Source organism: Natator depressus, chromosome 1, assembly GCF_965152275.1.
Source record: "Natator depressus isolate rNatDep1 chromosome 1, rNatDep2.hap1, whole genome shotgun sequence".
NCBI classification, from domain to species: Eukaryota; Metazoa; Chordata; order Testudines; family Cheloniidae; genus Natator; species Natator depressus.
In genome coordinates this window covers 67,171,779-68,325,211 of record NC_134234.1, presented here as the reverse complement: position 1 = coordinate 68,325,211, position 1,153,433 = coordinate 67,171,779, and the positions used below count along the sequence as shown (strand labels likewise).

Below are 1,153,433 nucleotides of genomic sequence, written 5' to 3'. Positions count from 1 at the left end.
TGACCATTCCACTATGAAATAGGTACTGACAACTAAAGTCAAATTGAAGTATTTTTTCATTTGTAGAAGATCACACACCTAATATAGGTAAATGTTCCACATACTGAAGACTAACTACCTAGTGTATTTCAATAAAGTGTCATAGCTGATTCTCAGTCTGTTTACTAAACAATAATTTGTGTTTGGACTTCGAATGTAAGCGCTATTATATTTATATTTTTCACTAAAACGATATTAACTTGGACATAAATGAATCACAGCAAACTACAGATTCCTTATTTGATACATTTAATTAGAAATTATTCCAAGGTCTATAGATTGTATAATCTCCTATCCCTCCTATGATTGCCATTGGCAGTCTGCAGCTACAATAGGGAATCAGATCATACAAGAATGCATACTAATGAAGTGTCTGATGCAGCATTCTCTGCCAACACAGGAGACAATCAAAATGTTTCATTCCTTAATTGTACAGGTCATTGGAAACTGTGTAGGATTTTTTTCTGTACTATTAATATGTGCTCTAACGTTCAGTAGCATAGTGTGGCATGTCAATGCTTTAATCTCTTGAGGTTACCCGTCGTGCATGTTTAATCAGTTTGCATTGACAGAAAGCCAATGACTTCTAAGATGTTTACATTACTGTGTGATTGATTTATTTTACTTCCCTTTTCCTCCTGTCTTCTCTTTTCAGAGCACAGCTTAGCATATACTCTAAGCCCCTGCCAGAGAGCAGGAATTAAAGATACTGGTTTGAAGAGTAAGAGTCATCTTGAACCATCACAGAAAAAATAGAGAAACATAGCTAGACGTGAAGAACTTCCTCTAAAGAGGTCTGGAAAAGAATTTACTGGCTGACAAAGAGATGATTCATTTACTGTACCTCTCACTATTTCTTACTACTCTATGTGCACTCTTCTGACAGTTTTATATTATGAGGTGGCATCTTGTTATATATTATGTATAAGTACCACAAAAATCCCCCAAAGCCTATCAACAGATGCTTCAGCTGAATGACTTTCTTCAGATTTCCAGCTGTGGGATATTCTCAGATACTGGATATAAAATAATTTGAGAAAATGGAATTTAAATTCACCAAAAACAAAGTTCTGAAAAAAAGGATACCCTTGCACTCTATTTTTTCACTGACTTCTTGGCAACATATTTCAAGTTCTATGTTGCTATTCGAAGTCTAAAGACATGATTCTGATCTCTGTTTAAATCTGATGAAATTCATTTGACTTTCTCCTGCTTTAAACTGGAGTACCTGAGAGCAGAACTGCTTCTATAATAATAGTTTGATTTTCAAGGTGCTGAGCACCCACAGTTCCGAATGAAGTCAATATGTTGATAACTACAGTCCCCATTTACTTTTAGCCAAGGCATTAAGTATGTAACAGTTTCCATTGTGTGGGGAATCAAGCTATAGAAGCCTTTCAGGGAGAATCAATGCACACCAAATATAGCACTGCTCATAAAAGTGAATTTTGCATAATTGGATTCACAAGGGTTCTAACAGAGGTCAGAATACCAGGTTCAATGCAACTGGAGCCGAGAAACAGGCAACTTGTATAGATGTGGGGTGATGGTGTTGGGACATTTAGGAGTACCTTTGTAGTATTTGATTAATCTGGTGGAGCAGTCTGGAAATGGCCATAGTACTGGGGTATTATGCTGGAGCAGATTGAAGTGCTTATTAGCACTGTTGACTGATGCTGGAGCATTCTGATATGTTTGCAAACTCTGGTGTAGAAATTCTGCAGTAGTATGGAATGCTTGATGGCACTAGCATATTTATGACTGAAAAGTGAAGAGTGCCAGATAGCACTATTGCAGTGATGGCAAGGTAGTCCAGAATACTTGGTAGCACAGGTCTGACAATGTGACATGGTCCGGGTTGCTTGGTAACAGAGAAATAGTAATTCTAAAACAGTTTGGGTTGCGGCTCACAGCTTTTTAACTATATCTTTGATCCAGTAAGTTTTGTATAAACAAGAAAGGGTGTTCATATATTCGAAGGCCAGAAGGGACCATTGTGATAATCTAGAGTCTGATCTCCTGCATAACAGAACATAGAACTTTCCCGAAATAATTCCTTTTTGAACTACAGAATATCTTTTAGTATCCAATCTCAATTCAGAAGTTACCAGTGACGGAAAATCCACCATAACCCTTGGTAAATTGTTCCAACAATTAATTACCCTCACTGTTAAAAATTTGCACCTTATTTCTAGTCTGAATTTGTCTAGCTTCAACTTCCAATCAACTTTAATCTGATAGATTGAAGAACGCTTCATCATCACATACTTGTTCTCTAGGTAAGTACTTGTAAACTGTGATCAATTCATCTCTTAACCTTCTGCTTGAAACACTAAATAGACTGAGCTCCTTGAGTCTCTCTTTATAAGTCATGTTTTCCAATCCTTTAATCAACCTTATTGCTCTCCTGTAAACCATCTCCTATTTATCAACATCCTTCTTGAACTGTGAACACCATATCTGGATGCAGTATTCCAGCAGCAGTTGCATTAATGCTAAAGGCAGATGGAATATAACCTTTCTACTCCTACTTGAGATTTCCCTGTTTATGCATCCCAGCATCTCATTAGCCCATGTTGGGAACTCATGTGTAGCTGATTATCTACCATGACCCCAAAGTCTTTTTCAGAGTCACTGCATCCCAGAATACAACCTATGGTCCTCAGTATATAACTTTACATAGGAATGGTAATAAAGGTCTACTGCTACTCTTCCTGGTTCCAACTCTAATATCTTGAGATGTAAGGTTCAACAGGACATGCATAGAATCAAAGACTTGAAGAACTGGAAGGGACCTCAAGAGGTTATCTAGTCCAGTCCCCTGCACTCATGGCAGAACTAAGTATTGTCTAAACCATTTCTGACAGGTGTTTGTCTAACCTTCTCTTAAAAATTTCCAATGATGGAGATTCCACAACCTCCCGAGACAATTTATTCCAGTGCTTAACCACCCTGACAGTTAGAAAGTTTTTCCTAATGTCCAACCTAAACCATCCTTGCTGGAATTTAAGCCCATTGCTTCTTGTCCTAGCCTCAGTGGTTAAGAAAATCAATTTTTCTCCTCCTCGTAACAACCTTTTATGTACTTGAAAACTGTTATGTCCCCTATCAATCTTCTCTTCTCCAGACTAAACAAATCCAGTTTTTTCCATCTTCCCTCATTGATCATGTTTTCTAGACCTTTAAACATTTTTGTTGCTCTTCTCTGGACTTTTTCCAAATTGTCTACTTCTTTCCTGAAATGTGGCACCCAGCACTGGACACAGTACTCCAGTTGAGGCCTAATCAGCACAGAGTAGAGTGGGAGAATTACTTCTTTTGTCTTGCTTACAACATTCCTGCTAATACATCCCAGAATGATGTTTGCTTTTTTTTTTTTTTTTTTTTGCAACAGTGTTACACTTTTGACTCATATTTAGCTTGTAATCCACTATGACCACCAGATACCTTGCTGCAGTAACTCCTTCCTACGCAGCCATATCCCATTTTGTATGTGTGCAACTGATTGTTCCTTTCTAAGTGGAGTACTTTGCATTTGTCCTTATTCCATTTCATCCTCCAGTTTGTCCAGATCACTTTGAATTTTAATCCTATCTTCCAAAGCACTTGCAATCCCTCCCAATTTGGTATCATCCACAAACATTATAAGTGTAATCTCTGTGACATTACCTAAATCATTGATTAAGATACCGAACAGAACCAAATCCCAATCTTTGTGGGACCCCTCCCCTTGATATGCCCTTCCAGCTTGACTGAATCACTGATAACTACTCTCTGGGAATGGTTTTCCAACCAGTTTTGCACCCACCTTATAATAGCTCCATCTAGATTGTATTTGCCTAGTTTGTTTATGAGAAGGTCATGCAAGACAGTATCAAAAGCTTTACTAAAGTCAAGATGTACCACATCTAATGCTTCCCCCATCCACAAGGCTTGTTACCCTGTCAAAGAAAGCTATTAGGTTGGTTTGACATGATTTGTTCTTAACAAATCCATGCTGCCTGTTACTTATAACCTTATTATCTTCCAGATGTTTGCACATTGGTTGCTTAATTATTTGCTTCATTATCTTTCCAGGTACTGAAGTCAAGCTAACTGGTCTGTAATTTCCCGGGGTTTCCCTTATTTTATGGACATATATACACTACATGACTTCTATATATTTACAATAAATCACTCTTGAAGGAGTAATATATCGGGAGGAGCATATATCTCCTCACTCTCACTGCACCAGATCACAGAAGAATTACCTACCATCTGCCCCTTTGGAATGTGAAAGCCCCATTCTAAAGATTTAAGTCTCTGGCTCTGCTTAGCCTACCCTAATTTTTAACAAAACAGTGAGATTTTTCTACCATCCACTCTATCTTTGATTTTTGAAAAAACACCTAAAAAGAGAATGCTCTGCTAGGGCAGATTTAAGCAAGATGCTTGGCTCCATCCTGGAGGTCTGAGAAGACCTGGCTTGCAGTGAGAAACCAAGATTTATGGGTAGACTAGATCAAGAAGCCCACTGGAGAGTTAAGGGAGGATTACAAGTGTGACGGGGCAAAGCCAGCTGGCTATGGAAAAGTAGTGGGAGATAGATATATTAGCTCCAGGATAAACAAATCCCTGGTACCAGATTGAGTGAAATGGAAGCTGCTCCAGGTCAATTAAGACACCTGGGGCCAATTAAGAACTTTCCAGAAGGCAGGGAGAATGCTAGGTTGATTGGGACACCTGAAGCCAATCAGGGGCTGTCTGAAACTAGTTAAAAGCCTCCCAGCCAGTCGGGTGGGTGTGCATGTCAGGAGCTGTGGAAGGAAGTTGTGCTGTTGGAGAGACTGAGTAGTACGCACCATATCAGGCACAAGGAAGGAGGCCCTGAGGTAAGGGTGAAGTGGAGCTTGAGGAAGTGAGGCCTGCTGTGGGGGAAGTAGCCCAGGGAATTGTACATGTTATGTTCCTAAAAGGTCAGCTACCATAGCTGATACTATTAGGGTCCCTGGGCTGGAGCCTGGAATAGAGGGTGGGCCCGGCTTCCCTTCCCGCCCCCCCCCACCTTTGCCCCCTGATTAAGCACTGAGACTGGGAGACAACAGAGACTGTGCAAGGAAGGATAACTTCTCCTCACCTCCCTTGCTGGCTTATGATGAAAACAGCTCAGTAGACTGTGACCCTTGTCTCTAGAGAAAGAAGGGTTCCGTGGAGGGTCACAGTGAACCTCTGAGGCTAGCGAAATCCGCCAGGAAATGCGGGACCCACGGAGGCAAAGACAGAGCTTTGTCACACAAGAAATAATCTTTCTGGGGGATGATGAAGTTTGACTATCAGAGTTCAAAAGAGACCCTTTGATGTTCAAGGAGCCCTAAAGTTTTTGGTGGATCTGGGCCCATTTAGTGTTAATCCAGCCCTGGCTGAACAATTTGACCCCAGTGTTGATTGCTGCCACCTAATTGATGATCTCAACATAAAAGCCAGTGGTCTTCTTCCCTCTGTTTTGCATAAAATGAAATAAAAGAACCAAATAGTAAAAATGTGGCAACAAGAATAGCATATCTGCAAGCTGCAGCATTGCACAGCAAAACTAGTTTATAGCATGGTGCTGAAAGTCAGGGAAGGGTTCAACTACACGTGCCTAAACTTTTTCTGCTGTGTGGATTAATGGTGAACAATAAATCCACTGTGTTACTCTTTCATTAGCCTTAATATACACTCACTGGATAATAATTAAACTTTAAATTTCTAAGGCTGTAATTGTGATATGACATCACTCATTTTTCCTAGTACCATCTATAAATTACAACCAACTATATTATTAAAAAGCATAATACAGGGAATGGTAAAATCAGAATATCAAAGTAAGGTAGTAGAAAGTAGGGCTCTGATTTTAAAGAGAGTATTTTACTTGTGCAGCAGAAAGAGGCATGTGACATTTTGTTGGAAGGGGAAGGAGACTGAACATGACACAAGTGTTCAGCTAGTAAGTGTTCAATGTAAGATAGTGTGACAGCTTCCATCTCGACCAACATACCAGGGATTGAACCAAGAACCTTCAGAAGTAAAAGCATGAGTCACTACAGTTTGAGCTAAAAAGCCAACCTCTGTAGTTGAGACTGCAACAGACTCTCATCCTCTGGGCATCAAAGACGGAAACCTGTAACATAAACTGACCAGTGAGTTACACTAGCATCTCTTTTTCCATCATTGTTGGTGCTCCCATCACCATCCTCTGTCACCCAGGCTCATAAATTTAAACTCCACCCCTTCATTCTCCCTTCTCATCCAGGCCATGCCCAAATATTGCCATTTCTTCCTGCACAACATGTCAAAGATCTTATCCTTTTTCTCCACCCTAGTAGCCAGCCAGAACTCTCAACCATTCCCCACCCCCCTGCCTGCTCAGCTTGAATTCTAAATAGCCTCCCTTCCTGTCCATCGAAATTGCAGACACTCAGTTTATCTTCCTGCCTGTCAATCTGACCATCTCATCCCCTTCTTTGATTCCCCCACTATAAACATTTAAATGTGATGTCCCTGCCATTGAAAACCAACACGATCCTTTCCACTTGGTCTTTGCACCTCATCTCATACCACTCGTACGTAGGAAGTACTCTGTCTGCCAAGCCACCTTCCTTCCCTCATTTAAATCCCTCCTGTAAACAGACTTCTTCAGCAATGCCCACAGCAAATGAGCCAATAATATTCATTCCCTTATCATATAATCAGAGAATCGTAGAAGATTAGGGTTGGAAGACATCTCAGGAGGTCATCTAGTCCAACTTCCCCCGGCCTCCCTCAAAGCAGGACCAACCCCAACTAAAATCATCCCAGCCAGGGTTTTGTCAAGCCCTACCTTAAAAACCTCTAAGGAAGGAGATTCCACCACCTCCTAGGTAACCCACTCCAGTGCTTCACCACCCTCCTACTAAAATAGTTTTCCTAATATCCAACCTAGACCTCCCGCACTGCAACTTGAGACCACTGCTCCTTGTTCTGCCATCTGCCACCACTGAGAACAGCTGAGCTCCATCCCCTTTGGACCCCCCCTTCAGGAGTTGAAGGCTACTATCAAATCCCCCCTCGCTCTTCTCTTCTGCAGACTAAATAATCCCAATTCCCTCATCATCTCCTCATAAATCATGTCCCCAGTCCCCTAATCATTTTCGTTGCCTTCCGCTGGACTCTCTCCAATTTTTCCACATCCTTTCGGGGGGGACGGGGGGGCAAAACTGGATGCAGTATCACTTTCTTGTTCTTTTTATTTAAAATCATCTTAACAGAAACAAGATGTGGACAGGCCTAAACTAACTTACTGCATGATCATATTGTTGTGACCCCCATTCTATTTCTGTAACTCTTGCCCTGCCTCACTTCATCACTTCCCCCACTATTTGTTATCCTCATTAATTTTGTCTTGTCTAAAATTCAGTCCCTGATCCTACCATGAGTCACGTTTGGGAAGCTCCCCTGCACCAACGTGGACCCACTTTGACTTCTGTAGGGCTCTCTGGAGGCACAGCAATCAGACCACCTGCAGCCAATTGCAGGATCAAGACCTTAGATTCTCAGCTCAGCTGGGCAGAGACCAGATCTTTCTGTTTTCTGTGAAATACTTAGGACAGTTTGGAGCATTATAAAATTAATATGGGAGAAAATCATACTTTGTCCATAAGCTTGTGGGTGAATTTATTGGAGAAAGAAGTTAATCCACCACCATGGGCCAGCCATACAGCAATAATGTGTAACACAAACTTCCCCAAACAATGCATCTCTTTCATTATCCCCAACCTCCCTACTTATTCCAACAGCCAGGCATGCCAATACTGCATGCAGGATTTCTAATGTGACCAGATGGTGACTAGGCTGTATCAGACTATTTTTAGCCCAATGTATTCACCACTGGAGCTGAGCAGGAAATGGTTTTGTCCTTTTTTATGTGAAAAAATAACTAAATGGAGACCAACCCCAGAATACTCCACCTGTGAGGGCACTCACCTGCGATGTGGGAAACCTAGGTTTAAATCCCTACTCTGCCCTATTTAAACCATTAGGCCAGAGAGACTGACCCTATAGCCTGGGTTCAAGTCCCTGTGTTTCCCATATCCCAGGTGATCCCTAACAACCAGGCTAGAGTCAGCATTTCCCTCTGGAACAATAAATATTTGGACCAGCTCTATTCACCTCTACATGTTCCTGCTGGTAACCTATTTTTTGTAAATCAAATAGAACCTATTTTCAGAGACTCTAACCATGGTCAATACCCCATCCTTGCACTGGAAAGAAACTAATGCACTTTAAAATAACAGCAAAATAAAAGAACACCCTGGAATCTCACAGTGCTGGGCCAGCAGCTGGCTTATTTCTCCTTCAATTTCTCAAGAGCATTGATCAGGCAGCTGAGAGACTGTCTGCCAAACTGGCAGGACTGGACTTGGAGAATCATATCTAAATGAAATCACCAAATTGTCATATTTTCTGAGAGAATGGACAAGTTTTGTGTGTGAATGGCTGGAGGCAGATTCCAGTGAAGGAGCAAACAGTCAATATTGATCCAAAAGCTGCCTCAAGGTGATACCAGAATATTTGGTAGCAAAGTGGAGGACTTGTTTATATAGGAGGTATAATGATGAACCACCTTACTGAACCTTTTAGTATGCCCCAATGCACTATGCATCAAAGCAGGGGGCATTTATCCCCTGGCTACAGGAGCAGGTCCTGCCATTTTTCCATAGGGTGGTAATTACCAGGAGAAACCTCTGGCACTAAGGTAATCTTCCCCATGCACTGCACTTCACTCACTCAGTGGGAAAGCAAGTGACCTTTAATTGTTAATGCTAGGGCTGCTCAACTACTGCAATCACTCACACTAAGCTAGGAGAGTCCCCAGCCTTCCCAAATGAAGTTCCATGTCAACCCTCTCCCTCCCAACAAAGGCCAAGCTGGGGGGAAAGGGAGAAAACTCCCAGGGAAAAAAAATCCTTAAAGTCTCTCTCAGAAAGTAGAAGAAAAAATATCAGTTCTCCTCCAGAAATGCAGAGAAACTGGGGGAATTGTGGTCAATTCAGCAAACAAGCCAGCAGGAAGAGCTTTCAATTTAAAATAAAAAACAAAACACACACAAATTCTACCTCCAAAGGAACACCAATAGACTTGTCACGGAAGGTAGTGCTCCTGTGACTGTGGGCCTTTGATTGTTCATGTGATTACCTTTCTGGAAACTACAGGAAATTCTGTGAACGTTTCATCTGGTGGTTTGTTCAACACTGATGCTCAATTCAGGAAAGAACTTGTCTAGCCTAACTTTCAGCACATCCTCAGTTTGATACTTAATACTTAGTCTTGCCATGAGTGCAGGGGACTGGACAAGATGATCTCAAGGTTCCTTCCAACCCTACGATTCCATGATTCTATGATTTGAGCAGGATATCGTAGTTCTTGGACTTTTTCCTTAAGTCCATAGTAAATGCATTTGGGAACAGAAGGTAGCATTAAGGTAGCAAGAGCTGGATATGCTATTAAATACAGTACAATAATTCGGTGGTTTTCAACTTGTGGTCTGCAGACCCCTAGGGATCCACAGACTATGTCTAAGGGGTCCATGAATTGTTGTTGTTACCATAGAACAGTGGTTTTCAACCTGTGGTCCATGGACACCTGGGGGTCTGCAAACTATGTCTAAGATTTCCAAAGGGGTCCGCACCTCCATTCAACATTTTTAGGGGTCTGCAAATGAAAAAAGGTTGAAAATCGCTGCAATAGTTGAAAGGATATTGGGTCTGTCTACACGAGAGCACTGAGTTATGCACCAGTTGAAGCACTGATGAATGAATGCATTCACACTACCCACCCTCAGTTAGTTTAAGTTTGCCCTTGCATCCATACTAAGGCAGCCCTAAATCAATTAAGTGTATGTATGTATATATTTGTGTGTGCACGCATACACACAAACAAATCCTACCTTCCTTATTTCCCAGTACCGCGAAACATTTAAGCACATCTTTAAATCCATTCCTATTCAGCAAGCTCTTAACCACTTTAATAACTTTAAGCACATACTTAAGTGCTTTGCTAAATAGGGATAGAGTGCTGAATCAAGGTCTTAGGCACAAGTCCAAATCAATGGAGGTTTTACACAGACTCATAGAAGTAGGAGTAGAAGGGATCTCAATAGGTCATCTAGTTCAGTTCCCTGCACAGAAGCAGGACTAAGTATGATGTAGACCATCCCTGACAGGTATTTGTCTAACCCAGGGACCGGCAACCTTTGGCACGCGGACCATCAAGGAAGTCCGCTGGTGGGCCGGGATGGTTTGTTTACCTGCAGCATCCGTAGGTTCGGCCAATCGCAGCTCCCACTGGCCGCGGTTTGCCGTTCCAGGCCAATGGGGACCGTGGGAAGCGGCGGCCAGCACACCCCTCGGCCCATGCCACTTCCCACAGCCCCCATTGGCCTGGAACTGCAAACTGCAGCTAGTGGGACCTGCAATTGGCAGGTAAACAAACCGTCTTGCCCCGCCAGCAGATTTCCCTGATGGGCTGCATGCCAAAGGTTGCCGATCCCTGGTCTAACCTGTTCTTAAAAACTGCCAGTGGTGGAGATTCCTCAACCTCCCTAGGTAATTTGTTCCAGTACTTAACCACCTTGACAGCTAGGAAGTTTTTCCTAATGTCTAATCTAAATCTCCTTTGCTGCAATTTAAGCCCATTGCTTCTTATCCTGTCCTCAGTCTTTATAATGAGTATGAACTGCAGCCTTTGGCCCTAATTAGTCAGAAAATAAGCTAAAAGGCAATGAGACCAAGAGTGTAAAACTCTTCAAAGCTATTTGGAGAAAATACTTCCCAGAGACATAGAGAACATTAACATTTTCCAACCACAGGAGAGTCTGGAAGACTTTAGAAACCAAAACTAACTAACTATGGAGACAATTCACTCTTATGTCTTCAATGAGCTAGAAAGTATTGAAGTATGCTAACTATGCTAGACCTAGATATTTCAGTTTAAATTATGACACTACATCAGAAATGCTAGATTCCTTCCAAAGGCAACCAAAATCCCCAAAGCAGATGGCTATTTTGAATAATGCATAGAGAACCAGGTTATTTAAACTCCTTAAAAATCAAGTAAAATTATGTCTGTTAAAATTCTAAACTTTACAGAATCAATCCATAGGAGCACAAGTGCCTTAAAAGGCATAGAATATTCTTAGACTAAAGTAATGTAGGTTTATTTAAAATAATGCATTATAGAGTTTTATTCACTGCTCATTGGTGCACCATTAGGGCATCAAATAAAAGTGAAAGGTGTCGTAAACCTAGTGTGTGTAGTGAGGTCAAAGAAATAATCCAAAGGGCCTCAGACATTTGAAATAAAATGAAATTCAACTTGGACAAATATAATCCTTGCCTGACCACTCCCAGTCATCTCCATCTCCCAGTCACTGTTCCCCCTTCCAGTTCCAGAATCACCAGTCTACTCCTTTCCCTCCTCATCAGTCCAGCTTTACTCCTCCAGCTGCATAAAGTAGCATTACGCACTCCATGCCATTTCTTTATTGAGCTATCTGCCTGAGATATCTTGGACCTGTGCAGTTTTCTGTCTGCAGAAAAGACTCCAAGCATGTCTCATGACAGAGTCAGACTTCACTGACTAATGCCATAATTAAATAATTAATTGTAATTGCTTAGATTAAACATAACTTAATTAATTAAAAGCTCTGTGAGCTTAAGTGTTTCAAATTAGCAACTTTTAAAAATTCATAAATTGATTTTCGGTGTTTTTGTTTTTGTTTCAAGTCTCTCCCTCTACCTAGCAAGCCAGTCTGCCAGAAGCTAATAGCCAATGCCTGCATGTTGTTCTCTCTCTCCAAGGACTCTGAGCAGGGTATTGCCAGCAGTTACCACACAGCTCTTTCTAAGCAAGCACATTTATTCTTAAGAGAAGAGCATGCCTTAAAGAGAAAACATAATAAAAACAATAAACAGATTTAAATACACACTAACAATACAGGGAGTCACTCATCAGTCTTATGGAGCACTAGTAAGACAAATCTTTCCAACCCTTCTGCAAGGATTGGGCCCCCCTTGGACAGAAGATCCTGTCGGTTTTTCATGGATCAGAAAGAAGGTTCTGTGTCAGTTCAAGCTCATCCCTTTTACACAAAGCTCTTTCTTTGTCTCCCAGTCTCTGGAAAACGCAGTTTGAACTGGTATATGCGAACAACCCCAATGGCTGGAACTTCTCTGGAGCTGTTTTACAATCCCAGAGCTAACCATCCCCGACTGTCCTAGTTCCTATAGGAGCTTTATTAACCTTAACACACACACACACACCCCGGAGTAGAACACAGTGACACATAAACCATTCATACATGTAATACAACAGTGGCAAAGCTACTGCCTGGGGATACAATAGCACTTCACAGAAGTTAGTTCATTAGATGGAAGAAATAGTATTTACCTTAGTCATAAACAGACTTGAATTTACATGTCCGTGACATATGATAGGTGAGGCTGCCCAGCATGTCCCCTTATAAAACCCTGTTTTCAGTAGCTCGTAACTTTGCCAAACTACAACCATTTGGGCTGAAATTTTCCATCCTGGGTGTCTGCCTGAGACCCTGTCTTGTCAATGCTCTAGTGCCCCTTTTCTTTGGAAAGGGTGTCTTGAAATTTGGCAGGGGGTGGCCTTTTGTCATCCCTGTGAAAATCTGCCCAAGTTATGAGCCTCTGAAAAAAAAATCATAGTTTGCACATACTCAGACACTTGAGCTTAACAATTAAAATCTCAGGTTTCATACTCACTAAAAGGGCTATCCTAACCCATATGCAAAGTGTGCAGCTGCGTAAGGCACCAGGAAATTTGGGGCATCAAATTTCCTGGTGCTCTATACAGCTGCATGCTGCTACAGCCCCTGCTCCGCCTCTTCCCCATGGCCCCTGCCCCGTCCCGCCTCTTCCTGCCCCTGCGTTCTGCCCCATCCCCACTCCACCCCTTCAGGCAGAGGGAAGTGAAGCAGCCCAGCCCTAGCCTGCTCCACGCCACCAGTGAGTGCTGGGGGGTGGGTTCTCCCCTGCCCCCCAAGGCTGGGAGCCAGTGGGGCAGAGCAGAGCAGGCTGGGGCTGGGTCACTGCACTTCCCACCACCCCGTGAGTGCAGGGTCAGGCCCACCCTACAATCACTGGGTGGCAGGAAGTGGAGCAACCCAGCCCAAAGCCACTCCGCTCCACCGGTGGGTGCTGGGGGGGTCATTTCCCTCCTGCCCCCCAAGCCTGGTCCTGCCCCCTGCAGAGACCTGGGGCCACACACATGCCACGGTGGGGGGGAGGGGTGCTGCATAGGGCACCAAAATGGCTAGGGACGGCCCTTCTCACTAAACACGTTTGAGCCTCCAATGCTCCTAGTGCTGACGAAACTGCGTGCATCATCCCCAGAAAGCAACTGAGCATGTACCATCTCGTCACATATTCTCCCTGCGACCATGCTGCATGTGTGCTATCCCCACAGAGTGACTGAGCATGTTCTTTCCATCCCAGGGCTATGGCAATACAGAAGGACTTTTCTTGTAATGGTTACCCACAGCTGCTCTGAGTCAGGGTGGGGCTGGGCACTGGAACTGAGACTGTGGAGCCTCTCTCTCTCTTTTGCTCTGAATGACTTCCTTGCTGTCAGAGGGAGAAAAGCTGGATGGGGAGTGGGGGGGGAAGGAGTAGACTGGTGTCACTGGGAATGGAGAAGTAGAGGGAAACTGCAAATGGGAGTTGGAGACTGTGGCTGGTTGGGCAAGGAGACCAGAACTGGGAGCCAGTGAGGGAAATGGATGGGGATTGGAAGCCAGCTGGGAGATGGGGACACTATCACTTTATAACTATTTTGTCTTTTGCCCTGAGAAACAAATGTATGAAATAAATAATCCAGCCCCTATGACTAAGTACTGGAAAACATATACCAAAAAAAGTGATTTTTCCAACTACAGTACTAACTTGAAATAGTAAAGCACTCATTGTTATAACACCACATTTCAAAGAATGAGACTTGGGTTTTCTCTGTTGTTCAAACAAGACACAGTTTAATAAAGAAATGAATGTTCCTAGTCTCTACAATTTACTACTCGTGATTCTTCTGCTTGCTATTTCATCTTGGAGCCTTTTATTCTACGGAAATATTTTGTGACACAAGGTTAAGAAACTACAAGCTCGAAAGATTACAGAAAAACAATCGATTTATGAATGAACCACCCTCTTTATAGCAGGAGGTTTAAAACCGCGTGGAGTCAATGGCTGTGTATCTCCAGAAACATACTGGTTTCTTTATTAAAAAAACAAAACAAAATAGTTCTCCTTGTTCAAATTGGAGTTGTCCTGGGTGGATTATGGAAAGGAAATACTTATTTTGTCAGCAGACATTATGAAATCTTGCTAAAAAATCTCTGAGGCTGACAGGTCTTTCTTTTCTTTAACATGCATAGTTATTTATATGTAATCAGTTTTGAGCAATAGTTGCTGCACAATAGCTAAGAGGTGGTCAAATAAATTTAAGGAAAAAAGTCTTATTTCCCCTCAAAGGCTGACATACAATAAAAAAAAATGAAAAATAAATCTGCAGCCTACTACTAACAATGCCAAACACTGCAGACAAATCTGATATCGATTTCATTGTCCCGAAATCATTAATTGTACTAGAATCAGTAATTCCCTATTACACTATATTATTAGGCCAAGGGCAGCAATGAAAAGCATGCTGTGAAATACTAATATAAGTATCTGATACAAAACGTGATAGAAAGGTTAAATATTGGGAGCATCACTCAGGACCACGCTATGCAGCAACCTCACCAAAATGATCAGTAGGGATTAAGCTCTCATTTTATATGCCTGGAGATTAGCAGAGACCTGTCCACACTGGACACTGCTTATAGTCAGACCTGTCTGGGAACAGCTGGAGAAACATCTGGCACACACCAGTGAAGGAGGGTGTCCACCATTAATCAGACAAGTGCACAATTTAGGGGTGCTGATAGATCTTGGGCTGCTCCTGATATCCAAGGTAGCTGAGGCCAAGAGCAATTTTTTCTTCTGGCAAGAACAGTACAATATTTTCTCTCTGATCTGGGCCCTCCCACAATACATTGTACACAAGGCTACACCTGGGGACTATGTGGAAGCTGAAGCTAGTGCAGAATGCTGAGGTCTACATTTTAAGCAGGGTCGCTGGCTGGGAGCTCTGTGATGTCCACTGGTTCCCAATTAGCTCATGGCTGAAATTCAAGGTGCTGGTTTCAACATATAAATCCCTAAGTGGTTTGGAACCTGGTTTCCTGAAAGATTGCCTCTCTTTCCTTTCAACATATGGCCACAGCTAAGATCAGTAGAGGAATCTGAGCTGGCACCCCTCACCGCTGATGGAGCATTCTCTGGGAGGGGACTTTAGTTTTCAAACCAGTTCCCCCCACTTTGTCAGCCAGAGCACAGATTTGTTACCCTTTCACACATGCTACATAACCCATCTTTTCTGAGACTACTGAGGAGGAGGAATGGACTGAGTTGTGATATTGCTAGACCACTCTTTTGTATTATTTTGTTTGTTTTAACCTGTAAGATGGGCATCTATAACTTCAAAGAAATACCTGTAAAACAAATTTGAAGTTCCTCTGAGTTTCAGAGCAGCTGGACAAGGGGAGAGTTGGTAGCCATGTCCACTTGAAACATCCAGTCTCAGTATTTAGGCAAATGAAGGCCATTTGACTTTGGGTTGATGGATTTCCTTGGCCAAAGAGATAGGCTGGATGGGAAGAGAGACGTGCCAAAAGAGAGAGGGAGACCAATAGTCAGAGCTGCTTTCCTGGCTAGCAGGCTTTGTACCACTCTGCTGTTTTTTCTCTATGCTGAAAGCAAATAGGACTTGTATACATTTTGTAAATAAATATGTTACACTAGAAAATACCCTGAGTCAATGTTACCGAGTTTCTCTGCTGACAGGTAACTGACCAATGGGAAAACCCTAAAAATGAGACCTTTTGTCAAAAGAACAATATTTACTTGGGGCCTGATTCTACCACTCTTACCTGGGCTGAGTAGTGTGTGGCAAAATCTGGCCCCTGGTATTTCTGTTGTGGGGGAAAAAAAAGGTAACTTACAATGCGAAACACACACACAAGAGGTCATCAGTAAGGAGTACATTATAAAAAAGGAATTTTAGGGCCCGATGCTTCAAGCAACTCTACATAGCCTGTTATTCCCATAAAGAATCCCAATGAAGTCAATGGGATTCTGTGTGGAAGTCAGGGTCGAGATGTGCAGGATCAGGCCTTTAATTTGCTATTGACAGTTCAATAATACTGAAGTAGGGGCATGCCCAAGGGGAATCAAGCAGGGGCACAGCCCCCTTCCCACCCCAGTAATCAGTACGGGCACAAAACTCCTGCAGCTCCAGGATTGGGGTGAAGAGAGTGAGCTCCTCCGGCCCTGGGTCTGCGGCTGGGGCACAGGACGTGCCCCTCCAAAAGGGGTCACATTTTTATTCCTGCACACACCCCTGTGCAGAAGGATGAATTGTGTCATGTCCACCTGTTAAAAAAGAGTGGATTATTGGTCTTGAAACATTCACATTTATAACAGCTGTTTTGGGAGCTTTAGGCACCCAAGGAGTGCAGGCTAGGTCCCAAAAAAAGGCACATGTTGGGACAATACAGAATAGACCTCGAGATGCTATCCAAACACAAAATTTCAGAGAATAACTTAGCTGGAATTTTCAAAAACGTATATTAAAGCATAATGTCATAATACTTTACATATAGTTTTTAAGCACAAGCCTATCAAATAAGTTATTCTATATTTAAAGCAAAACTTAAGTATATGCATACTGCATGTGTTCAACTGATTAATTTCATGTCTCATTACCTGAAGTTTGTTACAAGCAACATTTTCAGGATACTAATTAATTTTTCCATATTAAACTTTTTATAGATTTAATTTCAAAATATTTAATTTTATCTTATTCAAAGATTTGTATATTAAAACATTCAAAACAATATTATATAGGATGTGCAAAAGTGTCTTCCAAATATTTATGCAGTGAATTCTATAAATCATAACATTTATAATGTCGTTTTCCTCTGAGGAAAAAAATCCATCATGGGTTTCATGAATAATATCTGAATCATGAGTCATTTAATGCAAACACACTGTACACTATTTATACAGCCATTATCAACAATTACATCAAACATTTTCTTCCAAGTAGTGTATCTGACGAAGCTTTGTTTGCTTTAATTGTTTTATTAAGGGCATTTCTTAAAATCCACACTGTGCAAAAAAAAGAAAAGAAAGAAAAGAGAGTGTGCATCTTTGGAAAATTAATGTTCACCCTTACATGAATAATTGTTAGGACACATGGCGGTTAGCTTCTAGTAATGTATATCCTGCATCTTTAATATCAGTAAGTAATGCATAAGGGAAGATAGAACTCATACTTTGGCCCAGTGATTCTCTAAACTATTCATTTTGCAGACCACTTTCTAAGATAAATAGTCTATCATGGACTTCTCTCCTAGGCCTCTCAATCACCTCCCTAATACGGTTTTGTTCCTAAGATATTGTACTCTTGGAACAACAAAAAGGGCTCCATGGATCATAATTTAAGAATCACGGCTTTTAGCTACATTTCTTCCCCTGTATCTGTGGAAGGCCGTATTGTCTAATGGTAAGAGGACAACCCTGCAGACAGGTGTTGTGACCTTGAAGAGAAGAGATGAACAGTGAGGTGGAAGTGTGGAGTAAGAGGTGAAGGAAGAGACAGAATGATTAGGGGATATAAAAGAGAATGGATTAGAAGGTTGGTAGAGAAGGAAAATGGAGGCGAGAATGAGAGGGAAAGAAACAGGGTGGGTAGACAAAGGAAGAACAAAAATATGGACAAATGTCAGTTTTTTAAAATTGTTTTGTAGATAATACATTGTTAAAAATACAATAATAAATTACATATTCTCTGATTTAGTTGGCAGAGGACATTATTGTGTAAGGATGAAGAAGCTTAAAAGGTCTGGTTGTGGATGGGAAAGAGACAGTATTTTTCCCCAGAGACAAATTTTGCTGTCCTTACCCAGTCAAAACTCACATCAGCTGCTTTTTATTATGATTCTCAAGACAAAGAAAAGTTAAAACAAGAGCAAAACAAGAGAATACAAAATACACAGAATACACTAGAATACAAAAACAATCTAAGACTATCAAAAAGTTAGACCTCCCTGAACCCTGCAAATGTTTATGCACTTTGGACTAGGTTTACAAAGGAAGGGGCAGGGCTTAGCCCCGGATCCTCAAAAGCACTTAGGTGCCTAGCTCCTATTGTTCTCTGCCAGGCCAGAAGGAGGCACCTCCCTCCTCCCAGGATTCTCATTTGTGAATCCTCTCCTGGAGGGGTGCAAAAAAACAAAAGAGTGAGACACACACACACACACACACACACTAATAGCCCAGTGGTTTGAGCACTCACCTGGGATGTGGGAGTCACACACACACCCCTCCTTGCCCCAGCTATCTTTTGTGTGAGTTAGAGAAGCTTTCAGCACGCCTACCAGATCATGTCTCACAGGCAAGATAGACAGGGGAATGCCTGGTTTGAGTATCCCGCTGGGGCTTAGGCGTAAGCAAGGGCTCCAAGCAACTCATGAGCTTTGAGGCAGCATCAGAACTTAAGTGGTGTTGCACATGCCCACCAGTGGGAATTTAGGCACCTACAGCATTAGGCAGCAGCCGAACAGTAGTTTTGTGAATGTGAGTGGTACCTAGAGAGACAAAGTGGGTGGTGAGAGACAAGCTGTCGAGCTACACAGAGCTCTTCTTCAGGATGCTCTATGTGAGTTTGAAAGCTTGTCTCTCTCACCAGCAGGGTCCAATAAAAGATATTACCTTGCCCACTTTGTCTCTCTAATATCCTGGGACCAACATGGCTACAACAACACTGCATACCACATGGTACTTAAAAAGGCAGTTAGGCCCTAAGTCCCTTTGTGAATCTAGCCCTGTGTCACTTTCCCGTGTGAATAGTCCCACTGAGTTCCCTGGCACTGTACACATGCACACACTTGCAGGATTAGGACTGTAGTGTAGAGAAAAGCTGACCATATTCTTGGAATTGCTAGTGGCACCTCCATAGTTAATTAAAGATGTCAGGAGATTATATATGGTCTCCATAAATTGTAAGTATGCACAGTACAAGATTGTAAATATGAACAATACAGGAAAGCACTTTACTGTATTTATCATATTCTTATATTTATGTACACTGATCCTTTCATATGATTTCAATTATACCTGTCTGCATTAAATAAAGTTTCTCTGTGTGTCTCAGCACATTTCATCTTCTCAATTAACCTTAAGTAGCCACCCAGGAAAAGAACCCATTATCCTTGACAAGTGTAAGTTGCAGCCCAATACATAATCATATAAATGAAATAATTGTTCCGGTTACACAGTGTTTTTTCCTCAAGCTTGATTATCCTTAAGGACCCTCTTTTGTCCCCAACTCTAGCTCTAGATCACTCAGAGAGATATTTCCAAGCCTCCTGGTTGGAGCTAACAAGATCCATCTGCCAGCAGGAGTGGATTCGGGTTTTGTGGGGCCCCGGGTCCAAAGCAAATGGGGGCCCCTCTGCACCCTCTCTGCTTGCAGTTGCACCTGCCCCGCCCCCAGCACTCCTGCCAGGAAAATGGGGTTAGGTCACAGGGGGCTTGCCCTGCCAGCCCAGACTCCTGCTGGGGAGCAGGGTCTGGGTCTTGCCCCACTCCACCCGCCCAGCGCTCCTGCAGGGGAGCCCCTGAGCCCCAACCCCGTTCCCCGGCTGGAGCACCAGGCGGGCAGAGCGAGGCAAGCCCCGGCATCCTGACACCACTCCCCAGCAGGATCACTGGGCAGGCAGATCGTGTTGGGGCACGGGGTCACCCATTTTTCTGGGGACTCCCAATTGTCTGGGGCCCCTGGGCATGGCTCTGTTGGCCCAGTGCCTGCCAGCGTGAGTCATCAGTAATTACTCTGGAGATTTATGCAGGGTACTAGCAATGAGTTTAGGGTGGGTCAAAAAAGGAGTTCTGCTGTCCTATGCACTAGGATCTGCCACCCCACTACACAGCACCATTGATTTTAGTAGGATTACACATCTGAGTAAGGCGAGCAGGATCAGAATTTGGTATGGAGGTGAGGAGTTACCAGTTATTTTCCTATATGCAAACTATACAATAAATTTTTCTTGCTTAGTTTGAGGACAAGCTCCTTTCAGATTATTTCTCTGTGCATCTCTCTTCGTCTGCTTCATACTGCGTTCCATCAATACACAGTGCCACATCTCCACATGATGACAAGACCCAATATCACAGCATCCACCACCACTGGAGAACTTCCCTACCTATTTAGATTTAATTTTACCACAATCTGTCCCACCGCCACATCCTGTAACCAGCGCGCTTTCACTACCTTCTGTGTAGTAATTACAGAGATCTGTAAAGAGTGGGCAGTCTTATGAATCATGCTAATACCTAGGCACAGCAGCAGGAGACTATGGGTACGTCTACACTGCAAAATAAATCTGCAGCAGAGTGTCTCAGAGTTAGGGTCAACTGACTCAGGCTCTGAAGGCTCCAGCTATGGGGCTAAAAATAGCAGCATACACATTCTAGCTTCAGCTGGAGCCTGGGTTCTGAGACCCACCCTTTTGGCGAGGTTTCAGAGCCTGGACTCCAGCCTGAGTTGGACCATCTATACACTGCTATTTTTAGCCCAAGCAGTTGACCTGGGCTCTGAGACTCTTTGTCATAAGTCTTTTTTTGCAGTATAAATATACCCAGCATTTCAACCTCAGCTATTACTTGCTGGCTTTTATGTGTACCACTGGGGTCCCTGCAATTACTTTTAAATGTTTGCTGGTGGATCTTTTAAAATACATTTATAGAATCAACAATTCTCACAGCAGAAGAATCATCAACTGCACTGTATGGTCATTATTGTTTAGTTCCTTATACTTCACTGACACTAGGGATCCTGATACCTTTTTTACCTTGTGAATTTTTTGTGAAGGCTTTCAGCCCACACAGGTGCTATTCATCAACTCTACAAAGGGACAAGATGCGCTGAGGCATTTCTAGCAGGCTGTCAAGAAGAAACAGAAATAATTAAGTGCATGTGGGTATATAAATCAAAACAAATACCCTAACAACTCAATATCATACATAAGGCACTGCAACCTGTGTCAAACAAGTCACATTATTAGATTTCTTTCAATTTAATAGGCAATACTAATATCCCCATTCTCGGAGTAATCAGGAAATGTAATCACTGATTCATTGTAAAAGTATCCCTTTCTAAGCAAAGAACACTGAACATTTTAACAACTCTACTACCCCTGAAGTCATTGTGAAGAAATGGGGTCATTAGGGACAAAAGGAAAAGAGATGAAAAATAGAATAAGTAGAGCATGTAGACCTCTTAGGAGGGTGATCAAAATGAAATCCCAGAATATCCGGAGGCTACAGGCTTGGCTACATGGAAAAGTTTTACCAGTTACACCAATATAGTGATGATGGTATAACTCCAGTGTAGGCACACTTACTCTGGAATAAGAGTGGCTTTTTTGGTATAGCTTAAATCCCTTCCCAAGTGACAAACAAATCTGGAAAAGACACTCTTATACTAGAATAGTGTACCTTCAGGGCATCATGCCAGGATAATTTTATCAGTTTAAATTCTCACCTTATTTATACCCCCCAGAAATTGTTGACTTGTAAACCTCTGTAGATGAGGCCTAAGTAGAATGGTCATAAAGCAGCAGTGAAACCTGATTGGCCAATCTGCCAAGCATTCACTGGAGTAACCACACACAGAGATGGGGAGAAAGGGGTGAAAATATGATAGGAGGAGTGAGACTTGCTTAGTTCTGCAACTGCATTGAGGAAGTCATCAAAAGAATAGTAAAAGTGTCTGGGCTCTAAGGGATTAATAGAGCCCTAGGGAGGCTGCGCAGGAGGCAGCCAATCAGAGAAGGGCTGAAGGGAGCAGCCGATCAGGGCCAAGCAGCCCCATATAAAAAGGGAGCTGCAGTGCAAAGGAGGGCAATTCTCTGCTGGGAGCCCAGGAAGGAAGGACTGTGACTCGGGAGGGCTGAGAGAACTGCCAGCACTCTGGACAGAGCAGTGCTGCTAGCAGAGACCAGGGGAGTGGGAGACAGCTTCTGACTGACTGCTGGCATTTGCAGGCTGAGTCCCTGAAGCAAGGGCAAAGGGGGTGCTGGAGCATAGGAAGCAGCAATGGACAATGGACTGCAGTTGCCACTGAAATAAGTGGCTAGACAGAAATTGCAGGTCCCCCAGAAGTGGGGAACACAGAGCGTGGCACAGCCAGAGAGCTGTGTCACTGAAGAGGACGCTGCGGTCCTTGGAGAGACATGGGTCCTGGAGCAGGAGTGATGGCTGTGAGGCATCACCAGAGGAGGACACACTGGCGAACCTAGCTAATTCCCAAGACAGCCAGCAGGAGGTGCCACAGTGGTGAGTGAACCCCATTACAATCCCCTTTATTTCTCCTCAGGGCATATTCCATTTCCTTGTAATGCCTGGAACAGTCAAATCATGTGCATGTGTAACCCATGCCTGCTTGGTGTGGCACTCTGTCCTGCTCCAGTGGCAGCTAGACCAGCAATAGATAGATGAGTCTGCTACACACTTGGCTAAAAGACATGTAGCCATTAGCTCATGCAGTAGAGGCTCACGTGTTAAGCTCCAGAGGTCTCAGATTTGATCCTGGTTGACAACGACCAGGGTCCATTGGCTTTACAAGAGGGGGCACATCCAGGATATCAACTGGAAAGTCTCTGAAGCTCAAGACGTACTTCCTCAGCTAAGGGAAGTATGTAACCCCTGCCTTCTTGGTGTGGCAGTCTGTCCCCATCTAGGGGCAGCTAGAGCTTGATGAGCCTGCTACAGCCTTGGCTAAAAGACACGTGTCTTTTAGCTCATGCATTAAGTGCCCAAGGTGCCAGTTTTGATCCCAGACACCAACAACCAGGGTCCATTGGTGTTACACATGCAACAAAAGAATCAGAAAAAAGGCATCCCCCTTTCCCACCAGAACTTCGCAAAGGGATTGGGTAAAGGTGTGATCCACCAACATCAAGCCTCATTTTCTTTTTCCCTACCTCACTTTTCTAGTGCCTTGCATCGGGGCAATCTTTCTCCCAGTCAAAACCATTCAGATGCAACTTCCTCTTGAGATTATCCAAATCAGCCCAACTGTCAGCCCTTCCCCTCCTAGGGAAGTGTGCTGATTCAAGAATACACCCAGCCCTTGAACTGTGAAGAATGCAAATATGTAGCACTGCAGCCCAATATTGCCACTAAACTAGCATCTAGCACACTAGAGCTGTGGTTGTCAACCTGGGGTCCACAGACTATGTCTAAAGGCTCTACCAAAGACTGTCGTTACCATAGAATAGTGGTTTTTAACCTGTGGTCTGCAGACCCCTGAGGGTCTGCAGATTATGTCTAAGATTTCCAAAGGGGTCTGCACCTCCATTCAACATTTTTTAGGGGTCTGCAAATGAAAAAAGGTTAAAACCACTGTACTAGAGGCTTGAAACCTTATCCATTCAATTTAATGGAAACACTTGCCCTAAGTTCAAGGGTACAGGACCAAGCCCTATGCAAATGCCTAGTGCAATGTCGGTGCTATGAAAATAATTAATTAGTAATACTTAATACTTAATTAGTAATAACTTAAAAAGAGGCTGTTGGTATGATTCAAGAAGATGTTTTAAAGGTTTATTTCTGGAGATCGTTATGTAGCTCATAATAGTAACTGCATTTCTGCAGGAAATAAAGACCACTGGGGGTTAATGAATCCAGGAGAACGTCCCTTTCAGCTGGCCAATAATCAGTGAGAAATACGTTGATCTGAAATAATTGCAGCAGTTTAAAATAAAAGACCAAAGCCAAGTTAACAATAGTAGCTAAGAGCCTCTTCTGGAAAAGGTTGGTATTTACAGCCAAGTTTACATGCTAGACTCTTGAATTTTGTACAAATGAGACAGAATAGATATACCAAAGGGTTAAAGAAATAAAAATACATATTAAACAATTTTGTGGTAAAGTAAATATTGGAAGGTAAAAATTGTATAAACATAGAAAATGGTAAAAATAACCAAGATTTAACCTTTCTGACAGCCGCTCAAAAGTTACAACATTCACAAAAGTTCAGTTACAATCACTGGAGCTTTACAATATGTCATGCAACATCTAACACATTTCAAATGGAATGGAGCAATAGGGGAAACTATTCCTCTGCCACACACAACACAGATCACTAACTTGCCTTCACACAATTTTCTGCATAATCACTTTAACTCTCAACTCAGTGTGTCCTTCTAAAATACTTGACTCGCCAAGATTCAACAACTAGCTGAAGTCTAAACAGGAATTTGAACTTTTTATTAACCACATTTAACAACTATTCTGTTTGAATACTGGATATGATTCAAGTCGACAAGACGGAAAGAAAGATATTAGCAGAATTTGGGCTGTAATACATCTAAGTCAATTTAACTTTAGGGAAGTAGACTACAGTACTTGTAAGCAGTTTGGCTATACCGAGTGCATCCACTAATAACTGAAGTACAATAAAGGAAACAATTTCAGAATAATTATGATTACATTTTAAAGTTGTGACCAGCTAAGAAATAATAAAGGTGTTTGGTCAGAATCACGTAAAGACTAGCACAAAATTCAAAATACAACAAGTGAGGCACTGGCTATGCACTGTATTTTGCATACAACTGACTCAACAACAATAATTGGGCAGAGATTATCCTTTCTAGAGATTCAACTACTATGTACAGATGTACAGACCAGTCCTGAATTTATACATCCAGGCCTAAATTTTATGCTGGAGTGTAGCTACACTGTGCTACACAGGTAGATTACCTCATTGCAGGGTAGCCTTCCAGTGACATAGCACTGATGCAGCAATTTCTACACTATCTCTGACTCTCACTGACAGCCCTGAAAATTGATGCTTGCCATATGGACTCCTAAAGGAGCTGGTATCATTTGGAGCAGCAGTCAGGATGCTCTAAGTCACAGTGAGACACTGGTCCAGTACACAGATGTTCCAAGATCAGGTGACTACTAAGGCACCAGTTTATATTTAAGTTGTGAGGTTGCCCACATGTTTCTGATTTATACAAGGAAGGATAGTCCAGTGTTTAGGATACTAGTCTTGGAGAGACAGGCTCAATTCCCTGCTCCACCATAGATTTCCTATGTGACTTGGGTAACTCTCTTAGCTCTCTATGCCTCAGTTCCCCATCTGTAGAATGGGGATAATCCCTATTTCACGGGGATGTTCTGAAGACAAATACTTTCAAGACTGTGAGATGCTCAGATACTATGGTAAGATAAGCGGAGTCATATAAGTACCATAACATGGATAGAGAGACTGCCCCAATCTGTTCCCCAGCCACCTCTCTCTCACTGGGACACACCAACTAATCTCTCAGCTACTCCAGCTGCGTTTCTCAGAATGGCACATCACTGAAACAACAGAGATCCATCTCTATGATGTAACAATATCCCAGAAGATTTTACAGATTTAAAATTGAGCGCTGTGAAATAGTGTCAGCATTAAAAGTATAAATATTTATCTGTGGCTCATCTCTGTGGCATCTAGGTGCCTCACAAGGCTCATGTTGGGATACCCAAGATCTCAATGACAGAGGACAAGTATCACATTCCCCTGCTGCCAGAAGCTTTACCAGTCAGCTAGAATGATCAGATACACATCCTGTTTTCATAACCCACAAGAAGACAAGGCATAGTTACTCCTGCACAATCCAAATTTCATAATGGTGGCCATTCAATCTAAAAGGCTTGGATTTGCTCTCAAATTATGTTCAGATTACATGTATGCCTCATATAATACCACTAGCATTAGTCGGACCCTCTAAGTTTATCCAGTCACTTCAGAATATGAAGGCTGGTTCCATCACATAGGTCTGATCTTTCAGTAAAACACGAAACTCCCGGAAAGTATATGTCTATGCAATAACAACAGGAATGAACCTATGTAGATATATTGAAATTGTAGAGCTTACAAAACAGAGAAACATTTAATATTATTCTTCAATACCTGCAAAATACACAAATAATGAAGATTTCTGCCACTGATACAGTCAATTGCAAATTTGTTGAAATATTTGTACAGCATTTCAGGAAAATATTTTCAAATTCTAAGTGTGATTAATGGTTCTTTTAAAAATCAGATTTTTAAATTTAAATTAAATATAGGTTTATTTTTAAAGTATAAACCTGAAGTTAAATTTGAAACTGACAGCCTCTGTTAAGATCTAAATGTATTATAATCTATTATAATCATTTACATTAAAACCAATAAATAATATTAAGCAGAACACATTTGCTGCCAAGTTTTAAAGAAAGTCAATCCACTTAGGTAAGCACCTGGAACCAGAGTCTGTTGAAGCACTAAACTGACTTTTGACAACAGTAGCCACTTCTGCTTGTGCAGAGAGAATATTTTCTTCATTTCAGTTTATTCAGCTAACTCAGTTCAATAACTGGCTCATTTACAGTTGAGAAACTGGCTGGGAGTTGAAAAAACAGGAAAGCTTGTTTTCCTCTTCCAATCTATAAATACTAACTAAGCATAAGAAAATGAGATCTACTAGTTCTAAAATCTTAAAGGACATGGCGACCAGAAACAATCAGCTCAATTCACTATGTGCAGAGAATACTTCCTTTGTGTAATAAATCAGTTAGTTTTAAATACAAATATGTTTTGATAAACTTTTTTCTTATTTGTCCAGCATAAAGTACTTTTATATAATAACAAAAATTAAATGCTGTTTTTGTGCATTGTAATTGAATTTGAATTTCATTCAACAGTGCTTGTCACACATCACAAGTAAAAGAGTAATCATCTCATAAATAAGAAACACAGCATTCACCATTTTCTGATATAATAAAATATGTAACAATTAAGAATCTGAAAATATATAAGTTAAGCTATACAGTTGCTTAAATAAAAGCGTACCAACATAGCGTATCCTCCTGGTTAGCCCAAAAAAGCACCAAATATAGTGCAAATGCTATATTTAATTGCAAATCAAAGAGTTTTAGTGGTTACGAATCACCATGAAATCAACCTTTCTTTAGGAAAATAACTGAAAAGTACAAACGCAAAACACAATTAAAATTGATTATTTAAATCAAGGTTTCCTGTGTGCTGATTTAAATCAGGATTAAAATCAGTTATTTAAATTGCTTTGATTTAAATCAATCCACCCTGCTGCTGTGGCATAGACCTCATTAAACAGAGATGACTGAAACCAACTACTTAGAAATTTCAAAAGAAAAATGCAATTTTATTCAACACCTTCATTTTCTTCCATTGAATTAGAACTAGAGCTGAATATATCAAAATATTTCATTAGGCTGTGGGGTTGTTTCTTTTAAAAAAAAAAGTCAAAACAAGCAATTCGCTGTTTACTCATTCACTATAGAGACAATATAAACCTTAACTACAATTATACTAATTACAGAACAGAAAAATAGGCTTTTGTTTGGTAAATGGCTAGTAAAACCTAGCTCTTATGCATTCTGACTGGCTGAATCATCTCTTGCTTTAGCACTGTGTGTCAATTTATTAATATTGGATTAGAATAGACCAGAGGTTCTCAAACTGTGGGCCATGGAATGTATTCTAGGGGGCGTGAGAAAATTTAGCTGGGGGGGGGCGGGGAACTTACTACACACAGTGCGATCTGGGCAGCCAGAGAACAGTGGCTGCTGGCTGGGCACCCAGCTCTGAAGGCAGAGCAGCCACCAGCAGCAGCACAGAAGTAAAGGTGTCAATACCATACCATGCCACTTTTACTTCCCCTGCTGCTGGTGGCAGTGCTGCCTTCAGAGTCAGATGACCGGCCAGCAGCCACGGCTCTCTGCTCTGCCTTCAGAGCTGGCCAGCCAGAAAGCAGCTGCTGGCCAAGCGACCAGGGTTAGGGTGGGACGTAAATGACTACAAATACAAAGAAGGGGGCCTGATCAAGTAAGCTTGAGAACCAATGGAATAGACAAACATTCCCATTTAGGTGATTTTATCCTTACCAAATCTAAATAAATTCCCAAAATTACAAACTTCATTTACAGGAAAAAGTTAGAGAGTCACCGTTCACTGTAATATATTTCCTTGACAATTCAGAGCATATTCTCACTGCATATTTCAAGAGCAACCTGCCTGTGGTTTCAGTTTCCAGGACAATTAATAGTCATTAACTGATTGGTATGCTATATAGTTTCCCATTATTACTGTAACAAGAGAGAGATTATGTACAGTGGAAATAGGTACATGCACAATGGACTCATTTGTTCAATCCACATAGCTTGGAAACTAACTAAATTAATATCACAATGGAGAAGGGTCTGGTCACTATCCTTCTGGCTGCAAGCAGAGAGTACTCTCCATGCACTAGCGAACCTTAGGTGCAGTGTAATTCTAGAGTAGGCTCATTTGGAGAGAGAATACAGACTGCAAAGAAGAAAGTTGTGGGCCCACATGATGCCATGCTTAGGATATAACTCATAAGGAAATACTTTGATATCAGTTGATCTCTAATCTTGTTTTATCCAGGACGTGCTCTGACCCCCAGTTTCATCCGTAACGTGCTCTGACCCCCAACAGAACAATTTAGTCAAAAAGTTCATTCACAAGCCTCTCAATATAAAAAAACAGCAAAATGAAGAAAAAATACATAAACCTTAGGGACAGATTGTCAGCTCACCCCATTCACTTCTACAGAGCTATGCTGATTTACACCAGCTGAGGATCTACCCCTCCTAATTTGTTTCATTTACTCTTGCCACCCTTTAAATATCTCATCAAGTTTGTCTGTTAATATTCCCATAATTTTCAAGTCAAGCAATCCAGCTATTTCTGGACCAAATGGTATATGTAGAATCAGAAAAGGGACCTTGCAACTTCCCTACATGAAAGCAGCACAGTGTAACTGTAACATAGCAAAATTATTCCAAAAAATCAAACTGTTCCAATCGCCTTCTTAGATATTTTATATGAAGATATCAAAACAAAGTAACAAATTCTCAGTACGTCTAATAGAATACGGAAGAAGCCTGCACAACAAGCCTTCAAATCAAAATAAAGGTCACAAAACTCCACCATGTCTCAGAAGTCTTAAAGATCTTACTCAACAGTTAAAAAGACAGTGGACAACACACAAACCCCTGTTATTCAAACATTTATATGATTATGGAAAACTGGCTTAAAATCAATAATAAGTATTTCTATTGGTATCTCCTCAGAAAGGATATTTTCTCAATGAAGGGCAAAAATGTAATAAGAATAAAACATAATAATAAAAATAGCTACAAGATTAAAAAGCTGTATAAGCCCAGATTCAACCAGCTGACAAATAGCTCACCTCGACTCTCATTAACAGCTGAAATCTATTTGTGAGTCACTTAAGATTTGTATACAAAAATGGGAAATTACCTTAGACCTGCAATGGGGAGATAATAACTGATTCAGATATAGGAACAAATTAAAGCACTCTCTGCTAAAGTTAAATACAAACTAATATTTTACATTATCAGCCATGAAAAAAATCACCTCCTATAAAAAAAAATCTATTGTCATTAGATCAAAGTTGGATCCCACTTTGTGCAAATGTTCTGGAACTATTGTAAAATGAAAAATGTTCTGGACAAAGGCAATTAAATGCTAAGTGCCTGAGACTCCACTCCATGTACTGATGTAGCACCACCAAAATAAATGGACTGGAATGGAGAATCAGGAGTTTGTGTGATATAATTAACATTTGGCTCTGGATTTCAAAACATGCGCAAGCCTGAGAATGTTCAGCTCCATAGTTATGGTTCATCTCATTATAAAGATAAGGCCCATTTTAAACAAATGGGGTGACATCCTGAGCCCATTGAAGACAATGGCAGAACTCCCACTGATTTCATTGAGACCAGGATTTCACTCTTTGGCCTTTTATACAAATATGGGATGATCAGAAGTGGCTTCAGAACTTTGAGCTGTGGAAGGCCACCTTCCTGGAGTTGTGTACCAAGCTCACCCCAACCCTTCAGCGCCAACACACCGAAAGGAGAACTGCTTTGACAGTGGGGAAATGGATGGCTGTCATGAGTGGAAGCGTGCAACCGGATTGCTATCAGTCAGTGGACAACCAGTTTGGGATTGGAAAAAAAATCTGTGGTAGGGACTTGTCATCACCCAGGTGTGCAAGGCCAGTAAGTGTGTCCTGCTGCACAGGATGGTGATGCTGGGCAATGCACAGGAAATAACAGATTCAGTGTAATGGGCTTCCCTAACTGTAGTGGTGCAATAGATGGGGACATATCCCAATTCTGCCCTCTCAGCTTGTTTTGCCGACAAGACATGCAATGCTCCAAGTTGCCTAGGCAACATGACTGCAGGCAGCTGGCATCCTGACCACCTGTGTATTGGAAAATGTAACGAAGGCATGCAAATGTAGAACTGAATCGTCCGCTGGGTTATGGAGTGGTGCTCAGAGCCTGATGGCTGGATAGGGAGCAGCAGAGCTTGCTGAGCACCCACGGGCAGCTGCAGCTCAGCATCTGTTCCCAGCTGGCAGAAGCCAGGAGCCCAGGTAGAAGGTGCCACAGCAGGAGGGGACTTGTCCATGGGACCTGAAGCCCAGCAGTGGCAGGTGGAGTGGAGAGCAGGAGCCACTTCCCGCAGGTTCTGGAGAAGGCCTAAATGGAGTGAGGCATCGCGGCCACCCACTGAGTCTCCAGGGATGGTGCAAAGGTTGGGGTGCCCTCTGCAGGGCCAGAGAGACACAGCAACCGCTGCCATCCCCTGTGAAGTTATGTGTACTGCGTGGAGACTGACCAGCTCGGGGCCATGCCTGAACTCCTGCCCACAGCATGCCGGCCCAAGCCAAAGACCCCTTGTCCTCAGCAAGCAACATTGAGGTTGACTTCTATCTGCTGTCCGTGCCTTCTCTGACCTGACAGCAGGCGACTTCAGGCCCCTGCTGGTACTGAGCTGCCAGCTGTATGTATCTGGAGGAAAAGACCATCAAGCCCCTCTCTTACTGAAAGAAGACAGTATGCAGTTAGCACCTGAAGCAGCACCTGAGCTTCCAGGTACATGTCCCTGCACCTGCTCTGTTCCATGATATTAAAAATGTCATGACACTCCATTGGTTAAATCATAGCCGTTCACGTTTTATACTGGGATTGAGTGGAAGGGGTACTGTGGCTGGCTATGCTGTTGTCTTGCTAGGGGTGGTGTGTATGGCATATGGCCCAAGAACATAGAATTGTTCAAACCTTGCTACTGGGGTAGAAGTCTGTGTGTGTTTTGCTTCATTATGTTTTGAAGCATCTGAGTTTGCTGTCTGAGGAGCGGCATGGTTCCTTAATGCACTTCTTGATACATTGTTCGATTCTTCTATCTTTCCTCTTGGTCCTTCTGTTTTTCTTTTACCATGTGCTTCCTCCAATCCGTGACTTCTTGTGAACCAGCCCCAGAGCACAGCCCATGAATGATTCATTTGGGACATAGGTTCTTGGACTGGAGAACCAAAGCACTGCCCCATGCATGTTTACATTACATGTTCAGTTTTCAAGTTTATTCATAAAAATCAGGTAGTCTGAAAGACCACTTACTAGATTGCTTACAGAGGCTATTTGAAATTTTCTATGGATTTTATTTGAATCCTCACGAATCAGTTTCAGTACATTTCTTTTCATATTTGTAATCAATGAACTGATTTATATTAGTAGAAATTTGACCTGGCTGCCCTAACAAAATCTTGAAATGGTCACAATCTTTAAATTCTTACAGTTTTCTCTAATTTTATTGCCAAGGCATGTTTTTGAAATAAAAATTGGCTACTTTACAAGGCAATTCCTATATTCTCTGCCCGTGCACTTTCTGTTTTGGAAGCTGAGGAGTGAGAAGCCGGGGGGTGGGTAGGGAGGTGTTTCAGGGAACATGAAGAGAGAGAAAAGAAAAAGGAAATGTGTATTAATACACCTACCTGAACTCCCTTCCCCTCTGGATTCTGTCTCTGGACTCATCTGGTTCAGCTCTGGCTGCATCTCAAAAAAAGCTCCTGGCTTTTATCCCCCTCCTCTATGAGCTCATCATCATTAGGCACTACTGAGGTTCCTTCCTCCAGGTCTCATGAGGTGCCCACTGCCACTCATGGGTAATGGTAGAGTCCCTCCATTTATGGCATCCGGCTCCAGATAGAAGCAGCAGGCATGGGGGATAGCAGATTTTCTATTGCCCTCCCTCACTTTCTGGTAGGACTGTCACAGTTCATTCCCCTTTGCCTTGCATTGCTGCTCATTCCCGTGGCACCCCAGCTGCTGCATGCCCTCTGCAATGTCCAAATAGACATCTTTATTTCTATGGCTATTCTGCAGCTGGGCTTGTGCTGCTCAATCTTCCCACAGGCTGAGAAAAATCCAAGACTGCTTTCCTGGACCAGGCAGCAGTGTAAAGTAACGTTAAGTGGAGCCATACCTAGGTGCTCACTAAGCAGGAAGAGAGTCATTTCAAAACCATCCTGGGGATTTTAAAGAGGAAGGGAGGCTTCCAGTCTGGGCAGCAGACTTCAAAATGGTGACATACCTAAGATAGCTTTCAGCTAGCTTTAATCTAACTAGTGTGAGTACCGCTCATAATGAATGTACAGCAGCATGGAATTGAGCATGGGCTAGGCACCCAACAAAGTACCAGGGGTCCTTGGTGGGCCTGTACAGCTTAAGTCCATACTCCGGTGGCTTCCCTGCTATTTGTACTCACATTAGCTAGCTCAAAGCTAGTATGTCTACACCGGCTACCATCACATATCTAATGCAATGTAGGCATACCCCAAGTCTCTGTCTCTGAGATTTTACACAGGTCGGCCCACATCTTTTGTGAAGCCCCTCTCGTCTTCCGATCCTGAAGTCCAGCTAACCATGTGTATGAGAGTTTTAACAGTACTTTTTGATAGACTGGTGTCTGTATATTTTACACCTACATCTTTTGCTGTAAACATGTATGCAGTGTTCAAAGTGAGCAGACGTTCACAAGGACTTGAGCCTCTGCAGTTTTCCTCCAGCAGGAGCTCCATAGCAGCACTTGTCCTGAAAAAAATCAAAAATTTTCTTGAACAAAAAGGAAATGCTAATGATGAAGAGTTTGAGAGAAAGAAATAGTATAGAAGGTTAAAAACCCATCTTGATATTGGAAGGAGAGCAAACAGCTCAGTTAAGGGGTGGACTAGAACTGTTCTGCAGTATGTAACTTATCCTCCACCTGTACTTTGTTCCCTTTGAGCTGAAGCACCCACACAAGTCCACCTACACTTTTTCTTCTCACAGTGTATATGGAATGGGAACATTCATACACAGATACAGATGTTACTTACTGATTTCATTTGATTCATATGTGGTTTACACTTTGCCTTTTCCAAATCAATATACAATCACTGTTCCCTCTGAAAATGATGGGGAGTTAATTACTTTAAAAGCCTTTAGGGAAGCAGATAAGCTTTTTGTCAATAATCTGAGTGTCAAAGTTGTACATTCTCCAATCCTTACATGATGTAAATACTGCTTTGTAGCTTACAAATGCAAAGCAAAATGACAGTATTAGAAAGAACAACTTTTTTTTCCATTTCACATGGTTTCTGTTTCTTAAAAATTATTTTTGTCACCCTGTGGAGACTTAAGATTATAGGTACAAACATACCAGTTACAAACTCAAACTCTTCTTTATGGATTGGACATGTTTGTGTTACTCTTTGTGGATCTGAGCTGTTGAGACTCACAAAGCCTGGGTTCTGATCCAGGTTGTGAGGGGAATTTTAAGTATTTTTTGTTATGCTTATTGCCACTGGGTGGCCAACGTAAGAATAACTATTTATTGGTAGAAGCCCCAAGACTGTACTGAGCATGTACCGGGGGCTCAGGCAGGAGGTGAGGAAGTTTTTCCAAGATAGAGGCAGTACTAGGATAAAAGATCTTCTTTTTCAATTGTAATCTGTTCTAGGTCTCCATATACTACACTGGTGACAAGGAGAAACGGAAAACAACTACCAGCAAGTTCTACACACTGTGTGAGTAAGTGACAACCTTTTTTTATTGCAGAGAAAAATGGCTGAATATGGAAAAATCGAAGAGTATGATGCAGGGAGAGTCAGTACCCAGAGAGATTCTTGCAGAACTTCATTGCAAGTGATATGGAGGATGATAATAAGAAACACGCCATTTTACTGAGCATTTGTGGAGGAAAAACTTAGAGTTTAATTTGAAGTTTAGTGGCACAAGAAAAGCCCAGTGCCAAATCCTTTGATAAACTGGTTAAAGTTGTAATGCACCATCATAACCCCATTCATTCAGAGATGGTGCAGCATTTAAAATTTAACAGTTGGGTACCCGTAAGGAAGATGACTGCCTAGTCTTGGACCTCCTCACTCCCCACTTATCAGTTTGTCTCTAGCAATTATTTTCCTAGCAAATTGGCAATAAGTTTGTGACATAAATGCTTAAATTCATCCCCTCGATAAACTTCAACACAGGATAACCTGGCACAGAATATCACAGCACTGAAAGAATGCCTCACAGACTGACTGGATTCAATCTCAAGTTATCTCTGGCATTTCCAAAGATATATATGACATAAAATCCTAAGTGGCTCACTTGGAACATGAGCTACAAAAGACTGTCATTGAAACCAGTGAAATTAAAGAAGAAACTGCCTCCTTAAAGCTTAGACTAGACAAATTGGAAGGAAAACAGGATAATTTAGAAAACAAATCTCAAAGGAACAACCTTCACCTCTTGGGAATTGCTGAGGGTCTAGAGGAGAAAGATATTATTAGCTTTCTTCACAGAAGCTGCTTCCTGACATACTTAAATTGGACACCCAGTTGCCCCCATTAGATATTGAAAGGGCTCATCAAATGCCTCATACTAGAAGGCAGGAATCTTTTAAGACCAGACCCATTATCTTCAAACTCCTGAAGTTCAATGATAAAGTAATGGCAACAAATGCTGCCAGAAAAGCTGAAACCCTTATGTACAAAGGCCACAAAATTTCTGTTTTTCCAGACTTCTCAACTGATCTTAACAAAAAGAGGGCTGCATTCAATGGCATGAAGCAAATCCTGAGGGGGACCAAACTCAGATACAGCATCAAGTACCCATCCACTTACATTATGGATTTAGCAGACTCCCCTCCAGTAGCTCTGCATACGTACTACCCTGGTTTGAGATAGAAAAAAGCTTAGCTATTCCATTGGGTTCCCTCTCCTTTTTTTAATATACCTTAAGAAAAAAAATCTGATCTTTGCATCTATATAGGCCATCCTGCAATACGTTAAGCGGATTACAGCATCCAGTTTTACTCATTCTCTTCTTGTACCACTATGGGATAACCCATGCCTCAGGATCAAAGCCAATTCCATGCTTAAGACTTTTGGATAGAACAAGGATTAACAAAAATTAAAGATCTAAAACAACCTGATAAACTGGCCTACTTTGATGACAAGTGTAAAAAATATCAACTACTGCTGTCTCCCAGTTCCTTCTTTCAGCAGCTATGCTCAATGATTCACGAAAGGACACAGACAATTGGTCTGTTTTGACTCTCTCATCTCTAGAACGACACGTTAAGAAATACGGAAACAAAAGTCATAGAATATCAGGGTTGGAAGGGACCTCAGGAGGTCATCTAGTCCAACCCCCTGCTCAAAGCAGGACCGATCCCCAATTAAATTGCCTACTTTTACAGTCACTTTGTAGGAATTACTTCTAGGTGGCTTAATGCTCCGCATTACCCTCTCAGTCTCAAAGAAAAATGGGGAAAAGAACTTTGCCTTACTATCACAACAGAAACCGAGGACGCTGTCTGAATTAATGTGAAAGATATGTCAAGTTCCTTATTCTTGCAATTCTTCTAGAACAAGCTATTAAAGGGATCCTGTGGGACTCCAGAATATCTCCACACAGCAAATGTTAGAGATGTGAACAGCTACATGCCAACCTTTCCCACATTCTCTAAACCTGGCAAAAAAAAATGCATGTGTTCTGGAACACCACATTCAGCGATCTCTCAAAAATGTTGTGTCGCCATCTTTCCTTCTCCAAGATTGTGTGTTTCAGGGGCGCTGGATGAGTTGGTGTTACCAGATAACATTAAGACATGGATTACAGGAACTATTTTAGTGGCCAAAAGAGTTACTTTGAGAAAACAGAAATCTGCACTTCCTCCCTCAGCCCTGGTCTACACTAGGACTTTAAGTCAAATTTAGCAGCGTTAAATCAATGTAAACCTGCACCCGTCCACATGATGAAGCCCTTTATTTCAACTTAAAGGGCTCTTAAAATCGATTTCCTTACTCCACCCCTGACAAGTGGATTAGCGCTTAAATTGGCCTTGCCGAGTCGAATTTGGGGTACTGTGGACACAATTCGACGGTATTGGCCTCTGGGAGCTATCCCAGAGTGCTCCATTGTGACTGCTCTGGACAGCACTCTCAACTCAGATGCACAATTGTTTGCTGTTGCTCTGATGCAGGGAGGGGCGACTGACGACACGGCTTACAGGGTTGGCTTACAGGGAGTTAAAATCAACAAAGGGGGTGGCTTTACATCAAGGAGTATTTCAGGCAGGACTTCACGGAGGGTTCCAATAAGAAATGGTGCACCTAAGTTATTGTTCTTATTGGAACAAAGAGGTTAGTCTGGCCTCTGATTGATACATGGCTAGATTTACCTCGCTGCACCTTCTCTGTGAGTGACTGCAGTGTGACCTAGAGGAATGAGTCCCCTAGACGGGGGTGGAGGGTTTTGCAAATGAGTACAAAACAAATCTGGTCTATTTCTTGTTTTGATACACTCCATCTATCTTTTACATCTTTGGCTGGCAGCAGACGGTGCAGAAGGACTGCATGCCATCCACATCTCATGGCTGCTTGGCAGAAGATGGTACAATAGGACTGCTAGCCATCCTCATCTCTTGCCTGCCCGGCAGAAGATGATGCAATAGGACTGCTAGCAATCCGTATCACCTGCCTGCTCACCATAAGATGGTTCAATAGGACTGACTGCAGGACTAAAGAGAATGACCTGATCAAGTCACTCCAAATTTAGTCCCTGCACCCATCTCTGCCCAGGCGCTCCTGATCGACCTCACAGAGGCGACCAGGAGCACCTCGGACATGACGATGACGGCTACCAGTCCTATTGCACCGTCTGCTGTCACAAGGCAATGGGTTGCTGCTGCTGTGTAGCAATGCAGTACCGCGTCTGCCAGCACCCAGGAGACATACGGTGACAGTGAGCTGAGCGGGCTCCATGCTTGCGGTGGTATGGTGTCTGCACAAGTAACTCAGGAAAAAAGGCGCGAAACGATTGTCTGCCCTTGCTTTCACGGAGGGAGGAAGGGAACGGGGGCCTGACGATATGTACCCAGAACCACCCGCGACAATGTTTTAGCCCCATCAGGCATTGGGATCTCAACCCAGAATTCCAATGGGCAGCGGAGACTGTGGGAACTGTGGGATAGCTACCCACAGTGCAACGCTCTGGAAGTCGACTCTAGCCTCGGTACTGTGGAAGCACTCCACCGAGTTAATGCACTTAATGCACTTAGAGCATTTTCTGTGGGGACACACACACTCGAATATATAAAACCGATTTCTAAAAAACGACTTCTATAAATTCGACCTAATTTCGTAGTGTAGACATACCCTCAGATTGGTTTAGTGAGCTCTCTACTACTGCATTAATGGAAAAAACGACTCTGTGTAATAGAAACACTTGGAAAAACTATGAGGATGTCTGGTCACACATTAAACTATTGCCTACTTTTACAGTTTAGTACATATTCATTCCCAATCCTCATAGGTTACGTTCTTACTCATTTATCTATTTAGTCACTTTAATAATTGATGACCTGCATGACCTCTACGGGTTCAGGGGTTTTTTGTTTGGGTTGGTTTTGTTTTTTCCAAGTTTTGCAAATAATGAACGTTGAATTTTATTATCTTGTGCATGTATTTATAGATGTTTTGTTAAGTGTTTATGGAGGTTAAGTGGGAATGGAGGTTTTTCGTAACTCTGAAATGTTCATAACTCTGAACAAAACATTATGGTTGTTCTTTCAAAAGTTTACAACTAAATATTGACTTAATACAGCTTTGAAATTTTACTAGGCAGAAGAAAAATGCTGCTTTTAACCATCTTAATTTAAATGAAACAAGCACAGAAACAGTTTCCTTACCTTGTCAAATCTTTTTTTAAAACTTTCCCTTTATTTTTTTAGTTGTTTACATTTAACACACTACTGTACTGATTTTGCTTTTTCTTTCTTTCTTTGTCTCTGCTGCTCCCTGATTGCGTACTTCCAGTTCCAAATGACGTGTGTGCTTGACTGGTCAGTTTGTACCTCTGGTGTTTGTAACTTTGAGGTTCTCCTGTATGTTTTATGTTACCAGCAAAAGCTAAAAAGAGAAGCTACTGCAAGTGGATGTTACAATTAATGGACAAAGAATAACCATGGAGACTGATACAGGAGTTTCTCTGTCTATAATCAGTGAAGATGCTTATCACCAGTTGTGGCCAAAGGACAACACACCACAGTTGGGAGCGGTAATGGTGGTATTATGTACATACACAGGAGAGCAAGTTCCAATAAGAGGTACAAGTTGGCACTGAGATGGAGTAGCAGAACCAGAAACTATGCTTACCTTTTGTAGTAGTGAAAGGGTAAGGCCCCAGCCTCATTAGACTGATTAAAGCTATAAAAACTTAACTGGGCTGACATCAAACATGTCCTTACGCTAAGCATAGAAGCACTTCTTGAAAAACACTCAAAGCTCTTCAGGGACGGTCTTGGTACTCTGAAAGGGGTCACTGGCAGCATTTACATAGATCCAAATGCTAAACCATGTTTCTTTAAGCCAGGGCCAGTACTCTATGCCATGTGCTACAAGGTAGACCAAGAAGTGGATCAGTTACAAGCAGCTGGTATTATTGAGTCTGTACAGTTCTTAAACTGGTCTCCTCCTATTGTCCCATTATTGAAATCAGATGATGGAGTGAGGATATGCGGTGACTAAAAGATCACAGTCAACGATGTGGCCAAGTTAGATGTGTATCCACTCTCCACAATTGAAGAGCGGTACACTACCTTATCTGGGGGGAGAAACGTTCACAAAAATCAGTGTAAATAATGCATACCTCCAAAATCCCTCCACACCAGGGGTTCTCAACCTTTTCTTTCTGCCCCCCCCCCCCCCCGCAACATGCGATAAAAACTCTCGGGCCCAGAGTGCAGGGGAGGGCTTGGGGCTTCAGCTGCTGGGAGGGTCTTCGGCCCTGTAGTTCTGGGGACTCAGAGCTTCTGCCCCGTTGAGTGCCAGGGTTTGGGGCTTCTGCGCCATGGGGCACTGGGCTTTAGCCCTGTCATAAATATAAAGGGAAGGGTAACAACCTTCCTGTATACAGTACTATAAAATTCCTCCTGGCCAAAGGCACAATATCCTTTTACCTGTAAAGGGTTAAGAAGCTCAGGTAACCTGGCTGGCACCTGACCAAAAGGACCAATAAGGGGACAAGATACTTTCAAATCTGGTGGGGGGGAGGGGGAAGGTTTTTGTCTGTCTGTTTTGTGTGCTTGCCGGAGAGAGATCAAGAATGCAAGCAATCCAATTCCATTAGAATTAGTAAGTACTAGCAAGGAAATGCATTAGTTTACTTTTGTTTTGGCTTGTGATTTTCTCTGTGCTGAGAGGACGGTGTATTCCTGGTTTTTCTTTTTGTAACTTTAAAGTTTGGCTCAGAGGGAAATCCTCTGTGTTTTAAATCTGATTGCCCTGTGAGATTAGCTTCCCTTCTAATTTTACAGAGGTGCTTCTTTTACCATTTTTCTTTCTTATAAAGTTCTGTTTCTTTTAAGAGCCTGACTGATTTGTCTATGATCCTAAGACCCAGGTGTTTAGGTCTGTGATCACTTTGTAACCAGTTGGTTAGGATATTATTCTCAAGCCTCCCCAGGAAAGGGGATGTAAGAGCTTGGGGGATATTTTGGGGGAATAGGAACTCCAAGTGGTCCTTTCCCTGATTCTTTGTTAAATCACTTGGTGGTGGCAGCGTACCCTCCAAGGGCAAAGAGTTTGTGCCTTGGGGAAGTTTTACCCTAAGCTGGTAGAAATAAGTTTAGGGGGTCTTTCATGCGGGTCCCCACATCTGTACCCTAGAGTTCAGAGTGGGGAAGGAACCCTGACAAGCCCCACTTAGGGTTACCATGTTTCAGGCTCCCCAAAAGAGGACATTGCCAGAGAAGGGAGAGGGAGCTCAAGTGGGATCCCCTAACACTTCCTACACCCCCAGTCCACTAATCCCTCCTGTAACCCCTTCTCCCCTAACCCCTGCACTTCCTCATGACCCTACCCCCCTGCACTCCCTCCCCCCCCCAAACCCCAGGCACTCGGTGCAGCCTGTCTCTTACCTCCTGGGTAGCTCCTCCCCAGGAAACAGCTGCACTGCCCATCGCCTTTCTGCCCTTCCCACCAGCTCCACCACAAAGCTCAGCCCCAGCCAGAGCCACTCCCCAGAGAAGGAGTTCAGGGTCTGGCAGTGTGAGCCTGACATAGAATCATAGAAGATTAGGGTTGGAAGAGACCTCAGGAGGTCATTGAGTCCAACCCCCTGCTCAAGGCAGGACCAATGCCAACTAAATCATCCCAGCCAGGGCTTTGTCAAGCTGGGCCTTAAAAATCTCTCAGGATGGAGAGATTACCTCCCTAGATAACCCATTCCAGTGCTTCACCACCCTCCTAGTGAAATGGTGTTTCCTGATATACAATCTAGACCTCCTCCACTGCAGCTTGAGACCATTGCTTCTTGTTCTGCCATCTGTCACCACTGAGAACAGCCAAGCTCCATCCTCTTTGGAAACGCCCCCCCCCACCCCCTCAGGTAGTTGAAGGCTGCTATCAAATCCCCCCTCACTCTTCTCTTCTGCAATCTAAACAAGCCCAGTTCCCTCAGCCTCTCCTCATAAGTCATGTGCCCCAGCCCCCTTGTAATAGAGCCGGACTCACCTGGCGGCACCTCCTGCTGGTTGTCCTTGGGAATTAGCTCATCAGCTTCCAGAGCACCCTCTGCCATCTGGTGATCCGCCTGTCACTGGCCCCCGTGTCCCTCCCGGACCCAGTGCCCTTTTGTCTGGGGTGCTGCCCCTCTGGCAGCAACCCCTCAGTCTCGGGGTCTCCCCACCCAGGGGAACCCCCCACCCACTATCCCCACTTCACCTCAGTCTTGGCTACTCACTTAGCCCCGCTCCCTGGGGCAGACTACAGTGTATCAGCCACTCATCACAGGCGAAGGGGTTTGGACCTGATGCCTCTGCCTACCCATGTCTGCCCCCTTGCATCCCCAGTACCTAATAGGCCCTAATCTAGGCCTCGCAGCCTAGGGGTTTCCAGGCTGGAGCTACCCTGGCCTTTCCCCCTCAGCCCTGCCCCAATCTAGGTATTCCCTCAGGTCCCAGCAGCCAGGCCCTTCCCTCTCTGAATGTAGAAAGAGGGACTCTGGCTAAGCTTCAGCCTAGCAGCCCCTTTGTAGGCCCAGCTGCGGCCTGACTGGGGCATGGCCCAGCTGCGGCCATTTCCCCAATCAGCCTAGCCTTTCTCCCAGGGCTGGCTTTTAAGCCCCACAGGGCAGGAACGGGTAACCACCCCACTACATCCCTAATCATTTTCATTGCCCTCTGCAGGACTCTCTCCAATTTGTCCACATCCTTTCTGTAGTGGACAGCCCAAAACTGGACACAATACTCCAGGTGTGGCCTCACCAGTGCCAAATAGAGGGAAATAATCACTTCCTCGACCTGCTGGCAGTACTCCTACTAATGCAACCCAATATGCCATTAGCCTTCTTGGCAACAAGGGCACACTGCTGACTCATATTCAGCTTCTCATCCACTGTAATCCCCAGGTCCTTTTCTGCAGAACTGCTGCTAAGCCAGTCGGTCCCCAGGTAATGTATGGGATTCTTCCTTCCTAAGTGCAAAACTCTGCACTTGTCCTTGTTGAACCGCATCAGACTTCTTTTGGCCCAATCCTCTAATTTGTCTAGGTCACTCTGGACCCTATCCCTACCCTCCAGCATATCTACCTCTCCCCGCAGCTTAGTATCATCTGCGAACTTGCTGAGGGTGCAATCTATCCCATTGTCCAGATCGTTAATAAAGATGTTGAAAAAAACTTGCCCCAGGAATGACCCTTGGGGCACTCCGCTTGATACCGGCTGCCAACTAAACATCAAGCTGTTGATCACTACCCCTTGAGCCCGACAATCTAGCCAGCTTTCTATCCATCTTTCTTTCATCCAATCCATACTTTTTTAACTTGCAAGAATACTGTGGGAGACCATATCAAAAGCTTTGCTAAAGTCAAGATATATCATGTCCACTGCTTTCCCCATATCCGCAGAGTCAGCTATCTCATCATAGAAGGCAATCAGGTTGGTCAGGCATGACTTACCCTTGGTGAATCCATGTTGACTGTTCCTTATCACCTTTCTCTCCTCCAAGTGCTTCAAAATAGTTTCCATGCTGCATTGTGGAGCTGTTTGGTGGGATCTGGCAGCTGCATGTGATCAAGAAGCTGCAGCTGCAAGGGAAGGAACTCTGGGCTCAGGCAGCTCAGACAAAGTACTTTCTGAGCTGCCTCTGCTCTTAACATAAGAATATAAGAATGGCCATACTGGGTCAGACCAAAGGTCCATCCAGCCCAGTATCCTGTCTACCAACTGTGGCCAATGCCAGGTGCCCCAGAGGGACTGAACCTAACAAGCAATGATCTAGTGATCTCTCTCCTGCCATCCATCTCCACCCTCTGAAAAACAGAGGGTAGGGACGCCATTCCTGGGGACACCCATCTTGGCTAATACCCATTAATGGACTTAACTTCCATGAATTTATCCAGTTCTCTTTTAAACCCTGTTATAGTCCTAGCCTTCACAACCTCCTCAGGCGAGGAGATCCACAGGTTGACTGTGCGCTGAGTGAAGAACTTCTTCCTTTTATTTGTTTTAAACCTGCTGCCCTTTAATTTCATTTGGTGGTCCCTAGTTCTTATATTATGGGAACAAGTAAATAACTTTTCCTTATTCACTTTCTCCACACCACTCATGATTGTATATACCTCTATCATATCCCCCCCTTAGTCTCCTCTTTTCCAAGCTGAAAAGTCCTAGCCTCTTTAATCTTTCCTCATATGGGACCCGTTCCAAACCCCTAATAATTTCAGTTGCCCTTTTCTGAACCTTTTCTAATGCCAGTATATCTTTTTTTAGATGAGGGGACCACATCTGTACACAGTATTCAAGATGTGGGCGTACCATGGATTTATACAAGGGCAATAAGATATTCTCCCTCTTATTCTCTTCAAAAATCCAGGCATAGCTTCCGATTTGAAAAACCCTCTGGGACAGATGGTGGAGGATCAAAAGAGAGACGATGTCTGGGAAAACATGGACATATAGTAACCCAAGGGCTCAGGGCTCCAGGCTTCTTCCCTGCAGGGTACCAAGGCTCAGGGCTTTGGTCCTGCAGGCTCTGGGCTCCTGGCTTTAGTTCTGTGGGGTAGGGGGGCTCAGGACTCGCAGACCCACTGAAACCAGCTCACAGACCCCCAGCTGAGAATCTCTGCTCTAGAAAATAGATCTAAACCCTATGTACTCCCTAAGAGTTGTTTCATTACATTCGCCTCCCATTTGAACTGTCAGCAGCTCCAGGTATTTTTCAAAGCATGCACCATGTCTGTTTATACCTCGATGATATCCTGATTACAGGAGATGCTGTGTCAGAACACTTGCAAAACTTGGACCATCTGCTACAAAACTTGGCTGACACAAGTATGACTCTTAAGAGGGAGAAGTGTATTTTTCAGGCTGCTGAAGACATTTACCTTGGGCAGAAAATTGATGCAACTGATTTACATCCAGTTAGAGGAGAAAGTATGGGCCATTACCAAGGCACCACTACCAAAGTCAGCATCCAAATTGAAACCCTTTCTAGGTCTACTAAATTATTATGGTAATTTTTTACCCAACTTGATATCCATATTCACTCAATTATACAAACGGTTACAGAAAGGGATAACATTCCAGTGGATTCAAAAACAAAAACTAGCTTTTGCAGAAACAAAGAAATTGCTAAAGTCATCAAACCTTTCAGTTCATTAAGATAGCTGGAAAGAACTAGTATTGTCTTGTGATGCCTCACCATGTGGGGTGGGAGCAGTACTAGCTCATCGAACATCAGATGGATCTGAGCATCCTATCAGTTATGCATCAAGGTCACTAGTTCCAGCAGAAAAAAAATTATTCCCAACTGGAATCAGAAGGGCTAGCAGTAGTGTTTGGGGTAAAGAAATTCCACTCTTTGCAATATGGCAGGTATTTTATTATATATTCAGACCATAAATCTCTGAAAAGCCTGGTTGGTGAAAGCAAACCTGTACCCTATATGGTATCTGCCAGAATTCAGAGATGGACTCTGACCATATCAGCTTATGACTTCTGGTTTGATTATAAACCTGGAAAAGCTGGGTAATGGGGATTCTTTGAGTCACCTTCCTTTATCAGCTAGCTCACCAAATGTATCTCAGCCTACAGAAATCATCTTCCTTACTGAACTGCCATCCACATCTCTGATCAATGCAGCACAGATGAAAAGAGACAGAGAGAAACCCATTATTGTCTTGAGTGCAGGGAATGGTTACAAATGAGTAAGAGAGGGTAAGCACAGGACTCCAACCTTATTACTATCAAAAGGAGCCTTAAAGGTCCAGAATGGGTCTGAATGATCATACCCAGTAAGTAGAGCAATGGTGAAGGTGTTACATGAAGCACATCCTGGCATTTTATGGATGAAGGGGCTCTCATGTAATTTTGTGTGGTGGCCGGGAATGGATCAGGAAAGTGAGACTGTTGTGCAACAATATGTGATTTGCCATGCTCCTGTGGAAATTCCTTTGCACCCGTGGGAGTGCCCTCAGCGAGCCTGGATGAGGCTTCATGTAGACTATGCTGGTCCATTTATGGGTACAGCATTTTTAATAATAATTGATCCTTATTCAAAATGGACTGAGGCACATGTGATGCCCTCCTCTGCAGCCAAGGCTACAACTGATAACTTGTGACTTACATTTTCCATTTTTGGACTGCCTGACACAGTGGTGAGTGACAATGGTACTCAGGTCACTGATGTTGTAGTTCAGGAATTTATAGAGAAAAAACTCTGCATCAAACACATTAGAACTTCACCATACCACCCTTCTCCAAATGGCCTAGCGGAGCAGGCTGTGCAAATCATAAACGAGGGAATGAAGATGTCATGTGGTAATGTAGAAGCCAAGATGGCCGGTCTCCTTTTCCAGTATCATGTGATATTATAAACCAGAATAGGAAATTCACATGCAGAACTCTAAATCAAAAGGAAATAAAGAACTCATCTGGACTCTCTACACCCTGATGAAACTGCAGGCAGCACAGGTTTGTTATGAAGTACAAATATCACCAAGAACATTAGGTGTAGGTAATACAGTATATACTCTTAATTTTCACCATGTCCCTCACCGTTATCAGGTCGCATCATGGCACAGGTGGGACCACTTTCTTGGGTGATTGAGTTACCAGATGGGAGGCACATTCATAGACATCATAAATGGATTCATCTGCAGTACCTCGAGGAGTTACCTGTATAACATTCTCATTCTGATGGTGAAGTACTACATTTTACAGAGTCATTAGACTACCTAACTGCTAATCCAGAAATAGCAAAATTGCTGGGGACCCCATACCAACCACTACAGCAGACTTGGAAGTTGAACCTGCAGATAGACCTGTATCATCAGAAAGCCCTTCTGCATCTGCTAATAGTCCAGGTGTTTCCACTATGCCATTCAAGAAGTTCTCCCAAACCTAGAGACAGTCTGGACTTGTAGTAGTAAGACAGTGATGCTGGAGATTGCAAAATAATCCCTTGTAATTGCTTGGGGATTAGGTTCATCTGCCCCAACCTCTTAATTAGGATGTTCTGTTTGTTGTTATAATGTTAATGTTTTAAGTTTATTATTACTAATAATGTAAAGGGGGAGGAGTTTAACATTGCAGGTATTTTGATGTTTATTTCCACCTGGTGGCCAATGAGAGAACAGCTATTTACTGTTAGAAGATCTACTGAGCATCCTCCAGAGAGTTGGGGTGTGGGGGAGGAAGATTTTCCAAAATGGAAGCTGATTAGTTTTGTATGTAAACCTGTACTGGACTAAAAGATCTCATATTCCAGTTCTGATCTGTTTTGGGTCTCTATATACTACACGAATGTACTCTAGCAGTTACAGATACTTATGCCCTGTCCTCTCCGAGCCTAATCCCGTTTTACCTGGCCCGAATCCTCCCTCAATTTGTCATCTCAGTTTCAGTCTTCCTCTCCCCCCACAGTTCTTCATCACAGTCTCCAGCCACACCCTGGCTCCTTGTCCCAGTCTCCACACATCCCAGCTACCTATCCCAGTCCCTCCATGCTACCCTCAAGGCTACTTGTCCCAGGCTCCCTACTTCCCCAACCCTCTGTGTTCTGTCATCTTTAAGTATAAGGCAGGGTCTGAATGAGCTTTCCCCTGCCATCTATTGAGGAACCGGGAGAAAAGACTCACCGACTTTGCCTTTGGTGATCAGCAGACAGACCTGCTTTGCTAAAGTGATCAATTTTGGGTTAAAATTCACTTTAGTGTTGAATACAGGAGGAATTAAATGTTATCCTTATTGTCTGACTAAATGGCAGCAGAACTGTATTTAACATGCCTTCTTGAGGATGGTCACCATTTAACCTCACTTGCTAAGCAGGGGGTAGTGATGCCAAATCCAAGTGAAAGTCAGGGGTGAGGAGGAGACAGGTGTTCTTACCTGGGGGTGTGGACTCTGTTTAAAGAGTCAGAGCTACCATTTGGCCTTCCCCCTCCAGTGTTCAAGACTGGCTGATCAGACTCAATTTGGAGTCCTTGTTTTCTGGTCAGTGATCACTGCCACTGAAATACTTATGAGTAGGGCTAGGGGACTGAACCTTAGACCTGGTTTGGGGATGGTGTTGCAATGAAAGACAACACAGAGGCTACAGTAGCAGTGAGGTTCCCCTCTACCTGGTGAAACCACTAAGTGCTGAAATCACTAAGAACTGAGTTAAGTTGTGAAACCTCAGAACATGGCATCGCAGCTAGAGGCAAAGATGGCAGTATGTGGCAAGTAACAGCAGAGACAGCAGCAGAGCCATTGATTGACCCCTCCCCTTCAGGGGTGGGAAGTGAAACCACGTGAACATTCCCCCCAAGTTCAGGGACTTGGCTGGTTTCACACAACCAACTGTGAGTGGAGTGCAGCAGAGGGAAAGGGGAGTGGTATGTGAAAGGGACATTCATCCATTGGACTTTCATACTGCAAGGTGGAAAACTGAGGCAAAGGAAAACAGCCCAAGATACTGTGGGGCAGGCTTTTACTTATAGCTGGCATCATTTTGAATCATTGTTGTCCTGTTTTCCCAAATTAATGCTGGATTCCCTTTCCCTTTTAATAAAAGTTTTCTTCTGTTATATGCAGACTCAGTGCTTACGAGTGGGGAAGTGTTACTTCTTAGAGGCACCCAGGGGTGGAGTTCAGGTTTCCCAGATTTCTGGGTGGGAGCTTGCACCAGTTCTGTTTTGTAATATACAAAGGAACCCCTCAATATTGAATCCAACCTTGTTGCTGCCAACGCCACTGGTAGGAGTGTTACATAAGGTCTCGTGGTGTTTGGAGTCCATGCACATTTATTCGTTACTGTCTAGACCCCGTTGTACTACATAATCAAAATCACCTCCCCACACAAAGAATCCTGGCCGATGCTTGGGACCCCATAAAGGGCTGCTGTGCAGGCTGGGAAAGCTTGGAATGCTACTTCAGGCTGCGCCTCGTTGAAACACAGTGAAGCGAATGAAAGAAGGGCTGCTGAGCCTCCTCCCAACCCTATAGCAAGGAGCATCTCCAGCTTCACCCGGCCAGTCCAGAAGCCCCCTCAGTTCTTTCTGAGTCCAACACAAGTAAGGGGAATTGGGGTGGGGGGAGAATCACGAGGTGAGAAAAATGATGCTGGGGCTGATGGAGGGTGGGAAAGAGATACAATATGTGGGGAGGGTAGAGAACACATGAACCTGGGGGTAGCTGGAATTGAAGTTACTGGCGAACTGAATGGGCGGGAGCCCGGATAGCTGAACTTGTTGGTGGCAGTACTGGATGATTGGTGGGGTGCGTTCTGACACATAGAACTGAATATGGGGATGCAGTAAAATTGGAGAACACCCAAAGGGAAAAAATGGACGTGGGGAGGGAGCTCTCGAGGCAGATACAGTTGCAAAGAGTGAGAGCCCAGAAGCCCCATCCCAAATGTAATAAACTGCAGCTATGAGGATTGGAGGGCGAAGGGAGCAGGTGAACTGCTGAGCCCTGCCCCCACTGAATGAGCAGCAACCATGGCGGTGGGGAAGTTAGGAAGCAAATAATCCATTCAAGAGATCCCAGCTCCCACAGCAGAAGGAGAAGATGGATGAAGGGGGGAACAGCAGGTGAACCCTAGTTCTAGTCCCAGTGGTAGGATCAATAACCATGAGGAATGGGGGAACCTTTGAGATGAGCCCATCCCATAAAAGGGCCAGCAGCTGTAGGGGGACATGGAGGTGGTACCACGTAATTAGTCCACTCAAAGAGCCCTCACTGGAAAAGCAGCCAAAGTGAGGGAGAGAATCTGCTTGCTCTAGGGAGATTTTTGTGTGGGCATATTCTTAGTTGAGCTAAAGAAAACACCCTCCCATTCATATTAACATTCCATATCCTCTGGGTCTTTTAAATGTGTCCATTGAAGAAGTACCACAAACAGCTTAGTTTATTTAAAGAAGAAAACATTTGTTTTCCTCTTGGTTGGGTTGTTTAATCCATTAACAGTTAGTGCAACTAGATTCAGCTTTCCCTTTTTCTCCCCACTTAAACTCTTTCTTCAGCTTCAAACCAAATTCTTGGACCTGAAAGATTACAGCTAGAAGAGATCCCTAAACTGTGTCACATATCCAAAGTTAAAACCACCTCATATTGAGGCCACAACCATTGTAACAGCCAGCATGATTTTTACACTTAAAACTAGTACACTTGTGATATTGGAATCTGTATTAATACAGGTTTCAGAGTAACAGCCGTGTTAGTCTGTATTCACAAAAAGAAAAGGAGTACTTGTGGCACCTTAGAGACTAACAAATTTATTTGAGCATGAGCTTTTGTGAGCTACAAAAAATACTAAGCTGTTTGTGGTACTTCTTCAGTGGACACATTTAAAAGACCCAGAGAATATGGAATGTTAATATGAATGGGAGGGTATTTTCTTTAGCTCACGAAAGCTTATGCTCAAATAAATTTGTTAGTCTCTAAGGTGCCACAAGTCCTCCTTTTCTTTTTGTATTAATACAATTGACTTTAATTCCAGTTTTAGAATTCCTCAAAAAACGTTAATAGACCTGTAATCTCTACAGCTCCACCCCCTCCAAACTGAGTACAGATAATAACAAAACAAAGAAATAGTGTGTGTTTTTCCCCTAATAGGAAAACAGTTGGAACAGAGAAACAAATCTAAACTGAAAATAACAAGGATGATAGCAAAAAAGCCAATCACCCTCTATTGAATGCCACTGTATCTTGTAATTTTAAAAAACAATAAAACCTGCAGATTAAGAGGTTCCCATGTGCAATAAAAATGGAAAGAAGACAGATATGCTTCCTCCTGGTGACCCCTTTGACCAGAAACTTCTGTAAACTAACAAAACTACCTTCCCTTTGAGGACAGGAAGGAAAGGAACTCTGAAGGAACATTTTCTTTAATAGCAAATTTGGAGAATATCCAAACAACACATGGTATCATGGAACTAATAATACACAAAGATATAAGTGTCCTTTATCCAAGAACTGAATGCTTCAATTAGATTGAAAGACAGTGAATTTGAATACAGGATTAATAAGGCAACCAGCAGGTATATTGGATTGTGTTTTATTTACAACACTGCATAAACAGAATCACTCCTTAAAAACAGATGGGAAGTAGAATGCCCTATGGAAAGCCTGGGCCCAGAGACACCAATCTAATCCATACAGAAGCTAAAGAGTAGCAGGACCCCACATGCAAGCTGTTTATTTAGGATTCTCTCCCAAGGCATCCATTACTACAATCTTGCCTTATATAATAAGTCATATCTCTTAAACAGCACTTAACATCACTAAAAAGACTATTAACATTCAGTACTTTCCTCTCACCTCCAGAATGACATTGACCCAGCTCACACACTCCTCAATGTGAGAGAGATAAAAGGAAGGAACAAGGCTATGTCTACACTACCGCAGTAAGTCGACCTACACTATGCAACTCCAACTACTCCAGTCAACACACTTTAGGCCATCAACTCCAGTCAACATACCTTAGGTCGAGTTACCATGGGGTCTACACCGCAGGGAGTCGATGGGAGAAAATCTCAGGTCAACTTACCTTACTCTTCTCGTTGGGGGTAGAATACAGGGGTCGACTGGAGAGTGATCTGCTGTCAATTTGGCGGGTCTTTACTAGACCCACTAAATTGACCGCCGGTAGATCTATCTCAGAGCACTGGCTGTAGTGTAGACCTGCCCTGAAACTCTTCAAGGTTTCCCCCAGGGAATTTGTCAGATTCTTCCATTAGTATCCAATGGTTTACCCCACAAGAGAAGAAGCAGGAGGAAATCTGAAGTCACAGGTCTATCCACATAGACCTCCTGTGCTTTGGCACTGACTCCAGGGCCACTGGCAGTGTAGCTCCATTTGTGCTTCCTCCAACTCTGGCAATTCACAGGACCCTGTTTTAAGAGGGATCCCTTGAAAGGAAGCAGCTCTCTAGAATGGATGATACAGTGTGAGTCTGCATCAACGTGTCTTGTGCAATTCCTGCAAGTTGCCTGTGTCTACTCCACACCCTCTAATGCTCACAACCAACCCCTTCCCTAGATCTGTTGAAGATGGTGACATGGTTGCAGCTCAATTCCCTTCCGTGCAACCAAGGACAGATCTACACACTTTATTACAAGACACTGCTGCCTTGGCTTCCTCATCCCTTGTGGCAGCATGTCATTCAGGGGAGCCATGTTGTTGATGTCTTTCAACCCAGCTAGCTCCAGCTTACCCAATCTAAAGGGACTGGAAAGTACACTTGGGCCACCCACAAGAATTAATGCTAAACTTATTTATTAAATGCAGGTTAGCTAACCAGCGACAAGCTGCTAATTAATGACAACAGACGATACAGAAGGAAAAACTCAAAATTAAAACCTAATGGAAATGAAAGGTACTATATTTTAACTGATGTGGTCTAACTGCAATGGGTGGAATAAAAATATTGAAATAAATATTTGCAGGAGAAAATATAGGTAGAAGGAGAGGGGGGAACTTTGCAAGACACAGTAACAAACACAAATGTATCAACCCTCGTCTCCCAGGCCTGACACATTTTTATATATTGGCAAGCAGAGTAACCTTTGCCAGCCCGAGAAGAGAGATTATATCACAGCTACTAAAGAAGACAGAGATGACTTAAAACAAATAAAGAGCAATACACCTGACTTCTTCCAAGTTACTGAAGGCAACTTCCAATTCAACTTCAAAGAAAGTTTGCATGTTAGGGAGATTCTACTGAGAAAGTCATTATAGAAAGGTAGGATCCAAGACTAAATGGAAATGTCAGTTATCAGATGATTTCATCTCAATAGCAGTAAGTGGCATCTGCTTGAAAATTAGCCCTAATACACAAACTGGATTCCTAAGCTACTTCGCAATTTGGCAAACTTTTATTTAGACATTTTCATTCAGAATTGGAGGGATGCAGCAAGTAAAATGGGTGAAAGTTTGTCAAAGTAATTACCAGAGAATCACAAAATTGTGTCAAGAGACACTAAAAATCCAAGTAATCAACATGAGCACTTCAAAGAAAACAGTCAGAAAGACCCTTATCACGCTTATGCATTTGCCATACACATATCACTAAAGTATCTAGCACCCATTCATAACCAACTGAAAATAGTCCATTAGCTCTGTTTTTTCTCAGTGTTGGGTGAGGAAAGCATGTGCTGTGGTGAGTAGTATTTAGATTTTGGGATGGATCTGTTTGTTCCGTGGATGTAGACTCCTCTATTGGGAGGAAAGTTTTTCACAAATAAATGCAATTTGCATTTTGTTCCAAAACTCATGGACTACTCCTAATCTCCAGCATTAGGATGTTCCACCTGTCAGACCCAAAAATAATTGTCCTTGGCACATGAGAGATACACCTAAATTTTCATGAGTGTCTCTATGAATCATGGTGTGTTGTGTGGAGGAAGTCCCTGAAGTAGCTAGGTCCTACCCTATGTAACGCTTTTAGATCAGGCCTAGGACCTTACAGTGAATCCAGAATTCTATTTAACAGTGAAGTCTTCTCATGTAATATGTAATGATCTCACATTTAAAAAGCACTCTTCTCCAGCATGTTCCAAAGCATGATACTCCAACCCAATGATGAAAAATACAATACTAGGGCCTTGTGGCACCAGGAAAAAAAACTTTGTAGGTCTCACTGAGCCATTTAGCTCAAACATTTAAATGGGCATTTACAGGAATTGGCAAGATACCTTACAAGTCCCACATGTAGAGTGACCAGATGTCCCGATTTTATAGGGACAGTCCCAATATTTGAGGCTCTGTCTTATTTAGGATCCTATTACCTCCTATTACCCCCATCCCGATTTTTCACACTTGCTGTCTGGTCACCTTACCCACATGTATGATGTCCCTGATTCTTTCTGGCAATAAACACTGCGTATACAAATGTATCTGCTTGCACTGTTCAGTAAAATACTGTTAAGAATAATACTTTATAATGGTTCTGTTCTCCGTAGGTGTTGACAGATTAAGGTTATTACAAATAAGATGATCAGATAATAATTTAGCAAGAGCTGAATTTTTCTCAGTTTTACAGAAAGCATGCATCTTACAGAAATAAGGAATTCTGTACATCTAGATGAAGCCTTTCCTAATTAAAACTATTTAAAAAGTTTAAGGAGACAACTACTAGCAAAGTAATGCCTAAAATTACTGTAACTAAAATATTAGCAAAAACAATATGTCTGTATTTCATCAGTTTGTTTACTTGCTGCATTAAATTGGTCAGCATTTTGTGTACAGTCAGTTTTACTGTTTCCCCTGAATAGTCAGTGTCCTCTGTTTGTGAGGATCTTTCATATAGCAACAAAGGGGAAAATTTTTTTTTTAAATAGAAACATATAACTGTAAAGCTACAAAGATTGGCAGGAAAATTCAGACAGGTGCAGTACAGGAAATCTCTCTGAACTCAGTTTAAAAAAAAAAAACTATCTAGCTATCGACTTAATGGTGTCCCTTGGGATTCTGAACTTTTACCCAATTCAAAACAACAAAAATTCATCCAGGCTCCTGATCATATGAGCTGATCTCATTTTGGCTATGATACACATAGATTTCTTCTATAGAACGGGGCCATTACTTTGTTGACCATATGAAAAGAAAATGTTTTCTGTCCTGCACAGTCACAGAATCCTGCTACATTCAACAGACTTACAAGAAGAATTGTCAAAGCTTGAAACATATTGTTACCAACATACAATGAAATCACATTCCCTAGAAGAAAGGAGTCTCATCAAAACACAGTGAATGTTTGAATTACTATAGCAGAAATGAAGAAGCCAATTTAATTCTAAAACAGTGTCAAATCAGAGCAAAACATATCCGACACACAATTAAATCGATCGTGTTAAAAAATACTGACCCAAAAAAGAGAAAATTGACATTTAGTCCTGAAACAAAGCAAAAGTTGTAACTTTTTGATGTGTGAACAACAATTCAAACCATAATGTTCTAGTTTTCTTTTTTTAAAAACTGCTGGTTTTGAAGGTGCTGCTTATGTAAAAATGCAACATTCCTTTTTCTAATTTTCTGTATCATTCAATAAAAGTCCACTGTGTCCCCTTGCAAGTCACCTACAGCAATGGCTAGGCTACAGAAAAAGATTTCTTTGATGCCTTGACACTATGGGCTGGGTATTAAAAATTCTTCCAGCTCCCATGAAAAGGACTACAGTCCCATATAACATTCAAAGAAGGCACACATACATTCATACAGATTTAGCAAAAATGACCAAAAAAGTGGGCAAAACTACTATAGAAAGGCCAGTGATCAAATCAAAATATTCAGAGAAAATACAAAGGTAAGCACAATTCTGATCTGACAAGTCTAAACAACCGAAAACTACCACAGCATGACAAAGAAGAAGAAGAAGAGGAAGAAGAAAATATAGCTAGAATGACATGATTCATCCACATTACTTCCCTGGATAATAAATACTTAGCAGTTACATTAGAGCTTTACAGTTTCAAAGTGCTGTGTAAGCATTACTAATTAATCTGCCTTTACAGGTTTGGATTAGCAGAAGAGACACCCTTAAAAAAAATCAAGCAGCAAGAGCCCATGGAGCCAGATTAATTCAGAGCAATACAGCTCTTTTACAAGTTTTTAGACCTTGCAGAGGAATAAGTGTACAGACACATATTTCACAAGGAACATCTTGCATCTTGGTAATGAGTTTGGCAGATTATACACACAGTACCCATGCTTTATATGTAATGGAAAAAATAGATATGAACTACTAGGTATAAGGTTTATTGAACACAGTGGGTTCAACTGGGAGTTAGACTGTGTGCCTACGTAGAGTAATAAAATTGTATAAGGGGTCCCCTTGCATCCTATGTGGGCTACTCACATTCAGGCTGAGGGGGGAGGGGTAAAGGGAACTCAGCTGCCACCAGGATACAACTCCCCTTCCCACTCAGGTGGGTGGGGATTAGGTGGTGTCAAGATTCTTTCCTCACTCTGAACTCTAGGGTACAGATGTGGGGACCTGCATGAAAGACCCCCTAAGCTTTTTCTTACCATCTTAGGTTAAAAACTTCCCCAAGGTACAAACTTTGCTTTGTCCTTGGACCCTATGCTGCCACCACCAAGCGTGTTAAACAAAGAACAGGGAAAGAGACCACTTGGAGATGTCTTCCCCCCAAAATATCCCCCAAGCCCTACACCCCTTTTCCTGGGGAAGGGTTGATAAAAATCCTCACCAATTTGTACAGGTGAACACAGACCCAAAGCCTTGGATCTTAAGAACAATGAAAAAACAATCAGGTTCTTAAAAGAAGAATTTTAATTAAAGAAAAGGTAAAAGAATCACCTCTGTAAAATCAGGATGGTAAATACCTTACAGGGTAAGCAGATTCAAAACATAGAGAATCCCTGTAGGCAAAACCTTAAGTTACAAAAAGACCCAAAAACAGGAATATACATTCCATTCAGTACAGCCTATTTTACCAGCCATTTAACAAAAGGAAATCTAATGCATTTCTAGCTAGATTACTTACTAACAAGTTCTGAGCTGCATTCCTGATCTGTTCCTGGCAAAAGCATCACACAGACAGACAGACCTTTTGTTCCCCACCCTCCAGCTTTGAAAGTATCTTGTCTCCTCATTTGTCATTTTGGTCAGGTGCCAGCAAGGTTACCTTAGCTTCTTAACTCTTTACAGGTGAAAGGGTTTTGCCTCTGGCCAGGAGGGATTTAAAGGTGGTTACCCTTCCCTTTATATTTATGACAGGTGGACAGGGGTGAGGAATGGGCAGAACTTTGGCAGGAATCAGTATGGAGGGGGAAGTAAGCTACACCGGGAAAGGGGCTGGTAAAGCTTACTTCCCTCATAGAAAGGGTAAGCAGGGGCCAAATCATGATTCTTCATCACAGTCCCTGCCTTGTAAGAGCTGCCCATTACCCATTGCAAAATGCCCATCCAATATGAGTTTACAAGAACAGTTCCAAAGAGCACATGTTAACAGATGTAAGCAGTCAGGATGAGCTCCACCCTGACATCTGGTGGTGAGTTGTGGCAAGTTGTGGAAAAGAACTTCAGGGGTTGATCTCATTTGCATAGGCACACCCACCCCGCCTCACATGAGCCCATAGCTGGCCAAATGGTCACTTTGGCTGCTGTGGGATCCCCAGTTTCTCTGTTATTAGGGCAGGAAGAATAAATTGTTATCATGATTATGTGAATCAAGGACAGTGGAACTGTACTTAGCCTTTTGTTTGATGGAGGGACTTGCCATCAACTGAGTAGCACTCGCTAGGCAAGGGACATGGGTTCCAAAACTCAGTGAATTGAGATAGGCTGGGGACAGGTATTAATACTTGGTGGTGTGGGCCCCTGGTGAGGGCCCTACATGCCAATTGCACCTCCTCCTCTCTCCGCTGTGGAATATCAAAGGTAATTTTGATTCTATTAGGAGTCTAGTTACAGGCTGCTGAGCTCAATTCACTTTCGGCCAATGGTGCACCAGCACTGAAGCTGAAACTACTACCAGCTGAAATCATGAAAGAGCTAAAATCACTGAGAGCTGAAATCACTGAGTGTTGTATTAAGAAGTGGGGGGGAGGGCTAAAGATATATTGTGGAGCAGTTCACGGGACGGCTGGAGCAGCTCATGGTGGGGGCGGGGCTGGCAGAGCACAGCAATTTGTGGGACAGCTGGTAGAGTGGAGTGGAGCCCCATGGAGAGGTGGGGCAACCAGCTTCAGACCACGTAAGGTGCCCCTTAAACCCCCCACACACCCCCTTTCTACCCAGGTTGGGAGGTAAAACTCTGCAGATAAACTTTCACACTCTTGGGCTGCACTGACCAGGGACAGAGACTTTTGGGTTGCTGGACTTAAGAACCAAAGGGAAAGGAAATGGCCCAATTTGCTTGGGATGGGTTTTGCTCATGGGTTGTGTTATGAATCCTGTTGGTGGTGTTTCCCTAACATAATGCCACAATGTTTCTCTCTGTTATTAAAAGGCTTTTGTTACACTCAGACTCTGTGCTTGCTAGAGGGGAAATACTGCCTCTTAGAGGTGCCCAGTGGGGGTGGTATATATTTGTCCCAGGACACTGAGTGGGGGCTTGAGCCGGTTTTCAATTGTGTTATTGGAATGGAACCCCTAGATACTGAACCCGGCTCTTGTTGCTGCCAACTCTGACGGGCAGAAGGGTTACACATACAAGATTTTCCTGTTCCTTTACAGCTGCACTTGGGAGTCCTACAGTACCTTTATGTTAGCTACTTATGCTAAAAACTCTGTTCTGCCTTTAGCTGTGACATAGTGAGTAACTTTCACAGGTATGAGGAAGAGCTCTGTGTAGCTTGAAAGCTTGTCTTTTTCACCAACAGAAGTTGATCCAATAAAAAATATTACTTGACCCACCTTGTCTCGCTAATATACTGGGACCAACTTGGCTAAACACTGCAAGCAACAATGGAAGATATCGAATTTTGCCATCCGAAAAGGAAACTCCACAATATAAAGAAAAAGAAGCAGAAGCTAACAGCAATATCTACTTCCTGAGCAAATGCAAGAAATAAAACATCGTCCCTGGAGGACTCACCATCTGTAACACTCTGACCACTGCATACAATTCCAAATATGTTGAATAGCTCTGCAGAAGGACTTCAGAAAAACTGAGGAATCATCTCCTGCACCTCACATACTCCAGAAGTGACCATCCCAGACAAGAAATCTTCACTTACTCACACACACACTGGAAAGAAAAAATCAGGAAACCTACCTGGAGATCATGCAAGAACTCCAAAACAACTATAAAAACTCATCAAAGAGCTGACAACAGCCGTCCAACACAAAAACAAAAAGTGGAACCAACTACAACAACTGCACAAACCACAGTCCACCACCTCTGGGAGAAACCATGATACCAAGACCCACCATATGGACACTACATGACTCCCCAACATCATTCATTTATCATCACCCCAACATCATCCATTTATCAATCAGAGCTGAATTATCTGTACTTTCCAAGGGACTGAACTTCTGGCCCAACATTAACAACCTCCCTCGGAACACCATCCTTGGCACCATGATGTCACCTCCCTACACATCAACATTCCTCACAATGATGCCATCTCTGCCTGCCTCAAATAGCTACAAGACAATGAACAACACTCAGATATCCACCCCCAAACTCATCCTATTTCATCATTACCCATAACAATTTTACATTCAACAACAAACACTTTGTACAAACTATGGAAACAACCATGGGTACTAGGATAGCTCCCCAATATGCCAACCTCTTCAAGGGCCATCTTGACAAAGCCTGGACAAATGCATAAAGAAACCAATGATGTGCCCGAGATACATCAATGATATTTTCATCCTCTGGACCGACAACCTAAGTTACCTCATAAATTTCCACCACAACTTCAGCAACCACCATCCATCCATCAAACCCCGTCTAGAATATTCCCTTACCAACATCATCTTCCTGGGCACCATGATCAGCTTCAACAATGGAATGCTACAGACAATTATACACAACAAACTCAAGGATCACCCCACTTATCTTCACAGATCCAGTAACCACCCCAAACACACCAAGAAATCTGTGATCTAAAGCCAGGCACTCAGATAACCACAGAACATGCACCAAGGAGAAAGTCTGAGATACACATTTTAATGCACTTAAAACGATCTTCACCAAACAAGGACACCCCAGCAGAGGAATAGATTGCATCATGGAATGGGCCACCCAAATACCCTGCGAGAACCTGCATCAATACAGGTGGGAAAAAAACCCTCCGACTGCACAGCCTTAGTTGTCACCTTCCATCTTACACTGGAACCCATATGGGGTATCTTTAAACAACTATAATCCATACTCAATAAGGACCACATCTTAAAATAAATATCTCCCAAACTCCCGCTTCTGGCCTTCAAACAACCCTCCAACCTTGTCTAAGCTCATCATCAGAGGCAAGGTTCCCACAGACCAGGACTCACCAACTCAAAACAGAACCAGACTCTGCCATAACAACAGATGCAAACCCTGCAGACATATCTCCACTGCTACAATGATCAACACCCCCCACAACAAACCTTTCAATATCATTTGGTCCTACATATGCCTCTTAAAACATTTGGTTTACCTCATCCAGTGCACTAACTGCCCCAATAAACAACTGGGTAAAACCAGGCAATCACTACGCTCTCAAATGAACTCTCACAGAAAAATTATAGAAAACAAAACCACCACATCACCCATGGGCAAACACTTTTCACAAAGCCATTGCTCCACATCTGTCCTCTCAGTCCTCATCCACAAAGCAAACCTACACACTTTCAAAAGATGAGCCTGGGAGGTTAAATTCATCACTCTGTGTAACCGGGTGCAGACTCATCGGGTGCGCCTCCTGCTGGTCGTCTCAGGGAATTAGCATTTCAGCCTCCGGAGCACCCTCTTCAGGCCAGTGTCTCACCTTGCTGCTGCTGGCCCCTGTATCCCTCCCAGGACCCCAGTGCCCCTTTCACTGGGTGCTGCCCCCTGGCAGTACCCCACAGTTCTGAGTCTCCCCCTCCCAGGGGAACCCCCCCACCCACTATCCCTACCCCGCCTCAGTCGTAGGCTCCTGCCAGTCACCAGCTAGCCCCCGCACCCTGGGGCAGACTGCAATATGAGCCACGCATCACAGGCAAGTTTGGGTTTGGACCTGCTGCCTCTGCCTACCCGTGGCTGCCCCTGCAACCCCCGTACCTAATAGGCCTTACCGAGGCCATAGCCTGGGGCTTTCCTAGGCCAAAGCTCCCCGGCTCCCTTGGCCTATCCCTAGTCCTGCTCCCCTCCAGATACTTAGTTAAGCTCCTGCAGCCAGGTCTCTCTCTCTCTCAAGGCAGAGAGAGACACTCTCTGGGCTTCTGGCTCACAGACTTTATAGAGCCAGCTGGGCCCTGATTGGGAATGGCCCCCAGCTGAGGCTGCTTCCCCAATCAGCCTCGCTGCCTTTCTTCTGCAACAGCCCTCTCTCAGGGATGTTTTAAACCCTTCTGGGCCCAAGCAGGTGTCCACCCTGCTACACTCTGCTAGACACTAAAAATCAGGGACAGAACAGACGCACTGGATTTATTGCTTATTACACCAATCTGTAATCCACTAACCTCCCTTTTTTGTCCTAGGACAGCAGAGGTGTTAACTGGCCACTTCACCTTGAATGGTCTCTTACAATATGTGTTAATTGCTTATGCTAAACCATCTGTCCCCGCCTTGTATTTTGCTGTGACACTCTGAGTACCTTCCCCAGACCTGAAGAAGAACTTTGGGTAGTTTGAAAGCTTGTCTTTTTCACCAACCGAAATTAATGCAATACAAGAGTGATGTAGTGGTGGGAGTCTGCTATAGACCACCGGACCAGGGGGATGAGGTGGATGAGGCTTTCTTCTGGCAACTCACAGAAGCTACTAGATCACACGCCCTGGTTCTCATGGGTGACTTTAATCATCCTGATATCTGCTGGGAGAGCACTACAGCGGTGCACAGACAATCCAGGAAGTTTTTGGAAAATGTAGGGGACAATTTCCTGGTGCAAGTGCTGAAGGAGCCAACTAGGGGGAGAACTTTTCTTGACCTGCTGCTCACAAACCGGGAAGAATTAGTAGGGGAAGCAAAAGTGGATGGGACTCTGGGAGGCAGTGACCATGAGTTGGTCGAGTTCAGGATCCTGACACAGGGAAGAAAGGGAAGCAGCAGAATACGGACCCTGGACTTCAGGAAAGCAGACTTCGACTCCCTCAGGGAACTGATGGGTAGGATCCCATGGGGGAATGACATGAGGGGGAAAGGAGTCCAGGAGAGCTGGCTGTATTTCAAAGAATCCCTATTGAGGTTACAGGGACAAACCATCCCGATGTGTCGAAAGAATAGTAAATATGGCAGATGACCAGCTTGGCTTAACAGTGAAATCCTTGCGGATCTTAAACATAAAAAAGAAGCTTACAAGATGTGGAAGATTGGACAAATGACCAGGGAAGAAAAATGTTGCTCGGGCATGTAGGAATGAAATCAGGAGGGCCAAATCGCACCTGGAGCTGCAGCTACCAAGAGATGTTAAGAGTAACAAGAAGGGTTTCTTCAGGTATGTTGGCAACAAGAAGAAAGCCAAGGAAAGTGTGGGCCCCTTACTGAATGAGGGAGGCAACCTAGTGACAGAGGATGTAGAAAAAGCTAATGTACTCAATGCTTTTTTTGCCTCTGTCTTCACGAACAAGGTCAGCTCCCAGACTGCTGCGCTGGGCAACACAGCATGGGGAGTAGGTGGCCAGCCCTCTGTGGAGAAAGAGGTGGTTAGGGACTATTTAGAAAAGCTGGACGTGCACAAGTCCATGGGGCCAGATGCATTGCATCCGAGAGTGCTAAAGGAGTTGGCAGCTGTGATTGCAGAGCCATTGGCCATTATCTTTGAAAACTCATGGCGATCGGGGGAAGTCCCGGACAACTGGAAAAACGCTAATGTAAAGCCCATCTTTAAAAAAGGGAAGAAGGAGGATCCTGGGAACTACAGGCCAGTCAGCCTCACCTCAGTCCCCGGAAAAATCATGGAGCAGGTCCTCAAGGAATCAATCCTGAAGCACTTACACAAGAGGAAAGTGATCAGGAACAGTCAGCATGGATTCACCAAGAGAAGGTCATGCCTGACTAATCTAATCGCCTTTTATGATGAGATTACTGGTTCTGTGGATGAAGGGAAAGCAGTGGATGTATTGTTTCTTGACTTTAGCAAAGCTTTTGAAGCGGTCTCCCACAGTATTCTTGTCAGCAAGTTAAAGAAGTATGGGCTGGATGAATGCACTATAAGGTGGGTAGAAAGTTGGCTAGATTGTCGGGCTCAACGGGTAGTGATCAATGGCTCCATGTCTAGATGGCAGCCGGTATCAAGTGGAGTGCCCCAAGGGTCGGTCCTGGGGCTGGTTTTGTTCAATATCTTCATAAATGATCTGGAGGATGGTGTGGATGGCACTCTCAGCAAATTTGCGGATGATACTAAACTAGGAGGAGTGGTAGATACGGTGGCAGGTAGGGATAGGATACAGAGGGACCTAGACAAATTGGAGGATTGGGCCAAAAGAAATCTGATGAGGTTCAACAAGGATAAGTGCAGGGTCCTGCACTTAGGACGGAAGAATCCAATGCACCGCTACAGACTAGGGACCGAATGGCTAGGCAGCAGTTCTGCGGAAAAGCACCTAGGGGTGACAGTGGAAGCTGGATATGAGCCAACAGTGTGCCCTTGTTGCCAAGAAGGCCAATGGCATTTTGGGATATATAAGTAGGGGCATAGCCAGCAGATCAAGGGACGTGATCGTTCCCCTCTATTCGACATTGGTGAGGCTTCATCTGGAGTACTGTGTCCAGTTTTGGGGCCCACACTACAAGGAGGATGTGGAAAAATTGGAGAGAGTCCAGCGAAGGGCAACAAAGATGATTAGGGGTCTGGAACACATGACTTATGAGGAGAGGCTGAGGGAACTGGGATTGTTTAGTCTGCAGAAGAGAAGAATGAGGGGGGATTTGATAGCTGCTTTCAACTACCTGAGAGGTGGTTCCAAAGAGGATGGTTCTAGACTATTCTCAGTGGTAGAAGAGGACAGGACAAGGAGTAATGGTCTCAAGTTGCAGTGGGGGAGGTTTAGGTTGGATATTAGGAATAACTTTTTCACTAGGAGGGTGGTGAAACACTGGAATGTGTTACCTAGGGAGGTGGTAGAATCTCCTTCCTTAGAAGTTTTTAAGGTTAGGCTTGACAAAGCCCTGGCTGGGATGATTTAATTGGGGATTGGTCCTGCTTTGAGCAGGGGGTTGGACTAGATGACCTCCTGAGGTCCCTTCCAACCCTGATATTCTATGATTCTAAGATATTACCTGACCCTCTCTAATATCCTAGGACCAACCCAGTTCCAACAATACTGCAAACAGTACCTTCATGTGACATAATAAGTCTATCTATACTAGGAGCTTTAGAGTGAATCATATACCGTAGACAATTGGCTATTTTTCATAAAGATAAACATTATGATGCTATGAGAATCATGATTTTCACTAACAATGAAATTATGTTATGATTTTAAATTATCTGTCTTGAGATTATAAACACTAATGTCATTATCAATCACTCTCAATGAACCATAATTTGATCCTACATACTATATAGGAGCTATTTAGAACTAGACAAACTGGAAGCACTGTTCAAATGTGCCAAAGCAGCCTCTCCTCCATGATTCTCTCAATCATGCATATATGTTGACTTTAATCCATATTTTGGGTTACTTATTTTACAATGTACCACTGCTCAGAACAATGACCACACTTTAAAACAGGATACATAGGAAGATGCTAATGACTTCCATGTGTGGTACACACAACTAAAAGCTAGAGGAAAAGGGACAGAAATGGCTCACTATAATATCTGAAGACTCTCTTCAAAATAGCTATGCATAAAATGCCTGAGCAATGCTCTGTCTATACAGAGTTCCACAGGCAGATACAGAAGCTGGAGCTGGATTTCCAATGTGCCATGGGATTTTTATGAAAAGAAAATAGGATCTTATCACAAGATGTGAGCATATCCTGCAATATCTGGAGAAACCTATGGAATGAAGTTAAACCTTGTTGATATGAGGTTAGGTGCTTAGGAACTTGTATTAAAAATACAAATGTTTATGTGTTATTGCAGGATTGTATGTGTGAGGTGGATTTCCAAAGAAACACTTGGGGTGAGAGAAATGCAAATGACCCACCTCAAGGTCCATCCTTTTGAAGCTGTACCTTGAGCAGGAAACCATTGTCTGGCCAATAACCCTACATTGGACTTGGAGAAGGGTTGGGGGCGGGGGGAATATGGATGATAGGAAGTGACCCAGGGAGGCTACTCTAAGGGTGATGGACACTGTTGGCTCTCATAGGTCCCTGGGTCAGAGCATGGTGGAATGGGAGGGCCCAGGCTCCACTATCACCTGCCTCATTTCCATTCCACTCCCACTCTGGTAAGGAAAGAGCAAGGATGTAGTAAATCCTGAGGTGAAGCTCAGCCACACACAGGAGTTAGGAACTGGACTGAAAGCCCTCCCCACTGGGAGTTGAGACTGGGAACTGGGTGCACTACCCACTAGGCAACCTGGCCCTCCGAGGACTCATTACACTTCCCTTTACATACCTTTGACCTTTCTGGTTTCAGCCAAAATGCCAGAAAATGATCTAGCTTTTCTAACCTAGCTAGAAATGGAAAGTGCTGGAACTCTCAAGGAAGAGTATCTTCCTCCATGATTTCCAGCCTGATTTCTTCCTGCATTTGTCCAGCAGCAGCATCAGGCCGCAAAGTCAGATTACTCACCATTCCAACATTTCTCTGCAGCATGTAAGTTTTCATGAAAAATAAAAAAGGGGAAAAATGAGCGAGAGTAAGTGTGCAGCCAGTTTGGTTACAAAGAGAACCTTTCTAATATGAACTAACACACTTACATACTGCACTTACTGAGAGCGCAGACAAGTTTGAAACAACACATTCCAACAGAGGTGTGGATTGCTGCAAAATCTGGTTAAATGCTATTTTCCAATTTGGTTTGATATCATAGAGATTAGAGATGTAAAAGACTAATTGATGTTCTCTTATCCAGCAAGAGGGCCAAATGATGGCTAGCCAGGGTTTTGTCCTGATCAGTTTACACTTTGCCCAGCTGGGAAGTATCCCTTTACTTTTCTATGACATATATAAAACCTCACTATTTTATCTCCAATGCGGGTTGGACATGGTTCCCTCAGGAAACTTTTTTCTAGTTGTTGTTCCAAGTGCCTGTCCCAGAAGAAGGTTTCTTGACAGTCTCATCATCCTCTCTTTATTATGGAGGTGCCCGAGGCAAGTCTCATTTAGGGAGATTTCATGCTCAAACCACTTATGGACAAATAATTCAAACTGATGGGTGAAACGTGTAACTGCAGCGCCTGTCCAGCAGAATGTATTTTCTGCAAAGAAAAAAAATCTGCAGGGGACATGAATTCTGTGCATGCACAGTGGTGCAGAATTCCCCTGGGAGTACCCTTTTGAAAGCTGCGTCTCAAAACAGAAATTCACAAACCTTTTCCAAATTGAACTTGAAAGAGTTCACCACAGCTTCAGTGGTGACAATACCTTGTTCTCCTCTGAATCTGAACAGAAGAAGACACCAAGGCTGGGCATCTTTCTAAAATATATGGTCTAAGCTCAGCCAGAACTTATGGGTTGGATGGAAAATTACTGAGTGAAATTCTATGGCCTGTGCAGGAGGTCAGATTAGGTGTTCTTAATCGCCTTAATATCTGTGAATAAACATCAACAAGTAAAACTAACACTAGGGAAAAATGGTCTGTAATGAAAGTAACTGGCACAAAAGTATATGCTCTAACCAGCACCAAATAATAGCACAAGTTTTGCCATCTGCTATAGCATTGAAAAAAATCCAGAAAAAATGGCTGTGTTATGAATCACAATGCAAATTATATTGGCTATGAATGTGATCCTGTGCATGCTGAGACATAAAAGGGAGCATTAGTATTACTAATTGTCAAGTTGGTGGCACGTGTTATTCCAGGTATTTGCAACATAAACATAAGCACCACTGTGTAATGTAAAGGAGACACTAACACGGTCATCATTTCTGACCTCAAATCAAAAGGAAAGACAGCCTTGAGTTAGTAACAGGTCATTCTTCTTAGTCCCACAGGAACAGAAGCTGCACATCATCTTCCCTCAGGTACACACTATTCATTTAAGGAGAGCTCAGTAGTAAGGAGTCATGCAGCATGGAGTGTCTTTGATGTGATGAACCCGGTAAAGATGTTTATATTCATTGCAAGACAAAGAGAAAATAAAAGGGAAACATTTGTAATCTGGGTGGTCCATACAGGAGGAGATATCTTAAACATCATCATCCCTCTGGATCATAAAATACTTGGCACTTTGGATCTGTAGGTACTGCATTTCAGGACCCCATATACTGTGCAGAAACAACCCCTAAATTCTGTAGCAAAATTAATTTATTCTGTTGCCACAAAATACCTTCTCTCTCCTGCACAACAAAGTTTAATAGTCAAACATACTTGCCAACATAACATTTATCAGAGCTTATTTTCAACAATTATTTTTTGTCCAGTGATTATTTTTGAGGATGAGAGCGTATGCTCTCCAGGTGGTCCCAGGCTTCAGCTCCTGCCATGTTTTCCAAGCACCCTGGACAACAACAGGCTTCTTGCCACGTGAGTTAGGATAGAAAAAGTTTGTAAACTGATTTTGCCATCTAATATGCCTGGCTACTGCACTGTTCTTCAGTTAGTGCTGTGTACCAGCCTATATTTCTGGCTCCTCCACCCCCTGGTTGCAAATTGGACCCAAGCTCTGATTCCTAACCCCCTGCTCCCTGGCAGACTGAAGACACAGGTTGGCACCACAGCATCAGTTCACATGTTGTACAGTCAGCTGCACAAGTATAAGAATTTGATTTTTTTAAAACGAAAGCAAACATTCTGGAGCACAATTCTGTGTCAAGGGTTGTATTCTGCAGTTGTGGAATACATGGACCCCAGCTATATGTCTTAATTCTACTGTTACTGTCAGTATGACACGAACAGCCAAATCCTGAGGTCCTTAATTCAGTTTTTATGCAGTTTCATTCTGTGGGACTTTGATTGAGAAATGACCAAGTGAACCCTGAGTAAGGAACACAGTATTTAAGATCAGTCAACACTGTTAGCAGTACTTTAACCATCAAAATGAACCCAAACAAAAAACAAAAATTAAAAAAAACACCACATCATCATCAACATCCCATAACAGTCAAGCTTGGATATAATTACCTGAGAAAGAGATTGAATAAAATATTTTTTAAGAAAGAAAGAAAATCTGTTTTATTTTGGAAGAAGATTATTTTACTGCTTTGGCTGGTTTCAGAAAATCGCTACAGTAATCTTGCTCTTTTATTCTCTCAGTTAGAGAGCTGACTGCTATTTCATTTGTGCCAGGTCAATACTATCACAGTGTATCATATTGGTTATGCTTTTTCTGTTATCTAAAGACCCACATTCCTTTTCATTAAGAGGTTATGATTTGTTTCTTATTATCATGCTCAGCCACAGTAATGCAACTCTTAAATCATTCCCTTGCTGACTAGCACAAAGAGAAGAATCAACATGAGACAGATAATTAATGTGGATTTTAAATTGGAGCACAATGACATACGATTAAAGCAGCCTTAGCAAAACATTAGTTATCCCCTCTAATAGTTGGAGTGCTAAGTTTGGGGGTTAAGAATAATATTTTTATTGTAAAGCAGTTTTAAAATGTTACCTACCTATTTCATACTGAGTTGTTTTTTCTCTTTGTAACAGTTACGTAGAATATTGTCAGAAATATTTTCCTTAGTGAAAATTTTTACAAATGCCTTATTGTTATTATCTACAATGCTTGACTGGTGTTCTGTGTCTGATTATCTTCCTTTCTAGGGTTTCTAGCTATTTGAATGTAAGGATTAATGTCCCCTTTTTTATGGATAGCATTTTCAGGCTTCCTTTTCTGGAATATTCTGTACTTTCAAAAGGCTTGATTCTGAATGCAGTCATGGTTACATCCAAAATGTAACTATATCTCTTCACAGAGCATGTGGATCAGTGAGCATTCCTGATTATCCAAATGCATGCTTCTTTCTGTGGTCTGTAAAACTTCTTAGATAAATGAAGTTATGCTGTGGCAGTAACTTAATGTCTAAGGTATTCAGAATCAAAGGACTCTCATGGTGCCTAAGAAAATGTAACGGAAAGCAAAATTTATAATCAAAGCCAGAATGGTCCAGTAAACAAATATCAGATCAGGAGTAAAACAATGAATCCATATAATCCAATAAGAAATGAGCACTGGAAAAACCCAGCAAACTGAAAAAGGACACCATTGCCTTTCAAGGAGAGAGAGCAAGAGAGAGAGGGAGCATATGCCCATTCTGTAAAGTCCCAACATGGTTTTCTACTCTGCTGGGAAAAGATGCTTCTGGAAATTTGTCAAAGTGAAAGGGTGTCTATATAGAATTTTTTGCCATGCCTATCACTGTGGTCAACTGTATAGTCCCATACTGTGGTGTGAGCCTCAGAGCCCCCCAGTGCCAACTGGCAAAGGTGTCCTATCAGGCCTGACAAACTCACTACATCAAACACATTGCTGTCATATTTATCTATAAAGAATGTCACAAAAGGTATCTAATAAAAGCTTCTATCATACTGGTCATCATAAGCATGGTGAGATGTATGTACAGGTGTCATGCAAGAAGTTGTTTGTAGGTACCAAAAATATGTTTAAACTAAGTAACCAGGAAGGGTTGAGTAACAAGTTTTCCATAGACAAAGGAACACTGATTTACCTGTCTGCCTAGGTCTCTGATGTAAAGGAATCAGGATAAGCCAAACACAAAGTATGCTCCATTTGCATCTAGGCAATCAGAACAAACAAGTTAACAGGAGTATGAGAAAGCAGCATGGTGTGAGCACACCAGGGAATCTCATCTACTGGGTACAGTTCCAAAGGGTACATTTCAGAGGATTACTGGACTATGAAGAGGGGGAAAGAACCACTTTTGTGGTTCATCACTGAGGGAGCAAAAAGGACAGTACTTTTTGTATCTGTGAAAGCTGGATCCTGGCTTTAGGGCCTGGTAACATTGAGAGGTTGCTGTAGGCAAGATGCTTATGTTTATTGCAGTATTGTTGTAGCTGTATTTGTCCCAGGATATTAGAGAGATAAGGGGGTGAGGTAATATCTTATATTGGACCAACTTCTGCTGATGAGAGAGACAAGCTTTCAAGCTACACAGCGCTCTTCTTCTTCAGGTCAAAGTCATGTTTAGCTCTTAGACGTATGTTATTTGTAACCATTTCTGTTTCCATTATTCTCACTTTGCATCACTTAAATCTCTCTCTTTAGTAATAAGCTTCCCTGCGTTCTCATAAGTAGATCTCAGTGATCAGTGGAGTAAGCAAAGTGTGAATTCTTAGTTGAATCAAACAAGCTGGTGAGAACACTCTCTTTTTGGAGATAGCAAATTTGGTAATTTCTGAGGATTTAGTGGCAGGGGCTGGATACTCCAGGGAAACACTTTCCCAGGGGGCTCGGGAACTGGGGTGCACAAAGTGTTATCTGCAAAGCGAAGTGAGGGCTGGCAGAGTCATGAGAAGTTTGTCAACATGGCTAACACAGAGGGGTGACAGCTGTCATGCAGTTTAGCACCGGCAAATCTCTCTCTTGATAAGTAATGGCGGCGGGGGGGGGGGGGGGGGGGGGTTTACACGATGACCTGCAGATTTGGGTGCATTGAAAAAGCATCACACCTGGGTTTGCTGGATCCTTGAATCTTTGGATCTTATCCAGCTCTCACTGAGTCAAAGCAGTATTTTATGAGAGTTGGATCAGGCCCTTTGACATGGAGTTAGTTGAACTGGGATTCAACGAGGAAGAAAGGTAGGAGTTGAGTTGAAGAGGAGGAGAAAGCCAACAATAAACCTGGCATAACAAATATTGCACTTAACCACATGGATTCCCCTTATCTAAAAGCACACCCCAATCCAATAGATCAGACTCCATTCTGCATTAAAAGACCTAGCTAAGGAATGAAATGGTATAAAACAAGAACTTTCCGGAATTGGAACGAATACTGTCTGGTTGAGTGGGTTAACACTCTAGAGGGCTGTGTAGATACTGGTGAATATGGGCTCAGCTAGCTGATTGAAAACATTGCGGGCTCGTGAGCTGAAACATTCCTTAGCTCTTCGCTGAAAAAATTATTTAAAAATATAAAAACCTGTCTTACCACCTACTTTGTGAAAAAGCTGGTGCAGAGCTCACCATTCGTGTAAGTGTGGCTTGTTCGAGTGAGTGAACGTCCTTGCCTTTTGTAGGGCGAGATCCTAGCTATATTATAATTTAGATAAGGCATTACATTCCTGATAAATGTTTAAAGAATACAAAGCATGATCTCTGTTTAAGACCAGCTTCCATCTTGAGCCATCCTTTTCCAATTTATCGATCTACGAGACAAGGATTCTAAGAATACAGACAAACTATTGTATCACAGAGAAAAGAACTTGTTTCACACAGCTGGTGGACTGGGGAAACAACCAAAGAAGGGGAGGAGATATCATCTCCTTTGACTGGAGTAATAATTACCTTTTCTTGATATCAGTAGTATATATTTACAGTATGGTAGCACCTAAAAGTCTCAGTTGTGATTGAGGCCCCACTGTGCGAGGCTTTGTATAAACAGAGACAATCCCTGGCCTGGAGGACTTACGTTTGTGACTAAATATGCAGTCTAAGGGTCCAACTGTAACTTTGGCTGCTTCTGTATGTCCAGAAAACAGGTTTGGCTGAGTGTTTTTCTGTGCATGTGAGGTTACAAATTATTACAATGGATGCAGACTGTGTCATAATATTCATGCCTTTTATCCTTAAAGATCATTCTAACTTCAGATAGTGCAGACTATAGCTGCTTGTTTACTTGGAGCAATTTCATGCATGGGGGTTATTTAATCAGCATTCCATAGACTCCATTGGCTTCCAGATTGTTTCAGTAAATGCCAGATGTCTGCATAATCTATCCAGTCTTACATGATTTAGGGGCTGTCTCTCTCAGGAACCAACCCTCTGATAATGCTCTAATCTGACAGTTAAGATCAGTGGAAGAATTTGATGGGCCCTAAAATTAGAGCTGGTTAAAAATTTTCCAATGGATGATTCCTCCACTAGAAAATGCCAGTTTTTCCTAATAGACACATTCCATGGGAAAATTTCAATTTCAGCAAAATTTCATTTAGAAAAAAATAATCAAAACAAAGCATTTTGATAAGATGTTTCATTTTGAAATATTAGGGCTGTCAAGCGATTAAAAAATTAATTGTGATTAATCACACTGTTAAACAAGAATAGAATACCATTTATTTAAATATTTTTGGATATTTTGTACATTTTCAAACAATTGATTTCAATTACAACACAGAATACAAAGTGTACAGTGCTCACTTTATATTATTTTTATTACAAATATTTGCACTGTAAAAAACAGAAATTTTATTTTTCAATTCACCTAATACAAGTACTGTAGTGCAATATCTTTATCATGAAAGTTGAACTTACAAATGTACAATTATGTACAAAAAAACTGCACTCAAAAATAAAACAATGTAAAACTTTAGAGCCTACAAGTCCACTCAGCCCTACTTCTTGTTCAGCCAATCGGTAAGGCAGACAAGTTGGTTTACATTTGCGGAAGATAATGCTACTTGCTTGAAGGGCCGAAATCCATATGCTATTTATGTAACAACCTGATATATAGACTGTGTCAGCTCTTTTTACAGGCCCAAAGTCCAGAGTTTGGTCAAGAGGCCAGAGCCTAAGGCAAATAGTGAACAATATTAGCTAAGAAGCAGAACAAACAAAAGACAACCTTGCTTATTGCTGAGATAAGCTTGGTCAGCATGCTGCCAGATGGAGAAATATAACTGGTGGCTATATCTAAAAGTTTCAAACAGACCTAAGGAATGAAAGGGGCCCTGTTTCTTCCGTAGAAGAGGTGCCTTCCTACACACCAACCTTGAGTTTATGGAAGAGGTTCAAACTTGTCAGTATGAGATATGACATCCTCCCTCTCACAGATGTACACCCCTCCTCCAAGCCATTACCAGTGCCTGTCTTAGAAACACAAATGAGCAACTAAAAAGCAATCTTTATTGCCATGTACTTTTCATTTGTCTCTTTGCTTTAACCCCTAGGTATGTACTTGTGGACAATCAGAGGAGCTACTTCGTTCCTATGGATCCCAAATCAGAATTCAACATATATATTTTATAACAACACAGTTTATACATTGTTTAAAGGAAAACACCTGAGTACTAATTGTATGTTACTTGTTAACCTGAAACCATGGGCAGAGACATTATGTAATCGTTGACAATTGGTTACTGTGCTTATTTTGTCTTGCCGCTAGACCTATCCAGGGGTTTGGGACTGCCTACCCTGTCATTTCCCTCCGCCCATGGAAAATCCATATAATCCATTGTAATCAATTGTTTGGCAGTGTCTCTGAGCCTAATAAGCAAGGTGACACTCCGCCAGCGCTGTGCATAATAAACCCACGTGGTTGATTCTACGCGGTGTCCATACTTTGTTCCTTCACTGCTTGTTTACAATGTCACCTGAAAGTAAGAACAGGCATTAACAGGTTACTGTTGTAGCCGGCATCACAAGATATTTACGTGCCATTTGCACTAAAGATTCATATGTCCCTTCATTCTTCAACCACGACTCCAGAGGCCATACGTTCATGCTGATGATGGATTCTACTGGATAACAATCCAAAGCAATGAAGACCAATGCACATTCATTTCCATTAACTGAGTCAGATGTCACCAGAAGGTTGATTTTCTTTTTTGGTGGTTTGGGTTCTGTAGTTTCCGCAGCAGCATATTGCTTTTTTAACTCTTCTGAAAGCATGTTCCACACCTCCTCCCTCTCAGATTTGGGAAGGCACTTCAGATTCTTAAAACTTGAGTCAAGTGCTGTAGCTATCTTTAGAAATCTAACATCTTTGTGTTTTGTCAAATCTGCAGTGAAAGTGTTCTTAAAATGAACAACATGTGCTAGGTCATCATATGAGACTGCTATGACATGAAATATATGGCAGAATGAAGGTAAAAGAGCACAGGAGACATGCAATTCTTCCCCAAGGAGTTCAGTCACAAATTTAATTAATGCTTTTTTTAATGAGTATCATCAGCATGGAAGCATGTCCTCTGGAATGGTGGCCAAATCATGAAGGGGATACGAATGTTTAGCATATCTGGCACGTAAATATCTCGCAACACCAGCTACAAAAGTGCCATGAGAATACCTGTTCTCACTTTCAGGTGACATTGTAAATAAGAAGTGGGCAGCATTATCTTCCATAAATGTAAACAAACTTGTTTGTCTGAGCGATTGGCTGAACAATAAGTAGGACTGAGTGGACCTGTAGGCTCTAAAGTTTTACATTGTTTTGTTTTTTTGAGTGCAGTTATGTAACAAAAGAATTTACATTTGTAAGTTGTACTTTCACAATAAAGAGATTGCACTACAGCACTTGTATGATGTGTATTGAAAAATACTATTTCTTTTGTTTATGATTTTTACAGTGCAAATATTTATAATAAAAAATAATACAATGTGAGCACTGTACACTTCTGTGTTGTAATTGAAATAAATATATTTGAAAATGTAGAAAAATATTCAAAATATTTAATACATTTCAATTGGTATTCTATTGTTTAACAGTGTGATTAAAAGTGTGATTAATAGCAATTAATATTTTTAATCACAATTTTTGAATTAATCGCGTGAGTTAACAGATTAATTGACAGCTCTACAAAATAGATTTCATTTCATTTTTGTTTCAAGCACTATATATGCATTGTTGATATAAAGTCAAAATTAAAAGAAAACATTTTGATTTTATCAATACAAATTGACTGGACACCGGGGGTGGGGGGGGAGGGGGGTATTTTGGTTCTTGGGAATTGATTTTTTGTTCCAATTCAGTGTCTGAATGTCACTCAAAGCAGAGAATCCAAGTTTCAACCAGCTCTACCTAAAAGTACATGTCAGAAGACCAATAGCAGAATGCTCAGTGCAGAACCTTAGAATCAGGAATTTACTACCCTTGTTAGCCCAACCAAACTAAGGTTTGTTAACTCTTGGGGCATACCTGAAAGCCTGCCTCACTAAGGCTTTTTCTGAAATAGAAGGCTTACTGAAGAGTTTTTGTTTCGTTTTTCTCTTGCACGAGTGATCTATTATATTTTTATAGACAAATTATTTAGACTGATATTAATATGCTTGAGTTTATGTTGTTCGTGTGCTTAGAGGTGTTTTGTGTTTGATAGATCAGTTTGGAAATCAAGAAAATAAGACATAAGGAGACCCATATTATCATCATCTTTTTTCCATATGTTGGATCAATGATCAAGGTTAAATGCCGTGACAATATTTCATTTAAAAAATAAAAAGCCCTTCCCCTGAGAAACAGGTTGATGCAAACATTCTCTATCCAATCAAATCAATCATACTCAAGCGCCTAAAGAATCAGAGCAATGCAGCAACTTTTAAACAGAGTTAACTCAAACACAGGAAGGATAACTACTCCAGTATAGGACAGGGACTATAAAGATATGGAAAATAAGTTCCCTTCTTACACTATGAGAATCCCATGGTGGCCACTTACACAAGCTTTCTAGTTACTGTGTACCACCAAGCAATATACGTAGCTAGAGGGAGAAATGGGACATGGATGTTGACCTCAGTGTTTCATAAATAAAAATAGTTATGTACACATTTCATTTGTATCTGGACCAGTCCATTTACATTTGATAATTTCAGAATCACGTGAGTGTGCCATAGAGGAAAGGCACATCATATTTTGTACAGATTCTTTGAATTTTCATGGATAAATTAAATTGACTTTGTATTGTTTTGCATTTCACTAAACCAGACTGCTCTTTTCCTGGTTTTTATGGATTTAGTTCAAGGAAGCAAGAGATTTCAGAGTAATATAAAAAATGATTTCAAGTTCACAGACTGCTTTGGTACGTTGATTGTAGGGCTCTGTCCTTAATAATACTTGTCCAAGCACACAGTCTACTAGCACTGAAAAGACAAAACTACTTTTAAGTAGTACTATAACCTGTATAGCTTTGTGAAGTTGAATAGCTGCTGTAAGTGGTCTCATTGATAATGCTGGAAGGGAAACGTCAAACAGCAATCAGTATGTTAGACCTATAATTTCGGTATTCAGTCATTTTAGTTGCAGGTACAATTTAGTTGCACTGATCAGATCGACTCATGGTCTCTGGGTAAGGAGTTGGAAAGTAAACCAGGAAACTTCACAAAACTAGAGAATTATGTGTTAATTAGCAGTGAATAGCTTCTACATTGTACTGCTCATTTGTGGATAATAATTTTGCATTTTTGTTTTAATTTTACTTCTGAATTTTATAACAATTCTAAGGCCATTGTTTAGGATCTACCAGGATGGCAAAACTTCCTGTTCCTTATTTAGTTGACTAGAAAAGAAACAGACACTTACTCTAAGATAGTTATTTCATTTATACATAATACAGGTAAGGCAACGATCCTGCCAAAATGTATGCATGTGCTAATTTTAAACTTTGACTGCAGTATGACTATTCAAATACTTAAGAGTGAAGCATGTGCCTAAGTGTTTGTAGATTTGAGACCACAGTATGTGCCTTATATATTATATAAATTTATTTAATTACATCAGTATAAACCCTCTTTTTGTTGTAGTCGTTCTGGTATTCCTGGCGTATTTTGTATTAGCACTTAGTAGAGAGAAATTCAACTTCCACTCAGGAATGGATACTTTCAAACATGTTATTAACACTTCCTGTGATGGGGTTTACAAACCCCATACAAAGGCTGAGGCAGGGGAAGGGCTAGGCCCAGAAGGCCCTGTCCCTCAGGATCTGTCGAGCATGCTCCTGGGAAGAAGACCAATATAAAGGGAGCTCCTGCAGCCCCAGTTAAGGGAAGAAAGAGAGGGCATTTCAAGGAGTGCCACCACTTTGCAGCAGCAGAAGCTGCTGCTACTGATGGGATGTGGCTGAGTCTCTTCCCTCCCCACCCCAGCCAAGAACCATGGGCAAGGGGGACAAGAGGGCCACAGGCATTGGCCCTAGACTGCAGGGATTTTGAAGTAAAGACTAAATAAACTACAGCCACATGCCAAACTGAGACACAAGGTCTGGTAGGAAGTGGCCCAGGGGGGAAGGTGAGCAAAGGGCTGGCCAAACCTAGGCCATCTCACACCACTGAACTTTCAGAGCCCTGGGTGGGGGCCAGGTGGAGAGGGAGGGTCCGAGTCCCCCTACCCACTGCAGAGATACAACTCCTGGCCCCAAGGAGGGTAGACCTAGGGGTTACCAGTCAAGAAGCAAATCCAGCTGGGCCAGTCCATCCAGAGGACCAGAACACCCCGAACTGATAAAAAGACTGGAATCATAGGCCCAGACCACAAGGCCTACTGACTGACGAAATCACCCTGCTAAACTTACCTGTGTGAAACTCACCTTTGTGCAGAGGACCATCACAATCATAGGACTGGAAGGGACCTCGAGAGGAAACAGTGCAGGAACACCTCATATATGACCTAGAAACCAGGGGGACTCCCTACAGGTTTCAGAAGTGCTACTGGACTGGTGGTGGGCTCCAAAGACTCCCTAGTCACATAGAATCATAGGCCTGGAAGGGACCTTGAGAGTTTTATAGTCCAGTCCCCTGCACTCAAGGCAGGATTAAATATTATCTAGACTATCCCTGACAGGTGTTTGTCTAACCTGGTCTTAAAAATCTCCAATGATGGAGTTTCCAGAACCTCCCTAGGTAATTTATTCCAGTGCTTAACCACCCTGACAGTTAGGAAGTTTTACCTAATAACAAACCGAATCCGCCTTTGCTGCAATTTAAGACCACTGCTTCTTGTCCTATCCTCAGAGGTTAACAACAACACTTTTTCTCCCTCCTCCTTGTAATAACATTTTGTGTACTAGAAAACTGTTATCAGATCCCCTCTCAGTCTTCTCTTCTCCAGGCTAAAGAAATCTTCCCTCATAGGTCATGTTTTCTAGACCTTTAATCATTTTTGTTGCTCTTCTCTGGATTTTCTCCAATTTGTCCACATCTTTCCTGAAATGTGGCACCCAGAACTGGACACCATCAGTTGAGGCCTAATCAGCATGGAATAGAGTAAAATTTTTACTTATTGTGTCTTGCTTACAACACTCCTGCTAATACATCCCAGAATGATGTTTGCTTTTTTTTGCAACAATGTTACACTGTTGACTTATATTTAGCTCATGATCCACTATGACCCCCAGATCCCTTTCCTAGGCAGTCATTTCCCATTTTCTATCTGTGCAACTGATTGTTCCTTCCTAAATGGAGTACTTTGCTTTTTGTCCTTATTGAATTGCACCCTATTTACTTCAGACTGTTTCTCCAGTTTGTCCAGATCATTTTGAATTTTAATCTTATCCTCCAAAGCACTTGCAACCTTCCCCAGCTTCATATCATCTGCAAACTTTGTAAGTGTACTCTGTATGCCATTATCTAAATCACTGATGAAGATATAGAACAGTCTCGGACCCAGAACTGATCTCTGTGGGACCCCAGTTGACATGCCCTTCCAGCTTGACTGTGAACCACTGATGATTATGCTCTGGGAACAGTTTTCCAACCAGTTATACACCTACCCTGTAGTAATTCCATCTACGTTGTTTTTCCCAAGTTTGTTTATGAGAAGGTCATGCGAGACAGTATCAAAAGCCTCACTAAAGTCAGGATATACCACATTTAATGCTTCCCACTTATCCACAAGGCTTGTTACCCTGTCAAATAAAGCTATCAGGTTGGCTTGACACAATTTGTTCTTGATAAATCCATGCTGTTACTTATCACCTTATTATCTTCTAGGTGTTTTCAAATTGATTGCTTAATGATTTGCTCCATTATCTTTCCGGATACAGAAGTTAAGCTGACTGGTTTGGAATTCCCCGGGTTGTCCTTATTTCCCTTTTTACAGATTGGCAATATATTTCCCCTTCTCCAGGCCTCTGGAATCTCTCCCATCTCCTATGACTTTTAGAAGATAATTGCTAATGGCTCATATATCTCCTCAATCAGCTCCTTCAGTATTCTAGGATGTATTTCATCAGGCCCTGGTGACTTGTACACATCTACCTTGTCTAAATAATTTTTAACTTATTCTTTCCCTTATACACCATTTCAGTCCCATTTCAGCCATCAATATAAGGCTTACATGGGACGTGGGTGGTGCACAGGTCTGTACTGCCTCTCCACACAGGGATAAAATTTTACCTTCTGCAATAAGGATTAAAATGAAATGTAGCCTTCCCCACCTGGGGCCCCTTTTTCAAGCTTCAAAGAAGATTAATTAAAACATTTCCAACAGTAACTGAAGCAATAAAAGCAAAATGTGAAACTATAAGAAAAAGTGAGAATTTAATATTCAACCGTTCAAGTGTAATCTATGTTCTCCTGTGCCTTTGAGTCTGCCTTTGGTGCTGTAAGCCCAGTTAAAAGTACCTTGATGCAAAACCATACCTTACTGTGCCACGTTCAGACAATATCTGTTTCCACAGCAAAGTACAATCAATTTTTTAAAAGGAAATATTTAGCTAAAATTATTTAGGATATTACTGTTGAAATACTGACCAATTATCCTTCATTAGCCTTTTAAGCACATTTTGTGAATAGCATAGCATAGCATGCATGCAGAGTCATAACTTTGGCCTCAGGTAATTTTGGAAAAGAACCATATGAAGCTGTGTGGGAGTCAGTCCATGATTCCACTCTACAGTAATTACTGGAGATGTTCTAACAAGTTTTAGAATGGTTATTCTATAAAAATAAAATAATATTAAGGGCCCAATTCTGCTTCCATTTAATGTAGTAGGAGTTTTGCTATTTTCTTTAATGGAAGCAGGAATGGATACAAAGTCCACTCCAAACGAAATAAAAGGATAATACTGAAATTTAAGTAATACCGACGGATGAGTAAAATATAAGGCAAAGAACAGAATAGTGCACCGTGGGTTTATTGATGGCAGCAATAACAATTTGCTTTTTTCATATGTAAAAAGTATTTTGCTTCATACAACTAAGAACGTTAAAAAAAGTCTTGTGTGCTGATCAGCTCTGGATTCCTCCTGATCACACCAGCCGTCTTTCTTGTATTCTGTTCCTCAGGAAAAACCAGAAGTTCTTCTAGAAGTCTCGAGCACTGGGGGGTTGTCGATGACTTTTTCCCCCCCAAGAACTTTGCTAAATGAAAAAAATAACATACATAAGCTACAAAGCTCTCTATTTTCTGTACAAATTCTATTTTTCATCCAAAAGAGTACGTATCTATTCTATTGTACTTACGAGAAATAAGCCTTTAGAAGAGTAAACTGGAAGGTTATACTTCAATGCAATAGACATGACTAATACTATACTACCAAAAAAACAAAACAACCCTCCCCTGCCCCACACATACACTTCTAAGCAATGACAGTCTATGAAAATGACATTTTTTTTCTTTGGTGAGAACTTCAAGGGACTTTGACAAAGAGGTTTAGAGTAACTGTGACGGAGCAAAGGGAAGTCTAAAAAATAAATAAATGACCAAGGCTTTTAGGATCTCCTCAGCCCCTCTCCAAGACCCACAATCCACAAAAGCAGAGATTTTTTCTCTTTTAGTTATCCTCCTCCCCCTACATTACGCGATATTATCTCTAGCAAAGGTGGGCTAGACAGTATTTTAATTGAAGTTAGGAGCCAGATTCTGATACCTTTACTTGCTTTGAGTAGTACATTACTCCACAAGTAGCACTGTTGAAATCATACCTTATGTGATCTAATTACTACTGGCGTTGAAGGGACAGTTCCAGCGGGTCTTTTATTGATTCTTCAATAAATGTTTGAACTAGAATCTCCCTAGCCCTTTTCCTAGATAGCAGTAAAGTATCCTTTCTAGTGTGTATGTGCCCAGCCTGAGTTAGGTTGCCAACTTTCTAACTGCACAAAACCAAACACCCTTGTCCCGCCCCGTCCCTGAGGCCCAGCCCCCACTCACTCCATTCCCCCTCCTTCCGTCACTCGCTCTCCTCCACCCTCACTCACTTTCATCAGGTTGGGGCAGGGATTTGGGGTGCGGTGGAGGGTGAGGGCTCTGGCTGGGGGTGTGGACTCTGGGGTGGGGCCGGGGATAAGGGCTTTAGGGTGCAGCTCCTGTCGGCTGGTGCTTACTTCAGGTGGCTCCCGAAAGGGACTGGAATGTCCAGCTCCTAGGTGGAGGGGCCGGGGGCTCTGCACACTGCCCATGCTCACAGGTGCTGCTCCCACAGCTCCCATTGGCTGCAGTTCCTGGCCAATGGGAGCTGCAGAGCTGGCACTTGGGGTGGGGCAGTGTGCAGAGGCCCCGTGGCTGCCCCTGTGCCTAGGAGCCGGACATACTGGCCACTTCCGGGAGCCGTGCAGAGCCAGGGCAGGCAGGGAGCTTGCCTTAGTCCCACTGTGCTGCTCACCGGACTTTTAATGCCCCTTCAGCAGTGCTGACTGGAGCTGTCAGGTTCCCTTTTCGACCTGGTGTTCCGGTTGAAAACTGGATGCCTGGCAACCCAAAGTCTGAGCTTCCTGCCTCCCCTACTTGTAATATTTCTTCTTGACAGAATCATTCTGTTACTGTATCTTCTCAGTGAAAGCTGAATGAAAATTTTTAAATTGTTGTGGGGCCATAACAATTGCTTGGAATAATCAAGATCATAAAATAATTTGTGGGTAAATTTTTCCAAACCACCTAAGGGATTTACAAGTCTAGGTCCCATTTTCATAAGTGACTAAGGCACTTATGAAGTTATGAGGCTAAGTCAGTGGAAGGCTCGTTCACCTGCGCATCTACCAATGTGATATATGCCATCATGTGCCAGCAATGCCCCTCTGCCATGTACACTGGCCAAACTGGACAGTCTCTACATAAAAGAATAAATGGACACAAATCAGACGACAAGAATTATAACATTCAAAAACCAGTCGGAGAAGACTTCAATCTCTTTGGTCACTCGATTACAGACCGAAAAGTGGCAATTCTTCAACAAAAAAACTTCAAAAACAGACTCCAACAAGAGACTGCTGAATTGGAATTAATTTGCAAACTGGATACAATTAACTTAGGCTTGAATAGAGACTGGGAGTGGATGTGCCATAACACAAAGTAAAACTATTTCCCCTTGTTTATTCTCCCTCCCCTCCCGTTCTTGTCAACTGCTGGAAATGGCCCACCTTGATTATCACGACAAAAGGTCCCCCCCACCTCCACCCCGCTCTCCTGCTGGTAATAGCTCACCTTTCCTGATCACTCTTGTTACAGTCTGTATGGTAACACCCACTGTTTCATGTTCTCTGTGTATATAAAATCTCCCCACTGTATTTTCCAATGTATGCATCTGATAAAGTGAGCTGTAGCTCACGAAAGCTTATGGTCAAATACATTTGTTAGTCTCTAACGTGCCACAATTACTTCTTTTCTTTTTGCGGACACAGACTAACACGGCTGCTACTCTGAAACCTGTCAGTGGAACCTAAGTCTCTTTTGAAAATGGGACTCAGGCAGTTTTGAAAAATGTACCCACCATCTGTTCAAACTGCATAGAATTCAGCAATTTTTAATGCCATTCATGCTTATGTCTCTGTGCAGGGAAGATTATCAGTTGCATTAGATAGGACAAAAATGAATAAGAGATATAAAACCTTCAGGATATAATGCAACCATGAACCAAGCTGGCAAGTTATACCTTGGCTGCCCATCACCAAGTTTCTTGCATCTTCTAGGTCTTTAAGTAATGGCATAGGAACGACTTCACTTCCTGCCTGAACAGTACCAAATTACTCTTTAAAGAGGAAATGACACCCTCTCAAAAGTTCTCAGAAATAGATATGAGGAAGGGGTCAGCATTTGGAGCCTTTCCCCAATTACCTAAGATCTCATTCCTACAGCCCTGAAAACTCTTGTGAGCTAAAGAAGATAAAGGGGAAGGGTCCATTTTGACTTTATTACCTATATTTAAAATTGGGGAGGAATAGATTATAATGCTACTCCTTCCTCCCAAAGTTGGTTTAAAACAAAAAAACAAACAAATTCTGACATAGGGAAGTGCAAAGGAAAACATTTAGGATGAATTTTCAGCATTGGTCTAGCTCTGTTCCACTGATTTCAATGACAAGAGAGTGAGATTAATTCTAAATCCTGCAAATCTCACCCAAAATGTAATGAACAGAGAGCAGCATAGTGATCTACCTGAAAAAGATACTAAGAGGGACTGTCTGATGGATGTCTTAGCTATATTTGAAAACCCATCCACTGCAATGTAAAGCTGATCTTTTCTTCACCTGCCTACACCTCAGACAGACCAATTTCCTCTATAGATTCTGTTGGACTCATCACAAACTCCACAAAGCAAACCTAGTAAGCTCAGTAAAATAAAGAGAATTTTGAGATATACTTCAGTATCCAAATGGATTAGTGAAACACACAGTTTTAAAATTAAGCACAAATGCTTACTACTGAGATGGTTAAAAGTCTAACCCATTTCTGGAAAAGTAAACAGCCATGCCACTTTTCTAAAGATTCAACAGCAAACACTGACGTGGTGTGGGAGGGAACTAACTTGTATTACAAATTCCAGAAGGAATAAAGTCAAAAGACACTTTTACTTGGAACCGTTACATTATCTAGCCTAAATGTGAACCTTCATTAAGCTCAGATACACACATAATCCTGTTGCTTCTCCTGTTACCTTGCTATCACTTCACTTCTTGTCCTAATTACAGAATTTACTTAGAGAACAAAAAGCTGTAAATATAATTTTGCCTTAAAATATTAATGCTTTCTTTTGGTGTAAAAATGGAATAAACTTTTAACATGAAGTATAATAAAGATTTTCTCTTTGTAATTATTTCCTATGTTTGGTATTGGAAGTTTTCCAAATGCAATCTTAAAGTTAATAATAAAAATAAAAGTTGATCATCATCAGATTTAAACATTTTTATTAATATAAAATATGCACACAAATACACAAACACAAATGTGTAATTTTCACATTTTTAAATAGTTTATATTTAGTCATAGTTACTGAGATTTTACATTATAATAGGCAAGGAGAGCAACTCATTTAATTTTTTGATCTAGTCCAACTGAAGATTCATATTAGTCAATGTGCAAATGATATAGTTTTATAGTGAGTTGTAATGACAATGAATATTGGATATGCATAACCCCACTACATTTTATATTTGAACTGCATATATACAAGTACGTTAAGACTGAACTGCACTGGGACTGATAACATTAGCCAAGGTGTAACAGTCTAAGCTGCCATTGGCCATTTATTACATTTGGCCAATAACCCCAAGTTTTGGGTAAGAAATAGCTATTGGATGTATCTTTTTGAGCAAATTTTGAAATAAGCAGCTTCTGTGCAGACTTGGAGGACAGGAAATATCTAATTTCTTCAGCTAAGGAATAATGTTTTAAATTGTGAGGAAGAAGTATAGTGATATTTTAAAACATATTATTTGGACTGTCTCTTAAAAGATGATAAAACATGCTAAGAAACTGTATTCAGCTTCATGAGACACCTGTTTTTTTTTAAAAAAAATCCTCTATTTTCTTTTAAAATAAATTATATATCAATTTTCTCTGCAGAATTTAATTACTAACTACAGATAGAGCGTGTTTAAGTTTGTTTTGTTGTGCAGATATTTTTCCACCTAAATATAGCCACTTAATTTAGAGAGGTTTCAGAGTAGCAGCCGTGTTAGTCTGTATTCGCAAAAAGAAAAGGAGTACTTGTGGCACCTTAGAGACTAACAAAGTTATTTGAGCATAAGCTTTCGTGATGCTCAAATAAATTTATTAGTCTCTAAGGTGCCACAAGTACTCCTTTTCTTAATTTAGAGAGTTTTTGCAAAAAACCAATCATGACTGACATTTTAGAAAAATGTTAGAAAGATTGTATTTGCCACCCAGGATCAGACCAGCAGGTCCAGCTAATCCTGTATCCTGTCACTGTCGTTGGTCTGTACTTGACGCTTCAAAGGAAGGTGTGAGGAGCCCTGTAGTAAACAATTACAGAATAATCTACTCATTGAGGAAGTTTCTTCCGAACTCCCATCAGTTAGTGGTTTGCTTATGTTGTGAAATATGAGGGTTACTACCGCCTCCCATCCTATATTTTCACCTATTATGCAACTGAGGATGTTCCCATTATCCATACACACGACTAATCCTTTTTTGAATCCTATTAAACTATAGGGATTAGATCTTAACCCCACTGAAGTCAACGGGAAACTCCAGGATTTCACTCTTGGCCTCAATTTATCTCACAGTAAAGAGTTCTTTTTAGTAGATCAAAATTTGTTGACTTTCCTTTTAATTAAATATCCTTTTGTTCTTGCAATATGAGGAAGGGTAAGAAGGAGCAACCAAATATAACTCTCTCTTAAATCCCTTCTTTTCCATCTCACTAAATTAAACAATCCCAAAACGTTTCAATCATTCTCTTATGGAAGACTTTCCATGCCTCTAACCATTATCATCATCCATCTGTGGACTTCTATTACTCTTTCTATATCTCTTATGCAATAAGAGTGACCACAGCTGAATATGGTATTCCAAGACAGCTTGTACCATCAATTCATATAATGAAAATACAATATTTTCATTATAATTTGCTATTTTGTTAGCTTTATTGACAGCCACTGAACTTTGAAAGGGGTTTTAATTAAGTTCACCATGACACGCAAGTCTTTTTTTTTCCTCAGCAGATACAGTTACTTTAGAATCCACATTTGTATATACCCCACAAGATTTGTAAATACATAAAGGTTTGTTTGTATTTTTAATTATCTGTGAAATTTCTGGTGTCGGTGACTCACTCACCTTTTCTCAGCAAATTTCTCAGTAAATGTACTGGGTTTTAAAAATTGAATCTCTAAAGAACACTAAACAGGGTGTCCATAATTAGCTCAATTATTACTTTGATACAAGTCAGGAATAAATCTTGTATGCCCAATCGCCAAAACTAAATGAATAATCCCCAAGAAAGCAGGATATTTTAGCATATGATCAGAAAAGGAAAGTATTTGTCCTTTCGCCTCAGAAACAATTGTTGTGTTCATTGCAGAGTATGGGTGGAACATCCCCACTGCAAAACCCTACCCATGCCAGACCCACATGACTGTGTCCACAATGGTGCTGTATCAGCCTGTGCCCTGGGCTGGATTTCTAGCAGGATATCCCACGCAGCGCATTCAATTGTGCCACTCTATAAACTCATGCACAATTTGATATGGGAGACCTAGTCCCTGCACTGAGATTCCACCTGCTCAATTACGTCTGCTGCCAGCTTCTCAGAGTTATCATCACAGAACTCTTGATTATGGGTACATTGCCTGAATTATGGGTCTTACTGATATCACACACACAGCTTTACCAGAAGCCTGGTGTCAGCTTCTGACCAACTGGCAGCAAGGAGGAAAGATTTCTTGGATGGCATATCTGTTCAAATGGCGTGGAAATGCAGCAGAAATGGAGCAGGCAAACATGGGGTTAAAATGCAGTGCAGAAGAAGGGAGTGGTTAGACAAGTAGAAGAGCCCAGATGGAATTGTGGGATTTGATTGGAGGACTAACCGCGCTCAGGTTTGATTATCCTGCATTCTCACTGCAAAGTAGGCAGATTGCCAGGCTGAAGCGAAACCCAAGCTAAAGCCATGCCAGCTAATCTGTCTTAAAGCACTGTCAAAACTGGGTTAGAGGTTTTTCTGTGTGGACAGAAGAGGGTTTGGGTCAACACCCAAGTTATAGGTAGGGCCCTACCAAATTCACAGTTCAATTTCACAGTCATAGGATTTTAAAAATCATAAATTTCATGATTTCAGCTATTTCATGAAATCTGAAATTTCACAGTGTTGTAATTGTAGGGGTCCTGACCCAAAAAGGAGTTGTGTGGGGGAGCAAGATTATTATAGGAGGGGTGTGTTACTGCTACCCTTACTTCTGCAAATGCTTCTGCAGCAGCGCTGCCTTCAGAGCTGGGCAGCTGGAAAGCCATGGACGCTGGCCAGGAGCCCAGCTCTGAAGGCAGAGCCACAGCCACCAACAGTGCAGAAGTAAGGATGGCATAATATAGTATGGCCACCCTTACTTCTGCACTGCTGCCTGCAGAGCTGGGCCCTCAGTCAGCAGCCACTGCTCTCTGGCTGCCTAGCTCTGCAGGCAGTGCAGAAGTAAAGGGGGCAATACTGCAACCCCCCTAAAATAGCCTTGTGACCCCCCTGCAACTCCTTTTTGGGTCAGGACCCACAACTTGAGAAACACTGGTCTCCCCTATGAAATCTGTATCGTATAGGGTAAAAACACACAAAAGACCAGATTTGACAGGGGGAGACCAGATTTCATGGTCCGTGACGTGTTTTTCATGGCTATGAATTTGGTAGGGCCCTAGTTATAGTCTAGACTAACTCCGCAGTGAAAACATACTCTAGCAGATAGACCTTGCAAAGGAATTTAGAGCAATATACTCCGAGCCATGTGAAGGAGGAAGAGACAGCAGAAGCCAATCACAAATTTAAGTACTGCTTAATAAAAACAAACATATAAGAAAATAAGAGGCAACTGAAAAAGATTAACTGGTTAATGCTCACCAAATATGATGCGACTTAAGACATCACTTCACTCATTACCGACCTTTGATCAACAGTTAAAGATTAAAGGATTCATTAGATTCACACGAAAGAAAAAGGCTAACAAGCGGGGCATGCTTGATAACTCAGCTGTTAATAGCCACTGCATTTTTGTTTTAATTTAGTAACATCATGCTTTTTGGGGGTCTAGAGATTATATGGTTTGTCTTTTACATTTGTTAGCATAGATGCCAGTTACATTTTCTGAGGATGAATCATCTCAATTTTAAAATAATAAATTATTAATAAATTAATAACTATAGCTGCAAAGATAATCTTCACTACAGATTCAGACCACAGTGAAGATTTTTATGTGCTATTTTTTGTGCTGAAGTCAGGTATCTTTTCACCTGACCATTTCATGATAGGCTCACTGGGGCCTAGACTCTAATGCAAGAGCTGTAGACTCTTTTTGCTGGGCTCAGTGAGTCAATAAAAAAGGGAAATTACTTGGCTGTGTACATTGCTCATAAAAGGGCTGAAGTGCGGGAGTCTTGGACAAAGGAAGACAACACTGATTTCAGTAGGAATTTCACCTATGTATCTGAGAGGAGACTTTGGGTAACTGGACATGGAACAGAAGGAATAGGCATCTGAATAGGAAAAAACAGGAGCAGTCCACTGGCAACAAATTCCACAGATTAACTGTATCTTGTGTAAAGAAGTATTTCCTTATGTTAGTTTTAAACCTGCTGCCTACTAATTTCATTGGGTGACCTCTAGGTCATGTGTTACATGAGGGGGTAAATAACACTTCCTTATTCACTTTCTCTATACCATTCATGTCATATGCCCCCTCAGTTGTTGCTTTTCTCAGATGAACAGTCCCAGTCTTTTTAATTTCTCCCCATAGGGAAGCTGTTCCATACCCCTAATTATTTTTGTTGCCTTTCTCTGTACTTTTTCAAATTCTAATACATCTTTTCTGAGATGGGACGACCAAACTGGACACAGTATACAAGGTGGGGACGTACGATGTACTTAGATAGTGACATAATGGTATTTTCTGTCTTATTATCTATCCTTTCCTAATGGTTCCTAACATACTGTTAGCTTTTTTGGCTGCTGCTACACATTGAGTGGATGTTTTCAGAGAACTATCTACAAGGACTCCAAGGTCTCTTTCTTGAGTAGTAACAGCTAAGTTGGATCATATGGTGTCACTTCCCCTCCAGCGTGATCTATGCTGGTATTCCTATATATTTTGTACTCTGGTATTACTGTGTCCAATTTATTACCATGATTCCGCCAAGTTTCTGAGATGCCCATTATATCAATGTCCTAATTCAATACCAGGCACTCAAGTTCACCCATCTTAGACTTCTTGCATTTGTATTCAAGCACTTGTGAAATTTGTCAATATTTAGCTGTCTGCCTTCATGTGATGTAATTGAATGGGACTCTCATTTGTTTGTCTGTTTCTCTTCAATTCCTACATGTACTTTATCAACTTCTATCCTCTCCTCTTTAATAGGATATAGAGTATCCCCATTAATAAATCCTCCCCTAAGGGATGTGTCTGTTCGAACTATATGCTCCTCCACACCTGTCAGCTTTCTCCCTGCCCTTAGTGTAAAAACTCCTCTATGGCCTTTTTAATTTTGCATGCCAATGGTCTAGCTCCATTTTGGTTTAGGTGGAGCCCATACTTCCTGTACAGATTCCTCCTTTCCCAAATTGTTCCCTGGCTCGTAATAAACCTAAATCCCTTCTCCGAACACCATTATCTCATCCACTCATGGAGACTCTGAAGTTCTGCCTGTCTAATTGGCCATGTGTGTGGAGCTGGAAGCATTTCAGAGAATACTACCTTGGAGGTCCTGGATTTTAATCTTTCTTAGAAGCCTAATTTGGCCTCCAGGACCTCTCTTCCACCTCTCTCTAAGTCACTGGTACTTAGATGTGCCACAACCATAAGCTCCTCCTGAATACTGTGCATAAGTCTATCTAGATATTTTGAGAGGTCAGCAATGTTTGCACTCATCAGGCAATTCACCATGCAATTCTCCCAGTCATCACAAACACAATTATCTGTATTTCTAATCACTGAATCCCCATTACTATTATCTGCCTTTTCCTAATAACTGAGATTCCCTCCTAGGGGGGCACTGTCAGTGTGAGAGAATACCATGACATCATCTGGAAGTACAGACTAACACGGCTACCACTCTGAAACCTGCAACTATGAGATTGTTTCCCTCTGCTCCAGCTTGATGTTCTCCTTCCCCAAGATTTTCATCCTTCTCAACAGCACAGAGGCTGGCAAACTGGGCGTGGGACTGCTCTACTGTGTCCCAGAACATTGTCTCTATGTACCTCTGTCTCTCTTATCTCCTCCAGTTCAGTCACTCTGGTCTCAAGAGTCTGCACTCAGTCTCTGACGGCCATGAGCTCCTTGCACCAAATGCACATACAGTGGTGGATCAGCCACTGGGCCACTGGGATCCGTGCCAGGAGCCTGGGCCAATTAGGGTACCTCTGTGCCCTAACCCACTCTTCCCACCGGGCGCTCCTGCTGGGGAGCAGGATCGGGGTGCAGTGACTTGCCCCGCTCTGCCCGCCTGGGGCTCCTGCTGGGGAGCACGGGAAGGCCCCGCGCTGCAACAGTGCTCCAGGGCAGAACTGGCAGGAGCGGGGACAGGGTGGGACAAGCCCCCGCACCCCAACCCCATTTCCCTGGCAGGAGCGCCGGGGAGAGAGAAGGACTTCAGGTTGCAAGGGTTGGGGAGGGCCCCCCACTTGCTCTGGCCCAGGGTTCCACAAACCCCTAATCTGCCTCTGTGCACACATATGCCACCTGCCCACAAGGCAGGCAAACATACATGCTGCATTCAGTGCAATAAACTGGACAGCCCCCACTTTGCTGTCAGTATTCAGGCATACCTCATCAAAACATTCAGGGACAAAACCGCCAAATATATTTTTCATCTGTCTATGTTCTGTCTACAGAATTGTACCCTATGTATGCACAATTTACTACGAAAAAGATATTAAGTCTTTATAGTTAAGGAGGAAAAGAACTAAATCAAAGCAAAATAGTATAAAATTTGTTGTGTAAAAGCTTTTACTTCTGACTGCAAAGGGTTGATTCTGAAAAAAATATATTAATAGTAAATTAGTGATAGTAAAATAGTAAATAGTACAATTTGTAATTAATAGTAAATCTTTATTTTAAAGATTACATATTAGGTTGTTTTATTATCAACTTGATATAATATTTTGAAAGGAAAACATGAAACTTTTAAATTTAGTGTAATTGTTAAAACAAGCATTTTATAAAGACACAAACACTCTAGTACATACATAAAGCTGTAATAACAGTCATTTCTAGGTGTGGATTTTTGGCTTATGCCGCATTATACTTCTGAAAAATGCCATTATTACAATATAAAGCAGGCCATGTCATGTGTTACTGCTTACTTATTTTAATAAGACTTTTTATAAGAAACACCCATTTTCCCCCGTAGGAACTTTACACTGTAAATTTGGTCTTAGTATCTTATAATAGAAATTACTATAATTTATTGTACTTTTTCAACCTGCTCACCACTGGCAACTCAACACCAGAGACCTCAAGGCAACCTTGTCATTAACAAAGCTTCAGAAAATAACCCCACAAAGTTCTTTTTCTTTTTAATTATGGTAACTTTGAACAGGTCATATTATAACACTGAGGTACATACCTTTTGCCACAATGGATGCACTTTTGTTGAAACTGAAATCCACAAATAAAATGTCACTACTACATATTTACCTTTTATTTTTCCTATCAGTTTCTAGCCCTTGGGGGTTGATAAAACTGTTGGGTTGGTCGTGTGGACCGCCTTGGCTGACCATCACCTCCTCTGCGGAACTCTAGAGTTTGTTCATAACCATCTTCCTCCTCCTCCTGCAGGTAAACAGCATTGTTTTAAACGTAGAAAGTAAATGAATGCATTATATACAAATAGAAACTGCTGCTTCTATGCAGATAATCACTCAGGAAACTACCATGACATGGAAACTGCCATAATGGATGACTATTTCAATTCTTTCAAATTTTTTCAAAACTGGGAAATCAAATAGTAAAAAATTGAAAAGTTTCAAAACTAGATCTCAGAAACAGCAGGAAAAGGTTTAAGGGACTTGCAGCAGAGACATACATGTATAAAAGTACAATTATTTACCAAAAGTCATACAAGCAACATAATCAAAGCAGCAAGATATTTTTGCCAAAACCAGTGAAAGCTGGAGAAACTGGCCCTGGAGAGATTAGAAACATGGGGGGAATGCAACAAAGAGAAATTCAACATGGAAAAATGCAAACGAAGAAATCTGGGGAGAAATGTTCAGAAATACAGATCTGAAACAAGAGGTATAAATCCATAAAGGAGTAATGCTGAAAAGGCCAACAAGCAACAGCGACCAGCAAATTAGATATGAATTTGCAATGTGCAGTGGTAATAAAAATAGCCTCTGTATATTTAGAGGCACCAGGTAATGGTGTAGAGAAGTAATTACACATCTAGTATATTGCATTCTGTCCTGGGCACCTCAAAACAAGAGAGATATTGACAAATTACAGCGAGTTCACAGAAAAGCAACAAAAATAATTAGGGGGCTGGAAAGATTGATTTATGAAAGAAGATGAAATGAGCTAAATATATAGCTTCTCTAAAATGTTTTGAGGTGCAAAATATTAGCTGTCTACAAAACTTAAAGGGTGTACACATTAAGAATGGGGAAGAATTATTTTGAGTGGCACAAGAGGATATAAAAACAGTTACCTACATTTTCATGACTGTTGTTTTTCGAGATGTGTTGCTCATGTCCATTCCATTCTAGGTGCGTGTGCGCCCATGTACACAGTTGTCGGAGATTTTTGCCTTAGCGGTATCCATAGGGTGAGCTGTTGTGCCCTATTGAGTGCCACACTCATGTGTTGGTATATTAGGCACTGCTGACCCTACGACCTCTTAGTTCCTTCTTGCCGGCAACTCCGACAGAGGGGTAGGAGGGCAGGTAATGGTCGAAGAACAACAGTTAAACGAAAAGGCAGGTAATCATTTTATCTTCTTCGTGTGCTTGCTCATGTCGATTCCATTCTAGGTGACTCACAAGCAGTATCCTCACAGGGGGGCTCAGAGTTCACAGTCTAGCGGCTTGCAGTACTGCTCTACCGAAGCCAGCATCATCCTGGGCCTGCTGGGTAAGTGCATAATGGGAGGTGAATATGTGGACGGACATGGTAGGTGGCTCTGGTAGAAGGTTTTCTGAGTAGAGTCGAGGACTGCTCCAACGAAATCTGTGTGTTGTAGAGGCATTATGGTGTATTTTTTCTCGTTTATCAATAGCCCCAGATCACGACAGGTGGAGCAAACAAGATCGAGATGCCGCTGCACCTGATCCCGGGACCAGCCCTTTATTAGCCAGTCATCAAGGTATGGATACATTTGCACCACCTGGTGCCTCAGGTAAGTGGCCACTGGTGCTATGCACTTTGTAAACACTTTTGGGGCTGACGAGAGACTGAAGTGCAGCGCCCTGATTTGAAAATGGCAGTGGCCCAACACAAAATGGAGGAAACGCGTGTGCCCCTGGAAAATAGAAATAAGTGTCATTCAAGTCAAGGGCAGCATACAAGTCTCCTGGATCCAGGGAGCGAATAATGGAGGCCAGAGAGACCATGCAAAACTTGAGAGACTTGTTGAGGTGGCCCAGGTCGAGAATGGGTCTGAGGCTCCCTTTTGCTTTTGGGATTAGGAAATAACGGAGCATAACCCTTTTCTCCTCAAGTGTGAAAAGACCTCCCTCTACCTGCCCTAGGCATAGGAGGCTCTCCACTTCCTGAACAGGAGTTGCTCGTGAGAAGGGTCCCTGAAGAGGGACGGAAGGGAGGTGGGAGGGAGGGTTGGTCACAAATTGCAGGGTGTAGCCTGAAGATATTATGTTGAGCGTCCAACTGTTCGAGGTCAACCGCAATCAGGCTGACCGGAAGGGCAGCAGTGGTTGAGGAAAGAACAGGGAGGTGGATCCTGGGAAGTGACTGGGGCGCCGTCCGAGTGCACATCCTCAAAACACCTGCTTTTGGCTTCCTTGGCCTGTGAAAGAACAAGGTTGGAAGGAGGAACAGGAAGACAAATGGTCACGCCATTTAAATCCTTTGTCTCTGACCTTCTTTCTGTAGGATTTGGACCGGGGGACACCCCGGGGCCTCGATGGAGGTGAAGGCGGCAGTGGTTAGAATGGCTTTCTAGCCTGCTGGGGGGTTTCAAGGCCCAAGGAACGAAGGGTTGCACAGGACTCTTTAAGGCCATGGAGCCATGCATCAGTCAGCTCCCAAAAGAGCCCTGCTCCCTCAAGCGGAAGAATCGTCTGCATCTCCTGGGAGCCCAGAGGATTGTACCCAGGAGCTGCACCTCATGATCACCATGAAGGGGACTATTCTGGCAGCTGAGTCCGTAACATCCCAGACCATCTGGAGGACGTCTTGCCACCACTTTGCCCTCGTCCACCAACGTGGCGAACTCCTGGGCACGGTCTTCTGGGAAAGCCCTCCTTGAACTTGCTGATGGAGTCCTACAGGTTGAAGTTGTACCTGTCTAGCAGGGCCTGATGGTTAGACACCCCAAACTGCAGGCTGGCTGTCGAATAAGTTTTCCTGCCAAACAAGTCCAGCCTGTTGGCGTCCATTTTTTGGTTTGCCACTCGCCTGGGCCTTTCATTGATGGTGGAAACGACCAGGGATCCCACTGGATGGTGGGTGACAGGTACTCAAATCCCTTTGTGGGGACAAAGTACTTCTTTTCCACCTTCTTGGAGGTAGGCGGAATGGAAGAGGGGGTCTGCTACACAGACTTGGAAATTTTAAGGACCCCTGGGTGAATGGGCAACACGACTTCCCCGCTAGCTCCTCTGCCTCTAAGTTAAGGTTGGCAGCCACCCTTTTGAGCAGGGTGCTCCTTGAAGTCATTGGGGGGAGGGGACTGCTTGTTTGTGAGGGGCTCACCACTGCTTTGTCCGGAGACGACAAAGATGAATGCACAGCAGGGGGAGGGGCTGCTCCTTGGGTGTTGGGGCCTGCTATGTCGCCCTGGTGTCAGATTCAGTACCATGCTTTGACTTAGGTGCTCGCTGTGCCAGAGGCAACTTGTCTGATGCAGCCTGGGAGAAACCGTGGGAGTACGGGACCGACATAATAGGTACGCGCCATGGGTGCCAGGACTGCCACTGAGCAGGCCATTGCCCTACCTCCACCACTGCAGGAGTCATGCCAGTCTCGCAGGCTGGTAGCGACTCACCTTTTACAGGCGAGGGGTCGGACGCAGGTCTCTAGCTGGACTAGGGATCCGACTGCAGCAGTACCCACACAGGTCCTTTGCCTGAAGCCCCGTTTTTCTGTCATGCCAGAGGGCCCAGGAACTCCAACTGCTTCTTGGGCACCGGGAAGGGGGAATGATGCCGGGTGGGTTCTGGTGCTGGTGATGTGGTGCATGCTGATGCCGAGGTGCCGGGCATGGAGTCCGATCGAGAGGGTGCCGAGGTACGACGAAGCACAGCCTCCATGAGAAGGACCCTCAAGCAAATATCCCGCTCCTTCTGAGTTTGAGGGCGAAAGTTTTTGCAGATCCTGCACTTATCCTTTCTGTGGGACTCCCCCAAACACTTTAAACAGCTCTCGTGGGGGTTACTAATGGGCATCAGCTTAAATGAACATGGCTTAAACCCTGGGGAATGGAGCATGCCCTGTTCTGAGGTGAAGTCCCAGCTGACACTAACTCCTAAGCTACTACTTTAACACTTAATTTAAAGATCTAACTAAGTACCTATCAACTAACAACAAAGGAGACAGAACAATGGACTGTAAGAACTGTTAACACTCTTGCGATGCATGACAAGGCGCTCTGACCAACCGTCATGGGCGGTAAGAAGGAACTGAGAGGGCATAGGGTCAGCAACGCCTATTATACCAACGCTTTAGTGTGGAAGTCAAGAGGACATAACAGCCAACCCTACAGATACTGCTAAGGTAAAAAAACTCTGACAACTTTTCACGTGGGCATGCACACATCTAGAATGGAATCGACATGAGCAGCAACAAAGGGAAAATTAAGGTTTATCAGGGGAAAAAATCCTGACCACGGTGAATAATGAAGAAGACCGGTCACTGATTCAGAATGATCTGAATTGCTTGGTAAACTGGGTGCAAGCAAACAATATGTGCTTTAATACAACTAAATGTATACATTTAGGAACAAAGCATGTAAAGCCACACTTGCAGGATGGGGAACTCTCTATCCTGGGAAGCAGTGACTCTGAAAAAGATTTGGGGGTCATCATGGATAATCAGCTGAACATGAGCTCTCAGTGTGATGCTGTGGCCAAAAGAGCTAATGTGATCATGAGATGCATAAATAAGGGAATCTTGAGTAGGAGTTGAGAGATTATTTTACCTCTGTATTTGGCACTAGTGTGACCCCTGCAGGAATAGTGTGTCCAGTTCTGGTATCCACAATAAAATTGGAAAGGATTCAGAGAACAGCCATGCGCATCATTAAAGGATTAGAAAACAAGTTTTATAGTGATGGACTCAAAGAGCTTAATCTATTTAGTTTAACAAAGAGAAGTTTAAGAGATGACTTGATTACAATCTGTAGGTAACTACACGGGGAACAAATATTTAACAATGGTCTCTTTAATCTAGCAGAGGAAGGTATAACGTGATCCAATGTCTGGAAGTTGAAGCTAGACAAATTAAGACTAAAAATTAGTATATTTTAACCGTCAAGGTAATATAATCATTGGAATGATTCACGAAGGGTTGTGGTGGATTCTCCATCACTGACAATTTTTAAATCAGGACTTCTTCTAAAAGATTTGCTCCAGGCATTATTTGGGGGAAGTTCTAAGGCCTATCTTATACAGGAGGTCACATACTAGATTATCACAATGATCCCTTTCAGGCCTTGAAATCTATGAATCTATGACTGTTAAATAATCTCTCATAGGAGATGGTGGAAGTTCAATTTCTTGAGGTATTAAAACTAGCCTGGATGAAGCACTAATAAGCATACTGTAGAAAACAATCTTGCTCTGGGGATTGGCAAGATGACCAACCCAGGTTGCTTTCATTTCTGATTTGATTCCTCAAAGAGGAATCCCCTGCCCAAGCACAGCACATTCAGTTCAAGAAAACAGTTATTTTTGTACTGAGGAGTTTTTCAGACAAAGAGGATAGTGGGATTGTGAAAAGTTGAAAAAGGGGACATTATTGGTTGATCCCAACCCTTAATCCTATGTTACACATCACTGAACACAAACTAGAGGAGAATAGTTCATAACTTTATAGGGCAAAAAGCTAATAAAGGGGTACAGGGAAATGTTAGCTCAAGAGGGGGAATGGGTGTATTAAGAAAGCCACATGGGAAACAGAGTCCTGCATGGTGAGTAAATTACTTTTGGTTCCCCCTTGCTAGTTGTTTTCTTCATAATTAATAGGAATATAAATCAATACTAAAAAGAGGACAAGAAAGAACTAGGATAAAAAAGACTAAGAGGAAGAAAAAGCATCTTTAATTCCGTCAAATACTATAACTAAGGAGGCAGACTTATTGGTTTCTTAAAAGTTCAGTAAGAAGCCACAAGTCTTTAGAACTGACATATCTTGCTATTCCTCTCCTATAATGCAGTGTGAAGTTAATAAAGAGTTAAGTGAAACACAGCAAAGTCTTCTATTACAAATGTGATTGAACGAGAGACATGTCTTATTTTCTAAAAGGGCAAATCTATTCTATTTATCCAGGGAATTAATCTGCAATCTGTTTCCTAAACAGACTGAATGATTTGGAGGTTATTTCAGAAATGCATATTATTTTCAAAGATTTTTCCTTTTTTAGTTGTCCAGCTGTTCAAATGAAGGTCCCCTTTATATAAACTAGGTTCTTGGACACAGCTAAGTTTCCTAGGGCACAAATGGATCTGATTGCCCTATGAAGGGAGAGGCAATCTATACAAGAGAAGAAAACAGAATTTCCTGTATGGACATAGAAGGGATATATAGGTGGGGTTTTTTTGGGTTTTTTTTTTTTTTTTTTTTTTTTTACATTTTATGGATTCACTATATCCAAAAGCAAAGAACAAATGGGTTCTGGTATAAAAGCTCATTCAAATCAATATACAGCATATTGCACTTAATACTAAAACATTCTTCATAAAATGAAATAACATTACCAACATCAATTTCTCACAAACTAATAATGAGAAAAGTAGTAAAAAGAATGTAAAGAAGAAGGGGAAAGAAGGGTGATTATTTTAATCTGTCTTGCATACAAAGTATCTCAAAATGTTGTGCAATGACGTATTAGTAATGTACAACTTTTCACATTAACTGTAGTCAGAGCTGAAGGACAAATGTAAGAACATGGAGCAGCAGGCAAAAGGGTGGTTATTTTTATCATTTGAATGTCTGCTCCTATTTAATCTCAAGGATAAACAAATTACTTGAGTTAACAAAAACACTGTCTTGACTAAAAGCTTAAACACAAAAGGAGTGAAAGCTAGCATTATAGCACAACCCTTTTTGTGCCTTAGTCAAAAATTTTCAGAGATTGTAGGTTGGAAACTGTGGATTTAGATATCTCGCCTTCTGTTATCTGTAAAGGTTTTACTTTCTTTGAAGTTGTATCTATTTTTCAATAGTTCATCTCTGAAAGGGTCTGGCAATTGTTTAGTCCCTCAAATAATCCCCTGCAATAGAACAAATATGGTTGATAGCTCTCAGTACATGAGGCAGAGCTGAAATATTAGTTTCACTTGCACAGAAGTTGATCATGTGAAGGTACAGCTATAGCTTTATATTCCCAATTCTGTGAAGGTAATCATGTTTTGAAATTTTTTAGTTCGTTAACAGATGCTTTATATTGGTCTTGTGGTTAAGTCTGAGGATCAGGAGTCAGAAGACTGGGGTTCTATTCCTGGTTCTGACACCAACTTCCTTTTTGACTTCTGACCAGTCACTTAAATCTCTTTGTGCCTCAATTTCCCTATTAGCAAAATGGGATAAAATACTTGCCTACTTCCAAGGGGTGCTGCAATGCTCAGTTAACTTTAATTAGTAAAAAAAACTTTGAATATGGATGGAAGATGCTATAGAAAAGCAAAGTATTGTCTCTGAAGTACCTCCCTTTAGGTCGCGCTCATTCATGCTAAGGCAAGTGCAACAAAGAAAGGGCTAGATCATGGCTTTTCAGACACTCTTGAATTGGGGTCGGAGAAGAGGAAGCTCTTAGTATCATCCTGGAGCAGAATACCTCCTGGAGCATAAGGTCAGCATGTACTGAGGCATCAGATTGTAGAAGGCATTTGACCCACCTGGGCCAACTCTGAAGTAGTTTAAGGACTATTGCCCTGAACCTGCCCGAGAACTACTGGCAGCATTATACCCTCTTGTCCCTTGCAGTTCCTGAGTTTAAAGAATGTGACTGTGCCTATTCCAAAGCCCCTGTACAATCCATGTTGCATCTCCTTCCTCTACCCTCTAAAAACTTTCTATGTTAAAACAGTTCAAATAAATATGACCTCTGAACAATACACCACTCTAAATCCTCGTGACAGACTAATATAATTAATACCAAGAGTTTCTTTTCATGCCAAGATTCTCTGACTGATTGCACCCTTTCTTTCTTTATTTTTTGTTAGTGACAAATTAAAACTTCCATAGTAGATATTAAGTGGACAGCAGTTGAGTGGGATCAGGGAAAACAACGTAATGGATGAAGAGAATCTTCCAAAAATACAGTTTGCTCAACAACTGTTACCAAATATGTTTGACAAAACAAATGTGTTTAATGGCCTATGCAATGAAATCCTTTTCAGCTATCCACCTACAAAGTTGCCCCCTGGCAATCATTCTGTGTAATTGTATTGTATTATGAAAAGCTTACCAAAAAAATTGAGTGTTCTAGAAAGGGAGAAACACCTTTCACAAATCACAGAACTCTCCATTATTTACCAAAGTATGTATTATTGTCATTAGATTCATGTTCTTGAAAACAAACTTAATATGTATCAATGTTGGTTATTCTAAAATTGCAGATAAAGCAAACACAGTTAACAATGACATTTCAGCACCTAATTAACCCACTTTCATTTCTGCAACACTGAGCTGTATGAAATACAGAAGGTTTTTCACCCTCCACAGAAAAGAAAATAAGATCTACAATATAACAAACTAAAGTAAAGTAAGTCTTAGGACCTAAATCAGGAAACCCTATTTTATACCATAATCAGACTTTTAGTACGGTCAGTGTAAAATTATTTAAACTTTGAGATGCTGAAAACTTTAATAGGAAAGTTTCCTGATTTTTTCATCACCGTCAGTATGTCTATCTTTCTAAATAGGGAATCAGCAGAACTGAAAGCAAAAAGTTTTTTATACATTTATTTACTTGCCAAGAGAATGAAGACAGATACAATCTGAGATTTCCTACAATTCCCTGCCAAAGTCTTCAACCCTAAAATAAAAAGATTACCCTTCTTAAGAGTGAAGAATTAACCTGGTCTGTCTGTTAAATGTAGGTTTGTCTGGAACAGACAGACTATTCTGCACAGAATTGTGGCTGAAGGTTTAGCAATGTATTCTAGTATTTTTCAAACGAGTGTACTCAATCAGCCATTTCATTTTCTTTTTAACAGCCTAAGCCAGGCTTGAAGCTATTCAGTAGTTGCGTATACCATGAAAAACTCTACACATTATTCACAGGAGTGATAGTCTTTCCTCAAGAGAGACCCAGAAACTAAATTAAAGAATGAATTACCTTTCACCTGTAATGAATGGGGTCTCGTTGTAAGGATGACAAGCACTTCAGAGTAAAGGTCATTGATAAGGTACAACAAGAGAGTTTCCACAATATCTGGCTTATACAAAACCTCTGGTCCTAATGCTGTTGGTCCTGGGAACCCCAGAAACACAACTGATCAGTCGAAATTAAAACTAAAAATTGAGTAAGACAAATTTTATTGTACTGTCATTCCATTATAAATATAGTGAAGAGCTGAAGGTGCACACATTTCAATTCAGTTAGCTTTGCTACAATAGTCTGTAGTGAAACCTAAAAAAAACCAACCGACAAAAAACATTTTCCCCTCTTCTTTGAAGCCTTGGGTGAAACAAAAGGAGGTTTTGTAACAAGTGAGAATGAGAGAGAGATAGTTTAGTAAACAACACTCCGTCTGACTCTTTCCTCTTCTTTCCTTGCATCCCCTCCCGATCTCTTTGCTCTGTCCAATACTTGGCTCTCCCTCCTCTGCTCACAATCTCCCACCCTCATCTGTTGATGTCTTGTCCCTTGTTAGCTGCCTGCCTTCTGACCTTCACCTTGTTTGATCTCAAATGCTAAATCAACTGTCTCACTCACCAAAATGGCCACTTGCTTGACCTTATCTTCACTATGTATACCTCCTTCTCTGATTTCTACATTCCCTCTCTGCCACCAGCACTTCACCTCCTTGACCACCGCCCACCCATTTATTCTTCAATCGTTAGCTACCTATCCATTTATGTCCAGGACTTCTCTGCCTCTCTAACTCATCTCCCTCTGTGGAACCTGCTGTCAAATCCTTCTACTCCTCTTTGTCCTCCCTCTTGCAGCACAAAGTCCATCCTTTGGGTCATGAATGCTAGCTCATTTCCAAGATCCACTTCCTTGTTGCTGCTCCTGAACACCTCTAGAGAAGGTCCTATGACCAAATAAATTACTTATATTACAAATTTGCTGTCCTCCTTCAGTTATGCCACATGCCTTGACTAACAACACTGTTTCTCCAGCCTCACTGAGTCATGTTCACAACTGATTATGTACTGGCTTTTATAACTGTTGTTCTTCGAGATGTGTTGCACACGTCCATTCCAATGTACATGAGTGAGTGCCCTGAGCATAGTTGCTGGAATTTTTTCCCTTAGTAGTATCCATCTACAGGTTAGCCGTAGCACCCCCTGGTGCCACACACTCATAGCGCCGGAATAAAATGCCCTGCCAAGCCCGCACCCTGCAGTTTCTTCTTACCAAACACTCCGAGAGAGGGGCTGGTGGGTGGGTCTTGGACAGGTATGTAAATATCATTGTAAAAGATAACCATTTAAATGATTAAAATTATATCATTTAGCCGGTTAACCGATTAAAGGGAGAGGGGCTGTGGCTGCTTCAGCCGGGCAGGCTGGGGCTATGGCTGCTCCAGCCGGCCAGCGCGGCTGGGACAGCACCAGCCGGTGCGCAGGGGGTTAACGGTTAGAGTGGGCTAATGGTCAGACTAATACTTATCAGTTAACTGTTTAATATTTTACATCCCTGGCCTCGAAATGGACATGTACGACACATCTCAAACAACAAGTTACAGAAGGTCAGTAATCAGTTTTCTTCTTCAAGTGCTTGCACATGTCCATTCCAATGTAGGTGACTCACAGGCAGCTGCACCAGGGGTGGCCTCGGAGTTCAAGGAGAAGCTGCAACATAGCATGGCCAAAGTGGGCATCATCTCTAGATGCTGAGTGATGGCACAGTGCGCTGCGAACATGTGCACCCAGGAACAGGTTGCAGCCCTGCAGATATCTTGGATAGGGATTTGAGCTAGAAAAGCTGCCAAAGAAGCCTGAGCCCTTATCGAAGGAGCACTCAGGTAGTGGTGGTAGTGGTGTGTGGGGGGGGTAGGGGGGGGAAGGGGGCTGAGAGGTCATACCATGCCTGGATACATGATGTGATCCAAAACTAAATTATCTAAGCGGAGATGGGGAGCCCCTTCATCCTTTCAGCTATTGCTATGAAAAGCTGTGGTGATTTACAGAATGGTTTGGTCCTCTAATAACAGAATGCCAGGGCCCGTCTGACATCCAGGGAGTACAAATATTGTTCTTCCCTATCTGTGTGTGGCTTAGGATAGAAAACTGGCAGAAAAAATTGATTGGTTGCAGTAGAATTGAGAAACCACTTTTGGGAGGAACTTTGGACATGGGCAGCACTTTATTTTTGAAGAAGTTTGGATATGGGGGCTGTGAGGTGAGGGCTCAGATCTCTGACACTCTCCTGGCTGACATAATGACCACCAAAAAGGCCACCTTCCAACAGTGAGCATGTCATTAGCGGCTCAAAGGGCAGGTCTGTTAGTTTTGACAGAACAAGGGTTAGGTCCCAGGGGGGAATTGTTTCCTTTATCTGAGGAAATATCCTCACCAGGTCTTTGAGAAAATGAATTACCATTTTGTGTGAGAAAACTGACCTACTGTGATGAAAGGCTGAAATGGCTGCCAGCTGAACCTTGACTGAAGAAAAAGCCAGTCCTTACTGCTTCAAAACCAGAAGATATTCCAGAACAAGCTGCAATGAGAACTGCATGGGAAGAACTCCATGATGGAAAAACCAGATGACGAATCCTTTCCACTTTGCCAGGTACGTTGCCCTAGTGGAGGGTTTTCTACTGCCCAGAAGGATGCTACGAACCTGCTATGAGCAAGCCTGCTCTTCAAGGTTCACTGATGAAAGTTCCAGGCCAACAGATGAAGCGAGCTGAGGTTTAGGTGGAGGAGCTGGAGATGGTCCTGTGTGATCAAGTCTGGGTGCAGCGGAAGCTGGATTGGGGCCTCCACTGAAAGGGTACAAGTATAGTGAATGAGTACTGCCTGGGCCACGCTGGAACTATCAGGAAGACCCGTGCTCGGTCCTGCTTGATCCTCATCAGAACCTTGTGAATCAACAGAATGGGGGGAAGGTGTAGAACAGGAAAGGTGTCTATAAGAGACCTGGGGCTGTGACCCCTAGGGAGCAGAACTGCTGGCATTTCCTGTTGTAATGGGTGGCAAATAGGTCTACATGGGGAGTCCCCCACTTTTGAAAGATGTCTCTTGCAATATCTGGGTGAAGGGACCACTCGTGGTGACTGGAAAAGGACCTGCTGAGGCAGTCTGCAAGCTGGTTCTGTGCACCAGGTAGGTAAGATGTGTCTAGGCTGACTGAATGTGAAATGCAGAATTTCCAGATAGACTGCCTCCTGACATGGGGGGTGGGGTGAAGAGAGTGAGCTGCGCCCTGCCTGTTGATGTAATACATGGCTGTTGCATTGTGAGAACTAAGACTGTCTTGTTTGTGATGTGGGCCAAAAACGCCTGACAGGCCAAGCAGTCTGCCCTGAGTTCTCTGATATTGATGTGGAGTGAAAGTTCCTCTCGACACCACAGGCCTTGGGTCTTGAGATGCCCCAGGTGGGCTCCCCAACCAGCACCAAGGCATCAGAGACCAGATATGGGGATGGCCGGCACCTCACAAAGGGTACTCCCACATAGACTGTGTGGCAATCCAACCACCATGTCACTGAGTCGAGGACTCAAGATAGAACGGTGAGCATCATGTCCAGATGATGTCTGGAAGGAAAGTATACCGTGGCCAACCACGCATGGTGAGGTCTGAGATGCAGCCCCGCATATGATACCACATATGTGCATGATACCATGTGACTGAGGAGGCTCATGCAAACCTGCAACTGTCATGATTAGATGTGCCTGAAGGGAGCTTAACAAAGATGAAATTGCATGGAAGCAGTCCTCCAGAAGCAGGACCATTGACTGCACAGATTCGAGCACTGCCCCGATGAATTCTATTCTCTGCACAGAAATAAGAGTAGACTTCTGGTCATTTATAATAGCCCCAAAGCTCAGAAGATTGATTGCATGAGATTGATGTTGGACTCCACCTGCGCTCTGAACGAACCTTTGATCAGCCAATTGTTGAGATATAGGAAAACATGAACTCCCCTTTTTAGAAAGACCAGTACCACTGCCAAACACTTGGTGAAGACCTGCATGGCAGCTGATAGACCAGAGGTGGGCAAACATTTTCACTAGGAGGGTGGTAAAACACTGGAATGCGTTACCTAGGGGAGGTGGTGGAATCTCCTTCCTTACAAGTTTTTAAGATCAGGCTTGACAAAGCCCTGGGTGGGATGATTTAGTTGGGGATTGGTCCTGCTTTGAGCAGGGGGTTGGACTAGATGACCTCCTGAGGTCCCTTCCAACCCTGATATTCTATGATTCTATGAAACAATGCCCGGTGGGCCCATCCTACCCGGCCCCTGAGCTCCTGGCCCAGGAGGCTGTCCCTCCTCCCCCGCAGCCACGCCACTGCACGGCGCTATGCTCTGAGCAGCAGGGCTGCAGAGCCCGGCCTGATCCAGGGCTCTGTGCTGCACGGCATGGCTGCTTGTCCTGGTGCAGCCGTACTGCCAGCCACCGGTGAGCCAGGCAGTGTGGTAAGGGGGCAGGGAGCGGGGGGTGGGTGGGTGGGGGGGCTTGGATAGACGGCAGGGGAGTTCAGGGGGTGGTCAGGGGCGTGGATAGGGGTCGCGGTGGTCACAAGGTGGGGAATGGCGGTTGAAGGGGAGCAGGGGTCCCAGGGAAGGCAGTCAGGAAGGAGAGGAGGGGTTGGATGGGGCAGTCAAGGGACGGGGGGGGGCAGTCAGGAAGGAGAGGGGGAGTTGAATGGGGTGGTGGTGGGCAGTTAGGGGCGAGGGGTCTGGGGCAGTCAGGGACAAGGGGTAGTTGGATGGGGCAGAGGTCTTGGGGGGCAGTCAGGAAGGAGGGGAGGGTTGGATGGGATGGCGGGGGGCAATTAGGGGTGGGGAGTCTGGGGGAGGTCAGGGGACCGAGAGCGGGAGGGGGGGTGGATGGGGCAGGTGGAGTCCAACATCAGGGGGGCTGTCAGGGGGTAAGAAGCGGGGGGGGGTCGGGGTTGGATAGGGGGCACAGCCTCCCCTAACCGGGCCTCCACACAATTTCAGAAACCTGATGCGGCCCTCAGGCCAAAAAGTTTGCCCGCCCCTGTGATAGACCAAATGGTCATTGGTAATGGGTCTGGTTTACCAAAAATCTTAGAAACCGTTTGTGGCCTTGGAAAATCGATATGTGGAAGTTTGTGTCTTCCAAGTCGAGGGCAACATACCAATCCCCTGGATCCAGTGACAGGATGATGGAGGCCAAGGAGACTATGTGAAACTTCAACTTCTTGATAAAGCAGTTGAGCCGACGCAGGTCTAGGATTGGTCTGAAACTCCTCTTGATATTTGGGACCAGGAAGTAGCGGGAATAGACGCCCTTTCCTCTCAGTTGGTGCAGAACCTCTTCCACAGCCCCGCTCCAAAGGAGGGATTAGACTTCTTGCTCCAATAGTTGCTTGTGAGAAGGATCTCTGAAGAGGGATGGGGAAAGTTGGTGGGAAGGTGGAGCTGACGAAAATTGGAGGGTATGCCCAAATTCCACTGTGTTTAGTGGTCTGAGGTAATGTGGTTCCAGGCACTAAGGAAATGGGACAGACAGTTGGAACATACAGGGGTAACTGGATCCTGAAGTGAAGGGACTGGTAAATCGACCTCAAACACCTCATCAAAACGAGTGCTTCGGGGTGCCTGAATAATGAGGGGTAGACTGTGATGGTCCTGTGGAGGAAGACGGCAGAGGGACCTATGCCCAAACCCCTTGTTCTTTCTCCTCTGCTGGTTGTGGTTGGGTGGTTGAGAATAATAGCACCCAGATTGTTGGGGGCTATCATGCCTTCTAAATGCTGCAGGCGAATATAGGCCCAGGGATTTCAGAGTTGCCTTAGTCTTTAAGGCCATACAGCTTAGCATTTATTTGCTCCGAAAAGAGCGAGGACCTTTAGAATGGAAGTTCCTGGATCATCTGCTGCACCTCCTGAAGAAACCCCGAGGCTTGTAATCACGACTTTCTGTGCATGATGACAGCTGTGACCATTGATCTGGCCATGGAACTGGTGGTGTCCAAGGCTGCCTGCAGGATGGCCTGGGCCACTGTCTTCTCCTCCTCCACCAGGGAAAAGAACTGTTGCCTGGCATCCTGGGGAAGCCTGTCTTTAAATTTTCTGCCTTGCTTCTCACACGTTAAAGTCATAGTGACTTAGCAAGGCTTGCTGGTTCATTATGCGGAACTCCAATCCCCCTGTGGAGTAGGCTTTCCTGCCAAACAAGCCCAGCTTTTTGGGGTCCTTTATCTTAGATCATCAAGAAGCTTACAAGAAGTGGAAGATTGGACAAATGACCAGGGAGGAGTATAAAAATATTGCTCAGGCATGCAAGAGTGAAATCAGGAAGGCCAAATCACACCTGGAGTTGCAGCTAGCAAGAGATGTTAAGAGTAACAAGAAGGGTTTCTTCAGGTATGTTAGCAACAAGAAGAGAGTCAAGGAAAGTGTGGGTTCTTACTCAGTGAGGGAGGCAACCTAGTGACAGAGGATGTGGAAAAAGCTAATGTACTCAATGATTTTTTTGCCTCTGTCTTCACGAACAAGGTCAGCTCACAGACTGCTGCACTGGGCAGCACAGCATGGGGAGGAGGTGACCAGCCCTCTGTGGAGAAAGAAGTGGTTCGGGACTATTTAGAAAAGCTGGACGTGCACAAGTCCATGGGGCTGGATGCGTTGCATATGAGGGTGCTAAAGGAGTTGGTGGATGTGATTGCAGAGCCATTGGCCATTATCTTTGAAAACTCATGGTGATTGGAAAACGTCCCGGATGACTGGAAAAAGGCTAATGTAGTGCCCATCTTTAAAAAAGGGAAGGAGGAGGATCCGGGGAACTACAGGCCAGTCAGCCTCACCTCAGTCCCTGGAAAAATCATGGAGCACGTCCTCAAGGAATCAATTCTGAAGCATTTAGAGGAGAGGAAAGTGATCAGGAACAGTCAGCATGGATTCACCAAGGGCAAGTCATGCCTGACTAATCTAATTGCCTTCTATGACGAGATAACTGGCTCTGTGGATGAGGGGAAAGCAGTGGACGTCTTATTCCTTGACTTTAGCAAAGCTTTTGAAACGGTCTCCCACAGTATTCTTGCCAGCAAGTTAAAGAAGTATGGGCTGGATGAATGGACTATAAGGTGGAGAGAAAGCTGGCTAGATTGTCGGGTAGTGATCAATGGCTCCACATCTAGTTGGCAGCTGGTATCAAGCAGAGTGCCCCAAGGGTCGGTCCTCGGGCCGGTTTTGTTCAATATCTTCATTAATGATTTGGAGGATGGCGTGGATTGCACCCTCAGCAAGTTTGCAGATGACACAAAACTGGGAGGAGAGATAGATACACTGGAGGGTAGGGATAGGATACAGTGGGACCTAGACAAATTGGAGGATTGGGCCAAAAGAAATCTGATGAGGTTCAAGAAGGACAAGTGCAGAGTCCTGCACTTAGGACGGAAGAATCCCATGCACCGCTACAGGATAAGGACTGAATGGCTAGGCAGCAGTTCTGCAGAAAAGGACCGAGGAGTTACAGTGGATGAGAAGCTGGATATGAGTCAACAGTGTGCCGTTGTTGCCAAGAAGGCCTATGGAATTTTGGGATGTATAAGTAGGGGCATTGCCAGCAGATCGAGGGACATGATCGTTCCCCTCTATTCGTCATTGGTGAGGCTTCATCTGGAGTACTGTGTCCAGTTTTGGGCTCCACACTACAGGAAGGATGTGGAAAAATTGGAAAATGTCCAGGGGACGGCAACAAAATTGATTAGGGGACTGGAACACATGACTTATGAGGAGAGGCTGAGGGAACTGGGATTGTTTAGTCTGCAGAAGAGAATGAGGGGGGATTTGATAGCTGCTTTCAGCTACCGGAAAGGGGGTTCCAAAGAGGATCGGTCTAGACTGTTCTTAGTGGTAGCAGATGACAGAACGAGGAGTAATAGTCTCAAGTTGCAGTTGGGGAGGTTTAGGTTGGATATTAGGAAAAAAATTTTCACTAGGAGGGTGGTGAAGCACTGGAATGGGTTACCTAGGGAGGTGGTGGAATCTCCTTCCTTTGAAGTTTTTAAGGTCTGGCTTGACAAAGCTCTGGCTGGGATGATTTAGTTGGGGATTGGTCCAGCTTTGAGCAGGGGGTTGGACTAGATGACCTCCTGAGGTCCCTTCCAACCCTGATATTCTATGATTCTAGATGTGGGACCTGCTTGACCTTGGCGGTCCCTATCCTTGGTGGCTTCCACCACCAGGGATCCTGGGGGAGGGTGCGAGAATAGGAATTCGCAGCCCTCAGCAGGCACAAAATATTTTTGCTTCGTCCATTTAGCTGTCAATGGGAAGGAAGGAGGATTCTGCCAAAGAGCCTTAACAGGCTCCATAATAACCTCATTCAGGGGGAGATCCACTCAAGGGGCCTACCACTGCCAAGGTGTCCAGGAGGCCATGAGTTCTCTTTCACCACCTCTGCCTAGATGCCCAAATTCGAGACCAAGTCCTGACAAGAGGAGGTAATGGGTGAGGCTGGTAAGACCTCTAATCTCTCCTCTGTGTCAGCCAAGACTTGACGGATGTGCTCTTGTGGCTCAGTACTGGAGCCCAGGTCTGGTGTCTTGTGGCACAGAACCGGAGGTGCCCTACTCTTTGAGGCCTCGAGTCAGTGCCTTGGCCTGGGGGAAATTCCCAGAGATTCCAAAAACACCACTGCATGGGTGCCGACCCTCATTATCGCATTGGCCAAGTGTTCAGAGTTACCACTAAACTAGATGTCCTTGTAGTGTAGGACGGGCATGGTGAGTGGCGTGGATGGCCCTGATGGTGGGAAGAGTAGGACTCCACCTCTGTCCCTGATGAGGAAGACGAGCTGCAAGGAGACCATGGTGGTGCCGACCCTCCCGGTGCTGGTGAGTGGTGTCGTGGGGATAAGGTGATCAAAGTGGGTTTACTGAGGAAGAGTGGTCTCGGTGCCATTCGGAGGCCAGTGGAGGGCTCTTTGCCCCTTGACAGCGCTGGCATTGTCAAGAACTGGATATTAGGGGACCCTGGTACTGGCAGTGTGAGCAAGTCCCTAGCTACTGCACATGCCTCTGGGGTAGTTGGTACCACGAACTGCCTAGTACACTGTCTGCTGGAGGATGGTGCATTCCTTGCTGAGGGATGCAGGATCGGCATGTGTGCCAGGGCCACTGGTGGGGTCTGTAGTGGTACTGGGGAGGGAGAGCAACCCGACATGGGTCTCCTTGCTTGCTCCCTTTTGGTACCAGGGAATGATTTTTGTCTCGGTACTTGCAATGCCTCCCTAGGCACTGGCAAGAAGGAATGGTGCTGAGAGTCCCTACTGGCGGGATGCATGCTCTGTACTGAAGTGGAGATGCTCTGTGCCAAGTCCGATTGCAACTCTGATGCTGGTCTCAGTGATGCCTCCATCAGGGCCTTCAGCTTCACTACCTGGTCTTTCTGGGTGCAGAGCTTGAACTCACTGCAGATCTGACAGCGAGCCTTCCTGTGAGCCCTGTAAGCCGTTGAGGCAACTAGCGTGCTGATCGCTCAATGGCATCGACTTGCCACAGGAAAAGCAGGGCTTAAAGTCTGGTGACCGAGGCATACCCCAGTAGCGGGGAGTAGATAAGCCTCTCCAACAAGTGTAGAGGTGTCCAAGAACTCTACCTACTTAACTTACTAAAACTACTTTCAAACTAACTACTAAAAACTATATACAGAACAAACGAGAGGAAACCACCGGAAAAGATTGCTGAAACAATGAGGGATGGTCCAGCAACTGTCATGGGCGGTAAGAAGGAACTGAGGGGCGCAGGCTCAGCAGGACACTTTATTCCAGTGCTATGAGTGTGCGGCACCAGGAGGCACTAGAACCGACCCGACAGATACCACTAAAGGAAAAAATTCTGCCAACTGTGCATGAGGCGTGCACATACTTACATTGGAATGAACATGTGGAAGCACTCCAAGAACAACTACTATAATAACTATTTGGGATCAGTGTAGGAGAGGGAGGGGGGAGCATATTAGCATTCTTTAGCTATTTGCAATAGTTCATTTCTTTGAAAAAATGTCAAAATTAATCATACAGTATTTGCACTAGCATTATGTGAATTTCCTACAGTACATCAATACTTAGCTCCTTAGCAAAGTGCTCTCCATCTCTAAATGCCTATCTTAAGGGCTTGAAGTGTTGCATGGAGTATCATGCGTGAAGTACTACCATCTAAATCATATCCTGAAAGGAGGCAGTTTTTTGCCAAGGAGAAAGAATGCCACAAACTCATAGGGTAGAGGAAGGGAAGAAACTAAATTAAACCTCAATCCTTGAAAGGTCTTGAATAAAAGGCAAAAGGCTTATAAAAATTAAACAAGGTAGTGTTTAACAGCCTTAAGTGGTATTGCAATTTCAAGTAGCCTTAAACCAGAAGGTAAATCGAAATTTCACATGAAGGAATATATTAACAAAACACTCACTTGTATCCATTAATCTAAGAGGAGAGGTTAAACCTATCTGGCCACCTCAGCGCTGTAATAGTCTTCAAAATACAAATAATATTATAAAGGAAAAGATAGCACAGGAGTGTATGTCTATGCTACATAGTTGCTAATCTGGATCATTACGATTAAGTTGTAGATGTATGGAAATATATTTGATTTTTAAAAATAACTAAAAAGACACCTATCCAAGGCTATAGGCACCGTAACACAATTAAAAACACAATTTAAATTTCAGCAGGATTAAAATCATCAGTTCTGCAGATCAACTAGACTGTCACCTACCATACATTTTTTCTCTCTCTATAATCTAAGAGACATACCTTCAGTCTTCTTCTAAAGCCCTATCAATCAGATGTTTTTTGCAGAGCACTGAAAGATGATGATATATCATTTCATTTTACTCAAAAGCTTAGTTTAGAAGATCATTTAATTAAGAATTATGGGATTGTACAATAGTCACTTTGGGAAAAACATTATATTACACAGTGATGAGAATGTAATTTGAGTTTGGGATTAGAAAGAATATAAAACCATAACCAAAATAACTGTATTCCTATATGTTTGTTTTTCTTGCAAGACAAATTAAAAGGATAGGACGGGGAAAGGGAGGGCAATAGTGAAAACTAACGCTATTATAACTGTACATTGCAAAACATTTGTAATTCATTTCAAATTAGAAGATTAATTTGCATAAAAGACAAATTATGCAGAAAGTAAAATATCTGTAATTATACTAAAAAATTCAGCCTGATTTGTAGGATTAACCCGAGTTTGAATATCCTTCCCATAAATCACATAAATTGCCTTTCAAAATTTAACAAACTTCACACAAAGAAATCAATGAAAGACCACATGAAAAGTCAAGTGTAACAGCATGTTAATGAAATAACTTCATGGTAGTCTTAATTCCTGACTAGCACATGACTTGTATCTTCATGAATGGGATGGCATCAGTCTGATGTGCTGATGAGGTTTTGGAGCAGTGCAAATGCCATGGATTATGCACATAAGCCTTGACCATAGCATGGCTTGCACGTGTGGAAATGACACATGGAAACACTGCACGATTAAGTCCATAAAAAGGAAGATGTTCATGTCTCTGCCCTGGCACACATCTATACCTCTGATTGACAGACTGACAGAGCCAGTAGAGTACCCAGAAGTCACCTACTACAGGACAGGCCCAACAAAGAAAATAACAGAATGCCACTAGCCGTCACCTTCAGCCCCCAACTAAAACCTCTCCAACGCATCATCAAGGATCTACAACCTATCCTGAAGGACGACCCATCACTCTCACAGATCTTGGGAGACAGGCCACTCCTTGCTTACAGACAGCCCCCCAATCTGAAGCAAATACTCACCAGCAACCACACACCTCACAACAGAGCCACTAACCCAGGAACCTATCCTTGCAACAAAGCCCATTGCCAACTGTGCCCACATATCTATTCAGGGGACACCATCACAGGGCCTAATCACATCAGCCACAATATCAGAGGCTCGTTCACCTGCACATCCACCAATGTGATATATGCCATCATGTGCCAGCAATGCCCCTCTGCCATGTACACTGGTCAAACTGGACAGTCTCTACGTAAAAGAATAAATGGACACAAATCAGATGTCAAGAATTATAACATTCAAAAACCAGTTGGAGAACACTTTAATCTCTCTGGTCACTCGATTACAGACCTAAAAGTCACAATATTACAACAAAAAAACTTCAAAAACAGACTCCAACGAGAGACTGCTGAATTGGAATTAATTTGCAAACTGGATACAATTAACTTAGGCTTGAATATGGACTGGGAGTGGATGAGTCATTACACAAAGTAAAACTATTTCCCCAGGTTTATCCCCTCCGCCCCCCACTGTTCCTCAGATGTTCTTGTCAACTGCTGGAAATGGCCCACCTTATCACTACAAATGTCCCGTCCCCCCCACCTCCGCTCTCCTGCTGGTAATAGCTCACCTTAAGTGATCACTCTGGTTACGGTGTGTATGGTAACACCCATTGTTTCATGTTCTCTATGTTTATAAATCTCCCCACTGTATTTTCCACTGAATGCATCCGATGAAGTGAGCTGTAGCTCACGAAAGCTTATGCTCAAATAAATTTGTTACTCTCTAAGGTGCCATAAGTCCTCCTTTTCTTTTTATCTATACCTCTGTGTTACCTTATATTACCCTGCCTGTTTCACATAGCCCATTACATTTGCAATGTATCCAGTGAAACAGTAAGAATTTCTTTATTGTGCAGAACATTGTAAACCTTCTCCTGTAATTATTTCAGTATAGTGGCTTCAGTCATTAAACTCTGGATTCTTGTTCTCATAAACAAAACCAGTATACACTTATATAATTAGACACTTCAGTTCCCTAAGACAATGTTTAGTTAGAAAGTCAAAGAGGATCCTAAAAGGTTTTACCTACCTGTTTACTTTGGGTACAATATCTGTAGCACATTTATTTCTGCCTTTGTATTTAGAGTACTGAAGTTTGACTTGGAAATCCTAGACAAATTAAGGGCTTGACTACACTTATGAGTTACAGTGCAATAAAGGAGCCCCAGGCACATTAGCTCACTACCCGTCCACACTGGCAAGGCACATAGAACACTCTGACTCTATGGCTACAGTGCTGCTGGTACTCCACCTCGGCAAGTGGAATAATGTTTGCGGCGCCAGTGTGAACGAGGTGTTGCTTTACTGCACTCTGATCAGCCTCTGGAAATGTCCCTTAATTCCCTTAAGTCAAGTGGCCACTCTTGTCATTGTTTGGAATCGGCTGAAGGAATGCGGAAATGCCCTTTGAAAGGTCTGTTTCTGACAGCCGGCTGCTTATCTGCTCCGAGACAAAGCACCCATTAGTGTGGAATGCTGTGTGTGAGAGACAGAGGTGCGGGGGAGGTCTGCTGCTGTCTGAACTTACAAGACAGCATGCTGACAAGCTCTCAGCCCCCCAAAACTCCACTCTCTCCCCCCACACATACACACAACACACTCCCTGTCACACTCCACCCCACCCCTCCATTTGGGAAGCATGTTGCAGCCACTTGCATGCTGGGATAGCTGCCCATAATGCACCACTCCCAATGCCGCTGCAAGTGCCACAAGTGTGGCCACGCCAGTGCGCTTGAAGCTGTCAGTGTGGACAGACTGGAGCACTTTCCCTACTGTGCTCTCCGAAGACTGGTTTAACTCAAAGCGCTCTACATCTGCAAGTGTAGCCATGCCCTGAGATTGATCAGGTGAATCCCCCTCTACCCTTCCTGGCCAAATACATTATGAAAACAAGGAATTGGGAAACCTTCTCTTTGGGGAGACCACACAGATTCCTTCCAACTCCGTTTTAAAGGACTCTGCGCTGCTTAAAATTCCTTCAAGGCCAAGACCAAGTGTTTCCAATGGGTCCAGGCTTTCCTTCTCTTCCTGACATCTTTTGTACAAAATGGCAGCTTCCATGCATTAATAGGATAGATTCTAATCAGCTCACTGGATACAAATCCTGTAATCCACCCATCATCACCAGGCCACTTATCTAAGAGGTCAGTATTGAAAGACTAGGAAAGGTTTAGCTGAGAAAGAAAGGAAGAAAGAAAGAAAGAAAGAAAATTTTAAGATCCTTTGTAAGGTTTTACATTATGCTTTAGGGTTTGTTATGTTTTAAGAAGTTTAAAGAAATTTTCTGGGTATTCTACAGACATGTTTTCCTGCCACTCTTTATGTGGGTTCTTCCCATGATGTATTGAAGCTTACTTAGCTTTAGCTCTTTGAGATACTTTTTTCCAAAGCTAAGTGATGAAATGAGGACTTGATTTCACCCCTTTGAGCTGCCTTAGGAAGGAACAGGAGTTCTTCAGATTCTGCCTGAAATCCTCAAGGGTCCTTTTCCTGCCCGCATAAAACATAACATAGCCAGCCACTAGTATTCCTTCTATGATCTATTTGGTTATATAGTTAGGTAATCTTCATATTTTATATGGAGAGATAGATTGAAAATCTAGTTTGCCTAAAGTGGACATATTAATAAATATAAATAATATACAGGAACTTGATTTATTTAGGTGCACTGAATGGCATCAAGATGCTTGGCTTTATGCATATACATTTCTTTGCATCCCAGAAAGGTTGCGATTCATTTTTCCAGTTATGATTTTAAAAACATAGTAGTCTTGCACTTGGCCTGGGAGATGTGATTGCTTTTATACATGGAAGCAGACTTGATTAAAGAGCCTTTTCATGGGAAGGTCCTATATTAAAGTCACTAGGTATACAGGCATGTGGAAACTGCAGTAAGGAGTTTTAAGGTGACTATACTCAACTGGAGTGAAATACTGGCCCCAGTGGCAAAACAACCATTGAATCAAGGCTGTCGATTAATTGCAGTTAACTCAGGTGATTAACGAAAAAAAATGAATTGCGATTACTCACAGTTTTAATCACACAGTTAAACAAAATTTATTAAATATTTTGGTTGTTTTTCTACATTTTCAAATATATCTATTTAAATTACAACACAGAATACGAAGTGTACAGTGCTCACTTTATATTATTTTTATTACAAATATTTGCACTGTAAAAATGTTAAACAAAAGAAATCATATTTTTCAATTCACCTAATACAAGGAACCGAAATGCAATTTCTTTATTGTGAAAGTGCAACTTACAAATATAGATTTTTTTTTGTTACATAACTGCCCTCAAAAACAAAACCATGTAAAATTTTGGAGCCTACAAGTCCACTCAGTCCTACTTCTTATTCAACCAATCACTAAGGCAAACACGTTTGTTTACATTTACGGGACATAATGCTGCCCGCTTCTTATTTACAATGTCACCTGAAAGCGAGAACAGGCATTCGCATGGCACTTTTATAGCCGGCATTAGAAGGTATTTACGTGTCAGACATGCTAAACATTCATATGCCCCTTCATGCTTTGGCTACCATTCCAGAAGACATGCTTTCATGCTGATGATGCTCGTTAAAAAAATAATGCATGAATTACATTTTGACTGAGCTCCTTGGGGAGAGAATAGTATGTCTCCTGCTCTGTTTTACCTGCATTCTGCCACGTATTTCATATTATAGCAGTCTCATATGTTGACCCAGCACATGTTGTTCATTTAAGAACACTTTCACTGCAGATTTGACAAAACACAAAGATGTTAGATTTCTAAAGACAGCTACAGCACTTGACTCAAGGTTTAAGAATCTGAAGTGCCTTCAAAAATCTGAGAGGGATGAGGTGTGGAGCATGCTTTCAGAAGTCTTAAAAGAGCAACACTCTGATGCGGAAACTATAGAACCTGAACTACCACAAAAGGAAATCAACCTTCTGCTAGTGGTATCTGACTCAGATGGTGAAAGTGAGCATGCGTCGGTCTGCACTGTTTTGAATAGTTATCGAGCAGAACCAGTCATCAGCATGGATGCATGTCCTCTGGAATGGTGGTTTAAAATGAAGGGAGATATGAATCTTTATTGTATCTGGAACGTAAATATCTTGCGACGCCAGCTAAAACAGTGCCATGAGAACGTCTACTCTCACATTCAGGTGACATTGAAACAAGAAGCGGGCAGCATTATTTCCTGCAAATGTAAACAAACTTGTTCAAGTGATTGGCTGCACAAGAAGTAGGACTGAGTGGACTTGTAGGCTCAAGTTTTAGATTGTTTTATTTTTGAATGCAGGTTTTTTTTGGTATAGAATTCTACATTTTTAAGTTCAACTTTCAGGATAAAGAGATTGTATTACAATACTTGTGTAAGGTGAACTGAAAAATATGATTTCTTTTGTTTTTTTACCACACAAATATTTGTAACAAACAATAAATATAAAGTGAGCACTGTACACTTTGTGTTCTGTGTTGTAATTGAAATCAATATATTTTAAAATGTAGAAAACACCCAAAAAATTTTAAATGGTATTCTACTATTTTTTAATTGCACAATCAATCACAACTAATTTTTTAATTGCTTGACAGCCCTAATTATTACATATCAGTATTCACAGATTCTGACACATTATCATCATCTGCAAGTATCTAAAAAGTGTGAACCCCAAAGAAGGTGATAACTTGTTTTGGCTGATTTATAGGAAAATGTCATGGTAGTAGTGGCCTAAAGTGATCAAAGGAAAATATAGGCTGGATATAATGAAATACTTTCTAATAGTGACATCTATCCAAGACTGTAAAATGGCCTTCCAGTGATAGCACTGGGAAAACTGTAGCACTCAAGATTTAGCACTTATCATCATAATGTAGGAAAAATTCTGCTTTGATAAGGACATGGATTACTAGACTCCCTTTAAATTCCAGTCTCTCATTCTAAAAAACAACAACAAAAACAATAAATAAGACATCTTCCTTTTCCATGGATTTAAACTTGTACTTCTATTAGTGATTTAGGGATTTTTACAAAAATATATATTGCAACAGAAGAGTATTCCACCTCAATGAATAATAAGCCATTTTCCTCTTTTTTCTGGTGGTCCAAATCTGTCAGCTTTAAACTTGCTGAGTAACATTTGAATGTGTGAACACTCCCACTGTTTTCTACGTGATTACTCACAGAGTAAGCTACTACTACTCAGCATAAGTAAATGTGAGAATTAGATTTTAAATAAGTAAGTACCTTAAACAGATTATTTCATTTATGTATTCTTTCAGGACCTCGTTACTATCAGATGTACTCATAATTATTTTTTCTAAGATATATAATACATACACACACAGAATATATCTGTAGCTAGACTTACACAGTGTATAAATCTATCTATAGCTAGACAGCAAAATTGGCAAATCTGATTAATCTCACTCCAATTTTGAATCTTGAATCGTATGCTGAACCTTTTCAGCTTTAGCATCATCCTAACTGTAATAAAATCATTTGATTTACACAGTATTCTAAATGTAGTCTTACTAATAATATGGGATAATGGTGACAAACGGCACAGTTACAGGTATTATGAGAATTACAGTGAAATTTACTGCAAAATATTTTATTTAGTGGGATAAAATAGAATTAGCATATGATATTATAAGATTTACTGAGAAATCTCTTGAGACGTTGAATAGTAACTATGTAATTATTGTGTCAGCACAGTATATACAGCCAGAATAATTCCTGTCCATTTATGCTCCATATCCTGAAACAATCTTTATCTCTTATGCTGCTGCTCAACATTATGTAAATATTTTAATGTACTATCTAGCTAACACCCTATCTCCAATATCCATTCTCTGCAGTGTACCATGTCTTTTACATAGGCTAGGAGTTTGGTTCCCTGCTTCGCTGCTGTCTGAATATGGAAATTCATGAGCTACTGCAAGTCCATAAAACCACACTCCAAATTCATTTAATCCTTTACAAATCTTTATTCCTTTTTTAATCCACTGCTTTTGTGTTGTGTTTCAGCAACAAATGTTTACATTTTCATAAAGAATGCCTTAACAGAATTTCTGTCCAAAAGTAAGTAAGTGATTCTAATACAGAAACTTCAGTAGGGCACTGCAATGTACCTTAAGCAGTTTTATTTTCCCCTGAAACTTTCCTATTTCCTTCCCTAAGCAAATTTCAACTTTTTGATTTCAATATTCCATTTTTTTGACCAAACTGTATCTCACTCATTACAAAGTATTAAATGCTTAGAAGAAATCGACATATTATGCCTCCTATTTCTCCTTTCAGTAATGATTTCAGACACTTTTTTACAAACGAAATTATAAGTCTACACTTCCTTGAACAATCCTTTGTTCCTTCCTTAAATATAGCAACTAAATTATTCGTACAAGACCTTTTCTACTACTTGCATCCCTAGTAAGCTGTCAGAAGTTGTCAAATTATTTTACATTTTCCTTGCTGGATCCTATGAAAGTCTATGATGTATTTCCATTGGGCATGGCATGCTGTCAAGTTTTTAACAGTCCTCATTGCTTTATTAGTCCCAGTATTTCCCAATAACCAAAATAAATGCTCTTTACATACTAAATTGGAATTCTAAATTGACAATGATTTATTTAGTAATACTGAAAATACTGGAAACACAGACGTCTACAGATTTGAAAGCATTTACAGAGCAAGTAGAGCACCAATTGGGAAAATGATTACACTGTGTCACAGATATCAAAAGTCTTAAAGACAGCTCCCCTTTTAAAAACATTCTGTTAGATTAGTATTAGTATTTGTCCTAGCCCTTTTCTGGGAAAAATAGCTATCTAATATCCAAATGACAGGAAATTAATAATTCCTTATGAAAATCAAGGAATGAAAGATCAGGGCACGGACGAGAGGACAGATGACCCGTAGCAGACTTGAATTTAATAGAAGGTACACAACAACAACAGATGTAGCATCGAGTATCAGCATTTCTTGACATTTCACTGGTTTGCTCCAGTTTTGAAGACAGGTCATTCATTTATTTCCTGAATACCAGACATCCCAACAGATCTTACAATTAAGTTCCTTTAAAATTAGGATCACATAAACCTGGGGTCCAATTCTTCCAGAGTAACTCCACTAGAATTGCTATTCTCCTGCGGTGGGAGATAGGTCCACAGGATGACAACAGAGGCCTTTCACATTTGAAACTATAATTATTGCCAGTGGCACATAAAAGACAGTAAAAATCTTATTGTGATCTATGCAAACATTTCCAGATGCAAGGTGTCATAATATTCTCAAAGATAGAAAATCATTATTTTTGAGAGTCCTTCTGAGATACTATTTTAGCTCCCTCGTAACACATTATGAAACCACTGGGTTACCTTGACATCTTGGTTAGCAGAATTGCTAATCAAGCATCTTGGTTTTGCTATCACAAAAATGAAGAGGTTCTTTATACTAAGCATTAAGAACGTGATCCAGTGGTAAATACCAGGCTGTAAATATTAGTTAGCAGTTAAAGACAAACTGATGTACTAAGGTATCTTACAGAAAAAACCTTTCATTAATTAAGGCAGGACAGTAGAAATTTTAACAAACCACCAGGAAAAGAATCACTGATTAGAAACTGAGAATGCATATTGTATGTGTGTCAAAATATATACAACCCTTTATTTCCTGTGGAAAAATCCCAGAGAATTCTGTTTGGGTTCTTAAATCACATGTGAAAAGACAAGCAATCCAGCAAGTGGAAATAAAGATGAGTTACAGAAGAGTATCCCAATAATTGGCTCAGTATTTGAAAAAATAAGTCTAAATTTTTAAATGATTGAGGTAAAAAAAAAGATTTAAAAAAATTAAAACCTCTACAAAGATAATAAAGAATGATGATGTGTTAATTTGGTGCCATGTGGAATATATGCTGTAGGCAATTTCAGGGCTCTGCTTTTTTGAACTGAGTACACACTTAACAGAGATAATATGCTTTGCTTTTAGAGTAAGAAAAACATTTGCTATACTGCTGGACAACTGATAAAACAAACAATCTAGTGAGAATGACATCATGCATCCTGGCTTTTGGCAGTGGACAGAACATTCAAAGGATTAGAAGGAAGCCTCCAAAAGATAAAGTGAGACAAACCACTTGGCTGCCAGGGTAAAAAACCACCATAAAAAATGATCATATATTTTTGAAAGTTACAATTTTTAAGTTAGAAAGAATTATATACGCACATGCATGATCCCAAATTTGGTAAGGAAATCCCTCAATGTGAGTTGCAGGCTGGAGTTTGGGCACATAGTATATGGCTAGTGAATAAACAAGCTCCAACTCTCATATGATTTGGGGTATTTGCATAATTTGAAATATGTGCACGATACTGAAGATTTAAGACAGAGTGAAGGAAAGAATGTGACAAAGCTAGTTAATATCTAGCTCTTAAAATGATAAACGAGGGAATTATTGCAAAAACAATTAAATGTTACAAATGCATACCACTGTTTGTATGGGGGTCCAAGAAATTTAAAAACTGAGAAAAAAGTTCAACTGTCCATACAATAACTGAAAATTGAAGATTTTGTGAATAATTGTATGTGTTGGCTTGCAAGGCAGTATCTCAACATTATGTGCAGACTTCAAAATTATAAATACATTTACATTTTAAAAGAAAATACATGCAAAAATTCCACCTTTACTTATGTGCTAAAATCAGAGTTCAGGATTCTGGGTCCACCTGCAAGAGCTGATGGTATCACGTGCACCTAAGGAGTGCAAGGATGTTCTCCTTTCACGTGTTAGCAATGTCATCAGCTGCTGCAGGAAGAACAGAACAATGAGTCGGATTGTGGCAATTTTTAAGTCAACACGTAATCTGACATACAGCTAACTAAAAGCTTTTCAGTTCACATAAGAAGCAAAACACTGCACAATAAAACCCAAATAAACAAGATTTACTCACGTTTGCAGTACTTCCTTTCCCTCCTTGATGAAGCTCGCCCAATGACATGGCATTAGATAGTCCTTTTCAGGTCAAGACATCAAGCTTTGGTCCGCAGTTCCCTCCTTTAATTGGGCTGAAACTTATGCTATAAGGCCAGAGGGATTCTCTCACTGAGGGCTCAACTTCACTCATCTCCTAGAACAGTGATGATGAACCTCTATGGCATTTGATGCCATTTCTGTTGGCTGTGCCACAAATGGAGTTTTGAGCCTTGGTAGAAGTGATGATCAGCAATGGAGATCGCTGACGTAATCCAGTTGATCTCAGATGTCAAGAGAGGCAGGGCCAGAATGAGACAGATGACAGTAGACTGAAAGGAAAGGAAGGGAAAGACCAGGAAGAAATAACTGAAAGGGGAAAAATTTCAAGGAGAGAAACAGATTAGGTGAGAAAGGTAGAATCGGGAAGAAGAGTGAAAGCTAGAAAGGGGAAAGCTTTAACACAACTGAAGCCTCTCTAAAGTCTGCATCCAATAACTAGCAAAATTTCACTTGTGGCCCTCTGATTCAAGAAGGTTCACCATCACTGTCAGAGAGAAAAAGGAAAGGAGGTGTGCACTGAGGGAGCTCCATCAACAAAGGAACAGACACTGCTGCAACAGCTACACACATGTTTTTGTTTCCTCCTCAGTTTCATTTTGCCCACAATGGAAGATCTTTAAGAACAGAAATAAGGTGAAAAAGGGTAGGATAAGAAAAGAACAGAACTACCAGGACATCAGAGAAAAAAAAGATGAGCTCAGGTAGACTATGTTGTAAGTACAGCAGGATGCCCATGAAATAACTTCACAAACTTTTCTGATTAACCTGTTCCAGTACAAGAATTATTAATTATTATTATTATTACTATCTCTAGCGAAATAAGTTAATAGTATATGATATCAAAGGCTTACAATAAGTTGACAGGAAAATTACTTCCAATAATTAACAGGCCAGATTCTAGAATATGATTCAACCCTGTTGTTCTGCTCAGAACCACTTGGAATTCCATGGCAGATGGTATCTTACTGCTGGCATAAAGCCTGCTCCAGTCACTCCTATCCCAGTATAAAGGACATAATAGAACAAAAGTCTGTGATTGCTAGATCTAGCTTCATGGGTGTAAGGTTCAGTAGGGCCAGCATAGACTGGCCCACAGGGTCAGGGAGCTGTAACTGGCTCCATGATGCTCCTATGCAGGGGAGAATCCGTTAGAATATTGCTGGCTACTGTACTGTCAAAGCAATGCCTGGCATTTTGCTGAATGATAATATGCCTCAGTTTACAAGAATTTACCCACAGTGTTATTTAGAATGTAATCTATATCACTTCTTAAAACATTTTACAACCAAAAGAGAAATGTATTGCTCTCTTGATAACCAGTTGCTGTTGTTTAACTGGATTCTTATTTATGGTACTTGAGTAGAGCTCATAAACACATTTTGAAAATGATACTCAAATCCATAGTTTTAGAAGTGAAGGAGCTGTTAGTCTCAAAAGTCCTTTGACATCCCCCCCACAAAAAGATTGAAGTATTCACTCTAACTCAATTCTGGCAGATTCAGCAATTATAAATACTGTAATTATATGCATGAGTTTTTAGAGCCCAAGAGTTTAATTTGAATACTGCATTAAGATTTCAGAAAGATGCAAGTTTAGTTTTTCTGCATATGTGTTTAAAAAATAGTGTAGCTGTGTGACTAATACCTTTGTTTTTTCAATGGCTGTGCATTTAAATTATGTTAAAGCCCTGATTTCTTGGTTAAGAGTTTTTTTTTTTATGTAAACCAAAAGAAATAAAATGAACACTAATTCTGAAAACCCTAATGGAGTTGCTGTCAGGTGTACCTTTGACAGGATGTAATTTCTGTGAAAAGAGATACTCCAGACAGTTACAGTTGTGGATTACGTGTTACAGATACAGTTACAGATACAGTTGTGGATTACGTGCAGCTATACTGGTTAAAACACTTTTCTAACCTACGAGGTAAATCATCTCTATGAAACTTTTATCTCCTTTCTTACAGACTATGCAATTTGAAAAAAGAAGAGATGTAGAATTTTTTTCCACATTATTTCTTTCATATACTGGTGGCTATGATCCTGAAATTTGGAGAAAGGGGAAGCATATTCATATTTTTCATCTATCCATATTCTGAGAGCACGGGGTTGTCATTTTTACTAGTATGTACCAAGCATACTTTCACAGGGCCCAAAACAAGATGCTGATTTCCATGAGAGTTAAGATAGCTCAGTACACCTCACAAGAGAGATTTAGTACTTTACAGGATTGGACCCCTAGTCAGAAGACCACCAATAAATTATTTCCAATTAGACTTCAATTAGTCTGTGCCTAAATCTGGTTTTCAAGATTGTAGGTCACATTACTTCAAAGATAGCCAACATGTCGTCATGGCATACATGTCATGGTTTCCAAGAAGCTGATTCTTGAGACAAGGTGTTTGCAGCAAGTTGTAAATGGATCCAATACCACTGAGTACTTCACATCCAGAAGACATTTCTTGCAGTTTGTGTTCTGTAACTTCGACTTAGAAATTAAAATACCCATACTCTGAATGTGTTTGAAACTACTCTTGAAGTATGGGCACTAGGACTGCTGGCAGCTACATATGTAAATAATCACTATATCCAGACCTGAGGAACACAAGAATTAAGTTTCCCACTGTCTGTTCATATGGTAAGCTACTGGTATGCTGTTCACTCCTATTTTGACTCTGTGCTATTCTGAATATTAAAAATAGCATTTTAGTATACTTTGCTATTACTTTTAGTGCATATACATGAAAAAGATGGAGATACTAGAACCAGATGTTGTCATCAGTCTTTAAAGTAGATATCAGAGGCCATTAATGACATAATGGCACAGGGAAATTTAGTATGAACTGTGAACTAACTTCTAATAACTTGGATATAATAATACCTAGCTCTTCTATAGCACTTTTCTCATCAATAGATCTCAAGGGTTTTACAAAGAGATGGTGAAACTGAAACACAGGGAGAAGTGATTTGTCCAAGGCTACCCAGCAAACCAGTGGCTTAGCCAGGAATAGAACCCTGATCTCTTGAGTCCCAGTGCATGCTCTATCCACTATACTACATTGCCAAGTTTTACTTACTTTCCATATCTCCCAGGTGGAATGTAAATATCCAATATCCCACTGAGTAAGATATGGATTCTCAAAGAGGACTCAAAGATATGGCTCCAGGGTAAGTATTATATCCTGTTACTCATTAAAGTTGGGATATGTGTAAAATTAAAGAAAACTTCAGTTTCTGCAAAGGTTTACATATTATAGTAGTTGGTTATATTGAGAAGACATTTGCATGAAGTACTCCAATCACCAAATTACTCAGGTCCTCTATGACAAAAATGGTTGTATATCTAGGGCCTTGTCTACACAACTGCTTAAGTCGACGTCAGTTACGTCGCTCAGGGGTGTAAAACAATCAATTAGCTGAGCAACGAAACTTCACTGATTTAATGCGGTGTCTACACCGTGCTACGTTGGTGGGAGATGCTCTCCCGTTGACATAGCTTCTGCCTCTCGTTGAGGTGGATTAAATATGTCAATGGGAAAGTGCTCTTTCAATAGATTTATCACGTCTTCACCAAACCCGCTAAATCGATGTCGCTGCATCAATTGCAGTGGTGCCGATTTAGCACAGTAGTGAAGACAAACCCTTAGATGTGCCATAACAGTAGTGAGGTATTTTAACCAGAAGGGTAATATTTTGACTTTTACAGTCTGATCAGGATTGCATTTAACTCAGTGGTTCTTCTTAAAATTTATTTTGTCTGAATTACCTATGCAAATTCCCCAAAGAGATAAGGAAATAAATATCTGTCAAACTGCAAATTGGCTTAAATCAATTTGTTCAACAATGAACAGAGTTATTTTTTCTATTTCATTTCTTAGTTGTCTTAGATCTAGCTGTATTTGTACAGCAACTAGCACAATGGTGTACTGGTCCATGACCAGGGAAACAGGCTCTCTGGTAATACATAATAATAATAGTACATACAATATAAAATGCATCAATGGAGATTATCTAAGAACTGAGGTACAAGACTTCAGTCTACAGAAGTGTCAATCTGGCTCTTTTTAAGACCTACCGTTTCACTTATAGAGTTTGCCATTAAAAAAGCCAACATTTGCCAACAGTAACTCCACAAGTGTATCTGAGATACCACAAGCTAAATCTTATTTCTGAATATTAGGAAATACTGTGATATCTCCAATGCCAAAATGTGATAACTACTGTCAATGGTTAACTTTTTGGTAAAAAAAAAAGAAAGAAAGAAAATTAGATTATAACACTATTCAAATAAAACCCAGTATAAAGACAAAGGAAGATTTCCCCCCTAATTCCAGTTATTGAAATGCTTCAGAACTTTTCATATGAAACTATGTTTTGATTAACTTTATTAACTTTAGTGCTGGCTACAAGGGAAAAGACACTAAGTTAGTTTGTGTAAGACCTAATTGGGTCTCAAAACTATGACACGAAAATATAGTTGTGCTAAATATTTTGGCAACTGAAATGCCAAAACCATTTTTTGGTTGTTTGTTCCACAGGGGATAACTAATGACATAATCTGACCTGAATTTTACAATTCTGTCCGCATTGGCTCACTGGTGCCTCGAAGCTTGAGGCTAAAAATGAAAACTGGCCTCTCCCACCTCAGCTCCCTTGTAAATGTCACTTGTCTCTCACCAACAGAAATCAGTCCAATAAAAGATATTACCTCACCCACCGTGTCTCTCTAATATCCTGGGACTGATAACAACACTGCATACGTGGGAAGAACACACATGCAAAATTAGCCATACGTATTCATCTCATTATGCGACAAACAGATCAAAGCTAGAAGAGGAATTTAATGAAGTTATTAGCTGTTCCCTAAATTTGCCTAACAGCCAAGCTTAAATATGGCAATTTTTATAGTGTAGACATTATTTTTATATAAGCCTCAAACAGATAAATACCTCTCCAATTCAAGTTTTACATCTTCACAAGACATAAAAGCAGATTAATTTGTAGGAAATGTTATAGATCTCATGAGTTTCCTGAGCAGCACTGATTGTTAAACTATCACTATTCTCCTATAGTTGTAAACAGAAATGTCCAAACTCAGAAGCCTACCACCAGTTAACTCTCTAAACTGTAAAAGCCTTTCTTGGGACATGAAATAAACTATCAATTGAATTGGCATTGTGAACATACAGGGAGACCCTCAGTACCATTCTTGCCAGTATTAAAGCAACTGTCTGATAACTCAACCTAAGAACAAAAAATGGTTTGCTTGAACAACAGAAGCAGGAAACACAGTACTCTTAGCAAGTTTTTACTAATTGTCTTCGTATTTCTGCTATATTTTGCAAGTCTCAATGGGGAAAAAAAATATTCCCTATGACTTACCACTTCCAAGGCAGGGAGCCAGATTGCTTTTCTGCCACCAATCCATTTCACAGTCAATTGAAATTAATTTTTTAAGAAGTATTTCCTCAAGTGGAGAACATTTCTTGGCAGAGGGAATCTGATAATGCCTACAGAATGCCTACTAATGAAGAAAACCCAAATTATCAGGGCATTCGGTGTGACCGTCCAAGGATGAGACACTAAACCTTCACCATGAGTTCTGTATCTACTGAATATATACTGTGTGTAGTAGAAAAGAATAGAAAATGGAATACAATTATTTACTAATTATTTACTAAGAATACGGTTTGTCATAATTTCTTCTCTACCACCCAACATGTACATCTCCTCTTACCAGAGAGCAAAAAACCGTCAATCAAGGCAGGGATAATTCTTCGAGTCCTCTCACTTCCTTCTTAGTTCATAAAATTCCTGAGCTAATCCTTTAAGGGCAGCCAGTCAGACTCCCAAAATTAATGGGGGAAAAGAGGTTGGGAAGCAAAATAGAGAAAAGAGATTGCTTCAACAATTACCAGTCAGTAATTTTTTGTCAACCATTGTCTCTTCCCCCATCATATGCTTCCAGATAGAGAGCAGATGTAGTGAAATAGTACCTACCCAAGAGGTTTGTCTATCTCTTTCTGTAACCGGCATATGTACTGACCAAATTAACTTCTGCACAGAGAATGCTTTCTCTATAAGAAATTAGATATTTCAACATCTTATTGGACTAAGGGAGCTAAACACGAGAGTTTATAAAGTCCCATAAAAAGAGAAACTAAAGGTGTCCTTTCAGATGACAAAAGGATTGTAAGACAGAAGTCAGAACAGCTTAGTCACATTATGCTCTGAGAGGCCTGGAAGCCACATTTTTTGAGGAAATGGGAGGGGGGAAAACAGTCCCTTTTAAAATTAAAGAACTTAAGGACTGTACCAAGAAAAATTACTTTGTCCCCAACATGAGAAAATCATCATACTGGATACCTAAACCGTTGACTTTGATTAGGTTCAGTTAAAGACTTTCGGAAAGGTTAAAAGAGTGGGATGGTAAGTTTATCCTTTAGATGGTAAAGGTGTTTAACACTTCTGAGCAACCACAAAATGGGGAAAGGGATGTAATCTGTAGTAACAAGTAGTGATATTACACAGGCTGGATGAATGAGAAATGCCTGAATGTAAGATTGGAAAATGGCCTACAATGATCTGCTTGACGAGCATTTGCCAACCTAGAGTCAGAGAGAAACATGTGGAATTGTACAGCCTACACGTACCAAGATGAGAAATCTTCACAGACTCCTAATCCAGGTGAACCTCAAGAGCTGCTTTCCATACCGCTTGCATCTGTACAGGTATGTCTGCACTGCAGTTGAGAGTGTGCTTCCCAGCATGAGTAGACAAACACAGACTAGTTCTTTTTAAGCTAGCACACTAAAAATAGCAGTGTAGCCGGGGTAGCCACCTGCATACAAACCTAGTCCAAGCCATCTCTTGGCTACATTGCTATTTTTAAAGCATGCTAACGAAAGCAGAGCTAGCACATATGTCTACCTGAGCTGGAAAGCATGCTCCCAGCTTTCGTGTAGATGTACCCTAGGTTATGTCTGTTAGAAGATAATGGAGGAAAGGAAAACACACACTCAGAAGTATAGGAAACTACTCAAAGGAGAGTACTGTGTCCAGTTTGGGCCCCCACACTACAAGAAGGATGTGGAAAAACTGGAAAGAGTCCAGTGGAGGGCAACAAAAATGATTAGGGGACTGGAGCACATGACTTATGAGGAGAGGCTGAGGGAACTGGGATTGTTTTGTCTGCAGAAGAGAAGAATGAGGGGGGATTTGATAGCTGCTTTCAACTACCTGAAAAGAGGTTCCAAAGAGGATGGATCTAGACTGTTCTCAGTGATAGCAGATGACAGCATAAGGAGTAATGGTCTCAAGTTACATTGGGGGAGGTTTAGGTTGGATGTTAGGAAAAACTTTTTCACTAGGAGGGTGGTGAAGCACTGGAATGGGTTACCTAGGGAGGTGGTGGAATCTCCTTCCTTAGCGGTTTTCAAGGTCAGGCTTGAAAGAGCCTTGGCTGGGATGATTTAGTTGGGGATTGGTCCTGCTTTGAGCAGGGGGGTTGGACTAGATGACCTCCTGAGGTCCCTTCCAACCCTGATATTCTATGAGTCTATGACTTCCTATGTAAAAGGAAAAGATGACCAACACATGAATGACACCCTTTGGAAGAAGTAACAGGAATCTAAGACTCCTTGCTGTTTCCTTTCTGTCAAAGTGTTCCCTCACAAGAATGGGGAAAGACTCAAGAAACTCAGAGACCCACAGCAAAGTCTTGTTTTAGTTTAACTGAGAAGAGATAGTATCAGAAGGGTAGCCGTGTTAGTTAGTTAGTAAAAGCACCAAAGAGTCCTGTGGCACCTTATAGACTAACAGACGTATTGGAGCATAAGCTTTTGAGGGTGAATACTTCACCCATGAAAGCTTATGCTCCAATACGTCTGTTAGTCTATAAGGTGCCACAGGACTCTTTGCTACTGAGAAGAGGTTGGAAACTAAACCATCATAATGGGAAAATTGGATTTTGAAGGCACATATCCACAAAAACCCAAACCTAGAGTTTTCATGGGAGTAGAGAAATCAGACCATGAGACCCTTTATGGGAGACAGAGCCTGCAATGATAGCCTTCCAGATGAAAACTATGTGAGTGTGTGGGTGGGGGGGGGGGTGGAGAGGAGGTAGTAGGAAATCCTGCATAAGGGAATCCTCAATCATTCATTCAACACATTGTGAATCCAACTATCAACCTGGAGGTTTTCCTAATGGTGAAAGAGCCAAAGAGCCAAAGTTCTTGAAGCTTATCTGAAGGTTCTATAAAAAGAAGAATGTTGTGTTTCTAATGGATGCAGCTAGACATGGGTAGTTCTCCTAAGGCAATCTTTGAATTATTATATTAGATTGTTAGGGGTCCTCAAACTTTTTTTGCTGGGACCCTCTTTGAAAATATTTCAGACTGTGAAGACCCACCTCCATACCATACCTTACTTCTGCGCTGCTGCTGGCGGCAGCACTGCCTTCAGAGCTAGGTGCCTAGCCAGCAGCCACTGCACTCATGACCCCCCTATAACAGTCTTACGACTCCCTTTTGGGTTGGGGCCCTCAGTTTGAGAAACACTATGTTAGAAGAACCTTACTTGGCTGCCTCATTTTTAGGAGGCTAGACAAACAAGGTGATAAGCAAGAAGCCATCAGTAGTTAGATTAGAGAATAACAATAAAGTTGTCTCAGTCATATTCATTCCGTCTGCCTAAATATTAACAACAGGGAGGCTTGCTGCCTAAATGTAAGCTGTGAAAGCAGTGTGGTGTGATGCTAGGGCAGGGGCGGGCAAACTTTTTGGCCTGAGGGCCACACTGGGTTTCTGAAATTGCATGGAGGGCTGGTTAAGGGAGGTTGTGCCTCCCCAAACATCCAGGCGTGGCCCGGCCCCCGCCCCCTATCCGACCCCCGCTGCTTCTCACCTCCTAATAGCCCCCCCGGGACTCCTGCCCCATCCAACCCCGCCTGTTCCCTGTCCCCTGACAGTCCCCCTGGGACCCCTGTCCCCGACTGCCCCCCACCACCCCATCCAACCCCTCCTCTCATTCCTGACTGCCCCCTCAGGACCCCTGCCCCATCCAACCACCCCTTCTCCCTGACTGCCCCCGGGGATCACTGCCCCCATTCGACGCTCCCTGTTCCCTGCCCTCTGACCGCCTATCCACACCCCTGCCCCCTGACCACCACCCCAAACTCCACTGCCTTCTATCCAACCCGCCCTGCTCCCTGCCCTCTTACCGCGCCGCCCAGAGCACCAGGACAGGCAGCCGTGCCGCCTGGCTGGAGCCAGCCACACTACCACGCAGCACAGAGCCAGCGGCGCAGTGAGCTGAGGCTGCAGGGGAAGGGGGACAACAGGGGCGGGACTGGGGGCTAGCCTCCCGGGCCGGGAGCTCAGTGGATGGGCAGGATGGTCCCGCAGGCTGTATGTGGCCCACAGGCTGTAGTTTGCCCACCTCTGTGCTAGGGCATTAAATATGTTAGTGCACAAAGAGAAAATCAGATCTTTCAAGTAATCCATAGTTGCTATAAATCAAGAGTCGTGGGGGGGGGGTTTGGAAGAGTTACCCTGAGCCCCAGAAAGACTAATTTTCAGACCCTGCAGCAAAAGTTTTCTCCAGCCAAGACACAACTGCATGATTGAGTGTAGGTAGAAGAGGCAGCTGAAAGCCCTGCCCGGTGCATTACTCCAACGAAGGAACGTTGCTGGAGAAGGGCCCTAAATGTTTTTTTTACTTACCCGGCACTAGAAACTGTTGTGGGAGAGGGCCAAAGATACAGTCTGCTTTAAGAAAGGGTCAGAACTTTTAAAGTGCCTACAAGTCTGTGAGGAAGGAGACAGAAAGCTGGAAGCAAGACCACCTGGAATTAAGATTGCTCCAAAAGAAGTACTTATACTAGCAAGAATAATGCAGCTGGAGCCTTAGACTCCTCTCTCTTTCCCTTCTGCAACCTCCCCATACTGGATAGTCCAAAACAAGGAATTACCTGATGAATGGATTCCATGCCTCACAAAGCCACAGAGTGTGGAGAAAGCATCATTATACTTATCTTGATTGACAGTTCTTTACACCTCCTTGCCTCATGGTTAGGAGACACATACTGCTCTCTATGCAGAATTGTACGGTGGGATTCAGGAAGAAGAGACTAACAACAAACAAACTATAGACTTTATTTTATAATCACTATTATTGAAGTAAAGAGGCACTGAGAAAAGCTCCTATGAACCTAATCCTAGTTGGACTGTAGAAACACCAGAATGAGATTACCATGTGTGGAGGTGGGGGAAGACATAGTGTTGCTTTTCTTTACATTACAGGAAAAAAGGAGATATAACCACAAACTAAAACTCTATCTGTAGATCCAGGAGCAAACCCTACCAGATTATTACCTAAGGATGACAGGAAGGAAAAGGAGAAAATAAATAAATCATCTTCATAGTGAAGTGACCGAGTAAACACTTATGCTAGAAAGAAAACCAGTAGTAATTAATAAGAAAAAATAAACCTAAAACTTTGAGGAAAAAATTAACACTTTAGGTTTAAAGTATTATCTTCACTTTATTTTATTTTTCCACACAACAGACTATTAATTTAGTCATGAAGCCCTTTAACATTTCATGCTTTTCAGTTTGCTAGTATAACTTTACATCTTATAATAGAAAAACAAGCAATTGTTATTTCTACAAAGGCTTTTTTGGTGTGTTTTTTGTCAGGAATACAACATTTTCATTAAGTGATCACTGCTACATTTAGGGAAACAAGGGGGTACATTTTCAAAACCTTGTGTAGGAGATGACCACTAAAAGAATTCTTAAATAATGTAAAGTAAAAAAAAAATTTTTTAATTAAAAACAGTCAGATTGCAGGGCTTTTATACATATATTACAAGAACTAAGCAAAACTATAAAGATTTATTATTTTTGCATGACAAGTACAATGATAGTTGTTAATGGGGTCTTTAAAAAAACCAATACTCAGTAGCCCTTTTATTTACCTTGTGTAACCTATCAGAGTTAGATTTGTAACATTTCGTATACTAATGCCAATGGTTTGGTTTTCTATATTTCTAGCAATCAGTATGTTAGCTGTCAGAGAGGTTTTTTAAAAGAAACATACCAGGATCCAAAGAAAATGAGATAATGGAAGAACGCTACAGCAGGACTATCACTCTGCAGCAATAGATTTCCACATGTAATGTATAGCTCTAGGAACCTTCAGATCATCTTGCATTAACTTCTTCAGATGAGGTGGAAATTAAAAGGGGATCCCAGAAATATCAGGCAGATGGGATCTACATCCCAGCAAAGAGAGAAGATTCTTTCACTAAAGCAGTCCAGTCCTATATCTATATTGACAATGAAAAATCTTTTTCTTATTGATAACACCAAGAATCACTACACTTCTACAGTAAGCAGTTTGATAGTTATGCTAATGGGGAAAGCAGTATCTCAGCATCATTTGGGTGGTCATAGAGGACGTCAGCCAAAAGAAACAGAACAACACATTGGTTAAACTGGATTTTCATATGCCTTCAGTTCAGTGTTTCTTACTTTGCTGCTGACTGACATAACATTTTTGCATCCTCCTCCTGCAGAGAAGTACTTTCTCTATTTTGATGTATGTTGAGAAATTTTAGGTGTGATTCAGTTTCTAAGCACCAAAAAAGTGTTTTGGAGAAAACAGTCACAAGGAATCTGAAAAATAGATTGAATATGCTTCGTGGTTTTACTGGAGCATAGACTATAGAGTTAAATCATTAAAGCTCCTCCTATCAGCACTGACACTTGCTTCAAAGGATGCTTTTAAATACAATGTGGGGAACCAAGCAGTATTATAGAACCAGAGCTGAAGTATGGGACAAAGAAGATGCCTGTATGTAGGTAACAGCACATCTTCAATACAGATTATCAAGGACCAGTATTACGTGGAAAGACTAGGGTCAAACATAGAGAATCCCGCTAAAGGATGGAACATAGCCACTCTTGTTGACAATAGAAAATGACTGAATGAAAGGAATCCCTGCAGTCAATTTGGAGACGGCTATAAACTGGATCATACTGATCAAGCCCCAGAAAGTCTCAAATCTTATGGTGAACCACAAGGCTTTAGAACTTCACTTTGAACTGTTGTATATGTTGCCTAAGTCACTCTTACATTGGTTAATGTATGAATACTGAGAGAGAGAAACCACAAAATAACTTAAAATATATCTACTAGCATTAGAACAAGATTCCAATAAGTGTTGAGAAGTTGAAGAGGAATGTATTTAAAATGAGAATTAGATCTAGCATCAGGACACAAAAGTAAAGCACAAAGTGCAAATAGCTTTCTCGTGCAAGAAACTCAGAGATGCAAGGATATCCAAGCAGCAAAACAGCGAAATCTCAGGGTTTCTCCATAAGCACTTTGAGACCAACTATCAGCCTGTGGTGAAACTCAAAGAGAGAAGATGGGAGAAAGGAATGAGGTGCCTTACAAGTGGAAGATTTTGAAATATCAAGAGTTGGGAAACAACTGTGTCCCAAAAGGTGGTAAGTAGCAGTTCGACCAGTGGAAATAAGATATTGAGACTTCATAGGAAAATTAATGCAGAAACTAGAAAACATTTCAGATTCCTGTAGAGTTGCCAAACAAAACAAAAACAAAAAATCCATAAGGGAGGTCCACAGAATGAGAGGTAACAACTCAAGATGAAAGACAGCTGGCAGTGAACACTGGGTGACTGCTTATTTCCAAAGCCTTTTAAAAATTAGATGCTATAAGGCCAATATGTTCTAAGCGAATCTCTGTAATCACACAGTTTTGGCATGATATTGGCAAAGAAGAAAAAAGTGAAACAAAAAACAAAAAAAGAAAAATCATGATACAAACAAATCTGTATTTTTTTACCTATACATATACACATAATAAAAATGTTTGGAATATATTTGTATATCTGAAAGGCTCTTTTCCTAATCTTTACATGTAAAAAAAAAACAATAGCCATGTCAGTGAATCAGAAATCTTATTTTGACAATCACTTGGTATTCCATATATAGAGTAAACACAAACTTGCGAGAGAATAAAATATGCATAAAATGCCCATTTTGCATATACAAATCACTGTTTCTCTAACAAGTAAATAATGGTATTCATTTTCAAAACAATACAATTTAATTTTATTATACATGAAAAATAATACCACAGGATTCTTTTCTATTATCTAAGGGTGTTTATTTAAATAACTAAGGCAGATCTATTCAGTTTTAAAGTATTTTTCCACACAGTGCTTTTACATTTATACCCTTTGCAGGACTCATCTGTTTAAAGCTACATATTTTATACAAATAATGTAGTTTATATCTTTGTATACAATTTGTTATCACATACCCATGCCTCTGCGTGAATGGGCCTGATGTTGCTTAGTAGCACCTCTTCATAGTTTCCATAATCACAGAATTTAACAACTGCAGTTGTTCCAGAAGAATGAAGAGCTTCAATTTCTGCCCTATAAAACTTAAAGAGAAATTTCTAAAGGTCATAAAACATTGGATTAAATATTACAAGAAAAATCAATAACATTTTAAAAGATTATATTTTAAACAATTTATTATAAAAGTTACTAAATTTTCAAAAATTGTTTGTATCAAATATGCATATTCTAGAAACTCATGTCAGTTTCAAACCAATGCAAATGTACATGTCCCTCATTACCTGGACATTTTTACACAATGGAAAAAAGATAGACAGTGGACAGAGCTAAGAATTAGCAATTCATTTGGACTTTTTATTCAGAACACATTCAGATTATTACAAAAAATGTGTGAGCATTCCTAGACCAACAGAATGCCTAAGTGATTTAGGGTTTAAAATGCAGGGAAGTCCTGGTGGCATTATCAGAGACAGAAAAGTGGTATCAAGATGACAACTATTTTATCTTTCTAGGAGGATTTATAGAAGGAGAGTAGGGATTCACTTTTCTAATTCTAACAAAACAAGAAGTTTGAACAAGTACACTTCTAATTAATTTCTGCAAGGATCTTAAAGGGGATTTAGAGCAGCCATGAGCCGAACTAACCTCAGCCTTTTCCCAAACAGAACTAAGCTGAAATATGTTCAAATCAGTTCACATAAATTAATCCTCCCTATCAAGCATCTATGTTCAGATAATCTCCAGACTGAAACAAATCTTTGGAGACTATCCTATCACTCTTTATAGAGTTGAACAGGAAGAAATCATTATTTCCTACAGTAATTACAACCACCACTGCACTTGACTACCTGGCTACAGGATCTTTCCAAACAACCACTGGAGACAGCACAGGCACACACCAGTCCACGACTATCTGCTGCATCAATACATTTCTTGTCGCTAATTTTCACCAAGATACACTACATCAGTAACAAGCAATGAATTATGTTCTTGCTTAGCACATTTTGTGAGTTCCTGACTATCCACAACCCAGCAATTCAAGCATCACACAATGATTAAATTATTTTTCTCAAAAAATTCCATCCATAATTCATGTACATGATGCAAATGAACCAGTTCCAAATATGCACACATATTTGAAACATGCAACCCCCTATATTAACCTGTCCTCATGATGGCAAACATTTGTGTATGAACATCTGACCATTTATTTTGAGTCATATAAGCCAAAGAGGCAGATTAAAAATAAAAAACCTTAATTGCTTCTTTATTTAAAAGAAAAAATTAATTATTGTAAAAGTTTCCAAAACTGCCCTGGCCAGTTCCCACTCTGAACATTTATACACCAGAATGACTGCTTAAAATATTAAAATAATACAAATCATACCTGATAAAAAAAACAGACATATGAAATCATTAGAAATATTAGCTGTTAGACCAACCATGAAAAAATCCACAAAAACCCACAAAAACCATAAACAATGAAAAAATCCAAAAAAGACCAACAATGAAAAAATCCATAAAAACCCACAAAAAATTAATGTAATTTTTCTTTTCAGATTGTCAAAAAACTCAGGGTTGGGGGGCAGAGATTAAAAAAACAAAAAAGATGGATGGCAATAGCAATTGAGAATAACAATTGGGAAAAAATAATGTAAACTGGCCATAACAATGAGAAAAAAAAAGAAAATTTCTTCTCATAATCAAAAGTAGCAGGAATTGGAAACATTAAAAAGTTCAAATGAAATAAGGGAATATTTATACTTTTAAAGTCAAGACAACAAAATTGTTGGCTTTTTAACAGACACAAATAATTAACCCATTCTAGAAATATTTCAGCTAATAAACAATGTCCTGGTGACGTATAAAAACAAACAGCAGGGAGGTGCCCATTTCCTCTGATCAATGTGATCTTCACCTATATTAAGAAGGGCTGTAGGCTGCTGCTGCTAGCACCAAAAATGTCACCTGTTCATAAAGATCACTCTGGACAGCAAGGAATTCCATTTCCCTTCCCCAAGACTTAGTACGCCATGTACCTCATGTATGCGGCCCTAGGTAACAAGTTACTAGCTCAAGTAAGAAATTACACACACATGCTCTCTCTCTCTCTCCCTCCCCTCCCCCTTTGTGGCAGAACATTGAAGCCACCATCCCTTTTGTTTTTAAAGATACAATTTACAGTATTTCCTACTTGATTGGGGCATACCTTGTTGTCTTCCCAATAAAGAGCAAAACATTCATCCCTGGGCCTCCAGCTTTTACCATACTCCACAGGAATAGATGGTTCCAATATTTTTTCTGGTTTGATGGGCCCAGATCTCCTTTTCGGACCAGCGTTATAATATAACATTTTGTCTTCAAAAGGTGGAGCAACATTGGGTCCTGGTGATTTAATAGGTCCTACTCGTCTTCCTTTCTGTGGATATTCAGTGTCTCCATTTGGTAAAGTATTAAAACTATCAGTTCTAATAGGATTCTTGTAGTCACTATTCATACCAAAATGTTGCTCATTTTTTAAACTGAAAGTTTCATTACTTATTGTTCGTGTTTTCCTGTCATAAAAATTGTCAGGATTATGTATTTGGTTTTCCTTTTTTCCTCGTTTCTGATTATCATCATCAATGGTATCTTGAACACTGGAATTCTCTCTCAATTCCATGAATGCAGCCCCTTTTCCTAGTCTGTTTTGCATAGCATTATCCCTCTTTCTAAAAGAAACATCACTCTGGTGAATGGCTGAGGGATGACCAATATCCTTTAGCCTATCATTCCTTGGATAAAGTCTATCACACTTATTTTTATCCTCAGTCCATTGCTCCGGTCCTAAAGAGCTGTGTTTTTCAGGACCTCTGTTTCTTGGTAAGCCACTACTTTCCAAAACCTGTCTTGAATTCTGAATGTCCCTTTGAAAACGAGGAGGTTTCTCATTTCTTGGCTGTCTAGTATCATTTCGAGGAAGATGTCTTGGATGGGTGTAGTCTTTTATGCCATTCTGCTCTATATTGAGCACTCTGTGTTGCACTTGATGTGGTGGATGAGACTGTGATTTTGGTTCTACAAAGAAAAAGAACACAGTGTTTCAATTACTGGCACCATTAATTTGTGGCATTAACAATTTACTTCACATACAAAGAATCAGTTTTAAGAAATAACACGTCAGACACTGAGATACAGAGGTTCTATGATTAGTTTAGAAAAACAAGTGGCGTTCACCCACGTGGTGTGGCAATGGAATAGTACACCATGTTTAACAGGGACAGAACTAGGTTTGAACTTGAGATTATCATTCCCAAATCCAGTGGGAAATATGTACCATACTCTGTGGTACTTCGATCAAAACACGTACTCACATGAAAGTGTGGGTGAGAGATCTGCAGGAAGCCACTCATTTTTCCCCAAAGGCAACTTGCTTGAACAGCTGCCATTTTAAGGAGGGGGGAGAAAACAAAGATTCCAGTGTGGAGAAAAGGAAGGGGAGAACACAAAGGAAAAAAAGAAGATTTCTAATTTAAATTATGGCTTCCAAATTCAGAGCAAGATGTAGATGAACTCAGACATACTCAAGATACAACAAGGTGTGTTTAAGAACCTAAGAACATAAGAATGGCCTTAATGGGTCAGACCAAAGGTCCATCTAGCCCAGTAGCCTGTCTTCCGACAGTGGCCAATGCCAGGTGCCCCAGAGGGAATGAACAGAACAGGTAATCATCAAGTGATCCATTCCCTGTCACTCATTCCCAGCTTCTGGTAAACAGAGACTAGGGACAGCATCTTCTCTTAATCTCTTCTCTTTGGCAGCAAACGGGGACAGGTACAGTATCTGAAAAATGGATAGTCGCTAAACCTTTAAATGGAATGTAACAGGGAGACCTTCTTATGAAAAAGTCAGTGAGCTAACTAGAAAATTTACAAGCCTCAGAGACTACAAAGTAATACTAAAGCTTTTATCTGCTTATGCCATCTTTTCAATCTTTAATCTTGTCTGTTCCCAAACCCCCAATTCACAAACATGGCAGGAAGAATCCAACAAGACAGCAATACCATTCCTGGGTTGCTTTTGCTGGAAAACACTTGAAAATAAGGTGCATTTCATTCTTTCAGTATGTTTTTAATAGAGATCTTTCACGTTGGTTTTACATTTGCAAAAATATTCTTAAATGTTATTCCAAAATTACATAGAACAGAATAAATTGGGAAATAGCAATGAAATTATGTGAGAAAACAGAAAAAATATTTATAAACAGATATGTACAAATCTAGGAAAGAGCCATACAATTAAAAAAAGAAAAAAAAACAACCCGGCATTACCAGAGAAGTGCCAAAATAGACCTTGAGTCAGCAAGGAAAGTAAGCATATCAATGGCCCCACTGACTTCAGTGGGATTACTCATGTGTTTAAAGTTAATGCTTATTACCTTGCTGAATCAAATCCATACCAAGTACTAGCAACTAATAGTTGAGAATTATAATTGTAAGTCAAATTACACAGGACATTACAAAAACACATTGTGTAAGTAAATGTATTATCCTTCAGGGTAACCTGTTTTTTTTCTGGCCAATTATTTAGTGAAATTAATCACAATTCATTGCACATGCCCCTGCGGAAAATGATCAAAAGGAACAAACTGAATATAAAAATTTGGAACCACTGCTTATGTTACTTTATAGTCAGATGTACGTCACTTAGTCCAATAAAACTATTTACCAAAAAAAAAAAAAAAAGGACTTTCACTGGGAATTGGGTCCTTGAAACTCTCTGTCAATTTTTGTATTTAGTCTTATGAAAAGGGTACAAAGCATTTTTATTAGCAGCACTTTTTAGCAAATTTTAAGACCATTCTCCCTTCTCAAGTAGTCTTTTCAAGTTCAATAGAGCTATTCACACTATTTAGTTTGCGATACAGCAATACAGAATAATTGTAAAAAGTAAAGCCAAATTCTGTCCTCAATATACTCATTTGCAACGCTCCCAAAGTTAATGGGAGTTGCAGCTGTGTAGCTCAAGTCAGAATTTGGCCTCATGTTAACACACTGTACCATGTAGGTGTCAGTGGAACCTGATGCCTATGCCGAGCTCTGAGACCCTCCCACCTTGCAAGGTCCTAGAGCCGAGGATGCCCCCCAAGCCTGGATGTCTACAGTGGAGTTAACAGCCCTGCAGTCTGACCCCTGTGAGCCTGAGTCAGCAGACACACGCCAGTCGTGAGTGTCTAACTGCAGTGTAGACATACCCAAGGGGTCCAGAATGCCTGCAATTCCTTTAGGGGTTATCAAGGGATTAATGTAGGGTACATTGATTTAAATCAAGGCTATTTAAATCAGTGATTTAATTAATTATTTAAATCACCAAGTGGAAAGCCTCAATTTAAATAATTAATCGTAATCAACTTTTCCATTTGTACTTTAGTTATTCTCTAAAGAAAGGTGCATTCTCACTGGCTGATATAATCATTAAATATGTTGATTTGTAACTAAATAGAGCATTTACACTAGATTTAGTGCATCTTTTTGCTACCTAAGAGAGTACACTATAAAGATATACATTTATTTAAGCAATCATATAGCTTAATATTTTCAGATTCTTATTAACTGTTTATTTTTAGTATGAACTTCTGTTGGTGAAAGAGACAAGCTTTTGAACTACACAGAGTTCTTCTTCAGCTCTGTGCAGCTCGAAAGCTTGTCTCTTTAGCGAAGAGATGTTGGTCCAATAAAATATATCATCTCACCCACCTTGTCTCTCTTATTTCCTTGGACTAATACAGCTACAGTAACACTGCAAACATTTTTAGTATGTTAGAAAATGCTGAATGATATATTGCTTATTTACTAGATAATTAAGTTTTTGCACATGATTTGTATTAAGTTTCATTAGAATGGTAACTGGAATTTAAACAAACACACAAAGCAGTGTATAAGATTTATTTGTATTAAACAAAAAACCTTAAAAGGCTTTGGATACAAAAACTTCTCTTATCAAAACATGTTTCACAATTACAACTAAATGATTTATTAAATGAGGGATTAACTATAGTCAGCTAATTAAACTGATTATTTCATGTCAGCCTGGGAAAATTTTCAAATATGCTGAACTGAAAGTGACTGGAGCTTAAATTTCTAGTCACACTTCAGTCTCTTGAAAATAAGACGGCCTCCTAAATTACTTAGGCTGACCTACTGTGCCATATTTATAAAACTTGACCTCAAAAGTCAGATGTTTCCCCCTGATTCTTTATTTATATAGAAAAGCAGCCTTTAACTCAAAGTTTTTGATAGAGGCTTACGGAGTCAGCATACTTTTTTTATTTACGTATTTTAAGAGATAATAAGTAGTTTAGGCCTTAACATATTGTGACGTGGTCTAATTAAAAAATAACCACGCAAATCAATGTTGCTACCACTGTTATATAATTGCAAAGAATCTTATACAAAGTGTGACACATGGCCAGAAAGGGTTAAGCATACTGCAGGCTAAATGACCCAAAGCCAACCATGAAAGACATATTAGAACGTATGTGAATGGTAATTAGGGCCTGATCCTACCACCAGGAGAGGAAAGTAATCAGGAACAGTCAGCATGGATTCACCAAGGGCAAGTCATGCCTGACTAATCAAATTGCCTTCTATGACGAGATAAGTGGCTCTGTGGATGAGGGGAAAGCAGTGGACGTATTGTTCCTTGATTTTAGCAAAGCTTTTGACACGGTCTCCCACAGTATTTTCGCCAGTAAGTGAAAGAAGTATGGGCTGGATGAATGGACTATAAGGTGGAGAGAAAGCTGGCTAGATTGTCGGGCTCAACAGGTAGTGATCAATGGCTCCATGTCTAGTTGGCAGCCGGTATCAAGTGGAGTGCCCCAAGGGTCGGTCCTCAGGCCGGTTTTGTTCAATATCTTCATTAATGATCTGGAGGATGGTGTGGATTGCACCCTCAGCAAGTCTGCAGATGACACGAAACTGGGAGGAGAGGTAGATACGCTGGAGGGTAGGGATAGGATACAGAGGGACCTAGACAAATTGGAGGATTGGGCCAAAAGAAATCTGATGAGGTTCAACAAGGACAAGTGCAGAGTCCTGCACTTAGCACGGAAGAATCCCATGCACCGCTACAGACTAGGGACCGAATGGCTAGGCAGCAGTTCTCCAGAAAAAGACCTAGGGGTTACAGTGGACAAGAAGCTGGATATGAGTCAACAGTGTGCCCTTGTTGCCAAGAAGGCCAATGGCATTTTGGGATGTATAAGTAGGGGAATTGCCAGCAGATCGAGGGACGTGATCGTTCCTTTCTATTCGACATTGGTGAGGCCTCATCTGGAGTACTGTGTCCAGTTTTGGGCCCCACATTACAAGAAGGATGTGGAAAAATTGGAAAATGTCCAGCAGAGGGCAACAAAAATGATTAGGGGACTGGAACACATGACTTACGAGGAGAGGCTGAGGGAACTGGGATTGTTTAGTCAGCGGAAGAGAAGAATGAGGGGGGATTTGATAGCTGCTTTCAACTACCTGAAAGGGGGTTCCAAAGAGGATGGATCTAGACTGTTCTCAGTGGTAGTAGATGACAGAACGAGGAGTAATGGTCTCAAGTTGCAGTGGGGGAGGTTTAGGTTGGATATTAGGAAAAACTTTTTCACTAGGAGGGTGTTGAAACACTGGAATGCGTTACCTAGGGAGGTGGTGGTATCTCCTTCCTTAGAAGTTTTTAAAGTCAGGCTTGACAAAGCCCTGGCTGGGGTGATTTAGTTGGGGATTGGTCCTGCTTTGAGCGGGGGGGTTGGACTAGATGACCTCCTGAGATCCCTTGCAACCCTGATATTCTATGATCTCAGATCTACTTGATGCTTCAATGCAGGGGAAGCTTATGCCACAAGATTGAGATCCCAGATCTGACTGGACCACCCTGAATATAATTTGGACTATAACCTATGGACCAATTCTGAAAGAACTCTTTGCAACCACAAAGCTCACCATCTCTGCTATGAATCTAAACCTCAAGACTGTACTCATATCTGTATTATACTGATCTTTTAATCAACACTCTCTTTTCTTTTTTTAATACATTTTAGTTTAGTTAATGAGAACTGGCTTGTAAGCATGTATTTGGGTAAAATCTGGAATATTCATTAACCTGGGAGGTAATGTGTCAGATCCTTTGGGATTAGAACTTTCTTATATGATGAATAAGATTTTCAGTAATCCTCATCATATTTGACTTGGGTGTCTGGGTGGAGGCCTGAGGCTGGGTTACTCTAAGGGAACTGTGCTGTTGGCTTCTGGGTAACCAGCGAGGTATTACAGAAGCTGTTTTGTGCTGGTTTGGTAAATCTACGTATTGGAATAGCCACCAGCTTTGGGGTGCCCCATTCTTTGCATTTCACCCTAATTGAGTGACCTCGGTTGGCTCCTCTGCGACTCTGGTCACACATATTTTATATTAAATTGAGATTTCATTTTAAAAAGTTTTATTTTTAAAAACAAAAACTCCTATTATAATTTAAACAATAAAATAAAAAATCCAATTAAAATGAAAAAATCCTTTTTTTTTTTTTTTTTTTGGTTTTTAAAAACAATCATTGATTTTTCTCCACCCTGGTATAATGACAGTCATTTTTCATATTCCATAAATGAAAATATATTTACAATTTATTTTGACGTGAAAAGTAATATTACTTAGTGTATAAACTGTCACTCAAAGAATGTGATAGATTAAACTAAATCTGGATATAATAAGTTTTTGAAGAGCTTTTGGAGTGCATATTGGTAACACAATTTCCCATGGTCTGAGGACACGTTCTAGTTAAACTGATGACAGTCAGCTATTAAACAGACCGGTTTGCCTTGAGGGACATCAGAGGCATATATTTATCTCTGCAGAAAAACTTGGAAGAGATTTTTATATTCAACTCCCGTGTCTGTTTTAGGGATGGGCAGAAATTCTATAATGGTGAATTTTCAAAATAATTTTTATGGTGGTCATTCTGAAAAAGAAGATGGTTAATTTATTGTATAGTCTGTTCATATCTTACATAACAGTATCTGATGTAATTACTATAAATGTAATGTTTTAACAGGTGGGGTTTTTTTCGTTTTCTTGCTGTGGGTTTAAATTTTTAGGTATCTGGAAATACTGTTTTGCCATTTTCTGAAATCTTTCTACGAATTATGTAATTATTTTGGTGGGGGTTGCAGTTTAAGGCCACAAGCAAGCAAGGCACTTAAGTATATACTTACAAATATAGAAGGTTTATTACCAAAAGTAAGAAATGTACAGTAAAGAATCAGTAGCATGCCATATGCTAGATTCGAATAATGCAATTCACTACGAAGCCACAATATAACTTCATATAATTAACAATCCCTGAACAGCAAAGTAACCAGCAACAAAACAGCTCGGATGTTGCAGGGCATGGTGTAAGTATCTCACACACTGATCCGCCCTACAGTAGTGTACAGTACAGTAGTGTACAGTGTAATTTCCTACACTACATTTGGATCTTGGCAGCCCCTTGCATCCATTTGAAGGGATTCATATTTTTAAGAGAGCCAAATATTTGAGAGCAAGCCAAAAAAACGCCAAACAAGTCCATTTAATAGATGACTGAGATGCATAATAATGCATCAGGTATAACATATACACGTGGACATAATCACACAAATGTAATCACAAAAACTATTTCAGGATAATATTATAAAACTCCAAAAATATTAAGCACACAGTTCTGGATGTCATGTAATAAAAAAATTACACTTTGGGCCTATATTTAAAAGGAGTGTAATCTATGTCTTTTTCCAGCCATCTGATTATGTCCCACATCTAAACATATTGTGTAATGAACTCCAAATTGTTTAAAGTTTAGAGAATGTTCATGGCTACAAAATGAAAGGGCTCAATCTTGAATCACCTCTAACACCCATGGAGAGGAGTAACGGGGCATCAGGCACCCCATTATTTCCTTCAGATGGCAACCCATACCACTAGTCTGTGCAAGTTGGGAAGAGCAGCTGCTGTGGGGCTCACCGTGCTCTCTACCACACAACTGAGCGGGGAATGGGAAGGCGGGGAGAAAGAGAAGGCAGTCTTGACTCTGCCCTCTCAACATGGATGAGTTGGTGTGCAGGTATAAATGACGTGTTATCATTACAAGGCTGATAAAGCTTACTTCCAGTAGGGGAATAGGAGAGAGCAGGAACTGTGACACTGCGGACCTTCATTTAATCCTGGGGAACACTATTATATATAATTCCACAAACTAGCTTCAAATGTTTTTTTTCCGGCTTATTGATTTCAATTTCAAGGAATAGTTACAGAACATTACTAATTCAGATAATGCTTCTGTTCACTTTTTTAAAATCAAGATTGATTTTAAGGTCAAGAGAAGGAATTTTTAATGATTTAGAATTCAAATTATTTGTAAAGACTATTGCCTGTCTGGAAGATAATGTTCATTTAAGAGACAGACAGTTCATTTCTGAGGTGTGCAATTACCCTCCATCACACAGAGGAGCAAAAAGATTCAGAATAGCATAACAGTGATGCAGAAAATAGAAGCGTTTAGCAGAATGGTTTTGGCAGCGGGCTTAGAACTTGACACAGCTAAATATGTCCAAAATTAAGTTCTTGGAGGAACTCATGTAACAACTTTTTTCCCACATGTCAACAATTTTAGCAGCAAGGTAACAAAGTTGGCAAAACATTGGCCTAACATATTGGAGAATAATGTGTTTCTAACGTAAGTGCTATTGAGTAGCAGCACAGGCGGTGGTGAAAACGGATAAAAACTTTATTGTTTTTATCACGGAATCCAAGAAATAAGCATCATTTAAAAAGATTCCATTTTGCCTAGGGAATAATTAGCTCCTTTAACAGTACATGAAGATTCCCATGCTACTAAAAGAGGAGGTTACTCACCTGTGCAGTAACTGATGTTCGTCGAGATGAGCATCCCTGCGGGTGCTCCACTGTCGGTGTAGGTGCGCCCCTGCGCTGCTGTTCGGAGATTTTTACAGCAGTTCCCGTATCAGTCACGCATGCACGAGCCTGCCTCACATACCAGTCTTGTCTTAATAGTGCGCATGTGCGGCCGAACTCCTCAGTTCCTTCTCTACAACGGAGGCTGCCCTAGCTCCGAAATAGAGGGGAGGAGGGTGGGGAGTGGAGCACCCACAGGGACACTTATCTCGAAGAACGTCCGTTACTGCACAGGTGAGTAACCTCCTCCTCTTCTTCGAGAGGTGTTCCTGTGAGTGCTCCACTGTAGGTGACTGAAAAGCAGTACCTCTCAAGGAGGTAGGGACTTCGGCTCTGGAAGGAAAGCAGTAGATAGAACAGCTCTGCCCATACATGTATCGGTGATGGGTCCCTGTGTAAGAGCATAATGTTTTGCAAACGTATTTTCAGAAGCCCAAATGGCAGCTCTGAAAATGTCCTTAAGGGGGACATTATGCAGAAAGGCCACTGATGCTGCTATGGATCTGGTGGAGTGAGTCCTGATAAAAGTAGGGGGAGTCACATTCTGTAATTGATAGCAGAGACAAATGCAACTCGAGATCCAGTTAGAAAGTCTGTGGTTAGGGACAGATGAGCCCTTAGAGCGTTCTGCAGCGGGGACGAATAGCTTTTCAGAACGCCTAAAGGTTTTAGTCCTGTCCAAGTAGAAGGACAAAGCCCGGCACATGTCTAAAGCGTGCATTGTAGATTCAAAGGAATTTGCATGTGGTTATGGAAAAAGGCAGGGAGAGGGACAGGCTCACTGACGTGGAAAGATGAGTGCACCTTCGGTAGAATTCTGGGGAGTAAGCGTAGGGTGACTTTGTGCTTAAAAAATATGGTGTATGGTGGATCTGCCATGAGTGCTTCAATTTCTCCTGCACATCTCGAAGAAGTAATTGCTACTAGAAATGCAGTTTTCATAGAGAGATGTAGGAGGGAACATGTGGCTAATGGTTCAAATGGTTTTTGGGTTAGACAAATTAAGACTAGGAGAAGGTTCCAAGGTGGATTAGGCAGTTTGATGTCTGGGTATAGGGTTTGGGGTCCCTTAAAGAATCGCTTAGTAATGGGGTGAGCAAAGATAGGCCTATCGTCGGTGGCATCATGGAACATTGTAATTGTGGCCAAGTGGACTTTGATGGAACTCAGGGAGAGTCCAGAGAGTTTAATCTCTAACAGATAGTCAAGGATTAGCAGGAGAGGCACGGAAAAAAGGAGCGGTTTCTGTGGCAGCACACCAGTGTGTAAATCTTGTCCAGTTATGAAGGTACGTGTGCATGTAGAATTCGTTGTGCTATGAAGGAGTACATTTCGAACCTGCTCCAAGCAAGTTCACTTGGCATGAGAGAACCATGAAGGAGCCAAACCTTGAGGTGTAACATGGTTTAATTGGCGTGGAATAGTAGACCATGTTGTTGGGACAAGAGATTCGGGTGGAGGGGTAGTGGGATGGGTGCGGAAGCGCCATCTTGGCAAGGAAAGGGTACCATGCCTGTCTGGGTGATCATTATGACCTTGGCTTGGTCTGTTCGTATTTTTATCAGTACTTTGTGTATGAGTGGTATTGGGGAAATGCATACGTTAGGTCGGCGTTCCATGGAAACATGAACGCATCCCCCGAGGAGCGTTTGCCTAGTTCTACTCTGGAACAAAATCTTGGGCATTTCTTGTTTGCTGCATTTCCAAAAGGTCTGTGGTTGGGTATTCCCATGTGTGAAATATGTCTAGTACTATATCCTCGTTTAGTTCCCATTCATGGTCTATGGGAAATCTTCTGCTGAGGTAGTCTGCGGTGGTATTGAGAGAGACAGGTAAGTATGCAGCTGATATTCAGACATTGTGTCTGAGACACCAGTTCCATCATTTCATCGCTTCTGTAGAAAGGGAGTGGGATTCCCTCCCCCTTGCCTGTTTACATAGAACATGCAGACAATGTTGTCAGTCATTATCCTGACATGTTGGTTTTGTATGAAGGGGAGAAAATGGAGGCAGGCATTGTGTATCGTTCAGAGTTCTAGACGTGAAGGGACGTCTCGGCAGGAGACGAAAGCTCCTGGGCAGTGTATTGGGGCATGTGTGCTCCCTATCCCATAAGGGATGCATCCATAGTTATGATAACCAGCAGGACATCCTGTAGAAAGGGGACCCCGGCGCAAACGTTGTGAGGCAATGTCCACCAGTGGAGAGAATCCTTGACTCTGGGAAGTATGTATAAAAGGTTGTTCAGACCATAGACATTCGGTCTGTAGGCAGTGGTCATCCAACTTTGTAAACACCTCATGAATAGGCGAGCGTTCCTGACTAGAAAAGTGCAAGAGGCCATGTGGCCTAGGAGTTGTAGGCAATCTCGTGCCACCACCTGTGGACTGTTGTACAGCTTGGCAACCAAAAGGTTGATGGTGTTGAAAAGGTGGAGTGGGAGAGATGCTATTCTTTTGTATGAGTCAAAATGTGTTCCTATGAACTCCAGTTGTGGGGTGGGAGTGAGTGTAGATTTTCTTTGTTCATTCACAGGCCAAGAGCATGGAAACATTGGACTGTCCGTTGTGTGGACTGAATGGCTTCTTGGAGGGTCCAGTCTTTGAAAAGGCAGTTGTCGAGGTAAGTAAAAATTATGATTCCCTGCCTTCTGAGATGAACTGTTACAACTGCGAGGAGTTTGGAAAAAGACACGAGGCGCAGTTGAGAGGCTGAAAGGTAGGACCCTGTACTGGTAGTGTTGTGAGCCCAGAACGAAGCGAATAAAACATCTATGGGCAGGATGTATGGTCACATGAACATAAGCGTCCTGCAGGTGGAGGGCTGAAAACCAATCTCCCTGCTTCAGTGCTGGGATTATGGTTACAAGAGTCACCATTTTGAATTTTTTTTTTTAATAATGAATTTGTTGAGGCATCTGAGGTCAAGAATGGGTCGCCACCACCCAGTTTTCTTTTCTGTTAAAAGTAATGGGAGCAGAACCCGTTTCCTCTGTGTTGGTTGGGCACTGGTTCTACTGCTCCTAATTGGAGGAGGTGATGCACCTCTTAGTGGAGCAGTTGTTCGTGAGAGGGGTCCCGGAAAAGGGACGGGGTGGGGGGCAAAGATAGGAAGGGAATGGGCACTGAAGTAGGGATGATGTTTTCTATACCCTCGACCACATCTTCAGATTTGCTTATTAGTGGCAGGGGGTTGACATGGAGTCGATGAATTGGTACAGCAACGTTGGTATCTTGGTTGCTGCTGATGTTGTTCATATGGTCTATGACTTTGTTGACATACGTCGGGTAGCGTAGATGTTGATAAGGTTGGTATCTATATTGTCTCCTCCTATTTGCAGGGGTTTGGATACAGAGACCGTTATGTCGCTTTCGAGTCCTTCATGGAGTGAAGCACATCGTTGGTGTTACTGGCAAATAGTTTTCCACCATCAAAAGGGAGATCTTCGTTGGTATTCTGAACCGTGCAAAGAAAAGACAACGATGAAAGCCATGAGGCTGAATGCATCACGACTGCTGTAGCAGTGGACCTTGCAGCTGTATTAGCAACATCAAGCGCAGCTTGTAGTGCGGTACTGGAGACGATTTGTCCCTCAGAGACTATGGCTTTAAACTAATGGTTTTTTTGCTCTCTGGAATGTCATCAATAAAGTCCATGAGTTTCTCATAGTTTTTGTGGTCATATTTTGTCAGAACGGCCGAATAAATATCCAGAATTATAATGTGGACGAAGCATACACTTTACGATGAAGCAGGTCGGGCCTTTTACTGTCTTTAACAGTTGGGGTAGATCTTGGAAACTGGTGTTTGTTCTTTTGGTTAGCTGCCTCTACTACCAATGAGTCTGGCGCTGGGTGAGTAAAAAGGAATTCAGACCCTTTGGAAGGAATAAAATATTTCAGGTCAGCTCGCTTACAGGTAAGTGTGCAAGTAGCCGGTGTCTGCCATGTGGTTTTGGCAGGAGCCATAATGGCTGAATTTATAGGTAAGGCAATCTTGGATATGGAGGGAGGTTGCAGGATGTCAGTCAACTCATGTTGGTTTTCAGAAACTTCCTCTAGATTGATCCTCAATTCTTTGGCGACTCTTTTGATAAGGTCTTGAAATTTTAAGAAATCATCAGACAGCGTTGGTGGGGCAGTACAGCCTCATCCTGTGTGGATACGGGCTCCAGAAGGGTTGGGGAAGCAGGTGTAGCATATTTATCGAAGTGTGAAGTAACAACTTGTTGTTGTGTCTCATTCGTAGCTGTATGCACTGGTGGTGGCGAGGTGGCATTGCTCCTATTTCTGGCACCTTGGCTATCATATTGGAATTGATTATATGGTGCCCATTGACCTCAGTATTGCCACTGACCGGGGAAGGGTATAGGTGGTGCCATCCACGGGTCTGTATACCAGGGAGGGAGGTCTTTGATGAACGAAGACCTAGATTTTGTGTGACCAGTGCAGATTTGGGTCTGTGACTGGGAGAACTGGTATGATGAAAAGTCTCCCTGCACTATGGCTTCCTCATCACTAGAAAAGTGAGGTATAGCAGGAGACAGCTGTCTGGACCGCATGTGAATGTCCAGAAAAAAAAAAACAGGTGTCAAGTAGATGTGACTGTAGGTTAGGTGACACCTGTAGGTTTGGTGAATGAATGAACTGCGGTGCCAGAGAGCCTGAGTGAGAGAAACCCTCTGCTGGAGCGCCTGTGGCACTGGAGGGTCGTTTGGCACCGACTTTCTCTACACCGTAGCGATCAATGCATGCACTGAGGTAATTGGTGCCGGGGAGATAAGCGCAGCCCACGTCTGTTCCGGCAAGGTCCTCTGTGCTGGCACCGTGTCCATTGCGGTGCCGAACGGTACCATGAGAAAGGCAGGCAACTGGAAGCCTGAACTCTCAGCACCGGGAGCTTGCGCTGTCGCTGCAGCCAGAGGCGGGATTAGTGTGATGCTGGAGGAACCCAGTGCATCAAAGGTGCGGAGCCGAGAGAAGGTCTGCATAGAAGAAATAGATCTGCTCAGCGACCTTTTTGCTTGCGATGTTTCCCTTCTGGGTGAGTGAGGTTGGCGTTTTCTCTTTTGTCCTTTCAGGAGGCAGGAGGGCTGCGGTTCACTGAGGAGCCCGTACCTGGGTCAGAAGCAGGTCCGGGTGATTCCTGCCCAAGAATCATTTTCAGGCAGAGTTCTCTGTCTTTACATGCCCTGAATTTTAATTTGGAACAATGGGCACATTGTTGAAGAATGAGGGACTCCCGCAGGCATTTTATACACTGGGAGTGATCATCCGAGATAGGGATGACATCCCTGCATGTAGTGCACTGCTTAAATCCTGGGGAGCCAGGCATATTAGCGTCGGCTGGAGGCTGAGGGGAAGAAGCGAGAACAATTTTTTTTTTTTTAAAGGAATGAACTTATCTTGTAACTAGAGTGCTAAACTAAGGGAAAAAAGGATGTAGAATGGGTAACAGAAAAAGTTTTAACAAGTCTGCTGTAGGTCCGACTCCAGCCAGGGATGGTAGAGAAGGAACTGAGGAGTTCGGCTGCCCATGCGCACTATTAAGACAAGACTGGTATGTGAGGCAGCCTCTGCGCATGTGAGGCCAATACGGGTACTGCTATAAAAATCTCCGAACAACGGTGCAGGGGCACACCAACATCTACTGTGGAGCACCCACAGGTACATCTTTCAAAGAAGAACTTGACAGTCTGGATCTGTTAGAATTAGGGTTCAGTTCAATACAGAAAATTCAAACTGGCTCTTCTTTTCTATGCATATTTACTGTGACACGCAAGGGGCCCTTATAAAAATGCCTTATACCTTTACATTGAGAGAATCAAAATCTAACAAACTATAAGTCTTACAACCACATTTAATTACAGGAGACAAAAATATATTAGCCAAGTAATACCTATTGGACTAGATCTACTTCATAGCCTGGATCTAGCTGGAGGGTACTAATGAGTTTATTGTGCAGTGTTTGACATCATCAGTTGTATATGGAAAAAATACAGAATGATAAGTGAAGCCTACCTGCCTTGCCATTCAGTGTTGAAAAATTTAGAGATAGGGCTAAATTTGCATAAAGGTTATAGTGTCTCAATAAACTTGGGCTATGTAAATTGGTCGCTAAATAGGTGCAAGTATTCTGTGCATCCCTTAACAGAAAAAGTTAACACTAATGGATGCTGGTCAAAGGTTTTCTTTTTATGCAGAGGTGGCAGACAGGGATGTCCCTTGTTTCCACTACTTTTTGCCCTCTCCAGTGAACCACTAACTAAAGCTCTCAGGAAAGCAACATATTTCCATAGGGTAGCAAATACACAAAACTAAATTTGGCACTTTATAGAGGTGACATGCTGTTTTGTCACACAAACAGACACATCAGCCCAATTATTATTATTATTATAACTGGAAGTTTGGGGAAATGGTTTGGAAAAATTTCCATTTCTAAATTAATTACATGCCAGAAGGCTTTTGTCTTCTGCCAAGTAGTTTTAAGGAAGCCAACTGGCATTTCCCTTTTAAACAGTCAGTCAATTATTTTACTTCTTTAGGCCTCCTTACATCTGTGACCTTAAGAAGATTACATGGAAAAAACCTTACTCCCTTTTTTAAAGGAATCAGTAGGAACTTGCTGAGCAGGAAATACCAGCCAGTGCTGTTTAATAAAATCAATTTTATTAAGGGAATGGTGTTTTGCAATATATAAAGATGTTATTTCTAATTTTCTGAACATAAGTTAAGCAATTGGAAATGTGTTTCTGTATTTCATTTGGCACGAAAAAGTAAAGGGAAGTTGCTATTTTGTAATTGGAGACTAAGATTTACAAAAGATTAATTGACCTCATAGAACCTTAAAGTAACATGCAACTAGAGGAACTAGAGGAAAAATATATATCTTTTTATTCGACGTTTTGGTTAAGTCTAACAGATGAAAGTAAGTATAGTAAAGTAAATAATTAGAGACACATTAACAAAACACCAAAAAAATCAAATTTCCTTGCCGATCCTACCAATGTCAAACTACAGTGTTAAAGATTTGAATATATCTAGTTTAATTTTCACCAATAATGTTGAATTACCTTTACCATCAATTTCACTTTTGTTTGTAGGCAGTTTCACTTTTTGGTTCTCATGTATTAGCACCATGCCGCAGTGCTTTTGATGCAAATACTGCACTGGAGTATTTAAGTCCAAATAAGAAAAGAATATTTTTTGATTCATAGAAATGATGCAATGAGGAAGTTTGGCTGTTGTTATGGGGGAAAGGGTGGTATTCTTTGTACCTCCCCCCACTCCAAATCATAAATTTTGTCAGATAATACAAAAACCTACTTTTATGTGTTAATTGGATTGAATTGATGCAGGGAGACAATTTTTTTAAATTACATTTTTCTATTCTGCCCTGACAAACGAAATGCACAAATTCATTTATAAAATTTTACCTTATTTTGAAAATGTATTAGGAACAACAACAACGACACATTTTACCTTTGTCTAGAATAGGAAATGAGGCTGTTGAGGATGTGGCAATTATGTTATAAAAAAATTATTAATATAATTTCTGTATCAGTATTGAGGTCTCTTACCTAAAACAATTGTGGTGATCCAGTCTGACTTCCTACATAATACGGACCAAAGAACCTCACCCAGTACTTCTGTATCAATCTCATAATTTAAATTTGAGCTGTAGCATATCATTTAGAAACATATCCAGTGTTGAGCTAAAGACTTGAAGTAATGGAAAATCCTCCATGTCCCAAGAGAAATTGTTCCAGTTGTTAATTACAGTAAAATTTGGACCTGTATTTCTAGTCTAAATTTGTCTAGCTTAAGCTTCCAAGCACTGGATCTTGTTATGTCTTTTTCTGCAAGAATGAAGAGCTATCTCTTGTCACAAATCAATTTCCCTTGTTAGGTACCTGTCAACTATGATCAAGTCTCCTTTTAGAATTCTCTTAGACAAGCTAAATAGATTGAGCTTCTTTACTCTCCCACCATAAGGTATGTTTTCCAGACCTCAGATTATTCTTTTTGGTCTTTTTGGAATCTTTTCCAATTTGTCATCCTCCTCTTTGAAGTGTGGATGCCAATTTATGGTATTCCAATTTATAGTCTGACCTCTACTATACACAAAGGCAATACCACCTCCTTACTTCTACTTGATATTCTACTTTTTATACATCCAAGAATTGTGTCAACCCTCTTAACTACAGCATTGCAGGGGGAGCTCATATTCAATTGGTTATCTAGCATGGCTCCTAAGTCCTTTTCAGAATCATTGCTTTCCTGGATGCAGTTTCCTATCTTATAAATGTGGCCTGCATTCTTTGCTCCTGAATATATATGACTTCGCATTTGGCTGTGATAAAAATGCATGTTGATCAAATAAGCCCATCATAACAGTGATTCAGGTTGGTCTGTATTACTGATATATCAACATCAGTATTTAATACTCTACCAATTTTTGAGTCATCTGCAAATTTTAACTATGTATTTTATATTTTCTTCAAGGTAATTGATAAAGATATTGAATAACATTGGGCTGAGTCCTTTGTCTTCGTCTTTTATCTTAAGTATCTTGTAACTACATCTTTCCTTTAGTAAATGGGAATTTAGAAGCATTATGTATCCCATATTTTGGCAGGAGCTCAAGGGCTATAAGCATTGGATTCTATGGACCGGGGAATGGATTATGATAGCAGTGAGATGTAACAGAAAGCATTACCAGTAATTATGAACTGGAACAGGAGTACTTGTAATTGGGTCTAAAAGGGATAATTATTGATATGAAAATACAGACCACCAATAAAAAAACATAGTGATAATGGTAAATTATAGTGTGTCCTTAATTCTCTTACCAGCAATCTTTTTTTTTTTTTTTTTTAAGGGATTGTCAGTCCACTAAATTATTATCTAGGAGTACATTTTCTTTCTGGGCTGATCTTCACTTTCCTTTTCCTTACATAGTAACTTGATATGCCTGTGGACAGAAAAATTGGTACAAGAGGGCTTTCCTACCCTATCTTCCTAAGCAGAAATTAGTGTCCATTAACAGTCATAAAAATATTTGATGACTAATGTGACTGATATGGCAATTTCCTGTAATGTGTGTGCGGGAGATCTTAACTGTGTTAAGTTTATGTATCATTGTGTGCCAGGGATTGTCTGGAAATTCCATGGGGGAGGGTAATCACAGCTCCTCCAGGAATTAAGAACAGTGGGGGATGATTAGGCAAATTTACTCCGGTTGTAACACCTCAGAGAGGTACCACCACCTGAAGACATTTGCATGTAATGGTTCAGACTGGATTCTCCAGAGGCCAACAGACAAAGAAAGGACTTCTGGATAAATAGTCTGAGTTTAAACTGACTCCTGAAGAATAGGGCTCATTTATCATTACTTTTATACATATGGTGCTTTGGAAAAGGTATCTCAGATATATTTGTTTTTGTTTACTTAGTTATATGAACTAGGGGCTGTCAATTAATCACAGTTAACTCAAACGATTACCACAAAACAAATTAACTAGATAAAAAATAGTTGTGATTAATCGCAGTTTTAATCACACTTAAAACTTAATCAAATACCAATTTAAATTTACTGTAAATATTTATGGATTTTTTCTATATTTTCAAATATACTGATTTCAATTACAGCACAGAATACAAAGTGTATAGCGCTTACTTTATATTATTTTTTTATTACAAAACTACCACACCCAATTCCAGAAGTTTCTGGAATTGGGTGTGGCAGTTTTGGGTATGCTCAATAGGTTCCTGGTAGCTGGACTCAGACTCCACTAAGGGCAAGTAGTTGGGGCAACTGCTTTGCAAAAGGCCACGTCATCTGTGTGTGCTGGGAGTAGCTGGGCCACAGGAGCAGAGAGAAGGCTGTCTTCCCCTAACTCTGAAAAATTTTGCAGCAGGTTAGTGATACTGTTAACACTCCTGAGTGACGCAGTTATATTGATATAGGTCTGTAGTGTAGATCACACCTAAGTATTTCTCAGAAAGTCACAATTTATTAAAGAGTGAGACAACACGTCATTAATTCTCTCCATAGGCAATACAGCAATGTCCAGACTTTGTGTAAAATCAAAGCCTGAGAGAAAAGACAATTACCTGTTCTGTAACTGGTGTTTTTCGAGATGTGTTCCTCGTGTCCATTCCATATTAGGTGTATGTGCTCGCCACATGCACCAGTGCTGGAAGTTTTTCCCTCAGTGGTATCCAGAGGGGACTGGCTCTGGTGCCCTCTGGACTGGGATGCACATGCCGTGGTATAAGGGGCGCCACCGGCTACCCCACCCTCAGTTCCTTCTTGCTGGAAACTCTGACAGTGCGGAAGGAGGGCGGGTCATGGAATGGACATGAGCAATACAACTCAAAGAACACCAGTTACGGAACAGGTAACTGTCTTTTCTTCTTCGAGTGCTTGCTCATGTCCATTCCATTATAGGTGACTCCCAAGTAGTACCAATGGAGGTGGGTAAGAGTTCATGGATGTGTAGATTGCAACACAGCTCTGCCAAACCTAGCGTCATCTCTGGCCTGCTGTGATGGCGTAATGCACCGTGAATGCGTGAACCGAAGACCATGTTGCAGCTCTGCAAATGTCGTGGATGGGAATGTGCGCCAGGAAGGCCGCTGAGGACACCTTGGCTCTGGTCGAACGGGCCCCCATGATCAGCAGTGGTGGGACCTGGGCCAGCTTGAAACAGGTCCGGATGCCAGAGGTGATCCAGTTGGAAATCCTCTACGAGGACACTGGAGGCCCTTCATCTTGTCTGTTGTCATGATGAAGAGCTGGGTTGACCTGCACAAGGGCTTGGTATGCTCCAGGTAAAATACCAGGGCACATCTGATGTCCAGGACGTGCAGCTGCCTTTCCTCACTAATGGTGTGAGGCTTGTAACAAAACACTGGGAGGAAGATGTCCTGGTTGACATGGAAGGAAGACATGATTTTTGGCAGAAAGGCCGGATCGGGTCGCAGTTGAACTTTGTCCTTCTAGAACACCATGTGTGGCAGCTCTGATGTCAAGGCTTTAATCTCCGACACTCATCTCACCAATGTTATTGCCACAAGGAAAGCGACCTTCCAAGACAGGTGGGAAAGGGAGCAGGAAACCATAAGCTCAAAGGGCAGGTCCATGAGCCTAAAAAGAACCAAGTTAAGGTCCCACAGGAGGACAGGGGCCCGAACCAGCGGGAAGAGCCTCTTGAGGCCTCTCAGGAATCCGATCGACATGTTGTGCGAGAACACCTTCTGACCTTGGATCGGTAGGTGGAAAGCGGAGATGGCTGCAAGGTCCAGCCTGATGGAAGAGAAGGCCAGCCCCTCGCTCTTAAGATGAAGCACATAATCTAAAATAAATTGTAAATGGAGTTCGATGGAGAGATGCTACATTCAGACGCCCAGTGGGAAAACCTCATCCACTTTGCCAGGTAGGTTGCTGTAGAAGAAGACTTCCTGCTTTCCAGGAGGACTTGCTGGACTTGTTAGAGCAGGCCCGCTCCTCCGGGTTCAACCACGCAGCATCCAAGCTGTGAGGTGGAGGGAGGTGAGGCTGGAGTGTAGGAGGCGCCCATGATTTTGTGAAATCAGATCTGGTTGGTCGGAAAGGGACCATGGAGGGTCGCCGCCATGTCCATGAGCGTGCAGAACCAATGTTGGTGCAGCCACATCAGGGCGATCATGATGACTTTGGCCTTTTCTCCATCTTTGACAGGACTCTGCTGATGAGTGGGATCGGCAGGAACGCATACATCAGACCCCCGGACCATGATAGGAGGAAGGCGTCAGAGAGAGAGTCCTTGCTCAGACCCTACAGGGAACAGAACCGATGACATTTCCTGTTCTGTCTGGTGGTGAACAGGTCCACCTGGGGAGTTCAACACCTCTGGAAGAGTGATCAGGCTACCTCTGGATGAAGTGACCACTTGCGGTGAGAAAAAAAAGGACCTGCTGAGGCAATCTGCCAGCGTGTTCCTGAACCCAGGGAGGTGACAGGCCTCCAGGTGGATCATGTGCTTGATGCAGAAATCCCATAAATGGAAAGCCTCTTGACAGAGAGTCAACGAGCGTGCTCCCCCTTGCCTGTTGATGTAGAACATCAAGGCTGTATTATCCGTCAACACTCTCAACACCTTGCATCCGAACAAATCCAGCCTCTTTGAGTCCTTATTTTTAGGTATAGCTCCCGGTTGGCCTTGCCTCTCCCGCTCATTAACGGCTGCTACTACCAGGGAGTTTGGGGATGGGTGGGTATAGAGGTACTCATGACCCTTAGCCGGAACAAAGTATTTTCTTTCTGGCCTCTTGGAGAGGGGGAGCATGGATGAGGGGGTCTGCCACAGGGCATTTGTGATCTTTGACACCCCCTCATGCAGGGGCAGTGCCACCCTGGCCAGTGCTGTAGAGCAGAGAACATCGAATAGGGAGTCCAATGGTTCCTCTAGCTCCTCCGCATGGAGCCCCAAGTTAGAGGCAACTCTTTTCAACAGCTCCTGATGGGACTTAGCATCATCCTGAGGAACTGGGTGAGGGGGACCCGCAATCGCTACACAAGGTTTCAAGAAGAACACCTCTTTCTTCTGTGGTAAGTTGGAAGCCCAAAAGCATCCATTAAGCACAGTTTCAACACGAGAAACAGAGGAGAAACTGTATGAATAAATCACTCTTAGTGAGAACGTTCCATGGAAAGTGAAGTGGGCGCCCTGACCCAAAAGATATACCACAATGCATATCACATTGAGTGTTACACCAAGAATGTATGTAATGTGTTGTGTCAAAAGGTAAAAGCAAGAGAAACAAATACTGATTTTATTCCTACAAGCTGCAATACTTAGCTGGAGTACAGAAATTGAATCACAGTGGCTCTAATGGATACGAAAGTAATGGTGATGGCCAATGCAGAGGCTAAATACGGAGAAATATATGCTTTGAATGGGATTGAAGAGGAGCAAATACTTAGCACAAGGCTCTTATTGAAGATGAACTGTGGGATATGATCATAGTTCTTAGCAATCCCATCCACAGAAATTAATCACAGTGCATATTCTTAAAGGCTACAAAAGATGTGGTACCATCAAAAGCGGAAGAAAGCACTGATGTCAACAGTAATATGAAGAGACTGTTTGCAGCTGCTACAGGGATCCATAGCAGATGCCAAACCTGAAAAAATATTACTGCCTAACCTGTACTACTACTTTAAGTGATGTATCAGTGGTTGAAGTGACTTTAGCACCAGCATGACAACAAGCAAATGGAGCAGAAGGCTGCCATTTATCACAAAGACTCATGTACAAGTGCTTGAGTAAAAGGCAGGTTTTCAACACATACACAACAACTGTGCGGCATACAGATAACCTACCATAACAAGCAGCTGTTGGTTTACCAAAAGATTCCAAAACTTGTGGCAAATTTCTCGTGTATCTTGCGCAGCATTGGCTCCTCCATTGATTACAACAAAGTACTCCATTTGGAAAATGCAATTGCAAACAAGATTCTTTGCCACATGGAACTGAATGAAGAATTGTATGTTCTCCCAGACCTCATCAAGGGCAGGTTTAGATTTTGTGCTCCTGATAAGATATTCCTGGAAGATCCAGCAGGTGGCAACGGTACTATTGTGGTCTGCTATCAGGAGTGTATTAACGGGGCAAGTCCCAGTCTCAAGTGTTGTCTAGACAGTAAAGAACCGCTCCTTGAAGGAGCTTCCTGACTTCATGACTCACTCATTTTCCTACCAAGGTACAAAAATTCCAAAGCCAAGAAGTCCAGTTTTCAATGAAGCAGCTGTTGAATCGACTACAGGAGAACCTTTTACATTCACTAATCTTGACATCATTTGGTTATTGAGAAAGAGTGGAATGCATTCCAGAGGTGAAAAATCACTGAATACAACTTCAACTGAAGAGATGAAAGAGGTAGCCTCAAATGAGCTGTACACCCAGGACACACCATATCATAGCATTTCAGGAGACAGATACATTCCAACATGGTCTGCCTTTAATTTGGCACTACAGACAGCACTAGAGTGAATGACCCATGTATGCTTCCTGCCAGTCAGACTTGCCTATCCCCACTGATAGTTCAGTTAACATTCCTTACCCAGCTGGAACTGTCTAGGGGACTTCCTGATTGTTTTTGTTCTCTGAAGGTAAAAGGCTAACGCTCATTGGACATTGAGGGAGATTCTTCTGCAGATGCATGCTATTTCGGGAAGAAAATCAGTCAGTGAATGGATTGGTTAATATGAAACTGGGAGATTACCTTTGGTAAAAATTTCAGGTGTTGATGTAAGACCACCTTATCTGAGTGGAATACTGTAAATGATGGGTCCGCCATCATAGCTCCAAGTTTCCCAACCCTTCTCACCGAAGTGATAGCAACAAGGAGGGTGACCTTCATGGAGAGAAGAGACATGGAGCAAGATGCCATTGGTTCAAAGGATGTTAATACTGAGAGTACCAGATTCAGACACCATTGAAGTGCTATCACTTGGAGAAGTGGGAAGGTTCTTAGGAGGCCTTTCCAAAATCTAGCAGTTAGCAGGTTTGTAAAACCAAAGTAACACTACATAGAAGGATGGAGTGTGCTGATCGCTGCTAGGTGGACTCTCAAAGGGCTGAGGGCAAGATCCAACATCTTTAATGATAGAACATAGTCCAGGATTAGCAGAATCTCTTCTGCTTTTGGTAAAATCTATGTTGTGGCCAAGACGAAAAGCATCTCCAATTGGCCTGATAACATTATCTAATGGAATCTTTCCGACTACTAAAGAGAATGTCTTATACAGCAGAGGAACATGCCCGTTTGATAGTTGATGAGAATCTAAATACCACACTCTGAGATGGAGCAGACATGGATCGACTGGGCTGCTTGATTTTGCCCTTGTACTGGGTCAGAAGATCGGGACGGTCGGGATGGTAATCGGTGGGCAGGATGATATGTGCAGGAGATTGGGGAAGTGGTGTTACTAAATAGGTGTAGAGAGGCACTTACATCAGTGGGAGCCAAATTTAAGTGAAAATACTTCCACAGCTAGGTGGACACAAGCATCTTATATTCATCTAAATGTGGCTGAAGAGGAAGGAACTGAAACCCTATGAACCCAGAAGAAAAGGAAACTAGCCCTCTCATGAGAAAATAGTACTGTTTTCTTTGGGATAGTCAGGTCCCCTTTCTTTTAAGCATCTTTATTTCCTTTTACCTTCTGTCCCCCGCACTCTTAAGTGGTTTGGATATGCAGACCCACCTTGAGACAACCCAAGGCCTCGTTACTTCCAATCTGCTTCATATACACTCACCCATAGTTCAGCAAAACCACACACTATTACCTCCACATCAGCCTTTTATCTGAGCAGTGTATTAAAAGAACTCACAGAAAATGATAATTTAACATTTTCATGGCTGTAGTGAGGCGGAGTGGCCTCCCCCTGAGCCAGAGGGGGAGGGACGACCATGAACACACTACAATGGCAAACAGATAATGTAATATTTTCCATTAGATCCATGATGACGATGAAGTAATTAAGTCTTTTCCTATTAATAAACTTGTAACATCTCTTTATAACCAAGTGATAGTGAGAAAAGATGAATATACATTGTTAATTGAACACCATACATATATGAAACATGAACAACCTGGATTTTCAGATGTTCTGACCTGACACAAATCTCAGTAACATCTATAGAGAAGAAGGTGCTTAGCAACTTAGAAAAATTAGACCAGCGGTGTCTGATCTTGCTTCCATAGATCATTTTAATTTCAACAACCTACCTTCTACTGTCAGAGTACCCATTTTGGACTCTAAGAAGTCAAACAGTGTGCTGGGTGCAGAAGGTCTGGCATTTCCTAGTTCCTCTTCATCTTCAGGTCTTAGTCGGCCTCTGCCCTTTCCTTTCCCTGTGGATATTACAAACAAATGACTTAGATCCAGACAAATCTACAGAAACTCTACATTTCTTTTTATTATAATTGTTTTTATAAAACAGCTGAAGCCGTTAAACAGGAAAATATAATCAGATCCACAAATTACATGGATTATGTTCAATTAAGAACACTTAAGTGTGTGATTTTTAACTAGGAAACAATTATAGCTATAATATACAGAGGTACTTTTCCAATATTCACTGTCAGGTCTTGAATTCATTACAACTCAGAGGAAAACATACATGCAGTTCTGCCCCTGCATAACTCCAAATACACTAACAAAGGCCACTATTATCTTTTTGTGCTAGTGGCACAAGATCCCCTATTATCTAGACACTTTAGTCTAAAACAAAACAGCTTTACAAGTTATACCTCTAGGTGGTGGTCCCTGGATAGGTTTCTGTTTACTGCTGTTCAGAAGAAAATTTAATGCTGCTTCTAGGCTGTTGCTATTATCCATAAGCGCCTGCCTTGCTGCTTCTTTACTGAAACCCATTTCTGTTATGTGCTTTAGAGCCTTTTCATCAACCTGTAATAAAAGATATACACAAAAGTAATCACAGGCTACAACACAGATTCCATAAAATACTAGGTTTGCTTGTAAATTGCATATTAATATTTAATTAAAACATTAATTTATTTTTCATGTATGATGATAAATACTTAGACAGGGCTATTTATAAAAATACTAACAAATAAGCTTTCATGGCTTCATGTAACTGACTAGAGTACAATGAGGAGACAGGAACAGATGGTAATTTTAAGAGATGGATTTTATGTGCTTTGGGAGGTTTCCTTTGATTTTTGGGTTTCGTTTTTTGGAGGAATTTTTGTTGTGTTTTTCTTTTTTGCTTTGATTTAATTTCAAATAGAAAACCAAAGAAATAATATTACATGATGTCAAACTCTGATTCCCATAGTTTAACTCTCACTCCATCAAACAAAGGAGTATCCTGATAGACAGCAGTATCTCTCCTCTTAGCGGGAAGAAAGAAGGCAAAAATATATCAAGCATAGTAATGGGCCAGCCTTTTGTGCTTGGTACAAACATTTCCAAAGCTATGACTGACAATGGCTGTGCAAAATCAGATTATACATTCTGCAAAATAGGGAGGTTAGATATATAACGAATAAAGGTCCTGCAGAATAAAACTGAAAGAAATACAAGTAATTTTCCTTCTTCAGAAATACATGACTTCTCATTCCCAATGATATGAAACATTCTGACAGAGAGCAAATATAGCTATCAGTGTACACATAGTAAAGGTGAAGGCCTTACATAATATTGCTGTTTGAAGTACCAAGCTGAAAACTGAATCCTCCAGTCCTCCATTTTGTTACGTCTAATAAATGTGTAGTATGAGGAAAAGGTTCTAGCCTCACACACCTCCCTGTAAAAATGTCACACTTCTCTGCCTAAAAAAGGGGAAAGGGACAACCCTGTATTGGAACAAACATACCAGATAAACTGGACCATATCACTCAGTAGGTTGACAGTGCAGTGGATGTTTTAGAAATATTTTGGTATATGTGTCAAACATGAAAACTGAGTAATTCCTTAATGCAAAACTAAATAAAACCCAATTAAAAGAACACAATTAGTTTTGCTGAGAGATTAGTACAAGTTGTGCAACAACAAATGTAACCATGTGATCTTTTCATTATTACTCATTTTCTCCTATAGTTTGTTACTTTCACAAGTCTTGCTTCCAATTAGATGGATCCCAATTACGGCATATGGGTGCTACTACAACACAAGTAGTAAATAACAGTATTTAAACATCAGCCATCTAGTTTGCAGATACAAATATCCAAATTCATTTCCAAAACCAAACTGGAGCATGCAAGAATAACTTCTAAAAAAGAATAAAGTATAGTTGACTGGGGATAAACTAAAACTCCTACACTTCTGGCTAAACTGATTCCACTTCCTTCATAATTCCTTCCGCATCCCCAAATAAACAAGTCCACCCAACAATATTCTTAGACTGAATGTCCACAAACTGAAGCACAGGACGATCACTAAATAAAAACATTTACAATTACTCATGTCCTCTGCAATGTCGTAGGAAGGATGGTCTATGTTACTAACACTAAAGTGACATACGTACAATGCCCAGCTCAGCAACAGACTTCCCATGTGAGGCTGAACAAGTTAATCTAACTTGGGACTCAGTCTCTCATCTGTAAAATAGGCATAGTGCCTCCCTATCTTACAGGGGTGTGATGAGGATAAAATCCATTAACGACTAAAAGGCACACAGATAGTACAGTGACACGGGCCATGTAGGTGAGCATATCAGTAAAAAAACAGGTAGATTAGAATGCAGCTCTCCTGGAAAAAAAAACGACAGTGTTGGTTTAGAATCCACTCCTTTAGTGCCAGCTGGAGCCTGCCCAGTATATGTGTTCTACTGTTCTGTCTCCCTTGCAGATAGACAAGGCGAATGAGGTAATATCTTTTACATAGTTGTCAGAGAAGAAAGGATATTCTACCATGTACCAGTGGTGCAGCACCTCCTTTCGGAGTTGGAAATACTCAGTGTTCGTGTCTGCTGATGTATATGACAGCTACTGTTTCCACCAGGAGCTAAGCAGCAGCCACAGGCTGAACTGTTGAGAGCTAATCTTGGACAGGACCATAATCTGAGACATGAGGGAAAGGCAATTTCCCAGAGACCCTCTTTGTCACATAGTCCTTATAACATTCAAAGTATCTATGGACTCCTCAGGATAATCAGTCTCTTTCTTCTCTTATATATATATTGTACCAAAAGCTTCTCTCTCTTCCTCATTCTTACATATAAAGACCGGAATGAAAAATAAAAAAGTAAGATTAGAACAGGAGGGTCTGTGTTTTAAAGCTGAAGAAGGCAGAATGATTAACCTGAAAGTAAGTCGTCTGGTACCGGTATAATAGCTATGACAGAAACTAGTTCATTGCTTCATAGTACACGAGGCAAAGATGCTGTGGTATCAGATTCCTTTATAGGACGTGGGAGAAGGTAACATAATGAAAGAAACCATCTTTGTTAAAGATTTCATTTCAAATAAACAACCATGCCTAATATTAGGGCTACAAAGGATAAAAGGAGCTGATTCTTCACTGTCTTGGGACCTTGAATAAACATTTACATTATCACACCACCACCAAATCAGAACATTGTTATATGCAGTGTTGTTGTAGCTGTGTTGGTCCCAGGATATTAGAGACAAAAGGCAGATGACATAATACCTTTTATTGGACCAACGTCTGTTGATGAGAGACAAGCTTTCGAGCTTACACAGATCTCTTCTTCAGGTCTGGTCCACACTACAGTTGATCTAAGTTACACAGACGTACCGCAGTCACAGCAATTAAATCACTTTTACATGTCCACACTACGTTCGTTGTGTCAGTGGTGCATGTCCTCACTAGCGGCGTTTGCATAGATGCAGAGAGCAGTGCACCCTGGGTAAGCAGCCCACTGTGCAACTCGCCACCATCTAGCGCAGGGTGTTTTGTAAAGGGTTTGCAATGCCTCCTGGGGGCAAATGAGACATGCAGGGGTGACTGGGAACATGATTTCAAGATCCCATGATGGTGTGTTCTCCATCCCATAATTTTATCTACATCCTATAACATTTCGCACCTCTTTTCAAAAGCCCCACAAATCTGCGCATCCACCATCTCTGTGAGAAGCCTGGTTCCTGCGTAGCTCTGCACTATTGTGATGAGTATTGCGAACACACCGTGCCTGATCCTGCAGTATTTCCAGAGTCAGGAGAGGAGCCACATGGAAAACGCGCCATGGAAAGAAACACTTCCAGGCTGTTGTTGGAAGTCGCAAAGCAGCTGCAGAAAGTGGAGTGTTGGTTCTGGGCCCGAGTAACAAGTACTGACTGGTGGGATCATACAGTTATGCAGGTATGGGATGACAAGCAGTGGCTGCAGAACCTTCGGATGCACAAGGCCACATTCCTGGAACTGTGTGCAGAGCTCGCCCCAGCCCTCCGCTGAAGTAACAGCAAAATGAGAGTTGCACTGACGCTGAGGAAGCAAATGGCAATCACGGCATCGAAGCCTGAAGCAATGCCAGATTGCTACTGGTCAGTCGGGAATCAATTTGGAGTTTGGAAAGTGTTCAGGGCCATTAATCACATCCTGCTACGAAGGACTGTGACTCTGGGGTATGTGCAGGACATACTGGATGGTTTGCTGCACTGGGGGTCTCAAACTGCACTGGGGCGATAAATGGCATGCATATCACTATTCTGGCATCAGACCACCTTGCCACAGAGTATATCAACAGAAAGGGCTACTTTTCTATAGTATTGCAAGCACTGGAGGATCACCGAGGACATTTTACTGACATCAGTGCAGGATAGTCAGGGAAAGTGCATGACGCATGCATCTTTAAGAACAAAGGCCAGTACAAAAAGCTGCAAGCAGGGACTTTTTTTTCCAGACCAGAGGATTACTATTGGGGATGTTGAAATGCCAATAGTGAATGTGGGAAACCCAGCCTACCCCCTTACTCCTGTGGCTCATGAAGCTGTTCACTGGCCACCCTGACAGCAGCAAGGAATGCTTCAACCACAGACTCAGCAGGTGCACAATGACAGCTGAAAGTGCCTTTGGCTGCTTGAAAGGCCGCTGTCACTGTCTACTCATAATATTAGACCTCAGTGAAAAAAATCCCCATGGTTATAACTGCCAGCTGTGCATTTCAGAATCTCTCTGAAGCAAGGGGGGAGAACTTTCCAAGAGGGTGAAGGTGGAATGGCTGTCTGCTGATTTTGAGCAGCCAGACACCAGATATGGTGTCTGGCTGCTCAAAATAGCTATAAAAAGAGCTATTGGGATCAGGGAGTAAAGATCATTTTAATAAGGAGCCACAGTAATGTGTGTTACTGTTGTGTAGTGTGCCTGTTTTTTTTGTTTTTTGGGGTTTTTTTTGCACCCCAGTATGAATCTTGTACGGAGTGCTGTGCAAGTGGTAATATAACATTGCAAATGCCCCTATCACTATTAACTGTGAATGATGTCAGCCCCGGCCACCATATGTTGTGAACTAATAAATATGAATTAAGTTTCCATAAATAGAGTTTTATTCCAAACACATGCAAACAGACATTTATAACTGAATGAAACTTTATGAATACAGGGAAAAGAACTTTTGAAGAGGAAAGAACATTTCCATTTTGCAAACACATACACCAACTGTCTCTCTCAAAGGTTGGTGTATATGCGGCTGTGATGGTCCGTACTCTCCGTGGGGGTGGAGTGGTAGGGATAGTGCAACAGCCACAGATGCCACGTGGAATGTGGGGGGAGGAAGTGTACGGAAGTCCCAGAGTGCAGTTCTCTATGGGCTGCAGAGGGAGGCAATCATGGATTATTTTGAGCCTGAAGGTCAACAAGTCTCTCTGGCATGTCTGACTGATGCTTCAGAAGTGCTATCATCTCCTGCGTCACATCACTCTCCTTTTTCCATGCTTTTTTCCTGTCCGCACTATCCCTGTCCATTCTGTCCGCGAGCTTGATCCTCCAAGCCCTGTGCTCAGTACCCGCAGCACTAAAGGCTTGCAGGATCTCTTCGAACACATCATCCTGCGCCCTCTTCCTTATCTGGCTGAGTTACTCCACTGCTGTGGTTGGAAAGACCCTCAAGGCCACATTTCCAGCTGCAAAAAAATACAATGCACAGAGGTACTATTGTGAGTGTATTCACAAGATAAACTTGGTATACTGAACTCACTCCCCTTGATCCACACAAGCTATAAGCATGACATTCTCACGTCTGCTTGGAATTTATAGAGCACGGTGGTAGTCCCAGACACGGCAAATATGGTGCGGAGAGGGAGGGGGCGAGCTGGCATAGTAACGGGGAGGGGAGCTCACAGGCATGAGTATATGCAGGTAGGGTAACTAAACTGAATACTGGCACCATTTTCCACAGGCAGTGGTGACTTCAGCTGATATCTCATTCCTGAGAGTAACGGAGGCTGAAAGGGAGCTGCTCCTGCACATGTCTAGCTGCAGACCGGGTCCATAGGCTACTAGCCTGTGCGCTGCAATGATGCCTGCTGAGTGGTGTGGAAAAGTGTGGAAGAAATAAGGCAGCCATTCCCGGTAGTCTTCAATAGAGGATTGCAGAGTACCTCCAGGAAAGTTTCCTCGAGATCTCCATGGAGGATTCACAGGACATCTTCATACACATAACAAACTGTTCTGCAGGGTCCCCTCTGCCTAACTGTACAGGGGAATGAGAAGCAGATAGCAACTCTACCTCTATTGGTTATTTCACTACGTCTTGTAGCAAGATAACAATGAGTAAATGAACAGATGTGTCCCTGCAATATCAAATCAAACTGCAAAAAGAAAAGGAGTACTTGTGGCACCTTAGAGACTAACCAATTTATTTGAGCATAAGCTTTCGTGAGCTACAGCTCACTTCATCGGATGCATACTGTGGAAAGTGTAGAAGATCTTTTATACACACAAAGCATGAAAAAATACCTCCCCCACCCCACTCTCCTGCTGGCAAGAGCTTATCTAAAGTGATCACTCTCCTTACAATGTGTATGATAATCAAGTTGGGCCATTGATATGTGGACACAGTTGGCAACGGGCTTTGTTGCAAGGATAGGTTCCTGGGTTAGTGGTTCTGTTGTGTGGTATGTGGTTGCTGGTGAGTATTTGCTTCAGGTTGGGGGGCTGTCTGTAGGCAAGGACTGGCCTGTCTCCCAGGATTGGTGAGAGTGTTGGGTCATCCTTCAGGATAGGTTGTAGATCCTTAATAATGCGTTGGAGGGGTTTTAGTTGGGGGCTGAAGGTGACGGCTAGTGGCGTTCTGTTATTTTCTTTGTTAGGCCTGTCCTGTAGTAGGTGACTTCTGGGAACTCTTATGGCTCTATCAATCTGTTTCTTCACTTCCGCAGGTGGGTATTGTAGTTGTAAGAATGCTTGATAGAGATCTTGAAGGTGTTTGTCTCTGTCTGAGGGGTTGGAGCAAATGCGGTTGTATCGCAGAGCTTGGCTGTAGACGATGGATCGTGTGGTGTGGTCAGGGTGAAAGCTGGAGGCATGTAGGTAGGTCAGTAGGTTTCCGGTATAGAGTGGTGTTTATGTGACCATCGTTTATTAGCACTGTAGTGTCCAGGAAGTGGATCTCTTGTGTGGACTGGACCAGGCTGAGGTTGATGGTGGGATGGAAATTGTTGAAATCATGGTGGAATTCCTCAAGGGCTTCTTTTCCATGGGTCCAGATGATGAAGATGTCATCAATATAGCGCAAGTAAAGTAGGGGCGTTAGGGGACGAGAGCTGAGGAAGCGTTGTTCTAAGTCAGCCATAAAAATGTTGGAATACTGTGGGGCCATGCGGATACCCATAGCAGTGCCGCTGATTTGAAGGTATACATTGTCCCCAAATGTAAAATAGTTATGGGTAAGGACAAAGTCACAAAGTTCAGCCACCAGGTTAGCCGTAACATTATCAGGGATAGCTTGTTCCTCCCCCTTCATCAGGCTCTCCCATACTGTACTGTATGGACTTGTTCGACTGCTCTGGAGTCAAAAAGAGGTCCTGGCTCACTGAGTCATTGGATCCCGGGTTGCCTGTCCCCCATTCTCCTCCTCCTCTTCCTTGTCCAACACCTCGTCCTCAGGATTCACTCTGGTAGCCTGTGATTGTGACTCCTCCCAAGTACACATGGGGCCCTTGTAGATGGTGATGGGGTCACTGCCAAGGATGGTATGAAACTCTTTGTCAAAGTGGCATGTCTGTAGTTCCACATCAGAGCAACTTGACTTCTAGTACACCTGCCACAGAGTCCTTGACTTTCACATGGCACTGCTGCATGTCCCTGTTGTAGATCTTCGCTCCCATGCCCCAAGCGATTTGCTCATAGATATTGACATTTCTATGGTTGGATCAGAGCTATGTCTGCACAGCCTCTTTTCCCTATAGACCCAGGAGATCCATCACCTCTGGTGTACTCCAGGCAGGAACATGTCTGCAGTGTAGAGCCAGCATGGTCAGCCATGCAGTTGATATGTGAGCTCTCCATGCTGAGCAAACAGGAAACGGAATTTCAAAAATTCATGGGGCTTTAAAAGGAGAAGGGCATGTACCTGTATATCTGGCAGTGGAGCTCAAAATAGTGACCAGACCATGGAGTGGGGGGGCATTGTGGGACACTTCCTGGAAATCACTGAAGTTGATGTAATTGTGTGTCTAGACTGACACTGCATCACCCTATGTCAACCTAAGCACTACACCCCTCATGCAGTTGGAGTTGGTCATGTGAGGAAGGCAGAATATTATAACAACTTATGAAAAATTCCATTTTTTCAACTCCATATAAACAGCACCCTGTACGGTATCTGTGACATGTATCTCAGAAACACATAGGATATAAATGTAAGAAACACTTACCACATTAATGATCTCTGACTTTTTTTTTTTTAAGTCTTTAATTACATTTAGCATTTTTAAATCTAGTGCTGGAGGCAGCCATCTTGCTGAAAACAGATGGCATTTATGACCCACACAGTATAAAAATCCTATTAAACAGTTACTTTAAACCAGTCTCTAACCTGCTTTATCAATGGTTTTAACAGTTGGAAGAAAAACTAGACATACACAATATTTTTATATTATTAAGCAATTATTAAAGCAGGTGAAACTAGTTTACTGTCTCTTCTATTGTCACAAATGCTACCCCATTGTCACAAATGACACCGCTTTCCAGCAAGACGTCTGCCTCCAGCACTAAAACACAAAATGTCAATTGCAATTACATACTTAAAAATATCTTTCATGGTTTGTTGATAGCGAAAAACATTTCTAACCTTATGAACTTATAGACCATCGGACTGAGCAAAATAGATGCAGGTTTTTTTAAGGACTGTTTGTATATACTATCAATTTTTCTCAGTGAAGTGTTCTGAAAGTTCACATAACTAATAACACTTCTGTCATAAATATAAAGGGAAGGGTAAACACCTTTAAAATCCCTCCTGGCCAGAGGAAAAACCCTTTCACCTGTAAAGGGTTAACAAGCTAGGATAACCTCACTGGCACCTGACCAAAATGACCAATGAGGAGACAAGATACTTTCAAACTTGGAGGGGGGGAGATGTCTGTGTGATGTTTTTGCCGGGAACAGAAAAGGAATGGAGCCTTAGAACTTAAGTAAGTAATCTAGCTAGATATGTGTTAGATTCTGTTTTGTTTAAATGGCTGATAAAATAAACTGTGCTGAATGGAATGTATATTCCTGTTTTTGTGTCTTTTTGTAACTTAAGGTTTTGCCTAGAGGGATTCTCTATGTTTTGAGTCTGATTACCCCGTAAGGTATTTACCATCCTGATTTTACAGAGGTGATTCTTTTACTTTTTCTTCAATTAAAATTATTCTTTTAAGAACCTGATTGCTTTTTCATTATTCTTGAGATCCAGTGGTTTGGGTCTGTGTTCCCCTATGCAAATTGGTGAGGATTTTTATCAAGCCTTCCCCAGGAAAGGGGGTGTAGGGTTAGGGGAGGGCAAAAGGGCAAAAGATAAAATAGTTTGTACCTTGGGGAAGTTTTAACCTAAGCTGGTAAAAATAAGCTTAGGGGGTTTTCATGCAGGTCCCCACATCTGTACCCTAGAGTTCAGAGTGGGGAAGGAATCTTGACAACTTCTCACCAAGTAACTGTGATATAGATTTGAAAATATTGTTTTGAATTTAAATGGATAGTTCTGAGCCTCCTGCCAGCGGCCCCCATCTTACAAAACAAGAGACATTATTTGTGACCCAGACAGCATGGGGTTCCAGGATGAGAATTAACAGGAGTTTCCCTCTTTTATTACCAGTTAAAATAGCAGAAGCAGTACTTCACTGCATGGTTTAAACACGAAACAGTAAGCATATTCTTTTGATGATAAACTAATATTAATCCAGAAGGAAAATAGTCTTAAAATGTCTTGCTTTGAGCTCTTAAAATGTGGTATAAAATTGCCGTTGATTATAACAGTTAAGTTACTTCAACTTGCAAACTGCTGCATTTATTTTAAAATTCAAGAGAGAAAAATATTACTGTAATGAGCCTACCACACAAATGTTACAATTTTTTGTTTTGTAAGAGTTTCTACTCAGTTGCAATATACAGCCTGATTAATTGTATCCTCCATGAGTTAGGTATTCCATGAAAATAAACCAATCTCAACAGAGAGTAAAATACAGAAATCTATACAACCTTTTATAGAAACTGAAGGAAAATTCACTATCTCATAGTTTTTAGTCTACATGTCAAATACTGATATTTAAGGTTCCATTTAGATCCTCAGCCTTACCAGTTCACGATAGACACCTTCATTTTTCCCCTCAGGTTTTGTTATCTTTTCTTTCTGGAACACTTCCCTGTTTCGATTCCCTCCAGCACTCACATTAAGATTGCTTCTAGTACTGCCACCGCCTCCTCCAAATGTCTTGGTCTTTAGATAAGAAGGGAAAAAACCTTCAGTAAACAACACAATTAGGAAAATAACCTTTAAGATGCTACAGAAAAATGCAGTAAATCTCAGGTACCTAAATGTTTATCGTTATCCTTTATATAGACAAATAAAATGTTAATTTCCATAAAATAACAGAGTAATTTACTAGCTAGAATTTCCCTTCTCCCCTATGTCCAGGCGAGGCTGTAAAAACAGTGATATAATTTTAAGTTTTATGAGTTACTCTGAGGCAAATCATAAAAATAAAATCAAATGGAAAAGTGTAAGGAAGGATATAAAATAACCCAAGGATTAACCATGTTAAGTTCCATACAATTCAACATTACCGAACACAATGAATCAAAGTTTTTTGGGAGTTGGAAATAGTGGTTGAATTTAATACCATTACCTTAATCTCAGCATCAAAATAGCTTCAATACAAGCCGCCTAGTAAGCAAGTTTTGCTTACTCAAATTGTACTGTCTGCATAAAGCAAAACTGAATTATAAAATTCATGCATATTTTAGCAGACTTGGTTAGGTCAAAATTAGATCCACAAGAAAATATTCTGTGGTCAATCTACATCATATTATCTCTTTAAAAAAGGGAGAACACACCTCATATTTCCAAAGACTCATTGCCTTAGATTTTTTATTTTTCTAAATATTTGGTAGACAAAGGAACTTAAGAAAACAGACACCATAATGTGACTCACATTAAGGAAATAAATACTTGAAAAAACTAAAATAATGAAGTACAGTAAGTAAAATACTGTAGCAAATGTATATTCTAACCTCCTTGCTCTTTGCTACTTCTGCAATAGCAGCTGTTCTCTGTTTTTCAAATTCATCATTGTCTCCAACAGGCTTAGCAGTGCTCATCATTTGCAGAGTCTTTCTCTGATCAAGTTCCCTGCTGTCCAGTTGCACAGAAGACACACATTTCTGTAACACAAAAGCAGTATTACAGAAATTTACTCTCTCCTTTCTATTTTCAGTTACAGAACAAAATATTCATATTTCATTAGAGTATTAACTTTTGAAAAGAGTTAATCACAAAAAATATATAGTTAGGACAACTAAACATCTTGGTTTACAACATATGTCTGGTCCATGGGAGAAAGTGGCCTTCAAACTTTCACCTCTAGTAAAGGAGGAGGGGATCAAAATTTTGGCACACAGTCTAACCCTCCAAAGATGGAAGATCCAGTTGCCAGGGAAATGTGGCAAGAAAAATTATAAGGGGAAGTTTTCAAAAGCCAAAGTTAAAATTTTTGAACTTGGCTCGCAGGCGCTAGCCATAAATTCATTAGGTAAACCCCTAAATAAAAATGATCATCAGAGGTATTAAAGCAAATCCCATTGTCTTCTGTGTGAGTTGGGGATGCACAACACCTCTAAAATCTATTAAGTGTTTAACTTTAGGCATCCCTAAAGTTGTATATTTTGGCTCACATACACACCAGATATCTGATAGTGGAGCAGCATTTTGTATTTGCCAACCACTTAGAGTTATCGGGTCTCAAAGATAACTAGTCTTGAACAATTCTCTGGATGATGGGTTGATCAAGTTCAGTACTTTGGCAGGTATCCAAGGATCCACCAGTATCATCACATGATTGATTGCAGGCGTTATTAGGGATCTTAATAAATAACCTGAAGTCCAAGCCTGCTCCTGTGAAATATCTGGAATTCACAAAGACACAACTAGATACTATTTATTTTATTTTTAGGGGTCCAAGATATTGTGGTCTGAACAGAAACAATTAAGCAGTCAGCCAGAGACATGGCTACAGGGCAAACTGTGCCTCAGACCCCTTTTTAGTCCCCCTCAAATGCATCTCTTAGGTGACAGACCGGGCCTTCTGCACCTAATTCTGGGCGGAACCTCACGTTTGACCACTTACAGACTAGATCTCTAGGCTGAAGTCCCACTGGCTCATAACTATGTTAACAACTCAATTTTGGCTCCTGTAAGAGTTTCCATTTGGGAGCCAGTGAAAGCGTATATTAACAGTGACACAAAGCAGTGTCTTCAAAACTAAGCATTATATGTTCATTCCTCAAAGGCATAAAGCATTTTCCTAAATGAGTTAATAGAATGAAAGATCTGATGTGCTCTTCCTTCTAAAAATTTAGCCTATCAGTAGCTCTGGGAGGTGCAGATTACTCACATCAGTGAACCTGTCCCGCTCACAGCGTACTCCCCCTACCTCTGCCAATCTGGGTGTCAGCTTCCATGTGCTCACAACCCATTCTCACACTCCTCTTTCCCAAGGACAGCATTTTTTCTTAAATTTAGGATTCCCTTTGATCTTAGGCTCAGCCTAAGAGTAGACCATCCAAGCCTGGATGAGTCAGTTGGGGTATTCCCCAATAAAAAGCTTTTCCTTGGTTTCCTCCAGGACTCTCATGTGTGTCATTGTTTCATTTTCCATTGGTTTCTCCCTTAACGGTTTCTTTTAATTTAACTCTTGGCAGTTAGGCAGGTTAATATCAGAGATAACTGCAGGGCATATGATAGTCATAAAAATAATACACAATTCCCTCATTGTCCACAGCCAGTATTATCTTGGACAATGTATTGAATGTTAGCCTTGATATCTGCTATGGTGTCTATGGCAAAATGTTTCAGTTACTTATAAAGGATTAGAGCCTGACACCCCTGACTTCAATCTACCAAGGTCAAATATACTGAAAAGTAATCTCTCTTTCCCACATATTTTCAATAGCCATTAGATTGCATTTTAAGTTATTTTCAGGGTGTTTTGGGATTTTATTATTTTTTTTAATTGTAAAGGGACAATTTTGATCATGACTTGAAATCTATGAGGTGTTGGAATCAGCAATGTTCCGAATTATCTAAAGAATCAATTTGCCATAGTGGTAAGCATTTAACTAACATTTTGAAAACACGTAAAAAAGTATGTTATATTGAAACATCAAAAAGAATGTATTAAAATAAAGACTTCACATTTCCTATTAGTTAGGCAAATAGTCACTCTATCCATTCTAACAATAGAACTTCTAGTCACTATGATTTTAAAATTATTTTACAAAATATTAATCCTGATTACATCTATACCAAGGTCAAAAGTTAAAAAAAAAAAAAAAAAAAGACTACTATACCTGCCCAAATGGCACAAAAGGGGGTGGTCCACCTTCTGTTCCAATGTTACTTCTATTGTGTTTTGATAAACTCTGTAAAATTTAAAAAAACAGCTTTTCATTAACAAGTTGCAAATGAAAACATGGCAAGGTTATCTGACAAACGTCTCAGTATTTTAGGAAGTCAATGGAAGTAGCAAGATAAAAAATTCCTGAACATTATAAAAATGTTTCCTTTATGCCTTTTATCAAACCTTTATGCCTTTTATCAACCTCAAACAGGAAAAGCCCTTTAATATCAATATCACTTAGATAAGGTAAATTTTTTCAAAAGCAAAGTCCTTCACAACATAAGAATTAGCTAGTCATTCAGTAGCAACCTATGCACTGTATCCTAAAACAGAGAGATGAAGCTAGAATATGAAAAGAGTGGCAGCTGATATACCTCACTGCTAACCCTCTGATGTAGATTTCTGAAACCACAATCATACCAGATGTGTAACTTACCACCTCTTCACCCCCAAGTTCAACACCAACCCACACCTAATTTCAGGAAAAGGAAAGACTCTAGTGAGAAATACAAATTGACATTAACGCAGCTTCCAAGCTGTGCATACATTATCTGATCTTCAGCATACCATATAAAAAGAAAAAGTTGTCTAACTGAATAGGGAACGCTTGCTGGAAAGGGTATTTATTTTACTGCACCACGTAGCAGTACAGGGTGTTTAGTAACTGAAAAATTACATTCTTGATAACTATTTTCTGTACATTAGCTATAAAAATAAATTAATATAAATTGAGTAGTTTGTAGATTTTTTAGGGTAAACACCAAATGTTAATGAAATAATATGAAATGATGTAATCTGAAGTGAACAGTCAATTATTTCACTTTCATTAATTCAAAAAAATTATTTAGAAATCAGTACTATAATCACTACTATACTACCTTGATCTAATTTAGATTGCTGAGTTTTGTGTGGGGTTCTAGGTGGTTTTGGTGTCCTGTCATATGCAGGAGGTCAGACTACATGATCTGGTGGTCCCTTCTGGCCTCAAACTGTATGACTCTATATTTCTAACACTTACATTAAGAATTTACTACTATAATTATTCATTTAGTTCTGACAAAAATGTACAATGTACAAAAGGGGCTTGTCTGTGCAGAGCTCATTGAAGGATCAGGGCCTATTCTGTTCTGCATCTCTCCTGTTGATGCTATTCCATTTTGTATAAATATTTAAATATTCACTCGGCCAAAGATAGAGAGTGAGAACAACTCTATAGCCTGATGATTAAGACACTGAGCTAGGCGGAAGAGGGTGTGGATTCAAATCCCTTCTCTGAATCAGACAGAGAGAAGATTAGTTTTGGGTCAACCAAAACTGCATTTTTCAGAGAATTGACTACTTGTTTGAAAAATTTCACCTAGCTCTAATAGCTATGCCAGCAGAAAGTCATAGTGTAGACCTAGCCTCATCATATAAATTTAGAGTAATAACTTCTCTGTATTTCAGTTTGCCCATCATTAAAATGCAAATACTATCTGCCTGTTTGAGTTTGTGAATTAATATGTATAAAGTGCTTTGAGATCCTTGAGTGGAAGACATTACTGTGCGCAAAGTAATAAGGCTAGTCTACACTGAAACTTACATCAGCACAGCTATATCTCTCAAGGGTTTGAAAAATCCACAGTTTTGAGAGATACAGCTATGTTGACCTAACCCTTGTTGTAGACAGCATTAGGTTGATGGAAGAATTCTTCCACTGACTAGCTACCCCCGCCTTTCAGGGAGGTGGATTACCTCCAGCGATCGGGAAATCCTATAGTCACTGTAGTGAGTGTCTACGCTGAAGCGCTGTAGCATTTTAAGTGTAGACATAGCCTTATACAGTCCCACCTTCTCCCTACTTCCAAATAAATTACAGCAGAGGCTTGACTATACTCAGCTGCAAACTTAGCAGAAACAAGAAAGCTCTAGAAAAGGGGCAAATGTATATTTCAGGAAAAGAACTGTTTTCATAAAATGAGAGATTTAAAAGACTACTTAGTTTAAAAAGGACACACATGAGAAGAAATAATAGACATATACCAATAAACAGTAGCTATATAGGTGTTTACACTATGCTCTCATCAACATAATATCGAACACAAATGGACATTCCTATATGCCCTTACCAAGAACACAAAAATAATAAGGCTTTGAAAGCCATAAGACTAGTATAATTTAAAACAGTAAAAAGAAAATTACACAGTATCTTGCATAAAAAGTGATTTATATGGGGCCTTTCATGAGCGTTTAAAAATTACTATCTATATAAAATATTTAATTTCATCCTCAGAGCAATTCAGCCACTTCTGGGGTGAATTGCAACAGTAGTTTTAATAGTGCTAACAATACTACAAAATATCAAGGAATAGGAATTATTCCCCTTCATAATTTCCCCCTTCTTCTTATGGGCCTGCTTCAGGAAAGCATTCCTATTCATGAAAGCACTAGAGAACATGCTAAATGTTAAGCACTTATTTCAGTGCTTTAATAAATCAGGGCCATAAGGAGTGTCTGTAAAAAAAACTGATCCAAGATGTATCACTGAAGTAAATAAGCTTAGTGAGATTCACAAAAGGATTATTCATTTATAGGAATAAAAATAGTTCATGTGGTTACATTGGCTAAGATACAATTACAAGGACTATAAATACTATAATTACTTCTGATTAAGATGATCTTCTGGGAACAAAAGAAATACCACTCCAATGGTAAATAACTTCACAATTAAGTAAAATATAGGACTTTGACTCTCTCATCTGAGGCATGCGATATTGGCTATTGCAATAGGCAGAATATTAGAAGAAACAGATCTGCTCCATTATGGAACTTACTTTGGAAATTGATGAAACTCCCTCCTGCATATATGGAATATCAAACTGACAACACACACAATTATTTTAAAAACAAAATTGCTGACCTGTAACTGGAGATTCTTTGGGATGTGTGGTCCCCATCTGTATTCCACTGAGGGGTTTTGCACATGCGCCATGCATCAGGAGCCAGAGCTTTTGAAAGTAGTACTGTTCGGAGGTAGGTAAATGTATGGCTTGATTGAGGTGGAACGGGGAAATCACCCTGGGTAGAAACTTGGGGTGAAGGCATAGAGAGACCTGGTCTTTACGGAAAGTCGTGAAGAGTGGGTTAGCCACCATGGCTCCCAGTTTGCCAGTCCTCCTAGACAATGTAATGGTGATGAGGAAAGCAACATTCATAAAAAAGAGAGATAGAGAGAAGGAGACCATAGGTTCGAAGGTGGTGGTCATCAATGAGGTGAAGACGAGGTTAAGGTCCCATTAGGGGACAATAGGCTGAATGGGGCGGGGGGGAATTTTCAAAAAAGGCCCTTCCAGGACCATACAGGTAGGGGGTGGGCAAAAATGGACTGGCCATCCACCAGTGGGTGAAAAGTTCTAATGGCAGCTGAATGCACCTTGATGGAATTGAGAGCCAGCCTTGAGTCCTTCAGAAAGAGTAAATACTCCAAGAGTATTGGGATGCCACTCTGGAGACCAGGCCCCGTCATGTAGCCCAGGAAATGAAATGCGTCCATTTGACTCAATACAGGCATCTTGTGGAATCTTTCCTGCTACTTGAAAGGACAGAGAGCACTCCTGAGCTAGTGGCGGTGTCCATCCAAAAACCAAGCCATCAGTTGAACAGTGTGCAGGTTGGAAGTCTGAATATGCTATTGTGTTGAGTCAGTAGCTCCGGGAATGCCCGAAGTGAGAGTGAAGGGTGCTTTGAAATGCAGAGGAGAAGCAGGAGGCACAACTGCCGAGGCCAGAAAAGGGAGATCAGAATGGTTGTTGCTTTCTCTCATTTGATTTTATGGATTATTCATGCTAGGAGGGTAAGGCGAGGAAGGCAGAGTTCATGCTGTCTGACCAATCAATGACTAGGGCATCCCCCTGTGATTGGGCTCCAGTTCCTCCCTTTGAACAATCCTGGCTATATTTGGTGGTGTTGTGGGATTTGAAAAGATCACTTGCTGGGGTTCCCATCAGCCAAAGATGTCCGCGATTACAGAGTCATGCAATTCTCATTTGTGGTTGGTTGCAAAGTTTCTGTGAGAGCATCAGCAATCACATTCTGGGTGCCAGTCAGTTAGGTTGCTGTCAAAACAATTTTGTGCACAACGCACCATTACCACAGGCATATAGCTTCTGTATTCAGAGCTCGGGATTTCGTTTCCCCCTTGCTTGTTTATACAGAAGACTGCAGTAGTGTTGTCTGATATGGCAAGTACATATCAGTCCTGGATGTTTGGCAAAAATGCCTGGCAAACTTTGCATACTGCCCGGAGTTCCAATATGTTTATGTGCATCCGGAACTCCTATGTTGTTCAGGTGCCTTGTGTCATGCGGTCACCCATGAGGGACGCATCCATTATGATAGTCATGGTGGTTGCAGATGGGAGGAAGGTCATTCCCGAATAGACTCATACTGGGTTCATCCACCATTGTAATGAGGAGAGAATTCTGGTGGCATGCATACCAGAGTGTGAATAGGTTGATGCACGGAGGAGTAGATCCTTTGTAGCCAGAGTTGAAGGTGGTGCAAATAAAGGTGAGCGAAGGGCGTGACGTATGTGCAGGCCATCATATGTCCCAAGAAAGCGAGGCATCTTTCCCATGGTAGATAAGTTTATGTGGAAGTCTCATCTATGCAAGCTCCTATGAACTCCAGGGATTGTGTTATGGCATAAAGTTGATTATTCGATGTTGACACCGGGCCCCAGAGAGAAGAGTAGTAGAAGCAGTTGGGACATCAATTCCTGTGCCTCTTCTTTGACTGTGATGCTATGAGCCAGTCATCCAGATAGCGAAAAATGAGGATCCTCTGACGCCTGAGATAAGCTGCCACCACTGAGAAAACTTTTGTGAACACTCGTGGGGCAGTGGTAAGTCAAACAGTAGAACCCTGTACTGAAAAAGCTGAGGTCCCACCTTGAACCTCAGGAACCTTCTGTTTGTCAGGTGTATATCAATATGGAAGTAGGCATCCTGCATATCGAAAGCCGTAAACCATATGCCTTTTTCTAGGGAGGGAATGATTGTTGCAAGTGTGACCATGCAGAATCTTGGTTTGGAAATCGAACAGATGAGGCATCAAAGATCCAATATCAGTGCCCATCCTCCACTTGGGGGGAGGGAGGGGAGAGAGACTAGGAAGTAGCTCAAGTAGAACCCTGTTCTCTGAAAGGGAACTGGGATTAGTTCCAGAGTTCCCCTCCGCAACAGGGAGTCATCCTCTAGTTGGAGGAAGTCATTGCGTGCGTGTTGCACGCATTTGGACCAAGGAAGAGGGCAATATGGGGGCATCGCTGTAAACTCTATGACGTAGCCACCCTAGATAATATCTAGGACCCACTTGTCCATTGTTATGGCTTTCCATGCTGGCAGAAAGTGTTTGAGGCAGTCTCCAAAAGAGGGTCGGAAGGATGGGCATTGGTGTATGGACAGTACTAAGGATATTTTTGTAAAATTTTGGAAAGTGGGTCACAAGGCTGATAGGAGAGTAGAAGCTCCGACTTGGACCATGTGGCAGAGAAAAGGAACTGGAGAAACCGGTGGCTCGCTGCATTCTTTATCGCCTCGGGCAAAACCACAAGGCGGTACATGTGTGGTTTTACATGAACTATTTCCAAAAGCTCCGGCTCCAGGCACATGGTGCACGTGCATAACCCCTCCGTTGAATACAACATGGACATCACTCAAAAAAACCCAGTATCTGCATCTGTTCCTAAAAGAGCTACTACAACTTTTCGTTTTTCAAAAAAATTTCAAAATGTTTAATTGGAGCTCCTTCACCCTACCAGATGTGCTTGGATTATTCCACTGAGATTAGTAATTATAAAGGAACACTCCAATACATTCATACAACAAAAGGAGAGGCTCATATCTGTTCAGTAGTTTGCATGTCACCTACCCATCATACAGTCCGTCCCCCCCACTTCTTTGTTATTAAGAATTTCTCTATGTGTGTCTATATTATGTAATATATACAGACCCATCAAATGTTGTCACTCATCACCTAAAGCAGAATTTACTAGCATCCATATGGACCATCCTCCAGCTGCAGCGGCACAGGAGCCAGCAAACAGAGCTGTAAACAGGGGAGTTTGAGTGGGAGTTCTGTTGGAGGAGAAGGTATTTCTATTTGGTTTTGTATTGGTAGTATTTGTATGTGGAGAGGCTTGTTGGGGCTTTGTGCTGGGAGAGAAGCTGAGCCCTGATTAGGGGGCGGGGCTTCTCTGACTAGGGGTCCTATAAAGTTATCCAGCCAGTCAGGCAGTGGCACAGACAGCTGCAGTGGCACAGGAGCCAGCAAACAGAGCTGGAAACAGGGGAGTTTGAGGGGGAGTTTGTATTGTGGTACTTGTTTGGGATTTGGTTTTGCTGTGGGTGGTGGTGTTTTGGTGTGGTTTGTGCTTCCCAGATTAACAGGATTTAGGTGGGAAGGCTATGACAGATACAGAGGCAGAAGTGGGACACACCCATGTAGTGGAAGACACAATGAAGATGACTGGATGTGGAAGCTGCAGTATGTACATGATCCTGGAGGGGATACTTGGTAAGAGTTTTGTCTGCATGAAATGCTGTCTGATAGAGCTGATGGAGGAAAAGATCCGAGGTTTGGAGATGCAGGTGGAAAGTCTGGTTGAGTTTAGGAAGGAGTTTGAGCAGATTATGGAGCAAAGACATGAGGTATCTGAAGGGAAAAGCTCAGACTTGCAGATGGAAGCAGGGCTAAGGAATTCTGAGGGGAGACTGGGTGAGGAAAGTGGTCAGTAGAAGCATGTGACTAAAAGAACCAGGCAGAGGAAAAGATGGCTAGTGAAAGAGAAATAGAGCTCAAGAACAGGTTTGCAGAGTTGGAAAATGAAGAAGGGGCTCAGCAGGTAGTTGCTGAAGGTAGAAGGTCAAGGAAGAAGAGAAGAGCGACTAGTCCTATAGGAAAAGGGAAAGAGTCAATGGAGACTACACCAAATATGAGCCCCAGGAGGATACAGGATGGGTTGAAGAGGATTACAAGGGAGAATAGGAATGGAAAGAACTTGCAGCCAGAGGGAACAGGGGATAGAGTGGAGAATAGCACTGTCACCAGGAAAAGGCAGGTCTATGTGATCAGGGACTCTTTACTGAGAAGAATAGACAGGCCTGTAACCAGAGCTGATCCAGAGAATAGAAGGGTGTGTTGTCTTCCGGGTGCTAAGAGACGGGATATAGACCTGAGGTTGAAAAGGATCCTAAAGGGAGCAGGAAAGAATCCCCTAATTATCCTTCATGTGGGAACAAATGATATGGCTAGATTCTCGCTGGAAAGTATTAAGGGACACTATGCTAGGCTGGGGAAGACGCTTAAGGAAATTGAGGCTCAGGTGATCTTTAGTGGGATTCTGCCTGTTCCTAGAGAAGGGCAACAAAGGTGTGACAAGATTATGACTATCAACAGATGGCTTAAGCAGTGGTGTGATAAGGAGAGCTTTGGGATGTATGGCCACTGGCAGGCATTCATGGACAGAGGACAGTTGTCTCGGGATGGACTTCATCTGAGTAGGGAAGGAAATAGACTTCTAGGATGGAGGCTGGCACAACTGATTAAGAGAGCTTTAAAGTAGGAATCTGGGGGAGATGTCCAGGTAATCTCCACGCCAGATTTTAGCATTGAGAGGAAAGAAAACGAAGTAAGAAAGGATACAGCCATGGGTAGGAGAATGTATATAAAGAGGAAGGGCAGTGTGGATAACAGTCTAATAGGTTATCCTGGCTGTAGAATGACCGTGCCTAATAGGGTACAGAATGTGAGCGAGGCCAAACAGCAAAAATTAAGATGTTTGTACACCAATGCAAGGACCCTAGGTAACAAAATGGAGGAACTAGAGCTACTGGTGCAGGAAGTGAAACCAGATATGATAGGGATAACAGAAACATGGTGGAATAGTAGTCATGACTGGACTACAGGTATTGAAGGGTATGTGCTGTTTAGGAAAGACCGAAATAAAGGTAAAGGTGGTGGAGTAGCATTGTATATAAAGGATGAGGTAGAATGTAAAGAAATAAGAAGTGATGGAATGGATAAGACAGAGTCCGTCTGGGCAAAAATTACATTGGGGAAGAAAACTATTAAAGCCGCCCCTGCGATAGTGCTTGGGGTGTGCTATAGACAGCCGGGATCTAATTTGGATATGGATGGAGCCCTTTTTAATGTTTTTAATAAAGTAAATACTAATGGAAACTGCGTGATCATGGGAGACTTTAACTTCCCAGATATAGACTGGAGGACGAGTGCTAGTAATAATAATAGGGCTCCGATTTTCCGAGATGTGATAGCTGATGGATTCCTTCATCAAGTAGTTGCTGAACCGACTAGAGGGGATGCCATTTTAGATTTGGTTTTGGTGAGTAGTGAGGAACTCATAGAAGAAATGGTTGTAGGGGATAATCTTGGTTCAAGTGATCATGAGCTAATTCAGTTCAAACTGAACGGAAGGATTAACAAAAATAAATCTGCAACTAGGGTTTTTGATTTCAAAAGGGCTGACTTTCAAAAATTAAGGAAATTAGTTAGGGAAGTGGATTGGACTGAAGAACTTATGGATCTAAAGGTAGAGGAGGCCTGGGGTTACTTTAAACCAAAGCTGCAGAAGCTATCGGAAGCCTGCATCCCAAGAAAGGGGAAAAAATTCATAGGCAGGAATTGTAGACCAAGCTGGATGAACAAGTATCTCAGAGAGGTGATTAAGAAAAAGCAGAAAGCATACAGGGAGTGGAAGATGGGAGGAAAGCAAGGAAAGCTACCTTACTGAGGTCAGAACATGTAGGGATAAAGTGAGACAGGCTAAAAGTCAAGTAGAGTTGGACCTTCCAAAGGGAATTAAAACCAATAGTAAAAGGTTCTATAGTCATATAAATAAGAAGAAAACAAAGAAAGAAGAAGTGTGACCACTAAACACCGAGGATGGAGGGGAGGTAAGGATAATCTAGGCATGGCCCAATATCTAAACAAATACTTTGCCTCAGTCTTTAATAAGGCTAAAGAGGATCTTAGGGATAATGGTAGCATGACAAATGGGAATGAGGATATGGAGGTAGATATTACCATATCTGAGGTAGAAGCGAAACTCAAACAGTTTAATGGGACTAAATCGGGGGGCCCAGATAATCATCCAAGAATATTAAAGGAATTGGCGCCCGAAATTGCAAGCCCATTAGCAAGAATTTATAATGAATCTGTAAACTCAGGAGTTGTACCCTATGATTGGAGAATTGCTAACATAATTCCTATTTTTAAGAAAGGGGGGAAAAGTGATCCGGGTAACTACAGTCCTGTTAGTTTGACATCTGTAGTATGCACGATCTTGGAAAAAATTTTGAAGGAGAAAGTAGTTAAGGACATTGAAGTCAATGGTAAATGGGACAAAATACAACATGGTTTTACAAAAGGTAGATCGTGCCAAACCAACCTGATCTCCTTCTTTGAGAAAGTAACAGATTTTTTAGACAAAGGAAACGCAGTGGATCTAATTTACCTAGATTTCAGTAAGGCATTTGATACCGTGCCACATGGGGAATTATTAGTTAAATTGGAAAAGATGGGGATCAATATGAACATTGAAAGGTGGATAAGGAACTGGTTAAAGGGGAGACTACAACGGGTCCTACTGAAAGGTGAACTGTCAGGCTGGAGGGAGGTTACCAGTGGAGTTCCTCAAGGATCGGTTTTGGGACCAATCTTATTTAATCTTTTTATTACTGACCTCGGCACAAAAAGTGGGAGTGTGCTAATAAAGTTTGCGGATGATACAAAGCTGGGAGGTATTGCCAATTTAGAGAAGGACCGGGAAATCATACAGGAGGATCTGGATGACCTCGTAAACTGGAGTAATAGTAATAGGATGAAATTTAATAGTGAGAAGTGTAAGGTTATGCATTTAGGGATTAATAACAAGAATTTTTGTTATAAACTGGGGACGCATCACTTGGAAGTAACAGAGGAGGAGAAGGACCTTCGAGTATTGGTTGATCATAGGATGACTATGAGCCGCCAATGTGATATGGCTGTGAAAAAAGCTAATGAGGTCTTGGGATCCATCAGGACAGGTATTTCCAGTAGGGATAAGGAGGTTTTAGTACTGTTTTACAAGGCACTGGTGAGACCTCACCTGGAATACTGTGTGCAGTTCTGGTCTCCCATGTTTAAGAAGGATGAATTCAAACTGGAACAGGTACAGAGAAGGGCTACTAGGATGATCCGAGGAATGGAAAACTTGTCTTATGAAAGGAGACTTAAGGAGCTTGGCTTGTCTAGCCTAACTAAAAGAAAGTTGAGGGGAGATATGATTGCTCTCTATAAATATATCAGAGGGATAAATACCAGAGAGGGAGGGGAATTATTTAAGCTCAGTACCAATGTGGACTCAAGAACAAATGGATATAAACTGGCCACCAAGGAAGTTTAGACTTGAAATTAGACGAAGGTTTCTAACCATCAGAGGAGTGAAGTTTTGGAATAACCTTCCAAGGGAAGCAGTGGGGGCAAAAGATCTATCTGGCTTTAAGATTAAACTCGATAAATTTATGGAGGAGATGGTATGATGGGATAACATGATTTTGGTAATTAATTGATCTTTAAATATTCATGGTAAATAGGCCCAATGGCCTGTGATGGGATTTAGATGGGGTGGGATCTGAGTTACCCAGGAAAGAATTTTCTGTAGTATCTGGCTGGTGAATCTTGCCCATATGCTCAGGGCTTAGCTGATCGCCATATTTGGGGTTGGGAAGGAACTTTCCTCCAGGCCAGACTGGAAGAGACCCTGGAGGTTTTTCACCTTCCTCTGTAGCATGGGGCACGGGTCACTTACTGGAGGATTGTCTGCTCCTTGAAGTCTTTAAACCATGATTTGAGGACTTCAACAGCTCAGACATAGGTGTGGTTTTTTGCAGGAGTGGATGGGTGAGATTCTGTGGCCTGCGTTGTGCAGGAGGTCAGACTAGATGATCATAATGGTCCCTTCTGACCTTAGTATCTATATTTGATTATTAATGAAGCCAGGAACTCGCAAGTCACATGGGTGGAACAGGAAGAAAATCAACAGTAGCTCAAAAAGACAACTCCACTGCTGAAAAAATAAAATGACTTCTCTGTTCAACACTAGAATGCTGACAGCATCCTGAATATAGCATAAGTGTAGATTTTTGGACCATAATTATAAAGACTTTTAAAAGTACCCTTAAGATTAAATCTGACCCACTTTTTTAGAACACCGTCAAGTAATAACAGCATTTCTGGATTACATGAGATACCAAATAACTCAGTATATGCAACTGCCAAATCATTGCTTTCTATAGGAACCCCACTTGCAATGGAAAACACAATTACTGCTTTGTCTGATGAAAATAAAAGCTTCCAGCACTCCTCAAGACTGATTCATTGAGAAGCATTTGAAAGTAGCAAATCACTCAGAGAAGTAAACACTTAAGGACAGAGCCCATGATACTGTTGCTCAGCCGACTTTCACGCTAGGGTCTTACTTTACTGGATTTAACCCCCAGACATTACCACTGAATAGTATGTATTATAATATGTAATATAAAAGAAGAACTTTTTGAAAATATTTCTAGCATCTTTCCAACATCTTTGAACCTGGAAGTTTATTTTCTCTTGTCAGAGATTAGATTAAGATTTGTATCCTCCCACTAAACAGAGCATTAAATTCAATTTCACATTCCTACCAACAGAAAAAAAGTGGATCACCAGAGGCTGGAAATCAATGTGCATACATACAACCTCCTATAGTCTACTATAAACAACTAGGAAAGGAAATTATTTTGACAGAAACAGGAGAGATCATTTTGATTAAAAATTGATGTGTACTTATATATGTAATACTGTATAACTTATAAAATCCACTAAGTTATCAATGATAGAATGAAACAGAATGTTCCTTATTGTTTATCTGTGTGCAATTTCATGTGCTAGGAAAAAAATATTCATTCCTTTATGTATTTGAAACTTGTGCTTCTTTATATTAGAACCTACTGCCCTTTGTTGCAAGTTACTTACGTCATATCTACACTTACCTCCAGAGCGATTGATCCAGCGGGGGTTGATTTATCGCATCTAGTGAAGATGTGATAAATTGACCACCGAGCGCTCTCCCATCGACTCAGGTACTCCACCAGAGCGAGAAGCGTAGGCAGAGTTGACGGGGAGCATCAGCAGTCAACCTACCATAGTGAATACACCGCAATAAGTAGATCTAAGTACGTCGACTTCAGCTACATTATTCATGTAGCTGAAGTTGCGTAACTTAGGCCTGGTCTATAGTACGTGGTTATTTCGGAATTAGCCAAGTTACCTCGAAATAAAACTGGTTCCGTCCACATGACCAAACCAGTTTTTTCGATTTAAAGGGCTCTTTACTCCGATTTCTGTACTCCACCTTGGCAAGTGGAGTAGTGCGAAAATCGAGATCGCAGTTCCGGGTTACAGGTACTGTGGACGCAATTCGACGATATTGGCCTCTGGGAGCTATCCCAGAATGCTCCCTTGTGACCGCTCTGGACAACACTCTGAACTCCGATGCACTAGCCAGGTAGGCAGTAAAAGCACTGGGAACTTTTGAATTTCCTGTTTGGTCACCATCAGCACAGGCGACCATGCAGAGTCCACCATCTCAAGAGACCATGCAGTCCCGGATTCGCAGACGAGCTCCAGCATAGTCCAAACGGGAGGTACTGGATCTCACTGCATGTTGGGGAGACGAATCTGTTATGGCAGAACTACGTTCCAAAAAAAGGAACGGAAATACGTACACTAAAGTCTCCAGGGCCATGACGGAAAGAGGCTACTCCAGGGACACAGAACAGTGTCGTACAAAAATCAAGGAGCTCAGGCAAGCGTACTAAAAAGCCAGGGAGGCAAACGGGCGCTATGGGTCACAGCCCCATACATGCTGCTTCTACTGTGAGCTGCATGCAATTATGGGGGGTGATGATACCACTACCCGAACACTGTCCGTGGATACCTGCAAGGCGGGAGTAGCACGGAGCGAGGAGGATGATGAGGAGGAGGACAGTGCACACGCCGCAAGTGGGGAATCTGTTTTCCCCCTTAGCCAGGAACTATTCTTAATGCTGGAGCCAATAGCCTCCCCCTACTCCCAAAGATGCTCCCCGACCATGACCCTGAAGAAGGCACTTCTGGTGAGTGAGAGCTTGATCAGAGCCACGTGGTGGGGGGAGACCCAGCCACGCTAGGCTGTTTGCGTTTAGTTTAAAGGGCTCATCCCTGCTCAGAGCCTCATCGGAGCCCCGCAGTGGGTGTGTGTGTGGAGGGGGTGGAGGGGGAGGGCGTTGTGTGAAGCGATCATCTCAGAGAGCCCGCAGGCTGCCTGCAAGCTGAATTCTGCTGCCTGGCTGCTGCCTGCAAGCTGAATTCTGTTGCCTGGCAGCATGTGATGGCTTACTCACACCAAAGTGGCAGGCACTTCAGCATAAGAGGTAAAATGAGACCTTGTACAGAAAGAACATGTGCTGTGTACTATGAAGTTCCTGTTTCACTGAGAAACAGTGTCCCCTTTGTTCTCTAAAATGTATCTTTTAAAATACTACCCTCCCTTTTTCTCCTCATGCAGCAGGTGCAAATGTTTCAATGTGTTCCCTATCTACTCCGTCCCAGAGACTGGTCCAGATTAGAAGGTGGAAAAAATGATCTCGGGATGACACGTTTGCCGAGCTCAGGCAGTCCTCCCGCACTGATAGGGCCCAGTTGAATGCGTGGAGGCAAACAATTGCGGAGTCACGTAAAGCGTTACATGAATACGAAGAGAGGAGGGACGTGTGCGATGAGAGCAGGCAGGATGCTATGGTCAAGCTCATGGGGGAGCAAACTGACAAGCTCCGCTGTATGGTGGATCTAATGCCTCCTCACCCAGAGGCCCAAAAACACGAGGGGGCGGGGGGTATGGAGACCCACACAGTCAACCCCAGAGGATTGCACAAGCAGCAGAAAGTTGGTATATTCTAAATTTTGATTTGGTTTCTGGACTTGTCCTTCCCTCCTCCTCCACCCCCATAACCCAATACCCTGGCCAGTCATGAAACTGGCTTTCAAAGCTTCTCTGATGTGCAGCACACTCTGCTGCGCTCTTCTAATTGCCCTCTTGTCTGGCTGTGCGAAACTGGCAACGAGGCGAGTTGCTTCAACCTCCCACCCCGCCATAAATGTCTCCCCCTTACTCTCACACATATTGTGCAGCACACAACAAGCAACAATTACAATTGGAATATTGGTTGTGCTGAGGTCTAATCGAGCCAGTAAACTGTGCCAGCGCGCTTTCAAACGTCCAAACGCACATTCTACCACCATTCTTCACTTGCTCAGCCTATAGTTGAACAGCTCCTTACTACTGTCCAGGGTACCTGTGTACAGCTTCATGAGCCAGGGCATTAAGGTGTAGGCTAGGTCCTCGAGGATAACTATAGGCATTTCAACATCCCCAACAGTAATTTTCTGGTCTGGGAAGTAAGTTCCTTCCTGCAGCTGTTCAAACAGACCAGAGTTCCTGAAGATGCGAGCGACATGCACCTTTCCCGGCCATCCCACGTTGATGTTGGTGAAACGTCCCTTGTGATCCACCAGTGCTCGAAGCACCATGGAAAAGTACCCCTTGCGGTTTATGTACTGGCAGCGCCGTTGTTCTGGGGCCAAGATAGGGATATGCATTCCGTCTGTTGCCCGCTGCAGTTAGGGAACCCCAGCGCATTAAAACCATCCACAATGGTCTGCACAGTTCCCAAAGTCACTACCCTTGATAGCAGCTGGTCAGTGATTGTGTTGGCTACTTACAGTACAGCAGCCCCCACGGTAGATTTCCCCACTCCAAACGGATTCCCGACTGACCGGTAGCCGTCGGGCGTTGCAAGACTCCACAGGGCTATGGCCACTCGCTTCTCAACTGTGAGGGCTGCTCTCATTTTGGTGTCTTTGTGCTTCAGGGCAGGAGACAGCAAGTCACAAAGTTCCATGAAAGTGGCCCTACGCATACGAAAGTTTCTCAGCCACTGGGAATCATCCCAGACCTGCAACACTATGCGGTCCCACAAGTCTGTGCTTGTTTCCCAGGCCCAGAATCGGCATTCCACAGCATGAACCTGGCCCAACAGCACCATGATCTCCCAATCGCCACATGCCGTGCTGTCTGTGTCCATGTCCTCATCACTATAGTAATCGCGCTGTTGCCGCTTCCGCGTCCAGTTTTGCAGGTACTGCACATACTGCTGGATAATGCGTGAGGTATTTACAATGGTCAAAACTGCAGTGGAGATCTGATCAGGCTCCATGGCTATGGCGCCTGCATGGGTAATCCTGGAAAAAGAGCACGAAACGTAGGAGAGCAGAGTGGCAGCGGAAGCTGTGCTGTTTGATTCACGGTAGCCGAACAAAGGCTGAAAATGGTTGTCTTCTGTGGCTTTCACAGAGGTGGTAGCCCAGGACAGACAACATGGAGAAGCTCGGAAGTGTGGCAATAGCGGGAGAGCAGAGTTGGTGGTGGAAGCTGTGCTGCTCGGTTGATGATGACTGAGCAGAGTTGAGTTGGAGAGGTGGATTCATAGTAGCAGGAGAGCAGCGGTGCACCGTCTGCTGAAAGCAGGATGGCATCTGCACGCCAAAAAGGCATGAAACGATTGTCTGCCATAGCTTTCTGACGACACACACCCAGAAACAACCGCGAGCATGTTTTTGCCCCATCATGCACTGGGAGCTTAACCCAGAATTCCAATGGGCGGCAGAGACTGCAGGAACTGTGGGATAGCTACCCACAGTGCACCGTTCCAACATTCGATGTTAGCCTTGGTACTGTGGATGCAATCTGCCGAATTCACACGCTTTAGTGGGGACACAGAAGACCAAATGTATAAAATAGCTCCCGAAAATTCTAATAGAATAATTTTGTACTGTAGACGTACCCTTAGATAGATATCCCCCCACCCCGTGTAGACAAGGCCTAAGATGGCTATCAGAAATAAGCCTCTGTATTCCATGTATCGTATACCTTACTGATGTCCAATTTTTATACATTCAACTTTTATAGGAGAAGATTTACCTTATCATAACATTTACTTTATCATCCTGAAATGGTAACAATTTTCTAGAACATAAGAAGAGAGGTATTTATAGCACAGCAAGCTAAATGTTTCCTTTGTAACACAGTCTACTATATGCTATTGCATGTGTCCAGACAAACAGAAGTTCTATTTTGCACTGCAGTTTCAGTGACGTAGACCTAGCAAGCTCCTGTAAAAGCATTATGTCTCAGTAACTGCAGGTAACTGCTCAAGACCCTATACAAATGCAAAGCCATAAATTAGTGAGCTACAGCCCGCATCTGTCCAGCAGCCATTTTAATCCGGCCCTTGAGCTCCCGCTGCGGAGCAGGATCTGGAGCTTACCCTGCTCCGGCGCTCCAACCGGGGAGCAACATTGGGAGCTGCTCTGCGCGGCCTCTCCAGCTCTTATGCGTAGGGGCAGCCAGGGGGCTCCACTCTGCATGCTGCCGCTGCCCCTGCCCCAAGTGCTGCCCCCGCAGCTCCCATTGGCCGGGAACCACAGCAGGGGCAGAGCCTACGGATGGGGCAGTGCGGAGCAGAGCCTCTTGGCCGCACCTCTGCGTAGGGTCGACATGCTCCTTCTTCCAGGAGCCACTTGAGGTAAGTGCCGCCTGGAGCCCTAAGCCACCCCCCCAGTGCCCCAACCCCTTGCCCCAGCCCTGATCCCCCTCCTACACTCCAAACCCCTCATCCCCAGCCCAACCCCACACCTCCTGCCCCAGCCCACAGCCCCCTCCTGCACCCTGAACTCATTTCTGGCCTGTACACCCTGGAGCCCACACTCCCCAGTCAGAGCCCTCACCTCCTCACGCATGCCAACTCCAATTTCATGAGCATTCATAGTCCGCCATATAATTTCCATACCCAGATGTGGCCCTCGGGCCAAAAAGTTTGCCCACCCGCCCTAAGGGCATGTGTACACTTCATCTGGGAATGAGCCTCCAGGCCTGGATCCACAGACTTGAGCACAGCTTGCACTTGCACTCTAAAAACTGCTGTTTAAACATTGCAGCTCAGGCTGAAGCTCATGGTCTGAGGCCTGGAAAGGGGTAGGCTTGAGAGCCTGTTCTCCAGCCCAAGCTGCAATGTCAAAGTACTGTGTACACAACTATTTTTAGAGTACTAGCTTGAACCTTGCTAGCACAAGTCTGTGGGCCAAGGATGGGAAGCTTGCTGCCAAATACAGTGCACAGGCCCTAATAGGCTAATTGAGATGTTATTACCAAGTGATTAATTAGCATAGGGGTACATGAGGGACACACTGTGGATTTAGATACCTAGGATTTTTGGATAAAGGGAATTCTGATAACTAATTATACTGCAGTGCTTTTCACTGGTAGATCTCAAAGTGCTTCATAATCTTTCAAATACGTATTCCCAACATCTCTGTAGGTGAAACATTATAATCTCCATTTTACAGATGGGGAACTGAGGCACAGAGGCTAAGTGACTTGCCCAAGGTCACACAGAAAGTCCATGACAGAGCTGGGAACTGAACCCATGTCTCCCACTTCCTAAACATGTGTTCTAACCACTGGACCTTTCTCCTGCCGACAAGGGGATTAACAAAATAATCTCTCTCCCCACTCCCTCGCCTTTGCAGGCATATGAGATGTAGGTACAAGTAGTTCTTGCTCTCACTAGAAAATAAACACATTGGACTAGCTTCTAGCAGCTTCTGTTTCTGGAGCTGTGTTCATTTGGAGGAAAAAATCCAAAATTCAGGCTGGGTTATTATAGAGTACACTCTTCATATAGAAAGAGTTATTTACAGAATTTTCATCGATATTAAAGCCAGAAGAGACCTTATAATCTTCTAGTTTGACCTCATCAGAGTATTATTATATCAATAAAGGACAGTTGGAGCCCTATGTGCCTGTCTGCTTATATTCTGGCCATGATGACAAGCAGCACAGATTGGGTATGGAAGAGCAAGGAGCTGGAAAGACCCAGGCCACTTTCTTTCGACAGCTGAAACCATTTTCCTTTTGAAAATTAATAAAGTAGCACCTAAAGGCCCTAATCATGGACAGAAGACCCATTGTGCTGCACATCATACACAGGTAGATCAAAAATGGTCCCTACCCACAGCTCTTACAATCTAAGTATATGAAAAATGTTTTCTTATCTTACCTGCATATGGATTTTACTTTTTTGAGCTCAGTGTCTATGACTAATAATAAAACCATGCCATGGGGTGCTGTACAACAAATGTACTGATGAAAGAGTTGAAAGAGAGAAGAGGTTTTGATCAAGCTGAATGTGTAGAAAATTCAGTTTATTGCATTTTGACAAATGTTTTTCCTATTTTCTCTCCTCAGCAAAACCCACTCCCTATTTATTTCAAAAGGCTGACCAAGAGCTCCTGCATTTCCAAAACACTTCACCACTGCTGAGATTTCCATTTATTGTGTACAGATTAAGCCCTTTCAGAGGTTCTCTTGTAGTGCAGCTCTTTCATCATTGTAGTAACAATATCACAGAGATCAGAAAATCTGCAGATGGCCAATGATTACACAATGTATTTATTTACACTTGTGGACTATCTCCTCCTCAGTAAGGAATCTAACAGGGCCACTGGGATAGCTGTGGAAGAACTGGGGAACTTTTGTACAGGAAAATATGCTCCTGTGGTGGGTTTTTACACACTGTAAAAAAGCAAAGCAGAAGGGCATACATTAACTTCGCTACAATATAGCTCTTGAGTGACATCAAAATGGTGACATACAGAAGACACCAGACAGCCATCAAATTTTCATTAGTCCTCATGTTAAAAATTTTTTCCTATAAATGGCGGCATGCCAAAAGTTGTTGATCCCTGGCATAGAACATGGACACCAAGAGAAAATGATGGCAACCAGGATAAAACTGTTAAGGATCACAGTTCACATAAGCTGGGAATGGGTGACAGGGGATGGATCACTTGATCTGTTCTGTTCGCTCCCTCTGAAGCACCTGGCATTGGCCACTGTCAGAAGTCAGAATACTGGGCTATATGGACCTTTGGTCTGACCCAGTATGGCCGTTCTTATGTTATGTTCTTATGTTCACACAACACACTTTGATTTTAGCAGCTAAATTTTCAGAAGATCTCATCCTCATTGAGCATACTCCAGCCTCTCTCAGCTCCCAGTCCTGACAACACTGCATAGACACCATCCCCACAAAGCAACTGAGCAAACTCTATCCTCTCTCAGCTGCTACTTGTGACGGAACTGCATGTGGGCCATCCCCATAGAAACAGAATTTCTGAGCAAGCTCCATCCCAGGGCTACTAGAGCAAAACTGGACTTTCCCTCCACTGGCTGTTCCCACCTGCCCCAGGCTAGACCAGGGTGTGGCTGAGCACAGGAACAGAGAGCCTCTATCCTCAATTCATAGATCCTAATGCCAGAGGGGACCACTGTGCCCATCTAGTCTGATGTCCTGTATAATGGCCATAGAACTTCCCCAAAATGATTTCTAAAGCATAGCTTTTAGACAAACATCCAATCCTGATTTTAAAATGGCCAGAAATGGAGATTCTACCACAACCCTTGGTAAACTGTTCCAATGGTTAACTACCCTTGCTGTTAAAAATTTTCACTTTGTTTCCAGTCTGAATTTGTCTAGCCTCAACTTCCAGCCACTGGATCATGTTATACCTTTCTCTGCTAGACTGAAGAGCCCATTATTAAATATTTGTTCTCCATATAGGAACTTACAGCCTGTAGTCAACTCACCCCTTAACCTTCTCTTTGTTAAACTAAATAGATTGAGCTACTTGAGTCTATCACTATAAGGCATGTGTTCTAGTTCTTTAATCATTTTCTTGGCTCTTCTCTGAACACTCTCCAGTTTATAAACATCATTCTTGAATTGTGGGCACCAGAACAGGACACAGTATTCCAGCAGTGGTCACACCAGTGCCAAACACAGAGGTAAAATAACCTCTCTGTTGCTACTCCAGATCCCCCTGTTCATGCATCCCAGGATCACATTAGCCCTTTTGAACACAGCATCACACTGGGAGGTCATGTTAACCTGATTATCCAACACGATCTCCAAATCTTTTTCAGAGTCATTCCTTTGAAGAATAGAGTCCTCCACCCTGTAAGTATGGCCTACATTCTCGCATGCACTTACAGTTAGCTGTATTAAAATGTATATTGTTTGTTTGTGCACAGTTTGCCAAGAGATCCAGATTGCTCTAAATCAGTGACCTGTCCTCTTCGTTATTTACCACTCCCCACATTTGTGTCATCTGCAAACTTTCATGGAGTCATAGAAGATTACGGTTGGAAGAGAACTCAGGAGGTCATCTAGTCCAACCCCCTGCTCAAAGCAGGATCAACCCCAACTAAATCATCCCAGCCAGGCCTTTGTCAAGCTGGGCCTGTTGATTTTATGAATGAAATTATTTTGCTGTCGGCCCCAGAGCTGAATTTTCAAGGATATTAGCGGAGCTCTACACCTGACAACCCTTACCTTTGGAATTCTCTTCCCTTTATGACACCAGATTTGGAGATGCACAGGACATGAGATTACACAATTTGATTTAGGATTTCGGACATTATTTGTATGAAGGCAGCATAGCTTAAGGATACCTACATAGTTTACAGATTATATTGATTTTTTTACAACTATTTTTCAATTACCGGAGCACAAAAAGACATGTTAACACACATTTTCTTTATTCGTGTGTTTTTATAAGTCAAAATCATTCAGATCAATTATAATTGAGTTTGTCCAAAATACTTTTAAAAAAAAAACCACTTCCCATACTAAGACCAAAGATAGTTTCAACAATAGCAAAGAATACTTTTGCCAAAATTAGTGTCAGTTGAAAATAATGCTCATGGGGAAGATGCTCTTTGATTGGTTGACATATGCAATAGGTCTACATTCTGAACCATTAAATATTTAAGATAATTCAGTGAACAAATATCACTCAATGGTCCCTAAATCCATCTGGCAAAGCGACTAAATCTACATCAGCCATTTAGTATAACAGAAATCAATCAACAGGCTAGAACGTTGTCACAAGTCCAAAGTTTCCTACTCTGGGAATAATCATCATTGCTTTGTCTTATCATTAATATTGGAGAAGAAAATAGCCAGCCTATAACATTTTCTCCACTGATATGCTCCCCTAATTTGGCCATATTAGAGTGGAGTGAATGAAATTAAAGAAATCACAAAGATTTTTAAAAGCTCTCAACACCTTCAGTTCATCTTACGTGACTGCAACCTTATTTATACTACTGTTGACACATAAGCAAAAATTATGTTTAAGCATAGCTGACATAAAAGTATGCTTACAGACTACAACTGAAAATCTTTTATTTTAAAATTCTGTTGCAAGAAAAAAAAAAATCTATATGCACTGGTCAGGGAAACCACAACCACCATCCTGCCAATCACCACCACGCTAAATACATTGCAACAGACAGATGGCCGCACACCTGCTTCAGGTGAAGAGAATGATTAGCTAAAAACAGTTTGCTGGCCAATATAATTTTTAACCCACATTTTAAATTTAAAATTCTGCACAATAAAAAATGAATCATTTGTTGCTCAAAAGTTTTCACTTATTTCTGCATGGGCAGCATCTGAACGGCAGCATAAAATATTACATTTAATTACAGTGATTTGGCTTTACCCATAACAATAACTTGGGCAGCGAAGTTCTAAATATTTGCATTTAAAATACTATTATTGTATAAAAACTTCTAACATTTTATTAGTCACAATTAGCTTGCAGAAGTTATATATAATTAACCTCCTGTAAGACAAGCATTCACAGTGATGCTACCTCACCCTTTGTAACTCCCACTTTTCTATAAGATGATCCACTTCACCGCCGAGAACGACAGTGTTACTGTCATCCAAAAGCAGGAATCCATTTTTCACTTCAACAATTCCTGACAGCTTAATTTTTGTTCCAGGTGGTGTGTTCAGGCTAAAAACAGAAACAAACAAACAAAATCTCAAACATTACATATAGAGATTCTACCAGACAAAACCCAACCACAGGTTACTAAATAGCAGTACGTTTAAATAGAGTGAAACAATGTTGACAGAAAACTACCTATAAATATGTTTTCTTATATAAACACAAATGATATTCAGTTACTTTTTAAATAATAATATGTCTGGACAAACCTATTTATGGAACCAAAGTCAATACTTCGCAGCTATAAAACACTTGAACCATTCTTGGAGTGGGTTGTTGGGATTAATTGGTGTTTTTTGCAAAATTTTTGATTGGACTGAAACAAACAATGCATAGGAAAAACTATCAAATTACTAAGATAAACAGCTACAAAATCACCCTTGCAAAGTATTAAATAATAAGAAATACAATAAGTAAAACACAGTATTAGGATTGCATGTTTTAAAGTAAATTTGATGTTTAGGAAAGACTCCAGATTAACAACCCGGAAAAGTGAATTGATCTCTTTATCTACACAACAGTTACAGCATAAGGAATGGTAATGCAAACTTTCCCGCACTCCCCTGACATGTATGTCCCTGAACTCTGTTCTGCAGATAACAATTCTTTCAGGGAACAGTCTCCATGCCTGTTCAGTCTTTGACTTCTCTGCTTAAGTGCCAAGAAAGGTACTAATAAATGCCAATTTTGATGGCAGTTTTTTGTTATGTGGAACTCGTCCATTAGTGATTTTTGGATTGAAACACCTACTCATTTCACATAAGCCACTCATCAGCTGTCAGATGATAATGACTTCTCAGCAATTACCAAGCATGCCAAATTCAAGCCAGTTACATAGAGGCAACTCCGCATCCCCAGCCACCAATACTCATTTCCCCAAGCCAACCACAGGATATTTTGTTACTAATTCATTATTTTATTTCAGACCTGTTGCCCTACGGCTTTATACATGCAATTTTTATTAGCACTGGGCTACTATGGCAAAAAAACCTGCCTTGTGACCAAAATCTAAAAAATAAAATCATCAGGTTCCACTATAATTAAAACAGAGTATACCAGGCTGCAAAGAATTCTGTTGTGAAATAATATCCAATAAATACAAGTCACAACTACTTTAAGTAATGCAAACAAAAACCAAGTTCTATGGGGTGGACTGCACATGTACAACAGTATAACCAGTGCACAGGTGGAATACTTTGGACTAGATTGCGAGCCTGAAATTTATTTTTCAAAAGAACTGGACAATCAGCTACAATTATTAGCCAACTATAAATTCACATGTTCCCTGGCACTAGCTTTAATGATCAGCTTGCATAATAAGATCAGTGCTTGGGTCAGAGCTACTTTTCTCGTCTCTCCTTTTCCTGAGTCACTACCAGTTTCCCTAAACTTTACCACACAGAGGCACTCTGGAGAGAAGTTTAGGGTGGCTTTATGCAGACACAAGGGGAGTATGACAAAGTAAATATTGTTTAAACAACAATGGCTCTTAAGCAGCACAGGTTACATTAACAGTTACTTCTGTAGAGGAAGAAGAAAGCCCATAGTGGATTCTTGCTACTATTAAGTGTAGCTACTGATGCTTTGCTTATATTGTATGCTAACAGAATACTGCAGTAGATCCACTGGCATACAGAATGGATAACAGATTTGAGATTTCAAGCTTTTATTGCAAATAAATACAGAGCATTTACCAGATCTACTAGACTGAACTTGGAAAAAGTACCTAACTGCATATACTGTTTTATTAAGGTATTTGCCACATGCAAGTGCAAATGACAACAAATGTCAGACTTATTTTTTTCCTTTTTTTTTAAAGTAGTACAATACCAATCAACTTCTGTTGTTGGCATCCTTTCATCTGTGAGACACGGTGGAAATTGCAGCCTATGATGTAGATGGTTTGCAATGTCTCATGTGACTGAATAGGCCAATCCGAGATTTGCATGATCTTTGGCAGTTACTGTAAATGTATATATCTTAGTTGGGAGCTGCTTGCGTCCTACTGGCTCTTTTATCCTCAAGCTGTAGGAGCCAGCTCCCAGCATGGACTTTGATACCCCGACGGAGACGATGGCGCCACTTGTTACAATCACTTGCCAAGATTTCCCATTGGTCAGGATCAATTTCAAATTCCTTCATATCTCACTTGCATATGTCTTTACAGCAAAGCTTGGGATGTCCTGTTCTTGTTCCCTCTGATAGCTCCTCGTAGAGCTCGTCCTTGGGTATGCATCCACCTTCCAACCTACTCAGATGGCCCAGCCAGCGCAGTCATCTTCGCTTGAGCAGGGCTGTCACAGTTGGTAAATTTGCCCTTTGAAGATCCTCTGCATTGGTGACTTTATCTTGCCATTTGGTGCTGAGTATGCAGCATAAACAGCATAAGTGGAAACTGTTCAACCTTTTCTCCTGATGAGCATAAATTGTCCATGTTTCCTGACCATACATGAGAGTGCTGATGACGCAAGCTTGGTACACTAGCATTTGGGTCTTGATGGTAAGGTTTGAGTTGTTCCATGCTCTTTTAGTTAGTCTGCTAAAGATGATGGCAGCCTTTCCAATGAGAACATTTAGTTCTTTATCCAATAAGAGGTTTGTAGTCACTGTACAACCTAAATAGCTGAACTTTTGGACTACTTCTAGCTGGTTTGCACTTAAGGTAATTGAAGGATCTTGTGGAACCCCCTGTCCTACTACAACTGTTTTCTTGATGCTGATGGCAAAGAGCAAATGTCTGACAGGTACTTGAAAGGTGGTCCATGAGTTCTTGTAACAGATCTTCATTGTGGGCTATGAGGGCAGCATCATCAGCTAACAGAAGTCCCCTGATTAGCACCTTTTTGACTTTGGTCTTTGACTTAAGTTGGGACAGGTTGAATAGTTTCTCATCTGATCTTGTGTGAAGATACACTCCATCTTCAAAAAGAAAAGGAGTACTTGTGGCACCTTAGAGACTAAAATTTATTTGAGCATAAGCTTTCATGAGCTACGGCTCCGATGAAGTGAGCTGTAGCTCACAAAAGCTTATGCTCAAATAAATTTGTTAATCTCTAAGGTGCCACAAGTACTCTTTTTTTTTTTTTTTTTTGCGACTACAGACTAACACGGCTGCTACTCTTAGTGCCGAATACTTTAGTTAGGTCCACAAAGGCTATGTACAATGGTTGGTTTTTCTCTCTGCACCTTTCTTGGAGTTGACACAGAGAAAATATCATGTCTATAGTTGATCTTCCAGCCCTGAATCGGCACTGTGATTTAGGGTAGACACAATTCACCAGCTGTTGTAGGCACACTAAGATGACTTTTGCAAAAGCTTTTCCTGCTAAGCTTAGTAGCAGGATACCCCTGTAGTTGTGGCAGTCACCCTTTTCACCTTTATTTTTATACATGATGATGTTTGCATTGCGCATCTCTTGTGGTCCCCTCTCCCTCTTTCCAGCACTTAAGTAGCAGCTGATAAAGATATGGTAATAGGGTGTCTTTCCTGCACTTGAGGATTTCCGCTGGGATGCCTTCTTTTTCAGGAGCCTTGCCAATTGATAGCAAATCAACGGCCTTGCTTAGCTCTTCCACAGTGGGCTCCACATCTAGCTCTAGCATGACCTGAGAGTTGGTACTTGATCCAGTGATTTGCGGGTGATGTTTCTTTCCTGTGCATATAGCTCTAAATAGCATTCAACCCAATGAGACAACTGCTTGCTTTTATCTGTAATGATTTCACCACTGTGCATTTTGAGACGGGCAACCTTGTTGACAGCGGGACCTAGAGCTTTCCTCAGGCCATCATACATGACTTTGAGGTTTCCTATGTCTGAGGCTATCTGTATCTCTTCACAGAACTTGATCCAGTTAGGATTTGCACAGCATCTGCTTGCTTGTTGTATCTCAGTTTTTGCATGTGGAAGTCTCACTTTGGTACACTCTGTTGGCTTCCTGTTGTGATCCAGATAGACTGTGTTCTTAATGTTGATGAGAGGTAATAGTTCTGCTTCATTTTCTTCAAACTGGTCATTTTTGATGGTCTCTTACCCCTAAATGTAGCTAAAGCTGTTTCATGGATTGTTATTCTTAAATCTTCCCAAAAATTCCTCTGCCTTCTCTGGTAATGACTTCCCATGCATGCTAAGTTCACAAACTCCTGGCATTCCCTCTGGTTTTCAGAGTTAATAGCATTGATTTTGGGCTTGCTCCTAGGTTTTTCTCTATGTAGTTTCCTGGCTGTAATCTTCACTGCTAATAATCAAGGAGTGTTCAGTGTCAATCAGTGCTGCGCAACATGCAAGTGTTCTGCAATAAGGGTAGGTCTTTTCTCCTGATGATAACAAGGTCTAATGGGTGCCACTGGCCTGACCGTGGAAGTCGCCATGACAGTTTGTGGCAATCTTTTCCTGTAAATTATGAATTAGTAATGCACATTTGGATTTGGGCGCAGAATTCAAGAAGTTGTTGGCTGTTCTCATTCATCTTGCCAATGCCAAAATGTCCTAGGCAATCTGGCCATGAGTTGTTGTCTGCACCGACTCTTAGTCCTGGTCTACACTACGAGGTTAGGTTGAATTTAGCCATGTTCGGTCTATTTAAAAATGACTGCGTCCAACAAACAACCCCATTCTGTTGACCTAAGGGGCTCTTAAAATCGACTTCTGTACTCCTCCCCGATGAGGGGAGTAGAGCTAAAATCGACCTTGCTGGGTCGAATTTGGGGTAGTGCAGACGCAAATCAACGGTATTGGCCTCTGGGAGCTATTCCAGGTGCTCCATTGTGACTGCTCTAGACAACAGTTTGAACTCCAAGGCACTAGCCAGGTACACAGGAAATGCCCCAGGATCTTTTGAGTTTCATTTCCTGTTTGGTCAGCGTGGCGAACTCAGCAGAACAGGTGACCATGCAGTCCCCCCAGAATCGTAGCGTGTAGAATGTTTCTACGCTCCCCCTATCATCTCCATCCCTGAGGTTATCGCAGATTAGAAGGTGAAAAAAAAACGCACTCGCAATGATATGTTTTCCGAGCTCATGCAGTCCTCCTGCACTGATAGGCACAGCTTAATGCATGGAAGCATTCAGTGGCAGATGCCAGGAAAGAATTAAGTGAGCGCAAAGAGCGGAGGCAGGACGCAATACTCAGGCTAATGGGGGAGCAAACGGACATGATGAAGCGTCTGTTGGAGCTGCAGGAAAGCCAACAAGAGCACAGAACCCCACTGCATCCACTGTATAACCGCCTACCCTCCTCCCCATGTTGCATAGCCTCCTCACCCAGATGCCCAAGAACACGCCGGGGGGGGGGGAGGGGGGAGGCTCCGGGCACCCAGCCACTCTACTCCAGAGGATGGCCCAAGCAACAGAAGGCTGTCATTCAAACAGTTTGATTTTTAGTGTGGCTACAATAAGAATGTGGCCTTGTCCTTCCCTCCTCCCCCACCACACCCCGGCTACCTTGTCCGTTATCTGATTCTTTTTAATTACTAAAGAAAGAATGCATAGTTTCAAAACAAGAGTTACTTTATTTCAAAGGGTGGAGGGTGGTTGGCTTACAGGGGATTAAAATCAACAAAGGGAGCGGATTTGCATCAAGGAGAAACACACACAACTGTCACACCGAAGCCTGGCCAGTCATGAAACTGGTTTTCAAAGCCACTCTGATCCGCAGCGTGCCTTGCTGTGCTCTTCTAATTGCCCTGGTGTCTGGCTGCTCAAAATTGGGCGCCAGGCAATTTGCCTCAACCGCCCACCCCGCCATAAACGTCTCTCCCTTACTCTCACAGATTTTATGGAGCACATAGCAAGCAGCAATAACAATGGGCATGTTGGTTACGCTGACGTCTGACCAACAGAGCCAGCGAGCTTTTAAAGGTCCAAAGACATATTCTATCACCTTTCTGCACTTGCTCAGCCTATAGCTGAACTGCTCCTTACTACTGTCCAGGCTTCGTGAGCTATGGGAGCTAGAGGTAGGCTGTGGTAGGTGTGACTGCGCGGTGCTACTGGCTGGGAGAGCAGCCTGAGGCAGAAGCCTCCAGCTCACAGGAGAGCAGAGTTGCAGTAGAAGCGGTGGAGCCGTACACCATGCCCTGGAGGTTGCTAGGAGCCGGGCAGAGAAGACGTTCCCAGAACCCCCGGCCAAGCTACATGACGGCTACCAATCCTACTACACCGTCTGCTGCAGAGTTGCAGTGGAAGCGGTGGAGCCATACACCATGGACTAGGATGGCTACCAGCCCTATTGCACCGTCTGCTGTGAAGGCACCCAGGAGCTGCTGCTGAGTAGGAATGCCAGCTGCTGCAGGTGCTTCTGTGTCGAATGCTTGGAGGTCCTGGTAGGGCAAGGCACCTCGGCCAAAGCAAAAGAGCAAGAGCCCTGTAGCTGTTACATGTGTCAACCACAGAAATGCTACGGGGTGTTACAGCGCCCACTGGACTGGAATGTACAGCTGTAAGACTTCACCAGCGACAAAGGACAGGAATATGATGCACCTAAAATCTAAAAAGGCCCACACATTTCCCAGAGTACTACCCTTGATAACAGAACGTCAATGATTGCATTGGCTACTTGGATCACAGCAGCCCCAACAGTAGATTTGCCACAAAAGCAGCAGTGATGGTGAGCTGAGCGGGCTCCATGCTTGCAGTGGTATGGCGTCTGCCTGGGTAACCCAGGAAAAAAGGGGCGAAACGATTGTCTGCCGTTGCTTTCACGGAGGGAGGGGCGACTGACTACATGTACCCAAAACCACCCGTGACAATGTTTTTGCCCCATCAGGCATTGGGAGCTTAACCCAGAATTCCAATGGGTGGCGGAGACTGCAGGAACTGGGATAGCTACCGACAGTGCACCGCTCTGTAAGTCAATGCTAGCCACGGTCATGAGGACGCACTCTGATGACTTAATGCGCTTAGTGTGGACATACAGAATCGACCGTATAAAATGTATAAAATCGAATTCTATAAAATCAACCTAATTTTGTAGTGTAGACATACCCTTGGATTAAAGTTACCAAGGAGGAAAAGTTGCTCAGCTAATGGTATTCTTTTGACAACTTGATGCAAAGACTTGTAAAAGGTATCCTTCTCCTCTGGGCTAGATTTGAGTGTTGGTGCACAGGCACTAATGATGTTCACAGAGCCGATGGTCATCTGAAGTTTAAGTGAGATGATACGCTCTGACTTCCCAATGGGTGTTTCTAGAAGCTTTACCCATTTGTTTCCCAGAGCAAAACCAAAACTGTGCAGACGATTTTCTTCGCTGCTGTTACCTTGCCTACAGAAGTGTAACTGGCTTCTTAGGATCTGCAAGTCAGAACGAGGGGTAATGGTCTCAAGTTGCAGTGCGGGAGGCTTAGGTTGAATATTAGGGAAAACTTTTTCACTAGGAGGGTGGTGAAGCACTGGAATGGGTTATCTAGGGAGGTGGTGGAATCTCCTTCCTTAGAGGTTTTTAAGGTCACGATTGACAAAGCCCTGGCTGGGATGATTCAGTTGGGGATTGGTCCTGCTTTGAGCAGGGGGTTGGACTAGATGACCTCCTGAGGTCCCTTCCAACCCTGATATTCTATGATTCTAAGCCTTGTTTCCTGAAGTGCTGCAATGTCAACAATGAGTTTGTACAGCTCACGATGTATCAAAGATGACTTCCATATGCTGCTTGTATATTGTAGGTCATCATCGTGAATCCCAGACACATGGTCCTGACATTCCAGCTACCAAGCTGGAAAGTTCTTGGTTTCTTATTTTTGTCAGGTGCAAGGTTTCCATCTGCCGGAACTTTTGGGTCTAGGCCCACACACCCCATGAGGCAGGCAGACTGTGGCAGGTCATCACCAAACTGTCTGGGGGCTGCCTGGCTTTGTGGCGGGCGGTGGCCGACCAATGGAACACAGTTATCCCTCCCATGGTCGAAGGTGACCCATGTACACCAATCAAGCCAGAACTTATAACCCGTAACTGCCACCTTCCGTGTTGTGTCCACGTTACCAGCAAGGATCATAGAAGCATAGATTTTAAGGTCAGAAGGGACCATTATGATCATCTAGTCTTACCTTCTGCATAACGCAGGCCACAGAATCTCACCCACCAACTCCTGTAACAAACCCCGGGGAGGGATAGCTCAGTGGTTTGAGCATTGGGCTGCTAAATCCAGGATTGTGAGTTCAATCCTTGAGGGGGCCATTTAGGGATCTGGGGCAAAAATTGGGGACTAGTCCTGCTTTGAGCACAGGGTTGGACTAGATGACCTTCTAAGGTCCCTTCCAACCCTGATATTCTATGATTCTATGAACTTATGTCTGAGCTATTGAAGTCCTGAACTCATGGTTTAAAAACTTCAAGGTGCAGAGAATCCTCCAGCAAGTGACCTGTGTCCCAAGCTGCAGAGGAAGGCGAAAAAAACCCTGGGCCTCTGCCAATCTGCCCTGGAGGAAAATTCCTTCCCTACCCCAAATATAGCGATCAGCTAAACCCTGAGCATGTGGGCAAGACTCACCAGCCAGACACCCAGGAAAGAATTCTGTGCAGTAACTCAGATCCTACCCGATCTAACATCCCATTACAGGCCATTGGGCATAGCTACCGCTACTAGTCGAAAATCAAATAATTGCCAAAATTAGGCTATCCCATCATATCATCTCCTCCATAAACTGATCAAGCTTAGTCTTGAAGCCAGATGTGTCTTTTGCCCCCACTGCTTCCCTTGGAAGACTGTTCCAGAACTTCACTCCTCTGATGGTTAGAAACCTTCATCTAATTTCAAGCCTAAATTTCCTGATGGCCAGTTTATATCCATTTGTTCTTGTGTCCACATTGGTGCTGAGCTTAAATAATTCTTCTCCTTCTGTGGTATTTATGCCTCTGATATATTTATAGAGAGCAATCATATCTCCACTCAACCTTCTTTTGGTTAGGATAAACAAGCCAAGCTCTTTGAGTCTCCCTTCATAAGACAGGTTTTCCATTTCTCAGATCATCCTAGTAGCCCTTCTCTGTACCTGTTCCAGTTTGAATTCATCCTTCTTAAACATGGGAGACCAGAATTGCACACAATATTCCAGATGAGGTCTCACCAGTGCCTTGTATAACAGTACTAAAACCTCCTTACCTCTACTGGAAATACTTTGCCTGATGCATCCCAAGACCGCATTAGCGTTTTTCACGGCCATATCACATTAGCGGCTCATAGTCATCCTGTGATCAACCAATACTCCGAGGTCCTTCTCCTCCTCTGTTACTTCCAAGTGATGCGTCCCCAGTTTATAACAAAAATTCTTGTTATTAATCCCTAAATGCATAACCTTACACTTCTCACTATTAAATTTCATCCTATTACTATTACTCCAGTTTACGAGGTCATCCAGATCCTCCTGTATGATATCCCGGTCCTTCTCTAAATTGGCAATACCTCCCAGCTTTGTATCATCCGCAAACTTTATTAGCACACTCCCACTTTTTGTGCCGAGGTCAGTAATAAAATGATTAAATAAGATTGGTCCCAAAACCGATCCTTGAGGAACTCCACTGGTAACCTCCCTCCAGCCTGACAGTTCACCTTTCAGTAGGACCCGTTGTAGTCTCCCCTTTAACCAGTTCCTTATCCACCTTTCAATGTTCATATTGATCCCCATCTTTTCCAATTTAACTAATAATTCCCCATGTTGCACGGTATCAAATGCCTTAGTGAAATCTAGGTAAATTAGATCCACTGCGTTCCCTTTGTCTAAAAAAATCTGTTACCTTCTGAAAGAAAGAGATCAGGTTGGTCTGACACTATCTACCTTTTGTAAAGCCATGTTGTATTTTGTCCCAATTACCATTTACCTCAATGTCCTTAACTACTTTCCCCTTCAAAATTTTTTCCAAGACCTTGCATACTACAGATGTCAAACTAGCAGGCCTGTATTTACCTGGATCACTTTTTTACCTTTCTTAAAAATTGGAACTATGTTAGCAATTCTCCAGCCATACGGTACAACCCCTGAGTTTACAGATTGATTATAAATTCTTGCTAATGGGCTTGCAATTTCATGTCCCAGTTCCTTTAATATTCTTGGATGAAGATTATCCGGGCCCCGCAATTTAGTCCCATTAAGCTGTTTGAGTTTGGCTTCTACCTCGGATGTGGTAATATCTACCTCCATATCCTCGTTCCCATTTGTTGTCCTACCATTATCCCTAAGCTCCTCATTAAAAACTGAGGCAAAGTATTTGTTTAGATATTGGGCCATGCCTAGATTATCCTTAACCTCCACTCCACCCTCAGTGTTAAGTGGTCCCACTTCTTCTTTCTTTGTTTTCTTCTTATTTATATGGCTATAGAATCTTTTACTATTGCTTTTAATTCCCTTTGCAAGGTCCAACTCTGCATGGCTTTTGGCCTTTCTAACTTTATCCCTACATGTTCTGACCTCAGTAAGGTAGCTTTCCTTGCTAATCCCTCCCATCTTTCACTCCTTGTAGGCTTTCTGCTTTTTCTTAATCACCTCTCTGAGATGCTTGCTCATCCAGCTTGGTCTACAACTCCTGCCTATGAATTTTTTCCCCTCTCCATGTGATGTGGCTGCAATAGCCTGGGCAGTTGATATGGAGGTGCTGCTTTGCCCATGTGTCAGCATCCCTCTCTTAACTTCGCTGGTTTGGACCAAAGGAAGGATGGGAGTCGATACATTTGGAACCAGCTACGCTGCAGGAGTTGCCAGAGCAGAGGAAATCTTCCATTGCCTGCCTTTCGGGGCTCCTCTCCTAGACTGGTTATCAGCCTCAGCTGAAGGACCCAAATTATCAAAAACACTGAGTGAATTTGCTTGTCCGCCTCTTGATGGCATTTCCTCCATCAAGGGTTCCACTACCCTCCTCAGGAGCCCATCAATCCAAAGCCATTGGCGCTTCCTGAGGTTTCTGGGTTAATTAACCACCGCCCAGTACTCGGCATTGACCAATACAGATTGTACCGCTTATGGTCATAGTGGTAGCTTGTTTTCAATCCTGACTTGGCCTATCAAGTACTCAGTTCAAATTCAAGTTCTAGAATTCCTAGAGTTAAAACTTGTGGATTATAAGGCGTTCCTTAGATTACATTTATAATCCATAACAGCATTCCTATTCCAAACACAGTTATGTGTAGCAAATCTAGCCTAAATCTAACCTCTACTATATGAGCAACTCTGCCATGCTCCCCCATCAAAAGTCTGCCTCTCACCCACAAGGCACCTTTCCAGCAGGTTTCCCCAGGACAGCCAGTGCTACTTACACACAGATGTACTGCAGTGCACAAGCTAAACTATCTTTCCTTGGAAAGCCAGCAGCACAATTAAATTGATTAGAATCATGCAATCTTGACTACTACAGCTGTTTCCACGAGTAGTAAGGCAAACAATGCGTAATCTAAGTTGTTTTGTATACAAAAGGACAAGACAAAAATAGGAGAAAGAAGAACAGGCAGAGAAAGCAGCAAAGAGAAAAAGATGCTAACAAATGAGCACTGAGCAGAGAGAATGGCAGTTCCACATTCTATCCATTAAGAACTACACGGGTCACTAAAGTTTAGAAGTTTGAGCTACCAATATTGTCTACTGGTAGATGAGCAAGTGAAATAGTGAAATAATGATTTAACCTATATTAAACCACAAATGTCAATCTTGAAATACCTAGACTTCTAGAAGCCAAGGTTTAAATCTCAACGGGGCTGACTTAGGGTATGTCTATACAGAAAAGAAAACCCCACAGTTGGCCTGTGTCAGCCAACTCAGGGGTACAGGTTGTATAGATTTCTGGGCTTGGGCTGAAGCCCAAACTCTGGGACCCTCCCACCACACAGGATCCTAGAGCCCAGGCTCCAGCCCGAACCTGTAAGTCTACACAGGCAGTGAAATAGCCCCATAGCCCAAGCCCCGCAAACCGGAGTCGGCTGGCATGGGCCAGCTGCAGGGGTTTCTTTTTGCTGTGCAAACAAAATCTCGGTCACTCATCATCTAAGGGGAATTAATTGAAGTATACCTAGTTTACTAGATATACAGTGGCAAGAAGCTTTCAAGAGACCTTAAAAATAAAAATAAAAAATCAAGAGACCTTTTCAAGAGTCTCTTGTCTGTTACTTGCCTCCTTGTGTCCTTAGTAAAAAGTTACCCTAACATAGGCACCCAGTTGGGCAGCGTACTGGCTGTTTGTTGACCCCTCCCATCCTAATTGTGGCTGCACAATTACTCATCTCATACATAGTTTTCAAAGTTCTTTGGGATCCTTCAGTATGAAAGGTGCTGTTATATATACATACGTGTGTGTGTGTGTATTTATTTTACATAGATATATATAGATATAGTTACTTACCTATTCTGTAACTGTTGAACTTTGAGATATGTTGCACATATCCATTCCACTTCAGCCGTGTGCATGCCCGAAGCTGGAAATTTTTCCCAGAATGGTACCCTGCATCTGCTTACGCTCCCAGCTGAGAGTATAAAGGGCAGACCCACCCCAACCACCCTTTGGCTCCTTAACATTGGAATCCAAAATGAACTGGACTCTGAAGCATTGTGGAAGGAGGACATATCATGAAAGGGACACATGCAACACATCTCAAAGAATAATAGTTACAAAACACACAAGTAGCCTTTTCTTCTTCTGCAAGTGATTGCACATGTCCATTCCATGTTAGGTGACATCAAAGTAGTTCATGACAGAGGTGGGACTTGGAGTCTATCTGAAAAGGTATTGCAGAACCACCTTTCCCAAGCTGACTCCATCCTTGGAAGCTACCGAGATATGTAATGCTTGGTGAACATTGGAACAGATGGGCAAGTAACTGCTCTGCAAATGTCAGAAATAGGGATGTTTCCTCAATAGGATATTGAAGCTCCTAGAACTATCGTGGAGTCTGCTGAGAGCATTTTTGCATGAGATGTTATTTTTATAATCTCATAACACATTGTTATTAATTGTTGTAATTAAATAGAAATCCTTTGTGTGGAAACCACCTTCCCCTTCAACCTATCCGCACACAAGACTAACAACTGAGAAGATACAATTTCCCTACCCTTCTGGTCGATGGTAAGGAAAGCCACTTTAGCTGAAAGATATAAAAAAAGAATGTGAAGCCAGAGCTCAAAAGGTGAACCCATCAGAACGGATAATACCAGCTTCAAGTCTCAGGGTGGTGTTAGATAAAACAGAATCTATTTCTTTATGTGGAGAAAACATTTCAGGACGTCCCAGACTTTAGTCTGCAAAGAAGGAACACTTTATTCCTGAGACCAGACAGAAAAACTCTTCCTTTCGTAGTGTCAGTGTATCTAGTGGATGGTTTTATACTGTTCAATAAAATGGTCTGGACAGCCAGAGAAAATACAGTTACCTTTTTCCGTAACTGGTGTTCTTTGAGATGTGTTGGTCATGTCCTTTCAACTTAGGTGTGTGTGTGCTCGCTGCATGTACTGGTGCCGGAAGTTTTTCCCTCAGCAGTATCCGTAGGGGACCAGCTCTGGCGCCCCCTGGAGTGGTGCACATCTGCCGTGGCATATAGGGCGCTACTGGCCCCCTCCACCCTCAGTTCCTTCTTGCCGGAAACTCCGACAGTGGGGGAGGGAGGGTGGGTTGTGGAATGGACATGAGCAACATCTCGAAGAACATTAGTTACGGAAAAAGGTAACTGTCTTTTCTTTTTCGAGTGATTGCTCATGTTCATTCAACTTAGGTGACTCCCAGCAGTACCCCTGGAAGCAGGTAAGGAGTTCAGGAATATGTAGATTGCAATACAGCTCTGCCGAACCCAGCATCATACCTAGCCTGTTGTGTGATGGTATAGTGGGCCATGAACATGTGTACTGAGGACCAAGCCACGGCTTTACAGATGTCCTGGATCAGAACGTGTGCCAGAAATGCCGCCGAGGATGCTTGAGCTCTAGTCGAGTAGGCTCTGACTATTAGCGGTGAAGAGACTCCCGCTAACTTTAGCAGGTCTGAATGCAAGAGCTGATGCAGTTAGAAATCCATTGCGTGGACCCTGGGAGGACCTTTATCGTATCAGCTGTAGAGATGAAAAGCTGAGTCGATGTATGGAAAGGTTTTGTCTGATCTAGGTAGAAAGCCAGAGCCCTTATTACGTCCAAAACATGAAGCGCCTCTCTTCACTAGCCTCATGGGGCTTAGGGCAGAAGACCTGAAAAAAGAAGTCCTGTCCTGGAAAGCGGACACCACCTTGAGAAGGAAAGCTGGGTGGGGCCAGAGCTGGACCTTGTCCTTATATAAGACCATGTATGGCAGTTCGGAGGTCAGGGTTCGCAGCTCGGAGACTCGCCGCACCAACGTCACCATCACCAGGAAACCTACCTTCCATGATAGGTGAGAGAGGGACCATGAGGCCAAAAGCTCAAAGGGCAGAGCTGTGAGCCTGGACAGAACCAAGTTGAGATCCCACTGAGGGGACGGGGATGGGACTTGAGGTAAGAGCCTCTTGAGGCCTCTAAGGAATCTGGCCATCGTGTCATGGGAGAACACAGTCTGACCCTGAATTGGTGGATGAAAGCCGAAATGGCCGCCAGGTGCAACCTGATAGAGAAGTGCGCCAGACACGGTTCCTTAAATGGAGCAGGTAGTCTAAGACCGAAGAACGTGAAGGGCAGATGCCCTGTTGGGCTGCCCAGCGGGAGAACCTCGTCCACTTTGCCAGATATGTCTGCCTAGTGGAGGGCTTTCTACTCTCAAGGAGAACCTTCTGGACCCCGTCCAAACAGGCCCATTCATCCGGGTTCAGCCATGCGACATCCATGCCGTGAGGTGGAGGGACGTGGGGAGCAAGAGTCGGCCATGATCCTGTGACAGCAGGTCCAATCGGTTCAGCAGGGGCCACAGAAGGATCACTGACAAGCTTGACTGCATCCTGAACCAGTGATGGTGAGGCCACACCAGAGCAATCATGATAACCTGCGCCTTGTCCCTCTTGATTTTCGCTAGGACCTTGCTGATGAGTGGAACTGGAGGGAACGCATACATCAGGTTTCCTGCCCACAGGAGGAGGAAGGCATCGGAGAGGGAACCCTTGCCCAGACTCTGTCTAGAACAAACCTGTGGCACCTCCTGTTCTGCCTGGTGGTGAACAAATCCACTTGAGGAGTTCCCTACCTCGGGAAGATCATGCCGGCTACCTCTGGGTGGCGCACCCACTCATAGTGACAGGAGAAGTACCTGCTTAGGAGATCTGCTACCATGTTCCTGGCCCCTGGAAGGTGACATGCTTCTAGATAGTTTCCATGGTCAATGCAGACCTCCCAGAGATGGAATACCTCTTGGCAAAGTGCCAAGGATCATGCTCCACCTTGCCTGTTGATGTAGAACATCAAGTCTGTGCTTTCCGTGAGGATTCTGACCACTGACCAACAGGTGAGGTAGGAAGACCACTCATGCTCTGTACACCGCCCTGAGCTCTTTGACGTTTATGCGTTGTATCGACTCCTCTGGGGACCACATACTTTGGGTCTGGAGGGTGCCAAGGTGCGCCCCTCATCTGAGGCGTCCAAAACCAACTCGACTGAGTGAGGAGTGCTGACGAAGGGAACTCCTCCCGGGACTTTCCCGGGGTCGATCCACCATCGCAACGTGGTAAGTACCATCGCAGGGATGGTGACGACCTTCTCCAGGTGGTCCCTGGACTGGGAGTAGACCTTCGCTAGCCATTTCTGCAGGGGTCACATCCGGAGCCTGGCGTGGTGCACCATATCTGCACACGCCACCATGTGACCTAGTATGCGTAGGCAAACCCTGACTGTGGTCAGGGGAAAAGCAGAAACTTCCATGATGAAGTCCATCAGTATCCTGAATCTCTCCAGTGGCAGGAACGCCCTGGCACATGTCGAGTCGAGCACCGCTCCGATGAACTCTATCCTCTGTATCGGAACTAATGTGGATTTTTTGTTGTTCACCAACAGGCCAAGGCGACGGCACGTGACGAGCAGCACCGCAACATCCCCTTGGTCCTGGAAGTGCCCTTGATGAGCCAGTCGTTGAGGTATGGGTAGATCTGGATATCCTGACGTCTGAGGTAAGCAGCCACCACCGACATGCACTTGGTAAATACACGTGGTGCCGTCGGTGACCATGAACTGATAGTGGTCAGGACCTATCGTGAACCAAAGGAAGCATCTGTGTCCCTCAAAGATGGCGATGTGGAAGTACACATCTTTGAGATCGAGGGCAGCATACCAGCCTCCCGGATTCAGGGAGGGGATGATGGAAGCCAGGGAGACCATGTGGAACTTCAGTTTCTCTAAGTAGCAGTTCAAGCCCTGCAGACCTAGTATGGGCTGCAGACCGCCCTTGGCTTTGAGGATTAAAAAGTATCGGGAATAGAACCCCTTGTTCCTATACTACACAGGAACTACCTCCACTGCAACCAGCTGTATAGACCCTCTACCTCCTGTATGAGAAGATTCTCGTGAGAGGGGTCGCTGAAGAGGGACGGGGAGGAGAGGTGAGAAGGGGGGTAGAAAGTAACTGAAGGGTGTAACCCTGCACCACCTTATTGAGGACCCGTTGGTCCGATGTTATAGACATAAATACAGGGAGGAAGGAAGAAAGACTGTCGGCAAACAGAGGTCAGGAAGGATCCGGTGAACAGTCCGGTAGATCACCTTCGGGCATACCCTCAAAATGGATGCTTGCCAGTCTGCTTACTGCGGGTCAAGCTCGCCTGGGATGTAGACAGGGGTTGGTGGCCAGGCCAGGGTAACCCCTGGATCATTTGTGGGGAGGTTCCCGGCGAGGGTGGCTCCCCTAGCTCTAAGGCTGCTGCAGCTTAAACCGCTTGCAGGCAGAGCCGGGGACGTACAGGTTCAGTATTTTTAGGGTTGTATGGGAATCTTTCAGGCCATGGAGCTTAATGTCCATCTGTTCCATGAACAGGGTGTGCCCACTGAAAGGGAGGTCTTGCTGAGCCTCCAAGGAAAGACCAGAAAGGAGCAGCCACAAAGCCCTGTGGAATGAATCGTCGATGCCATGGTACGGGTGGCGGTATCCACAGCATCCTATGCCACCTGGAGAGCTGCTCTGGCTGCAGTCAAGCCCTCATCCAGGATCGCCTGGAACTTCTTCCTAGAAGCCTCAGGAAGGGCGCTCTTGAACTTGGTCAGGGCCTGACACACATTAAAATGAGAGCCCCCGAACCTGAAGCAAATACTCACTAGCAACCACACACCACACAACAAAAACACTAACCCAGGAACCTATCCTTGCAACAAAGCCCGTTGCCAACTGTGTCCACACATCTATTCAGGGGACACCATCATAGGACCTAATCACATCAGCCACATTATTAGAGGCTCGTTTACCTGCACATCTACCAATGTGATATATGCCATCATGTGCCAGCAATGCCCCTCTGCCATGTACATTGGCCAAACCGGACAGTTTCCACATAAAAGAATAAATGGACACAAATCAGATGTCAAGAATTATAACATTCAAAAACCAGTCGGAGAACACTTCAATCTCCCTGGTCGCTCGATTACAGACCTAAAAGTCGCAATATTACAACAAAAAAAACTTCAAAAACAGACTCCAGCAAGAGACTGCTGAATTGTAATTAATTTGCAAACTGGACACCTTTAAATTAGGTTTGAACAAAGACTGGAAGTGGATGGGTCATTACACAAAGTAAAACTATTTTCCCATGCTTATTGCCATCCCGCCCCCTGCCACTGTTACTCTCACCTTCTTGTCAACTGTTGGAAATGGGCCATCCTGATTATCACTACAAAAGGTTTTTTTCTCCAGTTGATAATAGCTCACCTTAATTGATCACTCTCATTATAGTGTGTATGGCAACACCTATTTTTTCATGTTCTCTGTGTGTGTGTGTGTATATATATATCATCTTACTGTATTTTTCACTGCATGCATCCAATGAAGTGGGTTTTAGCCCACGAAAGCTTATGCTCAAATAAATATGTCAGTCTCTAAGATGCCACAAGTACTCCTTGTTCTTTTTATTAAAATCATAGTGCCTAGTAAGGCCTGATTGTTGGCCACCCACAACTGTAGACTGTAGGACGAATAAACTTTACACCCAAACAAGTCCAGTCTCCTTGAGTCTTTATTCTTTGGGGTAGCTCCCTGTCTCTCCCTGTGGTTGATCACCTCTACCACTAGGGAATTGGGAGCAGTGTGGGTATAAAGATACTTGTGGCCCTTGGATGGCACAAAGTACTTGCGCTCCGCTCTTTTGGAGATTGGAGGCTCGGAGGAGGGGGTTTGCCAGAGGACATTTGTAATTTTAGCCTCATCTAGAGGCAAAGCTACCCTGGCCGGGGCCACAGGGTAGAGAACATTAAAGAGGGAGTCTGCAGGTTCCTCTAACTCCTCCACCTGGTGGCCCAGGTTCGCAGCAACCTTCTTCAGCAGCTCCTAATGTGCCTCAGCATCATTCTGGGGCACCAGTGGAGGGGGCCCCACTATGGCCTCGTCTGGTGACGACTAGGAGGAAGCAGTACCAAGGGGTCCTCCGAAAACATAGGTGGTCTGGTGGCTTGCTCGCCCACTTCCTCCTGTGCCTGCAGGGTGCCTGCAGCCTCAGCCTCTTTGGCTGAGGGGGAAGGGAAAGGGCGGTAGCCAGTCTCTCCGAAGCTCCAAATACCGAGCAGGCAGCCTGAGAGGGCTGAGTGAATCCCCATGGGTACCACTGTGTCAGCCACGGAATCTGAGGCCACGGGCCCGTCTGCGGTGCCGCTGACATAGGCTGCACCGTAGGTGCCAGAGCCTGTCCCACCGCTAGGGAACCTTGCTCCGAACCTGAGCCAGAGCCCGAGCGGTCGCTCCCCTGCAAATAAAGACGGGGTTGATTTATGGCTCCGTCTCAATTGCCCCTCCTGGAGTTGGATCTGGCTGACCTTGACAAGCGTCTGGATTGGGGCCTCAGCAACAGGCGGCGCTCGGTGGATTGCCGGCAATCTATGCCTCACACTTAACAAGTGGTACCGGGATGTGTAGTGGGAGCAGGAACTAGCGCAGGCTTGGCATTGTGAAGATGTAGCCGCACATGGTCACGCCGCCCTGGGGGATCAGCGATGGTCTGGGGAACAGTACTGTCAGTCCCTCGACCTGTCCCTGGAGTGGTACCGGTGTCATGAAGATTCCAGTCACTGACCCTGAAACTCCTGGGGCGGGGGGTGGGAGGGCGCGTGGGCGTGCCTCCAGAGGTCTGAACCCGGTTACCGGCAAGCAGTGCCTTGAGCTTCTCTGCTCTTGTCCTAGTTCCGGAGACCGGATGGGGCTATGAAGCGTCTGCCTGTCACAGTAAGAAGCGTGTCAGCTGCAAGAGGGCGACAATTGGCAGGACATCACCGGCGACGGGGAGCGCTGCCGGAAAGGTGGAGACTGTGGTGGTGCCAACCAATGTTCCCTCTAATTTTTAACAAGCCGTGTGCGCAAAAAACTTCTTCTGTGCAAATTTTGTGACAGGCCACGTGCGCAAAAAATTTCTTCTGTGCAAATTGTTGTGCTTCTATGTAAATTTTTGTGCACGCAGTGTTTCGCCGTGTGTGTGTGCGGGGTTTAGGATCTGTGTGCGCGCACACACGTGCACAGCTTAGAGGGAACAGTGGTCCAACGCAGGTTTACCCCAGCACCCCACAGGGGATGGAGTGGGCGGCACCAAGAGGGACATAATGTCTTGCACCACTTGAAGGGCCTCTGGCAGAGATGGCACCTGGAGCTGATGAGGACCTCCACCACTATCCGGGGTAGCCAGCGGGGAACGGGCTGAGTTATACCGCTCGACCTGAGCTGGGGCCCAGGATCCCAAAGGGGGTGAAGAGGCGCCCCAGACAGGGCCTTGGTCCACCTCAGACTCGTCCTTTCCCTTGCGAGAAGCTGGAGACCTTCCTTACCCCATCTTCCTCGGCTTCTTGGCTGAAGCCATGGAAGGAGACCAGTGCTGGCTCATAGATGGTACTGATGGGGCACTATGCACTGAGGTCACAGTGCTCAGCACCAAATCAGAGCACTGCTCTGGCATCGGGGTAAGGGCAGACTTCATCAGGAGTGCCTTCAAGTGAATGTCACGCTCCTTCATCCTGGGCTTGAAGGACTTGCAGATTTTGCACTTATCCCTAATGTGACTTTCGCCCAAAACACCGTAAACAATTATGTGGATCGCCAATGGGCAGGGGCCTTTTACAGCGATCGCAGGATTTAAAGCCTGGGGACCGGGGCATTCCTCATCCCAAGCAAAGTCCCTTTAGGGACCTACTAAGTCTCTAATTTAACAAACAGGTTGAAATAAGTAGAGGGAAACTATGTACAGTAATATTTACAAGAGGCAAAAGAGTTAGAGCAAATGAAAAATAACAGCTCTAGCTGAAGCAGCAGCAGTTCCATGCACCGTCACTGGTGGCAAGAAGGAACTGAGGTTGGAAGAGGCCGGCGGCACCCTATATGCTGTGGTATACACACGTCACTCCAGGGGGTGCCAGAGCCAGTCCCCTACAGATACTGCTGAGGGAACAACTTACAGCACCAGTGCATGTGGCAAGCACTCACACCGAAGTTGAATGGACATGGGCAATCACTCCAAGAAGAGCAATTTAATTCCCTTGCCAACCACCAATCAGCATCCAAGCAGTCAGGTGGAGGTTGTGAAGGTTCACAATAAGTAAATGTCTGTGATTAAACACTGGAATAGGTTTCTAAGGGAGGCTGTGGAGCTCCCATCATTGGAGATGTTTAAGAACAGTTAGACAAATGCTTGTCAGGGTGGTCTAGGTTTAGCTGGTTCTGCCTAAGTGCAGGGGACTGGACTAGATCACCTCTGAAAGAGTCTTCTAGCCCTACATTTCTATGATTCTGTGATTCAAAAAAAATACATTTCTGACCTGAGGCAGAGTTATGGGTCACCAGAGAAAGAACCTCTGAAGGTCCAAAAAACAGTGCTGCCTTGGCAAGCATGGGCTATTAAGATCAACTGGTATGTCCCTGCTTCAATTTGAAAATCACCTTCAGAATTAAAGGTACAGGTGGGAACACAAAGTAGATTGTTCTTCCACAGGAATAGGAATGCATCCATGATGAAGCCTGGACTGTGGCCCACCCTGGATCAGAACTGATAGCATTTCCTTCTGTTCTGTTTCTTGGTGAATAGGTCTACTACTGGGATTTCCCAAGTTTGAAATATCAACATCACCTCTTCAATTTTGAGAAACCACTAGTGGTCTATCCAGAAGGATCCGCTAAGATGGTTTGCTAAGCAGTTCTGAATTGCAGGAAGGTAGAACACTGAGCATTACTGAAGCAGAAAGTCCTGGCAAAGCTGATTGGATCTGGCACCTCTTCCTCCCTACCCGTTCAAATAAAGCCTGGCCATCATATTTTACTTGAAGACTTGCATCGAACTCTCATTGACGCAGGAAGACCTGACAAACCCAATATACTGTGAAAAACTACCACATTTAAGTGTAGGGATAAGTCCTTATCGAATCAAAAGTCCTTGGACTCAGAGATCAAAGTGCACTCCGCAGCCTAATGACAATGCATCTGCGACTAGGTGATGGGAGGTGAGAAGGCAACTCCCTTGCAGATACTGGATGGATCCATCCACCCGTTCAAGGACAGAACTCTTACTGGTAACATGAATAAGCATGTGGGTGCCTTTATTGACAGTGGGTGCCTTGATTGACAATAGACAGACTTCAGTCACCCCTGTTTTCACCTCAGGTGAAGTCTAGCATGTGAGTCATGTACATGTGAGCAACCATATGCCCCTAGTGTGTCAGGCAATCTCTTGCAGTAGTTGGAAAGTGAGCCTGAAGAGTGATGTGCAAGTCCAACCACCAATCTTTGAGGGGGTCAACAAGCATGCAGACAAAGGAGATCCAGTGGATATAGTGTATTTAGATTTTCAGAAAGCCTCTGACAAGGTCCCTCACCAAAGGCTCTTAAGCAACATAAGCAGTCATGTGAGAAGAGGGAAAGTTCTCTCATGGATTGGTAACTGGTTAAAAGATAGGAAACAAAGGGTAGGAATAGCGGTCAGTTTTCAGAATGGAGAGAGGTAAATAGTGTTGTCCCCCAGGGATCTGTACTGGGCCCAGTTCTATTTAACATATTCATAAACAATCTGGAAAAAGGGGTATACAGTGAGGTGGCAAAATTTGCAGATGACGCAAAACTACTCAAGATAGTTAAGTCCCAGGCAGACTGCAAAGAGCTACAAAAGGATCTCACAAAACTGGGTGACTGGGCAACAAACTGGCAGATGAAATTTAATGTTGATAAATGCAAATTGGAAAATATAATCCTCACTATCCATATACAATGATGGGGTCTAAATTAGCTGTTACCACTCAAGAAAGAGATCTTGTAGTCATTGTGCATAGTTCTCTGAAATCATCCACTCAATGTGCAGAGGCAGTCAAAAAAGCAAACAAAATGTTGGGAATCATCAAGAAAGGGATCGATAAGACAGAAAATATCACATTGCCTCTATATAAATCCATGGTACACCCACACCTTGAATACTGCATGCAGATGTGGTCACCCCATCTCAAAAAAGATACATTGGAATTGGAAAAGGTTCAGAAAAGGGCAACAAAAATTATTTGGGCTATGGAGGAGAGATTAATAAGACTGGGACTTTTCAGCTTGGAAAAGAGGCGACTAAGGGGGGATATGATAGAGGTCTATAAAATCATGAGTGGTATAGAAAAAGTAAATAAGGAAGGGTTATTTACTCCTTCTCATAATACAAGAACAAGGGGCCACCAAATGAAATTAATAGGTAGCAGGTTTAAAACAAACACAAGAAAGTATTTTTTTAATGCAACGCACTGTCAACCTCTGGAACTCCTTGCCAAAGGGTGTTGTGAAGGCCAATACTATAACAGGGTTCAAAAGGGAGCTAGATAGATTCATGGACGATAGGTCCACCAACGACTATTATCCAGGATGGATAGGAATGGTGTCCCTAGCCTCTGTTTGCCAGAAGCTGGGATTGGGTGACAGGGCATGGATCACTTGATGATAACCGATCTGTTCGTTCCCTTTGGGGCACCTGCCATTGGCCACTGTCAGAGGACAGAATACTGGGCTTGATGGACCTTTGGTCTGACCCAGTATGGCCATTCTTATGCTCTTATGTTCCAGAATCACTTAGAACCTGGTCTGAGAAAAGTAAGCTGTTGCTGTAGTGGAACCGAGAACCCACCAATAAACTCTCTCTCCTACATGGTGTACAGGACTGACTTGTTTTTGTTGATTAGCAGGCCAAAGGTATCAAAAACGGACTGGATTTATCTGATGTTGTCCGCCACATGCTGACTGGAGCAGTCTCAGATCAGCCAGTCATCCAGACACAGAAATACCTGAATACTGATTTTTCTGAGGTAAGTATCACTACTGCCATACTTTTTGTGAAAACCCTTGGGGCTGATGACAGGCCAAAGCGGAGGACTGCAAACTAGCAGTGAGCATTTGTGAACCTGAGGAATCATCTGTCACCCAAGAGGACAGCCACATGAAAATAAGCATCGCTCAAGTCAATAGGAGCACACTAATCATCAGGATCTAGGGAAGAGATAACGGATGCCAGAGAAACCATGCAAAAAAACCTATCTAGGATAGCCCTCAAGCCGCCTCTGGACTTGGGTATGAGGAAACACTAAGAATAAAAACCCCTTTCCCTGATGAAGTGGACGCACCCACTATATGGCTCCTGACTCAAACGGTCTGTTGTGATAACTGGGACTATAAATTTACCTTAATTCTAAAGCTAACTGGAGGAAAGTAGGTAAAGGTTCATGAATTTGTTACAATAACCTGTTACATAAAATTGTTTAAGAAAAGATTTGAGAAGGAGACAAACACTGAATTAATTTAAACAGAAAAGGTTGACTGACACTACTCAAGGACTGTGTTAAGATTACGACAGGTAAATAAGAATACTAGGATACTGGAAATCAATGAATGAATAGGGATGCTTCAAAAATTCAGCCTAATTGCTGGGCAAAATAATGAGAGGATGGACCATTCCACTCACCCTTTCTGTAGCCCTTCAAGAGAGTCTTGATGGAGAAAAAAGAAACTTTTTACCATCATGGAAGCTGCAGCAGCAGAACTGTTGGCATAGCAACGGACCTTGATACTCCAGTGGGGATGCATCATTGCTGCACTAGTGAGGACACAAAGCTGATACATGTGAGAGCCTGCTCTGTCTTTCCCTCCTTTTTGTGCCACCACCTTCTAACCTCCACTACTTTCCTACTGTCCCCTCTCTCAGATTTTGATCTGATCCTGCAATAAACTCTACTGCTCAGCACCAGCATGGGGAGATGAGACATCCCATCCAGCTCTGCTCAGCCTGAAATGGACCACTGAAGGAGAGAGATAGGACCGATCTAATCAGATGATGTCCCTGTCCAAGGAAGAGAGCCTGGGGCCAGAGCAACAGCTGTTGTGTCCAACCTACAGTATCCATCCATGACTGACCAGCCACACTGTTATCCTGAGAACAACAAAAAAAGCCATATTTCTCCCATCTTCACCATCTCTTCTCCCTGGTGTGTGTGTCTGTTCTGTGTAAAGCAGGAAAGCGACTATCATTTTTTACTCAATCGAACAGAACTAACCCTTTTTTCCCCCACTAAGAAGGATTGTTTGGCAGATTAAGAAACAGGCCAATATTCATCTTCTTTACAAAGAAAGTTTGATAGGTTTTAATTAAGTTAGTTCTGCAATACTCAATTTCAGTTTCATTGAATTTTACCTTTTCTTGATTCCTTTCCTTTTGTGCGTTTTAATCAATAAACTTCTAACCTTTAGCATAAACTTTCTAGTGTGTTGCCATGGTATTAAGCAGGCTGAGGTCTCCATATACCAAACCTCATATCTTGTTTAACACTGATTAATGTTGGATAGTGATACGGTCATGTAAACACCTTTAACCCTTTGAGTCCATATAGTTCATCTAAATTAAAACAAGTCTGTATTGTTTGCTTGAGAATAGCCTCAAGAGATTGGCTTCCAAAAAGGGACAGGAAAGGGGTGTGGGTAAAAGGGATAAAGAGAAACTGCAGATTGTAACCCAGTCCCACAGTGCTCAAAATTTATCGGTCTATTATGATGATGATCCAAGCACTGAGGAAGTAAGACAGCCTGTTTCCAAGCAGGAGTAGGACAGGGAAGATTCTGATGGGTTTCATATACTGACCTTAACCAAAGAGTCAAACAGATGTCTTTGATGTACACGGCTGTTTAGATGAAACTAAGGTGGAAGGAGGAGGTGATCTCCTTCAGAGACTTATGTCTTCTTCTAGCCTGGCCAGGTTGTCTCAGGGGGATATGATGACTGCCTCTGCTGATTCTAAGGGTGGTATTATTTCCTGTTTGGAGATGGCAGGTTGATGCCCAAGGACCTGAGAGTATCTCTAGAATCCTTAAGAAAATGTAGAACCTCACTCATTTTTTCAGAGAAGCGTTTGCTGGACTTCCATAGGTATGCCAGAGGATTGCAAATCATGGGGAACAGTGCATAGTTATCACCGTTTCTACCACCTTTGCTGCTGTGTCAGCCACATCTAGGTCTGCTTGGAAAGCTGTTCGTGCCACCACAGAACACAACTGCCTGGAACTCCTCCTTGACCACCTCCAGCAGTTCATCATGTCCCAGCTGGAGAAATCATACCTAACCAAAAGTGCTTGATGATTGGCTATACCAACTTGTAACGCTGATATTGAAAATTTTTTAATGTCCAAATAAGTCAAACTTAAGAGTATTTGTCCTTAGGGGTAGATTTCGAGCAGCCCTGATGAGTTTTTTTCATTAACTGCAACAACCACTGAAGATCCTGGGGGGTCAGGTGGAACAATGGAAGGTAAAGGTGAGGGTGTCCACCAAAGAGTCTTTGTTGGTTCCAGTGTATCTTCATTAATTGGCAATGCCACCCTGCCTGGAGTGCAAGTGTGGCAGATGTCCACCAATTTGTATGGATTTTCCTGTATTAACTCAAACTGTATGCCCAAGGAATTAGCCACCCACTTTAGTAGTTCCTGATAGATTTTAGAGTCACCACGAATTGGAGATGAAGATTTGAAAACCAGAGGCACATCCTGGGGTGATGAAGATGTATTTAATGTGAGGGAGAGCAGCTTCAGTATGAGTTGGTTGTTCCTGAGGGTCTAGTTGTATAGATCTAGCTGCTAAAGAATATATTGCCTCAGCAGCGGTGGTGCTGAGGCTGGTACTGGGATAGATACTGGGCATAGCTGACTCCCTTCTATGCAACACAGACTTTGATAAAACAGGGGAGCCCAATCTCAAACTAGAGGGCATACTCCATGGATAACAGTAGGGCCAAAGTGGAACACAGGTGGGCATAGGTGGTCAGTTGTACCGACTCCAAGAAGCCCTGTCTCTGGGTCTACTTCTGTGTGCACATATACAGCATACACATCAGCAAGTCTCAAAGGAAGGAGGGGAAGAACCCCAGGAGTTTCTGTAATACAAATGGCAGACATATGAACCAACCTTCAACTCTGATGAAGAGTATCAATACTCCCATGGCATCTGAGGCACAGTACCGGGCTAACTTGTTGGGGATTAAGATCAGGACTAATGAGTAGACACTGGTACCAGACATAACATCAGTACTTACAAGTTCTTGGTACCCTGTCATCCTTGAATTTGCATCAGAGACTTCTTCACAGTTGGTACTGAAGAAAGGGTTGGTTGCTAACAGTATGCATCAACTCTGCTGGCAAGATCATAAGAATGGCCATACTGCGTCAGACCAAAGGTCCATCTAGCCCAGTATCCCGTCTTCCAACAGTAGCAAATGCCAGGTGCTTCAGAGGAAATGAACAGAACAGGTAATCATCAAGTGATCCATCCCGTCACCCATTTCCAGCTTCTGATAAACAAAGGCTGCCACAAGCATTTGCACCATGGAAATGAGTGGTGCTGAAATGTCCCCATCAGTTTAAAGCAGTGGGGAGTCCAGCACCATGAGGTACAAAAGGGCCTTAGCAGTTTCATCTTCCCCTAGTGTTGTCAACATCAAGAGGACTGGTTGCACCAAAGTATGTGGTGATGTTGAGGTTGGCTATGCAATAGACATCATCCCCAGAGGCCTCACAATCTAGAACCCTCTGACCACAACATAAAACTTCAAATATGCTGAAAAACTAAGGAATCATCTCCTAAACCTCACATACTACAGAAGGGACCACCTCAAACACAAAATCATCACATACTCCCACACACCGGAAGGAAAAAAAAAATCAAGAAAGCTTATCTGGAGATCATGCAAGAAACCCAAAATAATTATAAAAAATACTTGATGACAGTCATCCAACACAAAAATAAAAAGTGGAACCAACTACAACAACTCCACAATCCACAGAACACCATATTTGGGAAAAAACGTAACAGGACCCACCACATGGACACTACATGACACCCCAAAAATCAATTATGAAGACTACCCCTAAGTAGAGTTGAATTATCTGCACTCTATGATAGACTGAACTTCTGTCCCAACACTGATGCCCCCTAATAGGGCTCCAGCCTGCCATCCTTTGATCCCTAATCCCTTTAGGATCCCTTAAGAAGGAGCAGGGCTACTCAGGTAGAACAGGGGTTTAAAAAGCCACATCCTAAGCAACCAGAGGAACTAGTGAACAGCAGCAGCAAACGGGAGTTTTGCGAGGGAGTTCTCCACGTAAATGAGAAGATCCTAGGGGTGAGTTTGTTGTCCATTTGTTTGTTCTTGTGTGCTTTCTGTTTGCCATGTGCCTACTCGATTGAAGGTTTAAGTGTGGTCTGTTTGGGGGACTGTGTGCTGAGCTTAGCGGCCAGCTAGACAAGGCTGAGAGCTTCTGAACGGGGGTCTAGCCTGCCATCCTTTGATCCCTAATCTGTTTAGGATCCCTTAACAAGGAGGAACAGGGGTTTAAAAAGTCAGCTCTGAAGCAACCAGAGGAGCTAGCAAACAGAAGCAGCAAACAGGCGAGTTTTGCAAAGGAGTTTAGAGAGGGACCATGAGAGCCAGATACACTTCACATTCTCTAAACTTAGCCAACAAACACCCCCCACTCCACCTAAAAACTCCACAACCCTGTAAGGGTAAAAATAATGCAGCTAGAAGTCCAGAAGTAGAATGGGGGCTATCCAGTTTATTGCACTGAATGGCATATGTGTGCATTTGGTGCAAGCAGCTCATGGACCTCAGAGACCGAGTACGGGCTCTTGAGACAGAGTGGCTGAACTGGAGGAGCAAAGAGAGGCAGAGAGGTACACAGAGGAGAATTTCCGGTATTTAGTAGAGCAGCCCCCCAGACTGCCACCTCCAGCCTGACAGCCTCCGTGTTGTTGAGGAAGATAAAAGTTTCAGGGAAGGAGAATATCAAACTGGAGCGGAGGGAAATGACCCCATAGTTTGGTCCCTCCTTCCAGATGATGCCATGGTATCCTCTTGCACTGACGATACCCTTCCAGGGTAACAGGAGGGGTCCCCAGTTATTAGCAAAAGACAGGTAACAGCAATGGGGGATTTGATAACTAGAAATATTGATAGTGGATTTGTGATGACCGGGAGAACCACACGGTGAACTGCCTGCAGGGTGTGAAGATTGCAGATCTCTCGAGTCATCTACAAAGACTTATGTGCAGTGCTGGGGAGAAGCTGGTGGCCATGGTATATGTAGGTACCAATGACATAGGGAAAGGTAGGAGAGAGATTCTGGAGGCCAAATTTAGGCTGCTAGGAAAGAGACTAAAGTCCAAGACCTCCATGGTAGCATTCTCTGAAATGCTTCCAGTTCCACACACAGGGCCACTTAGGCAGAACTGCCGGGTCTCAATGGGTGGAAAAACTACTGGTGTAGGACAGAGGGATTTAGTTTGCTAGGAACTGAGAAATCTTTTGGGAAAGCAAGAGCCTGAGGAAAGATGGGCTCCACCTACCCAAAATGGAACCAGACTGCTGGCATATAAAATTCAAAAGGTCATAGAGGAGTTTTTAAACTAAGGACTAGGGGAAACCAACCAGTGAGGAGGAGCACATGGATCAAACAGACTCATCTCTTATGGAAGGATCTATTAAAGGGATTCTCTATATCTTAGTGAACAGGAGAGAACAAAAGTTGATAAAGTACAGATATGAGCTGAAGAGAAACAGTCAAATGAAAGAAAGTCCCATTCAATTATATCACATGAAGGCAGACAACTAAATGTTGACAAATTGTATATGTGCTTATATACAAATGAAAGAAGTTTAAATACTAAGCCGTGTGAACTTGAGTGCCTCGTATTAAATAAGGATATTGACATAATAGGCATCACAGAAATTTGGTGGAATGATGATAATCAATATGACATGGTAATACCAGGGTATAAAATATATAGGAATGACAGAGTAGGTCATATTGTTGGGGGAGTGACACTATATTTGTAAGGAAGTATAGAATCAAATAGTAGAAACCTTAAATGACTCAAACTGTACCACAGAATCTCTATAGACAGAAATCCCATGCTTGAATAATAAGAGTATAGCAGCAGGAATATACTACTGACTACCTGACCAGCATTGAGATGGTGACTGTGAAATGCTCATGGAGACTAGAGAGGGTACATAAATAGAAAACTCAATAATAATAGGGGATTTCAGCTATCCCCATATTGACTGGGTACAGGTAACCTCAGGACAGGATGCAGAGATAAAATTTCTAGACACCATTAATGACTTGGAGCAGCTAGTCCTAGTACCCATAAAGGGAGAGGCAATTCTTCATTTAATCTTAAATGCTGAATATAGCAAAACCAGTCAGTAATAGCGATCATAATGTAATGAAATTTAACATCCTTGGGGAAGGGGGAATGAAACATACCAAAGAAGCTCACCACCATAGCATTTAATTTAAAAAAAGGGAACACAAAAATGAGGAAGGTAGTTAAATGTAAATGAAAAGGATGAGTCCCAAGAGCGTAATACTTGCAAGCTGCATGGAAACTTTTCAAAATCATCATCATAGAGGCACATATTAAATGTATACCCCTAAATAAGAAAATAGTAAGAGAGGACCAAAAAAAGCCACCATGGCTGAACAACAGAGTAAAAGAGGTGGTTAGTGACAAAAAGACATCCTTTAAAAATTGGAAGTCAAATCCCACTGAGGAAAATAGAAAGGAACATAAACTCTGGCAAGTCAAGTGTGGAAAATATAATTAGGCAGGCCAAAAAACAATCTGAAGAGTAACTAGCAAAAGACACACAAAAAACCAGCAAAAAATATTTAAATACATCAGCATCAGGAAGTCTGCCAAACAATCAGCTGGATGATCGAGATGCTATAGGAGCACTCAAGGAAGACAAGCCCATTGAGAAGCTAAATTAATTATTCCCATCAGTCTTCACTGCAGAGGACGTGAGGGAGATTCTCACACCTGAGTCATTCTTTTTAGGTGACAAATCTGAGGAACTAGCCCAGATAAAGAGTGTCAATAGAGGACGTTTTAGAAAAAATTGATGAATCGAACAGTATTAAGTAGGGCCCTACAAAATTCACTGCCAGCAGCAGCACAGAAGGATGGTATGGCATGGTATTTGCCACCCTTACTTCTGCGCTGCTGCCTGCGGAGCTGGGCCCTCATTTAGCAGCCGCCACTCTCTGGCCACCCAGCTCTGAAGGTAGCATTGCAGAAGTAAGGGTGGCATGGTAAGGTACTGCCACCTTTACTTCTTTACTACTGCTGGCAGGGCACTACCTTCAGAGCTGGGCGCCTGTCCAAGAGCCACCGCCCTCCAGCTGCCCAGCTCTGAAGGCAGCACAGAAGTAAGGGTGGCAATATCGTGACTCTCCCCCACCCCCCAAAAACTAACCTCGCACCACCCCCCCACACACAACTCCCTTTTGGGTCAGGGACCCCCAATTTGAGAAATGCTGGTCTCCTCCATGAAATCTGTGTAGTATAGGGTAAAAGCACACAGGAGACCAGATTTCACAGTCTGTGATGTGTTTTTCATGGCCATGAATTTGGTAGGGCCCTAGTAATAAGTCACCAGGACCAGAAGGTATTCACCCGAGTTCTACAGTAAATCAAATATGAAATTGCAGAACTATAAACTGTAGTATGTAACCTATTACTTAAACCAGCCTCTATACTAATGACTGGAGGATAGCTAATGTCACGCTGAGCCTTTAAAAAAAAAAAGGCTGCAGAGGTGATCCTGACAATTACAGGCTGATAAGCCAACCTTGATACCGAGAAGGGCAACAAAAATGATTAGGGGTGTGGAATAGCTTCCATATGAGGAGAGATTAAAAAGACTGGGACTGTTCAGCTTGAAAAGAAATGGGGACATGAGGAGGACATGACAGAAGTGTATAAAATCATGAATGGTGTAAGCAAAGTAAATAAGGAAGAGTTATTTACTCCTTCACATAACACAAGAACCAGGGTCAGCTGATGAAATTAATAAACAGCAGGTTTAAAACAAACAAAAGGAAGTACTTCTTCACACAACACACAGTCAACCTGTGGAACTCATTGCCAGGGTCAAAACGGTAACTGAGTTAAAAAAAAAAATTAGATATATTCATGGAAGATAGGTCCATTAATGGCTATTAACAAATGGTATGGGACGTAACCCTATGCTGTGGAGCCTTTGACTGCCTTCAGAGCTGGGTGCCTGGCTGGGAGTGGATGACAGGTGATGGATCACTCAGTAATTGCCCTGTTTTTTTCATTCCCTTTGAAGCATCTGGCAGGAAGCACTGTCAGAAGACAAGATACAAGGCTAGATGGATCGCTGGTATGAACAAATGGTAAAATGGCCATATTGACTGTTCTTCTAACAAAGGGAGAACTAGAAGAATTCTTTTCCCAACACCGCCTCAAAGAATTCTTCCATGACAAAGATGACACCACCCATGTCCCAACCAACAGTCATAGAAAAAAGAATCATTTGATTGGATACACCACAGAGGATGAAAACACAGCTGATCATTACATTGATTGCTTCAGGAGGGAAAAAATCAACTGTGAAATCCTAAGGAAACACCATATCCACCACAATCATTCCACTGCCAAGAGGAATCATAGAATTCATAGAATATCAGGGTTGGAAGGGACCACAAGAGGTCATCTAGTCCAAGCCCCTGCTCAAAGCAGGACCAATCCCCAGTTTTTGCCCAAGATCCCTAAATGGCCCCCTCAAGGATTGAACTCACAACCCTGAATTTGGCAGGCCAATGCTTAAACTACTGAGCTATCCCTCCCCCCATAGGACACCTATACAATCCCTGAAATCCAATAACCACTTAAAGATCAAACCAAGGGGACACCATTAGTTCTCAGCCACGATGACTATATCAATAAGGCCAACTGACAATTCTCTTACACCACTTACTATAAAAAAACTCAAAGACCACACCACATCACAATTCACCCAAAAATTTCATGATATTGACAAATCCTTTACAAACAACTCTCCAGGAGAAACTCTACAGCCTCTTTGCCCATGAGCCCACCCTAGGGACCTTGTGCGTGCTTCCCAAGATACACAAAATAAGGGAAACCATCATAATGCCAAACTCATCCATTTCATCCTTACCCATTACAATTTTACATTCAACAACAAACACTTTGTCCAAACCATGGGAACAGACATGGGTATCAGCAGGGCTTCCCAATATGCTAAACTCTGCCTGGCCACTTTGAGGAAGCATTTCTGGACAAATGCACCACAAAGCCCATGATTTACCTGAGATACACTTATGGTATTTCATCCTCCGGACCGATAACCTAACTCTCTCATAGATTTCCATCACAACTTCAACAACAACCATGCATCCACCAAACTCTCTCTAGAACACTCTGTTACCAGTATGGACTTCCTCAACACCACAATCTGCTTCAAAAGTGGACCCTACAGACAATTACATACAAGAAACCCACTGCTCATCACACTTACCTGCACAGATCCAGTAACTACCCAACATACCAAGAAATTGTAATCCACAGCCAGGCACTCAGATACGACAGTATATGCTCCAAGGAGAAAGTCTGAGACATATGCTTTAAGGCACTTAAAAGCACCTTTCACCAAACAAGGACATTTCACCCAAGTAGTAGTTCGTACCATGGAATGGGCAGCCCAAATATTCTAAAACTGTCTGGTTCAATACAGGAAAAAATACCCTCCCATCTCACACCCCTAGTTGTCACCTACCACCCCCCACTGGAACTCTTATGGGTTATTATTAAATAACTACAATCCATACTCAATGGGGATCACATCCTGAAAGGAATCTTTTCCAAACCCCATCTTTTGGCCTTCAAACAACCCCCCCAACCTCACTGTCAGAAGGAAGCTCCCCACAGACCAAGATTCACTAACTCCAGACAGCTCCAGCCCCTGCCATAACATCAGATGCAAAACCTGCAGATGTATCTCCACTGCTACAATGATTAACATCCCCCTGCAACATACTTTCAAGATCCCTGGGTCCTACGCATGCCCATCACAATATGCAGTGTACCTCATCCAGTGCATTAAATACCCCAACAACAACTATGTGGGTGAAGCCAAACAATCACTATACTCTTGAATTAACCCTCACAGAAAAATGATAAAACACAAAAAAAAAAACCCATCATCACTGCGGGCGAACACTTTTCACAGAACCATCATTCCATATCTGACCTCTTGGTCCTCATCCTCAAAGGAAACCTGCACATCATCTTAAGATGAGGAGCCTGGGTGCTTAAATTCATAACTGTGCTAGACACAAAACACGCAGATTCAATGACTATATTGGATTGGCTCATTACAACACCCTGTAACCAACTAACCTTCCTTTGTCCTATGACCAAAGAAATATTAACTGCCCACTTCACCTTGAATGGTCTCTTTGCAACAGTATTAACTCCTGATGCTTAAAGAAAAGGAGTACTAGTGGCACCTTAGAGACTACCCAATTTATTTGAGCATAAGCTTTCGTGAGCTACAGCTCGCTTCATCGGATGCATTCAGTGGAAAATACAGTGAGAAGATTTATATACACACAGAACATGAAAAAATGGGTGTTGTTATACACACTGTAAGGAGAGTGATCGCTTAAGATGAGCTATTACCAGCAGGAGAGCGCGGGCGGGGGGGGGGGAAAGGGAACCTTTTGTAGTGATAATCAAGGTGGGCCATTTCAGGAACGTCTGAGGAACGGTGGGGGTGGGGGAAAGAAACATGGGGAAATAGTTTTACTTTGTGTAATGACACATCCACTCCCAGTCTCTATTCAAGCCTAAGTTAATTGTATCCAGTTTGCAAATTAATTCCAATTCAGCAGTCTCTCACTGGAGTCTGTTTTTGAAGTTTTTTTGTTGTAATATTGCGACCTTTAGGTCTGTAATCGAGTGACCAGAGAGAATGAAGTGTTCTCCGACTGGTTTATGAATGTTATAATTCTTGACATCTGATTTGTGTCCATTTATTCATTTACGTAGAGACTGTCCAGTTTGACCAATATACATGGCAGAGGGGCATTGCTGGCACATGATGGCATATATCACATTGGTAGATGTGCAGGTGAATAAGCCTCTGATAGTGTGGCTGATGTGATTAGGCCCTATGATGGTGTCCCCTGAATAGATATGTGGACACAGTTGGCAACAGGCTTTGTTGCAAGGATAGGTTCCTGGGTTAGTGGTTCTGTTGTGTGGTGTGCAGTTGCTGGTGAGTATTTGCTTTAGGTTGGGGGGCTGTCTGTAAGCAAGAACTGGCCTATCTCCCAAGATTTGTGAGAGTGATGGGTTGTCCTTCAGGATCGGTTGTAGATCCTTGATGATGCGTTGGAGAGGTTTTAGTTGGGGGCTGAAGGTGATGGCTAGTGGCGTTCTGTTATTATCTTTGTTGGGCCTGTCCTGTAGTAGGTGACTTCTGGGTACTCTTCTGGCTCTGTCAATTTGTTTCTTCACTTCCGCAGGTGGGTATTGTAGTTGTAAGAATGCTTGATAGAGATCGTGTAGGTGTTTGTCTCTGTCTGAGGGGTTGGAACAAATGCGGTTGTATCGTAGTGCTTGGCTGTAGACAATGGATCGTGTGGTGTGGTCTGGGTGAAAGCTGGAGGCATGCAGGTAGGAATAGCGGTCAGTAGGTTTCCGGTATATGGTGGTGTTTATGTGACCATCGCTTATTAGCACCGTAGTGTCCAGAAAGTGGATCTCTTGTGTGGACTGGTCCAGGCTGAGGTTGATGGTGGGATGGAAATTGTTGAAATCATGGTGGAATTCCTCAAGGGCTTCTTTTCCATGGGTCCAGATGATGCAGATGTCATCAATGTAGCGCAAGTAGAGTAGGGGCATTAGGGGACGACAGCTGAGGAAGCGTTGTTCTAAGTCAGCCATAAAAATATTGCCATACTGTGGGGCCATGCGGGTACCCATAGCAGTGCCGCTGATTTGAAGGTATACATGGAACTTTGTGACTTTGTCCTTACCCATAAGTATTACCTATTTCACATTTGGGGACAGCCACCAGGTTTGCTGTGACATTATCGGGCATACTGTTCCTGATGGCTTGTAGTCCATCTTTGTGTGGAATGTTGGTGTCGAGGGCTTCTACATCCATAGTGGCCAGGATGGTGTTTTCAGGAAGATCACCGATGGACTGTAGTTTCCTCAGGAAGTCAGTGGTGTCTCAAAGATAGCTGGGAGTGCTGGTAGCGTAGGGCCTGAGGAGGGAGTCTACATAGCCAGACAATCCTGCTGTCAGGGTGCCAATGCCTGAGATGATGGGGAGCCCACGATTTCCAGGTTTATGGATCTTGGGTAGCAGATAGAATACCCCAGGTCGGGGTTCCAGGTGTGTGTCTGTGCGGATTTGTTCTTGTGCTTTTTCAGGGAGTTTCTTGAGCAAATGCTGTAGTTCCTTTTGGCCACCCTCAGTGGGATCAGAGGGTAATGGCTTGTAGAAAGTGGTGTTGGAGAGCTGCCGAGCAGCCTCTTGTTCATATTCCGACCTATTCATGATGACGACAGCACCTCCTTTGTCAGCCTTTTTGATTATGATGTCAGAGTTGTTTCTGAGGCTGTGGATGGCATTGTGTTCTGCACGGCTGAGGTTATGGGGCAAGTGATGCTGCTTTTCCACAATTTCAGCCAGTGCACATCGACGTGTGTATGATAACACCCATTTTTTCATGTTCTGTGTGTATATAAATCTCCTCACTGTATTTTCCACTGAATGCAAGCGATGAAGTGAGCTGTAGCTCACGAAAGCTTATGCTCAAATAAATTGGTTCGTCTCTAAGGTACCACAAGTACTCCTTTTCTTTTTGCCAATACAGACTAACACGGCTGCTACTCTGAAATCTGTCCTTATGTTTAATCCTTATGTTTAATCTGTTCCACATTTTATTAGCTGCAACACTCTGGAGGGCTTTTCCCAGACCTGAAAAAGAGCTCTGTGTAAGCTCAAAGGCTTGTCTCTTTCACCAATAGAAACCGGTCCAATAAAATATATTACCCTCACTCACCTTGTCTCTCTAATATCCTGGGACCAACACAGTCACAGCAACAATGCAAAGTGCAGTTGGTGTCAATCTCAATAGTACAAAGAATAGCACCAGGAGCAGACAACTCCAATATGAGCAGATAAGTGAAAGAGAAGAAAGTAAAAAATAAATAAATAAATATCCCAAATGAGACCAAAAAACCTATTCCATAAACTATTTATCTATGAGCTATTAAACAACTATTTACAACAGGAAATACTTCTCTTCAGGGAAAAAAGGTTACATACAAACACCCACAAGATGTTCCAACTACTGACCACAGACAATAAGAAAGAACTGAAGGGCGGGCAGGAAGTTCTGGCCTTTATACCCTTGGCTGTGAGCACAAGCAGATGCAGGGGACATGTGCTGGCCCAAAAGATACCGCTATGGGAAAAATCTCTGGCTTGCCTTCCTCAAATAAAGAAAAACAGAGTTAGATACGATCTTGTCAAGGTTGGTAGTGGTATGGCAACTTCCTAATATATCCAACGTTTTCACAGCATGCACTGAGACCTATTTATTAGCACGAACCAGAAAAATGCAATTTATAGTTCAAGTCACTATCCACGACATATGATCTTTTGGAGGGGTGGGGCAGGACTGCATTTCCATCATTCTTGCCCTTTCAACATGAACACCCTATTACTTTTCCTGAAAAATACCATGATCAAAAAGCAGTCACGAGCTAGGCAGCTGATGAACCAGGAACATATCAATCTTGTAACAACGCGATGCAAAAGTGCATGTCCCAAAAACTTTACCCATTTTCCTTTCTCCTACCCCACGGATATTAGTGTCTTGGTCCCTAAGCTTTTCCCCAGAGTCAATCCAAAGCCCTGTTACCCACAGCAGATAAATAAAACTAAATACATGTAAAAAGAGACGCTTATGCAAGTGGAGCCATTTTCATGGGCTATAAAATTAAATCTTTCTGAGCTTCTCTTCTCTCCATGTCTAGTTAAGATTCCACAATTAAAAAGCCTCAAAAAAATACTTCTGATATTCTGGGGAGCAACTTCATCTACTCATATCTCTCTCTCTCTGCTTTTGATACATTATTAGTATTGCCTCACAGAAACAAACAAAGGACCAAGGATCGTGACCATGTACTCAATCTTTTATTGCTTGGTTTTCTCAAATCTTTTGGCTCTTGTATGCCAACAGCTAATTTTACCTGGGTTGCTTGATATTTCACTATTTTTCAGGTTTCCTCTTCATCTCAAATTTACCAGACAACTGTCTCCGACTTTTCTATTTATTCTCTATGGAACTTAAACCTAACAATGACAAGGAAAAATGCAACTCTCTGGCATAGAAGGAGTAAAGAGCAAAAGCTATGTTATTTTTTGCATAAAAACCAAGAACAGCAAGGGAAGAAAAGGGAAAAAGGCAATGCAGTCAGGAACAAAAAGGACTATTGCATTGTAAGAATTAATTCTGCTTATTTTTTGAGTTATTTTGACAAAATATTTTGCATATTACTGATTTTTCCATTAATCCTATATAATGTTTAAATGTTGCAACAAAGACTTGAAGAAAATTGTTGTTCACCTTATTTTTGACATGTAATTATATTCTATTGCTGTGCAGCTTGTGTGTCCATCAGTCATCTGCAAACGCAGCATTCTGGGAGCAGCTTGAGATTCTTCATTATCCTTTGGTGCAGCAACATTGCGTATTTTTTGTATCTGCAGGACACATGGGCCTTCTAGCTATAAATACAAAATGAAAAAATGCAAAGTGAAAACATGAAAAACTCAATCAAGCTTTTTTTTAAAAAAAACATTGGGATTTTGCTACACGGTGTTGTCTAGCCATACAAACCAAAGCCTATAGGCAAAACACAGCCTAATGGTCTGTAATTTCTGAAACTTCATGTTTTAGACTATATTGTACATAAAATGGATTTGCAGAGAAAAGGCATCCTTCTACGTATATACGAGCTACAATGCCAATTATCTGAAGGGGATGAAGGGTATTCAAAAAAAACAAACAACACTATGGAAATATTGTCACTTTCAGATTCTCACGGAGGCCAAACACTAGGATTTGAAAATGCTACACCACAGGTTCCCAAAGCCAGAGTGCAGTAAAGAGAACATCAGCTGGCTTTACAGACCAGCTGGCTTTAAAAGAGCTGTATTCTAGCTAGCTTTGGCAGCTAAACTAGCAACATAGGGTCTTCAAATAGGGGGTTAACATAATGTATGGCCCACAGAAGACATTAGTGAAATTCACTTAACTAAATTCAGTAAATCCACGTTGTACTAGATATCCCACAGAAAGAATCTCATTTTGTTTGACTGAGAGTCAGGACAGATTGATACAAATCCAAGTAATTTTAATCACCAATTTTGATTATAATTTCAATGAGCAAGCAAAAACCTTGCTTTAAATAATTTTTATCTTGTTTTGCATTTGTACTTTTTAGTTATTTTCCTAAAAAAGGTTGGTACAACCACTAAAACATGTTGATTCACAACCAAATATAGCTGTTAGCAACAAAAAAACCCCACTAAATTTATTGTAACCCAGAGTATACGCTATATCTATACACATTTTATTTAAGCAACTATATAACTTAACATACATCTATTCAGATCCTTAATTTTTACATTTTTAGTATGTTAAAAAATTGTAAACAACGTATTTATTTACTGGATGATTTTTCTTTTTTTATTCAAGATTTGTGCCAAGCTGTATTAGAATGGACATTGGAATTCAATTAAAAATGCACAAAAACAGCATTTTAAATTTGTTTTTATTAATTAAATAAAATTACCTTGAATATGCTGGGTACATAAGAAAAAAAACTTTTAACAAAATATACCTTGCATTTAAAACTAAGTGATTTATTAAACAAAAAGTATTAATTGTAGTTAGTGACTTGAAGGATTCTTTCTGGCCATCATGGCCCAAATTTTCAAGGCTATTTAGGTGCCTAAGGATGCAGATAGATGAGTTAGGCACATAATTCTCTTAGGTTTCAGAGTAACAGCCGTGTTAGTCTGTATTCTCAAAAAGAAAAGGAGTACTTGTGGCACCTTAGAGACTAACCAATTTATTTGAGCATAAGCTTTCGTGAGCTACAGCTCACTTCATCGGATGCATACTGTGGAAAGTGTAGAAGATCTTTTTATACACACAAAGCGTGAAAAAATACCACCCCCCACCCCACTCTCCTGCTGGTAATAGCTTATCTAAAGTGACCACTCTCCTTACCATGTGTATGATAATCAAGGTGGGCCATTTCCAGCACAAATCCAGGGTTGAACAAGAATGTCGGGGGGGGGGGGGGGGGGATGGGAAAAAACAAGGGGAAATAGGTTACCTTGCATAATGACTTAGCCACTCCCAGTCTCTATTCAAGCCTAAGGTAATTGTATCCAATTTGCAAATGAATTCCAATTCAACAGTTTCTCGCTGGAGTCTGGATTTGAAGTTTTTTTGTTGTAATATCGCAACTTTCATGTCTGTAATCGCGTGACCAGAGAGATTGAAGTGTTCTCCGACTGGTTTATGAATGTTATAATTATTGACATCTGATTTGTGTCCATTTATTCTTTTACGTAGAGACTGTCCAGTTTGACCAATATACATGGCAGAGGGGCATTGCTGGCACATGATGGCATATATCACATTGGTGGATGTGCAGGTGAACGAGCCTCTGATAGTGTGGCTGATGTGATTAGGCCCTGTGATGGCGTCCCCTGAATAGATATGTGGGCACAGTTGGCAACGGGCTTTGTTGCAAGGATAGGTTCCTGGGTTAGTGGTTCTGTTGTGTGGTATGTGGTTGCTGGTGAGTATTTGTTTCAGGTTGGGGGGCTGTCTGTAAGCAAGAACTGGCCTGTCTCCCAAGATTTGTGAGAGTGTTGGGTCATCCTTCAGGATAGGTTGTAGATCCTTAATAATGCGTTGGAGGGGTTTTAGTTGGGGGCTGAAGGTGACGGCTAGTGGCGTTCTGTTATTTTCTTTGTTAGGCCTGTCCTGTAGTAGGTGACTTCTGGGAACTCTTGTGGCTCTATCAATCTGTTTCTTCACTTCCGCAGGTGGGTATTGTAGTTGTAAGAATGCTTGATAGAGATCGTGTAGGTGTTTGTCTCTGTGTGAGGGGTTGGAGCAAATGCGGTTGTATAGCAGAGCTTGGCTGTAGACGATGGATCGTGTGGTGTGGTCTGGGTGAAAGCTGGAGGCATGTAGGTAGGAATAGCGGTCAGTAGGTTTCCGGTATATGGTGGTGATTATGTGACCATCGTTTATTAGCACTGTAGTGTCCAGGAAGTGGATCTCTTTTGTGGACTGGTCCAGGCTGAAGTTGATGGTGGGATGGAAATTGTTGAAATCATGGTGGAATTCCTCAAGGGCTTCTTTTCCATGGGTCCAGATGATGAAGATGTCATCAATATAGCGCAAGTAGAGTAGGCGCGTTAGGGGACAAGAGCTGAGGAAGCGTTGTTCTAAGTCAGCCATAAAAATGTTGCCATACTGTGGGGCCATGCGGGTACCCATAGCAGTGCCGCTGATCTGAAGGTATACATTGTCCCCAAATGTGAAATAGTTATGGGTAAGGACAAAGTCACAAAGTTCAGCCACCAGGTTAGCCGTGACATTATTGGGGATAGTGTTCTTGACGACTTGTAGTCCATCTTTGTGTGGAATGTTGGTGTAGAGGGCTTCTACATCCATAGTGGCCAGGATAGTGTTATCAGGAAGATCACCGATGGACTGTAGTTTCCTCAGGAAGTCAGTGGTGTCTCGAAGGTAGCTGGGAGTCCTGGTAGCGTAGGGCCTGAGGAGGGAGTCTACATAGCCAGACAATCCTGCTGTCAGGGTGCCAATGCCTGAGATGATGGGGCGCCCAGGATTTCCAGGTTTATGGATCTTGGGTAGTAGATAGAATATCCCAGGTTGGGGTTCCAGTGGTGTGTCTGTGCGGATTTGATCTTGTGCTTTTTCAGGGAGTTTCTTGAGCAAATGCTGTAGTTTCTTTTGGCCACCCTCAGTGGGATCAGAGTGTAATGGCTTGTAGAAAGTGGTGTTGGAGAGCTGCCGAGCAGCCTCTTGTTCATATTCCGACCTATTCATGATGACAAATGCACGTCCTTTGTCAGCCTTTTTGATTATGATGTCAGAGTTGTTTCTGAGGCTGTGGATGGCATTGTGTTCCGCACGGCTGAGGTTATGGGGCAAGTGATGCTGCTTTTCCACAATTTCAGCCCGTGCACGTCGGCGGAAGCACTCTATGTAGAAGTCCAGTCTGCTGTTTCGACCTTCAGGAGGAGTCCACCTAGAATCCTTCTTTTTGTAGTGTTGGTAGGGAGGTCCCTGTGGATTAGTATGTTGTTCAGAGGTATGTTGGAAATATTCCTTGAGTCAGAGACGTCGAAAATAGGATTCTAGGTCACCACAGAACTGTATCATGTTCGTGGGGGTGGAGGGGCAGAAGGAGAGGCCCCGAGATAGGACAGCTGCTTCTGCTGGGCTGAGAGTATAGTTGTATAGGTTAACAATATTGCTGGGTGGGTTGAGGGAACCATTGCTGTGGCCCCTTGTGGCATGTGGCACCATCACACGGCCTAATAACATCAGCCACACTATCAGAGGCTCGTTCACCTGCACATCCACCAATGTGATATGTGCCAGCAATGCCCCTCTGCCATGTACATTGGTCAAACTGGACAGTCTCTACGTAAAAGAATAAATGGACACAAATCAGATGTCAAGAATTATAACATTCATAAACCAGTCGGAGAACACTTCAATCTCTCTGGTCACGCGATTACAGACATGAAAGTTGCGATATTACAACAAAAAAACTTCAAATCCAGACTCCAGAGAGAAACTGTTGAATTGGAATTCATTTGCAAATTGGATACAATTAACTTAGGCTTGAATAGAGACTGGGAGTGGCTAAGTCATTATGCAAGGTAACCTATTTCCCCCTTTTTTTTCCTCCCCCCCCCGACGTTCTTGTTCAACCCTGGATTTGTGCTGGAAATGGCCCACCTTGATTATCATACACATTGTAAGGAGAGTGATCACTTTAGATAAGCTATTACCAGCAGGAGAGTGGGGTGGGAGGAGGTATTTTTTCATGCTTTGTGTGTATAAAAAGATCTTCTACACTTTCCACAGTATGCATCCGATGAAGTGAGCTGTAGCTCACGAAAGCTTATGCTCAAATAAATTGGTTAGTCTCTAAGGTGCCACAAGTACTCCTTATAATTTGCTTAGACACTTTAAAAAAATATCTCCCTAGACACCTATCTGCATCTTTGGATGCCTAAATACCTTTGATAATCAGCCCCCTGTCTTTCAAGTTCTTAGAATTAGTAGATGTCACCTTCTCCCGCTTGTTTTTTATTTATAGATTGGAAAAGAAAAACAAACTCTCCTGCTTTTACAACTTGCAGTTAGATTCCAAACTTTAATGAATTACTCCAAATGAAGAAAATATTGTCTCTGTGCCTGCTAGCTAAACTGAAACCAAAAATAATTAAGGCAAAAGCTTTCCTGCAGAACAGAAACTGAAAGTATTACATTTAGAAAAAAAAATCAAAATACCAACATTCACTCCATTGTAAAAGTTGAAAATAATATACATACCGAATGCAACATGTGACATTGTAACTTATTTATAAAGATTGAGTTGACCTGGCAAACAGAGGCTAGGGACCTATCCTCCATGATCATATCCTATGCTCAAGTTATTGGGCTCAATACAGCAATAACTGGACAAAAACTTAATTTAAAGGGGAACTGGGGCAATGGTGACAGTGGACAACTCTGACAAGGGACTGGAGTAAGCAGGGAGAAGTGGGACCAACTAGGTGAAGAGACTGGAACTAAAAGCTAGAGCGGGAAGAAACAAGGAGCCTGAGATGGGCATGCAGGAGAGGGACACCTATCTGCATCTTTAGGCACCTAAATAACTTTGAAAATTTGGGCCATGATGACCACAAACAATCCATTAAGTCACTAACTACAATTACTTCCTTTGTTTAATAAATCACTTAGTTTTAAATGCAAAGGGACAACTGAAATGTGATGGGTTACCCTGGGTGGGAGATTAGGACTGGGACCCAGGGGAAGGGAGGGGAGGAAAGAGAGCCAGACTGGAAAAGGAGCTGCGAGATAGGGGAACTGAGACTGATTGGAAAAGAACAGTGGGATGAGAAGGCTGAAGAGTGGAGTGTGTGCAGGCAAAGAGAATGGTACTAGGATAGCCAGGGAAGAGGAAGAGACAGGACTGGAACAGGGACAGGACAGAGATGATGAACCTGATGGGGTCAAGTTTGGGAGAATGGGCAGAAGAGCTTGAGCCCACGATAGCACACTCCCCTCCACAGCCTGGAATGGAACTCAAGATTCTTGAGTCTCGCACCATTCCTCTGCCGTCAACAAAATTTCTGTGAAACCCACTGGCAAACTGTGTGTCTCGTTCCCCTATACTGTTGGTCCACATAGCAGGAGAACAACCTACTTTTGCTACCAGTTATTCCATCTGTAAAGTGGCAGAGGTCTTTGTGATAGAGCTCCAGGTTCCAAGCCATCTGATGAACCAGGATGCTACATCATGAAATTTCTATTTTTATCAGTTTGCTTTTTTTAAAAAAAACAAACTAACTTTTTAGGGCAATTTCCTTGGTTAAAATAGCATCATTAAGGTTGCTAAATGATGTACTCTAAAGTTAGGAAATGCCAGAATTAAGGTCGACTGTGCAACCTTAATTTCACCCCCTTGTATCTATGATTATGATACAGTCTTTAAGTACATGATCACATTCTATATACACATAGACATCCACATATATACGTGTACACACACGCGCGCACAAACACACACACACACACACACACACAGGACCTATGCCTCATTCAGTGCACAGGATGAACCTGATCTCGGGATGAATACGGGTTGGGTAGTGAAGGAGGCTGTTGGATCTACGACTCCGTCTCATTTGTTGAATAAGTTGTGATGTGTATTGAAGGAGGCAGGGGACTGCAGGAAAAGAAAGGACAATCTCATGATTAAGACTGTTGAATGCTGCCCTGAAGAAACAGGTGCTATCCTTTCCTCTGCCACAGCATTCCTACATGATGCTGGGCAAGTCACTTAAACCAAAGTTTTCACACTTGGTCACTAAGTGCATGTTTCTCATTTTCTGGGTGCCTACTTTGAGACCTTTGAGTCTGATTTACAGAAGAGCTAAGCATTTATAGCTTCAGCTGAAGTCAGTGGGAGCTTTATTTGAATATATAAAGTGCTTTACAATGCTAAAAATCAGGTCCTCGGTGTTTCAAATTGACCACACAAAATTAGTGTACACTTTCGACCTTAAGTTCTCTGTGCCTCTGCTCTCCATTTGTAATACCACCCACTCAACTCACAGGCCAGACATCAAAATTAATTAATTAATTGTCTGTAAAGCATTCTGACACTGTATAGATGAATGCCATAAAAAAGCCCCCCAAAAAATAATTTTTCTTTTTCCAAAGCAGGGTTTGAATAGTGTGCAGTAAATAAGGCTTGGGGCCACACACTGAACACTGGACATAAAACAAGATATTGGATAGTTGTTCATTATATAAGCATCTGCCATTCTGTGTACTAAATGAGGCTGGGGTCTGGTGGAAAAATTATTATGCGATGATTAGGGCCCTAACAATTTCAACAGCCATGAAAAATGCATCACGGACCGTGAAATAAGCCCTTCCCCGTGAAATCCGATATCCCCTTGTTCCTAGGAGCGCCCCAGCAAAGGGGGCTCTAGCTCCAGCTGGACTGGGGAGGGACAGAACTTGTCCATCCCTGCACAGCCACTGGGGGGGGGGGGGGGCCAGGAGACCAGACCCACCTACAGGTACCTCACCCAATCAAATGCGGTCCATATTACATGTAATGCACCTCTAATTTCTCTTGTCAGTGAGCTGTGGAGGTGCGAGTTTGGTAAAGTTGATAAACTGGTCTGCTACATTAAATAGATCTTTTAACACTGCCCTAGCTGCAAACTTTGATACAGGCAGCACATTGCAAACATGACTGAAATTACTGAAATTGTGGAACAAAAAGTTGCACTTCCCCAAGAGCCAGTAATTACTTGTTGGAATTCCTAGTTTTGGGCTGTACAATACTATGCAGCTCACCTGAAGTACTACTTTGAGTTCGTCTCAGAAGAGCTGACACTGACATCAAAAACGCAGGTTTTAACAGAACTGTCAACCCCTCTAAATGATGCTCATCTGAATGAGGAAGTTCAGTTCGTTGCCATGGACTTACTCACTTGGTTTGAATCTCAACATGCCACAATCCACCAAGCATACAACAAAGTAATGGACGTATTGTTCTGGGCTGAAGCACAGTCAAACGAAAATCACTCTGACAATGCTGAGTTAAATGCCAGCGCTCAGCAGGTGAGTTTGTGCATGGCAAAAAAGCTCAGACAACACTCTACTGCTATGGAGCAGAGTGAATCGACGTAGCAAAAACAGCTCAAAAGTTTCAGCAACCTGAAACTTTAGGGTTCCTAAAAGCAGTGTGTATTTCTGACCCTGCACAAATGCACCTGTTGATGTCGGATTTAACCTCGCTTAATGCAATTCCTGGCTCTGATAAGAATTGTAGGTTGGAGATGCTTGCTTACAAAAACATTGTGAAAGAAGAGGACTGTAGTTTGTCTGTGCTACAGTTTTGGAACTCAGTGGAAGGCAGAATCCCCCATCTTGCAAGTCTAGCTCAGTGCTATCTGACAATTCCAACAAAGTCCATGGATGCAGAGACAGCAGTGTCTAAACACAGACAGCTGTTTTCAGCACAGAGACAGGGAATGAAGAAAGACACGGTTGCTGCATGCTCCATGCTGACGTTCAATTAATGACATTTGAAACCAGAACTTTTTTCCCCCAACTTGTTTTTCATAGAATCATAGAAGATTAGGGTTGGAAGAGATCTCAGGAGGTCATCTAATCCAATTAGGGTGACCAGACAGCAAGTGTAAAAAATCGGGACAGGGGGCAGGGGGTAATAAGTGCCTATATAAGAAAAAGCCCCAAAAATAGGGACTGTCACTATAAAATCAGGACATCTGATCACCCTAACTCCAACCCCCTCCTCAAAGTTTTTGTTAACTTAAGGCTGTGGTTCTCAAGTTTGAGGCTATCAATTGAAATCACTACACTACAAAACTCAGATGCTCCTACTTACCAATCAGGGAGTTGAGCCCTGAATGTTATTTGCTGCTAAGTGTCAATCAATAAACCCTGTCAAGTTCACATAAACTTTATTTATTTTATTGAAACAAGCTAATAATTGCATCCGGAAGGGGGGTGCACCCTGTACAGTCACCCCTCCCCCTGCAGAGCGATGGGGGCAAGAAGTGGGAAGGAAGGGTACAGCGCTTTCTGCAACTGGGAGAGATACCCAAAGAGCGCCGTGCAGGTGAAGAGCAAGTCTTGCCCTACATTCCCTCTAAGGTGCGCGGCTGCGCAGCAGGGCACCAAGGGCCACGCACTTAATTAGCAGAGCTGCACAGGCATGCACTTTGTACTCAGGGGTTTGGCCAAGGTGGGCCTGGAAGATGGCAGTGGGGTGAGGTGGGGGTGGCGATGGGGGAGCTTGGGGCATGTAGGGCTGCAGCAACTCCCCCAGCCCAGGGCTGCAGTGCAGCAAGGAGAGACACCTCTTTCCCAACTCTTTGGCTGCGGCAGGGCCAAACGCCCCCTACTCCTAACTCCGGGGCTGCGGTGGGGCCAAACGCTCCCCCCCCGCCCCGCCCCGGGGCTGAAGTGGGGCCAAGCGCTGCTCCCCCGCCCCAATCCCGGGGCTGCAGAAGGGCCATACACCCCCACCCACAACGCTGCTGCGCCAGGGAGAGAGGACTCCCCCAGCCCAGTGCTGCTTGTGGGGAGCAAAGGCTGGAGGGGAGTCCTCTCTCCCTACCACAGCCCCAGGGCAGCCTGCACCCCAAACCCCTCATCCCTGGCCCCACCCCAGAGCCCGCACTCCCCACACCCCAACCCTCTGCCCCAGCAAATCACCGATATATTGGTGCACATAAAATTCATTTGCACATGGATGGGAAAAATTAGATGGAACATTGGTTGTCCCTTCCAAGACGGCCAGGATTAGCAGCTAGGAGCCCCTGGCTGGGGCGCTCCCAGCAGCATGGGTGAGATCCGACCCACCTCCACCCCCGAGAACCTCCTGCGGCTGCAGGAAGCTCTACTGTTGCTGCCTTTGGAGTCCAGCTCTGAAAGCAGCACAGAAGTGAGGGTGGCAATCCCATGATCCTCCTACAGCAGGTTTGCGAACTCCCCACCCCCCGATCCCTTTTTGGGTCAGGACCCCCACAGTTACAACACCATGAAATTTCAGATTTAAACATCTGAAAACGTGAAATTTACCAATTTTCAAATCCTATGGCCATAAAACCGACCATAATGGACTGTGAATTTGGTAGGGCCCTAGTGATGGTGTAAAGACTGTATTATAATGCACATGAACAAGGGGGGATGAATTAAGATTGTACAGTCAACCCTAATTCTAGCTTAATAATAATTCAATAATAATAATAATTCTATAAAAATAATATTCTTGTAACATAGTTTTTGTGCTTTATTACATATAAACTTGCCACGCAAATACTGAAAACTTAAAGTCCAATGCTCCATTAAGAAACTAAACCCCTAATAAAATATATGCTTGCAATATCTGTTTACTTAACTAATTAATTAGTTTATACACCTTTTGTAAATTAAATATTTGAGAACAGTTCCTTCTTCACTTTGGCGCTCAAAATTCTGTATTTCCCTTTCAAAAACTGGTGATATCACAACTACCTAAAACAATATGGGGATTGGACAGGAAGGATGGCTTTGAAGCACAGGACTGAAAGTAAGGACTTCCAGGCCCTGTTCCAGGTAATGTCATGTACTCATTTTGTGACACTGGGCAAATCACTTGTGGGTTTATTTTCAGAGGTCCTAGGGAGCTACAACTCCTATTAAGTTAGCCTCAGGCACTCAGCCTCTTTAAAAGTCAGTCCACTAATTTCGGGGCTCAGTTTCTCCACTAGTACAATAGGGATAATAATACTACTTTACCTCACAGAGTATAAGCCTTAACTCAATTTTAGTAATGCTCTGAAATCTTTGGGTTTAAAGCACTGCAACTGAAAAGTACTTTTAACTCTATGTTGAGAGTTCCACAGGCAAGGACTATGTTACTTGCCTTTATCACAAACATAATAGAAAAAAATACCACCTGCTGTCACAGAGCAGGACACTGACTCTTGAACACTGGCTTCTGCAAATTATATCAGGGGCACGTATTTTTTAAATGGTCTGATTTTAAAACATACACTTGAAATTGTTAGTGATTTTACATTTTAAAGGTAATTGCCAAGTTTAAAAAATCAATTGAAAAGATAATCATTAAAGAAACCATTAGAAAAACTAACATACAAAAACAAACTAGATAAGAAAAGCTTATATTACAGATAGCATCCTTCAAGTATAAAGCCTCAGGCTTGGCTTTCCTTTCCTTTCCTTTCCTTTTCTGTGTTTAAAAAAGAAATTAAAAGACAAAACCTACACGGATCAGGTCACTTTAGTACATGAAGCAATATTACAGAAAAAAATTAAGAGCAAAATGTATCAACTAGCTTTCTTCCAGCAAAGCATCCGTTAAAATACGATCTCCTACCTTTTTCTTAACTAGTCTTAATCTAATCCATTTAAAAAAAAAATTCTGCTTGATCTTGTAACTGCAGTTCTCTCTCAATTTTTAGGTTCTTTTTATAATGTATTCCTAGCTTGAAACACATAGGACTCTCAGAGACACCATGCCATCACAGCAAACTATGCCCACACCTTTTCTGCATGTCAAAATACACCTATAATTTAAGTTTTTGGTGGGGAGGAAGACCTCCCTATTGATGCAAAAATGATCTTAATGAAATTATACAACATTTTTAATATTAGGTCATTACAAACTTATTTGTGCCTTTACAAGTGTGGCGTTGCATTCCATATGCTTTATGGAAATATGCTTATGAGTATGACATAACTGGAATATGCTTCACGCTAAATACCCCTTCTATGGTGTCATTAGAAAGCTTGTAATCTACTAAGTGACGGTCCCAAGGGGATCTCTGTGACCAAACCCGTCACAGAAGCATAGTCGGCAGGATATGTGCACAGCTGATTGCTCTGAGACACTGGTAATGATTTTAAGTGAGTTTTGAGTGTGGTGGCTGGAGAACAGACAAAGGAGTTTCTGTTTGCTTATTTCGGGTAAGGGAATTAGGGACAGAAAAATAAGCAAAATGAGCAAGAGCGAAGCTCAAAAGAAGTTCTCAAAACTTGGAACTGCACAAGTTGCAGATTGCTGAGAAGGAAAATGAATACAAAAGGCAGATGGAATTAAGACAAATGCAAACTGATGCACAAATTGCCAGGGAGAAAGCTGCGCACCAGCAAGCCCTGGAATTCAGGCAGCTAGAGGCTAACGAAAAAAGGCAGAAGGAGAGAGAAAGGAGCAAGCCCTGCAGTTAAAAGACAAAGAAACTGAGGCCCAGAAACAGGCTCAGATAGAAGCACAAAAAGCTGCACTAGAATTAAAAGACAAAGAAATACAGGCCCAAATGCATGAACGGGCCCAAATGCATGAAGCATGGACTGGGTGTAATGGAGTGCAAGATACAGAACTCTTCAGCAGCTGGCTTCACTTCCCCAAAAATCCACAAATGGGAACGGTTATGCCCACCATATGATGAATCCAGTGATACTGCCGAATATTTCATCACCTTTGAGAGACTGTGCACTTTCCATGCGATTCCTGAGGATCAAAAGATGACTACTTTGGTTGCAAAATTGACTGGAAGAGCTCTGGACATACTCAATAAAATGGCTATTACTGATGTTTCAGACTATGGTGTATTTAAGGAATTGGTTTTGAAACAGTTTTAGATTACACCTGAAACCTACAGGGTTAAATTCAGGAGCCTTAAGAGGGAAACTGGATTAAGTAACGTGGCTTATGTAAATGAAATGAGGGATTTGTTAGGCAAATGGGTAAGGGGAAAAAGGCATTACAAGCTTTTAAGAAATATGTGATTTGGTTGCTCAGGAGCAGTTCCTGAATATGTGCAGTGACGATGTAAAACAGTATTTGTGGTACAAAAAGGTGGATGCAGTAGTATCCCAGGCTACTGCCTCTTACCACACAGGATTTGTAAAGGTTGCTTCTACACAACCAAGCAGTGAGCATATACATGCTGTTAAGCTTAATGGCAAAGTGCTCCAAGCACCTTTAGCTAAGGTACACATGGAAACTGGTGATTTGCTGAACTGACTGTCGCAGCAGTGACACACAATTTTGCACCGTTTCTACTGCGGCATGACTTTTTTAATGTGACAGATTCTGTCCCAGGGTTTGTTAGCAACAAGAAGGAATCTTGTGCTGAAAGTCCCAGAGGGGAGGGTGAAGTCACATGTGCTGCTAGGAAAATAGAAGAGTGTCTCTTGAATTCCTCTGTAGCAGTGGAAAATGGGCTTTTGGGGGCAGGGATGGTCAAGACCAGTTCCTCTAGCCCCAGAGCTCAAGGCAGGTCCTTGAGGGAAGGGGTGGATAGAGCCAGCTCCTGTCCTGTGATCATCTCCCTGGGGGAAGAGGATGATCCACCTGGTAACAGAGGGGCCTTCCCAGCTGCTGACTGCCAGGAAATTGCAGGTCAGCAGGGGACAGGCCCTGCCCTAGGGTGCATAGGGACATGTATCCTGGAGGGGAGAGTCCACCCAGCTGACCTTTTGGAAACAGAGAGTGAGGTGACAGAGGGGATCTTAACAATTCAAAGCACTCCACTGAAGGATGTTGTTACTGCTACACGTGTAAGAGATAAAACTGTCCCTTCAAGGCAAGAGGAAGAAACACTTTGCATTTGGGAAGCTTCACAGGGTGGGGCCTGACACAAAGAGATTCCAGAGGGAGGGGCCAAGGGCAGGCATGGCTGCAGTGTACTCTTTTCTTGCCAAAACCCAAAACACATACCTGAATTAAGAGCCTTCACCAAAAAGACAGAAGACTCTGTGTCTAAACCCCTACCATGGTACACAAAGAAATTAAGAAATGCAACTGACACTGCACAAGCTAAACGGTGCACACCTGTCTGCCGTGGATTTGCTAGATATCTTGTGTCTTTGGCTACTTCACCTATAGGTCAAGACAAAGGAGTTAATATTAATGGTAAATGCTTTGAAGATGTGTGACATACCTGATTTTTGGAAAAAACTTTTATACATGCTAGGGATGGTGACAAGACAGTCCCACAAGCATGTTGCTTTTCAGCTTATACCTATAAACAGGCTGGAAGCTTGGCACAGCAGCAAAAGCATAACAGGCCTATGCTGCTGTGTGGAAAGGGAAACTGAGACACACACACATTGGTGGCTAAATGCCAAGACACTTACAGTTTAATAGATATTGCTGTCTGCATTCTGTTAGCAATTCTACACCCTAACACGTTTTCAGGCACCTGGGGACCAGGAACCCAGAACTTTGCCAGAACCCCTATGAATAGCATTATAGCGTTTGATAATGCTGGATGGGGGTATGACCAGAGCTGAACCAGAATTTTAAATGTGCTGCCTCTGCCATGGACAGTGTCCAAGTCTCTGGCAATAAGTTCAGGAGGAGGGTGTGATGTTGCACTCTATATGCTTTATGGAAATATGCTTATGAATATGACATAACTGGAATATGCTTCATGCTAAATATCACTTCTTTGGTGTCATTAGAAAGCTTGTAATCTACTAAGTGTGTTCATCCTATTTGTTTGAACGTATTATTTCTATATCTGGAGTTCGGAGAATAAGATATAAACTTGTGTCACTGATGCAACCATATTAAGTGGAGGCCGTTAAGGGTGCTCCAGAAACAATCAGTTGTAAATGGCCTTAGTTACTTGAAAGCCTTCCTGTGTAAGCATGGACCAGCCCATAGGGAATGGAGCCTTCAGTGACATGTGACCATGTCACCTGATAATGAAATCAATCTTATATCTGGTACCTTTCCATTTAGAAGGAGGGGTGGGGACCCAGAGAGACAAAGGATTCCCACCTTGTGCCAAAGCTATAAAAGGGGATGGAGCAGGACAAAGGAGGCCAATCATGAGAAAACCCCAGCTTATCACCTGAGATGTCTTCTGGAATTAACAAGGACTGTACCAGGGGAAAGGATTGGGCCCAGAATAGGAAGCAGTCTAGTCTGTGAAGGAAGCTTATTGGAACATCTCTGAGGGTGAGATATTACCTGTAATCAGTTTCTTAATGTATTAGGCTTAGACGTGCGTGTTTTTGCTTTATTTTGCTTAGTGACTTACTTTGTTCGGTCTGTTATTACTTGAAACCACTTAAATCCTACGTTTTATACTTAATAAAATCACTTTTGTTTATTAATGAACCTAGGTAAGTGATTAATACTTGGGGGAGCAAACAGCTGTGCGTATATCTCTATCAGTGATATAGAGGGTGAACAATTTATGAATTTACCCTATATAAGCTTTATACAGAGTAAAATAGATTTATTTGGGGTTTGGATCCCACTGGGAGCTGGGTGTCTGGGTGCTGCAAATAGGTAACCTGCTGAGCAGTTTTAGTAAAAGTCTGCAGCAGGCTAGTATGTCTGGCTCAACAAGGCAGGGTTCTGGAGTCCCAAGCTGGCAGGGAAAACGTACTCAGAGGTAATTTCAGTACTTCAGGTGACAGTCCCAAGAGGATCTCTGTGACCAAACCCATCACAACAAGTATGTCATAGCCGAGATATTTGAAAACATAACAATACTGCACATTTTAATTAGTTTTGTTATAAAAAATTCAAATTAACCAAAGGAATTTCCAGGAGGCTTCTGCTTTCTGGTGTGCCAGAGGCAAGTAAGTGTCATGGATGTAACTCCTCCTTGGCTATAAAACCACATTTATTACTCCTAAGGGTGTTTATATAAAATCAGAAAAGCTGCATTTTTAACTTTTTCTTGCTTTACATTTTCTTTGCCAATTACTTTTATACTATGTTTTGAAAAATGGATATATGCTTGGTTGTTATGATGGGTATGTCGAACAGAATGTTTGATAGGAGTTTTAAATGTAAAGGCTTCAACTAGTAAACACAATTTGGTCAAAAGGACTTCACAGAGAATTAACACTGAAGATCCTTACCAAACCATAAAACCTAGAGGTAAAGTAAGCCCAGCCTTCCCTTCTTTGCAAAGGAAAGCCTCTAGGAAAAATGTGTGTAGTTGGAAATGTTTTAAACCTTTTGTTAATTTCTTAAATGCTGAAATGCAAAACGTCTTTGTGAAATGTATACCTGCAAATATGCTAGCTAAATGCAAAGCTCCTCATAATTCCTAATATCATTACTGTGTAAATAGTAAAATGCTTTATGCAACAACATGAAATCTAATGATCTTGCTAAACTAATTACTAGAATAAAAAGCCATTTAAGTACAGAATATTTATATTAATGGAGAATTAATTACTGACTTTGCTCAAGAAATTCCCTCACCTACCTCAGGAAGACAAGAAGAATCATTTCTCCAAAAACTGTTATAAAGAATCAGCAATTTCTTTAATAACTATTTATGCTAAAGACTCTTTTTAAGAATTACTGAATTGTTTAGAACAGTGTTTAAAAGGAAGTAAAAAGCTTTCAATAAAGAACTGGAGTGTTCGGACTTTTTGAAAACGGAAATTAATTTCCAGCTGGTCTCTCATAAAATTAAAGAAATATTTCAGAAATGGAGTAAAAAAAGTTAAAATTAACATTAAAGAAGTCCTGAGAATTTCCCGTCATAAAGAAAAAGGAAATATGACTGTCAAGAAAGAATGACAACCCTAATTCATATATGAATTAACAAACTACATGTTCATAAGATGAAGGGGCTACAAAGGACAACCCAATGGAAGTTAATGAGCCAAAGACAGCAACCATCTTTAAATCTAGAAAACCCTGGAAGAGGTCTGTTTTCCTCTAACTTCATGGGCAAAGGAAGGAGAAGAGTATTTAAAAAACCTCTGAAGTGAGCAGTCCTCATACAAACACTCTCCCTGATAACCATGCTCAAACACACGCACACACCCCTGCTAACCTATTTAACCAGCAAGCATGCATCAACTTATCCTATTAATCTCTAAAAGCAAGCTACCACAGAAAGCTAAGAAAATTAGAGCAGATTCAAGAAGAAATCAAACCAAGAACCCTTCCCAAGACTTCAGCAAAGATTGGCAAGAGGAAGTTAACTAAGACACTTTCAAAGGATCTGATTTACAAATGTGTGTGATTTTTTTATTGGGATATGGAAATGCTGTTGTAACTTAATATCTAAACAGTTTCTCCTTTTAATCACCAAATGGTTACACCATGTATTCTTGGAGAGGAGACAGGGGATAAACACTGTTGAACAGAGAAATAGTGGGGTTTAATCATCTTTAAGAATCTTCATATTTGTAAGACAGCTCTTTAAATGGCTTTGTGATACAGCATGGCCAGAGGGCAGCAGGAGAGTGTTAGAAAGGGAGCTTTATTCCCTGTAGAGGGAGGAAAGTTTGCTATAAATTAATTAAAGCACCTGAAGCCAGTCAGACCACCGAAGCCAATCACATGATAAAAAAAACCCTGCTTCAATCAGACAAGAGGAGGACTTGAAGCAGAGTGGATTGGTGTTGGGGCAGAGAGCAGTTTGGAGGAGTTGAAGCAGAGTGGATTGATGTGGGAGTAGAGAGCAGTTTGGAGGGAAGCAGAGGAGAGTTTGGAGAAGTGCTGTGGTGGGCTAAGAAGACCAAGGCCCTCGGTAAAGGGACACCTGGTTTGTGCAGAGGGAGGGCAGGAAGACCCACAAGCTGAAGAGCAGGAGATGGAAGTAGCCCAGGGGAAGGAACCGCTAGTTCTAGTGGTTTATTGCTATCCCTAGGGCCCCTGGGCTGGGACCCAGAGTAGAGGACGGGCCCAGGTCCCTCCCTCTCCACTCCCCTCCTCTAGGACACTAGTAGGGCAGGTAATACCCCAGTTCAGGGGCAAGAAACGGTGCCCTGAACCCTCCCTCCCCAGAAGAGAAAGCACGAGACCCATCATAGTAGTGCCGGCAATTTGCCACAGGTTTCTTCTAAGTAACTGATTTAAATATCTTCTTTGATTTCATAAAATTGCTTATTTTGCCCTGTTCTAAACTGTGTGGTTATTATTAATAGCTAACAGGATCCTCCTGCCCTTAAACAAATTCTTTTCCCAATTATAAAAACTTAAGTACCTATGAGATACTAAGCTGGCCTTAGTAAATTTGGCACAATATATACTTAGGTTTTAACTTATCAAATGAAGAACATCCCCAGAAGCGGTTTACTTTCCAAGATGTAATCTCTGTTAAATGCTCTCAGAGGCATACAGAAGAGATTTTAACACAAGTAACCAATTTATTATTTGGGTTCTATCATTTTGTTTCATATTTTCTTCTCCTCCCTTTAATAATAAAATAGCCCTAGTTAATATTTTGTTTGGCTTTCATTGTGGCATCTTCAAAGATATGTAAAAGAATACCTGGGATTAAATCAGTGGGAATCACACCCTTGAACTGGCAGCAAGAGAAACAATTCGGAAGAGTTGACCTACCACTTCTTGTTTCTCTAAACTAAATCTTTTTAGTCATTTTTAAAATAAAATGACTTGGTATCCAACAACTTAAAATTATCCCTTTTGACCCCACATGTACTATTTAAATAAATTAAAATATCATACAATAGCTCAGAGTTGTAAAGTTAAGCTAAGTATTGCTCAATTTACTTTTGTTTTGATTTATACATTTGTTCAATATTAAGGAGTGCTTATACTTTACTCAGAGTATTCCTTAAGTTTAAAAATTCAATTATATAAATAGACAAATGCACTGACCTCCTTCACAGAATTAGAATATATAAGCAAATGAAAACATACTGTAGATATTTATGATTTTCCAGCAGAATCTCCCTCACACCTACAGCAAACGGGTCTACCAACATGTCCAGAAAGTTAATAAACTATAACTATTTTGGACCATGGAGCATGGCTCTAGATAAAACACTGGTACTCCCATTACATCAATCAAGAACTGATTTTGGAGGCAGGTGCTTGACATCTTTCTCTCAGACACAAGGCTGGCCATAGTACAATGTATATTGAGTATCAGCAAACCGAATGCCATTAGTGCCTCTCCTTCTGAACACAAGTAATAGATGGTACAATTCTAGCCAGGTAGGGAAGATACAAAGTGTACAAAAAATGTAGAAAATAAGTAATCTAGACAGAAGAGTATATTTTCACTATTTTATTTCACAAGTTGATGCCTGTGGGCCCTATGTCATGAAAATATTTTCTTATAAACTGTATGCAATACCTATCTTTTATAATTCAGGTTATGTTATAGGATGTATAACTGGCAAATGGAATATGCACAACTGTTTCCAAAACTGTTGTTATACTTCATTCCCAAATGTCTGAAATGCATTATTTCATCTGTTCCCAAACTGCTCTGTAGAGTACTTTCTGGGAGACCACAGAGTTGACATATCAAATTGGTTTGGCTTCTTCTTGCATCCAGTGTCATGTCAGGGTTTTCTTAAAGACTTCCAAGCAAAAACAGCTTCATTAGGGGCTAACGATGCATAAAAGAGGACATGGAAGCAGGAGCTGTTCAAGGGAATGGAGGCAGCAGCAGGACTGAAACTATAGGCAACTATCGAACTACCCGCCACCCTGCTGTTGGGTGTGGATTTACAAGTAATTGGCAGGTGATAAATGTGCAGGGGAGCCAAGGAGTAGGCAACACAGGCTGAGAGAAGAACAGAATAAATCAGATTAGAGATTAAATGAGATGCAAAAGGAGACTGATTTTTTCCCTAAAATGAACACCACACTTAAGGTATTAATTAGTATGATAGCACCTAGAAGTCCTAGACATGGACCAGGAACCCACTGAGCTAGGCGCTGTACAATTGTCAATTTTTTTGTTAGGTATCATGGCAAAGGACAGATTTTTAAGGAGGAATTTGAAGAGTAATCAAGTAGCTTTGTGGAAGTTTAGAGGGAGCATCTCCCAATCATGAAGGGCAACATAGAGAAGCATGAAAAGGTTTGTTTGAATATAGAACAGTGAGCGCTCAAAGCTGATGTCATGGGCAGATCAGAGACAAAAGCCAACGTTCTGATGCTGAACGAAAGGTGATAGGTAGAATGAGGACAGGCCATGAAGGGCCTTGAAAGCGAAGACAAGAAGCGTACATTCAATACAATAGAAAAGAGGGAGCTAATGGAGGGAAGCAAAGAGAGAGGTGACAGGGTCTGTCATAAATATAAAGGGAAGGGTAAACACCTTTAAAACCCCTCCTGGCCAGAGGAAAACCCCTTTCACCTGTAATGGGTTAAGAAGCTAGGATAACCTCGCTGGCACCTGACCAAAATGACCAATGAGGAGACAAGATACTTTCAAAAGCTGGGGGGAGGGAGAAACAAAGCCTCTCTCTCTGTGTGATGTTTTTGCCGGGGACAGAACAGGAATGGAGTCTTAGAACTTAGTAAGTAATCTAGCTAGACATGCGTTAGATTCTGATTTCTTTAAATGGCTGAGAAAATAAGTTGTGCTGAATGGAATGGATATTCCTGTTTTTGTGTCTTTTTGTAACTTAAGGTTTTGCCTAGAGGGATTCTCTATGTTTTGAATCTAATTACCCTGTAAGATATTTACCATCCTGATTTTACAGAGGTGATTCTTTTTACTTTTTCTTCTATTAAAATTCTTCTTTTAAGAAATTGAATGCTTTTTCATTGTTCTTACGATCCAAGGGTTTGGGTCTGTGGTCACCTATGCAAATTGGTGAGGATTTTTATCAAACCTTCCCCAGGAAAGGGGGGGTAAGATTTGGGAGGATTTTTGGGGGGGGAGACGTTTCCAAACAAACTCTTTCCCAGTAACAGGTGTTAGACGTTTGGTGGTGGCAGCGAAAGTCCAAGGGCAAAAGGTAAAATAGTTTGTACCTTGGGGAAGTTTTAACCTAAGCTGGTAAAAGTAAGCTAAGGAGGTTTTCATGCAGGACCCCACATCTGTACCCTAAAGTTCAGAGTGGGGAAGGAACCTTGACAGGGTCAAAACCACAGACTAGGAAAATCATCTTTACAGCAACATTCTGAATAGATATAAATAGGGCAAGACTGCTTTTGTCAAGGCCAGAGAAAAGGATGTTGCAGTAATCAAGACATGAGATGATGAGATCTTGGACAAAAGTTTTAGCTGTGTGAGTGGATCTATAGGAAAGGACATATCTTAGAGACATTATATAAAAAGAATCGGCAAGATTTAAACACATCCTGGACGTGAAGACCCAGAAAGAAGTCCAAGTTGAAGGTAACACCGAGGTTACAGGCCTGAATGAAAGGGATAATGATTGTCTTGTCCACAGAGACCGAGAAAGAAGATAGCACGGATGGGCTGTAGGGGAGGGGAAGGTGCATTAAGAGTTCTCTTTTAGGCATGCTGAGCTCGAGCTGTCAGCTAGACTTCCATGAGATATCAGAGAGACAGGCAGAGATTTTAGTTTGGACAGAAAGAGTCCCATCTGGAACAGAGAGGTACATTCATGAGTCGTCAGTATACAGTTGGTAGTTGAATCTGTGTTTGCAATGAGCTTACTCAGAGATAAGGTGTAGAAGAAGACAAGAAGAAGGCCAATGGCGGAGTCCTGTAGAACAGCCACAGAAAGCTGGAGGGTGGATGAGGAGGATCCTCCGAAGGCATCACTGGAGAGGTGACTAGAGAGGTAGGAGGAGAACCAAGGAAAGACTCAGAGAAGTCAAGGGAGGATAAAATTTCAAGAGGAGGAGCATGGACCACTGTGGCTACCAGATAAAAGAGAATGAGGATGGAGTACTGGTTCTGATGTTTGGCTATACACGTTGATGAGAGCTATATCAGCTGAGTGCAAGTGCATTCAAAATTAAAATAACTACTTACCTAACAACACATTCTTATGTAAGCAATTACGGTAGTTGTCACAGTCACAAGTGGGATAACAAATGAGAAAGGAATAGTTCCACAATGTGATCTTTCTAAAATGTGGCTCACATTATGAAAAAATTAGACCATCCTGTATTACTTGATTGATTTTACAACTAATGTATATGACAATCAATAAAAAAAATGGCCAGTGAAAGCTGAGGAAGGAACAAAAGTACAGAATCATGTATGCTGCTGACATGACTTAAATTACTACAGAAATAGTAGAAAACCTACTATGTAACTTTAAAGAGAATGCATAGTAATTACAAGGTAACTCATAACTCCAGTTAGGTTTGATTACTGCCAAAAGCACTGTGATTAATGCGAACAAAAGTATTGTTAAACTAAAAATGAACAAAAGTATTGTCAATGTTAGGCCTCAAACTTCCGGAAGCTTCAAAAAGCAAGCTCTGCAAAGTTAAACTGAAACTTGAGGTCAGAATGCACTGCAACCAGGTAACACTTTAGGCTGGCTCATATGTATGAAGATAAACTATGCACCTGAGCATAGCTTATAATATTAAAGCAACCATGTCATAGCCATACAGCTAAAGGTAGCCTAGAATTCCTCCTTACCTGTAAGGGGTTAAGAAGCTCAAATAACCTGGTTGGCACCTGACCAAAAGGACCAATGGGGAAAGAAGATACTTTCAAATCTAGGGTGGAGGGGGGGAAGAGGCTTTGTTTGTGTTCTTTGTGGAAGCAGAGAAGCATCAGGTCAGAAAACTCCTTCTCCTAAAATCATCCTAAAATAAGTCTCAATATTGCAAAAAGAGTAAGTAAATAAGGCAAGGCACATGAGATTATCTTTTGCTTTTAGCTTGTGAATTTTCCCTATGCTTAGAGGAAGGTTTATCCCTGTTTTTTGTAACTTTAAAGTTTTGCCTAGAGGGGAATCCTCTGTGTTTTGAATCTGATTACCCTGTAAAGTTACCTTCCATCCTGATTTTACAGAGGTGCTTCTTTTACTTTTTTTTCTTTATAATAAAGTTCAGTTTTTTAAGAATCTGGTTTAACTATTTGGTTGGTTGATTATTCTCAAGCCTCCCCAGGAAAGGGGGTGAAGGGGCTTAGGGGGATATTTTAGGGAACAGGAACTCAAAGTGGTCCTTTCCTTGAATCTTTGTCTAACTCACTTGGTGGTGGCAGCAGTATCGATGCAAGGACAAGGAAGGATTTGAGCCTTGGGGAAGTTTTTAACCTAAGCTGGTAGAAATAAGCTTAGGGGGTCTTTCATGCGGGTCCCCACATCTGTACCCTAGAGTTCAGAGTGGGGAGGGAACCCTGACAAAGCACATTTGAGATAATTGGCTACATGAAGATAAACTATGCAGCCGCGCATAGTTTATAATATCAAAGTAACCACACTAACCACACTAAGAATTTGGCCCACCCTGATTGGTTGGTCTGTTTTAAAACACGGCCAACACATAAGATAAAAAGTACCTTAAGGCGCAGAACTAAGGTGTATGTGTCTTGATCATAAGGGGACCCCTCTTTGATCGGAAAACCTGACCCACACCCCCTGAACTGAAGGGACGTGCACTTCTCGACTGTCTGTACCTGGCCAGTGCGGAAAACGGCCGACTGAAGGGTAACGTATTTTCAGATGAATGCAGGGTAAAATTTTGAAGTAAAGACATCTGGTTGCTCGAGCTGAATTGATCTCAAGTTTGTATTGATACTATAGTGTTAAGAATAATAGTAGGTAGTTGATGAATAACTTTACATGTACTTGTGCTTGTCTTCAGTATAACTTGCCATTTATATTAATCCTTATTCAGTGCTGGACTTTAATTTTTCTTTTCTTGTTTTGTCTATGTTGCTTTTATAGCCATAAATCATTAAAAACCTTTTTTGAAGAATAATTAGTAGTTTTAATTTCTCTTATACGGGCACTACTCAACCTCATTACATCTGTGTTGGGTGGCGGGAAGTAGCAATCGCCCAGGGCACAATTAGGGCCCTGATGCATGTCCCTTTCTTCCTTAATCTCCACAAGCACCTCTCAAATCAATCATCAGAAATGAAGATCCTTTTTAGCACTTTTTCTGAGGTGAATGTTTAACTTGTAAAATGCATCTGATGAACTGGGTATTCACCCACGAAAACTTATGCTCCAATATGTCTGTTAGTATATAAGGTGCCGCAAGACTATTTGCCGCTTTAACTTGTAACAGAAAACTAAAACGCTTTAAACATGCAAACAATAAGCAGCATTTTACAAGTCTTATTTGTATTTAATTCAAAATGCTTGTTGGTTATTCATTGCATTTATGCATTTGGGGGAGAGAGGAAAGGATTTTTAATTTTAAGCTAATGCAGCCATCTGGTGGTTAATATTGGTAATACAGATTTTAAGAACCATACAAAACATACAGAGAATAAAATATGTGTGTTAATACACACACATATGCAACGACACGGTGTGCCAATGATGATATTTGAATACCTGTGTCACACTTCACATCTCTTGTCTATCACAAAATATTTTATATGGACTCTGTGCTGTCTTTCAAGGTATTTTAACTGTGAGTAATTCTTAAGACTTAAATCTGCAAATCTCTGTGTCTGGGCACTCACATTAGTTATTTTACAAAAAAAGTCATTTCCCAAGGAAGATTAGATTTATTAGAAAAAAACAGTTGCTCACCTTTGTAACTATTTTTCTTCGAGATGTGTTGCTCATATCCATTCCAGTTAGGTGTGCGTGCGCCTCATGCATGGCCATTAGAGAATTTTTACCCTAGCAACACCCGGTGGGTCAGCTGTGGAGCCCCCTGGAGTGGCGCCATCATGTCACTCAATATATACCCCAGCTGACCCAGTGGCCCCTCAGTTCCTTAGAATCATAGAATATCAGGGTTGGAAGGGACCTCAGGAGGTCATCTAGTCCAACCCCCTGCTCAAAGCAGGACCAACCCCAACTTAATCATCCCAGCCAGGACTTTATCAAGCCTGACCTTAAAAACTTCAAAGGAAGGAGATTCCACCACCTCCCTAGGTAACGCATTCCAGTGCTTAACAACCCTCCTAGTGAAAAAGGTTTTCCTAATATCCAACCTAAACCTCCACCACTGCAACTTGAGACCATTACTCCTCATTCTGTCATCTGCTACCACTGAGAACAGTCTAGATCCAGCTACTCAGACAGAGGAGAAAGGGGGCGGGTTTGGAATGGATATGAGCAACACATCTCGAAGAACAACAGTTACAAAGGTGAGTAACCGATATTTCCTCTTCGAGTGCTTACTCATATCGATTCCAATTAGGTGACTCCCAAGTCTTACCTAGGTGGTGGGGTCGGAGTGAAGGAACGTGATTGTAGGACAGCTCTACCAAATGCCACATCGTCTCTGGCCTGCCAGACGATGGCATAGTGCAAAGCAATAGTGTCTACTGAGGACCAAGTTGCGGCTCTGCAGATCTCCTGGATCGGCACCTGGGCCAGAAAAGTCGCCCAGGAGGCCCGAGCTCTTGTGGAGTGAGCGGTGAGGGGCGGGGTTGGAACACTGGCCGGATCATAGCAAGCGTGGATGCAGGATGTGATCCATGAAGAGATCTGCTGAGAGGAGACCGGTAGGCCCTTCATCCGATCCACCACCACAATGAAGAGCTGGGTCATTTTCCTGAACGGCTTCGTACACCCGAAGTAGAAGGCAAGGGTACCAATCAACATCGAGGGAATGCAGACGCTGTTCTTGGCAACTGGCATGCGGTTTTGGATTTAAAAAAAACAGAAGAAAAATGTCCTGGCTGATATGCAAGGTCGATACCCCCTTTGGAAGAAAGGCTGGGTGAGGCCGTAGCTGCACCTTATCTTTACGGAAGATCATGTAGTGTGGTTCTGAGGTAAGGGCTCCGAGCTAGGAGAAATGCCTCGCCGATGTGATGGCAACAAGGAAAGCCGTTTTCCAGGGGAGGTATAAAAGAAAGCAGGTGGCCAGCGGTTTGAAAAGGGGTCCCATGAGTCTGGAGAGAACCGGGTTAAGGTCCCATGTGGGGACTGGCTGCCGAACCTGTGGGTAAAGACGGTCCGGGCCCTTGAGGAGCCTACCGACCATGGAATTGGCGAAGACAGATCAGCCATTCGCGCCTGGGTGAAAAGCCGAGATGGCCGCCAGGTGAACTCTGACAGATGATGTCGCCAGGCCCTGCTGTTTCAGACTCAGGAGATAGTCCAAAATGAGATGCATGGACGCCTGGAGGGGGGGCGTGCTGCGGTGAGTGCACCAGCACGAGAATCACTTCCACTGAGCCATATACATGGCCTGAGTGGAGGGCTGCCTGCTGCCCATCAGTACTTGCGTACTGAATCCAAACAGAGAAGTTCTGAATGGTTCAGCCATGCAGCATCCACGCCGTGAGGTGGAGAGATCGTAGGTCGGGATGACAGAGGCGGCCATGATCCTGAGTGATCAGGTGTGGAAGAAGGGGCAGTGGGACTGGAGCGTCCACAGAGATCTCCAACAGTGTAGTGTATCAATGTTGTCTGGGCCACGCCAGAGCTATCAGAATCACTCACGCCTTGTCCCTGCACACCTTGAACAAGACCCTGTGCACAAAGGGAAATGGGGGGGAAGACATAAAACAGTTGACTCATCCATGGGAGCAGGAAGGCATCTGTGAGAGAGCCTGGAGAGTGACCTCAGAGGGAGCAGAAAGCCGGGCATTTCCGATTGCTGCAGGAGGCAAACAGGTCGACCTGGGGAAACCCCCACCTTCGGAAGATGGGGTGGATGACAACCAGTCTAAGTGACCACTCGTGGGAATGGAAGGATCTGCTCAGGTCGTCCGCAAGCGTGTTCTGGACCCCGGGGAGAAAAGATGTCACTAGGTGAATGGCGTGGGCTATGCAGAACTCCCACAGTTGAATGGCCTCCTGACAGAGGGGGGAGGAATGGGCCCCCCCGACTTGTTGATGTAGAACATGGTTGTGGTATTGTCTGTGAGGACTGCCACACAACAACTGTGCAACCACTCCTGAAAGGCTTGACAAGCAAGACGTACCGCCATCAGCTCCCGCATGTTGATATGGAGGGAGAGTGCCGACGGTGACCATAGGCCCTGCGACTGAACATCCCCAAGGTGGGCGCCCCATCCCAGGGCTGATGCGTCTGTGATGAGGGACAAGGAGGGCTGAGGGTTGTGGAAGGGGACTCCTTTGCATACCACCCGGGGATCTAGTGGAGGGAGGCCAGGATCCGCTCTGGGACTGTGACCACCAAAATTCAGGCTGTCTCGATCTGGGCGATCGACTGATGCCAGCCAGGCTTGTAATGGCCGGAGCCGAAGTCTGGCGTGCCTGGTCACATACGTGCAGGAAGCCATGTGTCCTAGAAGACTCAAGCAAGTTCTTGCAGATGAGGTTGGGAAGCTCTGAAGGCTCCGGATGAGGCTCACTATAGCTTGGAAATGAGTATCCAGCAGGAGGACTCGAGCCTGCAGGGATGGACTGCCCCGCTGAATTCTATTCTCTGGGTCAGTTCTAGTGTTGACTTTGCCACGCTGAGGAGGAGGTCTAACCAACGAAACGTGTCCGTGACCAAACTAAGGTGGGACTGCACCTGTTCTCTGGTGCACCCCTGGATAAGCCAGTTGTCGAGGTAAAGGTATACCTGCACCTGTCATCGATGAAGGAAGGCAGCCATGACTGCCATACATTTGGTAAACACCCGGGGCATAGAGAGACCAAAGGGAAGGCTGTGAATGGATAGTGTTCGCGGTTGACCAGAAAGTAGAGGAAGCGTCTGTGAGCTGGATGGATCGCTATATAGAAATACGTATCCTTGTCGAGGGCAGCGTGCCAGACTCCAAGGAAGGTATAATGGTGACCAAGGAGACCATACAGAACTTCAACTTTATCATGAACTTGTTGAGTCCACGCAGGTCCAGAATGGGCCGAAGCCAACCCTTTGCCTTGGGAATAAGGAAGTATCACGAGTAAAACCCTCTGCCCCTTAGCTCTCTCGGAACCTCCTCGATCACCCCCATGGCGAGGAGCATCTGAACCTCCTGAATAAGGAGTTGCTTGTGAGAGGGGTCCCTGAAGAGCGACAGGGAAGGAGGGTGGTGGGGGGGGGGGGAAGAAAATTGGAGAGAGTATCCCCTCTCCACCATGCGGAGGACCCAGCGGTCCTTGTTTATGTGAGACCAAGCATAGTGGAAACGGGATAAATGATTCAAGAAAGGTGGGATAGGATCCTGAATGAGGTCTGGTACATCGTCCTCGGGCGTCCCTTCAAAAGGTTTGTTTTGAACCTGTTGAGGGCTTGGACGGGCCCTGGCCCTATCCAGACTGGTGGTTGGAGGGTTTCCTCCTACCATTACTCCCCCGTCTCCTATAAAATTCCTTCCTCGACCGAAGAGTGGGATAGGAGCACTGTGGAGGCTGCTGGGGGGGATTCTGCTGGGTAGCCGGTGTGTGCATGCCCAGGGACCTCATTATCGCCCTTGAATCCTTAAGGCTTTGTAGCCTTGAATTGGTCTTTTCTGAAAACAAGCCCTCTCCATCAAAGGGGAGGTCCTGAAATGTTTGCTGAAGTTCCGGTGGCAAGCCGGAAGCTTGCAGCCAAAAGATGCGCCTCATCGCAATCTTTGAGGATAAAGTATTTGCGGCAGAGTCCACGGCGTCCAGAGAGGCCTGCAATGAGGTCCGTGTCACTGTTTTGCCCTCTTCCACTAAAGCCCCAAACTCCTCTCTGGACTCCAGAGGTACTAACTGCTTGAACTTCAGCAGGGAGTTCCAAGAGTTAAAACTGTAGCGGCTCAGGAGCACCCACTGGTTAGCAATCCTGAGCTGAAGTCCCCCCAAGGAATAAACCTTGCACCCAAATAAATCAAGGCGCTTGGCCTCCTTTGACTTGGGTGCCAGGGCTTCCTGGCCATGCCATTCTTTTTCGTTCACTGAGACCACCACAGGTGAACAGGGCTGTGGGTGAGTAAATAGATAGTCATACCCATTAGTGGGGACAAAGTATTTCCGCTCCACTCCCTTAGCAATTGGGGGAATGTTTGCGGGTGTTTGCCAGATTGTTCTGGCAGTGGTTTGGATGGTTTGAATAAGGGGTAGGGCCACCCTTGATGGAGCTTCGATAGACAAAAGATCGACCACAGGGTCCTCCACCTCTATCACCTCTTCCGCCTGTAGGTTCATATTCCGTGCCACCCTGAGCACGAGGTCCTGGTGGGTGCGGAGGTCTATCGGAGGGGGACCCAATACTGCAGTACCCACCACCGCCTCGTTGGGAGGGGAGGAGGAGGAGGCCACAGGAGGAAGAGGGTCCTCCGGGGCCTCTTGCAGAGCCCAGTTGCCCTGTGCAGCGATTCAGTGCGCGGACCAGGAACCGGAGTTGGAGGGGGACCTGAAGCAGGGAGAGAAGCCATCACTGTCTCCATGCCTACAGGGGCGGGTCGGCTGGCAGTAGCCTCCGGCACTCGCGGCTCAGACAGGGCTGATTGAGAAGCCCCAGACGGAGCACCCTGGGCCTGGTGGTACACCCGGGGCATCCAGAATGGCCGCTGAGTAGACTCTTGAGCGGGACCTTGCTCCTGTGCCTGCCAATGTCCAGCCCCTGAGTCCAGGTGGCTGTGGTCCAAAGGGCAGTGTTCCAAAAAAAAGCAACCCCGCCTCCAATCCTGAAGGACGAGAGGCGGAACGTGATGGCTATGGTGGTGCTGAGTGGCTCTGCCCCGAGTCACGTCGACGAGGCAATGGAGAGCTGTGCCTCAATGCTGGGGAGTGGTGCCTGGACTGGTACCGGGATCTGGACCTGGGCCAAGATGATGACTGGCGTCGAGTGCGGCGTTGTGACAGATTTCTGTTAACAATCTACCTGAGGCGTCAGGTGATCAGGCTGAGGCCGCAGGATTGTTAGGGGAGGAGATGACGGAGCACACCAAGTAACTGAGTTTTAAAGCTTTATTGGAAAATAATAAAACAGCAGAGAGTGCTGGCGGTTTCCCACATCACCCAGAGGAAGGAAGAAAGCGTTAGTGGCCCAAGCCCTAACCCACTTTCATACTCACACCCACACTACCCGAGGTTGGCCAAGCCTGGGTGTAACATAAGAAAAAGAGGGGGAAGGGTGGACAGGAGTTCTTGTCCCATGCACGGGTCGTCCAGGGTCCGCTGTTGATCTCCAACTTGCTTCAGCTCTCGGGAAGGCTTTAAGCCCTGGGTTCTTCTGGGGGCGTTTCGTCCAGTGACCTTTGTCCCCTGTGCTCTCTGTACCAGTCCCAACAGGCCTTCCGAGGATTCCTTGGCTTCCCCGAAACACATCGGCTTCAGGGTCGCAAGACTGTTATGTTCCCATTCGCTGACCTTCGCATTCTCACTAGTTTTGCACCCCCCCTTTCAGGTCTGTCTGGTTCAGTTCTCCTTTCCCACAGGCTTTTGACTGTTTAGCAGCAGGGAGCTTGTTTGTGTGTCCATTGGCCTTGAGAGGCAGTTTCGCCTCTTATCTTTGAGGCTAGCTGAATCGTCGAATTAACTCATTCCTTTTTCCCTTCCTCCCGCTTCGGCCTCTCGCCACCTGCAAAGGAATCTTTTGCTCCACACTCACACCTTTAACCCTTCCCAAGATCCTTTCCAATACACACAAAAGCATTAGCAATATATGATGCTGCTGTTTACTTAGGGGACCCCTGGGGTGGGGGGGCAGCTATACTGTGATACCATTGGGTCCGGGATCTGGTCCTCGACGGCAACCGGAGCAGTCCCAAGACCGGTGCCGGGTGTGGGAGTGGTAACGCGAGTACGACCGGTGTCACGACAGAGAGCAGTGCCGGGACTGCAAGCGGCACCAAGAATAGGATCGGTGCCGTGGCTCGACCGACGGTGCCAGCGGCTGGATGACTGCCACCTTGCCCCAGGACGGTGCCACACATACAGGTGCCAGTTCCTTGGTCTGAGGCTGAGGGGATGCCAATACTGTCAAGGCAATAAGATCCCTTGCAGCCGCAAAGGTATCTGGGGTAGACGGCAACTGGACCTCAACCACGCTGCAAGTTGGGGAATCCAGAGTCACCGGACTCAAGGGCTCCGCCCTCAGGCCAGAGTCAACGGTGCTGAAGCCACAGGTTGTGCCCCTAGGCGCTCTGCTGCAGGATGTCTCCCCGCTGGCGGTTCTAGGGAGGCTGGTCTTTGCTGAGGTGGGCCAGCCGTTTCCGGTGCCTCTTCTGGCCAGGAGAGTGGAAGTGGTGCCGGGCAACGTCAGTGCCGCAAGTCTCTGTCAGAGTCCAACCGTGGTTCCGTTCCTACCGCTGCCGCTGGGGCACTGCGCACCAAAGCGCTCGGTGCCAGATCTTGGCTTGCCGCAGAAGGCCGAGGGCTACGAACTGCCTCAATGATGAGCTGTCTTAAACCAAAGTCACGCTCCTTCTTAGTCCAGGGACGAAAGTCTTTACAGATCCTGCTCTTCTCAGCTTGATGAGACTCCCCCAGACACTTCAGGCAAGAGTCATGGGGGTCGCCCATTGGCTTAGAGTAGAAACCACAGGGCTTAAAACCCGGAGCCTTGGGCATGAGCCCAAGAGAAAGATGGGAAGGAAGGAAACCCCTCCAACCCCACTAACAACTATAACTATTAAACACTATAACTACAACTATTAACTATGAACTATTAACAAGAGTATGAGGAATATGCTAGGGAGAGTGGAGAGCAGCAAAGCCCAACTCCACAGTTCCAATGACCGTCACGGGTGGTAAGAAGGAACTGAGGGGGTGCTGGGTCGGCTGGGGTCTATATCGAGCACCATGAAGGCGCCACTCCAGGGGGCTCCACAGCCGACCCACCGGGTGTTGCTAGGGTAAAAATTCTCTGACAGCCGTGCCCGCACATCTAATTGGAATCTATATGAGCAAGCACTCGAAGAACGATGCATTTATTCAATATGCAGACAGTTACAGCTGATCTGAAAATACTTTCCAAAATAATCTAGAAACTTTTAATCATGTGTTATATTCAAAGAGTAAAGTAAAAGTGGCAGTCCACCCATAAAAAACTTGAAATGTACTTTCTAATTTTTTTCTCAAGTTCCTCTCAGTGACAAATGACTGGTTATGGCTTGGAGAGAATCCCAAGCAGCAAGTATTGTTGAATCACAACAACCAGGCTTATTTATATAACGTCCCATTTTCACAAGATCTCATGTGCTTTTGTGGTGTTGGAATAATTTATGGTACATCCCATAGAAGTAATAAATACTAAAAAGTTTGAAGAGGTTGTCAGATCTGCTGCATATCAGGTGATTTTAATTACTCAAATATTGCTCAGTTTAGAAAATAAACTTACTGATATGGTACCTGTTGATCTGGACCTGTGACTGAGAACCAAAGAGATATCCAGACAAAAAGTTCTCCTCACCATTCATTATCTCATTACCTCAGAGGCTGAAGGATAATTTACCTCTCTTTGGAATAGACTATAGGGAACTACATCTCAGCTCGAACATGATTTAAATAAAATAAAGTTTGCTACAAAAACTGAAAGGAGTTGTTCATAATCAAAACTGAACAAAAAAAAATCCACAGATTTCAGACTTCCTAGCCTCACCTAAGGAAGTGCAACTCTCTCAAGTTAAAGAAATTCTAACGGTCACATCTTCATCAATGTGTGTCCATTTTTCAGACCTTTCTCCTCTTATCCAATATATCAGAGCTCGAGTCCCAGGTGTTAGTGATGTTCTGTCTGTGTAAGGAACACCTCCCTCCCTCTCTCTGACATCTTCCCTCTTCTTTCTCTCTCATGTTATACCCTTGAGCAGCAAGGAGACCAATCAGCAGGAGTGGTTTTGGTCCCAGCTGACTAAGAACTAATCTGGAAAACGAGTCCTCTGGATCAAAGCTTCTCATCATAAAGGCTGCACAGGCAGAGTACCGTTTCAGGGAAAGCTTTTTTCCTAGGAATTATATACAAGCATGCTAGGCTGTACATATTACCACATGAAATGCAGTAGTTACTACCTGATTACTTCTCTTTATTTGCCATGAATCCAGCTACTCTAAAACCTAAGCTAAAACTGCCTACTTTTTAAAAACTATATTAAACACTAAAGCTAAATATTTAAAACGATCAAAACAAAGATGATGGCTCAAATACCATTCACACTCATGGAAAGAACTGATGTTAGGTGGACGGGACCTTTAATAAATATGGTTTGGAACATTTGGTTCTACAGTCAATGTGCATGTGTTCCTCAATTATTAAATTGTTTTAAATGATTAAGAACATAAGAACAGCCATACTGGGTCAGACCAAAGGTCCCTCTAGCCCAGTATCCTGTCTTCCAACAGTGGCCAATGCCAGGTGCCCCAGAGGAAATGAACAGAACATGTAATCATCAAGTGATCCATTCCCTGTTTCCCATTCCAGGATTGCAAACCACAGCGTGCAACTCCTACACTGCTCATCTGCAGAAGCAATTTCAGAAGGGAGAGTAATATTTTTTTGGTCTCCCTTAGTGGTCATATAATTGGGCCACAATGTTCTTTCCACAAAAACAAATGGATTTGCTTTTATTAACTGATTCTGCTGATGAAGCAGTCAAAATTCTAGGAATAAGTTTTGTTCAAGATCATATAGTTTATCTATAACCTTCTGTGTACTTTGACTCTGTCTTTTTAGGAGAGAAGTTATGGAGTGGTTAGAGTTTCTGGTCCTCCACTGTTACCAGACAGGATCAGGGTGTGTTGTAGGGGGAGCTTAATAATGAGAGGGCCTTCTCTAGTTACTGCTTAGGCCAGGGCATGGCTCTTTCCGTTTATGCCAACCGTCCTATATTATAAGGGACATACCTTATTTAAATAACAAGTGGCCTCTCTCATACTAAATCAGTATATGACACCTTTTATCCTGTATTTCAAGTAGGGTGTCATGCTGCCAGAGTGGTACAAGCATTGCTCCTGCACCTGGATTCCAGGACAGAACAGCACTCCAGCACTTCACTTTGCAAAGTGCTGCTGGTTGGCAACTTGACCAGGTGCACATTTTTGCACTGTCACTCAAATTTGGCCCTGCCACCCATCTGACATGTGAAGGGGTTGTTGGACCAAATTTCTGGACCCTTGCTGAAAGTTGTCCCTCCCACTGAAATTTGAAATGGTGTCCCCTGTTAGTTGCACCCAAGCCTCCCAGAGGTGCACAGCACTGCAGTAGGCAAACACTACAACTTCAGCCTCCGACAACTCCAGGCACCTGTGCAGAACCTGAACAGAAGTCTCAGCAGCTGCCCAGCGCCTGAGGACCTTGGTTCTGCGCAACACCCAGAGCGGAAGACAGAGAACTCCTAGAAAGAGCAAGGGAGAAGGGACTCAACCTCAGAGGCTCAAGTCAAGACGAGGAACATCTGAGGTCTGTCCCATATTTCTGAAATACAGTGTTGGCAGCTGTAGCTCACAGTGAGATAATTCTCAGAACCAAATTATGTTGAAGTGCCTTCCACTTTGTGTTTTTTAAAAAGGAATAAGGTCAGCGGGTCTCAAATTTCATTGCACTGCAACCCCCTTCTGATAACAAAAATTACGACATGACCCCAGGAGGGGGGACCAAAGCCTGAGCCTGCCAGAGCCCTGCCACCCTGGGGGGAAGGGACAAAGCCCAAGCCCCGCCGCCCATGGCAGGGGGGCCCAAAGTCAAAGCCTGAGCCCACTGCCCCAGGTGAGGGGGCCAAAGCTGAACCCCAAGAGCTTCAGCCCCAGGCCGGGGGCCTGTTACCTTGGGCTTCAGCTTTGGCCCTGGGCGGTGGGGCTTGGGCTTCAGCTTCAGCCCCAGGCCCCAGCACATCTAACACCAGCTTTGGTGACCCCATTAAAACTGTGTCACAACCCACAGTTTGAGAACTACTGGGTTAGCTGATTTGTGCTCCCTCTACTGGGGGTCTTCAGCAATAGAACAAAAACACAGTACATTTCTAGGCATTATGGTTATTTTTTCTTTTTAATTCTTACAACAGAGGTAGGTAAGAAAAATCTAGAATAGTCAAGCTGATATTTAGAATCCAAAAGATAATTCTCACTAGATAAGTCTTAAATTGGATATTAAAATTAACTAACAAAGATATACCTATTGCAATTGATGCGCCTGAGTCTCCTGATGCTCAGGCTATGTCTACCCTAGACAGCTTACGGCGGCACAGCTGAACTGATACAGCTGCCCCGCTTTAAGATCTCTTGTGTAGCCTTTCTATGCTGACAGGAGAGAGTTCTTCCATCGACATAATTAAGCCACCTCCAACAAGCAGCAGTAGCTATGTCAGCGGGAGAAGCTCTCCCACCAACATAGCGCTGCTCACACTACCACTTATGCCAGCTAAACTTATGTCGTTCAGGGGTTTTTCACACCCCTAAGCAACATGTTTTGCTGACATAAGTGTTAGTGTACACATGGCCTCAGTGACAACTAGGAATACATCAGTTCTGGACTCAGAGGTCACACATTACCCCAACATGATCTGATTTTTAGATTAACCTCTTATATTGCCCCCAGATTTCTATGCTCAGTTTGCAAGCAGTGAAGTGAGATTTACTAGACTCTTCCTCTTTGAAAACCTATGTGCTCCTCTCCGAGCAGATCAACTCAGCATAGCATGACAGAAGAACATATTAATAGGAAAAGATGAATAAACAAACCAAAAAAAGCAAAAAGAACAGGAGAGAAAAAAATGAAAGCAAAACAACAGGTTGATAAAAATAATTAAGAGAGTTTATTAACCTCTTAAATGCTCTGTGAATGTTCGACGTACATTAGACAAATTATCTGCCATACAAACCCTATTGGATATATATCAATATCATTATGTACCAAGTTTTGCACACAGGGCAATAAATGCCTCAAAGTGTGAATCACATCCCTCAAATACACATAACGTAGCAATATACATTAGATTATGCCTGAGGGATAACAACAGATTTATAAAAGAGCTTTGAAATTTAAACTAAGGGTGATGAACTATTTTTTCACCTCCCCAAGCAGAAGCTTTAAAGCACAGTTCAATGGTTTTCTGCATGCAATCCTGCAATGTACAGCTGTATTTCTTGTCAATTTCTTCCTGTAACAGCCGGCCATTACTATCTCTGTTACTTCTAATGCACCTATCACCATGACATCCAAAGGCAGAGCCCTTTTTGAAACAGAGTCTTAGGAAAACGCATGACAGAGTTGCATTCTCTAATCTGTACTGAGATGGCATTAAAAACAGAATTGAGAGGTGACCAGAACAACTACATTAATAACTAAGTTTTCAGTATGCAAATATATTTCTGAGAGAGAATGCCCTTCACATTTTGAACTAATAAGGTCATGGTAACAAATATTTCAGCAAGCATTTTCTTTGAGGGTAAAGCCCTGAAGTAGATGATAAGTACAATTATCTGGTCTATTCTAGTGATCAGTGAAAACTAACGAACAGCTACCCTTCAAGTAATCCATAAGAGTGTAATAAGAGGTCAGAAAATTATAACACTTAAATCGTTTTAGAAATTAAATCAGTTCTCAAAGCTGTGTGTTTGCAAGGGTCTGATGGATATCACATGAGAAAAAAAACAAAAACCCAGCGATACTTCAACACTGATCTGAGGTGCAACCATTGTGATAAAGTTCCTGCTCTACCTTGGTGGATCTTGCACTTATTGGCTGATTTGCTCGCCTTGGAGCTTCACGGCAGCCCTCAGCTTGGCCGTTTTTCTGAACCCACAGTCCAGGTCAACTCCTCCTGTGTCTGACCAGGAGTTGGGAGGTTTGGGGGGAACCCGGGCCCAACCCAACTCCAGGTTCCAGCCCAGGGCCCTGTGGAATGCAGCTGTCTAGAGTGCCTCCTGGAACAGCTGTGCGACAGCTACAACTCCCTGGGCTACTTCCCCATGGCCTTCTCCCAACCCCTTCTTTATTCTCACCATAGGACCTTCCTCCTGGTGTCTGATAATGCTTGTACTCCTCAGTCCTCCAACAGTCCACATTCTCACTCTCAGCTCCTAGCGCCTCTTGCTCCCAGCTCCTTAAACGTGCACCACAAACTCAAGTGAGCTCCTGTTTAAAACCCAGGTGCCCTGATTAGCCTGCCTTAATTGATTCTAGCAGCTTCTTGATTGGCTGCAGGTGTTCTCATCAGCCTGTCTTAATTGTCTCCAGAAGGTTTCTGATTGTTCTGGAACATTCCCTGTTACCTTACCCAGGGAAAAGGGACCTACTTAGCCTGGGGTTAATATATCTGCCTTCTATTACTCTCCTATAGCCATCTGGCCCGACCCTGTCACACTAGGTTGAGGTAGAAGAAGCCTGAAGTATTTTTTATTCCTTTTCACTCTAATTTCTCAATGTGACAAAAGCTATCAACTCATCAACTGGATATAATTTTTTTTTCTTTTTGAAAAAACTCAGAAAGCAGATATGGAAATAGATAGATAAAAAAAATCTAATGAAAAACAAAATGAGAAGAGATCACTCGTGTGATGTGAAATGGAAGCCTCAAACTTAGACAGAATATTATTTAGAAGCTTCAATGGCTAAAAAAATCCATCTACCAGCTACACATGATAAAACACCAACTTGAAAGTTGCTAGAAATATTTACAAAAACATAGATTTGATGGGTTAAATAAGAACTGAAACCCTTTTTTAGAGAAAGCTTGTTTATTTAAATAGTTAAGAGCTACATGCACACAAAGCAAAGTTTGGTTCAAAACTCAAATCTACTCTGCAATACAAAATGTCTCAAATCAGCTTTTTATAGTTTATTATCAGTTTCTTCTTCACTAATGCTTGCACTACATTTGTCTGGGTTTCAGACAGATAGCACAGCACCAGTGGATGATCAACTCCATACAACAGGTAGCCACTTCTCCACTCTGCAACCTTACTGAAAACAAACCTGTTTTTACTTAGCTCAGCAACTAAGTGCCAATGAAAAATGTTTCCACAAACCTTCCCATCAGCAACAGTCAGTCAAAATGTAGAAATCAAAAATAACTATTTGCACTGAAAACTACCACCACTTATAAACAAAAACAGGGGAGTTAAATTAAGTATGAGGACTAAGCACACAGAAACCCAAGTTGTATAAATGAATCAGATTTCCATTTATTTAATTGACTGAAGAGCCTGTGCTAAAACACAGACAGAAGTGGCTTACACTTTTCAAAATTTCCAAAACTTGTGAACGAAATATATGTATGCACTGAAAACAACAAACATACATACCATGCAGATATTTAGATATTTATGAAGTAACGTGAGCCAGAATATGCAAATTGGATGAAACATATAGCTATTATCAAGAAGTCAAAATGAATAGAGGAAGATAAATTATTAACTCATTCTTGGGTACCTTTTCCACCTTTCCACCATTGATGTCACTGGGGAGGAATTTCTTGCCAATAGTTCTTAAATCTGTCTGAAATCAAAATAGAGGATAACAAAATTTCAGTTTAAATATATTATCCCAAATATGCTTTGTTAAATACAGTAGCAGAAACAGCCTACATTTTCCAGTATTACACACAATACTTTTAGTTTGCACATTATGTGTTACATATACCAGTAAGTATACATTTGAATAAGAAAAGAAGTTCTTTTTCTTAGAACAGGGTGGGAAAACCTTTTGGGTTGAGGGCCACGTGGGAGTTCCAAAACTGTATGGAGGGACGGGTAGCGAAGGCTGTGCCTCCCCAAACAGCCTGGCCCCCACCCCCTATCTGCCCCCTCCCACTTCCCACCCCCTGACTGCCCCCCTCAGAACCCATGACCCATCCAACCCCCCCTGCTCCTTGTCCCAACTTCCCCCCTGGTACCCCCCGCCCCAACCACTATCCAACCCCTCCAGCTCCCAGTCCCCTGATTGCCCCGATCCTATCCAAACTCCTGCCCCCTGACAGGCCCCCCAGGACTCCCACACCTATCCAACCGCCCCCTGCTCCCTGTCCCGACTGCCCCCTGGGACCTCCTGCCCCTTATCCAACCCCCCCGCTCCCAGCCCCCTTACTATGCCACTCAGAGCACCAGGACTGGTAGCCACACCACCCGGCCGGAGCCAGCCATGCCGCCGCACAGTCTAGAGCATTGGGGCAGGCCGGCAGCCACTCTGCCCAGCAGGAGCTCGCAGCCCCGTCGCCCAGAGCGCTGGCGGCATGGCGAGCTGAGGCTGGGGGGAGAGGGCACAGCAGGGGGCCGGGGGCTAGCCTCCCCAGCCAGGAGCTGAAGGGCCGGGAAGAACGGTCCCACGGGCCAGATGTGGCCCGTGGACTGTAGTTTGCCCACCTCTGTTCTAGAAGAATAATTACTACACACAGAGAGTTATGAAGATGGTTATTTTAAATGCATACTCATTCTTATGAACTCATTATTCTAGACTGCTTTTCAAAAATTTAAGTTAAAGTGTTTATGTTGCATATTTTTCTCAAGTATTAAGCAACACTAATCATTAAAACATTAATAGAAGTCATTTAGATATTTAACATATGTTTCTTTCTTCCTCTCTTCACACTTTAAAAAAAACAAAACAATTTCCAGCTAGATGTCTTTCAAATCACTCAAAATTTGTGGATGATTTTCACAGTTATATCCAGACAGAGTTTACATCACGGTTACACTAAGGAATTAAATACTTTTGAGTTTAATTAACTGTTTATTTTGGGATTGCGCCAAGTAGCAAATCAGTATTATCCCATTCAGCAGACGTATGACAGGGACATCAAAAATTAGAGAAAAAGCATTCATATGACCAAGGAAGCAATTGGACCACAAGCACTCACAACACGGGATAGAAACACAATTTAGATAAGCATTTTAGTTACTCTGGGTTTGGATAACAGGATGGTACTCCATGTCTAAAATCTGTACCACACAAAATTTAGTGGAACTTAATCCAAATCTTACTAAGCTTCTTGTATGACTCGTTACTGCAGCTACATATGTTACAAGAAAAAACAGCAGCACAGCCTAGACTGGCATCTAAGGGTTTATCTACACAGGGACTTAGCGTCCAGCAAGCCAGGGTGAATGCACGGCATAGTAGCCTGCCCCGCACAAAGTCACCGCATGGGACTCTGCTATAGTGCATTAAAAATTCTGTCATGCACTTTGACATACTGCTTTTTGACACTTTTTGCATGTGGTAGCAAGGTCCACAGAGTGACTTAGTATGCAGCAAGCTACCCTAGCTTGCCATGCACTAAGTCCCAATGTAGACAAGGCTCTATATTTTTTCTACATTTCAATGTCTGAAATAAGTCTGTTGCCTTTAAAAAAAAGAAGTTATGAATAATGTAAATTTCTCTGTTGAACACAAAGCACTTTCTTATTTTATTAATGCTGTCTTACAGATTTTGAAAATGGCCTGTCATATATTCATACAAACCTTATTCATCCAGACATGTAGAATCGAATTGCTACTGTCACTTGGATATTTATTTGCCCTGGTATCAGTGGGCTATTATCTTATATGGGCTATCATCCTAATTCAGAACTGACAATTACTGGTTTTTAGCAGCTAAAATGAATTAAATCCAATGTTTTGTGCTTTTACTTTTACACATATGTAGTATTGAAACTATTCACACTTTATAGAATGGAAGCTGCTCACTGGTTTTACTCTAAATATCTATAAAAAAAAATGTCCAAACCACTTTCTGCCCCTTTTCTGCAGTGTAAAAAGAGTCAAATACAAGGTAAATGAGAAAAAATATTTGCTTTTGCACTTTCATACATTTTGTTGGACATGAGCCTTTCCTAATTTTAATATGCACATAAGACACATAAGTTTTAAAGTTCAACTTGTACTAAAATTCTTAAAATTAAATTTAAAAATATTTTATAGATTTTTAAAAAACCCTAACGTAACACATTTTGACTTACTGTATTCATTTCCCCAAGCTCCTTAAATGTAATAATATAATTAGGAATAACAGCCATAAAGTATTGAAATTAAAGAGAAATTCATGTTCAATGTACTTGAAACAATATTTTGTTTTGGGTTTGGCGGGGGGTTGGGTCTCCCATTTCACCAGATGGCAAAAAGTAATCAACAAACTTTTTTTACAAGAATGCTCTGTGATCTACTGTATTTCTGACACTGGCTAAACTGTATTTTATAAATTATATAAATGTGTTTTGCTGCCAATGTCATGGATGGGAAGGGGAGGAGTCAAGAGACAGAAAAATATCTCAACTGATGTACAAGTTTCGTGAAGCTGATTGAAATTACAAGAGTTCTAACAACCATCTTCTATAAGTATCAACCTTTTGATTCTCAAATTTTTATTAGTAGAGGGATTCCTCTACCTGAACATTCTTGCATTTTGATTTATGTTTTTAGTTCAGCAAGTGATGGACAGTGAGCTTGCATGTGTGTGGTTTTGAAAACAGCACCTGTACGATGGTTTCTCAAAAATCTAAAACAGCATAAGGTTAAATAACCTCATTTGTCTGAAATATCTCACACATTTATATTTTGTAGGTTGGAAGATGTGTGTTTAAATCTTGAAAAAATGTTATTTTCACCTAAATTTGTGTTTGCCAGTTTCGTGTAACAACCTGTGTCATCCTGGATTGTACTGGAAAAACTTTTATAATGATATGTTTGGAAGGAGGGGGAGATCAGTTATTATTAAACTATCACTAGCAATTTAGACAAACTACCTTTAGCTGACATCAAAGTTGTAGTTTAAATATTAATTTCACCTCTGCAGTTATTTAACCCTCCCAGCATCAGCCAGTTGGTTTGAATATAAAAATATAAATTGGCACTGAAACTGGTAATGTTAATTATTCTTGGGTGAGCACCAAACAAGATCCACTTCCTTCCCAGATTAAAGTTTATAAATAATGATTGGTTTATTTTAGATTCATGTGATGATTTGATATTAATCCATTTTATTTTAATTTGATGATGTTTTCTTTTATGTTTTTATATAGTTTGATAAAATTATATAACACTAGAAAAACTTAAATAACTTATACATAAGTTGGTCGAGATGGTTATTCTCCAGACTTCAGAATCGTAACGACTCAGTGGTAGATAACAGATTTTTCACCTTCTTTAATCATCGCACAGAATTTAAGTGATCTGCAGGGAACAGACGTCATTTGGCAATGACTTCTCATTTTCAAAAGCTAAATCACATTAAGAGTTAGCTAAATAGGTATTTCATATTTCCCTAATATTCCTGATCATGGAAGCAGTTGCTATAGCTGTCACAGAGACATTATGCCATCCCAGCAATGACAGGATGGGTATCCCATATAACACTCTTGTAAGACATTGTGCAGACAATGAAAACATTTGAAAACCTTATCTAGCATATTTATTCTTACTCAATGTTTAGAAAAAGAGCTAGTTCCTTCTTAGCTTAACCCGGTTTTCATTAAAAATCCCAAATAAGTCCTTACACTCCTAACACTACATTCTTTCCTCAAGACTACACTGCTATTCAAAACATACAACTTGGCCAGGTGACAACCTTGGATATGATGAGGAGGTTAATTACCTGTAACTGAAGGTTCTTTGAGATGTGTGGTCCCTATTTGTATTCCTATCATGGGTGTGCATGTGCCAGAGCTGGAAGGTTTTCACAGCAGTGTCCGTTGATCCTCAAGTGTCATGTCTCCCCTCATGCTCCGGGTCAAGGTTATAATATTCCATGTGGGTCAACGCCTCTCCAGTGACGCTCTTACCGCTGAGATTGATAGTCCCCAGCAGAGAGGATGGAGGGTGGGTACTGGAATACAAATAGGGACCACACATCTCAAGGAACCTCCAGTTACAGGTATCTAATCTCCTGTTCTTCGAGTGATGGTCTCTATGCTATTGTAATTGTGGGTGAGTAGCGAGCAGTAATCAGCATGGAGGTCCATGCGACAATACAGGAGGAAATGTCATCTGTAGTACAGTGCGGCCCATGGCAGCAATTGCAGCTGCCCCTTCGGCGATGGCATAGTAGAAGGTGAAGGTGTGAATGGAGCATCATGTCGCTACTGGACAGATATCTTGCCATGAGACATCTGTTAAGTATGCTGTTGTGGTACCTTGTGCTAGCATACAGTGCGCTATAACTGTATGCAGCAGCTGTATGCTGAAGTGCGCGTACCATGTCCGGATGCACCCATTTCCGTTGTTGAGGAGAGGCACGGTCCTCTGGAGATAAGGCGGCTAGGACATGACGGACGTTGCAAAAGCGAAGAGTCCGGTACACATTGGAGGCATGTGCTTTGGGACAGAAGACAGGGAGGTGAATGGACTGATTGAGATGGAACTCTGACACCACCTTTGGGAGGAACTTAGGGTGCAGCCTTAGCAAGACATTGTCTTTGTAAAACACGGTAGGAGGGACCAGCCATCATGGCCGCCAGCTCACTGACCCATCTAATGGAGGTAATGGCTACCAAGAACAGTACCTTCATAGAAGAGATGGAACAGAGAGCACATTACCATCGGTTTGAAGGGCGGCTTCGTGAGAGGAGATAAGGACAAGATTAAAGTCCCACGGGCTTGTGGACTTGAATATCGGGGAAAAGGTGTTGGGAAGACTTCTCATGAAATGGTGGTAGGGTGAGGAAACACTGAGGCACTATCCATCGCATGGAAGAAGGCACTAAGTGCTGCTAGGTGGACCCAGATAGAGCTGAAGGTGAAGCCTGCCATTTTGAACTCGAGGAGGTAAGCAAGGATGATGTATATAGAAATTTCACTGGTGATGGTGGTGAGCCAAGCACTGAAATATTTCCATTTAACTTGGTAGCAGGCCCTCCTGCTTTGAGAAAGGATGTGGTACCCTGGGGTAGAGCATGCTTTGTCTATCCTCGAGCTCCATCCAAAAATCAGGCCATGAGGTGAAATAGGTGTGGACTGCGATGATAGACTCATCCCCGATGTTGCGTGAGGAGGTCTGGGAGTGTTCTGAGGCAGAGAGGTGCCTGGGTGGAGAGTCTGAGGTGGTACAGGAATAAAAACTGATGTGGCCAATACAGGGCTATGACTATTATGGCAGCCCGGTCTTATCAAATCTTGCAAAGGACTTGTGGTAGGAGGCATAGTGGAGGTGCCCCAGGGCTCCCCTGGGCAATAAAGAGGCAACCTGCCGTTCTCATGACTGGGAAAAAGGTGGAAGGAAACAAAAAATCTGCCTCCCTACCTGGGATAAAATAATGCTGTTCTGCTCGTTTTGATGTGGGAGTAAAAGCAGCCAGGGAGAGCCACACCGCTGTACAGGCTGGAGTATGGCATCATTAATGGGAGTGCCACCCTTGAGGGTCCCTGAGACTGGAGGATGTCAAGGAAATGGTGCTGCTAGTATTGAACCTCCTCCAGTAGGATGCCCAGATCCACTGCCACCCTTTGTAACAGGTCCTGATACTGCCTATTGTCACCATGGAGAGACATGGAGGCAGGAATGAGAGCTTTGTCCAAAGAGGAGCAAATGGCTGTAGGGACCGCAGAACCGGCAGCACGGGCCCAACCTCCACCTTCTCCTCAGACCCTGATTGTATTGGTAGAGGAGCCAGGGTAGACTGGTAGGAGACCTGAGAGGGCATATACCAAGGGTCGTATTGGTCCCAGGGTGGCCAGTGTAGCCAAAGAGTATGGGCCCTGGGGTCAGGTATTGGTACTGCATCGCCAAGCAGGAAGATAAGGCGGGTGGAAGCAAGAGTCAGTGCTGCACCTGGATACAGGGGAGAAGGTTGGCTCTTGTTCCAAAAATCCCTCGGAGTCCGAAGATGCCTCCGGTAGCAGGGGAGCCAGTGGTGCAGGGGAACCACAGTGCAGTGTTGGCATGGCCCTCAGGCAGTACTGGCTCGTCTACTGGAGTGGGGACTGCAAGGGTGAGTGACAGGCCAGAGAGCAGCAGCAAAGATGGGTAGAGCAGCCCCAGTTCTTCCATGGCTCCAGATCGCCCAGGGACCTGGGGAGCGTCCTTGGAGGCAGCTGAAGATGCAGGGAGAGCCCATGGAGCCAGCTGCAGCGAAGGTTGCAGAAGCAGCAGCAGAACAGGTGATGTGTGAACAGGAAACGGCACAGATTGGGCAGGGACTGGGGCCACCAATCAGTGCTGTCAGACCCGTTTTCCTCTTCGACTTACCCTAAAGGAAGGGAAGTTTGGGCACCAGTGCAACAGTGCCGGCATGCAACATCACACCCAACCTGGCATGGCTCTAGGAGGAAACGCTGCACTTAGAAGCAGCCCTCGCTGGGACTTCCTACTCTCATGTCTGGGCTTGTCCAGGACCGCTGGTGCCACCGGATCTGAGGAATGGGAAGTGCTGGGAGACATGCTCACTGCCGGTGATGGACACTGCACCATCAGTTCCAACGAGCCTGGATGCAAGTTGCATTCGGCCTCATGGCCTCCTCCCTAAGGTGCTTCCTGAGGCGAAGTTGTCGCGCTTCACAGGTCCACAGCAGCAAAGTCTTACAGATGGCACATTGAGCAGTGATATGGGCTTCCCCGAGGCAGCAAAGATAGCGTTGGTGCTCACTGTTCATGGAGAACGAGTGAGGGCACAAAACACAGTTCTTGAACCCTGGATTGTAGGACACAGTCCCCAGAAGGAAGAGAGAGTCAAACCCTGACCAAGGAAAACTATAAGTAACTAACTATCACAACGATGTAAACTATCTATACTAAAAAAAAGAAAGAAAGAAAGAACTATATACGACTACAAGAAACTACATGCATCTGATGAAGTGGGTTTTTACCCATGAAAGCTTATGCCCAAATAAATCTGTTAGTTTTTAAGGTGCTACCGTACTCCTTGTTGTTTTTTTAACTACAAGAAAGGCTCTCTTAGCATAATCACTAAGATCGCAGAGGAACAGGGGTTCCAACTCCAGCCATGCAACGGAAAGAGGGAACCGGAGAGGCGTCAACCTGGATGGTCTATTGTAACCTCACCTGGGAGCACGAGGAGACACACGATGCATGTGTGGGTCAACAGACACTGCTACAAAAACTTTTCAGCTCCAGTGCATGGGGCACATGCACACCCAAGATTGGAATCCCGACAGGCACCATTACTCAAAGAAGAATCTGTATTCCCGTGTACCCAAAATTTCAACTGACTTCAGTGGGAATTTTGGGTCTACAATGAATGCAGGCTGCAGCTACTCACATAAAATATATGACAACTCTATATAGACTGTAAAGCTTAAATGAATCTCACTATATACATACACTGGAACTCGTCAGTATTAGCTCCTGCATGTAATTTCATGGTATGAATGCAAGGTAATACCTGGCAATTACTCTAATTTTTAAATATTAATTCTTCCAAACATGCCCATGCATGTAAATTCCATAACCATCTATGCATGCTCAAATGAGCACACAAGTTCATAAACAAGTAGATGGCATATTTTGAAAATTTGGACCTTAAAGAGCGTGGTTTACCTTGGGAGTCATTTTACCTGAACATGGTACTATAGGACATAAAATCTGACACAATTTGGGAGAGTAAGTATTGTTTGATAGCAGTAAATCAAACAGTCGGATTTTCCTGCACCCACTTTTCTAGCAGCCTATTAATAGCGAGTTATAGAAAAAGATAATGGAAACAGGGTTTTCATTTGCATGTAATTTTTTTTTTTAAGTTATGAATCTTTTAAATACTATGTATTGGGAAGTCAGAACGATGATCAAAGACCCAAGAATGCAGGTATGTTTCGTTTCTGAGAGAATAAACACTTTTTCAATGCTCCCTAAAAATCACATATGCAGTGTTGTTGCAGCCCTCTCAGTCCCAGGATTTGAGAGAGACAAGAGGGAGTATCTTTTATTGGACCAACTGTTGTTGGTGAGAGAAACAAGCTTTCGAACTTACAAATAGCTCTTTTTCAGTCTTGAAGAACAGCTCTGCCTAAGCTCAAAAGCTTCTCTCTCCCACCAACAGAAGTTGTTCTAATAAAAGATTTTACTTCACTCATCTTGTCTCCCTAAGAATAATGAAAGTCCAAACCATGAATCAAATGTGCAAGTGGAGTAGCTGAACTACAGGATCAACGTTGCTCTGGCAAAGGAAAATAAGTTGTGGGGCTATCACAGCTCCTAAATATTGAAAACACTCTGAGATGACTTAAAGGGAAAATATTTAGGTTTGGTGCAACTTGGAACAACTTATCAAGGGTTGTGGTGGATTCTCCATCACTGGACATTGTTAAATCAGGATTGGATGCTTTTCTAAAAAAGAGATTCTCTAGTTCAAACAGAAATTAATTCAGGAGAGTCCTATGGTCCGTGTTATGCAGGAGGTCAGACTAGATGATCACATTGATCCCTTCTGGCCTTAGAATCTCCGAATCTATGAGCACATTCTCAGATTTGTGCTGACACCTTGCCATGTATTTTGGAATGAAGAGTTTACATGTGCACACTCTAAATCAGATTTTACTTTTGTAAGATATGCAGCCCTGTACAGGAGATCAAATCTTAGCCTTAGCATGAACCTAGGAGAGAAATACAGTTGACTCTCTTCATATCCACATCCGTTAAACTGAGCCAACCAACATGCATGACTCTGCCCTACAAAAGAATCTTTTTCAGTGTGGTCTTCGGCAAATCATTTAACTGTCTCCTGTATGCCATATTTTTACATTAATTCTTACAATCCCTTGTAAAGCACTTCAAGCCCTAGAATACAAAGTACTAAGTGCTACACGGTGTTTATTAAATTTTCCTTGGTAATTTCTTTTCTTTATAGAAATTTTTCTGCTTTTTTCACAACCCTCTGCTCAACGCGACTCACAAGTCTACTCAATGACAGTCCACGGCTTTAGGCTAAATGGCAGAGTTGAAGTTTAGTTATCAAAATGTTAAAAGGTATTAGGACTAAAACACACACAAAAATTAAAAGGAGCAAAGGGATGTATGCTTTAAAGCTTTCCTTCCTGATGCAATAAATAGGGAATCTTTACTGAGGCACACAAAACTAGGATCTGCGATAAACATCTTTACAAATTCAGACAAGAAATTTTTGTCTTTTTCTCTGTTGATTTTGTGGGAAACCACAAAACATGAGGGTTTGAGTATCTTCTTTTATTTCCTCTAGGTTCTACATAAAAATGGTACAATGGAAATGCTTGTACAGACAAGGAAGAATTTCACACTGGATTTTAGATAGTTAGATATGGATGACTCAAAAATTCCAATCACTAAGGTAATCAAGGGACAGGTAAGACCTCTCCCTCACTAGTATTTTGATATTTTGGAAGAATATAGATATGGATGACTAATGAACAATGAAACTATTTCTGGGTGCAAAACAGTTTTCCCATCCCATATAAAATCCCATTTTGAGATTCCAAAAAGTTCCCTGTTCCGCATCAGGATGAAACAGAGATCTTTCAGTGAAAAACCAGGAGACAGACATCCATCCCACAAACAGCCTATATTTTAGTGGTTAGGGGCCCTCACTCAGGATGTGGGAAATCCAGGTTCAATTCCCTGCTCTGCCTGATTCAGAGCAGTGGCTTGAACCTGGCTCTCCCATATTCCAGGTGAGGGTCTTACCACCAAGCTATATATAGGCCAGTGTTTTCCAAACTATGGACAGATATCCCATGGGTGTCATGAAAGGATATCAAGGGGATTGTGAGACTTCAAACCACAGGGGTTTGAACGAGGAGGGGTAAAAAGATGGGGAAGGCAGAGGCTCTGAAGGGTGCATGGCCAGCACCCAGATCCCACTCCACCTGCCAGGCCATTCTGCTGGAACCCAGCAGCAGCTCCTCAAGCCACCAGAGAAAAGTAAAGAGAAAAGGGGTAGGCAGGGGCCAGGAGCTCCATTTAAGAATGGGGAGAGGCAGGAGACTATTCATGGTCCTGTCCCAGGTGGGGAAGAGAGACACACAGAGCTGACTGTGGAGAGGCTGTTCCCTGCTGCTGGCAGCAGAATCCATGGGCCAGCAGTGCTGCAATAACCCCCCCAGTTTGGCGGGAAGCTGCAGCATGGCGAGGGATGGGGAACCTGTGCTGCTACTGCAGCTGGGGTCGGGGTGCCCAGCCCGTGTGCTCCTGACCATGATGGCAACTCTCTCATGAGGACCCCAGGAGGTGGTGAGAACAGGACAGTGCAACAGTGAAGGAGCGAACAGGGATGAGAAATCCCTTGCTCCCCCGCCCCCCTCCCCACCACCAAATATCTGAATTGGCACCACTGCTCCTGGGGGTTATGTTAACGCAAATGAACCCAAAGGGAGTCATGCATGAAAAAGTTTGGGAACCACTGTCACAGTGATAAGTCTCTCTCATTCTCTCCTGCTGAAGCTGTTCAACTTTGTATAAATACATATTTAATTGAGCAGGGGCTTGAATCTGTGTCTCCCACCTTCCATCTGAATACCCCAATCTCTGGCTAGAGAGTCAGGCCTTGTCTACACTACAGAGTTTAGTCGACAAAAATCAGGTTTCATCGACAAAACAGTGGAGGTGTTCACCCTACAACATTCCTTCCTCCAACAAAACTCTCCTGTTTTTCCAACAAAATAAAACCACCTTGATGAGAGAACTTTTTACAGCAAAGTTACACTGATAAAGTGTCAGTGTAGACACTGCGCTTAGTTATATTGCTGCAAATAGCCTCCAGGAGGTATCCACAATGCCCATCCTGCTCACTCAGCGGTTCAAACTCAGCTGCCCTGCACCCAGTACACAGGCTTCTGCCCTCTTCCTTTAAAGGCCCAGGAATTTTTGAAATTCCACTTCCTGTTTGCTCAGTGTGAAAAGCTCATATCACATCTTCTCAATTGACTATATTGGCTCCAGGCACCGAACGCATTCCTGCTTGGAGCACACCTGAGTTGCTGGATTTGCTGGTGCTGAGGGAAGAGGAGCCTGTGCAGTCCCAGCTCCGCTCCAGCCATAGGGACTTTGATACCTACAATCAGACTTCTCGTGGCATGTTGGAGAAGGGCTACAAATGGGACACACATCAGTGCCATGTAAAGATCAAGGACCTGAAGCAGGCGCACCAGAAGGCAAGAGAGTGTAACCGTCACTCTGGTGCTGCGTTGAAGACCTGCCGTTTCTATAAGGAGCTGGATGCCATCCTCCGCAGTGACCCCACCTCCACCACCAAGAGCCCCCTGGATATTTTGGCAGGGCTGGAGGCAGCAGATAACCCCAAGGACAAAGTTGTGGACGAGAAGGTTGAGCTGCAAGATGATGCAGAGCATACGACAGGGTCGTCTCGTGGCGCGGCGAGTCAGAACCTCCTTTCCACTCTAAAGAGGTCTAGCCAGTCCCAGCAGTCCGTCTCTGGGGCGCATGATGCGAGACAGGAAAACTCTGGTAAGTGACCTTTTTGAGCTGTTGCTGTTCGGTTACATGAGGTATAGCTGCCCTTTGCTTTTTAAATTATAGAAGTGGGTGAAGGGATAGAAATGTACAAGACTAGCTGTATAGGCGTGTGCTTCACATTCCCCCTGTGCAGCTAAGCAGTGAAGTGGAACAGTGTGTTAATGCACACTGAGATTTCACGGGAATACTCCAGAGAGCTCTCTAGGAAACTTTCCTGGAGGTATTCGCCAATCTTTGTGTGTCTCCTACACATGGTGGATGCTGATGGAATTAATACACCATAGCAATTTGATCATTTCCTGAGTACAAATCATGGTCAGTAATCATCGAAGTTTTCATGCAAGGTAGCAAGTTAACAAAGCATGGCATAGTGCTGTATAGAATGGCACATAACTGGATCTTATTGTCAAAATGGTGCCTCAAAGCCTCCCTGATTCAAATAACCTCCCCATTGTGCCCCTCTAATAGCCCTGGTATCTAACTGCTCAAAATCAGCCACCAGGCAATCCGCCTCCAACTCCATTCCAGGATAAACTTTTCACCCTTAGCCTCACAAATATTATGGAGAGCACAAACAGGCTGCTATGACCATGGGACTACATTCTTCATTTAGGTCTAACATGCTATAAATCAGCGCCAGCATGTTTTTAATCTGCCAAAAGACATATTCAATGGTCATCTACACCTGCTCGGCCTATTGCTGAAGCACTCCTTGCTGCTCTCAAGGTTTCATGTGTAAGGCTTCATGGGCCATAGAAGGAAGGGTATGCTATGTTTCCGAGGATCACTATGGGCATTTCAACATCTTCCACTGGTATCTTCTGGTCTGGAAAGAAAGTCCCTGCTTGCAGCTTTCTGTACAGGCCAGCATTCCTGAAGATGTGTGTGTCATGCACCTTCCATGACCATCCTGCATTGATATCAGTGAAACGGCCACGACGATCCACAAGCTCCTGCAATACCATGCAATACCCCTTTCTACTGATGATCTCTGTTGCAAAATGGGCTAGAGCCAAAATCGGCATGTGTGCACCATCTATCGCACCGCTGCAGTTAGGGAATCCCATTGCTGCAAAGCCATCCACTATTTCATGCACATTGCCAAGAGTCATAATCCTTTGTAGCAGGATACAATTAATGGCTCTGCACAGTTGCATTAACTCAGCCCCAATGGTGGACCTCCCGACCCAAAGTGATTCATGACCAACCTGTAGCAGTCTGGAGTTGCCAGCTTCCACATGGCAATCGCCATGCTCTTCTCCACCAAGAGGGTAGCTCTCATTTTTGTGTCCTTCCGGTGCAGGGCTCAGGTGAGCTCCACACACAGTTCCAGGGAGGTGGCGTTCCGCATCTGAAAATTCTGCAGTCACAGCTCGTCATCCCAGGACTGCATAACAATGTGATCCCACCACTCAGTGCTTGTTTCCCAAGCTCAAAAGCGATGGTCCACTATGTGCAGCTGCTCCGTGAATGCCAAAAAGTAATCTGGTGTTGTATCTTTCCATGGTACAGAGCAGGTGAAGTACCTCTGATTCCTGTTCAGATTGGCTGTTCATGATATACTGCATGACCAGCCGCAATGTGTTCATAAGAGTGATCATAACAGTAGAAAACAATGCAGGATCCATCCTTTCAGACAGAGATGGTGGGTGTACAGTAAACAGGGGCCGTTGAAAAATGTTGCAAAACGGAGTCGGACACCCATGGAATGATGGGACAGAAAAAAAACTGATCAAGGGATGCTGAGCCTGCACCAATGATGCACTGTGATCCATTCCACCTTCCCACAACTCCTACCTGCAGAAGATGGCGAGTAGCACAGTGGGATAGCTACCCATAGTGCACTGGTCTCTCTGTCAGAGCTAGAGCACCAACTGTGAATCCACTCTGCTGACAGAATGAGGGTTGTGTGAACATGCACAAGCAATGTAATTATACTTTTTTTGATCATTACCATAACTTACATCGACAAAACTCTGTACTGTAGAAAAGGCCTCAGCCTCTCTCTCACTCAATTAACATTTATTTATACAAAGTGTAACAACAACAGCAGAGACTGAGAGACCGACTACAGCTTGGCAGTTAGGGCCCTCATCTGTGATATAGGAGACCTAAATTCAAGTCCCTGCTCAGCCTGGGGACAGAGTCTCTCACATTCCAAGAAAAGAACAGGAGAACTTGTGGCACCTTAGACACTAACAAATTTATTTGAGCATAAGCTTTCATGGGCTACAGCCCACTTCATCGGACGCATGCAACGGAAAACACAGTAAGTTGATTTTATATACACAGAGAACATGAAACAGTGGGCGTTACCGTGCACACTATAACGAGAGTGATCAGTTAAGGTGAGCTATTACCAGCAGGAGAGAAAAAAAAAAACCTTTTGTAGTGATAATCAAGATGGGCCATTTCCAGCAGTTGACGAGAACGTGTGAGGAACAGTAGCAAGGAAAAATAAACATGGGGAAATAGTCTGACTTTGTGTAATGACACATCCACTCCCAGTCTTTATTCAAGCCGAATTTAATGGTGTCCAGTTTGCAAACTAATTCCATTTCAGCAGTCTCTCGTTGGAGTCTGTTTTTGAAGTTTTTTTTTTGTTGTAATATTGCGACTTTTAAGTCTGTAATCGAGTGACCAGAGAGATTGAGGTGTTCTCCGACTGGTTTTTGAAGGCTATAATTCTTGACGTCTGATTTGTGTCCATTTATTCTTTTACATGGAGACTGTCCGGTTTGGCCAATGTACATAGCAGAGGGGCATTGCTTGTGCATGATGACATATATCATACTGCTGAAGTGAAGAAACAGACTGAAAGAGCCAGAAGAGTACCCAGAAGTCACCTACGACAGGACAGGCCCAACAAAGAAAGTAACAGAACGCCACCAGCCGTCACCTTCAGCCTCCAACTAAAACCTCTCCAGCGCATCATCAAGGATCTACAACCTATCCTGAAGGACAACCCATCACTCTCACAGATCTTGGGAGACAGGCCAGTCCTTGCTTACAGACAGCCCCACAACCTGAACCAAATACTCACCAGCAACCACACACCATAAAACAAAAATAATAACCCAGGAAAAGGTGGTTACTCACCTTTGTAACTGTTTTTCTTCGAGATGTGTTGCTCATATTCATTCCAATTAGGTGTGTGCACGCTGCGTGCATGATCGTCGTAAGATTTTTACCCCAACAAGACTTGGTGGGTCAGCTGAGGTGCCCCCTGGAGTGGCGTCTTCATGGCACCGGATATATGCCCCAGTCGACCCAGCGCCCCCTCAGTTCCTTCTTGCTGGCTACTCCGACAGAGGGGAAGGAGGACGAGTTTGGAATGGATATGAGCAACACATCTCGAAGAACAACAGTTACAAAGGTGAGTAACTGTCTTTTGTTCTTAGAGTGCTTGCTCATATCTATTCCAATTAGGTGACTCCCAAGCCTTACCTAGGAGGTGGGGTCGGAGAGAGATGTCGCGGAGTGAAGGACCACTGAACCAAATGCAGCATCACCCCTGGACTGCTGAATTATCACATAATGGGCAGTGAAGGTATGCACCGATGACCAAGTCGCTCCCCTACATATCTCCTCTTTGGATACGTGTGCCAGGAAAGCAGAAGACCAAGCCTGAGCCCACGTGGAGTGGGCGGTAAGGTGCATAGTTGGGACACCAGCCAAGTCATAGCACGCACGGATGCATGATGCGATCCAGGACGAGATGCGCTGGGAGGGGACCAGAAGGCCCTTCATCCGGTCTGCCACAGCAACAAACAGCTGTGACGTTTTCCTGAAAGGTTTTGTTCGCTTGATGTAGAAGGTGAGGGCCCTGCAAACGTCCAGGGAGTGCAGCTGTTGTTCCCGTCGAGAGGCGTGCTGCTTCGGGTAGAAGACGGGGAGGAAGATGTCCTGGTTGAGATGGAAGGCAGACACCACCTTAGGGAGGAAGGCCGGGTGGGGTCGCAGCTGTACCTTGTCCTTATGGAACACCGTATACAGCAGTTCCGATGTGAGTGCCCTGAGCTCAGAGACATGCCTCGCCCAAGTGATAGCTACGAGGAAGGCTGTCTTCCACGAAAGGTACAGGAGCGAGCAGGTGGCCATCAGCTCAAACGGGGCAGCCATGAGTTTGGGGAGGACCAGGTTAAGATCCCACATAAGGAGCGGTTGTCGAATTCATGGGAACAGGCGCTCCCACCTGAGAAATCTGCTGACTATGGGATTGGAGAAGACTGAACGCCCTTTTTCGCCTGGGTGGAAAGCTGAAATAGCTGCCAGGTGCAGTCTGACAGATGATATTGCCAAGCCCTGCTGTTTTAAGGAGCACCAGCAGGAAAAACGCTTCCATTGGCTAAGTACGTGGACCTGGTAGAGGGCTTCCTGCTACCCAAAAGGACCTGTTGTACCAAGCAAGAGCAGCACAGCTCAGATTGAATTAGCCATGCAGCATCCACGCTGTGAGGAGGAGAGATTGCAGGTCGGGATGACAGTCGTCCATGGTCCTGAGTGATCAGGTCTGGTTACAGCAGGAGTGGAACTGGAGTGTCCACCGACAGCTCTAGGAGAGTGGTATACCAGTGCTGCCTGGGCCACGCCGGGGCAACCAAAATCAGATGGGCTCTGTCCCTGTGCAGCTTGAACAGGACCCTGTGGACTAGCAGGAACGGAGGGAAGGCGTAGCACAGGTGATCCTTCCACTGTATGAGGAAGGTGTCTGACAGGGAACCCGGAGAGCGTCCTTGTAGAGAGCAGAACACCTGCATTTCTGATTCTCGTGAGAGGCAAATAGGTATATCAGGGGAAAGCCCCACTTCAGGAAGACAGAGTGGATGACGTCCGGGCAAACCGACCACTCGTGAGTCTGAAATGATCTGCTGAGGTGGTCCACTAAGGTGTTCTGGACTCCTGGGAGAAAAGACACCACCGGATGGATCGAGTGGACTATCCAGAATTCCCACAGACGAGTGGCCTCCTGACAGAGGGGGGACGACCGGCTCCCCCTTGCTTGTTGATGTAAAACATGGCTGTTGTGTTGTCTGTGAGGACTACAACACAACGGCCTTGAATGAGCTCTCAGAATGCCTGACACTCCAGGCGCACAGCTCCGAGTTCCCGTACGTTGATGTGCAGGGATAACTCTCCTGCCACCCATAGCTCCTGTGTACAGATGACCCCGAGGTGGGCTCCCTATCCCAGGGATGATGCATCCGTGACTAGGGACACGGAGGACTGCAGGGCGTGAAATGGCACCCCTTCGCACACTGATTTGGGATCTAGCCACCAGTCTAGAGAGGCCAATATCCATGGCAGTACAGTAACCACCGTGCTCAAGCTGTGCCGACCTGGGCGGTATACTGTTGATAGCCAGGCTTGGAGTGGATGTAGCCGCAGCCTGGCGTGCATGGTCACATATGTGCAAGAGGCCATATGTCCCAGGAGACATAGGCATGTTTCCACGGTCGAGGTTGGGAAGTTTTGCAGGCTGTGGACAATGTTCACCAGGGATTGGAAGCGTACTTCCGGCAGAAGTGCTCAGGCTAGGCCTGAGTCTAAGACTGCTCCGATGAACTCTATCCTCTGGGTTGGTACCAGAGTAGATTTTGCGACATTGAGCAGGAGGCCCAATCGATTGAACATGTTCATGGTGAGCTAGACATGAGACTGCATCTGATCCCTGGAGCGGCCCCGAATAAGCCAGTCGTCGAGGTATGGGAACAGTTGGATCCGTTGTCAACGAAGGGAGGCAGCCTCAACAGCCATGCACTTGGTAAACACCCTGGAGGCCGCAGATAGGCCAAAAGGAAGGACGGTGAATTGAAAGTGCTGTTGATGGACCACAAAGCTAAGGAAGTCTGCTGACCGTGCCGTTGCTTCTCATTGACCGAAGCCACGACGAGGGAACACGGTTGGGGGTGTGTGTAGAGGTACTCGGACTCCTTTGGCCGTAGGCAGAATAGAGGCTGGCAATTGCCAGATTGTCTTGGCATTGGCCTTTTTTGTCCGTATGACTGGGAGGGCCACCCTGGACGGTGCCTCCGTGGACAGAATGTCGACCACCGGGTCCTCTACCTCCACCACCTCCTCTACCTGGAGGTTCATATTGCGTGCCACCCTGCAGAGCAGCTCCTGGTGGGCACCAAGGTCCATAGGAGGAGGGCCCGAAACCGTAGTCCCTGCCACTGCCTCATCAGGCGAGGACGAGGAAGATACCCCCGGGACTAAGGGATCCTGTGTGAGGTCCTCATGTGGAAGAACTTGTTGCCCAAGGTCCACCAAGCTAGGGGCGTGGGCCTGTGTTGGTGCTGGAGCAGTCCCCTCAGAACCCCCTGGGGGTGCGAGACACAGTGACCTCCGGTACTCGGGGCTCCAAAGGGGCAGAACGGAAAGCCCCCGGAAGAACTCCCTTGGTCCTGATGGTATGCCCAGGGGGTTCAAAAAGACCACTGTGGAGTTCCTTGCGCCGGATCCTGGCCTTCATCCAGCCACTGTCCTGCACCATCCTCACCCTGGTCCTGGGCATGGTGGCCACCTTGTGAGCGTGACGATGTGGAGGCGGAACGAAATGGCAAAGGCAGTGACACACGTGTCGGCGCAGAGTCCCCTGGTGCTGTATGGTGCCGGGGACCGGTGGCGAGATGTAGAACGGTACCGAGATGTCGATCGGTGCCTGCGGTCGTATCGGTACCAGGAGCCTGATCTGGATCTTGACAGTGACCTTCGACGAGACCAGCGCCGGGGTCAGCTCCGGGTCAAGCGGTGCTCTGACCAGTACCGGGAGCGGTGCTGAGAATCCAGTCGGTACCAGCCGTACCGTGATTCGGATCTTCGCGAGCCGCGTTGCAAGTACGACCAGCGCCGAAAATGGGATCGGTGCCAGGACTGCGAGCGATGCCGTGAAAGGTGCTGGGACCAAGATCGGGACTGGAACCAGTGCTGCCCTGCTTCACTCGGCGACAGCGGTCATATCAGGGATGGTTTTCCCTTCAACCACAACACCCGCACCGGAGGTGCCACTGGCTGCAGGGGAGTCGGCTTTGTGGGCGTGATCAAGTCCCGCGCTGTAGAGAAGGTCTCCAGCATGGAGGGAAGCCTTAGCTCGATGGCTGTGTGCACCGGGGAGCTAACATGCACCAGACTCAACGGCCCTTGCAGCACCGGAGTCGACGGTGTAGGAGCCGTTACTTGTCCTTGCGCTCCAGCAATGGACGCGGCTCCGGCTGCAGGAAGTGTCAGTGGCTGTCGAACCAACAAAGAAGAAGCAGTTGGCACCTGCTTGGGCTGCTTATTCTTCTGGCCCGGAGACAGGGACCGGTGACGTGGTGGTGGAGGTGCCGGGGGGGCCTGACGCCGCGAGTCGTTAGCAGAGTCTGAACGCGGTGCCGGACCAGTTGGTGCCGCAGGGGCACACCACACTGAAGATGACGTCGAGTCCCAGTGCACGGAGGAAGGGAGAGGGCTAAGTGCCGCCTCCATAAGGAGCTGCTTGAGTCTAAAGTCCCACTCCTTTTTGGTCCTTGGCTTGAAGGCTTTGCAAATGCGGCACTTGTCTGCTTGGTGGGATTCCCCCAGACACCTTAGGCAAGAGTCGTGGGGGTCTCCCACTGGCATTGGCTTCAGGCAAGCAGAGCAGGGTTTGAAGCCTGGAGACCCCGGCAGGGGCCCCGGTACCGGGACCAGGGAGAGGGGAGAAGACCCCGCTCCACCCTACTATGTACACTAATCTAACTACACTAACTATTAACAACTACTACTAAGTATAAACAACTATTAACAACGAATTACAACTATTTACAGGTAATTAGAGAGAAAGCTAGGGAGAGTGGAGATCAGCTACGCTGGGCTCCACAGTTCCAACGACCGTCACGGTCGGTAAGAAGGAACTGAGGGGGCGCTGGGTCAGCTTGGGCATATATCCAGCGCCATGAAGGCGCCACTCCAGGGGGCGCCTCAGCCAACCCACCGAGTGTTGTCTGGGTAAAAAACTTCCGATGATCATGCACGCAGCGCGCACACTCCTAATTGGAATCTATATGGATTCCAGCACTCGAAGAAGAACGTATCCTTGCAACAAAACCCATTGCCAACCGTGTCCACATATCTATTCAGGGGACACCATCACAGGGCCTAAACACATCAGCCACACCATCAGAGGCTCGTTCACCTGCACATCTACCAATGTGATATATGCCATCATGTGCCAGCAATGCCCCTCTGCCATGTACATTGGCCAAACCGGACAGTCTCCACGTAAAAGAATAAATGGACACAAATCAGATGTCAAGAATTATAACATTCAAAAACCAGTCGGAGAACACTTCAATCTCTCTGCTCACTCAATTACAGACTTAAAAGTCGCAATATTACAACAACAAAAACTTCAAAAACAGACTCCAATGAGAGACTACTGAATTGGAATTAATTTGCAAACTGGACACCGTTAAATTCGGCTTGAATAAAGACTGGGAGTGGATGTGTCATTACACAAAGTAAAACTATTTCCCCATGTTTATTTTTCCCCGCTACTGTTCCTCACACGTTCTTGTCAACTGCTGGAAATGGCCCATCTTGATTATCACTATAAAAGGTTGTTTTTTTCTCTCCTGCTGGTAGTAGCTCACCTTAACTGATCACTCTCATTATAGTGTGCACGGTAACGCCCATTGTTTCATGTTCTCTGTGTGTATAATATCATCCTACTGTATTTTCCACTGCATGCATCCGATGAAGTGGGCTGTAGCCCACGAAAGCTTATGCTCAAATAGATTTGTTAGTGTCTAAGGTGCCACAAGTACTCCTGTTCTTTTTGCGGATACACACTAACACGGCTGCTACTCTGAAACATCACATTCCAAATAAGGCCCTAACTTTCTTGACCAATGCTAACTTAGACACATTGACAGGCCTCTTTCCCTAGCTAGAAGATCTCTATTCTTTGAAGAGTCATTTATAACCTGGGGGGAAACCAGATTATCATCTCCATCATGATTATTGAGGAGGCAATTAATTTGACTTCTGAACAACTTTTCTAAACGTTTCATATCTACTTTTCTCATCTTCTAAAAAGATAAATGAGTAAGATGTGGCTGAGGTATTTATACAGCATTTATATTTCTTTATCTACATGTTGACAGGAATAGATAGACTATTGATCCAGATTAGTTCAGTAAATGCACATTTATTTACTGCCATAACTATGTTGTATTTATACTGTTTTTTATAAAGCATCTTCAGGTATGCCTTTCTTTCTTTATACAGTCCATGGATGGAATGCAATACAAGAACAATATGCATAAAAGTTACAAGCACAGAGTTACAGAAGTTGTAATACAAGAACAGTATGTGTAAAAGAGTTTCAAGCACCGCAAGGTTTTTTGAATATATTTATATCATAAAGCAGTATCCTTAACAAAGGATGCTATTAACTATTCCCCCAAAATTTAAAGCATTCAATTCAATTGTGGTCTTTTTCATTTAACTAACTTGGAATGATTAGGGCTGTCAAAACAGACATGGGCATAATATTTGCTAACTAGTTTTTATTGCAGGGCCAACACACAAAGCACCTGCAACAGTACACTTTTTGCTTCCAAATTGTATCTTTGTAAATACATAAATAGATAAGAGTCTAATTTCCACATCATATCACTTTTAAGGCATGTTGGATCTCAAGCCTGAGCTACTGTAAGTGCTCAAGGAAATACCTTAATTACCACAACAGTTAATATTTGTATTTATATTTACATGACTGTATGCATTCACAAAATGTAATGTATTTTGGGTGTTGATGTTTGTTTTTTAATAAATGAACATCTGGCTAAAAAAAGAAACACTACATATTTTTCTACGACAAAATATGCTTTAAAAAATTTCCTTTAGCTTGAATTTTTTAAGAAAATCACTGCCTGGCAAAGATGGCATTTCTGAGATCTAATTCAGATACACCAAATTTAACAACACATGGAAATAAAAACATTGTGTATTATGTGCAACATGTAAAGACTGAACAATCTGATATAAGATTTTTCCAAAAATTTCACAACCATAACCTACATTAAGGGCAGTCAGGATAACGTCACTTATATTGACTTTGTCAGAAGAATTTGTGCAAGCTTCAATTCCTTCATCTGAAAGATACCTGTTAAAACAAAATGAAGTTATTTTAGGAAGGTATTTGAAACACATTTTAGACTAAGCTATTAGTTAATCCTCCTTTTAGATTCCTTAAGTAACCACAATGGCAGGACTTCAGGCTTACTCAGTAGGAATATATGTAATACTCTATTTTCTGTATTCTTAGAATGCAGTTTAGAAAACAACTGACAGAGATGAAAGGATTCCTTCAGTTGAGGAGTTCCTTCACACTGCCTCTATGTGAGCGGTTCCCTTATTGATCATTTCTGCCATTCCTACTTCCTTTTTCTCCTTCTCTTCAAGATTTATATATAAAACTACTAATTATTTTTATGTGAACTCCTAGATGCATACACTGATTTCCCAATTTATCGTATAAATTATTGCACCATGGCCCTCATCTACCTATCCACTGTTTTATCTCCTTCCCTCATCATAACTTAGGCATTCAGACCCAGGCAGAAAAATAAGCTGATCCCTGCACCTGTGGCATCCCACTGAAATATACAGCAACACTATCTGTACAGATCCAATTGAATGATCGAGACACTAGTTAATAAGTTCTTACAGGCATGCAAAGATATATTTATGAAAGATTGTGATTTGGAGACACTCCCTCATAGGGACAGTGTTGTGGGTGTGGACATATGCCCTGGAAGCAGTAGCTGGAAACACCACATGGCTGTGTGTGGAGCAGCTCACTACAGAAGCTCTCCAGTTTGTTTTATTAAAGTTTTATTGCTTTGTCATTCACTGGTTTGTTATTTAATGAACCCCAAGATAGTTACAAGGCAGAGACTATTTTTTCTGTAAACGTTAAACAAAGGTGACACGATCCACACAAACAAGTGACAGCCTACACCCAGGTTTAGTAGAACACAGTGGTCAGCTAAGTTCAGTTACTGGAGAAGATAATGTGCTTTTCCCAAAGATGTTAATTGGCAACTATTCAAGTTGGACAAAATTTTTCTAATGAAATATGACAACTTTTTAGCTTTCCTAAAAGAGATTTTATAAAAAAAAAATGTTTTATTTGAATTTTAAATTAAAAATGGCAGCTGTTCTGAAATATTGTCATTTTTGTGCTACACACACACACACAATTAATTTTGTATTGCCAATTTTGATTGATCAGTTTCATCACGATTCAGTTTTGGAATTTCCAATTTCAACAAAAAATTGTACAAAAACTCCTTAGAAAGTTGCACCCAAAAAAAAAAAAAACCAAAAAAAACCTTATGACAACAGAATGAAAAATACTATCATATTTGCAAAAAACTTCTACGAAGTTCACCCCCTGGCTGTTTTTTGATCAGCTCTCATTACTAAAAGAAGAATTAGAACAAACTCAAGATTTGTGAAAACTATCTTCTGAATGAGGCAAAATGAAAAAAAATAGGAGAGGGAAGCTAATAGAAATATACAGCAGTCAACAGGGTAAAAATATTATGTGTCTAATTTTTGGTGGATCTTCTTAGACTACGAATGCAGTTATCCAAAAGAAAAATCTTTTTGCAACATTAAGGATGATTGTATGCTTCCTCAAACGTCAGGACAGTGAATACTAAGTTCAGTTTTAACTCTACCAGTTATAATTATGTCAGTCATTTTATACCGTATAATTTACACACACACACACAAATTTTGGGAACCAATGCAAAAGTATATAGTCTACCAGTTGCTACCAGATGAAAACAGAAAAAGTTGCTTGCTTAGAAGCAGTGCTTTCTAGATAGTGGCTTAACTGTTTCCTAGTAAGAGAAACCCTCTCTCTATTGAATGACTAAAAAAATTATGCACTAGAACCTGAAATTTTCCTAAGCAGCATACATTATTCCCCTGCATCAAGTAGTACACTGCTGATAACTGTTACTGAAAAGGGATTCTGTGCTCTACCACTGAATGTCTCACCCTAAAATGAGGATTACAAAGTGGATCATCAGACTTGAGGTACTGATCACTTAACCCAGGTGTCAACTGAACTCACTCACTAAACCAGAATATCTTCCCTCCCCTCCCCCAGAAAGACACAGAGAACAAACTTGAGTCACTTTTTGGCTAAATAACATCTCTTTAGCCAGCACTATTACAGTCATTGTCAACACAACAGTCTCACCAACAACAAATGTCCAATTAGGGACATCAGCTAAGGAGTTTTCAGCAGCTACTTCATCACTTCAACATAATTAACAGCTAACAAAAAAACTAAACTAAAACTTCATCCAATATTTTAAAATATTTTGTAAAACACAATGTATGTACCATTAAAAAACACTGTCACGAGTAAATTAGAGAAAATGCAAGAACCTAGTTACATTTTAAGAGAAAGTTTGAAGGTGTGTATTAGAAAACTGTTTTCATTTTTAAGTAACAGAACTTTTAACAGCAACACTACATCAATCAAGAGGAAAAAGAAAAGACAAGTATAGAGTGAGTCTCAAAAGATCCCTCTGCACACCTGTACTGACAGACCTCAGGAGAAGGATCAAAATGCTTAGAGCTTTCTAATCAGTTCTCAGGTGCTGCCTGTAAGCAAATAGGACCCAAGAGTGAAGATACTACTGTAAGTACCAAAAAAACCTCTTACCCTAGAGAATTCCTGTTTACTAAAACAACTGGCAAGAGCACGTTTTTTTCCCTCCCTAATGGGAGCTCTGGATGTGCTGTATTCCAAACCCAATCATTTCTATTCTAACTAAACATATATATGTACACATTCAGCTTTATTAAGCACAACCTGAGCTCTAACTAGACCAGATAGGTTTCCTGTATGAGTGGCTAAAAAGAGAAAAACCTTTCAGCTAGTTTCTACTTCAGCGGTGTTTTTTTCATAATCTCATTGTCCATACATTGTTCCATCACAGCTAATGAAAAATCTCAATCTCTGTTAATTATTTGGTTGATATATTTAAAGGCAGCCCACAAATTATTATTCACAAGACACCAAAATTTTGTCAATTGAAGCATTACAAATAAAATATGCTTTACATTTAAAAAAAAATCTATTACAGAGACTCATTACACTTAACATGAAAAACACACATCCACCTCAGAAATTTGAAGCTATGCCCAAGCGGGGATAGAGCTTGCAAAAGATAACTCTTGAGATGGGACCTGGGGGAATCCATTCTCCTCCATGTGAGGGACTACTGGGTCCCTTCCGGGCACAACAGAATAAGGTACCGTAGTGCCCACCATGCCCAAATGCACAGAATTTGTGTGTATGCAATCCCCACTCTCATACTGGGAGTGTGAACTTCCAAATACAACTGTCTGCCCTTCAGTCCCTCATGGCCAGCTCTTTCAGAACCTACACACTTTCTCCCACTTCCTTCCAAATGTACCAGATCTGTTTTCTATTTGGAGGCTCTCTTCCAAGTACTGACCAGATTTAAATCTGTTTAGTGACTGAAATTATGTACCTTGGAGGTAGAGCTACATTTAAAAACATGTAATACAGTGGTGTGTATATACCATGGGGACAAGGGAGAGGGGAAAGATTAAAGTACCCACTTTCATGTTTGTCTTTTAAGTCAAATTTAATGATAAAAGGACAGACTGCTTTCCCCAGACATACCACTCCATAAGTTTGTGAGGGAACAAAAAGTCTCCCTTTATATCTGCTTTCCACTAGAGGTTGCGGCACTATTGTTGCAGTTGACAGACAGGAAGAGTGCTCTTCTCAGCAGGCACCTGAGAGCACAGTACTCTGTGCCTCGGCTAGTTCTTGATCCCCTTCGCCTATCACTATCCACTCCTTCCTTCTCAACAAGGAAATGAAAGGAGTGATTAGCTGGGATAGCAACAGAAACATTCCCTTAATACAGCCTCCCACACACATATACACTCTTAAAAAGCATATATCTGCTGAACAAGGAAAAAGAGTGCAAGAGTAACTGAGGAGGAAGAACAAAAGGGAAGAGAGGAGAAAGAGGAGAAACAGAAGAGACTGCCCCACAAAAACACTTACAGAGAAGTAAGTCTGCTGTCCAACCCACTACATAGATGCCAAGGAAGGTAGGAAGGCATGAATTATTTCCATAATGTAAACAGGAAAGCAGATGAAGTTGCAAGGCCTGGTGGAAGAAAACTGAAGTCCACACAAACGTCTGAATTTTTGGATGTTACTCCAAAACGTTCCTGAGTTCTGAACATCCAATAATTATTCCTTTGTTTACCCATATTATACATACCTTGCAACATTGGTATTTTGAATTTTGTAGATAACTACAATGTTGCATTACGGTGATGAGCACTGGTCAGCACTGCCAACTGGGACGTTAAAAGTCCCATGGGCGGTGCTGCCCACCTAAGGCAGGCTAGTGCCTACCTTTTCTGACACTGCGCTGCAGCCCAGAAGCCGCCAGCAGCAGGTCCAGCTTCTAGGCAGGGGGCCACAGGGCTCCACACGCTGCCCCCCCGCCCAGAGCCCTGACCCCCTCCTGCACTCAACCCCCGGCCCCAACCCTGAGCCCCCCCAAACCCGGAACCCCTTCCTGCACCCCAAACCCCTCATGCCAAGCCCCACCTCAGAGCCTGCACCCCCAGACATATACTTAGTTTTATTTTCCAATTGTCCCCTCATATTAAATGAAGTAAATACTTAACATCCAAAGTTTCTATATTGCAGGAATATACCCTATTCTGTTGGAGGCATAATAACCAAAATTTACAGCATCTCTGATTGCCAAAAAATCCATTCGCACTGTCCACCTATGTGTCCATCAGTCTTATTTTATACCTTTTAAAGAAAGCAGGTGACAACTCACATATCTAAATATATAAAGCTTATCTTTTTGTAACAGTAATAACACAAATGCCTGAAACGCACAACCAAAACAACGTTAGCTGAAATAAGATCTGCTTTTATTTGCCCTCTAGTCTCTATAAAGATGGATCAAGCCAATAAAAAATATATCTATTATTTAGAAGCACCTTAAGTATGAGTACTTAACGTTGAATTGAATCAATCAGGTAAGCTATTTTCAAAATAAGATGTACTGTATAAAATAGTAAATTCTCTTTTAAAACGTATTAAATTATCACTTTTGGGCTTTTATGGTTCATATGCACATATAAATATTCAACTACTTGTACTATCGCCATCCCATGATATTATATTCCTGTCACATAAATCTATTTTAGTTTTCTTCCACTCTCATCTTTCTAGTTACACATTATGCAAGAAGCAGCTCTGGCTAAGAAGAAAATAAAACAAAAGTACATGAAAGATGCATAATTTTCAATAAATGTACAATAAAATTAGCACTCAATACAGAGTTACATTTCACCACAAACCCACTATTAGTGGAGGCAGAAGATACAAATCAATTTTACATTATTAACTGCAACAGCTTGTTTTGAACTCAACTTCAGTCACATAAAGCAGTTTTGAATCTCATGGCCAAACTTTATATATTCACTGAACCTTGAATATGCAGATATCAAAAATTAAAATCCTTTTTCAGGTTGTCAAACTGAGAACCCAGTCAGAATTTTTTAGTTCTCCTGCAAAATATAAACCTCAAAACCAGAAGAGAATTCTTTAAATTCAGTATCTGAATTTACAACATGCAATTTTTTTGGGTCACTGGACAAAGATAAGATAATTTTATAACTTTGTATTTAATCTAAAATAAACTGTACAGAGAAGGTGAAATTACAGAAAGAATGCACAACATTGAGACATCCACTAGGTGGCACCATTGCTACATAATAAAAACAATATTGCTTTTCTATATTACTGAGTTACTTCAAACTTGGGTAAAATTTTGCACAATATAGTTTCAAAGGTTTCTGCTGAACTTACATCAGTTTTCTAAAGGAAGAAAATTTTGCTGCAGTGTCATAAATTTTACTGAGTGACTATATCATTAAACCTTCTAGAAATGTGTTTTACAAATATTTCTATATTAAAGTAGGAAAATCATAGATTTAAAGAGAAGAGTTTTTATGCACTTCCCTACTACCTATATAACAGTAGGAACATATTCTGCTACTGCAGCAACCAAGATATTGTAGTTCTTAAAAGAACTGTGTGTTTTTCCCCCCAAAAATCTGGGGGGGGTGGGAGGAGGTATTTATTTATTTATTTAAAGAATAACTTAACATTTTACCAGCTGAGAGAAAAAGAACAAATACAAGATCCATCAGAATTACAATGTACATAGCAAAAAGTATCTTCTGTCACACTATACCACCATTAAAAGTTCCAATGATATGTGAGTTCACAGTTTTCCTAATACAGTAGAACTTTGCTAATTCACACTGGCTGAAAAATCCACCAACGATTATAAAAATCTGTGTATTAGTGAACTAGTATTTTGCAGAAATAGATTCCAAGTGCCTTTAGCTCTCATTTGAGTTAGCAGGGATTGAAAAATGCTCAGCACCATCCTCACCAGCTCACAGGATTAAGACCTAAGTAAACAATTTAATATATTTAAGAAACTGCAACAGACATTCTTTGTTCATCTAGTTTAAAACTGTAGTTTATCTTTCATCGTTTGATTACAGTACAACATATTAGTAAATATACTGTAATAGGTTTCATAAAAGTAAGGAAATCTTAGTAATATTATTTGTATTCCAGTGGTACCCATATGGTGCTAGGCACTGTCCAAACACACAGGAAAATTTGTGTGCCTCAAACAGTTATGGTAATGTAATAAGAAAAGGAGTACTTATGGCACCTTAGAGACTAACCAATTTATTTGAGCATAAGCTTTCGTGAGCTACAGCTCACTTCATCGGATGCATACTGTGGAAAGTGTAGAAGATCTTTTTATATACACACAAAGCATGAAAAAATACCTCCTCCCACCCCACTCTCCTGCTGGTAATAGCTTATCTAAAGTGATCACTCTCCTTACAATGTGTATGATAATCAAGTTGGGCCATTTCCAGCACAAACCCAGGTTTTCTCACCCCCACACACACACACAAACCCACTCTCCTGCTGGTAATAGCTTATCTAAAGTGACCACTCTCCTTACAATGTGTATGATAATCAAGGTGGGCCATTTCCAGCACTATTCCAGGGTTTAACAAGAACGTCTGGGGGGGGGGGAGGGGTAGGAAAAAACAAGGGGAAATAGGTTACCTTGCAGAATGACTTAGCCACTCCCAGTCTCTATTCAAGCCTAAGTTAATTGTATCCAATTTGCAAATGAATTCCAATTCAACAGTTTCTCGCTGGAGTCTGGATTTGAAGTTTTTTTGTTGTAATATCGCAACTTTCATGTCTGTAATCGCGTGACCAGAGAGATAGAAGTGTTCTCCGACTGGTTTATGAATGTTATAATTCTTGACATCTGATTTGTGTCCATTTATTCTTTTAACATTCATAAACCAGTCGGAGAACACTTCTATCTCTCTGGTCACGCGATTACAGACATGAAAGTTGCGATATTACAACAAAAAAACTTCAAATCCAGACTCCAGAGAGAAACTGTTGAATTGGAATTCATTTGCAAATTGGATACAATTAACTTAGGCTTGAATAGAGACTGGGAGTGGCTAAGTCATTATGCAAGGTAACCTATTTCCCCTTGTTTTTTCCTACCCCCCTCTCAGACGTTCTTGTTAAACCCTGGATTTGTGCTTGAAATGGCCCACCTTGATCATCATACACATTGTAAGGAGAGTGGTCACTTTAGATAAGCTATTACCAGCAGGAGAGTGGGGTGGGAGGAGGTATTTTTTCATGCTTTGTGTGTATATAAAAAGATCTTCTACACTTTCCATAGTATGCATCCGATGAAGTGAGCTGTAGCTCACAAAAGCTTATGCTCAAATAAATTGGTTAGTCTCTACGGTGCCACAAGTACTCCTTTTCTTTTTGCGAATACAGACTAACACGGCTGTTACTCTGAAACCGGTAATGTAATAGTAAACTTTTGTAATGAGATACCATATAAAGTCTTTCAAGCCAATCTGAACCCAGCAAAGGTTGGTACTGGGAAAAAAAAAAAGGGTCTTCAACACTGGATGGCTTTTCAGTATCATATGTGAAATGAATGTGTTGGTCTCAGCACATTAAACTATGTTCAAGCACCTTCATCACAAGAACCACCATCACAAGTGACACTAGCTTGCACGTTTGTTGACCGTCTCGGAGGGGGAAGGGGGGTTGGGGGGGGGGAAATGTCAAGAACTGAATGAACACAAAAGAAACTACTCTTTCGTCTGTAGAGGTGGTCCTTTCTGCAGGCTGAGGTAATTCGACAAAAACAGGGGTGAAATGTTTGTATTTTTGCCACCTCTACTGTTCCTGTTCTATAAAAAAAGAGAGCTAAGGCTTCATTCTCCACTAAAGTGTCAATCTGCACATTTCAGAGTACTAGAGTCATCCATAAAAACCCAAAACAAAAAAAAATACTGATGAAAGTTAAGGAGTGATTGGCAGGCTTTTTTTTCTTTTTGGGAAGGGGGGTGAAACAGAAACATCATAGATATGTGGATTAGTGAGGTTCAGCTATAATATTTTATAATTAAGAAATATTTCAAATTTAGATATTTTCACTTGGAACACAGAGGTAAACCAAATTAGATATGCATATTTAGAACTAATTAGAAGTTGCAAAATATCAATTCCATACTTAGTAAAATCAATGAAGCCCAATATCTCTTTAGTCAATATTAATCTATTAAGCAAATTAAATTACAAATATTAAAAACTGTATTTAATAATGGGTCCTTTAAATATTTTTCAATTGTTTTATTTTTGAATACAGTTTTTTTTTTGGCACATAATTCTACATTTGTAAGTTCAACTTTCATGATAAATAAATTGCACTAAAGTACTTGTATTAGGTGAATTGAAAAATACTATTTCTTCTATTTTTACAGTGCAAATATTTGTAATAAAAAAACAAAGTGAGCACAGTATACTTTGTACTGTGTACTGTAATTAAAACCAATATATTTTAAAAAGTAGAAAACAGCCAAAAATAAATAAAAGGTATTCTGTCATTGTTTAACAGCACAATTAATCGTGCAATTAATTTTTTTTATTGCTTTACAACCCTAATAATTTTTAAAAACAGTAAAACACAGATTTACATTTCTTACAAGAGACATGGCACTGAGCAGCACTCTCTGAAATGCGGCTCACAGCTGCGTGTAAGTCCAGCTGTCATTATGAAATATGTCCCTAGGGGTGGATGGAGTGCAAGGGGTACTGCAATGGGCTAGAACCATGCCAGGAATGTGGGGGGGGAATTTCTGGAGGACATGGAATGCAGTTCTCTATGGGCTGCAGAGGGAGTAGAGCACGGATATGTGCCGACTGCAGCACAATCAGAGACCTCAGCATCCCTCTTTGGTCCTCCATCAGCTTTATCATCCACTCCTGCCCTTGTCTCCTCTCTCCTCGCTATCCATTCTGAGTTTTTCATGGACTCGTTCTGTCTCCAGGCTCAGTGCTCATTATCTGCAGCATCAGATGATTGCAGCACTTCTCTTAGCAGTCATCCTTACACCTTATTCGCCTCCATATCTGACAGAGGTGCTCTACCGGTGTGTAGGAGATGGCCCTCAAGGGCACATCCTCAGAAACAAAAGAAACAATGCATGGAGGCAGTATTTTGAATCACAGAAGTTACATACACCTCTTTCTCACTTTCCCTTGGCAAGCGCACAGCACAGCAAGAGCCCTCCACATGGTGAGTTTGTTCTAGGAGGGAAAGGGACAAGATGGAGCAAAGGGCCTGGGTGGTTTCAGAAGTACAAGCACCTAGGGACACTATTCTGAATGCTGCCACCATTTTCCACAGGCAGGAGTGATTGAAGCAGATATCTCACTCCTGAGGGTAACCAAGGATGCATCTCCTGCATGCATACAGCTTCAGACCAGGTCCGTATGCTGCTCGCCTGTGTGCTGCTTTGGTTCCTGCAGAAGTAATTGCCGACTGGCACACCAAAGTTTCCTACAGCGGGGGATGAAAGAAAGCAGCTCTGCCAAGGAACCTTTGGCAGAGGATTGCAGTGTACTTCCAGAAAAGTTTGCAAGAGATCTCTAAGGATGATTCCCAGGGCATCCTGATGTGCATTGCAAACTTTTCTGCAAGGCTCCCACTGCATAGCTACACAGGAGAATGAGAAGCAGATGCAAACAGTATCTAGTGTTGTTAATTTCTCTCCTTTATCCCACTTCTACCATGTAACAAAATAAAGGACACCTCTACCTCATGTCACCGTGCAGCATCAAAGCAATAAAAGTACTTACCTGTGTTCCCCTCTCCTGCTTCAGGAGAGCCAGAGCTGGACAGCTGGCTCCACAGTAAAAAAGAGGTCCTGGCTCACCACGCCACCAGACGACCCTGTCGCATATCCCACATCTTCCTCCAACTCTACTTCCTCATCCACCACTTCATCCTCGGGGTTGACTCCGCTGGCCCCTGCCTCTGTTCCCCGCTGAAGTATCCACAGTGTGCTTGGCGGTAGAGGTGGGGTCACCGGAGAGGATGGCATACAGCTCCTTGAAGAAGCAGCATGTTTTCGGCACCATACCACAGTGACCATTGCCTCCCTTCCCTGCTAGTACACCTGCCTCAGCTCCTTGATCTTAGCACAGCACTGCTGCTTGTCCCTTTAGTGCCCCTTCTCCTCCAAGCCATGAGCAATCTGCACATACATATCAAAGTTCCTACATCTGGAGCGGAGCTGTGACTGCACAGCCTCCTCTTCCCACAGACCCAGCAGATCCAACAACTCAGGTGTACTCCAGGCAGGAGCATGTTTGCTGTAGAAAGCCAGCATGGTCAGCTGTGAAGATGCTATGTGAACTCCCATTGCAGAGCAAACAGGAAATGGAATTTCAAAAATTTCCAGGGCTTTAAAAGAGGTCTGTGTACCTGGCACCAGGGCAACAGAGCTGAAACTGCTGAACAGTGCAGTCAGGATGGCACTGTGGGACACCTCCTGGAGGCCACTTATGGCGACATATGCAAGCACAGCGTCTACAGTGACGGAGCCATTCTAACTTCGTCGAAAAAAGCTCTATGCCTCTCGTCAATGGGGTTTATTATGTCGACGTAGCTGAAGAGTTAAATTGGCAGGAGGAGCATTGCAATGTATACACCTCCATGTTTTGTCAACGAAAGCAGACTTTTATTGACAAAATTGTGTAGTGTAGACAAGGCCTAAATGTCTTGGTTTGTTTCCTTTTTCCCCAGTCTCTCTCTCTCTCTCACACACACACACACATATACACACAGAAGAAAGTTGTTAAAAAGCACATTATTAATCAGAGAGATCATTCTCCCATGTAATTAGTCAGATTTTTTTTTTCCCCAAATGCACCGTTTTCAGCCACTAGAATGAAATGATTCCTAAGGGCTGTTTATTGGATTACAAACAGCAGGTATTTACAATTTTTCGAGTTTTACATTTTAAGACATTTCGATATTCAGGATTTTGTTTTATCATGGAATTATGTATTCATGTAACTGTTGTTCAATCAGAATATCTTTGAGATGCTGTGGTCGACAGATTTTTGTACAATTCAACAGTTGTTTTTCATTTAAAAAAACAAAACTCTATTGTTATTAACCCAAAAAATGGACTAACAACCACAACCACCACTCCAGGCTTTATACAGTGAGCAGAAGTTGTATGAAGCCAGATGAAATACTCTATTTTTCATGTTTAATTTAAGAATAGCTGAAAGCATTACCTTTTCAAGGTTTGGGCTGTATTTTTGCTTTATTTTGTTTTTCAGGTGGGAGGGTGTATTTATATTTTAAACTGGCATATAACATGGTATAAAAATTTGCCAGGCCAACTTCTTTCATTAAAAAAAGGATACATTCAATTGTAGGAATGTGAATGGCATCCCTATAATAATGCAAAGTAAAAAGTAAAAACTGTTGAACACACATGTCCAAAGAAATGTTAAAAAGGCACCCACTGAATCTTTAAAGTAAATAAAGATATTTTATCATAATTAAAAAAGTAAAATACCACAATATTTTTAAAACAAATGTATTTGCTTACCAAGATATTTTCCTTGCATATACATGCTGGATAAGATTTTGTGCTATCTCACACTGTGTTTTCACTGACACAAAGGGTTTTTTGTTTTCTTTTTTTTATCAGTGAGATAAACTTGCAATAGTACTTCTCTGTAAAATCCTAAATGGAGACAAGGCACATGTAGGGTTTACCAAGAGTAGGTAGGACAGGTCAGCACTATACCCCTTTTCCCCACACACACCTGCTGACCTCAGCTAGCCTTGTAGTAAAACTCAACTGCCTTGTCTCCATGATGTTTTACACACAATAGTTATCCTGTCGTACAAAACATGCCTTCTGTCAGGGAAGATACAGGCTAAGAGGCACAGCACACAACTCACAGGCCAGGGAGCACAGGGGACAAAAATGACTGAGTCAGCTTTCCACATGCCTAACCTTGGGATGCTCATGGTGGCTGGAAAGACTCACAGAATAAAAGACAGCCCTGGGGACCCATATGGAATTATGGAATTCCAATTATGGAAGGCTCCCAGAGCTGCTCTATGGGCCATAACACTGTCTTCAATCTCCACAGTGCTGCACACACCCCCACTTGTGGCCCCACACTTCCTGCCCTCAGCCCAACCCCCAGCTCTGCTCCCAACACACCCATCATGCCCAACTCTACGCCTTATACAACAGCTTTCAAAGAGATGCTCTGAAGACAGCCTTATGGTTCTCTTTCACAGTTCCTGTGCTGGCAAAATTCTCCTCCAACTGGAATCAGGCTTTTTAGGCCTGCGTTACACCACTCCTGACTTTTTAACCCAATGTGGAGATGAGACTCTAACTCACTGTTTCTTCCTAAGGTACTCACATGGCCCTCAACACTATATTAGCTAAGCAACTTCCCAAACTGTAAAAGAAAAATTGTTTGATTGGCTGAGAGGAAGAGAAAGTGAGAACATATATAACTGAAAAAATGAGTTCTACATTATATTCAACACACAATGAAGTCTGTGTTTTTAGTATCTTCTGGGATCAAGTTCCATAGACTAGGTCCAAATCTTGTGAAAGTTCCATCTCCCACACTCATGAGTCCATCCAGAATAGTTTAGCAATCCATGGTTCCAATAGAACACAGTTGTTGTAAGAACTATGGTCTTTGAGAGAGAGAGAGGCCAGTCCCGGTGAGAATTTGAGTATCAAGACAAACTTTGAATTGGACCCTTTATTCAATAGTGAGCCAGTGCAAAGACTGCAACACTGGAAGAGATGTTTATGGTGGCCCATGTTTCTGAACAGAATTGCTACATTAAATAAAAAACATTATACAGAATCAATCAGAACGTCATGCAGTACTCCTACCTTGCAGAAGTCTAAGTAAATTATGTCTTTATCAATCAAACTTATCTCATCAAAACATAATACCAAGTTTGACAAGACAAATTTTAAATAAAATCATATTGATTGGCATTAATTTTCAGACTGTTCTTTAATTCTAAACATTTGCATCCCATATCAGCCTTTCCATGATTTTGTCTGGGACAGATGTCAAATTCACCTGTCAATGTCTCCTAGATTGTCCCTTTTTAAATACTGGAACATTAGGTTTGGGGTATTTTTCTCCCTCAGTCCCCTGGAAATCCTGTGTTCCAAAGTTTGTTAAATATCAAAACCAAGGGCTCCGATTGCTCCTCAGCCAGTTCTCTGAAAATACCTGAGTACAAGTTTCCTAGTCTTGCAGTTTTAAAACACGTTTAATTTTAACAGTTACTGTTTGCAAAGCCTCTAACTCCAAATAATACTAACACTAGTAGGGCTACTGTATGCTTTTTATAGTCCATTTTCTCATATGAAAACTGGGCTGCTAGCAAGCATGCATTTTTATTTTTTAAGCCATTCATAAAGATGAAAAATAACCAACTCTTTGAGACAGGCACTACGTCTTCTTTTGTGTTTGTACAGCATCTTGTTCACTATGATACCAGAAATAATTATAATGCTTGTAATTATATCAATTGTCGCCCTCAATACCTCTCCACTGCACATATTACACACTCTAGATATATCCTTCCATTCCTACAAGCGAACAAACACAATACACACAAATACCTTATAGAAAAAAGAGACACCAAAGGTAAGAAGAAAGGGGGGGAGGGAGTTGACTTGAAAGTTAATGTCTTTCCAAAAGAAAATATGACATTAACAACACTTCACCCACCTATAAATAACTAAAGGGAGTGGGACAGTTATACATACACACCAATTACAGTATTGAAATTTTCATAAATTCATCCATAAAAACAATTCCAAATATACATTTTTAATTCACTGAACAAAGAACATGTTAGGTGCTTTCTAATCTTTCCTAATCTTTAATCATTTGGGTTGAAATTTTCTATGCCAGGTGTCTGCTCATGGCAGGTTTCAGCCAAAATGGTTAAGCTACTTGAAAAAACTTATCAGCTTCACTCTCAATGTTAAAAAAATTCTGACTGTCTGAAATTTGGCCAGAGGTGATCCTTTTTCAGGCATGTACCTTTTGCTATCCCTGTGAAAATGTGCCCAAATTTTGCCAAGTTAGAATCCTTTGAAAAAAATTCCAGTTCACACATGCACAAATTACAGAATTAAGGTTGGCTGGGGTCTGATTTGCAGAAGGACTGAGCACTCGGGGCTGCAACTGAAGTCACAAAGGGAGCTTTGCTTTAATGTATTAAGTGCTATATAATTCTGAAACTGAACAATCTGGTCCTAAGCATGTCAGATATTTAAATTAGCAGATACTTCTTTAAAAAAAACCTTAATCTCTCTGTGCCTCAGTTCACCATCTGTAAATTGGGGATACTGTAGAGCCTCAGAGTTACGAACACCTTGGGAATGGAGGTTGTTTGTAACTCTGAAATGTTTTTAACTGAACAAAACATTATGGTTGTTCTTTCAAAAGTTTACCAATGAACACTGACTTATGGCTGACTTAGAACAACGCTTCCTCAGCTCTCGTCCCCTAACGCCCCTACTCTACTTGCGCTATATTGATGACATCTTCATCATCTGGACCCATGGAAAAGAAGCCCTTGAGGAATTCCACCATGATTTCAACAATTTCCATCCCACCATCAACCTCAGCCTGGGCCAGTCCACACATGAGATCCACTTCCTGGACACTACAGTGCTCATAAACAATGGTCACATAAACACCACCCTATACCAGAAACCTACTGACCGCTATTCCTACCTACATGCCTCCAGCTTTCACCCTGACCACACCACACGATCCATTGTCTACAGCCGAGCTCTGCGATACAACCGCATTTGCTCCAACCCCTCAGACAGAGACAAACACCTACAAGATCTCTATCAAGCATTCTTACAACTACAATACCCACCTGCGGAACTGAAGAAACAGATTGATAGAGCCAGAAGAGTTCCCAGAAGTCACCTACTACAGGACAGGCCTAACAAAGAAAATAACAGAACGCCACTAGCCGTCACCTTCAGCCCCCAACTAAAACCCCTCCAACGCATTATTAAGGATCTACAACCTAAACTGAAGGATGACCCAACACTCTCACAAATCCTGGGAGACAGGCCAGTCCTTGCCTACAGACAGCCCCCCAACCTGAAGCAAATACTCACCAGCAACCACATACCACACAACAGAACCACTAACCCAGGAACCTATCCTTGCAACAAAGCCCGTTGCCAAATGTGTCCACATATCTATTCAGGGGACACCATCATAGGGCCTAATCACATCAGCCACACTATAAGAGGCTCGTTCACCTGCACATCCACCAATGTGATATATGCCATCATGTGCCAGCAATGCCCCTCTGCCATGTACATTGGTCAAACTGGACAGTCTCTACGTAAAAGAATAAATGGACACAAATCAGATGTCAAGAATTATAACATTCATAAACCAATCGGAGAACACTTCAATCTCTCTGGTCACGCGATTACAGACACGAAAGTTGCGATATTACAACAAAAAAAACTTCAAAACCAGACTCCAACAAGAGACTGTTGAATTGGAATTCATTTGCAAATTGGATACAATCAACTTAGGCTTGAATAGAGACTGGGAGTGGCTAAGTCATTATGCAAGGTAACCTATTTCCCCTTGTTCCCCCCCCCCCCCCGAGACGTTCTCGTTAAACCCTGGATTTGTGCTGGAAATGGCCCACCTTGATTATCATACACATTGTAAGGAGAGTGATCACTTTAGATAAGCTATTACCAGCAGGAGAGTGGGGTGGGGGGAGGTATTTTTTCATGCTTTGTGTGTATAAAAAGATCTTCTACACTTTCCACAGTATGCATCTGATGAAGTGAGCTGTAGCTCATGAAAGCTTATGCTCAAATAAATTGGTTAGTCTCTAAGGTGCCACAAGTACTCCTTTTCTTTTCACTGACTTAATATATCTTTGAAAATTTACTATGCAGAAGAAAAATGCTGCTTTCCCTTTATTTTTTTAGTAGTTTACACAGTATTATACTGTATTGGCTTCTTTTTTTTTTTTTTTTTTGGTCTCTGCAGCTGCCTGATTGTGTACTTCTGCTTCCAAATTAGATGTGTAGTTCACCGGCCAGTTCGTAACTCTGGTGGTTCTACTGTAATACCCATGCATCTCACCAGGACGATGTAAAATTAAATGCATGAAAATTAGTGAAGCACTCACATCGTAGCGATGAGCACCACAGAAAACTCTACAAAGACATTAACAGCTCTGTCTTCAGAGCAGGATTTGAGTAGTATGTTGTAAACAAGGCGTTATGGGGCCACAAATTGAATAATGAGAACAACAAAACATTGAACATTTATTCACTAAGCGAGCACTGTCCATTCTGTGCACTGACTTAAAGACTACATCATAATCCATACGCACAAGAGGACCAAATTAAGACTGTGGAGGCAAGCTTCATTCTCACATTTTCTATCTTTTGAGTGCTTGACTTTGTAACCTTAATGTTTTTAATATAGTTTTTGCATATCATAGCTATCTAAAATACATAGTAATAGCAAAAGTATTCCTTATTTCAATAAAATGTATAAAATAGCGTTGAAGGATTTCTTTAAAAAATTACTTTATGAATTAATAAAAAGTATTTTTATACAAGTCTGATTTGATCTCTTTCTGTGATAGACGATAAATAAGGTTGAATTTCAAGAGACATGTAATGTAATGTAAGCTTTAATTTATTGTCCTTGTAATCAAACTATTAACATCCTACTTCTATTATGATTTTAAAAGTTAAAATAGATTTTTCACAATCCCTGCAGCATAAATATGAACATATCACAAAAAGATGAAAGTGAAATCTAACTAGATTTAGTAAACTATTGATAAACGCTATTAAATGCATGCTATTTATATATTTTAAAAATATGCTGTCTTGCCTATTTAACACACAACAATATGCCCAGTGTTAAAGCTGAATATAATAGGGTGCACACCTTTGATTATGCTTTTTTTTTTGTCTAAAGTCAAAATTCGCAATTTAGTGGTCAAAATTCTGCACTATATTCTTATCTTCAATAATATTTCTTCCTTGCATCATAACTAATCATAAATGTGATCACTCATATCTATTTTTAGCTTTTGCAGCTGACAAACTTTGTCTTCCTTCTGTTTAGCAGTTTGTTTTCTTTAATTATCAGTAGCTTTAAAATGTAAAACAATGCATAAAGAGATTAATTAAAGATGGTTGATCATGCATGACAAATGCAGTAAGTTAGATATTCAAGTTTTAATTTTTTATAAGTGCTTTCTCACTTTAATGGTAGAAGAAATTATACCATTATAGTAAACAAAAAGCAAACAACTCACAATTAGCTCATTTGTAAACCTACTGGAACGCCCACACTCCAAGCATAGAGAGATGCAACAGTCAAATGCCTTACATGTTTACTACACTAAGGCCAAGTCTGCACTACAAAAGTAAGTTGACCTAACTTATGTTGGCATACAGCTGCCACAGTAATTACATTGCTTCCGCTGACACAAGAGGGGTTTTTAAGTTGCTCTGATCCTGTGTAAGAAACGCAGCAGCAGGCAGCTGCAGAGGGAGAAAAAACATCGCGAAAAGCCCAGTAAGTATTACAAAGGTGGTAACAGTATCATGATGCTTTAACTTGCATAGAACTGTAGTTTGTTTTAGAATTAAGACTTGAGATAAGTGGTAAACAGTGACAATTTATAGCGAAAAACCCAAAATGGTGGCCGCAATGATTCTCTGTTATAGATCTTAAAATGCAGGACGCAGAGCAGACAAGGTTTAGATAGAGTTTAATGTGGAAGTTAGATAGAGTTAGATAGAGTTTAATGTGGAATGACTCAGCATACGTCAGAACACCTAAAAGGGAGGGCTCCGGAGAGAGGAGGATCTATGCTAGTAAATCAGGTGAGCAGAGGAGGAGCAGCTTGAATAACAGGTGAAGCTGATTGGCTAAGCAAATGTCGCTCCATGGGGAGGATCTATGCTAATGAGCTGGACTTGAGAAAGCAACCAATGAGAGGAGGGCTGGTAATCCTATATAAAGGCTGACAGCCAGCAGACTTGTGTGTGGGTGTTTGAGCTGCGGTGAAGAGATCAGGAGCTGAAGAGAGTGGTGGGAGCTGAAGAAGCCACAGCAGCAGAAGAAAGAGCAGCAACTGAAGAAGCCGCAGTAGCAAAAGAAGCAGGAGAAACAGCAGCACAGGCAGTCTGAAGCCCAATAAGACAGATCAAAAGGACCCCGAAAGATGAATCAGAGGAATTTTTGAGAAGGAAGAGTGTAAGTCTGATTTTCTATCTGTTTTAAAAGTGTGTCTGGGTGTGCCTGTAAATACAGTCAGATGTCTGAATGACATCCACCACACCCATTCTGTGACAGTTTGGCCGCGGCTCACAGAATGTTAATGTTAAATAGTAACGTCTCTTTAAATATCATCATAATCCCTTCCTGTATGTACGTATAGAAGCTCTGCTTGTCTCCTTGTGATAATTGTAGCACTGTGTGACAACATTGCATTGGGGGCTCTATGCATGTGTATGAGAGGTCTTTAGGTACCTTAAGTGCTACACTATAACTGCTATATACTCTCTGTATTCTGTGCATTTTATTCTATTGCACTGCTTTAGTGTATAACTTCTAAATGTAAAGCAATTGTGTTTCACTGTATCTTATGTATTGTAGTGTATTCTTTTCTTGCTTTAAGTGTATTATAATTATTTCTTTTAAATGAAATTACTGTTTGAATATCAATCCTTCAAGCGGAAGGCTGTATCCATGTCCTCTCATAGATTAGGAGAAATAGTCTGCTCTGGGGAGTCCTCCACAGTCAGAGACAAACACCAAGGTAAAACCCCGGCAATTCCTCTAGGACAAGCCACCCCTCATTAACCATTTGGGTGAGACAAACTGACAATTGGATTATGGTCACAGACAAACCAGTATTGAGGTGCCTTGGGTCCAAATTTTGGGGTAACAGTGCACGTCTACACTCCTTGTGTTGGCGGTGTGCATCCTTACCAGGAACGCTTGCACCATTGAACTATCGAAAAGGGTAACTGGTGAATGGCTTCTGAAAGCCAGCAATGGTTAATGTGAGCAACACAGTGTCTACACTGACTCTGCGTTGACCTAACTACTTAGACATGGACCAATTAAAAACGCGGGATTAACTGCATTAAACCTAATTAGGTGGTCTACGGCCCACCTGTGGCCATGCTCCTGCCTAAAATCAAGGTCAGTTTTTTAGCAATAATAAAGCAACATGAGTCTGGCAGTCAAAAATGGGGGGGGGGGAATGAAGGCGAGGCAAGAAGACAAAGCTAAGCAAAAAGACAGTTTGTCATCTTATTTTAAAAAGCTTGAAGTATTGAATAGTGAACATTCATCAAAAAATATGGGCGAGAAAACATCTGAATTATCTGATCACTTGCTGAGTTGTGGGGATACCACAACAACTGCAAAAGTTGAACAAGTGGACTCTGAAGTGACAATGGAACTACAAAATATTGGTGATTTTGTCAAAGGAAGGGAAGAAAACTATCCTGAAGACATTGCATTATGGCCAAAATCTGTTTCATTGGCTATGATAGAATATTTCTTAGTAAATAAACTGAAAAAAAGTAAGTAATATGGAAAATTTGAGAAAAAGAGTATGAGGTTGCAGGACAAAAGCAATTAAGAGGTCTTCATGAGTCTTCATTTTCTCAGGATGAAAAAAATGGGATTATAGAAATGACAATTTGGTTAATTTTTTCAGAAACCACTAAGGCAGTCTACTGTTATGTTTGCAAATTATTCCCTGACCATAGTAACAGAAAGCAAACATTTGTCAACGGGCATTCTAACTGGAGAAACGTTGCAAGACATATTGCTGATCATGAAACTTCCAAAGCTCACGTTAATGCTATGTGTAAGTTCGCTCAAAGGTGTAAATTATCTGGAAGAATTGATTCTGTATTATAGGCTCAGTTTGAAAAGGTATGTCCTTATTGGAGGAAAGTGCTGAGACGTGTTATTGCCACAGTCAAACTGCTGTCTTCTTTGGGACTACCTCTAAGAGAACATGATGAGTCATGTTTGTCAAATCAAAAAGGTAATTTTTTTTAACTATCTTGACGATTTTCTCAAAGAACATTTGAAAAATCATCACTATTGTGGCTCAGAAATGACCAACTTTTTAATGCCCCAAACCTACGATGAATACATCACTATAATAGCAGAGCAGCTCAGAAACCAAATCACTGATGAAGTAAAGGATGCCAAGTACTATTCCATAATAGTTAATTCAACACCAGATGTGATTTTGAGATATGTGACTGGCAATGGTGAAGTTGTAGAGCGATTTTTGTTTTGTCCCGCTAAAATCCCACACTTCTGAGACAACTGTTTTTGGTGGGAGGGGGCATGCCTGCGGACAGTCAATGTAAACAAAATGTCTCATGCCCCGCCACCGGATTACCCTGATGGGCCATCTGACAAGGGTTGCCAATCCCTGGTCTAATTATTGTGATGTTTCTTGTATGAATATCTTGGTTAAGCTCAGCAGGGGCCTGTCTGGAAGAAACAGGCAGGAAGGAAAAGAACGGCTCAAGACAGTCACCTCTGAGCAAACCTTTAAGTGGTGGTAACTGGCAATGGCAGAACTATTCCTTTGATAATTTTACTTATATCTTCAGATATCCTGCAAAACTCATTTGGACCAGGAAAGGTTAAAGCCCAGGGAACAAATGAACTCTGGCAAGATTAAAAGGGACCATCTCAAGAGAGAGTGGTTGTTCAGGGGAACATGACTGAAACACAGGCATCAGCTGTGGTGTCTGGAGAATCTACGTTTGTGTAGGTCAACCAACAATGGTGGGGCTCAGTAAATCAGGCATGCATGTAGACCGTTGTTTAAAAATCCTTTTTTCTCCGTTTTATTTTAGCAGAAGGAACAAAATATCTACTTGTATTTTAAGAAGGCTGTCTGATCACTGTATATCACTGGATACAGAGAACAGCAGTTAAGTACCAGAGCTCAGTTGGACATGCAGGGTAACAATGGTACCATAGCCCAGGTCCCAGTCTAAGAATGGGAGAATTATGAAATTCCACCCCAAGATAAGCAAAGGAATGAGGCATTATACCAGAGTGGTAGTACTTAGAGACCAGAAAGGGAACAGAGTTGCAACCCTAGCTCTGCAACTGTCACAATTCTGAAGCAGACTTAAACAAAAGAAGCTATCCGTCAAATAAGCACATATGGAACTGAAGTTATATTTCAGAAAATGTACAAACTACAGGTATCAAAAGTAAAAGTTGGGACTCAGAATCACAGGGTCAAATAAATTTATCCAACATTTACATCTCCTCTTTCCGATGCACCACCTCAAGATGCAGCAGAGAAGAGCTCATAAGTAGATGAAATAAAAAAAGAGTAATCTGAGCCAATACACAAATCCAGTTAAACCATTAAACAAACATTGAAACTGATGCAGTTTATTAAAAACAAAAGGGGAGGCCAAAGTAATAATAGAAGAGGCTCAAATAATGCAACTAAACTCAGAGCAACAGAAGATGATACAGCACAATACAACCATCTGAAATTAGCCCAAGAGCCATCAGAAGTTCCAGCACAGTTCCGCATAAAGATGCTATCACCTAACCTCAAGTTTTAGTTGTTGAAAAGAGTCTTGCAAAATCAATCCCATGGGTTAGGGCAAAATAATTTTTAGTTAAAAAAAGTTAATTGCGGATAGTTATTAAATCTTAACTCAAAGTAACATTTCAGTCTTTCCTTTCAAATTCTGCCTGGTCAGACGGTATGTTCCTGAAAAAAAAAAAAAGACACAATGACTAAGAGATAGATATGTGAGGAACAAACATCTAGTTCTCTGCTGTTACACTTGGTTTTCCTATCTGCTGAAGTGTCACAGCTTCACTTTCCAGCCACATAGTAGTAAGTGAGCGAACACTGTGATTGACACATTTCACCTATATTTTCTAGTATTCTACTAAAACAGAGTTACTAATCATTCTATTCTAGCAGGCAGTAACATATATTTGGGGGAGTAGTAGCAGTAGAAAGCTAAAACAACAAGGCAAAGCACCTACATCTGAGTGAGAGAGAGGAGTAATAGTATGTTCAAATTGCATGATTTCTGCCCCAACTACTCCCTTTCTTCTACCTTTATTTACTTACTTTATTTACTGAATTTAGTGCTGGTGAAAATTAACTACCTGGACACTCTGGAGAGTGACAATTTTCTTTCTCTATAGCACAGGTCTAGTCTAGTATGGGAATCACCAGTGCAAGCTCACTTACACTGCTCACTGTCTTGATGCCTTAGTCTTACAGAGAGGACCAACTCTGTGCTGGAGAGATTACTTCCGTTTCTGTGCCTTCCAAAGTTTTTCATCTTTGAATGCCAATTAGTTTAAACTGGGATGGTGATTTTTGGAACATGGATGCTCTTCAACTGGGAATTTAACCAAAGCCATGTCATTTAGGCAACTGAACAGCAACTGGATCATCATTTTTGGGCATTAATGATAATGGGCTAGATTTAAACTGATCCAAACATTTCCAGTTCCCGAACCATACAAAACATTTTTTAAAAGTTGTTGTACAGTGACAACAAAATTACATTCTGCTTCTGTGAAAAATTCAGATATTAACTGATGCAAAAGAAAAATATAAAAATTGTTGCCAGTGTCAGTAACGTCTTAAATAAAGCAGGAAGGTAAACAGCAGGCATTTCAGCCTACTTAATGGTTTCTCACAGAACTATTACTGGACTCCTTTTTCCTCTTCCCAAGTAAGTCATTCATTGCTGAAAGTGTTACTGAGTTCCTGTAAAGTCAATTACCTCTAGATTTGCTGTATTACATAAATTCATACCAGTCTTCTTTAATTCTCTCCTCTAGCTTTTTATAGAACTTCTAAGACCTCTAATCTGTGTCATGTAATCAGCTTGGTTACTAGAGGCCATGTACATACCAGCTGTTTACTGTATGCATTATAAAAATCAGTAGACTACCGCATTTTATTCTAGTCCTTTACAACTTCAGAGATATAAACCTTAAAGCTCTGTTAGGACTGCTGTACAAAGCAGAGTATTAGATAGGGAACATGTTTTCAAAATTAAATCGGATTGAAGTACTGCCATATAAGCTCTGCATATGAATATTGATGTATGCTTTGGCTTAAGTTGTAGAAATGTCTTTCAAAAGCAGCAAAAACTTCATTTTTTTTGTTTCACCTTGCATCTGTATATAAAATGCATGTCTGATAAGTGACGAATAGAAGAAGTTGTTTCATCACACTGAAGATTTACCAAATGAATAAATGTAAGCAAATACAGTTTACCCCAACGTTCAAGAGGAAAAGCAAACTGATAAATATCACAATTCCCGGACAAAAATTTTATTAAATTTGGAGTTAAGTTTAAATATGACTGAAGAAGAAAACTTTATAAACAAACAAAAAATATCGGTTGAAAGCCAAACCATTTAAAGTTAATGATATACTTAAACTCTAACTTGGGAAGGTATATGGGAATGCACAGTTACGGTACAACAAAACTGTAGATCTTCACTTGTGTCCTTGCCACCCTCGAACTCTACACATAAAACAGATACGTGGAAAATAAAATAAAGTGGGAGTGGTTAAGATTCACTGCATGTGGATGCTGCCTATATTTACTATGGGAAGTATAGTTGAACTGTTGTCTTACCGACTGATAAAATGGTAAAGACAGGTTAACTGTACCTATTATATTACAGCCAATTAATATTTTTAATTGATATGGTTAATATGCCTGTTTGGCTGGTATCATATTAAACCTCATGAACATTAAGTATTTTACCTGTAAACCAAATGCCAGGGTATATAGGATTTAAGAAAAAAAAGGTTTTAAAATTTCTAAATATTACAAAGAGAAAAAAAACAATGGAATCACTTTATTTAGATTAAAACATTTCTGGCATGTTTGACAGCGCAGAGCTTCCTACATTACACAGTTTATGAGAGGAAGACCCACTTCCTGTAGAGGACACTGCTCTTCAGGGGTCTGATCCTGCTTCCATTGACTTTTGTGGGAGTTCTGACTAACTTCAATGAGAGGATTGGGCCCCAGGTAAGCAGATCAATTAGTTCTTTACCGAGAGAAAAAGCAGATATTTTTAACTTAAAATCAACTATGTTCCCATGGCACACAGAAATGAGAAACTAGATATATCATTAACCATAAAAAGAGCACAGAACACACAAAAGAAATCACAATATGAAAATACAGAAATGTATACAATCTAGTCTCCAAAAATCTATTTTTCTGAAAAATTTCTTGAAACTAATTATTGTAATTAAGTTCATGATTAATTCCCTAAACTTCGTTGTTTTCCAAGTGCCCTAATATTTCTTAATTACAGGATCTTGTGTTTTTGTTTGGCATAATGCAGGGTTTGTACTTTACATACATAAAACCCAATACCAGTATTTGGAAAACAAGTTGACAGAACACCGCCAAACTCATGCAAACATTACACCATTATTGTAGCAAAGCCTTCTTAAACAGAGATGAAATTCAAGAAATTTCATCTCACTGTTGATAGTTTCAAAGATCAGTATCTCTACAGATACTCTCTCCTTACTAGTCAGCCTTCTCCAGCTTTATTAATTTATCTTTATTTGTGATATTCAAAGAACTGTATGTATTTAATGAGGCTTTAATTTTGATTTTTAATATCTCCATGAATGTGATATTAGTTTAGGCAACTGCAGACAACTAAATAGCATATTAAGACTAGTATATATGGATTTCTCTTTTGTTCATAGGTGTGTATCAGAGCATAATATGGTCCAAGTTGGTTTTGTTGTCGTATTTTAATTTTTAAAGAATAGTATACGATTTCTTGCTCCTTCCTGCTATTCCTACTTAAATCTCCTCCTCGATCTAAACCTGACAGCTCTCACTCCAAGATTAAAAGTGTGTGTGGAATAAATACATTTATCTCAGGTTATCATATAAAATATATGACAGCATGGTGTGGTATCAGGATTTTGTTGCCATGGAATTGCCACATAACTCACAAGTACAGCCTAAGTTCAGTGCAGGTTTTTTGTTTTCTTCTGTTTTTTTTTGGGGGGGGGGAGGAGGGGTGGGGAGAAGGGAAACATCTCTGGTAGCTGGAACATGATTCTTTATTACATTATCCCTATCTCATATATGGTATATATGCACACATCAATGTACACTGGCCTCTTTTTGCATACACACAAGTTTATACGCTCAGACACTTGCAAGTGTTTTTTAAGGATTATTTTTTACATGCACCAATTATATTTACACGGACAAAAAAATATTTGTCCAAATATGCTCTGATGGTAAATCACTTGCATATGCAAGCTACAGTGCTCAAAAATTCACATGGAAGTGTCTGGGCCAGCATGAACCTCCTTTAACCTGTATTGCTCCCAAGTACATTTTGAAAGCATACAATTTGAAAATATTACTCACACTCTAACCTAGAGAGGTAGGTTTCTTTGTTTCAATATCTCTTTCTCCATATTTTCTGCCTAACACATGAATTCACCCTTTACAGTCTAAGACGGATACAAAATGCCACAGTTTTTTCCATTTACTGGTTTCTCCCAAGTATTTTTTTATTCTTATTCACTGTTTGGAGGTTTTTGGTGGGTTGGTTGGTGCAAAATGAAGTACATGATCTCTGAAAAGTACCAGCTAATATAAACAAATATAATATTTTCTGGAAAAAGAGATATAGAACTGTACCACTCCAACTAAGTCAATGGCAAAACTCAAAAATGACATCAGTGGGAATAGGAACAGGCTTTACATTAAGTGTCATAAGTGAAGAATTCAGCTCCAGCACCCAACTTAACAGTCCAGCCCTCCTCCACACAGATTCACAAAGCAGTGGCCAACTGAGCTGGGTATGCTGAGTATTGTGTGTACCTGGATGGTAACCAATCCTACTCTGTCCTTCATAACCAATCATAATCCAGTTTTGTGTTAACCTGTGCCAAAAGTCCTTTGGCTCAAAAGGAGCTCTCTTATGAGGCAGAAGGGAGCCCTTCCGTCAACTCCACACACACACACTGCCTTAAGAAGAGCTGGGGGTGAAGCAAAGGGAAACTACAAAAAAGCAAATATCTAGAAGAAAGCTCAATTAAGCCAAAAGATGAGCTCCAGGAAAAGCATGGCCCCAAATTGGCACTCTCTAAAAGTTAAGGAGTCAAATCCTCATTTTTCTTCTTCAGTTAGTAATCCCAAAGGACAGTTCAGATGTGAGGGTCAGCAGAATATTAGGAAATTGATTTTCAAAAGGTTTTAGAATTATCTACATAGACTTGAGGTTACATGTGTATAGAAACTTCTGGTTGGTGGCTTTGCTGGCTGACACAGTCAGAAAAATAATATGAGGGGAAACTGAGATCATCAAAAAGAAAAGGAGTACCTGTGGCACCTTAGAGACTAACAAATTTATTTGAGCATAAGCTTTCGTGAGCTACAGCTCACTTCATCGGATGCATCAGATCATCAAAATAGCCATCATATTTAAAGAGCTACCCTTTGAAATTTTAAGAGATTTCATCATTAGATAGGTTTCAGAGTAGCAGCTGTGTTAGTCTGTATCCGCAAAAAGAACAGGAGTACTTGTGGCACCTTAGAGACTAACAAATTTATTAGAGCATAAGCTTTCGTGGGCATAAGCATCCGATGAAGTGGGCTGTAGCACATGAAAGCTTATGCTCTAATAAATTCGTTAGTCTCTAAGGTGCCATAAGTACTCCTGTTCTTTTTGCATCATTAGATACAGTGCCAAAAAAAAACAAAAAACACATGCATATGGCAATGGGATGGCATTTTATTTGCTAACCATTAATCTCAATGATTTTGATCAGCTGGCTTTTAGTTCCGAAGGCTCATCTTACATTGACGCGGCCAGGTCCCTGGTGTTCTCAGATTCCTGTGCTGCTTTTGAGGTCAGGCTTCTCTTTAGAGTGGACAGTCAAATGGGTTTCAAAAGTAGCCATCACAGGGGCATGACATTGACAAGGATTTTCTTTATTGGTTCCAAGAAGTCATGACAATGTCACATTTTTATAACAGTCTTTGGGCAGGCACCGGGCAACATGATACATTTTTGATAAAAGAAAACAGAACACCTCTTGTGCATACCTTATAATTTAAGCACAGAAATTAATACTGAAACTGAAAGAGTCAGACAGTCCTTGAGAAAACATTAAGATTAAGGGAACAGATCAGAAGTCAAGAGTGCAGTAAAGGTTACCGTGAAGTATTTACAGTCCATAAAAGGTTTATTAGTGGTGCTATGGCTGATGGACTCATAAGTCATCATCAAATGTGATCACCACATGGACCTGCAACTGCAAATGGATGTCTCTAGGAGGTCTTTGGTTTGGAATCTATTTTTCAGGAGCTGGAAAGCTGCTCAGTACTGGGTTGAAACCAAGCTGAAAAGGACTATACATTTTAGAAATTTTCTTGATAATAATGGTAATTAACCAAGACAATGCTCTCACCTGAAAAAAGAATGCAATTCAGTCAGACAGCTAAATGGTTGTAAACACTGCCAACTACCAGATCACCAGAGGTTAGGGGCATAGTGAAATAATTAGTGTTATGATGTCTCTAAAGGAATATTTACTGACACCTTCTCTTGATTACAGAAATAGGGTTTCATATTTAATCTACACACATAATTTGGCTCATGGAATAGCATGCAGGCAGTTTGTGTGGCAGGATGCCAGCCAAGCAGCTGCTGGCAGCATTTTGTGACAGACAGCCTTTGCAAGAGGTATTCAATCTTGCTAGGTATTCAAGCTAGGAAAGACCCACTCAATGGCAGAGACTACCTGGACTCTGTCTCAGTAACAGCTCTACAAGGATGCAGTGTGGCTTACAGTCCAAGTCATGTGTCTAGGGGCTGGGCAGGCAAACAGTGTATCTGGCAGGGCAGCCAATCTGACCTTAAGGTTGGCCAGTGATAAACAGCAGCTCATGGCTACTCTGAACAGCTACAGCCACTCTTTGCTGCAAAAGTTACATTCATTTCCCAATTCTGTTTAAATTTATATTGTTTGTTTATTTAATAAAGTTTGGCTTTGTACTAAACTACCCTAGCTTGTAAAGTCATCTTTTGGGGGAACCCTTTGGGCATCTGAGCTCAGTTCCTTTAGCCCTCCTAACCACACATGGCAGTGTCTGGGTTTGCTGCTAGAGGATTGTTGGCCCTCCTAAGCAATCACAGCCCAACCGTGTGTCAGCCTATGCCAACGGTCACACCTCTAAGAACCCCTCTTCTTTGCTCTAAAAAAAGGAAAGTGCCCCCCTTCCAGCTGTGTTGGAACAAAGGGCTATTCATACTCTCCTGCTGCAAAGAGAAGGACAGGACATAGAGGAAGCACTCAAATCCTTATCATCAGTGTATTTTACTGGTGTTTCATTTCTGGATGCACATTGTTCTAATACTGACTAAACATTGCTTTCTCTTCTCTGTTTGGGTCAAGCCAGAATTGCATTTGGGCATGTTTCAGTATATTATGTCACAACTTTGGGTGAGGACAAAATTTATTTGGCTGTTTGAGTCAGGAACATAGATAGGCAGAGGTATAGATTCCATGTGGAGTTAGGACTGAGGGCATGTCTACACTACTATGCTACATTGGTGCAGCTGGTGAAGACACGATGGGAGAGTGCTCTCCCATTGGCATAATTATTCCACATCCGCAAGAGATTGGAGAGAGTGTGTTCAACACTTTAAGCCAATGTAACTTACACCGCTCAGGGGCTGTTGTTTTCACATGCCTGAGCGACGCAAATTATATCAACTTAAACAGCAGTGTAGACCAGCCCTTAAGACTCACTTTTTGTGAATCATCTGGTAATAAAATTCTAACATGGTGCTCTGTACCTTGATACAAGCCAAGTATGTGTAGCTGTCCTTCTAACATCTAAGGCATGCAGGAACCGATTTTGAGCTTTACATTTCCTTCACTATTTTCCATCTACTACCAGTGATAATGGTAAATACTGTAGTTCTTGGTGGATCTTTATTAAAAAGTTAGAACAGATCTATACATAAAAATAGTCAGTACTGTACATTCAATGAGATATGGATACTGTAGAAAAATTATGTGATTATATAATCCAAGATTCTACCATAACACATATCTACAAGGAGGCCAATTTAAGGTTGCACAGGTAGCCCCAATACTGGTGTTTCCAAACTTGGAAATGTTTGACTTTGCAGCCTTAACATTCTCTTTAACAAAGTTTTTTGTAAGTGATATACATGTATATTCATATACTCATACAAACACGTCTATATGACATTTTTAAATTTCTGGCTTATTATTCTATGGGACTTGTTAGCACATACACAAAAAATGCATAAATGCTAATTATTTTTCCTTAACTCTAAGCAATCCTCTCTCCTCCCATGTAATTAATACATTGTGGGAATTTTTTTTTTTTAATTCATCACTTCTTTCCATAAGGAAAATTTGTGGTACTTCAAAAGTCACTTTCCCCTACCTCACACTATCTACAGAGGACTGACCAATTTCAATAATCCATACCACATTTTGCATTTGGTTTCCTTCCATTTCACCCTTCTTTTTAACCCATGAATGAATATATTATTTATATATATATATGAATACTCCTACTGCAGCAATGTAAGGTATAGATGAACTGAGTCCACTTGTATTGTCACAAAATACAAACATTAAAAAAATAAAAGTGAACCTGAATTATTGCAGGTTAAGGAGAACACAGAGCCACTTTTCCTTTGAAAATTACAGTGGAATAGTTCCAATAAAAGGAGAAAATGATTAAGTAATAAAAAAAAATATTCATGGTTATTGACAACTGGAAAAAATTTCAGCGCCAACCCACAGAAACAAATTAAATGGCAATAAACTTTGTTAATGCAGAGTTAAGGTTGCCTGGTGACAGCTCATGGCCTCCCAGAATGCCCAGTTCAGCAAAACTCAAGCTTATGAAAACCAGGAAATGCAGAATTAAGGTAAATGCCCAGGCAGACTTAACACCTGGAGCTGGCACTAGCCACAGGGAATTATGTGCATGCACGCCAGCTGCATTCAGTGTGTTAGATATAGCTGTAATGAATGGTGGAGGATTAAATTGGGGCAGCACAGAAGAGCTGTGATTGCGATATTAAGTCATCTTCAGGGCTTTGGCCCTCTGTGTGTATGTGTGAGCCTCTCTACCTGACCCCTGTGGGTATGATCAAAGGAAAGAGGTACATAGGTACCTTGGGAAATCCAGTATGCCTCATGTTAGCACTACATTGTGTAGAGGCTGCATCACTAGTAGGGCACAGGGGTCTTCTTGCCATGGGTATTGTCAGCAGTTAGGAGGGAAACAAGTGTTCTCTATGAGTTCAATGAAGGGTAAGTGGAAAGTATAGGATTTGATGGTATCATATGCATAAGGGTAAAGGGACTGTAAAAGAGGCTGAAGAAGTTGTAAAAATATAGTGCACGTGGTGTTCTTTCTGTGGAGTAGGCTAAGCGTATCGTAGAATCATAGAATCATAGAATATCAGGATTGGAAGGGACCTCAGGAGGTCATCTAGTCCAACCCCCTGCTCAAAGCAGGACCAATCCCCAATTAAATCATCCCAGCCAGGGATTTGTCAAGCCTGGCCTTAAAAACTTTTAAGGAAGGAGATTCTACCACCTCCCTAGGTAACGCATTCCAGTGTTTCACCACCCTCCTAGTGAAAAAGTTTTTCCTAATATCCAACCTAAACCTCCCCCACTGCAACTTGAGACCATTACTCCTTGTCCTGTCCTCTTCTACCACTGAGAATAGTCTAGAACCATCCTCTCTGGAACCACCTCTCAGGTAGTTGAAAGCAGCTATCAAATCCCCCCTCATTCTTCTCTTCCGCAGACTAAACAATCCCAGTTCCCTCAGCCTCTCCTCATAAGTCATGTGTTCCAGACCCCTAATCATTTTTGTTGCCCTCCGCTGGACTCTCTCCAATTTATCCACATCCTTCTTGTAGTGTGGGGCCCAAAACTGGACACAGTACTCCAGATGAGGCCTCACCAATGTCGAATAGAGGGGAACGATCACGTCCCTCGATCTGCTGGCAATGCCCCTACTTATACATCCCAAAATGCCATTGACCTTCTTGGCAACAAGGACACACTGTTGACTCATATCCAGCTTCTCGTCCACTGTCACCCCTAGGTCCTTTTCCGCAGAACTGCTGCCTAGCCATTCGGTCCCTAGTCTGTAGCTGTGCATTGGGTTCTTCCGTCCTAAGTGCAGGACCCTGCACTTATCCTTATTGAACCTCATCAGATCTCTTTTGGCCCAACCCTCCAATTTGTCTTGGTCCCTCTGTATCCTATCCCTGCCCTCCAGCGTATCTACCACTCCTCCCAGTTTAGTATCATCCACAAATTTGCTGAGTGTGCAATCCACACCATCCTCCAGATCATTTATGAAGATATTGAACAAAACCGGCCCCAGGACCGACCCCTGGGGCACTCCACTTGACACCGGCTGCCAACTAGACATGGAGCCATTGATCACTACCCGTTGAGCCCGACAATCTAGCCAACTTTCTACCCACCTTATAGTGCATTCATCCAGCCCATACTTCTTTAACTTGCTGACAAGAATACTGCGGGAGACCGTGTCAAAAGCTTTGCTAAAGTCAAGAAACAACACATCCATTGCTTTCCCTTCATCCACAGAACCAGTAATCTCATCATAGAAGGCGATTAGATTAGTCAGGCATGACCTACCCTTGGTGAATCCATGCTGACTGTTCCTGATCACTTTCCTCTCCTCTAAGTGCTTCAGGATTGATTCTTTGAGGACCTGCTCCATGATTTTTCTGGGGACTGAGGTGAGGCTGACCGGCCTGTAGTTCCCAGGATCCTCCTCCTTCCCTTTTTTAAAGATTGGCACTACATTAGCCTTTTTCCAGTCATCTGGGACTTCCCCCGTTCGCCACGAGTTTTCAAAGATAATGGCCAATGGCTCTACAATCACAGCCACCAATTCCTTTAGCACTCTCGGATGCAACTCATCCAGCCCCATGGACTTGTGCACGTCCAGCTTTTCTAAATAGTCCCTAACCACCTCTTTCTCCACAGAGGGCTGGCCACCTACTCCCCATGTTGTGATGCTCAGCGCAGCAGTCTGGGAGCTGTCCTTGTTAGTGAAGACAGAGGCAAAAAAAGCATTGAGCACATTAGCTTTGAGTGTACACAGTGCCTATGCAGTACAGAAAGAGAAATGTGTTGATAGGGGTGGTGGTCAATTGTAGTTTTCACGTAGATGTGCAGTTCAGACACTTCTGGGGACAGGTAACGATAATACCTAGTTCTTACATAGTCCTTTCATCAATTGATCTCAAGGAAGTTAATTACTCCCCTTGCACAGATGGAGAAACTGAGGAAAGTCCAAGTTTCTTGAGACCCAGTCCACTGTTCTCTCCACTAGGCCACATCATTGCTATGCACTTTTTAAGTCAAACACACAGGTAGTGAAAAGGCGATAATGGCTGTGCTCTGAAATGGTTGGTGTGTAGTTAACAGCCAGTGAGAGAAATCTCAGACCGTTCTTCGTCCCAAAAACGTGACAGTTTTATTACAAGGTACTCACAGTATCTTTAAACATGCAAGAGAAGACTGGTATATATCTTTTCTCCCTCCCCGCTTCTCCACTATTTCCCACCATATATAGCTCTCCCTAGCACCATTTCCAGCTCACCTCTCCCACTCCTGTCACATTAAGCCATTGGTATTTTAGAAGCCAGGTGACCACAAAATCCATTGATAAAACCTAGGGTTTTTTCCTCAGACACATCTTACTCAAATGACCCCAAATTTAGATCACTAACCCTACAGTACAACACCCTCCCCTGCGTGCACCCGCACCCCCCCCCAACATTCTGGAGATGAATGGAGATTTTGGAACACTTAGAAAAACTGTCCTTTAAACATTGGTTTAATCTTAACTGTAGCAAAGACTTTGCTATACTATTTAAGATTTTATCAGCAACTACTTTGCTATATGCAAATTCCCAGCACGGAATATTCCTGAAAGTGGCAAGATCTGAGAGAAGTGAAGTGGCTCATTCATCTTAACATGATGCTCTCAACTGAATGACCACACCCCACGGAGATTAATATGGCCTGAAACAACTGTTTGAGACATGTGAACTGCTCCATTCATGTTGGCTAGTGCTCTCATCCTCCCTCCCCAGTGTTGGAGAGCCTAAAGCTGTGTCTACTACACAGTGTTTAGCAACACGGCTGTGCTAGTACAGCCATGCCACTAAAAGATGCGCAGTGTAGCCACTGTTTGTCAGCAGGAGAGAGCTCTCCTGCTGGCAAAACACTTCCACCCACAACGAGCGGCATTAGTGTTGTCGGCAAGAGAGTGCTCCTGCCGACAAAGTGCTATTCACACCAGCGCTTGTTGTCAGCAAAACTTTTGTCTTTCAGGGAGAAGGGGAGTTAACACCTCTGAAAGACAAAAGTTTTCTCTTTCACTTGCCAGTGTAGACAAAGTCTATGATAAGCATCAATTATGCTTATCATAAGCATCTCCTTAGCCCAGTCACGGCAGCATGTGCATGACTCCAGTATGTCAGTATTGGGCTCTCCACCAAAGGAGCAGGGCTTCCCAAGATCCTGACTCACATGGGCGGGGGGGTGTGGGGGGGAGGAGACGCTCAGACACCCCCAAAAGGGCAGGCATCCCCAGAACCCGGCTCAAGAGGAGGGTGTCAAATGCCCCTATATAGTTTCCCCCTCCCCTGAGTTTGGCACAGACTCCCCCTAGAGGGACAGGGGCAGGGAAGGGGGCTCAGATACCCCCTAAAAGGGCAGGAGCTTCCCAGATCCCAGAACACAAATGAAGACAGGGAGAGGGGCTCAGAATCCCCCAGATTCTGGCACACACACACACACAGGAGGAGAGAGTGTATGGGTCTGACAAGTGCCCTGGCCTCTACTCTCCCTCAGTCCTCCTGCCACTATCCCCTCTCCCTTCCCAGTATCCCCCTATCCTCACTTGAGACTCCCAACTCCTCTCCAGCTATCCCCATTTATGCCCCCTCACTGTAGTCTGGCAATCCTCTCCCCCTACTCCACAACCCACTCAACTCTCCCTTCCCAAAAAGAATTCACTTGTTCATCGACTTGACACTGGCTGCCTAGATTCAGGATCAAGGGCTTACTGTTCATGCCCTTGAGCTAGCCAACTGCAGTGAAAGCTATCCACTTCAATACTCTTTGGCTCTCTCTTTGCACTTGCTCAATGTAATCTGTTTGCTCTTGCATTTTAGGCATAAACCTAACCGGAGAAGCAAACTCTTTTGCTAACAATGTTCTCATTTTGCTCCCCACCCTCCAAAGAGCTAAATGGGTGCCATGAAATTTCTGGGGATAACCTCAAGCGAGTGCGACTCTTGAGCCAGGATTAGAACCATGCTTTGATTCCCTGGTATGGGCAGACACACATTGGCAATACAAGTCAACTTTAAGAAAAGCTGTTTTATTTTCAGGGCATTACACACCTCAGGAACCCCTTACTCAACTGACTCCAAATCTGGATCACTGACTGACCCCTGGCACCACTATGAGGTAAACCAAATATCAAGATAATCCAATTAACTGTGTGGATTTTATAGCATTTAAGATTAAAGCTTCAAACAGAAAACTGGTCTTAACCCAACTGTAGCACAGCTAGCATTCCACTACAATCTAGTGTTTAAAAGGAGACAACTCTACATCCTTTATCCTAGTACCCTGAATAAAGCGAGATTCAAAAAAGTGAGAAGTTCCTCAGTGTAAATAGTAACTTTTTGAATTTGAATAAAATAATTATTTTACACCAGTTTGGATGCCCATGAAAACTTTTGAGAAAAAACAGTGTCCCATCACTAGAAAGCTATAAAGCTCCAGGCAATGAAGCTTTTCAAACTTCACAAGACTCCTCTCAGACTTTGATGCCACATATTACATTTTCAATTTCACACCCTGCATTCACTTTGAAGTCGTATTCATTTTTATGGCACTACTGCCTTGGGCATCCTTCAGATCCGTAAATAACAAGGGGAACTACACTATCAATATCTGTGCCACAGTGTATCACACATCCTGATTTACACATAGTTTTTGTTTCAGTTTTTACTATTTTGGGGGCAAGGGGAGTTATACCAGGACAGCCTCTAGCACAGATGCAGTTATATCAATAGAAAAGGTGCCTTATACCAGTACATCTTATTCCCCTTCCTATACAGGTATAAGCATACTGGTATGCTTCCATCCATACATGCATCCACATTAGGAGAGCTGTACCACTTTAATTATACCATAATAGTTAAATCAATATGTGGGTGTATAGACCAGCTCTAAGTCACCTTAAGGCTTACTCTGCTACAGAAGAGAAGGAAACTAAAATCAAAATCTTAGTAGTAAAAACCTATCACAGTATAACCACCCATTATTTTGCTTAATGTTCAGTATTTTCTACAGATACGTAACACTGCATTAACAGTGTAATATCATGCAGAGCAATTCACTGTATATAGTGTCAGATTAGATTTAGGACACTCAGTTGTCATTGTAACAGATCCACAGGATGGGTGCTACACCACCGGCTTTGGAACAGTCTCCTGGAGGAACTCACTCAGTGTGCCAGAGCCCCAAGGGGATTCACTCTTCCTTCAGGATAGGCCACGAGGCCTCATCACTTCCTAAGACTGAACTTCTGTGGCTTCAGCACTCCGGCTTCACATCACAAGCTCTATTCAGTGAGTCCAACTGAGACAGACTCCTGATAGAGACTTTGTATGTTCTTCAGGAATTACCAATCTCACCAAATCTCACCAAGCATTTGCAGAGACACTTAAGCTACGTTGTCAAAACCATAGGGTTTATTCGTCAGCTGGCACACAACATAGGAAGTCCTCAGGTTAGCATAGAGAAATAAAGGTTAAGGCATAGATCATTCTGGTTAGCCCACAGTGCCCAGCCAAGCTGTAGGAAACCCCAGGTTCAGGTTCTGTCTCTCTTCATCTCACCTCCTTGTCAGTTCCTCTGTGAGAACCCTAACTCCCTCCAGCAGCCAACACTTAGCCCCCTGCTTCCCCCTCAGACCTTCCCAAATCTTTGTTCTGGAGGTAAGAGATTTTGCTCAGCTTCCTTGCTGAGAGGCGGGGAAATCCATCTCTGTCTTGGTCTATGGTTGATAGGTGTCAATGTCCTGGTGACTGGATTTGCCATTGTCTTCTCAGACTCTCCACTGATATGGGATCAGCCTTGACCAGTCCTTTTTAATGGCCATTCACATTCAGCTAGGCAACATTCCTTCCTATCTCTCTCAACCTACCCTGAGAGCAAACAGTCATTTTTCTCTCCCACTGAGTAACCATGTGCATTATAGGGAAAACTGAGGCACACAGAGGATTCATAGACTTATTACAGAAAATTCCTGCTTCATCACAATCATGTTAGGCCTTTAATCAAACACTGCAGTTATCACAAAAATAAAAAAAGTATGTTTTCTACATACTAGAAATGGTTAGTTTCTTCATTAACCAATGAAGAAAAAGCAGCCAAAGCCTAAATTAGTCATTAAAATTATGAAGTTTTATCTACAGAACAAAGGGTGTTTGAAGGCTACAACAACAGATCAGAAATACTTCAGAGAAAAAGGAGGATGGTCCAGTCATTAGGAGACTAACCTATGAAGACCGGAGACCAATTCCCTGCTCCTCCACAGACTTCCTGAGTCACCCTTGGCAAATCACAGCTTGTCTATGCCTCAGTTCGTCATCTGTAAAAACAATAATAGCACCTCTCTACCTCACAAGACTGTTGTGAGGAAAAATGCATTGAAGATTGGGAGGCACTCATTTGTAGTTACACCCAAGATGCATCTACACTAGAAACACTACAGCAGCAACTCTGTAGTGTAAACATTTACTACAATGATGGAAGGGGTTCTTCTGTCACTGACATAAATCCACACCTCCAAGAGGTGATAGCGCAACAGAAGAAACCACAGCTTAGGTAAGTTTAATTACATCACACAGGATGTGAAATTTTTCACAATCCTGAACGAGCTAGTTAAGCCCCACTAATTTTTTAGGGTAGATCAGCCCACAATAATTACTTATGTTTTAAGAGATCAGCTACCACTTCAAAGGTCAGGAAAAAATCCTGCCCATATCATGCCCTCCCCTCTCCACAAAAAAAGGGTAAAATAGGAGAAGAGGGGAGGGGTGGGTTGCTGCCCAGTTTTAATGCTGAAGTTGTTCATAAGTCTGTCTCACTGTAGTGATATAGAGTTATCTGGATGACCTTTTTAAGTTACCTAGTTTTACCTACTTCCTTCCCTCCTCCCCTCCCCACCCTATCCCGCTCCAGTTATGGAAACCCAAGGTTAACTTTCTGGTTGGTTATCTTCTTTAGGTTTTGGTATGGACTTGAAATGAACACCTGTGGTATTGATGTCCTTAACAGATTCCTAAAAGGCTTATGTATGTATTGGTCAGGACAGCTGTGCAACACTGATGTTTTGTCATCCCAGTGAGAGAGTGTTAATTAACAGAGTACAATGGAGTAAAACATCATTGCGTGCAGAAACTCAACATCCCAAAATGTACATAGCTTAGCACTTCTCATGTGACCAAGAGGAAATCTGCAGGCATAAAGTAATTCACACAGTGGCTCTAATATAGGGCCTTTGGCTACTACCTTTCCAGCTTTGCTGAAGCCAATGCAGTAATTGTAGTGTCAGTATGTGACTATGTACGCTTCTTGAAGTTTGCATGCTTATTAACTATTAACTCCAAAAGTATAGTTTACTAATTTTCTGAAAGCAGTTAAACGGCAAAGTGGGTAAAAGGTTTAACCCTAAGTTTAAAAAAATATTTTTTTGTTTGTTTATCAAGAGCTGAAATCTGAAGATAAGTTCAAAAGGGGTCTGCTTATATGCACGACACCCCTACTTTTAATTCACCAAAACCCAAGAATATGATTCAATTAAAAAGCCTATGCAAAGATTTCACGAGGAAAAAAGGCCTCAAAAACAAATTGTCTAAATAAAAGGCATGGTATAACAAGATACTTTTAATAGGTTTGATGTTAATATTAAATATTGGGATAAATTTAATGTTAATAAGTACCCCTGTAACAATGTATAGGATGTATGATTTTTCAAAAAAAATTTAAGGTAATATGGTAATGATGCTTCTCAGCTGTTACTTGTGAATAAACTTAAAACTTAGCACTGCAGAAAAAACCATTACAACTTGGTCTGCTGTATAAGAAAAACTGAGGCACACCACCTCATAAATTTAATTACTGAACAGCGGGATAATTCACCCTAAACCCTTAAAAGGTAGAAGCCATTGAAACCTGGCCTGCCTATAGAACAAAAACACAGGAAACTCTGGGGGTAATTCCTCTGTTTTGCCTGCAATCAGCAAGGGTATTTGTAAAAGAAAGGGATATTTTAAGTGATAACCTTCCACCCCAAAAGGAGTAGAAACATGTTCTTTTTGTCTTTCAGAAAATCAGAAAAAGCTGGTACCAGCTAAAAAGCAACCCAGAATACCATGAACCTACTGTCACGACAAAAATTGTGTTTTGTGTTTTATGTTTTGTCTTGTGTTATTTGTCTTGTCGCTAGCATTGTTGTGTATTGTGTTACAAAAAAAACCTATTGCATTAGGCAAAAAAGAATTAATAAGCATTTTAACTGTATTTACAGAAACCAATGTTGCAGAAGGGCAGAGGTCAAGGAATGCCAGTCTGTTAACAAGAAAAAACATCCTCAGGTAGCAGACACCATATTAGGAGGGATTGGTTTTGGAGCAGGGATTATAAATACTGTAACCCTGGAGATAATTAAGAATAAATTAAGTTCCTTGTCACAACTGCAAGATAGTCTCATTCACAAACAGGCAGATACTACTGTGGACTTGGTAAAAATAGGTCTGGGAAACCTGAAAGCAACATGGAGTATGTGGTGGTGGTTAAACACTACCACCTGGCTGCTGTATAAACAACAAACAAAATTAGGGAATAAAACTACCTTGGCCATAGGATGTACTGAAATGCAAATTCTTAGTTTAGCATGACTTGAACACAAAATGTTTTGGGTAATACCTGGAAATGTTAGGGTATTAAACGCATCTTTTAAAACAATGGAAGAGGTCCTTGTTTGACAGCTACAAATATGAATGGATGCAATATGTTTCCAGCATGGTTAAGCCTAATTTGTTATTCGGTGAAATTATTGTTAAAATTGCTCACCGACAGTCTGTGGAGACAGAAATATGGAAAGTGAGCCAGCTCCCAAAATTGACCATTGGATCCTTTTGGCTACCCCGGATTATGGTCTAGGAAAAAGGAGAAATTATTGAATAACCAAGGGTGTATGGAGTAGAGCTGGCCACTAGATTGATCTGGAATCTGAACTGGTAACTATAACATCAACTGGTGCGACAGTGTGTGCATGTCTGTGTGATTGAATGCATATTCTAATTGTTGTATCTCCAATAAATGCGGCATATTGCCTTTTCCCCTGAAAAAGATCCCGTGTGCTTCTTATAAGCCTTACAATGTGACTAGTTTTGTTTCTTTTTTTAAGGATAACAAAGACATGAAAGGTCACCCCCACCCAACCTGAAAAACATGAGTAGTCAGAAGGCAACAAATCTGGAGTTTCTAGTCCTCACCTACGTTATAAACAAACCCTAAATTTCTAGACAAAGCCAGCTTAATTTATTTACAAACATTACAAAAGTAAAAACCGTCATTTTAAAAAAAAACCTACTTACTGAGCTGACACCTGGTCAGATTTGCCTCTGTATTTGCACAAAAATTCTACCTTGGCATAGGATTAGAAAAGTGAAATTTCAGACAGATTCAAGTTTTGATCATGCGATGGGGCTTGTAAGCACTAGGCTTATAATGGAAAGCTAGCTTCAACCTAAAGTATGGAGAGTCTAATATCTTTAAAAACCCCACAAGCTTTCCACAAAAGGAGGTCACAAATTTAAAATCTAATACATTAATCTGCTGTATCTAAGCCAACTGCTAGCAAGATTTTTTATCAAGGGTTTTATTGGTTAGAGCAAAAAAAATGCAGAAGCATTATTCTGGGCAATAAAAATCAATGTATTAGCATATCATTCTTTGTGCCTTATTAAACAACTTAAGTTATCATTACTTTTTATTATTATAAAAGTTACATTTTAAATTACTCTGTAAAATATTTAATGGGGCTTCTGAGTTATGGGACAAGAGATAGATGTGCAATTATTTATTAGACACAGCAATATCTTAAGTTTGTGTTTTTCTATCTATTATCAGGATCCATCCAATGATCAGACTGCAAATTCCCTCATCAGTTTTCCCAATCACTTTATCTACTTGCATTTTAAAAAGATCAAAGAGTTTTTACCCACTTCATTACTCTCAAATACACATTTGCCTTTCCAAATTCCTCCCATGTCATTCTGTCAATGATGTTGATATCTAACCATCACTATATTGCCATATTTGCATGACACTCCACATGTCTGCAGCCTTCCTCTCCTCTTTACTCATATCATGAACACTTCCAACAGATAATAAAGGCAACACTTTAATTTGACAAAATACTATTTTTAATAGCATATGTGCAAAGATATACGTATTGTCTCAAGATCCTGGATACCACTGACCAAAGGACATTTTCTTAAGACTAATGCTTTCGCTGAAAAATAACAGTTTCCTGATATAGTAATCAAACTGTTGCTACTATGTTGATGCTTCTGGGAATGATATCACAGGCGAAGGAATCAACTCATACCTTTAGGTGGTAAGCAATTAAGTTGTTAGTGGTAAATAAAGTATCTAATTTTAATATTTCTCTTTTAAACAAAGACATAGATCATTAAAAGGCCTATGAGAAAACAAAATTACCTGTTACTAAGAAGGCCTCAAAACCTGCTTGTGGCCACAACACACAAAAACAATGCAAAAAATTTAATTCTATTAAATTGAAGGGTACAATTTTAATCCTTAAAAACCACATGCCCATTTGGAAAATTAACAAGGAAACACAGAAAGATACCAAAGCATGTTCAATATTATGATAGTTTTATCAGTAAGATTTTTTTTTAAATAAGTTTCATTCTGGGACACTTAAAAAAATCTAAATTATCTCAAATAATCTGTCATCTTTTTAACACTTTCTCAAGCAGAATTAATGTAGATTTTTCTCTTTTTAGTTGTATTATGCATAATATAGCTTAGCACATAGTTCTGCCATTTGGCTAAAAAGTTACATTAATTATCTAATAAAAAGTAAAGTTTCACAATTTTCAGCCTCAACACATTCCTACTGATAACAGTGAAAAAATGTGTAATTTAAGTTTTAAAGTAACAGGCTGAGGTACAGTCTTAGGCCTACATTACAAACTTATGTTGACTCAAGTTACACCAGCATACAGCCACCGCAGTTAATACATTGTTTATGTGCGTGCATACTTGGCTCCTTGTATCAGCAGTGCAGGTACTCACCAGGAGTGCTTGTATCTATGCATAGTGAAGTGTACCTTGGATAGGTATCCCACAATGTAACCTGCCACCATTCAGTGCACTTGTTGGAAAGATTTGGCAATGCATGATGGGGCCGAAAAAAGTCATGCAGGGATGACTTGGACTGCAGGGTAAGTTTTCCAGTTTGCAATGGTCTCCACCCCATAATGTTACTTGTATTCCATAGTTTTCATGATTTTTTTCAAATGCCCACAAACCTCCATGGCACTCCTTGCTGTCCACCATCTCTGACAGAAGCATTGACCTTGCACACTCTGCACTACTGTCATGAGTGTTGCAAGCACAGGACACACAATCCTTGAGTATTTGCAGAGTCGCAAGGAGAATCAAATCAGTGGGGAACATGATGATTCCTTGGAAGACAGATCGCTGTGGGACACAGCGAGAACCAATTCACGGTTGTTGGTGGCGTTCATGGAGGAGCTGCAGCTGGTTGAGTGCCACTTCTGAGTTCAAGAAAAAAAGCACTGATTGGTGGGGTTACACCATAATGTAAGTTTGGGATGATAAGCAGTGGCTACAGCCCTTTCAGATGTACAAGACCACATTACTGGATCTGTGTCCAACACAGGGACACCCAAATGAGAGCTGCATTGACAGTGGAGGAGTGAGTAGCGATCGCACTGTGGAAACTTGCGATGCCAGATTGCTATTGGTCAGTCACAACTCAATTTGGAATCAGGAAATCCACCAGGGGGACTGTGGAGGTGAAGGAAGCAATTAATGGCCCTGCATACTTGCTACACCAGACTGTGACTCTTGGCAATGTGCAGGACATACTGGATGGATATGCAGCAGTAGGATTCCCAAGGTGCAGCAGAGCAATAGATAGTACGCATATCCCTATTTTGCCACCAAACCACCTTGCTACAGAATACATCAACAGAAAGAGCTACTTTTCTGTGGTTAGTCTCTAAGGTGCCACTGGTTAGTCTCTAAGGTGCCACAATTTTACACCTACCATGACTACACCTACCATGACGTTACCAATGTCAGTTGGTCAAACTGGACAGTCTCTACGTAAAAGAATAAATGGACACACATCAGATGTTAAGAATTACAACATTCATAAACCAGTCGGAGACACTTCAATCTCTCTGGTCACGCAATCACAGACATGAGGGTCGCTATCTTACAGCAAAAAAACTTCAAATCCAGACTCCAGCGAGAAACTGCTGAAATGGAATTCATTTGCAAATTGGATACTATTAATTTGGGCTTGAATAGAGACTGGGAGTGGCTAAGTCATTATGCAAGGTAGCCTATCTCCCCTTGTTTTTTTCCTACAAACCCCCCCCCCCCCCCCCAAGACGTTCTGGTTAAACTTGGATTATTGCTGTGCACATTGTAAGATGAGCTATTGCCAGCAGGAGAGTGAGTTTGTGTGTGTGGTTTTTGGAGGGGGGGTGTGTGTGTGGGGGGGGGGGTGAGAAAACCTGGATTAGTGCTGGAAATGACCCACCTTGATTATCATGCGCATTATAAAGAGAGGTTTCAAAGAGGGATGGGCTATTACCAGCAGGAGAGTGAGTTTGTATGTGTGTCTGTGTGTGGGGGGGGGGGGGGGGGGAAGAGTGAGAAAACCTTGATTTGTGCTGGAAATGGCCTTCCTTGATGATCACTTGATGATCACTTTAGATAAGCTGTTAGCAGCAGGACAGTGGGGTGGGAGGAAGTTTTGTTTCATGGTCTCTGTGTGTATAAAATGTCTTCTGCAGTTTCCACGATATGCTATGCATCCGATGAAGTGAGCTGTAGCTCACGAAAGCTCATGCTCAAATAAACTGGTTAGTCTCTAAGGTGCCACAAGTACTCCTTTTCTTTTTTCTTTTTACGAATACAGACTAACACGGCTGTTACTCTGATACAACACAGAGGTACTACAGTCAGCGTATTGACTACAGAAAGCAAAACTTAAGATGCTGAACTCACTGCCCTTGCTCCCCAAAAGTTTTAAGTACTACCTTCTCACTTCTGCTTGCAATTGCTTGTGCCCAGCACCAGTCACAGCGTCAGCCATGGTGAGTATGGCCCGACTAAGGTCAGGAAAATGGGGGGGGTGGGGGGGGGCACTACTCAGTTGCATGATTCTAGTAGTATAGGGCAATCGCACTGAATATTGGCACCGTTTTCCACAGGCAGTGGTAATTTTAGCTGACCTCTGACTCCTGATGGTAACAAAGACAGAGAGACCACAGCTGCTGTTGGCATCCTGTACTGCAGCGATGCCTGCTGAAGTTATTGCTGAGTGGTGTGGAAAAGTGTCTTACCACAGAGGAAGAAATAAGGCAGCCCTCCCTAGAAACCTTCAGCAGATGATTGCAGGGTACCTCCATGAAATTTCCGAGACTTCTCAGGCCATGGTCAATATACTTAGATCAACACAGGGCGAGTATAGACTATAGATTCAAGGGACATCCCTGTGTACGTAAACTGCCCTGCATGCCACCACTTCCCTCCCCCCCTGCCCGCATTCCCCCCGGCCTAACTCCAAAGGAGACTCTAAAGCTGATAGCAACTCTACCTCTCTTGGCTGTACCATTACCTTTTTTAGCATGAGTAAATTAATGAAAAAAGTCAAAAGATGTGTCCTGCTACTTTGGGAGTGCCATCCCCAGAACTGAAAATTTATCTACACTTACCAGAGGTTCCTTCTCCTGCCTCAGGCTCGCCTATGCTCGACTGCTGGGACTAGCCGGACTGCAGTGGAGTCAAGAACAGGTCCTGGCTTCCCCCACAACTTGATTCCCCAGTCACCTGTCCTCCAAACTCCTCCCCATCCTCACTGTTCCCAGCAGATGCCTGGGACTCAGGCTCCTCAGAGACATCCATGGTGTTGCGATGGTGGGGTCTCTGACAAGGACGGCATGTAGATCTTTGTAAAAGCAGCAGGTCTGGGGCTCAGCACTGGATCAATCATTAGCCTCCCTGGCCTTTTAGTATGCATGCCACAGCTTCTTGACCTTCAAGCAGCAATACTGGTGGTCCCTGTCATACTCCTCCTCCTATATGCCCCTAGCAATCTGCTCATATATGTCAATGTTTCTATGGCTGGTACAGAGCTGTGCCTGTACAGCCTCTTCTTCACACAGGCCCAAGAGATCCAATATTTCATGTCTACTCCAGGCAGGAGCATGTCTGGAGCCTGTAGCCAGCACGGGCAGCTGGGCAGCTGCACTCAATAATGGAGAGCGGCTAAGTGTGCTCGCCAAGCCAGGCAATTAGGAAAAGGAATTTCAAAAATTTGGGGGGCTTTAAAAGGTAAGAGAAGAGTCTTCCCGTCTCCATGGCCTCTGGGCAGTGGAGTTCACAATGGTGACCAGAGCCATCAGTCTGGAGCATTGGAAGCAGCTGCTGGAGAACAGTTAGGGTTGACATGAGTAACGCAGTGACTACACTCACCCTTTGTCCACCTAAGTACAGCAACATACAGCATTCTACAAGTGTTTCATAACATCTAAATACTAAACATATTTTCATAAAACTTAACATCTATTTATTTTATAATACTAACACAAACGTGAGCCAGACTGTTTTCCAGCTATGTTTGTGTCTATGTTTTGTTGAGAATTTGGGGCCTTGGCATCAATTGACATCTGGTCTGCCAGCGTCACAATGTAAATTTATAGCTACTGGTTAACCACCACCCTGGTACTGAATATTAAATTCAGAAGGTTTTTAAGATCAGATACCATAAGAAGATGGTACTAGGTGTAGCAAGAGCACACCAAGACCAAAAAACATACAGGGGTATCAAGGACAACAGACTAAACCTAGGCAAGTTATACAGACAAACAGCAGCAGCATGAGAAGGAAATCCAGCATTAGAGAGCAATAGCAATGAAAAAAAAAGCTCACTAAAAATGAAATTAAGATATTATACACAAGTTAAGATAGAAGGCAAAACATTGAAGAAGATTGATAAAAATCCATCTTCACTGAATGTCATTGCTTTTCTACATCAGTAGTAGTAAAATACATGTGCAAGTTATACTAGGTACCGAACAAACCTCAGTATGTGCAAATGTAAGAATACAACTAAACATAAAAGTGAATCTTTCAGAATATGGCTACACACCAGTGTAAGCCTGGGCTTGATCCTGGGTTCAAGCCTAAGCCCCCTTGCATCCACTCACCAATTCTGTTAACCTAGGGCTCAAACCCAGTACTCTGAATGGCTGGAGGCTCCAAGCCCGGGTTCAGCTGGGATGTAACATCAAAGTCCTATTGCTTTCTTGTGTGCACACAGCCCCAGCTTGACTCAAGTCCAGAAGTGCTCCAGATGTATACCCGAGGTCCTTGGGGCAATTTCCTTAGTCCTCTCTATGCCAACAATGCGTGGTGCAGTATACTGTAAATGGAAGCCGCACCTCCATTTGCAAATGGCGGCAGTTCAGATCAGTGTTAACCCATAGTCTGCTGAAACACACTATCAGAGAAAGCCTGTGGGGTTTTCAATGGAGATCGACCAGAAGAATTGTATTTTATTATTTTTTTGCAGAGAGTCCTTCCCAGTCACAAGTCAAATTTTGGTGCATACTGCCCAGATGCCCCGCACACACAGCCCCAAGGAAGGCAGGGGTCCCATGAGCAAGGACCAGAAAGCAGAGTGGGGACTAAGTGGGTGCCCTTTAGGGGAGTGGCAGAGCTCCTGGCTCAGTACACCTTGGGGAGGATGACCCACAACACCCCAGCTACTCCCCCTCTCTTCAGGGCAGCTGCTTAGTCCCCACTCCACTCTCTGACCCACCCCCACCACTGCCCTCCCAGGGGCTGCATGTGCAGGGCAGCATGCACTATCAGGGTGGCAAGTGGGAGCCAGTCCCAAAACCTCCTCGCAGCCTCCTGAGGGAGCAGCTCCAGCCCCTGCCCCGCTCACTACTGTGCAGAGCTTGCCTGGAGCAGGAAACAAAGCTGACAGGTGGGAGGTAACTTAGAGGGGAAGAAGAAAAGGAGTACTTGTGGCATCTTAGAGACTAACCAATTTATTTGAGCATAAGCTTTCGTGAGCTACAGCTTATGCTCAAATAAATTGATTAGTTTCTAAGGTGCAACAAGTACTCCTTTTCTCCTTACAATGTGTATGATAATCAAGTTGGGCCATTTCCAGCACAAATCCAGGTTCTCTCTCCCCCCCACCCCCCTGAAAACCTGGATTTGTGCTGGAAATGGCCCAACTTGATTATCATACGCATTGTAAGGAGAGTGATCACTTTTGATAAGCTATTACCAGCAGGAGAGTGGGGTGGGGGGAGGTATTTTTTCATGCTTTGTGTGTATAAAAAGAAATTCTACACTTTCCACAGTATGCATCCGATGAAGTGAGCTATAGCTCACGAAAGCTTATGCTCAAATAAATTGGTTAGTCTCTAAGGTGCCACAAGTAATCCTTTCCTTTTTGCAAATACAGACTAACACGGCTGTTACTCTGAAACCTGTCATTAGAGGGGAAGGAAAATGGCGCAGAACATGGACTGTGGGTGGAATCAATTACAATTTGCTACTGAAGAGTGGGAAGTAGAGGGGGTTAACTGTTAACAGGCTTGGTTTGTCAGAATCGAGAAGCTTGTGGAAAGTAGGCAAAAGGCACATGGTAATGACAGTTTTTAAATGCAGCTAAATGGGTCTTCTTACTTTTCAGTTTTCAATCTTCACAACATTAAATTTACTATTTCAGTAGGTGGTTGTTTCTCATCTTAACTGTATGTATTGATGAAAGGTGCAGACCAATACTGCAAACAACTTAGCAGTGTTTGGTAATTACCTAGTCTCAGTGTAAAAATTTATGACTCAGAACGCAGTAATTTGAAGGAATTGGTAAGAAAAGAAGAAATGAATGAAGTAACAAATGCAAATAATTCTTCTTAAGTGTAAATATCGTCAAGAGTTAAGTCACAAGGTAAAGAAGATGTATTCTTATGAAGGAAACTGATCTCTTCAGATTCAAAATGAATGAAACCTTGTCTGTTCATGTCAAATAGAGAACTTTGAATTTCATGACCCAGCAAATAACACTTAGTCAATGCCATCAAAATGTAGACTCAATGGTTATTTTAGTCTTCCTTCCAGCAGCTCTCCAACCTCCACTTCCTGCAGGAGAGTTCTGTTCATCTTTAACACCCACTAATGGCAAAGGCCAACAGGTGATTAGGCCATGTAAACATTAAATCAATTCCATGACTAGGGTTTCTAGGTGGCTACAGTAGTATAAGTAATCAGGTGCATCAAAAGGTGGAAATGATAGTAAGAAAGAAACAACAGAAGAATTCAGAATTTTGCTAAATTATAAAAGGCGTACAGACGCCTCGCCCTCCAGTTAAATTTCAAATCACGTATGTCTAGCACATTCTGATAGCTGAGATCAGACTTGTGATGTGCTAGGCACTGAAAAAGTAGTAAGTTGGCAAGAGCTTATGGCTAGCAAAGGGCATTTATGAAAAGAATAGTTACCAGATTAGGTACTTAGTTAATGTGGTTTGAGGTTTCAATTATACACTTGAAAGATTTTTGTTTTCAACACTATGTGCATTTTTATAACTGCACATAGTGAATCACATGTTGTATGTTTTATTTGATAAAGCCTCAGGAGACTTTTCAAGTTTTACATTATAAGAACATAAGAATGGCCATATTGGGTCAGACTAATGGTCCTTCTAGCCTAGCATCTTGTCTTCCAGTAGTGCCTGGTGCCAGATGCTTCAGAGGTAATGAATCACTCAATGATTGTCTGGTCTGTTAATTCCCTATGAAGCTGTCATCCACTCCCAGATTCTGGCAGTCTGAAGTTTAGGGTCACTGAGAGCATATGGTTGCCACCCAGACTATGTTGGCTAATAGCCATTAATGGACCTATCCCTCCATGAACCTACCTAATTCTTTAATGAACAAAGTTATATGTTTTGTCTTCACATCATCCCCTGGAAATGAGTTCCACAGGCTGAGTGTGCGTTGTGTGAAAAAATACTCTTATATGTTGTAAATTTGCTGCCTATTAATTTCATTGGGTGACCCCTGGTTCTTCCATTATGTGAAGGGGTAAATAACATTGGTTTATTCATTTTCTCCACACCATTCATGATTTTACAGATCACTATCATATTCCCTCCCCCACCCGGCCCCGCCCCCAGCCATCTCTTTTCTAAGCTGAACAGTCCCAGTCTTTTTCATCTCTCCTCATATGGAAGTTGTTCCATACCCCTAATCCTTTTTGTTTTGCCCTTCTCTGTACTTTTTCTAATCCTAATATATCTTTTTTGAGGTGGGGTGACCAGAACAGCATGCATTATTCCAGGTGTGGGCATTCCATGGATTTAAATAGTGGCATTATGATATCTTCTGTCTTATTATCTATCTCTTTCCTAATGGTTCCTAACATTGTTAGATTTTTTGACTACCACTGCACAAAGAGCAGATTTTTGAAGAGAACTATCCCCAATGACTCCAAGATCTCTTTCTTGAGTGGTAACAGATCATTTAGACCCCATCGTTTTGTAGGTATAATATGGATATTTTTCAATGTGCATTCATACGTGGCATTTATCAACATTTGAATTTCATCTGCCATTTTGTTGCCCAGTCACCCAGCTTTGAGAGATCTGACTCTTCAGAGTCAGTTTGGCCTTAACTTAATCTTGAGTAATAGAGTATAGTCTGCAAGTTTTGCTACCTCACTGTTGACCCCTTTTCCAGATCATTAGTGACTACGTTCAACAGCACGGGGATATGTACTGGGACACTGCGGTACCCTGAATTATTTTGTGAGAGATTCAGTACAGACTGTGGACAATGGAATTCTCTCATGAACCCTGAGAATTCTTTTCTTTATCTTACTGCCGCTTGCATTTTCTTTCTGATATGCATAACCAGAAGCAGCAAGAGAGAGAACTAGGTCTGGGAATTTTTCTAGCCATGGTCCTTCTCGCAGTAACTACCCTACCCCTGCTGTTCAACTGTTGTACTCATAAGAAACCCCACATAATCATGTAAAATAGAAAAACATGTTTTAAAATAATACATCAGCCAAGAGACATTGCCATCTGCTGTTGTGCAGGCTCTTGCTAATCTTGAGGCACTATAGCCCAAAAGACAGGGCACAGGAATGAGACTCAGAAAAGCTGAGCATTCCCAACTATGCCACTGACTCTGTGTTCATCACCTCTCACTACCTGGGACAATAAGCTCCTAGACCTACGTCCGATGCATCCGTCTGTAGCAGGAACTTCTTGTAAAATCAGGGCTGTACAAAATAGGTTCTCAGCAGAGTTGGGCTGTCAGGGCTTGAAAAGCCTCCTCACAAGCTTTGGTCCACTGGATTTTTTTTTTTTTTTTTGGGGGGGGGGGGAGCGCCACCAGCCCTGAAGAGGTCAGTGAGGGGTGCTACAATAGTTGAGGAAACCCAGAATAAAATCGGCCATAGTACCCAACTAGTCCCAAAAACCACCGTAGCGGTTTCCTTGAGGAAGCTATTGGGCACAAGGGCCTGGACCTTGGCGACCAAGGGTCACACTGTGTCTTTTCCTAACGCGTACCCAAGGTAGGTTATGTCATCCTTACTCAGGATTTGCAGTAGGCCAGCTTCCTGGAGAGACTGTAACACAGCCATCAAATGTTGTAGGTGGTCCTGCCAATTCCAACGGTAGACTACGCTGTCATCTAGTTACATAGCCACATACTGGTTATGGGGTTGCAGCATTGGTCCATCAGCCATTGGAATGTGGCTGGGGCCCCATACAACCCAAAGAGCATTGTCCAGAACTGAAAGAGCCCAAAGGCATGGAAACAGCTGACTTTTCCCTGGACTCTGGTGTGAGGGGGATCTGCCAATATCCCTTTGTCAGATCCAGGGTGGTGCATACTCTGCTTCCCTCAGCCAGTCAAGTAGTTCATCAATGCAGATCATCGGGTACGCATGAAATTTTTAGATTGCATTGATCTTTCAAAAGTCAATACAATACCAAATGGTTCCATCAGGCATAGGGACCAACACTATGGGGCTTTTCCGGTCACTGAAGGATTCCTCAATTACTCCTAGTTCTAGCATTGATTGGAGTTCTTGCTATATGGTTTCTCTGAATTTCTGGAAAAAGGGTGGAAGATTTTAAGCACCAGTTCTGTTTGGATATTATGGGTTATTAAATGAGTCTGATCAGGTTGAGTAGAAAATATGGAAGAGAAGGTAGCGATCACCTGTTGAGCTTGGGCTCTCTGGTCCATGGTGAGGTTATTTCCAATTTTGACCAGAGCTGGCTCTGAGGCCTCAGCAACCTGTGGACCTAATTCTGGTTCAAGTGGGTCAGGGGTTATTAGCAGACTTTCTTGTGCTTTCCATGCTTTTAACAGGTCCACATGGTAGATTTGGCGTACCTTTTGTTTAGCCGGTTGTCTGATTTCGTAGTTTACTGTCCCCACTCATCGCAACACTTCATGGGACCCTTGCCAATGGGCTAGAAGTTTTGATTCTGAGCTTGGTCGTAATAGGACAACCCAGTTACCTGGCTGGAACTCCCAGAGATGAGCCCTTTTATTATAGGCTGCCTCCTGTGCATTCTGGACATGTAGAAGGTTCTTTCTGTCTAAGGAGCTCAGGGCATGAAGCGTCTCCTGTACACTACATTACTGGTCTGAGACGGTTGTTCCTCCCACATTTCTCAAACAAGGACTAAAATCCCTCCAGGTTGCCTCCCATATAGCAGCTCAAAAGACGAAAAGCCAGTGGAGGAATGGGAAATTTCTCTCACAGCAAAAAGGAGAGGATGGAATAACTGGTCCCAGCATCAGACAGCCATGAGGAAAAACTTCTGGAGCATCGTCTTCAGTGTTTTGTTAAACCTTTCCATCGGGCCACCTGTCTGGGGATGGTGAACAGACACACCACGGGCCTTGATTTTCAGCAACTGACATAATAGTTGGATTGCCTGAGACAAAGTTCATTCCCTGGTCTGTTAAGATTTTCCAAGTACCCCAACCAGAGTAAAGATTTTCAGGAGTTCAGTGGCCAACATTTTGGTGTTCATCAAACGTAATGATGCTATTTCAGAGTACCTGGTTACATAAAGCAAGATGACTAAAATGAACTGGTAGCCTGCATCCACATTCCTTTGATGCCTAAGAAACTAAGCATAGGCTGCCTAAAATACTAGAATTAAATCTGGCAAACAGGCAGAACTTGAAGTATATGCAAAAACACATTGGATATAGTTTAAATCATCAGTTGGACCTAGCCAGTCATGCCAGTCAAATTGCAAAAAAAAGGGGAAACATTACGAGAAATTATTTGAATATCTTTACTCTTCCTTGATAGTGGGTGCTGCCTCAGGCCTTGGGCCATTCAGTACCTATGTCTCTGCTCATCTGTATTGTCATTCTGCTAAGGAGTCTCTGCTAACAGCTAACTTCTACTTCAGACAATTTGCTGCTTCAGTGCCATGCTTCACTTGACATTCTGTAGCACGTGTGAAAATGCTTACTATAAAGCATCTCAGTGCTCCTCATTTTTCTTCTGAAAGGAGACACTTCAGTTCCTTACCCTGCAAATGTTCTACACTTCTCCTTTCATTTGTTTTCAATCATTTGGGGATTGTTTACTCCAAATCTGGTGTTTTGTTCATAATTCATCTTCTTATTGGCTCAGTTTTGGAATTATATTCTTAGTTTCCGCATTGAAATGTGAAATGTTACTAACAAGATGGGCCGTGGTGCTAGCCCCATACTAAACTGGAGAAGCGCAAACCATGTATCATGCGTTAGACCCTAGTCAGGCCCAAAACTATGCTCATGTCAACGCAGCCATTTTCAATGCCTTGGAAATCTGAGAAGAGAGATTCCTGCAGCACTTCCATGTCTTGTTCTGTTTGGTGGTGAAGAAGTCTACTTGAGGAGTACCCCACCTGTGGAAGATCATCCGGGCGACCTCAGGATAGAGCTCCCACTCGTGGTGAGAGCAAAAGGCACTGCTGAGGCGGTCCACTAGCATGTTGTGAATGCCAGGGACATGTGCTGCCTCCATGTGGATTTGGTGCTGGATACAGAAGTCCCACAGACAGATGGCTTTCTGACAAAGAGCTGGTGATTGTGCTCCCCCTTGTCTGTTCACACAGAACACACCTTCAGCCCCCAACTAAAACATCTCCAGCGCATCAAAGATTTTCAACCTATCCTGAAAAACGATCCTCGCTCTCACAGATCTTGGGAGACAGATCAATCCTCGCTTACAGACAGCCCCCCAACCTGAAGCAAATACTCACCAGCAACCACACAAAAACACTAACCCAGGAACCTATCCTTGCAACAAAGCCCGATGCCAACTCTGTTCACATATTTATTCAAGTGACACCATCATAGGACCTAATCACATTAGCCACACCATCAGGGGCTCGTTCACCTGCACATCTACCAAGGTGATATATGCCATCATGTGCCAGCAATGCAACTCTGCCGTGTACATTGGCCAAACCAGACAGTCTTTACACAAAAGAATAAATGGACACAAATCTGACATCAGGAATCATAATATTCAAAAACCGGTAGGAGAACACTTCAACCTCTCTGGCCACTCAGTAAAAGATTTAAGGGTGGCAATTTTGCAACAGAAAAGCTTCAAAAACAAACTCCAGTGAGAAACTGCTGAGCTTGAATTAATATGCAAACTAGATACCATTTACTTGGGTTTGAATAGAGACTGGGAGTGGCTCGGTCATTACACATATTGAATCTATTTCCCTATGTTAAGTCCCTCACACCTTCTAGTCAACTGTCTAAATGGGCCATCTTGATTATCACTACAAAAGTTTTTTTCCCCTGCTGATAATAGCTCATTAATTAGCCTCTTACAGTTTGTATGGCAACTTCCACCTTCTCTGTATATATATATATATATGTAATCTTCTTACTGTATGTTCCATGTATGCATCTGATGAAGTGGGCTGTAGCCCACGAAAGCTTATGTTCTAATAAATTTGTTAGTCTCTAAGGTGCCACAAGTACTCCTGTTCTTTTTATAGAACATGGAGGCCTTGTTGTCTGTCACGACTAGTACTGCTTGACCCGACAACTGGGGAAGACAGACCCCACAACCTAGACGGATGGCCCTGAGTTCTTTGACGTTTCTGTGCAGCGCATGCTCCTCCACGGACCAAGTTCCTTGAGTCCTCAATGTTCAGAAACGTGCCCTGAGGCATCCAAAATCAGCGATATTGTGGGTCAAGGGTTCACAAATGGCACTCCTGTCATCACCCGCTTTGAGTCGGACCATCACTTTAGGGAGGTGAGTACGCTGTATGGTATCGCAACAACCTTATCCAGGTGATCTCTGGACAGCGAGTAGGCCATTGCCAGCCACAGCTGGAGGGGCTGCATTTTGAGCCTTGCACGGCGGACCACGCAGCCATGTGGCCTAGAAGTCTGAGACAGACTCTGACTGTGGTAATTGAGTGCACAAAGAGTTCGGCGATCAGCTCTGACATCGAGTTGAACCTGTCCTGTGATAGGAATGCCCTGACTTCAGTAGAGTCCAGCACCGCAACGATTAACTCTATCCTCTGGACCTGAACTAACGCTGACAGACCCAGAGCTTAGCCCGAATCCTGCAGCACTTTGACACTGTGCTGGACTCAGGACCTGGAGTGTCCCTTGATGAGCCAGTCCTTCAGGTATGGGTAGATCTGGATTCCCCAACGCCTGAGGTAAGTGGCCACTACCAACATGCATTTGGTAAACACCCCTGGTGCCATTGCAAGGCTGAAGGGGAGCACCGTAAACTGGTAGTGAGTGGTCCCACCAAGCAGCACAAAAAGCATCTGTGTCCTTGGAATATTGATATATAAAAATATGCGTCTTTCAAATCGAGGGCGGCATACCAGTCTCCCGGATCCAGGGAAGGGATGATGGAGGCCAGGGAGACCATGCAGAACATCAACTTCTTGAGATACCTGTTGACATTCTGCAGGTCCAGAATGCTGTGGAGACTGCCCTTGGCCTTTGGAATGAGAAAATATCGGGAATAGAAACCCCTTCCATGCGCAGGGACTTCCTCTACAGCCCCGACTTGTAGAAGGGCATGTACTTCCTGTCCGAGCAGCTGTTCATGAGAAGGGTCCCTGAAGAGGGACGAGGAAGAGGTGGTAGGAGGGAGGAGTAGAAATAAACTGCAGGGTGTACCCCACTGCCACAGTGCTGAGGACCCAATGATCCATAGATATTGTGAGCCAAGCGGGGAGGAAAAAAGAAAGGCGATTGGTAAAACAAAAAGGGGAAAGACCCAGTTTGCAGTCTGGGAATGTCGCCCTCAGGCGCACCCTCAAAATGCCCATGTGTTCCCTTGAGAGAAGCAGGACAAACCTGACTGGGAGGCTGAGCCTGATTGGTGGCCCTGGCAGCACTTGTAACCCCTGCCCTTCTTATGATAGGGCTCCGATCTCACCTGACTGGTAGGTCTAAGATTGCTGCGGCTTGAACCTCTTTCTAGCATGGGCTGGTGTGTAGAGGCCGAAAGGTAGCCCTGGAGTCCTGTAGCCCATGTACTTTTGCATCTGTTTGCTCTGCAAACATTGCCAGGGTTATCAAAGGGGAGGTCCTGTAGAGTGAGCTGAGCTTCCGTGGCCAGCCCAGACAACATTAGCCATGAAGCCCATCTCATCGCGACTGCTGTGGCCATGGACCTCACAGCCAAGTCCACTGCATCTGACACTGTCTGGAGAGAGGATCTTGCCACCGTTTTCCCATCCTCAAGGATTGCCTTAACTCCGTCTTGGACTCCTCAGGCAGCGCATCCGCGAACTTAGCAATAGACTGCCAAACATTAAAATCGTATCTGCCAAGCAGGGCCTAGTGCTTAGCCACTGAGCTGGAGACCGGCAGATGAATAAACCTTCCTTCCAAACAAGTCAAGCCTCTTGCAGTCTTTGTTCTTGGGAGTAGGGCCAGGTTGCCCCTATCTCTCTTGTTAACCGCACATACCACGAGAGAGTTTGGGGCAGGGTGGATATACAAATATTCAGATCCCATCACCAGGACATAGTACTTCCTCTCCACCTGCTCGGAAATGGTCAGGACGGAGGAAGGGATTTGCCAGAGGGCCTTCACCAGTTTTGCCACCCCTTCATGCACAGGTAGCGTGCACAGGGCTACCGCTGCCAGGATGTCAAACAGGCCATCGAAGGGTTCCACTAACTCCTCCGCCTGTAAGCCAAGGCTTCCTGCCACCCTCTAAAGCAGCTCCTGGTGGGCCTTAGCATTGTCCCGAGGAATCGACTGGGATGGTCCCGCGACTGCTTCATCAAAGGTGAAGACGACCATGAGGCAGGGCCTGGTGGAAGGGTGGGTGAGACTTCGAACCTCTAGGTTAGCCTCTACCCCCATAGTAGGCTCCTGGGCACCACAGTCTGACGCCGCGTCCGATGCCAGGGGAGGGCGGGATACGTTCTCCAATCTCCTGTCTGATGCGCCCGACACCAAACGCTGGATGAGAGTCCCCAGCGGCTGCGGAAACCACCATGGAGTCCAGAACTGCCATGGGGAAAGCCACTGGCCTGGGGGCCAGGCACCAGATGGTAACCCCACAGAGCTCCTCCGTGCTTGGCCAAGAGTGGCTGGCTTGAAGGGTGACGCCTGGATGAAGCCGGTTGGCACAGCGGACCTCACGACATCCCCCTCAATGAAGAGGATCTGCTATGTCGTGGCTCCACTGGGGACCTTCACCCTGGGGAGTGATGTCTCCTGCCCGGAGACTGGTGCCACTCCAGGACCACTGAGCCTCAGTTCTATGCCAGTTCTTGGGTGAGCGGCGCCATCCTGTGGGGGACTGGAACCAGGAATCCTGCCAGCAATGCTGGGAACTCTGGTCAGTCTGGGCAGGTCGGAAGTGCATCCCCGGGGATCGACACTTCAACATCGACCTCCTCAGTGCTGGGGAGCAATGTTGCACCGATGAGGACTGCAGAGCAGGTCCCTGCGCTGGCTTCCCTTTGAAGACAACCATGCCGGAGCAAGGTATCAGTGGCACTGGCAAAGACATAATGTCTTTGGCCGCCTGGAAGGCCTCCAGGGTGGATGGGGCTTCCAGTAGCTGGGGACCTCTTCCACTAGACGGAATATGCATCTTGGGGGGCTGGAGGGCCTAGCTGGGGATGTCCGTGCTAGGCTCAGCACCGAAGAGCTGCTATCCCTCGGGGGCATGTGCGCCTCCACAGCCTTTGCCCTCACCCCATGTGGAACTGGGGAGAGCCCTCTGTCCTGGCACTTTTTAGGCCTCTTCGCCGGTGCTCGCAACTGGGACCAGCGTCAGGAAGTCAATGCTGAAGACGCACTCTGCACAGATGACGATGCACACAGTGACTTCAGTGGCTCGGAGACCAGTGCGAGGGCTGACTCCACGAGGCGCACTCTGAACCTTATGTCCCGCTCCTTCTTGGTTCTTGGCTTGAAGCTCCTACATATTCGACACTTGTCACTGATGTGGGCTTCACCCAGGCATTTTAAGCAGCTTTGATGCAGGTCATTAATTGGCATGGGCTTCCGACAGCACTCACACGGCTTAAAGCCTGGGGAATGGGTGGAGGGGCCAGAGGCGCCCCTTATACAGCAGGTATGCATGCCACTCCAGAGGGCGCCAGACCCAGTCCCCTATGGATACCACTGAGGGCAAAACTTCCAGCACTGGTGTACGTGGCGAGCACACAGACCTAGAATGGAATGGACATGAGCAAGCACTCGAAAAAGAACCTTAGTTTGGTGTCCTGGTGTGGACACCTTATGACAGTCTTAAAATACATAATCAGAATTTTTCTTCACAGGACCCCTGCCTCATTTAGCACCTAGGATGGACTGTGCTCACTGAATGGACAGTAATTCAACACTTCTGTTTATCCTTATTCAACGTGCAACCCAAGGCCTTCTTAACCACACAACACCTAAATCCTGTCCTGAACACAAAATTATGAGCTTCCTATGGGCTTTTCCATGACATTGTCACCACAGAATCTGAGTGCTCCAAAACTGCTAATGAATTTTTATCTTAAAAAAAAAACCATATACAGTTATTATCCCCATTTTAGCCAGATAAGGAACAAAAAGTACAGGGGCCAAAACTGTCAAGAGTCCATTAATTTTGGGTGCCCAACTTCAAACAACTAGTCTCATTTTTCAGAGTACTTAGCATTTTTAAAGCACTTTATAGGTTCAAAGCACAATTCTGATCAACTTCAGTTCAGTTGTGAGCACTCAGTACTTCTGCAAATCTGGCTGCAGTTGTCTTAAATTAAGCAGCCAGAAAACAAGTTATTGACCTCCTGCGAAAATTTTGGTGTAAGTGGCTTGTTCAGCATAACACAGGAAACTCTGTGGCAGAGGAGAGGCAGGAATTCTCCAATTCACTTACTCATATGCCTTAATAAAACACATCCTTTCTTCCTTCAGTTCCCTATCTGGTTCACTACACACCTTAAAACTTTTGCAACAAATGAGATGGGTCCTACAGACAACTGTCTTCTTCGTCACTGCATAACCCTGATTCATTTCCAGAACACCACCTATCCTGTACACTGAATGAGGAAAGTGTCCAGTGGAAAAATAGCATGTGATCATGTAATTACGCACTATATCAGAATGTACATGCACAAGATTGTACAGCTAGCCTTAATACAAACATTTCTTAAATTTTGGTTGCTTCACTTTGCCATCTTAACATTATTTTAACTTTTTTATACATATAACTTCCTATGTATTGTTTGTTTTAAAAAAACACTAGTCCCTCCACCCATTTTCTTCATGTGGAACAATACTGACCCCCACATGGACAGAAAGCAAGAATGGAACCTTTCAATCCACAGCATAGGCTTCTAACATTTGAAGCTAATTAAGTAAATGTTAGCAGGAATAAGCTGTTACATTAGGTAAGCCAGCCACTAGAGTGGAACAAGGCAAACATTTTGGCAACAAGTTTCACAGCTGTTTGCAAGACAACAAAAGAATGTTGAGGTTCAGGAATTCTGGTTCAATTCCAAGTTCTCAAACCAGCATGTTCTCTAATAGTTGTAGATCCTTCCACCTCTGTCCTCCATCCATCCCCAACCCACAGTTCCTGCTTCTACCCCCTCCTCCTCTGTTTTGGCTCTTGCTGCTGCTCCTCACCCTCATGCTACTTTTGCCCGTTGGCTCCTGCTCCACACCCAGTTTCTCAACCCTTTGCATTCAAATCAAGCAGTTTCCTCCTCCTGCTGCTGGTGCCAAGACAGCAAGCAGGAGAAGCATTTAAAGCATAGTCTCCCTGCTCTCTATTTTGGTGCCCAGTGCCATATCAGCTCCTAGAAGCCACGAGGAGCAATTGCGGGAAGAGTCCTGCTCAGCTCCTGCAACTCTGGAGCCTGCTCAGTTACTCTGTGGGGATGTTACATGTGCAGTCCAGGCAGCAACTGGGAGATGTGTGGGGATGAAGCATGCTTGCCATAGATTGACTTTCTGGAGAATGTAGCTGCTAGCACCTAACAAAATTTTGCTAAGCATGTGCCAACTTAAATTTTTCAAAAATTTATCATTTTGGCAGATTTTCATGAACACAGAAAAAGGCACACTCTCAATGCTATGGTCACCCTTCTCCGAAGCATGGAGGACTTGGAGTTTCTAAATGAAACATTTCTCAGACTTATTTTAACATGGGCAAAACAACATTTCTGCCCAAGGCACTGTCTCAGGAATGGCTGGGCCTTTGGGTAGCTGAAACATTCAAAAAATATTCAGCCTGAGATAGACGTTCAGCATAGAAAATGTCAGCTCTAACACTTAAAGTTTGGCAAAGTTAGAAGCAACTGAAAACAGGGTCTTATAATGGAAAATGTTAGATAACCTTAACTATAGCCACCAGTTCTACCAATATGATGCAATATTCTATAGATATACATTGTTCTCATAGTAACATTCACTTAGTTCCCTGAGTTAAATGCATTTAAGTGTGCAACAACCATGCTGTATTATTGTTATAATTCAGTAGTGTCCAACAGGTGATGGGCTAGAGACCTGTAGCATCTGAGGTGAATCCTTGGGGAAGGACAGACCCCACTCAGAGCAAATGAAGTTGTGCCCTTCTCTCTAATGCTGGAGAGCCACAGGATTATTGCCAGACACTTACTCCCCTTGTGTCCTGGTGTTTCTGCTGCCCCTATGTTCTCCCCTGCTAAGACCCCCCTCGATGTGACTTACACAGCACCACTCACTGCAATTTCTATAGCAAGAGGCAAGTACTGGGGGAAGTTGAAAGCCAACACTCAAAATGGCAGACACCACATATGAACAATGGTAGGGGGTGGGGGAACTAAGGGAAAACAAGACAGCAAGGAGAAGAGGAAGAATCAGATTAGTACACTAAAAGATGACTACAAAAAGCCATTTATAAAAGACACACAGTCCTCCTGAAAAGTTTACACTCAACACACACACCAAAAGTGTGATTAATTATATTTTAAGTTCAATTTGTCACCTGTATCTTTCATACATTTATCTGATTAACATATGGTTGATGTAATAAATTTGGGTGTTTTTTTAATTAAATGCTATGATATACAATGAGGTCAAAGTTCCTCCCCCACTCTGAACGCTAGGGTACAGATGTGGGGACCTGCATGAAAACCTCCTAAGCTTATCTTTACCAGCTTAGGTCAAAAACTTCCCCGAAGTACAAAATATTCCACCCTTTGTCCTTGGATTGGCCGTTACCACCACCAAACAAATACTGGTTACTGGGGAAGAGCTGTTTGGAAACGTCTTTCCGCCCAAATACTTCCCAAAACCTTGCACCCCACTTCCTGGACAAGGTTTGATAAAAAGCCTCACCAATTTGCATAGGTGACCACAGACCCAAACCCTTGGATCTGAGAACAATGAAAAAGCATTCAGTTTTCTTACAAGAAGACTTTTAATAGAAATAGGAGTAAATAGAAGTAAAGAAATCCCCTCTGTAAAATCAGGATGGTAGATACCTTACAGGGTAATTAGATTCAAAACATAGAGAACCCCTCTAGGCAAAACCTTAAGTTACAAAAAAGATACACAGACAGAAATAGTTATTCTATTCAGCACAATTCTTTTCTCAGCCATTTAAAGAAATCATAATCTAACGCGTACCTAGCTAGATTACTTACTAAAAGTTCTAAGACTCCATTCCTGATCTATCCCCGACAAAAGCAGCATATAGACAGACAGAGACCCTTTGTTTCTCTCCCTCCTCCCAGCTTTTGAAAGTATCTTGTCTCCTCATTGGTCATTTTGGTCAGGTGCCAGCGAGGTTACCTTTAGCTTCTTAACCCTTTACAGGTGAGAGGAGTTTTCCTCTGGCCAGGAGGGATTTTAAAGGGGTTTACCCTTCCCTTTATATTTATGACAAATGCTAATGTCACTTATATAATGTAAGTGACAATAATATTGTTAGGGTCTTAATGCAGATGAAACTAAACAGCTTTCTGTGTCAGAAGTTATGGCATATTCTTAACTTCCGTTGATTTGATTTTGTCACAAACAAGGAGACGCTGAGATGATACCAACAGGTTGCAGTCTTGCACCAACTGAAAAACAAGATGACTGCAATGGTGGGGTCATGAAGAAGGTACATTTTTACAGGAGGTTTACCGAGCTCAGGACAGAGGAAATAGAGCACAAAGCTGACCACAAATAAAGCTGGAAGATAAAAATGGAGGAATTTAAAGAAGTCTAAATCCTCCTATACTCACTCTTGCCAAAGAAAGAAGACTTACAAGGGACCATTCAACATGGAAGTTCATTCTACGCACCATCATAGTTACATCACAGCCATGTGAATCTGTTGCTACTTAGCATAACAACTTAAGCAGAACATTTCAATTTCTGCGTTGAGGAGAAGAGGGTGTAAGGCTATTAAAAGCTGACTATTCTTGACAGCCCTCACCAATGAAGTAATTATAAAAACAAATCAATTTACACAGAGAATACAATGATAAAACTAAAATAGAAAAATTTACTTGACTGCATCTAATTCAATTTCATTTTCAAGCAGATGATTGAAACCATGTCAAGCAACGTTAACCTGACTAATAATGACATAGATGAAGGTCCTCCTGTCACCAATTCTGAAAATCCAGATTAATTCAGAACTATACAAGTGAGAATGTTATGAGATGCATGGAAAAGACACTGGTTGACATACGATGCTGACAGCTTTGATGTTCTGCGCTTGGTGTCAGCAGTATGATAAAAGCCAGGATATTAGCAGAAATCATTTTGAGAGCGGATGAAGTACATTCAAACTACACATTATTGAAGCTCATGAAGTCTTCGCTGCAAAGAAAAATGCTGAAAGAGCATTCACAGGCAAACGAACAAAAGTGTAGGACAGACCAGAAGATAAATATGTACATGTTATGAAGCAGGAAGTAACTGACCAAATGAGTAAACAGTTCTGTACTTATTTTGATACTGTATAACAGAGAGGCCATTCACCTATTTTTTTCAGCCTGATGCCATTACAAAAAAAAAAATCAGAGCAGATGTCATCCAAAAAGAAAGCAGTGACAAAGAAGGTCTTTTTAGACACTATAGTATACAGGTAAAGCAATATTATGGCTAACGTGTTACATAAACATTTTTTAATTGATTCTCAAAACAGATAATGATAGAGTATAGGGGCACTAGCACCTATATTTGACAACTCCCCACAACTAATGGGCTCTTTATCTGAAAATTAGTCAGTGTTCCCGAAGCTAAAAGCAATACCAAAATGACCATTTGATTACTAAAATGTCTGTTGGGCTGATGAAAGTTTAGAGTGGGGAGCTGCTGATAAATGCAGTCTCAGAAGCAGCCAGGAAGACACTAATACTAGAGTAACTGCCACAGGGAGTCCTCTCATTTGACAGACCTTTCACTGGAGTTATGTTGCAACTGGGAGTAACATGCTGTTTACAGCTGCTCACAAGAGATGCTTGGCTGTTGCTGACTTCTTAACTTACTACAAATTAAAATTAAGCACAAGATACAAGAGACCGCTTAACACAGTCATCCCTTCCATGACTTCATTGAGGGATTCTGTATCTCTACTATGGTATACTGAAAGAAGGGTCACCCTTTAAGGCCAGAAGGGACCGTCATGATCTTCTACCCTGACCTCCTGCACATCACAGGCCACAGAACCTCAAACAACCCCTCTTAAACCAGAAAGTGAGCCAATCCAGGACTGCCAATCTGACCACGGGGAAAATTTCTTCCCAACCCCAAATATGGCAAACAGTTGAATCCTGAGCATGTTGGCAATTACCCACCAGCCAAATATCTGGGAAAGAATTTTCTGTAGTAACTCAGAGCCCTGCCCCATCTCCAGCCACTGGGGATATTTACTACTAGCAGTCACAGATGGGCCACATGCCATTTTAGGCAATCTCATCATACTCCTCCCACCCACCCCTTACATAAATTTATCAAGCTCAGTCTTGAAACCAGTTAGGTTTTTTGCCCCCACTGGTAGGCTATTCCAGAACTTGACTTCTCTGATGGTTAGAAACTCGCATCTAATTTCAAGCCTAAACTTGTTGATGGCCAGTTTATATCCATTTGATTCCTCTCCCTGGCATTTATCCCTCTGATGTATTTACAGACACCCATCCCCTCAGCCTTTGCTTGGCTTTTGGCAGTTCTAACTTTTTCCCTATACTTTCTGACCTCCAAGAAGTAGCTTTCCTTGCTGATCCTTCCCATCTTCCATTCCTTGTAGACTTTTGGCCTTCTCTTAATAACCTGTTTAGATGCTCGCTCATCCACTTTGGTCTTCAACCTTTTTACCAATTTTTTCCCCCCTTGCATTGGATACAGGCCAGATACTTTAAGTCAAAGTTACAGAAGCTAATTCCAAGCCTCCTCCACATCCAGATTCTGGAGTTCTTCAGTCCAGGCCACTTCCCTAACTAATTCCCTTCCTTTTTTAAGTTTACCCTTTTAAAATCAACTTGAAGACCTATTTTTGTTTATCCTTCCATTTAGGGTTTAAAATTTAATTATCTCATAATCACTGGAAACAAGGCTGTCTTCTACAACCAGTTCTTCTGACAGATCCTTGCTACTTACCAATACTAAACCTTAAATGGCATCACCTCCTTGTTGGTTCAGTGACTATTTGGTGAAGAAATCTGTCAGCTATTCCACCCAGGAACATCTGGGTCCTGCCATTATTAATGGCACTTGTCCCTAATCTAGATCTGGGAAACTAAAACCTCTCATAATCACACAATTCCCAGTAGTATTTCTTTCATTAAAAATAAGAAAGAGGTCTCTAGCCATATCCCAATCGTATCCTGAGGGTCCGTAGCAGACCCCAAGCACTATCCCAGTGGGGGCTGTGTTATCTTTGCTCCCCAAAGTTATTCTGACCCAAAGAGGTGGTTTTATCCATTCCATTACTTCTAATTTCTCTACAGTCTACCTCGTAATTCATATACAATGCTACTCCACCACCTTTACCTTTATTTCTGTCTTTCCTGAAAAACAACTTCAATACCTGTGCTACAGTCATGACTACTAATCTACCATGTTTGTTATCCCTAGAATATCTGGTTTCACTTCCTAGTTTTTTCCTCCAAGGAGCTGCAAGCAAGAGTAAGACCTGTTGTAATGCAGCTGTAATGGATCTGTGGACTTTTCCACCAAAACAGCTGTTTCGCCGCATCCAGGAGGCTCGCGAGTGAGGGGGGAGGAGAAGCGACGCAGTCTCCCCCATCCCTCCCACTCACAGCAATCAGGTGTTTTGCTGCATTCAGGAGGCGCAGACAGGGAGGGGATAAGGCGCTGCTCTGCAGGGCCTGCCAGGAGGTGCTGGGTTCCAAGCCCCGACCCACTAGCTCCCACGGGCTGCTCTGCCAGATAATCCCACAAGTAGTGGACAAAATACTCTACTAGCAGGCAGCGAGAAAAAATTCCCTGGAACCTAACCCATTCTCCCCCCTTCCCCCATCTACATTAATTCTTATGGGGAAATTGGATTCGCTTAACATCGTTTCACTTGAAGTCACATTTTTCAATAACAGAACTACAACATTAAGCAAGGAATTACTGCAGACACAGACATGCACCACCACAGACTGGATTGCAGGATCAGGGCTAAAGTACGTAAATGCAAAAGTTAAGGTTTACACACTGTAGTAACTAATCCATCTATACTGCACATAAGACCAACAGTATTTGAACAGGCACAAACCTGTTCAACTGGCAGAAAAGAGTTCATTTTATGTTCAGGTATACTTTTAACAGCATAGATAGTGATCCAAAAATATCCATTATATAAGACACAAGAAGTCTCATGTCTATTAACTATTAACTTTAATGCTAAAATTTTAACCACTAAAGTTACAGAAACTTAGATTAATGTTTATAAGTGCTCTTTTTTAAGGGAAAATGTTCTTTACATAACAACATGGAGAGGAAAAAGAGGAAAGTCATGCAAAAATGAGTTTCTTTCCAGAGCCTCCTAAAGACACTCCTTAGTAAGTAAGAGAGAATATTAATGGGTGATGTGAAACATTTCTTTCTGCATGGAATGAATATGAAAATTTAGTAGCATTTCCAACCCTTGTTGACGTACAAAGCAGAGACTGGGCAACTGATATTGGTTTCACAGACTTCAATTAAAACCTAAAACAAAACCATCATTATGACGCTTACTCCCCACATTAAGCACTACATTCAGTAGCTTTCCCACTGTGCAACTGGCCACAGAATTCTTTGGAAAGGCTTTGCAATGCCTCATGGGGCAGGTACAATGTCACACAATGCAGGATTCTCAAACCCATCATTTCATGGACATCTAGACTGCCAGTCGCTTTTCCACTGAAATGGGGGGTGGAGAGTAGAGTGTGTGACAGAAAGTGGCCGGGGTGTGGACGGGGGAGACAGAGACAGAGTATGTGTTGGGGGAGAGTGAGTGTCGGCATGCTGTCTTTTTAAGTTCAGACAGCAGCCAGAACCAACCAATCCTGAGGCAAGGGAGGGGAACACCCCACACACATCAGCCCCCGCCACCTTCCCTGGTTCTGCACAGCACAGCAGTCTCTCTCCCATCTCCGGCTGCCACTGTGTTTCTAGTACCAGGGAGAGCAGGATTCCACATTAAGGGTTCTGTGATTCCTTCAGAGTTCTTCCACATCCTCCTCAGCTCACAGACCAATGATCCACCCCTCCCCTATACTTCAGGCATGAGAGCATGTTGCTGTTTTCCTGCCAGGCATGCTCAGCATCAGTGGTGAAGGAGATTTTAACTTTTACCTGTACAGTACCGACCCCTGACCCCAACCCCCCTACAGAAAAAATGTTCCATAACCATCAACACAATAACCTCAGGGTCTCAATAGCTAGCTAACTTCAACAATAGTTAGACCAACTGATAGTCACTCAAATAGCTAATTCAATTAGACAATTTAATAAAGTAATTTTCAAATTTATGACAGAAACTTACCAAATCAAAGACACTTCCACAGCAGTGCGTAGTAGGCCTGATCCTGTTGCTTTGCTTGCTCTCGTTGTGCCATGCCCTCAGTTGAATGGGCCGCCTGATGTTCCTTGCTCAGCCACGATTTAACGTATACAGCAGGATTCCACTCGGTGTAGGAAGGTCCAATGATTGAAATGAAAAGTAGATCCGCCACACGATGAGCGGTCAATGCAGTCCATTTATCCATGATTATGTTGTTCATAACGCTGAAGCCTCGTTCACAATCGCATTACTCGCTGCAAGAGTATCTACAGTGAGGAGTAATTTCTTTAATTTCTCAGGAACAGTCCGTCCTGCTCAACACTTTTATTCCACAAATCCCAGGTGTGTTTCACGGTGACTGACTGTCAGAGGTTCACACAAAAAGAACAGGAGTACTGGTGGCACCTTAGAGACTAACAAATTTATTAGAACATAAGCTTTCGTGGGCTACAGCCCACTTCATCAGATGCATACAATGGAACATATAGTAAGAAGATTATATATATATATATATATATACACACACAGAGAAGGTGGACGTTGCCATACAAACTGTAAGAGGCTAATTAATGAGCTATTATCAGCAGGGGAAAAACACTTTTGTAGTGATAATCAAGATGGCCCATTTAGACAGTTGGCAAGAAGGTGTGAGGATACTTAACATAGGGAAATAGATTCAATATGTGTAATGACCCAGCCATTCCCAGTCTCTATTCAAACCCAAGTAAATGGTATCTAGTTTGCATATTAATTCAAGCTCAGCAGTTTCTCATTGGATGATTTTGGTAATTAATTGATCTTTAAATATTCATGGTAAATAGGCCCAATGGCCTGTGATGGGATGTTAGATGGGGTGGGATCGGAGTTACTTCAGAAAATTCTTTCCTGGGTATCTGGCTGGTGAATCTTGCCCATATGCTCAGGGTTCAGCTGATCGCCATATTTGGGGTCGGGAAGGAATTTTCCTCCAGGGCAGAGGTTTTTTGCCTTCCTCTGTAGCATGGGGCATGGGTCACTTGCTGGAGGATTCTCTGCTCCTTGAAGTCTTTAAACCACAATTTGAGGACTTCAATACCTCAGACATAGGTGAGAGGTTTATTGCAGGAGTGGGTGGGTGAGATTCTGTGGCCTGCGTTGTGCAGGAGGTCGGACTAGATGATCATAATGGTCCCTTCTGACCTTAGTATCTATGAATCTATGAGTCTGTTTTTGAAGCTTTTCTGTTGCAAAATTGCCACCCTTAAATCTTTTTCTGAGTGGCCAGAGAGGTTGAAGTGTTCTCCTACCAGTTTTTGAATGTTATGATTCCTGATGTCAGATTTGTGTCCATTTATTCTTTTGCGTAGAGACTGTCCGGTTTGGCCAATGTACCATGTTTCAGGTCTGAAAACAGACACATTCTCAATCAGGCTGTGGTAAGCAATTTTAACTGCTTTCTGCTGTGCTCTGATTAGCCTGGTTAGTAGCAGTGGTGAATAATTTGCACCTCATGTCGTCAACAATGGCCTGAATGAATTGTGATGGATTAATTGTGGGACTTTTCCCAGCGCCTGTCAACTTTGTGTTCTTGAACATCATAGCCTCTTCAGCTCACTGTGCCTGTTCAGTGTGCAACACAGGGATTCTATGTAGGCTCTCGATTCTCTGCAAACAGATTTTCATCAGAGTCTGCTTTTGGGATTGTCAGTTCTCTATAAGAGTTCAGACAAATTCTTGAGCTCAGTTAGGACATGCAACATTAATGATAGATTTTTCACAAAGTTGACCAAACACAGTTTTGAGAGACGTTGGAATTTTGCTTATTCCTTTCTATCCCTTGACTGGTCTTGTGAATCTTCCTCAAAATGTTTAGCTAATGCTGGGTAAGTCTGCCAGACTGTATTGACAGCTCTCACATTGAAACTACCCATCATAAAAAAAAAATTGGTAGAGTTTTCAGTGTAAGTACGACATGCAGTTTCTTTGCATGTGTACTGAGCTCACGGGCATTTTTTGGTGACTGACTGTAAAGCAAGTATAAGCTGTCTAAAAATGGTCTGATATCGTTTGTACCCCCAGTAATATCCAGTGTTTGATTAATGGCCAGTTCAAGTTTATGGTTAAGGCAATGCCACAAAATGAGATTTGGGAAGTCTTTTTGTAGGAGTTTGCCCACCCCAGCTTTGACTGCTAGCATGACATTTGCACCATTACTACAAAACACTGACAGACCTAGGTCAGTAATTCCACAGTGAATCCACAACCTAGTAAACATTTGATTATGTCTTGCTTTATGTTCTTAACCGATGCATTGTCTAACTCAATCAAATCCGAAGGAAATGCTACTGGATTTCTAACACCATCAACACTGGCTTGTAAAAAAATTATAAAAAGTTGATTTTTGAACAAGAGTAGTAGATTGGTCAACTAGTATCGCAATCTTAGATTTGGTCTCGATTATCTGCGAGACAATTTTTTTCTTCATTTCTGTGGAGACATGCCCTATGATATCACCGCAGACAGGTTGGCTTTGAAGCAATCGCCCGATCTCAACCCCATTCAGTTGTTGCAGGTCAATCAGGCTCTTGTGGTCAGTATACGGCCGATTCATTTTCGCAATGCAGTAAGCCATCCTGAACGCACAAGCAGTGGTTTCAAATTCTGCTTCTTCACTTTTTGCATTGATGTTTATCAGCATGTCTTTCTTAGCTGTTTCTAGAATTTTTGTACGTTCAGTATGAGCAGCTGACTTTTTGTGTTCATTAATTTTTTTGAAGTGATGTGAGTGTTGTTTCTTTATTTTTCCCAAAAGATGAAATCTGACATTCAGCCCATTGAGAAGCAATATTCATGCCTCGAGCAGAGAAACTTTCAACTGGAAATGTTACTACATGTTCTACACCCTAGCTCTTCACTGGAAGCCAACATCCAATCATTTTTCCTTTGAAATTACTCAAATTGAACCCTCAACCACACAGCTGGGTATTGCTTTTCATTAGTAGGCTTACCCCACGATTCAGCAGATCTCTCATCCTCCTCAGGCTGTAGATTTGGCCTTTCTGTGGCTTCATGCAATGTCGGTGACTCATTTGTCAGTTTTTTTAGAGGCCCTACTTTTCTCCACATCCATCCTCTGCTTTACGCTTGAACATTTTTAGTAATGCTTGTTGCATTGACATTGTGATCGATCCTTAGTAACCAGTTTAAAAAAAAAAAAAAAACTAGCTAGCTACATTTTGTTTTCTCAATTTGGCTGTCTTCAATTTCACTCACTGCCCAGATTTTTAGTTTTGCGCCATGCAACAGTGGCATAGATGCATAACCATGACAATTAGGATTCTAAATCAAGTGTCACACACACACACACACACACACACACACACGACACAAATAATGCAGACTGTGTCCCGCTTGCTCCTTACAAAAGCGCACATGGCACACTTAAATAATGGATTTGATTTGATAAATATTTTACAGATATAGAGTTTGTGTAAACATAGCAACCAGAGTTGTCTATAAACAAAATAATTATATATAGGCTCTGATAGCAACTTGATTTGCATTTTTAATACACCAGGGGAAGACACTGTTACCATTCGAAAATAGTACGGGCAGCAAAGGATTATTGTCAACTGATGATATCGTCGTCCCCTTCAAGGGTAGTAGACAAGTTAGATTTATTGCCATAACTTATCCAAGACTATGGCAATGCTTTGTATAGCCTATTGGGAGGTTCATGAAAAACAAAATAGCCACCAGGCCATATCAAAATGTTGTTTGCCATGGAGAGCTAAAATAAACTGAAGAAAATAAAAAATTATGCCAGTCAGATAAACAGAAACAAGTTATGGCCTAAAAAAGACATGATCACTTTCAAGACCACTATTTTTCCATCATTTTAGTTTTCAAACGGAACACGTTTGAAATAATAAAAGGATATTTAAAAAAACAATTCAAGCAAAAACAAAAGAAAACGTCAAGAAATGGTTTTCTGGCCGGGACAAAGACATAGGAACGTGGAAACAGTGGTGCAGAGAATGGGTTTTTACTGTATGATGCACACATTATACAGCCGCGTGGTGTGGGGGGGAGGGGCTGCGGCACCAACACATTCTGCCATCTGCTCTCTCGCTCACCCTCAGTCCAAACTCCAAAACTAAACTTAAATTGTGGCTTAAGCCTCCACCCCACACCTAAATATTCTAACCCCATGTGGTAACCACTGACCCAACCCCCCAGTTAGTTACCACCTAACCCCATAGCAACTCGCTCTGACATCAACACAATCCAATACACAACACATACAAGGGACTTATTTTATCAATGGAACCCTCTCACAATTAGATAAACATGCCAGCCCACTCTTCCGATATCCTTACGAGGATAACAAGAGGAACTAGTCCACGAACTAGTCTCACGCAGCTGCACTAAAACACTGCACGACATGCATACTGGGACAGCTATGACACCTGGCACATTACACAAAAATAGTCCATGACAGCGGTTAATTTACAAAAACAGTATTTATTATTTATTCTTGAAAATACCAGCAATAAATGTCTTAACGGTACGGCGCACTTGACTGTACCAGCTTACATTGCACCATTGCTCAGCATATGAACTCTCCATGCTGAGGAAAGTCAAAGCTTCCTGGAGCTTTGAAAGGGGAGTGATGCATGCCTGCAAGGCAGTAGAGTTCAAAACAGCGAGCAAAGCAGTCACTGTGGGAATTGTGGATACTGTGGAAGGCTAGTTACATTGACACAACGAACCGCAGAGTCTACACTAACACTTTGTCGCTTTAATTTTGCAACAAAAAGCTCGTGTCAAGGTGGTTTTATTTTGTCAACAAAACAGGAGAGTTTTGCCACAAAAAGTAGCACCGAAGAGTGTACACCTCCACTGTTTTGTTGGCAAAAGCTACCTTTTGCCAACAAAACTGTAGTGTGGACAAGACCTAACTCGATTTCAGGTGCCCCTTAAAACAAATTGCATGCTCATTCACTAGCCTTAGCAATCTGTTTTTCTTTCTTTCCCTAATGATGGACATGTGTACCATGGTTGTCACTGAGACTTAAAAACAGGAATTTATAAACTTGCTCGAAATTACTTATGTTCTGGAAATGTTATGACTGGATTTCAAATTTGCAGGAAAATTAAATAATTTGTTGCCATCAGGTTTTAACAGTTAAAAATTTAAAGATGCAAAATGTTTTTAACCACTCCTTTTGTTCAAAGAAATATCATCCTAAAATACACATTTGTTTGTCTTCAGTGGATTTTTAAAAAGCTACAAGTCTAGAAAGTGGATATGATAGCATTGGCCATGAGATACAAAAATTATACTGGTCTTAGAAATGTGGCAAAGGCAGTGTAGAAATGTTACCTCTATGTTAAATGGCTTTCTAGGTGTTTATAAAATGCTGAACCTTTTAGAATAATTTATATGATATGTATTTCATAATTAGGGGACAAAAAAGCAAGTTGCCGATAGTACAACAGGCAAGTTCAACAGATAAAAATTTTGCACATTCAGTAATATTGCACAGCCACCTAACTATTCACTCACAATAGAAATATCATATTACATTATTCACCATGCCTTAGGGAATGGCTACACTTGCAGATGTAGAGAGCTGGGAGTTAAATCAGCCTTTGGAGACCGCAGCAAGGAAAACGCTGCTGTGTGTTTACACTGTCAGATTCAAGTGCACTGGCGTGGCCACATTAGCAGCTCTTGCAACGCCACAGAGAGCAGTGCATTGTGGTAGCTATCCTAGAGTACAAGTGGCTGCAACATGCTTTTCAAATGGGGGTAGGGGTGTGTGACAGGGAGCGTGTTGTGTGTATGTGGGGGGAGAGAAAGTGAGTTTTTGGGGTGCTGAGAGTGTGTCGGCATACTGTCTTGTAAATTCAAATAGCAGTAGACCCCTCCCCCGGCTTCTTTCTCTCTTACACATTCACAGCAGCAACATTCCACATTAATGCCGGCTGTCAGAAACAGAGCTTTGAAAGAGGATATCCACATTTCTACAGCCGAGTTCAAAACAATGACAAGAGTGGCCACTTGACTTCAGGCGATTATGAGACATTTCCGGAGGCCAATCACAGCACAGTAATGCAACACCTCGTTCACACTGACGCTCAGGCGTTTCAGCCGGAGCGCAGCAAGCGTTATGCTTCTTGTGGAGGTGGATTACAGGAGCGCTTCAGCTGCAGAGTCCGGGCGCTCTAAGTGCCTTGCCAGTGTAGACGGGTCAGGAGTTAGGGTGCCTGGGGCTGCTTTAATGCACTCTAACTTGCAAGTGTAGCCAAGCCCTTAGTGTGCATCAGGCTATGTAGATCAACAACCTCCGCTTGCTATGGACTACCAGACTGTAGACAAGCCCTTAGCCAGGCACTCAAGAACAGCAGTCTTTACTAGTATGAAAGTGGCTATGATAATAACTGCATTATGATGCTGAGCATGCCAAGTATGAACTTGATGCTTCCAAAAACGTGACCAGACTCAAAGCTGAATGCTCATGAAGTTAATAAAATTGCTGTGGCTTCTCTCCAAATACATATCACGTGTACTTATTAAGTATTATTACCAGACAAGAACTACATTAAATTGGGAGTTAGGGTTGAGAGTATTTATCAGTTACTTCAGGATAAAAACAATACCAGGATGTTGTAAGTATCCACCCTTTACCAAACAAATAAAAAAGGTACTACTAAGCCAAGAAATTCAGCATTACGGTTAAACTTAAAAGAAATGAAAAACCCTTTAAGATATGGAAATACACAGCTAAGACAAAACAACCAACCAACCTTATCTCCACCCCGCACTAACATCATGAAGCATACATGTAATTAGAATTATGCATATTATTATTCATAGCTCCAAATCACATGAAATACATTTTAAGGACATTAGTTTTTTCCAGTTTTCTTTATAGTGTCACCACAGGGCAGATTTGTTTGGTTTTAGGAAGTAGAAATGTAACCTAAATAGGAGGAGGACCAAAAAACAGCAGGAGGAGAAGGGGCTAGAAGAGGGAAGCCTCCCAATAAGACGACTAAGGAATACAATAGGCCAGTCACAAAATCTTTTCTAGTATTTATGTGGAGAGCCCAGCCTGCCCTTCCCAGAGCCAGGGCAAGACAGAGGTTGCTCTTTTGTCTCAGCAGCCCAGAGACAGTAGGGAGCCTCAAAATTTGCCAGGCAGTTGTTACACACAAGGTTGACATAGAAGGACAAATCCAAATCTGGAAACAGTGACAGCCAAAAGTTAACACCCCACAAGCACCAGACATAGATTAAAAACACAGTCTTTCCCCCTCCCCCACCATTTGCCACCTGTAGACTCTCTCCAAGTTTTTGGAATATGTCTCTGGCGAATCAGCACAGACCTTCAGGTAATGTGTGCACAGTAAATGTTTCAAGTCATGTATGAAATCAGTAACAGCCTTTGCTATCACAGAAAAGCAGAGATTAGTCCACCTGGTGTTATTTAATGTTTGCAGAGTGCTTTGAAAATATAAAGTGCTATATAAATGCTAAGTAGTAGTGTCCTCAAGTGATCATCTATGGAAGTATTACTCAGGTCCAAACCTGCTTAGCTATTGAATACCAGTTGAAAAGTAAGGGATTTTCAGGTTGAGTGACCATTCCCTTTTTACTTACTACGACTTCTGTGGTTCATTAATACCAGAATGAATTTGTAATACTGAGTTTGTAATGTTAGATTTAAAATATAATATATACCACTTTACAGACAAAAAGTTGAGGATAATACTGCCAAGAATAAGCGTTGAGTAGTGCTCACCCTAAGCAAGAATTCCAAAGTCTGTAGATATTTCCAAACTTAATGAACAGTGATTAAATGTTCCTCATCCCAGCCATCCATTTTCTTGAGGCTATTAAAATATATACCCACAAACAAATACAGACCTTTGATGTGTGCCACATCCAAACCTACAAAAATTCAGTAAGATACACCTAGCTGTGTTTCTCTGAAGATAGGGAAAGTAGTACACATATTCATAGTTCCCAGAACTTGTTTTGAAGAAATTTCTCTCTCAAATGAGGCAAAAGAATTCTCATTCATGATATTACAAAACACTTTTTTTTATCCGAGACTCTTCTCAATATTCCCAAATTCCATTACCCCTTCAGACTCATATTATTAGACTCACTCAAAAACTGCTGCTGTGAATAAAGTCACAAACAGATCCGTGAATAAAGTCACAAACAGATCCCTGAAAATAACCCACTTTCTTCTCCCACTCCTGCACTGGCCCCTAACATCACTGAATAAAAATTCTTAGCACTTATATAGGGTTCTTCAACTGTAAATCTCGAAGTCTTCTAAAAAGCTGGCAAGCATAATCAGATAAGGCAGTTCCATGACTTTCCTTGGGTCATACATAAAGACACAGGAGAGCTGGGTATAGACTCTAGAGTTTAGAATGGCAGTGTGAATGGGGCCCTAAACAGTGATTTAGAATTAAACATTTCAACCTTAAAACTCAACCTCTTTCTATGCTGTGATACTGCAATTTAGCATAGGGAGGGGAGAGCAGATTTTCAAAGGCACAAGAGCAGATAAGCACCCAATTACCCTTTGTACTTTTGAAAACTTCCCCCATAAACTTTATGCATTGACCCTAGCAGTAATGAAGTGTAGGCATTTATATGACAAGAGGGATCTTCTCTATGAGTTTTCTTACGGATAGTTGTATTTCAGACAACAGAACTGAAGCAAAATTGATCATTTCTAATATAAAAGTAGCATTAATGTGATATAACAGTGGTTCTCAAACTTTTAGGGCTCAGGACACATTTGTAAGCCTTGATAGCCTGTTACGACCCAGTAAATAGATATAGTGCAAAAAAGTCTCACTTAATTATTTCATAGAATCATAGAACAGGAAGGGACCTCAAGAGATCATCTAGTCCTGTCCCCTGCACTTATGTCAGGACTAAATATTATTTAGACCAGTGGTTCTCAAAGCCGGTCCGCTGCTTGTTCAGGGAAAGCCCCTGGCATGCCGGACCAGTTTGTTTACGTACCGCGTCCACAGGTTCGGCCGATCGCGGCTCCCACTGGCCGCAGTTCGCCACTCCAGGCCAATGGGGGCTGCGAGAAGGGCGGCCAGCACATCCCTCGGCCTGCACCACTTCCCGCAGCCCCCATTGGCCTAGAGCAGCGAACCGCAGCCAGTGGGAGCCGCGATCGGCCGAGCCTACGGATGCAGCAGGTAAACAAACTGGTCCAGCGCACCAGGGGCTTTCCCTGAACAAGCGGCGGACCAGCTTTGAGAACCACTGATCTAGACCATCCCTGACAGGTGTTTGTCCAACCTGCTCTTAAAAATCCCCAATGATGGAAATTCCACAACCTCCCTAAGCAATTTATTCCAGTGCCTAACCACTCTGACACTTAGGAAGCTCTTGCTACTGTTCAACCTAAACCTCTCTTGCTACAATCTAAGCCCATTACTTCTTGTCCTATCCTCAGAGGTTAAGAAGAAAAAATTTTCTCCCTGCTCCTTGTAACAACCTTTTATGTACTAGAAAACTGTTATGTACCCTCTCAATCTTCTCTTCTCCAGACTAAACAAACCTAATTTTTTCCATCTTCCCTATAGGTCCTGTTTTCTAGACCTTTAATCATTTTTGTTGCTTTTCTCTGGACTTTCTCCAATTTGTCCACATCTTTCCTGAAATGTGGCACCCAGAACTGGACACCATACTCCAGCTGAGGCCTAATCAGCGCAGAGTAGAGTGGAAGAATTACTTCTCGTGTCCTGCTTACAGTACTCCTGCTAATACATCCCAGAATGATGTTTGCTTTTTTTGCAACAGCGTTACACTGTTGACTAATATTTAGCTTTTGATCCACTATGACCCCCAAATCCCTTTCTGCAGTCATTTCCCATTTTGTATGCGGGCAACTGATTGTTCCTTCCTAAGTGGAGTACTTTGCATTTGTCCTTATTGAATTTCATCCTATTTATGTCAGATCATGTCTCCAGTTTGTCCAGATCATTTTGAATTTTAATCCTATCCTCCAAAGCCCTTGCAACTCCTCCCAGCTTGGTACGGTTCGCAAACTTTATAAGCGTACTCTCTATGCCATTATCTAAATCACTGATGAAGATATTGAACAGAACTGGACCCAGAACCGATCCCTGCAGGATCCCACTCATTATGCCCTTCCAGCATGACTGTGAACCACTGATAATTACTCTCTGGGAACGATTTTCCAACCACTTATGCACCCAGCTTATAGTAGCTCCATCTAGGTTGTATTTCTCTAGTTTGTTTATGAGCAGGTCACGAGAGACAGTATCAAAAGCCTTACTACAGTCAAGATATACCATATCTACTGCTTCCCTCCCATCCACAAGGCTTGTTACCCTGTCAAAGAAAGCTCTCAAGTTGGTTTGACATGATTTGTTTCTTGACAAACCCATGCTGACTGTTATTTATCACCTTATTATCTTCTAAGTGTTTGAAAACTGATTGCTTAATTATTTGCTCCATTATCTTTCCAGGCACAGAAGTTAAGCTGACTGGTCTGTAATTCCCCAGGTTGTCCTCATTTCTCTTTTTATAGACGGGCACTATATTTGCCCTTTTCCAGTATTCTGGGATGTTTCCCACCTTCCATGACTTTTCAAAGGAATTGCTAATAGCTCGGATATCTCCTCAGTCAGCTCCTTGAGTATTCTAGGATGCATTTCATCAGGCCCTGGTGATTTAAAGACATCTAACTTGTCTAAGTAATTTTTGATTTGTTCTTTCCCTACGTTAGACTCTGATCATACCTCATTTTCACTGACATTCACTGTGGTAGACATTCAATCGCCATCAACCTTCTTGGTGAAAACCAAAACAAAGAAGTCATTAAGCACCTCTGCCATTTCCACATTTTCTGTTATTGTCTTTCCCCTCTCATTGAGTAATGGGCCTATCCCGTCCTTGGTCATCTCCTTGCTTCTAATGTATTTGTAGAATGTTTTATTGCAGGGGTCAGCAACCTTTCAGAAGTGGTGTGCTGAGTCTTCATTTATTCACTTTAATGTAAGGTTTTGCGTGTCAGTAATACATTTTAACGTTTTTTAGAAGGTCTCTCTCTATAAGTCTACATATTATATAATTAAACTATTGTCGTATGTAAAGTAAACAAGGTTTTCTAAATGTTTAAGAAGCTTCATTTAAAATTAAATTAAAATGCTGATCTTACACCGCCAGCCCGCTCAGCCCGCTGCCAGTCTGGGGTTCCATTCACCTAGGCCAGCAGCAGGCTGAGCGGGGCCTGCGGCCGGGACCCCGGCTGGCAAGGGCCGGCAGCCAGAACCCCAGACTGGCAATGGGCTGAGTGGCTCAGCGCACTGCCTCTCAGCCCACTGCCGGTCTGGGGTTCCATCCGCTGGCTCCTGCCAGCCAGGGTCCCGGCTGCCGGCCCCTCTCAGCCCACTGCCAGTCTGGGATCCCGGCCCTGCCCACATAGAGTGGGTACCTACCTTCTCCCTGGTTCTAGCCCATTCTCTTCCTCTCTCTCTGCACTGAGCTGAGGGTGGGAGTGCACGGAGCACAGGGTTGGGGGTGAAGGAGCAGGCTGGGCGTTAGGGTGCAGGGTCTGGCTAGGAGCTAGAATGAGGGAGGGGGTTCAGGGTTGGGGCAGGAGGTTTGGGTGTGGAGTGCTTACCTGGGCAGCTCCCATTTGGTGCGAGGGGTGCAGGTGGGAATGTGGGAGGAAGGGGTGCAGAAGCTCCCATTTGGTGCTCGGGGGGTGCAAGATTCAGGGCATGGGGTCGTAGGGGGGTGCAGGAGTCAGGGCTGGAGGCTGGGGTGTGTGGGGGGGTGGGTGTAGGGGTCAGGGAATAGGGCTGGGGGTGTGGGCTAGGGTCGTGGGGGTGCTCCCAGCCCCCTGCCCAGAGCGGCTCATGACAGGGGGCTGGAGGGGATATGCCCTAATTCCACCCCCTTCCCCAAGGCCACCTCTTCTCCACCTCCTCCCAGGAGCAGCGAGCGCGCTGCGGCTCCGCTTCTCCCCTTCCTGCACAAGGGCCATCAGCTGATCACTGCCATTAAAAATCAGCTTGGCACGCAAGCCATAGGTTGCCAACCCGTTTTATTGTTTCCTTTTATGTCCTAGCTAGTTTGATCTTGTTTCGTGCCTTGGCTTTTCTAATTTTGTCCCTACGTACTTGTGTTATTTGTTTATATTAATCCTTTGTAATTTGACCGGAGTTTCCACTTTTTGTAGGACTCTTTTTTGAGTTTTACATCATTGAAGATCTCCTGGTTAAGCCAGGGTGGTCTCTTGCCATATTTCCTATCTTTCCTACGCAGTGGGATAGTTTGCTCTGGTGCCCTTAATAATGTCTCTTTGAAAAACTGCCAACTGTCTTTCTTACCCACAACATACAATACACACATTAACAGAAAAAGTACATCGTACATAACACAGTGGCATTCCCAGCCCCACAGGGCTGGCTGGGCTCGGCTCCCCACTCCAGGCATCAAGACCTTGGGAGTCACAGCATCGCTCAGGTTCGGTCCAGCCATGCCACATTTGTGCCAGGTCGCAACATTACTCACACATGAGGTTGCAGAGCCAATCACTCAAATTTGGCCTGGCTGGCTACCCATCATTAGAACAGAGGGTGGCTGGGCCAAACCTGAACACTGTTGCAATCCCATGCACCACGTAGGAACGCCTGGAGTGGGGAACAGAGTCTAATCAATCCCACAAGACCAGAGTCTCAGGAGACACTGCTGTGGGGCGGGCTCTACAACCCCTCCCCTGAGCCCTCCCATCCACACCCGATTCCACTCCCCTCCCTCCCCCAACCTACACCTCCCATGCAACTCTCTGATACATTCTGGTGACTCAGTTTTGGGTCATGACCTTGCTACAGCACAGAAGCTTCATCTACCATTTTATCAAGCCATTAACATGTGATAAACTGAAAATCTAATGGTTAAAATTAACATTTTCTCTGCTCTTTAAAGGAATTAACTCCAAGAGCAGTTTGTTCCACCAAGGAAATAGCCCATATGCAATAAATGTTGAACCAATACTACACAAGTAAATTCTTGATTAAAAGACTGGTAGAGAGAAGAAAAGCCTTCTAACCTTAATTATTCGTTTCAACTTTCTTACAATTTGATCTGCAAGCACTTTGCTAAATGGACTGAAAGGTTTTCCAAATTTTCTGTAGCTTCCAGAAGTACTTGCATCCTTCACTGAAATTATATTTTGTAACATGTTACAGCACTATTTCAATGAATCATGACATATCTTCCCATCATCATCTATGGACACCATTGGTCAGTAAGACTACTCACATGTAGTCATTTGCAGGATTGGGGAATACTCTGTAGCTTATGTTGCAGGTATGATTCCCTTTTGTACTTTTCATACAAGTGACCTTCTTTAACTGTTTAGCATACACACATAGTATACACTCCCAGAAGTTGCTACAAACGCATGTAAGGCTATAGGAAAATGACAAATTGGATTATTTGAGAAGCAGTATGGGAACATGTAATTATCCATATACATAACAAATGCATAAAGAGGTACATTTTTCCTTGACCTTAAAGCTACACATGTGAAGCACTTTGTAACACTGTGTACTGCTGCTCTGTGTATCTCAAACAAAAGAGGCTACAAAACACTCCTATGAAAATTACGGGTCTTAACTATTATAATACATACCACGGAGAAAAATATCTACAAACCAAATTTACATCAGGGAAGATATTGAACCATTATGATAAATCAATGTAAGTACAGCAAAAGTAGTGCAAACATAAAAAAAATTACCAATACTACACATGTACCTATTATTGTAGAATGTTTTTAAATGTTATAGGATAGTATACACTCCTGTAATTAAAGATTATAATGCACACAAATGGGGAGAATTAAGGCAGACCATGCAAGATTGGAATTTCATGATTTTGAGTACCTTACTGGATGAAGTGATCTGTAGCTCACGAAAGCTTATGCTCAAATAAATCTGTTAGTCTCTAAGGTGCCACAAGTACTCCTTTTCTTTTTGCGAATACAGACTAACACAGCTGCTACTCTGAAACCTTTCAACAATCTGTTCACATACGATTTGGGTGGAAGGAGGTTGTTTTTATTTTCTTTTAATTGAAATAGCTATAATCCAGCATTATTTTACGGTTTTAGCCATGATGTGTGTGCAACAACTAACATCAGAACAGAGTTACAAAAGTGATTTTACGATACACCATAATGTGTAAATAGTACATGGCCACCTGATAGATTCTTACATTACATGTTTTTCAAGTGCTATATTTTAGTGATATATCCTGAAAAACAGCTATATTATAAAATATCAAAATTGGAGCTTCCAGTATTGAAAAAGTATTTCAGTTCTCATAAAAGTATTTTACTACAGTAGACTATTTACTACTACATCAGAACAATATATCTGTTAAATAGATGTATTTTAAGTGACTAAGTAATATTTTAGGATTACACTTTAAAGAATGGAATTTCAGCATTGATTCCCATACTTTATAACAGGAGTCAGACCTACAATTACTTTATAAATATAGATTTAGTGATGGACATTTTAATCAGCACCCAAGCACAGCTGTTCCTGTGAGAAAAAAATCAGAACTTGCCAACAGTTAACATATAGTGAGTGGTGTCTCATGTTCCTGGTTTATCCCTATACTTACAAATAGATGACCTTAGTATTAACTATTGGCAAACAGTGCTTTCTATTAAAGGGGATCCTGGTAGCAAGCCCTATATTTAGGTTGCCTAACACTTTTCATTAAAAAATGATACTTGCAACTTTTTTTTTTTTTAGGTTCAACACATCTACTATCATAGAGAGCCACTGAAATCTGGCAGTGGGGAAGCCCCGGGGTTAGAGAGGTGCATTTCCTTTGTCCCATGAAATTATGTTAAAGTTTTGCTGATACACAACTGTTGAAAATTACCTTATCCCTCCACTTAGTTGCATTCCTCAGGAAAATTCTGGGAGCATGCCAAAACATTAAAGTGAAAACAAACATTCTAAGGCTGGGCCTATGCAAAAGCAGCAGCAGCTGCTACACTAGGAACCATCCTGAAGCTGTCTGAGCAACTGCAGCAGACATCTGTGGGAGAGAACCAGGCCAGGCTTCCGTCAGCAGCAACGATCCAGACTCAGCACATAACCTCAGAGACCCAACTCCACGAGCAATATGGTACAAAACCTCCCCCAGCTTGGCGGGAGGGCAGGGTCGGTGAAAGAGTCAAGGTGTGCCAGGCTCCGCGACAACCTTCTGGATCCAGCACCTGTCCTCAGTGGTTCAATCACCACCCTAGGATAACAGTCTTCTCCTACTGCCAGCTAAAACAGTTAGTTCTGTAACTCGTGTGGCAACAGGATTATGTGCTGCAACACTAAAGGAACAGGGTTCAAACTCTGCTGACAGAAGTATGATGAAGGAGGTGTCACAGCTACATAGTATTAAATATTTTTACTTTTTTCCTTTAAAAAAACCCTAGAAAATTACAAACGTTAAAAAAAAAAACTTCTTCCTTTAAACAAAACAACAAAATGACATACAAAAAGACTTTAACGTAAAGTTATGTAGGTTACAAATGATATAAAGACACACTGAAGTCCATACTTGAAAGCACGTCAGTTTGATCCCAGCAACTAGGAAGCAACAGTCCACAGCAAAGCAAGGTGGTGGCAGATTTGTCAATAACTGCTTTAAAGTGAGGCACATTAAGACCTTGTCTACGCTGCCACTTTACAGCGCTGCAACTTTCTCGCTAGTGTAAAAAAAACACCCCTGAGCGCTTCAAGTTTCAGCGCTGTAACATGGCAGTGTAGACAGTGCTACAGTGCTAGTAGCCGCCCTCTCAGCGCTGGTAGCTACACCCCTCATAGAGGTGGTTTTTTTATAGCACTGGGAGAGCTCTGTACAAAGCCGCGACTACACAGCCACGTTAAAGCCTGCACCCCACACCCCGCATCCTCGGCCCCACCCCAGAGCCCGCATGCCCCACCGGAGTCCTCAACCGTACCCCCCCCCCCGCACCCCAACCCTCTGCCCTAGACCTGACCCCCTTCCCACACTCCAAACCCCTCAGCCCCACCCCCACCACATGAATTTTGTTATGTGCACCAATATGGAGGTAATGTGTCAAACGAACACATTTTGTTATGGGCACATAACAAAATTCGTTCCGCCTATGCATGGGAAAAATTAGAGGAAACACTGGTCTGACCTCACATATATCTGTTCATCTATAGTTTTTGCTGAATCTCATACATCAATGTGAGACGCCATCATCATTTTTTCGCTTAAAAAGCCAACACCCAAAAATTAAGCAATGTCAGATTTAAAGATTCCCATGCTACTTTTTATCTGCCACTTTGTGTGTATGCGTTAGGATAGAAAAAAAAACTGTTGTGTAATTTAGGATCATCACATACACATCTTCCACAAGACCCTAGCTTCATTCAGAGCACAGGTTGGACACACAAGAAGGCTGAATTAAAAATCAATGGCACACCCACTCCCACATTTTTACCAAATGAGAAACAGAAAATGGGACACTCTTGGAAACAGAGAGAAAAGAAGAATTGTTTAGAATTCAGTTCGTTTTTTGTGGGCACCATAAAATAAGTAAATCATAAAGAAGTTAAGGCATTCCCAAATCCAAGATTCCAAATGACAAATTTTTTCTGTTGTATTAAATTTTAAGATTCGTTTCTATATAACACACACACAAACAAAATGCTATGCAGAATTTGTCAGATTTTATCTACCATCGCTGCCAGTACTAGTTATGACACAGCCCTATACTACCTGAAGTTCCTACTGGACTCCCAAAGGGAAAAAATTCCAAACTGACCAAAGAAGCATAAGAAAATACAACTACACTAACATCAATGGGGGCTGAATCTCTAAATTTTCCAAATGAGGTGAAGAAATACATCTGCTGTAATTACTGATCACTATTACCAAAGTTACACTTGACAGCAAATAAATATAATGTTCACAGAATTTAATAAAATACATTTTGTAATACCAACACAAATATACAAGACAAATCTCTAACATTTCCAGTTGGATGTACCATAGATATTTCTTTTCTATCTTAAGTTTTATTTACTCGGAATCAGATAATATATCTGCAATATCCCTTTGTGCTTATAAAAGTATTTAAGTTCTTGCATTAGGTGGTGTGTAAGATGGAGTCAAGTGGAAATTTCAAACTACACTCTTTAATGGACACATTTATCTAGAAAAAAGGTTAAGATATCCCTACATTAAAAAAAACCCAAGTGCAGTTCTACTCTGCAAAATGACTGTGTAATGTCACCACCTCCTTACTCAACAGACCAGCTCCATAAATATATTTAGAGTTATATCTGCTTACGTCAGCACCAACAATTAGTTTTTACTACTCTCAATTCTTGTTACTGTAGCAGAACCAGTAAGGATTTGGGAAAGCAAGCTGGAGCACAGGGTGCCTCATACAACAACAGATATGTTAATTAAATTGCAGTTGCAAAAGACAATGGTGTTTCACATATGTAAAGAAGAGCACATCTGGTGTAAATAAGCACAGAATTTGGCTTATAAAGTCTTTTAACCTTGTCTCTGAAGTAGGAAAGGTTCCCACTTCTCGCAAGAGGTGCCAGCAACAGTTGCAACTTAGCTGGTGCTGATCATGTTTTAAACTACTAACGTAGACCAGAAACACACCAAGTTAAGTACCAGTTCTGAAGACTTGTTTAAAATCTGCTTGAAGCTCTGCTGCTGCTATCAAAGGGTGGAGGAGTCAAGGAAAAAATCACCCCCCACAGAACAACAACAGTAGAACATCTTGAATACAGATGCAGAAAAAACAAATTAAGTAGTTGGGTGTTTATTTAATGATATTTCTGTTGTTCATTCTCTTCTTTCCAATCCTTCTCCCCTTCCTCCTCCTCCTCCCCACCATGTACATCCACTTCTTTCCTATATGATGCCCCCCCTCACCCCAATAAGACTAGGCCACAACATGCCGCTAGTGACTGAGCAGTGCCTGGCAGTCAGCCCACTACCCACCACTGGCTCACCTCCTGCAACATCATGAGGGCACAAATCAAATGCTTAAGCACATCAGCCACTCCCCAATGCTGTAGCTTGCCAAGGTCCAGGGCACACACTGCAGAAACTGTGTGAACCATTTCAGTTATTTAATATAAGCTAGCCACTAAAATGTTTGGAAATTTTTTTATTTGTAGTACAAATATCAACAAGCCATCTTCTTAACACTACAATCATTTGACTGTCAAAATAGAAAAGTGGCAGCAGCCTAAAAATTTCAATTTGTGTGTTAAGACTAATATTTTAAATTCACAGATTCCAAGCCAAGGAGGAACCATTGTGGTCAGCTAGTCTGATCCCCTGTGTAACACAGGCCACAGAAATTCCCCCAAAATAATTCCTAGAGCATATCTTTTAGAAAAAAATCCAATTTTGACTTTCAAAATGGCCAGTGATAGAGAATCGACCACAACATTTTGTAAATTATTCCAATAGTTAATTACTTTCACTGTTAAAAATGTACACCCTATTTCTAGTCTGAATTTGTCTAGCTTCAATGTCCAGCCATTGGATCATGTTATATCTTTCTCTGCTGGATTGTAGAGCCCATTATTAAATATTTGTTCCCCATGTAGGTTCTTACAGACTGTAATCAAGTCATCCCTTAACTTTCTCTTTGTTGAACTAAATAGACAGAGCTCCAGTCTTTCACCGTAAGGCATGTTTTTTAATCCTCTAATTATTCTCACTGCTCTTTTCTTAACTAACTTCAATTTTTCCATATCCTTCTTGACTTGTGGACCCCAGAACTGGACATTCCAATATTCAAGCAGCAGTTGCACTAGTACCAAATACAGAAGCAAATAACCTCTCTACTCCGATAAAACTATATCTATATACTGCATAATAAGAAACCAGAAACAAACAAAAAACAAAAAAATTAAGTAAAGTATAAACTACTTGCCTGAAAAGTTGGTTAATTTCAACTTATAATTGCTGATACAGTTCCTTCAATACAGTTATTAAAATTAAGTTACCTTTAGTGCCTAACCTCTAGTGGCCAAGAGTCATGACCCTGTGTACTGAAGTCTGCACACTAGAATAGCGTTAAAAGAATATAAATTTCTGAAATTAGCACCTTTACTCCTTAGCCAAGCATCTGCAGAGAAGCAGACCAAGCAAGACACCTCAGCTTCTCAGTTTGATCAATGATTCCATAAAAGAACAGCAGGTTATTTCAAAGGCAATACAAGTTTGTAGGAGCAGAAAGTTCACAGATCAGCAGATTTATAGTCTTCCCATAGATTATTTTCTCCAGAAACTGAACTTTGAATTAAAATTTGAAGAACCAGCATAGGTGTTACAGTATATAAGCTCCAGCAATTAAAAAGTGACCTTTGCTGTGATCCTTTTAAAGTGGCAGCAATAAATTTAGGTACTCTAAGGCCTCAATCCAACAAAACACCGGAAGGAAGGAGGTACATGCTATATTTTAAGCATGTGGGATTTTAAGCAAGTATTCCAAGCAACTCAATGAGCCTACTCACATGCTTGACGTTTATGCATGTACTACAGTAATTTTCCAAACTAGGCCTAAATTACTAATTTTTACAATGAGCAGATATTTCAAGGTGTGCTCATTTTTACAAAAGTGTTGTAAAATAGTCAAGAAAAAGTCTGAACTAGTAAATAAATAATACTAACCCATACCCTGGTGAGTATGTGTATGCTTTGTATTGAAAAAAGTGGTGAGTCTGGTAAGTGTTGCTTTTTGAGAGAAGTAATATGTCTAATGGTTAGCACAAACTGGAGAGAGTCACAATTCCTGGGTTCTAGTCCTAAGTCTGCCCTCACTATAGCTTTGTCTACACTAGCCCCCCTTTTTAAAGAAAGAGTTTCCTACCCACGCAGCACAACCAGTAGTAGTATTAGTGGTCCAGAAAGGCGCGTGCCTACAGTGTTTTAACTACATCTCAACTAAATTTATTTGCAGCATATCTACATGACATTTCAGTAAAACCTACCATTGGTGGTTAAGAACCCTGTCTAAATCAGCATTCCCACTGTTGTTACCATGGAGTTGCACCCAAACATCATTGTTAGCAATGAGGGAAAACTGTTCAGAGAAAGATTGGAGTAGACTACACAAGGCCTATGAATTTAGATAAGACAATTTCTTGGTGCATTAAGCTTTACTTTTTGATCATTTCTGTAACATTAGCTCAATAATACCAACTCTGAGGGATGCTGGGAAACTTACTTCATTAACTAGTGTTAATCTTACTTTCTGTTTCATTTATGGGAGATGATGAAGGGAACCCACTGCCCAGGTGCATAAAATAACTAAAAAAGCCACACCATGCCTCTGCAAGTAGAAGCAACTACAGCCCACTTACCCATGTAACAAGTAGGAAACATGCAGGACAAGATCAACCCTTCACTGTATAAACTGGGAAAACTGAGAAAAAGAATACCAGGTCTGGTCCCTGGATCTTCTGCTCAGGGACTGTGCCTAACACATCCCCTCTGAGTGACCCAGAAAAGGTCAAATCAATAGCTACCATTCAAATGCGAAAGCTACCCATCTTCCCCCACCCCGATCACTTCCTGCTCCTCTCACAAGGCGGGGGGAGGCACCTACTGTCAGGGTAGAAAGGGGCAGGAACCAGAGAGGCCTAGAGCAGCAGCAGCCGTTTCCCAGCCCAGCCCCGAGCCTCCAGGCAGGCCCCGAGTCCCACCATCGGCCCCACGGAGCCGCACAGCGGACAGGCCCCACTTACCAGCCGGACTCCGAGAGCGCGGAGCTCGTCCCGCCAGCCATGGTGGCTCCGGCCGTCGCCGCCTCCGTGGCCCTCGGCTGCTGCTGCTGCTTCCCACAAACTTGCCGCGGCGCTGGGCGGCCGGCTGGGCCCGTACCCGGCTGGGGTGGCGGCAGCGGCAGCGGCGGGGGAGGAGCCGCGTGGCCCGGCCCGCCCCTCTCGGCTGAGGGCCGCGCCCCCGCCGGCTCTCGGCGCAGCTCGCCGGCTCCAGGCGACGGCGGCCCCGGCGCAGACCCCGCCGCTCGCAAGCGGACAAAGCAGCCGGGCCGGGGGAGGCTCCGGCCGTCCCGCTACTGAGGAGGCGCGAGCCCGGCGCCCCCTGCCAGCGCCAGCGAGGCCGCCGGCGCCGCCATCACGGGGACGGGCAGAAGAGGCGGCGCCGCGGCCGCGCCAGGGCCTGGGCTACCGGCGGGCTCGGCGAGGCTGGGCCAGGTTCGCGGGCGGGGGGTGACCTGACTGTCCGGCTCCCGCCGGTGCTTGCGGATGTTGGCAGCGGAGCCCACGGACGGCGTGGCTCGGCCACATGGGCCAAGGGGAGAGGGGAGGTTATTGTCACACACCCACCCCGGGCAGGGCGGGAATGAAGTGGATGCCCTTGATGGCAGAAGGCCGTTTGTACGAGAGCTCGCCCGCTCAGGCGGCCCAGGTCTGAGCTCTTGCAGGGGGAGGGAGGGGGGGCCCCCAAACCTCTGTGTGTAAATAAAATAATCGGGGAGGTAGCGTGGCCCCAAAGGTCTTATCAGGCCAGGGCTGTAACGCCAGCTCCCAGCACTTAGATATGGTGCAAACTGCTGCCCATGGGAGGCTAACTGGAGAAGGCGGCCTTTCAGCAATGCCGGGCGAAGGTGACCATCTTTCCCAAAGGGAAAAACAGGACCCTGGGTGAGGCTAGCCTGAGCTCCACGCCAGCCTCCCACGCAGGGCTGGCCTGATGAGCCTCGAGCCCTCCGTCGCATCCCTGATCCCAGTCTTTTTAATCTCTCCTCCGGAAGCTGCTCTATACCCTTCATCATTTTTGTTGCCCTTCTCTACCAGTTCCAATATTAATATATCTTTTTTGAAAGGAGTAACCAGAATTGCTGCAGTATTCAAGGTGTGGGGTGTACCATGGATTTATACAGTGCAAGTTTTCTGAAAATGCAGCCTCTAGTCTGAGTGTCCAAGCTGCTGATATTTTGTAGCTAATGATTTTTAACCCCAAGAGCAAAGAAGAAAGCGAGGCTGCCTCTATATCCATTTCTGTACAATCCCAACCTCTCTTTCTGACATCTCATGGATATCCAGTGGGCATCTGAAGCTCAACTTGGCCAAAACCTAACTATTGATCTGTTATGCACACATGCCTGAAAACCTTATCTCACCAATTTCTCAGTCACTATTCAGAACAATGCTACTGAGGTCATCTTTGTGGTTTGTCATTTCTCTCATAAAACTACCTTCTTTGCATCCTTCCACCATCTTCCTTCCCTCCACTGTATCAAACACTAGCACCTTGTCTTTTTCTTCAGTGCCCATCACCATTTAATCCTACTTTGTCTATCAGATCTACCAGTTTATCAAACTGTTGACCCGGTCTTTGCTCTACCAATGAAAGCAGCCTCCGTACCTTCTTCCATGCAGCCCCTACCCTCATGTCTACAAGTCTGCACATGATGAGCTCTGACTTCTGCTTTTCTGACCACTGCCATTCAATTTCTTGCTTCATCTTATTTGTCTGTTTGTCTGTAATTAAATAACAAGTAATATGGAAACACTGAACAACAACAACTGACACAGAACAAGGAACCAATGCCAATACTGCTCTGGTAGATCTGGGCCATTCCTCACATTACGCACACTTTCTCATATTAGCTTCAGGAGAAATGTAGAAAAAAAGCATTATGCACTGGGACAGGGAGAAGGAGAAAGGGCAGACATTCTCTATGAATTGTACAGGTACTGAAGCCATTGTCCTCTTGTTGCAAGTACATGAAAAATAATAATAGTCATCAATACCACCGACAGAGAACTATAGGTTGTATTGATGGTTACCCCTTAGAAAGCTGCTCTACACGACATGCACTGAATCACTAGACAACCTTGTACTCAAGTTGTCTATACGGATTGTGCCAGTCCATATCCTGGTAGACTTTAAGCAAAGTGTGAGTTTAATTAGTGGTGGGGGCAAGGAGAGTTTTATCTGATGCACAGAGATACGCTAACCATAGCATTACGCCCAAAAATTCTTATATTAGCACTGAGATATGGCCTAAAATCTCAGAGATCAATTTTCTGAGAAACAAATTACTCTGCCACACCCTCCATTCAAGCAGTCTTACATGCCTATGCATAGCAGCTGCTGGCAGGCATCTGTACCAGAGGTGTGGAACTATAGTGCTAATGCATTCATACTACTTACTCAGAGGGTGGGGCAGAGTTAACTGAATAGACAGACATTAGTATTAGTAGTAAAAGTGGATTTCATTTAGAAACTTCTCTGATTGCATGTTAGATGTCAAGAAGAGACACAGTGTGATCAGGAATACTGTACAGGGGCTGGAAAAAGTGTGCCTACATAACAAACTGGTGAGAGAAGGGGAGCCACTATGGAGAAAAAGCGTTCTCTCATTGATTACATACAGATCAACCAACATGGAGAACCTGTCACTGTGGGAATTACTGACTTCTATAAAATCATCAAAACATCTCTTGAGTTGCATTAAAGCATAGAGGCTCAGGCTCACCTTTAAATCTCCCCCTAAATTGCTTGCAGTTGCGCAGATATCTCCGTTGCACTGGCACCTACTTTCCACCACTGCCCAGCACAAAAGAGTCATATATTCCCACCAAGCGCTTTCACAGCCCTATTTATCCTCATTTTTCAACGGTTTCCAAACCACAGTCTTGTTGGATATATTTCAGTGAAGTTAGGCAATGTGTTCCTATTTTTCTTTCAAATGTCTGTTTCAAAAGGTTAGATGTTGACAGTATGGGCTTGGAAAGCAAGACCTATGAGAAACAACTCGCAGAACTAAATCTAAATCCTACCACACGGCAATATGTGTGATACAATAATCATGTTTATGTGACATATTTGACTGGTGTCAACATTAGGAGAGAAATAATTTTCAGTGGTTGCAGTGACTCAGTGTATGTGTGTCTTTTGGTTTTGTTTGTTATTGGTTTGTTTTGAAATTAACTTAGTCAGTTTATGCACCAGTCATTTTTAAGTAGGAGAGTCAACCAACCATTCCCAGAAATGGGACAAAATAGCACCAACAAGGAAAGTTCTGTATTAATAAGTGCAATATGAAGTCAGTTTGCATGTTAATTTAGGAATTTGAAGCTTGAAGGAAATAGATGACGTAACTAATGCAGTCAATCACTGACCAATGAATCACACTTATTAGGCTTATTCCTATCTTTAAGCCACCTCAAGTATCTCTAAACTAAAAGAACACTTTTGCTCTACTACTAACATACAAACACGTCTGCTAGGCAACCCATTTTTGTTGATCTACAATCTGTCACTTAAGACAGGTTTCTCAGTATCTTAAGAACATTTAATGTCTACACGACAATATTCTGACTCACACAAACAGTTGAGGTGAGATTTAACAGACTGTCCTCGTGTCCCTTCTAAAGGATTCATTTAAAGAAAATTGTCTCCTATCTCCAGGCACTGAGGATTAAAAACAGCAGACTCTCACATCAAAGAAATAACTTTACATATACCTAGTGCTTTATCTCTTCAAAATGCTATTTGAGCAATAAAGTATTTACATTTTAATAAAATGTTCTTAATCAATAAAAAAGCCTGTTCAGTTTTTATTTCCATAAAGACTTTACATAAAAATACCTCTTTGTTCAAAGTATTAGCCTAAAAGATAATTTTTCAAAAGGTAATAAAACATCTGACAATGGAAGTGAAAGGGCAGAGGTTGCTTAACATGTGATCTTAATTAGTGACAACTGTAATGTGTCCCAATATCTCTGTATATATACACAAGTAGAGACAGCATCCAATAACAATGGCTGATACTAGCTTCATTGTTCTTCTAAGATAAGCAGCAATTAAATGCCTAATGAAGTGGTATGTAAGGTATTAGAGTTAACACCCCTTTAAGTTGAGTAGAGCAGTTAACAGCTCTCAGGGCTATTATTTCCGTTTCCCTGCACTGGTTTACATTTCCTTCACATTTTGAAAGATTCCTTTTCAACCTGTCAACCTTGCTTCTTGAGCAGATTCACTGATCTTATTGGGTATATCTACAGAGCAACTAGACACCTGCAGCTGGCCCCTGCGGGGCTGTTTAGTTGTGGTGTACACTTCTGGGCTCGGGGACCTTCCCACCCCAAGGTCCCAGAGCCTGGACTCCAGCCCGAGCCCAGAACTCTACACAGCAGTGAAACAGCCCTGCAGGCCAAGCCCGAGTAGGCTGGCATGGCACAGCCATCGGTGTCACAGAATCATAGAATATCAGGGTTGGAAGGGACCTCAGGAGGTCATCTAGCCCAACCCCCTGCTCAAAGCAGGACCAATCCCCAACTAAATCATCCCAGACAGGGCTTTGTCAAGCCTGACCTTAAAAACTTTTAAGGAAGGAGATTCCACCACCTCCCTAGGTAACGCATTCCAGTGTTTCAACACCCTCCTAGTGAAAAAGTTTTTCCTAATATCCAACCTAAACCTCCCGCACTGCAACTTGAGACCATTACTCCTCATTCTGTCATCTGCTACCACTGAGAACAGTCTAGAGCCAACCTCTTTGGAACCCCCTTTCAGGTAGTTGAAAGCAGCTATCAAATCCCCCCTCATTCTTCTCTTCTGCAGATTAAACAATCCCAGTTCCCTCAGCCTCTCCTCATAAGTCCCCTAATCAGCCTCTCCTCTTCCAGTCCCCTAATCATTTTTGTTGCCCTCCGCTGGACTCTTTCCAGTTTTTCCACATCCTTCTTGTAGTGTGGGGCCCAAAACTGGACACAGTACTCCAGATGAGGCCTCAACAATGTTGAATAAAGGGGAACGATCATGTCCCTCGATCTGCTGGCAATGCCCCTACGTATACATCCCAAAATGCCATTGGCCTTCTTGGCAATAATGGCACACTGTTGGCTCATATCCAGCTTCTCGTCCACTGTAACCCCTAGGTCCTTTTCTGCAGAACTGTTGGCTAGCCATTCGGTCCCTAGTCTGTAACGGTGCATGGGATTCTTCCGTCCTAAGTGCAGGACTCTGCACTTGTCCTTCTTGAACCTCATCACATTTCTTTTGGCCCAATCCTCTAATTTGTCTAGGGCCCTCTGTATCCTATCCCTACCCTCCAGCCTATCTACCTCTCCTCCCAGTTTAGTGTCATCTGCAGACTTGCTGAGGGTGCAATCCACACCATCCTCCAGATCATTAATGAAGATATTGAACAAACCGGCCCCAGGACCGACCTTTGGGGCACTCCACTTGATAACGGCTGCCGACTAGACGTGGAGCCATTGATCACTACCCGTTGAGCCCGACAATCTAGACAGCTTTCTATCCACCTTATAGTCCATTCATCCAGCCCATACTTCTTTAACTTACTGGCAAGAATACTGTGGGAGACCATGTCAGATGCTTTGCTAAAGTCAAGGAACAACACGTCCACTGCTTTCCCCTCATCCACAGACCAGTTATCTCATCATAGAAGGCAATTAAATTAGTCAGGCATGACTTGCCCTTGGTGAATCCATGCCGACTATTCCTGATCACTTTCCTCTCCTCTAAGTGCTTCAGAATTGATTCCTTGAGGACCTGCTCCATGATTTTTCTAGGGACTGAGGTGAGGCTGACAGGCCTGTAGTTTCCAGGATCCTCCTTCTTCCCTTTTTTAATAGACATATTCCAGAAAGAGTCACAAATGGGTAAGATGTTACTCAACACAAGTAAGATTAATGGAATCTGGTCCTTTAGTTATTTTCAGAATGAAGGCTTAGATTCTAGAGCACAATTTTCCGGCAAAATAAAAAGGAAAGACAACTATGCAGCAATGTAAACAACTGTGTAATCAGATATATGGGTCTCTGGTGTTAGTGTCACTACCATGATACCACTAGAGTTTTGGCTTTGTATCCTCAGAGTTCTAATTAAGGCATTAGGTAATTACCAGTAGCTAAGTCCAGAAATGATCTACTAGTCTGGGGCAGCTTTTTGGCTTAATGTCAAGCAGAAATATGAAGCTAAAGCCCTGCATCAACTTTCCCTCTCCCCCCGAGGAAGGTTAGAGGATTTCAGATTTGTAAGCCTTATCACCGATTATGTTTCAAAGCAGCATTTTGAAGCTCAAAGATTTCAACGTGAAGTCTCTATATTAGGCCCTCTTTGAAAGCTCTTAAGCATAGAAGCAGTTACCAACAGCTGTTTAACCATTACTAAGCAATTCTATATTTGTGATTTCACCAACGTTATTTATGGATGCTGGCAAGTTGGAAGAGACTGCACTCTTCTGAACTGAAAGGGAGCAGGGTAGCCTTTACAGACCCCTGTTGATAGAAAACATTTACTTATTTTCATCAGGAAATGTAAAGTATTATTTTCAGTTCACAGAAGGATCCACCCTGTAGTTTTCTAAAAAGCGACAGTATTTCTGTGTCAGAGGTAGGTAAACTAATGGAAAGCCAAGCCAGGTTCCAGCTAAGCATTTGGCTCTGGTCCATGACTGAGAACAAACTAAGCAGGCAAGAATGTTCCTTTATTATTTCCTGTCAGTGAAAATACAGCTATTTCATGTATTTTCTTAGTTGGATGTGGAAGCTTCAGTTAATACTGCTTTTCCATTAGTTTGTATATTTGATCTGAAGAGTCCCAATGTGGTAGGACTAAATGAACATTAGCACAACCTTCAAGAAGCAGTTAAACTTAAATTACATGGAATTTAAACCAATCCAATGCAAGAGCTGAACAACGGATTCAATGACCTTCACTGGTGGAGGTTTAGTTCCTTTCTTTTCCGTTTGGCTTTTATTTATATATATATTTGGTTCTTTTAATTTTAGTTACTGTTCTGCCCTCAGTACTCCCTTCAAATTAACCTTTAGCAAATCAGACTAGATCATAGAAAATGGAAGAATCATCAGATTTTCATCAAAAAGTTTTATCCTTTTTTAAAAAGAGAGAATAGAGTCTTATGTTGGTGGTAGTCCAAGTGATATGTAATTACATTCAATTGGAGATTAGCTGTGTACACCCATATTTATGCAGAGGGGGCTCCTAAGGGGACATTGACAATTTTTAAAGGTTATTAAAAACAAAATGTCTTTACATACTGTATGTTACTGCTCAAATCCTGCTGTCCTCACTCAGGCATGATTATCACTGAAAAGAACAGGATTATTAAAGCTGAAATTCTAGCTGTCTAATGTACTTCTCATTGTTTATAAGTTTGTTTACTAGCATTTATTCAGCTCCTATATGGACCAGTCAATTTCACTTTTGTTTATAGAGTGTAAGATGTTTCACTTTATCTGTGTATTAGTAGTTTTTCCCTATATGGGGGGAAGAAGTAGCCCCTCCCCCAGAAGATTTCAGATAACTCCAAGAGCACAAAACAGACAAGAGGAGCACTGCAGATAGAGAGCATGACTCCAGATCCACTCACTCCACACTGCAAAACTACTCCCACAGCCACAAGTGTTTCAAAACCACTCCCCCGCCCCGACATTTTATGCAAAGCTGCTGGTCAGGTAGCAGTGCATACTGGCCAAGTTTCACTTTTCTTTGCTCCCAAGGAATTCAGTTCAGCAGCAAGTACATGTGGGCCCGCCCTAAGCACTCAGCAACAGAAGACAAGTTCCACCCCCCAGCACACATGCACCAGAAAGCAGATAGCCTTCGGGCAAGTGGGTGAACCAACCAGGACTGGAATCCACAGTGAAAGGTGAGCAAAAAGACAAGGAAAGAAAGAAAACAGAAAGAAAAGTTCAGGAGGAAGAGACTCAAAATAGATACAATACAGGAAAGATGGCAGTAACAAAGCCACAGCATCCAGTAATAGTTGGGGCATCCATATTAATTGCAAGAGACACTTCAAAAAAATAAGGTTAGGGACAACTGATTTAAGCCATCACACATCGTGAAGTAATAATTCTTTAAGCAACATTGCCACTAAACAGCCACAGGGGAACACAAGTACAGATTTTAAACATACAGTGGTCCATTAATTTTCTTTCTTATCTCATATTTATTGCTGTTGGATTTGGACATAAAGGTAGAATATACTCATATATTCCAAGCTTCCCCCCACCCTTCTTTGCACATAAAGTCTGATAACATTAGTACTTTGTCCCTGTTGCTGTGCAACTCACGTGAGGTATGTCTACACTGCAAAAAAGTGTTCTTGACTCAGATTAGCTAACCTATTACTCCTCAGGGAATTTGGCACCACTGTGTAATGCAGAATTTTGCAGAAATTAATGTGTGTGCAGAATTTCCTTTCCCCCACAGAAATGGGCTGCAGTGCTGGTAGCCACCACTAGGAGCTGCTGGACCTGGCAGAGCCCAGCTCACACATGGAAGTCACTGCTAGGGGAAGGGGGAGGGAGCTAGAGCAGTGTTTCTCAAACCAGGGTCTGCGAGGGTACTTCAGGGAGTCTGCAGGCCCCGCTAATCAACTCAACTCCTCCCCATCTCTTCCAGCGGCTCCTGCATGCAGGAGGCACTTGGAGGGAGGGGGAGGAGTGGGGATAGGGTGTGCTCGGGGGAGGGGTAGAAAGAGGTGGGGAAGAGGAGGAGCAGGGGCAGGGTGAGGGTTTGGGGGAAGCAGTGGAGTGGAGACAGGGAGAATTTAATTAATTAAGTTTCACTTCCATTGTGCTCAAGAGGTGTATTAAAACCACCATGAAAAGCCACACAGAGTAACTTTTTGGAATGATAGATGCAATCCACACCTTTAAGTCAAGCACCAAAACAACACAGTCATGGGCAGCAGGTAGCGCAGCCGCTGGACCCCAGTTGTGGGTTTGGTAGGGGAAATTTTTGCTTTTTATTATGCCCCATGCAGGTTCCGGAGCATCTGAGGAGACAGTATGTGCTACTCAGCTTCCTGGGTTCATCAGTAATCTCCCTGGGGCTGAAGGAGTTCCGCTCTCCCCACCGCAGCCCTGGGGAAGAGGAGCTCTCTCTCTGTTCTCATCGCAGCCCGGGAGCAGGAGGAGTTCTGTGGAGGAGTTTGCTCTTCCTCCCACCTCCCCACCAGAGGAGTTCTGTGTCCCCCAAGGGTGCCCCTCCCCGCACGTGGTAACATTTAAATTCCTGCTCACAGCCCTGGCAGTAACTAAATCACGTTTGCATGTCCACACTACACTCCTTGTGTCAGTAGTGCTCATCCGCACCCGGAGTGCTTGCACAGATTTAACTGTCAGTGTGGGACATCGTGGGATAGCTTTTGAAAGGCAGCACAGTCAATGTAAGTATCTACATTGATATAGCGTCACGTACCTACATTGACCTAAGCGCTACACCTCTCACGGAGGCAGAGGTCTACACTGCCTTACGTCAACCAAACTCTGTAGTGTCAACCAGGGCTAAGTGGGTGAGGTAATATTTTTCTCATCAGCAGAATTTAAAAGACAAGCTTTCAAGCTTACACAGAGCTCTTCTTCAGATCAGGGAAATATACTCAGAGTGTCACAGGTCAATAGAACAGATTGTTAAATAGAAGTAGTTAACACATTTCAAGGGACCATTCAAGGTGAAGGAGCCAGTTGTCACTTCCCCAGTCGTGGAGGGGCAGGGAAAAAGGAGTGAGAGAAAAAAATCGCCTGTAGTGGTGTGTACTTTAGGCCATGTCTACACTACAGAGTTAAGGCTACTTATATTATGTGGACAGTCATAAACTGCTGTTTAAATTACATCGCTTGTGCATGTTCACACAATGCTTCTTGTGTCGGCAGAGTACATCCACAGGTGGTGCTCTCGCACCGACAGAGAGAGCAGTGCAGCATGGGTAGCTATTCCACTGTGCAAATCACCACCTTCTTCCACTAGGAGTTCTGGGAATGGCTTGCAGTGCATCATGGTGATCGGCTCACCGCCCCATGATGCTATTTTCTCCATTCCATGGGCTTCCGACTATGTTTCACACCATTTTTCAGCTGCCCCTGTAAACTTTGCGCCTAACATCTCTGCCTGAAAGCCTGGATCCTGCACTGCTCACCAGTCTTGTGGTAACTGTTATAAACATAACGCAGCTGATCCTGCAGTATTTCATGAGCTGCACATCGAAACAGGAATACTTGGTGCCTGCACGGCTGTGTGCCATGGAAAGAAAGAATTCAATATTGATGTTGGTATTCATGGAAACAAGCACTGAGTGGTGGAATCAAATTGTGCTGCAGGTATGGGATGATGAGCAGTGGCTGCAGAACTTTTGAATGCACAAAGCCACCTTCCTGGAACTGTGTGCAGAGCTCACCTCTGCACTGCAGTGCAAGGATACCAAAATGAGAGTAACCTCACGGTGGAAAAGCGAGTGGTGATCGTTGTATGGAAGCTGGCAACTCCAGACTGCTTCCGGTCAGTCATGAATCAGTTTGGAATTGGTCTGGGTGGTTTCAGAAGGGGATCTGTACAAGCGCCTAGGGACACTATTCTGAATGCTGACACTGTTTTCCACAGGGAGAAGTGATTGGAGCTGATAGCTCAGTACTAAGGGTTACTGAGAATACAAGGTTACATCTCCTGCATGCGTGTGGCTTCAGATTGGGTCCGTATGATGCTTGCCTGTGTGCTGCTTTGGTTCCTGCATAAGTAATTTCCAATTGGCATGGCAAAGTTTCCTACAATGAGGAAAGAAACAAAGGAGCTCTGCAAAAGAACCTTCAGCAGAGGATTCCATAGTGTCTTCAGGAAAGTTTCCTAGAGATCTCTACTGAGGAGTCCCAGGAGATCCCGGTATCCATTAACAAACTTTTCCACAGGGCCCCCATTGCACAGCTGCACAGAGGAATGAGAAACAGATGCACAAACAGTACTATCTCTTCTCCCACATGCACCATGTTACAAAATAAAGGACACCTCTACCTCATGTAACATGTAGTATCAAAGCAAAATGAGTACTTACTGGAGCTCCTCTCTCCTGCTTCAGGCGCTCCAGAGCCAGAATGCTGGGACTGGCTAGACCCTTCTGGAATCAAAAAGAGGTCCTGGCTCGCCATGCCATTGGATGACACTGTTGCTTGTCCCACATCCTCCTCCAACTTGACCTCCTTGTCCACCACTTTGTCTTTGGGATTAACTCCACTGGCTGTTGCCTCCAGCCTTCCCCCACCCCCAAAGTGTCCATGGGGCTCTTGGCAGTGGACATGGGGTTGCCATCGAGGATGGCATGCACCTCCTTGTAGAAGTGGCATGTTTTCAGTGCTACACAAGTGCGACTGTTGGCCTTCCTTGCTTTCTGGTACACCTACCTCAGCTCTTTGATCTTAGCAGGCACTGCTGCATGTCACTTTCATGCCCCTTCTCCTCGATGCCATGAGCAATCTGCTCATAGGTGTCAAAGTGCCTATGACTGGAGTGGAACTGTGACTGCATAGCCTCCTCTCTCAACAGATCCAACAACTCTGGTGTACGCCAGTTGGGTGCACGTTTGCTGCAAAAAGCTGGTATGATCAGCTGGGAACATGCTGTGTGAACAGTCCATGCCAAGCAAAGAGCAAAGTGGAATTTCAAAAATTCCTAGGGCTTTAAAGGAGGAGGTGTGAATGCCTGTGTACCTGGCACAAGTTGAAACATGATGAGTGGACATGATGAGCATTGTGGGACAACTCCTGGTGGCCATCTAAGGCAGCATAAGCAAGCGCAGTTCTACACTGACACTGTGTCACTCTAATTTCATCATAAAAAGCTCTATGCTGCTCATCAAGGTGGTTTTATTCTGTCGGTATAGCAGGAGTGTTAAATCAGCAAGAGGAGCATTGCAGTGTACACTCCACTCTCGTCAGTGAAACCAGATTTTTGTTGACAAAAGTGTGTAGTATAGACAAGGTTTTAGAAACATTTGAGAGAGATAACAGATCCCTAAGAGGTCTCTCTTCCTCCTCTGCTTTGAATGATATAGACCACACTCATGTTATTCTATTAAATTGACAAGTACAAGACATCTACACAACCATCACTTTCCACCAGGAGAGCATCAAATCATTCTTCCAAGGTGTCACAGCCAGGTCATGGACAGCCAGACCGGGTAATTAGAGCCAGAGTACACAGTCACAAGACGGAAGTCAAGAATCAGCTGGATCAGGATACCAGGAGGTCAGAAGCAGAAGACGAATTGGAGATCAGAACCACAAGTCAGGAACCAGAGTCAGGCCAGGATGCCAAGAAATCAAGCCAGTGGAGTAAAAGCAGGGAGCACAAGGCACACAGCCCACAATAGGATGAAGTCCAGTTGTTCAGACAGCTTCCTGTTCCTGCTGGTCAGCAGGCCTATCAACTGTTCTGGGACTCCACCACTAGGACAGCAGGGGCGGAGCCTCAGATTGGGGCTGGACTGAATGGGTTCCAGGTAAGCAAGCATCAGCAGGCAGCCAGATGGAGGGCTGGAGCATAGCTGTTCCTATAAACCCTGCAGAACCAGGTTCAGGCCCTATGGGTCATGACATAAGGCATCAATCTCCTCAATGAACTTTAAAAAAAACAACCCTCATGTTGATTCTCTTTCGGCATAACAGGTAAAAGGCACCAAAAATCATAGCCGCCCTGGACCTTCTCTTTTATCAAATCATTTTATCCACTGTGCTGTGTAAGTGATGCCAGCCTCCACCCCCTTTCATTTCCTTCTTTTTCTCTGATCCCTATACCTTTTTCCATGTTTATGCATGGAATGCTTTCTCAATCCCCATTAACAAAGCCCATGTTCTCTCTTTGTTCCAATCCCTTCTAAAAACTTACTTCTTCCATGATGGACAAATACCACAGTCATGGGCACTGTATTGGAAGCTAGAGTGATAGAATTAGATTTATAATAGAAAACACTTAAACTAGCCCCTTCATCTGCCTCTCCCAGTACATCTTGTCTCCTCAGTGCTTGTCTTTGAGATTGTAATCTCCTCCTGTGATGGAGCCAGTACCATCTTTAATTTTGTGTATTGTATAGCCCTGAACACATTGTCACAATAGCCAACATTCAGATTATTAGAAGGTCGCTAAGACGATTCTCAAATATGGAACATATTTGGAATGACATTTGAAATTTGAGTATAATCAGTAATTATGCCCATTTTTTTGGTACTATGAATGCCTCAGTTTTTGAGTGTCCAGTTTGAGAATCCAGAGACCTGATTTTCAGAGATACTGAATATCCTCCACTCCAACTGAAATCAAAGTAGGAATTGCAACAGCTAAGAGAATCAGCCCTTTATGTTTCAGAGCCAGAATATGGTGATGGACATGATAAAAAAAAACACCCTAAGACATATAGATAGCTAAGATGGATATATTTTAAGGCCTGGGTTCTAACTTCTTGTTTAGTCAATGTAGCTTTTTGCAGCTATTTGTTTACATAATAATGAAGCAGTCTGTTGGCAGGAGGCTCAAGAGTGCAACAAAAGTGGCACTGTAATTCAGGCTTGAAATGCATAGGCAAACCTGTATCATTATACTATACATAACACAGTATTATGGTAGGCACAGTCAGTACAATTAGTCTTTTGCTTTCATAACTGCTAAAAACGGATCCAAAAAGTTATGTTCTTGACCTAGTTATAAGATGTATAATGGCTAAATGTACCTGAGCTTAACTAGACTTCCTTATCAGACATAAGTGAGTGAGATGCATGTATATAAGATAATTAACTTAATTTGTACCTATTGTGTTCAAATTAATCACCCTATTATTTTCATTTAACAATTCTCTATACGCAGTTAAAGACAGTCTATGAAACATATAGCAGGATGAGACCCAAAAGTAAGACTTAGGCCTTCAATCTTATCAGTAAATTAAATTAGCTTGACTAAGGAAAACATCTATCCTTACAACAAAGTTCATGAGCAAAAAATGTGAAATTCTTTTTATATTCCAGAGTGTAAATTTGAAAATTAAATAGTGTAAGGGCCTGATTTTCAGATCTGCTGAGCACCTGCATCTACTACTGACGTCTGCATTTCTGAAAGTCAAACACTGAATATACAGCCAAGAGCATTTTTAGTTGGCTTTCAATTCTGATTTATTTATGCCTATTTATTTATGATTCTTATTTATTCATGCATCTGAAGGACTGTACTAATATTGCAAAGAAAGCAAACTTAAGAACATAACTCAAGAATGGCCATACTGGGACAGACCAATAGTCCATCTAGCCCAGCATCCTGCTTACCAAAGGTGTTTCAGAGGGAATGAACAGAACAGGGCAATTATCAAGTGATCCATCCCCCATCATCCAGTCCCAGCTTCTGGCAATCAGATGCTTGGGACACCCAGAGCAGGGTTGTGTCCCTGACCATTTTGGCTAGTATCCATTGATGGATTTATCCTCCGTGTATTTATCTACTTATTTTTTTAACCCAGTTATAGTTTTAGCCTTCACAATATCCCCTGGCAATGATTTCCATAGGTTGACTGTGCATGGTGTGAAGAAGTACTTCCTTTTGTTTGTTTTAAACCTGTTGCCTATTCATTTCATTGGGTGACCCCTAGTTCTTGTATTATGTGAAGGAGTAAACATTTCTTTATTCACTTTCTCCACACCACTTGTGATTCTCCAGACTTCTATCATTGCCCCCGCAAGTCGTCTCATTTCCAAGCTGAAAAGTCCCAGTCTTTTTAATTTCTCCTCATAAGAAAGCTGTTCCATAGCCTTAATTTTTGTTGCCCTTCTCTGTATCTTTTCCAATTGCGATATATCTTTTTTGAGATGGGGTGACCAAAACTGCATGCAGTATTCAAGGTGTGGGCATACCATGGATTTATATAGTGGCATTAGGATATTTACTGTCTTATTATCTACATTACTTATAGCAGCATAGTGAAAAGACAGTAATATAGGTATGCCTACAATTACTCAGGACAGAATATTGAAATCACTTTTAATCACCATTTAAGTCTTACATTGAAGTCACGTTCTTATCTTTGCAGGTGAGGAAAAACTAAATAAGGCAACACTCAATAGAAGCCTCAGAAAACAGAGCCTAGAACTAGATAATACAATCCTATTGATGCTTCTGCTTACTCCACGAAGGCTTTTGAGTGATGGGGAGGTACTTCTACTTTCCACTAGTTGGATGGTTACAGTGTGGGATAGAGTCACGCTCCGCAACAAACCTCCCTCTCTAGCAGCAGTTATCCGTCCCTTTCTTACCACTTTTAGTAGTATTAACTAAGACTCCAATGAGTTCCGCACCCACATGGCACCCCATGGACTTCACTGGGGCTCTGCGTGAGCGCAGGAGTCTGCATGCACAGAGATAATCTCTGAACCAACTCATAAGTCTCTCCACACCTTCTCCCCGAATTGTGAAGGGGAGGTTGCACTGGTGCAGGTTGCCTGCCCTACAACAGCACCACTTCAATAGGGTTCCTTTTCTCATTGATCTGAGGTTTTGCGCGGTTGAAAGGCTGTACCTCTCACCTCCTTGGCAGCCTCTCAGAGCCCTCCCACAAACGGGAAGATTTCAAGGAAATTCTGTTCAACATGGGGAAGTTTCCAAGCTCCTCAGACTTCCTCCCATAAGTATTCCCACAGAGAGTACAAACTCAGTATAAACAGATTAAAAACTTTTAAATAATATAAGGAAAAGAAAATACGGTACTTTAACCACATTCTGTAATAAATACATTAGCAAGATGAAAGCCGGATACCTCACTCAGGCAAATTGCCCATTCACTTTAAAAACACGACTAAAGCTGGGTATTATGTTTCAGCTCTGCCTGGAGCCACACTGTAATCACCATTAACAACTTCTGAAGTTAGTAGCCGGGGCAGGGCAGGGAGGGTCGGGAGGGGAAGCATGTTTTATCAAGTTGCCTCAGTTAAGTAAGCTTAACTTGACTGAACCTCTTCTCCCCACTGTTCTGAACACCCACCTCAACACAGTTTAACACCTTTCAGATTATTTGAGCTAGTTTAGTTGTAGACTTGGCTTCCCACATCCCAAGCTACAAGATGATCAGCTCAAACAACTTTGAAAGTTTAGAAAATAGTGCATTGCAGAACAGCACTGCTTCTACTGACAGTCATGCTCACCAACTGCAACTTTTGTGTACATATAATGAAAACAGACCTGCAGTCCACATTTAATAAACAGGCTCCCACAGGGATCTGTCTTGGCACCATGTCTTTAATATTTATATCAGTGACATCCCATCAATTGAGTCATGGAAATTTGGATATACAGATGATCTCACACTTTCCATGCAAGCGAGGACTTCACCGAAGCAGAATGCAACCTCCTAGAAGATTTGAAAAATTGAAGGAGTACTGTTGGTTATTGCAACTCCAATCAATCCCTTAAAAACACACACACACACAAAGACACACACACCTTCATGTTTCACCTGAGCAACGAACACACCTGAATAGACCCTTCTGTGACACTAAACTTAGGCTTGATGATTATTCAAAATATTTCATCATGGTTCTGGGTCACAGCATCAGGCACCACCACCATCTGATGAAAACAGCCATCAAGATTAAGGTTACCACAAAACTATCTGGGACCAGATGCTCACCTTGGTCTTCATCTTATCAGGAGCTGAATATTACATGTCAGTATGGGCAGGTAGAGAACATATGAAACTAGTCAACATGCAATTGGACACTGCTATGAAAAATGTCACAGGAGCATTGAAGTCAGCACTGACAGTCTGGCTCACCATCCTCACTCATATCTTACCACTATCCCTCTGAAGATAAGTGATATAATACAAGAATATGACTATGCAATAATTAACCCAATCATGTATGAAGATCTCCAACATCCACTGAGATGCGGCCTTAAATCTAGACACCTCTTCTGGAAAGTGGCCAAAGCTCTTAAAACCTCAGGACTGTCACCAAAACTTAAGTGGTGGAGGCTGTGGAGAACAGCAGGACCAAAAATCAAGAACTGATCACAGATCCTACAGATCAACCACCTGACTTCACCATGCCATATAAGATATGGATCACACCGAACCACATCAGAACCTCACTCAGGCATTGCAATTGCCTACTACACAAATGAAAAATGAAGGACAGACCAATATGTGAATGAAGAGAAAACATCCAAATCATGAAACATCTGGGAATTCTCTATGATCCTTCTGCGGAGGGACAGCCTTGATTCATTCCATGTCACCGGAAAGCCATAGAGTGGATGAGAAATTTGGACATTGACTTTTAATGTTGCTTTTCAAGTTGTCATATGAAAGAAGCAGCAGCAGCTCAAACTATCTAAAATGTGCTAAACTGTGTCTGCACAGGTGATAAGGGTGATTTTAGTTGAGTTAACTCAGCTGAGGTAACTTGATTAAAAACACACACCTTTATGCCTATTTAGACAGGGAAAATGGGACTTTGCGTGGGCAGAGGCGCATGTGAATGGATCCAGTTGCAAGATCAGGTCCCAAACGTACAGTTGCTTAAACTAACTCAATAGCATTTTTACAGGAGTCACTCTTTCTTTATATGGTACATTATGTTTACTGATCTGTTATTTGAGTCTGCAAGTTGATACCAAAAAAATTGGAATTACTTGTTTTTACTTTTTTGATTCACTGCAGAAGATAAGATGATTGCTCCATCATATTGGACTCTTTACCACTTCATGGGGTCTCTGGAGTGTTGGGTCACCAGTCTTTGTCCTGAAACAGTCCTTGTTAACATGCTCTCCATACCAGGACTCAATTTATGTTGTTGAAGAAAAGAGCATCAGCAGATTTAACCGTAGCATATTCATCATATTGCCCTCTGCTGACCTATTACTTCTCAGCCACTCCTTCTGCCCCTCCATCCCCATGAACATAATACAGTTCTGTGGTGACCTAGAATCCTATTTTCGACATCTCCGACTCAAGAACTATTTCCAACACACCTCTGAACAACATACTAACCCACAGAGACCTTCCTACCAAGACTACAAAAAGAAGGATTCTGGGTGGACTCCTCCTGAAGGTCAAAACAACAGACTGGACTTATACATAGAGTGCTTCCGCCGACGTGCACGGGCTGAAATTGTGGAAAAGCAGCATCACTTGCCCCATAACTTCAGCCGTGCAGAACACAACGCCATCCACAGCCTCAGAAACAACTCTGACATCATAATCAAAAAGGCTGACAAAGGAGGTGCTGTCGTCATCATGAATAGGTCGGAATATGAACAAGAGGCTGCTAGGTAGCTCTCCAACACCACTTTCGACAAGCCATTACCCTCTGATCCCACTGAGGGTTACCAAAAGAAACTACAGCATTTGCTCAAGAAACTCCCTGAAAAAGCACAAGAACAAATCCGCACAGACACACACCTGGAACCCCGACCTGGGGTATTCTATCTGCTACCCAAGATCCATAAACCTGGAAATCCTGGGCGCCCCATCATCTCAGGCATTGGCACCCTGACAGCAGGATTGTCTGGCTATGTAGACTCCCTCCTCAGGCCCTACACTACCAGCTATCTTCGAGACACCACTGACTTCCTGAGGAAACTGCAATCCATCGGTGATCTTCCTGAAAACGCTATCCTGGCCACTATGGATGTAGAAGCCCTCGACACCAACATTCCACACAAAGATGGACTACAAGCCGTCAGGAACAGTATCCCCGATAATGTCACGGCAAACCTGGTGGCTGAACTTTGTGACTTTGTCCTCACCCATAACTATTTCACATTTGGGGACAATGTATACCTTCAAATCAGCGGCACTGCTACGGGTACCCGCATGGCCTCACAGCATGCCAACATTTTTATGGCTGACTTAGAACAACGCTTCCTCAACTCTCGTCCCCTAATGCCCCTACTCGCGCTACATTGATGACATCTTCGTCATCTGGATCCATGGAAAAGAAGCCCTTGAGGAATTCCACCATGATTTCAACAATTTCATCCCACCATCAACCTCAGCCTGGACCAGTCCACACAAGAGATCCACTTCCTGGACACTATGGTGCTAATAAGCGATGGTCACATAAACACCACCATATACCGGAAACCTACTGACCGCTATTCCTACCTACATGCCTCCAGCTTTCATCCAGATCACACCACACGATCCATTGTCTACAGCCAAGCTCTACAATACAACCGCATTTGCTCCAACCCCTCAGACAGAGACAAACACCTACAAGATCTCTATCAAGCATTCTTACAACTACAGTACCCACCTGCTGAAGTGAAGAAACAGATTGACAGAGCCAGAAGAGTACCCAGAAGTCACCTACTACAGGACAGGCCCAACAAAGAAAATAACAGAACGCCACTAGCTGTCACCTTCAGCCCCCAACTAAAACCTCTCCAACGCATCATCAAGGATCTACAACCTATCCTTAAGGACGACCCATCACTCTCACAGATCTTGGGAGACAGGCCACTCCTTGCTTACAGACAGCCCCCCAGCCTGAAGCAAATACTCACCAGCAACCACACGCTACACAACAGAACCACTAACCCAGGAACCTATCCTTGCAACAAAGCCTGTTGCCAACTGTGTCCACATATCTATTCAGGGGACACCATCATAGGGCCTAATCACATCAGCCACACTATCAGAGGCTTATTCACCTGCACATCTACCAATGTGATATATGCCATCATGTGCCAGCAATGCCCCTCTGCCATGTACATTGGTTAAACTGGACAGTCCCTACGTAAAAGAATAAATGGACACAAATCAGACGTCAAGAATTATAACGTTCAAAAACCAGTTAGAGAACACTTCAGTCTCTCTAGTCACTTGACTACAGACCTAAAAGTGGCAATACTTCAACAAAAAAACTTCAAAAACAGACTCCAACGAGAGACTGCTGAATTGGAATTAATTTGCAAACTGGATACAATTAACTTAGGCTTGAATAGAGACTGGGAATGAATGGGTCATTACACAAAGTAAAACTATTTCCCCATGTTTATTTCCCCCCCCCCACCCCCCTCTTCCTCAGACGTTCTTGTCAACTGCTGGAAATGGCCCACCTTGATTATCACTACAAAAGGTTTTCTTCCCCACCACCCCCCCGCCCCGCTCTCCTGCTGGTAATAGCTCATCTGAAGTGATCACTCTCCTTACATGCATCCAATGAAGTGAGCTGTAGCTCACGAAAGCTTATGCTCAAATAAATTGGTTAGTCTCTAAGGTGCCACTTGTACTCCTTTTCTTTCTCCATACAGTGTGTATGGTAACACCCATTGTTTCATGTTCTGTGTGTCTATAAATCTCCACACTGTATTTTCCACTGAATGCATCCGATGAAGTGAGCTGTAGCTCACAAAAGCTTATGCTCAAATAAATTTTTTAGTCTCTAAGATGCCACAAGTACTCCTTTTCTTTTTGCGAATACAGACTAACGCGGCTGCTACTCTGAAAGTTAGTAAAGAGGCCCAACCTAGTTTTTCAGAGACAAAAGACACAATGACACCCTGGCCAGGTATCAGCATAATCACATGGACGATCTTGAACTATCTCCTGGTTAAGTGGCCATTCTTTGGCAGGAAGAAGGCTGATTGCAAGAACTTTACGTATTGACAATAGAACTGAGGTTTCCTGGGTAAACAGACTGGCTGTCACCTGAACCCCAGCTGGAGATAATCCTCAAAGAGGGGGGAATGGTATAAGTATAGAGAACACACACACACAACACAGATTACGTCTCTCCCCTCATCTCTACTCACAACGTTTGAAAGACAAAGGAAGCATCAATGAACTAAGGCAGGAGGTCCTGGCTGAAGCAGTCCAGCCAGACTGCTATGAACTTTTGCTTGTTATGTTAAGTATTGGTTTGCATATTATTTTTTATTTTCTTTGCAACCAATTCTGACTTTTATGCCTCATTACTTGTAATCACTTAAAATCTATCTTTCTGTAGTTAATAAACTACAGTAATTTTATTGTTTTATCTAAACCAGTGTGTTTGGATGGAAGTGTTTGGGAACCTCCACTTGAGATAACAAGGTTTGTGCATATCATTTTACATTGGTGAAAGGATGGACTTTATATTAGCTTGTAGTGTCCAGCAGAGAGCTGGACAGTACAATATGCACATTTCTGGAGGAAGGTCTGGGACTGGGAAATTGCTGGTGTCGCCCTGAATGTAATTCATGAGTGCTGGCCAGAGCATTCATGGAAGTCAGCTGGGAGTGATTCAGCATGCTAGAAGCTGTGTGTGAGCAGGACCAGAATTGGTTGCTCTCACAGCAAAGCAGTGTAAACGGCATCCCAGGTTGGAGAATTGAGGGGACACAACTGTCCAATAGTCCAGATTATGTCCTGGGGAATGTCACAATATCTAATAAATATTTACAAGTAGCTATATCATAAATTCTGCAAACTTAACAAGATGCAGTATCACTGAAAGTATATGACATGCACATTGTTTATTTGTCTTGTCAAACCTTCAGTGCAATTATTCTGCCATAAAAAAAAGGTGTAAATAATATAAATCTTGCTTTATGTTTGGGCTCTACTAAAGTAATTTGCCTGAAACCTGCATCCTGTGTTAGCACAGAGTTTATCTGTCTTAACTATATCTAACAAATGGAACCCAGCCATTGTGAACATTTGTATTAAACAGCACATGACATTACAACATAAACCCAATATTGCTAAAGTTTGGTCTTGCAGATTAAATTCTACAACCTTGCAGATAGTGTACCAATTTAAAAACATTTTATCTTCAGCTCTGTGCAGTATAACCATGGCACAGATTCATTGCCATTTACACAACGAGGGCAATATCATCATCTACTCCTGAGAGAATTCTGTGCCAAAAAAAATAAAAATTCTGCACAAAATATTTTAAAATTCTGCAAAATTCTGCATAATTTATTTGTCAATAAATAAATGTGGAGGCTCCAGCATGGCAGTGGGGAGCACAGGCCACCGGCTGCATAAAGGTGGGAGATAACCCTGCAGCCTCCCTTCCCCTCCTGCAGGACACAGACTTGGCAATGAAGCTGCACCTGACCCTGACACAGCACAAGAGCCAGACCTGACCCAGAAACATTCTGTGGCCCTACCCCTCTGTACCAAGCAGAGTAAATGAGAGGGACAGAGTCTTGCACACATGCCCAGTCCTGGCACCCAATCCAGGTGTGGGGCAGGCAAGCTCAGCCCAGCAGAAGCCAAGTGTGGAGGGGCTTAGTGTGGGGGGATCCAAGTGTGCGGTGGGAGGGTTCTGTGTGGGGCAATCTGGGTACAGGCAACTTGATGGGGGATCTGGTACAGGGGGGGAATCTAGATGCACAGGGGCTCATTGGGGGCTCCAGGGGCAAGGGAATGAGACTCCGCAGGGGCTCAGCAGTGTGGGGGCATCTAGGTGCGGGGAAATGAGGCTCGGCAAGGAATGTCTGGGTGTGGGGGGCTCAGCAGGAGGCCTGTGGGAGTGGGAGTCCAGATGCAGCTGGTTGGGGCTCAGTGGAGTGCACATTCTGGTGCAGGGGGCTCAGCAAGGTGGTGCAGGTGCAGGGGGGTGGAGCTTTGCGTGTAGGGAAATCAGCAGGGGATTATCTGGATGTAGGGGTGGGGGTCCAGATGCAGAGGAGGGTTGGCAGGAGGGGTCTAGGTGCATGGGTGTTGGTGGTGGGGGATATGGGGGCTCCAGATGCAGGGGTCAGGCTCAGTGGGGTGAGAGTTCAGGTGTGGGAGATCCTCAGTGTATGTGGGGGGGTGAGGCTCAGTGGGTCGGGAGTCTTGCTATGAAAGGGGTCCAGACGCACAGTGTTGGGTGGATGGGGGATTAGCTCCCCATACAGAGACCCCTCACCCCATGGCCAAGGAATGATGGGGGCTGGAAGCAGGATGGTGGCGCAAAGCTTCCTGCAGCTGGAGAAGGTTTCTGGGGGAGGGTCTAGCCCAGCCTCAGCCACTCCTTGCAGGGCACGAGAAAGTCCCATCCTCCCCCAGCCCAGCTCAGACTAGCAACTGAGCCTGGCACAGGGTAACAGCCACTGGCTGAGGCATTTCCAGCCACACCCACCCCCTCACATAGTGCTTTACCTTTCTTCTGGCTTCTCTGGGGGCCTGAAACAACATGCCCACACTGCTAGGGAGGGGTGCATGACTGCTCTTGCGGATTCCCTTTGCTTCTCTGTCAGAAGTCATTTTTCTACTGGGAAACTAAAAAAATCTGCAATGAACATGAATTCTGTACATGCGCAGTCGAGCAGAATTTCCCCAGGAGTAATCCTCATATGCTTTAGAACATGGGGGAAAGTGGGAAAGTTACTTAGAATGCTACATAGTTCATTACATAGATTTAATGAGGCACTATCATCTCTGCAAAGAAGAATTAATGGCCAAGCAGAGAAGGTAGGAGTGGGGCCTGCAAGCTATATTGATCCTACTTATCTACTGAGAATCCAAGTCAGAGGATTCTCATTGCACTTGTGCAGAATAAGAGCCCCCTGCCCCCGCTGTGCTCCAGACTAACTCTCACCTTACCCCTCTACCCCCTATTTCACCCCCAGCAACATGTCTCAGTCATGAACTGTTCTATCATTGGTGACGTGGTTATGCTTCACCCTACTCCTTCCCACCGGGGGGGGCCGGGGGGGGGGGGGGGATGAAAGCTATAACGATGAAGAGTAACAACTTCCAGTGGATTTTCAGGGTGATTATTGGCTTGTTTGCCACAGTTCTATACCATCTCTGACTGGCTACATCGCCTATAATCACAGAGACCCCCAACTTTACAATCATTGCAAAGATGGGTTTCAACCATGGGGATATATGATACATATGGTAACCGTTTGTACATAAACTTTAGGCGACAGAAATGAGCCCTTCTGTTCATGGTTCCCCCATGTCCCAGTTTCTTTAATAAAGGATTGTCTGCCCTGAAGGTCAGAAGTTCGAGGAGGAAAAGGTAAGACTGTTGCAGCCAAAAAGATAAAAGGCTGAAGACCTTTTAAAGGAAAGTTTGATATTGTCACCTCTTTTGACCCAAGCATTTAGCCAATATTTGGGGTCTTGCAGATTGGTTCTATTGGGAGAAGAAATCGATGTTTGAGTCAGGTATTTGATACAATCCTGTTTATTTAAAGAATATACATAAAGTTCTGTTTCTCTGAACATGGTAGAAATCAAACAGCAGGATATGGTTTCTTTGCTGATGGTTCCAAGCTTCTTTCCCGCCAGCCTTTACCCAAAAGCTCTCTCCCCCCCCTCAGTTTTTTCTCAGGGTCATGCTACGAATGTTTCTCTGGCTGTGTCTGTGGCTTCTTTGATGCCTTCGGTGTGTGCTTCTGTGGTATTTCTGCTGCTTGTGTCTCACACACACACACCTCTCCTTCAAATGGTATCCAGCCTCCTGTGCTTAGCCTTCAGTCAAATCCTTCTACCCCCACAGCGCAGATTACTAACCAGTCTTGGTTTGGGCTGTGTTTTGGGCAGTGGCTCCTATTGTTTCAGCTGGAGCTTAATTGCTTTATACCCTTATCCTGAATGAAGGGCAACTGTTAGGCACACCAGCTTCAGTGAGGTTTCACCCAATCCTCAGCATAATATTATACTGGCTGACTGAAAATCAATCATCACATCTACTTATAAACAAAGGGGATTTTTTTAAGTGTCCCTTCCTGTCTGGGAGAAGGATTTTTTTTTAATTTGGTTCTTCCATGTTTATAATATTTTATATTTCTTTATATTAATCAAAGCTCAAATGGTGGTCTAAAGTTATTTGGGCTCCTTAAGTGCTCTGATTTTCAAAAGTGCTAAGCACCCAGCAGCTTCCAATATCTTCAAATTTCAAGCTTTGGAAGTTTCGTTTTCAAGTGGGATAGCAAATTTCAAGACTCTTTAAAGAAGTCATTGGCACAGATACATTATTTTATTATTAGTTTGTATTGTACACAGTCAAATTCCCTTGTCACCCCCATTGTAGTAGGTGATGTACAGACATGAAGACAGAGACTCTGCCCCAAAGAGCTAGAACTGATGTTTTCATTATGCTGGAAGTTGGGTGGCTCCCAACAACCTTGTCTTTGATCTATTGGTAATCACAAATCTCCTTGAAGTTGCTGGGCATTCAGGTCATCTTCCATTCAGGCTAAATGAGAGACCAATAAAATACCTCTTTGTTTAGTGATAGCTGAAACAATGGGAAGAATTGCCCCCACATTAGATGGAATGCAAATGTAAGAGGCTGTGGTTATATTTCGTTGCAGAGAAGTGTATGTGTCTGAGTGAGCCAGAAGCAGACAGAAAAGCCTGGAAACAACAAAAGAATCACTTAAAATAGGACCTTGAGGATATGCCCACACAGTAGTGGGGAGGTATAATTCCCAGCGCAGGTCAACATGCACATGCTAGCTCTGTGCAAACTAGCACCTCTAAATAGCAGCGTGACCATGGTGGCACAGGCAGCAGCTCAGGCTAGCTGCCAAAGTATGTACCCAGGGCACTGAATGGAATTTTAGCTGGGCAGCTAGCTCGAGCCACCCACAGCCACACTGCTATTTTTAGGCACTAGCTCAAGCAGAGTTAACACATCACAGGTGCTGTGTAGGAATATCCAGAGAGAAAACAGAGCTTTTTCTGCAGGGCTGGATGAAAACGCAGAGTTAGAAATTGCAAAGAAGGAAACTGCCTGCCAGTGTTCCCTCTAATTTTTCCCACCCATGTGCGGAATGAATTTTGTTATGTGCACCAATATGGAGGTGATATGTGACAAATCACCTCCATATTGGTGCACATAACAAAAATCTTGTGGTGGGGCTGAAGGGTTTGGAGTGTGAGAGGCGGCTCAGGGCTGGGACAGAGGGTTGGGGTGTGCGGCAGGGCTCCGGCAGGAGTGCGGGGGGAGAGACGCCTCTCCCCGCCATGGTAGCTCCAGGGCTGGGGCTGCAGGATAAGCGCCTCTTCCACAGCACTTCCATGCTGGGGCTGAGTTGTGGGAGGGGTGCATCTTCCCCAGCTGTGGCAGGTCCGTGCTGGAGATGGGTTGGGGCTGGAGCTGGAGGAGGGGTGCCTCTCCCCCCCAGCTGCAGCAGGTCCAGGGGTGGGCTGGGTTGGGGCACCTCGCCTCTGGTCGCGGCAGGTCCATGCTGCGGGAGAGGAATCTTTCCCTGCTGCAGCCCTGAGTGGCACTTAATAGGCTGCAGCACAGCTGTGCAACTTAGCGGGAACTTAGCTGCCCTGCTGCTGTTGGATTCCTATGGTGTTCAGGGAAACAGGAATTTGTGTACGTTCATTTTAGATAAACAGGATTGCATCAAAGAAATATCTGACTCCAACATCAATTTCTCACCCTAATGGAAACAAACCACAAGGCCTCAAACATTTGACTATACACTCAGGTGAAAAAGGGATGACAACACTAAACCATAACTTTCCATTTGTTCTCGTCATAGAATTGCAAGAAAAAGGAGTGAGCACTGCAATGCCAAGTCCCTTTGTGGATCCAGGCCTCAGGAGCCAAAGTTCCAATGGCTATTGCTGAGACTTAGACTTTTAAGTCACTTATGCATTTTTGAAAAATTTATCGTACAACTTAAAAACTTCCCCCCACAAAGATTTGATGTTTCCCATATTGTATAGCAATTTTTCCTCAAATTCCAAAATTAAGTAGTGCCAAGCCTGAGTTTGGATTTGTTTTTCCTCTATCAGCTTTCATTGCAAATAAGAATCAGACAGAAAAGTTTTCATAAATCACCTTGAAATCATCCATCAAGAAGGCTAAGTGTAGCACCAACATGAAAGTTCAACTCGTTTTAGATTTTACACCAAACTTTTCAAAAAATTTACTGCATATCTAACATGAATATTTTATTGCATAACTTAGAGCATTGACTATTTAAATCCCTATCCTTCAGTTTCTAAAGGGACTATTTAAAATTAAATGGATCCAAAGAACAAACCACATAAGAATTTCAAAATGCAATTACATGCAGTATTTTAACTTGAAATAAATAAAATTCAGTAAAGTATTTAGTTTCATTCTCATGCTCTATCCTGTAGAAAGTTGACTCTTATAATTCTACATTTTTCAACAATAGATGGCACTAAATTCCTATATTCACTACAATTTTAAGTAACATTATAGTATTTTAACATATACAAAATTAATCATAATTTCCCTAAGTAATATATGATGATCAACTTTCCTTTATAGTATTTATATTGATTTTTTCCCTATAGCAAGAAAACTTTTGAGATATATTTCTGGGATGATGGAATACTTTTTATTACTAACAATGCTTTAACTGAACTAGAAACAATGGACCACAGTCTGCTCTTAATTATACTGGTGTAAATCTGGATTAGCTCCATTGAAGTGTGAGAATGGAATTTAGCCCACTGATTTAGTTTCATAGATTGCTTGGAGCAATGGGCTTCGTAAACTCTAATGCCTGAGCTGTGAGAACACAGAAGTATCAGGGCTAATCTCACTTTTCATTTAAAACATAGCAAACCAGATAATCAGCAATTTTGAGTCTTGTTGCTTTGAACACTGGGGACCAGATTCTCATTTACACTAAGGCCACTTCACAACATTCTGGCATTTAGTTCCAATTTCTATAAGGTCCCTTTAACTATCAGAGTGGTGTAAAGTGACCTTAGCATAAATGACAAGTAGTCTTTGAGCCTTCTTAAATTTTCATACCAACCACGTTATTAATCTCAATTGGTGAGATATGAACTGATTGACAAGCAATTTAACAATACAGTATTGCCTAGTTTGGAGAGGGAATTGATCCAGGGAACAGAAAACTAATTCAGTAGAGGAAATCAAACTGTCTATTAAGAGTTTGAAGTCCAACATTACACTAAGGGAGATGGTTTTGTCACACATTTTTTACCATCAACTAATTACAAAAGATGAAATTTCACCCCTTCTAGTTAAAATATTTCATAATTATTTGCAGATGAAAATTAATGTTATTAAGTCATGTAGCTAAATCCCTGAGCATACAATGAAAAATTACCACCTTAGTGTTTAGTCCCAGGCATTCTATCTTTTTGAGAGGAAAATAGTTAGAATGAATTATATCTATGTACAGCTAAACCATTTCAATTTCACATCTCGGAGACTTAAACAATAAAGTGATAAGAAGTGCTGCTAATAACAATGTCCTCCACGTGAAGGTTATTTCAACTGAAAATTCCCACAGCTGGAAAGTGTACTCATAAAATATATTATATGGTAGGTGTGTGTCAGAGAGGAGTGATACTAAAGGTAAATGAGTGGTTCAGTGGATCAGGGTATCTTCAGCTGTAGATGAATGCCCAGGTAAGTAGGAATTAAAATTTATACCATTTGATGACTCTTCATTTGCTTTTATTGAATGAGTGATTCACAGTTCGTTTCCTGTTAGGCAGCTCTCCACATCACAAAACCACTCACTACCTGGCAGTCTAGCCGGCCATTCAGACAAGGGACTGACTGCATATGGAGAATGAAGGACCACTTTAATCTGCACTCCCTTTGCACAAGTATAATTGACTATGTACACAAGATATGAGGCAATGGAGAATCAGGCCCAAACAAGTTAATGTCAGGCTGTCTAGAGTGACTCGCGACTGTGAGTGCCAACTTCAGGGCAGGCTGTTAAGAACCAGAGCACAAACCCCAAACTGGATATGTTCCATACTTAGATTTCACCAACCAAGTATCAAGGGTGAACTCCTCATGTATTATAATAGCCTTAACATGGACATTCACCTTGGACATTCCAGTCTATCTTGCCAACCAGGCAAGCCTGCCTTTATGATAGGAACACCCTTACACTAAAAAATGTATATATATTCAGGTTACTTCCAGTCCCAAAGGACCAGTCACTAACCCAAGATCAACCTTAGATATCACAACCAAAGACACTTGTACCCAATCCTATAATAAACCACCTAAACATTTAAGAAATGAGAGCTATTTACAAGGTTAAAGCAAGTAAACATACAAACACAAATTAATTGCAGTCTTAGCTTCCAAAATGTGATAGAAGCTGCAGTAATATGCAAGCTCTAAGTCCTTTAGGACTAACCCAAGATACATAGCTTGAGGATCCTTTGCTTATGCTTAGAAATGCCCTCTCCAAATTCCAAGCAGCATAGTGATACAGTTCCTTCTGGTCAGGCATTTTTATTCCCTTCCCCAACAGATCAAACTAATGGAACAAGTGTTGGTGTCTGTCTCCTCTTCTCTTCATGGGTGATGGAGGAAGGAGAGAGCAGGCAATCAACAAAGTCTTTGTACTTTGATGTTTCACAATGGCTCATTTGGTTTCAATGGGCCTTCATGTGTGCAGGACTAGCACTTTACACTAATTAATGCTTCTTTCCTGTTTGGTGAGTTACACAATTACAGAGGTTTACAATGCAAACACTCAATTTTATACTATGTGCTACAGATGTTATAGGTGAGATCAAAACATGCAGCATCCTACAAACGTTTCATCCAGTCCAAACACATTTTTATCAATTTAGCATCTATTTAAACAATGCTAACACACAGATGAGCCAGACTGCTATTCAACTACACATTTGTCAGTGTTCAGTGAGGCGTAGGGGCCTTGGCATGAGTTGGTACCTGGTCTGTCAGTATCACAGTTAACATAAGCAAAAAAGACTAGAGAAAAAAAAAAATCACGCAGCCCTATAATCCAAGGCATAGAGCCCTATGATCCAAGGCATAGAGCCCTGAACTTCCTAAGGGCACTCTCTCACCTCTGTCTCTTAAGTAGCCAATTTTATAGCCATTTTCCATAGTACCTGTATAAGGAAGGGAAAAATGGAGTTCATAGATTCATAGATTCCAATGCTGAAGGGACCACTGTGGTCATCTAGTTGACCCTGTGTATAACAGAACTTCCCAAAATAATTCCTAGAGCATATCTTTTAGAAAAACATTCCATCTTGATTTAAAAGTTGCCAGTGATGGAGAATACACCATAAACACTTGATAATTTATACAAATTGTTAATTACACTCAGTGTAAAAAATTTACATCTTCTTTCCAGTCTGAATTTCTCTAGCTTCAACTTCCAGCCATGGCTCATGTTATACCTTTCTCTGCTCGATTGAAGAGCCCATTATTAAATATTTGTTCCCAATGTAGATACTTATGGAGTGTAACCAAGTCACCCCTTAATGTTCTTTGTTAAACCTAATAGATTGAGCTCCTTGAGTCTATTGCTAGTAAAGACCAGAATTATAGGACACACAGATCAACAAAATATGTTGAAGTGGAGTCATGCCTCACCAATCTATTAGAATTCTTTGATAGTGTGAACCAACTTGTGGATGAGGGTGATCAAGTGGATTTTTTATACTTGGACTTTCAGAAAGCCTTTGACAAGGTGCCATACCAAAGGCTCTTAAGCAAACTAAGCAGTTATGGGAGAAGATCCTCAAATGCATCAGTAACTGGTTAAAAAGATAGGAAACAAAGGGTAGGAATAAATGTTCAGTTTTCAAAGCACAGAAAGGTAAATGGTAAGGTGCCTCAGGGATCTGTACTGGGACCAGTGCTGTTCAATATATTCATAAATGGTCTGAAAAAAAAGGGATAAACAGTGTGGCAACAAAATTTGCAGATGATACAAAATTACTCAAGATAGTTAAGTCCAAAGCTGACTGCAAAGCATTACAAAGCGATCTCACAAAATTCGGTGATTGGGCAAGATTAAATTCAATGTTGATAAATGCAAAGTAATGCACACTGGAAAACATAATCCAATTATATACAAAAAGGATGGGGTCTAAATTAACTGTTACCATTCAAGAAAGATCTTAGTCATTGTGGGTACTTCTCTGAAAAAAAAATCTGCTAAATGTGCAGCAGCAGTCAAAAAAACTAACAATGTTAGGAACCATTAGAAAGGGATAGCTCATAAGACAGAAAATATCAGAATACCACTATATAAGTTCATGGTATACCCACTCCTGAAATACTGTGTGCAGTTCTGGTCACTCCATCTCAAAAAATATATTTTAGAATTAGAAAAGATACAGAAAAGCCAACAACGATTAGGGCTATGGAACAGCTTCCACATGAGGAGAGATTAAAAGACTGGGACTGTTCAGTGTAGAAAAGAGACAACTAAGGGGGGATCTGATAGTTTATAAAATCATGAATGGTGTAGAGAAAGTGAATAAGGAGGTGTTATTTACCCCTTCACATAATTTAATTGGGTGACCCTGGTTTTTATGTTAATAGGCAGCAGGTTTGAAACAAACAAAAGGAAGTACTTCTTCACACACAGTCAACCTATGGAACTCATTGCCAGAGGATGTTGTGAAGGCCAAAACTACAACTGGGTTCAAAAATATTATATAAGTTACGTAAAATTATATAAGATGGAGGATAGGTCCATCAATGACTATTAGCCACAGCAGTCAGGGGCACTGCCCTGCTCTGGGTATCCCTAAGCCTCTTACTGCCCGAAGCTGGGACTGGACAATAGGGGATGGATCACTTAATAATTGCCTTGTTCTGTCATTCCCCCTGAAACGTCTGGCATTGGTTACTACTGAAAGACAGGACACTGGGCTAGATGGATCTTTGATATGGCCCAGTATGGCCATTCTTATCACTTTAAGGCATGTTTTCTCATCTTTAATTATTCTCATGGCTCTTCCCTGAACCCTCTTCAATTTATCATCAACATCTTTCTTGAATTGTGAACACCAGAACTGGACACAGTATTCCAGCAACAGGCACACCAATACCAAATACAGAGATAAAATAACATCTCTACTCTTACTTGAAATCTCCATGTATGCATCCAAGGATCACACTAACGCTTTTGACCATAGCGTCACACTGGGAGTTCATGTTCAGCTGATCATGCACCATGACCACCAATTCTTTTTCAGCATCAGTGCTTCTCAGGATAGAGTCCCCCCAACCCCTAAGCATGGCCTACATTCTTTGTTCCTACAGGTATACATTTACATTTAGCCTTATTAAAATGCATATTGTGGATACAATTAACTTACGCTTGAATAAAGACTGGGAGTGGTTGAGTCATTATACAAAGTAAAACTATTTCCCCTTGTTTATTCCTCCTCCTCCCCCCCCCCCCCCCCCTGTTCCTCAGACGTTCTTGTTAACTCCTGGAAATGTGCTGGAAATGGCCCACCTTGATTATCACTTCAAAAGGTTCTCTCCCCCCATCCCACTCTCCTGCTGGTAATAGCTCATCGTAAGTGATCACTCTCCTTACAATGTGTATGGTAAACATCCATTTTTGCATGGGCTGTGTGTATATAAATCTCTTCACTGTATTTTCCACTTTATGCATCCGATGAAGTGAGCTGTAGCTCACGAAAGCTTATGCTCAAATAAATTGGTTAGTCTCTAAGGTGCTACAAGTCCTCCTTTTCTTTTTGTGGATACAGACTAACACGGCTGCTACTCTGAAACCCATTGTTTCTTGTGCCCAGCTTCCCAAGTGATCCAGTTGACTCTGAATCAGTGACCCATCCTCTTCATTAGTTACCATTCCTCCAGTTTTTATGTCATCTGCAAACTTTATCAGTGATGTTTGTGTTTTCTTCTAGGTCAGTGATAAAAATATTAAATAATATAGGGCCAAGAACTGATCCCTGAGGTACCCCACTAGGAACACACATGTTCAGTGATGATTTCCTGATTACAATTACATTGGGACCTGTCAGTTAGTCAGCTTTTAATCCATTTAATGAGTACAATAGTAATTTTATGTTGTTCTAGTTTCTTAATCAAAAAGTCATGTGGTACCAAGTCAAACACCTTACAGAAGTATAAATATATTACAGCAACACTATTACCTTTGTCAACCAAATTTGTAATCTCATAAAAAAAAAGATATCAAGTTAGTTTGACGGGATCTATTATCCATAAACCCACACTGATTGGCATTAATTATGTTACCCTCCTTTAATTCTTTATTAACCGAGTCCTGTATCAGTCTCTCCATTATCTTGCCTGGGATCAATGTCAAACCGACAGACCTATAATTAACCAGGTCAACCCATTTACCCTTTTAAAATACTGGCACAACATTAGCTTTCTTCCAGTCTTCTCAACTTCCCTGGTTTTCCAACTCTTATTGAAAAATCAACATTAACGATCCAGTGAGCTCCTCAGTCAGCTTTTTTAAAACTCTTGGGTGCAGGTTATCTGGACCTGCTGATTTTAAAATGTCTAACTTTATTAGCTAACATCCTCCTGAGATCTAGTGGAATAGAAAGAGTATTATCTTACAATAGGACTATATAATCTATTTTCCCAAATAGATAACACCAATATTTATTCAAAACTTCTGCCTTTTCTGCATTATTATTGCTAATTCTACCATTTCCACCTGGTAATGGACCAGTTCCATTGTTAGGATTCTTTTTGTTCCTAATGTATTTTAAAAACGCCTTTTTTTTTTTTTTACTGTCCCTAACTCTGCTGGCCATAGATTTCTCCCTTTGCTTCCCTTAGCAATTTTCTACAATTCATAGTAATGAATATAAATCAGAAGCTATCAAATTCCCTTTCCTCCATTTGTTTTATTTATTTGTATACACACACCTTCAGTTCCCTGCTAAACCAGGTGTGTGTGGGGTGGGTCTTGTTTGTTTTATGGCCTTCTTCCTCAATTGTGGGTCTTTTGGACACCTAGAAAAAGAAAGTTTTTTTAAGCAGTTCACAATTATTCACATTTTTCTCATTAAATTCTTCCTCCCATCTGATTTGGATAATAACTGTTTTCAGTTTTGTGCAATTGGCCCTTTTAAACTGTATATATTACTGGTCTGGATTTTATTGTTTGCACAGTATAAATATGATCAAGTCATGATCACTTGTACCTAAGTTACCATTAATTTTTAGTTGTGTCATCAGTGTCAGGATGAGGTCTAACACAGAGTTCCCCCATCTCGGATTCAACAGTTTTTGGAGTTCAAAAATGGTCATCTATAATGTTTAGAAACTCCAAGGATGTTTTAGTACTGGCAGCATAAAAACTCTAGCATATGTCACTCAAACTGAAGTCCCCCATGATCATGCAGCTTTTTTACCCCCTACGCATCATAGACAGGTACATAAAGAGCCAGTCATCTGGTTCCCTAGGATGATTTGGTGGTCTGTAACAGACACCAACTAATACCCAATCTTTTGCTTTATCTGTTAGGACATTGATCCATAAACATTCAAGATCATTTTCTTCTAAGTTATCTGCGACTCAGAAATAGATAATGCCATTTTTGACAGAGTGCCACTTACCCTCCCCTTTTGCTCACTTGATCCTTCCTAAATATGTTACAACCTTTGATGTTAACATTCCAATCATATGACTCATCCCACCAGGTTTCAGTAACACCAACTAGTTCTAATTTATGCTCATAAATGAGCCATTCCAATTCCTCTTGTTTGTTATCTAGGTGCCTAGCACTGGTGTACAGGCAATTCAAGAATTTCTTCTCTTCCTGTCCTTTGGTTCCTTGATTAATTTTGTTCTCAACATCTTGATTTTGTGCTAAATTATGTTCAGATCTTCCATCTTTTTACACCCTCCTGACTACTCTAGCCAGCCTGTGTCTGAAAAGATTGGTTCCCCTTCTACTGAGTTGGAGGCCATCCAAACTATACAGCCCTCTCTCCTCAGAGAGTGGACCAGTGTTCCACAAAACCAAAACCCTGCACCATTTACCTAGCCAGCAGATCACTTCCAGAATCTTTTGCCTTCTGTCTTCCAGCACTAGTGGGACAACAAGATTTGCATAGATCAATCGGACATTATTCTTCTTCAGCATGCTTCCAAGTTCCCTGAAGTAATCTATTATCTGCAAGATAATCCCAGACAGTGTCATTATTGCCAATATGTACCACTGTTACACCGCTCTTATAAAAGAAAAAGTACACTGAACCAGGGCTGCAGAGATGGAAAACACCGGTAAGATGATGGGGGGGGGCAGAGCTTCACTACCCTGGAGCCGGTGTGTTTTGAAAAAGCAGAAAAGACCACAGAAAGCTGGTTTAGACCAGTACAAAGAGCACCAGGAATAAAGGTCACAGAATGAAACACCCCCAAAGAAACCTAGGACTTAAAACCCTCCTGAAAGCTGAAGCAATTTGGAGATTAACAGCAGACCCTGGATGACCTGTGTGCACAGGACAGAACTCCTGTCCACCCCTCCCCCTCTTCTTCTTACCTTACACGCAGGCCTGGCCAGCCTCGGGTAGTGAGTGTGAGAGTCTGAAAGTGGGTTAGGGCTTGGGGCACTAACGCTTTCTTCCTTCCTCTAAGTGACATGGGGAGCACCCATCACTGTCTGCTATTATTTTTTGACAGGTTTCAGAGTAACAGCCGTGTTAGTCTGTATTCGCAAAAAGAAAAGGAATACTTGTGGCACCTTAGAGACTAACCAATTTATTTGAGCATGAGCTTTCGTGGCATCCGATGAAGTGAGCTGTAGCTCACGAAAGCTCATGCTCAAATAAATTGGTTAGTCTCTAAGGTGCCGCAAGTATTCCTTTTTGCTATTATTTTATTATTTTAATCAATAAAGCTTTAAAACTTAGACACTTGCTGTGTTCCATCATCTCCTTCCCTAATGATCCTGTAGCCTCAGCCTAATCACCTGATGCCGCAGGCAGATTGGCAACAAAAATCTGTCACACCATCACCAATGGATCCTTGCCTGTCAACTTCAGAAGCCTAACCAATCTTAGTGAGACATCTCATGTCTGGGCTCCGGGAAGGCCCTTGTTCCCTGAAGATCAGGCAGTACCCCTGCATCTTGATACACAGCCATTGACTCAGGAACAGAGGAATATAAAAGCAGAACTGGGCAGCTGGGAAAAGACCAGGAATAATAAACTTTTAGTGAAAATTGACCAGGACAAACAACGTCACTGACTGATATACATTTTGAATGCTCTATCACACAAAGAAAAAAAGAACTAGAGAATGTATTTTTAAATTCAAGCTTAGATATCTGCAAAGTTAAATGTATACTCATAAATTAAATGTTCCATAAATTCAGGCAATAAGCAAGGAGGCCTTTCATAAATATCTTTTACCCCCCTCAAAACTAGTCTTTTCCCTGGGTTTCATGGTATATTACACATATGGACTCTGATCTTGGACTGCACACCAGCTCTCCACCAGCACAAGGCTGTCTAGACTCAGCAGATCTGGCCCTGTCATAAATATAAAGGGAAGGGTAAACCCCTTTAAAATCCCTCCTGGCCAGAGGAAAAATCCTCTCACCTGTAAAGGGTTAAGAAGCTAAAGGTAAGCTCACTGGCACCTGACCAAAATGACCAATGAGGAGACAAGATACTATCAAAAGCTGGGAGGAGGGAGAGAAACAAAGGGTCTGTGTGTCTGTCGGTATGCTGCTTTGCCGGGGATAGAACAGGAAGGGAGTCTTAGAACTTTTAGTAAGTAATGTAGCTAGGTATGTGTTAGATTATGATTTCTTTAAATGGCTGAGAAAAGAATTGTGCTGAATAGAATGACTATTTCTGTCTGTGTGTCTTTTTTGTAACTTAAGGTTTTGCCTAGAGGGATTCTCTATGTTTTGAATCTAATTACCCTGTAAGGTATCTACCATCCTGATTTTACAGAGGTGATTCCTTTACTCCTATTTACTTCTATTTCTATTAAAAGTCTTCTTGTAAGAAGGCTGAATGCTTTTTCATTGTTCTCAGATCCAAGGGTTTGGGTCTGTGGTCACCTATGCAAATTGGTGAGGATTTTTACCAAACCTTTCCCAGGAAGTGGGGTGCAAGGGTTGGGAGGATTTTGGGGGGAAAGATGTGTCCAAACTACGTTTCCCAGTAAACCCAGTTAGAGTCTGGTGGTGGCAGTGGTTATTCCAAGGACAAAGGATAGAATTAATTTGTACCTTGGGGAAGTTTTAACCTAAGCTGGTAAAAGTAAGCTTAGGAGGTTTTCATGCAGGTCCCCACATCTGTACCCTAGAGTTCAGAGTGGGGGAGGAACCTTGACAGGCCCCAAGGGATGTCTCCTGTGGAAAGGAATCCTCAGATGGCATACCTGTGGCTGGGGAAGAGAGAACATGGCACCTCAGCTTTCCCCAGCCCCTTTGGGGCTATTGGCAGCTGGCAGAGAGCAGCCTGGGCTGCTCTAACCCATAATAGGGAACTGGATCAGAATACAGCAGCTCCATGACTGAAAGTAAATGACACCTTTGCTTCTACCTCAGCCAAGTGCTCCTTGGCCACAGCTGAGGATGTGGATCATAGAATCACAGAATCATAGAATATTAGGGTTGGAAGATACCTCAGGAGGTCATCTAGTCCAATCTCCTGCTCAAAGCAGGACCAACACCAACTAAATCATCCCAGCCAAAGCTTTGTCAAGCCGAGCCTTAAAAACCTCTAAGGATGGAGATTCCACCACCTCCCTAGGTAACCTATTCCAGTGCTTCACCACCCTCCTAGTAAAATAGTGTTTCCTAATATCCAACCTAGACCTCCCACACTGCAACTTGAGACCATTACTTCTTGTTCTGACATCTGCCACTTCTGAGAACAGCCTAGCTCCATTCTCTTGGGAACCCCCCTTCAGGTAGTTGAAGGCTGCTGTCAAATCCCCCCTCACTCTTCTGATCACTGTATGTAAAGTCTGAGCTTTAAAAACTAAACTAATTTGAGTTAAAGATACCCAAATAATTTAGACTTTGTCAAACAGGGTTACATTTTCCTCTATCTCAAAAATGGCCTGATCAATTACCTTCAGACGTGACAAAAAGCAAAACTAACAAACCATCACCAGCATGAAGCCTGTCAATTTTCAGTCTGAATGGAGGTTTCTTGCTAGAATTACAGGGGGTACTAAAAGTAGCTCTTGTACTTGAACCCAGTTTGCAACTTTAACTATGAAGGGGCTACAAATGAAGGTGCTACTAATGGCTTCATGAGCTGCAAAATGTATTATTTAAAACAACCCAAAAAACTATAGTTATGAGGGTAAATATTAGCAAGCAGCTAATACATATATTTGAAAAGAACAGCATGATACAATATCTTCAGGTGCCATAGTAGAATACAAGTATGCAGAATATTTCTACTTATAAACCTGGTTCCTTTAAACATGAATGCCAGGCACACAGTATCACAATCCAGCAGCACCAGCGGGTGTATCCCTGCTTCAGCTGCTTCTGGAACTGATGGTTCACATTTTGCCTTGAGAGAGACAGGCACATGATACCAGATCTAGCCTCAAGACACCTGGGTTCTATCCACTTCTATCTTTGCCACTGACCTGCTGTCTGACCTTGGACATGTCACTGTGCCTCAATTTCCATCTTTGTAGGTGATACCATTCATTATAAACATTCTTATCTGAGATCATTATCTCTGTAGAAGAATTTAAATTGAAAGATAAAATGTGAATATAGTAGCATTATTATGGATGGTGAAATTTTCCATTAAAATCTTATATTTTGCCCCATAATTGTTCTAATTTTTAAAAGCATATTAAACAAAATTTAAAGATTTGAAAATATTAGTCTGATCACAATATTTTCTGCTCTCTGTCATGCAAAAAGGGCCTGTTATTTCTGTTAATACAATTCAATGCTGCCATTCCCTAGCTTCCAGCGGAAGACTGTCATAAATCTGCTGCCCAGCAGAGGGACTTAGAGTTGCATTTCAAAGTGTGGCCCAGGCAATAAATGCATCGTTTCCCACACTTACATCCAGCTTTAACATGAGGCTTTTTATAGATAAAGCTGTTGATAGTTAAGCCTGAATTAACATCCCAGTCTCCCTAACTGGCATAAATACATTGGAATAGAATCTGAATTAACTGTTTTAGAATTCGGTGCTCTTCACAGATCAAAATCTTACTTGACATCAGAGCAGAGGCAACACTTGGGGGGACGCCCCTGTGGGGGTCACATGCCCCCCCAGATTTCTGCCAGGGTTTATATGCCCTACCCTGAACCGTGCTGCATACCACCAAAACCTTTAAATTGTGCCCCTTCCCCCATTGTCAACAGTTATGTGTTGTCTCTGCATCAAAGTCCCTTCATTGATTTGTTTCTCCCCAGGTACAATTAGCTGTATCATTTTATCACTGTTCCTTCTGCTAAACAGCAAACAATTTAAGCACTTTCTTTCAGCAAATTTTCTTCAATAGGTTTACTTAAATATAGAGAAAAGTTAAAAAACCCTCAGATTGAGGGTATATTTTCTGCTACGAGCCATCAGGTAGGTACAGCCAGACAACTGTCTGTTTTTAACATATTTTACTAGGGATCTGAGCTAGCAAGGAGATGGCACATTTTTGTAGCACTCCAAACTTTATGGTTTATTTTTAATTCCTGTCTTTAGTTATGATTTTTTGGATGCAATAGTAGCTGACCTTCCCAGAAACTACATATAAAGAAAAGTACATACTACTTGCATACTAAGAAACTACTGTCAGACTCATTATTTTAATAGTCTGGATAGTGAGGAAAGGTAAAAGCAGATATTGTTTCAATTGAGATCATTAATGATGGACCTGTAATCTACAGAAGACAAGACAAAGGCAAACACTCTGATATAACTAGTACCAAGTAGGTGCACCCCGTGAATAAGCCCACCGGACTCTCCTTGGCTTCAGGACTATAATGCCTAATGGTCAGAGCCAATGGAGATGCCCCTCCTCTCAGGGCTGTAATGCCTAGCGGTCAGGGTCAATAGATTTGCCCTGGAGTTAATAGAGTTGCCTTGGCTCCCAGGGCAGTAACACCTGGTGACCAGAATCAATATGGATGACCCCTTTCTGAGAACTGAGTGGCCCAGCGGACAGTCGGGGAAGTAGGGCACCACCAAGGGGTGGGTGACAGCCAGGGCAGGGGGACCAGAGCCCTCCCTGTTCCAGCAAGTCCAGCCCAGGGCCCTAGCAGTGGTGGAGTTTTCTGCCACTGAGACAATGGGGCTCCAACTGAAACACACCGGCTTCCCTCAGGATTATAGCTAGTCTCCCCAGGGACACTTCCTACCATGTCTCTCAGCACCATAGTCAAGGCATTGTCAGGGTCTCCAAGCTCCTTGGCGGGTGCAGTCCCCAGTGAGTTCGATCCCTCTGGAACATCCTCAGGAACCCATGCATCTGTGTGGGTCTCGGCACCTCTAACTTCAGCATCAAGGATTCCTGCTGCTCCTGAGCTGGAACCTGCAAAGTGCATCTTCCCTCCTTGGCAGCTGCTCCCTTTTATACTAGTGCTGCACCTGCAGCATGCCCAGTAGGGAATTGGGAGTGTGGCTTCCTCAGCCCACAGTGAGGAGTTAACTCTTCCCCGTCCAGTGCAGGGTGAGTGCACCCCACCACAACCCCTTATAGTAATTTAATCTAGCCCACATTTCCCTAGTTTGCTTATGAGAATATCCTATGGAATTGTGTCAGAAGGCTTATTAATATTAATATATATCACATCTATTGCTTCCCCCTTGTCCAGTAGGCCAGTAATCCCGTCAAAGAAGAAAATTCAGTTGATTTGGCATAATTTGTGCCTGACAAATCCATGCTGACTATTCCTTATTATCCTCTAAGTGTTAACAAACTGATTGCTTAATAATTTTTTCCAGTATCATTCCAGGTGTTGAAGTTAGGCTGATTGATTTATAATTACCCTTTTTAAAAATGGCACTATGCTTGCCCTTCTCTAGTCTTCAGGGACCTCACCAGTCCTCCAGGAGTTCTTGAAGATAATTGGTAATGGTTCTTAAATTATTTCAGCTAGCTCCTTAAATACTCTAGGATGAATTTTGTCAGGCCCTGACAACTTGAATATATCTAACTTATCTAGTTATTCTTTAACATATTCTTCCCCCATTCTAGCTTGCATTCTTTCTCCCTTGTTGTTTATATTAATTCCTTTGAGAATCTGGCCACCATTAACCTTTTTAGTGAAGCAAAATGGCAAACATCTCAGACTTTTTGATGATCAGTTATTAGCTTTGCTTCCCTTCTGTATAGAGGACCTACACTTTCCTTCATCTTTCTCTTGCTCCTAATGTATTTAAAGAACCTCTTCTTGTTGCCTTTTATGTCCCTTGCTAGGTGTAACTCATTTTGTGTCTTAGCCTTTCTGATTTTGTCTCCACATGCTTGTGCTTTTCTTTTGTACTCCTCCTTAGCATTTTGTCCATGTTTCTACTTATTGTAGGATTCCTTTTTTTCCCCTGGTCATTAACCAACTCCTGATGGAGCCATATTGGCCTTCTACTATTCTGGCTAGCTTTCATTTACATTGGAATAGCCTGCAGTTCTGTCTTTAATATTGTCTCCTTGAGAAACAGCCAGCTCTCCTGCACTCCTATTTCCTTTAGAAAATCTTCCCCTGAGACCTCACCTACCACTTCTTAGAGTTTATTAAAGTCTGCGTTTAAGTCCTTTGTCCTTATTCCACTGCTCTTATTTCTCCTTAGAACAACATAATAATTTAATGATCACTTTCACACAAATCACCTTGCACCTTCAGATTCCCTACCAACTCCTTCTTGCTGGTCAGAATCAGAGGTGAAAGTAAGCTGGTACAGTCCGGTACAGTGTACCGGCAAGAGCCAGTACGCCATGCCGGACCGGATTGGCTTCCCCGGTGGTGATTTAAAGGGCCCGGTGCTCCTGCCACTGCGGGGAGCCCCGGGACCTTTAAATCACCTCCGGAGCTCCGGCAGCGGGGCTTGGGCAGCGCTTTAAAGGGCCCGGGGCTCCCCGCAGTGGCAAGACTGCCGGGCCCTTTAAAGCACCGCTGGAGCCCAGCTGCTGCTAAGGGTAGCAGCAGTAGGGCTCCGGCAGGGATTTAAAGAACCCGGGGCTCTGGCCGCTGCGGGGAGCCCTAGGCCCTTTAAAGCACCACCGGAGCTCTGGCAGCGGGGCTCGGGCGGGGGCTCCCAGCAGTGGCCGGAGCACTGGGCCCTTCAAATCCCCGTCTGAGCCCGGCTGCCGGAGCCCCAGGGCTCTGGCAGCCAGGCTCCAGCAGGGATATTAAATGCCCAGAGCTCTGTGGCGGATGGAGCCCCAGGCCCTTTAATTCACCCCTGAGCCCCAGGGCTCCCAGCCAGAGCTCCGGTGCCTTTAAATCGCCTCTTCCGGTTGAGGCCACACCCCCACTCAGGACTCCGGCGTATCAGTAAGTCCTTTAAGTTACTTTCACCCTGGTCAGAGTCAAGTCTAAAATGGCTGTCCTCCTGCAATGGGGTATATAAACCTCATGCTGGACAGCAAGGGGTTAAGGGACAGATCGGGGTCTAGGCAGCTCTGCCCAGTCGCACCTGTAAAGTCTGCACAAACAGAAGGCAGGGCTTTAAAAAAGAAACACAGCAGTTCAAGGGGGCAGCAGCAGAAGAGAGCAAAGGGCTGCTCTTAGCTCTAAAGTACTGCCCAGGAGCTCATTGCCTGGGTCCTGGCAAGGTAGGCTTGTGCAATTTCACAGAGGAGAGACAGGCGACCGAGACTGCAGGCCAGAGACTTGGTTATAGTGAGTGAATCACTAGGACGCAAAAATGAGATTGGGGCAGAAAGCTGTCCAGTTTAACACCCGATGGTATTGAGTGTAACTGCCCACCATTGGTGCGTGGACTGGAGCCAGGTGGAGACGGTGGGCTTGGGCTCCCCTACGCACTTGGAGAGAACATTAGTACACCTGGAGTTTTCAGCGAGGTGAGAGACCTGCTGGAAAAGACCTTGACTGTTCAAGGACCCAGCCTCAATGAAGTCTCTGTGCTAAAGGGGAGGAGTGGAAACTCTTGGGGCAGAGGTGCTGAAGGACTGTACTGTGCTTTCAAAGTGTATGTGCCCTGTCAACCACACTCACCAACCACACGGTGGCACTGTGGTGATGGTACACCTTCTACACCCTCTTGTTATAACATTACGAATTGTTAGTCAAATATATCCTAAATAATGTTAGAGAAATTCATATTATATGTATTATTAGAAGAAAATAAAAAGGAATTTTTGCTCTTTGTATGTATCTTTGATGTAGCATTTCAGAACTTAGCTGAAACAGCTTCAGGTTTGAGTAAATCATGAAACCTGGTTTGTGTGTCTTATTTGTAAAAAACCTTGGTCTGTGTAAATATCAGGGTGAAGCAGAGTGTTTATGAAGGAATTGTTAACTTGAGGTGCCCCCCAGGACACGCTAATGAGCAAAAACCCAAGGCCACAAAAACAGACCAGTCAGGAGAAAAACAACTACTGTAAGATAAGCATTGGATAGAGTTAGTGGGGTGGTCAGCAGAGAAGAGATGACAGAAGTAGACAGATAAAAGTAAGTTTTAGCAGGATAAGCAAAAATTTATTAGTTTAGGTTAGTTATTGTGATTTATGCATTAGAACATTTTAATTATGAAGTTAAAATAGGTAGGTACACAGATGAGGTAACTTGGTAAACTGAGTCTGCACAAAGTTACAGAACAGGAGATAAAAGATCCATGTCTGATGACAAGAGAGTTGAGAAGATACAGAAGAACACAGGAGATACCAGCAAACTATAAAGTGTTTCCTTGTCTCCGGGAGAGGCAACTTTATCAATTATCTTTCTTGCCTTATCTGCTTTTGCATGTATATGTAATTTATAGATGATAATAGCATTGTGTTAAAAATGTACAAAATAAAGCCTAAAAGAAACTGTTTAAACCTAAATTGAAGTGGAGCTTGTTTTTCATGCAATATCCTGGTTACTTCTTCCACTTCTAGAACAAAAAGTTGTCCCCAGTACATTCCAAGATCTTGCTGGACATATGGTGTTTTGCCATATTACTTTTCCAATAGATGTATGGGTAAAGTTCCCATTACTACCAGGTCCTGCATTTTGGATATTTCTGTTATTTGTTCTAGAAATGCCTCATCCACCTCCTCTTCCTGATTTGGTGGTCTACAGTAGACCACTATCATGACATCACACCTATATTTTTACCCTTTTTATCTTTACCCAGAGAGTTTCAAGTGGTCTGCCCCTTACACTTATTTTGAGGTTCAGAAGGATGTTCTTGATGTCTAATACAACACCTTCTCGCTTTTTAACCTGCCTGTCTTTAACCATATTCCAGTCATGAGATGTATCCTACCACTGTGATGCCAGTTAAGTCCTAATTTAGCTTATGTACTAATACTTCCAGTTCTTCGTATTTATTCCCCATATCCTTGCATCTGTGTATAGACACCTAAGATGCGAGCAGATTGCTCCACTGATTTCCCTCTTATTGCTCTTATGACCCTATTGCGATTTTCCAGCTCCCCCCGCCCCCCCGCCAACATTCAGCCCTCTCTTAAAGTTGCTTTTTGTATGCTTACTTGTGGGCTGTTGTCACCTGCCCGCTTTGAATCTAATTTAAAGCCCTCCTCACTAGGTTGGTGAGTCAGTGCACTAAGATGTTTTCCCCTGTCTTGGTCAGGCAGACCCCATCATGTCCCAGCAGACCTTCTTCTTGGAACGGCATCCCATGATTGAGGAAGCTGCAGATCTCCTGTCAACACCATCTGTACAGCCATGTACTCATTTCCAGTATGCATATGTCCTTGCCTGGGCTCTTCTCCTCCAGCCTCCTGGTAGAGGGTAACACAACCTGCACACCTGACTCCTTCACCATTGACCAGAGCCCTGTAGTCACTGCTGATCTCCTTGGGGTCAAACCTGCCAGTGTCATTATTTCCCACATGGATGAGCAGCGTGGGGTAGTGATTGGAGGAACAGATGACGCCTCAGATACAGGCTCCAGGCAGGCAGCACACCTCCCAGAACATCATGTGAATATGGCAGATAGAGGCTCTGTCCCCCTCAGAAGGGAGTCCCCAGCCACCAGCACCCTCAGACTCCTTTCCTTCGGGATGTGTTGGCTTTGAGCCTCACAGGCTAGGTGGCAGGTTGCTCCTCCTGGTCAGCTACTGGGGTCTGCTCCTCGTATCCTGTTGCCAGTACAGCATACCAGGTCTCCACTTAGATGGATGGCACCTGGATTAGGGTGGAGCACTGTCCGAGGTGGCCAGAAGCTAGTCTCCATCCCATAGAGCAGCCAGTTCTCCTTCTTCCTTTGGTGCTGCTGTAGTCATCTGTAGTCAGCCAGCATCCTCCATCCGAGATGTTTCTAACGTAAGAATCCAAATCGAACAGAATAGAGCTCAAACCTGAGTGATGACCCATGGAAAAGGAACCTTATGGTTGCATACAATGGAATTTGTTTTTAACTATAAACACTGTTTTAAAGGATTTTTCTCACTACGTGAATTAAATAAACCAATTTTTAAAAAGAAAACTGGAAACATAATCTGTCAATTATGGCAGGACAGACAATGTAGATGTTCCACATTTTGGTTATTTGTTACACATTTTGATAGCTTTTGTCATACACTGGCAGGCTTGAAGATTGAAAGGTATACCTTGCCTTGGTGTCTGAGTGACAGTAATCATATTATGGATTTCTCTAGGTCCTTCCCACCACCATCTGGTCAGAGCTTTTGTTGTTTTACTTTATACTGGGACATCAGTGGGGTTCCAATGTGACAAGAGAGTTTTGCCTGAGTTGCCTGGAATGCCTTATCAAGCTCTGAACGGTAAAATCTGCAGAAAAACCTCAGAAGTGGTTTAGTTTCCTGAAATTACAAAAACTGTTTAAGTGAACGTAAAGTAAGTGGTGATGGTATCAGGACCCTTTGACATGTTTAGAATAGTGATTATTTTTAGGAACAAAGTTTTAATTAAATAAAAATCAATAATAGTTTAAATTAGAAAAAATTAGTGATGGTGGCCATAGGGTTATGTAATGTAGTGGGAAATCCATAGAAATACATGAGAGCCCATAGAAATGAATAGGGATGATGCAATCAACCTGTGGGGAATGATTCAGCAAAATCCCATAGAGATACATTGTAGCCATACAATGTCCATTAGTCTATAAGGTACCACAGGACTCATTGCTGCTACTGTAGCTCAAAGAAACCAGTAGGATTCCGAGACAAGAAGTAGCTGAAGTTCATCTAAAGTTCAGCTGGAAAACCCCATAGGAATGCATTGAGCCTATAGAAGTCTATGGGACAGAGGAGGAGCTTATTGTGCATGTGACTAATTAGCATATATTAATCTCTGGGACCTGATTGGCTGATCTTGAGTGTCAAATGTCAGTACATGTAACAAATTAGCATATGCAAATCTCCGAAAGATGATTGGCTGAATTACAATTATAAATTAATAGCTAATGAGCTAAAATTGTATATAAAGGTGACAGCCAGCAAGCTAAAACTCCGTAGGGATAGGAACCAGCAAAAGAGCAGAACACAGCCGGACAGCTACAAGAAGACACCTGCGTAAGAGAAGCCACCCAAGAAGTTACACTGAAGAAGCTGCTTAAAAGCCAACAACTGTAACAGCCGCAGCAGCCTACCCATGATTCCAAGGTTGCCCCTGGCAATGACCACTTCTGGCCACCAGCCAGCAGGAGGCCGCCACAGCAGCCCAGCAGCAGCAACCAGCGGGCTTCTGTCTCCCCTGCGTGAGGAGCCGTTTTACCTCAGCGGGAGCAAGCGGCCACCCAGCACAGCAGCATCTAGAGAAGCCACTCTCAAGCAGCACTCTCTATAGCATCGCGCCCGATATCCGACAAAACAGAAGGACCATAGACTGTCTCAGAGGGAATTGAAGAAGCTGTTGTAAGTGTAAATCTTCCTTTTTACCCTTTTATTCCTCAAATATATGGGTATTGTCCATAAATAAAGCTGGATGCCTGTGTCAGTGGTTTGAGCATTGGGCTGCAAAACCAAAGGTTGTGAGTTCAATCCTTGATGGGGCCATTTAGGGATCGGGGCAAAAATTGGGGATTGGTCCTGCTTTGAGCAGGGGGTTGGACTAGATGACCTCTTGAGGTCCCTTCCAACCCTGATATTCTATGATGTCTACTGATGGTTTGAGTGAGATCTCCCTACCCATTCAGTAACCCTAACTAAGGCCAACGCTTATTGGATGTTAGTGTTAAGCAATTAATATTAGAGTTCATCAATATATTGTTACATGTTTTTTGTTACTTGTTAGAGAGTATTAAGTAAACGATTACATGATTAAATTATTGTATGTTATAGATTTAAGTGGAAGTGTTATTTTGTGTTGTTTTGTTTTTTGCACCACAACAAAGCTGTGTTGTTTTGTTTTTCACGCCACTTCTTTTACATTTACTGTTTGTTTTATTTTTATCCCTATCTCTCCTCTTTTATTGTAACCTTTTACTTCTAAATAAACATTTGTATTTTTGAAGAATTTACTGCTTGCTGCCTATTCTTGATCGGAGGGCTGTATCCGTGTCCTTCAAGGGGAAAGTTAGCTGGCTTTGGTTTGCGGCTTTTCTTTGGAAAATCCATAGGGCAGACCTCAACCTTTAATACCAGAATAAGCAAAAGAAAAGAGTTTTAAATCTAAAAAGACAGCAGAGTTCAAATCTTCTGGTAACACCAAAGCTATAATGGAGAAAAATATGCCCCTTTGTCTTGTTCCATTTTGGTTTTGTCCCTTTTTCTTTTGAAAACACCTTATAAGATGAGCTATCACTTATGGCAACTTACAAACGAATTTAGGTTTGCTTCTCTACAGAGAAAGAGAATTGCTGTATTATTCCATCATAGGTTTGTGTAGTCTAAGGGATGATCAATGTGCTTATGTGTGTGGGTTTTTGGTTTTTTTTGTTTTTGTTTTTTTTTAAATTCGACCACCCAATGTAAATTCTCTTCAAGCCAAAACACATATTTTAAGTAATTTCCTATGGAGAAAAATATTTTACAATTTTTTTTCTTTGTTTTGCCAAGAATAAGAACTTTTTGCAAAAAAAGTCTTGTATACTGTGTGACGTTATTGACATGAACTGGGACCGTATAGATCATTGTTGCAACCAAGGTCCTGTAGTGGCACCAAATCTTGTATAAACGGGGTCAAATAAGATGTCTAAGGCAAGGTTATGGTTTGATGGTTACGATAATGCTATCTGTATGCATATATCATTTTTGTATTTAAAGTTATAAGTATTGGCTCTATACTGTCTGTAGTTCAAACTTGTGCTATGCTTCTGGGTGACACCCCGGACAAGTTGATGTCAGCTCTGCCTCGCTTGCTTGATGGCCCATTAAGGACCATCAGCTATACAATTGACCCATTGAGAGAAGGCAGAAACACCCTGTGACTCAGCAAGGCATGCAGGGACATACCTATGGACAGAACTCTAAAGTTTTTCCATGCCATGTGATGGACAGCTTGTCTTTGAAACAAAGAAAGAAAGACCACATGGCAAGAGAATATAAAAAGCTGCTGCAGCTCCTCCATCTTGTCTTCAATCCTGCTTCTTACCTCTGGAGGGACTTTGCTACACATGGAAGCTCTACACAAAGGACTGATGACCCATCCCAGCTGTGGATGTACTCCAGAGACTTGATTTGAACCTGCAGTTTATTCTATCACTGCTGCAAGCCTGAACCAAGAACTTTGCCATTACTGTATGTAATTGATTCCATTTAACCAATTCTAGCTCTCATCTATATCATTTTCCTTTTATGAATAAATCTTTAGATTTTAGATTCTAAAGGATTGGCAACAGCGTGATTTGTGGGTAAAATCTGATTTGTATATTGACCTGGGTTTGGGGGATCGAGAGAACCTCTTTTCTTTTACTGGGGTATTGGTTTTCAAAACCATTTGTCCCCATAACAAGTGGCACTGGTGGTAATACTGGGAAACTGGAGTGTCTAAAGGAATTGCTTGTATGACTTATGGTTAGCCAACCGAAGTCTTCTCTATTTGGCTGGTTTGGTTTGCCTTGGTGTGCATGGAAACCCCAGCCTTGGGCTGTAGCTGCCTTGCTTTAAGCAATTTGTCCTGAACTGGCACTCTCAGTTGGGTCCCACCAGAACTAGCCTCATTACATACTGTACATTGGAACTCAGACTTCCAATGCATCTTAAGAACTCCACTTTCCTGAATCATCAGTCAGGGTTAACCCAAAAAGATTTCAAGATATTAAAAGAAATAGGGGTGGGAAAACAACTTAGGAAACTGACATTTCTTTGACATGACAACTTGGGAAAGAGAAACTAGCAGTAATATGAGCAGTTCTTATTTTGTTCTTATTATATTATCTTACAATAAACCATTGAAACACCATCTGAGAGATGGAATTCAGACAATAATTCCAATGATATTAAATTATCTAATTTAGAAAAATGAGTCAAGTGATTCTTACCTCTTTAAAGTCCATAGAAAAGAAACAGTCTTCAAGTCTGCAAGTAGATAAGGGGATAAGAAGGAAAGTACAATTGATCTCCTCTAAAATCTTACAGTCATGAACATTTATTATGGCATGAAGCAGAAAGTGAGAGACACTTATAAATGAGATCCAACAGTCTACCTAGACACATCTTGCTGAAATAATACTGTTCAGATGGTATCTTTAAGACTTAGATTCTGAAAGCATAAACTATTTTAAAATGAATGTAAGTTGATATATTCATTTGTAACAAAAAGAATCTGACATACTGTGGTCACTGTAATATGTAATTTCACCCTAGGGATTCAGTTTCCAGAGGTGATATAATTTTCTTTAAAACAGTACTGAAAACCACAAAGGGCTAGATTAAATAAATATCCTATCCTAGGAAGGATATGAATTTTGATGTTTACTCTACCACTGAGAAACATACAGAAGAAAGAGTTGGTACACAGTTCAAATGCTCATTTAAATTATCTCTTCAATGTATAAGGACTGGGATGGGCCGGTGGAGGGGAGAGGAAGGAAAATTAGATTTACATTTGCTTTATTTAAATCTTTTTTATTCAATTCAGGCGTATTAAAATATGTTCTAAGAGAAGACCACAATATAATGGAGACACAGAACCAAATCCACTGTGGCATGGTTGATTTAAAAAAAAAAAAAGCGGGGGAGGTAGTTTTTGAAATCTATACTGAAAGGCTCTGAATTTAGTTGAAAACTTACGATAAGACTACTTAGGATCCAGTAAGATTACAGTACAACTGAATGCATATACTCTAGTATGGAATGGTCTGATAAGTGCTGCCATAATACTTCCTCCTAGAAAGCACAATCTAGCATCTACTGAAGTCAATGAGAGTGGATGAAGGGCAGATTCTCTATTTTTGCTTTTTACACCTATTTGATACTCTTGAATGCTGCTTTTTTGTAAGTTTCTACCACCTGAAGTTGTTGTACCTCTCTCACATCACTGGGAAGTACATGTATCCTTAACCGAGCCATATTGGATTTATTTACAACTCAACAGAGAGTCACCTGGGCCCTGATTCAGCAAAATACTTAAGCATATGCCTAACTTTAAGCACATAAGTAGTCCCGTTAAATGCAGTGAGACTATTAACAGGATTAAATTTAAGTGTGTGCTGAAGTATTTTGTGGGATTGGGGCCAGAATGCTCAGCAGTTTGCAGGACTGAGCTTGTGCTTGATGAATGGACTCTGTAAAGCAGGACACAATTCAGGTCAAAATAACATTCACAGTTAAAAACTTTTGCTTTCAGACAGGTGGGAACTTTGGAGATGCTGGACATTCTTGCAGGAGTTTGAAAGGATCATTATGGCTCAGATTGAGACAGTATGGGAAGCAAAGTGGTAATAGGAATTGGACATAATCCAGAAAGATATGATCAAAAAGAATGAGAAGATGAAGTCAAAACTAATAAGAGGAGATTTCAACTATCCAGACATACAGAAAAAGGGATACAATGAGAGAAATAAATCAAGCAATAGTCTTGTGCTATATCCTCAATATATTAAAAGGTGACAAAAAAGGTAAAGGCTTGACTTTCAGCAGCACAGCTGTTATGATGTAAAGGCAGAGGACTCACTAATGACTATAATCCAGTTGGATTCATTATTCCAGACTGAAACCAAAAAAGAAAAATCAAGGATTTTGATTTTAGAAGAATGGGGGAAGTACTAGAAAGAATCCATGGAGTAAGCTAGCAATGGGAGGAGGGAAGGACACAGTGTTCAGAAAGCAACTACTGTATGTCCAAGGGTTATGTGTACCACCTAGCAATATGTACACAACAAGAGGAAAAAGACCATTGCAGATGAACAAGAAATTGAAAAAGATAAGGATAAAAAAGGCATTGGAGAGTCACAAAACATCACGCACAGAGGCAGAATGGAAAGTTTACAGATGAACTTAAGATAGCATAAAACAAAGAAGAAAATCTAAAGCAGAGAATTAAATGAAGACTGCACAAGAAATAAGCTAGTATCAGAAAAACATTTCAAGCACATGTAAGAATAGATCTCTGAGGTATGCAGAAAAGTCTCCAAGAGAAAACTGGAGCAGCGCATTCAGTCCACGGCCCTTTCCCCTAGACCTGTGTTTTATTACCACAAAAATTTGCATGTGATACCAACTTGGGAGGGGTTGCAAGTGCTTTGGAGGATAGGATTAAAATTCAAAAAGAACTGGACAAACTGGATAAATGATCTGAAGTAAACGGGATGAAATTCAATAAAGACAAATGCAAAGTATTCCATTTGGGAAGGAACAATCAGTTGCACACATACAAAATGGGAAATGACTGCCTAGGAAGGAGTACTGTGGAAAGGGATTATGAGGTAATAGTGGATCACAAGTGAAATGTGAGTCAACATTGTAACACTATTGCAAAAAAAAAAAAAAAAGCAAAAATCATTTTGGGATGTGTTAGCAAGAGTTTTGTAAGCAAAAGAAAAGAAGTAATTCTTCGATTTTACTACGTGCTGGTTAGGCCTCAACTGGAGTATTGTGTCCAGTTCTGGCTGACACATTTCAGGAAAGATGTGAACAAACTGGAGAAAGTCTACAGAAGAGCAACAAAAATTATTAAGGATCTAGAAAACATGACCTATGAGTGAATATAGAAAAAACTGGGTTTGTTTAGTCTCGAGAAGAGAAGATTAAGGGGGGGCGGAAACATGATAACAGTTTTCAAGTACACAAAACATTGTTACAAGGAGGAGTGAGGTAAATTGTTCTCCATAACCTCTGAGTATAGGCAAGGACAGTTTAAGTTGGTCATTAGGAAAAACTTCCTGTCAGGGTAGTTAAGCACGGGAATAAATTGCCAAGGGAGGTTGGGGAAGCTCCATCATTGGAGTTTTAAGACCAGGTTAGATAAACATCTGTCAGAGATGTTCTAGATCAGGGATCGGCAACCTTTCAAAAGTGGTGTGCCGACTCTTAATTTATTCACTCTAATTTAAGGTTTCACATGCCAGTAATACATTTTAACGTTTTTAGAAGGTCTCTTTCTATAACTCTATCATATATAAATGAACTATTGTTGTATGTAAAATAAATAAGGTTTTTAAAATGTTTAAGAAGCTTCATTTAAAATTAAATTAAAATGCAGACCTTATCAGTGTAGTGTGATCCTTACCCTTGCTTTTCCTTGCTGAGTTTTCCAATGTCTGGCACGTCTTTGGATACTTTAAGCTATACACAGGCTTCTGAGTGATTAGTTGTTAGTTGGGGATTCCAGCCCAAAGTTTCTTCTCCAACAAAACAATTTGCAGTGGGGGAGGTTTAGGTTGGATATTAGGAAAAACTTTTTCACTATGAGGGTGGTGAAGCACCGGAATGTGTTACCTAAGGAGGTGGTGGAATCTCCTTCCTTTCAGGTTTTTAAGATCAGGCTTGACAAAGCCCTGGCTGGGATGATTTACCTGGGGATTGGTCCTGCTTAGAGCAAGGGGTTGGACTAGATGACCTCCTGAGGTCCCTTCCAACCCTGATATTCTATGATTCTAACCGGCTCTGAGAGGACAGAGGACAGATTTCATGTGTGACGATACCTGTTCACATAGGTATGTGGATACAAATGCTGAAAGGATTGCAAACACAATTTTCTTCAAACAGTTAAATTTCACTGGCAGGGACATCCAGCAGATCAGAACAGAGGCCCCATGATCTCTCTCCGTAGCTTCAAGTGAACTCCGGAGATCTCCAAACTTTGATGCCCACAATTGTGAGCTTTTTAACTGAATCAGCTGCATTTCGAAATCTTCAACACCCATCCACTGAAATACAGACAAATCCAAGTCGCTTTCTTGGAACTTTTCAGGTTTAATTAGAAAACAAAGCATTGGTCCAAATGGCTGGAAATCTTGAAATCTGTCAGAAAATTCTGATTCCAGTTCTTGCATGTACATTCTGATCTCAACATCAAACGCAGTGTGCTTTTCTACGTGGCATGATAGTGATGTAAGCAGCAAATCAGGACTTAAAAATGGCGCTGGAACAATTTTTAAGGTGGGGGTGCTGAGCTGTGCCCCCTCTTGCCCCTGTCTGCACCCCTCACTGCCACAGGCTGCGGCCAGTGGGCCACTGCTGGGGCAGCTGCAGACCCCCAGGCCGGCAGCCAGGATCCTAGGCTGGCAGCAGAGCCCCCCGGAACCGGTGGCCAGGACCCGGGCAGCGTGAGTGCCACTGAAAATCAGCGCGCATGCCACCTTTGGCATGCGTGCCATAGGTTGCCTACCCCTGTTCTAGCAGTAAGGTGGGGAAATACTTCCTTGCTGCCAGTAGTCCTGCTGATGAGTGACAGGTCAACTGGCATGGATGAGAAAGTGACAGCAGAGGCAAATGTAACTCCATACAGGTAACACTTGGAATATATGGTATGGGTCTGCCCTTTCCTATCCTATATTACCAAACCAGCTTCTAGTTTAAGACACTTTGTCATTTCTCTATGTCAGCAGTCTAGTCTAGTTTGGTTGAGGTGGAGCCCATCCCTTCTGCACAGGTAATTCCTTTCCCCCAAATTTCCCATAATAAATTGAAAACCATTCTCTCTACCCTACTATATTATCCATGCATCCAAAATCCCACATGTGCTCTCAGAAATTTTTCACATGATAGCACAATGCATGGGGCCTCTGGGGATTCCAGCCCAAAGTTTCTTCTCCAACAAAACTCATGCCCAGAGCAAGGAAACAAAACAGAGGGTATGTCTACACTACGGAATAAGGTCGAATTTATAGAAGTCGGTTTTTTAGAAATCGGTTTTATATATTCGAGTGTGTGTGTCCCCACAGAAGTGCATTAAGTGCATTAACTCGGCGGAGTGCTTCCACAGTACCGAGGCTAGAGTCGACTTCCGGAGCGTTGCACTGTGGGTAGCTATCCCACAGTTCCCGCAGTCTCCGCTGCCCATTGGAATTCTGGGTTGAGATCCCAATGCCTGATGGGGCTGAAACATTGTCGCGGGTGGTTCTGGGTACATATCGTCAGTCCCCCCTTCCCTCCCTCCCTCCGTGAAAGCAAGGGCAGACAATTGTTTCGCGCCTTTTTTCCTGAGTTACCTGTGCGGACGCCATACCACCGCAAGCATGGAGCCCGCTCAGGTAACCGTCACCGTATGTCTCCTGGGTGCTGGCAGACGCGGTACGGCATTGCTACACAGTAGCAGCAACCCATTGCCTTCTGGCAGCAGACGGTGCAGTATGACTGATAGCCGTCCTCGTCATGTCCGAGGTGCTCCTGGCCATGTCGGCTGGGAGCGCCTGGGCAGACATGGGCGCAGGGACTAAATTTTTGGTGACTTGACCAGGTCATTCTCTTTAGTCCTGCAGTCAGTCGTATTGAACCGTCTAATGGTGAGCAGGCAGGCAATACGGATTGCTAGCAGTCGTATTGTACCATCTTCTGCCGGGCAGGCAAGAGATGACGATGGCTAGCAATCGTATTGTACCATCTTCTGCCGGGCAGGCAAGAGATGACGATGGCTAGCAATCGTATTGTACCATCTTCTGCCGGGCAGGCAAGAGATGACGATGGCTAGCAATCGTACTGTGCCATCTTCTGCCAGGCAGGAAAGAGATGAGGATGGCTAGCAGTCGTACTGTACCATCTTCTGCCGAGCAGCCATGAGATGTGGATGGCTTGCAGTCCTTCTGCACCGTCTGCTGCCAGCCAAAGATGTAAAAGATAGATGGAGTGGATCAAAACAAGAAATAGACCAGATTTGTTTTGTACTCATTTGCCTTCTCCCCTGTCTAGGGGACTCATTCCTCTAGGTCACACTGCAGTCACTCACAGAGAAGGTGCTGCGAGGTAGATCTAGCCATGTATCAATCAGAGGCCAGGCTAACCTCCTTGTTCCAATAAGAACAATAACTTAGGTGCACCATTTCTTATTGGAACCCTCCGTGAAGTCCTGCCTGAACTACTCCTTGATGTAAAGCCACCCCCTTTGTGGATTTTAGCCCCCTGAAGCCAACCCTGTAAGCCGTGTCGTCAGTCGCCCCTCCCTCCGTCAGAGCAACAGCAGACAATCATTCCGCGCCTTTTTTCTGTGCGGACGCCATACCAAGGCAAGCATGGAGTCCGCTCAGCTCACTTTGGCAATTAGGAGCACATTAAACACCGCACGCATTATCCAGCAGTATATGCAGCACCAGAACCTGGCAAAGCGCTACCGGGCGAGGAGGCGACATCAGCGCGGTCACGTGAGTGATCAGGACATGGACACAGATTTCTCTGAAAGCATGGGCCCTGCCAATGCATGCATAATGGTGCTAATGGGGCAGGTTCATGCTGTGGAACGCCAATTCTGGGCTCGGGAAACAAGTACAGACTGGTGGGACCGCATAGTGTTGCAGGTCTGGGACGATTCCCAGTGGCTGTGAAACTTTCGCATGCGTAAGGGCACTTTCATGGAACTTTGTGACTTGCTTTCCCCTGCCCTGAAGCGCATGAATACCAAGATGAGAGCAGCCCTCACAGTTGAGAAGCGAGTGGCGATAGCCCTGTGGAAGCTTGCAACGCCAGACAGCTACCGGTCAGTTGGGAATCAATTTGGAGTGGGCAAATCTACTGTGGGGGCTGCTGTGATGCAAGTAGCCCACGCAATCAAAGATCTGCTGATATCAAGGGTAGTGACCCTAGGAAATGTGCAGGTCATAGTGGATGGCTTTGCTGCAATGGGATTCCCTAACTGTGGTGGGGCCATAGACGGAACCCATATCCCTATCTTGGCACCGGAGCACCAAGCCGGCGAGTACATAAACCGCAAGGGGTACTTTTCAGTAGTGCTGCAAGCTCTGGTGGATCACAAGGGACGTTTCACCAACATCAACGTGGGATGGCCGGGAAAGGTACATGACGCTCGCATCTTCAGGAACTCTGGTCTGTTTCAAAAGCTTCAAGAAGGGACTTTATTCCCAGACCAGAAAATAACTGTTGGTGATGTTGAAATGCCTATATGTATCCTTGGGGACCCAGCCTACCCCTTAATGCCATGGCTCATGAAGCCGTACACAGGCAGCCTGGACAGCAGTCAGGAGCTGTTCAACTACAGGCTGAGCAAGTGCAGAATGGTGGTAGAATGTGCATTTGGACGTTTAAAGGTGCGCTGGCGCAGTTTACTGACTCGCTTAGACCTCAGCGAAACCAATATTCCCACTGTTATTACTGCTTGCTGTGTGCTCCACAATATCTGTGAGAGTAAGGGGGAGACGTTTATGGCGGGGTGGGAGGTTGAGGCAAATCGCCTGGCTGCTGGTTACGCGCAGCCAGACACCAGGGCGGTTAGAAGAGCACAGGAGGGTGCGGTACGCATCAGAGAGGCTTTGAAAACCAGTTTCATGACTGGCCAGGCTACGGTGTGAAAGTTCTGTTTGTTTCTCCTTGATGAAACCCCCCGCCCCTTGGTTCACTCTACTTCCTTGTAAGCTAACCACCCTCCCCTCCTCCCTTTGATCACCGCTTGCAGAGGCAATAAAGTCATTGTTGCTTCACATTCATGCATTCTTTATTCATTCATCACACAAATAGGGGGATGACTACCAAGGTAGCCCAGGAGGGGTGGTGGAGGAGGGAAGGAAAATGCGACACAGCACTTTAAAAGTTTACAACTTTAAAATTTATTGAATGACAGCCTTCTTTTTTTTGGGCAATCCTCTGTGGTGGAGTGGCTGGTTGGCTGGTGGCCCCCCCACCGCGTTCTTGGGCGTCTGGGTGTGGAGGCTATGGAACTTGGGGAGGAGGGCGGTTGGTTACACAGGGGCTGTAGTGGCAGTCTGTGCTCCAGCTGCCTTTGCTGCAGCTCAGCCATACACTGGAGCATACTGGTTTGGTCCTCCAGCAGCCTCAGCATTGAATCCTGCCTCCTCTCATCACGCTGCCGCCACATTCGAGCTTCAGCCCTCTCTTCAGCCCGCCACTTACTCTCTTCAGCCCGCCACTTACTCTCTTCAGCCCGCCACCTCTCCTCCTGGTCATTTTGTGCTTTCCTGCAGTCTGACATTATTTGCCTCCACGCATTCGTCTGTGCTCTGTCAGTGTGGGAGGACAGCATGAGCTCGGAGAACATTTCATCTCGAGTGCGTTTTTTTTTCTTTCTAATCTTCACTAGCCTCTGGGAAGGAGAAGATCCTGTGATCATTGAAACACATGCAGCTGGTGGAGAAAAGAAAAGGGACAGCGGTATTTAAAAAGACACATTTTATAAAACACTGGCTACACTCTTTCAGGGTAAACCTTGCTGTTAACATTACATACATAGCACATGTGCTTTCGTTACAAGGTCGCATTTTGCCTCCCCCCACCGCGTGGCTACCCCCTCAACCCTCCCCCCTCCCTGTGGCTAACAGCAGGGAACATTTCTGTTCAGCCGCAGGCAAACAGCCCAGCAGGAATGGGCTCCTCTGAGTGTCCCCTGAAGAAAAGCACCCTATTTCAACCAGGTGACCATGGATTATATCTCACTCTCCTGAGGATAACACACGAACGGATGTTGCTTGAACGCCAGCAAACATACACTGCAATGCTTTGTTGTACAATGATTCCCGAGTACGTGTTACTGGCCTGGAGTGGTAAAGTGTCCTACCATGAAGGACGCAATAAGTCTGCCCTCCCCAGAAACCTTTTGCAAAGGCTTTGGGAGTATATACAGGAGAGCCGCGAATGCCAGGGCAAAGTAATCCTTTCACATGCTTGCTTTTAAACCATGTATAGTATTTTAAAAGGTACACTCACCGGAGGTCCCTTCTCCGCCTGCTGGGTCCAGGAGGCAGCCTTGGGTGGGTTCAGGGGGTACTGGCTCCAGGTCCAGGGTGAGAAACAGTTCCTGGCTGTCGGGAAAACCGGTTTCTCCGCTTGCTTGCTGTGAGCTATCTACAACCTCGTCATCATCATCATCTTCTTCGTCCCCAAAACCTGCTTCCGTATTGTCTCCATCTCCATTGAAGGAGTCAAACAACACGGCTGGGGTAGTGGTGGCTGAACCCCCTAAAATGGCATGCAGCTCATCATAGAAGCGGCATGTTTGGGGCTCTGACCCGGAGCGGCTGTTCGCCTCTCTGGTTTTCTGGTAGGCTTGCCTCAGCTCCTTCAGTTTCACGCGGCACTGCTTCGGGTCCCTGTTATGGCCTCTGTCCTTCATGCCCTGGGAGATCTTGACAAAGGTTTTGGCATTTCGAAAACTGGAACGGAGTTCTGATAGCACGGATTCCTCTCCCCATACAGCGATCAGATCCCGTACCTCCCGTTCGGTCCATGCTGGAGCTCTTTTGCGATTCTGAGACTCCATCATGGTCACCTCTGCTGATGAGCTCTGCATGGTCACCTGCAGCTTGCCACGCTGGCCACACAGGAAATGAGATTCAAAAGTTCGCGGTTCTTTTCCTGTCTACCTGGCCAGTGCATCTGAGTTGAGAATGCTGTCCAGAGCGGTCAAAATGGAGGACTCTGGGATAGCTCCCGGAGGCCAATACCGTCGAATTGTGTCCATAGTACCCCAAATTCGACCCGGCAAGGCCGATTTAAGCGCTAATCCACTTGTCAGGGGTGGAGTAAGGAAATCGATTTTAAGAGCCCTTTAAGTCGAAATAAAGGGCTTCATCGTGTGGACGGGTGCAGGTTTACATCGATTTAATGCTGCTAAATTCGACCTAAAGTCCTAGTGTAGACCAGGGCAGAGTCAACCACCAAGTTCTATCAGTGGGCCATAGGCAAAACCCCCTCATGTCCAACCCCCAGGCCTCCCTGCATCCTGCTCCCAACTGGCTCCCCCATGAGTGCACTCACCACAGCTCCCCATACTTGTAGCAGGTCTTGCGGCTGTCATTGAGTGAGTCCTTTGGGCAAAGCAGAGAGGACACAGGCTTCAGGAAGTGAAGGGAAGCCAGGGGGCCCCCTCCTGCCCCCCCCCCCCCCAGGGAGGGAACTCCAGTGCAGAAGGTGCTCCCATGGCAATGTGCCTTTTCTCCTTGTGGAGATACTGGTGAACTTTCCTCACACACAACAGATGATTTATTGATAAGAACAAAAATTATTAAAATCACAGAGAAAATGGAGTAAAAACAAGAAGAAACTGCTTAATATGCCTAGATTTACACCTTGAGTGAGCTAAACTATGGAAGGCTTTTTGAGCTTATATTGCAGAAAAGAAACACTGTTTTCTGAACATGAAAGTAATCTGTGGCTCTGACCCCAGTGTCAAAGTTCCCACCCCATTCTGTCCCAAGCGAGCCTCACTTCTCTGTATTCAGAGACCCCTCTTCCCTTCACTCTAGGTCCACATGCCTGTCCTGACACACCTCGTCATCTAGGGCAGCCACCTTCCATTCTCCAAGCCAGTTTTCCCCCAGTTACCTATATTCACACACAGTAGGGTTTTAGGCTTGCTTGTTTTCTCTACACACAGTTTTTGCATGGATTCATCTATATTTAGAAATCAAGATAGTAAAATCAGTGTCAAAACTGTGCATAGACAGGGCCTAAGTCTTTTGCAGTGGCACCGACTGCCCACTTAGGTTTGACCCTGCAGACCTCCATCACAATGTGAGGTGGCAGGGTCAAAATTGAGTGAGCAGCATTGTGGCCTCATGCACGGGGGATGCAGTTCTGCTCAGGTCACGAAGGAGAGGCCATGGGGCCAAACCTGAGATTACTTTCATGTTCCAAAACCACAGTGTTTCTTTTCTGTAACATAAACTTAGAAAACCTTTCCTAGTTTAGCCCACTTGAAGTGTAAATCTTGACATGTTAAGCAAACAGTTTCTTGTCTTTATTTTCTCTGTGCTTTTAATAATTCTTATTCTTATCAAGAAGTCATCTGTTATGTTTGGGGAAGGGTCACTAGTATCTCCTCAAGGAGAAAAGGCACAATGTATAAGAGAAGTACAGGAGGCAAAAGAGGTTGCAGAATCTAAAACCACTGCTCTTATCTTGGTCAATAAGACATGAACAAAGGTATCCAGTCCCAGTAAAGTATGTTTCAAAGTGCTGCGGTGGGCAAACACCTCTGGACACAACAGAACCAGGAACAAGACAAGAATTGGCAAGAGGGTAAGGTAACAGATATACAGTTATTATAAAATAAAATAATTATTTGCAAATTTCCTGACTTCATTAAAAAATAAAATATTTGTTTCCCTTTGTCACAATATGAATACATTTGGTCCATAAACATAATTTTAAACTATCCCTGGGATGTTAACAATTCACAGCCAACACATTGTCTCACTTTCACTACATTTTATTGGACCTACTCAGATCATTTCTTTATGGATGATTGTAATGTTTACATACTCATACAAGTCAGTGCTCTGTTACAGAGACAAGGACTGAAAAAACATTTAAACACACCAGAAAAAGTTATAAGGGGTACATTTTCAAAAACATGCAAATGACTTAGTTGCCAAAATCCTATTTACTTTCAGTGGGACTTTGGTTCCTAAATCGTCACATGGGTAACATTTTAAAAATCGTCGAAGATCTAGAAGATAAGAAAGATATCAGGGGCCAAATTCTGTAGTCATGTAAAATGTAGGGTAAGTGCAGTTTAGGTGTTGGGATTAAAATAGGTTAACTTGCAACAAGATGAGAGTGTATGTAGATGTGTGTGTGTCCAGTGTAATTTATATGTTGGGGAGGTGGAAGGCATTGCAGAGGGAAAATAAACTCTCAGGACAGTGTAATCTATAGTAGGTAGGCCTCTTTTATTTCACACCATCCTGTTGAATGCTTTTCCTATTGCACCTTCCCTACTTCCTATACAGACGGTTCTGCCTCCACATTCAGAGGACTCAATTCTGATTTTACATGGAGCCGTGAGCACAGGTGTGTACCTTGCACACTTCACCCCTGTCCCTGATGCCTGTCCCTTTTGTGGTGTGAGGAAGACCCTGGGGTATGTTTATCCTGAATGAACCAGGTTGCAGCCCCTTTTCCAGTTCCTCCTGGATTTCCTATTGTGGTTTTGGCTGCACTTCTTCCCTCACCTTCTTATATATACACACCCTGTCTATGACCCCACAAAGTCACTGGACCTCCTCATCAACTTCCTCTTAGCAATGGCCAAAGAGGCCATCTACAACACCAGGGAGAGGAGGTTGGCTGAGGGGGTTCTCTGAGACTGTGGGGTCTATTTCCCTTCCTCTCTCCACACATGTATCTGGGAAGAGTTCCTCTGGGCGGCGTCCGGGGAGCCAGTCGGCTAGGCTGATTGGGGAAGCAGCCACAGCTGGGGCCACGCCGCAATCAGGCCACAGCTGACCCTATAAAAGGGCTGCTAGGCAGGCACTAGGTCAGTCTCTCTCTAGCTGTAGAGAGAGAAGGATCTTGCTGCTGGGGAGCTGAGCAAGATACCTGAGTGGAGCAGGGCTGGGGAAAGGCTAGAGGAACTGCGGAAGCCCCAGCCTGGTGAGCCCCCAGGCTGCAGGCCTTGCTAAAGGCTGGGAAAGGTACTGGGGTTGCAGAGGTGCAGCCCAGGGTTAGACAAAGGTAGAAGGTCAAAACTCCCCTTGCCAATGATGAGTGGTTTCCAGACTTCAGTTGGCCTCAGTGAGCAGGGACTAGATGGTGATTGGCAGTAGTCTCTGAGGCAAGGAGGAGATAGAGGGTTGGGGGTTCCCCAGGGTGGGGAGACCCAGAGTATGGGGCACTGCCAGGAGGTAGCACCCCAAGATAAAGGGGTACTGGGGTCTGGGAGGGACATTGGGGCCAGCAGCAAGTGAGACACTGGCCTGCAGAGGGTGCTCTGGGCTGGAAGAGCTAATTCCCGAGACTACCAGCAGGAGGTGCCGTACCAGTGAGTCATCGCACCACTACACTAATATAAATCCACAGTATTGTATTTTCCATTAATCCCTTCAACCCTTATGTTTCTCCCTAGTGGACAGGGCAGACAGGAGAATAGAGCTAAGATGAGGTACCAAGGGGAAAAACTTCCCCTTTGAAATAAAAAATCCACATCACCGATAGGTCATGTGGACTAACATGGGGTGGAGGGGAAAGTAGCTGCATTAAACTCCATGTTTCTCCCTTCCTGCTCTCAGAACTGCATGAAAGCTGTAGTAAACCCCACTGCAAGTTAACGCTTAAAGCACCATTAACTGCTGCTGCACATTCTGGTATCTTTCACAACCTCAGAGAGGTCACATAGAGGGCTGGCAGCCAATGGTGAATTGACAGATGGACTGTGTTAATACACCTGCTGGTCGAAAATTCCTCTGCCCAAGGAAAGTAAGTTAGGGGTTCCAGATACCTGTGGGATCACTGACCTTCATTTATTGGCCCCATTCCCTGCCTGGTCAATGCTCCTACTAGTCCTGTGGAGAAAAGTGGAATCTATAGAGAATGTTAGAGCTTCACAGTTTTTCAATGAATTTGTTTCTTCCTATGTGCTTTTGTGTAGGAGAGGTGCTTTGGGGACCTAGTAATTTCTATCACGTCCCATCAGAATATTTGCTTTCAAGCTCATGCTTTAGAAATTGAAAGACTTCTGTTGCCACATTGCAAAGTGACACACCGTAGTTCTCATGTACTCTCTAGGGTTGCCTTCTAAGCACATGAAACCAAGGCAATAATGTCCATAGTATTTCTTAGAAGCTGGATTTTGGCCCAAAGGATCAGGATTTACTTTCTTTTCATCTCCTGCTTGCAAAATATTAAAGGATTATATGGACCTTCAATTTCTGGGAATGCCAGTGAACTAGAGTAGTTGGTTCCACTGCTGCCCAAAGTCATGTCCCCGGAGCAGATGCCACCGTATTGTCTCCACAGCAACCTAGTCATACCCCAAAACAACCATTCACTGTAAAAAACAAAATTAGGTTGGGCAAGTAGCATGGCTTGGTATAAAATGAGAAAAAAGTTAATGATTCAGTTAGCTGAGAGCAACCTTACTGCTGAAGCTTAGTTCTTTATGTCACAGGACATATCTCATGCTGCATGGGTGTAGGATAAATCTATCTGAAGAATCCACTGGAGCAAACAAACAACGAGAACCAGTGTAAATGTACATTATATAATATAGACATATGCCTGTTCCCAACCTGTGCCAGACATTAAGGGCAACCCTGTACAGGCCCTGTAACACACTCTGGCAACGCTGTGTGTGAAGATGGTATATTGTGCGTAACCAAAGCGGGATGCTTAGTGTGGACACATACTACTAGCTTGTTTCAGTCACACTAGTCCAAGGTGCTACAGTACAATTCTCCAATGCAGACGCAGCCAAGTTAATCAGTATCCTTACAGAGGAATCACGTTTGTCTCACATACTTTATACTCTCTTACCAAAAGAAACTCTACAGTTAAGTGTCAGAGCATAGAGCAGGGGTTCCCAGACTTTGTGGCTTGCTCAGGGTAAGCTACTGGTCAGACGCTTTGTTTACCGGAGCATCCATAGGTACAGCTTCTCGCAGCTCCCTGCGGCCGCGGTTCACAATTCCCAGCCAATGGGAGCTGCAGGAAGCAGCGCGGGCCGGGCCACTACTTCCCACTGCTTCCATTGGTAGGAAACGGCGAACTGCAACCGCTGGAAGCTGCAAACGGCCGTACCTGCAGACTCTCAGGTAAAGAAATTGTCTCACGGCCCACAGTGGCTTACCCTAAACAAGCCACGAGCCAAGTTTGGGAACCTCTGATTTAATCTACTGATCTTACCTAAGCAATATGAAAATAGGAAATAGAATCATAGAATATCAGGGTTGGAAGAGACCTCAGGAGATCATCTAGTCCAACCCCCTGCTCAAATCAGAACCAATTCCCAACTAAATCATCCCAGCCAGGGATTTGTCAAGCCTGACCTTAAAAACTTCTAAAGAAGGAGATTCCACCACCTCTCTCGGTAACGCATTCCAGTGTTTTACCACCCTCCTAGTGAAAAAGTTTTTCCTAATATCCAACCTAAACCTCCCCCACTGCAACTTGAGACCATTACTCCTCATTCTGTCATCTGCTACTACTGAGAACAGTCTAGAGCCATCCTCTTTGGAACCCCCTTTCAAGTAGTTGAAAGCAGCTATCAAATCCCCCCTCATTCTTCTCTTCCGCAGACTAAACAATCCCAGTTCCCTCAGCCTCTCCTCATAAGTCATGTGTTCCAGTCCCCTAATCATTTTTGTTGCCCTCCGCTGGACGCTTTCCAATTTTTTCACATCCTTCTTGTAGTGTGGGGTCCAAAACTGGACACAGTACTCCAGATGAGGCCTCACCAATGTCGAATAGAGGGGAACAATCACAACCCTTGATCTGCTGGCAATGCCCCTACTTATACAGCCCAAAATGCCATTGGCCTTCTTGGCAACAATGGCACACTGTTGACTCATATCCAGCTTCTCATCCACTGTAACCCCTAGGTTCTTTTCTGCAGAACTGCTGCCTAGCCACTCAGTCCCTAGTCTGTAGCAGTGCACGGGTTTCTTCCGTCCTAAGTGCAGGACTCTGCACTTGTCCCTGTTGAACCTCATCAGATTTCTTTTGGCCCAATCCTCTAATTTGTCTAGGGCCCTCTGTATCCTATCCCTACCCTCCAGCATATCTACCTCTCCTCCCAGTTTAGTGTCATCTGCAAACTTGCTGAGGGTGCAATCCACACCATCCTCCAAATCATTAATGAAGATATTGAACAAAACCGGCCTGAGGACCGACCCTTGGGGCACTCCACTTGATACCGGCTGCCAACTAGACATGGAGCCATTGATCACTACACGTTGAGCCCGACAATCTAGACAGCTTTCTCTCCACCTTATAGTCCATTCATCCAGCCCATACTACTTTAACTTGCTGGCAAGAATACTGTGGGAGACCGTGTCAAAAGCTTTGCTAAAGTCAAGGAACAACATGTCCACTGCTTTCCCCTCATCCACAGAGCCAGTTATCTCATCATAGAAGGCAATTAGATTAGTCAGGCATGACTTACCCTTGGTGAATCCATACTGACTGTTCCTGATCACTTTCCACTCCTCTAACTGCTTCAGAATTGATTCCTTGAGGACCTGCTCTATGATTTTTCTAGGGACTGAGGTGAGGATGACTGGTCTGTAGTTCGCCAGATTCTCCTTCTTCCCTTTTTTAAAGATGGTACTATATTAGCCTTTTTCCATTCATCCGGGACCTCCCCCGTTCACCATGAGTTTTCAAAGATAATGGCCAATGGCTCTGCAATCACATCCGCCAACTCCTTTAGAACTCTTGGATGCAGCGCATCCGGCCTCATGGATCTGTACTCGTCCATCTTTTCTAAATAGTCCTGAAACACTTCTTTCTTCACAGAGGGCTGCTCACCTCCTTCCCATGCTGTGCTGCCCGGTGTAGCAGTCTGGGAGCTGACCTTGTTCGTGAAAACAGAGGCAAAAAAAGCATTTAGTACGTTAGCTTTTTCCACATCCTCTGTCACTAGGTTGCCTCCCTCATTCAGTAAGGGGCCCATACTTTCCTTGACTTTCTTCTTGTTGCTAACATACCTGAAGAAACCCTTCTTGTTACTCTTAACATCTCTTGCTAGCTGCAACTCCAGGTGTGATTTGGCCTTCCTGATTTCACTCCTGCATGCCCAAGCAATATTTTTATACTCTTCCCTGGTCATTTGTCCAACCTTCCACTTCTTGGAAGCTTCTTTTTTGTGTTTAAGATCAGCAAGGACTTTACTGTTAAGCCAAGCTGGTCGCCTGCCATATTTACTATTCTTTCTACACATCAGGATGGTTTGTCCCTGTAACCTCAATAGGGATTCTTTGAAATACAGCCAGATCTCCTGGACTCCTTTCCCCCTCATGTTATTCCCCCAGGGGATCCTGCCCATCAATTCCCTGAGGTTGTCAAAGTCTGAAGTCCTGGGTCCGTATTCTGCTGCTCTCCTTTCTTCCCTGTGTCAGGATCCTGAACTCGACCATCTCATGGTCACTGCCTCCCAGGTTCCCATCCACTTTTGCTTCCCCTACTAATTCTCCCTGGTTTGTGAGCAGCAGGTCAAGAAGAGCTCTGCTCCTAGTTGATTCCTCCAGCACTTGCACCTGGAAATTGTCTCCTACACTTTCCAAAAACTTCCTGGATTGTCTGTGCACTGCTGTATTGCTCTTCCAGCAGATATCAGGGTGATTGAAGTCTCCCATAAGAACTAGGGCCTGCCATCTAGTAACTTTTGTTAGTTGCCGGAAGAAAGCCTCATCCCCCTGATCCGGTGATCTATAGCAGACTCCCACCACGACATCACCCTTGTTGCTCACATTTCTAAACTTAATCCAGAGACACTCAGGTTTTTCTGCAGTTTCATACCAGAGCTCTGAGCAGTCGTACTGCTCTCTTACATATGATGCAACTTCCCCACCTTTTCTGCCCTGACTGTCCTTCCTGAACAGTTTATATCCATCCATGACAGTACTCCAGTCATGTGAGTTATCCCACCAAGTCTCTGTTGTTCCAATCACATCATAATTCTTTGATTGTGCCAGGACTTCCAGTTCTCTCTGCTTCTTTCCCAGGCTTCTTGCATTTGTGTATAGATACTTGAGATAACTTGCTGTTTGTCCTGCTTTCTTAGTATGAAGCAGGAGACCTCCCCTTTCACGCTCTCCTGCTCGTGCTTCCTCCCAGTATCCCACATCCCCACTTACCTCAGGGCTTTGGTCTCCTTCCCCCAGTGAATCTAATTTAAAGCCCTCCTCACTAGGTTAGCCAGCCTGCTTGCGTAGATGCTCTTCCCTCTCTTCGTCAGGTGGACCCCGTCTCGGCCTAGCACTCCTCCTTCTTGGAACGCCATCCCCATGGTTAAAGAATCCAAAGCCTTCTCTCTGACACCACTTGCGTAGCCATTAGTTGACTTCCACGATTCGACGGTCTCTACCCAGGCCTTTTCCTTCCATGGGGAGGATGGACGAGAACACCACTTGCGCCTCAAACTCCTTTATTCTCCTTCCCAGAGCCACGTAGTCTGCAGTGATCCGCTCAAGGTCATTCTTGGCAGTATCATTGGTGCCCACGTGGAGAAGCAGGAAGGGGTAGCGATCCGAGGGCTTGATGAGTCTCGGCAGTCTCTCCGTCACATCGTGAATCCTAGTTCCTGGCAAGCAGCAGACTTCTCGGTTTTCCCGGTCAGGGCAGCAGATAGATGACTCAGTCCCCCTGAGGAGAGAGTCCCCAACCACCACCACCCGCCTCCTCCTCTTGGGAGTGGTGGTCATGGAACCCCCATGCCTAGGACAGTGCATCTCATGCCTTGCAATCGGCAGAGTCTCCTTCTGTTCCCTTCCCTCAGATGTATCATCTAGTCCACTCTCCGCATTAGTACCTGTGGAGAGAACATGAAAACGGTTGCTTACCTGTATGTGCATTACTGGTACATGAACGTTCCCCTTTCTTCTTCTGGAGGTCATATGCTGCCAAATTTCTTCACCGTCATCCTGTCCCCGCTGCGCAGCCTGCTCTGAATCTTCAGCACATTGTGCCCGTAGAAGCATCTCCTGACATCTGTCCAGGAAATCTTCAGTTTCTCTTATGCAATGCAGGGTCGATACTTGTTTCTCCAGACCTTGAACCTTCTCTTCCAATATGGAGACCAGCTTGCACTTTGTACAGACAAAGTCGCTTCTGTCGTATGGAAGAAAGACAAATAAATTTAATCAAGTTTACCTCTGTCTCTTTTGTGAACTCAGGATACAAATCAGCATATCCAGAGTCCTGTAAATATTCTCAGCAGCAGCATACCAAATCACAGATGTCCCCTAACTTTATTTACTGCTTTGTTTCAAGTTCTGCAAGTTTTAAGTAATGCACCCAAAACCTTCTCACAAAAAACTCGTTAGCTTTGTGGTCCAGTCTACTCAGCAAAAAACAAAAACAATAAAACAAAACCCAGTCCTGCAGCTGGATCCATGCAGAAAAACCCCCACACCTTATAGGAGACTCCGTGACTTCTATAAAGCTCTGCATGGAACCAGCTGGGATTGGTGCCTAATCAGCAATGACAAGGTGTCCATTTTATTTAAATGGTACACTTTGCACCTTACTCTCACGTCCTCTTCCAAAGCTCCTCTATTTTCAATGAAATTCAGTGTATCCTTTGCCGCATGACCAAAAACTTTCTAATATTTAAAAAAAAAAAAAAAAAAAAAAGGTGGGAAGGTGAGTGATTTGATCAGAACAAAGATAAAAACATTTTTAAAAAAAAACTCTCACTTTGTTAAAAATGTGATTTTTTTAAAAAAAAATTTTCACAGAAAGCTTTTTCAGAAGAAATAAATTATTCTGGACATATATAAATAAAAAAGAAAAGAGCAAAGAAGAACATGAACATATATTACTCGTGTAATTCATCAAAAAGAGTTGACACTTCAATCTAATCCAGCAAATGAAAACACAGAACTTTATAGAGTTATGGGAAGTAAGCAATTTAAATGTACTAAGGCACAAGGTCATCTAACAATGAAACCAGGAAGATGTTCCCTTTTATTCACTTTCCCCCACTCCTTTAATCCTTCTGAATCTATCAAATACAGATTAATATCAATCTTTCCAACAGGCAGAGGAGATCTTCAGTTTAGATCATTAATAACAGTGGTCCAAATGTTCCAAAACAAGTCCATCTTCCCTTTACAACATAAAATGAAAGGGCACTTTATGTGACTAAGCTATCACTGCAGAACAGGGTTTCTCTTTGCATAATAGAATAATATATTTCTAACTAATTAGTTCATTAATTTAAAATAAGTCCTGGTAAAACTCACTGAGACAGTTCATCTTGCTTAAAAGAGTGCTGGGGTGGAAAAACCAATTCTCCAAGTACATTCAAAACACTTACTCACAGAATCATTCCCCAAGTATTCAGGGCTAAATGGATGAGGCAGAGGAACATATTCCATTTGCTTTTGAGAGAAGCCTCCAAGGCCATTTCATAAGCAGAAATCAGGTCATGCAGATGCTGCGGTTAAGTTTATGATTCCAATTAGGACAGGACAGCTTCCAATACTCTGGAAAAAAGCACTTCACTGGTATGTAAATAATTCAGTAAAACCACTGAACAGTGATCAAGTTCAGTCTTAATATCACAAATTAAAGATGACATCTGAAACCTCACTACCCAGAAGAATGATCAGAGTTCATGGCAAGACAATCAGAAGTTTAAGCAGCTTATCGGCACCCTGGGAACAATGTGGTGCAGTATTTATGAAATCTCAAAGGCATATAAAACAGTGTGCAATATTAAAATACAGCTGAATGGCCGAATGGCATCATGGTAGTGCTGTGCATGGGTTTGCAACTCATCTGGGAATGGCCTGATAAATCTTATGATCGGACTAGTAAGCACTAATTTGTACAATTTCAATGCAATTTAGGACATTAACTGTGCTAGTAACTCCTGTTAACCAGTAATATAAACCATATTCCTAATTCCTTGGGCACCTTTTTGAAAATGTACTCATAATTGAGTAGTAGCAATAGCATATTTTCTTGCCCCAGTGAGTGGTGGGAAGTTCTGGCCAAGTTTATCTTTGTAGGCCTGTCACAGAGGCAACAATGGCTGTCTTGGGGAAAGACAGGACAGGCTGCTGTAAGTTAGAGCAGCTTGGAGTCCAGCATGCAACTACAAAAATAGCCACTTTTGCCCCTCCTTTGGCTCCACCTTCGATGTTATACCTTCTGGAGACAAAGCACAGAATTAGAAGTTATTTTTAAAGCCCAGGGGTGGCCATCCTGAGAAGGAGCCAGAATTTACCAATGTACATTGTCAAACAGCCACAGTAATACGTCAGCAGCCCACCCCCAACATCAACTCGCCTCCCACCCATCAGCAGCTCCACTGATCAGCACCTCCCCCTCCCTCCCTGCACCTCCTGATCAGCTGTTTCATGGCATGCAGGAGGCTCTAGGGGGGAGGGGGAGAAGCGAGGGCATGGCAGGCTCGGGGGAAGGGGGGGAGTGGGGGCAGGGCCTGTGGCAGAGCCAGGGGTTGAGCAGTGAGGGCTTGACACATTGGAAAGTTGGCACCTGTAGCTCCAGCCCCGGAGTCAGTGCCTATACAAGGAGCCGCATATTAACTTCTGAAGAGCCGCATGTGGCTTCGGAGCCACAGGTTCACCACCCCATTAAAGCCAATCATTAATTTAAAATCAGAATCAAATATGCCACATTGTGTTTATATTCTTCAGTCTAAAATTTCAGCTAGTCAGATATCAAGTAAACAGAGGGTTATGAGATGGATATACTCTGTGTAACAATCACCTTATATCCTGTTCAGTCTGTAAAAGAAACAGACAGACACGTAAACAGGGTTTATACTGCTTTGAATTACCAGACCATTGCAAAGCAGCCCAGAATATATTGCTGAATCTGGCCATTAGTCTGCAGGGATTGGGCAAATCAAATACGACATTTGCCAAACAGCATGAATGTTGGTGCTGTCCAGCCAAATGAGTATTGTAAGTGATGAGAGCCATAAAATGCCTATAATAAAATAAACACAGTTGGGGCAATATTCAGTTGGTCTACCTAATCAGATGTTTTCTGTAATGCAGCTGTGCCTACTTAATGGTAACTGGCTGATATGGGAAAGAGGATCATTATGTATTACTTCTATCATGCTAATGCCCATAAAGTGGTAGGTGTTGTCCACAATCCCTGCCCTAAAGAAACTGATATTTAAAAAAACAGGCTACAGACAAAGGTGAGGAAGAAATACCACTATTTTTGTTTGTTTAAGTAAATAAATCAACACAAACTGTCTCTTGCTGCTCCTGTATCTAGCTAGGAGTGGTTTGCCAGGTTTCCTTTGTGCATCAGGATAGAAATGGGTCTTGAGAAGATATTTGAAGGAGAGGGTAGTATCCTGATGGCCCATTTCAGAGAGGACATTCTATAGGCAGGGAACAATGTAGGAGTTGCTGTGAAAGCAGTTGCAGGAATTGCAGAAAAATGGGTGGTCAAAGGTGGCATCACTGGAGAGTAGAGAGTGTACGGTGACATGATAAGAGCAGGTAAACGTAGAGGGGGGAAGAGTAGTGAAAGTCCTTGAAGGTGAGGGAACAAAGCTTGAATTTGGTGCTTTATAAGAGGGGAGCTTGTAGAATGTGTCAAAGGCAGCTCCGTACACATCCTTCTCCTGGTAAGTGTGGGGATGATGGAGAAAAGGAAACACACAAACCTCTCCCTGCATCTTCTCCTGGCCCACATGCATGGGTAGAAGGAGGAACCCATCCACCAGCTATGCCTGGGCTGTAAGAGGAGTGTTCTTCTTTACGTTTGTCATTCCAAGAGAGGAAGGAGCCAAGGAACACTGCAGCAGTATGCCATAAAAATCTAACACAAAGCACATATTATTCACGGTTGGATTATATTATTTTTCAACTAGCTAAAATCTTCCCTGACTGAAATTCACACAGAAATACAATATAGAGAATTTTATTGTTGTCACCCAGGTTTGGAAATTGTAGGACCTGACTGCCTATGACACTGCGGATTCCAGAAATGTGTCATGTGTGGTGATTTGTCTCCAGAAATCTATTTGACTTCCATATGCTATGACAGGGTATCAAACTGGGTGTTTTCAATACTTTTTACATAACTGCTGGTGATTCCAAGATTTCATTTAGAATTCACTATTTTATAGAAGCACAAAGGATTTTAAGTTGTCAAATAGGTAGTAAAAGTCAAAATAAAATACCTGAAGACAAAATGTCCGGGACAGACTGTTCTGACTTGAACGTCTTTCCCCTCAGAACAATTTGTCTCCTTATTCACAGTGTAGGCTCCATCAGTTGTGATGTCTGTTGTCTTTTCTGGACTTACATCAAGCAGCCTCAGCTCATCCATCAGGACATTTTTTATCCTCTCTCTTTTAATGCCATACCCAACAGATTCCCTATCACATGTGGTCCACGAGTAGATGCTCTGACAAACACTGGTAACTTTGGAATGTTGACAATATTAGGCTTTTCATCTTGAAGGAACCTGACTTAATTAGATGCAATCAGCTTGCCCCTGAAAGCTTTCTTTAGCTCTCTCTCAAAGATATGACATATTTGCTGTTTTTCTTCCAGTTTTCTGTTTCCCTTGCTTTGTCAGGGAAAGTGATGCTGTGAAGAGAAGTGTGACAGAAGCCAAGAAAAAATAACTCAGAACTAGAAGGCCTCAGCTGGAATACTGTACAGTTTTGGGCATCACACTAACAAAGATGTAAACAAACTGGAAGGAGGCCAGAGCACAGCAACAAAAATAAGAGGTTTAGAAAACATGACCTATGAAGAAAGGTTGAAAGAATTGGGTATGTTTAGTCTAGAGAAAAGAGGGCTGTGGGGAGACTTGATGAGTCTTCAAATATGTAAATAGTTATTATAAAGAGGACAATGATCAATTGCTCTCCACGTCCGCCAAAGGCAGGATAAGAAGCAATTGGCTTAGTTTGCAGCAAGGTTCCCAGAGCCCAGCCTGAAGCCCGAGCCTGAATATCTACATCGCAATTAAACAGTCCCTAAGCCTGAATCCCACAAGCCTGAGTCAGCTGGCATGTGCCAGCTGCAGGTTTTTAATTGCAGTGTAGACATACCTTAAGGGTACATTTACACGAGAGTTGGAAGGTGTAAATGCCAGTTCAGGGAGACATACCCGCACTAATTCTGATTGAACTAACACACTAAAAATAGATATGTAGCCTCAAGACCATTAGGGACTAGCTGCCCTGACTTTGATACCATCTGAGACAATAGGTATGTACTCAGGGCAGCTAACTCCTCCCACCACTTGAATCACCGCAGCTACACTTCTATTTTTAGCATGGGGATGTCTTCTCAAGCTGGAATTTACACCTTCAAGCTCTACTATTGATATACCCTGTTAGCGTTCCTTTCCCACTCTGAACTCCGCATGCAAGACCCCCTAAGCTTATTTTTACCAGCTTAGGTTAAAAACTTTTCCAAGGCACAAACTCCACCTTGTCCTTGAACAGTATGCTGCCACGACCAATTGATTTAGACAAAGAATTAGGGAAAGGACCACTTGGAGTTCCTGTTCCCCCAAAATATCCCCCCAAGCCCTTACACCCCCTTTCCTGTGGAGGCTTGAGAATAATATCCTAACCAACTGGTTACAAAGTGAACACAGACCCAAATCCCTGGATCTTTGGACACTGAAAAAAAAATTAATCGGTTCTTAAAAGAAGAATTTTATTTCGAAAAAGAAAAGAAAGAAAATGTAAAAATCCCCTCTGTAAAATCAGGTTGGAAGATAACTTTACAGGGTAACAAAAGATGCACAAAACACAGAGGAATCCCCTCTAGCCTTAGTTTCAAAGTTACAACAAAACAGGGATAAACCTCCCTCCAGCAAAGGAAAAATTCACAAGTTGAGAAAACAAAGATAAACTAATACACCTTGCCTGGCTGTACTTACAATTTCTGTAATATGAGAGATTGGTTCAGAGTGGTTTGGAGGACATGGATTGATGTCCGGTCCCTCTTAGTCCCAAGAGCGAACAACACAGAAACAAAGAACCCAAAACAAAGCCTCTCACATGGCTACATCATCTTATTATCTCACTTTTGCCCAACCCTTTACTCATTCATTCTTGTCTCTTATGGCTGTCTTTTACACCCCAAAATGCCATTGGCCTTCTTGGCAACAAGGGCACACTGTTGACTCATATCCAGCTTCTCGTCCACTGTCACCCCTAGATCCTTCTCTGCAGAACTGCTGCCTAGCCATTCGGTCCCTAGTCTGTAGAGGTGCATTGGATTCTTCCGTCCTAAGTGCAGGACTCTGCACTTGTCCTTGTTGAACCTCATCAGATTTCTTTTGGCCCAATCCTCCAATTTGTCTAGGTCCCTCTGTATCCTATCCCTACCCTCCAGCGTATCTACCACTCCTCCCAGTTTAGCATTATCTGCAAACCACCATTATCTCCACACCATCCTCCAGATCATTAATGATTCATTAATGAAGATATTGAACAAAACCGGCTGGACCAGGACCGACCCTTGGGGCACTCCGCTAGATACCGGCTGCCAACTAGACATGGAGCCATTGATCACTACCCGTTGAGCCTGACAATCTAGCCAACTTTCTACCCACCTTGTAGTGCATCCATCTAGCCCATACTTCTTTAACTCGCTGACAAGAATACTGTGGGAGACCGTGTCAAAAGCTTTGCTAAAGTCGAGGAATAACATGTCCATTGCTTTCCCTTCATCCACAGAACCAGTTATCTCATCATAGAAGGCAATTAGATTAGTCGGGCATGACTTTCCCTTGGTGAATTCATGCTGACTGTTCCTGATCACTTTCCTCTCGTCTAAGTGCTTCAGAATTGATTCCTTGAGGACATGCTCCATGATTTTTCCGGGGACTGAGGTGAGGCTGACCGGCCTGTAGTTCCCAGGATCATCCTTCTTCCCTTTTTTAAAGATGGGCAGTACATTAGCCTTTTTCCAGTCTTCCAGGATTTCCCCCGATCGCCATGAGTTTTCAAAGATAATGGCCAATGGCTCTGCAATCACATCCGCCAATTCCTTTAGCACTTTTGGATGCAACGCATCCGGCCCCATGGACTTGTGCACGTCCAGTTTTTCTAAATAGTCCCGAACCACTTCTTCCTTCACAGAGGGCTGGCCACCTCCTCCCCATGCTGTGCTGCCCAGTGCAGTAGTCTGGGAGCTGACCTTGTTCGTGAAAACAGAGGCAAAAAAAGCATTGAGTACGTTAGCTTTTTCCACGTCCTCTGTCACTAGTTTGCCTTCTCATGGCATGCCAGATTTCTAGCCAGATTTTTCCAGTCCTTTGTTCCTGTGGAACCCAATGTGGCCGGAACATTAGACGGGAAGAGTTTGCAACAAAAACAGTATGCAGCATTCAGGGTTTTGAGTACATAAGCCATGTCCTCTCCACTTTGTCACCATTGAGGATTTCACCCCCCGTAATGTGTTGGATGGAAACTTCTATTTTCATTGTCTTTGGGGAACATGAAGTTTTTCACTTGCTGAGGCCCATGCAGTACAAGGAAGTCCCTCAGGCTACTGCTCAAGTGGGTCCACAGTCCTGGATCATCTAGACTTAAGGAACTAAACTCAGCAGCAGCTGTTTCTTGCGCCTCCACCACACTCTCTCTGATGTACACTTTTCTTCAGGAATGTGCATGGTTACATCCATTTGAGATGGAGATATGGATGCTGCAGTAGCTGACAGGTCACCTGCACTCTGACTAACTGGAGGATCAGGCATCTCCTCACCACTCACATCCTCACTGGGGCTGGAAGACTCACAGTGAACATTTGTGTCTATGTATCTTAGGAGAGCTCCTTCCTGCTTAGATCGAAAAGCTTTCTTTGCTTGCTTTCTTTTTCTGAATGCTGCCCCAGAGGGGCGTTTTCTTCTTTCACTCATGACTGCTGTTCTGTGCCAGCTATAGTGGCTCTCAACAATCAGTTGAAGGGGACAAATAAGCAGGCTGGTAGCAGGGCCTGAGTGAGGGAAGATATTAGAGTCTTAAGGGCCTAACTTGCTCCTACTACTTCAGTTGACTGCCTGTTCTCCTCAGGCAGGTTCAGGGAAGCAGCAGGAAACAGGAAGCTCCCTGAAAAGCTGGTGTTAATCAGCCTGGCTCCTGGGGGTGCTAGAGAGGTACATAAAAGGGTCTTCCTCCTCCTCCTCTCTCCCCCTGCAATTCCTGCTGCTTTCTGTTATTCCGTCTCACCTTTTCTCCTGCCTGCCTGTTATGTCTCTTATCCCTCCTTCCTCCAGCACAGCACTCTACCATCTCTGTGCATCTAGAGCAGAGAGAATACATATGCACCAGCAGCAGACACAATTTTCTACACTCCGGGTCTTAGTGGTGCCCCCCCACAGTCTGGCACCTGAGGCGGCCGCCTCAGTTCACCTCATGGTAAGGCTAGACCTGCCATTTCATCAGGATGGAACAAACTGCCTCCAGTGTGTCAGCTGAGTTCCATGGGCCAGTGTGGAGGTGAGGAAAGTCATGGTTCCATCTCTTCCCTTTCTGGGCAATTTGTTCATGAGGTGTTACCATGTTAGCACAATTACTAATGCCATGGGTTCCCATGGTGTGATGCTTCCTAAGACAGCAAGAGGTAATCTTTCAGAGATGTAGGTAGACAATACTATTCTTTGGAATTTTGCTACTTGTACTATAGGTTCTGCAACCTACTGTGAAAAAAGAAGAGAAGTAAATTGCACTCCTTTCTGGTCAGGTAAATAATAAGAGTACCATCACATTGCATTGATGTGTACTATACATTTTCCTTGAAACCCCACTGTGGGAAAGTACTTTCCCATTGCTTTTTAAGCCAAATAAAACTCATGATTTTTATATTACCACTTTTTGAGATTCCCAAGAAATCTTCTTGGGGCAAAGCATTTATTATTTTAAATAAATCTCTCATTAACAAAAAAAGCAGGATCATTGCACACAATTTCTTTGAAATTCTATATTGTAGGAATTTTTAAATGCATGTTAGCTTATCTGAAAGGAGTGGAAGGATCACGTTTTTGTGCAAGGGTATGTAACAGATTAAAAAATTACTTCTAGTCAAGTGTCTATATTTAAATATAAGAAAAAGGTTTCCTTCTCTCGGTTTTAAATTTTTGCTAGATATCCCAAATCCCCTTTTAAAACCAGCTATTGTTCAATAGGAGGTAATTTATCCCTTTTGTAAGGTTATGCAAATAGTCTATCCAGAACTGGAACTTTACATGCAGCCTATGTCCCCAAGAATGTTTTGTATAAAGTTGTTTCAAAAAGATTCAAATCTTTATAATTAAGAAGGGGAAATATATTAATAAGGATAATGGAATACTTTTCTAATCTCCCAGTTATGCAAATTAGTCCAATTTTTTGTCATTTACTTTAGAATCAGCAGAACAATGGAGCCTTTTTTCCCAAGCATGACAATCTCTCATTTGTCTGCTTGACACAGTACAATTGGATATTTCTTTCCACACACAAAACTTTAACAGTTTGCAGACTGCAAACATAGAATCGTAGGACTACAAGAGACCTCAAGAGGTCTAGTCCAATCCCCTACACTCATGGCAGAACTAAATATTATCTAGTTAGTTATATATCAGTTAGTTAAACATATATACACATTTGAAAACCAGGACATTCATAATTAATATTTCACAAACAGCCATAACACTGACCCACCATGTTGCTATGATTAACTTGCTATGTACATAATTTTATTGATGAGTAAGGGGACAGAATTTTGGTTCAGATACAATTTCACAACATTTTACCTGTTTTTTGCTTATCTAAATTCTACCTGCCAAAAGGTGGGGATATCCTAATTTCAAATATATTTGAACCATGTTATTAATGAACATACTAAAACAAGTTCTACATCTAGATGAGCTAAAAAATTTCACAAACACTTAGTGTTATGTGTTTTGTTCTTTACACAGCCAGCACATTATGAAGAAACCTCATGGGCACAGTGGGATCCAAACAGCCATGTTTACTAATTATAAACAACATACAAGGCCTAACTACATACATTTGCTGTGGTAGGGTATTGGCGGTTTCTGAAACACAGAGTGAAGGCCACTACAGGCCTCATAAACTAGTTAAAGGCTACTACCCAATTCCCATACACTAATCAAAAACCAAAATTAAATTACACCCAATTCCATATTTCTTATCCAAAATTCAGCTTAACTCTGCCTAACAGACCTTAATTTTATGCAGATAAACCCATGCACACAAATCAGGGCAACTGACGCATTTGTTATATAGGATTGTAACAGCTGTGCTGGCTCTTTAACGGTGGCTACAAGATCAATTTTATCCTAGGAACAAAGGAATTCTGGGAGATGTAGTTCCCAGATGAACTCTGAGGATTATAGGTTGAGAAGTAATACACACTAGGAAAGGGGGTAGCAATACAAAAAAAGGCTTCTTTTGATTAACAGAAAAAAGCTAGGGAAGAGTCGAGGCTGGCACTGCTTCGAGGCTGGAATAGAATAGAGGACGCAAGAGCTGTGGGAAAGAGAGAGACAGGAATAGCAACGAAAGGTTCTGAAGGAAGGGTGATGGTAGGCTATCAAGCCAGAATTGGCAAATTCTCAGGTGGACTAACAGCAGAAAGGAAAAGGCCATGCGTAAAGGAGCAGAGAGGGCTGTGGACATGAACTGAGTGTTAGTTATAAGTTTTGGGGCGCACAGCAATGTTTCTGAGAGAGGATGGGAGGAAGTCTGCTGCTATTTCCCTGTATGAATGTGAGGGAATATTGCTCGGGCCCTTGATGGAGTGCTGTGGCAGAATGAGGGAAAAGAACTGCTTCTTGGGGCAATTATTTGCTTTTGACTCTTGTTTACCACACAATAGGAAGGTTTCAGAGTAGCAGCCGTGTTAGTCTGTATACCTTTTTAGACAATAGGTAGTTTTTGTTGTTTTCCCTCATCTCATTTAGGGAGTTACATGAAACTATGAAATCAGCAGGAAATAAACTATCTACAAGAAGGAGAAACTGGGGCACTCAATTGGAGAGGTAAAACACTGCTACAAGGATGAAGAGTGAAATCGACTAAAAACGAACTAAAACAGGAATTTTTTCTTTAATCATTTTCAGTTATTGTAATCTTAGCTGTTACACTTGTAGGTAAAGTCTCAAAATGGTGAACTATGAGGTGATGTTCCTCTAAATAACAATATTCTGAAAATCTTTCTAAGGCAATTGATATATATGTACAATTTCATTAATTAAGTCTGCCTAGGAATTTCCTACAATTTTTAGAAAAAAAATAAATGGTGCAAATATGTGGAATATATAGCTATGTAATGATTCTTTTCTGTGTACTGAATCTTTACTTTTTAGCAATCAGCTGTGGGCAGAGCCAGCTGCCATTTTGTGAGGCAGAATTGAAGGAGCATATTCACTATTAATCCAGGCTGTATAAAGATCAAAACTGTACAGGTAAAGGGAGCCATGTCCATTAACATGCCCACAAGCTATTCAATGTACCTTCACACCCTTGAATCTTTGCATCAGAATCACTGTGGATCTCATACTGTACTTCAAGAGTCTATGGACCGCTTTCACTCAAAACAAAAATAGCATTGAATTAACAGCAGTTAAAACTTTTGTGTGTATGTGTGTGTTTCAATGCCAAGAAATACTTTGCAAATAATTAACATAATTCTCAGAGTCAAGGACAATTGTGATTGTAGTTACAAAGGGCTAATAATTTTTAAATTAACAAACGAGTCTGGTCAGCACAACTCTTCCAAAGAGACACATCCCAGCATACTAAATATAAGTAATCTCCTCTTCACAAAGTTTGTATTTTTTTCTGGGTACTCAACAAAATAAATCAAACACCACTGTCCTGCGTCAGCACTATATTCTTCTTTCTATGGCTAGTTTCATTAATGATAGCAATAATTAGCACTTTACCTAGTTTCTGTAAACTGCTTTTACCTTGTAATTAATTCCCACAAAATGCTTGCAAGATTGGTATTATGTCCATTTTACTGGAGGCGAGAAGATGTAAAATTTGCCCAGGGTCACACCGTAGGTCATAGTAGAGCTGGAACTAGTACCCAGAAATGTGATTCTGTGCTCCGTTGCCTCAATGTATATCAAAAGTAACGCCACTCATGTCAAAAATGTCAGGTTGCTGGTCTCCTAACCCCCAGTGCTGGATGCTGACTGTGCTGCCTCTTGACAATGTAAGTCAAGCAAAACAGAAGAGAAGCTGTTAATACAGAAACTAACCCAGCTACAAACAGATCTTCCTCCTCTTCTTCAAATACTTCTCCCAAAGAGTCATCGTACGTTCCTCTCCACCTTCCTCTTACAAAGAGACCAGCCACATATATCTTCGTTGATTGGTTAATAAGGTCCATCCATTCTGGGCTAACACGTCAAGTCAAAACATTTCCTTTCTCTCCACCCAGAGAAAGTGGAATGTAAGGAACTCCCATCCCCTTTTCACGAGTCCCACAAGATCCAGAATCTGGAAAGGAAATACTATCCTAATCGACACACATTTAGGAATAGCAATTGGCTACTTAGAGCTCTGCATGTGGCCAGAGTTCAACCCTGTATCATTGAAAGAGCAAAGGAATTTTATCATAGCAGAGAAAATCTGGGCAGAAGGCCTGCAGCTCAGTTATGTGCTTCTACTGAGTCCTGAGGGACTTGCACACACATTCCCTCTCTCTGGCCATCACAAACAAAGATCTGTTGTGCTCAGATCTTTCTTTTGATTCATTTCTCCCAAGTAATTCTCGAAATTTAAAATCCCTTTCCCCCCACACCTGAAATATCTCATTGATGTTTAACAATTATCATTCTATCATCATTACAGAACTGGTGTAATTAATTTTACTCCACTGATACATAAACATCAGAGAAAACAATTTAGAGAATGAAGATTTGACAACAGATCACTGTTCTTATTACCTATGAAAAGATAAATTCCCACACAATGTAAAATACTCTTCATGCTAGCATGGGATGTGAGAAAACTTCAATTTAAAATTCCAACAGGTATTAACTAAACAATGCAAGAGGGGGAACTGAAATTTATGTGGAACAATTAGAGATACTAAATATTTCTGAAGGAAACTCTTGAAGTATATTTCATGAGTGTGGTGTTCATGCTTCCCTATTTGATAATGTTATGAAAAATTAACTCCAATATAATCCTATCTGCACAGTGCATATGTCATTTTTGTTACAGCAATATAGCTTTTACAATGATCAATCTCCAATTATTAGCCTGAAAAGTATCTCAATAGACAGAAATAGACATGAATGCCTCATTGCTATACAGCCCACATCAGACACTTTCATCATGTTTTGTTGTCTTTCAAAAGAGGAAATTAAACCTTTGCTTATAAGATTTAGTGGTCCTTGGAAAAACAAAGCCATTAGAATGAGTGGCACATGATCAGAAAAAGTGTATTCTGAGTGTCTGAGCAGTTAATAAGCTGTTGGACTTTGAGATATTAAAACAATAAATTTAAGATACAAATTCAGGAACAAGAATCTTGCATAGTGTGTAGGCAAGTACCCTAGAAGATCTCATTTATTCCCTTCATCACAATGGGTCTCTGTGTATTATAATTTAAATCAAGATCCATAAAGGAGACAAAGAGAGGGCAGTGGGGGAAGGAGGACACTGTTTTAGAAGAGAATTGCAAAAAAGAAGTTGAAGTGGAGGGGGAGAGAAAAAGTTAAACCAAATCAACCACATGTTAAATTTCACCATGGTCATTTTTCTTGTCTGTCTTCCCCCAACCTGTATTTTGTCTATTTATATTAAGTGTTGTGGAAAATTAACCATGCATTGTGTTTGGATCAGAACAGCCTGAGGCTACCTGTATTCAAGCATGCGCATGAAGGGAGAGTCAGCCAGCCTAGCTGCTCTACCCAAACAGGAACACACAGAAGTTTATATAGGTTACAGGCAATATTCAATTACTCACACTTCCTCATTAGTATTTTTCCAAACCTTAGCAATCTAATACCTTATTAGGAATATAGCAAAAACAAGCTTTTCCTGTTGTTGACAGGTTATTCTTTTGCGGTTAATGGTTTTCCTAATCCTAGCTGTTATGGTTATATTTCTTAAGCTGGGCTGTTGTAATTGCCTTACAATGGAAATTTTCCTCACTCTCTTCTCATGCCCTCTGACCACATACACAGTTAGCTTGACCAAAGATTAGGCCTACCCAGTTTTTACATAAATTATATGGAGTAAGGACTGGTCTTTGTTCTATATATGAAAGGCACCTAACACCTTCTAAATATCTGAATAAATAATCAAAACAAAAATGTACAGTCGGGAATAGTCAAAGATGTGCTGCTAAAATATTAACAATGGTATCTCCAGAATTTTCCACTTTCAATAATTAGTATTTATTTGTATTGTGGTAGCATGTAGGAGCCCCAGTCATCGACTAGTATCCAATTGTGCTAGGAGTTGTACAGAACAGAGAACAAAAAGACTATCTCTGCCCCTAAGAGCTTACACTCTAACTATAGGCCGCTGCTGCTGCTTCTTCTCGTGTCCTTGTCACAAATTAGATGTTTTTCTAGAACTGTGCAACAACTTAAGTATAGGCTGATAAAGAACAAGTGGAGGCAGACGGAGGAGGACAAGGAAACAGTAGACAATTCTGGTCAACTTGATAGGCAGCAGTCTCAGAAAACAAGCTGCTTGACCACTGTCAATATTTTTGTAGACATCATGGCAAAGGAAAGGAAAGTTTTAAGGAGAGATATGAAGGAGGACAATGAGGTGACTTTGTAGATGTTTGCTGGCATCCCTGGGAAGATGGTGTCATTAACAGAAGAGATCTATAATGAAATGGAAAGATGTGTTTGAGTCAATGACAGATACATGGCATGGTTTCCCGTTTCCCTGGGAGTTCATCAAGGCTATGTTCTGCCACCATCACTGTGTAGTATCAGCATTGACTGGTTGAAGGAGAACCTTGATGAAGCAACTGTCCCTGACATTGAGCTGAACACCATTCTCTGTTGAGATCTTGAATATGTCAATGGATTTGTCAGTTTGATGAATCACTGCAACTAACGGCTGATCTGGTCAGGCAAGAAGCAGCATGCATTGGTATGGTTATTAATCTGGATAAAATGAATTCCCTGGTTCTTACCATTAAGCAACCTCCAGCTCAGTATTAACCTGTTCAGATGGGCCATTGAACAATGGCAACTATCATATATTTAGGAAGCATCACAGACAGTGCTAGAGGATGCTCGAAAGATGTGGACACTCAGATAGCAGCAGCTGCTGCCATGTTTGAGGCCTTCAGCTGCCTCTGTAGGGATGTTGTGACATCAAGCTTCCTACAAAGCTGAAGATATATAGAACCAGGGACCAACTCTGTTGTACATTAGTGAAACATGGGTGCTGCGAATAGTAGCGGATTGACATTTTTTATTCTTGTCTTTGTCTGCAGCTCCATATTAAGTGGCAAAACAAGATCAGAAATGAGGCTATTCATAGTTGAACCCACCAATTGCCTCCATCAGCACTGGTTCAGTTTCAGCTTTCTTGGTACAGACATGTTGCTAGGCTGGAAGATTAACGACGTACAAAGTATGTGTACCAAGGAATGCTGCTACATCGATGGTGATCACATGCTCACCAACAGCTTCAGTGGCACAATAAGATTGCCAGTGATGGACATAAACTGAATATGTAGCCAGACCATCTTAAGGACCTTGCTAGAGACTGATCTGGGTGAAGCTTGATCTGCAAGGAGGATTTACCCCATTTGGATTTTCTATTATGATGATGAAATTCTCCTCCTCCCACACCCACTCCCTCAAGCCCAATAGTAAGGGGCATCTTGACAAAGGGTAGAAAGTATATTTTACCTCTGTATTTGACACTGGTCTGACCACTGCTGGAATATGATGTCCAGTTTTGGTATCCACACTTCAAGAAGAATGTTGATAAATTGGAGATTTTCAGGGAAGAGCCACAAGAATGATTAAAGGAGTGGAAAACATGCCTTTTATTGACTGACTCAAGGAACTCAATCAATTTTGCTTAACAAAGAGAAGGTTAAAGGGTGACTTGATTACAAGCTATAAGTATCTACATAAGGAACAAATATTTAATAATGGGCTCTTCACTGAAGAGTATTCAGTCTAGCAGAAAAAGGTATAACATGATCCAGTGGCTAGAACATGAAGCTAGACAAATTCAGACTGTAAATAAGGTGTAAACTTTTAACAATGAAGGTAATTAGCCATTGGAACAATTTACCAAGAGTCATGGTAGATTCTCCATCACTGGTGATTTTTAAATCAAGATTAGATGTTTTTCTAAAAGATATGTTCTAGAGCATTGGTTTTCCAACTTTTTTCCTTGGGACTCAGTTGAAGAAACTTGTTGATGCCCGTGACCCAGTGGAGCTGGGGATGAGGGGCTTGGGGTGTGGGAGGGGCTCAGGGCTGGGGCAGAGGGTTGGGGTATGGGGGTGAGGGCTGCAGGGTGGGGCCAGGAAGGTGGGGTTCAGGGTGTGGGAGGAGGCTCTGGGCTGGGGCAGGGGGTTGGGGTGCAGGAGGGGGTCAGGTCTCTAGGCTGGGGGTGCAGGCTCTGGGGTGGGGCCAGGAATGAGGGGTTTGAGGTACAGGAGGGGCTCCAGGTTTGGGGGAGGCTCAGGACTGGGGTAAGGGGTTGGGGTGCAGGAGGGGGTCAGGGCTGGGGGTGTAGGCTCTGTGGTGCAGCCAGGGATGAGGGGTTTGGGGTGCAGGAAGGGATTCTGTGTTGGGGGGTCTTAGGGTTGGGGCAGGGGATTGGGGCGTGGACTTACCTCCAGTGGCTCCCAGTCAGCGGCACAGCCAGGGTGCAGAGGCAGGCTTCCCGCCTGTTCTGGCACCGCGAACCGTACTGTGCTCTGGAAGTGGCCAGCAGCAAGTCTGGCTCCTAGGCAGAGGCGCACAAGTGGCTCCGCGTGGCTCCCGTCCCCAGGCACCGCCCCCCCACTCCCATTGGCCAGTTCCTGGCCAATGGGAGTTTGGAGCTGGTGCTTGGGGTGGGGGCAGCATGTGGAGCCCCATGGCCCCCCTGCCTAGAAGCCGGACCCACTGCTGGCCGCTTCTGGGGCGCAGTGTGGTGTAGGAACAGGTAGGCACTAGCCTGCCTTAGCCGGGCAGCACCACCGACAGGACTTTTAACGTTCCAGTCAGGCCTATTCTCTATGAACCAATCTTTTTTTTTTTAATACTCGTCTAAATTTTATACTCGTCTAAATTTGCATGAGCAAATTAGAATTTGCCAACCCAACATTTACAATTGCAAATGAAGGACTAGATTGATAAATCCTTCCACACACTGCCAATTTTTGCACAAATAAGTTATGGATAGGGCAAAATTCATACCTTTAGATAGAGTGCACAAAGTGAAATGACAAGATGGGGGCCCTGCTCTAGTTCTTCACCAAGACATAAGGACAGAGACATCCCTTTTGTGTTGCAGATGGAAACCCTACATAATCCTTGAATAGGACAAACTGATAGAAGGTCAGAGGACATGCTCCTGGAGTAGGGATTGCAAAGCTTCAGTGCGGCCTCCAAATCCTGCACACAGGGTGTTAGAGAAAAATGGCCACTATCTCATCACCACAGCAGTACAATAGCTGTGGAGGGGATTCCAAAATGGAGTTTCTTGAATGATTCACATTTATCTCAAGCAGTGCTTAGTCATCCCCCCACAAACCCCATTTAAATTAGTTTGTATGTGGGGAAACTTAACATTCCTATCTGCATGCACTGCTTGCAGTTTTAACATATACTTTTGAAATGGGAAGTTTGGGCTCCCGAATCACTCCAGTCTTTACCAAGATCCACATGTCTGAGTGAAAAAGTGTGAATAACTACAAAATCTTCTTTGCAAGAAGAAAAGCAAAACTAAATAAGAAGTAAAAGAAGAAAGAAAGATGTTTCTTTTCAGTTAATGCCAAACATCAATTTAGTTTCTTCTCATTTAAGGACCCACTTTGTATTAATTTTTCTTTTGACATTACAGGAAACAGAACATGCCTCAGGCTGCATCTTTTAAAGCATATTTCAGAGACACTTTGTCTATAATTGTTAGTTGTCACAGGGTCGGTTGGTTCTTGGCTCAGCATTTGCAAAGAGAGAAATCTGAACAAACATTATTTTTAAAACCATGATGAGATACTGTACCAAAATTTCATTCACGCTTGCATTTCTGCCTGATGATACAGCATTCCTTCTCTGCATGCATGAGATATGTACATAATGGCACATTTAAAGGGAAAAATATCTGTTTGAAATAGAAAATTGCCCAATAGTTTTAAAATGCAGTTTGAAAGTTTATATGACTGAAAAATAAATCCATATGATTCCCTATATTTTCCTCACTCCTACACCATAAGATAAGCAATAACTAATATAAGAATTAAAATGAAAAACCGGAATAATTTAACTTGGGCTGAAGGAGAAGATTTATTAGAGCAGGGCACTGGCAGTCATGATGGGTAGGTTCTAGTCCTCACTCTGCCATGTCACCCTGGGCAGATCAGTAAAATTCTGTCCATAGTAGAATTCCTATGAATTTGTAACCAGTTAGTGATATTGTTGTGTCCACACATCACACGGCAAAAATGGTTAGTAACCATGTGTAGACCTGGCTTGGCATAAGTAACTTGCCTCATCTCTTAGTGAGCATAACTGGGAAGGTGACTGGAAGGTTAAGTTGTAGGTTAAGGTTTGACAAACATTATGCTGGAGTCAGGATGTCTGTGCTAGCTAAGATAAGCAGCAACACCTTCATGCTAGGGACTATGGACAAAATAAACCTGGAATGAAAAGATCAGGTTCCATGTGAACAGCACATGGACAGAGCTTGCTGTGCAGGGATTGCTTCCTGCAAAATAACCAAGCAGTCCAAAAATGTGTGGTGTAATGTATAGCAAATGCCATGTAATGTGCAAATGTACGTAAAGGAAGAGGTTGTCTGTGTAACTTTGGAAGTTTGGTATGCCATATAACCACCTCCTATGCCTGAGTCTGATCAACTCAGCATAGCTTTGCTGTATACCAAATAAAGAAACCTGAGTGATGAAATCCAGAGTCAAACTGAGTGTTTTGGATCCCAGAGAACTGGATGAAGTGTTCTCCCAGAACTGGAGAAGGTATTGTGGATAAGCCGAATAGAAAAGGTCTCAGAGGGAATCTCAACACCATGGTAGTTAATAATGTTTCATCTCACCAAAAGCCTATATGCTACATGGTGATTTTCCTGTATCCTGTTCTTGTAACTGGTTTTCTGGTCCTCTTTTCTCCCAGCTCCCTGCAGAAGCACATCTTAGAGTGTATTGACCCACATGCTACTAATGTCATTGTGTGAACATGTCACTCTGTCTCCTGTTGAGGCATTCTGATACACAATTCTCATACACAACTGAGTAGTGTGTTAGATACAAACATGCAGCATGTTTGATGGCAAAAAAGCTGTTGTGTGGATACAAGATGAACTATGTTACCTGTATCTGGTGACAGTGACCACACCTCTAGCCAGTTACAGAACCTCAATGCACAGGGTCTAAACTTTGGTACTATGCCAGTTTCCTCTCTCTGTAAAATGGGTATATGTGACACTTTGGAGTGCAACCCAGACCAGTAAGGGGTTGTGTCACCACCTGCCCTGCAACACTGGGTGCCTTAAATCCTATGCTGCTATGGCTCACAGCCCTGACACTAACAGCCTGCATACAAGCATGCATGCCAGACCCTGGCTTTCACCAGCCTTAGTTACTTTTAACCGGGTGACCCCAAACCCCCACCACCCACAGCCCAAATTTCTCCAAAACTATCTGCTCAGTGTGACAATCTGCTTGGGTTCCCAGGTTTGTGAGTTACTGTGTTACTCCTCTTAGCCTCAGCAAGTGAGAATTTTGCTTCTGCTCAGTTGTGACAACTCCCTGCCATACCAGCTTGTCTGCCTTGCCACCAACTCTTCAAGAGTCTGACAGTCCAAACCTTGCCTTGCAAGTAAAAAACAGCATACCCCAACTCCCAGGTTCCCCAGACCTCTCCTGGAACACTCACACAATTTATTATGTTCATTGCTCCTTTAAAGAGACAATACACTGCAGCTCGTTAAGTGAACTGGGGTTTGACAAACACTGTTATTCCAATTCACAGCACTGAACTGGTTTACAGTAAAAGTAAAACAAGTTTATTTTACAAGGGAAACAGGTTTAAGTGATAACAAGTATAAGGAGTAAAGATAGAAATGGTTACAAACAAAAGGAAAACAATATGCTTCTAAACTAAAATTTAACTTCAACGACTTACAATCTTTGCCTAAGCAGATTTCTTGCCTGTATTCAGTTCTCAGAGACGTCAACTCCCTTGGTTGAAAGACCCAGTATTCTGTGATTTCAAGAGCTCTGGCCCTTTCATTCCCCCCAAGTGATGGATACAAAAATAGCTTTATGTTTCTGTTTATATCTCCCAACATTCACTGACCCTGTTACAAGAGACAGGGAGACTTCCTGATGTTCTTCCCTTCCTGTTGTATTCCCATTCCCCTGCTGATTTGTGTGCAAATGGAGCCTCCATTGTTTTGATTTCATAATGCTTAGTTTACATTGGAGACAGGTAGATAGCTGCCCTCCATCCTGTTTGGGAAAAACCTGTTTCTTCCTGTGTTTGATCACAGACTTTAAAGCATAATATCAGTGAGTATCCATAATTCCTCATACAGTGTTACTGCATACATTTAACAATGATATTAATCACCAGTGTGCCACAAGCTTTCATAAAAGACCTTACTCAGTACACTTGTATAATATGGTAATATTGTGTATACTATCAGTTGATTCAATTGCTTATCATCATTTGAGGTTCAGATACCCTTTCTTTATAGCATAGTAAACCTTTGCAATTTATTCCTTGAAAAGTAAACTCAGACCAAGCTTTTCTTCCCTGTTGGGGTATAGATGCCATGCTGTCTTCCCAAAGTTTATTGACCCTGATTCAAGAGGCAGGAAGGCTCCCTGGGAGCACAGTCTCCACCCCTCTGTCACAACTGTTAAATATTCATCTTTCCCCACTTGCTGTCCTGATGGCTTTGTTTACCTTATATGTAAATATCTCTTCACTGTCGTGGCCTGATGACCAGGCTGGTCAGACAAGCAAATACCTGGTCCTTTGGCTAAGGCAGACTGTGCGTATGCATTGCTTGCCAAACACATTTTTAAAACATAATTCTAGTACATATTTATAACCCTTTGTACAGATCCAGTACACACACGCAGCATGTTACCAGTTTGTACATGATACCTTCAATGACACCTTTTAAATAGAGATTATAACAACTGTGTGTTAGGCGTAGAAGGCCTGACAAGAATTGCTGACACAGAGTAGCGGACCATCAATGGGCCTTGGTGTCACAATGCCATTCTATGTTTTTTCCTCGTTGCCAATTTTGTATAGGGACTGCCAGAGCACACAATAATACAGTGTCTACTTACAGTTACTGCAGATTAAAGAACATGCTGCTTTCCTGATTCATAGGTCTGGTGTGAGAATTTAACTAATATATTGTTTGTTACACTAGAAATTTGAATCTAAAAGGAGTAGAAATAACTGCAAACCTTAGTAGCACATTGTCCTGAACAGGAAAACATATCTGATATTAGTAGGATATGTGCAATATCACGTAACATTTTTGAAGTACAAGTTATGAATTTATATGCCACGGCTAAATTTGTTGCAAGTTTTCAATCTGGCAGTACATAGTGCTAGCTATACATGGACATAATGAAGCCACAAGCAAAATGAAGTACTCATGTAATCACACAAAACTTTGTTTCTGAAGTTTTCCACATATTATTCTAAGTTAAAGGAAACTCATTCTCAAATGGCATGAAACATCCTCACAGGTGAGTAACTAATACTTTAAAGTACAAATTAATAGTAACATTTATAAGTTAGCTTTCAGAGTATCACACATCTTTTCTTTTTTATCAACCATTCCTGCCCTCTACACTAGCATAGTTTTATTTCACCCTGTCAAGTTCTTCCCTGATCATCTATGGTTGTCTGGGCTGGGTTTAATAAAAACATAGTTCTGCTTCTGTACTGTGGGATCTTACAAAAAGCCACATAATCCCTGAATAATAGACTTTTTTCCAGGGCTACCATGGTGTAAAATATGGGAGTTTTCATTGGCTCTAACCCCTAACTCTTCAGTTTTTGCTTTCTTATGTGACTCTCTTAAGAGGGTAGCTTAATTAGATGTTTGTTTATATTTAAGTTCCTGCTAGTACAGAAGGCCTATCAGGTGACTTACTTCTGAATTGTTTCTGTTCAGTGCAACTTGTTTCAAGAAAGAAAACCAAGAAATTGACCTTTGTAATCATTTAGTGTGATCATTTCTTAAATCTGGTTAATTCAGTGTTGAAGCCAGCAGAAATTTCTCCCAGTGGTGGTGGATGTGATCCAATAACTTCTTGATGCCCACTAGCAGAGGGTACAGGAGGTGCGGAGGATTTTAAAGGGATCCCCTGCATTGAATAGATGCATATTAATTCAATAGAGAGTGGCATGTAAGGTTTCTACTGAGAGCCAACTTCTCACTGATTGCCACAATCATTGCAAAACGTATGCACAGCTAATATTTAAGGACTATGTATCTATACTGAAAATTATGTTCATAAGGCAGGTAACATGTCTTGGACAGGTTTCTTTCAGGAAGGTGTAACAGAGGCATATCTCCCTCTCTGGTTTCCCCACACTTCATGCATATTTGCATCCTGAGCCAGATGCTGATTCAAAGATTGTGAAATGTAGCAGGAAGGAGTATACAGGAAAATACAACCAGCAGGGAGCATCATGTTATGAGTAAGGACAATGGATTGTTTGGATATATCTGGGCATGCAAACAGACACTCTGCATCTTTCACCACAGAGGCAAACTGACAGTGTATCCTATGAACAGAGAATCACAGTCAAGCCTGAAAGGACTTTGCTCTAAAACACATTGCTCTAAAACATCAAAGTAACTTGTTGATTCTAGAATGTATGCTATAATTTTATTTTATCCGTAACCATTTGTTTCCAATACTTCTACTTGTCATTACTTTGAATTCTATACTTCGCTAAATAAACTTTTACTTGTTTTCACTATAAACAAATTTAAGTGCTGTGTGTCAAGCAAAGTGATGATCTGGGGTGATACTGGTAAGCTGGGCTGTACTGTTTCTTTGGAAGCAGTGATTCTGTGAATACTGGGAGTGTCCAGTGGAACAAGGGCTAGACATTTCAAGGAGACGCTTGGAGAGCTTAGGGGTTGGAGTGTGCCTATCGCTAACCTGTAGCAAAAGAGTGGGGCCTGTGTAGGCCTAGAGGGGAGTGCTTGTGTTGTCCAGGGCCAGCGGAGTTGGGGAGTTGACCCACAGCAGGCATAGACAAGTGCTTCCTTGGCACTCCAGCAAAGCATCACAGTGGATCCTCAGTAACTAAGAAGTTACTAAGTGCCGGCATTCTTGCCCCATTGCTGAGCAAAAGTGCATGCATGAGACAAGAATTAATAAATGAACCATTTTATGAACTCAGAGTAAGAAAAGAGCAAAGCAGAGATGTTAGAAACGGAAAATCTGCTTGCAGTGGACGAGATGCTACTAAAATATCTAACACACTTGAAATTATTGTTCTGGTTTCGGTTTTGTTTATTTGCTTTGTGATGAACAAAAATACATGAGCAATTCAGTTCTTTAGAGATCTGGATTTCATCAGCTTTGATCTGAGAATTGAGACAAGTGTTTGGACTGCTGTCACTGATAAGAAATTAAGTGAAGGAGAACACACATGAACAGGATATGGATATTCGCACTTGGAATGATTAAATATAGCTGCATAAAACCAACATAATTTTAAGTCTGAAATCATTACAAAAGGAACAAAATGTATTTTTACAAGGACTTTATCTGTCATGACCACACAATACCAATGCTACTAATATATGTGTGTTTCATAGTCTGTATTTTGATTGTTCCGAGACATTATCTGTGCCAAAGGCCTAATAATTACAAGTACTAAATACCATGCAATTAAGCAAGGTAGCTTTCATTCTATGAGCCTTCTTACCTTATTTTTAAATAAGGTTCTGTATTCTCAACCTAAACTATGCTGTTCCTAGCTTCCTTACTTCTGCTCCCTAAGAAAATGTCATAGGGATGGAGCAAACTGGAGGATCGCTGGGAAAGACAAACTGGGTAGATTGTCAGAGAGGTTTGGTGAGAGTACAAAATGCAGCTATCTGAAGAGTCAAGAAATAGAGGAGATCACTACTGGGACATGGGAAAAATTCCTATATTTGTTTTGGCAGAGAAATGAAAATAGGGGTTCATTTTATTTTTTCTGAACAAATTTGCCAGTCCTAATCTCAGTCATTCATATGCCAGTGATATGCAGATAGGCAGGTGTCAACACACTAGCACTTCAGTGCATGGTATTCAGATAGGACCCCATCTCATAGACCAAATGTAAATGGGGATTCTGAGCCATATATTAAAATCATTGTTAAAATATTTAACATCATGCTCAAGAAAGAAGTTAAATTGACAACCATGGGGGATGACATTTATCTGTTTATGCTCTGAGCATTTACAAGTTTCTCCACAGTATTCAGCCAATATGCTTCTGTTACAGTAGCGGGAACATCTCTTGGGAATGGAATCCCTCTTGAGTCTCCCAGGATAGCCAATGCATTCCTCGAACAGAGCCAGCTGCGGACAATTATGTACTCAGGAGATCTGGTGTGCCGAATACTTTGTGTGACCTTAGACAAGTCACTCAGGCTAAAGTTTCAAAAAGCATCAAACAATTGAGTACCTCTGTTTTTGGGGCCGCAACTTACAATACATTAAAAGGCCTGATTTGCAGAGAGTTAGTATAGAGCAGTTTCTAAAAAATCAGGCTGTTTAAACTGTTTCAAGTGGGGCACCAAGAATTGGAGATACCTAAAATAACTGGTCACTTAACATCTTTGTCTTAATCTCTGTGCCTCACTTTCCCATCTTAAAATGCAGATCTCTCTTGGCATATAATGGGTACTGTAAGGAAAAAAAAAATCATTAATGTTGTGAGGTTCTCAGATAGTATGGTGATAAGCACGATCTGCCCCTTTGCATTATGAAAACAAGGCTATTAACATCTTCCTTGACAACAATCTAACCTTGTCACCTACCGCTCTGAGTCCCTATACTAGCTTACTGTCTTCCATTACAAGTGCAAGCTTCTTGTATAACCACAAATATTTTACTTAGGGTTACCAGATAGAAATTATGAAAAATCAGGATGGAGGCAGGGAGAGGGGTAATAGATGCCTATGTAAGAAAAAGCCCCAAATATCAGGAATGTCCCTATAAAATCAGGACATCTGGTCACCCTAATTGTATTTTACAAGTGCCAGATACAGTCTGGCACAGATTGCCAATGCAGTTTTTTATTCAGCACAAATTTGTATTGCTTCATGAGTACATAGTTACAAAAGCAAAGTACTAAATACACAAAAATAGGTCACAGGAATTTAATCAGTCTGATTCTTTGTTCTCAGTGCCCTCTCTATCTGAGAATTGTTACGTACTGAGCGAGAGTAGCCAAGTGATTTTAGTCTTCTATGAGCCATCTAAGAATAGAAAGCATGTGGGTAGGGCACTGGAATGAGACTGGAGACCTGGGTTCAGTTCCTGGCTCAGTAACAGATTCTCTATGTGACCCTGGATGCATCACTTAATCTACCCTGTGCCTCAGTTCCCACCTGTAAAATGATTAGTGTTTTCCTACACTACAAGTGTATTGTGAAGATAAAGATCCACTAATGATTGTCAGGTGCTTAGATACTATACTAAATAAATAGATAGTATACTAAATAAACAGACCATGACATGAACAAAAATATTCTTTCAAGAAAAAGAAAGGGGTGGGGCATGGATTAAAAACCACCTAATTTAATAGGTATGTGGCAGGGGAGCAAGACAATTGCCAAGCTGAGCAACACAGCACTTAGTAATGTGTGGCTAAGCAATATTACTGGTTGATATTTAACTTATCTTTTAAGAACACATAGTACAAGAGACAGTAACATAAACATGGAATGTAATCTGAATAATTATGAAATTATTAGCTTGAAAATATACAAAGGTAGCATAAGAATGGAACTTGGGTACTCAGTGACCTCTTCATCTCAACAGGTGAAATTGTTTATATTGCTCTTGCTGTCCATCCTTAATGTTCAAACACCTTTCTCTCAGACTTTTCCATGGCTAGGCAACCTTTCCTCTTAAGCCATCTGTAAAGAAGTCCCCTTGAGGTTTTCACTCAGATAGTGGGAGAACCTGACCACACCCAATTACTTAGAGTGGGTGTCTTCAGCACAGGCCCCAGCTCCTTACAACTTGCAAGAGGCCCTGCCCTTTGCAGGCCTTCTTAAATCTCTCTGGATTACCCTGAGCATTTGCTGCACTCTCCATAGGGCTAGGGGGAGAATCATAGAATCGTAGAATATCAGGGTTGGAAGGGACCTCAGGAGGTCATCTAGTCCAACTCCCTGCTCAAAGCAGGACCAATCCCCAACTAAATCATCCCAGACAGGGCTTTGTCAAGCCTGACCTTAAAAACTTCTAAGGAAGGAGATTCCACCACCTCCCTAGGTAACGCATTCCAGTGCTTCACCACCCTCCTAGTGAAAATTTTTTTCCTAATATCCAACCTAAACCTCCCCCACTGCAACTTGAGACCATTACTCCTTGTTCTGTCATCTGCTACCACTGAGAACAGTCTAGCGCCATCCTCTTTGGAACCCCCTTTCAGGTAGTTGAAAGCAGCTATCAACTCCCCCCTCATTCTTCTCTTCCGCAGACTAAACAATCCCAATTCCCTCAGCCTCTCCTCATAAGTCATGTGTTCCAGTCCCCTAATTATTTTTGTTGCCCTCCGCTGGATGCTTTCCAATTTTTTCACATCCTTCTTGTAGTGTGGGGCCCAAAACTGGACACAGTACTCCAGATGAGGCCTCACCAATGTCGAATAGAGGGGAACGATCACGTCCCTCAATCTGCTGGCAATGCCCCTACTTATACATCCCAAAATGCCATTGACCTTCTTGGCAACAAGGGCGCACTGTTGACTCATATCCAGCTTCTTGTCCACTGTAACCCCTAGGTCCTTTTCTGTAGAACTGCTGCCTAGCCATTCGGTCCCTAGTCTGTAGCGGTGCATTGGATTCTTCCATCCTAAGTGCAGGACTCTGCACTTGTCCTTGTTGAACCTCATCAGATTTCTTTTGGCCCAATCCTCCAATTTGTCTAGGTCCCTCTGTATCCTATCCCTACCCTCCAGCGTATCTACCACTCCTCCCAGTTTAGTGTCATCTGCAAACTTGCTGAGGGTGCAATCCACACCATCCTCCAGATCATTTATGAAGATATTGAACAATACCGGCCCCAGGACCGACCCCTGGGGCACTCCACTTGATACCGGCTGCCAACTAGACATGGAGCCATTGATCACTACCCGTTGAGCCCGACAATCTAGCCAGCTTTCTCTCCACCTTATAGTCCATTCATCCAGCCCATACTTCTTTAACTTGCTGGCAAGAATATTGTGGGAGACCATGTCAAAAGCTTTGCTAAAGTCAAGGAACAACACGCTCACTGCTTTCCCTTCATCCACAGAGCCAGTTATCTCATCATAGAAGGCAATCAGATTAGTCAGGCATGACTTGCCCTTGGTGAATCCATGCTGACTATTCCTGATCACTTTCCTCTCCTCTAAGTGCTTCAGAATTGATTCCTTGAGGACGAGCTCCATGATTTTTCCAGGGACTGAGGTGAGGCTGACTGGCCTGTAGTTCCCAGGATCATCCTTGTTCCCTTTTTTAAAGATGGGCAGTACATTAGCCTTTTCCCAGTCATCTGGGACCTCCCCCGATTGCCATGAGTTTTCAAAGATAATGGCCAATGGCTCTGCAATCACATCCGCCAACTCCTTTAGCACTCTCGGATGCAACGCATCCGGCCCCATGGACTTGTGCTCATCCAGTTTTTCTAAATAGTCCTGAAACACTTCTTTCTCCACAGAGGGCTGGTCACCTTCTCCCCATGCTGTGCTGCCCAGTGCAGTAGTCTGGGAGCTGACCTTGTTCGTGAAGACAGAGGCAAAAAAAGCATGGAGTACATTAGCTTTTTCCACATCCTCTGTCACTAGGTTGCCTCCCTCATTCAGTAAGGGGCCCACACTTTCCTTGACTTTCTTCTTGTTGCTAACATACCTGAAGAAACCCTTCTTGTTACTCTTAACATCTCTTGCTAGCTGCAACTCCAGGTGTGATTTGGCCTTCCTAATTTCAGTCCTGCAAGCCCGAGCAATATCTTTATACTCATCCCTGGTCATTTGTCCAATCTTCCACTTCTTGTAAGCTTCTTTTTTGTATTTAAGAGCAGCAAGGATTTCAGTGTTAAGCCAAGCTGGTCGCCTGCCATATTTACTATTCTTTCTACACATTGGGATGGTTTGTCCCTGTATCCTCAATAAGGATTCTTTCAAATACAGCCAGCATATCTACCTCTCCTCCCAGTTTAGTGTCATCTGCAAACTTGCTGAGGGTACAATCCACGCCATCCTCCAGATCATTAATGAAGGTATTGAACAAAACTGACCCAAGCTGGTCATTCCCTCTGTGACTCCAAGAGTCTCCCACTTAGAAAAATCCTACTCCTTCCCCACCAGCTGACCACAGTTTCCTCCCTACCATACCTGATGGACAGGTCCAGAGGGGTGAGGCTAGCCCTGACCCTAGGGCCTTTCTGGCACATTCCTTGTCAGTGTGAGTGTCTATATGTCTCGAGGCATCCAGATAGACTTATGTGTAGTGCTGGGGAGGAGCTGGTGGTTGTGGTACATGTAGGTTCCAATGACATAGGGAAGGGTAGAAGAGATGTCCTGGAGGCCAAATTTAGGCTGCTAGGAAAGAGACTGAAATCCAGGACCTCTATAGTGGCATTCTCAGAAATGCTTCCCGTTCCACGCGCACGGCCAGATAGGCAGGCAGAGCTTCAGAGTCTCAAGCGTGGATGAGATGATGGTGTAGAGAGGAAGGGTTTAGATTTATTAGGAACTGGGGAAACTTTGGAGATGGGGGAGCCTATACAGGAAGGATGGACTCCACCTAAACCAAAGTGGATTCAGACTGCTGGCACTTAACATTAAAAAGGTTGCAGAGCAGTTTTTAAACTAAGAGATGGGGGAAAACCGATTGCTGCAGAGGCGCATGTGGATCGGACAGAGACTTCTCTTTGAGGAGAGTCTATTGATAGAGATTCTCTAGGTTTTAGTCAGGAGGAGAGGATGGAAGAGAATAAAGTATGAGCCAGATCAGATGAGAAACATTCACATAAAGAATCTGATACATCAGAAAAGGGCAGACAAATAAACAGTGACAAGTTTTTAAAGTGCTTGGACACAAATGCTAGAAGTCTAAATAATAAGATGGGTGAACTAGAGTGCCTTGTGTTAAAGGAGGATATTGTATGGCAGAGCTCCGACCTTGTCCCCGTGGGTCCCGCTAGCCTCAAAGGCTCACTGCAACTCTCCACATAGAACTTCCCTCTCGAGGGCTGGGGTTACAGTCTACTGAGCCCTTTTCATCATAAGCCAACAAGGAGGTTGGTGAGAGAACTCCCACAGTCTCTGTTGTCCCTACGGGCTTATTCCAGTACAGTTTAGTCTCCTGTCCTGACAGGGGCCTGTCTTCCCGTCCCAGGAGGTGTTTCGTTAAGTGGTGGGCTGGGGGGGAACCCGGGCCCGCCCTCTACTCCGGGGTCCGGCCCAGCGACCCTAGTGGCAGCAGCTGTTGGCAGCCAACCTTACACTGCCAGAGTTGCTACATTTCCCTGAGCCACTTCCCCACAGCTCTCCCACTTCTCTTTTCTTCACCCCTACCTTAGGGCTCCCTGTTCAGTGGCTTGAGGGTGTCTTCATTACCCAGCCCTTCAGCCAGCCCTTCCTCTCCTCTGGCTCCCCTCAGCCTGACCGGAGTGAGCCCTTTTATAGAATCAGAGGGGCCTTAATTAGAGTCAGGTGTTCACATTAGCTTAACGACCTCATCTGACTCTTTGCAGGCTAATTGGAGTCAGGTGTTCTCATTAGCCTGGAGTAGCCCCTCTCGGGTCAGTCAGGGAACCGAAAACTTCTTATCCAGTGGCCAGTATATCTGCTTTTGACTACTCTGCTGTACCCAACTGGCCTGGGTCTATCACAATTGATATAATAGGCATCACAGAAACCTGGGGGAGTGAGGACAATCAATGGGATACAATCATTCCGGGGTACAAATTATATCGGAAGAACAGAACAGGTCGTGCGGGGAAGGGGGGGGAGTGGCACTATATGTGAAAGAAAATGTAGAAACAAATGAAATAAAAATCTTAAATGAATCCACATGCTCCATAGAATCTCTATGGATAGTAATTCCATGCTCTAATAAGAATATAACAGTACGGATCTATTATCGACCACCTGACCAGGACAGTGGTAGTGCTGATGAAATGCTAAAGGAGATTAGAGAGGCTATCAAAATAAAGAACTCAATAATAGTGGGGGATTTCAATTATCCCCATACTGACTGGGTACATGTCACCTCAGGATGAAATGCAGAGACAAAATTTCTCGATACTTTAAATGACTGCTTCTTGAAGCAGCTGGTACAAGAACTCACAAGGGGAGAGGCAACTCTTGATCTAGTCCTGAGTGGAGCGCAGGATCTGGTCCAAGAGGTAACTATAACAGGACCGCTTGGAAATAGTGACCATAATGTAATAACATTTAACATTCCTGTGGTGGGAAGAACGCCTCAACAGCCCAACACTCTGGCATTTAATTTCAGAAAGAGGAACTATGCAAAAATGAGGAGGTTATTTAAACAGAAATTAAAAGGTACAGTGACTAGAGTGAAATCCCTGCAAGCTGCATGGACACTTTTCAAAGACACCATAATGGAGGCTCAACTTAAATATATACCCCAAATTAAAAAACACAGTAGAAGAACTAAAAAAGAGCCACCATGACTTAACAACCATGTAAAAGAAGCAGTGAGAGATAAAAAGGCATCTTTTAAAAAGTTTCAGAGTAACAGCCATGTTAGTCTGTATTTGCAAAAAGAAAAGGAGTACTTGTGGCACCTTAGAGACTAACCAATTTATTTGAGCATGAGCTTTCGTGAGCTACAGCTCACTTCATCGGATGCATACTGTGGAAATTGCAGAAGACATTATATACACAGACACCATGAAACAATACCTCCTCCCACCCCACTCTCCTGCTGGTAATAGCTTATCTAAAGTGATCATCAAGTTGGGCCATTTCCAGCACAAATCCAGGTTTTCTCACCCTCCGCCCCCCCACACACAAACTCACTCTCTTGCTGGTAATAGCCCATCCAAAGTGACCACTCTCTTCACAATGTGTATGATAATCAAGGTGGGCCATTTCCTGCAGAAATCCAGGTTCTCTCACCTCCTCACCCCCCTCCAAAAACCACACACACAAACTCACTCTCCTGCTGGTAATAGCCTATCCAAAGTGACCACTCTCCTTACAACGTGCATGAAAATCAAGGTGGGCCATTTCCAGCACAAATACAGGTTCTCACCCCCCCCTTCCCCCCCCCCCCAAAACACACACACACAAACTCACTCTCCTGCTGGTAATAGAAGCTCATGCTCAAATAAATTGGTTAGTCTCTAAGGTGCCACAAGTACTCCTTTTCTTTTAAAAAGTGGAAGTCAGATTCTAGTGAGGTAAATAAAAAGGAGCATAAACACTGCCAAATTAAATGTAAAAATGTAATAAGAAAAGCCAAAAAGGAGTTTGAAGAACAGCTAGCCAAAAACTCGAAAGGTAATAACAAAATGTTTTTTAAGTACATCAGAAGCAGGAAGCCTGCTAAACAACCAGTGGAGCCCCTGGACGATCGAGATACAAAAGGAGCACTTAAAGACGATAAAGTCATTACAGAGAAACTAAATGAATTCTTTGCTTCAGTCTTCACGGCTGAGGATGCTAGGGAGATTCCCAATATTTTGTAGGTGACAAATCTGAGGAATTGTCAGAGATTGAAGTGTCACTAGAGGATGTTTTGGCATTAATTGATAAACTTAATAGTAACAAGTCACTGGGACCAGATGGCATTCACCCAAGAGTTCTGAAAGAACTCAAATGTGAAATTGCGGAACTATTAACTATGTTTGTAACCTGTCCTTTAAATCAGCTTCTGCACCCAATGACTGGAAGATAGCTAATGTAATGCCAATATTTAAGAAGGGCTCTAGAGGTGATCCTGGCAATTCCAGACCAGTAAGTCTCACGTCAGTACCGGGCAAATTAGTTGAAACAATAGTAAAGAATAAAATTGTCAGACACATAGAAGAACATAAATTGTTGCTCAAAAGTCAACATGGTTTCTGTAAAGGGAGATCATGTCTTACTAATCTATTAGAGTTCTTTGAGGGGGTCAACAAACATGTGGACAAGGGGATCCAGTGGACATAGTGTACTTAGATTTCCAGAAAGCCTTTGACAAGGTCTCTCACCAAAGGCTCTTACATAAATTAAGTTGCCATGGGATAAGAAGGAAGATCCTTTCATGGATTGAGAACTGGTTAAAAGACAGGGAACAAAGGGTAGGATTAAATGGTAAATTTTCAGAATGGAGAGGGATAACTAGTAGTGTTCCCCAAGGGTCAGTCCTAGGACCAATCCTATTCAACTTATTCATAAATTTTCTGGAGAACGGGGTAAACAGTGAGGTGGCAAAGTTTGCAGATGATACTAAACTGCTCAAGATAGTTAAGACCAAAGCAGACTGTGAAGAACTTCAAAAAGATCTCACAAAACTAAGTGATTGGGCAACAAAATAGCAAATGAAATTTAATGTGGATAAATGTAAAGTAATGTACAGTGGAAAAAATAACCCTAACTATACATAGAATATGATGGGGGCTAATTTAGCTACAACTAATCAGGAGAAAGATCTTGGAATCATCGTGGATAGTTCTCTGAAGATGTCTACGCAGTGTGCAGCGGCAGTCAAAAAAGTGAACGGGATGTTGGGAATCATTAAAAAAGGGATAGAGAATAAGACAGAGAAGATCTTACTGCTCTTATATAAATCCATGGTACGCCCACATCTTGAATACTACATACAGATGTGGTCCCCTCATCTCAAAAAAGATATACTGGCGTTAGAAAATGTTCAGAGAAGGGCAACTAAAATTATTAGGGCTTTGGAACGGGTCCCATATGAGGAGAGATTAAAGAGGCTAGGACTTTTCAGCTTGGAAAAGAGGAGACTAAGGGGGGATATGATAGAGGTATATAAAATCATGAGTGGTGTGGAGAAAGTGAATAAGGAAAAGTTATTTACTTCTTCCCACAATATAAGAACTAGGGGCCACCAAATGAAATTAATGGGTAACAGGTTTAAAACAAATAAAAGTTCTTCTTCACTCAGCGCACAGTCAACCTGTGGAACTCCTTGCCTGAGGAGGTTGTGAAGGCTAGGACTATAACAGGGTTTAAAAGAGAACTGGATAAATTCATGGAGGTTAAGTCCATTAATGGCTGTTAGCCAGGATGGGCAAGGAATGGTGTCCCTAGCCTCTGTTTGTCAGAGAGTGGAGATGGATGGCAGGAGAGAGATCACTTGATCATTCCCTGTTAGGTTCACTCCCTCTGGGGCACCTGGCATTGGCCACTGTCAGTAGACAGGATACTAGGCTGGATGGACCTTTGCTCTGACCCAGTATGGCCATTCTTATGTTCTTATGTTCTATATACCCTGTCACACCATCAGTAGGATAAATAGCTCTTCTGGGTAGACATCCCTGTTGGAAATAGTGGTAACTCTAGCTACAACTGAGAAAATTAAGCAGAATATTAAGCAATTGTCAGAATGATTTGCCTTGTTTGGACTGGGATACTGGGATGGCTAGGTTAGAAGCTTCCCAAAACTCCTTGCTCCAAAAACATGTTGCTATGGCTATATGGAATGATTGTTCATATGTCCTAGGATGCACAGATACAGACACTCTTAAAAGCAGCACTTGCACCATTTGGCAGGGGTGGATTAAGGCATAGGAAACCTAAGCATGTGCATGGGGCCCAATTTGTGGGCAGGAGGGGGCAACCTGAACTCTGGCTGGTCTGATTTAGGTAGCTGATCAGATGGCAGTGACAAGAAGAAGCAGAACTGGCTGCTCCCCTCAGGTTTGGCCCTATGGCTCTTACATCATGACGTGGGGATGGCAGGGCTAAACCTTAGTGGTGCTATGATCCCCTTAACCAGGTTGCAATGGCCACTCACTCAATTTTGACCTCACCACCACCCCCTCTCATCTTTACGGAGAGTCACAGGGCCAAACCTGAATGGTTCTCCTCGCTGCTGCCATGGGACTGGCTCCTGTACCAGGGCTCCCCCCAGCTTCCAGGAGCCCAGGTCCCCTCTGCTGCCCCTGCAGGACTAGCTCAGTGATAACCTTAAGAGCTGCTACAAACGTGGAGAGCTGCAGTGAGTTGCCGCACAGAAAAGCCAGCCATGAGAGGGCAGCAGGGAGCCCTGGTGTGGGGGGAGGTGCTCATGAGGCAGTTTTGTTTAGAGCCCAGAGATGAGTTAATCCAGCCCTGCCTTCAGGACAATGGATATTGAACCATCTTGGAACAACAGTGTGGGTTAGATTCCCCAAACAGCTAGACTGATTTACACTGCATCAGGCTCTCTATTTCAGTGACAAAACAATTACTGATGTATGTGTGGGGGAAAACAGTCTGAAAGCTATACACAAATCACACAAGATGTCCATCCCTTGCTTCCTTGTTAGGATTGCATTTGTTCTTCAAATAGGCATCTGCATTAAAACTTCTAATCTATACAGTGCTCAATAATATCTAATCTAAGTATTTCCAGTGCATCAGTTGGCTGGCATCAGGGGTTTTAAAGGGGCACATTCAAACTAAACACAGTTGTCCAGGCCTCCTCAGCCACCATATACAGTATTATATGAACAACATACAGGGTGAGTTTAAAATTAACCACTCTTCTTTGTTTTAACTACTTTGCTTTAACTTGTCTTCACTTGCCTCTTTTTCCTGCTTTCAGCTAATTTCCCACTGAACACTGAGAGCAACCATGTTTAATGAGAAGGAAAAGAAGTGGGTTAATAAAACATATGGGCCAGATTTTTCATAATTAGCTATATACAATTGTGTATTTCTAATTTATGCACACAAACACCCATAGTGCAGGTAACTGGCAATGTGCAGTATAAATACCTGATTTGTAAATGCACATTGGGTATTCAGATCCATAAATTAGGTACATTATGTGTACGCTCACACCTGTGCATACCTAAATTTAAAATTCTGGCCTGCATGTCTATTTACCATGATGAATTACAACAACAACAAAAGCCAAAAATATTTTACTTGCCTGTCAAAAAAAGTTACTTGTCCCAGGCAATTGGGCAAGCGTATTTTTGAAAAGCTGCTTTATATTGCCTCTATCTAGATACATGCAATTATGAGTCTTAGTGGCTTCAAAGAGTGATTAACATACTGCAGTCTGAAAAGTTCTCCTTAGGAAAAAACCCAGACAGCTTGTTTTTGACTAGAAGGATTTCTAGAAGAGAGTAAACACACATCTATTTTATTTCATTCAGTAATTCTCTGCTACCAATTGTGATGTGTTCGGAGAGCAAGCTTCTTGTGCAGCCTCCATCATATGAGCAGCTCAGCTTTTCTCAAGTGCATTGACAGCTAGCAGCAATGAAAGTCATCTAACTGCCTACGCCTCATTTCAGAAGAATGACATCCAGCCACAAACGTTCACTATTCCTTACTGGTTAGTACCATATATTTTAATACAGTACAGGATTCCATTTAGAAAATGTAAATACCTACACCTCCTATTAGTAGTAATAGGATTTTTAAATTAGTTTTGTTCAATAATTTGTTGTTTTAAAAGCAGTTAGTGCCATTCCTCAGGTCAGCACCACGTGGCACAGGTAACTAGAGTAAGTGGAGTAGGTACAGCAGACATTAAATCTAACCCTCAGATCATAGCACAACCACTATTCTTTAAACTAACTTTACTTACTGGGAAGTTATGCTCCTCTAAAACTTTTAACATTTAGTGAAGTTAAAAATAATCAGTTTACACTGTGTGATTTCCAAGCACTAATAATTGAACTTTCCCATCAGCTGGTCTAAACTGTAACATGGTACAGCACAAACCATTTAGTGACACTAATGTCAACAGCTTTTATGAAATATTGAACCAATAAATGGACTTGAATTTAATCTAGATTTACTGCCGATAATAAGGACTTGTATAAGTAGGGGCATAGTGAGCAGATCGAGGGATGTGATCGTTCCCCTCTATTCGACCCTGGTGAGGCCTCATCTGGAGTACTGTGTCCAGTTTTGGGCCCCACACTACAAGAAGGATGTGGATAAATTGGAGAGAGTCCAGCGAAGGGCAACAAAAATGATTAGGGGTCTGGAACACATGACTTATGAGGAGAGGCTGAGGGAACCGGGAATGTTTAGTCTACGGAAGAGAAGAATGAGGGGGGATTTGATAGCTGCTTTCAACTACCTGAGAGGTGGTTCCAGAGAGGATGGTTCTAGACTATTCTCAATGGTAGAAGAGGACAGGACAAGGAGTAATGGTCTCAAGTTGCAGTGGGGGAGGTTTAGGTTGGATATTAGGAAAAACTTTTTCACTAGGAGGGTGGTGAAACACTGGAATGCGTTACCTAGGGAGGTGGTAGAATCTCCTTCCTTGGAAGTTTTTAAGGTCAGGCTTGACAAAGCCCTGGCTGGGATGATTTGATTGGGGATTGGTCCTGCTTTGAGCAGGGGGTTGGACTAGATGACCTCCTGAGGTCCCTTCCAACCCTGATATTCTATGATTCTATGACTTCAGCCATGCTTGACTGCCTTTCAGCAACCCCATAGTGATGTTTAGAGCAGCATGTCCTTATGAAAGCTGAGATAGTCATTTAACTTTTGCAGTTCTGTTAATAAACTGTATTTCATATACAGCACATTTTCTTCCGCAAGGCAGTTTGTTGTCTTGAATTTGGTCAGATGAGGCTCCTTTGCTTGCTGTTATCCTTTCTCATCAAACCTTTTTTGTATATTTAAGATACTGTACCAGGGGTAGTGCCAGCCTCTTCCCAGTGCAGAGGCTAAAGTGGCCTAGACAGAAAACTGGGTGGGAGTGCACTATACATCTTGTGGGCACATACCACCCTTACTTCTGAAGGCAGCAGTGCACAGCAGTGCACAACTACAGTGCCTGGCACCCAGCCAGCAGCCACCACTCTCTGGCCACCCAGCTCTAAAGGCAGCAGTGTCGCCAGCAGCAGTCAAGAAGTAAGGGTGGCAATACCATACCATGCTACCCTTACTCCTGTGTAGTGTTTGATCTTTGCAATGGGAGGGGTGGCTATGGGAGGGGCTAAGAAATTTTGGGGTGGCTATGGCCCCCGCAAGTCCCCATAGCGCTGTCCCTGTACTGTACTTAAAAAGGGGGGGAGGGTGTGAATTGCAATTAGATTCAACTTCCAACAGAATTTAAAAATCTGCAGTCACACTAAGTAAATTAAGATGGCCATAAAACTGCTGTAAGTAGTCAAGTAACATAACTTGCACCAATTTGGGTGCTTATTCAGTAGCTGTGCACAATGAGTAACATTCATGCCTGTGCAAAGGGCCAGCAAAAGCGTATGCACTACATAAGTTCTACCTAAGCCATTTTTCAAGTTACACTAATGAAAAACTCGGGTGAAGTTAGAGTCAGAGTTACAGTCTTTACAGATGAGCTAAATGACCCTCTTGTCTTAATCTTCACATTTTGCAGAAAGAGGGATTAGATTCAGAGATCCCGATCTGAACTGTCTCTGTTGTTTTGGGTCTGATGTTGAACAGAATTTCTTGGAGCTTGTTTCCTTGGCTTTCAAACCCTTCTTTCAGAGCATTTTGTGTGAGTAACTGGATTGTAACCCAGATCTGCCCCTTCCCATGAGGTATGATAGCAGTCAATAGAAAACCATATGCTCTACTTCCTGTTGCTATGTACAAATACAAGACACATGCATCCTTGAAAGTCTGCATGGATTTTTTGTCCCTGAAGTGATAGAAATAGGCAGTAGATGCATTTTTCCCTATCACTCCCAGAAGACTCTATGAATGGTAGCACTTACCTGACAACTCCCACTCCTACATGTTCTGGAAAGCAGATATCTAACACTCCCTTAAGTACCTTGGAGATTGGGCCCCCTCCCTAATGCCATCCAGGGTGATTAAAGTGGGACAGGTAAGCCTGTATAGAAGGGAGTGCAGATGTCAAAGATGTGAAGATTGGTTGGAATGGGTGGAAAGGAGAGTACCAAGACAGCCTGTGGCCTGGGCAGAAAGGAACAAATTGAGGAAGGGAGGCAGGAAAAATTATACTTCAGATATATGATCTCTTTATTCATTACCAAGTAGTTGCCAGCCTTGAGAGTTACATACCAATTCTTTACAGAGGGCATGTCCTTTAGTCCCCCCCCACCCCACCCCCCACATTCTTAAGAAGCTCATACAGTTAATGAGCTTGCAACAGCATTTGTTATTTTCAGGTTAGTTGCACTAGTAGCTATCATCCAGGCTTTGGACCTAGGTATATGGGCTATCAAGGTGGCCTTGTCCATCATAATGAGTTGACTCAATATACTTCAAGTGACATGGTCCAAAGGCTTTTCTTGGCATGGGCTTCATTGGTTTATTCATCTATGGCCAGCCAAATAAAACAGGCACATACTTCCAATGCATGAACAACAAAATCAGCCCATCTGGCTTCCTCATTTTTAAGCCTGCTCATGGCAAGTCAAACATTAAAAGGAGTGCCCTATAAAAATGAAACCCACACATTTTCCCTTTCCCTGCCTAACCTCTTTCCCTTGGTCTAAGAAAAACCAAAGTAGCATAGGTTTGAAAGAAAAGGAAAAGGAAAACATGAAGATGAAAGGCTTACTTGCCCTACCTCCATCCAGATCTTAGCCTGACTGTGGAAAAAGTAGGACTTTTATTGTCCTTTATTGCAACCCACCTTTCCCAAGCTATGACTAGAGATTGGCTGCCCAGCTCTTCTGATTCTGAGATGGGGGCCTGGCTGGCACTGCCAGGGGCCAGTTTAATCCTCCATCACTGAAAGGCGATCCAACCCATCCTACATGCAGCACTCTCATCTCACAACCAAAACAAAATTAGCATTCTAGAATGTTCCCCCTACTGCCTCCCAGAGACCACTTCCTTCGACTCAGTGATGACATTCCATGTTCTACAAAGAAAAAAGAAAAGGAGTACTTGTGGCACCTTAGAGACTAACCAGTTTATTTGAGCATGAGCTTTCGTGAGCTACAGCTCACTTCATCGGATGCATAGCATATCGTGGAAACTGCAGAAGACATTATATACACACAGAGACCATGAAACAAAACTTCCTCCCACCCCACTGTCCTGCTGCTAACAGCTTATCTAAAGTGATCATCAAGGAGGGCCATTTCCAGCACAAATCCAGGTTTTCTCACCCTTCCCCCCCCCCCCCCAGACACACATACAAACTCACTCTCCTGCTGGTAATAGCCCATCCCTCTTTATAATGCGCATGATAATCAAGGTGGGTCATTTCCAGCACTAATCCAGGTTTTCTCACCACCACCCTCCCCCCCCACACACACACACCCCTCCACAAACCACACACACAAACTCACTCTCCTGCTGGCAATAGCTCATCTTACAATGTGCACAGCAATAATCCAAGTTTAACCAGAACGTCTGGGGGGGGGGGGGTTTGTAGGAAAAAAACAAGGGGAGATAGGCTACCTTGCATAATGACTTAGCCACTCCCAGTCTCTATTCAAGCCCAAATTAATAGTATCCAATTTGCAAATGAATTCCAATTCAGCAGTTTCTCGCTGGAGTCTGGATTTGAAGTTTTTTTGCTTTAAGATAGCGACCCTCATGTCTGTGATTGCGTGACCAGAGAGATTGAAGTGTTCTCCGACTGGTTTATGAATGTTATAATTCTTAACATCTGATTTGTGTCCATTTATTCTTTTACGTAGAGACTGTCCAGTTTGACCAATGTACATGGCAGAGGGGCATTGCTGGCACATGATGGCATATATCACATTGGTGGATGTGCAGGTGAACGAGCCTCTGATAGTGTGGCTGATGTTGTTAGGCCCTGTGATGGTGTTCCCTGAATAGATATGTGGGCACAGTTGGCAACGGGCTTTGTTGCAAGGATAGGTTCCTGGGTTAGTGGTTCTGTTGTGTGGTATGTGGTTGTTGGTGAGTATTCGCTTCAGGTTGGGGGGCTGTCTGTAGGCAAGGACTGGCCTTTCTCCCAAGATTTGTGAGAGTGTTGGGTCATCCTTCAGGATAGGTTGTAGATCCTTAATAATGCGTTGGAGGGGTTTTAGTTGGGGGCTGAAGGTGACGGCTAGTGGCGTTCTGTTATTTTCTTTGTTAGGCCTGTCCTGTAGTAGGTGACTTCTGGGAACTCTTCTGGCTCTATCAATCTGTTTCTTCACTTCCGCAGGTGGGTATTGTAGTTGTAAGAATGCTTGATAGAGATCTTGTAGGTGTTTGTCTCTGTCTGAGGGGTTGGAGCAAATGCGGTTGTATCGCAGAGCTTGGCTGTAGACGATGGATCGTGTGGTGTGGTCAGGGTGAAAGCTGGAGGCATGTAGGTAGGAATAGCGGTCAGTAGGTTTCCGGTATAGGGTGGTGTTGATGTGACCATCGTTTATTAGCACTGTAGTGTCCAGGAAGTGGATCTCATGTGTGGACTGGACCAGGCTGAGGTTGATGGTGGGATGGAAATTGTTGAAATCATGGTGGAATTCCTCAAGGGCTTCTTTTCCATGGGTCCAGATGATGAAGATGTCATCAATATAGCGCAAGTAAAGTAGGGGCGTTAGGGGACGAGAGCTGAGGAAGCGTTGTTCTAAATCAGCCATAAAAATGTTGGCATACTGTGGGGCCATGCGGGTGTGTGTGGGGGGGTGGGGTGAGAAAACCTGGATTAGTGCTGGAAATGACCCACCTTGATTATCATGCGCATTATAAAGAGAGGTTTCAAAGAGGGATGGGCTATTACCAGCAGGAGAGTGAGTTTGTATGTGTGTCTGTGGGGGGGGGGGGGGGGGGGAGAAGGGTGAGAAAACCTGGATTTGTGCTGGAAATGGCCCTCCTTGATGATCACTTTAGATAAGCTGTTAGCAGCAGGACAGTGGGGTGGGAGGAAGTTTTGTTTCATGGTCTCTGTGTGTATATAATGTCTTCTGCAGTTTCCACAATATGCTATGCATCCGATGAAGTGAGCTGTAGCTCACGAAAGCTCATGCTCAAATAAACTGGTTAGTCTCTAAGGTGCCACAAGTCCTCCTTTTCTTTTTTCTTTTTACGAATACAGACTAACACAGCTGTTACTCTGAAACCTGTCATGTTCTACAAGTATATCTTAAGAAGAAAATCCTGGAAAGGAGTAGTGCTAGCCCTGTGGTGTTCCCTCAGTAGCCTTAAATAGCCAGTACACTGCAGTAAATATTCTAGATTCAAAATAATTCCAAGGACATTGTGACATTCTGTACCTCGGGGGAACACCCAGCACCCCCATGTTCATCCTTATGTGATTGTGTGGTACCCAATGCAAAGTTTGTCATGTCGGGTGTCTTCAGAAAGCTCATGATGCACTGAGCATTGTTGCTATAGTGATGTTATAGTAATTGTTGTTACAGCATGTTATAGGTTGTAATTTCATGTATATAGTTATGAGGCTAAAAATGTGTCCTCGTGGCTTAAAACAGGCCCAGGCAAAACTCTCCAAAAGCAGAGGGGCAGTTCACACCTCATCAGGGCATGTATGGGACAAACCCAGCCCAGCCTCACAGGAACAAAGGACACTGGCCTAGGCAGCAACAAAGGATCTGTTTGACTCTCAAATGAGTCACCCCCTCTTCCTTTGGTCAGTTTGGGACTGCAATGAGGTAATGCTCACCTGACTCTAAAGGGAGGGCAAAGCCAAGAGGGAAGAAAGAACATGATAAAAGGGAGAGATATTTGCCATGCTCTTCCTCTCTCTTCCACCTACATCTACAGACACCACACCAAGTGACTGAAGCGCTGATCAAAGGGGAGAGCCTGGCTGAAGAGCAACCAGCCAGCCTGTGGTGAGAAGCATCTAAGTTTGTAAGGGCACTGACAGTGTTAACATCAGCTTAGAATGAGTTTTGCTTTTATTTCATTTGACCAAATCTGACTTGTTGTGCTTTAACTTATAATCATTTAAAATCTATCTTTGTAGTTAATATATCTGTTTGTTTATTCTACCTGAAGAAGTGTGTTTAGTTTGAAGCATGTCAGAGACTCCTCTTGGGATAACACGCCTGGTACATATCAATTTATTTGTTAAATTGACGAACTCATATAAGCTTGCAGCATCCAGCAGGCATAACTGGACACTGCAAGTCAGAGGTTCCTAGGGTTGTGTCTGGGACCGGAGATACTGGCTAGTGTCATGCGGTTGCACAGTCAAAGAAGCAGTTCATATACCAGAGGCTGTGCGTGAACAGTCCAGGAGTGGAGGTTCTCACAGCAGAGCAGGGTAAGGCTGGCTCCCAGAGTCAAGGATTGGAGTGACCTAGCAGATCACAGGTCCGGATAGCAAGAGGGGGAACATCACAGACATGCCCTTCTAATTTCTCTTTATTAATTGTTTGTAATTTCTATTTTTAACAGAAACTTATAAAAACACAACAACAAGCAGAGAGCAAAAAAATCAGCATCTGGTTATCAGAATGTTTTCCAGCAGGTCTTGACAACCCCCTTTTAACAAACTGTTTGAATGTGAGACTTTTTAATTATATCAATCTGTAACCCTTCTGCCAGGTGGAGTCAGCAGCAACAAGGTCTGGGTTCAATATCTAGGGGTGCCTCTTAACAATACAAAACAGAACTAGCTCAAGACCACACAGTAATCTGGGAAAATTAAACACCACACCAGGAGCCTCTAAAAGACAATACTTCCCCACCTGCGAGCACTGAGCCTGTGTATAGCAAACAAAACTGTTAATAAAAGGGAAAAAACAAACCCAACATTAATTTGGGAAAACACCACAACCACAATTTGAAAGCAAAAGCAAACACCGACCCGAGAGTACTTTGAACAGTGTCCTTTGCCTCAATTTCTCACCTTGCAGTGCGAAAGTCCAACAATCCCAGGGAAATGGGGGAAAAACATCAAGCAACATCTCAGCTGCTGTGGCTGCTACTGCTGCTGCCACTGCCTCACAGTTGCCACCATTCCCTCTGCCATCAATTCCCACTACTGCCACCATTCACTCTACCATCACCATTGTTCACTCTGTGGCTGCTGGCCACCATCCCCTTCTGCTACCACCCTCGTGTTCTGAGGTTCCACCACTTAGCCCAGCTCTCAGCAGTTTCAGCAAGTAGTAAGAAACCTCACGACTAGGGCTGACTGTGTAGTCTTTTTCATTGCAATATTATCCCATACCAGATCAAAGACTAAACAGCTAATTACCAGTGATTTTAGCTTCACTGAGCACTAAACAAAATAATAGCTCTCAATTCAATCTAATCAGTTGTATCTTTAAACAGTGGAAAGAAGAGAATCACATAGTGCTTAAAACTACACATGCAAAATCCACACCTCCACCTAAAAACACAAACTCCATTTTCTCCCCATTTTCCCAGCATAAGTCATTTGCATCCCTACCCCCTGCCTAACAAGTGAGATTCAGTTAAGGGTGGCCCCCTCAGTCAGGGCAGGCTAAGTGCATTTCTGCTGCCCTTTACTCAGACAAGGATAACAACATTTCATTACCCTGGCACTCAATATGTAAGTGATTTGTAACCCAGCATCAGCCAAAATTGATCACTTTGGCAAAGCAGCTCCATGATGCTGCACACGTAGGCAGAGTAGGTGTGTTTATGCAAATACAATCCATTCCTGAAATCTTTTCTCCCAATTTCATCACTAGATGTCGGGGAGAGCTCATTCAGACCCTGCTTACAAGTCTCTCCAAATTGCTTGCTGATACTGTGTAAAAGTGTTAATCATCCTTCCAAACAGGAACAGAGCTATCAGTATAGCTCTTTAAATTAACCACTGGGGTTGCTAGTATACAATCAGAATGGCACTCTTTCACATATATTCTGAGCTCACTGCTGCTGTGGGAACAAGAGAGACACCAGTCTTCTGAAGGCTGAAAACTACCACTGCACTGTGCAAGCATGATTCAGATCATTTTAATTCTGTACAAGTGGCTTTGTGTACTAGTTATTTTCTGTCATTTTTACTTCATGATGAGTTTTTTCCTCTCCCTCTCAGCAGGCAAGGCTAGTATCATTAATATAATCCAAAGCAATTGCTCTTTCTTCTGAAAGCATCTGGTTTCAAAGTCACAGTTCAGTTATGAAAGTTGGGGATTTTTGTACTCTTTTCTTACATCATTGATTAACATATTGGGTCAGATTCACCTGACTACTGGAACCCAAGCTTCAGGCCTTGATAGTGGACTGGCCACACTAAAGGATGTATGCAGCTCCTGTGGAGACCAGCAGACAGGTGTCACCGACCAAAAAGTGGGTAAGGTCAGCCATGGTGACAGTGGGGCCAAGGAATCCCCATTCTGTGACCTGAAGGCAAGCTCTGTGTAGCTCAAAAGCTTGTGTCTCTCACCAACAGAAGTTGGTCCAGTAAAATATATTACCTCACCCACCTTGTCTTTCTAATATCCTGGGATAGACACAGCTACAACAACACTGCATAGAAACTTTTAAATAGATACTCAAAAAGTACCATTTCCCAATTATTTTTCTCCACCTTCACCTTCACCCCCTTCATAGATTCTGGACCTGGGGGTCATCTAGTCTGACCTTCTCTACTTTCCAATCCTATTGTAGAACCACAAGCTAAATCCTGCGTACAGGATTAAATAGCTGGCATACAGCAGTTAAATAGCAGTTCTGCGTTCTTTCTTATCCAATCTCTGATCCCCTCTCGAGTATTTTTATACCTGGCTTTTGTGAAAGGCCTATGGATTCCTATGATTGTTATAAATTGGCTATTGTACGAATCAAGGTCAAGAATACAGAGATTTTAAATGTCATTGGTGCAGATGTTTAGTATTATTTTTCCCTTGAGATGACAAACTGATACAGTTTAAAACTGAGTCAAGATAAAATGCAGCAAATTTCCCATCTAGCTGGACTTTAGAATATTAAAAGCTCCTGTAAGTTATCAGCACAAGGAACAATCAAGTTCTTAGCAATCACCCAGACATCTTAGTTCACAGTACACAGAGTACACAGAACTCCAATTAGGATGTTCAGAATAGACCTTATTAGCTTCTCATGAATGCTGATAATATTATGTAGACACAGGGATGCTTCTGCATTTCATTTGTTATTGTCCAGCTAATATATAGTTACTGAAACAAGGTTTGGTCTGTGCTTCAAAATTACCAGACGTCAAGAACGACTGTCATTTGAAAACAAACTAAAATCAAGCAACTTTCCAAACTTTGCTGAACAATGACATTTTAGATAACTGTGGCACTTAAAATCACTAACATTTGCAAAGACATGCTTCACATAAATGAGGGAGAAGCTGTATGAATGTTATTTATATAACCTTCAAGTTTAGAACAAACAGCTGTACAATAGCAGAGTTCATCTTTAGAACTAAATACAGGCCAATTTGTCTCTACTTCAATCACATCTAAACATAATCTGACAATTATATCCCCACAAGCACTATTGAGTGGAAATTACAATAGGCACAAGGATGACAAGTGAAATATGATTGTTCTATAAGTCTAAATACTATGCATTCGCTCTTTAAGTCTAAAAATATTAGACATTGCAGCTCAGTTTGTCTGACCAGTCTCATATTTATTACATAGTAAATACAGTGGACATGGGACAAAAGGCTACCTTTATATAGGCAGCTTCCTGTCTTTAGCACTTACTCTGCTATGTGATTATATAGGGTCATTATTCCAGAACAAATTCCAGAATATATGGTCCTTATGGGGAGCTATTCTAAAACAGTTCTCTTCTGGTCAATTTTCCCATGTAGATAAGGGCAGAGATTCAGAGTGAAAGGTCTAGGGAACAAGCAAGGACAATGCAGTTCTTCTGTTTTATGCATCTAACTCACATATGAGATTCAACTTGCTAGTTCTCCCATAGCTGACATCTGAGCAATTCCATCACAGACTTTGAAAAACAAAAATAACTGTTTAACTTGTAAGTCAGCACACCTACACTGTTTTGAAATTACAAATTACTTTAAATGTCAACATTTGCAGCAGTCTGCAGCAAAGGGGACTGAAGGAACTAAAAGTCCACACTACTAATACTTCTGGAAGAAATCCTGCCTCACATTTTCAGATTAACAAAATCTAGTGTAAAAGGTGGTACAGATTGGCTTGAAAGGATTCTGATTCAGAGTTTCATTGTTTGAGGATGACAAAGTACTTTTCATGTTAATTAATTCAGAGGCATTATTAGAAAGATGCATTCAAACTGGAACAGTGCACAGAAGGAATACTAGGATGATCAGAGGAATGGAAAACTCAAAGAGCTTGGCTTGTTTAGTCTAATCAAACGAAGGCTGAGGGCAGATATGATGGCTCTCTATAAATATATCAGATGGATAAATAGCAGGGAGAGAGAGGAGTGATTTAAGTTAAACACCAATGTTGACACAAGAACAAACTGGCCATCAACAAGTTTAGGCTTGAAATTAGAAGAAGGTTTCTAACCATCAGAGGACTGAAGTTCCGGAACAGCCTTCCAAGGGGAGCAGTGGGGGCAAAAAACCTAACTAGCTTCAAGACTGAGCTTGATACATTTTTGGAAGGGATGGTATGATGAAACTACCTACAATGGCATGTAGGTGTTCTGCGACTGCTAGTAGCAAATATCCCCAATGGCCAGCGATGGGACACTAGATGGGGAGGGCTCTGAGTTACTACAAAGAATTCTTTCCCAGGTGTCTGGCTGTTGGTCTTGCCTTGCCAAAATCCTCTGGGTCCAACTGATCACCATATTTGGGGTCGGGAAAGAATTTTCCCCTGAGTCAGATTGGTGGAGACTCTGCGGTTTTTTTGCCTTCCTCTGCAGCATGGGGCACCAGTCACTTGCAGGTTTAAACTAGTGTACTTGGTGGCTTCTCTGTAACTTGAAGTCTTTAAATCATGATTTGAGGAGTAGCAAACAGAGGTTATGGGTCTATTACAGGAGCGGGTGGGTGAGATTCTGCGGCTTGCAATATGCAGGAGGTCAGACTAGATGATCATGATGGTCCGTTCTGGCCTTAAAGTCTGTGAGTTTAATGTTACTAGGTAAACATTACAATCATCCATAAAGAAATAATCTGAGTAGGTCCAATAAAATGTAGTGAAAGTGAGACAATGTGTTGGCTGTGAATTGTTAACATCCCAGGGATAGTTTAAAATTATGTTTACAGACCAAATGTATTCATATTGTGACAAAGGGAAACAAATATTTTATTTTTAATGAAGTCAGGAAATTTGCAAATAATTGTTTTATTGTATAATAACTGTATATCTGTTACCTTACCCTCTTGCCAACTCTTGTCTTGTTCCTGGTTCTGTTGATGTGTCCAGAGGTGTTTGCCCACCACAGCACTTTGAAACATACTTTACTGGGACTGGATACCTTTGTTCATGTCTTATTGACCAAGATAAGAGCAGTGGTTTTTGGTTCTGCAGCCTCTTTTGCCTCCTGTAACTTCTCTTATACATTGTGCCTTTTCTCCTTGAGGAGATACTAGTGACCCTTCCCCATACATAACAGATGATTTCTTGATAAGAATAAGAATTATTAAAAGCACAGGGAAAATAAAGACAAGAAACTTTTTGCTTAACATGTCAAGATTTACACTTCAAGTGGGCTAAACTAAGAAAGGTTTTCTAAGTTTATGTTACAGAAAAGAAACACTGGTTTTGGAACATGAAAGTAATCTCAGGTTTGGCCCCATGGCTTCTCCTTCGTGACCTGAGCAGAACTGCATCCCCCGTGCATGAGGCCACAATGCTGCTCACTCAATTTTGACCCTGCCACCTCACATTGTGATGGAGGTCTGCAGGGTCAAACCTAAGTGGGCAGTCAGTGCCACTGCAAAAGACTTAGGCCCTGTCTATGCACAGTTTTGACACTGATTTTACTATCTTGATTTCTAAATATAGATGAATCCATGCAAAAACTGTGTGTAGAGAAAACAAGCAAGCCTAAAACCCTACTGTGTGTGAATATAGGTAACTGGGGGAAAACTGGCTTGGAGAATGGAAGGTGGCTGCCCTAGATGACGAGGTGTGTCAGGACAGGCATGTGGACCTAGAGTGAAGGGAAGAGGGGTCTCTGAATACAGAGAAGTGAGGCTCGCTTGGGACAGAATGGGGTGGGAACTTTGACACTGGGGTCAGAGCCACAGATTACTTTCATGTTCAGAAAACAGTGTTTCTTTTCTGTAATATAAGCTCAAAAAGCCTTCCATAGTTTAGCTCACTCAAGGTGTAAATCTAGGCATATTAAGCAGTTTCTTCTTGTTTTTACTCCCTTTTCTCTGTGCTTTTAATAATTTTTGTTCTTATCAATAAATCGTCGGTTGTGTGTGAGGAAAGTTCACCAGTATCTCCACAAGGAGAAAAGGCACATTGCCATGGGAGCACCTTCTGCACTAGAGTTCCCTCCCGGGGGGGGGGGGGCGGGAGGGGGCCCCCTGGCTTCCCTTCACTTCCTGAAGCCTGTGTCCTCTCTGCTTAGCCCAAAGGACTCACTCAATGACAGCCGCAAGACCTGCTACAAGTATGGGGAGCTCTGGTGAGTGCACTCATGGGGCAGCCAGTTGGGAGCAGGATGCAGGGAGGCCTGGGGGTTGGACATGAGGGGATTTTGCCAACGGCCCACTGATAGATCTTGGTGGTTGACTCTGTTTTGTTTCCTTGCTCTGGGCACAAGTTTTGTTGGAGAAGAAACTTTGGGCTGGAATCCCCAGAGGCTCCGTGCATTGTGCTATCATGTGAAAAATTTCTGAGAGCACATGTGGGATTTCAGATGCATGAATAATATGTTAGGGTAGAGAGAATGGTTTTCAATTTATTATGGGAAATTTTGGGGAAAGGAATTACCTGTGCAGAAGGGATGGGCTCCACCTCAACCAAACTAGACTAGACTGCTGACATAGAGAAACAACAAAGTGTCTTAAACTAGAAGCTGGTTTGGTAATATAGGATAGGAAAGGGCAGAAATACCATATATTCCAAGTGTTACCTGTATGGAGTTACATTTGCCTCTGCTGTCACTTTCTCATCCATGCCAGTTGACCTGTCACTCATCAGCAGGACTACTGGCAGCAAGGAAGTATTTCCCGACCTTACTGCTAGAACAGGGGTAGGCAACCTATGGCACGCGTGCCAAAGGCGGCATGCGCGCTGATTTTCAGTGGCACTCACGCTGCCCGGGTCCCAGCCACCGGTTCCGGGGGCTCTGCTGCCAGCCTGGGGTACCGGCCGCCAGCCTGGGGGTCTGCAGCTGCCCCAGCAGTGGCCCACTGGCCGCAGCCTGTGGCAGTGAGGGGTGCAGACAGGGGCAAGAGGGGGCACAGCTCAGCACCCCCACCTTAAAAATTGTTCCAGCGCCACTGTACTGGGATATTTTTAAGTCCTGATTTGCTGCTTACATCACTATCATGCCACGTAGAAAAGCACACTGCGTTTGATGTTGAGATCAGAATGTACATGCAAGAACTGGAATCAGAATTTTCTGACAGATTTCAAGATTTCCAGCCATTTGGACCAATGCTTTGTTTTCTAATTAAACCTGAAAAGTTCCAAGAAAGCGACTTGGATTTGTCTGTATTTCAGTGGATGGGTGTTGAAGATTTCGAAATGCAGCTGATTCAGTTAAAAAGCTCACAATTGTGGGCATCAAAGTTTGGAGATCTCCAGAGTTCACTTGAAGCTATGGAGAGAGATCATGGGGCCTCTATTCTGATCTGCTGGATGTCCCTGCCAGTGAAATTTAACTGTTTGAAGAAAATTGCATTTGCAATGCTTTCAGCACTTGTAGCCACATACCTGAGTCAACAAGTATCTTCACACATGAAATCTGCCCTCTGTCCTCTCAGAGCCGGTTAACAACTAATCACTCAGAAGCCTGTGTGCAGCTTAAAGTATCCAAAGACGTGCCAGACATTGGAAAACTCAGCAAGGAAAAGCAAGGGTAAGGATCACACTACACAATAAGGTCTGCATTTTAATTTAATTTTAAATGAAGCTTCTTAAACATTTTAAAAACCTTATTTACTTTACATACAACAATAGTTTAGTTATATATTATAGAGTTATAGAAAAAGACCTTCTAAAAACATTAAAATGTATTACTGGCATGCAAAACCTTAAATTAGAGTGAATAAATGAAGAGTCGGCACACCACTTCTGAAAGGTTGCTGATCCCTGTGCTAGAAGCTATTCCTGAGCAGGCAGACAAGGCTTTCTCCTACACATCCTCGTCTCACCTTTCCCTGCCAGCAGATTGAGGGACGTGATCGTTCCCCTCTATTCGACACTGGTGATGCCTCATCTGGAGTACTGTGTCCAGTTTTGGGCCCCACACTACAAGAAGGATGTGGAAAAATTGGAAAGAGTCCAGCGGAGGGCAACAAAAATGATTAGGGGCTGGGGCACATAACCTACGAGGAGAGCCTGAGGGAACTGGGGATGTTTAGTCTACAGAAGAGAAGAATGAGGGGGGATTTGATAGCTGCTTTCAACTACCTGAAAGGGGGTTCCAAAGAGGATAGATCTAGACTGTTCTCAGTGGTAGCAGATGACAGAACAAGGAGTAATGATCTCAAGTTGCAGTGGGGGAGATTTAGGTTGGATATTAGGAAAAACTTTTTCACTAGGAGAGTGGTGAGACACTGGAATGCGTTACCTAGGGAGGTGGTGGAATCTCCTTCCTTAGAAGTTTTTAAGGTCAGGCTTGACAAAGCCCTGTCTGGGATGATTTAATTGGGGATCGGTCCTGCTTTGAGCAGGGGGTTGGACTAGATGACCTCCTGAGGTCCCTTCCAGCCCTGATATTCTATGATTCTATGATTCTATGGATTGGCTCACTCCTTCCCATTGTACCTCACAGTAGAGCACAGAGGGGAGGAACTGTTGTTTCCTGAGCTAAGATGGGCAGCACTGCTGCTTCCCGGCTTTGAGAATGCAGCACATTCCACTAGCAGAAACTGACCACGGTGTGAGGGTAACAGGATCAGACAGGTTACAAAGAAATTCAGAGATGGAAATGACAGAAGGAAGTGTGACTCTTGGGAAAAGAGGGCCAAAGGAAACAACTGGTGACAGGCAAAGAAAGAGATAATGGTGAAGAAAAAAGATGGATGAGTTTGGACAGATAAGTAAGGGGGGAAACCCACTGCTAGGTACAAATTGGGGAAGAATGGTCATGTGGCTAACATACAGGATTGGGAATCAGGGCTCTTGGCTTCCATTCCCACCTCGGTCTCTGATTCACTGTAGTATCTTGAGAAAGTCTCCTTTTGATGCCTCAATTTACCCATGAGTAAAATGGGGATAACAACACTTACCTTATATAAATAGGTGAAGGTACTTTAAATCCTCAAATAGAACTATCAGCATTATTAGCTGGGGAAAGAGAATGAATCAGAAAAAGCTTGCTAACTTCACAGGCTCACATTCACAAAAATGTCACTCAAGCAGCTACCTGGAACTTGGCAGTTATGTTGCAGTGGAGGTGATGACAGAAGTACATTCCAGAAATGTCACATGACAGAAGATAAAGAAGTTGCATAACACCAGAATGGTAGTGTAACCCACACACCTGGGTGTGGTGCTCTGTCCCATCTAGTGGCACCGAGACCACTAAAATAGAGAGATTAATGAGTCTGCTCTACAGACTTAACTAAAAGCTCTGGCCAGGGTGCTGGGTTGGGGGCTGGACCATGCGGCTTGGCCCCGCTCCAGTGCTCCAGGTGGGGCGCAGGGTCGGGGACCACACCATGCAGCTCCCAGAAGCCGGCATGGCCCCGCTCCAGCTCCTACACACTCCAATGGGAGCTGCAGGGGTGACGCCTGCAGATGGGGCAGCGAGCAGAGTTGTCTGGCCACACCTCCATGTAGGAGCCAGAGAAGGGGCGTGCCACTGCTTCTGGGAGCCACCTGAGGTAAGTGCTGCTCGGCGCCTGCACCCCCTAGGCTCTTCCCACACCCCAACCGCCTGCCCCAGCCCTGATCCCCCTCGCGGTCTCCAAACCCCTCGATCCCAGCCTGGAGCTCCCTCCTGCACCCCAAACCTTTCATCCCCAGCCCCACCCCAGAGCCCGCACCCCCAGCTGGAACCCGCACTCCTTCCCACACCCCTGCCCCAGCCCTGATCCCTCTCCCGCCCTCGGTCCCAGCCCAGAGCACCTGCCTACACCCCAATCTCCTCATCCCCAACCCCATCCCAGAGCCTGCAACCCCTCCCGCACCCCAACCCCAATTTTGTGAGCATTCATGGCCCACCATACAATTTCTATTCCCCGATGTGGCCCTTGGGCCAAAAAGTTTGCCCACCGCTGCAGTAGAGACTCATGCCCCAAGCTCCAGAGGTTCCCAGGTTCCATTCCGCCCCCTGATGACTGGGTTCTGCTGGTGTTACGGTAGCATTTTGTATTCACTTCATACAAGTGTAACATGACTATGCAAAGTGTAAGGCAAAGAGTAACAAAATCTAATGAAATAGTCATAATGATGACTTTATCTACCCACTGTATACACTGATCATATTTCACATAGGGGTACACTTTAGTGAAGTAATTTTCCAATGCCTTAAATTAGTTTTTCACTGGAGGAAAGGCTACTTTCCACTTTGTCCTAAATAACACATGAAAGTTGCTTCAAGATTAATTACTGTTGACCCACTAAGTAATAGTGTCCATGATAGAATTAAGTTAAGTGGAAAGGATCATATAAAAAACTTCAATACTAAGTTTTAGAATAGTGGATTAAAATAAAAACAAGAAAGTTAGTCAAAGAGACCTGACAGTCAAATAAGAAAATTAAAATCTTTAGACTCATTTTGGAGCCTTATTCACTTTATAATAACTCAATCACAGAAGGTAAACATACCTCTAAAAACAAAATAATACGTATAGGTAAGTGTTAAGATTCAAAGGTTGTTCAAGGTAACCAATATCCTTCAAAAAATGGCAATTCATCCCTAATGTAGGCAATAGATAGGAGTATAAACTATACCAGGTAAAAATGAAAGACAGAAAGTAGGAAGGCTTTGGAAATTTGAAGAGCAAATAGCGAAAAACAAATCACAAGAAATTATTGAATTACACCAGAAGGAAGCAGTCTGTGAAAAAATCTGTCAGTTGTCAAGGAGCAAAGAAAGGTAATATTTTACATCAAGCAACCTTACCTTACCGTACATGCCCTGAGAAGTCCTTGCCTGATCCTCCAACAAAGGGATCTGCTTGTGTGAACATTTACCTCTTTGCAGGGCCTCACTGACATTTTCTTCAGGAAATAAGTTTATTTTCTTTTGGCATTTACAATATTTATTACCATGGACAGTTCATATTATAGGGACAGAGTGCATGGGATATCAGCATTTAAATCCTTTAGGCTCCTTTGAAAATCCCAGCCTAAGTCTAAAATTATGTAACATATGCCTTATTATGGCACATTAGATCCACTTATCAATTTATAATTTACTATACCAGTCAACTTGTCCCAGTGACTTTTAGTGGAATTAGGCCATGGATGAATTTGGCCCATAATTACAGTACAAACCTGAACTTCATATAATAAGTATGTCCTCAATAGTGTCACAAATTATATTTCATATGTCCTCATAAGAGTCCATTTGATTTACAATATAATTTTATTGTTTATCCAGGCAGAGTCTTGAAGAAGGTATATCATGTTTCCACAAAGGCAATGTTAGTTAATTTAAATTATGTTGATGTTAAATGATGCAATGATGTTAGTGTATAAAACTCTCTTTGTGCTTAGTTATTTCTAAAAATTTTATTGCAAATGTTTAATGAAGCCAACTTGCCTTCCTATCTGTGTTTTTGCTCATATTCTCAATTTTAGCATGGGGACATAAGTTCTATTTAAAAAGTAGGCAAGTGATACTCAGTCTGCAGCTTCTTCTGCTACTCACTTATGTAAACTCTAGCTAAAAAATGTTAGTGAATAGATCAGGAAAACTGGTATGGAATTAGTACCATCTACCTACAGTATGTAAAATTTTGTTTGAGATGTAAAAATGTGTGGCTGATATAAATTCCATGATATGTGCTACCCACAAGAGTTCTTCCTTCACCTTTATATTTTGGGGGGAAAGGCAGTCATGCTAGGATACTCTGAATGGAGTTTTATGAACTTTTAAAGACCAGTCCCAGTGCGAAACTCATATTGGGACATCTAAAAATCTTTTCTGGGTTGCGGGTATTTGCTATGTTAGAGTATGAATCAATTAAAACTATGGACTTCCACTGCCTTGAGTTTTGCACCTGTGCAAAATAAGTACTGAAGGGGTGTCCCACACAACCATATTAGATTGGTGGCATTATACATTCATTATACACAAGGTCCAGGACAACCCAGAATCAGGTACAAATCCTCCCAGTTGCTGACTTATGACGAATCTACATATCCTCCTTTGCGGCAAAGATGCAGTAGCTAATCCTGATTCTTAGCAGAAACAGTTGTAGTAAGCAACAAGCCCATAACATTCATTATTTATTCAGGGTAGGGTTGCCAACTTTCTAATCGCAGAAAACAGAACACCCTTACCCCGCCCCCTGCCTCAAGGTCCCGCCCCGCCCTGCTCCTTCTCCGAGATCCTGCTCCCCACTCCCTCCATCCCCACTCCATCTGTCACTTGCTTTCCCGCACTGTTGCTCACTTCCTCATTTTCACCAGGCTGGGGCAGGGGATTGGGGTGCAGGAGGGGGTGAGGGCTCCGGCTGGGGGTGCGGGCTCTCGGGTGGAGCCAAGGATGAGTGGTTTGGGGTGCAGGAGAGGGCTCCAGAGAGCTGAGGGGTTCGGAGTGTTGGATGGGGCTCAGGGTTGGGGCAGAGGGTTGGGGTGCAGGAGGGGGTGCGGGCTCTCAGAGGGAGTTTGTGTGCGGGAGGAGGCTCAGGGCTGGGGCAGGGGGTTGGGGCACGGGATGGAGTTCGGGGTGCGGACTCCGGACGGTGCTTACCTCCAGCAGCTCCCAGGAAGCAGCCAGCATGTCCCACAAGCTCCTAGGTGCAGGCACAGTCAGGGGGCTCTGCATGCTGCCCTCGCCCGCAGGCACCACCCATGCCCAGAGGCGCCACCCTCACAGCTCCCATTGGATGCAGTTCCTGGCCAATGGGAGCTGCAGAGCCAGCTCTCAGGGCTGGGGCAACCCAGGGAGTCCCCGTGGCCATCCCCCTGCTGGAGGGACATGCCAGCTGCTTCCTGGGAGCTGCGCGGAGATGGGCACAGAGCCTGCCTGCCCCACTGCACAGCCAACTGGACTTTTAATGGCCGAGACAGCAGTGCTGACTGGAGCCACCAGTGTCCCCTTTCAACTGGGTGTTCTGGTCGAAAACCGGATACCTGGCAACCCTAATTTGGGAGGCACCATTTAACAGAGGCAACTAGACACACAGGAATGAGAAACCAGCAGCAAGGTGAGACAGAAAAACAGGAAGTAAGACTCTGAGAGATGGTTAATCAGCAGGCTCATATTTAGCAGTTGCAGTTGGGCCAGCAAGCCTAGATGGGAAATTGTAAGCAGCACACTGGATAGGCAGAGGGGAAAAAATATGTATTAATCTGCTCTGTAAAGAGAAAGCATTGTTACAAGGCACGAACACTGAAAACTCATCTCTGTTCTCTTTCATAAAGCACTGTATGTGTAAAATGGTTGATCTGCAATAACTAAAAAAACAAAAACCCAAGGTAAATCAATAAGGAAAAAGAAATCTTCTTCAGGATTTACTTTAAATCTAGTCTCAAAATTCCCTTTCTTTGGGATTATGGCAAATAAATTCCTTTGTCTTACTGTTTAAACAAAAAATTACTCCTTTTTAAGGAGAAAAAAATAAACTCCAAAACTTCGTTTCAAAACAATAAACAAAGACATAGTTGTAGCACACGCTCCCTCAGTATGGTTTAGTTTTTTACTAGCCAGTATCTGACTCCCTCTTCCTTTTCTTTTTATGAACTTCAGACTGGTTTCCCAATAGGATATTGGGCTCAAGCTGCTTCTAGTTCTTCCCTATTAACCCTTGCCTTCCAGCAGAGTTTGAGCCTGTAACTAGGACCAATGCTGTTCAACGTATTCATAAATGGTCTGGAAAAAGGGGTAAAACATGAGATGGCAAAGTTTGCAGATGATACAAAATTACTTAAGATAATTAAATCCAAATGCAAAGATGTACAAAGAGACCTCACAAAACTTGGTGACTGGGCAAGAAAATGGCAGATGAAATTTAATGTTGATAAATGCAAAGTAATGCACACTGGGAAACATAATCACAACCAAACATACAAAATTATGTGATCTAAATTAGCTGTTACCACTCAAGAAAGAGATCTTGGAGTCATGGTGGATAGTGCTCTGAAAACATTTGCTCAGTGTGCAGTGGCAGTCAAAAAAGCCAACAGAATGTTAGGAACTATTAGGAAAGAGATAGCTAATACGATAGAAAATATCATAATGCCACTATATCAGGGATTCCCAAACTTGGTTTGTGGCTTGTTCAGGGTAAGCCCCTGTTGGGCCACGAGATGCTTTGTTTACCTGAGTGTCTGCAGATATGGCCGCTCGCAGCTCCCAGTGGCCGCGGTTCTCCATTCTAGGCCAATGGGGGCTGCGGGAAGTGGCCCGGGTCGGGTCACCGCTTCCCGCAGCTCCCTTTGGCTGGGAACAGCGAACCGTGGCCACTGGGAGCTGCAAACAGCTGTACCTGCAGATGCTCAGGTAAACAAAGCATCTCGTGAGCCGCTGGGGCTTACCCTGAACAAGCTGTGAACCAAGTTTGAGAACCCTTGCACCATATGAATCCACAGATTTCCATACCTGGAATACTGCATGTAGTTCTGGTGGTCCCATCTCAAAAAAGATATAATTGGAGAAGGTACAGAGAAGGGCAAAAAAATGATTAACGGTATGGAACAACTTCCATATGAGGAGAGATTAAAAAGACTAGGATTGTTCATCTTAGAAAAGGGATGACTAAAGGGGGATATGATAGAGGTCTATAAAATCATGAATGGTGTGGAGAAAGTGAATAAGGAAGTGTTATTTACCCCTTCACATCACACAAAACCCAGGGTCACCGAATGAAATTAATAGGCAGCAGGTCTGAAATAAACGTAAGGAAGTACTTCTTCACACAACACACACACACAGCCTGTGGAACTCATTGCCGGAAATGTCGTAAAGGCAAAAAATTCAAAAAATAATTAGATAATTTCATGGAGGATAGGTCCATAAATGACTATTAGCGTGGATGATCAGGGACACAACCCCATGCTCTGAGTGTCCGTAAACCTCTGACTTCCAGAAGCGGGGTCTGGATGACAGCGGATGGATCACTCGATAAAGTGTCCTGTTCTGTTCGTTCTCTCTGAAGCATCTGGTGCCCACCATGGTCAGAAGACAGAATGCTGGGTTAGCTTGACAATTTGGCCATTCTTATATTTTTAACAAAAGACTTCCTGACCCAAGCTCCAAAGAACTAAGAGAGCTCCCCACCACATGCACGTTATAGCACTGTTGGTTATGACTCTGTAGTTAAAGTTGAGTTTTCCTGTGTACTTAAAGCAGGAATTAAACCTCTTTGTTCTGCAGGAAAAAGTATAGTGTATCCTACTCAAACTTAGGGCATTTACTCTTTGAGTATCAAATTAATTTTCTGAAAATGTACAGGTAAATCCATTAACTAGTTTGTAAGATAAAATTAACAACTACGTCCTTGGAAATTTAGCATCTGAATCAGTTCTTCCTTTGTCAACAATGATCTTAACCCCAGAATAATGCACATACTTTAAACTTTCCATGGAGTTAAAATTAATCAAAGTCTTATGCATAGGCTATATTTGAAGAAATTAGGATTTAATTAAGTTGTTAATTATTGTTATATGTCATTGATATGATTATTTACAAATATGGTCAGGGTAACAGTTCAGGTAACTTTACTTATGACATCAGATCGTAACTCAACAAATCACCATTCTCTCTTGACAGTTAATTTGCATGTTTCAATTCTATTGCCTGTATTGACTCAGTGGCAGGAGGGTCATGTGTGTCAAAGATTCCCATTGGTAGATCACTCGGTCCATCCATCATTACTGTTAGAGGTTGAGTGTCGGTGCTTGAAACAATTCTTATGGCACTGCTGCCTCAGATCAACTGCACATGGAGGCAAGACTCACAGGGGAACTGAGGCAGGAGTGCTGGGGAAGACCTTAAAACACAAAGACATTGAGAATCAGTGTCTTATGTCTTCCTGCCGTACTTCACACAGCATTGGTCTCTCTAACACTGCACCCCGAACGAATAAATCATGTGCAAATTAAGGGCTAAATTAACCAGTAAGCTTGGGCTTCTTTATGCTGCTAAGGGTATACTACTGAATCTGCACTGACAAGTTTAAATTTAAAAAATGATTTAAAGTTAATACCATATATCTTCAAATAATTAGAAATATCACTTGGTAGTATTCTCCTTGGGTTTAGTGCTCAAGTATGACATTTTAAATATTTTTTTTTGATAGTCAATATTTCTAGAACCTCTGTATTCTTTAAAAGAAAAGGAGTACTTGTGGCACCTTAGAGACTAACCAATTTATTTGAGCATGAGCTTTCGTGAGCTACAGCTCTGTAGCTCACGAAAGCTCATGCTCAAATAAATTGGTTAGTCTCTAAGGTGCCACAAGTACTCCTTTTCTTTTTGCGAATACAGACTAACACGGCTGTTACTCTGAAATCTGTATTCTTTGTACTTATGCTAAGCTGTATAACTGTGAACCACGTTCCCAGCATGCTTTGAATTTATGTTAAGCTTACGGTGAACTAAGTATGACCTCTGTTCTTGGTAAATGTAGAAACATGTAGGGATTATTTAAATTAAATTAAAAATTAGTGGTGCAGATGTATGTTCTGTTAATGCTTGCCAAATTGCGTAGTGTGGTAGGTACAACTGATAGAGAAAATTAGTGCAGGTGCTAGGGATAATTGGGGCAGATGTTTCTATATTTTGAAACATAAGTACAAAACTAGATAACAAAAGAGAAGAAAGGTTTATAATAATTGGGGTATTTTCTATTTGATGTAAACAAAGAGGGCGGGCTTGTGCTGCAGGCCTGTTTCATTGCTGTGTAAACTTCCGGGCTCAGGTTGGAACCTGGGTTCTAGGACTCCGCAAAGTGGGAGGGTCCCAGAGCTTCGGCTCCAGTCTGAGCCCAGAAATCTACACAGCAATGAAACAGCCTGAGCTCCACGAGCCCAGGTAGGCTGGCATGGGCCAGCTGCAGATATCTAGCTGCTGTTAAGACATACCCTGAATCTCTACAGTGTTATTTTCTCCATGTAGCCCAGCTCTGGGAGCTCAAGTCAGCTGATCCAGGTTCTAAGACTCACTGCTTGGGGTTTTTATTGCTGTGTAGATGTAAATGACCTACAAAAGATCCAGTTTCTCCCTAGCAGGAAGGAAGCAGCAGCAGCAGGATCAGGCTCATTCTAGAATATGAGAGAGACAAGGTAGGTGAGGTAATATCTTTTAATAGATAAACTTGTTTTGGTAAAAGAGACAAGTTTTTGATCCACACAGAGTTCTTTTTGAGGTCTCTGTGGCTTGAAAACTTGTCTCTCTCACCAACAGAATTTGGTCCAATAAAACATATTACCTCACCCATCTTGTCTCTCTAGTATCTTGGGACCAACATGGCTACAACTATGCTGCATATCCCAGAATATGGACAGTCTGTTTCTGGCAGGAAGGGGAATTGAGCAATAGTGTGGAAAAGAGATTGTGGTTGGGAGATTCTGGACAGGCAAGTTAAAGCCCCAATCCTGCACACATCCACTTGTTTAAGTGTATGCATATGATTAGTCTATTAAAGTCAGATGAATAAAATTAAATATATGCATAAATGTTTGCAGAATTGGGGCCCTTGTTGTGTAACTGTCGGAGCTTGTCTTCACTGCAACAGTTAGCTCGGAGTTAGTACACTAGAGTTACTACACTTGAGCTAGCCTAGCTGAAATGAGGGCAATCACACTTCAGATCAACACTAGAGTTACATGGTATGATTGGATTAGGTAATAATGAAGAATCAGAGAGGACAGTGCAGAACGGGGAAGAAAATTGGCAGCATGTGACCTCCAGAAGAAGAAAGAGGAGAACCCATGTACCCCCAATGCAGATAGAGGTAAGAAACCATTTTCAGACTCTCTGCACAGGTACTATGGCAGAGAATGGTTTGGAAAAGTTATCTGAGTGAAGGGATCAAAAGAAGAGCCCATCAACTGGAAGGCATGGGATGCATTGTCCTAGGGACAATGGGGGTTCCATGACCACCACTCCCAAGAGGAGGAGAGGGTTGGTGGTGGTCAGGGACTCCCTTCTGAGGGGGATGGAGTCATCCATCTGCCGCCCAGACTGGGAGACTCGAGAAATGTGCTGCTTGCCTGGAGCTAGAATTCAGGATGTGACGGAGTGTCTGCTGAGACTGATCAAGCTCTCTGACTGCTACCACGTGGGCACTAATGATACTGCCAAGAATGACCTTGAACGGGTCACTGCAGACTATCAAGTATCAGGGGGTAGCCGTGTTAGTCTGTATCCACAAAAACAACAAGGAGTCCGGTGGCTCTTTAGAAGACTAACAGATTTATTTGGGCATAAGCTTTCGTGGGTAAAAAATCACTTCTTCAGATGCAGACTAAATCTGTTAGTCTTTAAGGTGCCACCGGACTCCTTGTTGTTACTGTAGACTATGTGGCTCTGGGAAGAAGGATAAAGGAGTTTGAAGTGCAAGTCATGTTCTTGTCCATCTTCCCTGTTGAAGGAAAAGGCCTAGGTAGGGACCATTGAATTGTGGAGGTAAATGCGTGGTTATGCAGGTGGTGTCAGAGAGAGGGATTTGGATTCTTTGACCATGGGATGTTGCGCCAGGAAGAAGGATTGCTAGGAAAAGATGGGATCCACCTAATGAAGAGAGGGAAGAGCATCTTCACAGGCAGGCTTGCTAACCTAGTGAGAAGGGCTTTAAACTAGGTTTGCTGGGGGACAGTGACCTAAGCCGAGAGGTAAGTGGGGAAGTGGGATAGCGGGAAGAAACACAAGGAGGAGAGTGCCACAGTCCCTGGAAAAATCATGGAGCAGGTTCTCAAGGAATCCATTTTGAAGCAGTGGGAGGAGAGGAAGGTGATCAGGAACAGTCAACATGGATTCTGACACAAGGAAGAAAGGAGAGCAGCAGAATACGGACCCTGGACTTCAGAAAAGCAGACTTTGACTCCCTCAGGGAACTGATGGGCAGGATCCCCTGGGAGAATTACATGAAGGGAAAAGGAGTCCAGGAGAGCTAGCTGTATTTTAAAGAATCCTTATTGAGGTTGCAGGAACAAACCATCCCAATGTGTAGAAAGAATAGTAAATATGGCAGGCGACCAGCTTGGCTTAACAGTGAAATTCTTGCTGATCTTAAACACAAAAAAGAAGCTTACAAGAAATGGAAGATTAGACAAATGACCAGGGAGGAGGATAAAAATATTGCTCAGGCATGCAGGAGCGAAATCAGGAAGGCCAAATCACACTTGGAGTTGCAGCTAGCAAGGGATGTTAAGAGTAACAAGAAGGGTTTCTTCAGGTATGTAAGCAAGAAGAAAAAGAAGGTCAAGGAAGGTGTGGGCCCCTTACTGAATGAGGGACCTAGTGCAACCTAGTGACAGAGGATGTGGAAAAAGCTAATGTACTCAATGCTTTTTTTGCCTCTGTCACGAACAAGGTCAGCTCCCAGACTACTGCACTGGCCAGCACAGTATAGGGAGGAGGTACCCAGCCCTCTGTGGAGAAATAAGTGGTTCGGGACTATTTAGAAAAGCTGGACAAGCACAAGTCCATGGGGCTGGATGCATTGCGTATGAGGGTGCTAAAGGAATTGGCGGGTGTGATTGCAGAGCCATTGGCCATTATCTTTGAAAACTCATGGTGACCCGGGGAGGTCCCAGACGACTGGAAAAAGGCTAATGTAGTGCCCATCTTTAAAAAAGGCATGGAGGAGGATCCGGGGAACTACAGACCAGTCAGCCTTACCTCAGTCCCTGGAAAAATCATGGAGCAGGTCCTCAAGGAATCAATTCTGAAGCACTTAGAGGAGAGGAAAGTGATCAGGAACAGTCAGCATGGATTCACCAAGGGCAAGTCATGCCTGACTAACCTAATTAATTGCCTTTGATGATAAGATAACTGGTGCTGTGGATGAGGGGAGAGCAGTGGACGTGTTGTTCCTTGAGGACCTGGTCTGTCTCTGTCTCACCCTTTCCCTTTCATGTTGTGTGATTCCTAGGCATTATATCATGTATAAAATTAGATGGATTTGGGGGATAGAGTTAATTATTTTTATTTGTTCTGTGAATCACCTAGCAAACACAGGTGGGGGCACTATAAAATAATAATAATTGATAACTCTACTAAAACCCCCTTGTGTTCAGGATTAAAATAATCACCTTTTTTACTTAATGATATTTAACTATATTTTTACAACATATCCAATAAACTACTCTCTCTTTATTTGCTTGCTATTGATTCAATACGGTACTTTGAAACTGATCTACTGGTACAACTATTGCATTCTACAACCGTGCAATTAAAAAGGTCCCATTTAAACAGCTGTATCATCTGCACTACATAGGCAGATTAATTTTCTAATCAAAACATTCTGAAAAATAATTAAGCATGACATTAAACAGTGTTGTGCTAATTATACTCCCCATGAAGAATTCCAATCAGAATTTACAGTAAAAAGTGCTAGAGAAACCTGCCAAAGCACAAGTGCTTTACTGTACTTTAAGAAAAATCACACATTCATATAATAATTTTGGTTGTAACTCCTGTTCTAAATTAACCTATTCTTCCATAAAACAATATTATGACCCGAATCCTGCAAAAGGCTATATGTGGTGGAACTTTATAAGTATACACACAGGGTGGAGAGGTCTGCTGGCATAGAACAAACTGAGGGATCAAGGCCTGTACTGTTTCCTTGTCATTGTTTTGTATTTAAGCAAGTCAAGTTATTCCAGAAAAGGTGATTGTAATTGTTCTGGGTTTTTAATTGGATTTCATTTTTATTGCATTCAAGACAAACAAAAAAGAAAAAATTACAATGGGTAACTGGAGTATTTTATATCACATAATGGAAGCAAAAGGAGACTTGTGCCTTTTACTTCTGTTATTTGATATAAAATACTCAGGACATAGACACAGATATATAGTTAATTCCTTGCAATGTCTACTACCTTGTATTTACCAACAAGGCAATTCACCTGCCATTGAGCTGGTCATTTACTTTATTAGGTGTTTCTTAGGGTTTCTCCACTTTTGATTAGCATACCAATGTTGTCATCTTACAATTTACCCGTTTTCCATAAAATTTATAAATATTGTAAATAACTGTAATGTTAGAAAAGGAGTACTTGTGGCTCCTTAGAGATTAACAAATTTATTTGAGCATAAGCCTTCGTGAGCTACAGCTCGTGGTTCAATGGCTCTCAGCACCCCTATTATACAAATTGCTCCAGCACCTCTGGGATAAACTGCTATCCCAGAGGCGCATACTATCTGGTCATCTCAGGGAACTGCTCTGGCAACTTGCAAGGAGCATTATAATGACGAATGCAGCTGGAGTGAAATGGGGCTGCTAGTTTTTCTCTATACTGGTTCCTATGTTGACAGTGCGTGGGGACGCATATTTAGTTTCACTTCACACACTCCTCACTTCTCTCTCCTTGTCATAACGTCAGCGTGACTCGCCAGTAGCCTGACGGCCCCCCGAGGAATGAGAGCGCTCAGCCCTGGTTTCCTGCCCCAAATTCTGCTGGGTACACCAATCCCTCCCTTCGTAGCTGGGAGACACTCCACTCACAGGCGGCACACCGACGGCGACTACAGTTCCCAGCATGCAATGCCAACTATTCCCCGCGTGGCCGTCGCCGCGTTGCTTCGCGGGATATGTAGTCCGGCTGGGGTCGCCCCGTGGTTCGAAGAACACCGCTGGTTCAGCCTCGCCGGGGAAACAGCTGACTGGCAGGGATTGACAGACGGTCCGACCAATCGTAAAGCAGACCTTCACGCCCTCGGTTTCGGATTGGGTAGTTCGGGAGCGAGGGGGCGGGCCTGCCAGTGGCGGGACTATTCGGACACGGTGGGGAGAGCCGCGCTGGAGAAGCGGGTTGCGGCACAGCCGGATTTTCCTTCTCCGCACGCTGGCGCAGAGCGAGCAGCCGGAGGCGGCCGAGATTAGAGGAGCTTCCCGGCTAAATCCGCGGCCGGGCCGAGGCGGCGGCTTTACCCCGAGCCCCCCCGCGCCGCCCCGCTAAGCCGCTCTAATTACAGACACACGCCGGGCGCGGCCAGCGGCGCCAGCAGGGGAGAGCCCCGGATCCGCCGGCCTGGGCCAGTCAGTGCCCCACCCGCCCCGCCCGCGACCTGCCCGGGAAAAAGACCAACGCGGGCTCCGCGCCCCTTGCCATGGAGCCGCCGCAGCGCTACAGCGACTCGCCGCCGCCGCCTGCCCGGGGGGGCCGGGAGAACAAGCTGCTTCGCAGGAAGGTGCCGCCCGGCGCGGGGAGCGGGCCAGGCCCGGAGGACGCGGCTGTGGACGGCAGGAAGCCCAAATTTGTAAGTGTGAGGCGGCCAGTAGCGGCCCGCGCCCGGGAGCCGGGGAGTGTAACGGGCTCCCGGGCCGCTGCGCGCACAGGGCTGCGGCTGCTGCCCTAGACAGCGGGGCAGGAAGCAAATCCCGGCCTTGCCCGGTCAGCTCAGCCCCAGGGCGCCTGGGTGTGTCCGACACTGAACACCAAGGGCTGGCGGTGCTGCCCCTCCCTGGCCCCGGGGGCCCGGTGGCTGCCTTTCCTCCCGAGCTGGCCCCGGAGCAAAGGTGGACGCTTGAAACGCCAGCAGCTGGAGTCAGTTTTAAAATCGGGAGAGAGAGAACTGTCTGAAAACAACGATTGACGTTGCCAGTCTTCCTTTACATTCATATTGTATGTGTCGAAGGATATTTTGTTTACTGGGGACCTCGGGGCTCCTATAAACTGGGTTTACTGTCACAAACTTAAATACCAGTGTTTCTGATCTACTGACGCAGAAGGCATCAGGAGCTGCTGGCTGTTCATGGACAATTAAAGAAATCAAAAGTGGTACCTAGAAGGCAGTGTGTAATGGGGTAATTTAAGAAGGCGTTCAGATAGGGCACTCTTGATAGCCACAATCTGATAGTGAAAGAGAGTTGGGTTAAGGAAGCCTTTTTAGGAACCACAGTATGTAGTGTTTCCCAGCTGTTAGGTGTGGGCAGGATCTCTCAGAAAGGTATTAAAGTTAGGTGTGGTCTTCATAGAATAGTGTTTTTTTTTTTGTATATAACCTGAAGTGTGAATTTAAATCAACAAGTTATACCAGTATATCTCACACCCCAGACATTTTTATTTTATTGAGTTTTTTTCCTGTTTAGTTCATATTGCTTGGAAAGGTGTTTTAGCTAAACTAAATGAAATGAACAAAAGAACTTGAGTAAGAATGTGCATAGGGAGTGTTACCCATGTCTAACTATATTCACATAACTGCTAGTCTACGTAGAAAAGTTAATCTGGTAGATTTTGCTGGTGAGGGAGATTTTTGTTTTCTGGCTAGTAGATTTCATCCTCTAGTTCAGTGGTCTCCAACCATTTTATGCCCAAGATCACTTTTGGAATCTAAGGGCAACCCAGGATCTACCCCTTCCCACTCCATTTCCCTCCCTGCTCCCTCCCCCCCGGCTTGTTCTCCCCCACCCTCACTCACTTGCACTAGGCTGGGGCAGTGGGTTGGCATTCGGGAGGGGATGTGGGCTCTGGGCTGGGGCCGAGGGGTTTGCAGCATGGGAGGGGGCTCTGTGCTGAGCCTGGGACAGGGTGCTGGGGTGCAAGGTCTAGGAGGCAGTTTGAGTGCAGGAGGGAGCTCTGGGCTGGGGCAGAGTGTTGGGGTGTATGAGGGGGTACAGAGTGCTGTGTTGGCCGCTTCCGGGAGTGGCGTAGGGCCGGGGTGGGCAGGGAGTCTGCCTTAGCTGTAGCCACACTATGCTGCCGGAGATCGCGATTGACTGGGAGATCCTCTAGGATTGACCAGTCGATAGCGATTGACAGGTTGTTGACCACTGCTCTAGTTAGTGAGTGTCTAACCAATTTTGTTATACTCATTAATTATCTGACTGACTTTACAGTTGGGTCAGGGCTAACTTGTACCTGGTATTCCTGTACATCTGGTAATTTCTTTAATTTCAAACTCTGAATTCCTTATACTATCTAAAAATCCTCTGTAAAAAAATTTACTTTCACAGGGTGAGTTATTTTGACATGACTAAAAGTATTATTTTTCTCATCATAATCATCATAGAAGGAAAGGATAATAGACTGTATCTTGTTCACTATGTTTTTGGACTGGACTTCATATTTTTTAAGACAGCTATTTAACGTCCTTTCTTGAAACAGTAGTCTTCTTCTTTTCTCAACTTGTCTCCCACAGATTTTAATCTTGTATACCTAATGGTATCGCAAACACAGTTGTAAAAGGTTTCAGAGTGGTAGCCGTGTTAGTCTGTATCAGCAAAAAGAACGAGGAGTACTTGTGGCACCTTAGAGACGAACAAATTTATTTGAGCATAAGCTTTCGTGGGCTAAAACCCACTTCACTGGATGCATGAGGTGGAAAATACAGTAGTAAGATACATATATAATATATATCTATATACATAGAGAGAGAGCATGAAAAAATGGGTGTTGCCATACACACTATAATGAGTGATCAATTAAGGTAAGCTATTATCAGCAGTAGAAAAAAACCTTTTTGTAGTGATCAGGGTGCCCCATTTCCAACAGTTGAGAAGAAGGTGAGAGTAACGGTGGGGGGGAGGAATAAGCATGGGGAAATAGTTTTACTTTGTGTAATGACCCATCCATTCCCAGTCTTTATTCGAGCCTAATTTAATGGTGTCCAGTTTGCAAATTAATTCCAATTCAGCAGTCTCTCGTTGGAATCTGTGATGGCTAGTGGTGTTCTGTTACTTGCTTTGTTGGGTCTGTCCTGTAGTAGGTGACCTCTGGGTACTCTTCTGGCTCTGTCAATCTGTTTCTTCACGTCAGCAGGTAGGTATTGTAGTTGTAAGACTACCCAGAAGTCACCTACTACAGGACAGGCCCAACAAAGAAAGTAACAAAACGCCACTAGCCGTCACCTTCAGCCCCCAACTAAAACCTCTCCAGTGCATCATCAAGGATCTACAACCTATCCTGAAGGACCATCCCTCACCTCTCACAGATCTTGGGAGACAGGCCAGTCCTTGCTTACAGACAGCCCCCCAACCTGAAGCAAATACTCACCAGCAACCACTCAACAAAAACACTAACCCAAAAACCTGTCCTTGCAACAAAGCCTGTTGCCAAGTCTGTCCACATATCTATTCAGGGGACACCATCATAGGACCTAATCACATCAGCCACACTATCAGAGGCTCGTTCACCTGCACATCTACCAATGTGATATATCAGCACATCATGTGCCAGCAATGCCCCTCTGCCATGTACATTGGCCAAACTGGACAGTCTCTACGTAAAAGAATAAATGGACACAAATCAGATGTCAAGAATTATAACATTCAAAAACCAGTCAGAGAACACTTCAGTCTCCCTGGTCACTTGATTACAGACCTAAAAGTTGCAATATTACAACAAAAAAACTTCAAAAACAGACTCTGAGAGACTGCTGAATTGGAATTAATTTGCAAACTGGACACCATTAAATTAGGCTTGAATAAAGACTGGGAGTGGATGGGTCATTACACAAAGTAAAACTATTTCCCCATGTTTATTCCCCCCCCACCCCCAACTGTTACTCTCACCTTCTTGTCAACTGTTGGAAATGGGGCATCCTGATTATCACTACAAAAGGTTTTTTTTTCTCCTGCTGATAATAGCCCACTTTAATCACTCTTTTTATAGTTTGTATGGCAACACCCACTTTTGTGTGTGTGTATCTCTTGCTACTGTATTTTCCCTTGCGTGCATCCGATGAAGTGGGTTTTAGCCCACGAAAGCTTATGCTCAAATAAATTTGTTCGTCTCTAAGGTGCCACAAGTACTCATTCTTTTTACAGTTGTAAAAGAGCACTTTAGGATTTACTCTTTCATAAATTGATTTTAACTGTTCATCTGATCTTAGTCATGGTCACAACTTGCTCAGAAATCAAAACTTTGTGAACACATGGTGAGTCATTAAGTATGATTTTAAAGAAATGATGGGGGAGTTGCATGATTCAACAGAGAATGGGGCTGTATAATACTGAATACAGTTGATCAGAGCTTTGGATTCAGCTGAGGACTGCAGCAAGAATTCTCCATTTCACTTTATTAGTGCTGCTAGAAATAAAAGCTGCAAGTACCCCAGACAACTACTTCTAACAGTTAAAACTATCAACAAATGATCCCTAATACAGTACCTAGGGGGAGTCCAGTATATTGGCACAGATTCCTCATTGTAACCCTTTCGCACTGATTTGCTGTCCATAAGTGCAGTCATTCCATATATGTAGGGCCCTATCACATTCACGGTCCATTTTGGTCAATTTCATGGTCAGAGGAGGTTTTTAAAAATTGTAAATTTCATGATTTTGGCTATTTAAATATGAAATTTCATGGTGTTGTAATTGTAAGGGTCCTGACCCAAAAAGGAGTTGTGCAGGTTCACAAGGTTATTATAGTGGGGGTTGCGGTACTGCCTTTCCTTACTTCTAAGTGTTTCCTACCTTCTGCAGTGCTGCTGGCTGCGGTGCTGCCTTTAGAGCTAAGCAGCTCTGAAGGCAGAGCCGCCGCCAGCAGCAGCTCAGAAGTAAGGATAGCATGGTATGGTATTGCCACCCTTAATTCTGCGCTGCTGCTGGCAGAGGCACTGCCTTTAGAGCTGGGCACCTGGCCAACAGCCGCTGCCCTCCGGCTGCCCAGCTTTTGAAGTAATTGCAGAAGTGAGGGTGGCAATACTGCAAGCCCCCTAAAATAACCTTGTGATCCCCTGCAACTCCCTTTTGGGTCAGTACCCACTATTTGAGAAATGTTGGTCTCCTGTATAGTATAGGGTAAAAGCACATAAAAGACCAGACTTCACATGGGGAAAACCAGATTTCGTGGTCCGTGGTGTTTTTTATGGCCGTGAATTTGGTAGGGCTCTCCATGTATTCTATGCCAGAAATAAGGCTACTTCTCTGACTGGCTCTGTTTCTAGTCCCAGCTCTCAGGCTGCCTGCTACTCATCTTTTGCTCCACAGTTGGTTCCCAGACTTCTACACCAAGCTCCTGATCAGCTGCTGCTTCTGGTTCTTTGCCAGGCTGATCCCTTCTGACCTCAGAATGTTACTTCCTTCTCCTCTACTGTAGGGATTATGGAGCTCTTTAGTGGGCGGATGGTAAACTAGATAACCCAGTGCTTTTTTAAGGTGTGCCTATACTGCAGCTAGGACCATGCTTCCAAGCACAGGTAAACAGACCTAAGCTGGTGTGCTGAAAACAGCAGGGTGGTTAGAGGTAGCATGGGTGGTGGCCTGGGATAGCCACCTGAGTATGTACCAAGTGGGTCAAGGCACATTTTTTACTCAGGTGCTTAGATTGAGCTGCCACCCATGCTACTTTCAGCTGCACTGCTATTTCCAGCATGCTAGCTTGAGTACAACTGATGTGTTTGTCTACGCATGCTGGGAAGAATAGTCCCAGCTGGAATGTGGTGTGGAGTGTTTCCTTCCTGATTATATCATTACAGCTTGGTGGTTGGGGAGGGGTGAAAACAAGCCAGCTGGTTGATTACAGTACAGTTGTAATCTGAAAGTGATGCTTTTTAAAAAGACAAGCATTATGAAGTTTCATTTTATGTGTAAGTGACTTTCACATTAACCTTGCTTAGTTTCAGAATGCGGTAAAATTGCTTATATATAGGGTATTTGAAAGTCAAGTGTCAGCCAAATTCTTCTTGCAATCATACAGGTATTATTGAAGGCAGTATTTGACTCTGATGCACAAGCAGATTAGAATGCCACTCGCTGTCTTCGTTGAATTGGTTTCTCAGTGATAAGAGGAACAAATGTTCATTGCTTTTAGCTCTGTCCCTGAAATGAACAGCTATGACAACATCAGGAGGGTCAGGTCTCATGATAGAACCACTTTTTAGGTGTTTTGTTGGGGGCAGGGGTGACTGTATTTACTTTGTGGAGCATTAAACTAGTAAGAGGTCCAAATACTTAATTTGCAGCAAGAATTGTCAGTCCTTCAAATAGTATAGCATGATGCCCAGAAACTTTTATTTTTATCAAGGCTCTTTATGATGGGTGCTGAACAAATATGAAGGAAGACAGTTCTGCCCCGAAGAGCTTATAATCTAAATGAAATTTATTAGCTAAATTTGGGTTTTAGGAGTTGTGATAAATATTTTCATATTTGTTTTTTTATGATTACTTTTTTTATGTACCAAATATCTGATTTGTGGACTGTTTTTTGTAGTATTTCTTGAATCTAACTAGTGAAAGCGTATGGATCTTAGTGTTTACACAGACTTTTTAGTGCTAAAATTAAGTGCAAAATATTCCATATACTTGAATACTAAACTTAAACTGTAACTTGTGCCCAGAGGGAAGTAAGAAAAAGAACCATGTAATTAATATGCTTGGATGTTGCTACTATGTGCACCTGGTTTCGGATTTTGGTTGGAATAGACTTTTTAAAAATTATTCAGATTGGAGTTCTGTGTTCCAAAATCTCCGTACCTTAATATTTATCATAGTGCCAAGGGGCCTTAGTCATGAACCAGGGCCCCATTGCATTAGGCAATGTACAAACATAGAACAAAAAGATGGTCCCTTCCCCCAAAAGCTTACGAGACAAGACACAACAAATGGATACAGACGGAGGAGTACAAGGAAACAGTGAGATAATATTGGTCAGTATGATAGGTAGTGGTCTCAGTACACCAGCAGCTTAACGATTATCAAGTTGTTGTGCAGGTATAACCCTTCTGCCAGGTGGTGTCAGCAGCAACAAGGCCAGATTCAATATCTAGGGGTGCCTCTTAATGCAAAACAGAACTGGCTCGTGCCCCACCCTGTAATTTGGGAAACCTAAACATCATCGTGGTGCCTCTCTAAGAAGCAATACTTGCCCATTTGCAAGCACTGAGTCCGTAGGATAACAAAAGAAAACTTTTATTAAAAAGGAAAGGGAACCCAGGATTAATTTATGAAAACCCCACAATTGACAAGCATGTGACCATAAGCAAACACCCACACCATAGTATGTTGGGCAACATCCTTTGTTGTAGTTTCCCACCTTGCAATGTGAAAGACTTTGGAATGAATGTCCCTTTAACACACCACTACCTTTAGTCTCCACTGCATCTGACTGACCGTTTGTTCTTGGTCAGCAAAGACTCAGGACAGAGTTTTGTTGACAAAAGTTAAGCTGCTTTAATTAAACCGCTGTTGCATGTCCACGCTATGCTCCTTGTGTCAGCAGAACACATCCACGCTATCAGCTCTTGCAGCGACAGAGAGCAGTGCGCTGTGGGTAGCTACACCACTGTGCAACTGGCTGCAGAATGCTTTGCAATGCCTCGTGGGGCAGGTACAGCATCACATGAAGCAGATTTCTCAATCTCATTGTTCCATGGGCATCCTACTAGATTGCTGGCTGCTTTTCAACTCAAGTGTGAAGTGGGGAGAGTATGTGATGGGGGGTGTGTGCGCGTGCGTGGGGGGAGACACAGCTCACTACCCGTCCACACTCGCAAGGCACGTAGAGCGCTCTGACTCCGCAGCTACAGCACTGCTAGTACTCCACTGTGGCGAGTGGAATAACGTTTGCTGCGCCTCTGCTGGAGCGCTGTGGTTCCAGTATGGACGAGGTGTTGCATTGCTGCGCTCTGATCAGCCTCCGGAAACATGCCATAATCCCCTTAAGTCAAGTGGCCACTCTTCTCATTGTTTTGAACTTGCTATAGGAATACGGATATGCTCTTTGAAGGCTCAGTTTCTGACAGCCGGCATGCTTATCGGCTCCGAGACAAAGCAACCATTACTGTGGAATTTTGTGTGAGTGAGAGAGGGTCTGCTGCTGTCTGAACTTACAAGACAGCATGCTGACATGCTTTCAGCTCCCCGAACCCACTCTCTCCCCCCCACATACACACAACACACTCCACCCCACCCCTATTTGAAAAGCACGTTGCAGCCACTTGCATGCTGGGATAGCTACCAGAATGCACTGCTCTCTGTGGCTATTGCAAGAGCTGTTAATGTGGCCACGCCAGTGCACTTGTAGCTGTCAGTGTGGACAGATTGCAGCACTTTCCCTACTGCGCTCTATGAACGTGGGTTTAACACAAAGCACTCTACATCTGCAAGTGTGGCCATGCCCTTAGAGAAACTGTGTGTGGTGGGGGAGTGTGTCAGCATGCTGTCTCTAAGTTCACAGCGGTGGGAAGTAACCAGTCCTGAGGAGGGGAGAGTGACACCCCCCTTCACATCAGCCACTGCCTCCCTCCCTGGCTCTGTACAGTATAGCAGTTCTGCCCCCCCAGCAGCAGCCGCCTGATTGCCTCTGTGTTCCTATTGCCTGGGGAGAGCAGGATTCTGAGTTAGTGATTTCCTGTTTGGCATGCTCAGCTGTCAGAACTTCCCACAGCTTTGAAATGGGAGGAGGGCAAGCCTGCGTAGCTGTATACAGTGCAGCCGAGTTCAAAACAGTGAGCAGAGTGGGCTACTGGGGGAAGCCAGTTATGGTGACATAACAAATGGCAGTGTCTACGCTGCTGCTTTGTCGCTTTAACTTTGTCGTAGGAAGCTCTATGCCACTTGTCGAGGTGGTTTTATTTTGCCAACAAAATAGAGTTTTGATGACGAAAGTAGCATTGTAATGTGTGCACCTCCACTACTTTGTTGGCAAAAGTTGCCTTTTACCGACAAAACTAGTGTTGACACGGCCTCAGAGTTGAGAGGCACATTCATGTGGATTCACCTTCCACCCTGAAATTGTGTATGTGGGGAAGCTGAGCTTTGCTGCTGCCGTGTGACTCTGCAACTGGCTTATTGCTGCTGATGTTTAAACAGTTTTTAATTGCTGCTTGCTGGCACTGAAGCCTGGCCTACACCTAAGATATAGGTTGACCTGTTGCTCAGGGCTGTGAAAAGTTGTGCACCCTGAGCACTGTAGGTAGGTTGAACTAGCCCCTGGTGTAGATGTAGGTAGGTGGACAGAAGGATGTTCGGTTGACCTGGTTGCTGTCTCTTGGAGAGGTGGATAATCTAGCTTGACGGGGGTCGGGGGGGGGGGAATCCTTCTGTGGCTGTAGGAAATGTCCCCACTAGAGTGTGATGGTAGCTTGGCTGTCGTGCTGTAGCTGTGCCACTGTAGCGTAGACATGCCCGGAGTCTTTTCACATATAAACTTTAACCTTCAAAAGGAAATATCTGTTTCTAACTGAAATCAATGGGACCACTTCCACTCACTTCAGTGGAAGTTGGACTGATTTCAGAGTGCACTTTTGACCAGTCTTCAGCAATTGTCAGTCTTCAGTGTTCATGAGAATTATGAATAATTTCTCATTTGCGCCAACTTTTTTGCTGGAAAAAGCAGAATGTCTAGAAATTTATGAAGCAATCTTACAGATGAGACTAAATGGCCTCTTTGTGTTTGGATCCAAATGATTTTTTTCTTATTTCTTCGCGATTTAAATATCTCTAATTATAAAGCAACTGAATTAGTGTTGGAGATACTGCAGTGTAAAATCTTGAATCTAAATTAATCTATTTTATAGGAATGATTACTGAACAGATGTTACCTAGAACACCTCATTGCAGTTTTGTGGAATTCCATAATTCTTCGTTATCATTGTTGGCTTGAATTAATACTCTGGTTTGTGACATGAAATTTTGTCACTGCATTTTAATGTCTTTCTACACATTCTTTACAAATTTAATTCAAAATTGCCTTTTTATATCTAATTCAAATGAACACACTTGTGTATTCCTGGAGACTGTTACTATGTAGTAACAATCATGTCAGTGTAACTCAACCTTTAATCACTTCTTCCAGACTGCCTTCCAAATAAATGCTTCGGACAGGGTGGTGTATGTTTCCATTTCAAAACCCTATATTAACTACATGTTAAGGCTGCAAATTAGAAATCAAAGGTAGAAAATGTTGTCAGACTAACAATCATGTTTTTAAAGTACCGTTTCACAAAGTGCTGTAAAAAAAGAACATATTGTTGCTCATCAGATCTACCCACTTTAATTGTAGATTATTATTTGCTATTTTTTTTTTTTAGGTCAGAAGGGATTGGCTCATAATCTAGTCTGACCCTGTGCATACTACAGGCTATAGGACTCCACTGTATTAATTCCTGTTTCAAGTCCTGGTGAGGAACCTTGTCAATGGCTTTTTGAAAATCTAAGTACACTACATCCACTGGATCCCCCTTGTCCACGTGCTTGTTGACTGCCTCAAAGAACTTTTGTAGATTGATGAGGCATGATTTCCCTTTACAAAACCATGTTGACTCTTCCATGTTCATCTATGTTCTTTACTGTTCTTTACTACAGTTGCAACCAGTTTACGTGGTACTGAAGTCAGGCTTCTCAGCCTGTAATTGTCAAGATACACTCTGCAGCCTTTTTAAAAATTTGGTGTCATAGTAGCTATCCTCCAGTCATCTGATATAGAAGCTGATTTAAGTGATAGGTTACATACCACAGTTAGTCGTTCTTCAATTTCACATTTGAGTTCCTTCAGGACTGTTGGGTGAATACCATCTAGTCCTGGTGACTTATTACTGTTTAGATATCAGTTTGTTCCAAAACCTCCTCTAATGATACCTCAATCTGGGACAGTTCTTCAGATTTGTTACCTAAAAAGAATGGTTTAGGTTTGGGAATCTCACTCACATCCTCAGCCGTGAAGATCGATGCAAAGAATTGGTTTAGTTTTTCGCATGGCCTTATCTTCCTTGAGTGCTCCTTTAACATCTTGATTGTCCAGTGGCCCCACTGGTTGTTTAGCAGGCTTCCTGCCTCTGATGTATTTGCAAAAGTTTTTTGCTGTTACTTTTTGAGTCTTTGGCTACTTGTTGTTCAAATTCTTTTTTGGCCTTCCTTAATCATATTTTTATATTTCACTTGCCAGAGTTTATGCTCCTTTCTATTTTCCTCTCTAGGATTTAACTTCCACTTTTTAAAGGATGCCTTTTCGCCTCTAACTGGGAAAAGGCCTCTGACTGCTTTGTATTTTGTTGATTAACCACGGTGGCACTTTTTTGGTTCTCTTACTATGTTTTTTAATTTGGGGTGTGCATTTAAATTGAGCCTTTATTCTGGTGTCTTTAAAAAGTTTCCATGCAGCTTGCAGGGATTTCACTTTTGGCACAGTAGCTTTTTAATTTCTATTTTAACCAATTTCCTCATTTTTGTGTAGTTCCCCTTTCTGAAATTAAATGTTACTGTGGTGGGATGCTTTGGTGTCGCCCCCTCCCCCACCAGGGATGTTAAATTTTACTATGTTATGGTCACTATTACCAAGCAGTTCAGCTATAGTCACTTCTTATAGTCACCAGATCCTGTGCTACACTTAGGACTAAATCAGTAAATGCCTCTCCTCTTATGGGTTCCGGCACTAGGTGCTCCAGGAAGCAATCATTTAATGTGTCAAGAAATTTTATCTCTGTATCCCATCCTGAGGTGAGATGTACCCAGTCAATATCAGGACAGTTGAAATCCCCCATTATTATTGAGCTTTTTATTTTTATAGCTTCTCTAATCTCCCTGAGCATTTCACAGTCACTCTCACCATCGTGGTCAGTAGTATATCCCTACCACTATATTCTTATTCAAGCATGGAATTATTATCCATAGAGATTCCATTGCACAGCTGGGTTCATTCAAGATTTTTTTTACTACATTTGACTGTATGCTTTCTTTCACATAGAGTGCCACTCACCCACCAGCACAACCTATTCTTTCCTTCCGATATATTTTGTACCCTGGTATTGCCATGTCCCATTGATTATCCTCATTCTATCAAGTTTGTGTCATGCCTTTTATAGCAATATCTTCATTTAGGATGAGGCACTCTAGTTGACCCATCTTATTTAGACTTTTAGCATTTGTATATAAGCACTTAAAAAAATTCACTTTTTAGCTGTCTGCCATTATGTAATGTAATTGAATGGGAATTTTTTTCTTTGACTGTTTTTCTTCAGATCCTAACCAAATTTTATTGTTTTCCATCCTCTCCTCCTTAATAGGGTATAGAGAATCTCCATTAATAGACCCTCCCCTAAAGGATGTCTCTGTTGACCTGAATTTATGGGCTAGTTTATTATGGGTCGCCAATGATCTGACCAGAAGATATTTAGGTTCTTGTCCCAATTCAGGCTACAGGGTTCGAAAACTCAAGAGTTCAACGTTGTGAGATGACCCTTGGGTTGTGTGGTAAGGACAATCCTCAGGTGGTAAGCCTGAGAAGGAGCCGGAATTTACCAATGTACATTGCCACAGTAATACATCACAATAGCAAGCTTGCAAACTGGCTTTATGAGCTACATTGTCCGAACCACTTGCTTCTCCGCACCTGTCGGCTTTTCCCCAGCTGTTAGTTTAAAAACTGCTTTACGACCTTCTTAATTTTACGTGCCAGGAATCCAGTTCCATTTTGGTTTAGGTGGAGCCCATCCTTCCTGTATAGGCTCCCCCTTTCCTCAAAGGTTCCCCAGCTCCTAATAAATCTAAACCCTTCCTCCCTACACCATTGTCTTATCAACATGTTGAGACCCTGCAGTTCTGCCTGTCTAACTGGCCCTGTGTGTGGAACTAGAAGCATTTCAGAGAATGCTACCATGGAGGTTCTGGACTTCAATCTCTTACCTAGCAGTCTAAATTTGGCTTCCAGGGCCTCTCTCCTGGTCTCTTCTTGTGCATCTCATCAATTTTCTATATGAATTAGGAGCTATCAGCTTCCCTTGTTAAAAATGAATATGTAACAAGTGGGAAACATTTCTATAGTTTTCAGAGTAGCAGCCGTGTTAGTCTGTATCCGCAAAAAGAAAAGGAGGACTTGTGGCACCTTAGAGACTAACCAATTTATTTGAGCACAAGCTTTCGTGAGCTACAGCTCACTTCATCAGATGCATTCTATAGTTGCGTTCACTTCACCTCTAAGGTAGTTGTGTTTAATTGGTGTGTCCCTCTTTCTTGATTGGGAGAGTCTGGGTGTTTGGGCACCTAGTAAAGTATTCTTAAAGAATTCTCAGTGATCAATCACATTTTTCTTAAATTGTTTCTCCCAGCTGAATTGGCTCATAATTGTTTTCAGCTTTATGAAATTGGCCCTTTTAAAGCACCAAATATATACTCATTCCTGGTTTGGACTTTATTTTGTGGGCAGATAACAAATGTAAGCAAGTCATGATCGCTTGCACCTAAAGCAAACACTAATTTTTAGTACTGTGATTAAAGAGGAATTCATTTGTTTAGAGTGAGCTCTACTGTAGAAATTCCCAATTTTGGACACAACACTTCTTGACTTAAATGGTCATGTATTATTTTTAGCAGTTCCAAGGATGTCACATGCTACCAGTACACAGTCGCCTAGCAAACTGAAGTCCCTAATGATCACCCAGCTTTTTTCCTACACCTTAGCTCTGTGCTTGAGGAGCTGGTTGTCTTGTTCTCTTGGGTGATTTAGTGGTCTGTAGAAGACCTAGCTAGTGCCCCATCTTGTGCGTTAGCATGTTTTTCCTGAGTTGTCAGTGACTTGGAATGAGTAATGCTAATTTTGACAGAATGCCACTGTCCTGCTTTTGTCCACTTGGTGTTTCCTAAGTAGGTCATAGCCAGTGATTTTTAAACTTCACTCATGCACATCTTTGTACCAGCTTTCAGAATACCAACTAGGTTGAATTTATGCTCATAATCAGCAATTCCAGTTCCTCTTGTTTATTGCTCCAGCTCCTAGCCTTGGTGTATAGGTAACAAAAGAATTTCTTCTCCTCACATCCCTTGGTGCCTTGACTATTTTATTCTCAACATCTTGATTTTTTTGTGTGTGTTAAATGAGTGCTCATTTGTTTCCACTTTTTACCCTCCCCTTTAGTTGGTAGTTCAATGCCTTCCTGACTAGTTTAGCTAGCCTGATTGGTTCCCCTTTTGATGAGGTGGAGGTCAGCTAAATTGTACATCTCCCTCTCCCAAAGAATATGGAATAATCTTTTACAAAAACATAGCCCTCTACTTCACATTTCCTACCAAGCTAGTGATTTACTTCCAGAATTTTTCGCTTGTGGGACAAGAAGGATCTCAGAAAAGATAACTTGACTGTTCCTCTTCTTCAGCTTCTTCAAAGCTCTTTGAAGTAGTCTATAAATCTGAAGTGTCATTAGGGTTAATATAGCCACTACCAATGGATTCTTGCATGCTAACTTGAGAAGCCTAACCAATCTTAGTCACATCTTGTGTCTTGTATGCAGGAAGACAGCATGTTGTCATGCTGTCAATCTGTCCCTTGTGGAATTCACCCCCCTTCCCACTTCTTTCTAGCATAGAATACCTCACAAAAATAGTTTGTGTTCCTCAAATGGCTCGAAATCTTGGTAGGAATGCTTGATTGACTCGTGGGTTGGGATGAGCAGTCATTCTCCAGTGTGAGCCCTGTACAGCTGTCTTCTCTGTTCAATATCCATATTTGAGAACCTAATAATGATTGGATAATTCTAGCTGTGTGGAGTTGGTCCTGGTCTTCTCCGATAGTCACAACCTACCTATCCTCATTGGCTTCCAACTGTGTAGAATGCTGCCTGGTCCTCTTCTTGCCGGTGGTTACAAGCTACTAAGGCTACTCTCTAGTTTCCACTTTTTTTTTTTTTTTTTTTAAATTCCTTGGTAATTCAGAGACATGACTTTTCTTGGTTCTGGTGCAGTGATGCTTTGTGAAACTCTCCAAATGCGCTTCGCTCCCTGATGCTCCAGAGCATAAGTATTTGTTCTTCCAAACCACAAGTCTTTTCTTTCATCACAGCCACCAACTTGCGCTTCATCCAGAGAAAGTCCTTTTTGGCTTCAGGCAAGGAAGCAAACAGGTCACAACCATTATTATATTTGCTTTACCTTCTTTTGAGAGAAGGAATTGGCAGAGTGGTGGCATATATTGTAACCCACCCCCTCAACTGAAATGTGTCGTAATTGTTGTGGTACACCTGTCTTGTAGAAATCTAGTTGCAGGCCCTGTATAGCAGGAGCTCAGAAGCAAGTCCTGCAAGGGCTCTGAGCAATAGGCTCTACCATACAATAGCGGGATCTGAGTAAGTAGCAGGACTATCTTACTGGGGTTGCCAGAAATAATGGTGCAAGTATCCTAGGCACAATGAGTTGCAATAGCTAATACAAAGATCAGCACACCAGTTTAAAATCCAGTTCCCTACTGCCTGGCTTGCCCTCTAGCCTTCTGCTCACTTTCAGCCTATCTTTCTTCTGAGCCTGGTCTGCAGTCCTACCACAAACTCAAGATATTACTTCCTTTTCCTGTACTTCAGGCGTTATGAATCTTTTTACTGGCTGGTAGTTGAACTGAGTAACACTGCTCTCCACTTTCTGGATCCATTTTCTCTAGCTCAGCTGATGTGGACCGGGGGAGATGCCCCACGTGCCAATATATTGTAATAAACCTGCTGGCTCTGTAGTGGATATAGCATAATAGCTTCAACTGTTGAAGATGGAACAAAATGCAGTCATAAGACTTTAAACTGACTTAGGATTTAGGGGCAGAGCTAAGGTATCCTTAACAGCCTTAACTTTGTATTTGCAGCTTTAACTTAACTTTTATATTAATAATCTAGGTCATTTATGGCTTTAAACTGTTGCATGTTGAATTTTTCACTTACTGATATATGAACTTTAATCCAGTTTTTGGCCTGGGTACTTCCATATTTTTTTTTAAGGTATGTAAGATTTACTTTTATGTCTATTACTATTTTTCTAACAATGAAATACAGTAATACTTTTTTCCAAATGAGAAATATAAGCCAGTGTGGCCCTGATCCCCAGAGGTATTTAGGTCTGACTCGCTTTGGGAGTTAGCCTAAATAGCTCTAATGCTCTTGGGCTTCTTAACACCTCTACAGGTTATTTGGGTACTTACCCTCTCAATCTTTTGATAACAATTAAGGTGGAGGTTGGACCTGAAGTGGCTGAAACAGTACCTAAAATACCAGAGGCTTCTGGGTTGCTCAAATGGTTATCAGTAAAGGCACTTCACGTCCTTCAGTGTCAGAGATGACATCTCATTGACTGGTTCATGAGATTGCTTCGGCTTGTGACTAGCCACCTTATTTTTCAGTCAGTTCCTATTGTATGGGCTGACATGAACTCCTTGGACATTGAGAATTTACTGTGGTAATAGCACTCTGCAGGCAAGAGAGCATATATGGGATCCCATGTCTTCTCTTGGCAAACTATCTTCATTAAGAAACCACAATCCTTGCTTATCTCTGGGGTCTTGAGGCTAATGTTGAGTTGAAGACAAACTTTCTGATCTCTTCCTGGAGATTCGCTCATCTCCATGTGACAAGGAAAAGAGAAGTGTTTCTGTTAAGAGAATTGGCATTCTTGGAACTTGACTTTGTCTTCTAAGTCAACATCAATGTTGGGTCTAGAACTGCATGTCTCTGTGTTACAGGATTTCTGCAAAGATCTGATTTCCAGGGACCAAATCTGTTCCCTGACCCTGAAAATTTCATGTCTTGGGTCTGGCTACCAATGGATAATCTGGAATTGACCCACCCCAGAAGGTTTGTTTCGAGTTAGTCTGAGAACAGGTCAGACAAACAACTCTGGCTCCTGGAAAATGAGTCATCTTAGACTTCTTAATTTTTTAGGCATATTGTTTGCACATTCAGAAAAACGGATGCCCCTCGCAACAAGCTTGATTTGAGTGGTCTCCAAATCCTGACTTGCAGACTTGTGTATCTAGCTACAACCACTAAATTCCCAGGTCAGCGAAACCGAAACCCAGCTGTAAAACTTGGTGTTCAGGAGAAATTCACAATCTGTGACTATGGTAAGCAGTCTGTCTATGCTTCTCTTCCCCTAATTTGGAAGACTTCAAAGACAGTGAGCAGCCATCCTCTGATTAATTTATCCAGAAGTAGCTGTGAAGGATCTATTGAAGGTGTGAAAAGGTCAAAGGTGTTCTTCCCCACAAGATGACTCGTACTTGATTCCTTTCTCCCTTCCCCCTTAGTGTTGGGGGCTTGCTTACAAAAAGCTGATGGCTCTTTAAAATGTAGTTTCTGACATCTTGAATACTTCTGTATTTTAAGTAGTATAAGAATTTTGGTGTATTTTCACTTTTTTTGTTTAAGTGCGGAGCCTGCAAATTGTTGGTCTTAGGCCTCTCTAGGCTGGGTGAGCAAAGTGTCGGTTAGCTTCCTTAATATCTAGCTTTCTGAAAAGTTAAGTATCTGCAGTCTTCATTGAAGTCTACAGTTCTGCTGGTGAACATTCATCTGTTTGTCAAACCCTTTTATTCAAGATATTTTATTTATTCTTTTGTCCAATCCCTTTAAACATTCCCTAATGGGAAGTTGTTTCTGGTAGCCATTATTAAGGTTAAATTTTTGTCATGGATATTTTTAGTAGAAGTCACAGAAAGGTCATGGGCAATAAACACATTTGCAGAAGCCTGTGACCTGTCCCTGACTTTTACTAAAAATATCCGTGAAATCCGCTGGCAGGCAGGGATGGTTTGTTTACCTGCAGCGTGCGCAGGTTCAGTTGATCGCAGCTCCCACTGGCCGCGGTTCACCGATGTGGGCAGTGGCGGCCAGCACATCCCTCGGCCCACTCCGCTTCCCGCAGCCACCATTGGCCTGGAACAGCGAACCGTGGCCAGTGGAGCTGCGATCGGTGGAACCTGCGGACGCTGCGGGTAAACAAACCGTCCTGGCCGGCAGCGGATTTCCCTGATGGGCTGCGTCCCAAAGGTTGCCAATCCCTGATGTAAGCTGTACTAATACTGAGCATGTGGGAGGCTTATACCTTCTTTCAGTATGCATCCTTGTGTGTACACAGTGGCAACTCTCCACATACTAAGCATGTGGCATCAGTTGGTCCTTTGCTTTGCTACTGAGCAGTGTGCATTTTGGAATTTTTTTGCTCTGCATTGTGGATGTAAAGTGGACGCCAGGTGGGTTCAACTTTTTAAAAAATCCCGTGTTTGCACTGTTTCCAGCCCAATGTTTCCTCGTGCCACTTTCAAATAGCAGCTTGCCAACATGGATCCAACAATGCTCCGCACCACTATGTTGGCAACCGTGAATATGCCGAGTCTGCTTGGGCTGTATTTCAGTGCTCAAAACGAGAGAAAATTGGTTTTGGATTTTGCCTGACACACCACCAACCAGATGATATACTGTCAGCTGCAGTTTCTCCAACAGCTTCAACAGTGGTGGAGGAAGCAGGAGAAGGACAAGGGAAAAGAGGCAGATGCATAGCAACTGATACTAGTGACACGGTTCCTGGAGCAATTCCAGATTATGCAGCACTGTTTCTGGGCTTGGTAAACTAGCATTGATTGGTGGAAAAAGGATCATTTAGCAGACTTGACGAGTAGTGGAGAGAGAATTTCAGGATGGGGAAGGCAACCCTTCTTGAGAACTAGCCTGCAGCAGCCTACCAACATGTGGTGCCCCATTTCAATGGATATGTGAGTTGCCATTGCTGTTTGGAAGCTCGCCACCATCAAATGCTACGGGTCTGTAGCCAACTGATTTGGTGGGGTCGACTTTTGGGGCCATGATTGTGCAGGTTTGTGAAGGCATGCATGGGGATATAAAGGTTGGTAATGTTCAGGATGATATTGGTGACTTTGCAGGCATGGAGTTCCCATACGGCATTGGGACAAATGAAGGGACCCCTATGTACCTAATCTCCTCCCTTCCCTGCCTCCTGTTCTAGTCTCACAATTTATAAACAAAGGGGTAGTTCTCCATGATGCTCTGAGGGCGGGCTGGCTGACCACGTGGCAGGTTTACGAACATAAATGCAGGATAGTCTGGAAGAATCCATGTTAGGAGTCTGCTAGGATCAGCACTTGGTTCTGTTTACTTTAATGGATAAAGGACCATTTGCTTCCAGGATCATTACGGACACTAATGGTGTGGATATTGCTCTGGTTATTTGGGAGACCAGGCTTAGTCTCTGCTTTCCTGGATAGTGAAGGTGTTCACAGGCTGCTTGGACAGAAGAAAGGAACTGTTGACTGTGATTCTGCAATGGCTAAGGCAGTAGTAGTTAGATTGTGTGTGTGGCCGCTTTGCAAGGAAGGCGGAACTGTCTGTGGAATAGGTTAGAGTCTACAGGGGAAAAAAATGTGCCCAAGATTAGAGCTGCATGCTGCCTTTTGCACAAGATTTGTAAGAATAAGGGAAAAAGCTTTAATGTTGAGAGGTGGAGAAAGTTGGGCAGAGGTGCAGAAACTTGCTCAGCAGTTCGAGCAGTTAGCTAGGCTCCAGTAGAAAATGGAAACTGTCAGGGCAATATTGTCAGGTATGTCTAAAGCTCTTACTTCTGAATCTCAGACCTTATTGTACCCAGTTGTCCTCATTTCATCCTCAATATTTGCTATCATCCCACTGTAAGTTTACTTAGAGATTTTCATAAATGTTGATCATTGGCCTAACTTTTCTCCCATTGAAGTCCCGTGATAGAACTTTTGTTGATTTCAGTGAAGGCAGAGTAAGGACAATGCTGAACACTTAATATTTTTCCCATAAATATTCCTTCTCTTACACCCCTGCATTTAGGTCATTGCTTGGTTAGACCCCTTGTGTGTTTGGTGGCAGCCGTATTATGGGGTAACATTTTATTTTCTTAGCTGTTAAATGTTGTCACATCTTGGGAAAACACTAGTACAGACACCCTCCCAAACTGCCCTAAAGGACAAGAGACCTCAGCAAGTAGAGATGATATATTAAGCAGGTAACACCTTTCCTTTCAATTTGAGAATTTCTCAACTATGGTTTAGAATAGGGCTGTCAAAGACTAAAAAAATCACAATTGTGAGATTAAAGAAGTGACAATTACAGTTTTAATGGCACTTAATAGAATGCCAAATTAAATTATAAATATTTTTTGGATGTTTTTCTGCATTTTCAAATATACTGATTTCAGTTATAACACAGAATACAAAGTATACAGTGATCACTTTATTTGACAAATATTTTCACTGTAAAAATAAACAAAAATATTATTTTTCAATTCACCTTATACAAGTACTGTAGTGCGATCTTTATTGTGTAAAACTTGAGTCTCCAAGTCGAAGCATGAAGAGGCGTATGAATGTTTAGCACACCTGCCTCGTAAATACCTTGCAACTGTGGCTGCAACAACAGCTACAACAGTGCCATGTGAATGCCTGTTCTCACTTTCAGATGACATTATAAATAAGAGCCGGGCTGCATTATTTCCTATAAATATAAACAAGCTTGTTTGTCTTAGTGATTGGCTGAAAAAGAAGTAGGACTGAGTGGACTTGTATGAGGTGAATTGAAAAATACTATTTCTTTTATTTGTCTTTCTTAGAGTGCAAATATTTGTGTTAAATAATACAAGTGAGCATTGCACACTTCGTATTCTGTTGTAATTTAAATCAATATATTTGAAAATGTGGAATAATGGCCAAAAATATTTAATTGTTTGACAGTGCAATTTTAAATTGTGATGAATTGTGACTGTTTTTTAAACTAGTTAATTTGTTTTGGGTTAATTGCATGCATTTGCTGCGGTTGACAGCTGTAGTTTAGTACCAAAAGACACTTTTTTGTATTGGTTACCCCCCTGCCTGATTTAGTGGGAGGTGTTCTAGGGTTCACATATCACAGGTCAACAGGTAAGATTTGAATTGTTTTAGGCTGTACTTGCATGGTATTGTCTTATTTTCCATTCAGTCAAGTAAGAGTCCAGTAACTATACAATTTTGTTACACATTGGGAAATGTAAATAGTTATCTCTCAAATGATTTGCTGTCAATTGTAAGTAAGCAGTAACACCAAGAACCTCCCCCCCGGCCCAATAAAATCAACTCTCTTCCCCCCCCCCCCCCAACCCATAGAAGTAGTACTAATTTCTAAGGCAATTTCTTTTGAGTTAGTAATTTCAGATTAGTTTATTAAAATAGCCTTAAGGATTCAATCACATTGAACTTTTGCTGTTTTTGTAGATTTTTAAAATCCTCTTAAAGTAAAACAGCTGTTACAAAGTAAGGTAGTGAAATGACTGTTTGTTTTTTCCCCCTTAATTTACAGCATTTAAATATCAAGACACTGACAGATGATATGGTAAGACTAAAAGTTTTTTGCTTCTTCTGTGCTCGGTGACTAACCCAATATCTTCCACATTAGCTTGGCTTCTCTGCTAGACAGTGTCTGCATTAAAAACAGTTTTTTATACTGCCAGTTTGAATGAAATGCTAAAATATAACTGATAACATCTGGCTAAATTGGAAAAATAGCTTACTGGTCTATGATATGTCTGGATCAGTGTTGCCCAAACTTGGGACACCGCTTGTTTGGGAAAAGCCCCTGGCGGGCCAGGCCACTTTGTTTACCTGCCGTGTCCGCAGGTTTGGCCGATCGTGGCTCCCACTGGCCGCGGTTCGCTGTGCCCGGCCAATGGGGGCTGCGGGAAGTGGCCTGGGCCGAGGGATGTGCTGGCCACCGCTTTCTTTCCACCGCTTCCCCATTGGCCGGGCACAGCGAACTGCTGCCAGTAGGAGCCGCGATCGGCCAAACCTGCGGACGCGGCAGGTAAACAAAGCGGCCCGGCCCACCAGGGGCTTTCCCCGCACAAGCGGCATCCCAAGTTTGGGAAACACTGGTCTAGATGCATCTAGTAAAAATGTCAGTATTGGTCATTCATTTTTGAAATGGCTGTACTTTGTACCAGTTGCTGCTTCATCATAGGGCAACTGGTATAACTGTTTGAGGCAAACCACATAATGAGTGTTGTAATCACGTTTAAGGCATGCAAAAATTGGGTTAATCTGCTGCGGCTGCATGGCTTGCTAAAATAGTGTTTAATACTAGCTTGTGCTTTTTTTTTTTTTTTTTTTATAAAAACCCCTGTGATGGAGTGGTCCACTCACCGCTAAGATGGTGTCCCCTCCTACTAGTTCTGGGGAATAGCTTGCAAGGTTGACACCTGTTCCTGTGGTTGCATGTCATCCCTCCACCTCTCTATGTGGGTCTGCAGCACCTCTCGCTCTGCAAGCTGCTGCTGCCTCTTCATGACTTCCTCTGGCCAGGTCACCAAATGGTTTCACCTGCTGGGATTGGAAAGTGTTTTCCACAAACAAGCTCAGGCAGCCTCCTATTCACTGTCTCGTAGTCCCTCAGTGGCTGGTTGGGGAACCCAGGCCTGCCCTCTACTCCAGGTTTCGGATCAGGTACCCTCTAGCCAGCAGTCAAGGTCTGTTCCCTCTTAGACCTTAGGGCCTTCCCATGAGTCCTGTCCTACCTCCCTTCTCCCAGGGAGTGACTACAGACTTGCCCAGCAGCCCCTTTCTGCTGCCAATTTCCTGCCTTTATAGCCCAACCCAGCTCATTCCTTCTCAGCTGGGCTCCCTCCCTCAGTCAGGGGATTACTTAGTCACCGGATACCTTTCACCTATGGCCTGTTGGGTTAATTAGCCCTCTTCTTTGTCTTCAGTAACCCTTTCAGGGCAAATGTGTGGTGAACACCTTTTCCTACCTCCTTCAAAACAGTATACGATATAATTTACGTTCTGAGACTAGCTTAGCCTTTGTCACTTAAACTTGTTGGTTTGTGTGTCTAAATAGAGTCGTAACATGAAATACTTTGTGAAGACTTCTCATAGTTATAAGATAGAAAATCTTTTGTCATTCAAGATACTGCAGTTCATTCTCAAACAACGAACATCAGTGTCATCTTTTATGGTTAGAACAGACTTCCTTTTTTAAAAATGAGAACAGTAAGTTTACACATCTTAGACTTCACTTTCTAGTGTAGACATGGTCCATTTTGTGAAGTTGACATGGAGCCTTGGAATTAAGTAAGTCAATCTTACATGTGCACAACACACTTACTGTCTTGGTGAAGCGTGTCCTCGCTAGCAGCGCTTGCATCGATGCACAGAGTAGTGCACCGTGCATAGCTGTCCCACAGTGCAACTAGTTTAATGGGATTTTGGGTAGGGTTTGCAATGCCTTGTGGGACCAAAATGTTGTCGTGGGTGGTAATGAGTTCTGTCTCCCATGATGCACTTTCCTCCCTCTCTTCCCATATCTCTACAGCAAACTAAACAAGGTTTTTTGCACCTTTTTTTGAAAGCCTGGCTTAGCTGTTCATACATCATAGCCCGAGCAACATGGACCCTGCTCAACTGTGTGCACTTTTGTTAACATTACAAACACCTCATCCCTTAATCTGCAGTATTTCTGAAGCTGAGACCGGAGCTGCCACGTGGAACATTGCAGTGTCACACAAGGAGCCCTGCTGCAAACCATAGAGCAAAACGGTTTGCAGTTGCTGATGGCAGTTGCACATCAGGTGAACACGGTTGAGTGCTGTTTCTGGTCCAGGGAAACAAACACTGACTGGGATCCCATGGTTGTGCAGCTATGGGATGACTAACAGTGGCTGCAGAATCTTCAAATGTGGAAGACACTTTCCAGGAACTTTTTGTCGCAGAGCTTTCCCCAGCCCTGAAGTGCAGCAGTACTAAAATGAGAGTTGCTTTGACGGTGGAGAAGCGAGTGGCAATTGCTCCATGGAAGTTTGCAATGCCAGACTGTTACTGGTCAGTGGGGAATCAATTCAGAGTTGGTAAATGCACTGTGGAACTTGTGATCCAAGTTTTCAGGGGCATTAATTGACTTGTGCTAAGAAAGGTAGTGACTCTGGGAAATGTGCAGGACAGTGGATGGTTTTGCTGCGATGGGATTCCCTAACTGTACTGGGGCAATAGATGGCATGCATATCCCTATTTTGGCACCAGACCACCTGGCCAAAGAGTACATAAGCTGAAAGAGATACTTTTCAATGGTGTTGCAAGAGCTGGTGGATCACAGGGCGTTTCACCGACATCAGTGTTGGATGGTCAGGCAAGATGTGTGACGTGCGCGTCTTCAGGAATGCAGGTCTGTTCAGAAAGCTGAAAGCAGGAACTTTCTTTCCAGACCACAAAAAACTATTGATGTTGAAACCCCAGTTGTGATCCTGGGGGACCCAGCCTATCCTTTGCTCCCATGGCTCACGAAGCCATACACCGGCTGACTGGACAGCAATAAGGAGCGGTTCAACAATAGGAGGAGCAAGTGCAGAATGGTGGTGGAATGTGCCTTTGGATGATTAAAAGGTCGCTGGCGCTGTTTGCTTAATAGGTTAGACCTCAGAGAAAGCAATATCCCCATAGTTATTGCTGCCTTCTGTGTGCTACAATACCTGTGAAACTAAGGGAGAAATTTTTTCCCCCAGGGTGGGGGATTGAGGCCAATTGCTTGGCAGCTGATTTTAAGCAGCCAGACACTAGGATAATAGCCAGCTGTGCATCTCTGAGGCTTTGAAAACGCATTTCAGCAATGAGTCACAGTAATGTGTGATGCTTATCTGCGTTGTTCCTTCCCAAACCAACCCCCTCCATTCCTTTTTTCCTTGAAAAATCCCCCTCCCCCCCGCCCCTAAACAAGCACCATGTGTTGAATAAATAAAGAGCATATTTTTCCTGATCTGTTTTCTTGGCTGCAAGGAGTCTAGCATTGAGTTGCCTTTCTTGAAGCTTAACCAGATGCCCTAACATGTCTGACCCTTCATAACCTGCAGCATTTCATCCTGCGTGGCACACTCCTGCTCCTGGGATGCTCTCCTGCTGTCCACGGAGAGTTTCTCTTCCCAAGAAACTAATAATGTTAGGAGTTCATCCTTGGCTGTCCCAGAGGTGTCTATTATCTCAGTGAACATGTCATCCCGAGTCATCTTTTTCTGCTTTCTAATACGGACAAGTCTTTCTCCCGGTGTGCAGGATTCACTGAAGGACAAGCTTTCAAATGTAAGGCATACAAAGCACAAGGTAACCATAGTCAGTGCATATATTGTTTCTGGTGCAAGGCTAATTTAAAAAAGCACAACAAAACAAAAAAACACCCCTTAATACACTTCACTGCAAGCGACAATATACTCAGAATCCCTAGCTATTCCATGAGTTGGTTTGCTGCTCCAGCCATGGTGAGTATGGCTACAAGGCATGGGTGACAGGTCTTGTGCTGCTACTGTTGTAAAACAGTTGGGAGGAGCACAGTTGGGCAATATCCCCTTCCCCCTAGCAACATGGACAGTACTTGAGGACAGGCACCAGTGTGTTAAGTCTCCCACTTTTTTAAATTTTATTTTAAACCTGGGAGAGGGCAGGGAGAAGAGACACAGGAAGTTCTCCCTGACTTTTCTTAATGCTGCTTGTAATACGCAGTGATCCTTGTCAACAATAGCCATAGCACATTAGGGAAAGCATTGTTGTGGGACCTGGATTTCACCCAAGGGGGGTGAATTATTTGTTCTGTTTGTGATTCACGTACTTGCACTGAAAACTTCCCCCATTTCCCTTACGTGACCCTATGTGATATAAGTGTCCTGACGGTAACAGAGGTGGCAAGGCAGGAGATGCTTCAAGCGTCTGAATACAGACCTGATCCTTATGGTGCTATGCTGTGTACTGCAGTGTTGCCAGCAGAGTTAATACTGGAGTGGTCTGGGAAAGTGTCCTACTGCGGTGGAAGAAATAAGGCAGCCCTCCCCAGAAACCCTCTGCAAAGGATTGCAGAATACCTCTATGAAAGTTTCCTAGAGATCTGAATGGAGGATTCCCATGCCATCCCTATGCACATAAGCAGTCTTTTCGGGGAGCACCCACAGCATAGGTGGAGCATCCACTGGCAAGCAGATACCCAGTGCACGTCATTCTTTTTTTCAGATTAAACCTATAATATAATGGAATTTACCCTCTATAGTTTGATTGGAAATGTATACTCACCAGAGGTGCCTTCCCCGGCACCACACTGGGCCACCACTTGGTCCTGTGAAGGGATGGGCTCCAGGGTTAAGAACAGGTCTTGGCTGTTGGAGAGAATGGATCCACCTCTCTTCTGTCACCCATTCTCCTCCTCCTCCTCCTCCTCCTCTTCCTCATCCAGTGTCCTCCTTGTTCCCTGAGGTGGCCTGGGACTCAGACTCCTGAGTGGTATCCACACTGTGTTTTGGGGTAGTGGTGGAGTCACTGCTGAGAATTGCATGCAGTTCTTTGTAAAAGTGGTATGTCTCTGGGGCAGAACCAGAATAACTGTTGGCCGCCCTTGTTTTCTGGTACGCTTGCCAAAGTTTATATTTTCATGCGGCACTGCTGCATGTCCCGGGTATAGCTCCTCTCCTCAGGCCCTGCGCAATCTTTGCATAGATGTCAGCATTTCTTCTGATGGAGCACAGCTGTGCCTGCACAGACTCTTCTCCCCACACAGCAATAAGATCCATCTCCTGTATACTCCATGCTGGAGCGCATTTGGGCATTGTGTCTCCATGATCTGCTGTGCTAGTGGGCTCTCCATGCTGATCAAACTGGAAATGAAAATCCAAAAGTTCCTGGGGCTTTACCAGGGGAGGGGCCATTTCCTGTGTACATGGCTGCTGTGCAGCGGAGTTGAAAGCGCTCGTCAGAGTGGTTACAGCAGAGTATTGTGGGACACCTCCTGGAGGCCAAGTAATACAAATTACACAATATAGCATCTACACTATCCCCATATCAGCCCATGGATGTCGAATTAAGCTCTACACCTCTTGCGGAGGTGGAGTACAGAAGTCGACTCTACATGCCACTTAAGTTGGTGGAAGGGACCTGGTAAACACATACGTTATTAGGTCGACTTAATGCAACCTATATCTGTAGTGTAGGCCAGGCCTTAGTTTCATATAGTTTAAGAGATAATACAATTGTCAGCATCATCTGTTGTCATGAAGGACAACAAGAATTCAAGGCCAGAAGTGAACATTGTCATCTGCTCTGATCTCCAGAATATCACAAGCCATTAATTTTAACCCAGATATCTCACTGAACCCAATAACTTTGATTAGACTAAAGCATTTAATTCCTGAGGAGACTAAACTGTCTTGTGGCCCAGCAGAGAACAGGAGAGATCAAGGTACCATCACTGCTTGTGACCCTAGCATGGCAGGGAATTAAGTGTGAGATGCCCATTTTATCCCAGTAGGGAATTCACACTCCATGCTGCAAAGGAAGGCCAAAAATCTCAAGCTCCCTGCCAATTTAATCTGGTGGAAAACTGCTTTCCAGCCCCATACCTGGAAGTCAGTCAACACTTTTTTGGCACCTTATGCATTTTGTCCAGAATGATTCTGTATGTGACTTGTAAGCTTCTTGGGTCACGGACTCAAGTTAATATACTAGTGAGCATGTGCTTGCTTAAATGTTTGTGTTCACTGATAGAAACTAAATGACCTGTTAGGAGGGGTGTTGCCTAGTGTCCAGTTCCTGATTTTGCTTCTCATAAACAGTAATCCAGTGGTTTAAGGTATCGTCAGCCTGCAGCTGCTAGTTTTTGTTTTTAAGGCCATAAGGTACCATTGTGGCCTTTTAGTCTGATCTCATACATAACACAGGACATAGAGCTTTTCTGAATTAATTCCTGCTGTTCGGCGTCTTTAGTTTTTGGAGCTTAAAAATGTACTCACACACTGCTGGAAATCTGAAATTGGAATTTTGGCAACTGGAACATGTAACATCCTCCCTAGGATAATCTAGAACGTGCTAAGTCTGCGATGCCTACCAGCTTCCTAAGTTTGTCCTAACCCAGTTTGTCACTCTACCATGCTTTATTTGTGTTCCTTGCCTATCAGAGTAGTTTAGAACATACTTCCACCCCACCAGTTTTGGTAAATTGATCAAGTTTTCTGGAATCAAGCAGGATATCAGCCTGAAAATCTTGTACTACTGAATCTTTCCGATGCACTTGCTAGAGGAGCCTAGTCTATCCTTCCACTTGGTGGTTCTCCACAGAACAAAGTAGAGTGGCCCAGCAGTTGATCACCCAGTCTGCTTTTCTGAGTTGATCAATCCAATGGTTGTAATTTTTTATTTAAAAGGTTAGTAATAAGGAAGACGTGTCTCAAGTGTGGCTTAACTTTTTAAGTCACATACACTGTGTGAATAATAGGCACCTGCTGCAATCAGAACAATACTATGTTCCCAGCCAATGTTCTTGCTCAGCTTCCTAAATTTTTGGAGGAGGACTTTTTTGTTACTTCATGGTGTCTGACACTGGTCAGTAGCTAGCAGCTGTGGAGGCAATTGATTTTCAGAATAAGTTATTTTGCTGCGTCCTGAGGTGGTACTATTTCAGCTGTATGCTAGTTAATAGGGACCTTGAAAATGTTTATTCCTTTTCTGTTCTTTCCTCTTTGAGGTCAGTAAAGCTAGGGGATTCTACCAAATTCCTTAATCCTCTTGAAGCAGAAATTTAGATCTTAACTTCAATATTTCCACTTAGGAGAAGAGGCTCACCTATAAGCTAGTTCATTAAATTCTAAATGGAAGGAAACCTCAGATAAAAAAGGGAATCTGCTAAATTAATTTTGCTCATTTTTACTGCTGCATTATAGTTCCAGAAGTGTGTCTCCCACAAATTGGCTACAAATGAGTGTCTTGTGTAACTGGCTAAAGCTGCCTTTTTTGGTCCAGATCAGTTACCAGCACTTATGCCATCTAAAAAGGTTTGCATAAGGAGGTTACTTTCAAGATGCTTTCAATAGGATTAAGTTATCTGGGTCATCCCTCAGAAGACTCTCAAAGATTTGTCTGAACTAAACAAATTTCTTCTCTGTGGAATGAAAAACATCCTTGTAAGGAACTACAGAGATGCTTCCAGAATTTCTCAGAATATATTTAACAAGCAGTCTTTCCAGCCAGCTTGTCCACCAACTATAATGATGGGGAAATGTTTCTGCAACTTTGCAGAGCAGATGCCAATATAGATATCTGACGCAAGATACTGTAAGCCTGCCAGTTAAGTGGGGAAGCTAAATATGTTCTATCTCAAATTGCTTCCACTCCAACAAGTGTCATACGAAAAGTGTACCCTTACAGAATTTTAAGAGACTTTTTCTCTTTTCTAGTGCTGGCAAACTTATATTTAAAAATAATAAAAGTTCATGTGGTGGGCCTGGGACTAAAACTGCTCAGAACATCATTCAGGAATTTTCTCTGGGTTCTTTGTGGTTCCTGGAAAGATAGCAAATGAGGATTGATAGTTCCTTCTATTAAGGAAGATACTATATATATATATATATATAGATAGATTGTGTGTGTGTATATATATATATATATATATATATATATATATATATATATGTACTGGAAATGGCTGCACTTGATCTTAGGCTCCACAGTTCTTCGAGTGCTTGCTCCTGTCGATTCCATTCTAGGTGTGTGCGAGCCCATGTGCATAGTTGTCGGAGATTTTTGCCATAGCGGTATCCGTACTGTTGGCTGTAGCACCCCCTTGAGTGCCACACTCATGTGTTGGTCGGAGTGCCTGGCTGTGCTTCACAAGAGTGTTAGTGGTTATGACAGTCCATTGTTCTGTTTTCTTTGTTGTTAGTTGATAGTTACTTAATTAGGGCTAGTCTACATTGGCAAGGCTAAAGTGCTGCCCTGACAGCGCTTTAATGTGCCTTGTGTGGTCACGGCGCAGCCGTGGGAGAGAGCTCTCCCAGCATTCTAAAAAAATCACCTCCACAAGGGGCGTAGCTACCAGCACTGGGAGCGTGCACTGTCTACACTGGCACTTTACAGTGCTGCAACTTGCTCGCTCAGGGGTGTGAAAACACACACCCCTGAGCGCAGCAAGTTGCAGCACTGTAAATTGCCATTGTAGACAAGCCCGTAGACATTTAAGTTAACTGTTAAAGTAGTAGTTTGCTACCGGCTGGGACTTTGCCTCGGAGTGGGGCATGCCCCGTTCCCCAGGCTTTAAGCCATGTTGATCATGCAGCCAGCTAATGCCTATTAATGACCCCCATGAGAGCTGTTTAGAGTGTCTTGGGGAGTCCCACAGAAATGATATGTGCAGGATCTGCAAAAACATTTTCCCTCCAACTCAGAAGAAGCAGGATATCTGCCTGAGGGCTCTCCTCATGGAGGCTGCGCTTTGTCCTACCTCAGAGCCTTCTCTATTGGACTCCATGCCCGGCACCTTGGAATCCATCCGGCACCATTCCCCCACGCCGGTGTCTAATAAGCTGTTGAACTTGATGGAGGCCCCCCAGCACTCTGACTCCTGGGACAAGCAGGGGGTCCCAGCTCCTAGTAGGGTCATCTGTGCCCGATGTTCTGGTAGCCAAAGAGCAAGTAGGCCGACAAACACTGCAGATGCCAAGCCAGGTGATGGACCCAGCCTCACAAATGAGCAGCCCTCCATGCCCCCCTCCCACCAGATAACTTCAAGGAGCACCAGGCCCTGCTCAGAAGGGTGGCTGCCAACCTGAACTTGGAGGTCAAGGAGCTAGCAGAGGAGTCTGATGACCTCTTGAACGTCATACCTTCTTTCACTCCGGCCTGAGTTGTGTTGCCTGTCCACCCACGGGTCCTTAAAATTGCCAAGTCTGTGTGGAAGACCCTCTCTTCCATTCTGCCTACCTCCAAGAAGGTGGAAGAGAAGTACTATGTCCCCGTGAAGTGTTTTGAGTACCTGTCACTCACCCTACAGTGGGACCCCTGGTCATGTCTGCTGTCAATGAAAGGGCCAGGCGAGTGGCACACCAAAAAACAGACGCATAGAGGCTGGACTTTTTGGCAGGAAAACTTATTCGCCAGCCAGCCTGCAATTTCAGGTGTCTAACCATCAGGCCCTGGTAGGCAGGTACAATTTCAACCTGTGGGACTCCATCAGCAAGTTCAAGGAGGGCCTTCCACAGGACTGAGTCTAGGAATTCGCTGCCTTGGTGGAAAAGAGCAAACTAGTGGCAAGAGGCACCCTCCAGTCTTGAACAGAGACTTTAGAAAGCCAGATAGTTGCCGTACTGAGTGTGTTTTGAGAATGTGTATCTTCAATTTAGTTACATCCACACTTCTCAGGGAAGTTTTACTCATCACTAATCCACAAATTTAAAGGATTTCAAACAATTGCTGAATAACCTAACAAGGCACATCTTTGAACAACTGGAGAACGTTTCTTTGCAACTTGCCTCATAAAAAAACCTTTTTTTTGTGGCTGTTACGTGAACAGTTGAAGTTTAGGCCAGGTTAACTTAACCGAGAATTAGGCACATGTTTTTAACAGTGAGGGGATTAACCACTGGAACAAACTACCAAGGGAAGTGATAGATTCTCCATTTCTTCATGGCTTCAAGTCAAGATTGGATACTGTTCTGGAAGATACGAAATCTTTTGGCCCCAGTGGCTAGTTCAAAAATTGGGGTCTAGCACATAGTTCTAGTCAGAATAAATAAATGGAGTAAGGTACCTTTATACATTTATACATGCTCTTCACCCACCCTTCCCCCTGCCCTGGGTCCTGCCCCCAGGGAGCACAGGGCTGCTCTATCCCTTAGGGACCCTCCCCAGCTGAGCCACCTCTCTGGCAGGTTTGCTGAAGCCCTTGCAGTCAGGTTGCCTTGCCCTGGTGCACAATGCATCCTTAGGGCTTAACCCCTTCCTGCTCACGCTGTAGCTGGAGGACAGGAGGCAGCTGGGGTATGTCCATGGCCAGCAGCAGCCTAGAGGTGTTAGCTGCCTTTCAACATTAGGTGGGTGGGAAGGGACAAGCTGCTTCCAGCCACATGGCGTGAGGGTGGGGTGAGGGGAGAAGAGATGAGCTCTGCAAAGACATGGGCCAGGTCATCCCTTTCCCTCTCCACTCCTCCCCTGTGGCTGGAAGCAGCTTCCATCCCTTCCCTCCCGCACAGTGCTGAAAGGCTGCTGCTAGCCACACCCTAGTGTGAACCCTGGCAGAAATCTGGGCGGGGGCGGGCACATGTGACCTTGCATCCTTTCAAACCCCACACCTCTTCCCCTGTTTCACCTCTGGAAGATGCGGTGCCAGCAGAGGCAGGTCCGTGCCAGAGGCCCAGCCAGGCCTGGAGGGTCGGTCGGTCACCCACCCTGTGTGAGAGAGGTGTACGGGAGAGTGTGTGTGTCTGTCACCTCCCCCTGTTGTGTGTGGAAGGGTAGGGGTGTGTGTGTGTCACCCCTCCCTGTGTGAACCGTTAAGCCTTAAAGATAAGAAGGTAAATAAATAGAATCCAACTATGCAGTATTTTTTTTTAACAGGGGCATGATTTGATGTTAATTTAAATGTTTGTACTGCATAGTTCTGATTGCCATTGAACTCTCTTCAATAAGAGTAATTTTACCAGACAATAGGGTGTTGTGCCGCAACAGTCTGCCTGCTCTCAAGTGGTTCTCTTTAGCCATGTTTGCGTCTGCCATAAAACCAACTGAGTAAATTCTTTACCTCTCGGGGCATATACCCATGATCTCTCGAGACTGTACTAGAATACAGAAAAAAACACACTTTACCAAACATTCTGTAACTGGAAAAGTGATCTCAGCTTGTCCATGTCCAACTTAAATCTCCAAAACACTTCCTTTTCATAAGGTGTGGGGACAAAGAGATTGTGGGGAAGAGAAATTACTTTCCACAATTGATCTCACTGTGTTCTGTTTATCTCAATTTTCCTAATTAATTATGGAACTTCTTTTATGGTATCTCATTTTACATGTTTGGTAAGCTAAAGGGATTTCTAACTCAGTCGTGAGTACTAAGAACATCTGTGGTGGAACTCAGTTCTTAATGATTTAAAAGCATCTTTCAATGGGTCATTATTTTATAAATCATAGGAAACATCTACGATAACCAATATCCTTTATCAATCACAGAACATACTTGGTTTGTAAATACTCCTCATCTGTCACACCCTCTTGTTCTTTACGACACAACTGTGGTAACAGACATCCTTTGTTAGTCACCAGGGGTCTCTCTCGGGACAGGTGGACACATTTCCCACAGGTCAACAATGTTAGAGTAAAAGTGATACACATTCATTCATTTGGTCACCCACTATGGTTCAACTAAGGACAAAGAACTTTTCATTTTGATTAGGTACAGAGCACTACATTTGTAGATACAAAATAATTGGGTTTTTGATCACATTTTTTGTATAATTTTAAAAAAGGTAGAGATTTTAATATTTACAATTGCTGGCAAAGCCTTTCTGCCTAAATAGTTCAAATTCCTGAGTGGCCTTGAATCTGCCTCTCTTTTAGGTGGAGTCTCCTACTTCATGAAGTAGGAAACTGTTTTTACTATCTTAACAGCCACCCTTCTTTTATGCCCATCGATTTCGGTGAGGTTTTACCCATCCGGTAACAAGATGTGTTAACCAAAAACAAGTTACAGGACTTAGTAGAGGGGTGCCTGGGTAAAATTCTATGATCTGTGATATACAGGTGGTCAATGTAGATGACCTAATGATTCCTTCTGGCCTTTGACTATAAATCTGTATGTAGAAATATTTATCAACCAAGTGATCCTCTGTCTATACTTTGTGACTCTTGAGTTGTAGGATGCATATTTCCATCCTTAAATGCTATGGGAAGCCTCTGATTTTCATAGCAAAAGACTGTCAATACCAGTTGAGTTTTACCCTTTGCATTCCTATCGCACCAAGGGTGTTTATCATGAGTTAATTTCAGTTCAAGCTAATTGGAAGGATAAACAAAAATAAATCTGCAGCTAGGAGTCCTTGATTTCAAAAGGGAAACTTAAAAAAATTAGGGCAATTAGGGAAGTGGACTGGACTGAAGAATTCTAAGGTTTGAATGTGGAAAAGGCTTGGAATTATTTAAGTAAAAGCTGCAGAAACTGTTTGAAGTGTATATCCCAAGCAAGAGGAAAAATTTGTAGGGAAGAGTTGCAGATCAAAGTGGACGAATAAGCATCTCAAACTGCTTATTAAGAGAAAGCAGAAAGCCTAGGAAAAAAATGGAGGGAAGGGATGAATCAGTAAGGAAAGCTGCTTCTTAGTGGTCTAGGAGCGTAGAGGAGTAAGTGAGAACTGCCAAAAACCAAGCAGAGCTGGAAATTTCAAAAGAAAATAAAATCAGTGTTGATTGCCAAGTAATGCACATTGGAAAACATAATCCCAACTTTTACTTATAAAATGCAGTCTAAATTAGCTGTGAGTGCTCAAAAAAAGAGATCTTGGAGTCACTGTGGATAGTTCTCTGAAAACGTCCAGTCAATGTGCAGCAGCAGTCAAAAGAGCGAGCAGAATATAGGGAATCATTCAGAAAGGGATAGATAAGACAGAAAATATCATATTGCCTCTCTATAAATCCATGGTACGCCCACATCTCGAATACTGCGTGCAGATGTGGTCACCGCATCTCAAAAAAGATATATTAGACTTGGAAGAGGTTCAGAAAAGGGCAACAAAAATCATTAGGGGTATGGAACGGCTTCCATATGAGGAGAGGTTAATAAGACTGGGACTTTTCAGCTTGGATAAGAGATGACTAAGGGGGGTTTTAATGGGGGGGTATAATAGAGGTCTATAAAATAATGACTGGTGTAGAGAAAGTTAATAAGGAAGTGTTATTTACTCCGCCTCATAACACAATAAGTAGGGGGTCACCAAATGAAATTAATAGGCAGCAGGTTTAAAACAAACAAAAGGAAGTATTTCTTCACACAACGCACAGTCTGTGGAAGTCTTCGCCAGAGGCTGTTGTGAAGGCCAAGACTATAACAGCGTTCACAAAAGAACTCGATAAGTTCATGGAGGATAGGTCCATTAATGGCTATTAGCCAGGATGTGAGGGGAGGGTGTCCTTAGCCTCTGTTTGCCAAAAGCTAGGCATGGGCGACAGGGGATGGATCAGTTGATGATTACCTGTTCTGTTCATTATCTCTGGGGCACCTGGTGCTGGCCACTGTCGGAAGTCAGGATACTGGGCTAAATGAACCTTTGGTCTGATCCAGTATGGCTGCTACTTATGTTCTTATGAATGCAGTAGGAGGAGAAAGGTGGGGTGGGCAAGTTTCAACAAAATAAAGATGTCTCTAGTGGAGATGAAAAGGAAAAAATTGTTTAACTCCACTCTTCTGCTAGCAATGATATACAGATCAGAATGCTGGTCAGTGACAAAAGCGGAGGAAGAAAAATTCTCTGTCACCCAGAGAGCAATGGAAAGGTGAATGTGTAAAATATCGCTCCATGATCACATACCGAATGAGGAGATCAGAAGGTGTACAGAGGTGACTGATGTAGACTTCTGCTAGCAATGATATACAGAGCGGAAAGCTGGTCAGTGATGAAAGCAGAGGAAGAAAAATTCTGTCACCCAGAGAGCACTGGAAAGGCGAATGTGTAAAATATCGCTCCATAATCACATACCGAATGAGGAGATCAGAAGGCGTACAGAGGTGACCAATGTAGTGCAGGCTTCTAAATCTAATGCACAATTTGTCAGTGGAGTCTAATGTGGAGTCCTTTTACCATTGTGAAAGAAATGGGAGGCAATTGGGTCACTGCACTCTGTCTTTCCAACGGTTGCTGATGGCTAAAAAGAATCGGATATCACATGCATGAGGTGCACACATATCTAGTGTGGGATCTGTGCAGACAAAGCCTCTCAAACTACAGTTAAGACAAGAAACCATTCTTTTTCTGTAATGCATATGTACACATATACAAAGATTAATCACCTGATGACCTTCAGTGTGAGTGTGTGTGTGTGTGTACGTACAATACTCAAGGTCATCAAGAGATGATGAATTTGTCATTCATGCGGTGGAACTCAGTGAAGCTGAAAATTACTTTTTTCTAATATGAACTGCAGTTAAATGGAGTTTTTTAGCTTAGTACAAGTTTGTGCTTTTTTTTTTAATTGGAGTAATTTTTGTATATCATCTCCATGTGTAGTACCTGATTGGATACATATTTTAAATACTTGCTGTAAAATGTGAATTCCTAAAGTCTGATTGTAATAACTGTTACTTTGTTGCAACATACTAATAGCTGGGACCATGGCAATGGGCAGGGTTGTCTTTCCATAATTGTGAAAAAACAAAACAGGTACAGACTTCAAGCTTCCATTTGTTATTCTACTTGCTCTTAATAGTACATCTTAATAGCAATAGTTTTGTAATCTACATAGAGGCTAAGGGACCTATCACATAATAGTCTTTTTATATTAGAGCCAATTACTTCTATATTTCTTACCTAATATGTATGACTCAAGCTTTCATGTAGATATACATGGTACAAAATATTTGGACCAAAGGTTTGGTTTAGTAAGGCTTTAGGAAGTTTAGATACTTCTAACAACAGCGTTCTTGCAGTAACAAAACTAAGGGAAGGTGCCTAGCTGATTTGGCTAGGTTAATATCTGTTGCTTACCAGACAGCACAAGTCTGAATTATGCAGTAGTACTTCCAGTTGCTTGTATTTTTGATCCTCCTTGACAGTGTGTCCAGTCTTGAAGGCTCAGTCAAACCTGTGACTAAGACAAAGTTCTGATTTATGGGATTGTTCAAACTGATTCTGCACTTCTATGTCTACTCCTCCTATGTGCTGTCCAATCTGAAGTGTTGGAAATGCCAAGTGTAGGGAAGACCACAAAACTGATAAGTGTTCCTTGCCCTGTCAAGTTGTGGGGTTAGCAAGTGGAAAAAGAAGGGTAAAGTGAAGTAATTGGTATGATAGTGTGGGAAATTCTGGTGGTATTACTTGATAAGGAAGTAAGGTGTTGTGGTATGCTGTGGAGCTGAGGGGGGAGGAGGAGAAGAAATGGAAAGAAACTCTTGAAACAATTCTTAACAAAACTAAGCCATCTAGATGTTACTATTGACTTTCTTGTATTTTAGTGAATGCTATCTTTTATGCAGTAAGTACAGAGAAGAAATTTACCAAGTCTCTTTCATAAACAATAGTTTAGTATTTTTAGAATGGCAACATTTAATACTGTGAAGTATTGTAAGAGGCTTAAATTGTGATTAGTGTGAAAAAAAAAAAAATCAATGTTACTTTAAGTATTGAATAAAAAAAGTCAGCATCTTATTAGGAAGAGTTCCAGAACACCAAAATCATGCCCGTTGTGAACTGTAATTTCCTTCATAAGAAGCAAAGAAGTCTATTTAAAAAAAACCCAGCTTTTTGAATAAGTTTTTGCAATGGTTAGTTTAATATTAACCCTTTTAATCCTCTTTTTAATTTTTGTACATTAAAGTCATTCAGATATTAATTGTTCTTCCAAAGCCTTCATGGTATTAGTAAAGGGTATGTTTGAACTCGAAGACCAGAATGTTGATTTTTAATCTGTGAGTGACCCGTATTCAGGAATTTCATGTGTCTGAATATTGGGCTTTACTTTATTATGGCTGGTCTGAAGTCTATGGGAAAATAGATATCTAGGGAAAAGACCTCTTATACTGCAAAAGTATGGTATAAACAAAACTGGGTGATTTATATGCGGTACCTAATATTTATTTATGTTCTTCGATAAGAGGTACTTGTTGCAGATCTTTTTGTAATGGGTAAAATAAGAATCCATTGAAAGATGTTTGCTAATTCAGTAAAAACTGCTGGCTGTCACAACTGTCACTAATGGTAACTGGAGTAGAATTGCCATTAGTTTATCATTCATATAACCCTAAAGATGCCATAAAAGAAATTCCAAAAGTAATTAGGTAAAACAAAAATGTCAAGAGGACACATGGTGAAATTAATCATGAAAAAGCAACTTTTTCTTCAATAAGTGGTTTTTCTGCCTCCCTATAAAAAACAGGGAACTTGAAAAATTAGGTTGGGGAGCATAAAACTGTCAGCATCCTACCAGATACAGAGGAGGGGCGGGAGAGAGGCTAGCTCTTCACCTTACACCAAGGGTGGTAATGTATCTGTCTTCTGTATTTTGTACAGTAACTTCTCACTTAACATTGTAGTTATGTTCCTGAAAAATGGGATTTTAAGTGAAATGATGTTAAGCGAATCCAATTTCCCCATAAGAATTAATGTAAATAGGGGGCGTTAGGTTTCAGGGAAATTTTTTTCACCAGACAAAAGACCACACACACACACACACACACACACACACACACACACACGATAAGTTTTAAACAAACAGCGATGATGATTGTGAAGCTTGCTGAGGTGGTGAAGTCAAAGGGTGGGATATTTCCCAGGGAATGCCTTACTGCTAAACGATGAACTAGCAATTGGCTGATCCCTCAAGGGTTACCACATTGTTGTTGATGTAGCCTCACACTCTACAAGGCAGCGCGAATGGAGGGAGGGGAGACAGCGTGGCAGACAGAGACAGAGAGAGACCCTATGTGTGTGTGAGAGAGAGATGCACATTTCCCCTTTAAGTATGCTGACCCCATCTTAAGTACGCTGCCTTGTTAAGTAGATCAGCAAGCTGAGACAGCAGCTGCTGCCAGGAAGCTCCCTCTGTCCTGAGCCTTGTCGTGTGTCTTACCCCATCTTCCATGGGGGGGGGGGGGGAAGAGGGGAGCAGGGGGCAGGGGGGGCACCCTGACATGAGGGCCCCTGTCATCCACCCTACACACAGCAAGCAGGAGGCTCGGGGAGCAGCTCCAAGGCAGAGGGCAGGATCAGCACATGGCAGTGGGGGGAGGGACAGCTGAACTGTTGGCAATTGATAGCCTGCTGTCGCACAGGGAACTTAAGGGAGTGGGGAGCTGATGGGGGGGCTGCTGGTCCACCTTGGTTCCAAGCCCTCACCAGCTAGCTCCAACGGCTGCTCTTCCTGCAAGCAGTGGACAAAGCAGGCGGCTGCCAAATGACGTTGTCTGGGAGCATTGCACAACTTTAAACAAGCATGTTCCCTAATTGATTAGCAACGTCACAACGGAACAACTTAACCGGGACAACTTTAAGTGAGGAGTTACTGTATAGTGCTGTACTAATCTGGCTGATAGGCTTAAATGGAATTTAATCAAATTATTATTTGACAATCCCGAATAGTTATTAAATTCAAACACACGCCAAAAATACTGGTTTTACAATAGTGCTGTGGTTAGAGGTCAGGAACGTTGTTCTAGCTCCATCTTTTATTCCTTGGACAAGTAACATCATGTATTTGCATCAATTTTGGGAGCACAGTTTTGAGGTACAATGCACAGTTCTTACCTAGCTCTATAAAGTACTTTGAGATCTCTGAACAATAAGAGCTTGTACTTTTAGGACTAAGGCCATGTCTGTACTATGACTTTTGTTGGCAAAACTTATGTCACTTAGGGGTGTGAAAAAACCACGTCCCCGATCGACATAAGTTGTGCCGGCATAAGTGTTCATGTGCACAGAGCTATGTCAGAGGGAGAGCTTCTCTTGCCGTCATGGCTAGCGCCACTTGTTTATGTGGTTTTATTATGTTGACGGGAGAGCTCTCTTCCATCAGCATAGTGCAACTAAACAAGTGATCTTACAGCAGCGCAGCTGCATTGGTACAGCTGTGCCACTGTAAGTTTGCTAATATAGACATGGCCTAAATGTTTGCTTTTTTCCTATTTTTTTTTTTTCCGGTAGATATGTTGATGTACTGACATACCTTTGGTATGCTTTTGGTGTCTCAGCGTGCTTTTGGACAACTGTTGTAAGTCTTTGTGCTTGTGCACCATAACTACCCAGGAGAAGGGCTGGGCCTCAAATACTTTGTGTGTGTGTGTGGGGCAAACAACTAATTTTTACTTCACTTATTTTTTTAAAAATACCCCTTTTTCTAGCTACTGTGATTGTGAAGGTAATCTTCCAAATGTGAACTAAGTATAACCAAATAGAGTGCTATTTTCTTCAGTATACTGAAGACCATTGTAGTGGCTCTGCTTCCTCTTCTTGCTTTCCAAGGCAGCAACATATAGAAAACTTACCAATTGCCTGGCTAGTTACTTGCTCCTATTCAGAGCTCTGAGCAGCTGTGAAACTGCCAAGACCTACATAGGTTTCATTTGACTGGTGCTTGTTCTGCTATAACAGATAAAGGCATTGGATATTCAGGGGAGGGGGACCTTACAGCGACACTTACCCTCTTGAAGCAACCAGGAGGCTGCTGGAAAAAATGGATAGTAGCAGAGACCTCCCATGTATCCGATGGCTGAAGGGACAAGTACTTTTTTCTGTAGCAGCAGCATCTGAGCAGCCTTAAATTTTAATCTGGCAGCCCCTAACCAGAGGCTGATATGGAGGAGTGACCTCCTGTTGGAGTGCAGGGCCAGTGGCCTGGTAAGAATCTTAGCAGTCTCCTTCCCAGTGGGGAGTGGTGGTGGTGATGAGCTTTCATCTAGTGCATTGACTTTGCATGGATACACCCTCATTTTCTATCAGTTACTAGATAGTAGATTTTAAACTCAAGGTTACTCTTGGGAAGAGTTAACTTTATATTTTTTACTGGAATATATTGCTGAGGTTTGGTCAAATAATACTTGGGCATCCAAAATTAAAGGTCTGTGTTGTAAATAAATCTCTGAATTGATGTGCCTTATTCCCTTTGTCTCGGGTAATAAAAACCAAAAAAGATACCTATTGATGCCAACTTTTAAAGTAGACATTGTATTGGAGCAGCTGACATTTTTTTTAAATGTCTAAAGATGAGTAGAATAGGTCTCTCATCATAAAAATGTTTAAATCAAATTGTAAATGCGAGCTGTTGGTCAAACATGTCAGACAATTAGCTTTTTAAAAAAAGTATATGCGAAAACTATTTACTGTGGTTGAATATAATATGAATGACAGCTGGTGATATACGTTCACTGTTTTTTTTGTTTGCAGTTGGATAGATTTGCCAGCATAAGGATTCCAGGCAGTAGAAAAGAAAGACCTCCTTTATTGCAGCTGAAACAATCACATTCCTCTGATTGGTCATCGCCTCCTGCAGATGTGGTTGAGTTCATCCCCAAACCTTTGTCAGAGCGAGAAATTCTAGCACTTTTTGAAAAAATGATGGTAAGAATCCCATCTCACTGTTTAATACTTAGTGCTAAATTTTAGATGTTTCTAATTTAGATAATTATGCCATGACTGATGTGTGTTCACTTGAAGCTCATTGTCAATGTGTGAATGAAAGTCTTTTTTTTTTTTTTTTTTTTGGGTCCCTAATTGAGTGAAGAATATGTATCAAGATGTGAAGGCAAACAGGGAATCATCATCAAGTGGTGGTGTTTCTTGTGGGATCTTAGCCCCGTGTTCTTTTTTTAATCCGTGATCTGGAAGAAGACACACAATCACAATTTACCAATTTTCAGATGACAGTTTTTGGGAATAGTAAATGATGGAAAACTACAGCTCACTTTTATAATGCAATCTGAATTGCTTGTAAACCAGGTACAAGCAAACAGTACCCTCACTTGGCTTTCAGTACTTCTAAATGCATCCTACCCCAGGATCCTTGGTGGTAGCTGCTGTTTAAATGATCTAGATAGTAAGGGCCACCAAAATGAACGCCACAAGCTGAAAGGACTATCTACTGGGAGGAAAAAACTTATTCTTCAGCTAGCTTGGAAATGTTTACTGCTAATTGCCAGGCCCTTTTTAATTAAATATAGTTATTTAAATGGGATTATGTATCAAGTTGTATAGAAAAGCTTTCTCAGGATATCTGGGAGGAAACTGAGGTCCATTTATAACAGAAAGGTCAGTTTGTGGCTCATACTTCTTTGCAGGTTGTGTTAGATGCTTCAGACACTGCAAAGAGCTCTAGGGTCACAGGTGTTGCCATGAGCAGGGCTTCTCGGTTACAGTCTTCATGGGTACTGGAAGAAGTACGGATCACAACTGCGGGCCTCTTATTTGAAGGTTGGGACTTGTTTAATTCCAATACAGATCAAGACCATCATTCCATAAAATTTGTGAGCCAGTTTTTTATCTGTGGGGTGCTACATGCCACAGGTACCAAGGAGGTACCTCAGACTTTATTGAGAGAGATGCTCCCTTCCCATTACTACTCTCAGCACAGGCCTTCTGAACCACAAAGAGAAAAGAGGTTCTAGCAAAGGAGGCCAAAGAATTTTGGTTGGGGGGACTCTATCCTGGGAAGTAGAGACTCTATAGAAGACTTTGTTGTCATGATGCATGATGAGCTGTGACCAAAGGGGCTAGTGTGGTCCTCTGATGTATAAACAGGGGAAGATTGAATGGAAGTAGAAAGGCTATGTTACCTCTATATTTGACTCGGGTCTAACCACTGCTGGAATACCATGTACAGTTCTGGTGTCCGCAATTCAGGAGCAAGAAGAATGATTAAAGGATTGTAAAACATGCCTTACAGTGATAGATTAAAGGAGTTCAATCTATTAAGTTTTACAAATGGAAGATTAGTAGACTTGCTAGATCTGTAAGTGGCTTTCTATAAGTTGGCTGTAGGGTAAATAAGAGTTCTCTTGAAATTTACCTAGCTTTTTAAAAAAAGGAATAAAAGTAAAGTTCAAGCCAATTCAGTTACGTGTAGCACTAATGCTCTCCATCATGTGGTGTTGGGGCCTGAACCTTCAGCACTGCACAGACCCTTCTGCCACTTGAGCTACAGGATTAACATCAGTTTGTAGTAGGCGGATTATAGAAGTGTAGGACTGGAAGGGACCTCAATAGGTCATGTAGTCAAGTCCCCTGCACTCAAGTCAGGACTCAGTAATAACTAGACCGTTCCTGACGGGGTGTTTGTCTAACCTTCTTCTTAAAAACCTCCAATGATGGAGATTCTATAGCCTTCCTAGGCGATCTGTTACAGTGCTTAACCAACCTGACAGTTAGGAAGTTTTTCCTAATATTCAACCTAAACCTGCCCTTCTGGAATATAAGCCCATTGCTGCTTGTCCTATCCTCAGAGGTTAAGGAGAACAATTTTTCACCACCCTCCATTGTGACATCAGCTTTCAAGTACATAAAAGATTATCATGTGTCCCCCCCCTTAATCTTTCTCCAGACTAAACAAACTCCGTTTTTTCAATTTTCCCTGATAGATCATGTTTTCAAGACCTATAGTCATTTTTCTTGCTTCCCTCTACATTTTTTACAGTTTGTCCACATCTTTCCTGAAATGTGGCACCCAGAACTGGACACAATACTCCAGCGAGGCCTTATCAGCATGGAGTAGAGTGGAAGAATTACTACTTGTGTCTGGCTTACAACATTCCTGCTAATATTTCCAGAATGAAGTTGACTTTTTTGCAACCGTGTTCTACTGTTGACTCTTATTTAGCTTGTGGTCCACTATAACCCTCGGATCTCTTTCTGTAATACTCCTTCATAGGCAGTCATTCCCCATTTTGTATGTGTGAAACTGATTGTTCCTTCCTAAGTGGAGTATTTTTGCATTTGTCCGTACTGAATTGCAACCTATTTCCTTCAGACCATGTATCCAGTTTGTCCAGATCATTTTGAGTTTTAATCATACCCTCCAAAGCACTTGCAACCCCTCCTAGGTTGGTATCATTGGCAAACTTTATGCCATTATCTAAATCTAAATCATTACAGTACTGGACCCAGGATTGATCCCTGTGGGACCCTAATCAATATGTGCTTCCAACTTGATTTTGAACCATTGGAATAGTTTTCCAACCAGGTATGCACCCACCTTATAGAGCCTAGATGGAGCTACTATTTCCCTAATTTGTTTGAGAAGGACATGTGACACCATATCAAAAGCCTTACTTAAAGTAGAGATATATCACATCTACCACTTCCCCCCCATCCACAGTGCTGATTATCCCATCAAAGAAAGCTATTTGATTGGTTTGACATGATTTGTTCTTGAAAAATCCACGATGATTGTTACTTATCGCCTTATTGTTCTAGGTGTTTGCAAATCGATTGCTTGATTATTTGCTCCATTATTTTTCCGGGTACAGAAGTTAAGCTGACTGATCTCTAATTCCCCGTATTGTCCTTCTTCCCTTTTTTAATAGATTGGCACTATATTTGCCTTCTTTCATTTTCTGTGAGTTTTCAAAGATAATCACTAATGGCTCAGATATCTCCTCAGTCAGCTCCTTTAGTATGCTAGGATGTACTTCATCAGGCCCTGGTGTCTTGAAGACATCTAACTGTCTAATTTTTAACTTGTTGTTAACGTATTTTAGAGTCAGATCCTACCTTGTTTTCACTGGCGTTCACAATGTTAGACGTCCAATTGCTACTAACGCTTTTGATGAAAACTGAATCAAAGTCATTCAACACTTGCCATTTCCACATTTTGTTGTCTTTCCCCCATTATTGACTAAGGGGCCTACACTATTCTTCATCTTCCTTTTGCTTTTAATGTATTTTGTAGAATGTTTTCTTGTTACTCTTTGTCTCTAGCTAGTTTAATTTCATTTTATGTCTTGGCTTGTGGTGTTCGTTTTGTAATTTGACCTAGTTTCCACATTTTGTAGGACTCTCTTGAGTTTCAGATCATTGAAGATCTCCTGGTTAAGCCAGGGCGGTCTCTTGCCATACTTCGAATGTTTACTATGTGTTGGGATAGTTGGGTCTTTTGCCCTTATTAATAGCTCTTTGGAAAAACTGCTTACTCTCCCTTTTTTTTCCCCCTTTGGACTAGGTTCCTATGGGATCTTACCTATCAACTCCCGAAGTTTTCTAAAGTCTGCCTTCTTGAAACCCATTATCTTTATTGTGCTGTTTTCCCTCCTACCATTCCTTAGAATCATGAACTCAATTATTTCATGATCACTTTCACCCAAGCTGCCTTCTACTTTCAAATTCTCAACCAGTTCCTCCGTATTTGTCAAAATTAAATCTAGAACAGTTTTTCTTCACTAATTACTTTCTCCACCTTCTGAAATCAAAAATTGTCTCCAAAGCATTGAATAATCTGTGCCCTGCTGTATTTTTCCCACAGATGTCTGGATAGTTGAAGTCACCGATCTCCACTAAATTGTGTGTTTTGGATGATTTTGTTGCTTTCTAAAAAACAAACAAAAACCTCTTATCCACCCTCCCCCCCCCCCCCCCCGTTTAGGTGGTCTGTAGTAAACCCATACCATGACATCACCCTTGTTTTTTACCCTTTTATCGTTACCCAGATATTTTCAATGAGTCTGTGTCCTATTGGCATCTCAACCTCAGTGTAAGTGTTTACATTTTTGGTATACAAGGGAGTACCTCCTCCCTTTTTTTCCCTGCTTGTCCTTCCTGAGCAAGCAGTATGCTTCTGTACCAATATTTGTCATGTGTTCATCCACCAAGTTTCTGTGGTGTCAGCTGTCATTTCTAGTTCTTCCTATTTATTCCCTATACTTCGTGCATTAGTATATAGACCTCTAAGATACTGATTTGATTTCCGCTCTGTTCTCTCATCTCTGCCTTGTCCATACTATAATTGCCAATGCTCCCCCCAGATTCTGACCCTTCTCCCAGGTATCCATGTTTTTGACTTATATGTGGGCTTCTGTTTCCTGACCTTGTTGAGCCTAGTTTAAAGCCCTCCTCACTAGATTAGCTAGTCCGATCCAGATTTTCTTTCTCGATAGGTGGATCCCATCTCTGCTCAGCTCTCCTGGAACAGCATCCCATGGTCAAAGAAATAGAAGCGCTGTTATCCAGCCCTTAGAGGATGCTTAACACAAGAACAGTAGGTTTTTCCTATGCATTAGTAGCCCCATTTCACAGGCAGCATAGTCAAGGACAAAAAGTTGTCTGATTCTTTGAGAGGCAGCGTCTCAAAGGGGATGTAATTTGGGATTGCCATATTGGAGAGTTGGGTTCTAGTCTCTGTGTAACCTCCCAGTGAAATTCTTGCTGATCTTAAACACAAAGAAGCTTACAAGAAGTGGAAGACTGGACAAATGACCAGAGAGGAGTATGAAAATATTGCTCAGGCATGCAGGAGTGAAATAAGGAAGGCCAAATCACACTTGGAGTTGCAGCTAGCAAGAGATGTTAAGAGTAACAAGAAGGGTTTCTTCAGGTATGTTAGCAACAAGAAGAAAGTCAAGGAAAGTGTAGGCCCCTTACTGAATGAAGGAGGCAACTTAGTGACAGAGGATGTGGAAAAAGCTAATGTACTCAATGCTTTTTTTGCCTCTGTCTTCACGAACAAGGTCAGCTCCCAGACTACTGCACTGGGCAGCACAGCATGGGGAGGAGGTGACCAGCCCTCTGTGGAGAAAGAAATGGTTCAGGACTATTTAGAAAAACTGGACGAGCACAAATCCATGGGACCGGATGCGTTGCATATGAGGGTGCTAAAGGAGTTGGCGGATGGGATTGCAAAGCCATTGGCCATTATCTTTGAAAACTCATGGCGATCGGGAGAAGTCCTGGAAGACTGGAAAAAGGCTAATGTAGTGCCCATCTTGAAAAAAGGGAAGGAGGGAGGATCCGGGGAACTACAGGCCAGTCAGCCTTACCTCAGTCCCTGGAAAAATCCTGGAGCAGGTCCTCAAGGAATCAATTCTGAAGCACTTAGAGGAGAGGAAAGTGATCAGGAACAGTCAGCATGGATTCACCAAGGGCAAGTCATGCCTGACTAACCTAATTGCCTTCTATGACGAGATAACTGGCTCTGTGGATGAGGGGAAAGCAGTGGACGTGTTATTCCTTGACTTTAGCAAAGCTTTTGACACGGTCTCCCACAGTATTCTTGCCAGCAAGTTAAAGTAGTATGGGCTGGATGAATGGACTATAAGGTGGATAGAAAGCTGGCTAGATCGTCAGGCTCAATGGGTAGTGATCAATGGCTCCATGTCTAGGTGGCAGCCAGTATCAAGTGGAGTGCTCCGAAGGGTCGGTCCTGAGGCCAGTTTGTTCAATATCTTCATTAATGATCTGAAGGATGGCGTGGACTGCACTCTCAGCAAGTTTGCAGATGACACTAAACTGGGAGGAGTGGTAGATACATTGGAGGGTAGGGATAAGATACAGAGGGCCCGAGACAAATTAGAGGATTGGGCCAAAAGAAATCTGATGAGGTTCAACAAGGACAAGTGCAGAGTCTTGCATTTAGGATAGAAGAATCCCATGAACTGATACAGACTAGGGACCGAATTGCTAGGCAGTAGTTCTGCAGAAAAGGACCTAGGGGTTACAGTGGACGAGAAGCTGGATATGAGTCAACAGTGTGCCCTTGTTGCCAAGAAGACTAACGGCATTTTGGGTTGTATAAGTAGGGGCGTTGCCAGCAGATCGAGGGACATGATCGTTCCCCTCTCTTCGGCATTGGTGAGGCCTCATCTGGAGTACTTTGTCCAGTTTTGGGCCCCACACTACAAGAAGGATGTGGAAAAATTGGAGAGAGTCTAGCGAAGGGCAACAAAAATGATTAGGGGGCTGGAGCACATGACTGATGAGGAGAGGCTGAGGGAACTGGGATTGTTCAGTCTGCGGAAGAGAAGAATGATGGGGGATTTGATAGCTGCTTTCAGCTACCTGAAAGGGGGTTCCAAAGAGGATGGATGTAGACTGTTCTCAATGGTAGCAGATGACAGAACGAGGAATAATGGTCTCAAGTTTCAGTGGGGGAGGTTTAGGTTGGATATTAGGAAAAACTTTTTCACTAGGAGGGTGGTGAAACACTGGAATGCGTTACCTAGGGGAGTGTTGGAATCTCCTTCCTTGGACATTTTCAAGGTCAGGCTTGACAAAGCCCTGTCTGGGATGATTTAGTTGGGGATTGGTCCTGCTTTGAGCAGGGGGTTGGACTAGATGACCTCCTGAGGTCCCTTCCAACCCTGTTATTCTATGACAGGGCCGTCCCTACCTGTAGGCAAAGTACGCAGCTGTGTAGGGTACCAGGAAATTTTGGGGCAGCAAATATCCTGGTTCCCTACACAGCTGTGTGCTGCTCCAGCCCCTGCCCTGCCTATTCTCCATTGGCCCTGCCCCAGCCCCACCCCTGCCCCGCCTCTTCGCACCCCTGCTCCGCCCCAGCCACGCCCACACTTCCCGGAGGACTGCAGCAGGGCCAGGCCTGCACTCTCGGGCGGTGAGAAGTGCAGTGACCTGGCCCCACTGCGCTGCTGGTGAGTGCTGGGGGGAAGTTCCCCCTCCCACTGCCCCCAAGCCAGCTCCAGCGCCACGGAGGCCTGGGGCCCACACCCTCTCCCTCATGGGGGGGGGGGGGGGTTGGGGCTGCTTAGGGCCCCAGAATAGCTAGGAACAGCCCTGCAGTGGGACCTGAGGCTTTGCTTGATAAGAGTTGCAGTTGGTACAGAATTACTTAATCAACTTAGTTCTCAGTGCCCTGGCTTTGAGAGTAGATAAATATCAGGTCAGGATAAGATGTCGTAGACAAGTATGACTGTTTCATGTCTAAGATTTTTTTTTTTTGGTTTTGTTTTGTTTAAATGGGCAAAAGTGGGCCTGCAAAGACTAGGGCAATTCCAGAAGTGCAAATAGGGAACATATTTTAGAAAGAATGTTTAGTATGTAGATTACAGTAACTTTCGTTATATAAAACTAAAACCTATTTCAACCACTAAGAGATGGTGGGCTCACTGAATTTTATAAGCAAGAAAGGTAAATCTAATTACATAAATGGGAAAAAGCTCTATATAAGGCCCTTCGAGCACTTGATCCCTGTTTTGGCTTGGAGTAAATTTTCCCTTGTGGGTCTGAGGACAGAATAGGCCCACTGGTCCTGCATGTTGTAAGAATGTGACTGGAGAAGGATGGGGTCCGCCAGGTTAGAAATTTGCCCAAGAAACACCATATGATGAGCAAGTCAACGATGTCCATAGCGAATTAATCACAGCCCAGGTTAATAATGACGGCACCATCCATCTCCCACCAGGGCAGACATGACAAGTATTCTACTGGTGTAACCCCAACAAAGAGGATCGGTGGAAGAGATAACATCACCATAGCCACATGGAATGTAAGGGCATTGAGACAAATAAGAAGGTTAAAAGAATTCGCATACGGAATGGAACGATACACTTGGTATCTCCTAGGAATCTCTGAGATCAGATGGAAGAACTTTATTGAGAACTTTTGGAAGAAGCCATGTGCTTCATTACAGGGTAGAGGAAAAACGTCAACGGCATAGGATTACTTGTGCGTAAAGATGTCAAGAATTCAGTGTTAGGATGCCGCCCAATGTCTAGGAGGCTTATTTCCATCTGTCTAAAGGCAGTACCATTTAATATCACAGGGGTACAAGTCTACACCCCTACAATAGACTATGACGAGTAAATTGAAGGTGTCATAAATATAAAGGGAAGGGTAAACCCCTTTAAAATCCCTCCTGGCCAGAGGAAAAATCCTCTCACCTGTAAAGGGTTAAGAAGCTAAAGGTAACCTCGCTGGCACCTGACCAAAATGACCAATGAGGAGACAAGATACTTTCAAAAGCTGGGAGGAGGGGGAGAAACAAAGGGTCTCGTCTGTCTATATGCTGTTTTTGCCGGGGATAGACCAGGAATGGAGTCTTAGAACTTTTAGTAAGTAATCTAGCTAGGTACGTGTTAGATTATGATTTCTTTAAATGGCTGAGAAAAGAATTGTGCTGAATAGAATAACTATTTCTGTCTGTGTATCTTTTTTGTAACTTAAGGTTTTGCCTAGAGGGGTTCTCTATGTTTTGAATCTAATTACCCTGTAAGGTATCTACCATCCTGATTTTACGGGGGGATTTCTTATTTCTAATTACTCCTATTTCTATTAAGTCTTCTTGTAAGAAAACTGAATGCTTTTTCATTGTTCTCAGATCCAAGGGTTGGGGTCTGTGGTCACCTATGCAAATTGGTGAGGCTTTTTATCCAACATTTCCCAGGAAAGGGAGGGTGCAAGTGTTGGGAGGATTGTTCATTGTTCTTAAGATCCAAGGGTCTGGGTCTGTAGTCACCTAGGCAAATTGGTGAGGCTTTTTACCAAACCTTGTCCAGAAAGTGGGGTGCAAGGTTTTGGGAAGTATTTTGGGGGGAAAGACGTGTCCAAACAGCTCTTCCCCAGTAACCAGTATTTGTTTGGTGGTGGTAGCGGCCAATCCAAGGACAAAGGGTGGAATATTTTGTACCTTGGGGAAGTTTTGACCTAAGCTGGTAAAGATAAGCTTAGGAGGTTTTTCATGCAGGTCCCCACATCTGTACCCTAGCGTTCAGAGTGGGGGAGGAACCTTGACAGAAGGTTTTTACAATCAGCTCCAAGACATGGATAAGGTACACAAGAAAGATATCCTGATTGTACAAGGAGATTGGAATGCTGAAGTGGGAACTGATGCACAGGCAGATTGGTGAGATTATTGTGGCCCTTTCTGAAATGTGGTAACCAATGAGAGAGGATTGAGACTTGTGGGGTTTGCCAGTTACAACAATCTGGTTCTTGCAAACACATTAGGAGCATATAAAGCATTCAGACGATCAACATGGCATTCACCTAATGGTCTATATAACAGCCAGATCGACTACATCATGGTGCAAAACAGATTTCATTTTGGGATTAGCAGAGCTAAAACAAGGAGATTCCCTGGTGCTGATATTGGAAGTGATCATGACCTTTGGTGCTAAATTTTTGGCTGCAGCTAAGGAAAATCATCAGGTCAAAGTTTACCAGAACCGTTTGACTCTGAAAGACTCAGAGACTGAAACATTGAAGAGTCATTCCAAGCAATGATGGGCGGAAAATGTGCCCCGCTGCTTGCTCTAGAGGAAGACCTAGAAACAATGACCAACAATTTCAATGCTTCAATGAATGAGGCAGCAATGGACATCCTTGGGAAATATCGTAAGAAGACAAAACCATGGGTCACAAGTGTATGATATTAGAAGAGAACTTAAAAGAGACAAGAACAGCACTGATAGAGCTGATAAATACAGAGCAATTGGCAGAAAGATCAAGAAAGGAATGAAGGTGGCCAAAGAGATATGGATTGAAAAACAATGCTCTAAAATTGAAGAGTGTATCAATAATAAAAATAGCCAACAAGGCTTCCAGGTTCGGAAAGATGGACCAAAGCTAACGCAATTCAAGACAAAGAAAGGAACAGTCTTAAAGAAGAAAGGGTCATCATCAATAGGTGGACAAACTACTGGTCTGATCTATACAACCACCAGACACATGGAGATCCGAGTGTCTTAGACAGCCCAGATTCACCAGAGGAGGATGACTTTCCAATACTGCGTGAAGAAGTGGACACAGCTGTGAAATCACTCAGGAACAGAAAGGCTACAGGTATTGACAATATCCCAGCTGAATTGATGAAATTCGGAGAAGAAATAGTAATAGATGTACTCAAAAAGATCTGGCAGATGGGTGAGTAGCACTCCACGTGAGCACAGTCACTAATCATCACTCTGCCAAAGAAAGGCAACCTGCAATTGTCTCAAAAATACCAGACCATAAGCTTAATCAGCCATCCTAGTGAAGTGATGTTGAAAGTCATATTGAACAGATTGAAGCCACAAACCGAGAATATCATTGCTTAAGAAGAAGCTGGTTTTTGTGCTGGAAGAAGTACCGCAGAACAGATTTTTCAACCTTTGTGTTCTATGTGTGAAGTACTTACAACACCAGCAGGACACCTACCACGTCTTTGTTGACTTCAAGAAGGCGTTTGACAGAGTATGGCACGAAGCTCTCTGGAAAACCATGAAGTACAATGTTGGTTGTAAGCTTATTCTTACCATTAAACAACTGTGTGCCAAGGCCAGCAGTGCAGTTCTTGTCAATGGTGCAACAGGAGAATGGTTTCGCACCACTGTTGGAGTCCGACAAGGCTGCCTTCTTTCGCCCACACTGTTGAACATTTACTTGGAGTGCTTAGTGACTGATGCCCTAGAAGATCACATGTGCACAGTCAGCATTGTGGGGTGAAGAATCTCAAATCTTTGGTTCGCTGACAACATTGATGGCCTGGCAGGCAGCAAAGATGAACTTGCCGACCGTGTGAAAAGTTCAGATGAAACCTCTGCAAAATATGATATGGAATCAGTGCAGAGAAAACCAAGCTGATGACAAACAAATGTGATGGGATCAGCTCACATATTACTGTCTGTGGACAAGAGCTGGAGACAGTAAAACAGTTTAAGTATTTGGGGGCAATCATCACTGATGAAGGATCCAAGGCAGAAATTTGGGCAAGAACTGCGCAAGCAACAGTGGCAAAACTAAAGCCAATTTGGAAGAATAAAAACATCTCTCTAGAATCCAAACTGAAACTTCTGCGTGCACTGGGTATCTCCATTTTTCTCTATGCGTGCAAGACATGAACCCTTACGGCAGAACTTCAACAGAAAATACAGGTAGCACAGATGAGATGCTTCCGTAAAATCCTCGGCATCTCCTACTTCGACCACCTCACTAATGAAGGGGTCCGCAACCTCATCACCCAATGTGCTGGGTCATATGATGACTGTGAAGAAGCGCAAGCTGAAGTGGTACGGCCATGTAAGAAGATCATCTGGCCTATCCAAGGTCCTCCTCCAAGGGACAGTACAAGAGCAGAAAAGAAGAGGTAGACAGAAGAAGAGATGGATTGACAATATAAGAGTGGACAGGAATGGACTTCATGGAGACTCAAGCACTGACAGACAATCATCAGGGGTGGAGACAATTGGTTGGTTGCTCATCAGTGATGGTGCCCCAATGACCAATGCGGTTATGGAAGTGGTGGTGGTGGTGATTGAAGAAATTTTCAACATATGTAACATGAAAAGAAAATGGTGTCTCTCCCCACCCCCAAAATAACAAGCCCTGTTAAACGGTTCCTGATACCATTTCCTTTAAATAATATCTTTTAGAGTCTGGAAAGTGTGTGGAATGAGAAGTTACTTTAACTATGTTCTGCATGGGAATATGGCTAAATATTTTAAACCTCAGTGATAGGACAAAAATGAGATTACAAATAGATCTTTTGGTACTGCTTTTGGGTCTCTCAAAAAAGACCCCATTCACTGAACCGGACTGTTAGATCCTTAGGATGTGATATGGTTATATACTTGGCACAATTCACTGACTAAAAAAATAATGAAAACCAAATACTTACTTCCTGCCATATCACAAAATAGTAGCTCTCCTTGCACGTCTCCTTCCCTAAAAGCTGAGGAGAACAGAGTTGTTCGCAGCATGTCTTGAAGGACCAACAGAGATGTGTATTATTTCTGACTAGGCTGAGTCAACAACTGCCCCATCTTCAAAATTTAATGACTAGCAGTCGCCTTGCCTGAACTGACGGAGGTCCATCTCATGAGTTTAATCTGAGAATAGCTGCAGCAGTCTTCACTAGCCTTGGATGACCAGGTAGTGTCAGCATCTAAAAATGCCTCCTTTCACATTCAGCTTGTAAGTTATATGTGTAATTTGCTCCCAGCTGAGGACCTGGCCGCAGTCCTACATATATCTGTCAGCTCAAGGCCGGATTATTGTAATTCACTGTATCTGAAGCCGAATGTGAAGATGACAAAGCACAGGCTCCAGCTGGCAAGGAATGTGGCTTCCCACCTTCTGCATGGTTTAGGCAGCTATGAGCACATCAGGCCAGTGCTTGAGTCCCTTCACTGCCGTGGTTCTCAACCTGCGGCTCGCGGGACATTTTGTGGCCCAATCAGCACAGGGCTGTGGCCCACGTGACATCCTCAGGGCCATATCGGTAGTATTGGGTGTGGTCCACAATGGTAAATAGGCTGAGAGCCACTGCTCTGTCTCCCTAGTCAGCTTCTGATGCTGGTTTAAGGCTTTTATTTTAATTTCAAAGGGATCAATAGATTGAGCCTCCATGATGTTGAAGACTAAATTTTGACCTATGAACTACTGCGAGGCTTCACTCTTCTAGGACAGTGCAGATTCCAGATCCCAGGATTCAGTGCGTGAGAACTGGGGACAAAGAATTGTTGGCTGGGGGGAAATCCTAGCTATGGACCAAATTTCCAGATGCTCTTAGGTGAAGCTAGAGCTTTAGAAAATGCTGCAAAAACTTTCTTTTTGAAAAAGGCCTATTTTTACTCCCTCAGAAAGACCTGTAAACCCTGTTTTGGCACATAAAAACCTCAACCAACATAACAGCTTCCCTGAAACAAATCAATCGAAGCAACACATAAGTAAATTAATAAAATCAAAAACAAAACAAGAAGTATTTTTACCATGGAAAGGGAAGAGTGCCACAGACTCCAAGAAGTCTATTATGGACTTGCTGCTTATTTTATTTGGAAGACCCTTAGATACTGTAGCATAAAAGGATAAGATAATATGGGACAGGGGGAGAGGCTGCCTCTGAGATATGCAGGTGCAAATCATTTGCTTCATAGAGCAAATCAGTAACTTAAAACTGTGTGCAGAAACTCACACGTATATGGTACAGATTCCAGAGCACTAGCATAATGAGCTCGTGGCAGGAAACTCTGTAGCAAGTTATACACCAGTTTCAGTTTTCAAAAGGATTTAAAATGTACTTGGATGCAGTGAAGTAATCTCATCTCATGGTGACTGACAGGCATGGATGTTAGTAGCAAGATCTGCATCCAAAAAGAGTCTGAAATATTCTTGACAGGGGCATATGTGGGGGAAAAATCCTGCTGTGTGATCACTGCACTGCAGATGATGATTGTAATTTGGGTGTCTAATTACAGGTATGACAAAAGGCAGCGACACTTGCTCTACAAAAGATGCAAAGATAATTTTTTTTGCCCTAATCTTGCATACATTTTTCCAAAATGACTGATACTGCAGTCTTGATTTTTGGTGCATATGGTTACAACTCTGTGGTACTCTTACAAGGGCCTTACTGTTTTGGGTGATTGAAGAGGAGGTAGTGTGACTGTGCTGTTTGCATCTAATCTTAAATACAGGTCTCCCATCCCAACACTTGATCCAATGCAATGTGTCCATTTTGCATATGATTCCTAGGATGAGATTAAATTGGAACTACTACACTGCTAGTGCTGCTGCATTGCAAATTCCCTACAGGACTAAGGTTATTGTGGTGTTGCTGAAATTGCCAAATAGGGTGGGTAAAACCATGACACATCTTCCTTGAAAATTAAAGAAAACTTTTTAAATACTTTTTCCGATTTCATGGTTTTAAATTGCTTAAGTAGATATTTTGTATTTGATTCTTCGGTTTCCTCATTGTTAGTATTCTGACTTTTCATTGGGTTTTTTCCTTAAATTTCACATTTAACGTGTTCATATATACCTACTCAGCAAAGTGTAGGACCTCATTAAGATCCTTATTGTCAGACACACGGATGGCTAAATCAAGTTCTTTCAATTTTTTCCCATAGGAAGATATGAATTTAAATGAAGACAGAAAAACACCGTTGCGAGAAAAGGACTTCAATACCAAAAAAGAAATGGTGATGCAATATATTAGTACTGCTTCAAAGGCTGTAAGTATGTCACTTCTAAAATACACCAAAAATATGCCTATGAAAAGTTTAGTGTACTTACTACTTTTATATGTATGTTTGGAGGGATGATAATGCATAATTTTTGGACTAATATCAATCCTTAGATGCAAATGTCCTAGAGCACCACATTTTAGTTTTGTTTATATCTTTAGGTAACAGTGGAAGTTGTCTGTATATGTTGGGCAGAGTTTATCCTGTAAGGCAGTGTTGCCCAAACTTGGGATGCCACTTGTTCAGGGAAAGCCCCTGGCGGGCCGGGCCGGTTTGTTTACCTGCTGCGTCCGCAGGTTCGGCCGATCGCGGCTCCCACTGGCCGTGGTTCGCTGTGCCCGGCCAATGGGGGCTGCGGGAAGCGGCGCAGGCTGAGGGACATACTGGCCGCCACTTCCTGCAGCCCCCATTGGCCGGGCACAGCTAACTGCGGCCCCTGGGAGCTGCGATCGGACGAACCTGCGGACGCGGCAGGTAAACAAACTGGCCTGGCCTGCCAGGGGCTTTCCCTGAACAAGCGGCGTCCCAAGTTTGGGAAACACTGCTGTAAGGTAAAGGTATTATTGTCAATTGGGACAAATAAGTTCCCTTGCAAACATCTGACGCTTCAGTTACAGTGTTACTTTGCAGTACTATTTTAAAGTAACTTCGTTTTTACTTGGCTGATCATGCGTCCTTTAAACTTGACTCTCTTCTCCATTTTATATTGTTTTAGTTAATTTCAATTTGTGCAATGTTATTTAGCAAAATCGAAGGTGCATACTGCAACAGACCAGGGTCCATCTAACTCGGTATTCTGTGTCTAATAGTGGTCATATAGACACACAAATGTCCAATTTTTTATTTTGAATCCTACTTAGTTCTTGATCTTAGTGATAATTGAGGCCATGAGTTCCACAGACTACTTGTGCATTTTGTGAAAATTTTTTTTCCATATTACTTTTAAATTTGCCATTCTTCAATTTCATTATATGACCCTTACTTTAGAATTGACAAGGTGACTATACATGTCTGATTGACCTTTTCAGTATTGTTGTTTATTTTGTGTACCTTTATGATGTCACTATTTTATTTATCCTTTCTAAATCGTTTCTTTTCTATTTCTCTTCGTAGCAACTATTTTTCGTAGTCCAGTCATTCTTGTTGCTTTTACTCAGTATCTTTACCCCCCATTATTTCTATTGTATCCTTTTTGTAACCTGTAGTGAACACAGTATTCCAGGTGAGGTTATATCACTGATTTATCTAAATGACATTTTCACTATTATCCACTCCCTTCTTTATGCATCTTAATACTTAGTTTGCTTTTTGACCACCACTACACTGTGAGCAGAGGTTTTCACTGAGCTTTACAGTTTCTCTTCTGAGTTGTTGGAACCAACTGGGAACCTAGTAAGTGTTGTGACTACTTGAAACAATACACACGAGAAGGAATTATTTTATATTTGTCAGTACAGAATTTCATCTGCCACTGCTCCCCTAGTTCACATAGCAAAACCTAATTGATGTATTAGATGAAACATAAGATGTCAAAATAAAGTAAAGGTTTGCAGATTTTAGAGAAGTCTTTCAAATGAATCCAGTGTGGAACAGTTCTACGTTTTGAATTAGTTTTTGTGACACAAGTTGTACTTGTATTGGAAAATTTTTGGGCACTCTAATTTAGTGACCCTAGAGATGAACGAAGTACAAATTCCTTGATACTGCTCGTTACCAATGAGACTCAAATGAAGTAAATATTTTGTTCGTGGAGAATACATTTTGTATGGTCTAACTTGGTCAGTAGTTTAAAATATTCAAATCTTATTTTGGCATCATGACTCTGAAATGTAGGAATTTCTGCATATGTACCCTACTGGCCAGCATGTTACATGTCTTACCCTCTGTGCTTAATTGATAGATGAGTCTTTTACAGCCCCCAGCTATTGAGCTTAGTTCAAGCTGTAGAGAGTCATGCATTTAGAATTGGAGGTGCATACTTCAATCAATGTTGTGTTAGCCAAGATGGCGGTCATCACATATAGGTTACATCTTCTTTCCTTCTTGATGGATAAATTTTAGCACAGAAATCACAGGTAATTTTTGGTGACCAAATAAGGAGCCACTCCATTCTTCATTGTAATATATAGTGTTAAAGTAGTACCACTTGGATACGTTTATTGTACGTTACCTGAACGGGCATGGCTTGGGAAATCCTTCAAGGCTTTCACTTACATTACTGTCTCCCATGCACTGTCAAATCTTGGTTGCACACCATGGGCATTTGGACCAGTGACTGTCAATGCAATGTTTCCAGAAAGCTCTTCTGTAAATGGATTCCCCACCCTTTTTCTTCTGTTGTTAGGAGTAATATGGGCTTGTATATTGATCCAGTTTACTGTCTTTTATTATTATGAATACAAACTACATTAACGCCTGGGAGCGCAAATCATGGACCATGGTCCCATTGTGCTAATCACTGTATAATAACAAAAAGATGGTCCCTGTCTCAGAGCTATTAAAATTTGTTTTCATGTGGATTTAATGTGACAGCTGGAATAAATATGGCATTACTACACAAGTGTGGTTCAAGAACCTCTTAAATGCCATCTGACAAGGGGATGCAGCAAACCATCATGTACTGAGTTCTGGCATTTGCTCCCTTGCTGTGGCATTGACAGATGAATCACTATATCATGCTGCAAATAATCATAATTACTTTTGCTTTACTCTGACCACATCAAAATGCCCCGTACAAAATAAACGCACAACCTCTGAGACAGAGATCCCTTTTATGAAGGATTCCTCCCCCCCCCCCTTTTTTTTTTTTTTAACAAACATCTCTCATCTGAGACCTGCACCAAACACATGTCTTACAGGATATTTATCTATAAAGAGTAACATGTAAGATATTTACAGAGAGCTCCTAATGTGAGATTTGTAATCATTGTGAGATGTATGTATGGGTAATATTTAAGGAGTAATGTATTGATATTGAAAGTATGTTCTATGAACTTGAAATAGAAATTGGTCACCTGGAGATAAGATGTCTCAGTGGTGGCCCATTTGGGTGGGGGACGGGAGGGTTGTCACCCCACCCCATTTGGCTATTGATGCAATGCACAACTCAATAGCTTTGCACAATATTAAGATTTTGGATGGGTAACCATCAGAGGGAATGATAAACTATCTAAACCACTTAAAGGTTAAAAAAATAATCTTTACAATAGGATAAGGATTAGCCCTATCTGAGAACATAAATAGTAAGCTGTTTTCAGTATAAAACAGAGGAGAAAGAAACACTCTGAAGAAACCATTCACTGAGGAAAAAGCCTCGTGGATTGGGGGGTGTGTTTGTGAATATTTGGATCTTGAGAAACCAGCAAGCTGTGCAACAGACTGAACTTTTTGGAAGAAATCTACTTGATTAGATATGAGAAGTAACTATGCATAAATGTAGACCCAGGTTTGCATTTTATGATTTTGTTGTGTACTGTAACCGTTTGTTTCCACCGCTCTTGCTGCTTTCATCTTTCTGAGAACAAAACAAAAGTAAGTTCAAGTGCTCACAAGCGCTGTGTGGTTTAGAGCAGTTGTGGTTTAAGGTAAAACTGGTAAATAGGGGTGTACTGTACCTCTTGGTGCAGATGATCTGGCATTTCTGAGAGTATCCAGTGTCAGGGGCTGGATTTCACAGGGGAATGATTCGAAGCAATTTGGGCGTTGGGATGCACCTGTTAATGTGCAAGGCAAAGTTAGGGATGGTATAGTCCGGAAGAGTGTTGAGCGGCAGAAAGGCAGGTGGCATTGGCGAATTGATACCCAGCTACCATAAGAGAGACTACCTTTTGCTGGAGTCAGGATAACAGGATGACTTAGTCCTGGATGCCCCGATGTAGGGATCCACGGTTAACTCACCCTGTCAGTCTCAGCAGGGGGCCACACCCCCTTGCTACTGTTCGGCTGTCCAACCAAGCTTAAGGGGGAATTAGCGCTTCCAGGGCTCTTGGTGGGGCAGAGCGTCAACCATTCTTATGAGGCTCTGGCCTTCTGGTAGGGCTGAGCAGTAAGCAGTCTAGAGAACTCAGGCCCTCAGCAGGGCAGAGCAACTAATGGTTTTAAGTGGGTCTGACCCTTGGGGTAGGACAGAGCAATAGGCAATCTTTCACCTGGCATCCTGGCTCAGGCAGATGACAGAAAAACACAGGCCTCCACCTAAGGTGGGAAGGCTGTGGAAGCCTAATATTGCAGGAGCCGCAATATTGTAAATGAAATAGGGCTTTAATCATTATAAAAATTAATCCAGAGTATGCAGATGAGTTGGGTGTATATAAAAGGAAAGGTAAATACATGAGTAGTCCAAGGTATTAACACTTACGTCAACTTCTAATCACTATAAAATTCTGAAACAAAATCAACGATACTTGGTTAACTGTGTGGCAAAACTAGTATTGCAGAAGGGTAAAATTAAAAAAAAAAAAAGTTTTGCTGATGTAACTTCCATTGACCAAAGTTTGTAGTGTAGACATGGTCATAGAATTGACACTGTCACAGGACACCTCAACACTTTACGATGCGAAATTAACTTTCTTCCAGGTTTGGCTTAATTTTTAAAAAAAGGGCAGAGCATTAAAGCATATAGATTAATATGGTTAAATAGTTCTGGTTACTTGTAGACATTCCTTGAGTGCTGATATACCAGGTTTGTTGGACAAAACCTACCTTCAGTGTTACACATGATACAGTGTCTGCTTTCCGGACCCTCGGTCTTTCAAAAAAAAGTAACTAGTATGGGTAGGCATCAGTGGATTAGACATGTAAATAATGATTTCAACACTTGTTTTATTCTAGTCACTTTTCTCACTACCTTAACTTTTTGAGATTTGTGAAGATAACAAATTTACTCAATGTAGCATACATGAAAAATGAGTATCTTTGCAAAGATAATCTTGGACTTAGTTCATTAAAAATTACCCTCTTTTCTATCATACTTTAATGTTTTTATATTAATAGAGGTAATCAAAGGGTCTGCTGTTTTTCTGGTTAATGAAACAAGTAGCCATAATATGCCAAGTTTCTCACCTCATGCAATACATTTTGTGGTTGAATTATGTATTTTTGGTACATTCCATATATTTTTCTCACCTCCTTTGTTATGCTGTTAACATTGATTTACAGTTGAAATATGCTACACTGAACATACCTGGGCTGTGTCCTACTGACAGATGTTGCTCTCTGACTCTCGCTTGGTTCATTTGCAGTCAAAAATATTTACTGAAAACTTTGAAACAACATATGATTCAAATATTTCCACCAATTCGTTTTACTCATATTTTTGGATTATGTTATAGTAGTTCCTAAAATGTTTTTTATTAAGCATCAGGAATCAAGGTTTTCTCATAAATAGCAACTGTATTGGGTCATCTGTATAAACTAATTGTGTACCAGAAAGAAAATCAGTGTGACTTTCCTCTTGCAGGGAAGCCTCAAGAGCAGCAGACAGATTACAGCACAGGAATTCATCCTGGAACTAAAATCTGGAGCAACAGATGAAAGACTTGTCACTTGCTTAGAATCTCTACGGGTGTCTTTGACCAGTAACCCCGTCAGGTAATGCCTCCATCTGCTAGGGCATATTGCAAAGTTTAACAATGTTCTGTAGCCTTTTATCATAGAATTTTATAATAAGAAATTCTCTTCTAAATAAAATGAATAGGTGGATTTTAAGTATGCATACTTTGATGGTGTTTGATCAATTTATGGTAATGCTGTTTGTTGCCGTTTTAAAGCTGGCTGTACATATTGTTTTTTTCAGGTTCGCTAATTTTTACATAGACTGCTAAATTTTTTTTTCCCAGACAAGAAGAGAATAAGGGACAAAATGTGAAGCAATTTTTATATCCAAAGAACAGTCAGTTCTAGCTGCATCTGAATGCTCCATAAAGAGATGGCAGTGTTGTTGTAGTTGTGTTGGTTCTAGAACACGAGAGACACTAAGTGGGTGAGGTAATATCTATTATTGGACCAACTTCTGCTTGTGCAAGACAAGCTTTTGAGCTTACACAGAGTTCTTCTTCAAGTCTGGGAAACGTACACAGTGTGTCTCAGCTAAATACAAGGTGGAACAAGATTGTTTAGAATAAGTAGTAACACATTTCAACTGACAATTCAAGGTGAAATACTACATAGGTAAGACTTTAAAGTTGATCAAGTAGTCCTTCAACCTCTATTTCTGGACTATACCTTGGCTTACGCCAAGGGTTATTACTCATATCTATTCTTGGATAGGGAACTTATGGGAGCTTAATGATGGAGAAAATGTTCACCAACAACTACAGTTCCAACAGCTCGTCCACATAGACGTTCTTCTTAGAGTGCTTGCTCATGTCAATTCCATTGTAGGTGTGCGCGCGCCTGTGTGCACGGCCGTCGGAGACTTTCGCTTTAGTGGTACTTGTAGGGCTGGGCTGTGGCGCCCTCTGGAGTGCCGCATTCATGGCGCATAAAATCAGGTGCTGCTGGTCCTGCACCCTCTCAGTTCCCTCTTACCGCCTATGCTGGTCATTCGGAGCACCTCTTTCACTTGCTTTGCAAGTGGTCTGTGGTTTCTCGTCTAGCTTAGCATTGTGCTTTACCTGTAAATAGTTTAATCATTGTTAGTTAAGTGTTAGTGTCCAAGCAGGGATTTTTCCCCCCGCACGGCATGCCCCGGTCTCTGAGTTTCAAGCCCTGCTCTTTGTGCAACAGGTCTGTCTGTTAGTGTCCTGCACGAGAGGTGTCTACAGTGCCTCGGGCAAACGCATGTGAAGGAGTGCTGTCGCATCTGTCTGCTGATGCAAAGAGAGCGCAACATCTGTCTCAAGGTCCTCCTGATGCAAGCTGCCCTGCCTCCAGCTTCGGAGTTGGCACATCCCGAATTGGCACCCAGTGCTTCAACTTTGGTGCATAGCACACTTACAGCACCAGAGTCCTCCCAGCACCGATGCCTATAGCTGCTGCTGAAAAAAAGACTAAGGCGGCGGCACCGACCAAGCCCAACCAAAGGGCTCTGGGCAAAGGACTCTGCTCGGGCCTTACGCCCACTCTGGACCCACTGAAGGGCTTGGCGTTCCTCCCCCACTGACTCCGGGGAGCGGTCAAGGGCCTAGGCCGATGGAGCAATTGACTGATCTGGCACTTGAAGAGCTGAGAGCGCCTTCGTTGCAGGTGGCACCGCATGTGGCAATGGAACTGGCTAAGGCTCCCTGCGAGGTCAAGCCTGCTGGCAAGGCATCGCACAAAACAGGCGAGCGCCACCGGTCTCCAGAGCCAAAACAGAGCCCTAGGTCTCAATGTTCTTGGTCTCCGCATCAAACCAGGTCTTCGGCTCACCACTACGAGTCATTGGCACCATGCTCCCAATCCCTGTCGTCATGCCGAAGCTTACTCGGCCGTCGTCGATCTCCCCAGCACAGATCTTTGTCGTGCCATCGCCGAGGCCTCAAAGGCACTCCCCGATGCGGCACTGCTCCCCCTACCGCTGGCACCGGTTGGATCATTCCTGGCACCGGTCTCCAGACCCAAGCCTCCTCACCCCCACCCCGGTCATTGGAGGGTAATGAAATCTCAGGCTTGGAGGTGTAATTCAGCCCCTTGCCCAGGCAACATGATTGGGCTCTGGAGGGTGTGTCCACGGCTGACTTGGAAGCAGAGCCAGTGGCCAACCCATTGGCCTTATTGGAATGCATGGGGCATTCCAATCAGGCTGGTACCCCATTCCTGCCAACCCTCGGTGGCTCTTTCAGACAGGCTGAAAGTGGCTCCCCAGTATCCACAGCTCCAGGCAGGGTTCAGGACGTCCCGGCAGCTGCTGGTGCTGGTGAGGAGCCGGTACCCACTCCAAGCTTGTCCTCCCTGAAGGGTGAGGACACGGCCGGACCTCCCCAGTTGTCCAATCATCCTCCTCCTCCTCCCCCAACAAGGTGGTGGTGGGGCCTTCCAGAGCTAGCCCACAGGACAATTTCTGCAAGCATCAGGTGTTGCTCCATAGGGTGGCATTGAACTTGGGCCTCAAGGCACAGGAGATGGAGAAGCAGATGGACACATTTATTTGATGTGCTCTCTACGTCCGCCCCAGCGTGGGTTGCACTTCCGGTACAAAAGGGGGTCCTGAACATTGTCAAAACCATCTGGCAATCCCTGTCCTCCATCCCACCCACCTCTAAAAGGGCGGAAAAGAAGTACTTCGTTCCCACAAAAGGGTTCAAGTACTTGTACGCTCACCCACCACCGGTGTCAGTCGTCGTGTTGGCAGCCAACTAAAGGGACAAGCAGGGGGCCACCAGTTCCACCAATAAGAACAAAGAGGCGAAGAGACTGGATTTGTTTGGTTGTAAAATTTATTTCACGGCCAGCCTCCAGTTTTGGGTGTTGAGCCACCAGGCCCTTTTGGGCTGCTACAGTTACAACTTGTGGGACTCTCCCATCAAGTTCAAGGACTCCATGTCCTAGGAGGCGGCCCAGGAGTTTGCGACCCTGGTGAAAGAGGGGACCGCAGCGGCCTGGTGCTCTCTCCAGATGGGTTGGGACACAGCTGATTCAACTGCCTGAGTGGTCGCCTCTGTGGTGATTGTGGCAAAGTTCCTGGCTCCGGACCGCCGGCCTGTCCCAGCAGATGCAGGCCTCTATCCAGGACCTCCCGTTTGATGGTGTTGGCCTGTTTTCCAACCAAACGGATGTGCATCTGCGTGGCCTGTAGGATATGAGGGTGACTCTCCGCTCCCTGGGGATACACACTCCTCAGACATCCAGGCAGCTGCTTCGCCATCTAGACAGTGGCAGCCTCGACATGGGCCTGTGAGAAAAAGGGATGTTGGGTTTAAGCGCTGCCACCCTTCGTCATCCGACTCTCCTGGACAGCCTGGCCTGGTGAAACCCCAGGGTTCATTTTGAGGGTGCGCTCGGGAGCCAACTGCCCAGATCCTTCCCTCCCCTTCCTCCAACTGCCTTTTCCCCCTACCGTTCGGCTTGGTCATGGGTTGTGTTAGACTGTTGGGTCCTGGACATAATGGTGGGGGCTACACCCTGCAATTTTCAGCCACCTCTCCTCCCCCACCCCTGTCCACTTCCCTATCCCTCTTCAGGGATCCTTCTCATGAGCAACTCCTCATTCAGGAGGCTGAGAATCTTCTAAGCCTGGGGGCTGTGGAGGAGGTTCCTCTGGATAAGCAAGGAAGAGTATTCTACTCCTGCTACTTCCTAATCCCGAAGGCAGAAGGGGGCCTCAGACCCATTCTGGACCTGTGCGGCCTCAACAAGTCGCTCATGAAGTTCAATTTCCGCACGTATCCCTGGCCTCCGTCATCCCTGGCCTCCGTCATCCCTTCCCTGGATCCGGGGGACTGGTGTGCCACTCTCGATCTGAAGGACGCTTACTTCCCTGTCCATGTTTCTGGGACACAGATGTTTCCTGTGCTTCATAGTGGCGGGGTGCCACTTCCAATTGACGGTATTACTCTTTGCCCTGTCCTCAGCCCCCAGAGTGTTCATGAAATGCATGTTTTAGAGTAACAGCCATGTTAGTCTGTATTCGCAAAAAGAAAAGGAGTACTTGTGGCACCTTAGAGACTAACCAATTTATTTGAGCATAAGCTTTCGTGAGCTACAGCTCACTTCATCGGATGCCTACTCCAGTTCCGGAACACACCGCTGCTTCCGGGAGCCACTGGAGTATGCATCCGATGAAGTGAGCTGTAGCTCATGAAAGCTTATGCTCAGATAAATTGGTTAGTCTCTAAGGTGCCACAAGTACTCCTTTTCTTCATGTAAGCTGCCACCAGTGCCATGCATTTCCTGAGGCATGGAGGGGTCCAGATCTTCACATATCTTGACGATTGGCTCATCAAGGACAGTTTTCTGGAGCATGTCCAGAGGAGCCTCGATCTGGTGCGCGCTCCACTTGCAGTGATCTGGGTCTCCTGATGAACACAGAAAAATCCATGTTAACACCTGTTGAATGTGTAGAGTTAATCAGAGAGGTTATAGACTCCACGCAGGCCAGCGTCTTTCTACTGGAAGTGTGCTTTCAAGCTATGTCAGTTTTGATCGGCCATATAAAGAGCCAGCCGCTCAGCATGGCCAACATGTGCCTGTGTCTGATGGGCAGCATGCACCTACGTGGTAAGCCGTGCCCAACTTCATCTGAGGCCCCTGAAACTTGGCTGGCCTCGGTCTACATTCCAAGCAGGCACCCCCTGGACCGAGTGGTCACGGTGACGAGACACGTCCTCTCATCTCTGGACTGGTGGTGGGATCCCAAGTCAGTGCTGCAGGGAGTCCCCTTCATGACCCTGCTACCATCACTCACCTTGGTCTTGGACATGTTGGATTTCGGCTGGGGGCCCATCTCTGTGAGCACAACACCCGGGCTGTTGGCTGCAACCCGACCTAGCCCTCCATATGAATGTCAGGGAGCTCAAGGTGGTTCACGTGGCGTGCCAGGCTTTCTTGCTTCACCTGGAAGCCAAGGTGGTGCAGGTAGTGATGGACAATACTGTTGCAATGTACCAGTGGGAAGGCGTATGTCAGTGCTCAGCCTCTGGGACTTTTGTGTGTGGCACGCCATTCGTTTGGTGGTCGCCCACCTGCCCAGAGCAAGAATGTCCTGGAAGATCACCTTAGTGGAATGTTTTAGTCTCGCCATGAATGATCATTCCATCTGTGCTGGGCAGGGACAAGGGCTGCCTGGTCGGCAGTGCTGATGTAAGCCTTCTCATCAGTGCCGTTAATCCACAGAGTCCTGCTCAAGATGAATCAAGACAGAGTGACGGTCATCCTCATAGCCCCATCATGGCCTCGGCAGCACTGGTTCGCCATGCTCCTGTGTCTTTTGGCAGCCACCCCATTGCAGCTGCCTTTTTGGCTGGATCTGCTGTCCCAGAACCATGAGAATCTGCTGCATCTGAACCTGACGGCACTGCACTTGATGACCTCGTTTCTGCGTGGCGGAGTGGGGAAGAACGGCCGTCTTCTTCCAGTGTCCAGCAGGTCCATCTGGGCAGCAGGAAACCCTCCACCAGGGCTACCTACGTGGCTAAGTGGAAGTGGTTCATGTGTTGGGCCTTGGATTGCCACATCTGGATGTAAGAGGCCCCCCATACAAGACATCCTGGACTATTTGCTACATCTTAAGCTCCAGAGTCTGTCGCTGTCCTCTGTCAGGGTACACCTTGCGGCCATTTCTGCTTTCCATCCTCCGTTTCATGGCAGGTCGGTCTTCACCCATCCCATGACTACGCGGTTCCTGAAACATCTGGAGCTCCTTTACCTGCATGTCTGGGACACAGTCCCTCCTTGGAACCTGAACCTTGTGCTGTCCAGACTCACGGGACCCCGGTTTGAGCCCCGGGCTACCTGCTCCCTTCTGCTTCTTTTCTGGAAGGTCTCCTTTTTGGCTGCTATAACTTCAGCCCGTAGGGTGTCTGAGATCAGGGCATGGACATCGGAGCCATCTGATATGATCTTCTATAAGGACAAGGTCCAGCTGCGTCTGTACCCAGCTTTTCTGCCCAAGGTAGTCTCCCAGTTCAGTACTGGTCAGGACATATACCTACCAGTCTTCTGCTTGAAGCCTCATACTATGGCTGAGGAACACAGGCTGCATACTCTAGACGTCGCGCAGGCATTGGCCTGCAGAGAGGACGAAGCCGTTCTGTAGGTCTACACAACTGTTTGTTGCTGTTATGGCCAGGATGAAGAGTTGCCAAGTGCCTACCCAGAGAATCTCATCCTGGATCATAGCCTGCATCCGCTACTGCTATGAGCTGGCAAAGGTGTCCCCGCCAGAGATCGTGACGGCTCACTTGACTAGGGCGCAGGTGTCATCATCGGCCTTCGTCGCTCAGGTGCTGATCTGGGAAATTTTCTGTTCTGCGACCTGGTTGTCGGTCCACACGTTTGCTTCTCACTGTGCGCTGACCCAGCAAGCTTGGGCTGATGCTGGTTTTGGCAGAGCAGTACTCCAATCTGTAAGACTGAACTCTGAGGCCACCACCAGGGATTCCTGCAATGGTATCGACATGAGCAAGCACTCGAATTAAAAACAAAACAGTTACTTGCCTTTTGTAACTGTTCTTCGAGATACGTTGCTCGTGTCCATTCCATTATCCGTCGTCGTCTCCTTCTATCAGAGTTGTTGGCAAGAGGGAATGGACATAAGCAACACATTTAGAAGAATAGTTATGAAAGGCAAGTAACCGTTTTTTTTCCCCCCCTCTCCTTCCACCTGGAATGTTTTAGTTTTTGTTCATCTACTGGGAAATGATCATCTCTGAGGTTAACTTCAGCCTGTCTCCCTTGTATAGGGTTGTTCCATAAGACTTGTATTGCTGTTAATGCACCAGTTGCTTTGAAAGGATAACTGTTCCTAACTTTGTGTTTTAAAATTAGGCTAAGTTTTAAGACTAAGGGCATGGCTACACTAGAAACTTTAAAGCGCTGTTGCAGGAATGCTCCTGTGGCAGCGCTTTGAAGTGTGAGTGTGGTCATGCACGAGCACTGGGAGAGAACTCTCCCAGTGCTCCTTATAATCCACCTTCTTGAGGGGATTAATTCCAAGCGCTGGGAGCCTGGCTCCACTAGTGCTTTAAAGCACTCAGACTTGCTGTGCTTCGGGGGGGGGGGGGGGGCGGTGGTGGTGATTTTTCACAGCCCTGAGCCAGCAAGTTACAGCGCTATAAAATTTAAGTGAAGACAAGCCCTAAGAAGCTCAGTTGGGTTACTGAGGGTTCTAGTGGATTCTCCATCACTAGCCTTTTTAAAATCAAAATTGGCTTTTTCTAAAATGTTCTAGTTCAAATAAAAATTAATTCAGGGAAATCCCATGGCCTGTGTTTTGCAGGTCAGACTAGGTAGTCACAATGGTCCCTTCTGGCCTTATAGTCTATGGAAAAAACAGACTACTCCCCCACACTGCTGAAATTTGATTTTACAGCTCCTACTTCCACTTCATGGTAAAAGGTATGGACTTAGGGTGCTACTTTGATATTGGTGCATGGTTATGTTCCACTATGATTTTACCGGGACACAAACAGCAGGAATAGGCATTACTTTTCCCTTTTGAAAAGCTAGCTTTGGAAGAAAAACCACCAACACAATCTATATACATATGTGCTTGCTTGTTTCAGCATATTATGTAAAATGACCCCACAAGGTAGTCATGATACTACTGTTTTTCATCTTTGAGGTGTAGTTTTAGGTTATGTGGGGTGATTGGCTCAGTGCTGAATGGGGCACAGAAGGTATTGTCTACTTGTTACAAGCTCACCTGAGCCAGTGGAGCATCTTGCAAAGTCGGTTTGCCATGATATTAAAGTAATAAACAGATATTTATGTCAAGATGGCCACCTGGGCTTTAAAGTTCCATAACATAAAACAGTCTTTTGCTGCTTTAGCCAAAAGCAGGGGATAGTTAAGCCTCTCAGGAAGCTGGGTTTCCTGGTTAAGACAAGGAAAAATCTTTCCTCCCTTGTCCCAGCTTCACCCAGAACTGATGTCTGGAAGAAGCAGCGAGCTGTTTTAACCTGGCCTGCTCTGACCTGCTTGGCTTCTTCCTGCTTCCATCCCTTTGGATGGCCTCTCTAGGCAGTTCTTGGAGTTGTAAACTCATTTTTGTCACCTCTAAAACAAACCACCCTCATATGGGATGCGCCAAGTTGGAGGCATCTCCAGCAGGTGGCACCCAACACCTGGTACACCCTGTCACACCCTTCTCCAAGGATACAAAGAGAAGCTCTTACAATAAAACATTGCTTCACATTGTCTATCTGAAAAGAAAACAGGAGTTCTTACATGTATTTTGTCTTTTTAACAAAAAAGCTTACTTAAAAGTTTTAGAAGTGACAGACACGTGGAACTTGCAGTGTGAACAGACAATATAAAAATGCACTGTGTTCCTCCACACCCTTCACTTTTTAATATCATGGATGGAGGACCTCAGATTTACTGGTGAGGTTAGCATTTGTTGATTTTGTGGAAGAAGGAAATTTTGAGGAGGAATTTGAGATGAATGAATACTTTGATTAGGAACAACATTTTATGTAAGTAGTTCAATATAAAATGATAGGGAAATGATGGGTGATGTAAGGGAGAATACAATGGCAGGGGAAAGGGTGTGGAGGGCTAGTTGTGGGAAGTGAGAGACGAGATGAAGCCTATAAAAATGAGGATGTGAAGCTTAAGCTAGACAGAGAATGCAAGAGGAATTTAGTGAAGGTATTTGAAGAAAGGAGTAATGTGAGCTGAGTAAGATTTAAAAGTGATACTGTTTAGCTTCATTTGACTGGAATATGGTAACTGGAGCAGCCTCAGAGGAAGTAAATGTAATACTGAAGGTGGGAGATGACCAAGGCATTAAAGAAGCATTTTAGTTTCTGGGGAAAGAAAGGGTTCAGGTTTTAGAGACATGCAGGGAGAAGTAGGAGGAAAGAGTAACTGTTTGCGGTAGACACTCTATATAAGACAGTCTGCAGTCTTGTATAAGCCTAATGCATTTTATGTCAAAACTACACGACATCACATTATTACTCTTGTTTTGCAGCTAACTTTGCATAACGTTCAAGGAAGCTGGCATCAATATAGTGTTGCAATAAATATACAGTAATACGTTTTCAAGACTTATTACTGTACCTACAGATCAAAGCTGTACAGCTTTCAACTTGACATGAACTGTTCTAAAACTGTAAAATTGGTTTCACTTATCTCTGTGAAATCAAATATAGTCTACAGTCATTCCCTCTTGAGCTTCATAGGACTGAGGTTGAGTATTTCTTAGAAGGCTGGGTTTCAACATGTATGTGGAATAATACTTCCAACTTTTTGTGGTTGCAAACTACATATTTTGTTTTTGACAACCTGATGGATAACATCAATTTCACAAAAAGTAGTGAGAGAGAACATTATTAAAAATGTCTAATTCTAGAGGAATTTGTATTGTGAATAAAACAAGTACAACACAATAAAATCAAGCTCTTGCCTATCAGTTTTGCCTTAGTTTTTAGCTTTTTTAATTTGTGGAGGATCTAAAAATTACAGTCCCCAAAACTAACTTTAACAAACTAATGTCAATACATTTTTGAGTTCAATGTAAAATCAGTGTTCATGGCTCGAGGAATCTCTGCAGGTTTCATAAATTCCTGTGCCTCTCAGATCTTTCCTTTTACTGATGCAAAGTATGTACAATATTATTACACTTTTTAACAACAAAATAAGACTCCTGAGCGTGTGCTGTTGAGTGGTCACAACCAGACTATCGGAAATTGAGCTTTTGTTTAATTAATAAACCAAAGCATATTTAAAATTGTAGGTGGAACTGACAGCAATACCTATAGTTAAGGCTTGCTAGTACTTTCCAATTATAAGACCCTGTTATTTGTTGCTTGTAACTCAGCATGGAAAATTTCAGCCTGAATGGCTGAAGTTTGGTATGGTGTTTGCCTCAAGCAGATTTTTTTTAATGTTTCAGCAGAAATGGCTTAACTATTTCAAAGAATGAGTTAAGCAAAATATATATTTTGCTCTTTTAAAAAAAATCATAATTACTTGAGTACAAGGGAATGGGCAGAGACAAGCTATGGAATTTGGAATTGACAGACAGACTAGGGGGGTCTTTTGGAGGCACAGGCGATGGGCAGCGGAAGACGGGCTAAAACCACTAGAGCCGTAGTTCTCAAACTTTTGTATTGATGACCCCTTTCACACAGGAAGCATCTGAGCATGACCCCCCCCTTATAAATTAAAAACAGTTTTTGATATATTTAACACCATTATAAATGTTGGTGGCGAAGTGGGGCTTGGGGTGGAGACTGACAGCTTGCAACCCCCCATGTAATACCCTTGCGACACCCTGAGTGGTCCCAACCCCCAGTTCAAGAACCCCTGCACTAGAGTATGCTCACTTCTAGAACTTGGAATGTAACCCAGCATTCCAGAGTCTTAGCATTCCTTTGTCTAGTAAACAGCTGAAACATTGTCTTATCCTACTTTTGTAGCTGGTTATAAGAGAATAACAGCTTTCTTCTGCTATCTATTATTCTATCACCTCAGGTGGGAAAGGTCTGGGCCATCGATATAAAAACTGTTGATCTATATGGGTATCAGTAGGGTTCCATGTGATTAAAATGTTTTTTTTTTTTCTAATTTTTCTCAAGAAAACTAGGAAATTGCATACAAATACATATATTAACTTTAAGATTACAGTTTTCTTTTAAGCACTTGAAAGTATTCAGTTGCCCATGCAGTTTGGCCCCCTTGTGTGTATGCATTGATAATTTTCAGTTACATGATCACACTTCCCCCCCTGCACACGACCCTTGCCTAATTCATTGTATAGGATGGATAGTTCTTTGGGAATGAACCAATATTGTGCCATGAATGGGGATGCTGTCTCTAGGATCTATGCGTTGTTCCTTGCAGAAGCTGTAAGTTGTGTAGTGAATGAGGCAGGATCATGCATGAAAAGAGAATGTTTTGAGGTTTATGTAGCTTAAAGAAAGAGTTCCTATGTGGTGCTGGGCAAGTCACTTAAACAAAAACTTAACACAGGTGGCTGGTATCTGTGTTCATTATTTTCCAGGTGCCCTGCTTGACCCACCTGGCATGAGCTCTGCAGAATGCTCACAGTTGCAACTGAAATAAATTGGAGCTGTGCACTAACATATTAAGCGCTATAAAATTACTAAAATAAACGATCGAGTTCTAGGTGTCTCAAGTCAGGCCTCCAAAATTAGTGAATACTTTGACAATATTGGCTGTAATCTTTCTGCTTCAGTTTCCCAACTGTAAAATGGATATAATACCACTTTGCCTTCGAGGGATGTCATGAAGATAAGCTCTTCTTTCATTGTCCACACAGATCCTGCTTCTGCCCCTGCTTTGATGTAAGGTCTGATTTATTTTGAATAGTTTTGTCTGTTGGGAGTTGTCTGTGTCCTGAGTGCCCTCTTGCTCCTTGTAGCCAAGGCCATAATGGGCAAAGGTCACCTCAACCCCCACTGAGTTTCTTAATACCTATGGCTGCAAGGCAGAACCTTGTAATTGTCTGCATTCCTTGCCCTTGACCCATAGCTAGCTCATTTCTTCTACAGTTTGTAAAGTTTGTTGTTTTAGCTTTAACCCTGGGTTGACTATGCAGAGGACCGGGAACAAGACTTTACATCATGGGAAGTAGAGGCCAGACTTACAAAGACCAAAACACAACCACAGGAAAAGATGACATTTGCAACAACTCCCTGAAAGAGACCCCGGTTGCCTGGTACTAATTGCCATTTTCAACAAATGCAAACAGTTCCACTGTACTCCCAGCTCCTGGAAGAAGTCTATGATGGTGCTCGTCCGCAAGAAAGGTGAACAGGACGACGCCAACAACTGGAGACCCATCTCTCTCTGTTCCACCATGTACAAACTATATGCCAGCTGCCTTGCGGCTAGGATCACAGACTGGTCGGTGAATGGAGGAGCCGTCATCTCCATTCAGAAAGGCTTCATGATATGCCAAGGCTGCTATGAACATAACTGTCCTTCAGACTGCCATCCCCACGGCCAGGAGGGCACAGAAGCAATGTGCCATAGTGTGGGTCGACCTGGCTAATGCTTTTGGATTGCTGCCCCACCAGCACGTTTTTGCCACACTGCGAGAGTTTGGGATGCCTGAAAACTTTCTCCAACTGGTCTGGGAAAAGTATGAAGGCTGCACCTCTACTATCTGTTCCATGGAAGAAGACACCCGAAATTCCTATCCGTAGCGGTGTGAAGCAAGGTTGCCACTGAGCCCCATTGTTTTCAGCTTAGCCATGGAGCCGCTCATTTGAGCGATCTCTAGCCGTCGAGGAGGTTTCAATCCGTATGACAGAGTGAATATCTTGGCCTTTGCAGATAATCTGGTCCTGATTGCAGACAACCCTGAGAGTCTCCAACAAATGCTTGACATCACCAGACAGGCTGTCATCTGGATGGGATTCTGCTTCAATGCCAGGAAGTGTGCATCCCTGCATATTGATTAAAGTAGAACTGATTCGGTCCAGGCAACATCTCTTCAGATCCAGGGCGAACCCATGATCTTCCTCGAGGACGGGCAAGCGTACCAACATCTTGGCATGCCGACGGGTTTCTGTGTCCAGTAGGCACCTGAGGATGCCATCACAGTAAGGCCTTGATCTTCTGCCATGGTGCCAGTAGGGAGGAGTTGATCCTGCCCACATCTCATAGGATCTCTATCTTCCTGATCACTATATCTCATTCGTCCTGAGGGGATCTGCCGTGGTGAAGATACGTCTGAACAAGGCAGACAATGCCATCCGGCAGCTGGTGAAGTGAACGTTTCTTCCCCAGAGGGCCAGCAGTGGTGTACATCTCGCAGAGGCAGAGGGGTGCCAACGTCCCTCAAATGGGTGATCTGTGCGATGTTGCCGTGATCATTCATGCCTTCTGACGTGCCTGGACGCCATGGTGAGGAACATCGTGGAGAGTGCTCTGCAGGATGCAGTCAAGAAGCGAATCGCCAGGACCCCCTCCAACCAAGACGTTGCCACTTACTTGAGTGGCTTGCTGAAAGGTGAATTTGGAAGAGAGGGGAGACTTTGCTTCACTCTGGACTTGTGCCCGCAACGCTACGTGATGACTTGAGAAGCATATCGGCTGCCACTGGACATGGTGCCAGGAATGCCAGGAGCTGGGAGTCCTGGTGCCACAGGTGAAGAATACAGATCACACTATCATCGCTCACAGAGCTAGAATCATGCTGGAGAGGACCCTGAAGGATGCTAATACCTGCCAATATGTGGAAAATCTAAAACGAAAACGGGACTAGGGCAAGGCCTTCGAGGTGACATGCAAGTGGGATGCGAGCAACTACTTCCTCCCCGGGGGCAGCTTCACCTGATTAGCTGACTGGAGATTCATCCACAGGGCTTGGCTCATCTGCGTCCCACTGAATGGTGCCTTCTGCCACAGGAATCGGGACAAGCAATGCAGGAAGTGTGGCAACAGCTATGAGATGCTACCCCACATCCTGTGTAGCTGAAAGCCCCATTTGAGAGTTTGGCAGCTGCGACACAACACCATCCAAGATCGCCTGGCCACAACCATCCTGCCATGCGAGGGGAAGGTTGCCGTAAACTCTGCCATCCCCAGAACCGACAGCCAACTGCAACTGGACATCATTATCAACGAGAACCCGAAGATCATCATGGTCGACGTCACAGTGCCATTTGAGAACAGGACCCCGGCCTTCCACTGTGCCCAAGCTCAAAAGGTAGAGAAATATCCCTCTCTGGCTGAAACTATGAGAGCTAAGAGTTACCAGGTCCAGACACATGCACTGATTGGAGCCTTAGGCGCATGGGATCCCAGTTATAAGTGAGTGCTGAGAGAATGCGGAATCTGTCAACACTATGCTCGGCTGATGCGACAACTCATGGTTTCAGACACCATCAGGTGGTCGGGGGATATCTACATAGAACACATCACTGGACATCGGCAATATCAGGAGGGATGAGCTGGAGTGAGGATGAGAAGCACAGTCAGGATAGTATTTTCTAAATGGACAACCAACCTAATTCTCAATTACTGAGGGACAATTTCCACTCCATTGATCTACTTTACTTTCCACAACCAAATCTCTGTACAACTTTTCATGAGTGACATACCCAAGGTATTCTGATTGTAAGATCTAACCTGTATTTTTAAATCTATTCACCTACATTTGGTTTATTGCTGATTATGTACTCTATGGATCATATTACTTTTGAAAAACTAACTTTGTATTTGTGACTAATCTGAGCACTATACCAGATGTACAGACACTTTTCCTAACTTACATATTATATTTTTTAACATTAGTTCTAATAAAATTTAATTTTTTCTTTGCCAGATGGCTTAGTTGCTTAGTTTTAGAACAGAGTACTGATAGGGTTTTTCTGGGACAGACCCAGACCGCTGACCCAGTACAAGGGCCTTACCCCCGTACAACTGCCTTTCAAAATAGCTGATCCTAAGTTACTAGGCTTTAAGATCTGCATGTCCTGAAACATTGCCATGCCTGTCAATGGACCTTTCTGATGTCTTTTGTGTCTTGATGAGAGCCCTGTCCTGTCACAAGGCTTGACCTGTGAGTCCTTTTCCAAGAGGATCCAGAGGGCAAGGTTGGCAAAGTTGAAGATTTTCCTCTTGGCAAGATCCATGGAAGTCTTATCAAATACAGGGAAACCCTCACAGAAGCTTCAGGTATCTGGTCAGTTTCATGCAGTCAGTGGTCTGATGACCTGAGATGCTTCTGTGAGTTCTCATGCTGCATTGTATAAGCCTTGCTAATCAGTCCCCCTAGTGATGCACTCAGTGACTACAAGGAGTACTGCTCCCAGGATCAGAGCATATGTATCGGCAGATTACCTCCCTGTACTGGAGACACAAACCCTCTAAGACTCTTGCCTCCCAAAGTCTTTTGGTGGAGTCCTGAAATCAAAGTCAGCACCCGTTCTGAAATCCATGTCTGCACAATCAGTCTCTTCTAGGCCCAAGGACCGCATTGCTTCCAGCACCAAGAGGATGGATTCATCCTCTGTGCCAAACATGTCAGTACTGAGCACCTCAGCACAATCCTTGCCAGCTCCAGGGGTCACTGTGTCAGGTGTGCCTGCACTGAGATCCTCAGCACTGACCATGCTTCAGACCATTGGTGTCTTTGGTTCTGGTGGTAACCAACTCTATGCCAGCATTGGGTATCTACAGGTTTTACCAGAGTCGTTGAAAAGAACGATGGAGATGCTGGTTATTCTCGGGAGGTCATTCAGGAAAAATTACATCAGCTTCTGGATGTCCTGCAACCTTCCTCAATTGAATAACTCAGCCATGCTCAATAATGATAGGACTATTTGGACTAGTCAAATTCACCTGGCATACGCAGGCCTCTGTTGCAGTGCCATGGAAAAGAGCAGACAGGAGATAGTAGGTGCCCGATAAAGGGTTTGAACATTTCTGTCAGCATCCTATTCTGGTGCTGGTGTAATTGAGACAGCTTCTGAGAAGTGAAAGCAGCAAAACCAGTCCAAGTCTCCCCCTTGAGAGTAAAATACACAGAAATTACGTCTCTTCTAGAGGAAGGAATACACTTCTCAAAAACCCTTCAGATGAGAGTGGCTACTCTCCAAGTATGATTTTTGGTTATGGGATAGACTCCCAAAAGACTAACTTGAGTTACTGAAATCCCTCTTACCAGAAAGCTAGCTCATGGTCTGAACAGCAGTACAAGCAGTGGTGAATGTTAGACATACAGCAGCCAGTTCAGTTGTCACTGGCTGCAAGCATTGGGAATTCTATGAGATGTAGTCTACTATTAAGGACCTCTGTTTTAGGGCAGTGAGCCCTTTAATAGCTGTACAGATGTGGTATTACATACCTTAAGACTCTAAAACCATCTTTAAGATGGTTTGGTTCCCAAAGAGAGAGCATCTGAGCCAACAACTGTACTAGACAGATCACAATCTCAGTACTATCCACAGCAACAGTCCTTGGATCCCTCAAGTAAGAGGCAGCAATTTCATTCGAGGCAAACTTGGCAGAAGTTGAGGAACTTGAGGCACAATCTGGGGCCTCAAGTGGAAACCAATATTGAGTCTGGCTGTGGACCAACTCTGGAGCCTCCTTTCTCTAACTCTTCTTCTGGCAACCACTTGTCCTGTTTCCAGGTAACTTTGGGTGGCATAACTTCAGATTGGTGGGTCTTGAAGATGGTCAGTCAACAAGGGATATCCCATCCAGTTTCAAGATGTTACTGTCCTTTTTCCCCATCTCATGAGAGACTGTTAAAGCAAGAGGTAGACTCCCTCATTCACCTTGGGTGAGGTGGGGGGGAAGAGAGGTAGTGTTCTACAAAGGCATCTTGCTTGAAAGCAAGAAACCCTTAACAAAAAACTTGCATTTGGCTTTGTATGTCGGGGTGATGCAGCATCAGCACTTGCCAGTAGCAACCCCAATTCCAGTGTACTGGACTATTTAATTTCTCTGAAGCAATCAGGCCTGTCTCTTAGTTTGATATGAGTGCACCTGGCAGAGTTTTTGGGAATCAACCTTCTGTACAATGCAACAGCATTTTCCACCACTTAAGGTGGTGAGAGTGCGTTTCCGGAACAGCTGCGCTCTCAGGTTGTGATCCGAAATGCTCAGCGAGTCTGGCAATTCCCCAAAATTGCATGTAGCAGCTAATGTGCATAAGGCAATAACATAGAAGTCTATCCCCATGCCTCTTCAGATGGGTCTATAGTGGAAAAACCTGTGTTGCTCCACAGGTTCATTCTGCTTTGGGGAGCAGCAAATCTACAGAGCTCTGAGGACTGAATTTGGTCCTTTGTGCATATGCATAATACAGTCTGTCATGTTGAAAGAATGAAATTTTTGTACAGCAGGGATTTTAATCCAATGTGTCCTGATTAAATTCCAGTTTGCATAAATACTTTAAAGCTACCTACAAATATTCTTACAATTATAAGTGGATATGATAGTCAGTTGGAAAGCTTCTAAGATTGTGTCCTGGATGTTTATACATTATTTTACTTGAGTTAGTTGCATTTCAGAGGTGGGTGCTGTGGTGATGCTTGTATCTACAGTGGTCACTCTGGAAAATTTATTCATTGTTATAAATCATTGTTACCTCTGTAATCTGCAGTATTTTTCTAAGTATTGTGTAAATGAAGCATAGGAAATGCCGCAAATACTGAGGTACTCATATTTCTCTTTTAATCAAAACTGGTAAGTTTCATTGAGCTATTATTCAATAGTTTGTGAAGACTTGAGGGGCACTTGGGCTGAAATGATTCAGGCTAGGACACCTGGAGATAACACTTGATCTGCTAAAAGGCTACTTTCTTATGGCAATGGCTAGAGGACATATCTCAAGGCTCATACTACATTCTTTCTGTTTTGTGCATGGTTTACTACAAGGTGTGGTTAATGTGCATACATGACAAAGCTGGTGTAGATGGCACAATGCCACAATAGTTTTAGTCATTCCTCTCCCACTGGACTCAGAGCATGGTGATTGCGAATTACTTTTCCCCCAATGGCCCCCATTGATGCCCTCCTGTCCCCCTTTCCCTTCAAGGGATGGTGGCACAATATGGGCTTCACTGCCATCAGTATGCTGATGACACTTGCTTGTTTATTCTCTACCTGTTGAACAGTGTCTTCCAGAAGGATGTGAAAATTCATTCTGGAAATCAGCATTTATATGAAGATCAGCTGACTCAGACGCAGGCCAGGCAAGAATGAGTTTGTTGGTGGAGGGGAAAAATGCTTTGAGGCATTATTTGGGTTGTTGTCCTGTTGAGTTTGCAAGTGTCCAAAGTGGAACAGAGTCTGAAGGTCTTGTTTGTCTTACCGTTAATTCTAAATGACCAGGCACTGTCCAATGGAACAACAGGTTTCTTAAGAAAATTTCTTCCTTTTTCTCATGAGGGTCCTGCCTCAGTGATCCATGTGGGCCCTCTAGATTGGGTTGGTTTAATTCACTGTTTCTAGCTGAACACAAAGCAGGTGTAAATGCTTCAACTTGTGCAGTATGTGAGTGCTTACTTTTTCAACAGGGTGCATTTCTATAATCTCATCACTTGTCCTTTATTTGCCTTTGCTAGCTTCTTGTCCATGTTCAGTGTCTGTTCAAGATCTTGATCCTGATCTTGTCTAGGCCACAAATGAATTAGGACACAGCTGTGTCTGCATGTTTGTCTGTGGCCTGCCAAGGTAGCTATGTTACTCTGGGACAAGATCTTAAAAAAATCTGTACACTGTAGGCCAATGATTCTCAACCTATTTACCATTGTGGGCTGCATATGCAACTCTGTGTTACGTGGGCTGCATCCACACAATATATATACGACCTGTGTGGCTCTGAGGTTGTCACATGGTGTCATAAATGTAAAGAGAAGGGTAACCACCTTTCTGTATACAGTGCTGTAAAATCCCTCCTGGCCAGAGGCAACATCCTGTTACTTGTAAAGGGTTAAGAAGCTCAGCTAACCTGGCTGGCATCGACCCAAAGGACCAATAAGGGGACAAGAACAGGGAAAGATACCAGTTGTAGATGTCTTCCCCCAAAATATCCCCCCAAGCCCTACACACCCCCATTCTGACTCTCTGCTGAGCCCTTGCCTTCTCCATCTTCAGTGCATACTTCCTCTCGTTTTCTCTCTCCTCCATAGCTCTCTTGTGGGCAGCTTCCTTTGCTTCCACCCTGGCTTTTTCTGTCTCCACCTCCAAGTGCCTTAAGGCCATCTGTCTGTCATGCTCTTTTTGTTTCTCTTCAGCTTCGAATCTGGCCAGCTCTAGTTTATTTGCTACTTCATTTTCCTGCTTTCTTGTGCTTAACTCTAACTATATCTGAGAGTTAAGGGGAAAAAAAATAACTTCTGAATTTCCCTGCAGGAGGTTAACTACCCTGCCTTTAGGTAGAGAAAACTCCAGCTCAAAAAAGAAAAATTCCTTTGTAATAAAACTAACACCTCTGTCTCCAGGCAAATAGACAGAAAACCCTCTAGCTGCTCTCTGCTTAGAAAAAATCCTCTTCAGGTCTGTGCTTTTGGTTCAAAATGATCTCTGGTTCAAAATGATCCCACCGCTCTGCCACCATGTCAGGGTTCCTTCCCCACTCTGAACTCTAGGGTACAGATGTGGGGACCCGCATGAAAGACCCCCTCAGCTTCTTCTTACCAGCTTAGGTTAAAAACTTCCCCAAGGTACAAATTTTGCCTTGTCCTTGAACAGTATGCTGCCACCACCAAGCGTTTTAAACAAAGAACAGGGAAAGACCACTTGGAGACATCTTTTCCCAAAATATCTCCCGAAGCCCTACACACCCCCTTTCCTGGAAAGGTACTTTCTACCAAAAGGTAAAACTGTTCATACCACCACAACAAAATACCTTCAACTTTGTTGAAAGAACAGGCACCAAATTCTGCTGTGTTACCCTCGGTCCAATGCTGATTAACTCAAATAGGAGTTCACACCTATATAACTGAGCAGAATTTAGGTTTATCACTTTGATCAAACTCCTCAGAGTTTAGTACATTCCCACCTGGAATATAAGAAAACTTCTCAGATTTGTTGCCCAAAATCACTACTGTGAAACAAGTTTATTCCTTTGTGAGCACACCAAAATTATATTACTAATCCCAAATGACTCTAGTAATAGTATTCTTGGGGAGGGACCAAGACATCCATATTTACCTATTCCTATGCTATATATTAGTTAGTCTAGATGTTCAACCCAAAGACACGTGCTTCTTTTAGAGCAATGTATATTAAAACAGGGAAAATAACCCATCTTCCATTGACTCAAATTGCTAAATCACAGTTTGCTAATAAAAATACAGAAGGAAGATTCTTTTTGCAGCAAAAATGCAATCAGCATTGTATCTTATTTTCAACACCATGTAGCCTTTCGGTACCAATAGAATGATGCACATTCAAACACCAGACAAACACAAGCTTTCTGGCGGTCGGAACGATTAATATAATACTGAGATGCACAAGATATTATTGAGTAACTCATGACAGATAGTAGTCCCATTGCACAGTTGCATTTCTGGAAGGTGGTCAGATAAGCCAATAATCATGGTATAAGATCCTTTATAGAATAAAATATTTTGGCAAGGCAACACCCAGGCAATGCCCTACATAAGGAAATTGGGTTAAGAGAAATAAAACTTACTTTGTGCTCTTTAGTAGAATACACTTGCCCAGCTAAATTTTCTGCAACTAAGTGAGCAGAACTCTGCTGTCTGGTTGAGGTGAGAAAAAATGGATTAGGGAGCAATGGACTCCCTTCTCAGAAGAAATCAAAGACAATAATGAAAACAAAAAAGAGCATTTTGCTTTTGTAGTTTTGTAAGAGCGTCTCGTATTTTTTCCCGAACTACAAGGAAGCTTATTACTGCATTAATTCAAGTTTAAATGTTGAACCATAGCTATACATGAAAAATTAATTGCCATGGACAAGATATGTTAATGTTGTAACATAATTATCTCAACTAATATATGGACAACTTTTTCATGGAGGATTCTGTGCATGGGCAATCTGAAATACTAAAGCCATTTCAGAAAAATGTACTGCAGTTGGTCTCTCTAGTCAGAAATGGGAGTCTCTGATCTGTGGAACTCAAACTGCCCTAACAATTTGCTTAAAAGTTTCTGTAACACTTCACTCCTGAACGAACCAGGGGCCATTCTCCTCTTGACGGGCTGCTTACAAACAGGGAAGAATTGGTAGGGGAAGTAGAAGTGGGTGGCAAGCTGGGCAGTAGTGACCACGAGACAGTTGAGTTTAGGATCCTCACAAAAGGAAGAAAGGAGAGTAGCAAAATGTGGATCCTGGACTTCAGAAAAGCAGACTTTGACTCCCTTAGGGATCTGATGGGCAGGATCCCTGGGAGGCTAATATGAGGGGCAAAAAGGAGTCCAGGAAAGCTTGGCTGTATTTTAAAGAAGCCTTATTGGAGGTGCAGGAACAAACGATCCTGATGTGCAGAAACAACAGCAAATGTGGCAGGTGACCAGCTTGGCTTAACAGTGAGATCTTAGGTGGGCTTAAACACAAAAAGGAAGCTTACAAGAAGTGTAAACTTGGACAGATGACTGGGGAGAAGTATAAGAATATTGCTCAAGCATGTAGGGGTGTAATCAGGAAGGCCAAAACACAAGTGGAGTTGCAGCTAGCAAGGGATGTGAAGGGTAACAAGAAGGGTTTCTACAGATATGTTAGCAACAAGAAAAAGGTCAGGAAAGTGTAGGACCCTTAATGAATGGGGGAGGCAACCTAGTGACAGATGTAGAAAAAGCTGAAGTACTCAAGTGTGTTTACTTTTTTTGTTGGTTGTTGTGTCCCCGCCCCCCTCGGTCTTCACAGACAAAGTCAGCTTCCACACTGCTGTCCTGGGCAACGCAATATGGGGAGGAGATGAGCAGATCTCAATGGTGAAAGAACAGTTTAAGGACTATTTAGAAAAGCTGGATGTGCACAAGTCCATGGGTCCAGATCTAATGCATCTGAGGGTGCTGAGGGAATTGGCTGATGGGATTGCAGAGCCATTGGCCATTATCTTTGAAAACTCATGGCGATCGGGGGACATCCTGGACAATTGGAAAAAAGCAAATATAGTGCCCATCTTTAAAAAAGGGGAAGAAGGAGAACCTGGGGAACTACAGACTGGTCAGCCTCACCTCCAGTCCCTGGAAAAATCATGGAGCAGATCCTCAAGGAAACTATTTTGAAGCACTTGGAGGAGAGGAAGGTGAACAGTCAACATGGATTCACCAAGGGCCAGTCATGCCTGACCAACCTGACTGACTTCTATGATGAGATAATTGGCTCTGTGGATATGGGGAAGGTAGTGGACATGATATAGCTTGACTTCAGCAAAGCTTTTGAGACAGGTCTCCCACAGTATTCTTGCCAGCAAGTTAAAGTATGGATTGGATAAGTGGACAATAAGGTGGATAGAAAGCTGGCTATATTTTTGGGCTCAATGGCGAGTGATCATTGGCTCCATGTGTAGTTGGCAGCCTGTATCAAGTGGAGTGCCCCAAGGATCAGGCCTGGGGCTGGTTTTGTTCAACATCTTTTTATGAATGACCTGGATGATGGGATAGATTGAACCCTCAGCAAGTTTGCAGATAACACTAAGTTGGGGGAGAGGTAGATATGCTGGAGGGTAGGGATGGGGTCCAGAGTGACCTAGACAAATTGGAGGATTAGGCCAAAAGAAATCTGAGGTTCAACACTGACAAGTGCAGAGTCCTGCACTTAAGACGGAAGAATCCCATGCATCGCTACAGGCTTGGGACCGACTGGCTAAGCAGCAGTTCTGCAGAAAAGGACCTGGGGATTACAGTGGATAAGAAGGGGGATATGAGTCAGCAGTGTGCCCTTGTTGCCAAGAAGGATAACGACATATTGGGCTGCATTAGTAGGAGCATTGCCAGCAGATCAAGGCAAGTGATTATTCCCCCTCTATTTGGCACTGGTGAAGCCACATCTGGAGTATTGCCCAGTATTGCTCTGGTTTTGGGCCCCCCACTACAGAAAGATGTGGACAAATTGGAGAGAGTCCAGCGGGGGGCAACAAAAAAGATTCGGAGGTTGGGTCACATGACTTACAAGGAGAGGCTAAGGGAACTGGGGTTATTTAGTCTGGAGACGAGAAGAGCAAGGGGGGCTTTGATCGCAGCCTTCAACTACCTGAAGGGGGGTTCCAAAGAGGATGGAGCTTGGCTGTTCTCAGTGGTGACAGATGACAAAACAAGGAACAATGGTCTCAAGTTGCAGTGGGGGAGGTCTAGGTTTGATATTAGGAAACACGATTGCACTAGGAGGGTGGTGAAGCACTGCAATAGGTTACCTCGGGAGGTAGTGGAATCTCCTTCATTAGAAGTTTTTAAGGTCAGGCTCGACAAAGCCCTGGCTGGGATGAATTAGTTGATGTTAGTCCTGCTTTGAGCAGGGGGTTGGACTAGATGACCTTCTGAGGTCTCTTCCTATCTTAATCTTCTATGATTTGAGTCTAGGTAGGAGAATTTTTGGGCTCAAATTAAAGAGGTTCAATAATTGAAAGTCACATGCTATCTGAATCCCTGTGTTAATACTTTTGTGACTATATAAGGGAAACTTGTAAAATATCTGGGCATACATTGCCTTATCTGTTCCAAATGTTGCCCACAGCAACGAAGTCGGATGAGGATGATCAGTGCATTTCTATGTTGTCCATGTCCCTCATTGGTGTTGCTGAGTCACTTGACACTGAAGTAATTGTGCATCATTGTGATGTTTCTAAAGAGGCTTGTGAACTGAAGATTTTGTTAACTAAAGCAACAGCTCATTATTGTATGTTCCAATGTTTTTTTTGTTACCTGCAAAGCCAAATAAGAATATACAGGTCCTTACAACATATACTCCTTTCTGCTTTCTGTACCTTGTTTCTTAGTAACTACTAGAAGCACTAGCTAGCATCAGGAGGTTTTCTAGCATGGCAAAGTGACAGTGGATTCTATTTTTGTATCAGGTTGCTTTTAATGGGAACAAAAGTCATAAATTGATTTAGTAAACACTATTTTTTTTTAAAACAAATGTCTTAGAGTATTAGATACACAAGTGAATCTTGAGAAAGAGCCATCTGAATATCTAAATTTTATCCCTTAAGTTTTTTTTAAACTGTTTTTGCAGGTAGATCACAAGATTGTAATTATTCAAAATTTAAGTTTTATTTTCATAATAACATTAGATTTTTATTCTGACTTTTTATTATTCATGTGGTTACTGTTGAGATGACACCTTAAAATATTCTTCATTGTGAAATTCAGGGCATAATAATGAACACTGGGAGTTATAATAATCTAGATACTTTCAGAACGCTGTGAGTAACTGTTTATTCTAAATCAGTCAGTTTTTCTCTGCTCCTTGGAATGTGTTTTTTATTACTGGTAATAAAGCTTACTTTACCTAGGCTAAATCTTTAATGGGAGTGTTTTTGTTCCGGTTATGTAACACACAAGAATTTCTCTTGCTAATGCCCCTTTAAATTAATTTTTGTCACTTTGTATATAGTAACATCTGAAATTCTTTGCTAATGAAGCATCTTGATATATAAAAAGTTTATTAAGGCATATAGCAGGGTTTTTCTGTTAATTTGGTGGTTGCAATTGATGGGTTATAACAAGAAATGAAATTAATTTTAAATACTCAAGATCCTCAGTTGAACGGCACTGTAGAAGGCTAAATATAAATATTTGTACTTGTATCTAAATCCTCATAAAGGAGAGCTTCCCTTTCCTTTGATGGTGCAAGGACTGAGAAATAATATTCCAGGCCAAAAGAAAGCCAGAGAATAGGGATGGTTAAGTCCAGAGCAGACTGAAGTCTTACAAAGGGATCTCACAAAACTGGGCAACAGAATGGCAGATGAAATTCAGTGTTGTTAAATACAAAGTAATGCATGTTGGAAAATATAATCCCAATTGTACATAAAAAATTATGGGGACTAAATTAGCTGTTACTACTCAAAAAACCCCCCACAAAAAATCTTGGGGGTCACCATGGATAGTTCTCTGAAAAAATCTGCACGATGTGTAGCAGTAGTCAAAGAAGCTAGTAATGTTACTGTGACGTTGCACTCCATATGTTTTATGGAAATATGCTTGAGTGTAAATATGATGTAACTGGAATATGCTTTATGCAAAAGCTCTCTTGTAAGCTATCATACCAAAGGTTATAACCTACTGAATATATTCCTCCTATTCGTATGCATGTATCATTCTTGTATCTAAAGCTAGAAATAAGAAGTATAACTGAGGTCCTATTGTAATTATGCAAAGCGTGGGCCATTAATGGTGGTTTAGAATCTTGATCGCTCCTATTGACTAGGACAATTGGTTGTAAACGGTTTATTTACCTGCAAACCTTCCTGTGTACGTTTGGGCCAATACAGGAAGAATGGAGACTTACAGTGACACATCATGCTGGAATCCATTTTATGATACTGGAATCCATCTTAATCCTTGTACTTTTCCATTGATGAAGCTGGGGTGGGAACAAGCACAGACAAAAGATTCCCGCCTTGTGCCAAAGCTATAAAAGGGGGTGGAGCAGGATGAAGGGGTGGCCAGTCATGAGAAAACCCCTGCTTAGCACCTGAGATGTCTGCTGGATCTAACAAAGAGTGTACCGGGAAAGGATTGGGCCCAGGCTAGGGAGGAGTCTAGTCTGTGAAAGAAGCTTATTGGAACATCTGAGGGTGAGATTACCTGCCATCAGTTTCTTAATGTATTAGGTTTAGACTTGTGTGTTTTTGGTTTATTTTTCTTGGTGACTTACTTTGTTCTGTCTGTTATTACTTGAAACCACTTAAATCATACTTTTACTTTTGTTTATTAATGAACCCAGGGTAAGCGATTAATACCTGGAGGAGCAAACAGTTGTGTATATCTTTCTATTGGTATTATAGAGGGCAGACAGTTGATGAATTTACCCTGTATAACTGGGTGTCTGAATGCTGGAGATAGGTAACCTGCTGAGCTGTTTTCACATAAAGCCTGCAGTTTTGACAGCGTGGTCCAGATGCTGGGTCTCTGTTGCAGCATGCTAGCATGTCTGGCCCAACAAGACCCCTTCACAACAAGAACCAGCTGTCTCTCGGCTAAATTAATAGGCAATAGGTTTATAACTAAAATTAGGAAGTACTACTTCACACAACGCACAGTCCACTTGTGGAACTCTTTGCCAGGTGATGCTGTGAAGGCCAAAAGTATAACTGGATTTAAAAAAAAATTAGATAAACCTTTCCTCCATGAAACTTATCAATGACTATTAGCCAAGGTGGCCAGGGATGCAACCCCACACTCTGTGTCCCTTCGGGGAAGATTTGAAATCTTAAAGCTACTTAAAGGCTCTATTTCTTTCCTTCTTGTATAATCTATTTAAGTACTTATTTGAAATCAGAATATTTTATTTGTATCTATGGAAGTTAAGTTTTGGAATTTCAGTTCAAAGATCCATAACATTTGTGGAACAAGAATCTGAACTACATACAAGGGAGTTCAGGATTCTGGAAAGGTAATATTTTTGCTCTCCAAGGCCAAATTCTTGTTTCCTTCAAAGCACAGAAATTGCCTGTGGAATCTTGGCAGTAAATACTGATTTACAAATCTTCCTATGCTTTAGAAGAAAGTGGGATTACATAACCTTTGCTTCTGTTGGCCAGGGAGTCTTCTGGTGAGGTGATGGTTATTTTTCATGTTTTTGAGCTTTGGGAAAGCTCTTCTTTCCTAATGTTTCCTATATTTGAAACTTTGGACCTCCTAAGGTTCCAAAACTCAGGTTCTTGTCCATAAAGGACTTTTAGTTAAGAGAAGCTTACTGTTGGGAGAGCAGAGGTACTAAACATTGATTACATAAACAGGGGTCTCTTCTTGGGTCAGGATCAGGATGCTTGAGCTTTCAGGAGCTCTGAATCTTTAGAGGAAAGCTGGATCTCTCAGATGATGGCTCTTTCCACTGAGAGACCCCAATGAACTGGGATTCTGCAAAAGTTTTTTTATACAGATTTTTCCATTTGGTTGTTTTGTTGAGGGGCTGGTCCAGTTCCAAAAAAAAAAAAATCCGTTTGTTGCCTCAATTATCTTCCCATTGGGCAGCCCAAGATATTGGGATGTATGCATATCTGATTGCAAACTGTAAATTTGTCCACTTGATAGGTCAGCATGTCATTTTATGTGTTTTACCCATCCTGCAGATGGCAGAAAATGTTCACCTTTCCAAAGGTTTCTAGCCTCTTCTTTGAAATTCCTTTTTCTTCTTCTGCCTCGTTAATTTAAAAAAAAATATATATATACTTTTAATAAGTTCTGTGTGTGTGTGCATACGCATATACTGTGACAAAGCTCTGTCCTTGCCTCCATGGGTCCCACGTTTCCTGGTGGATTTCGCTAGCCTCAGAGGTTCACTGTGACCCTCCACGGAACCCTTCTTTCTCTAGAGACAAGGGTCACAGTCTACGGAGCCATTTTTCATCATAAGCCAGCGAGGGAGGTGAGGAGAAGTTATCCATCCTTGCATAGTCTGTTGTCTCCCAGTCTCAGTGATTAATCAGGGGGCAAAGGTGGGGGGGGGGGAGCCCAGGCCCACCCTCTACTCCGGGCTCCAGCCCAGGGACCCTAATAGTATCAGCTATGGTAGCTGACCTTTTAGAAACATGACATGTACAATTCCTTGGGCTACTTCCCCCACAGCAGCCCTCACTTCCTCAAGCTCCACTTCATCCTTACCTCAGGGCCTCCTTCCTTGTGCCTGATATGGTGTGTACTACTCAGCCTCTCCAACAGCACAACTTGCTTCCACAGCTCCTGACATGCACACCCACCTGACTGGCTGGGAGGCTTTTAACTAGTTTCAGCCAGCCCCTGATTGGCTTCAGGTGTCCCAATCAACCTAGCATTCTCCCTGCCTTCTGGAAAGTTCTTAATTGGCCCCAGGTGTCTTAATTGACCTGGAGCAGCTTCCATTTCACTCAACCTGGTACCAGGGATTTGTTTAGCCTGGAGCTAATATATCTATTTCCCACTACTTTTCTATAGCCAGCTGGGCTTGCCCCCTCACAATACATATACACAAATGTTTAGTACCTTTGCTCTCCCAACAGTAAGCTTCTCTTAACTAAAAGTCCTTTATATATATATATCACACACACACAATTTATTAAGTCTTGGCTCAAATCTTTGTTGCTACTTCTTGAACCATTTAATAGAATGTTGTTAGCGATGTTAATTAAAGGGTGTTAACTTTTTTTCTCTCCGGATAATAACATTGTGCCATCACGGTAAGTACTAAAAAACTAGAAGGGGAGATATGAAGCAGGTTTAAGGCAGCCGCTGAAGCACGTTGGTTAGTGAGAAACTTCCACTATGAGTAGGTTACTTCTGGGGTTGGCAGAATTTGATCTTTTTGGTATAATCTGTCAAAATATCTCTTTATTTTTGAGCATTTTGTTTATCGTTTTAAATTTTAACAGTTGTGGGAAATTATGGGGTGACAGATAATGGGGAAAGGATCAGACAATTTAATGACAGACACTGAGATTCAAAAAGTTGAAGCTTTATAACTGTTAAAATACAAATTGTCTACCTCATGTCAAAATAGACAAAGCCTATATATATAAAATATACAAAGCCTTAATGAAACTCTAAGTCGGGGTGGGCAAACTATGGCCCGCGGGCCAGATCCTGCCAGGGCTAGCTCAGTGGTTTGAGCATTGGCCTGCTAAACCCAGGGTTGTGAGTTCAATCCTTGAGGGAGCCATTTAGGGATCTGGGGCAAAAATTGGGGAATGGTCCTGCTTTGAGCAGGGGGTTGGACTAGATGACCTCCTGAGGTCCCTTCCAACCCTGATATTCTATGAGTCTATGATTCTATCAGGGCTTTGGATCTGGCCCGCAGGATTGCCACCCCTGTAGTGCCCCGCACTGCTCCAGGAAGCAGCTGGCATCACATCCCTGTAGCCCCTGGTGGCGGGGGGACAGAGGGCTCTGCGTGCTGCCCTAACCTGTGGGTACCACCCCAACCCCCTGCCCTGAGCCCCTTTCTTCACACCACACACCTCCTGCTCCCAACTCCCTGCTGAGTTCCCTCCCACACTCCGCACCCCTTCGTCCTCCCCAACCCCTTGCCCCGAGTCCCTCCCTGCACCTGAACCCCTTGCCCCAGCCTTACGTTCATGGCCCTGTATTCAATTTCTCCACTCAGATGTGTCCCTCAGGCCAAAAAGTTTCCCCAGCCCTGCTCTAAGTTGTTAAGAAGCATTTTTCATACTTTGCTTATCTGTAAAGACTGATTATTATTGATTATCATCATCTTCGGTTTGTGTGTTTATGGTGAAATTGATGTTTGATGCTTAAGATAATCTAATTCTTCCATGCCCAGTTATTTCATAACTGTATACCGTAGGATTTCATGTGTTTTCTTTGACTCATTTGGTGTTGTGTTCTTTCACCAGATACTGGACTGTGGATATGCCACTAGTGTGTTTTGGTATGCCAGTTACCAGATTCCTACTAAGATGAGCATGTGATGGCAGGGAAAGAACAAAAGGGCAGAAATCCAGTATAACAATGGAAATCCTAGTAAATAAGATACGTTACAAGTATGTGATTGTAGAGAGGCTAGCTGGGCTAGTCTCTCTCTGGGGTGGCAGGGCGACCCCCACCGCCTCACTAAGTTCGGGAGGAGGCCTAGCAGGGAATTAGTCTGGCCGCAGGAGTTTTCCTTCGCGGCCTTCGTGAGGGCAGAAGTAAACACAGTTAGTTGTTAGGTCAGGGTGGGGCAAGGGTGAGCCAGGGGCTCAGGTCCTCAGGCAGGGGTTGAGCAATAACAGTATTATAAATGGTGAGCCTAGGTCTGAAGGCTTGGGAGAGGGGGAGATTGCCACCCGCGAGTTGGGTGGCGGGGGGACGCAGGCCCTCCTACTCTACTGCGTACCAGCTCGGGGCCCTAGCAGCGGCAGACGACCTGCTGCTGCGTCAGTGGGGATCCTGGCCGCAACACACTGACATGGGTTCTTGCAGTGTTGCAGCCAGACTAGGGTTGGCTGCCCCCGGGCTACTTTTGAGGTACCTGGGTCAGGGTGGTGTCCTCAGGCGGTCCGGCACCAGGGGTTCCTCGGGATAGCTGGCTTGGGGCAGGGTTGGCAACTCTTCCAGGTAGCTGGCCTGGGAGAGGCCTGGGCAGCTCCTGGGTCTGTTGCAGGTTGCTGGAGTTTCCCAACCGGGAGGTAGGCTGGAGGCATCTGGTCTCCCCGGTGGCTGCTCTCTGTGAGCTCTGGGGTCGGGCCTTACGCTTCCTATGCCACACCTGACACTCTGCGGGGCTCAGGGCTTCCTTGCTCTGCCTACTCTGGTGTCCGGAGGGGCTCGTCACTTTCTGAGGTGGCAGGGATCCACTCTGCCTCGCTACAGTGATCTATAGACTTCTGCTAAGCACTTTCAGCCAAAGCACTTTCAAGTCATTTTTGGCATCATGTAGCTTACACAAATTCCATGGAAGGATTACTTATATTTTGCTGTTTGTTCATGTTTGTTCCAATTTATGGTGCATGACTTAAGTGTTTGTAGGTCCCACTAGACTTGTTGCTTTTGAGTACCTAATCGCCCCAAGTAAGAGGTTAGGAGCAAATTAAAGTTTTGGTATAGGTTATAATTGTGTTAAACATACCTGATGAATGACTCTGACACTTGAGTGGAAATTGGTTTTTGATATTGTATTAAAGCTGACCTTCAGATTTAAGATATCAAATTTATTATTTTATCACCTGCACCTTTTCTCCTTGTCAAAGGTCTTAATATGAGTTTTCTTCAACAAAAGTTAAGAAATATTTATCATGGAAACTACATATTTTGAGTAACCAAATTGGTTCTAAATAGGTTGTAAAACTTTAAAGAAATTTCATTTTGTAAACTTAGAGTGTAAAAACCCCACCCATCAGAATATAATTTTGTTATAATTCTTAGGTCTAAATAACCTGCAATATTAAAATAATTTTCCTTTGTCCTGTTCGATTTACATTCTTCAGCTCCTATTTTAGTCACTTATTGTGCTATGCTCGAAAAGGGTTCTTTTAAATTTAAGCTGCTATTTTTCAGTCAATCCCAGTTTAGGGAGAAAATGATAGTTTATGAGTAGGAAAACCATAGAAATAGTTTGTTTAGGAATCAGCATTTAGAATTCTTAACCTTCTTTATATGTGAATCCACCAAAATGTATTATTATGGATTTTGTTTTTAAATCACAAGTAATTCAGAATTTTGCCTCTCTACTCAGTGACAAGAAATATTCTCTGCCATTTCTGTTGATTTGAAAAAAAGTCAAAATATGACTTTTTAAAGTGACCTATTTTGTAGTCCTATTAATGATCAAAGAGGAATGGATCAGAAGGCCTTGGAGCCTTTCAACACAGTCTTAAATTTACAAGATGTTGGTTTCTTCACTACTGACTTGTTTCTCTTTGGATAGTTGGAAGGTTTTAAATGAGTATTATCCTGCTTGTAGACATAAATTGCTTACAAAACTAGCTTAAGTATCATGATGACATACACTGCAGATAAAACTGTTAAGAGCTTGGATCAGTTGCCACCCTCCGTTATTTTAAAAAGCTTTTGTTACTCAACATTCACCTTACATTTGGAGAATGAATTTTCACATGCCTACTTCTATATGATGAAAATGAAGCCATACTTCTACGTAAAAAGGAAGTAGTTATTGCCTCTCTTTGTCAGAAGGCCAAGACCACAGTGGAAATAAATTTGTAAACAGTAGTTTGGGCTCTTGCTATCTCCATTAGTTCTACCTCCTTGTTCAGTATTGCTGTTCTGTCGTCCCATTTTGTCTATTTCTGGAGGGGAAACTCACTCAGTTTGCTAAGGAATGTAAGTTAAAATATTCCTTGAACATTTTTCTCTTAAAAGGTTGGACATTGCACTATCCAGTTTTCTATCAAAGTGCTTATTGTTGGACTCTTATCCAGGTTTGTTAAATATTGATGTGAAACTATTTTGTTTTTGTACTTTATTTCACAAGAAGCTTTCCTGGTGAGAATGTTTGAAACTCTGCTGTGAATATTCAACGAAGGTAGAGAGAATATTTGCACATGTCTAGTCATCTGTGAATGCTGTTTATAGTTAAATAATTGAAACCTCGTGGTGAATTGTGCTGACAAGCACAAAGAAATACAGGCTGATATACTTTCCTGAAGAGTGATCACTTCTAGATTAGTTGATAATTTTCTTGTTGCAGTTTTCTTTTTTTTACTGAGGATGAAAAGATATCACTTTTTGTTGTAAGCTATGGAATTCAATAAACTTCTGTCAGGACAGAGGCCAACATGCTCAATATTTCTTGACTCGTGCAATCTTTTCTGACTCAAACTGCTTTTTTCCCCTTTCTACATTGGAAATATACTTCACGGAAATAAATAATTGAAAAATATTTATGGGCACACAGTTTGTATTAAAAGGAAACGAAAATGTAAGACAATATTAATGAGTCAGGTTACTTTAAAACATGCAATAACTGTCAAAAACATGAAAATAAAATTTCAAGTGTCTTTGTTGATTACATAGCAGGATGGATTGATTCAAATAAAGCAAATTAAATCACCAGTTTTAATCTTGTTTTCCACTTTTAGTTATTTTCTTAAAGAAAAGTTGATTCTCATTGGCTGGGAACCATTAAAACATGTTGATTTGCAAATAAATATAGCCTTTATGCTCATTTTATACTTTTGTTAACCAGAAGATATACTGTCTATACATGCTTTCTGAAACAATTATATCACTTAACATACATTTATTCAGATTCTTAATTTTTATGTCTTATATTAGAAAAGTGGTGAATGATTAGTTTCTTCTTTACCGGATAATGAATAATTTTTTCCTTGTGATGTGCATTAAGTTCTACTGGGATGGAAATTTGAATTCAATTAAAAATGCAGAAAAACAGCATTTTAATATTCTTTAGTTAAATAAAAAGCTTTATCAAAATGTTTTGCATTTAAAACCGGTTTATTAACAGAGGAAATATTACCTGTAGTTCGTGAATTAAGTGATTGTTTCTGGTTACTGCATTCCTCAAGATTTCAGAAATAGTAGATCTCAGCCTCTCAACTGGATTTTTTTCATAGATTGGAAGAGGAAAACAAGCTGTGAGTGAACTAAACATTGAACTGAACTATTGGAATAAACTGAAATGAGAAGGCATTCTCTCTGAGCCTGCTGAAGAGGTTACTGCTATCAAAAGGTGGCTTAGCACTTCAGCAAGCTCTGGTTCCAGGTGCTTAACCAGTGACTTCTACACGTTCAGTTGTTTGACTTTCTTTAAAACTTTGGCAGCAAACGTGCTGCTTAATATTTTTATTGAATTGAAATTATTATAATAGCTATGGTGAGTTGCAATCTGAACATACATTGTCATAATTTCAAATAGGTTTATTTTTAAAACATAAATATGTATTTACTTTAAATTTTAAAAAGTCTGATAAAAAAAGACTTTTTGTCCACCATTTTATATAATGGAAGATTAGTACAGAAATGTGAGGACCACTTAGAGTTAACTTAATCTAAATCTTTTACTGTGGGATAGCATTTTCATTAACTCTGTCCACCTTTTAATACTTGCAAAGTTTAGGTTCACAAGACTCTCTGTATGTAATACCACTTATTTGTCTTTGTCTGGAATTGCAAGGTGGCTCCTTCAGGCTGGTACTGGAGAAAGGTTGACTGAGTATGTGCAATAGTTAGGTGGGTATGGAATTTGGTGTAGATGCTGAGAAGCTAATTACTCATGATAAAGTTAAAGATTTCTGCTTATATCAAGTGATTCAGTGTAATGATGGTCCACATTTCAAGGTCTCTAAGCTTTCTTTTTTTCCAGATGTCCTTCAGTTGGCAGTGTTGGTTGGAGGGGGGAGGAGTGGGCCTTAGGCTTTGTATTGATTACTCCTTCACTTCCCCACGTAAAAGTAATTGTCGCTATATTGTACTGCTTTGTGCATATACATATTTTCATTTGAGGGCCCTTCTAATTCTAAAATTATCAACAAAACTTCCGATTTATTAAATTAAAACTAAAAAAGGGAATGACAGTGGTTTTAAATTATGCAAAGCGTAAAAAGCTTCAACTAATTTCATTCACGAAGCCCTGTTTTGGCTTCCATATAATTTTGGCTTAGTTCTTACACCAAAACAAGCTTCTATCAAGTGTGCTCTGAAACTGAGAGTATATCCAATTCTTTTCAGATCTCTGCTAATAGTTCTTGACTTGCCAATGAATAAAACATTGAACTGATTTGAAAACCTAGTTTTTGCCTGTGTTTTGTCTTTCAAAAATGGCATACTCTTACCACTTGAAACTTTCCACACAACTAAATCTCGTGTTACTTCAGATGCAGAAAACGTAATAAAGGGAAGGTTATTAATTGAGGTACGGTGGCTAGCTTTAGGCCCCAGTAATTCAACGGAATACTCCCAGTATGAGCATGGTGCCATTTTTTGGCTGTTCATGAGTTAGGTTATTTCTGTAGCTAGTAGTGCTTCTCAGACAATTGAAGCTTGTGTTTTTGGAGATGGTGAACTAAGTTTTCATATGTGGTTTAACAGAATGCACATCGAATCCATTAGACAACTACCCCTCTTATTCAGATTGATGCGCATCTGCAGGGGGATGATACTTACCTACCTTTTCTTAAACAAAACAAAATATGTATTAATGCATGTTACCTACTTCAAATAATAGTCCATATACATGATTTTATTATGAATGAGTTATCCTTTTAAACTAATAGTACAATATTTTTCTCAAGTAATAGTTATCAGTGGCTAAACATGTTAAACGCTATTTTCTGCTTAACAGTATCTCAAAGGAAATATTTAAGTACAAAAATACAGATCACAAAAAGAATGCATAAAATTAGTTAACTATGGTTCATAATTTTCTTTGTCGTAATGAAATATGCAGTTCTTAAAATGATACAGTAACTACATTGTTACTTTTAAGCACTTTTTTTTACTTTGGGAGTTTTCCATGTTAATTTTTACATCTTCCATTGTTTCTTACCATTTGTATAAGTGAGTCGATACACAAATTACAATTTTTTTTAATTGCAGTAGCATCACGGTATGCTTACACAGCACATTAGGCCGAGGTCTGTGTGACCCATGTCCGCCAACTGTTTCCAAGCCCATGCTTGAGCGTCCACACTGTATTGAAAAGTTAGGCCTCGTGACTGCTGGTGCCACTGTACTGTACTATGCAGACCTAAGTCAGAATTTCAGCTTCTGTGGGCATACACTATCATATTTTAGGGTTCCTAGTGTTCTTGCAAGCTGAAGCAACTCTAGCGGTTGGTTCACAGTAGGTTGTGGGAGAAATTGTCTGTCTGTCCTGCAGGAGTTGACCCGTAAGTGTTCTGGGTGGTTTTCTCTTGCCAGCTCATCCACTCCAACCACTTTGTGTCTGTATGTCCCCAGCAGCTGGGGCCATCAACCTGGAATCCAAACTGGTGGAGGAAGTTTTCCACTTCATGAGATCAATAAGGCAAATCATATGTCAGATGCAGGTTGTGGTTCTGTTGGCAGTTTGTGAACTGCCAAAGGCACCCCTTGGAAGGGGCTATTGACATGCCAGCTGCAACCCAGCTGATGCTGCACATGCCTGTTACATTAGCTGCACATTGCTCCTTTGTAGACCAATGTTCCTGAAGCAGGGCCAACGCACAGACTGGTGAGATCACATAGTCATGTGGTCTTGGGGTGACCGACACTGGGTCCAGAACTCTCACATGAAGAAGCAGAGGTTTGTGTTTAGCTTGCCCCAACCCTTTAGCACCACATGAGAGAGGATGTTGTTCTAGAAGGAGATTGCTATAGCGATCTGGAAGTGGGTTACACCAGACTGTTACAGGTCCATGGCCCAACCATTTTGGACTTGGTAAATCAACTGTGGGATGATTGTGGCAAATGTTTGTGAAGTGATTACTCAAAGGCGTTGGGCATTACAAATTTTTTGAAGTAATTACTGGCTTTGAGAGAGTGGGCTTTCCAAACTGTGCTGGGGTCATTGCTGGGACCTGAGCCTATAGTTTTGCCCTCTGCAAGGAGCATAAGTACACAAATTACAATGGGTACTACTTCATGGTTAGGCAGGCCCTGGTCAACCACTGGAGCAGATTAATGGACACTAATATAGTGTGCACTGGCAGGATGCTTGATGCCAGGTTGTTCCTGAGATCGGGACTTTCTTTGTGGAGAAGTTGGGACATTATTCTCGTTGAATGACATTATAAAAGGAGTCACTGTCCCCACTGTTGTTCTAGGGGACTCTGCTTGTCCCATGTTCCCATAGCTTATGAAACCATACCCTGATTTCAGAGCACTTGGCCAAAGAAGATGGAGTGACACATTCTCTAGCTGTAGAATGGGGGTGGAATGTACATTTGACAGACTGATATTCTGTTATGCATACTGGTATCATTTAAAGCAGTCCACATTATTATAACATGCTGTGTTCTGCACAATGTCTGCAAGGACAGAGCGGGGAACCTTTTCACCAGGAATGGACTAAAGACACTACTGGATTTCTGAGCTGGTACACACAGTTTGACAGTGTGCCTGTCATGCATGATTGGTGCTGGATTCACATGCAAAACAGAAATCATGGATGCTTTGTGCACTCATAATGGGTTTACGTGGTCCCATGCATGAGGGGGAATTAAATGGTATTTTAAATTGTTCTATATATGGGAGTGGGGCAGCTGTGGTATTTTTTTTTAATGTGGTGGTATTATGTATTTTTGTAAAAGCTTTTATGAAACGTACAGAGATGTTATGCATTTTTTTTTTTCAGTACTGGCCAGGTACTGCAACTCACAGTTTAGGGATTATTGTGACGACAATTTCTAAGTTTTTATTATGAAAGTTATTGAGTCTGCACATTCATTACAGTTTGTGCCACTTCTAACATTACATATAAGAAAACGTGCTACTGTAGCCTTCTGTGCAAATTCAAAACTTTATTTTACACGGGTATTTACATGCCAGTGTAAAAAATCAGAAAGGCAGACCATCCACCATCAAAACTCACAACACAATAAATAGTGCCAAAACAGTGAAAAGTGCATGTCCCCAAATGACACATTGAGCTTTTCCTGGGTGTCTCCTGTCCCTCTGTTCTCCTGGGGTACTATGTCTGGGAAAGCTGTGACTGGACTGGAGGAAGGCATGTGGTGTATCTCTTTGTGCTGTGTGGTGTTCATTGTCTGTGACATGGTCCAGGTAGGCACTGAATTGTCCAAAGGCTGCATTGTCTGCCGGGCATGATAGTGTAGAGGGGACTCATGATGTGTGGGTGGAGCAAGAACTGAAGTGGAGCCTTCAGTCTGGTAGCTATGAGCGCAAGTAATAGCTTGAGGACTACAGCAGAAGGAGCTGTATCTTCCTTCCTCAACCTTTCTTCTGGGCACTCTTCCAGGTGTGTGTCCTCTGTTTTCCTGATACCCTTCTTGCATCCTTATCTTTTTTGATACTCCATGTGGTCTTTCTGCAACACAGTCTGCATTTGTGTTTATCTAGAATCTTTCATTCAAGGTGAAAAGATACTTTTTATCAATGGGCATTATTTATTCACATACAAAACACCAGCCCCTTCAAATGTCCTTTGGGACAGCATTGAAAGCCATCAGACATCATGGTAATATAATACAAAATTCAATTGAAATGATTATTACATCCCTTTGATTTTTCTGGGGAGATGGGTGGGACTTACAACTGACCTAATCAATAGCTGTGGTTTTCAGTCCTTTCAGGCAGGGCAAGCTCTAGAGAACTTCATATTTTGGAGGTCCCTGAGTAGGACTATTCAAGTCCAGTTGAGGACAGCCATCTGTGTGTGTCGTGGAGTTATTTAGACACCTAGTGACTGATCAGCATATCCTGGAAAGAAGGGGGCTTGTGAGTAACAGAGGTGGCCCTAGTAAGTATGCCCTGCTCCAGAATATGACTGACTATCTGCTATCTGGAGTTCCTACTCCATGAAAAATTTTGCTTTCATCACTAGCAATGGGTGAAAATTTGTGGTAAAATCAACAAGATGCTGATTTTGCATGGAGATGCAGGACAGGCTTCTTAGAAGTTCTCTGTGTACATGCAAAGAACCAACTGACTGCTATGGGACCTCGTAACACAGACTGACAGCCACACTCTGCTTTTATAAATAAAAACAATACAGGTGTGACTGGAGAATTCAGTGATGGATACTTTTACCAAAGAGTAGCTGTCATTTTTAGGGCAAATTATGTATATGTTCTTGTTGCGTTCTTTTTCCTGCGCCTCAGGTTATCCCTTTGTTAAAGCGTGTGCCAAGGTTTATTTTGAAATTTTTTTTTGGAAAGCATCACACAGAATTAAACCTTTAGGACTAGCATATTCAAAATCCTAAATTTAAATCTTAATAGTTTCCTACTCATATTCCAAGAAAGTAATACACAATTGCTTAATATACAGATTCTTACATTTTGTTACAAATACAATTTAAGCTATAAATTAAAATATTCAGTTTTTTAAACAAGTTATTACGTAGTAAGCCCTTAGGGAGAGCACAGTGTTGCAGGGTTTCAGAAACTTTTTCTAGTTCTGTTATGCATATCCATGGAAGGGAATTAGGGTTTGTAACACCTGTTTCACAATGTAGGTTTTTAGTATCTTATCCTAGAGTTCTTATGTGCCCCTCCCCCCCCATTACCATAGTAGCTGAATGCCTCACAAAATTCCTATAAGATAAGAAAGCACTATTTCCATTTTATAGGTGGAGAACTGAGAGAGAGAGAGACTGAGTGACTTGCCCAAGGTCAAACAGGAAGTGTGTGGCAGAGTCTCATGAGTTCCAGCTTAGCACCCTATCCACTAAACAATTCTTCCTCTCTGTCACAGTCCTGGTAAAAATCCCCTGTTGGTCAATCACCAGGATGCTATTTTGGGCCAAGATGATGGGGCTGTGTGCATTTAAGCTTTCTGCGATTGAGTAGAGTCCAGACACTGCCTGTGACTTTGGATTTTTAGGTACTCTTGAGGTGTAGTTCCTCCATCTAGGTCCCATTTCTAAGGGCTTGGCTACACTTATGTTTTATAGCGCTCTATCTTGCTGACTCAGGGTTGTGAAAAATCACCCCCCTGAGCACAGCAAGTCAGAGCGTTTTAAAGTGTAAACAGGCTCCGAGTGCTGGGCGCTGGGCTCCCAGCGTTCAGAGCTAATTCTCTTGTGGAGGTGGATTACCAGGAGCGCTGGGAGAGCGCTCTCCCAGTGCTTGCACGTGACCACACTCGCGCTTCAAAACGCTGCTGCGGGAGTGCTCCCTTTCATGCTGTAACTACTGTTCCAGAGGACATGCATCCAAGCTGATGATGGGTTCTGCTTGGTAATGATCCAAAGCAGTGCGGACCAACACATGTTCATTTTAATCATCTGAGTCAGATGCCACCAGCAGAAGGTTGATTTTTCTTTTTTGGTTGTTCGGGTTCTGTAGTTTCTGCATCGGAGTATTGCTCTTTTGAGATTTCTGACCGCATGTTCCACATCTCTTACCTCTCCGATTTTGTAAGGCACTTCAGATTCTTAAACATTGGGTAGAATGCTGTAGCTATTTTTGGAAATCTCCTATTGGTACTTTCTTTGCGTTTTGTCAAATTTGCAGTGAAAGAATTCTCAAATCTAACAACGTGCTGGGTCATCATCCTAGATTGCTATAACAAATTTAGTGTAATTTTGTTCTTCATTCTAAAATGAAGTTTTGATTCTCCCAAATATCTGTTACCATTCTCTGTTTTTGTGACCATAACACACTTGAAAATGTTATGTACCATGAATATTTGGAACTATTTGGTTCTCTAATCCAATTTCTGGAAAACTCTTCATTACAATAAAGTTGCTAATATGTACGAGGAGTTAATATTATAAGCATGGGAGTGAAGCTGTTAAATAAGTCTTGTCTAAAGCCCTAATGAATTCATAGCTATCATAGGGCTGAACCAGGGTTTTTGAGTGCTTGCTGTTTGAAAGAATTCAGCAGCCTTTTGGTTAAAATTCTGGGCCTGCATTCTTCCTATAAGAGGGGCATTACTCAGATGAAGTAAAAGAAAATGGTGGTATGTCTCAAGATAAAATTCTAGTAATGTTATCAGAAGTAATGTATTAGTCAAAAATTTTACTAATAAGAAAGTGTGTTAAAACACGGAACAACTCTTTAATTCACACTTTGTTTGGATTGAGAAAGAATAAGTGTGTTTATAAGAATCCATTATCTGTCAAAATATTTCAGAGCATGGTGTCTTTAATTTTTTCTCTTATGAACCAAAGAAAATATTTTCATTGTTTTAGTAAGTTTTCTAAAAATGATATATTCAGAAATACCCATATGGATTCAGATATCCGATAGAACTGCAAACTTGATGAAGTGACAGAAGGAAAGGAATGACTGACAATGATGGAAGCTGAGATTTCCCAGAGATCCTGGAAGCTTGCACAACTAATACACAATAATGTTTTTACTCTGAATTATGGAAGATTTCTTAAATTTTAAAATTATTTTTCCAAAAAACAGATGGCTTGGTGGCTAGCTTCAGAAAAGCATGCACCATACCAATGTTCTCTTTGAGCTAATCAGTAATCCCTATTTTGAAAATTTAATTTGATATAGGAATGAGTGAAGTTCTTCAGGATTATTTCTGCTGAATTTGGGGTTCATTTGTTTTGAGTTAAGTTTTTAAATTTTATTATTTTATGTTGTATATCTGTGAAGGCTCTTGGCATGTGCAAAAGAACTGATTGAAATGCAAAGCAATTTGGGGGATGGACTGTCTTCTTGCCCTGTTTACACAGCACTTAGTACAAGAGGGTCCTGCTCCGTGACAGGAGCTCTTAGATGCTATGATAATACAAATAATAAATAATAATAATTCAGTATCTGAAATCTGAGATATTAAAAATGTACTTCACTGGTGTCTTTTTTCTTTTCCTCTCTTCTAGTTGGGTTGAAAACTTTGGACATGAAGGATTGGGGTTGTTGCTGGATGTTTTAGAAAGACTGGTTGAAACAAAACCGTAAGACCACTTTCTGTAAACTTTGAATTTTGTGTAATATGTAATTAAATTGTAATTACAACTTAAATTTTTTATATCAATTCAGTCAGGACAGAGTTGTGAAGAGGAGTCAGCATAAGATCGTACAGTGTTTGAAGGCCTTTATGAATAATAAGGTATGTGATTTGTTGTTACTAAATAATTGAGTTTATTCATAAGGTAGTCTATGCTACATTATGATTTAGATACATGGATTACCATGATTTAACCTGAAATGACTTTATTTGCTTGAATGGTTTTCAGATATTATATCTGAAAGAAAACCACAGTTATGTTTCAGCCCCTTAAGCCCAGATCCATTAATGTGCATGGATGGTGCTGTACACTCAAACCAAATATTCTGATCCAAGTGGAGATTTGTGAATCTTGACAACTAAACATAGTCAATAAGTTGAACACTGTCTATTGCTTTAAAAGACAAGTTTAACGTGGAAAGTGTTACTTCAGTACCACAACTTTGAAATTGTTTCTTCTGTTAGGATGGAAGCATCCTTTGTAATTGAAAGTGTTTCTTTTGATAGTTGCCCTCTATTCTGTTTCCTTCCTCAGCGTGAAGCTGAGTATCTGTACAACATGTTTCGCTAATAGTTCAATGGATTGATTTGTAGACTGATTGTAAAGCTAAAAAATTTCAAGACCTCATTTAATTTCTTGAACAGTGCACATGGTTTCAGAGTTTAAGTACATAGCCTAATCACCTATTGTGATTTTAATATAAAATGTAATTTCCACTAAATTTTCTCGAAGAAACAAACAATACAAATTAACCCAAGAGGCTAATATTTAGCTAGTGAAATCATAATGATCCATTAAATATAGTCATAATTTAAACTCCAAAGAAAATTGAGCTTCTCTTTTTCGACATTGCTGCATCATTATCCACAGATTTTCCTTTTTGTTTAGCATTGATAAGTATTCCTTTTGACCAGTGCTAGGAACAGCTCTTCCAACTTCTTTGTCAGGATACTGTCTTTGACGTTTCAAGATCAAGTTGACCGATCATATGTCTCTCTATAAATTCCTAAACTCTGATGCCTTATAAGAAATATCTTTTATAAAAAATCCAGGCACCAGTTCATTGTTTCTAAATGCTCCAAAAAGTGCTAGTGGGAATGTGACTTTAAAGATGTGTCCTGTCTTTATTGACGTACCTATTGAGGAACTCGCACCAAATCACAAAATATCTGAATAATGATGGTTCATTGGGGTGTGACTGGGGCCCTAGGGGGGCCATGCTGAGATTGCTCAACTAGGGCAAACTGCAAAGAATGGGGCAGACAATCCCCCAAACTGATGATTATTCTAATGCTTAGATTCATGAAGCCATCAACAAAACAGCTTCTATAATATTTTTCTAGTTGCTCAGAAATTCCCTTAAAGCAACCCAGCCCTGAGCTGCCACCCAGACAGCCAAGTCACATATGATGAGGATTGCTGAAAATCTTGTTCATCATATAACAGTTACATCAATCCCAACTTGGCTACATTACCTCCCAGGTAATGAATATTTCAGATCTTACCCAAATACATGCTTACCCAAATACGAAGATTTATTAAAAAAAGGAGAAGGAGAATTGGTTAAAATATCATTGTACATACAGATATGAATAGAGTTCTTAGGTCAGTTTCGTATAAGAGATGGTGAGCTTTAGAGTTGCAAAAAGCTGTTTTAGAATTAGTCCATAGGTTACAGTCCAATGTTTAATATCCAGGTGATCCAGAATGGAACTGGAGACCTCAATCTTGCTATTCAAACTTCCCCTGATGAAGCTTAAGTAGATCTGAGATGAAAGCATCAGGGCCCAATAGTTTTTACAGAGCCCTGGCATGCTATTGTCAGCTTCTTGACAGCAGGTGTTCCCTGGGTGAAGAGTAGTGTCTTCAAAGGATCCTCCTATTTTGTAAGCATCACTGGTAATTAGCTACATGGATTAACATTAGGTAATTGTCTATCTCCCGTCATTTACAGGTAATTTACTATAAGCTTAAAAGAGAAATGAAGAGGGTGATATCACTACATTTACAGTTGAATTAAATGTTACCTCCTTTTGATCTCTGAATTAACAGAATACAGCGATAGACATGAACTGTTAGGGGTTGACAGTGTAACCAAACAATATATATGTAAACACACAAAAAAAAGCAGAATCATTATATACTAAAATGTCTCTAAAGGTTGAATCTGGGTCAATTAGCCTGCAAGTTGCTTAACCCTTTCTGGCCCTGTGTCACAGAGGGCCTTCCCTTGAACCTGTGGATGGAGATAACTCTTTAATAGGTTCCTAACACCACAAGGGTACAGATAACCTGATATTCTGCTACAAAATGGTAAATTTGTTACAAAGTGTAGTACTTTGCATTTGTTGGTATTGAATTTCATCATGTTGATTTCAGTTCTCTAGTTCATCAAGGTCATTTTGAATTCTAATCCTAATTTAATCTAAATCGCATTTCCCTAGTTTAGTCATGAGACTGTCATGTGTGACTGTGTCAAAAGCCTTACTAAAATTAAAATGCATCACATCTATTGCTTCCCCATATCCACTAAACCAGTATTCCCCTAAATGAAGGATATTAGGTTGGTTTGGCATGATTTGTTCTTCACAAATCCATGTTGTACATTTGTCACCCTATCATTGTCTAGGTGCTTAAAAATTGATTGCCCAATAATGTTTTCCAGTGTTTTTTAAGGTATCAGAGTGAGACCAACTGGTCCATAAATTCCCTGGGTGGTGGTTGTTCTCCTTATCAAAGAAAGGTACCATGTGTGCCTTTCTTCAGTCCTCTGGGATGTCACCTACATACCCTCCAGGAGCTCTCAAAGATAATTGCTAATGCTCCCAGGGTTGCTTTTGTTAGTTCCTTAAGTACCCTAAAATAAAGTTAGTCAGGCCCTGCCAACTTGAAAATATCTAATTTATCTAACTATTCTTTTACCTGTTCTTTTCCCATTGTGGCTGTATTCTTTTCCCACTTGTTGTTAATATTAATTGTGTTAAGCATCTTACAGTTGACATTGACCTTGATGATGAAAAGTAGGCATAAAAACGTCTTGGCTTTCTTGGTATTATCCTTGATTAGTTCCCCAATAAGTAGTGGACCTTTGTTTTCTTTTGTCTATCTCCTGCTACTAATGTATTTATAGAACTTCTTCTTGTTGTTTTATGTCCCTTGCTGGATGTAACCCATTTTGTACCTTTGCCTTTCTGATTTTGTCCCTATATGGTTGCTCTATTCTTTTGTATTCATCCATAGCAATTTGTCCATGTTTCCATGTTTGTCGGATTCCTTTTTCATTTTTCAGGTCATTGTAGGGGTTGTGAGCCTTGTGTTGTATAGGTACAGACTTTAGCAGCTCTTCAGTGCCTTCACATCTACACGAGGATGAACAATCCAAGTGTTAAGATGGTTAAGAATGGTCTTTTAGAAAATAAATTAATGTTTTCTTTTATCTTCAGGTGTTGAAAAATGTCATTCCTAAGCAAATGTTGCTTTGGGCCTTTTCATGTGTTTGATTAATCTTTTCAATTATTCTTAACAATGAAAAATGCTCGGAAACATCAAATTTCCCTATTAAATATTTAATAAACAGTTGGAAAAATGCACTACTATATTGTAATGATGGTTTATGCTTGTCTGTAAATACCTGTACCATCTGACAAGGACTCAAATTGATATTTAGTGAATTTACTACACACAAAATTGTAAGATTTACTGCAATATTGTGTGCTGCATTCAGAGCTTTTCAGGGAATAATGAGTTTCTTAACATCTCAAGGTCAAGAGTTAAAATTAAATGTCGGATGAAAAAAACTTTCAATCCCCAGCAAATTCGTTTTGCATCCTTATATGGCTGTTGCTATATCACCTTATGGATAAGTCTTTTCTGTGGGAACACGCAGTTTTGTTTTTTCCCAGTGATGTGGTGTAGTGTAAATTATTCTGTATATCTTTCATATTTGTTCATTATTGAGAGAAGGAAAAGTTTAAATGCAACTTTGAGGATGATACAGTTAATTCATATTCTCTACTGCTATTTAGAATTTATTATTTCTTCAAAGTTTATGATTAAATTTATGGTAATTTTGTTACAATTCATTTGATCTTTTTGGGATTTTGTGTACCATGTGATTGACCATTTTGGTGTCTTTTTCACATCACTCAATATTGATTAACTTGATGTCAAAGAGGACTGGAGCAAAAATTTTCATCAGTTGGACATTGATATCCATGATTCTTGCAGAAAGAAACATTTCTTATTCTTTACTCCAGCTTCAGTGTTTGTATTTGAAAATGCAGAATTTGCAGACTGAAAATGCTAGTTAACAAATTCATTAGACTAATATGTCAGTATCATTCACATTTGCCATTTTTTAAGTTGCAATTTTGCTTGCATGAGTTTTTAAAACTAAGCCTTCATTATCTGTTGATTTTACTTTAGTATGGGTTGGAAAGAATAATGGGAGAAGAAAGGAGCCTTTCTCTGCTGGCCAGAGCAATTGATCCCAGACAAACTAACATGATGACTGATGTTGTAAAACTCCTATCTGCTATATGCATTGTTGGAGAGGAAAACATGTAAGTCTTGTATTTATACATGAAATAAAATACACTCTTTTAAAACTTCTAATTGTACTTAAATAGTCATTATCTGTTGAACAAGTTTACGGAAACCTCCATTTTTAGAAAATCTTGATTTCAAATGTATTAATTTTAGAACTGGAAGTAAATCTTTCATGTTACCACCACTTTGTCAAATTTAAGAACCTTCTTACAATTTAACATTTTAATGTGTTTTAATCACTAACAAGTATACCATAATTGGTTTTCCACATGTGGGAAATATGAAATAACAGCATGTTAAAATGTTCCTTCCTGAAAACTGAATTAATAATGCCTTGCTTTTTTACCTGTTGGCTATAGGCACATAGTTCTTAAACAAGTAGGTTCATACACTGCACATTATAATTCTGTGTTAAAAAGAGAATTAGGATTTATGTTAGCGGGAAACTATTAGTTTAAGTTAGCTATTGACACCTAATAAGAAATTTATTAGTAACAGTGAAATTTACAACAATGGGGGGAGGGAGATGGAAAAAAAATTGACATCCTTCCTCCTCACCCCCATTGTGTTAGATTTTTATTGTTTGTAAATTTCCAATTAGGTTTCAATAGCTAAATTAAGATAAAAGTTTCCTTCTAACAAAAATCCCATTTTAACACAAAATTACAGTTTAAAATGTATAGCCCTGCTTCTCTTTAAGAAATTGATGCCTATACCCAGCAGGTAAAAAAGTAAGGGGTGTATGTGAGGGAAATTACTTATATGTCTCATAAATGGAACTGTCTTCTAATTTCCTATAGCCTTGAAAAAATTTTGGAAGCTCTAACAACAGCAGCAGAAGAAAGGAACATTGACAGATTCTCCCCCGTTGTAGAAGGCCTCCAGGGTAACTCAGTCCAGCTGCAAGTAAGTATTCTTTCTTTTATGAAGAGAACTATTACATCAAAACAAAAATGAAATATGTATATTGGATGCTGAATTTTTCATTAGAATGAAATGGAAGCTGACCAGATTAGGTCAAGTTTTGCAGTAAAAACTATGTGATTTAAGGAATGTAGGTTACTGCTGAAGCAATTTTTAAGGATAAACCATCTTGACACTGCACAACTGTCACCATGCCTCAGTGGGTCACAGCTGAGGATGCCAAATTCAGAACGAACTGCTGAGAAATAGGGCAGTCTCACCCCAGAACTGGTGGTTATTTTACCATCAGATATACCAAGCCAGTAACAAAAGTAATCTTTGATTTTTAGCACACTGGTTAACAAAAAGTCAAACAAGCAGTCTCCTTAGGCATTACAGCACTTATTTCACGGCACGTACACTAGACTTTATGATGTGTTATTCAAAACTAGTTTAATCAAACAAAGGGTCCTTATATCCCAATTGATTAGCCACGTAGCCAGCCACAATATGTAACTCAGATCCTATCCAATAAGCACACTGTTGCCAATCCATTAGTATCCAATATTTTAAGGTTTATTTATAAGAGAAAAGAAAGGGGGAGACTTAAAATGGCCCAAGAAATCACACACACGTTCACTACAGAGTACTTGGATCAGGTTTGTAGCAGTGATGGAATAAACTGCAAGCTTGTAAAGTCTCTGGTAATTTCCAAAATATGGGAAGGTCCTCAGTGCATTGGTCAGAATGCTCCTTTTAGTGTAAGTCCATAGCCCAGAGATCAGGGCAGGAAAGAGGCAAAGTGGAGATGCTTCTAGGGTTCTTTTATATCTTTTCCCATGTGTAGGGACTGCTCTCAGTCTTAGGGCTGGTCTTCACTACCGGGAGGTCCAGCATGGATCGATTTAGCGGGTCTAGTGAAGGCCCACTAAATTGATGGCAGAGCGCTCTCTGGGTGACCCCGGTACTCCAGCTCTCTGAGAAGAGTAAGGGAAGTCGACAAGAGAGCATCTCCTGTCGACACAGTTCAGTGAAGACACGGAGGTAAGTTGACCTAAGCTGCGTCAACTCCAGCTACGTTATTCATGTTGTTCATGTAGCTTGAGTAGCATAACGTAGGTCGACTTACCCCTGTAGTGAAGATAAGCCCTTAGTTTGTGCAAATTTACAGGCACAAAAAGGAGTCCAGTGTCACACGAGCAAGTTACATGCTGTTATATGCTTTGCTGACTCCTAGGAGTAGCCATTAGTCATATTCTGGCTAAGCTGTCCACAGGAAGGCTCACTGGGTAGGGACAAGTTGCTTCTATGGCCCATTGTTTTAATTAATGGGCCACCAACTTGAATAGTTAATTCACAATGTGCTGGCTAGACTGGATGTAAACTACTTTGTGGATTCAGAGTAGCAGCCGTGTTAGTCTGTATCCGCAAAAAGAACAGGAGTACTTGTGGCACCTTAGAGAGAAACAAATTTATTAGAGCATAAGCTTTCGTGGGCTACAGTCCACTTCGTCGGATGCATAGAATGGAACATATAGTAATACATATATACAGGTAAGTTGGACGTTACCACAGAAACTGTGAGAGGCTAATTAGTTAAGGTGAGCTCTTATCAGCAAGAGGAAAAAAACTTTTGTAGTGATAATCAAGATGGCCCATTTCGACTGTTGACAAGAAGGTGTGAGGATACTTAACTTAATGACCCAGCCACTCTGTCTCTATTCAAACCCAAGTTAATGGTATCTAGTTTGCGTATTAATTCAAGCTCAGCAGTTTCTTGTTGGAGTCTGTTTTTGAAGCTTTTCTGTTGCAAAATTGCCACCCTTAAATCTTTTACTGAGTGGCCAGAGAGGTTGAAGTGTTCTCCTACTGGTTTTTGAATGTTATGATTCCTGGTGTCAGATTTGTGTCCATTTATTCTTTTGCATAGAGACTGTCCGGTTTGGCCAATGTACATGGCAGAGGGGCATTGCTGGCACATGATGGCATATATCACATTGGTAGATGTGCAGGTGAATGAGCCCCTGATGGCATGACTAATGTGATTAGGTCCTATGATGGTGTGACTTGAATAAATATGTGGACAGAGTTGGCATCGGGTTTTGTTGCAAGGATAGGTTCCTGGGTTAGTGTTTTTGTTGTGTGGTGTGTAGTTGCTGGAGAGTGTTTGCCTCAAGTTGGGGGGCTGTCTGTAAGCAAGGACTGGTCTGTCTCCCAAGATCTGTGAGAGTGAGGGATCATTTTTCAGGATAGGTTGTAAATCTTTGATGGTGCGCTGGAGAGCTGATAATAGCTCATCTTAACTAATTAGCCTCTCACAGTTTGTATGGTAACTTCCAACTTATCTGTGTGTGTGTGTGTGTGTGTGTGTAATATATATATAATCTTACTATATGTTCCATTCTCTGCATCCGATGAAGAGGGCTGTAGCCCACCAAAGGTTATGCTCTAATAAATTTTAGTCTCTAAGGTGCCACAAGTACTTCTGTTCTTTTTTACTTTGTGGATGTTACTCCAGGAGCAAACACATTTGAAATATTGGTCCATAGTCAGTATTCATAACTTTAGACACAAAGATGATATATGTGCACAAACAGGATAATCATACTCACAAATCATAACCTTTCCATTGATACCTTACATGATGTACTTTGTAGAATATTTGTTGCAATTGTCTAACCATGGCAATATTAATCATATAAATGGTCGGATTTCAATCATACATCATTATAATGACTTAATACACTTAATATTGACTTCCACTTTTCTCAGTCATAGGAAGTCATTGGGCATAAATTAATACATGAAAGGTGGGTAACATACTCTGTACATGGAAAAACTCCACCTCTGTCAATTCAAGTGGTGATTTTTATCAGAATTAAGGTTAGGGAATAGACTGTAATATACTCTAAATTGCTTAATAATCATACTTACCATTTATCCTTTATCTCTTTGTATGGTATATTGGTTTTCACATAGTTGTTTTGCCTAAGTAGTTGAACTGTGTGTTTGTCAAAGCTGAGGTACATTGACTGAAAATGGCAGGGGACAGTGACTGCAGATTGATAGATTTCTAGAGCCTGAAAGTGGTGGTATGGTGGTTGAATCTGATCTTTTGCATAGCATAGCAATAGAGTCACACCCAGTAATTTCTACCTCAAGACCATTATTTTTGTACGTTATAGCATATCTTTTAGAAAGGCAACCAGTCTTGATTGTTAGACTTGAAGTGATGGAGAATCCACCATGTCCCTAAGTAAAAGGTTCTAATAGCTAATTACCCTCACTGCTTAAAATTTGCATTCTATTTCTAGTCTGAGTATGTCTAGCTTCAGCTCCCTAAGATTGGATCTCATTGTCACCTTGTCTGGAGTGGCTCGTGACTGTGAGTACCTGCTTCAGGGCAGACAGTCAAAAACACTGTAGACACCTGCAAACTAGTGGGGTGTTCTATAATTAGATTTCGTGAAGCCGGTAACAAATGTGAACTCTTGGATTACTGTAACACTCTTACTAGGGAGTCACAGATAGACTAGGAAATCTAAGGGGACTGTCTTCTCAACCAGACAAACTGGACTCAGTGATAATGGCCACTTACACAGAAAATCACAACATATTTAGGTTGCTTCCATTCCCGAAAGACCAGTCACTTACTCCAGATAAATTGGTATTCTAGATCCTACACCATCTGTAGCCAATACCGTAATAAGTAATCTAAAGTTTTATTAACTAGGAAAAGGGAATAAGAGTTTTTTACAGGTTAAAGCAGCAGACGTACACACGAATGAGTTACCATCTAAATCTTAAGAGTGACAGAGTTGTAGCAATCTGTCTATTCAAAGAGATTTTCAGGGCAGACCAAGGAGGGAGCCCCTGGTGATCTCTGGTTTCCATTTAGTATCTCTGGCCCTTCCAAGTTCAAACAGCCAAAAGATGGAAAACTTTCCTGTGACTTCACTTTATTTCTTCCATTCAGTTTCCCACAGGATGAGCTTCCTTGCATGCAGCATTTCCCAGGTGGGACAGGACCATTAATCAGTTCTTTGTACTGCAATGATTATTCATGGCCCATCTGATTTTGATAGTCTTTCTGGATGAGCTGGAGGGGATGGTGCCTGAGTTCACAAGTTCAGGGTATGACACCCTGACACCCCAATATTCACCACTATCATGTAATTAGGATATGTTTTGTACAAAGTCGATCTTTGAAGGTATCATTCTAAAAGTCTTAATCTGCTAGACCAGGGATTGGCAACCTTCGGCACGCCAGGGTAAGTCCCCTGGCTGGCCGGGCCGGTTTGTTTACCTGCTGTGTCCGCAGGTTCAGCCGATCGCAGCTCCAGGACAATGGGGGCTGTGCGAAGCGGTGCAGGCTGAGGGATGTGCTGGCTGCTGCTTCCCTCAAACGCAAAAAGCAAATGGGATGTTAGAAATCATTAAAAAAGGGATAGAGAATAAGACGGAGAATATCTTATATAATGCCCTTATATAAATCCATGGTACGCCCACATCTTGAATACTGTGTACAGATGTGGTCCCCTCATCTCAAAAAAGATATACTGGTGTTAGAAAAGGTTCAGAGAAGGGCAACTGAAATGATTAGGGGTTTGGAACGGGTCCCATATGAGGAGAGATTAAAGAGGCTTGGACTTTTCAGCTTGGAAAAGAGGAGACTAAGGGGGGATATGATAGAGGTATATAAAATCATGAGTGGTGTGGAGAAAGTGAATAAGGAAAAGTTATTTACTTCTTCCCATAATGTAAGAACTAGGGGCCACCAAATGAAATTAATGAGTAATGGGTTTAAAACAAATAAAAGGAAGTTCTTCTTCACTCAGCATACAGTCAACCTGTGGAACTCCTTGCCTGAGGAGGTTGTGAAGGCTAGGACTATAACCGGATTGAAAAGAGAACTAGATAAAATCATGGAGGTTAAGTCCATTAATGGCTATTAGCCAGGATGGGTAAGGAATGGTGTTCCTAGCCTCTGTTTGTCAGAGAGTGGAGATGGATAGCAGGAGAGAGATCACTTGATCATTCCCTGTTAGGTTCACTCCCTCTGGGGCACCTGGCATCGACCACTGTCGGGAGACAGGATACTGGGCTGGATGGACCTTTGGTCTGACCCAGTATGGCCATTCTTATGTTCTTAGTTACTCATTTTGCTTTCAGTGAGACTAGCCTCTTATCATGAAATATTGTTTGCAAAATGCCAAACTTCCATGATATCGTACCAGAATGCAGGTCCAGATATATTGTAATGGAGAGCTCCTTCCTGTAGAAAGCAGTGGGAAGGTTTTATTGCTTCTAACTTTTTAAAAGCACTTAGCAAATTACCTTAGCTCTGGATAATTATGGATATTCAATCTCTTTAGGAGCCCAAAAAGGGAATTTAAAGCTGAACGCATACATTTGTAGGGTCCTACTAGCGATGTGTCATATTATTTTAAATGGGAATAAAAACACATTAAAACGTAAAATTGTTGGTAACAAACCTGTGAACGTTTGGATGTATCAATCGTGGACGGCAAGTCTCACAATCTCTTTAGGAAATAGTTTGCACATGAAAAGATATTTTTAAATAGACTTGGAATTCAGAATGTTTTTATTAAGCAATGCCAGGTCACACTGTAGAATTTCTGATCGTTCAAAATTTGCCCTGTATAGATAAGTCATAAAATATTACATATTACATTACTGTAGCCTATAGCAGAGGTGGGCAAACTACAGCCCGTGGGCCACATCTGGCCTGCGGGACCGTCCTGCCTGGCCCTTGAACTCCTGGCCGGGAAGGCTAGCCCCCGGCCCCTCCCCTGCTCTTCCCCCTCCGCCGCAGCCTTAGCTTGTCGTGCCGCAAGTGCTCTGTGGCGGCGGCTCTGTGAGCTCCTGCCGGGCAGCGCAGTGGCATGCCCGGCTCCAGCCGGGCGGTATGGCTGCCGGACATGCTGAGTGGCATGGTAAGGGGGCGGGGATCAGGGGGGTTGGATAAGGGGCAGGGAGCAGGGGGCTGTTCATCTTTATACTACTAATCAAAGGTTACACTAGACATATCTGACTTAAAATATTATACTCATTTAATAGAAGAAGAACTTTGCTCTCATTGAGTTACTTAAAGTTTTTTTTTCTTTCTCAGCAGTGTTACAATTGGAACTAATATAACAAGTCCTATTAGTATCCCATTAATGATGTTAAAGTTGATGCTTTTATCTTAAACCTTGTATAATGGTTAGAATGCATCCTGCACAAACCTTGTAAGTGAGGCTTATGTAAGCATTTCTGCTCTCTGATGCTAGATGTTTTTAAAGTTGCAGCCAGTATTTGGAGTGGGAATTGCCACAAGAGGATTGGTGCCTACAATCCACCAAGTAATTTAAAAACAGCAGTAATTGTATGAAATCCGTGTTAATGAATGTTCCAGACTTGACATACACAATTTTCAGAAGGTGGAGGGGAGTGTACACAGCAGCATATAAGGAGCCAGAGAGAGAAGGGGACGAAGGAAAGGAGGCGTGAGCGGTTTGACATATTGGCTTTAAAAGTGTCTGAGAAAAGGCTTCTCTACTTAAAATCTGAATTGAGAGAACACCTTTTCCTAGGTTTCAGAGTAACAGCCGTGTTAGTCTGTATTCGTAAAAAGGAAAGGAGTACTTGTGGCACCTTAGAGACTAACCAATTTATTTGAGCATAAGCATAAGGAGAGCGATCGCTTTAGATAAGCTATTACCAGCAGGAGAGTGGGGTGGGGGGAGGTATTTTTTCATGCTGTGTGTGTATAAAAAGATCTTCTACACTTTCCACAGTATGCATCCGATGAAGTGAGCTGCAGCTCACGAAAGCTTATGCTCAAATAAATTGGTTAGTCTCTAAGGTGCCACAAGTACTCCTCACCTTTCACTAGAAAGTTTCTGAAGGAGGAAAACTTGGCTTACTCTGATTTGCTCACAGCATGAATCAAATTCCACTGGTGTTTGAACTAAAACCCCCATGGTGAGAATTTCTGCTCATATAATCACTGAATCATTGGTCTGTTGCAACCATTACTTTCAGGTACTTATTATGAACAAATTAGCCTTTGAGTTGAAGCTCCAAGTTTTTTAGAATTGGTCACAATGCATTCAACTACTTCTGTCCGTCTTCCCAATACAGGGAGCTCCTTGGGTAGAATCAGGAGTCTCCCTATCCTTCCACTGAAGTTGGAGGCAGCAGCTGATTGCTGTTCCCTGCCCCACATCCAGCAATTGCCTATAGTGGAGGTTGGAGACTTCATACATCCTCTCCAGGGTTGGGGTGAGGCAAGTGTGGCTTGATTTTGCAGCAAGGACTGTAGAGGGGCAGGAGAAGTTCATGAGGCATTAGTACTTTCAGTAATTGTAAAATAATTTCACCTGCCATGCTCCCAAATACACACTCTAAGCCTTAATATGTATGTTAGGTGGATGATGTGGACAGTGTGGGTAGCAAGCTATTGAAGAATCTGGACAGAGATGGGTGAGGCAATGGTTCTGGCATGAGGAAAAAAATACAAGCTGTGTACCTTTTCACAGCTTGCGTGTATGTTGTCTGCCCTGTCTATTTTGATTGTATGCTAGGGGAAGTGTACTCTCATTTGTTTGTAGAAATCCTCGTTAGCACAACAGAGTACTGATCCTGAATCAGAACTTTGTGTGCTACTGCAATAATAGTCAAATTAGAAAAAATGCTCCTTACAGTTAGTTGAGAACATTTTCAGGTACTTTCCCCAGCTCTGGTAATTAACCAACTACTTTAGTTTGAATATCATAGATTCCTAGGCCACAAGTGACTATTGTGATCATCTGTCTGACTTCCTGTATAATACAGGCCATAGAACTTCCCCCAAATAATTCTTTCTGTACTACTGTATCTTAAAAAGTCCAGTCTTGTTCTAAAAGTTTCAAGTTTACCCTCATGCATAGTTGGAGAAGCAGAGGGAAGAGTTCCTCTGGCGGCAGGCTGAGGCAGCAGCCCTGAATCTGGGCCAGGCTTCAGCCTCAGGCCAATCTGTCTGGTCTCTTACATTGAGGAGGAATAATAAAGAGGTTGTACTTAATTTTTATTTGGTTTTTAGTTTTGCTAGTTAGTTCTGTTTCTCTGTTAGTTGGGGCCGAGGGTGTATATAACACAACTGCCCTATGCTGTCGCCCAACCACAAACAGTATGCAGTTGTGTATAATATTAAGCACCCACCACAATCCAAGAACTGTGCTTTGCTTAGCAACTCATCCTCCTGCTTTGGGTTGTGTGTGGGCTTGTCTGTGATAATCATTCCTTTGTTTTTCTGCTATACACATTCTAAAGAAACAGTTTTGGAGTCAGTAATTACTCATTTTCAACCAACTTGTTTTATTTAGGAAACTGTTTTCCAAAACAACAAATGGAAACTTGTTTATCCATAACTTCTAGTCCTTCTCTGGGACTGTGTGTATCAATGACCCTGGGATTTATGGCAGTGAGAGTTTCAACTCCTGGAAGGGTGATCCAAATCTGAGAGATGAAAGGGTAGGGAGCAGATGAAAAGCAGTTGACTGGTCTTCCAGGTTGGGGGTTGAATATTAGGCAAACAACCTATTTTGTAAGAGTTAAGTTACAGAAATGCAACAAGGTAGCCATTCCAGCAAACAGCATAACTACTATTGATTTGTGGTTTAGCTTATAATTACAGCATGTGATCCAAAAACTTCCTGGTGACCTCCATTAGGATCCATTCAAACACCCAGCGCATACACTGTACCAACCTACTTTGTGATTGCTACACTGAAACCAGAGCCAGAACAGATGAGATGATATGAAAAAATCTAAATGTGAAATTGTTCTGTGAACATGAAACCTACATAATAGTAATAGTAAACAAACCAATGGAGTTCATGATCTGACACAGACATATTCCCCAAATGATTACACTAGCCTTTAAACATTCCAGTTAAGGTGGCAAAGTTATGGCTGACTAGTCATCTTTGGTTTAACAGATCTGTATGCAAGCGCTGAATTTTTTACTTGTTTGTATTACCATGGTGCCTAGTAGCCTAGAAGTCATAGACCAGGACCCCATTGTGCTATACAAACACACCAGAAGAAGGTAGTCCCTGACTTGAAGAACTTACAAACTATGTAAAAGGCAAGAGACAACATGTAGCTACAGATAGAGAAAGGGAGTATAAGGAAACAATCAAACAATATTGGGGTCAGCATGATAAACAGTCTTAGCAGACCAGCAGCCTAACCGTTGTCAAGCTTTCTGTAGGTATGACAGCAAAGGAGAGTTTTGAGGAAGATTTGGAAGGTGGATCATGAGGTGGCTTTGTAGATGATTCTTCTGAGGAGCTCCTCCTAAACATGAAAGGGGCAGCATGGGAGAAAGCACACAAGTGCTTGTTAAATTTTCAGACAAGCGGGTGATGGAGGTTGGCACCCTGGGCTGATTAGAGGCAGAGTTAACTTCTCATAGCAAATGAGATTACCAGTAAAGTGGGGTGTGATGCTGTGTATAAGAGAGATGATCATTTGTATCATTGTTGCTAACACTGTTGCCAGTTGCAACAAATCTGATACAAAGTATGTCATGTAAGGTGTGAATGGAAAAGTTATGATTTGGCAAGTATGATTAACTTGTTTATATATACATATAGTCTTTGAATCTGAAATTATGACTATTGGCTATGTACTTTGATCTTAAAGATGTGCTGTATTCGTGGGTACACCCCCCCAGATAGAATTTACATTAGGGCTAGACAGCTATGTGTTGGTGGCCTATCAAGGGCACTCCACCCTCACAATGGTCTATTGAAGAAACTCATTCTGTCCGGATAGCTCTTTGTGAGTAAGCCTCAGACAGGATGGAGCGAATGGCCACCCTCTGTGATTCAGCAAAACATTTATGGGCATGTGTTATTCTCATGTGACTCTGGACTCCATCTTGCGACACTAACTTTCCACATATGGGGCTGCAGCAGAGAAGTAAGGGTGGTATGGTATGGTATTGCCACTCTTCTGTGCTGCTGCTAATGCCAGTGCTGCCTTCAGACCTGGGCGCCTGGCCAGCAGCCACCAGTCTCTGGCTGCCCAGCTCTGTTTGGCTCACTCAAGGTTGTGCTTAGGTTTATTTGACCATCCCGTGTAATTAGGTTGGGCACCACTATTATGAGATTTCTGTTGGCTCTTCCATGTAGTTGCTGTAGAGCAATGATCATTCACTGTGAGAATCTGCAAAGGTTTTGCCTTTGTTCATCTGACTTTTCTTCTGGGACGATGATTACATTAACTTGCTTTTGATTTTGTTTTTTAAGAGTGATCATAAAATCACTGCACAAAAGACACTTTAATTGAAAAGGAATAGTCAGAGCTATTTTTCCCCAGGTGTTTCTGTGAAACTCAACGCTTTGGGAATTCTTGCACATGAAGAAGGAAGCTATTTTGTATGTCCTCTTCAGTAGAGTTTTTAGACTGTCTAGGGTGATCTGTATCTTGGCTTTCAAGAACTTGTATTTTTTCTGCATGTGAAATTTAAGTTGCCAATTTTCATTGTCGCAGATTTTAAATATATATTCACATGTACAGATTTCAGTTATTTACATTGTTAAAGCATTTTTTGCATAAAATCCCTAATGCATTAATTCATAAAACACTTTAAATATTGAGTATAACTTTACTATAAACTCTCTCTTAAGATACTCTGTTACTATGGGTGAAATGATCTAGGTTCTTGTATAAAATTGCAGCATTCAGGAGAGAAATAGAACTGAAATGATCTATTTTATGGTTACATTACAAATATGTTTTTCTCACTTTCTTATTTGGCATCCATGGCTTAAGTAGATTTTGGTAAATTAAAGTATCTTTATTAATAATGACTTACACATGACAGATTACATTTAAAACTGTAAAATGTGGAACACTAAAAATGTAGGTATTCAGATTTCAGTAATGCCCTTTTAACATTAAAATATATTGAAAATGAAGAAATACTATAGCTGTTTTCTTTTTCTGTTACAGGTAGCTTGTATGCAGCTTATCAATGCTCTTGTAACATCTCCTGATGATCTGGACTTCAGGCTTCACATCAGAAATGAATTTATGCGCTCTGGATTGAAGGAGATATTGCCAGTAAGTGGCTCGGTAGTCTGTCTCTGCATTAATATTTAAATCAGTAGAGTACCTTAGTTGGGAGAGTTGTATGAAATGCAGTCTAGAATATTATACTAAGTCTGAGTATTAAAGAGGTTACATATGAAAAATAGTTTTGAAAGCTGAATTAAAATTATACATTATCTAGATGTATTAAATCAGAACAAATTTTATTATTTTAATGACAGAAAATATAGAACAGCATGTTGTGCAGATACAACTTTTTTATTGAATATTTAACATTGAATGACTAATATGAGTTCTTGTAATGTTAAATATTAAAATAACATAAACCTATGAAAGTTGCTCAGAATTGAAGGGCTCATTTACATGTGCAGTTATTAGTTGTGTGTATCTTTCTACTACCTTTTCTTTGCAGCAATTGACATGTATAAAGAATGATGCTCTAGATATACAGCTGAAAGTCTTCAATGAGCACAAGGAAGAAGACATGATTGAGTTTTCCCATCGTTTGGAAGATATTAGGTCTGAACTAGAATATCCTTTTGGGAGAGAGGAACTTAACATGTACAAACAATAATGCTTTAGTATCAGAAAATTCAATTCAGTTTTTGTGTTAGCAATATAAGATTTTATAACACAAAACTTGACTGAAATGTTTTTCTTTACTGTGTTTGAACAGTATACTGCATTTTAGTAGTTTGTTTAAAATAAAAAGAAGTATATCCTAGACTGCAAATAAGAGTTCCTGTTTTCTTCTCCTTAACTTGTTTACTGAAGCAAATGATGTTTACAATATGGTGTGGAACACAGTAAAGGACACTAGTGCTGAAGGATATTTTCTTTCTATTCTCCAGCATCTTTTGCTCATACGAAATGATTATTTTATACGGTAAGTTAAAATTGTGGTAAATATCAGCTCTCTAGCTCTTGTGTTTCATTGTGCCAAACTGAATAATGGCATATTGCTTCAATAAAATCTAGTGACACATTATTTTGAGTTAGTCTATCAGTTTTGCATTTTGGGTTGCTATTAGAGAAATAATTGATATTGTACAAATGGCATTATTACTGCATAATAAGATGGCATAAAGAAGAGACTGAGATCTGAAAGAGAAGAAACTAAACATGCTTATTTTCTTTTTGGTAAGAACACAGTTGTGCTTTAATCTGAGGCCTTGTCCATATTGGGATCCCATATTGGGATCATTAAAACAAAATATAAAAATAGTCGTCTTCTCGATCATGGAAATCATGCTGGAATCTTTCTAGAAATATGGCTTTAAGTACTAACGCTAGGTGGATAAAGGTTCAATATTAGATGTACAGATAGTGATGTATGTTCTTAAATTAAGATTACTTGTGTTCTTGAATTGGGAGTACCAGGTGTACAATTCAGACATGCGCAAACCATGTCTTTTAAAAATTTGGCCCTGACTAAAGATACGATGGGGAGCTGCTAAGTTGCCCTATATTTAGGCTTCCAAATACTCCTTTAATTAAAAATTCTTCAAGTGTTTGCTCATGTCTATTCCATTCTAGGTGTGTGTCTGCCACATGCACAGTTATTGGAGACTTTACCTTAGCGATATCTGTAGGGTCGGCTGCAGTGCCTCTGGAGTGCTGCGCTCATGTGTTGGTATATTAGGCGCCGCTGGGCGCCCTCTCAATTCCTTCTTACTGCCTGTGGTGGTTGGTCAGACCACACCTCTCCCTTGCCTCGCAAGTGGTCAGTGGTTGTTTCCCTTTCGACTTTGTGTTATAGCTGTAAATAGTTTTAAGCCCTATACTGACTGGAATAGGCCTGTGTCTGTCAATGACCCATGCGGCAGCTGTCTGAAGTGCCTGGCGGGGGGGAATCTCACATCAAAGACAAGTGTTGCATCTGTAAGAACTTTCGTCCCAGCACAAAAGGAACATGACATTCATCTGAGGGCCCTCCTCATGGAGGTTGCTCTTCGCCCAGCCTCGGAGCTGTCCTGGCTGGACTCAACCCCCAGCACTTTGGGCTCGGTGCATAGCGCATCCCCGGCACTGGGCTCTATCCAGCACTAATCCCCTTCACTGGTACCCAAGAAGTCTAAAAAGTGGGACTTGACACTGAGCAAAATTGACCAAGGGTCATTGGGTAAAGGACCCTGTTTGGACTGCCTGCCCATGCCAGAGCTGCAGGAGGACACGTCCCTGAGGGAACCTTCTACTCCACTAAGGGATCCGCCACTGACTCCAGGAAGCAGTAGGGGATGCATATTGATGGTGGAATCAATGCCTGCCCAGAGAGCCAAGGACTTTCCCAATACAGCCGGCACTGTGTGTAGTGTGGACCCGGCAAAGGCTCCATAGGCGGGCAAGCCAGCCATGAAAGCCTCCCAGAAGGTGAGTGAACACCGCCAGTCTCTGGAGCCGAGGCAGAGCTCTTTGTTGCTGTGCGCCTGGTCTGTGCATCAATGTAGGTCACCGGTTCGCAGCCACAGATTGCTGGCACCATGTTCCTGGTCTCCGCCATCTTTTTGAGACTTGCCCAGAGGGAAGTGCCAGTCACCGTATGGTTGGCACCATTCATCCTCATGCCGACTATCACCGTCACCTAGACGCTCTCCAGCATGGCACCGGTCTGCCTACTCAAGGCACTGTTCACCCACAGTGAAGGTTAGCCGCCAGACTCGGGCGTCGATGTCTCCACCATGGTCAATGGAGGAGGATTCCTCCGTCAGAGAGAGGGAGTTCAGCTCCTCGCCAAGACAGAACCGATGTGATTGGGCTACTGAGGCTGTGTCCATCTCAGAGATGTCCTCCTGGCAGCAGGCCCATTGGCCTGCGCAATGGTGTTACTGGAATGCCTGGGGCGTGCCAGTTATGCCAATGCCCTCATCACCCCAATCGTCGGTCACCATGTCAGACGGTCACCAAGTGGCACTGGGCTTGGCGCATGAGGCACAAGCAGACGCTGAGGTGGCGTGGTAGGTACCCACCCCGAGACCCTCTTCCCCCAATGGGGGATGATGCCCTGAGCCCTTCCCCAGTGGTTCAGTCATCCTTGTCCTCTCCAGATGAGACTGTGGCTGAACCCTCTTGCACTAGCCCACCAGATGACTTTAAGGAGCACCAAACCCTGCTCTGAAGGATGGCCACTAACTTAGGCCTACAGGTGGAAGAGATGGCGGAGCAATCAGACCATTTGTTTAATGTGCTCTCCACATCCACTCCTGCATGTGTTGCGCTCCCAGTGCATGAGGGGATCCTAAAGATGGCCAAAGCTCTCTGGCAAACCCTCTTCTCAATCCTACCCACTTCCAAGAGGGCTGAGAAGAAGGGGTTCGAATACTTATATGCTCATCCACCCCGGGGTCAAACGAGGGCATTCTAGTTCCAGCCCCAAAAATAAGGAGGCCAAGAGACTGGACCTTTTTGGAACGAAAATTTATTGCACGGCCAGTCTCCAATTCAGTCGTGAACCACCAGGCTCTGTTGGGGAGATAGAACTTTAACCTGTGAGACTCCCTCCATAAGTTTAAGGACTCCATGCCCCAGGAGGTGGCCCAAGAATTCAGGGCCCTTGTTGAGGAGGGTACAGCAGTGGCTCTGTGTTCCCTCCAGATGGCCTGGGACATGGCCGATTTGGTGGCCAGGATGGTCACCTCGGCAGTGGTCATGAGGCGCATTTCCTGGACAGGTAGTCCTTGATACAAGATGTCCCATTTGTTGGAGTGGGACTCTTTGTGGAGGAAACGGATGCAAGGCTGCACAGTTTGAAGGACACTTGGGCCACCCTCTACTCAGTGGGTTGCATAATCCTCAGTTGGCGAGGAAGCAATTCCGGCCACCTCCGATGCCAAGGCCTTTGCAGACTCAGCAGGAGTCTACATGCAGAAGAAATACTAGTTTTAGTCACTGCCATCCTTCCTGTTTTCATTTACCTGAGCAACCTGGCCTGGCAAAACACCACGGGGGCCAGAAGTGTGCATTTTGACCGTGCGCCCTAGTCAATTCCTTGGATCCGTCCCATCTTTTCCTCAACCGTCTCCATTACTATCATTCAGCCTGGTCGCAGGCTACCTTGAAGTAGACAACCTCCTACAACGGGGGGTGGTGGAGGAGGTCTCTCAGAAACGGAGGGGGAAAGGTTTCTACTCCCACTATTTCCAGATCTCGAAAGCAAAAGAGGGCTTAAGACCCATTCTGGACCTATGGCGACTCAACAAGTACCTCCAAGAAGTTGAAGTTGCGCATGGTTTTACTGGCCTCCATCATTCCTTCCCTGGATCCGGGAGACTGGTACGCCGCTCTCGACTTGAAAGATGCTTATTTTTGCATATCAATCTTCCAAGGACACATACGGTTGCTCTGTTTTATGTTGGGCCAGCGCCATTTACAATTCATGGTGCTTCCCTTTAGCCTCTCCTCGGCTCTGTGGGTATTTACAAAATACATGGTCCCAGTAGCCATTTACTTGAGGTGTCATGAGATCCAGGTCTATGTCAATCTCAATGATTGGCTCATCAAAGGTCGCGGGATCAAGTGCAGAACAGGTTCGATCTGGTGTGTTCCACCTGTCACAACCTGGGCCTGTTATGAAACAAAAATAAATTAACCCTCATACCAGTGCAAGGAATAGAGTTGATTGGAGCAGTCCTCGACTCCTCATGAGCCAGAGCTTTCCTTTGGGAGGCCTATTTCCAAGCCATGTCAGAAGTGATCTCCCGTGTAAGGGGCCACCTGCTCACCACTGCCCATACTTGCCTGAAGTTGCTAGGCCACATGGCTGTCTGTACTTACGTGGTCCGTCATGCCTGGCTCCACCTCCGGCTGCTACAGGAGTGGTTGGTTTCAGTCTACATCCCCAACAGACACAATCTAGATTGGGTAGTCAGGGTGCTGTATCACATCCTGTCGTCCCTGGAGTGGTGGTTGAACTCTGGGTTGGTATTGCAGGGAGTTGCCTTTGCGGCCCTACCCCCTGTTGCTAACTCTGGTTTCCAACTCCTGGGCTGGGGATTCCGCCTGGGTGAGCTAAGTACACAAGGCCGCTGGTCGGGGTTGACTGCTCCCTCCACATAAATGTCAGGCAGCTCAACGCGGGTCACTTGGCCTGTCAGTCTTTTTGGTTCCACTTACAAGGCAAAGTGGTTCAAGTCCTGATGGACAACACCGCCACGATGTTCTATATCAACAAGCAAGGCAGAGCCAGATCATCGGTTCTCTTCCAGGAAGCCCTTCTCTCTGGGATTTTTGTGTGCAGCATGCCATTTATCTCGTGGAAGCCCATCTTCCCAGAACCAGGAATATATTAGCAGATCTCCTCAGCAGAGCCTTCTCATCTCGACACAAATGTTCACTCCACTCCGAGGTGGTCAGTGGGATCTTCTGAAAGTGGGACTCTCCCCATATGGACTGGTTCGCAACTTGTCAGAACAGGAAATGTCAACTGTTCTACTCATTTCGGGGAATTGACAGGGGCTCCTTGTTGGACAGCTTCTTACTCCTGTGGTTGGACGCTCTGATGTACGCTTTCTCATCAGTGTCATTGCTTCACAGAGTGCTCATGAAGATCAAGCAGGATAAGGCCAAGGTGATTTTCATAGCCCCGGCTTGGCCTCACCAACACTGGTCCGACATGCTCATGGACCTGTTGGTGACGACCCCGATGGAGCTGCCCCTCTGGCTGGATTTCTTGTCCCAGAATCATGGCTGGCTCCTGCACCCGTATTTAGCAGCGCTGCCCCTAACAGTTTGGTTGCTGCATAGTTAACTGCTGAAGAGCAGGAGTGCTTGGCCCACATTCAGCAGGTCCTACTGGGTAGCTGAAAATCCTCCACTAGAACAATCTACCTGGCCAAATGGCAACGATTCATGTGCTGGATCTCGGCCCAAGGAATTAGCCTTGAGCAGGCCTCGCTGCAGTCGATACTGGACTACCTTATGCATCTCAAGCTCTAGGGCTTGTCCCTTTCATCAATTAAGGTCCTCGAGCCCTATCTACACCCCTTACCACACCCCCGAACTCGTCTGCCCTCTATCAACCCTCCCCCCCCCCCTTACCGCGCTGCCTGGAGCACCGGGTCAGGCCGCGGCTCTGCAACTGCGCTACCTGTCTGCCCAGAGAATTGCATTGATGATGTGGTGCACTGAGGCTGCGGGGGAGGGGGAACAGCAGGGGAGGGTCCGGGGGCTAGCCTTCTAGGCCATGAGCTCAAGGATGGGGCAGGAGGGTCCCGCTGGCCAGATATGGCCTGCGGGCCGTAGTTTGCCCACCTCTGTCTTAGAGACTAACAAATTTACTTGGATGTAATTTTTGTGGACTAGAACCCACTTCATCAGCTGCGTGAAGTGGAAAATATAGGAGCAGGTAAAAAAACATGAAAGGGTGGGGGTTGCCTTACCAAGTGTGAGGTCAGTCTAACGAGATAAATCAATTACCAGCAGGATATCAAGGGAGGAAAAATAACTTTTGAAGTGGTAATGAGAGCGGCCTGTTACAGACAGTTGACAAGAAGGTGTGAGTAACAGTAGGGAGAAATTAGTATTGGGGAAACTAGGTTTAGGTTTTGTAATGACCCAACTTCTCCCAGTCTTTATTCAGGCCTAATCTGATCGTATCCAGTTTGCAAATTAATTCCAGTTCTGCAGCTTCACATTGGAGTCTGGTTTTGAAGTTTTTTTGTTGAAGAATTGCCACTTTTAGGTCTGTTATCGGGTGACCAGAGAAATTTGAGTGTTCTCCTACTGGTTTTTGAATGTTATGATTCCTAATGTCAGATTTGTGTCCATTTATTCTTTTGCATAGAGACTGTCCGGTTTGGCCAATGTGCCAGCAATGCCGCTCTGCCATGTACATGATGGCGCATATCACATTGTTAGATGCGCAGGTGAATGAGTCCTGATGGTGTGGCTGATGTGATTAGGTCTTACGATGATGTCCCTTGAATAGATATGTGGACAGAGTTGGCACCGTGGTTTGTTGCAGGGTTTGGTTTCTGGGTTGGTGTTTTTGTTGTGTGGGGTGTAGTTGCTGGTGAGTATCCGCTCCTATAATTTCCACTTCATGCATCTGATGAAGTGGGTTCTAGCCCACGAAAGCATACGCCCAAATAAATTTTAGTCTCTAAGGTGCCACAAGGACTCGTCATTCTTTTTTCTCATAAAGAATCTCATGTATTGCATATTGTGTATCAGTGTTGTTTATATCTTGCTAGTGGCTAACTGGATGTGCCCTAGGTTCCACACCTTAAAGCCCCACCCAGCAGATTTGTTCCCCCAACTCGCATACATCATCGGTGATAAAACTACAGACAGGCTTAACTATGAAACTGATTTATTTAACAAGACTTTAAACAGTAACTGATAGGACCTCCAAATAAAACAGTACATAAAGGGTATTCAGGTACAGGTTGGCTTAACAAATTGACATGGTCCAGGTCCCAAACCCACAAGACAAGGGAGTTTACCACAGGTAAGGTACAGACATACTACACCAGGTTCAGAGGAATGGACCCACGACAATGGATTTCATGGACTAGGTACAACAGGATTCTCGAACACAGGTAAGACAGGAATCAATCAGGAACAGGTAACTGGAACAGGAATTTGGATCTTTTACTGTGATCTTCTGTAGATCCATCGAAGTCTTGGCTAGGACATGCACTGTGTTGCCACCAGGAAGGAAGAACAGTCTCTTCTCTCAAGTGCAGCAGTCTTTTATGTTCTCTTGTTACTAGGGAGATCACATGCCATGTTACCCTTGCTCTTTTCCCGCCTCAGAGGGAAAAAGATCTCAATAGTCTCAAGAAGAAGGGCACCAACATGGTGGACAAACCACAACTATTTAGAAACAAGATGGCAAAGTGCAAAAACAAAATGGAACTTGTAGATTTTCTCCTAAGTGTTTGACATTACTTAGACCACTTCTCTCGCAAAGATCTCTCCACGTTCTACAAAGCTCAAGGAACTTTGTTAGTGTTTTTGAGAAACATTCCCAACTTCTGATGGATGCAGGCCAACAACGTGGTCATCTGTATGTATGTTTTACCGGACATTAAGCTATTTTTGAAGCTTCTAGAGATGTTGGTAGATTTGGAGAGATGGTTCTACAATCCCTTTTCTGATAGACTCTGAGCCCTGACTACCTTCTGAATTACTTAGCAGTCACCTAACATGTAATCACTTTAACAGGGGGATGGGTGTTTGTTTACCTGTTTTGCAACTGTTGCTCTTTGAGATATATTGCACATGTCCATTTCATGACCAACTCTCCTTCCCCTCCGCCTCGGAATTTAGTTCATTGTAGTTCATGTGGGGTTGGGATGGCTCTGCCTTTTATACCCTCAGCTGGAAATACAAGCAGGCTCAGGGTGCATGGACTACACCTTTGGGCACCACTATAGGAAAAAACTTTGGCTTCAGTACACTGGGCACATACATCCCTAACATGGAATGGATATGTGCAGCACATCTTAAAGAACAACAGCTACAGAATAGGTGAGTAACCACTTTATTGCAGTGTTTCTAGCCTGCCCTCACTTTAAGAATACTAGATATGACTAGAGAATACCCCATCCTGATATTTAAGAACAAAACTTTAATTTGATAGGAAATTTTGAAATGTACAACAGCTTTAAATGTACAACAGCTTCTTTGTTACATGGGGTCATCCGCTTCGCCATAATAAGGTGAGAGGTAGATTATTGAGATCCATGCCATTGCCACAAAGAGAAGGTGTCTTCTTGGCTGCTGGTCATACTCTACCAAGAGGAAGACTCTTTTCTGCACAAGTTCCACTGCTGGCCAACATTTACATCCCTCAGCTCTGTGATTCATAGTAGGCGAGCAGAGGGAAAGGAGGACCAGGCAGTGGAAGAGCGCATGCAGGAGAAGAGACAAAAGCTGCCGAGTACATGTGAGGAAGAAAGGGGCTAGTAGGCTGGAATATATATGCAGGAGGGCTAGGTGATAGAAGGGTTAGGGGGAAAGAAGTACAGAACTTACGGGTGGGGGAGAGAAAACGAAGAGCGAAACAAGGGTGGGCCTTTTTAAAGGGGAAAAAAATCAGTTGCATTTAAAGTTAAAACTGCTTACATGAAAATATGTGAGGAATGTATCCGGTTGCTGTAGGTGTTAGATATTGCGTTACCTTAAATGGAATCATATTTGTGTGGGATTTGATCCGTGCTGCATTAAAAAGTTTGAGACCCACTGGTTTAGCTGTATTTGTCCTTGAATGGTGAAATGCTGTGAACTTGTTGGAATTTAAAACTCTAGTTCTATGAAGCTAAGTCATTCTAAATGCTTTGGCCTAATGTATTCATTTTGAAATACCGTTGATTTATGACACTAATATAAGTATGCACTGACAAGTAAAAACATTGTAAAATGTTTTCCTTCTCTTTCCTTCTTTAGACCCCAGTATTTCAAATTAATTGAAGAATGTGTGTCCCAGATAGTATTACATCGAAGTGGAACAGACCCAGATTTCACTTATCGTAAAAAGTTAGATGTAAATTTCAGTCATTTAATAGGTGAGAGCAGTTTCTAGAAATGATTATTTTGTGGAAATGTGTTTGTGTGTTTTTAAAAAGCAGAGTTTAAATGGTGTATAACATTAAGAACCTTATAACTTTGGTTTTAGATGTTTGTGTAGATAAAGCAAAAATAGAAGAATTTGAAGAGAGAGCTTCAGAACTTTCCAGGAAAGTAAGTAATTTTGAAGTTATCTAATCAGAAAGAGGGTTTACTTGATTACTATATAAATTTCGTTACTGCAAATGTGATAAGTCACAACATATTTTTATTTTTCAGTAACCAAATTTATTAATTAGTGAAAAAATGTGTTGTATGTGTGTCATATGCAGAGAAGGCAGGGATCTAGTGCCAAGTTAGTTACCGCATTCTGACCCTATTTTTATTTTAAATTGTAAACAGCAACCCTAGCTTTACATAGTGAGAAATTGAAGTCTTTTATATATGACTGGAGTTGTATGTTATAAACTTTTTACCCAGTAGAATAGACTGAGAGATCGAGAATAAAAATTGACACATTTTATAGTCTAAACAGAATACATTCTAACTCTCAGATTTAAGTCAGACTTCATTTACACCACATTCTTGAATAGTGTATCCCCATAAACAACTTTAAGTTTTGATATGATGGTATTCCCAAACTGATCTTTGAAGACATTTTTTACCTTGTAGAAAAGTCCTTTTAACCAAATACTTGTATAATCTAACTAACGTATTAGTTTGATAACATCAAAACTTAGTGTAATCTGCTTGGTTAATGCATCGCATTTCATACATTAAAACACACATGATACTGTGGTGAACTGATTGATATGTTTGGATGAAATTTCCAAAGTGCTCCCTCTCTTCTTGGCACTAGTAATTGCTATGGTTTTTCACTTGGGGATTAAAATATTCAAGTAAGAGTTAACTGGTAAGAAAGCTATTCGTTTCGTGTTGAAAGATAAAGGAAATATTACAATTTTCTGAAGCAACATAGCAGTGTTGTTAATATCCGCTATGCTCTCATGTTGTTTTTTTCTCATACAGTTTGAAAAAGAATTTATAGTCTATCAGGAGACCCAGTCCCTACTGCAGAAAAAAGAAGAAAAAATCAATGCGCTAGAAGCAGAATTACAGGCTTTTAAATCCCAGGTAAAGGACAATATTAAATAACATTTTTCTATACCATAATGTCACTAGTGAAACAAGCATACTTCATTTAATACTTTTCAGACCTTAATACAATGCGTGAGGTTTTTAAAAAAGAAAAATGAACCCATTTTCAGAACATAGTTTACTATCAGTTTCTTTTGTTTGTGTGCCACAAATCTTTATTAAAAAGAATTGTAGTATAACATTAATTAGCTGCATGAACTCCCAGTTGATCCCTGTTTTGTGCCTAGGCTTATGATAATTAAACCAGTTGCTTATATTTCATTTGGGTTTTACTTTTCTTGTCACATATTTCCTGAATAATTAACCACAAAGGGTAAGAAATCTACTAGTAGATTTGGCATTCATCACTGATCTTTATCCCACCGCAGGAAATTATTCCTCATGCAATTTATTTTGCTGAACCTTCAGCAATGGGTATCCTGCAGTGAAAGATAACCTCTAGCTGAATGAGAACACTTTCTAATAATTTTTCAATTTCCAAAAGTAAACAGATTTTAAAAGATGACAAAAAAGAGAGTAAATCCAGATTTTAAAGGAGATAACTTGCATATAACTGCTGCACATTTAACATTTAGGTAGTAAGAACATATGACCAAAAGATTTCCCAATGTTTTATAGCGAGGAGTAAAAGGAATAGAATCTAAACGTTGACTAGAAGCACAGCTCCTTGGATAAGAAGTACATGTAGGAAGTCGAAGAAATATATTTCTTCGAGTACTTGCTCATGTGCGTTCCATGCTAGGTGTGTGTGCGCTGCGTGCACTGTTGCTGGAGAATTTTCCATTAGTGGTACCTGTAGGGCCACCTGTAGCACCTTCTGGAGCTGTGCACATATTCGCTGGTATAAGGGGTGCCGCCAGGCCCGCACCCTCTCGGTTCCTTCTTACTGCCTGTGATGGTTGCTGAAACGATTCTTCTTGCTGCGGCAGGGCCCCTTTCTCAGTGTTTTGGAATTTTCTCTGTTCATTCTTAGTATATACAGTTCTTAGTTAGAGTTAGCATATATAATAGTGTAAATAGTTGTTCCTGGTGTCGAGGGACTTTTTGCCCGAGTGATTGGGCATGCTCCCGTTCCCAGGCTTCAAGCCGTGTGTCTCTTGTGACAAGCTGATGCCAGTGAGTGACTTGCACCCTACATGTCTAAAGTGCCTGGGGGAATCTAATGTTAAAGGTAAGTGCCACATCTGCGGGGACTTCAGACCACGCACTAGAAGAGACAGACATTCAGCTGAAGGCCATTCTCATGGAGCCAGCCCTCAGACCAGTCTCGGAACTGAGCCGTTCTGAATTGGCGCTGAGCACTTCGACATTTGTGTGGAGTGTTTCCCCGGCACCGTGCTCTTCCTGGCACTGTTCCCTATTTCTGTTGCTAAGGAAGAAGCATAAGAATCAGTACACTGTGACAGGGTGCTCTCCAGTGCAGAAAAGGGACAAGTAGAGGAATGGCAACTCAGTTAGACCCATGCTGGGCCACTCATCCTCCCCTGAGCCATTGATGGTGCCGCCAATTCCATCTAGAGTGCCGAGTCTAGTTTGAGACCCACTGCTGACTCCTGGAAGCAGCTGTGGTGCCAGGCGTTGGCTGCCTCCTTCAACACTGGAGGTGTTCCAAGGAGCAAAGGACCTGCTGGCCCTCCCAATTCTGCCAACCCCACAAATACCCCCAGCAACCAAGATGGCCAGTGACAGGAGAGAGCAGGAAGTGCTGAGCGCCTTCCCTGTACTGATCACCTCCACACTGTTTAGAAGCAAGCCTTCCATGATCCTAGCTCAGCAGTCACTGACCTGTGCCTGTCCTTGGACCCCCTAGCACCACATTGTCAAGGTTCCTCCCCCACTCTGAACTCTAGGGTACAGATGTGGGGACCTGCATGAAAAACCTCCTAAGCTTATCTTTACCAGCTTAGGTCAAAACTTCCCCAAGGTACAAAATATTCCACCCTTTTGTCATAGAATCATAGAATCATAGAATATCAGGGTTGGAAGGGACCCCAGAAGGTCATCTAGTCCAACCCCCTGCTCGAAGCAGGACCAATTCCCAGTTAAATCATCCCAGCCAGGGCTTTGTCAAGCCTGACCTTAAAAACCTCTAAGGAAGGAGATTCTACCACCTCCCTAGGTAACGCATTCCAGTGTTTCACCACCCTCTTAGTGAAAAAGTTTTTCCTAATATCCAATCTAAACCTCCCCCATTGCAACTTGAGACCATTACTCCTCGTTCTGTCATCTGCTACCATTGAGAACAGTCTAGAGCCATCCTCTTTGGAACCCCCTTTCAGGTAGTTGAAAGCAGCTATCAAATCCCCCCTCATTCTTCTCTTCTGCAGACTAAACAATCCCAGCTCCCTCAGCCTCTCGTCATAAGTCATGTGCTCTAGACCCCTAATCATTTTTGTTGCCCTTCGCTGGACTCTCTCCAATTTATCCACATCCTTCTTGTAGTGTGGGGCCCAAAACTGGACACAGTACTCCAGATGAGGCCCCACCAGTGTCGAATAGAGGGGAACGATCACGTCCCTCGATCTGCTCGCTATGCCCCTACTTATACATCCCAAAATGCCATTGGCCTTCTTGGCAACAAGGGCACACTGTTGACTCATATCCAGCTTCTCGTCCACTGTCACCCCTAGGTCCTTTTCTGCAGAACTGCTGCCTAGCCATTCGGTCCCTAGTCTGTAGCGGTGCATTGGATTCTTCCATCCTAAGTGCAGGACCCTGCACTTATCCTTATTGAACCTCATCAGATTTCTTTTGGCCCAATCCTCCAATTTGTCTAGGTCCTTCTGTATCCTATCCCTCCCCTCCAGCGTATCTACCACTCCTCCCAGTTTAGTATCATCCGCAAATTTGCTGAGAGTGCAATCCACACCATCCTCCAGATCATTTATGAAGATATTGAACAAAACCGGCCCCAGGACCGACCCCTGGGGCACACCACTTGACACCGCCTGCCAACTAGACATGGAGCCATTGATCACTACCCGTTGAGCCCGACAATCTAGCCAGCTTTCTACCCACCTTATAGTGCATTCATCTAGCCCATACTTCCTTAACTTGCTGACAAGAATACTGTGGGAGACCGTGTCAAAAGCTTTGCTAAAGTCAAGAAACAATACATCCACTGCTTTCCCTTCATCCACAGAACCAGTAATCTCATCATAAAAGGCGATTAGATTAGTCAGGCATGACCTTCCCTTGGTGAACCCATGCTGACTGTTCCTGATCACTTTCCTCTCATGTAAGTGCTTCAGGATTGATTCTTTGAGGACCTGCGCCATGATTTTTCCAGGGACTGAGGTGAGGCTGACTGGCCTGTAGTTCCCAGGATCCTCCTTCTTCCCTTTTTTAAAGATTGGCACTACATTAGCCTTTTTCCAGTCATCCGGGACTTCCCCCGTTCGCCACGAGTTTTCAAAGATAGTGGCCAAGGGCTCTGCAATCACAGCCGCCAATTCCTTCAGCACTCTCGGATGCAACTCGTCCGGCCCCATGGACTTGTGCACATCCAGCTTTTCTAAATAGTCCCTAACCACCTCTATCTCCACAGAGGGCTGGCCATCTCTTCCCCATTCTGTGATGCCCAGCGCAGCAGTCTGGGAGCTGACCTTGGATTGGCCGCTACCACCACCAAACAAATACTGGTTACTGGGAAAGAGCTGTTTGGACACGTCTTTCCCCCCAAAATACTTCCCAAAACCTTGCACCCCACTTCCTGGACAAGGTTTGGTAAAAAGCCTCACCAATTTGCCTAGGTGACTACAGACCCAGACCCTTGGATCTTAAAAGCAATGAACAATCCTCCCAACACTTGCACCCGCCCCCCCCTTTCCAGGGAAATGTTGGATAAAAAGCCTCACCAATTTGCATAGGTGACCACAGACCCAAACCCTTGGATCTGAGAACAATGAAAAAGCATTCAGTTTTCTTACAAAAAGACTTTTAATAGAAATAGAAGTAAATAGAAATGAAAAAAAAAATCCCCCCTGTAAAGTCAGGATGGTAGATACCTTACAGGGTAATTAGATTCAAAACATAGAGAACCCCTCTAGGCAAAAACCTTAAGTTACAAAAAAGATACACAGACAGAAATAGTTATTCTATTCAGCACAATTCTTTTCTCAGCCATTTAAAGAAATCATAATCTAACACGTACCTAACTAGATTACTTACTAAAAGTTCTAAGGCTTCATTCCTGGTCTATCTCTGGCAAAGACAGAATATAGACAGACCCACATACCCTTTGTTTCTCTCTCTCTCTCCTCCCAGCTTTTGAAAGTATCTTGTCTCCTCATTGGTCATTTTGGTCAGGTGTCAGCGAGGTTACCTTTAGCTTCTTAACCCTTTACAGGTGAGAGGAGATTGCCTCTGGCCAGGAGGGATTTTAAAGGGGTTTACCCTTCCCTTTATATTTATGACACACATGATGGCACAAGTGGGTACCGCTCCATCATGGTTGTCAAGGGAAGAATCCTCTTCGGAGTCCGAAGGGGAATCTCCACCTCACCAAAACCTTAACACCAGTACCCAGCCTACACTCCACCGGACTTTGGTAAAGGCCGTCACCTGGCCACTGGCTAATGCAATGGCTATATTGGAACCCTTGGGGATTTCTCCCAGTACCTCTCCTGCTTCCCACCACACATACTCGGTGGCTTCAGATAGATGTACCGGACCCTGATTCTGATACTGACCCTGGTGCCACTTTCGAGGATGTGGTCTCAAAAGACATGGTGGAGGCAGAGGAAAAGGAGGGTACTGTCCCTCCACTACAAGCCTCCTCTTCATTATCCCCAGGTGAGGTGGTGGCAGGACCCAGTAACCTGCTCCCTCAGGATGATTTAAGGCCAACCAGGATTTCTTTGAGAGTCACAGCAAACCTGGGTCTGGAGATTGAGGAGCTTAAGGAGTCTGCACACGGTCTGATCAACATCATGGTGGCAGCTGTGCCCTCTAGAGTGGCTTTGCCCATTAATGAAGTAGTGATGTGGCAGTGAAAATGCTGTGGAAACCCTGTCTTCTCTCCCCTCCCTCCCTGCAAAGAGGGCAGAGAAGAAATAATATGAACCGGCAAGCAGATTCAAGTACCTTCATTCGCACCCCTTCCTGGGGTTCCTGGTAGTGTTGGTAGCAAATGAGCAGGACAGGAAGGGGCAGTCAGGTGCTACCCCCAAGAAAAAGATGCTAAAAGACTTCTAGACCTTTTTGGGCCGAACGTTTAGTCAATGGGCAGTCTCCAGTTAGTATCTCCAACCAGCAGGCTTTGCTGGGGAGGTAAAATTTTAATCTATGGGACTCGTCCAAATTTAAGGACTCCCTCCCATCGGAATTGAGGTAGGAGTTCATGGCCATCCTGGAGAAGGCAAAAGTGTGGTCAGAACATCCCTCCATGTGGCTCTGGATTCAGTGGACTCAGCAGCCAGGAGTATGGTATCGGCAGTCACTGTGAGGTGCAGTTGGTGGCTCCAGTCTAGAGGCCTCCCTCCTGAAGTTCAACAGTCTGTCCAGGATCTTCCCTTTAGAAGGCTCCTCCCTGTTTTTGGAGTCGATGGACTCGAAACTTTATGACTTCAAGACTCGAAGGCCAACATGCAGTACTTAAGACTTCGCATGCCACCACCATCTAGAAAGCATTTTAGACCCAACCAGCCTTCCAGATTTGCAGCATCTACCAAACAGGCGCACTACAAAAGAAAGGGAAAAGGTTACAAGTGTTGCAAATCCCTCCCGTCCACATCAGCCTCACAGTGAGGCTCTCTCAGATGTCCTGGCAGTGCCAACCAGGCCTTTTGAAGGTGTGCCCTTTACCAGTCTCAGCTCTGGATCGGGCCCCTCTTTTGTCGTTGGACTGTCTGTCACCCTTCATCCCAGTGTGGTTACACATTGGACCATTGGGTCCCTTTAGTTTGTATTCACCCACCTCCTTTTCTTTCACCCTCCTTCCTCTTCAGGGACCTTTCTCAGGAGCAACTCCTCGCTCAGGAGGTGCAATCCTTCCTAAGTGTGGAGACCATAGAGGGGGAAGGGATTTTACTCCTGGTATTGCCTAATCCTGGAGGCCAAAGGGGGCCTATAGCCTATTTTGGACCTGCATCGCCTCAACAGATATGTCAAGAAACTGAGCTTCCTCTTGGTCTCCCTGGCCTCTGTCATTCCCTCCCTGGACCCAGGAGATAGGTACACCATCCTCAGCTTAGAGTGCTTATTTTCATATCTCTATCTTCCATGGCCAAAGAAGACTTCTCAGGTTTATTGTGGGTCAGTGCCACTATCAGCGCTCTTCCCTTCAGCCTATTGGCAGCCCCACAGCTCTTCACAAAGTGTATAGTAGTAGTAGCAGCCTTCCTGAGTCGCTGAGATGTGCAAGTCTACCTTGACAAATGGCTGATCAAAGTTCAGTCACAGGCTCAGGTATGGTATGGCACAGCATCAGTATAGTCCGGGTCACCTTCCAAGTGCTGGGCCTACTGATAAATGAGCAAAAGTCAGCTTTGATCCTAGTTCAGAGAATAGAGTTCTTTGGGACAGTGCTTAACTCAACCCAAGCCAGAGCCTTCTTGCCGGAGACCTGATTCCAGACTGTTGGACCTGATATCCAAGGTCATGATCCACCCAGTAACAACTGTTTGGGTCTGCCTCAAACTATTGGGACATGGCAATGTGTACTTACGTGGTACAGTATGCAAGGCTTTGTGTCAGACCCCTCCAGATGTGGCTGGCATCAGTCTACTCCTCAAGCAAACACCACTTACACTTAGTACTCTGTCCCGCTTCTGGTCCTCATTTCCCTGATCTGGTGGAAAGACCCAGGTTCGGTAATGGAAGGGGTATCCTTTGCTGCCCCTCAACCATCAGTCGCCTTGGTCTTGGATGCGTCAGACCTAGGATAAACAGCTCACCTCAGGACCCAGGGCCTGTGGTCCCAAGAAGAACTCTCCCTACTTTATAAACGTCAGGGAACTCAGGGCAGTACACTGGCCGAGTGTTTCTTCTCCAGATCTCGAGCAAAGTGGTGCAGGTCTTGACAGACAACACTGCATCATGGTTTATATCAACAAGCAGGGAAGGGCTTGATCTCTGGCCTTGTGCCAGGAAGCCTGCAGCTGTGGGACTTCTGCGTGAATCACTCCATTCACCTCGAGGCGACGCATCTCCCGGGAGCCCGAAACATACTAGCAGATCACCTCAACAAAGCCTTTTCCTCTCACCATGAGAGGTCTTTTCACCCGGAAGTCAGAGGTGGGGCTTCCCCACGTAGACCTGTTTGCCACCAGGCAGAACAGGAAATACCATTAGCTCTGTTCACGGTGTGGGTACAGCATGGGCTCCCTCTCTGATGCCTTCCAGCTCTCATGAGCAGACCATCTACTGTATGCCTTTCCTTTGATCCCCTTGGTTCACAATGTTCTCTTAAAAATCAAATGGGACAAGGCAAGGGTTATCCTGATAGCACTGATGTGGCCATGCCAGCACTGGTTCGGCACGCTTCTGGACCTCTCAGTGGCAGCACAACTTGTGCTCCCACTCCGCCCAGACTTGATCTCTCAAGACCACAGCAAGTTGCTTCAGCTGAACCTTGCCTTCCTGCGCCTGACTGCATGGATGCTGTGTGGCTGACCCCCAGGAACAGGGCTACTTGGATCAGGTTTGACTGCTTGATAAATAGAAAGCCTTCCACCAGGGCTACCTACTTGGCCAAGTGTTATATGTTCCTCTTGTTGAGCCTTTGAATGGAATCTCTCCATTCCAATCTTCTCTACAGTCTATCTTGGACTATTGCTTCACCTAAAGCAGCAAGGTCTGGTGCTCTCATCTATTTAGATTCATTTATCAGCCATTTCAGCCTTCCATCTTCCAGTGAACAGCAGAATGGTGTTCTTATGTGAAATGATGGTCCGGTTTCCTCAAGGGGGGCTGGAAAGACTCTATGCTCAGGTTCACGAGATGATCCCTCCATGAGACTTAAAAATGGCCCTGTCAAGGCTCCTGGGGGCCCCGTTTCAGGCTGTTAGCTGTGTGCTCCCAACTGCTTCTCTCCTGGAATGTTGCCTTCCTGGTAGCTATCACTTTAGCCAGAAGGGTCTCTGCGATCAAAGCCCTTTTGTTGAAACCTCCTTAAACAGTGTTCTTCAAGACAAGCTTCAACTGTGCCCCATCGCACCTTTTTACCCAAGGTGGTGTCACAATTCCACAGCAACCAAGTCATTTTTTAACCTGTCTTTTTCCTAAAGCCTCATAAGTCTGCTGAGGAACATCTGCTTCATACGTTGGATGTTAGACACGCCCTCTCCTTTTATATTGAAGAATAAGCCCATCCACAAATCCACGCAACTCTTTGTAGCAGTAGCGGAACGGATGAGAGGGCTACGTGTGTCATCCTAAAGAATCTCGTCCTGGCTAATCGCCTGTATTCAGGCTTGCTACGAGCAGGTGAATGTGCCGCCTTTGGCCATCGTGACTGCTCATTCCACAAGAGCTCGGGCTTCAGCAGTAGCATTTCTTGAGCAGGTACCAATCCAGGACATCTGCACAACTGCAACCTGGTTGTCAGTTCGTACCTTTACACAATCCTATTAGGTATCACTCAACAAGCCCAAGATGATGCCAGTTTCAGGAGAGAGCAGTGTTACAGTCAGCACATTCGTGAACTCTGATCCCACCTCCTGGAGCACTGCTTGTGAGTCACCTAACATGGAAAGGCCATGAGCAACCACTTGAAGGAAAAATGGTTACTAACCTTTCGTAACTGTTGTTCTTCGAGAGGTAGTGTTTGTACCTATTCCATGACCCAATCTACTAATCCTCTGTTGGAGTTACCGCCAAGAAAGAACTGAGAGCTGGTGGCACCCATTATGCTGGCGCTTATGTGCACGACTCTAGAGGGCACTAGAGCCGGCCCTATGGATACCACTAAGGGAAAAATCTCTGCCAACAGCGCACCTGGTGTGCTCACACTTAGCATGAAATGGACATGAGCAACACATCTTTAAGAACAACAGTTACAAAAGGTTACTAACCATTTTTTCTTGACCATGTTTTGTTGGTTTACATCTTGAGCTTGTATAGACACTTTTTATAATTTTAGTTTTGTTGACAAGTAAATTAGTTTATCTGTATGTTTTGTGCAATTAGCCATTGATATTCCATAAACACTATTAAGGAATTAAGTACTTATTTTAAAGGTACACATCTCTTCACCCCCCCCCCCCCCCAAAAAAAAAAAGCCTGAAATCTACTGCCTTTTCAAAAAATATTTAACTACTTTCTTATAGTGGTAGATGGGCTAAGAAATGACCAAATTTTATATAAATTTCTTGGCAAAACTGACCCAAAAAAACCCCACCCCTCATTTTTTGATGGTGACGTGAGGTGCTGTTAAGCTTCTGAGCTGTACTCTATTTTTTTAATTCATTGAATTAAACATAGCACTTCAATATGCTTTTAGCTGTACTCATGGTGTACACACTACAAACATGCCCACATCAGTTATGTATAAATCTGTTTCCCAACTTTTATATACTTAAAAAAATTAACTGTTTTGATTTATTACACTTTTGGATGCTGCAAGTAAACCACTTCAGGCGGATCTGAATATTTGGGACAAGTTTGAAAAGAGACCCTTCGTCTTCTCATTCCATTAGCAACTACTTAAGATAGTTAATTTTGTGTGTTGGGACCCTCTTTCACTCTCTCTGTACCCTAGCTGTTTTGTATCATTGACGTATATTCATAATTATTTCTTTTAAGTTATTAGCCAGTTTGAAAAATGTACCTTAGGCCTACTAGTCAAGGTGAAGCAATTTCAGAATTAGCAATTATTTTTTGGAACTCAAGGAGGACAGCTGAGCTCCCAGAGGACTTGGAGAAGGGCAAACAATTTAAAGGAATAGAGCGGTTGTGTACTATTTATTGCATTCTGATATTTCATTGTTTCCTTGTTTTAAAAGTATTTCCTATCCTTTGCTTAATCATAAAATCATAGAAATATTGATCTAGAAGGGACCTTGAGAAATCAAGTCCAGCCCCCTGCAATGAGGCAGGACTAAGTAAACTTAGACTATCCCTGACAGGTGTTTGACCTGTTCTTAAAAATTCCAGTGATGGGATTGCACAGCTTCCCTTGGAAGCCTATTTCTATAAGCTTAACTACCCTTATAGTTTGCCCTAATATTTAACCAACATTTCCCTTGCTGCAGATTAGGACCATTACTTTTTGTCCTACCTTTAGTGGAAATGGAGAACTGACCACAGTCCTCTTCATAACAGCCCTTAACATTTCAGAAGACTGTTATAAGGTTGCCCTCCCCCCATATCTTTTCTCAAGACTCAGCATTCCCTTATTCCTTTTTCTTCACAGGTTAGGTTTTCTAACCCTTTTATTGCTTTTTGTTGCTCTCCTCTGGACTTGCTCCAGTTTGTCCACATCTTTCCTAAAGGGTTGGACACAATACTTGGGCTGAGGCCTCACCAGTGTCCAGAAGATCGGGACAGTTACCTCCCATGTCTTACGACTCTCCTGTTAATATTCCCTAGAATGATACTAACCTTTTTCACAACTGTGTAATGTTTGTTGACTCATATTTACTTTTTGATCCACTTTTACCCCTGGTCCTTTTTCAGCAGTCTTGCCACCTAGCTTGTTTCCCCCCATTTTGTAGTTGTGCATTTGATTTTTCCTTCCCAAAGTATAGTACTTGGCACCAGTTCTCCAATTTCTCAAGGTGGTTTTGAATTCTAATCCTGTCCTTCAAAGTGCTTCTATCCTCTCCTAGCTTGGTGTCCTCTGCATATTTTATACGTTTACGCTCTACTCCATTATCCAAATAAATAATGAAAATATTGAATAGTACTGGCTCCAGGACTGACCCCTGTGGGACCCCAGTTCGACAGTGAACCGTTTATAACTACTCTTTGAGTATGGTCTTGTCAAAAGCCTGACTGAAATCAGTATATCTCACATCTACTCCTTCTTTGAGTAGTGTCCCTACAGGTGCCCCACTCTGGGCACGCTAGCACCCCCTGCACCTTTGATCAGAGAATTCTCATAGCAGTATCCATTGGGCCCACTCGTGTCTGTCTTGTGCTCCATGCTGTTATTTAGCACTGTGCGGGCAAACAGCCCTTAGTTCCTTCTCAACCGCGTTGACCTGGGACGGAGCTGTCCTGCTGAGATTTCCTCAACTCTGGTTTTCTCTTCTTATTGGTAGCTAGTTGTAGTGTTAATGTTACTTTTCCATAGTTAGTAAATACTTTTAATATAGCTTCTCTCTTTTCATAAACAAATGTTTTTATTTTTTCTATATTGTATTTAGGTAGATATTAGATCAATAACACTTGGATCTCAGTGGTTCAGCAGCCAAATTAGCAATCAGCATTATTCAAAAGAGCCACAGTAGTGTGAATTCATTGTTTCATTTACGACTTTATATATATATATATAATTCTCACAGCAAAATGACTGATCAACTATTATACAATTGGTTAATAATATAGTAAAAGCATCCTGATTGGTTAATAACTTAGATGGGTTAATAATAAAATCAGAGTGTTTTAATATGTGCTGCAAAGAGCCCCAGGAAACACTTAAATTTAAAGAGGCACTTGCAGATTCCGAGCCTCAGTCTGAGTATCACTGTATTAGATCGTTACTAGCTCTCTTTATTGAGAGGTTATGCCTGGTTCTCCTAGCTTTGTGTTGTCTGTCCTTCTGGGAGGTGATCCTGGTCAACGACGGGCACTCCCAATGGATTCATTGCCTTGGGGAATTACACGTTGCTCAGAAGTGCAACTTTCGTTGGGCACTAAAATTAAGAGCCAGAAAAAGCGAGAGAAAGCTTCGCCTTCTTGTGATGGAGAGCTCTCTACAGCCAGCTTCCGACCCAGTACAAGGGTGACTGAGCAGGGTCTACTGCCTCAACAGCATCACAGGCCCACACCTCCAGGGTGTCTAAAAGAGAGAGCAAGACAGATCTCCTCTCATAGGTCCTCGAAAGAATGTGCCCCTCGCTCACCAGATAGAGAACCTACCTTTTAAAAGCCAAGGTTGTCAGTCTCCTCTGCTATCTCAGTGCCACTGGCTCTTCAGTCAGGTACCGTCGAGGCTCCTGGTCAGTCAGGTACCCAGAGCACAGCTAGACCGCAAGGCCCCGGGGCTGGGGAGGCCATCAGTAACATTAGTGGACTGGGGTGGCAAGATGAGCTCTTCCTTGATACCTAAGAAACCCACTCAGGCTCCAAGTGTGCTTTCCTCGGAGTGCATGAGACCTTTGGTACCATCAGCAACTGTTTCACCTCAGATCTCTTCAGGCGCTCCACCATTCCTGAGTAAACTTGAGGAAGAGGATTCTGATGAAGACCTTGCCTTGTTCTAAAATGTCAGTTCAGGGCTCTCCTCCTCACGACTACAGAGGCCCCTTTCCAGAAGCCTCTGCTGAAGCTGCAACTTGCACAGCCCACATTTACCACCAATGACTTGCTGATATGTGCAACCTTGGTTGCCGCCTCCTATGCCTTATGCACTTCCTCCCCGGCTATATTGGGACCCCTTTGTGGCTTATCACCAACTATTTTCCTGAGCGTTGAGTATCACTCACCATAGAGAGAAGGAACCAGCATCACCTATTCCTTCCACAAGACCTGATTCTCCAGAGGAATCCCTTGAGGAACATGAGGCTGGAGCTGATGAAAGGATATCTCCTAGAACCAATATCTTCTCCATTTCTGGAAGAAGCAGTCGTCCCCCCTCTTCTATCCCTGGTGGATGATTTTAAACATAAAATCATAGAATCTTAGGACTGGAAGGGATCTCGAGAGGACATCTAGTCCAGTCTTCTGCATTCATGGCAGGACTAAGTATTATCTAGACCATCCGCGGCAAGTGTTTGTCTAACCTGCTCTTAAAAATTTCCAGTGATGGAGATTCCACATCCTCCCTAGGCAATTTATTCCAGTGCTTAACGACCCTGATAGTTCGGAATTTTTTCCTTATGTCCAACCTAAACTGCCCTTCCTGCAATTTAAGCCCATTGCTTCTTGTCCTGTCCTCAGAACAGTTTACCTCCTTCCTCCTTGAAGAACTTTTTATGTACTTAAAAAGTTCTTATGTCCCCTCTCAGTTTTTCCCCCAGAGTAAACAAAATTAAGTTTTTTAATCGTCCCTCACAGGTCATGTTTTCTAGACCTTTAATCATTATTGTTGCTCTTCTCTGGACTTTCTTGAGTTTGTCCACATCTTTCCTGAAATGTGATGCCCAGAACTGGACACAGTACTCCAGTTGAGTAGAGCGAAGAATTCCTTAGTGTTTTGCTTATAGCATTCATGCTAATACATCCCAGAATGGTGTTTTACTTTTTTTTGTTTTTGCAACAATGTCACACTCTTCAGTCATATTTAGCTCGTGATCCCCGATGACCCCCAGATACCTTTCTTCAGTACTCCTTCCTAGGCAATCATTTCCCATTTTGTATGTGTGCAACTGATTTGTTCCTTCCTAAGTGGAGTACTTTGCATTTGTCCTTATTGGATTTCATCCTGTATACTTCAGACCAGACCATTTCTCCAGTTTTTCCAGATCATTTTGAATTTTAATCCTGTCCTCCAAAGCATTTGCAACACCTTCCAGCTTCGTATCATCCGCAAATGTGTAAGTGTACTCTTTCTATGCCATTGTCTAAATCTTTGATGAAGTTATTAAATAGAACTGGACCCAGAACTGATCCCTGCGGGACCCCACTTTATATGCCCTTCCAGCTTGACTGTGACCTACTGATTACTACTCTTTGGGACCAACCAGTTATGCATACTTCCAGGACCTGGTCAAGAGGGTCCCAGACTTTCTATAGATTCCTCTTGAGGAGCTGACAGAATCTTATCATAAGGTGTTCAACATTCTCCCATCAACCTTCTCGGCCTGTATAGCCTTGCTTGTTAATGAGGCTCTTCTGGACCCAGTGAAGATCTGGCACATGCAGCTTTATTTTGTCTAGATGAAAAAGAGAGGATAAGAAGTATTGCGTCCCAGCAAAGGACTAAGAATTTTTATTTTCTCATCGCTCAACTAACTCTTCGGTAGTTGACAGAGTGAATGAATATGATAGGCAGCACCATGCTAAAACCATGCCTCATGACAAAGACCTCAGGTGTCTGGATCTACTGGGGAGACGGTCTTATTCTTTGGCCTCCCTGCAGTTTAGAATTGCCAATTATCAAGTATTGATGACAAAGTGTGACTCTGAATTACACCGAACTGACCTCTTTCATGGACCATCTATTGACAGAACACAGGGATCAGTTCCAGGCAATTATTGCAAAGGGCTAGATAATTGTCAGGACAATCCTACAAGCTTTCCTAGAAGCCGTTGATACCATTGCCCATTCGATTGCTTACTGCGGTGAAAATGAGAAGAGCCTCCTGGCTCCAACTCTCTGGATTCCCAAAAGAGGTCCAGAGTATAGTAGAGGACCTTCATTTTGATAGGTCTAAGTTATTCGTAGATATTATGGACGAGTCTCTGAGAACATTAAAGGACTCTAAAATCTACCTTACCTGAAATCTAACTGCGATTAATCAACAGACCTAATTTATACACCCATCTACAAGAGAACTCAGCAAGTCTCACTGCCCGGAGATCCTTCTCGATCTAATTCCTTTCTTCACTGAGGTGCTATGAGCAATACTAAAGGTGGCAGAGATTTCAGAAAAGGAAGGTGTCCTCTTCTCAGCCTCCCGCCTCGTACCCATCCACCTCCAAGCATCAATTTTAAGGGGTTGGTTGAGGGTCTGAATCGCCATTCCCATACTCCTCAGCTGTGCTGATTCCAGTAGTCTTCCTCCCTTTGAGTGTTTTCACCACTTCAGGTGAGCCTGGGAGTTGATCACTACAGACAAGTGGGTTTTGGAGATGATCCCTACAGGTTACACCATCCACTTCTCTTCCACCAACGAACCCCTCGTTCCTCTTCAGGGACCCCTCTTCAGAGTGTGCTTCATCAAGCAATAGACGCACTCTTACATTTGGGAGCTATAGAACCAGTCTCCATGCAGCACAGAGGGAAGCGGTTTTATTCAAGGTACTTCCTGGTACCAAAAAGGAGTGGAGATTGGAGACCCAACCTAGACCTAAGACTACTAAACACCTGTGTGAAGGCACAGACATTCAAAATGGTGACACTTGCTGCGATCATTCCATCACTAGAGCAAGGGGATTGGTTCTCAGCCCTTGACCTTCACGATGTGCATTTCCACATCGCTATCCACCTTCCGACAAACGATTCCTATCTTTCATTGTGGCCAGGACCACTTTCAGTACTGAGTGCTTCCTTTTGCCCTGTCATCTGCCCTGAGGGTCTTTTCAAAGGTCATGTCGGTTGTAGCAGTACAGCTCTGCAGGAAAGGTGTCTTAATATTCCCTTACCTGAACAACTGGTTGCTGAGAGGTCGCTTCCTGGAACTTCATTACATACCATGCCTGGCTTTAAATGTGCTGCTTTCAAGGTGGCTCAGAACTGTCAATTCACCAACCAGACATGGTTTAAATATGCTTCTTTCCATATGTACCTCTGTAAAACAATCCCTCGACTGATGGAAAGATCATCACAGCATGTGCACAGGAATCCCATTTGCATGTTCTTCCCCAAATGTTGTCATAATGACGGATGCCTCTTTGCTTGGATGAGGAGTGCTTATACATGGGAAGCGGAGATCATAAGAGGCAATGCTACACATCAACATCCTGGAACTCAGAGTGGTCAGATACACCTCTCTGTGGTTCCTACCACTAATTGGGGCAAACACATAAAAATCATGACGGACAATATATCATGCAAGTTTTACATCATTTGTCAAGGCTGAATGAAATTCCCCCTCCCTCTGCACCAAGATTGTCAAGCTTTGGCATTAGCGCATATGCAACCAGATTATCATCACAGTAGCCTATATCCCAGTTTCACAGAATATGACCATGTATGCTCTCAGCAGATAATTCTTCCAAGACCACAGGTGGGAAATAGACCCCAGCATATTTACATATGCCATCAGTGGGCACTCCACAGACTTGTTTGCCACAGAGTCAAGCAAGAAATGCACTCACTTCTGCTTTAGGGGCGGATACGGTCACCAATCCTTAGGAGACGCTTTTCCCTACTCTGCACATTTCTGTCAACTCTCCTAATAGCCAAAGGTTTCAGAGTAACAGCCGTGTTAGTCTGTATTCGCAAAAAGAAAAGGAGTACTTGTGGCACCTTAGAGACTAACCAATTTATTTGAGCATAAGCTTTCGTGAGCTACAGCTCACTTCATCGGATGCATACTGTGGAAAGTGTAGAAGATCTTTTTATGTACACGCACAGCATGAAAAAATACCTCCTCCCACCCCACTCTCCTGCTGGTAATAGCTTATCTAAAGTGATCACTCTCCTTACAATGTGTATGATGATCAAGTTGGGCCATTTCTAGCACAAATCCAGGGTTTAACAAGAACGTCTGGGGGGGGGGGGTTAGGAAAAAACAAGGGGAAATAGGTTACCTTGCATAATGACTTAGCCACTCCCAGTCTCTATTCAAGCCTAAGTTAATTGTATCCAATTTGCAAATGAATTCCAATTCAACAGTTTCTCGCTGGAGTCTGGATTTGAAGTTTTTTTTGTTGTAATATCGCAACTTTCATGTCTGTAATCATGTGACCAGAGATTGAAGTGTTCTCCGACTGGTTTACGAATGTTATAATTCTTGACATCTGATTTGTGTCCATTTATTCTTTTACGTAGAGACTGTCCAGTTTGACCAATGTACATGGCAGAGGGGCATTGCTGGCACATGATGGCATATATCACATTGATGGATGTGCAGGTGAACGAGCCTCTGATAGTGTGGCTGATGTTATTAGGGCCTGTGATGGTGTCCCCTGAATAGATATGTGGGCACAGCTGGCAACGGGCTTTGTTGCAAGGATAGGTTCTTGGGTTAGTGGTTCTGTTGTGTGGTATGTGGTTGCTGGTGAGTATTTGCTTCAGGTTGGGGGGCTGTCTGCAGGCAAGGACTGGCCTGTCTCCCAAGATTTGTGAGAGTGTTGGGTCATCCTTCAGGATAGGTTGTAGATCCTTAATAATGCGTTGGAGGGATTTTAGTTGGGGGCTGAAGGTGACGGCTAGTGGCGTTCTGTTATTTTCTTTGTTAGGCCTGTCCTGTAGTAGGTGACTTCTGGGAACTCTTCTGGCTCTATCAATCTGTTTCTTCACTTCCGCAGGTGGGTATTGTAGTTGTAAGAATGCTTGATAGAGCTCTTGTAGGTGTTTGTGTCTGTCTGAGGGGTTGGAGCAAATGCAGTTGTATTGCAGAGCTTGGCTGTAGACGATGGATCGTGTGGTGTGGTCAGGGTGAAAGCTGGAGGCATGTAGGTAGGAATAGTGGTCAGTAGGTTTCCGGTATATGGTGGTGTTTATGTGACCATCGTTTATTAGCACTGTAGTGTCCAGGAAGTGGATCTCTTGTGTGGACTGGTCCAGGCTGAGGTTGATGGTGGGATGGAAATTGTTGAAATCATGGTGGAATTCCTCAAGGGCTTCTTCTCCATGGGTCCAGATGATGAAGATGTCATCAATATAGTGCAAGTAGAGTAGGGGCATTCGGGGACGAGAGCTGAGGAAGTGTTGTTCTAAGTCAGCCATAAAAATGTTGGCATAGTGTGGGGCCATGCGGGTACCCATAGCAGTGCCGCTGATCTGAAGGTACACATTGTCCCCAAATGTGAAATAGTTATGAGTAAGGACAAAGTCACAAAGTTCAGCCACCATGTTAGCCGTGACATGATCGGGGATAGTGTTCTTGATGGCTTGTAGTCCATCTTTGTGTGGAATGTTGGTGTAGAGGGCTTCTACATCCATAGTGGCCAGGATGGTGTTATCAGGAAGATCACCGATGGATTGTAGTTTCCTCAGGAAGTCAGTGGTGTCTCGAAGGTAGCTGGAGTGCTGGTAGCGTAGGGCCTGAGGAGGGAGTTGACATAGCCAGACAATCCTGCTGTCAGGGTGCCAATGCCTGAGATGATAGGGCGCCCAGGATTTCCAGGTTTATGGATCTTGGGTAGTAGATAGAATATCCCAGGTCAGGGTTCCAGGGGTGTGTCTGTGAAGATTTGATCTTGTGCTTTTTTCAGGGAGTTTCTTGAGCAAATGCTGTAGTTTCTTTTGGTAACTCTCAGTGGGATCAGAGTGTAATGGCTTGTGGAAAGTGGTGTTGGAGAGCTGCCGAGCAGCCTCTTGTTCATATTCCGACCTATTCATGATGACAACACCACCTCCTTCGTCAGCCTTTTTGATTACGATGTCAGAATTGTTTCTGAGGCTGTGGATGGCATTGTGTTCCGCACGGCTGAGGTTGTGGGGCAAGTGATGCTGCTTTTCCACAATTTCAGCCCGTGTACGTCGGCGGAAGCACTCCTATATAGAAGTCCAGTCTGCTGTTTCGACCTTCAGGAGGAGTCCACCTAGAATCCTTCTTTTTGTAGTGTTGGTAGGGAGGTCTCTGTGGATTAGTATGTTGTTCAGAGGTGTGTTGGAAATATTCCTTGAGTCGGAGACGTCGAAAATAGGATTGTAGGTCACCACAGAACTGTGTCATGTTCGTGGGGGTGGAGAGGCAGAAGGAGAGGCCCCGAGATAGGACAGCTGCTTCTGCTGGGCTGAGTGTATGGTTGGATAGGTTAACAATATTGCTGGGTGGGTTGAGGGAACCATTGCTGTGGCCCATTGTGGCATGTAGTAGTTTAGAAAGTTTAGTGTCCTTTTTCTTTTGTAGAGAAGCAAAGTGTGTGTTGTAAATGGCTTGTCTAGTTTTAGTAAAGTCCAGCCACAAGGAAGTTTGTGTGAAAGGTTGGTTTTTTATGAGAGTATCCATTTTTGAGAGCTCATTCTTAATCTTTCCCTGTTTGCTGTAGAGGATGTTGATCAGGTGATTCCGCAGTTGCTTTGAGAGCGTGTGGCACAAGCTGTCAGCATAGTCTGTGTGGTATGTAGATTGTAATGGATTTTTTTACCTTCAGTCCTTTTGGTACGATGTCAATCTGTTTGCATTTGGAAAGGAAGATGATGTCTGTCTGTATCTGTACAAGTTTTTTCATGCAGTTGATAGATTTCCACTCCATACGGCTAAATGCAGTGCCTTGCATAATGACAGGTTTTCCTAATAAGCAAGGTTATGCTCAAAATAAAGAAAGCCAGAGTCATCGTAATAGCGCTGACCTGGCCTAGACAAATGTGGTTTCCTTACCTGAGGCAACTGGCTGTTTGCTGTCTGATTACTCTTCACACTGCTTCTCATCTTGTCTCCCAGGAGAGCAGGAATATTCTTCATCCTAGTCGCACAGTGCTTCGTATCAAAGCATAGTTTGTCCGTGGCTCTAGGGATGAGACATAGCCTGCTCAGAAGATGTGAAAAGGGTATTATTACATAGCAAGAAACAATCTACTCGCTACATGTATTCTCATGTGACCACAGACAGATTCCTCCAGTGACTGTATCACTTCCGGATATATTGAAATACACCCTAACTCTCAAAAGCTCAGGTCTATTGATGAGCTCCATAAAGGTCCACCTGACAGCCAGGATGGCTTCTACCCACCAATAGAGGGTTATTTTGTCTTTGCTCACCTGACTACAGTGAGATTCCTCAGAGAGCTAGGAAACCTCTATCCGTTGGTCCAACTTCCTACTTCCATATAGGACCTCAATCTGGTCCTTAAATGCTTCACAAGATCACCCTTTGAACCTCTGTCTATCTGGTCACTGTTCCATTTGTCACTGAAGACAACATTCCTGATAGCCATCGTGTTGGTGTGATGGGCTGGAGAAATAGGGGCCCTGATGGCATTCTCCTCTTCAGCATTTTTTTAGGACAAGATCACACTGCCACCCCACCCCAAATTTTTACCTAAGATTTCCTCCGAGTTCCATCTCAATCAGCCCATTCATCTCCCTGTTTTCTATCCCAAATTGCATCTAAATCTCTGCTGCACACCCTGGATGTTAGGAAAGGCCGGGCCTTCTATCTACACAGGACAAAGTTCTTCAGAAAGACCACAAGTTATTCATCTTGCTAGCAGATAGATCAGAAGGGTCAGCAATCTCCAACTGGAGGCTTTCCAAGGCTACATTAACGCTTGTTACCAGTCTTCCAATATTCAACCACCTTTGGATACACACACTCACTCTACAAGATCCATCGCTGCCTCTAAGGCCTTCCTCAAGAATGAGCAGATTATCAAAATCTGTAAAGCTTTCTACTTGGACATCTATACATACATTTATCAAATGCTATGCTGTCATAAATATAAAGGGAAGGGTAAACACCTTTAAAATCCCTCCTGGCCAGAGGAAAAACCCTTTCACCTGTAAAGGGTTAAGAAGTTAGAATAACCTTCCTGGCACCTGACTAAAATGACCAATGGGGAGACAAGATAATTTCAAAGCTGGAGGGCAGGGGGGGGGGAAACAAAGGTTTTCTCTGTCTGTGTGTTGTTTTTGCCAGGAACAGAAAAGGAATGGAGTCTTAGAACTTAGTAAGTAATATAGCTAGATATGAGTTAGATTCTGTTTTGTTTAAATGGCTGATAAAATAACCTGTGCTGAATGGAATGTATATTCCTGTTTTTGTGTCTTTTTGTAACTTAAGGTTTTGCCTAGAGGGATTGTCTATGTTTTGAATCTGATTACCCTATAAGGTATTTACTATCCTGATTTTACAGAGGTGATTCTTATACTTCAATTAAAATTCTTCTTCTAAGAACCTGATTGCTTTTTCATTGTTCTTGAGATCCAAGGGTTTGGGTCTGTGTTCACCTATGCAAATTGGTGAGGATTTTTATCAAGCCTTCCCCAGGAAAGGGGGTGTAGGGTTTGGGAGGATTTTTGGGGGAAAGACGTTTCCAAGCGGGCTCTTTCCCTGTTACATATTTGTTAGACGCTTGGTGGTGGCAGCAATAAAGTCGAAGGGGAAAAGGTAAAATAGTTTGTACCTTGGGGAAGTTTTAACCTAAACTGGTAAAAATAAGCTTAGGGGGTTTTCATGCAGGTCCCCACATCTGTACCCTAGAGTTCAGAGTGGGGAAGGAACCTTGACATATGCCATAACTCACGACTCCGGCTCTGGCACGGTGTTTGGATTGTCTGTAGTTTCCTCTCTACTGGACTCGACTCTGAAGCCACCCCATCTTAGAGCATACTGTTTGGTAGTCACCCAGAGTGAAGCTCCCGTAGCGACACTACTCGAAGAAGAAATGGTTACTTACCCTGTGATTCTGTGAGATGTATGTTCCTATGGGTGCTCCACTACCTGCCCTCCTTTCTCTCTGCTTCAGAGTTCTCTGTCATGGAGCTTCACCAAAGAGAAGAAACTGAGGGCGGTTCACTTGCGTAGTGTTACATAACAATGGTACAGGGCATGAGACTGACTAACATGCATGTGTTGGCCAAATGGACATTGCTGTGAGAAAAATCTGATCAAAAGTACAGGGGTCACTAGTGCATTTAAAGTGGAACACCCATGGGGGGGGAGGACACATATTGAAGAACCATAGTTACTGTACAGGGTGAGTAACGATTCTTCTTTTTCCTCCTCGTCTCCCGGCCCCACCTCCACTAGGCCAGTAGGAAATTAGTTTGGTTTGACATGACTTGTTCTTGAAAAATCCATGTTGGCTGACCCTCATAATCCTATTATCTTGTTGCTTAAAATTTGATTTTTTTCCCCATACCTTTCCAGAAGTGAGGCTGACTGTTCTATAATTCCCTGGTTCCTCTTTGTTCCCCTTTTTAAAGATAGGTGCTATGTTTGTCCTTCTCCAGTCCTTTGGGGCTACACATATCCTCCATGAGTTCCAAAAGATAATTGCTATTGGTTCTGAGATTGCTTCAGCTTGTTCCTTAGGTATCCTAGGATGAATTTCATTAGGGTCTGTTGACTTGAATATATTTAACTTCTCTAAATATTCTTTAACCTGTTCTTTCCCTGTGTTCCTTGCTCTTTGTTGTTAATATTAATTGTGTGGAACATCTGGTCACGGTTTTATAGAAGACTGAAGCGAAATAGACATAGACCTCAGCCATCTTGATGTTGTTAGTTCCGCTTCCCTGCTAAGTCGAGGATCTACACTTGCCTTCCTTTTTCACTTGCTGTATAACTTCATGATCACTTTCACCCATTTCATTATCACTTTCATCTTGTTGTTTAGACATTTATAAAAGATACAGAGAGAGGATACAGAGGGACCTAGACAAATTGGAGGATTGGGCCAAAAGAAACCTGATGAGGTTCAATAAGGATAAGTGCAGGGTCCTGCACTTAGGACGGAAGAACCCAATGCACAGCTACAGACTAGGGACCGAATGGCTAGGCAGCAGTTCTGCAGAAAAGGACCTAGGGGTGACAGTGGACGAGAAGCTGGATGAGAGTCAGCAGTGTGCCCTTGTTGCCAAGAAGGCCAATGGCATTTTGGGATGTATAAGTAGGGGCATAGCGAGCAGATGGAGGGACGTGATGGTTCCCCTCTATTCGACATTGGTGAGGCCTCATCTGGAGTACTGTGTCCAGTTTTGGGCCCCACACTACAAGAAGGATGTGGATAAATTGGAGAGAGTCCAGCGAAGGGCAACAAAAATGATTAGGGGTCTGGAACACATGACTTATGACGAGAGGCTGAGGGAACTGGGATTGTTTAGTCTGCAGAAGAGAAGAATGAGGGGGGATTTGATAGCTGCTTTCAACTACCTGAGAGGTGGTTCCAGAGAGGATGGTTCTAGACTATTCTCAGTGGTAGAAGAGGACAGGACAAGGAGTAATGGTCTCAAGTTGCAGTGTTGGAGGTTTAGGTTGGATATTAGGAAAAACTTTTTCACTAGGAGGGTGGTGAAGCACTGGAATGCGTTACCTAGGGAGGTGGTGGAATCTCCTTCCTTAAAAGTTTTTAAGGTCAGGCTTGACAAAGCCCTGTCTGGGATGATTTAGTTGGGGATTGGTCCTGCTTTGAGCAGGGGGTTGGGCTAGATGACCTCCTGAGGTCCCTTCCAACCCTGATATTCTAGGGTTCTATGAAAAGAAACAAACAACAAATCGACTATTGCAGGAACTCTCCATTTTTCTGGTCAGTTATATAAATAAGAACCAGTAGCTAAAAGTGTATTTCTGATGTCTATAATATTGTCAATCAACTCTTTATTAAATATGTTTAAAACAACTTACAACGAATTTGTCAAAAGTGCAGAAATTATAGTTTTATTTTAGATTTACACCAATGTTAAAAAAGGCATGTCTCCATATGCTCTAAGTGCCTTGGACATAGAGAGCTGTTTCACTATTAAAAAAGTGTTAATTGAATAACTTGTGTTACAAATACCAGTAAAACTCATAATTGCCAAATGCTACTTGAACAGGCACCTTGCTTTTGTTACACCGCTTTTCTATTCCTGCCTTCGTTCTTTTTTTAAAATTTCCAATAGCAGATCCAAGGGTAGTTTTTCTGGAGTTGTCTTCCATGTCAGTTTCACTTTTACTTTATGGAACCTGTTCTGAGGCTTCTTCTTTCATATCAGCTGCTGGTTGGTATGTGCCTAATAAGTTTGAAGCACACCCTCACCAAATAGTCTCTGATCAATTTTCACTCTGCTATGGATCAGGCACGTTTAGGATATCACGGTATTGATTTAACCTTCCAAACCCAAAGTGATGTCATCTTCACAACTGTTAGAGCCAGAAACTTACTATTTCATTTGCAGAATCAAAACTTTCTTCTAAGAATGTGAATGGCTTTTGTCTAGGAAAACAGATTTTTTTTACTGGACCAAGTTAGTCCCAAGTGATGCCACTGGTTCTGGATCCTTGATTGTTGGAATAGTTCTTTCTGAGCTGTAGTAGCAGCTTGAGGATCTGACCGTCTTGATTTTGGTTTGCTTCAGACTCTGGCTGGTTTAGATAAAAATCCATCCAGGAGCAAGAAAAATTATTCTTAGAAATACTGTGAAAAAGAGCTCTTTCTAAGCGTAAAAAGCTTGCCTCTCTCACCAACAGAAATTACTTTACCCACCTTATCTGTTTTAGCAATTGTATCACGTCCAATGAAACAAGGTGTTGAATACAGTATCTCTAGTTACGTTTTTGTGTCTGCTTCTGAGTCTAAATTGTGTTTGCAAGACGAAGAACTTTTATTATAAAAGATATGGATGTAACGAGACCATGTCTGTTTCAATAAAATTCATATTTCATTGTTTCATGGAGGAGTCTCACTGAAAGTATTACTTTTCTATTTATTCTGTAAATATGAACCTTATGGCACTCAGTTTAAGAAAATGAGTGAATAAATTTTTTTTCTCCCCAGTATGACTCATTACCACATGGATCAGATGTTCATTTTTTACCATCAATACAAGGAGGCACATCTATTCCTCCACCAACTGCTGCAGCACCTGAACAATTACTACCACCTCCCCCACCAGCACCTTTTAATGGGGCAGTGCCACCTCCGCCACCACCTCCACCACTGCCTTTTTTGAAGGGCTCGGGAATGCCTCCATCTTTTGGTGCACCACCACCACCTCCTCCGCCACCAGGCTTACCTGGAGTACAGTGGTCTCCGCCTCCACGTACATTGCCCTTTGGATTGAAGCCTAAAAAAGAATTCAAACCTGAGATCACCATGAAAAGGCTCAATTGGTCAAAGGTAAAACTTAAATGTGGAAAATTTCTGGTGCCTAATTTAACATAGAAATTATAGTAATTTGGCATTGCCAGATGGGTAAGCTGTGTAGAATGAATGTCAGTTTAATGAAAATATAATGTTGTATCAATCTCCTATTATGCTTTACTTTTTCTTTCCTCCCTACTCTTTCCTCCTTCCTTCCTCTAGGGAGTTCTGCTTCTGTCAGTATTTCCATCTTATCACTTGGTCGTCTTTAAAAATAATCAATTTTTAAAAAATCATTATCCTTTATATTAATACAAATGTTTGGACCAAAAAACTCAGTGTAAAGAGTTATCCATAGGAAAAATATAGCTAAAATAGAGTATTATATTCGTGTTTGAATCAGTTGTGTTCAGAGAAGGTCTCCCTTAAAATTGATGATATTTTAAATCTACACTGATGTCAAATTTTCTATATTTATATTCAGCGCACATTTAACCCCTTAACTAATAAGGTAGTACTGATAAAATACTTTATATTAAAATCTTTGTCTATAGGCATTTGTCATGAGCGCTTCAACAGAAAAGTCAGATTTATGCTAAGAATTCTAAACAAAAGTTGATAAAACTCAGTTTGTGTTAAAGATCTTGGTGTTTGTATTGACATCTTCTAAACATTAGAATTTAATTTCTTTTAAACAATATCTTTAGTACATTAATATATTTTAGATATACCGTATTCTCAAAATTAGAAATCTTTGTAGTTGTGAAAACAGTGATTGAAATACTCTATGAACATGCAGCCTTTCAACTGTCCAGTTATTATTTTGTATTATCGTACCACTTAGGAGTTCTAGTTGTGGACCAGGACTTCATTATGCTAGGTGTTGCACACGCATGCAACAAAAAAAGACAATCCCTGCCTAAAAGAGCTTACAATTTAAGTACAAAACAAGGGGCAACAGAAGAACAGATGGATACAGATAGATGAGAGTACCTGGAAACAATGAGACAGTATTGTTCAGCATGGTAGGCAGCAGTCTTAGCAACCAGCTGCTTCACCATTGTTATGTATTGTGTAGACCTTACAGCAAAGTAGAATTTTACGGAAGGTTATGCTACATATTTACAAGGAATCTTTGATATCTCTTTGATTTGCAGATTAGGCCACATGAAATGACTGAAAACTGTTTCTGGTTAATAGCAGATGAGGACAAGTATGAGAGCGCTGATTTGCTTTGCAAACTGGAGCTTACGTTTTGTTGTCAAAAGAAAGGTAAGTAGTTCATTGACTTGATTTACTACTTTTAAAGCTGTATTTTCTAATCAAACAAACCATTTGTAATCACAGCCTACTAATTTTAAAGAATAGTATATGTATCAACTACTTTGACTCTCCGTATTTTACATGAGAGCACATAAAAAATATGTAATCAGAAAAATAGTAAATTTTAGAGTCACACTTCATTTTTATTGAAGAAGTAATAGTCTATCCCATCATTTTGAAAGCAGTATGTAATGTGAGAGTTAGAACAAAAATTTCAGTGAAAAACACCAAAATGCTTCCTGGTATTTTCAGACTATTTTGTTCCGTCATATTTAAGAGTATCTGTTCATACAATGTAAAAAGATGAGCTATTGACAAACTGGTGAGTCTCAATGTAGAGTGCAGAAGTTATGGTGTTTAGCTTGCAAATATACGTGATTTATTGATGCACCAAGGATACAGACATGCCCACATTGAACAAATATTGCAGCAATTAAACTTGTGAGTATAATTGACCCAGGCTTTCCCAGAAACAGTTCTTGGTAATCTTTTTTCACAAGGTTCCCTCCTTCCTACACATAAAATCGTGCTCTTGTTCAGTCTGTCCCTGACCCAATTTTTTTAGGCCTGTGGAAAGGTCAGCTATCCCACAGATAATCAGAGGGCAGCCCCCTCTCTAAAGTAGTTTCATGTAGCCTGCTCCTGGTTTTCTCCTCTTTCTCTCCATTTGCTTTCTGAGTATGTTGCAACCAAGGATTTCCCTTTCAGAGCCTGTGGTTGTGTGTTGCTACCTTCCTGAACAGGAAAATTAATAATCTCATGTCCCCTTGACATCTGAGAATCTGAACTGTGAGCTGTTTCCCTTGTCCCAGAAGTGGGGAGACAGACCAGTAGATTTGGTGGCATCTATGGGTTAGGACTGCCCTTGGCAGAAATTCTCCAAAGTTTTCACTTTTTCAGTGACAGGGCGTATTTCTATCACAGCTATATTGAAGTATGCTTTTAAGGAGATGCCAAAATAGAGATTTGTAAATCTTCACTAACACTGCGTGTTGAGGAAAACACTGACATTCTATACTGATACAGAAATAATTGTTTCTGTACCAAGTTAACTATGTATGAACCTACCATCAGAATAATTATTGTGGTGATAGTTTTTATTTCTTATGTGCTAGTGGCATGGTTTCAGATATTGATGTGGTATTAAGAAGAAAAGGAGGACTTGTGGCACCTTAGAGACTAACCAATTTATTTGAGCATGAGCTTTCGTGAGCTACAGCTCACTTCATCGGATGCATACTGTGGAAATTGCAGAAGACATTATATACACAGACACCATGAAACAATACCTCCTCTCATCCCACTCTCCTGCTGGTAATAGCTTATCTAAAGTGATCATCAAGTTGGGCCATTTCCAGCACAAATCCAGGTTTTCTCACCCTCCGGCCCCCCACAGACAAACTCACTCTCTTGCTGGTAATAGCCCATCCAAAGTGACCACTCTCTTCACCATGTGTATGATAATCAAGGTGGGCCATTTCCTGCAGAAATCCAGGTTTTCTCACCCCCCCCCCCCCCCCACACACAAACTCACTCTCCTGCTGGCAATAGCTCATCCAAACTGACCACTCTCCCCACAATGTGCATGACAATCAAGGTGGGCCACTTCCAGCAAAGCCCGTTGCCAACTGTGCCCACATATCTATTCAGGGGACACCATCACAGGGCCTAATAACATCAGCCACACTATCAGAGGCTCGTTCACCTGCACATCCACCAATGTGATATATGCCATCATGTGCCAGCAATGCCTCTCTGCCATGTACATTGGTCAAACTGGACAGTCTCTACGTAAAAGAATAAATGGACACAAATCAGATGTCAAGAATTATAACATTCATAAACCAGTCGGAGAACACTTCAATCTCTCTGGTCACGCAATCAGAGACATGAAGGTCGCTATCTTACAACAAAAAAAACTTCAAATCCAGAGTCCAGCGAGAAACTGCTGAATTGAAATACATTTGCAAATTGGATACTATTAATTTAGGCTTAAATAGAGACTGGGAGTGGCTAAGTCATTATGCAAGGTAGCCTATTTCCCCTTGTTTTTTCCTCCCCCCCCCCCCCCCAGATGTTCTGGTTAAACTTGGATTTATGCTGGAAGTGGCCCACCTTGATTGTCATGCACATTGTGGGGAGAGTGGTCAGTTTGGATGAGCTATTGCCAGCAGGAGAGTGAGTTTGTGTGTGTGTGTGTGGGGGGGGGTGAGAAAACCTGGATTTGTGCTGGAAATGGCCCACCTTGATTTTCATGCAGGTTGTAAGGAGAGTGGTCACTTTGGATAGGCTATTACCAGCAGGAGAGTGAGTTTGTGTGTGTGGTTTTTGGAGGGGGATGAGGGGGTGAGAGAACCTGGATTTCTGCAGGAAATGGCCCACCTTGATTATGATACACATTGTGAAGAGAGTGGTCACTTTGGATGGGCTATTACCAGCAAGAGAGTGAGTTTGTCTGTGGGGGGGCGGGGGCGGAGGGTGAGAAAACCTGGATTTGTGCTGGAAATGGCCCAACTTGATGATCACTTTAGATAAGCTATTACCAGCAGGAGAGTGGGGTGGGAGGAGGTATTGTTTCACGGTGTCTGTGTATATAATGTCTTCTGCAATTTCCACAGTATGCATCCGATGAAGTGAGCTGTAGCTCACGAAAGCTTATGCTCAAATAAATTGGTTAGTCTCTAAGGTGCCACAAGTCCTCCTTTTCTTCTTGCGAATACAGACTAACACGGCTGTTACTCTGAAACCTGGTATTAAGAATAACAGTATTGTTTGGATTAACAGAATCTGATCCCTTTGTTATGTTGCAAGGCAAGAATTACCTGTATTTCAGGGTGATTAATAAGTTATAATTTATTAGGATTGCATCCAGAGATGCATTTCATAGGCTTTTGCAGAACAGATACCTTGAGAAACTTGCAGTCTAAAATGCAGATGTGATGGTGAAGATGAGAAGAACGACAGCGTGAGATTGAACATGGCTGTATTAACTTCGTGGGGTGACTGTTTGTTTTTTTTTCTTTGTAAAGAAGTTTTTTGTTTTAGTTCATTTATTGTAGATTCTATGCCTAAAGTGAGTTTCTATGAGATACTTGAATGAGGTGAGACTGGTGGCTTGAGAATTAGGTATATGGAGGGTATCCCTGACATAGGGAGTAGCATGGGAGTGGCAGATGAAGGTAATGTCATGCCTCATTGCCTTGACAAAACTGAGTAAGTGCTGGGGACAGCATAGTAAATCAGAGCACTGGTTGAGCAACATTGCCCCTTTATCTCCTTCAGAGTCTGGACAAGAATTCTGAATTTATTCTTTAGATTGCATTAGGTGCATTAATAGATGAGTCCTTGTTTGTTTATTTGGTAGAAAGGAATTTGAATGAGCCAATAAGTTTACTGAAAATGTTTAGTAATTTCAGCTGCACACTTACTAACCTGTGAAAGTTTTAGTAATAAAATTGTTGAAAGCTAATGACAATTTATTTTTTTGTAAATGTCTGTTGTTTTTTTTAATTTTTCTTAAACTTCACACTAACCCCATCCCTTCTAGATTTGTTGGTGCTAAAATGATAAGCATGTGGCAAAATGGCCTGAGCCAAAGAAACCAAACAAACCTGCATTCACTTTTACATAACTCACTCCTCCAGCTACCTATGCAGTATTGCTTTTTCAGGAAAGCACTGTCTGACTGGCACCATTCTGAAGTCTCTGTTTTGTATGTGCTTAGTTACATTATTCTCAAAAGGCATGCCACTGCAACAAACATAAGAGCAATGTATGCGAGGCTGCTTGTTAACTGATCAGAGTTGAAAAAAAATCAGATTCGGGGAAACCAACCCTGTTCTTTTTTGAAAGCTGGTTCCTGTCTGTATTCCACTGTGGGGTAGGCATGCGCTCTATGCGCCTGGAGTAGGAGAATTTTGAAAGACATGTCCATTGGCATGTGCATGTGCCCTTGCTTTCCTCCACTGTCCGGAGCTCTCCTCCTTCAAGACTTCATGCTGTACGTATTAAAGATTGTGTTAGTGTTTTCTCTATATAGTTACTCTTAAAGATATAAAAACTATAGAAAAGTTTTTGTAGTTTGATTCCTTATCTCTGGGGCAACCCTCCCCCCATCCCCCCATACACTCTCTTTTCTGGGTATCGGACTATGCCCAGAACTCAGGGCTTCAAGAATTGTCTCCTGCCCTCATTCCTTTTGGTCAACAGTGACTATCTGCACTGCTTGTACTGTCTTGGGGAAGCACACGTCACAGGTAAGTGCAATATTTGCTGCTCCTTCTCTGGCAGTATCCATTAGTCATGGGAAATTAGGCTTAGAAAATAATTTACAGAAAAGGCCAAGAAGCCACAGTCGGACCTTGGCCAGGGGACCCTTCCTGTACATCAAGCTGAATCTACATGGAATGCATGTCTGCCACGATGTCCAGCTCTGCTACAGGGGAACCTGTAACCCATCAGAGTCTCATCAGAAAGGCAGAAAACACTTGCACAAATATAAGAGCAGTTCCTCTTCTTAGTTGGCTACTCCATATAAGTGAAGCAAACCTACTCTGTCAACCTCCCAGGACATACTAACTCTCAGAGCCGGGGCTCTTTCAGTATCAGACCTCGTTCTGGTAACACCCTTTCCATCGGTACCATCAAAGTCGAAATCTCAGGATCGGTCAGGTCTGGTGTGATCGGAGTTGCTGCCAGTGATTGGTAGAAATATGAAGTCTCTCTCCTCTGACTCCTTTGTGATGAGTGAATTGGACCCCTTATGCTCCAGGGAGGTCAGAGACTTGTACCACATCAGAGAAAGTCTTTTCTCTTCCCCAGTCATTGGGACTTTCCCTAGTAAGGGTCCTCCATTTGAGCCAAGAGCAACTTGCTCGCCTCTCCTCTGCCAGAAGACACTCTTTCTAGTGGCTATAACATCTGCAAAAAGAGTCAGTGAATTATAAGCCTTAATGGTAGAACCTCTTTATACTCAAGTCTTCAAAGACAAGATGTCCTTAAGGACACATCCAGACTTTTTATCTAAGGTAGTTTCATCTTAACCAGGTTATTGACTTACCTATATTTTTTTCTCAAGCCACACTCCAGTGTGAATGAGCAGCATCGCCATATGTTAGATGTGAGGTGGTGCTTGCTGTTATACTTGTACAGACAAAACACTTTCTTCTTCTTCAAGTGCTTGCTCATGTGCATTCAATTTGTGTGTGTGTGCGTGCTTGCCACGTGAACGGGTGCCGGAAGTTTTTCCCTCAGCAGTGTCCGTAGGGGACCGGCTCTGGCGCCGTCTAGAGTGGCGCACATACTGTGGTATATAGGGCGCTGCCAGCTCCTCCCTCTCTGTTTCTTCTTGCCACCAGTGATGGTGCTGAAACTGTTGCTGCTTCAGCTAGTGCTGTTGCTTTTTCGTTTTCGTTTGTACGAACTCAATGATGCTTGTATTATAGTGTATGTAGTGTTCCTGTTAGTGTTATTAAATCCCTTAGCTATAGTTAGACTTTGTAGGTCCCAAACGGGACTTTGCCTTGGGACGGGGCATGCCCCAATCCCCAGGCTTTAAGACCTGTGATTGCTGCAAGAGGCCCATGCCCATTAGCGATCAACACAACAGCTGTCTGCATTGCTTGGGCGAGGGGCCCATTAGTGAAAAGTTCAAGATTGGCAAGTCCTTCAAGCCAAGGACTAGGAGGAGCGCGATATTTGTTTAAGAGCGCTCCTTATGAAGTCAGCCCTTGCCCTGGTACCGGAGCAGCGTGATCTCGGTATACAGTGCCCCACTGGGACCATCCACTGTCTGGCACTGGTTCCCATCCGTGGCTCCGGCCAAGAACACAGTGCAAGCTCGGTTTCCAACCTCACACAAGGGAAAGGATAAGACTGGGTGCGAAAAAGTTCCCGTCCTGGGCAACTCTTCACCCACTTCGGGAACTCGGGCCCAAGCACCGGTTGAGCGATGTAGCCCAGCCCACTACCTGCCAGCCACCCCAGACAGTGGTGGAGGCCTCTGTCAGCTCTGAGTACCATCCATGCTGGAGGCTCTGCAGGTCAGCACAGGAGATCATGACCCTCCCGGTTCCGCCTACACCAGCTCTTGCAGTTCCCTGGTCATGGGGTAAACCCGCGTTCGGACCACCATGGTTCCCACCGCAGCTGCACCATTCCCCGTTGCAGGGGATGTCCCACCAGCGTTCGCCCTTCTGTAGCCACCACGCCTCTGACCGTGAAAGGCAAGCGCAGTGCAGCCCCATTCAGTTCCCAACCTTGGGCATGGGCAGAGAGGCTCGAGGCACAGCTCACTGGTGACCAGGTGCAGACCTCTGGAGGCACGCGCCCCCTGACAGGAGTACCGGTCCTGGCATCCAGTATCGCCGAGACCCTGGTACCGCTCCAGAGACCAGGCAAGGGATCGATGCTACCATTCCTTGGACTGTCACTGATCCCCCAGAAAGGCATCACCGCGTGTGTGCTCTTCCTGGCACCAGGCCCCTCCTGTTTCCCGGTCTCGTGCCTCATCCCAGTACAGTTCATCAAGTGCAAGACGTAGATGGCTGGCTCCAGGCTGTTGCGGATCCGTCGAATGCTGCTAGTCCCCAAGACCCTGTTCCAGATGGGACTCCAGGCGGAGTGACCAGCACCGGTTGTGACAGAGCCACCTTTCCACTCTGCGCTGGTTGCCTGGGAGCAATGGCTCAGGATCCGGTTCTGGTTTGGAGCGAGGTTCCCTGATTGTGGGACAAGCTCCGGTACCAGTGGTGCTGTCTACATTGTCGGCACCAAAACCGGCCCTGTGGCACCCATGAAATCGGTGGGGGTTCACCCAGCTTTCCCAGGCTGCCCACTTGGTGTCTGGAGCCTTGGAGAGACCAGCTGCCCCTCTCCCGCCCTTCTCTGGTGCATGAAGCCTTGGGTGCAAGAACCCCCAGGGCCACCAATGGTTGTGGAGGACCCTACGGCACCGGCATCTTCCTCGTCTTTGCCAGACAAGGCTATAACGGGGCCTCCTCCCCTGTTTCCTCCGGATGATGCGAAAGCGCACCAGGAACTATTGAAGAGGGTCATCACCAACCTGGGCCTTCAGGTGGAGAAGTTAGAGCAGTCCTTGGACTCTCTTAGACGTCTTCTGCTCCACAGCACCGGCCAGAGTGGTTCTGCCCCTTCATGAAGGAGTTTCAAAGATCACCAATGCCTTGTGGCAAACTCCTTCCTCCTTGCCCCCCATCTCCAAGAGGGCTGATACTTTGTGTCATCGAACAGCCACGAGTACCTGTACACCCATCCTGCTCCCACTTCCCTAGTGGTAGGGGCGGTTAACCACAGGGAGCGGCAGGGTCAACCCAGAGATACCCCTAAGAATAAAGACTCTAAGAGACTAGACTTGTTTGGACATAAGGTTTATTTGTCCTCTCGTCTCCAGTTGAGGGTGGCCAACCATTAGGCCCCCCTGGGATGCTGTGACGTTCCGCTCTGGTGTTATCTGGATGGGTGACCTGCTAGGCCTCTCTTACCTTTGACTCTGGGAGCCAGCCTTACCCTGCTCTGCTGTGAGAACCCCCACTCCTGGGTTGTTCACACACACCCTCTGGCATGTAAGCTGATCCCAGCTACCTGCAAGCGAATGACACTAGCCAATATCTCCAGTCCCAGACACAGCCCTAGGAAACTCCATCTTACAGTGTCGAGTAATGCCTGCTGGACTTTGTAAATTAGTCAGTTTAACAAAGAAATTGATAACTGGCTCTGTGGATGAAGGGAAAGCAGTGGACATGTTAGTCCTGGACTTTAGCAAAGCTTTTGACATGGTCTCCCACAGTATTCTTGCCAGCAAGTTAAAGAAGTATGGGCTGGATGAATGGACTATAAGGTAGACAGAAAGCTATCTAGATCATCGGGCTCAATGCGTAGTGATCAATGGCTCCATGTCTAGTTAGCAGCCGATATCAAGCGGAGTGCCCCAAGGGTCGGTCCTGGAGCCGGTTTTGTTCAATGTCTTCATAATGATCTGGAAGATGGCGTGGATTGCACCCTCAGCAAGTTTGCAGATGACACTAAACTGGGAGGAGTGGTAGATAAGCTGGAGGGTAGGGATAGGTTACAGAGGGCCTTAGACAAATTTAGAGGATTGGGCCAAAAGAAATTTGATGATGTTCAACAAGGACAAGTGCAGGGTCCTGCACTTAGGACGGAAGAATCCCATGCACTGCTACAGACTAGGGACTGAATGGTTAGGCAGCAGTTCTGCAGAAAAGGGCCTAGGGGTTACAGTGGATGAGAAGCTGGATATGAGTCAACAGTGTGCCCTTGTTGCCAAGAAGGCTAACGACATTTTGGGCTGTATAAGTAGGAGCATTGCCAGCAGATGTAGGGACGTGATCATTCCCCTCTATTTGGCATTGGTGAGGCCCCATCTGGAGTACTGTGTCCAGTTTTGGACCCCACACTAAAAGAAAGATGTGGAAAAATTGCCAGTGGAGGGCAACAAAAATGATTAGGGGACTGGAACACATGACTTATGAGGAGAGGCTGAGGGAACTGGGATTGTTTAGTCTGCGGAAGAGAAGAATGAGGGAGGATTTGATAGCTGCTTTCAACTATTTGAAAGGGGGTTCCAAAGAGGATGGATCTAGACTGTTCTCAGTGGTAGCAGATGACAGAAGAAGGAACAATGGTCTCACGTTGCAGTGGGGGAGGTTTAGGTTGGATATTCGGAAAAAACTTTCACTAGGAGGGGGGTGAAGCACTGGAATGGGTTACCTAGGGAGGTGGTGAAATCTCCTTCCCTAGAGGTTTTTAAGGTCAGGCTTCACAAAGCCCTGTCTGGGATTGCCCCTAGTTGGGCATTGATCCTGCTTTGAGCAGGGGGTTGGACTAGATGACCTCCTGAGGTCCCTTCCAGCCCTGATATTCTATGATATGTACCAGGATTGTTATCCCAGGGGGAGCCTCTGACAAACTTCAGACCAAACATACTGCTGCAGGTAGAATAAACAAACAGACATTAATTATAAAGATAGTCTTTAAGGGTATGTCTACACTATGAAATTAGGTCGAATTTATAGAAGTCGGTTTTATAGAAAGCGTTTTTATACAGTCAATTGTGTGTGTCCCCACACAAATGCTCTAAGTGCATGTAATCGGCGGAGTGTGTCCACAGTACCAAGTCAATAGTCAGGAGCTGTTCAACTACAGGCTGAGCAAGTGCAGAATGGTGGTAGAATGTGCATTTGGACGTTTAAAAGCGCGCTGGCGCAGTTTACTGACTCGGTTAGATCTCAGCGAAACCAATATTCCTACTGTTATTACTGCTTGCTGTGCGCTCCACAATATCTGTGAGAGTAAGGGGGAGACGTTTGTGGCGGGGTGGGAGGTTGAGGCAAATCGCCTGGCTGCTGGTTTCACACAGCCAGACACCAGGGCGGTTAGAAGAGCAGAGGAGGGCGCAGTGCGCATCAGAGAAGCTTTGAAAACCGGTTTCATGACTGGCCAGGCTACGGTGTGAAAGTTCTGTTTGTTTCTCCTTGATGAAACTCCCCGCCCCTTGGTTCACTCTACTTCCCTGTAAGCTAACCACCCTCCCCACCTCCTTTCGATCACCGCTTGCAAAGGCAATAAAGTCATTGTTGCTTCACATTCATGCTTTCTTTATTAATTCATCACACAAATAGGGGGATAACTACCAAGGTAGCCCAGGAGGGGTGGTGGAGGAGAGAAGCACCAGGAGGGGTGGTGGAGGAGGGAAGGACAAGGCCACACAGCACATTAAAAGTTTAAAACTTTAAAACTTATTGAATGCCAGCCTTCTGTTGCTTGGGCAAACCTCTGGGGTGGAGTGGCCGGGTGGCCGGAGGCCCCCCCCACCGCATTCTTGGGCGTCTGGGTGAGGAGGCTATGGAACTTGGGGAGGAGGGTGGTTGGTTACACAGGGGCTGTAGCGGCGGTCTGTGCTCCAGCTGCCTTTCCTGCAGCTCAACCATACGCTTGAGCATATTAGTTTGATCCTCCAGCAGCCTCAGCATTGAATCCTGCCTCCTCTCATCACACTGCCACCACCTTTCAGCTTCAGCCCTCTCTTCAGCCTGCCACTTACTCTCTTCAGCCCGTCACCTCTCCTCCCGGTCATTTTGTGCTTTCCTGCACTCTGACATTGTCTGCCTCCATGCATTCGTCTGTGCTCTGTCAGTGTGGGCGGACAGCATGAGCTCAGAGAACGTTTCATCATGGGTGCATTTTTTTCGCCTTCTAATCTTCACTAGCCTCTGGGAAGGAGAAGATCCTGTGATCCTTGAAACACATGCAGCTGGTGAAGGAAAAAAAGGGACAGTGGTATTTAAAAAGACATATTTTCTAGAAAAATGGGTACACTCTTTCACGGTAAACCTTGCTGTTAACATTACATACATAGCACATGTGCTTTCGTTCCAAGGTCGCATTTTGCCTCCCCACACCACGTGGCTAGCCCTCCCCCCTCCCCTTGGCTAACAGCGGGGAACATTTCTGTTCAGCCATAGGCAAACAGCCCAGCAGGAATGGGCACCTCTGAATGTCCCTTTAAGAAAAGCACCCTATTTCAACCAGGTGACCACGAATGATATCACTTTCCTAAGGATAACACAGAGAGATAAAGAATGGATGTTGTTTGAATGCCAGCAAACATACACTGCAATGCTTTGTTCTACAATGATTCCTGAGTATGTGCTACTGGTCTGGTGTGGTCAAGTGTCCTACCATGGTGGACGGAATAAGGCTGCCCTCCCCAGAAACCTTTTGCAAAGCTTTGGGAGTATATCCAGGAGAGTCACGAATGCCAGGGCAAATTAATCATTACACATGCTTGCTTTTAAACCATGTATAGTATTTTAAAAGGTACGCTCACCAGAGATCCCTTCTCCGCCTTGTGGGTCCGGGAGGCAGCCTTAGGTGGGTTCGGGGGGTACTGGCTCGAGGTCCAGGATGAGAAGCAGTTCCTGGCTGTCGGAAAACCGGTTTCTCCGCTGGATTGCTTGCTCTGAGCTATCTACAACCTCATCATCATCATCTTCCTCGTCCCCAAAACCTGCTTCCGTGTTGCCTCCATTTCCATTGAAGGAGTCAAACAACACGGCTGGGGTAGTGGTGGCTGAACCCCCTAAAATGGCATGCAGCTCATCATAGAAGCGGCATGTTTTGGGCTCTGACCCGGAGCGGCCGTTCGCCTCTCTAGTTTTCTGGTAGGCTTGCCTCAGCTCCTTAAGTTTCACGCGGCACTGCTTCGGGTCCCTGTTATGGCCTCTGTCCTTTGTTCCCTGGGAGATTTTGACAAATGTTTTGGCATTTCGAAAATTGGAAAGTAGTTCTGATAGCACGGATTCCTTTCCCCATACAGCGATCAGATCCCGTACCTCCTGTTCGGTCCATGCTGGAGCTCTTTTGCGATTCTGGGACTCCATCATGGTCACCTCTGCTGATGAGCTCTGGCCAGCATGGCAAGCTGCAGGTGACCATGCAAATAGGAAATTGAAATTCAAAAGTTCACGGGCCTTTTCCTGTCTACCTGGCCAGTGCATCTGAGTTGAGAGTGCTGTTGAGAGCGGTCACAATAGAGCACTCTGGGATAGCTCCCGGAGGCCAATACCGTCTAATTGCGTCCACAGTACCCCAAATTCGACCCGGCAAGGCTGATTTAAGCGCTAATCCCCTTGTCGGGGTGGAATAAGGAAATTGATTTTAAGAGCCCTTTAAATCGGGGAAAAAAAGGGCTTCGTTGTGTGGACGGATGCAGGGTTAAATCAATTTAACGCTGCTAAATTTGACCTCAGCTTCTAGTGTAGACCAGGGCTAAGTGATTATAAGTCAAAGCATAACAAGTCAGAGTGGTTACCAAAATAAAATAAAACATTACACGCAGTCTGAACTCTCAACCCTTTTAGACTGGGCGGCAACTAGATTAAGCATTTTTCTCACCGCACTGGATATTGCAATCCTTAATAGAGTGACCCAGGTTTAAGGAACAAACTTATCTCCTCTGTTGGAGTCTTGTCTTCTCAGTGTCCTGGTTCCTTGCAGCATAGGTGGGGGCAAGAGAAAGGCCCGGTATGTGTCCATTCTGCCTGTTTTATACTCTCAGTCCATGTGCTTGTAGAACACAAGTCCAGGCATGTCTGTGTGGCATTGCTGAGTTTCTTCAAGCAAGGCTGAGCAATTCCTCTGGTGGGGCCTCATGCAGGTGAGTCGCCGTATTATATCTCCCTTGCTGGACAATGACTGTTGATGTGCTATTTGACACCCCGCCCAGGCGTTGGTTACTTTCCTTGCTGTTGCCTCTGGGGAGCTAATATCTGGGTGATTCCCCAATTTACAGCATGCTTTAGTGACCACCGTACAACACAATTGTCATAACTTTATATGCATTAATGATACACACATATGGATAGAGAAATGACTTTCAGCAGATCATAACCTTTCCCCTGATTCCTTACAAGGCATGCTTTGTATTTGAGATCATGATTATATGAAAATGAAGAATATGGGGATTACGGTATGCTCCCCCAAGGTACAGAATGTCACAGCTCTCCCCTTAGTTTACCGCAAGAGGATTAGTCATCTCGAAGGCAGCTTGTGATATAGTTCTCTTGGCACCCAGCCATCAAGCCATGAGGCAGTGTGCCTCAGTTTCCCCATTCACATACATTTTTCCCAAGAAGTGCTGCAGTTCCATCTTTTGCCCACCAGAGGCCGCTGTGGCACCAGAACAGCCAGCTGCAGAATTTCCTCAGGAGTAGAAATTCGTCCCAGCACTCTGCCTGTGGAGCCAGGTTTGGACAGAGCAGGGCACACAGGGCTGCTGTGGGGATCACAAACTGCAGTTGAGAATGGCTAGTGTGGGTACAGATTGGGGCATGGGCTCAGGAGTGTGTGGGGTGACAACATTTATGGTTTCTCTGCTGTGATAGGCTTTACACCTGTTTACAGGTATTAATTGAAAAGTAGCATTATCATAACGTTTAACATTATGTCAAAATTCTTATCCACAAAACTTAACATTAATACCAAATTTCTTAATTACAGATGGGCGTTTACAAATATCTTTGTGATATCACGCCCTCTGTTCAGATAGTCTGGTTTGAGGTTAGTTTGTTCGTTACCTGTGGTGTCCTTTGACTCTCTCCCGTGTAATCGGTCACTGGCTTTTCTTTCCCTCTTGCGTTCCCTTCTGTGTGGGCTCTTAATTTAGTCATCTTTCTGGCATTTTGATATCTCAGGGTCTTGCAAGATAAGGGTCCAGGGGGATCCTGCGCATTGGCTGGCTCTTTGGGGAGCGGTCTCCCCACCCCAGTACTGTACATATGCAGAAAATCCAGCTCCTCTTTTGGGGTTACCCTGTGTTTCCCCCTCACAGCACTGAGTCCTTCCCTGCCCCCTAGAGGGCTGTGATCTGTGCTCTCTGGGCTAAGTGTGTTTATGCTTTGAGTAGATTCACCTTTTCCCAGCAGCTTTCCCATAATTGCTCTCTGTGTTTCACCAGCCTCGGGGAAAACACCCCCTTTTCTGTCAGTTGGGTCATTTGTGCTCTTTCAAACTACCACCTGGCAATTTCCTGGTCTCAACTCCTCTGCTGTCACAGGTGCTAGAGCTGCATTTTGATGTAAAGAGACAGTTACTTTCGACAAACTTATCAGAAATAGCATCCTGAAAAACTGGGACCTGGATTTGGGTACCTTCTGCCACCCTTTCTCTGTGCCTGAGAGGTCAGCTGTGTGACTGTTCCCCTCCAGGAGGTCAATTAGAGTTACTTCTCAAAACCTGGGTCACAGGCTGAGTGCCTGGGTGCACAGATGCTGACCCAGCCATCCTTCTAGTTTCCTGGGCATCCTGCCCCAAGTGACTGGTGAGGAGACATTCCTGTACCCCCACTATTCCTTCCCCAGTGACCTCCTCTGGGCCCCCTCCTTCAGCTGCAGAACTGCCAGCTAACAACTGGGACAATTTCCTTAGTGACAACACCTCTCCTGCCCCTGCACCTGAGGGCATGTTGCCTTCTGCTGGAAAGGAGCTAGTCTCAGCCCCTCCCATACTTGGAAGCACCCTGCTTCCCTGTGTTAGAATCACAGGAATCCTCTCCCACCTCAATGGTTTCTGAGATCCCCAGCCCCTTCTCTGGGCTCTCCTCTGGGTCACATTGCTCTATGCTCCCTTGAGACGGTTTTGCCTCTGGTTCAGCTGCAACCTGCTGGCAGCTAACAACCTGGACAGTTCCCTCTCTGGCAGGCATTACACCCCCATCCCTTCCTGATGTGGTGTTGCCTCTAGCTGCAGTGCAGGAGTTGGTCTCAACCACCCTCCCACTTGGAAGCATGTGGCTTCCCCCAGCTGCAGAAGAATCAAGGAGACTCTCTACCATTCTCTCAGTAGTTCCTGAGACCTTGCCCTTTACCTCGGGGGTCCCAGCATAACAATCCCTCCTGCTGCAGGCAAATACTTTAACCTGAGCTATGCAGAAAAAATGGTTACCAAGGAGCAGGTTGAACAGGAGGTGATCCATTACCCCCACAGTCAAAACACTTACCAAACCTTCCCAAACCACCTGGATTTTAGCTCGTGGTATGAGGAATCTGCTTTCGCCCACCCCCACAATCTCTGCCATTTGTCCAGGCAACATACTGGCCTTTGGGATCACACTCTGCTTAACCAGAGAGATCTGGCCCCTGTATCCCTCTGCCCCAAATATTCCCTGCCATCAATTTGGACAGCCTTTACATGCTCCATATCTGGTTCTGCAGAGGCTAACCTCACAGAACCAATATGATAGGTTTCAATTGCTTGGAGGGTTTCTGTGTTGAGGACAGCAGAACTAACATGAGATATTGTTTGCCTGCTTCTGCCTAACACAGGGCATTTTATTCCTCAGGTGAGCAGTGAAATTACACTGATAGCACCTTTTGGGCTCTTTTACTTTTACAGGAGATTTGGGATGAGTGTTAGAGGAATGTTTTTGGGTAAGAGAATGTTTAGGCTCCCAACCCCCTTCTCTCTTCCAAGGGGCAAAACGGAACTCCCTTCCCACCAGTTTTAAACCCCGTTTTCTGTGGCCTGCCCTCAATAGATGCGTGATTCTGTTAGAAGGCATCAGCTAAAAAAGCCATCTCATCCACAGACTTTACATGTTTGTTCAATAGACACTGCTTTCCATCAGCCTTACATATGCTTAGGAAATGCTCTTGAGCAACAAGATCCAACATTCCCTCAAAACTTGCCACCTCCTTACCCCTCACCCCAAAATACTTGACAAACACAAAAGTGCAAAACGTGGGGAATGTTTTATGAGAAATTTTTGGTTCTCTTGTGTGTCTGAATTAGCTAAATAGAGAAGTGTTGTAATGAACTTCAGATACTCTGAGAAAAGCGGTTGTTCTGTTTCTTTCCTGCATAGGGCGTCAGAGATGTGTATATCAAATGGGAATTTTTGTGGATTTTTTTTCTTTATATGAGAGAGTGCTCATCCTAAGAAATTCTTCCTTGAATTAACAATTGAATAACTATGGCATAGGCACTTTAATATAAGTTCAGCAGACTAATAATGGTTGATGGTTTTGGATCATCAGTAATGAACTGTATTTTATTCTAATATCACTGTGGCAGGAAAGCAGCTTGCTGCGAGATATGTCATTAAATAGGTTTTAGGACAATATAGTTTGCTGGAAAGAATCTCTTATTTTGTATTCCACAGATTAAGTTCCTGGAATCTAGTGTTTTATTGGAAGAAAAGCTACGGTTCTTGTACAGATAAGTACAAGTTGATATAAAGCACTTTACGTACCATGGTAAATCAGTTTAGTTTGGCTACACTTTTGTAACTGAACATTTGTGAAATAATTGTTCTTCAAGTAATGGCCCTATGAATGCTGCACTGTAGACATGTCTGCATCCCTGTGCTGCTGATCGGAGAATTTTGGTAGCACTCTCCGTTCAGCCTGCACGTGCGCTGTCTTCTCCCCCTTCTCCCTCCTCTCCCCGCTGTTCTCTGCCAGGAGGCTAACCACTGTTCTGCAGGCAAACAATTGCTTCTCAACCATCTTAGCAGACGGAGCCTTAGCTGTCCATTAGCCGACTATTACCCATATATAATTGCTAATTGTTTCTTTACTTCAGCTACCTTTTTGAGCTTCCTTTTTCTTTTTCTTGCTCCTTTATTTTTCATTTTATTAAAAAACCACCCCCACTTTACTTTAAACTTATTTTTCTTCTATTCCATCCACCCCACCGCTTATCTGGGGACCCCCCTGGAGAGAGAGTGTCTGGTTCACCAGTTTTCAAGAAGCATCTCAGTTTCAAAGAATCTATCCCAGTGACTGATGGTCATTCTCAGTGTGTCTGCTGTGTGGGAGAGAACCACATCCCCCAGAAGTGTGTTTTATGCCCAACAATTGAAAGCCAGATCCAGAAAGGATAGAGAACTTAGACTTAAGCTTCTCTTAATGTAAGCGCCCTCCAACCACCCTCAGTGCTGCACCAAGACTCTGAATGGTGGTAATCCTCACTGCAACCCTCTGTATGAAAGGAAGGTGAGTCCAAGAAAACAGCCATGAGCTGCCATACAAGACTTCTGAAAAAAGGGCCGTGAATCCCCACAGCGAGCCTTGACCAAGCCGAAAATGATTTCTGGTTCATTTGGTATCATCAATACTGATGGCACCGAAGCAGTCTAAATCTGGTACCCAAAGCTTGTATGGTACCATCCTGACAGAACGTGTTGGATTGCCTAAGGACCTAATGGGCACAGGCAAGTAATCATCGGTATCGACTGGGCATCAGAAAACTAGAGAATCCATCCTGGGGGAAGGCTCCTTCAGTGTGGACATTGTCATCCGTAGTCTTCCACATGCTAGACACCAGCGGACTACTCAATCCACACTGCATCACCAACTCTTTCGGTGCAGACATTTCGGCACTGCCAACCACTACTGGTACTGACCCCAACAGCACCGCTGGACTTTCAGTACACGACAGACCTTTTGGTGTCAGGTGCACCCGATTTGTTACCGGTGCCCTGGTACCAAGTCTACCAAGAGCTCTAGACTCTCTGGTGATATGCCATGCACCCCATTTTTTAGAGTGCTGAGTCAGACAGTGACCAAGAAGACAGTCTGCTGTTGATCTTCTCATCCACTCTACAATACCCATTTCCCATATGGACTTCAACCATGCTGACCCTCTGGCCCCCACACCCCCTGATATGGGCAGCTGTGGTTCCAGTGTCCAGGACCCTTCCTACTCAATCAATGGCCTTACTGGGATTCTAGCTTGCCCTATCAGGAGCCAATGACACACCCTCCTTTGGCTGCTGCATCCAGGGTGTCCAAGCCCCCTGAATGTTTGAGAGGAACAAGAGGCTGAAGTCGAGGAGGAGGCTTACCCCTTCAGATGAATTTCTCATCTTCATGACCACTGATGCTCCCTCCACTATCATTGGCAGAAGACTTCAAGCTTTGCCAGGAGATAGATAAGAGGGTGGCAGATTGGTTACAACTACCATTACAGGAGGTGATCGAATCGCACCATAAACTGTTGTACATTTTACTTTGCTCTACTTTGTCCAGAGTAGCACTCCCTATTAACGTGGCTCTCTTGGACCCTGCCAAAGTCATATGGCAGACCCCTGCATCTGGGCTGCCAACATGCAAGTGAGCCAATTAAAAAATATTACATGCCAGCGAAAGACACAAAATTTCTCCTCTTCCACCTGTCACCTGAAATCCATCCCCTATGACCAGGACTGGAAGCAACTCAGTCTTTATGGGAGAAAAATATACTTATCAGCCACTCTCCAGTTCCATATTGCAAACTATCAAGCTGTAATGGCAAAATATGATTACATCAACTACTCAAAACTCAATTCCTTTATTGAGCAGCTCCCAGATTCTCAAAAGGACCAATTCAAAACCATCATTAATGAAGGCCAACTAGTGGCAAAGATATCACTCCAGTTTGCACTTGATGCAGCTGACACGGTGGCATGTTCCATCTCCACTGCCATCGTGTTGAGGCAAGCTTCTTGGCTGCAGTCATCAGGTTTCCCCAAAGAGATCCAAAACAACTGCGGAGGATGTTCCCTTTGAAGGCACAAAGCTGTTTGTGGAAAAGATGGATGTTTTCCTTCACTTTGAAAGACTCCAGGGCTTCTCTTTGATCGCTCAGGATTTATGCACCTGGACAGAAGAGAAAATATAATCCTCAGCCTTCGTTCAGGACCCCCCGTCACAATATTCATCCCAACACTCCTATGAACCCCAAAGAAAGAAGACCATTTTCTCCAAACGGAAACCTTTCATTCCTCTACCTACTTCACAGCCTCAAAACAACAATGCCATCCAATGCTGGTAAACCTCTCATATCCCTATGGATGCCATCTCGCCCCATTCTGCAGCATCTGGGAATGAATAGCCACTGACAAATGGGTACTGGAGATTATTCGAGATGGTTACTTCATCCATTTCACCTCACTTTTCCCCTCCCGCCCGCCTACCCTTCCCCATCCCTCTTCAGGAACCCTGCTCATGAGAGCCTATTACAACAAGAGATAACCATTTCCTCAGTGTAGGACCCATAGAACCAGTGCCCCTACGTCTAAGAGGCAAAAGGCTTTTAATCTTGGTACTTTCTGATACCCAAGAAAAAGGGAGTTTGGAGTCCCATACTAGATTTCAGGCTGCTCAACACATTTGTCAAGGCTCAGAAGTTCAAGATGGTCACTTGGGCAACAACTATTCCAGCATTAGAAAAGGGAGACTGGTTCTTGGCCCTTGAACCTCAAGATGCTAATTCCACATTTAGATCATACCATGTCACAGACAATATCTCACATTCGCAGTAGGCCAGGACCAGTACAGAGTAGTCCCTTTTGGCCTCTCCTTGGCCCCCAGAGTATTCTGTCAGGTGCTCTCTGTGGTGGTGCCCACTCATGCCTCCAGGGCTTTATGATACTCTCACCTGGAAAATTGCCTCCTCGGAGTGCATCCCTTTGAAGCCCAGCGTGTTACCCATACCACTCTGGAACTATTCAAGAACCTGGGCCTACAAATCAGTGCACAAAAATCGACATTAATACTGGTACAGAGACTAAAATTCATAGGAGCTACATTAAGTCCATCTGAGCAAGAGTACTTCTCTCTCAACAGATTGCTCAGTCTCTCCATGCTTATAGAGAAGGTGCAATCCAATCCTCAAATATTAGCCAGACACTGCCTTCAGCTTCTGGGGCACGTGGCTGAGGGCACATTGGTGATAGCTCATGCCAGACTTCACATGAGATTCCTCCAGTCATTGTTCGGTCTGTAAACCCAACTGAACCAAGACAATCTAGATAAACTGCTATCAATGCCCATTAAAACTGAATGATTTTTGAATTGGTGGAAAGACCCATCAAACCCCAGCACAGGAATCCCATTTGCTCAGCCTCCCTCATCACTACTACTCACCACTGACACATCCCTCATAGGATGGGGAGCACATCTGAACAATTTCAAAGTGCAGGGCAAATGGTCTCCATGCAAGATATGCCTTCGCATCAATCTACTCAAACTCAGAGTGGTCAGGAACACGTGCTCTGTTCCTTCTGCTGATCAGAGGTACACACACGAAGGTCATGACGGACAATATAGCGTACATGTATTACATAAACTGTCAAGGAGGTGCCAGATCACTCTCCCTTTGTGTGGAAGCACTAAAGCTATGAAACTGGTACCTTTCCCAGAATGTGACAATATCAGCAACCTACCTGCTGGGAGTGTGCAACACGACAATGAGTAGTCTCGGCCGCAAATTCCCATGTGACCATAAATGGGAGTTTCAGTGATGCTCCGACATAGTCCGATGCTGGGGATACTGATAATAGACTTGCTCACTACTTATCAAAACAAGAAATGTCAATGGTACTTCTCCAGAGCAGGCATTGGCCAGTGCTCCATGGGAGAGAGACTCCACTCATGGGACAAGCGGCGCCGTTACGCCTTTCCCCCATTCTCTCTATTGCTGAAAGTCCTGAAAAGAGAAAAAACAACCATCATACTGATCACTCCCATATGGCTCAGACAGATGTGGTACCTTACCTGTCACAATTGCTGCTGTGTCCACTAATGGCTCTTCCAATCACTCCTTGCTATTTCTTGGAGAAGGAGAGAAACACTTCTCATCCCAACCTGTGGATACTATAGCTCAAAGCCTGTCTCTTTCATGGTTCCAGCACATAAAAACATCATGCTCTGAAGAGATACAGGAAATGTTATTACACAGCAGGAAAATGGCTACCTGTCATATTTACCTACAAAAGTGGATTGGATTCTGGATCTGGTGCCAGTCCAAAAGAGTCACCCTGTATGTGGCCACTCTACCTGTAGTCCTAGACTATTGGTTACATCTGAAGAAATTGTCTCTCTTAATTAGCTAGCTAAATGTACATTTAGCAGCAATAGTGACTTTCTACCAGCAGGTAGACGGGTACTCAATTTTTCCTACTTGACTAGAAAGAGATTTCTCAAAGGCATAGAGAACCTCTTTCCCCAACTCAGGCTTCCTACCCCGCAATGGGATCTCAATCTAGTATTTAAAGGACTGACTAGAGCACCCTTTGAATCCATGGCCGTTTGTTTTTTAACTCACCTTTCCATATAGATAGTGCTCCTGACTGCCGTTACCTCAGCAAGAAGGATAGGAGAGAGAGTGGTGCATCCCCCCTTCAGTGGTGGTCTCTGACAAGGTCACACTTAGACCACATCCAAAGTTCAACCTCAGAGTGAGTCCTTATTTCATGTGAACCAACTCATTCACATTCCAATCTTTTTCTCCAAAGCCTCAGCAGGATAATAGGGAAGCCATCCTCCATATGCTCGATGTAAGGAGAGCTTTGGCCTTTTATTTGGACAGGAGAAGAGCTTTTAGAAAATTTCGGAGACTCTTCTCTCGATTGTGGACAGGTTTAGAGGCACAGCGATTTCAGGTCAAAGACTCTCTAAATGGGTTTCGAACTGTATCAAATTCTGTCATCAGATTGGCAATTTTGCACCCCCATCTAAAATTTGCACACATTCAAAGAGATCAGTTTCCTCATCCGTTGCCTTCTCCAAGGGTATTTCTATATCAGAAATTTGCAGAGCAGCTACATAGGGATCTGCACATTTCGTACTTCCAGTTCCAAATGAAGTGTGTAGATGACGGGGCAGTTTATAACTTTGGTGTTTGTAAGTCTGAGTGCTTGTGTGGGCCGAAAATTCTCCAATCAGCAGTGCAGGGACACAGACATGCCTACAGGGGAGCACGCATGTGGGACACATCTGAAAGAACCATTGTTACTACAGAAGAGAAGTAACTTCTCCTTAGTAGGTATTTTAATATTATGAACACTGTACAGTGTCAGTTTGCAGTACAGTAGAACCTCAGAATTACAAACACCAAAGTTATAAACTGCCCAGTCATCTACTTTATTTATTGTTTTTTCTCTGCTGCTGCCTGATTTCGTACTTCCAGTTCCAAATGAAGTGTGTAGAGTACTATGTTAAATGTTAACCACTTAAAAAAAAAAAAGTGAAAGCAGCATTTTTCTTCTGCATAGTAAAGTTTCAAAGCTGTATTAAATCAATGTTCAGTTGTAAACTTTTGAAACAACAGCCATAAACTTTTGTTCGGAGTTATGAACCTTTCAAAGTTACGAACGACTTCCATTCCCAAGGTGTTTGTAACTCTGAGGTTCTGCTGTACTACAGATATTGCAAATCCATTTAAAATATATACACAAATATACAAATCTATATACACACACACATACACATACTTTTGTAGCTTTCTCTTGGGCTTTGTTTCCTTCTCTTGTTTCTGAAGATTGTGGAGGCGGTGTACATCCATCCACAAAGCAAAGAGCTGGTTTCTGTCAATGCGTTCTTTTTATGGGTCACCTGGGATGAGACTCTTTACTCTGCTTTCAGTGCACCTGTTGCAGAAAGTGCGGAGAGTGGACCAATGATACGTCTGAGGGAGAGGAGCAGAAGGAGACTCCGCTGGTTGGAAGGCATGAGATGCACTGTCCTGAGATGGCGGGGTTCCACGACCACCACTCCCAAGAGAAGGAGGCGGGTGGTGGTGGTCGGGGACTCTCTCCTCCGGGGGCCTGAGTCATCTATCAGCCGCCCTGACCGGGAAAACCGAGAAGTCTGCTGCTTGCCAGGGGCTAAGATTCGCGATGTGACGGAGAGACTGCCGAGACTCAAGCCCTCGGATCGCTACCCCTTCCTGCTTCTCGTGGGCACCAATGATACTGCCAAGAATGACCTTGAGCGGATCACTGTGGACTACGTGGCTCTGGGAAGAAGGATAAAGGAGTTTGAGGCGCAAGTGGTGGTCTCGTCCATCCTCCCCGTGGAAGGAAAAGGCCAGGGCAGGGACCGTCGAATCCTGGAAGTCAACGAATGGCTACGCAGGTGGTGTCGGAGAGAAGGCTTTGGATTCTTTGACCATGGGATGGTGTTCCATGAAGGAGGAGTGCTGGGCAGAGACGGGCTCCACCTTACGAAGAGAGGGAAGAGCATCTTTGCGAGCAGGCTGGCTAACCTAGTGAGGAGGGCTTTAAACTAGGTTCACCGGGGGAAGGAGACCAAAGCCCTGAGGTAAGTGGGAAAGCGGGATACCGGGAGGAAGCACAGGCAGGAACGTCTGTGAGGGGAGGGCTCCTGCCTCATACTGAGAATGAGGGGCGATCAGCAGGTTATCTCAAGTGCTTATATACAAATGCACAAAGCCTTGGAAAAAAGCAGGGAGAACTGGAGGTCCTGGTGATGTCAAGGAATTATGACGTGATTGGAATAACAGAGACTTGGTGGGATAACTCACATGACTGGAGTACTGTCATGGATGGTTATAAACTGTTCAGGAAGGACAGGCAGGGCAGAAAAGGTGGGGGAGTAGCACTGTATGTAAGGGAGCAGTATGACTGCTCAGAGCTCCGGTACGAAACTGCAGAAAAACCTGAGTGTCTCTGGATTAAGTTTAGAAGTGTGAGCAGCAAGAGTGATGTAGTGGTGGGAGTCTGCTATAGACCACCGGATCAGGGGGATGAGGTGGATGAGGCTTTCTTCCGGCAACTCGCAGAAGCTACTAGATCGCACGCCCTGGTTCTCATGGGTGACTTTAATTTTCCTGATATCTGCTGGGAGAGCAATACAGCGGTGCATAGACAATCCAGGAAGTTTTTGGAAAGCGTAGGGGACAATTTCCTGGTGCAAGTGCTAGAGGAGTCAACTGGGGGGGAGCTTTTCTTGACCTGCTGCTCACAAACCGGGAAGAATTAGCGGGGGAAGCAAAAGTGGATGGGAATTTGGGAGGCAGTGACCATGAGTTGGTTGAGTTCAGGATCCTGACACAGGGAAGAAAGGTAAGCAGCAGGATACGGACCCTGGACTTCAGGAAAGCAGACTTCGACTCCCTCAGGGAACTGATGGGCAGGATCCCCTGGGAGAATACCATGAGGGGGAAAGGAGTCCAGGAGAGCTGGCTGTATTTTAAAGAATCCTTATTGAGGTTACAGGGACAAACCATCCCGATGTGTCGAAAGAACAGTAAATATGGCAGGCGACCAGCTTGGCTTAACGGTGAAATCCTAGCGGATCTTAAACATAAAAAAGAAGCTTACAAGAAGTGGAAATTGGACATATGACGAGGGAAGAGTATAAAAATATTGCTCGGGCATGTAGGAATGAAATTAGGAGGGCCAAATCGCACCTGGAGCTGCAGCTAGCAAGAGATGTCAAGAGTAACAAGAAGGGTTTCTTCAGGTATGTTGCCCACACTTTTCTTGGCTTTCTTCTTGTTGCCCCCTTACTGAATGAGGGAGGCAACCTAGTGACAGAGGATGTGGAAAAAGCTAATGTACTCAATGCTTTTTTTGCCTCTGTCTTCGCTAACAAGGACAGCTCCCAGACTGCTGCGCTGGGCATCACATCATGGGGAGTAGATGGCCAGCCCTCTGTGGAGAAAGAGGTGGTTAGGGACTATTTAGAAAAGCTGGATGTGCACAAGTCCATGGGGCCGGACGAGTTACATCCGAGAGTGCTAAAGAATTGGCGTGTGTGATTGCAGAGCCATTGGCCATTATCTTTGAAAACTCGTGGCGAACGGGGGAAGTCTCAGATGACTGGAAAAAGGCTTATGTAGTGCCCATCTTTAAAAAAGGGAAGGAGGAGGATCCTGGGAACTACAGGCCAGTCAGCCTCACCTCAGTTCCCGGAAAAATCATGGAGCAGGTCCTCAAGGAATCAATCCTGAAGCACTTAGACGAGAGGAAAGTGATCAGGAACAGTCAGCATGGATTCACCAAGGGTAGGTCGTGCCTGACTAACCTAATCGCCTTCTATGATGAGATTACTGGTTCTGTGGATGAAGGGAAAGCAGTGGATGTATTGTTTCTTGACTTTAGCAAAGCTTTTGACATGGTCTCCCACAGTATTCTTGTCAGCAAGTTAAAGTAGTATGGCCTGGATGGATGCACTACAAGGTGGGTAGAAAGTTGGCTAGATTGTCGGGCTCAATGGGTAGTGATCAATGGCTCCATGTCTAGTTGGCAGCCGGTGTCAAATGGAGTGCCCCAGGGGTCGGTCCTGGGGCCGGTTTTGTTCAATATCTTCATAAATGATCTGGAGGATGGTGTGGATTGCACTCTCAGCAAATTTGCGGATGATACTAAACTGGGAGGAGTGGTAGATACGCTGGAGGGCAGGGATAGGATACAGAGGGACCTAGACAAATTGGAGGATTGGGCCAAAAGAAATCTGATGAGGTTCAGTAAGGATAAGTGCAGGGTCCTGCACTTAGGACGGAAGAACCCAATGCACAGCTACAGACTAGGGACCGAATGGCTAGGCAGCAGTTCTGCGGAAAAGGACCTAGGGGTGACAGTGGACGAGAAGCTGGATATGGGTCAGCAGTGTGCCCTTGTTGCCAAGAAGGCCAATGGCGTTTTGGGATGTATAAGTAGGGGCATAGCCAGCAGATCGAGGGACGTGATGGTTCCCCTCTATTCGACATTGGTGAGGCCTCATCTGGAGTACTGTGTCCAGTTTTGGGCCCCACACTACAAGAAGGATGTGGATAAATTGGAGAGAGTCCAGCGAAGGGCAACAAAAATGATTAGGGGTCTGGAACACATGACTTATGAGGAGAGGCTGAGGGAACTGGGATTGTTTAGTCTGCAGAAGAGAAGAATGAGGGGGGATTTGATAGCTGCTTTCAACTACCTGAGAGGTGGTTCCAGAGAGGATGGTTCTAGACTATTCTCAGTGGTAGAGGAGGACAGGACAAGGAGTAGTGGTCTCAAGTTGCAGTGGGGGAGGTTTAGGTTGGATATTAGGAAAAACTTTTTCACTAGGAGGGTGGTGAAACACTGGAATGCGTTACCTAGGGAGGTGGTGGAATCTCCTTCCTTAGAAGTTTTTAAGGTCAGGCTTGACAAAGCCCTGGCTCGGATGATTTGATTGGGGATAGGTCCTGGTTTGAGCAGGGGGTTGGACTAGATGACTTCCTGAGGTCCCTTCCAACCCTGATATTCTATGATTCTATGAAAGTGCTACCCTATTAGCTTCTGCTCTATTAGCTCCTTTTATTCAGAAGCCCCCTTAACCCACCACATTTCAGTCCTTTCTGCTTACCTATGTTAGTGGCTTAGAGAAGGCTTAAGTGACATCTTTTGGTCACAGCAGAGCCTCCTGCTGGAATAGAGCAAGCTCTGCCTTGCCCTCCTAGGTTTTTGAACTAAAGACATGAGAAGTTCATCTCCTACAACCCAAACCAATGTAAAATCAGTAAGCAGAGACAGGCTAGAAAAATAAAACTATGCCAAAGTAAGCTATTAATTTGAAACTTATTTAAAAAAATGGAAAGGGGTGGGGTTTGGATCTGGCCACTACTTATTGTGGTGTCGGGTCCATATAGCCGAGCACCTCACAATCTTTTTAATGTACTTATCTTCACAGCACCCTTGTGAACATTCACTTGAGTACTGTTATCCCCGTTTTACAGATGGGGAACTGAGACAGAGAGAGAGAGATGAAGTGGTTCATCCAAAGTCACATAAGAAGTCTATGGCAGAGCAAGAATTGAACCTAGGTTTTTAGGGTCCTAGACTAGTGCCCTCATGAAAGGATTGTTTGCTATATTTTGGATAGAGATTTGCAAGTATTTCTTGGTGAATTTTTTGTAGCAAGTAGGATATGTCGTTTTGGTGCTGAGAATATGTAGCAAGGTTTAGAACTAGAGGATGAACACATTTTCTTTCAGTTAGTTTAATTCAGCTGTTTTTGGCCTTATCAAGCAGAAATCACCTGTGCATCCAACTGGTACATGATAGCTCCAGGAGCTTCATTAGCTGCATAGTCAGGCAAACTTCTATTTCAAGGAGTTTTTCCAACTTGGTAGTAACTGCATATTTTTCTCCTGTGTCAGAACCTGGTGCTTTGTGATCTATTTCAACTGGGTTATTCCTCTTAGTCTTCCAAGCGTGGAGGTGCTTCTTTTTATTATTTTTTTTTAAACCTCTCTGTAGCTTCACAATGTACTGTGAGCAAGTGTATCTGTTCAGCAAACTGATTGCTTCTCTAATATCCCAGTGTCTTGCCTCCAGTTGAAGAAGCAGGAAGTTCCTTTAAGACTTTATTTATTTTTTTTTTTTTTGTTCTCCCTCTCCTTAATGCCTCCTCAGTAAGGAGAGGATTTTTGGCACCTTTTGGAAGTCTTTTTCCATTTGCCAGTTTGCCTTTGCTACAAATAATACCTGTATTTGGCAACATTGTGCACCCATTTCCAATTCCAGTAAATCATCCTTTCATGTATCTTGTGTTCCTTGTTTCATGTATCTTGTGTTCCTTTGTTTTCTGACTAGTCCAATGGTATCTATGAGGGCCAATCTATGACAGGGAGGTTACAGATGATTTGTGAATAGCCTATCCATATGAGGTAGTATATGTACATACTGACAACATCTTTCAACTGCTTGAGTCCTTTGTCTGTATTTTCAGAGGAGTCTTTAATACTTTCTCAGGATCTGGTCCATCTAGGCTGTCTAGATTGTGCCCAGTTGCCCAAAGAAAGATGTGAGAAGTTGTATTTCTTCTGGGAGCTGAAGTATTTGCTCTCCAGGCATTCTAGTTACATTGTGTGACTGACCAGATGTTGAAACTGTTCCATGTTGGTGATACACTTCTGTACCCTTCAAATTGTCCTGTTTATCAGTGTCATTTCCAGAATCAGGAACCAAATTATCATCTTGATCAGCGAGATTGCTCAGATAGACCCCATTCAATCCAAGGAAAATGATTCTCAGGAAGCACATCTAAATAAGTTCCCGGAGTTTCAAGCAGTTAAGAGGTAGTTCTCTCTTGTATTTCCCTCTAGATTTGGGTTGCCATTCATAGGTAAAGCAGCAATAGAACTTCTGTGGCATACTTGCACATCCAAGCTAGAACAAGAAAATACAAATTTAAAATCCTGAATGAATCAAGGAAATTCTCCTGGAGCTGGAGGTTTTAATTACTTGCTGCAGAATGTTCTCTCGGATCGCCTCAACAGAAAGTTCACCAGAAAGCATAAGTGGTCCCTGAAAAAAGAGTTATTTGCAGTCAACAGTCCAGAAATGAGTCTTTTCCAGTATGAAGGGTGGTGAGCATTTTGGTGACGACTAGAGACAACAAGAAGTGCAACTGCTTCTGTTTCATGGCCGGTCAAGCACAGACTCTGGTATATGTATTTGTATTCCCTTGGGGATCAGAGTTCCTCTAGGTGTATCCTCCAATCCCACAAATTCCCAGTGTGATCAGAAAGCTAAAACAAGAACACAGAAGGATTTTCATCACTGTAGTTTGGGCAGGACAATACTGGTTCTCTGATTTGCAAACCTGTTGATCCAGTCTTCAATTACATTACCCATCCTCCAGGCCATAATTTTATAGGATTATGGCCAGGTTCTGAATCTCAATCTGCAGGCTCCACAGAATGGTGGTTGAGTGGATAACTGTAACAGAGTTTTGCTCTCAGGTGATTCAAAACATTTTAATTTAGTAGTAGAAAGCATTCAACTAGAACTAATTACCTTGCCCAGTGGAAGCGGTATCCCATGTGAGCATACTGTTAACAGTTATCTCCATAGCAGATTCAGGACATTTCAGAATGCCTGCTAGAGCTGAGTCAGGCCTGTTAAAAGTCCATTTGGTGACTACCTTAGCTTTAACCCATCCATTCAAAGTTGGTCTGTGATTTCCCGCCTGTCATAGTGTAGGCTGTCTCAATGCATCCATTTGCAGTCAGAGATGGCATTGTGAGTGAGCCCTGTCTCAGTTCCTTGCATCTGGGACATAAGTCCAAGTAGGTCTTCAGATGCTAAAGCCATCTCTTTGGAGGGTCTTATTTATTTAAAAGAAGAGAACAATACAAAACGTCGGTGTGGTTGTAGTTGTGTTTGTCCCAGGGTCTGAGAGAGATAAGGTGGATGGGTCTTTTATTGATCAGACTTCTGTTGGTGAAAGAGAGACTGGTGGTATTCTGGTCTGGGAAAGGTACTCCAGTGTGTCACAGCTAAATACAAGGTGAAATAGATTGTTTAGCATAAGTAGTTAATGCATATTGTAAGAGACCATTCTACGTGAACCGGCTGGTTAATACTTCTGCAAGACCAAAAATGGGGAGTGAGTAGGTTACAGATTGTTGTAATAGGCTGTAAATCTAGTGTCTTTATTAAGACCATGATTTTTAGTGTTTAGCAAAGTCATGAATTTAAACTCCTAGCCTTGTTTTTTGACAGTATTGTGCAGGTTTCCTTAGAGGACGAGGACTAAGAGAGATCAGATGTGGAGTGATCATTTTGTGAAAAGTTTTTGCCCATGGGTGATAGGGTGGGTTTTTTTTTTTTTTGGTCGTATGTTCATTCAAGAGCATAGTGATTGTCTGGTTTCACCCATATAGTTGTTATTGGGGGATTTAGTACTATTGGATGAGGTATATCATAGTGTCGTGATAGCCATGTTTAGGACCCATATATTTTGAACGGTGTGATCAGCATAGCAATGGAGATATGTCGGCAGGATTTGCATCTGTTCTTCTGGCAGGGTCTGGTGGTACTTTGAGTTGGTGTGTCCTTGGCTGTGGGGAGTTTGCTTCAGATGATGAACGTGGCGAGTTAGAGTGTTTGAACACTAGAAGAGGGGGTTTGGGAAAGATGCTTCAGGATGTGGTCCCCCGCTAGTATGGGTTATAATTTTTAAATGATCCCTTGTATGGGTTTCAGAGAGGGGTAGTAGGTGACAACTAGGGGTATGCGGTCAGAGGGGTTTTTTATTTCTGTACTGAAGCAGGTTCTCTTGGGATATTCTTGTTGCCCTTCCATGATGTGATCATCTTCTCTGCTGGAGTGTTCTTGTTGCGTAAAGGTGTTTTATCCCATGCTTTCTCCTCAGAGCACGCTCTGTGGTATCTGTGTGCCAGGCTGTAGTTAACTGATTTTTTTGGTGTGTTTGGGATGGTGACTGGATCTGTGAAGGTAAGTGTGGTGAGCAATGGTTTTCTTATGTAGAGTTGTCTGGAGGGTTCTCTTGTTAAAGTTGATCATGGTGTCTGGGAAGTTGATGTGGGAGAGTTTTAGAGAGATTTTGATAGTTTGGTGGTGGTTGAAGTTGTGATGGAAATCTGAGAGAGTTTAGATTGTCTGGCCAGAGGATAAAAATATCATTGATGTATCTCAGGTATATCATTGGCTTTGTGGTACATTTGTCCAGAAATTCTTCCTGAAGGTGGACTACAAAAAGCTTGGCATATTGGGGAACCATGCTAGTACCCACAGCTGTTCCCATGGTTTGGACAAAGTGTTTGTTTAATATAAAATTTTTATGGGTGAGGATTAAATGGATACGTTGGAGAGTTATTCATTGTGTTATAAATATTTGAGACAGTGATGCTGTCAATGTGAGCAATGTTGGTGTATAGGGAGGTGACATATCTGGTGACAAGGCTCGAGTTCTGAAGGAGGTTATTAATGTTGCACAGTTTCTTGAGAAAGCTCGTTGTGTCCTTAAGGAAGCTGGCCCTTTCTATGATGAGTGGTTTGAGGATGGTCTGAGTCCTGATTTTCCTTCAGTAAGAGTGCCGTGGCTTCCATCCCAACAAAAATAGTGTTCAACTGACAGCCTACCTGTTGAAAGTGAAGTGTAAGGTGCACTTGGCCTATGTTCCAAAATTATCAGGACTCTGCTGTCATCTGGAGAGTTTCCACACTAAGCCCTAGTCTACACTCGGGGGGTGGGGGGGATCGATCTAAGTTACGCAACTTCAGCTACGTGAATAACATAGCTGAAGTCGATGTACTTAAATCGACTTACTGTGGTGTCTTCACTGTCGTGAGTCAACTGCTGCCACTCCCCTGTCTACTCCTCCTGCGCCTCTCGTGGCGGTGGAGTACAGGAGTCGATGAGAGAGCACTCGGGGGTCGATTTATCGCGTCTAGACTAGACGTGATAAATCGACCCCCGCTGGATTGATCTCTGCCCGCTGATCCGGCGGGTAGTGTAGACGTACCCTAAGTAAGTTAAATTCACGTTGTGAAGAGTGCAATGCAGATCCAAGAAATCCTGGGATTCCAGCCACACCGACCTTCTTTCAGGAAGGTGCTGATAAGGGTCTTCAGTCCAGCACTATAGTGTGCCAGACCAGAAGGCAGACTGATGTAGATCTTGGGATCTACTATCCATCACTTTGGTAGCCTTCAGCTCCTTGGCAGTACTTGTTAAAGGAAGACTTTTCCTACCCTTGACTCATATGCAAATTGTTGCTTCAGTGTTTCTCTTTCGTAAGATGAGATATATTCTCTTTGAGAACATTAGAGAGTAAATTCCCAGATAGAACAGTTAAAACTAAATTAATCTCTTATTAAACAAAAGAATGACAGACAACTGAAGTAGAAAGGCTACCTAATATGTGATGCTGATGGATACTTGAAAAACACATTTAGACTAATCCTAAAAATATAAATTACAAAATAATTTCCTTCATACTGCAGTGTATCAATTTGTTTTCTAACCACATAAGAGTTGCATTATGTAAGTGACATTTCTACTGGAAGAACATGGCCATTTCTAGTTCTTCAGTTAGAGATCTCTTTGCTCCCAAAAGATTGACGTATCTTTTAGTTATTAACCACTTAATAAGGATTAACTATTGTTGACAGTACAAGTGATTTTTGTACATTCTTGTTGAGAGGATGACAAAAATAAAAGGTGAGTGAATAGACCACATTTGAAGGTAGTATAGGTTATGAGTTATAATATGTGTAGCTTGCATTAAATATATTAAGGATTTTTTTAATCAATTCTTCCAGTTTTTCTCATTTTTCTCCAACTTCAGTTAATTTAATATAGGCAGAAATATTCCATTTCTCTAATTTTGGATATCCATATTTCTACAGAGGTTTCTGCAACCATTGTGATGAAATACATTTACTGGCTGTCACAAATTCTAAGCAAGTATTTCTTTGATGTTATCAAATCAGGACATTTTCCTACCACCTTGAAAATAGTCAAAAATATATTTACTTTTGTTTAAGTCAAATCAGTATGCCATGAGGCATTAATATTAAGTTTCTGTTCAGTAATTGTAGGTGCTACAACTCAATTTGAATTTATTATGCAATTTCAGTAAATCAAATAAGGCCATTTAAGTTATGTTTTTAAAAGAAAAAGATTGAGAAGCTTTGAAGCTGTTTCTGTTGCTATCCATTGCATCAATGAACATTCATAGGGCCTTTGAGTTGGATTTCTTTTTCTCTTTTATAATTGTTAAAATGTCTCTTCTTTAGTATTTTTTATATTTTTAAAATGGAAAGTGCTGGAAGAGGCATATTTAGGATTTTAAAATTTATTGAAAATATCTATTGACAATTATTCTGCTTCTTCAAGTAGCATCCCTACATGTGCTCCACTGTAGTTGGAGCTTGCGTTCCTGCGCTGCTGATCGGAGAGCTTCGGTAGCAGTGTCTCTTAGGCCTGCGTGTGCACGGTGTCTCCTTTTGCTGTGCAATGAGGCTAGCCACTGCATGGGCTAACCCCCCTCAGTTCCTTCTCAACCATGCCTGGCTAGAGATGGAGCTCCTCCCAGTCTGTTAGGATCATTGCTCTTTTCGCAATTAGATAGTTAGCCTCTTAGCATAGTGTAGTTGTATTGTCTATTTTTTACTGTTTTGTCTTTCTCCTAAAAAAAAATTTTAAAAAAACCAAACAAACCAACAACCTTTATATTTTCCCACTTCTTCTTTGTTGGGGACCCTTCCCTCAATTGGGTATGCCCACTTTGCCAGGCTTCAAGAGGTGCCTCATTTGCCAGTGCATTTGCTGCCTCGGGGAAAGCCACATCTGGCAACAGTGCCACCAACTCTGGCCATGATCTTGTAAGGACAGAGAGCTCCAACAGATTATCTTTATGGAGGCAACTCTCAGGCCTTTCCAGGACCTGTGCCATGAGTCACCTGGCAGATGTGAGTCTTCCCCACAGCCTTCTACGTGTAAAGGCTGTGGGTTGAAGAAATAGCTTGTGAGAGGGGTCAGCAGTTTATCTAAGGAGAGAGTGGGAAGTCCCCATAGTGAGCCCTGAGATGGCCATAAGCGATTTACATCTCGTTCATCCTTGGCACCGTCGGCCCAGAGATTATCTTAGTCCGGCACCCATGGCTCATGGAGACCGATGGCAGCTGGTACTGCTGACATGCCCATGGACCCGATGGGTGTGAGCACCAAGGGACATACCATGCTCCTCCACTCTCTAGTGAGGGTTCAAACAGCGAACCAGAGAGGTGGTGTCACAGTACTCCTCTCAGGCCCTGCATGGTGCTCAGTACCAAAAAAGCCCTAAAATATACCCACGGATGGCCCCACCACCGCCATCCTGTTACAGCTACCCATAGGCATCACCACCAGGCTCCATGCCACTCCCACCCCAGTTGGGACCCTTGTGTGGCAAGCCTCTCAGGTTTTGAGTCTTACCCAAGAACCCTTGAGAGACACCCCATTGGCTGAAGCATCTAGAGCCTCGGAGCCTCCATGAGACATCATAGAGGAACAGGAGGGTGGTGCCAAGGAAGAAGTGACACTGAGGACCACACCCTCCTCCTCCTTGGATGAAGCTGTCATGCCTTTCTCACCATCTCTGGCAGATGGCTTTCATCTCTTCTAGGAGATGGCAAAGAGAGTTGCAGACTCTCTCCAAAGAAGTAGTCAAGGACACGCACCATCGACTCTTTGACATCCTCCATTTTTCCTCTCCTTAATGATCACCCTACCTATTAACGAAGCCATCTTAGGCTCAGCAAGAACTGTATGGCAAACTCCAACATTGGTAGCACCTATGTGCAAGTGGGCGAACAAAAAATATTATGTCCCCTCCAAGGAATCTGAATTCCTCTTCTCTCACCCACCACCCAATTCTATCATGGTGGACGCAGTCAAGTCCCACGGCTGGCAACACCAGCAGAGGGTCACTCCATATGATAGGTATTGGAAGTGCCTGGACTTTCTTGGAAGGAAGGCATACTCCTCTACTACACTTCAATTCCGTATCATTAACTGGCAGACCCTCATGGTGATATATAATTACATAAACTGTAGTGCTGTCAATTAATCGCAGGTGTTAACGCATTCATTTTTTTAACACATTAATCTTGTACCTGTGTGCAGGGTAAGAGGCATTGGTGGCGGCAGGGGGCCTGATGCCTCAACCTGCAGCTCTGTCGCTGCTGTCGCCTGTCGGTGGAACCCTGACAGGGCCCAGTTGGCTGCCAGCTCCAGAGTCCCACAGCCCCTGGGGCTGAAGCAGAGAATGTCTGTCTCTGAAAATCATGGATTCTGTGACTCCCATGACCTCTGTGACATACATGTAGCCTTAAGTATAAGTCACGTATGCAACTCAGCACTAATTTTGCAAGTGAAGGGTGTTTGTGGGTAAGGTTGTTTTGTTCATATAGTTTTCTAAAAATGTACAAGATAAATTTAAGAAAACATAACACAGGATGTAATAAAAGGTAGAAATGAATAATAAAAATAAAATAAGGGGGTGTATAGGAATATGAGAATTATCATACAAAAGCTGACCATTTTCTATCTCGTACAATATCCTCCCTTGTATTTGTAAATGCTCCAATGAAGTGAGCTGTAGCTCACGAAAGCTTATGCTCAAATAAATTTGTTAGTCTCTAAGGTGCCACAAGTACTCCTTTTCTTTTTGCGAATACAGACTAACACGGCTGCTACTCTGAAACCTGAGGTTTATATGTCTATATAAGTTTTGTATAGGTTTTCTTACTCCTGCTAAATTCTTGAAGTCACTGATAGTTGGCTATAGTGAGCTGCACGTGTTGTTTTAAAAAATAAATAAAAATATATGTGGTCATCTCCATGTCCACAATGAAATTATGGTTTGAGGGCTTCTGCCTCTTAGGTGCCAGAGTGGAGGAAGGTACATTTACTTGCCGCTCTTACTCTACAGGAAGTGCAATGGGGATGGTTTCTTGGGCTTTCCCTGCTTTGCAACTGGTTTGATTAAATATACCATGTCACAAAATAATTCTATGTTGGAATTATTCAGTCACTTATTCGTTTTGATTCTTCATAATCTCTTGAATAGGTTTCATGCCAGTTTTAGGCCCAAAGTTGCAAATGCAATAAAGATTTGAATGTACTTGTGTCCAGGAAACCTTGACTGTATTAGAACAGTAATATAACATGCCGAAATTACTGAATGTGTGCAGATTTCTTCTTTCTGGACAGAGTTTCAAATGCATTCACTTTAAGAGACTCACTATTTAATAGACAATTTAAAATTGCCTTTTCATTGTCATTCTGATGTAACAGTTTCCTCGTAATATTGGAATGACAGTTACCTCTTAGCACAGAAATGTGTATCTTTTGGTGATACAAGACACTTAAGAATTTACAATGATACTGTGAAAAACTCATCTTTATTATTTGGCAATGATTCTTAAAAATCTTTTCAACTAGAGATGATTGGGCATTTTCTTTCAGAATGTCCATAGTTAAGTCCTATTTCTTATGAATATTGAATATAAGTGTGATATGGTATGTAGTTAAGTTAAATTACACAAATTCTTTCCTGATGAGTTTTTGAATTTAACATCTTTAATTATTTTAATCTGTAAACATATCTTTATTTGGGATGGATCCTAACTTGCTTTGAACTCTATCTGCTGCTGGCCAATCACTTCATTCCTTCATATACCACAAGAGTGTCCCATAGTACAGTAAATAATCTGTGTTGCTTCATAGTAGTTACTGATTTGATGTAAGATAATATACAATCTAATAAATACTATAAATTTCTAAATAAAATCCATAGTATTTTTGTAATATTCCTGAAGTAATATAACGTATTCAGTGAAAGATATAAATACTTGCTTTGAAATGTAAGTTTTTTCTTTGTAGAAAATTCAGCTCAAACCTTATGCTCATACTTCTAGTAAAATTAACAATTGTTATCCAGTATATGAAAATCCAGTGGTTTTAATACATCTTTTTTAAAATATTGGTTTATATTTCTTAGTCCCTTGTATCTCTTGGTTTCATATTACAGAAACACATTATATTTATGTTGTTGAATGTTTTATTGCTAGGCACCTGAACTATGAACTAACCGCAAAAATTTATTGTGGTTTAGAAGCATCCTGTAGCTATTGAAGAATCAAAATTTTATAAATTAAGATATTTCACTATATTTTAAGTGATTTATTGACTGTGAAGTAATGGTTTAAACAGTTTGAGCCTTCATCATGACAGCAATGTTAAGTGTGCTTAGAATTTACATAATTAGTTATAGATTGGTAGATTCATAGATATTAAGGTCAGAAGGGACCATTATGATCATTTAGTCTGACCTCCTGCACAGCGCTGGTCACAGAATCTCACCCACCCACTCCTGCAATAAACCTCTCACCTATGTCTGAACTATTGAAGTCCTCAAATCATGGTTTAAAGACTTCAAGGAGCAGAGAATCCTCCAGCAAGTGACCCGTGCCCCATGCTACAGAGGAAGGCGAAAAACCTCCAGAGCCTCTTCCAATCTGCTCTGGAGGAAAATTCCTTCCCGACCCCAAATATGGTGATCAGCTAAACCCTGAGCATATGGGCAAGGTTCACCAGCCAGATACCCAGGAAAGAATTCTCTGTAGTAACTCAGATCCCACCCCATCTAATAATCCTTGTACTATTTTAAGACCAGTGTACTGTTTTCAGGGAGGAGTTGTGTTACTTATTCCAGCTATCTCCAAAGGGCTACATTTCTGTATGTCCCTGCTGTGCTTACAGATTATATGAGGCACATGTTATCTTGATGTAATCACCATGTTTATAGTTTGTAGACATCCTTTTAACTGACTGCTTTAGTATATTATAGTCCAGAATATTTTACGGTTTTTGGTTGTATTTCTTCAGTGAGAACTGTATTCATGTGTAAACTAAAACTAACTAGGTTTTCTGTGCCACTCTTCTTTTTTATTTGAAAGAACAGGGTAAGGAATTATTCATCTCCAATCATCTCATGTTTTGGCTCACCACACACACATTTCCAATCAATGTGAATATAAGCAGATGGCTTATTTATAACTTTAATGGTGATGCACAATCCTAATTGTGACTCCAGCTGAAAAAAATATATTGTGAGCAAATGATTATCCAACTGTAGCTTTTGAAAATAAGATAGTGTGATATTCTGCTGTTACTAGTTAAAGCATTAAGATTTTCTGCAAAAACAGAAAGCAAATCTTTCCTCTGGCTATTATCCATAGCTATGATTTTACCAAAGGCCAAATGTGAAGCATAAGCTTGAAAATACGGATCAAATGATTAAAAGGGAAAGATACAGTACAAATTAAAACATAACAAATCTTGAGGTGGTTTGAAAACAATTTCAGAAGAATATATTAGCTATTTTACAATGTGGGTTTAGAATTGTGGGTTCAATAAATTAGGTATATTTACAAAAGTTGTTGAGGTTGTTGACAATGGACAGAAATCTGGACTTAAAAAAAAATCCATGTTCTCCATGACTTACACTGGAAACTCATTATGAATACTGTTATAGCAAGCATTGCTGGGTGGGGCTATACACACACACTTCTAAATTCTTTTTCCTAGCATGGGAGCAAATGATCAGTTTTGGGAAGATAGTTTTGTGGTGGTTCTATGTTTTGGTTGTACAATGTTCTGTATAGAGACGAGGGAGAGGAAGCTGAAGAAGAAGCAGGGGAGTTGCATTTTTGCTTTGGTCTCTGCTTAGAGTCAGCTCTTGAGATAGAGCTCTCTTGAGGGAACCGGACATTACTGATAGGCTGAGATTCTTAAACAAGAGGTTTTGTGCATGCGATTTCATCACCTGCGTTCCAGGACTGTTGAATAGGTAGACTGGTATAAGGAGGGCCCTACCAAATTCACGGTCTATTTTGGTCAATTTCACTGTCATAGGATTTAAAAAATAATAAATTTCATGATTTCAGCTATTTAAATCTGAAATTTTACAATGTTATAATTATAGGAGTTATAACAAAAAGGAGTTGGCGGGGGCGGTCACAAGGTTATTCTGGGGGCGTTGCAGTACTGCTACCCTTACTTCTGTGCTGCAATTGGCAGCAGCGCTGCCTTCAGAGCTGGGCAGCTGGAGAATGGTGCCACCTTTACTTCTGTACTGCTGGCAGGACACAGCTTTCAGAGCTGGGTGCCAGGCCAACAGCCGCCGCTCTCTAGCTGTCCAGCTTTGAAGTCAGTGCAGAAGTATGGGTGGCAATACTGTTACCCACCCCTAAAATAACCTTGCAACTCCCTTTTGGGTCAGGACCCCCAATTTGAGAAACTCTGGTCTCCCCCCCTGAAATCTATATAGTATAGGGTAAAAACATACAAAGGACCAGATTTCATGGGGGGACACCAGATTTCATGGTCCGTGATGTGTTTTTCATGGCCATGAATTTGGTAGGGCCCTAGGTATAAGGAAAAAAAAACCTCACTTCGATATAGCTCAAGACTGTGTCACTGATTTCTCCTCCACTTGAAAAATTGCAAAGGCCTGAAACATCTGATACTTGAGATGTGGGTGATGCTTGTGTCCGAATGAGACATGTGTCAGAAGGCAACAGTGTTGTATGCAATTTTTTTCACTTATTCTGTCTACTTTGTGGTTGGTTATTCTTTCTTTTTTAGTTTCTGTGTTGTTGGCAGATACTTAATTTTTTGTCAGTTTTGGTAAAATTTATTTCTTCTTGTATGAGATCATTACATAGTCAAATTTTAGTTTACTTTGGCTCCTTGTTAGTTCTTTAAACATCTATGAATCCAATTTTCCTTTGTCACTAGTTCTTAAAACTGATCTTTCAAATTTACGTCTTTTAACTTTGATTTGGTTCCAAAAACAAACATGGGGCTTGATTATGTGTATTGCTGAGAGTTCTCTGCAAGGTGCAGAATCAGTGGGAGCTGAGGATGATCAGCACCTCACAGGATTAGATTCAAGAGGCAAACATACCTCTGTCTGTGAGGATATAGAGGGTTATACCTCTCCCTCCACCCCACTATTGTTTATTGCGTGAAAAACTGGGATATAAATGCACTGCTGTAGAAAAATCAGAAAATTAAACCGTAAAATCAAAAGGCTTTTTCTTCTGTGTGATTGCAAGTGTCCATTGGACTTCAGGTGTGCTAATGCCCATTGCACTATTGTCATAGTTTTTACCCTTCAGTGGTACTTGTTGGGGTGGCATATGCTGCCTTGTACTATTGTGTGATGGTATAAAGGGCAGAGCCACTCCCGACCTCCCTCAGTTCCTTCTTACTGCCCTCAATAGTTGTAGTGTTCCATCTTCAGATTCTTTTACTAGCATATATAAATGGTATTTCTGAGTGTCCTGAGAGAGCTGTTAACTACTCCATACACCAATGCCCATTTTGTCTACCCCCTTTGAGGGCCGCTTCAAACTCTTTCTGGCAGCATGGAAAGCCCTAGCTACAGACAAGTGGGTCCTAGATATCATCCGGAGCAGCTACATCATAGAGTTTACGGTGATGCCCCCATCTTGCTGCCCTCCTCAGTCCACATGCATGGAACACCTACGCAAAGACTGCCTTCAACTCGAGGCCAACTCCCTATTAGACAGCAGAGCTGTGGAGCTAATCCCAGACTCCTTTCTGGGAACAGGGTTCTACTTGAGCTACTTCCTAGTCCCGAAAAAGACTGGAGGATGGAGGCTGATATTGGGTCTCCGACGCTTCAACAATTCGATTTCCAGAGCAAGATTTTGCAAGACTACGCTTGCAACAGTCATTCCCTGCTTAGAAAAACGCATGTGTTTACGACTGTCACTATGCAAGATGCCTACTTCCATATCGATATATACCCGACACACTGAAGGTTGCTGAGGTTCAAGGTGGGGCCTCGGCATCTACAATACAGGGCCCTACTGTTAGAACTCACCACTGCCCTGCAAGTATTCACTAAAGTTTTCTCAGATGTCAAAGGATCCTTTTTTCCCCATATCTGGATGATTGGCTGATAGCAGCACAGTCCAAAGAAGAGGCCCAGGAATTGACATCCCAACTGCTTCTACTCCTCTCCTCTCTGGCGGTAAGTGTCAATGTCAAAAAAATCAAACTTTATGCTCTACACAGTCTCTGGTGTCCATAGGCGCTCGCATAGATGTGGCTTCCGCCTGAGCTTATCTACCAAGAGAGAGATTTCAGACAATGAGGGTATTAATCACTTTGGTGTCTTCCAGCCCTTCGGTTTCAGCCAAAATCTGCCTTTCTCTCTTGGGGCACATGGTGGCTTGCATATATGTCATGTCCTTTGCTCGCCTACACCAGCGCTGCCTTCAACTCTGTCTACAAAGTGTCTACTCCCCCAGGCATCAACCCATGCACACTCTGCTCCACATGCCATCAGAAGTTCTCTGCTCACTCCAGTGGTGGATGAATCCACTATGAGTCTGCTCAAGGATGACCTTCCTCCAATCCTTGCCCACTGTGACAGTCATAAAGGATGCATCCCTCATGGGCTGGGGCACTCACATAGGCAACCACATGACAGAAGGCACCTGGACAAGACGAGAGGCCAGAATGTACATAAATGTATTGGAACTCCAGGCAGAACGCAAAGCTTGCCAGGTGTTCCTACAAACCATCCAGGACTGACACGTTCTTGTCATGTCCGACAACATCACCACTGTGTTCTACATAAACAGTCAAGGCGGGGACAAACCCAGTCTGCAGAAGCTATATGACTTTGGAAATGGTGCATCACACACCATATTCTTTTGACATCAGCCTACCTACCGGGCTCCCAGAATATGATTGCCGATCCTCTCAGCAGAAACTTTGCAACTGACCGTGAATGTGAGTTGCATAACTCTGTAATTGTGGATATCTTTGGCCAATGGGGAATCCTGATGCGGGATCTTTTCGCATCCCACAACAGTACCAAATGCACCCAGTATTATTCAAGGGGAGGAGCTGGAGCTCAATCACAGAGGGCTGCCCTAGTCCTCAATTGGTCAGACTGCATGAATTATGCCTTCCTCCCCTTACCCCTTCTACCACGAGTGATCCACAAGATTACACAGGAGAAAACGACTATCCTGATCTCCCCCTTCTGGACTCACCAATTTTGGCTCCCGCTTTTCCTCTCCACTCATGTTTCAGACATTCTCAGAGTTACTGACCCAACGCAATGGGAGACTCAGACACTCCAACCCACACACCCTTCACCTGACAGCTTGGTTTTTGGACGGACACCTCCACTAGTGCAGGAATGTTCTCTTGCAGTGTGAGATGTCCTCTCAAGGACAGGAAGGTGTCCACAAGATGCTCATAATGAGCCAAATGGATGTTTTTCACTTCCTGGGCTACCTGGCAGGTCTTTGTCCCTGAAGCGGTGGGCATCCTCTACTCTTAGAATATTTCCTTCACCTGAAGGTCTTGGGACTGGCCCTCGGTTCCATTAGTTGCCATTAGTGCCTTTCCCCCACTGGTGGACAGCTATTCAATCTTTACCCACCCATTATTGGTATGGTTCTGCAAGGGTCTTCTGCGAAAATACCCTCCCATTCTGTGTATCGCCTTCCAATGAGACCTTAACCTAGTCCTCCCTTCGCTAAGATTCGCCCCCTTCGAATCTATGTTAACGCCTCAGGAGGAGATCTGTTCAAAGGGGGTGCAGGATATACACTAGAATAGTAGAAAATGTTTTACTAATTATTCTTACCTGGTGAAATGGAAGAGTGTCTCCATCTGGTCCCAACCGAAAGTAGTTTCCCCAGTCCAGGCTCCAATACAACATGTGCTGGACTATTTGTTAGGTCTGAATCAGCAAGGTCATGCTGTTAGTTCCATCAGGGGGCAATCTGGCAGCTGCCTTGGTTTCCCACTCTTTGATTGTTAATCTCTCTTTTCTCTTCTCCCATGTCAGTTAGGTTTTTGAAGGTCCTGGACTGCTTATATATCCAAGTAGAGGAACGTATGCCCCTTTGGGTCTTAAGCCTGACATTAACAGAGCCAATGGGTCCTCCCTTGGAACTGTTAACTACCTGTTTGTTACTCCATCTCTCAATGAAGGTAGCCTTTGTAGCAATCATCTCAGCCAGGAGAGTTGGTTAATTATGTGCTTTAGTATTTGGACCTCTATATACAGTCTTCTACAAGGACAAGGTATACCTTATCCCAAGTTCGTCATCAAAGTGGTGTCTCATTTCCACATTAGTCAGGCAATATATTTGCCACTTTCTTCTTGAAGCACTGTGTGTGGCGGGGTGGGGGGTGAGAGAACCTGGATTTGTGCTGAAAATGGCCCAACTTGATTATCACACACATTGTAAGGAGAGTGATCACTTTAGATAAGCTATTACCAGCAGGAGAGTGGGATGGGAGGAGGTATTTTTTCATGCTTTGTGTGTATATAAAAAGATTTTCTACACTTTCCACAGTATGCATCCGATGAAGTGAGCTGTAGCTCACGAAAGCTTAAGCTCAAATAAATTGGTTAGTCTCTAAGGTGCCACAAGTACTCCTTTTCTTTTTACATTGGTAGGGTTTCCAACCCTCACGGATTGGCCGGGAATCTATTGGTATTGGGCTTGATCTCCTAGAGGCTACTGAAGAGAATCCGGGAGATTTTAGACTGCTAAAAGTATGATGGTGCAGTGAGGTTAAGGCAGGATCTCTACCTGCCCTGGCTCTGTGCTGCTCCTGGAAGCAGCTGGCATGTCCAGCAGCGGCTCCTTCGAGGAGAGGCGGCCGGGGGTTTCTGCGCACTGTCCTCCCACCTGCCATGAGCGCAGACTCCACAGCTCCCATTTGCTGAGAATGGGGAACCATGCAGCCAATAGGAGCTGTGGGGGCAGTGCGGGCAGTGCCTGCATGCAGGGGCAGCACACAAAGCCTCCTGGCTGCCTCTGAAGCTAGGAGCTGCTGCTGGACATGCTGCCTCTGCCAGGAGCCAACAGAGATAAGCGCTGCCCAGCTGGAGCCTGCATCCCGAACACCCTCCCACATCCCAACCCCCTGCCCCAGGCTCAGCCCGGAGCCCCCTCCCACACTCTGAGTCCCTCAGTCCAAACCCCTCAACCCAGCCTTGTGAAAGTGAGTGAGCGTGCGGGAGAGCGAGCGATGGAGGGAGGGGGGCTGGAGTGAGCGGGGGAGGGGGACCTTGGAGAAGGAGTGGTGCAGGGGGTGGGGGAAGGGTGTTTGGGTTTCTGCGATTAGACAGTTGGCGTCCCTGTGCACTGGGCATGCATACACCTGAATTGGAATGGAGATGTGCAGCTTGTCTGAAGAACAACAGTTATAGAACAGGTTAGTAATCATTTCTTTTTCTGAATGAATTTTCTGGCACTGTGTGTATTTCTTCATTTATAATTTATAATACCAGGAAACTGGTATTTTCATATAAATATTGATTAGCAAAATATATAGTATAGCATACTGTAGTACAGATAAACTGAGGGTAGATTGGCCTGGACAAATATTTTCTCCATCATTTTGTGACATACAAAAATATCGTGACTTAGATTACTTGAGTTGACAATTCTATTTTTTTTTTTAAATAAAAAATCAAAGTAGTTTGTCTTCAAGATTGATTTTAGTGGTAGGAGGACTGGGTCTTTAATGGGATATTTGCCATTGAGTTTAATGGGAGCTGCGCCAGGTCCCTAGAGTTCAGATACAAAATGAGTCAATGAGCATTAATATTATTCTATGTATTGTGCTGCTGTTTTATTAGAAGTGCCAAAATTAAGTGCATTAAATAAAGTTTTTCTGAATAGCCTTGAGGATATTAAAGCATATAATCTAAATGAAAGTATGCTTCATTTACCTTTGGTTGCAATCTGATTATGGCTTGAATGTACAAGAATTCAGCATATAAATATGATGATCATGGGGATTCATAACCGAATAATTCAGACACTTACATTATATATATATCCTATAAATAGCATCAACTTTTGTTTAGCACATGTATTGAAACATCTAAATACTCAGTAAGTATTTCTAATGAGCTTTTCTAACCACAGTTAATGGGCTGATCAACCTTTAACTTTGTTCAATTGGATGTAAGCTGTCATGTAATAATTTTTAAAAAAAGCGTTAATCCAAAAATTGCTTAAGTAAGTTGTTATAAAACATTTTGCAAATGTTTCTAAGAGAGAAAAAAGCCCCACATTTGGTCTTGCCTTTGAGTATGAGGTCAGTCACACTCTGAGAATCCTGTACCAGTGGCATTTTTTTTAAAGACGACAAAATATTCACCTGTAGTTCTACTTCTCTGAAGATATTCTAATATGTAGTTCAACTCACCGCCACACTTTCATATAGAATTTGGAGGAATATTTTTTAATTTAATTAATGGTGTTCCCCTGTGGTTATTTTTATAGTTTACAAATGACATTTTGAAAAATGCTTAAGTCTGATTTTCAAAATGTCTTAGGGATTTAGGTGCTTAAACCCCATTGACTTGCATTTTTGAAAAGGAAACCTAGGCTTCTAAGTCACATGTGCTTTTGCAACTTTACCTAACATAGCGTTTTTTGGGGTGGGTGGGTAAGGTGGGGAAGGCAGAGGCAATTTTGTTCAAGGGAACTCATTTTGTGTCTCTTACTTTAGAAATGTATCATATTGTCTTTTAGCTGGAGTTTTTGCTTCTTGCACAATTCTGTTCTGTAGGTACTACTGCAAGTACTAAGGTTGTGGCAGTTTGAGGCATGTGCTGACCAAGGAAGAAGTTTCATTTGTTGGCTGCTATTACTGTTGTCGCAGAATAAAAAGTGGTAGCTAGTATAGATTCCATATTGTCTTGTACTTGAGAGCAAAAATCCTGTGAATTACTCAGAGGAAAAAAAATAGACGTATGATTTTTCCCTTTCTGTGGATTATTGGTAATACACTTCCTTTTCCTCAGTCATTTTTCTCCTTCCTCTTAGGGATTCTTTCTCAGATTTCTTTGTTATAGACAATATATTTTTCTTTATTTTCTTGCTGTGAGACTTTGTCAAATATGGTAGAAATAAACTAGGTGATGTATTTTCACTAGTTTAAAGGGACAATTCTTTCCTTTTCTGCTTTCTCAAACAAGTAGCTCTAATGTTTAAGATAAGGACTTTAATGTAGAATGGGAAAGAGGTAGAGTGACAAATGAAATAATAAATAATTTCCATTTTTGGTGTCTAGCCAGGTGCTTTTTGTGAATGTGCATTTATTTTTGCATTGACTATTAGTGTGAAGTGGTCCAGCTGCTTCAAGTAATGGAAGATGTCTGTGATAAGCTGTCCCCAAACTCTAGGTCAGGGCCTGGCAAACCTTTTGGCCTGAGGGTTGCATTGGGTTTCGGAAATTGTATGGAGAACCGGTTAGGGGAGGGGGGCGTGACCGCCCCTGGAACCCCCACCGCTGACTGCTCCCTGCCGCCCCATCCAACTCCTCCTCTCATTCCTGATGGCCCGCCCAGGACCCCTGCCCCACGCAACCATCCCTTCTCCCTGACCGCCCCCGGAACCCTTGCCCCTGACTTCCCCCTGCCACCACATCCAGCCCCCCCCCTAATTCCTGACTGCCCCCCCAACCCCTGCCCCATCCAACCATTCCTGTTGCCTGACTGCCCCTGGAACCCATGCCCCCCCCACCCGCCCCCCCGACTGCCCCCCCCCCCAGGACCCCTGCCCCCATTCAACCCCCTGCTCCCCGCCCTCTGACCACCCCGACCCCATCCACACCCCCACCCCTGACCACCCCCACCCCCAAACTCCCCTGCCCTCTATTCAACTCCCCCCCCCCCCCGTTCCCTGCACCCGTACCGTGTTGCCTGGAGCACTGGTGGCTGGCAGCGCTACAGCTGCGCTGCCTGGTTGGAGCCAGCCATGCCACCGCGCAGCACAGAGCCGGGTCAGGCCGGGGTCTGCAACTGTGCTGCCCCAGGACCTCACAGCCCCACTGCTCAGAGCATTGCGCCGGTGGCGCAGTGAGCTGAGCTGCGGGGGAGGGGGAACAGCAGGGGAGAGACCGGGGGCTAGCCTCCCGGGCCAGGAGCTTAGGGGCTGGGCAGGAGGGTCCGGTGGGCTGGATGTGGCCCCTGGGCCGTAATTTGCCCACCTCTGCTCTAGGTTCTGCATTTAAGATCATTGTGTTGCTAATTGTGACATCTGCTTGAGATGTTGTCTTGAGCTGTTAAATCTTGAGCCTGGAACACCTGAGTCTCTTTCTTCCTTAGTGCCCTCTGAAGAGTTATGTTGTTCTAACTCCTGAATGCACGAAGGCAGGAAAAAAAGAGACATAAGTTCTGCTGAGTTGCCTCTGCTGAATTGGCATAGTTTAGAAGGTTTTAGCGGGAAAATGGCCAATACAAGGTGGTGAGGAAAAATAGCAGAGTACCTAGGAATCAGTTTTATGGTTCATACACCATGCAGTGAAGATAGAAACAAAATGTCATTTTTGAATCTTATGAAGGAGGTACAGAATTTCAGCCTTCAGTTACATTACTGCCACCATGTAATCTTATGGAACATTACTATTTTGTATTCAGGTTGCTTACAGTCCTTCCCCAGATAACCTAGTATATGTTCTGGAAATTGGGTAAAGACTTACCAGTCTGTGGTGAATTTGCTACTAGTCCCATATAGGCAACATGTGGAAAAAGTTGTGCAAATTCAGTTGTTTATGCTGTTGTCAAATACTCAGCAAACTTTAAGAAATTCCTTATTTTTGTTTAAATCTTCAGACAAGTAAGTTTCAAGCAAGGCAATGCTTTAGAGGATCGGAATGCAACAGTGGGAGAAGCTCTGTTACGAAACGTAGTCCACCCACCAATACTGTACAAATATGGTGCTGGAGCTTCCAGACTTCCTGAAGTGGGAACATGTTGGTAGAGGTTTGAGGATTGTTGTGTTGAAAAAAGTGTAGAACAAGAGTTAAGTTGTTAACAAAAACCATTGTTTCCTGCTACAACGTGAAGCAGTTAATCATGGTATGCTGTTTGTGTCAAATTACTACTGGTTTACTCTCACAATATCAACTACCATCAAAAGCCTTTAAACCACAGAAAAAGAAGAAAAAAGAGTAAAAGTTTTGAAACAAAAGTTGAGTAACAATTTCCTCTTTAGCTGTATAGAGTCTACAGTGAGGGAAAACTATCTGTTGGACAGGCTTTATAGGTCATATTAACTGTCTTTTTGATGAGGAGAGATTAAGTTTAGATAGTCTTGAGACTTGGCTTTTTTGGTGACTCCCATATAAATAATGTACAGAGAGGGGAGATAACCTCATCCCATCAAATTTATCACAACATATTTTTGTTGATTTTAATTATTAATATTTCTTTTTATTTGTAGAACTTTCAGTGGGTCATGCCAACACGTGACCTCACCAGGAGACTTGAAAACTACTTTATCCCATTTCCTTCAACTTAAACAAACTAGTTAATACAAATCTTTGTCTTCATATTTTACTTTTGATGAACAGTTTTATACAGCTGTCTGACCTCGTCTTCTGATAGCTGTTTTACTCTCCTTAGCCAGTTGGGAATATAGGCTTTTGCCCCAACATCTTGACAGCTGTTAGGCAGCTAGTGTGCATACAGGACTGCTTATCAGACTAACAAACACTATCTCATTGTTTCTCTGTGCTGCCCTTGCTGTGAGTTCACTTTTTGTCTCTAGTTTTATATTTAGGTTGTAAACTCTTTGGGGCAGGGTCAGTTGTCTCATGTGTTTCTACAGCGCTTAACACAACCAAGTTGTGATTCATGATCAGGAATCACAGGTGCTAGTTCGATACATGTTTTAAATATAATAAGGACCTGCCATACCAAAGAGGAAACTACATTAGGGGAAAAAATAAAGCCCACTTTGGCAAATAGAAGAAGTTTTAGGTGGTGATTTGGTCCATCAGTACAGTCTCCCAGTGTGTAATTTCTCAGCAATTCAGAAAATATCATTTAAATGTAGTGAACCCAGGATATGTCAATTGATAATGTTCGATTGTGATGAAAATATATCCTAGTACCAGAAAATTAAGCCTCACTGACGACAGAATTCGAAGTTCTAACTCCCATGATTAAATGAACTGAAACCTTCAGGCTTTTGAAGACTTTGGAGTTGAGTCAGTTTGCAAAATTTCTTTTGCAGCATCTCCTTGTGGAAAAAAGACTGTGAAAGCCTGATATTGATGATGGCTGTTAATTATCTTAGGATACAGTATGCTAGATGTCTAGTATTAGTTGCTGGAGAGTAAAGAGATTTTTGTGAAGGCAGCTGTTTGACTATCCTTGAATAATTTTTTCTTTTAAACTTAATTTTAAACTGTCAAAGGGGTTTTTTAGAATGACCAGGTGGGTGGGGTGATATCTTTTATTGGACTAACTTCTGTTGATGAGAGAGACAAGCTTTTGAGCCACACACAGCTCTTCTTCAGGTCTAGGAAAGGAACTTCCAGCATCACAGCATGATGCAAAATGGAACAGATTGTTTAACATACATAATTAGCGCAAATTGTAATTGGCCATTCAAGGTAGAGTGGCCCATTAACACCCCTGCAGTCATTGGAGAAAAAGAGGTGATTAGTGGGTTACAGATTGGTGTAATAAGCCATAAGTGTAGGTGCACCATTTCAGATTGGGGGAGGGGGGGTTGGACGACACACAGTTTCAACCGTGATTCTGGGGGCTATTTAGGCACCTGAAAACTCTAGGTTTTTTTGCAGATAACTTTGAAATTAGAAGACAGGAGCACTGTATCTAATTCCTATATAAAGAAAGAGAAAAATGCATACAAACACCCATTTAAGCCACATTTTAAGTTTATATGTAAGTTTAGAACAATCAGGAGATAATATAGCAAGATATTTCTAATCACAAGCCTTAAGGTGTCAGTTTTGGAGCCTTTACACAGATATCAGAAACACAAGTATGATACTGTGTACACTAACTTTAGTAGAGATAAATAAAATCTGCTTACTTTCTCAAACGAACATACTGTGTTATTGCCATTATCTACTCTATTTTAGTCCATTATTTTTCACTCCACTAAAAACCTATCTAATTCATCTGCACAGTGTCTAAAGTTATGTGTTTTTAGCTAATATGTTTTTTTTTTAAACTGGCACCGACCAGCACAGACTGGCTCCTTGCCCCTGCACCTCAGCTCAACAGAGACTGAGCCCATGATGAAGGGGAACAGGGACACCCCGACATCAGTCCACCACCTGGCTCTGTGGATTAGATCAAGAGGTAGGCTCCTGGTACTGAGCAGTTTGGCCAGAAGTGGCTCCTTGGCAGGTGGGCAGGAGCAGTGCGATGGCTGCAGGTGGCAATGGAGCAGGGCAGCAGTGGGAGGTTACCTAGGGTTTAGAACTCAAAGCAGTGGTAAATTTTTTATTTTAAGGCAGTATTAGGAATAAATTAATGTGATACGTTTGTTTTTTTTGGCTTGATAATGATTGATGCAAGCAAGAGTGCTTTTATTTAAAACAATTTTTATTAGATTTTTAGCACATATATACTAGGGCTATCAAGCGATTTTAAAAAAAAAATCTCAATTAATCATACTGTTAAACAATAGAATACCATTTATTTAAATATTTTTGAATGTTTGTTACATTTTCATTTATATTGATTTAAATTATAACACAATACAAAGTGTACAGTGCTCACTTTATATTTTTATTACAAATATTTGCACTGTAAAAACCAAAAGAAACAGTATATTTCAATTCATCCAATACAAGTACTGTAGTGTAATCTCTCTATAATGAAAGTTCAAGTTACAAATGTAGAATTATGTACAAAAAATAACTATTCAAAAATAAAAAAACGTCAAACTTTAGAACCTACAATTCGACTCAGTCCTACTTTTTTGGAAGACCTTGTGTCCCTTGAAGGGTACCATTGAGACTCCAACTGAATATAGTACTGAGGCATTGTTTAATGCATAAGAAGCCTTGTATGGACAAGCCCACTATCACCACAACACCTACCACAGCAGAACGGCTGGATACCTTGCTGCACTGTGACACGTACAGGGCTATCATACATGCTGCAGCACCAGTCTTTTACCACAGTTTTGAGGTGGGAGAAGACCCTGCAATCTCCTTGGTACCACAGCAGTCTCCATCTCGCTAGTCAGCATTTCCACCTCCACTACTGACCCAAGTTGCGACTAGGCTATTCGAGCCCTCCACCTCCTTCTAGATTTCATTATTCAGAGGACCTTATAATTTCCAATGAGCCTGAGTCTCTGCTGTTGAGGACATCTATCAAAGCCCCCTCCCCGGTATCGTTGAGACAGCTGAAAATTAAGACTTTCCTAAGTCTCCAGTCTTCATTGTACGACTGCACTTCTGAGGCCCTCTAATGAAGAGGATCTTTAGGAACCTACAAAACAGCATAGGTCCAGAGATTGATTATCATTGGGTACGCTTCTCCCATCCATGTCCCAAATCGGGTTTCTCCGACCCTTGGGGCCATTCCATAGGATACCTAGAAAAAAGTGCTGACACCCACTTGTACAATATCAGCCATGGTTACCGTACACTTCATCGGTACCAGATATTAAAAAAGAGGAGCGGAACCACAGGTTGAGGATTTCTGAGGTTCTCTAGTCAGGACCTCTTCATCTCTGGAGAAAGAAGTAATGGCGCCACCACCACCCTCTTACACTGATTGCAGTACCTTCCAGGACCTCATGAAGTAGCTGGCAGGCTATCACCAAATCCTTGTAGAGGAAGTCCAAGAGTCACAACATTCCCTGATGAGAATTCTGAACATCAATCCCCAAAGAAAGATCTCTGTGGCTATTAGTGAGGCGATGCTATCTCCCACATGTACCCTGTGACAAACACCTGCCACATTTCCACCCACCGGTAAGAGGGCAGATAAAAATAATTATATCCCACCAAAAGCAATGGCACATTTTTTCCCCCATCCCAATCCTAACTCTGTAGTGGTGGATGCAGCTAATACAAGGAGCCCTCAAACTTGTTCTAGATTTTATCCAATGGACAAAGAATCTGAGCGGCTGGACTTACTCAGTGGAAAGAGCTGTTCAGCTGCTCTTCAGTTTTGTATTGCCAGTTTTCAGGCCTTGATGGTGAAATATGACTTTCCCACATACTCAGAATTTACATTTTGCTGAATACGTGCTACAAAAGCAGAGAGATCAATTTCAGTCTATCATCTTGGAGGGCCAATTAGTTGCAAAAACCTCCATGCTAACGTCTGCCAACAGTCTCTTGTTACATGGCCTCTGCTGAGGTCATGAGAAGTACATTCTGGCTCCCATCCTCGGGTCTTCCAAGAGAGATGGAACACATTGTGAAGGATCTCCCTTTTGAAGGACCCAAGCACTTCTGTGAACACAGATTTTTTTTTTTAAATCCACCCGCTGAAGGATGCCAGGAAAATGTTGCGGTCACTGGCGATATATGTGCCTTCAGTGAAAAAGGTCTTTAGTAAATCCCCAAATTGCTCAAAGATCCAGGCCATTCCTATACCATCAGCACACCTTCTCTAAGTCTCAGGAACCCTTCACAAATTTCAGACAGCAAAAACTGGGACCCCCATCCCTCTTCGCACACATACTTCTACTCAATTGTCCCCTCTTTCTAAGAGGCAGTTTTGACACCTTGCTTGATGGCATTGAGTAACCTATTCTACCAGATCCTCTGCTGCCTACTACCTACTTGCCTGGAAACTGCTTATCTCAAACAAGTGAATATTGGAAATCGTCAAGGTGGGCTACTCATTTTGCTTCCACTCTATCCTTCACTCTCCATCCATCTTTAGGGACCTTTCTCACAAAGAACTAATGAAATAAGGGGTTCAGTCTCTTTTCCTCCAGAGGGCAATAAAGCTGGTTCCACTGGAGTTCTTCAGAAGAGGTTTCTATTCCAATTACGTTCTAGTTTCCAGAAGAGATGGAGGGTGGATACCCATTCTTGACCTTATGAATTTGAACGACTGTGTCCTAGCAAAACACTTCAGAATGGTGACACTAGCTACCATTATTCCATCTCTAGATGTGGGAGACTGGTTTGTTGCCCTCAACCTACAGGATGCATATGAGAATCTGAGGATTTTCTGGACAAAAGTCAGGATATGCTTCTACGGGCACAAAACTCTAAAGATTTAGAGCAGGTTGCACAGCGGGGCCAAGAGGACAGTGAAAAAGCTTGGCAACATGTGACCTCCAGAAGAAGAAGGGGGAATGTCCGGGTTCCAGCAACGTGGACACAGGTAACTAACCGCTTTCATATTCTCTCCACAGGTACCATTGCGGAGAGTGGACCAGATGATATGTCTGGGGAGAGAAAGCAGAAGGAGACTCTGCTGGTTGGAAGGCATGAGATGCACTGTCCTGAGATGGGGGGGTTCCACGACCACCACTCCCAAGAGAAGGAGGCGGGTGGTGGTGGTCTGGGACTCTCTCCTCCGGGGGACTGAGTCATCTATCTGCCGCCCTGACCGGGAAAACCGAGAAGTCTGCTGCTTGCCAGGGGCTAAGATTCGCGATGTGACGGAGAGACTGCCGAGACTCATCAAGCCCTCGGATCGCTATCCCTTCCTGCTTCTCCACGTGGGCATCAATGACACTGCCAAGAATGACCTTGAGCGGATCACTGCGGACTACGTGGCTCTGGGAAGAAGGATAAAGGAGTTTGAGGCGCAAGTGGTGGTCTCGTCCATCCTCCCCGTGGAAGGAAAAGGCCAGGGCAGGGACCGTCGGATCGTGGAAGTCAACGAATGGCTACGCAGGTGGTGTCGGAGAGAAGGCTTTGGATTCTTTGACCATGGGATGGTGTTCCATGAAGGAGGAGTGCTGGGCAGAGACGGGCTCCACCTTACGAAGAGAGGGAAGAGCATCTTTGCGAGCAGGCTGGCTAACCTAGTGAGGAGGGCTTTAAACTAGGTTCACCGGGGGAAGGAGACCAAAGCCCTGAGGTAAGTGGGAAAGCGGGATACCGGGAGGAAGCACAGGCAGGAACGTCTGTGAGGGGAGGGCTCCTGCCTCATACTGAGAATGAGGGGCGATCAGCAGGTTATCTCAAGTGCTTATATACAAATGCACAAAGCCTTGGAAACCAGCAGGGAGAACTGGAGGTCCTGGTGATGTCAAGGAATTATGACGTGATTGGAATAACAGAGACTTGGTGGGATAACTCACATGACTGGAGTACTGTCATGGATGGTTATAAACTGTTCAGGAAGGACAGGCAGGGCAGAAAAGGTGGGGGAGTAGCACTGTATGTAAGGGAGCAGTATGACTGCTCAGAGCTCCGGTACGAAACTGCAGAAAAACCTGAGTGTCTCTGGATTAAGTTTAGAAGTGTGAGCAACAAGAGTGATGTAGTGGTGGGAGTCTGCTATAGACCACCGGATCAGGGGGATGAGGTGGATGAGGCTTTCTTCCGGCAACTCGCAGAAGCTACTAGATCGCACGCCCTGGTTCTCATGGGTGACTTTAATTTTCCTGATATCTGCTGGGAGAGCAATACAGCGGTGCATAGACAATCCAGGAAGTTTTTGGAAAGCGTAGGGGACAATTTCCTGGTGCAAGTGCTAGAGGAGTCAACTGGGGGGGAGCTTTTCTTGACCTGCTGCTCACAAACCGGGAAGAATTAGCAGGGGAAGCAAAAGTGGATGGGAATTTGGGAGGCAGTGACCATGAGTTGGTTGAGTTCAGGATCCTGACACAGGGAAGAAAGGTAAGCAGCAGGATACAGACCCTGGACTTCAGGAAAGCAGACTTCGACTCCCTCAGGGAACTGATGGGCAGGATCCCCTGGGAGAATACCATGAGGGGGAAAGGAGTCCAGGAGAGCTGGCTGTATTTTAAAGAATCCTTATTGAGGTTACAGGGACAAACCATCCCGATGTGTCGAAAGAACAGTAAATATGGCAGGCGACCAGCTTGGCTTAACGGTGAAATCCTAGCGGATCTTAAACATAAAAAAGAAGCTTACAAGAAGGGGAAGATTGGACATATGACGAGGGAAGAGTATAAAAATATTGCTCGGGCATGTAAGAATGAAATTAGGAGGGCCAAATTGCACCTGGAGCTGCAGCTAGCAAGAGATGTCAAGAGTAACCAGAAGGGTTTCTTCAGGTATGTTGGCAACACGAAGAAAGCCAAGGAAAGTGTGGGCCCCTTACTGAATGAGGGAGGCAACCTAGTGACAGAGGATGTGGAAAAAGCTAATGTGCTCAATGCTTTTTTTGCCTCTGTCTTCACTAACAAGGACAGCTCCCAGACTGCTGCGCTGGGCATCACATCATGGGGAGTAGATGGCCAGCCCTCTGTGGAGAAAGAGGTGGTTAGGGACTATTTAGAAAAGCTGGACGTGCACAAGTCCATGGGGCCGGACGAGTTACATCCAAGAGTGCTAAAGGAGTTGGCGGGTGTGATTGCAGAGCCATTGGCCATTATCTTTGAAAACTCGTGGCGAACGGGGGAAGTCCCAGATGACTGGAAAAAGGCTAATGTAGTGCCAATCTTTAAAAAAGGGAAGAAGGAGGATCCTGGGAACTACAGGCCAGTCAGCCTCACCTCAGTCCCTGGAAAAATCATGGAGCAGGTCCTCAAAGAATCAATCCTGAAGCGCTTACATGAGAGGAAAGTGATCAGGAACAGTCAGCATGGATTCACCAAGGGAAGGTCATGCCTGACTAATCTAATCTATGATGAGATTACTGGTTTTGTGGATGAAGGAAAAGCAGTGGATGTATTGTTTCTTGACTTTAGCAAAGCTTTTGACACGGTCTCCCACAGTATTCTTGTCAGCAAGTTAAGTATGGGCTGGATGAATGCACTATAAGGTGGGTAGAAAGTTGGCTAGATTGTCGGGCTCAATGGGTAGTGATCAATGGCTCCATGTCTAGTTGGCAGCTGGTATCAAGTGGAGTGCCCCAAAGGTCGGTCCTGGGGCCGGTTTTGTTCAATATCTTCATAAATGATCTGGAGGATGGTGTGGATTGCACTCTCAGCAAATTTGCGGATGATACTAAACTAGGAGGAGTGGTAGATATGCTGGAGGGCAGGGATAGGATACAGAGGGACCTAGACAAATTGGAGGATTGGGCCAAAAGAAATCTGATGAGGTTCAGTAAGGATAAGTGCAGGGTCCTGCACTTAGGACGGAAGAATCCAATGCACCGCTACAGACTAGGGACCGAATGGCTAGGCAGCAGTTTTGCGGAAAAGGACCTAGGGGTGACAGTGGACGAGAAGCTGGATATGAGTCAGCAGTGTGCCTTTGTTGCCAAGAAGGCCAATGGCATTTTGGGATGTATAAGTAGGGGCATAGCGAGCAGATCGAGGGACGTGATCGTCCCCCTCTATTCGACATTGGTGAGGCCTCATCTGGAGTACTGTGTCCAGTTTTGGGCCCCACACTACAAGAAGGATGTGGATAAATTGGAGAGAGTCCAACGAAGGGTAACAAAAATGATTAGGGGTCTGGAACACATGACTTATGAGGAGAGGCTGAGGGAACTGGGATTGTTTAGTCTGCAGAAGAGAAGAATGAGGGGGGATTTGATAGCTGCTTTCAAGTACCTGAGAGGTGGTTCCAGAGAGGATGGTTCTAGACTATTCTCAGTGGTAGAAGAGGACAGGACAAGGAGTAATGGTCTCAAGTTGCAGTGTGGGAGGTTTAGGTTGGATATTAGGAAAAACTTTTTCACTAGGAGGGTGGTGAAACACTGGAATGCGTTACCTAGGGAGGTGGTAGAATCTCCTTCCTTAAAAGTTTTTAAGGTCAGGCTTGACAAAGCCCTGTCTGGGATGATTTAATAAGGGATTGGTCCTGCTTTGAGCAGGGGGTTGGACTAGATGACCTCCTGAGGTCCCTTCCAACCCTGATATTCTATGATTCTATGCCTATTGTCATGGAGCCATCCACCCCTCCCACAAACGTTTTGTACGCTTTGTAAGAGGAACAGATAACTATCAATATCTGTTTCTCCCCTTTGGTCTTTGCCTGGCTCTGAGGTGTTTACAAAGATCTTCTTGGTGGTAGCAGCTCACCTCTGTCAGTGGGAGATCTTAGTAATACCACACTTGTATGACTGGCTTCTCAGAAACTGGTCATCTCAAGAAGTCCAGTCAGCAATGGCCAAGGCATTAACCTTATTCCAAACTTGGTCGTCTTGTCAATCACAGGAAATACATACTAACTTCAGTATAAAGAATAGACTTCATAGGAGCCACTTCAGACTCCACAACAGCAAAAGCCTATCTATCCAAGGAGAGATTTTCCACCCTCTTCAATCTAATCTCAGAACTACAATTCAGCCCACAAACAACTGTAAAGGCTTGCCTATAGCTGGTAATATGTCTCTCCACATGTTGATACATCTCACATGCTTCCAAATGTGGCTAAGAACAGAATACCATATATACTTGTTCATAAGTCGAAAATTTTTGGTAAAAAAGTGACGCATCAAAGAGCAGGGGTTGGCTTATAAACAGGTCTACACCAAAATCTGATGATTTTAAACTCTATAAATCATTGAATTGAATATCTAATACATTTTCGTTGGGTCATTGGCTGGGAACGGCAAGCCACGGCCACAGGGAGCTAAGGGGCTCCCTGTCTGTGAACGCTCCAGGTAAACAAAACGTCCCAACCTGCCAGCGGCTTACCCTGACGGGCTGGGAGCCAAAGTTTGCCAACCCCTGAAATATAGGGTCAGCTTATGAAAGGGTGATAGAGTTTTTACCTATCCATCTTGGGGGGTTGGCTTATAAACAGGCTAATGAACAAATATATACGGTATATCCCAAGCAGGCTCAGCCTTCAAACATGTCACAGTACCTCAGAAGGTGTTAGACTTTCTTAGGAAGGACCCAATGGAGGACTGTTTAGGAACCCAGTTTTTGCATCCTGCATTATCAAAGATCTTCACAACAGATACTTTTCTGTTGGGATGCAGAGCTCACTTACAGGAAAACACAGCCGAGGGCAAATGGTCTCTGCATGAATTGGCACTTCATGTCAATGTTTGGAGCTAAGAGCGGTATGATATGCTTGCCAGCACTTCCTTCATGACATACAAGGTCACTCAATCAGAGTAATGCTGGACAACAGGTATTACATCAACCGCCAAGGTGAAGCATGATCCTATCCTGTATACAGAGAGTGCTAAGGCTCTGGAAGTGGTGTATTTCCCATTCGGTAGAGATATCAATTAGCTATCAGGGCTCCAGAATACAATCACAGGCTCTCTGTTCAGACACATCTGGCAAGACCATGAAAGGGAGCTCAAACACTTAATCTTCCACAGTATCTGCCAGACCTGGGGTCTACTCAGCATAGATTTTGTTGCCATGAAGAACAATATAAACTGTCGCCTGCTTTGATCCAGGGGAGGTTATGGCCACAATTCTCTTGGGAATGACCTGGTAACACCATGGCCCCGTTCCTTTCTTTATGCTTAGTGACCTCCACAACTAATCCTCAAAACCCTTCTCAAACTGGGCTGAGAAAGAGCGAGAGCTATTCTCATACCGTGCGCTTGACCAAGATAGGTGTGTGGTTCTCAAACTTCATCCACCTCTCGGGGTAACACCCTTCCAATTTCCTGTGACTGAGGATCTGTTGACACAGACCTCAAGAACACTCATCCATCCCACTCCTTCCTCCCTGAATCTCAGAGCATGGCTCCTCATTGGCTGTCAAGCATGAATTAAACTGTTCTGATGGAATTGTCAATCCTTTTTATCCAATGGTAAGCCCACTACCTACAAGACTTATCTCCAAAAGTGGTAATGCTTCAGTCGTGGCACGCTCTTCCATCCTCCCAAGTCTCAGAACTTTTGCTTTCCAAGATATTAATTCCTACTGGAATTAAGATACAAGGTCTGTCAACGAGCTCTATCAGAGTACATTTGGCCGCCATCACAGCTTTTCACTTACTCATCCAGGCTTCTTAGTTTTTGCCCATCCTTTTGTGGCAAGATTCCTCAAGGGCTTATACAGCTTGTTTCCTCCTGGTTAGAACCCAGCCTTCTAGGGAGATCTCAGCATGGTTCTTAATGCTCTGGAAACTCCCTCCTTCAAACTGATGGCTATCTGGTTTTTCCTCCGTCTCTCCCTCAGAACTTTGTTCCTCATTGCCATCACTTCAGCAAGATTGGGGAGAGCTGGGGGCAATTATGGCTGATTGATCATACACCATCTTTTATAAAGGCAAAGTTCTACTACATCCCCATCCTTGCTTCCCCCCAAAAGGCTCCTCAGAATATCATGTTAATGAGGAGATTTGCCTGCCAGTGTTTTACCCAAACCTCATTCTTCCAGAGAGCAATCTAGCTTCCCTTCAGTGGAAGTCAGAAGGGCCCTTTCCTTCTCTACGCACAGAACTAAGACTTTTTGGGCCTGTCCCAAGCTATTTTGTGTCATTTGCAGAAAGGATGACAGGCCAACTGATTTTCGGTGGATTTCGGGTTGCATCTTGACCTGCTATAAAAACTGCTGGTGTGCAGCCCCTTCACAAAATAACAGCACATTCCACTAAAGCTCAGTCCACATCTGTAGCTCTACTGAAGGACATTCCCATAACAGAAATCTGTAGGATTGCAACATAGTTTTCTATCCATACTTTTGCTAAGGATTACACCATCTTGACTGCTTTCAGAGATTACATTGCCTTTGGTGGTGCAGTCCTTCAAACATTCCTGGATTTACCTCCTCAGAACCCACCTCCTCATTGAGTTACTGCTTGGAAGTCTCCTATGGTGTAGCACCCATAAGGACATATACTCAAAGAAGAAGAGATTACTTACCTTTCAGTAACTTGAGTTCTTCGAGTTGTTTAGTCCTTATGGGTGCTCCATCTATCCCCTGTCCCCTCTGCTGTGGAGTCTCTGGCTCTGTCGTTAAGAAGGAACTGAATGGAGGCGGGCTTGGGCCTTCCTTTATCCTTTCATTTGATGCCTGAGGCATTGCTTGTGCAAGCATGCGGATGCTATTTTGCAGTCTGAGTGGGGTGGGGTGGTGAGTTATCAGGAGCTGCTCATGGGGACCAGTCAGACACAGAGGCAGAGATCACATGGACACATGCACATCCTATGGTGGCGCATCCAGGGGGACAGAAATCTTGAACTCAAGTTACTGTAAGGTAAGTAACCTCTCCTTATTTAGGCATTTGATATAGGTGGATATTTTAGAATTATTCACTTTTTTCAGTTTTAACTGGTCATTTGATGTCCCTAGTACTATTCAAAGCTAAATTGCAAAGGAAACACTTGAACCAATTTGTGTCAGACTAGATCATAAGGACCAGGTGAGAATGGTTAAAAACTTTGTGAATGCTAATGTAATATATGGCTTATGATTGGGTGTAAGCAGCCATGTTGTGAATCAGTAAAGTTTCTCTTTACCTAACTGAAGGTAATGAAAACTGAGGCCTAGCATCATACTGACTGGTTTATGTCATGTGTAAATAAAATTTGTTCTGATCAGCTAGATGTTTTGTGTATTGTAGCTTCTGGGTTCCCAAATTTGTCTGCTGTAGCCACACAAGTGTCCATGTTTTTTTTAATTACGTTAAAGTTACTTAAATATAGATCAGATATTTTTTCCTTTTGATGTACTTACACAGTGTAAATATTGGAAAGCATCTTTTTGTTCTGCACCTAGTCAGACTAATACTTTCTTTCACATTTATGCATGCTATATTGGCTTCATGCTCCTATCTACTTTCTCCATAGCAACGAGAGGTTAGTACATTTATTAAAGCTTTTGCTGTGCCTAATATTTCTTGCAGTAGTTGGACTTTTTAAATATTATATTATGTTCTTCGTTAGAGACTACAATCAAATCTTGCAGTGGTCTGATTAATAAATTATTGTTTTAATAGTTACTTTGCACAATTTGCAAGCAGTAGCTTTGTGGTCATGTGTAAATATCCGTTAAGTACTGTGCTGAAATGTTGTGGAAACTGAAAGATATTTTTTTCTATGTTAAAGTTGCGAAGTGTCAGTTCAATTGTCTTGCATTAACAAAATCTTCTAGTTTTAACTGATGTTTCGTATGCGTGAGAGGTAATGGTGCTTAATTATACTGTATTTTTAAAAAACTCCTATAATATCTAAAATTTATCTATTTTAGGTTTATCATTAACATACCTTTTAAAATATACCTGTAGAGAGCAACAGAAAAGCACTCCATATTAAATCATGTTTCTAAGCAACATTTTCATAAACCTAAAATTCAGCTCTTCTAATAAAGGCTTTTTATGGTGGTGGTTCTCAAACCAGAATTTTTATAGAATATAGTATGTGTTTTATGGATAGCTGTAACATTTGATATAAGATTTTCCCCTAAACCTCTCAGATATAGTTTTAGAGCTGATTATTCAGAAATAATTGTCCCTTCTATATTTGACCTAATTTCTTGTTCTCAGTTTTATGCACTGATAGTTTTGAATATCCACTGGCAAAAACATAGGCTTTATCTGCCAGTACTTTTGTGTAACCTATGTATGTATGCTAAAGCACAACAAATGAAAGAGTTAGAGTATTTTAAAGGTTGAACAACCCTTGTATTATTTTGGAAGCTTAAAAATTTGCATTTGCATTCATAAAGAAAATACAGAAAGCAACTGTGTGTGGATAAACTATGTCCTGTAGTAGTTTTGTTAAAATAATTTTGAATAAGTAGAAATATTGTGTGTGTAATCTCAAAAGTTAGACATAACCCCCTCCAACTCACCCTCAAATTCAAAGGCATTAACACACAGAATTCTCCTTTCTCTGTCAAGTGTGGCCCATTAACTTTCTAATCGGTGCGTCCTTTCACTGCCCATCTCCAAAAAGTGGATCAAAGCTATACTCCTTATGGCTACTAGAATCTGCTCATGGACTTCTGCCCAGAATGTCCTACCTCTGCAAGCAGGAAACATGGCAGACAAAGCATTCCTTTCCAAGATTTGCTTCGAGATGGCAGTGAATTAAGTTTATTTTGGCAAATTCTACAGTTAGGAAAAACTCGTCTATCTGGGGATCAACTTTTGGAAACCTTTATTCAATGTATCTCTTTCCACTACTGCACTGTGCAAGGCGAACTCCCACTTTTAGCCATCTTTCCCATATGGCTTTAAGATATGCAGGCACTGTCTACCTTTGTATTTGTATAGTGCCTAACAAAGTGGGGGACATGATTTGAGGGGCTATGGCCACCAAATATGAACATTGCATAATAATAAAAAGCTGAAGGCACCAACGTAAAGTCTGAAGCTATTATTACTCCCGAAGGAATTCTGCACCCCAAAAAAAAAAAAAAAAATTAAGCACACAAAATTTTAAAATACTGCAAATTTTATTTGTCAATAAATAAATGTGGCTCCAGCAGGGCAGTGGAGAGCACAGGCTACTGGCTCCACTGAGGTGATAGATCACCCTGAAGTCCCCCACCTCTGCTGGTACAGGGACTATGCAGTGAGGCTGCACCTGACACAGTGCAAGGGCTGGTCCTGCCACAGAAACACCCTAGGGCCCTGCCGCTCTGTGCCAGGCGCACCAGGTGTGGGTGGGTGGGCAGGCTCAGCCAAGCAGGATCCAAGTGTGGAGGGGCTTAGCGTGGGGGGATCCAGGTGTGGGGTGAGAGCTTTTTATCTTGGGAAATCTGGGTACAGGCGGCTCAGTGGGAAATCTGGATGCACAGGGGCTTGTTGGAGGGTTCTGGGTGCAGGGGCAATGGGACTCTACAGGGGATCCAGGTGAAGGTGGTTGGGTCTGAGCAGGGGGAGTCTGGCCATGTGGTGATTCAGTGGGGAGATTCGGGGGCTGGGGGAGTGGGGCTTGATGGCCAGGTGCAGATGGTTGGGGATCAGTGGGGTAGGGGTCTGAGTGTTGGGAGCTCGTCGGGGAGTCCAGGGGTAGGGCTTGTCAGGGTTAGGGTTTGATGGACCTGCTTAGTGGGGGAGCCCTAGCTGCTGCTGAGGGGACGCCACATGCCAGGCTGCCGATTCCCACCATGATTCCCCTATTCCCTTTTCTTTCCCCTCCCCTCCCCTCCCCTCCCTCACTCATTCCCCTCCTCCTGTCCCATTCCAGCCCCACCGTGGGCATTCACTGTTATACAGAAAACAGGAAGGCTCCCAGCACACACAGAAGGAGAGAACTACTGGCACTACGACCAAGGAGGCGGCATTCAGCTGCACTTAGTGGAGCTGAGACGCAGCCTCCTGCAGCTGGGCAGCTCTGCACTTGCAGAAATTGGGCGGGGGGGGGGAAGAGCACATAACCCCCTGTGCCCCCCCCCCCATGCCTCATCTCTGTTTGTGGTGCCAATCCTGACCACCCGCCTTCCCCCCCAAAAAACAACAGAAAACTGTGGTCGTCCTGTCGCCCTGTGGCCCGCCATTTCCCGCAGCTCCCATTGGCCAGGAACAGTGAACTGCGTCCCTGGAAGCTGCGGTGGGCCATGCCTGCGGGCAGTCAACATCGGTAAAATGTCTTGGGTCCTCAATCGGATTACCCTGATGGGCCGCAGGTTGCCCACCAATGTGTTACAGAAATTGCTGCTTCAGCAATAATCTGGATCGCTTCTCATTGCATGTAGTTAGAATTTTCCCTCCCTCCCAAGGGATGTGTATTGCTTTGTGCATCACACAGTTTAGACTGCTGGACGTGAGAAATGAAAATTAGGCCTCGTCTGTGAATTCTTTTATCTATCTTGTCATACAGTCAGTCAGACTCAGGAAGAATATTTTACCTTAGATTTTCAAAATTAAAATGTGTATTCTATATTAAATTGGCTTAACTCCCACCGTTGATAGAAGTGCTTAAAAATCTGGGATATTTCCTGAATGCTTAAAGTGTCCTTACCATGATCAGTGTTTATAAAGTTTGTTTGGAAGCGTACGTTTCTAACTAGAATAGTTGCAGCTTTGGAAGCTATCAATCTGCAGAATTTCAGGAAGGGATGGTCTTAGCTTTCTGCCCATAGCCAAATCTTTGGTTTGTCTCCACACTCGAAGGAGTGAGTAGCTGTAATAGTGTTGTGGGTTTATAAAATAAACTTTTTTTTGCTTGTATTATTGTTAAGCATTTTATTAAAATCTGTTTGAGAGAGACAGACTTATAAAATAAAAAAAAATAAGTTTGACACAGTCCTCTTACTTGGTGTCAAAGATGGGTAACTACTTTCTGTCTCAGAGTAGCAGCCGTGTTAGTCTGTATTTGCAAAAAGAAAAGGAGTACTTGAGCTTTCGTGAGCTACAGCTCAAATAAATTGGTTAGTCTCTAAGGTGCCACAAGTACTCCTTTTCTTTTTACTTTCTGTCTATGTACATTCTTTCTGCAGTAGTTAGATAAGTTTCACTGTAGTATATCTTAAATGAACTCACTAACGACTGGGAGAGATCTGTTGCTTGATAAAGGCGTAGCAGAATTGTATTCAGCATGTTTGGGGATGCTTTGAAGTGGGACTTAAAAGTGCTTTTAAGTAAGGACGTTGTCTAAAAGTGATCTCTTTCACAGGATTCTCTGTATTCGTTATCATTGGCATACACTGCTGTGTAGTGTTGATATGTGCTAATGTGCTGGCTCCACAAATGGCTGAAGTCCACTGGTGGGTGAAACACTCCCCACACTGCCTTTACCTACAGTACCTGAATAGTGGGATTTTTGGAGTTCAGTTAGTTAAGAAAATCAATAATCATCTAAAATATAGATCTCCTATAATTGCTCCAAACAAAGCAGTATTTCCTCTTGTAAGATATGGTGCATTGGATCATTACTGTAGAATAGCATGGTAGCTTTTGCTTAAAGAAAAGTAGCTGGGGAAGGACAGAGTGTTTATTAAATATTATTAGACATAACTTTTGCAGCCAGAAATTTTGTTCATTCCAAGCCAGACTCAGTGTTGGGAAATATAGTATGTTCTCTTATATAGGCTTTCTTTGGTCACTGAGCTTTCTTCCTTTTTTTCACTAGAATAAAGCTATATTATAGCATTTCATAACTATACAACTTGAAAAATCCATTCACAAATTTGTATGTCAGATGCTTTCCTGCAGCAAACATGGAGGCCTGAGCTATCAATTTCAGCAGAATTTTAAGCTTTTGTTGAACAACAAAAAACACATTTCTACCCTTTATGGTTCTGAAGGTGACATGACAACTGTGAACAAAATATAAAGCTATTCTGTTTTCTCCTGAATCTGGAAACAATGCCAGTTCCTCTTTTGCTGCCTCCTAGATTTGCACACCATAGACAATTAACAAGATTTTTTAGAATTTGGGAAAACAATGCGCATGTGCTGTAATTATTCATAGGAAAAGACCCAAAGACCAAAAGTTAGCGGAGAGATAGTGGAGACCCCCTTGTGTCCCTGCCACATTGCTCCCCTTCATATCCAGGAAACTAGATAATAGGTGCAGTTAGTGGAAATGTAACCCATCCATGGCTCTTCCTGTTAGAAGCAAAGCTCCTTGCAGCAAGCTTGAGGCCGCCGGGGGGCTGATGGATCTTAGATTTATTAGAACTGCTCTAGCCAGATGTGATGGCGTTGTGACATTACTACGGTAGAAATTGCATTAATTTTTTCCCCCTTCCTGCCAGCTGAGGGTTATGGGGGAAAGGGTCAGGTTGCTTTGCCAGGGCAATGGCCTGGGAGCTCTTGTAAGATTCCCCACTCTGCTGCCCAAATTCCTATCTTTTGTTTCTATCTCTGGCTAGTATATTAAATCTTTTAGCTAGTAGGTATTTAATAAATTGTTGAAATCCTAGATATCTAAATAAGTCTTTTTTGTCAATAGAAGTAAATATCTAAAAACATTTTTATAACTTTATTTTCTATATTACCAAAATTCAGAACTTAAGCACTTGAGTAAGTTGACGGCCTTTATTAGTTTTAGCATATTATTACAGTAGCAACAATCAGGACTGGGGCTCCATTATTCTGGTCACTATACAGACAGGGAGGTACTTGCTTAATTTTCCAGTGACTCTTTCTGCCTTTCTCAGACATATCAATTATATTCTTTATTTGTTTCTGTAGTGGAAGCTCTGTGTTAGAAGAAAATACCTCCCTGCTTCCCAATGTATTGTATTAAATGCTATGAATATATAGTTGCCCTCATCTTGAGAGGTTGTGTGGGATAAGATGAACCAGTGCAGTATTTTATTGTCTTGCAGTACTCTTCATTGTGCATACTGATGATCTGAATTCCCATATTGGGTGTCCCATTTAAACATGACATTAAATTTTCTTTCAAAGGAATCTCAGTAATGGTATTATTAGGGAGACCTATAAAGATAAATTGTAACTTGGAAGATGTATAAATTGCTCTTACTCTTTTAGTAGTCTCTAAATTAGGTGATCTTGAATGGCAAGCCTGAACTTTTGCTTAGTTTATACCAGATGACACCACTTCAGAAATATTGCATTTTGTACTGAGTTTTGAGATCAAGTCTATGAATGTTTGTCATCTGGTCTGTTCAAAATGGATAAATTGTAATGTGAGAGAATATAATGCAATGGGTCATTAAGGCTTAAAATATGATAAGATTGCTTTGGCTGCTAATGAAATTTTTTTCTTCTTTTCAAAGCCGTTGAACACGGGCAGATGACTTTTTGAACTAATTGTAATGCGCTGACGCACCCTGTAATCTATGAGAAAGTTCACCTCTGCACTATGCCTGTCCAGCTGTTGTCTTGAACAATTATCAGCAAGTTATTTTTCTGGTATGAGCCATGTCATGCTTGAAAGTGAGATGAAAAATAATTAATGAGGGTGCATGAATGTTGGTTGATGAAGGTTAAGTAGATACAGATATGCTCTCTGCATTGTTTGCTATGCATGTTCAGATTGAAGCAATGTGCTCCAATGAGACCACACAAACAAGTGGTGCAGATTGACAGCTCTTGATTTAGCAATGAAAGATGTTGGCGGAAGCTACATTTTATGTTTCAGCTAAATAATTAGTTTGTATATACTGATAAAGAGCTAGTATTGTTGACCTTGGGTATAACCTAGTGCTACAGGTGCTGTATTGTTTTTTAACATTTTTTTAATTCATTTACACTTGTTTTAAATTTTCTCCAGCTTACTGTTTATGCTAATGTATCATATTTTCTTTTTTATAATGATGTCTCACAGTGCTATTGTAATTAGGAAAAGCTGAAATATCCACTGTGTTCTTGATGTCTTTTTTTTTGACAGAAGAAAAAGAATTATAATTCTAACCTTTTTCTAGACGATCATATTGAAATATGGTTCATAAGTTGTTACGCTCAATCATTTTTGACAGTAATTGGGTGGAGGGTCATATTCTTATTGAATAGTGTTTTGTTTCAAAGTGTGGCTGACTGACTGGTGTCACTTACTATGTAAAATAGATATTGTCAATATAAATTTGATTGGCCTTATATGTAGAAAAGGAAAATGCAATTCTAATTGTGTTGTTTCGGTGTCTGTTAACACTTTCCTTTTTCGCTTTCAGGAAGAGTTTACAATTTATAAACAGGAGGCGGGCAGGAAGAAACAATGCATGCTATTTCCAATAGTATCAGTCTAACACCCGCTCCAGTAAAGTGTATGACAGCTGCTTGGGAGATGACAAAGATAATTACAGGCAGTAAGGAGCGGGAACTACTTCTGCAGACTCTGATGGCCTCTTGGTCTGTGAGAATATAAAGGACGCTGAACTGGATAGGACAGGAAATTCTGCTCACCTTGGCTCAGTGTGTGGGGAATGAAAGGCCACCCCAGTGTGGTGAGGGATCAACACACTGTAATGCTCCTGGGGATGGGGGTGACCTCACACTCCACTGAGGCAGGGGACAAGGGGACACTGCACACACTCTTTAGGAACCAGATGGGAGGACCAGGTGTCAAGTTCACCCAAAGGTTTTGGAGCAATTAAGGGTAAGGGTGTCTGAGAGACCTGTAGGTTCTAAGTGGAGAAATTGTACTGGTTGTTTAATGATTACGATTTTTGAAGGATGTATGTTAACTTGCTAGTAGAATAGTTAGCATATGCATAGTTGAAATATAAAATTATGAAGGTTAACTGCTTAAACACCATCTAGGGAATAAATCTGAGGGTTCCCCTAGGATGGCAGTCAAGCATGCTAGTTACATCCACTTATTTAGGGGAGAGATGTGACAGATATGGCAATTTTCTGCATATCCTTGCTAGACCTTGCAGAAATAAGTTTAAGTATCTCTTAAATAAGTTTAAGTATCCATTGTATTAAATGCTAAGTTTATGTGTTGTTGTGGGTTGGAACTGCCCTCTGGAGGGAGATGTGATGTGAGGTGTGGGAGTTCAAAGGATTGTACTGAAAATGTCAGACAAGAATGGACATGTGGAACAATGTGTGCAGTGGACTTCCTGGAAAATGCCAAGGGACAGGTTAATACACATTCCTCATCTCCAGTTATACAAAAACCTAGCCTTTTGAAGCTATGTCCTGAGGTCAGGGCCGGCTCCAGGCACCAGTGTTCTAAGCAGGTGCTTGGGGCAGCACTCAGAAAGGGGCGGCAGAGTTTCCACGGCAGCAGCAATTCGGCGGCAGCTTCTCCATTCCGCTGGCCGTGGCGGCAATTTGGCGGCAGCTTCTCTCTCCCCTGCCGTCCACGGCGGCAATTCGGCGATGCCAGGTTTTTTCACTGCTTGGGGTGGCAAAAACGGTAGAGCCAGCCCTGCCTGAGGTATGTGTCTGCTGATTATCTATTTTGGGAGATTGAATGTATAATGAAACAGGCTGACAGGCCCAGTCTGTGTTCTGGTTCTGAATCTGAGGCAGTTATGAACTTGTAACTGTGGGGGAAAACCCAGTTGTGAGTTTTGAAGGATTAACACCTACCAGAGCCAGAGGTTGGTGTTGGGGTGACCTCTGGTAAGCTTTTTAGCATGTGTGTAGGTTCTTTATTGTTTTTAACGTTTTGTGTGTAATGCTTTCATCTTAAGAATAAACGTGCTTGCTTAGAAAGAGCTGTGTGGTAACTTGTAATTGCTGGCAAATTTCTCTGTAGAGCAAGCAAAGCAAGGATGCTGGTGAGTTTAGGCAGTCTGGCTTCCTGGCAATATCCCATTTTGGGAACTGTGCAGCCTGGAAAAACCCCGGTCAGGAGAGAGAGACAGACATGGGCCTCCTCCCTAGAAAGTTGATGACTGTGAGCCATAAACCTTTAAGGTGCTCTTGGGAGACCATGGAGTGGAAATACAGGTTCTGTTGCCCTGACCTGTGACAGGTGTGACAAGCAAGGAGGAAAGACAGGAAGATCTAGATGTCTGGGAAAGGAAAGAAATCATCTAGTATAAAGATCTCCCCCTCTGCCTTACACCAAAAAACAAAGGCAGCCACAAAAGAGAGTAATTCCCCTATAAGCAAAAAAAACTTCAGAGGCAAGTGCAGAAAGACCAGCACTAAAGGTAACCTGAAGGACCTATGGTTAGAAATCAAAAAGATAAATAAGGAGATGAGGCTTATCGTAAAAACACAAAAAATGAAAATTAGATTAATGGGAAAATTATCAGATGTGGAAACAGGATTAAACAAGCAATTGGATAGAATTACCAATCTAGATGAAATAATCCAAATAGGTAAACAAACCGTCCCGGCCTGCCAGGGGATTTCCCTGATGGGCCATGTGCCAAAGGTTGCCAATCCCTGCTCTAGACCAAGAGAATTTAATTGTCCATCTGTACTGCTATCAAAATAAGGATAAAATAATGAGGGCAGTGAGGGAGAGAGCTGAACAAATGATGATTCTTAATGAGCCCATATATATTTTCCCAAATGTAGCAACCTTAATCATTAGAAAACAAAGAGAACTATACCAGGTGATCACCAATTCTTAGAAAGAACAACATGATGTATAAATGAACGTTCACATTTAGTCTGTCATAGAATCATAGAATCATAGAATATCAGGGTTGGAAGGGACCCCAGAAGGTCATCTAGTCCAACCCCCTGCTCGAAGCAGGACCAATTCCCAGTTAAATCATCCCAGCCAGGGCTTTGTCAAGCCTGACCTTAAAAACCTCTAAGGAAGGAGATTCTACCACCTCCCTAGGTAACGCATTCCAGTGTTTCACCACCCTCTTAGTGAAAAAGTTTTTCCTAATATCCAATCTAAACCTCCCCCATTGCAACTTGAGACCATTACTCCTCGTTCTGTCATCTGCTACCATTGAGAACAGTCTAGAGCCATCCTCTTTGGAACCCCCTTTCAGGTAGTTGAAAGCAGCTATCAAATCCCCCCTCATTCTTCTCTTCTGCAGACTAAACAATCCCAGCTCCCTCAGCCTCTCATAAGTCATGTGCTCTAGACCCCTAATCATTTTTGTTGCCCTTCGCTGGACTCTCTCCAATTTATCCACATCCTTCTTGTAGTGTGGGGCCCAAAACTGGACACAGTACTCCAGATGAGGCCTCACCAGTGTCGAATAGAGGGGAACGATCACATCCCTCGATCTGCTCGCTATGCCCCTACTTATACATCCCAAAATGCCATTGGCCTTCTTGGCAACAAGGGCGCACTGTTGACTCATATCCAGCTTCTCGTCCACTGTCACCCCTAGGTCCTTTTCCGCAGAACTGCTGCCTAGCCATTCGGTCCCTAGTCCCCATTCCTTTAAATGGAAGGACATGTATGTCTATTTCAGATTCAAAAGAAGGGCAACAGATACTTATGGACACGAGAATAGGGGAGTCAGCTCAAGAACAATCCGAATGGGATCAAAGGCGTTGGTCCAGTGGGCCACCAAGAAATCACTGGGAATCAGTGAGATGAAAAAAGGCCCAGAACAGATGTATTAGCAAGACAACAAGACAGGCATGGGAGCAGAGAAATAGTCCAGATCCAGAAGAACAAGATCAGTATATGGGCTAAGATACTATAATAAACAATGGATATTATCTCCATATAATTATAATAATGATGAGAGAGAGTTAAATTGAGTTGGGCTGTAGAGGATGCAGGTTATTTTACATTGTGGATACAGTGTAGTTAATGGGTATAACAGTATAGTTAATATTAATGTTGCAATTTATATTATAAACAAATTTAATAACAAAATAGCAGCAAACTCAGATCTTCTCTGAAGTAAATTTGACTTTAGAGTTTTCACAAACATTGAAAAATGTATATTAATTAGAGAAGGGTCATCTATGGTGGAAAATTGTAAGACTAAGTGAACTTAAACCCAGTGTAGTAATCTCATAGGTTCTAAGGCCAGAAGGGACCATTGTGATCATCTAGTCTGACCTCCAGTATAGCAGAAATCCTAGCAATTCCCCCAAATAATTCCTAGAGTGTATCTTTTAGAAAAACATCCAATCTTTTGAAAATTGTCCCTGATGGAGAATTCACCTCAACACTTGGTAAATTGATCCAGTGGTTGATTACTCTCACCTTTAAAAAATGTATGCCTTATTTTAATCTCATAATGCCTGATGTTATAGAGATGTTAGCCAAGATTAGATTAGGCTTGGTTCTTCTGAATACTTATTTAAAAAGGGGAAGGAGGGGGAAAAAGACGATCCCACATCCCAACCCCAGCAGGGAACTGATATGCATGTAAAAAGTAGAGAGCCCAGGCTCCCATAGTTAGAGGGCCCCAAATGACAACCGGTGAGTTTATAGGGAAGGGAGGTAAGCAGGATAAGAGAACAGAAACAGATGTTAAATATTATATGTTCTAATAGGAAAGATTATATTCATAACAAAATGTTAGGTCTGATTTTAAAAACATACAGTAAATCAGGATCAGGTTACAATGTAGGTTTCTTTAAAAAAGGAAAAGCCAAGTGTGGGAGTTCTATTACTTTGCATATGATGGGAACTCTATCTAAAATGTCTTCTTTATAGAGCCCTGCGTGGATACTAAATTTGTATTCGGATCCGATCAGCAAACATGGTCCGCAAATAGCCCCATCCGCAGATTTGCAGGGGTCTACTTATTTAAAGAAGAGGCACAAATGTAATGGAGGCCTGGCATTTGGCTGGGGTGGGGGATCTCACTGCTTTTAACAGAGGGTAATATACTGGGTGAGACAATATATGGTACTTATGGGGAGTTTATTAATGTCATGACTGTTAATGTTAACTGGATGAACAGTCCAACACAAAGGAGTGGAAAAAGTATTCTACTCACTTAAAAAAGATTTTCCTAGGATAATCTATTTACAGGAAACACACTTGAAGAAAAATGATTATCAATACCTGAGTATTACTTGGATACAGCTACCATATGTCTCTTCAGGATAACCTAATGTAAGAAGGGTGGCAATACTTGGCTATACACTTCATTTTTGTTGTTTCAGCACAAGTCATAGATGCAGAGTGCAGATATATTTCAATTAAGGGGTCCTTGAAAGGTAGATTTCTCACCTTAGCCAATGTATATGTTCCCAATCAAGAGCAAGTTGTGTTTAATCAGTTTTTTAAAGCAATTTAGGACGTTTTAGGGAAGGGGTATTATTTTAGGGTGGATTTTAACAAGGTGCTTAATCCTACTTTGGATTGATCAGTTGAATGCAGAGGGCATTTGGGAGTAGCAAGTGCAAATTTGTGGCATCACGTAGCAAATTAGGATCTGGTGGGAGATGAATCTGTATGTCACGGGCTATACATATTATTCTGCTACTCATAGATCTTTGTTCAGGATTGATTTTTGCTTCTAGTAGCTTGGCTAATTCTTCTTTAAGTGATTTGCATACGTTGATTCCATTTCAGGTGTGTACATGCCCAGTGCATGAGAGATTAGCAGCACCCATTAGGGAAGGACATGTGCCCTCCACCACATTGTGCAGCTTCAAGACGGTGTAAGGGGCAGAGCTGCCCCAGGCCCTCCTCAGTTCCTTTTTATTGCTGTGATTGGTGGTCAGAGCTCATTGACTTGTTACCAGGGTGGATTTGATTTAAATTAAATTGATTTTAAATCACGAGTCAGGAAGACTCAATTTAATCATGGATTTCTACGTAAAAGTGCATTCTTGTTGTTTATTATAACCTTAATACATATTCTTCACAAGTCAGAGATAGATGTAGGTTTCATTTTTAGAAGGTACACATTATACATTTTTAAAGTGACTTATTTTGAAAACTTTTCAGATTAGTTTTACAGTTATATCAGAAAATGAATGATTGGTTATTTCATTTACCAAAGGTAATTGAAGCAGATATTTTTGAAGTCACGGGAGGTTCCAGTTCAACAAGTTAATCATTAATATTTGGAGGATTTTCTTGCCATGCTGTATTAGGAGGAGAACATCACCAGACAGACATTTAAACTGTTTTATTTAAATAAAAGAGCAACATTATGTATTCTGGATTTTTTCCTTCAACAGCAAACATATAATATTTTAACAAAACAATCATATACATTTTTGAATTTAATTAAACATACATGTTTTTTAAAATCAGGCTTGTTTTTGTTAAAATTGTTTTTAACAAATAGTTAAATGAAATATGAAAAAAAATTAATTTGACTATGTCAGGCAGGTCAACGTGAGAAACTAGAAGTATTGGCTTCTGCAGCTAACTCAGTCGTCTTCACTTTTATTTTCCTGTTTGTTCATAATCTGGGAAAGCAAAAACAAGCTTTCCTGCTTTTTCAGGTTCCAAACGATTTCTCAATTTGGAATGAGTCCAGAGAAAGAAAATATTCTTTCTACGCCGGCAGAAGAAGCTACTGCTGTTAAAAATGAGATGATCACTTCAACAGTCTCTGAATCCAAGTGCTTAAGTGACTTCCTCCAGTTCATTGGTGTGACTTTATTTAAAACATCATCAGCGAACATATATTTCTGGAATGGTTCACAGTTAGCTCTTAAGTTTATTATAGTTGGCATTATGGAGGGATGATTGCTGGATGTCCATGTCATAGCCAACTCCTCTTCTTCAGCAGTTCAGGTTTGACCCTGTTACTGAGTATTGAGAATAGTTGCAAGAAAATAAGCTGAAGATAGTGCTTGTCCCTTTCGTTTTTTTAATGCTTGTAATTTAACTGTCATTGCATATTTCTCATATAAGATCTCACTCAGTTCCTTCTGAATTTCAACAGCATCAGCAATAAAACAGCTATTTCCCTGTAGTTTGTTCAAGGCTACAGAAATAGGCTTCAGGGTACTCCGCATGTGTTCAACCTTTCTCTTAAGTCCAATGTTGAGAACTTTGGCTGTGACAGTGCCATTTATTTTTTCACGATTTTGTTCACAAACTGTCATCAGTTTAAGCCAGTTTTTGATACAGTGCTCAAAACAGTCCACTACTGAGTTCCATCGCACGTCTTGTGGGAGCGTTAGCTTGATTCCTCCCACTTTTTTCAGAGCAGGTGCTGCAAAGTGCTTGTTATGTAAGTATTTTGCAATTTCAACAACATTAGCCTTTATTTCTGGAACACTGAAGTCTTTGGCTAGGAGGTGCATCAAATGAGCACTGCAACCCTATGTTATTAACTTGGGACTCTCTTCACTCTCAAATAATTTCTTCTCACCTTGGATACATTTGCAGCATTGTCTGTGACCAAGCTGCATACTAGACATTTGAATTATTTTTCACAGTTTGTTATAGCTTTTACTGCTGGTACTTGTAAGTATTCTACTGTGTGTGCATTTCCTGATGTATCAATTGTTTCTGTAAGGAAGAATTCTTCTTCCTTCTTCTGTTGTCACACAAGCACATACAACAGGATCATTGTGGACATTGCTCACCCATCAAGACTCAGGTTAACAATTTCACCCTCTAGACCTTATGCACACTGCTCAATTTCTCTTTCATACACTTTATCCAGCAATTTGCCTGCGACATCCACTCTGTTGGGTGGACTATATCCTGGTCTTAATGACTGAACCATGTTAATGAAGTGTGGGTTCTCAATCCTATGGAAAGGAGAGTTTGTTGCATAAACAAACTGGGCAATTTTTTTCATCAATTACCTCTTTTTGTAATCTGCTGGTTCTTATCACAAACTTATCTATGGTTGTTTCTGGATGATGGAGATTTTTTTTGTTTTTGCTGCAGGTGGTATACTATGGCTAAGTGACATAGATGATGTGACTGAAACACTATCATTGGCAGATAACTCTGAAAATATAGAAAATGATGGTGATCTTGAAGTTGGATAGTCTTCAGAATCCTGTATGTTGAGGATGGATTCTCCTAAACAAAATAAGTCAATGCAGTTATTTAATTATTATTACCATACTGCTCATTTAGTATTACTCATTGCATTCACTGACACTCAGTACTACTTTAAAGGTGAAATTGTAAAAGGAAGATCTGCCTATTTCAGCTATTTATTTTTTATCACAACTGCATCTAAAATAATAGTACCATAGAGTAACAACTATATTTTTTGCTCAAACATGAGAATTCAAGAATAGTCCAGAAGGAAGACAGACAATTCTTAAGAAAGAAGTATGAAATAAAAAAGTTTACCAACCTGAAGATCCTGCATGTTCAGACATGTACCTGTCATCATTGTCAATGCCGCTTCCTCCTGAGAAGGAACACTTCTCATGATGATGTTTCATTTGGGCAACTAGGCCTTGCATTTCTTTGTTGCACTATTTTGCTTTTTGCATGCATACCTGTCTTACCCAGAGGAAGAGGAACTTCATTAAAATGTTCCCAAACTGCATCTTTCTTACAGCCTGCTGCCATTATTCCCTTCTAGTGAGAGAATGTTATGGTAGATCTCAAATCAATGAAGACTGCACTCAGGAAGACCTTAACACTTCTGGAATATGCTGCTCAAACAGTTTCACTTTTGGTTCTACTGCCTGACCCTCCCTTATCACATTTATCTCCAAACTTCTTCTCCTGGTCCAGGTCTATTCCACCCCCAAGAATCTTCTATTCATTGAACTTTTTGAAACGTTGCACTTTTAGAGAGAGGTAAGTGATTGACTCTTTGTACACAAATTTGCAGAGGGACAATAGGATTGAGGTCTGTTGTTTTTCACCTCTATATATTATTTATCTATTTATTTAAAAACATTTTTGCTGTTAACAAGCATGTTATTTCTGGAGACACAAATCCACAGTTTGAGAATTACAAAACTAAGCATCTCTGATGGTATCTTCTAGACTGAGCACTGAGTCCCATTGCGTAGATGGAAAGATTAACCTAAATAATTTATACGGAAGCCCCTGTAACCCCATAAGACTGGATCCCTAATCCATTAACTATTGGAACTCATTTACAAAACTTTTCTTAAATGTTACATGAATATATTGTCTCATACTACAGAATTAGAGTTTATAATCCCTATTCCATGATGAGAGTTTTAATTAAGATACATTATAGTTCAAAAATATCTATCTTTAGATAGGTTTTTCCCTCAAAAAGCATTTTATCAAACAAGTCTGATTTAAATTAAAAAAACACGATTTTTTAATTTTTTTTTTTTAAAAATCATTAACTTTTATCCACCCTGCTTCCTACTGCAAATTTCTTCCTTGACAGGGAAATTATACCCTTTCCATAAATAGTTAAATTCTTGGTATTGGTTAGTGTTAGATTAATATAGGTTTTCTTTATTTTTCTTGGAGTGAGAATTCCCTCTTATTCACAGGGAACTGATTCCCAGTACTGGATTATGCCTTGGTCTCCATGTGTTAGGACTTGTGGCAGCAGTAAGAAATCTAATTTTTTTTACTTTTGCAGACTAGGGGAAACCCATCATTCTGTTCCATGGTGGTGTTATCTCTAGAGAGATGCCCTTGGACCTCGGCACTTCCTGGTATAACACCACTGTTGTGAGTGACTCAGGATCCTCTCTGGAGTCCGAGGTAGGCTCTTATGCCCTTCACTTCTGGGATAGATGACTGCACTCTTTTGTTTTCCTGAAGGGATTTCTATTACTAGTACCCAGCAGATATCCAGATACAGGGATCTTTGGAGCAATTGTGACTGGGGTTGTGTGCTGTACGTATGGCCTCCCACTTCCAGATCATCTGTGATTCCTCAGCTTTTCAGATATTCTAGCAGATGACAAGCTAGCTCACAAGAGAAGGTCCAGAAGATGATTCAGTACTGAGCAAGACCCTTAAGCCCAGACTCAGGCCTCAGAACCGTGACCTACTGCAATACAGGAGTATCGACCTCACTCTCCTTTGCATTATTGCTCCTCATCTCCTCACAATTCATTAGTTCCCCGGGATGCCTCACTTGTGCAGAATGACTACAGGACTTATCAAGATCTTTAGAGAGAGAGTAGCTACCTCTCTTAATATTCCTGTTGAGTTGGTCCAGGAGAGTTCTCACAGGCTGGAGGACATTCTGGGTTTGGTTCTGCCCATCAACGATGCCATACTAGAGCCTACAAAATCAATGTGGCAAATGCCATTGTCTCTCCCTCTAATAGTTAAGAAAACTCAGAGAAGGTAATGTATCCTTTCTGAAGGCTATGAACATTTTTCTTCCCATCGTTCACCGGATTCCTTTTTTTTTTTTTGGCAGTGAATGAAAGAGAGCATGTCAGGACAAAGGACAAAAATGAAAAGAAATTAAACCTTTATGGTAGGAAAACTTATTCCATATATGGTCTATGATTTTGTGTTGCTAACCAACAAGCCATATTAGCCAGGTATGATTTCTCCTTCTGGGACAATCTGCTGAATTTCTCAGACAAGTTGCCAGAGGATGCCAGACAATAATTCCAGGCCTTGTTAGACAAGGGCAAGCTGGTGGATCAGATCTCTCTACAGGCATCCTTAGATGGGGCAGGTTCAGCAGCAAGAGCCATGGCATCTGTGATACCTATGCACGGATCTTCAAGACAGTTGAAAATCCTGACTGTATAATAACATGTATAATGTTTATTTTAAAAATGTAGTACTAAAATCTGAAGTGTAAAATCAGATGTATATGTTTTTTATAATTAGGTAAGATAATCCCACTGATTTAAGTTGAACATGGCACAAGTTTGTGTCAGAAAAAAATCCTTTAGCTTTGTACTGTGGGAGTATAAAGGAGGTGCATGTTTATACAGAATGACACAATTTTATGCATACTAATAGGTAGTAGTTCAGTTGCATGGAATCAAACTCAAAGTACCACTTCTAAACATGAGTGAATATTGTGATTGAATCTTTGAATGTTTCTAGTTTTATCCAGCTCTACATTCTTAAAAACCTCTGTTACAACCAGAGCTGTGTCATGTTTCTCTTGTTTTGTTTTACTGTTGATAATTGCTGGTGGTATATTACAACCGAATTAGGGTCCAGTTGGAATTGAATTGGTCATTGACCTATTACTATGGTTGTGAGCATGTATTTGTTATTGTTTGAAACTTATTTTAAGAATCATGGTTTGAATTATCACTGGTCTATCAAGATGGAGAAATAAAACATTTTTAATAGCTTTGTGAGCATAGTGTTGGAAAGATTCTGTACAGATCACATATTAAAATTGCAAATGATGAAGCATGTTTTGCAGGTGGGGAAAAACTTGATTTTTGCTTCTTCTGTGTTTTTTGCTAGGGGTATAATGCATCTTCAGGGTTCCTGTAGAGCCAGACATTGTTTTGATAACTACTTGATATTTTAGATTTTTTTTAGAGTAAAAGTAAATTATGATGAGCTATTTAAATGATATGTTTTTAATTAGATGGGTGGAATTGTTTACTGTAAGTGATACTTCAATTTCTGTACAGTTATTTCTGGGCTAAGATGTATTGCTGTCTAGTATAGTATCAATTGGTCCAACATAACTGTCAAGTAATTAAGTTTAAAGTAAGATCCACTAATTAGGTACAAGCATAAATTTGGATGTGTTGTGGTAGAAACAGATCTTGAAAGGAGTGTGGGTAGCAGACTAGTGGATCAGTTCACAGAAGATAATCCATGATTTTGGGATGGTGTGAAAGTAGGCAAAATGATTGTGGAAGAAACAGATAAATGGAGGAACTTTATTAATTTCTTGTGCATTTATACTTTGTGTGTATGTGTAATATACATACAATTAAACAGAAAATGAGATTCTTGAAATGTGAACCATGTTTATTTTAAGCTTGATTTGAAACGTGGAGGGAAAACTCAGTAGTTATTTAAAAAATGATATAACTGGTGGTAATCATTCCATGCTGCCACAATCTATGCACGGGATGCTCTCTCAGTACTAGTCTACTAAGCCACTAGTTTCTTGTGATGATGGTCCAGTGGTTAAGGCACTAGCCAAGGCCTCAGGAGACCTTGCTTCAGTTCCCTGCTCACTGGCAGACTTCCTATGTGATATTGGGGAAGTCACGTATCTTCTCTGTGTTTCTGTTCCCCATCTGTAAAATGGGGATGATAATACTCCCCACCTCACAGAGGTGTAATGAGGATGAATAAATTAAAGATGGTGGTGAAGAGCTTTTAGATCTATGGATGAAAAGTACTATATAAGAGCGTGGTGGTGGTGGTGGTGTTTAAATCTTTTCTTAGGACTGGCTGCTTTACATAGTTCGCAACATGTACGTCAATAACCACAATGATAACTTCTGTTAAAATACAATCTTTCAATTGAAACATCAAGATTAGCAAAGCTGTCACTACATGATCATATTTCTGTAGCTTGCTTCCTTCTCCATTCCTTCATCCTCTCCCCATTGTTTATAAGACTCAGCTGGAATCTGAGATTCCTGTGGAAGCCCCAGTTCAGGGTGGAGACTCTAAATTCCAACTTAGTAGAAATTTTCAAACATTTGTTTTTTATCATTAATTGATCTGAAAAACAAGTTATGTACACATTATAACACCCTACCCGGAGGATATATCTTAGCTTCACCTGAAACAGAAAACATTACTGATATGCTGCTTTACTGTTTGGCCTGCATTTTTAAGGATGTTTTCCAAAGTGTAAATTAAGATGTTTTCCTTGGTCAAAAAAGGTTTCATATATACCCATGCTACGATGACCTGATCATAGCGTGCACTTCCTCAAAGAGGCCTGTAAAAACAGCAGTTGCACAGCCGAGATTCTTTTCAGGAACAACATGAATTTCTTAACACCATGAATAGCCAAACAGAGTCAATATTACTTTTGGGAGTGTCATAGAAATCAACTTCCATGGGAGTTTATTTCTCTCAGAGTACAGGATTTAGAAGCTGTTCACAAGAAAACAGCATTTGTTTTCTAGTAGTGTCTATCAGAACTCTGATGTTTTGGATAAGAATAGCTGTTTTTTGCACCAACAGTGTTGAGAGTGAGATTCCACATGCCTTCTCCAGAAGCTTCTTAATTTCTTGAGCTTGCAGGACTCATAATCCCTGTCCTCCCTTGCCTTGCCTTGTAAGGGGTACTCTGAAGGTCACTGTAAGGTGGAGGGTCACTTTAAGGCAGGGAAGATCAGTTGTGGAAAAGTTTCATCCAAAGTTAATGGAAGAGCAGATTTCCAACACAGTATCAGTTGGTGTTAGTTCAGAGAAATTATATTGACCCTAAGAGCTATATAACACCTGTCCTGATTATCAAATATGTACTGCTGATGTCTTAGAGCACCTTAGCAATGGCTTTTATCATCAAGCAGGGAGGTATCCGATCCACATCCTGGCTATGTGTGTCTAATCTTCTCTGTTCCTGGGTGAAGAGGAAGAACAAAATATGTATTCTTAAATAATACACACGAAGAAGAAGAATACAGGATAGCAGCTGATTAAGAAAGCAAAGGATAAATCCAAAAGAGTGGAGAATACAGCTCAGGTCTTCCAGCAGAGAGTCTGGCCTTGAGTTGCCTGCCTGTCAATGGGGACCTGTTCACATCAAGAACACTACATAAACTAAACTCTTATTCCTGTTGAAGAGAGTAATAGGTTATAATTATGATTGTGTACTTTCTCCCCTGGCCAAAAGCACGACTTTTCTTTCTGTTCTCCAGGACGATGACAATAATAAGAAGGAAGACATGAGTCAGTGGTTTCATATTGTCCAGAGAGGTCCTGGTTCTTGTCCAATTCACGTGGTAACTGTCACTCAATTAAGCCTCTTCTAAAGAAGGACATGCTCCCAAGATCAAAATTCTGCACCCAAACCCAGAAAAATTAAATCTAACACAAAAACTATACCAATTAAAATAGTCAGTGAGCATGTGGATGATTGCCTTCTCATTCACACACAAGATTTACAACACTTCTCAAATCTGCCCCAGTGAGGAGAACTCCCTCCTGGGGCCCAAATCTCTTAGTAAATGCTCCAAGTATCTTTTTATCCCTTATCAGAAGTGTGCATAGATTTCCCCTTGCTCTTTCCTTTGAAGGTTGTCATCCTGGTTGCAATCAGTTAATGAAGGATAATTTTGGGAGTTTAAGCTCTTATTGGGGACCAGAATTGCCCTCTCAAGAGGATAAAATTGCGATAAGAGTTAACAAAGCCTATATTCCCCAAATTAACCTGGTTCCTAGAAACTTTTATTTTCCATCTTTTAAACTTTTTGCTTTTTCTCTCTCTCAGCCTGACTCACTGACACCTACCCATCCACCTCTGACATACTCACGATGTTATGAGAGATCTAAAATTCAACACTGAATGTAGTTTCTAGCTCTTGGTCTATAACCCTCATCATAAATTAAAAAATAAAAGATGCAGGTGCTGCTAAGGCTTCAGTTACCAGATAGATACTAATTGGGACATTTCAGAAGCTTTCAAGGGTAGAAGTCTTTCTCTCCCTATGGTTATGCTCATTCCTTCAAAGCCATGGAAATCGCATGGCCTGAAGGATCATATTCAGTGTACAAAAAGAGATTTAGGGTTGCCACCTGGTCATGTTTTTCACATCTGCACTAATTTTTTCAAATTAAATAGGCGAGCCTCCTCAGGCTGTACTGTGTGGGGTCGGGATCGGTATATTATGCTCACCCAATAACTGACACTTTATTTTAAAAAAAGTGAGAAACATTTATCTTCTTATTCTTCCTTTGTTTTGCTCCCTCGTGACACACTTCTATTGCACATCTTATTATAATGGAACTCCATGGACTTTTCCTGCAGAAAAGAACTGGAAAATTGTATCTTGACTGAAAATTTCCTTTCTTCTAGTGGGTTAATATCCTTACTGCTATGAAAAGTGACAGGATGTTTAATGCCACAAGTTGTTTTACATCTAATGGGGGAGAGAGTACCTCCGTCAGGACAATGCTATGGTATGGGTGCAATGCTGACTAAGAAGGAAGGATGCTGCCTATTTAATCATTGCCAATGCTTTCTGCAAGCACCTGTTTTCTATTGAGATGTTTATCAAGCAACTACAGACCAGGTCCAACCCTGTTTAGCTTATGAGATTTGTGGAAAATTGCAGCACCAAGGGGCTGTTGCTCATTAACATAGTTATAAGGTGTTATGTAGTCCAAAAGATGAAGCAAAAATGGCAAAGGAAGAGGTTCTGTTTTTATTACCATATATGTGCAGAACACATGAAGGCTCTGGATTTTCTACATAAATCTGTGCACCCTGTTAGAGCTTTTGTTAAGTCTTTTATGGCAAGTTTTTGTCTACACAGCTAATGAAATGTAACTTTAGCGCCCTCGTGGCCAAGCTGGAGGCTGCTCTGCAGGCAGCTCTGGCCAAGAGACAGCACACGCAGGAATGCAGCAGGAAAAATCCCTTCCACCCCAGGGGCACCTGTTTCAAACCCCCCAGAGTGAACACACACACACACCCCCCACAGGAAAAGTACAATGGCTATAACAAAGGGAGATATTTATTTACAGAGGGATGAGAGGAGAAAAACAACAAGGGGAAGTATAGGGGGAGCAGTAGAACAGGGTTGCATTCAAACCAAGGCCCCAGAGGCCCAGTGGTAGCACAGTCTGAAAGGGCAGACACTAAGAAATGTGTCTACACACAGAGTTTGGAAGTTCTGAGCAAAGTTTCAGTTTACTGGTGAGTTTTGGGTGCTCCTGGTCGTCTTCAGTGTCAGCGAACTTTTCCCAACAAACCCCACCAGGGCCCTCTTCTGCCACTCTTTGAAAAGCCACACAGAGTGACCACCTCCCCACTTATCTAGCTAGCAGCCTCCCTCCTTATTTTTAGTGCAGAGTCACAAGCCCCAGTACTCTCAGCCCCATGCAGCTCTGGGCAACAGTGATACTGGGTCCAGCTCCGGCCTGTCCTCGGGCGATTCTTCCCTGGCACAGTGCTCATCCTGGCTCCTGTCCCGGGGTGTCCCCCATCGGCCGTCCTGTCCTTCGCAGGCTTCGGGCAGGTTTTTTGCTGCTTTACTTTGTCCAGGGCCTCCAGGCTGCAGCCCTTCTTGCTCAGGAGCTCCAGAGCCCCAACCCCGAGTTTCGCTTCTTTTTCTCACTGTTCCCCCTCCCTCCCCTAGGAAAAAGATTTAAAGGCGCCATGCTCTCTAAACCCCAAAGGGGTTACAGAAATAAGAATGGGATAATGTGACACACAGAATTAGTATAAAAATAGTGTTCCACAGCCATGAATATTAGGTAACAAGATTTAAAATTTAGTAACACCAGTAGTCTTGTAAAATTTGGTGAATGATGGGGTTAAAAAGATGGAGAAAAGTTGCTTTGCTTTGAAAATATTAGGAAAACGAACTAATAACAGTGGACATGTGGTAAAGCTATCAATTTTTTTCTATCCTTCAGTGAAAAAAAAAACATGTCAATATGTAGAACAAAGGCAGAAGATACTACTATTTAATTATTCTGTATTTTATGCCCATTGTTGTGATAACTCTGAGAAACTTGAATTGTGAACGTTTTCTGCCACTAATCTTCAGTGATGCACTATATACATTTGTGTTTTCCAGTTTATGAGCTCATGCTTTGCAGTGTTCTCCAAAAGCATTTAGATAAGCAGCATATTGTGTTATATAATTGTAATGTGTACTGTGTATTTGGAGTTCTTTCTTAGAAGCTGTTGTCATCTTTATGCACTTTTATATGCACTTCCAGAAGGTACAGAATGATAAGCTGATGCAGTGTTTTATAGTTAATTGATTTAACATTCAGTTCATTACTCAGATGTCTTTACCATACAATCCAGGCTATATTACAATCAGGAAAGATTATGCTGCAATTATGCTGAAAGTTGCACAAATAAACAGGCAATTAAATAAAAATAATGGCAGTTCTCTTTATTAATCAAATTAATATTTTTGATCAATATGGTAATTGAATTAGAATCTTATACAAGCGTTAGAAATGTAACAGTTACTGTATAGGACTTGAAATAGTGTTTTTCACTTTCGCCTATGGAAAAAATTTCATTTTGGGAGGGAGGCAATAAGTATATTTTTGTCTAGTATTTCTCTTGTTTCAAGTCCAGTAAAATCTTTAATTTCCCTGACCAAAGGAGCTCCAAAACATGTTGATGACAGGCTCTCCCTTTTTTCTGTTAATAAAGATAGGTGCTTCCATATAAAAGACGTATTTTAAAATTAACCTTTTGCTTTAAGTAAAATATTTTTTTCTGATATAGTGTGACTATGAATTAAATATCCATTTAAATAGCATTTGCCAATCTGTTTTTTTTCCCATCTATTCCATGAAGTAAATGGAATTTTATTTTTATTTACATTTTCCCCCCTAGCGGGGGGTGGCTTTTTGGGCATGTAAGTGTCTGATAGTGCCTGTCTGCATGTGCACATAACATAAGCACTCCCACCTACATCAGAGCGGAAAGCAGCTGACAGTTTCCTTTCCATCTGCCTATGTTTCTGGCCATTCAGAAAAGCCTGCCCAGTATCTTTTTCGTTTGGAGATTGTTGGGAACTCTTAGACAAAGAGGACTAGATCCAATAGTTTGTGTTGTCTTATATGCTTATTCTAGGATTGTCTCACCTTCTCTAGCCCATTTTCCTTCTGGATACCATTTTTTGGGACACAAATTGGTATTTGATATCATTATTTTTTTTCTGTATACATATTCATGCTAGCTGATTTACTAAAATGCATGTTTATTCTTTGCATTCTGTGATTTACTAATCCTGGGAAGCAGATGGTCAAATCTATACCCAACCACTCAGTTTTTCTCTTCTTTACTTTATGAGCGTGATGGGTATCTTCCATTCATCGAAGACATTATTGGCCAAATCAGGGTGGTATGTAAATAACTCTTGTAGCATTTCATTGTCCAGGACATTATCTTGCTCCACCCCACCCCCCAGTTGGGGGGGGGGGTCAGCTCCTTCTTTCCACGATCCCTTGCTGATACATCCGCCTTCTGGCATGCCAGGAGTATCTTCCTCTCTGCTTCTAGTGTATTGTCATTTTAGGTTCTTGCAATATGGAATGTGCTGCCTTCCAGTTATCTAGAAATTCCCCTGTCATATTCCAAGAATGATTGGTATCTTAATGGTAGTGAATATGGTTCCATAACTTGTGACTGACAGGTGTGCTTTTCTTTCAACTTTGAGAATACATCAGGAACAAACAGTCTCAGATTTTCAGGGAATGGAGTTCGCATCTATACTCTTTACAGTAAGGGAGCCCTGATGGTCCTTATGCAATAGATACATTCCCTGCTCACAGTTGATTCTTCATAGCATTGGCAATTTGTTCCTAATCCAAATACAGGAATTGTTTAAAACTGTCTTTTGAACCTGCTGGAGAGGTGGGAAATGTTACTTGAACTTATCCAGGATGGTCCCTTTTGACCAGTGTGTCTCAACCTTTCAGACTACTTTACCCCTTTTAGGAGTCTGATTTGTCTTGCGTGCCCCCAAGTTTCACCTTACTTAAAAACTACTTACTTACAAAATCAGGCATACAAATATAAAGGTGTCACAGCACACCATTACAGAAAAATTGCTTATTCTCACTTTTACCATATAATTTAAAAAAATCAATTGGAATATAAATCTACTTACATTTCAAGTATATAGCATATAGAGCAGTATAAAGAAGTCATTGTCTGTATGAAATTTTAGTTTGTACTGACTTTGCTAGTGTTTTTTATGTAGCCTGTTGTAAAAGTAGGCCAATATCAGAGTTGACGTACCCCCTGAAAGACCTCTGTGTACCACTGGTTGAGAACCACTGCTTTAGACAGTTGATTTATGTTGTTTGGAGCCTACCAATGTGCACCTGCCAAAGGTCCTGTCCCCTCTTATTTAACAGTGTGTCTGTTACTAAGGAGTTCCCTTACACACTGAGAGATCCTTGCTAGTGTTAATAGATGGGGACACTGACTTTCGACTACCATATCAATTAAACTTTGATCTGCTGCTTTCTCCTGACTGTCTCAAGAAAAAATCATTAGTTTTTTGTGCGATTATCTACATGTATTCCACTCCTGGTGCAGATGTGCACCATGCAGTGGAGATCAGACTCTTTTGTGGCCAGTAATGTCCATTGGCCCATGCTTTCACATTTCGTGCCCTTGCGTTGTACCCCAATCGTTTCCCCTCCTCCCCTCCCCATGATGGCATAAAAAGGTGGAGCAGGGCCAGCTGCCTCTCAGTTCCTTCTTACCTCTTGTAGCTGAGATGGAATCTCTGTAGTGTCCTTACTCTATTGCTCTAATCTAGCTTGCTAAAATTCTGGATATGGTTTACTTAAGAATAGTTTTGATACCATTTTTTGTTAGCTGTGTAGTTTAGGTTAACCATTTGTCACTTTTCTGTTACCCAATGCCAGGTCTTCAATCTTCATGTGGAACAAAAATCCCCCAGTATTAAGTATAGTCTCATATGCAAGATAGCTATACCCTTTAATGATGGCTACTCAAAATAATTTTGTTTAGGTGAGGGGGCACATCATGATCAAATGCTCTGTTTTTGTTCATTTTCAAAACTGACTCAGAAAGGAAGAGAATCTCTCTTAAAAGTATTTTTCTTGGATAATGGTATGAGATCTGCTTCTGATCTGGGTACACAAGACCCACGTGGATCAGAGCAGTCCTCTTTCAAGAGTGCCCCAACTGCTGCCTGCTTCCAGGCTCCTGCTTCTTTGTTTTACTCCATGCAATTCCTGTTCCCTAATCCTCATCTGACAGGAGTTAGGACTCATTACTCCTCCTCAAGAAAGCATATGACTAGGCCACTATTGAAGGATCTTCTAAGAAAAAGGGGAAGAGTTCTTGTCACATAGGCTAATCTACAGGTGGCACAAGCTTTTAACATAGTCCCTCTGGCTACCCTAAAATAATCTGATAACTGCTCCTATGTACTGACTAAAGACCAGATAATCATGGTTGCTTACATCAATGCACCAGCACTGCCTTTAGGGCTTTCAGTGCATATAGAGGTGTTTTGTGAATCAGTACCAGCTTCATCAGGACTGATGTTGGTACCATCTACTGTGACACTGAAGCTTTCTAAATTAACATAATCAGTATCAGTTATATCTGGATCAAGCTTCAACAGTACTTGTAGGATTTGACAGTGTCCAAATTTCCCAAGTCTGCCTTATTATCTTTAGCAGTTAGAATTCTTGTGATGGTACTGAGCTCTTCCAGACTGCAGGCACTGAGTATCTACTTGCAGCAATGAGGGAGGTCAGTAAAGAAATCTCAAGGACTCCTACTTCATCTACACCACCTCTCCAGGATGGGTATTTGTTCTCCTCATCAGCCTCAGACTAATGTATGGAGGGTTTCTTCCAGTTAATCTCCAGTCTACAATATCTCTGACAGAGACAGGGTCGGTGAGATAATATCTTTTATTGGGCCAGTTTATGTGGTGGAAGGAACAAGCTTTCGAGCTACACAGAGCTCTTCTTCAGGTCTGGGGAAGCAAGCGGAGTGTCTGAGCTGAATAAAAGTTGGGACGGATTGTTAAGCAGAAGGAGTAATGCATGTTGAATGTGGTCACTTGAAATAAAGTGAGCAGATGGGGGTTAGATTGCTGTGCAAAAGGAGTTGAAGTGGCCGGCAGTGTGGTGTGTTCCAGATTATTGTAATGAGCCATAAAACCAGTGTCCCTATTAAGTCCATGGTTCTTGGTGTCTAGCAGAATTATGAATTTAAGTTCCAAGATTCGCGTTTTGAAGGTGGTGTTCAGGTTTCCTTTGACAACACTTTTTATTGAAAGACCCAGTAGAGTGATTGCTTTGTGAAAATTGTTCGCCTATGGGTGATATGGTGTTTCTGTCTTTCATCATTTTTCTATGAGAATTCATTTGAGAGTGTAGTGATTGTCTGTCTGATTTCATCCAAATGGTGGTGGTTAGGGCATTTGATTAATTGGATAAGGTACACAACATGTTGTGATAAGACCCATGAATCTTGAAAGCTGTGTTGTGCTGGGTATTGATCAGTGGAGCTGATCTGCAGATTTTACATCTGTTCTGGCAGGGCCTGGTGCTGCTTTGAGTTGGTGGGTCCTGCTCTGTGTTGGGCTTGGTCTAATAATGAGGTTGGGAGGTTGTTTGAAGGCCAGAAGAGGGGCTCCGTGGGGCTCTCATCACATTAGAAGACCATCCTCCGCTACCCACTTCAGAGTTGGATCATCCTGTCCTGTACAGTGAGTTCAAAGCTGTCTGACTAGGCTGTAGTTCAGTTCACTTCATCTTATCCAGATGACTATGATACATTTACAGACCTACTCAGAATAATGAGTGAAACATTAGCGATTCTGAGAGGTGGAACACAAAAAACACACAAGTTATTAGACATTTTGCACACCACATTACGAGAGACTGGCTGTGCCAGTTGTTGAAAGTCTTTAAAACTGCCATAGCTATTGTGCCACTCAAGAGTGTCTGTATGGGGTGTATGGAACAACAGAGATCTCCTCCAAAAAGAAAAGGCGCGTGAGTGACTAAACATGTTAGGGAGAATGGCAAAGGAGTAGCTCTATCTTCAGCCAAGGATTGCCAACTATCAGGCACACCTCTCCAAATATGATTATTTCTGTTTTCTTGTTGTTTCTGACTTTGTGAACAAATTACTGTGGGAATTTAGGGAGGAGTTAGGTGATCGCTGAAGTATAGTTGGTGTTTCAAACCTTATTGCAGTCTGCAATAGATGCTTCAGACACTGCCTCAAGATCGCTGGCAATTGTGGTGATGATGAAGTGGGCGTCATGGCTGCAATCTGCAGGAATTCCCCACGAGGCTCAGAACACAGGTGAAGTTCTTCCTTTTTAGGGTTGAGACCTTTTCAACTATAAAATGGGATGACACTTTTTACTCATGGAAAGATTCTCAGACCACATTTAAGATCACTAATAGTATATGCTCCACATAAAAAAGGAAACAGTCGATGCATCAGACCTTCACCAGAGAAGCTCTGTCATCTTCATATTACTAGATGTACTGAAGACTTGCATACCCAACAAAGAAAAAACAATGCTTCCATAAAGGAAGACCCTTAGCCTCTTCAAGTACTGCATCAAATACTCCCATTACCTATCTCTTTTATCTCTCTCAGAGCCATAGAAAGAATTCCTCTTCAATAGAGGGTGGGAGAAAATTTTATTTCTAAAATTTTCATGGGCAACCTTAATTCTCGCATTTCTCCACTTGTGAATGCTTAACTTCACAACCTTAACATTCTTCTAACATAAGGGGTTTTGGGTATATACTTTTCTATTTAAAAACAAACCAACCTGAAAGATCAGGAACTTTGCCACATGAAATCATTAATTTGATTACACAATCACAATCATAAATGATTATGAATAGACATTATGAATGACAACAAATATTTGTTGATTGGGCCAGGGAAAGAAAATGAGAATGATACTATAGCCTGATTGTTCAAAAACTCACGTAGGATGTGGAGACTTAAGTTCAAGTCCCTGCTCTAATAGATAAATATTTATAAAAAGTGGAAGAGCTTCACTAAGAGATATTGAGAGAGACACAGCCCAGAGGTCCTGTGATATGGGAGAGCCAAATTCAATTTCCTTCTCCACATCAGGCAGAGTAAGGAATTGAATCTGAGTCTCCAACAACTTTGCTAAGTGCTCTAACCAGTGGGGTGTGAGAGAGTGCTGCAGGAGCATGGCAACTAAGGCCAAAAAGCTTCCTCCCCCCCGCCCTCGAATTAAGTGCATTAAGAAATTCATGAATAATTTTGGGTCAGATAAAACTGCATTTTTTGGCAAATAAACTATTTGTCTGAAAAATTTCTCCCTGCTCTAGACATGATACACCTTTTGCCATTGGTTTGCTGAACATGAGAGGAATGTTGGAAATCTTGGTGTCTATTCTTGACTGCGCAGGAGAGTTTCACGGGTTGAAACATTTATTCTGAAAGGTGATCTGGCAAAGCCAAATTCTTTATTTAGCAACTTTATCTTCCCTTGATCCCATGCATCCTAAGCCCTTGGGTTCAGCACCAGTCTGAATCCTCTCACCCTCCCCTGGCAAGAAGGGAATGAGGGTATACATGATGGGTACTCAGTCTTTGAAGACTTAAGATGTACCCTTCTTCCTTCAGGCTGATAAGGTCCACTAGCCATCTCTTGGGTCTTTTTTGCTGATGTTGATCTCCAGGAGCTGGTCCCTTTGAGTCTTTAATGTGTATGGGCGGAAAACATAAATTGCAATGAAATCACGATCTCCTCTCTAATACTCTTACTTGGATTTTTAAATTTTTAAACACTTACAGCTTTTAAACTGCTATACTTGTTCCTTATTAATGTAGAACCAGGCATCTAGGGTACTACAAAGAAGGTGATAAAATTCTACTAATCTTGCCCCAAGGGAAAATCCCAGTTCAAAAACTGGCCTTCTAGTAAGATCCACAGGAGGTTCAAACTGTACCTCCGTTATGGGACAAGGTAGTAACAACGATTAGGACAGCAAGCAGAGGAGGGGGAGCATGAGAGAGACCATCAGTTTCCTCTTGCCCTGCCCCTACCTCCACTCCCAACAGTCTGGCTGCCCTTTTCTCCCTCCCCACCTATCTGTCTTGTCCCCTTCCCATGTCTCAATGTGTGCTCTTGGGGGGAGGGGCAAGCTCCGGAACAGCAGAATAGAGCCTGATGCTCCTTCCCCTGTCCCCCTCCTTCAAGGAACACAGTTTTTCCGCTGCATGCATCCGATGAAGTGAGCTGTAGCTCATGAAAGCTTATGTTCAAATATATTTGTTAGTCTCTAAGGTGCCACAAGTACTCCTTTTCTTTTTGTGAATACAGACTAACACGGCTGCTACTCTGAAGCCAGTTTTTTTCCTGTCCCCTGCCATGCCTGACTGAACATTCACTGCTTGGGAGGGAGGAATCATTTGTCCCTGTTTTAGTTAATTTTCTGCCTGACACACACTCGGAGTGAATTTCACTTCCCATTTAAAAGTATTTAGGTTATGGTTAGCTGTATATTTTATCTAATCTGTTTGTTTAATAATATTTTTCTGGAGCTCATGAATGGGATATTTAAGGTGAGAGGTGAGTTATTGGTAGTATCCTAATTTTAAATGTCAGACAACTATTTCCTGTACTTGGATCACAGGGAAGTCATTAGTGGTTTTCCATATTGTTGAAGTGGTTGCCAGATTTCTCCCACATTTTGGTGCAAGAATGAAACGAAAAAAAAAAGTGGGCTGCTGTTTGTTACTTTTTTTCTTTTCTAAAATATGTTTAAAATAATAAAAACCTTATGTTTTTCTAATGAATTTATTCTGCATTAGTGTAATATGATTGTTCCCATCCTTGTAATTGAGACAGGGTTATTATGGAAGCAAACTACAATCCTATCATCGTGTCTCTGTGACTAACTTTACACATCATCTTACACAGTTACTTTGCTCTCTTGATCTCAGGATTTAATCATCAGATCTGAACCATCTCTCTGTTTCTATATCTACTGCTTTCCTCTGCTGTATTGTTATAGCTTGTTTAAAAACAAATTAAATAAAATTCAGTAAAATATAATTAAACACTTTATTTTTAGTTGTCATAAATCCAGTAAAAAACACAGGAAACATTTGGGTTTTTTAGTTTTTAACCTAGAGCCCCAAATAAAGAGAAGCTGCATTTTAAGTATACTATATTGTCAGGCATTCTTGTCTAATTTTTAATGGTTTCACTTTCGGAGAAGAAGTGAAGAGTAGGATAAGTGCAATATTTTTATAAAACAAACAAACTTATTTTTGTCTTAGCTCTCACTCCATTCCCTTATCCCACAACACCACTTTGCATATCATCACCAAGTCAGCAGGATCCTGCATCAGCACCTGGCAACAACAACTACTTCTTGAAAGAAAGCAATACCTGAAGTAAATGAGCATTTGTCTCTCCTAATTAGTCTAGCACATAGTGGGATCAGAAACACCAAAAGATCCCTGTAGTGTGGTTCCCACTCACCACTAGTGCGCCTCCTTGTGCAGCTGGGAAATAAGCATGGCATAAGGTGCCCCTTTGTGGTCCCTACTCTTTCTGTGATAGTCTCTCTTTGGGTAACTTGGCTGGCCAGGTCTCCATTTAGTACACTCCTTCTTGGGTTATGAAGTCAAACAGGACCACTGTCCAAATGCCTTCTCCAAACAGTATTGAGCCCCAGCTTCGGACTCTGTGCCACTATACCAGGGGCTGGCAGGAGAACAGAACACTGCCCACTATACCGGGTTCCAGCCCAGGGACACTTTAACCAGCCATACAGATCTGCTTGGTCCCCTTCCTTTTTCTGTTTCCTTGGGCTCCTTCCTACCCAGCCTCTCTCTCTTCCTTGTCTGTTATTGGGTTTACCATGGGAGCCTACTCTACTTCTGTTAGCTACTCCACCCCTTCCTAGCCTCTTTCTAGGCTCCTTGCCCAGAGATTACTTTCCCCAGGACCTTCCCCTGTTCTTGATGACCTCCTTCATCTCAGGGAGTGACTGCAGCCTCCATCTCTTTTCAGTCTCCTGGCTTTATAGTGCTGTCCCAGTCGTTCCCCAGCTGGGCTTCACTCTTAATTAACCTCCGCTCTCCCTATTTAGGTAATGACAGATAACCTAATTAGCCTCTCAAGTCCTTGTTAACCCTATCAGAGTTGATATGGGGTGCATCACACTCCCCAAAGAAATGGGCATTTTTGATAGTGGAGGAGAGTGGAATGGAGCTTTCCAGGGATTTTAAAAATGGTGGGTCTGTTACAGATTGCATAGGAAAGAAGAGAAGCTGTGGTAGCCTGCCCCAGATGCACCTAGTGCTGTTCAGTTTTGAAGTCGCCACAGCCTATTGTCTTAATCTGATTTTAGTTTCTCTTTGTTCCTTTTGAAGGCCCATTGTAGTGCCCTGTAAACATGTATAACATATGTTCATGTATTTTAGAGAGAGAGCACATATGAAAGATACTGTTACTTACACTTTTTTTTTAAATGGGGGATTAGGGTAGTAACCCCAATGTACTTAGACTGTAAACGATTTGAGGAGGGGACTGTAGTTGTTGTTTTGTTCTGTGTGTGTTCAGAACCTCGCACAGTGGAGTCCTGGTCCATGACTGTGGCTCCTAGAGGATACAATAACATGAATAATCAATGATGATGATAACATATTGTCTTGGTCTGTCTGTTGTGAATTTGAGTTTAGAATTTGATTAATAGTTACAGCGAGAAAGAAGTCCTTAGAAATACAACTATATTTCATGAAGAAGTGTTCACAATGTAATTTGCCATAATCATGATCCGATACTCATTTGAATGGGTATGTAGATCAATCATCTAGTTCTGTGAGCAGCCATTTCCTATTTCTTAGAAGCTGTTAAGTAAGCCCATAGGCGAGGTGAAACTGGTACCCAAAATGAGAAACTGTCATTTTTTGCACAGACCCGAAACACTGCAACATGACTGACTACAGTTTTTACCGTTTAAGTTAATTTCAAACCGTAATGTGGTCTTTATTGGTCAAAGCTACCAAATGTCAATATAATGAAATATTTTTATTAGTTCTGATGGGCAAGTATTTCTTGCAGAAAAGACTAAGCTTCTTAGCATGTGTTTTTAAAATGGCGAATACCAACGTTTTGCACTATACTAACATGAAATGTTTTCACATCACATATTCTTAATTGTCAAAAATCACACAGGTAATTTATAATAAATTTCAACTGAAAATATAGAAAACTGTTGATCAGCTCAGTTTCTCACTGAAGGTTATGCACCAGGAGTAGTAGATTGTGTGCCCATTGTTTGTATTGCTTAGTGGATAGATACAAATATATGTGAATTTCTAATGTAATGCTTTTCCATTTGTAAGCTTTTGTACATAAAACCTAGCATCTAGCATGCCTGATAGAAGGTTTTAATTTGTAATTGCTCATGCATGCAATACTAGTCTTTGACATATTCAAGAGACTAGCTTTTTAAATTGCTATCTTTGAGTTAAACCGCCTAGGGCATGGCAGGTCAAACATCTAATAGCTATTGTTTTAGACTATGCAGACTGTAAAAGACAATACTGCATAGGTTTATACTCAGTCTAAATTTTTATGCTCTGAAACATGAGGACTAAAAGCATACTTTATAAAACCGTAAAACTTAGATCCTACTGCATCCATCCAATGATAGTGTATTTGGTGAAAGGTGATATCGATGAAAATATATGCTTCTTTGGTCACTAAGTAGATAGAAATGGTTATGAGTAATAGCAATAAATGAAAAATTACCACACTAAGAAACTTTAAAAGTAACCTGTGCCTTAGATTTTGTTACAGTCTAGAAATGAGTCATTATTCGAATCTCAAGAGTCAGGAATTTACTGGAGGGAGTAAAAGTTATACTGTCATAAATAGCCCATTTTAAAATTACTGTAATTCATAAACTAATACCTTAACTTGTCAATTATTAAGAAATCCAAACTGTACCCAGAGTGCTGTAACTTGTATTTTTCTCATAAATTAAAGATTACCATATATACTTGTTCATAAGCCGAATATTTTTGGTAAAAGAGTGATGCATCAAAGAGCAGGGGTCGGGTTATAAACGGGTCTACACCAAAATTTGATTTTAAATTCTATGAAATCATTGAATTGAATGTCTAATGCATTGTCGTTTTGTTTACCTGGAGTGTCTGCATGCATGGAGCCCCTCAGTTCCCTGTGGCCGCGGTTTGCCATTCCCAGCCAATGGGAGGTGGGAAGTGGCGCCACTTCCCGCAGTTCCCATTGGCTGGGAACGGCAAACCATGGCCACTGGGAGCTGAGGGGCTCCGTGCCTGTGAATGCTCCAGGTAAACAAAATGTCCCGACCTGCCAGTGGCTTACCCTGACGGGCCGGGAGCCAAAGTTTGCCAACCCCTGAAATATAGGGTCAGCTTATTAAAGGGTCATACAGTTTTTACTATTTTTACCTATCCATCTTGGAGGGTCAGTTTATAAACGAACGGGCTAATGAACGAGTATATACGGTAATCTGTCTTCTGAATATGAATCTCAGCTAAACCATAACTAAGGAGATTCTGTGAAGTACATATTAAATACTATGGAGGAGACCTAGCATCTCTTACATCAAGAGCCTTCTTAAATGTCCTCATTTAGAACAACATGTGAGCATGTGCTTAATTCTAAGAATATACTGAAGCTCCGTTGGCCTAAAAGAGCTTTAGTGCTATCCTGAATTCAGTTGTTCTCCTAATCAGAGTCAAAGACTAATAGTTTTTGAGTTAATTTGAAGATATTATTTATGTGTGTGCAATTGGAAAATATGCTCACATAATTCTTTTATAAATATTTTTGTCAGGGCGTACACCTTTAATTAATTAGAATAATAGTGATCAATCTAACTTGTTTTATGTTGGGGTCAATTAACGTCTGATAATATAAAATGTTTAATGTTTATCCATAAAAATGTAGTAATAAATAATTTTATTAATTTTAAGTTATAAGTAATAATTTGTTAAAGTAGTGATCACCTCCCATTGCCTTTCACAGTTTGAAAATCCCAGCCTAAACATTTAAAAAGAGTATCTACAGTGTTTGCTTGATTTTTTTGTATATTCCATCCATGTGTGAGGAAGATTGGAATACAATATAGTTTGAAAATGGGTCTGTCCAGCACTCTGTATTATTATTCAGTTATATTTATATAACACCTAAACTGTGCTAGATACTTTAGATACAAAAGTTCCCAACTCCAAAGTGTTTATAATTTAGAGAGAAAAAGGAACATATCAGGAATGGGGGTGGGGGGGAGGAAAATAATATAACAAAGTAATTGGTTGCTCTTTGGCATATGTCTTGTAAATTCCACAACTTTTGTAATGTGTTTTTAAATTTATATGTTCATTGTCTCCTTCTCTCTGTCTTTGCAGTAGTCAAGGTATCTTAATTCACATGTTCATCCTTCGCTACCCAATGTAAAAAAAGTCTTTTGTTCTCTGTCTTCTTTCTGTTCTGCTTTCTACTCACTCAGAATAGACAGGACTTCAGGGAGGAACTTGGGGAGGCAGGCAATGAGACAGGCTTAAATATCTGGAGGCAGGGGAAGGATTTTCATTGAAAAATGCAAGGTGTGACCAGGTACCAGGGATGGCCACATTGAGAATGCCACACTCAGGGCAAGAAATGAGGCAGACAATCCCCAAAGCTGGTGGCTTACTCTATAATTAGATTCACCAAGCCAGTAACAAAAGAGCTTCTGCAGTACCACCAGAAGTCAAACACAGACCCCTTTAGGCATTCCAGCCCTTGGTTTCCATCCAGGCAACCCAATTTAATATAGTGAGAGGTTATTGAAAACCCATTTCACCATATGTGAGGTCTTTCTAATCCCAAAGAATCAGACACATGTCCCCAGATCAATATGAATCTCAGATTTTGACTGAAAAATCATGCTGTCGGACAATCCTTAGTAAACTAACTAAAGATTTAATAATATAAGAAAAGAAGAAAGTTACAAATATTTAATCATATATAGACAAATGATTGCAAAGTCCTTATGTCAGGTTTATAACAGTGTTGGAATAGACTGCTGTCTTGTAAAGTCTCTCTGGTAACTTCCAAAAGATTGGGAGTTCCTCACTCTATAATTCAAGAGGCTCTTTTTTGTTGTAAAGGAGTCCAGAGAATTAGAGCAGATAAGAGGCAACTTGGAGAGGTTTCAGGTGCCTTTTTGTCCTCTGCCAGGTGCATGGAAAATTCCTTGCCCAAGATGGAGTCCAGGGTCACATGAGCATATCACATGCCCTCACATGTTTTGCCAAATCACAGAGGGTGGCCACTGGCTCCTTACTGTCTGAGGCATCCTCAGGAAGAGCTAGCAGGGGTGGGATGAGTTTCTTCAATGTCCTGTTTTGAGAGCTGTCTTTCCTTGATGTGCCATCAATACATAGCTGTCTAGCCCTGATGTAAATTCTATCTGGTGGGTGTCACCCAGGAGTACAATGCAGGTTTAAGGTACAAGTACATAGCTAATATTTATAACTTCAGATACAAAGATGATACATGCATATAAACAGGATAATCATATTTACCAAATCATAATTTTTCCATTAACTCCTTACATGATATACTTTGCATAAGATTTATGGAAACTGTGTAACAGTGGTGGTAACAGTGATATAAATAATCACCTTTCGTATACAGAGCATCATACAAGGTTTTTCATTGTGAAATAAAAGTAATATGTATCCTTTGCTTCCTTCTGCTGGCATTAAAAAGGATGTGAGTGCAATTCCTGTGAAGAATTATCCTGTAAGTTCACAGTAGTTTAATTAGATGTATGTATGTGTATGTATGTATAGTATAGTATAGTATAGTATAAATACATAGTTCCAAGTTCCTTTTTGACATTTTTGCTTTTAGACTATTTTTTTGCTCTTTATTAAAGTAAATATTTTCCCCCAAGGATATGTCATATTGTATATTGCTATAAATTCATTCATGTAATTTTTTTTGTATGAAATTCCAGAGGGAATTGGCTAGATTATTTCCAATCTTTATTTTTGATTTACAGACTCATTAAAAAAAATTTTTTTTGACTGCTGACTTTCTGCTGGTCATTGTTTGGTCATTCTACACCTGTGGTAAATGTTTTTTACCAGCAGATGGAGGCAGGAAACACAAACACATTTGTTATTCCTCTATTAGAGCTATTTACCCAAGCAATCCAATTCAAGAGACTGACTATGTAATAAAGACTGCACAAAATAGTGATTGAACCAATTAAAAAATAAATGTGAAAATAAAGGAGGCTGCACATAGACTGACAAGCCAGTGTCATACTGGCTCATTTTTCCAAAATAGTCATGTACCATTGCGCTGTTTTCTTCCAGTGCCATGTCTGTAATGCATGACTGTTCAGAAGTGTACCTACACAATCATAAATGCTACCTGAAATGTGGCATTCTCATCTGTTCTATTAATTGTTTAATGCACATGACAGTGTACATGTTGTGTCTAAAGTAATGGACTGATTGTAATCAGTCCATTACAACTGGGATCTCTGTTGTGACTCTTGGGAGACAGTCATTTGGTTGCAAAATGTAATACCTTTATTGCAGTAGAGGAAAGCGATAATTCCTGATGAAACAACAGTGGTGATTGTTTTTGCATCTTTTCCTGATCAGGAAAGATGTATGAAGTGCTATTGTGTTAATAATAAATCGTGGTTTTTTTCAGAAGAAATAATTTGTTGATTAGGGCTGAATTTATTTCTTTAGGCTTTCCTTCCACTGGTTAAAATTTTCAAAAGTGCCTAAATGATTTAGGAGTCTAAGGCAGTTTAGAAGTTATTTTTATTTGTGAAAATAAGGTTTTGTGAAAAAAGCAAAACCAATTTGTATTTTATTGCTATAGTGATGTAAAAGCTTTTCTACCTTCTGAGGATTTAAAAAAAGAACTGGGAAGTTCTTCCCGGTAGTAAGGAAGCTGCATCTGATAAGGCTATCTGATGCTTTGTTACCAAATTTTTGAAGAGAAATGCCCACAATTATTTAATTGTTTAGTGTAACTTTTTATGCCACTGCCATTAAAGAGTGTTTTTTAATTATTTATTACTTCTATTATGGCAGTGCACAGAAGCTCCACCTAGGATTGTGGACCCATTTTGATAGGTGACATACATATACACAAAGAGCTTACCACCTAGACAGAAAAAATTGGAGCGGGGTGTGTGTGTGTGGGTGGGTGGGGGAAGACTTTTAGAGATGAAGAATTAATCACTCCCATCATAGTTTGTTCTTGTAATAGGTCACTCTCTCTGCTAAAAGTGTGCACCTTATTTCTAATTTGAATTTGTTTAGTCTGTTTCCAGCCACAGGGTCTTGTTTATGCCTTTCTAATAAAGAACCCTTTAATATCTAGTGTTTTCTCCCCATGCAAGTGCTTATACCCAGGGAGAAGTGTATTAAGATCACCTCTTGATCTTTTTATAAGCTAAACAGGTTGAGCTCTTCGAGTATCTTGCTGTAAGGCAGGTTTTTTTCCAGTACTTAAATAATTTTTGTGACTCTTCTCTGCACCTTCAATTTTTCAACATCCTTTTAAAAATATAGACAACAGAACTGTATGAAGTATTGTAGTATCGGACTCACTATGGCCATATACAGAAGTAAAATCACCTCCCCTACTTCTACTCTTTAATCACGTTTATATGCCCAGGGATTGTATTAGCCGTTTTCCCAATAGGATTGTGCTGGGAGCTCATCTTCAGTTGTCTGTATGTTACGACCCCTAAATTGTTTTTAAAGTCACTGCTTTTCCAGTATACAGGCTCCCCTTCTATAGATATGGCCTGCATTCTTTGTTCCTGGATGTGACCTTGCATCTGTCTGCATTAAAATACATTGTTTGAATGGGCCCAGCACACCAAGTGATTCAGATCACCATGTATTGTTGCCCTATCTTCATTATCATTTATTTTTGTGTCTTCTAAATATTAACCAATATTTGTATGTACTTCCAGATGATTGATAAAACATTGTATCATGTTGTGTTTAGAACCAGTCTCTGTGGAACCTCATTAAAGCCCATCCCCATCTGATCATGAGTCTCCACTGACAACTACTTTTTTGAGATGTCATTGTAACTTGCAACTTTTGTGATGAAAGTGATAAATGGAAAACATCATGTTCTACATTTTAATTATTTGTGGTGTTAATTTTATTATCGTGAAAGTGCTGTTTATGGATCCATGGTTAAGGCTGAGCTGAGTTTCCTCCTTAAAGCAGAGATTCAATTACTTTATTGTATATGAAGAATACAACATATCCCCGTCAAAGTACAGCACATTCTCTTTTTTGTGTCTGAAGTAATTTTCTAAGAATTAACAATGAAACTGGTTTATTAATTTGAAATATAATTAATTAAAATGTGCATTCTTTAAGAACTTAGCACCCAGCATCAGGCATGTTTTGTTTTGTTTCAAATTATTTTAATACAATAGTAGAAATACTTCAAGCTTTTCATATAGTTCATCTCTCAGAAATATTTCAGATGGGATACAGTTGGAAACTCATTTTTGAAGGATTAATGGCAATTTTTAAATCACTTTTAACTGTTAGTCTTGAAAATACATAGTCTGCAAAAGAGGAGTTATCAATTATTCACTTTCAAACTGGGAGGATGTTAGTGGGTTTCCACAAAGGTCTCTCTTGGGTCTGATACTAGTAAGTATTTTCAATAATATCTTGAATAATAAGAGTGGCGATTGTGCTTATAAAAATTGTGGACGACAGCAAGGTAGGTGTGGTTGCAAGGACATTGGAGGATGGGATTAGAATTCAAAAGGACCTCGATAAATTGAAGAATTGGTTTGAAATCAACACTGTGAAATTCAGAGAAAATATGTGAAGTATGTTGCTCAAGACTCAAGTTAAATCTGCAAAAACAAAATGGAGAATAACTGACTAGGCAACAATGTGATGCTGTTACAAAAAAGGCTAATATCATTCTGGGGTTTATTAGCAGGAGTGTTGTACATGAGGCATTATTGTCCCACTCTTCACAGAACTGACGAAGCCTCAGTATGAGCGTCATGTTCGGTTTTGGGCATGACATTTTAAGGAAGATGTGGACAAATTGGAGAGAATCTATTGATAACTCTAGAAAACCTGTTAGATGAACAAAGGTCTAAAAACTGGGCATGTTTAGTCTTGAGAAAAGAAGATTGGGTGGAGGGGAATCTAATAACAGTCTTTCAATATGTTACGGGCTGTCATAAAGAGGACTATGATCTATAGGCGTTGACACCGTGGGCTGGAGCACCCACAGAAAAAAAATTAGTGGGTGCTTAGCGCCCACCTCCCTCCCTTCCCCCCATGCTTTCTGTCTGCCATTGGCCTCCCTGATCAACTCTTTCCCCTCCCTCCGTAGCACCTCCTGCCTGCCATGTTTAGCTGTTCTGTGGCATGCAGGAGGTGCTGGGAGGGATGGGGGAGGAGTGGGGATGGGATGCTCTTGGAGGAGGGGGCGGAACTGGATGGGAAGAGGTGGAGCGGGGGCAGGAAGAGGCAGGGTGGGGGCTTGAGGGAAGGGGTCGGGTGGGGCCTGGGGTGGAGTGCAGGGTTGAGCACCCCAGGGCCCAGAGGAAGCCGGCGCCTGTGTTATGATCAATTGTTCTTCATGTCCACTGAAGGTAGGACAAGGCATGATTAAGTTAATCTGAGATGCCTGTTTTTGAAGGAGGAAAGAGAAATAATTAAAACCTATCAACCATATCTCAACCTAATATGTTGAAAAGGCTGCTGTCTTCCTTGGTCCCACTGAAGAAAACACAAGAGTAATAATTGCAAAACAAAATATACCTGGAAGTTCATTCCTCAATTGCACTTTCTTTCTCATAGTGAATTGTCTACGGTTTGACTTGGAGAGCTTTTTCCATTCAGGAATTTTGTTCTCTACATTTGATACTGTGAATAAATGTTTGTTTTCTTTACTTTTACAGTAAAAAAGGAGGAGGAAGATGTTGAAGAAAAGAAATCCGTTAAGAAACGAATCAAAGAACTAAAAGTCTTAGACCCGAAGATTGCACAGAACCTCTGTAAGCAATTTTGATGACAACCAAAACTTTTAAAATTATTTGTGTAGAACTTGTTGGGTGTCTTGTGTTGATATTTTATTCAAATGACGATTTTTTAATAATCAGTCTAAAATTCAAGCTAATTTCAATTAATACATTTTCAATGTGTGTGTTTATTGAGAATAATACAAATCATCCATACTCAAGCTTTGGGCACCATCAGTTATTTAAAAATATAATACCAAAAATGTATTTTGGTTCGCTCTCCCTGCAGTCTGTCTCAATAATCAACAAATTCAGACTATTCCAGATAAAGGGATGGGAGAGTAATTCAGAGTTCAGGTCCCCTGATGAAGTATGTCCTGCCAGTTTCCTTCTTTTGGTTTATATCAAGAGAGAGGGATCTAGCATTAATAGAGTTAATTGCAGCTGTCACAACGTAGCGTGAGGAGAAGGAGAGTGTGTGGTACATCTGTATTCCCATGTTATGGTTGTGTGAAGCTTATAATTAGGACTAATGGGACTTAGAAAGGAAACTTAGGTTGAATACAAAGGAAATAGTCTCAGGAGATTTCTCAGGAATAGATTTGTAAAGTGGAAGACCTGTCACTTAAAATATCTAAGCTGCACTAGATAAAATATTAGAAAATAAATTGTAAAGAACAAATGGTCAGTGGCAAGAAGCCAGGGCTGTGGTGGTTTGATGTTCTAATTTATTTAATTCTGTGGTGCAAATAAACGCTATAGGACCCATCTTTTTGCTCAGACGTTCCCTGAACAAAGAGAGCCTTTAAATGGCTGGTAATATTTTCTTCATAATCCTTATCCAGCAATCAGCTTTCAGAAACTTAATATGTTTGGCAGAATGTTGTCCTAATATGAACTTGATAAAATTAATTATAGTGTTACCAGGCTGACCTGGTATAAGAATCTGTTTTTAATTGTGTATGCCTTTTCAAAACTTGAATTGTTGGGATGAATTTTCCATGCTGGGTGTCAGCCTCAGACAAAATTTTGGAACGCTTCAGCCCAAATTTTCTGTGGTCTATCAGAGTTTTGAATCATAGGTAGATATAGTAGGGCTGTCAAACAATTAAGAAAATAGTTGTGATTAATCGCATTTTTAATTGCACTGATGAACAATAATAGAATACTAATTCAAATTTATTATAAATATTTTTGGATGTTAGTCTACATTCTGAAATACATTGATTTCAGTTATAACACAGAATACAAAGTGTGCAGTGCTCATTTTATATTTTTATTAGATATTTGCACTGTAAAACATGAATATTTTTCAATTCACCTCATACAAAGTACTGTAGTGCAATTTCTTTATTGTGAAAGTTCCACTTACAAATTTAGAGTTATTATTTTTACACAACTGCACTCCAAAACTAAATAATGTATAACTGTAGAGTTTACAAGTTTAAGCATGAAGGGGCATATGACTATTTAGCATATCTGGCACATAAATACCTTGCAACGCTGGCTACAAGGGTGCCATGCAAATGTCTGTTGTCACTTTCAAGTGACATTGTAAATAAGAAGCAGGCAACATTATCTCTCGTAAATGTAAACACACTTGTTTGTCTTAGCAATTAGCTGAACAAGAAGTAGGATTGAGTGGACTTGTATGAGGTGAGTTGAAAAATACAATTGTTTTGTTTCTTTTTTACAGTGCAAATATTTGTAATAAAAATAATATGCCTAGTACTGTACACTTTGTATTCTGTGTTGTAATCAAAATCAATATATTTGAAAATGTAGAAAAACATTCACAAATATTTATAATACATTTAAGTTGGTATTTTGTTATTGTTTAACAGTGCAATTAAAACTGCAATTAATCGTAACTAGTTTTTTAACCTAGTTAATTTGTTTTGTGTTAGTTGCATTCATTAACTGCAATTAATTGACAACTCTAATTTATAGCAGTTAAAGTATTCTGCCCAAAATTACTTTGTTTAATAACAAATTGGAGCTAGAATTTCTGATGGCTGTGATGTGTAAGAGGGAGACATGGACTGTGTTGAGGCAGTACCAAATATACCTAAGCCACCCCTGAGAGAGGATTCCACTACCTCCCTTGGAAACTTAGTCTAGTAGTTAAATGTCCTTATAGTTAGATGGGTCTTTTTTAATATTTAACCTTTGCTGCATATTAAGCCACTTACTACTTGTCCTACCTCTGGTGGACATGAGCAGTTCATCACAGTCCTCTTTTTCTAACAGTCCTTAACATATTTGAAGACTGTTACCAGGTCCCCTACAGTCAACTTTTCTCAAGATTAATCATGCTCATTTTTTTTAACTTTTCCTCACAGGTCAGGTTTCCTAAACCTTTTACCATTTTTATTGCTGTCCTGTGAACTCTCTCCAGTTTGTCCACATGTTTCCTAAAGTGTGGCACCCAAAATTGGACACAGGAGTCTAGCTGAGACCTCACTAGTGCCAAGAAGAGTGCAGCAGTTTTAGGAGACTAATTTTCTCCTCCCCTTGTACCCTCTCGCTGGGTGATGTCTTCCACTTACATGATTTCAACTACTATCTCTATGCTGACATCCCAAATATTCTCCACTAGGTGTCTTCCTTCATCCAAACCTGCATTTCAGTCTGCCTTTTTTTATATCTCCTGTATGCTCCATCAACAGTTTAAACTTAATACAGACACTCCCCGGGTTACGCAAGACCCGACTTGCGCAAATTCGCTCTTACAGAAAAAGTTCCGTAAGCTAGAAATCGGAGTGGGTTTTTTGTTTGTTTTTTTGGCGTAACGTTCAGGTATATGTTTCCGACTTGCACAAAACTTGAGTTACGCAAGGCTTTCCGGAACGGAACGATTGCGTAAGTCGGGGAGTGTCTCTATGGCCAAAACATGAGCACCTATTTTTAAATCTCTGGAGCCTTTTATATGCTCCCATTTTCTGTTAATTTTCTCAATGCCACCATCCTTCCTCTTACTCAGGCCCATAACTTGAGGGTCAACCTTTATTCTTCCTTCTCCTCACATCTATTTTGTATCCAAATATTGCCTCTTGGTTTTGCACAATATTTTTAAAATGCAACCTCTTCTCTCTGACCAGACAGCAAAATTCTCATCCAAGCTGTCAGTCTCCTGTCTTGAGTACTAGCTTTTCCCTTTCCAAGATTTCCAACACTCATATTTCCACACCTAGCCCACACAAAAACAGTTGCAAAGGTGTGATTTCTGGCCACATCAACTACCTCTTTGAGGAACGCCACTGTCTCCCAACATCAAGCTTAAACTGTGTCCTTGCCTTTAAGATGCACCCTCCTCTCTACTTATCTGAGTAACAGCATAATCTTACCATTTGTTGTCTATTACTCTTACCCTTTCTGCTGTTTTGATACCCTTTTCTTGCATAATATCTGTGACTAAGATATTTCAGGGCACAGATTTATTGTCTTATTTTTATAGTGAGGTGCCTAATACTCCATCTGGTGCTGTAAAATAATAATGATAATCACTAGAACAGATGAGGAAGGTTGAAGAGAAGATGTGGAATTAGGAGGGGAGTTGGTCCATGAGAAATTACTTATTAAATACTGTTTATGAAGAAAATGTTGGACAGTTGTTATACTACAACAAACAAAAGTATTATTCAAGGAATGTGATTGTTTTGCAATTTGCAGGGGTTTCGCTAAAGATAGTGCGCTCTCTCTCTTTCTCTCTCTCAAAAAAAAAAAGGGGGGGGGGGAAGAGCTGAGATTCCTATGCAGTAAAGGGGAAACATGTACAAATAATATAATAAATGATGAGTGGCTCTCCTAGAGCAAGGACTCTTTTTGTCTCACTTGCTATCGTTACTGCAGCATCTGTTGATGCAGTAATTCATCTGCCAGAGGACTGGAAGAGCCAGACTAAAAATTATAAAAGCTTCAAAATCTGCATAAAAAGTTATATCTCTTATCTATATTATCATATGCAATGTTTGGGTGGCCTGTAGAATTCTACAATCCATTTAGTGTTTATTTTGTAAGTAGAGTGAAAGATCAGTTTCTTACTACATCTCCATTCATTATGTATTATGTTTTTGTTCTAGCAATTTTCCTTGGTTCTTTCCGAGTGCCTTATGAGGAAATCAAAATGATGATATTGGAAGTAGATGAAACACAGCTGGCAGAGACCATGATTCAGGTATGTAAATTGACAAGCGGTTTAAATACCAATATTTCAGTGTAAGCGTCTCATTAAACTGAAACCTGTTACTGACAAAAACTCTTAACACAAATTATTCAGCTGGAAAATCATTGCTGCATAATTAGTCTCTTAGCATTTCTAGTAAGCAAACAAAACTCAATCTTTTTTTTTACATTTGCAGAGCAGATAAATCTTATCTAAACACTTTAATTTATATTCTGCTTTAGTATCTGCTTCCTTATTACCAGCATCCAGAATGCAACTCTACTTTATGTATGGATTCAGACAGATAAACCAATATTTAATAATTTTTTGTTTCTACCATACCTGCAAAATTATTTTTTGTGGAACACACTGTATTACCTTCACCTGTATTGCACAAATCTGTCACATTGTTCCTGGTCATGAACTAGGCAGAAAAAGATTTTGCTTTTCAATTCGAGCTGACTTGATCGGGGATCCTACCTTCAGAAATCTTCAGCAGCTGCTTATCTGTGAATGCTTCCCTGGAGTGTAATTGTACAGCACTTCACATTACACAGCATTTTATTCAAAGCAGAAAATCAATACAGTTCTATTTGGGGACAAAAGAATCTCAGAGAGGGGAGGGGCTAGCCATGTATGTACTCTACCCTGAAAGGGCTGCGCAGTGTAGACATACTTATGTATTGTGAATAAGTATTTCATCATCATATAATAGGACTACATCATCTTCCAAACACAGAACAGAAATATTTATTTGAACACTTCTGACTTCTCTGTGTCATGATTAACAATTCTGCTACTGAAAAATCTCCTCCTTATTGTCCTTAACATTCCAGGCCAGAGATTTCTTCTTAGGTCCTTTTGCTTCCCTTATCAATTTTCTACACTTAGCAATCAATATAAATCAGAAGCTATCAACTTTCCCTTTTTTGTATTTGGTGTGTGAATGTGCGTGCGTGTGTGGATGGAGATATATATCTTCATATATATAAATATAACAAAATACCTGATTAATCATAATACATGAAGTAATTACAGGGTTAGGATAAAGGGAGGGGAAGGGACATATTTTTCTTCAGGATTTGTATTAATCATAGACCTTTTAAAAAGGCAGCCCAAATTGATTTGATTTTTTTAGGCATTCCCCTTCTGCAGAATGCTAGTTATTTGTTAGCTGTGAGGTCAGCCATATCACTGAGCCAGGAATCTATGTTTGGTGGGGATCAACTTTTTTCCATTTTTTCAGGAATAATTTTTTAGCAAGGAAAGCTACATATTTAAACCATGCCACCTTGTTACCAGCTAACCTCCAGGTATCAGGAGTATATCCAAGAATGAAACTTAAGGAGGAGGGCTCCAACATACCATCAAATAGGTCTTTTGACTCACTTCATACCAGAAATTCTTGATTCAGGGCACTCTCCAAACTAATGTAGCACCAAGTAAGTTGCATTTCCTGCGGCAGTCAGCATGTATGAAGCCCATTATTATTAGTTTATGCAGTGACCAGTATGTTCGAAAAAAATTCTTTTGTTGAATAAGTCAGTCTCAGATGTATAGATGCTTTTTTTTAACAATGATTATTTTTTATAGCTGCTTTTACATCCCCTCTAAATGAGGCTGTTTTTAAAATCCGTATAACCTTCTTTCTTGACTACGTAATTTTGGCTTTTTTGGGGAATCTAGTATAATGTTCTTAAACAGTTCCCAATTATCATTCTCATTATTCTGTTTAAATTCTTTCTCCTGGTTGATTTGGCTCAATTGTTTTCAACTTTATCCTTCAGTAAAAATGTAGTATGTAAAATGTATACCATAGACCAGCATTCATTGTAACTACTATACTTGGGAGTCTGCCATTTCTCTTGAGGATGGGAGCCAATCTGATAACTAAGTGAGGATGGAGAGACTTATCGTAAAGTTATTCTCTTCAGAAGTGGTGTTCTTCAGTGTGTGTATATATAATATATACAATATTTTTAAAGGGTGTATCATTTCCTTGTCATTGTGTGTTTCTTCTCCTGCTGTAAGACACTGAATTAACAGATAATACTATGGTACCTCATACTAGCAGCAAGAGAGAAGTGATGTATACATAAATCTCACCTTCACAGGACAGTGACTCTGGCCCTGGCAGTCTTTCCTTTTGCCCTCTCTTCACTGGAAGAAACCTTATTATTCCTATGTAAATTTGGACCTCTAAAGTTGTGGTTTTCTCCTTCCACACCTTTTTTCCTGCCTCTTCCCCAGCTCTGTGTGGTTACCAATATGAGTCTCTTGGATTGGGGCTGTGTATCCAGGTAATTTGTCAACTCAGGTCTTGACCCATGGAAGAATGTGAGGGGAATGTCAGGCTTCTTGAGCTACGGAGCTCCCATCTTATTCTTCTAATTTGGGAGCCCCAGGTCCTGAACATCCTTCTCTTTGTCTGTAGTGACAATCAGACAGTGATGGCTTCTGCCATCTGTTAAGGAGGTACTGGCACTGCTCCCCTCCTTTCAGAGGTAATGCTTTTAGGTGTTTGGCTAGAACCTGCCTTCTAGCAATAGTGCTGGAGTGCTGTGAAAACATGCTTGTAGACTGGCTCAGTCAGAAACTGTTAAGGGAGAACAGAGCCTCAGTTCTTTCATTTTTGAGGCCATTGCCAGAGTGTAAGACACTTCATTTTTTTTCTTAATGGTATCCATCAAGTGTCCTTATTTTATTTTCAGATTCCCCCACCCCCTCCAAGCCCTCACTCTCCTTTGCAGTGCTTATTATGGCGTTGAAATGGGAAAGTCAGATGTTGCTTCCCCTGCTACTGAGAGTGGTGAAAAAGGTCAGACAGGATAAAACTCTTTCTCCTAGCTTCATAGTAACTCCACTGCTGCTGGTCTGAGATCTGACAGGCCTAGAAGTGAACTCTCCTGTGAACACTTCCCAAGATGCTAGACCTGCTCTCTGAAAGCCATGTGCTTTGCCATCACCCTCATCTCAGGGTAGCTGCATGCTCTTTGAAGGAAGTCTTTCTTAAAGGGAGGTTTCTTGGCTGAGGTGACGGACTGTCAGTAGAGCAACAGAAAGCTGCTTGTTGCCTCTCTCATTTATTCTGATCTGCAAGTTCTCTATGGCTTGATGTGACATCAGACCATTATTGCCTGCCTTTTTACTAGTTGGTGGTTTAGATTTTCTTCCATTAGTATTCAAAAAGGGACTCAGACTAGTGATTCATCAAGAGATTCCACAGTTGGACTTGATCTACATCCTGCAGGTTCTAATGCAACCCCCAGTTGAGCTCCTAGTGCAGATTTCTTTCCTTTAGGACAGCCATTAGTGTTGCAGGGATTTCAGACGGAAGAGTAAGTTGAACTTCTTTACGTAGTCTATTTGTCACCTTTTTCCAGAAAAAGTGACGGATTTTCAGCCTTCTCTTGAACTTGTTCCCAAGGAGAGTACCTAGCTCCACCTGAACAAACCCATTGCTCTTCCTCTCTTCGTCCTGGCATCTCTCTCCCCACCATCCTGAGGTTCAGAGATAGCATTTATTGAATGTTGTGTGTTCTTCCTTTCTTGACTTTAGAATGTCAAAGCAACTGTTTGTCTATTTTGAGGGTTGCAACGGGGCAAGACTGCAGATAAAATCACTATAGTAGAACCTCAAAGGTATGAAAACCAGAGTTATGGACTGACCAGTCAATTGGACACCATGTGGAACTGGAAATAAGCAATCGGGCAGCAGTGGGGACCAAAAAAAAAAGGGGGGGGGCAAATACTGTACTGTGCCTGTATTGCATCTTGAAGGTAGCCACATCTGGGCTTCCTGTCCCTACCCACACCCGTGAGGCAGCCACTTACTGGTAGGAGGTGAAGACACTGTTCAGAGTTATGAACAACCTCCATTTCCGAGGTGTCTGTAACTCTGAGGTTTTCCTGTATTGCTAGGTCCTGGTCTTAGGTTGTGCTCTCACAATGTGTAATGAGGCGATGGCCTTGTTCCCAACTTGCAAGATGCCATGTAATGAAAGACTTTTCTGCTTCATGGGCAGTGAATGCTGAGCATTCATTTCCAAGCTGTGTAAGGTGGCAATGTGGTTGTCTCCTCACTATTTGTAAGTCTTTATCTCTGCTTCCCAGGATGCCTTCTTTGGCTGCAGGGTTCTGCTATTGACACAGTAAGGTAGCTCTGCTTCCTAGGTTTACTGCTTGATACGTGCACTGTGTCTCTCTTAATACCCTGTCAGAGGATAGGAGAAGGTAGACATTCAAAAAGGGAAAATTACTTAGCTGTTTGTCATAGTCTCCTCTTTTTCTTATCCTACCTTCCACCCTCCTTCCCAGTGGGTGATGTGCTCTGCCTCTTTATTATTGTGTATCTTGTTTTTCTCTGCTGTCTGCCGTTTATCCATTGTCACAGGAGGAGAGAAGAGGAGACTATGAGAAAGAGCTACCAGTAAATAATTTTCTGTTTGAAAATCTGTCTCAAAAAATACGAATGTGCTCCTACTGAAATAACCCAGTCTTGCAAAAAACTGACTCCTGCCAATAAATAACAGAAACAAACCTAGTCTTCCTCTCAACCACCTACCTTAATGAGATGTAAACTCCGAAAGGATATTTTGAACTATTTAAACATTAACATTGTTTTTCTTCTATTTTCCCCCCTCTCCCTCCAAAAATGGGAGGGGAAATAAAGAGAAGAAAATACATTTTTGCCCTTAAGGTTAAATTATAACTAAGTCATCCCTCAAGTGCTAAAGTTCTTAGACTTGTGTTGACTTGCAAAGTTGGTTACATTTAACCACTGAACCAGTAAATGAAAATACTTTCCACGGACAATGTGGGCAAATTAGAGATCCTTAACATCTGCATGTGTCTTCCTTGTTGTGACAGGATGTCCAGGTCTAGGATCTCAGAGAGATATAGACTCACTAGGCCCTGATCTACACTGTGGGGGGGGGATCGATCTAAGTTACGGAAGTTCAGCTACGTGAATAACATAGCTGAAGTTGACGTACTTAGATCCACTGACCGTGGTGTCTTCTCCGTGGTGAGTCGACTGCTCCTGCTCCCCTGTTGACTCTGCCTGCTCCTCTTGCAGTGCTGGAGTACAGGAGTCGACAGGAGAGCGCTCAGGGGTCGATTTATCACGTCTAGTCTAGAGGAGATAAATCGATCCCTGCTGGATCGATTGCTGCCCACCGATCCGACTAGGTAGTGACGACATACCCTAGGCCACGTGAGTTTCACTAGTGCAGGCTTTGAAGGATAAAAGATAGTGTCTAAAGGTAAGGTAGATGGCATAGGGTTAGCCAGAGGAGAGTTTTATTATTTTGTTTTATTTGTAGGCTCTTCTGTAGTGGTGATCATAGTAGTTTTTGAGAACCTCATGAACATCTGTTGGGGAAAATCTTCAGAAACAGCTGGCTCAGGAGGAAGTTAAGGCTAAGATTTATGTTTATTTTTTTCTTAAGAATAAAGAAGTACCCATGTAAGGTGTGAGTTTTGGATGCCAAACTTGTCTGTCTGTATTATACTATATTGAGAAATGATGGGGACTTATTTCATTCACATCTGATACTAATAGTGGAATTTCTGGTCATACTGCAAAAAGGAGAAAAATAGAGGAAGTTCTGAAATGGTTGACTGTAAAGCAGCAGCAGCTAAACCAGGATGCACCACAACAGGAAGAAACTCAACAAGCATAGATTCAATTTTTGAAGATGAACCAGACTGTCATCTTGTCCAAGAGAGGCAAGAGCTTCAGTAGGAGCTGATTCGGGGGTCACTAGCCCAAGTTGTGCTGCCCAGCTGCCAGTAAGCCCTTTCTTGTCCAACCTGAGACTAGAAGATGCCCAAAAGTGTTTATACAGTCACTTTCAAGCGGATAGGCACATTATCTCAGTGTAGGATGAAACCAGTGCCATCCCTTTTTTTGATGGGAGAGGTACAGACTTTAAAATGGATATATACTCTGGTGCAGAGTACTATGCTGTGAAGGCTAATATATTGAATTGATTGGGTGTTTCAAGGGAGAAGTGTTTGCATGGGTTTCCAATTGGGCTGTATTCCATGGGAATGTGGCCAAAATGTTTAAATAGTTTCATGGGAATGTGGCCAAGTGCCTTCCCTGGTGCGTAAGAGGCCAGTGATTCATTTTCTCAAGCCCAAGTTAAGGCCAAGGTTTTTACTCTTGTTATTTTCTGGTAACCAAAAAGAGGGGAGGTTGGAGACCCATACTAGACCTCAGCACTGAACAAATCTGTCAAAGGTCAAAAATTCAGGATGGTCACACTAGCAGCAATGATTTCATCTGTGGAACAGGGAGATTGGTTCTTGGCCCTCAACCTATAGGATGCCTATTTCTGCATATCGATCCTACCTTCCCACAGATGATTCCTCTGTTTTACCCTGGGCCAGAATCATTACTAATACAGAGTACTCCCCTTTGGCCTCTCATCGGCTCAGAGAGTATTCCCCAAGGTCCTCTGCAAAGTGGTAGCTCACCTACGCTCCCAGGGGATTATAATCTACTCCTACCTGGATGATTGTCTCCTCAGAGCCCACTGCTTCAACGAGGCCCTCCAGGTCACCCAAACTGCTGTAGACTTCTTCACAGAGCTGGGCCTATAGATCAATGTCCAACATTCAACGTTCACTCCGTACAGCACCTAGAGTTCATAGGAGACGATCTTGACTCATGACAGACAAGGGCACTTCAGCCGCAGAGCACAGGTTCCACACCTTGGCCATGCTCATAGAGGCAGTAAAAAGCAGCCCTCAAATATCAGCCAGACATGGCCTCCAACTTCTGGGACATATGGCTGCAGGCACATCTGGGATATCTCATGTCAGACTTCACATGAGGTGCCTCCAGCTGTGGTTTAACTTGGTCTACAGGCCGAACAGAGACAGACTAGACAAACCTCTATCACTGTTCACCAAAGTCAAACACTCCCTGAACTGGTGGAAAGACCCAGCAATGTCTGCACGTGGATCACCTTCTCGCAAACTTCCCCATCATTACTTCTCACCAGCAACACATCCTTCATAGGGTGGGGTGCACACTCAACAGTCTTAGTCACAGGGCAAGTGATCATCTATGGAGATATCTCTTCACATCACATCAACTTCTTCGAACTCAGAACGGTCAGGAATACCTGCACCAACTTCCTTTTGCTAATCAGAGGAACACACACAAGAGTCTTGACAGACAACATAGCATGCATGTACTATATAAATCACCAGGGAGGCACCTGATTGTGGTCTCCTTGTGAAGAAGCACTAAATCTATAGAACTGGTGCATTTCTCTCAGCGTCACAATATCAGCGGCCTACCTTCTAGGAGTACAAAACATGATAGCGGATAGTCTCAGCTGCAAGTTCCCACACAGCCACGAATGGGAGATTAACTCAGCAGTACTACCTAACATATTCAGATGGCGGGAGACATCAACTATAGACCTGTTCACCACTTACCTGAACAAGAAATGTCCATGCTACTGCTCCAGGGCAGGACTAGGACAACACTCCTTAGGGGACGCTCTCCTTCTGTGAGACAAGGACCTTCTATACGTCTTTCCCCCATTCCCTCTACTAGTGAAAGTCCTGTTAAAAATAAAGAAAGAGAGGAAACGTCATACTGATTGCTCTTTCCTGGCAGAGACAAACGTGTTACCCTTACCTGTCACAATTGGCAGTGTGCCCACTGATCTCTGCAACACACTCCACACCTCCTCTCGCAGAACGAAGAACATGTTCTCCTTCCCAACCTGTGGATACTCCTACTCAAGGCCTGGCTCCTTCACACTTCCAGCGCATAGAAAGATCCTGCTCTGAGGACATACAGGAAGTGGTTACTACACAGTAGGAAATTGGATACCTGTTGTATTTACCTGCAAAAGTATACCAGGTTTCAAATTTGGTGTAATTCCAAACAAATTTCCCTGACATCTACTACTCTCCTAATGGTTCTCGATGATATACTGCCTCTCAAGAAATCAGCGCTATCTCTTAGTTCACTCAAGGTTTACCTAGTGGCCATAGCAGCCTTCCATCAATAAATAGAGGGATACTCAGTGCTCTCATAGCCAACCATAAAGTGATTCCTCAAGGGTATAGTAAAGCTCTTCCCCCCAGCACAGACATCCTACCCCAACATGGGACCTAAACATAGTAGTAAAGAGCCTGACTAGGCTGCCCTTTGAACCCATGGCTATTTGTTTGCTCACATACCTGTCTGTGAAGACAGCCTTCTTGGTGGCAGGCACCTTGACAAGAAGAGTAGGGGAAATAACACCACTGATGGCGCACACCCTTAAACAATATTTTTTCCGGACAAAGTTACTTTCAGGCCACATCCAAAGTTCATCCCCAAAGTGACCTCGTCTTTTCCCATAAATCAGTTGATTCACCTCCCAACCTTTTACTCTAAGCATCACTGTGATAACAGGGAGGCTATACTGCACACGCTAGATGTTAGGAGAGCCATGACCATTTACCTGGACAAGATAAAAGCCTCTAGGAAATCTCCTAAGCTTTTCCTCTCCATTGTGGAAAGGTCTAATAGTGCAGCAGTGTCATCCCAGAGACCCTCCAAATGGGTCTCAAACTATATCAAATACTGCTATCAGGTTCATAACATAGTACCACCATCTAGGATCTGCACACGCTCCATGAGGTCAGTTTCCTCCTCTATTGCCTTCCTCAAGAATGTTCCAATTTCGGAAATCTGCAGGGAGCAACCTGGCCATCTGTGCATACCTTTGCAGAACACTATGCGATTACTGGGGACTCTGCTTCTGACACTACCTTCAGCTCCGCAGTATTGTCATCCATAACAGACATCATTCTGAAGCCCCAGCCTCTCATTAGGGATACTGCTTGGGATACTGCTACAGCGGAGCACTCATTGGCACATTGCTCAAAGAAGAGGAGGAAGTTACTCACCTTGTGTAGTAATGATGGTTCTTCTAGATGTGTGTCCCTGTGGGTGCTCCACGACCCTCCCTTCTTCTTGTGAGTTCTTGTCAAAGACTCTGCAATAGAGAAGGAACTGAAGGGGCTTTGCTCACAGAGTGCTGGTTAGCCTCGTGGCAAAGCATGAAGGGGGACAACATGTGCAGGCCAAATGGACACTGCTATCAAAGTTCTCTAATCAGCAGTGCGGAGATGCAAGAGCACTCATAGGGACACTACAATGGAGCACCCAGAGGGGGACATATCTTGAAGAATGATCATTACTCCACAAGGTGCTAAAGGAATTGGCGGATGTGATTGCAGAGCCATTGGCCATTATCTTTGAAAACTCGTGGCGAACGGGGGAAGTCCCAGATGACTGGAAAAAGGCTAATGTAGTGCCAATCTTTAAAAAAGGGAAGGAGGAGGATCCTGGGAACTACAGGCCAGTCAGCCTCACCTCAGTCCCCGGAAAAATCATGGAGCAGGTCCTCAAGGAATCAATCCTGAAGCACTTAGACGAGAGTAAAGTGATCAGGAACAGTCAGCATGGATTCACCAAGGGAAGGTCATGCCTGACTAATCTAATCGCCTTCTATGATGAGATTACTGATTCTGTGGATGAAGGGAAAGCAGTGGATGTATTGTTTCTTGACTTTAGCAAAGCTTTTGACACTGTCTCCCACAGTATTCTTGTCAGCAAGTTAAAGAAGTATGGGCTGGATGAATGTACTATAAGGTGGGTAGAAAGTTGGCTAGATTGTCGGGCTCAACGGGTAGTGATCAATGGCTCCATGTCTAGTTGGCAGCCGGTGTCAAGTGGAGTGCCCCAGGGGTCGGTCCTGGGGCCGGTTTTGTTCAATATCTTCATAAATGATCTGGAGGATGGTGTGGATTGCACTCTTAGCAAATTTGCGTATGATACTAAACTGGGAGGAGTGGTAGATACGTTGGAGGGCAGAGATAGGATACAGAGGGACCTAGACAAATTGGAGGATTGGGCCAAAAGAAACCTGATGAGGTTCAATAAGGATAAATGCAGGGTCCTGCACTTAGGACGGAAGAACCCAATGCACAGCTACAGACTAGGGACCGAATGGCTAGGCAGCAGTTCTGCGGAAAAGGACCTAGGGGTTACAGTGGACGAGAAGCTGGATATGAGTCAGCAGTGTGCCCTTGTTGCCAAGAAGGCCAATGGCATTTTGGGATGTATAAGTAGGGGCATAGCGAGCAGATCGAGGGACGTGATCGTTCCCCTCTATTCGACATTGGTGAGGCCTCATCTGGAGTACTGTGTCCAGTTTTGGGCCCCACACTACAAGAAGGATGTGGATAAATTGGAGAGAGTCCAGCGAAGGGCAACAAAAATGATTAGGGGTCTAGAACACATGACTTATGAGGAGAGGCTGAGGGAACTGGGATTGTTTAGTCTGCGGAAGAGAAGAACGAGGGGGGATTTGATAGCTGCTTTCAGCTACCTGAGAGGTGGTTCCAAAGAGGATGGTTCTAGACTATTCTCAGTGGTAGAAGATGACAGGACAAGGAGTAATGGTCTCAAGTTGCAGTGGGGGAGATTTCGGTTGGATATTAGGAAAAACTTTTTCACTAGGAGGGTGGTGAAACACTGGAATGCGTTACCTAGGGAGGTGGTAGAATCTCCTTCCTTAGAAGTTTTTAAGGTCAGGCTTGACAAAGCCCTGTCTGGGATGATTTAATTGGGGATTGGTCCTGCTTTGAGCAGGGGGTTGGACTAGATGACCTCCTGAGGTCCCTTCCAACCCTGATATTCTATGATTCTATGAAGGTTAGTAACTTCCTCATCGCTAATGGAAAACTGAGCTGACAGAGGAACAACAATAGTCAGATTTAAAGCTGAAGGACCATTAACGGGATGGACTGAAGAATCATTGTACAGAAGTATGTAGAGACTACTTGATTCTGAGAGAGAGAATGAAAAAGACAAAGACACTGGCTATGAATCCAAAGGAGACCTCCAGACCTTCTAATCATCTCTTTCAGTCTGATAGACTGGAGTATATAAAAGAAGTCCTGTTTCATTATTAATTGCAACTATAGGAGTAGGAAGTACCGTTTTAAAGAGGACATAAACAGGGCTTCCCAGGGACATTGCTCTACTGATGAGCTAGAACTAGGCATTGTGTCAGTCCTAAGCAATTTAGGGATGTATGCACAAACATAAGTACAGTGAAGATTAATCAAACCAGAGCTGATGCAGATAGCAGAACCCATTCAGGTCATCGCTACCCAAAGGGACTCCTAAGAATAATTACAGAATCAGAAATATATGGAAATGGACTGAAAGGTACATTGAGAGGTCATCTAGTTTAGCCCCCTGTTCTGAGACAGGACGAAGTAAACGTAGGTCAACTCTGACAGGTGCTTGTCTAAACTGTTAAAAAAAAAAAAAAAATTCCAATGACAGGGATTCCACAACCTATACCAATGCTTGGAAGCCTATACCAATGCTTAACTATCATTATAGTTAGAAAGTTTTTTTCCCCCTAATTCTTCCTTGCTGCAGATTAAGCTGATTACTTTTATCTTGGAAAACAATTGACCATTGCCTTTTTTTTTATAACCGCCCTTACCATATTTGAAGACTGTTATCAGGTCCCCCCCCAAGTCATCTTTTCTCAAGACTAAGCATGCCCACTTTTTTCACTATTCCTTGTAGGTCAGGTTTTCTAAATCTTCTATTAAAATGCTCTCCTATGGACTCTCTCCAATTTATCCACTTCTTTGTCAAAATGTGGTGCCCAGAACTGGACACAGTACTCCAGCTGACGCCTCACCAGTGCTGAGTAGAGTGGGCATCGCATTGTTGGCTCAGATTCAATTTGCTATTCACAATAACCCCCAGATACTTTTCAGTAGTTCTACTGCCTAGTTGATTATTCCTCATTTTGTATTTGTGCATTCGATTTTTTCCCTTCCTAAGTATAGTGCTTTTCACATGTCTTTACTGAATGTGATACATCTAAGAGGCCACATGGATTGACTGCAGGAAAAAAAAAATCCCCCTCGTGGCTTTGTGTTCTTAGAAAGTAAGTGTCGTGCTTTCCTGCTCTTTTGGACTGCTGGAGGTCTTCAGGGGGTCAAACTCATTGTTGGACAATGAAGTCAAAATGCAGCAGGCATAAGAGAAACCAATTCTTCTGGCAACAGGGTCAGGAGTTAGCATGCAAAGCAGAAAGCACGGGGGAAAACAAGGAGAGCACACCCTTGCAACACTCTCTTAAAGGCAGCCCAGAACTGTCAGCCACTGTGTTACCCTTCTCACTGAGTAAGAGTGAGCTTTGCTGGAGATTAGACTGTGTGCCAGCTCCCTGCCATGCCAGTCTGTCTGTTTCACCAGCAAACGTCTCGAGACGCTGCCAGTCTTTAACATTGCCTTGCAGGTAATAATCAGTGAACACCAGTTCCTGAGTTTTCTAGAGACACATCTCTCCGCATTGTCCAATCCCTCTCACTGGGCACTCAGTTGTTTGCTGCCTCCAAATAGACAGTACACACGAGCCAATCAGCTTAGCTGAGGTCCCACACTTTATTTTAATATACAGCAGAGAGGTGGTTTTGAAATAAAACAAGAATACGTTTATTAATAAAAAACACACGTTTAAGTTTCAGAGTAGCAGCCTGTGTTAGTCTGTATTCGCAAAAAGAAAAGGAGTACTTGTGGCACCTTAGAGACTAACAAATTTATTTGAGCATAAGCTTTCGTGAGCTACAGCTCACTGTAGCTCATGAAAGCTTATGCTCAAATAAATTTGTTAGTCTCTAAGGTGCCACAAGTACTCCTTTTCTTTTTACACATTTAAGTGATACTGGGCAACAATAAAATGATAGAAAAGGCTTAGAAATAAAACAAAAATAACACTTTCTAGTGCCTAAAACTTAGTTTAGGTGAGCTATATCTTTGCCTAAAACCATTTGTTTCTTATAGGAAGCTGTCAGCGGCTCCTGTCCTTGAGGCCAATACGATCCACTGTCTTAAAGGGTACTGTTCTCTATGTCCCTAAGAGGGGAGTTCTGTGCCAAAAAATGAAAAAATTCTACACACAATATTTTAAAATTCTGCAAATTTTATTTGTCAGAATAACACTACATATTCATGCCCATTTCAATTATTTTGGTTATTTATCACAAAATACCTGTCAGCAAATATGTCTGTAACAATACAGTCACACAACATTTTCCCCAGGAGTAGAGAGTTAAAGAAACCCCCATGACAACCCAGTTCCTGTTTCTCAGTCCCGCACCCCTGCAGACTGAGGAGGGCGAGACACCCACAATCCCTCCCCCGAAGACCAGCTCCAGGCCCCCCACCCCCAGCCAATACATGTGAATCCCCTCCCCCCAAGTCCATCTGTGGAGGGCCCTGTAGCTCAGATACCTGCATCTCTTCCCCCTTCAGAGCCCAGCCTATGGTCCCCCTAGCCCAGATGTCAGCCCCCTCCCTCCCAGAGGCCAGCCATGGCCCCTGCAGTCCAGACACCAGCTCCCCTACTGGTCAGGGAGCCAGAAGAAGAAACAGGGTCCCAGCCAGGCTTTTGCGGAGTTTCCTGCGTGCTGTTATCTCCTTCCCTCAGGGCGTGCAGGGAACTGCAGTTGCTAGGACCTCTCTACTTACTCCCCCCGCCCCTGCAGTGTCTTCTACATGAGAGCTGGCTTCTGCCAGGTCCAGCGGCCCCTAGTGGTGCCCAGCAGCAGTGCAGCCCATTTCTGTGGGGGAAAGAAAATATGTGCAAAAACCATTAATTTCCGCAAAATTCTGCGTTGCGCCGAATTCCCACAGGAGTAAGAGATGGAAAACGAAGGAGTTTTCTTCTTCTTTTTATAGTCCCGTAAACCTTTGAGATGTATCCCCAGATCGAGTTTTTCTTCCCTTCTGCTTGTGCGGATGCCATGCTGTCTTCCTCCTCTTCTGGTTAATATGCTTCTCTGGTTGGTTTAATCATTTTGTTTACTTTAGATATAAAAATATACTTCCTTTGTCTTTGGCCTTTCCTTGCTTAATTTGAATTGGAGACACAGGTAACTGGGCAAAACAACATTCCTGTGTCTAGGGCACACTTGTGTGTCCATTGCCTTCCAAAACACATTTGAAGAACATATTTCTAGCGCACGTACGTAACTCTTTTTACACAACCTGTATACACACCACACAATGATGTTTATTCCACTGTGTTGCCAGTTCACATGAAACCTTATGGGATACCTTTTGGATAAATATCACAACAGTGTGTTGAGTGTAGTGAGTGTGTCAGGCCTGATATGAGTTTCAGTACAGTGGGTCCTTTGCCGTTCGGCTTTGAGAGGCTCTTAGGGTTATAGCTGAGGCCTGCCCTCACATAAGTAGTTAATATATGAGGGGGAGGCCTTGTTCTTTGGAAGATAAGATTAGGGAGGTAAATCCAATCATCAAATTGAAACAGGCTGCTTAATAAGACAAGTAAATAGGTCAATAGGCTAAAAAAGACAAAGTCTGAGCCAACTAAGATCAGAGGGAGAACACTCAGGAGAACACTCAGGAAACTATTTACTATGAACTAGATTATAAGGGACAAAATAAGTTAGGAACGTCGAGATGAGGTAAAGAGGAAGTCAAAACATGGACAACATGTGGACAGAGCGTGTGGTACAGGGACTGGTTTGTATTAAGTAACCAAACCAGTCCTAAAATGTTTGATGCCATGTACAATAAGTGCAATGAGATGTGTAAATGTATACAAAAACAAGAGAGTTTCTGTATGACATTGGAACTATGATGTACCCTACATCGATCCCAATGCGTTTGAGTCTGATCAACTCAGTGTAGCATTGTTTTGTGCCAAATTCAGATACATGAGTGATGAAGGCTGGAGTTGAACTGAGTTTTTGGGAAGCTGAGTGGAAAAAAGTCTTTGAGGGAATCCCAAGAAGGGTCACAGCCAGTGTTCCCTCTAATTTTTTATATCCATGTGTGGAATGAATTTTGTTATGGGCCCCAATATGAAGGTGATGTGTATCACCTTCATATTGGGGCCCATAACAAAATTCATGTGGTGGGGATGGGGCCGAGGGGTTCAGGGTACGAGAGGGAGCACAGGGCTGGGGCAGGGAGTTGTGTGCAATGGGTGAAGGCTCTGGCATGGGGCCGAGGATGAGGGGTTCAGGGTGTGAGAGAGGGCTCAGGACTGGGGCAGAGTGTTGGGGTGCAGGCTCTGCGGTGGGGCTTGGAATAAGGGGTTTGGGGTGCAGGCTGCCCCAGGGCTGTGGTAGGAAAGAGGACTCCCCCCAACCTCCTCTTGTTACAGCAGCTGGGGGTGAGGTGCCTCTCTCTGGCTGCGGCAGCCCCAGCTGGGCTGGGGTGGGCCGAGGGAGGGGCTTCTCTCTCCCGGCCGTGGCAAGTCTGAGACAGGTTCATGCTGGGGCCAGTGGGAAGGGGCGCATCTCCCCACTGCGGCAGCTCCACGCTGGGGCCAGCGAGGAGGGGCGCCTCTCCCTCCTGCGGCAGGTCCGCACTGGGGCTGGTGGGGAGGGGTGCCTCTCTCCACACTATAGCCCTGAGTCCCTATACAGGGCTTAATAGGCAGCTGCATGGCTATGCAGCTGCGCAGCTTAGAGGGAACTTAGGTCACAGCCCTATTTGTTGTTCTGGGATGTGTCAGGTTGCAGGTGCTCTCGTAAAGATTGAGTATTACTCTGTTTACTAGTCTGCAGCTAGATCTTGTGGACATTGCTAGCTCCACCCATGGCAGTAAATGTTGAAAAATCTATAAAGTCTTGTCTACTCACTCTGCTGGTATTAACAATGTTGGGACCCTAATGTAGTTGGGCCACCAGCTGCTGCTGGTGTTCTGAGCACCATGTTATTCATAGATTTATAGATTTTTATGCCAGAAGAGACCAATAAAATGATCTAGTCTGACCTTTATATTACAAACTAACAAATTACATATAGTTACCCCTAGATTGAGCCAAAACTATGGTTTTGACTAAAACATATCTTCCAGAAAAGCATCCAGTCTTCATCTGAAGATATGAAATGATAGAGAATCTTACCTTGGTAGTTTGTTCCAATGATTAATCAACCTCACTATTAAAAATGTGTGTCTTGTTTCTAATTTGAATTAATCTGGCTTCATTTTCCAGCCATTGGTTCTTATTATGCCTTTCTGTGCTAGGCCTGGTATTTAGTACTTGGTATTTTTTCCTGGTGAAGGTACTTATGCAATGTAATCAAGCCACCTTTTGATCTTTTTTTTTTTTTTTTGATAAACTAAACACTGAGCACTTAAGTATGTCACTGCAAGGCACACTTCTTCAGCCCTGGAATAATTTTTTGCAGTTCTTTTCTATATCCTCTCCAGTTTTTCAATGTCCTTTTTAAAATGTGGGCACTAGACACCAGAACTGTATCCAGTATTATGTTGTTGGTCTCACCAGTGCTTTATACAAAGGTAATATCACCTCCCTCTTCCTACTTATTTATCCCATGTTTATAAATCCAAGGATCAAATTAGCCCTTTTTGCCACAACATCATACTGGTAGCTCATGTTGAGTTGTTTGTCCATTATGATCCCTAAATTCTTATCAGTTGCTACTTTTAGGCTACTGTCCCCCGTTCTGTAGATATGGCTTGCATTACTTATTCCAAGATGTATGACTTTATATTGGTCTGTACTAAAATGCATTGTGTTTGAAATGTTTATTGAATACTTTTTCCTTTTTGGCATAATTAATAGAAATTTTATCATCTAGTAAAGGTCCTATTCCATTGTTCAGATTTCTTTTGTTCTTAATATGTTTTTAAAAACTGTTTGTTAATGCAAAAAACTGCTGATCCCTGGATATTTCCCACAAGTCTTTAGCTTCCCTTCTTAATTTTCTACATTTAATAACTTCTGATTTTCTTTGCTATCTATTGTAGCCCACTTCTCATTTTTTGAAACTGAAACTGCCTGCCTAGCTGATGTTTGAGAACCATATCAGAAATGGGGGATGGAACAGTTAAGAAGAGGGGAAGGCGGAGTTACTTGACCAGGAGCCTAGCAGACATGCCAGGGCAACCAACTTCAGTCCAGAAAGCAACTCATTCCAGGGACTGCCCACATATGTGCACTGAGCTCAGACAGGCACAGAGTTTGGGGAAGAGACATGTCTGCAAGTAGTCATATTCGAGCAGCACAAGGAGATCCAGCTGTTCTCATATTCTCTTGAGAAAACTCAGTTTTGCCTCTTGGTCAGAAGTGTCCCACCAACCTTAAGTACCCAGCTTCATAGAAGAGAAGAGAGGAGGCCTCACAATCCAAATCCAGAGGGAAAGGATTATCTGGAGCATGACGCACTGGGCCTCCCTTACCTTAGAAACCAAGGGAAGGCCAGCATTTGAGGAACCCACTGAGAAAACTGACTGCCTCACAGTGAGACATCATTACAGTTTATACTCATACATAATTTAGTGAGGAAAGGATTCCTGAGTAAGAAAGTTCAGTCTGATTTCTTTGTTTTTAAGAACAGAAGGAAAGCTCAAAAATAGGGTTTATGCTTTCAGGTTGCTAACTTGGTATGTTTCTGCTCTGTTGAAAGTGGGGGATAGGGTCAGTTGGTTCATAGGATTCTAAAATCTTACCTTTTAAAATGTGCTAATGTTTATAGTATTTAATACATATCCATATTAAATACACACACCGCTCACAGCTGTATGTATAAGACAAATATTATTTTGTGTAATTCTGAGTTGTTTTTCTAACTCATTATTTTACCACTTTGGAATTGGTTTCTTCGCTTTGAGTGGCTGTCAGTTTCTCTTTTTACATAGAGAAGAAAGAACTTTGTGGGTACAGAAACAAACTAATTATATCACTGACAGTAAATAGTGAATGTTGAATATTACTTCCTTACCTAACAGGTTGATTCACTTGTGGCCCTTATATAGAAATGAAACTAAAAAATGAGAACATGCAGAATACACAATTATATAGTTTACTTAAACCCAGAAAATAAAAGGAGATCATTATTCGTGCCATTTTGTAAGTCTCACATTAATGTCTAACTTTCTGTAGCAATCATTTAACTTTAAAAGGAATGGTTGATCTTTTTGAAAGCCTTCAGTGATGAGTGTGTGTTTCAGGTGGGATTTTGAGTTATAGAACATTGGCCCCTCCTAACTTTCTCTTTGTGCTGCTACAGTAGTGCAAAGATGCACTTTAAGCTGATGCCCATGTGTCAGCCACTCCTGGTCTTGCACTCTTCCTTTATATAGGGTTCTTTTAGATTGCTTAGGGGTGTGGCTATAGTCTGATGTACTCCAGCTATTCTGATTAGCAGTGCAGTACTTCAGGAGCTGTTATCTGCTGGCACAAGTTGAAGTAGCCCTGGGGTTGTTCTAACTTGCTCCAGAAACTGTCTTAGTTCCTTGTAGCCTCCATGATTGGGGGTTGTGGAAAATGAGTAGCAAGGTGGTAGAAAGCCACCTGCTCCCAGTCCTGGTAGCTGTTTTTCCAAAAGACTACAGGTTTTCAGACATTTCAAGCGTCTGAGGGAAAATAATCGGGGCTTCTAAGGAGAAACCTCCTCTGATTGGCTTTCTTTTCTCATTTGCTGTCTGAATGAGAAGAAAGGCAAATAAGAGCTGTCTCCCTGAGCGTATGTAGTAGGCATTGCTTTGGCCCCCTGTTTCCCACCTGTCTTAAGTGTTCAGCCCATTGGGCTCTGCTGGTTGCGCTCCCAGCATCTGTCTGGCTCTTCCAGATTCCCCATTTTGTGTGTGTGAAAGAGAAGGATATTGATGTTGCAACAGCTCACCAGGGTAGTGCTGTACCTGAATGTATGCAAATCCGTGAAAATTTGTTCAAATACATGCAGATCTTTGTTGCTCTGGTGTACCTGAGCATCTGGCGCTGTATTGGATTTTTATATTCCGCAGTTAGTTGCAAGCTTATCATCCAGGTGCTTTTTTTTTTTTCCTTTTAAATTTTAAGAGGCATATCTCTTGCGGATTTACCTTGCCAGTGTTGGATGGCCACCCACAGTGTATTGGCTGTCTGGGAGAGAGACACATCCCACAAAAGTGTTCCCACTGACACGGCCTGGTAGCCAGAGCCAGAAAAGACCTGGACATTTGGCTAAAACTCCTTACAGAGAAATCACTGTGATCTGCATCGGACACAGGCCTGGACTCCCCTCCAATGAGGCTCTCTCGCTCTGCCAGGTAGTCAGCTGATCCTCATTTCCCACGTCCATTGAAGAGAAAGTTGTCTTTCTTGCTCAGATTAAAAGAAACAGGCTCCCTCCTCACACTTTGAGGCACAGCCTGCCAGAACACCGTCCCCTGCAAGATCAGTTTCCTCAACGTCATCTGACGGCACATAGCTCCAGTGCCCGTCCATTTACTTCTGGTACTGGCATGAAGCAAGGGTATAAAGACCCAGTTGGGCAGACCTGCTCCCTCAGCACCATCTGTCAGCTCTGGAGACAGAGACAGGACGACTTCAGGAGTTATGGCACTGACAAAACTGCTGGCACCGGTGTCCTTTTCAGCACCGATGATGCCATTGGCACCGAGCAAGTTGTTGGTGCTGGCAAAGTCATTGGCGCCAGCAAAGTCTCTTGTTCCATGTTCGACTCTTCAGGGGAACACATCCCTCTTTCAGCTCCGAGTCATATGCTGGCACCGCTGATGCTTTTTCCCCTTCCACAAGACTTGATATACCCTGCTGGTATCTGACACTCTTGAGTTGCCTCTCCTTAGATGTGACCTCCACCACTTCCACCATCCTCTCCAGACTCTCAACACTCCTCCCTTTCTCGCTTCCCCAGTGATGAGGAGGAGAGGTCTCCATCGCACCCTTGTCTATCAGACAAGTTCCACCTACTCATCCTCATTATGCACAGTCTACATCTGGTCCACAATCTTAGTACGGACCACCATGGATGCAACCACATGTTCCACTTCCTCTACACTGGCCATATTGGGACCCTTGGGCCTTGTACAGGGCACAATTTGGGAAACTCCCAATGGAGCAAAGATGGAGACCTACACCTCTCCATTCTCCAATGGTTTCTTGCCTTCCAGAGATGGAACCTCCACTGGTACCAAATGAGGAGGAAGAACAAGAGGAGAAACTGGAGGAGAAAACTCCTCCAACATTACATTTCTCTTCCTCTTCCCCTGATGAGGCTATCGTGCCTCCACCGCCTATAGCTGCTGACGAATTCAGATATTTTGAAGAATTATTCTTCAGAATTGCAGATTCCCTTGGAGGAAATTAAGGACCAGCAGCATAAACTGCTGCACATATCCTCTTCTTTTAAGATTGCACTACCAATCAATGAGTCTCTTCTTGATCCCACAAAGTTGCTCTGGCAGACCCTGGCGTCCTTCCCTCAGACTTGCAAACTTGCTGACAAAAAAATACTGTGTTCTGGTGAAAGATGCAGAATTTCTGTTCTTGCACCCTGAAATCTGTGGTGGTCAATGCGGTGCAAGAGAGAGGTCATCAGTGCCATTCCTGTTCCCGGCATCTAGACTGAGATTGGGAACACTTAAACTTATTTGACACGAAGCATATTCATCAGCCACGCTCCAATTTTGAATTTCTAACTACGAAGCTCTAATGGCTAAATACAACTACTTATACTACTGCAAGTTGGAGGAACTCTGCCATGATCTTCCCACGGCCAAAAGTGAGCAATTTCAGACCCTGATATCGGAGGGACACCTCGTAGCCCATACAGCCCTACAAGCCTAGTTAGATTCCGCAGATACCACCAGACACTCCATCGCAGCTGGGTCATGGGGCATGCATCATAGCTCCACCTCTTTGGTTTTCCTAAGGAAGTACAAGCCACTGTAGAAGACTTACCCTGTGAGAGCTAAAAACTATTCTTGGAGCGCATGGACAATTCTCTGCATTCCCTTAAAGACTCCCAAGCTACTCTCCACTCTCTTGGCATCTACATGGCAGTGCCGAAGAGACACCCAGGGAAGTATCACCTCCTCCCACAATACTGTTATGAACTTATTCTATGGTGAGAAATAAATAATCTTCTGCAACTGGGAGCAATAGAACCGATCCCTTTCAAACACAGGGGGCAGGGTTTCTGCTCCCATTACTTTCTGATGCAGAAGAAATCCAGAGCCTGGCGACCTATCCTGGACCTTTGCAATTTAAACAAATTAATCAAACTGCAACACATCAAGATTGTTGTCCTTTCCACTATTATCCCTGTACTTGAACAGGGGGATTGGTTCTCAGCCCTCGACTTCCAAGACTCATACTTTCAAATCACAGTATGCCCTGCCCACAGGCGATTTCTCTGATTCATTGTAGATATGTGAGTCCTTCAGTTCATCTTCAACTGCTGGGATCACCCCACCATAGATCTTTTGTCACAACGCAAAGCACCCTCTGCCCTCAATTCTGTTCCAGATTGGGACGGGTACATGGATCGCTGGGAGACACATTCCTCATCACATAGGATGCACCAGTCCTCTATGCCCTTCCTCCTTTCCCCCTCCTATTCTGAGCACTTTGCAAGATAACAGGAGGACCTAGCTCTTGTCATCCTTACAGCTCCAACGTGGCCACGACAGGTCTGATATACTTATCTCCTTCACACGATGGTGTGCTGCCCAATCTCTCTCCATGCCATGCTGCGGCTCCTTTCACAAGATACATCCTCCATCCCAATCCACAGATGCTCCACCTCAAAGCCTGGCTCCTTCATGGTTCTGGGATTCTGAAATAACCTGTTAGAACACTGTCAAACAGATACTTTTGAATGGTAGGTGCAATACGACTAGACGCACTTACTTTCACAAATGGACTAGATTTCCATGCCGGTGGGCCTCCCATCAGGTCAACGCAATATGCGTTCCACTACCACTTATCCCTCACTACATGTTACACCTTAAATAATCATGATTATCCATTAGCTCCGTTCTGGTACATTTGGTAGCAATCACTACTTTTCACTCCCACAGAGTTGACCATTCCATCTTCACACACCCACTCACGAAACATTTTCTGAAGGGTATCCAAAATCTTTATCCATACAAGACTTAACCCTGGCCTGGCATCTTGGCTGCATCCTACATTCTCTGACTAGCCCCCCCATTTGAACCAATGGCAACCTGCTCTTACGTGCATGTTATAAATGAAAACGGCATTTCTTGTCGCCATCACTTCTGCCCAATGAATCGGTGAAATTGCAGCACTTATGGTATATCTACCATAGACAGCTTTATAACGACAAAGTTATGTTATGCCCACATCCAAGATTTTTACCCAAAGTTCCATCATCTTTTCATCTCAATCACCCAATACACCTTCCTTGCCTCTTCCCGAAGCGTCACAGCAACCAAGAGGCAGCTCTACACACCCTAGACATGAGAACAATTAGCGTTCTACTTGGACAGGACTAAACCTTTCATAAAATCTCCATGATTATTTCTCTCAACCACTGAAAGATCCATAGGCACAGCCATCTCTAAACAATGTCTTTCCAAGTGGATCTCACAATGTCGACATTTATCTTACGAACTCCAACAAACAATCTCCTACTAAAATTAGAGCACATTCCACACGCTCACTTGCCACCTCAGTAGCTTTTCTTAATAATGTCCCCATTGCTGACATTTGCTAAGCGGCCACATGGGGATCAACAGATACTTTTGCCGGTCACTACGCTATTATGTGAAACCACAGAGGACATACTTCTAGGACCTGCTATCCTAGCATCAGCAGTATGTGTTGCTCCGAAGCCCCAGCATTCCAATTAGAGGCACTGCTTTTTAGTCACCTACAAGTGGAGCATCCACAGGGACATTACTCGAAGAAAAAGAGAAAGTTACTCACCCTGTGCAGTAAACTGAGGTTCTTCGAGATGTGCCCCTCATGGGTGCGCCACTACCTGCCCATCTCCCCTTTGCTTTAGAGCCAGATACATACTCTGCAGTAGAGAAGGAACTGGGGGTGGTTGGACTGTATAGCAGATGTGCATGTGTGGTCCGACAGGCACTGCTGATTTAAAGTCTCCGATCCCAGGTGCAAGGGGGCCAGTACACCCATAGGGACACTCATCTCAAAGAACCTCAGTTACTGCCCAGAACAGCCATCAAATCATAATTATTGGTCATTACCGACCTAAAACGTATATTAGCTGGTGTATGGAACATTTGCATTAAAAAGAATTGGTCTTTTGGGGTGGCCTTTTGTTAGTAGGTCAGAGATCTTGGGTTCAAATATCCAGTGATCCATCCAGAAAAGAAACATTTAGCACCTATGTGCCTGGGCCATTTATAAAAAGTCTAGACAGAACACTAAACAGGTTAATCTTTTAAATGACAGTGTTTATTTGCAGAAGTAGAGTGGGTGCCAATATGAATGGTAAAAATATTACAAAGCTTCAGGAGAAAAGAATAAGTATTAAGTACAATTGTGTTCTATTTAAAGACTGTTTTGTAATTTTTAAACTTGAATTAACTTAGTGTTCACTGAAGTGTGAGATTATGAGCCAGACATAATATTGGCAGGGTGGTGAGTTAGCTTCCCACCCATATATCAGTACCCTGACCTATAAATCACTGCAGTTCCTATTCAGGTGTCATAATGGGAGGAAGAAAAAAGGAGGATTACTATTGCAAGATGTGTCCACAAAATAAGCTTGAAATTGCAAAATGAGACATCATTCAATAGACTGAGAGGTTCAAACAATGCATGCTCCCTTGGCTCCGCTTAGTAATTTGGGACTCACTTTTCCCCTTCCTGGGATTTGAATAAGTCCATGGGCTCTGCTGAGTTCTTTGGACTTGGCTTCCCCTCAGTGGGGCTTAGATGCCATGTTCTGCACCCTGAGCTTGGCTACTTCTTGATGTGTAGTAGGAGGTATTCTCTCAAGCCTATTATGTTATCAAAATGAATGATCACTTACAAAAGACTGTATATTGTCCCTATATGATATTTTTTTCTTCCATGCAGTGAACCAGTTAATAGTATTGACATTTAGTAAACTTTTTGGCTATTTGAGTGCTGGTCTACACTACCATGATAAATCAATCTAAGTTACTCTACTTCAGTTACGTGAATAATGTAACTGAAGTTCACGTAGCTAGATACACTTACCGCAGTGTTTACTCTGTGCTGGGTCGACAGGAGAGGCACTCCTGCTAACTTCCCTTACTCTTCTCTGGGAGGTAGAGTACACAAATCGATGGGAGAGCGCTCTCCCATTGATTTATTGTGTTTTCACCTGACCTGCTAAATCAACACCATCTAGATCGATTGCAGCAGTGCCGATCTACCGGTAACTGTGGACTTGGCCTAAGTTACTGAAATGAATAGGTCAGTTCATACCTCTTTGACCTGTTCTTTTATCCGCTCTGCAAACATAGGAAGACATCACTGCATTGGTTTGCACTTGGCTCATGCTTTCAAGATTTTCACAATCTTTATCTATTAAGATTTATTCTTTTTTTTAAATAGCAACTGTGCTTCTGTAGAAGAATGTGAGAGAGGTGCTGATACGCTGTACTACTGTATCGCAGTCAAGTTTGAACCCTGTATCTGTCTTACGTCATTGTTGATCTACAGCTCATAGTCATGCCAGATTTTGCAGCATTCTACGGTGGTTTTGAATTACAGAAATAGGAGCTAGGATAAGGAAATGCAACTCACTTTCATTTATGACCAAAACACCATTCGCACTTTTTTCCAGAGATGAATAATTAGTGTGTTAACTCATTGGATACCCTACATCTGAAATTCCTATCCTACTGCATTCACCATGCTTTCTACCTAGGCATGCACAGGAAGTGTGTTTTATCAATTTTGTTCTTCCCTTCAAACTGGTATTCAAAAAAGAATTAAAATCATATACAAGAGGTATGCTAACCATCACTACATAATCACTTTTTCTGTGCATTCTTAATCACATTCCTCAATGTACTATGTATATAAATTGTAAGGACTTCAGGACAGGGACCTTGTCTTCACATTTGATTGTACAGTTTGCTTGCTATATCAATAATAATCATGCATGAAAATCTGTGGTTGGATATACAGGCAATGCAAGATTTGAGATTTCTAATGTCCATAATTCAATCTTTTTTTGTTAGAATTTAATAAAACATCTTCCTGAACAAGAGCAGCTGAATACACTATCCAAATTCAAGAGTGAATATAATAATTTGTCTGAACCAGAGCAGTTTGGAATTGTGGTGAGTACCAGCCCATTGCTGCTATTTTTCAGTTGTCTTACATTAGTAACCAGTGTTGAAGTGTTGTCACCTTCTTGTTGTTCCTCATTATAACCAGAGGCTGAAGCTGGAGGAGAGAAGTGATGGTACTTTCTAGATAAATATCAACTGACATATCCATATTTCCATAAATCCCATTCATTACATCGTTCTTTGTCTCCTGATTGAAATAAAGTAACTATTAATCATATAACTTTTCTACAGCAAAATCATTTACAATGGCAGTTTCTATGTTGGAATTTTCATAGGTATCTAAAATACGTTAATTCTATAGCTATTTTAGAACTTCCATGGTAGAAGTCATTCTGTAATGTGACAAAATGTAAAAAAAACCATCAAATTTTTAGTTAAGATTTCCACACCAACTTTCTGCTGTCAATCGACCATGTTTGCGCAAAAAACCCTTTTATATCATCACACTAAACTACCTGTGCCTTTGGGCATATGTTTTACAGCATATATTCTTGTAGTACAAGTTTTTCTCACCTTCGCAAATCCATAACGGGGTTGAGTGGGTCCCATCATTTTCCAAACATATAGTAGAAAGAATATGGAGGGGTAAGTGAAAGGGTACAGGGGCAATAATACTCATCTCTGTCATGATGAAAGGGTGATGTGGAGACCCTTATTTGGAGATCATTGATCTTAATTCTCAAGACTTTTTATGATAGAATTCTGAGGTACTAGTTTTAAAATTAATTAATATTCATCACTTTTTTCTTTTTGCAAGTCACCCTAGTTATGACATTGGATGCAAAACAAATAGCCTCTGAAGCGTTCCAGTCAGCTGGAACACTTCTGTTTCCCACTAAATGTCAGGATTTGAGCATGCACCAGGATGAAGCGTTGATGGGAAATGGGCTTTGTGGGAAGGACTAGTGGAGAATAAAAGTTGTGGTAAGAAGGGCATCACTGGTGTTTAGCAATAGATAGATGACTGGAATATGGTGAGCAACTTATGTAGCAATAGGAACAGTGCTACTAGGGAGGAAGGCAAGCAGAAAGGGAGATTGGACCTGGAGATAGTGCTGGGTTCTCTACTCTTTTTCCTCCCTTCCCAGTCCTGTGCATAGATTCATCCTTTCATTTCTTTTATGGAGTCTGGTATTGCACAGACCCTGAGATTCTTCCTCCTTTCCAGAGCAGACCAGGGAGAAATGATATCAGGAGAACAGAGAAGTAGACTCTACAGCAGGTGTTCTCAACCTTTTACTTGCTGAGGCCCCCCCCTCAACATACTATTAAAAACTCCAGCACCCAGAGTGGGTTGGGGAGTGAGAACTCTGGGCTCCAGGCCAGGGCAGGGGACCCTTGGGCATAGACATAGTTTGACTTCTATTTTGGGGAGGGCAAGGGCTGACCTGGCAAGGGCTCGGGTCAGCTCTGCATAGCTGGGTCCAGGGAGGGAGCACCACCTCCACCCCCGGACTCACCTCAGCAGGCCACACAGTCTATCTGGGTTGTTGGGGGCTGCAACCAAAAAATATAACTCAAAGTGGGACTCAGCTCAAAATGTTTGAAAATGGCTCAGGGTGCAGGCCGGGGGAGCTATGTGCTGTGTGTAGGCAGGGAGGTAGCTCAAGGTGCAGGGAGGGGATATCTAGGGGCTGTGGGCCGGGAGGGTTCCCCCTGTAGTGGTTGCTCCCTGCGGGCTCTGCTGGCCTCAGAACTGGGTCACCCCAATCCGGGAAGCTCTTACCTGCTGCATGAGCAATCGGAGGGGGCTGGGAGCTGAGGCACTAGCTGCAGATGGGGGAATACCGCAGCTACCCTTTCAATGGTACCACCAGCCAGAGGAGCAACTGATCCGCACTCTCTGGCTCTGGCTTCCCACTACAACCTGGCCAGAGACCTAGTAGCAGAAAGGTCCTGCAATACAATCATGACCAAGGGACTAGACAGTTATATTCTGTTAAGCCAAGAACAGAACTGCTCTCAGAAAATAATGCAGACTATTTGCTGAGCCCTAGATACCAAAACTTCTTTTTATGGAACTGGTCAATGTTATAAGTTTCCTGGCTTCACAGATAAATGGGTTTCAACCCTTCATAAAGATTGGGCTATTATGTCATGTACCAGAAAGCAGATTATTCCTTAGCTCATAGGAAAATTGAGGGAGTCGGTGGGAGAATTTATGATTATGGCACTTCCCATTTTTCCACTGCAGCTTATCCCTCTGCATCTGCTATCTGCTGATTTCCAGAGATCCAACAGGATAAGGAATTCTGGATCTCATTACCTAAGTGTAGTGGGTCGTGAAAGTCACGGTATTGTTTCTAACTTATTGTTGGTAGATCAAAGATTTAATGATGCTGTTTGGGATTTCCTCTCATTAGTTGCCAATATCCTTAGCTCTTTGCATATAATTGGTTAGAGCACTTTAGAACAGATCGGGGCTGCAGGGAGGATTCTTTCTTCTCAGGTTACAAGTCTCCATTTTCTGGTACATTGAGTCAAGAGGCTTCCCTCCCAGTGCTGACTTTTTGGGTGCAAAAGTCCAAACCCTCACTTATTCTAAAGTCATTTCCTTTCCAAATCACCTTGTAACTCTGTTTCAGGAAAGGGGCATTATGCCTATAACAGTAGCCATTCTTTGTATCAGTAGAACCTGTAAGGTTCCATATTTGGATAACTTGGATAATTGGAGCAAGGTCATGGGATCTACCCCTGAAAACAGGGATCAAGATTCTGAGAACGCCATCTGAGAGCGTTGATACCCATGAAGCTAGGCAGAGATTCCCTGCCAGCATAAACCCTTCAGAAACTAGAATAATCCTTAGACTTGATCCTGCAATCCAATTTGACACCTATGAGAGCAGTTCTGTTCTTGGTTAAATGGTCTATAACAATCTAGTCCCTTGGGCATGATTGTATTACAGGACCTTTGTGCTACTAGCAACCCCAATGGCTCAGGACTTAAATCATCCGGATTCTAAGAATATCATGAAAGGTTGAGGTTTTTCTGCAAAGATAGAAAAATCAGCAAAACATAAAGAAAAGTTTCCTACTATGGGACTGACCAGGTCCATCTCTACCACCTGGGGAAGTATACATGGTCTCCCTGGAAGCAAACAGATGACTTCTGGCTCCTTAAGAACAACTCCCCCTGGACAATGAGCTAGAGCTGGGGTGGCAAAGAGTGGTGACAGTAGGACAAAGTGAATGCTGAAGAATAACTCTGAATGTAAATGTGGAAAGCCGAGACACACACTTGAACGCTGCCTAGTGCATTGCCCCTTGTCAACATGCTGTACTCCTCAATTTACTCTTTGAGATAATAGACAGCACTAACTCTTGGCTGTGGTTTTTGAGCAACAAAGTATGATAAGCAAATGCACTGTGGTTCCCAGCTGAGAAGGCTCATCTCATAAACTCTCTTGATCTCATGTGTAGTCAGGCTGGCCCTTAACTCAGACATCCAAACAGTTATTGCATATCTGAACCGGTGATAGACCAAGAGTCCTGGTTTTTGGAGGGACATTTCTGCTACTTTGGATGGGGGGGTGACAAGTGCTTGCTTTCAGTAAAAATCCCTGTGCACTTGAAACTGCAAGCCAACTGACTCAGCAGATCCACAGTGCTTCTGGAAGAATATTCCCTAGAGGAGGGATCCCCCCATGTAATGACGTCCTGACCCCCGTTTGAGAACCCCTGTCCTAGAATTTCAGCAGTTACTAGAAATGGGTAATTCTATTTTACATCCTGTTGGCCATACCGTGGGAGTTACACTTAACCTAGGTGTTCCCTCCTGAACTGTTCAAGTGGAAAGTGCCAAACAAGGCTGTTTAATGCAGAAACCTGAAATTCTTACAGTTCCGGAGTGGGCCAAATGAGTTTGTTTTGTAGACCACCTGTTCTTGTAAAACTAAATGACTCTCATCTTAATCTGGATTTCCTCTATCAGGGATTGATCGTAAAAGGCCATGGTGACCTCAACAAAGAGGACTAACATCCTAATTGCCTTAGATTTCTTTGAGTAATGTTTGATGAGGGTTCAGCCCAGGCTTCCTGACAAAGCTAGAAAGTGTCAAGACCCAGCTAAATAAAATATGAGGTGAATTTAATTTTTATATATATATATATATATTTGAATTACAGAATTTTCTCAGCAGTAGAAGGAGAGCAGAAGGCTCCTCTTACTATTTTTATTAGCGTTGTTTCTTGGTAGATGAAGCTATTTGGTTGTTTTATGGGGAATCTTTTGTAGAATGGAGGAAGAGTACTATGACATCTATTCATTAAGGCAATTAAGAATGTAGTCTCTCGGACTAAACTGCTTGCTTATATATATATGCTTATATATATATATATATATATAAGATATATATATATATATATATATATATATATATATATATATATTAGATATATATATGCTTGCTTATATATATCTTGTCTTATAGTTTAAGTATTTGATGTGTTGTAATAGGTTTATAAATTTATATTAAAGTAAGTTTGGCTGTAATGCAAGAGACCTGCAGGCCATATCCTGTATGTTAAGCAAAGGCAAAGTTAGCATGTCTGTATTTAGACCTTTTACCCAGAAAAGTAAAGTTGACCTATATCTTGTTAAACTAAATAGATGAATATCCATGCATATGTCTAAGACCTTTTATCTAGACCAATAGACAATGGAAGAATGGCATAGGGGTTTTTTCAATGTGTACCCACAGACTTAACAGGTACACCACAAGAAAACTTATGCGCGTATATATGTGTCAATACGCACAAACATACTAGCCTATGGGGTAAGCATACCCTAACATTTTGTGGGTGAGGAATGAAATTTGGGCATAGGAGGAAGGATTTCTGGCACTCTTCCCTGTAAAAGAGGTAACTCACCTCGCTAGAGTTTTCCATTCTTACTCATTCTTTTCTACTCTATTTCTATTCCTTTTCCTCTTCTATTTTATTCCATCTATCTACTATGACTACTACTATTAGTAGGCTATACTTTGTTCTTCTCAAACTGTAAGTTTCAAGGGAACTAGGCTAAGCTTGGTTTCCCTAAGTTTTATTCTTAGTTTGTTCATTAGGTTTTGATTTTAAGTTTGTTAGTCAAGTAAACCCGAAGCTAGTTTTTGATAGCTCTTAGCATTAGATTTCTTCTAAACACTGCATCCCTCACTCAAGAATTGAGAAACCTGAATGGCAAGGCTGGTCCTGTGTTTTTTTTTCCACTAGGTTATCAAGGAAGGGTGTGAGTATATTAACCAAAGCTTTGTAGCATATAATACTATATTATTATATATATCTTTTGAATAAGAGTAATGCTATTGTAACTTTATAACTCTGAGTATTTTACCATTTACTTACTATTATTGATTTTAAATAAAAAGTCTTTAAGGCTATAATCTGTCTCAGTGTGAGCTTCCTGTCATACCCCCGAGGGTCCTTTATAAATTCTGTGGAGCCTGATCCGGGACAAGAACTTTTATCTTCTGATCAAACAAATTGGTGAGCCTAAGACCCATGTTAATTATATTAATAATAATAATTATTATTAATTAAAACTAAATTGATAAATTATATTAATATTAGTACACCCTAAATCAGGCTACAAGAATTTAGTTTGAAGACGTTTAACAGGGTAAATGAAAAGACATTATTTTAATTGTCAACTTTCTGTTTGGTTTACCTTGGCATTTTTCATAGAATCATAGAAATGTAAAGCTGGAAGGGACCTCAAGAGGTCTTCTCGCCCATCTCCCTGTGCTAAGGCTGGATTAAGTATACCTACATCATCCCGGATAGGTGTTTGTCTAACATGTCTGTAAAAACTTCCAATCATGGGGATTCTAGAACCTCCCTATGTAATCTGTTGCAGTGCTTCACAATTGTTGTGATTAGAAAGTTTTTCCTATATTCCCTTGCTGAAAACTAAGATGAGGGCTACTGGTCCTACGTGTGACCCAGGGACCGCTTCATGTCAACAGCAGAGGACACAAGGAGTGCTTAGGGTTTTACAAAGATCTCCGGGGTTGGATATATACATAATAGTTAACCCAAGGCTGGTATGTGAGCTATCTGCCACGAGCCAGAATATCACTTGTTGTCATAATCATAGAGAAATGTATACATTGATAATATTTAAAGAGTCATGTATTTATACTGAAAATTATGTTCCTACTGAATTTCATCCTGCTAATTGCAGATCAATTCTTCAGTTTAATAAAATTCTAATCCTGTCCATCAAAGTGATTGGAACCCCCACCTTCTTATCTGCAAGTTTTATAAACATACTATCTACTCCATCTTCCAAGTTGTGAATGAAAATATTCAATAGTAATGGACCCCAAGTGGGATCTCAGTTGACATGTCCTCCCTGTTTGACACATTTCCCTAGTTTGCTTATGAGACTGTGTCTAAACTCAAATATATCATGTCTCCTGCTCCCCCCATCTGCTAAGTCAGCTACACTGTCAAATAAGGAAATTAGATTGATTTGACATCATTTGTTATTTACAGGTCCCCGCTGGCTGTTAATTTTCGCCTTACTATCCTCTAGGTTTGAACAAAATGATTGTTTAATAGGTCCATCAATGGCTATTGGCCAAAGTGGTCAGGGATACAACCCCATGCTCTGGGTGTCCCTAAATCTCTGTCTGCTGGAAGTTGGGACTGGATGACAGGGGATGGATTATTCAATAAATTGCCCTGTTATGTTCATGCTTTCTGAAGCATCTGGTACCAGCCACTATTGGAAGATTGGATTCTAGGCTAGATGGACCATTGGTCTTACCCAGTTTGGCTGTTCTTAATCATTTGTACTCTTTTTGGGTATCTCAGTTAGGCTGGCTAATCCATAATTCTCCAAAATCTCCTTTTTTGACCTTTTTAAAGATAGGTACTATGTATGCTCTTCTGTAGTCCTCTGAGACTTCACTCATTCTCTGAGTTATCGAAGGTAATTGCCAATGATTCAAAGATTGCTTTGGCTAGTTTCTTAAATACTGAAGGGTGAATTTCATCCTGTCCTGCCAGCTTAAATACATCTAATTTACTAAATATTCTGTAACCAGTTGTTTCATTATTTTGGTCTGAGATCCTTCCCCCTTGTTAATTGTGTTAAAGTATTTGGTTACAATTAACCCTTTTAGTAAAGATTGGAGTAAAAAAGGAATTATGCTCTTCAGCTGTCCTGTGTCCTCCAGTATTTGCTCTCCTTCCCTATTAAGTAATGGACCTATACGTTCCTTTGTCTTTTTCTTATGTCTTACTTTCTCTTTTTATTGCCTTTTATGTCCCTTGTTATTTGTAATTCATTTTGTACTTTTGCCTTTTGCCTTTCAGATTTTGTCCGTAGATGCTTATGTTGTTCTTTTGTACTCATGCATAGCAAATTGTCCTTGTTTCCGCTTTTTTGTATTTTCAGGTCAGGTTTTAAGGTTGTCCCCCCCGCCCCCCCTGTTTTTCTTTTTAACTCATTGTGGCTGACTGATTCTGCGACAAAGTATTCTGCATAAATGAAAAGAAGAAAGGTTTAAGATTGTTCATCTGCAATGTTCAAATAAACACAAAAAATCCTGGCAGTCTAATATATAAATATTTTCACCTTACGTTTAAATTGCCCATCATTTCATACTGTATGTGCACCTCTGATCATGTCATAGTCTAGTTAGCACGGATCTGAACTAACACTATAATTCTCTTTTATAAACATGCAGAGAAAATAATGGGCAACAACTGTAAGCACATTTGTGATCTTACGTAATCATACAGTGAAAGGCGCTAACTTGCAAAAGATTTGTTTCATTTGACAGGGAAAGTTTATGGAAAGTGAGGCAGATCTATTTAGAAAATAAATTTAAACCACAAATAAGTTGATCTCATCAATCTTTAATGTGGATCAGTGTACAGATCACCTAGGTAGTATTCATTTTTTTGTTTTTGACAAAAAGCCATTATGCTTACAAAAAATGGATAGTTTAGGATTGTACTTCCTCCTTAATTTTATAGAGTATAAAATGCTGGGATCTATTTATTCATTCTGAAACACATGCTGTCATAGAAGAATAGTCTGTTTGTTATCCATGGTAGGCAGATTTTATTTTTCTTGATACCGGAATCGAATTTCTGTTACAAATCTGACACTTTTAAAACTGCCATGTTATGGTAATTCATTTCTTGGGATCTGAAATGCATGCTCAACTCTAGTTGGGTTTCATATCTGTGTAATTTCAGAAATAACTTTGGATTCATTTATCCAAAACAACAATACCGCTGTCTTCCTTCTGAAGTAAGGAAGCTTAAGAGTCTAATATTATGATGCTCAAATCTAGTTTTTTGATATTCCAATTCTGAGAATCAGTGCTCTATTTGATTTCATCTGTGCACTATGATAATTCCAGTTGTTTCTCTTTCATACCCAATGATGGAGTTTTCCTCTGATCTGCAGACTTAGAGGCAGTATGAGACTTTTAAATGAGTGGGATAGGTCTTGGCTGTGTCTGTTTTGAAATACAGCCCATTTTGTTCTGCCATCAAGTGAACATGCTCAAAGTCCTTTGACTTCCTGATTTTTCAAAAAAAACGTTCCAGGTTTTTCAGGTGTTTTCTATAGGTCACCCAAGTCTCACAACCATAGAGGAGCGTTGGGATTACCACCGCTTTATAAACTAAAAGTCTAGTGTGTGTTCTGATATTGCGATTGTTGAAAACTTGGCAAGACAGTCTGCCAAAGGCAAGGCTGGCTCAGCAGGTTCTGTGTTGAATCTCAACATCTATGGCTGCCAAGATAGGCCAAGTCTACATTTTTCAGTTCTTCTTTGTCAATGTAGATCTTCCTTGCTGGGTCTGATGATTGACCGGGAGCTGGCTGGTAGAGACCTTTTGTTTTGCTGATGTTCAGAGTTAGCTTTTTGTTTTGTTTTTTTAAAAAAAACAGTGTTAACCTCTTCCATATATGGTTACTGCCCTTTCTGATCTTTACTTTGCTGATGCATTTTCAAGGCCCAGGATAGCTTTTTCTGCTTCACAGACTTTTCCTCACACTGAGGCTATATAAAGGCAGAGAGGTGTTGAAGAACTGTAGGAGCAAAAGTCCAGTTTAAGCCCTGTGTGTAGGCATTTAATGGCTGCCTTTGCCAGAAAGGAGTTCTCTCTCCCTTTGTGATCGAGAAAAGGCAACAGCGAATTTATGTTAAGGATGGTTTTTTTCTTACCTTGGATCCTTCTAACTGGACATTGAGGAGTTCAACTTCTCGACCTCTACTTGTCTGTGTCTAAGAATCCAGATAAGGCTCCCTTGATTCGAGCTAGGCTATCTGATGGGATTCTCTCCGTCATAACCCAGCTAAGGGTAGCCTAGAATTCCTCCTTACCTGTAAGGGGTTAAGAAGCTCAAATAACCTGGTTGGCACCTGACCAAAAGGACCAATGGGGAAAGAAGATGCTCTCAAATCTGGGCGGGGGGGAGAGGCTTTGTTTTGTGTTTGTTCGTTTGCCCTTGGGACTAAGGGGGATCGGACATCAATCCATGTCCCCCAAACCGCTCTGAACCGGTCTCTCACATTACAGAAATTGTAAGTACAGCCAGGCAAGGCATATTAGTTTATCTTTGTTTTCTCAGCTTGTGAATTTTCCCTTTGCTGGAGGGAGGTTTATCCCTGTTTTGTTGTAACTTTGAAACTAAGGCTAGAGGGGGTTCCTCTGTGTTTTGTGCATCTTTTGTTATCCTGTAAAGTTATCTTCCAACCTGATTTTACAGAGGGGATTTTTACCTTTCTTTTTTAAAATAAAATTCTTCTTTTAAGAACTGATAATTTTTTTTCCCCAGTGTCCAAAGATCCAGGGATTTGGGTCTGTGTTCACTTTGTAACCAATTGGTTAGGATATTATTCTCAAGCCTCCACAGGAAAGGGAGTGTAAGGGCTTGGGGGGATATTTTGGATAACACGAACTCCCAGTGATCCTTTCCGTGATTCTTTATCTAAATCACTTGGTGGTGGAAGCATACTGTTCAAGGACAAGGTGGAATTTGTGCCTTGGAAAAGTTTTTAACCTAAGCTGGTAAAAATAAGCGTAGGGGGTCTTGCATGCAGGTCCCCACATCTGTATCCTAGAGTTCAGAGTGGGGAAGGAACCCTGACCTTTTCCATTTGGCTTATCCAGAATACCTTGTTCTATTCTTGGAGAACACTTTGTCCAGTTCTCTGGGATCCAAAAAAACCTCAGTTCAATGCCAGATTTAATCACTCAGGTTTCTTCATTTGGCCTACAGCAAAGCTACACTGAGTTGATCATACTCAAGTATAGGGGGTGGGTATATGGTGTACCACACATCCAAAGTTAAACAGAAAACCTCTTTCTTTACATACATTTACATATTACATTGAATTTACTGTAAATTTGATTGAATTTACTGTAACTTGCATCACATGTTTTGGGACTGGCTTGTTTAATTTGTAGGAACTAATCCCTGCATAGCATGCTGTGTCCATGCATTGTCCACTCTCAGCCTGTTCTTTATCTCATCTTTATAGTCCTAACTTATTTTGTCCATTATTCCTAGCACCACGGTGTTCTTGTTTATTTTAGCTAGCATAGACACCCTGACTCCAATATACTGCTTGTTAAGGCCCTGTTTACAACTTAACCTTCCATTCACCTTCCCAATCATGACCACTAAGAAACGAAGCAGGTTTACTCCTGGGGGAATTCTGCACCACTATGCAAGCGCAGAATTAATGCCCCCCACAGATTTTACTCTTTCTCCCTGGAAAAACAGATTGACACGCTCCCCCTGGGCAGTGTGAGGGGAGGGTCCCTGTACGGGGAGCTGCCCCCCATCTGTCCACCCCCTGAATCTGGACCACCCCCAGCTGAGCCCCTCCCCCACATGAACAACTGCTTTGCTGAGCCTCTGCACCTGGACCCCCACCCTACTTAACCCCAACCAGCTACACATGGACCCCCACCCCAGGAAGCTGAGTTAATCTCAGATTGTTTGGATGTTAATTGATATTGCTGACAAACAATAGCATGATATTGGTTTTAATTTCCTTTGAATAAAATTCCTGAAGAATTTTTCAAAAGGATAAAATTAATGTAGAAAAATGTTTAATTATTTTTGGAGTGTATTACAAAAAGTATGGAAAAAGAAACTATAACATATAAAAGTACTGAACATCTATTGGGTGATTTCATTATAGCTTGAAGTACCATTAGAGTCTATTTTGGGAAGAATTGACTATTTAAAGCTTTTTCTTGAAGAAAATTTTACCAATATTAGCAGAGATATTCTGTTGACAGTAATGAGAGAATAAATGTAAATTTATGAGGATAAATAATTTGGGAACTGTAATTAACATTTTTTAGTTGCTTTTGCATACGTCAGTTCTTCAGGCTGCTTGTTCTTCAAAAGAATTTATTTAGAGGAGAAAAGAATAATAGTGTAAGGAAATCTATTTTAGCCCCCCACATTGTCTCGAAAAGTCTTCCTCTGGAAAAGGACTACACATGAAAAATGGCAAGTGATTGCTTTGGCAAATCTGGAATTGGAGAGTGGAGGGATGGTCAAAATCAGACTTGCAATGGGAAGTTGACATCTTTAACTATTAAGACAGTCTGAATTTTGGAAAAGTTTTTATCCTCCAAATTTACCACCATCTGAGGCAAAATTAATATTCTTTTATTATCGTACAACATTTCTATTATAAATATTTTATCATCAAATGTCATTACACTATATAATTAGAAGGTTTTAAAATTATTCCCACATCTTTTAAAGCTTCCAATGCTATATTTTCTTCCACATTTGAGCCTTAACAGGCTGAGAAATGTATGCACCAAAAGTTACAACAATTGTACGTAAGTAGTGTGTTGATATTAACATTCTGATCATGAACACTAACAATTTAAAATGTTCTACTTGGGAATGTATCTTTGTAGAAGTGCCATTTGGATTCATATTTATTGCCAATGGTTTCCATATCAAGATATTTTTATTTGCTTATTACCAACAATATTCTGGATATTTAACAGTATATAGCAATGCTTGCCATGAACAGTTTACAATCTAAACATTATTACACAGTTGACAAGTAAAAAGATGTCTGTTGTAATTACCAGCAAACTCGGCATGGTGTCTTAAATTCAAACTATGTTCTTGCTGTCATAGGTATCACCAGTAATAAAGATTTTATGCGTCAAATGCTCTCCTCAGTTACACCAGCGCTGCCCTATTGTTCTCAAATAATACCTTTTCTGCAACACTACTGCATTTAGTACCTTTGCACAGGTATACTTGACGATATAATTTAAAGACAATGGAACTGCAGAGGATGTTCTGTAAATGGAACTTTCATTAACAATTTTGTTGAACAATTGTCAGAATAGATTCCAGTTCACTGTTTCAAATCCAATATAGAACTGGAATTTTGACAATAGTATATACCATCTACAACTTTGAAATAAATTGGTAGCAAAACCTCATGACTGATTGTGTCACAGGCCACTTACTGTAGAATACCAAGGATATTGTTGGCATTAAATAACCACTTTAGTATAGATGTTTTCACTTTGTCAGTTATTATAATATGATATATCAGTTTCACTAGACCCCCTCCCATGCCACAGCATTGGAAAGCACTAGCATATTGATAGCAATCAAGTGGTGCCTGGATATGGCTCAACTACACATTCTAAATCAATTTACAGAAAAGGCTGGAGGAAGGGGGACAGTTAGTGTGATTGTGAGTAATAAGTAGACTTTTTCTTGCTTCCAGATGATTGGTAGATTTTTCTCTCTGAAAAAGTAATGCATGAAAAGTAACGAAGCTAGTAGTGGGTCTAGGTACTCTTCACGAGTTTTTGTTTGCCAAGTTGGGTAACAGGTACATTTTGTGTGTATTGACCAAGGTGTCCTTCTGTGTCCATGATGGGGAAAAATTCTTCCAAGGCAGATGGTGGCGAAATCACCACTTTTGAATTGGACTTTTTTTGCAGGATTGACAAGTCTTAAATTTGATTTCATCTTTTCAATGAAGTAGGATGAAAACTCTTTGCAGCAGAATAAGTGAAGGCAGTCCCTGTGATTAAGCCATCCCACTGCGAAAAAAAAAAAAGATGATTGCTTTGGTTTTTGTAGTCATGGAATCGAATTGCATGAACTTACTGTGTCCCTGCTTATTGGAGTTACTATGAATTTTTGTCACCAGGTTTTTTATTATCTTGTGCCCATACACTTAATCTGATGTTAGCTGGTGAACAATTGGGGTAATATCAACTGGTATATACAAACATTGGAGGAAAACTGTGGTGTTGTATTTGTGTGCACGTTTGAGCATAGAAATAAGGAGAGGTTAATTAAGTTGATTTTAGTGGCCTCCTTCAAATCCCTGGGAGGTTCTTTGTTCAGTGAGGTCCCCATCATCTGCACAGTCCAGGACTAGATTACCTGTTCCTGCTGTTCTTTCTCCACCTGGGCTTCTTGTGCTACAGACACCAACTGAAGGGGCTCATTCTGGCCTGGTGCAACCTGAATCCTTCATATAGTTAAATGTGTTATCAGATATTCCAGTGGTTCCACTTTCTTCTTGACCTGATGATGTGCTGGTTCCCCAGTCCTCATCTCCTGTATTGGAGGGTTTAAAATCATATCAAGACGACCTGAGATGAATGACATCGTCATGGGGTATTCATGCTGAGTTTATTCAGGAGAACACCCATAAATTAGTGGATATTTTTCAATCCTCAGCTCCTGGGAGAGTTGCTTTCCCTATGAATGAGCCTGCCAAATCTCTGTGCAATACACCAGCGTCTGTAACACCCATGGTTAAGTGTGCTGATAGGAGAGATTATGTCCCCATGCAAGATTTCAAGTGTTTTTTTTCGAATCCACTTACTAATTCCCTCATTGTGACTGCTGCAAATGAGAGAGTTTGTCAGGGGAGGTATAAATCTACTCCTAAAGACAAAAGCTCTCAAATCTATGGGGAGAAATTCATCCTCCTCATTATAAATGCACATTGCCAACCAGCAAGCATTATTGTCTAAATATGAGTTTGTAAGTTGGGGCACAATGTCCAAATTTACGGATAAATTATCAGAATCTTCAAGGGAGGAGTTGAAGGCAGAAGGCTAGTTAGCGAGCAAGACATCTTTACAGTCTGCACTGGATGTGGTGGATGCTTCATCTAGACTTATGGTTTCAGCTGTGACAATGAGAGGCATTATGGCTACAGAACTCCAGCATAGCTCTTGAAGTTCAGCAGGCCATGGATGAAATTTTACTTACTTTTAAGAACTTCTGAGCTACTTTATGGTCTTTGTGGGGTTTGCACCCAGGAGACAAGGAGATGTCATTTTGAGGAGCATGAACAACACCAGCAATATTGCTCTCAGCGATACTTTCTCCAGTTGTCCTACTCTGCTAGGCAGCAAGACTTCCCTAGAAAAGGATGTAAATCACAGAGGAGATGATCTGGCTCTAGTTTTACTCAACCCCCCGCCCCATCCTCCTTCACCTTCAGGGAGCCTAATTGACTTTCATATAGAGAGCAGCATACCAGTTGTAAACATTTCAATTCTCTCCCCTCATTTCAGGGATAGGCTGTCTCACTTCTACAGTAATTGGGAAACAATAACTATGGACAGATGGGTCCTAGGCATTGTAGGATTGGGTTATGCCATACAATTTCTGCCCATCCCTGCTCGCCCCCCCCCCGGTCCCTTTTCAGGTACCCCTCTCATGAGCTACTGCTAAAGCTTATGCTCAAAGAAATTGGTTCGTCTCTAAGGTGCCACAAGTACTCCTTTTCTTTTTGCGAATACAGACTAACACGGCTGTTCCTCTGAAACCTGCTTATTCAGCACGTCCAGACTTTGCGTGCTCTGGGAGCCATAGAGGAAGTTTCTTTTCTTCACGGGGGAAAGGGATTCTACTCTCTGTACTTCCTGATCCCCAAGTCCAAGGGAGGGGTGAGACCTATCCTCAATCTCCATTGTCTCAAGAAATACATCAAATATATGAGACTCTGCATGTATGCCCTGGTTACTATTCTTCCCACATTGAATTGCAATGACTAGTTTGTTGCTCTTGATCTTCAGAACACCTGTTTCAATTAGTCGGTTTTCCCAGGCCATGGGAAGTTTCTGAAATTCCTTATCACTGGTCAACACTATCAGTACGTGGTTCGCCCTGTTGGACTGTCATCAGCTCCATCTATCTTTACCAAATGCATGATGGTGGTCGTAGTCTATCTCAGAAGGAAGGTAATTCATGTTTCCCCATATCTAGACAATTGGCTAATGAGAGGCAGATCTGAGGAACAAGTCCTCAGTCATGTCCTGTTCAAGCTGGATCTCTTCAACCAACTGAGGTTGAATCTGAACAAAGCAAAGTTAACACTGACGCCAACTCAAAAAATTGAGTTCACTGAAGCCCTACTAGACTCTATGAATTTGAGGGCCTTTCTTCTGCACAAGTAATTCCAGGCAATTTGAAGCCTTTGTCAGGCTCTCCGATCTCATCCTTTGAGCACAATTTCTGTAAACCTGAAGTTACTAGGGAATATGGCCCCACACAGTTATTTGGTTCAGCATGTGAGATTGCATCTTTGTCATCTTCAGTCATGGTTGAAGTTGGTCTATTGCTTGATCTGCCAGTCACTGGACAGACTTGTCTGAGTTTCTCCAGAAATACTGAACTCTCTACAGTGGTTGGGAAGAACAAGAACAATGTGTGCCAGTGTGTTACCTTTGCCCATTCTCTGCCAACCAGAGCAGTAGTCACCATTGCCTGCCTCCACTATAGGTTATGGAGTGCATTTTGGAACGTTAAACATTCAGGGTTTGTGGTCACAGATGGAAGTGTAGTGCCATAGCAATGTACTAGAGCTTCAAGCCATTTACAATGTGTGTTGTGCCTTCTAAGATCAGTTCTGGGGAGTAGCAGTTCACATACTCACCAATAATAGCATTGAAATGTATTATGTGAACAAGCAGGGAGGAGCTCACGACAACCAGCTGTGTCAACTATTGCAACAAAGGACAACAAAAAGTTCTGTCAATGTTTTGTTCCTGGGTGAGACTCAGCTCCGGTTCTCTAACTGATGCCTTTCATCTGAACTGTGGAACGGACCTAATGTTTGCATTTCCCCCTATTCTGTTCAATTCACAGGCTATCCTCAAACTGAAATGGGACCATGCAATCTAATACTGCTTGTGCCAACTTGCCCAAGACAGTGTTGGTTCTCTGACCTTCTCAGCCTGTTTGACCTCCCAAAATCTCTTCCTCTCTTTCCTGGCCTGCTGACTCAGCATTTTGGCCAGGGTGGTACTTTGGTGCTGAGGAATCTGTACCTCATGGCCTGGATGGTAAATGTCTAGATGAGGAGGAAGGGCAGTGCTTGGAAGCAGTTCAGAGGATCCTGCTTAATTGTAGAAAAACATCAATTTGCTCTATTTATTGGCTAAGTGTGTTTTTTTGGTTTGGTCAATATCTCAGGGAATTCAATGCATTTTGGCTTGTGTTTAGGACATTTTGGACTGTTCGTTGCATTTGGGTCTGGCTCTTACAGCTCATTGAGGGTTCGCTTGGCAGCAGTCCTGGTGTTTCATCTTCTGATCCAAGGAGAGTTTTCTCTAACTCCATGGAAGTGAGATTTCTGAAAGGTATTGTATGATTGTTTTTGCTTGTGAACGAAACTGTCCCATTGTGGGATAATAATACTGTACTGGCCGCCCTCATGTGTCTTCCATTTGAGCCGATAGCTATCTGTTCATTGTTTCTCCTCTCCCAAAAGGCAACCTTTCTTGTGGCTGTAACATCCACAAGAAGAGTCAGCAAATTAGTCTTAACGATAGAATCTTCATCTGCTCAGTTCTTCAAAGAAAAAGTGTCTTTAAGACCACATCCAAAGGTTGTGTCCAAAGTGGTTTCACCGTTTCGTCTTAAGCCAGTTATTTAATTGCTGTATTCTTTCCTAAGCTGCACTCAAATGCGGACAAGCAGCATCTCTGTATGTTAGATGTGAGTTAGTGCTTGGTGTTCTATCTGGAAAGGTCTACACCATTTTATTCATTACCTTGACTACTATGCTGATCAGATGAAAGGTCAGCCGGTCTCCTCACAGACGATTTCCAGGTGGATATCTCCTGTATGGAGTAGCTCAGACTACGACTCCACAGATATTACGGGCTCATTAAATGAAAGCACATGTGATATCAGTCACATTTCTCAGTGATGTTTCAATATTGGATATTTGCAGGGCTGTTACATGGTCTTCCATGCATATTTTTACCAAACGCTATGCTTCTACCTTTTCGGGAAGGCAGTTCTGCAAGTCATTGTTTAAGTAGACTCCAAGCCCCACCACCTACCTGAACTGCTTGTGAGTCACCTGAGTGGAATACACATCTGCAACCACTTGAAGGAGAAAAGACGGTTCCTCACCTGTTCTGTAATGGTTGTTCTTTGAGATGTGGGTGCAGTCATGTATTCCACGACCGGCCTCCAACTCTCTGCACCAGAGTCACCAGCCTTGAATTGCAGTACGAATGAACAGATTGGGGGTTGAGAGGTGGGTTACTAGGGCCAGAGGGCATGAGCACTACCACGATGAGTGCTGCTAAGCCAGGTTCTCTGATTTCAGTATGCAGGATGTGTGCATGTCTGAGTGGACTATATATCCACACGCACATCTCAAAGAACAGCAGTTACAATACAGGTAACGAATGGTCTTTACCTTGGCTCAATTTTCCAATATACTCTTCTGAGAAACCTTTTGCTGGGAGTGATTCAGTCTTGGACTTCTGCTTTCTATATCTGCTCTTTTGTCCATCAGCTTCTTAATAGATCTGTTTTAAAATGAGAGGTGTTCTCAGGGAAGCGTACCCTATCTTTCACATTGTCTGTTTCTTATTCATTTTTTGAAAACTAAGTTTTTTCAGTTTCAGATTAGTCACTTTTTTTGGTCTTTGAATGTAAAATGTCCATTGGATTTCTGATTCCCTTCATATAAGCCCTTGAATTTCCATTAAACTAATCTGCTTCCACTGCTTTGGTTTACTCTGCTTGGGCAATAAGCTCAGATTTTCCAGTTCATTTCTGTAGGAACTTTTGTTCAGCCAAATATGCATCATCTTAGTATATTTGCCACTTTTTCCCTGAAGAAAAAGGCATCAAGTTTCTTGAAATAAGTGGGAGCAGAGCTCAATAAAACATGAATGTAGTATATAACTCTTGAGTTCATCTTTTAGGTTGCTGCCCTCTTCAGGCATGTTATTTTGAGTATTTAGTGGGTTAAACCCTTAGAATTTCTGTATTTATTTGTTTTGATTTTGTGCTTGAAAGCAAAAGACCAAAAAATGTTATATGCCTTCTAAGCAGTTGCTAAACAGATAATTACTGCTTTTGTGGTTCATAAAACTTTTATAGTTCTTTACATTTTTTCCTGGATTTACTTTCATAATTAAAGTTCTGTTACCCTAAAAGAAACAGTTAGAGAGGACACTTACTAAGATTACTGTCATGATATGACAGCTACAATATTATATGTCTAGCTTCAGTTTATGTTAATCAACTTCTGTTTATAGCCTTATAGACATAGAGGGTACAGCAGTAAACATTTTAGGTTCCATTTCAGGTTGTTAGTTTTGTTTTTGTGAAAGTATAAATTTCTTTTGTGCAATTATTTCTGCAATTATCCTCTTAACTCATTTTATGCTTTTATGTTTGCTATTCTTATTGCAGTCAGTATAGTGTTAATCTTGTATTACTCTTATCTTCCATTGCAGACTTTTGGCTTTTCTGGAGATAAAATACTTTATTTTCTTTTATGTTTTTTCCTTCACTTGCTCCATCCTGCTGTCTTGCAACTTAGGTATTATCAGATACTACTGTTTTCTTTTTTTCCTGCGTACATCCTTGAAGTGTTCTATACATGCTGTTAAATCTGTTCATTTTATTGTATATTCTAATTTTAGCTCTGTGATGTTGCTTTTGATCTGAAGTTGTGTTGAATGCTCTATTCTGTTGCTCAAATATTTGGCAAAGTATATTTATGATTCCTAAAATCTAGATCAGTTGTATCTTTGATTACTATATTTAGTACTTTGCATTTCATTGACTTACTGAGATTTATTTTTCCTAAGTTAATATCTTAACTTTTTTCTTTTATATTGAATTAGTTATGACCAGTCTTTGAGTCATGTATGCTGTAAAACCTATTACTAGCCACCAAAAGGACTGCTTATTATACTGCTTTTTAAAGCAGGTAGCCATATAACGTCATGCAATTGTAATGTGAGAGAACTGTGGAAAGGACTAAGATTTTACTGACCGTCAGTGGAGATGATCTTGATTAGCATGAAATTGTTAGCAGATGTTTTAATGTTAAACCTATCTCCAGATCACACTGTAGGTATTTGTTTTGCTATATTAGCATTTTAAATGTTTAGTAAGATGTTCCAATTATCCTATTGTGACTTGAAACCAGTTTTGCTGAAGAACTTGAAGAAAAAGTTTAACATGCACATGAGAGCCCATTATTAGTTCCTCATATTATGTATCAGTCATCTGCATGTATTTTCTTCTTCTTTACGTTTAAAACCAAATAATCTTGCTCAAATAGATAATGCTTAAAAAATCCAGATGATTTAGTTCAGTAATATAAATCTCATTTATTTTTCAAATATGTAAACTTGATACTTGCTGGTTGGATTTGTTGAGTGGTATTGACATTTTATAGCACAGCCTACTGAATTGGTTTCGTTTGAAAAGGAAAGCACAAAGCATTTGCTGTAGGCCAGGGGCTCTCAAACATCACTGCACTGCGACCCCCTTCTGACAACAAAAATTACTACATGACCTAAGGATGGGGGACCAAAGCCTGAGCCCACCCGAGACCAACTGCCCCAGGTGGGAGGGCCAAAGCCCAAGCTTTCCCCGGGTGGGGAAGGGATCAAAGCTCAAACCCAAAGGCTTCAGCCCAGCCAGGGGGCCTGTAACCTGAGCTCCACTACCCAGGGCTGAATCCCTTCTGCTTGGGCTTTAGCCCCAAGCCCCTGCAAGTCTAAGCTATCCCTGGTGACCCCATTAAAATGGGGTCACGACCCAGTTTGGGGTCCCGACTCTCAGTCTGAGAACCGCTGCTGTAGGCAATTTTGGACTTGTCATATCTCAGTCTTCTTTCAAGGTTTATGTTTTAGTGTTCCAGCTAGTGCTTTAGACGTCTTTATATATATACATATTTTCTGCTTTCAGGCTATAACAGTCATGTTTTTCTAAGTGTCTTTTAAATAAGTGATTGAAAATGGATTTCTTTGCTGGTGATGCCTGGATGGTGGGGCACGTTTAGTTACTACAATACACAGATTCTGTCTTTGCACTGGACTCCAGAGGAAGAAAGACAAAACACCAGGAATGACGTTTAACTAAGCTGCAACTTCATAAAGTAACACATCTGGGGATTATCTATCAATAAATCATCCAGAGCAGGTCATCCTTCCTGTTGTAATCCATTCTACCTGATGGGGGGTGCCATCTCCTTTTCATCCCATAAATCTGTTTCCAGCACTGTTGCTAAGACCCCACTGTTCTCTCTTGTCTGAAAGTTAAGGAGTGGGGAAGAGGTTGTTGTCTCCATGCTGTACCAGTCATTAGGAGCACTAAACCCACTCCCCTCTTTTTAAGGAGTTGCCTTCTCCTAATCCACTTCCAGTTCCAGTTTATTAAGGAATTATATTCACTATTGAATGCCTATGTCCACTGAGAGGTGCCAACAATTTTTATTCCTGCTGAAAGACTCTTCCTTTAGTCTTGACACTTGACACTTCTTCAAAGTGTTGTGGGGTAGGCTAATTTAAGTCCCTAAGTCAAGGGCAGACCATTGGACCCTTTCATGCCGGTTGCTTTTCATGTGTATTGAAAAGCAGCTGGTCTATAAACTACTACTGTTAATGAAATGTACTATATTAAGTTGAGGGAAAGTGTCAGAAATCAGAGATCTATGATAGGCTTATGCTTTGTATAATGTCATGATTAACAGCATAAAAGTAAATAGGTAGTTCATCTATAATAAATTGAATGGTATTTGAAACACTAATGAGAATAAAGAAACAACATGAGTGTTAAAGAAGTTGTCATAAATATAAAGGGAGGGGTAACCACCTTTCTGTGTACAGTGCTATAAAATCCCTCCTGGCCAGAGGCAAAGTCCTTTTACCTGTAAAGGGTTAAGAAGCTCAGGTAACCTGGCTGGCACCTGACCCAAAATGACCAATGAGGGGACAAGATACTTTCAAATCTGGAGCGGGGGGGGAAGGCTTTTGTCTGTCTGTGTGAGACCTTTGCCGGGAACAGATCAAGGATGCAAGCCCTCCAACTCCTGTAAAGTTAGTAAGTAATCTAGCTACAAAATGCGTTAGGTTTTCTTTGTTTTGGCTTGTGAAATTCACTGTGCTGGAGAACATGTGTATTCCTGTTTTTGTGTCTTTTTGTAACTTAAGGTTTTGCCTAGCGGGATTCTCTATGTTTTGAATCTGCCTGCCTGTAAGATTATCTTCCATTCTGATCTCACAGAGTTGTTCTCTTATCTTTTTTTGTTCTTCCAATAAATTTCTGTTTTTTAAGAATCTGATTGGATTTTTAAGACCCAAAAAACCCAATGTTGGTTTGTGCTCATCTTGTTATTCTCAAGCCTCCCCAGGAAAGGGGGTGTAAGGGTTTGGGGTAGGAGGATATTTTGGGGAAATAAGAACTCCAAGTGGTCCTTTCCCTGATTGTTTGTTAAATCACTTGGTGGTGGCAGCGTTTACTAAATCCAAGGGCAAAGAGTTTGTGCCTTAGGGAAGTTTTAACCTAAGCTGGTAGAGTTCAGAGTGGGGAAGGAACTCTGACAGAAGTAGTATTGACAGTATTGTGTATTCAACCTGGAAATATACAAGCTAATAAATAAAAAAAAAAAGAACCGAAAACACAGATATTGAACGGGAAAGAGAAACCTGGAAAAAAGTAATGTGGAAAAAGAAGTAGTGCTATTAGAGGACAGCAAATTAGGTATGAAATTACATTTCAGTATGGTTGCAAAAGAGAAATTTTGGTTGGCATACTGAAATGCGCTGCTTCACAAATAAAGCATAGTCCTTTGCACAGTAGTGAAGATATTGTACATCAGACTTGAACCTAGATAGGAAATGGAAATGGGAGCTTTAATTCAAATGATCTGTCAGATACTTCCTGCATTACTTTTAAACGTAGATGACAGCTGACCTGAAAGAAAAGATAAAGATTAAGAAGAATATTAAAGTACTGAAATGTCTGCACATAAATACAAGAAATTTAGATTCTGAGGAAGAAATAATTGAAGTGTTCACTAAATGATAGTGATTAACCGCACTTTGTGATGGAAAAAGTGTTAAATAACTTTATAGATAACTCAAAGATAGGCATAGTACAAAAGCCTTATAGCGAAATGTTCCAAGTGTTAGGCACATGGTTAGAGATAAAAATAAACGTCTACATATAAATGAGTCACTTGAAAGCTTGAATATCTGAGAGTGCAAGAGGATCTTGATGTTACAGATATCACTGAAACATGGTAGAATGACAAATATCAATGGGATACTCTAATACTGGTGAAGAAATGACATACTAAGCCAGAAATAGGGAGGTAGCATTAGATCTTAAAGATTCTATGTAATCGACAGGATAAAAATTCTGCATAGTGAGGTCCACACAGCTGAATTGGTATGGATTGCAAACTGTAAGAATGCATTGTCCAGCTATACCGAAGGAGGACAGGAGATATTTTATATGGTTTTAATCAGGCTGCAACTTTGTTAGATGTCTGGGACTACCCGGGAGATTAGGACCATACCATTCCTCCTCATAGGAGGGTTAAGGTGGGCTATAAGAAAGGGGAATTGGCTCCCTGCTTTATACCAGTCACAGGAGCCCCGAAACCCACCCGCACCCCGTTCCGCTCCTTTAAAAAACACCTCCTTTTTAAGTTCTTTACCAAGCCACTTAGCCGCTCACTGTATACCTTTGATATGGAGTATCTGTGCTGGACATCCACCCCACATTCAGATAAGGAATTGTGACATCATAGCCTAACTCCCTTCCCTATTCACCATAACAAAGCTCTCCATGAACCCGCTGTGGGGCAGGCGAAACACCCCTTACCTTCCCCTCCCCCCCCCCATACACTCCACCTAGGCCAATTAGGTGGTGAGGGAAAAATTATTTTCCAGACCCTTAGAAAGGAGCGGCTAGTATGATGTCCACGGCATGTCCTGCCCAAACTTCGTTCCCCCGCTTCCCCCAGCAAGCTGGACAACACCCTCCCTTCCCCTCCACACACCTGATTAAAGGTGTGGTGTGGTCAAACATACTAGTAGACTTATGCCGTTGTACTGCAGGTCAGTAAAAATATATTGAGTGTGCAATGTTGAGAGAAATCAAAGAGGCAACAAAGTGTCATAAAACAGAAATAATTGGGGGACTTTAGCTCCTCACGTATGATTTGAAATTTGTCTCAGTGTGATATGGTTTAAAGAAGCAATTTCCTGACACTTTCATTACTTCTTGGAGCTGCGTATTCTGAATCATAGAAGAGGAGAAGCTGTTCTCGTCTTACTCCTAAATAACATTCAGAATTTAGTCCAAGAAATATCTCTAGTTGGGCCATGAAGTAATAGTCACCACAATATATAATTAATTTAAACATTCTTAAGAGATGAAAGGTACCAAAACCTAGCATGGTAACACAAAACTTCAGAAGAGGGGCCTTAAAAAGAACGCCCAAAAACAAAAAGAGGAAGCTAGTCAAAACCAAAGAAATTAAAATTTTTAGATTTGACATAGTTCATACTTTTAAAGAAAAAACTGGCCTTAAAGTTCAACTATACTGCACATTTATTTCAGCAACATGTAGTGTACATATACATGTAATCATCCTAGCACATGTGTAAATCGTAGGGCTGTCGATTAATCACAGTTAACTCACACGGTTAACTCAAAAAATTAATTGCGATTAAAAATATTAAACGCTATTAATCACAGTTTTAATTGCACTGTTGAACAATAGAATACCAGTTGAAATTTATTAAATATTTTGGGTGTTTTTCTACATTTTCATATAGATTATATTCTGCGTTGTAATTGAAATCAAAGTGTATATTATTTTTATTACAAATATTTGCACTGTAAAAGTGATAAACAAAGGAAATAGTATTTTTCAAGTTATCTCACACAAGTACTGTAGTGCAATCTTTTCGTCGTGAAAGTGCAAATTACCAGTGTAGATTTTTTTGTTACATAACTGCACTCAAAAACAAAACCATGTAAAACTTCAGAGCCTACAAGTCCACTCAATCCTACTTCTTTTTCAGCCAATCGCTAAGACAAAAAAGTTTGTTTACATTTACAGTAGATAATGCTGTGCCCTTCTTATTTTTACAATGTCACCAGAAAGTGAGAACAGACATTCACATGGCACTTTTGTAGCCAGCACTGCAAGGTACTTACATGCCAGATACACTAAACATTCATATGCCCCTTCGTGCTTCAACCACCATTCCAGAGGACATACTTCCATGCTAATGACACTCTCTTTCAAAAAAAATGTGTTAATTAAATTTGTGACTGAACTCCTTGGGGGAAAATTGTATGTCCCCTGCTCTGTTTTACCAGCATTCTGCCATATATTTCATGTTATAGCAGTCTCGGATGATGACATGTTGTTCATTTTAAGAACATTTTCACTGTAGATTTGACAAAACACAAAGAAGGTACCAATGTGAGATTTCTAAAGATAGCTACAGCACTCAACCCAAGCTTTAAGAATCTGAAGTGTCTTCCAAAATCTGAGAGGGACGAGGTGTGGAGCATGCTTTCAGCAGGCTTAATAGAGCAACACTCCGATGCGGAAACTACAGGACCCGAACCACCAAAAAAGAAAAATCAACCTTCTGCTGGTGGCATCTGACTCAGATAATGAAAATGAACATGTCAGGCCACACTGCTCTGGACTCTTATCGAGCTGAACCCATCATCAGCATGGATGCCTGTCCCCTGGAATGGTGGTTGAAGCATGAAGGGATATATGACTCTTTAGCGCATCTTGCACATAAATATCTTGCGACACCAACCATAACAGTGCCATGAGAATGCGTGTTCTCACTTTCAGGTGACATTGTAAACAAGAACCAGCCAGTATCATCTCCTGCAAATGTAAACAAACTTATCTGTCTGATCGAGTGGCTTAACAACAAGTAGGACTGAGTGGAGTTTCAGGCTCTAAAGTTTTACATTGTTAGACAGCAAGGTGATTAATTTTAGAGCTGTTTTAATTATTTATGGAATGATTCTGTAGCGTCATTCTCAAATTCTGTGGTTCTCTGTATACATACTCCTCCACATGCTTTCACTCACTCACTGCCAGTCATCTAATGGAGCTAAAAACAAGCAGAAGACCGCTGAGGTAGAGGCATCCTTCCAGTAATAAAGACTGGGAAACAAAGCAAACCCCAGAAGTTTCTTTCTTATGTAGATTAGTTGTTGCGACTTTTGGGGTTTCATTCAGCTTCCGTAAGCTGGTATGTGGTTGAAAAGATTAGCAAGTACTCTTATTGGCTCCAGTGTTTAACTTGCAAACTGGCTAGAGGTTACTTGTTGGCAGATGTTGAATCGTATGTGTTACAAGTTGCTGGATTCCTACCCCTTAGTGGCCAGAGAGGAGGTAGAGGAAGCACAGCCCTCTTGGTCAGGGATGGTAGCATTGGTCAGGGAAGCCAGCAAGCCATGGTTTGAAGCTAGCAGTAAGGCTTTTTTCTTTTTGTTCAGTTTTTGAAGATCGTAGCCTGGCTGGTTTTTCCCCCTTTGGAACTCCTCTTAATAGCTTCTTGACAGATCAGAATGGGACACTTTTTTTGAAGTGACAGGCATCATAAAATAGAGTCTGATTGCAGGCTTGGAAAGTCCAGAGATCAAAAAATGTACCCAGCTAGTCAGTTCCATAAGTATTTTGAGACATTTGCAGTGATGGGTCAATCCACATGCATTATCCTGACCATCCTTCAATTTAAAAATTGATCATCAAAATGTTGTAATTGAAATAATTGGACAACACGAATCAGACATTCATTCATACATGGGCATAGGGAGATAGTTCCTGTTTTACAAACAGGTGGTTATAACTTCCCTAAATATTTTAGTACACAGCAGCTCAACTTTGACCAGCATTTGTTAACACACAAAAATCTAAGTTGAAAGGTTAGACTTTAACTTAGAGTAAAAGACTTCTGAAACCATAATTTTTGTGTTCAGTTTTTATATGCAGGTCTAACTTCCTTACATGTAAAATGAGATACTAGCCCTACCTCATGTTGGTCTTGTGAGGGGAAAAATACATTGAGGATTGTGAGGCATTCAGCTACTATGGTAATGGTGGTCATATAAACACCTAAAATAGATAGGACCTGTTTTTTTCAGAGCACATTTTTATAGCAAGATATAAAATACTTATAGTCCATTTTGCACATTACATAAAACATATGAAATAGAATTTAAATTTTATAACGTGTTCCGGCACCTGTTTATTTCAGTTCTAGTTGTCACTGCTCAGCCCTTCTGCAGATCAGTCTTCATAGTCTCAAACTGGGCCCCCATAAATGAGGAGCATGCAATTAGCGGCCACCTCTGTGGAGGGGAAAATTGTTTGTGACAAGGCCAGAATTATAAAGGAATTCTGTGGCAGAGATAGAAATATACAATCCAGTTCACCAGGTTGCCAGTTCAGGTGCTTAAACCATGAGACCAAATTATTTCTTTTTGCAGATCCCTGGACTGATTCACTGCATACCTTCCAACTTCTGCAACAAATGAGGCAAATGGTTGACCAGTCCATTGCAGATTCATGCCATTATTCAGCATGCACTTGCAGGATGTGCATAACCATATTGTTAAGAAAACTTTAAGTGGTCCATGAAGAAGAGGTTGCAGCTCCTTTAATAAAAGATCTGATGTTTTTATACTGGAGAGATGTCCAAGAGGGAGACCTACTTAGACCATGCTCCTCAAAATCCCCAATCAAATAAACAAAAAACACTTCTTGGTAGTGGATTTTTTAAAAAAGCATGTTTGCTTTAAATCTGATTTTTATTTAAATTAAAAACAGGTTTATTTTTAAAAAATCTACTTAAAATGGAAATTGACAATGTATGTTAAGCCTAAATTTATTGCCATCTAGTAAAATAATTTAAATTAAACACAAAAAGTAATATTTAGTACATTTTGCTGCCAAATTTTAAAGAAAGACCACTGAACTGGTGGAAATCAATGGGCTAAGCACCTGGAATCAGAAAATGCTACACCAGTTTTTGACAGCAGTAGCCTCTTCTGCAGGTGCATAGAAAATATTCTCTTCTTTTCAGTTTATTCATCTGGTTCAGTTCAATGACTAGTCATTCAAAGTTAAGAAACTAATGGGGAGTTGCAAAAGCAGAAAAGCTTGTTTTTCTCTTCCAATTTATGAATGAAAAACCAATGTGAGAGGATGAGATTTGCTAGTTCTAAAATTTTTAAGAACTTGGTGAAACAGTTCGGTTGACTAAAGTACAGATAATACTTCTCTTGTTTGAAAACCAACCAGTTTTTTAGTAATGCAAAACATTTTTGAAAGATGTTTCTTAGGTATCCAGCACATTTAAGGTAGTTTTATTTAATAAAAAATGCTGGTTTTTTGCATTTTAATTTATTTGAATTTCCTGCAAAATAGACCTTGACACAAATCACAAATTAATAGTCATCTAGTACATAAGAAATGCATGATTCACCATTTTCTAACATAATCGTAAAAAATTAAGTATCAGATTTAAGTTAAGCTGTATAATGTTTAAATAAATGTGCATGAATTTTAATGGGTACCAACCAATGAGAATCAACCTTTCTTTTGGAAATTAACGAATGGAAAATATAATTAAAATTCATGATTTAAATCAGGGTTTCTTGCTGATTTAAATCAACCCACCCTGCTTCTGGACACAGACTCTACCTACTTTCAGCCTGGAAGGAATTTTCTGATTAAATTCTAAGCCGCTCAAAAACAACGAATGGTAGGATAATACAATTTCAATGGGATTTTAATTCTTAATATGAACATTATTATATGAGAGTTAATTTGTGCCTTTAAGGCATAACCCACATTAAGTTTGGTGGGGATTTGCACTGCCCCTCCTCCTCCTCCTGACTATACTTGGTATGTCTAATATGCCAGGGATCACAGAGAAGGATCTTACAGAGCAGCTAGAGACAGTCTGGCTATGGGATAGTGTATAGGCACACAGATACAGTAATGAATACGCAGCTATATATTACAAAGCTGCATTTAAAAAAAATGAAAATAAATACTTTGCACCTCTGCAATCATACCACTTAATCTAGCCACTCAGTGATCGTGTAAACTATAGCATTGTAATCTGTTCTTCTGTCTGTGCCCTCACCAAATAAATCATATGAAGACTGTACAAACTAATGAATATTTTGGAGGTTGGGTGGTGATGGGGAGATGATGAAAGAAAGTAGTATGACATTCTTTGTTAACTGCTAAGAAAACTTGTACTTTGCATATATATGAAGTCACTATTTTAACAGGAGAAAGATTATGGAGTGAAACTGCGGTTTTATGCATTTTAACTGCATACCTACTTTTGCAGCAAATACCCAAAGTAAATGTGGGGTGGGGTTTGCTTAATGCTCAATAAGTTTTTACATATGAGATTAGGTACTCCATGGTTCCTAATACAGTTTGTCCTCTCTGTTTATTACTTCTGTTGATTCAGAGATGGAATGGAGAGAAGCATGGAGCTTGTCATCAGAACTAATCAATGAATAGATGCTGTAGTGAAGATGAAATGCATTGCAGAGCTAGCACAATTGGAGGTTACCTAGCAATCTTCTTACCCCTTCACAGCTTGTTCAGTGAAGGATGTTGCTTCTGAGGAGCAGAATTAAGGAGTTCAGGACAAATCAGGTTTCAGAGTGATAGCCGTGTTAGTCTGTATCGGCAGAAAGAATGAGGAGGACTTGTGGCACCTTAAAGACTAACAAATTTATTTCAGCATAAGCTTTCGTGGGCTAAAGTCAAATCAGAAGATTTGACTGGAGTGATTGTAAGATTGGGCTTAGGCATGGGGAAGACTAGCTGGCCCTGAAAAAGTCATTTTAATGTCTGGGAAACAGACTTAAAATTATTGTTTTTTCCAAATTAGTAGGTAAGCGTACAAAATCAGAACTAAGTGTACCGAGTCCAAAAAATGCTTGTACTATGAAAAATGCATCTGAACAATGTATTACAATGTACCGTAATAGCATAAGTGGCTGCATTTCCGATGGGTTGTTTTTTGCCTCTGACATTAGGAACTCTTTTGTAGAATTGTTTAATCTCTTGTGAATCTGCTAGTTTTTAATGCAGATTTAAGGAACTGCATTGTATTGCGTCAGCCTTAATTCTACTGCACTTAAGTGCTCATTAATGTATGCACAGTTCATCTTTTCAATAATGTTTACATCATACACACTTCAGGAAGTGTGGCCTTTGGCATAAACATAGGTATTATATGAGAGGAATTAAAGTACATGTCTTGGGAGTGTGCCTATTGAATAATCTTTCTAGATCTGCCTCTATTGTTATTCGGTTGCTGCACAGCATAGAATAAATTAGGCGTAATAAAACTACCAGAGAAAAAAAGACTTTGAAATTAAGCGTGTCATTTTTTTTAATTTACATAAGAAGTCGGGGAATGAGTCACCTATTACGTTTAAACAAACATAAGCCAGTCTTTCCGGCATTGAAGCTAGTGGGCATTTGATTTGTACAACTGTTGCAGAACTGAGCCTTTAAATTGCTAGCTTAAATCTTTAATCAAAAACTTTGATTATTTTTGCCATTTCTGATGGATTATTAACAGAACTATGTTTATTTTAGTAGCAGTTAAAATGTTAATAAAACAAACCATTTCCAATCCAAAACCACATTTTAACCAGATATTATTCAATCCATAAAACAAATACATATTTTGTGAAATCTCTAGGATTTTGTAATATGCATTGCTATATTTAGGAAAATAAATTTTATTTACTAAGTAAGCCAGAAATTGTACCCCCAAACAGTCAAGTTATTTAAAAATAAAGAAAAAAAGTCAAAATTACTTAAAGTGAATTTTTTTGAATTAGAGACAAGTTGTGCAAGTGCCTCTGTTTGGAAAGAAGGGGGACCCTGACAGGTTCCTTGAGTTTCAGTTGCTCTTAAATATCCTTGCTTCTGGTAACTTGCTTTATTAGAAAAAGTCAGAATAACTTTGTAGTGGGAAGGGATATAAAGCTACAAATATAATGTATAAGAAATGTTAAATCATTTTTATTTTTCTCATAAATTAATGAAGTTAAAATTCCCTTTTTGAGAAAGGGAAAAAATACGTTTGAATGGGAGTGTTGCCGGCACAGAGCGCCCGAGGCAAGCAACAGCAAGGTTTGTTGCCTGGTATGCGTCACCCAATAATCACAACGGGGTGGAGAAGCAGAAAAGTTTATTTGAAGCTTCAATATGGTACCGGGAGATATTCACCTCAAATCCTGTACACAGAGCAGGAAGTTACACAGACTTTTATACATCCTTTCTTCAGCATACTTATCCAATAGCAAGCTGCCCTAAGTATCCATATAGCCAGCCAATCCAGACACTAGCTAATTCCCTTTTGCTTTGTACCATCTGTTAAACCATATATATAAAGCTGTTTTGTTCAGCAGTGTTTTGCCATATCTGCCCTGTCTGGCCTTGTTTAGTTTCAGACAGTCTGACTTTGCAACATATTGTTGCAGATCCTCAGCATAACTGCTGCGAGTGCCTCCAGGCGGGGGGCCAAGGTCACTTGGGCCTAGTGCGAGGGGGCTTCCTCGACACTCGTGGTCTTCCATCCCCTCGAGTTACCTAGTGGCCATGCCCAGTGTCCCCAACAGGAGTTCTGATGGTAGCGGTGAGTTATATGTGCAATTGCAGTAGTTTTATCAGAGATTTTATTTTGCCTGGGGACATACAAACACAATTAAATTAAAACTATGATACCTAAAACTTAATATCCTTGTTAAATTGCCATAACACGAAACAACTGATATGAATGAAAGTACAGAACAATAAATACCAAATCAAAGAAAATGCACACAATGGCTAACACACATCTTAATTAAAACTTCCTCCAAGCATACAAATAGAAATAACTCTATCTACACAATGTATTTATTAAACTATTGAGTATGAAATAATAGTTGGCACCATCCACTATTTATGCTGGAGACAACGACTCATGGTAATATCTTAATGCAATTACCTCAGCAGACATTTCCCAGAATCTTTACTTTTTCATGCACTTAATGTGTGGCATTGCTTTACTATAGTAAAAGACCGACCTCATTTAGGGGCATGAGCAGAGGACTGTAAAACAATGGAGTTCTAATCCCGGTTCATCCACTGCCACTTGCAGAAAGGGAGTATACTTAGGTATATTACAGGACTGTTTAAAATGCAAAAATTTTGAGTCACTAAAAATGCAGAAAAGGCAGAAGTGTTCACCAAATATTTCTATTCTGTATTTGGGGAAAAACAGATGATATAGTCTCATCATATGGTTACAATAACTCTTTCCATTCCATTGGTATCTCTAGAGGATGTTAGAAGCTACTAATGTTAGACATTTTTAAATCAGCGTGTCCAGATAACTTGCATTCAAGAGTTTTAAAAGAGCTGTCTGCGGAGCTTGCTGGACTGCTAATGCTGATTTTCAATAAGTTGTGGTGCACTGGGAAAGTTCCAGAAGACTGGAAGAAAGCTTATGTTGTGTCAATTTTTTAAAATGGTAAACAGGATGACCCAGGAAATGATAGGCCTGTTAGCCTGACATCCCAGGCAAGATAATGGAGTGGTTGATATGGGATTAGATGCATAAAGAATTAAAGGACGATAACATAATTAATGCAGATCAATATGGGTTTATGGAAATGGATCCTGTCTAACTAACTTGGTATCTTCTTTGATGAGATTAAAGGTTGGGTTGATAAAAGTAATAGTGTTAATGTAATATAGTTAGACTTCTGTAAGGTGTTTGACTTGGTACTGCATTTTGATTTTAAAAAAATCGACCCATATAAAATTAACATAGCACACATTAAATGGATTAAAAAATGGCTAACCGATAGTTCTCAAAATGTAATTGTAAATGAGGAATAGACAGCAAGTGGATGTGTTTCCAGTGGAGTCCCGTAGATATCAGTTCTTAGCTCTATACTGTTTAACATCTTTATCAATCACCTGGAAGATAATGTAAAATCATCAGTAACAAAGTTTGCTGCTGATATAAAAATTGGGGGAGTGGTAAATAACGAAAAGGACAGGTCACTGATTCACAGCTTTGGATTGATTTGTAAACAGGTTGCAGATAATTAATATGCATTTTTATATGGCTAAAAGCAAATACATTCAGCTCAGAACAAAGCAGAATGTAGGCCATGCTTACAGGATCGTGGGGATTCTATTCTAGGAAGCAGTGATGCTGAAAAAGATTTGGAGGTTGTGGCAAATAATCACCTGAACATGAGCTCCTTGTGTGGTGATGTGGCCGAAAGAGCTAATGTAATGCTGGGATATGTAAACAAGGTTAATCTTGAGTAGAAGTAAAGAGATTATTTTACCTCTTTCTCTGGCACTGCTGCAACTGCTGCTAGAATACTGTGTCCAGTTCTGGTGTCCACAATTCAAGAAGGATGTTGTCAAACTGGAGAGAGACAAGGTGGGTGAGATAATCTTATATTGGACCAACTTCTGTTGGTGAACGAGACAAGCTTTCGAGCTACACAGAGCTCTTATATTCTGGGACCAACACTGCCTACAAATTGGAGACAGTTCAGAGAAAAGGAACGGGAATGATTAGAGCATTAGAAAACTTGCCATATAATGACAGACTCAAGGAGCTGAATCTGTTTAGCTTAACAAAGATAAAGGGGTGACTTGATTACATTCTGTAAGTTTCTACATGGGGAACAAATATTTAAAAATGGGTTAGTCAGTCTAGCAGAGAAAGGTGTAAAATATGCTAATGGCTGGAAACTGAAACTAGATAAATTCAGACTGGAAACGAGGCATAATTTTTTGACAGTGTGGGTAGTTAACCATTGGAACAATTTCCAAGTCTCACTGTGGATTTTCCATCACTGACAATTTGTAAATCAAGATTGAATGCTGTTTCTCTAAAAGATATGCTGTAGGAATTCTTTTGGGGGAAGTTCTATTGGCCTGTGCTGTACAGGATGTCAGACTAGATGATCACAATGGGCTTTTCTGGCCTTGGAATTAAATAAACATATGCAAAATAATTTTTTAAAGTACTTTGAAGACTAAAAGTTCTGGTTGTATGTTTAGTAGTATTTATATACAGTAGTGACTAAGTAAGATGCTATTTGTTTTGATCAAATAAAGGCACCATTTTAAAGGGATTTATTACTTCTATGTTGTGGTTAATAATTAAAAACAAAAAACCTTTCATGCCTGGATAAAATTTTGCTGTGAGCAGCTTCAGTCTAACCACAGGTGATTTTGTAAAATGAAAAAAATCCACTGAGGCATTTTTGAAAAGGAGAGAGAAATGGATTTATGGTTCTAGAACATTTTGTGCATTTCTACAAAAATATTTGTGAACAAATGGATTTTGCAAATTTTTAGTCTATATGTTGGGTTCTCAAATTATGGGGCATGCCTCCCTTGGGAGACCAGAGAATGTGTCAAGGGAGGCAAGAGCTGTGTGCTTTCTTTTTTTTAAAGAGCTCTGGCTGTCCACCCCAGTGAATGGGGCTTGTGCAGAAGGGTCGTGTACATCCGGGAGGCAAGGATAAACGGGACATCTGGAGTCCCAGCACCCGGGCTCAGGCTCTCCTTTCCCCTCCCCACTTCCCTCACCTGGAGGCAGCCTGGGCTTAGGCTCTTCTTCTTCCTCTCTGCCCAGCCTCCCTCCCCCCACTCCCCATCCCTCACTTGGAGGCGGAAGGGCTCCGACTTTCAGCCCCGGGGTGGCAGCAGCAGCGCAGAAGTAAGGGTGGCAATGGGGCACTAAGTCTGCTGTGAAAGGTATTATTGACAAATATCGCTTTTCACATTGCCACCTTTATTTCTATGCAGCTGCGGTACAGCACTGCCTTCAGAGCTTGGTGGTGGCATATGTAGTTGTGTGTGGGAAGGGGACGGTAACAGACACACAGAAGGGAGAGCCGAGCAAATAAATTTGAGAACCACTGGTCTAGACAATTACCTTTAGATATTTTCATAAATTAATTTATCTGAGAATCTGAGGTTCATTAAGTAATTTTGAATGTGTGGGTTCTACTGCATCTGGAGTGTAACATCATTTAAAATGAATGGAGCTGACATATTGGTTGGTTAGTTCTGATGATTTGATAGTACTCCATTCTATTGCTTCCTGGGTCAAGATGAATAATATAAAAATATGTGGCTAATTTAAATGGAATTTTTGTATTAAGTCTTTGATCCAAAAGGAAGAGAGAGTTTATTTTAAAATCACTGGAAAAATTCTTATTTATCGAGGCTTACTCTAGATTTGCTAGAAAAGCTCCATTTAAATTTGCATAGTACTTCTAACACATCTGGTTTGAATCACAATTCAGCTGAAAAGTTTAATTGAAATGAACTGAAATTTTGTATCCTGTTCAGAGTGTTAACAGAAGAATAATTTATTCAAAATCTAAAAGAACACTAATATAACCATTTATTAGAGCTCAAACCAATAAAAAAAATGGGGATTCTTATTTAAGGATTAGAATCTTATCAGTGGAGCATCTCCCCTAACTTTTTTTTTTCAGCTCCGTAATAGTGTGACTAGATATTAAGCCAAGGCTCAATTGAGAGTTTCAGTAGTTGTATAAGTTTGAAACAAAATCTTAAAATTATTTTGTGCAGTTATGTTAGTTTGAAGCATCTTGTACTCCAGACCAGCATAGATAATGACATTAACTACCAGCAACAGGAGCAGTAAAATTTGGAGTGTTGGATCTTGTGGAAAAATTTGAATATGGAAAGGCTAGTAGTTATTGTCATGAACACGAGCTGAAAGAGGTTGTTTCAAGCATAGGAGTTGGTGTGGAAGAAAGTGTGAAAATTGTATTGGGAGGAGCAGACCAGTGGGGCAGTTAGTTATCATAAGTGGAGTGGACTTTGGAGGAACATCATAAGTAGGGAGGGGTCAGAGTTATGCAGAAGCATGGACAGAAAGCTTTTACTTGATGCAGTGAAGGAGAGGAAGGCAGGGTTTATGTTTTCAGATCAGGCAAGGTGGATATCTTAGTGGCTAGATTGTGCCTGGTTAGAAGGGGGGCACTGTAGATGTCAGGGAGTCCTGAGTGGATGAGGTTACAAATAATCAAAGCTTGAGATATTGAGGGGCTGGACTAGACTTTTACCTTGAATATACAGAGAGGAAATACTGGACTTGAGAAATATTAAACAGGAAAAAGCAACAGAATTTGGACATGACCCAGATGTATGGGTTCAGAGAAAAGACGGGTTTAAAGATGATCCCCTATGGGGTGGAGAGTGGCCCATGGGGCTGCTTCCAGCCTCAGACCTAAACAAAACTTATCGTGGGGGATGAGCTGCCTCCTGGGAGCCGTAACTATTCTGCCAAAGGGAATTGGAGGGTGAAGCACCTAGCCCAGAGCCTTTATAGTCTCTCCTGAAATATTTCTGTAACTTTACATTTGGATAATTTATTCCTGGACATCTGTAATGACCTTTGTCAGAGTTCAGACTGGACAAGGACCAAGCAAACAGACTTTCAGGCACCATGCGAGTCAGGAATCGTTCTCTGTTGGACGTGCTTTGCCTAAGAGACATTGCCAGCTGACTGTCTGTAAGGCAGCTTTGTTGGGTGGTGGTTGTTGTGAATAGCAGGACCAGGAAATTGGAGCAGTAAGGAAGGGTCAGGGAAGACTAAGTGAGTTGGTGCTCTGCCCTGAAAGGAGATGTAAATGGATCGATGGGAACAAGGTAGTTTTGTTCATATCTAAGAACATTTTGGTTAACAAAGTGTGTTCATGAGAAGTAGAGCTGGTCAAATTTTTATTTTTTTGTTGTTGTTGGAACATTTTGTTTTAATGAGAGATGTTTTTATCCAAAACTGCAATTTTCCCTGAAAATGTTCACTTTACTTTATTTTTTTTATTTATAAAAAACTGGGACCTGAACGTATTTGGTAAAATTTTTGGATATTTGAATTTTCTGAAAACAAATTTTCAGATTTTGATTTTTCATTGTAAAAATATGTATGATTTTTTTTAAACATGTATTTTAGAAATTACCATTCCATAAATTGGCTTTTTCAACCTCCTCTAAGACAATTAAGTGACCATGGGACCTTGTTTTTGTAACTGTTCTCTAAACATCTTCCAGTTTCCTTATTTATTTAGTTTTATAAAATAAGAGGTCCCTATTTAAAGACCTGTAGGCACATGACAAATATTGTATAACATAATAAAAACAGAAATACCAGCTCTTAAGCATATACTACTGCTAAATAATAACCAGGTGGTACAACAATAAATCAAATGCCTCACGACCCATATAAAAAATTCCTAATGTAAGCGGGGGAATAGTCCCGCTACTGTGGGGAACTTTCCTGGCTTCTGCACTACCCCAGTGAAGTGGGCTAGCGAAAGGATCAGAGTCCTTGCTCCCACTCTCTTTCCCCAGTGGCCTCCCTGCCCTTGAGGACTCCCCTTCCACTCTCCTGTCTGGCAGAGTCCTCATAACCCCAACAAGGCTGGGCCCAGGATTCCTGGGGGGCTCGACCCCCAACCCTGCTGTGGTCACCTAGGACGGGCTAGGGCGTCCCCACTCCGGGGTACTCTATCTGCACTGGGCCCTTCTCTGACCCACTGACCATTACATACAATTTAAAGCAAATGCAAGTTATTTAATCAACAATTAATTTTAAAAAGAATAAGGAAAAATGAGAAAGGTTAAAGGAAACACATCAACCCGCTCTGTGGCAGGGAACATCACAAACAGTGTCTCTGGAACGTCAGGGCAGTTCACAGTCTGTTCCTTGTAAGTCCCAGGCCTTCTTCTCAGGCCCTGGCTGTGCTGCAGGGATGCTGTGGTTTGGACACTTGCTCTGGTGGTGGCCACACGCTCTCAGGCTCTAAGTGGTAGGACCCTTCTTCCCAGTGTCGCCCCTTCCCTGTCGGGGTTACGATCCAAGCCTGGCCTGCAGAGCCTCTTGGTTGAGGTGTCTCCCTGTGCTGGGCCTCTTGGTTGAGGCGTCTCCCTGTGCTGGGCCTGCTACCCAGGGTCCCCCTCGCTCTCCCCAGCTGCTCACCATGCCCAGCTCCGGACTGCTCCGGCCCCAGCTCCACCACTCTGTCTCAACGCTGCTGCTGCTCTGCCTCTGGTTGCTACAGTTCTGCTCCCAGGAGAGGTCTGCTCTGCAGGCTGCTTCTGTGACTGTGCTCCCAGCACTGACCTGCTTCGTGGGCTGCTTTTCTGGCCTGTCTGGCTCTGGTTTCTGCAGCTCTGCTCCCAGGGCAAGTCTGGTCTCTCTGGGCTGTGCCTCTGGCTTTGGGGCTGCAGCTCTGCTCCAGGACAGGGTCTGCTCTCTCTGGGCTGCTTTTCTGGTCACTCTGGATCTGGCACGGCTCTCCTCCCCAGCTTAGCTTGGGTCCCTGCTTTCTCCTTAGCCCAGCCCCACTCCGTCTGACCTAGGCAAATCCAGCTCACACGGAGGATGGGACCTCCCTGGCCTCCTGACCTCCTGATTAGCCTGCCCGTCCTGTCATTCAGGCTGACCTGGAGCATTGGTCTCTCCCCATTGTTCCTGGGGGCTGTCAGTCTCAGGGTCTTGATTCCCCATCAACCCTTCCCCCTTTTTAGTACTGGCAGCTAGCAACTAAAACACCCCCACTGAATGTTAGTAAGGGGGCAACAGTCCCCTGACACTAACATTATTTGATTCTTGAGCAGTCCTCCTAAAAGGTTGCCCTTGCAGTATGTTATGAAGGTTGGCAGATTTTGGCTATTTCAGAACAATAGAGGGCAGCACAATTTCAATTCTCAGTTGTTGTGTCATGTCTGCCATTATATTGTAAGTTCCTTACTGTATAGAATGAATGTCTGTGTGTACAGTGTAAAGCACACTTTGTGTACTACAATAATATTAATTTAAAAGGTAACACTGATATATCATTTGACTGTACAGAGTACAATAAAGCATGAAAGAGGTAAATGCACTGAGCTCATTTTAGTTGTCTAAGGTATTTCCATTTCTAGTATATTGTTGTACGAACTGTTTAACCTCCAGTCCAACTGCCCTTACCTTTCCACTTTATACAGTAAATTTACCATCTTATCAGATTCCGCTTGATGCATATTGAACACAGTCTAAATGCCTATGGTGTTTTACTTGTTCTGCAATAGTCCAGTAGTAAATGATAAGACATAGAGTTTAAGGCCAGAAGGGACCACCTAACCTCCTGTATATCACATGCTACCAACACCAGCCAGTACCTGCACACTAAACCCAACAACTGAAATTAGACTGAAGTATTACAGCCCACAGGAGACTAGACTGTTACATGCCACAGGCAGAGAATAGGAGGGACCAAGTACACCTCTGCATGAGGTCCCTGTAAGGCAGGCAAATAATAAGTGAGCTATACCCAGATAATCCTGGAAAGTGACCCCCTACCTAACCAGTGCAGAGGAAGACGAAACCCTCACAAAGCCACTGCCAATTAGACCTGGGGAAAAAAATTCCTTTCTGACCCCACATATGGCAATCAAACCCTTAGCATGTGAGCAAGAACCAGCCAGCTAAGCACCTGAGACTGAAAATGCCCAGTGCCACCTCAGAGCCCTGGCCCTCCCTGTCCAATGTCCCCTCGCCAGCCAAGGCCATCCCTTATATTTCAGGGATACATTTCTGTACACCTAGGGCAAAGGAGATTTCAAGTTTAATCCAGGATCTGTTTACATCAAGGCTACAATAGGGCTACAACATACCACAATACCTTGGGTTTGAGAGTTGCTGTAAATAGAAATGGGGAGTCAGAGTAGATTAATCAGGATATGAGACATAATGGAAATACCTCCTTGGTGTGGTATCTCACTGACCTCAATGGGGTTTGACCAGGCTGGAAGATTGCAACGTAACTTTAAAACACCTCATCCTGTATAGCATGAAGAAAGCGAAAGGTTGTATATACTATACAGCTGTTAGTGTTTTGTAAGTAGAATTCTGTTTGTCTAATTATATTGCACCCATCACTGTGGTGTTTGTACATATACTGAATTATATAAGCAAATTCTATATTTGTGTTCCATGTTTAAGATGTTTTTCAGATTACTTGGCTTTTTTCATTCATCTGTTTTGCTATTAGTTATAGGAGATGCATTGCTTTTTCAAGCCTGTCACACCAATAAATCATCCCAGAGTATATGCATTTGTACAGTATGAGTTTTAAAGGAAAGTATAGCATGAATTTTAAAGGAAATCTCCTATTTTCTTTTCAATCAGATGAGCAATGTGAAGAGACTACAGACACGGCTCAGTGCTATTCTCTTTAAGCTTCAGTTTGAGGAACAGGTGAACAACATCAAACCTGACATCATGGCTGTCAGTGCTGCCTGTGAAGAGATAAAGAAGAGCAAAAGCTTTAGCAAGTTGCTGGAACTAGTGTTGCTAATAGGAAACTACATGAATGCAGGTTCTCGGAATGCACAGACCTTTGGATTTAACCTCAGCTCCCTATGTAAAGTGAGTTTAAAATATTATGCATGCTGAGTTTTTATACTGCATTCACTTTTTCTTTTGTCACTATGGCACTACTTAAATCTCTTGTTTGAATCCTCCCTCCCCAGTGATTAGATTTTTAAACTTGTTCTTTTATACCTTTTAGTTCATATAGTCCATTTCTAGGAGTACTTGGTAGTTTGAGTTAAAAATAACTAATCTATTTTACATCAGATATAAGATAGAATTACATCTGTTGAGGTTGATTTGCACTTAAACTTCTTAAAGTTTCTATTTCTGTCATGGAGTGAAACAGACTGAATAAAATTACATATTGTATGGTCCATATTACTGTCATTGTACTAACATTATAATCTTGTCTGAAGTGTGAACATTTTTGAAGTTTATTGTATTCTGAGGTATTTTACTTATTATAATTATGAAACATTTATTTTTGCATATGTTTTCAATATGAAATTTTTCCTTTATGGAAGTTGTTCTTTGGGTTATTTAGCCAGTTTCATCACTTGTCCATTATTATTTATTTATACAATCCCACCACGCACACTCCAAAAAGAACAACCACCCTGCAAGGTAGTTTAAAGGGCAAATATGTTCTCTACCCCCAAAGAATGTATAGTACAGATTAGTTTCTATCACAATTACTTACTTTCTAAACCTGATTACTCCCAGGGTAATTCGTTCTGTTCATAATCCTGTGTGATGTCACTGCAAAGTCTAAGAAAGAGACTGCAAAACACTTTATACCCTTCATGGAGAAAAAACTATTTTTTATGAGAAAAAAATTGTTTGTTATATCTTCCTTGCCTTCTATTGTCATCGTCATCATCATCATACAGAACCCTGGTGTGTTATTTAACATGATAGGTCTCAAAAATGCGTTGTTTTCTTGCCTTAGGTGAGGTAACTTGGCTTTTCAGTATTATTTCTGCTTCTTGTGATGCTAAATCAGCCCTCTTAAAGGCAGTCCTTCTTTGATAGTAGGCTCTGTTACTAAGAGGATACATTTGGACCTTTCGCTCGCTTGCTTATCTCTTTGCTTCCAGTGTTTCTTCCACTTTTCTTTCATCACTGTTATCTTCTCTTGCACACTTTTTAAATCACCCATTGGTAATCTCTCTTAAGGCCTTGTCTACATTGGAATATTATTTTTAATTGGTTTAAAATACATCCTAATTGACAAGTTTTTAAATGTGGAGTATAGATAAGCACGTTAGCATAGTGTCATCTAGTCATAGTTAACCCCAGTGTGTCAGCGATGTTAAAGATGGTACCTCTACACTAAGACTTAAGTCATGTTTAACATTGTGTTGGTTAGCACAGTGTAATTTTCCATTGTAGACAAGGCCTAAGGCATTAGCGTCCATTTCAATGAATTACTGCTCCTCCTCTGATTCTTTGTTCCTTTTTGCATTACTGATATTTAATAGTTCCTGATAGTTGTGTGTGTCTAATCCTGGCAGTGTTTTTCACATTTTATATGAATAGAACTTACCATTGATCAGCAAAGTTTACCATTCTGTCGCAGGGTGAATTAGTTGATGTTTGAGTGCTGATTTCCCAGGAATTATTTTGCAGCCTGAAATGAACCCTCATTTAAACTATCCCGGAATTACAGTGCAACTCCATCCACATTATAGCTTAATTACCAATTTCCCTGCAATTTAGGTCATCTAAGGACTTTCATTATAACCCACTGGTCTCACGTGAACTCTTTCATCTACCTGTTTGTTTTACTTAAGGGGAAACTGCTTAAATTATTCTAGAACCCAGAAGAAGGTGGAAAACCTGGAGGCGCCTGTCAAAAATAGCCGTGCACTCCTCCTTGCCAACTGCCTCATAGTCAGGTCTGCCTTTTCTTACTATTCCAAGATCTTAAGGATTTGGGTGTTAAACACAATAGAGAATCCATATGGTGGCAGATATTTTTTGTAAAATGCAGTCTGAGACTACCTTTCCCTGCCATCCTCACTGGTGACCAACACTAGAGGCAGACAAACAGTATGGCTTAGGCGCTTTTAGGAATATGATATGTCAGCCAAGCAGGAACTAACTGCCATATCCTTCAAAAGCCAGCATGTGTTTGGGGGCCTCTGGATGAAGAATTCTGTACATCAGAATCCCATGCATCTTAGTGTCTTTAAACTTTTCCTCCTAGTTGGGACAGTTTAATTGCTAACGTGCAGACAGTTCTTATTTTTCTTTAATCTGAATAAAAAAACCAAACTGGAGAAGAAAAACAAAACAAAAGAACTTTGTATGGTCCTAAAAATATTTATATTGGTTTGATATGAAGTTTTCTAAACCAGCCATGTCTCAATTTTTTTTAATATTAAATCATGTGAGGCATTCATCTACATTAAATAAAATAAACTTTCCATACAAAAAAATTGTTCTAATACTTAGTTTTGTTTTTTTGGAAAACTTTTCCTATGTCTGTGCTAACTTTGGTGAATTGTTTAAAACCTAAGTTGCTGCTGCTGTTTTAAACAGTCCATGTTTCCACAACCATAGCTCTATTCAGCTGTTGTAATTCTACTATATATGGAGAGTATATATGATTATAAAAGCTTCAGTTCGAGGATGATTTTAGCAACTAAAATATTACAGATTGCTGAAGTATGAGATGAATGCTTTATTAATTTTGAAAATTGAGACTGCAAAAGTTTTTAGAGCTTATTTACTCCTTTCTGAAACACAAGAACCATGGGTCAGCCAATGAAATTAATAGGCAGGAAGTTTAAAACACACAGAAGGATGTACTTGTTAACGCAGTGAACAGTCAACCTGTAGAACTCTGCAAGGGGATTTTGTGACAGTCCAAACTGAGTTAAAAAAAGAATTAGATAAATTCATGAATAACAGCTCCCTCAGTGCCCTATTAGCCAAGATGGTCAGAGATGCAACCTCATGCTCTGGTTGTCCCTAGGCCTCTGACTGCCAGGTACTGGCACTGGACAATAGGGGATAGATCATATGATGGTTGCCCTGGTCTTTTCATTCCTTTTGAAGCATCTGGCATTGGCCGCTGTCGGAAGATACTGGGTAGATGGACATTGGTGTAACCCAGTATGGCCATTCTTAAGTTCTTATGTTCTGGTGAAAGGGAATTGGTTTGAAAAATGCCCATTGGAACAGCAGAGGGAGCAGCAGAAAGCTCAGGTTGCACCTCAGTAGGCTTTGCTGCAATTTATGAAGAAGCAGGAGAGCTAGAGACCTTCAAGCGCGTCTGCTGCAGAGGGTCACGAGCCTAGCAGCGCAAACTATGCTGCCAGCAACTCCCAGCCCTTTCCTGATAAATCTGGGGCCTGGAAATGGCTTAGAGGCTCACCTGATCACTTTTAAAATGATTTAGTTACTGCGTTTCAGTGGGAGAGTGAATCCTGGGCTATCTGAGTTCTTTCCCTTTTCCCTGATTAAAGAGGAACAAGTTGTGTATTGTGGCCTGGATGAGCATGCTGCTGCAGATTACAAGGTCCTGGCTGCTATTTTGAATTTATTGGGGCTCTCTGAGGATAAATATCAACTGAGGTTTAAAAATTATAAGTATTCTACAGGTCTGTGGCCTCACAACTTACTCAGCACCTGACACTGGTAATTTGTTGGCTTGTTCCCAACAACCAAACGGTAGGGTCATACTGATAATGGACAGTGTTTGGAAAGTGTGCCTGGGTATAAGGCCAAGTGGGTCTCAAACCCAGGTCTGCAGATCAGCCAGGCAGCAAAATCTCTCCTTGCTACCACCCAGTGACAACTCTAACCAGCTCACACTCCACTAGCCACGACCTGCTGCAGACACAGACCACAGGAAGTCCCGCCTCAAGGAATCCAACAAGCAGCAGCCTGCTGCCTTGTGATTGGCTCCCTGACTTCTATAAACCATGAAGTGTCCAGGCAACAGTGCCAATCTCCTGTAGCTGCCACAACCATTCCTATTCTTGAACTCCAAGATTCGACCTTGGCTTGATTTGGACGTTACCTCCTGACCTGAAACCTGACTTAGACTCTGATCCTTGGTATCGACCCAGCCTGGAACTTGATTACAAATTCTTCTGCTACTCTCAGCCTCAGGACACCTCCACTACTTTCAGCTTCAGGTTTGGCCCTGCTCTGACTCTTGGTCCCAACTACCCTTGTCAAAATCCTTGACACTGGGAAAATGTAGACTTGGGTAGATCAGCCATCCATGCTGTCAGAGGCTATGACAAATGAATAACTAGCAAAAGTCTGAGCCAAAAGAAAAATCAACACAGCTACTGATGCAGTATATAATGGAAGAGTCAATCAGTTTGTCAGGTGGAAGAATAGTTACAAAGACTGTCACTGTTGTACGTGAGAGAATAATTTAAAAGTACTGTTTCTTTAAGGAATATGACTCTGTGGAAATATGCAGCCTCACTGAAGCCACCAACATACACATGAGCTCATGTAGGATAAGCAGCCATACACAAAACCCTAGAGCCATATTGTGCCCTCCTCCCTCCCCCACCCCCACCATAAAATTTGGATGTTCAGATAACATGGAACTGTAGGAGCTGAATAGAAATAGAATTTCTGATGCACCTTGATTTTTCAATGACTTCTAGACATAGCTAATCCTGTGGTACTGCTGAAGCGTCTCCAGGACTTGGCACGGTGAAAGGAGTTGTCTTAGACTGGATTTATTAATTCTTGTAATAATGATGTATGACATTCTTCCTTCCTGGAGGCTCTTAGTTATGGAGTTTTGTGTTGGTCATACCTATCACCTCTTCTTTTTTACTATTCAGATCAATTCACCTGGGCATAGAAATGTAAAAATTTTTGGAGATTTTTATTATACGTTGTTCCTTCTATTTGCAGAATAACGTCTCTGTTCTGAGAATGCAAAAAATTATACCTACTAAAACCTGAAGATGGGATGTTAGAGGGGGGAAAAAAATCAATGATATCTAATATTCACTCAGATCCAAAAACTAGAAAGTAGCGCATTCCAGAGCAGTCATACCCTATACCAGGTTCTCCACGGGCACCACCTGTTCTTCCAAGCCTTGGCAGCTGCCATAGCTCCTGTCATTCTTAAGACCACATTTCCATAGTATATGTATAGTATGTAATTCATCTGTCCTGCCTGCCCCTCCTCACCCAACCTTCTAATTCCAGCAATGTGGAGAGTCCTTATTGAGCTGAAATCCATGCAGGGCATGAATTGCTCGCTTCATGCAAGACAATCTCCATATTCTGCCTACTTGATGGGCCCTTTCTTTGTTATTCAAGGTCTGAGGTGCTTGGCACCGGTTTTGATATGCAGAAATCCCTGGGCTTTAAACATTGCCCTTTCTGCATGGACATTATACAGACAAAGAACCCACATACTCCTTGCCTAATATGACTGGGTGAGGGACATAACAAAGAAAAATGTAGGATTTGACATTGTTTTAAGAGAAGAACCCACAATCCTGGGAGAGACACTTGAGAGAGTATTTCCTTGAGCAGTCTATTTGCCCATTTTTTGATCCTGACCCCTCAGAAGTTCTGAGATCAGACTTTACACCACTGGGAGGGCTCCTGCAGCTTTGTCTGACTCTCATCCCAAAGCTGAAAAGACTGGTAACTGCTGATGGAAGAGAACAGACCACTCCCTTTGCTAGGGTCTTCTCCTAGGTTGCCAAACAATGTGACTGCTTCAGATCCAAGGCTAACTTTGAGACCCAAGAAGTGTTTCTCAAGCTGTACAAAGGAGACTGGCTGTCGTTGTGGCTCAGATAAGTTGTCTTATGACTCTGCCTGTATCGAGGCTCAATACTCTCTAGAGTGGTCTGATGAGAGACTCCACCTGCCTGTGTCATTGAATCTGATACTGAACCCGTCGGTTCTGTTGAGACCGGTACCCACTGATCTGTTCAGACTCATCTAATTTGGCATTTGCACCACTTCTGATATCCTCAGAGGCACCAGTCCTGTCAGTACTGACATCATCAAAGATCTGTGTTGCAGCAAGGGATCTGCTGTGTCTCAGTACTGGACTCTCCCCTATTGTAGTCTGATATTCTGTTCTCAACTCCAGTACAATCATCCATACTGACTTCAGTACTGGCTGCAGATTTCACCTCGGTCCCACTGTCTGCTTAGCCTTTGACCCCAATTCCACCTTTGATATGGTCTCCACTGCTCACACTTAGAAGACGTTCATTGCCATCTTTGGGGCTGACTCAGAGACCAGATAGTTCCGTGGATCATCCCAGGTTACCAACCACTCCACCTGGGTGCTGCTCCTCCCATACTGACAGACTAACCAATTCATGCTTGGAATCGGAAGCTAGCAGAGACATGAATCCCTCGAGATCAAGGAGACTTAGATTTTCACTCCTTCCTTCATTGGAGAGAGATTCCCTCTCTTGATCTAGACACTCATATAAAAATAGGTCTAGAGAGACCGCTCGCCATGGGGCTCTTCTCATTGACTTCCACGGCCACATGGATACCCACATTGACCCATTTGGGCATCCTGCGGCGTTCCACACTCAACTTGGTTTTTTTCTCTCAGCCATGCCAGAACTAGATCACCAGCTCCGCTGCCAGCTAAGGAAACACCTTTGACACTCTCTCAGACTGAGCAGGTGCCTATACTCATCCTTTTGGCTGAGCCTGCTATAGAATTTGGCTCACTGAAGGATACCCTACAATAAGAGGAGACTTTACTTCCTCACAATATATCTTCATCGCCAAATGTAACTCTTATGCCTGAGTCATTTTCCTCCATTCCTGATTACTTCAGGCCCATCAAGAGCATATGAGGAGGGTAGCATCCTAACTAAGAGTTTAGCCAGCGCTATTGCAAAAGATTCCTCACAAACTTGTAGACATGTTCTCCAAACTCCAGTGCCTGCCAGAGTTGCTCTGCCTATTAATGAAGCATTGTTAGAAACAGCCAACGTATTTTGGCACACCAAGCCTCCTGACGCCAACTGCTAAAACAACTGAGCAATGTTACCAAGTTCCCTCCCAAGGATACGAACAATTCTTTTCCCACCCAACACCTGTCTCTCTGATCATTACTGCAGCTAATTAAAAATGATGGCAGGGTTGCTTCAAGACTTCACCAAAAGAAAAGGAGCCCAACAAGTTGGATTTGTATGGTAGGAAAATGTATTCACAGTATGATTAGATCATTTGGGATTCCACATCTAAATTTTCTGATAAACTCCTTGATGATGCTCAAGGGGAATTCTAAGCCTTGGTTCTCAGGAGGTCATCATGTAGTGAGGAAGTCCCTCCAAGCTGCTTTGGATGTCCTGGACTCAAAGAGATGGCAGCAGCAGTCACTTTGTGGAGGCCATTGTGGCTCCAGACTTCTGGAATTCCTGCAGAAGTGCATCAAATAATCAAGGATTTGCCAGTTGAGGGATCTAATCTCTTTCCAGATAAAAATGGTGAGGTCTTGCGTTCTCTTAAAGACTCTCAGGTTACACTTTACGCACTCATGTTTTATATGCTGAACCCAAGGAGGAAATGTAGCAGGCTATAACAGCAGCAGAGACAGTTGTACTATCCACCAAGGCAGCCTCATGCCTCTAAGAGACAGCACAAGCCACATAGGAAGAGACCCCCTCCTTCTGCGTCTTCTGCTTTGTACCTCAAATTTCAGCAGCACCCACCTCAGGCTAGGCAACCTATATGTCTGCTTCCCCAAGAGCAGCAGACCAGTTGTACTTGATCTTCCTTGCCTGTCTCTCTGACTTTCTCCCACTTTTGGGGGACAGATTGTCCCATTTCTTCACTGCTAGAAGGCCATAAACAACAGACCAGTGAGTCCTAAGCACTGTGGGACTGTGTTTCAAGATACGGTTCCAATTTGTGCCCTAACCCCATGCACCTTTCCCCTGTCCCTTTTCAGGGACCTATCTCACAAAGTCTGCATGCATGCAAGAGGTGTAGACTCTTCTGTGTTTCAGAGTTACAGAGGACGTTCTCAAAATTGGGGACGACATTTTTACTCTCAATACTTGCTCCATATCCACTTCATATCCAAGAGAAAAGGGGTTCTGAGGCTGATTCTAGACTCATGGAAGCTAAAAACCTTCATCAAGATAATAAAACATTGCATCGTTTCTTTGGCTTCTAGTCCTCCCTTAGATCCCAATGACTGGTATGCTGCTCTCGATTTACAGGATGCCTACTTTCACGTAGTGATCCATCCCACTCACAAACTATCTTAGTTTCATGGTGGTAGACCTCTGCTACCAATATACCTTTCCTGACATGACAGAAGTGGTGGCTCACCTCAGAAGAATCAGCGTGCAGGTATTCCCCTGTTTACATGACTAGTTGATCCTCAGCCACTCCAGTCAGCAAGGGGAACATAGCATCCCGCAGATCTCCACTCACTATTTGCTCAACAAGACCTGATAATAAGACAAAGTGATTCTGTCCCCGTTCAAAGAATCAAGTTCACTGGTGTGATCCTCAATTTGAAGACAGCAACTGCTTACCTGCTCCAGTCTCTTTTTCCTATGCAATACTCTGTAATCCCAGCCAAGGGCAACATGAGATCTTGAGTGTGTGGTTGGGACACATGGCATTCTACAGGTATGTGACTTTAGCGTGCTGGACTTCACCGGAGATATATGGTTGTAGTCTGAATATCATCCCATCAAAATCTCTCTGGACTTGCTGATTCGCATACTTCCCAGGGGTCTGTCCTCATTAGGGAGTATTATTCTCTCATCCTCTTCTGTCAAAAACTTCCACTACAGATGTATCTGCCTCAGTGGGCGATTTGTCTATATAGCAGTTTTGCGGATTCAAGCATTGTGGACTGAACAGAAATCATCTCTGAAGATAAACATTTTAGAGCTTCAAGTCATATACTGGGCATATCAAGGCTTCATAACTCACATCAAGAGTCAGATGATCCAACAAGCCGTTCGCATATTCTACCTGAATAAGCAAGAATGGGCTAGATCCAACCTAATGTATTAGGAAGCAATCAAGCTTTGGAATTTTTGCATCCAAATGGAATCCTGCTTATGGCCTCTCATCTCACAGGGTTGCAGAAATTGTCATAAACCATCTTAGCAGAAGGTTCCCGGAAGATCACAAATGGTTGTTGAACAAAAACATTCTTAGGTTCATATTCCAGTCATGAAGGAATACCAGCATAACCCTTTTTGCCAGAAGTCAGAACTGAACAGAAGGTGCCATCAGTTTTGTTCCAGAGCAAGTCACAGTCCAGGTTTCCCTCACAGACACATTCCTGTTACCCTAAGGATCAAATTCGATATATGCATTTCCACTCATTCCAAAAGTGATTCTGAAGTTGAAACAAGACTATGCAAAAATTATTTTAATAGCTCAAGCATGGAATCATTGGTTTTCTGACCTACAAAGACTGTCAGTTGATCTGTGTCTGATTCTACCTTCAGACTGGCACATGGTATCACAGCAATATGATCAAATCCTGCTCATAGCATGACTTTGGAGTGGTTAGAACACACCGAAAGAGATTATTCAAGAGCTATTAAAACATCTTACTTAATAGGAAAACCTCCTGTCCATTAGAAATACATACGTGGCTAAGGGAAGGTGGCAATGGTGTTTTTTTCCGTCAGGAGCATCACAATGTAGTTCCTGTAGGAGCTTGGGTCCAAGGTATTTTGGAATACCAGTTGCACCTCAAGGAGATGGGATTCCTTCTTTGAGTAGTCAGTTCCAATGTGTGCTCCACTTCAGGTATGCATGTGCCCCGTGCACCTTTGGAGACTTTCGTTAGCAATGCCAGTTCAGCCTGTACACATCTTCATGTACCATATTGAGGCTATATAGGGCTGCATGAGTGAACTGGCCTAAGTACCTTCTCAACTGCCTTCAGCCTGAGACAGAGCATTGAGCCTGCCTGCTATGCTTATACCTTATTGTAGTTTAGGTAGTTAATTTAGCTTAGTTGTAAATAGTTTAATTTGGGGTCTGTCATTTTCCCTTTGTTCTTTCCCTGACTAAAGGGTTGTTCTTGACTTTGTTATCTGTGGTATGCAGGGATCCCTAGGGTTTAAGCGCTGATTTTCCTGCCAGGAATCTATCCTAGTTAGTGACTGACACTTTTGATGCCTTCGTTGTTTGTCAAACTCCCATATACCAGCCATGTGTAAGAGCTGCCCCTCTTTCAAGAACAGATACGCTTAGTGCCCCATCTACCTCCAGGTCCTCCTTACCAAGAGTCTCCAAGGATACAATTGTTCAATAAGGTTCAATAAGGATAAGTGCAGGGTCCTGCACTTAGGATGGAAGAATCCAATGCACCGCTACAGACTAGGGACCGAATGGCTAGGCAGCAGTTCTGCGGAAAAGGACCTAGGGGTGACAGTGGACGAGAAGCTGGATATGAGTCAACAGTGTGCCCTTGTTGCCAAGAAGGCCAATGGCATTTTGGGATGTATAAGTAGGGGCATAGCGAGCAGATCGAGGGACGTGATCGTTCCCCTCTATTCGACACTGGTGAGGCCTCATCTGGAGTACTGTGTCCAGTTTTGGGCCCCATACTACAAGAAGGATGTGGATAAATTGGAGAGAGTCCAGCGAAGGGCAACAAAAATGATTAGGGGTCTAGAGCACATGACTTATGAAGAGAGGCTGAGGGAGCTGGGATTGTTTAGTCTGCAGAAGAGAAGAATGATGGGGGATTTGATAGCTGCTTTCAACTACCTGAAAGGGGGTTCCAAAGAGGATGGCTCTAGACTGTTCTCAATGGTAGCAGATGACAGGACAAGGAGTAATGGTCTCAAGTTGCAATGGGGGAGGTTTAGATTGGATATTAGGAAAAACTTTTTCACTAAGAGGGTGGTGAAACACTGGAATGCGTTACCTAGGGAGGTGGTAGAATCTCCTTCCTTAGAGGTTTTTAAGGTCAGGCTTGACAAAGCCCTGGCTGGGATGATTTAACTGGGAATTGGTCCTGCTTCGAGCAGGGGGTTGGACTAGATGACCTTCTGGGGTCCCTTCCAACCCTGATATTCTATGATTCTATGAATTGCTGGTTACCCCATCCACCTCTGCATCTTGATCACCACAAACTTCATGGGATATAGCATCTCCATCCATGTCCGCAGTACCAAGAGCCTGGCATGCTAAGTCTGTAGGTACCAGCAAAAGGAGCAGGAGTGTTAGATCTCCTTCTGTCACTGACTTAGAATAATGTTCCAGGGACCTCAGGTACCAAAGGGAGTACTACTGAGGCTCTGAGTAGTTCCTACACTGTGAAAACACCTCAGGCTTCCTCTAAGAGCCACACTACCCCTAAACGTGATTTGGTACTGAAGACTTTTGTTGCATCAGGCGGTCGTATAGCTATAGCTTGGATGGAGATAATTGTTTTCCCTTATCTCAGTGATTGGTTAGTTAGAACCTCTGGAAAGATAGGCTTATCAGCAGTAAAGATGACAAGGTCTCTATTCCACAGTTTAGGTCTTCAACTCAATCTCAAAAAGTCCTCTTTATACAGAGGATAGATTTCATAAGAGCTTCTCTAGATGTCATGACAACCAGGGCTTACCAACCTATGGACAGGTTCATAACCCTACCCTCCCACCCCCCCCCCCCCCAAAATCTCATTTCAAATATTCAGATAAGTCCACAAACCTCAGCAAGAAATTGTCTCCAGCTATTAGGTCAGGTGGCAGCTTGTACCATCATAACCCAATACACCAAGTTGCATCTTTGATGCTTCCAGAGATGGCTCAGGGCTTTTTATGTACTGAACAAGCACAATCTGGAAAAGCAGATGTTTGTTCCTCGTCAGATTCTGGGTTCACTCAATTGAGGGGAAGACCCCTCCACATCTGCATGGGGGAGTCCCGTTCTTCTGTTACCTCCTATCATTGTTATAACATCAGATGCATCCCTTTTGGGAGTGGGGAGCATCTAGGGTCTCATACCATCAGGGCAAATGGTCTCTCCAAGAGCGTTGTCTTCACATCAACCTTTTAGAATTGTGAGCATTCGGCAATGCTTGCATTCATTTCTTTCCACTGATGAGAGCCAAGTCCATCAAGGTCATGACAAACAATGGCATGATTCCATTTGGCCCCTGAACACGTCCAGTTTTGCAGAAGACCTGTTCTTCAAAATGGTGTCCTCCATGTGGCATGACTTTGCATGCACTGTACATGCGAGGTCATGCTGCATGGAGTATGCCTTTCCCAGTCCTCCCCCCGAATATGGGGGCTTTAATGGTAGGTTCGCACTTTACAATGTTTTTCAAGGGAAAGGTCTCATTATAACCAAATCCTAAGTTTCTACCTAAGTGTTTTTTTTAATTTCATATTAACCAGATCATTCATCTTCCAGGTTTTTTTTCACCCCCTGAGACCACCTCAGACTACACAGGAAGCTGCCTTCTGTATCTTTTGTGTCAAAAGAGCATTTGCCTTCTATCTAGACGGAACCAAACCATTCTGAAAGTCTCCCAGACTATTGTTTCAATTGTGACCGATCCAAAGGATTCACAATCTCCACTCAGAAACTTTCAACATGGATCTTGGGGTGTATTATTTCATGTTATGATTCTGCCCACATTCAACCCCCTTTGAGAGTGTTAGTCCTTTACTACAAGGTCACAATCTATTTCTATGTCATTACTCAAGGATGTTCAAATTACTGAAATTTGAAAAGCAATAACCTTTTGTGACGGTGTGTACTAGGTCCTTTGAGGCCCCCTGTTGGAAGCCTTGGAGTCCTACCACACCCCACCACAGAACAGGGGCAGTGAAGATGAGTCCTCCAGGTCTACCTAAAAATGCTGCGGGGAAACAGCCAATCAGAATGCAGCAGATTCACTTAAAAAAGGAGCTGCAGGACCTGAGTAATTCAGTTGCTGGCTGGGACCAGAAGGGTAAAGAAGGAGTAAGACGCTGTGAAACTCCACAAGTAAAGATACTGGGGAGAAACCTTTCTCAAGCAGGGACAGGTCTTACAAGCTTTCCAGGCAAAAAGGCCTGAGAGAAGACCCTGAGAAATCAGGACAGAGACTGAGAAACTCTCTAGCCAAGAAGGCCTGGGAGAGAAGCTGTTCAAACAGGGAACAGACAGAGAACTGAAGAGGAGGAAAGGAGTATATGGGGAGTGGCCCAGTGAATAGCAGCAGCAACTATTTCAGGAAGCAGCACATGGCTGCTCTTTATATGGTCCCTGGGTTGGGACCCAGAGTAGTTGGTGGGGCCAGGTCCCCCCGCTGGCCACTGGTGGAGTGGCCAAAGCCCGAAGAAGGGGATAAGTCTTGTGTAGAGGCCCAAATGAAGGGCGGGACTTAAAGGGACATCAGAGAACTGCTAAAGGACTTAGTCTCCAGGGAGAAAGCCTTGGGGGCACTACTCTATACCAGGGCAGACATGGACTTAAAGCTAGCTCAGAACCTGAGAACTGAGCTCAGAGACAGGGCTGCAGACATTACCAAGGGCACAGTTGAACCTTTTCCCCCGGAAGGGGTTTCTTCATTCATGCTTTTGACTGTGTGACTTAGCTGGAGGGCTGAGCCACTGAAGACATGACTGACGAGGGCAACAGCCAATGGGTCACTGGGGGGCGAGAGCGTGCAGGTTCACGCCCAGTCGACAGGAGGCGGTCACAAGAGGCATGTGTTCCATGTCACACTTGGTCTTCAATATATGCTTTTTCCAAGCAGTGTGCTTTGGTGCATGCCTCTAGATCAGATGCTGCAGCTGGCAATGCAGTTCTGTCTTCAATATTAGACTCTGTTCTGAAGCACCCTCCTTCCTGTGGGGGTAGTCCTCGGGAGTCACCTGAAGTGAAGCACCCAAAAGGATGCTACTCAGAAAGAAGGAGAAGTTACTCACCTTGTTCAATAACTGGAGTTCTTCTCCCTATGGGTGCTACCCACCCTCTTTGCTATCAGCTTTGGAGTATCCTCTGCGGGACTTGGCAGTAGAGAAGGAACTCAGGGTGCTTCACTCGCACAGCTCTATGTATCCTCAGTACAGGGCTCGAGAATATGTGGGACCCAGGCACAGGCCAAACTGACTCTGCTACCCAATATCTCAGAACAAAGGAGCATAGGAGGGGGATGCACACCTGAAGTGAAGTACCCATTGGGGCACATACCTCACACACTCATACATGGAATAGATGTGTAATACATCACAATACAGGTAAGTAACTGGGTTTCTCTCTCTTTACCCTGCTATCTTACTCACACCATTATGCATTGTTGAATCAATGATATTTTGCGCTGTAACCAAATTAAGAAACATTTTTGATTTGAGCCTAGGTACCATTTTGATGATTTAAAATGTGCAAATTTGAAGATGTATAGTTCTTAATAAAGAGCAGGTTCTAGGCTAATTAAAAATAACTGAGTTTAAAGTATTTTAAAAACTGGTTCTGTGCCTGTACTATATACATTCTCTCTAAGGTTCAACATGCAAAGATGCAAAACTGTTTGGAACTAAGCTAGTATTTTAGTTTAGATCTACACATGCCTGGATATGTCTGTCTGTGTGAGTTTTGTCTGCAGACATATTTTCATTAAGAAATGGTTTTCAAAAGAAATTAAAGGGACACTTTCAACATATGTTGTCATTTTTAAAAAGTTACTTTCCTATTTTTTTAAACATTGTTCTTCCCTTTGGGGTGTGAAAGAATACCACAAACAGGAAAAACTACTGACTATATATGATATAATCAAATGCACAAAATAAACCGTAGTTGATGTAGATTTTTTGTATTCTAATGTTTCAATTACAATAATTTTTGCTGCTATTTTTAACACCCATAGGAAAAAGTGTGATTTTTAGTATAGTGTTTTCATTTTTCATTTCACTTTTCATTGCTTAAAGACTTTGGAGATAAAGCTTTATACTTTGAAAACTTTGTGTACTTCAGTTCTTAATAATAAGTATATCCTGTGAGATGTGGAATGTCCTCCACTGCTATTGTCTCTATTGAGAATTGATTAGGCTCTTAATACAATTTTTGTTGCAACTTTATGAGGTGTGGTGGAGTTGGTTTTATTTTTTCTATTATAGTCAGTTATTTGCTTGGTTTTTCATGTTTGAGTTGGTCTTTCACAGATGGACAAATTGTAAAACCAAAAAACTATCAAAGTTCCTCAGAGTCAAGTATAGTACCTGAAACAACTACAAATTTTTTTTACATATTAGATTTCAGGTGCCTTCCCTTTAACACAGAAGCAATGTGTGCTGAAGGATGACAGGGTTCTAAAACAAGATTGCTGGCCTAGTTGATAGTGGGGAAGCAGTAGATGTGATGTATCTTGATTTTAGTAAGGCTTTTAACACAATCCCACATGACATTCTCATAAAGAAACTAGGGAAATGTAGTCTACATGAAATTACTGTAAGGTGGGTGGGAAAAAATAGCCATGGTTCTGGAGTCTGGGACCTTCCCCCATCGTGGGGTCCGAGACCCTGGGCTCCAGCCCAAGCCCAGATGTCTACACTGCAGTTTTATAGCACTGCAGCACAAGCCCTGTGAGCCCGCATCAGCCAGCTGCACGTGTTTAATTGCAGTGTAGTCATACCCTAGGTATACTTGTTTCTGTTCAGTGCGGGTGTATGGACTAGATGACCTCTCAAGCTCCCTTTCAACCCTACGTTTCTATGATTCTATTAATATTTGGCTTCAGTGAAGTCTCTGTGTTTGGCTCATGCGAGGGAAAAATCAGTTGAAACAGACCAGGGACAGTGCTTGTTTATCCTTTTCTAAGATTCATGAGTGAAATTCTGGCCCCATTGAACTCCATGGAAAAAACTCCTATTGACTTCAATAGGGCCAGAATTACATCCATATCATGTAATGTTACTTATGGGCTAATGGAGTTTATTTCTTTCATCTGTCTTGTTAATATCCCTCCTTTAAAAAAAAAACAAACAATTTATATTTAGGAGAGAGTTAACCTGTGCCTTAGCTGGAATTTCCTGAAGACTGTTTGTTCTGTAAATACTAAAACTACCCATCTTTTTGTGAATTGGATTATTGTTTTTTGTCAGACAGAGTTGAAAACTAATGTGATTTATATACAGTGGGCACACTTAAAGTTCATTTTGGTTTTATAGATAATACCAGTTCTAATGACATCCTCCATTGTCAGAATACATTTGAAAATGGTAATATCTCTAAAACTGGAATTAATTTTTTAAATGCATCCAGTGTATATTGTATAGCACATGATTTAAGGACACTGAGTCATTTGCACTTCAGTTGGATCAATATATGCTAAATATATATTGTGTGTGTGTGTGTGTGTGTGTGTGGAGGGGGACCCTCATAGGCTACCAAAATTTTGACTCAGTTGGTCTCCTTTGAGCCTTAAGGCAGATCCTATTCCCAAATTAAAATGATGCTTAAGAAGAAACTTTTTCCACCAATAAGGAGCGCAAAAGAGCTTATACATGGATTCACATCTGTAGGTGTTAATATGCTTATGTAAATAGCCAATGTGGAGCAGTATTTTTATAGATAATTGTTCAAGATTGGAAATGAATAAGTTTGTTATTGGAATCTTTCTTTTCATTTAAAAAAAATTACAAACATCTTGGTAACCGCATACCATTCTTATGCTTTAATATATTTCATCCTTGCATTTCTGAAGACATTTAAATACAGCTTAAGTGTTTTGAGCTTCATATTTCATAATTTAGCATACTCCTTTACTTTTCATTGGAAAAAAACAAATATTTGGTAGATAAGTGTGAAACTGGTCAGTATTTAGAATCTACTTTAAATTTTAACCAACCAAAATAAATCAACAAAAACAGCCAAGCAATCATGTTACGGTTTGCTTACGTAAAGCTGCATCAGTTTAACAGCTTGGCTCTTATCTTCATAACATTCAGAGTTGTTAAAGTACTTTGAATGTAAGAATAATTCAAACCATTCTCATTCCCAACATTTTTTTTTTTTTTTTTACTTCTCTAGTTAAAGGACACAAAGTCAGCAGATCAGAAAACAACTTTGCTCCATTTTCTGGTTGAAATATGTGAGGAGAAGTATCCTGATGTCCTGAATTTTGTTGAAGATTTGCAACATTTAGACAAAGCTAGTAAAGGTTTGTATTATTAAATGAAAAATTTAATTTTGATGGCACTTTAATGTCTGTAACTAACAATTTACATTTATTTTAATTGAAAGCTAACATTAAATAGCACACTTAATAATCTGATGTACATACTATGTAGGTCAATCAGTTGAACTTTCAGATATATGCCTGCTACCTCTAATAATAAAATAGAAGAGCTCTAAAATAGTCCCCAAAACAGTTTCCGGCATATACCCTATGTCCGTGGTATCAAAATAGATATATATTTTTTATTTTGTATGAACAAACCTCAAACTACTTTAATCTTCTGATCTTTTTATCATAAAAATCAACTGCAATTAAACAGTACTTTTCCAAATTTAACACAGTAGTTCTGAAAAGCTTATCATGTAATCATTCTAATAAAAACAAAAAACATTAATCATAGAAATTTCCTGTTTTCTTTCCTTTCTATAAATTCTTCATGCAACAGTAGTACTGGAAGCCAGGGAAGATAAATTCCACTTTACCGCCTCTTGCACGTCTCAATCTAAGCAGCAGAAGACTTTTACATATAATATCGCAATTAAGAGTTCCTTCTATATATATGAAGACATAGCATGACTAATTTAAACTCACTGGGCATAGAGTTAGAAATTGAGAGGCTTCTCAGCATTGTCATACTCCTGCAGAAAGCACTATGAGTAAAATAGTGATTGGCTATGCAAATTGTTGAAGTTAATAGTTTTTCTAGCTTACAGAAATGTAGTGGGGAGTATATTGCCTTGCACAGTGACACCTCTCATGGCTCAAGTAGACTTTCCTGCCAAAATCCCTAGATTCACACTGTTTCCCCCCTTCTCCCCCCGCCATTGGTGACATAGTGGTTGCTCACATTCACCCAAGCTACATTCATATATATATATATCTGTATATATATAGAGAGAGAGATACATATGTATAAATATATATAAATCTCCGTTCTCACTCATTTTTAATTTTCAGATTCAATTGGCATACTTTACTTCTTATAAATATGGATGTATTTGTATATGTTTTGTCTTACAAATGCTTTATACATTTATTAACGATGCTACTTTTAGCATTTAGTCCATAGTAGCTGGAGGAATTATTAATTTATCCATGCTTTACTTTTGTGCATAAATAGTGGTGTTGCATGTTCTCAGGGAAGCATCCATGTGCTCATCATAGGAAAACTGTGGAGTATATTGTGGTGATATTTGTGGGTATTGACCGTCATAGTTACTTTTATTATATTTTATCAGACTTCATTTATTGCCACATAATTAATCTTGTAGGGTAAAGACTATATTTGTCAAGCTTATAGGCTGCATTTGCCTCTATATTATGAGAGGAGTTTAAATAACCACAGCCACACTATTGTATTAAAATATTACTGAAAGAAAAGGGCAGAAGGATCAGACCGAGTGTAATGGATTTCTATATGCCTGTATGTATCTATAACAATCTGTCAACTCCATTCTGTTTTGTGAATGCCATTTTGATTGCAGCCTGTGCAGTACCCTTCACTTTTGCAGCATATGGGCTGGGACAAGAAATCCTTACACCTACCAAAAAGACGAACAATGGGAAAGCCATCAAGTGTCCTCAACCTTGATGGTCTGCCATTCAAATGGGTCCAATCTAGAACAATAGGCTGGCTGCAGTCCAGAGGAACTAGTTTTCCCAGTTTGGAATCCAGAGTGGATTGGAGGGTGTTCATACATTCATTTTTGGGAACTAATGGGTTGTTTTGAGTAATTACTTTTTATCTCCATAGGATCTCTCATGTTAAATTCTAATGTTGCTATTCTGCTATCTCTTAGTGTTCAGAGTACATGTACAGCTTCTGGGAGAGAAAGTGTCCAAACTTTTCAAATAAGAGTGTCTATAGTTAAGGTTCTAAAATTTTATTTGGGCCCGCAAAAATAAATGACCTGATTTTTCAGAAGTGCTAAGCACCTGCACATCTTAATGAAGTCAGTGGGAACTGCAACTGTTTCGCACCTTTGAAAATTGGGCTACTTTTATTTAAGTGCCTAAATATGGTTTTAGGAGCCTAAGTAGTAGGCACTAGGTTGCAAAGCTTTGGCAAGTGAGTTATGCTACTCAGTTCTATATTTTTTTTAAATCAAATCCATATGTTGGATTCTTCTTATTCCTTTCCAGTGTCTGGTGGCCGTAGGGATGGATGAGGGCTGACCTAGCTAAAATTAATCCACAAAAGAAGGAAGTGATGCTGTAAACTGGGTGATGGCTGTGCCATATACAGTGGGTGCTTGCCAAACTTTTGTCAATTAAGTCAACAGCATGGGAATCATACTTGATTCATCACTGTGAGACTCACCTCTTCAGTATAGCATATCTCTATTAGGCTATTTTGCTAATGCTCCATACTTTGTCATGGATAGCCATTTGTTTCTGGGTGTAATCCAAGTTGTTGATTATGATCTTTAATACTTATGGCCTCTCACGCTGGTTAAAGCCTTCTGTTTTTGTAATTGTTCCACATCTTTCTTGTATTGTGTTGCAAAGGCTGATGTTTGTTGTTTTTTTTAAAAAACAATCTCTGAATGGTGTAGGAGTGTTCATTTACAATTAATTTGACTCTCAAAGTCATCTAATGGTGTTGTTCAGATGGTACTTAAAGTCACATGGTGACAGGCTGAGTTTTGTGTATCAGGAATACAAATTATAAGAGTGAGATTATACTATATATGCTGGTTTTCCTTAGATTCTCAATCTGAATCTGTGTCTCAGCGGCCAGTTCATTTTTTTTCCTCATTCCTTTGCTAGTTGCTTTGCCCACTGCATCAGTGTTTTGCTTTTTCTCCCCTACTCAGTTTTATTCCATTGCCATCTCTTAAAGCAGCGGTTCTCAAATGTCATTGCACCATGACCCCCTTCTGACTACAAAAATTACTTCATGACCCCAGGAGGAGGGACTGAAGCCTGAGCCCTGCTGCCCTGGGTGGGGGGATATTCAAAGCCTGAGCTCCACAACCCCGGGCGGGAAGGCCAAAGCCCGACGGCATCATCTCCAGGCAGGGGGCCTGTAACATGAGCCCCGCCACCCAGGGCTGGAACCCTTGGGCTTCAGCTCCAGCCCCGGTGGTGGGGCTCGGGCTTCAGCCCCAGGCCCCAGAACGTCTAAGCCAGCCCTGGTGACCTCATTAAAACAGGGTCATGACCCACTTGAGGTCGACCCACAGTCTGAGAAACGCTGTCTTAAAAGAACAATAGTAGGTTTGTTCTCTTTCTCTCTTTTTTTTTTTCACAAGGTAATATCAGTTTTTATTTTTTTAAGTACATCCCAGATCATTACAGAATTTATAAGTATCATTCATCAAGCTATTAACATAGATTGGAAAGTTTTGGGAGAAGTAACCCTGTCTTTTAGTTATCAAATCTGTGTGTGTTTTCATAGCACTGTATAAATTGTAATGTTTTTCCAATACTGTGAATTAGACATTTTATAACAAAAAAGCAAGTCATTTCTTTATTAAAGACTGAATGGAGATTTTTAGATCTATATTTTTAAATATGGCATACATAGAGTAGATAGTGCATGATATGTGCAGTGTTAATTTACTTGAGAGGATTTAGCTCCCTTTTCCGTTATGTGTTGATTAAAAATTTCTGCTTTTGAAATACTGGAAGTCTGCTCAATGAGTGGCTACTGTATATAATTTTTTTTTTTTTTTTGACATAACAAGTCCTGGTTGTTAGGTACTCCTAGATCTGTAGGGGGAACATTCATTACAGCTTACTCATATGACAGTTTCCAAAGCTATACTTCAATAGAGCTGTTGTTTTTCTGAAAGATAATCGCTTGCAACTTTGCTGTTAGTACTGCAGAGAAAATCAGTTTTTGTTATTATTGAACCTCTCAATGTCGTAATGTTTTCTTATGTCCTTTTAAAGATGCATACTATTTTTCTCAAATTTTAATAAATTGATTTTGACCTACACAGGTCTTATTGGTTAAAGATTTATCAAATTGTATTTTTACTTAACAAATAGTAACCACGTTTATTAAACTATGGACCTTGCAGACCACAGTACTCTTTCTCATTAAATTGCACTGAAATAATGAGTAGAGCAGGGTGAATTTTTTTGGCTGAAACAATTTTTGGCAAAAAATTCAGATTTGTCAATTCCAGAAACTTGTATGAGTTCATGTCTCTTTCACCAAATTGTTCGTGCAGGGGGGGAAAAAAATCCAAAAAGTCCAAGCAATTTGTTTTGACATTTTCAGAATGAAACATTTCATTTTTTAAAATTCAAAATGTTTTCATTTCACCCTTCTTTCAATTTTATTGAAAAAAATAAGTTTAAAAAAATGCTCAAACTAAACAAAACATTTAGTTTTGAGTTGAACTAAATGTTTAATTTCACCTGAAATTAATTTATTCAATATTTCAGAACTACCAGCAAACCAAAAAATGAGCAAATTTTTAACATGTATATTCAACAGTTATCCCAAACCTCCTTCTAATGGCTAATTCCTCGTGTTATACCTACAAGTCACAACACCTGGCAGCTCTTGCAGAAGAGAAGAGTGAGGGAGGCAGGAACACTTCTTAAACTGTTTTCAGTTAAGCCTGCAGCTGTTAGGGGAAGTGGTTCAGACCTGGGTTTGAGTTAGCAGCAGGCTAGCATGTCTGGCTTAAACCAGGCAGGGCACTGAAGTCCCAAGCTGCCAGGGGAAACAGGCTCAGGGGTAGTCTCGGCACATCAGGTGGCAGTCCCCAAGGGGGTTTCTGTGATCCAACCCTTCACACTATGATCTTTTCAATACCCATACTCGCTAGGCTCTGCATATATTAAAGCACTCTTGAACCACCTTATGCTCTATGGGGATGTACACCCCCAGTCACCTAGAGAATACCACACAGACCTCAGAATTATCCCAGGCAGAGGCAATTCTCCTACTACTACTATGGCTCACAAAGATTATCTGAGCCTCCAAGGAAGAGGTAGAGGTTCTAGAGAAGGCCCAGTGCATCCTTCAGTTCCACACAACCTACAATAACTTCTATCAGCAGGTGAGACAGTGCTGTTGAGAGACACATGGAACAGCAGGATCTATTTTCTTCTTTCCCCTTCTGGAATTTTGTTTCTGAGAGGCCCAGAACTGGATAATCTCAGTGGGGCCCGGAAATCTTGAACAAAGAATATTCTATCAATTTCTTTCCTACCCCATCACCCTCCTTCATCACTCTTCTGGGGCCTTTCTCATGAGATATTGCTAAAAAAGGGGGTAGACTTTGTTCTGTATCTTGGAGCAGTGGGGAGAAGTACCTCTGGAGTTCTAGCGCAGCGCGGGTTTACTCTTATTATTTGCTAGTGAAGAAAAGACTTTGGTGTTCCATTCTACACAGATGAATAACAAATGCATCTATCATTTCAATTTCACAATGCTTGACTCTAGCCTCTATAATCCTTATCTTGGATCTTCAAGACTACTTGAAAAATGCCTATTTCCATATAGCAGTTCACTCAGACCCCTGGAAATACCTCAGACTTCTCATGGGAAAGTCTCATTATGATTACAGGTGCTTCCCTTCAGACACTCCATAGCTCAAAGTGTATTCATCAAGTTTCTGGTGGTCATGCCAGCTCACTAAGTAGACAAGAGTTACAGATTTATCCATATCTCAGTGACTGGCTTCTTCAGGGATGGTTGCTTTATAAGTGAAAAATCCTCTAGAAATAAACTTTGGAGTTTTCACTGCTCTAGGTCTCAGAGCCAACAGACAAAAAATCACTCTTACTCCATCACCAAGCATAAAGTAAATAGGGGCAGTATTAGACTCCACAGTAGTGAAGTCCTACCTACCACAGGACAAGTTCCTCACTATTCACTTCATCACTCAACTTCAGGCTCACCCAAATACATCATTTAGGATGTATTTTAGACATATGGGACAAACAACTTTATGTACCGAGGGGAAGTAGTTTGACAGAGTTCACCGTCCCTCCATGAAAGGATATTTGAGATAAGCATATCTACCAGGCAGACACCACATGGATAGGTTGGTCACACTTTCTCAAAAAGTCTTCTTTCCCATTAGTTTGATGGAAGATGCAGTGGAGTGCCCGCACTACCTCTAATAATGGATACATCCACTCTTGAATGGGGAATTTATCTGGCTCACCTGCAGACACAAGGGCTTTGGTCTCCCCAAAAATGAATCTCCATATAAATATCCTGGAGCTAAGCGCAGTTCTCCAAGCATGCACAGCATTCCTGTCCAGGCTTCAAGTGACCAGAGTCTAAGTACTGACAAACAATACTACAGCAATATATGATATCAACAAGCAGATGGACTACGCCCATCACCACTGTATCAGAAAGCAATCCAGCTGTGTGACTGGTGCATCAGCTATCAGATCATACTATTGGCCCTTCATTTTCCAAGTTTGCAGAACACCCTAAGAGACAATATTATGACAATCCTGAGTGGTCATTCAAAGCCTCAGTATTAGGAGACATCTTTCACAAATGACGTTTCTCAATTGGTTGATTCAGTTACTTATTCTTGGAGATCAGAACTTCTGTTCTCTCCCTGGATATCTGAACCCCGATTGTCACAGACAGCCGAGGACAGACCAGTTTGTCATGGATCAAAACAATGTTTTGCTCCAGAGGAGAATTCAACCGAGGATCTTTGCTGGACATCTTCCTCATCCCCTGGACATCAGGGCTTATGTAGGCTTACCCACATACTTCACTAATACCGAGGACCCTGAGAAAACTCAGACACGATACAGCCCAGATGATAATGATTGCCCTAGCATGGCCCAGGCATTTCTGATACTCGGACCTCATGACCCTGTCAACTCAGCCCCCAATCATGTGTCAAGCTCATGCTGATGTTCTCATGCAAGCCAAAGCTCAGATTCTACCCCCTGCCACCCAGGGACACAACATTGTAGCAACTCACAAACTAGATGCTGGTGTGGTGATGGCCACAGACAGAACCTGCTCCACAGAAGTTCAAAACATTCTGGCTTGTAGTAGAAAGGAATCCACTGGACTGACTTATGCAGCAAAATAGAAGAGACTGTCTGGGGTATGCAGAAGCACCTGTTACCATTTGGGACCCCAGTAGCCATTATTTTAGATTACTTGTTGCCCTGAAGTATTTGGGACTTTCCATTCACTTCATAAGAGTCTACTTGGTAGCTATTTCGGCTCATCGTCCTCTCAGGGGATCACACCATCTTGCACCTCAGTTAAGCCACTTCACCAGAGCACAAATGGCTTCCATAGCTTCCCTAAGAGGTGTTCCAATCTCAGAGATTTGTGGAGCAGTTCACATCTGTACCCAGCACAGTTCGTTGATAGAGGGCTCCAGATCTGACACCTGCTTTGGCAGAGATGTCCTGCAGTCCTTTTTTCATTATTCTGAACACCCATTTTGTGGACATGAGCTCACTGCTTGTGGATCACCAGAAGTAGAATGCATGTGGACAGTTACTTGTCCTACAGTAACTTGGATGCACAATATAAAAATGTGAACAGAATAGAAGGATTAGGCACTCCTAAAGGTAGGTTTCCTGAAACATAGGCCCTTCGTAGGGTGGAGATCTAGAGCTGAAGAGGAATTAGAAAACTTCTAGGTCGGGGTCGGCAACCTTTCAGAAGTGGTGTGCCAAGTCTTCATTTATTTACTCTAATTTAAGGTTTCGCGTGCCAGTAATACATTTTAATGTTTTTAGAAGGTCTCTCTCTGTAAGTCTATATTATGTAACTAAACTATTATTGTATGTAAAGTAAACAAGGTTTTTAAAATGTTTAAGAAGATTCATTTAAAATTAAATTAAAATGCAGATCTTATCAGTTTAGTGCAGTGGTTCTTAACCTGGGGTGCATGCACCCGCTGGGGGTGCAAGATGCCCTTTTTGGAGGTGTGAGACATGCAAGATTTTTTTTAGATGGTAAATCATCGAAAACACAAATTAAGCACAGGCACATAAGTACAACTACTTTGTTTCATCAAACCTATGTATTTATTAACATTATACATTTTTTTAACAATTATTGTAATATACAAACAAAGTTTTTAAGTTTTCAAGTTTTTAAGCTAATTGTAGTGTAATTTTTGATAAGGGGTGAGAGAACATATTTTGAGAACTCCCGCGGGCTGGTCGGGGCCAAGTGTAGTGTATTAAATTGCTCCCCATAGGAATGTGCTACTTACAGCGTACTACTTACGGTTGCCAGTCCTGATGCTCTGAGCGGCATGGTAAGGGGACAGGAAACAGGGTGGTTGGATAGGCGTGGGAATCCTGGGGGGCCTGTCAGGGGTCAGGGGTGTGGATAGGGGTCGGGGCAGTCAGGAGACAGGGAGCAGGGGGGCTTGGATGGAGGGGAGATCCGAGGGGGTGGGGGTGGAAAGGGGTGGGGAGTCCCGGGAGGGGGCGGTCAGGAGACAAGGAGCTGGGGGAGGGTTGGATGGGTGGAGGGTTCTGAGGGGGGCAGTCGGGGGCAGGAAGTGGGCCAGCTGTTTGGGGAGGCACAACCTTTCCTACCCCAGAGTAGTTTATTAAATTTCTCCCCGTAGGAATGTGCCACTTATGGTGTACTACTTACGGCTGCCAGTCCTGGTGCTCTCCAAGTAGCACATTCCTATGGGGAGAAATTTAATACACTACACCGACGGACAGAACCCCAGACCAGTGGCAGGCTGAGCAGCTCGGTCTGCCGCCGGTCTGGGGTTCCGTCCACTGGCTTCTGCCAGCCGGGGTCCCGGCCGCTGGCCCTGCTCAGCCCACTGCCGGCCTAGGATTCCATTCACGCAGCAGGCTGAGTGGGGGTAGCAGCCAGGACCCCGACTGGCAGCAGCGTGTCAGTAAAAATCTGCTCATGTGCAGCCTTCGCCACGCGTGCCGCAGTTTGCCAACCCCTGTTCTAGGTGGTTCCAAAAGTTTAGCACTCCTAATAGGTATGATTGGTGATTGGGATTTAATGGAAGATCTGTGATTAAAACCGCTGCACTTCTTTTGAAAATCTGAACAAGTGTACTTTGTGTAAATACAACGGAGACACTCTGATGTTGAGTAAAACATTCCCTTTCCTGGTTCGTACTATCCAAGAGATTTTAAGAAGAGGAAAGGCAATCTTTTGGATGATTCAGGATTTTGGATCTCTAATCTGAGGGACAATAACATCTAGAGTTGCCAGAGTACAAGAAATAAGTGATGCAGAGTAGAAGACAAAATTTTCACTCTAATTATACTCCAAGCACTCACGACCCCACAGTCTAGGATTTGGAGATACCAGTTTCCAGGTGAGGAAATCATGATTCTCAGTAACAATATCAAGAGTATGGGGAGAAGGGGAAGAGGAGGCCTTTCCACAGGCAGACTCTTCAAGCCCTTGAAAGAGTCCCACAAAAACTCAATTGGGGAAGCAGAGGAGATCCCTGAGCAGTGACCAGAAACAAAAGAGCTCTGTTCCAAATGCCCTGCTGCAGCCGACAGTAGTAATGTTGCATTTGGTCTGTTACATAGGGCACATGGGAACACCCTTTGCTAGGACACTGCAGAGAGAAGAGCAATTTATTTTAATAATGTGCCACCCAAAGTATCATTGAGAGGACAGGGTTTGAAAGGCCCATTCCCCAGCCACCTGAGAGGCCTGAACGGGGGTAGAAATGAGGGTGCTGAATTCCTATGTCCTACGTCTTTTTATCTGGTATGAGGTCTACCTTATTCTGAAAGTTTCTAATATCAGTGTATATTCAGGAGCTGACACTTGACAAAGTCAGATAGACACATCATGCGTAGAAGATGGAAAGATCAATGTGTTGTCAAAGAAGGTTATTAATTATTTTCATTACAGTTCCAGTTTATCTGTGAAGCCATTAAACTAACTCCCATTTTGATTTGTCTTTTCATTGTCAATATTAAAATTAAACAATGCCTTAGAGCATAGAATCCAAGTGTGACAAAGCAGCTCTGGAAACCAAGAAGGTTTTTTTTGATGTGTAGTCTGTAAACTCTCTTCTGTATTGTGCACATTGTCTAAGTGAAAACTAATTTGTGTCAGAGAGGCCTATTAAGCATAAAAAAAAGAGTGTTTATTCCCTATAAGAACAATATGAAGAAACGTGCCAGTAGCAGATATTTCTCAGATAGTCTCTTTGGGTATCCTGCAAAAAAATGATCCGAGAGTAGTGATCAGAATACCTCTTTTGCTTTGTGCAACAATAATCAGTCTATTGGCCATTGCTCTTATGTAGATTATGATGTAAAACTTGGGCAATGCAGAAGGGAGTTAAGGATGAAAAAGAGAAAAGCCCTGTGGTAGCAGTCTATTTGTTCTTCCAAGAAATGCTCACTCTTCCTATGCAGTGTTGCTTGCCTGATTAGAAAGCCTGTAAAGAACATGGAGTCCTTGAGAAAAAAATAATTAGAAGTACTTGAGGCTGCTATGTATGGTATTATTCAGCTTTGTGTTTACTTAACTATGTCGTATATATTATACAGTTGAAAGAACCTTCCCCATTGTGTAAATTTCAATAGACTAAATGGGCCCAGAGAGTCAAATGTGTTAACATTACCCTATCACACTGCAACGCTAAATAGTTAAACAAGGTTTCTTGGAGATTTCTAGTACAGTCAGACCAGAGGCCTCAACCTGCTTAGTTCTATGTCCGCAAACACCATTCAAAACCTTTTTAATTTTCATTAAAGAAGAACAAATAGTTAAAGCATTTGAAATGTGAAGTATAAAATGAGGATTTCATTTTAACAGTGTCACTTATTTCCTTTCCCTTTAGCTATAGAGAATTTTTATAAACAAAAAAAAGTCTGACAGTCTCTTAGGTGGTAATTTTCTTTTTTGTGGGAAGAGAAAATGTTAGTTGAGATGGTCTGGGGCTGTTGTTTAAGTCCCATCCTGTTTCCTAGCAGACAAAACAAGACACTAACACAGAAAACAGAAGAGAAAATAATAAGATACTTTTCTCTAGTAGCTTCCCAAGTATTGAAGTCAGACTGACTGGTCTGTAGTTCCCTGGCTCCTCCTTTCCGGTCTCCTGGGACCTTTCCTGTCATCCATGAGTTTGCAAATATTATTGCCAGTGGCTCTGAGATTTCTTCAGCTAATTCCTTCAGTACCCTCAGGTGAATAGCATCAGGACCCGCTGATGTGAATTCATTCAAACTGGTCAGAAGATCACTGACATGTTCTTTACTTATCCCGATCTGCATCCCTCCCCCTTTATTGTTTATTGTAACTTTGCTAGTTACCCGATCACGTTACTTTTTTTGTGAGAAGACCGAAGCAAAGTAGGCACAGAGCAGCTCTGCCTTCCTGTCATCTTCTGTTACCAGCTAACCTCCATTGAGCAGCACACCCACACCATCTTTGATCTTTTTTTTTTTCTTCTGACATATTTGAAGAACCCCTTCTTGTTGTCTCTAACATTCCTTGTTGGTATCGTGAGGGGAGATTGGCCATTGAAAAAGGTGAGGGATAACTTTTAGAACATTGATGAATTTTCAGGTGAATAACATGAGGAAAGTGGGTGTAACTGAATTTTGAATTATGTTCAGTAGGTCTGTGCATTGTAGGGATTTGGAAGAGCTGTTGCCATGTGAGAGGTAAATACAGATGCAATTTCTACATATGAAATGAGATGCAGGAAGCTGGCAGGGGGAGAATTGTAGGACGGAGTCACTTCTGGGGGAAAATTCGCAGAAGGTCAGTCAAAGTTTTACTACTTTTGTAGGGAAAATTGTGTAGCTTATGTCATCTACTGTCACCAAGGCAGCTTGCTGTGTATATATACTTTAACTACATATCATGGGTAAGAACATAAGAACGGCCATACTGTGCCAGACCAAAGGTCCATCTAGCCCAGTATCCTGTCTTCCAACAGTGGCCAATGCCAAGTGCCCCAGAGGGAATGAACAGAACCAGTAATCATTAAGTGATCCATCCTGTTGCCCATTCCCTGCTTCAGGCAAACAGAGGCTAGGGATACCATCCCTGCACATCCTGGCTAATAGCCATTGATAGACCTGTCCTCCATGAACTTACCTAGTTCTTTTTTGAATCCTGTGATCGTCTTGGCCTTCACAGCATCCTCTGGCAAGGAGTTCCACAGGTTGTGCGTTGTGTGAAAAAATACTTCCTTTTGTTTGTTTTAAACATGCTGCCTATAAATTTCATTTGGTGACCCCTAGTTCATGTGTTATGAGAAGGAGGAAATAACACTTCCTTATTTATTTTCGCCACACCAGTCATGATTTTATAGACCTCTAGCATATCTCGGCCTTAGTCGTCTCTTTTCCAAGCTGAAAAGTCCCAATCTTATTCATCTCTCTTCACACGGAAGCTGTTCTATATCCCTAATCATTTTTGTTGCCCTTTTCTGAATCTCTTCTGGTTCCAATATATATTTTTTGAGATGGGGCGACCACATCTGCACACAGTACTGAAGATGTGGGCATACATGGATTTATATAGAAGCAATATGATATTTTCTGTCTTATTATCTAACCCTTTCTTAATCATTTCCAACATTTTGTTTGTTTGACTGCTGCTGCACATTGAGGGGATGTTTTCAGAGAACTATCCACAATGACTCCAAGATCACTTTCTTGAGTGGTAACAGCTAATTTAGACCCCATCATTTTATATATGTAGTTGGGATTATGTTTTCCAATGGGCATTACTTTGCATTTATCAACACTGAATTTCATCTGCCATTGTGTTGCCCAGTCACCCAGTTTGTTAGGTCCTTTTGTAGCTCTTCACAGTCTGCTTGGGACTTAACTATCTTGAGGAGTTTTGTATCATCTGCAGATTTTGCGACCTCACTGTTACCCCTTTTCCCAGATCATTTATGAATATGTTGAATAGGACTGGTCCAGTACAGACCCCTGGGAGACACCACTATTTACCTCTCTCCATTCTGAAAACTGACCATTTATTCCTAGCCTTCATTTCCTATCTTTTATCCAGTTACCAATCCATGAAAGAACCTTCCTTCTTTTCCCGTGATAGCTTACGTTGCTTAAGAGCCTTTGCTGAGGGAACTTGTCAAAGGCTTTCTGAAAATCTAAGTACACTATATCCACTGGATCCCCCTTGTCCACATGCTTGTTGACCCCCGTCAAAGAATTCTAGTAGATTGGTGAGGTATGATTTCCCTTTACAAAATCCATGTTGACTTTTCCCCAACAAATTTTGTTCAGATATTTGTCTGACAATTTTGTTCTTTACTATAGTTTCAACCAGCTTGCCCAGTCCTGAAGTCGGGCATACTGGCCTGTAATTGCCGAGATCACCTCTGGAGCCCTTTTGAAAAATTGGTGTCACATAAGCTATCCTCCAGTCATTTGGTACAGAAGTTGATTGAATGATAGATTACAAAGTAGTTAGTAGTTCTGCAGTTCTACATTTGAGTTCCTTCAGAACACTTGGGTATCTGTGGATCACAGATGATATCTGTTGATCACAGAGAATAAAGAAGAGTATCTTAATCTATGATTCTGAAAATTCAATCTAGAGTTAATGTAATTTTGCACTTATGATTGTATGTTAAATAATAAACCTGATTCCAGATGGTTTAAAGGGTATTGTATAAAGCTTTGTTGGCTTATATAATCAGTTCTTGTCTTGTAGACTTCTGTCACATCACTCTCGTGCTCTTATTTCCCCACTCTAGTTTGTCCAAAATGGTGCTGTAATTTTTTTTTCTCACCCAGTGATCTGATCCTGATGCCTCTTTTCTTTTTAATCCCTCCACTGACTTGTCTATCATGCAAAGATCAAATGTCTTTTCCTTACCTGTAGGCATCACAACTCCATTCCAGCCTTATCTTGGAATTTATTATGTCCACCAAACCCCTCAGTTATGCCCATGACTGCAGCATTGATGCCTCACTAATTTTTCTTCCACTCTTCTCCATACTTATTTCCAGTGACTTTCAGTTTGCTAAGCCTTCACCCCTTCTCCTTGGTCATGTATCTCCTTTGACTTACCTCTTCCAGATTTCACATAAGAAATGAGCCTGTACTACTACAAAATACAAATAATAATAACTTTATTCACCAAGTGCTTCCATTTAACTGAATGTTAATACCCACCTGAGTAAAGTTACTAATATTTGTAAGTGTTCACAGGATCTATACCACTAGAATGTAAATTATTGGCGTAGGGACTTTTTGTGTTATAGTACAGTGCCAAGAACAGTGTGTTTGATTGTATTAATAATTTAAAAAATAGTCTTACCTTAAAACCTGGCTTAGTATATAAAAATGTTCAAACTTGGAAGTTATAAATAAGTTCTTCTTTCCGTATGTTTGTATGCATAATTGCCATTGACAGTAGGCATTATTATGTAGAGGAAAACAAACCCCAGAGTATATGTATCGGTCATGTAACGTTAGGTTTTTCAAAAGCTTTTCATACAAAAAAAAAAAAGCTTTGTTTCAATCTCTTGAATAAATCTGCATTTCATTAAAATCACAAAATTATTTCTCTCCTTCATTGTTTAAAAAAAACATAAATGTAATGGATACATACAAAAGCAGAAAATTTAAAAGGCAGTTTTCTTTCTTTTTCTCTCTTTCTCTCTTTCTTTCTCTCTTTCTCTTTCTCTCTTTCTTTCTTTCTCTCTCTCAAATCAACAACCTACGAACGCAGTTCAACATTTTAAAGCTGAGATACCTAAAGTAATGCACCTAAATCCATATTTAAACACCCAAATAAGAGGCCTGATTTTCAAAGGTTCTGAACATTCATACCTTCCATTGATTTCAGTATTATCAGTGAAAATGTTAAGAAAAATTGTTTTTGCACATAGAAGAGGCAGGGATTCATCCTATTGTGTAGGGACGGCACCAAATTTTGAAATAGGCAGCATACAGCTAAACTGTGTTACAAATTATGCTACAGTGAAGAATATATAAGTATAAGCCATATAAGTAGGGGTTTTTTTTCTTCAGAAGAGTGAAGCTAAGGCGAGCAACTTTATTGCAAGGAAATATCTTGAACTTTCTTAATATAGTCATTAATCAGAGAGAAGAAAGATTGGTATTTTCACAGTACAGGTAATTTAAAAATAAACTTTTGGTTTTAATGCAAAACCCTGCTTTTGCATTGGCTGACACTCATTAAGAACCAATCAGAATATACAGCTTTGCATACTGCATGTTTGAGGGAAAAAATGCAGTGATTATTTAAAATGGGTACAACTAATCACAGTGAGGAAATTGTGTAATTGAGAAAAAATAAATATTGCACAATGAACTAGTATCCCTGTCCTGTGATTATCTGATACAATTCCATTTCAGAATTATATGTGCGCTATTGGTATAAAAAAAATCTTTTACAAATAGGCGTTTCTTACCAGTTTTTCTTTATTGAGATGTTGAGCGAATGAATATATTATATTTTAGTCTCAGCAGAAAACCTGGAGAAGAACCTGAGGCAGATGGAAAGGCAGCTTCAACAGCTTGAGAAGGATTTGAAGATCTTTCCCCCTCCTGATGATATCCATGACAAGTTTGTGACAAAGATGTCTATATCCTTTTGACAGTTAAATATCTTATGAGGGCTTGTCTAACGTTTACTTAACACTTCAAATTTATTTGCAGAATCTTTGTCTAGTTTTCAGCATTCATATTTTAAAACATTAACTCTCCTTTCCTCAAAGACTAAGTATACAGAACAATCAAAAAAATGACCTGTAATGCATAATATGGAAACAACATTGCCAAATGGCAATGATTCTGAATTTTTTACATAAAAACATAGAAAACTTTTTTACTGAGTGAAAAGGTGAATGTATTACAATAAGAGTATTAAAAGCTAATTTTATAAGGAGCGTGGTAAGCCATGTTTTATTTCACCTTGAATATAGAACATAGAAATAGGAGAGGGCCATTCCAGTTAGATGTGTTTTGTTCTCTTCAAGTTGTATATTACCACTGGGATTCTGTCCACTTTTGTATAGGTGGCCTGCAAAGCTTTTCAAGTTTGTTGATAGTCTCAGCTTATGAAACTCATCCATGAAGACAGCTTCTGCCTCATTTGTTTTTGACAAAACTCCTTTTTTTCATGTTTTTTATTTAAAAGTAATGGCTCTGATTCTTTCTCTTCCCCTTAGGGGAAAACTTGGCTCTAGTAGTGGATCCACTTCTTCCTACCTTCTGATGTCCATGTTCTATTATATACGTCTTATCTCTGTAGCTGCTCTCTTTGCCTCCCTCCCAAGTGCCATAAGGGAAACAGCTGGCAAGAAAGCAGGAGGAGGAAGGAAGAGAAAGAGACAACTACTTTCAATCACAACAGCAACCCCTTGCAATCAAAGTGCAAAAATTCAGGAGAAACACCTTTTGCACTCCTAATTTCCTCTTCTGAGTTGGGGGTAAGTAATCCTAGTGAAGCCTTATGTCTTCCGGTCCTCTCTCCCACTCTAAGTAGTAGCAAGGAAACTGTGCAGAAAGTAGTTTTTCTTCAAGTGTTTGCGCATGTCGATTCTTTCTATGTGTGTGTGTGCCCATGTGCAGTTGTCGGAGATTTTTGCCCTAGCGGCATCTATAGGGTCGAGTGTAGCACGCTCTTGAGTGCCACACTCATGTGTTGGTATATTAGGTGCTGCCGACCCTATGCTTTCTCAGTTCCTTCTTACCGCCCATGATGGTTGATCAGAGTGTCTTGTCTTGCATCGCAAGAGTGTTAGCGGTTCTTACAGTCAATTGTTCTGTTTCCTTTGTTGTTAGTTGATAGGTACTTAGTTAGATCTTTAAGTTAAGTGTTAGAGTACTTGTTTAGGAGTTAGAGTCCTGGCTAGGACTTCATCCCAGAGTGGGGCAAGTCCCGTTCCCCAGGCTTTAAGCCATGTTCATCGTGCAGCTGACACTGCAGGAAAAGGGGGCTTTGGACAACATGCCCGCCTCGGAGCTGCTCAGGTGTACTGCTGCAGCTGGACCCTCTAGTCCAGCCAGGGACCCGCCTCCAACTCCTGGGAGCAGCAGGGGGTCCCGGCCCTTAGTAGGGTCATCTGTGCCTCAAGTGGGCTTGGTGGCCAAAGAGCAAGTAGGGCGACCGGCACTGCAGATGTCAAGCCAGGCAACGGACCCAGCCAAGGCCCCGGCATCTACGGGCAAGCCGGTTATGGGACTGCCCCCTAAAGCAGCAGAACATCTCTCATCCCCGGACTGCAGGTGCTGGTCTCCATCACCACAGCCTCGGACCCTGGCACTACAGCCTCAATCCCCGATTAGAAGACACAGGTCCCTGACACCAGTGTCTCCACTTGCAAAGCATGGGACACCTGAGTTGTGACATCGATCCTCGTACCCATGGCACCGTCGGGCCTCCCACCAGAGTTCACTATGGCACAGATCACCATTGCCTATGCGGTCGCCCTCCCCCTCCTCCCCCAGCTCCCCTTCCTCTTCTCCCGGTGCGGGATCGTTCCTGGTCGCGGCACCAGTCGCCGATGGGGGTCAGTTTACAGACTCAGGCATCTATGGCGCCACCCTGGTCACCAGAAGGACAGTGGTCTGAGCCTGAAGGAGAGTTCAGCCCCTTGCCTATAAAAGGCGAATCGCCATCAGCCCTCAAGACTGGTGTGGTTCCTGTGGAGGCAGGGGCAATGGCTTGCTCAGTGCCAGTACTGGAACCTGTGGGGTGTACCTGTTATGCCAGTCCCATACTCGCACCGTTCCTCCCAGGCTGCACTGGACAAGCTGCAGCTGGCACCCAAGTCGGAGCACGGTGCCGAATCCAATGCAGGGGTGACTCAGTGGACCCCCACGCTGAAGGATCCATCCCCAAATGAGCAAGGGGAAGCAGCCCCTCCCCCTGCCATGCAGTCATATTCGTCATCATCGGACGAAGTGGTGGCGGGCCCCGCGTAAACGAGCTGCGCCCCTCTCCTTCCCCTGACAACTTCATGGAGCACCAGGCCCTGCTCAAAAGGGTAGCTGCCAACCTGAACTTGGAGGTCGAGAAGCTAGCGGAGGAGTCTGATGACCTCTTTAATATTATATCCTCCTTCACCCACAGCCAACCCTATAGATACTGCTAAAGCAAAAATCTCTGACTGTGTACACACACCTAGAATGGAATGGACATAAGCAACGCATCTCGAAGAACAGTTACGAAAAGGTAGGTAACCGTTTTTTCATCACTCCGTTGTGCAAGGGTTCATTCAGTGGTTCAAGGGCAAGAAAGACAGCAGTGCAAGGCTCCTCTGGTCAGCCATTCACTTTAAACTGATAGAGGATGGGAAGCATTTGTTTCCGTCTAAAAAAACTCACATTAGTTTGAAGTTTCTGTTAAAGTGATAAACACTGAAATAGTTAACTGTGTTGACAATTATAACATCATTTATGCTTTGGAGTTAACCATGGAGATAAGTGGCATAGTTCACACCTTCTCAGAGCTACTGTTTCAGTGTCTGAAGACTCAAGGGATAACACTGCTTCCATTCCCATTCAGAAGAGTTTCCCCCACAGCGACAAGAGTGAGAATAATTTTAAGTGAAAAGTTAATGTACAGAAATGTTTTGTTGGAAGTGCTGGCTTTATGCAACAAATGGGTTTGGTGTTAGATACTTGTGGTGGATAGGGAATATGTGACATATACAACGTGGCAAGAGGAAAACAAGCAATCAGAATGTGAGAATTATTGAGCAAACAGGGAAATGGGGGAGGATTTTTATTTGTAAAACCTTTCCCTAGCAAATTTTAAATGGCATAGAATACTAAACAGGATTTTATATAGCTCCCATTATTATGGTGCTGAGCTCCTGAGAATAGACAAGCATGTGATGAAGTAGAATCATGCTACTTTTCTTTTGGTGGATTAATATTGATTATTCTTATAAAGGATTTATTTTAATGTATTTTGATACATATATGTTAGATTATGAATATTTGATAAGTCAATATATTAAAAAGCATTATCCTTGAGACCACTAATAATTTAGATACCAATGTGATTTTTACTACTCTGAGAGGCAATTAAAATAGTATATTGTAATAGGAGTAGCATATTCTTTGATTCCCTTAAGTCATATATATTTTGGGCTGTTTTAGTCTTGTTTGACTTTAGAATAAGTTTGTTGGTACAGAACATGTCATGACCATTTTTCCCAATTATTTTCCCATATTAGAATATCCAAATGTGACATTTTAACTGTTATTTTGATCAGTAAATACTGTTAACTGAAGTAGTTAGCCTCACCTATTAACTCTCGCCGTAGACAGGCAGTAATTTAGGAACAGTAGACATGCGTATGGTTTCTGGTAATGCCTGTGAGCACACTAATTAAAGAAGCTCACTTTCAGGAAAACAGGAGCTAAAATAAATTACTAAAGCAAAGGAGACTTGATGTAAAGGTTAGATAATTCTACGCAGCATGATGAAGTTTGGACCTATCTTTACTTTTATTTCTATGACAGAGGAAGTTGAATGATGCTGATGTCTTGAAAGGTATGCTGCTCATAAAAAGCAGCCAGCAGGAAATCTGAAACAGAAAGGATGGTGCTCTTTGGAAACAATTTTTCATCCTGAGTACAATTATGCTCCATGGACAAGCCAGCTATTACATCCTGTCACTAAATATCACAACCGAGAAGCCTCTAATGAACTGATTAGCATTCTTGTTTCTCTTGCAAGTCAGATATGTGCACAGTTGGTGCACTTTATTATTAACAAAGTCTATAATTATAAATATTCCACTTATATTTTGGATTGTGCTAGTTTGCTGCTCATTTTACGTATATTAGTTTAATAGCAATTACAATCATTTATTAAAATGGTTTGTTTAATTAGGAATGTCAAAAGTCAGACTTAGAATATTAAATCCATTCATGTATATGCTAGGAAAAAGGCAGACTGAGCAAACTGTTCTCATAATAGAGATTATATGGATTTGTAAAGAAGATTTGAAATAAATACTTGGTATTTTACCAGGGTTTAAATAATTAAGTCCTTCTAATTCTACATTTATGGAAGGTTAGTAGGTTATGACTTTGTGTTATGGATGTATATTTCAGATATTTAATTCATTAACAATAATCTTTAAAATATTAAATTATTGTGTTGAACTTGTTAATAAATACTATATACTGGGTAGTTTTATAAAAATGCACAATTAACTATTTAAATGAGAAAATAGTTTTAGATCTCAGTTTAGTGAACAGCAATTTGTGGTTTTTAAATGGGTATTTGCAGGTAAATTTGTGGATAAAATATGCAGGTAAATATGCAAGTTAGAACACAAGTAGGTGTATGATTTCTTGATATGGGACTGTTACACAGTTTGGTATCAGACAAATTGTGTAGCATTTTTCTTGCATACTTTAGGAAAGAGTGCATATCTGAGGCAGTAAAGTTATGTTGCTTGCTGTATATGTACATGCATTTGTTGTGGCATTGTCATACATACCTGGATAGATATTAGAGCTGGATGAGTAATGGAAAAAAGCTTGAAAATATTGCAGAATTCATCAGATAAATTCTTTGACAAATTATTTGATAAATCCTGGTAGGTACACATTTAGCAAGCATAGGGTTTGTATTCATTTTGTGCAATATTATAAACAAATATGAAAGATTCTGTGTCGTGCAATAATGGAAATTGCAACTGCGTATCCCACAGCTTAATATGGTTCTTTATCGCCTGAACCATGAATGGGTTAGACCTTTTCATGGGCCTTAATAGAAAAGCCTCGTTACTTAAAACTCTCATTTTTACTATAGGGACAAACTCTCAAGCCTGTAGAATTTTGCAAAATGGAATTAGGTGTGCCCATACTATGCAATCATTTAATTTTACCATGGTTGCACACAACCAGGTCCATATGCAGATTATGTACCATTAGTATATACAGGTAGGATTATGACTGACTGGAGTAAAATCAGTTTACGCAGAAACTGATGAAGATGTATTCAATGTAGTACAGATTTGGATCTTTCTTCACTTTGTGCAGGGTAACAGTTCTGGACCATTGGTTTGTTTGTTTGGGGTTTTTTTGGTCATAATACCCTGCGTTATATTATTAATAGTCCTTTATATAGCACCATAAATTTACACTGTTCTGTATAAACATAGGCCAATCCTGTAATTCACGCATGCAGGTACAGCAGTGTTCCCAGGTGCCATGAATTGCAAGATCAGAGCCATAGAGTTCTGAAGTTCTGCTACCACTGCTGATCGTCCCAATTCTGCATCATTATCCTGGTCAATCACTCAGTGCTAATCGGCTGAGCCCAGAAGTGGCAGTCCACTGAATGAAGCCACTCCAGAAAAGGTTCATGTACAGAAACTGCTCGGTTTCATCCTCCTCTTCCTGCCTGTACCACTGCAGCACCACCATACCTGTCTCCCAAGTCATCCAGTTGTGTGATTGCCAATGCATGTGCATTAGCTTGTTTGTATTAATGGCTCAGGCAGTTTGAAAATGGCATGGGCTCATGAATTACTGGATGACAAGAGAAGAATCATGGGAATTTATAGTTTGACCCCAAGTGCCAAAATTCCAGTGCCTTTTTGGTGGGTATCTGACAGAGCCCCACAAGAAAAATCCCTGAATGCAAAGCATCTACTAGCAGAACATTGCTCCATAGGTTGTCTGTCCAGAATGCTGTATGGTTATTTTGAGAAAGTGTTGGATGCAGTGATTCAAAAAGGAAGTAGCTTAAGTCCACACAAACAAAGGAGTGTGGACTTACTCTTTCAGAATAGTTATTCCTGAATAGTTAAAATGGAAGCCTATATTCTGAAAAAACTTTCCCATTTAGACAAGTTCTAATCAAGTCAAGATGAGAGAGGATAACAGTTCAGCTAAGGGAGGGTCTGGTTATTATCTGTGAGAACTGTGTAGGAACAATTCCAGGAAGACATGATCTTAAGAGCGGATTTGAAGAATAAAGAAAACAACTTTGCAGAGAAGAACATGGAAACTGTTTAAGTACAGGAGGAAGTATGGGTGAAGGAAGCATTGAGGAGAGATGTTTAGGAGGGACTGTGAACAGGGATATTTGAGAAGCTTGATTCAACAAAGTGCTTAAGTCCAATTGTAGTCAATGAATCTTAGGTAAACTTTAACATATGCTTAAGTGCTGCTACTGCACATAGTGATGGACTTAAACCATGTTTATATAAGCATATGCATAAATACTTTGCTGAATTGGACTCTCTGAGCAGAAATTGTATTGGAGTATGCTGGGAAAAGAAACTGGTTTCTCGGGAGAACATTGGTTTTAATGGTTCAAAGTTCTATCTGCTCTCATGGTAAAAAGATGGAACTGATCAACTGCCTAAACCTATTTTAAATGGTTCAAATATTTTGTAGGATGTTTTGATCTTTTGGGGATTAGTGTGTACTACTTTTCCTCAGTACTGAAAATCTTGGTTAACTACTTAAAGTGCTCATTAAGTATTAAGAAATCTCTTTTTGTAAGTGAAGTAACTAGGATAAAAATTTGGCAGTGAAATTTAAATAATTCTCTATAAAACACATTTGTTATATAGTAATTGCATCTTAATAGCATCTCATCTGAGTTTCTGTGTAAAATAGCACTTTTTAAATAATATGCATTAATTAATAAAAAATCAAATTGCCAGTTCAATTAACTGGATAGATCCATTGGATAAATCTAGAGAGAGTCTACATGATGGTTCATTAATATATCTAATGGTTCAGAACTTAAACCCACAAAAGTCAGAAGCTTCAAAATTATGGCTTGCACAGTAACACACTCTTTAAAAAGTACCATAGTACTTGTGTGTGTGTGAGAGAGAGGAGGAGGGGGGGTGAATGTCCATATAAACTGATACAATCTGTATAGTGGATAAAAAAAATGAAGAGGGTTGAGGGAAGGCATTGTATATCAAAAGTACTGACAATGCTGGTGAACTACCGGACAATGAGAAGTATAGTTATGAAGTTCTGTAGGACACAAATAGACACAAGGACACAAATAGAAATGACAGGATTAAGGGGAAACTGAAAAAATTCTAGGCTAACTTTGAGTGCAGAAATCTACAAGATATGATACAAAAAGAAAGATAGGGTATAAAACAAACCTTAATTAAGTAATTGCTTAACTGAGTACCAGTACCATCTTTTGTAAGTTTTTCTTTTAATTTTGATTGCTTAACTAATGAAAAGGACTTGAGTGTTAAATTTAGTTTAAAAGAATTTTATTAAATACCCTTCACAATCACACCTAATAGTTTAGGATATAAGAAGACAAAAATAATATTGGACTATGGTTTGGTCAACATAAACGAGAAAACAGGTCAACTCTGGTGTTGCTAAGGCAATGGAGTGGTACAGGAACAGGGAGAATTCAAAGCTAAAGCACAAGACAATTTAGTCTGTTACTTATATGCCAACTCACCAAAGTCTCTCTCCCAACAGTTCTATAGACATCAACCCTTTTAACCTACTTCCTCACAGATTATATTAGCCCCAGGATCTGACTCACATTCCCAACTATCTAACATAAACTCCTATATTTATGGCAGACTGTTTAGACTAAATGCAATTTCAAGATTCTTCTGCGCTTCTGTCTTATGTCTCTGCACCTAGAGCTTGACAGGCAATGTGAAACCCTTAACTATAGTAGACACATGTACCGTGTTCCACTATCTTACTTAAAAAGAAAAGGAGTACTTGTGGCACCTTAGCTCACGAAAGCTTATGCTCAAATAAATTTGTTAGTCTCTAAGGTGCCACAAGTCCTCCTGTTCTTTTTGCGGATACAGACTAACACGGCTGTTACTCTGAAAACTATCTTACTTAACAACGGTAACTTGTTTAACTTCTAAGCTACTGTACAAAATCTTGATTGGAACCTGTTATAAAACAAGGAGAGACACTGCAATTGGGGCTTATTTTCCAGTCTGTTTGTGCAACACACATTGTTGCACCAGCTTGTGTAAAACAAGTTAGGCTGTAACTGTTGGTACAGTCATCTTGGGAAATATCTCAAACACCGTCTGGTTTGCTCCAGTCTGCAACTTATCTCCACGAGCCCCTTTTTTTAATGCATTCCTTGGCCAATTTTGCTTGCTCATGTTGCAGTTTCTCCATCAGCACCTTGCTCACTTTTGAAATGTCCAGTTTAAAGTTAGTATAATGTATACAAGGTCCCTCCATGTTCTTTGATGCCTTTTAAACTTGTTTTAACAGTCCATTATACAAAGCTAAGTTGCTTTAAGACCTGTTAGTCTCGAGCAGGCTGGAACAGCTGTATAAATCTTCTTGTTTTAACTACAGTGGTGGGGCATTTGCACTCATCTGAGTCTGTGCATTACTAATACAACGGTTACATTTCTAATTATTCCACTTGTAATCAAATGTCCTTGTAAACACGCTACTTGGTTTCAGTTCCTTTATTTACTACCTTTTTTAGCCCTGGTGTATTTCACTAACTTGATAGCATAAACATGGTTTACTTCAAATATTAGTCTTACTTATACTATTACTTTACTTGTCACTAAATTAGCATCATAGAATATTAGGGTTGGAAGAGACCTCAGGAAGTCACCTAGTCCAATCCCCTGCTCAAAGCAGGGCCAACACCAAGTAAATCATCCCAGCCAAGGCTTTGTCAGGCCAGGCCTTAAAAACCTCTAAGGATGGATATTCCACCACCTCCTTAGGTAACCCATTCCAGTGCTTCACCACCCTATTCGTGAAATAGTGTTTCCAAATATCCAACCTAGACCTCCCCAACAGCAACTTGAGACCATTGCTTCTTTTTCTGTCATCTGCCACCACTGAAAACAGCCTAGCTCCATCCTCTTTGGAACCCTCCTTCAGATAATTGAAGGCTGCTATCAAATCCCCCCTCACTCTTCTCTTCTGCAGACTAAATAACCCCAGTTCCCTGAGCCTCTCCTTGTAAGTCATGTGCCCCAGCCCCCTAATCATATTCGTTGCCTTCCGCTGGACTGTCTCCAATTTGTCCACATCCCTTCTGTAGTGGGGGGACCAAAACTGGATGCAATACTTCAGGTGTGGCCTCACCAGTGCTGAATAGAGGAGAACGATCACGTCCCTCAATCTGCTGGCAATGCTCCTACTAATACATCCCAATATGCCATTGGCCTTCTTGGCAACGAGGGCACACTGCTGACTCATATCCAGCTTCTCATCCACTGTAATCCCCCGGTCCTTTTCTGCAGAACTGCTGCTTAGCCAGTCGGTCCCCAGCCTGTAGCAGTGCATGGGATTCTTCCTTCCGAAGTGTAGAACTCTGCACTTGTCCTTGTTGAACCTCATCAGATTTCTTTTGGCCCAATCCTCCAATTTGTCTAGGTCACTCTGGACCCTATCCCTACCTTCCAGCGTATCCACCTCTCCCGCATTTTAGTGTCATCTGAGAACTTGCTGAAGGTGCAATTAATCCCATCATCCAGATCATTAATAAAGATGTTGAACAAAACCGGCCCGAGGACCGACCCTTGGGGCACTGTGATACCAGCTGCCAACTAGACATCGAGCCTTGATCACATTCATAAATCAATATGAATGCAATCCCTTTTTTTAACAGGATTGCCCATGAGGTTAAACCTGTCATTAAAGGTTACAGGATTTTGCCCAGAGCTGTATTGCTTGTAGTTGACTTCCTTTTTATACGTATAACTTCTTTTAATCATAGTATTAGATTCCATCAAGCTCCCTGTTTTTCATGGCTGTATCTGGCACATCATATAATAACTTAATGTTTGATATCATTTTTTTTAATTAATTCATTCACAGATGAGGGAAGGGGGGAAGAAAGGGAACTTTATTCAGCTGTACCAAATTACACTCTTGTGAAAAGCTCCAGAGACTCTGTTTTCTCAGACACTCTGAAGAAATCTTACCATTAGATCTTGAGTTTTCTCTCTCAGCCCTCTGTCCTATCTTTTTTAAACAGCCTTGATGCCTGGGCAATTATTAAATAGTAGTAACTCATAACTTCGGGGCCTTTCTTCTTACATCTCTCCTCCCCTCTCCCCTTTTGATAGGGAGATAGAGTTTGGACCATATCCATTTCAAAAGAGGAACTACTGACTGATGCTGCAGAACAATTTCATTGTATACAAAAAAATGACTATACCGTTACTCTATTCTATTAAATTAAAAAAGCCGCCTTTAGCTTTTCCTAGGCAAGTGAGTAATTCTTATATAGAAAACATTGCTTAAACATATTTTCTATGTAAAATAGCCTTAATTAAAGCTTGTATTACTGCTAACACCAGAAGAAAATTATGCTCATGAAAGTTTTGTAAGCATCAACTTCATAGGCATGTTTCCAGTATCAACCATCAGTATCATTGGTAGGTAAACTTTTAAGCCAACCAAAGTTCTTCTTCTAGCCCTTGCTCATGTTGATTCCATTCTAGGTGTGTGCGTGCCCACATGCACAGTCGTCAGAGATTTTTGCCTTAGCGGTATCCACAGCGTTGGCTATGGTGCCCCCTTGAGTGCCGCACTCATGCACTGGAATATTAGGTGCCGCCAACCCTATGCCCTCTCAATTCCTTCCTACCTCCCGTGACGGTTGGTCGAAGTGCCTCATCTTGTACTGCAGGAGCATTAGGGGTTCTTTACAGCCCATTGTCTATCTTCTTTGTATATAGTTTGTAGGTACTTAGTTCATCATTAAGTGTTAGGTTAGTTTGGTAGTTAGAGTCCCAGTTGGGACTTCACCCCAGAGTGGGGCATGCCCAGTTCTTCAGGCTTCAAACCATGATTGTCATGCAACAGGCCGATGCCTATTAGTGGCACCCCACAACATCTGTTTGAAGTGCTTAGGAGAGTCCCGTGAAAAGGACAAGTGCAGAATCTGTAAAAACTTTTGCCCTAGAACCCAAAAGGAATGGGATATCTGCTGGAGGGCCCTACTCATGGAGGCTACGCTTCGTCCTGTGTCGGAGCGCTCCCGCTCTGACCCACGCTGAGCACCTTGGCATCGGTACAGAGCGCACTGCCAGCACTGGGGTCTGCCTGGCACTGTTCCCCATCGCTGGTGCCTAAGAAGCAGCAAAAGAAGAGCCCCCTGGCACCACAGGGCAAAGGGGCTTCAAGCAAAGGACCTATGACAGGCCATGTGCCAACTCCAGGGTTTCATGGGAGTACCACTGCAGTCTGAGCCCCCAACCTGGCCAAGGATCCGACTCCAACTCCCGGGAACGGCAAGGGACCTGGCTTCTCCTACAGCCCTCATTTCCCAAGTGGCCCCAGCGGCTAAGGAACAAGCAGGCCAACCGGCACTGCAAACGCCGTGCTTGACTCAGCCAAGACCCCAGCACCTAAGGGCAAGCCGGTCTTGGGACCGCCCCGTAGGGCAGTGGATCACCCTCGGTCCCTGGACGGCAGGTGTAGATCCCCATCTCCGCAGCCTAGGACCACGGCACCGCACCCTCAATCTCCGGTCAGAAGGTCCAGGTCCCCAACGCCATGTTCTCCCCTATGAGGCATGGGACACCAGAGTTGAGGTGCTGGTCCCTGTACCCTGGTCTCCAAGACATCAGTCCCCACCCGGGGCGGAATCGCTCCGTATCACATCACCGGTCTCCACCTCCCAAGTACTGCTCATTGGCCAGACACTGATCCTAGCCCATGTCTCACCGGTCACCGACCAGGGTCAGTCATCAAACTTGGGGTTCGACAGCCCTGCCCTGGTCGCCAGAAGAGTAATGGTCTGAGTCGGACCTGGAGCTCAGCCCCTTGCCAAGGAGCGGTGAATCACCACCGACCCACGAGACCGGTATATCACCTGCAGTGGCGGCATGGCAGCCTGGACAGTGGCCCGCTCAGTGGCCATACTGGAACTCGCGGGCATGCCTGTAATCCCAGTCCCATGTTTCCACCAGTCCTCCCTGGCCACCTCAAACAAGCCGCCTCCGGCACCGCCAGCGAATCCGGCGCAGAAAGAAGGCAGAAAAGAAGTACTACATCCCTGGAAAAGGGTTCAAATATTTGTACATACACCCTCCAGCAGCGTCACAGGTTGTGTCCGCTGTTAATGAAAGGAACAGGCAAGGCCAAGTCAATGGCACGTGAAAAAACAAAGACGCCAAGAGACTGGATTTGTTTGGCAGAAAAGTTTATTCAACTGCCAACCTGCAATTTCGAGTGTGTAACCACCAGGCCCTGTTAGGCAGGTACAATTTTAATCTGTGGAACTCCCTTAACAAATTCAAGGAGGCCTTCCCACAGGACCGAGCCCAGGAGTTCACCGCGTTAGTGGATGAAGGCACAATGGTGGTGAGTGGGGCCCTTCATGCGGCCTGGGATGTTACGGACTCAGAGGCCAGGGTGGTCGCCTCTGTGGTGGCCATGAGGCGCAGCTCCTGGCTGCAGTCCTCGGTGTTATCCCTAGAGATGCAGGCCACCATTCAACCCCTCCTGTTTGAGGGTCAGGGCTCTTCTCCGAGCTCACAGGCACAAGGCTCCACGGCCTTAAAGACTCCCATGCTACCCTCTGTTTCTTGGGCCTTCGTACAGCTCAGCAGGCCAGGAAGCCATTTCGTCCTCTGCCTCCCCTGGCTAGGTCCTGGGGGACTTCCCCGGCTGAGCACCTACAGGAGAAAGGATAGAGAAAATGGTCTAAGCAGCAACACCCGTCGTCTTCCCATTAATCTGCTCAGCCTGGCCCTTCCCGAAATCAAGGAGACCAGAAGCAGACATTTTGAGCATATGATCCAGAACGGTGCCCCAGTCATTGCCCAGGATCCACCCTCCCACTCCTTCCTTGACCGCCTGTGCCCCTTCCTGTTGGCCTGGTCTCAATTGACCTCGGACCATTGGGTGCTTGAAGTAATATCTTCAGGTTACACCCTGCTGTTCGTGAACATCCTCGCTTTCCAGCAATGTTTAAAGTGTGTTATCCATGAGAAATGCATGTTATTTGAAAGTGTCAACAATCTTGATTTTATTTTTACGAAAGCCTGGATTTAGATTATATAGCAGGATTTTTATCCTCTTTGTGGCATCTATTAACTGGATCTGTTGCTTTATCTGTTCCTCAGATCCAGGGAGGAGCTCAGATTCTTTAAATTCTACTTGGCTTTCAAGAATTTCAGGGGGAGAAAAAGCAGTTTCCTCAGGATCTATCTGTTTTCCTGAGAGAAACCAACTCACTCTGGATCGCCTTGTAACAGTGATTTTCCCAGATTGGCTCCAAGGTAATCATCACTGTGGGGAAGTCTGAATCAGTTTGCCAGGGCTACTTTCTTGTAGTATTTCCTCTGACATTGCTCCAATTATAGGAATCCTAAGCTCAAAGCAATAGAATCTTTCAACAACCAAATAACAAACTTCACTTTGAGAAGGAAACATGACTGCACTCTGCATGGGATTAGTCAGTAGGAGGAAACAGGGTTCTTTCCATAAGATCTAAATCCAGTGGCTACAAATTCTCTGCAGGAGTTGAAAAAGGCTTGTTTACCTAGAAAATTCTGCCCTCTCCTAATGACAGGGCACATAGTCCCCCACCACGGCTCCCAGCAGAGATTTAGGGGATCCATTTCAGAGACTACCTGACAAATTTATGGAATACTCTTTTCTGAGCACATTTGTCTAGGGTCACTAGAAAGGGGGTATGAGCCATGCATATTTTGTGACCACAAAACACCATGAATCAAATCCACATAACCTCCTTTTGCTCCTATGTGCACAGCTGGTTCCTGATCTTTCACTACCTGTGCATAATCATAGAAATGTAGGGTTCGAAGGGACCTTGAACAGTCAACAAATCTAGCCACCTGTGCTGAGGCAGGATTAAGTAAACCCAGACTATCCTGGACAGGTGTTTGTCCAACCACTTGTTAAAAATCTCCAATGATGGGGATTTCACAACCTCCCATAGTAGCCTATTTCAGTGCTTAACTACCCTTATGGTTAGAAAGGTTTTCTTAATATCTAACCTAAATCTCCTTTGCTGTAGATTAAGTCAATTTACTTCTTGTCCTACCTTCAGTGGACATGGAAAATGATTGATCACTGTCTGCTTTATAACAGCCCTTATAACATTTGAAGACTGTTATAAAGCCCCCCTCCTCAGTTTTCTTTCTCAAGACTAATCATACCCAGTTTTTTAACCTTTCCTCATAGATCAGGTTTTCTAAACTTTTTGTCATTTTTATTGCTCTTCTGTCAACTCTCTCTCCAATTTATCCACGTCTTTCCTAAAGAATTGGGCACAGTATTCCAGCTGAGGCCTCACCAGTACCAAGAAGAGCAGGACGATTGCCTCCTGTGTCTTACATAGGACACTCCTGTTAATACAGGATGATAGAATATCATCAGCCTTTTTCACAGCCGCATCACATTGTTGACTCATTCAATGTGTGATCCTCCATTATCCCCAGATCCTTACCAGCAGTACTACCACCTACCCTTTCCACATTTTGTAATGGTGCATTTGATTTTTTTTCCTGCGTTAGTACTTTGCATTTGTCTTTATTGAATTTCATCTTGTTGAACTCAAACCCATTCTCCAATTTGTCAAGGTCGTTTTGAATCTAATCTTGTCCTGTAAAGTGCTTGCAACGTCTCCCAGCTTGGTGTCATCTGCAAATTTTATAAGCATACTCTCCACTCCATTGGCCAAGTCATTATTAATGAAAATGTTGAATAGTATTTGACACTAGATTGCTGCCTGTTGGACCCCATTAGATTTGTCATCCCAGTTTGACAATGAACCATTGAAAACTACACTTTGAGTACAGTCTTTCAATCAGTTGTGCACCCACCTTATAGTAATATCATCTAGACCTAGTTTGCTTATGAGAATGTCATGTGGGACTGAGTCAAAAGCCTTACTAAAATCAAGGTATGTCACATCTACTGCTTCCTTCTATCCACTAGGGCAGTAATCCTGTCTAAAACGGAAATTGGGTTTGTCATGATTTGTTCTTGACAAAACCTTGCTGGCTATTCCTTGTAATCCAATGTACCTTATAATGCAATAAGTTCCCATTGCCAACCTGAATATTTAATACATATATACCCTGATTCCTCAGAGGCCCTTTCTGTTATTGCACTGTGCAGAATACTTTTTTCTTGAGCACAGTCACTGTTTGTTTATGGACCTTGACTAACCTCTTAAACCAATCCATCCTAACGAGAGTTTTCTCAAAGGTCAAATTCATAAATGCCTCTTCCACCCATAAGCCTTCCAGCACAGTACTCGGAAAAATCTTGCTTTTTCCTTTTAGAGAGATATCATGCACATAAGCCCCACTACATTTAAGATCATAGTTGAGTTTTACAAATGACAGAAGACTGTTGTGAAGATTCAAAGTCTGCCTGTTTAAAAAAACAAAAACAAAACAAAAAACTTCCTCTTTCTGTATCCACAGACTGCAGCATTTCTGCAGGCTCACATTTTAACTCCTTTATCTCTTTGCTGTTGCTTTCTGAGCTTTGGCTACCTACCAAATTTTTGCCCACCTGAATGCCTTAACCAGGCCTCTTTTGGGGGCCTCACAATCACCTTCAGCACTGGTTGGGATTTTGGGTGACAATCTACAGTTGCATTGCCTTTTTCTCAGTAGTTAACTTGTAAGGATTAGGCTTAGAAACCTGTGCCCACAATGTATAACTATGGCAATTAATTAGAGGACTGAAATTCATTAGTAAATTATTCCTAATTAACAAGACTTCAACCTCACATGAGGTGACATACAAAGGACGGACCACACTATGTCCCCAAAGTTAGATTCATCCACAGATATCCACAGTACTCACCCTGTCTTGGGTATAATTGGTGAACTTGGCTATACTGTGTTGTGGGAGAAGCATTCTGCCTGCTGACTGTAGTCCTGACTGGTTAATCTGGCCAAACACTCTTTCTATCATTAGTCACTTCTTCCCCCAGCTAGGAGAGCTAGACACATCACAGTGCCTTGTATTCTAACTTTAAAATACAGCCTCTGGAAAGATTCATGGGGGAGAACTTCCCCTAAGAAAACTCACCCTGTATTTAGAACTAGTTGATCCACCAGAACAAAATCAAATTCTGCCTGCTATGCGACTGGTCATTTTGAATGGTTGTGGATTCCAACCCCTTTCCAAGAGACTCTTCTTCACCATGGCTGAAAGTCAAGCTCAGTCCTGGTGTGGGATTGGATCTCATCATTAGTCAGCTATTTTGGGGACAGATTCCAATGCAGAAAGACTTGTTCTGAGGACATCCTGGTCTAGTGGCATCATCGCATGATGGGTGGCTTGGTGAGTCATCAGAAATAATAACTGATCTGGTCTGTGTACAGTTTTTGAAATCTGCTTGCTTCAGGATTCTGACTCCTCTAGCTAACACCTAGAAGGTTTATCTCAGCTGGAGTTTTTCTTTTTTCAGCCACTTTTCCTGCCACTTCAGGTGTTAGGTTGTAACTGCCTGGCTCCTCTCTCTCTGTGGAGGAAAGAGAAGGTTCTTTAATCAGGGTAATTCTGTATCTTCTATTTCTAAACCATTCTCTTCATATTTCCAAGTGTAGGCTTTACCCTGTGGATCATTTAACATTTTAGCACCTCCCACACCGAAGGCGTCTCCTATGATGTGATGCGTGGCTATGATGTCTTATTGGTGTTACCCCAGGATCCACCAAAAGCTCTATTCTGCTCCAAACAGAGGAGGGCAACTTCTCAATATACAACTTCATGAGGTAGGCACAGTCATTTGGGTCACCACTGTTACTCCCAAATAAAGACCCAGGGTTCCCCCACAATAGCTCACCTATTATCCCTTCCTGGGTTTACCAGAGGTTCCCTTCTGTTGACTCATTTATCTGTTTTTGTAATGTGAACGTGGGCCTGGCCTAGAGAAATTGCCAGGGTTTTGCAGGAAACGCTTTTAGCAAAAACTTCCCAGTAGAGCTTAGACCTGCTACCCTGGGAGGAAGGACATTGATACAGACCTTGGATATAATTGTTTGATACCCAGGCAGTATTCTTCTGCAAGAAAGTATTTTTTTTAATTTAGCATAACCAGTCTTCCCTGATACAATTAATCTAAACAAAAACATCAAAGCATAAACATAAATCCCTTTGCACTATCCTTGGGTACAGTTTAAAAGTACCTGAACCATAAACATATACAGGTTTCAGAGTGGTAGCAGTGTTAGTCTGTGTCAGCAAAAACAACAAGGAGTCCTTGTGGCACGTTAGAGACTAACAAATTTATTTGGGCATAAGCTTTTGTGGGCTAAAACCCACTTCATGAGATGCATGGAGTGGAAAATACAGTAGCAGGTATATATACACAGTACATGAAAAGATGTGAGTTGCCTTACCATTTGGGGGGAGGGGTTAGTGCTAACGAGACAATTCAATTAACAGTAGAATACCAAGGGAGGAAAAATCACTTTTGTAGTGATAATGAGGGTAGCCCATTTCAAACAGTTGACAAGAAGGTGTGAGTAAAAGTAGGGGGAAATGAGTGTTTGTAATGACCCATCCACTCCCAGTCTTTATTCAGGCCTAATTTGATGGTGTCCAGTTGGCAAATTAATTCCGGTTCTGAAGTTTCACGCTGGAGTCTGTTTTTTGAAGTTTTTTTGTTGAAGAATTGCCACTTTTAAGTCTGTTGTTGAGTGTCCAGGGAGATTGAAGTGTTCTACTGGTTTTTGAATGTCATAATTCCTGATGTCAGATTTGTGTCTATTTATTCTTTTGCATAGAGACTGTCCAGTTTGGCCAATGTACATGGCGGGGGAGCATTGCTGGCACATGATGGCATATATCACATTGGTAGACGTACAGGTGAACAAGCCCTTGATGGTGTGGCTGATGTGGTTAGGTCCTTTGATGGTGTCCCTTGAATAGATATGCGGACAGAGTTGGCACCAGGATTTGTTGCAGAGTTTGGTTCCTGGGTTAGTGTTTGTGTTGTGTGGTGTGTAGTCGCTGGTGAGTATTTTCTTCAGGTTGGGGGGCTGTCTGTAAGCGAGTCTTCACTAGACTAGATGCAATAAATCGACCCCCACTGGATCGATCACTGCCCGTCGATCCAGTGGGTAATGTAGACAAGCCCTAAGCCTCCTTCTTTTCTGTCAGTGGTACTGCAGCTGCTGTGGCTACTGCTTCTCCTTTGAGGTCTTCTTCTTTGCTATTCTTCACTGTTTTATGTTTCTTTCTTCTGATAGCTCCCTATCTTGACTGACTTTTGCCTGCTGACTGCCTGTCTTTTATTGAGTTTTACCAGCCACTAGACCCTTTCAAATTGGCTTGTTTCCCAATCCTGACATTAGCATACTCTATCCTCCAGTCTATCCTCCGACTCTCTCTGATTGGTCCATACTTATAGTCCAATTACAACTGCTAAATCTGGCTGTCAATTAAAGCTGTTACATAACAAGTCTTAGTATTATGGTCTGTTTACTATAATAGTCTGGTGACCCTCACCTAGTTTTGGCCTCCGCATGCCTGACTGACCCCTCCTTGCAGTGTTGGAGTGACCTTTGGCCCCGTCTACACTTGTCTGCCTGCCAACATACTAGCCAAAGGCTAAACTGAAACTTCTAGCTCACTCTCATTGGCTGTGTGCCAACATTTTACACATACTGAATTACCACACTATTAAACTGTAAACAATTACCTCGTTCCTTTTAATATGTATTTAATTGTTAATTTATGCATCTTAATGTTTACTACTATTGCCACTCTATTTCTTACCAATTCAGTTAATTTTATTTTAGTTCTTCCCCTATTTTCAGTTAATGGAGGCAAAGCAATTTTTTCAGTGCTGTGCTTAGGAAACAGAACAGAGCAGCTCAAAAGTTCTCATATCAACCATCTTCTATAGCGGAGACACAGATTCTCTTCATTTCATCATACAAAATTCTAGGAGTGTCATCCTTATGGAACTTTACCTTGTAGATAAAAGCTGTAGAATTAATTATGTCAGTGTAGTGAGTGATCTGTTTGAAATTTCTGTTTACTTCTGAGAATAGCATATCCAACCAACTGTAGGCTTGTGAATCCAAGCTCCTTTTCTGTGAGGATCAAATTGCTCCAATTGCTTGGCCTCCCCAGACATCTCTTTCCTATCTGATGTAGGGGTGTCAGTCTTTGAGTTTGGAGGCACGATTCCAGGGGGCACCTGAGCTGACCCAATGGGTACTGCTAGGGGAAAAACCTAATTGAAATAGATATGAGTAACACGAAGAACAACAGTTACAAAAGCTAGGTAACCGTTTTTTCACAGACCTGGTCAAGACCCCCCTCCTGGAAACTTAGTGAGGGACCAGGTTTGGATTCAGACACAGGATCCTGGGTGTTTCTAAGCCAGCAGATTCTGAGCATTGTCCAGGCACTGCCTCTGTTTTTTGTCTCCGATACTCATTTCTAGGGTTCAGTTTCCTTGTCTGGTCCTCTCTTGGAAGTCTGGTCCTCTTTCTTGTGGTCCAGCTGCTGTAGGCACCAAGACCAGTGCTGATCCTCCTGTTCCCCTGCCCAAAGTCTCCTCAGTAGCTTAAGCACACCCTTTCCCAGAGCACTACCCTCGTGGATACTCTGGTTTATTTTTTGCCCCTTCAGGAACATGTGACCAATACAGCTAGGAACCCAGAGGCTTTGCAAAGTAACTTCTTAAACACTTACACCATTAATTCTTAGAGAAATCCTAGAGACTTACAGATCCATTGGGGTGGGGGAAGGCATGGAGAGGTTCATGCACACAAAAACCCTTCCTCTAGTGTCAGCACCACTCTGAGAATCGACTAGTTCTGGATCACTTTTTTTAAAGGCCCCAGACAATAATCTCCTCCTGTGCAGCCTTCAGATTTACTCTCTCTTCCCTTGTAACAAGCTCTTAGCTTGTTCAGATCTGGAAGTCGGAAGGCTTCTTCTAATTCAGAAAATGTGTCCTTTTGTGTTTTCTAAACCTCACAGAATTTGAGATTTTAAAAGCCATTTCTAAAATCATCTATCTTTGTTTCTGCTTTGCTGCTGGCAAATTTTGACTGCTCCACCCCCCCCCCCCCCCATTTTTGCAGACAACCTGGGGAGAAAAACCCGTCTCCTTCAGCTTGGCCAATATTTTTCGCATCTCCATTGTATTGCCAGGGCAAAGTCATTTTGTGTTAACAACCTCTTTGATTTTCTGCTTCCAAACAGGGTGTATGGTACATAACATGGTCCCTGTCAGCAAATGGTTGATTTTAATATATGCTGAAGGTTAGAGTTTTACACAGCTTTTGAAAATACAATTAGAATTCATAAGTGGTACATAGATTCAAACGGACACAGCACACAAATATGACCACAGTGGTCGGTGACAGGCATTGTGGGACAGCTGCTGGAAGACTGTTAGGTTTGGCAGAAGTAATGCAGTGTCTATACTTGTGTGGCATCAACCATGGTTCTATACCGTTCGGAGAGGTGGTGGTGTTATGTCAGCATAATGGGTGTTTACATCAGTGGGAGACACATTTAAGAGTAAACACATACACAACTAGGTATAGGCAGGCAGCATACATTGATCTAACTTTGTAGTGTAGACTTGGCCTTATAATTTGGCAAGAGGTGGCATGCAAAAATCATAAGGGTGAAAGACACATGCCCTGCTACGGCTGCCTTCAAATGTATTTTTAAAAATGCTTATTGTGCCAATATTGTGCTATAGATCTAAGCCCCATAAAAGATGGTATCTTCAAAGAAGCAGAAAGCTGCTGCATTTTTTTCTGTTTTGACAAAAATTGTCTGAGCACTTTCTTTTGCTATCTTTTTTTTTTTTTTTTAACTGCCTTATGTGCTCTGATAAATTTAACCTTACACTTTCATTTTCTGTTTTTACTAGGGCGGTCAAGCGATTTAAAAAAAGTAATCACGATTAATCGGGCAATTAATCGCACTGTTAAACAATAATAGAATACCATTTATTTAAATATTTTTGGATGTTTTCCACATTTTCAAATATATTTCAATTACAACACAGAATACAGTGTACAGTGCTCACTTTATATTTGTTTTTATTATAAATATTTGCACTGTAAAAAAACAAAAGAAATAGTATTTTTCAATTCACCTAATACAAGTACTGTAGTGCAATCTCTTTATCATGAAAGTTGAACTTACAAATGTAGAATTATGTTCCATAAAACCCTGCATTCAGAAATAAAACAATGTAAAACTTTAGAGCCTGCAAGTCCACTCAGTCCTACTTCAGCCAATCGCTCAGACAAACAAGTTTGGTTACAATTTGTAGAAGGTAATGCTGCCCGCTTCTTGTTTACAATGTCACCTGAAAGTGAAAAAAGGCATTCACATGGCACTGTTGCAGCCAGTATTGCAAAATATTTACATGCAAGATGCTCTAAAGATTCATATGTCCCTTCATGCTTCAACCACCATTCCAGGGGACATACGTCCATGCTGATGACGGGTTCTGCTCAATAACAGCCCAAAGAAGAGTAGACCAACGCATGTTCATTTTCATCATTTGAGTCAGAAGTCACCAGCAGAAGGTTGATTTTCTTTTTTGGTGGTTCGGGTTCTGTAGTTTCTGCATCGGAGTGTTTCTCTTTTAAGACTTCTGAAAGCATGCTCCACACCTCATCCCTCTCAGATTTTGGACAGCACTTCAGATTCTTAAACCTTGGGTCCAGTGCTGTAGCAATTTTTAGAAATCTCATATCGGTGCCTTCTTTGTGTTTTGTCAAATCTGCAGTGAAAGTGTTCTTAAAACGAACAATATGTGCTGGGTCATCATCCGAGACTGCTATAACATGAAATATATGGCAGAATGCGGGTAAAACCGAACAGGAGACATACAATTCTCCCCCAAGGAGTTCAGTCACAAATTTAATTAATGCATTATTTTTTTAACGAGCATCATCAGCATGGAAGCATGTCCTCTGGAATGGTGGCTGAAGCATGAAGGGGCATACAAATGTTTAGCATATCTGGCACGTAAATGCCTTGCAACGCCAGCTACAAAAGTGCCATTTATTCCTACCCTTTGTTTCCTATCTTTTAACCAGTTATCAGTCCATGAGAGGACCTTTCCTCTTACCCCTTACGAGCCTTTGTTGAGGGATCTTGTCAAAGGCTTTCTGAAAATCTAAATACATTATATCCACTGGATCCCCCTTGTCCACATGCTTGTTGACTCCCTCGAAGAATTCTTGTAGATTGGTGAGGCATGATTTCCCTTTACAAAAACCATGTTGACTCTTCCCAAACAAATTATGTTCATCTGTGTGTCTGACAATTCTGTCATAGTTTCAGGCAGTTTGCCCAGTACTGAACTCAGGCTTACTGGCCTGTAATTGCCAGGATCGCTTCTGGAGACATTTTTTAAAATGGGTGTCACATTAGCCACAGTCATTTGGTACAGAAGCAGATTTAAATGATAGATTACAAACCACAATTAGTAGTTCTGCAATTTCACATTTGAGTTTCTTCAGAATTCTTGGGTGAATACCATCTGGTCCTGGTGACTTATTACTGTTTAGTTTACAATTTGTTCCAAAACCTACTCTAATGACACACCAATCTGGGGCAGTTCCTCAGATTTGTCACCTAAGAAGAATGGCTAAGGTCTGGGAATCTCCCTCACATCCTCAGCCGTGAAGACCAATGCAAAGAATTCAGTTAGTTTCTCCATATGGCCATATTCTCCGTGAGTGCTCCTTTAGCATTTTGATCGTCCAGTGGCCCCACTGGTTGTTTAGCAGGTGTCCTGATTCTGATGTACTTAAACAAAAATTTGCTATTACTTTTGAGTCTTTGGCTAGCTATTCTTCAGATTCTTTTTTGGCCTTCCTAATTATATTTTTACACTTCACTTGCCAGAGTTTGTGCTCTATTTTCCTCACTAGAATTTAACTTCCATGTTTTAAAGGATTCCTTTTGGCCTCTCACTGCTTCTTTTACTTTATTTAGCCACGGTGGCACTTTTCTGGTTCTGTTTGGTTACTATATTTTTTAATTTGGGGTATACATTTAAGTTGAACCTCTCTTATGGTGTCTTTTAAAAGTGTCCATGCAGCTTGCAGGGATTTCACTTTTGGCATTGTACCTTTTAATTTCTGTTTAAATAATTTCCTCATTTTTGTGTAGTCCCCTTTTCTGAAATTAAACTCTACCATGTTGGGCTGCTGTGGTGTTTTCCCCACCACAGGGATGTTAAATTTAATTATATTGTGGTCACTATTACCAAGCTGTCCAACTCTATTCACCTCTTGGACCAGATCCTGAGCTCCACTTAGGACTAAATCAAGAATTGCCTCTCCTCTTGTGGGTTCGAAGACTAGCTGCTCCAAGAGGCAGTCATTTAAGGTGTCAAGAAACTTTACCTCTGCATCCTGTCCTGAGGTGATAAAATGTATGGGAACACTTAAGTATTTCAAATCAATTCTTTGGATCCATGTATAAGTTCCATTTTTATATTATTCATTTTTAATATCAAAAAACCATTTTTTCTTAGCACTGCTAGTTAATGCTTTAAATCCAATTAAATGATTTAAATATCTTGTAGCATGAGTGGGTTAAAGACATTTATTGATAATTTATTTCACTGTTCTTTGTAACATTTCTTTTGTCAGTGATAAAGAAACAATATCAATTAGTAAACCTAGTACTGCACGTATTTTCCCCAGAACTTTTTGTTTTTAAATGAGATGCAGAAGAAACTGGCTACTGATGTACTGAAGAGAGAGACTGTTTTTCAGAGTTTCCCATGAGAATCTCCATATCAAAATGCATAGCAATACACCACTTCTCAGAGGAAGTTCTGTGATTGTTCCAGAAAGGTTCCTAGTGCTGTTTTACTATCACATTCACATTAAATTTAACTAATTCTGTTGTAGAGCACAGTTTGTCAGAAACCTGGAATAGAAATTTTTCAGCTATAAAATGTGTTAATAAATAGGCCCTTGGAGCAAAATTCATTAAACTGATGGAAGGAATTTCATGTTAGCCTTCCAGAAGAGAAGAGATAAGTCCATGAATCTTGACGGAAAGCTCAGTGATGTTAGCTTTTAGACATATAAGTGCTGTGTTTTGTTTTCACGATAAGGCATAGTGAAAAGTTCCTTCTACACATATTCATGTTCTTCGCTGTTGGATTTATTGAACTTGATTATTCTACAGCCCAGCATGTCTTACAATTCAGAACACTTGGGCAGCTCTCCTCTCTTTGTGGCTTCATGGAAGTGGATCAGTGTTTTCACACACATGCTCTGGCCACAACCTCTCTACTTCCACTTGCTGCCAGGTTCTCTGCCTATGTGCTTACCTTTTCAATTTGAGCTGTTTCTCCCCATTTTTTGGATAGTGGGGAGTACTGCTCTCCCTCTCTTCTGGCTTCCTTCTCCTCCCTGGGTCGATTAACCCCTCGGGGGTTAATCTTCTCTGAGCCACAACTGTAGCATCTCCTCGCCCTCTCCTCTGTCTGTTGCAGGCATGGCAGAGCATCCAGGAAAGCACAGAGTTAAATCCAAATCATGCTTTATTTGTAAGGCAGCTTGCTTAGTCTTGGCAGATGGTGAGTTGTGCCCAGCCTGTGTCTGTGTCCCCTAGGTTCCAGGGCTGCGGGCAAGCAGGTAGGAACCACAGCCCACCATGGCAGCCGCAACTCTAATGGGGGAAAGGTGGACCAGGAACCCCCATGAAGAGCAGCGAGAAGTAAAGAGGAACTTGACCACTCGAGTCAAGGTAAGTCCGAGGGGAACACCTGCAAGACAAAGAGGGGAGGCTTGCAGAGCTACGAAGTCGTTCCCTAACCCCACCCCCCCATGACACAAAGTGAATCATGAGCACTGTGGGGAAAGAAGCAGGGCTTCTAATCATCCCACCTCCTTCCCAAGGAGACCAGGAGGACTCAGACGAGTTCCCCCTTCCCAGGAGGCAAATGGAACCCAGAGGGGGACGATTCTGAGTCAGACCTCTCAAGAAAGCTTCAGGCCCTAAGAAAGGAAGTCCGCAAAAGGCCTCGCCAAAGCGGCAGCATATGGTCTACACTCCCAAAGCACACAAAAAGGGTTAAAAAATCAAAAAAGGGGAAAACCCAAAAAATCCAGGAGATATGAGTCCTCTGATTCCTCTTCCTCCCACTCCTCCACTCGGGAAAGTGAGCTGTCTGATCCTGAATCTGAACAGGATGATGGGAAAATACAGCAAAGGTGTGTTTTGGTGGTGGTTTTCAAGTCATGTGCAACAAGGTTTATTCCAAATTTCAAATCCAACCTGAACAAGTTCCTGAGAGTAAACCTCAGAATACATTTCTCCCCTCACAATCCTCCCCCGAGACTGCAATACCCCTTCACTGCTCTTTTGAGGAAGTGATTAGGGATTAATGGAACAAGCCTGATAAGGGCAAGCACAATGAGAAGAGTGACTTCAGACTCTGTAACATTCAAAAACCGAAGGGCTCTGTTACTGAGATACTGCAAGTGGATGCCACTATAGTGTCATTGTCCAGGATATGGTTACTTCCTCAGAGTGGGAGTTCTACCTTAAGAACCCCACAGATAGAAAGATGGAGGCCATTTTCAAAAAGAACTTTGAAGCCTCCTCTGCCATCCTCCAAGCATCTCTGGCAGGTACCTGCTTTACAATAGCATCTCTCCTGACTGAAATATCTCAAAGCCTTTAACAACAGAGATCACCCTGAATTTAGTACCATTTTAAAGAAACTCACTGTAACATCAGCAGTTGTAAGCTGATTTCTGAATGGGCACAATGAGGTTCTCATCCTGATCCATGGTTTCCTGCTCAGTAGCCAGGTGCCACCTATGGCTACATTCCTTGAAGGTAGGCAGACAATGTAAGCGGGCCGTATGTTCAGTCAAGTTTGAAAGCTCCCCCCTTTTTGGAGAAAAGCTGGAGAAGGCAGTGGCCGATAGTGCGGCAAAATCCAAACAGACTCTCACTGCTCCACTAAATGCCCCCAGAAAAGAGTACAGACCAGCATTCAGATGGAGGCACTTTTTGTCCTCACAGAGGTGCTGGCAAAGGGACAATGGATTCCTCAAGGGAAAACAGTGGATTGAGATCTGGGTGGGGGAAATCTAGTGGGGCCTCCCCCCGGAAAGTCTACTTTATGACAAAGATTGCGTAGGCTGCCACCTAGAACTGAAGCTAAGAGGCAGAGTTTCCCATCTCCTAGAGGAATGCTTTTCATCAGGCACAAAAAAGTCAGTGAGATAGTGAGCCGGGGATACTCCCTCAAGCTTAGGACTCCACCCATTCTTCATCCAATCACCCAGTTCCAATGACACCATATAACACAATGTGGTCCAGAATAAAATATCTCATCTTGTGGATGTGGGCATGAAAGAGAGTGTTCGCTCAGAAGAAAGATTTTCCAGCTTCTAGTCCATCTATTTCACTGTGCAAAAACACACATGATGGTATCAGAGCCATTCTTGACCTCAAAAGGCTCAACATGTGGATGAAGAAAATTAAGTTTGGGATGCAGACCCTGGCCTCTATGGTGTCATTCCTGTCCTGGGGGTACTTCTTCAATAGATCTAGCCAATGAATATTGCCGTATCCCCAGCAGACCGTGCCACTGCAGACTTCTGAGGTTAGCTGAGGGCAGGAAACATTATCAGTACTGAATGCTTCAGCTTGGCCTGCGCTTAGCCCCCAAGGTTTTATAAAGATGTTGGTTATGATAATAGACTCAGGTTGCAGGGATCCCACCTGTATCCTTTCCTGGATGATATTCCTGGGACTGATAGTAACCTGAATATTGTGATTTTTGGTGTAAGAGACCTTTGGTGTAAGGGGTCTTTCACAAAGGCAAGCTTACCTGGGTGACAAGATAGACGGGAGTACCCAAGAGGACTGTCTGTGATGCCATGTTAAGGCTGTTATATTGCTTGAGGGGTTTACATTTGATATTTGGTTGGGGAAATGTAAGTATAGAACACACCACCAGTGTGGAGTTTGTGCCCTGGTTTGTAATAGTCTGCCCTGAGATTGGTACTCCTATCTGTGAGCTACTCAAGACAGCTTGACAACCCCACACAGTGCCCATTTTCTGCCTCCTGCTGCCGCCTGAGCAGTACCTTTTTTGACATCAGAGAATACTCAGCCACTCGTCTCCCTTCAGTTTACTTGCATACTTGGGAAGAGTCACTATTGTCCTGGTTGTCACGGCAATGGCAGACTTTAATAACTGATTTACCTCAGGCTACGATAACATTATTACAAAGAAGGGTCAGAGGAGGGGCTATAATAAAAGCAGATTGGGTTCTGATAAGCTCCTGCTTTGCTCTTTGGGGTTTGTAATGTGTAAGTGGCGAAGTTTCATTTCAAAAGGTAATTGTTTCTTACTTTCCTTAGAAAGAGTTACACGAAAATAAAATACAAAATTACAGCTCTTTTTTTATGTATATTATTTATATGCTGCGGTACGTCTTTCTGAATAACTACCTTTTTTGAAAAAAAGTGGGAAATTATAGATATGAATCCTTACTCGTTTTTTTTTCTAAATTGTGTCATCTAGAAGTTGCAGTAAAACTGAAGTTGCATTTAAAAATGTGGTTTGCTTCAATAAAGTTTAATAACTTCTAGTATATTTGTCAACATGGCAATGAGTGTTGAAATGTGAAGGTTAACGTATACTTTGAAGTCAACAAATGTGTAAATTCTTTATTATTTAAATAGCACATATATAAAAATTATATTAAAATAAATTCACAAACTTTGTTTAATGTTACTTAAGGTTGCTGTCATCCATAAACTAAATAATAAAAAAGTAGAAAACAGAAAGTTGGGGATTTTAAAAGGATTAAAAGGTTGCAAAGATAAGCACATTCAAGTTAGAAAAAGCCAGAAAGAAGGTTGTCTGTGCAACTGTAATTTGGCCCTATGTATGTATGCATTATGATATAGTCTTTAATTACATGCAGAAGTGACTACCTATAAAAAGTTTGTTGTAAGTGACTTGCCCAGAATCACACAGAAACTTAGTGGCAGAGGCAATGATAGAATTTATGTCTGCAAGGCAGTGTTCATCTGCCCTAACCGTGAGACTCACAGTTCTCTTCCTGCATTTACCTGCCTCATTCACTAAAAACCTTCCAACTTCTGCAACAAATGAGAAGGGGGTCCAACAGACCCCCTCTGCATGACATAACACTGATTCATCCCCAGAGCAGATCTGTCGTGTGCACTAAATGAGCCAGGGATCTTGTGTTTTTAAAGACCGTTTCATAGTGTATACACATGAGGCCTGAATTAAACCTGCATAAGCAACATTAATTATGGCATTTTAGTGTGAGGGTATGTCTACACTGTGTTTAAAAATCCCATGCCAGCTGACTCATGCTCGCGGGGCTCAGGCTAAGGGCTGTTTAATTGTGGTGTACACATTCATGCTCCGGCTGGAGCCTGGGCTCTAGGACCCTGCAAGGTGGGAGGTTCCTAAAGCTCTGGCTGCAACCAGAGCCCAAATGTTGGCATCCCTTAGCCCTAGCCAGCTGGTACCACCCAGCCACTGGTATCTAATTGCATTGTAGAGTGTTAAATTTTGCAACCTTTTAATCCTCAATCTTCTATTTCCTTATTTTTATGGCTTTGAGTACTGATGGGGGCAACCTTAATTAATGTTAAATGACAAGAGGTTTTTTTTTGGGGGGGGGGGGAGGGTTTGGAATATCCCTCAAAGAATAGTTCCTATGAGTTATTAGACGTACCTGAAATTACTTGGAACATTTGATGTTTGCAGTGTTGTTGTTGCTCTTTTGGTCCCAGGATATTAGAGAGGCAAGCCAGCAGAGGTGTTAACAGGCCACTTCATCTTGACTGGTCACTTAGAATATGTTTTAACTACTTATGTTAAACATTTTGTTCTATCTTGTATTTGGCTGTGACATGCTGAGTACCTTTCCCAGACCTGACAAAGAGTTCTGTGTATCTTGAAAGCTTGTCTCTTTCACCAACAGAAGTCAATCCAATAAAAGATATTACCTCATCTACTTTGTGTGTCTCAGAACATTTGATTCAGTTCTTGAGTATGGATTATGGGAAAACTCCAGATGATAGTTTTAGGTATTTTATGGAACTCCTCAAAAGTGTATGCAAATTATAACTATCTGCAGGGGGAGCTAGAGAGTGACATAAGCAAACTTGTCTTGCAGCAGGTAAGAGTGCAAGCTAAATTCTCCCATTTTACCTATAGAGAAAACCAAAGAGCTTCTGTTTCCACAAACCTGCTAGCCCTAGGACTTATATATAGCTTTGTCCGCACACACATACGTATGTGCATACGTCAAGTCTGCTATACTTGCAAAACAGTTTCCATCATAAATAGGGATTATGGCCAAAATTTGAACTCTGGATGCCTAAATCAATACTTAGGCATCCAAATAGATGTGACCTGTTTTCAAAGGATCCAAGCACCTCCCACTTCCTACTGAAGTCTTTGAGGTATGTTGTTTTATGTAACACAATATGTGGCAAACAGATTATGTACTGCCTATTATTAAGGTTGCCTGTCAATTCCCATTATATGTAAAATTAATGTAAAGAATGTTTCATTCAATTAGCAAAGTAAAAAATGATCAAGAAAATTTGAGGATCATTCTTATATTATTTTTTCACTATTACCAAAGTATTCATTAAACACTGTTAGGTATGTAGTTTGTGTTGTACTTGAAATAAATGGATAATCTATTGAGATAATTAAGAGGTTTTTTTGAATGTTAAAGTTGGCTACAGAGAAACAGGTCGATAAATCATGATAATTTGCTTTAACTAGCTTCACTGAATGCTCTTTTAGCCTTAACAGTAATACACAGCTTTGCAGTTTATGCAAGAGAACATTACCAAAAACTTACCAGGATGCATGAGAACATGGATAAACTCTATCAAAATGTGATGGGATACTATGCCATTGATTTGAAAAAGGTTTCGGTGGAAGAATTTTTAACCGACTTGAACAACTTCAGGACAATGTTCTTGGTACAGTATGTCTATTGATGTTAAAATTGTTTTCCAAGAATGATTTGTTTGTTAGTTCAAATATTGATGGGCTATTCAATATTTTTTTCTGTCTTCTTGAATGGTAACATACATTCATATCAGAAACCTTAATTTCTACATCCCAGATTCTACAATGTAAAGAAAAGGAAATATTCATTCAGTATCTTAAAATTATCTGTACCTTCTGAAGGAAAAAACTGAACTATTATAAATTAAAACTGGGTCCTTGATTTACTAGATAACATGCAGGAGGTTGTAGGGGGGCAGAAGGCAGAGAAGAGTTTTCAGGTCTTTACTTCTGTTCAGATGAAACTTCTTCTGTCTGACTTACTATAGGATACTTGTATGACCCAAGGACTTCTTAATGTGAGCTGGGAATGGGTTACAGAAATCACATAAATCTGATGTGTATATTACAGTTCACCAAAGACTATCATGTGAGGTCTCAAATGAAAGTTATTGTCACTTTGGTCCTTAACATTGTTGTGAAATATATGCAGAGATGATATTCACACATACTGAAAATATGTCATACCAAGATAATAGTCATCAGCAAAGGTGAAAAATAGGTTTTCCTTCTGTATCCTCTGGTATCTCTTTGTCAGTAGGTAAATTAAACATTGTAAGGTCATACAATAGATGCCCATTTACATACAAAATCAACAGGAAAGAAGCAAACAGAAATAAATGAGCTGCAGAGGTTATCCTGGCTGTGTGCAAACACAATGAATTTAGGGGGAGTTCTGTGCTGGCTGCTTCTCAAAGAAACACCAATCCTGGCTTTTGCATAAAATAGGCATAATTTTATCAGATTCTAGACACTTCCTGAGGAACCTTTTTTATTTTTCATGGTTTACTTGATTTGTAATATATTCTAAATGCCTGGTCTTTTGTTTTTGTTTTTGTTTTCTTAAGAGGTCTGCTCTTTTATATCCACTATTTTTTATTTAAGGAAAAAAAATATTTTTTAGAAACACTTTTAGCTGCTTAGATTAAAAAAAATACTTTAGGTGAGTAACTAAAATGTTCAAAAGATAACTTTTTAATTTTTTAATGTTATGATCTTTCATCTTTTAATGTAATTAATATTGCATATGCAGAAGTTCAAACAATGGGATGAAGGAGGTACGGGAATGGGTATGAAGGAAGAACATGATATTTTAACTCTTAGGGCATGATCTAGTACACTGAATTTATCAGTAGCTTTCCAGGCTGAAAAATCCTCCAGCAAAAGGAAAAACAATTCCAAACTTGCAGCTGACCAGCCTCTGGAGGGAGGGTTTGAAGAAAACTCGTGAAAATAAGATGACTGTCTTCTCCTTTTCCTAGACCCTGACTTTTGGGGACACGACAGTCCTTTCTCACCTAACTGGATTCTCTTAATCCAGATGCCATGGTGATGGGTGCTTCAAAACATCTGTAAAAAAGATGCAGCACCTATCACCATGTAACATGGCTGGCAGTTGATCCACCATTGTACATTTGTCTGTGAAAAAGGAAATATGGACAAGAAATTTAAGTTGGCTAAGTTATAAGATCTGACAAATGGAGTTGTTAAAGGTCAGTTGCTGTTCCATTAACTGTAGGGGACACTCTAGTTCCCCTTTATTAACACTACATTTAAATAACATTAATTATGAAGAAGTTACTGGATAATTACACCATAACATATTTTAATATGGTAGTTTAAATCAGCATGCAGTTTGAGATCAGATTTGTTGCTTTCTTTGCTTTTAATTGTTGGTGCATAATGTGTGACCAAATGTTATAGATTTGAGTAATTAAGAGGAATTAGATATTCTTACAATTAAAATCAATATTTGTGTATAATTAAATTTTACAAATGAAGAAAAGATAGGTTGTGAAAACTAGATTATTTTGAAGGCTTAAATAGTCTTCTCTTTGGATTGCTGAAATACCACTACCATCCTTTAAGCAGTTCTATATGTGGTAGACAAATCCAGAGGGCATAGTATATTCTCACTTGCTTTTACTTTAGCATGTTGATGTACTTGTTGTATTCAACACACTTAAATTGGGCCGGTGTCAATGACTAAAAAGAAAACCTCACACTCTATATGATGAGTACTTTTGTTAAAATTTTCCAGTGCACAATTGAAGAAAGAGAGAGATGCAACATCTATCTGTATACAGAACAATTACAAAAATAATCCTGGCATAGTATTATTTTGTAACTCCCGCACACAACTTAATCACTAATTTATGTAGAATCCATTATAATTATATTTAAAATGACTTCCTAGTTGCCATTGTTTTTATACCTATTTTATGTTGTGCAAAGAAGGCTATCCTCTGGCCAGAAAGGGATGAACATACTGCTATTTCTTAGTAGCAGGGAAATGGCAGTTCTTCCTGGCAACTCAGGAAGGGACTTCAGATGCCAAAGTTAGTCCTTACAAATAGGCAAGCAAGTAGCACTGGATGTCTGGCCTGTAAATAGTCACTGTCATGTTTGGTTGGTTGCTCTTTCATCTACAAATTTAGCAGAAATTAAATGTTAATATTTCAAGTTCTGCAGGTCAGATTCCTTAGTCCTTATATTTTTGTATGTATACACTTGATCATCATTTTACATAAAATGATATAGTAACTGTCCTGCTTTTGGAAATTCCAGTCGTCGTCATATAGATTTTTGAAAGGGTTGTCCCTGAAATAATTTCTTGTATAGAATGACGAATGGAATATTGTCTAGTGGTTAATGAATAAGAATCAGATGTTTTCAGCTATATTTGTAGTTCTGCTGCTAAATCTCTGTGGCCTTGGACAGTTTAGTTAACTTTACTGTGTTTCAGTTTTCTAGCTGTAAAATGCTTCACTAGCTAACAGGAATATTACTAATTTTGTTTTTAAAGTGCTTTGCGATCTTTCAGTGGGAAGATCTTCCAGTGCAAAGTATTGTTCGACCAGATAGAATCAACCATCAAGGAAGAAAGCTTATGAGAGATAATGGTAGATTTGCTGTGAGCCTATCTCTACCATGATGAAAGTAATGTTTTCTTCTCTGCAATAAGAGCTGCGAAATATAGACCAGCAAAAACTTTGTACATCATAGACATTCCGATTAATCTGAACATGTTTGGTTTGGTAATAGTTGTTGTGAGAAACCGTTTCTTTCTTTTGGTTTGGTAATAGTTGTTGTGAGAAACCGCTTATTTCACAGGCAAGAGCAATCCAATCATAACTTTTCTATTTCCATGAGAACAATGTCAGAGTGCGAGTTTTTGTCATTTGATTTGCTCATGTTTTTTTTCTAACATTTTGGGTATGTTTAGCAAATTGCCATTGATAGAATCATAGGACTGGAAGGGACCTTGAGAGGTCATCTAGTCCAGTCCCCTACACTCATGGCAGGACTAAGTATTATCTAAACCAGAGGTTCTCAAACTGGTCCCTGGTCCACGAGATCCATTCAAATGGTCCGCTGATAGTTCCCTCTAAGGTGCGTGCCTGGGCGGCCACACCTGAAACAATGAAGGGCCACCCACCGAATTAGTGGAGTCGCGCAGGAATGGCTCCACTAATTAGGTGCCTGGACCCTGGAGAAGACACACATTTAAGGTGAGGTGCTGGCCTTGGGGGGATTATGGGGTTGGTGGGAGGGGACAGTGGGGTGAGAAGACGGGGTGGGGGGGAATTTAGGATGTGCAGGGCTGCGGTGGCCAGAGAAAAAGGCGACTTTCCCCAGCTCCAGGGTTGCGCTGTTGGGGAGAGATGGCCCTTCTTCCCAGCCTCAGCTCTGTGGTTGCTATGGCGGGGGAGAAGAGACCCCCCCTCCTTCCCAGCCCCACCTCAGGGGCTGCCACAGCTGATGAGAGAGGGCACATCCATTACATTAGGAAGGTAAGACTACTGATATTAAAATATGAGTTGTGTACTTTTATTTGTAGAACAAAAAAACTTTAATTATTCTAAAGTTTTTTTTATATAGCACTTTTATCCAAAGCTCTTTACAATAGATAGCTAACGGTACAAACAACATTTGGAAAGATCATTAAGTGGTCTGCCAAGACCCTCAGCAATTTTCAAATGATCCGTGGAAAAAAAGTTTGTGAACCACTGATCTAGACCATCTCTGACAGGTGTTTGTGTAACCTGTTTTTAAAAATCTCCAGTGATGGAGATTCCACAACCTCCGTAGGTAATTTATTCCAGTGCTTAACTGCCCTGTCAGTTTGGAAGTTTTTCTTAATGTCCAACCTAAACCTCCCTTGCTACAATTTAAGCACATTGCTTCTGGTCCTATCCTCAGAGGTTAAGAAGAATCTTTTATGTACCGGAAAACTGTTGTCATGTCCACTCTTGTCTTCTCTTTTCCAGACTAAACAAACCCAATTTTTTCAATCTTCCTTCATAGTGTTATGCTTATTAGAAGCACATGGAATCTTTTTCAAGGGGATAAGGCAATATACCACATTTATTGAGAGTACAATTTAAGCATTAAAATCAGCATATGCTTCCATTCACACGTGCAAGCACATACACCAGATGGTTCTACAGCTGGATCTTATAGTTATCAGCCCTTAATCCTGGGAGTGGATGAGTCACGACAAAAAGTAATTTTCCCTTAATCATGCCTTCTTGTCAACTGTTGGAAATGGGCCACCTTGATTGCATTGGCCTAGTTAGCACTATAAAAGTAATTTTACCTCCCTTGGTATTCACCCTTTCTTGTCAACTGTTGAGAATAGGCCGCTTCCACCTTAATTGAATTGGCTCATTAGCACTGACCCCCCCACTTGGTAAGTCAACTCCAATCTTCTCATGTGCTAGAATATATATTCTGCTTACTGTATTTTTCAGTCCATGCATCTGATGAAGTGGGTTTTAGCCCATAAAAGCTTACGCCCAAATAAATGTGTGAGTCTCTAAGGTGCCACAAGGACTCCTTGTTGTTTTTGCTGATACAGACTAACACAGCTACCGCTCTGAAACTAGTCCTTAGTGTTGCTTGGTCAGTTCCAGTGGCCATCTGAAACTGCACACGAGGGAGGGGAATGGAGCTGGGTCTCTGTTGGATGTGTCTGAAGTTCCGATGCTGATGCAGAACAAACCCAAAGTCCCATGGCAATGCACCCTTCTTTTATAGTAATAAGTTCCCATACAAGTCTATGGACTTGCTGTGTCACACCGGAGCTGTTAATCGTGAGGTATTCAAGGTTGTTCCTAATTAGCATTATTTTGGGTTGTTAGGGGAGTATCCGCAGCTGTTTCTTATCTCGTCCCTCTGGCTCCATTCCTTAACTTGTCCTTGGGGCATATGCCTTTGCTTTAGGGTTGTCAATCTGCCATCCAGGTGATTCTGATAGTAAGGTTGGTGCCTCTCAACCCCTTCACTCCCCTCTTGACCATCCGGCCCATCAGTACTGGTGCCTCCTGTCTCTTCTCTGTTCATCAGCATGCCATACATTCTTCAGTCTCACACAAAATGGTAATAAATTTCAAACACAAGAATTACAGCCATAACACTTTTATCCTTCTAAGAACAATCATTAACACAATCAGCAAAGAATAAACCCAGAAAAATTTCTTCTTACTAATTCAAAGCTAGCAAAATGGAGTACAAAGCAAAATGAAGTACAATTTACTTGAGACAATTTCTCCCCATTAGGCTTTTGGCCTATAATAGGTCATGTTTGTAGACCTTTAATCATTTTTGTTGCTCTTCTCTGGACTTTCTCCAGTTTGTCCACATTATAATCCTATCCTCCAAAGCATTTGCAACCCCTCCCAGCTTGGTCTCATGAGCAAACTTTATAAGTGTATTCTCCATACCATTATCCAAGATACTGAACAGAACTGGACCCAGAACCAATCCCTGCAATTCCCCACTTGTTATGCCCTTTCAGAATGACTGTGAACCACTGATAAGTACTCTCTAGGAACGGTTTTCCAATCAGTTGTGCACCCACCTTATAGTAGCTCCATCTAGGTTGCATTTCCCTAGTTTGTTTACGAGAAGGTCATGCGAGACCATATCAAATCCTTACTAAAGTCAAGATATACCACGTCTACAACTTCACCCTATCCACAAGTCTTGTTACCCTGTCAAAGGAAGATATCAGGTTGGTTTGACACAATTTGTTCTTGACAAATCCATGCTGACTGTTACTTATCACCTTATCTTCTAGACATTTGCAAATTGATTGCCTACGTATTTGCTCTGAATACAGAAGTTAAACTGACTCGTCTGTAATTCTAGGTATTTGCAAATTGATTGCTTAATCACTTTTCCGGGTACAGAAGTTATGCTGACTGGTCTGTAATTCCCTGGGTTGTCCTTATTTCCTTTTTTATAGACAGGCACTATATTTGCCCTTTTCCAGTCTTCTGGAATCTCTCTCATCTTCCATGACTTTTCAAAAATAATTGCTAATGGCTCAGATATCTCCTCAGTCAGCTACTTGAGTATTCTAGGATGAATTTCATCAGGCCCTGGTGACTTGAAGACATCTAACTTGTCTAAGTAATTTTTAACTTGTTCTTTCCTTATTTTAGTCTCTGTTTTCTTGATACCCTTTGTCTCTAATTAGTTTGATCTCGTTTTGTGCCTTGGCCTTTCTAATTTTGTCACAATATACTTGTGTTATTTGTTTATATTCATCCTTTGTAATTTGACCTAGTTTCCACTTTTTGTAAGACTCTCTTTTGATTTTTAGGTCATTGAAGATCTCCTGATTATGCCAGGGTGTCTCTTGCCATACTTCCTATCTTTCCTACGCAATGGGATATTTTACTTTTGTGCCCTTAATAATGTCTCTTTGAAAAACTGCCAGGAGTTTTCAATTGTTTTTCCCCTTAGACTTGCTTCCCATGGGATCTTATCTACCAACTCCCTGAGTTTGCTAAAGTCTGCCTTCTTGAAATCCATTGTCTTTATTTTGCTGTTCTCCCTCCTACCATTCCTTAGAATCATGAACTCTACCATTTCATGATCACTTTCACCCAAGCTGCCTTCCACTTTCAAATTCTCAACCAGTTCCTCCCTATTTGACAAAATCAAATGTAGAACAGCCTCTCCCCTAGTAGCGTTCTACACCTTCTGAAATAAAAAATTGTCTCCAATCCATTCCAAGAACTTGTTGGGTAATCTGTGCCCTGCTGTGTTATTTTCCCAACAGATGTCTGAGTAGCTGAAGTCCCCAATCACCACCAAGTCCTGTGCTTTGGATGGTTTTGTTAGTTGTTTAAAAAAATCCGCATCCACCTCTTCTTCCTCGTTAGGTGGTCTGTAGTAAACCCTTACCATGACATCACCCTTGTTTTTTACTCCTTTTATCCTTGCCCAGACACTTTCAACAAGTCTGTCTACTGTTTTCATCTCAACCTTAGTCCAAGTGGATACATTTTTAATATATAAGGCAACACCTTCTCCCTTTTTTCCCCTGCCTGTCCTTCCTGAGCAAGCTGTACCCTTCTGTACCAATATTCCAGTCATGCGTATTATCCCACCAAGTCTCTGTGATGCCAACTATGTCATAATTATGTTTATTTACTAGCATTTTGAGTTCTTCCTGCTTATTCCCCATACTACTTGCATTAATCAGTGTTTTTCAAAGTTCAGGTCATGAACCGAATTGGCAGGGAAGTGAATCTTTAGTAGATATGGTGTAATGGGCAGTTTTTTTAAAGAAAACATTAGGATGAATGGTAGCTTTTTTTCTGTTGTTCTTCATGAGTGAGGGTTTGTGTTTCAGCAGTGACTGAACAATGTTTTTCAGAGTGCCTGAGGCCACAGGCTGTCCTCAGGAAAAATACCATGACCTAATTCATCTGCACCTCACAATGCCTTTTGATAGCATAGGGGCTTCCATCTTTCCTGAGAGTGGCTTGACTTCAGTCCTGTGGGGAACAATGAAAGGTATTGGTCACCTTGGCTAAAGGGCAACCTGTGGCCTCAGACCTATTGAGAAAGGAGATTGTAGCTATTTTGAAAAAAAGAAGTTTTTTCTGAGTTCTTCTGAAGGATAAGAGTTTGTGCTAGCCTGTGCTGATGCCTTTTTTCCCCTTTGTAGTGACAATAGAGGAGAAAATGTTTAATCTGGGACCATAAGCACTCATGCATTAGTGTTAGGGTTTTGCTGCTGGGAAGAGTTAAGGCTATTTGGGTGCCTTAACTGTTTCTCTATACCTTAACTTGTTTGGATTTCAGTGTTAACCTGAATGCTGAATTTTCTGGGTTTATAATGCTTGTTTTGGAGATAATTACACCATTCATATAATGTGGTTCTCCCTAAGTGACTGATATATTAGAGAGTAAAATATACTATATGGAAAGTACAATATCTTCAGATTACATATTGTTTAATATGTAACACACTTGGTAGAAGGTGCAAGTGACCTTTTAGCAAGAGTTATTTGACTGACAATATAACTTAGGTATTTTTTCATTTTTATAGTTTACAAGTTTGTTCTGTCTGAAACTACTTACATTAAGTTTCGTTACCAATATCTCTCTCTTTTTTTTTTTTTTAAATAGCAAGCAGCCAAGGAGAATGTAAGAAGAAGAGAAGCAGAGGAAAAACAGAGACGCGCTAGAATAGCTAAGGAGAAAGCAGAAAAAGAAAAATTAGAGAGGCAACAAAAGAAAAAGCGCTTGTTAGAAATGAAAACAGGTGAGTAATATGGAAAACAGCCTTTTCTATCTAGCATTCTATATGAAATGAAACTACAGCCTCTATTTTGTTATTATCTTGATGTGCTCTGGAAGAGAGGCAGAATAAATTATTTCAATAAATAGTACAGCAAAGCTGTTCTTAAATTTGATTTTATTAACAAGCTGTTCTAGCTTATCTGCTTTTCTCAAGTTATGTTAGACCTTGAAAATGGTGCTCAGTACTTTCCCATTCACTATTTATTTAACATTTTGTACTCAAGTATCAATGATTTATCTCAATTAAAGCTAAGCTGAAAAAGAAACTATTATGTTACATGTGAACAAAGTCACTTTCCAAATCACAGAGCCAATTTATTTATATTTTAACTAAGGGAAACTGTGATTTTTGTAATTGTTCCTTTTATGACAATAGGCTTCTTTTATGTAGCTAAGATTTTTCTCTGAGTATGTGTCAATATGGATCCCACTGTGAGTGTACATGTACCTCATGTGCATGAGAATGGAGTTTTTCTGAATAGTATTGTGTCCATCAGGGCTATGTGTTTGTCTTTTGCCTCCTTTTGATGGAGCATGAGGGTGTAAAGAGTGGGACAACTGCGACCTTTGATCAGTTCCCTCTTATTACCCATATCAGTGAGACACAACTGGTGAGTGTCCAATTCACTAGTTCTTACCTCAGGGTAAACTTCTACATATCTTCACGAAAATCTCAGAACTACTTCTGATCTTCAATATAGACCACCATGAAATGTCTCCATCCCGCTGAACTGATCTCTAATGATCAGACTCCACTCACTGTACAGGGTTCCTTAGCATTATCAACTCAAAACTGGTGGGCTTATAGCCCTATCCCTCAAGGTGGACACAGTACGTATGTTTTCTGTATGTCAGAATCTCGTATACCAAGCAGATGATCGGTCTACTTGTCATTCTCCGCAAGAACACAGAAGTCATGACATGAGGCTAAAGCTCCATCTCCTGCAATAGTCCACGAAGGCCTCATCAGACCCTGAGGAGAAGAGCTCAAAAAGTTATGCTGGCAGACAAGCCAGCTTCATCCAGCACCCCAGCCAGCAGACTGACAACACCAAAAACCAGTGCAGAGAAGACGGAACTGAGAAAAGACCTTGCACTGAAGCCATGCTCGCCTCATTTGCACCAAAGCCACCACTCAAAAGGACCACTCTGAACACAGGAGACAGAGTCTGCAGAAGGCGCTTAGTGTCCTCCCGTAAGGATAGACACCAAAAAGTTTTCATATATAAATCCACCAATCCCTGTGAAGAGTCAAAGTGTGGGAAAAAGAATAGCCTTAGATGCAGGAGGCTTCTATGACACCAACCCTAGATCCAATGCTGCACCCATCAACATTGATGCTCACAGAGGATGAGCCCAGAGGAAACTCAAGATCATCATCGCTGCAGAAACACCAGCTCTGGAACAGACTCAGATACTGAGAGTGCTATGTACTTTGGCGCCACCTCTGGTTGTGGTCTACTCTGCACCATTACTGGCATACATTCTTCCCGTCTTCTAGTAGAGAGCCCTCTCCTCTGCATTCAATGATTGACACCACAGACACACCTACCAACTTCCCCTATAAGATTAAACTGCCACTAGCCCAGCAGGAATGGTACTGGACTGGCCAATACCCAACCTGCCAGCTGTATTCCTAAAGCATTCCACTTCGCTATAGGCAGTGCTGGGACTTACTTTCTCAAGCTTGAAGAAGGAGGTCTCGCTGCACTTGAGTAAGAGGAAAAGGTCACTCAACATCCCTGGCTAGACCACCTTCGCCACAGTACCAGGAAGAGCGGATCCAGAGACAGAGCAACACCAACACTTTATATCATCACTAAAGGATTTTTGGTAATGATTCTTTGTCATCTGATGAAGTGGTATCCTCAGTACTACTACCAGATGACTTAAAAGCATTCCAGAATCTTTTTGTGAATATTGTCAAGAGTCTCCCTTTCCCCCACCTAACCTTGTCTGCTTTTGAGGAAGGAAGGATAGGGTTCTGTCATCCTTGACAGCTCCTTCCACTGTGCCAGGTAGGGGGAAATAGTGATTTGTTCTTTGTGATGAAAAAATGTCCTATGTGGAGCTAACAAAAACTTGGCAGCTATGCTCTGAAGAACCTCAGTGAGATGAATGTTGGTAACCTTGTGGGTCTGGGGGGTTCTGGAGGCTCTGGTAGAGAGGAAGAAGCCACAAATCTCAGCAATCTTTCTAGTCCGATCTGTGCAGTTCAGGAAGTTTTATTTATATATATATAGATAGATAGATAGATGTCTGTCCTTTTCGGAGGACACCTATATATATACCAGGGGTCGGCAACCTTTCAGAAGTGGTGTGCCGAGTCTTCATTTATAAACTCTAATTTAAGGCTTCGCATGCCAGTAATACATTTTAACGTTTTTGAAGGTCTCTCTGTAAGTCTATATATTATATAACCAAACTACTGTTATATGTAAAGTAAATGAAGTTTTCAAAATGTTTCAGAAACTTTATTTAAAATTAAATTAAAATGCAGATCTTATCAGTTTAGTGTGATCGTTGCCCTTGCTTTTCCTTGCTGAGTTTTCCAATGTCTGGCACGTATTTGGATACTTTAAGGTGCACACAGGCTTCTGAGTGATCAGTTGTTAACCAGCTCCGAGAGGGATGGAGGACAGATTTCATGTGTGAAAATGCCTGTTCACACAGGTATGTGGATCCAAATGCTGAAAGCATTGCAAACACAATTTTCTTCAAACAGTTAAATTTCACTGGCAGGACATCCAGCACGTCCAAACAGAGGCCCCATGATCTCTCTCGGTAGCTTCAAGTGCGCTCCGCAGATCCACAAACTTTGATGTCCATAATTCTGAGCTTTTTAACTGAATGAGCTGCATTTCGAAATCTTCAGCACCCATCCACTGAAATACAGGCAAATACAAGTCGCTTTCGTTGAACTTTTCAGGTTTAATTAGAAAAGAAAGCATTGGGCCAAATCGCTGGAAATCTTGAAATCTCTCAGAAAATTCTGATTCCAGTTCTTGCATGTACTTTCCAATCTCATCGACATTGACAGTGCAACGTGTCGATAGCTCTTTTATGAGTTGGAAGTTGCGGAAAGTAGAAGTTTGAATATCCCTGGAAAAAACTGCTAGTTTCACAACAAATGCTTTCCAGGCTTCATAAAGATCCAGAACTGTTTGTCCTGCACCCTGGAGACCGAAGTTGAGTTCGTTTAGGTGAGCGGTAATATCAGTTAGAAACATGAGCTTACGTAGCCATTTGTCATCATCCAGTTCGGGGTCGTTTTGTTCTTTTTCCAACAAAAAGGCCTTGAGTGCATCAAAACAGTTTACAAAGCACACCAAAACCTTGCCACGATTTAGCCACTGAATGTTGCTGTGAAGTGGGATGTCGTTATAAGCACTGTCCATCTCTTCCAGCAGTGCTTGAAATTGTCGGTGAGTCAAAGCAGATTGAGCAACAAGGAAATTCACAATTCGTACCACTGTATTGATCACATTATTAAGCTCCGAATTAGAAAGTTTAGCACACAGGTTTTCTTGATGGATGATACAGTGAAATTTGACTGTCGGACGGCCAATTTGATCTTCAAGTAACTTTACAAATCCCTTCTGTTTTCCGACCATGGCAGGAGCATCATCTGTGGTGTCACAAAATATTTTTCTGATGTCAACTCTTCATTCTTCAAAATGGTTTACAAAACTTTCCAGTATATCTTCCCCCTTTGTTGTACCATGCAGGGGTTTTAGGCAACAAAACCTCTTGAAATCCTCTTGGATTTCATCGGAAGGACAACATCTTGCAACAAATGCCAAACGTGGAATGTTGTTTATATCCACGCTCTCATCAACTGCAACACTAAACACTGCTGTGTCTTTCAATGCAGTCGTCTGCTTTTCCTTAATGTTTTCTGCCTTTTCACTTATGCGTCTCTCAACTGTTCTGGCAGAGATGGGCAGTTTTTATTCTAGATACGATTGTATCTTTATTTGGCAAATCATTGAACAAAATCTCCGAACTGCTGAGAAAAACTTCTTTTATATATTCCCCATCTGTAAACGGCTTTCCGTTTTTTGCAATGCGCTGTGCAATCTTGTAAATTCCTTCTGTAGCTTGATTTTTACTTACACTTAAGCTTTTAAAAATACTGCTTTGCTTCTCATAGGCTGCTACTGCCTTTTTGATCGATTCAGTCTTGTCTGTTTTGTCAAGAAAGGTTTTCTCGTGCTTCGTTTCAAAATGTCGAACACTTGATGTGCGACAAACAACACTTTCATAACAGAAAGCAAAATAGCATGGTCCTTCTTTTCAATAAATCCAAATGCGTCTGTCCAAGCAGGCTGAAATGATCGGACATCTAGCTTCGCTTTCTTAGGAGCTGCCATTTTGTCAAATGTTCCCTTCAACTCTCAGTGAGGAAAAAAATGGCAATAGAAGGCAGGCACGAGGTCAAACGTAGCGTGGTCTGATACAAGCAATTTTAAGATGGGGGGGCTGAGCTGCATCCTCTTGCCTCGTGTGCAACCCTCACTGTCCCAGGCTGGGGACAGTGGGCCACAGCAGGGAGGCTGCAGAGCACTGATCCAAGGACAGGAGCAGAGGCCAGGATGGCCTGCTGGGACGCCAGGCCGGAAAGCAGGCTGAGCAAGGCTGGAGATCCAGACCCCTACTGGCAGGATGTCAGCTGCTGGAACCCCAGATTGGCAGCTGAGGTGAGTGGAGCTGGCTGCTGGTATCCCAGACCAGCAGCAGGCTGAGCAGGACCGGAGGCCTGGACCCTATCTGGGAGGGGGCCTGAACTCCAACCAGAAGCAAGGTGAGTGGGGCTGCAGCCGGGGACCCCTGCTGGCAAGGGACCAGCAGCCGGAACCCCAGAGTTGCGACTGAGCAGTTCAGCCCACCCCTGCTCTGGGGTTCCGGCCCCCGGCTCCTGCCAGCCAGGGTCTCAGCCCACTGCCAGCCTGGAGTTCCTTCACCCAGGCCAGCAGCTGGCGCTGAGTGGGGCCGGCGGTGGGACCCCGGCTGTCAGGAGCAAGCGGCGAAACCCCAGAGCAGCGGCGGCTCAGCCCGCCGCCGTGTGCCATCAAAAATTGGCACACATGCCGAAGGTTGCCAACCCCTGTGCTAGACACTGCACAAACACACATGGAGGTGTAGTCCACACCCTAAACACCTTGCAATCTAATATCTATTTTTCTTTAATCTTTAAGACAATCTTCCTTTACCAAAATTAATATATTGATCCTTCACTTGTGTTCCAGGTGATGAGATATGCAGCTAGAAAGAATTTTAAAATTTATTTATCTGTAAAGGTACAGTGCCTTTATTGCTGTTCCATTCTTTTGGGAAACTAAGGAATTATGGTTGCTTTTTAATAATAATGTGTATATTATGTAAGGGAGCCTGGACTCCACTTATTGAAGCCACTATGGTGTGTCACTTATTTCACAATATTTGTTTTATTCAATAAATTTTCTAGACACTCTAGTCTATCATGTACAGTATGTAAGTTTTCTGTCTCATAGTTTTTCATTGTTGTGGCTTACGCATACACTTTTTTGTTTTGTACAACTCTTTAGAGTGAAACTATTATTTTTTATTCTTTGTACTCTCTAAAGGCCTGATTCATCTCCCAGAGAAGTCAACTGAAAGACTTTCAGTGACTTCAATGGGAAATGGATCAGGTCTCAAGAGTTAAATCCATTTCTACCAGCCAGAGCCAGAGTAAATATGCTCTGCAGGAGGCTGGTACACAGGACTGGATGGCAATAACCTGGGTCTCTAAAAATGCTCACACTGTTTTCTAAAATTAGATAAATATGTTAACTGTATATTAAAACGTCATAAAGTTTAATTTTTAGAGGGTTAATATCTTATAAATATGCAATGCAGCATGAATTTTTAAATCTATTAATGGCATCTTGTCTTTCTCAGACATAAAACATAGGTGTGTCTCTCTAACTGCAAAACCCCAAATTTTATTATTTACATGAAATTAAAATTAACCACGCTTACGATAACTCTATTTTCTTGTGGGTTTTTTTCAAAGAGGTGGATCTGAACCCAAATGTTAAGTCCAGACATCTCCATACTTTGAGGTGTAAAAAAAATCTGGATCTGAACTTTGTGACTCAAATTGAGTGACATTTGTCATATCTGTCCAAACAACTTGGGTTCAAATGGCTCACTATAATAATAGGCCTTAAGTTGACAGGGTAAAAAAAGAAGCTACATATTTTTCATTGTGGCTCCACATTGATTCTAAGAAAATATTTAATTCAGTTAAAACACCTAAATATTGAATTCTTTCTAAAACTGGTAGCCCTTAGCAAAAATAATGTAAAAATTGACTCTTTTGATAAAGCAAAACAGAAGACAACAGACTCAGTCCTCCAAACTCTTCTCAAATATATTAAATTATATTAATCATGAAATGCTTTGTGAATAAGATGTCTTGCTCTTCTGACGCCAGTTCAAACTATAACATTCTCTAGTTCCAAGGGTAAATAGCTAATGGAAAGGGATCTTTATGTAAATGCCCCTTGTATGCATACTAGTAACATTCAGTGACTAGCTTTGTTCATGCTGTTCAGATTCTCAGTAGAAAGCATACCAATCAATTATTTTGATCCTATCACAGTGTAAAGAACCCTAAAACTGTGATAACATCAGCTACATTTCTTGTATTATAATTGAGAACTCCATCATTGTGGCATCTTCTTTGTGCATCACTTTGAATACTACTTAGGGAACAAGCCACTTTAATCAGTAGTTATTTACATAGTCTGCTTTTTCTTATTCAAAAGCAGCGAAGTGATGCCACAGTGATTTCTTACACATCAAACCTGCAATCCACAATATAATTTTTGTTTTAATTTTTGTAAAAGTTACTCAGGAGTTGAAATAATCAGCAGCAGCATGTTTCAATTGATGTAATAAATCATGACCTCAGTTTTAGCCCTTTTCTGCCTTATATTCCACCTGTTCTTTGGGAATAAACAATTCTAATTTTGCAAACTCTATTGGAGTGCTTAGTATATTATTTCTTAATAAACTAGCTTTAGTTTCTAATGTCTGTCCTTTAGTTGTGAAATATGGATTTTGTCAATAATTGTGTACTAGACTTCAAAACAAAAAGTCATATTCCACCTGACAGCACTGACAGCAGGATGTTGAATTTTTACTCCAGTTTAGACTATTCAGTTTCAGCTGTGCATATATGCAAAGAATTACAATTCTGATGCCATTGGGTAAAACACTTGACTTTGTCTGGAGTAGAAATTTCCTGTATTTTCTACCCTCTCTACTCCCAGCACCAACGCATGAGACTTCCATTGGAGTAATCCTCCTGGCTGTGAGTGAGAATCAGTACGTTAATAAAACTCCTTCAAACTTGCCACAATGAATCACACAAGCAATCTCCTTTCTTTAAGAGTAACAGTTTTGATAGTTTGTCATTTCTAACATAGATTTGTCAGGTGACTTTTGCTGAAAATCACAGGCCCCAGGACAATAGTAGGATCCTGATGCACATTTACATCCTGAACCATACATTTAGCCATACAAGTTACCTCAGTTCAAATATATATGAAGCAGCCAAAATAACTGGCAATAGTCCTCTATATTATTGAGTCTTCAGCATAGAATGTTAAGTTCAACAAACAACTGAGCATTATAATTAGGTTTATAATTCTCTTTATTTGTACACCTGTATATTAGGTTAAACACTGTGGGAAATATGAAAAACAAAAGTGGATTTTGTAGAAAATGCAGTATTGAAGACTAGCACATATATTTTAATAATACAAAATAAAACATAGATACAAAGTACAGATAGAGAAGTAAAAGTTAACCTTTATATTCAACACTTCAGGAATCTGTAGAAGGAGGGAAAAGCAAGCTGCGTGGCAATCTTCCGAGGGAGAAAGTTCTTTAGGAAGCCACGCTCTTGCATGTCATGCAAGAATCCAAAGTAATTTCTTCATCTCACCTTCCCTTCCCCTTCTCTGCTGCACTAATGATACTAACTTTAGTAGCAAGTATATCTGCTTCTCCCACAACTGCTTCCAAGCTGCCCCCTATTCATGGACTGTCCTCTGTGAACTTGTTCTGCCGGCCACTTTCCTCTCCACATTCAATTTCTCCTTAAGGACTACTACTGTCATGAGGCTCAGAGCAACTGAATCACCTCTCTCCCCTTCCCAGTCTATACACACTCACATTCTGTCTTTCTGTCTGTGTACCATCACTGGTCTTTTCTCTTCATTGGATGGGTATCTCCCTCTTCAAAGTATTCAGAGGAGGCTAATGGGTGTTCTCCCTTAGTCAAGGCTTACAGAGGAACCAGGCACTTTCTCCTTCCTTTGTAGGAGAGAGTAGAAGAGAGGATCTGCTTCAATTGTGGGTCCCTTTGTGTATTCCACTGTGGGTACATATTCATTCCCTTAGCTTGAGACCAGGGAATTCTTGCAAGCAGTGTCCATTGCTCGCACCTGTGCCCCTGTACCCCATGCTACGTACCAAAGGTATAAGGGGCAGGTTGGACCGACTGCCTCTCCAGTTCCTTCTTACTGCCACATGGCCTAAGTCAGGACCTCCAGTATCTGGAGTGTCTGGGTTTTTTTCAGCCTTGTCTTCAACCTATAAATATTTCAAAGTTTTATCTTTAGTATAGCTAGTGTAAATAGTCTTTAATAGTATAGTTAGTATTTAGTTAGGTTCCTCACCCCAGGAACCCCTACCACCACCACCCTGGCTCCTGATACTGGAATTTGACTATGCCCAGAACACCGGGCTTTAAAAGCAGTCTCCTGTCCCCATTCCTTCTTAGTCAGCGTTGATCACCTGCACTGCTTTTACTGCCTTGGGGAAGCAAATAGCTCCATCGGCTGCAATATTTGTCACTCCTTCCCTAGCCATACCTAACAGGTTCAGGAATTTCAGCTTAAAAAACACCTAGTGGAAAAGGCTATGAATGCCTAGTCAGACCCAGGCTGGGGGAACCTCCTCTATACATTGGCCAGAGTGAGCAAGGAGCACACCTCCCGTCATGTGGCCTGATTTAGGAGTGTACACTTATAAACCCTCCATCAGGGTCTCATCAGGAGAGCAGGGAATGTACTCATAAACACAAGAGCGGATTTCCCCCTTTAAGTCCATTCCTCTCCAAGCTGAACAAGCCTTTGCACCCAGCCCCTAAAGACTTAGAATGTCCTAAGTCCCAGGGCCATGATAAAAAGGCTCATAAGAGCGGGGCTCCATCGGTACCAGACTCCTCATCAGCAGTAACAATGCCAGCAATACTACCTAAGTCAAAAGACTGAGAACTGCCAGTATGGGCAAAGAGTACCCATCAGGAACCTCAGTCACTGATGGTAGCATCACAACCCAACACTCACTCAGAGTCTCTCTACATCAGCTTTATCAGAATGGGCAGAACTTGGGACACTAATAGATGAATAACTACACACAGTGTTCCAAAATCTCACCATGACTACATCCAAAATTCACTTCTGGGATACTTTCAGAATTTCAACGAAACCAGTCAATTCACTTCCCTGTATTTTTTTTTCCAAAGCCCCATGCCTCTGGTGAGGAAAGGAGACTTCATTCCCTCGACATAAGATGAGCATTGGCATTATACCTGCAGAAAATATAGCCGATCAGATTATCATCTAGAGTGTTTGTTGCCATAGCAGAATGAGTCCAAGCTGTATCCTCTCAGAGGATCTCTGGCTGTATCTGACTCTCTCAGATGGCACAGCTCCTTCTCCTACATGGGGCCAGGGCTCACTCTGCAAGGGCATAAGTCTCAGTGGCATCACTTCAAGAGGTAATTTGCCAGGGCAGCGATATGCAGTTCCATCCACACATTCAAAACACATTATGCCTTGATCCAAGACTTTTCCACTGACCCATCCTTTGGGGGGGAAAACGGTTCTACAAGCAGCTTTACCATCTGCATTCTCGCACCCACCTCTTCTTTCAGTATTTCTTATCAGTCACCCACAGTGGAATACATATAGGGACTAACACTCGAAGAAGAAAGAGACGTTACTTACCTTGTTGCAACTGGCGTTCTTCAAAGTGTGTGGTCCATGTCTGTATTCCACAACCCTCCCTTCTTCCCCTCTGCTTCAGATCATGACTGAATTTGCAGTAGAGCAGGAACTGGAGAGGCAGGCAGTCAGTCCATCCCTCTCCTTATACCCTCAGTACAGAGCACGAGGAGAGCAGGGGGGTGGGCATGGAGCAATGGACATTGCTTGCAAGAAACCTCTGGTCTCAGGTACATGGAGTGCATGCATTGCTACAGTGGAATACAGATAGGGACCACGCATCTTGAAGAACTCCAGTTTCAAAAAGGAAAGTAGTAACTTTCCAGTCTTCCCTCTGGCTTTCCCTTCTTGTTGATTCTGGTGTTGCTCTGCTGCTGATCATTACTTTTGTCTCCACTCAGCAGCAGTTCAGCAGCCACACTAGGTTCTGAGGAAAGAGTACAAAGTGCTGCTATGGCCAACTCCATACAAGGGGCTTGCACGCTCTTAACCCCACTGAGGCTTTCCTGTGACCACAGTAACCCAAATCTAATCAACCCTGTAGCTCAACTGTGAGCTTGAAGAGTACCTCAATTTTCTTGTTCCTTCAGTCTCTCTCTCAATTATGGCTGCCAACTTGGGTGCTCATTGTGCCTATTTAGAAACTTTCCGATTTGATTAGTGAGTATTTATTTTTAAATTTAAATACAGTTTAAATTTTTTAAAATATGATTTTTTTTCTCTGTGATCTACTACCTTCAAATGCATATAGTGCCTAAAGAGAGAGAAAACTTTGATAGTGATATATTACATTATGTTACAAATAGCAGATCTTATGAGACGCTGATTTCATTTTAAAATAAAAATGTGCTCATGAACTTTGAGTTCCTTGCTGCTTACAAGTGATTTGTATTGGAAATATTTCCCTGAAAAATGACATTAGTGGAAATATTAGTTTTCAAGTAACCTAAAACAAAGATTGCTTCCGTTCTTGCCAGCTTCATTTGAATTGGAGCTGTGACATACACAAAGAGCATGAAAAGAATAATTCGTAAATAGTAGACTTTATTGACCTCTTTATATATAGATGACTTTGCACTTTCAGTGACAATTGTTCAATCAGCACCCCAGTCTACTATGAACAGAGCTCATTAATGTGCATAAACTTGGTCTATTCTGGTTATAATGCATATTTAATGTCACATACTTTTCTTATAGTAGCTGCTTAGTTTTTCTATAAAAAATAAATAGCCCAGGTGAACAAGAAGGGTCCTAAAATCAGTTTAAATCCACAATAATTAGCTTTTAAAAAACATTATCCTTATTAATATTTATATTACTCTAATAACCCAATATTTAAAATCCTCAGATGAGGATGAGATGATAGACATTTACACCGAGGTGTAACTTACAGGACAGAGAGAGTCAGGGTGATAGTGAATGAGGAAGGATGGTTTGGCAGTAGTTGCCTTAACTTTTCATTTATAACCTTTTTAATGTTTAGGCTTTTGCAGAAGTGGATATAGTGCAAGTGCAAAACTTTCTTTTGTGTTAGCAGTAGTCAGTGACAGCAGTGTTTCAACCGTAGCTATCTTTTATAAAAGCTTTTTTATCTGAGTGTTTCCTAAATTATTGAATTTATAGCATTTTATTTTATGTTGTTTATTTATAGACTAGTGTCAGATTGTGGATGGGGGGAAGCAGTGGATGTGGTATACCTTGACTTTAGTAAGGCTTTTGACATTGTCTTGCATGACTTCTCATAAACAAACTAGAGAATTGTAGGCTATATAGAGCTACTATAAGACAGGTGCATAACTGGTTGGAAAACTTCCCATAGAGTAATTATCAGTGGTTCACAGACAAGCTGGAAGGGCATATCAAGTGGGGTCCTCCAGGGATCTGTCCTGAGTCAGGTTCTGTTCAATATCTTCATAAATAATTTAAATAATGGCATAGAGTGTCCACAAACTTTACAAGTGTACTATACCAAGCTGTGAGGGGTTATAGGTGCTTTGGAGGATAGGATTAAAATTCAAAATGATCTGGAAAAAACTGGAGAAATGGTCTGAAGAAAATAGGATGAAAATCAGTAAGAACAAATGCAAGGTATTCCTCGTAGAAAGGAACAATCAATTGCAAACATACAAAATGGGAAATGACTGCCTAGGAAGGAGTACTGCGGAAAGGGATCTGGAGATTACAGTGGATAACAAGATAAATATGAGTCAACAGTGTAACACTGTTGCAAAAAAAGTGAACATCATTCTTCGATGTGTTATCCGGAGTGTAATAAACAAGACACAAGAAGTAATTCTTCCACTCCACTCTGCACTGATAAGGCTTCAGCTGGAGTACTGTGTCCAGTTCTAGGTGCCACATTTCAGGAAAGATGTGGACAAATTGGAGAAAGGCCAGAGGAACAAAAATGATTAAAGGTCTAGAAAACATGACCTATGAGGAAAGATTGAAAAAAATGAGCTTGGTTAGTCTGGAGAAGAGAAGACAGAGCAAGGGTACATTATAACAGTTTTCTAGTACATAAAATGTTGTTACAAGGAGGAGGATGAAATGTTGTTCTTGTGAACCTTGGAGGATAGGACAAGAAGCAATGGGCTTAAATTACAGCAAGGGAGGTTTAGGTTGGACATAAAGAAAAGCTTCCTAACTGTCAGGATAGTTAAGCACTGGAACAAATTGCCTAGGGAGGTTGTGAAATTTGCGTCATTGGAGGTTTTTAAGAACAGGTTAGACAAACACCTGTCAGGAACGGTCTAGTTATTACTGAGTCCTGCCGTGAGTGCAGTGGACTGGACTACATGACCTATTGAGGTCACTTGCAGTCCTACACTTCTAAGAGTCTGCGATTTTTGCCCTTGTGATGCAATGTGTAAAGGGATCTTCTCTGTGTCAATTTCCCCTTCCCACAGAGCTACTCCAAGTTATCATGTGTCCCCACCACTAGAACACATTCTGTGCAGAGTCCCTCCCCTGCCACGCTTTAAATTCCTGGTATTGGAAAGAATGAGCAAGTGAGTAGTTCATCATGTCATAGGTTCATCACCTCATAGCTATTGTTCCTAGGTAACTTGTATGCTCTTCAGGGTGGATTTTATTTAAATCAAATTAATTTAAATCACTAGTCAGGAACACTCAATTTAATCATGGATTTCTACATAAAAGTGCGTTCTTGTTGATTGTTATAACCTTAATGCATATTCTTCACAATTCAGAGATAGATATAGGTTTCCTTTTAAGACGGTACACACTATACATTTTTAAGTGATTTATTTTGAAAACTTTTCAGATTAGTTTTACAGCTATATCAGAAAATGAATGATTGGTTATTACATTTTCCAAAGGTAATTGAAGCAGATATTTATGCAATCACTGGGAGGTGAACTATCTCCAATTCAACAGGTTAATCATTAATATTTGGAGGATTTTCTTGCCATGCTGTTTTAGGAGGAGAACATCACCAGACATACATTTAAATAGTTTTATTTAACTAAAACAACAACATTATGCATTCTGGATTTTTTTTCTTCAACAGCAAACATATATAATATTTTAACAAAACAAGCATATGAATTCTTGAATTTTAGTTAAACATTCAATTTTTAAAAATCAGGTTTGTTTTTGTTAAAATTGTTTTTAACAAACAGTTAAATGAAATATTTAAAAAAAAACAAATTAAATTGACTATGTCAGCCAGGTCAACATGAGAAACTTAAAATATTGGCTTCTGCAGCTAACTCAGTTGTCTTCACCTTCATTTTCCTGTTTGTTCATAATCTGGAAAAGAGAAACAAGTTTTCCTGCTTTTTCAAGTCCCAAACAATTTCTCAATTTGGAATGAGTCCAAAGGAAGAAAATATTCCTTCTACACCAGCAGAAGAAGCTACTGCTGTTAAAAGTGGGATTATCACTTTGGCAGTCTCTGAATCCAAGTGCTTAAGTGACTTCCACGAGTTCACTGCTGTGACTTTCTTTAAAACATCATCGGCAAACATATATTTCTCGAATGGCTCACCATTAGCAATTAAGTTTATTATAGTTGGCATTATAGAGGGATGATTGCTGGAAGTCCATGTCATAGCCAACTCCTCTTCTTCAGCACTTCAGGTTTGACCCTAATATTGAGAGTATTTGCAAGCAAATGAGCTGAAGATAGTGCTTGTCCCATTCTTTTTTTAATGCTTGTAATTTAACTCTGTCATTGCATATTTCTCGTTTAAGATCTCACTCAGTTCCTTCCAAATTTCAACAGCATCAGCAATAAAACAGCTACTTCCCTGCATTTTGTTCAAGGCTACAGAAATAGGCTTCAGGATACTCAGCATGTGTTCAACCTTTCTCTTAAGCCCAATGTTGAGAACTTTGGCTGTGACAGTGCCATCTATTTTTTCACAATTTTGTTCACAAACTGTCATCAGATTAGGCCAGTTCTTGATATTGTGCTGAAAACAGTCCACTGCTGAGTTCCATCACACATATTGTGGGAGAGTTATCTTGGTTCCTCCCACTTTTTTCAGAGCAGGTGCTGCAAAGTGGTTGTTATGGAAGTATTTTGCAATTTTAACAACATTAGCCTTTATTTCTGGAACACTGAAGTCTTTGGCTAGGAGGTGCATCAAATGAGCACTGCAACCATATGTTATCAGCTTGGGACTCTCTTCTAAATAATTTCTTCTCATCTTGGATACATTTGCAGCATTATCTGTGACCAAGCTGCGTACTAGACGTTTGATTTTTTTTTTTTTTTTTTTTTTTACAGTTTGTTATAGCTTTTTCTGCTACTTCTTGTAAGTATTCTGCTGTGTGTGCATTTCCTGATGTATTAATTGTTTCTGTAAGGAAGACATTCCCTTCTTCTGTTGTCACACAAGCACATACAACAGGATCATTGTGGACATTGCTCACCCATTAAGACTCAGGTTAACAATTTCACCCTCTAGACCTTATGCACACCGCTCAATTTCTCTTTCATATACTTTATCCAGCAATTTGCCTGCGACATCTGCTCTGTTGGGTTGACTGTATCCTGGTCTTAATGACTGAACCATGTGGGTTCTCAATCCTATGGAAAGGAGAGTTTGTTGCATAAACAAACTGGGCAATTTTTTTCATCAATTACCTCTTTTTGTAATCTGGTTCTTATCACAAACTTATGTAGGGTTGTTTCTGGATGATGGAGATTTTTTTTCTTTTTGCTGCAGGTGATATACTGTGGCTAAGTGACATAGATGATGTGACTGAAACACTATCATAGTTTTACTTTGTATAATGTGGAAAATACAGTGAGGAGATTTATATACACACAGACCATGAAAAAATGGGTGTAAAGTAAAACTATTTCCCCTTGTTTATTCCTTCCTCCCTCTCCCCCCCCACCCCCCGTTCCTCAGATGTTCTTGTTAACTCCTGGAAATGTGCTGGAAATGGCCCACCTTGATTATCACTTCAAAAGGTTTTCTCTCCCCCCACCCCACTCTCCTGCTGGTAATAGCTCATCTTAAGTGATCACTCTCCTTACAATGTGTATGATAAACACCCATTTTTTCATGGTCTGTGTGTATATAAATCTCCTCACTGTATTTTCCACTTTATGCATCCGATGAAGTGAGCTGTAGCTCACGAAAGCTTATGCTCAAATAAATTGGTTAGTCTCTAAGGTGCCACAAGTACTCCTTTTCATCTTGGATGGTATCTTCTAGACTGAGCACTGAGTCCTATTAATCTAAATAATCTATACAGAAGCCTCTGGAACCCCATAAGATTGGGTCCCTAATCCATGAACTATTGGAACTCATTTACAAAACTTTTCGTAAACATTACATGAATATATTGTCTGATACTATAGAATTAGAATTTATAATCCCTATTCCATGATGAGATATCTTTGAGCTATAATATATCTTAATTAAAACTATCTTTAGATAGTTTTTTTCTCAAAAAGCATTTTATCAAAAAAAGCCGATTTAAATAAAAAAAGATACAGACAGCATCACCATAGGCACAAACAGTGCATTCTTTAAGAAAGGTGAGACTTTCACTTTCACCTTCTCTTCCCTCAGCTGACAATCCCTATTCTGGGAAACAGTTTGGGCAGTAACCATGGCAACACAAGAGCATGTGCAGAGTCCCTGCAAGATGAGCAGTCAGATCAGCCCTCACTACACATGGATGTTGCGCAGATAATAACACTAATGTTCGTGTGCCTGTGTGCTTCCCTCCTCCCCCCTGCAATCACAGCCATGTGCCTGTGATATGCAGAGGGTTGCCCAAATCTCAACTCCTTTCATGATTACAGCAGGAGCTGTAACAGTCACGTCAGATACCTTGGGTTGCTCCTGATGTATCAAATAGATTAGGACTTGGAGCTGCACTCCTCACGGCCCCTAAACTACCCCCTTCCCTGCTACCCTGCATGCCCCCTGGATTGTTGAAGGAGGTCATTGAGAGAAGTATTAGTTAGCTGAGACACTTCTGCAGGCATGAGAGCCACGCTGCTACTTTGGAAACATGCAAATAAAGTATGAGGTGTGATCATTGTGGAAATTATTTTTTGCATAAGGGTATAGAAATAATATTAGAATACTTGACTAATTAATACAGAATGTGAACAGACTGCAGAACAGTAATCTGTAATTTCTCATTGCCATTACCATTCCTTTCTCAGTTACTAGAGGTTCTTCCTACTATTTTCAGCTCCAGAAATGGAGCACAATTTTAGCAATGTCTGCTGCAGCCTGGATAGTACTGTAATGCTTATTAATACGAGTTCTTGTCCTTTCTTAGCAGCTCCTTTGTAGTTTTGATTTCTTTTGGAGTTGATCTGAACTTTTTGTGTTGCCACAATAATTTAAATCTGAGGGGAACTATTTCTGTAAACATTTGACTTAGCTCTCCTACAGAACTTGGCTGTGGCCTGGTCTACGCCACGAAATTAAAGCAGGATAACTATGTTGCTCAGTGGTGTGAAAAATTCAGATCCCTAAATGACATAGTTAAACAAACCTAACCCCCAGTGTAGACAGCCTTAGGGAGGTGGAGTACTTATGCTGATGGGAGAATCCCTGCTATTGGCATAGATAGTGTCTTTACTGAAGTGCTGCAGCGTTTTAAGGGTCGAGAAGCCCTTATACTGGAGAGGTGTTAATGGGATACTTCACTGTGAACGTTCTCTTGAAATAAATGTTCAACTACTTATGCTAAACAATCTGTTCCATCTTGTATTTAGGCTTTGTCTACACTGCACTTTCATAATTAATACCTTTGTTGCTCAAGAGTGTGAAAAAACACATCCCTGAACCACAAAAGTTTTAACGATGAAAAGCACCGCTCTCCTGGCAATGAAGCTACCACCCCTCTTTAGGGGTGGCTTTATTTTGTCGCCGGGAGAGCTCTCTCCCAGCAACAAGGAGTGGATATACTGCGCACCTTACAACAGCGTGGCTGCAGCGGCACAGCACATTGTAAGGTGTGCAGTGTAAACATAGCCTTAGTTGTAAGGCTCTCGGCACCTTTTCCAGACTTGAAGAGCTTTGTGTAGTTGGAAAGCATGTCTTTCCACGAGCAGAAGTTGGTGCAATAAAAGATATTACTTTGCCCACCTTGTCTCCTACAGGACTATAAATCTGCGTAATGTGTCTGCACTCTCGGTGCTATATTTTTTTTACCAGTGTCAGAAATTTAGATTTGGGAACTGAACTTCTGTTTAAATAGCTGCCAACTGTACTTCCACCTCAACTTCACTACTATGTTTGTAGTAGATACTAAATCATCAGTCTATTTGACAACAGAGGTTTAACTCATTATAGCACCAGTGTAGTACATTTATTTTCTGTGTAAGACAGTTAAATTTATTGCCACTGTAATATAAATTACCAACAAAGTAAAATTTTTCTACCTTCTGGAATTTTATAGTTCGGGTTCCAAAACTTATTTTTCACCAACTTTAAAATTAAAAGCTCAGGAATTCTTGTATAAACAATTCTATTGAAGGCCTGGGAAATTCAGACTTGATAATAATATAAATGTAGTTAAATATTCGGAAGTGCTATATATGAATTCTAAAACCTCATCCAAATATGAGAACTAAATAAATAAATAAGGTTATAAATGTTAAATGAGTTAAAATGTTAACTTTGTAATTCTGAGGATGGTTTCTGAGAGTCCCGATATTTCTTCAGTAAGAGTGCCGTGGCCAGATATGGTGGGTCTGCTTGGGTTCCCTTGTTTGTGTATCTTAGGAAAGATATAGAAGGTCCCTTTGGTGGGTTCATAGGGGATGTGTTTGTAGAGTTTCTCTTGGAGTTGTTTGGGAAAGGATTTGATGATATCCTTAAGTTCCTGGGTAAATTGTGATGTGAGAGGTCTTTGAGTTCTTTAGAGTAGGTGGTGTTAGAAAGTTCTCAGTTGGCCTTATTAGCATAATCATCTGGGTTGAGGTTTGATCCTGTCAGTTAATTACAGTATAACAAAGAGCTTTGTCTAATTGCCGTGTCATCAGTTAGATCCCAATGGAAACTGACAGTCTAACTCCCTGGTCTCAGATAAAGTTCTTAACTGCACAGCTGGATTAGGCAATGCTGACAGCACATGTGTTAAATTATTCCTGAATTTCTGCCCTGAAGTTTGACTAGCATTTCTTCGAAAAGATTTGCAGGATTTTGAAGATAGCAGGATTATAGACACAACATCTTAAATGAGGAAAAATATTTCTATATAGGATCACACTATTAGATACTATTTGTTTGGTAAAGTGAACTTCTATCATCCTTAATGAAAAGGAGTACTTGTGGCATCTTAGAGACTAACAAATTATTTGTTAGTCTCTAAGGTACCACAAGTCCTCCTTTTCTTTTTGTGAATACAGAATAACGCGGCTGCTACTCTGAAACCTGTCATCCTTAATGTGACTCAACGTTGTTTTAACCGTTTCTTTGTGGAAATGTGGGAAAGCATTTTTTAAAGTGAAAAGTCGTATCTCTGTCCACAAGTAATCTTATAACAACATAGTACTTTCCTGTTCAAACACATATTCAAGATGATATATGTGATAACAATATGCCAGTGCATTAAGACTGTTTAGCTGAATCATTTTATATCTTGAATCACTGATATTTGAGTAGTCATTGGTTAATCCTAAATCTGATAATTTCAGGTCAGCAGTTTACATACATGATCTGAAGTTATGAGTGTAGGAAGCGTTATGTTGTAATACAGGGTTTATGACAATCATGTTCTTCTATTCCTGCTGATGGAGAACTAATATTTCTAGTGTATTTCTGTTTAAGATTTGTAATGCCCTTATTTTAAACATATTTACTTTGTATCTCTCCTGCCAAATTTGGTTGCATAAAAGTAGGTCCTTAAATCCGTATTTAGGCACCTACATACTAACTTACTTGCCTACATTCACGTGTAGGCATTTAAATCTGCACTTACAATAGCTGCCAAAATAGAAATGTGGTTTCTAATTACAGACACAGAAATTTGAACATTTAGCTCTTACTCTGTGTTTTGGATGGAGAAAATTAACTGTCGGTAATTTGTGTGTAATGATTATTAACCTAGTTTTGTGACTATATCCATACGAAAGGAAAAATTACTAGAAAAGTTGAGTTTTAAAAACATGTACAGAATAGGTTTCGTTTGCTAATAATCTGAAGCCTTGATCTGTAGCCTAATTTGTAAATACAATATATTGCATGCAAGTGTGAAAAATGGATAGTACCCTCAAATGGCATTAATAATTACACTTCAAAAGGTTATTTTTCCTGTTAATTACATTATTCCTATTCAATTATTTAAAGTCTCTATTCTGTATTTGTATTTATATAGTGTAGTAGATTGTGCTGCAGTTCATCTTTTTTGAAAACTGCTCTTTAATTCTTCCTGAAATAACTATCAAGTCTGTAGAGGTCTTGAAAAGGTAAATGGGCCGGGGGAGGGAGAGTGTGAGAGAGAGATCATAAAAAGACAAGGACAGAAGCTACATTGAAATGAGCCTGAAAGCAACAGTTCCTGTCTCTGCCAGGCCCCTGATCAAGATGGACAGGCAGAATGGGCTTTTCTCTGTCTGTGCATGATGTTAGAAAGGGGTGGGGGCTTCGTTAGACTATGCAGAATTCTGAGATGAATAAGGAAGTTTTTGGGTTGCATAAACTTATTCATTTTTTCCCCCTCAAAACTGAGCCCACAACTATTCCTCAGTAACTAGTGAGGGTACAAATTTCAGGGTATGCTTTTTTGTTCAGCCCCTTTTGAATTACTAGTATGCACAACATTTACAGATTTTACTTATGACAAAGACATTTTTTCCCCTTCTTTGTAACTCAAATAACTGAAAGGTTGTGCCTCAAGTTTTCCAAGAGCTTCACCTTTGTCTTGATATCAAGCGTGTATTTCAGTCACAAAAGTGAATATCTAAGAAAATCACATGAAATTAGTCAGGTGGAGTCTGAATATAAGAAAAGGCAGAGGGTAGAATATTGTGTAGCAAGAAGATTTTCTTTGTCACGAATTTGGGATTGCCATGTTAATTATAATGGGCCTAACCACTAGTGGGTTATGCAAGTCATCCTAATTGCATGTCAAGAAAACCTATATACCACTCCTCACCATCATTTATATATGCCACATACAGCAATACTATTTTTAAATGTTTTAGCTAGTCTTATAAATATTTGTTACTTCTCTCTTCATATCCCTCTGCCTATAAAGATAGGATCCCTTATTACCTGTGAGCCTTGCAAATGAAGAAGAAAATTATAACTAATAAAGCTATAGAAATAACTAAATAACTTCCCCACAAATAATAATTCCGCAATTTTAAGGATCAGTATCTTAGGTTTGTAACAAGTGCTATACTGTAAGGAAGAGATGGAAATCTTCGTTTCTAGCCCTAAACAGATATGTAGTACTGGGTATTAAGCCTACCGCAGCTGAATAGTGCCTGTCCTGTCCTTCAGACCAGTGTAACTTTGGAGAGAATGTCCATATTTGGGAAAAAGGGAAACTAATCTGTCACAGCTATTTGAAGTTATAAGTAGTCTTACAAAAGATTTCTTAATGCACAAAATGCAGGTGAAAGGCCCAGTAGTGCAAAATAAATGCAATTAATTGCGTAGCTGCAGAAATTAAGTTATTAATCTGATTGATCTTTGGCCCCCATATTAATATTACGTGTATTGTGGTACCACAGAGAATTTTTAAGTGACAAGAATATTTGTGAAGGAATTGATTTACATTTGAAATGGGTTTGCTTGAAGCAGTGACTGTTTTACCTAGCTATAAGCCTGGAAAACTAACATTTTATATCTCCTATTTTTATTTTTAAATGTATGATTTTTTTAAATTAGAGAAGTAGTGACTGTACCTCTGTATCAGGAAAGGTTATATTTAGGAAGGCATTTTTGTTTGTTTTCGAGGATTTTTGGGGGGGATAGCGGGGATATTAAAGTTTGGGCTAGGTTAGAATCTAGGATGCCAGACATCATGATGATGATGCCTAGCTTTTAGATAGCATTTTTCATATGTATATCTCAGCTCACCAACTCATGTGTCCTCCTTAGTTCTTAGGCTTCTCTCTTCTGTTTTGCTGGAATGCAACCCCAAACAACTTATCTCTTGGAACCAGACATTTTTGTTCATGCCCTTCAAACTGAGTGGAGATAACAGAATTCAGTGGCTAGACATTGGATCTAGGCATGTTCATATTAGAAGTCAGGCACATATTTTTATCAGTTTGGTTAATTATCCTTTGGAACAATTTAGCAAAGATTGTGGTGGATTCTCCATCACTGACCATTTTTAAATCAAGAGTGGATGTTTTTCTAATAGATATGCTCTAGGAATTATTTTGGGGAAGTTCTGTGGTCTGTGTTATACAGAAGGTCGGATTAGATGATGGTCCATATGAAGCATATGAATATAGGAATAAAAGATCTGGCCCATTTTTTGGTTTGAGGAATGGCGCGGTTTCTTATAGCTTCCATCTTAGATGGCTTGAGTGATATTCCTATTTCCAGCCTGGTGTCTCAAGTAAGATACCTCTGCCATTTCTCTACTTTGTGCTTCTCCATTTTCACTGCTAATCCAGCCTTCTGAATTTGGTGAAATATTGCCTTCACACGGGCAAGAATATTTGAATGTCTATGGCAGTATCATCTAGATATTCCAGGGCAAACTCACTCATTCCTAGAGGTTTCCAAGTAAAGTGGAGGTTGGTGCAGATGGCTTTCAGTCATTAATCTGAAAGCTCTATAGACCAGTTGGTTTACTCTGATGTTGTAAACTTGACACTGAAGGTCAAAATTGCTCTAATCATGAATTTATTTGATAACATAAGCAAGTTTATTCATGGTACTGTTGGTATAAATGCATGTACACAAATAATGAGTAACCTCATTTATGGTAACATTTATACTTATGGAACCGTGTTTTTGTGTCTAATATAAGTGGAAATACTCTAAATTTGGTAAATTATTTAATATGGACCACAGTTTATTAAGCGAGAGAGCGAAGCTGGTTTCTGTACATTATCTATGAACATGTTCATTATAGTCCATGTTAACTCTAGTCCAGTGTTAGTCTATTGGCTTCATGTAGAGAAATTATTTTCGCTTGATTTTATAGAACAGTGACTCAAATTATCGTTTTTGTCTAATGTGATGAATCTTTTTTGGGGAGACAGGCTCTCAAAAGTCTACAGAGAAATACAATTTTTTGCTATCAGTTCAGACAACAGAATTTTAATAACAAATGTGTTCTAAACAACTTTTTGATTTTAGGCGAGGAGCTGATTCTCTAAAAGTAACCACTTTCTGCAAGTGAAATGTGTGATTCACAATGGGTTGTGGTTTCATACAGGGTTCAGAGACGCACACGTAAATAGAACCATATTCCATTTGAAGGTAGTATTGAATCTCACTATAGAAAGCAGTTGTGTGAAGTGAATCAAATAAAGTTTGGTCCACTTTACTGAACAGCAGTACAAACGCTAATGAAACTGATTTCATTATGAGAGCTGATTTATGGGCAAGTTAAAGGCTTGTCTATGTTTGAAATTGCTGATTTTAGTAATGGCACAAGGCTTTTTTTTTTCCACTCTCATGTATGCTTTGACATTGCTGTGGTAACCCTGAGGGTCTGATGGAATTCCCTCCATCTCTTTTCACAGAGGGTGATGAGACAGGAGTGATGGATAGCCTGCTGGAGGCCTTGCAGTCAGGTGCTGCTTTCCGAGACCGGAGAAAACGGACACCAAGGCCTAAAGGTGAATATTATACCTGTTCATGTTACTTTCTAAGGAATTATGGCATAGAAAGACGTTTTTGCTTAAAAAATGTATCATGAGTGCAGTGTGCTGCAGGCTAGAATTCCTTAGAGTCCCAGCAGCATGCATAATCCTCTCCTTGCAATGACAGATTTCACAGAGATGCTCATTCCAGTTGGCTGATGTCAGTACCAGTTTGCAAATCAATGTACTGAACTTAACATAGCCTGATTGTTATGACAAGACTTTTCTATAGAAACATATGCACCATATCTCTTTTGGGTTTATAGTAGCATAATTAAATGGGAAGAAAAAGTCATAACATTCTCCATTGAGTCAGATATTTTACTGGTATTTAACACTGCTTTGCTCCCAGAAATATTTAACCTGAAGGGGAAAAAATCTACCTGGCAATATGGTTACGCCTCTGAAAGTTAATGGATGATTGTATTATGTTTCTTTTGTTCTTCGCTTTTACAGATATACTGCAAAATCTCAGCCCAACCAATCAGAGGCCTGTTCTGAAAGCTTGTAACCATGGTAATAAACCATATTCATAAATTGCATGTTCTTCTTATCTCAGCTTAGCCTGTTGATCTGTGTTTTCTGAAGACTGCTGTGATAGTCCTGGTTTTCTATATCATTTGAATAGTGAAATAAAGTATTGGGACCTAGTTGTTAAAGGATTACCTGCCTCTCATATGTTGCATCCCTAAACTATCTTTTCAGGGTACTTTGCTGACCTAGTCTAGCCTTTGATGGGTTTTTTTATTTTAATTTTAGTTTTTTTTGCAGATGTAGCATTTAAATAACCCGAGAAACTGTTAGTTTCCGCCCCGTGCCTCCCGTGGATTATGAGCTGTGTTATAGAAGTGGACTCTAGGGGCACATATTTTAACCACTGCAAAATATTTATAATGTTGAATTAGAGATTCATTGGTATTTACTCCATTTCTTTTCATTTGGCATTTTTCTTGATAAGTAGAACTGCAGCTGGAGTTGCAAAGGGTCAGCAGGGAGTATCATACAGTACTGTGTATTAATCTGGTAACATAAGTGGTGTTGTATTAGCATGATGAGAGCAATTAATAAACCATTTAACGGAAAACCTTATGATCGAACACTGTTCCTAATTTTGGCCTTGGTCCTATAACCACTTAAATTCCATACATGAATAGTCTCATTGAACTTAGTGGACTACTCACATGCATAAAGTTAAGATCAGGATGAGGGCCTTTGTTTCTAATGTGTGACTGTATGTTGGATAACCTACAAAATAATGTTATGTTAGCTGTGTTATTAAGGATGAGAAGGCCAGACTCTCCTGTATTCAGTTACTGAAAACTAATCCTCTCAAAATGAAGTTTGCATACTTAGTATCCATCTGGAAGTAAATTTTTCAACAAAATTTGTCAAAATTTGCCTTGACCACTTTTGAGTTGGTGAAATGTTTGTCGCTTTTTGGTGAACAAATAGTTAAAAAAAATATTGCTAATGGAGATGCCATTTGTGCTTATGAGGGACTAATTACTCTGCCTGATTTGTTAGTTAAATATTTTTGGTTTTCTTAAATAGTTGTAACAGAAAAGGATATAGTGAATGCAAAATATAAATATTGTTTATAGCATTGTTGAAGTAACATGCTGAGAATCAATTACAAAATTGCTACAGTTCACCATACTTTTATTTGAATTTTAATTTGTATATATCTGTGTCCAATAATGGATATGTTCAATATTGCTATTTTTATCAGCCAGTTCTGAAGACTCTGTCAAAGAGCATAGTATCATTTCCCAATCGGCACGGTTTTTAAAAACATGAGAGTTGTTTTTTGTTTTGTTTTTTAAACATGGAAGCTTTAAATTCTGCAGAATTTTAGTCTGACATAGAAGTCTGATGAGTACATTAAGGAAGTAGGATGTAGCCCATGACTGAGTTTGATACTAGGATTTAATATTTTGGCGGAAGAGAACACTTGATACTCAGTCTTTAATCTTCAGTTTTATGTTTCTCCTGTAGTCACTTTCACACTTGAGATCTTGAAAGAAATTCTGATTTTAAACTGTTATTTTTAAAATCAAGTCATCTTAGTTTTTCTGTTATCAGTTTAGGATCAGGAAAACAAAAATATGAGCCCGCTTTGAAGCATTGCCTGTTGCAGTAGCAAGCAACACATTTCAGGCTTGTTGACTTCCCTCTCACTGTGCACTCAGTAGTTCTGTATCTGAGCTGAACATCGCCACCAAGTGTACTGCACATTCTGCTGAATCCACTCATTTCAATCCTGTTTGGTTATTATAACTTTTTCTTTTAACCACTAACTGTTACCAAAAAGAATGTATCAAAATTTCCAGGCAGATGTGTGCCTGATGTCCTGCTAAAATCAGAGCTCATTTCTCTAACTACAGCTGATGAAGCAGTTATTCTGACCAAACATTTTAATAAAAATATAAAGGTTCACTTTTTTTTTTTCCCATGTAGAATCTCAAATTGGACATCGGAGCTTTTTTTCTATTTTCGTTTCCGTTTTAGTTATTCTTTAGGAAGTTGAAGTGCTATAGGCCTTTCGGTACCATCTTACCTTTATTTATAGTCTAGAACCTCTACCTGTGGTAGAGGGATCATGTGCCAGTAATTCTAAACTGAAATCAAATGTACCAGCGGCTTCTTGATCTTGCATTAATTTAGCATTTGCCCTGGATACAGCCTCGAAATTTGAATAGGAGCCAAGGATTATATCACTGTCCTGTAAAAGCCAGTGGCTTATTTTGAGCTTAAAACAAGGAGGAACCTATTAAGAGTTAGTGCTGCTATATAGCACTTTGCTTGTTTGTCCCCGCAAATGAGGATTAACAGATTAGCCCATCATGAATGTGCTATGTTAATATGCATTTCAGAGACATACCTAGAATGAACTCCCTTTAAACACAGTGCAGACAAAAAGAATTATGAATATAGCTTTGGAAATTCACCCGCCCATTCATTCATACACGGCAAGTAGGAATATTTATTGGTTAAGTATCATCAACTTTGGTATAATCTGAGTTTTCTTATATATTCCTTTTGTATTTGTGATTGCTTATTTAGACAGTTATCTTACCAGAGTATAAAACCTCAGGGAGGTCTTCCTAAATCTGCAGGCAACTTTAGTGTCAATATTAGCTCAGCCAAAGACAGCATCCACTGCTAAGGTATCCAGTTCCCCAGAGGGGTGGGGGAGAAGAAGGCGGGTGTGCCTGGTCCTCCACTTCTGAAACAGGGGTCACTGGAGATGGGTCAGTCCCAACCACTCCAGCAGTCTCTCTTTTCAAGCCCTTTATCTGATGAGGGGGGTTTATTCAGATCTCCTATATAATAAACCTCTGCTCGGATGGTAGGCAGGTGCCCGCCACAGTTGCTTGAGCTACCTCCCTCCTCTTCAGACCACTGCTTCCTTTTTTGGGGTGCCCTGGATGTGTGCTGGGAGGGTTCCCTTCTACAGTCTCAGGAGAGAACTCTGTGGGACTCGAATAAATTGATTCACTGGAGGACAGTGAATGGGCTGCCAAGTATTAATGGATTGACTTTGGTACATGGCAGAGTGAGGGGCATCATTAAATGAATCCTCGAGTAACATATCACAAGGATTTAAAAAAAAAAAGTTTAGCAAAACATACTTATATCTATTTTGAAAGCTTCTTTCTTTTGATGCTGTGGACCTGCAGTTGCTTCCTTCTCAGTCTGTTTTACTTCTTTAACCCTGCTCCCTCTCTTGGTAGAAAGTAACTATAGTTCCATAACAGTTTTCCTTAGTTCATTGGAGCAAAATCCTCAAATGTCAGATTTCCCCTTGTAGTTTAAAATTGGTTCCCAGCCAATGGGAGCTGCAGAGCCAGTGCTTGGGGCGGGGCGGAGGCAGCGCGCAGAGGACAGGTTGCCACTTGCAGGGATCTGCCCGCATCTGGCACCCCGCACCCGCTCCCGTGCCCCAACCCCACAACCTTTCCCGCACTCTGAACCCCTCGTGGCTGTTCCTCTGCCTAGGAGCAGCAGGAACATGTCACTGCTTCCGGGGAGCCACACGGAGCCAGGTAGGGAGCCTGCCAGCCCTGAGCCAACCAGACTATAAACCAGCCTTTCATTGAAGATCAGAAATGCCGGTTTATAGAGCTTTCCGGTTGGTAAAGTGCCGGATAACACAGCTTTTACTGTACTATCCTTTTTCTTTTTAGCAGCTGTTGGTGGGTTTATTACTGTACACAGCTAGCTAGTAACTATCCAGAATAATTAAACAGAACTAAAAATTATATAAATTCTGAAATTCTTAGGTGCAATAAGTTTGGACACAACTTCATTTTTTGCTAGAAAAGTCTGTAAGCCTTCTGTGTCAATCATATGACTCTCTAAATAATAAAACTCATTTGGAAAAATACACATTTCTTCTTTTTCATAGGTAATCCAAACCTATCATTTATTGTTTCAGCACAGGTGTCTAGTTCCACAAATAAACTTCCCCCTTTCCCTCTGTAAAAAGCATAAAACTCCATAATATTTGGAATATATTAGGTCTGAAAGATAGTTCTTCCAGATGAGGAGCTGTCCTTTAAAGGTTCTCAGGTTCTGCAGCAAGATGCTTTGCTCTTCCTGTCTGCTTCCTCTGCAGTCCCTATGGTACTGTCCATTGGAAAGGCTGGGCTTCTCAAAAATCGATCATAAGGTGTCATTGATCATTTTAGTTCCAGAAACCTAATCTCATAAAGGAAGCGCTGTAGCACATAATGCCCTACGGCTGACATCTCAGACCCATTTTTTTCCTCCAATCTATTCTGTTCTTTCACTGATTGGATTGTCTTCCACCAAAGTGGTGCACATTTGTTTTCACTTCCAAATCTGGCCCATTTTTATGGTCATAATTAGTGATGATTTTATGTATATGCTGCTTGCAGTGTCTCTCTCAATTTAGATTTTTGTTTCCTGGCTCTGTTATTGCAGTGGTCTGAAACATGTTCTTATGAAGAGAAGCTTATTCTGGGAGTGTAATAGCACCTTAAGCCTCTAAAACCTTTTCACTAGATTTTTGTCATGACATTGTCCTACAGTCATGGGGGAGGTTCTATCCACTACACTTCAATACTGCTTTTTTTTTTTTTTGCATTTTATTCATTAGTAACTGCATTAGTTATAAATTCACATCAATCTATGTAAATATTTAAGCTCACTCTAATTAACATAAATCTTTAGCTACAGCAAATACAACATGCTATACATACTTCTCCCATAATTTACTTTGAGGACTTTATGCAACAGATGTCATTGTGCATCCAAAAGTATGTAAGATTTCTATTCAGCTGCAACTAGCATCAAGGGGGGGAAGCTGCCAGAGCAGCTGAGTCCTGAAACGTCTTCAAGGAACGGTTGTGGGGAGCAGACCAGAAGAGCCTACTGGAAGTTTAGAAATAGAAGAAAAATATCCATTATTTATTATAATTCCCTGAAGTAAGCTAGGCACTTCACAGTACAAATAAAATGACACAGTCAGGAGGCCCACCATTTGTCTTAAAGGTAGAGTAAATAGTTGATGAGGGTTTTAGCACATCAGTTTCCAACCTTATAAATAGTTTTGAGATCAGTTTGAGGAATGATCAGAGATTTGTATCAATTCCCTTTCTATCTGAGCCTTTGCTGATCTCTAGTATCTAAGCAAGTAGAGAGAGGAACAGGTTCAATTGTGCCAGGGCACCCCTTCTGCATTCAGTAAGGCATTTCTTTTTCTAATTTACATCCATGACAGAAAAAAAAAATTGGCACTCACTAGGCTCTCATCGGTGATCAAGTTTGTGCAGGTTAGGACCATGTAAAGTAGTTGGTGCCTAAGGCTGATCTGAATAGAAAGTCACCAGTCTAAAATGTAAGGAAAAGCAGATTTCCTTAAATAAATGGAGATTAATTTATGATATCCTTAAGTTTCAGACTACTGTAAATGGGAAAAGTAATACTAAAATGTAAGGGAAGCTGCAGGTTGGCTGATCTTAAAGTGATTGTAGTGCCTGAAATAAATGTCTCTCTCTTGATAACTAATCTGAATAGATACCAGCATAGGTTACACCTCTCATGTGTAAAAATAGGTACAGCTCTCATTTCTGTGTTGAAATGGCTCTCCATTTGCATGAAAGATTTACTTAACTATTATTGCTGCTTTCCAGTGAATCAGTAAAAAGTTGACTCATGTATGCATCATATTTAGTCCAAAGTATTTTAAACCCCGGTAATTAAATAAAATCCTTGTCCAAGGATGTCATTCTCATCCTAATTAAATAAATGAAAACCTTTTTTTTTAGACACTTGATTTTTGAGAGTTCTTATCTGTAGTAGAACTGTCACTTGAGGGTCAAATTAATGCTTTTACTACCAGATCTGGAACAGCAATGATAGGCTCAGGTCAAGCTTTTTTCTTGAGACCTCCAGTGCAGATACTAAGAACATATTATTTAATTTTAACATTACTGTTTCTGTTTTCTGTCATTATAAGAGGCTCCATCCTGCAGCATTGTCATTTAACTGAAAGTCCAGCTTTACTTTCACTTCATTTTGTCTTGATCTTTAGTGTATGTCCTTTATTCTAATATCTTTCATATAATTGTGTGTGGGGACAGTATACATTCAGGCAGTAGCTATTCACACACAAGAACGACCATATTGGTCAGACTAAAGGTCCATCTATCCCAGTATCTTGTCTTCTGACAGTGGCCAATTCCAAGTGCTTCAGAGGGAATGAACAGAACAGGTAATCCTCAAGTGATCCATCCCCTGCCACCCATTCCCAATTTCTGGCAACAGAGGCTACAGACCCCTGAAACCCGTGAAGGCAGCTGCCAGAACTGGTATCTCCCCTTCCTATTTTGAGTTAATTAATCCAGTGCAAAAGATGCAATCTGCACTTGGACCTGGCAGGAATGCTCTAACAACTCCTCTGAACCCATCAGAAAGAAAGGTCAGTAAGGATCCTATCTTTTAAGATCTTATTCCAGAGTCTCTTTGTCTGGCCAAAAGAATTGAGGAAGTGTAGGCTCTGATTTGTAAGGAGAAATTTTATAAGATTTCTGCAAGATGGGTCGTTCTCAGTTGTGCCACTTTTGAGACCAAACAGCACACCTTCCATTTATTTGAGCTAAGCAGTAGTTATGCTCAACCTGTGCGCTAACCAAAAGAACCCCAGCAATCCAGGCTACACTGATTAGATGTCAAAAGTTCTTTGGCTCTGCCGGGAAAGAACAGCAGAGTTCGGAGATGTTCTTTGTTCCATAAGGAATTCAGCAATGACCCTGCAAGTCAACTTCGAGTGAATGGAAAAAAGATCAACCCAAGGATACCTTTTTTATTAATGATGTTGTTTTGTTTAGAACTGACACCGCTGTTGGGACTGTACAAGGTACAAATAATCCCTGCCCTGAGAATTTATAGTCTAAAATAGATGCAAAAAAGATGACATAGTTGGATATTCAGAGGAGGGTCTTAACTTTGGGGCAGGGAGATGAGATAATGTAATAATGGGGTGGAGAAGGAATTCAATATGGGATTTTAATGAGTCTGTGGACATCATGGATGAAGTGAACCTTCTAGGATAATTTTGAATGAGGAGTTAGGAAGAAGGGTCAGATACCTTCCAGCCCTTTCAACCAGGGCAGTAACTTAAACCTGGATAATGAATGCAAAGGCATCCTTTCTTAGAAATCTGTAAGGCTGTCACATGAGGTTTAGTACACAATTCTGCCAAATACTGCAGAATGGATGTGCAGGCTTCAGCTGAGACAGAAGGATACTTTAGATGATTGTAGAATGCTATCAGCACCCTTATACATCAACACTGTTTTGGGACCGTTATAGACAGATGGAGGAACAATAAGTCTTGTTAACTTCTTTGTGTTTTGTGTATCCAGAACCTTTCAATCAAGCTTAGCACAGGTTATTTTTTTAAAGAGCGAGATAGAGCTATAACTTTACAAAAGATCGCTCGATCGTTCCAGGTTGTCTAGGTAACTTTACAGATTACCTGTTTGACTGTTCCTGTTGTATGTTCACTGCTGTTGAAGTGTCATCTGAAGATTCAGAGATGGAAAACCCCTTAGATACTTAAGGATGTTTGGGTGTAAGCACTTCCTTCAGCGCAAACTTAGAAGAAATGTACCTATATATCTAGTTTGGCATAGAATATCTAGAAGAAAAAGAAGCAAATATTTCTAAGAGTAACTAGTGATTTTGGGTGGCCAACTGGAGACATCCTTATATGGGCCTGAATTTTTCATAAACAGCTGAGCGCTCATCCTTTGAAAATTAGGCCTTTTTAAGATCTGTCAAGTTGAAAACCCCAAATCACTACTCATTTCTGAAAAATCTTGCCAATATGAATAGGTACTTGGTTCATGTGAGCTCCTTTTTCAAGGGGAGCAAGGACATTTTCTGCTTGGTAAAAAGAAATGTGAAAAGGAGGTGACATTTGGTAGCAGTGATCCAGTATACTCCGTAATTACAGCAAATGTCATTTTATGTACTGTGGTAATGTAGGTAACTAGACTTCCAAAAGCTACTGTATAAAGTTATATATTCAAAGGCATTGCTCTCAATATGCATCAGTGGACAATTTTAAATCAGCTAAGGCAGTTTTAAATTACTTACAGTTTATCCTTATTCATCTTTTCATTGTTTAACCATGCAGAACTTTTCACTCTAAGAAAATTATGGAGTTGATCTGGTGCAGCAGAGAGGTACTGTCACTTGTAAGGTTACCTATTAAGTATTTGCCATGCTTGTTAAACAAAGTTTCTGGATTTTGACAAAAATTTACTAGACATTTTTCAGCTGTTGCTCATTTACATCCAGGTTAAAGTTATCTAAATCAGAGACTTCTTTTAAATATCTAAATACAATGAGACAAATGGAATTGAATGGCTTTACATATTAACTTTCTTCTTTTTTTAAATTTGTTTAGACATTTGTAAAATACTGTAGTGTTCACCTTTTTTAAAAGGTAGTTTAACATGTACGAGATACTTCAATAGCTAAGGTAATAGCTCCATCAATTGACGCACATGGGAAATGGTTCGTATTTAATTAAAGAGGGGTCTAGGCCAAAACTCCAAATCAAACCATCTTCAAATGTTGAAAAAAGCTTAGATCCATATGCAGACTCTGAGAGTCAGGTCCTTCTCTTTATTTAGGACAATACTGTATAGGTGGTGTGCTGGAGGATGTAAAGCAGGCAAAGGAAAAGACAAATTAATCATGGATGAGTCTGAGTGTTCTTTTCTTCATCCCTCTTCACCATACTAGTGAACTCAGTCCCTTAATAGTTTACTTTCTTTTCTTCATTATTTGTTTGAGAATTTCCAAATACAGTGCTAATATAATATAACTTTTAGTCATAGTAGCTGTTGCAATTTAAAAGTAAAGCTTGGAAAAGTCTCTGGAATTATACTGCCCCTGGATTATTTTCATTATCAGGGACCCATCCAGACACATTGATACTAAGACAAATGACACATTAAATATAATTAGAAAAATATACATCATCGCACTATGAAAGATATCATAGCCCCACTGCATCTGACTGCTTTCTCCCTGTCCTACTGGATCTTTCCAAGTCAAAGGCAGGGGCACCCTAGAGACTAGCCCAAACTTTTTTTTCCCTTCTTGGGTAGAAGCACCTGGAAGCTTTCTCCCCAGCTCCTAGGAGCCCCCAGGTGAATATCATAAACATTAAATTTGTGTAGTCCAGCCACTGATTCAAATGAAGATCAGGTCCTTCTCTGCATCTTGGACTAGATGACTTCCTGAGGTCTCTTCCAACCCTAATCTTCTATGCTTCTATGATCTTATTAAATAAACTACCAAACCTGATTCACACTTGAAGACCTTAAATCTTTTAATATCCGACACATACTCCAGAAGAGAGAGCCACCCAACTACAAGACCACCTTGGCCAACATGCCAGCTCCTGCCCTGACTGAGAAGATTGGCAAATTAAGCATATGGGTAAAAAATTAAAACACATAGTGCAAATCCCAATCTAAATTCATCCTCCAACAGCACAGGATTCTTCTGAAGGCAGCCATGCTTTCTCCCAACCATTCATCGTAATGGTAGAAAGATTCAGTGTCCCCTTCAACTTATCTCTAAGCCTCAATTACCACATAATGCTTGTGATAAAAGAAACAATTTTAGTAAACTCTTGCCCTTTCTTCTCCATGAGATTCTGGCCACAGTGGTCCATTGTTTCATCACTACACTACAGTAACTCCTCACTTAAAGTTGTCCCAGTTAACGTTGTTTCTTTGTTACGTTGCTGATCAATTAGAGAACATCCTCGTTTAAAGTTGCGCAATGCTCCCTTATAATGTTGTTTGGCAGCCACCTCCTTTGTCCACTGCTTGCAGAAAGAGCAGCCCGTTGGAGCTAGCTGGTGGGGGCTTAGAACCAGGGTGGGCCGGCAGCCCTCGTATCAGCTCCCCTAAGTTCCCTGTGCTGCAGCCGCCCAGCAGGCTATCAATTGCCGGGCAGTTCAGCTGTCGCTCCCCCCACTGCCGTGTGCTGCTCCTGCCCTCTGCCTTGGAGCTGCTCCCGGGAGCCTCCTGCTTGCTGTGCAAGGCGGGGGAAGAGGGGTGCTAATGTCAGGGTGTCCCCCGCTCTTGTGGCCCCCTCTCCTTTACCCCATCTCCACAGAGAAGGGGGGACACAACAGGGCTCGGAGGAGGGAGCTTGCTGGCAGCAGCTGCTGTTTCAACTTGCTGATCTACTTAAAAAGGCAATGTACTTAGAGTGCGGTCAGCATACTTAAAGGGGCAATGCACGCCTCTCTCACACACATACGGTGTTTGTCTCAGTCTCTCTCTGCCATGCTGTCTCCCCTCCCTCCATTCATGCTGCCTTGTAGAGTGTGAGGCTACATTAACAACAATGTGTTAACCCTTGAGTGCTCAGCCGAGTGCTAGTTCATCATTTAGCAGTAAGGCATTCCCTGGGAAATATCCCATCCTCTGACTTCACCACCTCAACCAAGCTTCACAATCATCTTTTCTGTGTACAGTATTAAATTGTTTGTTCAAAACTTATACTGTGTGTGTGTGTGTATACACACACACACACCTCTACCCCAATATAATGCGACCCGATATAACACGAATTCGGATATAACGCGGTAAAGCAGCGCTCTAGCGGGGTGGGGCTGCACGCTCCAGTGGATCGAAGCAAGCTCGATATCACATGGTTTCACCTATAACACGGTAAGATTGTTTTGGCTCCCGTGAACAGTGTTATATCTTGGTAGAGGTGTATATATAAAAATATAGTTTGGTGAAAAAAAAATTCCTGGAACCTAACCGCCCCTATTTACATTAATTCTTATGGGGAAATTGGATTCGCTTAACATCGATTCGCTTAAAGTTGCATTTTTCGGGCACATAACTACAATGTTAAGTGAGGAGTTACTGTACTGGTTTACTTTAATTCATTGTTTCTGACACTGCAAGATTGTGCAATGCAGAAGCTACAAACCTATACATAATATGGCTGCCCACCTTATCAGGAAGGGCTGAAGTAGGTACATGACACCTGTGCTCTGATACCTGTGACAAAGTTCCTCCTCTACCTTGGTGGGTCTTGTGCTTACTGGCGGATTTGCTCACCTTGGAGCTTCACAGCAGCCCTCAGTTTGGCCGTTTTCGTGAACCCACAGTCCAGGTCAACTCCTCCTGTGTCTGACCAGGAGTTGGGGAGTTTGGGGGAACCCGGGCCCACCTTCTACTCCGGGTTCCAGCCCAGGGCCCTGTGGAATGCAACTGTCTAGAGTGCCTCCTGGAACAGCTGTGCGACAGCTACAACTCCCTGGGCTACTTCCCCATGGTCTCCTCCCAACACCTTCTTTATCCTCACCATAGGACCTTCCTCCTGGTGTCTGATAATGCTTGTACTCAGTCCTCCAACAGTACGCGTTCTCACTCTCAGCTCCTCACACACGCACCACAAACTGAAGTGAGCTCCTTTTTAAAACCCAAGTGCCCTGATTAGCCTGCCTTAATTGATTCTAGCAGCTTCTTGATTGTTCTAATCATCCTGTCTGTCTTAATTGTCTCCAGAAGGTTCCTGATTGTTCTGGAACCTTCCCTGTTACCTTATCCACGGAAAAGGGACCTACTTAACCTGGGCTTAATATATCTGCCTTCTGTTACTCTCCTGTAGCCATCTGGCCCGACCCTGTCACATACCTTTACTGGCTCTGTCTTTTTTTGCTTTCAGTTCAAACCCTTGGTCTTGATCTTTTAAGCCATCAAAGGGACATCAACTACATTAGCAATTGCATCTTCTTTCGTGGCTTGTCAAGACCACCTTGTAGGATGATGGATTTTACAGCATCCAGGATGAAAAGCGAGAGGTAAATCATTCTTAGGACTTGTTTACATGGTGCCTTAGTCTGTACCAGAGGAGTGTAAATTCTAGGGCACACTAGCATGTCAGATATTATTAGCCAGTGATGACCCTGCTGGTATGCACTAAAATTCCATAGTGTGCATTTATGTAGTCCCGTTTCAAATAGTACTACATAAATGAACACTATGGAATTTTAGTGCGCACCAATGGGAGCCATATGGCCAATTAATGCATGCCATGTAGTGTGCACTAGAATTTACACTCCTTTGGTTCAGACTAAGGCACCATACAAGCAAGACCTCAGCAGAGAATAAGAGGCATTTATAAACAACAAGAAAGAACAGGCATGTAATATTTTGAAGCTAAAGATGTACAATATAGATGTACAATTTGTGTAATTTGCAGGCTGCTTTGTTTGCATATACAAGTAAATTTAGGGTTGTAATGCCACGAATTGTTGTAGTAATGGGAATTAAAGGTCCCCAATAAAATGTACATTTTTATATATATTTTTTTTCCCAAATGCCCAGGTGAAAAACTGCCAGATTTTCTATAAAAGCTTTCAAGGCTAAGTAGATTAAATAGCCAGAACAATTTTGAAATAACTTTCATTTTACCTTCTTTTTAAAACTGAGCTTTATTTAAAAGATCAGGAAGAGTTTGAGCTACACTGAATTAGGAGAGGAGATTAATCATCATTGCAATCATCATCATTAAGGCAAATCTCAGAGGAAAAATAGCCTTCTTGCAGACCAAGTGCCACCTAGATCGATCTCTCGGTAGGGTCTTAACACAGTTTTTCTGGATGTTCAGTCTTTGTCCATCACTGGTGATCTTATTGTGCAACTGAATATTTTGGTGACCGTTTGATTGTCATTCATGTAATGTCTTTCCTTGGTAAATTCCTTATGCATGGCATACCAGATCCATGTGCTCTAATAGAAAGTCACATCACCCCTCTCCTCCTAGACAACAGCAACTGCCTCTGCAGGAGTATGCGAAGGAGGAAGATAAGCCATATCGAGCAGTACCGACAGCCATATCATCTTCCTCATCCAGTGAGGTAATTCACCATTCCCACCTGACTACCACAGCTGACATCAAGAACTATTGCAGAGGGGAGTGGCAGAACTTCATATTTCATTAGAAGAAGTTCAAGATAGGCAATACAAGCTCTTGGATATCCTGCAGCCCACTGGACCCAGTTGGGTTGTTCTCCTGATGAATGAAGCCATTATGGAGCCAGCTAGATTGTTATGGCATACACCAGTAACTTGTACCTCTATCCTAAAAGAACGAAGAAATGTTACTTTGTGCTTGCAAAAGGAACAAAATTCTTTTTCACCCACCCTTCCCCCAACTCCACAGCAGTACAAACAACCATGGAAAGATCCAGGCAGCAACATCCTAAAAATAACCTTGTAGATAAGGGACCTAAATGCCTGGACCTTCTGGAGAGGAGGGTATTTACATCCACCAGTTTCCAGTTCAGAATCTCTAACTATGTGTGCCTGTTAGCCAAATATGATTTTACGAACTACCTGAATTTCTTGGACTTCAAAGATAAAATCCTCATGGAGAACAAGGCCCAATTCCAAGACCTTATTGAGGAAGCTAGACTCGTGGCTAAACCTCACTGCAGGCTGCATTGGATGCAGCCAATAGAAGGTGCAGACGTCAACATATGAATCCCCATCCACCTGGATAACAGCCTCCCAACCTCATCCACTGGCTAAAGTTTACTTTTGACAGTATGCTCAAGAGTTGCTACCTAACTATGATGACATACCCACCTGTTTCCAAAGTCCGCTTTGGTGGCAGCCTAGCATACTTTGCCTATAACTGGAAGGCTATAGCATCAAACAAATGTGTACTAGAGAGCATCCACTTTGGAAACACCATCAAGTTGCTTTCTCTACCGCCTCCAAAAATCCCTTCCTGGCCCCTCTTCAGGGACCACTCTCACAAGAAGATCCTCCAACAATATTGGACTCATTCCTCAAACACCACCTCAGCATCAAGGGAAAGAGTTCATTTCCAGCTATTTTATAGTTCCCAAGAGAAAGGGATGATGGAAGTCCATTTGTGACCTACGTTGACTCAATATTTGTATTCACAAGTTAAAATTCTGCATGATTACAATGGCATCAATAATTCCCTCCTTGGAAAAAGACACACAGTTTGCAGCTCTCTGCATGAAAGATGTTTACTTTCATGTGGACATTCAGCCATCCCACAGAAGGTTCCTGATGTTTCTGAGAGGAACAATACCAGATCAGAATTCTCCCATTTGGGCTGGCAACAGCACCCAGGGTCTTCACAAAGGTCTTCTCAGTGATGGCAGCACAGATCAGATAAAACAGCTACACCATCTTCCTGTGCAAAATATAGTAGACGAAATGGTGTTAAATATGAATATCCCTGAGGTAAGGAGACTCTCTAGGCACCCTCACCAAGTTTTAACAAGCTACCTGTCTCCATTTACAAGAACTCAGAAAGTAGTAATAATGGCTGATGCATACTGTACATTACAAATTGTAGTCAGTCTGCACAGATTCTTTGTAACCATTTCATACCTGTAGTAGATAACATGACAAGTTTTTACTAATAAGAGAGAGAAGCTAAATAGCTGGCAGTGTGTTAGTGATTTAGAAAATGTTTTACAATCTATTTCCATATTGATGGTTACCTCTTTGGGGAAGGGAGTGTTTGTTATATAGTTGCACAGTGCCTAGAAAAATGATGCCCCAGTCCCTAACTGAGACCTCTCAGTAGTGCCTCAATACTTGTAATTAACAACAATAATAAAAATGACTGTGTATGGCTGCAACAAGACAACATGGAGATACATAGTGAAAATTATTTTCATAACTGGAAAGCCTAGACTGTAGTTAATTTTATTTAAAAAAAAAAAAAAAAAAAAACTTTTGACTGTGGGCAGTGTAGGAAAATGTGTAGAAAAATGCTCCATCCAACTGAATACAAAAATCTTCCAGAGCATCTCCTAGTATAAACACAATCTATCACTTCTATGAAAACGTTTAGTAGATTAACTCTTACCTAATTTTATGGCATATAATTAAGCCTCTTGGTTTTCAGATTAAACCGATTTTTACCAAAAAAATCCTGGGTTTTGCAAAAAATAGTATTTTTGTTTCTGATTTTCAGCCTACTTTTCTATCATTCAAATATATAAAAAATAACTTGTTTTGATTAGGAAAATTCAATACATTGTATGAGATATATGTACTATAATAATACATTAGTCTGTGTGTATATGCAAAGCTACCGGTTGAAGTAAGGCTATGTATTAGTCTAGAAGATACACACATAAACGAACAGGTATGCACACAAGTTCTGAAGTACGTGCACATCTGAACATATTGATGAATCTCATGCCTACCATGTACACATTTCAAGCTGTTAGCAGATAACAGTTGAAAGATTTGACACACTAAAATGGGGCGAAAACAAAAGTCTGTATCAGTACATTTCAGAACACAAGGAATTATTAGAAAGTATAAAAAAAACAGGAGAAAAGAATTAAATTGAGTGTATGTGCTGCAAATGGTGCCGCATCAAAGTTGACACTTGGGCGTACTGGATTAAAGAATATTTGGAGAGAGAACCACAATTAAGACTAAAACAAGAAGACAAAAACAGAAACAAGCAAACATTGGAATCAGCATTTTTCCAGACATGGCAGAAAGAGAGATCAACACATTGTAGTAAGTAAATGTGTACGTCCCCTCTGTTTTTCAGGGCAGATGTTAGGCCTTGCTGATGGTCCTTTGTGGGACTTTGTATGAAATTTCTGTTCAGCTGCAAAATGCTTGCCAAATTCAATCAATCTGACGAGAATAAAGTTGTTCTGACCAACAAAATTAAAGAGAGGTTGGCTGGAAAAATAATTCATTCTTTGATTTTTGATGAATCATCAGATGTTCTCAACCACCCCATCTGGGTGATTTTGTTTTCATTTTTTGATTTTGTTGTGGAGAAGCTGGCACTCATTTTGGCAGATTTGGAGTTTGTAAAGTCTGCAAACAGTCAAACAGTTTCTGTTTGTGTCAGTAAAACTTTAAATGAATAAGTATTTACTTGGAAGGATGTGGCAACAGTGAATTCTGACTCAGCTTCTTACTGCGCAAAGTTCACACGAGGTAAAACTGAATGAAAAACCTGAATTGCTTCGTTTGTCTTGCCAAGCTCACCTGCTGCATGTTGCGGTCTCTCACTCAACAGGTGTTCTCAAATGGCTGATTTTTAAAAGTTGGTAATAGATGCTGGTGCAGTTTTCAAGCATTCTGGTAAAACAAAAAACCTCTTCTATGATGTTTGTGAAGAGATCACATTTGAATGCAGCATGCCAGTTCCATTTGTACTGAAAAGATGGTTTAATCTGTGTTTGGCTGCACAGAGTGTTCAGAAGCTATGAAGAGTTCAACAGTGAAAAAGCTGAAATCTCAAGCAGCTACGCAAGAAATTTGGCAAAGCCTTCATACGAAACTCAAATTCCTGATTGAAACACTTCAACCACTACATGAAGCACAGAAGAAATTGGAATCCAATTCTTTAACAGACAGCACGTTTTCTAATACAGAGGTGTATGGCATTCTGTTTAACAGTATCTCTACAGAACTTTCTTGCAAAAGCACATCTGGGGAGATACCAGAAAAAACAAATCTTTTCATGTCTATGTTGCCAGTCACTGAGCAGGACAACCTCGCAAAAGCTTTCAAAAGTTTTTCCGAAGAGCTGTCAAAGAAGTGGGAAGCTACTGTCACTCACAATATATCCCCTGAAGCTTTTCACAGTGAATCATCATTCTGAAAAGTCATTATGCTGTTTGGCCCTCATCGTAAAAGTGTGGCCTTGGCTGATAAATGTAAAGAGTGGGCTAATATACACTCCCTCTTTGTGGCTTCAAATGAAGAAAGTGCATTCCATGCCTACATGGCAATGTCTTCCCCGGACAACCACTCTATCACTCCAGTTGAATTCTGAAAAATCCACCGCATCGACTTTCCAACTTTGAGCCGCGCTGCCTCTCACATCCTCAGTGTCCCACCTGGCTCAGCTGATGTGGTGAGAGTATTTTCAAAATTTGGCTACATCCAAAACAGTAGGAGAACAGGCCTTGGAAAAGACTCCTTAAAAAGATTTCTGTGAGCCTATGCTATGCAGGACTTTTGGAAATTACACTGAAGGACTTCACATAAGACAGTGAGTGTTTATAAATATTTTAAAATATTGGGCCCAATTATTAAATGTAAATATTTATAGGCTACTAGTTCTACATCTACAACAGTAAACTGTTTGTTCAAATGAAAAGTTTTATTTGGGGATTAGAGATATGTTGTCGTCTTAAACTCAGAGGTGGCATTGTGTGTTGAGTTCTGTTTCAGTTCTGCAGCAAACCACATTGAATACTGTTCATCAGAGCATTAATCTAGTGAATACTTTTTTCCCCATCCTTCTGTCCACCAAAATACACTCTGATATTTTCCCATAAAAATTAAGGTGTTTTTTGCACTGATTTTCAGCTGGTTTTGTTGTTGTTGTAATAAACACAGATAAATTTCCAGGAAAAATTAAATACAATAAAAACTGAAAACAAAGGGTGCTATATATACTGTTGTGGCGTTATGGCATTGTCCATTGTGCTAACTATAACCATCATCTCCCTTTGAAACTCAAAATCATCTTGTTTGTTTGTCTGCAGGGCTGCCTTTCTACCATGACATCTATTGAAGTGAAAGTAAAACCTAAAGTAAAAGAAATAAATATAAGAACTATATTTTAACTATTTGAGTCTTCATAGAATCTCAGGGTTGGAAGGGACCTCAGGAGGTCATCGAGTCCAACCCCCTGCTCAAAGCAGGACCAATCCCCAATTTTTGCCCCAGATCCCTAAATGGCCCCCTTAAGGATTGAACTTGCAACCCTTGGTTTAGCAGGCCAATGCTCAAACCACTGAGCTATCCCTCCAACCCCTACTGTTTGTAGCACCCAAATCGTGTCATGTCTGTGGCTGACTCCCCAGGCAAGGTTGAGCAATTCCCCTGGTGTGGCCTTGTGCAAGTGAGTCATTGAAATGTAACTGCCTTGCTCGACAAAATATGAATATGCCTGATGCATGGGTCAGAATTCACATCCAAGGCCAACCCATGTAGCAGGTATATCACTTTCAAATGTTGCCACATTATGCTACAGCAGCCAAAGTGTCTAAAGATGTTGAGAAAAAGGCTTGAAAAATCTCAGACACCTGCTAGGCAGAGGAAAAAAACTACAAGCCACAGGCTGATCTCCCATTTGTGGATAGCCACCAGAGGAGGGACCAGAATGTCCGCTCTGGTTATGTGCTCAGTGTCTCAGCAGTTAGGAAGTGGCTTGGAATTTCTCAGCAAAGCAGTCTCCCAGGAACTTCCTGGTGGAGACACTTTCTCAGCAGCCTTTATTTGTATTGTAGGTATCAGCTGTTTTTGGAGATCACTCCCTTTCTTTCTCTCTTTCCCCCCACCCACACCACCTATTTCCCCAGCAATTTGTGGGAAGGAGGAGCTCATTATCTTTGAAGTGAAGACCATGGTTTTCTCTGTTTTCTCATTTTTAAGAGGGAAGAAACTCCCATACACACACCCCACCCAACTCCCTGCTACCCTTTGCCACCTTCTCTCTCCTATCTCCATCCTTTTCCTAGCTGTTATATGTGGGCAGAAACCTTTCTCATTTCTCCCTTTGCGCAAGCAATAATTCTGATAGTTCCTAATTTTTGAGTGCTTGACTTTGCAACCTTAATAATGTTCTTTTAACATGATGTTGTGTGTATTATGTATGTGAAGACACTGCTAGCTGGGGTAACAATATTTTGTCACTTACTGTCCTAGTGTTGTCCTTACGATATCTAACAATGCACAACTATTTTAATTTACAGAATTGAAATTTGGTGTTAGGTGCTAAGCAGTGTAATAAATGTAAATTTTCATTAATGTACCGCTAACATACTTCAAAACAATATAGAACATCAGTGTTTACTTGTACAAGTTTTAGCTGAGCCAGTTTTGTCATAAGTCTTTTAATAGTCACATTAAGTTCTTAGATTTAGCCTGAAGAATACTTAAAAGAGATGTATGAGCAGTCACAAATAGTATTTTGGCTATTCAACAGAGACTAGAAAATCTTTTACTATCAGGTAAAAGACCTAGTTTCCTAATTGTACTGTAGATGGTAGTCTTCCCCTGTCCCTAAGAAAAAAATATAAAAGTTCTTTTAATTCAATGTGATCCATCATCGGGCAACTACTCAAAAAAGTAGCATTCTTAAATGCTCTCAAATGTCCACTAGCAACAATAAATGAAGGGCATAGTGTATTAAGGGATTTCCAGTTGAGTCTCACAGGGCAGAGAAAACTGCTGTGAGAGAGCTCTTGGGATAGCTGCTGCTCTTGCTGCCTTTAGCAATAGCTTCCCGACTAATCAGTCTCCAAGCTTACACCACTGCTTTGGGTCTGCTCTTTCTCTGTTTTCAAGGCATTGACTGAAAACAGGACACAGCCAATTACTCTCCACTGAGTTAACCCAGTTTCTGTTTATCCATCTACCAGCAGTTGCCAGGAGATCACTGTATTGAAAACTTGTTATGTGGTGAGATCTCTGATCATAAACTGTTGCTGCAGCTTTGCCAAAAAGTAAAGAAACCTACAATCCAAGGGTGAATTTCACATCACTCAGAAAGTGGTTGCTTCCTGTGGCACAAAATTGAAAAATGGGGTGGTGATATCACCACCTATTTCCCTTCTCTGTTATAGGGAGAGACGGTTAAAATACAGTCTGTATTTCATTTTTTTAAAAAAAATAAAGGTAAACTCTCCATTAATGGTGAAATATTATTTTTAGTATTTAGCTCTTGTGTTTTTCACTGAGGCTCCTTTTTAGATTTGACTCTTTCCCTGTGGTTTGGAGTTAGTCTCCCTCTCTTGTTTTTCAGTTCCTTCCTGTTGTCTCTGAACTCTTATCCCTGAATTTTTATTCTATCCTTCTGGTCACTCTCCTCATCCCCCTCTCGCCAACCCTCTCATTCTTGTCACTCTCTGCTCTCCTGTAACTAAAGCCACTTTAGTATTAGATACTAGGACTGACGGTAGACTCTAATGCAATTTATAGCTGTTGTAATCTTTTGACACTGTCTCCCACAGTATTCTTGTCAGCAAGTTAAGGAAGTATGGGCTAGATGAATGCACTATAAGGTGGGTAGAAAGCTGGCTAGATTGTCGGGCTCAACGGGTAGTGATAAATGGCTCCATGTCTAGTTGGCAGCCGGTGTCAAGTGGAGTGCCCCAGGGGTCGGTCCTGGGGCCGGTTTTGTTCAATATCTTCATAAATGATCTGGAGGATGGTGTGGATTGCACTCTCAGCAAATTTGCAGATGATACTAAACTGGGAGGAGTGGTAGATACGCTGGAGGGGAGGGATAGGATACAGAAGGACCTAGACAAATTGGAGGATTGGGCCAAAAGAAATCTGATGAGGTTCAATAAGGATAAGTGCAAGGTCCTGCACTTAGGATGGAAGAATCCAATGCACCGCTACAGACTAGGGACCGAATGGCTAGGCAGCAGTTCTGCGGAAAAGGACCTAGGGGTGACAGTGGACGAGAAGCTGGATATGAGTCAACAGTGTGCCCTTGTTGCCAAGAAGGCCAATGGCATTTTGGGATGTATAAGTAGGGGCATAGCGAGCAGATCGAGGGACTTGATCGTTCCCCTCTATTCGACACTGGTGAGGCCTCATCTGGAGTACTGTGTCCAGTTTTGGGCCCCACACTACAAGAAGGATGTGGATAAATTGGAGAGAGTCCAGCGAAGGGCAACAAAAATGATTAGGGGTCTAGAGCACATGACTTATGAGGAGAGGCTGAGGGAGCTGGGATTGTTTAGTCTGCAGAAGAGAAGAATGAGGGGGGATTTGATAGCTGCTTTCAACTACCTGAAAGGGGGTTCCAAAGAGGATGGCTCTAGACTGTTCTCAATGGTAGCAGATGACAGAACGAGGAGTAATGGTCTCAAGTTGCAATGGGGGAGGTTTAGATTGGATATTAGGAAAAACTTTTTCACTAAGAGGGTGGTGAAACACTGGAATGCGTTACCTAGGGAGGTGGTAGAATCTCCTTCCTTAGAGGTTTTTAAGGTCAGGCTTGACAAAGCCCTGGCTGGGATGATTTAACTGGGAATTGGTCCTGCTTCGAGCAGGGGGTTGGACTAGATGACCTTCTGGGGTCCCTTCCAACCCTGATATTCTATGATTCTAATCCTTGATGGGAGACTTATCATGTTAAAATGGAAATTTGTTGGACAGTGGCTTAATGTTGATAAACTGTAAAATACACTGTGGCATATTGCAAAAAAGGTGATATTTTACAAAAGGTGATTATAAAAATATATCTTCTACAGTTACATTAGTTGTAAAGCATTACTTGGGCATTTTGGAGGAACTGACACTATAGAACCTGCAAATAACTCAGACTGGAATTTATTCATAAAGTTAGGAACTACACAAAGCATCATGTACATTTAGGTAGTTAATGCCATGACATTTGTAAGAATTCACAGATGGGCACACAAGGAATTATATAATTTAGTTCAGAGTTGGTCTCAGTACTATATCTTAATGAAAACAATAGACAACTGCATAAGCAGTAAGAGGTCATTAATAATTAAAAATATTGTATCATTCACAATTAGTAAAATTATTTCTAAATTAAAAGGCTTTTGCCAAAGTCCCCTCATTTTGGAGCCAAGATGTTTTTGGAGGGGCACCCTCGCCTCTGGACTGGTTCCCATCAGAAATATGTGCCAGTCAGAGCCTGGCTTTATTCAGAAATTGCTATAAAGTACGCTCTTTTCCCGGTTTTTCACTGCCACTGTATCCCAACATTCACCCTAATGGGTAAAGTTTTCCTCATCTCTGCCCTTTAACATTGCAGTGCTGCCGGTGATTGTGGGGTATTTTCTCTTTCTGTATAAAATGGTTCTGCTTTTAATCTAAGCCATTAGTTTTAAAAAATAAGAATTAGTCCCCCTTTTTTAAAATAGTTTCCAAACATTTGGTGTTTCAACCTCTATGTAGATAAATTATAAATGCTTGCAATAAGTAACACATTTCTTTATATAGTACTATGAAAGTTCAGTTAGACAAGAGCATGCTTTATCAGGTATAACTAAACTACATTTTATTTGTAAGTAAGCTCTAATTAAAACCAGTCTTTGAGTCTGCTTTTCTGAAAGCAAACATGCATCATTAGTGGGAAACACTAGGACAATGGGAGATGACAGTCATATCAAAGGTTGGAAAGTATTGTCTGTCCTGCAAAAATACCAATTATAATCCAGAAGAATGACTTTATTGTGTAAAGATTAAGGGCAGAATTCAACCCTCTGATATGCATGGCTATGATGGGTTGAGTCTTCAGATCTAAATGTATTTGTTTAAATAATAGTGTGAAGTTTTCTTTAAATCAACTTATTGATTTGATAGGAGCCGAAAGAGTGACAGCTGCAGTAGAGTTTTTTGATGTTCAGATCTCAGCATGAGATGACTAGCTAATCCTGTAATCAGTCAATTTATAAAGCCATGAGTATGTTGTTTGTATTAGCAGAGGACTGCACAATTCTTATCCTAACAATAACCTTCATATTTAGGAGACATCTGTGTATTTGGACAAGGTAAACCACTTACATGTGCAATTTTCCATATAAAACGAGGAGTCAAGAGAATTCTTGCATTCCAGTATAGTTCCAAAAGCTCCCACAATTTGCTAGGCACTTTCCATACATACAGAAAGACAGTCCCTTCCTGAAGAGTTTGCAATATAGGAAGAGAGGCTTCATATTAAATGTAGGGGTGCAAGGTAAACATAATCAACAATATATATTCCTTCTAAACTTTAGCCATCTGTACAGGACTGTTAAGCCAGCCAGTGTTGTTTGACTAATATTGCGTTACTAAACAATAGTATTTCTGTTTCAAATAAATTGAGATAAGAGTTTTATTGTGGCTAAGTCAAAACTATGTTACAAGCAAATATATATAGCCAACAAATGTGTAGATGTAAATGACCCCTAGACCCCGTGAGATTTTACAAGAATGTGGAGTAACCGATTCACTTTACTTTACATTTACTGTCAGACAACAGTCAATATTTTTTGTTAACAGCTAAGGGATTTTACAGCAACCTCTAAAACCATCACCATATCATAAGTGGTTAATTCTACTCCATGACCACCTCTGGCTGTGCTCTAGACATTTTGAAATCGGAGATACAATTGTATTTCCAAGTTTATACTTTAGTCACTCAGGCTACTGGAATATCAATTTGTTGCAGACACAGATTACAAAATCTGAAAATCAAGAAGCTGATTTTTTTTAAAAAACTATTTACTATAATATTGAAATAAATTGTAGACAAAATACACACAAGTAAGGGCCCTGATCATGTAAGCAGATACACTAGTGTGAAACCATGTCCCCGGGGAGTACCATTGGCTTAATTGTTTAGGATCAGAATCTTAGGCACTTACCTTAAAAAGAGAACTGCAAAGGTGGATCTATGTGCCTACATGAAGCCCCTTTTAATTATACACAGGTTAAGGGGTCTGTTGTCCACTGCACAATTCTCTTGACAGGATCTGGGCTTTAATTTGTGAAATTTTGTTTTTGAATTTTTGTTTTTTAAACCAGAAATGACTTTTGCCATACTAGATTAATCAAATAACCAAATATAGTATCTAGCAGTGTTTCTTATAAGATTTCAGATAAGAATCTGGTAACAATTTACAAGTATCCCTAGGGAAAATAACTTACAATATAGCTTACAGTAATATTTCAAAATAATATATTTCTTTCAAATGAATTACAGGAGATTTCTTCAGACCTTCCACTGGCAATCTGTTTTAAGTAGTACAAAGATCTCTATATATGACAAAAATATAAATCCCAAAACAATTCAGAATGGGGGTATTTTTAGGATTTTTAGGATATTTTAGGTCTCAAACCTGTTCCAGTGACTCCTTTCCTAACCGAACCTTTTAATTTTTTTCTTGTTTAACCTCCTCCTGTTCCCCGCCCCAAAAAGAGAGAGAGAGAGAAGAAAATACCAGAAGGAAACAGTGTCCCCAGTTTAATTTACAGTACCTATACAACTTGCAAGTTAAAATGCTATATGTAGATGACATATTAGTAAACATACACCAGCTCTGTATATTTTTCCAGTTTAAGCAAGTGACTCCTCCTTTTCACATGAATATATTGCAGGTTCCAAACTCCTGGTGTCTTCTACTTACAAACAATGGACCAAATTTTCAGCTGATTAAAATCTGTGTAGATCTATTTATGGAAATGGAACTGCAGCAATTTAGCCTAGCTGAGTATCTGGCTCCATGTTTTCAAACACCAGTCACTCTTTAAATTAAGAGGAAAAACAGACCTCACTTGGCTCACTGTAACAAATTCTTGTATTTACCAGTCTGTTGCAGTCAGCCTGGAGTCTCTTAGGTGTTTTATGGCTCCAATAATAGTAGCTCCCTGAAAGTTCAGCATAACTCCCTTAATGGTTAAACCATTTAACTCTGTTGCCTAACAAAATTAATTGGAACCTTCCTGAAAAGTTAGACATTCTTTGGGCCAGAAAGTCAATGATGCTAACTAACTCAATTTATATCACCTGGCCCATTAGCCCTTCTGATCAAGAGATTCAATGACACTCTGTAGCCTTAGGCTTCTGTTCTGTGGTGGATGCCCATTCCAAAAGTGTCCCTAAATTGCTCATAATCAATACCCATTAGTCTTGAAAAAGTTTTCAAGTTGGACTCACCAATTATTAAACCAGGATTAAATAAAGATTAATTTTTCAGCCTTTATGTACACTGGGCTCACATAGACAATGACACATATTCATGCCACTTTTCAGCAAAAGTGGGAGGAAATACATTTTTATTTTAAATAGATTTCTCAACGTTTAGTGCTTTTTACTTTTATGAGCTTTGAGGCACCTGGGCAGAGCAAAATGATGTAGGATTTAATTTTAACTCTTATAAAAACATAAGAATGGCTACACTGGGTCAGAACAATGATCCATCTAATCTAGTATCCTGTCTTCCAACATTGGCCAGTGTCAAATGCTTCAGAGGGAATGAACAGAACATTTATCGGGTGATCCATACTGTTGTCCAGTCCCAGCTGGAAGCAGAGCTAAATTTCCACACAGAAAGCTGAAGTAACTTTCAGAGTCTGGTTTCAATCAACAAAAGCCAGTAAAACCAGACTGAGAATAAAACTCCATTCTTTGAGATATCCTTTGGGTTTGTTAGTGGAATATATATAATGCTTTATTTCCTATCAATCTACAATGGATGTGCTATTGTAACGTCTATTAGTATTTATGATGATATCTGTGCATCTCCCCTCTACATCAAAGGTAAACAGATCACGTGGATTTAAATCTTTTTGATAATTGGGTGGGCCCTGATATACACATAGTGATTACACTGGAATATCAACCATAACTCAGTATTTCCTGGGATTTTTAAAAATTAAAAGTAAGGTTTAAAGTTAATATTACTTAATTATGTTTGGTTTTGATGCAATATATTTTCAAGAATTAAAGCAACATGAAATAAGGCAGCACAATCAATAGTATTAATTTAACATAATTAAACATAACTTAAAAAATAAGCCAAGAAAACTCTTACAAATCAGCAATAAAATTATATGTTATGTATCCAACCAATTGAATTAGTAAATAGATCTCACTGATCAAAAAGTGAATTTCTACATTTGTTTTTCAAAATTCAGAATTTACTTTTTAATAGGTAAGAAGTGATGATCTTAAAAGGGAGAAACAATAAGGAATCAGTATTTTGATTATTTTTAAGAAAATTTGCATGAAGATTTTTTCCCCCTAACAAAAGGACATAATTATTTTAGTGTGTCCATTCCCTTGCCCCTTTTTGGGTATAAACCAAGGACTGGGGATCAAATTTACCTTACAGAAATGGTTTCAGAAGTTATGCAGGCTGAACTGAAGTTAATTGGGGTTTCCCTTCCATCATTTTATTTTACCTTTTTCCTTGTAACTTGGTCATCCTCCTATATATACTCCAGGGGAATTCTGCGCCACTGCATGGGTGCGGAATTCATATCCCTCTGCAGAATTTCTTTGCTTCCCCGCAGAAAATTATGGGGAAGCCAAGCAGGGGTGGAGGTGGGGGCAGGGCTGGGGACGCCCATGAGCATAGTCTGGGGGAATGCAGTGTTACATGCCACTCCACCCCCTTTTTGCGAGCGCAGAGCTGCCTCGCTGAAGGGGGGTGCTGCTCCGCTTCGCTGACTCTGCAGCTGGATGCTGTCTCTGGGGTTCTAGTGCTGGTCGTGATCCCCTTCTGTGTGCTGGGAGCCATCCTGTTTTCTGTACAACAGTGAGTGCCTGCGGTGGGGCAGGGTAAGGGTAAGGAAATAGGGGAAGGAGGGGTGAGTGGTGGAGAAGAGGCAGTGGGGAAGGAAGTGGGTGGGATAGGGCAGGGTGAGGGGGATGTGGGAATGCAGGGGGCAGGGGACAGTAAAGAGAGAAGGAGCAGGGGATGGGGAAGAGAAGTGAAATGGGGAATTGTAGAGGGAAGCAGGAGCCTGGCATGCGGTGTATCCTCAGCAGCAGCTGGGGCTCCCCCATTAAGCAGGGCCATCGAACCCACACCTCCCTGCACCTGAACCATCTCGACAAGCCCACCCAAACCCCCATCCCACTGAGCCCCAATCAGTTGCAACCATACCGCCGCCCCACTCCCCCAGCAACCCCCCTAGCTAAGCCCCCCACACCCAGAACCCCTCCCTGCTGGGCCCTGCCTTCCTGCCTGCCTTCCCACACGTGGTGCAGGGTCGGGTGCAGCTTCACTGCTGAGTCCCTGTCCCAGGAGAATGGGGGCTGCAGGGTGATCTCCCACCTCCATGCAGTCAGTGGCCTGTACTCCCCTCTGCCATGCTGAACTCTCCAAATTTATTTATTGACCAATACAATTTGCAGAATTTTAAAATATTGCGTGCAGAATTTGTAATTTTTTTGGTGCAGAATTCCCTCAGGAGTATAAGACCTGCACTCACTTTACAGCAGGGAGGACAAACACCTTCTTTTACACCATGTTCCAGCCACTAGGAGGTTGAGAGAATTCTGGCAGCTGCAACCTTACCCAGGCCCAAGCCCACCCTTGGCGACTGCAAGTGTACTAGTTTCCCACCTGGAGTGTTTCACTACCAGTCAATTCATTGGCCCAGCTGCAGATTATTGTAATAGGAATCTGCTAAAGGAGCATTTATATATGTATTATTCAGATTGAAGGCTGCATTTGATAAACTCATTAGCATTATCAAAAAACTAATTTCAAGATGCTTTCAGAGGTTTAGAAATTCACAGCAGCTTCCTGAGTTAAATGTATGTCCCAACAGCAAAAAGCAGCATGAAATTCTCTGGCTTGTTTGGTTTAACAGAGTTTGAAGAGCTATAAAGATCTCATCTCATGGAACATTTTATTCACGTATTTCAGTTTCTGGTAAAATATTTTCAGCTAATTTAAATTTTAGTCCAAATTAAAAAATATCTGTTCTTAGGGATAATTAAATTTGTCACCTCTTATCTTGGCTTACCATGCAGACTGTTGCACACCCATGTCACAGCCTTTACTTCATTGCTAGAACAGCTCTGTTATTTAGGAATAAATCTTTTTTTCTCTCCATCAGTTGCTATGAAATAAATATATACCACCTGTGAAAAAATTAGCATATTTGGAAGGACTTCTTGCATTTGGCTGTCTGGCTGTATTCCAGATATTTTATGGCTATATAAAAGGAAGGAGTAATACAGGTATTTCAAATGTTTCTAGTTACTAAAGTAATCACAGACATACTGCAAGTTAGAAAAAATTAAGAAACCAGCTCTTATTAATTAAACTGGGAAATAAAGGCAAAGATCTAAAATGCCAGTGAGATAGGGTATTAGCTTGAACTGTGACTATTATATTTGGTCGTGCTTGTTATGTCGTATACTAGCCTCAGCCAAAGCCCTATGTCGTCTGGGCAACTCCAGTTGCCATAGCAATGAAATTCTGTTGCAGGAGCAGGGCGAATGCTAATTGTAGCCATTTGTTGTTCCTTCTGTCGTTCCCTTAACTAGCAAAGTTGTAGAGCAGCCAGAGTCTCTGGGCGAACAGCACAGAGTGCCCCCAAAAGCATTGCTGCTGAAGGCAACCGGCTGCTCTGTTTAAAAAATTGTTTGAGCAGTTGACAGTGCTGACAGTGCCACTGTGTGGGCAGAAGCACCGCTTGACTCAAACACCCACAAGTGTTGATCAGAGACTTAAGAGGTTGTGGGGAAAAGATTACTTTAAAACCTGTTGAGATATATCAACGACTTGGAGATTAATTTGACACCAACCCTTCAGAGATAGGTCTTGGGCAAATCTCAGCAACAGTTTATATAGGCCTAAGCATAGCAATGAGAAGCCCAAAAGCCTAAGAATAGGCTGCATGGGTATTGCTTTTATTTTTATTTTGAAACTGTATTAGTATGGCCTTTAGCAAAAGGATTCATTAGGTCAGTACCACTGTTTATTCCGTTATCAACTCTTATTTTAGCAGGTTTATAAATTGACTGTCAAAATATGCTTCAGATTGAAACTTATTTCAACCAAGAGCTGTATGTTATCAATTTTGGTAAATATTGTAAATAAGAGTTAGCTATTTTAAGATATCTGTTTGTGCTGCTTTAACTAAAGAAACAGTAGTCATGATTTAAAAATCAAAATAAGGTGTACATAGCAAAGCCTAACTAATTTCGATAATTTGGAAAAAATAAAAATATGGTTGAAAACATTAGGCTCAAAATTTAGTTAGTATGTAAGTAAAATAAGGGGTTTTAGTGTATGAATGTGAAGTACGTGTAACCAATCAGACTGACGTGATAATATGTAATTACGGAGATGGACAAATTATCCTTTTTTGAAGAATAGTTAATATGGAATTGTGTGATTCTAAGTCTCTAATATCCATCAGATAAATAATGCATACTAAACCATTTTTAATACTAGTAGCAAAATCTATAATTACCTGCACAAAAATGTATAATCATTTGGTTGAATACACATTTTTTAAATGGTCTTAAATATGTATTATATTTACTCTAGCTTAAATAAATATTTACTAGAAAAATTGTACATTTTAATATACTCTTTGACCTTCTATAAAAGAATAGACTTATTTATCAAAGGAAAATACATACATAAAATGTATTTTAAAGCTCTGTGTCTGGCATAAACCACATAGAACCAAAACATTCACGTTTCATGCAGCATTGAACAATTTAATCAAGAAAGGAGGTTTTATCCAGGAAAGTAGGAGCATGTGAAATAGGGTTCCCCATAGAGAACTGTGTCTGTAGATTCTTATGTTTGTGCTGTGCATGACCTTAGGGTGGAAGTTTGGAACCATCTAAAAGTAAGCGCCTGTTAGGGCTGTGTGTGCGGTTTTTTTCAAATCTAAATGTCCAGACCAAGAATATGTATAATAAAAACACACACACACACACACACATACCAGCACCAACTACCATAATTTATTTTCCTATAGCCACAAAAAATAGATTGGAATTTCATGCACAGTGAGTGATTTTTTTTCTCTGTTCTAATTTATGGGTTATATATTTAAATAAAAAATTCATCTGTTGACTCATCTTGGTTAACACTTCCATTATTTGGGGAGCAGGGTGTTCTTTTGAGGATCCAGTCATGTTGGAGTCATGGCGCCATTTAGATTCATATTTGTCTCACTTCATTGGTGCCACCTGGAGTCATGCTGGATCTGGAAAGGAAATATATGTATGCTGGATTAGTATATCCCTGTGTATGTGTACATCTATCTGCAAATCCCGTTCTGTTTTGTGAATGCCATTTTGATTGTAACAAAGTACTGTACTGTACAGAGTCCTCAAGCTTGATGGTCCTCCATTCAGATGTGTCCACCCTAGAATAACAGTCTTGATGCAGTTCCAGGGGAACCACTTTTCACAGTGTAGACTCGGGGCAGAGGTTGAGAAAGGGAAAATAATGGGCAGGAGTTGGAACTAAGCATCTGGTTATCTGACAGAGGATTTGAAGTTGATCGAGGGATCACCTAATGGGGGATTTGGAGGGACCCAATTTAAGTGCTGGATCTTCTTGAGGCACCTTCTGGGCACTCTCTTTCCTGGCCATCTATTTGCTGACAACAGGAGACTGAGCAGGAGGGTCCTTTGACTCTGAAAGGCACACTAATCAAAACCCAGAATGGTGAGGATACTGTGGGGAGGGAGGTTGCATATGTGTGTTTAGTTATTTTTCCCTAGATTTGTATCTCTTGTGCTTTGTCTTTGAGTAATGTGTGTCTAGTTTAGACATTCCTTGCAAAGTCTATGTGTTCCCTTGTTTTAACCGTCACAAAGTCCCTGAAGGGTCACACAGCACATCATAGTACTGACTAGGGCAGACCTCTGAGGACTACATGTTTGGAGCATCAGTACTGGTCTTGAGGCCTAGGGCAACTGGATGGCAAAGCTCCACATTCCAAGAAGGGGCTACCAAACAAGAGGTCTATGCCCTAGAAGTGTGCCAGAGAGCTGAATTTAGTAATGTTGTCTGCATGCTTTTAAGACCCAGTAGGCTTTAAATGCCTGTGGAGTCCAAGAGTTGGATCTAGTACAGCAACCTGGTGTCTGACCATAAAGGGGAGTGCAGCCAAGGCTGTAACAGTGAGTTTATAACCCCCATATTATCATAAAATGTCTGCAAATGATGAGCATGATGAAGGTCTTTGATTCTTAGGCAGTATTCCGTGTGTACACAGTATTCCGTGTGTGCATTCCCCGGGCTTCATGAAGTGCCTTACTTGCAAGGAGGCAATCCAGATTGCAAACAAGTACTCCCAGTTCATTCACTGCCTTGGGAAAGGCCAGCAATTCAGGCCATGGTCATGTAAGGACAGAGAGTTCCGACAGATTACTTTTGTGGAGGCAACTCTCAGACCACCTCAGAGCCCATGCTGCAAGTCACCTGGCAGATGTGAGTCTTCCCTACAGCCCTCTATATCTGAAGGCTGTAGGTCAAAGAAGCAAGCTGCTGACCATTCTCACAATTCATTGAAGAAGGGAGCAGGAAGCCCCCATAGTGAGCACCAAGATAGCTGTGAGCAATCTCCATGACGCTTGGTATCTTCAGTACATGTTTGGAGCATCAGTACTGGTCTTGAGGCCTAGAGCAGCTGGATGGCACCAAGACCATCCTTGTCCAGTGCTCATGGAAACCGACAGCAGCAGGTACTGTTGACGTGCCCTCGGACCCAATGGACACAGGCACTGAGTCATCAGCACTGAGAGACAGGAGCAAGCACTCCACTAAAAAGGTGCTCCCGGTACACGAGCCTGTATTAGTACCATCATCAATGCCTCATCCGACATTGGAGCGACCGGCACGGGCAAGATCCCTGTCCTTCCCCCAGCACCTCCATTGGCTCTGAGCCAGTCAGTACCAGCAGAATTCCGCCTATCCAGGGACCTCAGCATATCGAACGTACCAGAGTCCCTACTTCTCGGTACCGGGACCTCCGCACCAAGCCTCCGCCTAGCACAGGAATCATCCCCGCTCTAGTGAGAGTTCAGACAGTGAACCAGAGGAGGTGGTATCACAGTAGTCCTTCCAAGCTCCGTATGGTGCCCAATATCAACAGGGCCCTAGAGTATATCCTCAGATGGCCCCATCATCACCATCCTGGTACGGCCACACCTGAGCACCACCACAGGGCTCTAAGCTACCACTACCCAGAGGCCGTATTGGGACCCTTGGGCGGTATATCGCCAGCATGCCTCTCGAGCTTTGAGCCTCACCCAAGAACCCTCGAGGCACACCCCCTTGGCTGCCGCATCCAGAGCTTCGGAGCCTCCAGAAAACATCATGGAGGAACATGAGGGTGGTCCTGAGGAAGAAGTGACCTGAGATCATCTCCTCCTCCTCCCCAACAACCCGCCGTGCCTTCCCCACCATCTCTGGCTGACAAGTTTGGTGTCTTCCAGGATTTGGCAAAGAGAGTTGCAGACACTTTCCAAATACCATGGGAAGAAATCAAGGACACCCATCATCATCTTCGTGACATTCTTCATTCATCCTCTTCCTCAAAGATCACCCTTCTGATTAACGAGGCCATTTTGGACCTGGCAAGAACATTTTGGTAAAGCCCGGTGTCGGTAGCGTTTACTTGCCAATGGGCAAACCAAAAAATACTATGTCCTCGCCAAGGAATCTGAATTCCTCTTCTTGCACCCTCCACCCTACTCCCACGGCCGTCAACACCAGATGAGGTCCACTCCCTATGATAAGGACTGGAAGCACCTGGACCTTTTTGGAAGAAAGCTCCCACAAGAAATACAATTATATAAACTATTCAAAACTGAATGATTTTATTGAACAACTACCACAGTCACATTGTGAACAATGTAAAACAAAGACATCATTGCAATCTGCCCTCAGTGCAGCCAACATAGTGGCTAGGTTAATCTCCACTGCGGTGATGATGTAATGAGCATCATGGCTCCAACTATTGGGCTTCCCAAGGGAGGTACAGTCAACTGTTGAATGGTTTCAGAGTAGCAGCCGTGTTAGTCTGTATTCGCAAAAAGAAAAGGAGTACTTGTGGCACCTTAGAGACTACCCAATTTATTTGAGCATAAGCTTTCGTGAGCTATAGCTCACTTAATCGGATGCATAAAGTGGAATATGCAGTGAGGAAGTTTTATAGACACAGACCATGAAAAAATGGGTGTTTATCACTTCAAAAGGTTTTCTCTCCCCCCCCCCCACCCCACTCTCCTGCTGGTAATAGCTTATCTAAAGTGATCACTCTCCTTACAATGTGTATGATAATTTGTGCTGGAAATGGCCCACCTTGATTATCATACACATTGTAAGGAGAGTGATCACTTTAGATAAGCTATTACCAGCAAGAGAGTGGGGTGGTGGGAGGGAAAATCTTTTGAAGTGATAAACACCCATTTTTTCATGGTCTGTGTGTATAAAGCATCCTCACTGCATTTACCACTTTATGCATCCGATGAAGTGAGCTGTAGCTCACGAAAGCTTATGCTCAAATAAATTGGTTAGTCTCTAAGGTGCCACAAGTACTCCTTTTCTTTCAACTGTTGGAAGACCTTCCTTTTGAGGGCATAAAGCTCTTTGCAGAAAAGACTGATGCTTCCCTTCACATCCTGAAGGACTTTAAAGTCACTCTCCATTCGCTGGGTATCTATACACCAGGACAAAAAAGGAGGTACAGTCCCCAATCCCTGCATAGGCCATGCACATCCCAATATCCGACTCAACCCCACTATGAGTCACAGAGAAAGAAAAGTAAATTTTCTTGGCATAAACCATCTGGCCCACAATCTTCCTCATCCCAGGCATCTACATCGAAATACCAATTTTGATGGGCTGGTTCAGGTGTTGATAGTCCTCTCCCTCCAACTGCTACAGCCAACCAATGCTACACATCCATTTGGCCAGTATTGGCAATGGTTCAGCTCAGTTTACAGACCAAACAGGGACAGGTTAGAGAAATCCCTGTCACTACTCTCCAGGATCAAAAACTCTTTAGAGTGCTGGAAAGACTCAGCCATCATTTGCAGAGGGATTCCCTTCTCATAACCTCACCCCTCATTGCTTCTCACCACTGATGCATCGCTCATAGAATGGGGTGCACATCTAAACGACCTCACCACACCAGGCACGTGGTCACCCAGGGAGATATCTCTTCACATCAATCTCCTCGAGCTCAGGGTGGTCAGGAACACTTGCGCCCACTTCCTGCCACTGATCAAAGGATCTCACACAACCAGTCCTAATGCACAACGTTCCCTGCATGTTCTACATAAATCGACAAGGGGGAGCTCAGTCACCCTTCCTCTGTGCGGAAACAATGAGACTATGGAACTGGTGTATCTCCCCCGACGTCACACTGTCAGCAGCCTATCTCCCGGGCACACGGAACACAATAGTAGACAGTCTCCGTCACAAATTCCCACACAACCATGAGTTGTAACTAGTCTCAGTAGTACTTCACGATCTATTCAGGTGGTGGAGGATGCCAACCACAGACTTGTTTGCCACTTACCTGAACAAGAAATGTTCATGCTACTGTTCCAGAGCAGGAATAGGACGATGCTCTCCTCCTCTGGGATGGAGACCTTCTTTATGCCTTTCCTCCTTTTCCCCTACTCTTGAAGGTCCTGCTGAAAATAAAAAGAGATGGAGCACACACGTCACTCCGACTTGGCCGAGACACGCCTGGTACCCTTACCTGTCACAGCTCGCGATGCACCCCCCGATCTCTCTTCCAGTCACTCCATACCTCCTCTCACAGAATAGAGGATGTACCCTACATCCCAACCTGGTGATTCTCTGCCTCAAGGTATGGCTCTTTCTTGGTTCAAACACCTTGAAAGTTCCTGTTCAATGGAGGTGCCAGAGATATTACACAGTGAAAGTCCTCAATATGATGTACTTACTTGCAAAAATGGTCCAAGTTTCAGATCTGATGTTTCCCAACAAAACTCCCTGACATCCGCAACTCTTCCACACATGTTAGACTATTCACTGGCTTTAAAAAGATCGGGGCTATCTTTAAGTTCTTCCAGAGTGCACTTAGTGGCTACAACAGCCTTCCACCATTGTAGAGGGGTACTTAGGGCTGTCACACCCAACCACCAAAAGATTCCTCAAGGGTATAGTTAACCTTTTCCCACAACCTCGGTTTCCTATGCCCAGATGGGATTTAAACCTGGTACTGAAAGGACTGACTAGGCCTCCCTTCAAAGCCACCTGTTTGTTTATGTACCGCTCCGTGAAAACTGCCTTCCTGATAGTGATTATTTCCACCACGAGAATAGGTGAAATAGCTACTCTGATGGCACATGACCGCTCAGACCAAATCCAAAATTTATTCCTAAAGTAACCTCCCTGTTTCACATGAACCGATTGATTCATCTTCCAATCTTCTATCCCAAGCCTCACCGAGACAACTGGGAGGCTATATTACACACACTAGATGTAAGAAGAGCCCTAGCCTTCTATCTGGACAGAACGAAGGCCTTCAGGAAGTCCCCCAGGCTTTTCCTCTCCGTTGTAGAGAGATACAAGAGCTCAGCAATATCAGCCCAAAGATTTTCCAAGTGGGTTTCAAACTGTATCAGACAATGTTACCAAGTTCGCAGTATGAGCCCTCCAGATACTATTCATACACTCTCCACAAAGTCGATCTCCTCATCTATCACCTTCTTCGAGAATGTCCCTATCTCAGAGATCTGTAGAGCAGCAACATGGGCATCAGTCCCCACTTTCACAAAACATTATGCGATCACTGGGGACTCTGCTGTCGATGCCATCTTCGGCTCCACAGTGCTGTCATCTGTAACTGACCTGACTCTGAAGTCCCAGCCCTCCAGAAGGGATACTGCTCGGGAGTCACCTACAGTGGAGCACCCATAGGAACACTACTCGAAGAAGAAGTTACCTTCTGCAGTAACGATGGTTCTTGAGATGTGTGTCCCTATGGGTGTGCCACAACCATTCCTCCTCCCCTCTACTTCGGAGTTCTTGTCAATGACTCTCTGGTAGAGAAGGAACTGTGGGGGGTTAGCTGACTAGTCTTATGGCAGAGCATGAGGAGGGACAGCGCATGTGTGAGCCTAACAGACACTGCTACTGAAGTTCTCCAATCAGCAGTGCAGCGAAGCTAGCACACCTACAGTGGAACACCCATAGGGACACACATCTTGAAGAACCATTGTTACTCCACAAGGTGAGTAACAACTTCTTCTTTATCCTCTATGCCTGCTGTAGGTATGCATTTTGATTGCCAATATGCATGCAACAGCATCAGTTCAAATATTTCTTTTAACGTCCTGTGCCTGGGCTTGTGAGTTACATTGACCCATGTGACAGTCTCTGAGGGAAAGAAGTCATCTGTGATCTTTGAGTCAACTTGTAATGATAAGGAGTTGAAGACATAAGCTGCATTGAGTAGGGAATCTTGTTCATTGTCTGTTTAGGCCATGAGAATCCTCAACTATGAAGCTGTCATGGCTTGTTGTTTTAACTTCTGCCTCTTGGATACGCTTCTTGGACACTGCTCAAAAAAAAAAAAAAAGAAAAAAAAAAGATTTCTTGCCTTGATCCCATGTTTGGGAATTCTAAAAAGAGAAATAGGTACAAAATATATATATCAAGGCAGGGAAAACTGCATTTAATCACTCCATTAATGCTTCATACTACTCTTGAGATATAACTATAGTGTTCTGTGGCCTCAGTAATTACCATTCAAAATCCTTCTCGGCTCAGAATTTGAGAGTCTCTCAAGAGGTTAAGATTAAAGTGGTGGACCTGCCTTTTGAGCGGCAGGATTTAGTATCTAGATGAAATGCAAGCAGCATTGAAAGAGAACAAGTCTACATCTATTCTTGTTTTGACTCTGCTTTCATGTGATCAGAAATCCACTTTGATTCCATGGCAACTTCTCAACTGTAGTAAACTTCAGCCTCAGCAACAGAGCCATGAGAGACCGATTTCAGCAAGTCTCAGAGGGGATGTCAGTGTAGACAAAAAGCTTCAGCTGGAGCATCCGGACTAGGTTCCTTGAGGACAAGATATCAAATTTGACAAGCCACTGAAGATCACAAGACGAGTGTTGCCTCCAGATCTTTACCCTTTTTCTTCCGCCTTTGGGAATTATCTATTTCCTTGCAGTGGACAAGGGAGTATAGTGATCTTTCAGAAAGGTTTGTTATCCAATTCCACTTCCTATTGCCCCCTTCCCAATTCTTCCCCCAGTCCTCTACTGTGATCCTTCTCATGAGAAAATATTGGAAGAAGATGCTTTAGTGAAGATAAGAGCAAGCGAAGTTCCTGAGCAGTTTCAGTGAAATGTGTTCTATATATTTAAAAAGAAAGGGGGAAAAAAAAACCCCTACCATTGTAGTGTTAAAACTATTATCAGGAGGTGGCCAGTCACCACCTGGCTACCTTACTTGTTCGTGATTCTTTTACCTTACCCTTCATCTGTATGTCTTTTTAATGTTTTCTTAGAATGTAAGCACTTCAGAGCATGGTCTTTGTTTATAAAGCCCATAGCACGCTGTAGGCACTGCTAGAAACACACAAATTATATGCAAGATAGTTTTTCATCACAAAGAAAAAATGCCTTTGTTTCCTATACATTTTTGTAAAATTTAGTTCAAGTTTCACATTGCAACGTTAGTATCCAGCATCTCTCCACTCATTTCTTGAGACCGATGTTAAGATTGTGATACAGCTCCATCCCAGCAGCATGGAGGAAGAATCTTCCTTTAGGACTGGCTACAGCCCCATGACTTTAGTAAAAGTTTGGCAGTGGTGACAATACTTCTCAGACATATGGGTATCCATATATACCCTTAGCTGGATAACGGGCTTATTAGAAGACCATTTGTGACAAATGTGTGGGTGCTCTTTAATAATTAGGAGGCGTCTGGATCTGTCACTAGTCTAGTGTTTCTGTACCATATATAAGAATGGATGTTTCATCCTAGGGGGTTAGTTTGGTAGCAGAACCTACCCACCTAGACAGAGAAAGGGAGAAGGCCCTTTCTAAGAGTTGCTTAACTGATTCCACTTAAGAGTTATTAAAAGACTGCCAGCATGAATAACCTTAAGGGCCCTGGCCCCCTCTCCTTGGGGGAGCATCAAAACTGATTTGAATAGGGGTGAGTTCAAGGGGGAGCCAGACCAAGAGACCAACAGAGACACATGGGATCTGGGCTTGCTATGGGAATGTAAGTTTGGTTCTCTTTTGTTCTTCTTGTCACAGTTTCTAGCTTAACTGCACCTCTGTATGGTCTGCCCAAAGGATGCTCCCATAGATCTCAGCCTTCTAGTTGTTCCCTCTCTGTGGGCAGAGTCCCATGACGCTATTCCTCCAGACTGAAGATTTAGGCTGCAATTCATACTGCCCTTCACTGTGTTTATCCCAGCACATGTGACCTTATTCCAAAGCCAATGGTTTCTCTCTCTCTCTCTCAGACTATGAATACCAGTGACCATCCAGACTTTGCAGAGCAAGACATATTTATGTTTAGGACAAAAGGATTACAGAGAAAACATATCACATAAAAAAGGTCTAAATGCATGGTAAGCTTAGCAGAAGTCACATATCTTCCTCCTAGGGAATCTTGTAGGTTTCAAAAGTCCTTCAGACCCTTCCAAAATGAAGCTTCTCTCAGTCAGTTCCATGTGAGGCTTTATACAGTTTTCAGGCTTTTATTTTCCCCAGGTTTCCTGAAAATGGTAAAACTAATCAATGTCCTTCCACCCAGGGGGCAAAGCTTCAAATGATGAGTTCTGCATAATCAGCTTTTTGAACTTTATATAAATCACTGCCCAATGAGTCTAGATTTCACAGCATGACCACCCAACAAGCCAAAAACACAAGAATACATATAACATTTGTTGCTACCAAAGGCCATGATTATTTGAGGTGCCTGAGGTGTCTGGTATGTCTCAAGTTAATAGTCTTTTGAAATTTCCATGCCTCCAAGGTCTGGCATCTGTCACACCTGTAACTTAAGAACAAAGCTTACTTAACTTGTCTTGTGCCCTAAATATCTGTGAAGCCTGTGTTGTTTTAAAATCCCACCACTCCCACGCACACATACTTTTAATACTTTGTTCCAACTGCTAATCAAATACTTTGTTTCAAGGAGGCTGTTGGTCAATATGCCTAGTCACGCGTTTCCAAAGGGAGGAAAGGCAGGTGCTCAAAATGCAATCAAACCTACAGGGCAATAAGTAATTGTTATACATGTAGTTGTGTATATGGTATGTGATCTGAGTGGAAGAACCTTGAGATTCTATCTTGAGATAGGTCATGGCAAGAGGCCTAACCTCTGAGATGTGGTGTGCTCAGAGACATCAGAAAGGAAATTGAGGTGCATCTAGCCATGCAACTGTGACACTATTTATTACTCTCTTATAAAATCATGTGCTAAATCAGTCAGAAACTTGTGGCTATTCAGGCTCATTGTGCTGTGCTCTTACATGACTCCCTCAGGGCTTAGTCTAAGGAAATATTGTGAATGTTCACGTTGATTACTTGTTATTGGATAGTACTGGCCCTTTAAGAGCGAAGAGGCCAGTCAACTGGTCAACTGATCCCCAACTGTGCTATAAGAGAAGGCAGCTGGGCCCTAGAAGGAGGGGGCCTGGGTGAGTCAGGCCTGAGAGTCAGTCAGGGAAGGGACAGAGAGAGAGTGTAGACATGGGGTTCTCTCTGCCTGATCCTGGAGACAAGAGATGAGTAGCCGTGGGAATCTACTGGGGAGAGAGCCTCTTCAGGGAGAGAGCCCTCAGAACCAGTGCTTAGTAAACCGATCATGGGACAATCCTGTAATAGGCCCTGAAGCAGGAGGAATTGAGAGAGGCAAAGGGTAAAATCCCCTGGGAGTTATATCCCAGGGTGGGCTGAGGAACTGTGTTTGTGAGGGTTTGCCTATCTGAGGAATGAAACTTCCTGGAAAAGAGACTCTGGGTCTGGCAGTGGGCCTTTCACAGGCTGGGGCTAAGCCAGAGCCCTCCAACTTTCTGATAGCAAGACTCCATGCTCCGTTCTTGGTCAATAGATATTAGACCTCCCCAGAAAAGTGCGTGTTATGGTAGTTCATGTGAGGAAATTAGGGATCCTGTCTCTACTGACTTGCTAAAAATTGTTGTCTAAAGCATATATTCTGTAGTAAATCTGCAGTCAATCTTAGTATGAATTGCCAAGATCCACAACTCTTGATGCTTTGGAGAGCTGCTGATTTTTTAAAATTAATATAACTCTACAATATTAGCTAATATAAACATTAGGGATCAAAAGTAAAATTCAGTATATGCATTAAAGCTATGATTTATTTTAGTCAGTGCAAGGAAAGTAGAATTCTTCTCCTAATATGTCACTGTGGGTCCCACTGTAGTTGCACATTAGCCTCAGGCACGAGGTTGGTATCTTTTGAATAGAAGTGTCCAGCGGGGCTGTGCGTGCACTTTTTACCTCCTTGTGCTCACATGCCAAGGACATAAAGGGTGGAGCAGCCAAACCCCTCCCTGCCTTATACCCCTCCTTTATACCACCCATGTCAGTGAGACAGAACCTGGACAGTGTCCTATTCGCTACTGTTTCTTGAGCTTCAATCTCAACCCTTTTTGTGAAGAAACTCCTCTTTACTCTTTTATTATTATTTTAATATTTTTTGACGAATGTTCAAAAATATTGTCACGGGGTCCACTCACCACAGGTTGTGCCTCCTCCTGCTCACTCTGGGGATTGGCTCTGGCTAGGCATTGCGCTCTCAACTGGCAGTGTGTGTCTCATCATCCTCTCGTCCTGTGGACGCCTCTTAGTGACTTGGCCCTCCGTCCAGGTCATCACATGTGTTTTCCCCTTCCGGCAGTGGTAACAAATATTTCCAGATTGTCCCAGGCAGTTCATTGTCCTTTATCTGGCCTATGCCACGTTGTCAGTGGCTGGGGAATCTGGGCCTGCCCTCTACTCCGGGTTCCAGCTCAGGAGCCTTCTAATCAGCAGCCAAGGTCGGTGCTGCTGTTCCTCTGAGCCTTATGCTACCTTCCTGGCTTTCCCACCTCTGGGTTTGCCAGCCTCCGAACTACTTCCTCTCAGGGAGTAACTGTGGACTACCCTCTATAGTCCTAACACATCTTCTTTCTCCCAGGGAGTGAACGAAGCCTACTTCCCTGCAGCCCTCCCAGCTGTTGCCAGCTCCTGGGCTTCATACAGGCCCCTCCTGTTCCTGTCCAGCTGAGCCTGCTTCCAATTAGTTGCTCCTTCACAGCCTAAATCTCTCCCCAGCTCACTGCTTAATTGGTTGATTGGGCCTGCCTGGCCCACTTCAACCCTCTCAGGGCCAGGCAATACACCCCATCACAATAGTTGTTAAAATAAAACTTAGAAAGCAGGACTGGGAGGTAAAAAACCTGTAAAGTGGAGTGAGATACTTCATCACCAGCATGGAAGACTCTAAACCCACCGGGTTTAAACCCTGTCCCACATGCAGTGGTCTTATTGACATGCACAGCACCTGTCTTCTGCCTGGAGAAAGGACACACTCCTCAACTAGAGCCATTCCTTCTTGTGCCACACCTGAAAATTAAGAGACGCAAGACTCAAATTACGTTTTATGAGGCACTCCATGGAACTCGCATCCTATCCTGGAAAAGAGAGATTTTCCAAGCCAGAGTTGAGGTATCAAACTTTTTATACCTCTGCCACAAAACCTGCTGAGATAAAGAGAATTTCAGGAGATGCCCACCACGCCCTCCTTCTCTGCCACAGCAGGTTCCTCTCAACCAGCAGCACAGTCTTAACACGCATTTTGATGGATTTGTCGCGGGCAACATATCAGTATTTATAGACCCATCTGTTCTTATCCCACTTCCTTTGTGCTTGGACTTGCATCTTATCAGATTGGTGGATCCTAAGCTCAGTGGATCTGGGATATTCCCTTAGGGTTTTTTTCTATCCCCACTTCTAGGCCAAGTAAGACCATGCTCACCTCATACTAGTAGCACCAGCATGGCCTCAGCAACATAGGTTTTTGACCTTATTAGCATTGTTAGTGAGACCTCCTCTGCCTCTCCCATTGCATCCACATATGATTTCTCTGGACCATAGCCATCTGCTCCATCTCCGTTCCACTTGACAGTGTGGATGCTTCATGGCAAACACCATTGGAAATGGCTTGCTCAAAAAATGTTCAGGAAATGCTTCTGAGTTCAAAAAGCCTTCATCTAGGCATATTTACCTGGCCAAATGTCTGGTCCCACCAAACATGTCTTTCCAGTGCTTCTGTTAACCATGTTTTGGATCATCTGTTGCACCTAAAACACCAGGGTGTCTCAGTTATTTCTCTTATGTTATATTTAGCAGTTGTTTCACCTTTCCACCCTGCAGTGGGTGACAGATTGCTTTTTTTCAACCCCATAACTATCAGATTTCTAAAAGGGTTAGACAGGTTATACCCATAGGTGCAAGATCCTGTTCCCCCATGAGATCTCCACGTAGTGCTAACAAAATTAATGGGACCAGCCATTGAACCTCTCACAACTTGGACCCTACTCTACCTCTCTATGAAAGCGGTGTTTCTGATAAACTCAGCAAGGAGAGTGGATGAATCAACACCCTTGGTTTCAGAGCCGCCTTCTATAGTTTCCCATAAGGGTGAAGTTTACGCCTGCCCTCACCTAAAATCCCTAACAAAAGTGGATTCCAATTTCCATATTAATGAGGCAATGTGTTTGCTAACCTTTTTCCTGAAGCCTCACATCCATACAGATTAACAGAATTGCTATGAGAAGAGCATTAGTCTTCTACTTGGACCGTACCAGGTCCTTTAGATCAGTGGTTGTCAACCTTTTTTGGAAAAGGACCCATTTGTAAACATTGATGGCCAGTCACAACCCAGTAAATAGCTTAAGTAGAAAACAGACAAATATTTTGGCCCCAAAATACTTATTTTACCCATTACATGTAATAACAATAACAATGTTAAAGCAGGTCAACAGTCAGAAAGCCAAAGGCAGAAATCAACATTAACAGGAACACATTAACAACAGTATAATAAATCTTAATGAGAAACCTGAGCTTGCTTATCTTTGACAAAAAAAATCAAAGTTTGGTGTAATTGTAGTCAGTGCAATCTGAAGGTCATGTTCAACATCCAGTCTGTTCTGGCTTTTATTCTTCTGCTGAGTCAAGGCAGAGAATCCAGTTTTGTACAAGTATGTTGTACGGAAAGGCAAAATGACTCTAACAGCATGGCAAGCAAGAGCAGGATATTCTCCACCAGCAGCACCGTACCAAAACTGGGAAAAGCTCATTTCAGTATATTGTCTCGGTAGACCGTGATTGCAAGATAACTCGACCAGCTGAGATTTTTCCTCCATCAGTAGACTCTCATTTTCCAACACATCTCCAAATGGATCCCATATCCATTTTTCACCCTTGAGTTGCTCATCTGGAAAGTAATCCCAGAATCATGTGTGCAATTTAGTTAAATAATTACGGATTGTTTTCTTCAGTGGTTAGCGGAATCTTTCCAATTTTTGTTTCTAGAAACACATTATGAAACATGTCCGTCCTATCATTTGAAACATGTTCCACAGAGAGGATTGTTTTTTATTAATGCAGCAATTTTGTCAGTTTTTTCGAAGCGATTGTGCCCTCTGCCCTGGAAAGACAGATTGAGATAATTCAGATGATCGAATATATCTGCCAGATATGCAACACAAGCAAGCCATGTGTCATTACTGAAGTCTTCTGCCAGGTGAGACTTTTTTCTTCAAGAAAAGCTGCCATCTCACTTATAAGTTTATATATACAAGACAACAAATTGCCATGGAACAGCCAGAGAACCTCAGCATGATAAAGCAGATTTACATGCGCACATAGCCCATTTCCTGACAGAAAACTTGAAAGCATCCTGAGTTCTTAGCATTTTGTTTGATATAATTCACAATTTTGACAGCATCTTTGAGTTTCATGAAGCTCAGGTACCATGTCTTCAGCTGCTAATGCCTCCCTGTGCAGTAAACAGTGGTTCCACATTGCATTGGGTGCTTTTGAAAGGATTCTTTGAACATCTCCTGAATGTTTCCCTGTCATTGAAGCAGCTCTATCAGTTGTAACACCAATGCATTCGATCGGCTCAATCCCACCAACTCCAAGTAATTATCCAGTGCAACGAATCTATCAGCAGCAGTAGTAGAAATAGGCAAATCTGCACTAAACAAGTGCTATTCTTTAAAATCACTTTCCGATACATGCCTCGCATAAACCAACGTGATAGAGCGGTTTGATACATCTGTAGATTCATCTAATTGTAAAGCAAAACAGTGGCTTACTGAAAGACTATCAGTTTTCAGTTTGTCATCTTCTGAGATATCGCAGATTCGTCTCCATATTGTATTGTTGGGGAGTGTGCAACAAGGTAAGAGAGACACAATGCTTGGTCTTGGACAGTAGATAGAGGTTAGTGTTTTTTGTGACATTTCCAAAGCTTTGCTTTTTCATTTAAAAAAATCAAGAGGCTTGTCTTTATCGCTAAAGTGCTTTGTCTCCAAATGCCTATGCAATTTTGATGGGTTTAGGCTTTCATTTGCTAACAGTTCACTGCAGATGGCACACTGCAGCCTGTGTTCACCATTTCGGTCCTCGGTAAATGAAAACCCATACTTGAAGTAAGCAGGGTCATGCCTATGACTACTTTTCTTTTCAGTTGTGATGAATTCCTAATATCACTGGTGCTTGCAGTTGCAACAGGACAGTTTAAAAATTTATCCATTTCACCAACTAAAGACTCACTTAGTGATTAATATGCACGCTCTTCACTGTAAGTTCTATGCAGAATACTCTTTTCCTATAACTCTACCCGCATTGCATTCGATTAGCTAATTGGTAAAACTACATGTGTGTCATGGAGGTCACGGATTCTGTGATTTTACATGATCTCACTGACTTCAACCCCAGGCACTGAGGCTCAGGCAACCTTTTCATACATTATTGCTACCCAGGGGTTGAGAAATGCTGCCTTAGATCCTCAGTGCAGTTATGTCACGATTGTGGACAGGATGAAATGTAAACCAGTTTCCACTCAGCGGATTTTCTACTGGATTTCCTGTTTCAGTCACTTGTGCTACCAGTTAGCTAACGTCATACCATCTCCTAAAGTGCTGGCTCATTCCACTAGAGCACAAGTTTCAGCAGCTTTCCTGGCGCACGTTCCTATTCAAGACATGTGAAAAGTGGCGACCTGCTGATCATTATACCATTTTCTGTCAGTCAGGAGCAATGTCAGTTTTGGATGGGTTGTTCTACAATCACTGTTAAGGTAGAATCTGAGCCACTGTTCCTTCTGAATTTTTACATCAATGTGTGGAATGAATTTTGTTATGTGCACCAATGTGTGGGAAGGGGCTCAGGGCTGGGGCAGAGGGTTTGGGTGTTGGGGGTGCAGGCTCTGAGGTAAGGATGAGGGGGTTGGGATGCAGGCTGCCCCGGGGCTGCAATAGGGAGAGAGGACTCCCCCTGGCCCTCTCTTGCCACAGCAGCCTGGGGCCAGGGGGAGAGGTCCTCTCCACATCTGCTGCGCAGCAGCTCCGGAGTTGGGGACCGGGGAAGAGGTGCCTCTCCCCATCTGCTGCACGGCCCTTGATAGCCTGCTTGCACAGCCGCACAGCTTAGAGGGAACTTAGCTCCGAGCCCATGTCCACATTAATCTGCGTGTGAGTCACCTGCAGTGGAATGAACATGTGCAGTCACTTGAAGAAGAAAAAATGGTTACCTACCTTTCTGTAACTACTGTTCTTTGAGGTATGTTGCACATGTTCATTCCATGACCCACCCTCATTCCCCTCTCTATCAGAGCCTATCCAATAAGAAGGAACTGAAGGAGGTAGAGGGCTGCTCCATCCTCTTATACCTGCACGCAGTGGCGCACAACAGCAGAGGGCACTCAAGTCACCCCGACAGGTCACCCTGAGGGACAAAGTTCTCCAACAGCTGTGCACAAGTCATGCACACACCTATAATGGGACGGACATGTGCAACACATCTCGAAGAACAACAGTTACTGAAAGATACGAGGCTCTGTCCCTGAGACAGGAAGATTAATGTAAAAAACAAGAGCCATGTAAAAACCATCCTGAAGCATACCTTCAGAAATTGCTTCAGCCCCTTCCACTTGTTGTGGTCAAAGATTACAATGATGAATAGCTGCTGGACATGGTTACCCACAAATACCTCATCCATTTTCATTCTTTGCCCCCCTCCTCCAGGTCATTAGTCACAGATGCATCAGGAAAGGGCTAGGGACTAGGGTTGTCAAGCGATTAAAAAAATTAATCACGATTAATCTCATTGTTAAACAATACCATTTAGAACACCATTAACTTAAATATTTTTGATGTTTTCTACGTTTTCAAATATACTGATTTCACTTACAAAGTGTACAGTGTTCACTTTATATTTATTTTTATTACAAATATTTGCAATGTAAAAAACAAAAGAAATAGTATTTTTCACTTCACCTAATACAAGTACTGTAGTGCAATCTCTTTATCATGAAAGTTGAACTTGCAAATGTAGAATTATATACAAAAAAATAACTGCAGTCAAAAATAAAACAATATAAAACTTTAGAGCCTATAAGTCCACTCAAACCTATTTCTTGTTCAGCTCTATAACAATCGAAAGCAGTGCAGACCAACGCATGTTTATTTTCATCATCTTCGTCGGATGCCACCAGCAGAAGGTTGATTTTCCTTTTTGGTGTTTCGGGTTCTGTAGTTTCCGCATCGGAGTGTTGCTCTTTAAAGACTTCTGAAAGCATGCTCCACACCTCATACCTCTCAGATTTTTGAAGGCACTTCACATTCTTAAACCTTGGGTTGAGTGCTGTATCTATCTTTAGAAATCTCACATTGGTATCTTCTTTGCATTTTGTCAAATCTGCAGCGAAAGTGTTCTTAAAATTGACATGTGCTGAGTCATCATCTGAGACTTCTGTAACATGAAATATATGGCGTAATGCAGGTAAAATAGAGACAGAGACATACAATTCTCCTCCAAGGTGTTCAGTCACAAATATAATTAATGCATTATTTTTTAACGCGCTTCCTCAGCATGAAAACATGTCCTCCTGTGGCCGAAGCATGAAGGGGTATACGAATGTTTAGCATATCTGGCACATAAATACCTTGAATGCCGCTACAAAAGTGCCATGCAAACGCCAGTTCTCACTTTCTGGTGACATTGTAAATAAGAAGTGGGCAGCACTATCTCCCATAAACGTAAACAAACTTGTTTGTCTTAGCGATTGACTGAATGAGAAGTAGGACTGAGTGCACTTGTAGATGCTAAAGATGTTTTGTTTTTGAGTGCAGTTATGTAACAAAAGAAATCTACATTTGTAAGTTGCACTTTCACGATAAACAGATTGCATAGTTACTGTAGGCTAAGTAACCATTCTTTCTGAATAGGAACAACTTTAAAAAATGCAAAGTCAGAACATCAAACCAGTGCACCCCATTGACAACAGCTGTTAATTTTTATACTTGTGGCCTAAACAATTGTATGGAGCAAAATTGAGTATCAAAGAACCACTGTTTAGAAGTTCATACTATAACCTGTGAAATACCACAGATCACAGCTCTGTAATAAGAACAGCAATTTCTTCTATCTCACACGTTTTGAGAAAAGTGGAATATTTGCCATTAGATTCTAATTCATTTTGTGATGCTGTTGTTTTCATACCAACACTTCAGTCTCTCTGACAATATTACCCATATCCAAATGTTGGTATATTTAGCTGCTTTATTGCTCAAACTAAAAGTTAATCAAGCCCATTGGTAATTCAATGAATTTTGTTATTTAGTATAAACTTGCACATTTAAATATTTTTCACAATTGCTATCCTAAAATATTAAAATTACTTCATTGTCTTTTTATGAAGAATATTGAGTTAACCATTCTTTTTGTAGTCCTGATGGCCAAACTGAGTGATGTTATGAAGAACGCAGAATCTTATCTATATTTCACCTTACACTTGAAGATGAAGAGTCACATTTATATACTTTCCTATTCTGAGTCTCACATACAGTTACGAAAGAGCCATAATGTCAGATCAGAAGAAGTAATTTCAGCTTGGATAAGATGACATTGTTACCTACTAAAGAGCAAATCATCGGCAAAGATGGATTGTAGATATAGCTTTATTTTCTATGGTAAAAGTACATTGGGGTTATTTTTCTAATCTCTAAAAATAATTGGTTCCATATGTTTTGAAATCGTTGCAATGTTGTTAATGTATAAGAAAGCTCAAAAAGAAACCAACTTTATGCATTAACCTTGCTAAATAGTTATATTTAAAAATTATGAGAGTAAAGTGAAACCAGATGGACTGAGCAGAGTTGACAGCATCTTTGAGTGATGAAATTGCTATTGATTTATGACAAATGCCAGTAAAAGCAGGCAGGGACTGTTTTGTTGCTGTCAGACAAGAACTGAAAGTAGGCAGGTTTTGTTATCAATCATTTGTTGTCGATGTAAGACAGTGGCAGGCTGTTATAATTGATTTGATGGCTCCGTCTGACTTAAGCTCTAGTGGCCACCACAGATTGTGGCAATGCAATGGTGCAGAGAATTGACATGAAAAGGAAGCGACATGACTTCTCAGAGGTAAAGTTACATGATTTAAAGGGGTATGTTTATCAAAACATTTCATAAACCAAAATTTTGAGATGCAATTTTTGATAGAATACAAAGTTTTGAGTTTAATACGGCAGTGTATTTTTTATACGTTGTGTCATTCAGTGAATAGATATTTTGTGGCCTTAAAGGATTTGCATGAATAAACACTTAATCCCCCCACCTCCCGTTTTCCTGCCTTCTTTGCCCTGAATAACAACTGACTTGGATTGTTCTGATGGAAAGGGCTACATTGTTTATTATCATACAGATTTGACTTGCTGGGAATCTTTATGTTCTGATACAGCATCAGTCCTAGTTCTCTCTGCAGTGAACATATGACATGAGTACTCATTCTGGTCTTCTCTCATAAGCTGTGTTTCTTTCAGTAAAACAGAAAACAAAAGTGAAGCAATGGCTGTTCGTACAAGATTATACCATAATTCCATAATTAAGATACCATAATTCTGGTGTGACAGCCAATATTACCTATATACCAGTGACAAAAAGATTGTAGTATCTATTTACTGTTTGGTCTTCTTTTTATAGGTAGTTTTTATTTTTGAAGTTCCTACTCTATTATTTTATAAATCAAAAATTAATTTCATCCTACTCACCTCTCCGTGTACAGATAATATTCAGATTCTTAAAATATTCAAACCTCTTGTCAGGCCCAAGAGGCAGCTAATAGTTAGGCCCTATAAGCAAACTGAGATTATGGAGCTACGTTACTTCTCCCTTCCTCCTGGATGTACAATGTGCTGCATGCCAGTTGGCTGCTGCCTTGCTACCCCAGACTTGGCTGCATTTCAGTGGTGATGTACATACTGTATATTTTTTGTGAAGCTCGTTTGAATCATTGGGAATGAAAAAACGTGTGTGTGTGTGTAAAATATTTGTTAATAATTTTGTCATCTTCCCATTTATTGAAATCTAGGCAATACTCTCCTGGGATAACTATTATTAACAGAACTTTTTAAATTTTAATGGCTATTAGCCAGGATGGGCAGGGATGGTGTCCCTAGCCTCTGTTTTTCAGAAGCTGGGCATGGGCGACAGGGGATGGATCACTTAATGATTACCTGTTCTGTTCATTCCCTCTGGGGCACCTGGCACTGGCCACTGTCTGATACGAGGGTAGGTGGACCATTGGTCTGACCCAGTATGGCCATGTTTGTTATGTTAATTTCATTAAAGCTTTTTTTTTTTTGGCCGGGGGGAGGGGAGGAGGTCAACATAGTGTAAAGAATTATTAGACCATAACCATCAGGTTTACCTAGTGGGAAGAATATATTGTGTACTTATTTTAATACTATTCAAATTAGTCAGAAATCAGCAGTGATCTAGACATACTGAGTTCAGATCATCTAAGTGGTGAACTCTACTGACTTGAGTGCATTTACACCAGGGAAAAAGTTTGTCCACTATATGCTTTGAATAGCAATGGCTTTGTGATTATATCTATCATTCTATCCCAAACTGTCAGATTAGAAACAATAGAGGGGGCCTTATATAGACTTTCCTGAGAAGGCAGCTGGTACTTTTCCATGAAAGTAGCTGTCTAGTTTTATTTTAGATGTGTTCCTGGAAAACAGAAAGAGGCTGACTCTAGTGGTGGGAGATTCTGTTCTAGGCAGGTGAAGAGTTGTGATAATTACTACTAAACAGCTAAGAATTGTGCACTTCCTATATATTTATTTGTAACCCCATCCCCCACCCAACCTCCCGTCCCAGCATGCTCATTTATCTCATGGACCTTATTACATGCTGTCTTTTAGATCATAAGCTATTTAGGGGAGGGGCTGTCATTTATTGCATGTTTGTATGGCACCAAGCTCACTGGGGCCAACCTGATTGTGGTCTTTAGGTGATACTACAATATAAAATGTTAAACAATAATAATTCTTTTCTAATTTATACAACTTCCCACATCCTCTTTGTAACATTTTGAACTTAGTTTCTCACCAGAGAATCCCCCAGCTGCCAGTTGAAAATGTTTAAACTGCACTGTTTTCTACTGAGCATAGACTCATAGATGATGCTACCATCCCATCATTTTATGTGAGACCGTTAAAACTGATTACACTATACAGAGCCACACAGACTGTTAAGACAATGTTTCTCCTCTATAGTCTGTATCTAACTCTGGTACATTGACTGAGCATTTGAGGCAATGAGACTTAGGCTACCTTAGGGTATGTCTGCACTGCATATGGGAGCAAGCATTCCAGTCCAAGTAGACAGACTCATGCTAGCTCCATTCAAGCCAGTGCACTAAAAATAGCAGTGTGGACACTACATGGGTCTGTGCTCAGGTGGCTAGCCTGAACTGCCACCAAAGCTGCAACTTCTACACTGTTATTTTTAATGCACTAGCTCAAGCATAACTTGTGCATGTGTATTCATCTGGACTGGGAGGCTCGCTCCCAGTTATAGTGTAGATGTACCCTAATCACTTTTGAAGATGGGGCTTAGGCTCGTAAGTTACTTATGCCTTGTAAACTAGAACAGAGCAACACTCAGAGGTGGGCTAACCCACTGGGGGCCCTAAGCAGAAATATTTCCCCACGACCACCACAATCAACACACAATGAAAAAGTGAATAGGGGGCTCCCTTGAGCTGCTCAGGGCCCTAAGCAATTGCTTAGTCTGCTTATGCCTACCACCAGCTCTGGTAACACCTGCATGCCTTTAAAAATCTGGGCCTTAAAGCTTGGACATTCCAAAACTTGCAGTCATAGGACAATCCAGACAAAGAAACTGTTATGTGGCTAGGCCCAGCTCTGATGTATTTCAAATGGGAGCAGGTTCTGGAGGATCAACAGTTATAATAATTTATGTGGTGCTGTATGCTTTCATCGAGTTTTACAAATATAAAGTAAAACACATTCTCTACAACATAAGACAAGGAGAAAGTGAGGAGAGATTATTGGTGGAAAAAGGATTCCTTAAAGAACTGGATTTTTAAAAGATGCTGGAGCTTGGTAGACAGGAAGTGTAACTCTATTTCAGTCATAGATTTGCATGATAGAACACCTAGAGCCAAGAACGCAAAATGGCATGAAAGGAGCAGTAAATGAAGAGAACTGAGCAAAATCTGGGAAGTCAGTGGGGAAATAGAAAGAATTGAGATCAGAGATGTAAGAGGCAAGATTATGTAGGGCTTTGAAGTTTAAGACAATGAACTTCAATTTCTAGAGTTGAGGGCCGGTACTAAGGACACTCCCCAGCTCCTACAAACTTCCCTCATGGGACAGGTAGCTGAAACCTGTCTGCTAAAAGGACAAAGAGTTTCTGAGAGAACTGGGATCTAAACCATGTAAGGCTTTATAGATACTGATCAGCACCTTGAATTTTACCCAGAAGTGAGTTGGCAGCTAATGTAAATCATAGAATATCAGGGTTGGAAGGGACCTAAGGATGTCATCTAGTCCAATCCCCTGCTCAAAGCAGGACCAATCCCCTATTTTTGCCCCAGATTCTTAATTGGCCCCCTTAAGGATTGAACTCACAACCCTGGGTTTAGCAGGCCAATGATCAAACCACTGAGCTATCCCACCACTCAATGCAAGAACACATGTAATATGAATCTGCAAATGATTGAGCGAATCTCTCCCAATGCATCTATAAACTCTGAGGACCTGAATAAAGCTCTGTCAGAGGAAATGATGCATTTGTTTTCTCTGGCTTTGACATGGCTCTTATCTAATGAGAGTTACCACCCAAAATCCAATCAATCTTACCTATAAAGAATAAGAAGCAGTTAGCTCTGAAACCTGCCAAAGACAATCTGGGTTAATCATTTGAGCTTTGAAGATGCAATAGTGCAGTAAAGGAGCTTGTGGTCTCCACCACAGATGTGGCATAGGAATATCAGAACTGCTTATGTCAGAGATGATTTATTTGATGTGTTTAAACCAGTTGTTCTCTAGCGTGCTCCCCATTTATTTAGTCTGTTATATTTCACCATTAAACCATGGTGATCTCCACACTTGTTTTCATAAGCAAGACAAGTTTATTCCCCAGTGAATTTTGTAGTACGCTGAGTTCCATCAGTCTTCTAGGGTGCACAATCAGTATATAATCAGTATAGACATGGCACTGTACTAACTGATCTAACTGTGGCTTAAATATCTAAGCTGGCTGCTTTATGCTGACATTTATTACACTACTGATTTCTAACTGTATTAGAAACCCCTTAAGGAATATCTTGCTTATGAAAGCTGCTTATGACCAACACCCCCTGCCAATTCCCATCTTCTGCTTGGTTTTTCATCTTTTCCCTTTGTGTTTGCCCACCATATCTTACTGGCAACACAACACTGGAATAGGACAAAATTTCAGAAACCTTTTACCCTTCAGCACTACTCCTCTGGGTTCTCTTCTTTTCAGGAACATCTGTGTGAAATTGCCCATACAACTGTAATCTTAAACAAAACCAGGATTTATTAATAACGGAAAGAAAATGGAATTAAAATATATGTGTAGATTTATACTTCCCATAAACTAAACTGGATAAAGCACTTTCAGCTTAGAGAGGAAAAAAAGAAAAGTGAATAACTTGCATCTCATGAAACCAATCTTCTTTCTCTAAACACCTTTTGGTCAGCCTACCTTGCTGACTAGGTACCAGCTTTTCACAGTGTCCCAAGCTCTCTCTCATTAAATCTTTTCAGCTGGGTCACCTTATCTGTTCTAACAGTGCTATGTTAAAGCGCATTAGGATACTTTTAATGCTCACCAGCAGGGTCTACATCAGGGGTTGGCAACCTTTAAAAATTGGTGTGCTGAGTCTTCATTTATTCACTCTAATTTAAGGTTTCGCATACCAGTAATACGTTTTAACGTTTTTAGAAGGTCTCTTTCTATAAGTCTATAATATATAACTAAACTATTGTTGTATGTAAAGTAAATAAGGTTTTAAAAATGTTTAAAAAACTTCATTTAAAATTAAATTAAAATGCAGAGCCCCCCGGACCAGTGGCCAGGACCCCGGGTAGTGTGAGTGCCACTGAAAATCAGCTTGCGTGCCGCAAGTTGCCTACCCCTGGTCTGCATGGACCAACTAACACACAACATGTTAGTGCACTTTAGAAATCACACCCCCATAATGTGCATTACCCCATAGTGCAGACAAGCTCTTGGATTGACAGGCTGTTTCTTGAACAGGAGTCCTGTACTTAGGAGCTGCTCCTTATAGCTAGACCCATTAAGATCCATCACGGGAGCAGGAAGGGAAGCTGGGGGGCTTTCAAGGACCAGCAGCCACTTTACGTGCCACAACGGAAACATATTTGCATCGGAGGGATGAGCAGTGCAAAGCTGGAGTCATTTAGCTTTTCACATCCCTGTTGTTCCACTCCTCTGTACCCCACTTTACGTTAGTGTGCTGCCCTCTTCACCTTGCTGACTGAACCCATTCTCTAGGTTGGGAAGCACTGCTTTAGATACTTGGAGAAATTCATCTAGAGTTAAAGTCTCTAAAATTGCTATAGCTAAAGAAACGACAATATTGTTTACACATGAGTTCATTAAAACTTTCAAAGAAATCTCAACACAGATGGAAAATTTCTTTATCCAGTATCTTGCCTTCTAATACAAACCTGGCAAGATTGCTTTCTGGTTTGTCAGTAAATTACCATGTTAGGTATACTGTATTTTCTGTGAATGATATTTTATTTGCATCCCATAGGGTGGTTCTTCTCAATGAATAGAGTCCACCTTCTCCTACTCTGCACCACTGGTCATATTTTGTTCAAAATATTCCATCAGCCCTCACAGAGAGAGCGCCAATCACAACATGTCATTCATGTTGTTCTAGCCAGTCCTTCAGCCACCCGCTGGCCAGGCTGTCAGTGGCACTGGACACCCAATCAGCATAGCGCTCCACAGCCCAGAACCCCTGAGTGATCCGCCAGCCTCAGCCTCTCAAGTAGCTGGAATTACAGGCATGTGCCATGGCGCCTGACCACTTTCATATTAATTCTATAAAAATAAAATGTGATGTGTAGATTTCCTATACCCAGTGTACACGTATAATGTGTACATGGAATCCCCAAATGAAATAAAAAACAAATCTTATTTAGCAGACCTCATAGTTTCCAGTTGTAGAAGATCTCCTCTCTAATCTTTTGGAGTTTTGGTTATCTTCATAACTCTAAAGGGAGAATATAGAGTCAGGTTTTTGTCTTTGTTTAAACCTTATTTCCTCTAGTCTTAAAACACACAAACTGCACATAAGTTTTTCCACAAGGTGGAACTGCAGTTTCACTACTGTTTGCATTTCCTGTAAATGCTAGAAAATTTCGCATTCAGCTCTAACTAGCAGAAAACCAAAACCACACGTTGTGCTATAGCTGCACATGTTTACATACAGCATTTAAGAAAAAGGTGGAAAAGGGAACATCCTGGCTTGGTGGCTCCCACTTGAAATGTAGAGAAAATATTTTCATTCTTCACCACTGATGCCAGAGAACACTTATATAACATGTTGATGCAGTACATAGCGAGGAAGTTTGGTCCAGAAGAGTACTAGTCTGAAACTCGAGACACCCAAGTTCAATTCCCTGCTCCATCCTAGAATTCCTGTGTGACCTTGGGCAAGTCATTTAATGTCTCTGTGCCACACTTCCCCCTTGTACAGCTGAGGATAAATACTGTTTCTTTATTTCACAGGGGAGTTATGAAGATAAACTAATTAAAGATTGTGAGGCACTTAAATATTACAATAGTGGGAGTCATATAAGTAACTATGGTAGAAAGATGCCTATTCAAAGCCAAATTGTCTAACCGTACTGGAAGCTTTTTCTAAATCTAAAATCAATAGTCTCATTGAGGGGATGGTGCCTGATGAATGTGGTGTATGATTTTGTGCATGTTATTAGCTACCCTCCTTCCCTTCAAAACTAAAATTATAGCAGTTATCGTCCATTCTCCTTCATGTTTAGCAAGGAAGCATGGGGAGCTCATATGATTTTTCTGCTCTTTTTCTAAGGCACTTTATTGCTTGGGTCATATTTTCAAAAGTGTATGGCACCCAGCAGCTCACATTGCTCTTATAAGATCCTCTGGGTGAATAGTTTTGAAAATCTGGTCATTTCAGTTAGGTGTCTGTGTATGCGTTGAGCTTTTTTGAAAAACTGAGCCCAATTTGGTGCAGCTGTGAACAGCAGGTTGTGTTCAAAATGACATAGAGATATGCAGTACAGGTTACAGGGAAACTGCAGAGACTTATTGAACACAATACACCATTGTTTGTTTGCCTTAATAAAAGCTCTTCCTAGTTTTCACCTTATGCATTTCTTGGTTCTGTTTTGGACCAGCAGGTAAATGGTATCAGCAATTCATAAGTACTCGTAGGATCAGACTGCTAAATGTAGCATATTCTGAAACTATACAAACAAAACAATTACAATATACAGTATAAAATACTACAGAAGCATTAGACCAATGCATTTTATTGTGAAGAGGACGTATACTCATTCAAGCACAAGTCATTGTAGTAATTTAATTATTTCTGAGTCTACACGGATTATGCTTACTTGTGCATTCTGAAGTGTATTTTAATAATGAATATAGGTGTGGGCTATAAAATTCACAAGACACTTGCACCATTGCAGTCAGTGTGATTTAACGTAATACACAACATGATTGTGTTATGATTCATAGATTGCAAGGCCAGAGGGGACCATTCTGATTATGTAGTCTTATCTCCTGTATAACATAGGCCATAGAACTTCCCCAAAATAATTCTAGGGCATATCTTTTAGAAAAACATCCAGTCTTGATTTTAAAATGGTCAGTGATGGAAAATCCAACATGACCGTTGTTAAGTTGTTCTAGTTAATTACTCTCACTGTTAAAAATGTATGGCTTGCTTGAATTTGTCCATCTTCAACTTCCAAACAGGTTTCTCTGCTAGATTGAAGAGCAAATTATTAAATATTTGTTCACCGTGTAGGTAGACTGTAATCAAGCCTTAACCTTCTCTCTGTTAAGCTAAATATTCAGTTCCTTGAATCTATCACTATAAGGCATGTTTTCTAATCCTTTAATCATTCTCATGACTCTTCTCTGAATCCTCTTCAATTTATCAACATCTTTCTTGAAGAATGAACACCAGAACTAGACATGGTATTCCAGCAATGAATGGACGAGCCAAATACAGAGGTAAAATGTACTTCTCTACTCCTACTCAAGACTCCCCTATTTATACATCCAAGAATTGCATTAGCCCTTTTGGCCACAGTGTTGCACTAGAAGCTCATGTTCAGCCGATTATCCACCATGACCCCCAAATCATTTTCAGTCACTGCTTCCCAGGATAGAGTCCCCCATCTTCTGAGTATTACCTGCATTTTTTGTTCCTAGATGCATACATTTACATTTAGCTGTATTAAAATGCATTTCTTTTTGCTTGAGCCCAAGCAATCCAGATTGCTCTGTATCAGTGACATGTCCTCTTCATTATTTATTCACCCACCCACCCCAATTTTTGTGTATCCATAAACTTTATCAGTGATGACTCTGTTTTCTTCCAGGTCATTAATAAAAATGTTAAATAATGTAGTGCCAAGAACATATTTCTTTGGGTCCCACTAGAAACACACCTTTCAATAATATTTCCATATTTACAATTACATTTTGAGACCTATCAGTTAGCCATTTTTAATACATTTAAAGTGTGCCATGTCCTTTCACGCAATGCACAGTGAACCTGTGGAACTCTTTGCCAGAGGATGTTGTAAAGGCCAAGACTATAACAGGGTTCAAAAAAGAACAAGATAAGTTCATAGAGGATAGGTCAATCGATGGCTGTTAGCCAGAATGGGCAGGGATGGTGTCCCTAGTCTCTGTTTGCCAGAAGCTGGGAATGGGCAACAGAGGATGGATCGCTTGATGATTACCTGTTCTGTTCATTCCCTCTTTGGCACCTGGCATTGGCCACTGTCGGAAGACAGGCTACTGGGCTAGATGGACCTTTGGTTTGGCCCAGTATGGCCATTCTTATGTTTAATTTATATCTTTCTAGTTTTTTAATCCAAGTGTCATGTGATTCCAAGTCAAACACTTTACAGAAGTCTAAATTCATTACATCAACACTCACTATTACCTTTATCAACCAAACGTCATCAAAAATAGATCTCAAGTTAGATGACAGGATCTATTTTCCATTAACCCATGTTGATTGGCATTAATAATATTACTCTCCTTTAATTCTTTATTAATCAAGTCCTGTGTTAGTCACTCTATTAACTTTCCTAAGATCAGTAGCAGACTGACGGACCTATAATAACCTGGGTCATCCTATTTTGTCTTTTTCAACACTGGCACAACATTAGCTTTCTTCCAGTCTTCCCAGAACTTCCCTGGTGTTCCAAGTTTTATTGGAAATCAATATTAGTGGTCCAGTGATCTGCTCAGCTGGTTCTTTTAAAACTTTTGGATGCAAGTTATCTGAACCTGCTGATTTAAAAATGTCTAACTTCAGTAACATCTGTTTAATTTCTTCCTGAGATGATGATTACTTCTGGGGGAATTCTGTGCCACTGTGTATGTGCAGAATTCATGTCCCCTGCAGATTTCTTTGCTTCCCTACAGAAAAATGACTTCCTGAAAGGAAGAAAAGGGAAGCTGCAAGAGCAGCCATGCACCACTCCCTAGCAGCACAGATACAATGTTTCAAGCACCCAGAGCAGCCGCAGGAGAGGTAAATCACTGTGGGGCTGGGGACACCTCAGCCAGTGGCTCATACCCTGAGCTGGGATCAGCTGTTAGTCCCGGCTGGGCTAGAGGCAGAAGAAGACAGGACTTCCTCTTTCCTTGCAAGAAGTGGCTGGGGCTGTGTCTGACTCACCCCCAGAAACCTCCCCCAGCTGCAGGAAGCTCAGCATCCTCCCTGCTTCCTGCCCCCATCACTCCTTAGCTGTGGAGGGAGGGGTCATTATAGGGGGAGTTGCTCCCCCATCCACCCAAGCCCTGAGCATTCTCACCTTCCAGACCCAGACACCCTGCTAAGCCTCACCTAGTACATCCAAACCCCCCTAGCCCTCCATACCTGAACCCCACCCCACTGAACCTCAACCCCTGCATCTGGAGCCCCCCTGCACCAGCCCCCGCCTCCAGACCCCCCAACCCCCCAAACCACCCCCCACTGAGCTCCCTGCACTCAAACCCCACCCCCTGCACCACCCTGACCCCTACATCCAGACCCCCACACCACTGACTGTCAACTAGCTGCACCCAGACCCCCACCCCACCAAGCCCCACTCCCCAGCACCCAGTGTGATGGATTGAATCACAGAAACCCTCTGGAAGTTGCCACCTGATGTGCCAAGACTACTTCTGCTCCTATTTTTCTGCTGCAAACCCAGACCCAGGTCTGAACCACGTCCCCTAACAGCCGTAGGCTTAACTGAAAGCAGCTTACAGAAGTGTGCCTGTCTTTAACACTCAGATGTCCAACTCCCAGTGGGGTCCAAACCCCAAATAAATCCGTTTTACCCATTTATACAGGGTAAACTCATAAATTGTTCGCCCTCTATAACACTGATAGAGAGATATGCACAGCTGTTTGCCCCTCCCCTTCCCCCAGTATTAATACATACTCTGGGTTAATTAATAAGTAAAACGGTAGTTTATTAAATACAGAAAGTAGTATTTAAGTGGTTCCAGGTAGTAACAGACAGAACAAAGTGAATTACCAAGCAAAATAAAATAAAACCCACAAATCTATGTCCAATAAAACTGAATACAGACAAAACCTCACCAGTTCCAGTAAGCTTCCTTTTACAGACTAATCTTTTAGTCTGGGTCCAGCAATCACTCACACCCCCTGTAGTTACTGTCTTTTGTTCCAGTTAGTTTCAGGTATCCTTGGGGGTGGAGTGGCTATCTCCTTAGCCAGCTGAAGACAAAATGGATGAGTCTCCCACGGGCTTAAATAGACTTTCTCTCATGGGTGGAGCCCCCCTCCTCTCTCTTATGCAAAGTCCAGCTCCAAGATGGAGTTCTGGAGTTACCTGGGCAAGTTGTATGTCCATGCATAACTCACAGTTTTTACAGGCAGAAGCCATTGCCCACATGGCATCTTGAATGTCTCCAGGAAGACTTCTTGGATTGGAGCGTTCCAAGATTGGAGCGTCCCTTAAGTGCTTCTTGATTGGGCACTTAACTTTGTGAATTCTTTTCTCCAGGAACTGACCAAATGCTCTACTAAGGTTATTTAGAAATCAAGCCAGTACATGGCCAATATTCATAACTTCAAACACAACAATGATACATGAATACAAATAGGATTAATAGATTCAGTAGATCATAACCTTCACGTAGATATGTGACATGGTATATGTAGCATAGATATTTCAGTTATGTCATATATATTCATAAGCCTATTTCCATAAAGCCTTATGGGGGGGCACCGTCACACCCAGACCACTCCGTTCAGCCCCAATAACCTTCACCCTGCACCTGCAATGCTCCCAACAAGCCTCTGTGAATCCAGATCCCCCCCACACCTAGACACCACACTGAGCCGCCTGCACCCAAATTGTCCCACACCGAAGCCTCTCACCCTACACCTGGATTCCCCCACACTGAGCCCCTCCACACTTGGATCCTGCCTTGTTGAGCCTACCTGCCCCAACACCTGGTGCACCTGGAACAAAGAGCCCTGGCCCCAGGGTGTTTCTGGGGCAGGTCCAGGCCTTGTGCTGTGTCAGGGTCGGGTGCAGCCTCACCGCTGAGTCCATGACCTGGGGATGGGAGAGTTGCAGGGTGATCTTCCACCTTCATGCAGCCAGTGGCCTGTACTCCCCAGTACTATGCTGGAGCCTCTGCATTTATTTATTGATAAATAAAACTTATAGCATTTTAAAATATGGTATGCAGAATTATTATTTTTTTGGCATGGAAAAAGTATTATCATAGGATATAACTATAACACTTGTGTTTTTCCTCAAATACAGAACAGAAATATTTATTCAACACTTCTGCCTTTTTGCATTATTATTGATAATTCTACCATTTCCACCGAGTAGTGGACTAATACCATTCTGTGATTCTTTTTGTTCCTAATATACTTAAAAATTCCTTCTTCTCATCCTTAAGTCTGGTAGCCAAAGATCCTTCTCCTTGTGCCTCTTTGCATCCCTTAGCAATTTTCCTCAATTCCTACCTTCTGATTTATTACTATTACTGATATTAATTACTGTCAGCTTCCCCTTTCTTCCATTTGTTTTAAATATTTTTTGTAACTGCCTTCACTTCCCCTCTAAATGAGGTGAGTTTTTTAACCAATACAGCCTTCTTCCTCAATTGTGAGATTGTGGCTTTTTTGGGCATCTAGTAAGGTGTTGAATAATAATTGGGAATTATTGAAGAAGTTTTTCTGATTAAATTCTTCCTCCCAGGTGTTTTGACTGATAATTGTTTTCAGTTTCACGAAACTGGCCCTTTTAAAGCACTCTGTGTGTGTGTGTGTGTGTGTGTGTGTGTGTAGATATATAGTTCTGCGCTTTATTCTGTTTGCACATTATAAATGTGATCAAGTCATGAGCATGTGTACTGTAGTGGGAAAAAAACATCCTCCTGAACGACAAAAGTTTTAACAACGAAAAGTGCCGGAGTGGACAGCGCTTCACCAATGGGAGCCGCTCTCCTGGCGACGAAGCTACTGTCCCTCGTTCGGTGTGGTTTTATTTTGTCACCAGGAGAGCTGTCTCCCAGAGACAAAGAGCGGCTACACAGCACACCTTACAATAGCACAGCTGCAGCGGCACAGCCGTGCCGTTATAAGTTGCATAGTGTAGACAGAGCCTTAATGTTAACAGTCTCTCCGCACTGGAGATAAATGTAGTCTGACAAGTTAATCTCTGGTGTCCCTAACCGAGGCTCCTGTCAGGGTTGAACAGATCCTCCTGACCTTGTCGTAAGAAAGGGACAACAAATGAACCTCATCCTATGTGATTTGGCTGGGTTTTTGTTAACCTACTTTCTGCAGTTCATAGCAAGCTGCAGCAGAGAGCATATAAATGGGTCTTCCAACAGGGGCCACTTTACAGGTCTCTCTCCCATTCCCCCTGCTCTCAACCTGGCCTACTAATGTCATTGTTACAGGCTAGCTGGGGAAGGTCTGCACATGGAGAGGGAGAGAGAAAAGAGGAGACTTGACTAGGATAATTCTGAGAGCAGCAAACCAGAGCCATTGCCATCTTAATCTCAAATTTCAACTCCTCCTGCATCAGAGGGAGGAGATAGGAAAGAATAACCATCCCTGGAAAGGAAAAGAACCCCTGTTGTCCTATAGGGAATCCTGCTTTGTGAAGAGAAGAGACAGAAAATTCTTCATCCCCTAGAAGAGGAATATGGAGAATATGTGAAGAGTGAGACTGTGAATGATTGGACATGTGAATGAAGCAATGCTTTACTGTGTGAGGGGAGTTAACTATATTGATGGGTGAATAACTGAATGATTGGGGTGGCAGGGGAGGATCACCATTTTATTTTCTTCAACTAGAGAACCATATGCTGGAAGAGAAACCCATGTTCCCTGCTGCTTTGTGTCATTGTTTGCTTTAATCTGAGGCGGGAAATCTTTTATTGTGGTCTGTGGATCACCAGTCATTCATGGAACTCCTCCTTGTGAATCAGAGAATGAACTACTTTGGGAACCAAGCAGTGGGGGATTCTGCATGTGTTTATTAAAAAAAATTAAAATGCTAGCTACAGAACCATTTAAAATCTGTTCTCTAAAACCTAATAAAACAAATCACTAACTGTACAAGGATGGGGGGAATTGGCAGAGAAGAACTGGTGAAAAAAACAAGGGGCTCTAATAGATCCTCACTGTGCCCTGTTCCTACATTTTGTACTTCACAATTCATATAAAATTTACCATCCACTGTTTTGAGCTTGCTTTGATAAGGATCCACATTGTTTTCATCTCTTAAGATTTGTTGGACCTTTAATGTTGGTTTAACAGACTTTTCATTTGAGATTACCTCATTAATTTTGTTCTGTGCAAGAACAAATAGGCTTAGGGTATTTATAAATCTTCAGAGTATAACCGTGTCTACTTATTACAGGTAAGAATTTTTAAGTAGAAGAATTATCAAAAAAGAGAGGTTTTTTAGATATGAATATTGCACAGGTTCGTAAAATGGGTTTTCATTGGTAGCAACAGATTGAGGTTTAGTTATGGTAATGCTCATATTTATTGCACTCTATTTTACACTATCACTCTGACTTTATAACATACTTAGCAAAGTTTAAGTAAGAGCTGTGTGCAACTATTCTAGATACTTCTCCTCTAAAATTTATTTTTCCTGTCATACCTCCATCTTCTCTGGAGTTACTACTAATATAATATTCCTTTTCCTCTTTCATTTACACTTGTACATTTTATCTTCTGATTCTGATCCCCATTAAGGATTTAAAAAGTGAACATTTTTACACCATGCAAAAAATCAATGACCATTTTCTGCACCAAATCGATATAGGCATTATTGGTCATTCCATTTCTCTGTCTGGTTCTCTTTGATTCTGGGGAGAGTGAAATGCTTGTGTATTTGTTCTCATTTTGTACTATGAATGAAGTAGAAATAAATCACATTTTTCCTAATTACGTTTATGGCGGAGTATAATAGGGTCCTGCTCCACCCCACTCTTTTTCATTTCTAGTTCCTTCTAACAATATCACCACGGTCCCTGTGCAATAGTCTATTTACAATGTTAACCGAGCTTTTGGCCCTCTCACCCAGGACCTCAGGAGAACAGAGGTCTCCCTACTTTGAGCCCTTTGTGTGACTAGCCCTATTCCTCTCTCTTTCTCTCCCCCCACGTGCCTCTTTCTATCAGCTCTGGGCTGATGGGGCCAATAGAGTGTTTACCCCACGCAGCCCACTAGCATGATTAGATCATTACCCCAATCAGCTTCTCCTGGGCACTAATTAGCCTCCAAGTGATCAGCGTGCAGGCTCACCTACTCACTCCCTGCACTCTTTTTCCTTTTCTTACTGTGGATGGCAGAGCTTACGCCCTTCCGAGTATTTTCCTTATACTGTCTGATAGCGATGCTAGTAAAACTTGTACTGCTTTGTGTTCTGTTTAAACATTTTAAAGCTATTGTTTTCCATGTTTCCTAATTAGAATAATTTTCCAAGTATTTAAAACCTTCATAGAGGTGTTCAGTAATTAAATGCTAGAGGTCTAATCTGGCCAATTTTGCTCTCAAAAGACAAAAACAGTATTTAATAATTTTCTCCTTATGAGTAAAGATCCTTATTCCTTACATGAAATGATTCTTTTGTCCACGTCAGTGGAAGAGGACCTTACATTCTCCTGTGAAAACCAATGCACCTTATTCCTTAACTTTATCTAAGGAAGAAGACTATATAGTATGTCTGAATATCTTGTCATCCACTCCCTAGATTCCAGAGTGGCTTTGGACTCCTCTTCCAATTTAGACCAAATCTGCACAGGCACATTCAAGAAAGTGAAGGTGAATCAACTAAATGTGTGAAGACAAAGTAAATTGACTTCCTACCTTAAGTTGATTCGCCTTAATTTTCCTGACTGCCCCCTTGAGACAAGCCCATAGTTCGTGTGTGATTAAGCTTCCAGTCTTTGGCTTCAAATGGGCACTACATGACAGTATGCCATTCAGAGACTGCCCCGCTCCCTACCATCCAGCTCTCTGGCTCAGTGTCCCCGCCAGAAATTAAAGTGATTCATTCAGGGTCCTAGATAGAGCCAGGGTAAATTGTTTATCAAGATTTCAAATTTTAATCACTCTATAAACTTGTTGTAAAACAGCAACCACAAAATAAGTCATGAAAATAATTTTTTCAAACATTTTTATTGAATTTTTGTTTAAAAAAATGGAGCAGCTCAAGTCCTAGACCGCATTACATTTAATAACCAGTACATACGCAGCAAGACCATATTACAGGGCAATCTTCAACAATTTCTACACACTATTAACTGTAAGATATTTGTTGTTTGCCCTGACAGGATAATTCCTCTCCACATCCAATTGGTTAGTCTCTAAGGTGCCACAAGTACTCCTTTTCTTTTTGCGAATACAGACTAACACGCTGTTACTCTGAACCCTTCCACTTTCCTAGGCTCTTTTCATTGTAAATTAGCGCTCACAGCTCTCAGCACTCCCCCTCCCCCGCCCCTCATGGCCCTGGCCAGGGAGTGGAGCGCTGAGAGCTCGGCCCCTCTCCCCATGCCCACAGCCTGGGTAGGGGGTTGCTGAGAGTTCGGTTGGAGTCGCAGGGGGCAGGGTGGCTGAGAAGTCAGCCCCGGCTGGAGTCGAGCGCTCAGCCTTGGCCAGGACCACGGTGGAGCTCTCGGCCCTGGCTAAAGGTCTGAGCCCAGAGCCCCTCCTCTGTTCCATCCATGGCCCCACCCCATCATGCTCCTTTCCCTGCAGCCCCACCCCTGTTCTGCCCTAACTCCTCCTTTCCTCCTGAGGCCCTGCCCTCCGCTTGCTCCTTCCTGCACTCCCTCACTGTGACCCCGAGAACGGAAAAACTCTGTCCCCACGCTGCAGCCCCAGGGCTGCGGCATGGAGCAAGAGCTCCTCCAGCCCCGTGGCCGTGATGGTGGAGATTTTTTCAGATGCCCCAAATCTGCCATTCCCTTCTCCCCGGCAGCACGAGGTTTGAGGAGACTTAGCCTCCCGCAGCTTCCATTACGTACTGCCTATGTGCACACACAATAAAGACATCTTTCTACGTGCGCACATTCTCTATTAAGTCACCACTCTGGGGTGCTTGGTGTGTGTGTGTAATAAAGATGCTTCTATTGTTTTGAGCTACATTTAATCCTCCCATGCCATAGAACAAGTGTAGTGTGCAAGTTGATTTCATTCTTATTGCGAAGTATTACAGCCTGTTATGCAGTAACGACATGATAATTTCATTAAAGATAATTACACAGTATTTTGCATTAATGGTACCTCATTACAGCTTGAAAAATGTGCAGTTAGCTAGATTCATAATTGTAGCAGTTGACCATCATCAGTATTGTCTTTTCAATCTTTTTTTTTTTATGGACAAAGATATTTCTAGTGTTGGAGTGGAAAGAAAGAATGGTTCCTGAGTTTGAGTGTAGGGGACCAAACATTAGAGCAATATCATAAATATTAAAATGAATATAAGGTCAACCAGCATAGAACCTGTTCTTCCACCGTAAAACTAACTAACTGTGGTGTTTGATAATGTTAAAAATGTCTGTTTTATTTCAGGTATCCTAATCTGGTGTGTTATCAGTTAAGAGGATAAGGAAACCCTATTTATAGGGAACGTCAAGAGTTTTCTTTTCAAACTGCAACTTGCATGAAAAATAGCAAGATGATCAGCCAAATGTAAAAAACATGTCCTTCAAATCTATTCTTAAAATCAAATGAATCCATTTTTCAACTTGCTGCAGGAAGTGAGGGAGGGGCAGCATAGAGTAATTGCCTACAAAATTGGGTGTACGCTCATCAGCAGCATAGGTCAGGAGAGATGCTTAATGTTACAGAGGTGAATCTGGGCTAGATAGACCTGGAGAAACACATTAAATATGACAGACAGTTATTTGACTGTTCATTGAGAGAGTTTTAATAATTGAATAGAAAAAAATTTTAATTCCTCATTTTAGAAAATAAAATCTCTTTTCTCTTTCAAAGGAAGAGATTTTCATTTGTTTAATTTGTTACCTCTGCGTCATTTATAGACATCTTGACATGCCTTTGTACCTTATTCCATTATATTTATGTAAACATTTTTTTGGAATCCTTGTAGTATTTTAGATAAATCTTTCTGTAGTAGAATAAGTTAGTTAAAAGATGAATCTTTTTATCCACAGAGTTTGGATTTATCAAGTCGAGCTGAGATTTTACTGTCAAGCAGTCAGTGTTTAAAGTAATGGTGGAATCTATGAGGGTGTTACCAGTAATATTAGTTGTAGTCTATTAATTCAATATAGGAATTTATAAGGTTGTGTGTGTGTAGAAGTTTGTGGAGAAGTGGTACATAAGTCATTGATGTGAAAAATACATACCAGTTAAAAATATTTTCCCCAGTGCTTTACATTAACAGTAGAAGTTCATTTTTCTTAGTTTAAGAAAACAGAGTTGTGTTAGAAAGAAAAGCAGTAGGACTGAAAGAATTGGGAAATGGACAATGGGTGATAGAGCCTTTTACTGTGAGGTCACTGATTTGAATTCAGACCAGGTCAGCAGTGATTGAAAGTTTTTACCATCTGATTGCCAGTTAGTGGCCTGTGTAAAATGATTTTGATGGTCTCACTCCAATTTACAGGTGTCCACATCACAAACAAGAATCATAATTGACAGCTCTTGGCTGCTTTGTTTGCACTCTGAGCAAATTCCAAGGAGTGACCTCTGACCCCTGGAGATTGTCCCCACCAGGCCAGAGTTACAGCAAGGTTGTGTTTGTTCTGTACATAAATAAAGAAGGCTTGAATCCCCAGAGATATTGTAAGAGCTACAAGTCATCCAGATGTGTAACAAATAAGGTGTTTCTCTAAATATATTGTATTTACGTAATATGGTTTTGTTTTGATACTTAAAATCTAGAAACCTCATGTACATGTATATTCTGTTATATTATCTTGCTGGATTGGAAGAGAATAATTTACAAATTTGTGTTTCAGCATAACTTGGTGTTATTAAAATTTAGCTATATTTTTATACAGGATTCAGATGTCAGTTGCCAGGATAAAAGGAAGATTTAGAGATTTATTTAGGCCGAATTCATGGGAACTGTATCTGCTTATACCAGGATATAATTTTGTATGCTATCACCTACTTAGAATTGTGGCAAAAAGAAAATCCTTAAAGACGAGACCTTTCGAATTATTTTAAACCTCTAGGGAATAACAGTATATGTAATCAAAACAAATTTGTGACTAATTTGTATTGCATTTCTTTTCTAGAGTTTTGTAATACAGATTCTTCTAAAAATACATTTATATGTTTATCTGCAAAGGTAGAGTTCATTTTCAAGCAATAATTATAGAGGTTTGAGCCATTATAAGCTCTGAATATCAATGCTCCCCCTCTGTGACAGTTCTACCACTAGAGAAGCCCAGCTTGCAAGGTCTAATTACAGTAGAATTTTGATTCCCTCAGCTAAGTTATTGGCAGGAATTCGAGGCATGGTAGAATTATATTGGTGACACAGTTGTAACAAAAAAATACAGAATCCGTTTTCAAGCTTGCTCAGGGTGAAATTGAGTGTTGGATGATGTCAAATGGTCTTACAACAAGTTCAGAAGTGCTCTGAATGATTATAACATTCTAATTCTAATTATTTGCAGTAAGAATGTAAATAAGGTGGCACCAAGCCTTATTTGCAGTGACTAATGAAAGCTGTTCTACTGTAATCATAGTGATACAGAGCAACAGGGCAATTCATTAGGAAAAACATGGTTGACAAACAGCTAATAGATGCCAGTTTGGATCTTTCCTTTTTTTACTTCAAAATATATACTCTTTTTTGTTGTTGTTGATGATAGCTAAGTCACATTATGAGGAAAAGTAGCTCATGATAAGACATTTTTACCTGCTGAATCCTGCCAAACTATACAAAATACCTATAGGGTACGTGGCATGCTTGGTTTTGCTATGGTTGACTAAATATGCTTGCAATGTATGCTGATTAAATATATTGTCATTGTGAATTGCATCTATGAAACCTCAATTCAGCACAAAACATAAGTACATACTTAAGTCCCACTGACTTCAAGCACATGTTTAGGTGCAATGCTTAACTGGGCTGGACTTAAAGCATATGTTTAACTTTAAGCACATGCTTAAGTGCTGTGCTGAATCAGTGTCTAAATGAATAAACTAATGCACTCTCTCAGAACTTAAATTACATGCATCTAAACTGCAATTTTCATTTTTTCACCAATTTGTGTTAAAAATCAATGCTGAGTGCTGAATGTTAAATTTTTTCATATTTTCACTTTTCACGTCTTTCAAATACTACTTAAAAAATAGTTGTGAAAGCTAAGTTTAATTCTGCTGTTTCCCTCATGTAGCAATAGAATTTGTGAAAAGGGAACATTTGTCACTGTAGCTAAAGCATAAATTTCCTGCTTCTGGGGAAAGGCTCACTGGGCATTTTATTTCATCAGTTTTCAGAAGCAGTGAAACAAACTTAGAGACAATACTTTGGGGTTGAATGGTACAAAATGCACTTTTATTAGAAGTTTAGAAACTAAACTTATATCTTTCTGCCTTTCAAAGAATGTTTATACTGAGCAGTGTCAGTAGTAACAAAAACAACCCAATAATGAATATTATTTATCAAAATAACCTTTTTACAAACACTTAATAAATGCAGGTAACAAAATATATTGTAAATCGTCATCAGTTTTGCAAGTTAAGAAAGAATTGTTTAGTGAAAAGGACTTACCCATTTACTGTGATGTTAATTACTGCTTCTTATAAATCTTTGTTTCCTTTGGGTTTCCATATTATAGTTAGCATCTCAGCAAATTTAGTTTAACACTAAAGTCAAACAAATAGATGTAACTATTCAAGATAAACTATACTAATCAGATTTTTAAAGAAACCAGTTATGGTAGTTAACAATTCCAGGTTTTTAGTACAAAAGATGTTACATTTGGGTCATTTGAAACTGAATGGAATACAGTGTTTTTAACAAGTAAGGATAAAGAACAAGTGGTACTTGTAGAACTTTCCATTCATGGTGGATTGCAGCAAGATTTAGATTAGATTTCAGTCTGATTTTATGAGATATAATCAGTTTGCTAGCATCTGAGTAGAATAAGAATGCAAGAAATATGCAACATAATTATGCAGTGAAAGAAGGGAGAGAGCTAAACTAAAATTGTGAATGGCAGGGGGCCAGTGAAGATGAAGACAAGTAGCAGAAGTTTGGCCAAGTGGTTGCAACTTTTCATAACTGTTGAAAGTCAAACAAGATAACTCCTAAAGGCAACTTGTCCTAACAGCAGCAAAAGGAAGCAACAGCTGTCTTGAGCTGTCAAAAGCCTTCCCTTCCCTCTTTTGCCTCTTCTCTTCCCTCCCCCAACCCCATTTGATTCTCAAATTTTAAGCAAACTCATATATCCCAAATATTCAAACCAAAAGCCCTAATGGGCCTACATCATTCCAAGGCCTGCAGACTCATATGGACTACTTCAAACCTCCTAACCTCACCATGAAAGCTCCAGCCTCTAGGTGAATCCAACCCTTTTCCACGCTCTAGAGGTGATCAGGCCCTAGACAGAATAATCCTTCTGTAATATTTTTATAGAACTAAAGTCTGTGCATAGATCATATCAGGTCTCTGAGTTCTCTAAAAAGTCTTTTAAAAGCCTCCCCTCAGAGGGATTTAGGCAAAACCCTCTAATTTTAGTTCGAGTGCTTGTCTCTGTGTTCCACATCTGGTGTGGGTGCATTCTGTGCGTCAGAAATCAGAACACTTTAGCCAGCAGCGTCTACTGATCGAACCTGCTCCATGCCTAGCCTCGTGCCCCTTCTCCCCGGAGGGTATAAAAGGGGAGCAGAGCAAACAACGAACCCTCAGTTCCTTTCACTGCTCTTGACTGTGAGACAGAGACAGTTAGCAGTGTCCCATCTCAGCCACTCACACACTAGTTTATCTGTAAGTAGGTTAGTTAGTGGTGGTTTAGTTAATTTGGTAGTTTAGTTTAATAGTGTTTTTGTTTTAGTTTAATACTTTTTTTTTGTTTTTCCGTTATAGGAAAATTTTCTCATGTCTGCTCAAAACTCCCCTGTTTTTAAATTTTGTTGGTCATGTGGGACTGCTATACCCCTTAATGACACTCACTCTTACTGTCTTTACTGCCTGGGTGAGGGACCTTCCTAAGATGCTGTCTGATTTTCATTTAAATCCATCTTTCTGAAATCACACTCAACCAAGGGTGAGGCTATACTGCACTCATTAGATGATCAATGGATCTTGTCCTTTTACTTGACTAGGAAGCCATTTAGATCATCCCCTAGGCTGTTTATTTCTATTGTTGAAGGATGGAAGGGTCAATCAATTTCAACCCAGAGAATTTCTAGATGGGTTTCAGGTTGTATGAAGTTATGTTATGAGATGGTCAATTTACAGGTCTCTCCCTGGGAACATTAGGATACATTCAGTCAGTGCAGGCAACATTCATAGCGTCATTTAGAGCTGTTGCTGTAATTAATATTTGTAGGACTGCTGCCTGGAGTAACGTACATACCTTCATGAAACATTACTCTGTTGTGGAAGCGTCATATGCAGATACTCAGTTTGGCAGGGCTGTATTGAAATCCCTAGTTCATTAGTCTCACAGTACCCTTTGCCGCTATGGTGTACTGCTTTGGAGTCACCAGACATGGAATACACATAGAAGAAAAAAGGGAAGTTGCTTAACTGCAGTTACTTACCTGTTTAGTAACTAGAGTTCTTCACAATATGTTGTCTATGTCCAAAACCCACCATCCTTGAATCATTGTGCTATTCACATAGTTTGACATATGTATTTTAGTCAGTTAATTCTTTGTATTACTGGAATACTTAAGAGCCCTAGTCATGGACCAAGACTCCATTGCGCTAGGTGCGGTACAAGCACAGAACAAAACAAACAACAGATGGGGAGAGATCGAATGATGGGGAAGTACAAAAAAGCAGAGACAATATTGATCGGTATGATAAGCCGTGGTCAATATTTCTATTACCTACAAAGAAAGCTCTCTAAGCATTAGGGCTCAGTGTGCTAAAAGCAATTCTACCTCTAGGACTCACAGAAGTAAAGCTTCTCTAGTCCAGTACTGCAGAGCTTCAGTTTGATCTTTCACACATACTTCAACACACTATAGAGAAAATGCTTATACTTTCACAGACATAGCCTTTCCAAGTCATTCTGGCTCCTATGTTTGAATAAGGATTGCATCCTACTCCTATGATCTTGCTATTTATCTCTCATTAAATTAGCAACTGACCTTGTCCACTAAGGATATAGATAATTTTTTTTTAACCAGTAAAGAACGTAGCCTTTAGTTCTTGTCCCTTAAAAATGTTTGCACGTAGTTTATTTTTGTCACTGTCTTCCTTCCAAAATGTATGCCTCACTTAGGCTTTATCATTTCTCTGGATAAAGGTGTGTTGTTTTTTTTTTCATTTTTAAACATTTAGTAAGATGTGGGGTTTTTTGGATCACAATTTGCTTACACATGCAAGGAATTCAGATTTTTTCTAATTGCACCATAGTGAGTACTGTATGGCTATACTTTTACTAAATTATAAGAGATTAAAAAATACACTCTCTCTGTTTAAAAGGTACTGCGTTAAACATGACTGATATTGTATATGAATATGAAATACCTATTACTGCTTATTTGGATCTTATTGAATTAAAAAATAAGGGTTTTTTTAAAACAAATGTAGATCATTCCGTGTAAATACAATATATTTCCAGACACTAAGTAGCAGGATGAAGTCCGCATTTAAAAGTTTCCCAGTTGACAGTTTCCCCCAGCAATGCTACAATGTATGGAGATTCTCTGAGAAATTGTATTATACTATCTTTCTCTCTCTAATCCTTTAGGTCCATCTTTCATGAAAGAGTTTGCAGGTATAGATACTGTATATGTATGTGTTTATCTATGAAAGATATTTTTACAGGATATCCCAATTAAGCTTGACAGTTTGTTTACAATGATCTCTTGCCCAATGGGATTTTACAGACACATTACATTAAACTAGCCCATCTACTACAGAAGAAAACAATATTAGGTATCTGTTTTCTGATTAGTAATTTGTTGTTTTGATATATAATAGCCTCATCTTGTGTTTACACAAATAACGTTTGGCTCTGCAGTAGTATAATATGGTGTCTCCTAAGGGATGAAAAAGCATGTTCAGGAAAAATAAGTCAAAAAGGAAATTGCTCTTTTCTCGTTGGAGACTTATCATATGGACCCCCACTGTGGGGAGGACTGCACCTCCAGCTTGCAAATCTACAGATTTCTAGCAAACAGTGTCTGTTTGGGCCTAGTGTGCACTCACCACATGTTGGGATCAGCCCCAAATTCTCATCAATTATTTATGACTGTCAAAGGTGCATCACACACACACACCAGAGCTGAGTGTCAACAGCGCTTCCTTTATCACTGTTGTCCTTTTTCTTGCCCATCCATTCTTATTTGTAAATAGTGGTTAATAGTTTAATTAGGTTAGGGGAAAAAAACCCAACTAATCTTCTCCAAATTAATTTGAGGTCTGTTCCTTTGCTGCTTTCCTGCCCAAAGATAGGAAGACTTTCCAGGAGTTGTTGATCTATCAGTTGATCTGTGTTCGTTCAGGTGTCCACAATTCAAGAAGGATATTCATAAATTGCCGAGGAGTTGGAGAAGAGCCACAACAATTAAAGACTTATACTGACAGACTCAAGGGGCTGAATCTATTTAGCTTAACAAAGAGAAGGTTAATAGGTGACTTGGCTATAGTCTATAAGTACCAACGTGTTGAACAATATTTAATAATGGACTCTTCAATCTAGAAGAGAAAGATATAGTATGACCCAATGGCTGGAAGTTGATGCTACACAAATTCAGACGGGAAATAAAGTGTAAATTTTTTATGGTACAAGTAATTAACTATGGGAACAATTTACCAAGAGTGGTGGTGGATTCTTCATCACTTACAATCGGTAAATCAAGGTTGCATGTCTTTTTCTAAAAGATATGCTCTAGGAATTATTTTGGTAAAGTTCTGTGGCCTGTGTTATACAAGAGGTCAGACTAGATGATGAGTGGTGTCCCTTCTGGCCTTAGAATCTATGAACTATGGGCCGGAATGATTCCTGCCTCTGTACCTTAGGAGGACACATGAGATAAGGAAACCATTAGATCAGCTACAAAACAGCCCAAAATAAGAAATGAAAAAGCAATTCTGCAAAAAAATAGAAGTAATAATTTACAGAATAAAGGAATGAAAACAATAAATCATGCTCCTTACCTCATCCAGTACTAAGATGTAAAGATGATATTTGGGCTACTGTGCCCAGAGTCAAGCAAGCAGCAGCACGCTAAAAGACTGATGACCCGCTTCTACAACATCTGCAGGGGTTGAGGATGTGACTCCGGTCTACTCAGCTCATGCTCAGCTCCTCAGGTGGGACAAAGCCATTTGAAAGAAGTGGTGGAACAAACCAAAAATAGTGCACAGGTTCAAATAGACATCATACATCATAGACAGTGTGCATGTACCCCCGGGAGCTGTGCCAGGCATTGCAATAGATCTAACAATAAACAGGCCCTTCAGTATGTTCAGGGAGTGCTGTGTTAGAGGTGGTGCACTAGACACTCCTTTAATAACATGCCTAATATCTATACTGTACACTGTTGAATCTTGCATTAGTGGTCAATTAGTGGTACAGTTGTCTCATGCAGGCACGTTCAAAGATTCTAGAGGCTGGATCTTCTGAAGAAAAAAAAAGTGGTTACTTAACTTACAGTAACTGTAAAGATGTTGTCAATGTGGATCCCATTACCTGCCCTCCCTCCCCACTCTTCCGAGTCCTCTGCTACCGTGAGTTTCAAATGGGAAAGGAACTGAGGGAAGGGCGCAAGTATTCTGTCCTTTATGACCTTGTGCAAGAACATGAGGAGGCACAGGGCACACTGCAAGCCATGACAGTTCAATTCAGAAGACTCTGAGCTTGCAACTCATGTGGGATCATGTAGGGTAAGCAACCATATTTTAAGTACAATAAAATGGAATATGTAAACATTCCATAATCTCTCATGCACTCAACAGCACAATTAATTATGTGGTAGTAAAACAAGTTCTAGTTTAACAAAGTATTTAATATATTCAAGGATTAGAAAGCCAGAAGGGACCACTCCAATCATCTAGGCTAACCTCCTGCATAATTTAGCCCAGACATTTTCCTTGAAATACTTCCAGTCTGAATTAGTGCATATCTTTTAGCAAAAAATCCAATCTTTATTTTAAAATTGCCAGTGATGGAGACTCAACTTGCTCTAATGGTTAATTGCTCTCTCTGTTAAAAATGTGTACCTTATTTCCAGTCTGAATTTGTGTAGCTTCAACTTGCAGCCTTTGGATCTTGTTACATCTTTATCTTCTCGACCAGTGGTTCTTAACCTTTACTGCAACCTGCACCCCTTTAGTTCTCAAAATATGTTCTCGCACCCCTTATGAAAAATCATTGAAATGGGTCAGTTCTTTAAACCTAGATATATTTTTTGTTTGTATATTACAGTAATCATTAAAAAAATGTATAATGTTAGTAAATACATAGGTTTGATGAAACAAAGTAGTTGTGCTTATGTGCCTGTGCTTAATTTGTGTTTTCGATGATTTACCATCTAAAAAAATCTGGCATGTATCACACCCCCATAAAGGGCATCTCACACCCCGAAGCGGTGCGTGCACCCCCGGTTAAGAACCACTGTTCTAGACCCTTTATTCACATTTTGTTCCCCATGTTGGTACTTACAGACTGTGATCAAGTCACCCCTTCCCTGCTCTTTGTAAATCTCAAGAGATTGAGCTCCCTCAGTCTATCACTGTAAGGCACTTTTGCCCAATCCTTTAATATTTTTTGTGGCTCTTCTCTGAACCTCTGGAATTTATTGACCTCCTTCTTGAACTGCAAACACGAGAGCGGCACACAGTATTCTAATAGTGTGTGTAGCCTAGAGAGATGATGCTTGCTCATGTTTTATAGAAATGTGTTGAAATGTAAATATGCCCAAAAATCTATTTCCTAAAAATAGGTTTGACAATAGTCAAATGAGGCTTGGTAAAATGTTATGTTTTAGGGCTCACCCAGGCCAGTAAAGGGTTTGATCACCCTCTAGCTTGTAATCTTAGGTGATTTATGGTTGTGTAGTTTTGGTTCAGAGCTCTGACCCCAACAGCCTGCCAGCAGCCCACAAGCTTCACCCTGGTTTTGCCCAACCTAGTTATTCCTTGCAGGCTGACCTTAGTATGTTTCTAGCCCTGAATTTCTCCCAAAATCACCTTACTGCAGGGACTGGTCCCTCTCACTGGACCCTCACAGTGAAAGTGTTAGGTTCACTGCCTTTACAGAGACAATAAAACACTCCAACCTGTAAACTTTCTAGAAGCACACACTTGGCTGAACTTACACAGCACTCATGATTTATAATGAAAGGAAACAAGTTTATTAACAAATGAACATGGATTAAGTGATACCAAGTCAAAGGGTTAGATGTAGAAATGGTTAGAAGCAAATAAAAGTGAAAACACACATCTAAAAGACTAAAATTTAATCTAGTGTGATACATCCTTTGTTCAAAATAGTTTCTCACCCACAGTCTCTTTTCCAGCTTTTACTGGCCAGGAGCATGATGGAGATCAGATTGCTTGGTTCCTTTGTCTCCTGAGATGAAGGATAAAGATGGAGTCTCTCTCTCTTCTTTATATCCCCAAAGGAATGTCTTTATCTTACAAGTCAGGAAGGCCTCCTTTGTGTCTCTGGGGTCGAGGAGACATGTTAATTCTCTGTCTCTCAAGTTCAGGATCAGGATAACCCCAAGTTAGCTCAATGGTTTTATTTACTGCTAATATGCAAACTGAGGCATGGATGCCAGGTTTGTATAATTTTTGTTGGTGCCCAGAACGGGTCCAAGTCCCACCCCCAGTCCCCCCATACCTGCCTTATAAACTGATATATATCCTTACCCCTATCCACTGTGCACCCTCCAGCTGGGGCTGGGAGCAGGGCCATGTCTCCGGGAGGGGGGATCCGGACAGGGGTAAAGGGGCTGAGGCTGGGGCCACAGCTTGGGGCAGGCCCAAGGCTTGTAGCGGAGCCCTGAGTGGCAGCTGGGACCCTAGGTGCGGGGCCAGCAGTGGAGCCCCGGGCTACACCCAGGACCCAGGGCACAGAGCCGGCAGCGGAGCCCCAAACATTGGTGCAGGAGGCCTACGTTCCTGAATATTGGTGGAGCACGGGCACCATGGGCCCATATAACTCGCCGCCTATGAACTGAGGTGAACCCACAATCCTTTGTCAAGGACAGACCTGTTTTTTACCCTTACCTAAGCTAGGCTGTCTGGTCTTACACATGTTCTAGTAATATATAACTACCATACATTTTACAATTATACATATGATACCATTGAAGATACATTTTGTACAAATATTATTGCAATAATATGTAGGGTGTGAAAACCAGGGATGCCTACGGTCACAAATATGAGTAAAGTCAAGTGAGGCAATTCAGAGGCGAGTTTGGAGATAACTGAGGGCATAATCCCAGGTCATGCTGTAAACATGTTCTGGTCCTAAATGGTTTTTACAAGTGTTTTATAGAAAATATTAATCATAGAATATCAGGGTTGGAAGGGACCTCAGGAGGTCATCTAGTCCAACCCCCTGCTCAAAGCAGGACCAATCCCCAACTAAATCATCCCAGCCAGGGCTTTGTCAAGTGTGACCTTAAAAACCTCAAAGGAAGGAAAATGTTTTGGAAAATGCTATCTATATTGATAGTTATTGGTATGGCCTTTATGCAGGTGTTAATTAAGATGATGCTTAATCTTAAATAGCCAATGATAAAGTAGAAAATATTTAGTTATGGTAAAAAAGGTGAATTTAATGTTAATTAATTAAGGAGCATTATTGTAGCTGGTTATAAAAAGGGTAGTACACTGATTTTGAATAGGCACACCCACCCACCATCAATATACCATTAGAGAAAAGATTATACTCATTCTTTCTATCTTCTTCTGGTACAATTTCAGTTAATTTGCATGATACACCTTGTCCATCTATTTTCTTTTTAACAAATTTGTATCTTATATACGAAAGAACTCAATTTATCAATAATATAGTAAGAACCAGTCTATTTGTGACATAGGTTATGTGGTGGTTTAGCATATGCCAATAGTATAATCTGGTCACCAGCTTCTCATGTGTTCTTCCTCTTATCAAACAGGCCTTGGTCACATATTGGGGCGCAGCCCAGACTAGTGAGAGGCTTTGTCATCACCTTCCCTGTAACCTGGTACTTTAAATGCTCTGCTACTGTGCTCACAGACCAGACACCAACAGCCAGCAGACAAGCAAGCAGTTCCCTGAGTTTCTGTGTGCTGTGCAGCCCTGGTTCAGTGCTCTGACCCCAGCAGCCTGCCTACAAAACAACGGCCCCTCTCTGGTCTTCACCAGTGTTGGTTACTACTAAAGGTAACCCCAACACCCACCCCAGTCCCAGAGTTCCCCAAAACCATCTGCCTTGAAATGGCCAGCCTCTCCTGAAATATTCAGAGGAAAAATAAGGTTTGTTGCTCCTTTAAAGAGACACAAGTACAGTAGCTTGTAGCTTTAACTGGAGTTAATAATCACTTCAAGTCTGACACAGCACTGGACTGATTTAGATGAAAAGTAAAATAAGTTTATTAACAAAAAGAGAGAGGTTTTAAGTGAGTTCAATTACAAGGGATAAAGACAAAATGGTGACAAGCAAATAAAAGTGAAATACGCTTTCTAGCGGCAAAGACTTTACAAGCTACAGCCTAGATTCAAAGTAGATTTCTTATCCATCTTTTTTTCTTTCCAGCTATGGCTGGCTTTCTTTCAGTCAGCACCTTTCACAGAAGTACAAGGTGCTAGTTTCCCTCGATTTCCTAGGTGAAAGATCTTTGCCGAAGCAGGTTTCTCACCTATATTCCGTTCCCAGACACTTTGATCCCCTGGTTGAAGGACCTCCCTTTCTCAGTTTGCTAAATCTCTGGCCCCTTGTGTCTGTCCAGTGATGACAACTAATCTGCCTTCCCTCCTATCTCAGAGATAACCTGTTTCTCCTTTTATTTGGTTACAGACTTTAAAGCATAATATCAGTGAGTATTCATAATTCCTCAGTGTTAAAACATACATTTTACAATTATATTAATCACCAGTATATCATTAGCTTTCATAAAAGACCTTATTTGATACACATTTATAGTACAGCAATATTGTATACCAGTGGTTCTCAAACTTTTCTATTGGTGACCCCTTTCACGCAGTAAGCCTCTGAATGCAATCCCCGTTATAAATTAAAAACACTTTTTTTTTATATTTAACACTATTGTAAATGCTGGAGGTGAAGCGGGGATTGGGTTGGATGCTAACAGCTTGTGACTCCCCCATGTAATATCCTCTCGACTCCCTGAGGGGTCACGACCCCCAAATTTGAGAACCCCTGTTGTATACAGTCAGGTGATTCAATTACTTAGCATTTGAGGTTCAGGCCCCCTGTTTTTATAGTTGAGGCTATATCTCCCACTCGCTTGGGTGATGGCTTTGTTTACTTTTTATGTACTTTTCATTGTCTCTGCCTGACTACCAGGTTGGTCAGACAAACAAATATATATTCCTTTGTCTAAGGCAGACTGTACTTATTCATTGTTTGCCAAACAAATTTTAAGAACATAATTCTAGCACATATCCATATCTCTTTTTACACATCCCATACGTGCATCTCAAAAGAATACTAATAAGTCACTGATCATTAGTTTTCCAGTGATATAGTACATACCACTTTTGAGCATATACCATGACAACTGTGTATTAGGTGTGGTGAGTATGTCAGATCTGACAAGAGTTGCTGTCGCAAACTAGTGAACACATCGGCCTTTCTATCACACCTGTTTTTCCCTAATTTTGAAAATGCACCTGATGGAGGGGGGTTCCAAAGAGGATGGAGCTTGGCTTTTCGAGCAATGGTCTCAAGTTGCAGTGGGGGAGATTAGGTTGGAGATTAGGAAAAACTCTTTCAGTAGGAGGGTGGTGAAGCATTGGAATGGGTTACCTAGGGAGGTGGTGGAATCTCCATCCTTAAAGGTTTTTAAGGCCCAGCCTGACAAAGCCCTGGCTGGGATGATTTAGTTGGGGTTGGTTCTGCTTTGAGCAGGGGGCTGGACTGGATGACTTCCTGAGGTCTAAGAACATAAGAACAGCCATACTGGGTCAGACCAAAGGTCCATCTAGCCCAGCATCCTGTCTTCCGACAGTGACCAATGCCAAGTGCCCCAGAGGGAATGAACAAAACAGGTAATCAAGTGATCCATTCCTTGTCGCCCATTCCCAGCTTCTGGCAAACAGAGGCTAGGAACACCATCCCTTCCCATCCAGTCTAATACCCATTGATGGACCTATGCTCCATGAATTTATCTAGTTCTTTTTTGAACCCTGTTATAGTCTCGGCCGTCACACAGTCTCTTCCAACCCTAATCTTCCATGACTCTATGTAGATGGCCCTGCAGTAAGTGCAGATAAGTTTCCATTTTTACTCCCTCAATTTGAGTTGCACTTGCTTGCCACATTTAAACATTCAGATTTTATTCTTTATATTTAAACTACTAATTGCGAACACAAATCAGAGGTTACATAGTGCTAAATACAGAGGTAATTTTACCTCAATACTCCTATTCAATATTCCCTTGTTTATACATTCAAAGCTCACATTAACCTTTTTGGTCTTTTTGCACTGGAAGCTCATGTTCAGTTGATTATCCAATATGGCCCCCCATATCTTTTTCAGAGTCACTGTTACCCTGGACAGAATACCTCATCCTGTAAGAATGGCCTAGATGTATATGTTTACATTTGGTCGTACTAAAATGCATGTTGTTTTCTTGCTCCCATTTTACCAAGCGATCCAGATTGTAACGTACCAGTGACCTGTCCTCCTCATTATTTACCACTCCTCCAATCTTTGTGCCATCTTCAGACTTTGGTGGTGAGGATTTTATGTTTTCTTCCAGGTCATTGATAAAAAATATTAAATACCATAGGGCCAAAAACTTTAATTTTAATTAAATTAATCTTTTAATATTCTCTGTTTCCACAGATGACTAAGATCATTATGATTGCTACCTCAGCTTGGTCTGAGAGTTATATTTTAAGGATAAAATCTCTGTGCAACACCAGCTCTGTAACTCAAACAAAAACCAACCTGATTTAAACCTAATGAATAACTACAACTAATTCTACAGCTTTATCCTGCATACTCAAGTAGAAAGGGTATTTTATCTGGAGTGGAAATTCCATAAAGTAAGAGGCTCAAATAGTTTTATGTGCTTTAAACTGTAAGCTAAAGCCATACCTCTCAAAGGGATTGTTTTGTATTCCTTCACTGATACATTTTGAACTCCTGTTGACAGCCCAAAGTGAATTTGCAACATTTTTCTTATATGTAGCTTTGCCATATGTCATTTACTCCCCAAATACACTGTAGTTTTTAAAATCGAGGGGAAGAATGTAGAGCTCAACCTTAGATTTGTTTTGGTTTGTGTTTGCTTGTTCATCACCTAGTGAGGATAGAATGAAGTTTTTTCGTAAATGAAAGTGAAAATATATTACAACTCAGCCCCAATCTTCGTTTTAGTTCACTCAGTTCAGCGACCCCCTAACAATTGATACAGCTCTAGCCATGTCTTCTTTTAGATTTCTGTCTCTAAAGTGGTTTGCTTTACCATTTTTGTTTTAAGCGTTTTCCTGCATCCCATACCATAGTCACCTAGTTTTAGAGCTACATACACATTATTGGTATCTTACTCAAATTGTATTTGTTATTACAATGTAGTACTAACAATATTGTCTCCAAAATGGTATGTTTAAATATGCAAAACGTAGCAATTCAAAGTTATGATTCCTACAGCAACTGTAATTTGTACCTTTAAACATTCAAATAAATTATAGAGAGCCTTAGCCACTAATCTTGGGGAAGTTTCATAATCTAATATGGATTGAATTATAATCAGCTAGCACTCATCCAAGGCCAAAATCATATTTTCACTGGATTGTTTATTTCACTACTCTGGTTGGGTCAGCTGTGGTGGAGCCATAGAGACGAGTTCCATCATCAGCATAAGCTGGGCCCAGAAATGAATCTGAAGTGAGTACAAACTGAAAAGTAGTGTTGTTATATGAATTACACATGAAACACTAGCATTAGACACTGTTAAGTAAATAGACAGCTATGTATAAGTTTCCAAGTTACATAGCCCCTTATAAAGCACATTGCAATAAAGAAAGCTGGAGGTGACAAAGGCCTGGATAACTGTGTTGAAGAGAGCAGATAGCAACTTCCTCATTAAGCAAAAATTAAAACCAAGCAATTTCTGTAACTCTAGCAAATATATTAAAAGAGGAAAATACATGTGCCTTATTTTGCATTTACACAAGGGTACTTAAGATGATAATTGTCACTTAATTATTTGCCAGTAGTATGTTCTCTTTCCTTGTATTGTTTAATGATGTAATGAAGGACTGAGTTTCAGAGTCCATATCTGCTTGGAGGAAAGTTAACATGGCCACTGGAGCTTTAATTCTGAATTTCTTGTGTTTTGTGGGTTTAAAATATAAAGCATAACAATATATTACTTTTCTCTTTAGTTTCCTTAATTTTAAAAAAATATATTGAGAAACTAAAAATTATTCCTCGTACTTAGAACAGGCCTGAGATCTATTGCTGAAAATCAAACATGCTTCACATGTAGCAATACTATTACCTAGCCACAAGATGGTCAGCTGGTCTTAGCTATCAGAAGACTCAAATGGTTTGAAACTGAAGTTAGTTCAGTTTCAGACAATTTAGATGCTTGTTACCATTCTAAAAAATTAGGGAAAAAGTAGAGGTGGCATGAACAAAAACCTCCGATCCAACCATGCATAAAATATAGTAAGACTTACACACCGCCTCTTAAATAGAGGAGTTTTGTCTGCCATTGTTTGGGTATGGTATGCAATCTGGGGGTTGATTTTGGTCAACAAACAGCACCTATAGCAAAGAAATGTAGTTCACTAAAGCTGTCTGATTTTTTAGGTACAGTAATATGAGGTTCCCAAATACAAGGCAGTAAATGCAGCATACTACCTAAGAAATGTTTTTAAGTTGACAAAAAAAGAGTACATTTTTAGATATAGTACACAGAAATTGATGTACTGTATACATGCAAAAACATTTTGAATAACATGAATCATCCTATGCAACATAATCATTATTACACAATACAACATCAGGGCCTGATTCTTCATTCTTTACATTCACAATAATTCCCTTTGTATGAACATTTGCAAAATTCATCCCTTATTTTGTCTAGCCATAAACTGTGCCCCACATTTTCCATAATTAATTAATGCCAGACAGTAGTCAGGACAAGGTGTTTTTTATACCTATAGCTCTTATTTTTACATGGTTCTAGGCTCCCAGCTGTCCCCTTCATTCCTAGATTCATGGCCACCTACACGGCAGAGAAATCTAAACATAAGCAGAGGAGAAGATCAATACTATAGGCAGGGCTGGAAGCACTGCTTATTTTTAAGGTTGCCCAATATTTCTCATTATAAGATGCTGTTTTCAGTTGTCTATAACTCTGACAAACTTTGATCGTTCAGGCTGAAATTTTACATGCTGGATATCTATCTCAGGCTGACACTTTAAAAAAAAAAAGCCAGCTAAAAGAGTTCAGCTGTTAAAGAGAACAAGGCTTTGGGAAATTACATTATTTTGCCCATGTTAAAACATTCTGGTAACTTGGTCCTTGAAAAGCTCTAGTGTCACCGTTCTTTGGAGCAGGGACTTGACATTTGGCAGGAGGGTGGCCTTTGTGTCAGGGATGAGCCTTTTGTCATCTCTGAGCAAATCTAATTGGGCTAAGTTATAAGCCTTTGAAAGATCACAGTTCTCACTTGCTCAGTAGATGCCTTAGACTCCTTAGATTTTAGCTTTAAAATTTAAATTAGCTTTTAGATTTAAAATCTCAGAAGATTCCATCTGCACTGAGCATGCTGCAGCCTGGGACTAAACAGGACTTTCCCTGTAACTGCAGCTTTGTGTGGCTGGGGGCCATGCAGGGTCCAGGTCCAGGTGCCTAAACTGTCTTGTGCTCTCAATTTCCTGCTAGGCTCAGGCTGTGTGGAGAAGGGAGCTGCCTGATTTGAGGGGGGTCAAAAACTGAGGGTGGGGAAGTAGTCGGACAAGGAGGCTGGTGGAGGAAGAGGGAAACTGGGCCTGGGAATTTGTGGAGAAAGACTGGGAGCTGGTGAAGGAAATGAAGGTGCTGGGAGCCAGTTAGCTAGCAAGATGTAGGGAAACACTGAGATCAGATGAGCTGGGTACGGGGAAACTGGGACTGGCTGGACAAGGAGACTGAGACTCAGAACCAGTGGGGCAGGAACAGAGACTAGAGCAGAGCTGATCACTGTAGTTTCAACAAAACAGTTTTTTTTAGGGAGAAGTCCAATTCTTGGAAACCCTTTGCCAGAGCATATAGTTTCCATGAAACTTTCAGGCCACGTTGGAATTTCTGTTGTGTAGGAGAGAAAGAGAGAGCCCCACCTCAGAATAGCCAGGTATTTAGGATACTCACCTGAGATAAGAGAGAGCGGGGTTCAAGTCCCTGATCTAAATCAGGCAAAGCAGGGGCTTGAACCTGGATCTCCCACATCTCAGCAGTCAATGCCTTAATCACCATGCTAATGGCTATTCTGGGGAGTAAGGTGTCTGGTTTTTTAATTTTTTTTTTTTTAACAAAAAAACAAAGTCTCACCGTCATGCAGAACAGGGAATTTTTGAAATCTCAGAATTTTTCACATATAACCATTTCCCACCTAAAGCTGGGTGGGAGGGAAGACATAATGAGAAGGAGCAAGAGTGTGAGGGGAGAGACTGGGACAAGGAGCTGAGGGAGGGACTCAGGGGAGAGACTGAGATTGGATGAGGAACCTGGAGAGGGAGACTAGGACTGGAAGCTAGCGGGGAGTTAGGGGGTGAGACAGAATGGAAGAGGAGATGAGAACAAGGGGGGAACTGGGATTGGCTGGACAAAGAGACTGAGAACAAGGTGTTGAGGGGGGGAACTAGGATTGGTTGGCAAGTAAATTGGGACTGGGTGTGGACACGCGGGAGATTGGGACTTAGTCAGCAAGCCCAGAGGGGAGACTAGGACTAGCTAGGTAAGGAGACTGGGATTCTCCAGGCATGAGTGCGCTTAGGAGACAGGCCCTTACGACAAGGTGCTGGGGGTTGGTGGGAGGAGGGAGAACTGTAATGAGTCAGGGTTGTGTAATGAAGGAGGCTGTTGACTTTAGGACCCCTGCTTCATTTGTTGCAGAAGTTGGGAGGTGTGTAGTGAATCGTGCAGGAGACTGCAGGAATAGAAAGGAAGGTCTTGTGGTTAATGCAGTTAGTTGAGTGCTGTCCTGAAGAATTGGATTCTATCTCTGCCTCTGTCACAGAATTCATATGTGATTCTGGGCAAGTGACTTGAACCAAACTTTCCACTTGTTATCACTAATTATGTATTTCTCATTTTCTGAATCCCCAGTTTGATACCCTGAGGTCTGATTTGCAGAAGTGCTGAACACTTAAAATTGCACTTGAAGTCACTAAAGCTGTGCTTTGAACATACAAAGGGCTATGTAATGCCAAGCATTCTGAAAATTCAGGTCCTAGGTGCCTCAAATTGGGCCCCAAATATTACTGGAAACTTTTAATCTTGACCCCCTATGTCTCAGTTACCCATCTGTAAAATGGAGATAATACCATCCCCTTCACAGGGGAGTTGTGAAAATATATTAATTATTGTTTGTGAAGTACTCATACTAGTGGTGAGTGCTACTGAAAAGCCCCAGGAGTAAGTAAATAATTCTGAATTCAGAGCAGGGTTTAATAGTGAGCAGTAAAAAAGGCATGGGAGCCATATACTGAACAATGAGGATAAAACAAAATACTGAGTAAGTGCTTATTAAGTGAATGAGGTAGGAGTCTAGAAAAATAGTATGTGATCATGTAATTGAAGACTGTATCATAATGCATTCTCACAAAGGGCCTGATTAAGGTTACATAGGCAATCTTAATTCTGGAATTTCCTAAATTTTGAGTGCTTGATTTGGTAACCATAAAAATGTTATTTTAACTTAGGGTTTATTTTGTTTGTAACATAATAAAAAGAACAGACAACTAGCATAAAGCCATTGTACAGTAATTAAATTAGAGCATTTAGTAATAAGGCCAATATTAGGGGAAGAGATTCTAAAGCACATCCAATGACGAAAACCTATTTTAAGATGTCTTTTGGATAGATGGGGGAAATTTTAATGTCAATATTTTTAATATTCAAATGTACATGGAAACAATTAGGAAACACATTGTCTAAAGATGAAAGGTTGAGAATCTTATCTATTTTTAATCAGAAAAACATACGAGCATAACTTGATTGTCATTAAATATTTAAAATTACTTCATAGACTAAATTTCATTTTTATTTAACACATTTTATATATTTATAACACACACAGTTTGTGCAGGAAGCTCCCAATCTCTTCTAAAATATTCTAATGTATTAATCTTAATCAGTTTTCATCTTGTTTATTATTAAGAGGAAATCTACGCTGTTATAACTTATACTATCTAACAATACAATGAAGAAGGAGCACTAGTAAACATTGTCACGTATGTATTAGCAAAGCAGTTTATATTTAATAAGTTCACTTATAGGTGGGTTTTGGGGTTTTTTTGTAAGAAAATGTAATGCTTATTTAACACTTCTGATCCTAAGAAATTACATTTCTTAGTATCACATAAGATATGAATCTTCTCCAACTCGGCTTGGTTCAGATGTAGTAATAGTACAGTATGTCACATTGCCAAGTGCTATATGATAGTGCAATGAGACCCTGTTTCATTACAGACACAAGGGGACAGATCACGTGGCAATCTTAACACTGAAAATTCTTGCTTTTGTGGGCATAGAATCTCAACCTATGTTTAGAGCTGGTCGGGAATTATGTAACAAAACATTTTTGTCAGAAAATGCGGATTCATCAAAATCCATAAAACTAACTTTCCTCAAAACTTTTTGTCAGAAAGGTTCCTTCAGACCAGGATGATACAAGAGACAGCAAAATAGGGAGTTGAATCTGGTCTCCCACATCAAAGATGAGTGCCCTAAACACTGGGCTACAAAGTAAGCTTCTTCCAAGTACTCTTGTTGGAACCATTCCAGTTTGCATAAATAATTTAATATTCATTGGGCCAGAGAGCAAGCAATAGAAACTGGCTCTAAAGCCTGGTACTCAGGACACTCACGGGGGATGTGGGAAACCCAGTTCAGTCCCTGCATCTCCCACATCCCCGGTGAGTGCCCTAACCACTGGTTGGGGCTCTCATTTTTCACAAAAAGGAGGTCTCAGTTTTATCCTGAAATTTTTTGAAATCTTGAAACTTTTCACAGGATGGGAAAGCCTATGCTATATTAACATAGTTTTTTGACGGATCCTAAGTGAGAGGATATGGAGCCTTACATCTCCAGGTGACCTGTTAGAAATTAGAAACCAGCCCAGTTCAGTGGCAACAGAAAGTCATTGCCATCTGAAGACTATTCAGTGGTCTGGAATAAGTAAGTGCTCTCAGTCCAGTTCCAAGAGGACAGAAGTTTAATTCACAAGAGGAGTAACCTGGAATATGGGTGCTAATTTACATCAACAGTGGCAGTCTCAGTAGAAGACAAATTCTCACCGTAGTTACCACATACGTGTAGTATTTCCACACAGCACTCCAAAGTTCTACAGGAGTAACCCTGTTCAGTGTTGGGCCCCAAAGATTGAATGGACATTGAAACTAAACTTTTTCCTGGAAGGATCAAATCCTGGCCCTATTAAATTAAATACCAAAACTCCAATAAATTTAGAAAGGACCTACTCTTGGGCCTAACTGGTATCTCCAGGTCAGAGCTGAGGTATATTGGGAAGGCTGCATTTTACTGTAATACCTGTTCTCTGTGTATTAGGCCAAATAGTATGGTTTCCAAATCTTGTCAAGAGCCTTCCCTGAGTCATAAAACTACCATACAAAAATCTACTTGCTTAATTCAGCATATCAGACTGTTCATATGTTAGTTTTCAATCTAAATAATGTGAAAGAGCTAAATTTATTCTATATTAACATAAATAATCTGAAATTAAGTGTTTTCCATCTTCTACCCTTCCTTCTAAGGACATAATGAGGGACCAGGCTTTTTAGAGATAAGGTTCTTTTATTTTCTCCTTTTTACTTAGTGGAAAGGAATTTCTGTAGTACAGCTATCTTCCAGAGACTGCCCCCAAACTTTGTGCACTTTTACATAGGTATTGCCTTGCCTCTTCATTGGGAGGGAGTCTGTAGCTCAGAAGACTGCGTCCTTTCTTCTTGACTGCTGCTGTTCAGAGCAGTCAGCCAAAGCATACACTCTTCGGTCATGTAGGCTGATTACTGTGAACTCGCTGGTTTTTAGTCTTCTGGAGCAGAACCTTCTCCCCTCTGCTAGGATGTCAGGGAAGCACTTCATAAGCACGTCATCTCACCAGCATCCAATTCCATTACATAACATTTAGTCTAGGCAATGTCTGTCTCCATCCTAGTGAGAAGCTGGGCAACTGTGCAAACTATACCCTGCCATGTCTTCTGCCCTCAGGATTCATAGAATCATAGAATCATAGAATATCAGGGTTGGAAGGGACCCCAGAAGGTCATCTAGTCCAACCCCCTGCTCGAAGCAGGACCAATTCCCAGTTAAATCATCCCAGCCAGGGCTTTGTCAAGCCTGACCTTAAAAACCTCTAAGGAAGGAGATTCTACCACCTCCCTAGGTAACGCATTCCAGTGTTTCACCACCCTCTTAGTGAAAAAGTTTTTCCTAATATCCAATCTAAACCTCCCCCATTGCAACTTGAGACCATTACTCCTCGTTCTGTCATCTGCTACCATTGAGAACAGTCTAGAGCCATCCTCTTTGGAACCCCCTTTCAGGTAGTTGAAAGCAGCTATCAAATCCCCCCTCATTCTTCTCTTCTGCAGACTAAACAATCCCAGCTCCCTCAGCCTCTCCTCATAAGTCATGTGCTCTAGACCCCTAATCATTTTTGTTGCCCTTCGCTGGACTCTCTCCAATTTATCCACATCCTTCTTGTAGTGTGGGGCCCAAAACTGGACACAGTACTCCAGATGAGGCCTCACCAGTGTCGAATAGAGGGGAATGATCACGTCCCTCGATCTGCTCGCCTGCTCTGCTCGATTCAGTTATGCCTACACAGCAGCAGAGCCCTGGTGGGTTGGGCCCTGGTGACTTTTCCTTTAAAAAAAACAAAACCCTGTGATATTAATAAAATTATCTTTAATTTTTCCCCAACAACAGCAATAGACATCTCAATTAATAAAAATGGAAAATGCTTTCAATTTATGGAAATAAATTGACCATAAATTCACTAGCATACCTTGTCACATTCAAATTGTGAAAACGAAAAAAGACTGTCGAAAATTCAATTTAGCATTACAGAGATTATTGCAGCACAACAGCCCTTTATCTGTAGTAGTGTATAAAAGCACTCCTAACAGTGCATCAATTTTCACAGCCATTTAGTAGATTAGAAAGCAATTGTAAACAGAGTGAAACTCACATTAACTCCTGTCAACAGCCTGCCTTTTTCTCAGTTATGGATTTGTTTGAAACAACAGTGCGGTCTAAAGCGATTTCATCAACATCACAGGTTGTATTATAAATATGAATGAACCCATTGTAATGGAATGCATAGTAATATATGGCAGGCGTTTGTCCTCCCTATCATTGTAACAGCTTCTGTAAAGGAAGAATAACTGTGACATAAGGGAACATGTCACCCTCTATGAGAAATAATTCCTCATGTTGTGAAGCAGTAATTGTATCAAGAAATAGGTTTTTAAACTCCCCTTAGTTTTATATTCTAATAGTGTGCTATTAATACCTGTCTGGTATTTCTTTTAGCTGAAACCAACCAAAAGTTACATAACAATAATCAAATATTTTTAAATGATCTCATTTAAATAAAATATCCTTCTTTTTTTTCTTTTTTTTTAATTTTTGGCAGGTTATTTTTCTGATCTATGCTTAAAAGCATTAGATCAGTAAGAGTAAAAGGGATACTTTATCTAAATAGAAAGCAGTCAATTAGCCTGGAAGCAATTAAAATGGAATTGATTTTTAATCATAGATGGAAATTCATCTTTACAGAGTTGAAGGTCCTCCATATAAAACGTAATTTAGAGTAACATTTGTTTTTTTCCAAAAGAAAAAATGTTTTTGATTTCTCTTACTACACTATGGCAGAGTTTGGAGTAGCAGACATTTTCCAATACATATTAGATTACTAAACAGGGTACTAGTGCATATCTTTTTAATTGCTTGGCTCTGTTAGCGTATTCATTTTCTCTGAGATAAGGGCATTTTCTATTCTGCGGCTTAATTTCTCTTTTGTTAGAAAAGCATGACTTTTAATAAAGTTTTTACATAGCAAGCATTGTCTTACTTGCAACAGTGTGTAAAACCATAGATTGGTGTTTCTCATTAGAGAAGAGTACAGTACTGTAGATTTCAGTATTGAGTTAAATAGCATGCTGTTTGTACTTGATTGTATCTTCTCTCTGATCTTAGAACAGAGTTGTGAGATGTTCTATAAAACTTAATTTTCATATGAGGCAAAAGTTAATATTTCATGTTTGTGATCATAAACTCTCCTAAATGTAATAATTTTAATAATTAGAAATCCATGGCTGTGATTTGCTGAAGATTGAGAGGATTTGCTGAAGATTGAATATTCACCTTTTATCAGCGCTTGCATTTTATGATGCCTATGGACATGCACTGAGTAAATTATTCACATTGAATACATTTTGCATGAAGGTTTTACTAACACAGCTAAAAAATTGCTCCTAAATTCATTCAGACAGATGAATATTGTTCTCCAGGAGTTTGTATATTTTTGGTTTGATAGCTTATTTGGAATCATACTTCCTAACCTGCAAATATTTACATTTCATATTTTGCAGGTTAGGCAGTATAAATTCAAGTTCCAATAACAGACTTTTCAAATTAGTGAACATCTTTGTTTTACCCTCCAGCAATAACCTTTTTCATTTTGTTCTCCCATATATAGTGTAACAGCTATAGTAGGAAGAAAAATAATTGATTAGATCAATGCATTTTTTATAATTAGAGAAAATATTGTAGTGATTCTACATCTAGGTTTAAACTACTTTAAGCCAATACAAGTATAAAGCATATCACAAACCATTGGCACGATATAAATAATAATAAAGGACATTTATAAGCAGCTAAAGTGTCACAACAGCAACATTTGCTGTTGTAATTCTGTTGCTATGTCACCTGCTCGAGAGAGGTTGTGTGAAGTATCAAGCCCAAACTGTTTCTTCAGGAATTGGGGTATATCTGAAGAAATTTTAAATATAACGTGTCCTGCGTTTGCACTACATTTCTTAATTTTTAGCATGTTTTAAAACTATTTTTCTAATATATATTTTTATATGTACAAATTACAGGTGTCATCCGATGAAGTGAGCTGTAGCTCATGAAAGCTTATGCTCAAATAAATTGGTTAGTCTCTAAGGTGCCACTAGTACTCCTTTTCTTTTTGAAATTACAGGTGATCAGTCAAATGTAATTTGGGAGTATTTGACCCAGGATCCACTGTACTGTCACCCGACTGTTGTGAGTGGACCCAGTCACTGGGTTTCATTGTTTCCAAGTCAACTGGGTCTGGATAGAGCTAGACACTGTTACTAGCTTTGGAATTTTAGGGCATACTCCCAGGCTCAAACCTTTTATCTAACATCTTTCTTTGAGATGTGGGATGCCAGCCTCAACCCCAGAATCAGTGTCTGAGACCTCCTGAGCCCCTCCACCAGTCTCTTACACATACTCCCTCAAGGCCATGAGCACTCTACTCCTGTTTAACCTCTTTGCGGGACAATGTTGCAGGTAAGCAAGGAATACAGATATAGCAAAGGAATTTCTTAGCCATGGTGATATTACTCTTAGAACACTCTAGAGTTACAAATATTTGAAAACAACAAAAGTCATGAGGCACACTCTCCCATGGTCTGATCTCATCCTTTCTTGGAGTCCAAGTTTGTCAACATTTCAGACTGGGCAAAGTCCCTCAGGCACATCATTCTCTGCACACAGAATCCTGCTCTTAAATAGGCCTTTCTGTCTCTGCCCTGTGCTCCACTGGGAAGCTCCAGCTCCCTCCCGAAGTCATGCTGGCCCTACCTGTGTAGAAAAAAACATAGTTTCTTGGGGGTGGGCCATCAGTTGAAGTTGACTCATTCAAAATGGATAGCCCCAATGATTAGTATTTCAGTGAAGTGTGAAGCACCTCTCCAGGCTAGGGTAGCTGTCTGGAATGCAGTACAATAGGCTGCCCTCAGGAAAGTTTACACATGTTCAATACATAATACAAATTCATAATTTGATACAGGCATATCCCACTCTGTCTCACACCATTCTGGGTGAATATCCTTATTCCCTTAGCAAATACGGTATGTGTTTCAGCAACCAAAAGCCCCCTACATAACTTCTCAAGCTGCATTCATGCTGATGGGGAAAAGATAACCATAATCAAGCATGCCATCTTGCATGAAGTCCATAGAAGAAGAACATGTAATTCAGGAGCAGATTCCTGTATAAAAGAAGATTGTGGGGAATGATCCTGCACTGTTAATGGGGATGGACTAGATCTAATCATTTCAACTGAGTTATAACATTTATGATTATATATATATATATAAAATTCTCCTGTTAGGGCTGGCAATCTTCTCAGTTATATAAAGAGAATACCATATCTTTGTTAGTTTAGTTAAAAAAAAAAAAAAGAGCTATCTGTAGCCAAAAGACACACATCCTTCTCCGTAACAACATAACTGGAAACAATAATGCGATACCCACTTATAAATAAATAAGGGCATTAAGGGTCAGATCTAACTCTGATTAAAGTGAGTAAAAAGCTCCCATTGACTTCAGAGGAAGTTAGAACAGGCCCTACCTAGCCATGTTTAAATGTTACATACTGTAGTATATTTAGCATACATCATACTACACAAGTTTTAATTTATTTATTTCATAATACCAAACATAATGCAAATAGGAGTTTAAACAAATTTAAAATTTTTTAAATTAAAGAAAGACTTCTGTATTCTTATTCCAAATAAAGGTTAGTGCCTAAGAGGGGGAAAATATCTAGAATAAGAGTTGGTGTTGAAAGAAATCTGGTTTATCAGTTTTACATATATCAACATGCTGAAAAGCCAAACTTGCTCTTAAAAACCACTTAAAATATTTTTTAAATGCAGAGGGCATAACGTGACATCTAATACAAAGTAAAAACAAGCAAATGATATATTTAAACTACTCTTTAATAGTTTATAAACAATCGTTTTGTCAGAATTTTTAAAATATATAGATGTACAGTGCCAGAAGAAGCACCTCTAAAATTCTATACAATTGAATGAATATGCTATAAGAATCACATCTATTTCGAATAGTATGTCTTTCCATTTGATGCCTGTGGATTGAGCAGTCAGTAATTGTTTAGCATAAGTTTTTTTTTTTTAAACTGGAAAACTGTCTCTATGGTTAGTTATTTTATTACATGTCTCCAATCATAATCCAGTCCTTTTCCCCAAACAGAATGGAGTGCCAGCCAAGTATTACAGGCCATCAGCCCTTGGTTCCTCTGAAATATTGTTCCTCTTGATCTAGTTCATAGGACTGTGAAATGCTGTCACTATATTTTAAGAGGGTTACATGTTTATAAACGATGCTTTAAGTATGAATGAGAGACTTTTCATAAGAGAATCAGCTCTGCACATTTTCCAGGCCACATTTTCCAGAGGAGTTTGCTTTGCACCACACTATCCTGGAAATCTGAATCTATAGTGACATAAACATGTTCTTGGAGAATCATCCTAGTGATCCTCTGATGGCTTGAAGCTGATACAGAGGCTTTTATGTCACTCCCATTCTGTTTAGCGGAGAAAATTGGCATGGCAAGAGGAAGAAGTAGGTTCCCCTGCATGACATTAGTCCTCCATTGTTTTCTACCCCCCACTGGCCATTGCAGCCTAGCATAGGTTTAGAATAGCCCTCTGGCTGCGCTGCACTGTGTGTTCAGCCATATGTATGTGAGGCTGAGAAACAGAATCCTGAGCCCCAACCTGCAGTACCTGGTATGCACCTGCTGAATGACTACTCAGGTAGGATGTGAATAAGAGTAGCAGCCACAAATAGCTACTACCTAGATACAGATTCTAGGGTAGTGAGTCTGAGCAGTATGTGGACCAACTGGCCACTCCTCTATCTCAACCTCCTTCAACTCACACAGAATAGACTACAGTAGAGCTGAGTTTCATGCCATGAAGAGGGCTGCAGAGTCTCCTGTGTAACTTCTGTGCATCAGCAGCACCACCCAGCACAAGTGGTTTCTCTTTATTGGGGACCTTCCATGGCTCCCAGGATTTTTTACCTTAATGGAGTGTTCGTTTCCTCCTCTTTGTTCTTTCCTGTGCTGTAAGTACCTACTGTAGGAGAGACACAGACCTCTGAATGTTGGTCTGCCCAGTTCAAAAGCCTTTCATCTTTAACTTTGTTATTGTAGTGTTTTACAATAGTGTTTTGTAGGGTTAGATTACTGTTTTCCAATGTTTGCATAGGATCAGTGGGCTACATCCGGCAGCTTGTGTTACATATGAAAGTAATACAGTTTACACAGAACTGAACATCCTCAGTCAAGCATCTGTGAATGGATTATGTACCTGCATATAAAAAAGTGCCTCATAAATTTAAAATACATTTCAGCAGGATCTCTTTCATGTAGTACAGTATTATTCCTGCATGCTTGGAAGAAGATGGAGCTATATGTAATTTGATATGGCAAGTGAAATTTTATTTCTTGTTTAGATTCTGAGAGGGATGTACAGCTCAGATTTACTTTTGAATGAAAGATGGAATGTTGCATAGGGCTTTTTTAAATGCACAAGTTTTGTGATAAGTTTATTTAGAAGTATGCAAACGTTCCTCCATAGAGAGCAGCAAAAAAGTCTCCCATTGTTTATGAATCTAAAATACTGCTACTCAAAAATAACATTCATTTGTGATTTCTGTTTTTCCCATAATGGTATTCTGGGTTCTTTTAACATTTTTCCCCCCTGATTAATATGCTTCCTTAAACTCTTTGTTTGATGGAATATTCTAATTTAACATCATGTTTAGCATGTTTACCAACTGTTTTTGTTTTTTTTTACACTTTGCAAATTTAACTTCTGGAGTTTAGTGGAGTGTGACATTTCCCCTCTCCAGTACTGAGATTCATTCTTACATGACATGGACAAATGGAGAAATAAATATATATAAAATGTGATGCTGTGGTATGATGCAAGGCAGAAAGGTTTCATCATCCTGAGTTTCACATGGATGTATTGCTTACAACCACCATAGCCACTTGTAAGTTAGAGGTTACCTCAAACAGGTGGTGATAAAATCTTTATGCCATTCCACACCATTGTTTACTTTTTTTTGTTTTCTGCATATGTTACTGAAACACTATTTTAGCAATGATTTAGAAAGTTTGCAAAACTTTCATTGAGACTTTTTAAAAAAAATTCCTTTGCTGTGTAAGGAAAGATGCCCTATTTACTATGAATTCAACCACACAGGGCTTAGAAGACATTTCTAAACATTTCTTAAAGTAGCTTTTCTATATACACAGTCACATTTTTAAGAATGCATAACTAGAGGAAAAAGTGGGACATTTAAATGAGATTTAGGCACATCTTTTATTTAAAAGTCTTAAAACTGTGATTTGAAATATAATGCAGGCCTCAAAAATGCAGATATCCGACACTTGAATAAGTACAGAATTATTAGTGATAACAGTAATTCCTTGTAACATATTATGTTACATCCTTAAATGTATTTTGAAAGCATTAACCAAAGGAAAGGGAAACAATCATGTAAACTAAATTTTGTATCCTGACATTCAGAAAAAACTATTTACAGTTTTGCTACTTTTAATGTGTCCTGTTATAAATAAAATTTAGTTAAATTCTCAAAGTAATTGAGGAGAGAAAAATGTTTATAATTTTGATAAAGTATCAAATGATAACTTTAGTGATTGGTAAATCTCAGTGGGCATTGGTATAATCTTTTGTTCTCTGAGTTCTTGGGCTGTTCAAAGATTTAAATATAGAACCGAAATGCATTTGACCACTCAAACCCCAAGGAAATATCTTAAATTTGTATATTTCTCTGTGTCACTGATTGTACTTGTGTATTATTCTCTTAATTACCCCTCAAGTAATTTTCTGATGTGTGATAATGTGCAGGTCAATGCTCTGCAAGTCCTTCAACATGACCTTTCATTGAATAATTGTCCTATCATCACCTTGATTCATGGCTGGATATTTGCTTGATTTTTTTTCCTCTTACTCAGGTTAGCTTAGCAACCAGCTCACACATCTTTTATACTTATTATTCAAGTAATCACCCTCTGCAACACACAGAAGCATCAATTAAAGCATTACAATGAAGTATTGTGTTTTGTTCAGAATTCTGTGACATCAGGAGTTAAATTCCATTTACCATGATACAAGCCTTCTTCAAGAGGCTAACCTGTATTTAAAAAATAAATAAATAAATAAATCTTCTAAACAAAGAAGTACCACATCACAAACTACATGAAATGGATCATAAAATTACATTCTGCTCTTTTAAAAAGACACTTAAGCTTCTTTGAAAAATATGTCGATTTAAATGTAGCACTAAAATGTCTGATGGCTGAACATTCATTTTAGATTTAAAAAGTTTTGTCAGATGTAAATCCCTTTTATAACTTATCCCTTTTATAACTATTGATTCTTACCTGTTTTCTTCATAAACATTTTCTGGCTAATTTTCAAATTTGGGTGAATTTCACAGCAAATTATTATTAGAATGGGACTTGAGTACCCAGTAGCTGTCAAGATGGTTCAGTGATTTAATGTCAGTGTCCTGCAGCTTTGACTGTAATCAGCAGATGCTCTGGTATTACCATAAATGTTTTCTTAACCACCCCTGTCAAAAAGGGAAAATATTTCCTGCTTGGAATCTACTGCTTCTTATTAAATTCAGTTTGGCTTCTTTTGCATAATTAATGTCCCATGATGATCTCTAACCTTTTGTTTTTAATATCGCCTCTTGGTCTAGACATACACTGTTTGCAGGGCTGCTCAGTTAAGTCAGAGCAGACAAAGGGAAGCTGAATGAGTTTGTAATGAGCCTTTATTTCATTAGCTCAGAAGTTCTGTACTTTATTCTGCCCTGAGTTGTGAAAGAACATGAAAGGTTCTGGTTCTTTCAGTCTTTTTGATTGTGGTGTTGGCTCTCTGTTCTGTTTCTGTAAGTGCTCCTGGTTACATGGTTTAGATGTGCTGTACCACTTAAGAGTTCTGATTTAGAATTCACTTCGGGCACATCTTCACTGGCAACGTTAAAGCGCCTAGCTCTCCCAGCACTCTAAAAAAAACCACCTCCATGAGGGGCGTAGCTACCAGCACTGGTGCACTGTCTATACTGTCACGTTACAGCCCTGATACGTGCAGCGCTCACGGGGGTGTTTTTCACACCCGAGCGAGAAAGTTGCAGCATTGTAAAGTGCCAGTGTAGACAAGCCCTAAGCCTCAATCTGTAAATTATGATAAACATCCATTCTAATACAATCAAGTAAAATGTATATCTACACTGCCAGAAAAAAACAAAAAACCCTACGGCAACAAATCTCAGAGCCCAGATCAACCAACTTGGGCTCATGGGCTCGCGCTATGGGGTTAAAAATAGCAGTGTAGACATTTAGGCTGATACTGGAGCCCCAACTCCAAGACCCTCCTGTCAAGGTTCTTCCCCCACTCTGAACTCTAGGGTACAGATGTGGGGACTTGCATGAAAACCTCCTAAGCTTACTTTTACCAGCTCAGGTTAAAACTTCCCCAAGGTACAAATTAATTCTATCCTTTGTCCTTGGAATATTCACTGCCACCACCAAACTCTAACTGGGTTTACTGGGAAACGTAGTTTGGACATGTCTTTCCCCCCAAAATCCTCCCAACCCTTGCACCCCACTTCCTGGGAAAGGTTTGGTAAAAATCCTCACCAATTTGCATAGGTGACCACAGACCCAAACCCTTGGATCTGAGAACAATGAAAAAGCATTCAGTTTTCTTACAAGAAGACTTTTAATAGAAATAGAAGTAAATAGAAGTAAAGGAATCACCTCTGTAAAATCAGGATGGTAGATACCTTACAGGGTAATTAGATTCAAAACATAGAGAATCCCTCTAGGCAAAACCTTAAGTTACAAAAAAGACACACAGACAGAAATAGTCATTCTATTCAGCACAGTTCTTTTCTCAGCCATTTAAAGAAATCATAATCTAACACATACCTAGCTAGATTACTTACTAAAAGTTCTAAGACTCCATTCCTGGTCTATCCCCGGCAAAAGCAGCATAGAGACAGACACAGACCCTCCTCCCAGCTCCCTCCTCCCAGCTTTTGAAAGTATCTTGTCTCCTCATTGGTCATTTTGGTCAGGTGCCAGCGAGGTTACCTTTAGCTTCTTAACCCTTTACAGGTGAGAGGATTTTTCCTCTGGCCAGGAGGGATTTTAAAGGGGTTTACCCTTCCCTTTATATTTATGACACCTCCCCTCTCTCTCAGTTTCACAGTCTGGGCTCCAGCCAGAGCCCAAATGTCTACATTGCTATTTTTAGCCCCATAGCATGAGCCCACATCAGTTGACCCAGGCTCTGAGACTCACTGCTGCAGGGTTTTTTTTTGTTTTGCAGTGTAGACGTACCCTTAGTTATCTGACATATTGTGCATACCTGTTATGAGTTATAGCTAAAGTGCAGTTGTATAATTGATGAGGAACGTAGGCAACTGTAAATGCCACAAATCAATTTCTGATATTAAGCTGAAGTCTTTGTAGTAAAATAGACGCTATGACTCTAAACCTTAGACTGTAAAGTAATAAATGTATTTACCACTGGAAAGATGGTGGTAGTATGCCATTAATGTTCTTAAATACAGCATTCAGGGGGCTGGTACAACAGCTGAATAATTCACTTTCACCTATGGCAATGTGTCTAGAATCTGTCTCAGATCATAAGTAAATGGAATTTGGAACTCTCAAGACCAGCCTCGGTATTAAATCATATCTAAAAAATAATATCCATATTTAAATACAGAGGAAAGCCTGACTCCACACAAAGGTAATTTTTCTCATTTGTGGAATACAGTATGCTAGGAAATTGATAACATTACTTTCATGTGTGGTATATTGGTATCATACACACATTCCTGGAGAGCTCCCTCTGGCTTATCACTCACCAGGCCCATGGCCTGGTGCTCATGGCCCATATCACTGGAGGCTTTAAGCATCCTAAGTTTGAATAGTCAGGGATGATCCCCAGCTTGGGTTCTCTAAGCACACTCTTGAAGTGCAGATCCTTTGTCTAGCTCCCCCTTCTGAGAGCTGAGACCCTGTGGTCCAACTACCTAGCCCCTGGGACCAGTGCTGACCCCTCAAGCGTGCTCACAGTTTAAGCACATCGTATCCCATAATTGCAGCCACGTAGGTATTCTGGATTTACAGTTTGACTTTTCCAGGGCAGGTGATAGTGAAAACAAACAAACAGAGACTTTGCAGAGGATTCTAAACACGATTACTCTTTACTTAGCAAGACAGAGACACAGCTCTAGACAAAATAATAAACATCTCCGTATGCATTTCCCTTTCTCAGTTTCCATCACTTTGGAGAGTTCTTTGAGCTTGAACAGAGTCCTCTGCAGTGCCCAGGATCCTTCAGTAGTTCATGGCTTCTCTTCAGAATCATGGAGTCAGTCTCTCCCACTAGGTTAGTTAGCTTCCTTCTTCCTTAGATGATCCTGCAGTTAAACAGGATAACCCCAGGATACAAAAGCATGCCCCTCTCTCCTAATCAAGCTTCCTGTGTGGCTCTTTCAGTCTCACAAATGTATGTTCCACCATTAAAACCTCTATCCTTGGTTCAGCTGTTGGGGATTTTCCACTCTCCACTTCCCCCTCGCTGCAGAGAAGCTTGGTCAAACTGGTTTCCCAGCTCAGGCAACATCACATGAGCGTAGCCATTTTTTGGTTAGAGCACAGTTGTTGAGGTTATCGATTGACGATCTGGTGGTCCTTTCTGGCCTTACCATTGTCCCTGGTCTGGTAGCGATGTGGCACAGTATTTGTTAGCAGGTGGTGGATTCCATATACACTGGTGCCTTCCATGATTCAACAATTTCATAACTGTCAGAATTCAGAAGTCACATATAGACAGGTTCCCCAAATTCTTACAATTGGCAGTATAAAATGACAAAATAAATGCTAACAACCAATCAATTTGGGGAATGCTTTACAAATGAGTTTGAGGTTGCAGTGTGAAATGTAAGATGCCAGTTATTAAGGGCAGCCAAAATTTACACAAATTAACAGAACAAGCTCTTATTAATTAATCATACTTTCCATGACCATTTTCCATTGGAGGGATTGCTACATGCTGATTTGGATTGCTCTCCACTATGGATAACTCAGAATGATTGTGGACAGTTGCAAGTAGAGGTGACATGGAGATGAGAAACCAAAAGGAGTGGGCCACTTTGAGGCTCTTCAGGAAACGAAATGGAGGAGACATGCAGAAGCACAGTTTTCCAGTGGCACCATTGTGCCTCTCAAGGAGCACAGGGAAGTAAGAAAAGGTTCAGTGTGAACCATCCCTGTTGTGGAACCAGCTCTACCAGCCTGAATGGAAGGTGGAATGCCCTGGCTCTGCCTCCTCCCCAACCACTGTGTTAGTATTATATTTTACTAGAGGCCCTAGTTCAGATCAGGTCCCTATTGTACTAGAACTGTATAAACATGAACAAATGCCCTGCAGTTTACAGTCTAAGCAGACACACTAGACAAAGTGTGAAAGAAAGTATTATTCCCATTTTACAGATAGGGAACTGAGACATTGAGAAATTAAATGATACACAAAGTTAAACAGGAAATCTGTGGCAGAGCCAGGAATTGAACCCAGCCTTCCAGTTCAGTACCTTAAGTACGAGGCGACCCTTCTTCTTCTATGTAGAGGTTTCTACTGCCAGAGCTAAAGTGTTGTAGTCCTTGTTCTAAGATAGTTTAAATGTTCCTATTTTGATATGTAACGGCTGCCTACGATGCACAAAGACTTACAACTGTGACCAGCTTTTGTGCAGGGAAAAGCTCCTTGTATCCTTCTCCACAACTACCTTTTTGCATACCTGCACAAGGCCAAGTACACTTGTTGGATCATATTAAAGAAGTTCTGTATTAAAATCACAAATGAGTGTGATTCCCCATAGTTTAAATTCCAGGATATTACTAATTAAGAGGTCTCTTGGTTTTTGGTACTGTTTCTCATCCTCTATGTGTGAAACTTGCAAGCTGCTAATTGCGTTAGTACATTCTAAGACAGAGTCTGTTCTCAAAGCAATTCACACAGAGAGAGACTCAAAGCAATACTCTGTAACAACAGAAACAGCACCCAGAGACTCCCCACCCTTTTGTCGTATTAACAATTGTGATTAAAATAGAGATAGAGGATGTATGTGGATGGATGCTTGGTGTGGATAATAACTGAATGATCAGGGAGGTGCCAGCCTAAGAATCCAGTGTCCATCGGCTGAAGAAGGGTTCAAGTGGAAATAACCAGAGGACCCCCAGAGGGCAGACTGGAATCCACCCAATAGCCTCAAGAATGGGAGAACCAAAGAACAAGATAACATCTAGCAGCACGGAGCCGTCAGGAATGTGCTATCTGCTGATTGATTCAGCAACAGCATGATGAAGCAATTCCCACAGACTGGCCTAGGAATAAATTCCTATAAAAATAGACTCTAGAAAGTGAGAACTTTGGGGGGTCTGATTCTGCAAGCCAACTTCCAGGAGCATCAGATGAGCATCTGACAAGGCTCTGCTCCCTCCTCATGTCCAGGCCACCTGGCCAGTGGCTTGGCATGAGCAATTCTAAGGCTGGTAACTATGATAACAACCTTGCAGAACCTCTGTGTGTGTGTGTGTGTATGAATGAATGTGTGAATAAATATGAGAATGAAAGGAATGTTATAACTATAACTAACTGTTTACTATGATTCTTTCTGTATTCACAATAAATGTGGTATTTTGCCTTTTCCCCTTTAATAAGAAGATCCTGCTGGTTTTTAATTTATTGGTATAACACACTGTGGCCCAAATATAGGAAGTCAGATAGTACAAATATATAGCACTAATATAGTGCTTCATATTAGGTATTCTGAAAGCACTTTATAAATATTGAAGATATTTGCAGTATGTTTTGTGCACAAGGAGAGGAAAGAGCTACTTCTTCTGTGTCTTTGCTTTATTGCTTCCTAATTTTTAGCTTTGGGTAAGGGTCGCCTATCTAGTGGTTTACATTATCGTCTGTTACACACTTTCGGACAATGTGCTGGCTTGTTTTTGACTTATATCAAGTTATTTGCAACATATATCAGATGCCTAGAGTGGGTTGTAAGAACAAGAAGCCTATTTGATTACCAAGGTTTTAATGGTCAAAGTTGTATGTACTAAGTTGATTCCGCTTTTTCCCCATGCCCAATTTATTCACAAAGGCAATCCTGGTTACCAGTTTGTCCCAGATAAACTTCATAAGTAAGTCATTTTTCTGATACAGAAAACTAGGAGTTTGAAGCAAGCAAGAAAGGAATGTACAGAGGCACCAATTTTAGGGAAGTACAAAGCATTTTTTAAGACATCATAAAAAAGTTTTAAAAAAATGTGTTGATCTCCTTAAGACTTAGAGCTCTGGTCATATGCACCATCTTCTCTTTCCTGTGGGTGCTCGACCCCGCCCCTCTGCCCCTGGCCCTGTCCCCACTCCACCCCTTCCATGAGGCCCCGCCCACTGCCCTGCCTCTTCCCAGCCCTTCCCTGCCCCCATTCCAACCCCTTCCCCAAAGTCTCTGCCCCCTCCCTGCCAATATTCCAACCCCTTCCCCAAATCCCGGCCCCGGCTCTTCGTCGCCTCCTCCCCTAAGCACACTACGTTCCCGCTCCTCACCCCCTTCCCGGAGCATGCTAATGCTGCCAAACAGCTGTTTGGCAGCAGCCAGGTGGGAAATGCTGGGAGGTAAGCAGAGGAGTGGGGATGCGGCGCGCTCAAGCGGGGAGGAGGAGATGGGGCGGGGAGCTTGGCTGCTGGTGTATGCAGAGCACCCACTAATTTTTCCCCTTGGTTGCTCCTGCCCCAGAGCACCCACAGAGTCGCTGCCTGTGGCTCTAGTGGCACAAATACCATCCAAGATTATTTAATCACCTCACCCGCACCTGTTGTAACAGCAGCAGCAACATGAGCCTCTCTGTTGTTTTCCTCTTTCTCCCAAGAGATGTGTTTTGGAAGAGGAGCCGATGAGCTGTATGTTGCTACTGCCACCTTCGGGATAAGAGCAGGTGAGAGCCTGCTGCAGCTGCCACCTGTGGGGGCAAGAGCTGCCTCAGAATAGTGGTCTGGGAATAGCTCAGAGAAGGCTGTGCCCCTGCTCAACTCTTCAGAATTTAGTGGCCACCTAATCTACCAGTAGCTCTGCTCACCCTTTTCTTTCATTCATAGCCCTCTACCCTACCCCCAGAATGTTTGCAAGCCAGCTGTAAGACCCTTTAGGTCAACTCCTCCCCACAACACCATCTCTTTGGGAGGAACAGAGGTGGAATTTTAAAGCGTCTTTGCTAAGTGTTCCTCTGTTGCCTTCTGCTTTAGACAACACACTAACAGTGACCCAATTTCTGGCTTCAGCCGGAAGTGAAGGCAAGGGATGGGAAACAGACAATCCTAACAAATAATACAGTAGGTAAGAATTTCTTCAGAGTAGTTAGGGCTTTAGTATACAAAATGTAAAGTATGATGATTAAAAATAATTGAGAGTTAAAACTCTTGGTTACTAACCATTAGTAAAAAAAATTCCTAAATAAATTGTTATGGTAAGTTAGTCAGTCAGTGGAAACTATAGTGGAAAGGAAGATTAAGTTCCACAACATGTCATGCTAAACATGTCACGTGGATATACAACAAGTAGGTCAGAGGTTTGGGGTTTGTTTTTGTTCTTTTATTTCCCCACAGTCATTATAGCATGGGCTTCTTTACTGTGTCCTTTTCAGAGTAATTAATAAGGGAGACACAGATTTTGTGTCTCCTTTCAGATTGGTCATCTTCATCAGCACTTCCCAAACAGTATTCATCCAGCTATCCTCTGCAGATGCATGTGGATTTCCCCTTGTCACAGAAATTTAATTGTGCTACTAATAGGTTATCTGTTTTGCTTAAATTCTTTGTCAAAATGTTTCTTGAAGTCAGTATTCATTGGTAGATAATGGATAGCCCAGGAAACTGAAGTCCTTTGTTTATCTACTGCATGAGTACAACACAGGCAGGAGTAACCTTTTAGGGCTGCAAGGTATAATTAAGTGCCTATGATCTGTAATTCTTCCCCTCCCATTGAAACTGCCAAAAATATTTTCAATTATTGCCAGTCGCATTGGTGGTGGCTTTGTAATACAACCATCTGTCTACTAGGAACATGGCTGAGGGCACCAAATCATATAGTTGTCTGGTGGTAACTTCTTTCAATCTCTTTTGACCTGGACTAGATTTGAAATGGCAAAATACAACTGAAAGATTCTCTATCACAGTACCAATCCTGTGAACCTATAGATATTGCTTATGCACAAGGAAAAAGCCAATTAAGAGACTATGTTTTAACAATTTAGAATGATCTTAAGGCATGTTGCCTCCTTTGGAGTCCACTGTAATTTCAGAAATAATATTTTTCCCAGATGATTGTTGTTTTTCACATGTTTGAGAGAAGTGGGAAAACTTAATGCCCTCACTATCAATCCTCTTCCTGCGTACATTGGGGCAAATCCATAACTCATCATCCACCTCAAGTAGCATGGCTGGGTGCAACCCTTCGGGGTAAATGGAGGAGGAATGACAGTCAAATCCTGCCACTCTCTCACCTAGCTGAACCACACTGTTTCCTGTGCCCCTGGGCTCTTCACATCCACTGAGATAGGGTCAGGGTTGGTTTATACCATTTTTTTTAAACTTAGAAATGTATTTAATCTAAAATTGTGCCCAATTTCTTGGTTAATTTTGAAGTTAATTGATAAGCTTTGAAGCCATCCCTAGATGCACCCCAGATTTTAGTTAAATCTTGGCATCCTAAAGTTATTATAGTAGCTATTGTCATTGCTAAGGTATGGGGGAAAGAAAATAGATTAGTATGATGGATTGAGATATTGCTTCCAACTCTACATGTATGCAAGGTTTGGTTAGAGAAGAAATTGGGAGAATCATAGAATCATAGAATATCAGGGTTGGAAGGGACCTCAGGAGGTCATCTAGTCCAACCCCCTGCTCAAAGCAGGACCAATCCCCAATCAAATCATCCCAGCCAAGGCTTTGTCAAGCCTGACCTTAAAAACTTCCAAGGAAGGAGATTCTACCACCTCCCTAGGTAACACATTCCAGTGTTTCACCACCCTCCTAGTGAAAAAGTTTTTCCTAATATCCAACCTAAACCTCCCCCACTGCAACTTGAGACCATTACTCCTTGTCCTGTCCTCTTCTACCACTGAGAATAGTCTAGAACCATCCTCTCTGGAACCACCTCTCAGGTAGTTGAAAGCAGCTATCAAATCCCCCCTCATTCTTCTCTTCTGCAAACTAAACAATCCCAGTTCCCTCAGCCTCTCCTCATAAGTCATGTGTTCCAGACCCCTAATCATTTTTGTTGCCCTTTGCTGGACTCTCTCCAATTTATCCACATCCTTCTTGTAGTGTGAGGCCCAAAATTGGACACAGTACACCAGATGAGGCCTCACCAATGTCGAATAGAGGGGAACGATCACGTCCCTCGATCTGCTCGCTATGCGCCTACTTATACATCCCAAAATGCCATTGGCCTTCTTGGCAACAAGGGCACACTGCTGACTCATATCCAGCTTCTCGTCCACTGTCACCCCTAGGTCCTTTTCCGCAGAACTGCTGCCTAGCCATTCGGTCCCTAGTCTGTAGCTGTGCATTGGGTTCTTCTGTCCTAAGTGCAGGACCCTGCACTTATCCTTATTGAACCGCATCAGGTTTCTTTTGGCCCAATCCTCCAATTTGTCTAGGTCCCTCTGTATCCTATCCCTGCCCTCCAGCGTATCTACCACTCCTCCCAGTTTAGTATCATCCGCAAATTTGCTGAGGGTGCAATCCACACCATCCTCCAGATCATTTATGAAGATATTGAACAAAACCGGCCCCAGGACCGACCCCTGGGGCACTCCACTTGACACCGGCTGCCAACTAGACATGGAGCCATTGATCACTACCCGTTGAGCCCGACAATCTAGCCAACTTTCTACCCACCTTATAGTGCATTCATCCAGCCCATACTTCTTTGAATGAATTGAATGATTGAATGAATTGAATTGAATTGAAAAATTGAATGAATTGAAAAATTAGAGGCAGCAATTTTGAAGATGATTTTTGAGGAGGTAGCAGCAGTAGTCAAGTAGGTGAGAAGAAATTGTATATATTATCTAATCTGAACTGTGAAACCTTTGATTTAGCCTCTGTTGAATGGGAAAGTCAAATTACGATCCAGTGTGGTTCATTTTTTCATAAATTACTTTATTCAGTGCTCATAATCAAACATTGTTTTTGAAAGCAGAGGAAATTCATGCTAAATAAGTCAGTCCCCTTTCATAACATTGTTTAGTACTTTAGTACATCCCTCTTTTCTTCCCTCTGAAACAAAGAAAAATATTTTGTATCTCCTGCTTCTGAACACTTAGTAAAATTCAGTTACCTGAATTTATTTATTTGAATGTTTTATTCCTTTAAATTCCACATTCTTTCACACCAGGAAGAGCAGCAACTTTTAAATGAATGAAATGCATATAACAGGTTGGGTTTTAAAAAAAAAATCCACCTTCAGTAATGCAATTGAGTGCCTCATTAATTCTGGTGGAGTCATCTGTTTTTGATTAGTAAGGTTGATGAGCATCCATTGTAAAGCCTTAAGGTGCAAGAAATTACATTTCAAATGTATGGTGGCATCATCTAAGTGCAGTTGACAGTTCATCAGGTGTTTAGGCCATGGCTACAGGGTAGAAATGAAATAAGTTGTTAGCAGCCCACAGCACTTCTTTTGCAATTCAGGAACATTTTCTTATCCTGACTTTGTCAATCATAGACATTGTTGGAAAAACTATTAAACTAATAAAAAGTGACGCTAAAGTATATTAAGTGTCTTCTGCTGTGCTATAGAGGGAGGAGATATATCTTGTATTTTATGAGAGCTATGATGCAATACACAAGGTCTCCGGCTATTGCAATTTTTCTGATTACTTCTAAAGACTACTTCTGGATATTAAGAGAGCAATGCACAGAGCAATAAACAAGACCTACTCCATAATGAATAGTCCTGATTCTACAAGCTGCATATTTTTGCTGTTTACTATCACTCTGCTATACACAGGATTGGAAAGCTGTACTTGAGTGATTTCAGTTAGTAATGTCAGAGTACTGGACCTTCTCCATAGAAGGCACATCTCTGTTTTGCAACAGTTTTCTGCCATCAGTAGTTAGGTATAGACTCTCAGTAACATGGTGCAATATGTGGAGCTGAAAGACAATAATTTAGGAAATATTCCCTTCGGCCACTGTAGTATTTGCCCTGTGTAAATCAGAGATTCAATTAGGGAAATGTAATAAGATTACAGCTGCATTTCTTTCAGTTATAATTTTATCATGTCCCACATTGAAAACTATGATCATGTAAGCATACAATGCTGTTGTGTTAGTATCTCTCACACATTTGCTGCTTTATTTTTTTAATCAAAAGTAATTAGTGTACAAACAGGATAAAAATATTTACATAAAAAATCAAGTGTCTTGAGTATCAAGAAAGTGGGCATTCTGTTGCAATATAATAAATCTATTTAAACATTTTTTAAAATGTTAGCTATTTGTCAGTGGTTAAAAAAATCATACCTCTACTTCAATAAATCTTGAAGTCATTTGTATTCAGTATTAATTGTCCTGTATTCCAGGAGTAGGAGGGGTTTAAAAATCTCCAAAGGATCAAGCATAAATTTGCTCCACGACATGCATAGCAAGTCCCCAGTATTAGTGTTTCTTCTCATTCACGCACTTTACACTTTTTCTCATTCAGAGAAAATAAGTATCCCTTCATAGCCTATATGTATATCGTTGTGTGCTGTTCCATGCTAGATCACCATTTAAACAGAGGAAAGATATTAAGCACAATTTTCCATTAACTGAATTTCCTGAGCTCTGCTGTTCATCAAAATAATTTAGGTAGACTTGTGTCTGGATAATACTAGCTGGATTGCCTTAGGTGATCTGAAGATAATTTTGAATTTGTTTTTTACACCAGAGATTTGTTTGTTTGAAAGACTAAAAATTAAGCGTTCACATTCTCTGTTTATAAAACAAAGAAATTATCCCAAAGTCCTTACTCAGACAAAACTCTCTGGAAGTCAATTCAGTAACATGTATTTCAGTAGCAAAAATATAAGAATCTCTAGACAAATCAGATGATCTCGTAACAATTCTTTAATAACTTATTTTGATGAACAGCAGTGCTCAGGAAATTCAGATGTGGGAAAACTAAACATTAATAGATTGAATTTTGAAGACAATGGGAGTTTTACCTAATTAAGAACTACAGGATTGAGTCTCAGTTTTGTTGGTCTTTCCATTGTGCTAAGAGTTTCATATCATAAACCCTGTCAGTTAAATAAATGTGTGAGAACAACTGAAGCAACATTGGTTCGGGATTATTTTTTCTTATTTGTCTTTAAAGGGGAACAACATCTGTCAGGTTGCTTTTTCTTGGTTTATCCTGCTGATCAACTCACTCCCTCCTAGTAGCTATGGTGAGTCAGTAGTGCAGCGGGTTTCTTCTGGCTCTCTTTTTAATTACAAAATAGCTTATAGTGTATTTTACAACTCTAGCCATCCTGTTACTAAACAAGCTGTGTTTGGAGGGGGTGGGGTGGGGGGTTACATGAATGAAGGAAAGGAGGATTTAGGTCTATATACTGTCCATGTCAAGGGAAGTAGAGTATGGGAGATTGATCTGGGCCAGTTCCTGGCAGAATAACAATAGTTGGAGGCTTAGCCACATCTATTTAGTCTTGGTCGGTGCTGGTTGTTTTCACTTGAATTTTTTCAGATGCAGGTGAAATAGGGTTTGTCACAATGTCACTGCTTGTCCTGTCAGAAGGTATATGTAAAGAGAAGTCTTGCATATACTCTGAAGGAAGGAAGTCATGAGTGTATTGTAAACTCCTGTAGGATCGAATATTCAATGGAGAATCAATGGAGAATGCAGAGCACTGTTCTGAGATGCTCTTGCTTGCCTGTTCCAGTTAGGCTGTTGTACTGTAAACCACTTTCCTTTCGGGATCCACTGTCAGCCCCAGGTACAGAGCAATGCAGCGTCCAGCCTTGAAGTGAGAGACAATACACTTTCAACAGCTCTTTGTCAAAAAGGAGCTGGTAGATTTTTCCTATCCACATGAAGGTGGAAAAAGGTATTTTTTGCCTCTCCTCTGACACTGGGCATCCAAATAGGGAGCCAAGTCTTATACAACTGCCACATTGCACACTATCTTGATGATCAATGAACATATGCCTTTCACTGAAGGAATAGGCATGAGTTCTACTAGAACCTCTAAATGCTTTCCCTCATCTCTCCCTCCATCTACTAACCGATATCACTTCAATTCTGCTTGTGTTCTTCATCCGCATGCTTAGCTCCTCAGGATACTGGGGAAGCTGGGTGATATGTGCTTTAAAAGATTTGTGTCTATGAAGCCTTTGGGATATGTCCAAGAGCAATGTGTGGAACGATACAACAGTAGTAAAGTCAAAATCATTATGATTAACAGTGTATCACCCATGGCTTTTGGTAGCTTTAGCTATAAATTCATAACGTTTGCCTTATTTCCTGTAACCAGACTGATTAAGGAAAACAATTTATCACTCTTCTCTTTATAACAACCTTTTACAGACTTGAAAACTGTTATCAAATCCCCCCTCTTCTCTTCTCCAAATTAAACAAGCCTAATTTTTAAAATCTTTTCTCATAGGTTATGTTTTATAGACTGTCAGTCATTTTTGTTGCTCGCTTCTGGAATTTCTCCAATTTTTCCACATCATTCCCAAAGTGTGGTGCCCAGAACTGGACACAGTACTCCAGTTGAGGTCTTATCAGTGCTGTGTAGAGTGGAAGAATAACTTCTTGTGTCTTGCTTACAACACTCTGCTAATACATTCCAGAATGATGTTCACTTTTTTAGCAACAGTATTACACTGTTGACTCATATTTAGTTTGTGATCCACTCTAATCCCAAGATCCTTTTCTGAAGTACTCCTTCCTAGGCAGTCATTTCCCATTTTGTATTTGTGCAGTTGATTATTCCTTCCTAAATGTAGTATTTTGCATTTGTCCTTGAATTTCATCCTATTTATTTCAGACCATTTCTCCAGTTTGTCAAGATCATTTTGAATTGTAATCCTGTCTTTCAAAGCGCTTGCAACCCCTCCCACCAGGGTGTTGTCCACAAACTTTATAATTGTACTCTGTATGCCATTATCCAAATAGTTTATGAAGATATTGACTAGAACTGGACCCAAGACAGATCCCTGAGGGACCCCACTCGATATGTCCCTCCCCTTCCAGCTCGATTGTGAACCATTGATAACTACTCTCTGAGTATAGTTTTCCAGGCAGTTGTGCACACATCTTATCGTAGGTTCATCTCTAGACTATATATCTCTAGACTATATTTCTCTAATCTGTTCATGAGAAGATCATGGGACACAGTATCGAGAACTTTACTAAAGTTGATATATATCTCATCTACTGCTTCTCCTCTATCCACAAGTCTTGTTACCCTGTTAAAGACAGGTTGGTTTGACATGATTTGTTCTTGACATATCCATGTTGACTTTACTTATCACCTTATTTTCTTCTATACAAATTGATTGTTTGCAAATTGATTGTTTGCTCCATTATCTTTCCTGGTACCAAAGTTAAACTGCCTGGTCTATAATTCTGTCAGCTGTCCTTATTCCCCTTTTTAAAGATAGGTACTATAGTTGCCCTTTTCCAATCCTAGGGATATTTTTCCTGTTCTCCACAAGTTCTCAGAGATAATCACTAATGGCTCAGAGATCTCTTCAGACAGTTTCTTAAGTATTCTAGGATGTATTTCATCAGTCCCTGCCCACTTGATGACATCTAACTTGTCTAAGGGCATGTCTTCACTAGCAACGTTAAAGCGCTGCCTCGGCAGCGCTTTAACGTGCCTGTGTAGTTGCAGCACCAGCCCTGGGAGAGAGCTTTCCCAGCGCTATAAAAAAAAAAAAAACACCTCCACGAGGGGGGTAGCTGGTGCACTGTCTACACTGCCACTTTACAGTGCTGAAACTTGCAGCACTCAGGGAGCTGTTTTTTCACACCCCTGACCAAGAAAGTTGCAGTGCTGTAAAGTGGCAGTGTAGACAAGGCCTAAGTAATTCTTAATTTGTTCTTTTCCTATTTTAGCCTCAGATCCTACCCCATTTACACTGATGTTTACTATGTTAGCTGTCCAATCACTGCTAACTTTTTGGTGAAAACTGAAACAAAAAAAGGCATTTAATACTTCAGCGATTGCTGTGTTGTCTGTTATTGACAACCATTCATTATGGTTGGCGTTCCTTGAGGTAACAAAACATCCGAAATCAACTTCAGTCTGTCGCCCAGAGAACTACCTCCCAATTTAAAAATAGCTTGAGAATTTCTAACTGTGTCCATTGGTATTGTTGGCTTCTTCCTGCACATTTAAAAATTTAACATGTCTAATTTTTGAGGGCCTTTTTCTGATTTTTGGTCTTGCTGATGAGTGAAAGGGTTGTAGCATATTCCTGGAGTTGATGAACAAAGGCTGCACTCCAAAGAAATAAAGTGTCTTCATTTCAAGAGTTCTTGCTGAAGAGCCTTTCCAGGGGTAGGCTTCTGTTGCTCTTCTGTCATTTTTTAAAGAGTTGTGCTTAAATTCCAGGGAGAGAGATAATGCTTTTCAGCCTAGGAAGAGTAATTTTGAACTGAGTATATATATCTTTTGCAAATATTTACAGAAATGTGCCACTGCCAAATTAACAAAGAGAATTTTTGCATTTTCAAGAGTTACTGGTCTGACATAGACTAAGCGAAGTCTGTTAGTGGAAAAATGTAGTTTAAAAAGGCTGTGCTCTGTATTGTCATTTATTCTGTTGTACATTGAATTTTCTAAGTACTGCTTCGTTTTATATGCTTTAATCTGTGAAAAGATGTCCAAAACAGATAAAAGTAGCAATACTGAAACAAAAAGTTTGAAGCAGTATTGCCTCAAATACTATTAGTTTGAGTTTTCCAGTTTAAAAAGATAGCGAAAAGGTCTTGGTCTTTGAACGAGAGGGTTTTGCAGCCTTTCATTGGTGGAGCTGGCAGTTAGATGTGGAGGCAGTGCGAGCCTCTGACAAAGAGGGAAGGTAGCTTAGTGCATGTCTACACTAGCATTTATGTCGGCCAAACTTTTGTCGCCCAAGGGTGTGAAAAAACACATCCTTGAGCAACATAAATTTTCCCAGCAAAAGCGCTCATGTGCACAGTGCTATGTCGGCGGGAGATGCTCATTGGGCTGGTTTTATTATACGATGGGAGAGCTCTATCCCATCAGCATAACTCGGATACATGAGCACTCTCATGGTGGCACAGTTGTATCGGTACAACTGTGCCGCTGTAAGCTTCTAAGTGTAGACATGGCCTTAGTACATGTAAGAATTGATCCGGTATTGTGGGGAGAGGACAAGTTGTCCGTAGCCTCAGTCTAGGATGCCATTTCTAAAAGGATTGCAATCATTTTGCCAGTAGACAGGAGAGGGCTAAAGGCCTCCTACTCCTGAAGTCCAGCATAATAGTAAGTAGCACAGAAGAGTTCAAACTTATGGTCAGTAGTTTGATGCCCAACAGTACTAGCCAGCTAGCAATTACAAATAGCTAAATAGATTTATATGGTCTCAACATTGTTTTTTTAAGGTGATAAATTACGCTCCTTTATTACCTATAGACTGCAGTAGGGTCCTGATTCTTTGCTAAAACACAGCAGATGGCAACTTCTGAGTTTTTAATCCATTCCCAGGAACCTCTTTGTCAGTTGCAGTGGCATTACAAATCAGACACTAGCCATTCCAGTGCCTCTAGGATGAATGCATATTTCCTGGATATTACCAGTAAACTTGATGATTCGGGGAGCTGCTACAGCAGCTGGCAGAGATCATCTTGGGGTGAATGAGCCCTATAGGCAACAATGCATGTGGCACCTTTGAAGCATTGTGTGCAGCAGTAAAGAGGATCCTGAGGGTGTCATCTTAGCAGAATAAAATTCCCATTATAATTTTAAAATGAAAAGATTTGGTAGGGTAACAAATGAGTCTTTTGAATTTTTAATTAAAAAGGAACAGGAGTTTCCCTCTCCCCTTCTTAATACCTGCAAAATGACTTTTAAAGCTTTGACTTGAAATAGAATGAGGCACCAGTGTGACTCCTATGATGTAAAGAATTCCACCACAATGGAGCAACAGGAGCAAACATCTGATATTTATACTTGGCGGCTGGTAGAAATACCACAGCCAAACAAAGCGAACAGTGATTCTGTGAGATGCTGTGGGATTGTGTAGGTGTCATAGTTCAAGCTGAGTCTAGATATCCACTGTACATTCTCTGTTTATTCCCTTTCTAACTGTTCATTAGTTGACCAATTTATTTACACTTGGTATGCTTAAAAATAGGAGTCGAATTTTTCTGGAGATTTGTTTGAAAATTTATGATTAAAAGATTTAAAATACTAGGACATCAAAAATTACCCTTTTTTTAAATTATTCCCTGTCTCCCTTGATTTATCAACCTACATGTTGTCAGCATAGCAAGTATTCCACAACTCCAAGTTCACAGACAGACATTTTCCATGCTCAAGCATAGGGAACTTTGGCAGATGTCAAACCTCCTAACAGTCCAAGAGACCAGGGCTCTTCATTTGCAGATGTTAGCAGAGGGCGGAGCTGGCTCTAGGCATCAGCAAACTAAGCAATTGCTTAGGCCCCAAGCATCTCAAGGGGGGCCCCCATTTGCTTTTTATTATAAGAACTTGGCTGTTTTAGAATTGGGGGAGGGGAGGATATTTCTGGATAGGGCCACCGTGGGCTAGCACTGGCACTAACAGAGGGATGAGATTGGGTAGAGACAGGGCATGGAAGAGGATAGAGCTGGAATTGAGCCCTGGAGTGGGGCTGGTTTGCAAATAATCAAGTTTGGAGGAAGCAGGAGAAATAGGTAAAAAGGAGCTTACAATAGAAAGCCTGGAGCTGGAGCCAGGCACTGAACTGCTGTTGGGAAATAAGGACCAGCTGGAGCCTGACAGCAAAGAAAGTCTGAGGGGCTTAGCAAAACAAAAATTTCTGCTCTGGGAAAATCTTTGCATACACAGCAAAGAGAGTTTTAAACTGACTCTCATGCTTTCATTAGACTGTGCAGAGCTTTTTCACATGAAGCAGCCTGGCACTGTATTAAAGTGTCTGTGCATACACACAGCCTGGTCTCAGGTGTGGTATACAGCAGCAGCCATTCTGTTAGCTGGGGTTTCTATATATACTTATATACAGTATATATAATTCTATATATACGTAATTAGACAAAACATTAGAGATAAAGCTAAATATATCAACATAACTTACACCCATCATTAAAATAGGGCCATTACATTAAACAGGAACTACTTGTGTAATAACCATCAAATTTGACACTGCTGAGCAAATAAAACACATACACACTCTATTATCCAAACTTTATTTAAAAGGCCTGGGCAACACCCATTAAAACCAAAGGGGAAATGCTATTATTTTCAGTGGAAGTTTGGAGTGGGCCCTTAAAAAGTAACACAATTCTAGGAGCAGAGTTAAGGTTGTTTGGGTTGGGTTGGCTATTGTTTCTGTTTGAATGAAGTGATGAGGGTAGTATCAGAATTGTTTAAACAGATGTGATGAATGGTATGCCTTCTCTCTAAAGCTGCTTAACAACCTTAACTGAAATTTAAAAAAATTGTTTGCTCTATGATCTTCAGTGGCTGCCTATTGGTATCTAGATACAATTGAAGGCATTGTTTTTGACCTATCATAAAAGCTGTAAATGGCCTGGAACATACCTACCTGAGAGCACTTCTTTCCTCATGCCACAAATGATACTAGGGCTGGAGCTCCCTTACTGTAAAATAAGGACTATTGGTGGGATGATCTCTGTGGGTCCCTTTGATTCTGGAACTCACTACAACCACTTCATCTAATGTAGACAGAATCCGCCGAACTTTAAGGCATTGTGCAAACCCTAATTATTTGGCATTGGAGGAAGGGAAAATATTTTTCCATGTCTTTTTTTTCTGTCTCGCTGTGACTGGTTGGGAGAAGCTTGATTAAACCGAGGAAGTTGTGCATTGTAACTGCTAAATATTGACAAAAGTGGCTAGAGCTGTGACTAGATTATCTAAGAAATATCCATATAACATAGTTTAAGACAGGAAGGGAAGAATATTATAAACCTTTGAAACTGCAGAAGCATGTTAGGTAGTGTGATGCAGAGATGGCAAACTATAAACTCAGGACCTAGCTAGGCTGAGATTTTCAAAGCAGGGTAGGAGATATAACCACACAAATCAGCTTAACTTCCATTTTCAAATTATAAAAGACAACTAGTAGATTTAGCTGCACATGTTTCATTAAAATTGATGTAATTCATGGGATTAAAATCCATAGCTGGCTTTCAACATTTCAAACCTAATGTCCAAAATAATCTAGATTTGTTATACGATCTTAGGCCCAGGTTCATAGAGGGACTTCGGGGGTCCCACATTCAGCGTTGCAACACCTAACTTTTAGGCACCTCGCTATCCAATGTAATCCACAAACCCTTGGTTAGGTATCTAAGATCCCTATACAATGCACAGGGAGAGAGAGGCAACTGAGAATGGGATCCACAAAAGCCAGCATACTAGGCAGGGAGTCACCTAACCTGGCCAATAGCAGATGCCAACAAGACAGGTCTGTCCTAAACCCTGTCCCTCTTAGGGAGTTAGGCAACTAAGTCCAAGCAAGAGGGAGGTGCCTATCACTGCTTGAGATCCACAGACATCTGAAGTCAGGCATCTAAGCTATTTCTGATAAGAATGGCAGTGATGCACTCCCCCTTGATGCAAAATGGCAGGGCAGGAGGGGGAGAGGAGGATGCAGTGCACATGAGGCAGCAGTATGCATGCCAGATGCAGAAACGTAGGCCCCTAGGGGACTTTTACAGCAAAAATTAGTGAGTTTAGGCACCTACGGTTAGGTGGCAGCTTAGTGGGGGTTTGTGAATCACAGTGGCACCTAAATCTGAGTTTTAGATACCTAAGTCCCTTTGTGGATCTGAACCATTGTATTAAAGGATGACAGACATAGGTCTTTCAAATATACCATTCTCCAGCTTTGGAAAGTTCAGCATATCTTCTACTTAGCTCCCCAGCCCAGGACATACCTTCTCAAGCCATCTTTGAACTTCCTAGAGTTGGTTCACTCTCTTATTGAAGAGTATCTATGAGACTTATCAGAAGCCTTTAAATCTGGGTGAGACAGGCATTTTCAGCTCTACCACTGTTGTTTTGTATCTGATCATTACAGACAGTTCATTCTCTGGTGACGTCAATGGGACTTAAAGTTATGCTTAAATCTGTCACTGAAACAGGGCCTCATTTTTTTTAAAGCTCCTTTGTTTGCAGCATTGTAAGAGACCAAGGTCAGAGTTCACATGTTTACTATGCTTATTTATCTGTAGTAGGTGGCCCCTCCAGGTCAGCTTGAAGCACACGTCAAGATTTATATCACAACAGTTCTTTCAATACCTTTAGCTGAGAAAATGAGACCGCAGGCTGCAGTTTTCAAAGGAGTGCCTAACACATGTAGGCTCTTTTGAAAATCCCATCTTCATTCTTTAGTATTCACAGGCCAGCATATATCAAGCCCTAAATTCTCTTAAAAGAAAAAGAAAGAAAAAAAAGATGAAGTTTCAGAAAATTATGGGTTCCTTCTCTTCCCCCTCCCCCAATCATCTTTTTGACCATCAGAATATGGACAGCAGCAAAGGTTAGGGGCACTCTGTATATTGATATAGACAATGTAGTCCTATAGGATCTTAAAGCCCCCAGAGGTGTGTGCAGATTCATTATAATACAATTATTAAGTAAAAAATATTAAATGGAGAAATATATATAAACATACTACAATTATTTTAAATTGTATATAATGTGTGTGTATGCATGGTCTCACTTGCTGAAAGCTCTTTTCTTTTGGCCTTATGTGTTACAGGGAGTCTCAATGTGTGCAACTATAGTCACGTGGATTATTGTGTTATTTCCAACATACAGTATATATAAAATAGAGCTTAACCGTTCAGCTAAGTGAAAATTGAAGCTCTGTTAGATTTTAAGTAACAATTGTCCATCTGATATAGAAGGAGAAAGGAGGGTATTTATTTTCTTCCAACAGCCAAAAGGTGATCATACTAATAAAATTTGTTGAGATTGTCCAAGATAGTGTGTAAAATACTCATCCATCACTGTGAGCCCCTGGTCAGGGAATGACAGTGCAGTAAATATCTTCAGCAGCTGCCTTGGAATGTACAAGCTGTTTTCGGTAGGAATTTTCAGCACTCACATAAAACACACTGTCATGAGTGACTGCCTGTGCTCCAAAGTCATTACTATTGGGATGATGGAACATCTTTCAGCGAATAACCAAAAAACTTTAAATGTCATGTCAAGTTTGTTGAAGCCATTTTCAAGCCTTGTTCAAGGTTACATGAATATTGAGTATGCTTGTTTTTAAAAAGTATAAGATCTATGAGAGGGATCACTCAAAAGGCTGGTAGATGAAAGAGTCACTTGCTTTAAAAAAAAAAAAAGAAAAAGAAAAAAAATTGTCTAGTCTTCTTTCGGAAAGTCAATCAGGCAGAGCCATTTATTCATCAGCCAGTGCAACTCACAGCTGGTGAGATAAGTCAAGCTCGCTGTCACTTAGTTGTATATAGCCACAAAGAGACCAGAAAGGAAAGAAAGTAGATTATCTTGGATGATTAAATTACAATACAATTTTGATGTATTTAAAGTTTTAAAAATCTGCCAGACAAATTCTAAATTCTACAAACAAAAGACACTAGGTGGGTGATGTAATATCTTTTATTGGACCAACTTCGGCTGGTAAAAAAGACAAGCTTTTGAGTTCCCCTGATCGCTTCTTCAGGTCTCAGAAAGGTAATCAGAGTGTCACAGATAAGGACAAGGTGGAACAGATTGTTAAACATAAAGAGAGAAGTTGCAGGAAACCATTCAAAATGAAGTGAGCAATTAACACTTCAGCAGTCATAGGTCAAAGGAGAGTTGGTGGGTTACAGATTGTTGTAATGAGAAATAAACCTAGTCTCTCTATTGAGTCAATGATTTCTAATGTCTGGAAGAGTTATGAATTTAAGCTCCAAGGCTCACCTTTTGAAGGTGTTTTGTGGATTTCCTTTGAGTACGAGGACTGAGAGATTAGATGTGGAATGATCATTTTGTCAAGAGTGTTCCCCCACAAGTGATAGGGTGTTTTTGTCTTTCATCATTTTTATGTATGAGTTCACTGGAGAGCATAGTGATAGTCTGATTTCCCCCACATACTTATTGTTGGGGTATTTGATGCACTGAATGAGGTACACCACATGATGTGACAGGCATGACTAGGACCCATTCATCTTGAAATGGGTGCTGTGGAGGATACTGATCACTGTAGCAGTGTATGCATCTGCAGGTTTTGCATCTTATGTTTATGGCAGGGTCTGGTGTTGCTTTGAGTTGATGGGTCCTGGTCTGTGAGGAGCTAGTTTCTGATGATGAGTTTGGCAATGTTGGGAGGGTTGTTTGAATGCCAGAAGAGGGGATTCAGGAAAGATTTCTTTCAGGATGTGGTCCTCATCAAGTATGGGTTGTAATTCTATGATTATACCCTGTATGGGTTCCAGTGTGGGGTGCTAGGTGATAACAAGGTGTGTGTGGGTTTTCTGTATCAAAGCCAGTTCTGCTGGCAAATCTACTTCGCTGATGGAGTGTCCTTGTTTAGTGAAGACAGTTTTAGGTATGTTAAGGCATGTATCCTGGACTTTCTCCTCAGAGGGCTTTCTATAGCAGAGATGGGCAAACTATGGCCCGCGGGCCACATCCACCTGTGGGACCGTCCTGCCTGGCCCTTGAGCTCCCAGCTGGGGAGGCTAGCCCCCAGGCCCTCCCCTGCTGCCCCCCTCCCCCACAGCCAGCGCTCTGGGTGGTGGCGCTGTGAGCTCCTGCCAGGAAGCACAGCGGCGTGGCTGGCTCCAGCTGGGCAGCTCGGCTGCCAGTCCTGCTGCTCTGAGCGGCATGGTAAGAGGGCGGGGGGGAGGGGGTTGGATAAGGGGAAGGAGGTCCCAGGGGGCAGTCAGGGGACAGGGAGCGGTTGGATGGGGTGGAGGTTCTGAGGTGGGATGGTCAGGGGACGAGGAATAGGGGGGATTGGATAGGTGTGAGAGTCCCGGAGGGCCTGTCAGGGCGCGGGAGTGTGGATAGGGGTCGGGGCAGACAGGGGACAGGGAGCAGGGAGGGTTGGATAGGGTGTGGGGTCCCAGGAGGGGGTGGTCAGGGGACAAGGAGCACGGGGGGTTGGATGGGTGGGGGGGTATGAAGGGGGGCAGTCAGAGGGTGGGGGCCAGGCAGTTTGGGGAGGCACAGCCTTCCCTACCTGGCCCTCCATACAGTTTCAGAACCCCAATGTGACCCTCAGGCCAAAAAGTTTGTCCACCCTTGTTCTGTAGTAACTGAGTGCCTCACTGTAGATAAGATTTCTTGGTGTGTCTGAGGTATTTGCTCTATCTGTGAAGGTAAGAGTGGTGATCCATGGATTTCCTGTATATAATTGTCTGTAGGGTTCTGTTGGTGAATTTTTATCCTCGTGTCCAGGAAGTCGATGCGGATGTGGGAGTGTTCTTGAGAGAGTTTGATGAATGGATGTGGTTGTTGAAGTTGCGGTGAAAATCTCTGAGGAAGTATAGGTTGCCTGTCCAGAGGATGAAAATATAATCAGCATATCGCAGATGTATCATCAGTTTAGGGTTGTATATTTCAAGAAATTCTTCCTTGAGGTGGCCCACGAAGAGGTAGGCATATTGGGGAGCCAGTTGTACCCAGGGCTACACAGTACAAAGTACCCATAAACAGTACAAAATGATCATTCCATATCTGACCTCTCAATCGTCAACTTCAAAGGAAATCAGCACAACACCTTCAAAAGGTGCACCTGGGAGCTTAATTTTATAACTCTGATAGACACAAATAATCACGGACTTAATAGAGATTGGTTTGATGTCTCATTATAACAATCTGTAACCCACTAACACTCCCTGGACCTGCGACTGCAGTGGTGTTAATTGCCTGCTTCATTTTGAATGATTTCCTGCAACGTGTGAACTTCTCTCATGCTTAACGATCTGTTCCAGCTTGTATTTAACTGTGACACTCTGAGTACCTTTGTCGGACCTGAAGAGGAGCTCTGTGTTGCTGGAAAAGGCTTGTGTCTTTCACCAGCAGAATTTGGTCCAGTAAAAGATATTGCCTCACCCACCTTGTCTCATAACCTGGGGCCAACACATCTACAACAACAACACTGCACACACAAAAATATAGTCTAGCATGGGTTTAAAAATGTCAGACACCTTTCTGTGTCTTTCTCTTCTCACCTGGAGGCCCATTCCTGTAAGGCACTTGTGTTCTTCATTCCAAATTATTTCAGTGTCAATCAAGGGTGCTCAGCACCTGGCAGGATCTGGCCCTGGCTTTGTGAAAATGGAAGCTAGTTTGATAAATATGGTTTACTTACTTCCATATTGCTTCCCTTGAGCCACACTGTCTAGAAATAGCTTTTTCAGAAGTAATGATTGTCATTTTATGCCATCTTTTAATTCTTAACTGTTCATCCTCATGCCAACAATACTATTCCTTCTACATGTAAAATTACTCCAACTTTGTCTATTTTGAAGGCTTTCTGTATTGAAAAATATAACTAGAGTAACAGTCTTTGTTTAACAATGAGATGAAGCTTTTATTTTCTTCTCTTCTACAGAGAACCAGAAAGCACACCTAGAAAAGTCACATTCAAACCACAATATCAATTTCAACTTCACAAGGACTCCAATCACCAAGGAGCTTAATTATGACATGGAAGCTAATTCCTCTACAGCAAGGAGCAAGGCTGTTGGAAGAAAGGAGACCTACAATGGAGAAAGCAACAGAGAAAAGGAAATGGAGCTTGTTGGCTCTGCTTCCAAAGGAGACGTTGTTCCTGAAGTAGAGGCTTTGCTGGCAAGATTACGAGCATTGTAAATTAATCCTATACAACTGATTAAGCAATCACTAAAGACAAGCTATAATAAGCTGCTACATTTTTAAAATACACATTAATTTTGCATGAGTGACACTTACACACTTCTGTATTCCAAACTTCACATACTTTATATCTAAAATACAAATGTGTAATGCTTTGCCTATGAATTTGAGCCCATGGTTTATGCATAACTATAAGCAGGCTTGTACGCATTTCTTCCTACTGACAGTCTGGTAATTCAGACAGATGCTGAATTACCCCAAGAAACAATTATTTTAGTGTCCAGACTTCTGAACACAATGTTATGAGAACTTTTCTCCACAACACACAGTACATTTTAAAGTTTTAAACCATTATGTTTGGTCATCATCTAGGACTAATAAATAGCTACAGAATCAACCTGTATATTTTTCTATTTTATTTCTACACATCACCTGCAGTGTAATTTTTAGCACCTAAGGAAGTTCATTATTGTACCATATTAAACGCTTATGGAGGAAAATGTATACTATGTAAATTTCTCATAGCCATGTTTTTATTCACTTTAATCTAAATAAGAACACCAAAGAATGCTGAATAGTTTATGCGTTAGCTAAATGGTAACACGAACAGAAGCTTACATCTATGCAAGAAATGTATTTTATGTATGACTGATATTTCATTGCTGTTAAACTTGTTTGGATGATTGTATAAAACCAATGTACAAAAGTTCTATGAATACAATGTTGCAATTGTGCACATAGGATAACAGCTTCTTATTTTATAAGTAGCTACCAAAGTAATTTTTCACTACTTTTGCTTGAGTAAACATAATATTGCAATAATAATATAAAGAACGCCTAATGGCAGAGACCTCTACAATTGGTTTTCAACAAACTCATTTAGCAGTACAATCTCATTTGCTGGCACAGGAGGAATCTCACACATAATTGCGTCTCCATTTTGACACAAGTCATTGTATACTGTCACATGTTCACTAACATATTTATTAATTGCACATCACCATGAAAAAAACATGCTACCTAGACTATCAACTTGAAAGCTACTGTTAGGACATTTGGTCATTTATTTCAAGTTCCTACTAATCAGAATGTGTTCAGTGACTAATACTTCTCTTCCAAATACTCTATTTTTCTTTATAAATGAGTCAGTTAAATGAAACCAATGCTCTGGTGCTTTTTATTTCCTTGTTTAAGCTGCCTTCTTATTTCCTGCAAAAAAAAAAAAAATAAAGTTAATTAATTAGAACTCTGACACTGACCTGTTTATGAACAGTAGGGCATGGAATGTTTTTCATTCATCACAGGAATTAGTCTTATGTTTCGGGGGCTGCTGAAACTATCATTATACCCTCTTGTTATGCTCCCCACTTTAGTAAAAATGAATGTAAAGCATAAGGAGAGATCAGATACAGAGAAATCCTACCAGACTTAAGACTTTAGTTTGCCAGAGCTTCAGTGTCACTTAAGAACCATGGAAGGAGGAACCATATTGAGGAAGCAGTTTTGCTAGCTCCAGTTAGCGTGGAAGAGCTACAGGATCAGTGTTTAATGCATAGTGGATGGACAGCAGCTGCTAGTCCAAAGAATGGACTGGAATACCAAATTCATGTTGAGATGAATTTCATATCCACCCACACCTCATTATTAGGGTTACAAAGCCCCCTGCTCCTCCGCAGTTATCAGGATTTGGTACTCATCACCTCCACTTATCCTAAGACTGGATCTTTATGGGTAAGAGGTGAATTTAAGACTCACCAGGACAGACATTCATGTATGATTTTATTTACTATAAAAGAATAAAAAATGTATTTTTCTACTTCTGACAGACTTAAGTAGATGGGTTACCAAAATGCTTTCACGAGTATAAACAAAACTTGTGGTCAGGGGGAAAAAAAGTCACACTAATCTTTAGAAAAAAGAAAAGGAGGACTTGTGGCACCGTAGAGACTAACACATTTATTTGAGCACAAGCTTTCGTGAGCTACAGCCCACTTCATCGGAGACTAACCAATTTATTTGAGCACAAGCTTTTGTGAGCTACAGCTCACTTCATCGGATGCATCGGATGCATCCGATGAAGTGAGCTGTAGCTCATGAAAGCTTGTGCTCAAATAAATTGGTTAGTCTCCGATGAAGTGAGCTGTAGCTCACGAAAGCTTGTGCTCAAATAAATTGGTTAGTCTCCGATGAAGTGGGCTGTAGCTCACGAAAGCTTGTGCTCAAATAAATGTGTTAGTCTCTAAGGTGCCACAAGTCCTCCTTTTCTTTTTGAGGATACAGACTAACATGGCTGCTACTCTGAAACTAATCTTTAGATGGCTTATGCTGCTGAAAATAGCACCAAAACAAAAACAAAACCCTAACCATAATAATAAGGGTTGGGTGTAGAGAATAGTAGTACTGGAGAACTGCAGCTGAAATATTACAGCAATGACCTTCTGAATGGAGATTCAAATATAGATTCATCTGCCTGAGCAAAATCAGTTTGTTCATTTGAATTAGTGGGTAATAGCCCACATCAGAAAACTGACACAATTCAGTACACTTGACAGCATATGTTCCAGATGGACACAGCACTCATCTAGGATGGAGACCAAATTATTCCTTTTAGCTTTTATCAGTCTTTATTTTATGTAAAGTTTAAAATTTTGGCAAGATAATATGGATTAGTAAACTACAGCTGAATTTTTAATGAGCAGAGAACTGGTAGCAGTACAGTAGCTTCCAACTTTCAAATATAAAAACTTTTTTGTTCATACGTCTCCTTTATGGCTAGCAACTTTTCAGCTATGGTTATGTGAGCTATAAGTGAGTAGTTAGCATTTATTTTCCCAATGGCTCTTTGTGTTGTATCATCATAATTCAATTAAATTAGAATTGTCCAGCTAAACCAGATGAACCCAATAATTCTAGATGGCAGTACATTTTGTTCTGCATTTCATCGCTCTAATTAAACAAATCCCTACTTACTTTATAGTTAAGCAAATGTGTAGGCTCTAGAGTGTCTGTTTATAACTATTGCTATGGTAACATTTAGTTTGGCATACAATGTGATTTTTCAGAATGACGAGTATTTCTCAGATAAAATGTAAATATGACTGAAACAGAAACCTCCATTGATTTTCTGTGGCTTCGTATTATTCCTTAGAAATATTAGGCCTCACCAGCCAATACTACAGCAGCAGTGGGTTATTTTCTTTCCTTTTGGGGGGTGGCGAGGGGGGTGTATTTTTAAAAAATCATGGTGCTCTCTGGCACAACTGGTTGTATTATAGTCGTGATTTTAGATTCACTGTCAATAATAGTTTTTGGTGCATAGTCTGTTGCTCAAGACAACAGATTATAACATACCAGTGAGGTTTGGTGTAATTGGAGTTTTCCAAACACAAAAAACTTGGTGAGCTTTACAATTCACTTCTTGCAAATCAAGCCCATATAGAGGACCCTCTTGGAGCTGTACATTACTTCCACCTACATGACTCCAAAAAGAGCAGGAAAATTGAAAGGTTGATGATTGTTAGAGAGGATTCAACAGAGCCCTACTTTGGTATAGTTTGTGTGCTATTTATTAGCATGAGTTAAGGACCCTATTTTGCAATAAAATTTTAAAATGGGGCTTCTACCACCTCCACCTATCCATTTCCTCACATTTTTCTATTATGCCTTTTCATCTGACTCAGGAGAGCAAACATGATTACTACATTGTCTTAACATATACTCTACGGTGTTAGAAGTGGTTCATTTCCACCTTGTATTGTTTGTGTCAGTGGGTTAAATTCATCACTGGTGTAATTCCACTTGAGAACAGGGAAAGGCATGAAGGCATTAACGGTTCATATCACCATCCCAGCATACCTCTAGTGGCATATTCGCTATGAGTTAGTTTCATGAAGGGGACTAAGACCTTGTCTACACTACACAGTTTTCTCAACAAAACTTAGTTGTGGAGGTGTACACACTACAGTGCTCCTCCCGCTGATTTAACGCTCCTCCTAGACTGACATAAGAAAACCACCTCCCCAAGCGGCACACAGCTTTTTGCAATGAAGTTAGAACAACACAGTGTCAGTAGACACTGTGCTTCCTTATGTCACCCTAAGTGTCTTCCAGGAGGTGTCCCAGAATGCCTATCATAACTGCTCTGGTCAGCAGTTTCAATACCACTGAGCTGCTGCCAGGTACACAGGCAGTGAACTCTGCCTTCAAAGCCCTGGGAGTTTTTGAAATTCCACTTCCTGTGTGATTGGCATGGAAAGTTCACATAGCATCTTCCCAGTTGACCATGCTGGCTTTCTGCAGCAAACGTGTGCCCGGCTGGCGTACCCCAGAGTTGTTGGGTCTGTGGGAGAGGCGGCTGTACAGCTCTGTTGTACCTTTGAGCCAGCCTTAGGAACTCTGAAACCTAGGGGCAGATTGAATCATAATATCATAGAACATCAGGGTTGGAAGGGACCTCAGGAGGTCATCTAGTCCAACCCCCTGCTCAGAGCAGGACGAATCCCCAACTAAATCATCCCAGCCAGGGCTTTGTCAAGCCTGACCTTAAAAATATCTAAGGAAGGAGATTCCACCACCTCCCTAGGTAACGCATTCCAGTGTTTCACCACCCTCCTAATGAAAAAGTTTTTCCTAATAGCCAACGTAAACCTCCCCCACTGCAACTGGAGACCATTACTCCTTGTTCTGTCATCAGCTACCACTGAGAACAGTCTAGATCCATCCTCTTTGGAACCCCCTTTCAGGTAGTTGAAAGCAGCTATCAAATCCCCCATCATTCTTCTCTTCCGCAGACTAAACAATCCCAGTTCCCTCAGCCTCTCCTTATAAGTCATGTGTTCCAGTCCCCTAATCATTTTTGTTGTCCTCCGCTGGACTCTTTTCCAATTTTTCCACATCCTTCTTGTAGTGTGGGGCCCAAAACTGGACACAGTACTCCAGACGAGGCCTCACCAATGTCGAATAGAGGGGAACGATCATGTCCCTCGATCTGCTGGCAATGCCCCTACGTATACATCCCAAAATGCCATTGACCTTCTTGGCAACAAGGGCACACTGTTAGCTCATATCCAGCTTCTCGTCCACTGTAACCCCTAGGTCCTTTTCTGCAGAACTGCTGCCGAGCCATTCGATCCCTAGTCTGTAGTGGTGAATGGGATTCTTCCGTCCTAAGTGCAGGACTCTGCACTTGTCCTTGTTGAACCTCATCAGATTTCTTTTGGCCCAATCCTCCAATTTGTCTAGGTCCCTCTGTATCCTATCCCTACCCTCCAGCGTATCTACCTCTCCTCCCAGTTTAGTGTCATCTGCAAACTTGCTGAGGGTGCAATCCACACCATCCTTCAGATCATTTATGAATATATTGAACAAAACCGGCCTGAGGACCGACCCTTGGGGCACTCCACTTGATACCGGATGCCAACTAGACATGGAGCCATTGATCACTACCCGTTGAGCCCGACAATCTAGCCAGCTTTCTATCCACCTTATAGTCCATTCATCCAGCCCATACTTCTTTAACTTGCTGGCAAGAATACTGTGGGAGACCGCGTCAAAAGCTTTGCTAAAGTCAAGGAACAACACGTCCACGGCTTTCCCCTTATCCACAGAGCCAGTTATCTCATCATAGAAGGCAATTAGATTAGTCAGGCATGACTTGCCCTTGGTGAATCCATGCTGACTGTTCCTGATCACTTTCCTCTCCTCTAAGTGCTTCAGAATTGATTCCTGGAGGACCTGCTCCATGATTTTTCCAGGGACTGAGGTGAGGCTGACTGGCCTTCTTCCCTTTTTTAAAGATGGCCACTACATTAGCCTTTTTCCAGTCATCCGGGACTTCCCCGGATCGCCATGAGTTTTCAAAGATAATGGCCAATGGCTCTGCAATCACATCTGCCAACTTCTTTAGCACTCTCGGATGCAGCGCATCCGGCCCCATGGACTTGTGCTCGTCCAGCTTTTCTAAATAGTCCCGAACCACTTCTTTTTCCACAGAGGGCTGGTCACCTCCTCCCCATGCTGTGCTGCCCAGTGCAGCAGTCTGGGAGCTGACCTTGTTCATGAAGACAGAGGCAAAAAAAGCATTGAGTACATTAGCTTTTTCCACATCCTCTGTCACTAGGTTGCCTCCCTCATTCAGTAAGGGGCCCACACTTTCCTTGACTTTCTTCTTGTTGCTAACATACCTGAAGAAACCCTTCTTGTTACTCTTAACATCTCTTGCTAGCTGCAACTCCAGGTGTGATTTGGCCTTCCTGATTTCACTCCTGCATCCCCGAGCAATACTTTTATACTCTTCCCTGGTCATTTGTCCAATCTTCCACTTCTTGTAAGCTTCTTTTTTGTGTTCAAGATCAGCAAGGATTTCACTGTTAAGCCAAGCTGGTCGCCTGCCATATTTACTATTCTTTCTACACATCGGGATGGTTTGTCCCTGTAACCTCAATAAGGATTCTTTAAAATACAGCCAGCTCTCCTGGACTCCTTTCCCCCTCATGTTTGACTCCCTCAGGGAACTGATGGGCAGGATCCCCTGGGAGAATAAGTCTGCTTTTCTGAAATCCAGGGTCTGTATTCTGCTGCTCTCCTTTCTTCCCTTCTCATGGCATGGAGGAGAAGGGGCATGAAAGGGACATGCAGCAGTGCCTGCTAAGATCAAGGAGCTGAGGCAGGTGTACCAGAAGGCAAGGGAGGCCAACCGTCGCTCTGGTTGTGGCACCAAAAGCATTCCACTTCTACAAGGAGCCGTATTCCGTCCTCGGTGGCAACCCCATGTCCACCACCAAAAGCCCCATGGATATTTCCGGAGAACTGGAGGCAGCGGCCAGCGTAGTCAACCCCGAGGACAAAGTGGTGGACAAGGAGGTCTTGGGACAGGTGACAGGATCGTCCAGTCATGCACCAGGACCACTTTTGGACTTCGGAGTCGTTTAGCCAGACCCAGCTCAGGTGTGCATGAAGCAGGAAAGGGAACCTCCAGTAAGTATTCATTTTGCTTTGATATTGCATAGTTATAAGAGGTAGAGGTGTCCTTCATTTTATTACATAGTGCACATGGGAGAAGGGAGAGAAATTAACAACACTAGGTACTGTTTGCACCTGCTTCTTATTCCCCCGTGCAGCTATGCATTGGAGACCCTGCAGAAAAGTCTGTTAATGCACACTCGGATTTCCCAGGAATCCTCCATAGAGAGCTATAGGAACCTTTCCTGAAGACACTCTGCAATCCTCTGCTGAAGGTTCCTTGGCAGAACTGCTTCATTTCTTCCCCTGTTGTAGAAAACTTTGCCGTGCCAATCAGCAGTTATGTCTGCAGGAACCAAAACAGTACACAGGCAAGCAGCATACAGACCCAGTCTGAAACCACATGCAGATGGGAGATGCACCCTTGCATTCTCAGTTACCCTCAGGAGTGAGATATCAGCTTAAATCAGCCCCACCTGTGGAAAACAGTGCCAGCATTCAAAATATGTCTTTCGGCACTTGTACTGATCCTCTTCTGAAACCACCCAGACCCATTCTCCCATCTTACACCTTCCTCCCCTGAGCTGAACTAACCACGTTTTGTGCTCTCGCCGTGCTGCATGCTTGCCAAGGGTAAAGTGAGAAAGAGGGATATGTAACTTTTATGATTCAACACTGTGAGTGCACTCACAATACTGACTCTGTGTATTGTTTCTTTTGCTCCTGCAGATGTGCCCTTGAGGGCCAGCTCCTACACACTGGTGAAGCACTTCTGTCAGATAAAGAGACAAACGAGGAGGGATAAGGAGGACATGTTTTGAGAAGTGCTGCAATCGTCTGATCATGCAGCTAGTGAGCACACTGCGTGGAGACAACAAACTAAACATGGAGAGCCAAGAGAGGAGACAGGGGCAGGAGAGATAATAAAGCTCATGGAGGATGAAACAAAGATGCTCAAGTCCCTGATTGTGCTGCAGCTGGAACAGATCCACACCCCTGCAGCCCATACAGAACTGCGTTCCATGCCCTCCCCAAATTCTCCACATACATTCTTGGCATGTTCCTGGCCCATCACAGTACCCCTTGCTCTACACCCCTACGGACATGCCCAATAATGACAGCTGGGCTTAGACAAGGCTGTGAGACCCTCATTGGAGAGAGTGCTGCTGACTGTCATGTCCCTTGTAAGAAATGGAAATCTGTGCATTGCTGTTAAACAAAATGTGTTAGAAATACAATGATTCTTTATATGTATCCTACACACACTGGTTGCCGCAGAAATTCATACACCGTGGCAATCGGCACATTTGCAGACTATAATTTACACTCAGGCAGCAATCATTACAAAAGTCATTCGTGGCAGCAATGCATTACAGAAAGACACATTACTGGGGCTCATTGTCAAAATGCTGCTTCCAAGCCTCCCTGATTCTAATAGCTCCCCATTGAGCCCCTCTAATAGCCCTGGTGTCTGGCTGCTCAAAATCAGCCACCAGGCGATCCACCTCACCTGACCCCCACTCCTGGGGAAACTTTCCCCCTGGGCTTCACAAATGCTATGCAGAACACAGCAGGCTGCTATGACGATGGGAATATTTTCCTCACTGAGGTTTAACTTGCCAAAAAGGAAGTGCCAGCGACCCTTTAATCTGCCAAATGCACATTGAATGGTTATTCTGTACCTGCTGAACCTGTTGTTGAAGCACTCCTTGCTGCTGTCAAGGTTTCTGGTGCAAGGCTTCATGAGCCACTTGAGTAAGGGGTAGGCTGGGTCTCCCAGATCACTATGGGAATTTCCACATCCCCTACTAGAATATTCCTATCTGCAAAGAAAGTCCCTGCCTGCAGCTTTCTTTTCAGGCCAGTGTTCCTGAATATGCATGCATCATGCACCTTCCCTGACCATTCCACATTGACATCAGTGAAACGACTATGGTGCTCCATCAATGGCTGCAATACCATAGAGAAGTAGCCCTTTCTGTTGATGTACTCCATCACAAGATGGTCTGGGGCCAAAATTGGAATATGTGTGCCATCTCATGCCCTGCCGCAGCTAAGGAATCCCACTGCCGCAAAGCCATCCTCTGTTTCCCACACACTGCCCAGAGTCACAATCCTTCATAGCAGGAGGCGATTAATGGCCCTGCATACTTGCATCACCACAACCCCCACAGTGGACTTCCCAATTCCAAACTGATTCGTGACTGACCGGTAGTGTCCTGGAGTTGCCAGCTTGCAGACAGCGATTGCCACGTGCTCTTCCACCATGAGGGCATCTCTCATTTTGGTGTCTTTGCGCTGCAGAGGAGGGGCGAGCTTCACCCAGAGTTCTAGGAAAGTGGCTTTGCACATCCAAAAGTTCTGCAGCCATTGCTCATCATCCCATACCTGCATCACAATCTGATCCCACCCACTCAGTGCTTGTTTCCTGAGCCCAATAGCGACGGTCCACCATGTGCAGCTGCTCTGTGAATGCTAACATCAGGCTTGAATTGTTCCTTTCCTTGGCACACAGCAGGGCAGGCAGCATGGGTTCCTGTTTAGATTTGCAGCTCATGAAATACTGTAAGATCAGCCGTGTTATGTTCATAACACTCACCTCAAGACTGGTGAGCAGTACAGGAGCCATGCTTTCAGGCAGAGATGGTGGGTGCAAAGTTTACAAGAACAGTTGAGAAATAGTGTGAAATGTAGTCAGAAGCCCATGGAATGATGAGATGGAGAAAACTGCATCATGGGGCAGTGAGCCTGCCCCCATGATGCACTGTCATTCATTCCCAGAACTCCTCGTGGCAGAAGGCGGCAATTTGACAGTGTGATAGCTACCCACAGTGCACTGCTCTCCCGGTCGGTGCTAGAGCATCAACTGTGGACACACTCTGCCAACACAAGGAGTGTTGTGTGAACATGCAGAAGCGATGTAATTACAGCAGTTTATGATCGTCAACCTAACTTAAGTCAACTTAACTCTGTAGTGTACAGCTGTGCAACACCTAACATTTTGGTCCCCTGCTGCCTAGTGAAAGCCACAGCCCCAAGTTAGGCTCCATTCTCAAAAACCAGCACGCTGATTAGAGAGCCACCTTACCTAGCCAGTCAAAAATGCCAGAGAAGGTGTGTGTAGCAGAAGTCTAAAGTAGCAGTTACGTATCTAAATCCCAGTTAGAGCTATTCTAACAACCCACTCACAATTGTCATTCTTTTACCCATAAAAAGTCTTCCTTAATATGGTGTTGAAGGAGAATGAACATGTCTCACTCTGATTGCAGTCAATACCACTCCTTTCTCAGCTGAAGGAATCAGCATTGACTGATCTGAGACATTCCTGTCCTCTCCTTCTCTTTCAAATTTCACTGCTAAAGCTACTTCCTGGTCCATTTCTAATACATAGGACCTAGTTTTAATTCTGTCAACCTCAGTTTTTTTGACTCAGGCCACAAGCAAGAGTCAAACATTGAACTAAAAATTATAAGCAGCCAGGGCGACCAGAAATTGTTCAATTATGCACCTACACTTCTTTCTCCAGAGAAGAAAACTCACCTGTATTAAACCACTTTTTTTTTAATACAGTGCATGTGAATTTCATAGAACCTAGCTACAAAAGAAAAATAACTGACAATTCAAGGTCTTATAAATTGTTTCAAATTTATGAAAGAAAAACATTTAATTAGGCTTTCAAATTTTTATCAGGTCTAAGTAATGACTTATGCTAAGACCCCTATGTTTAAGAAATTCTATGGTGAACGTCTGTTATTAAATTAATTATGACAAAGATTAGTCAATCTGCATTCAATTATCTTGGCGTGTAAAGCAAGTGCATCTCCCCACTAAAAACACTTTCTGCATTATACTTACAGGTGTTTATTTTAAACTAACCACAGTATTCAAGATTAAGACTGTCTCTCCAAATTTTATTTTTAAATAATACCAAGACGGAATTCCAGGACAATACCACACCAGCTGCAATTGCACAATCTCAGGAGCTGTTTGGTATGGAATATTTTCCCCTTCAATCACAGAGCTAGATGTTACGTTCTTTGAGTGCACTTTATTCCTTTTTGTATATGTATTTTTTGGTATACGTATTTCTTTTGGTAATGCAGCTTCTGATTTTTGTGATCCATGGAGCCTATTTTTTTTGTACACTGAAGAGTTACTAAGGGACAATCAATTTTCTGCTAATAGCGCACAGATGGATTGATTGGGTTCCTTATATGCTATATCAGTTCTATGTACCATAGAAGCATAAAACCTGAAATCAATCCACTTAGAGGTAGAGAAACTATTTAGCTTCAGCAAAACAGAAATGGTCCTTTTCATCTAAACAAGCTTATTCCATTGTTGATATCAGAACATAATGTATTCTGAAAGAGTAACAGGCCCTTGTTTTTAAATCTGCATTGTATTAGACAGCCAAGAGCTACAAGAAGATATACAAGTGAGGAGGCTGGGAAGCAGAGCCGATTAATGTGCAGGTTGATTCCACTTCTGGGACTTGAAATTGAATCTAGAGCAGAATGAAGCAACTGGGGGGGGGAGGGGGGAAATACTCTCATCTCACATTGTTAAAGGTCATAAAGGAAATGATGATAGGTGATCCAGGTTTAGTATGGCCACAGGTGTCTTGTGTATTGAAAGATATATACCAGAATATCCTGAGACTGGCAGTCCTGTTGAAAGGGGGGGTGGGGGGAGGCCAAAAGAGATAAATATAAGGCACCATAAAACCTAAGGACACTTTGTCTTAAAGGTTCAGATCCACTCAGACCACTGTTCCTTTGATTAAAAAATGTCTTGATCCTGCTAAATAAAGTTCTTTGATGGGTGCAGGATCAGGAACAAGGAGTCTGAGATGCACCAACACAGTGGTTATAGTTCTATACCGCCATGCTAGAGAACCCTGCATTCTAGGGTCTTGGTACCAAGAGTGACTGAGACAGGGAATGTTGTGTGGGCAGCACTCTGAACCAGCAGATATATGCCATCATGTGCCAGCAATGCCCCTCTGCCATGTACATTGGCCAAACCGGACAGTCTCTACCGAAAAGAATAAATGGATACAAATCAGACGTCAAGAATGATAACATTCAAAAACCAGTTGGAGAACACTTCAATCTCTCTGGTCACTCGATTACAGACCTAAAAGTGGCAATACTTCAACAAAAAAACTTCAAAAACAGACTCCAGCGAGAGACTGCTGAATTGGAATTAATTTGCAAACTGGATACTATTAACTTAGGCTTGAATAGAGACTGGGAGTGGATCAGTCATTACACAAAGCAAAACTATTTCACCATGTTTATTCCCTCCCCACACACACACACACTGTTCCTCAGACGTTCTTGTCAACTGCTGGAAATGGCCCATGATTATCACTACAAAAGGTCCCCCCCTGCCCCCCGCTCTCCTGCTGACAATAGCTCACCTTAAGTGATCACTCTGGTATGGTAACACCCATTGTTTCATGTTCTCTATGTATATAAATCTCCCCACTGTATTTTCCACTGAATGCATCCAATGAAGTGAGCTGTAGCTCACGAAAGCTTATGCTCAAATAAATTGGTTAGTCTCTAAGGTGCCACAAATCCTCCTTTTATTTTTGCGGATACAGACTAACACGGCTGCTACTCTGAACCAGCAGTGTTCATCACTTCCCACTGACTCATGAGTGACTTAGGAGTGGAATTTCAGATTTTGGAGGAAGCTGAATCTAGTCCATGCTACCCAAAAACATAATGGTTCTGTCATGAGATCTCAACAACACCTATTCTTCAGGGCTAGATTTACTATACAAAAGGACACTACTGTCTTCCAGGTGCATTTCTATTTTCCAATATGCTATAGAGGTCAAGATGGCAGCAAATGACGTCATCTTTGTGGCTCTCTATGGTATACCAAGATAAAACCACCTATAACACACTGTGTCTCAAATTATGCTGAGCCAATGTGATATACAAATGCAAAAGAAGCCTTCATCGTTTAAGCTAGGCTTCATTATGCTTTGTTCAACCTTGAATTGAAATGTCTAGATTATGCTGCATAAGCTTCACAGTCTAATTGTAAATATAAAGATGACCTCAGTAAAAGCTTTGCTTAATTTGTTACATTTCAATTTGAAGACTTGTATACAGTGGAAAATAAACAGTGCAACTACATGCCTTCCATTCAGTAAGATACAAATGGTAATTATACAATTTATAAATCAGATTTTTCTAATGAACTGTACTTTCTGGTAAGGGATGGAAATGCAAGGTGGAACTTCACCTTCAGAGTACAATGCAAGACCCATCAATTTCACCCAGGTCTTCTTCCAGTAATGAACCTAGAACGTGACCCACCAACATTCCTCCTGGGACTGCCACTGAAGTTGAGGCATCTTAAAAAGTCACTTAAAATGAAAGATGGGGAAGAGTTTGTCTCCTTTTAAGGCAGAATTGATCAGCTAAATGTATTTCCAAGGGGCCTGAATACTACATTAGAAATGCTTAGGCAAATACAAATGTGATGTTGCTACTGTGTAGTTTGTCACATTTAGCCATTCTGTCCTGAAACACCATTGTAAATAAGATATGAATAATGTCTTCATTATCTTTGAATCCATTGACATTATGGAAAATCAGATGCAATACTATCTACAGTAGTGACAGGTGTTTTTCACTTGAGGTGTAACAGATTCCAGTCTGCAAATCCACATGGGATTACACTGTTGAAACTTCCAGATGACACAGAATAACAGCAGGCAGACTACAGATTTTCTCTGTCCCTCACTGAAGTGCATAGAGTGTTTTACCCTATATATAACAGGATGATCTCTCATTAACTTCAGCTTTGAAAGACAATTTTCTACTCCTTGATTACAAAAATCCCTGAAGGATCAGAAGTTTTTATTTTTCTCAGAAGACCTGTGGTACAGTAAATCTTTCCACAAAGACAAACTGCAGAAACTAATAAATTGTTTGAATTCAATAGCACCAGGATACTAACATCAAAATCAGCAGTCAAGAACAAATTAAACCTTTACTAGGAAAGATTGTGCAGGATCATTGCTCACCCTTCTCTATTGATATCTTTACTAGTAAATATACAATCTATGTTCAAATAAAGTTGAATCAGGCTTAAGAGGATAAAAACAAGGATATTCAGTGTTGAAGCTTCAACTCAGTCCTTAATTCACCATTTAGTAGGCAGGTCTGGAGCTCCTGGGTTAGTACAATCTCAACACATTGTCTCAAAGAATTGACCTGCCCCATTTCTAAAGCTGGAATACAAATCCATTATGTAAACACAAGTGGTCAGACTAAAGGCCAGTCCTAAATTGCTGAGCACCTCCTAAAAATACTTTAAAAGAACAGGAGTACTTGTGGCACATTAGAGACGAACAAATTTATTTGAGCATAAGCTTTCGTGGGCTAAAGCCCACTTCATCGGCACTTTCATCTTCTACAGAAGTTAGTGAGAGCTGAAGGTGAATGGAGCCTTGCAGGATCTTGCCCTAATGAATAAAATAAACAAAGGTGACTTGAGTGAAACCATTCCCTAGTGTGCTGACAATGTAAAATAAAATATTCCTCATAGGACATTTTCCTGGCAAGACAACCTGACCTCTGACTGGTCTCAACAAGACAAAGTATAGTGTTCTTTCTAACTGATCAAGGCATCCACCCACTTTGGCTTTTCAGTGCTACTGAATAGGAGGTCATGATTAAAAAATGAACATTTCCTACAGACACAGAAAAGATACTGGTGTTTCATTCTATTTATAATAGGATATAACTGCAGTAATTCAGATACCATGGTGTGATAACTGTTGGTAAGTATGACTTTTTAATAGCAACCACTTTGTATGCAAATTACACTCTGAGGATGTTTAGTTGAGACTTTCCCTGTATGTGATTGTCTCTTCTAAACATGCATTTTTATTTATAAATACCATTCTAGGACTTAAGGTGGTTGAAAAAGTTTACCTTTATCATTGCTCGACAATGAAATGTAATAAGTTTGTAACATGATGGCAATATACAGAGGTCTTGTTCAAGTACAATTATAACATTCCTCCAGTGAGCAATGACCCATCTAAGAATGCTCTTATTTTATCTACAAAACCTAGCTCTTTATCACCTTACTATTAGACCCTTACAGCACAGTTTGATCCAAGACCCATTGACTTCAATAGCATTGGATATGGCCCCTAAATGGAGTGACTTGAAATCTGGTTCTACTCGGAAAGCAACAGTACAAATGGAATCATAGGGCTCTTATGTTTGTTGTCTCATTGATTCCAATTCCAGTCGGCTCAGTCTGTAAGTACAATGCTTATTGTCTAGTTGCCCACTCTGCAAACATAACCCTTCATCTGAGTCAAACTGGATTCTTTCTGCCTGTTGTTTAACCAGCAATAAATATTCTGAACTCAGACCTTGGGAAGCGCTCAGGTGCTCCTGTAACAGAAGTTATCCCTCCAGACATAGAGAGCCTGCCAGATTCCTCACTGATGCTATGGTTCCACACAACAGCATCTAAGTAAAGCTTTATCTCATCTCCAGTTGGCTAGGAGACTCCATTCTATCCCAATGGATGATGACCTGGCCTTAATTATTCATGCCTTCATCACTTCTTGGCTAGATTACAGCAATGCTATATACCTGGACATAAATTCTTCAGCACTTAGGGAAACTCCAAGTAGCACAGAATGCTACAGCATGTCTCCTCAGCAAAACAAGTCACCATAAGCACATCAAACTTGTCCTCCACTCTTTACAGTGGTTTCTGACATAATTTCTAATCAAATTCAAGGTCTCGGGCCTTATCTTCAAAGTGCCCTATATCCTGGACCCAGGGTACCTAAAAGATCACTAAAGCTCCAGGATGAAGACCATGGCCAACAACTTTGCTTCACTGGCACAGTGGAACTCTCTACAATAAGGGTAAAGCTCGTCTGTGTGAGAGATACAACTTTCTCAGCGGCCAGTCCAAGACTGTGGAATGAACTTCCATATGAAATAAGGACCATCACAATACTCGCCACACCAAGCGCAAGGTGCATTTCTTTGACCTTGCCTTATATAACATAAATACATAACAGGTATATTAAAAACAAATAAACACCTCCGGCCCAAAAAAACCCCACCTACCATCACAAAGCATTCCACTGCGTACACTTCTCCCTTTGAGGAGAGGATGAGAGAACAAACAACATGTGACAGATGTTTATCACATTGCTTAATGCACTACTGGAAGGTGCTCAGATACAACAGTGATGAGTGCAATATATATAAAATAGAATAGAAGATAGCAGTACCATGCAATGGGTTAACTGTCATAGGGTTTGTCATAAATATAAAGGGAAGGGTAAACCCCTTTAAAATCCCTCCTGGCCAGAGGAAATCTCCTCTCACCTGTAAAGGGTTAAGAAGCTAAAGGTAACCTCGCTGGCACCTGACCAAAATGACCAATGAGGAGACAAGATACTTTCAAAAGCTGGGAGGAGGGAGAGAAACAAAGGGTCTGTATGTCTGTCTATATTCTGTCTTTGCCGGGGATAGATCAGGAATGGAGTCTTAGAACTTTTAGTAAGTAATCTAGCTAGGTACGTGTTAGATTATGATTTCTTTAAATGGCTGAGAAAAGAATTGTGCTGAATAGAATAACTATTTCTGTCTGTGTATCTTTTTTGTAACTTAAGGTTTTGCCTAGAGGGGTTCTCTATGTTTTGAATCTAATTACCCTGTAAGGTATCTACCATCCTGATTTTACAGGGGGATTTCTTATTTCTAATTACTTCTATTCTTATTAAAAGTCTTCTTGTAAGAAAACTGAATGCTTTTTCGTTGTTCTCAGATCCAAGGGTTTGGGTCTGTGGTCACCTATGCAAATTGGTGAGGCTTTTTATCCAACATTTCCCAGGAAATGGGGGGTGCAAGTGTTGGGAGGATTGTTCATTGTTCTTAGGATCCAAGGGTCTGGGTCTGTAGTCACCTAGGCAAATTGGTGAGGCTTTTTACCAAACCTTGTCCAGAAAGTGGGGTGCAAGGTTTTGGGAAGTATTTTGGGGGGAAAGACGTGTCCAAACAGCTCTTCCCCAGTAACCAGTATTTGTTTGGTGGTGGTAGCGGCCAATCCAAGGACAAAGGGTGGAATATTTTGTACCTTGGGGAAGTTTTGACCTAAGCTGGTAAAGATAAGCTTAGGAGGTTTTTCATGCAGGTCCCCACATCTGTACCCTAGAGTTCAGAGTGGGGGAGGAACCTTGACAGGGTTAACTACAATCAGCTGACAGAATGTAAACTCTATTTGTCTCCACTGTCTGTAAAATCATCAAGTTTATGTTAGTGGGCACAACTCCTCAAGGATGTGTTTCGACACAACCTAATTTTCTAGTGAAGACAAACCCTTGAGCATGCTTCTTTTAACACTCCAACACAGCCACCCAGGATGGAGATGTCAAAGGCAAATCCCAGCCCGTATCACAAGACAAGACCAGGATATCAGATGCAGAGACTTGTGATGGCAGCAACCGTAGATTTTAGCCTCTAAAAGAGGGGCACATTGCTCTCTTGACCCCAGGTTTTCCTGTAGCTTTTATCATAGTGCCATCTAGGTACTGATACTAGACCTGGGAAGGCATATGGGATAAAACTAGTAATAACTGTGAGCTTGATGCTCAAAATAAGTTCCGTGTGGTGCTGCTGAGTGTCACAGCATCTAACTTTAGATGCCTAGAAAATAACTGGGATTTACAAAGCTTGAGTTAGTGCTAAGATCCACCCCTCTCATGGAGATAGGCACCAAGTCCAGGCTGCAGGCAGGTGCCTATCTCCGTTTGCAACACTCGACTGTGAACATTCTCCTAGTATTAGATCATTAGAGTGTTTTAGCAAGAAGCCAAGGAGCAGGAAGTGGTTCTGCCACAACTCACCTTATAATTTTTAGTGCAGTGATTAGCGCACTCACCTGGAATGTGGGAGATCCAATTCCCCCCTGCCAGAAGGGGCGAAGGGATTCGAAGTGGGGCTCCCATGTCTCAGGAGAGTGCACGAACCACACCGCTATGGGATATTCTGATGTAGGGTTCCCTCAGTCGCTCCTGTTCAAGCTGTTCCACTCCGCATAAGTAATGGAGTAATTGGGAGCAGGGGTACTGGACCAAGATATTTCTTAACCACAAGACTGCAGAGTCATTCTCTCTGTGTCCGGTCCAATGACTATTTAAGTATTTATCCACAATGGAACAGTCACTGGGCCAGAGAGAGAGCAAGAATCCCATCCCAGGTGAGTGGCCTTGCCACTGAATAGTTATAAGGTGGATACTGGCTCTCCACCCAACGCCACTGGATTTTGAATGGGATCTGATCCAACAGGCAGCTTCTGAGCACACCCACTGGATCAGGCCCTGCACACAAGTTAGACAACTGAACACCTATCTTCCCCTAGTTTGTAAATTTTCTGAGGCTTAGGTGGGAGACAGGCAGCCGGATGTCTGGAGTGAGGCAGCAGTGCACAAGCCCCAAGGCAGAAACATAGGCACCTAGGGGAAGCTTTATACTGAAAACATAGGCACTGAGTGAGTTTAGGTACCAACAGGCAAAGAAAATGTTTTTGGATAGAAGCCTGGAGCTTAATCTGACTCGAAGTCTTCTTCTGAATCCAGCAAACAGACAGGACCACTGGCCCACAGAGGGCCCCAATCTTTAGGGGAGGATTGGAAGGGCTTGGCCTATCAAAGCCTCATAGTACTGGGTGAGTGTTCCAAACTGAAGATCTGATTAATTTATAACCAGAAGGAAGCCCCAACAGTGGGTGTTGAAAGACTGTCCTTGCCAGAGCCCATGAGAGAGTTGGGATAAACTCTGGTAAGCTTATTACCGTGAATGAAGTTTCCTTTGTTGTTTTTAATATGTTTTCTCTGTAATGCTTTTTACCTTAAGAATAAAGCAGACTTGCTTAGAAGGAACTGTGGTAATTCATATCTGTAGCAATCACTCTGTTATCAGCCTCTGAAGCAAAAGCAAACAGGTCTGTTTAGGCAGACTGTCTTTTCTGGGAAAAACACAGCGAAAGCAGGCACTGTATAGCCTGGAAATACCCCAGTCAGAAGGGAGTGAGACATGAGTCTTCAGTCCACCCAAGAGAAGCAACAGCTGCGGAGCAGGAAGCCTGAGAGTGGGTGCCCTGCTAGACCTCTGAGGACAAATATAGGTGCAGGTGCCCTGAACTGTGACAACCTAAATCCACAAAAGCAAGAAATTCCAGAATGTTTAATCTGCAATTTTGTTTTTAATTCACCTCCTTATATCTTCATACCAAACAGGAAAGTTCCATGTCATTGTATTCCAAGAGGCGTGGCAGCTTATAGACACAACACGGTGAAATATGTGTTCTGTGGAAATCTTGACTCTTCCAGTTCCTTGGTTTTATGGCAAAGTCTGATCTTTAACATTGTCGCCCAGTTTTGAGTATTTAATTTCCTGTAGACTAAGAAGAGTATCTCTCATGGAAATTCTGAAGGGCATATCACTGTCATTTATCTGTACATTTAGATTACCTATGAAGTTTAAAAATAATAATTTGTAGCAACAAATGTACACAGACCTGCCGGCAAACTACATACATATGGCATCAGGTCAAGAAGTAAAAAACTTCCATTCCAAAGAAACAGGCCTCTGTCCTTAAACAGATGAAGACTCCATTGTCTATCAGCAGAACTAGGATTACAACTCTCATTGCACATGATTCACTAAGGAGAGAAACACTTGGGAGTAGTGTTTCTATATGTAGAGGACATACACACTTCTCTTCTCCTGCCCAAGTTAAGGCAGAGCTCCTTAACAAGTTCAGTACAAGCACCTGAGAGCTAGGAGCAGGGCTGAAGATGACTTACAGTTTGAACTGCTTTCCCAACAAAACCCCTCACCTCTGGACTTCCATCCTTGTTCTGTCCAAACCCGAGTCTGGGGCAGGTGTTCCAAACTTTACATCAGTGTATCCCCTTTCTCAAGTCTAAAGGGCAGAATTTGCAGCAGCCGCTCTCTGCCATCTCCGGATGTGTGTTCTCATTTGTTCAGCAGTAATTCTTCCTTTTCCCCACAGCCCTAGACCTGAGGGAAGGTTAGTATGTAACGCTGTATTTTCTTCTCCTCCCTCCACAGGCCAGGGGAGAGGAGCAAAGATTTTACAACCAGATCCTTCTTCTTGATTGGACTCAGCTGTTAAGAGTTCCATAGATGAGACTTTCCTCCCCCACAGTGTAAGTCAGAGGTTAATGGGTAGGTGCGTTTCTAATGCAGTTGGGGGGCAGGCAGGTTGCTGGTGTATTTGCCATTTCGCTTTGTGTTGCTTTCTGTTCCATCTTGGCCCTGCAGTTGTAGCAGATGCTCTCTCAGAGGGTGGGATCAGTTGACATGGGAATTAGCAGCACAGATCCAAAAGGGGAGGCAGCGAGCAGCTTTGGAGCAGTTCTGGGCCTTTTGTCAGCCTGGGCAGAAAATGTTTTTGGTGCCTCCACCCCCAGAGTGGCCGACTACAAAAAACGAGCTGGCCCTCAGGTGGGAGAATGGGTGCCTAGGGGATTATGGGTAGTGAAAGAGACAAAAGACAGTACTGCAGTCAGCTCTCTCAGAAACATTTAGGGGAATCCTAGGTGCTCTGAGCCCCTTATCAGTGACACCTGAGTTCAGGAGTTACCATAAAAATATTTATTTAGCCTGTTTTTAAAATGCCTGTCCACCTGACAATCCAGAATGACTCCAAAAGGGGCCATTACCCCCTATCATATCAGCTCAACCCGAAAAGAGCCTCCACACAGCCGATGAATCTATAAGTTACATTTACAGTCTTTTCATTTCCCAGATCAAAGTAGTGCAGGCCAGGTCAAAATGAACAGGTTTTAGTCAGGGGGATTGTAAAGAATCATATGGAGATGGAGAATGAACTTGATCGAATTGCAATGAAAGATTAATTGTGTGACATGTGGGTAATTGGTTAATGGGACTGGGTCAGTGCCTCTGATGTCTGATGGTTTGAAAAGAGGACGAGAATGCAGTTTCAGCTATGTGACAAAGGCTTTACAGGCCAAAATGTTCTCAGCTCTGTAATTTCCACAGCCTGAGAAATGAAATAAATCTAAATGTAAATTACAGACTTGCCTGATAGGTGGAGGTATATTTTTGCTTTGACAATAACATTCATAGTATCAGTGCTTGAAGTACAGAGACTGATAGAGGCCCGAATAGGCACCCAGCATAAAAAAATATGATCTAAACAAATAAACTTGGATTAACATTGGTGCATTAACCTACAAATAATTAAAAAGAAAAGGCAATGGGTAGCCTTGTTAGCCACTGGTCAGGGTATAATGGGAAGCCATTATAATATGAAATTGTCAAAATGCGGCCTTGTCTGTGCTGCAAGGACATAAAAGAGCAAGTGGTACTTTTCACAAGAGTAGATGATTGTCCTTGGCCAAAATTTCCTCACCCTCTTTCCCCACTTTACTGTAAGCTGTCTGCCTGACTGCTGCCCTCCACTGCAAAACTGTCTGCATTTCAGCAGTGCTATATGCATATACTTTGTGAAGTACTTTGGGATCGAAGATGCTCCATAAATGTAAGATGTTATTAAGACAACATTATACAGGAAGTTATGTTGCATGTACACTGGCCCACTTTCAAAAATTACTCATTCAGCTGTCTTATTTAAATTAAAAAACACTAAGATAGTTGTCATATCTGCAAGACTTCCCCAATTTCTAGAGGAGCCATTTCAAATTTATTTAACAACTAGGGCGGAATCCTACAAGTTGTTCAGTGCCTTCTGAGAGGGCAATGTGGGTTGGGGGCACTGCACCTCTCAGCAGACATACAACACCTTGCAAGATTGGACTTTTAAGGATAAATTCTGCTCTGGTGCCCACCAGTGCAACACCACCGGTTTCAGGAATGCATTCATACACACTACAAATTTGTACTGTAAGCAATCTGAAGAAACCAATTAAAATACACTTGGTTCAGTCCATTCACCCAAGGTGTATTGAATCGGTTTGGAAGCAGTGTGGTTGCCAACTCTGAACAAGCATTGGAGGTTTAAAACTTCAGTTTCTGGAGTCATGTAAACACATGAGAATCTTGCTTCCATTAAAAAAAAATTTACAAACCTCACCGTTGAGGAGAAAAGCTTAAAGATGTGACCCATGTTCCCCACAAAGGCTTAAAAACCAGAGGGGAAATTTAAAAGGACCCAACGTGATTTCTGTTTTTGTTTTTTTTAATCTCATAATTTTGAGGGACTGACCCATGATTTTTGAGCATTGGGGGTTGGCAGTACTTCTAGCTATAGTACCACTTCTACACAAGTGCTTATATAAGCAAGTCCAGTTGCAATGCACTCTGGATACCTATCCAACATTCATAGATTCCAAGCCCAGAAGAGACCATTGTGATTATCTAATTTGACTTTCTTGCTATAATACAGACCACTGAACTCCTCAAAATAGCTGAGCATCTTTTAATAAAACATCCCATCTTGATTTAAAAGTTGTCAGTGATGGAGACTCCCCCAGGACCCTTGGTAAATTGTTCCAAAAGTTAATTAGTCTCATTATTTAAAATGTACACCTTATTTCCAGATGGAACTTGCCTGGCTTCAATTTCCAGCCATTGGATCGTGTTATGCCTTTTTCTGTTAGACTGAATTGCTCATTATGAAATATTTGTTCCCTGTGTAGATACTTATACACTGTAATCAAGTTATCCCTTAGCCTTCTCTTTGTTAAACTAATTAGATTGAGCTCCTGAAGTCTATCACTATAAGTCATGTTCTCTAATTCTCTAATCATTTTTGTGACTCCTCTCTGAACCCTCTCCAATTTATCAACATCCTTCTTGGATTGTGGACACCAGAACTGGACACAGTATTCCAGCAGTGATCCATCATTGCAGTGATTGCTCTGAAGTGGCTGTTTGGGAACTGAAATGGCAGTATCAGGAGGCTGTCAAGAGCACAACTGCCTCATATGGCAAACCTCATAGAGTTCACTGGCTGAGGCCCTGCCTTCCTCCCTCCCTGAACCATACTTTCCCCATCATTCTTCCTTCTGAAAACATCCTCCCCACCAGACTTACTAATGCCCTGGCTTTGAACATCTTCAGCCAGTGAATTACAGATTTTTTTCTGGCTGCAAGTGCTGCTCTCACAAGCCACCTCTGTTTAGTCAGGGTGCTAGCCAACAAACCCACTCCAGAGAGACCCCACTCCATTCCTGCCATCTTAATGTCCCAGTAGCCTACTGTTAGTTGTACTTTGCACAGCCTCCTGAAGTCCAAAATTTCACCTTCTAAAATGAACATCTGTTGGCCTCTGCAGCCACATCCTTACATAAAAAGAACTGTTCAGAACATGCATTGTGGGCTAGCTCTTTGAGGACTTTGTGTCCACACTGCCACCAGATTTTTAAAAGTGAACCAATTAACTTACTGATCTTCAGTCCTTAAACCTGCTGAGAGCTATCTATTCTTGTTGGTTCCAGGCCTACTTGGAGACATTGGAAGCAAGGATGTCATGTATAGATGCAAGGCATTTTACAAATGGGCAAAAAGTCTTAACTGGTTCTGTGAATGTTAACTTAATCCTGTGTAGACCACACCTCACGTCAAGACTTTCAGAAACATGGGCCTAAAGTTACACTCTTAAACCTTAATTTAGACTTGAAAATAAGTGACCTGATATTCCAAAGTGCTGAGCACCCAGAAGCTCTCAGTGACTCCTAATGTTGTGCTCCTATATGTAAAAACCTTAGCCTGTTTCTCTAAATCCTCATTTCCTAAGGTTTAGAGAGACAACTAGACATGGACTGGAGAGCCCATGTTTCATTTGTAGTTTTTCAAAACCCTGTCAGTTGCTGCAAAACCAAAATGAGTGGTTGTTCCGAAGCCAGTTTTCATTTTATCCATGCCACCACAATTTGGGGAGTTAAAAAAAAAATCTGGGTTTTAGAGAAAACAAATGGGACAAAAATGCAATATTCTTGAGGCTCAGTTCTGCCTCTGATTTTAGGGATGCCACTCTCACAGTGTGTGCTGGAGGCAGAACTCAGCTCCAGGGGTTCAATATAAACCTTTCTGAGAGGAGATGTAAATTCAGTCAGAGACTGAAGCCCAGATACTGCAACTGTGTACCTACAGAGAGGTCACTTATGATTATGTGGACACCCCTCCACCCCAGTAAAGTCAGTTGGGGTCCACAGACATTTAAAGATCCCCTACATGGATCTAATTGGAGGATCAGAACATAAATTAACATGTTGCATGTAAAATTTCAAGTTAATGTTCCAGTAAAATCTTTGGGAGTTTTGTCATTCAAGGGGAATTAATCCCCCACCTTGCCTGAAAAAGGACAAATTTGGGACGAGCAAATCAGATTATTCACCTTTACCAAAGAGGAAACATCAGCTAGCAGCAGCTGCAAGAATATCCTGCAATAAAACTTTATATATGTATATATATGTATATACACATAGGTCACCGCAGTCAAACCTGCTGGAATTTTCCTAAACACCGGAAGAGTTTGAAGGGTCTGGCTTAGTAGCAATGAGTGGTCCACTGACAGTTGTGCAAGGAGGATGAGAAAACAAAGATTAGTGACTACTGTAGGGAAACAACGTAACCATTAGGACTGTGTGCAAGTCTGTGATTTCATCCTCAAAAGAACTCAGCAAGCAAAAACAAGCACTATACACTGTTCAATAAAGCATATTGACTGCCGATTTGAATTTGGCAGGAAAGTCGGACTGGAAATGAACTAATTTATCTCAATTCATATCAGATTAGCAAATTTGGAAGATGTTATATGAAAATAGGTAACAAGGGAGTCACAAAGACAAGGATTTTAAGGTCTTTAAGCAATAATGACTTTTTATATGACCAATTTCAGATTGATGTCCCTCCAGTAACTGCAGGGAGACCACAAGGGGCAGGGTGGGATTTTTTTTTAGGAAAGCTTTTCCAGTGAAATGCTTGGTTTGAAAAGAAAACTAAGAAATACAAATGTGAATAAGAGTGTTTCTAAATCAAAATCACATGCCAAAGGAAAATCATACCCAAAGTGCTGCGGAGAGATCAAAAGACAGTGAGAACTAACTGTGTACATGTTTAAAGCAGAACATAGCAGTCAATCAATTATTAGATCTAAATAAAATATATGAAATAATAGGCTATTGTTGTGAAGTATAAGATTATAATAACACGAATGGACTCTGCTGACATCATTGGCAAGAGCAAATGTCTCGTGACAACAAGAATGATGAATAATCCCATAAGAAAAGAGAGTGAAAAAACAGGCTTGTTTCTGTAAGAGAGGATATAAATAAGAGGGGAAATGATAAACAATGAATGGTCTACAGAAGGTCAATCAGTAACTTTTCTTCTCCTTGTCGCAATACAAGACCAAGATGATATCCAAAGTAACCAAAAGGCTGCAATTTAAAATAGTTAAAAACAGTTTTTTTTCACTCAGTGCACAACCAGAGCGTGGAACTCATTGCCACAGATGTTGTTGAGACCAGGAAATCAGCACGATTAAAAGAGAATTGGACATTTATATGGATAAAAAGAATACCCAGCATTATAATGTCAAGTATTTTAAAAAATAAAAAGGAGCCTCAGTGATTAAGCCAAGCTCTAACTATTCAGTGTTAAGAGGAAAGCACCTTTGGGTGGCAGAGTATCCCACATCTGCTACTGAAAAGTTTCTTGCATTTCTGTCTGAAGCAGCTGGCCACTGTCTAAGATAGAATATTGGAATGCGTGGACCATGATACAGTATGGCAATTCCTATGTGCCTATATAGCTGAAGGGGATTTTATCACTGAAATATCTGTGTAATATATTTAAATAACAGTAAACAAAAACCTTTCAATAGAAGGGATTGCTTTTTAAAAAAATAAACAAACCAAGATTGCAAACTTCAAATCTAAAGATTGGCTGTTGGGGGAGATGAGTTAGTGCAAAGTTTATGGTTTGACCTCTTATAAAGTCAGCATAATTGAAAAAATATCAGGTGTGGCTTTGGGTTTTCAATCCCCTTCAATTTGACAGAATCAGATCTGGAATTTTGATTCAGCTACATCTCTATTTCTTATATATTTTTTCTCTTTTTTCCCTTTCCTCCTTCTTTGTCCTCTTCTTTTCCTCTCTCATGGTGCTGTCCTCCTACTCCTTTCCATCATGCCTGTCTCTCAGGGGAGATAGACAAAAGCCAGTCTATTTTATTTTTAAAATTTAACAAAGAAGAATTTTGTTGTTAAGTATTTGGTTTAAGAAAAAAAATCAAAGTTACTTTTGAATATAATCATTACTGCACTGTACTCCAACAAAGCTTACCCCAGTCTCTCATTTCTGTAGCCTTTCAGAGTCTGTTTCTGTCACACACAGTCACATTGAGTAATCTGTATTCAAAAGGAGTCCTTTTGTCTTCAATGGGAATACTTGTGCAAGTCCCACTCAACATGACTAAAAGTGGCAGTAGAGAGTCTATGACAGTGACACACATCCTGCACACTAGTCCATTAAAATATAAATATGGCTGATATAAAGCAGTGAGAGTTATTATATATGGTGGTTTCCACAATAAAAAGTTAACTTTTACAAAAAGTTCTTATCCAGATATTTTCCTGTTATTGCTGTCCTATTATATGCTAAATTTTTAATGGCAACCACTTTACTTCAATGCTACTAATAGGATGAAAAAAGGTTTCAATGAACTTTTATTATCTTATTATGGAAATGGGGATTTATAAAATATGGCCCATACATTTCTTTGTAGCATATGGGAGTGAAAAAACCGAATGTGGTTGTGTCTGTTATTTCCTAATTTAAGGGTAATAAGGATCTATCAAAAGGATTCTTCAGTGAGAAATGAGAGAGAGCCCTTTTACGGCAGAAGATTAAACCAATTTTGCAGTATTTTTTTATTTTGCACCCACTGAAACACTGCAAGTGACTTTGGACTGTCAGTCATTGATTATCTTTGGATTTACAGCCTGTTTTGCGCTTGGGCACGTCTCTCATTTTGCTATCTGAGCTTGTTTGTAACACAGCTCAAGTTGAACCGTGTCCTTTTCTGAACAGTCGGTCTCTAAATAGTAACCTACTCTCTTGTTTTTACCATTCATTGCCATTTGATAATAGTTAGGTAGCCTAAGTGAACTGAGTTAGCAATTTTGGTCCAATCCCTAGCACAGCACAAAAAACCACCATCACCACTGGCACCAATTGCTACCCTTATTTATAGGCTCAGCAGCATACTAAGCTGTATCTATCCATCCTGGACTTTTATGTGGCACCTGCCCCACAAAAATCACTTTAAAAAGCGCATCTGCTTTTCTCAGTAGTGTGGTGACACAGCATAATACAGTAGAAGCCCAATTTTAAAACAGTGATTTTATGAATGACCCATTATATGAACCATTTTTTCTGCTGCCAAATGTGGCCTCAATTCCTCAGCCAACATTCAAGTGGGTGGAGAGGCCTGAAAAGACTGTGAGCTCTGGCACCTAAGAAGAGATGCAGTGCTCTCAAACAAAGACAAATCAAGCACACATTTGTTACCATTCATTAGGTACACTACCACTGAATGATTAATACATTAATTTATTAAGTGTATCTTCTGTAATTGTGAGATGTTTTATTTTACAAACTTCTCAATCCCCAGTTAGTTCATAATATAGGGATTCTATTGTATGCAGTCAAAGGGCCATCCAGGTACTTCTTCAGATGTTGTATGTTGTACTTCGTGTCACATAAAAAGGCATAACCCAGGTCATCTCTCCGATTCAGGGATAGAAATGAGATTAATTCAGCTCTAATTTAATCACCTCTGTTATCCAAGATCACTGAATCCTGCTGTGCACAAAACCTCTTTGTGGTGTACAGGTGAAACTCAATGGCTTTAGAGCCTTTCAGAAACAAAGATGTTCTTGGCTTTTCTGAGAAATTTAAGGTGTGTCCCATATTGTATCTCAAAGGTAATTATGCAGCCATCTCATCCTGAATCAAAATGAGATTATCAAGTAGATCGAGCAATTTGTGGCTAACCACTATGTAAGATTGCTAGCAATTTGGGAATTTGGGCAACACATAAACATTTACCCCCGCCCCTTCTGTCTCTAAAATCTAGATGATATTATGAAATGTTGTAAAGACCAATTTATGAAGTATTTCAACTGAATCCTAATTCAGTAATCCTATGGCTCGGTCTGATAGTGTGTTGTATGAGAAATACTGAATTGTATTAAACATCTATGTCATTGTGCAAAAGACCATAGTGTTAGTATTCAGACTATTTGCACTGATGAAAATGAAAAAATAAAAAGGAAGGGTCTAGAGGAATGGGGACACTCTATTGTTTTCCTATGTTGTCATATTGGGATCATCCTGGGCAAATCTTGAGGTCCTTACTTCAGGCATGATTCTGCCACCCTTATACTGAGCGGGGTATTTCTTAAGATGCGTAAAGTGGCAGAACTGAGCGCTTTGTTTTTACTCAGTAACGATAGGCATTTTCCCCAAAAGGACTGTGGGATATAGGTCAATATTTTGTAAGGCAGAGGTTCTCAACCTTTTTCTTTCTGAGGGCCCCTCAACATTCAATAAAAACTCCACTGCCCACCTGTGCCACAACAACTGGCTTTCTGCATATAAAAGGCAGAGCTGTGTCAAGGTTCCTTCCCCACTCTGAACGCTAGGGTACAGATGTGGGGACCTGCATGAAAACCTCCTTAGCTTACTTTTACCAGCTTAGGTTAAAACTTCCCCAAGGTACAAACTATTTTACCTTTTGCCCTTGGACTTCCGCTGCCACCACCAAATGTCTAATACCGGTTACTGGGAAAGAGTTCGTCTGGAAACGTCTTTCCCCCCAAAATCCTCCCAAATCTTACACCCCCTTTCCTGGGGAAGGTTTGATAAAAATCCTCACCAATTTGCATAGGTGACCACAGACCCAAACCCTTGGATCTTAAGAACAATGAAAAAGCATTCAGTTTCTTAAAAGAAGAATTTTAATAAAAAAAAAGTAAAAAGAATCACCTCTGTAAAATCAGGATGGTAAATACCTTACAGGGTAATTAGATTCAAAACATAGAGAATCCCTCTAGGCAAAACCTTAAGTTACAAAAAGACACAAAAACAAGAATGTCCATTCCATTCAGCACAGCTTATTTTCTCAGCCATTTAAAGAAAACAGAATCTAACGCATATCTAGCTGGATTACTTACTAAGTTCTAAGACTCCATTCCTGTTCTGTCCCAGGCAAAAGCATCACACAGATAGAGAGAGAGGCTTTGTTACTCCCTCCCCCCAGCTTTTGAAAGTATCTTGTCTCCTCATTGGTCATTTTGGTCAGGTGCCAGCGAGGTTATCCTAGCTTCTTAACCCTTTACAGGTGAAAGGGTTTTTCCTCCGGCCAGGAGGGACCCCAAAGGTGTCTACCCTTCCCTTCACACCCATGACAGCTGGCATTAAGGGGTAGCAAACAGGACAATTGTCTGGGGCCCCATGCCACTGGGGCTCCTGAAAAGCTAAGTTTGGCTTCAGCCTCGGGTGGCAGGGCTGAGGGCCCTGGATTTCATCCCCATGTAGTGGGGCTTTGGCTTTCTGCCCTGGGCTCCAGCAAATCTAACACTGGCCCTGGTTGGCAGCCCCCTGAAGCCTGCCTGCAGACCCCTAGGGGGCACCGGATCCCTGGTTGAGAACCACTGCTGTAAGGCATGGCAATCTATGTAAATATTAATTTGTCACGTGACATGGCATTTGTAAATCTGGTACTTATGGCAATTTATAGATTGTGTATGAATCTGTATTTTTCACGTTTTCTTCTAATCTAAAACTAAGTGAGAATATTTGCCAGTCTCACCGATAAAATTTCATTCAGGATCCTCATGTGAGCCACACTATATAGACAATGGCCTATTACTGAAAATACACTGATATATGGGAACTGCATTTAGAACTCAGGTATCTTTTAAAACTATCAAAGGCAGAGCATGGTCACATAAATATAAATGAAAACCTGGTTGTATGACTGTTTGCAGTTGCGTAGTGCACTTCATTGATAACAGACATGCTAGTGCACACACTGGGTTATGCAGGACAAAAAGGATTTCCCATTGCAAGTCTAAAGTTTTTAAATTTGTTACTACGAATAGAGGTTTGGTTTTTTAATGCTGTTTTCTCACAGAAATGTCTGAGAAGGAGAGGAAAACTGACAGAGATGGTTGATATGCATAAAGATGAGATGGAGACATTTTCTCTTCCAAATAATTACCCACAGTCACAAATCTAGTCCTTAAAAGAACAGTCCTCAGTTTCTCCTCACTATAATGGATGGCTCTGTTGTTAATTCCCTAGCCCCTGAGTGGGCAGCTAACTGACAATTAGTTTTGCTAAGCAGGGAGTTAATCCTTTTATTCCAATATGGTGAAATTCCACAGTGCAGAGGATCAGCACAATGCCTAGAGACCACTGGCATCCTCTATGGGGGTGGGGTGGGAAATTTCACCCACATCAGATTCTTTTGCTCTTTGAAATACCCGTTCCACAGTAGAGTTATGGGGGGGCATGGATCAGCATTCATGACACACTCCCTGTCAATACCCAGCCCAAGCCGGGGAAGCTAATGATCCAACCCGCAGAACAAATTTGGTGATGAATCCTGGGCACATGCTGCCTGAAGCACGTTGAGCATACGCTATGCCACCTTTTATTTCAGCTGGATGTACCATATTTTGTAGGTGTGTTCAGGGGATGGATATTGGAAGTAGATGTGCACAAGACAGCACAACCCTCCTCTGGCCTAATTCTACTGACACTAGGTAAAATCAGGAATAAGTCCACTGAAGTAAGTGGAATTATACCAATGTAAAACTGAGAGGAGAATTGGGCCCTTTTATTCTACTTGTAGCACGATTATGTTAGTTCTTACCAGTTTGTCTTTTTTTTACTGGTTTATTAAATATAACAGGCTGAAGGGAAGCAGATGGAGCCTTTGTTGTTGCTTAGTTGTGCTGTTTCTCAGGTTGGCAGGCCCCTGACTTCACCAGAAACCCAAGATCAATGGGTTTGGGAGACTGATGCCTTGCCTCGTCCTTGGCTATGTGGGGGCAAACCACATACCTCTGACGGGTGAAGTCAAAGGGAAATGTGCAAGTTTCATCTTGGCAAGCTTCCATTTTACTTGAGAGTTATTGCTGTACAGGACCAAATGGGTCCATAGGTTGATACCATATATTCTTCTTGATTCTGTGCCATATGGGAGGTTAGGAGAAGTGGTATGTGTCTACATGTAACCATGTATATTGTCTTTGCAGTCTCCTCTTTTTCCATTCTATTTCTGACTGAGATAGAATTTGGATCCATACTAGTGGCCCACAGCTCTGAGCAGGTGAGATCAAACTTTATTAAGAAAAGATATATAACCGGAGAACTGCAAAAGCAAGGCTTTGCTGGCAGCCTGTGATGTTGTAATTAAATCATACTTGTTCCCAAATGTTTACATAATACAGGTTGTTGAGGAGAGACCAAGACTTTATCAGCTTGCCAACACTGAAAACACATCCACTGTAGGATTCATGAATCCAGCTTCCAAAACAATACTTGTTCAAAAAACAACAACAGAGCTATATTTATCATCTTCATGTCAAAGATCTGTGACTTTGCTCCCAGTGCATCTTTTGATATATTTAAATACAATCTGTGCATGGTGAGCCCAAACAAGAGACAGGAGAAGTGATGCCAAAGCAACATTTGAGTCTCAGATCCTGTTTACAATAGAAAAAGTACCTTTTTCTGAGGACAGGTTTCAGCAATGGTTGTAGCTGATCCACTGATGACCATGGCTTAACTGCATGCATAAACAAGGACAAATGCCATTCAGCACCATGTCAGTAATTGTAGTTTGTCCTTGTCTACATGTGCATCAAAACCATTCCAGCTGCAACCACTTGGGATATCCATTGTCAGTAATATGTATTTTTTCTCCTATAATATGTCAGTAATAGACAGTAATTGTCAGTAATATGTATTTTTTCTCCTGTAGCCAGAACGTGAGGCTCACCTGTCCCTAAGCCATTTTAATATATTAATAGCTATTTGATGACATACATTTTGAGCATTTTTTAAAACTGAAAACATCAGTTTTTTTTCCCCACAGACAGCTGTAAAAAAAATCTCACATGGATATTTACACCCATCAGTCTTTATAATCCGGGTCTCTTCCAAAGAAGGTTGACATTCAATTTTAGGCAAGGGGTAAATTTTTCAAAAACTCCTAACTGAATTAGAAACCCAAATCCCATATTCAAAAGTGATTTGGGCACTTAGGTGTATAAGTCTCATAGAAAGTCAATGGGAATTAGGCTCCTAAATTACTTTTGAAAATGGGACTTAGGAGTCCAAGTTGGATGCTTTTGAAAATTTAAGCTACAGTCTGTGGGAGCTCACTAAAAAGCTTAGAGAGAAGAAGAAATACCAACTAAATAACCAACTCAGGAGAATTCTGCATGCTTGCCAAAATCTGTTACAAACCTATGTAATCAGATAGGTGACACAAATTTGGACAACAAGAGCAAAGTAGTAGCCAAGGAGTTTACGACTGTGTGTAGTTATGTTATTTGATGGTCTAAGAGTATGAATGGCAGGTTGAAAAGTGAATCTTTGTGCTCAACAGGAAAATGTATTTGTACTCATCTGAAAATTTACTTTCTTCAAGTAATAAAATCCACAAATCCATTACAACTGGTATTTCAGCCTGCTTGCAGTTTGAGGGCAGAACCAGACCTTCCAGTCACTTACAGAAGGGGAGTGCCTACCACCTCCTGAAGTTCCCTCTAGTTGAGATAACTTCCACAGCCAGGCTAATTCAAATCTACCTTCCTGCATCACAGAATGTGAATATTTTTAGGAAACAAACCAACAAGTTCTTCTTCTGCACAGGATGGTGTGTGTGTGTGTGTGGGGGGGGGCCTATGGGTATGCATACCTAGAGGAATCAGCACGTGTCTGTGGTCTGGCCTTTTTGCACTGAAGCGCCCTGCATTTCGTGCAGATGAGAAGGGGAACAAAGCCCTGAGAATTATCCACCTTGCTATACTCTGTGAAGCTGAGCAAAGGAAGAGAGAGCAGATTTTATTATTTATTTCCCTTTGGGGACTTTGTTCCCATGGTCCTGCTCTGAAAATATTTAAACTGGCTAGTGATCTCCCTGTCCTCAAAGAGGCTGGCCGGCCTGCGGTGCGGACTCAGGGTGGCTGGCGCTGTGGCCGCGCTGCCCGCCTGGCCGCCCGGTGCACTGGGGCTGGGGATACTGCCACCTGGTGCTCTGGGGCTGGGGGCCTGGCACACCAGCACTGGGGGTGCTGCAGCAGCGCCACCCATCCACCTGGTGCTGGGGGCAGGGTCCATGCTAGGGGTGCTCTGGATTCCTGTGGGGGAGGGGAGGGGCCTCAGGCACAAGGGGAGGGGCCGGGGGCTAGCCTCCCCCAATGGCTGGGTTACTGGCCACCCATGCATTCTGGACAAGTTGACTCCCACTACTTGACAAATTTTAATTGCCTTGTCAAAGATTAATTCTGGGTCTCCCAGTAGTCTCTGTCTGAGTTTTTTTCTTTCAGATTCCAATCACAATCTGGTCTTTTATCAAGGACGCAGCACCCAAAACTGCAAGATTGTTTCTTCGGCCTTAGATCAGTTTCACTTTCTTTTTGTGCCCTTATGTTCAAAACATCACTCTCATATTTCAGTTTTACAAATTTTTGTAATACAGTTTCATAGTTAGCCTCTGCCCAAGTTTTCTGAAAACTGTTAAACTTCCCAAGTGTATTAGAACCTGCTATTGTTAGAAATAAGGCTACCTCTGATTTTCTTCCTTTTCACTGTCGCCCACTGATTGCAGATACAGAGGAAGCACTGTTTAAATCTCTTCCAGTTGTTTCCCATATTTCCAGAGAGTTTAATCTCTACTGGAACTTTTACCTGCTCCATTCTTCCACTCAAGTAATTTTCCTTAATTTCTATTTACACCTGGTACCATGTGGTGTTCAGTAATCGCTTTGGGCCTAAGGTACTTCAAAGAGATCTGTTTATTCAGTGATGCAGTTCTAACTGCCTCGGCATCCAGAACATGGGGTTCTTCAGCACCCTCCCTCCGACTTCCAGTCTGGGAAGCTAACCCATTTAAAGGTATAGTTTCCAATTCCAGGTGCATCATTGACTTCTTTGGATTTATACTGCTGTAAGTAACAAACAAGCTGTACATGTGCAGAGCCAAATTACCCTCTCAGCTGCAGCAGTGTGACCCCATTGCTGTCCCTGGGGTTGCACTGCCACAGTAAAGAAGAATTTTATCTACAATGCATTAAAAATCTGCTAAAAGTTGCTCTCTTCCCCAACACACTTAAGTGTTGTTAGGGAAACACAGAAGGACTGTTTTCAGAGTAGCAGCCATGTTAGTCTGTATCCGCAAAAAGAACAGGAGTACTTGTGGCACCTTAGAGACTAATAAATTTATTTGAGCATAAGCTTTTGTGGGCTAAAACCCACTTCATCAGATGAATGAAGTGGAAAACATAGGAAGATATATATACACACAGAGAACATGAAACAATGGGTGTTATCATACACACAGAAGGACTGTGTTTACTGCCTGAAGTTGGAACTCCTCAAGAAACTCAAGGAAAGCCCTTCAGTGGAGCAAATGATTAAACATAATAGCCTAGCAGTTCTGTAAAGATTTCAGAATATGCTTCTGAAATAAATATGTCAATAAAAAAAAAGTCACCTATCCACTAGAATTATAGAAGTAAAGGGGAGGATCTCAGAACAGGAAGATAAAAACTACGTAACTTATGTGAAAACAAAGGATAACACTTTAAAATAAATACGTGAAAATTAACTCCACTGCCTTGGAAAGAAGAAAGAGATTTTAATTATCTGGAGGCAACTAAAGAGTGTTAAGAAAGACCAACGATCACATATGCTAGAAGAATTTCTTTTTTCTCATTCTCTCTCCAGTGCAGTGACTTCCCTTTTTTTAAGCTAGCTTAGTATTGTTTGTTTAATACTGTAGGTGTGCTGGGTATTACACGGACAAATGCAAGACAACAAGATCCCTGCCCCAAAGAGCTTTCAGCTCTTTATTTGCAGTGTATTTATGTATTGTTAAAAACTAAGCAAGCCCAGGAGACTATGTAATAATTTAATTTATGTAATTTGTGGGTGAGAGAAGCAATATGTTTCTTCTGTTAAACCCAAAAGAGCTGTCAACTGTTAGGATCCTGAGACACGTACTTGCTTTGATGGTGCCACAAATAAAGAAAGAAATGAAAACAAGGGACAAAACCTAAATAACTAGAACAAGTGCAACAACTAAAATAAACACTGCCTACAGGACTCAACACTTTCCACGGTTACTCCAGATATGTTGATGCTTATAATTAAACTTAACTCTATATGAGCTTAGACATCTTCTTGCAGATTTTGCAGGAGATGTATCTAAGTGAAGTTATATTTGGGGACTGCATTATTTTTACCTGAGCTAAGGCTGAAACCAACTCCACATTTACATCTCTGGGTGGCTTGCAGAGGCTCTGTCAGATGTCAGCATTCTCAGAAATGGGACATTGTATATACAAATAGTTGAACAAGGCATCCCCTCCACTTCTGTGCCTGAAAAGGACAGAAAACCTGTGGATCCTGGGGGTAAGAGGTGTAGAAGGTGGATGTGCTTCCCACCTTCCCCCAGACTTTGTAGCAACTCTTCCAGGAGGCTGAGGAGCTGATTGTGGGAAAGGTGTATGGCAGACACCCAACACCACCAGGAATGCACAGGACAGTTATTGCCGAAAGTCTTTGGTCGTAATTTTTTTTAGCACAGAGCTCCTCCAGTGTCCTAGAACTGCAACTCTTGCAAGACTTCTGGAGCCAGCCAGAGTCAGGCTGGAAAGGAGCACAGTGTGACAGGGTCTGGTGGATCCCTGAGAGTAGCAGGTTTTGGAGGAAAAATGCAGTTTTTACATGAAATTAATTACAAAGAGATAAATGATGGAACAATCAACAAAAAAGTACTTGAGGCGTTATGTTCACAAAACAACGGGCAACCACCTGGACTGGATGGATATCCAGCTGGATTCCACGAGACATCTCTACAAAGAGCAATTATTCTAGAGGCTGATATTCAATGAACATTTTTAAGTGCAATTTATAACATCGAACTATAACACATAGATGGTGGCGGGCGGGGTGGAGAGGAAAGACACTGATGGCCAGTTCTTACCAGGTGCCGAGCTGACTACCCTCAGTTCCCTTTGAAGGCATTTGGAATCCAGGTAGTAGGCTGGATCAGCTACATTGCAAGGGGTGCTCTGCATTTTTCAGTATCAAGCCCTGAATGCGGTAAAACAGTCAGTCTATATCCTTGCTCATCACAGGGACTGTAAACTGTTAGCAAAAAATGTTTAGTAAGGAGACTAGAGATATTTTTTCTTGAAACAATACATGTGACTCAAGATTCATATATCAAAAATAGACATCCCACAGTAATAACAATGCAAGATTAATAAGCCTCAAAACTTTCCAAAAAGGGAATAAATAAATGGCCATCACACTAGATGAAGAGGAAAAAACATTTGACAGAATAGGCCAGGATTACTGTGTGTACACTGCACTGATTTGGACATTCCTTTTTAAAAGACATTGTGGGCTTTATTCAGCCCCACAAATATAGAGTATGCAAGCTGCAGCCACCTGGAGTTAAGCGAAGATGCTTCAGGGAGGGTTGCTGGAAATATCTCCACCTCTTTCTTTCCTGTGGGTTAAACTGGGTGGAACAGCTTCAATTTATTTCTGGGGACCTCCAGAAGCACCCAGTCAACAGAAGCTGTCATAGGGGAAGGGGATGAGGCAAATTAGCATATTACCAGGGTGTCTTGGCCCTGCTTTCTCTTCAGCCAGACCTTCCCAATTTCTGGATGGATTTTCTCCTACCAGTGGCCTGCAGGCTGGCTTCCACTGATGGAAAAAAACAAGCCTATTGTATTAAAATATAGAAGTCTGTGACATCACGAACAGCATCATCTTACACTCTTTTTCCATATTTTATTGTATAGATACAAATAAATGGAAGCAGAATAGGCCATTGCCAACTTGCCCCATTCTCTGAGAGAGATCTTAAGCTAAAGGCTTTAGCCATAGCTGTCAGAGAAAAATAAAGCTAGGCAGTGTATGAAAGGAAGAGAAAAGTGAATATAAATAAACGGCAAACCATCAGTCACCAGTTTCAGAATGATAGAACCTGTTTAATAATGTTATCTTTACCCTAAAGTATGCTAAAGGCATTATATTTATCCTCCTCATTTTGCACATAGGTGGTTAGAATGAGCACGCACCTCTTCAGTAACTTGGGGCCTCACAGCCACCGAACATATGACTCACCCTTCCGTCTGATCTTGTGCACTCTATCCTTTCTAAGATAACATTTTGCCCACTCCCCTGCCTTCTAACCAATGCCAACACCATCTGAAGTGATTTATGCACGCTCCTGTGAAGGCACCAAGCTTCATGTTCCTTGCTGTCTGTGCTAGCCGGCCCTCTGCAGAAAGCTGCTCTGGGCTTCATGGCAGCTTCTTACCCATACTCATATCTGCTGAAGTGAGCTGCCTAGTTTTCTGGCTGATTGAGAGGTGTTTGTTCCTTGCAGAGAGAGACAGGGCCGGTTCAAAGTTGCTGTAGGTGGGAGGCCCATCTCATCCAGCCCTGCCGTCCAGTGTCCACTTTCTTCTTTGTAACAATGTCTCCTTGTGGCTTAGGGTAATGCCAGAAATTAGAGTTTCCCTAGGTGACATTCATCTTGGAAATTGCAGGCATTTTCCTAATGCAGGAACCAACGTTTTCAATCTGGGTTCTCACAGTCAGGCTATTTAAGTTCCTAAATAAAAGTGGCCTGATTTTCAAAGGTGCCAAGCAGTGCTCGCCCCTTTGGCTTTAGTAAGATTCATGAGCGCTCAGCCACTCTAAAATTCAGGCTACTTTTATTTAAGTACCTAAATATTGATTTGGAAACCTAACTGTAAACACTCAGTATGAAAATTATTGGTAGATTTTCAAATATAAAAGCCTAATGTTAAAATTATAGATAGGCACCTAGCAGACTAAGTTGTGTGATTTTCAAAAGTGCTGAGTAATGGGAGGTTGCATGCTCAGAACATTTGAAAATCAGGCCACTTACTTAGGCTCCTAATTCAGCATTTATTAGGCTTCTATTTTTAAAAAATCTTGGCCTATAACCTCTAATTATAAAATCATCTGGAACATCAGAAACATTGTCAATATTAAATAGACGTTACAGAACCCACTTTTCAAATGGGAACTTTAGATGGGTCACAGAATGCATAAAAGATCTAGACACAGCAGGAACTAAAAACTTAAAGACTAGTATCATTAAACTTTTATCCTCTATCAAATTCCATTTAGTTAGATATAATCAACAAAAACTTAGCTTGTGGGGCAAAGTCAGCTCAGTAAAAATGAATATCAGACCCAGTCTATTAATATACAGTACATATGTGCAATCTCCTTAAACATTTTACAAAATTAAATAAGGTTTGCTAAGGGGAAGAGGAAACAAATCACTAGTTTCCTATCAAAACACACTTCTCCCGATTAATGAAATGAAACCTCTGAAGTTGAATACAGCATATTCCAGGCAGGCATTCCTAGAAGCCAGTTAAACTGCCCTCCTGCAGCTGACAACACTGAAACTGGAATCAGGCACTTCCACCTGGCACATGTTTACTTCCATATTTAGTACTTTGCACTTCAATAGAACCTTTCATCTAAGAACCTCAAAGCACTTGACAAACATTAACTGTATTCAACCTCACAAACCTCTGAAGTATTATACCCTTTCTAACGACAAAGAGGCACAGTAAGGTTAACTGACTTGCCCACAGCTCACACCATAGGCGCTGGAGCTAGGAATGCTGGGGTGCTGTTGAGCCCCCTGGCTTGAGGTGGTTTCCATCATATAGAGGGTTTATAGTTTGGTTCAGTGGCTCTCAGCACCCCCACTATACAAATTATTCCAGCACCACTGGCTCACATAGCAAACGCATAGCAGAGTTGGAAGTAGGACCCAGGTCTTCTGACTCCCAATCCTATACTTTAGCCAGTAGACAACGCTTCCTCTGTGCCTCTTTATGATGAGATCAATTCACCTTTTTTACTGAGCTGACAAAGTTCAGCAATTCTGATTATCATCATAATTCCGAGTTATGGAGGTATGTCTGCATAGCTGCTAAGGGTAAAATTCTATGGCCTGTGTTATGCAGCAGTTAGACTACCACTACAGAAATCTCTCTCTTATATACGCCACTATCACTTACACATTAAGGAGACTAAGCAGATTGGTGGGCGGATGGGAGATTAGCAAACACTTCTCCTATTGCTGTCGCTGTTCTGAACTCTGACTCCAACTCTCCAGGAGCGAGAAGTGCCTGTAAGGGAAGGAGAGGAGAGGCTGAGGCAGCCAGAGGCCTCTCCCAATCCCTCTCCACAGAGGCCCTAACTAGAAAGAAGCACAGGCTTTGGCCAGAATTGCAAACCTCCAGGTAGTTCTGGTCAAAATGGGAATGCTGACAAGTGTGAACAGCTGCAATTCACTTATGTGTGTGAGTGCTATCATACCATACGTGTAACTGCTTCCTACATTAACATGGTGCCCATATGTAACAAGAGCTAGCTTGCCTGTGTGTGCGCTGAGCATTTGTGTGTTGTGGTGGTGGGCAAGTTTGGCTGCCAGGCTCCCACAAAAGTGGAATCCACTGCTACAGTCTCTACTAAGAAACAGCGAAAGACTGAAATCATTCTTACTCAATGATTCTTCAAAAAACAATCATTTTATCACTTTTACAATCATCTTATGAATGTTTATAGTATTGCGAACCCCAAAGATTCAAAAATCATAACTCAGACATGCCTCCTCCCTCATGTTTTGTTTTAGTTTTTTTTTTAAATAAAAATCTGTTTTGTTTGTTTTTAAAAAAGGATTACTTTGTGGTTTTGCTCTGTCTTTTGATTTTTGAACCTTCTCCTCCCAGCATATATGTGACAACTGTGGCCAATGCTCACAAATTTATTAAAGGTGACTTTGGCTCCTGCTGCAGGTGCTCTCACCCCCACATCTGTCTGTCTTCCTGCCTAGCAATTCTGCCTCCAATCCCCCCAGTAATTCTGCCCCCCTAGTGACCCATTAATTCTACCTCCTATCAGTTCTGTCCCCAACTGCCATCAATTCTAACTCCCATCAGTTCTCCTACCATGTTAAATCTGCCCTCCCAATCAATTTTATCCCCCATGAGTTCTGCTCTTCCAGCTTCCATCAATTCTACCTCCCAACCCCAATCAATTCTGCCCCCCACATCAGTTCTGCCCTTCAACTCCCCATCACTTCTGTCCTCCATCAGTTCTCCCTCCACATCAGTTCTCTCCCCATCCCCAGCCTCACCTCTGCTCCTCCTGCAGTTACTGGGGTTATTCACCCTCTCTCCAAAGCCTGGGGGGGTACAGCAGGCTCCTCCTTGTGATGGTTCTTGGAGTACCCATGACCGTGAGTCACTTTGTTATCCCTCTTCCTCCCGTGAGAAGGAGACTGCCTTGTGCTTAACTGGGTGTCAGCTACTTGACACCACCGGCCAGGTAGCCACCCAAATAATCTCCTCTGGGCTATGTCAGCCCTTAATTTTGCCTTGCAGGTTAACAATAGGTGTACCCCAGTCCCAGAGCCCCTTTGAAAAATTCTTCTTCTCCACTGTACACTCACAGAAATATCAGGCCTGTGTGATTTAACTTAGGATCAGCTACTTGCTTAAAACCGCAAGATTAAGATATATTTATAGTAAAAACAACAATATCAAATATTCAAGAGAAAGGAAGAAAAGATAATGAAAGCAAATGGTCACTTATAAAACAAAATCATAACATGCTTTCTAGAAACTTAACAGGCTAACTTCCTGTCTGAAGAAGTTTATCTCACTCCAAATGTCCTCTGCAGTATTTCAAACAAAGCTGGTTGTGAACCTATTTTTACGACTGTGAATACACTGTCCTTATACTTCCTAGGTGCAAAGTGACAGGGTGTCTTTCTGTTCCCCAAATATACTTCAAAGGTTTGCTGGACTATAAGATAAGATAAGATTCTCTTCCTCTGCTGTGTGGTCTTCCCTGCTGACTTCATATCCCTCTGTGGGGTTGATATGTAAATGTGCTTTCATTGTGTTAGCTTACAATGCTTCATTTACATGTCAACAGAGAGACAGGCGAATAAACATCTGTTGTCTGACAGAAACCTCCCTATTTCTCCATCGTTGCTATGATATAGAATCTAAGAATGCCTTTTTAGCATATGTACAGACTTCCTTACGTCGTATCTGTACATACATTTCACATCAATAACAATGACCAGGGTGATGCCGGCTTTCATATAAAACGTCACATGATATTCTTTGGTGCACCAGAATCAAGATATTCTTGTAACCCTCTTGTCAGCTGGCACAGAAGGGTTCAGAGGTCACACACACCCTTCCCAGGCCCAGTGTTGCAGGGATGGAGAGGAAAGAGGGAGCTGAGGAGCCACTCCCTTTGTTCATAAGAGAAGAGGGAGCAGGGCTGCTGGGCTCTTTTGTTACCTCTTTTCCACTCCTCTCCTGAGAGAATGGGGTCAGCTTCTGAAGTGCGGGGAGAGCTCTGCCTGCTTCCTGCAGCAGCTCTGATTGGCTGCTCTTCCCCTGGAGGGGGGCAGTGGGGAAAAACAGCCAATCAGAGGGGGTTTCCCCCAAGCAAGGATGAAATTTCTGAGAGGGCTGAAGCTTCTGCATCATCACAAAACAAGCTCCATCCTCAGACAAACTCTTGAAGAAATTGCAAAATATCATAATAGAGTCTCAAATTAAACATATACCCCAAATTAGAAAACATAATAAGAGGGCCAAAAAAGTGCCTCCCTGGCTAAAAACAAAAAAAAAGAAGTGGTTAGAGGCAAAAAGGCATCCTTTAAAAACTGGAAGTTAAATGTTCCTGAGGAAAATAGAAAGAAACATAAACCTGGCAAATCAAGTGTAAAAGTATAATTAGGTAGGCCAAGAAACAATTTGAAGAGCAATTAGCAAAAAGCTCACTGCAGAGGATGTGAGGGAGGTTCCTGCACCTGAGCCATTCTTTTTAGTTGACAAATCTGAGGAATTGGCCAGATTGAGACATCAGTAGAGGAACAAATTGATAAATTAAATAGTAATAAATCACCAGGACCAGATGGTATTTACCCAAGAGTTCTGAAGGAACTCAGATATGAAATTGCAGAACTAATAACTGTAGTATGTAACCGATTGTTTAAATCAGTCTCTGTACCAGATGACTGATGGACAGCTAATGAAATGCTGATTTTTAAAAAAGGCTCCAGAAGCAATCCTGGCAATGACAGGCCGGTAAGCCTAACTTCAATACAAGGAAAATTGGGTAGAATTATCAGATACATAGATTAACATGATTCGTTGGGGAAGAGACAACACGGCTTTTGTAAAGGGAAATCATGCCTCATCAATCTACTAGAATCCTGTGAGGAGGTCAACAACCATGTGGACTAGAGTGATTCAGTGCATATCGTGTACATGACTTTCAGAAAGCCTTTGAGAAGGTCCCTCACCAAAGACTTTTAAACAAAGTAAGGGGTCATGGGATAAGAGGGAAGTTCCTCTCATGTATCAGTAACTGATTAAAAGATAAGAAATGAAGGGTAGGAATAAATGGTCAGTTTTCAGGGGGAAGAGGAGGGTTGGGCCCCTGCTGAAAAGTGGATGGGCCAGGCCCATTTGCTTTCAAAAAGTGAGAGGGCTCTGCCCCACCCCTCTTTCAGCGCCCCTGCTGCTGCTATAGATTCTGATGATTTCCACCCCACCATCAACCTCAGCCTGGACCAGTCCACACAAGAGGTCCACTTCCCAGACACTACAGTGCTAATAAGTGATGGTCACATAAACACCACCTTATACCGGAAACCTACGGACCGCTATACTTACCTACATGCCTCCAGCTTTCATCCAGACCACATCACACGATCCACTGTCTACAGCCAAGCTCTAAGATACAACCGCACTTGCTCCAATCCCTCAGGCAGAGACAGACACCTACAGAATCTCTATCAAGCATTCTTAAAACTGCAATACCCACCTGCTGAAGTGAAGAAACAGATTGACAGAGCCAGAAGGGTACCAAGAAGTCACCTACTACAAGACAGGCCCAACAAAGAAAGTAACAGAATGCCACAAGCCGTCACCTACAGCCCCCCACTAAAACCTCTCCAGTGCATCATCAAGGATCTACAACCTATCCTGAAGGATGACCCCTCACTCTCACAGACCTTGGGAGACAGGCCAGTCCTTGCTTACAGACAGCGCCCCCAACCTGAAGCAAATACTCACCAGCAACTACACACCACACAACAGAAACACCAACCCAGGGACCAAATCCTGCTACAAACCCCGGTGCCAACTCTGTCCACATATCTATTGCAGGGATACCATCATAGGACCTAATCACATCAGCCACACCTTCAGGGGCTCATTCACGTGCACATTTACCTATGTGATATATGCCATCATGTGCCAGCAATGCCCCTCTGCCATGTACATTGGCCAAACCGGACAGTCTCTATGCAAAAGAATAAATGGACACAAATCTGACATCAGGAATCATAACATTCAAAAACCAGTAGGAGAACACTTCAACCTCTCTGGTCACTCAATAACAGACCTCAAAGTGGCAATTCTTCAACAAAAAAACGTCAAAAAAAGACTCCAACGTGAAGCTTCAGAACTGGAATCAATTTGCAAACTAGATACCATCAGATTAGGCCTGAATAAAGACTGGGAGTGGTTGGGTCATTACAAAACCTAAACTTAATTTCCCCAATACTAATTTCTCCCTACTGTTACTCACACGTTCTTGTCAACTGTCTGTAATGAACCACTCTCTTACCACTTCAAAAGTTATTTCTTCTTCCTTGGTATCCTGCTGTTAATTGATTTATCTCGTTAGACTGACCTAACACTTGGTAAAGCAACTCATATCCTTTCATGTATTTATACCTGCTCGATGAAGTGAGCTGAAGGTCACGAAAGCTTATGCTCAAATAAATTTGTTAGTCTCTAAGGTGCCACAAGTACTCCTGTTCTCTTTGTATCTTTTACTTCATACATCTGATGAAGTGGGTTCTAGCCCACGAAAGCTTATGCCCAAATAAATTTGTGAGTCTCTAAATTTGTTAGTCTAGCCACAAGGACGCCTCTTTTTTTTTTATAGATTCTGTATACATCTGCCACTCGCAGGCTCTCTGAGCAGAAACAACTGCAACGCCTGCTGATCAAATTAGCCATGTTAACTCTTTGGCTGTCTCTGTCCTCATTAGACTAATGAGATGATTTAAGAGCATGTATGTCTGTGTGAGAGCGCTTTCCTAGGTCACATGCAGGGTCTGTACAGCTACAAGTAACTGTGAATAAGTATAACTGTGACCCTCTCATGAGCTGTTTATCAAGCAGCTTATTGTTCTCTGTCCAGGAAAGGTGGTTGAAGGAGAAGCAATATTTTCTAATTTTTTCACTGCTGGATAGATGTTGGCACATGTGTAACTTCATTTCCTTACCAATGAGAAAGAATAGAAAGGCAAGGGTGCTGAATAACTATTTGTCAAAAAAATATAGTTATAAAAGCTGTGGAAATGTTAAACAGTGGGAAAGGTGTGACTGGGTATAAGTGCGTGTGTGTGTGTGTGTAAACTAATTTAGCTGATTTAATAGACCAAAAGATTATAGTCATGTAAATCCAGGCTAACTCCAATGGGTTTATTCTGAATGTACACTGGTGTAACTGATATCAGAAACCTATGTGTGTATGTATATGTTGTGGGAGGATGGCAGTACTAATGCATCATAAACAAAATGATGCTTTAATATTTTCAGGCTGTTGAGTATATTTTGTTTTCATTAGCAGGCTGTCATATGCAAGGTCTGCCTTTCATGTAGACCTCCGATTTAAGTCTCATTGTGTTATTATCAGAGAACAGGCTAAAAAACACAACGCAGCATTAGAGAAATCTGAAGAACAGAAATGTGCAAACTTACTATATATTCAAAAAGCAAACCTGGCACTTCACAATAATAGTTAGGATTTGTATGGTGGTAGCACCAAAAGGCCCCTATCAGACACAAGATCCTATTGTGCTAGGCACTGTACAGAATCATAAGTGAGTCCCTACCCTGAAAAGCTTATGGTATAAATGAAACAGTGTACTATAAATATAAATCAAGGCAAATGATTTTGTAAGTAGAGTCAAGAATCAAAAAATCATACTATTTTCAATAAATATAGATGGCCTAATTGGGGCACCAGTGTAAATCATGAGTTCCTTTATTGAAGTCAATGGAGTTACACTAGTGTAAAAACAGTGTAAATGGAAGGAGAACTGGGCTTTAGAGACATTTTGGCCTGGCTTTGGCACCTCTTGACCATAACTACATTTATACGCTGAGCCAAATTACCTCACTACTATTAGGAAAAAAAGTCATTCTGGAAATGTCTGCCATCCTCTCCCAACAAGAATACTGAACCTTGTTTTAAAGTACTTAAGACAGACTAATATTTAAATGATGCCAGTTTCCCATTAGCAGGAACCAAATGCAATAAGCACTACATTTTCAGAATTACTTTATGGAAAATGATATAATTCAGAAATTAACTTTAAGATAAAGCACTGTTTTGACAAAAGTACATTACAATTAGCATTAACTATATTGATTGGCCTATAACACTGCAACATTTACCAATACAATCTAAAAACATCTGCTCTTCTGTAACTGCTTATTTAGGTGGAAGTTTATGAGTTTTCTGTGCTAAATATCTTTTTTTAAATCGCTTTTTCTTTCAAGTTACTGAATGGAAGTGAGAACACATCTTTCTAATAAATAGCGCCAGTAGCAGAAAGGGATCAATATGATGCCAGTAATAAGGTTTTAAAGGAAAATATGTGGCAATAAAAGGAGAAGAAAGGGGGTATTAAAATTGTTAATTGCAACCAAACAATAAAACTGTTGTAAAGAGTTCCAAAAAGTATTTCAGAGGAGAAAGTATAGTAATATTTATCAACAGCCCTGGTGTGGCTTATGTCACTTTCCACATACTGGGGAGATTCACCACCAAATAATTCTGCTGTATACTGTATGGGGTGAAGGTCTGTGTTCCTGAGTACATTTTTGTTTATTTGACGCCTCTGCTTCAAAAATTCAGGGATCAAAAATGTCATTGTTTGAATAGAAGCTAACTCTCTCTTACCTCCATGCAGCCAGTGGCCTGTGCTGCCCACTGCCATACTGGAGCCTCCACACTTATTTATTGAAAAATATGCAGAATTTTAAAATATTGTGCACAGAATTTTTATTTTTTTGGTGCAGAATTCCCTCGGGAGTAATAGTTATAGATAGTTATCAATTAGTCTCTTAACCTTCTCTTTGTTAAATTAAATAGATTCAGTTCCTTGAGTCTATCACTATAAGGAATGTTTTCTAATCTTCTAATTATTCTGGTGACTCTTCTCTGAACCCTCTCCAATTTATCAACATCCTTCTTGAATTGTGTGTACCAGAACGGGACACTGTATTTCAGCAGCGGTTGCACCACTTTCAAATATAGAGGTAAAATAACCTCTCTAGTCCTTTTCAAGATTCTTCATGCATCCCGGGATTTCATTAGCTCTTTTGGCCAGACACTGGGAGCTCAGGTTCAGCTGAATATTCACTACTACCCCCAAATCTTTTTCAGATTCCATGGCAGAAGTCAGTTTAGCTGAGTTCAGTTGGTGCTCTTACAGCAGGGGTACTAATCTGCCAATGCATCAGAAAGCAGAGCTGCATCAAAAATAAAAATAAAATAAAATAAAAATAAAATAAAAGATTGGGACCACAGTGCTAACATCTCATTTTTCATTAGTCCAAGTTCAAAATTCAGTTAACTCATACATGGAAGTGACTTTGATTCTCTCATTCTTAGTTCCTGGGGCCAGATCTTGAACTCCGTACTCAGGATTTACTCAGTCTTTATTCAGGCAAAACTCCCAAAGCCTTAGGAGAGAGGTTTGCCTTAGTAAAAACTAGCAAATGATTAGTGGCTTCTGTTTGGCTGAAGACGAGGAAGGAGACAGTCAGGCCATAAGACAGGACTGAGATGTATTAGCAGAGATGTGTGGGGAAGTTTCACCATGTCTGTTTGCTCAAGTGAGTGCTATTAGTTTTGTACATTCATGAGCACTGAAGTAATCCAAAAGTTGGTGGCAGGGAAAGAAAAAGAACTATAGGTGAGAGGTTTTAGGATAATTAGGCAATAGAAAGTCTAATACAATGCAAGGAGGGTTTCACTGAGAGATTCAGTCAAAGACCTGACTAGTGGTGACGATCAGGGCACCGTTTGATATTTCGGATCAAGCAGAATCAGGATCAGAATGTTTTCTTCCCATTTGAATACTGAGCTTGCTGAGACCACAATTAATAATTATTTCAGTAAGCCTAGGCTGAATTCTACAAAGGATTTTCTTTTATCCTGGCAACATAAATGGATGATATGGCCAGCACACACAAAGTTGGCAGAATTAATTGGCATGCCTTCCCATCTCTGTTCCAGCTGAAAGAGCCTTCAGTATTACAGGTGTTATTTGTTCCTCCACATAGGTGTGTGCACATTCACGTAGGTCATGCTTGAGGGTCCAATCCTGCTGACAGTTGATTTTATTAAGCTGAATTTGCATGGTAACAAACATGTTAAATACTAATATTTTTACTATCACTTGAGTTTACAGAAACTAAGCCAATAAATACAGTAGCAAATGAGCACAAAGACTGAAATTAGAAACACAAATACCATTCCCCACCCCCAAACTTGGTGATAGTTTTCAATCCTCCCACCCTGCCTTACATTCACACATTTCACAAACTGTTTCTAATAACAATATTAATTAACTACACGTTGTTCTGTGCTGAATTTTTACTGTCTCCTTATCTTTTGGGCTCTCTCATAACAACCATTTTCCCTGATGTAAAATTCTTAGCTACACTGAGATTTGTTACAGTTGTTCTTGGAACAACTAGAGCTCTTACTGGTTTTCTCCATGAGGATTTAAGGACCTCCAGACATGGTAGTTTCCCACTTGAGGGTGAGATTTTCAGCAGAACCTAACTGACAGGCATACAAGTCCCACTGACTTGAAATTGCAAACTTTGATGGAAGAGTACAGACAGATAGATGCACTGCTGCTTCTTGACTTGTAGAAGTTCAATATATTGGAAGATGGTGCTGGCTAAAAATATAGCTCAAGCTATTTGCTTATCAGTTTGAGTTTGTATTGTTCTTACAGTAAAAATGTTAATGGGGCCCTGGGCTTGACTTTTTCAGTAGAGATGTGCATTTTAAATGTGAAGGTTCCTAGTGGGAGAAAAATGCTACGTAAAAGTCTGAAATTCTACTAACAAATTAGGTAGCTAAAGAAAGAAGTATATGACATCCACGTTAACAATTTAAGCCTATACAATGGGAAAAGTAAGCAAATAACACACAGGTAAAATACATTATTTAAAATATCTGAGTTTAAACAAAAACATTTTAAATACCCCCAACCCCCAAAAAGCACGTTGACATCTTCTGTTTGCAGTACATCCAGATGCGATATATCAGCAAAATAAGCTAGAAGGTATAGCATTTAAAAAGGCAATAGAGTGTAGATAGAGTTTTTCTTTAACCTCAACATCTCTAGTTAGGACAAAACAGCTTACTCCAGTGATGGGTTACAAAAAGGGTATTAAATAAGGGTGAAATGATCTGACCACCTGTGTTGGATGCCCATGTAAACCAGGCATTTTTAATGCTCCTGGGTAAAAAGGCAGCAGACAGCAGGTATGTCCTTGCTGCTGAAGCTCTAATTTATATTGAGCTTTTATTTCATGAAGTACAAAAGCCCAGTCCTAGCAGTTAAAATTAAGTTGAATGACATTGTGTTCGACTATGTTCATGCCAGCTAGGAGTTTCATGACTCTTTATTGAGACTTGATTAAGATTATGCTTAGTAGGCAGCATAACTGCAAAACTGCAATTGGTAGGCAGCATAACTGCAAAATCTTATTTTCATTGTGGAGCAATCATTGTCAAATTATTTTGATTCCTTACTTTGCTGACCAGGATGGAAAGCACAGCAGATAGTGTGAAGGGCATCCCTTTAAGACGATTGGTATATCCTGGGGCAGTATAAATGGACACAGCTCAATAGCTGGAGCTCTGTCCATTTACAACAGTGGAGGATATGGCGCCTATGATTTAGGCATTCCTAACAGGGCACAGGATTGGTTCAGAAGGGCCTGGAGCAATGTGAGAGAGAAATACTGTAAAATCCTGGATCTTCCCGTACCCCACGCCGAATATGTGTGCCTATGAGTAAAGGGGTGGTGCCTGCCTTTCCTCCATGCAGATAGACCCAACAGCAGCTCAGGTGGACAGGGCTACAAGCTCAAGTATCAGCCTGCTGGACTTCTATAGGATGACACATTGGGGAGTAGGAGTCACAAGGAAGGAAGGGAGAGAGGGAGATGGAAAGGAAGCAAACAGAAAAATAAAGAAATAATAATAGTAGTAGTAATAAAATGAAGTAATAATAATCATATTTAATAATAATTAATAGAGAGGTAGTGGTCACCCTTTATGTACAGAAAAAAAGAAAACACAACTTTAAAATAAAAAGGGTAAGAGAGAGAGAATGGACAAAAAAGGGCAGATGAAAGTTTGTGTGGTGGGTCAGGTATGGACCTGCCAATTTATCACTACAAAGCAGAGCTCAAAGAAAGGGTTGATTAAATTCACTTTAATGGTCATGCAAGAAGTAAATAGTTATTGCAACATAAGTGTAACCATGAGGGCTTCATAAGAAAATAGGGTTAACTAGCTGGTTGATTCAAATGCAATTTAAGGATGAATTAAACATGTGAGCTGCAGGGCTAATAAAGTTGAAGCCAAGTTATGGAAAGCCATTAACAGTTCACTTTTAACATATGTCACATGCCTCACATACTTCAAGCATACCACAAACGACCACAGGGCAACCACTGTATGCCTGGCCACTTTTCAGTCAGTGATGTAGTCAGTGAAGCAGCAAGGACAAGATGAAGAAACACCATGTGTGTCAAGCACCCTCCATTCTCCTGGGGGCTGAGAGAGAGAGACATTTTACCGTTGCCAAAGGTAATACCAGCATTAGATTGAGGCCCAAAGGTAATACCAGCATTAGATTGAGGCCCAAAGGTAGGCAGGATGTAGGGTAGGGAACTGAAACAACATAATACATGCAAAGATACATAGCTAGGAAATTATTTTAACCATTCTGAAAAATACTTAAATCTATCTACAACTCCTACACATTTTCGTTTCCCCTTAATTAAAATAGTTCCCAATTAAGCCGGGCTTCAAAAGTAATGTGAGCACTTCTAATGCAACAACATTTCATTTTTATAAACACTCAAAAAGGCAAGTTAGAGCTGAACCCTGAGTCTCACTCCAAGTTCGTGGTTGTTGTATGTTTTGTAACGCCAGGGCCAAAGTCATCCCTGGACTAGGACCACTGACTGTAATGGGGCTGAGCCCATGCAAGCATGAGTTTGTCCCACATGTCTTCGTTGCATGCTAAGACTCATAGTACTGCAACTCACTGTGACGCTCTATACTGACATTCCCAGAGTATTGTGGGACAACTTGTCAGCCCATTCTAAGGACTGTGGGAAGAAATGGTCTCTAGGCCTGCAAAATGCACTTCCTGGCAGGACTCAAGGTTTGCTGTTATGTGAAAACAGCCTACTCTTCTTAATAACTGAGACTGTCTTGACTTGAAGGAAACCCTAATGCACTGATTCAGGGATTGTCCAACATTCAATAAATCTTCTATCTCTTAATTTGTCCTTAATAATAAATTGAGTCTGGCCATGAATGAGGAGACAGTTGGCTACCAAGTGCAAAATACCTGTACTAAGGGCATCACTAGGGGTGTGAAACTTAATTGGAAACACACATTATGCAATATTCTTTAACAGTCTTAACTTCCCCACTTTCCGCTGGGGTCAAAGCCACAGCAACATTGAGCTATGCCTCAGTTTCCCCACTTGTGGCTGGGAATCTGGCAGTAGTGAAACTGAGCTGTGCCTCAGAGTTCCCTTTTTTGGCTGAGGTGTTCACTACACCAATAATGAGATCTACCTTGGTCTCTCGAATTTTGACTGGGGGAGGAGGGGGGTCTTAGCTTCATGAACTCTGTTTCCACACTTTTGGCTGAGGTCATAGCCACAGAAATATTAAGCCGTACTCAGATTCCCCAATAAGGAATGGCAGTGGGGATTTACATAGGTTTCCTTCCACCTGCCCCCACAGAGTAATCTGCATGAAGAATGAAGCATGAATTTCTGCCGATATGAATATATCTAACAGCTAAATGGTCTTTAGCCTGTTTTTGCCCTATTCTGACTTACCTTCTTTCCCCTTTATTGTTAATATTAATTCTGTTAAGCCTTTGGTCACAATCAATCTTTTTAGTTAACACTGAAACAAAAGAGTCATTGAGCACCTCAGACTAACCCTCAGTGTAGACAGCAGTAAGTAGATGGGAGAATTCTCCCGTTGACCTAGCTACTCCTTTTTGTGGAGGTAGAGTACTTACGGTGACTGGAGAACCCCTCCAATTCACGTAGGTAGTGTATTCACTGAAGTGCTACAGTGGTGCAGCTGTGCCACTGTAGCAGTTTATGTGCAGACATACTGTGACACTACGCCCCATAGTCTTCATAGAGATATTGTTATGATATGAATATGGCATATCTAAAATGTATTTTATGCAAGATGGGTCTTGTGAGCTATCATTGGAAAGGATATGACTTACTGAATATGTATGCATGTACCATTTTTGTATCTAAAGTTAGGAATATGGATTATGTACCAATTAACAAAAAGAGTTTGCACCTGGGAAACGCCACCAGACAAAATGCAATCAGTCTGGCTGGTTAGTCAATGAGCCATTAGAGAGAACAATAGGACTTTGAAGATGCTAATCTCCCACCTTCCTGAGAAGCTTCCTGGGATGCTGCTTTGACACCGTGATCATGTCACCTGGTAATGGATTCCAACTTGGACTACTAGTATTTTTCCACAAATAGGGGGTGGGGATCAAACTGGGAAACAAAGGATTCCCACCATATGTAAATGCTATTTAAGGCAGGGAAGTGAGTTAATCAGGGTCGGTTCTTCACTGAATCCCTGCCCAACATGACTGCTGAAAACATTTAAGACTGATCTGGGGAAGAAAGGACTGGGCCCAGGCTAGAAGGTGTCTGGCCTGTTTAAGGAATATCTGGAGTTCTAAGCTGCAAGCAAGAGCAGTTTGTCTTCAAGAAACTCTGCAACCTGCTTAAAACAACATTTAGGGTGAGAAATTACTACTTGGAGTCAGCTTTTTTAGTGTATTAAGCTTAGTTTGCATGTTTGCTTTATTTGCTCAGTAATCTGCTTTGATCTGTTTGCTATCCCTTATAATCACTTAAAATCTATTCTTTGTAGTTAATAAACTTGTATTTGTTTTCTCTACACCAATTTGTGCAATTCATAACGGGGGCAAAAAGCTGTGCATATCTTCCTCCACATTGAGGGAAGGAGCAAATTTCATGAGCTTATGAGGTACAGTTTTCTGTGCTGCGCAAGACAATATAATTTTGGGTTTGCACCCCAGAGTGGGTGTGCACTTCAGTGCTAGGCAATCCCCGAGCCTAAAATGGCTGCCCCTCTTGTTAAAATGGCTGCCCCTCTTGTTACTTCCTCCACCTTCTGAAACAAGAAGCTGTTCTCAATGCATTCCAAGAACTTATTAGAGGTTTTGTGTTTGCTGTATTACTTTTCCAACAGAAGCCTGGGTAGCTACAGTTACGCATTTACTGCCGGGTCTTGTGCTTTGGATATTTCTGTTATTTGTTTGAGAAATGCCTTGTCTATCTTCTCCTCATGATTAGGTGGTCTGTAGTAGACTCCTACCATGACATCACCTCTGTTTTATTCTCCTTTTATCTTCAACCACAGACTTTCAACTGGTCTGCCTCTCACCTCATTCAGGATCTCTGAACAAGTATACACATGCTTGATAGACAATGCAACACTTCCTCCATTTTTTCTCTTCCTGTCTTTCCTGAACAAGCTATACCCCTCTACACCAATATTCCAGTCATGAGATTTATCCCATACAGTCACTGTGATGCCAATTAGGTGTGCACTTAGCTTGTATACTAAGATTTCCAGTTTTTCCTGTTTATTCCCCAGCTCTCTCGCTGACATAGTGCTGTCCACACCGGTGCTTAGGTCAATGTAACTTATGTCACTCAGGAGAGTGGCTTATTCACACCCCGAGTGACATAAATTATATCGAAGTAAGTGGTAGTGTAGACTTGGCCTTAGTGGAAGAGGCCATGATGTGAGGGAAACAGGACCAGACAGGTTACAAAGAAATTCAGGGAGAGAAAGGACTTAGGGGAAGGAGTGGCTGGATTATTAAGTGAAGGCAGCCAGGACATTTGTGTAACGTTACATTTTTATCAATCCTAAAACATATTCTTAATAATCAATTGGTATTAATTTCAAATACAACACATGCTTTAATAAGGCTAACTTATGTGTGTGGCAAAGTTTATTGAGAAGACTTCATCTGGAGTGATACTCTTTATTCTCTCTGTGTACAGTATCTGTCTCATGTTATTCCGTGGCAATTTTACTTGTTTTTATCTTGCAATCTGATTACTTTATCACATACAGATTAATCCATCTTGTTTTTGCCTCTTGGTAATAGCGCTCCTATTCTCATCTTGCAGGAGAAATATACATTTACATGTAAGAAAGATAAGACCAACAACAACACCTACAGGGCAATTGTAGGGCTAAAACAAAGGCAGGCAGTCAGATAAGAGGAGCTCCCTTCTCACCCTCCCTAGCACATTGAAAGGAAACATATTTGCATTACTACATAGAATTATCCACATATGGAGTTGTTCCTGATTAACTCCATGTGTGGACACTCTGATTTCAGAATAAGCATGTCTGATATGGAATTAATCAGAAACAGTTAAGCATGTATACGTCACATATAGAGAAGCCCTGCCTATAGCATGGTGACATTATTTATCAATCAGTCTAACCACAACTGCAAATCTGATGGAATCAGAGAACTCCAGTAAATTCATTTGTTAAACTCCTGGGCAGCAGGGTGGGGAGAAGTCTCAGGAAGGTCTTGAGCTGCCAACTGAAGTAAAGAGAGTGTTTAAACAAATGATACATTTAAACAAATGATAATTTAAACCACAGAAAAAGAGAAATAAGGGAAAATACATTGCCTGGCTGAGAAGTTATTGGACATTTTGAAATAGGAAATAGATAGCAAAAGTCATCCCTTATAAATGAACACCCTTCTCAATAGTTAGATAGATAAAGTGCTGGAGGAGCCCCGTTTCCACAGCAGTTATAATAAGATGTAGTCTGTGATGTTGGTAGAAACTTTGATTGAAACATTGCTTTTATACACAGCCTTGGCTACCCACCCATTTGTTGCCACATATTTCTTGGTCCTGTAAAGTAATATCTGGAGATATTTTAATATTTATAAAACAAACAAGAAATCTTTCCTTTGTTGAGGATTCCTCTTTTATAATATTTCTTGCAAATCCCATTCACACCAATACAAAAGCAGTGCTGCTTTAAAACCACTTCACATTTAAATCAATCCCATTAAGCATGACTTCAACTATCAGTTACAGTTATTTTTTGAGGATTCTGAGACTCATAGATTTGAAACATCCTATTCATTTGTTCAATGAGCTTCTGAAAACTGTCCCTAACCATTTAGCAGGAAGTCAGCACAGATTATGCAGCTCACTGCCTAAACTGTAGGCTATTTTAGAACTGAGTGTAACAAGTTGTAGTTACAATTGTTCTTGCCATCCAGTGGAACATAGCGCTTGCTAATCCAGGAAAGTCTTATCTCAATGAACTGCTGTGTTTCTGTCATTGTTGCAAAGAGATAGTGCAAGGAGAATTTTGGATAGGATTACACCTGATAGCAAGACCTGTGCTGTTCTCTGTACAAATGCGCCTCATATCAAATAAACCAAGAGGAGCAAGCTTTTGAAATGCACATTATATAAGCCTTGTTATCAATGGAACAGGTTACTTTAGATGGAAGGCACAGGCTGATTTGCAACTCATGATACAGTTCAACAGGAACCAGATATCCATTCTGGTGCATTGATATGCACATTCACCATATTGGAAAAATCTTATCTCCCTCCTACGTACTGTGGGATGTTGCTTATGTAGATTCAGGAATCAGCTTTTTATACCCACCTGCAGGTACAATATAAGCAGCTGCAATGGACTTCAAGCTATGAAAGGCACTGTGGAGATCTCTTCTGGAGTGCATTGTTTCCCTGCCCTGAAGTGTTGGGTAATAAAAAATGGATCTAAAGATCAGCACAGGCAACAGTGTTTGTATAAAAAAGGGGAGGGGGAAGTGGAAACGATATTTCACTGATCCCTGTGCTTTCTGTTATTTACCTTTGACCTCCCAGAATGAGACCTCTATTGGTTAATAAGAGTACTCTTTGTGCAGAAACAGTAATGAAACAATTCCTTTCCCTTCTCTACTGCCCCCTACTGACACACTAGGATGCACATCCTTGGTATATGTTAAAACCTGCAGCAGTGTACTTTTCACCAGCTCCTGTCAACCTCTTCTTTTGATTGTACAGCAGCCAAATAAAATCAACTGCCTTTCCTGTCTGTGAAAAGTTAAGACACAAGTTGTTTTAAAAGATGAAATTGGAACAATTGGATTAAAAGGTAAAACTGCACACATCTCAATAGATTTGAGACTTTGTCATTCTTTGGGAGGCTTGTGCAGTCAAGTAGGTAATCCATGTTAACATCTTATCTTCGGGACATTGACCCTGGTTTTATTCAAACATTCTGGAAAAGGGATTAATTCCTTCTTAGTTTCAAAGCAGTTTGTCTGTCTTAGAAAATAACTGCTTTAAGAAGAAGACTTTATACTTGTCTGGGTAAATTCTTTTCCAATTTTTATTTTGGCCACAAGTCAAAGATAACAGCTGTACACTTGTGGGTTCACTGAACTTTACATGCTTGTTGGCCGCATCACTGACTAGAGGGAATAACCAATAATTAGAACATTTCAGGTCATCTTGAGAAAAACAGAGTTTTCTCGTGTTTGGAAAGGTCATGTGACCCCTCTCTCTGATTTTCCCAAATGTGGATCTGTCAACCAAAGAGCATGGAGCTGCATAAACAAATCACACAGCCATTATTGTTATAGGCCCAAGGAAAAAAATGCCATCACCCAGAACTCATGAAGGGTATTGCACAAAGGGTTTCCACTATATTTAGCTTATTTAATATTTAACTCTGTGTGTAGCCCCATAATAATAATGCTAACAAGCAGTGCATTCATGTATGCTTTGCACATAGGCATCTCTCTTCATAATGGTGTATGACTCAGACCTTGAAAGCTATAGGTTTTTTTTCTTAGTTGAATCAATACAAGTTTCTGTTTTCCTATTGTTCTTTCAACAACATTTGTATCTATTCCCTGAAATCAACAACCAACAACAACAACAAAATGTAGCAGGATGGAAGCAAAAAAAGAGAGACAGAAAATAGAGATGATTCAGATTAAAAGACTTTAGGTTTACCTAAACTTTTCTTTCTTCTGGAAGGAAAAAATCTACAGCAGCTCGGAATTTTTAGTAGAAAAAATAAAAATGATACAGTCTTTGGAAATTTTAACTGTTCAAGCTATGTTTTTCTTGTTGTTAGCAATGTTGAGCCACTCTAACATGGAATAGAAAGAAAATTGGTTTTATGTAGCACCTTTCAATCCCAAGGTATTCAAAGCATTTCATGAAGATTATACACTAGTGCTACCATGACATGTGCTGTAGGCAGACAGTGCATCCATTGTTTAATCAACAATAACACACAGTCTTGTGAATAATGTGAACAACTGTCTTGTCAAGCTTGAACGAAATAGAAGTATTGCAATGTTAAGCCTCAAACTTCCGTATACTGCAAAATGCAAGCCTTGCAAAAATAAAGCTTAAGCTTGTGACTTGTGGTCAGGAAACGAGGCGACTAGATAGCGATTTATGCTGACTCCTATGTACTTATCAATCCAAAATTACCCACATTCAAAATCTAATTGGCTACAGAAAATAAATAGGCCTCAATTATACGAACAACAAACAATTGAACATAAAAATTAAATATGCATCAATTATACAATTAGGGCAACCACATAAACAATGTGGCCCACCCTGATTGGTTGGTCTGTTCTAAAACACGGCCGTCAGATAAAAAGAATGAAGGCACGGGAGCGTGTGTATGTTATCAGTCGTACCTGACCCACACCCCCTGAACCGAAGGGACGTGTACTTCTTGACTGTCTGTACCTGGCTAGTGCGGAAAACGGCCAACTGAAGGGTAATGTATTTTTCGGACGAATGCAGGGTAAATCTATGGAGTAAAGAAGTCTGGTCGCTTGAGTTGAACTGATCATAGTTGTATTGATACCGTAGTACAAAATCAATAGTAGATGGCTGATGTATAATAGCTTTGCATGTGTTATTGCTTGTCTTTTACATAGTCCTAGCAAATGCATGTAGCGCTGTCGTTCATCAGCTTTATGTTGCCTTTTACACCAGGAATATAGGGCTGGTGAATAAGAGCTTTACTTATGCTTGTCTTCAGGGCTTTTATTATAACCTGCCAGGACCAGCATATGTAGAGTCACTGTTCAGGAACTTGCAAATGGTCCAAAATGTTACTTGTATTTGTGCTTGTCTTCAGTATAATCTGCCTTTTGTATTAATTCTTATTCAGTGCTTGTCTTTGGTTTTCTTTTTCTTGTTTTGTTTATGCTGTTATTATAGTCGAAAATCATTAAAAACCTTTCTTGAGGAATAATTAATAGTTCTTACTTATTTTATACAGACATCACTTAACCTCATTACATTTGTGTTGGGTGGTGGGAAGTAGTGAACACCCCGGTGTGAAATAGGGCCCCGAGGCATGCCTCCTTCCTTTATCTCCGCAAGTCTATGGCTATTGGACAGAGTATGTTTGTAGGAGTGAGACTGTGTTAGAATATGAATTGGTAAAGATGCTGAGGTTATCTTATCTTCTCATCTTTATAAAACATGCCTTGGGAGCTTTAACTTCTACCTAGTGCACCATCAGGCCAAGTCTACACTTACTGGTAGATCGGCACTGCTGTGATCGATACAGCCGGTGTCAATTCAGCGGGTCTGGTGAAGACCTGCTAAGTTGATGGCAGAGTGCTCTCCCATTGACTCCGGTACTTCAACTCCCTGAGAAGAGTAAGATAAGTTGGTGGGAGAGCGTCTTCTGTCGACACAGTGTGGTGTAGGCACTGCAGTAAGTTGACCTAAGCTATGTCAACTTCAGTTATGTTATTCACATAACTGGAGTAGTGTAACTTAGGTCAACTTACTGCAGTAGTGTAGACAAGGCCTCAGAGACAAGTAGTTGCTTTAATATCATTGATATTACCAAATTATGGTACATCAGAGGATATGTCTTGCAATATAAGCCCAGGATTCAAACACAGGTTCAAGCCTACTCATCCCCTTCCATCTACTCACAAATCACACTAACCCAGGGTTTGGACCCAGATTCCCAGGACCCCATGGAGGCGGAGGGTCTGAGTCAAGGTGGGACCCATGGTTCAAACCCTCTTGCTTTGCAGTGTAGACACAGCCCCACTGGACTCATCTGCCAAAAGTATCCCACAATTTCATTGACCAACTTTCTTTTTCCTCTGGACAGTCAAGTTTAGTGGATATTCAAGTTTTTCCACACAGCACCAAGAACAAAGGGCTAGGGCGGCCACATTTTGGAGGGTGCTAGGAAGTCTGGGATATGAATAGTTGGACTCTGGCCCACATAATGCAATGGTGCCTCAGAGTTTAATAATTCCTGACCTGGGGCTACAAATGAGTGTAGATGCTCAAGCCCTAGCTTAGCAAATGCAACGTCTGCTAACTCAAGTTCTACTAACCCAAGTTAGGACAGCACCCCTGCACTGCTGTTGGGAATAGACATGGGCTCAAGTCTTGGTGTAGAATTTACAAAACACAGACAAAACACAGAATGTTAGTAGTAGTTGTACAAAAGACCCTAACTTGTGCATTCTATAGTATGACCTGTTTGTGACCCTATAGTTTTAATACTATCTTTTTGAAGGGAGCAGACTATTGCTGTGTTGACGGATAGCAAATATACTGGATATAAGTACGCAGTCAGTCCACAGTTTACAAGATGCCATTAAGATGAATTGTTCAGGCTGCTGGGACTATTCAATTTGGTCCTCATATTATTTCACAAATGTTATCTATGTTACCTTATGTTTATGTAGATAATCCTGAAAACTGTGATGAAGAGTGTACACTTCTGGAATAAGGCCTAATTGCTTTAATTGTTCCAAAAAAGATAGGGGCATCAAAGTGCTAGGTATTACTTAAGAGGAGAAATAATCTTGACAACAGCCCTCTGGGGATCTCATTCCCAGTCTGTCAAGTGTTTCTGCAGTTGGGATGGTTGACTTGCAGATCAGCACTGATGTGCATTTGCAGAACCCTCTTCATCTTCTGATGTACTTTGCAGAGATATGTCTCCAACAGAGTAAACAAATAGCCTGATAATGTACTAGGAAGGTGGGTAATGCAATTGTAACCCATATGCATGAATCACAACATTTAATGGAATAAGAAAGGGAAGAAACAGTGGGAAAGACGCATCGTTTGTTGGTTTTGTTTTGGGGCCTCTGTGCCTACAGACTTGTCAGAGCCTGACAGTGACACTGATGGAGGAGCCTGAACATCCAGAATCTGGGGTCTGATGGTTACTAAAGATGTTCAGTAGCTTTTTGGAAGCTCTATAGGAAGCTTTCATTGTGGGCAACTGCTTGGTGAGACATACCCATAGTCATTATCTGAAGGCTAAGTCAATTAGAGCTTTTCAGAAGGAGGCTATGGAGGAAATTGGAGATAGATAGGGAATTTAGCAGCTGAACCTTGCAGGGAGAAGAGGTGTCCATTATGTGGTCTTTTCTCACAGACTGTGCCAATCCATTTGGATCCAGATGGGGAACTCCCTATCCTACTGCGAGCCAGAGAAGGACACTGGAAGTCACTGCTGGTTGTGAGAGTTTAAGATTGTTGCTGAAGAAAGACAAAGGAGTTAGGAGTCTGTAGAACTGCCACCTGACTCTAGCTGTAGGAACTTGAGGGATGTATATATTTTGAATTGCACATATTGCAAGGAGACTTAACCCACGAGAAAGTTGGAGGGAGGATGAGTGTGTGAGTGTGTAAGGTACACATTTCCTTACCATTTTGTAACAGCAAGAAGTGTGGAAGTTTGGGTGAGAAACACCAAAGGGCTATCACATACTAGTTGTTTTTGAGAAATATTCACAACCAATTTACATATTGGTTATAGATTATTTAAATTTATCAAATGCTATTTTTAACTACATTGATTGTTACTCTCTCCCTCTCTCAATAGTAACTTTGTACAATGTTAAATCTTTGTCCTGAAAGGACCTAGTTCTGGCCTATGCTTCAGCAGAAGATTAGATTGAAATAATCACATAATATTATCTTAGCCCTGTTACCCATTACACAATTCCTCCTAATGTCTGTTTCTCTCTGGTAGAAACTTTCCTCTGCTCCCTTGGCTTTTTTTCTAAACAAATCAAAGCTACTGATAGTTCATTTAAAGGGGTGGGGGTGGAGGGAGTGAATTTGGATAGGAATGGACAGAAAAACCATTAAATATCCCTAAGGCAGCTAATTCCATTTAGCCGCATTACTTTGCTTAGTCCAGTTTATAAATAGTTTCCATGAGCTCGCTTGTCTACAGACCCCTGATAAGAGGATGGGAAAATTAGTTTTGTGTAAGTCTGTCAGTCTTAGAATAATATTTATGACTAAATCTGACTTTTTTGAAAGCCCACTTGAATGGCAAGGAAGGAGGACGGTTGTTTGCTAACCTCTGCACATAACGGAATGAGGAGAGCATGCGAGTTATGGAAATTAATTTTATATCCTGAGACATGACTAAAAAGCTGAATCTATGTAATTAAATTTGATATTGAGGTTACAGGAGAAGAGACATTACAGGATGTCATCAGCATATAATACTAATTTGTTATCAGATCCTGGAGTCTCTACTTTCTTAATATCAGGGCTATTCCTTGTTACTCATGCTAGCAGCCCTATTGGTAAAACAAATAAGAGAGAGGGCATTGCTATACTGGAGATTCTGTTAAACCATTATTTACCAGTACTATAGCCAGAGACTGACAATAAAGAGCCTTAAAATACAAAAGTGGAGGCAAGAATGAAATTGCACTTTCCAAAGCAGCAAATGAGAACTCACCCTTGATTCAAATTGGATCTCAGTGCCCTAAACCAGTAATACTTCATCTGTGGCTCAAGCCACATGCAGATTTTCATGGTCTTACATACATCTCTTGTGGGATCTATGCACTTGACTGGAGCATCACTCCCTCCTGCAGACTGTAGAAAGTCCATGCCTAGCAAACTCAGAAAGCACTCATCTAACAGAACTATGGTTTAGGAATCAGAGAGCTCCCCTAGCTGCTGGAAGTGGAAAAATAATGAGGAAATGAGATTCTACTCTGTGAGTGTAACCCCATCCTCATTTATAAAAAGAGCAACATTCTTCCCCAGAGCACCTTCTTTTTCATGTAAATGGTGGCTTTCACTCAGATGTCTTTTTTATGCATCAGTTATATTATCTGGAGAAAGTCTGTCAATATTTTGGGGTAAGTAATGGGATTAATTTCTTTTATGAACATTTATGATAGTCATATAACCTTAATGTCTCTGAAATCAACGGTAAAATCCCAACCCCATTGAAGTCAATGGCAATTTTGGCTTTTGATTTCATTGGGGCCAGGATTTCTCACAATGAGAATTCAGACCCTTCAGTAATTTACAGAAGGTTCTCAGCACTTCACAGAACAGGGTCCTATATTGCTTCAACAAAATACACTTTATCAATAAAATGAAGTAAATGAGGGTTCAGTCTGTACCAAGGCTAAGACTACACTACAATCAGAGGTGGGCCTGCAGCACATGGAGACATACCCGACCTAGTTTTGGTCTAGCTAGCTCCCATGACAGGAGCACTGAAGCACAGTTTAACCACTTGAATACATGCCCAGGATCTCAGGCAGGCTTGTACAGCCCATGATGCTGTGGCTTCACAGCTATTGTTATTTGAGCTAGCTAGATTGATGCTAGCTAGGCTATGTCTATGTCTACATATACAGTAATGACACCTCTGATTGCAGTGTAGACATATCAGGAGTATGGTATTGGCTTCAGAACAAAATGGTCACAGTGCACAGGTATAAAAATATGTTTAAACCTTTCTCTCAGTTCTTGTTTTCATAATTCCTGAATATATGCAGAAAGACACAGAGTAAGTGCCAGAAAGCTATCACCGTTCTGAAAGTAGGTTTTTAAAAGATAAGATAGTAAAGGATAGTAAAAACTAGATATACTATTGTTTGTTGAACAGTGAAACACTTCATACATTAATCATCAAGCAAACATTATGTGTAATCAAATAGCTGTTCTAGTTCAAATGCAACGTCTGTTCCCCAATTAATTAATTGTGGGTCTCTGTAGTTAGAATTTTAAAATTTCTATTTTCCCCAAATTATGGCCTACCATATGTTTTGTAATTCAAATAGAAAAATGTTGTAGTCAATGAGCTTCCACTCTTGTGATCCTAATAGTGAGGTCTCATTAGATTGCAGAATAGTTTCCCAAGGGAAGTGGTAGAAGCTTATGCTGGGTTACTTAATACTTGAGACTAATCTGCTAATAGTAAAATCAAGACTATGACTCCCCAAGTTTTCCTCATAGCTCCCAAATGCATTTCTGCATCTCCTTATGTAGCTGTAATTCAAATTACTCCATCTGCCAACAAAAACATAGACTCTGAATTTAAAAATCATACTTGTCTGAATTGTTTCCTGTTATGAGTTATAGATGACAATATAACTGAAACATAAGCGGGAAAATGTCTGTTTTTTCCCTTTTATTTTGTGTATACGTCAACACTTTTTGGGGACAGTCAGGCTCAGTATTTCTGCTATACAGACAGTTTGTGCTTTTATCTCTGTAGATCTCTCTTATAGCAACAAGAGAGAGACCTTTCCCCACATGCCCTAGGTAGCAGTGGTAAAGACTGCCAGAGCACTTAACATGGACTCTTCTAGTTAGCTTTATATTCTGGAGGTTCATCTACTATATGGAAGGTTCGCGGACTACACACCTTGAACCAAAAATATTTTTCCAACTTCTGGCTTCCAGCACAAAACAGAGCCTCCCCCTTGCCTCCACTCCACTCCTCCTCAACAATCTCCTCTCCTTTTTTCATAATCTTTAGGAGAAGGCCCTTGGGCCCCTCTCTGCCCTCTAACTGCAAGTCTTGACTTGAGATGGGATGCTGGGTCACCTTCCATAATAAAAATCTCCTTCCATAAGAGGTCCAGTATTATGTTTTTAATGTTTTTCCTCTTGTCCAGATGCTTTTTTGAATCACTGTTGGATCCCCTATCCCTTCTTTACAACTGGGGCACTGAGGAACAGATTGTTTTTAATGGGTTTTAACAGGAATGGATAGCTAGTACCAGTTATAGTGACAGCTCCAGAGACAAACACGAGGCAACTACAAGATTTAACACCTCTGTATTTAATCACTTGCTCTCACGTAATCCCTCTGCCTACCTGATTTGAAACAATTAATTTGCATGGTAAATAGCATGCTTAGATGAAGGTAAAAATTAAAAAGAAAATATAAATTGCATGCTTCTTCTGTGTGAGTTTTGATGCAGATTTATTAACATACTAAACAATGGAGATAAATTTTACTCTGAACAGGGACTAATGGTTCATCAGATTAGAATCTCTTTGCCTTAACCTTGGTTGAACTTGGCATTGTGGAACATTTGAATTAAAGACGCGTGCCACAGATTTTGTAACTCTCCAGCAGAGCTCCACTACCTCTCCCCTTATGTTAGCACTCCAGTGTAGTTTAACAGGGGTAAAAACAAACCCTTCTGAGACTCTTTATTTAGAATCCTTTGGAACCCAGCTGTACAAGTAAAACTTCAAAACTGCTCGTTCCCCCTTTCAGAGGGCCTCCTTGGGGCTATTTGGAAAACATTGGCTTTGTATGCCACAGTCAAGAGTGTCAGTCAGGAATCAGAACACTACTGCATCTATAGCACAGTGGCAGCACATTGTACTATTCCCAAAAGACTGGGGAAAATGCTTTGTGACACACTGCAGCTGATGGAATGCCACTGAATAAAAATGATTACAGGCACTTGATTTAAAAAAAAAAGTCTCCTATTGGTTCAGTATGTAAAATCCAAACATGACATTTGCAGACGACACTGCTACATTTCCCTTTTTGCCAACACTGAGTACCTCCCCACTCTCATCTTTTGGTTCTGGGTATGGTTGTCAGTGAAAGATTTGTTTTACTAAGGAAGAGACAAGAATCATGCTCTTAGAGCTTATGGCCTCTACTTGTTTAAAATGCATTATTTAACATTAAAACTCCAGTGGAAGTGCAGTGCAATATTAAAAGATATTGTAGTTGGGGGAAAAAAGATCTATGTTTGGCATTTTCGTGGAGCAACAGGTACAGACACCTGTACAGGATATGAAAGGAGATGCACTTCTCACTAGATAAGGGAGAACAGAATTAAATCCCTCTGAACGGGGACTTGCACAGCCAAAGAAACCAGTATAGCATTGGATGTGATAACATGATTCTTCATAGAGTTTATTAAGAAAGCTGCCATTAACATAACAGTTTTTCTACTGCTCAGGGGAAAATTACATTTGCTAATGAGTTTTGACAGTCTTTAATAAGATACATGGGTAGGGTCAAGGTTTTTGGAGTGAAACCCCACCAACAGTATGATAGTTGTAAATACAAGCCTTTCACAGCTCATTAGCAAAACTAATGCTTGCTAATATACAATAGGATCATTGTATTAGTGACATTCCAATGAATTGTTTCAGCACCTTTCATATTGTATTACTGAAATCTGTATAATTTGAGCAAATTTTCATTTGAAGTTCTTTACTGTGACCTTCCTAGTCAAGTCCCTATTATTCAAACAGGTTAGTTGCTTTTCTTTGTATGACGAGACCATAGGTTGCATAAACGATACTTCCACTCATCTGAGATCAACTATGTATTTTGAAGCATCTTCTGAGAAATATGTATGTTCATGGTTTCTGCACTTGCATTACCCAGTGACCATTTAACAAGTATAGCTTATTTATACGTATTAAGTATTTGCTGGTTCGAAGAAAAAAGTGTGACATACTCTATATGTCAGACCTATGATACCATTAAAGGTATGTATTTCACAATTCTGCCTTTTTGTTGTTGTGCTGGCCAATGTTCCCTTCAGTTATGTTTCTAATGTAGTTGATAAATAAGAAGCAATGAGAAGTGCTTTATGTGAGCAACCAAGTGTACTACGTGAGCTTGGAGAATACGGCACTGAAAAAGTGCAGTGGTTGATTGAAGGAAGTGAAAGAAAATGAGATAGCAAAGGAAAGTTGATTATAGTTTATCTGCCCTTTACTTCCTCCCCAGTATATATATTTGTTTGTCAATACAAACATATATGTTTATCTAATATAAACAGAGGTGAATTTGGCATAGTCTTCAATAGGCCTCTGTACTTACTGGCTTAAGATGGGTGTATTTGAACTTATTTCAAATGCCTGGAAAGTTAATTTCAGAGAAAAGGATACTTGCATATGGTAGCCAAAGCAAAACAAACGAACAAAAATACACCTTCGTAGCTGAAAAGCGATTATTTATTGCTAAATCTATAGGATCTTTAAACAAATTGTTCCAAATTATGGGACTTATACATTGGGTTTACCTTTTGTCTCCTAGTTTTCTGCTTCCTCTAATTTAACAAATCCTCCTCTATGACTTGAATAGTTTGATTAAATAATCACCAAACATTCCTGTGTCACCTCCAAGCAGCCACAGGAATGAATGGTAATATCCGCAAATGGCTCAGGTCTTTCCCCATTGATCCATCCCAATGAGATAATATGGGTACTTGTTCCTCCCCCAGAGCTTCCAGCTATCGGGTTCCACAGAGCTCAGTGCACTCACCCATACTATTCAATATCTGAATTACACATAAAAAGTATGTGAAAAGAATGTTTTCAAGGTTGCAAAGTCAAGGAAATTCCAGAATTAAGATTATCTGTGCAACCTTAACTCAGCCTCCTTATTCATCTGCATTATAATTAAGGCTGCGAGTCTTTCATGCAGCTGGGGTAGCTCTGGGGCCAGCCACACCAGCTGCTGCTCGGGCACCAGCAGCAGTGACACCCCAGGCTGTGCCCCCCCACAGCAGCGGTGGGGCCCCAGGCTGCAGTGGCGGGGCTCTGGGCCATCCCCGCCCCCCCAGCAGCAGTGGTGCAGGGCCTGGGCTGCTGGCCCCCCCAGAGCAGTGGTGGTGGGAGTACTCCGGGCCACCTCTTCCCCAGCAGCAGTGGCAGGGGGGCCCCAGGCCACCCCCCACCCCAGCCATGGCGGCCAGGTCCGGAGTACCCCGGATCAGCAGCATGCCTGGAAGCATGCCCTCGCCCCCCCCGGCACCTAAGATTTAGTTAGGGGTATTTTTAGTAAAAATCATGGACAGGTTACCAGCCCATGACTTTTTGGTTATTGCCCATGACCTTTTACTAAAAATACCCGTGACTAAATCGTAGCCTTAATTATAATACAGTCTTTAATTACACGATCACATTATATTTTTTCCACAGGACCCATGCATCATTCAGTACACAGAATGGACAGTACTCAGTTAATGAACAATTCAATATTTTGTTTTATCCCCATTGTTCAATATGTGGCCAGAGGTCTTATTTACGGCACACTATTCCAACCCTGTCCTGAAGACTGAATTATGAATTTCCTCATGGGCTTTTCCATGGCATTAATCACAATGGTACATGAGTGCTTCACAAATAAACATTCTCCCACCTAACTAGTCCCATCTCTACTTCATAGGCATCTCAACATAGTCCTAGTGTCTAGGTTAAAAGATGTTTATTATAGGCAAAAGCAATGAGAAGTCCTTGTGACACCTTAGAGACTAACAAGTTTATTTGGGCATAAGCTTTCGTAGGCTAAAACCCATTTAATCAGACGCATGGAGTGAAAAATACAGTAGCAGGTACATATACACAGTACATGAAAAGCTGGGAGTAGCCTTACCAAGTAGGGGGCAGTTGTCTTTAATTTGGAGAAGAGCTGCTACCTCTGCTAGGAAAACTCATTATAAGTTAATGCTGCAATAGTACCTCACTTCCTCTTGCCTTTACAGATAATTCCTCAGTAGTTGAATTTTTGTTCTTCTTGTCAGTCTCTGAATACTTTTGTGTGAAGAGGTACCCGAGTTCTTACACCGTTTACTAAGGAAGGGACAGCAAGATTTATGTTACATACCTCTAAGGCTATAGTATTTGGAGGGAAACCAGTACAAAACTTCAAAGCATCAGAAATTATTTTGGAAGGTGAGAGGGAGATAGATACCTTTGGAATAAACGATATAGTCAATCTTTGCCAATTTCTAAGGTATTTTTAAAGTCATTAAAAAAATGGAGGATAAAATTAGCATGTCAGATCCTTTATTATTTTTTAAATTGTGAGGGAAGCACTACACACAAGTATTACAAAGAACCCCACTGGTTCATTACTGGGTATCTTCCCTCTGTCCCAGCTGAGCTGGAGGGAAAGAATCTAACCAGTAGAGATAACTGTATTGTCAAATTCAACAGCAAGCTAGTAGAGGGTTACATAATCCCCAGTTTACAGGAAAAGTAAGTAATAGCCTACAGTCAGAGAGGCTCATGCAGAGGAGTGGGCTAGAGGCTGTAGGTGAAACAGGAGCAGCCAGCCAAGGGGAGTAGCCTGGGAGCTGACTGCTGAGGAAAGATTGGATAGCAGGCAGCCCTCAAAACTGGGATTAGAAGGCTGAGAGCCAAACAGAAACATCCTGTTTCTGACAGGGAGCCAGCAGTAGCTGGAATTGGGGGGTACAGGTCACTGGTCCTCAGGCAAGAAGATGATATGGAGGGATCCTTCTAAGCCTCTTTATCTTTTATACCCCTGTACTGTCCTGCCTTCGGAATAGAGTCAAAATTGTTGTTTTGATCTTTATTGTGACAGCTGAAGTCCTAGGACGTGGGTTATTTGAACCCATTAGTTTGCTAGCCTTAGTAAAATGATCCTGTTGCATATTTGACATGTGTGAGAGTTAACAGGGACCCACTGGAGGCTGCAGAGAGTGCTGCTTGGAACAGCTACAGCACTTCTTCCAAGCCTGTGGTGTGCAGATCGCGCTACAACACATTTAGAGGGCATTGCATACCATACCAACAGCAATACCCTAGACCTGCCAGTTTGAATTTATCATGGTCAAACCCCAGATTAATTGCCTAAGAAATAGAACACTTTTCTTTAAACCACAAAACTTTCCCAAATTCTCTTGTTGCTTGATAACATGAAGCATAGAGACTGCAGGCACAGTCACCATTCACATGTAATCATAGTTTCTGATTAAAATCCACTGCTGATGTTCTAGGGACTGCTGTTTATACCTGATCATCTGCATTGGTGACTCCACAAATAGAGCAAAGTCAAGTGTTGAGAACTGAGATACTCTTCAAATTCAACCCAGTCAAAGACCTTTCCAGTATCCAAAGATACCAAGCAGAATAGAAGGACCAAAATCAACCAATCCAAAAGTTCAGCCAACCTAATGGATCATATCCAAAACTTTTACTATCTGTTAACTTGCATCTATGAACAAACCTAGTTTCTATTCCGTAGTGGCTCTTACTTTGGAAAATACCTTAGTGGGCAAATAAAACAGTGAAATGGGTCTAGAACAGGCACAGTCTACATTGTATTCATTAGGTTTAGAATAAATAAAATTTGCTTCCTTCACAATAGAGAGGTGAGAGCTGTGGAAGCACCAAGAAAACTTAGAAAGAAAAATTGCAATAGAAGCAGTTGGGTCCTGAAGCCTTTCCTGCTAGTATCTTTTAAAATCACCTTTTGAATTGCCTCAGGCTCAAAAGGACAGTCTAACCCGGCCTTTTATTCTGCTGAGTAACCAGACATATTTGCCTTCACAATATGACTTTTTATCTCCAGAGACCTGATTCTTGTTTGTATAAAGGTGCTAATAGATGACTTAAAAGACTTCACAAATTTCTTTTGTTTTATATTTCATAGCTCCAATACAGTCTCTAATTACTAAAATAGATCTATTTTTCTTCCCTTGTCTGATAATATAAACCAGCAGTGTGTGAGCTTTATTGTCCCTCTTTCAGGGAAATGTTGGCAGTGGAAGGCTGACTCGTTCTGCCTGCCTCTCCCTCTTCCCCTGGAGATTAGTATTTAACTGACCTCAAAAGGCTGGTATATTAAAGATTTTTTAGAGCCTCTTTTTCAATGGGATTTTTTTTTAACTTTAAACTTTTGTGTGAAGACAATTCCTTTCAGCCTCTCTCTTCCTCCCTCCATCCCAACAATTCCACCCCAAAGCTATGTTAATAAGTGTCTCCCTTATTGCAGTTTTATAAGCTTTCCAGGCAACATTATTAGAAGTTTCACAATTTTCATTGTTTTCTGACTTTGTTTTATTTCTTAAAGATAGGTGATAAATAATGATGAGGAAAGATCACTGATACAGAGTGATCTGGATTGACTGATAAACTTGGATGAAAGCAAACAGATTCAGATTATACAGCAGATCAGATCACAATGATCCCTTCTGGCTTTATAATCTATAGATCTATGAAGTAACTGGGGTTGAGGCAAGCCCAGAGGTTACCCCACACAGTAGGCTAAACAGAATTGGGACTTTAGTTTGACCATGTTGTCCTCCATTATCAATTCTGGCTGACATGACAAGTTTCCAGAAGTCTTGGAAACTGAACAGCCATCTTCTTAAATGCAATGATTCAAAATACTTGAATAAGGGAAGTGCAGTATATCAAATATATTTGGACTTCAGTAAAGCATTTGACACAGTGCCACAATTGAAATTATTAGTTAAATTAGGGAAGAAAGGGATCAGGCAAGCATTGTAAGGTGGATAAGGAATTGGCTAAAGTGGAGAAGGCAACAGATTGTGTGGAAAGGTAAATTATTGGACTGGGGAAAGGTTACTAGTGGAATTCCTGAAGGATTGGTCTTGGGACCAATATTATTTCGTCTTTTTAATAATGATCTTGGCACAAAAAGTGGGAGTGTGCTAATGAAATTTGCTGATGATACAAAGTGGGAAGGCATTGTCAATGCAGTGGAGGATCAGAATATTATACAGGAAGATCTGGATGACCTTGAAGACTGGACTGACAGATATAGGATGAAATTCAATAGTACAATGTACAAGATTACGCACTTGGGATCTAATAAGAATTTCTGCTTGGCGGATCATCAGTTGGAAACAACAGAGGAAGAGAGAGACCTGGGCATGTGGGCTAATCACAGGATGACTATGAGCCACCAATGTGAGGCGGTGTGTAAAAGACAAATGTGATCCTAGGATGTATTAAGTAAGGCATTTCCACTAGATAGAGAGAAGTATTAATGCCATTGTATAAGGCATTAGTAAGAATTTATTTGGAATACTGTGTACAATTCACTACATCCATACTCAAGAAAGATTAATTTAAACTGAAACAGGCGTAGAGAAGAGCTACTAGAATGATTAGGGAAATGGAGAGCTTATCTTACGAGAGTGCACTGGAAGAGCTTGGTTTATTTAGTCTCACAAAAAGAAGGCCAAGAGGGGATATGATTGCTGTCTATAAATACATTGCAGGGGTAGGGGAGAATACCAGGGAGGATGAAGATCTATTTAAGCTAAAGGACAATGCTGGCATAAGAACAAATGGATATAAACTGGCCCTGAACAAATTCAGGCTGGAAATTAGAAGAAGGTTTCTAACCCTCAGAGGGATGAGGTTCTGGATAAGCCTCCCAATAGGAGTTGTGAGTCCAAACAACTTATTTTTAAGAGAGAGCTGGACAAATTTATGAATGCAGTAGTATGATGGGGTTGCTTGTAATGGTGGGGGGCAGGGCTCACTTCCTGTTTATATCTTACGTTCCTCATGCTTCAGAGCTGCAGCTGGCCATGGCAGGGTTCAAGGAAGGGATTCCCCGCAATGTATTCTGAGAGGTTTTTTTGATCTCCTTCCTCTGAAGCATCAGGGATGGCCATGACTGGAGATGGAACATTGAGTGGGATGAGCCAAAGCTCAGAGGTAGCATTGAGCGCTCGCTCTCTCTGTCTCTTGGCAGACTGTCTCTAGCTCACATGCAGGTGGTCTAACTGGTTGCCATATGTGGGGTCAGGAAGGAAATTTCCCCCCACATCAAATTGGCAATGATATTGAGGAGCTTTTGCCTTCTTCTGCAGCATGTGGGGGCAGGTCACTTGCTTGGATTATAGTTAAATGATTTCCCCACCTTTCCAGGGGTCTTTAACACAGATGCACCTTGGTCCTCACCATTCTCTGCCTGTGGCACATAATAGTCTAGTCTCCTGTGGGTCCATTTACTTTGGTCTCATTTCTGTTGTCAGATTTAGTGTATGGGTGCTGGGTGGTGTTGGTTGCCTGTGATATACAGGAGGTTAGACTACAATGAAAACAGTGAAAATTCTAATAATATTGGCTGGAGAGCTTATAAAACTTTAATAAGGGAGAAGCTTATTGATAGATCATTGGGGTGAAGCTGGGATGGGGAAGAGAAAGAAGCTAACAGGAACAGAATTTTCCAGTTTACACCAGGATCACAAGTATTGTTCTCTCTCTCTCTCTGGTATAATTTATACAACCAATATTAATACAAGAAAACAAGCATTTTAATCTTACAAAAATCTCTTCAGAATACTGGCCTTTGACTGGTGGCCTTTTGTTACTAAGCTGTTGTCTGATCAGGCACACTGTATTAGGACAGCTGCAAATTTAAAGACATAGCTCAGTATATTGATAGAGGTTTGGGAGCTCAAACTCTTGCAGGAAAGGCAGTTTCTTTGTACAGTTAAAAACAATCAAATCACTTGAGCTATTAACATAAAATATAATTAGAAAGGCAAAGAATATTTCATAAATGTCTTCAATACTATATAGATTTACCCCGAGTTACCCTGTATAGCCCAAGAATGAATATAGTAGTGGTAAATGATCACAATGCACTTGCTTTAGACTTGATCTAAAACCATTACCAAGCTTCAATTTTAAACAAAATACAGGTCTTCACATTGTTTTAGTATTTGCTTCATGCAATTACTGCTTTTCAGGGTATTAAACTTAATCAGAATGTTTCCCTTTTTGAAATCATGTGTTTCAAGACTAGCAATCAGTTTTACTAAGTCATAGTTTGTGATTATTACTTTTGCAATTGATATTTATGTTTTAATTATGCTTTCCTCTACAAATCATCAAAACAATGTAATTTTAACTAAAAAGGGTTATGATACCTGCAAATTCAGACAACACACATCTCACCCTGGAAATGTTTGAATGCTCAAATCCTGCAGCAATGAACTTCCTGCAGCTGACCTGGGTGCACAGTAGGAGGTTTAAAGAGACAGGGGTGGAAATGTAGAGCCTTAATGTTTTTCTTAGTGGCTTTGTATGGCCAAAAAACCACCAGTTTGGAAGATTCAACAATTTCCAATGGAATTCTCCTTTTTAAAGATGGGCATATTTTTGGACCTGGTAGAAATGCTACCCACCCACATCAAGGGGTGGGGGAAAATTGATGGGGCCAGAGGTGAAAGGGGGACTGTCCCTGTAGCAAGGGAGTGAGGCACTTGCCAAAGGATAATAGATAGCTGCTCCCATGGGAGTCTCTAGCACCCATTGGCCAGCTGGGGGAGATGGGTGCTGATTGGCCAGTGTTCCCCAGCTTGCAGGATTTAGCCTAGCGTAGGGGCCATGTAGAACCTTTTTTTGGCTTAGTTCCAGCAGATAATGGATTACTCACTAGCTTCCAGCAGCAGCAGTCCTCAGGATTCAGGGGAATGCTGGTAAGATTTGTGGGACCCCTTTCCCAGGGGTAGAGGGTCTGCCCCAGAGGAGGGGCATCTCTGTCCTACTGCGGGGGTTGTACCTTTGCCCCCTGCCAGGGGGGATCTGCCTGCTGTTGGAACAGGAGCCTCGTTAGGGAGGGATTCCATGCTGACTCCCCAACCCCACCCAAGTTTCGGAGGCAGGAGCCGTATGGGGAACCATTGGGGCCACCTGGACCTGAAGTGGTGTAGCCCTGGTCAGGCCTGCAACTATGCCCCCCATCCCTGCTCACATTGGGCCACATGGTGCTGCTACAGTGGCTAGGAGGGACCTTGATGGAACTGGATCTGTTGCCTTGGCCACATCCCTCCCCCGTGCATGGAAGGAGGAGCTGTGGGAGTGCATTGCTCGGTGTGTTCGCCTACACATCCCCCATGTCCTACTTCTGGTGGGGGAAGGGGAAGGGCTTGTGGGGCCTTGACCCAGGATTCAGCCAGCAGCCTGTAGGTGCCTGGTCCAGGAGCCGTTCTGAGGGAGACAGGCATCCCCATACAGGACGTCCACAGGGTGGATTCAGGGTCTGAGTTGGAGGATAACGAGGGTCTGAGCCTCACGGAGGTGGATGAGGAGGAGTGGGTGAGTGACCCTGGGCTTGGGCCTCACTCCCATAATCTGTCAAGAGTCCAGCAATCTTCCTCGGTATGCAGAGGTGAATTCTGCAGCGGCCTGCAGATACTGATAGAGGGGATTGCAAATGTGGGTGCTCAGGGGCAAGGATGGCACCCCAAGTTGCTCCTCCCTCCGACACCCCCATCCAGGTGTATGGGATGAGCTGGCAAAATCATTGGCATTGGTGACACTTAGGTCTCTCAGAGATGGGGGTGACACTCAGGTTTGTGGTGGGATTTGTCCATGTCCTACAAAGGAAAATGGAGCAATTAGGGAGCCCTCCACCTTCGCCAGGTGACATCGTTCCTAACAAAACACAGGCAGAAAACATGGCAGCTAATGCCCCTAGAGCTTATGGGGGATCCGATTGCTCAGTCAGGAATTATCTGTCTAAAGGGGTTAAGGAAAAGGTTGGAAAAGGGAATTTTGGGATTTACTTACCTTGCTGTTCAGGGAAGAGCAGACAGAGGAGGGGACAAATACCATTAAAAAAATGAGACCAAACCCCACAGACCTAAGGTGACTCAAACTCTTGAATTGGTTGGCAGCCTTTTGCACTTATATTAGTATGATTTGTGTGAGAAGCCCTGAGAGTTATCCTAAAAATTGAGTTTTGGGTCACTGCTATAATAACCTGCCTATTGCCCCCTTTAATCTGTTCTTCCTGAGGTAAAGTTCCCAGGGTTGTTAAGGAAACACTAAAGGACAGGGATATAACGTTCTGACAGAGTAATTGACACAGGCAGTAATCTTTCCGAAACAAAGCAACATTTTATTAAAAGTAACTAATAATCCCTACTACAATATAATCTAAACATCCTAAACAAGGCACAAAATCCCTGAGACACAAAAATCCCGTATTGCAAGTTAAAGAGCATTTAAACTACAATAGCATATAGTTCAAATGATACTAAGCAAAGCAATTTGTTGCAAGTGGCCAGTTAGCAACAAATTGCTGACAGCAGATCTTAAATTATACTTTAAATTTTATATAAATAAAATACAATTAAAACACACACATCTCAAGCATAAACATATTAAATACAATAAACTACCCTAACCTATACTTATACTAAACTAAATTAAAAGAATGTTAATCTTACTTTATAAATCCGTTGCTGCTTTCTTTTAAAAACCAAATCACTGCTGCTGTTTTTCGGCACCTGGTCAGTCAGTTTTCCTCTGCTCTGGCTTTCTTTTCTCTCTCTGTAGCAGTTTTTCTTTGGCTTCTCTTGCTGGCTTTCTGGCTCTCCCTGCATGCCTCTCTCTCCTTCTCAGATGCAGCCTCTGGACTCCAAATGTGCTGCAGCTGGCCTTTAATGTTACATTGTAGCTCTTTCTTTATATAGCTTCCTATTAGCTACAGTTACCGCACTTGCACATGCTCAGTCTTGACCACTGTCTCAGAATTCTGATTGACAGCTCTGACCTTTAAAACAAGTTGTGACCAGTATGAGTGGGTTCTGACCAGTTAGAGGCGTAACTGTCTGACCTCTTTCACCCCTTACTGCACATGCTCAATAGTTGCCAATTTTTCACATGTTCAGTTGTGTCCTTTGCCTCAGAACTGTGCTCTTTGCCAGGGCCCTTTTTAAAAAAGAAACCCTAAGTGCTTACTGAGCATGCTCAGGGTTCGCAGCGTACATCTCAGAGTGGAGTGATTTTTGCTTATTCAGAATGGAGATCAGAAATACAAAGTGGACACCTGAGAATTTTCTCTAGTAATGTGAGAGATGTATTTCCTTCTTCAAGTATAAGGACTTAATAGTGAGGGATCATGCTTCATATGTGGGGTAGCATGGTTAAGGTGTGAGAGAGAATTTAGACAGAGGGTGGCAGAGGAGTCTGGTTTACATTGGGGTAAAATAGACCAGGAGGTCTGACTCCTTATCACCCAGCCCAGCTGACATTCACAGGCAGTGGATTGCCAGTGCCTAAACCTCCTTTTCAAAATAGAGATATAAAAGCCAACGTGTACTTTGCATTAATGGTCGGAAGTATTTTTGTACCCAAGTCAGGTACAAACACTGCTGTAGGATGTTAGCATAGTGCACTCTCTCATTATGGGGGTCAAGGGCAATTCCAACAGGGATGTAGGAAAGGAGGTCTGCAAGGTCACAGTGCTTCAGGAGATGCTACAGGAAGAAGCAGTAACCATCAGGCTGATCCATCACCTGTCCTACCCCTGGGGCTCAGTAAATGGTCACATTGACCCCCAGCTGCAGTAGCCAGGGCTAGGGAGTGTGACCCTGGGGCACTGTTGGCATTCCATTTGCTTCCAGTGCATCCCGGGGACCTTAACCTGCTTGAGTTTCAGTTTGAGGGCCAGTACTATTTTGATAAAGTCATTCCCATGTGGAGCTCGGTGTCATGTGCCACTTTTGAATGATTCAGCTCCATGTTGGCGTGGGCAATTGTGTGTGAGACTGGCCTGCCCTATGTGGTGCACTAATCTCAATGACTTCTTATTTTGCAAGAAGCCTAGGGAATGGCAACCGTGAGTATATGCTTCAGGCATTTCAGAACCTAGCCAAGCACCTCGGGGTCCCCCTTGCCACGTTAAAAACAGAAAGCCCTACCCAAAGTTTAATGTACCTGGGTATCAAATGGGACCCAGTTTGGGGTGTTTCTAGGTTGAAACACATACGGAGAAGTTGAAATCGGTCAGGACACTGATACGGGCTCTCAAAGGGGAAAAGAAAATTACTCTGAGGGAACAACAGGTAGTCATGAGGCACCTAAACTTTGCATGCTGAGCGGTGACTCTTGGTCAGGCATTCTGTGCCCATCTGGCATCAGCCTCCTCTGGAGCATGAAAATCCTACCGCTTTGTCAAAATGACAAGGGGAATGAAAGGAGACTTAAAGTGGGGAAGATTCCTGGAAGAGTATAACAGAGTTTCAATGTGGTGTTCAGACTAGTGGATCAAAACTGATCTGCAAATACAGTCTGACTCCTCAGGAGGCATGGGTTTTGGGGTTTACTTTCAAGGAGTGTGATATGTACAGAGGTGGCCAGAAAGCTGGGTGGCTTAGAGTATTACAGGGGACATCACCTTGCTTGATTTTTCCCCTATACTGCTGGCAGTCACTATTTGGGGAGAAAACTTTCAGAACAAAAAAGTTCATTTCTGGTGTGACAGACATTCTGTGGTCCACAGTTGGCTAACTGTTAGCTGGCAGTTGGCTAACAGTGCTTGGGGAATGAGACTGGTGAGGGCCTTAATTTTACACTGCTTGCAGTTTAGCATCCTTTTCCCGAGTGTGTATGTGTGTGCACGCAGTGTATGTCCCGAGAGAGGATAATGGTGTTGCCAATGCTCTATCTCGATTTCAGGGTGACAGATTCCAGGAACACGCCCTGCTGGCCAGCAAGGATCACTGGGCTATGCCCCAACAACTCTGGAAACTTGGCTCAAGACAGCTGTGGGACTGGTAGCGTACTCTGTTGGCTTCATGGACTTTAAGGGCCTATAAGGTCAGCCTTTCAGAGTTCAGGGAATTTTATGCACAGGAAGGGGCTTCACCTTGAGTGGCCCAGACCTACATGCCAGGTGGTATGATATGTCGTGTCTTTGACTCACCCTGGTTTGGTTCTCTTTTCTACCTCTGGCCAGCTAGTGGGCCTGTCCTATTGGAGTAGGTTAGATATGGGAAACCCACCATGTGGGTATTTCATAGTGTAGAAACTCTTAGAAGGGTTGTCCAGGAGGGGTGGGTGCCGGAGGGACAACAGGTTACCCATAACACTGGTAATCCTGACAGGATTAGTACAGGCTCTGCTGTGGGTCTACAGCTTTGGGAGGAAGGCCATTTTATTTAAGGTGGCATTTGTTGTTTCCTTCTTTGGCACTTTTAGAGTGAGTGAGCTGGTGCCTATGGCAGCTGTGGCCAGGTTCCAGCATACATTAACACCTTGTCTACACTACGAAATTAGATCGAATTTATAGAAGTCGGTTTTGTAGAAAGCGTTTTTATACAGTCAGTTGTGTGTGTCCCCACACAAATGCTCTAAGTGCATGTAGTCGGCGGAGTGCGTCCACAGTACCGAGGCAACCGTCGACTTCTGGAGCGTTGCACTGTGGGTAGCTATCCCACAGTTCCCACAGTCTCTGACGCCCGTTTGAATTCTGGGTAGAAATCCCAATGCCTGATGGGGCTAAAACATTGTCGCGGGTAGTTCTGGGTACATATTGTCAGGCCCCCCTTTCCTCCCTCCCTCTGTGAAAGCAACGGCAGACAATCGTTTTGCGCCTTTTTTCCTGGGTTACCCATGCAGACGCCATACCACGGCAAGCATGGAGCCCGCTCAGCTAACTGTCCCCATATGTTTCCTGGGTGCTGGCAGACGCGGTACTGCATTGCTACACAGCAGCAGTTTATTGCCTTTTGGCAGCAGACAGGGCAATATGACTGGTAGCCGTCGTCGACGTAGTCCAGGGTGCTCTTTTAACCGACCTCGATGAGGTCAGGGGCACTTGGGCAAACATGGGAGTGACTCAGCCAGGTCATTACCCTTTTAAGTTTTGTCTCATGGCGATTCAGTCCTACCGGCAGTCCTAGTGCACTGTCTTTTAATGAGCAGCTAGGAGAAGACGATGGCCAGCAGTCATACTGCACCGTCTTCTGCTGAGCACCCAGGAGATGACTATGGCTAGTGGTCGTACTGCACAGTCTGCTGCCAGCAAGATGTATAAAGATAGGTGAAGTGGATCAAAACAAGAAATAGACCAGATTTGTTTTGTATTTATTTTCTCCTCCCTTCCTCCCTCCCTCTGTGAAATCAACGGCCTGCTGAACCCAGTTTTGAGTTCTATCCTTGAGGTTTTGAGTTCTATCCTTGAGGGGGCCATTCAGTTTCTCGCAAAGCCACCCCCTTTGTTGATTTTAATTTCCTGTAAGCCAACCCTGTAAGCCATGTTGTCGGTCACCCCTCCCTGCGTCAGAGCAATGGCAAACAATCGTTTTGCGCCTTTTTCCCTGGATTGCTCGAGCAGGAACAGACGCCATAGCACAGCAAGCATGGAGCCCGTTCAGCTCACTGCAGCAGCTATGACCATTGTAAACACCTCACGCATTATTGTGCAGTTTATGCAGAACCAGCACCTGAAAAACCAGGCGAGGAGGCTACAGAAGCGCAGTGATGAGGACATGAAAACAGTTTTTTCTAAAACCGCATTTCCCCGCAATTTGGAGATCATGGTATTAATGGGGCAGGCTCATGCCGTGGAACGCCGATTCTGGGCCCGGGAAACAAGCACAGACTGGTGGGACCGCATAGTGTTGCAGGTCTGGGATGATTCCCAGTGGCTCCGAAACTTTCGCATGCATCAGGGCACTTTCATGGAACTTTATGACTTGCTTTCCCCTGCCCTGAAGCGCAAGAATACCAAGATGAGAGCAGCCCTCACAGTTCACAAGCGAGTGGCAATAGCCCTGTGGAAGCTTGCAATGCCAGACAGCTACTGGTCAGTCGGGAATCAATTTGGAGTGGGCAAATCTACTGTGGGGGTTGCTGTGATGCAAGTAGCCAATGCAATCATTGAGCTGCTGCTATCAAAGGTGGTGACTCTGGGAAATGTGCAGGTAATACTAGATGGCTTTGCTGCAATGGGATTCCCTAACTGTGGTGGGGCTATAGACGGAATGCATATCCCTATCTTGGGACTGGACCACCAGGGCAGCCAGTACATAAACCACAAGGGGTACTTTTCAATCGTGGTGCAAGCACTGGTGGATCACAAGGGACGTTTCACCAACATCAACGTGGGATGGCCGGGAAAGGTTCATGATGCTCATGTCTTCAGGAACTCTGGTCTGTTTAAATGGCTGCAGGAAGGGACTTTATTCCCAGACCAGAAAATAACTGTTGGGGATGTTGAAATGCCTATAATTATCCTTGGGGACACAGCCTACCCCTTAATGCCCTGGCTCATGAAGCCGTACACAGGCACCCTGGACAGTAGTCAGGAGCTGTTCAACTACAGGCTGAGCAAGTGCAGAATGGTGGTAGAATGTGCATTTGGACGTTGAAAGGGTCACTGGCACAGTTTACTGACTTGCTCAGACCTCAGCAAAACCAATATTCCCATTGTTATTGCTGCTTGCTGTGCGCTCCACAATCTCTGTGAGAGTTTATGGCGGGGTGGGAGGTTGATGCAAATCGCCTGGCTGCTGAATATGTGCAGCCAGACACCAGGGTGGTTACAAGAGCACAGGAGGGCATGGTGCACATCAGAGAAGCTTTGAAAACCAGTTTCATGACTGGCCAGGGTACTGTGTGACACTTCTGTTTGTTTCTCCTTGATGAAAACCCGTCCTCTTGGTTGCCTCTAAATTCCCTGTAAACCACCTGCCCTCTCCCCTTCAATCACAGCTTGCTTGCAAAGGAAATAAAGTCACTATCATTTAAAAAACATGTATTCTTTATTAATTGGTTATAAAAATAGGGAGATAACTCACAAGGTAGCCCGGATGGGGTGTGGGAGGAGGGTAGGAGGGAAGGAAAAGGCCACTTTAAAACTTGTTGAATGCCAGCCTTCTGTTGCTTGGGCTGTCCACTGGGGTGGAGTGGTTGGGTGCTCGGAGCCTCCCCCCCACCCCTCCCCATGTTCTTGGGTGTCTGGGTGAGGAGGCTATGGAACATGGGGGGGAGGGAGGGCGGTTAAGCAGTCTGTGATCCTGCTGCCGTTCATGAACCTCCACCAGACACCGGAGCATGTCCGTTTGATCCTGCAGTAGCCCCAGCGTTGCCTCATGCCTCATCTGATCTTCCTGCCACCACCTCTCCTCACGTTATTGGCCACTGTCCTGTACTCTGCTATTGTGTCTGTCAGTGCCAGATGACTGCATGAGCTCAGAGAACATGTCATCACATGTGCGTTTTTTTCGCTGCCTTATCTGAGATAGCCTTTGGGACGGAGGAGGGAGGCTTGAAACATTTGCAGCTGCTGGAGGAAAAAAAGGGAGTGAAGTATTTAAAAAGATACATTTTACAGAACAATGGCTATACTCTTTCACGGTGAACAACACTATTCACATTACATAGCACATGTGATTTTGGTACAAGGTCACATTTTGCATCTTATATTGAGTGCCTGCAGCTTTGGTGTTAGAGATTACATACGCAGGGCTGGGCAACAGAATTCGGCTTGCAGGCAACCATGGTAAGCCATAGTCTTTCGGCTTCTGCAACCTTCATAACAGCAATGCCCTTCTTTCCCATGCGAAGCAAAGCCCATTGAGTTGGCCATTTAGTGCTGCGGTTTTCCTGTTAAAGTGCAGCAGCAGAAACCAAACTAACCCCCTCCAATTCTCTGGGATGATCGCTTTTCCCTTCCCTCCACCACCTGCCTGGTATCGGGGAAGATTGCTGCTAGCCAAACGCGAACAGCTCAGTGCCAATGCCCCCCCCGCCCCGTGGCTAACTGCGGGGAGGATTTCTTTTCAGCCACAGGCAAATAGCCCAGTTAGGAACAGGCACCTCTGAATGTCCCCTTAATTAAATTCCCTTATTTCAACCAGGTTACCATAACAATATCACTCTTCTGAGGATAACACAGAGGGATAAAGAATGGATGTTGCTTGAATGCCAGCAAACACTGGGACCATTTGCTGCCAGGCTTTGTCATGCAATGATACCAGATTACTTGCTACTAGCATGGCATGGTAAAGTGTCTTACCATGGAGGACAGAATAAGGCTGCTCTCCCCAGAAACCTTCTGCAAAGGCTTTTAGAGTACCTCCAAGAGAGCTTCATGCAGATGTCCCTGGAGGATTTCCGCTCCATCCCCAGACACGTTAACAGACTTTTCCAGTAGTTGTACTGGCCACGCATGCATTCCAAGTCCTCAAGGCTACTTAATCATTAAAAAACACTTGCTTTTATAACATGTAGTATATTTTAAAAGGTACACTCACCAGAGGTCCCTTCTCCGGCTTCATTGGGTTGGGAGGGTATTTCAGTCAGGGTGATAAAAAGATCCGGGCTGTCGGGGAGAATGGTGTGCTGTGTGCTCTCCCGAAGCTTGTCCTCCTCCTCCGCATCTTCCCGATCTGCAAAATCCTCAGCCATGGTGGGGAGTACCCCATCATCGGAGTCCAGGGACAGGGGTGTAGTGGTGGCGGCCCCTCCTAGAATTGCATGCAGCTCAGCGTAGAAGCGGCATGATTGGGGCTCTGTCCCAGAGTGTCCGTTTGATTCTTTGGTTTTCTGGTACGCTTGTCTAAGCTCCTTAAGTTTCACGCGGCACTGTGTTGTGTTTCTGATGTAGCCTCTGTCCCTCATGGCCTCTGAGATTTTTTGAAATGTTTTGGCATTTCGTCTTTTGGAACGTAGTTCTGATAGCGCGGATTCCTCTCCCCGTACAGCGATCAGATCCCGTACCGCCTGTTCAGTCCATGCTGGAGCTCTTTTTCGATTCTGGGACTGCTTGGTCACCTGTGCTGATGAGCTCGCCTGGCCAAACAGGAAATGAGATTAAAAAGTTCCTGGGGCTTTTCCTGTACACCTGGCCAGTGCATCCGAGTTCAGAGTGCTGTCCAGAGTGGTCACAATGGTGGACTGTGGGATAGCTCCCGGAGGCCAATACCTTTGAATTGCATCCACACTAACCTTAATTCGAAATGGCGATGTCGATTTCAGCGCTAATCCTCTCGTTGGGGAGCAGTACAGAAATCGGTTTTAAGAGCCCTTTATGTTGAAAAAATGGCTTCGTTGTGTGGACGGGTGCAGGGTGAATTCGGATTTAACGCTGCTCAATCCAACATAAACTCATAGTGTAGACCAGGCCTAAGTGTGACAGACATACAACTATCGGCAGGAGCAGTGTCCCTGCAGTTAAGGTTCTCGAAAAAAGAGCAGAGGGAAGAGGTGGCTTATGTGGTGTTGAAGGAATATGCAGATGGGTGCTTGTGCCATAAGTGCAGTTTGACGGCTATATTTGGGGGTGCAAAACGCACACGCACACATGCACGCACACGCATGGGCACACTGAAACCAATTCCCTTGGCTCGCTGGCTCTCTCGCCCTGCCTGGAGTGATACCTGGGCGGCTGCTGCTGGGGAGGGGGGAGGGTGGGCTGACTTAACAGGGGAGCCCCAGCTGCCACTCTGGCACCAGCTGCTACAGGGATGCTGCTGCCCTGGTGCTGCTGCAGCTGCCTCCCTGCAGGGGCTGCTGCTGCCGCCGCCAAGGGGACGACACCATATGCCAGTCTCCTGCTTGCTCCCACCCATTCCCGTATCCCCTTCTCTTCCCCATCCTCTCCCCGTTCCTCTCCCTACTCTCCCTGCACCAACCCACGGTCTCTTCCCCCCACCACCTCCTTCCCCCTGCCCCACCCCACCCCCTTGGCCTACCTCCCCTCCCCCCTCCTCCCTGGGGCACAGGAAACAGGCGGGTACTAGGACCCCAAGGCAGTGACCCAGAGTGCAGGGGAACAGTTGCTCCATCCCGCCCCGCCATTTCCTGTGAGCCAAAACGTGCAGTGTGGGAAGGACAGAGCCCCCACCCCACCAGGGAGGCCGAGCAGAGCAGACCCTGCAGGGCAGCCTGGTGTTTGCAGAAATGGTGGTGGGGGCGAGTGGCACATGACCTTGCATGACACTGCTGGCTTCTGTTTTGGGGGGCAATGCCCCCCCTGAAGCCTACCAAACTACACTCATGCTTGTGCTTTGTAAAGGCAATCGGAGCCTTGCTAAAAATCCAGGACTTGCATACATGGTGATGGCAGCTGTCTGACAAGATAGCAGTTCACCGCAGTATTGAGAGAAACCTTGAACTACTGTGGTCTTAACTCCCCCTCCCCCCAGTTTGGTATTCATTCTTTCAGGATTGGGGCAGCAATGTCAGTGGCTGCAGGGGTTTTTGCCCATGGCAGGTGCAGGTAATAGGGCGCTGTTACAGGACTTGGATCTGCACCAAAGACAAGATGGTGGGGAACGGCAAAATGTCACTAACCCAATGTGCTAGTTTGGTTTAGGAGCTACATAGAGCTTATGCAAAAATCTGGACTTGCAGGCATGCTCTAGTGCATTGGGCCTGCAAGAAGGCAGCCAGGACAGCAGCTGGATCTCAGCTGGGCGTCAGAGCTAAAGCAGTTTGAATCCAGTTGTTTGGCAGAAGAGGCATGCACTGGGATCAGCTCATGCCACTTCTGCACTCACTAACAAGCAAACAACCACATCCTGGTTATTCACCTCAGTGAGAATGATCTCTGGGGCTGTGAGGAGATACCTTAAGGCACAGGATCCAGAGGGATGTTAGCTTAATTAGGCAATTATGGGCAGAAGTGAGGCATAGCTGAAAACGCTTGCTAGGCAGATCTGGTGGGGAGCTTCAGACGGAGCCCGCGTTGACAAGGCTAGAAAGAAAGTGAACAGAGAGGTCACCAAGATATTCTTGGACACAGGGAGTTTGGTGATACAACATAGGGACATATGTTACAATCTTCCAAACGTTTTCAAAGATGATGGCATACATTTATCAAATGGAGGTGCTGACATATGGCTACAGGATGTGAGGGAATGGATTAGACAGGACTTGTGATACCAGACAGTGCATTTGGGGGTGGGGGAGTGACCAAACTAGTCACTGGCCAGTTTTCAGTGTGGTTAAGAGAATAAAATGAATGGTTTCCAGAGGTAAAAGACCTGGGGTTTTGGTGATAGGCCTTGGGCTCATGTGATAGGATGAGACCTTGTGGCCTTTACAGGCTGAGGTCCCCACACTGCTGTGCATCTTCTGTCCCCCTTGTGTGGGGGAGAGTGCTAGGACTCAGAGATGCTGAGGAAAGCCTACCCCCTGTTATGGGTTATATGGTAAGAAGCCCTGTAATCCCCACATGGGAACCAATTCAATGCCTGGCGTAGGAGAGTATGGGTGAGGGGGTGGGTAGTACCCCTCCCTTGCGTTAAAAGTTTAATATAATATTTGACACTAAACTAGGAGGAGAGGTAGATACGCTGGAGGGTAGGGATAGGATACAGAGGGCCCTATACAAATTAGAGGATTGGGCCAAAAGAAATCTGATGAGGTTCAACAAGGACAAGTGCAGAGTCCTGCACTTAGGACGGAAGAATCCCATGTACTGCTACAGACTAGGGACCGAATGGCTAGGCAGCAGTTCTGCAGAAAAGGACCTAGGGGTTACAGTGGACGAGAAGCTGGATATGAGTCAACAGTGTGCCTTTGCTGCCAAGAAGGCCAATGGCATTTTGGGATGTATATGTAGGGGCATTGCCAGCAGATTGAGGGACGTGATCGTTCCCCTCTATTTGACATTGGTGAGGCCTCATCTGGAGTACTGTGTCCAGTTTTGGGCCCCACACTACAAGAAGGATGTGGAAAAATTGGAAAGAGTCCAGCGGAGGGCAACAAAAATGATTAGGGGACTGGAACACATGACTTATGAGGAGAGGCTGAGAGAACTGGGATGGTTTAGTCTGCGGAAGAGAAGAATGAGGGGTGATTTGATAGCTGCTTTCAACTACCTGAAAGGGGGTTCCAAAGAGGATGGATCTAGACTGTTCTCAGTGGTAGCTGATGACAGAACAAGAAGTAATGGTCTCAAGTTGCAATGGGGGAGGTTTAGGTTGGATATTAGGAAAAACTTTTTCACTAGGAAGGTGGTAAAACACTGGAATGCGTTACCTAGGGAGGTGGTGGAATCTCCTTCCTTAGAAGTTTTTAAGGTCAGGCTTGACAGAGCCCTGGCTGGGATGATTTAGTTGGGGATTGGTTCTGCTTAGAGCAGGGGGTTGGACTAGATGACCTCCTGAGGTCCCTTCCAACCCTGATATTCTATGATTCTATGATAAGTTGCAGCCTGCCACTTAATTCCATGCATCTGTCTGTCCTCATTTTGCCACTGTGTCTGCATCAATCTTCTATGCCAATAAGATTTTTTTGAGTGCCCATCTTGTAACCTTTGCCCTTCTGCCAATTCCCTTTGTCTTTGCATTTCTCATTGAAAGCAATCCGGAGCAGAAATCTGACTTTTTTCAGTGTGGTTCCTAGCATGCTTTTGGATGCTACAAAATCCACAATAAATAATAAGCTTTTATCCAATGCCATTTCTTTAAGGTTAGCTTTTGTAGAGACTGTGAATTATCATTCTCCATTTTATTCTGTTTAGTGGTGCTTCTAAGCATGTTTATGCTGGGATCTATGCAGGGTTAAGTCACTCCCTCCTACTGCCTGGGGAAGGAACTTTAAATGCTAGAGTACTTCATTTTTCAGATACTAAATTCCCTCCTCTACTGGTACTTCTTTAACTTTCCACCTTCATCTTTTCTCCTTTTTTTGGTTTTGTTACCCTGTTGTTTTTCTCTTTTTAGGAAAAGAATTAACTTAAACTGTTTTGATTGTGGCTTTGCAGAGCTAATCCACGACTGCTTTTGACCTGATCCCAAGAGATTCTGAGTACCTGAAATTTTAGTTAAATTTAACAGGAGATGACAATGCTCAGCACCGCTTGTATCATGATCCAGGACTTTCAAAATACAGCTGGAGAGGAGAGAACTGAGAACTCAGAGAACTGAGACTTACTGGAATACTTGGTCCAGACTCATAGACTTTAAGTCCAGAAGGACCGTCATGATCATCTAGTCTGATCTCCTGCCCATTGCAGGCCACAGAATCTCACCCACCCACTTCTGTAATAGACTCATAACCTCTGGATGAATTACTTGAAGTCCTCAAATAATGATTTAAAGAGTTCATCTTACAGAGAATCCACTATTTACACTAGTTTAAACCTGCAAGTGACCCATGCCCTATGCTGCAGAGGAAGGTAGTCCCATTTTGCTTTTCACGAAAACAAATGTTGCTCACAATATGCTTAAAAAGTCCTTTACCTTTTTAATATTTCTGAACAGAGAACTGATAAAAATCAAGTAGGAAGAGAAGCTGAGTTTTGGATGATTGCTTTAGAGCCTGTTCTCCCCATTTATGCTGAAATCTTTCCTCTGGGGCTGGCTCCTACAGGTAGCTCTTTATTTCTTGTTTTATTACTGTGTCAGCAGCTGAAAGTTAAATGGGAGTGGACCCAGATCAACAGTTGTCATTCAAAATCTGCTGTGCCAGAACCCCTACCATCTACACAAGTAATCCCTTTTAAGTTAATTTTTTTTCAGGCTTTTTTGTAGTGAAAGTTATTTTGGGGTGTCCATTACTGCCAACTCTAAATGTTGAAAAATCATTAATCAGTCGTCCCCCAAAATTATGGGTTCTTTTCATGTAATTTCTTGGTTTGAGTCTTTAGGGACCACTGAGTTCTCAGGGTTTCTCCAAACCTATGAGGCCTAAAGCCTTAAAGAGAAAAAAAAAAAAAAGCAGCTCAGATTCTCAGCACCAGGATGTGGGCCTTTAAGCAAAGCAACAGATATTGCGACACTAATCATGAAAATTGGCAACACTGGATGTCTAACACTAAGCCCTGATCTACACTAGGAGTTGAGGTCGAATTTAGCAGTGTTAAATCGATTTAACCCTGCACCTGTCCACACGACAAAGCCCTTTTTTTCGACTTAAAGGGCTCTTAAAATTGATTTCCTTACTCCACCCCCGACAAGGGGATAAGCGCTGAAATTGGCCTTGCTGGGTTGAATTTGAGGTACTGTGGATGCAATTAAACGGTATTGGCCTCCGGGAGCTATCCCAGAGTGCTCCATTGTGACCGCTCTGGACAGCACTCTCAACTCAGATGCACTGGCCAGGTAGACAGGAAAAGGCCTGCGAACTTTTGAATTTCAATTTCCTGTTTGGCCAGCGTGGCAAGCTGTAGGTGACCATGCAGAGCTCATCAGCAGAGGTGACCATGATGGAGTCCCAGAATCGCAAAAGAGCTCCAGCATGGACCGAACAGGAGGTACGGGATCTGATCGCTGTATGGGGAGAGGAATCCGTGCTATCAGAACTCCGTTCCAGTTTTCGAAATGCCAAAACATTTGTCAAAATCTCCCAGGGCATGAAGGACAGAGGCCATAACTGGGACCCAAAGCAGTGCCGTGTGAAACTTAAGGAGCTGAGGCAAGCCTACCAGAAAACCAGAGAGGCGAACGGCAGCTCCGGGTCAGAGCCCAAAACATGCCGCTTCTATGATGAGCTGCATGCCATTTTAGGGGGTTCAGCCACCACTACCCCAGCCGTGTTGTCTGACTCCTTCAATGGAGATGGAGGCAACACGGAAGCAGGTTTTGGGGACGAGGAAGATGATGATGATGATGATGATGAGGTTGTAGATAGCTCACAGCAAGCAAGCGGAGAAACCGGTTTTCCCGACAGCCAGGAACTGTTTCTCACCCTGGACCTGGAGCCAGTACCCCCCCAAACCCACCCAAGGCTGCCTCCCGGACCTGCCAGGCGGAGAAGGGACCTCTGGTGAGTGTACCTTTTAAAATACTATACGTGGTTTAAAAGCAAGCATGTTTAATGATTAATTTGCCCTGGCATTCATGGCTCTCCTGGATATACTCCCAAAGCCTTTGCAAAAGGTTTCTGGGGAGGACAGCCTTATTCCATCCACCATAGTAGGACACTTTACCACTCCAGGCTAGCAGCACGTACTCGGGAATCATTGTAGAACAAAGCATTGCAGTGTATGTTTGCTGGCGTTCAAACAACATCCGTTCTTTATCTCTCTCTGTTATCTTCAGGAGAGTGATATCATTCATGGTCACCTGGTTGAAATAGGGTGCTTTTCTTAAGGGGACATTCAGAGGTGCCCATTCCTGCTGGGCTGTTTGCCTGTGGCTGAACAGAAATGTTCCCCGCTGTTAGCCACGGGGAGGGGGAAGGGTGGAGGGGCTAGCCACGCACTGCAGGGAGGCAAAATGCGACCTTGGAATGAAAGCACATGTGCTATGTATGTAATGTTAACAGCGAGGTTTACCGTGAAAGAGTGTACCCATTGTTCTATAAAATGTGTCTTTCTAAATACCACTGTCCCCTTTTTTCTCCAGCAGCTGCATGTGTTTCAAGAATCACAGGATCTTCTCCTTCCCAGAGGCTAGCGAAGATTAGAAGGCAAAAAAACCGTACTCATGATGAAATGTTCTCTGAGCTTATGCTGTTCTCCCACACTGACAGAGCACAGACGAACGCGTGGAGGCAGACAATGTTAGAGTGCAGAAAAGTACAAAATGACCGGGAGGAGAGGTAGCGGGCTGAAGAGAGTAAGTGGCGGGCTGAAGAGAGGGCTGAAGCTGAAAGGTGGCAGCAGCGTGATGAGAGGAGGCAGGATTCAATGCTGAGGCTGCTGGAGGATCAAACTAATATGCTCAAGCTTATGGTTGAGCTACAGGAAAGGCAGCAGGAGCACAGACCGCCGCTACAGCCCCTGTGTAACCAACCGCCCTCTTCCCCAAGTTCCATAGCCTCCTCACCCAGACGCCCAAGAACGCGGTGAGGTGGCCTCCGGCCACCCAGGCACTCCACCCCAGAGGATTGCCGAAGCAACAGAAGGCTGGCATTCAATAAGTTTTAAAGTTTTAAATTTTTAAAGTGCTGTGTGGCCTTGTCCTTCCCTCCTCCACCACCTCTCCTGGTGCTTCTCTCCTCCACCGCCCTCCCTGGCTACCTTGGTAGTTATCCCCCTATTTGTGTGATGAATTAATAAAGAATGAATGAATGTGAAGCAACAATGACTTTATTGCCTTTGCAAGTGGTGATCGAAGGGAGGAAGGGAGGGTGGTTAGCTTACAGGGAAGTAGAGTGAACCAAGGGGTGGGGGTGGGGGGTTTCATCAAGGAGAAACAAACAGAACTTTCACACCGTAGCCTGGCCAGTCATGAAACTGGTTTTCAAAGCTTCTCTGATGCGCACCGCACCCTCCTGTGCTCTTCTAACCGCCCTGGTGTCTGGCTGTGTGTAACCAGCAGCCAGGTGATTTGCCTCAACCTCCCACCCCGCCATAAACGTCTCCCCCTTACTCTCACAGATATTGTGGAGTGCAAAGCCAGCAGTAATAACAGTGGGAATATTGGTTTCGCTGAGGTCTAACCGAGTCAGTAAACTGCGCCAGCGTGCTTTTAAACGTCCAAATGCACATTCTACCACCATTCTGCACTTGCTCAGCCTGTAGTTGAACAGCTCCTGACTACTGTCCAGGCTGCCTATGTATGGCTTCATGAGCCATGGCATTAAGGGGTAGGCTGGGTCCCCAAGGATAACTATAGGCATTTCAACATCCCCAACGGTTATTTTCTGGTCTGGGAATAAAGTCCCTTCCTGCAGCTTTTGAAACAGACCAGAGTTCCTGAAGATGTGAGCGTCATGTACCTTTCTCGGCCATCCCACATTGATGTTGGTGAAACGTCCCTTCTGATCCACCAGTGCTTGCAGCACTATTGAAAAGTACCCCTTGCGGTTTACGTACTTGCCGGCTTGGTGCTCCGGTGCCAAGATATGGATATGGGTTCCGTCTATGGCCCCACCACAGTTAGGGAATCCCATTGCAGCAAAGCCATCTAGTATTACCTGCACATTTCCCAGAGTCACTACCTTTGATAGCAGCAGCTCAATGATTGCATTGGCTACTTGCATCACAGCAGCCCCCACAGTAGATTTGCCCATTCCAAATTGATTCCCAACTGGCCGGTAGCTGTCTGGCATTGCAAGCTTCCACAGGGCTATTGCCACTCGCTTGTGAACTGTGAGGGCTGCTCTCATCTTGGTATTCTTGCGCCTCAGGGCAGGGGAAAGCAAGTCACAAAGTTCCATGAAAGTGCCCTTACGCATGTGAAAGTTTCGCAGCCACTGGGAATCATCCCAGACCTGCAACACTATGTGGTCCCACCAGTCTGTGCTTGTTTCCCGGGCCCAGAATCGGCATTCCACGGCATGAGCCTGCCCCATTAGCACCATGATGCCCACATTGCCAGGGCCTGTGCTTTGAGAGATGTCTGTGTCCATGTCCTCATCACTCTTGTCACCGCACTGACGTCGCCTACTTGCCCCGTTTCACTTTGCCAGGTTCTGGTGCTGCATATACTGCTGGATAATGCGTGTGGTGTTTAATGTGATCTGAGTGGGCTCCATGCTTGCTGTGGTATGGCATCTGCACAGAAAAAAGGTGCAGAATGATTGTCTGATGGAGGGAGGGGCGACTGATGACTTGGCTTACAGGGAATTAAAATCAACAAAGAAATAGTTGCGAGAAATAGAATGGCCCCCTCAAGGATAGAACTCAAAACCTCAAGGATAGAACTCAAAACTGGGTTTAGCAGGCCGCTGATTTCACAGAGGGAGGGAGGGAGGAGAAAATGAATACAAAACAAATCTGGTCTATTTCTTGTTTTGGGCCACTTCATCTATCTTTATACATGTTGCTGGCAGCAGACTGTGCAGCTAGCCATCGTCATCTCCTGGGTGCTCGGCAGAAGACGGTGCAGTATGACTGCTGGCCATCATCTTCTGCTAGCTGCAGATTAAAAGACAGTGCACTGCCGGTAGGACTCAATCGCTATGAGACAAAACAAGGGAAATGACCTAGCTGAGTCACTCCCATGTTTGCCCAGGTGTCCGGTTTAAAGAGCATCCAGGACTATGTTAACGATGGCTACCAGTCATACTGCCCTGTCTGCTGCCAAAAGGCAATAAACTGCTGCTGTGTAGCAATGCAGTACCGCGTCTGCCAGCACCCAGGAGACAAAAGGAAATCTAACACATTTCTAGCTAGATTACTTACTAACTTAACAGGAGTTGTAAGGCTGCATTCCTGATCTGTTCCCAGCAAAAGCATCACACAGACAGACAAACCCTTTGTTCCCCCCTCCAGATTTGAAAGTATCTTGTCTCATTGGTCATTTTGGGTCAGGTGCCAGCGAGGTTATCTTAGCTTCTTAACCCTTTACAGGTGAAAGGGTTTTGCCTCTGGCCAGTAGGGATTTTATAGCACTTTATACAGAAAGGTGGTTACCCTTCCCTTTATATTCATGACACAGCTGTAGGCTGCTTCTGAGGTCCAAAGCCGAAACCAAAATACCTGTGAAATTCAGAACTTTGCAGCACAGACCCAGCTCTAGAATTAACTAGTGTGTTTGCTTCTCAAGACTTCCTTGCTGCGTATAGCATTTTAGCAAAAATAGAAGTTGCTCTAATCTATTGTTTCATTTACCAGAATGATATGTTCTCCAAATTTTGGACCAATAAAATAGCCATCTATACATTTTTGTTTTAGCCTCAATATGTTTCATTTTGTAACACACAGCAATTCAGTTGAAAATATGTTTCATGTGTTACCGTGTAGGTTCATTTGTATCTGTTTTTTTTTAAAGAACACTTTATTTTTTGGAAGACTTTAGATTTTTTGTAATGTTCTTCCCCTTTTACCAAATCCACATATGATCGCTTCTCATCTTTTGTCACTCTCTTTGACAGAGTTTCTTTAGATCACAGGAGACAATTCCAGCTGAGATTGGTATCCAAATCTAAATCTTTCTCTATAGCTCAACTGTAACATTTACTAAAAAGATGACCTTGAAGCCTGTTGACCTACAAAACGGTACTCAGCAAAACTGTTCCAGATCCTTTCCTTTAGTTTTTACTGTCTGACTTTTTGGAACAGATAATTACACAAAGTATGGATAAATGAAGAGTTTTCATTAGCATACAGCAGTCTGTGTAAATTATACATGGACGTTTACCAGTTTCGATGGCCAGATTCTCACTCTTGGGTAATTTAAATTCTTTTCTATAGCAATAATTTTGATTTTATACAGAATGTGTAAATCTAAAATAACCCTTTCCCTCTCAAACATTTACTGCATACAAGCTATTCAATATCCTTCACGTTCATGAATTTCTTTAACAGAAGAATTTGAAAACAAAACTAGAGCAATTAAATCAAATTAGTTTTAATTTCTGTATTAAAAATCAGAAATGTCCAGAGGTATGGGTATCACTGTAATTTGCAGACATACAAATCAGGGGCATTGTAAAAAAAACAACATCAAAACAGTGAGTTACAAAAAATCAAATCCATCCAGTGATATTTCTACATAAAATAACAGAAGGATTCCAAAGTTTGTCAATGTATTAATTATTTTAAATTAAGGAAGTATTTACAACAGAGGTTCTCAACCTTTTTCTATCTGAGGCCCCCCAACGTGCTATAAAAACTCCATGGCCCATCTGTGTCATAACTATTTTTCTGCATATAAAAGCCAGGGCCAGCATTACGGGGTAGCCAGCATTACGGGGTAGCAACCAGGGCAATTGCCTGGGCCCCATGCCACAGGGAGCCCCATGAAACTAGACTGCTCAGGCTTCAGCTTCAGCCCCAGGTGGTGGGACTCAGGGCCTTGGGTTTCAACCCTATTGTGGTGGGGCTTTGGCTTTCTGCCCTGGGTCCCAGCAAGTCTAATGCCGGCCACGCTTGGTGGACCCCTGAAACCTGCTCAGGGCCCCACAGGGGGGCCCAGACTCCTGGCTGAGAACCACTGGTTTACAAGATAGTTTATGAATTAATTAAAAGCCTTTTCATTGAAAAATACATGGGGTAGTTGGAAGATATGGAAGGTGTTATTGACTCATTCAGCAATACTATTGTAGTCAGTTCCATGTAAGTTTATTTCTGGAACAGGTGGTACTTGCACTTGTTTCGCAGCCTTCAAATAATATACTAACAGTCAGATTATCACCTTGCTTCTGCAGTGTGATTTGCTAGCTTGGCATCCTGCCCCTTTGCAGATTCAGTGGGGCTACCTGGACACAGGAGGAGGATCCTGTTGTGGGATGCTGTAATATAACTAATGTGCTAAGTCTTGGCATACAATATTAGTGTAACCAAGTAGGACATCCTTTTCTGAGGATGGAATCTTGTGTCAAATCTGGGGTGAATTCTTCTGAGGTGGGTTCCAGCTGAATTGTTTGAAAGCTGTGATAAGGATTATGGAAAGGACTAATACAGCAGTGGAAATGCTCTGTACTGAAGTAAGGAAATATCTTCATGATATATGTTCATTCTGATATTTTGCCATACCACTGGGAGTTCTATGGATAGATGGATGTATGGTAGGATATCAAGTTCTTGGATTCAGTGTGGAGAGGAGAGGAGAAAATTGTGCCCTCTTAAAAATACTGGCACCAATTTTTTATCTTTTAAGGCTTTTCATAAAATAATTCGTCATATTTGCTAGAATAGGGAATGTGAACTATTTTCAGTGCACGGTAAGCATCACTTCCCCAGTATGTGAACACAAAGGGCCAAATTCAGCCTTTGGTGTAGCCAATGACTTCAGTAGAGATGTACCCAAATTACATCTGAGTGAATGTACTTGAAAAATGAGTTTAAGGTTAGGAGCTATATTATGAATAAGCACTGACATCATTTTACTCAATTCTGCACCAAGCTCATATCAATACTCTGCATTGCACCAATCACATCTTCCCTAACATTCAGGAACAAAAATTGGGTACGTCTTTTCTTGTAGTGGTACAGAAGTGGCACTGATTTCTTTGGCTAACACTGTTTCAAAAGCTTTATTGGTTAAAGAGAAAAGACACGTATAAACATGTTACACAGCAGATACACATAGTATTTCCTAATGACCAATTTTTCAGGAAATATTTTCAGGCCCTGGGCTACAAAACATATGGAAGCCCAGATGAGTTTGCTGTTTTTTCTTCTCTTATTTGTTTAATTTCTGTTGACAATATCAGATTTTCTATCACCAATGTCAAAGTCCATACCTAACTCAGTGGAGGAGCTGAATTTTTCCAATGTTGTTTTGTTACATATCTTAGTGAGAAGAAGACTACATCAGTCTTTTCACTTTTGTCTTCAATAAGTAGCTGATGCAGTTCTAAAGACATTTATATTAATAGTTCAAATCTTAGGATTTATTGCTACTAGTAGAATTAGCTGGTCTTATCTATAGATTTTCATTCCCCTAGCAAATCAACCTTATTCAACTGCTATTTCTGTGTTGTCTGTTGTATAGGACAATAGTCTATTTTGCTCAGTAATGATAATTTCTTACAGTGTGTGAACTTGAAAAGTGTCCCGGGGTTCTGTAAAGCTGCCATGGTTTTTTACCAAAAAAAGTTTTTTGTTTTTAGGGAAACTCCTTGTCCAAAAATCTGAAAAAGGTATTTTTTGAAACCATATAATTTAATAACTACAATTTTTTTCAAACCAAAGTACCTTGGAAAATTAAAATGTGCTAAGACTTAAAATCTCAAGTAGTTTATAAAAAATACTGAAGACAGAAATGGAAGAAAGTTCCATTGAAAGGAAAATCCTGATGCAATTTTAGTTTACAATCTTAACACTATTTAAGCTAAGTTTTTTGTTTAGGAATATTTTATACAATTCCTTTCCTGGGAATTTGTACGCAAACTTCAGTTTCATCTGAACACTTTGGTACCTAACATGAACATGCTAGTAGAAAGATACATATTTCACCAATGCACAAGAAAGCTAGATGAATCTATTGATGAATAAATTTAATATTTTACAGATACAACTTTTCATGCACCAGTATGGGGTGTGTCTGATGAGATGATTTGAGATCAGCTTGTGGAGAAACCAGCCATCTCTTGCAGAGGTGAGTGGTTATTATTAGAATCAGAGCTAACTTTACAGAAAGCTGTACTTATTGCTCGCCAAATTGAGCCTGCTATGGCAGAGACTGAATAATTGCTCAGAAAACTGCGTAGCATGTTAATTCATTGAGTGCAATTTCCAGAACATCACACGGAGACTTTTCAGCAGCCTCCATTATACTAAACAAAGTAATTCCTGTATGCTGCATAGAACGAGGTACCTTGGATTCCTTGCAAAAGATTCCCAGTGACACTAGCATGGAAAGAGATGATATTTTGCTAATAGATATTGCCATGTTCAGAATCAAGCACATAGAGGCACTGTCCCCGATGTTACTCTGTGTAGATAATTGCAGTTCACCAGATCCTGTTCATAAATGGCTTTGTTTGCCAAACTGCTATGTTGACATTTGCACCCCTACAGTCTGTTGAAGTGGTGCTACATACTAGTTCAGCTGTGTCAGTTCTTCTCCAGCCTACTTACTTGCAATGTTTTCTTAGTATCCAGGGTACAGAACATAACCTACCTTTGGTGAATGTTTGGTTAATTTCAATGCACTGGTGATAATGCAAGTCACTGTTAACATACAGATATCATTTTGTTGTGAACACTGTCACCTCTATGCTTTGCATGAACTGGAAGCTTACTGATTTAAAATTGCAGGTTATTAATTGCTGCATTCTTTTGCACCTGCTTAGATGTAAACTGTTTTGTTTCATTTTTTTCCACTGCGCCAGACTCCACATTGGGCTTTGCAATTTCATTTGCGAAGGAATCAAAACTTGGAAGGAAGTGTTATTTATTATGTATGTAGCACCCTGTGTGTTCATGGCATTTTACAGAAAAATAAGGAGTCAAGGTTTCTGCCCTGATGACCTTACAATCTAAATAATCTCACAAATTAAATAATGAGGCCTGTACATCCAATAAAAAAGAAACTCGGACATTTCCCTTGGTCAGTAAGGGAAACTGTGCCCCATGCGCTCCAAAAAGTTACGCATGTAGCACAAAGAAATGTACAATTAAATGTGTGATTAAAGCAAAATCAGTAGGCCAGAGATACTGTTATGTGAAATATCTTTGTAAATATAACTGTTTTTTAAAAAAGAATAAAAAAAGACAATCTAAGTTTAATGATCCAAGTAAGACTATAGAAGAAAAGGTCCTACCACACATAAATTATCAGGTGGGAAATTATGGAATGCTACGCTTGCACTCCTGCATTAGGAAGACGAGTTTTGTGCTTCTGATTCTCTTGTTGGATCTTTGCTTACTAAATACATCTGTCCCTGAGCAAAATGAAGTTGGGAGAAATGTCCATTGTGGTAGAACTAGAATAGCACTTGAATGAACCTGAGATTACCTTTATGGAAAAATCCTATGAAATTAAATAGAAAATAATTGCCTTTCTGTAGAAACTGTAAGACATGTTCCAGCAGGCATAAAATTCACTATTAAATTCTATAGAATGGCTCAAAACTTGTATAGAAAGGATCTAGTTCCCCATTTACATTCTATAAATGTTTAGAGCAATTTCTATATAACTGAATTTAATTGTATCCCCTATCGGGATGAATTTTCCAGTCTGCAAAGGCCACTGTGCACTTCATAAGTATAAAAGGGATAGCCGTGTTAGTCTGTACCCACAAAAATATGCACCTGAAGAAGTGGGTTTTTTACCCACAAAAGCTTATGCCTGAATACATCTTAGTCTTTAAGGTGCCACCGGACTCCACGTTGTTTCCATAAGTACAAGCAGCATAAAGTTGCTTTAAAACAGATGGTGACTGCCATTAGAGCACACTGCTTGCACAAAGGGACTTTGTGCCACCTCCTACACTAGCCACCCTCTACCGCTTTAACATAGGGATGGAGGGGATATGTAAGGAGTGCTCTGGGGGTGTGAGCTTCGATGGGAGGGGCATGCTGGAGCCAGAGTCCACTGGTATAGAGTCTGCTGTAGTAGAGGAAGGCCCTGGCTGTTCTAATGCTATATCTGTATATCTGAGATATGGTTGGACATCAGTGGTTCCTCAGGCTCAAAATCAATGTGGGACCTTTCCTGAAGAACACTGAAGTGCCCTTTCCCATACACTTTTGCTACCCTCTCAAAATATCTATTGCATTCCACAGTGCCCTTTCCTTAACCCCTACCTCTCATTCCTCCCTGATGGTTCTGCTCCTGTCCTCTGCCTCAAATCCACCTCTCTCCTCTGCAGACTCTTCCCACTTAATATATCCAATAGCAGTTGACCAAATAGGTTCTTCACACCCCACTTCTGCTGCTCGCCTAACCAGCTGCTGCTGCTCCAGAGAACATTATGGGTTCTATAGGATGTTACTGGAGATTATAAAAAAAGAGATATAGTTGTATATATGTTAGTACAGGTACATAGTTAATGACTCATAACTACTAGCACACAATAATATGTAATGTTTTTCATGAGTAGGAGCAACAAAGTCATTGTTATTGTACAAATGGCTTCTGGATCATACCGCTTTCAGAGAGTGACAGAAAGCAAGTACAGATGTGTGGGTGACTAATCCTCTGCCCTGGATGTTCCTTGCTAACCCATGCTGCATTTCCATCATCCCCGCCCCCCCTTCCTAAGCAGGCCAATCTGAGTGAATGGGATGGAGCATCTTTTGTATGCTGCCTCCATCCTCTGCTTCTGTAGGACCCTCAGGCTACTTAGCACTCCAAGAACAGCTGAGGCTACAGGGGCAGGGTTTATACTCATATTTGAGACCTATAATCAATTTAACAGTTCTTACATAATACCTTTATTTCTGCTGGGAAATGTGAATATATGGTGATGTGAGTTACTCCGGAGTTCACCATGCGATGCTAAAGCACTTTTATGTGTTGTTGTCTAATATGACTGTTTGGAATACTGTCTATGATGTTAGTTAGAACTTCCTAGAATAAGCTAAATTCTTTAACTGCTTTTGCTCTATTCTGAATACCAACTTTGGTTAGATGGTGGCCTTCTGTGGAAATGAGGTCCTCTTAGGGATGATGTCATGTGAAATTCATTGGTAAGTATGTTTTATGTGTCCGCCTCTGTGCCCACTCCATCGAGGATATGAGACTGGTATTGCTCTAGTTAAAGAGCTTTGGCTCAAGGTGTAGTAATTCATGCTTTTGGATCTGGAAGTCCCTGGTTAATCCCCAGCATGTTGGCCAAGTTGGTGCCGTTCCCACATGCAGTTGCTTCTTTTTTCATTGTTATTCTCTGATATTTTTAA

At 42.1% G+C, this 1,153,433-nt stretch overlaps 2 protein-coding genes and 1 pseudogene across 2 annotated transcripts; 1 reads left to right on the top strand and 2 right to left on the bottom strand.

The window, feature by feature from the left end:
• Positions 1-78,850: 78,850 nt before the first annotated feature.
• Positions 78,851-381,803, bottom strand: TDRD3 (tudor domain containing 3). The gene is made up of 14 exons (XM_074961727.1): positions 381,646-381,803; positions 294,145-294,229; positions 272,142-272,207; positions 234,290-234,450; positions 196,083-196,224; positions 174,134-174,205; positions 171,800-171,949; positions 170,865-171,005; positions 160,912-161,068; positions 160,387-160,512; positions 135,845-136,692; positions 133,593-133,718; positions 90,301-90,435; positions 78,851-79,086 (listed from the first exon to the last, which is right to left on the bottom strand). Exons 1-13 carry the CDS (start codon positions 381,684-381,686, stop codon positions 90,316-90,318), a joined length of 2,235 nt encoding a protein of 744 aa, XP_074817828.1. The 5' UTR covers positions 381,687-381,803; the 3' UTR covers positions 78,851-79,086; positions 90,301-90,315.
• Positions 360,002-363,959, bottom strand: LOC141987837 (E3 SUMO-protein ligase KIAA1586-like; annotated as a pseudogene).
• A 132,690-nt stretch (positions 381,804-514,493) lies between the features above and the next one.
• On the top strand, positions 514,494-1,056,471 carry DIAPH3 (diaphanous related formin 3). Its single transcript, XM_074961715.1, has 27 exons — positions 514,494-514,606; positions 554,907-555,080; positions 569,288-569,392; positions 574,863-574,993; positions 615,513-615,587; positions 615,673-615,742; positions 620,067-620,203; positions 620,990-621,095; positions 632,100-632,210; positions 632,611-632,729; positions 632,968-633,084; positions 641,586-641,704; positions 641,815-641,879; positions 642,735-642,839; positions 667,225-667,566; positions 668,688-668,802; positions 769,076-769,171; positions 773,218-773,312; positions 798,359-798,460; positions 838,073-838,312; positions 855,236-855,365; positions 870,784-870,906; positions 901,103-901,269; positions 909,788-909,923; positions 933,176-933,271; positions 933,752-933,811; positions 1,054,325-1,056,471. The coding sequence occupies exons 2-27, from the start codon at positions 555,075-555,077 to the stop codon at positions 1,054,582-1,054,584; spliced, it is 3,228 nt and encodes a 1,075-aa protein (XP_074817816.1). The 5' UTR covers positions 514,494-514,606; positions 554,907-555,074; the 3' UTR covers positions 1,054,585-1,056,471.
• The last annotated feature ends 96,962 nt before the right edge of the window (positions 1,056,472-1,153,433 follow it).

Excerpts from the sequence above, each read along its gene's own strand:
- DIAPH3 (XM_074961715.1), top strand. Across the intron at positions 667,567-668,687 it reads AAAGGCTCAATTGGTCAAAG|ATTAGGCCACATGAAATGAC; the intron begins GTAAAACTTAAA and ends TTTGATTTGCAG. Across the intron at positions 870,907-901,102 it reads CAAGTTTGTGACAAAGATGT|ACAGCTTTGCAGTTTATGCA; the intron begins CTATATCCTTTT and ends TAACAGTAATAC.
- TDRD3 (XM_074961727.1), bottom strand. The coding sequence starts at position 381,686 with ATGGCTGGCGGGACGAGCTCCGCGCTCTCGGAGTCCGGCTG. Across the intron at positions 196,225-234,289 it reads AATTACATGTCAAAAATAAG|CCTGAACACACCACCTGGAA; the intron begins GTGAACAACAAT and ends TTCTGTTTTTAG. Across the intron at positions 161,069-170,864 it reads AAGGTGTCTATCGTGAACTG|GTTGATGAAAAGGCTCTAAA; the intron begins GTAAGGCTGAGG and ends CTTTTATTACAG.